We start from the raw sequence: 1,153,433 nt of genomic DNA, 5'->3' as shown, positions 1-1,153,433 counted from the left end.
GCATGACGATGCAGAAGGCAAGGGAAACCACTACATTAAGATATGTGGCCATTAATTGAAAGGGTGTCATGATGAACTCTACACTGGCAAAATATTCCGGAAAAAGAATGAATGCGTAAGGAAGTGCGATAGGTAACTGTTAAGGAATGCTGAGATATATTTGAAGTTCTTCGAAGGTATAGCTAGTGCGATAATGAATTTATCAGCAGACAGTTCTATTGAAGAGGAACGTACATCTCTAAAAAGGACAATCACAGGAGCTGGAAAAAAATTTAGGTTGAAGGAAGGTACCAGAAGAGAGACTTCAGTTAATTGATGAAAGGAGGAAGTACAAAAGCGTTCAGGGAAACTAAAGAATTCGAAAATTCGAGTCACTTAGGAAGGACATAAAAAGTGCAGGGAAGCTACGGCGACATAACTGCTTAAGATCTCGAAAAGGAAGTGACTTTCGGAAGAACTAACGCAGCATGCAGAAAAGTCAAAACAAACCTTTTTTTGAAATTAAAAGCAAGGGCGGCAACATTAAGGGTACAATGGGCATTCCACTGTTAGTGGAGGGAGCAGGTAGGTGAAAAGACCACTCTGTGGGGGGCAGGAATTGTCTGATGACGGGATGAACGAAGAAAGAGCAGTCGACAGCGAAGAGATATGACATACAGTACTAGAATCAAAATTTAAAGAGCTTTGCACTACTTTGGATCAAATAAGGCAGGAAGGATGGATAACGTTACGCCGGACTTTCCAAAATCATTGGAGGAAGTGATAACAAAACGTCTGTTCAGGTTGATGTTTAGAATGTATGAGACTGGCGATGTACCCTTACTGCACAATCTATACATCGAAGAACCAATGACAAAAATAAAAGGAAGGTCCAGAGTAGCATTAAAATATAAGGTGAAAGGATATCAATGATAAGATTCTATGAAGGCGTTGCTGTCCTCAGCGAAAATGAAGAAGAATTACAGGGTGTGTGGAATGGAGTGAACGGTCTAATGGGTACAGAAGTGGTTTGCAATTTGAAGAAAGATGAAAGTAATGATAAGTAGCAACAAGGCATAGAGCGAGAAATTCAATATCAGAATTGGCGATCATGAAGTTACGAAATTCTGCTACCTAGGCAGCCAAATTAATGCACGATGGATGGAACTAGGACATAAAAAGCAGACTAGGAGTGGCAAAAAGGGCATTCCTGACCAAGAGAAGCCTACTAGTATCAAACATTGGTCTTAATTTGAGGAAGAAATTTCTGGAACAGTACGTTTGTAGCACAGCATTATACAGTAGTGAAACACAGACTGTGCGACTGAACTCTTTTCAACAGGGGTTCGGTGGCGCGACGGCAGTAAACTATAACATCGCACTAAACCATGATCGATAGCGGCTGCCGCCGTGCAACGCGTGAACACAACTCGAGTTAATAACAATCTAACTTGGGTTGACCTGAAATCCACTCAACCCGAGTTAACACGGTTTGGTAGCTCGAGTTGGCCCGTCTCTAATCAGGCCCTCGAGCTGAAGTGTGTGAATCCGCCCGCGGCTCATTAAACGTTGCCAATGCCTGTAGAACAGAATAGAAGGAGCGAGCCATGAGGATAGTGTTAGTTTGTTCTCGAGTGTCGAGGATTACTGCAAAGATGTTTAATTCTTGTGGTAGCTTATTGAAAATGGATACAGCAGAACAGTGTACGCCTTTCTGAACAAAAATTAAGGATGTTCCATCCAAATTAAGATTTGGTTTCTCCATATTATGAAATTGCTGGTCTCTGCGTATTGTGAAATGGCTGAAAGTTGCTGATTGTTGGGAATTCTCAGATTGTTACTCACAAACGACATTAAAGGCCAATGTCAGAAACCTCAGACAAATGAACATGGGTCAACAAGAGTTTCGCAAATTTACACCACATATTACTCGCACCATCTGATTTTGAGACAAAAACAGCATTCGTAAATTGGAAGGATTAGCCAAAAAATATAATGCAGTACGTATAAGCGAAATAAAATGACCAACGTTGATTAATTTTCCTGTAGCACTTGCCCTTACTGCAGGTACTGTTCTAATGATAAATTCCTGAGCATAATCTTTCCATGACAGCTTAGCGCTTATCTGAACACCTAGGAATTTGAACTGCTCACACTAAATAATCATATGCCTGCTTTGGTACTCAAAATATTTTTAATTTAATTGTGTCTTAAAAACTATATACGTTCTTACAGTGCTTTAACATCATTTCATTTCTCTAGTCATCCGCCCTCTGTAACTGAATGGTCAGCGCGACAGAATATCAATCCTGAGGGCCTGAGTTCGATTCCCGGCTGTGTTGGAGATTTTCTCCTCTCAGGGACTGGGTGTTGTGTTGTCATCATCATCATTTCATCAACGACGAGCAAGTCTCCGACGTGGCGTCAAATCGAAAGAATTACACCCGGCGAACGGTCTATCCGACGGGAGGCCCTAGTCACACGACATTTACATAGTTCTGCAGTCCATGCACTTCTTTAGTCAATCCAGTGTCTCACAGAGGAAAGAGAATAGAGCATTTTCAGTTGTTAAACTACTTCCAATTGTAAAAATGAACTGTATGTTTGACAGGAAATTATTTGAAATGAAATTATCAATTATCCCTATATAAACAATCTTTTAATAACGTTTATAAACACCGATTGCATAAAAATAGGTTTAAGCTGTGAGGAGGGATCGTAAATGGCGCTTGGGTAGTTCAGCTGATAGAGCGGTTGCCTATGAAAGGCAAGTCCCGAGATCGAATCTCGGTTTGACATACAGGAAGTTTCATATCAGTTCACACTCCAATGCAGAGCGATAAATTCATTCCAGGTCTACAACCGCCTACATTATTCCTTTGTCTTTTTTAGTGAAGGAGTTTCACCACTGAGCAATTTAATCGTTCAGAAAACTGACCATTCCTAAAGAAAAACTATAGAACTGGCGCTGTGGTCAAGCGGTTCTAAGCGCTTCAGTCCGGAACCGCGCGGCTACTACGTTCGCAGGTTCGAATCATGCCTCGGGCATGGATGTGTGTGATGTCCTTAGGTTAGATGGGTTTAAGTAGTTTTTAGGGGACTAATGACCTCAGATGTTAAGTCCCATAGGGGTTAGAGCCATTTAGAACTGGCCAAGTTCAGGGCTACTGTATATAGTACTGTGCTGTAGGATCCTACTAGATATCCCATCACATCAAGAGTTCTCATTTCTCAGGGATTTAATTATCAATGCAGTTTCTTCCTGGGCAGTATTATGGAACAGTATTGCGGGTACCAATCATGGAAAGTCGTTTTGTAATAGTGTTCAAATGGTTCATATGGCTCTGAGCACTATGGGACTCAACTTCTGAGGTCATCAGTCCCCTAGAACTTAGAACTACTTAAACCTAACTAACCTAAGGACATCACACACATCCATGCCCGAGGCAGGATTCGAACCTGCGACCGTAGCGGTCTCGCGGTTCCAGACCGTAGCGCCTAGAACCTCACGGCCACTCCGGCCGGCTGTAATAGTGTTATATTATTCCCTGTAGAAATTAAGATTTTACTTCTTCAACTAGTATGTTCCGAGAGTAAATATTTACTACTGTAAATAGAGTGGGGTACAGAACTTAGTGACGAAAGTAACTTTCACATGATGTTTACTGCCAAGTAAAAAACTCTCTATGAAACTTGGACCGCCGGCCGCGGTGGTCTAGCGGTTCTAGGCGCGCTGTCCGGAGCCGCGCGACTGCTACGGTCGCAGGTTCGAATCCTGCCTCGGGCATGGATGTGTGTGATGTCCTTAGGTTAGTTAGGTTTAAGTGGTTCTAAGTTCTAGGGGACTGATGACTATAGATGTTAAGTCCCATAGTGCTCAGAGCCATGAAACTTGGACCACACATAGAAAGAACTGTTAAATAATAGTACAGAAGATAACTGAAAGAAGTACACAATAAGACGAACAGAAATGAAACGTCTGTCGGAAGACTACAGTTACACTGAAGGTACCCCGATTTATAAAGATACACTGGACATTGCGCATAAGGAGGGGCATTTGCGCAGCACACCGCTCTCCGTTCTTAGTTTTCGGAACCTGAGCCGCTATTTCTCGGCCAAGTAGCTTGTCAAGTGGTCTCACAAGGGCTCAATACACCGCACTTGTCAACAGCAGTCGGCAATTCCGGACAGTCACCTGTCCAAGAGCTAGGAAGTCCGGCAGAGCTTAACTTCGGTGATTCGTCGGGAACCGATGTTACCACTATGGCAAGGCCGTTGGCACCTTAAATGATACCCAACAGTTATGTTATGTATGAGGCAGAACTATGGGCCTCATGGAAACAAAGGGTGACCCGACCGAGTCACGCAATTTGACTCTTAGTCTGATCAAGAGGTGTGGCCATTAATTGCACGCGTTGATCACGTAGGCTGACGTGAGGATCCATGAACTATACTTGACAGGATGCATCGGGAACATCTTAGGTGATTAGGAAGTTAGTAGTTAGGATGACAATTAAATACCTAGCTTTAATTCAGTATCTGCGGTGACCGTCGTTTTTGGCTTTGTACAATTATATTTACAAGTGCAGTTATAGACTCAACTGCGAATACTTCTTTACAATTCTGATTGATTCACACATATAGATCAATTGTCAATGCCTAAACTGTATTTGGCGCCTGGCTAGGTGGTAGCTACTGACTTAGCTGAAGGCTACGCTAACTAGCGTCTCTGCAAATGAGATCTCTGAAGCTATAACAAGTGAACCATTCCTATTAAAGTCGGCTGTAGAAGTGGCCAGTGCGCTAGCTTGTCTCGTAAGACCAGCCGAGTGGCGGCGCTGGATCTGCTAGCGTCGACAGTGGCGACTCGCGGGTCCGATGTGTACTGACAGACCGCGGCCCATTTGAAGCCTACAACCTAGCAAGAGTGGTGCCTTCCGGTGAGACCACAGGTTAACTAACGAAGAACGCCAAGGGCTCGGCATTAAAACTTTGTCAGAAGTTGGTATTTAAATTTGGCCTTTGGAGCCAGAGGTAGTTCTACGAATTTTACATAGGTAGAATACGGTTAGGTTTTAGAGCTCTAAAACTGAAAAACAGAAACGTTGACATACATAAGACAGCGTCTACAGTATCTACAGACGATCTAAGATGAGGTACCAGTTTTGCTCCCTTTTCCGTTTACCATTTAAGAACGGTGATTAATTAATCAAATAAATCCATTGTTAACCCAAAGAATTAAGCACTAAAATAGTCTAATATAGGTTGCCGCTCAGACTGTGTAGTTGGATTTATTGAGAACACTCAAGGCACACACTAGTTACCACTGGCACTACATTTTGGAAAATTATAAACAAAGGAACACTTAAAAACTGACGTAGGTAACTCCCGTGAGCACTGTCAACAATGAATCCCAGTAATATATGTTCATTCTCTTTGTCCCGCACTAAGATGTAATGCGGTAGACGGGAGTTCACCAATCACTTCCGTAGTACGAGTATGACAATACAGCAAGTAATTTCACGGGGGAATTAGAAGCAGCCTTCCCCGTCTAAAATGAAACTGAGCAACCGACAGTTTCATACGTGAGTACCCCTCACATGGCTACCTCCAAACAGGAAACTTACGGCTCTTACGAGGTAGGCCTAACACTCACCCCTGTCCTGGACACTATCATGATCGTTGAGGTGAAATTTATGGAAAGGACACGGGACTGGATGCCGATATTGAGGAAAGAATAACTTCCAGGCGCACAGAGCACTGCGGCAGTGCAACGGCGGGAGTCGAAAGTTTGTACTGGATGGGTTTCTTAACCGCCTCGACCATGCGGACACGCTTTCCGCCAGACCCAAAGTCTCAAGTCCCCGCTCGCCACATCGCGGTGACTCTCGTCCTTTAACCCCCTACTGGCGGATTTCTGATTCTCTAGTAGGTCTCACGTTTGTTGCGCTTCCACACTGAAACTTTTATCGTCAAAAAGCCGTCATACACAAAGAATTATAGGTATGAGTGGCACTTGTTCGTCGGACTTATCCAACAGAACAGGCACCACCCATATCTACTGTATTATGTGCTCCAAATATACCAAGCCCTTCTGTACTATCTGTTTGTCTGTCTCTGTCTCTGCTCTGAATGTACGGCGTCTCCAGACCACCTGTCCAAAAACAGCATATGCTCTTGGCTTGTCAAGGAACTCCCAACATCGCCACCAGTTTACCTAGAAATATATACTGATACGAACATGTCAATTTGGAGCTCAGTACGTCCGTGCAACATTATGTCTCCCCAACCCTAAGACCTGGACCACTATGTTCGTCAATGTTCATAGGTGCATTACGTGTTCCCATCTCTTGCCATATGAGTGTACGTCCAGCATTTGTCATTCCCCTTAATTCGACAACTGGCGCTAGCACTGTAAAAACACTTAGGTTGTGGAAGAAAAGAGCAGAAGCTAGAATGTTGCAGTGAGAATATTAACACGGAATCGACCATACGTTACTGTGTCGTTATGATGGAATGGATTGAAAAGAAAACAGTACAAAGTCTATGATGTGTAGGCGTATTGGGTGCACGTTTCATGAAATTAATTAATTTGGCAATTCGCGGAAGAGCAAAAGCTACACTCCTGGAAATGGAAAAAAGAACACATTGACACCGGTGTGTCAGACCCACCATACATGCTCCGGACACTGCGAGAGGGCTGTACAAGCAATGATCACACGCACGGCACAGCGGACACACCAGGATCCGCGGTGTTGGCCGTCGAATGGCGCTAGCTGCGCAGCATTTGTGCACCGCCGCCGTCAGTGTCAGCCAGTTTGCCGTGGCATACGGAGCTCCATCGCAGTCTTTAACACTGGTAGCATGCCGCGACAGCGTGGACGTGAACCGTATGTGCAGTTGACGGACTTTGAGCGAGGGCGTATAGTGGGCATGCGGGAGGCCGGGTGGACGTACCGCCGAATTGCTCAACACGTGAGACGTGAGGTCTCCACAGTACATCGATGTTGTCGCCAGTGGTCGGCGGAAGGTGCACGTGCCCGTCGACCTGGGACCGGACCGCAGCGACGCACGGATGCACGCCAAGACCGTAGGATCCTACGCAGTGCCGTAGGGGACCACACCGCCACTTCCCAGCAAATTAGGGACACTGTTGCTCCTGGGGTATCGGCGAGGACCATTCGCAACCGTCTCCATGAAGCTGGGCTACGGTCCCGCACACCGTTAGGCTGTCTTCCGCTCACGCCCCAACATCGTGCAGCCCGCCTCCAGTGGTGTCGCGACAGGCGTGAATGGAGGGACGAATGGAGACGTGTCGTCTTCAGCGATGAGAGTCGCTTCTGCCTTGGTGCCAATGATGGTCGTATGCGTGTTTGGCGCCGTGCAGGTGAGCGCCACAATCAGGACTGCATACGACCGAGGCACACAGGGCCAACACCCGGCATCATGGTGTGGGGAGCGATCTCCTACACTGGCCGTACACCACTGGTGATCGTCGAGGGGACACTGAATAGTGCACGGTACATCCAAACCGTCATCGAACCCATCGTTCTACCATTCCTAGACCGGCAAGGGAAGTTGCTGTTCCAACAGGACAATGCACGTCCGCATGTATCCCGTGCCACCCAACGTGCTCTAGAAGGTGTAAGTCAACTACCCTGGCCAGCAAGATCTCCGGATCTGTCCCCCATTGAGCATGTTTGGGACTGGATGAAGCGTCGTCTCACGCGGTCTGCACGTCCAGCACGAACGCTGGTCCAACTGAGGCGCCAGGTGGAAATGGCATGGCAAGCCGTTCCACAGGACTACATCCAGCATCTCTACGATCGTCTCCATGGGAGAATAGCAGCCTGCATTACTGCGAAAGGTGGATATACACTGTACTAGTGCCGACATTGTGCATGCTCTGTTGCCTGTGTCTATGTGCCTGTGGTTCTGTCAGTGTGATCATGTGATGTATCTGACCCCAGGAATGTGTCAATAAAGTTTCCCCTTCCTGGGACAATGAATTCACGGTGTTCTTATTTCAATTTCCAGGAGTGTATTTTTGGGATGGAGTGGAGTATCTTATGATGAATGGGGACAGTCCTTTTAGTTGTTGTGAGAAACTATTTGGCTTTGCATGACATCTGTTCCATTGAGGCTGTTCGTTTGGATACTTTTTAAGGGCATCAACATCTGCGCTGTGAACAGAAACAGGTGAGGTTTCGCGTTTTTATGTGAAGTGATCCAAATATGTGAAACGTTTGGATTGTACGGGTAAGATTGAGATACAGTGGTCTGAATCTGAGCCTCTTTGTTGTAATATTGCCATCGGGAAAACTCTGTTAGTTATTTGGGGAAAGTAGTTTTCAGGATATTTACATTCTTATATCCTGGTGCTCGCAACGTAGCTGCTCACCGCTTCAACGCACGATGACACTTGTATGTTTCCTAACATAATGGCATACATAATTATATTCGTCGCAATTATATCTGTGCAATTTGGTACATAAAGTGTGAATTGTTACTCTTTCCAGCGTCTAGGCTAGCCAGGAGTATATTTTTAACTTGGTGCTGAAAGTAAAGTCTCTATCAAGCCACATAGTACCCTCTGCCACTAAACATACGATTCCTGGCTGAGTACGTATGCAGATTTAGATTCTATATATTCATAACAAAAAAGCGGTTCTTCATATCAACTAATAATAAATGTGGAGTAAGAATATGAAACTTGTAAGAATATGAAACTTGTAAGAATATGAAACGGCAACGAAAGCACATAATATGTCACTCTAATCGATCAATGATTTCTCTGGAGACGTAATCAGTGCAAAAATAGGAATTCACGACAAAAATATCGTGCCTGGGTCGCTAACAGCACTGCCAAAATGCAATCGTTTCGGCCTGACAAGATTATGTAGTGCTCCTTTTCCTTCTGTGGGAACTAGAGGCCGGTTCACTGAATTATTTGTGATACTGGTGTAGCTAATATTGCTTCCCCCACGTAATAACAGTAGTCAATTGTGATACTGTTTCACCAGTCTGGCTAAGAATTGAATAACTAGCCTTGTAGTACCTGAAGAATAGCAACTACTAGCATGTTTACTATTTAATGAAATAAACACAAATACTTGTTTACCTGTTTTGGGCTGACTTTACCAGATATGACGTTTTAATAATCTAAGAACGTTTACCACTGCACTTGGTAATGGTGTAAAAGCCGAAGTCTAGATTGGACAGAAGAAAAATACAGTAATATGCTGTCAAATGGATGTGTATTCTTGAAGAGAAATACAGTAACAAAAAGGCATCTCGTAAACTTAGCGAATGGGTCATTTTAGCTCATACATTGCATTAAATGAAATGCAGATAAGGTATCGAAATTTTATTTAAAATGTAGAACAGAACCATATATTTCGTTCTGGAGCTGTAGGGTTTTGTATCGGAAGGTGCGTCATGCGCGACACATCCATTCACATCATTGAGGATCGTGAATCATGTGGTCATAACAATCGTCACATCTCACAAACGATTCAAGATACCGAAATGAGATTTTTTGCACACGATAGTTCGTAATGAGGTAGTAGATACTGGAATCTTTGTTATTTACCGAGAAATGGAAATAACTCTTCCGCAGCAGAGAGAGGTCGGCGTCTCACGGCGCATACAGACGTCCATAGCACTGTAGGAAAACCCTAGTGGCGCACGTAAACATCTTCTTGGAGCCTTTGGAACGACGTAGGAGGACGTGTACACACAGCCACAGCATCGCAGTGGTTGATTGTATGGGACAGTGCTTTTCGCTATAGTGATGTTATTTTCACAGAAACAAGGGCGATTGCTGTATCGAAAAGAGAAAATAATTATTACGTTATTACTCTGTGACGAGCCTACGGAGACGTGTGTCCCTTGTGGCAAAACACTCAGAACGTACCTTTTGACAACCTTTGCAAGTTTGTCGATGAAATTCTGGTTGGCCCAATGTATTATCTACATACAGATTCACGGTAGATTACGAAACCACTAAGATATTTGTTAAGTGTTTGTTCCGGTTTGAGTGTTAATAATTGCGTTACCGTGCAGTCGTAAGGAAATTTTTAAAACCAGGAAACACTGTCCTAACGCTAGGTTGCTCCACTTAGTGAGGTACCCTATACATTCATCTATTTTTATTTGGTGCTTAGTCCGTTTCTGCTGTTGATAACGCATAACTGCGCAATGACGAAATACATGTGGATGTATTGATATCTTTAATTCACATCTGAGACACACAAATACTGTCGCAGGTAATGCAGTTTTCATAAACGGAATTCTAAAATTCAAGTCCCAAAGAATGTGAACAGCGAGTGCCGTGAAGTTAGAATTATAACGACATTTCTCAGGCCACGCAGTGAGGACGGTACAGAAGAGGTCTGCAGTTTAATAAACAGTGATAAATGAGAGAAACCCTACACTTGGCGGAGCAAAATGGCATCTAAATGCAAATAAGGCTTGATTTCGTATTCTCAAGTCGGGAGACTGCGCTTCCAAGACTTATTGGTGTCACAATGTGAACATAAATCTTTACGGTCCTCCTAAACAACTATTCTGTACGGGAGCCCTTCTTATTGCCAATGGTTCAGAGTCATAACACGGCAAGTGTCTCTCTGTAGGCAAATAATTGGAGATGTTATCCGTTTTCAGTTTATAGGCAGCGCTATCGCAAGTTTGTAGCTCAAATGTTATCACCAATACTCAGAAAATAATCTATTTGTTTCCGTACACTCAAATTTTGTTCGTTGTCTACGCAAGCATGCACAGAGAAACTGTGCTGATGTAAGATGGTCTAAGCTACACAAGTATATCCAGCAAATTGAAATCGAATACCGATATTTCGAAAGTAGCAGTTTCTTACCGGGTACCACGCCTGCACTGTATCGCTCAGATTCCACAGTTACGCTGTCATAGTTGCCTGACACTTTAATCACCTGAAAGTCGATGATTAGTTTTGTAAGTTGTGAACCTGACAAGACATTCTACAAGCAGGTAACTGTAGCGACACTGATTACCAAAACACTAATGGCATTTGAAACAAATAGTCGTTCTGAAACGTAGATAAAGAACCACTGGTGTCATATCACAAGCAGAAACTTTTAATTACGGGTGGGAGAATGTAGGCGAACAATACGCCTCACCGTCAGAAGAATCATTGACCAAATACTAGATAGGTATGCTCGCAGTAGAATAGTTAGTGACGCGAGGGTCTGTCTGTGATGAGCAATCAACAAATTACCATAGGAACATAATGCATTGCACAGCAGATCTAAAACAAAACATACCGCTACAGATAGATGCTAAATAAAATGCGTTTTGCAGATAGAAGGCCCATGGAACTAACACAAATTTATCGAAATACCTATTAGAAAACGTATGGAAATTCTGGTCACATGTAAACGCCGCCATTGGCACCAGAGCTGTTGTCCAGGCTCTCATGAACGGAAATTGAGTGTTGCAAGGCAGAAACAGAAATGCTTAGTTCTGTATCCTAATGTCTTTTACGAGAGAGGATACTGGTGCACAGTCAGTTTAATTGTCCCAAAGATGAGTGATATACACACATCAAAACAGTTTTGTATCACCTCGGTTCCGAGAGTTCCGGAACCTGTACATAAAATTGGAATAGAGATCAACATAAACATCATTTCCGCCCTTTTTATTGCTCATGAAAAACACACATTGCACCTTGAACCACCATACAGCGAGACCTTCAGAGCTTGTGGTCCAGATTCAAGGCACTGTTGCTCCAGATTGTCCCACTCCTCAAAGGCGATTCGGCGTAGATCCCTCAGAGTGGTTGCTGGGTCACGTAGTGCATAAACAGCCCTTTTCAATCTATCCCCGGCATGTTCCATGGGGTTCATGTCTGGAGAACATGTTGGCCACTCTAGTCCAGCGATGTCATTATCCTCAAGGAAGTCATTCACAAGATATGCACGAATGGGGTGTGAATTGTCGTCTATGAAGACGAATGCCTCGCCAGTATGCCGTCGATATGGTTGCACTATCGCTCAGAGGGTGGCATTCACGTATCGTACAGCCGTTACGGCGCCTTCAATGAAAACCAGCGGTGTACGTCGTTTCCACAAAATGGCAGCCCAAAGCAGCAGGGAACTTCCTCCTTCCTACACGCGCTGGACAGTGTGTATAAGGCATTCAGCCTAACCGGCTGGCCTCCAAACATGCCTCCCACGATTGTCTGGTTGAACGCATATGCGACACTCATCGGTGACGAGAACGTGATTACAATCCGGAGCGGTCCATTCGGCATGTTGTTGGGCCCATCTGTAACGCGTTCCATGGTGTCGTGGTTGCAAAGATGGACCTCGCTATGGACGTCGGGGGTCAAGTTGCGAATCATGCAGCCTGTTGCGCACAGTTTGAGTCATAATACAACGTGCTGTGACTGCACAAAAAGCATTATTCAACGTGGTGGCGTTGCTGTCAGGGTTCCTCCGAGCCATAATTCGCAGCAGGTAGCGGTCATCCACTGCAGTAGTAATCCTTGGGTGGCCTGAGCGAGGCATGTAATCGACAATTCCTGTCTCTTTGTATCTCCTCTACGTCAGAACAACGTCGCTTTCGTTCACTCCGAGACGGCTGGACGCTTTCCTTGTTGAGAGCCCTTCCTTGCACAAAGTAACAATGCGGACACGATCGAAACGCAGCATTGACTCTCTAGGCATGGTTCAACTATGGACAACTCGAGCCGTGTACCTCCTTCCTGGTGGAATGACTGGAACTGATCGGTTGTCGGACTTACTCCGTCTAACAGGCGCTGGTCATGCATAGTTGTTTACATCTTAGGGCGGGTGTAGTGATATCTCTGAACATTCAAAGGGACTGTGTCTGTGGTACAAGGTCCACAGTCATCGTCTATCATCAGTAGTTATGGGAACCGGGGTGATGAAAAACGTTTTTTGGATGTCTGTAGATAATACTGTCTACGGCGACGAAAGGCAGCTGTAACTGAAGAAAATTGCAGTGTCCAACTGAATCCCTATGACATTCTAAACAGAATCTGGGGCTGAATTAGCTCATTTGTTAAACTACACTCCTGGAAATTGAAATAAGAACACCGTGAATTCATTGTCCCAGGAAGAGGAAACTTTATTGACACATTCCTGGGGTCAGATACATCACATGATCACACTGACAGAACCACAGGCACATAGACACAGGCAACAGAGCATGCACAATGTCGGCACTAGTACAGTGTATATCCACCTTTCGCAGCAATGCAGGCTGCTATTCTCCCATGGAGACGATCGTAGAGATGCTGGATGTAGTCCTGTGGAACGGCTTGCCATGCCATTTCCACCTGGCGCCTCAGTTGGACCAGCGTTCGTGCTGGACGTGCAGACCGCGTGAGACGACGCTTCATCCAGTCCCAAACATGCTCAATGGGGGACAGATCCGGAGATCTTGCTGGCCAGGGTAGTTGACTTACACCTTCTAGAGCACGTGGGGTGGCACGGGATACATGCGGACGTGCATTGTCCTGTTGGAACAGCAAGTTCCCTTGCCGGTCTAGGAATGGTAGAACGATGGGTTCGATGACGGTTTGGATGTACCGTGCACTATTCAGTGTCCCCTCGACGATCACCAGTGGTGTGCGGCCAGTGTAGGAGATCGCTCCCCACACCATGAAGCCGGGTGTTGGCCCTGTGTGCCTCTGTCGTATGCAGTCCTGATTGTGGCGCTCACCTGCACGGCGCCAAACACGCATAAGACCATCATTGGCACCAAGGCAGAAGCGACTCTCATCGTTGAAGACGACACGTCTTCATTCGTCCCTCCATTCACGCCTGTCGCGACACCACTGGAGGCGGGCTGCACGATGTTGGGGCGTGAGCGGAAGACGGCCTAACGGTGTGCGGGACCGTAGCCCAGCTTCATGGAGACGGTTGCGAATGGTCCTCGCCGATACCCCAGGAGCAACAGTGTCCCTAATTTGCTGGGAAGTGGCGGTGCGGTCCCCTACGGCACTGCGTAGGATCCTACGGTCTTGGCGTGCATCCGTGCGTCGCTGCGGTCCGGTCCCAGGTCGACGGGCACGTGCACCTTCCGCCGACCACTGGCGACAACATCGATATACTGTGGAGACCTCACGCCCCACGTGTTGAGCAATTCGGCGGTACGTCCACCCGGCCTCCCGCATGCCCACTATACGCCCTCGCTCAAAGTCCGTCAACTGCACATACGGTTCACGTCCACGCTGTCGCGGCATGCTACCAGTGTTAAAGACTGCGATGGAGCTCCGTATGCCACGGCAAACTGGCTGACACTGACGGCGGCGGTGCACAAATGCTGCGCAGCTAGCGCCATTCGACGGCCAACACCGCGGTTCCTGGTGTGTCCGCTGTGCCGTGCGTGTGATCATTGCTTGTACAGCCCTCTCGCAGTGTCCGGAGCAAGTATGGTGGGTCTGACACACCGGTGTCAATGTGTTCTTTTTTCCATTTCCAGGAGTGTATATTCTACCATAGATCCGTCGAACGGAAAACAGCACCCAGTAGTTGAAAGAAATAAGGAATCATATTCACCTGTTATAAAGATAACACAAGCGAATCAGAGGATTATTGGCTCGTAGCGGTAACATCCGACTGTTGTAGAATCTTAGATATTCATACCTCAGTCGTAATGAACTATCTATCGAGCCAAGCACGCTTTCGAAATCTAATCGAAAGCACATTGTAATCTTTCTGCCGGTCGCCTGGCAATAGTCTGCTCTGTGTCACATAAGGAGGCTCATACGCATTCTGGTGTGTTGACGTAATGCCTCACGGACCGGCTCTGTCTCAATCGCGGGTGACAGACAGCGGGAGCAAGGCCGTCGAGCAGTCACGTCGGACCTGATGTCTGGAAGCACCTGCCACAATCGAATCGTATTTTGAGCGAAATTCAGGACTGTCAGATTCACTTGGGTGTGAAACACAGCGGTCGAATTACTTGACGGCCTTGGTTTCACCCTGCAGCTACACAGGCAGATTGGTGCGGCAGCCGTACGTGGACTTTTTGTGAGCATCTTATTCCGTAGTGTGCGACGCTTGTACTCTATGGTTCAAGTGACCTACATGCTAATGTGTGCTTACCTTATGCCTATGTGCGCTTGTGGCCATTGCGCCTAGTACATTTGGATAATTTCTGAAGGTTGTGCTTGTAGCACACAGGTAGTGAGCAGACGAGCTGAATTTCCTTGTCTTAACTGAGTCTATTGCGGCTTTCTCGTTGTAATTGTATTCATTTGTCTATATTTAAATTACCCAAAGCGCGAGTAGTGTATTATTCTAAGCGTTACATATGTGTATATTAGAAATTTTCCGTTACTGGAAGTTGGATGGACGTTTTTCTGGATTTATTGATATACGAGTATGTTTTATCACTGCCAGTTTATTTACTAATGTTACTTCTTAATTGGAACTCCAATTGGAAGCGCGAGTAGTATATTATTCTAAGCGTTACATATGTGTATATTAGAAATTTTCCGTTACTGGAAGTTGGATGGACGTTTTTCTGGATTTATTGATATACGAGTATGTTTTATCACTGCCAGTTTATTTACTAATGTTACTTCTTAATTGGAACTGCGTGAGTTTCTGGTGCTAATTAATTCTGTACTTGCCATTGAGATCAGGTAGGCGTGAGTGTGGGCTTTCTTGCTCTAGTTTGTTGTTGGTGCCCACCTCCACATATTTTTATCAGTATCCACTGCTCCTTTAGTGTGATGGTTCAGTTTTAAGTTATTTTTTTACATGCCATTTGTTCATATTTTCATCATTGACCCCTCTTCTCTTATAGTCTGAGCGCTCTGTTTTAACTTAATTATTAATCCCCGTGGCTTTATCTGGAAATTGGTTGGACACTGTGTCGTGAATTTTACTTGAGCTTATTTTAATTCCAGTCGACTGTCGAAATAATTTTTGTAATGTGGCATACTGAGCCGATGGCCAAACGTCCATTTGTGTTGGCTTTATTAGCAGGTAATTTTTGAAATGAATATGTTTTTCTCTTTTATTTAGTTCATATGTGCTTGTCGAATAACGATGGAAACAGAGAGCCTGGAAAGCTTAAAATCAGCTAATGTTCAATTGTACGATTTAAAAATGCAAATTTTCTTATCGGTTTAATTGCATGTATTCAAACTCTCATACTTGTAAAGGGGTATGAATGAATGAAGTACAGGTATAGTGTTCATGAGTACATGTCTTTTCTCGAGCATATATTATCTAATTAATTATCCAGTGTCTTACCGCTACTGGGTCCTCGCCAGCTATAATTTTACAAAATGTTCTCCTTCATGCCAACCAGCGCTGATTGCATAAACATTGGCCATACGAAACATGGCTCGCACTTATCCCACTTGATATTCTCAAAACAATGGATCAATGCACTTAGTTAGATGCAGTAATTTATTGGATTCTGAAAAATCATTATATTTAGCACCACGAAAATGCTCATTAAAGAATGATGAGGAATATCATATGAAATTTCTGATGGTGTTGAGGAATTTTGATATCTACGTGGATTTGAAATGCCTCGAATGGGGTCCAGAATCGTGCGTCTCGTCTGTCTTCGTGCGAGGGGAGGTCCACGTGGAAGCTGGCGCATTGCCAAGGTTGCTGCATCACCAGGTCGCTGGCCACAGCTTCTGGAGAGGGCTTCTAATGTCCTAGCTTTCACCGGGCTGTAGCTCTGGCCCGTGGCGTTGGAGTTCCTTCCTCTCAATAACTTCCACCCCTTATGGTTCCTGTTTGTGAACTGACTGCAACATCAACGGTGATATACGAGGGTTTGAACTTAAATAGTGGAACTATTTATTCACAACCGAATCAAAAGAGTTACATGTTTGCACCTGTTACTGTCCTTCAGAGTAGTCACCAGCCTTGCGTAGAACCCGTTTCCAGCGATGTGGAACGTGTAGCATACCGTTAGCAGAGCCTGTTCTGTAGGTGGTGCCAATAGAGCGGTCTACTGCCTATCGAATCTCTGGAACAGTTCAGAAGCGAATGCCACGAAGAGGTTCCTTCATCTTCGGACTCAAATCAAAGTCACAAGGACTTAAGTCCGGAAGTATGGTGGATGGCACAGTACTTCCCAGTCCCATCGACCGAACAGAGCAGCCACAGTTTGCACTGTATGCGCCCGCGCATTGTCGTGCATAATTGTAGGTGGGTTGCGCAGAAAGTGTCACCACTTCTTTCGCAAAGCTGATCGCAGGTGATGTTCCCAAAACGAACAGCAAAACTGTCCATTGACGGTCTGCTGTGGATGAACGTAATGCTTTAGGATAACACCATTACTTTCGTACACGAGAATCACCATAGCGTTCACCATTCTGGAGCTCTGACGCACTTTCGACTTTCGCGGCGACCAATAATGACGCCATTCGTTGGATTGGCGTTTCAATTCTGGCTCATACCATGTGGCCCACGTCTCATTCAGCGTTGCGATACGGTTTAAGAAAGCCTCTCCTTCGCGCTCATATCCCTCCAAGTGCATCTGAGCAGCGTCGTAATGCATCCATTTCTGCATTTCCGTCAAGTAATGCGGAACCCATCGTGATGCAATTTTTCGCATGCCCAGGCGTTCCTTCATGATGAGAAGCACATGCGTATGCGCTTATCCGGTTTCGTGGGCGAGCTCACGAATCGTATGACTCCGATCACCGTCCACTAACGCGGCAACAGCATGCACTTCTTCACAGGCGCTAGGACGACCTGACCGATGCAGGTCTGCCACAGTTTGCCGACCTTCGCTGAAGGCTTTTACCCAACGTGCCACTGTTCTGTGCGGCAATGCCGATTCCCCGCACGCCTCTTGAAGACCTTGACGACACTGTCGTGCTGTACGACCTCTGGCACATTCAATCTTGATCCAACTCCGTTGTTCCTGTTTCGAAGACACAGTGACACCGTTACTTCAGACCGCTCGCTCCCATTAACTGTGTTTCCCTCAATTGTGCGCACGCCGTTGACGTGGGACGGGTGACTCCATTAGCTCGGAGGTAAGGTAGGTATGTTAATAACGTGTGCTATCAGCGACAATTGTAGATTCCACTGCATAGTGTCTCCACAACAGTGATGCCACTATTTAAGTTGCAACCTACGTATTTACAATTGTTTACACTTAGTGCCCCTTACTTAACATAAAGTGTCACTTGATCCTTTGCACTATATACACTTCCTGTGCTGTTTCACAAGTATTTTTCACTCACTCTGAGTTTTTGGTACATGATTGGCTCTGACCTTTATCAGTCTGTTCCTAGTTGGTACCGATATTACTGAAGTGCATTTCTAATTTGAAGGTTGGTAAGCCCGTATCTCGTGGTCGTGCGGTAGAGTTCACGCTTCCCACGCTCGGGTTCCCGGGTTCGATTCCCGGCGGGGTCAGGGATTTTCTCTGCCTTGTGATGGCTGGGTGTAGTGTGATGTCCTTAGGTTAGTTAGGTTTAAGTAGTTCTAAGTTCTAGGGAACTGATGACCATAGGTCTTAAGTCCCATAGTGCTCAGAGCCACTTGAACCATTTTTTGAAGGTTGGTAAGGATGGAATTTAAGCAACACTCCACTTGAACTGGTACACGCAGTACCTACGATGGGTACAATCAAGTATGCAGCTGAGAATGTGGTTACTATGCTTAGTAGTTGGCGACGTTATGTACGATATCTTTTCACGTGGTCTAATAGGTGTAGTAGCATTGATATAGGGTCATACTGCGCAGCTACCATCTGATATAGGGAAGCAGTCATAGTCGGGTATAAAGTATTACTCAGATATGTAAAAATTCTGTAGATGGGATCTCATGGATGTCTGGATGATATTTAGGGTGATAGTTCCAGTGAGCGTGGTTTGTAATTGGAAGGTTGGTTCAGAAATATCGCATCAAGTGATGGTGATGTTGAACAATAACCAGTGTCCAAGTAGCTGTATGAGCTGTGTGCCACTGTAACATCCCTGCTAGTAATAAGTAACAATGACGTCCACTGGATTTCCCGCAGTGTACAACCAATGAAGTCCTACCAGTTGGAATAATTCTGTATCGTCTGTGATCACTTCCTTGGTTCATTCCTTCGAAGATTTCTGGTAACAAAATGGGGTGATGTCGCACTACCTCTGGGCAGTGTATATATGTGTAGGACAGATGGCTATTGGCCCAGTTCAGAAACACAGTAATTCCTGCATGTAGAACAGTGTAACGACCATTCTGTCAGACATTAACCTTCATAAATCATGGATAACTTACGAAACACTTATTGCAAAGAATCTGTAATGTTGAAGCTAAATGCCCAAGTCTAATACACACACATATACGCACTCACACTCACTCACGAGCCTGCACGTAATGGGCAGCTACATCCTTCTGGCTGTTACAAGCTTGCACAATTATCAACTACTTCCATATCAACTCTTCACAGAATAATGAACATATCGCACTACTTGGCGTACGTGTTTTCATACCACTCTAAGCGCTGTTTCTACTATCATTAACAACACTGAAAATGAAGATTTCACACAAAAATTCGCTTCAGTCTAGTAGAAAAACTAAATGTTTCCTTCATGCTCTCTCAGGAGCCTTTTTTCTAAAACAACATCCTCTATAACTGACACTTCTTAAAACATAAACTTTGTCTGATCTTACCGTTTTTCTCTTTTCCCAGACAACCACTTCCCTCATTCTGAACGTATTGCCTGTAATGGTCGCACGAGCTCTGGGGCTCCTTTAATTGGGTGACTCAAATGGCTCAAATGGCTCTGAGCACATGGGACTTAACATCTATGGTCATCAGTCCCCTAGAACTTAGAACTACTTAAACCTAACTAATCTAAGGACAGCACACAACACCCAGCCATCACGAGACAGAGAAAATCCCTGACCCCGCCGGGAATCGAACCCGGGAACCCGGGCGTGGGAAGCGAGAACGCTACCGCACGACCACGAGACGCGGGTTAAGTGGGTGAACACAGCCTTTGTGTTTTAGCATGATGTGTTCTGGTAGCTCTAATTTAACATTAACAGTAACCTCATTTTTGATACTTGTTAGAGTCCTTGACAATGCCCAATAAATCTTCAGTTTTTCCCTTCAGTACATAAGCTTTCCTGAACGTCACTAACTATCCAAAATCATAATTTCGTAATTTTGCTTTTTTATTCTTTTTTATTATAGGTACCTTCCTGTCTATCAATGGTGATCTTTTTAATCCGCCGCCAAAATATTTTTTAAATTTTTTGAAAAAGTTTGAACTCACGATATACCTTTTACTGGATGGGTTTAATACTCCAAAAAGGGACAGAATCTTTTGACCAGAAACAACTGTGTTTGAGGATAAGCATGTACTCTAACGGGTTCTTTTGTTGTTCGCCACTACTACATGAGGCAATAGGACATCCCACTCATTGTGTTGATTGTTAACAGAATAACGTAGTATCTTTGTAATGTCGGTTGCACTCTTACAAATCTCCCATTAGATGTGAGTGAGATGAACCAGTCCTCAGTTTCTTAAGGAGTGACGAAAAATACAACTACTTCATTAAGTCTGACTTAAAATATGTTCCTTGTCCATTATCATTGTCTCACGTGATCCAAACTTTAGCTTTGGTTGATTAACTATCCAACTTGTATAGGCTAATTTCCAATTTTAGCAACTGTAATAAAAGTCTTATTAAGATAAGACACGTCTTGATTTATTTTAAGGGCTCTTCAGTGGTCACTGTAACAGTGTGGCCCTTTTCTCTCACAATTTTGTATGTTATGATCATTAACGGTCGTATGCTCCACTTTGTATACTTATTACTATAAATAGTTTTTATTCTTTTCGTTAATCATGACTTTTTCGTTTATTTCATTTTCTTCGTCTTCCGCGTGTATGTGTTGAGTATTTGTAATTGCACTTAGCACTTATGTGCTGGGAAGTATCATTGTACTCTCACCATTTGGCTTGTTTTGTTTTCCTATTGCAGGATGCATACATCTTTTTTCTTTTTTTATAATGATGGAAGCGTCGGCTATTGTTCTGCGTGTGCTTTTTTCTGATTTTCTGACTAGAAAGAGAGGGAGAGAGAGAGAGAGGAAGCGATATGTAGTGTGTGTGTGTGTGTGTGTGTGTGTGTGAGAGAGAGAGAGAGAGAGAGAGAGAGAGAGAGAGAGAGGGACAAGGAAGCTAACATGTCCTGGCTGCTGTATGTGTAAGTGATTGCTTTACTGCAGTACGGTGGTGGATGATCTAGGATGGGCATATTGCCTAGTTTGTGAAGTGTGCTACGCGCAATTACTCAACACAGACAGGTGAATGACAAAGAAATAAAAAACAATAAAACTGTAAGGACGAAAATAAAAACTGTTAATGGTAATAAGCAGAGCATGCTAACTGTTAATGACCATAACGAACAAAATTGAATATAGGAAAAACAATACTGTTACAGTGACAAATGAAGATGCTTTAAAATAAATCGAAATGTGTTCGGTCTTAATAAGACTTTTCTTACAATTGCTGACGATGTCAGTTGACGTATACAACTTGCATATGTGCAGCTGTGGGAGAAAGAGGCCAAAAATCAAAGAAGATTAACCATCCCATTTCGAAACGTAAGAAGCGTTCTATTTCCATTAGTATATGACAGTTCCTTGCTGGTGTTTCAGCAGATGGTCTGAGTACGTCCATGCCAATCATCTAACATGGTTTTCCATCCTCTTATAATCTGCGCATTGTAATTCTTCGATGGGTGAGTTTCACTATTTGTGTGCAGGAGACAGTTATATAGAGATAACAGTCAACATTTGGCTTTAGTGTCTTCCAACATCTTGATTTTGTTTCTTCCACCAGTAGTTCTGTGCAGTTCTGCATTCTGTGATTCTGAAGCCACTGTGTGCAGCTAAAACTGAGTCATGAGCCAGTCTCAACATCTCATTTCATAATTTAGCTGGTACCACTATGTAGAAACCACATATTATTCTACACAGCACTATGACTTCCGTGCAGAATTTTGGCTGCTTCGCAGACTACTAATAGTTTGTCAGCGCCTTGTGTTCCCTGACTTTCTTCTGTGTCTATCTTAGTGCATTCCAAGGCATGTATTTTGTGATGAAGTCCATCCATATTTGAGTGCGAAACACTCAGTGACTGTACTACTTCAGTTACGATTCTACTCAGCCTTAATGCCACTGTGGTCAAACAACTTATTTGAACTTTAAGTCCTATTTGCTATTTCCGTAATGCATGATCTGTTATTACATTTAATAATCGTCTGTAGCAATAACTGTAGAAATAAATGACTTCATATATAAGTGTTAGCATTACCTGCTCCACAAGCGAATAGCTTTTCTCTGTCTTACTGAGTTGTCTTGATATATATGCTGTTGGTTGGCTCTACCCATTTACCTCCTGACTTAAAATGCAACTAAAGCAAAATTATTGGTGTCTTGTGATAGTATAAATTGCCTTTGATAGTGTATGAAAGGCCGGCCGGAGTGGCCGAGCGGTTCTAGGCGCAAACGTTTGGGCCGCGCGACCGCTACGGTCGCAGGTTCGAATTCTGCTTCGGGCACGGATGTGTGTGATGTCCTTAGGTTAGTTAGGTGTAAGTAGTTGTAAGTTCTAGGGGACTGATGACCACAGCAGTTAAGTCCCATAGTGCTCAGAGCCATTTGAACCATTTTTGAAGTGTATGAAAGAGAGAACTGGACCATTGGTCACTACATTTTTTCAATTTTATGAATTATGTTTCACAGACCGAAGACCATTTAAATTTTAGTCATTTTTTAAATAACTGTACGAGGGATGACTTCAGCGAATGTTGGAACTAATTTTCCATATAAATTAGCTAAGCATCATAAGGTCACGTAATTACACATACACCATCTTGGCTGATAATATGGTCAAAGTAACAGACTTACTATAATCCCAAACGTCACTTCTTCTGCGTGAGCATTAGTCTTGATGCATGTGTATGATTGAATATTTCGCATAACCATACTAGAGGCTACTGGTTATCCTTGGAGAATGTAATGATGTTGTCCAAGGAGACAATGTACACTCTCCGTTTTAATCGCTATAATACCGCATTTTACAGGCCCTGCAAAGCGCTGGTAAGTTTTTTAGTCCAAATGGCAAGGTGTGTGGGTATTGAGGTAATTACTAAACAGAACTGTAATTGTGGTTCTTTCACGATTTTACAATGCTACTTTATAGGTACATAATTTTAAAATGACGAGATTGGTTTAGATTATCTTCGGCACCTGTGACTTCATGCTGGTTTAAATTAATGTAGTCGCAACAAAAGAGGCTTATTTTGCAGCAGACCGATGACATTTTTGGTACAATGACAGGTGGTGCAGTCCTGGAGCTATTACTCTCTTTTAAGATCCCATCACAAAGTTGTTTATGAAGTCTTACATCGCAAGTTGCAAATTGTGTGGGACACTATGAGGTTTCTTGTAGACAGGCAGTTTATTCGCAGTGGATCTATAGAGTTAGTGGCATGGCAGCAAGTGGCCCAGTAGGAAGAAATAACGAAGTGTATTTTTCCTACAATCTCCCTATTTTCTTCTTATCGTCTCCCTTTAACTGTGATACTTTCCTCCTCAGTGCAGTTAATCTGATATACTGTTCTGGTTTTTCATCAAATGATGTGAAATCCTGTTCTACTTCCTCTTCGTCCCACACTTCTAAGCTGGCTATTATAGTTCCGTGTGATAGCTTTACCTCTTTGGAACTAAAATTATCAATTCTAACAGGGACCAACTGGTTTCTGACAATTTCTCGTATGCAGGACAAACTACGTCATTTAGAACATTGAGCTTCATCTGTCTCTTCAATCTTAGCCAATGGATCAATCATACCAAGAGTTAGTCTTTAATTAGTTTTCCGATAGGGGGAAGTTTTGTACCTTAGAACACTTTTCAGCCTTTCAACCCAAGCCAGCCGTGTAATAGAAGATTACTATGTTTTCTTTTTCCGCTTTGAAATTGTAGCAGTCACTTATTGTCTGCTGTACTCTTTTCCAATGCTACAGAAATCACTCCATAAAATTACGATTTTCCAAAAGTGAAAAACGTTTCCAAGATACAACATTCTCACTTACATAGAAACATATGTTCTATTCAAATTAAAAGTAATGGAAAAGAAAAAAAAATATTGTCATCATTTTATTTAATAATCTATCTGTTACATTATTACCCTACTAACATCAATAATCAGTATGTGAAATCAAATTAAAAAATAGTTATCGAAGACCACTTGCAGGGAATAAATCTTCTGAAATTGTAACTATCGGCAATTTCAGTTTTCAAGACAGAGAAAACTGTTAAGACTCAGTTCATTTGGAAATAGTATGGGCTCCATAATGAGAGATCTTCGTCCACTGCATGGCTCAAAATGGTATATGACTGACGGAGTATGGTGTAACTGGTTTCAAAAATATACACACTTTTACCCACCGTAAAACCCTGCAAATAAAAAATTGAAACGTCCCCTTAGAACAATTTATACACGACTGTGCTGATAAACCTCTTACACTATTTGCTTTTCAAACAGCTGAGCAAAACTGAACGTACTCAAACATTGACTAAAGTGACACACAATATTTTTAGCGCAACGCAATCTGACTATCAAAGATCCCTACAAAACAATGGCCCTGACTAACTTTAACCTATATCTTTCACAAATCGCTTACCTCACAAAAATCTTCGTTACTCGAACTACTGCAATACAGCGAGCGCCACTACTGCCAGCTAAATAAAAGATTCAAACTACAGAAAGCACTAACTACCGATAGGGATAGTTAGCAAATGAAAGATATTAATAGAGAACAAACAAAGTATTTACCTTAATAGTCATAATATATATAGCAGTTCATGACAAATTACAAAACTCCGCCATCTCTCTCCCCACATCCACCACTGCTGGCGGCTCACCTCCAACTGCGCAACGCTACGCGCTGTTCACATCCAGCTGCCGCTGCCCAACACTACAATGGCAGACAACAATGCAAACTAGCCACAGACTGCACACAGCACAGCCAGTGATTTTCATATAGAGCACTACGTAACGTTGCCAATAAGAAAACATAAACAGCCTACTTACATAAAGAAAACATAAACAGCCTACTTACAGAATTAAAGACTTTTCAAAATAATTTTCGTATATTCTACACAATTTAAGTACATATAACTCGTATTATTTACAAACTTCGCATAAAACACAACCTCAGGTCTGGCAACAACAAAAGCAGTGGAAAATTCCAGAAACTACTTGTTCTGATTTCAAGTGTACATTGTCCATGTAGTTCTGAAATCAGTATTGAGCCAGACTCATCGACCAGGAAACATCATGTTTACCGAGGAACGCTATTCCCTAGGTATAACACTCATCCCTGTTTTTCAACACGATATACGCAAGTAGACTTCAAGGGACCTTGTATGAAAATTAGGAGGCCGATACTGACCTAGGAGTTATTATTTTGACAGTTTTGGCATTTCGGCCGTAAAATCGAGATGAAACTGTTCAGTCCATCTCTACTATACATCATCCTAGATCCACTCTGACGTGAAGCATAACAAGGAAATCTAAACCAAGTATTACTTCGTAGCTACAGCCAACTGTAGAGGACGTCTACACTAACTCAGAAGTTATTTCTCCCCACTCAGAATCCCAGCAATGCCGAGTCGAGCAAATAAACAATACCTCTCTATACCGCTTGTTCTCCAGTGTGTCTGATCTACTTCTACTTCACCAAGTACTCTCTGACTTGCCACCGATACTAGAGGCCCTGTATGTAATTAAAAATAATTGCACAAAATGTTTCTCATTTAGCCGCCTAAAAAACAGTTCGCGACTAATTCCGCACATAGTTTTCCCATGTTAACCCTTACTGGGAGCGTTCTACAGTGGAACATTGACCCAGTCCCATTTAATGGAGGATTGCGATGTTGACACAATGCCCATCTTCCCTGTTTCTGTGAACCTTTGCAATTCCGTTCAGAGTTCACAAATCGTTTACATATTTGACATAGTTGACCCCTAAAATTACACTTAATGTAACTTAGACCATCATATTTAAAACACCTGACATTTGTATTAAATATCAATTTCTTTTCCTGTCGTTTGGTGACCACATCAAATTAAGATAGTGTTGCTGCACTGCCTACCACTTATCTCGACGTCTGTGAGAGATCTATGCGTACCCTACGTGACATATGCCCTGGTAAATCCTGCAAAAATGTACCAACAGCTCTCTGCTCGGCTTCCTGTAATACAGCCTTATTAACATTATCATCCTCAGTCAGCTCATATCTGTTAATATTAATTTTACGAATGCATTCTACAATACCCTCTACTGGTGCTTCACGTTCCGAAATGTCCCATTAGTGCCGGACGGGGTGGACGAACGGTTCTAGGCACTACAGTCTCGAACCGCGCGACCGCTACGGTCGCAGGTTCGAATCCTGCCTCGGGCATGGATATGTGTGATGTCCTTAGGTGAGTTAGGTTTAAGTAGTTCTAAGTTCTAGGGGACTGATGACATTAGAAGTTAAGTCCCATAGTGCTCAGAGCCATTTGAACCATTTTTGTCCCATTAGTCTAATGTTTGTTCTCTCCTGTGTCATTGTGCTGACCCTCCTCTCTGGTCACTGAACGGCCTTGTATCTTTTAACCATCGCAATACCAAGGGGGGACTTATGCCGACCTTTTGGAAGCATTGTGATCCAGTCAGTTTCAATACATTTTAAAATTAAAAAAGATATTGTTTTTAATGATTCCCTCAGATTCCATACATTTCACAAGTTTGCAGTAAAACTTAAACCAAAAATTAAAACCTGAGTATTAGATATCACTTTCCCCAGTATAATTGCAGTGTTGGCTTTTATTCTTGTTAAAGATTTGCCTAAGGTCTACAGACAATAGCAGAATCTACCGAGCATGAAGGTTTGGTGCCGTTGTAACAGGTAATTTAGCCTTTTGTATCTTTGTTGTCTAAACAATATGCACATCTTCTCCTTGTCCTCAGTGGTGGTTTCACTACCTCCACGGACCCGGTGATATTAATGAATTCATTGGCTACTTCGTCCCTGCTAGGTGCTTTCCCAAATTGATGATTAAAGTCAGACATCTCATTTTCTATTTTCTATCATCCAATTTATGCATTCATTACACTTACATCGATCATGTTAAAGTAAACACCAATGGCCAGCGCCTTGTTTTTCTCTTCACATTGTAGCATCGTGTCTTCCAGTCCATGGTGTCAACGCTGCCCTTTGCAGCATTGTATATAATTATAACTTCAGGCTTCTCAACTTGTGATGATGACACCGTCAGTTGGTCTTGAAGAGAGCTAAGGACGGTAACAACTTTATTTACTTAGGAGAATGAAGGACTGGTTGAAAACCAAATAATATAGAGTCTACTTCACGTCCTTTGGGTGTATTTTAATAGACAGCGGTTCAAATTTGTTTTTCGGATAGTACCAATTAGTGTTAGATTTTTTGATAGCAAATAATGAGCTAAGCCGAGAGACATAAAAAAAGCCACAGGTGATATTACTTACAGAGTTTTCAAGTTCAGTCACCGGCGTTCTCACAACATTCTCTCCAAGTGGCACGATTCTGGTTTCTTAATGCTTCCTCAAACTGCTGGTAGAAGTATCAGCAGTAGTTTGTTATACTGTCACAAATTACCCAGAACGTTATTCCACATCTACCAGGTTTTGATGGGACTTATTGTCGAAGTGGACAGCGACCACGAAATCTGACCAGTTTTCATCCACATCATGCACCATCCTGAAATGTAGGCATCCCGAAGCCTAAGTGCCCGCAGCTCAAGAACTTCTCTGATTGTTTCCAGTTTGTCACTTGACCTATGTTCACATCGGGCTGCTGCACTGTCAAATTTCAACACTCTCAGAGTAGAATGAAGGCTTTCACGACCTAATGACATAGCTGCTGGTAAACTTTTCAGGATGGGAGGTCGTGGAGTTTCTTGTACCGCTACCTCACATCCCGAAACGTTTACCGGCCACACTCGGAATGGTATGAAAGCCGTTGACATAATTCCATTCAACAGTGGCCAGCCATTCTCAACATTCCAAAGCTGAATGACATCTTCATTTATTGACTCGTAAACTTTACTCTAAAGTAATGGAGGGGACTAGGAAATGCCGTTAAGGTCCTAGACCTGATGTAAGGAAGCTCCTGGTCTACACCTCCACGCTGTAGAGAGTGGGCAACGTCACTTCATGTGATGGCTAACGAGACAGGAACCGAAGGATGACCGGGAAAAGTCATCACCCCAGCATCTGCTGGGCAGAGCACCCTCTTGCCCTGGAAATGAGAAATCATTTCCAGAGGCGGAAGAAGCAGCTGATGGTCAACGGCGTAGGATGTGAAAGGCAACGGAAAACCACATGAAAGAACTATGGTTATACCAAGCACCTGCAGTAAACCATGCCAGAATATTCTGTAAAATTTTCCGGAGATAAAATAGTCCCGCAATCGAATCGCTGGGTGAGGACTGCAAAAGATACAGACACGGTGAAGGAATAGAATCCTAATTTTAACGTGGCAACTTGGAATGTGAGGACACTGCTTCAGTGTAGCAAACTAGAAAACCTAAATCTTGAAATGGAACAACCGCAAATCGATATCCTAGGCATGTCGGAGATGAGATGGCGTCAACCAGGTGATTTCTGGTCTGAAGCACACAGAGTCATTCACACTGGAACTGATCAAAGTAGACTAGGAATGTGAGGAGTTGGAATAATTTTGAGGAAAAACTATGGCTCACGTGTCAAAGGATATGTGCAATATGTTGTTGTTGTTGTGGTCTTCAGTCCTGAGACTGGTTTGATGCAGCTCTCCATGCTACTCTATCCTGTGCAAGCTTCTTCATCTCCCAGTACCTACTGCAACCTACATCCTTCTGAATCTGCTTAGTGTATTCATCTCTTGGTCTCCCCCTACGATTTTTACCCTCCACGCTGCCCTCCAATACTAAATTGGTGATCCCTTGATGCCTCAGAACATGTCCTACCAACCGATCCCTTCTTCTGATCAAGTTGTGCCACAAACTTCTCTTCTCCCCAATCCTATTCAATACTTCCTCATTAGTTATGTGATCTACCCATCTAATCTTCAGCATTCTTCTGTAGCACCACATTTCGAAAGCTTCTATTCTCTTCTTGTCCAAACTATTTACCGTCCATGTTTCACTTCCATACATGGCTACACTCCATACAAATACTTTCAGAAACGACTTCCTGACACTTAAATCTATACTCGATGTTAACAAATTTCTCTTCTTCAGAAACGCTTTCCTTGCCATTCCCAGTCTACATTTTATATCCTCTCTACTTCAACCATCATCAGTTATTTTGCTCCCCAAATAGCAAAACTCCTTTACTACTTTAAGTGTCTCATTTCCTAATCTAATTCCCTCAGCATCACCCGACTTAATTCGACTACATTCCATTATCCTCGTTTTGCTTTTGTTGATGTTCATCTTATACCCTCCTTTCAAGACACTGTTTATTCCATTCAACTGCTCTTCCAAGTCCTTTGCTGTCTCTGACAGAATTACAATGTCATCGGCAAACCTCAAGGTTTTTATTCTTCTCCATGGATTTTAATACCTACTCCGAATTTTTCTTTTGTTTCCTTTACTGCTTGCTCAATATACAGATTGAATAACATCGGGGAGAGGCTACAACCCTATCTTACTCCCTTCCCAACCACTGCTTCCCTTTCATGTCCCTCGACTCTTATAACTGCCATCTGGTATCTGCTCTAAGTCTACAAATGCTAGAAACGTAGGTTTGCCTTTCCTTAATCCTTCTTCTAAGATAAGTCGTAAGGTCAGTATTGCCTCACGTGTTCCAGTATTTCTACGGAATCCAAACTGATCTTCCCCGAGGTCGGCTTCTACTAGTTTTTCCATTCGTCTGTAAAGAATTCGTGTTAGTATTTTGCAGCTGTGGCTTATTAAACTGATTGTTCGGTAATTTTCACATCTGTCAACAGTTGCTTTCTTTGGGATTGGAATTATTATATTCTTCTTGAAGTCTGAGGGTATATCGCCTGTTTCATACATCTTGCTCACCAGATGGTAGAGTTTTGTCATGACTGGCTCTCCCAAGGCCGTCAGTAGTTCCAATGGAATGTTGTCTACTCCGGGGGCCTTGTTTCCACTCAGGTCTTTCAGTGCTCTGTCAAACTCTTCACGCAGTATCGTATCTCCCATTTCATCTACATCTACATCCTCTTCCATTTCCAAAATATTGTCCTCAAGTACATCGCCCTTGTATAGACCCTCTATATACTCCTTCCACCTTTCTGCTTTCCCTTCTTTGCTTAGAACTGGGTTTCCATCTGAGCTCTTGATGTTCATACAAGTGGTTCTCTTATCTCCGAAGGTCTCTTTAATTTTCCTGTAGGCATTATCTGTCTTACCCCTAGTGAGATAAGCCTCTACATCCTTACATTTGTCCTCTAACCATCCCTGCTTAGCCATTTTGCACTTCTTGTCGATCTCATTTTTGAGACGTTTGTATTCCTTTTTGCCTGCTTCATTAACTGCATTTTTATATTTTCTCCTTTCATCAATTAAATTCAATATTTCTTCTGTTACCCAAGGATTTCTAAGAGCTCTGGTCTTTTTACCTACTAGATCCTCTGCTGCCTTCACTACTTCATCCCTCAAAGCTACCCATTCTTCTTCTACTGTATTTGTCTCCCCCATTCCTGTCAATTGTTCCCTTATGCTCTCCCTAAAACTCTGTACAACCTCTGGATCTTTCAGTTTATCCAGGTCCCATCTCCTTAAATTCCCACCTTTTTGCACTTTCTTCAGTTTTAATCTACAGGTCCTAACCAATAGATTGTGGTCAGAGTCCACATCTGCCCCTGGAAATGTCTTACAATTTAAAACCTGGTTCCTAAATCTCTGTCTTACCATTATATAATCTATCTGATACCTTTTAGTATCTCCAGGGTTCTTCCATGTATACAACCTTCTATCATGATTCTTAAACCAAGTGTTAGCTATAATTAAGTTGTGCTCTGTGCAAAATTCTACCAGGCGGCTTCCTCTTTCATTTCTTAGCCCCAATCCATATTCACCTACTACGTCTCCTTCTCTCCCTTTTCCTACACTCGAATTCCAGTCACCCATGACTATTAAATTTTCGTCTCCCTTCACTATCTGAATAATTTCTTTTATATCATCATACATTTCTTCAATTTCTTCGTCAAACTGCAGAGCTAGTTGGCACATAAACTTGTACTACTGTACCTGGTACTGATGAATAGTGTACTCAGATTCAAATGCCTGAAGAGAGAAGACAGTAAAACTTTAATGGGAACTAGAAAAACTGCAAGTCGAGGGACTGGCAAAACGCTAAGCTCACAAAAAAGACAACCTAGCTAAAAATTTTCAGCATGGTGGAGTAAATGAAGATTGGGATCAAATTAAATCTAGTATATACAAAGCAGCAGAAAAGGTAGTTGGAAAAACTAAACCAAAAAACAAGAGGAAATAGATTACAGCAGTTGTTATTGAGATTATAGAAAACAGGAGATTATACAAAAATCCAACTGATGAACAAGGAAAAGCTGAATACAGAAGATTAAGGTAGTTAGTCAATAGATGTGCTAGGAAAGCACAAGAAAATTTTCTTGAGGAAATGTGCAGGGAAGTGGAAGAATATATGCAAACCGGGAGAACTGATTTAGCCTACAGAACAGCAAATAAATTTTTTAACAAACGTAAAACAACACTGTCAGGCACAATAGAAAATAAAGAGGGGAAAATGCTTTTTGGTGAAGACATGGTGAAGAGACGGAAAGAATACATTGAGGAGTTGTATGCCAGAACACCTCTTTTGCAGGATAATAGGAAGAGATGAGCAAGTAGATGAAGATGACATTCAGCAAGAAGAATTTGACAAAGCTCTAAAAGAACTATGGGACAATAAAGCAACGGGTATTGATGACAGATTAATAAAGAATTCTGGTGACAGCATGAAAGCGATGCCGCTTAAGCTTATTAGGTCCATCTATAACACAGGAGAGATACCGACAGACTTCCAGAAATGCATCATTATTCCTATATCAAAGAAAGCAGCAGGTACAAAATGTGAACAGTACCGAACTTTGAGCCTAATATCACAGGCATCAAAAATTCTTGCTGAGTGAAGATCAGTTTGGTTTCAGATGTGGACTGGGAACAAGAGGAGCGATTCTGGCACTGAGACTCCTTATCTAAAAGCAGTTACAGAAAATAAACCAACTTAAATAGCCCTGGAAAAGGCATTTGATAACGTTATCTGGCAAGAGATGTTCAGAGTGGTGAGGAAAAGTTGAATGAAGTACAAAGACATCCGTGTGGTACTCACTTTCTATAAGAATGAGGTGGCAGTGATTAGGGACTGTCACTAGCAACAAGAAGCAAATATTAGAAAAGGGGTCAGACAACGATGTGCTCTTTTTCCTCTTATATTCAGCGCTTACATCCAGGAAGCTGTCGACTAAGTTCGAGAAACTATTGAGGTGGGGATCAAAATTGATGGGCAGAAGATAGACATGCTATGTTAAGCAGATGGTATTGCTAACGTCACGGAGACAAAAGATCTATAGGAGGTCCTCAGAACAATGGAAAGGATTCCATGCATTAGTATGGAATGAGAATAAACACGAAAAAGACTAAAGTGATGGTATGCAGTACAGTAGCAGAATATGAACCTGTGAGAATGAGAATTGGAAGAGAGGAGCTGGAAGTGGTAGAAGAATTTACCTACCTGAGAAGCAAATTCGCAAAGAATGTTGAAGCCGGAAAGTAATTGCGAGCAGAATACAACAGGCCAAAATTGCATTTAATCGCAGGAGGAACTTAACTCACCAGCAAGAACATCTGTCTGGAAATAATGAAATGTATCATGAAAGCTTTCGTTTGAAGTGTGGCCCTGTACGGATGTGAAACTTGGACAATGGGAAGTGAAGACAGAGGATAGCTAGAGACACTGGAGGTGTCCTATAGAAGGATGATGAAGATCAGCTGGAGAGACAAAGTAAAAAATGAAGAGGTGTTTATAAGAGTACAGAGAACCAAATCCTGTGGAGGCACATTCAAACAAGAAGAGACAAACTTAGGTCACATCCTACGACACAATAACATCATTGGAACAATAGCAGAAGGTGCTGTTGAGGGAATGAATCGGCGGGGGCGACCAAGGATGTCATACATGCAACAGATCATGAATGGCGTTGGATAGAACACATACGTGGAAATGTAGAGGAAGGCAAACAGAAGAGTGGAATGGCGCTCTGCTGCAAACCAACCTGAGGGCTGAACACTAAAAGAAGAAAGAAGAAACTCCATTCAGGATCGGAACACAAAGAAACTTTCTCATTTCACGCATGTCCATATACTTCCAGTCTTCATAATCAATTCGACCCGCCTGGTTGGTCCACTTACACGCTCTGTCAATGATGGGTACGCGAAATAACAATATAAAACAAAATTATTCATTATCACAGTTCCAAATCGAATAACTTGTAGGTCCCTGGTCTTCTTTCTGTGCATCGATTTTGCACCGCCTACAAAAAATCCCAGCTTCAAGACCTGTATCATATATTTCATTCCCATTACGAGAAAACAAAAACCAACGCTCAACAGAATTTGCAATAAATTGTTCTTCTTCACCTTCGTGAAAGGCATTTTTCATAATCATCATCTTCATGTTCCGAGTTACCTGCGACACCTACCTCTTTATCATCATCACTGGAAGATTGAAATTCATTAGGTGGGTTTTCAGAATCGGAAGGTTGCTCCAAGAATTTCCTTATTAATACAGCTGATAGTCCTCTTTCCATAACATTTTCACTTTATAGAACAGTCAACCGCTATAAAATAATGTACCAAAATAAACATGTGCTTATCGCAAGGACTGTTGAACACTGAAAGAAAAATAGCGCGAGTCAACAATGCCACATGACGTAACACGCTATGCAGGCAGACACCTGGTTCTCGAAAAACTGCACCTAAGCAGATAGGTCTGCGAGGACCGTACGGGAGGACACGTTCACCAGCGCTTTAACACAAAGCCGTACGTAATTTTTTTTATTTTTTCCGAAATTATAACTAACTCGACAAATTATGAAAAGTCATAAAACTTCATTAAAATAAAATTTATATATTTGCTAATGGAGAAGATATTAAACATCACGGACGGGCCTCTGAGGGACGATAGTAGGTGAAGTGTTAAATATTAATCTCTCTTTAAAAAGTAAAGAATATTATTATTATTCTCGTGTCAGAAATATACAGGTACAGACATTTTACACAGTTATGATTAAATTACTTTTGACCGAAACTTGGCCACTTCCAGTGCGTTTTCTGTAGCTTTTTGAAGATCATCTTCTGTACAGGAGGTTGGGCACAAGCGAAGCATGTGCCGAACTGTCTGTTCATCTCCAAGGTCACATCGAATATCATTTGGGTCAGTGTATCCCCAGCTTGCCCAGTTAACTTTTGATCTTCGAACTCCGGATCTCAGTCTATTCAGGGACTTCAAAGTAAAGAGTAAAAGTCAACGACAATGAACGACATCTGCATTTTTATATGTTATTTGTGATAGTCGGTAGTACACGTTACTAAAAATGAGTTGTTGTTGCTGAGAGTATGTCAAAAACTTCTGGACCCTAGTTACATATCATTGCCTGTAAACAGAATGTCGTTAGCATAATTCAAAAACATGTACTGGAATTTAATTTAAAAAAAACATTTTTAGGGTGGCCACAGATCACCGCCCCCCCTCCCCCCTCGTCCACCCCTCACCCTTGGTAACGTGCTTTCTGAAAAATGCTTTGATATTGCTAGGGTTTATTTCTCGTGCTACATTAGATAAGCCCTAGCATGTCCTGATAATTTGTCTAACTACAGTCAATAATTATTCCTATTTACCAACCTGGCAGCTGTATCCAAATTACCAAAAACACAAAGAAAGTTTCGAAAATTACGAAAAAATGGAGCTATCATGGAAGTGATGGTCTTATCACGGACATTTACACTGGGATGTTATAAAGTAGCTTGGCGGATTCTTCCCACAAGCTATGTTTGTTTTTCTACTCAAAAAATAACAATTTTTTTTTGCTGCCCGATTATATTTTGTATTCAGTGGGTTGCTCTGTCGTCATTAACACTTACATGAAAATTTCAAGGTCTCATTCAGACTTTCACTCAGTATTATTGTTAAGATCATCACTTTGGTTGTTCTGTGCACATTGATGCAATTAGATTAAGGTATTCATAATTCAAGATATAATTAGTTATGTGAATGTGTGGTGTCTGTTCTTGCGGTCATGTCAGAAAAAACAGACGTCACGCGTTTATATCATTGATTCGCCTCGATGGTCAATGAATCCACAATCTTCACTGGAGATGTAAATTTCGTTCCACCCTGTGCGTAAATCTAAAGTTAACGAGCATGGAGGATATGGTCGGGGACTTTGGATATGTGGCGCTAGGTGGGAATGAGAGTTGGCTTGGGAGTTTCCTGAGATTGTCCGCGCATGGGCGATGTACACTGTGTATGGCTGGCACAGTGGTTAACGGAATTTCCTAGGAAGTCGGAGATCCTGGGTTCAAGTCCCAGTCCGGCACACATTTTAACTCGTCGCCGCTGATTCCGCATAAAGTACGGAGGCTGCTGGTATAATAATTTCCTTTTCTTTCTCCGCCTTCCAACTTTAATTTTCGTAACATATAGGTAATTGATGAAAGTATTACAGTTCGCAGCAAGCAAAATCCTTACGTGCTATTCAGTATAGCTGAGAGAGGTGTCTCAAACCAATAGAATGTCTGGTAATCCCCTTTTTCCTGTAATGCATTTTGAATCATCTGAAATTAACATATGCAATAAATAGCATCAAAGCTTCAGACTATCAACATTTTCCATGGCAATCTTTGTCATAACTACGGCCGCGCTGTCTGAGGTACGAATCCTCCCTTGGGCGTGGGTGTATGTGTTGTCCTTAGCGTAAGTTAGTTTAAGTTAGACGAAGTAGTGTGTAAGCCTAGGAACCTATGACCTCAGCAGTTTGGTCCCCTAGGAAGTTACCATAAATTCAAATTTTTTAAAACTATTGTTGGTTTCCGAAATCAGATTATGTACCTTTGTAACTACAATTTTTTTGCAGAAAACATCATAATCTTTTGCTTAAGTTAATTGTATAAATAATTTTATGTGATTTATCGTATTTAGTAATATGGGAGTCAGAATAATAATGGGAGTCAGAAGAATAATTATGACCATCTGTTCTTCTAAATCTCTACAAAATTATCTACAAGCCAAAATTACGTTAGTTCTAGTAGTTCACCTAAAACAGTAAAATCCAGCCTAGCTTATTTACAAAGCATAATACAGTGTACAAAACAACAATTTATTGTTACGATCATCTTTAAGCAGTTAGTCGTTATCTAAAATTGGGAGTTCGTAGTTTGAAAATCTACCAGTAGGACCCATGTCGGATGTCTTTCCAGTGTTGACTAATACTACTACATTGCAGGTTCTGTACGAGCAAATATGTGCACTGACATCTAAGAAACTCAATAACATTAATGTTTAATAACTTTCGAGCGGTATCTGTATGCCAGATTAATGATTATTTTAACAGAAATGTGTGGTAATTAATAAGAAGGTGTGTGTGTGTGTGTTTGTGTGTGTGTGTGTGTGTGTGTGTGTGTGTGTGTGTTTGTGTGCGTGTGAGTGTGTTTGTGTAACTGTCATTGTAACGAGCTAGTGTTGATCGTGATGATTGTCAATATTGACTTACTTATTTGAATTACCACAGTCTGTTTTCTTTTCTCTGATAAATAATTACAAGATTGTGCTAAGTGTGAACTGTGACGTTTTTGTGCAAATTTGAACCAGTTTTTGCTCCCAAAATAGAATAATGATATTCGTCAATGAACTGTTTGTAGATAAATGTAGGTGCTGACCTCATTTAATGCACTGATGGTTATTCGTGGTACACAAAGTGGAAAATCTGTTAGTGCACTTCCTGAGCAAATACATTCCTACACTCATTTAGCATTTTAGCTTCGAGGTGACCAGAAGTTTGCATTGCCAATGACTGACAGAAAAAATCAGGTCAGTAATACTACAATATGATCGTTCCCTCCTTTTTTCCCTTATGTTGTTGTTGTGGTCTTCAGTCCTGAGAATGGTTTGATGCAGCTCTCCATGCTACTCTATCCTGTGCAAGCTTCTTCATCTCCCAGTATCTACTGCAACCTACATCCTTCTGAATCTGCTTAGTGTATTCATCTCTTGGTCTCCCTCTACGATTTTTACCCTCCACTCTGCCCTCCAATGCTAAATTTGTGATCCCTTGATGCCTCAAAACATGTCCTACCAACCGATCCCTTCTTCTAGTCAAGTTGTGCCACAAACTTCTCTTCTCCCCAATCCTATTCAATACCTCCTCATTAGTTACGTGATCTACCCACGTTATCTTCAGCATTCTTCTGTAGCACCACATTTCGAAAGCTTCTATTCTTTTCTTGTACAAACTAGTTATCGTCCATGTTTCACTTCCATACATGGCTACACTCCATACAAATACTTTCAGAAACGACTTCCTGACACTTAAATCTATACTCGATGTTAACAAATTCCTCCTCTTGAGAAACGCTTTCCTTGCCATTGCCAGTCTACATTTTATATCCTCTCTACTTCGACCATCATCGGTTATTTTACTCCCTAAATAGCAAAACTCCTTTACTACTTTAAGTGTCTCATTTCCTAATCTAATTCCCTCAGCATCACCCGACTTAATTTGACTACATTCCATTATCCTCGTTTTACTTTTGTTGATGTTCATCTTATACCCTCCTTTCAAGACACTGTCCATTCCGTTCAACTGCTCTTCCAAGTCCTTTGCTGTCTCTGACAGAATTACAATGTCATCGGCGAACCTCAAAGTTTTTACTTCTTCTCCATGGATTTTAATACCTACTCCGAATTTTTCTTTTGTTTCCTTTACTGCTTGCTCAATATACAGATTGAATAACATCTGGGACAGGCTACAACCCTGTCTTACTCCTTTCCCAACCACTGCTTCCCTTTCATGCCCCTCGACTCTTATAACTGCCATCTGGTTTCTGTACAAACTGTAAATAGCCTTTCGCTCCCTGTATTTTACCCCTGCCACCTTCAGAATTTGAAAGAGAGTATTCCAGTTAACATTGTCAAAAGCTTTCTCTAAGTCTACAAATGCTAGAAACGTAGGTTTGCCTTTTCTTAATCTTTCTTCTAAGATAAGCCGTAGGGTCAGTATTGCCTCACGTGTTCCAACATTTCTACGGAATCCAAACTGATCTTCCTCGAGGTCGGCTTCTACCAGTTTTTCCATTCGTCTGTAAAGAATTCGCGTTAGTATTTTGCAGCCGTGACTTATTAAACTGATCGGTAATTTTCACATCTGTCAACACCTGCTTTCTTTGGGATTGGAATTATTATATTCTTCTTGAAGTCTGAGGGTATTTCGCCTGTCTCATACATCGTGCTCACCAGATGGTAGAGTTTTGTCATGACTGGCTCTCCCGAGGCCATCAGTAGTTCAAATGGAATGTTGTCTACTCCCGGGGCCTTGTTTCGACTCAGGTCAAACTCTTCACGCAGTATCTTATTCTCCCATTTCATCTTCATCTACATCCTCTTCCATTTCCATAATATTGTCCTCAAGTACATCGCCCTTGTATAAACCCTCTATATACTCCTTCCACCTTTCTGCCTTCCCTTCTTTGCTTAGAACTGGGTTGCCATCTGAGCTCTTGATATTCATACAAGTATTTCTCTTCTCTCCAAAGGTCTCTTTAATTTTCCTGTAGGCAGTATCTATCTTACCCCTAGTGAGACAAGCCTCTACATCCTTACATTTGTCCTCTAGCCATCCCTGCTTAGCCATTTTGCACTTCCTGTCGATCTCATTTTTGAGACGTTTGTATTCCTTTTTGCCTGCTTCATTTACTGCATTTTTATATTTTCTCCTTTCATCAATTAAATTCAATATTTCTTCTGTTACCCAAGGATTTCTATTAGCCCTCTTCTTTTTACCTACTTGATCCTCTGCTGCCTTCACTACTTCATCCCTCAGAGCTACCCACTCTTCTTCTAATGTATTTCTTTCCCCCATTCCTGTCAATTGTTCCCTTATGCTCTCCCTGAAACTCTGTACAACCTCTGGTTCTTTCAGTTTATCCAGGTCCCATCTCCTTAAATTCCCACCTTTTTGCAGTTTCTTCAGTTTCAATCAATAGATTGTGGTCAGAATCCACATCTGCCCCAGGAAATGTCTTACAATTTAAAACCTGGTTCCTATATCTCCGTCTTACCATTATATAATCTATCTGATACCTTTTAGTATCTCCAGGATTCTTCCAGGTATACAACCTTCTTTTATGATTCTTGAACCAAGTGCTGGCTATGAGTAAGTTATTCTCTGTGCAAAATTCTACAAGGCGGCTTCCTCTTTCATTCCTTCCCCCCAATCCATATTCACCTACTATGTTTCCTTCTCTTCCTTTTCCTACTGACGAATTCCAGTCACTCATGACTATTAAATCTTCGTCTCCCTTCACTACCTGAATAATTTCTTTTATCTCGTCATAAATTTCATCTATTTCTTCATCATCTGCAGAGGTAGTTGGCATATAAACTTGTACTACTGTAGTAGGCATGGGCCTTGTGTCTATCTTGGCCACAATAATGCGTTCACTATGCTGTTTGTAGTAGCTAACCCGCACTCCTATTTTTTTATTCATTATTAAACCTACTCCTGCATTACCCCTATTTGATTTTGTATTTATAACCCTGTAATCACCTGACCAAAAGTCTTGTTCCTCCTGCCACCGAACTTCACTAATTACCACTATATCTAACTTTAACCTATCCATTTCCCTTTTTAAATTTTCTAACCTACCTGCCCGATTAAGGGATCTGACATTCCACGCTCCGATCCGTAGAACGCCAGTTTTCTTTCTCCTGATAACGACGTCCTCCTGAGTAGTCCCCGCCCGGAGATCCGAATGGGGGACTATTTACCTCCGGAATATTTTACCCAAGAGGACGCCATCATCATTTAATCATACAGTAGAGCTGCATGCCCTCGGGAAAAATTACGGCTGTAGTTTCCCCTTGCTTTCAGCCGGTCGCAGTACCAGCACAGCAAGGCCGTTTTGGTTAATGTTACAAGGCCAGATCAGTCAATCATGCAGACTGTTGCCCCTGCAACTACTGAAAAGGCTGCTGCCCCTCTTCAGGAACCACATGTTTGTCTGGCCTCTCAACAGATACCCCTCCGTTGTGGTTGCACCTACGGTACGGCCATCTGTATCGCTGAGGCACGCAAGCCTCCCCACCAACGGCAAGGTCCATGGTTCATGGGGGGTTTTCCCTTATAATTTTCCTATTTGTGCCTGTAATTGAGCCACCTGATCTAGCAGACGCTGAATACCAGCCTGAGCCGAAACCTGTTTACATATTTTGCTCATACATTCACAGTATCCTAAAAACAGCTAGGACGAAGAAATGATAGGAAAACAACCAAAAAAAGGGAAAAAACAACTCTAAAAACTGATACTTACTAACACTGCTTCTTACGATGTTCCTGCTGCAGGACCATATAACTGGCTACTGTCTTCTGCCTGCGTCTGTCTTCATCCTCGGTAGTTCTTCTGATCCAATATAAGGTGGTGTCTAGGATGGCTTGGAATGGACGGGATTCTCTACAGATGGATATTGGTGCAGCCTAAGAAGGCTGCCCATGGATATAAATACCCTCAGGTGAGTTTCCCACCACTACAGTAACATATGCAATACAATACTCGTATGTAATGCAACTCGCTTTAATACGTAGAAATAATCATCTTTGGTGAGGCGCAAGTAAAAGTGGTTGAACGTAAATGAAGCACAGTTATATCCGTGCATCTACACAGTATCTCAGCAAAGCTTTTACTTTTAGCATAGATTAGCATGTATTCTCCGCTCTGCTGCTTTTCTCCTTCGATTCTAAGAAAATAATTCTCTGAAAAGCAGAATTTTTTTCCACATTTTTTAGTCCTACACCACAGCCTGATACTAAATTGTTTTTGATTTTGCTGTTGCCGCAGTTATTGTGATATTGCGCTACTGAGGGGATACTTTGAAAAAAATGCTGTGCAGAAAGTAGTCGATGGCCAGTTTATAGTTGGTGCATTTTGGCTTATACATAGTTTAGTGTGGAATACAGCTAATGTACTGAAATTGTTTTTAACGGAGGGAGGGGAACGATACCTTTTTCCATTTTGGAGACGGCACTTGGGGTGTATCGGAGGCTGTCCGCGACAAGGCTGGGAGCTACGTGCCACGTGCGACGCTATTGCTGCTTGCAATAGCTTTCGGTTTCTCTTTTTCCTCCGCTGCTGATATACGCTGACGCTGGAGGCGTAAAAAACGAACTGAAATGAAAAGACGCTGGGCTTTTTTCAGTTTATATTATCTGAGTTCAGGAAACATTGTGTCCAGGAATAAGAGAGCTGAATTCCTGTCGCTTCATAATGAGGAGCTGGATGAAGCCGAAAAGGACACGTCATAGTTATCCTTACCATGAGCTTCTTCCTTTTCTTCAAACATATCGTCTACCCCTAAGCATTGTTTGCCACCCAGTGCTATACCATCGATTGTGACTGATCTCACTTCAGATTAAGCAATATTTCTTTTGAATACTGCTCGTGGGAAAACATACACCAAATAGCAAAACTAAACAGTTCCAGAAATAATATTCCAGGTTTAGTCATATATACACATTATTTACATGTGCACCACACTGACTAAAAGTATCACACTACGTGGCCTTACAAAAACAAACTTTTCATACTTGCCTTTTTAATTTCATTCACAAAATTTCCCCATCTTCCGTTATTGTAATGGGCAGCCTCTTCGGAGGAGAAACAGCAAGACGGAAATTAGTGACCTTCTCTGTTAGAATGGGTGGGTGCTCTAAAAAGTGGAAGACGTCTGGACTTATCTGCGGAATTAATGGAATCTGTGTTATGTTGAGAGATCTTAGGAGGAACCATAGCCGAGCTATGTTTGATATTTACAACTTTGTTAGTGTGCACCCCGTACATCCTTGCCTTTGCGGTTATTTGAGGTTCAGACATAACGTCCTGTTCAGTAGAACTTATGATGGCAAGTAAAAGTGAAACAGAAACGTGGTTCGGCTCTCATGTTGCTTGACATATCGTGACTCGCATTACAGATTGCATGCTATATTGTGTCACCCCGGTGGGAATATGTGGCGCGCAGCTGTTCTTGCAGCTTGTCGTACCACATATCTTCTCAGTGATAACAATGTTGCTGTTTATTTACGTGCATCAGTCATCAGGGCTGCTAGCGTAAGTTAGAGGAGAACGCATTCGGTGTACCGAAATGGTATCTACCAATATCTTAACCTTCCAGTCAGCGGAAGCACAGACTGTACCTCGCCGCTGCTACTGTAGTGTCAACGGATGTCTCGCATTACTGTCTCACTGTTGGCTGAACACGCATTACTGCTGTCACTGAAAATACCACAGACTGTGACACACCGCTGTGGCTCAGAGCGAAGGAGTCTTTAGTTTGAATCTTGGCATGAATGTAGATAGCTTCGACCCAACATTACAGGCCCATAACGGTGGCAGAGTGCTGAGCTGCCCAAGTGTCAAGTTGGTCACGCAATAGTCGAAGGCTCGAGGGCTAACAACAAGGGTGGCAGCTGCTTCAAGAGGGGCGTTGTGTGGCACACACCGAACGTCACATGTAAGCCCAGCTGTTTAATGATGACAAGTTGGCCTCAGTGGGTTGGAATACACACAGATCAGCCAGAACATTATGATAATCTATCCAATAGATGGTATGTCCACTTTTGGCATAAATAACACTGACTACCCGTCGTGACCTGGAAGCAATGAGCCCTTGGAAGGTCGATGGAGGGAGCTGGCACCACATCTGCGCACATATCTACATCTACATCTACATCCATACTCCGCAAGCCACCTGACGGTGTGTGGCGGAGGGTACCTTGAGTACCTCTATCGGTTCTCCATTCTATTCCAGTCTCGTATTGTTCGTGGAAAGAAGGATTGTCGGTATGCCTCTGTGTGGGCTCTAATCTCTCTGATTTTATCCTCATGGTCTCTTCGCGAGATATACGTAGGAGGGAGCAATATACTGCTCGACTCTTCGGTGAAGATATGTTCTCGAAACTTTGACAAAAGCCCGTACCGAGCTACTGAGCGTCTCTCCTGCAGAGTCTTCTACTGGAGTTTATCTATCATCTCCGTAACGCTTTCGCGATGACTAAATGATCCTGTAACGAAGCGCGCTGCTCTCCGTTGGATCTTCTCTATATCTTCTATCAACCCTATCTGGTACGGATCCCACATTGCTGAGCAGTATTCAAGCAGTGGGCGAACAAGCGTACTGTAACCTACTTCCTTCGTTTTCGGATTGCATTTCCTTATGATTCTCCCAATGAATCTCAGTCTGGCATCTGCTTTACCGACGATCAACATTATATGATCATTCCATTTTAAATCACTCCTAATGCGTACTCCCAGATAGTTTATGGAATTAACTGCTTCCAGTTGCTGACCTGCTATTTTGTAGCTAAATGATAAAGGATCTATCTTTCTGTGTATTCGCAGCACATTACACTTTTCTACATTGAGATTCAATTGCCATTCCCTGCACCATGCGTCAATTCGCTGCAGATCCTCCTGCATTTCAGTACAATTTTCCATTGTTACAACCTCTCGATACACCACAGCATCATCTGCAAAAAGCCTCAGTGAACTTCCGATGTCATCCACCATCCACCGACATCCCAACATTCTGTGGGTGGAGGGGGGGCTGAAGGGGCGTTGTGCTCTGATGCCACGTTCAATTCCATCCCAGAAGTGTTCGATTGGGTTCAGATCCGGCGAGTTGGGGACTAACTCACCAACTGGAACTGACCAATGCGTTCTTCTAACGACTCCACAACACCCTTGGCATTGTGACATAGCCCATTATCGTGCTGAAAAATACCGCTGCCGTTGGGAAACATGATCGTCATGAAGGGGTGTACGTGGTTTGCGACCAGTGTACGATACACTTTGTCCGTCATGATGCCTTGCATGAGCTCCATTGGACCCTTGGTTGCCCATGTGAATGTTCCCAGAGCATAACTGAGCTTCCGCCAGAGTGTCTCCGTTCTGGAGTACAGATGACAAGAAGCTTTTTCCCTGAAAGACAACGGATACACGCCCTCCCATCGGCATGATGAAGAAGGAATCGGTATTCATCAGACCATGCAACGCTCTGCCACTGCGTCAACGTCGAGGGCTTAGGGTGATGTGTCCATTCCAGGCGTAGTTACCGTTGTCGTTATGTTAACATTGGCACATGCATGGGTCGTCAGCTGCGGGGACTAATCTTTAGGAGTGTTCGGTCCACTGTGTGTTCAGACACAGTTGTATTCCTCTTAGCATTAAAGTCTGGTGATAGTTCAACCATAGTTCGCCCCCTGTCCTCTTTAACCAGTTTGCCCAGCCAACGACTTCCGACATCTGCAATGAGGGGTGGCCGCTCAACACCGTGAACTCTGATCGTGGTTTCGCCTTTGTCTGGCCACCCTCACCACAGAACTATTCGAACACCTGACAAGTCATGCATTTCCCGGGCCATCACAAGCTGCCATCGGCCAAACTCGGATAAACAGTGCTCCTTCCCCATTTTACGCACGCACGACACACTCAGTGATTCTACGTGCACCGTGCGTGTGTCTGACTAGCAGTCAGTCCTCGCTAGGGGACGCTGCCATCGCCTGGACGGCGGGTTTGTATCGATAGTAGGTTGGTGGGCATAATGTTCGGGCTAATTAGAGTAGATATCTGGATCTGAGTGTGTCGTCGTGTTTCTGTATCACGTGGTAAGTTCTCGAACATGGCTCAGTGTCTAGGAACCCTGCTGTCGTCATGCAAAAGGAGTTTGGTGTCTAAGCAGGCACACGGCAAAGGGTTGCTGTACTCACAGGTTGCTGACAGGTCGTTGACTGGCTGCTGTAGGCAGTTAATAATATGCTACTTACCACACCGTGCTATGGCTGTGCCCCATGAAGTTATAATATTAATAGAAACTTTAAATTTATTGCAGATGATGCAAGTATCTGTAATGAGATGCTGTGAAGAAATTTTGCACAAACTTCCAATGTGTGGTTGACAAGATAAGTGGTGCGAAGATTGAAAACATGTTTTCAATGAACAGAACTATAAAACTGTGCACATCACAAAAAGCACAAACTTACTAGTCTAGATCCACAGTATCATCCAGTCACAACTGAAATCAGTAAGCTATTGCAAATTCTAATGCAACGATTTGCAGCCGGCCGGGGTGGCCAAGCGGTTAAAGGCGCTACAGTCTGGAATCGCGCGGCCGCTACGGTCGCAGATTCGAATCCTGCCTCGGGCATGGATGTGTGTGATGTCCTTAGGTTAGTTAGGTTTAAGTAATTCTCAGTTCTAGGGGACTGATGACATTAGAAGTTAAGTCCCATAGTGCTCAGAGCCATTTGAGCCAACGATTTGCAGGGATATGAAACGGAATGAACACATAAGCTCGCTTATAAATAAAGCAGCAATATTGTACATTTCGTTGGTAAGAAAGATGCAGCGCACCAAAATGACCTGCTATACAAGATTGATCAAGTCTGTAGGCCCAATGGCAAAAAAGAAAAATTGAGAACACTGAACGTGTAGAAATTTTGCCGGATAATCGGAATTGGTCCATCCAGTGCTGACGAAGGCACCCAGAAACTAAGGACCAGGTAGACAATCGACAGTCGGTTCAATGAAATGTACTGCCGTTTGTGGAAACTGCAACACCCAGAAAGAAACGCATTAATTCAATTAATTTAACACCATACTTTAGGTACATGAAAGGAAAAAAATGGTTGCCATCTGTACATGTCCTGTGAACCCTACTATTCAATATGTCGTGTGGCCAACATGCGCTGCAATTAGAGCTGCTATGCGCTGCTATACGTTCCTGAGGGATTTCCCTTCACGCAGTTTGTATCCGAGTCCACAAATCCGTGACACCAGTTACTGGAGGTTCGTGACGCGCTAGATGCCGACCAACGATATCCAAGACATGTTCGATGGGCGACAAGTCTGGCTAACGTGCAGACCAGGGAATCTATGGTACCCGTCGCTCTTCGAAGAAGTCATGTACATTCCTCGCAATATGTGGCCGGGCATTGTCCTGTTGAAATGTGGCCTGTGGAGATGACTGAAGCAGGGAGAGTACCTCAGGCTCCACAACCTCCGTTAGGTACCGGTTGCTGTTCAAAGGGCCCGCAATACGTACGAGGCGAGATCGGTTGTTGTAACCAGTGGCACCCCGAACCATCACACCTGGTGTTTGTCCGCTATGCTGCTCCACAATGCAGCCCTCCAGGTTGCTCTCCCCACTGTGCCGCCGAACACGTATGCGTCCATCACTGTAGGACACGTTGAAGCGGTAGTCATCAGAAAAGAAAACATGTTTTGCAAAAACAGACATAATGTCTTATGGGATAACAGCAATCAGTGATTTTATAATGTTACTTAAAATCCGTCTTGATTGCAAAAAATTTTTTTATTATTCATATGACCGGTTTCGGTTCATTCAGAACCATCTTCAGATCTGATATTTCAGTTACAGGAGTAACCCGTCCAAATCCAGCAACTTTCACATGTAGCATGTGCGTGTGACGTAGCATGTGAAAGTTGCTGGATTTGGACGGGTTACTCCTGTAACTGAAATATCAGATCTGAAGATGGTTCTGAATGAACCGAAACCGGTCATAAGATTAATAAAAATTTTTTTTGCAATCAAGACGGATTTTAAGTAACAGAAAACATGTTGCCACTCAGTATCCCAGTGACGGTTTTCACGTGCCCATCGCAGTCGGTGAAGTTTGTGGTTTCTGGACAAAGGAACCCGATTAATGGCACGCGTGCAGCCAGTCCAACCTGCAGCAGACGGCGACGAATCGTTGATGCAGACAAGTTCACATCTGTTGCAGTGCTTCAGCGACGAGCCAACACTGTGGATGACGCCGTACGGTCCGTAATGGCCATGCGGACAAGATGACGGTCATCCCGTGCTGTGGTGATGTTACGTGGTCAAGTTCCAGCTCGTCGCTGCGTACAGTCCCTCTATTCACTGCTTCCACACACGCATTCTGTCGTAGCAGAATACCCTGTGCGAACCGAAATGTCATGGTATGACAATCCTGTTACCCGGAGACCGGTCATTACGCCCCGTTCGAACTCGCTCACATGCCGACATGGCTCCCTTTGATATCGAGGAGGCATACTGGCACTCAGTGTATTGTCTCCATCTTGGGTGACAGCCCTGCACTGACTACACTGGGCCGGCCGGAGTGGCCGTGCGTTTCTAGGCGCTACAGTCTGGAACCGCGTGACCGCTACGGTCGCAGGTTCGAATCCTGCCTCGGGCATGGATGTGTGTGATGTCCTTAGGTTAGTTAGGTTTAAGTAGTTCTAAGTTCTAGGGGACTGATGACCACAGCAGTTAAGTCCCATAATGCTCAGAGCCATTTTTTTGACTACACTGGGCGCAACACCGACCCTGTCGGACCGGCACGAGAGGGCTTTGCTAGGCTTACGTGTACGCGACGACTCTGAATTATTGTGGGGTGGCCCATATTTCTGATGTGCTCAACACATGATTTTCTGCCTGAGGCACTAAGGAACAATACTGTAATTTGGGTTTGACCATTCTAGTACACTGAACAAGGAATCTAAGTTTTTCGCAAGATCCTGTACGTCCTTCACAGTAACAACGATAACGTCCAAATAATTTAGTGTTCCTGGCAGATCCCAAGGTGCTGTAGGAAGCATTCGAATGGAGAATGCCAAAGGAGAATCGTTTATATCGGAAAAGGCCAAAGCGTGTGTTGAGAATCAAAATATTTTTGGTTCAAATGGCTCTGAGCACTATAGGACTTAACATCTGAGGTCACGTGTCCCCTAGAACTTAGAAATACTTAAACCTAGCTAACCTAAGGACATCACACACATCCATGCCCGAGGCAGGATTCGAACCTGCGACCGTAGCAGTCTCGCGTTTCCGGACTGAAGCGCCTAGAACCGCAAAATATTTTTGGATGCATCATCCAATGAATGGTGTTGGTAAGCATTGCATAATTCAGTGTTCGCGAAAACCTTTCCTCCATCAAGTAGTGGCATGCTGTCTTGTACCTTAGGTACAGGGTGGCATCGATGAGAGACTGGGTTGTGACCATGGCCTGGAAATGTCTCTAAATCCTTAGGGATCCATCTGGATTCTCATCGGTTACTGTATGGGAAATGGTGGGTCAGGACGCCAGCATCACACAGGCACTGTAGCTCGAGGGGAAGTTTGTCACTCAATGCAAAAGTAGCTGGGCATTGCTGATGGAAGTAATGCACCATGAAACTCATATCTGGTGACGACAGTTAATAAAGTGAGGAATATATTGAACAAAGTTCCTGCAGATATGAGCTGGTCACAAATGATCGGATACTGTTTGTAGAGTCGAGGACTTCCAACGCAGGGACGTTGAACAGATCTAACCACAAAATATTTGTTGCCCCGATTAGATCGACACCGAAGATACAGATATTTTAGAGCGCTGCCTGGTACTGGGCTTGGGCGCTGAACTGCCCTTTGATCTCGATGGTATCATTACTGTAGCTTTCTACCTGACTAACAACGTTTGTAGATGAGGGCATCAAAGGTTGTGACATGTTCCCAAATCGACAAAGTTGGCTGATGATCCAATGTAGATTTGGAACACCACTGGAATTGAGTTAATAGCAACTATCATCAAAGATCATAGTCCATCGGAGATATGAAGAATGACCTGGGCATAGAGGATGTCAGAACAGTATATGCGCCCTACATCATCTAAACTGGAAACTCGAGGGCCGAAGTAGACAGAATTGACATTCTTAATGGATAACTGGCAGACTTCACCTTTGTGTCCATTTTTCCCACAGGCTGTGCATTTGGCACGATGAAAATTTTCCGACTAGTTCGATACAGCCTCCCACGAATTCCTGTCGTGTGCCATCCTTTTCATCTAGTAGCAACACTTGCAACACACACCTTCAATTACTTGTTGGATTACTTCCAATCTCTTCCTCTACAGATTTTACACTCTTAAGATCTCTGTAATACCATTTGGTTAGTCCCTGTTGCGATAACAGTTGCATTATCATCCCGTCTCCTCCTCTTTCCTCACCGATTCTGCGGAGAATATCCTTTGTCCTTCCCTTATCAGTTAATTTAATTTTGAACATTATTCTGTAGCGCCACATCTCAAATTCTTCGATTCTCCTCCGTTCCGGTTTTCCCACAGTCCATGTTTACCACCTTCCAATTTCGTGCTCCAAACGTACATTGTCAGAATTTTCTTCTTCAAATTAAAGCGTATTTTTGATACTAGTAAACTTCTATTGGCTAAGGATGCGCAACATGTCTGCTTTTTATGTCCTCCTTGCTGCCTAGGTACCAGAATTCCTTAACTTCATATACTTCGTAATCAACAATTATGATGATAAATTTATCGCTATTCTCGTTTCTGCTACCTCTTATTACTTCCGTTTTTCTTCGATTTAATCTCGATCAGTATTTTGTACTCATTAGACTGTTCGTTCCATTCAACAGATCCTGGTTTCTCTTGTCTTGTTTCCATTATCAACTGCAATGCGAGAACTGCTTCTCTGATGCCTTTACCTTTCCTGAAACTAAGCTGATTTACATCTAACATCCTCAATTTTCCTTTCCATTCTTCTATAGATTATTCCTGTCGGCAGCTTGGAAGCATGATCTGTTAAGCTGACTGAGGGCAATTCTCGCACTTGTCGGCTCTTGCAACCTTCGGAATTATGTGAATTATGTCATATCGCCGGTCTAATACATTCTACTAGACTCTTATGTGTATAGTAGATTTGTTGCTACTTCCTCAATGAGTTTAGAAAATCCGACGGAATGTAAACCATCCCACAGTTCTTTTAAATTCTGATTCTAGTACTGAATCCCCTGCCTCTTCCCTGTGGACTCATGTTTCTTCCTCATCGCGTCTTCAGACAAGTCTTCCCCCTCTAGAGGCCTTCAATGTCCTCTTGCCTCATATCCACCATTTCCCGAGCATTTAATGGTGGAAGTGCGATTCAAATCTTAATGTTACCGCCCTTGCTTTAAATACAGAAGATTATTTTGATTTTCCTATATACTGCGCTACTCCTTGCAACAGTCATTTATTTTTCAATTTCTTCGCATTTCCAATGCAGCCGTTTCACCTTAGCTTCCCTGCGCTTCCTATTTACTTCACTCCTAAGTTACTTGTATTACTGTATTTCTGACTTTCATTGAGCATTTTTATACTTCCTTCTTTCGTCCATAACTTCTTCGCATATGCTTTCCTGGTACAGATGTTTTTCTTTCCAACTTGCGTAATTGCCATTTTAGAGGTGTCCATTCCTCTTCAAGTGATCTGCCTGCTGATTTATTCAGTACCACCGTATCAATAGTCCCAGAGAAATTCAAGTGTCTCTCTTCATTCCTTAGAGCTTCCGTATCCAATTTCTTCCTGACTAGCCTCTTAAACTTGAGCATACTCTTCATCATTATTTAATTGTGATCCGAGTCTATACTTACTCCGTGTACACCTTAAAATTCAATATCCGATTTCGAAATTTCTGCCTGACCACGATGTAATCTTCCCGTATTTCTTGGCCTTTCCTAAGTATACCTCTTCCTCTTGTGATTATTGAACGGAGTATTCGACATTCCTCACTGAAATTTATTGCAGAACTCAATAAGGTTTCCTCCTCTCTCATTCTTACTACCAAGCCCATATTCTCCTGTGAACATTTCTTATATACCTTCCCCTACAACCACATTCTAATCCCCCAAGAGTATTAGATTTTCACCTCCATTTACCTACTGAATTATCAGTGCAACATCACCATACACTTTCCGTATCTCTTCAGCTTGTGCTTGCGAAGCCGGTATGTATACTTGAACTATTGCTGTCGGAGATGTTTGCTTTTGTTTCTGATAAGAGAAATCCTATCACTGAACTGTTCTCAGTATCTGACTCTCTGCCCTACCTTTCCATTAGTAACGAATCCTACTTCCTTTATACCATTTTCTGCTGCTGTTGATATTACCCTACACTCGTCTGATCAGAAATCCCTGTCTTATTTCCAAAAATGGCTTTGAGCACCTTGGGACTTAACATCTGAGGTCATCAGTCCCCTAGAACTTAGAACTACTTAAACCTAACTAAGGACATCACAAACATCCATGCCCGAGGCAGGATTGGAAACTGCGACCGTAGCGGTCGCGCGGCTCCAGACTGAAGCGCCTAGAATCGTTCGGCCACACCGGCCGGTCGTCTTATTTCCATTTCACATCACTAACGCGTACTATATCTAGACTGAGCCTTAGCATTTCATTTTCTAGTTTCCCTACCACGTTCAAATATTTAACATTCCACGCCCTGGCCCGTAGAACGCTTTCCCTTCGTTGTTTCCATCTTTCTCTCATGGTCGCTTTCCCTTTGTCAGTCCCTCAGGGAGATCCGTATGGGGGACAATCCATGGTCTTTTGCCAATGAAGAGATCATCAGGACACTTTTTCAGTTACAGGTCACATTTCCTGTGAATGCATGTCATGTGTCTTTAATGGAACCGTTTCCATTGCCTTTTTCATCCAGATGCCGTTGATAATTGTCCATTCTTCCGCCTTTAGGGGCAGTTTCCCACCCCAAGGACAAGAGGGTGCTCTGAAACTCTTTCCGGTCCTCCGTCCTCTTCGAAAAGCCCTTTGGCAGAATCAGGGTGAGTTCTTCTGCAGGAAAGTTTTGGCCGAAGTTGCTGATATTTCTTTTAAGCAGTGGCGAGGTCCTAGCCTAGGAACAAGGATGTTTTTTTTTACTAGTCAGGGGGAGTATCCTTAGGCCAAGGGCTTGTGTGTTACAAAACAATTACTGCACGAGAGGAACTGCTGGGATCGCTGTCTGCCCATATTGCCTTTGCTGGTGGTTAGCAACTCGGGCCAGTGTGTTGGCTGGGTGTGAGATTTGGTTCGCCGGCCGTTGTGGCCGAGCGGTTCTAGGCGCTTCAGTCTGGAACCGTGCGACCGCAACGGTCGCAGGTTCAAATCCTGCCTCGGGTATGGATGTGTGTGATGTTCTTAGGTTAGTTAGGTTTAAGTAGTTCTACGTTCTAGGGGACTGATGAACCCCGATGTCATTTGAGATTTGGTTCGGCCAGTCGGACTGGTGGAAAACACATTGGAAGTTAGCTGAAATGCTGCTTAAGAACTGATAAACTGTTCAAACTGTCTAACGAGGGAGGGATATAAAACTAACGATGTATCATTGGACTTGAGGAAGTCTCCAGAAGTCTTCATCCAGATAGTGGATGAGGATCATATCACTAACGAGCGAAGATTACGTAACACTGCTTGTCCTGAGGGTTTTTCGTCGAAAACGACAATCTCTCGAAAGGCCTTGTATCCTTGATATCCACTGCCTATATAACTGTCGATCTATGGGAGCTGAACAATTCACTCGAGTGTCGAGAAGGTTCATGCGGTTTTGACCTCTGGGTTGTGCTGCTGCAGCAGGAGGAGCACTTCGGGACTTTTGTAGGCCTAAACGAAAGCGAGCTGCTGGACGTCGCCTATACTGCCGTGAGTGCCATGAAGTCTTGTTAGATGTCAAACAACCGTAATGACAGGGGCACCGTTCGGAGTACTTCTGCAACAAATCGATGAGTAACACGCAGCTGCAATATTCGCCACGGGTGATGGCACACACCTTCTCTAACAACTTTCCAGCCTGTTGCGTCATTTGGAGAAGCAGAAAAAATTGGGTGGTCAAGTCCGTAGGATCAGATGTGCTCGAATGAAGAATGAATGTCAGCTCACTCTATACTTGCAAAACACATGAAGGAACACTGTCTAGCTGTGGCATAGCACAAACATGGAAGTAGGGTTCATAAACAACAAACTCCTCATAATCATGTGACTGTCCCGCGTTCATTGAGATGCCCATAAATTAAATCCGTGCCAGAGAATGAATAGCCAGTTCACTGAAATAAATATAAACCCAAGCGTGCTTCCTGAGGTTTGATTTATACCACAAAATTAAAAGTTCGCTATTTAGCCTCACAATGAGTCACAGCAAAGAAATGCACAAATACGTTTACTTAACAAAAGGCAAAACTGAATAAATAAAACGTCCTGGAGTCCTTAGGAACTGAAAGTTTTATAACACGACACGGCGATGGCCAAACTGCCAACGTCCACTACTGTCCCAACTGCAGAGGCCAAGTCTCGGCATGACTGGAAGGTGCCTGCTGGCTGTTCCATGCAGCGAAGAGTCTCGGAACGAAAAGCGGGCAACGACGATCTTGCTGGAAGACAATTACAGGCGGGTCTCTGAATTGAACAATGGTATTGGTAGGCACTTGGCCCAGGGATCTCGTCCAGGATAACTGATCTAGCGTTGTTGGGCACTGTCCTAAATACGGTGGAGACCACAGCGTACTGCGAGACTAATTTGTGGAGACCTGACCCTGGAGGTCTGCGAGGACGGCGATCTCTTGTGGCGAGCCTGCTGTCGCCCTCTGGCCACGTGTGCGCTTGAAGTTTCTGTGCTGGTGCTTGCTCATGTGGACCCTGCAGCTAGCGGTACAGGCCACCTGTCATCCCATGCTGATATGCGGAAGACTTAAGAGCCCCATCGCAGGAGTTATTATTTATTTAGTCACTAAGGGACAGAGGTGTACAGATTCGCCTTCCAGCCAGGCTGCCCCTATCTCCGCCGCTAACATTAAAGCAGATCAACTTGCCGCAACGGAGACGTAAGAGTTCATGTGTACTGAAGCTCAGTGGTTAAAGCATGCCAGCTTGGGTTTCCACAAGCCAGGCAAGTTTCACAAGACCAGCCTGCTGCACCTGATGACAGTTGCACTATCAATCCAACGTGGTCAGCCAGGTATATGTTTGACTAAGTAGTTTGACTACAGCTGATTTATCAGAATAATAGGAGCAGGCGAAAGAACGAACCACACTTAAACGAGACAGAGGTGAGATTACGAATTGGGAAATACGTGCCAGTCACAAAACAGGGCCGGAGTCTAGCAGGGAAAAAGTTATCGTGTGTTTATGAGGCAGCTTCAAATAAATCGGTAGGTTTCTCGCAATAAAATTCTGTAAAAAAGTTACTAAACACTGTAGACGCCCTCTGTCGGTCTGCTTTCCTCGATTTCTCTGTCGTTAGATATTGATGTTGTTATCAACTGTATACGTCCGACATTTCGTTACATCTACACATCAGAGAGAGAGCAGCCACAAACATCTTCACTGTAACGGCGACCAGATTTCGCGTTCTCATAATCATAATTAATGTTGACTTTTTGCAAAGTCGATTACCCTTCATTTGTTGCTGCGTTACCGAAGACAAGATAGTTAATAACGTCTTTGGATGTTAGTTATTGTTTCAACTTCCTATTTCTGAGGTTACTATTTATCCGCACTGTTGCTGATTTTGTATTGCTTCTGTCCGATTGGAAACGAATAGTTAAATAGCTTTTAAGTCACAATTTACGCTTCGTAATATTTCATAATCGAACATTCCTTCATTCAGAGATACATTTTTCAGCTTTTCTACCATTATCGTTGAATAATACACACGCTGTTGTGGAAATCACTTTATTTTTATTAAAAACATTTAATAAGAATTAAATGATCATGAATGATTGCGTTTTGTATAAAGGGAAAAAGAGGATTGATCCTACAATTACTCTCAACAATTACGACAGCTAAAATGTCTGTGATTGTTATAGTTCGCCACACAAAGATATTATAGCAAGGAATGTGGGCCATTACTATACTTCGATACAGTCATTCAAACTTCGTACGCTTTTACTTTCACAAAGCTAAGTGTCCAGTTCCATTCTTATATTAAATTTAACGTCCCTTCGTATAGTTCACAGATCCTATTATCGATTATCCTGCATTTAATCGGATTTAGTACTGAGCGCTACTTTTTCTCATTTCCTAAGGGATTCTTAGTCCGTGAACTTACGGCAAAAGTCTGTCCCGTATAAATTAACTATAGTCAATTTTCTTGCAGTTTAACAGGAGTGCCCTGATCCCTTCCGCAGCATATCATGCGGAAATGTCGCAGCTACGTAGACTTACTCAGAGCGCAGAAAACAAGGCAAGAGAACTAACAACAACCGTGCATGGTTTATATAGTAGAATTTAGAAACAAACCCTCTTTGATTTCCTTGAATCACTACTTAGCTGCGGGTGTTATTCTGATGAGAGATTATTTATCGATAATTTCTATTAAAACTTTTCCAGTGCTATAGTTATTTCCGATATTATCGATCACCTCTCCCTTATATGAGAATAAGCCCGATAATTTTGTTCTCAGTTAAAAGAGCGGTTATAACACTAATTCAGGAACCTCGAGTACGTTTGTAAATTTGACCTGTAGTTTCCTCACTCCATAAGTATTGTGAAACAGAAGATAGACTGAATGGCTGACAAATGAGTGGAAATGTGAGCTAAGTTCTTGAGGTCATTTAACAGCATATAGGCTTCCCAAATTTAGGGCAAATATTGACTGAAATAAGGGAAAAAATGGCTCAATGGATATTGAAGAAGACATTCTGGCTGTTCGCAACGTAGTGCGAAGAAACCTTAGCATGAAAGAAAAGCTACTTCTTTCAGGAATCTAGTTTTTATACTGACATATGAAAAACGAACTACGTGTTTGCTAAAATGCTTCTGAAGAATTTGCAATGAACTACTTTGGCCACTTAGAATGAATTCAGCGAACCTGCAATACACATCATGGAAAACATTATTAGGATTGGTATCATTTGGGTTACAATTTGCTGAAACATATAAAAGTTACAGAAACTATTCATCTGAAGCCTTACTTTAGTTTAATATAGAATTTTGTGATCTAGACGTATCCACGTTTCAAAGTTGTGAAAAATCAGAATGGTCACCTGCCTCTGCTTTCAGAGATGATTCTGCTACTGCAGCAAACATGTATTAGAAGTAGAATGAAATTTTCACTCCACAGCGGAGTGTGCGCTGATATGAAACTTCCTGGCAGATTAAAACTGTGTGCGGACTGAGACTCGAACTCGGGACCTTTGCCTTTCGCGGCCAAGTGCTCTACCAACTGAGCTACCAAGCACGACTCTCGCCCCGTAGAAAGGCAAAGGTCCCGAGTTCGAGTCTCGGTGCCGTGCACACATTTAATCTGCCAGGAAGTTTCATATCAGCGCACACTCCGCTGTAGAGTGAAAATTTCATTCTAGAAACATCCCCCAGGCTGTGGCTAAGCGATGTCTCCGCAATATCCTTTCTTCCAGGAGTGTTAATTCTGCAACGTTCGCAGGAGAGCTTCTGTGAAATTTGGAAGGTAGGGGACGAGGTACTGGCGGAATTAAAGCTGTGAGGACGGAGCGAGAGTCGTGCTTGGGTAGCTCAGTTGGTAGAGCACTTGCCCGCGAAAGGCAAAGGTCCCGATTTCGGGTCACGGTCCGGCACACAGTTTTAATCTGCCAGGATGTTTCATGTATTAGAAGTGACCTGATGATGGCTTGAATTGACGACCGTCAGAACCAGTCGAAAAAGGGCGTGGTTGCAAAGAAAACTGTTCACATCAGAATAAAAAATGAAATACATCGTAAAGGGAAAAATGCGTATTCGAAAATGTACGAAAAAAGGACAAATAAAATCCACAGTTTTCTATCCACAATTGTCTAAAATGAATACATATTCTATTTGAGCCTCGTCTTGTGATACTCGGGCCGGCCGAAGTGGCCGTGCGGTTAAAGGCGCTGCAGTCTGGAACCGCAAGACCGCTACGGTCGCAGGTTCGAATCCTGCCTCGGGCATGGATGTTTGTGATGTCCTTAGGTTAGTTAGGTTTAAGTAGTTCTAAGTTCTAGGGGACTAATGACCTCAGAAGTTGAGTCCCATAGTGCTCAGAGCCATTTGAACCATTTTTTTGTGATACTCGGATGAAAAAAAAAAAGTTTTCACCAATTTCCGAACCCTACTCATAACACTACAACGAAAATGTGCATAGTGAACTGCTGCGTAGCGTAGATCCGTGGGAACACGGGAAGGCAAGCCAAATTCCTTTAGACTGCTTTGGTTGGTCATAGCTTGGCTTTTATGGGAATAAAGCAGTGAAATCTGGATTCGCAGCATAGAGCGTATCTGGTTGTGGAAAGTGGCCAAAATCAGTTACTATTAGTTGCACAAAACACGCGAACTTTATTTCCCTAAAGACACTTAATCTCACATGCCCTTAAAATGAAGGCCGCAACACAAGTTATTAAAATTGCTTTAAGGGATACACACGGCTGAGGGCCTTAGTTAAAAGAAAAAAAATTACATGAAAGCTCGGCTGAAGGCCACATACTGAACACTGAATAACTGAAGGCTTAAGGCCTGAATAAGAAAGATTTAAAATAGAGAAAAATCTCCTTCTTTAAAATAAGTTTTTAACGATTCAATCATGAAAAAGCCGGCTGAAGGCCTTATTTTAAAATTTATGCAACTAAATTAATAGACGGCTGAAGGCCTTGCACAGTACTTGAGACCAAAGGAAAATCACAATCTAAAAACAACAGAACAATGGTGCTAAGAAGTGCTACAAGGGTCGGCCTGAGGAGGTAACTCTAAAGTAAGGTTAGGTGAGACAGTCAGCCAAGAATAAGATTAAGTAATCAGATGGCAACCCGACCCAGGAACGGCTGAAGGACCGACCAAGAACCTAATCAATCCCCTTCCGCCGGACCAACGGCACGACAACGGAAAATGCTAGCGAGGACGAAGACACTGGCAACTCTATGTCTTCAAAATTGACGTCTAAATACAGCCAAGGCGCAATAACCACACAAAAATAATAACAACAACAAAGGGTGCCGAACTGCACGCCGTGCCGGACTCTGTCCCAACCGACCGACCGACAACTCCACTGCACAGGCAGCATTAACATAACTACTCAGTCGACATCACACAAGCTAGACACAGTTGCACGAAAACACTTCTGCAAGAACTCTAACAATCCTAAAAGCAATCACTGTGGAACAACAAGGCCGAATCACAAGTCGAGACACACAGAGAACCCATAAGCGGTCGGCGACCAAATACACGTCGTCCGATGAGAAGGCCGACCGAACGACCAACCAAGAACGTCCCCACTCAAGTCATGTGTGTCGGCAACGGTCGGGCGAGTCTTGGCTGTCCGGACCTCACTGCATCTCGATTCCGACTCCTTTATGTCCTTCTGAACTCGGACACCACGACCCGGCTCGGACCCAAACGTGCAGAGGGTACACTTGCCCATTGGCCAACCGACACCTCTGCATAAGGAAGGAACCGACCCACGTCCCTCAAGATGACCAACTGACGAGGCCCAGAAACGGTCAAACAACAAAATACACATCGCCCCATGAGAGACGGTAGTCCCTGCTCAAGTTTCCTTCCGTCAACAGTGCATGTGTGTCCCCAAGGTCGAGCGAGTACTGGCTGTGCAGACCTCCCTGGAGCACCATCCCGACTCCGTTCGGACGGACGACGTCCCGGAGACACTGGCTGTGACCCATCCATGCAGAGGGAACACCGGTACATTGGCCACCCGACATCTCTGCACAAGGAAGGAACTGGCCAAAGTCCCGCAAGATGATCAATTGAAGGGACCCAGAAGCTATCGGAAGACCAAATACACGTCGTCCGATGAGACGACCGAACGACCGACAACCAACGATCGTCCCTGCTCAAGTCTCCCGTCGGAGAGTGCATGTGTGTCGCCAGCGGTCGACGAGTACTGGCTGCCAAGACGTCCCCGGCGCTCCAACCCAACTGACTTCCTACACACGACAACCCGGAAATACCAGCGGTCGTTTCAAATATAGTACGACAGAGCTCTTATCGATAAGCGCTGAAGCTGCCACTCACGGGCACGCTTGCCAGCAATTGAGTGACGCCAGTAAATGGAATAAGAAACGGGACGGCAGTACAGCAAAGACAAGATGTCAAGCAATAAACGGCACGAACACGACCCTCGCACGGCTCAAGCAGCCTGCCCAAATGGCTCGTAAAGTGCGGCAGCTTGCCTGCCTGCCTAACAGAGGTGCACGGGCGGGCTGAAAAAGTAATTCGTACACCCCTGCTCAGGAACCATACTGGCACCGGTATAGAAAATCTCAGAAGCAAGGTCGAAATACTGAATTTGGTCTTCCGAAATCGTTCAACCGCAGAAGATCGTACCATTCCTCCTTTGAATTATCACAGGAACGTCAAAATGGGACGTATTTAGTTTAGTGATCACAGAATAGAAAATCAAGCGAAGTCGTTTACCAGTGGAAAAGCATCTGAAGTATACGAGATACTTGAGGTGTTCTACTGAGGTAATACAAAAGAACTTACTCCCATTCAACCAGCAGTCAATCGTAGATCACTACTGCAAAGAAAGGTTGCAGGAATGCGAAGAGCATTCTCGTTTTGAAGTTGGATCGGACAGATGCAAATAATTATAGGATGGTATAGTTTTCGTCAATTTATTGTTATATTATGGAAATGTTATTACGCCTTGCGTGTCTGAAGGATTAGACATTAGTATCGATCTGTAGCTGTATTAATAATACGAAATTTATTCAACAATTGCAAATTCCTTTGACATGAGTTGTATTTTTGTATGGAAATTATAATGAATGGCAGGGACAAAGAATCCAGTGAATTTTTTTTAATTACATTATCTGAAAACTACATTGAGCAGTTAAACAGAGAACCGATTCGTGGCGATAACATATTAGACCTTCTGTTGACAAACAGACCCGAACTATATGAAACAGTTAACGCAGAACAGGGAATCAGGGATAAGAGGTGGTTACAGCATCGGTGATTTCAGCCGTAAATAGAAATATTAAAAAAAGTAGGAAGATTTTTCTGTGTAGCAAGAGTGACAAAAAGAAGACTTCAGAGTACTAGACGGCTCAACACAAAAGTTTTATCTCAAGTACAGATAGTGTTGAGGACCAGTGGACAAAGTTCATAACCAGCGTACAATACGCATTAGATGAGTATGTGCCAAGCAAGAACGTAAGAGATGGAAAAGAGCCACCGTGGTACAACAACCGTGTTAGAAAACTACTACGGACGCAAAGGGGTTCTTCACAGCAAACAAACATAGCCAACGCCTTGCAGACAAACAAAAATTACGCGAAGCGAAATGTAGTGTGAGGAGGGCTATGCGAGAGGAGTTCAACGAATTCGCAAGTAATGTTCTATGTACTAACTTGGCAGATAATCATAACAAATTTTGGTCTTATGTCAAAGCGGTAGTTGGATCAAAACAAATTGTCCAGACACTCTGTGACCAAAATGGTACTGAAACAGATGATGACAGACTAAAGGCCGAAATATGTCTTTTTCCAAAGCTGTTTCACAGAGGAAGACTGCACTGTAATTCTTTTTCTAGATTGTCGCACTGATGACAAAAAGGTAAATATCGAAATAGATGACAGAGGGAAAGAAAAACAATTAAAATCGCTCAAACGAGGAAAGGCCGCTGGACCTGATGGGATGTCAGTTCGATTTTACACAGAGTACGAGAAGGAACTTGCCTCCCCCCCCTTTCTTGCAGCAGTGTACCGTAGGTCTCTAGAAGAGCGTAGCGTTCCAAAAGATTGGAAAAGGGCACAGATCATCCCCGTTTTCAAGAAGGGGCGTCGAACAGATGTGCAGAGCTATAGACCTATATCTCTAACGTCTATCAGTTGTAGAATTTTGGAACACGTATTATGTTCGAGTATAATGACTTTTCTGGAGACTAGAAATCTACTCTGTAGGAATCAGCATGGGTTTCGAAAAAGACCATCTTGTGAAACCCAGCTCGCGCTATTCGTCCACGAGACTCAGAGGGCCATAGACACGGCTTCTCAGGTAGATGCCGTGTTTCTTGACTTCCGCAAGGAGTTTGATACAGTTCCACACAATCGTCTGAAGAACAAAGTAAGAGCATTGGACTATCAGACCAATTGTGTGATTGGATTGAAGAGTTCGCCACACGGGATTAGCCGAGCGGTCTAGGGCCCTGCAGTAATGACTTTGCGGCTGGTCCCGGCGGAGGTTCGAGTCCTCCTTCGGGTATGGGTGTGTGTGTTTGTCCTTAGAATAATTTAGGTTAAGTACTGTGTAAGCTTAGGGACTGATGTCCTTCGCAGTTAAGTCCCATAAGATTTCACACAAATTTGATTGAAGAGTTCCCAGATAGCAGAACGCAGCATGTCGTTCTCAATGGAGAGAAGTCTTCCGAGGTAAGAGTGATTTCAGGTGTGCTGCAGGGGAGTGTCGTAGGACCGTTATACATAAATGACCTTGTGGATAACATCGGAAGTTCAATGACGCTTTTTGCGGATGATACTGTATTATATCGAGAGGTTGTAACAATGGAAAATTGTACTGAAATGCAGGAGGATCTGCAACGAATTGACACATGCTGCAGGGAATGGCAATTGAATCTCAATGTAGACAAGTGTAACGTGCTGCGAATACGTAGAAAGAAAGTTCCTTTATCATATAGCTACACTATGGCTGGTCAGTAACTGGAAGCATTTAATTCCTAAAAATGGATGTACTTCTCAACAACCCGGCTTACAGAAGACTATCTAATGACCCCATAGAAAGGATCAAACGTGACACTTTCACTGTTGAAAAAGAGTTCGTTGTCAGATGATTTAAGTAAGAAACTTCGTCCTGGTGCTGCCGTTCCGCCTAGATTGTATGGTCTGCCTAAGTTGCATAAGGAAGGGGTTCCTCTACGCCCTATTGTTAGTAATTTGGGTGCACCCACATATAACCTTGCAAAGTATTTATCATCTGCTCTCAGTCTATTTGTTGGCAAGTGTGAACACCACATATCCAGTTCGGTGGATTTTATTCGCCGATTGGGATCTTTGAAGTTGAGTCCTTCAGATCTGTTAGTGAGTTTCGATGTGGTATCCCTATTTACACTAGTTCCTCTGGAAGAGTCCCTTAGTTTGATCAGTGAAAAACTGGATGAAGAGCTGGTGAAGCTTTGTCGTCATGTGCTGACCTCCACGTATTTTTTATTTAACGGTAACATTTTTGAACAGAATGACGGAGTGGCTATGGGTAATCCTTTGTCACCCATAGTCGCCAATTTATTTATGGAGGACTTCGAGGACATGGCACTGAGGACTCCAGCTTTGCAACCAAAGTGCTACTGGAGATACGTGGACGATACCTTCTTTGTCTGGCCGCATGGACGTGATGCTCTTAACAGATTTTTGGACCACTTAAACTGTCTTCATCCCCGTATCAAATTTACTATGGAGGTTGAAAATGATGGGATGCTTCCAGTTTTAGACGTAATGGTTTATAAAAAACCAGATGGAACTTTGGGACACAGTGTTCACCGAAAGCCGACACACACAGATTGGTATCTGCATCCTAAGAGTTGTCATCCACCACACCAACGTAGTGGCGTCCTTAGGACTTTGGTACGGAGAGTATATGCCATTTCCGACGCAGACAGCTTAAACCAAGAACCTGAGCATTTGATGACTGTTTTTAAGGAAAATGGATACACCGAGAAGCAGATTCGTCGGGCTACGGAGTTTGGACCATCTCCGGAGGTGTACGAAGGGGAACATAGATCAGTGGCCTTTCTTCCTTATGCTGGAGGCTTATCGTTTAAGATTGGACGAATTTTAATGAATTTTAACATTAAGATTGTTTTCCGTCCACCTTCCAAGATTAGGGCTCTGCTCGGCTCTGTGAAGGATGATTTGGGGATTAGGAAACCCGGGGTGTACAAAATTCCATGTCAATGTGGGAAAGCTTACGTTGGCCGTTCTATTCGCACATTGCAAGACAGGTGTGTGGAACATCGCCGACACACTAGGCTACAACAGCCTGAAAAATCGGCGGTAGCCTAAATGAGGGACACAAAATGAAATTTGAGGAAACTGTTGTGGTTACCAACATTTCCGGTTTTTGGAACAGTGTGTATAAAGAGGCGGTTGAAATTAGGTTGACTGATAATTTAATCAACAGAGACAATGGGTTTCCTCTTAGCAAAACGTGGAATCCTGTATTATCTCGCATCAAAACTGAACGTTCTTCGGTGCGGCCTTGGTTGCGATATATCGTTGCCAGCAGTGTTTGACTAAGGGCGGCGCCACCTCCCTGTTTTGGAAGGCAGAAACCGTGATGGGCGGCGCATGCGCCGTGTACTGAACGGCGGCCTAAATAGGACGTTGATTTGCAACCTGGCGTCAGATCTCAGCGGGACTCATCAGCATAAGCAGCATTTTCCTGAAGATGGCGAACAGTTGGATCGCCGAAATATCGAGTCAAGTTGATTTTAGGATCCGGCAGCAAACCCGAAGAGACTTTCAAGACTTATTACGCCGGGAAAGCCTACGTAATCACATCAAGAATGGATTATTTTAATCTCGTCTGTTAACACACATCCTTTCATTCTAGTTGTACATATATACTCAGCCATTAACCGCAACATGTGTAGTGGAGTAGCGTTTTATCACTGCTAGACAGTAAGATATTCACTAGGTGAAAAATATTTTTGGCAACTGTTCGTGAATAGTTCATGTGTTTCTGTGATAGCTATGACAGCAGCCAACTTGTCAGTCTCTCTGCGAACACCTCTATCACGGATATTGTCAAACTTCAGACATCTCAACAGAAACCTGAATCGGTCTTCACTTACGCATAAATAACATGATTCAAGTCCGTTTCCCTTTGAATTATCCCACAATTTTGATATACTCTTCCTAGAACATCTCAAAAATCCATACAGATATAACACGCCAATGATAGCTCTGATCTCTACCGCATCTGTTTCTTTGCGCGCCCTTCCCTAGAGGAGTTACCACCAACTTAATTGATGTATACATTGGTGTATGTTGCAATAGTGCTTATTATGTTTTCATCCAAGAACAAATCCAGAATTTCTATTTCTATCTTTCTTACACTAGCTTGTTTTTTGGTCCAGGCAAATGCGTAATAAAATTACGAGTCTGCTTCTAACACTGGTAGGATATTTATTTTTCCGCCGTTTAGTTATTCCATCTTTCCCTAAAAAAATGCATCCTCTTGAGTTACTTGTTCCTGTGATTCTTATTCATCATTTTCTGACACTATTTTTCTTTTCCTGAATCATGACCGCTTTCGTGAACAGAATCCTAAGTCTCTGAGTCAGCGCTATCACTGTGAGCATCTTCATCACTCAGCTCATTGAACCATTCCAATCATACATTAGGATCTCTACTAAACTCTGTCCGAGGTCGACTGCCTTTGTCATTTCTTCCACAATTTAAAAATAAAGAGAATACTAGGTAACACGGATGGTAACTGCAGTCCCTTTCAGTACGTCTAAATTTACGCACATGAAAGATCGATTGAATCTAGGAAAGCAATTAAGTAATACAGACTTACTTTTTTCAGATTGTGGCAGCAGAACTCGCGAGAATGACAAGTGTCCTCCAGACTATAATAATGTTTCATAGACAATGTATCTTTCGTAACTGAAAAGCAACAATGATTGGAGCTAACAGCCGGAGAGTCAACAGAAAACAGAGCGAGGTAGTGCAGTGGCTACCACACTGGACTCGCATTCGGGAGGACGACGGTTCAATCCCGTGTCCGGCCATCCTGATTTAGGTTTTCCGTGATTTCCCTAAATCGCTCCAGCCAAATGCCGGGATGGTTCCTTCGAAAGGGCACGGCCGACTTACTTTCCTAGTCCGATGAGACCGATTACCTCGCTATCGGGTCTCCTCCCCCAAAATAACCCAACAACCCCAAGCTAACAGGAAGTTGAAAATGGCGCGACCGCAATCCAGCGCTGTCAGACAAAATTGAGCGGGAAAGTCAGGTGGATGACGAGTGTCATCCGCGAGGGCAACGGAGGGTTAAACGACGTGATTATGTCAAGCAGGGCACTGCTAATGCCACATCCATGTATTACGCCACGCGGTGTAGGCGCGCGGTCTGAGGCCTGCCTCGGACATGGGTGAGTTTGTTGTCCTTAGCATAAGTTAGTTTAAGTTAGGTTACGTAGTGTGTAAACCTAGGCACCGATGACTTCAGCAGTTTCGTCCCATAGGAACTTACCACAAATCCGAACATTACGGATTTGTTCAACACCATTAACTTATACTTTTCTGTGTTGCAGCTAGCTGCCCTTCATAATTCCAACAAGAAATTTTGTCTAAGTCGTGTTGTATCCTCCTACAGTGAGTCGATACCTTCTCGTTCACCAAAGCACCATCAGCAAACAACAACAGATTGCTGCCAGTTCTTGCAGTTACTGTTTTCCATACATTCCTTTGGTTACAGATCTTGAGAAGAACCTCCTTACTTGTGACGCCACTTGATATTCATCATCCCGCAAAGATGTTGTTGTTGTGGTCTTCATTCCAGAGACTGGTTTGATGCAACTCTCCATGCTACTCTATCCTGTGCAAGGTTCATCATCTCCCAGTACCTACTGCAACCTACATCCTTCTGAATCTGTTTAGTGTATTCACGTCTTGGTCTCCATCTACGATTTTTACCCTCCACGCTGCGCTCCAATACTAAAGTGGTGATCCCTTGATGCCTCAGAATGCGCCCTAAAAACCGACCCCTTCTTCTAGTCAAGTTGTGCTACAAATTACTCTTCTCTCCAATTCTATTCAGTACCTCTTCATTAGTTATGTGATCTACCCATCTAATTTTCAGCATTCTTCTGTAGCACCACTTTTCGAAAGCTTCTATTTCCTTCCAAACTATTTATCGTTCACGTTTCACTTCCATACATGGCTACACACCACACACATACTTTCAGAAACGACTTCCTAACACTTAAATCTACACTCGATGTTAACAAATTTCTCTTCTTCACAAACACTTTCCTTGCCATTGCCAGTCTACATTTTATATCCTCTCTACTTCGACCATCATCAGTTATTTTGCTCCCCAAACAGCAAAACTCCGTTACTACTTTAAGCGTCTCATTCCCTAATCTAATTCCCGCAGCATCACCCGATTTAAGTCGACTACATTCCATTATCCTCGTTTTACTTTTGTTGATGTTCATATCTTCCTTTCAAGTCACTGTCTATTACGTTCAGCTGCTGTTCCAGGTCCTTTGCTGTCTCTAACAGAATTGCAATGTCAGCGGGGAACCTGGTAGTTTTTTTTTTTCTTCTCTGGATTTTAATTCCAACTCCGAATTTTTTTTTTTTTTTTTGTTTCCTTTACTGCTTGCTCAGTATAGAGATTGAATAACATCGGGGATAGGCTACAACCCTGTCTCACTCCCTTCCCTTTCATGCCACTTGATTGTTATAACTGCCATCTGGTTTCTGTACAATTTGTAAATAGCCTTTCGCTCTCTGTATTTTACCCCTGCCACTTTCAGAATTTGAAAGAGAGTATTCGAGTCAACATTGTCAAAAGCTTTCTCAAAGTCTACAAATGCTAGAAACGTAGGCTTACCTTTCCTTAATCTATCTTCTAAGATACGTCGTAGGGTCAGTATTGCCTCACGTGTTCCAACATTTCCACGGAATCCAATCTGATCTTCCCCGAGGTCGGCTTCTACCAGTTTTCCCATTCGTCTGTAAAGAATTCGCGTTAGACTTTTGCAGCTGTGATTTATTAAACTAACAGTTCGGCAATTTTCGCATCTGTCAACACCTGCTTGCTTTGGGATTGGAATTATTATATTCTTCTTGAAGTCTGAGGGTATTTCGCCTGTCTCGTACATCTTGCTCACCCGATGGTAGAGTTTTGTCAGGACTGGCTCTCCCAAGGCTGTCAGTAGTTCTAATGGAATGTTGTCCCGCAAAGTAGGTAGCACATTAAGCTTTAGCAGGTCTCTGCAGAGACTAGTTCTTACGCCAGAGATAGTGTGCCCCAGCTCAGAAAGTGAGGTGCGTAGGAGATGGGGGCGTCAGGGAGTGGGAGCGGGTATCGACGTGGCTGACTGCTGGTGGCTGAGGCGGCGGGCAGTGGAGGCGGTCAAAGCCAAGGCCCCCGAGCGGCTTAAGCGGCAGCCAGCTCAGCAAGAGTGCCCGGCCGCGCTGCTTACCGCCTCTCCACGCCAGCTCTGCCCTTCTCCAGTCGCCACCTGCCGGAGCGTATGCCGCCGATAACGCGAGCTTCGGGACAGCGGGAACAATGAGTACACAAAAATGTGAGACGTAGCCGCCTAGCGCTAAGTTGAAAGAGAGAGAAGGAGAGAGAGAGAGAGAGAGAGAGAGAGAGAGAGAGAGAGAGAGACATACGAGCGTACTGTAAACCCCTTCCCCTGAAAGTTTTTCCCGTTCATGCCTCCTCTGTGTTACCATAGACGACGTGTCACTGACCTCATTTGTATTCAGTCTGCAGTAGAGTCGAGGAGCATTGCTGCTTCCACTGCCCTGAGTGGAATGCATAATGTTCAACAACCTGCATTCTTCTATAGTTCTTCTTCTAGTTCTTCTCCTCGGAAAACAGCACGTAGGTCGTGAATTCGTTATATTGTGGCTGTAATAAACTCTTAACGAGGAACTCATATTGTTGTTATTGTGGACTTCAGTCCTGAGACTGGTTTGATGCAGCTCTCCATGCTACTCTATCCTGTACAAGCTTCTTCATCTCCCAGTAACTATTGCAACCTACATCCTTGTGAATCTTCATAGTGTATTCATCTCTTGGTCTCCCTCTACGATTTTTACCCTCCACGCTGCCCTCCAATACTACTTTGGTGATCCCTTGATGCCTCAGAACATGTCCTACCAACCGATCCCTTCTTCTCGTCAAGTTGCGCCACAAACTCCTTTTTCCGCAATTCTATTAAATACCTTCTCATTAGTTATGTGATCGACCCATCTAATTTTCAGAATTCTTCTGTAGCACCACATTTCGAAAGCTTCTATTCTCTTCTTGTCCAAACTATTTATCGTTCATGTTTCACTTCCATACATGGCTACACTCCACACAAATACTTTCAGAAACGAATTCCTGACACTTCAGTCAGCACTCGATGTTAACAAATTTCTCTTCTTCAGAAATGATTTACTTGCCATTGCCAGTCTACCTTTTATATCCTCTCTACTTCGAACATCATCAGTTATTTTGCTCCCCAAATAGCAAAATTCGTTTACTACTTTAAGTGTCTCATTTCCTGATCCAATTCCCTCCGCATCACCTGACTTAATTCGACTACATTCCATTATCCTCGTTTTGCTTTTGTTGATGTTCATCTTATATCCTCCTTTCAGGACACCGTCCATACCATTCAACTGTTCTTCCAAGTCCTTTGCTGTCTCTGACAGAATTAAAATGTTTTTATTTCTTCTCCATGGATTTTAATAAGTACTCCGAATTTTTCTTTCGTTTCCTTTACTGCTTGCTCAATATACAGATGAATAACATGGGGGATAAGCTACAATCCTGTGTCACTCCCTTCCCAACCACTGCTTCCCTTTCATGCCCCTCGACTCTTATAACCGCCATCTGGTTTCTGTACAAATTATAAATAGCCTTTAGCTCCCTGTATTTTACCCCTGCCACCTTCAGAATTTGAAAGAGAGTATTCCAGTCAACATTGTGAAAAGGTTTCTCTAAGCCTACAAATGCTAGAAACGTAGGTTTGCCACTCATATTGTTTAAATAATTAAATCTTCAATTAGTTTGTTTATACCGGATGATGTTCGCTTTTTATTAGCAGAATACGAGCAACTGCACAATTAAATTTCACTTTATGAGTCACAAATAATTAGCATTCTTCCCACCTACACAAAATATAAACAAAACAATGAACCGCGTATTTGCGTAGTTGCCATCAAATGCTTCTCAATTAGACTTTCAAATAAGCAGCGGTTGCTACTTGAGTCCTTAACCGATACCGTCTAAGGCAGCCAGCTTGTTTGTCTTCCGAGACTGCTTAACCAGTCCTTACTTGCAACCTAGACATTACTAATTAAATCGTAACTCATACCGACCGCGAAAGACGACATGTCTGTCCTCCGAACCGCAGCCAGCACGGTGTCTCAGCGTGTGCGGTCATTGAACTGACTGGTCTCTGTAATAGAAAAAAGTGACTGAAGGCATCAGACAGCCGAACCAGCTGTGATTTTAGAGCTGAACCTCTTCTCCCGCCACCCAAATCAGGCATGATCCGATCTCCGAAGTGCTTCGTCTGCCTTTTCGTTTAACAACTGTTTACTATTCTGCCGGTAATTAACACTTTTGAAATAATGGAATGATAGCCTGCTATTGAGAGATGATTTTACATGAACTGCAAGACAATACAAATTCAGATTTTGTCATTTTAACAACAGAATATTATTGTTTTGGCGCGCAACTTCCGAACGCAGGAGCCAAACACGGAGAAGGACCACAATTTAGACGGTAGTTCTCACGAGGCTCCAACTGAACAAACCATCTGTCATCGGTACCTCACACCACATTACCTCGTCTTGCCACCACTGCCTTCTCAACTCCTATGAGAAGAGCTTCTTGTAGTCAAACATGATGACTGTAAAGCCTTAAGAATTACACCCTTCGTAGTTCTCTAGAAGATGAAGAAGCCTAGCTGAGTGTGACTGAGGGCATCACCTTATATTCATTAATTCTTGAACACACAAATGAGATCGATTTGTTGCCTCAGCTGGCCGCTGTGGCCGAGCGGTTCTAGGCGCTTCAGTCCGGAACCGCGCTGCTACTGTGGTAGCAGGTTCGAATCCTGCCTCGGGCGTGGATGTGTGTGTGATGTCCTTAGGTTAGTTAGGCTTAATTAGTTCTAAGTTCTAGGCGACTAATGACCTCAGAAGTTAAGTCGCATAGTGGTTGGTTGGTTATTTGGGAAGGAGACCAGACAGCGAGGTCATCGGTCTCATCGGATTAGGGAAGGACGGGGAAGGAAGTCGGCCGTGCCCTTTGAAAGGAACCATCCTGGCATTTGCCTGGAGCGATTTAGGGAAATCACGGAAAACCTAAATCAGGATGGCCGGACGCGGGGTTGAACCGTCGTCCTCCCGAATGCGAGTCCAGTGTCTAACCACTGCGCCACCTCGCTCGGTAAAGTCGCATAGTGCTCAGAGCCATTTGAACCATTTGGATGATGCTGTTTCTCGACTTCAACTTGTGTCAGAAAACAGTATACAGCATATTGAACATGTCTTTCCCCACTCACACTGAAGTTATAAACCGTTTTCTTTGTTGTTTGCACGCGATTGTTGGCCTCAGGATAACTGAATACCGATTTCATGTCGTTTTTTGTGGTTTTTGGCCTCGGGACAATCTAAAACCAACATCATTGTTGCTTTTTATGCAGGTTTTGGCCTCAGAACGATTAAAGACAAGTTTTTCCAAACGGTACGATATCACCCTGTCGTGTTGAATGAGCCTAACTGACATTACCATTTTTTATTGACGGTAGACTTGTGCGGTCATGTACATTACACCGTATGTTTGGTTTAACAAGCAACTCAAACGACGGCCGTTGTATAGCGATTCATCTGTCATTTCTAGCCAAACTCATTTACGTTTTAATGCTTACAGCGCCATCAGGTTGTAAGAGTTCCGTTTGTTATACCATTTCCCCCTTCTTCGATAATATTCCGTTCAAATTGGACGTCATTCTGACCAGTGGTCTGGCTTTTTTTTTTACAGGGTTTTGGAACTGAAACTTCAATTATAGGCTCCCAGTATTACAATCTCGGCCTTCCCTCGCAATTTTTACCCTCTACAGTGGTGTCTTCATGTTATTAGACCATGGGAGCCACATATCAAGTTTCGACTCTCACTGAGTCCCTGGTTAACACATTTTCTCAGAAACTAAAGAAGAAAATCATTACGAAAATTTATTGTTTAAAATAAAAACAGTATACAGTGAAAACCTCAAGTAAGCCTTACTACTTTTCAGCACATTTAGGGAGCGGGAAGAAATATATCTTTTGAATCCATAATTCTCTCAAAGTGTGAGTCAGTCTGCTGTAAGAGTAAAATGCCTCGTAAATGTTAGTCACTAAGGTTACTTCTATATTTAGATTTTGTAAATTTCAACGAATAAAATGATTGTTCTCACCTGTAGGAAGCGCAAAACACAGATAACATACCTCATGCAATGTCTTTGTCTTGCGTAGTTTCCTTACAGTAGAAACTTGCAAAACTGAGCAAGGCTCAAGCCTTTAAACTTGTCATCAGCTCGCAGAGAGTGATTTTCATTTCCAGTGCTCCGTGAACATCGTCCACTTCTCAAGACAACAGTTCAATGTTTTGTTGTCTTTTTCTATAACCAAATATTTTGGGGCCCACGTCGCACTGAAGATACGCCACTCACTGTCCACATTTCACCTTTTACTTTCAACAGAGTTCAAGGATCCGTAAGAAAGAAAACGTGAACGTAGCAAACACTGCCAGGTAGTCACTGTCAACTACATGCAGACCGCTCCAGGTGGCATACGTTATTTATTAACAAGCGAAGGCAACGTACCTAGCGAACTCAAGTGGATGAGTATGCTGCGTATTTCGAACCATCAGCTTAGGAGCTTAGGATAGGGAAAGAAAAATTTTGGTGTTTCGGTTTGTACGTGAATATGAAATTCGTGGAGGAAGTGAACTTAACACTGAACTGCACCTACAATTTTCCTTAGCAGTAGTCCAAATACTGCACACATGTTTGTGAAGCTTGTCGCTAGCTTCTCATTAACACTGATGACGAAATTTAGAAGCAGAACACTAAACACCGCCGACAAACATAACCTGAAGAAACGGTAGTTTTTACTGTCTGGATGTAAGCAGCCAGAGACATTTGCGTTAATGATTTGTTTCAGTAGCTGCTTTATATCATATACACTCCTGGAAATGGAAAAAAGAACACATTGACACCGGTGTGTCAGAACCACCATACTTGCTCCGGACACTGCGAGAGGGCTATACAAGCAATGATCACACGCACGGCACAGCGGACACACCAGGAACCGCGGTGTTGGCCGTCGAATGGCGCTAGCTGCGCAGCATTTGTGCACCGCCGCCGTCAGTGTCAGCCAGTTTGCCGTGGCATACGGAGCTCCATCGCAGTCTTTAACACTGGTAGCATGCCGCGACAGCGTGGACGTGAACCGTATGTGCAGTTGACGGACTTTGAGCGAGGGCGTATAGTGGGCATGCGGGAGGCCGGGTGGACGTACCGCCGAATTGCTCAACACGTGGGGCGTGAGGTCTCCACAGTACATCGATGTTGTCGCCAGTGGTCGGCGGAAGGTGCACGTGCCCGTCGACCTGGGACCGGACCGCAGCGACGCACGGATGCACGCCAAGACCGTAGGATCCTACGCAGTGCCGTAGGGGACCGCACCGTCACTTCCCAGCAAATTAGGGACACTGTTGCTCCTGGGGTATCGGCGAGGACCATTCGCAAGCGTCTCCATGAAGCTGGGCTACGGTCCCACACACCGTTAGGCCGTCTTCCGCTCACGCCCCAACATCTTGCAGCCCGCCTCCAGTGGTGTCGCGACAGGCGTGAATGGAGGGACGAATGGAGACGTGTCGTCTTCAGCGATGAGAGTCGCTTCTGCCTTGGTGCCAATGATGGTCGTATGCGTGTTTGGCGCCGTGCAGGTGAGCGCCACAATCAGGACTGCATACGACCGAGGCACACAGGGCCAACACCCGGCATCATGGTGTGGGGAGCGATCTCCTACACTGGCCGTACACCACTGGTGATCGTCGAGGGGACACTGAATAGTGCACGGTACATCCAAACCGTCATCGAACCCATCGTTCTACCATTGCTAGACCGGCAAGGGAACTTGCTGTTCCATCAGGACAATGCACGTCCGCATGTATCCCGTGCCACCCAACGTGCTCTAGAAGGTGTAAGTCAACTACCCTGGCCAGCAAGATCTCCGGATCTGTCCCCCATTGAGCATGTTTGGGACTGGATGAAGCGTCGTCTCACGAGGTCTGCACGTCCAGCACGAACGCAGGTCCAACTGAGGCGCCAGGTGGAAATGGCATGGCAAGCCGTTCCACAGGACTACATCCAGCATCTCTACGATCGTCTCCATGGGAGAATAGCAGCCTGCATTGCTGCGAAAGGTGGATATACACTGTACTAGTGCCGACATTGTGCATGCTCTGTTGCCTGTGTCTATGTGCCTGTGGTTCTGTCAATGTGATCATGTGATGTATCTGACCCCAGGAATGTGTCAATAAAGTTTCCCCTTCCTGGGACAATGAATTCACGGTGTTCTTATTTCAATTTCCAGGAGTGTAGTTTCTGTTGTGGCATATGTGAAGCACTTCATGGATTTTATTAAATAACGAATAATAAAGACAATGCCAATAACTAATGTTGAACGAAATGTGAGATACACATACCATATGTCACCAAGGCTATCTGATAAAATATGCTACATAGTTTGTTAGAGAGCAGATAGCCAAATCCTTAGTAAACTATTTTTATTTATCTTCTATTATACCGGGAGGCTATAATTAAACTTTTCCTATTTAACACGCTATAAACTTGTTATTACTAATGCCAAAGACATGGGGAAGAGAAATAAAGGAGAATCAATACAAATGAAACACTTTTGATGTGTTGATACGGTACCTCATACCATTACATATCGGTCACATTACTACTAAAAAAGGGGATCAGTGTGGCGCCCATCAGTGCCCAGAAGAGTCTGAAAGCGCAGGATTGCATTCTGCACAGCAGAACGACGCACACCTGTACGTATGCTGGCCACCTCTGTTGGTATGCTGCGCTTCAGATCAGCACATTTGTGAATGTACCCATGGTAAATCCTGTTCTACAGGTAGCCCCACAACGAGAAATTATAGCACTGGGAATGAGATCAGGTTATCGTGCCGGCGAAGCATTTGGAAATGATCGGCATATAATTCGATCGTTTCCAATTTGTTTCGGAGAAACAGGTGAACTTCACGAGCGAGCGGTAGGGCTCCAACTTTTGTGAAAACTGTTGAGTTCAAGGCGTCTCTCTCCTGTAGGGTGGATATGACATGCAGGGGAAGCGTATCGCAGTAACGCTGGCCAGTCACAGTGCACATCTTTGGTCCTCGAGCGCCAACCTGTTCAAAGAAGAATGGACCAATAATGAACGTAGCCGCCATATCAGAGCATACGGTGACACGTTCACCATACACAGTAACTTCATGTACGGTGAGTGGAGGTGAAGATCCCAGTTCTATGTGTTCACCTCACCCGTCAGAGAAAAATAGGCTGCTTCTGTCCATAGGATGGTCCAGGGCCATCCCTCACCAACTTCAATTCTTGCGAGAAAGTGGAGAGCGGACATGTCATTGTTGAGTCCTGTGGTGCAGACCGCTGTGCGATATAGATATAGTACGGATACTATTTGGGAATGGTTCGAAGCTCCTTCCGTACAGTGGACCACGGGATGTTCAACTGTTGTGACACAGCACGTGCACTGCTTGATGATCGGGAACTGCGCGCAGCGTTGTCTGCCATAACGACAGTGATTTCATGAACCACATGTGATGCAACCTGTCGTCGGCCTCTTTCCGGATCGACGCGCAGTTCCCTAGTTGATTCGAACTTCTTCATCATGCTCCGTACAGCAGGTGGAAAAAGAGGACCTTTCCATAATCCTTTCTGCCGACGATATTCTTCAAGTGGAGCTGCAGCATTACTGTTGCTTTGATAATACAGCTCCACTAAAAATACGTTGCTTCTTTTCTCCAGGGTCATGCTGATACGTCAACAAGTGCAATGCACCTGGTCAGGTGTGTGAGATTACGAATCACGATGATTTATCACGCCACCTGTAGGCCATAGTTGGAAATGGACGGTGGCAGTATGACGCGTGGAAATCATGCATACCATACTCTGGACATTGATGCTACCAAGTTTGATACATGCTTAGCACGGGAAAGATCATAATTGTCTCTGTGTGTATGGAGAGCCAGAAACCTATTACAATACGTCTCTGTAAACAAAATACCGAGATTTTTACTCTACGTACTTGCAGAGTTAGTTGGCGTTCCCCGGGTATGCACTTATTCCAGATTTTTAAGAGTCCATCTCCTCCCTCCCCTTCTCCCTGCCCATCTCCACTTCGCCCCCCCCCCCCATCTCAATCTTCTCCGCCTGCTCTCTCTAACCAGTTCCCTCTTCCCCCTCTCTGTGCACCCCCTTCTGTCCGCAATCCCTGTCCATCTCTTCCTTCCCCCTCTCGTTATCCATTTCTCTCTCCTCCCTTCCTTTGTCCATTTCTTCCCACTCCTCCTCTGTCCATCACCTCCTTCCACAGCTCTGCCATCTCCTCTACGTTATCACCCCATCTAAATAGGAAGTTGATGGTTCTTACCCCCAGTGTACTTCTTTGCAGATCGTAACCACAAGGGGCGTGAGCCGTGCTCCGGCTCGCGTTTGTACCGTTTGACAGGTTGGCGTCGTGTATTCGGATTGTGACCTCTCGTTTGCTTAGTGCGATCACTGGCGCCAGTACGTCGCTGGCTTTGTCTGTTCGTCATTGGCAGCGGCGGCGTTTATCGATAGCGAGTACTGTGGTACTATCATTGGAGCGACCTATGATTGTTTTAAAAAATGATTTTGGTACTTTCAACGTGTAATTGTCTTCCTCATTTATAAGTCAGGCCTTCAGCTATTAATTGTTCTGAAGTATTGCTCGTTGCCTTCAGCCGACAAATAATTTGAATTCATTCTTAATAAGGCCTTCAGCCGTCAGTGTAGCTTGTGTTAGAGTCAATTTTTTAATGATTGTTTTAAAATTATTTTGGTATTTTTAACGTGTAATTGTCTTCCTCATTTGTAGTTCAGGCCTTCTGCCACTAATTGTTCTGAAGTATTGTTTGTGCCCTTCAGCCGACAAATAATTTTGAATTCTTTCGTAATAAGGCCAGTCAGTTTTTTAAATGATTGTTTTTTAAAAAATTATGTCCTTAAATAAAGTTTACGTGTTTACTGTGCAACCAACGGAAACTGATTAGGTCCCGCCCACACCTTTCCCTACCTTCTGTCCCACATACCAGGGCGATCAAAAAGTTTCCGTTCGAAGGCCTTACAGTCCAGAATCTGTATGCCACTCAGCGAATATCGCCTCGAGCTTTGAAGCAATCATCCCACCGACCAAATAAGATAACAGTTTGGTAAAATACCGTGTCCTACCACGTTAAGAACTCCGTGGTTTTCGATAGATTTGCAGTCCGAAACACATTCTTTATTCTTCGATAAATGTCTGCCGATGTTTGTCCTTCGGCAGCTAAGAAAAGAATAACAGTACGTTAGTGCTGTTTGGATGCATTTGGTAATGACGTCCACGCAATTGAAGTTCCCGTATTTACGGTATGTGCGTCAGAAAGACGCGAATACCGCACTAATCACTTGCCTACAAGTCGTCGTTTGTATACCCATATCGGGGTCGCGCTACGTTGCATATACGCCCCAGCACGACACTCAGACCGGAGCTGTCCCGTTTAACACGTTCACCACGTATGGACACGTCAAATATATTTCATATGTTTCACAGGTATTTGTACACGTTTCACCTGTATATTTCACCCGCCTGTTTCGTTTTCACGCAGCTCAGTGTTTCTGGTGCCGTATCTTCTGAACTATGTGTCGTACAATGACATCATTTTGCAGGTACATGCATGGTATATGTGTCTACTGTTTACTAAATGTGTTGTGCATAGAGTTAATAGTAAAGAAAAAATAAATTAAAACGGCGTTCATAATGTGGCAATTTTTCACGCATCTCGGTATTTATGACGCCATATCTCGTAAACTGTGCGTCGTACAACGATGTAATTTTGGTGGTACATTCAGCGACACTTGGGAACACTGCAGAATATGTCGCCCCGAATACAGCTGGTAGTAAAGTAGTAACAAATTAAAACGTCATGTTTCATGCGGCAGCGAAAATGTAGTAAGCGATAAATTTTTTCATAATTTTTTTGGGGGTTTGCCGGCCGATGTAGCCGAGCGGTTCTAGACGCTTCAGTCGCTACGGTCGCAGGTTCGAATCCTGCCTTGGGCATGGATGTGTGTGATGTCCTTAGGCTAGTTAGGTTTAAGTAGTTATAAGTTCTAGGGGACTGATGACCTCAGATGTTAAGTCCCATAGTGCTTAGAACCATTTGTTTTTATTTTTATTCTGGGGGGGGGGGGGGTCGGCAAGAAAAAGATTTGGTGCAAGTTATATAATACTCACTCATTCTCAAATACTGGATGAAGAAATTTCGGCTACACTGCTTTTCACCCCCAACCCTATCCCTTTGACTGGTATAATTGCTAAACATGTAAGTGAGTTGTATTTGTGTCCTAATGTCTTTCTCTGTAAGTGAGTTGTATTTGTGTCCTAATGTCTTTCTCTGTCAATCTTTTCCTCCCCCTACCTCTGTGAATCACTTTTATTGTTATTGCTAACGAGACATTGATCGGGAATTGCAGTCGCTTGAAATGGAGGCGTGAACTGGTTGGGATCATTGACACATGAGGTCTGAGAGACCTCTTCTCCTGCTAGATACGTGACGATAGTTCCTGCTATAACAATAATTCACATAACTTTTTGATACGAAAATCGGTTGGATAACAAAGTTTCCTGTCGTCATTTTTTTTTTTTTTTTTTTTTATTTTAAAGGACTTGTAGTCCGAGGTGATAGGTTACAATACAGCATCACCGGTCTGTTGCGGTCTAACTGTGTTGGTGAGCCAGTAAATTTCCACTGTGCAGTGACTGCGTCACTGCAATTCACTTTGGGGGTGTGGCGGTGGGACTTGTAGTCCCGTACCACCCTCTGACGGTGATAGTACTGCATGAGTCAGGCAGAATTTATTGCCTAGCATGGGCAGGTGCGGGTGTGGCGGTGGGGCTTGTAGTCCCATACCGTGGGGGACGCGTGCCTGTCGTCAATGTGTCTAATCTTTATATGTGCTGTTATTGCATTAAATCTGACTGCGAGAAAAAAAAAAAACTAAACCGCAAATGTTTTTGCAAAGCACAGCACAGCCGTCTAAATGTTTATCAGAGTATTGTACAAAAATTTGAACAGATTTTCGAGATCCTTGCTAAAAACGCTTCCCTTCTTTACATTTTATACATATGGTTACATACGTCATGTATTAAAAGATATGTGGCCTATGTCCACCCGAGTATCGTGTAAAAATCTGAATTGAATTGGTCAAAAATTTTCGAGGCTTTTGCTAACAACTTTGCCTCTTTAGATATATATTAAAAATATTTGGCCTATGACTGTCCGAAAATAAATTAGCTTTTGGTCTAAAAATTTGTAACAAATCCGTCAAGAACTTTTCGATCTTTTGGGTAACAACATTAAAGAACGACTTCTCTTTATATAGCGGTACAGATATAAGATAAAAGTGACGCAGCAGCCATGTAATGAATTTTTAATTTTAATCAGCATGATATTTGTACTTGTTTACTTTCAAGGAAATTTAGTGCGCTTTTCTTTTTTAATGAAAAGAACTAAGAAACTTGCGTTCAGTCACTACGTTCGTTATTGCGGCAAGCATCAAGAAGATTTATTCTCTTTCTCACGTGACACGTAGGATCTTTGAGTGCTTTGTCAATTTTGAACCACTGATATTTCTTTTCTCTCGGCATTGTACTGTGGAACTATTAAATCCCAGAAGCAAGTATGGCATCAGTAACATTACATTCTCTTGAGACCACTCCATCGCTCACGCAGTTCATGTCAGCAATAACAAAAGTAGTCAAGATAAATAGACGATTGCCAACGCCCAAGCGGAGAAGATGCGCACTTCCTTTGAGGGTTAGCGGAAAAATCGACATCCAATGGAAAACTAGCTAACAACTGCAAATGTGTACCGCGCGACACAATGCCGTTTGTGCATGTGCGCCTGGGGTTTACACCAGAGAAAGAATTATTGTTCGCTGTTGTATCTTCGCTTATGGTCGTTCTGGTGTAAATGAAGCTTCAGAGTTAAGTGAACAAATCGTGTACCACTTCAAAAGCTTTCGCTCAAGCAAGGGCAGGATTAAATCCTTTTGCAAAAAATGGTTCAAATGGCTCTGAGCACTATGGGACTTAACATCTGTGGTCATCAGTCCCCTAGAACTTAGAACTACTTAAACCTAACCAACCTAAGGACATCACACACATCCATGCCCGAGGCAGGATTCGAACCTGCGACCCTAGAAGCCGCGCGGTTCCGGACTGAGCGCCTAGAACCGCTAGACCACAGCGGCCGGCAATCCTTTTGCAGGCCAGATGTTTTCCTTCTTATTTCCCTACTTTACAACCTCATGTACGTCTATATTAGGAAATTCAATGCTAGTGATTTTGTAGGGACCCTTATACTCCAAATTAAATATCCTTATCTTGTCTGTCATCTTAGACGATTTCCTATGAGTCTTAATCAACTCAAGTCGCCCAATGAATATGTAATTGGACGAACGATTTTATCACCACCGTCTTTTCCTTGACCAATCTTGCTCTCCAATGTTTGCATTGCCAGGTGTAGCTTGTCTTTCCATGACATAATAGTTTTTGGAACATCTCTTATGAGTGCAGCAAAAATGGTTTCAGGTTCCCGATTTAGTAACAGTTCACAGTGTGTAAAACCAGTGGATACATGTGTCAGTTTGTTGAACACACTCTCAAAACCTTGAAGGTATTCCTTCCAATGACTATGCTTGTGATGAAATTAAGTCCTACATAAGTAGTTGATTTCCTTCATTACACATTCTACGGTGTTCGAAACAAGACTGTATCTGGCAGTTAGTATTTGCTCATTATTATGCTGATGGAACATCTTTTCCCATTCCTTGGAAAGAAATTGGTTACCTTTATCTGTGAGGAGCCTCTTTGATTTACAAATATTGACAAAATAATGATTGACCATCTTTGTCACCATTACTTCATTGACAGCTATTTGTAGAGGATACAACTTCACATATTTGGACCCTACTTCCAACACGACCATAATTTGTGTAAACTTCCCTTGTGACCTTGTAATAGGGCCCAGAAGAACAAATACAGCGACGTCCTTAATGCCATCTGGTATAACCAGATGCATTGGCGCTTAATGTCAAACTGTCTTAGTCTTTGCCTTTTGGAAGGCATCACATGTCTGCAGCACCTTCCTCACCTTTTTCCTCATTCCAAAGAATACACAGATTTTCTATGCATTTATCAGGAGCAAAGTGCGTATTGCTAAAATGGGTGTCCCAAATTTACTTCTCAAAAGCATGTTATGGAATACATTCACACCTTTCTTGCTTAGTTTCATCTGTACACTTATATAAAGTGTTGTTATGTATCAGGTAGTATTTACAAAGATGCTCTTAACCTGCACAACCATAATTGGTCTTTACAGAGTTCAGTGCACAGTCCATGTTCTGTTCACACCGTATATTCTTCACTGGATGTTTCACATAAGCTTCATTTAGAACTCTTTTCATTAAAACTGACTCTCATGTCAATCCCTTGAGGACCATTAACATTAATATCTTCAATACCTGGAGGCATTCTGGATAATGCATCTGTTACAATGTTTTTTACTACCTGCCCCATAATTGCCAGTAGCCAAATCTCAAGTCGGTATTACTAAATACCTTTGCTCCATGGAATTTTTGAAGTAGTTCCTCTAGTCGTCTGGGGTCTGGCTCTCACTGGTAATATGATCTTGTTCACAGGTCTAGAATCCAACACAATTTTGATATCGCCATTCCATTTCTCCGTGACAAACAATGGGCCGTTATATTGACGTGTTGATCTCTCACTGACTCCCATCTTCAACATTTTTGTTATTTCGCTAACAGCCTTTCGTTTTGCCTGTGGAATAACATATGGTTTTGCGAAGAAGGGTTCATGTTACCTGACAATTAACTTGCGTTCTGCTGTGTTGGTTATACCCAGGTGGTCTGTAAAAACGTGACTGTGCCACCTCAATACGCCCACAAGATTTTTAATTTCGTCACACTCATCTTACTGTATTGAGGTTATCTTTCTTCTAAACGTATGTTCAGAGTCCTCCGCCTTAACCAGTTTTTACCATTTCCATATTTCCATATTTCGAGTAGATTTCCCCACCATGTTATAGTTCTGGGTGGAGATTTTAATTTGTCGGATATAGACTGGGAGACTCAAACGTTCATATCGGGTGGCAGGGACAAAACTTTTTTAAGCGCTTTATCTGGAAACTACCTTCAGCAGTTAAACACAGAACCGACTAGTGGCGATAACATATTAGACCTTCTGGTGACAAACAGGCCCGAACTATTTCAAACAGTTAACGCAGACAAAGAAATGAGCGATCATAAAGCGGTTACTGCATCAAAGATTTCAGCCGTAAATAGAAATTTTAAAAAAGGTAGGAAGTTTTTCTGTTTAGCAAAAGTGACAAAAAGCAGATTTCAGAGTACCTGATGGCTCAACGCAAAAGTTTTGTCTCAAGTACAGATAGTGTTGAGGGTCAGTGGACAAAGTTCAAAACCATCGTACAATATGTGTTAGATAAGTATGTGCCAAGCAAGACCGTAAGAGATGGAAAAGAGCCACCGTGGTACAACAGCCGAGTTAGAAAACTGCTGCGGAAGCAAAGGGAACTTCACAGCAAACATAAACATAGCCATAGCCTTGCAGACAAACAAAAATTGCGCGAAGCGAAATGTAGTGTGAGGAGGGCTATGTGAGAGGCATTCAATGAATTCGAAAGTAAAGTTATATGTACTGACTCGGCAGAAAATCCTAAGAAATTTTGGTGTTATATCAAAGCGGTAGGTGTTTCAAAACAAAATGTCCAGACACTCTGTGACCAAAATGGTACTGAAACAGAGGATAACAGATTAAAGGCCGAAATACTAAATGTCTTTTTCCAAAGCTGTTTCACAGAAGAATACTGCACTGTAGTTCCTGCTCTAGATTGTCGCACAGATGACAAAATGGTAGATATCGAAATAGACGACAGAGGGACAGAGAAACAATTAAAATTACTCAAAAGAGGGAAAGCTGCTGGACCTGATGGGATACCAGTTCGATTTTACACAGAGTACGCGAAGGAACTTGCCTCCCTTCTTGCAGCGGTGTACCGTAGGTCTCTAGAAGAGGGTAGCGTTCCAAAGGATTGGAAAGGATACAGGTCATCCCCGTTTTCAAGAAGGGACGTCGAACAGATGTGCAGAACTATAGGTCTATATCTCTAACGTCTATTAGTTGTAGAATTTTGGAACACGTATTATGTTCGTGTGTAATGACTTTTCTAGAGAGCCTGGAAATCTACTCCGTAGGAATCAGAATGGGTTTAGAAAATGACGATCGTGTGAAACCCAGCTCGCGCTATTCTTCCTCGGAAGTCAAGGGGACATAGACACGGGTTCCCAGGTAGATGCTGTGTTTCTTGACTTCCACAAGGCGTTCGATACAGTTCCCCACAGTCGTTTAATGAACAAAGTAAGAGCATATGGACTATCGGACCAATTGTGTGATTGGATTGAAGAGTTCCTAGATAACAGAACGCAGCATGACATTCTCAATGGAGGGAAGTCTTCCGAAGTAAGAGTGATTTCAGGTTTGCCGCAGGGGAGTGTCGTAGGACCGTTGCTATTCACAATATACATAAATGACCTTGTGGATGACATCGGAAGTTCACTGAGGCTTTTTGTGGATGACGCTGTGGTATATCGAGAGGTTGTAACAATGGAAAATTGTACTGAAATGCAAGAGGATCTGCAGCGAATTGACGCATGGTGCAGGGAATGCTAATTTAATCTCAATGTAGACAAGTGTGATGTGCTGCGAATACATAGAAAAAAAGATCCGTTATCATTTAGTTACAATATATAGCAGGTCAGCAACTGGAAGCAGTTAATTCCATAAACTATCTGGGAGTAGGCATTAGGAGTGATTTAAAATGGAATGATCATAGAAAGTTGATCGTCGGTAAAGCAGATGCCAGACTGAGATTCATTGGAAGAATTCTAAGGAAATGCAATCCGAAAACAAAGGAAGTAGGTTACAGTACGCTTGTTCGCCCACTGCTTGAATACTGCTCAGCAGTGTGAGATCCGTACCAGATAGGGTTGATAGAAGAGATAGAGAAGATCCAACGGAGAGCAGCGCGCTTCGTTACAGGATCATTTAGTAATCGCGAAAGCGTTACGGAGATGATAGATAAACCCCAGTGGAAGACTCTGCAGGAGAGACGCTCAGTAGCTCGGTACGTCTTTTGTTGAATTTTCGAGAACGTACCTTCACCGAGGAGTCAAGTAGTATATTGCTCCCTCCTACGTATATCTCGCGAAGAGACCATGAGGATAAAATCAGAGAGATTAGAGCCCACACAGAAGCATACCGACAATCCTTCTTTCCACGAACAGTACGAGACTGGAATAGAAGGGAGAACCGATAGAGGTGCTGAAGGTACCCTCCGCCACACACCGTCAGGTGGCTTGTGGCGTATGGATGTAGATGTAGATGTAGATATAGTCCTGCAATATCACTTTCGTGCATACGCTGCGGTATATTTTGTGATGCCGTGAAGCTTGTCTTGCTGCTCCTGTAACTTCACGTGCTACCATGGCAACCTTAAAGACAATAACATCCTCCTTCAATAAACACTCTTACATTCCCATCACTAAAGTTCAAGCGAGCTTGCTGCTTTGCTCACCAAACTACATCAAACATCATGGCAGTCCCAGCCCAGGCACTAGTGTCGAAACCTCATAAATTCTTTCATTAATCTTTACAGCGATCAAAATCTGCTCCTTTACAGCCATACTTTTCGTAACTATAGCACTCACGATGCATAAACCATTCAGAAGAGAATTCGATATTCGTTTCCCTTGCTCTAACCATGTTGTGTATAACTTTCGCGTTATCACGTTTACAGGACTCGTTGAATCCAAAAGAATGTAATATGTAACGCCAAATATATCGCCTTCTATAAACAGTTACACATCTTCTTCAGTTTCTCTGCCCCACTTTTCGAATCGTCAGTATTCTTGTCCTGTTCCTTCAACTCCTATTCGTACCTCATCAGAAATCATCGTCAGTTTTCCTCAGTTCGTTCGTTTTGTGGCCGATGATACTCATTGTTTACATGTAACTCTGCTTCACCTGGTTTATTCACCTCTACCATATCCTGTCCATCATTCTGGTAGCTGGCGCTAACCTCGAAATTCTCTACCACGCTGTGCTCTGTTATTAGAATTTCATCTCTGGTTATTTTACCTTCCGCTATCATTTATTTGTTCTTCTGAAGTTTTTCCGAGGTTCCTTGGCTTTCCTCTTTCTCGATCGAATATCATCTCATGTCTACTTTCTTCTAATGGCTCTGAGCACTATGGGACTTAACATCTATGGTTTTCAGTCCCCTAGAACTTAGAACTACTTAAATCTAACTAACCTAAGGACATCACACAACACCCAGTCATCACGAGGCAGAGAAAATCGTTCTTCTAATGACTCCATCTGCCCTAACGCTGCCTTGAACCCTTCTACATCATCTTTTGGAATGGCTGATAGTTTCTCCTGTGTTTTCACTGGCAGTTTACATATAATCAGTGATATCATTCCTTCATTGCTTATTGATTCATCTAAGTTTTCGTCATAAAGATCTTGGAAAATCTTCTTCAGACATCTCTCACGTGCGTAGCTGTATTTCCTGTTTTCATAGAAGCCAATCCCAACCTCGTTTCGCAATCTCGCTGACCGGGAATGATTAAAAATTCCTTCAGAAGTTAGTAAATATGTTTGACGTTTATGACCAAACCTCGTTCTCCATTCGTGAAACCACAAATCTTATCTTACGTTGGTAATTCCACAGCGCTTATAGCGCTTTCTTAAACTGAACTAGAAAACTACGTGGATGTCACTTTCCATTTGATCTAATCTTTCTAAAGTTTGCCATGTTAGCAAACACTTCCTCGCTCTCTATTCCTAAAAGATTACTTCCATTTATGCCATCATCACACAACAACGATTTAACGTTATTCTCTATCTGTTGTCCTTACTCTTGCTTCACTGTTCCCACATCAGCACATAGGGCGTCTACATGATTCATCTGTCTCTGTTTTGGATCATACGCAAATCATCTTCACCTAGTTTCTTTAAATTTTTTTATCAGACTTAGTCCGTCCACTCACGTCCGTCATCACAGTGTTTACGTATGTTGTTGTCTCTTTCATGCCGTGGATCGTATTCTTACTGTTCCTGATTAATAACTGACTGAACTACGTCCTTATCCTTTCGGTAATCTTATTCCCCCTTCTGGATCTCTTCCTTCTGTTCGTCACTTCATCCAGCCTTTGAACTTGTTTTTTTAGTCTATCATCAAACTGTTTCATGAGAGCTTCTTGAGCCCTTTTACTTGGTTCTATATCATCCCCAATCTCCTTCCTAATTTGTTTAATATCTCTTTTTATATTTTATTCACGTAGTTTGATATTCTCTTCTAATTTTTTTCTGCTTGTGGTGTGTGTTGTCTTGAAAGGCTGCTTCATCATAGCAAATAATTCTAGGTTCTGTTTCCTTTCTTCTTCTTTAATAAAAGCACAAGTTGGAGAGAAACCCACACCTGAAGTTCCCACATCACTGACCATGCAGGTATTACTCACACTGCCATCATGAAACACATTGCTGTAAACAATCACAGTTTCATGCTTATACATTGCCTTAAAATTGTAGTCCTTTAAACTCTCGTCGTCTATTACTTCCGTCTTTTCCCTCATCAATTCTTCTTCTTCAACATACTGCTTAACACATATGTTTGAGCTAGGATCACTTGAAGCCTCATCGTCAACCATTACTGTATATAAACTCCTTGAATCTACAGGGTGACGATTATTGAACTACATAAAAAAAAACATGAATTAGTTGCAAACTAATGTGTGCACACACTTTATTCAACATGGAACGTCATTATAGATATTCGGATGTAGGTTATGGCATGTTCGATGTGCCTGCCATTCTTGACGATGATGTGGCGCAGACGAGTAGCGAAATTATGGATGACTCGCTGAAGTGTCGGAACATCGATGCTGTCGATGACACCCGGTATGGCTGTTTTCAGCTTAGCACTTGTTCTGGGGTTACTGCTGTTCACTTTGTCTTTTATATAGCCCCACAAAAGGAGTCGCGTGTGTTAAGACCCGGAGAATATGGCGGCCAATCGAGGTCCATCCCAGTGGTCTCTGTGTGCCCCAGAGCCAGAATGCGGTTCCCAGAGTGCTCCTCCAGGACATCAAACACTCTCCTGCTTCGATGAGGTCAAGCTCCGTCTTGCATGAACTACATCTTGTCGAAATCAGGGTCATTTTGGATAATGGGGATGAAATCATCTTGACGTACCGTTCGGTAGTCACCTTGCGATCAAGGAAATCGCACCGATTATTCTGTCAATGGACACTGCACAGCACACAGTCACCCGCTGAGGCTGAAGAGACGTTCCGATCGCGAAATGCGCCAAATTTTGCTTATTGACGGCTGATCCAAATGAAAGTGTGCTTCATCGTTAAAACAAACCATGCTAATTCCCATCATGCCCCGTGGCCAACCGTCCAGTTTGAACGTTCTAAAGCACACTCTTCAGAAGTTATGACGATTGTATTTCATATAGTTCAATAATTGTCACCCTGTGCCTCCTCGATTTTGCAGGTAAGTAACTTTGCTACTCAGTTGCCATTACTGCATTACTTGTACAGGGTTATTACAAATGATTGAAGCGATTTCACAGCTCTACAATAACTTTATTATTTGAGATATTTTCACAATGCTTTGCACACACATACAAAAACTCAAAAAGTTTTTTAGGCATTCACAAATGTTCGATATGTGCCCCTTTAGTGATTCGGCAGACATCAAGCCGATAATCAAGTTCCTCCCACACTCGGCGCAGCATGTCCCCATCAATGAGTTCGAAAGCATCGTTGATGCGAGCCCGCAGTTCTGGCACGTTTCTTGGTAGAGGAGGTTTAAACACTGAATCTTTCACATAACCCCACAGAAAGAAATCGCATGGGGTTAAGTTGGGAGAGCGTGGACGCCATGACATGAATTGATGATCATGATCTCCACCACGAACGATCCATCGGTTTTCCAATCTCCTGTTTAAGAAATGCCGAACATCATGATGGAAGTGCGGTGGAGCACCATCCTGTTCAAAGATGAAGTCGGCGCTGTCGGTCTCCAGTTGTGACATGAGCCAATTTTCCAGCATGTCCAGACCGCACGCGTTCAACCGCTTCCTCGCTCACTGCAGGCCGACCCGTTGATTTCCCCTTACAGAGGCATCCAGAAGCTTTAAACTGCACATACCATCGCCGAATGGAGTTAGCAGTTGGTGGATCTTTGTTGAACATCGTCCTGAAGTGTCGTTGCACTGTTATGACTGACTGATGTGAGTGCATTTCAATCACGACATACGCTTTCTCGGCTCCTGTCGCCATTTTCTCTCACTGCGCTCTCGAGCGGTCTGGCGGCAGAAACCTGAAGTGCGGCTTCAGCCGAACAAAACTTTGAGTTTTTCTACGTATCTGTAGTGTGTCGTGACCATATGTCAATGAATGGAGCTACAGCGAATTTATGAAATCGCTTCAATCATTTGTAATAGCCCTGTATTTATGGTTCACACTGATTGCAATTACGGAACCTATCCCTCACGGAAGAACAATAATACAAATCAACTGCACTTGGCACTGACAACGCCGGAAGTCAACACCAAATACGCCGGAAGTCGACACCAAATACGCCTTCAGTTCGTCAATGCACAGCAGCAATCTTCATTACTCGTTAGTTGCTGAGAAGTATTTAACATGTGTCGAATTAGGTTTGTTTTGTGATAACCACAACTGTTAATTAGTTTCGTTATGCAGTATGACACAATCTACTTATTTGTCGCCTTATTAGTGTTAATACAAAGCAGAGCGCGTTTCTGTTACTAATATTGTTACGCAGGTTCCTCGATACTTACGTACGCTAACTCGTAGAGTGCGCCGGCTGCGTCTTGATGCGTGGCTTCAGCTCTGCTGCCGTTCGATGGGGTAGGGACTAGATGGCGACAGATGCGACTCTTGACGCTCCGTTAGCTTGATATCAGCTATACTGCTGCGTCGCAGCGTGAACCGAAGCTGATCTGCTACGAACTGAAGATGTCATCCTCCAGGTTCCGTCAGTGGTGGGCAGATCAACTCTTCTGTGGCGCCGCAGTATCAATCATTGCCAACGGCTCAGATCGTGACTTGTTCGTCTGCTATGGTGGGAAGCTGGTACAGTGCTATTGCCACTTCTTTGACCACAAGTTCTTTGCTTGCACTCAGCCTCCTACTGTTGCGACAGGAGTTACTGGGCACTTCAGGTTTCTTGCCTGTCACACACACGCTATTTGTGACGTCACACACACTTGAGAGTAATTTCACAGTCGCTGCAATCGGCACCTCTAATCCGAAAATTACAAGTCCCAAAACGTGGTCACCATCTACACAAACGTACTTTCGGTTGGTCTGAGAGGATATGTATGTATGATGATGTTTAACGACCGTATACCTATTTAATTCCCACTGACCTTGTGCTGTTCAGACCACGTTCGCATCTTCCCTTTGTAATGGTCGCCTGGTCGTAGATATTGCTAATTGCTATAATCGCACTATTTCACTCCCATTTACGGAGCTTGTTAGCACTTGATGTTAGGTTGACGCCATTAAAATGCATTGTGTTTTGGTAATCGCTGCTACTTGCTGGATCGCTGCTGTGTCTCGATGCTGATGCTGGCTCTAAATCTGGTTGTCTAGGGTTAAAAACATGAGGTCCCGTGTTTTTTATGTGGTTTTGATGATAAAGAACGAGCGAAACCAACAAATATGTAAACATCAATTATTTATTACTCTGGTGGCCATCTTAATTCCACTGTCCACCAAAGACCATGACTCAACACAAAGTAGTACTTCGGTTACATGTTCTTTGCATTGTTTATCCACCTCAAACAATAACACACAACCACACTTTACCAAAGTGACATTCCGACTGCCTCCCGACCGTTCTTGCTGCTTGTATTTATAACATTGTCAAAGAACTACTAAAAAGAGATATAGTTTACAAGTCACATGTACATCTGTTATCATAATTTGTGCAGAAAAGTTATTAATTTGCATCGAGTGACATAATTTAACATGTTATTAAAATGACAGACAGATTTGTTGACTTGACAGAATAATTCTTTGTTACAAAAAGGCCGTTTTTTAGAAGTTTGTCAATTGACTTCTCTAATTTGCATAAATAAGTAAATAACATGAATTATTAAGAATTACATTGGTTTTCGTCTAAAATAGGATTGCTTACGTGAATACTGAGTGAAAACGCTCCTAGTGAACAAATAGGTTTCACTGGGTGATTTTTATTTAAGGAGATCCAAAATACCTAAGTTGGCCACTATTTTTCGTACTTCATATTAATTATTTAAGATGAACTTAGTGTTTTTACATGATGACATTTGCTGTATCAGTGATCAAGTGATATAAACTTCTGTGTGGATCAGTTATTCAGTATTATTTAATGGGTTGACTGTTTATGGAGACATGTTACGCAATCATTGTTAACATACACAATACCTTTACTATAATCATAAATACTCGTTAAACTGGTTGAATTTGGAGGGTATCGCATACTTCGGTACAGTAAAGCCTTTAATATGTTCCGTTACACCTTGCAGTACTGCATTGCAACGATGCTGGAACGTCCCTGCAATTTTCGAACAATTATAGCGGGGAATGGGGGAGGGAGGGCGGGGTGCTTCACTACCGAGTGACGTCACAGTAGTCTGGCAGAACTCTGATTTGCTATTAATATTGTGCACTTTACACGGCTGCATTGCTCACACTCTAAACATTTTATTATCGAGGAGACATTCACATACATTCACTGCAATCGGTCAAGGCAATGTTCGTGGCAATGTAGTTAGTCCATTTCTGACATGACGCGATGTGGTATTGGAGATGCGCACAAACGAGTGCACATCGATGATTATACTTTTGTCACAATTTTTACAACATTTTTGCGACGCAAGATTTCCGCGGTTTCGTCCCGTTAGACAGCCTACCACACACACTCATCACTTGGCGCCAACCGTTAGAAAAACGCGCGGGACAAATGCGAAACAAATAGCGCCACCTCACTGCGAATAGCAGCGATGCTACTGGGTATAAGTTTACACTGTGATTATTGTTCACTTTCACTGAGGATAGCAATCTTAACATTGCGATACTTTCACCTTAAATTTTAGTTCCTCTCTTGAACTTTTCTGTTGTTTTCGTCATAGCATCATCGTGTTTTGTTTCAGCAGTAGGAGCGAAAGACTACATCCATGTCTTACACCGTCCATTTTTGATCCCTTATTTCCCTTCATGCTTCATGTACATACCGTACACGACTCGACTTTGCCTGTAGCTTACGTTTCCTTTCCTTATAATTTCTGACATCTCGCATCATTTTACATATTGGAACATTTTTCTACTACTGTGAAGGTGTCTCGATTGTCCTTTAAGTCTTACTTCGTTATCAAGCGTGTCACAACTGTTCTCAGAAGCCTTTACATTTCCGAAAGCTAAACTAATTTTTATCCATCTGATCCTCAAATTTCTTTTCTATTTGTATATTTTTCTTCTCAGCAATTTGGATGCATCAAATGTTAAGCCGATTGTGCAATAGTTCTGGCGATTATCGGGTCAAGCTGTCTGCAGGATTGTGTGGACGACATTTTCCAAAGTTGGAGCTTTCTCTCAAGTCTCACACATTTTACACATTAACTTGAATTGTAGTTTAGGTGTCAGGGCGTCCAGTGGTTAGATATTTCGAAGGAATGTTATCTATCCTTTCTGTTAAACCCTGACTTCGACACTGAATCAACTATCTTCCATATCGACTCCCGTTTCTTCTACTATCGTCGATACATCTTTCTACCTATAGGCTCTTTCATCTGCGTTAGACAACGGAATTCCCCTTGCAGTCTTACTGCTGCTTCCTTTGCTTTCAATTTAACAGACCGTTATTTTGACTTTTCTATATTCTTAATCTCTCCTTCAAACGACTATATTTTCCTTTTCGATTTTTTCACATTTTTAGCTTGGGCTTCCGTGCACTTCCTATTTATTTTATTACTTAGTGACTTATTTTCCTGTATTTCTGTCTTTCACCGAGATGTTTAGTACTTCGTGACTTCAGTTCAGTTGAAGTATTGCTTCTATTACCGACGGTTTCTTCGTAGCTACCTTCCCAGTACCTTCTTCAAAGATTGCTCTTCATAGAGATTTCCATTCTTCTTCAAGGAATTCAATATCGCAGCATCGACAGACTTAGAATTTCATCTCTTCATTTCCCAGTACTTCAGAAGACTAATATTTTCTTCATTGGTTGTTTCGAACTAGTCTCTTAAACTACAGTCGGCTCTTCATCGTTACTGAATTCTGTTCTTTCTATAGATCCGCCTGTATATTCTTTACAATCCAGTATCGGTTTATGGAATCTCTGCCTGAGCGTGATGTAATACAGCTGGAATCTACCAGTATTGCTCTTGTGGTTTTTGGTCAGCGTATTCGCTATTACTGGCTGTAATATATTCAGTTAGTTCTTCTCCTCTCTCATCCCTTCTGCCAAGCTCATATTCTTCCATAATTCTTCTTCAGTTCCTGCTCGTAATACTGCGTTCGAATCCTTCGTGATATTATCATGGTTCTATACATACTCAATTAGCCGTTATCGGGCACGGTCAACAAAAATGTGGAAACACAACACAATGACGCGCCACAAACACAACACAATAATACGCTTAATACGGTATAGGAAAACAGCTCGCTTTCAAACCAGCTTGCATTTTTCTCGGAATGAATAAATGGAACTCCTCTATGTTTTCCTAGCGAATATTATAACATTTTCCTTGCAAAATATTGTCAAGTTCAGGTAACATTATGGAGATGAATAGCGATCACTCGACCTTATCTACAACTTAGACCACAAAAGCTCAATAATGTTGAGATTTGGTGTCTGTGGTGGCCCTGACAATACCAGTCCTGAATGATTCGAGCTGTGTGAAAAGGGCCACTATCTTTTGGAACACAGCACAGCATCACCATTGGAAAACAAACGTTGCACCACGGATGGGCCACGCGGGATAGCCGTGCTGCCAGAGGCGTCTAGTTGCGGTTCGTGCTGCTCGGGCATGGCTGTGTGTGTTGTCCTTCGCGTAAGTTAGTTTAAGTTAGTTTAATTAGTGTGTAGGCTAGGGGCCGATGACCTCATCAGTTTGGTTCCATAGTCCTTACCACAAAATTCCAATTTTTTACCATGGGTGGACCTGTCCAGCGAAAATGATCGCACAGTCCCTGGCAGTAATGCAGTCTTACAGTAACCCTGTGTTTCATTGAGTACCACAATGTGGCTGCCCAAATCTTCACGGAACCTCCGCCATGTTTCAATCTTTGGACGTAAAGTTGGCCTGTATTAGCTCCGTAGTCCTGGTCTGAGGGCTTTGGTACCACGTTTTCTTCTTAAAGGCTTTTGCATCACGGATGAGTGGTTTTGCACTGCAGTACGTGCAGTTTTGGTGCTGACACGTTTTGCTAGTGTGACATGCGTGACATTCAGTTCTGCAGCGACTCTTACAGCTGTTGTCCTAATAATTTTGTTCACAATCCTCTTCAATGACCATTATTACGATTGCTCAATACATATTTTCGGTCATGTTGTGAGATAGCGGATGATGTTTTTCCGCTTTGACTGTGTGCGATATACACACAGTTCCTCTTAAAACATCAAACACTTTGGCTACCTTGGTTGCGCAAGTACCCAACATACAAGCATCAACCATTTGTCCACGTTCGCGTTCACTTAGTTCCTACATAATGCACCCACTACTACACAGATCACTGTTCCTATCATGACGTACCCTTGCAATACGTTGATGACATTGCAGAGAGCCGGCCGCGGTGGCCGTGCGGTTCTGGCGCTGCAGTCCGGAACCGCGGGACTGCCACGGTCGCAGGTTCGAATCCTGCCTCGGGCATGAGTGTGTGTGTGATGTCTTTAGGTTAGTTAGGTTTAAGTAGTTCTAAGTTCTAGGGGACTTATGACCTAAGATGTTGAGTCCCATAGTGCTCAGAGCCATTTTTTGACATTGCAGAAGTGCCGCTCGTAGTCAAATACAACAGCGCAACTTGCTGGCTTGGTTAGCATCTACACTTAAGTTCAAGTACGTATTTTTCGCGGTGTTTCCAAATATTTGTCTGACCTCTCTATGTTCTTGAACTATTGTGTAAGCATTGGTTTGTTCACGATACTGATAAGAATGACCTTATCACTGAACTGTTCACAGCTAGTCACTCTCTGCCCTACCTACCTGTTCATAAAGAAGCCTACTCCAGTTTTAGCATTCTCCACTGCTGCTAACATTACTCTATATTCGTCTGACCTGAAATCGGTATGTACCTTCTGTTTCATTTCACTTCCGCCCACTATGCCCCGACTGAACCTCTGCATTGCCCTTTTCAGACTTTCTAACTCCACTATCACATTCAGATTTCCGACTTCATACGCTCCAGCTCATACAGTGTTACCATTACTAAGTCTTCTTCTCATGGTTTCTGAATATTCATGTCGCGTAGATACACACTGTTTGTCTTTATTGCAGTTGTTTCCATTGTATTCTGCACACTCATACTTATGCTGTTGATTATTGTGGATTCTTCCACCCTTTAGGTGAAGTTTCGAACCCAGCGACAGGAGGGTTCCAGGAAGCTCTGTACGCTCCTTCTCCCTCTCGGAGAAGGCCGTCTGCAGAATGAGGGTTACTCCTTATAACAGAAGTTTTTCATCACCACTGCAGATGAATTTTATTCAAAAAGTTGTTTTCGATCCCATGAGCCAGGAAATTTCGTTTACTAGTCGAAGAAGCCCCTCCCAGGCGACGGGCGTCATACATACAACGATTAGTCGAAGATGTTGGTTATAAGTGCTCTACGGATAAGACGAGGAAGTCGTGGTGCTAGGCATCAAAAGAGTCAGAAAACGACAAAAAAGTCTCATTTCGTTAATAATTTCATAATTGTTTAAGTAACCTTATAGTCCTCTTTCAGAAGCGTCTAGATGCTTTACCCAAATCTTCTAGAGTTAAATTCATATGTGTCATAAAGTATTGTATTTGAGAGATAATGGGGATCTTGAATCGCGCGTGGATAGCTCGGATAGCTCGGTGTACGAACGGTAGCTTTGTATGTTTGGTCAGAGGAGTGGCCAACTCTCTTTGTAATAAAAATAGTAAAAAAAAACAGACGTCTGCATCGATGGAATTTGACACATGTCAAGCGGCAAACGCATAGAACTTCTGAAGAAAAACAATGAAGCATCAGATAGAAAGAAAGAGAGAGTAAACAAAATAAGTGACAGTGTAGCACTTGTCTGCGAAACTCAAGAGTCCCAATTTCGAGTCCCGGTCCACCGCTCATAATTAATTTAGTAGCAAGAGTCAAGACTGAACAGTTGCTGTTGATTCAGCTACACGAAGAGTGTACGACGAATTCATGCGTTTATTTTATTATATTTTATGTTCGTCACACTACAGAGCCGGTATCATAGGTAACTTCAGCGCGCTATACCTAATATGAATTTAAAGTTGAAGTCTTTAAATGCTGTACGCAAAAGCTTTGAACATTAATGTAACAACTGGCAATATTTTGTTGAACCCGAATACATCTGTATTTGTAGTTACCAGCAAACACTGATGTCGTCAGCCAGAATGGAGGTTCGATGTAGCGCATTCCCGATGAGCAGCGCTGGCTTTACCTTTCGACTGCCGTCCAGATGCATCAGAGTTTGATATCCTGGTAGATCCTGGAGACAGAAACTGCCAAGAGGATGACGTCCCGCTCGCAGGTGAACCCAGATGAATCTGCTGATGTTGTGGTCTCTCTTCCTCAATCGTGAATTTCTACTCCGTGCACATTGTTTTATGGAGAGCTGGCATTTATTAATTGTTTCATTCGCTCTGGAGATTTTATTCGCTACGGTGTCTAGAAGTTCCCATTATTCTTCTGCAAGCACAATACTGAAAACATTATGCATCAAGGTAAGCACTGCACATTTCATATGGATGCATTGTAGCAATCCCTTGCAGTATGTTTTTCCAGACCTCAATCCTTCTGCTGCTCGAGCTCGTATCCCATTCTAACTTCTTACGCACCATCAGTAATCTAGTTGATTTTAGGCGATTTTTTACAGCGATCCTCCGCGAGGCCCAGAACTGCCTGTCCCTCAGTCGATGGTTTAATTGGTGCATCACCAACAACGATTCACTAACTATAAGCTTTACCGTGACAGTATCTCAGGAAGTTGATTTTTTTTTTTTTTTGAAATTTACGAAACAATCGCTTACGCGGCAGGCAGGTGTTTGTTACGTAGCATACGTAACTCGCACGCAGTGGTAACTGAAGAATGAGCAGAAATTAATTTTTAAACGTTGTTTCCTTAGTTTAAAAATTATTATCTCTTATACAATAATGAGACTTAAGGTTTGTGATATGCTGTGTATTGAAACATACTCCTTGGCACTTCACGTCATGAATGCTAACTGAGAAGTGAGGCGTGTGTCGTCTAGCGGCTTGTCTGATTTATAGCGAGATGTAAGCCAACTAGTGTTACCAGTGAATTAGGACAGCGGGCAGATAATTACTGAAAGAGGATGCGTGCAATGTGATAACCGAATTGCAAAATGAAAGTGAATCATAGTTACTATAGAGTTGGTATTCTTATGTAAAAGTTTTCGTTAGTATACAGACCAGCATTGCGTCTCAATGTGAATGTCGTAGGTAGTTGAAACACTCGTGCCGTAATCTATGTTTCACAGTAGGAACGTTTCAGGCTCCGACCGTAGAACAAGATTGTAGAGAACACGACCCTATACATATATTTTCGTTCTACCGAATAATGGCGATAAACAGAAATATAAAAATTAGCACCAGTCCCTAGGATCCAATGGGGAAGTGAGTCTGATTGAGATATACAGACTTATTATTCTTTATCAGGTGTCGCTAATGAACGTTACATTGGGTTTAGAGAGTGGGCTAGCGGAGAGAGAGAATCAGCGGTAGGGACTTTTAGGTTCAATATTTGTTTAGACACTGGGAATTTGCAAATGTGAAGACGTTCCGACACCAAGGTGCGTCGGATGATCGCCGACTGTAGCTTGCCATACAACAATTCTAAAAGGGCTAGAAAATAAGCAAGATGATAAACGATAAATTTACACTTTCGATTTATTATGTTATAACCTAGTTTCTGCAACTACTTTTATTTCATAATGGCCCGTTACATTTCCACATGCCAACTTCAAAACGGCATCTGTCATGTCACCAGCAGCGGCACTAGTGGTTTGGCGGGAATAAGACATCACAGGCTTTTTCATAACTGCAAAAGTTAACAGTTGTAACTATACTCTGATCGGCCACAACAATATGACCACCTACCTAACAGCACCTTTAGCACGGATACCACTGGCGGCGCTTCGTGGCACGGAAGCACTTAGGCCTTGGTAGGTCGCTCGATGAAGCTGGCACCACATCTGAAGGCACAACTCACCTAATCCCTGTAAATTTCGTGGAGGGTGGCGACAAGCTCCGACGCCAGGTTCAATCACATCCCAGGTGTGTTCGATCGAGTTCCAATATGGCGATCTGTGGGCCAGCACGTAGATTGAAACTTGCAACTGTGTTCCTCGAACCACTCCATCTCACTCCTTGCTCCTTGTGACATGCATATTATCTTGTTGAAACCACTACTGTGTGGAAACATGATCGACTTGATGGGGTGTACATGTTCAGTAACCAGTGTACAGTGCTCCTTGGCCGTCATGGTGCCTTGCCCGAGCTCAACTGAACCCATGGATGCGTTCCCCAGAGCATACTCCAGTCGCCGTCAGGTTGTCTCCGTCCCACGGTACAGGTGTCAGGGAACTGTTCTCTGGAAGACGACGGATTCGCGTCCTTCCATCGGATTGATGAAGCAGATATCGGGATTCATCATCCTATGAATGACTCTACCACTGCGCCAACGTCCAGTGCCCATGGTCAAGCGCCCATTTCATTCGTAGTTGCCGACGTCGTGGTGTTAACATTGGCACATGAAAGAGTCGTCGACTGCAGAGGCCCAGCGTTAGAAGAGTTCGGAGCACTATGTGTTCAGCCACACTTGTTCTCCGCCCAGCATCAGAGTCTGATGTTAGTTCCACCGTAGTTCGCCGCCTGTCCTACTTTACCAGTCTGCCCAGCCTACGACGTCCGACATCTGTAATGAGGGTGGCCGCCCACCCCCATGACGTCTGGGCTTGATTTCCATTGGTTTCGCCACGTGTTGATGACACTCACCACAGCACTCCTCGAGAGCCCGACAAGTCGCGCGCCCTCGGTCAGACTACGATAGATGGCACTTCTTCCCCATTCTACACACCGACAGCACCGTCACTGATACTATATGGACCGTGCATGTGTCTGGCTAGTAGCCATTCCTCCAAAGAAGACGGTGCTATCGCCTGAACGGGTTTGTATCGATAGTAAAATCAAATGTCTATGGGTCTTAACATCTGAGGTGAACTTAGAACTACTTAAACCTAACTAACCTGAGGACATCACACACATCCACGCCCGAGGCAGGATTCAAACCTGTGACCGTAGCGGTTGCGCGGTTCCGGACAGAAGCGCCTTGAACGCTCGGCCACAACGGCCGGCCTATCGATAGTAGGTTGGTGTTCGTAACGTTCAGTGTGTATTGAACTGTAACATGAAACAATATAAGGGTCTACAGGCTAAATTTACAAATGAGTTAAGAGAAAATGTCGACACAAAAGAGTTGTTCCTTAAACATAGGCATGTATAAACATGAAATATAATCACTGTTGAGAAATATATCAGGACGATGCGATTCCACTACCTTTTTCCGAGCTTCTGTGCCTAACTATTGATCAATAATGTTGGCTAGAAACAGTGCCGCAGGCATATGTGAGATTCTTTTTATGAGACAATATGAAGAATTTCGTCATTTAAATTTGTAGAATGATAAGTCTCATACAATTCCACAGCTTTACTGTTTGTCGAATGCCAGGAACCTTTGTATTCATGTCTCACATCTTCTCAACAGGTAAAGTTGGCCTGTATTAGCTCCGTAGTCCTGGACTAAGGGCTTTGGTACCACGTTTTCTTCTTAAAGGCTTTTGCATCACGGATGAGTGGTTTTGGATCTCCAGCTGGCACTGCAGTACGTGCAGTTTTGGTGCTGACACGTTTTGTTAGTGTGACATGCGTGACATTCAGTTCTGCAGCGACTCTTACAGCTGTTGTCCTAATAATTTTGTTCACAATCCTCTTCAATGACCACTATTACGATTGCTCAATACATATTTTCGGTCATGTTGTGAGATAGCGGATGATGTTTTTCCGCTTTGACTGTGTGCGATATACACACAGTTCCTCTTAAAACATCAAACACTTTGGCTTCCTTGGTTGCGCAAGTACCCAACATACAAGCTGTGGTGTCACTGCCAGACACCACACTTGTTAGGTGGTAGCCTTTAAATCGGCCGCGGTCCATTAGTATACGTCGGACCCGCGTGTTGCCACTGTCAGTAATTGCAGACCGAGCGCCACCACACGGCAGGTCTAGAGCGACGTACTAGCACTCGCCCCAGTTGTACAGCCGACGTTGATAGCCATGGTTCACTGAGAATTACGCTCTCATTTGCCGAGACGATAGTTAGCATAGCCTTCAGCTACGTCAATTGCTACGACCTAGCAAGGCGCCATTTATCCTTTGCTGGTTATCTTATAAAGCCTGTACCGTCAGACCTATGTTCTCCAATTATGGAATAAAGTTAAGTATTCTATCAGTTACCTCCTGTTTGCTAGTCTTATTTCTCTGACCTGTTCCAGACCTCACGACAGCTTGCGTGAGCTTTCACAGCGTGCATTTCGGCCTCCTCAAGAAACGGTGTTGGCACTTATGTCAACACTTCACAAGCATCAACCATTTGTCCACGTTCGCGTTCACTTAGTTCCTACATAATGCACCCACTACTACACAGATCACTGTTTCGATCATGACGTACTCTTGCAATACGTTGATGACATTGCAGAGAGCCGGCCGCGGTGCCGTGCGGTTCTGGCGCTGCAGTCCGGAACCGCGGGACTGCCACGGTCGCAGGTTCGAATCCTGCCTCGGGCATGGGTGTGTGTGATGTCCTTAGGTTAGTTAGGTTTAAGTAGTTCTAAGTTCTAGGGGACTTATGACCTAAGATGTTGAGTCCCATAGTGCTCAGAGCCATTTTTTGACATTGCAGAAGTGCCGCTCGTGGTCAAATACAACAGCGCAACTTGCTGGCTTGGTTAGCATCTACACTTAAGTTCAAGTACGTATTTTTCGCGGTGTTTCCAAATATTTGTCTGACCTCTCTATGTTCTTGAACTATTGTGTAAGCATTGGTTTGTTCACGATACTGATGAGAATGACCTTATCACTGAACTGTTCACAGCTAGTCACTCTCTGCCCTACCTACCTGTTCATAAAGAAGCCTACTCCCGTTTTAGCATTCTCCACTGCTGCTAACATTACTCTATATTCGTCTGACCTGAAATCGTTATGTACCTTCTGTTTCATTTCACTTCCGCCCAATATGCCCCGACTGAACCTCTGCATTGCCCTTTTCAGACTTTCTAACTCCACTATCACATTCAGATTTCTGACTTCATACGCTCCAGCTCATACAGTGTTACCATTACTAAGTCTTCTTCTCATGGTTTCTGAATATTCATGTCTCGTAGATACACACTGTGTGTCTTTATTTGCAGTTGTTTCCATTGTATTCTGCACACTCATACTTATGCTGTTGATTATTGTGGATTCTTCCACCCTTTAGGTGAAGTTTCGAACCCAGCGACAGGAGGGTTCCAGGAAGCTCTGTACGCTCCTTCTCCCTGTCGGAGAAGGCCGTCAGCAGAATGAGGGTTACTCGTTATAACAGAAGTTTTTTATCACCAGTGCAGATGAATTTTATTCAAAAAGTTGTTTTCGATCCCATGAGCCAGGAAATTTCGTTTACTAGTCGAAGAAGCCTCTCCCAGGCGACAGGCGTCATACAGACAACGATTAGTCGAAGATGTTGGTTATAAGTGCTCTACGGATAAGACGAGGAAGTCGTGGTGCTAGGCATCAAAAGAGTCAGAAAACGACAAAAAAGTCTCATTTCGTTAATAATTTCATAATTGTTTAAGAAACCTTATACTCCTCTTTCAGAAGGGTCTAGATGCTTTACCCAAATCTTCTCGAGTTAAATTCATATGTGTCTTAAAGTATTGTATGTATTTTACTAATCACGCCTCACTTCTCTCTGTACTTGATCTCCAAAAGTCCCCCGGAGATTTGGTACGAATTTTACCGTATTTGAGAGATAATGGGGATCTTGAATCGCGTGTGGATAGCTCGGATAGCTCGGTGTAGGAACGGTAGCTTTGTATGTTTGGTCAGAGGAGTGGCCAACTCTCTTTGTAATAAAAATAGTAAAAAAAACAGACGTTTTCATCGATGGAATTTGACACATGTCAAGCGGCAAACGCATAGAACTTCTGAAGAAAAACAATGAAGCATCAGATAGAAAGAAAGAGAGAGTAAACAAAATAAGTGACAGTGTAGCACTTGTCTGCGAAACTCAAGAGTCCCAACTTCGAGTCCCGGTCCACCACTAATAATTAATTTAGTAGCAAGAGTCAAGACTGAACAGTTGCTGTTGATTCAGCTACACGAAGAGTGTACGACGAATTCATGCGTTTATTTTATTATATCTTATGTTCCTCACACAGAGCCGGTATCACAGGTCACTTCAGCGCGCTATACCTAATATGAATTTAAAGTTGAAGTCTTTAAATGCTGTACGCAAAAGCTTTGAACATTAATGTAACAACTGGCAATATTTTGTTGGACCCGAATACATCTGTATTTGTAGTTACCAGCAAACACTGATGTCGTCAGCCAAAATGGAGGTTCGATGTAGCGCATTCCCGATGAGCAGCGCTGGCTTTACCTTTCGACTGCCGTCCAGATGCATCAGAGTTTGATATCCTGGTAGATCCCGGAGACAGAAACTGCCAAGAGGATGACGTCCCGCTCGCAGGCGAACCCAGATGAATCTGCTGATGTTGTGGTCTCTCTTCCTCAATCGTGAATTTCTACTACGTGCACGTTGTTTTATGGAGAGCTGGCATTTATTAATTGTTTCATTCGCTCTGGAGATCTTATACGCTACGGTGTCTAGAAGTTCCCATTATTCTTCTGCAAGCACAATACTGAAAACATTATGCATCAAGGTAAGCACTGCACATTTCATATGGATGCATTGTAGCAATCCCTTGCAGTGTGTTTTTCCAGACCTCAATCCTTCTGCTGCTCGAGCTCGTACCCCTTTCTAACTTCTTACGCGCAATCAGTAATCTAGTTGTACTGGTGGTAGCAGTTTGGAACTAAGGCGTGGTTCCTTCGGCTGATTTTAGGCGATTTTTTACAGCGATCCTCCGCGAGGCCCAAAACTGCTTGTCCCTCAGTCGATGGTTTAATTGGTGCATCACCAACAACGATTCACCAACTATGAGCTTTACCGTGACAATATCTCAGAAACTTGATTTTTTTTTTATTTTGAAATTTGCGAAACATTCGCTTACGCGGCAGGCAGGTGTTTGTTACGTAGCATACGTAACTCGCACGCAGTGGTAACTGAAGAATGAGCAGAAATTAATTTTTAAACGTTGTTTCCTCAGTTTAAAAATTATTATCTCTTTTAAAATAATGAGACTTAAGGTTTGTGATATGCTGTGTATTGAAACATACTCCTTGCCACTTCACGTCATGAATGCTAACTGAGAAAAGAGGCGTGTGTCGTCTAGCGGCTTGTCTGATTTATAGCGAGATGTAAGCCAACTAGTGTTACCAGTGAATTAGGACAGCGAGCAGATAATTACTGAAAGAGGATGCGTGCAATGTGATAACCCAATTGCAAAATGAAAGTGAATCATAGTTACTATAGAGTTGGTATTCTTATGTATAAGTTTTCGTTAGTATACAGACCAGCATTGCGTCTCAATGTGAATGTCCTAGGTAGTTGAAACATTCGTGCCGTAATCTATGTTTCACAGTAGGAACGTTTCAGGCTCCGACCGTAGAACAAGATTGTAGAGAACACGACCCTACACATATACACTCCTGGAAATTGAAATAAGAACACCGTGAATTCATTGTCCCAGGAAGGGGAAACTTTATTGACACATTCCTGGGGTCAGATACATCACATGATCACACTGACAGAACCACAGGCACATAGACACAGGCAACAGAGCATGCACAATGTCGGCACTAGTACAGTGTATATCCACCTTTCGCAGCAATGCAGGCTGCTATTCTCCCATGGAGACGATCGTAGAGATGCTGGATGTAGTCCTGTGGAACGGCTTGCCATGCCATTTCCACCTGGCGCCTCAGTTGGACCAGCGTTCGTGCTGGACGTGCAGACCGCGTGAGACGACGCTTCATCCAGTCCCAAACATGCTCAATGGGGGACTTACACCTTCTAGAGCACGTTGGGTGGCACGGGATACATGCGGACGTGCATTGTCCTGTTGGAACAGCAAGTTCCCTTGCCGGTCTAGGAATGGTAGAACGATGGGTTCGATGACGGTTTGGATGTACCGTGCACTATTCAGTGTCCCCTCGACGATCACCAGTGGTGTACGGCCAGTATAGGAGATCGCTCCCCACACCATGATGCCGGGTGTTGGCCCTGTGTGCCTCGGTCGTATGCAGTCCTGATTGTGGCGCTCACGTGCACGGCGCCAAACACGCATACGACCATCATTGGCACCAAGGCAGAAGCGACTCTCATCGCTGAAGACGACACGTCTCCATTCGTCCCTCCATTCACGCCTGTCGCGACACCACTGGAGGCGGGCTGCACGATGTTGGGGCGTGAGCGGAAGACGGCCTAACGGCGTGCGGGACCGTAGCCTAGCTTCATGGAGACGGTTGCGAATGGTCCTCGCCGATACCCCAGGAGCAACAGTGTCCCTAATTTGCTGGGAAGTGGCGGTGCGGTCCCCTACGGCACTGCGTAGGATCCTACGGTCTTGGCGTGCATCCGTGCGTCGCTGCGGTCCGGTCCCAGGTCGACGGGCACGTGCACCTTCCGCCGACCACTGGCGACAACATCGATGTACTGTGGAGACCTCACGCCCCACGTGTTGAGCAATTCGGCGGTACGTCCACCCGGCCTCCCGCATGCCCACTATACGCCCTCGCTCAAAGTCCGTCAACTGCACATACGGTTCACGTCCACGCTGTCGCGGCATGCTACCAGTGTTAAAGACTGCGATGGAGCTACGTATGCCACGGCAAACTGGCTGACACTGACGGCGGCGGTGCACAAATGCTGCGCAGCTAGCGCCATTCGACGGCCAACACCGCGGTTCCTGGTGTATCCGCTGTGCCGTGCGTGTGATCATTGCTTGTACAGTCCTCTCGCAGTGTCCGGAGCAAGTATGGTGAATCTGACACACGGTGTCAATGTGTTCTTTTTTCCATTTCCAGGAGTGTATTTTCGTTCTACCGAATAATGGCGATAAATAGAAATATAAAAATTAGCACGAGTCCCTAGGAACCAATGGGGAAGCGAGTCTGATTGAGTTATACAGACTTATTATTCTTTATCAGGTGTCGCTAATGAACGTTACATTGGGTTTAGAGAGTGGGCTAGCGGACAGAGAGAATCAGCGGTAGGGATTTTTAGTTTCAATATTTGTTTAGACAATGGGAATCTGCAAATGTGAAGACGTTCCGACACCAAGGTGCGTCGGATGATCGCCGACTGTACCTTGCCTTACAACAATTCTAAAATGGCTAGAAAATAAGCAAGATGATAAACGATAAATTTACACTTTCGATTTATTATGTTATAACCTAGTTTCTGCAACTACATTTATTTCATAATGGCCCGTTACATTTCCACATGCCAACTTCAAAACGGCATCTGTCATGTCACCAGCAGCGGCACTAGTGATTTGGCGGGAATAAGACATCACAGGCTTTTTCATAACTGCAAAAGTTAACAGTTGTAACTATACTCTGATCGGCCACAACATTATGACCACCTACCTAACAGCACCTTTAGCACGGATACCACTGGCGGCGCTTCGTGGCACGGAAGCACTTAGGCCTTGGTGGGTCGCTCGATGAAGCTGGCACCACATCTGAAGGCACAACTCACCTAATCCCTGTAAATTTCGTGGAGGGTGGCGACAAGTTCTGACGCCAGGTTCAATCACATCCCAGGTGTGTTCGATCGAGTTCCAATATGGCGATCTGTGGGCCAGCACGTAGATTGAAACTTGCAACTGTGTTCCTCGAACCACTCCATCACACTCCTTGCTCCTTGTGACATGCATATTATCTTGTTGAAAAATGCCACTGCTGTGTGGAAACATGATCGACTTGATGGGGTGTACATGTTCAGTAACCAGTGTACAGTACTCCTTGGCCGTCATGGTGCCTTGCACGAGCTCAACTGAACCCACGGATGCGTTCCCCAGAGCATACTCCAGTCGCCGCCAGGTTGTCTCCGTCCCACGATACAGGTGTCAGGGAAATGTTCTCTGGAAGACGACGGATTCGCGTCCTTCCATCGGATTGACGAAGAAGATATCGGGATTCATCATCCTATGAAAGACTCTACCATTGCGCCAACGTCCAGTGCCCATGGTCAAGCGCCCATTTCATTCGTACTTGCCGACGTCGTGGTGTTAACATTGGTACATGAAAGGGTCGTCGACTGCAGAGGCCCAGCGTTAGGAGAGTTCGGAGCACTATGTGTTCAGGCACACTTGTTCTCCGCCCAGCATCAGAGTCTGATGTTAGTTCCACCGTAGTTCGCCGCCTGTCCTACTTTGCCAGTCTGCCCAGCCTACGACGTCCGACATCTGTAATGAGGGTGGGCGCCCACCCCCATGACGCCTGGACTTGATTTCCATTGGTTTCGCCACGTGTTGATGACACTCACCACAGCACTCCTCGAGCGCCCGACAAGTCGTGCTGTTCCTAAATACTCGCGCCGAACCCCTGGTCATCACTATTTGCCCTCGGTCAGACTACGATAGATGGCACTTCTTCCCCATTCTACACACCGACAGCACCGTCACTGATACTATATGGACCGTGCATGTGTCTGGCTAGTAGCCATTCCTCGACAGAAGACGGTGCTATCGCCTGAACGGGTTTGTATCGATAGTAGAATCAAATGTCTATGGGTCTTACTGGGTCTTAACATCTGAGGTCATCAGTCCCCTAGAACTCAGAACTACTTAAACCTAACTAACCTGAGGACATCACACACATCCATGCCCGAGGCAGGATTCAAACCTGTGACCGTAGCGGTCGTGCGGTTCCGGACTGAAGCGCCTTGAACGCTCGGCCACAACGGCCGGCCTATCGATAGTAGGTTGGTGTTCGTAACGTTCAGTGTGTATTGAACTGTAACATGAAACAATATAAGGGTCTACAGGCTAATTTTACAAATGAGTTAAGAGAAAATGTCGACACAAAAGAGTTGTTCCTTAAACATAGGCATGTATAAACATGAAATATAATCACTCTTGAGAAATATATCAGGACGATGCGATTCCACTACCTTTTTCCGAGCTTCTGTGCCTAACTATTGATCAATAATGTTGGCTAGAAACAGTGTCGCAGGCATATGTCAGATTCTTTTTATGAGACAATATGAAGAATTTCGAGTCATTTAAATTTGTAGAATGATAAGTCTCATACAATTCCACTGCTTTACTGTTTGTCGAATGCCAGGAAACTTTGTATTCATGTCTCACATCTTCTCAACAGGTTCAATCTGTATTTTCATCCAAATGTTGGTTATCTGCCTTTATTTGCCAGTATAGGTTGTGACAAATAAGAGTGTCCCGACGAATGGATACCACTGGAAGTTAATGTTTGCATTAAAAGAGGAGGAAAGGACCTATAGTTACTTCTGACTAGATGAAGAAACTACCAGTACAAGAGGCACATTTACACCGTTTTTGCACAAGTCAGTCTGGTTGCAGCCCTAGTAGCAACCCAGGTCACCTGATTTGTCACTGTGCGGTCCCTTTGTGTGGGGAGCTCTCAAGTATAAGGTGTACCGCAAAACCCCTTTCAGTTTTCAAGAACTGCAGCAGAACATTTCGGATGAGTTTGCAGCAATTCCAGCAGTACAGCTTCTATCCGCCTTCAGCAGATTGCTGATCATGGCCCAAAAGTACCATGACATGAATGGTGGTCACTTTAAACACCTGCTACAGTCAGGTAAGTACTATATTTCCTTCCCTCATTTTTTGTGGAACTCTGTTTTTCGGAACACTTTTATTTTACCCCATCCTATAGTTCTGAATGACAGCTGTCGTTACTGTTAGTCTTTAATTTCTGTAACATTTCTTGACGTAGAGGGAAAATTCTAGCCATTTCAGGCTACTACAATCTTATCGAAAGTCGATTCCTTGATTCACTTCAACCAAAAAAAAAAAAAAAAATATATGGCTCTGAGTACTATGGGACTTAAAATCTGAGGTCATCAGTCCCCTAAGCATCTGAGGTCATCAGTCCCCTAGAACTTAGAACTACTTAAACCGAACTAACCTAAGGACGTCACACACATCCATGCCCGAGGCAGGATTCGAACCTGCGGTCGCGCGGTTCCAGACTGTAGCGCCTAGAACCGCTTGGCCATACCGATTCACTTCAACAGCTCATTTACTTCAAACCTTGTAAATAGAGTGTTAACAACTGTATAAACTACGTGTGATTATTTCATCAATACTAAAACTATGGCATTTCTTCTTTTGTAGCTCTAGCAAATACCTCATCGTACAGCTGGTTACACAGTTTCAAACTTTCTTTTTCCCACATATTCTATCGTTTTTGGTCATACCGCAAATGTGAATGAACTGCTAGGAAACAGAACGGGCAAGAAACTGGTAATCAGCAACAAGGAGGCACCATGTTTTCGAAATCCTTCAGACAGAAGCGTCATATAGGACGAGCAAGAGTTGAGGGCCAGGAAAACCCAGTTTCTGACCTCGGCCAAGATGTACTGCGGGCAGAGGGCGTAGTAGGCGTAGCGTCTCGAAGACGGCTGTGTGCAGTTTGTCGCGTGCTGTGGTCGCCGCTACGCCGAAACAGACCATAAATCCGAAACGTGCTCGGCACACTAAGGGGAGAGAAAGATGAAAAGAGTTTTTCTCTCGTGTCTACTTTCTTTAAGGTCTTGAAACGAAAGCGGAAAAAAGAAGATACCGGTGCCGAGATATTACAGATTTTCTTTTGCGAGGGTATGCAGTTTTCTCGGACGAATAGTCAGTGACTGGACCTTTCAGATTTAGAAAGTTATGATGTAAGATCTGTCGACTAGTATACGTTTCCGAAAGCTCTCTAAGAGCTCAGTCACAAAGTAAGTCGATATGTTGACTGAGTATACACTTCATTTATTGAATTTGGCCTGCAATAATTCTAGGAATAATAAAGCTATGTAGATAGCTCTCTTGCGAAAATGAGTACTGAATACCATACGAAACTAAATGAGAAACCAAAGAAAGGGAATATGTAATAATATTTTTTACGTTACTGTAAGTTATTTCTTATAGTTACTGTATGGATTTTATTTATTTAGTTTTTTACTAACGATCATCCATTACCTTGCCAAATACTTCACTGAGGTAACTGGAGGATTCTTGATCTCATCTGATATTACTGATTATAAGATTGCTCATGTCACTTGTTTCTTTCACATGCATGCACGTAGCATTAATTCTGAAACCCATTAGATACCCTATTTGAACGTCTAGTCCAGTGGAATACAATGTATCTATCCAGTATAGTACGGCATTGATGATAAGCTGAGCATACCAGGATCCATTAACGTAAATCATTACTGATTGCCAATGACGTTTTTTATATACCTCGAAAGACAAGCTCTTCCAGTGTCTTGGCATAATAACTTTTTTTAAATACGCAGACCATATTCACATTCACGTTCTTGCTGTCTTGGAGACGAAGAAAAACTCGTTATTTTAGTGCATGCGGTATATAATTTGACCTGCTATAAACTCGCCTCTAAGCGCCTGGATTTGGGCAGGCGTCGTCGCCGTTGATGATGGAGCAAATACACCGCTGAAAAACTGCTGAAATGATGACAATATGACACATTTGCACCACTGTACGATAAAAAATTTCCTCCAGTTAGGATTCTAAGACGGTATACCCATTAAAAAGGCACTCCCCACACCAGAAGACCATGAAGTACCAACGAGTTTTTGTATAATGCTCATGTGATTCTACTACTGATTTTCCTGCAACAGAAATTAGGTAAACTGAAACAGCATTCGTTCATGGGCACCAAATACTAAAAACAATTCAGGTAGAGTGTTGACATCAATATGGTATGTGACCATTCTTGAAAACGTACCGTAAATGTAAAAGTGTTAGAGGATTGTATGCTAACAGAATGGCAGTACTACTAGCACACTACTTCTGCAAGAGTGCACGAGATTTCAATTGATACACGTTGCCGCATCAGAAGATACACTGAAACTCCAAAGAAACTGGTATACGCATGCGTAGCTAAACACAGAGATACGTAAACAAGCAGCCTTTATAAGACAACAAGTGTCTGGCGCAGTTGTTAGATCGGTTACTGCTGCTAGAATGTCAGGTTATCAAGATTTAAGTGAGTTTGAACGTGATATTGTAGTCGGCGCATGATCGATGGTACGCAGCATCTCCGAGCCAGGCAGTAGGTATTGTACCATACGACCATTTCACGAGTGTACCGTCAATATCAGGAATCCGGTAAAACATATCTCCGACATCGCTGCGGCCGGAAAAATATCCTGAGAACGGGACCAACGACTGAAGAGAATCGTTCAACGTGCAGAAGTGCAATCAATTCGAAAATGGCTGCATATTTCAGTGCTGGGGCCCCAAGAAGTGTCAGCGTGCGAACCATTCAACGAAACATCATCGATATGGGCTTTCGGAGTCGAAGCTCCACTTGTGTACTCTTGATGACTGCACGACACAAAGCTTTACTCCTCGCCTGGGCCACTGACATTGGAGTGTTAATCACTGGAAACATGTTGCCTGGTCGGACGAGTCTCGTTTCAAATTGTATCGCGCGAATGGAGGTGTACAGGTATGGAGACAACCTCGTGAATCCATGGACCCTGAATATCAGCAGGGGACTGTCAAGCTGATGGGGTCTCTGTAATGGTGTGGGGCGCGTGCAGTTGGAGCGATGTGGGACCCCTAATACGTCTAGATAAGACTCTGACAGGTGACACGTACGTACGAATCATGTCTGAGAACATGCATCCATTTATTGTGCGTTCTGACGGTCTTGGACAATTCCAGCAAGACAGTGCAGTACCCCACTTCCAGAATTGCTACATAGTGGGTCCAGGAACACTCTTCTGAATGTATGCACTTCCTTGACCACCATACTCCCAAAACATGAGCATTTATGAGCATATCTGGGATGCCCTGAAACGTGCTGTTCAGAAGAGATCTCCATTCCTCGGACTCTTACGGATTTATGGACAGCCATGCAAGATTCACGGTGTCAATTTCCTCCATCACTTAAGACAGCAGTCGAGTCCGTGCCACGTCGTGCGTGCTGGCGAGGGCTCTATACGATAGTAGGCAGGTGTACCAGTTTCTTTGGCTCTTCAGTGTGTGTTACACTTTCTGCCTCCAAATTTCACATAAAATGTTTACAGTTGAAGAATGTGGATAATTACGATGACGTTTCTGTCCCTCTGTTTTCTTTTTCCCTCCAGTGTCCAGTGAGTAGAAAAATTAAAACGACAGTGAAAATCCGATGAATCTTTGCGTTGATGTATTGTGCAATGTTAGCAGTATGCCTGACGATCGTATTACGCCGCACGTTTTTACGTTCCGAGTGCACAGTGAACATGTAAAGATGTCTACAACAATAGAGTCTCCCACCAAGTGTGAAGTGCCTACTGTGATTCGATTACTTCACGCTGTGAGTGGGTGGGGGGGGGGGGGCAGACGGGTTGCAGCTTGACTTCATGGAGCTCACATAACGTGATTGTCATTTGTCATGCGTGACACTCCATCAGCGAGTCGATCCGGGGATTGAGAAAATCGTTTACGACTGGAAAATGAGAACAAGCGAAGAGGAATGACATCATCAGGCGTGAACTCGGGCGTTCATTGAACCTGAAACATGACGTTCATGCAGCGTTTTCGATCGACACCTTACAACCTGGACCTGGTTACCTCTGATTTTAATCTCTTTGCCCACATGAACCGTTGCCTTTGAGGACGGCATTTGAGCACACGCAAAGAGCTGCAGACCAAAATTGGTGGAAACCACAGGCAGCTACTTTTTATGACGAGAGTTTTGGAATGCTCATACAACTCTACGACAACTGTCTTAGACGGTGCGGCTACTATACAGAGAAATAGTTCTAAGGTGTTTCTAAATGTTCCATATTAAACACTTTCACTACGATTTCTATTTCGCCACTGGTCAGGCCTTGACACAAACAAACAAAAATTCCTCGTATGAGGTCGATGATTTTATTTTGGTGTACATGTCTCAAAATGCAATGTATTAAACTGAAATATGACATGTTTGGCTGCCATAGGTTCAGCTAGAATTTCATATCTGTCCAAGTACACTTCGAATAAATATACGAGCCAACATAGGCTCCCCGAGATTTATCGTCGATAATTGTTCTGCCAGTCGTCACTTTTTTATTTTTATTTTTCGTCATTAACTTCAAGAGATAGTGGGATTAATTATAGAGCCTCGATTACTTTTGCCAACTGGAAATGGACTGAACTGGATTACCATTTCCGATATTTGCGTTGGAGCCTGTAAGAGGTCCGAGCAGTTGTAATTTCGATGTATTGCTCACGCGCTGCCTGCGATATGTAAGGTATAAGAGAATCTCAGACCAGAGAGCAGTGTTGACTGCAGTAGGAACTGTGTAGCAGTACGAGTAAGTTGTTGCTAGCGAGTAGTCTGGTCTGATGTATCGTGTTGGCTGGGCCGGTCGTGGTGCAGCGATGCCGGAGCCTGAGCATTATTGTATAAGGTGAAAAAGCAGCCTCGCGCATATGTAGTATTGTTATTTCAAGTCCCATGTAAATGTTTTAAAAATCTCCTAATAATAATAATCTTTCTCATAAAAAGTAACTTTTAACAACCATTCATTTCAATTTAAAGAATTTATTAATTTCTCCAATCCATGATCATCCCGATTATTGCAAAAGAAAAATCAGTTGTTCCCTTTCATAAATGACAATCTATCGGCCAGCAGTGCACAGGGCTGTGCCAGAAAAATTTATTGTAAGAGCAGATATATATGCGTTATCCGGCGACTTCATTGAGGTAAGAATTTTTTTTTTTTTTTGTTTGTTCAGAATGATCTTTCAGGGCCATGACGCAGCATTGCTGACGTCCAAAATTTACCAAGTTAAATTCACAGTCAATTATTGAAAAGTTATAAGTGAGCGACAAATTAATTGATAGGTTAGTTACATTGTATTATTACCAGGTTACTGAATTTATTTTTTGTTGGGACGTTACACTGAATGTGAACGACATAATTATAATTTTTACTGTTGAGAAGTTTAGGAATTTTTCTGTTTTAAGGTTACACTAAATGTGAATGAATTTTTGTGGAGAGGTTACACTTGGCCACAACCGGCCACGATCGTATTTCTTTGTGAATTTCTGAGAAGTAGTCAGTTATATATCTGCTCTTATTTACTTAAATGTAGTTTGCATCTGGCGCAACGCATTTACTAATTTGTCACTCTTTCTTTCACAGATCATCGGCAATGTATTGCTCTTTTTGTAATTGTGTTTGTTCCATTTTTGCTTCGTCTTTGTTTCATTTTGTGGTTAATTTTGATTTGTGAAAAATGCCGCGAAAAACTGTTAACAGTACATCGCGATGTGCAATGAGTGAAATAGCCGACTCGAATAATTTCACCGATAATATTTGCGACACTCAGTGTAATAGCGATAATCCCCTAATTACAGATAATCAGTGCGTGACGATCACTAGTAATGATTTTGATCCTATTGATGAACAATCGAATTCAATTATGTCCACAGTAAATGTAACAATTGATGACGCGGCACGTTCCGTTACAATGAACGCTGTCCAGTTTGACACGCCTGATTTGCAAAATTTACGAAGCGAACAGATAATTGTTTCTAACGAAGGTGACCAATATACACAAAATATGTAAGATTTATTTGATTCCGGTGTAGTGACCAACAGTGCACATCCAAATGGCGAACCTTTTCAAGAATCAGAAAATGACCAAATGGTTACACAAAACGTGACAAATGTAGATACACCAACACACAACATAGAAAATAGAATCGCTAATATTGGGATGGATCAAGTTATGGCAGTGTTGCTACAACTTAATGAAAATCTTAAGCAGGCGAAGAAAGAACAAGACAACAATTACAAACAACTTAATGAAAAACGAGACAGCAATTCCAAAAGGTCGAATAATAAACAAGAAAAGAATTTCAAACAACTTAGTGAACAGATTACAGCCGTTACCGCGCAATGTCATGATACTAAAGAACAATTACGTGAGGAAATTAAGGCTTGTGCTAGGAACAGTAGTGAAGAAATTAGATCTGTGGCACAAGAATTAAGTAATACACTATTTTTTTTTGGTCATTAGTCTACTGACTGGTTTGATGCGGCCCGCCACGAATTCCTTTCCTGTGCTAACCTCTTCATCTCAGAGTAGCACTTGCAACCTACGTCCTCAATTATTTGCTTCACGTATTCCAATCTCTGTCTTCTTCTACAGTTTTTGCCCTCTACAGCTCCCTCTAGCACCATGGAAGTCATTCCCTCATGTCTTAGCAGATGTCCTATCATCCTGTCCCTTCTCCTTATCAGTGTTTTCCACATATTCCGTTCCTCTCCGATTCTGCGTAGAACCTCCTCATTCCTTACCTTATCAGTCCACCTAATTTTCAACATTCGTCTATAGCACCACATCTCAAATGCTTCGATTCTCTTCTGCTCCGGTTTTCCCACAGTCCATGTTTCACTACCATACAATGCTGTACTCCAGACGTACATCCTCAGAAATTTCTTCCTCAAATTAAGGCCGGTATTTGATATTAGTAGACTTCTCTTGGCCAGAAATGCCTTTTTTGCCATAGCGAGTCTGCTTTTGATGTTCTCCTTGCTCCGTCCGTCATTGGTTATTTTACTGCCTAGGTAGCAGAATTCCTTAACTTCATTGACTTCGTGACCATCAATCCTGATGTTAAGTTTCTCGCTGTTCTCATTTCTACTACTTCTCATTACCTTCGTCTTTCTCCGATTTACTCTCAAACCATACAGTGTACTCATTAGACTGTTCATTCCGTTCAGCAGATCATTTAATTCTTCTTCACTTTCACTCAGGATTGCAATGTCATCAGCGAATCGTATCATTGATATCATTTCACCTTGTATTTTAATTCCACTTCTGAACCTTTCTTTTATTTCCATCATTGCTTCCTCGATGTACAGATTGAAGAGTAGTGGCGAAAGGCTACAGCCTTGTCTTACACCCTTCTTAATACGAGCACTTCGTTCTTGATCGTCCACTCTCATTATTCCCTCTTGGTTGTTGTACATATTGTATATGACCCGTCTCTCCCTATAGCTTACCCCTACTTTTTTCAGAATCTCGAACAGCTTGCTCCATTTTATATTGCCGAACGCTTTTTCCAGGTCGACAAATCCTATGAAAGTGTCTTGATTTTTCTTTAGCCTTGCTTCCATTATTAGCCGTAACGTCAGAATTGCCTGTCTCGGCCGGCCGCGGTGGTCTAGCGGTTCTGGCGTTGCAGTCCGGAACCGCGGGACTGCTACGGTCGCAGGTTCGAATCCTGCCTCGGGCATGGGTGTGTGTGATGTCCTTAGGTTAGTTAGGTTTAAGTAGTTCTAAGTTCTAGGGGACTTATGACCTAAGATGTTGAGTCCCATAGTCCTCAGAGCCATTTGAACCATTTTTTTTGTCTGTCTCGTCCCTTTACTTTTCCTAAAGCCAAACTGATCGTCACCTAGCGCATTCTCAATTTTCTTTTCCATTCTTCTGTATATTATTCTTGTAAGCAGCTTCGATGCATGAGCTGTTAAGCTGATTGTGCGATAGTTCTCGCACTTGTCAGCTCTTGCCGTCTTCGGAATTGTGTGGATGATGCTTTTCCGAAAGTCAGATGGTATATCGCCAGACTCATATATTTTACGCACCATCGTGAATAGTCGTTTTGTTGCCACTTCCCCCAATGATTGTAGAAATTGTGATGTAATGTTATCTATCCCTTCTGCCTTATTTGACCGTAAGTCCTCCAAAGCTCTTTTAAATTCCGATTCTAATACTGGATCCCCTATCTCTTCTAAATCGACTCCTGTTTCTTCTTCTGTCACATCAGACAAATCTTCACCCTGATAGAGGTTTTCAGTGTATTCTTTCCACCTATCTGCTCTCTCTCTGCATTTAACAGTGGAATTCCCGTTGCACTGTTAATGTTACCACCGTTGCTTTTAATGTCACCAAAGGTTGTTTTGACTTTCCTGTATCCTGAGTCTGTCCTTCCGACAATCGTATCTTTTTCGATGTCTTTACATTTCTCCTGCAGCCATTTCGTCTTAGCTTCCCTGCACTTCCTATTTATTTCATTCCTCAGCGACTTGTATTTCTGTATTCCTGATTTTCCCTGAACATGTTTGTACTTCCTCCTTTCATCAGTCAACTGAAGTATTTCTTCTGTTACCCATGGTTTCTTCGCAGCTACCTTCTTTGTACCTATGTTTTCCTTCCCAACTTCTGTGATGGCTCCAGGAATGACAACTACCAGAACTTTAACAACAGCCAAAATTTTAATTATCAGTATCGACAAAATTATTAGCAACAGGAAGCAAATAGAGGTTTTTCCCCACAACAGCATCAAAACCAGCTGGTTAGCATACCTAACCAACAATGTAGTCTGCAAGGTTAACCAAGCTATTAGTTTCGCCGCCTACACGTATAGTGTCGGCTCCGACAAATAGTAACGCACCGTAACATGGAAATCAGTACGTACAGAAAACACATCATTTCAATTCCTATCGCAACGCGCCGTATAGGGATGACTACCATGACAGACGTAAAAGTAATGAACACAATTTTCAGCGTACATTTAATAACAGTCGGTCTTATCAGCAGCAAAATCATCCGCAACAACATATTATCATGAATCAACCAGACAGTAGATATCATCCCGAACGTAATACGTCAGGAAGAAATAACAGAACCGTACAAATAGTTGAAATGCCACAGCATCCTCCTGAAAATAATAGCACGTCAGATAGAATTTGACTAAATTCAGTACAGGTTGCATCTTCCTGTAACGCAAGCAATACTTTTGACACGCAGAATCTTGTTCACGAAAATGTTATTACTTTTGACGACATCCGAGACACTCTTTTGCAGGAAAAACCAGTTATTCAAAAAACCATATCCCACTCCGTCACTGAAGTAAAGATTGGATCATCCAAATTTTCAGCAGTAATCGATTCTGGATCACCTATGTCAATTATAAATGAAGAAACTTTCAACGAATGTAACACAGAGAATACCTATCCTACGTTACCATTAGGCAAAACTAAAGTAAAAGGAGCAGTATCTAGTAAAGGAGTAGATGTAAAATTACAGGCACCTTATCATTTTGTATTGCAGGTCATACGTTCCACTCAAATTTTTGTATTGTTCCGTTATTGACAACAGACATTATTTTAGGTACGAGTTTTTTGGTACAACACGCCGCAGTTATTGACTTTCGAAATTCCTATTAAATGTTAAAGGATGAAAATGTACAACTGGCATTAGAATTTCAGCACTCTTTACCTGTAGAAGAACAAACATTTAATCGAACAGAGGTCATTTCTACATCGCATTACATAGACTGTCATTTGACATTGTTCACAGATACGTACATACACAACTATAATACACCAGACGAAGCCGACTATGACGTTAAGCAAATGATTTCTGATAAAGTAAAATAAAGCAGTGCAAATACAGACGACGAACGTACTCAACTACGCAATATTCTTTTACGGCAAGTTCAAGTTTTTGACAACATCCCTATGTCCGGTTTCATGTATGAATTTCAAGTTAAACAGCACGACACGTTTAAAGCCAAACATTATCCTATTCCGTATATCTACAGAGAACAAGTTAAGAAAGAATTACAAGCTATGCTAGACCAAGGAATTATTGAACCGTCCGTACATAAACCCGCTCCATATTATTAAGAAAAAGGATGGTTCACTTCGCCTCGTACTTGATTCGCGTCACATCAACGACATTATTATTAATGAAACGGATCGCCCACAGACACTAGAAGAACTTCTACAGAAATTTCATGGTACTGCTATTTATTCCACATTAGATTTGAAATCGGGATTTTGGCAAATTCAACTCCATCCGGACTCAGAAAGTACACGGCTTTTCTTTGTTTTGGTGACTGTTATCAATTTTGTAAATTACCGTTCGGTTTAACTATTTCTTCAGCAGCGTTTATTCGCGGTTTGAATACTATACTTCCGACAGAATTAAAAGACAGAATCACGACGTTTGTAGGTGACATTCTTATTGCTGAAGCTAACTGGTCTGAACACAATCTGATTCTTGAACAACTGTTACAAACTTTTCGTGCACAAGGACTCACAGTTAATCTTAGCAAATCGCACTTTGGTAAAACTTCCATAAAATTTCTTGGACATGTCATTTCAGCAGAAGGCATTGCGCCTGACCCGGAAAAACTTCAAGCTTTACGTGACATTACTGTTCCAACGACGAAGAAACAACTACACAGCTTTTTGGGATTAATTAACTTTTTCCGTAAATTTATTCATTACTCTGCTTTAGATACTCTTAGATTATGCCAATTGACGGGTAAAAACGCTATTTGGTCCTGGGATAGCCAAGCACAGTCTGAGTTTGTTAATTTGAAACATGCCTTGTTGAATGAACCACTTTTATCACACCCATATCTTAGTAGAAATTTTTCCATTGCCACCGACAGTTCTAACACCGCTTTAGGCGTACACATTTTTCAGGAAATTGAAGAAGACGGTACTACAGTAATTAAAAACATCGCCTTTGCGAGTCGCATTCTGTCACCTGCTGAACGCAATTATTCTGTTACAGAACTTGAAACATTATGTGTTGTATGGGCATTTACCAGATTTAGGCATTTTCTTTATGGGAGACACACTACCGTTTACACAGATCATAGAGCTATACAGTTTTTACTTTCCGCAAAATTTACACACGACAGGTTAAGCAGATGGAAACTTTATTTACAGGAATTTAATTTTACAATTGTTCACATTCCCGGTACACAAAATGTTGTAGCAGACGCACTATCCCGTTCTCTCAGCAACAATCAGCAAGACATCGCAACCAACTTCTGCCAAGCAAATTCTAGCGTCATGTATATTCAACAAGTCGCATTTTAAAACTTCATTTAATCGTCATTACGAGACATAGCACAAGAGCAGAGCAAAGACAACGTATGGAAAGAAATTAAACACCTTTGGCAAGATAATAATAATGTTACCATAATGTTACCATTAGAAACCATTATACTGTATGCAATAATATTCTGTTTCACCGTTCTCACCCTGACAGCAATAACTAGTCATTATGTATTCTTGACGAACTTGTTAACAAATTAATTTGGTATACTCATTTAAGTTACGCACATTATGGAGCCAGAAAATGTTTTATTATACTGAGACAGAACTGTTATTTTGCCAACATGGAAAAACGTATTCGACGAGTTTTAGCGTCATGTAAAATCTGCCAGAAAGCTAAATCAGACACGACTTCACATATTCCTCCGTTACATCCCATTGTAACCGTTAAATTGAGACACATGGCCGCTGTAGACATTTTTGGTCCGATTCCCAGAACTAATAGAGGTTTTTGATACATCTTTGTCCCTGTTGAACTCACTTCGAAATTTGTTACCTTCACTCCGTTACGCAAAGCTACTGCTAAATCTGTTTCGAATGCATTTGTAAAACATTTTTTATTTCATGTAGGACATGTATTGAAAGTATTTTCCGACAGTGGACCACAATTTCGATCTGATATATGGAAACGTATATTACGAACAAGAAACATTTCTCCGATCTATATATCCAAGTATCACGGTTCTTCGAACCCTTGTGAACGTCTAATGAAAGAAATTGGTAAACTATGTAGAATATACTGCCATAAAAGACATATTGATTGGGATACACACATACTCTCATTCCAGGACGTAATTAACTCCATACCAAATGAATCCACTATGCTATCTCCGACTGTTACATTGAAAAACGTTTAACCACCCAACAAAATTAAAGAACTAGTATCTTTTCCTACATCTCGTCGACTACGCCACCATGAAATAATTGACATTGCGCTGAACAACATCAAACGTGCCGCAGAGCGCCGGAGGAGACAGCAAAAACAGGTTTGTACACGCCGTGACTTTCACATAGGATAGAAGATATTAGTACGTACACACTATTTATCCAACAGAGGAAAGAGTAGATGCAGTAAATTTGAGCTTCTATACGCAGGTCCATATAGAATTCGCAGTATTCCTCACCCCAATGTAGTACACGTCGAAACTTTGAGAACCAGAAAAAGCAAAGGCAATCACCATGTCTCCAATATTAAACCCTTTATTGAATGAACATACTTTATGATTTGTCGCACTGTAATGCCATTTGCAGATATTTATATGAACACTTTCTGATGATGATCGTATTTTTTTCTTGGCAAGTGCTCGGCAAGGTAAGGTTAGCAGGTCGCTTTTCTTGTCGTTAGACATCAGACCGTGCACATTTTCCATTTTTTGTGTATGTATGATTGTTTTCCTATCGAAAGTAGAATTTTTGTCTGTATGCACTATGTAATCTTTAAGATATAACAAACATCAGTTGACTTTGACATTTTTACTTATGATATCTCAATATCTTGACTATTCTACACTTTTTGCCACTACATTATGATACTGTGTGTACATTTTTTGCACTTGAAAACTGTCTATGTTTTTGACATAATACGTTTTCTCTCATCTTATGTTGTATGCTTAGTTGTATCACTAGAAACAAGTTTTTATCTAATGGGTATATGATATAAATGCAAGATATTAATCCTTATTCATCATTTTCAGAAAGCAGTAACGTGTACAAGAAATAAATTAAACAAACCACAGTGGTTTACTCTGAAATGGAAATTTTACCATCGGAATGAACGAAAGAAAATGCAATAACTTGTCATGAAGAATAAATGGATCAGAGTTAACAAGCATTAACCAGAATATACTATACACATTGTATGACGGCAGTCTTGACTAATTATTTTTCTTTCAGAATACGAGGCGATTGATGCAGGCTGTCAGACAGAACTACACATCTTAGTTTTAGTGATGAGATGTGCTAGAAATAAGAAACTCTATAGTATGAATAGTTGTATGAAGTAAATGGTAATATGAGTAATGAATAATGAAGTGTCCTTTTTTGCAGATCATAATAAATGATGATGAATAATTATATGAAGAATATGTTAATATGAATAATGAGGTTTTTCTTTGCAGGTGATGATAGTGATGAAGTTATGGAAATATGAATAATGAAGTTTTTCCTTGCAGATGAGAATAATGATGAAGTTTATATATTTACTTTTAGTTAAGAGATGCTATGTAGTTATTTAAGTATTTGTTGCAGTTCGTTTTGACAGTATGTCTTATGTCACATGGTGTAATGATTGAATGTTTTGGAAAGGACAGCTAGAGTACATACATATTGAGTACACGTTTCATTACCTGTTAATTCGAAGTTCACTACTTTTCAGCATAATATGCGTTTCTTCTTTCAACTCAACAATTCATTTTTTTATTTTTTCCAGGAGAAGCTATTCATGAAATTAATGTGCTATAAGCAGTTAGTCATTAAAACTGTTCTAGTACTTGCATTTTTTTATCCATTTGTGTGTATCATTCATGAATGTGATCACATATACTCTACTTGTTTCATAGCCTTGCTACAGCTGACTCTTGACGAATGACATTATTAATCCTTATTTCCAGCAATAAGTCAAAAGCATATTTTTTCATGCCCCAGCAATTATCGATCCCAACGCAATGCATTGCTAACACAAAAAAAATTATTACCAGTCCCAACTATTACCACTATACAACCAAATAATGCTACCAGTTTAGGATATATTTCTAGTCCTAAATATAATGCAAATTTCTGAGATATATTGAATCCATTATATCTATGTATTATTGGACCACAGACCTTGAGTAGTAGTTGCAGTGTGTTACATTTTAAATATGTCCTATGTCACTTGAATGATGAGTTCTGAGTAATACTGAATGATGTTTTGTAATAATGCATAAATAGAGTGCCAATAATTTCCGTAAATAATATTTTTGTTATACTCTATACATGCTATGCCAATAATTAACTCTTGTTTTGAATGATGACTTCTGAATAATACTGAATAATGTTTTGTAAAACTATATGAATAGTTTGTAACTGGCCAATGAGTGCCAATAATTACCGCAATCAGATGAGTTATGAATAGTATTTTGTAATATTAAATACTTGCTACATGTTTAGTAACTGGCCAATGAATGCCAATGATTACTATAATTAGATGAATTATGTACAAATGCTATGCCAATAATTAACTCATTTTGAATGATGACTTCTGAATAATGCATAAAACAATGCTTTGTAACTGGTCAATGAGTGCCAGTAATTACTATATTGAGATGACTTATGAATAATGTTCTGTAAAAATCCATGCTTACTACTTAAATGCTGTGTAAATAGCCAATGAATGCCAATAATTACTCAAATCGGTTGATAGACTAGTGTAATTCTCAATGATGACTAGCATAAGACTTAATGTCCTTCACCTTCTGACCTAATTACAAGAAATTACTGCAATATCCGTTTGTCCTGTCCATCCTCATGATCATGGAGCACTATATTTGGTTTTTGCACTAATTCTGCGTTGGTGAAAGAGTATGGATTCTACAAGAATGTGGTGTTGACACATCATGCTGTCCACCACCTTGAACGATGGAGATGTTATTATGGTCCTACTGTTTGGTGTACCTAATGTACTACGAAAATGATAACATTGAATATTAATACAAAATTTAAGTGTCTTGGCTACACTGATAAATACTTCAGCGAAGAGAACTTCAGTTTGTCTCACTTGGTGTTGTGCTTCTGTAGAAAGATATGGACTTTCAGTGCAGCTACGTCCAACCTACTGTTCTACAACCATGATGCAATCCTTCCCATTCCTTTCCTAGTTCTTGTAAAATGGTAAAGACTTATACAGTGCGTTTAAATTCTTGTAAAATGATACAGACGTATACAGTGCGTGTGCACATCATTTCATTTGTTAATAAGATCAGTTGTCGTAAAAATACTAAAGACTTATACAGTGCGTGTGCACTATATGTCATTTGTTAATATATTTTGTATTCAGTGCGTGTGCACTTTATTTCACTTCATGATATGTAAAAATGCTAAAGACTTATACAGTGCGTGTGTACTTTGTCATTTGTTAATATCTTTTGTACTCATTGCGTATACTTTCTGTCATTTCTTGATATATTCTGTACTCAGTGCGTGTGCACTCTATTTCATTACTTAATATGTTCTGCACTTATATATCACTTATCACTTATCAATAATGGATATACTCTGTGACTGTAGACTTAGTAACTAAATAGATTTTAGAAAAATTTGTTGCTCATGGTAAGTCCAATTGACTCACCATCGCTGCCAAATTTTTGCCTCCCGCTCCCAGTGGAGGGTTATGTAAGAGGCCCGAGCATACGTAATTTCGATGTATTGCTCACGCGCTGCCTGCGATATGTCGGGTATAAGAGAATCTCAGACCAGAGAGCAGTGTTGACTGCAGTAGGAACTGTATAGCAGTAGGAGTAAGTTGTTGGTAGCGAGCAGTCTGGTCTGGTGTATCGTGTTGGCTGGGCCGGTCGTGGTGCAGCGATGCCGGAGCCTGAGCATTATTGTATAAGGTGAAAAAGCAGCCTCGCGCATATGTAGTATTGTTATTTCAAGTCCCATGCAAATGTTTTAAAAATATCCTAATAATAATCTTTCTCATAAAAAGTAACTTGTAACAACCATTCATTTCAATTTAAAGGATTTATTAATTTCTCCAATCCATGATCATCCCGATTATTGCAAAAGAAAAATCAGTTGTTTCCTTTCATAAATAACAATCTATCGGCCAGCATTGCACAGGGCTGTGCCAGAAAAAATTATTGTAAGAGCAGATATATATGCGTTATCCGGCGACTTCATTGAGGTAAGAATTTTTCTTTTTTATTCAGAATGATCTTTCAGGGCCATGACGCAGCACTGCTGACGTCCAAAATTTACCAGGTTAAATTCACAGTCAATTATTGAAAAGTTATAAGTGAGCGACAATTTAATTGATAGGTTAGTTACATTGTATTATTACCAGGTTACTGAATTTATTTTTTGTTGGGACGTTACACTGAGTGCGAACGACATAATTATAATTTTTACTGTTGAGAAGTTTAGGAATTTTTCTGTTTTAAGGTTACACTAAATGTGAATGAATTTTTGTGGGGAGGTTACAAGCCGAGGAAAATTCTGTGAAAACATTGGTCGGAATGGGAGATCGCTAATATTTTTTATTTATTCCTGAAGTAATGCTGCCTCATCCCACTGTCCATGACACGTACCGTGAATAAGCATCACATAAAATGAAACGCCTGAAAGCTACAGTTTTTTTAACTACAGTGCTCATCAATATCCCGAGATGAGAGCCCGTCTTTGTTCCATCTACTAATTTTTGAATGATATTTGTGTGATTAATAATAATTAATGTATTGGCTAACCATTTTACTAGTCATTTTAGCTTGAAATTTATTATTGTTATTTGTATTTGGCTTATGAGTAGCTTCACTGATTCTGTCCTTTCACTCTAGCACTAATTTCCTGCATCTTCCGGAACTTTAGCTAATACGACCCCAGGCAACTCTTGCTGTGTCAGTTAAGTTTTTTATTTTATTTTAGTTTCATTTTCTTATCGCAGATCGAATCGCTCACGTCCTTGTGACGATCTGCTTCTTGGTTTAACATGTTGACTATCTCTTTGAGAGCTCAGTCGCGTGATATTTGAGGGATTCAAGCCTCCAGACGCGACCAACAATCAACCGTAAATCTGTCAACATATTCGAAGAAGTTGGAGTGTAATTATGGCACAGGAACGTCTGCGAGCGATGGAGACAAATGGTCTCCGTCTATATAATTTTGATGGCTCTGAGCATTATGGGACTTAACATAAGTGGTCAGCAGTCCCCTAGAACTTAGAACTACTTAAACCGAACTCCCCTGAGGACATAACACACATCCATGCCCGAGACAGGATTCGAACCTGCAACCGTAGAGGTCGCGCGGTTCCAGACTGAAGCGCCTAGAACCTCTCGGGCACTGCGGCCGGCTAATTGTGATCATACACCTTTTGAGTACCCTATAGTGTAAGTGAAATGAAATCGCTTCATTAACAGAAATCACAATATGACAGGTCTGGAAAGTTTGAAGGCAATGCATTCGGAAAAGAACTAGTTAGCATCCAGTATCACCCCTGCTGCCAGCAAAGGCCGTGATCAGAACGTGTGATGCTTGGAGGTGAACCATTCTAGATGAGTTTGACACTTTGGAGCGATTAGCTCTCCTGCTGCGAGGGATCCATCTACAACAATTGTTTGTATAGATATTCTGCAAGGAAAAAAGTAACATTGAACTGTGGTTTTTGCGCTCTTTTAAATTTCCATAACAGACACATTACACCATCTACCTTATTGTCTCTGGCTGAGGGTATTTGGATAGCATTATCTTTATCCGTTCACGCTTGGTGCGTGGAACTGTGACCGTTGGTAAGTCTCTGCATGAGCTCGTGCTGGACCTATTTGATTCAGGAAGGTTCTAGGACTTAGTTATGGAATATTTGAAAATGCTAGAATGTACCATGTGTGTACAAATATTAGCTCTTCTCTGCTGATGCAGGTAAATCACCACCGTGTGTACACATAAAAAGTGCTTTCGGTGTGATTTGGTAGCTCTTATTAACGACTGTACTCTCGTAACAGGAACTTGTTTTCCATCTCTGTATATGATACTACTTCTGAAGGTTTTCTGAAATACCATCAGGTTAATTCTGGGCGAATTACATTCCACTGATTCTCGAAAATAAGTATTTGCGGCTGTGTGTCTCACGTAGTTGTTGGGCTCAGGATCTTCAGAAACGATATTTTACTGTAGTGGCTGTTTCGAGCGATTTTTCATCAATCGTGTCAAAAACCAATTTTCAGCCAACATATACGCTGTAATTTTGTTTTTGATGTGGGTTAACTACCAGCCCCTGCACTGACTGACGATCTACTTCTACATACATTCTCAGCAAGCCAGATTACGGAGCATGGTAGTGGTATTCTTTCCAGTCGCAAATGGAGTGAGGGAAAACCCAAATATATATTTCCTTACGAGCCCTGTTTCATCTGGTGTTGTCTCCTTACGCGAGGCGTGTGTTGGTGGCAATCGTTCTGCAGACTCTCGCAAATGCCAGTTCTATCACTTTTTCAAACTGTTCAGCGAAAAAAATGTCTTCTCCAGTACGGGGATTCCCTTTTGAGTTCACGAAACGTTTCCATAATACGTATTGATCGAGTTTGCCTTAACAAAGCCGCACGGAATGGCCGCGCGGTTAGAGGCGCTATCTCAAAAATTGCGCAGTCCCTTTCGCCGGAGGTTCGAGTCCTCCCTCGGGCACGGGTGAGTGTGTTGGTCTTAGCATAAGTTAGTATAAATAGTATGTAAGTCTACGGACCGATGACCCTTAGAAATTCACAAACATTTGAACATTTGCCTTAACAAATCTAACAGCACGCCGCAGAATTTCATCGGTATTTTTCTTTTATCTGGCCTGGTGCAGATCACACACCCTTGACCAGCAATCGTGGATAAGTCGTCGTTTCCTTTGTAGACGGGCATTACATTCCTTGAATTCTCCCAAAGAAACTCCAAGTCGACCATTTGCCTTCACTACAAGCGACATTACGTGCTTTGGTTCCTTTGCAGGCGTTCTTGTAGGTGGCTATAATTACCTAATGTTGCAGTTCCTTTGTAATCAGTGTCACTCCATAGAGCATCATTCAACTTCCCGCGTTACTAAAGGTGTTCACATGTCGTGAACAGAAGTTGCCTTGTCAGACTCTCTTCTGGAATACTGTTAGCTTCTTTCATATCTGATGATTCTCCACAACAGAGAAGGACTTGCTGAACTTGGTATGCTGGTAAGTCTTGAGTCACACCGTAACTCTCATACGGTAGTGTGTATGTTATTTCATTACAGTAAGCGACAATTCAGAACCTATTGCCCTACCTTCAGGAAGATAAAGAATACGTCGTGAACTTGTAAGCGGATTTCTATAGCGTTTATAACCTCGTGGGCGAAACGAACGACGTGAGATTCAAAGGGTCTCTCTTTGCGGAAAGCTATAGAGGAGATATTCTTTCACTATGATGATTTCAAGTCTATAGGAAATAGATACAAAATGTTAAAATATAATCACTTTATAAACGAAGGGATTTATCTATGCACTTTCGTTACATGATCCTTGATGAAATCGGGAGTTACAGAACCTACTACGGGTCTCGTGGTATGTTTCATAGAATCAACGACTTACTACGATGCTAGTCGAAAGGCTCCTACAAAGGAATGTCAGCAACAGTCTCTGCGTGTTCTTTTTTGTGTAACCTCGGATACCGGAAGTAAGCGATTGTCACACAATCCCATAAGACATTCCACTTGTACCAGAAATGTTCTTCATGAGCAGTGTCGTCCTCATGTTCGACCACATGTGCGACTTTACTGACTACAATAATGTTTACGGATACATATAAAGTGGTCCTCTTCCCTGTTCTTGAGGAGAGGACCAAAAAGACAATATCAAAAATTACTACGAGGAAATCGCGTGGTGTGCTGAGCAAAGTTACATAGAGGCTAGATTTTTCGTTACACATTTGTTCGGAAATAAACAAACGACACAAAACTGAAGGCAACCTTGATTAATACTCTGTTAATATCAACATACAGAATGGCAAATAATACGCCACCGCTTTGACGTATATGCAATTAAAGTCAGCTGCCAAACAGTTATCAGACACAAATTCATTTAAATATATCAGTTTACATGTAATACCTTGGACTTTAAAACTGAAAAATATCCACCCAAATACAATCATTAATACCTTTAAAACTAGACCTTTATTTTCTCAGTTTCCTCCGCTACAACCTCCAGACTGTGTCTTCCCACTTTCTTGGATTCTAATTATTTCTATCTTTTTTAAAACGAATCACTGCATTTTAAACCAAAGCATGGTCATCCTCTCCTTTGTGCAACGAGCCTTGTAACTACTCAACAACAGCTGTCCGAAAAAAGTTAAATCTAAATAGAGGATAAAAACTTCTATTATAAAGTGGCGACTTCTATATCTGCAACATAAATCACACGGGTCCACTAAACACATCTTATCATTGTACCTGTTTATCATCCCTCGTTACGGCGTATCTTTGTTCCTCTTTTCTTCTATCGACCACCTGTTGTGTACGGCCGGTGGATCACAGTCAACATGTGTTGACCAAAATCAAAACTCATTTCCTGTGGTTTCATTTGACAGTGTGTTGCTAACTTCGTACCTTCGTCTCATCGGATCCACGTCTTTCCATCTACAAGCGCAAATGGGAGAAAACTCGGTCTTATATGACAAAATTACTTACCTCTTACACGGCTACTACCTACCTTAAAAAAGTATATAAACGGAAGTGTTACAAGATGGACATCTTGACGCTAACGCTATCCAACTAATACTCCAGTACTTCCTTGTCTGGGGGGTACATTGATTAAAATTTCATCCCCCTGTTAGCCGCCGGGCGCGGTGGCCGAGCTGTTGTAGGCGCTTCTGTCCGGAACCGCGTGACTGCTACGGTCGCAGGTTCGAATCCTGCCTCCGGCATGGATGTGTGTAATGTCCGTAGGTTGGTTAGGTTTAAGTAGTTCGAAGTTCTAGGGGACTGGTGACCTCAGATGTTACATCCCGTAGTGCTCAGAGCCATTTGAACCATTTTAACCCTGGTAGCCCTTTCCTTGACATGAGACAACACTGCCATTCCTACAAATGAAGAATGGTGTGAATACATGATGGTTATTGGTGCGTCTAGCGTCATAACTGGAACTCTTCAGAAGGAGGTCTCAACACAGCATGCTCAGCTTAGTGCAGCCTTCCATATTTTACGAGAGGTCGAATGATTGGTATGTTCCACGGGAACCTCATACCGTCACATACCTGCATACTCTCGTATTCGTCAACCGGCCAGGCGTACATTCTAAAAGTGTATTTTCACTCTTTACGAATCTGAAGAACCAGTTGTTTCTGTACCATGTACAGCGTGTGCAGTCAGTATCAGCAGCTGATTGGCCTCCACGGGTACACTTCTGCGAATGGTTCATCCAACAATGTGTCAATCCTCATTTCAGTGCAAATGTTCTCTTTACGGATGAGGCTTCGTTCCAACGTGATCAAATTGTAAATTTTCACAATCAACACGTGTGGGCTGACGAGAATCCGCACGCAATTGTGCAATCACGTCATCAACACAATTTTCTGTGAACGTTTGGACAGGCATTGTTGGTGATGTCTTGATTGGGCGCCATGTTCTTCCACCTACGCTCAATGGAGCCCGTTATCATTATTTCATACGGGATACTCTACCTGTGCTGCTAGAACATATGCCTTTACAAGTACGACACAACATGTGGTTCATGCACGATGGAGCTCCTGCACATTTCAGTCGAAGTGTTCGTACGCTTCTCAACAACAGACTCGGTGACCGATGGATTGGTAGAGTCGGACCAATTCCATGGCCTCCACGCTCTCCTGAACTCAACCCTTTTGACTTTCATTTATGGGGGTATTTGAAAGCTCTTGTCTACGCAACCCCGGTACCAAAAGTAGAGAGAGACTCATCGTGCTCGTATTGTGGACGGCTGTGATACAATACGCCATTCTCCAGGACTGCATCAGCGCATCAGGGATTCCATGCGACGGAGGGTGGATGCATGTATCCTCGCTAACGGAGGACATTTTGAACATTTCCTGTAACAAGGTGTTTGAAGTCACGCTGGTACGTTCTATTGCTGTGTGTTTCCATTCCATGATTAATGTGATTTGAAGAGAAGTAATAAAATGAGCTCTAACATGGAAAGTATGCGTTTCCGGACACATGTCCACATAACATATTTTCTTTCTTTGTGGGTGAGGAATGTTTCCTGAAAGTTTGGCCGTACCTTCTTGTAACACCCTGTATATAGGGTGGTCCATTGGTCGTGACCGGACCAAATATCACACGAAATAAGCGTCAAACGAAAAACCTACAAAGAACGAAACTTGTCTAGCTTGAAGGGGGGGAAAAAGATGGCGCTATGGTTTGCCCGCTAGATGGCGCTGCCATGGGTCAATCGGATATCAACTGCGTTATTTTTAAATAGGAACCCCCAGTTATATTACATATTAGTGTAGTACGTAAAGGAATCTGAATGTTTTAGTTGGACCGCTTTTTTCGCTTTGTGATGGATGGCGCTGTAATAGTCACGAACATATGGCTCACAATTTTGGACGAACAGTTGCTAAGAGGTAGGTTTTTTTTAAATTAAAATACAGAACGTAGGTACCTTTGAACATTTTATTTCGGTTGTTCCAATGTGATACATGTACCTTCGCGAACTTCTCATTTCTGAGAACATATGCTGTTAGAGCGTGATTACCTGTAAACACCACATTAATGCAATAAATGGTCAAAATGGTGTGCGTCAACCTCAATGCATTTGGCAATACGTGTAACGACATTCCTTTCAACTGAGAGTAGCTCTCCTTCAGTAATGTTCGCACATGCATTGACAATGCGCTGACGCATGTAGTCAGGCGTTATCGATGGATCACGATGGCAAATATCCTTCAACTTTCCCCACAGAAAGAAATCTGGGGACGTGAGATCCGGTGAACCTGTGGGCCATGGTGCTTCGACGACCAATCCACCTGTCATGAAATATGCTATTCAATACCGCTTCAACCGCACGCGAGCTATATGCCGGACATCCATCATGTAGGAAGTACATTGCCATTTGTCATGCAGTGAAAGATCTTTTAGTAACATCGGTAGAGCATTACGTAGGAAAGCAGCATACATTGCACCATTTAGATTGCCATCGATAAAATGGGAGCCAATTATCCTCCCTCCCATATTGCCGCACCATACATTAACCCACCAAGGTCGCTGATGTTCCACTTGTCGCAGCCATCGTGGATTTTCCGTTGCCCAATAGTACATATTATGCCGGTTTACGTTACCGCTGTTGGTGAACGACGCTTCGTCGCTAAATAAAACGCGTGCAAAAAATCTGTCATCGTCCCGTAATTTCTCTTGTGTCCAGTGGCAGAACTGTACACGACGCTGATAGTGGTCGCCATGCAATTCTCGGTGCATAGAAATACGGTACGGGTGCAATCGATGTTGGTGTAGCATTCTTAACACCAGCCTTTTTTGAGATTCCCGATTCTCGCGCAGTTTGTGTGCTACTGATGTGCGGATTATCCGCGACAGCAGTTAAAACACCTGCTTGGGCATCACCATTTGTTGCAGGTCGTGGTTGACGTTTCACATGTGGCTGAACACTTCCTGTTTCCTTAAATAACGTAACTATCCGGCGAACGGTCCGGACTCTTGGATGATGTCGTCCAGGATACCGAGCAGCATACATAGCACACGCCCGTTGGGCATTTTGATCACAATAGCCATACATCAACACGATATCGACCGATTCCGCAATTGGTAAATTGTCCATTTTAACACGGGTAATGTATCTCAAAGCAAATACCGTCCGCACTGGCGTGATACCACGTACTTATACTTTTGTGACTATTACAGCACCATCTATCACAAAGCGAAAAAGTGGTCCAACTAAAACATTCACATTTCTTCACGTACTACACGAATATGTAAGAACAATGGGGGTTCTTGTTTTAAAAAAACGCAGTTGATAGTCGTTTGACCTATAGCAGCACCATCTAGCGGGCCAACTATAGTGCAATCTGGTCTCCCCCTTCAAGCTACACGAGTTTCGTTCTTTGTAGTTTTTTCGTTTGATGCTTATTTCGTGAGATATTTGATCCCGTGACGATCAATGGACCACCCTATATATATATATATATATATATATATATATATATATATATATATATAATACAAATTTGGCCGTTAAAGACCGTGAAAACAGTTATTTCTTGCGCTTCTGGGAAGTCTTCTTTCCCTCAGTCCACACTTCTTTCATTCTTGCGCTGAAGGCGGCTTTTCTCTCTTCAGACCATTTAGTTCCACAAGTCTTCTTAATCTTCACACCGAAACCCGTGAATGAATTCAGTTTTTTTCTACAAAGGTTTCTGTTAAATATTGTTTCCTGATCTATGTCCATTTCTTTTAGATCTCTTTCTGTGTTGATAAACCATGAATTTTTATTTTTTAGATTTGCGATGTACGAAAATATTTGTTTTGTAAGCCTATTCGGGTTCACCCTCATAATGTGAGCATAAAAGGAGCATCTTCTTTTTCTAATTTCGTCTGTAATTTTGCTGCACTTCCTATACACTTCTTTGTTGCTTTTTAGTCTGTATACAGGCTTGCCTTGATCATCTGTTATTTTCCTGTGTCCAAGAATTGTCCTCACAATTCTTCTTTCACGATTTTCTATCTGTTCTGCGTATGTAAAATTTGCCAGTGTTTCTGATGCATATAGTATCTGCGGTCTAATGACAGTCTGGTAGTGTCTGAGTTTAATGTTTTTGGATATACATTTTTTTGAATACATTTGTCTGCAGTAGTGAGTTGCTGTCTCTAGTTTTTGTATTCTAGCCCTGCAGGCTGGATGACCTTTTGCCACAGGCTGAACTAGTTCACCAAGATATTTAAAATGTTTAGATACCTGTATTTTCCCGTATTTCGTAGTTATTTTCTTTGGTGGATTTTTGATATTTGTAATGATTTCTATCTTTTCAAATGAAATTTGTAAGCCTGCTTTTTCAGCAGTTTCTTTAAGTAATTCTATTTGTTTCATTGTGTCTTTTTGTGTGTAAGCTAAACAGGCGAGATCGTCAGCGAAGGCAAAACAGTTGGTTTCAATGGCTTTGTAGCACTTCCCTCCAATTTGGACTTTCTCAACTCCATGTTTTTGCGTGAGTTTTCTCCATTCCGCTATGACTTTATCCAGAACACAGTTGAAGAGTACCGGGGACAGCGCATCTCCTTGTCTGACGCCGGTTTTGACCTCGAAATGCCGTGAAATTTCTCCTTGGAATTTTACTTTTGATGTTGTATTTGTTAATGTTTCTTTGATTATGGTGATTGTTGTTTCATCTATTTCATATTCTCGAAGTGTTTTGATGAGTGTGTCCCTATCGATTGAGTCATAAGCTTTTTTGAAATCAATGAATGTTATGAAATATTTCTTGCTCCTTGTAGATAAATAGTTCGTTGTTGTTTTGAGGTTAAAAATTTGTTCGGCGCAGGATCTTCCTGGTCTGAAGCCAGCTTGATATTCTCCAAGTTTTCCCTCTATAATTGGTGATACACGATTAAGCAGGGCTTTTGATAGAATTTTGTATGGGACTGGGAGAAGCGATAATCCACGATAGTTGTTAACATCCCTTTTGTCTCCTTTTTTAAACAAATGGTGAATTAGGGCAGTTTTCCAGTGACTTGGGATTTTCTTGGTTTCCCATACTTGTTCAAGTTCTTTGTGCAGTGCTTCTACTGATGTTTCTCCCCCAAGCTTGAGCATTTCTGCTGTAATTGTGTCTTCTCCACATGCTTTCCTGTTTTTGAGATTTTTGATTATGTTTGTGATTTCCTCTCGTGTCGGCGGTGTTGAATGTGTAGGTAATGTTTCTGGTTGCGTAAAACTGAGAGTCTGGATGGGTGTTTGGCAGTTTAGGAGTGTCTCAAAATGTTCAGCCAGGATTTCACAGTTTTCAGAATTGTTGGTGGCGAGAGTCTTATTATTTCTCATAAGGTTTAGGCAAGGGGACTGGTATCCTCGGAGTTTCTGATTGAATGTTTTGTACCAAGCTGCCGTGTTGCATTTCTTGAAATTCTCTTCGATTGAGTCCAGTTGTTGTTTTTCATATCGTCTCTTGGTGTTGCGAATAGTTTTCGAGGCATTCTTTCTGGCTTGCTTAAATTCATCAAGGTTGTTTTCAGTTTTATGTGAGTTCCACTTTTTCCAGGCTTTAAGTCTTTCAGGCAGAACTTAATTACAGTTGCTGTCCCACCACGGGTGTCTCGGTTTGCTCTTTTTTGGAAAGGTTGTTTTTGTTGCCTCAATCAAGTTGTTCTGAAATTCTTGGAGGTTTTGTGAAGGGGAGAATGTCTTTAGTTTTTTCTGAAAATCCTTGAGGGTAGAGTTGGACTTAAGGTTGTAATTTCTCAGGGTTGTAAGATCAAAATTTATTTTATTTCTGTTTTTATATTCACCGTTTCTGCTTTTCTGTTTGTTTTGTGGGATCAGTTTAGTTTTTATTTTCGTGAGATAGTGATCGGAGTCGAGGTTTAGAGATTTTCGGGCACGTGTGTTCAATATTTCTTTTTCACATTTGGAGGAGATGGCAACGTGATCTATTTGAAATTCTCCGATACTCTTTATCGGAGATGGTTTTTTGTTTTCTGGGAAGATGTTTAAAACGTGTTGACATTAGCTTGAGTTTAAACTGCTGACAGAGCATAATTAACCTTTCTCCATTTTTGTTGGTTCGTTTGTGTGCGGGAAAGTTGCCGACAATATCGCGGAATTTCTTTTCTTTTCCAATCTGAGCGTTAAAATCTCCTAGAAGTATTTTGGCATTGTTTTCTGGGATTTCTGATATATGATCCTTAAGGTTTTCCCAGAATTCATCTGTTTCTTCCCTATTTTTAGCATTATTTTTGTCATTTGTGGGAGCGTGAACATTAATTAATGTGTATTTTTTATTTGCACATCGAAAAATGGGGAAAGATGTTCTCGATGATGTTGACCAGAAATGTTCGACAGAGTTCAGAATTTTTGTGTTTACAGCAAAAGCTGTGCCAAGCTGAGGGCATTTCTTCATTACAATTTTTCCAGGTTTTCCTTTAAATATTCTGAATTTGTTTGATTCAAATGTGTTTTCATCAGTGAAGCGAGTTTCTTGTAGCGCCACAATTTGTATGCCTTCCGTGTGTAACTGGTCTGTAAGGTGCTTAAGTTTTCCCACTTTGAGAAGTGAGTTTATGTTGAGAGTTGCTATGCTGAAGATTTTTCTGGGTTCAATCTTGTTGGATTTGCATGGTGTTGCAGACTCCCCAGTTTCCATGGGTCTGCTTGCGTCGTTGCCGACGGTGGATTGGCCACCTGGGGTAGTTTCGTTATTGAAAGACATTTCCATCATGCGTTAAGATTGTAACTGTTGAAATTCTTCAAAGTTGGGGAGATTACTTGCGTAACCTACCAGGAATACGACTAACGTTGTTAGCGTTAGAAGGTTTTCTTGAAACAGCCGCCTCTAACATGAGGAACAGACGCTGCCCACAAGCCGCCCAATCTGGGTACAGACGCTTGCAGTTACAGATTTTTGGTTCCTCCGCTCTCTCAGCCGTTGGGAGTTAAAAGTTCCTCATCCGCCTATGAGACCGTTGACCGGTTTTCACCCGTAACCCTAGGCAGGGGCCCTCACAGGGTGCTACCATCCGGAGCCAGATGGACCCAGGTTTTTTTACGAGGTTGTTACTCCTCCCCCTCCTCCTCCGTCATCGCTTGTAAGATGAGGATCCGGGCTTGGGACCGGCAGTGGCGGAGTTATATATATATCACCGGCAATTTGACCATATTCTGTGCAGATGCTCAAACAGTGCCCGGACTCTTTAGGATATCGGCAAAAAGGCCAGAGTAATGAGCATAATAAGCAGGGGCAATATGGATATAGTGCGGGACAATAAGTTGGAATGTGGGTCTCACGGAAGGCGTGCCAGAGATAAGTCCCTGCGGTTGCACTGTCCTCGATGGGTCAGATGGATAGAGCATCTGCCATGTAAGCAGCACATCCCGGGTTCGAGTGCCGGTCGGGCCACACACTTTCAACTGTCCCCGTTGACTTATATCAACCCTTGTATGCAGCTATGGGTATTCATTTCATTGTAATTTAAAAAAAAGGTAGGAATGATGATAGTTTTCTGTAGTGAACCTGGACTTAAGAACCACTTGAAATATGTTTCACAGCCAATAAATCTAAATTAATTGCACTTTAAATGTTTTTTGCGAGTAGGTAGAGTCCCGAACGTCCGATACGTTCTTACCAACTTACGCATACTGCCTTCATTATTGAGTTACACAGTTTCGTTTCGTAAGTATTTTGACGGCGTTTCTTCGTGCTGTTTTTCTTTACAGAACCAGTAATTAGTAACATAGAGTGCATGGACCTCAAGGAAGCCTATCAAGGTAGGTGGACTGTAATTTCTACACCGAAACAAAAAACGTCGATTTATATGCGGAATTTTAATCTGAAGTAGATGTAGGAGGTTAGAGGGAACAACCCGCCCTACCGCTTATGTGCGTTTAGCGTCTGGGAACAGTAGAATGTAAGTGACCCTGGACTTCAGCAGTGGAAAACTCAAGAAAGAAAGACAAACACGTGTGTAGAAAGATTTGCGGACTTGAAAGGTAAAGGAACGTAAAAGCGATGCAGATTCGTTGAACAGAGATTAATATTAGCGGCGTGTTAAGAAGCAGCGCCCCGAGACAGCCGTGTAGGGACAAGTGACCATAAATCTTAAGTACATCTGACATTCAGCTGAAACTGGAAACGGCTACGTGACGTCTCTCGTTCGTGTGGGGCGATCTTTGTCTTGACCGATACATTTGCGAAAGCGTTGTTAAGGATTTGATCGCAGACAAGGAAGGCTACAAATATGACTGCTCCTTGTTTCATTTACTACAATGTAAGTTGTAGTCCTAGGTACCTACCTAATCACAACCTCGAAAATCGCAGCGATTTCCAAATAAACATCAAAATATTTTCACAATAAGTCTGTCGTTTTACCCGCAGCAAGTTAAGCTGTACGCTTGGGTTCCTGCTTAACCGACACCTTCTGAAATTCCGACGTATTTGGAAAAAAACAGTCAAACATTTGTGTTAAAAGGAATATTAATGTAATTGCTGGTTCTTTCACTTGCAGCAGTTTCATCTTTCGTTTCTCAAACAGAGCGAAACCATAAAATGGGGGTAACTCATTACTGGGAGCACGATTTTTCATATAAATAACGTTGAATATTACGGAACATACGTCTCTTAGATGAGTACGAAACTGCCAGAACGCGTTGCGAATGCGAAAATCAAAACAAAGTATATCTGCACATTCCTCGTGTCAAATCTACTTTCTTCTGCTCCACAGAAGCACGTCTTCTATCACACGACCACAAGAAATACACATCAAGTACTGCTTTATAACGTCGATAGGAAATTTTCTTGTTGCAACCCTTGTTCACTCAAGTACGAGCAGCCCTTAGCGGCTCGCCATCTTATTTACAACTGTTCATGACGTCGCCTTTCCGGCTTAGATCTTTTTTAAAATGTGACTTGTAAGTACTGCATCTCTTTCCATTCAGTACTAACTTTATTTTATTAATGTATTATATACCTAATATGTTTTATAACAGTTAGTTTAATTCCGAAGACGACGCTCATAGTAGCGTCGAAACCTGGTCAATTTTGACTTAATATTTGAGACCGAGGGCTTATTTGTTCTAATATAATTTTCTAAGGGCTGTTACAGAAGTTGTCTCATTAACTGACATTCAATTATAATGAATCGCACCTACTGTGATTCATTTTCATTGTGCCATAACTGTCGTAAGACGTAAGCTATAAGACGAAAACACCCGAAATGTAATGAATCCAATCTGATGGCTCGAAAGTAGTGAGCAAGGAATGTCATTTGTCCGTTTCCCGATTTCAGTCAGCGTGTGCCACATGTACTTTCGGCTTTTAGTCACTCAGACTGTGGCAGTGGCGGCGGGGAGGGGGGGGGGGCAGGTCAGTGGATGGCACGGTGACCTATAAACTATATCAGCTCTGGGAGAGATTTACGGATGGATTAACAGTTACATTTCGCCATGCTGTCGGAGAAAAGGAAAAGTTAAGTAAAGTTTCAGTCTGTGTGCTGTGCGAGTGTGGAAAACTTGTAAACATAAAGAAAAAAAAATTTCTTTATAATTGAAGAGAATTTGAGAGTAAATTTGGAAGAGAATATAGTTGTACCGTAAGAAGGGAAAATATCGGACACACGGGTAAATTCTGATGGGAACAGTATATTTATCCTCTTATGCAACTATCACTGTTATTTCGGGAGTGCGTTTTGTTCTTAACACCTTACACATTCTGAAGTCGTTTCGAACATACATTATTGCATTTGGAAGTCGCAACTGTGGTGTGTGGCAGTTTTCAGTGCAGTGAACACTTTTTAGTTATTTTTATGTGAATACTTTTGTCATTTTACTAGAAAAGCATAATTTCCTTATAATTTAGTTATTTAATGTTCAGAAGGAAATGTGCTTGTCGGTTGTCTACGTATCTCACTTCCTCTAATGTCTATTTCAGTCTGTTTACAAGTTTGTGCAATCTTTATGGAATACCGGAAAATGTAGCGGAGTTATAAAAGGAGGCTTGGTGCTCTTCCGAACCACAGTTATGACCTTCAAAATCCCGAAAAAGCGGTTGCTGCTATAAGATTATGAAAACTGTTTTACACAGAGGCACCAAGAAATTTCAACATAGCAAGTTGAATATCAGAATATAAACACTTGATTTGAAGGAAACAGCTAAATAGGCAGTTTGTCGGAATCATAACAGAAGTGGGTGCAAAAGAAGTGGAAGTCAGACTTCTGTGTCCATATAAAGGCAGCAGATCTTTGTATATTTTTACTGATTTTACCTATGATACTGTAGACAAACGCCAAATTGTCAGTGCCTTTCTGACTCCTAGAGAAGAAAAGTGGAAGTTTTTATTCAGCGAGAATGTATTTTAGATCTGTTTTATAGTGCAAGCAGATTGTCACTATTATTCAAATAGTTTCTAAATATCAGTGCCAAAGTTTTTCTAAACATGTGTCAAATGTTTTCTGAACTCGTGTAAATTGTTTTGTAACCAAGTGTTTTATTTGTTAAGATCTGGTTACTTAAATAATGTTTTCGTTTCATGCTCTTTGATCATATTATTTTTCATTGGCGTCCAAATATCTCTCACTTTTTGTCGCATGAATTTAATATTATTTACGAAGCTATCTTAAAGAATATTAAAATACCGTCTGACATTACCCCAGCTTACGGTAAATTATAGTATACGTGCTGAATTTAAGATTGATATGTCAGAATCAAGTAATGTTGGCTGTCCACATTCGATGTCATTTAATAAAGGATAAGTAAATCAACAACACATGAGAGAATATGATGTTAATTTTGCACCATTCCTTGTGTACGAAATAAAAATGAGTTAAAATCCAAAGTAGGTGTTAAGTCTATAGATGTACACCATTTGTTGTCAGAGGGCTAAAATAGGCCTCAATTAGAATCCAATGTAATTTTTCACCAATTGCTATTCGAGAAATTAAAAAAGAGGTCGGTGTTTGAGAGTGATGTCTAGTCTACACCTTTCATCTCGACTGAAATAAAAAAGGAGCCAGTGGCAGAGTCTCATGTGCAGGAAGATAATACTGCAGTAATGTTACAGTATTATGAAACAAATGTGGGACATTTAAATTAAAATGAATAAATTCTAATATAAACAGATTGTGTTCTTATTATGAATGGGAAATGTACGGGTTGGTTTATGATATTAACCAGAGGTTTCCCAAGTAGTCAGCAGCATTTCGTGATAAGCTGAAGAGTTTTAAAAGTGAAATGTATGGGGGATTGGAAAATAGAATTTGTAATTCAAAAGATTCATTGAAAAGTGATATGACACACCTTATTATAAGCTTTAAAGACCAACAATGTCAAGCGAAACAGGATGTAATAATGCTGTAGGAACTGCCATCTGCCAGGCTGGAAACCTCTACTATTTCGTCAGGATGCAGACAGAGGGCAATTTCGATATTATTTCATTTACACTCCTGGAAATGGAAAAAAGAACACATTGACACCGGTGTGTCAGACCCACCATACTTGCTCCGGACACTGCGAAAGGGCTGTACAAGCAATGATCACACGCACGGCACAGCGGACACACCAGAAACAGCGGTGTTGGCCGTCGAATGGCGCTAGCTGCGCAGCATTTGTGCACCGCCGCCGTCAGTGTCAGCCAGTTTGCCGTGGCATACGGAGCTCCATCGCAGTCTTTAACACTGGTAGCATGCCGCGACAGCGTGGACGTGAACCGTATGTGCAGTTGACGGACTTTGAGCGAGGGCGTATAGTGGGCATGCGGGAGGCCGGGTGGACGTACCGCCGAATTGCTCAACACGTGGGGCGTGAGGTCTCCACAGTACATCGATGTTGTCGCCAGTGGTCGGCGGAAGGTGCACGTGCCCGTCGACCTGGGACCGGACCAAAGCGACGCACGGATGCACGCCAAGACCGTATGATCCTACGCAGTGCCGTAGGGGACCGCACCGCCACTTCCCAGCAAATTAGGGACACTGTTGCTCCTGGGGTATCGGCGAGGACCATTCGCAACCGTCTCCATGAAGCTGGGCTACGGTCCCGCACACCGTTAGGCCGTCTTCCGCTCACGCCCCAACATCGTGCAGCCCGCCTCCAGTGGTGTCGCGACAGGCGTGAATGGAGGGACGAATGGAGACGTGTCGTCTTCAGCGATGAGAGTCGCTTCTGCCTTGGTGCCAATGATGGTCGTATTCGTGTTTGGCGCCGTGCAGGTGAGCGCCACAATCAGGACAGCATACGACCGAGGCACACAGGGCCAACACCCGGCATCATGGTGTGGGGAGCGATCTCCTACACTGGCCGTACACCACTGGTGATCGTCGAGGGGACACTGAATAGTGCACGGTACATCCAAACCGTCATCGAACCCATCGTTCTACCATTCCTAGACCGGCAAGGGAACTTGCTGTTCCAACAGGACAATGCACGTCCGCATGTATCCCGTGCCACCCAACGTGCTCTAGAAGGTGTAAGTCAACTACCCTGGCCAGCAAGATCTCCGGATCTGTCCCCCATTGAGCATGTTTGGGACTGGATGAAGCGTCGTCTCACGCGGTCTGCACGTCCAGCACGAACGCTGGTCCAACTGAGGCGCCAGGTGGAAATGGCATGGCAAGCCGTTCCACAGGACTACATCCAGTGTCTCTACGATCGTCTCCACGGGAGAATAGCAGCCTGCATTGCTGCGAAAGGTGGATATACACTGTACTAGTGCCGACATTGTGCATGCTCTGTTGCCTGTGTCTATGTGCCTGTGGTTCTGTCATGTGATGTATCTGACCCCAGGAATGTGTCAATAAAGTTTCGCCTTCCTGGGACAATGAATTCACGCTGTTCTTATTTCAATTTCCAGGAGTGTATTACTGAAAAATGGAAACCTTCGTTGCTTCTTCAGCGTCGACTGTCGGCTACGTAATCCGGAAAAGAGCCCGCTGAATGCAATAGCGGACTCAAAACTTGCCGTGGACACTGCATCAGCTTTGATTGGAAGTCGATGTCACCCTAATGCGGTGATTACTCCGCCCGCTGGTGAAGTAGCATACTCGGTCGGTAGCGTGTGTGTGTTGACTAACATGCCATTTTGTTTTGATTAACATGCCGTTTCCGGGAGTACTTAATCCCTCACTACTCATTTCCTCCTAGATCACTGCCCGCTTTGTCGTCTAACGTGGACCGCGATGTCGGATGATGTGAAGTCGTGCTGAATGCTGAACCTGCTCCCCTTCAGACCCTAGAGGCACTGGAGATTAGGGCAGCTTCTGTCCTGGACCAGAGTCGTGCTGGTAGGCTCTCGGACTGCCTGTCAGCGTTGGCTACTGTGCTGAAGTCAGCACTGGAAGCTGGAGCCCATCAGCCGTGATTTCGGGTCGCTGATAGGACAGCAAGTGCAAGACCAGCACTAGAACAGTCTCACACACAAGATGTTACCATATCGCATCCAGAGAACTACAAAACGACATGAATGCGTTCCTATTGATCGTGTGGTAACAGCTAGTGGAGTGGAATGCTAATGTCACAAAGGAGAGAATCTGTTCTATGATGTAATGCATAATGATCGAACTGATTATGCTCTCCTCAGTAGTCTTCACTTCCGCTACATTTGCTTAACGAATTTATTACAGGGCTTCACTGCTTAGTTAAACTCATGCTCTACGTTGTTGAACCCTACCTAGTGTGTCTTACGTTATGGTATGGGAGTGACAAAGGCGGTTCGGTCTGCATTGTTCTAATCATTTCCCGCTGAATTTATCGCAGTCTCGCTTAATAATGACGAGGTGGCAGTCTTCCTAGCTCAGTAATGGTACTGAAATGCTTACACTTCCCGGCTGGCAGCTGGTGGATGACAACACTTCCGCATGATTAACGCCAGCGTTTTGAACTTCCTAATTTTGTCACATAAGGACGCTACTGTATCAGTGAAGACAGGGTTAACAAATCATACAAATGAAGTTGCTGAAGAGAACAAACAGTTTAGAGAATTGAGATAAAGTATACGTACAAGTAAGTATTGTTGAAGAACAATGTAAGATCAAATAAAATTTTCTGGAAAATAAAATTAAGGAAGAAAAAGGCAAGTGTGGATAGTTAGTTGAGCAATTACATGTCAGAATTACTGACCTGGGAACTAACCCAACAAAATTTATTACAGTTGTGAGCGATGACTTGATGAGCATGAGTGAAGACTATAAAGAGTAGAGAAAAATGTTACTAACAGTAACGGTCATGTGATATAAGGTAATGTTGCAAAACCAATCTGAAATTGCGTATGTTACTCAAACGCAAATCTGGAGATCTGATCTTACTAAAACTACGTACCCTAAGGAATTCTGAAGTGAATTTGACGTTGTATTGCCTAGATTAAAGAACAATAAACAGAAAATAGGTTTGTTACTGTCAAATTTTATGGGAGAAGCTCTTGTATGGGGATATTCAACAATACATAAATATGAAAGCATGGAGAATTTTAAACATGCTTTTTTTGAGGAATTGGGGCAAGCATAAAAAATATAAGTGATTAACAATTTTTCGTCAGGTGAGAAATACAATCCAAAGAAAGGTTGTATTAAGAAGTTTTTGCAAAGTTGAGTACGCAACAACGAGATCCTATTTAAGCACTAAATTAGAAAGTGAGTAAACTATCATGGGAAATGAGAATAAATTGCCTTTTATACCCACAGAAATAAAATACCCTCTATACACAGTGATGACATCATTAAGTTTATTTTTTATATGTAGAAAGGAAAACAGCTCACAAAGAAAGTGCAAGAAACAGACAAAAATTATATCTCCCCTATTGGACAGAATGAGAAAATGACTGAAGCACATGTAAACAGAGTAGCAGTACAAAGATAAGTTTTAGAAGAACGTACAGAGGACGAGGGGGATCTCCTGGAAGTAGATATTTTGACAACGAAAGGAATGACAATTACCAACATCAGAAATCACCTGAATGGGCGGAGCAATTTTATAGGGAGTAATGAGAATCCTATAGAAAATTGTGGAGAAAGCACATTAAATGGGGAAGCAATAGCAGAAGTGGAAGTGAGGTAGGCAAGAAAAAGCTGTATGTAGAATGCAATAAATTTTGTCTAATAGTGACAAAGTAGTGAAAGACACAGAAGTTGGGGTTACTTTGATAATTCCGACAGCATAGAAATATTTGAAGAATCTTATAGAAATAGAGAGGGAAATTTTGGGAAAAGTCTCAACTAGTTGCTTGTGGAGAAATTTACTACATCTTCAGTAGTTAAGAAGGAAGAAGATGTCAGTAATATGTGCTTGATTTTCCATGGAAGGTGTAGAACTTTCAACAGATGTGATACGGGGCGAAATTTGTTGCATGAACCCAATCCTGGAACAAGCGCAGGAACAGCATGACAACTCGTAATTGAGGTTTCAATTTTTGATGAAAAAGTACCTCGTTTACTTTATAGTGGTTTGGTTTGACGTGCAGTATCACAAAAAATTGTGAATGTGTTACCTGATAGCATAGAAGTCGTTATTACACCAGTTTTTAGGATAAATATGATTGTAGCCACTGGAAAATGTAAGAAATAAATAACTCATGAAGTTATGTTACCTGTAAAAAATGCAGGATATACAGCTATACCAGGAATTTCTCATAAAATGATAATTGAGTGTCAAGATGATAGTTGGAATGGACTTCTGCAAAAGTAATAGTAAACGGGTCTTGCACAATGATCACATTTACTATGAGTTGTTCAAGAATATTTAGTGCAAGCAAAAAGTAAATTTAACTTGCCAGTTTCATTTCCACTGGGAGGATGTTAAGGGCTAGAAATTGTGTTTTTGTGCAATGCAAACCTGGTCGTGGGCAAGCGACACAGCACACACTACAACTGTTCATTCAGAAACTGAAGACTTTTCCTGTGCAGTCAGTTTTCAAGCAAGAAAAAGAGAGGCACCTAAAACATAAATTAGTAATACAACTCTGTTGTCTCATAAAACAACAAACAGCTACCAGAAATAGTTGAAATTGAAGCATCGTAGCGTATCGCCAGGATCATGACTCGAAAAAAGTAACAAATGAAGACGGTAAAGAAGACGTATTATAGGAAAGCGATTTTTTAAAATAAAGTTAAGATAATTTCTGTTGTGACATCTCTGCGGCTCTCTGCCAATAAAGTGATTACACAGTTTGAATTTATGATTAATAACATTTTTCATAGCTTTTATTCCTTTCTGTTTCTACACGATGAGCGTACTTTTCTAAATACGAAACTTTATGCTCTCGCAACTACAGAAGAGCTTGCAACAGTTGTTCTCCTCAGGTGGCACACTATGAGCAAAGATACGATTTCAGAAAAAATTAATGTGTGTAAAATGGTGGGTTTGACAACGGATGGCGCTTCAAGTTATGGTTGAGGAGCACAAGGGTCTCATACCAACTTTCCACAGTTCCTTTCAAATCCGTGTATCATTCACCAGACGACTCTTTGCGAAAAACGAATGCCATTGTGGTGCTTGGGATGAAAATTTTGTACTGCCTGTAGAATAGCGTTTTGTTCCAAACACTGGCTGATGAAGTTATTTGTGGGTTCGGAGGCCAACTGCTTCGTAATTCCTGCAACGTTTCAGTGACCTACTGCCAGCGTTAGCAGAACTTGTTAAAGAATGAGCAAACCCAGACCTGAAATGAGAAAACAAGGCTTATTACTGGATTTTGCATTTGTGGTAAAAATCACGGGTAAACTAACGAAAACACAGCTATAAAATCCAATAAGGACAAAGATAGGAAAATTCATTTCCAATAGTTAAACACTTTCAGTAGAGCTTGGTGAACAATCATCTGACGCGAGATAATGCCAAACACATACATTGTTTGAAAATTATCAAGAAAGTAAGTTCTAACCGCAAACCTTTCGCAGTAAAATTCTGAAATTATACCTGTGTTAAAGCTGTAGTTTCACGAACGTTTTGAGAAACTTCAGAAAACCGAACTTCAGGCACAGTTCGTCGCATCACATTTCATGAAAGTGGATGTGGAAGTTTTTTCCACTTGTCAGCCACATTCAAGAAGAAAGTCTTGCAGCAGAAGTGGAGCTTACAGTTTCTTTCTAAATAACTTGTGTGTCTGAATTTTTAAGGGACCAAATTGCTGAGGTCATCGGTCCCTAGACTTACACACTACTTAAACTAACTTAAACTTATGCTAAGAACAACAAACACACAACCATACCCGAGGGAGGAGTCGAACCCCCGGCGGGAGGGGCCACGCAATCCGTGTCATGGCGCCTCAAACAGCGTGGCCACTCACCGCGGCAAAATAACTTGTTACTGAACCTTCTTCCCTCAGATTCTGAATCTATTAGGGGCCCTAATTCTAACCAGTTGTGCCAGACTTCGCTCCCTCCTATGTACGTAAAAAACACTCAGAGATGACCATCTGGCCTATAAGATTTGAATGCCGACGATTAGCTACACCCCCAAATATAAAGCGTATAGTGACTGATAGCAAGTGCCGTTCACCTCATTGAATCTTAAGTGGGAAATAGTTATTTTATCATTCCCAGAACCATTATATTGATATCCTACAGTCTAAAATAATTTCCTGGAGAAAATTTATTTTAACCGGTTTTAGATATTTTTATTCGATCCAAAATAGCAACTTCATCCAATTCCATATCCACACAGGTACATCTGCTCCACATTCATTCTTTCAGTCTACATCTACATGGACACTCTGCAAATCACATTTAAGTGCCTGGCAGAGATGCCTTTATATTCCACTAATTTATTTGTACATAGATAAATTCGATTATTCATTTTTTGCTTAAATGTAATGAACATATGGAATAAGTATGATAAAAAAATAACTATTGATATATTTCAAATTTTTTCAATTTTAATCTAATACTTATATAGGTTGAAATTGAAAAAAATTGAAATAATAAAGACAACGTACAAACGACACATTTGTAGAGTTAGAACAACATTGGGGAACTCTGAATACTTTGAAATAAGACAGGGACTTAAACAAGGAAGTATTCTATCTCCTGCTCTTTTTAATGTTGTGATGGAGGGAATGAATAGGGCAGTTAAAGATACAGTAAAATAAAAAGATGATTTTTGCAGGTGATATGGTAATATGGGGCGATAAAGAGGTAGATGTACAGGTACAACTTTATGCGTGGAAGGAAATAATGAAAAGGTAAGGATTAAAAATAAATAAAGATAATAGTGAAGTAATGGTATTTTGGAAGAGATAAATGTATCAACGGAAATTTTACTTTGAATGGAGAACCCCTCAAAGTGGTAGACAGTTTCACTTACTTAGGGAGTGAAATATCTAATGATGGAAGAATAACCAACGAAATTAATAGGAGGTTACAGAAGGGAGGCAGTTTCTACCAAGCAATAAAACAGCTGATTTGGAATAAGGAAGTTTCAGAAAAAGCAAAACTCCTTATGTATAATATTTATTACTTCCCTATTGTTACCTATGGAGGAGAAACATGAACAATGACAGAAAGGGACTGGAGCAGACTGCAAGCAAGGGAAATGATACTTCTCAGAGCAGTTAAGGGAAAAACAAGAATGGACGGAGTAAGGAACATAGTTATCAGAAAGGACCTTAAACTAGAAAGTATGAGAGACGAAATTGAAAAAAAGAGATTAAGGTGGTAAGGGCATGTTAAGAGGATGTGTCTGCAGAGACTCCCCAAAATTATGGAAGAACTAAAGATAGATGGAAAAAGACCTGGAGGTCGCCCAAGAACACGGTGGAAAACGGAAGTGAAAATATCTGTGGAAAGGAGAGGTGTGACCTGACAGCAGGTGGAAGAAGAAAAGTGGTGGGAAGACCGAGCCAAATGGAGAAGACTCGTCAGCACCCAGACCTGGCAGTAGCTGGAGCGGAATCCAGACGTAAATCGATAGACTTATATAGGTGTTGTATTTCATACCAGAATGTCGTGTTTCCAATTTGGCACAGCTTTGCCACGGGAAACACGAAAGAGGCCGAAGGAGTCAGACTTCTGGTCGGCTCCTGATCTTTGTCAGAAGGGGGCTAGTTTTGATTACGCAAAGGCTTCTATTATTTGGAAAAGAACAACCCGGATTCCTTTACGTAATCAGTATGAATTTTATAATTACCTAAGGAACCTTTAGCAGCGAACAATAAAAATTACATTTGCAAATGAAATCATTAATAAATGGGGCAGCTAGGAGTTGTATAGAAAACAAGGAACGGCATTCTGTCTACGATCAGTCTGCCGCAGTATTCTCTGCTGTAATAAAGGCTGATAGACATTTATAAAAATAATATGGCATGGAGGCAAAAGAGAAGGAAAAGAAGAGATTAAGAATTCTGGTAAACACTAAATATATTCAAATAATTCTCACAAGCTATTAGGGCTTATTTATAAACGGTATAACTTACATAAGTAATTTTCTGACTATGTTGGTGCGATAAGATTTCAGCCTTCCCTGTGATCGCTTCTTGGTTCACGTGTATATCACAAATTACACTCATTATCTTTATCTTTCTTTCGATACAATTCTTTCACAGTTTAACACTTTTATAACAATAACTTGCCGATTTACAGTATCGAACATAAATTACTTGAATTTTACCAATTAATAACTGTTGTCTGCACGCTGGCAAGACAGCTCATTTTTATGGCTCACAATCGACCTTTTTAACCCTTTCACATTACAAGAAGAAATGCGATAAAAATCTGAAGATCCACAAAAGTTCTTACCGTCATATTTTTTATTTAGATCGAAGCGGAACGCTCAGATCAGCTTCTGTTAAAATGTTTCTTTGGCTGCGCAGTCGATGTATTAACGTTTGCGCTAGATGCGGATCTTTACAGTTACCTAAACTATATAAATCAAATGACTTTCAAAGCATAGGTCTCATAAGTTGATCATTTAATACTTAGATTGGTGAATGCCTTTCCAAGGGTAGTTATAGCTTTCACACGACGGGAAGCCGAATAATATTACAGGAGCCGCCATCTTTTCGACCTAAGTTTAGACCAACTGTGATCTAAGAGAAATTACGTATCATGAAGTAAGGGCGGAAAGAAATTATAGGTGTTGGTACATTATCTCTGAATTGCAATGGCCTCGCCGGCGCCTGTCCGCGGTGTGCTATCAGGGATTTCACGTCACCTCCTCAAACAGTGACTAATGCTAAAACAGAAACACATCCACCTTTCAACGTATGAGTGATTGAAAGGTATTTATTATGCATTACTCAAAGAAATTAGGGGAACATGACTTTGGCGTTTGTCATACTCCACTGAACACCAATTTGGGATTGGGTATGTCACCAAATTATACATTTATCTTTCAAAAATTAAGTACACAATAAAACATTATTACATCCTCCATCGTTTGCTTAAAAAGAATTGAAATGTAAGACATGTGTCGAGTACCAAGTGGAAACAATCATTGATCCCGTCATACTTTGTGGTTTTCGTTGGACTTTTCGAGCCCTCCGTGCGTGTTTATCATTGTGTAACGCCTGTTTGGCATCCTCCATATAAGTCTACGGAGGTCACCCTATGGTACCTGTTTCCATTCTTTAATGAGAGCCCATGAGAGTTCTTGTAAAGTCTGAGGTGAAACAGGACGACCATGTTTGTCAAGCGTGTCCCACAGATGCATGACGAGGTTTAGTTTGGGACTCACCCCCCCCCCCCCCCCAGACATTCCACTGTTTCTTCGCAAGACATCGCTACTGACGCTCATCACCTAGGCCCTGGCATTAGAAGGAACTTAGGGCTACCACCGTATATAACACCCACCACGTGGCTAACGGAATTTTTTCGATGTATTGCCTCGCAGCACTGAGGCCTCCAAACAACATCACAGGGCCTTGGAAATCTATCGATTTTCTGGACAACATTTGGCGTGTACCGCATTCTGCGTGTCCGAGCTATCACGTTGCGATATTTGAAGTCGTCTGTGAATAACACGTTTCGTCAGTGACCAAGTTCCCAGATGACATGGGAACGACAGAGTTGAGGGCGAGCTGCAGGATGTCGTGTCAAGCGGGCTACTCAAACAGGACATCCTTGGTCGCAAGGTCCTTATTCGTAACCTATTCATTACAGTCTGATCGGGTACAGCGGCTCCAGTGACGTTACTGAGACCGTCTTGTATTCTTCTGGCGGTATCCGAACAATGCCGCAACGCAGAGGTGGTCAGATATCGGTCTCAAGTGATGTTGTAATGCATCGGTGGCCTTGAGGAACTCGCATTGTTTACTGACCGTGTGTGGTGTGTCCACATCCTATAGATGACTTACGGAGAGGCATTGGCATCTACAACAGCACGACCGAAAATCGATCCTTTTTGGATCAAACAGACTGCTCTTGCAACTTCCGTTGCTTGAAAATGTAGCAAAGTATGTGGTTGATTGAATACAACATCCACAAATCCCGTCTGCCGTCTGCGTACTACAGTAGAAAACACTGGGATACCGGTACTCAGTCGGCCGTTGTGGCCGAGTGGTTCTAGGCGCTACAGTCTGGAACCGCGCGATCTCTACGGTCGCAGGTTCGAATCCTGCCTCGGGCATCGATGTATGTGATGTCCTTATGTTAGTTAGGTTTAAGAAGTTCAAAGTTCTAGGAGATTGATGACCTCAGAAGTTAAGTCCCATAGTGCTCAGAGCCATTTGAACCATTTTGTACCGGTACTCACTCCCTTCTGAGGGTTCATCGGGCACTGTAATGAATAACATAGCCAGTAGTTGACGAATAATATTAATTGTTGCCTACATTGACAATGAAGATGTCAGCCATGCAATAAGATCATAGATCCAGCCTGTATCAAAATAGATTTAACGTACCCGACGTTGATTCACGCTTTCCACTAATTCCTTTGAACAGTGTATTTTAAAAGCTGTAATTGAAAATAGATCACATAGCTAGATAATAATGCCGTGGCCTTATTGTATTTTACCACCAGCAAGATACAAAATGTCACCTAGAACAAGTAATATGGAATTATAAACGAATGTTCGTCATTAAGTGTATAGATAAACGTTGGTTTGCCAACTGATGCTGCTATATGTCACTCTAGACTCAGGTATGTAGCTAAAATCGCTTTCCTTGCCTTCTCTACAACTACTACTAGTGAAATGGTGTACTAAAATATTCGTACTTCTGTTCCTTTTTCGATAGCACCTGCCCAACACAGTACGGTAGCCATGAATTTAAAGCACTGAAGACTACGACCAGATTTTTTGCTTCAGCTATCATTGTATGGAGAACTACGAGTTTAACGGTTAATGAAATAAGTTAAGCGCGGATTAGACTAGATTAGATTAGATTAGTACTTGTTCCATAGATGATGAATACGACACTTCGTAATGATGTGGAACGTGTCAGGTTAATAAATGGTGTCTATACAAGATATTACATAAGAAAAATATTACATGACACTCAATATTTTTTTTGGTGTGTGTGTGGGGGGGGGGGGGGGAGTTTGAGAAATTACGCACTTACTATATCCAAAACTTCATCTAATGAGTAGAAGGAGTTGCCATTAAGAAATTCTTTTAATTTCCTTTTAAATGCTACATGGCTATCTGTCAGACTTTTGATGCTATTAGGTAAGTGACGAAAGACTTTTGTGGCAGCATAATTTACCCCCTTCTGAGACCAAGATTTAACCTTGAGTGGTGAAGATCATTCTTTCTCCTAGTGTTCTAGCCATGTACACTGCTATTACTGTTGAATTCGTTCGGATTGTTAATAACAAATTTCATAAGTGAATATATACAGGGTGAGTCACCTAACGTTACCGCTGGATATATTTCGTAAACGACATCAAATACTGACGAACCGATTCAACAGACCGAACGTGAGGAGAGGGGCTAGTGTAATTGTTTAATACAAACCATACAAAAATACACGGAAGTATTATTTTTAACACAAACCTACGTTTTTTTTTAAATGGAACCCCATTAGTTTTGTTAGCACATCTGAACATATAAACAAATACGTAATCAGCGCCGTTTGTTGCATTGTAAAATGTTAATTACATCCGTAGATATTGTAACCTAAAATTGACGCTTGAGTACCACTCCTCCGCTGTTCAATCGTGTTTATCGGAGAGCACTGTAACATACATCGCGTTTCTACAGAATGATCTGCCAACGTTGCTCGAAAATGTCCCACTGGAAACGCGTCGACGTATGTGGTATAAGCATGGTGGTGCGCCTGCACATTCCGCAATTAACACTAGGCTGACCCTTGACAGGATGTTCGACGGGCGTTTCGTAGGACGTGGAGGACGCATAAATTGGCCAGCCCGTTCTCCTGATCTTACACCTCTGGACTTCTTTCTGTGGGGTACGTTAAAGGAGAATGTGTACCGTGATGTGCCTACAACCCCAGAGGATATGAAACAACGTATTGCGGCAGCCTGCGGCGACATTACACCAGATGTACTGCGGCGTGTACGACATTCATTACGTCAGAGATTGCAATTGTCTGCAACAAATGATGGCTAGCACATTGAACATCTATTGGCCTGACATGTCGGGACACACTCTATTCCACTCCGTAATTGAAAACGGAAACCACGTGTGTACGTGTACCTCACCCCTCATGGTAATGTACATGTGCGTCAGTGAAAAAGACCAATAAAAAGGTGTTCGCATGTGGACGTAATGTGCTGTTCCTGTCTCTTCTGTACCTAAGGTCCATCACCGTTCCCTTTGGATCCCTGCGTAATTCGGTGCTCTGCGATACACACGATCGAACAGCGGAGGAGTGGTACTCAAGGGTCAACTTTAGGTTACAATATCCCCGGATGTAATTAACATTTTACAATGCAACAAACGGCACTGATTACGTATTTGTTTATATGTTCAGATGTGCTAACAAAACTAACAGGGTTCCGTTTAAAAAAACGTAGGTTTGTGTTAAAAAACATACTTCCGTGCATTTTTGTATGGTTTGTATTAAACAATTACACTAGCCCCTCTCCTGACGTTCGTTCTATGGAATCAGTTCGTCAGTATTTGATGTGGTTTACGAAATATATCCAGCGGTAACGTCAGGTGAATCACCCTGTATATTGTGAGGCTACAGAGAAGATTTCTAGTTCTTTAAGTAAGTGTCTGCAGGAGGATCTTGGATGAGCTGCAGCAATTATTGTGATTACACGCTTTTGTGCAATGAACACTCTTTTACTCAATGATGAGTTACCCCAGAATATGATACCATACAAAAGCAGAGAATGAAAATAGGCGTGGTAAGCTAATTTACTCAGATGTATATCGCCAAAATTTGCAATGACCCTAATAGCTTAAGTATCTGAACTCAAACGTTTCAGCAGATCCTCAGTGTGTTTTTTCCAGTTCAACCCCTCATCGGAGCACGTTAATTCGTTGTTTCCCTCCATTCCAATTTCCCGTGCCGCGGCTGCAATCGCCGACTTTCACAGTTGGTGATGTTTACACAACGAGCTCCCACTGGCCACTGACAGAGATTCCATTTATACGGAGAGCTCTCGTATCTCTGCCTTGCGTGAAATTATAATCCCGCTTGCTCCCCAGCAAGCGTGCTTTGTCTATAAGGTTGACAAAAGCCTCCCCAGCAGTCAGCATCATATCACGTTCCAGCCTTTTGCATGCTGCTGACAATGGCCGGAATTACTGCCAGCTCTTCACGAAGCAGCCGGCAGCGGCTTTTCGGCATTCACAAAATGTACATTTAAATTAATCCAGGTTATATCGATGTTGTTTGAGGTCTCCCACTGTATTACGAGATTATGTGGAATATTTTATACTGCTGCAGTCATTTTCACTAATATTTTATTAGCACAATGCGTTTCGGCAGAATGCTGCCATCATCAGGTGCTTTATACTGTTACTTATACATCAGCTGATAGGTTATGTACATTAGCTGTGTGTGTGCCAGTGCGGTTAAGAATCGAAAGCTAAACCTGTGTCGAGGGATAAATCTGTTACAGTGTGTACATTATGTGAATAGCATGATCAGGTAATATATATTAATACGTTTACTTACATTTTTGTAGGCGATTTCATTTTCTTGTACATAGAGCACAGTAAAAGGTAAATCACAACTTAGCAGTTTCACAAACGTCTGTTTACAAGTCTCCAGAGAGTTTTAAAATCTAACATAAGCAACTTACAATTTCAAAGACTGTTTACAACTTTCAAGACGGTTATAAAATCTAAGTAAAACTACTTACAATTTCAAAGACAGTAATATATACCTGTAGTGAAGATGAAAATTTTTATCTAGATGTCTTGGCAATATGGAGAATGTTATACGGATACTTAATGAAAACTATTCTGTCAATTAAATAAACATTTAATTTTGGAGAAGTTTTTGAGGAAGTTAACATTATTACTTTCAAGCTTATAATTTAACAATACATCTACATGTGCTGTGCCATGAATGAAGATTTCCAGTTCTTCATATGATTTCATCTATAATTATTAACAGTGTGTAGTTATTAAAATAATTAGCTAATTCTAGGTGTATGTTCATACGTTTCCTGTTGAGCAGGTTTTTCTTTTTGTGAAAAAAGTGTCAAAATTGCGCGGTGAAGTTAAACGTTGCAGTTTCGTTTGGTAGCGGCGAGTGCTGATTACGTCAGCATTTCCCTCACACGTTTCCGCCCACCGCAAAGACCAATCTAGTCATCTAGATTTTCATTCATCATTTTCAGCAACTGTTTTTGAAGACCGCCGACATGAAGAAATAGCATGCCAGTTGCGTAAAAAATTGTTTTTTAACTTACTTCATACAGTCAAAGAGAGAGAGACTGGACGTGACAAAGCTCGTAACGTCTTGAGACTCCTCACACAATGAAAGCAATATTACGTTCTACTACCATTTCAAAAGAAAGATTTAAAATATCTTCGAAATATTGCGAAAAATATGTAATATAAAATAAAAATATCGCCACACGACACAGCCATTTATATGTCAATATATAGGTGAAATGGGTATCGCCAATAATTATCTATGTATCGATATTTAACAGCAGGCTTATGTAGTAACCAGTAAAATGTCTTCACATCCTTCCACATTTAGTGTTTTCTTAATCGCAATAAAGGGACCACATATTAACCATGAAAAACATCCCCATTCCGTATCTGACTTCTTCAGTACTTCGCTTTTGGCACTGTTCATGATAGCAGCTAACATTTTCCAAGCATTCGCCGAAACCAAACCCTTCCACTGCATGGACACCGTATATAGCACCATTCGTCCTTCCAAACCATCCGTTGCCAGTCATCCATGTTGTTGCGCCCATTTGTACCGCGCTGCATGGTGTTATGGTTCCAAAGATGAACCTCGTCATGGACATCGGAAGTGAAGTTGCTCATCAAGCAGCCTACTGCGCACACTTTGAGTCGTAAAATGACGTCCTGTGATTGTACGGAAAGTATAATTCAATATGGTGGCGTTTCTGTCAGGGTTCCTCCGATTCACAATCCGTAGGTAGTGGTCATTCGTTGTAGTAGTAGCCCTTGGGCAGTCTCAGTGAGGCATGGCATCGACAGTTCCTTTCTCTCTGTATCACTTCCAAGACCGAGCAACATTTCTTTGGTTTACTCCGAAACCCCTGGACACTTACCTTGTTCAGAGCCCTTCCTGGCACAAAGTAAGAATGCGGACGCGATCGAAAGGAGATGTCGGCCGTCTAGGCATGGCTGAACTACAGACAACACGAGCCGTGTACCTTCTTTATGGTGGAATGACTGGAACTGATAGGCTGCCGGACCCGCTCCGTCTAATAGGCGCTGCTCAAGCACGGGTGTTTACATCTTTGGGCGGGTTAAGACAAAGGAACAGTCAAAGGAACTGCGTCTGTGATACAGTATCGGCAGTCAACGTCTGTCTTCAGGACTTGTGGAAATCGGGGTGATGTAAAACTTTATTTGGTGTGTGCACAAGGAACGGCCAGCGTTGTGGAATATACAGTTACTGAACAACAGGTACCGTAATTGTTGGCTGAAATGGTTACACAATTTAATACTTCTACAGAAGAAATTTACTAAATATCCCAAAATTTAAAGCAAAGAAACACGCAAATTACACTCCTGGAAATTGAAATAAGAACACCGTGAATTCATTGTCCCAGGAAGGGGAAACTTTATTGACACATTCCTGGGGTCAGATACATCACATGATCACACTGACAGAACCACAGGCACATAGACACAGGCAACAGAGCATGCACAATGTCGGCACTAGTACAGTGTATATCCACCTTTCGCAGCAATGCAGGCTGCTATTCTCCCATGGAGACGATCGTAGAGATGCTGGATGTAGTCCTGTGGAACGGCTTGCCATGCCATTTCCACCTGGCGCCTCAGTTGGACCAGCGTTCGTGCTGGACGTGCAGACCGCGTGAGACGACGCTTCATCCAGTCCCAAACATGCTCAATGGGAGACAGATCCGGAGATCTTGCTGGCCAGAGTAGTTGACTTACACCTTCTAGAGCACGTTGGGTGGCACGGGATACATGCGGACGTGCATTGTCCTGTTGCAACAGCAAGTTCCCTTGCCGGTCTAGGAATGGTAGAACGATGGGTTCGATGACGGTTTGGATGTACCGTGCACTATTCAGTGTCCCCTCGACGATCACCAGTGGTGTACGGCCAGTGTAGGAGATCGCTCCCCACACCATGATGCCGGGTGTTGGCTCTGTGTGCCTCGGTCGTATGCAGTCCTGATTGTGGCGCTCACCTGCACGGCGCCAAACACGCATACGACCATCATTGGCACCAAGGCAGAAGCGACTCTCATCGCTGAAGACGACACGTCTCCATTCGTCCCTCCATTCACGCCTGTCGCGACACCACTGGAGGCGGGCTGCACGATGTTGGGGCGTGAGCGGAAGACGGCCTAACGGTGTGCGGGACCGTAGCCCAGCTTCATGGAGACGGTTGCGAATGGTTCTCGCCGATACCCCAGGAGCAACAGTGTCCCTAATTTGCTGGGAAGTGGCGGTGCGGTCCCCTACGGCACTGCGTAGGATCCTACGGTCTTGGCGTGCATCCGTGCGTCGCTGCGGTCCGGTCCCAGGTCGACGGGCACGTGCACCTTCCGCCGACCACTGGCGACAACATCGATGTACTGTGGAGACCTCACGCCCCACGTGTTGAGCAATTCGGCGGTACGTCCACCCGGCCTCCCGCATGCCCACTATACGCCCTCGCTCAAAGTCCGTCAACTGCACATACGGTTCACGTCCACGCTGTCGCGGCATGCTACCAGTGTTAAAGACTGCGATGGAGCTCCGTATGCCACGGCAAACTGGCTGACACTGACGGCGGCGGTGCACAAATGCTGCGCAGCTAGCGCCATTCGACGGCCAACACCGCGGTTCCTGGTGTGTCCGCTGTGCCGTGAGTGTGATCATTGCTTGTACAGCCCTCTCGCAGTGTCCGGAGCAAGTATGGTGGGTCTGACACACCGGTGTCAATGTGTTCTTTTTTCCATTTCCAGGAGCGTATTTTTAAAACTTAGATTAATTGATATAGAGAACCAAACGAAGTTATACTTGAAAGTAATGTCTCGGAACTCGGCAAATCGCCGTTTAACTTCAGGTAATAAACTGGTTCTAATAATTGTTATGACGTGGTATTTATCCATCAATTATTATATTAGGTGTTTATGAAGAGACCTTCAGAAATTGAGAGGGGAGTTCGTTAATATAAGGAAAAACGCCCAAATAATTTTACATCCAGAATTTTATCAGACATCCATCCTAATTGGATTTTGAAATAGTATGCATACCAAGACGAAATTTTGTGTCATTTTAGTTCCTACAAATTGTTACTTTACCAGGTATTAAAGAGAACAAACGTAGCTAATAGTACAAAGCGGTCTGTCTCAAACACTAATGGATTTAATCCTAATAATGTCTTGCTTGACAGATTTGTGTCCAATTATAAAGAGTAACTCTCCTAGCTCCATCGCTGAGATTCTCGTAAAATTTCAAAATTGTTGTTGCGCTTCCATCACAAGTTGTACCATAAGATTCTTGCTTGCTACAGAATCATCCCGCCGCCTAATACATTCTCTTACCCAAAACAAATATCGTCGTTTACTCTTTCACCTTGCCACTAAAAGTATTAAAAGTGCAGCTGGGGCACGACGCTCTTCCACCGAAGTGTCTTCCTTCACGCACCGAACTGCGACTGAAAAATCTCGCTGAGAATGATAGCTCAATCTTCACAGGCTCTGTCACCCTGCTGTGTGTAAACGCTTACAACATCTTCTCTCTCAATACCCTCAGACACTTACAGAAAGTACTCGCAAGTAACTATCAGACAGTAACCATCTGCGAAATTTTCCCCAATTGTAACCAATTCTGCGAACATTCTCTGAATGTTCCAGACTGTATGAAAGGAATAACTCTTGTGAAGAAGTATTCAATCATTGTGCCCCATTGCTTTTGACTTCTTACACACAGTGAATGTACTAACTCGACTGCAAGTGGCACTTTAGATCGCACGAGCGGCTCCCTGCGTTTGTTTTATGCTGTTTTCTACAACCACCCTCCGCAATGCTTGATGGGTGTTGTCCATTGGCAAATAACGTCTACCTGGTCTTGGTTTAGCTATGGTTCGCGTTTCCACGTCACAATCACGTCACCAACAGTGGACGTGGGTACCATTAGAGTGGTTGATATGTCCATGATAATTTGTTACTTAGGTGAACTCCAGTGACTAGCCCACGTTCGATGTGGCTGAGGTCTCCTGACTGCCCCATTCTACTGTTATTGCTTCTCTACCAACAATACAATACTCCCGCATCCTTTTATATTGGTGTTCCCACCTCTCGTAACATCTGGTGCCGACATGTGCATGACATTAGGGTGTCCAGATACTTTTGATGGCACATTGTGCATACACCTGCCTTCTGTGTAACCTGAAATAACTGCGTTACAGATTCATCAGGAAAGGGTTATTTAAAAAGTGCACGGACATGTCGTTGAATTTTTTTTCTTATCCGTGCGTTTTCCCGATGAGTAATCGAATGAGCGACACAACGACTTTGCCCATATTTAAGCAACGGCCTTCTTCGCATCTCGCCTCTGTACTGGCGCTCTGTCTATCACGTCGACTGAACGCCGTCCCAGACGATCTCGATGTCAGTCGCTGACCACCGTTATCTGGAGGAGGGATATCCAACAACAGGTGCTGGCATGTATGTAGGACGTGGACGCTACAAGCAATTGCCGAAATTGAACATTAGTTTGAGCGAGAATGTGCGACATTCATCTATCAATTTACATGCCTTACAAACACGTCGCTCGGATTTGTTATAAGTGGGCCTTGGTATTGCGTCTTCTGTTTGTCATCTACAGAAATAATCGGAAAAACCGAATGATGAACTTGTAAGTAGGCTGTTTATGTTGGTAACGCCACGTAGTGCTCTGTATGAAAATCGCTGACTGCGCTGTGTGCAGTCTGTGGCTGGTTGGACTCACTGTTGGAATATTCGCTTGTGTAGTGTTGGGCAGTTGGATGTGAACAGCGCGTAGCGTTGGACAGTTGGAGGTGAGCCGCCAGCAGTGGTGGATGTGGGGAGAGAGATGCCAGAGTTTTGAGAGGTTACTATGAGCGGATGACCTGGACGTGTGTCCGTCAGGAAAAGATATTTTTTTTAATTGGATGTCACAAAATTATATATATATATATATATATATATATATATATATATATATATATATATATATATATATATATAATGACTTATGAACGCTCTTAAAGATAAATACATTGTTTGTTCTCTATCAAAATCTTTCATTTGCTAACTATGCCTATCAGTAGTTAGAAACTTTTATTTAGCTGGCAGTATTGGCGCTCGCTGTATTGCAGTAGTTCGAGTCAAGATTTTTGTGAGGTAAGTAATTCATGAAAGGTATAAGTTATTCTTAGTCAGGGCCATTCTTTTGTAGCGATTATTGGAAGTCAGATTCCGTTGCACTAAAATACTGTGTGTCAGTTTAGTGATGATGCGAATAAGTAAAAAGAAAACTGAGTACGTAGAGTTTTGCTCATCTTTTTGAAAATCAAATAACGTAAGAGTTTTTCCAGCATTGTCATTCTTTACATTCAAAGGGGAAGTTTCAAACTATATGGACCTTCCTGGTGAGCACCTCAATGTGTAAACTGTTATACTGGACTATCTGTTGTGTCATAAAGTTTCTCTTATTGTGTGTATTAGCCTTCAGTTCACCCTGATGCTACTTAGAAGTTTACTGGTTGCGTTAACTTATTATTGATAGTTTTTTATCTCAGTTTCTTCTGTCTATTGGCTTGGATCCCTATTGGCAATTAATGAATATTATATAAGCCGTTTCTGTAAACCAGTCTACACACAGAATAATGGAAGTTCCATTTTCTGGTCTTAGTTTATACACTTTTTTATTAGACCATCCTCAGTAATCTCAATTTGAAGTCAAGCTATGTACATTGCTGAAGGTTTCTCTGTCTATGTTACAGACATGGCACCAAAGGCGTCTGTCGCATGGGTTCTGCAGTCACCCTCGTTTGATACTTTCGGCTGGCAGAGGTGATACACGGCTGGCATCGCGCATGTGGTTCAAGCAGAGCTCGAAATTTGTAGCACTGTTTCCAGAGTACATTTGTGTCCTTTGGTTTGGAGCCGAGTGAAGGGTCTTGATCAAAGGCTTCGTCGTCTTGTTACCGTCTTCGCTGCAGATTTCTAGACCTGCGTTATCGGGTTCGTATTTGTAGGACTCCACTTGATAGATCAGAGGTGCACTACGCAAAGGAAGCAGGTACCCGAGTAACAGACTACTTGTAGTGTGCACATGAGAGTTTTTTAGCCTAGGCGGTAGTCTGAGGGACTCAACAGTCGCCAGTCGTCATTCGATAGACAGCAAGGGAATTCAGACAGCGTTCAGAGTAAAGCCACTTAGACTGTCAAAATTTTAGCAGAAAATTGTCGAAGTATTCGTAACAAACTTCGCGAATTTATTGTCCTCTAGAGAGGTTCTCAATCTCAAACTGGTCTTTCGGCCGAGAGGTGGCAGAAACCTAAAGTGGAAACCTCTGATATATTTAATGAGTCGTGGAACGTATATCGGAAAGACAGATTAGAGGTCATAGTTGGAGCAGTATTCATTGCAGTGCACAAAGATACTGTCCCTATTGAGGTCGAAGTTGAGTGTGGCAGTGAAGATATGTATCTGGTCACATATAACAGGTGTAGATGAAACTACGTTAATTGTTGGACGCTTTTACCGGCGATCCGATTTCGCTGTGACAGTTCTAGAGTCATTTAAAGAAAGTCTACGGTTTGTAGCGCGTAAATACCCAGATCATGCAATATTAGTTGGAGATGACTATAACCTACTGAGTGTTGATTAGAATGTCCATGGATACATTGAACTGGTACAGCCAGACAGTTTGTAAGTAGGCTGTTTAAGTTTTCTTATTGGCAACGTTACGTAGCACTCTGTATGAAAATCACTGGCTGTGCTGTGTGCAGTCTGTGGCTAGTTTGCATTGTTGTCTGCCATTGTAGTGTTAGGCAGCGGCAGCTGGATGTGAACAGCGCGTAGCGTTGCGCAGTTGGAGGTGAGCCGCCAGCATTGGTGGATGTGGGGTGAGAGATGGCGGAGTTTTGAAAGTTTGTAAAAATGGATGTCATGAACTGCTGTATACATTATGACTTTTGATGACTATTAAGGTAAATACATTGTTTGTTCTCTACTAAAATCTTTCATTTGCTAACTATGCCTAACTAAGTGCCTTCCGTAGTTTGAATCTGTTATTTAGCTGGCAGTAGTGGCGCTCGCTGTATTGCTGTAGCTTGAGTAACGAACATTTATGTGAGGTAAGTGATTTGTGAAAGGTATAGGTTACTGTTAGTCAGGGCCATTCTTTTGTAGGGATTTTTGAAAGTCAGATTGCGTTGCGCTAAAACTATTGAGTGTCAGTTTAAGCATTGCTTGTATAATTTTTCAAAGGGGGCGTTTCATATGTCGACCCTCAGCCGAGGATACCTCACTGGAATCTTCTGATTTTTTTCTTGTAGTTTGTGTAATTAGTATAGATTTTGTTTATTGCTATTGCGTAATTGTAGAGAGAATCTCCTTTGTAGTTGCAGTCTTTCATTGTTGTACAGTAAAACAGTTGTGGCATGCATGTAGATTTGCACCAAGTATTTCGCAGCTGCGCTTGCAATTAACTAGATATTATTTTCAGTGCTATGTTAATGTGTTCCCCTATTTTTCCTCTTCAAATTGTGTTTTTCTGTGTTGTCGTGTGAAATATTGTGATAATAATGGCGTGTGAAAAACGTAATACTAGGCTCCAAAGTAAACTGAGAAATGACAGTGAAGACGAAAGTAGTGTGTTAGCGCCACCATGTAATGAATTAACTAATGTTCAACATAGTAATTTGGTAATTGTGCATAGGGAAATGGAGCGGGCGGCAAACAATGGCGTAGGCAGTGAAACAATTAGTGAACAGGGAAGCATTATCGATCGATCGCTCGGCAACAGCTCGCCTCAGGAATCCGAAATGAAAGGACACAATTTTGCAAATACTGTAGATTCAGGTTTTGCGTCCTCACCGTTTTCTCAAATAAGTCAAGACACATTTTCTGCTTGTCAAAATGTGAATGTTGCTGGTGCAAATGCACTGCCGAAAAGCGTAGATGGTTCAAATGGCTCTGAGCACTATGGGACTCAACATCTTAGGTCATAAGTCCCCTAGAACTTAGAACTACTTAAACCTAACTAACCTAAGGACATCACACACACCCATGCCCGAGGCAGGATTCGAACCTGCGACCGTAGCAGTCCCGCGGTTCCGGACTGCAGCGCCAGAACCGCTAGACCAACGCGGCCGGCCGAAAAGCGTGGAGGAACAGATTCCAGACACTAATGCATTGTTATTACAATTAATGCAACAAATGGGACAAAATGTTCAAAAGTTAGACTCGATGGAACAGAATCTTCAAAAGTTAGACACAATGGAACAAAATCAGAGACAAACACAACAAAAGCTTCAAAAGTTAGACACAATGGAACAAAATCAGAGACGAACACAGCAACAGTTAGACACAATGGAACAACACCAGAGACAAACACAGCAACAGTTACACACAATGGAACAAAATCAGAGACAAACACAGCAAAAGCTTCAAAAGTTAGACTCATTGGAACAAACTCTCGAACAAACACGTGAAGATTTAACTGCTGAGTTACATAACATTGAATCGAAATGTCAGAAAGTCTGTAATGACGTAAAAACACAAATTTGTGAGCATTTCCAACCTATTTTTTCGCGTCATGAAAATGCATTACAGAATCATGAAGCAGCCATAAAAGAACTGCAAACTATTGGTCATGAAAATCATGAGACCTTGCAAGCTAAAATTGACTCAGTTGCATCTACCGATTTGGTTACGCAACTTTCAAAAACTCAAGAAAACTTAAAGGACACTGTAGATACTCTGAAAATTGGTTCAGAAAGACACATGGAGGAAATTAGTTCATTATCAGAGAAAGTAGTTGAACTTTCGGATCAGCTAAATAATTTATCTACGAAGGTAGATGATAATCTGAATGACATAAGACCTGTAGCCATCACTGACACAGAAGAGTGCGAACAAATTAGGAAATTCAAACAAAATCAGAATCAAATTAATACGCAACACCAAAGAGAAATCCGGGAAGTACAAGATCAGCTGACACAGGTAATACAAGAATTACGTATTTCAGAGGCCACTCGCGCTCCAATACGGGAAGAGGGACATAGAAATACGGAACAGCCACAAAATAATAACTCAGGGCCCTTCGGAAATTATGAAAGAAATTGGCAAGGTACACCGAATTTGAGATGGAACCGCCGACACGACGTAACAATGACCGATATGCTACTTGCCGACACGATGATTTTGACTATAAGCTGTTCATTACTACACGTAAATTCAAAACGTTTAAGAATTCTGCCAACGACATTCATCCACAAGAGTGGCTCCATCAATTCTCTCATTATTTTCCTCCCAACTGGTCATTAGAACACAGATTAGAATTTATGTGTGGCTACTTGGAGAATGAACCAGCTGTAAGAATGCGATCGGTCATTCACAATTGTCACAGTGAAGGAGAATTTTACCATGCGTTCCTCTCAGCGTATTGGTCTCAAGCTACACAAGACCGAGTAAAACATGGCATCATAATGATGAAACGTTTCGAACAATCTGAATTTTCCAGTCATTTTAAGACATGTTGCATAAGAATCAGTATCTTTCAAACCCATACAGCCCCTCAGAACTCATCCGCATTTGCTTAATCAAACTGCCTGAACATTTACGACATATTATTTTAGCAGGACGTTGCAAAGACGACATTGAAGCATTTCAGGGACTGTTACAAGAACTGGAAATTGACACTGACAATCGCGGAACACGAAAATAGGAGTACAACAATTACAGGTCACATCTGTCACAATTCCGCGATGACAGAAATAATACACGACAAGGCTATTCTTATAACGTAACTCGTGACCAAAACAGACACCACCCGTATGACAACCGTTGGCAGAGTAGTAATAATTACAGGGAAAGATCACCTCTCCGCAGTAATGACTATCACAGAGACAATCAGAGAAACAGACAATATGGGAACCAAAATAATTATTATCAAGGGAGACAGAATAATTTTAGACGCAACGGTCCAGCGCGCAGTTACGACTCAGGGAGAAATTCTCCACCACGTGACAGACAAGAAAGAAACTATGGAATCTACCGGCATTACGACAGACGATATGATCGTAACGACAGACGTGAATTTCATCAGAACTGGTGGGATTTAAACAGAGCAGGGCACTTTCGACAACGTGAATTTGTAGAAGTTAGACCTCCAAATCCCAATAACGACGCGCGCCAACAAAGGAACAGACAATGACTCGCACCGCAGGCAGCCACCTGTGCCGGCTGGCTCAGAGAAAAATAACATAGACGCTAACCTTGAGAATAATTCCAGTATTCTTTACTGACGTATATCACATGATAAATGCGTTGAAGTTGAAACTCTGCGTACTAGGAAGAGTAAAGGTTTACACCACATTTCAATGTAAAACCATTTATTGACAGATAATCTGATTTTTAACTTAGTCTTTGCAATTTTCACTTCACGCTACTTGTACAATTTGTCACACTGAGAAACTGTTAACATGCAACAATGTTTTGAAGTTCAATATCCACTCAAGAACCAAGATAACTTATTTAAATAGAAATTACGAACGCACTGTTATTGCGAACAGACAACACAGTGTTATTGTGTGTGTACATGCTTGCTTGTTAGTTGCACGATTACGTAATGACTATAAGGCTCACATACTTAGAACATTTACCAGTACTGCTAATGAGATTCTAATGCAACATTTTGGTTTACTTGAACATACATTCTGGATTTAAGGTACTTTCTGTGAGAAACCAGATGAGACAATGGTTAGTTTATGTGACAGCTACACGATTTTATCACGATGCTACTAATGAGTGACAATTTACAATGTTGCTTTTGCGGTGTTTCTGTTTTATATCTGCACAGTTTTTCTGAATTCTTCTGGAAAGTAAAACATGTTTAATAATAACTTTTGTGGTATAGCTACAATGAGACAGCCTTTTCCGTAGCACAACAATATGTTACAGCACAGTAATTTCTTCATCACAACAATAAGCGTAATAACTAAGATATCTATACGCAAAGCATTTCACTTTTGTTTATCATGAGGTAAGTACATTGACTTCTGCAGAACTTAGCTTTCGGAGGACAATAACTACGACATTCCACAGAGATTATCTTACAACAAGACGCACATTTAGCGCTACAGGACACGTATTTGAGTGATTGATTTTGTACTTAAAAAATTTATTTTTAAAGATTTTTGAATTACAAAGAAAGTTTTCCGTGATACATTTCATTCTATTGCTGTAATCTGTAACACCTGAGGGTATAATTACATTAATCCTCAGGGGTGTACATGCTTACTTTGTGTACCATGTGTTTGGCAAGCACAAGGAACCCTAGCTAATATGGTATTTGCTTATACAAGTTTACACATCGGTACCATATTCCTCTAACACATAAATTACACAGCTATCTGATCATTTAACTGAGAGAGACAAACTTTTTTGTTACATCAGTGGCACATGTTTACGCAATTACAGAGTTGGATTACTTCATTCTTACGAAATTGTATTTTGTCTGTACTGTGTGAACTGTTCATATTTTTTCAGACCCATTGTGATATTATGAGAGCTTTGAATGATATATTTGGTATGGGATCACGATTTTTAAAGTAGTTTGAGGCAGATGACACGTTTGACATGAGCAGAGAATTTTTTTTAGGTTTTGAAATTATTGGAGGAAGCTACGACGATTTTGAGATTTGACTGAGGTGTTATGATGTTATTTTTACGACGACGATGTGTATTATGCTGTTGAGGTATGTTTATGATCAATAAGCTGATGCTATATGAGGAATTTGATTATGCTATGTATTTATTATGATGAAATATTGAACTGTCATCGCAAGATTGACGTGTCGACGAATATATATATATGTGTAATAAGGTAAGGAGTAATGAATAGTGGTTAGGGACTCTGACTTGTGGAAAAGGATGTTGGAAACCAAGAATCGTACTTTAAGAGTTATGAAATGTTTGTAAATGCGTGAATGTATCACAATGCCGGCGAAAATTTTTTGCACACTGTTATATTCATAAGATTTTGTTTCTACACATTTGCAACGCAAATTCTCAACCCGTGAAATTTTGTATATGAGACTGTCACTGTAGCGGAAACTGCTCTCGTAAATATTTCCGTAAGAAAGTTAAGTGACCACCTGCACGTAATGCGTCGTGGGCAACCAGCTGTGTCAGATGCCTGGAGAACAAGCCGTTAGGGTGTGCCTTTTCAGAAGCGCAGGTAGAAAAAGAAAAGGGAGGCCATTATCCTCGCTATTGACATTTCCTTGTTGAAAGCATACTGTGGAGTTCGTAATCTATATTTACTGAAATGCCTAATGAAACGATGAGAAACATTTCACGGCTATTGTCTTGCTAGTTGAGAAAAATGCCATAAGGCTTGCTTTATGAATTTATTTACACATTTTGTTTAATATCAAGTTTCTAGCTGCACTGCAGCATTGGTTAAAACAGAATTTTATAGATGTACTAATATAAATATTTTCTGCCTACAGATCCAGTAAATACTAATTTTGTAATACATTTCCCAAAAATGGGGGAGCACAAAGACATTTCACAGGAACTACATACATAATTTTCTTTTCAACTACTTGGTAATTTTTTTTTGGTAGAGTAAGTTTTTTTGATGCATCACTCTAGTGTTAAGATGTGACATAAGTATTAAACATGGCTATTTTTACTGTAATATTTTTTCTGCTTGAGCTTTGTCATGTATAGATATAAGTTTTATATTTTTTATATTTGCTGCTGCTGTTTGCCAGGCATAGTGCTACTGAATTTTAATTTGTCTTCCTCTTCTAAGCTAGTTTTACTACTGATTTATTTTTCTAGTTTGCTGCACAGTGTCTTATCTTAGTTGTAATATTGTTGCTTCACCAATTTGCATTTTCCCGTCATTGATGTTTGTATTAATTGTTTTGTGCTGCTGCATTGCCTCGTTCCTTAGTTTATGCACCTGAGCTCAGTAGATTTAAGTTAGCTTAAGATGGGGTAGGCTATATAAGAGAACGAGTTATGATGAATTGGAAAAAAATGCATTGAGAAGCTATAAGAAAATGGTTTGGCCAAGAAAGTATTTTGAAAGAGGATGTGAACCAAAAAAGTAGGGTTTAGGGACAACAGGTTTAGGTAGGATTTTCTTGGAAATAAATGTTGAGGTAAGATAATGGTAAATAAATAATGAGGTAAGAAATGTGTGAACAGAATACAGAAAGCATGCTTGGATAGAATTTTTTGGCTGGAGCAAATGTCGAAATAAGAGGAACGATCTATGGAATGAAGTTTTGGGTTGGACTGCAGTACCAAATGTTACACTGAAAACAAACCCTGTCCTTTCCTTTTGTGTTATCCCACTATGTGTTTGTGTACTCTTGTGTATTTGTGCTTTTCCCGTCTTTATGTGTTTAGCTAATAAGATTTATGTTTATAAATTTTCTAGTACTAAGCTACATTCACTATGATGAGGAATACTGTTATCCTCAAATATAATTGGCATTAATAATATGTTATTTACCTTGTAAATATGCTTAGACATTATTTATTCTGTTTTGTTTTAATGCTCATGTGTAAAGTTGATGTTTTTTAAAAGTTATTCTGATCTTTTATATATTTACTTATGTCGTAATTCCTGTAACTCTGATGTATATGTTAGTTCGATTCTTTTGTAAAGCCTGTACCACAAATGTTATCTGTATTGTTATGTTCTTTAATGATGTATTTTGTACCTTTGTAATTGTATTCTTATGTTATAAAATTGTAATTGACACCAGTTCATCTTATTATTAACTTGTAAGTTACATTTCACTGCACACGTTTCTGATGGTCATAGTATATGGACAATATGTGAGAAGTAGGGATTGTTAGTGTTTGCACTTGTGTTAATAATTCAGCAAGGGACTGGATAACAGCATTGCTGGTTCTAAGGACAATTGCAAAAAGTTCGTGAGTGTACAAGTGGTGGTTTATGGACTTGCTCTATTGTCTGCAAGACTTCTAAGGACAATTCCAAAAACTTTGTGCGTGCACAAGTGGTGGTTTATGGACTTGCTATATTCTCTGCAAGACTCTTCGATGGTGATTGTGCACCTGCACAGTCGCAACAGAAATTAAATTATCAATAAAATCCATGTCCCTTGTAAGGCACAGTGATTGTCAAAATGTTATTTATGAAAATAACATATTAGTTGAGAGTAGAAGATCTCAGTAAAGTGTTATCACAAAGTCAGATGCGTTAAATTTTATGTTCATTTGCTGTGTAATTAAATTAACAATTCTGGTACAGTCATTGTTTGCTGACTAAAGATGAAGATTAACAACTTTCAGGGTCAACATTTCCTTTGAAGCATTTTGTTTTGCAGTCATATGGTATTTGTAAATCTCACTGAGAACGGATTACTCTACGCTGACGAGTTATTTAATATACGTACTAGTCTGGATTTCACATCGTGTAGCGTGTGCTTCACATACGTCCGTTCAAAATTTAATTTTAACACAGTTCTGTTATGTATTTGAATATGAAAATAAGTTTTATACATATATCATACACCAACGAGACACATGCAAACACTACTTTGAACTGTTTACACTAACGTTTCAGACTGACATCACTTAGTCCCAGTAAAATGGACGTCAATGATTTATGGACAGTTATGTGCCTAGTAAGTGGATTAACGAAGGAGAAGACCCAACATGGTTTAACAATGAAATTCGGAAAATGTTGAGGATGCAGAGTCTGTTGTACTCTCAGCTCAAAAGAGAACGCACGAATGAGGACAGGCAAAGGTTAATAGATATTCGTGAGTCTGTAAAAGGATTTTATGCGCAAACGAGAATAATAATAATAAAAAAATGGTCCCATGTATAACACAATGCGGGTCTAAGATGTAGCGGGTCTAGTCTTGTTTATCACTCTTGTGTGGCAGTTGAAGATAGCAAAACGAAAGCAGAAGTTTGAAATTTCGTGTTGAAGAAATCTTCCAGTCAGGAAAATGGTACATACATACCTTCATTTGATCATCGCGCAGACTCGCGTAGGGATGACATAGTGATAAGCATCCCTGGCGCAGAGAAATAACTGAAAGATTTGAAAGCAAATAAGTCACCAGGCCCATATGGAATCCCAGTTCGGTTTTACAAAGAGTACTCTACGACTTTTTCCCCTGAAATAGCTTGCATTTATTGCGAATCTCTCGCCCAGTGCAAAGTCACAAGCGACTGGAATAGAGCGCAGGTGATTCCTGTATGTAAGAAGGGTAAAAGAACGGATCTACAAAATTACAGTCTAGTATCTCCAGTTCCGGTTTCCTGCAGAATGCTTGAACATATTCTCAGTTCCAGTATAACAAATTTTCTTGAGGCCTAGAAGCCTATATCCACAAATCAGCATGGTTTTTGAAAGCATCGCTCATTTGAGGTTCTCAGTACTAAATTAACACATAACCTTTTTTTAAAACTAAATTGTCTTTTCTGGTTCAAATATTATGTTTCTGTGACGTGATTCATTACCACTGCCAGCTCCTCGCTTGCAACGCTATTTCAATTACAGCAACACCATGTCCTTGAGCTATCAGAAAATTTCAGTTTGGTCAGTTGTAAAGAAATTATTTGTCAAATACGCAACATTTTCCTTTCAAAATACAACTCTCTAACATGAAAAATTATATACTCCACCATTCAGAAAAAATCTTCCATTGTGCAACAGAGTGCACACTGATACAGATAACGATACAGATGAAAACTATGCTTCTTACCCAGACTTTCAGCAACACTATCAGCTTTCCCGGTCCACTACGACTTACCTAGTTATGAACAATATGCTTGCCGTTGTCAACAATTTGTTCTTGGTGTTCATGCTATTATTCAGCATTTCGTTGTTCATTTTTGGATATTTTTATCCTACATTGTTACTTATATGTTAAAATACGAGATTCATTCAATAAGCAATGTAACACATTTTTTCTCGGTCGGTGTCAGTTAAAAAAATTGTACAATTAGATGCGGTACATTGTGGAATATTCCCGTTTTAGCCCCTATAGTTTTATGATTTTCCTATAGGTGGCGGCGCTATACGTGACCTTCAAAATAGCTTCTGTAACGGAGGTGCGATCCAAGCAGAGAGCTCTGATTGAGTTTCTTTGTCGGAAAACCACAGCATCGCTGAAACTCGTCCACCTGTTAGGGTACCTAATGGTGTAAGCCATCTGCGTTCCTCACCGCCTAGCAGAAGACCGCAAACGGCAACGAAAGACCATGAGTGCTCAACTGTTTGTCCGTTGTGAGGCTGGTCGTGACAATTTCTTGTCGAACATCGCCACACGCAATGAAATATTGGCAAATCTCTTCGAACCGGAAACAAAATGGTAATGTATGGAACAATACTACACCACCTCTCCTCCAGAGCAAAGGTGCAAAGTCGCACACTAAGCCGGTAAAATCATGGCGACGGGCTCCTAGGAATCTGAAACAGCTATTCTGATTGACGTTCTCCCTCATGCCGCAATAATCAACTCGGAGGTTTACTGTGCTACACTCAGAAAACACAAGCAATGAACTCAGCGTGTTCGTCGCCACAAAAATACAAACGAACTTTTCTCTGTCCAACATAACGCAAGGCCTCAAACAACTATGTGTACCTGATAAGAGCTCTCAAAAGCTCATTAGACTGTTGTTCCTCATCGACCCTACAGCCTGGATCTCTGGACCTCGCATGTTCCGGCTTCCCGCTGTTAAGCTGTAATACCGGAGCTAAGGTAGCCCCTGAGTTCCGGCAACCCATATAACACCACAGAGGATGAGGTTATCTAACCCCAAGGCGTACCTAAAAGCACCTCGGTAAACACCGGCTATTTACATACAAGATAATGGAAACAGACATGCCGAGCATTACTTCTTGCAGGTGGAGCTCGAGCCATGGCCTGCAGGAAGTATCACTATGCCAAAACCTGATTGGCTGTAGACAGCTACTTAGGGACTAGAACCAGGCCCGAAGTTCAGTTTACGCAGGATGCCGACCTCGTGTATTGCGATCGTTGAAGATTATGTCTTCGTCTCGGAATTGGACTGTTATTAGTGTGTGAGTGTGAGTGTGCTACCACGAACTTTTGTGTAAAATTAGAAGCGAACTTTTGTTTGCCTCAATTAGTAGACTTTTTTCGTTATTGTTACCTTTCGTTTATATGTTCAGTCATCAATCTTGTGAACTTACATCGATAAAAGTTGTGTTTGTGAAAAACTGCGAATTGTCAGTTATACCATAAGCCAAGGTAGGACGCCCTCCGTAGGAGGCAGACCGTACGTGGATGATGGGGAGGTTATTGATGCAGCAAGTTATTGGCTCCGACGTCGACCAGTGGAGTGGTACTATGCAGACATGCAGGCCCTCCCAGAAAGGTGGCGTAAGGCCGTCTCATGGAACAGAGATTGTGTTGAAAAATAGGGTTTGTAGCCAAAAGAGTGGTAAACAATATGGTGAATTGCAACCTGATTTAAAGCAAAAGAAAGTGTTTCAGTACTTATTAAACGCCACTCGTACAAAACGGTATGAATAGGTTCAATGATGATATCCACAATAAGCCCCTCGTATATGGTATATTGAATGAGATGGGGGTGGCCGAAGAATTCTATGCTGAACTGCTCCTACAGAAACAGCAAATAATTAATTTTTTGGTTTTGGGTCATCAGTCCTCTGACTGGTTTCATACGCCCCCCCCCCCCCCCCCCCCACGAATTCCTCTCCTGTGCCAGCCGCTTCATCTCAGAGCAGCACTTGCAACCTACGTCCACAATTATATCCTCGATGTATTCCAATCTCTGTCTTCCCCTACAGTTTTTGCCCTCTAGAGCTACCTCTAGTATCATGGCAGTCACCCCTTCATGTCTTAACACATGTCCAAGGATCCTATCCCTTCACCTTATCAGTGTTTTCCACATATTCCATTCCTCTCCGATTCTGCGCAGAACCATCTCATTCCTTACCTTATCAGTTCACCTAATTTTCAACATACGTGTGTAGCACCACGTCTCAGATGCTTCGATTCTCTTTTGTTCCGGTTTCTCCACACACTATGTTTCACTTCCATACAATGCTGCACCTAAGATGTATGTTCACAGAAATTTCTTCCTCCCAGTAAGGCCTGTGTTTGATATTAGTAAATTTCTCTTGGCCAGGAATGCCCTTTTTGCCATAGCTAGTTTGCTTTTGATGTCCTCCTTGCTCCGTCTGTCACTGATTATTTTACTGTGTAGGTAGCAGAATTCCTTAACTTCATCTACTTTGTGACCATCAATGCTGATGTTAAGTTTCCCACCGTTCTCATAGCTGCAACTTCTCATTACTTTTATCTTTCCTCGTTTTGCTCTCAGTCCATATTCTTTACTTATTATATTGTTGGTTCCGTTAAGCAGATGATGTAATTCTTCTTCACTTTCACTAACGATAGCAATGTCATCAGCGAGTCGTATCTTTGATATCCTCTCAAGTTGAATTTTAATTCCAATCGTGAATCTCCCTTTTATTTCCATCATTGCTTCTTCGATGCACAGATTGATCAATAGGGGCGAAAGACTACATCCCTGTCTTACATTATTTGTAATACGAGCAATTCGTTCTTGGTCATTCACTCTTATTATTTCCTTTAGGCTCTTGTACATATTGTATATTACACGTCTCTCCCTATAGCTTACCCCTATTTTTCTCAGAATTTCGAACATCTTGCACGATTTTACATTGTCGAACGCTTTTCCCAGGTCGACGTATCCTGTAAACGTGTCTTGACTTTTCTTTAGTCTTGCTTCCATTAGCAACCGCAATGTCAGAATTGCCTCTCTCGTATTTTACCTCTTCTAAAGCCAAACTTATCGCCATCTAGCACATCGACAATTTTCTTTTCCATTCTTCAGTATATTAATCTTGTCAGCAACTTGGATGCATGAGCTGCTAAGCTGATTCTGCAATAATTCTCGCACTTCTCTCAGTTATCATTTTGTGAAGTCAACGCAACTGTTGGCTGCCTATCTCATCTTCCCGCGGAAGTATTTATTGCCAGACCTACACAGAGGTCGATTCTTGGAGCACCGTCTGTGGGCCACGTTGTGTTACAAAGTTTACCATCATCTTATTTCATCCGTTTAGTGGTGATGATGATGATGATGTTTGGTTTGTGGGGCGCTCAACTGCGTGGTTATCAGCGCCCGTACAATTATCCAATCTTTGCTCAGTCCAATTTCGCCACTTTCCTGGATGATGATGAAATGATGAGGACAACACAAACACCCAGTCATCTCGAGGCAGGTGAAAATCCCTGACCCCGCCGGGAATCGAACCCGGGACCCCGTGCTCGGGAAGCGAGAGCGCTACCGCGAGACCACGAGCGGCGGACTCATCCGTTTAGTGATCAGTTGCTTGTTATTTTAATTAACCTCTGCTATTCTATTTGCTGTATCTCATGAAGTCAGCTCTTACAGTCTTCGGAATGGTGCGGACGATATTTTTCCGATAGTCAGATGGTATGTCGCCAGAGTCATACATTCTACACACTAACGTGAATATTCGTATTGTCACCACTTCCCCCAGTCATTTTGGAAATTCAGATGGAATGTTATCTATGTCCGCTGTGCGCCCACGATTAATTTCGCGTAATTCCTTCGGATTTGGAATCCCTCTGTCCGCAAGAGCGCGTGAAGCCATACTCTCGCCGGTAGAGGGCAAGGCGACGAGGAGCCCAAGTGCGGCGGCGTGTTGTTGTGGCCAAACGTCTACCGTGGCCCTTTGGCAAGAGTGGTGCCTTTGCTCACTGCGGGTTTGGTGGGACCGAATGTTGGTCGCAGCCGTGAACATTCCTCGTTAAAGGCTACTTCGGCGGGACGCGCAGTATTTGGCGTATCCTCTGCTATTGAAGATGCAAGCAGTTTATGTCTATTGTGGCGCGGGGTTGGAGTCCGGTCTGATCTTTGCAAGTACTGGACGCGGAGCATTCTGCTGGATGATACCCGTGGGTTTCCGACTACGAGTTATCTTTGTTACATTCTTCACTAGGCGCTCTATAAGCAAGCGTTTGTCAATGAGCACTGGATTTAACGAGAAATCACAGTGAGCATCTGATTAGTGTGCAAGTCACTTGGTGTCATGTGGTGGCTATTTTGACTCCGTATCCTGGTTGCCCGTTGATATGTATATAAATGTGTTATTGATGAAGGTTTCGCCTGGCAATACTTGAGTCCAATTCTGCCAAAATGTGTGGACTTTTGGCTGTCAATATGCCAAACTGATTTTAGAATCTAAGTGTATAGAGTGCAGATGTAGTCTTCTGATTCACGAATTGTACATTATAGTCAGTGAAAATGTTGAATTTCTGAGTCATGTCTGTCGTTACCTGTTGGCTAGTATCACAAGCTCGAGCTGTTTACTAAATTCTTTGCGTCTAAAAAAACTAAAAAAGAATTTTTGCATTTGTAGTATGTTCAATTTTAACTAAATAATTAACGAGTTGTCTCTGTGTTACAGGATAGGTGATTGTATCTCTTGTTAACTGTGATCTTGTTAGAGATGCCTCAGTGTCATAACTGAAATTTGTAATGAAGGTTTCTAGTACTGTGGTAGCGGCAACCGCCGTCCTATATTAGTACAAAAGCAAGAATTATTGCTACTGGCGTCACCCCTGCCACCGGCTCTGTCAGTCATTGTGGCTACTTCGAAGCCAATTGTATTTTGATAATTATTGGAAATAGCCGAAGGTTGATATTTGTGACATAATCATTTGATCATATGTGTTGCTGTTTGTAATGTAATTTTTTTTTACTTCATTTAATATTCTCTACTAAAAGGAACTGATTTTATACTGTTGCCCTTTTGAGGTGTTTGCCATTTACTGGTTATTGAAATTTAATCTTTTCAGTTAATGTTATTCTTGGATGCTTTCTTTTAAAAATAAGTTCATCAGTGTTTTCAGAAACGTTAGTAATTCATTATGGCTCAGTACCTTTCCAATCCACACCAGCTTCCTTCCTAACCCTACTACCATGTTTGATTTTAAGTCCTCCAAAACTGTCTTAAATTACGATTCTAGCACTGGAGCCCTTATCACTTCTAAATTCGACTCCTGCTTCTTCTTCTATCACATCAGACAAATGTTCTCCCTCATAGTGCCTTTCAACGTATTCTTTCCTCTGAGTTTAGCAGTGGAATTTCCGTTGCTTTTCTAATGTTACCGTCCTTGCTTTTAATGTCACCGAAGGTAGTTTTGACTTTCCTCTATGCTGAGTCTGTCTTTCCGACAATCATTTCCTCTTCGATTTCTTCATATTTTTCCTGTTGCCATTTCATCTTAGCCACCATGCACTTCCCATTTATTTCATTCAAAAATGTTCAAATGTGTGTGAAATATTATGGGACTTAACTGCTAAGGTCATCAGTCCCTAAGTTTACACACTATTTAACCTAAATTATCCTAAGGACAAACACAAACACCCATGCCCGAGGTAGGAGTCGAACCTCCGATGGGACCAGCCGCACAGTCCTTGACTGCAGCGCCCAGACCGCGCGGCTTATTTCATTCCTCAGCTATTTTAATTTCTGTATTCCTGAGTTTAACGGAACGTTTTTGTACTTCCTGCTTTCATCGATCAACTGAAGTATTTCTTCATTGCACCAATGTTTTTCTTTCCAACATTTGTGATGGCCCTTTTTAGAGATGTCTACCCCTCTTCAACTGTATTGCCTACTGAGCTATCTTATTTCTGTATCTATAGCCGTAGAGAACTTGGAGCGGATCTCGTCATTACTTAGTACTTCCGTATCCCACTTCTTTGCGTGTTCATTCTCCCGTCTGTCTTAAATTTCAGCCTACTCTTCCTCACTACTATATTATGATCTGCTCCTGGGTACGCCTTACAATCCAATGTCTGGTTTCGGAATCTCTGTCTGACCATGGTGTAATCTAACTGAAATCTTCCCGCATCGCCTGGCCTTTTTCAGGTATACGAGTATCTTCTCCTCGTATGATTCTTGAAGAGACTATTGGCTATTACTAGCTGAAATTTGTTACGAAACTTAATTAGTTTTTCTCGCCTCTCATTCCTTGTCTCAAGCTCGTATTCTCCTGTAACCTACCGAGCGGGGTGGCGCAGTGGTTAGACACTGGACTCGCATTCGGGAGGACGACGGTTCATTCCCGCGTCCGGCCATCCTGATTTAGGTTTTCCGTGATTTCCCTAAATCACTCCACGCAAATGCCGGGATGGTTCCTCTGAAAGGGCACGGCCGACTTCCTTACCTAATCCGATGAGACCGATGACCACGCTGTCTGGTCTCCTTCCCCAAACCAACCAATCTCCTGTAACCTTTTCTTCTACTCCTTCCGCTACAACTGCATTCCAGTTCCCAATGAGTATTAGATTTTCGTCTCGCTTTATGTACTGTATTACTCTTTCAATATCGTCATATACTTTCTACACTTCTTTATGTTTAGCTTGCGACGTCCGCATGTATACCTGAACTATCGCCTTCGGTGTTGGTTTGCTGTCGATTCTGGTAAGAACAACCCTAACACTGAACTGTTCACAGTAACAAACTATCTGCCCTACCTTCCTATTCACAATGAAAACTATTCCCTTTATACCATTTTGTGCTGTTGTTGATATTACCCTGCACTCATCTGGCCAGAAATCCTGGTCTTTCTTCCATTTTACTTCACTGACCCCTACTGTTTCTAGATGGAACCTTTGCATGTCCCTTTTCAGATTTTTCTAGTTTCCTTACCAAGTACAGACATCTGACATTCCATGACCCCGACTCCTACAACGTTACCCTTTCGTTGATTATTGAATCTTTTTCGCGAGGTCACCTTACTCTCGGCATTCCCCTCCTAGACGTCCGAATGGGAGACTATTCCGGAATCTTTAAATGGAGAGACCAGACTTAAGCGCCTAGAACCGCTCGGCCACCCCGGCCGGCCATCGTGTCGGAGAAAAGCAAACCATATAGTGGTGAGCATATTCCTCAAGGAGAGACGGGTACTTATGTCGATCCATTATGACTTCCTGGATGACGAGATCACCCAGGAAATGCTACAAAAACATTCCACACACCACAACGCTCTGTCCTCCGGCCTGGACCGTTCAGCCGATTGTTCTGAGGTGTCTGAATTCAGACATTTTACGTCATACACGCCAACGGCACTGTAATAGTGTATAACACGTGATTAATCTAAAAAAAGCCACCTGTCGCTACTCAATGGACGCCCATTTGCGGTACTGGCGTGCAAATTCCAACGTTCGTCAACAACGAGCAGCAGTCAGCATGGATGCCTGTGGAGGGCCATATGCAAACGTTCACTGTAAGGTCGCTGAGAAGACACTACTGGTAGCCCCTTGGCTCATTGGGCGGTCAGATGCTCAAAATTCGTACGTCTGTTCGTCTGTTACACGTCTCCGCTGCCGTCGTTCGCCCCTGTCATGTTTAGCACGTGGTGTACTAGAGTTGCCTCAGCGCCTGTTTTGGGGGATCAGTTTTGCCGTGCACGGTATACTTCAACCATGGCAAGACGTGAACAGTTTACAAACTTAGCCGTTTAGGGAATGCGCCTGCTCTTGGCCCAAGAGCCAACAATCATTCAGTTTTGGACGTCAGATAAATCGCTCCGTGTTCACATTACGACAATGTTTGTCCCCACGACAAACTTCACATAGCCTTCACCGCTAGCGCTGCCTCTTGCCATTTGTGAGTGTTACTGCACGTTGACATCGATCATAGGTGGTGATATGATCACATGTATGTGACCGGACAGTGTAGTACGAGGAGAGTCAGCTGGAGAGGCGAAGCCGGAAGCGTGGGGCAGAGCAGTGAAGTGGCCTAGTGGACCGATGGCTGAGGGTGGTGGTGGTTTTATATCAATACGTGTCAGCCGGAGCGGCGGACGGTGATTTACATTGGGGGAACACAGTGCGAGTGAAAGTTTGGTTTCGGGTACGACAAAGGCGAGTCTGTTTGGTTAAGATTGGATTCCATTAGGAAATCTATGCAGCACAAATACAAAACAGTCACTGCAGTCAAGGGAAGCTCCAGCATTGGTCAAGAGCAATATAAATTTGAAACCACATTTTATTATTGCATATCGATTGCAATCATAGAGTGGTCGTCTCCAGTGTAAGATTAAGTCCAGTGGAGACTTATATATTTTGGCATGATTTTATGAGTCCACTGCAGTCTTGCACTGAAGACGATCACTCAGTGATTTAAATCGATCTGTAATAATAAAAAGGTTTCAAATTTGTATGACCAATGCCGGAGTCTCCCTTGTTCGCAGCAATATGTTTGGTGTTACCAGTGCTACATTGTGTTTCTACTGTGGACATTGTCCCCCTTGGGTTAGTTGTCGAGCGTTAAATAAGGTGTCGACTTTGGCTGGGTGAATTTATGGAGTTGGTTCTAGGTGAAATCTTTTCAGGGATATTCTCGTATGCTCCCTTTCCTTTGTTATTATTTGCGTATAAAAGCTCATGTCTCTTTTGTTGCAAGGCTGATAAATTCAGAGAATCTGATTTATTGATATTTTCTGCTCTTGTATTATGTAATGGTGTGTTGCTATTTTGGTAAATTAATATCTGACCCATTTATTATAGGATTGATTGAATGTAGTGGTAGAAGGTATTTACCGGTGGCTAACCTTCTAATAGATGTCCAGTGACATATCATCAGTAAACCGATCCACACTGTTTTGTATGACGGGCACTCAATAAGCAGTGCAACATATTTTTCTTTTGAAACCAGGTTGATTTTATTCAGGAATCCAGTACATCATATAAAACCTCTCTGCTTTGGTTACAAACCCTATTTTCCAAATTAGTCTCCGTGCAATGAGACGGTCTTTCGCCACCTCACAGGTAGGGCCTCTATGCCGCATGGTACCATTCTACTGGCCGATGTTGAAGCCAAGGACTTGCCGCATCAGTAACATCCCCATCATCCACATACTGACTTATTGCCTTCCGCGCCGGCCGCGGTGGCCGTGCGGTTCTAGGCGCTGCAGTCCGGAACCGCGGCACTGCTACGGTCGCAGGTTCGAATCCTGCCTCGGGCATGGATTTGTGTGATGTCCTTAGGTTAGTTAGGTTTAAGTACTTCTAAGTTCTAGGGGACTGATGACCTACGATGTTAAGTCCCATAGTGCTCAGAGCCATTTGAACCATTGCCTTCCGCGGAGTGCATCCTTCATTAGAGTAAACAGTTGGAAGACGCGAGACCCGGAACGTAGGGTGGAAGAGGAAGAAGCTTTGTGACCTCCTCTTGGTCGCACAGAGTTGTTTGACGCCTTGCGTTTTCTTGGAGAAAGAGGCGTTTGCATTTTTGTGGCACCAAACACACTAACATCTTTGCTCCAATTTTTTGACGGTAACACAATATCCTTCAAAGTTGATTACTGCAACTTGAGGGAGAACATCAAAAAGAATAACCGCTTCAGATTCACATGAGTCCGTCGCCACGTCTACCATCTTAGCGTGCGGCTTTGGACTTTTCTCCGGAGGATAGATGGTGTGACATCATTACTTGGATTACCGTTTTGTTTCCGGTTCGAAGATGTGTTATCATATTTAATCGCGTGTGACGATGTTCGACGAGAAACTGTCACGACCAGACTCGTAAAGCGCTACCAATTCCACACAGGTGGTTCTTCGTTGGTCTTTATGGTCTTCTGTTAGGCGGCGAGGAACTCAGAGGGCATATACCATTGAATACCCCAACTGGTGGACGAGTGTATCAGCGATGTTGTGGTTCTCCGCAAGAAGAAACTCAATAACAGCTCTCTGCTTCGAACGCACCTCCGTTACAGACGCCATTTTGAAGGTTACATATAGCGCCGCCATCTATCGGAACTTCGTGAAACTATAGAGGCTGAAGCGGGAATATTCCACGATGTCCAAAAACAAATTCCACCCTTTTCTTTTTTTAACTAAATGCTGAGTTCATTAATTGTTTCTTGTACTGTGTGCGCTCTGGTATGTTATATCTACAGAATTTCATATGTTTAGAGATCATGCTCACAAATTACGCAGCCACTTTGCACTGCTACCTTTTACTGCGCCACAATTCTCAGGAAATATCCCTAAATAACTTCTGAAATGTTGTCTGTGGAGTTTGAGTTCACCCTCCACACAAACTGTCTATGACTTATTAACTGAACTAAGTCCATCTCACGATTTAGGTATAATACTCCAGGGTACACATTTGAAAGAACAGTGAGTGTGAATGGCTACAGTAATTACTGTTTTCAGTTGATATTCATAATGCTTACAGATAGGTCTAACCTAAAAAATTGCGAATTTAAAGTGCTAAGTCATCTTTATTTGGACAGTTTTAGTAACTTCTACGGAATTTTACTGATTTAAAAAAATGATAATATGTGGTTAACATGTGAACTGCATTATCACTATTGAGAATATTATGCGCCAGTTATCAAAAGTCGTGACACATTTACCACCAGAAACTTTGGAACTACTTTATCTCATTATCACGTATAGCAAAGTAAGGATAAATCAATAAATTGCCACACTACTCATACTGACAATCATGTGAATATCCATGTTGTCTGGCGGTATAGCGAACTTTACAGTTTATTTGCCATTACGTGCCATGAAGTGTAAGAAGCCAGCACCAAAGGTGCATTGTCAAACATAAAACTCTTCAGTTAACATCTCATGTTACCGCGTAATATTCTGACAAGGCTCAGTCAAAAACTAAAGGAAGACAGTTTTAACAACCAAACAGTATTATCCTGTAAAGCGTGTATCGTAGCCCCCCAACTATGCCACTAACCGTAAAATTTCTGAACAGTATGTTATGTCCTAGCTAATAGAACGGCACAAACGGTGCCATCCCATAGTTCAGAACGGCATTTTTGTGCTTGGTTATGCTGTATACACAGATTTTCGGTGTTATTGCTGTAAAATCAGTTTTGTGGATGGTTAACTGCTTGTACCCCGGCATTTTAACCCTATCAGACCACTGTGACAGGAACACAAGTATCCCTGTGGATTAAATATGATTGAACATGTTTCTTTTATTTCCTGTTGTGCACGTCCTGTGCCATTCCTTATTCTCCCCCCTCCCCCCCGCCCCCACCCCATTTTCCTATAGTGTTTAGTCAGTCATGAATGGTTTTGATGCAGTGGTAGACAAACAGAAGGCGTAGAGGGAATGTCAGTGTAGGTAAGGTAACGAACAGGGACAGGTTGGTCAGGTCAAAGATGAACTAAAAGCTAACAGCCTGGACTGCAGGGGTTGGTCATAGGCTCTGGTTCGCTTTCCCTCACCACTTTTGCTAGACAGGGAGACGTCCTCTAGGTCTGCCATCTTGGGCATTGTGCCAGAAGACTGGTAAGCGATCACACGTTTCCTCAGAACGCCTCTGTCGAATTATCTTGTAAAACGTATTATAATGGTTTACTCAGTGGCTAAATTTAATTATTTACTCCTTTACCGGGTTTGTAATTATCGATGTATTAGGAGAGGGGTAGTAATTTTATCAGGTTTTTGAATTACGGACATTCCAACTGAAGTGTTGCGTCTTCCATTACGCGAGACCATGTGCTGATCCGTTGCTGTAGTTTCTCCTCTGTAAATTCACCCAGCTGTGCCTTTCTATCATTATCTTGGGTGTAATTAATGTTAATTATTGTGTTCCGAATTTAGAAACCGATCTGTATAGATTTGATGAACTTTTCTTCATGTACAATATGACTTATTTTGTGCGTTACAGTGAATGTAATTGTGATTCACACACATACGTCTAACTTCACCATCATCAGTAGATGCTAATAAATTTGATCGCGTGTGATTTAAGCCACACCGCGGTAAAACCCTGCCTGAAATTTTGATGCCTCTCGTGTGTGTGAATTTATGCAGTATCCGGTCCACACGGCGGGAAGTCGGGCGAGTAATGGACAATATTTTCACGTTTGAGTTCAGTACAGGACTATCCCCAACAGTCATTACAAAATTCTTGCAGTGTACGATCAGTTTAATGGGCATGAAACGTGTTTATTGAACACTTGCGCTAATCTTCGTTTCGGTAGACGTGTGTGTATAGTTTGGTCTCCACCCAGGAGCATATCGTCTCTGAACCCTTTCAAACGTAGCAGTGTGCTGTTATTTCCTTCCCTCACTGCTATGGACCACGAAGATGGAAGCCGTAGCCAAATCACTGATCCCTTTAAAGCGCGTCACGCTCAACCACAGCCGTTGTATTCAGTTCGTTGTCTGAAATATGTTTTCAATCTAGTTGTTTCTAATTAAAGTTCTCTGTTTTGTTCACAGTTCGTAGGGCACGTGTATGAACGTTTGTGAGTCCTAGCATACAGACCACATGGTGCCACCAATTTTCTATCCCTTCTCCTACTCAGTTTCTTTCAAAACTATGTTTAAATACTAGGAACAGTTATAACGTAAAATACTCGGGCACATTGTATGCCTCCAGAAAGTTTTGGTAATTCGTGATATCATTTGTCTTTTTCCAAGCTAAATAAATTACTTTGTCATTTAAATTGAAATCCATTTGTGTCGTATAGTCATCACAAACTCAAAATGCCTGAACCTAAATAATCATTAAAAAATCCAAAGTATAGGTATCCGTAGTCTATGTAAGAACCGGAATGTGCATTATTTGGATACTCTCAAAGACCAAATGCCAAATACTAATCCAGTTAAATTATCACGCTTCTTTCTCTGACGACCGCAGTAATACTTTTGCAGTCCGCCGCTTGTGGTCTCGCGGTAGCGTTCTCGCTTCCCGAGCACGGGGTCCCGGGTTCGATTCCCGGCGGGGTCAGGGATTTTCACCTGCCTCGAGATGACTGGGTGTTTGTGTTGTCCTCATCATTTCATCACCATCCAGGAAAGTGGCGAAATTGGACTGCGCAAAGGTTGGGAAATTGTACGGGCGCTGATAACCGCGCTGTTGAGCGCCCCACAAACCAAAACATCATCAACACTTTTGCGTTATCCGATGCGTGTTTAAAATATCAGTCAGTAATTTTTAGTACGAGCTGCTAAATTCAGTCAATCGTAGGTTGCAACATTTATATCCGTGGGCCTGTATTTCACTTAGATTATATGGGGTACTAGGTCAGAAAAGAGTGTGATTCTTATAAATAAAGACGCTTACGGTCTCTCCAGGATGGGTCAAATAACATTTGAAAGGGAATTAAAAAAAGTAACATAATTGTATAACCTAACAACATATCCCTATGAGTAATCGAGGTGTTTAACCCTGAAAGAGTGGTTCGGTGTGGGGCGGCGGAGGGGTGAAGTGGACTGCGGTAGTCGTCCTGCGGTTGTGGACCACTGCGGCTGCGGCGAGGACGGAGCCTCTCCGTCGTTTCTAGGCCCCCGGTTAACGTACACTACAATACAATCGAGGTGTTACACAAGTCCGAGAACCAATAATGCACTTACGTTTGTTATTCCATATAGACGCACGTGTTTCAGCGTAAATGCGCAATTAGTTTCGGGGTTTACTAGGAACTGACATAGTGTTAAAAGATTTTACAGTAGACAGCAGCATCGTTGGGACTGTGACATATGCGTTACAATATACGTACTACTCATGCACCAACTTGAGATTTTCACTGAATAGTTTTAGGTTTGTCATTCCATGTTTGGTGATGGCTTTTTCTTTTGAGGGTTCTTAATGCACAGAGAATTTAAGGTATGTTATACAGCAGGACAATATGGGTATTTCCATGGTTGTCAATATACACTCCTGGAAATGGAAAAAAGAACACATTGACACCGGTGTGTCAGACCCACCATACTTGCTCTGGACACTGCGAGAGGGCTGTACAAGCAATGATCACACGCACGGCACAGCGGACACACCAGGAACCGCGGTGTTGGCCGTCGAATGGCGCTAGCTGCGCAGCATTTGTGCACCGCCGCCGTCAGTGTCAGCCAGTTTTCCCTGGCATACGGAGCTCCATCGCAGTCTTTAACACTGGTAGCATGCCGCGACAGCGTGGACGTGAACCGTATGTGCAGCTGACGGACTTTGAGCGAGGGCGTATAGTGGGCATGCGGGAGGCCGGGTGCACGTACCGCCGAATTGCTCAACACGTGGGGCGTGAGGTCTCCACAGTACATCGATGTTGTCGCCAGTGGTCGGCGGAAGGTGCACGTGCCCGTCGACCTGGGACCGGACCGCAGCGACGCACGGATGCACGCCAAGACCGTAGGATCCTACGCAGTGCCGTAGGGGACCGCACCGCCACTTCCCAGCAAATTAGGGACACTGTTGCTCCTGGGGTATCGGCGAGGACCATTCGCAACCGTCTCCATGAAGCTGGGCTACGGTCCCGCACACCGTTAGGCCGTCTTCCGCTCACGCCCCAACATCGTGCAGCCCGCCTCCAGTGGTGTCGCGACAGGCGTGAATGGAGGGACGAATGGAGACGTGTCGTCTTCAGCGATGAGAGTCGCTTCTGCCTTGGTGCCAATGATGGTCGTATGCGTGTTTGGCGCCGTGCAGGTGAGCGCCACACTCAAGACTGCATACGACTGAGGCACAGAGGGCCAACACCCGGCATCATGGTGTGGGGAGCGATCTCCTACACTGGCCGTACACCACTGGTGATCGTCGAGGGGACACTGAATAGTGCACGGTACATCCAAACCGTCATCGAACCCATCGTTCTACCATTCCTAGACCGGCAAGGGAACTTGCTGTTCCAACAGGACAATGCACGTCCGCATGTATCCCGTGCCACCCAACGTGCTCTAGAAGGTGTAAGTCAACTACCCTGGCCAGCAAGATCTCCGGATCTGTCCCCCATTGAGCATGTTTGGGACTGGATGAAGCGTCGTCTTACGCGGTCTGCACGTCCAGCACGAACGCTTGTCCAACTGAGGCGCCAGGTGGAAATGGCATGGCAAGCCGTTCCACAGGACTACATCCAGCATCTCTACGATCGTCTCCATGGGAGAATAGCAGCCTGCATTGCTGCGAAAGGTGGATATACACTGTACTAGTGCCGACATTGTGCATGCTCTGTTGCCTGTGTCTATGTGCCTGTGGTTCTGTCAGTGTGATCATGTGATGTATCTGACCCCAGGAATGTGTCAATAAAGTTTCCCCTTCCTGGGACAATGAATTCACGGTGTTCTTATTTCAATTTCCAGGAGTGTATGTAGTATTGCGATGTATTGATTCGTTACCTTGTTTTACAGCGCTTGATAATGGGATGACGTATTCACGAAACATGTTGGGGTAAATACATCACAAATTTGACAACTAGGGAGCGACATTCTCAGTACTGATTCATGAGACAGTTGCATGAAGGTTTCACAACAGATAAAGTGTGTTATCAATTATTTCATACATGTCAGTAAATTGCAGCATTCTCATTACAAAAATAAATCATCCTAAAGCGTTCCTGCATAGACTAAGACTGTCTGAAATGAAAGTATTTCAGTTTTTGACTGAACGCTTGCAGTTTCGGACTAACTCGGTCAACCCTATTTAAACTTAAATCATATTTAAATCTAGTAAAAAAATATGTTGTAGGTTCTGCAAGCATTTTTAACCATAGCCTTGGCACTTAATCATGCTTTCAGTACACGCTGTGATCGCTGTTTAAGTTCGTCAATCAGTTCATTTCTGCACTACAGTTTTCACTACCATTTAGAAACACTGTAATGTCAGTGTAAAAAGTACCATTGTCTTAATCACAAACTAGGATCAGGTTCGCATTCTACGAGTGGTCTGGTTTAAGAATATTCTTTCTATCCAATTATTCTACTACATGAGAACAAGGAAAGAGTAAGCAAAGAAACAAGTGCTGTAAGACGCTAGGCTAACATGTAGGAAGAGGTTGATTCCTGTCAGCCATATACAGTTAATCACGGTTTCCCGTAACCTGTTTATGCAAATACCTGTGACATACCTTTCAAATGGTTAGGTACGATTTGATTCCCCATTCGTCATCTAATATCAGATTGGGCTCTATCGGTAATGAAGTCGTCGACAGTACTATATCGATATCCAATTTCCTATGTCAGTAGTACTGAAAGAAATAATCTAATTGTAACGTTAGTTGTAATCAGTTTCCGCAAGACATGGTGAAATGCGCTTCTCTCGAGAGTATTTTCTCTACCCTCTGTCCCGGAAATCATGCGTGCATGAGGCACGTACAGAAAATTATTTTATAAACTCCGTGTAGAGAAAAAAATATATTGGTAAACGCTATGTGAAACGTTGCAAGTGTGTGGGAGTCTACGACCAACCAGTTAATGTGAATGTTTTTTGATACAGAACTGTATCAAATTGTAAAACGATTGCCTTTGTTTGAATCAAATCGACATTTCGACAAGGTTGCAGAGACCTTCCTCCGTCTTTACTTGTGTACTGTGTTGTCGTGCGTCCACTTATATTTCGTGATGACCCCTGTAATGGTGATGGCATTACGGTACAGTTTGAGAAAGTGCTGGTATGCTAAATCTTTTAATGTGGAAAGAGTGGCAAAATTTTTTGCGTGTGTCTCGTATGGTGAAGATAAGGGAATCTGATCTCTTATGATGCTCTGTTAGGTATGAGATATGGTTGGCAATCATTAGAAAGTATGAGAGGGGTGGCATTGGGGGGGGGGGGTTGTGGGATACTATATTCCAGGTTTTCTCATAAAAGACACGTTACGCTCTGCGGAAGTTTCTCTCTGTTATAGCTGTTGTTAGAGCGGGCTTTTTGGTGAATGTTCACACGATGAGCTATTTTACATAACGCGACTTTCTCACTAAGAAAACGTTAATGTCATACATGTATCGACGGACGTAAGTGAGAAGTTTGTGTTCAGGACTGAAATTCAAAATTACTTTTTTCTCAGTTTGGAGGTAAGTGTGTCAGAAACATTACATGGGAACCACCATTAAAAACCAAAGTAAAGAAAGAATAGTCAAATTACACTACTTTTGACCAAAATGTTGCAACTCTAATACCGCTCCTCTTTCACTTCAGACAAATTATTAAAGGCCAATTATTTGAAGAGAAACCGGAATTATCTTAATGACGTGAGCTAAGGTAAAATCGGTTTAATCAGTGATTGCTGATTTGTTGCTGGTAGGGTGAATCAGTGTTTTAATGCCTGTATCGACTTTGTAATGTAGTGAGTGATTCCTTGTAAGCTATCGGACTTCGTGTGACAAATTTAAATTAAATGCTTGTTCTTGTATTACTTCGCAATAGGTATTTAACGCGGCTGTAATGACGGTCGATCAGTGGCATCCCCATTTTAGCATCTTCCAGCTTAACTCGCTGCTCGTCAACACAAAAATCTGCAAAAGTATTGAAAAATAAATAATTGGACAGGGAATCGTGAGAATATTAAATAAAAAGCATCGTCTCTCTCAATATGATGATATTAATTTATGAAGTACAAAAACTGAAAGCAATCACGTTGAACTACCTGTTATGACAAGGAGCGTGCGAAATAGAGATTTATACAGAAAGCTAAGTTTTATCCATCACTTGGCTTTCAACAAAATACCAACAATTATCCACAGTTTACTGACTTCACAAATGTGTGTGCTATTACCTGAGCATTCGTAAGCGTGTGTAGATTTATATACAATGAAGAGCCAAAGAAACTGCTACACCTGCCTAATATCGTGTAGGGTCCCCGTGACACGCAGAAGTGCCGCAACATGACGTGGCATAGACTCAACTAATGTCTGAAGTAGTGCTGGACGGAATTGATACCATGAATCCTGCAGGGCTGTCCATAAATACGTAACAGTGAGGGGGGAGGGGGTGAAGATCTCTTCTGAACAGCACGTTGGTATTTAAGCTCAGAAGAGTGTTCCTGAAGCCACTCTGTTCTGAGCGTAGCGTTCCAAAGGATTGGAAAAGGACACAGGTCATCCCCGTTTTCAAGAAGGGACGTTGAACAGATGTGCAGAACTATAGACCTATATCTCTAACGTCGATCAGTTGTAGAATTTTGGAACACGTATTATGTTCGAGAATAATGACATTCCTGGAGACTACAAATCTACTCTGTAGGAATCAGCATGAGTTTAGAAAAAGACGATCGCGTGAAACCCAGATCGCGCTATTCGTCCACGAGACTCAGAGGGCCATAGACACGGGTTCTCAGGTAGATGCCGTGTTTCTTGACTTCCGCAAGGCGTTCGATACAGTTCCCCACAGTCGTTTAATGAACATAGTAAGAGCATGTGGACTACCAGACCAATAGTGTGATTGGATTGAAGAGTTTTTTTGTTAATAGTTAACAGAACGCAGCATGTCATTCTGAATGGAGGGAAGTCTTCCGAGTGGCCGTGCGGTTCTAGGCGCTTCAGTCTGGAACCGCGTGACCGCTACGGTCGCAGGTTCGAATCCTGCCTCGGGCATGGATGTGTGTGATGTCCTTAGGTTAGTTAGGATTAAGTAGTTCTAAGTTCTAGGGGACTGATGACCACAGATGTTAAGTCCCATTGTGCTCAGAGCCATTTGAACCATTTTTGAAGTCTTCCGAATTAAGAGTGATTTCAGGTGTGCCGCAGGGGAGTGTCGTAGGACCGTTGCTATTCACAATATACATTAATGACCTTGTGGATGACATCGGAAGTTCACTGAGACTTTTTGCGGATGATTCTGTGGTGTATCGAGAGGTTGTAACAATGGAAAATTGTACTGAAATGCAGGAGGATCTGCAGCGAATTGACGCATGGTGCAGAGAATGGCAATTGAATCTCAATGTAGACAAGTGTAAGGTGCTGCGAATACATAGGAAGAAAGATCCCTTATCATTTAGCTACAATATAGGAGGTCAGCAACTGGAAGCAGTTAATTCCATAAATTATCTGGGAGTAGGCATTAGGAGTGATTTAAAATGGAATGATCATATAAAGTTGATCGTCGGTAAAGCAGATGTCAGACTGAGATTCATTGGAAGAATCCTAAGGAAATGCAGTCCGAAAACAAAGGAAGTAGGTTACAGTACGCTTGTTCGCCCACTGCTTGAATACTGCTCAGCAGTGTGGGATCCGTACCAGATAGGGTTGATAGAAGATATAGAGAAGATCCAACGGAGAGCAGCGAGCTTCGTTACAGGATCATTTAGTAATCGCGAAATCGTTACGGAGATGAAAGATAAACTCCAGTGGAAGACTCTGCGGGAGTGACGCTCAGTAGCTCGGTACGGGCTTTTGGTGAAGTTTCGAGAACATACCTTCATCGAGGAGTCAAGCAGCATGTTGCTCCCTCCTACGTCTATTTCGCGAAGAGACCATGAGGATAAAATCAGAGAGATTAGAGCCCACACAGACGCATACTGACAATCCTTCTTTCCACGAACAGTACGAGACTGGAATAGAAGGGAGAACCGATAGAGGTACTCAAGGTACCCTCCGCCACACAACGTCAGGTGGCTTGCGGAGTATGGTGTAGATGTAGATGTAGATGAATTCTGGACATGTGGGTGCCGCACTCTGCTGCTGGAATTGTCCAAGTCCATGGGAGTGCAGAGCGGACATGAAAAGATGCAAGTGATCAGATAGGATGATCACGTAGATGTCACCTGTCACAGTCGTATGTAGACATATCACAGGTCCCATACCTCTCCAACTGCACACGCCCCACACCATTGCAGAGAATTCGCCAATATGAACAGTCCCCTGCTGGCATGCAGGCTCCATGGATTCATGAGGTTGTTTCCATACCGGAACACGTCCATCCACTAGACAGAATTTGAAACTGACCAGGCAACATGGTTCCAGTCACCAACAGTCCAATGTCAGTGCTGACGGGCCCAGGAGAGGCGTAAAGCTTTGTGTAGTGCACTCATCAAAGGCATACGAGTGGGCCTTCAGCTCCACAAACCCACATCGATGATGTTTCGTTAAGTGGTTCGCACGCTGATACCGCACACCAGCATTGACATCTGCAGCAGTTTGCACAAGGGTTGCACTTTCGTCACGTTGAACGATTCTCTTCAGTCGTCGTTGGTCTCGTTCTTGCAGGATATTTTTCTGACCACAGCGATGTTAGAGATTTGATTTTCACGGTACACTCGTGAAATGGTTGTGCGGGAAAATCCGCACTCCATAGCTATCTCGGAGATGCTGTTTCTCAACGCTCGTGAGCCGACTATAACTCACATAAATCTTCATAACCACTATTGTGGCAACAGTAACCGATCTAACAACTGTGCCAGGCACTGTTTGTCTTATATAGGCGTCGCTGACCGCAGCACCGTATTCTGCCTGTTGAATAGTCAGTATTTTTTCGGTGGTCTGTGCTTCTTCGTAGTCACAGTTGATGGTTTCCACAGGGAAGTGCCATTTATGACAATTACTCTTGGATCTTCCAACTCCAGAATGAGGACAGCTAGATGATATCCGCATGGTTCAATTCCGTTCCTTTCCAAGTAGGAGGGTTTCCGCAAGGGACGGGGCAATGTAGAGTTATTGTGGCGTTGAGAAACCTATAGTTGTTTCCTTACTGCAGATGCTCCTGTTTGCCAGACTGATACGGTATCGAATAGAATGCTTGTGGGTTTCGAACGTGGAGCTGCTGGAAATTACCCATATGATGGATGTGTTTACTAATGAGCATGATCTGTTCTCTCCGTGTTAGCAGCTGCTTTGCCTGCAACGTCGCTCTCAGGGTTGTGGTCAAAAGTCTCACGCGCTACCAGTGACCCTGAGGATATTATTTCCGGCTCCCATCTTTGAGGTTTATTTACTAACTGTATCCCCTTTTAGACTATCATTCAGTCAATATTTGGTCTTACACCTAACGAGAAGGAAGGGGCAACTGCGTCCGAGAGTCATACTGTAAAATTAATTCGTAACAACGACGCTCTTATCACCTGAAAAAGATCTATAGAACTTTACAAAACACTCCAAATCAATACATTAATGTACATCAGGTGAGGAAAGTAAATTTTTGGACTAACCTTGAAAGATTTCGCGTTAAACAATCCAGACACATGTCAGCTCAGTTCCTGGTGCGATCGTATGTGCGCTTGTCTGCATGCGCGCTCACGCCTGTTGTTGTGTGTATACACTGACAGAAAAAAAATCGCAACACCAAGAACGAGTTGAGCGACAAACGTAAGTTTGCTAGACGTTTTTCCAGATCTGAAATTTCGCATCCGTCGCGTAAGTGTGGCGCTAGTTTGGTTTAAATAGACGCTGCCACGGTCGTAAGCATTAGTTAATGTTAGTCAAGGTTGTCTTTGAGGCGACAAAGACGCCATTATCAACACCTCACTGGGTTTGAACGAGGTCTCATAATAGGGCTGCGAAAGCCAGAAGTTCCTTCTACGATACTGCAGAAAGAGTTGGCAGAAACGTTGCCAGTGTACATGTATGCTGGCAGTGGTGGTCACAAGAATGTAGGGTTGGCAGAAGACCCGGGTCCTTTCGGTCAATTGGCAATACTGGGAGTGAAGACTACCGCATTTGCGTATGGCTCTGGGGCGTTGTAATGCATCTACAACAGCAATTTGAGCAGCAGTTGGCACCACAGTGAGACAACGCACTGTTAAAAATCGGTTAATTCCAGGACAGCTCCGAGCCTGATGCCCTGTGGCGTGCATTCCACTGACCCCAAATCACAGCCATTCCAACATCTGTGATATCAGGTGAGAGCTCATTGGGTGGCAAGAGTTGTGTTTTCTGATAAAATATGGTTCTGCTTCGGTGCCAGCGATGGACTTGTGTATCTTAGGCATGAACGGCTTTCCAGGGGTTGTTTTCCAATAGCATAACGGTATCTCACATTCCGCTGTTTTAACACAACATGCTTTGCTGAGTATCCACATGTTGCCTTGGCCCGCTAGATCACCAGATCTGTCTCCAGTTGAGCAGGTACGGGACATGATCGAACGACAACTCCAGTGTCGCCCACAAATACCGTTAACCGTCCCTGTATTGACTGATCAAGTGCAACAGATGTGGAACGCCATTCCACAAACTGACATCCGGAACATGTACAACACAATGCATGTACGTTTCCATGTTTGGATTCAACATTCTGGCGATTACACCGGTTATTAATGTACAATCATTTCACATTTGCAATGGCTTATTTGAGTTCATGGTTCAGAGTAGTTTCAGGGTAAGACAAGGCTGCAAACTGTCTCCACTGTTGGTCATATTATTTATGGATCGTATGTTGAAAACAATACACTGGCTGGGTGAGATTAAGATATGTGAACACAAAATAAGCAGTCTCGCATATGCGAATGACTTAGTTGTGATGGCAGATTCGATTGAAAGTTTGCAAAGTAATATTTCAGAGCTATATCAGAAATGTAAGGACTATGGTATGAAGATTAGCATCTCCATAACGAAAGTATGTCAGTGGGAAAGAGATATAAACGGATTGAGTGCCAAATAGGAGGAACAAAGTTAGAACAGGTGGACAGTTTCAAGTACTTAGGATGCATACTCTCACAGGATGGCAACATAGTGAAAGAACTGGAAGCGAGGTGTAGCAAAGCTAATGCAGTGAGCGCTCAGCTACGATCTACTTTCCTCTGCAAGAAGGAAGTCAGTACCAAGACTAAGTTATCTGTGCAACGTTCAATCTTTCGACTAACTTTGTTGTATGGGAGTGAAAGCTGGGTGGATTCAGGTTACCTTAAGGTTGAGGTTACGGATATGAAAGTAGCTAGGATGATTGCAGGTACTAGTAGATGGGAACAATGCAAGGAGGGTGTCCACAATGAGGAAATCAAAGAAAAACTGGGAATGAACTCTATAGATGTAGCAGTCAGGGCGAACAGGCTAAGATGGTGGGGTCTTGTTACACGCATGGGAGAAGCAAGGTTACCGAAGAGACTCATGGGTTCAGCAGTAGAGGGTAGGAGGAGTCGGGGTAGACCAAGGAGAAGGTACCTGGATTCGGTTAAGAATGGTTTTGAAGTAATAGACTTAACATCAGAAGAGGCACCAATGTTAGCACTGAATGGAGGAATTTTATAAGGGGGACTATGCTCCAGACTGAACGCTGAAAGGCATAATCAGTCTTAAATGATGATGATGATGATGATGATGATGAATGACTTATCTCGCACATACGTTAAGCTGTTATCATGCAATGTTAAACATTTAAATATGTTACTTAGACAAATGTATTCCCGAAATTTCATTACTCTACACAACTATTTTTTGGTGTACGGATGTCTATAGTATACGAAAAAATGTTTCGTGTCCGGAGTTTCAGCTAGTTTACCTCTACTGCGTGCGTTCTGCGTAATAGTTCTACGTAATCCCTGAGTGACTAAGCGGAAAACCGGCAATTCGTGGCAGTCTAACTGGAATATAGAGTGCACTAATTAGTTTATACTATGTTAATCTTTCATTATTTTCGTAGTTATTTCGCGTTTGTTACGTGAATCGATAATGACCTTCAATTTTTGGTGTGAAGAGTCGGCTAAAAGAACGAAAGTTTAAATATTAGACAAGAAGTACGTTAATCTATAGTTAAATTTAAGAGACAGAAAATGTAGAATATGTGAAGGATTTATAACATTATATCAAATAGTGGGACAAAGGAAGGTTAGTACCTAACACTAGCGGAAAGTAAATCAGACGCTTGGGATATCTTGAACTTCAGACGAACAGGGAAGAAAACCGGTCATGTCATTTTGACAGAAAGCAGCCCGACGTCCACTGTCTCTGCATGATGGGACTGGAGTGGGATAACGTAGTTGTATGCACTGTATGTGACGTGAGGATGTCTATAGCAAGTTACACAAATAGAGAAGCATTTTGTTGAACTAACTTGTTTGTTGGAGCCCTTTCCAGTGGTGTTAATAACACAGCGGAAGTTTTAGGGCAGTACTCAAGGCAATCATCTCTCTAGCACAGTGTAATAGCTATTACTACAGACAACACAAACTGGTTGGACATACCGTAGTATAAAACCGGAAGACATTCATGTCAGCGATAACAAGAGACTTGTGTTGCTCTTCAGAAGCATAATTAAATGACAGAAAAGTAAAAATGGTTTATTGGATGATTTTCTTTCAACAAGCGTACAGAATTTCGAATGAATACACACCGCCTGCATCTGTCGCTTTTTGTTTATTTTTCGAGCTATCGTACAATTTCAGCATTAAGTAACTTCAAGCATTTAAATACAATTATTTAGTACGGGATCACCAAAAATCTGTGATGGCAATATTGACATACAGACACTTGCACAATAAATAATGGAGCGTCGCGGTTTCAGAATTGCTGGGACGGATGTGAAACGTAGAAATTGATCAGGCAAAAGAAGAGAAATGTGGGGATTCTGTTAATTTAAAAGCGATTGTCATAGAATACCATTACATGAACTTGAAATACAATCCTAAAAGAATTATTTGCTCACTAATTGCATATGAATATATAAGCTGGTGCCTGCAGCATTCGTCAACAGACCTATCAGATTTTAGGATTATGCTTATTTTAATTCAAGCTAGCAAAACTTTGACAGTTATATACGAACGGTTTTCAGACATTTATTGGAGGTGAATGCATACCGGAGCTCTAACAGCATTCAAAGGAAAACTTTAAGGTTCCTGGATATTATCTGCCACAGACAGAAGAGGAGTCTCAGAGTGCAAGATGCACTAGAAGTATATGGGCAACAGATTTTGTAATTGAATGACATATTAAATAGCTCACGAATACACCCAAGTGCCTCTTGCATTCAGCAGTATTGTCTCTTAAGTCAGCGATCTCAGAGGATAATTATACTATCAGAACACACACATTAATACAACCACCTCACAGCTATGTACGTATCTCCCCCCCCCCCCCCCTCTCTCTCTCTCTCTCTCTCTCTCTCTCTCTCTCTCTCTCTCTCTCTCTCTCTCACACACACACACACACACACACACACACACCTACGATTAAGATCAATTAATTAGTCAAACTAATGCTTGTACATGTCTGAGTTAGATTGGATTATGTCGCTGTTCAGTCTACATGAATACTAATAGCACACTGATGAGAGCTGCACTGTCAGTTGGAATCTAGATCTGCAATGCAATAAAAAAGATAGATGACATTACGATTAATGTTGACCATCTTTCTCTACTGGATTAATAAATGTAATAGACCAACGTAATACAAAGAAGTAAAGGAGTGGCATATGCTGTGTTTTCTTTTCGTGTCGACCTTTAGACAATCCTCAAACGAGTAACTGCACGATAATCAGTTTTTTAGCAATAATTGAAACACTAATCCCACCATGTTGCCTAACGTGCTTCCAGCCAATAATATCACATTTCTTCTTCTACGACCTACTTCTATGATCTCTACCGTTCCTCTACAGTACTTCATTTACTTTGTATTCGTGCATGTGATCTAAAATCATAAAATTGTCTTAGGTTCATGACGTATACGAATTAACAGGTCAGTAAATTGAGTTAATAAAACGAATTCTGCATGACAATTTGAGTCATGTTGTTCAAAAAGTGTGAAATTTAGAGAAATATAATTTCAGTAGTAGACTTTTCCTGCATAGGAGACGTCATTTAGTAGGTAATTTAAGAACATTTTTTGTAACGTGTCGTTTAAAAAGCTTGTATCGTACAATTAAAAACTTGTAATTTGTAGTAGATGGTCGAAAGCAGCAAATTAAAACCTAAAACTGCGAAAACCGCTGTTCCTAAACAGAAACATAAAATATTGTCACTGCGGATAATACACTCGTGGAAAGGTATTATGTAGATAGAGTGAGGATTAAACGTTATAGTCAATACTTCGTTTACTGTTTCTATGATTAAGTTTATAAATGGTAGGGACTGTTAACTACTAATGAAGATTCTCTAAATGATTTTATCACTTGTAACATGCCCATAGGCAATAAAGTTTCAAGTCCAGCAAAGCAGTTATATTGCTTTATGAAAGTGTAGAGATAATTTCATTAAGTGGTCAGATAAGGTGATTTACGTTAGAAAATAAAGTTTTAAATTAATTTAAATTCAGTAGAAGGCTTCTGCTAACGTTTAGGAATACCTATTAGGAATTTTTCAATATGTGTAATAAAGTAGAAACTTACCATGTTGTAATGAGTAGCAGTAGAATCATATGTAAAGATAAAACATGTTTTTACAGGCTATGTTATTACTTTTCGACGTCGAGTTCAATGTTTAATGTTAATGATTCTGCAAGTTATAAGAAATGAAATCATACTATAAATGAAGTAGTAAATCTATGAAATACTAAACCAATATCACATACAAACACTTTTTATAAATCATTACAGAAAACCATTCAGAGTTAAAATAGAGAACACTTTTATACTCTTATTATACGACCCTTTTAGAAGAGCAACAGTGTTAAATTCATGATTGTTATTTGCGAACCATTACTAAATCTGCTCGAAGCCACTTGAAGCACTTACAGGTAGACATTTTTAAAATAATTATCCAATTTACCTCGAGATTCATGCTTATTTTATATATGCAGAGGATTCAGGTATACTATGTTAACGACGTCTAATCTTTCTACCCGATAAAAAGTAACGAAAAATTTTTCACGTACCATTCGTGATGTATAATTTTATACAAACACAATAAGTCTTGAAATATATAACATGCAAGCTTATTTATTTTCAACTACAAACAGTGTCACAGAAATGATACAGGATTTGGGCTGGACATCATTAAAAGAAAGTCGTTTTACGTTGCGACGGAATCTTCTCACGAAATTCCAATCACCAACTTCTTCCTCTGAATGCGAAAATATTTTTTTGACACCGACCTACATAAGGAGAAACGCTCGCGGGCATTAACATGGAAGTGGCTGGTACATCGTCGTGTTGAAACCACATCCTTTCGTGGATGACTAGGAGAACAATCTTCAAGAACTGTGACAGCACATCCGGCAGGAACACCATTTAACGTGTACCAGTCAAATGGGGAGGGAACTGGGTGATCTTCGAAATGCTGACAGAGAATCGATGCTAGTAGCCACTGATGTGGATGGAACTGTCCTAACCGCAGACATGGCTGCGACGTACCCATGCAAGCACTGACGGTCGTCGCTTTGAACAGTTACTATGAGCGTCCCGGCGGAGGTTCGAGCCTCCCTCTGGCATGGGTGTGTGAGTTTGTCCTTAGGATAATTTAGGTTAAGTAATGTGTAAGCTTAGGGACTGATGACCTTAGCAGTTAAGTCCCTTAAGGTTTCACACACATTTGAACAAGTTACTATGAGCTACGTTGTTGATATGCTATGTACGCTGTTTATGTCCATAAAACAATAAATAACATTTCTTACCATTCGTCCCCTATCTCAGTTCAACCGGTCATAGACCTGCTCTCCACCGTTTCACTTTGACCCCAACAGTTTGAGACACCCTGTATAGCCGCATCGACGCCGCGGTACACTGTATAAACTCTGTTCAGGATCGTCCGCAAACAGAAGCTTTTTTATCTTCCCTTATAGTTACCACAAGGTAAGTGAAGTAGAAATTCATTGAGCTTCAGTTCGTGCACTCCTTTCAACTCCTTTCCACGTTTGGTACGGCACAGTGCTCATGGCGACTACGAAGGTGTGAAACAGCTGATCGTGGTTTTGATTATTAATGCAGAAACAATTATGAATTAATTCATTTAGTTGTTATTCAGGCAGCTGTGGATGATGGAACAAAAAATTTCTCAACCCATTTTCTACCGCGTTCGGGTCGAAAGTGGAAAGTCTCTTCGGCAGTTAGCCACCGGCAGCAACGAGGCATCCCCCTTTACTCGTCAAATCGCCCTCTATCGGCAGCGGCGCTACGGGGGTATGTCGGAAGCGCTCGGATGTTCTCGGAAGTGGTCGGCGGCCGGTCCAGCGGCCGCCGCGGCTGCTGGGACGAGGGGCGCGCAGATCCCGCTGTGCGGCCGCGGATGACGTCAGGCAGTGGCTAGCCGCGCGAGTGTCCGCTGAGCGAGTCGCCGCCGGGGCGGCACACCGACGCCGACGCCGACGCCAGCACGTCGCGGCGCCAGCCATGGCGTTCCTCGGCGCCCGCCACGCGCCCGCGCTGCTCTGCCTGCTCGTCCTCTCGGAGCACACGCCTGCCGAGAAGATCCCAATCGGTGAGTATGTCTGCGCTTGCTCTCGGGACGTAACGCTGCGGCGGTTAACGGCTTACTTGAGTGCGGCTGGGCTTTAATTATAACACTTTTCTGCACATGTTACATTTCGCTGCTCGGTGTGGCATTTCACAAAATTTTGTACTAAATTACAGACCGTTTCTTCCAGAATGATTGTTAATCAGAGATAACGCCAATTCCTTCGCGTAAAGATGGGAAAGACTTTGGTAAATAACAATCATTTTCCAAATGGACTGTCATGTCACTGTCTTGGGACTAGTTTTCGGACTACTTGCAAGCAGCAAATAGCCGCCTGTAATGTGAAACGTTGGGGAAATGAGTGGATGTTGTTGTTATTGTTGTTGTTGCGGTTTTCAACCCGAAGCCGGTATGACGTAGTTTCCTTCATATCCCCATAACTACTGCAATTCTTATTCACTTTAACCTGCATTTTGTACTCAAGATTTTGTCTTCAAAAAGCAGCTGTAACACTCACACTGCCCCCCTCCCCCCAAACCCCCGCCCCTCCTGACTACCCATTACGAAAGCAGCTATTACGTGATGCTTCATAACGTATGCTAGCAACCTATCTCTTCTTTTAGTCAAGCTGTACACAGCGCTCTTTCTCCGATATTCTCCTCTTCATCAATTACTCGATCTGAAAATTTAATGTCAAGCATTACTTCGTAATACCACGTTTCCAAACCTTCTCCTAGTCTCTTTCCCATCCATCATCCATATTTCGCTCTCATACGAGACTGCACTTCAAATATCAGAAAATGCTTCCTAATATTAAAATTTATATTCGGTATTAACAAATATCTTTGTATGTGAAACATTTTTTTTCTGTCACCAGACTGAATTTTATGTTCTTTTTGCTTTACAAACCATATATTAACTTCTTTTCTGTTTATTTCACATGCCTCACTCCCCATCAGGATACACTTCGTATACCTCCAGGAAACGCTGCTTCAGTGTAGAATAGCAAGATTCGCGTACTGATTGTACTGTTTCACCTCCTAATGACTTTTTTCAGCATCGCCAAAGTAATTCTTTTGATACTCATCTTAAAACCTCGTTGCAAGACACTGTCCATCGTGTTGAACGGGTACATTACATTATTTGCCCTCTTTGAATGAATTACAGTTTCTGCTTTAAACCTTAAATTTTTATTCTTTCTCTATAAACTTTGATTCTTTCTCCTAATTTGTCCCTGGTTTCCCATGCCGTGTGCTCACTATACGTGGGGGATACACTGCAGTCCTGCCTCATTCCTTACCGATGTCCAATTATTTACTTATCGTCTTGAAGATCATGTGTCTGCAAGCTGCACGCGCAATGAATATCGTGAAAAATTGTCAGTACACCTTACTGTGTTTCTGGCAACGGAGAGCGATTCGTTTCATAAAACAAAGTGACACTGATCGAAAACGCACAGTATGCTGCTTTCACGAGCAGGGAAATCCGATCTCGGTAATACTCTTGAGGTTGTGATCACGTCAGCCTTCCTGCCGTATTTGTTCTGCCGCAGATGCTAGTGGAGAGTCTTTTGGGGCATTTCGAGGCGATGAGACGAACCTACAGCAAGCTACTGCTCTCTTATGATCTTCAAGGAGTTCTCTGGTAACCACGCACTGCGTGTTACAGCAACTCCTGTCATTTGTTTGATTTTTCGTACGTAATCATCGTAACTTTTCTGAGCGGAGTCAAATGAGTGAATTTCATTCATGTTTATTACAAAACAACGCCCTCGATTTCGTCAAGCTAGCTTGGATCAATGTCTTTTATCAAAAGATGGAAGCCACAACGATAACTGTTTATGACGTCGTCGTCTAGGTCATCAGAGATATTCTCTAACAGAAGTGTCATACAGTCACCAGTAGCATTTTATACAGCGTAGCTTCCTGTACAAAGGTTCCAACGCCGATCTAAATTGATGGGACAGATATTCTGGTTCAGTAACTATTCTGTTGCTTTTGACGATGCACACGCACTACTCGTGGTGGAAACACAAAAGCTGGCATCTGTTGCCGTGGGAATGTTGTATCGTGCCACCATCTTAATTTATTACTCCTGACTTCTATGAAAATTGAAAGAATAATTTAAAAATGCTGGGGCTCCAAAGAAACATCACTTTATTTAATGTTTACATGAAGAAACTCTGTTTTTCTGGCTCAGTGCCCCACGGGAAATGGCAACAAACATCATATAAAAATATTCTTCTTCTAATGGGGTTCTGGCAAGCTGTTTGTTCAAATACAGTTCTGTTTTTCGAAACTCAAGTTGCATCATAATAACGTTATTTGCAAATGCTCTGAGAAGTTGTTGTACAATGATGTTCTCGCGCCTTTACTTACCGAAACTTCCATTTCAGTGTTTGAACCGTTCTTTTCTACATATGAACCGGTTCTGAATATACTATCTGTGATGCCTTTCACAAACTTAATTTAGTTTTACCAGTATTAGTACGCCAAAAAAACATGACCCAATGGACGCCATTGCATATACAGACATTTAAAGTAAAAAGAAGTAGATTATAAAATACCAAAATTAAAATTAAAATTACATGAATAATATTAAATGACTGTCATACGTTACTTGATTTCAGAAATCTGGATAAGAACAACCAAAGAAAACACGTCGCTGGGCCAAATTAGTGAGGATCACCCAGTCATTAGTTTGGAATGATTTAGGTAAACCGTAGATAATATAAAAAAATACTCGGTCACTGAAGAAAGCGTGACTCCTCTTCACATCATTAGCTTCCCCACACAATCAAGTGGAGCTGAATTCTTCATTCGCACGTAATATTTTCCTACATATGACTATTGAGCATTCGTAGAAAGAAGACTAGTGTTTAACGTCTCGTCAAAGACGTCGGCATTAGACGACGGCCCGGAAGAGGGACGAATGCAGAATGAACCATCCCGAAATTTGCATTAAGGGATTTAGAAATTCACTGTAACCTAAATGTCAATGGTCAGACGGGGTTTCGAATCGCGTGCGCTGACCACTGCGTAGCCTCGCTCGGTTTAAGTAGTCGTGTGTTAAAAATATATTTCTACTTTTCTATTAAGTTAAGTGAGCTCCACTCACTGCAACACGAACCGCTCCACACGGATGTAACTTTCAATTAACTGGTTACATGGTACATAAATAAATAAGAATTACATATGCCTATAGCATGCCAGTTTCTGGATGAACTTACATTTTATATTACAGGAATTATGTACTCAATGTACAGCTTATCGATAACCATTAGACAAATCAAATATTATTTACCTGATAGTGTCTTCATTGTTTCACCAATTAACAATTGAGGACAGATTTTCACCTCTTTAATTACAATACCTCTTCGTGTAATTAAAACGTATCCCATATTTCTTGGCCTCAGTTAATCCAACTATAGAACTAGCATATTTAACTACTGATAATAGAAGTATAAAATGTAACAGTGGTTCAGCACTGCATATTTACTAATAGTTCTACTCTACCAACAACAAACAATAGAGTTCGTTTACACTTTTTTTTTTGTTTGAGTAGGTCGGGAGTATTTATTAATTTATGAAAAATATGTTGACCTGACCCACCAGGTTAGCCGAGAGCGCTAATGCGCTGCTTCTTGTACTTCGGTAGGTGCGCCGGACCTGAGTGGAATCCGCCCGGCAAATTATCGAGAAGAGCTGGTGTGCCGGCCAGCCTGGATGCGGTTTTTACGCGGTTTTCCAGATCCCACTAGGTAAATACCGGGCTGGACCCCACGTCCCGCCTCAGTTACACGCCTCGCAGACATTTGCAACACGTTTGCAATCTTTCATGGTTTTAATAGACGCAGACAGGTGGGGTCCACTAGTTCTGTCCTAGGGGGTATGGGGTGGCGGCAGGAAGAGCATACGACCACCCCTTAAAATTACCCATGCCAAACCTGACTCAACCATGCCGACCCTGCAGAACATGCGGGACACAGGCACTAGCAAAAGAAGAAAAATATGTTGGCTTGAAGCAAAGAGAATACTAACGTTTTGTAAATTGTGTAACTGTTTTCAAGCAAGAGAATATATACTAAAGTCAGAGTGCAACTTTTATTTCTTGTTTTCCTTTTGTAAATCTTCCTGCTCTTTCCTGCAAGGTTTTTGTGCCACAATTACATTCTTCAGGCCAGCTATTTGGAAAGCTTTTTCGGGGCATTAAGAATCCTTAACTTTTATTCTATGCAGATGGCTTGGATAACGTACTGTCCTAGTAGCACCCTATCTACCATTGTTACACAAATTCTCAGAATGTTGGGGATAATTGCATACTGATGCACAAGCACGCGATATGTAACGAACTAATGCGCTGTTATTTTGTGACTGAGGAAACGTGTAGCCATTCAAGTAACGAAAATCATTTACTAAAAGTCGAGTAGTCGATTGTCGGCTGAAATTCCCTAGGGAGGTGAGTGGGCACAAGCTCCCAGGCATGTACCTATTTATCGAAGACTTCTGCATGAAGATAACTGCGGCAGTGAGTCGGAAACGTCAGGAGGTCGCCGATTCCAAATCACCTCGTCTGCATAAATGCAGAATAGCCAGTTGTACATTTATCGCGCGGAATGTAATGATTCTAGCATGAGTTCCCATGCCACAAGGAATTCCGTTGTACGCAACGCAGCTCTGTCTATACAGCTCTTCACATGGGTCTTCTAAAATGCCCACACAATCCGCTAACAAACGTAAACGTTAACACGTAGATAATGAGTTGAGTTGAGCAGAAATCCAATCCAGAGATGTACTGGAATCTGTGGTATGGAACAGATCAGTCTCCCACCTTTCTATGTACTCAGAATGAAAGAGGAATATTAATTCGCTGGTTTTCTTACTTATTACACTTACAACTTGATTGAAGTGACAGCGATTCTTGAGTTTATCGCTGCCAAATACGCTGCAGACGATCAGTGGAGCACTAGAAACTTTAAAAACCTCCTGATGATATACGTAGAAATGTTTTATCACATACGTGAAGCCAGTTTAAAGGAAATGATCAAGTTGGTTTCCTACAGGATACGACGTGTTGAGGACATCATACCATGGCCTTTATTGTGGGTACCACGCACTCCTACCTCTTTAATTCAGTTCCAAGTGAAAGCACATTCAGTTCCATGTAAATGCACATAGGCATATTAAGACAACAGTTTCAGAAGTAGTGACGCAGATTAAATTTGATAAAGATGTGATGGCGCTTGATAACAAGGAATTAACCGACTACATAACAAAAAGGAATCCCTTCAATGTGGTTCTGGACAACAACAAAATTTTTGGCGTTGAAAGGTGAGAAAAGACGCTCAAATTTCTAACAACACTATAACTAAAATAGAATGCCTGACGAATAGTCTACAGAAACCACAAAACCTGTAACGGCAGTTGAAAGTGTAAAATCAAATAGACCTGAAGGATGTAACGCACAGTTGAAGATTATCAAATCAGTTATTTAGGCAAAAATAATGAAAAATAGATCAAAAGGAGAATATTGACTTGATGAACTTAAAAAGCTGCCTAACAAATGAAACGAATATACTAAGCATAGATAAGATAATAAATGTGGTACCTATTGTAAGAGACAGGCATAATATGGACTGTGTATGACATTTTTTCGCGGGTTGTCAATGCGATAAAATCTTTCTTGCGGCAAGAAGACCCTCCAGATTTTACTGCATAATATGTTCTAATTCCAGTAAAAAGTTACTACGCCTTCTGCGAGTGGTGCTGCAGTATCACTTGCCAATGAGTATTGTCCATACATTAGTTATTAAATTTCAAATGTAATAGTTTCCAGCATCGTAGGACACTAAGGTGGTTCTTTTGGACAAGGGAGGCAGAAGAGAGGCTCTCGACGAGTCTGTCTGCCCACCACTCTTTTGGTTTCAAGTGAAATCTCACCCAGTTCTCAGCGGCCCATTCTCTCTCTCTCTCTCTCTCTCTCTCTCTCTCTCTCTCTCTCACACACACACACACACACACACACACACACACACACACACACACACACACTTCTCTCCATTTTTGTCGAATTGATGCAGTACCAAGTCTTTCGATGATGTCAAAAAAAAATGGTTTAAATGGCTCTCTGCACTATGGGGCTTAATTTCTGAGGTCATCAGTCCCCTAGAACTTAGAACTACTTATACCTGACTAACCTAAGGACATCACACACATTCATGCCCGAGGTAGGGTTCGAACTTGCGATCGTAGCGGTCGCGCAGTCCGGACTGTAGCCCTAGAACCGCTCGGCCACTCCGGCCGTCAGATGTCAACATGACGTTAAAAACTAAGCTTATTTCCCTTCTTCAAAACCTACATTGCTCGTTGTCAGATACTCCTTACATGATCTGTTCTGTTGGTCCAGAGTGAATTAATACAAAATGCGAAATAATAAACCGGTTTTTTTCGGTGACGCTTCAATCCTTCTCACTTTTCGTTTCAAGAACTACTTTCGTTCTTTGTTAGTAGCACTCATGAGAGTTACTTCCTTTATGGTTTCTATCACAACATCCTCATTGGTTTTTCTTTCCAGTCGTCCTGGTCTCCCCATATCTTCGAAAGAGACTCGTCTCCCTTACTTCGCTTTCGGATCAACGTTCTGACAAATTTTTTCCCTCCTTTCTACACTGACTTGTGAAATGAAAATTGTTGCGCCTGGATGACACGAATAATATTTATTTTATAATTTACTCGCGACCTACATACACACAACTTCTTCATGAACCAATTTATATGTTAGTGAAGAGCGTATCGAATTCTTGAAAGTCTCTTCGGGTTTCCTACCGGATCCTAAAATCAACTTGACTCAATATTTCGGCGATCCAACTGGTCGCCATCTTCAGTCCTGATCTTCTAAGATTAAGGCCCTGTTGGCGTCCGTAAAAGGTGATCTTGGTTTGCGTAAGGCTGGGGTTTATCGTATTCCTTTAAGTTGTGGCATGTTATATATTGGTCAGACAATCAGTACTGTGGAAGACCGGTGTATTGAACATAAGCGTCACACACGCTTACAACAGCCGAACAAATCCGCTATTGCAGAACATTGCCTTGACACCGGTCATCCTGTGTAATAGAACAACACGGATATTTTGGCTTGCACGTCCAGCTATTGGGACAGTGTTATTAAGGAAGCTGTTGAAATCAGACTATCAGGCAACCTTATTAACAGAGATGGTGGATTTTGTTTAAATGCTGCTTGGAATCCGGCTCTGTCTCTCATCAAAAAAACAGAGGGGCAGAATTAGTGCTACCTCATCTGTTGATTAATAGTAACTATCGATATTTCTGATGTTGGTTACCTTTGGTTGTGTTGACACTTGTTCTGCGTGTGGTGTCTTCCTTGTTTCTCATCTGTGAACCGAGGTATTAAATTTGCTTGCACATTTTTTCTTCCTTGCATTTGTGCCTTGAGAATGGCAGGGTGCGCTCCTGTCGAAATATCGGCGGTGTTCGACGACGTCACCCGGCAGCAAACCCGTAAGTTATTTGAACATACACCCTTCTTTATGTACAGTATATAACAGGTATATATATCTGATCGTTGCAATTTCAAGCACCCTTACTGTTTGTGAACTCGAAGTTTGAATGGAATACTTACGAATTCTGCTAACGTAATTTGGTCTTATTTTCCATACCCCGTCAAAGTCAATTTTACAGGCATGATCTGTTGTAGTAGACGGGAGTGGATTTGATAATTCCTCGTTTCGTGTAACGAAAACAAGTCATGTAGGGCCAGCGTGTTCCCCCCCCCCCCCTTCGAGGTCATCCGTTTTCGTGTCTCTATTAAGGGTGGAGGAACTGCCTTGTCGGTCGCCACAAAGGCGCGAGGGGGAGTTGACTGTGACGAGCCGGCGGGAGCAGAGCTGCGGCTAAAGACGCGGCCGGCGGCTCTTTCGTCGGGGCGGAGCGGCGCAGCCTGTGTCAGGGGGCGAGTAATTTTATTTGCGACAGTCGGGCCGAGGCGAAGCTAGCAGCGGGGTCGCCCAAAGGGCTTCGCTGATTGGCCGAGTCAAGGCAAATGGGAGAGGTGAAGCACCGATCTCCCTCTCTCTCTCTCTCTCTCTCTCATTTTATTCCTCGGTCGCCTCACCAGAGCACAGGTCCTCCGCGCTCGATGTAAATGCGTTGCGGGTGCAATCTCGCCACAGCCCAGCGCGAATTTCGGAAGTGCTGCGTGTTGCGTGGCCGCACGCACGTGCGTCCGCGGTCATTATGGTTATTCGCGGGCAGGCTGCCACGCCCACGTGTCGTGACGCTGGAGTCTGTTGTTAATAAGGACTGGCATTTCACTATAACCAGATTAAAAAATTATACCATTATCGGCGGTGTTATTTCTGCGCTACCTGGAAGAGCGTTCATTAGTTCCGTTTCTAAATGTCAAACTTTGTACTAGGCGACGTAGCGGACAGTACACACAGCCGTAGCGTGAACTGCTTGAAATTGCAACATCATGAAGGCAGTATGCAACTATCTTCAGTTAGGCTGGAAGTGTACTATACAGAATGTTTCATGAATACTCTTGCAAACTTTGGGCTCAGATTCCGTACGGTAAAACAATTCCTGTGTACGAAAACACTTCGTCTACGAATTATTAATGAAAGTTGACGTTGAACTGCTTTCCATGTGCAACTCATCTACGCGCACGTTTGACTCATTGTATCCTAGATGGAGTTATGTTGCTAGGGAGACATTCATTCGCCTGTCTTCAACGTGTTCCGTATGTAAATGTTCTACAGGCAGTGAGTTAACTGGAAGTTCTCCGTTCAAACATGGCAGGATATACAGGGCTATAACAAATGATTGAAGCGATTTCATAAATTCACCGTAGCTCCATTCATTGACATATGGTCACGGCACACTACAGATACGTAGAAAAACTCATAAAGTTTTGTTCGGCTGAAGCCGCACTTCAGGTTTCTGCTCGAGAGCGCAGTGAGACAAAATGGCGACAGGAGCCGAGAAAGCGTATGTCGTGCTTGAAATGCACTCACATCAGTCAGTCATAACAGTGCAACGACACTTCAGGACGAAGTTCATCAAAGATCCACCAACTGCTAACTCCATTCGGCGATGGTATGCGCAGTTTAAAACTTCTGGATGCCTCTCTAAGGGGAAATCAACGGGTCGGCCTGCAGTGAGCGAAGAAACGGTTGAACGCGTGCGGGCAAGTTTCACGCGTAGCCCGCGGAAAATTGGCTCATGCCACAACTGGAGACCGACAGCGCCGACATCATCTTTCAACAGGATGGTGATCCACCGCACTTCCATCATGATGTTTGGAATTTCTTAAACAGGAGATTGGAAAACCGATGTATCGGTCGTGGTGGAGATCATGATCAGCAATTCATGTCATGGCCTCCACGCTCTCCCGACTTAACCCCATGCGATTTCTTTCTGTGGGGTTATGTGAAAGATTCAGTGTTTAAACCTCCTCTACCAAGAAACGTGCCAGAACTGCGAGCTCGCATCAACGATGCTTTCGAACTCATCGATGGGGACATGCTGCGCCGAGTGTGGGAGGAACTTGATTATCGGCTTGATGTCTGCCGAATTACTAAAGGGGCATATATCGAACATTTGTGAATGCCTAAAAAAACTTGTTGAGTGTTTGTATGTGTGTCAAAGTATTGTGAAAATCTATCAAATAATAAAGTTATTGTAGAGCTGTGAAATCGCTTCAATCATTTGTAATAACCCTATACATTTCGTGAGCAACGACATATGATTTTTGTGTATGGCCGTGAGAATGGTAAAGGGCAAGGAGATGCACGACTGTATCAAATGGCGTTTCCACACTGAAGACACCCGAGTCATCTAATCTGTGGTGCTGTGTATCGTCGCGTTGCCGGGAGGGGATCCGTAGCAACACAGATTGTTGACCGAGGAAGACCAGTGTTGTTTGTACATCCGACCAGGAAGAGCAAGTTCTGCGGGCTGTCAAAGGATAGCCAGGTAATAGCCAAAGACAAGTAGTATTGGCATGTACTCATCTCGAAGTTCAGCGTGGAGGAAACTCCACGGGCAATTCATGAACCGCAACATGTTACGTGTGTGCAGCGCCTTATGCGTACCGATCACCCACCACGGTAGTTTTGACGTTGATTTGTTGCACCAACCGCACGTACTTCGTTTGTCTCTTCAGTTTTGTTTAGAGACGAGGCAACGTTTGGAAACTTCCACAACTAACACCTAGACGTCAGAATCACTTTAAGGTCAATGTGTGGGCTGCAATTGTAGGCGACCGTCTGGTAGGTCATATGTTCTCCCAGCACGACTCTACAGGTGCATTATACAGGGACTTTATTCAGAAGGACCTCGAAGACCTAACAGAATATGTGCCCCTTCAAAGAAAGAAGAAACGTGTGGTTTTCGCATGCTGGAGCTCCCGCACAGTGTTCGAGATACACTGGCTCATTTGTACCACGACAGATGGATAAGTAGAGACATTGATCAGTTGGTCAACGTAGCAGACCATCCGGATGCAGGAGCTCTTCACTGTCGTGTCATGGACGCCTGCGAAACCGTTTTAAAGAATCAGAGTACTTGGAGGGGTGCGACAGTCCATGATTCGACCAGCGCCTGCGTACTTGCAATCAAGAGAAGACGATTTCGACCATCTATTGCGACTGGCAGCCTTGAGTAACTCCAATCACGTAAGTGTAAGCTGCAATTAATAACTCGGAAATGAGGGATCTTAGGACATACGTTTATACCAAGTTTTTTCTTGTTTTGGTGTAAGAAACCTATCCCCAAAGGTTATAAAAGTATTTTTGAAACATCCTGTATACTTAGCTACAGAAAAAAATGCTGATTTAACTCAACCGCGAACAGAGGAAGCACAAATGTCACCTACTTTCTATATAAAGAAGGCAAGTGTTGTTCTCAATCAGAAATTGTATTTGCATCTTGTTTGTTTGCTACAAGATCACGTTATGCGTCGTGTAAAGACATGTGTCAGAATTCGACACAGACCAAATGAAGGCTTTTCGAGAGCGCCTTATATTTCTCCGCGATGTTGCTACTCCTGTTGGTCACGTTAATATGGAATCAATGGTCTCAGTGGGACCTTATTCAACCATGCGCTTGATAAAAAATGATCCATGTTACTAGCGCTCGAGTGGATAGACTAATTGCTCACTCGGAAGGAAGGGAGGAAGGTAGTTAGAGACGGAGCACAGGTTCGCATTAGGGAAGGACGTGTAAGGAACTCGGTAGTGGGCTATCGAAGGAACTAACCCTGAATTTCCCTTAAACGATTTAAGGAAATCATGTCCACTCGGTCTTTCAGGATTGCACAGTCACGTCACGTACGTTGAGTCGGATAACAGGCTATCACACAGCGAGACATATATCGACATGGATTATAAGCACCACAGATAGCCAGCACTGTGATCATTTCTGCCCCTTTACTTGTCGTGACAGGAGAGAGTGGCACGCCGGCATTAGTGTGGCCTATTACAACACTGGACATCACCTCATCTTCTTAGTCCCTTCCCTGTTCTGTGCTCAACACCATAAAGGACGTATCCGTTGTGGTGTCAGATTGCATTCGTTATCGTCATACCGGCCCAGTAACTGGCTGATGTTATGGGGTGCCATTCTGTACACAACAAGAGCACCTCCAGTGCGCCAAGTCGATATTTTGGAGAGCAGCAAATACATTTTCAGTGTTTTAATTTCAGTGGCTCTGTTCTATCTTCGAGGTTTCTGTTACATTATATTTTAACAAGTTAACGCAATACCACGTGTCAGTGCAGGGATGGTTAATTCTGGATGTGGATGAATTTGGAATTGTGGTCTACTGGCATCCCATACGTACTCGATTGGAGGCAGATACGGCGATCGAGAGGGACAAGGTAACATGTCAGCAGTCTGTAGAGCATGTTGTGTTACAACAGCTGAGAGCGTTATCCTGTTGGAAAACACTCACCGGAATGCTCTTCATTAATGGCAGCATAACAAGTTGAATCAGCAGATTGATGGACAAATTTGCAGTCATAGCGGGTGGTTTAATCGCAAGAGTGCTCCTGTTGTCATTCGAAATTGTACCACAGACTGTAACTCCAGATGTAAGTCCAGAGTGTCTAGCATGCAGACGGGTTGATTGCAGGCCCTCAGCTGGCCTCCTTCTAACCGACACACGGCCACCACTGGCACCGAAATAGAACCAGCTTTCATCAGAAAGCACAACAGACATCCATCCTGAGCTGCCGCTTGACATCACTGAAGCAAATGACGGTGGTTTGGGGGCAGTGGAATGCACGCTACAGGGCGTCTGGCTCGGAGCGGTTCTCGAATGTGTGTGTGTGTGTGTGTGTGTGTGTGTGTGTGTGTGTGTGTGTGAGCCCTCGCCAGTACGGGTTTGGACGAGGCAAGTCAACTGAAGACGCAATTAATAAGGCGACCTTGCTAGCGACAGACATTCTTAGTAAGTTCTAGCGGATGACGATTCATACCGCTGGCGTTTTCGATAACATATGGTGGCCGTCTATGTCTGATGCCTTAGGGATGTGAAGTGTCCAGAAGCGCTGTACAACTGACTGAGAGATTATTACCACAGGCGACATGCTTCTTTAACATGCCCAGATTACTATGCGGCCCAGAGTTTTGGAATGTAGCACTGGTGCCCATACTACAGAACATACATGACAGCGGTAACATAAGCGGACTGGTAGCGTTTGCAGGTGGCGTGCAGAACAACTGTACCAGACAGACGTAATGCGGCGCTCCACGAACTTGAGGGCTCGCGGCTAAGTGTTAAATTGTCACTAGCACCTCACAAAACAACGTACCTCCTGCTGAAAGGAAACCTACTAAAAAACCCTAAAATAAAATTAAATGGTGTAACAATTCGGAGAAGCACAGTAACAAGATCTCTAGGGGTATTTCTGGACGAACATCCTAACTTTGAACATCATATAGAGGAAGCAAGCGGAAAAGATACAAACTTGATGAACAAAATTTGAATTATTGCAAATAGGCTGTTTCTGCTTTCATGGTGTGAGCGTTTGGACTCATAGGTTGCAACTAGAGAATCCAGCCTCATTACTGAGAAGAGTTCAACGAGGACTGCTACTAAGATCAACGCGCGCCTACTGCACTATCCCTAATGATGCTTTGTCAGTAATCCTAGGAATATTCCCACTGGACTTGGAAATTAGGAAAATGGGAGCCTTTTACTGGTTGAAAAGAAGGCAATCAAATGGAAGTACGAAAGACATTGAGGCCAGTTTCAAGAAGGAAATAAAAGGTCGCATATTACAACTGTGACAACCTTAATCAGACACTTCAGGCGCAGGCAGGAGAACGTACGAATTTCTCCCTAACGTCAGGGAGAGATCAAAAATGATCTCTCTTAACCCCTCGAGTGGATTAATACGCTACCTGAGAGGCCACGGCCCATATGCTACATACCTATAGAAAATGAGAAGACAGATGAACGATAGTTGCTGCTGCAGCAGTGTGGGCACACCATAATACACATTGTGGGAATGTGCGCAACATCAAGATGCGTCGGGTAAAGGGTGTCAGATATTAAGGATGATGGATCCCAAAGAAACACTAAGGAGCGAATTGACCTGGCTCATCTTGGACGAAACTGCAGCCGTAGTGTGCAGGAAGACCGAGAAAGACTTGACAGGGCATTCAAACATAAGTCAGCAAACTGCCATCTAGGCTAGACAATATATTCTGCAGATGGAGAGAACACAACTGAGGTTGGCCACCACCGAATGAAACAATGGCCCAAGAATTTACATTGCGTTGGTTGAGGTGATCATGGAAGTGTGGACTTTAAGTCACTACAGTGATGAGCGGAATTACTTGCTATAGTAGAAATTATGCTTACGTCCCGCCCGAATCCAGCAGACAAAGAGAGGTGACAGGGGTAGTATGAGGGCGGATCCAGTAGCGGATATAGCCTACAAATTAAATGCACCAAATTAAATGAGCAATCAGAGGACAGATTCTGTAGTACTTCTAGTAATATTAGTAGTCGAGCAACTGATCAAGGGTTTTATTGTAGTTTAAAGTAGTAGGAGTAGATGTACACTGAAGCGCCAAAGAAACTGGTGTAGTGTAACAGTTGTGGTACTAAATGTAACACTTCTGTCGCTAAATGTAACTGGGTTTTCTCTTTTGATGCTGTCAATTGTCAGGATGAGCATTCTAAAGCATTCTGTCAGGGTGAAAATATTAAATAAATAAACTTTTCTCTCTTAACAACATGTGGGCAGGGTGGGTTCTTCCTTGGCTCGGGTATGAGGTAGAATGAAACAGCATTTTTACATAAGATAACTTTTATTGGAAGTTTCGTACAACTGTATCTTACTGGGACGTTCTGGTTCGGAGAGCGGCAGCTGTGTCGTTTGCGTAGCCTTCTGCTGCGGCAGCGGCGGCGGCGGCGTCTGATTACGCGTAGCGGTGTGTATCTCGTGTCGCCGTCTCGCCCAGCTGACCGGAGACGCGCAGCGCGAGGTGGCCCGTTTAATTATTACGAGCGAAGTCGTGCATCGGATGGTGATACCTTGGATGTGGCGTCCCAGTGTTTCTCTTCTCTAAGCGGCCGCGTGTGTTGTGCGTCGGCCAGCGGAGCGGTGCGGCGGGGGAAGGCCAGTGTCCCGGACTCGAACCACGGACTCCCGCTTGCCAGTCTTCGGTTGTCAGATCTTCATCCCAGCTCACAGGCCGTCTCCTTCCCGTCTTCACGAGTCACCCGGGTATGTAAAAATCAGACTTCAAATACCTTTTAACCTCTGTCTTCTGGCGCTGAGGCTGCTGCTTGCTATTCTGTTCTGCTGTTCTGCCCGCTGAATGCCAGTATGTAACTCTCTAAACTAAACCAAGTTTTTCATTTATATTCTAATTTCTACTTCACTTTGATTTCACTAATTTATTTACTTAAGTACCACTCAACAGTAGGCATGGGTATTCAAATGCAGAGATATGTAAACAGACAGAATATGGAGCTGCGGTCGGCAACGCCTATGTAAGACAAGTGTCTGGCGCAGTTGTTAGATCGGTTACTACTGCCACAGTGACAGGTTATCAAGATTTAAGTATGTTTGAATGTGGTGTTATAGTCGCCGCACGAGCGGTAGGACACAGCATCTCCGAGGTAGCGATGATGTGGGGAATTTAACGGACGACCATATCACGAGTGTACCGTGAATATCAGGATTCCGGTAAAACATCGAAACTCCGACATCGCTGCGGCCGGAAAAAGATCCTGCAAGAACGGGAGCAACGACGACTGGAGAGAATCATCCAGAGTGACAGATGTGCAACCCTCCCTCAAACTGCTACAGACTTCCGTGCTGGGCCGTCAAGTGTCAGCGTGGGAACTATTCAACGAAACATCGTCTATATGGGCTTTCGGAGCCGAAGGACAACTCGAGTACCCCTGACGACTGCACGATACAAAGCTTTACGCCTCGTCCTGGCCACTCAACACAACGGTGGACTGTTGATGACTAGTCATTTCAAATTGTATCGAGCGGATGGACGTGTACAGGTATGGAGACAACCTAACAAATCTATGGACACTGCTTGTCAGTGGGGGACGTTTAATGCTGGTGGAGGCTCTGTAATGTGGGTCGTGTGCAGTTGGAGTGATATGGGACCCACGATACGTCTAGATACGACTCTGAGAGGTGACTCTTACGTGAGCATGCAGTTTGAGCGACTGCATTCATTCATTTCCATTGTGTATTCCGGCGGGCTTGGGTAATTCCAGCAGGACAACGCGACACCCAACACATCGACAGTTGCTACAGAGTGGCGTCAGGAGCAGTCTTCCGAGTTGAAACAGTTCCACTGGCCATGAAACTCCCCAGACATGAACATTATTAGCACATCTTGGATGCCTTGCAACGTGCTGTTCAGAAGAGGTCTCCACGCCGTCGTACTCTTACGTATTTATGGACAGCCCTGCAGGATTTATGGTTTCCATCCAGCACTACTTCAGACATTAGTCGAGTCCTTGCTATGTCGTGTTGCGGCACTTTTGAGTGCCCACGGGGGCCCTACACAATGTTAGGCAATTGTACCAGTTTCTTTGGCTCTTCAGTGAGTATTTTACAAATTTAGCATCAGAAATAAACAATTAAAATGATTTATGAATATCCAAGAAAATGTTATTTGCATGGTCTATTTTACTTTTCCGGTTATAGGTTGTAACAATGAGGAATAAATAAATAAATAAAAGTCTCTGTGTAATCATGTTTTCAGGGATGATTGGGGGATCTCGCCTATTCGGTCTCTGAAGTTTAAGAGACGTTTCCGGAGGAATTAACGTACATAGAAGCTAGATACTGAAGTACTGAGGAATGAAGAGATGCGTTTGAAGTTCTCTATGGCTGCAATGATAAATACTACAGTTGGCTGTACAGATGAAGGCGAATGAACATCACTAACAAGGGAAATAACAGATACTAGACACTAAGACACGTGCAAAGAAGGGAACTGCCGAGAAATCTTAGGTATTCTGAAAAAAATAATGAAGCAACTAAATAATGAAACACAGAAATGTTAAGAAAAAACAAAGAATACAGACTTACACCGAAAATTATGCGCAAATGGAAAGTGCTATTGTATGCCGTTTCCATTGACTGAATTGATAGCCTGGGGGATTAGCCAAACAACAGAATGTAATAATATTTCGAAAGTGTATTTTTCGTGCAAACATGCACTTTTTAAGTAGAACAATGCCTATTGAGGTTTACAAACTGAAGGTAGGGTAAATGAGAATGTCGTTGTGTTTGTTGCAGGATTCTAGTGCCCGTCGTTTACGATGTACCATATTTTGAAAATTTCCCACACCAGCACTTGTATAATATCTCTGGTAGAACGCACTAAAGAACCAAACAAGTGCGTACAGTAGCTATGTGGATTCTGACCAGTAACGAGGCAACTGACCATCACTCGTTGTGTTCGCAGTGACCACCGGCAGTGACTATACACGCTTCCAGTCTGGTATTGAACAACTGTTGCACACGTGCTAGCATTTCAGCGGAGATGGCCGATCAGGCTGCAGTAATAGGTCTTTCCATATCATCGAGTGCAATTGGTATGTCTTGTAGATAGCGTCTTTCAGCTTTCCCCGCAGAAAAAATGCAGGCGTGAGATCCGAATTCGACGAAAGGGCTTGCTGAGGAACAGGTCCTCTGCGTCCACCGCAACGATACGGAAATAATACGTGAAAACAAACTGTAGTACTTCGTGCACTGTGGGCTGGACAGCTATCGTATTGGTACGACAGGTTCCTCCTAGTCTGCAGAGGAACTTTTTCTACCATCCATGGAAGATGGTTTACTAGACGGCTGCGATACAAGTGCACGTTCAGTGTTACGTCTTTGAAACACGGGCTTATGAGCTGGTGGTTCATTATCCCACACCACACGTTAACACTGCACTAACGCTGACGCTCCACCTGACGAAGCCACAGGGGTCTATCAACAGATCAGTAGTTCATATTTCGGTGGTTTACCTGTCCATGCTTGGTAAATGCGGCTTCATCACTAAACGACATATATGATACATCTGGAGTATCCTATGTTAATGTCCAAATACACGACCTGACAACCGTTCCCATGCCACTCTTGATGGAGAGAGATGTGATATGGATGGGACCTAAGTCGATGGAGAATGCGTAGGTCTCTTGCATGAACCATGCCATTTCCTTGTGTGATTGCGTGGCAGCTAACATGCGGATCAGTTGCAGCAGCACCAAGAACATTAACTTCCCTCTCTTCTGTCATTAATTGTATCCTTATGTTACTTTGTATAGGTGTTACACTAGCGCACTGTCCGTCCCTGGTAGCTGAGTGGTCAGCGCGACGGAATGTCATACCTAACGGCCCGGGTCTGATTCCCGTCTGGGTTGGAGATTTTCTCCGTTCAGGGACTGGGTGTTGTGTTGTCCTTATCATTGTCATTTCACCCTCATCGACACGCAAGTCGCTGAAGTGGCGTCAACTCGAAAGACTTGCACCAGGCGAACGGTCTACCTGACGGGAGGCCCTAGCCACACGGCATTTCCATATCATTAATGCACTTTCACGTAGTTTGTTGAAGAGTCTGATAAATAATTGCCTAGACGGTTGACGCCTATTGGGATATATTGCTGTATACATCGCAAAAAACTAACTGTATTCTTCCTTTCTATACACCGCGAGCATGTCACCGTTTTCTACTATGACTATCACACACAGTGCACTCAAAGAAGCTACAAACACACTGTAAGAAAACATAACAATATGGCACCTTCGCAAGAACAGTGACACAAGTATCGGTGTGGAAGCGTTTCAAAATACGATATCTCGTAAACGACTCGCACTAGAATCCTGGAACAAACACCCCTGACATTCCCATTTACCCTACTTTTAGTTTTTTAGTGTCAACAGGCACTATTTCATTCAGAAACCGTATGTTTACACAAAAAATATACGTTCTAAGTATCATTACAGTTTGCTTATGCGCTAACAACACGAGACCCCGACTACCAGTCCATTTTGTGAAAACCGCATATCAATAGCACTTTCCATTTCCGCAAGATTTTCAGCGTAAGTTTTAGGTTACTGGCCCAGTTTAAGCCACTTAGAAACGTTCGGTAAAATTGAAAGATCGTGAGCATTAAGTGTGAAAGGTTCAAATGGTTCAAATGGCTCTGAGCACTATGGGACTTAACTTCTAAGGTCAACAGTCCCCTAGAACTTAGAACTACTTAAACCTAACAAACCTAGGCATATCACACACATCCATGCCCGAGACAGGATTCGAACCTGAGACCGTAGCGGTCGCGCGGTTCCAGACTGTAGCGCCTAGAAGCGTTTGGCCACCCAGCTAAGTATGAAAGGGGTTTCCAGTGTTAAGCGCAGAAGAGAGAGCGGGTCAGTGGAAAGAGTGCATTGAAGGCCTCCACAATGGGGAGGACGTGACTCGTGACGTAATGGAGGAGGAAATGGGAGTCTATATTTAAGACATAGGAGATTCAGTGTAAGAGCTCGACCAAGAAATCAATCTTCCTCACCTCCCGCCTGTCATAGTATTTGCAGTGGATCCTGATGCAGTTTGGAATTCCTGTGTGATGGTCTGGACAGATGTCTGCCTATTACATATTACAACCTCTCTTCAACTGTCGACGGTATCTGACAGTCAACAGACGAAGTCAGCCTGTACGTGTTCCTTCTCGTTTCCACTTCACTATCATATCGGGAACAGTGCACCTAGGAATGTTTATGAGTGTGGAAACCTCACGTACAGGCGTATGACGCAAGTGACATTGACCACGTTCGAAGTCCGTGTGTTCCGCGGAGCGCCCCATTGTGCTCTCGCACGTTGTCTAATGACTACCGAGGTCGCTGATATGGAGAATCTGGCAGCAGGCGGCAGTACAATACACCTAATATGAAAAACGTATGTTTTTGAGGGTGTCCAGCTATTTTTGATCATGATGTGTAGTGGCAAGTTACCTGGAGTAGGAGAAATGATATTAGCGATAATTTTAACATCAAAATTGAGGACCATGAAGCCCCCACGTTGGATAATAACGCATCACTGATGCAGTAAACGGACATAAAATCCAGGCTAGTAGAGGTAAAGGAGACATTCCTGCCCAAGAAAACTCGGTTATTATCAAAAATCTTGCAAATTTCTGAGAATGAAATTTTGGAACATGCCCATGTAGTTGAAACGTCCCCTTAGAAACATTAATGAATTACTGCGCTGGTAAACCCCTTAGTTATTTGATTTTCAAACAGCTGAGCAAAACTGAACGTACTCAGACATTTCCCTCTTTACGTATTCTGATCATCACTAAACTGACACAATATTTTTTGCGCAACGCAATCTGACTTTCAATAATCCCTACAAAAGAATGGCCCTGACTAACAATAACCTATACCTTTCATGAATCACGTATCTCACAAAAATCTTCATTACTCGAAATACTGCAATACAGTGAGCGCCAATACTGCAAGCTAAATAAAAGATTCCAACTACTGAAGGCACTCGCTACTGATAGGCATAGTTAGCAAATGAAAGGTTTTGTTGACAAACAATGTATTTACCTTAATAGCGTTCAAAAGTCATAATATATATATATATATATATATATATATATATCAGTTCATGACATCCAGTCTTACAAATTTACTCTCTCTAATGGACACACGTCCAGATCATCCGCTCTCAAATCTCCGCCATCTCACTCCCCACATCCACCACTGCTGGCGGCTCACCTCCAACTGCGCAACGCTACGCGCTGTTCACATCCAACTGCCCAACACTACAATAGCGAATATTCCAACAATGACAACCAGCCACAGACTGCATACAGCACAGTCAGTGATTTTCATACAGAGCGCTACGTGGCGTTACCAATATAAAAAACCGAAACAGCTTACTTACATAGCAAATTGTGGACTGTGGGGAAACCAGAAAAGAAGAGAATCGAAGCGTTTGAGCAGTGGTCCCTTAAAAGTATGTTGAAAAGTAGGTGGACTGGTAAGCTAATCAGTGGGAAGGGTTTCCAAATTATCGAAGGACGGAACATATGGAAAGCACTCATGAGAGGAAGTGACACGTTGACAGGACATGTGTTAAGATGTCAGGGAATAACGTTCATGGTATTAGAGTGAACGGTACAGGATAAAACCATAGGATTCAGAAGGATATTGGAACGCATCCAACATGTAACGTAGGACGTAGGTTCCAAGTGCTACTCTGCTATGTAGAGGTTGACACAAGAGAAGAATTTGTGGCGGGCGCAGCGTTGCAGTTAGACGACTGACCCACACTTACATCAATCATTTCTTTCGTGTAATTCAATATGTGCTGCCTTCTTTGATGTAAACTTGTCCGCAGAAATTCAGTTGCTATTTCTGAGGACGGACGTTAACTGTCCCACTTAATTAGGTGTTTCGTCTTACTTCTCGAACCCCAGCAGCAATTTCTACCATTTCTGCCTAATGCTTCACAAATTTTTAACAGTCCTCAAGTGCTTAGATTTAGTTTGTCGTACTCTCTGAATAAATATATTTTCTCAGTGTTCCTTATGTCCACAATTCTTCCACCTATTCGAAAATTTTTGGTTGCAGAAAGGTCACTCTAGGTTATTACTTAGCCTATTCATCTTGTCTCTTTCTTGAGCTATGATTTTCTGTGATTTCAACTGAGATGCAGTTTCGCCGCTTGAAAGGTGGCTACACTGAGCCACAGCGCCAAAGATCGCGCCAGAGAGTATTGTTCCGCCGCCTCCACTGGCAGTGATTATTGAGACGTAGCGGCAAGCAGTTGTTACCGAGAAGTTGTGGTGGACACTGCTTGTCATGAAGTCAGAGTGAGATGTGGTAGTGGAGAGTGTTGTTCCATGTTTTATGCAGTGGTTTGATGAGAGAGATAGCAGACGTTGTTCTAATGGAGATATTGTAATGGTCAGAGTGCATTTCGTCAATATATATGGAGGTATTTTCTTTTATTCTTTTATTCTTTCAGTGACCTGAATAATGTGTCATTACAGGTTCAGTCAACAAAGCATCTGGCGTGTGTTCTTGTATTAGAGTGTAATTCTGATTTTCTTGCGCAATTATAGTATTTCTAATTTTCTTTTATCACGTCAGTATAATTGCTATTTAAAAATTCTTGTCTTGTTGAAGAAGAACCGTGCCAGATGTGCGTTGAGTCATACTACCACATACAGAACAGCTACACTTGTGCTTTGTTGTTTCGTAGGTTTTATAGTTGCTGGGGACTTAATTAATTAACTGTGTTAACGAAAATTTTCTTACATTCTTTGTTGTCATTCTAAGCAGTCAGATTGCGTACTAATACTAGTCAGGGCCAGCCGTTTACGAAACAGCGTAATCGGACCTACAGCTACTAAAAATATTTGCATTATTTTTATTTAATAAAGCCCCCATGCACGCTTCCATGTATGTATCTTCGAACCGTTGTTCAGCTGCTGTTTTTTCAGCTACTGCCGTTCAGCAAAGGCACCAAGATCGTATTGTGGTCTGCAGTCTGTATCCAGTCTTACTATTGGCCCTCTGACACTGGATCTGCTTAGCACTTTATTTTCTGTGTTGATTTTTACTCAGTTTCTGTCGAACTTCGGGAATGCATGAGTGAGAAGGCCTTTTCTGCTTTCTGGTTCGATATAGATTCACTAAGAATTTGGTGATATATTCTTGTTCTTCCACATAGCGTTGTCGTAGTATTGATGTTGTGAGTCTCAAGGTCTCGCACGACTTCTGCTTTCATTCATTCGTGAGCTAACATGAGTCACCGAGAACGAGGACTGTGGAACAAGTCAAGCTACATATTAACGAAAAAGAAGAAAATTTTAGAAACTTAAAGTATACTCCGTACCACTGAACAGCTTGGTATTATTTGTACTAACGGTATCTGGATGTAGTCTAGCACACAGGGCTACTGAAAAGTACCTCCAGGGTTACAGAATACTATTACAATAAAACTTCAAGACATTCTGAGAAAATACAAATACATTACGGTATATTAATAATTTTTATTTATGGACCGTCTGACAGCAACTGAATAAAACACAATTTTAGTGCCATACGCGTTTCGTCTTTATTTTCTGCAAGGCATCATCAGTGGCCTGGAATATGTACATATGTTAGCTATTTTATTTACATTTTTGTCATTGTGCCTATAGGTTATAAACAGTTCTGGTGGTTGGTATTTCCTATTAAGTAGTAATGTTTAGAACTGAAGTACAGGTTGCGTGGACAATTTCCTACATATTACGCTCCTGTTGCATTTTTGGTGTTGTTCTTCTTCTTATGAACGCCAATTTGCGGTTTTTTTCGCCATTCCACAACACTATGCACAGAACGCTTGTTTTAAAGCAATGTTTTGGTTTATGTTCACGACTGTCAATTGTTACAAATACATTATTGGGATGTAGATACTTTGTCCTCATTCTTAATTCACATAACGGCGGTCTTGCGTGGCGCGGCAAAGGTCAATATGTCACTGACGTTGCTGACACGAATTACCCGGAGAGACGCAGAAGCTGGTTTTGGAAATGTGTTTACTGGGTTGCCTATTTGGCGGAGTGAACTGACTCAATGCGACAAATTAGAGCGATGATTTGTCCGCGTTTTCTGACATCCATGTCCTCTAGCGCAATAATGCTACAGCGTGTTAACGAATCGAAATTTGAACAAGTAATGTTTCCACTGATATGCGACATGTTCTGTATGAGTTCTAGATTTCGTGTATAAATCTTCTGAAACCCCTCAGGTACTAATGAATAACCCTGAATTGAAGGAAAGCCGTTATTTTTAAAAGCAGCCTACTACTTTTTTATTTCAAGTAATCCTGGCCTGGGCCGGTAAGTGTAAACCGCCTTCATCTCTTTCTGATTACATAGTCTACCAGTTATAATTGTCTAATTTGCTATTACCTTAGTAGACACATTTTTGGTCATATCACCACGGAATTTCTATTTTCCCTGGACACGAAAGGAGGATGATAGTGATTTACATTTTTTCTTGCCCATCACTGTCGTACACAGTGCATGAAATACCGTCAGTTCCTGGTAGCAGACATTATTTATTAAATTCTGAATGTAGAAAGGGCAATGGAGGATTGCAACGTATACAGAAGGAACACATAAAGACGAAAAATACGCCAGTTAACTGTTTTAATCTTGGTGAGGAATATCAGTTGCCCTATCTCTTGAGAAGCATGTGCCATTGGTCATTAGGGGGCTTCCGTAGAATACGGCAATACGTGTTGGGTTTGAACATCTGCAAGTCTTTTACAATCAAAATGAGAGTTTATTGCAATAATCTGATTAACCACACAAAGCACATGAAACATTGTTGAATCAGTAAACAAAGAAAAAATCTTCTCTTAATGTACACAATAGTTACATCCAGCCAAGACTCTGTGGGAAAATTGGCATACAGCACTTGTGAGGGTGTGGATACGAAAACTTGGAAATTTCATAAAAATAGTTCTAAGGGCTTTAGCACCTCATTCCAGTTCCATGAAACCATACAGACAAATGAAAATGCGGCATGAACTACATGGGGATATAATTCGACATCAGAGCATTCTGTATCTCAGTCTATACTTCACAAGCCGCCTTGCGGTGTGCGGTGGAAGGTACTTTGTGTATCACTGTCACTTACCCTCTTTCCTGTTCCAGTCTCGGATGGTTTACGGGAAGAACGATTGACAGTAATCCCCCGTGTTGGTTCGAATCCCTCCAATTTTATCTCCATGGTCTTCTCGCGAATAGTACGTGTTGAATCTTCTGGCAACGCACGCTCTCGGTCCTTTAGTAATAAATCACACAGCGATGCAGGATGCCTCTCTTGCAACGTCTGCCATTAATGTTGATTGATCTTCTCTGTGATGCTTTCGTGCTTAGGAAATGAACCTGTAACGAAACGCACTGCTGCTCTTTCGATCTTCTCTGTTTACTCTATCAAACATATCTGGTACGAATCCCGTAATGTCGAGGAATATTAGGGTACTGCTCCAACGAGGGGTTTGTAAAGTACCTCCAAGTTCATATGACTGTAAACTTCCACTGCGTACACAGTTGATGAAAAGCTCTCGGGTTTCCGGCCGTGTGGCAGTATTATAAAGCCGCGACGTTTCAGAGTGACATACTCATCATCTTCTGACGAAGGCAGAAGATAATGAGTTCGTCACTCGTCGAAACGTCGCGGCTTTGTAATACTGCTCCCAGCCTGAAAACCCGAGAGCTTTTCATCAAGCCCCGATGTTGACGGACTACTCTTCTGTGGATTCTTCCAATGCATCAATCTGTCCCGCGACTAGTTTCACGTGGTTATTCTACTTTAATCGGTCCGTATGCACCCTCATAGACATTTTATGGAAGTATCTGCTTTCAACATTTGTGCTGCATTGGTGTAGTCATACAATAATGAGCCATCCTGTCTCTGTATGCCGGCCGTGGTGGTCGAGCGGTTCTAGGCGCTTCAGTCCGGAACCGCGCGACTTCTACGGTCGCAGGTTCGAATCCTGCCTTGGGCATGGATGTATGTGATGTCCTTAGGTTAGTTAGGTTTAAGTAGTTCTAAGTCAATGGGACTGATGACCTCAGATGTTAAGTCCCATAGTGCTCAGAGCCATTTGAAGCATTTGTCTCTCTATATGCACTGCGTTACATTTATGCTGACGGGAAATTGCTACCCCTTGCACCATGCGTCGACGCTTTGTAGGTCTTCCTCGATTGCGCTATCATATTCTAACGCTGCTTCTTCTCTATATACGGCACCATCACCCATGGAAAGTCTCCCGAAACTTATGCTGTTGGCTACACGTCATTTATATCTATTGTGAAAAGTAATGTACCTAAAACACTGTCGTGCGGTACGCCAGAAGTTACTGTTACGTCTGACAACGTCTCTTCATTGAGAATGACTTGCTGCTTTCTGTCTGTTAGAATTTCTTCACCTAATTGCTCCGATATTCCGTACACTCGTATTTTGTTCATTAGACTGCAGTATGGGACAGTATCGAATAACTTCCGGAAGGCAAGGAACATGGCATCCACCTGGGCGCCGGTATCTTCAGCCTTTTGGATCTCATAGACGAACAGCAAGAGCTGAATTACACACGATCGTTATTGGCCTCCAGAAATGTCATAATACACGAGGATAAAACATGTTTCGAAATTCTGCAGCTTCCGAAGCAGAGTTACTAAATACAGCTTTCCGAAATTCCTTCACTAAAGAAGACGAAGTAAATATTCCAGAATTCGAATCGAGAACAGCTGCCAACATTAGTAACGTAGAAATAAATATCATCGGTGTAGTGAGGCAACTTAAATCAATGAATGCAAGTCTTCTGGTCCAGACTGTATACCAATTAGGTTCCTTTCGGAGTATGCTGATGCATTAGCTCCATACTTAACAATCATATACAACCGTTAATACTCAAAGACTGAAAAGTTGCACAGGTTACAACAATATTCAAGAAAGGTTGTATGAGTAATCCACTAAATTACAGGCCTGTATCGTTAACGTCGATATGCAGCAGGATTTTAGAACATATATTGTGTTCGAACATCACGAATTACCTCGAAGAAAACGGTCTATTGACACACAGTCAACATAGGTTTAGAAAATATCGTTCCTGTGAAACACAACTAGCTCTTTATTCACATGAAGTGTTGAGTGCTATTGACAAGGGATATCAGATCGATTCCGTACTTCTGGATTTCCGGAAGGTTTTTGGCACTGTACCACACAAGCGGCTCGTAGTGAGCTTGCGTGCTTATGTTATGTGACTGGATTTGTGATTTATTGTCAGAGAGGTCACAGTTCGTAGTAATTGACGGAAAGTCATCGAGTGGAACAGAAGTGATTTCTGGCGTTCCCCAAGGTAGTGTTATACGCCTTTTGCTGTTCCTTATCTAAATAAACGTTTTGGGAGTCAATCTGAGCAGCCGTCATCGGTTCTTTGACGCTGTCGTTTATCGACTAATAAAGTCATCAGAAGATCAACACAAACTGCAAAACGATTCAGAAAAAATGTGCGAATTGTGCGAAAAGTGGCAGTTGACCCTAAATAACGAAAAGTGTGAGGTCATCCACATGAGTGCTAAAAGGAACTCGTTAAACTTCGGTTACACTATACATCAGTCTAATCTAAAAGCCGTAAATTCAACTAAATACGTAGGTATTACAATTACGAACAACTTAAATTGGAAAGGAATATACAGAAAATGTTGGGGGGAAGGTTAACCAAAGACTGCGTTCTATTGGCAGGACACTTAGAAAATGTAACAGACCTACTAAGGAGACTGCCTACACTACGCTTATCCGTCTCAAAGAAAGGGAGCACGCTTTGTATTATAGCGAAATACGGGAGAGAGTGCCACAGACATGATACAGGATTTGGGCTGGAAATCATTAAAAGAAAGGCGTTTTTCGTTTTGACGGAATCTTCTCAAGAAATTATAATCACTAACTTTCTCCTCCGAATGCGAAAATATTTTGTTGACACCGACTTACATATGGAGGAACGATCGCCACGACAAAATAAAGGAAATCGGAGCTCGTACGGAAAGATATAGGTGTTCATTCTTTCCGCATGCTATACTAGGAATAATAGAGAATTGTGAAGACGGTTCGAAGAACCCTCTGCCAGGCACTTAAATGTGATTTGCAGAGTATTCATGTAGATATAGATGTAGACAGAAGTAAAACATATAAGCCTATAGTTTCGGGCCTCTGTTCGACGACTTAGAGCAACCCTTGCTTTTTTTTTATAATCATCAGGTGCACTTTGCTCCTCCAGAGACCTACGGTTTGTTATTGCTAGAAGAGGAACAAGTGCTTTCGCATACTCTACGTGGAATCGTATTGTTATCCAGTCACGTTCAGTGCTCTTCACTCTTCTTACCATTTCACTTTCTTTTCTGCCCTACTTTGATTCCATAAGGAATCGTTGTGCATAGCGACCATAGACTATAAGGAAAGAGAGGTACACAGCAATCAGTGGCAGTCCCAGTAATTTTTATTATTCTTGGAAATTTAGGTTTCGGCTATAAACAGCCATCTTCGGTGCATTTGAATTACAGTTCAACGGACTCGTGGCAGTACATGTCACCATATGTTCTTACAGGTGCATAGTCAGAGAGAAACTCCATCTTCCTATACAGAGGTATAGGCAGAAAGAAACTCCTTCTGCTTAACACCTGTAAGAACATATGGTGATATGCATTGTCACGAGTCTGTTGAATTGTAACTCAAATACACTGAAGTTGGCTATTTATAGCCGAAATCTAGATTTGAAAGAATAATAAAAATTAATGCGATTGCGGCTGAATACTGTGTACCTCTCCCTAATTCTTTGCTAACCTATGTCCACTTATTTTCATATCAGTCCATTTGGCGTTCGTGCGACGATTTAAAGGAGGTACTATAGTCAGATCTTCCTCTGCGAAACAATTTCGGAAAAAGGCATGTACTATATCGGATTTTTCTGTGTCGTCCGTCGTTTCAGTGCCGTTATGCTCACAGAGTGTATGGACAGATAGTTTCGATCCTTTTACGGATTTAACATAAGGCCGAAACCTGTTAGGATTTGTTGTTAAGGTAGACAGAATTTTACTTTCGAATTCGTTGAATGGTTCACTCATGGCTCTCCTTACGCTAATTTTTGCTCTGCTTCATGTTCATTTGTCGGTGAGGATTTGGCTATATTTAAATTTGCAGTGAAATTCTCTTTGATTTCGTAACAGCTTTCCAACATCATTGTAGAACCACGATGGGTCTTTTCCCTCCCCCACAACTTTCTTTGCACATATTGTCTAAAGCGCTTATACAACGCTGCTGAACTTCAACCATTGATACACAACGTTGTTAGTGCTGGAGATGAAATTTTCGCTCTGGCTTAATCGGAAATCTGTTTGTTGCCGCTGTTGCGAAGATCTTCCTGCCTCTCTTTGTATTCCAATTTACAGCCGTATTGAGCGACACTGTAACGGCCTTACACTGATTTCATGTTCTGTGGTAATTCAGTCTGAAGTTGTGGTCTGTTCGTAAGTAGCAGATCTAAGATATTATCTTCACGAATTGGTTCCCTGATTAACTGTTAACGGTTACTGTGTCAACATTTCCTTTCTTCAAACTCTGTCGGGTATCAGACCACATCTTTCCGAGCTTGTGAATAAATTTCCCACAAAAGTCAATAAATTCAGTAACTTCCTTTATATGGCGTTTATGCTACACAAGTAGAGCTTCGTGTTTGATCTACTGACTAGTGCTTCCTTTGACCGCGAAATCATCACTATCATCAAACATGAAGATAATGCGACACAGGATGAAACACGGTCATGGTGAAAACGGTTACAAAATCCACGATAAATTAACAGAAGCATGTAGTCTACGAGTGCCCCCTTTTCAATGATGTAGCCTCAGTGTTACGCGACCAACTACTGCACAATGACACATATAGACTGCTCAGACAACACGACACTTTTCAGACCATTAACGAACTAGCTAACGCGGTATCACAGAAAGTCTTAAAGGACTATCTGAGAGAATTAAACTAGCACCTATAAGAAACTTACCTAAACGCCGATAGAGTCCGGTACCCTATTCCCAAACCGCCTGGGCGCGGAAAGGCCGACTTCCTCAGTTTTGAATCCGCCGCGCCTCGGGGCTTAGGGGGAGTTGGGTGCAACACTACCGATATGGACAACGCACCTGATTCGACCTTAGGATAAGTTTAGTTGTAGGACCTAGTTTTTAGACACTATCCTTAGGAACCTGCAGCGATCAACATCTTGGCCTGCCCAGTGTCAGGGGCACGCTCAAGACATTCTGAAAAAATACAAATACATTATCAGGATGTAGATACTTTGTCCTCATTCTTAATTCACATAACGGCGGTCTTGCGTGGCGCGGCAAACGTCAATATGTCACTGACGTTGCTGACACGAATTACCCGGAAAGACGCAGAAGCTGGTTTTGGAAATGTGTTTACTGGGTTGCCTATTTGGCGGAGTGAGCTGACTCAATGCGACAAATTAGAGCGATGATTTGTCTGCGTTTTCTGACATCCCTGTCCTCTAGCGCAATAACGCTACAGCGTGTTAACGAATCGAAATTTGAACAAGTAATGTTTCCACTGATATGCGACATGTTCTGTATGAGTTCTAGATTTCGCGCAGAAATCTTCTGAAACCCCTCAGGTACTAATGAATAACCCTGAATTGAAGGAAAGCCGTTATTTTTAAAAGCAGCCTACTACTTTTTTATTTCAAATAATCCTGGCCTGGGCCGGTAAGTGTAAACTGCCTTCATCTCTTTCTGATTACATAGTCTACCAGTTATAATTGTCTAATTTGCTATTACCTTAGTAGACACAGTTTTGGTCATATCACCACGGAATTTCTATTTTCCCTGGACCCGAAAGGAGGATGATAGTGATTTACATTTTTATTGCCTATCACTGTCGTACACAGTGCATGAAATACCGTCAGTTCCTGGTAGCAGACATTATTTATTAAATTCTGAATGTAGAAAGGGCAATGGAGGATTGCAACGTATACAGAAGGAACACATAAAGACGAAAAATACATCAGTTAACTGTTTTAATCTTGGTGAGGAATATCAGTGCCCTATCTCTTGAGAAGCATGAGCCATTGGACATTAGGGGGATTTCGTAGAATACGGCAATACGTGTTGGGTTTGAACATCTGCAAGACTTTTACAATCAAAATGAGAGTTTATTGCAATAATCTGATTAACCACACAAAGCACATGAAACATTATTGAATCAGTAAACAAAGAAAAAATCTTCTCTTAATGTACACAATAGTTGCATCCAGCCAAGACTCAGTGGTAAAATTGGCAGAGAGAGAATTAAATTAGCACCTATAAGAGACTTACCTAAACACCGATAGAGTCCGGTACCCTATTCCCAAACCGCCTGGGCGCGGAAAGGCCGACTTCCTCAGTCTTGAATCCGCCGCGCCTCGGGACTTAGGGGGAGTGGGTTGCAACCCTACCGATATGGACAACGCACCTGATTCGACCTTAGGATAAGTTTAGTAGTAGGACCTAGTTTTTAGACACTATCCTTAGGAACCTGCAGCGATCAACATCTTGGCCTGCCCAGTGTCAGGAGCACGGTCATTGGGGTTAGCTCAATGAGCAAGGTCTATAGTAGGTTTATATTTCAACTGGCACATTTGTAACGCTGGAGGCCTTAATGACTAGTCTATAGTTAGGTTACCTTATTAGTAGTAAATTAACACACTAATTTGCCCATTGCATTTTTCTCATAGCTTATCAACTAACTAGTTACTAAAATATAACTTAGAATAGCTGCAACTTATACCATTGTATCACTATTCCGGCCCACTAATCACATAAGGCAGTGGGCTAAATTGTATAATTAAGGGGCTCCGGAAAGGCTCAAAATCATGAAAAGTTCAATTTTTACTTTTTTGCGTTTTCTGAATCTGCAGACTATTACCTTTTAATAGATATATAATTTATTCAATTCCGAAGACTACAACTATTTTTAAATTTTTTTTTGAAATGTGTTCTACATGAGCGTGACCCACTGTGGCGCTGTTAAACTGCTGTCAAATGGTGTTACTATTAACGTCCGTGTTCATCAGGTACATTTTAGTGATGTGAGATAAAGTATGTGTTGTGGCTAACCTATTTTCAGAGACTTAGCAGCACCTGAACTGTTGAAAAAGTGTATTCACGGAAAAACTCAAAACCCCAATGAAAGTGTAAATAGTGTTATATGGTCGAGAATCCCCAAGACTGTATTTGTTGGAATAGAAACACTTCACTTTGGTGTGTATGATGCTGTTGCGACTTTCAATGATGGCAACATTGTAAGGTGCAAGGTATTTAGAAATATGGGAATGAAGATAGGTTCGAACATGGTACGAGCGATGCTTGCTTTAGACAGGGAACGGGCTGCAGACAGGGCTGTAAAGAGTCTAGAAATACAAGCAAGGGTTGCTCAAAGTCGTCGAACAGAGGCCCGAAACTATAGGCTTATATGTTTTACTTCTATCTACATCTATATCTACATGAATACTCTGCAAATCACATTTAAGTGCCTGGCAGAGGGTTCTTCGAACCACCTTCACAATTTTCTATTATTCCAAGTATAGCATGCGGAAAGAATGAACACCTATATCTTTCCGTACGAGCTCTGATTTCCTTAATTTTGTCGTGGTGATCGTTTCTCCCTATGTAAGTCGGTGTCAACAAAATATTTTCGCATTCGGAGGAGAAAGTTAGTGATTATAATTTCTTGAGAAGATTCCGTCAAAACGAAAAACGCCTTTCTTTTAATGATTTCCAGCCCAAATCCGGTATCATTTCTGTGGCACTCTCTCCCGTATTTCGTTATAATACAAAGCGTGCTCCCTTTCTTTGAGACGTATAAGCGTAGTGTAGGTAGTCTCCTTAGTAGGTCTGTTACATTTTCTAAGTGTCCTGCCAATAAAACGCAGTCTTTGGTTAACCTTCCCCTCAACATTTTCTGTGTATTCCTTTCCAATTTAAGTTGTTCGTAATTGTAATACCTACGTATTTAGTTGAATTTACGGCTTTTAGATTAGACTGATGTATAGTGTAACCGAAGTTTAACGAGTTCCTTTTAGCACTCATGTGGATGACCTCACACTTTTCGTTATTTAGGGTCAACTGCCACTTTTCGCACAATTCACACATTTTTTCTAAATCGTTTTGCAGTTTGTGTTGATCTTCTGATGACTTTATTAGTCGATAAACGACAGCGTCAAAGAACCGAAGACGGCTGCTCAGATTAACTCCCAAAACGTTTATTTAGATAAGGAACAGCAAAGGGCGTATAACGCAACCTTGGGGAACGCCAGAAATCACTTCTGTTTCATTCGATGACTTTCCGTCAATTACTACGAACTGTGACCTCTCTGACAGAAAATCCAGTCACATAACATAAGCACGCAAGCTCACTACGTGCCGCTTGTGTGATACAGTGCCAAAAGCCTTCCGGAAATCCAGAAATACGGAATCGATCTGAAATCCCTTGTCAATAGCACTCAACACTTCATGTGAATAAAGAGCTAGTTGTGTTTCACAGGAACGATGTTTTCTAAACCTATGTTGACTGTGTGTCAATAGACCGTTTTCTTCGAGGTAATTCGTGATGTTCGAACACAATATATGTTCTAAAATCCTGCTGCATATCGACGTTAACGATACAGGCCTGTAATTTAGTGGATTACTCATACAACCTTTCTTGAATATTGTTGTAACCTGTGCAACTTTTCAGTCTTTGGGTATGGATCTTTCGTCGAATTAACGGTTGTATATGATTGTTAAGTATGGAGCTAATGCATCAGCATACTCCGAAAGGAACCTAATTGGTATACAGTCTGGACCAGAAGACTTGCTTTCATTGATTTAAGTTGCCTCACTACACCGATGATATTTATTTCTACGTTACTAATGTTGGCAGCTGTTCTCGATTCGAATTCTGGAATATTTACTTCGTCTTCTTTAGAGAAGGAATTTCGCAAAGCTGTATTTAGTAACTCTACTTCGGAAGCTGCAGAATTTTGAAACATATTTTATCCTCGTGTATTATGACATTTCTGGAGGCCAATAACGATCGTGTGTAATTCAGCTCTTGCTGTACGTCTATGAGATCCAAAAGGCTGAAGATACCGGCGCCCAGGTGGATGCCATGTTCCTTGACTTCCGAAAGTTATTCGATACTGTCCCGTACTGCAGTCTAATGAACAAAATACGATTGTACGGAATATCGGAGCAATTAGGTGAAGAAATTCTAACAGACAGAAAGCAGCAAGTCATTCTCAATGAAGAGACGTTGTCAGACGTAACAGTAACCTCTGGCGTACCGCACGACAGTGCTTTAGGTACATTACTTTTCACAATAGATATAAATGACGTGTAGCCAACAGCATAAGTTTCGGGAGACTTTTCATGGGTGATGGTGCCGTATATAGAGAAGAAGCAGCGTTAGAATATGGTAGCGCAATCGAGGAAGACCTACAAAGCGTCGACGCATGGTGCAAGGGGTAGCAATTGCCCGTCAGCATAAATGTAACGCAGTGCATATAGAGAGACAAATGGTTCAAATGGCTCTGAGCACTATGGGACTTAACATCTGAGGTCATCAGTCCCATAGACTTAGAACTACTTAAACCTAACTAACCTAAGGACATCACATACATCCACGCCCGAGGCAGGATTCCAACCTGCGACCGTAGCAGCAGCGCGGTTCCGGACTGAAGCGCCTAGAACCGCTCGACCACCACGGCCGGCATACAGAGACAGGATGGCTCATTATTGTATGACTACACCAATGCAGCACAAATGTTGAAAGCAGATACTTCCATAAAATGTCTATGAGTGTGCATACGGACCGACTGAAGTAGAATAACCACGTGAAACTAGTCGCAGGACAGATTGATGCATTGGAAGAATCCACAGAAGAGTAGTGCGTCAACATCGGAGCTTGATGAAAAGCTCTCAGGTTTTCAGGCTGGGAGCAGTATTATAAAGCCGCGACGTTTCGACGAGTGACGAACTCATTATCTTCTCCAGAATGAGATTTTCACTCTGCAGCGGAGTGTGTGCTGATATGAAACTTCCTGGCAGATTAAAACTGTGTGCCCGACCGAGACTCGAACTCGGGACCTTTGCCTTTCGCGGGCAAGTGCTCTACCAACTGAGCTACCGAAGCACGACTCACGCCCGGTATCCACAACTTTACTTCTGCCAGTATCTCGTCTCCTACCTTCCAAACTTTACAGAAGCTCTCCTGCGAACCTTGCAGACACACAGTTTTAATCTGCCAGGAAGTTTCATATCAGCGCACACTCCGCTGCAGAGTGAAAATCTCATTCTGGAAACATCCCCCAGGCTGTGGCCAAGCCATGTCTCCGCTATATCCTTTCTTTCAGGAGTGCTAGTTCTGCAAGGTTCGCAGGAGAGCTTCTGTAAAGATTGGAAGGTAGGAGACGAGATACTGGCAGAAGTAAAGCTGTGGATACCGGGCGTGAGTCGTGCTTCGGTAGCTCAGTTGGTAGAGCACATGCCCGCGAAAGGCAAAGGTCCCGAGTTCGAGTCTCGGTCGGGCACACAGTTTTAATCTGCCAGGAAGTTTCATTATCTTCTGCCTTCGTCAGAAGATGATGAGTATGTCACTCCGAAACGTCGCGGCTTTATAATACTGCCACACGGCCGGAAACCCGAGAGCTTTTCATCAACTGTGTACGCAGGGGAAGTTTACAGTCATATAAACTTGGAGGTACTTTACAAACCCCTCGTTGGAGCGGTACTCTAATATTCCTCGACATTACGGGATTCGTACCAGATACGTTTGATAGAGTAAATAGAGAAGATCGAAAGAGCAGCAGTGCGTTTCGTTACAGGTTCATTTCCTAAGCACGAAAGCATCACAGAGAAGATCAATCAACATTAATGGCAGACGCTGCAAGAGAGGCATCCTGCATCGCTGTGTGATTTATTACTAAAGGACCGAGAGCATGCGTTGCCAGAAAATTCAACAAATATGTTGCTTCCTCCCGCGTACTACTCGCGAGAAGACCATGGAGATAAAATTGGAGGGATTCGAACCAACACGGGGGATTACTGTCAATCGTTCTTCCCGTTCGAAGAACCCTCTGCCAGGCACTTAAATGTGATTTGCAGAGTATTCATGTAGATATAGATGTAGATAGAAGTAAAACATATAAGCCTATAGTTTCGGGCCTCTGTTCGACGACTTTGAGCAACCCTTGCTTTTTTTTATAATCATCAGGTGCACTTCGCTTCTCCAGAGACCTACGGTTTGTTATTGCTAGAAGAGGAACAAGTGCTTTCGCATACTCTACGTGGAATCGTATTGTTATCCGGTCACGTTCAGTGCTCTTCACTCTTCTTACCATTTCACTTTCTTTTCTGCCCTACTTTGATTCCATAAGGAATCGTTGTGCATAGCGACCATAGACTATAAGGAAAGAGAGGTACACAGCAATCAGTGGCAGTCCCAATAATTTTTATTATTCTTGGAAATTTAGGTTTCGGCTATAAACAGCCATCTTCGGTGCATTTGAATTACAGTTCAACGGACTCGTGGCAGTACATCTACATCTACATCTACATCTATACTCCGCGAGCCACCTTACGGTGTGTGGCGGAGGGTACTTATTGTACCACTATCTGATCCCCCCTTCCCTGTTCCATTCACGAATTGTGCGTGGGAAGAACGACTGCTTGTAAGTCTCCGTATTTGCTCTAATTTCTCGGATCTTTTCGTCGTGATCATTACGCGAGATATATGTGGGCGGTAGTAATATGTTGCCCATCTCTTCCCGGAATGTGCTCTCTCGTAACTTCGATAATAAACCTCTCCGTATTGCGTAACGCCTTTCTTGAAGTGTCCGCCACTGGAGCTTGTTCAGCATCTCCGTAACGCTCTCGCGCTGACTAAATGTCCCCATGACGAATCGCGCTGCTTTTCGCTGGATCATGTCTATCTCTTCTATTAATCCAACCTGGTAAGGGTCCCATACTGATGAGCAATACTCAAGAATCGGACGAACAAGCGTTTTGTAAGCTACTTCTTTCGTCGATGAGTCACATTTTCTTAGAATTCTTCCTATGAATCTCAACCTGGCGCCTGCTTTTCCCACTATTTGTTTTATGTGATCATTCCACTTCAGATCGCTCCGGAACATGTCACCATATGTTCTTACAGGTGCATAGTCAGAGAGAATCTCCATCTTCCTATACAGAGGTATCGGCAGAAAGAAACTCCTTCTGCTTAACACCTGTAAGAACATATGGTGATATGCATTGTCACGAGTCTGTTGAATTGTAACTCAAATACACTGAAGTTGGCTATTTATAGCCGAAATCTAGATTTGAAAGAATAATAAAAATTAATGGGATTGCGACTGAATGCTGTGTACCTCTCCTTACTTCTTTGCTAACCTATGTCCACTTATTTTCATATCAGTCCATTTGGCGTTCGTGCGACGATTTAAAGGAGGTACTATAGTCAGATCTTCCTCTGTGAAACAATTTCGGAAAAAGGCATATACTATATCGGATTTTTCTGTGTCGTCCGTCGTTTCAGTGCCGTTATGCTCACAGAGTGTATGGACAGATGGCTTCGATCCTTTTACGTATTTAACATAAGGCCGAAACCTGTTAGGATTTGTTGTTAAGTCGGTAGACAGAATTTTACTTTCGAATTCGTTGAATGGTTCACTCATGGCTCTCCTTACGCTAATTTTTGCTCTGCTTCATGTTCATTTGTCGGTGAGGATTTGGCTATATTTAAATTTGCAGTGAAATTCTCTTTGATTTCGTAACAGCTTTCCAACATCATTGTAGAACCACGGTGGGTCTTTTCCCTCCCCCACAACTTTCTTTGCACATACTGTCTAAGGCGCTTATACAACGCTGCTGAACTTCAACCATTGATGCACAACGTTGTTAGTGCTGGAGATGAAATTTTCGCTCCGGCTTAATCGGAAATCTGTTTGTTGCCGCTGTTGCGAAGATCTTCCTGCCTCTCTTTTTATTCCAATTTACAGCCGTATTGAACGACACTGTAACGGCCTTACACTGATTTCATGTTCTATGGTAATTCAGTCTGAAGTTGTGGTCTGTTTGTAAGTAGCAGATCTAAGATATTATCTTCACGAATTGGTTCCCTGATTAACTGTTAACGGTTACTATGTCAACATTTCCTTTCTTCAAACTCTGTCGGGTATCAGACCACATCTTTCCGAGTTGTGAATAAATTTCCCACAAAAGTCAATAAATTCAGTAACTTCCTTTATATGGCGTTTATGCTACACAAGTAGAGTTTCGTGTTTGATCTACTGACTAGTGCTTCCTTTGACCGCGGAATCATCACTATCATCAAACATGAAGATAATGCGACACAGGATGAAACACGGTCATGGTGAAAACGGTTACAAAATCCACGATAAATTAACAGAAGCATGTAGTATACGAGTGCCCCCTTTTCAGTGATGTAGCCTCAGTGTTACGCGACCAACTACCGCACAATGACAAATATAGACTGCTCAGACAACACGACACTTTTCAGACCATTAACGAACTAGCTAACGCGGTATCACAGAAAGTCTTAAAGGACTATCTGAGAGAATTAAACTAGCACCTATAAGAGACTTACCTAAACACCGATAGAGTCCGGTACCATATTCCCAAACCGCCTGGGCGCGGAAAGGCCGACTTCCTCAGTCTTGAATCCGCCGCGCCTCGTGGACTTAGGGGGAGTGGGGTGCAACCTTACCGATATGGACAACGCACCTGATTCGACCTTAGGATAAGTTTAGCTGTAGGACCTAGTTTTTAGACACTATCCTTAGGAACCTGCAGCGATCAACATCTTGGCCTGCCCAGTGTCAGGGGCACGCTCAAGACATTCTGAAAAAATACAAATACATTATCAGGATGTAGATACTTTGTCCTCATTCTTAATTCACATAACGGCGGTCTTGCGTGGCGCGGCAAACGTCAATATGTCACTGACGTTGCTGACACGAATTACCCGGAAAGACGCAGAAGCTGGTTTTGGAAATGTGTTTACTGGGTTGCCTATTTGGCGGAGTGAGCTGACTCAATGCGACAAATGAGAGCGATGATTTGTCTGCGTTTTCTGACATCCCTGTCCTCTAGCGCAATAACGCTACAGCGTGTTAACGAATCGAAATTTGAACAAGTAATGTTTCCACTGATATGCGACATGTTCTGTATGAGTTCTTGATTTCGCGCAGAAATCTTCTGAAACCCCTCAGTTACTAATGAATAACCCTGAATTGAAGGAAAGCCGTTATTTTTAAAAGCAGCCTACTACTTTTTTATTTCAAATAATCCTGGCCTGGGCCGGTAAGTGTAAACTGCCTTCATCTCTTTCTGATTACATAATCTACCAGTTATAATTGTCTAATTTGCTATTACCTTAGTAGACACATTTTTGGTCATATCACCACGGAATTTCTATTTTCCCTGGACCCGAAAGGAGGATGATAGTGATTTACATTTTTTATTGCCTATCACTGTCGTACACAGTGCATGAAATACCGTCAGTTCCTGGTAGCAGACATTATTTATTAAATTCTAAATGTAGAAAGGGCAATGGAGGATTGCAACGTATACAGAAGGAACACAAAAGACGAAAAATACATCAGTTAACTGTTTTAATCTTGGTGAGGAATATCAGTTGCCCTATCTCTTGAGAAGCATGAGCCATTGGACATTAGGGGGATTTCGTAGAATACGGCAATACGTGTTGGGTTTGAACATCTGCAAGTCTTTTACAATCAAAATGAGAGTTTATTGCAATAATCTGATTAACCACACAAAGCACATGAAACATTATTGAATCAGTAAACAAAGAAAAAAATCTTCTCTTAATGTACACAATAGTTACATCCAGCCAAGACTCAGTGGTAAAATTGGCAGAGAGAGAATTAAATTAGCACCTATAAGAGACTTACCTAAACACCGATAGAGTCCGGTACCCTATTCCCAAACCGCCTGGGCGCGGAAAGGCCGACTTCCTCAGTCTTGAATCCGCTGCGCCTCGGGACTTAAGGGGAGTGGGGTGCAACCCTACCGATATGGACAACGCACCTGATTCGACCTTAGGATAAGTTTAGTTGTAGGACCTAGTTTTTAGACACTATCCTTAGGAACCTGCAGCGATCAACATCTTGGCCTGCCCAGTGTCAGGGGAACGCTCATTGGGGTTAGCTCAATGAGCAAGGCTCTATACTAGGTTTATATTGGCACATTTGTAACGCTGGAGGCCTTAATGACTAGTCTATAGTAAGGTTATCTTATTAGTAGTAAATTAACACACTAATTTGCCCATTGCATTTTTCTCATAGCTTATCAACTAACTAGTTACTAAAATATAGCCTAGAATAGCTGCAACTTATACCATTGTATCACTATTCCGGCCCACTAATCACATAAGGCAGTGGGCTAAATTGTATAATTAAGGGGCTCCGGAAAGGCTCAAAATCATGAAAAGTTCAATTTTTACTTTTTTGCGTTTTCTGAATCTGCAGACTATTACCTTTTAATAGATATATAATTTATTCAATTCCGAAGGCTACAACTATTTTTAAATTTTTTTTTGAAATGTGTTCTACATGAGCGTGACCCACTGTGGCGCTGTTAAACTGCTGTCAAATGGTGTTACTATTAACGTCCGTGTTCATCAGGTACATTTTAGTGATGTGAGATAAAGTATGTGTTGTGGCTAACCTATTTTCAGAGACTTAGCAGCACCTGAACTGTTGAAAAAGTGTATTCACGGAAAAACTCAAAACCCCAATGAAAGTGTAAATAGTGTTATATGGTCGAGAATCCCCAAGACTGTATTTGTTGGAATAGAAACACTTCACTTTGGTGTGTATGATGCTGTTGCGACTTTCAATGATGGCAACATTGTAAGGTGCAAGGTATTTAGAAATATGGGAATGAAGATAGGTTCGAACATGGTACGAGCGATGCTTGCTTTAGACAGGGAACGGGCTGCAGACAGGGCTGTAAAGAGTCTAGAAATACAAGCAAGGGTTGCTCAAAGTCGTCGAACAGAGGCCCGAAACTATAGGCTTATATGTTTTACTTCTATCTACATCTATATCTACATGAATACTCTGCAAATCACATTTAAGTGCCTGGCAGAGGGTTCTTCGAACCACCTTCACAATTTTCTATTATTCCAAGTATAGCATGCGGAAAGAATGAACACCTATATCTTTCCGTACGAGCTCTGATTTCCTTAATTTTGTCGTGGTGATCGTTTCTCCCTATGTAAGTCGGTGTCAACAAAATATTTTCGCATTCGGAGGAGAAAGTTAGTGATTATAATTTCTTGAGAAGATTCCGTCAAAACGAAAAACGCCTTTCTTTTAATGATTTCCAGCCCAAATCCGGTATCATTTCTGTGGCACTCTCTCCCGTATTTCGTTATAATACAAAGCGTGCTCCCTTTCTTTGAGACGTATAAGCGTAGTGTAGGTAGTCTCCTTAGTAGGTCTGTTACATTTTCTAAGTGTCCTGCCAATAAAACGCAGTCTTTGGTTAACCTTCCCCTCAACATTTTCTGTGTATTCCTTTCCAATTTAAGTTGTTCGTAATTGTAATACCTACGTATTTAGTTGAATTTACGGCTTTTAGATTAGACTGATGTATAGTGTAACCGAAGTTTAACGAGTTCCTTTTAGCACTCATGTGGATGACCTCACACTTTTCGTTATTTAGGGTCAACTGCCACTTTTCGCACAATTCGCACATTTTTTCTAAATCGTTTTGCAGTTTGTGTTGATCTTCTGATGACTTTATTAGTCGATAAACGACAGCGTCAAAGAACCGAAGACGGCTGCTCAGATTGACTCCCAAAACGTTTATTTAGATAAGGAACAGCAAAGGGCGTATAACGCAACCTTGGGGAACGCCAGAAATCACTTCTGTTTCATTCGATGACTTTCCGTCAATTACTACGAACTGTGACCTCTCTGACAGAAAATCCAGTCACATAACATAAGCACACAAGCTCACTACGTGCCGCTTGTGTGATACAGTGCCAAAAGCCTTCCGGAAATCCAGAAATACGGAATCGATCTGAAATCCCTTGTCAATAGCACTCAACACTTCATGTGAATAAAGAGCTAGTTGTGTTTCACAGGAACGATGTTTTCTAAACCTATGTTGACTGTGTGTCAATAGACCGTTTTCTTCGAGGTAATTCGTGATGTTCGAACACAATATATGTTCTAAAATCCTGCTGCATATCGACGTTAACGATACAGGCCTGTAATTTAGTGGATTACTCATACAACCTTTCTTGAATATTGTTGTAACCTGTGCAACTTTTCAGTCTTTGGGTATGGATCTTTCGTCGAATTAACGGTTGTATATGATTGTTAAGTATGGAGCTAATGCATCAGCATACTCCGAAAGGAACCTAATTGGTATACAGTCTGGACCAGAAGACTTGCTTTCATTGATTTAAGTTGCCTCACTACACCGATGATATTTATTTCTACGTTACTAATGTTGGCAGCTGTTCTCGATTCGAATTCTGGAATATTTACTTCGTCTTCTTTAGAGAAGGAATTTCGCAAAGCTGTATTTAGTAACTCTACTTCGGAAGCTGCAGAATTTTGAAACATGTTTTATCCTCGTGTATTATGACATTTCTGGAGGCCAATAACGATCGTGTGTAATTCAGCTCTTGCTGTACGTCTATGAGATCCAAAAGGCTGAAGATACCGGCGCCCAGGTGGATGCCATGTTCCTTGACTTCCGAAAGTTATTCGATACTGTCCCGTACTGCAGTCTAATGAACAAAATACGATTGTACGGAATATCGGAGCAATTAGGTGAAGAAATTCTAACAGACAGAAAGCAGCAAGTCATTCTCAATGAAGAGACGTTGTCAGACGTAACAGTAACCTCTGGCGTACCGCACGACAGTGCTTTAGGTACATTACTTTTCACAATAGATATAAATGACGTGTAGCCAACAGCATAAGTTTCGGGAGACTTTTCATGGGTGATGGTGCCGTATATAGAGAAGAAGCAGCGTTAGAATATGGTAGCGCAATCGAGGAAGACCTACAAAGCGTCGACGCATGGTGCAAGGGGTAGCAATTGCCCGTCAGCATAAATGTAACGCAGTGCATATAGAGAGACAAATGGTTCAAATGGCTCTGAGCACTATGGGACTTAACATCTGAGGTCATCAGTCCCATAGACTTAGAACTACTTAAACCTAACTAACCTAAGGACATCACATACATCCACGCCCGAGGCAGGATTCCAACCTGCGACCGTAGCAGCAGCGCGGTTCCGGACTGAAGCGCCTAGAACCGCTCGACCACCACGGCCGGCATACAGAGACAGGATGGCTCATTATTGTATGACTACACCAATGCAGCACAAATGTTGAAAGCAGATACTTCCATAAAATGTCTATGAGTGTGCATACGGACCGACTGAAGTAGAATAACCACGTGAAACTAGTCGCAGGACAGATTGATGCATTGGAAGAATCCACAGAAGAGTAGTGCGTCAACATCGGAGCTTGATGAAAAGCTCTCAGGTTTTCAGGCTGGGAGCAGTATTATAAAGCCGCGACGTTTCGACGAGTGACGAACTCATTATCTTCTCCAGAATGAGATTTTCACTCTGCAGCGGAGTGTGTGCTGATATGAAACTTCCTGGCAGATTAAAACTGTGTGCCCGACCGAGACTCGAACTCGGGACCTTTGCCTTTCGCGGGCAAGTGCTCTACCAACTGAGCTACCGAAGCACGACTCACGCCCGGTATCCACAACTTTACTTCTGCCAGTATCTCGTCTCCTACCTTCCAAACTTTACAGAAGCTCTCCTGCGAACCTTGCAGACACACAGTTTTAATCTGCCAGGAAGTTTCATATCAGCGCACACTCCGCTGCAGAGTGAAAATCTCATTCTGGAAACATCCCCCAGGCTGTGGCCAAGCCATGTCTCCGCTATATCCTTTCTTTCAGGAGTGCTAGTTCTGCAAGGTTCGCAGGAGAGCTTCTGTAAAGATTGGAAGGTAGGAGACGAGATACTGGCAGAAGTAAAGCTGTGGATACCGGGCGTGAGTCGTGCTTCGGTAGCTCAGTTGGTAGAGCACATGCCCGCGAAAGGCAAAGGTCCCGAGTTCGAGTCTCGGTCGGGCACACAGTTTTAATCTGCCAGGAAGTTTCATTATCTTCTGCCTTCGTCAGAAGATGATGAGTATGTCACTCCGAAACGTCGCGGCTTTATAATACTGCCACACGGCCGGAAACCCGAGAGCTTTTCATCAACTGTGTACGCAGGGGAAGTTTACAGTCATATAAACTTGGAGGTACTTTACAAACCCCTCGTTGGAGCAGTACTCTAATATTCCTCGACATTACGGGATTCGTACCAGATACGTTTGATAGAGTAAATAGAGAAGATCGAAAGAGCAGCAGTGCGTTTCGTTACAGGTTCATTTCCTAAGCACGAAAGCATCACAGAGAAGATCAATCAACATTAATGGCAGACGCTGCAAGAGAGGCATCCTGCATCGCTGTGTGATTTATTACTAAAGGACCGAGAGCATGCGTTGCCAGAAAATTCAACAAATATGTTGCTTCCTCCCGCGTACTACTCGCGAGAAGACCATGGAGATAAAATTGGAGGGATTCGAACCAACACGGGGGATTACTGTCAATCGTTCTTCCCGTTCGAAGAACCCTCTGCCAGGCACTTAAATGTGATTTGCAGAGTATTCATGTAGATATAGATGTAGATAGAAGTAAAACATATAAGCCTATAGTTTCGGGCCTCTGTTCGACGACTTTGAGCAACCCTTGCTTTTTTTTATAATCATCAGGTGCACTTCGCTCCTCCAGAGACCTACGGTTTGTTATTGCTAGAAGAGGAACAAGTGCTTTCGCATACTCTACGTGGAATCGTATTGTTATCCGGTCACGTTCAGTGCTCTTCACTCTTCTTACCATTTCACTTTCTTTTCTGCCCTACTTTGATTCCATAAGGAATCGTTGTGCATAGCGACCATAGACTATAAGGAAAGAGAGGTACACAGCAATCAGTGGCAGTCCCAATAATTTTTATTATTCTTGGAAATTTAGGTTTCGGCTATAAACAGCCATCTTCGGTGCATTTGAATTACAGTTCAACGGACTCGTGGCAGTACATGTCACCATATGTTCTTACAGGTGCATAGTCAGAGAGAATCTCCATCTTCCTATACAGAGGTATCGGCAGAAAGAAACTCCTTCTGCTTAACACCTGTAAGAACATATGGTGATATGCATTGTCACGAGTCTGTTGAATTGTAACTCAAATACACTGAAGTTGGCTATTTATAGCCGAAATCTAGATTTGAAAGAATAATAAAAATTAATGGGATTGCGACTGAATGCTGTGTACCTCTCCTTACTTCTTTGCTAACCTATGTCCACTTATTTTCATATCAGTCCATTTGGCGTTCGTGCGACGATTTAAAGGAGGTACTATAGTCAGATCTTCCTCTGTGAAACAATTTCGGAAAAAGGCATATACTATATCGGATTTTTCTGTGTCGTCCGTCGTTTCAGTGCCGTTATGCTCACAGAGTGTATGGACAGATGGCTTCGATCCTTTTACGTATTTAACATAAGGCCGAAACCTGTTAGGATTTGTTGTTAAGTCGGTAGACAGAATTTTACTTTCGAATTCGTTGAATGGTTCACTCATGGCTCTCCTTACGCTAATTTTTGCTCTGCTTCATGTTCATTTGTCGGTGAGGATTTGGCTATATTTAAATTTGCAGTGAAATTCTCTTTGATTTCGTAACAGCTTTCCAACATCATTGTAGAACCACGGTGGGTCTTTTCCCTCCCCCACAACTTTCTTTGCACATACTGTCTAAGGCGCTTATACAACGCTGCTGAACTTCAACCATTGATGCACAACGTTGTTAGTGCTGGAGATGAAATTTTCGCTCCGGCTTAATCGGAAATCTGTTTGTTGCCGCTGTTGCGAAGATCTTCCTGCCTCTCTTTTTATTCCAATTTACAGCCGTATTGAACGACACTGTAACGGCCTTACACTGATTTCATGTTCTATGGTAATTCAGTCTGAAGTTGTGGTCTGTTTGTAAGTAGCAGATCTAAGATATTATCTTCACGAATTGGTTCCCTGATTAACTGTTAACGGTTACTATGTCAACATTTCCTTTCTTCAAACTCTGTCGGGTATCAGACCACATCTTTCCGAGTTGTGAATAAATTTCCCACAAAAGTCAATAAATTCAGTAACTTCCTTTATATGGCGTTTATGCTACACAAGTAGAGTTTCGTGTTTGATCTACTGACTAGTGCTTCCTTTGACCGCGGAATCATCACTATCATCAAACATGAAGATAATGCGACACAGGATGAAACACGGTCATGGTGAAAACGGTTACAAAATCCACGATAAATTAACAGAAGCATGTAGTATACGAGTGCCCCCTTTTCAGTGATGTAGCCTCAGTGTTACGCGACCAACTACCGCACAATGACAAATATAGACTGCTCAGACAACACGACACTTTTCAGACCATTAACGAACTAGCTAACGCGGTATCACAGAAAGTCTTAAAGGACTATCTGAGAGAATTAAACTAGCACCTATAAGAGACTTACCTAAACACCGATAGAGTCCGGTACCATATTCCCAAACCGCCTGGGCGCGGAAAGGCCGACTTCCTCAGTCTTGAATCCGCCGCGCCTCGTGGACTTAGGGGGAGTGGGGTGCAACCTTACCGATATGGACAACGCACCTGATTCGACCTTAGGATAAGTTTAGCTGTAGGACCTAGTTTTTAGACACTATCCTTAGGAACCTGCAGCGATCAACATCTTGGCCTGCCCAGTGTCAGGGGCACGCTCAAGACATTCTGAAAAAATACAAATACATTATCAGGATGTAGATACTTTGTCCTCATTCTTAATTCACATAACGGCGGTCTTGCGTGGCGCGGCAAACGTCAATATGTCACTGACGTTGCTGACACGAATTACCCGGAAAGACGCAGAAGCTGGTTTTGGAAATGTGTTTACTGGGTTGCCTATTTGGCGGAGTGAGCTGACTCAATGCGACAAATGAGAGCGATGATTTGTCTGCGTTTTCTGACATCCCTGTCCTCTAGCGCAATAACGCTACAGCGTGTTAACGAATCGAAATTTGAACAAGTAATGTTTCCACTGATATGCGACATGTTCTGTATGAGTTCTTGATTTCGCGCAGAAATCTTCTGAAACCCCTCAGTTACTAATGAATAACCCTGAATTGAAGGAAAGCCGTTATTTTTAAAAGCAGCCTACTACTTTTTTATTTCAAATAATCCTGGCCTGGGCCGGTAAGTGTAAACTGCCTTCATCTCTTTCTGATTACATAATCTACCAGTTATAATTGTCTAATCTGCTATTACCTTAGTAGACACATTTTTGGTCATATCACCACGGAATTTCTATTTTCCCTGGACCCGAAAGGAGGATGATAGTGATTTACATTTTTTATTGCCTATCACTGTCGTACACAGTGCATGAAATACCGTCAGTTCCTGGTAGCAGACATTATTTATTAAATTCTAAATGTAGAAAGGGCAATGGAGGATTGCAACGTATACAGAAGGAACACAAAAGACGAAAAATACATCAGTTAACTGTTTTAATCTTGGTGAGGAATATCAGTTGCCCTATCTCTTGAGAAGCATGAGCCATTGGACATTAGGGGGATTTCGTAGAATACGGCAATACGTGTTGGGTTTGAACATCTGCAAGTCTTTTACAATCAAAATGAGAGTTTATTGCAATAATCTGATTAACCACACAAAGCACATGAAACATTATTGAATCAGTAAACAAAGAAAAAAATCTTCTCTTAATGTACACAATAGTTACATCCAGCCAAGACTCAGTGGTAAAATTGGCAGAGAGAGAATTAAATTAGCACCTATAAGAGACTTACCTAAACACCGATAGAGTCCGGTACCCTATTCCCAAACCGCCTGGGCGCGGAGAGGCCGACTTCCTCAGTCTTGAATCCGCCGCGCCTCGGGACTTAAGGGGAGTGGGGTGCAACCCTACCGATATGGACAACGCACCTGATTCGACCTTAGGATAAGTTTAGTTGTAGGACCTAGTTTTTAGACACTATCCTTAGGAACCTGCAGCGATCAACATCTTGGCCTGCCCAGTGTCAGGGGAACGCTCATTGGGGTTAGCTCAATGAGCAAGGCTCTATACTAGGTTTATATTGGCACATTTGTAACGCTGGAGGCCTTAATGACTAGTCTATAGTAAGGTTATCTTATTAGTAGTAAATTAACACACTAATTTGCCCATTGCATTTTTCTCATAGCTTATCAACTAACTAGTTACTAAAATATAGCCTAGAATAGCTGCAACTTATACCATTGTATCACTATTCCGGCCCACTAATCACATAAGGCAGTGGGCTAAATTGTATAATTAAGGGGCTCCGGAAAGGCTCAAAATCATGAAAAGTTCAATTTTTACTTTTTTGCGTTTTCTGAATCTGCAGACTATTACCTTTTAATAGATATATAATTTATTCAATTCCGAAGGCTACAACTATTTTTAAATTTTTTTTTTGAAATGTGTTCTACATGAGCGTGACCCACTGTGGCGCTGTTAAACTGCTGTCAAATGGTGTTACTATTAACGTCCGTGTTCATCAGGTACATTTTAGTGATGTGAGATAAAGTATGTGTTGTGGCTAACCTATTTTCAGAGACTTAGCAGCACCTGAACTGTTGAAAAAGTGTATTCACGGAAAAACTCAAAACCCCAATGAAAGTGTAAATAGTGTTATATGGTCGAGAATCCCCAAGACTGTATTTGTTGGAATAGAAACACTTCACTTTGGTGTGTATGATGCTGTTGCGACTTTCAATGATGGCAACATTGTAAGGTGCAAGGTATTTAGAAATATGGGAATGAAGATAGGTTCGAACATGGTACGAGCGATGCTTGCTTTAGACAGGGAACGGGCTGCAGACAGGGCTGTAAAGAGTCTAGAAATACAAGCAAGAGTAAACAGGAGGAGGAACAAGAGGAAGCTGGAGCAGGAGTTTGCGGAGGATGAAGATAATCCATCCTATGGACCTGGAATGCACTAAAAAGGTAATCCAATCTTTGTCGCTCGATTCCCAAAAATTTTATTTTCTCATACTAATTACATGTTTTCTAAGGATCTTCCAAACATATTTGTTTCAAACTTTCAGTAAATGTTACACAGTACCTTCTGCATAATTTAACACAGCCTTTTTCCAAAAAACTGTATATTTTTGAACATATAAATAAAAAATTGCAAAAAAAATGTTGTGAATTTTCATTACAATTGAAAAAAAATCATCTTTAAAAACTGAACTAAAATTTTGCAAAATCCCTGTGTTAAGTTGTAGCCCATGTTCCAATAAATAATCTGTAAAAAGTTCAACTTCCTACCTCAAATACTTTGTGAGGAAAGATGTAATTTATAAGCGTTATTTTAACATTGCAAGTATAGGGCGTTCCGGAGCCCCTTAATAAGTTTTTCTGGAAATAAAGAATTAAAAAAAATTAACAGAAGCACACAAGAGAACCATAAGCGGATGAGCCATTTACTCAATGAAACAGTTGCAAAGTTTACACAGTGCAAGCATGGCACAGAAATTCATCACTGAAGATGACAAACTTACTACAAAGAAACAAACATCGTCCAAACAGGCTCCGAAGGCCCAAGGGTACCGACCAGCCGCCGTGTCATCCTCAACCCTAAGGCGTTATTGGATGCGGAGACGGAGGGAAATGTAATAAGCACAGCGTTCTCCCTTCCGTTGTCAGTTTTCGTGAACGGTGTCGCTACTTCTCAGTCGCATAGTTTCACAATTACTCTAACAAGGGATGAGTGCGCCACGCTTGCCAACAGCACTCGGCAGACCCACACGGTGACCGATCCAAGTGCTAGCCAAGCCCGACAACGCTTAACTTCGGTGATCTGACGGGAACCGGTGTTACCCCTGCGGCAAGGCCTTTGACGTCACTAACTTACTTCCACCGCGGAATTGAAATTTAAAGTACTTGATCTAGCGATATGTAATGCTCGATATGTGAGAGATACACAAACTAAGATATTCAAGTGAAATGACTCAAGCTGTGGTGTCACCGCCAGAGACCACACTTGCTAGGTGGTAGCTTTTAAATCGTCCGCGGTCCGCTAGTATACGACGGACCCGCGTGTCGCCACTGTCAGTAATTGCAGACCGAGCGCCACCACACGGCAGGTCTAGAGAGACGTACTAGCACTCGACCCAGTCGTACAGCAGACGTTGCTAGCCATGGCTCACTGAGAATTACGCTCTCATTTGCCGAGACGATAGTTAGCATAGCCTTCAGCTACATTTGCTACGACCTAGCAAGGCGCCGTATTCAATTGATATTTAGATTCTATTAATGTATCATCAAGAGCGATGTTCTACAAATGTGGATTAAAGTTAAGTATTCCAGAAGCTACGTACTTTTCTTTATAGCATTCTTTACGTATCCTGTTTCAGACCTCACGCCAGCCTGCGTGAGTTTAAGCGCGTGCCTTTCGGCTTCCTCTCATTGTGTCTAGGCTGTCTTGTCTAGACACAACACAAGTTTTGAAGGCACTTGGCTGTGTCTAGTCAGAAAAAAGGGCAATGTTAGGTTGGCTCGTTTCACAGTGAATGGAATTAGAAACATATCCCAACGCATTAGGTAACTATAACTGAATCATAAGAAGCCATGTTGCAAAGAACAAACTCAGACTCACAGCTTAACGACGGATCGCAGAATAAGTTGAAAAAGAGCAGGATCGCCAACTGCATCGACGAAGAGAACGGACAAGCTCGGGATCAAGAGGCAATTACTTTGCCTCCATATTTGGAGGAGCTCTAAAAAGTTGGTACTACTTCACACGTAGAAAAATAAACTCTCCGTCCCACAATTGACATATTCACTCAACAGATTCACACCGATAGATATCCTTCAGAGGTTAGCAGGAGATGGAAACAGTTTACTGGTTATCCGCGTGTGTGCTTGGAGTCTATGGGCGGTCAGGGACGAGGTTATCAGCGCCCTGATGGGTAACTAAATGTATGAAACGTGCGAAGTCCATAGGTGTTATCTGTACAATAACTCTATTAAACAGAACTGAAAACATTTGTTTGACTCGTAAATAATTAACAAGGAAAGATGAATGGTGAAAAATGAAAGAGGGCTCAAACAGACCCATTTTACACTGATAAAAACGGTGATCTTCGGTTCTATTAATTTACAGCTCTCTTTATACTTCCCTAGTTAGAATGAAAGTTAAATGTGTATACATTTGTTTAGTGAATACTCTGAGGATCTTTATACCGATGGCGGCATGCAACAAACCTCGAACTCAAATGGTTCAAATGGCTCTGAGCACTATGGGACTCAACATCTGAGGTCATCAGTCCCCTAGAACGTAGAACTACTTAAACCTAACTAACCTAAGGACATCACATACATCCATGCCCGAGGTAGGATTCGAGCCTTCGAAATCTCGAACTGGCAAGAAGCGTACTACAACCTTGAATTTGGAAATTATCATCATTTTATTAAATAATTTTTTAAAGAAAAATCTTTTAATGCCTAGACCGCTATTTTCCTATCACAATTGAAGTTCGATAACTAGTTTCGGTTGCTGTTTGCAACCATCTTCAGAGCGTTCAAAATGTGGAAAGGGGGTGAATAAGCACTGGAAAGCACCATTAGCTTTAGTCATGCAACAACATGCATTCGTTAGTAACAAAACAATAACAGTACGTAGCTGAAAACGTTGCCGTGAACAAACCAGGCTGTAGACGGTAATTTCACAGGTTGACGGTCATATAGGAAATTTTCTAGTAGCATGAGTAGAAGTTGGATCACCTAGGAGCTACTCCGTCTACATTTCGAATATAAGAGAAGTTCATGCAGCGGGCGTTGCATTCAGTGGTACTACCTTGGGCAGAGAACAGAAGCGATTGCAATGTTTATAGCATCAACCACAGCTCGCTGTCTCGCGAAAAAGTGGGTTGAGTCTGTAGCGAATTGTTTCTCAAGGCACAGCGGCTGATCTGATAACAGGTTTTAGGTGGAATAGGCAAATTACGTGGTGATTCCTCACATTGTCTCCCGTCACCACTTGAAAAATAGGCACAAATTTTTAAAATATGCATAAAACGTTGCGGGTGGCGAAACCGACCTTTCCGGAAGGACGGACGACATAGTACCACAGAAATAAAATTTAAAAAAAAGGAAGTCCATCCTTCTGATTCAAGGTTTGAGAGACTTCGGCCGGTCACTTATGTAATAAAATGGAACACCTACATACGTCCTTACAATGTTATTTATTATATGGCTACCAGTTTCGGTGTATTTGTACACTGTCTTCAGGCCTTAATTGACGCTGTGGGGATTATCTGCAATCGTATACACGATTCCATCAGTGACCAACATCTATGAACTCCTTTTCGCAAACTACCTGTTACAACGATGTTGTGTGAAGGTTGGACTCACAACATCGTTGTTACAGCTAGGCTTCCAAAGCCAGTTCATAGATGATAGCCACAGATGGAATCGTGTACGCGGTAGGAGATAACCTCCCTCAGCATCAGTTGGGGCCTGAAAATAGTGTACTTGTAGCCGTGTACTAAATAACATCGTAAGACTGCCGTAAGTGTACCATTTTACTACATAGAAAAAAATTAGTTTCTACATAAAGGATAATTGATTGTCCTTATCGGACGGTAAAATGCAGAAGAGCTGAAAATGTGGAAACATGGGCGCGGAACATCGAGATACGTGAAACACCCCCTAACCAAGTTACTGGATAACTGCTTTCGTCATGTTATTGGCGAGCGTTCATGCAGTGTCGTATAGTTGCAGCACTTTATGCTGCTCGCTCGGTCGTTTTTCATCAGGGACGGTAATAACGCGTTTGCGTTGCTGGCAATAAATGTCAGTACTTGTCGTTATATTCATAAGAATTGCAACGGATCCCTTAACCCACCAGACGCTTGACACCGTTTTTGTATGCAATCAGAAACCATTCAGAGTATTTGTATTACATTAGATCTCAACCATGTATTTATTCATCCGATTTTTAATTCAAAACTTGTTTGTCTCTCTCTAGTGATGCACAAATATTTACCTGTAGTCTATAGAAGTATTCCATTTAACGTCACTGTGCCTTAGGTCTATCTTCCAATCTCGCGCAGGTAGGCTCATGTCGCATTCTGACTGATTAACAGGGATTGTTGAGAACTGAAGTAATATTATACATATATGTAAAGGATTAAATTTGTTAATGATTCGCCTCAGTTTATTAAGATTACATTCACTAACGTTCGCTTGCTTTTCTGATTGTGAACTACACTAGTACCAGCAGCCAACGCTATACCAGCTCAGGATATTGCTAGCATCGGGGGATTGTCATCTCGACAGCATTACAGATGAGTTAAATTGCTCAGGAGGTCACACCCAAAAGTATCTGAGCGACATGAATCGCATTTCGTCTGACTTGCATTCAGCCCAAATAACGTAGCTGTCCTGCTGATCCTGTGACCTCTTTGCAGTACAGTCGTTTGACTATACACATTGTATATCACAAGATATCACTAGAGAACACTCTTCTCTAAGGTAATCAATCCAGATGAAAGTCAATACCGTGATGTTGCAAATACTAGGAAACGCGTCACTGGAGATGAGACGTTCTTAACGCTTATGAACTCAATTTTATTACAGAAAGTCACATTTCTAAATCATTACACCCACACTAGAATCTAAGCTGAAAAACTCCGTCACAGGTCATACCTCCAATCTTTGGGTAAAATGAAACATTTTTGATAACATGACAGTTTGAGTCAAGCTTCTCTAATAATTGGAAGAATTTTGGTGTTTAAAATGTTATCCCACACCTGCGAAACGTCGTTCCTGATGTGAGTGGTTTGTCGTAAATTGGAGTTTGAACCAACCAGCTGTTAACAGCGGCAAGGGCTCGATGAAAACCTCAAAATTAATATCGTATCTGCAGTACCCTTGGCAATTATTTGTCCATATGGGAAATGGGAAATTTGTGGTAAGGTCTTACGGGACGAAACTGCTGAGGTCATCGGTCCCTAAGCTTACATACTACTTAATCTAACTTACACTAACTTACGCTAAGAACGACACACACACCCATGCCTGAGGGAGGACTCAAACCTCCGACCTGAACTTGAACATTTCTGTGCTCAGCCTGGAATCTTCTTAAGACCCTTACGTCCCTCTTATCTAACAAGAGAAAACGTTTAATATAGTTTCAAGTAACAAAGTTTGCGCCTGTTTAAAACAAAGTGCCATGGTGTAAAGTTTTGTGATGGGACTCGAACCTAGCACGCCATGAGATTGTTAACTAAGTAAAATCTGAAGTTCGATATCGAATTTTGCACCAGCAGAGAGATTGCTTGACCGAATATTGAACCCAGCACCTACCACCGTTGTTTCCTATCCACGAATTGTTTGTTCGCTAGCAGTGAGATGTGTGCATGTTTGACGAACAATAAAGGCACCTATTGTTACTGTTGACGACGCATTAAGAGACCTTAAAAATGAAAGTTATTTATCACCAGTAATTCAGTGTGCATGTGCAAGACTTGAAATGAAAGAAATCATTAATATCTTTGTGCTGGACCAGGATTCAACCACATATGTGGTTTTCGTGGGGACTTATAGGAGCTTGCAATCTCGGGAAAAACAACGAAATGACCGAACTATGTCGTACCCTGTGGGTCAGACAGCATGTAAAAGGAGATCCGAATTCGAATCCCAATGAAGGAACAAATTTTTCAACGTCCCTAATATTCAAATAAAACAAGAGGACTGAAGTGATCATTGGTTCATTATATAAAATAAAATTTCTGGCATAAGGATGTTCGCTGAAGACAGAGTTTCTGTTTACGGCGATTTCCGCCTATGTCCCAGCCGGTAGCGAAGGTATATGGTGTTTATAATGCTGGGTCTGACTACGATGCAGCCTAATGTTCTCCACTTGGTATTACTAGAGGTAAAGGAGATCTGTTAATATGTGTTTAAGTTACTTGACGGATTTGGAAATTGAAGCCATACCTAGCAATTACGAAACTAGGATCAATCCACAAGACCAGTGAAACACGGATTTAATACATTAACGAGTGTGTCGTAATGTATGATGCGCTTAGCTTACAAATTAGACATTGTGAAAAAAGTTCAGTTCTCAATCAACTAGTTAATTATCAGCAGACTTCTGACACGGAATTTATGCTGGTCTCATGCCAACGGAATGTAAAGACGCTTTTAGCCGTCATAGCCTTGATTCGAATACCTTTAGAAATTTTCACTATTTTAAGAAATTTCTTAGATCGAGAAATACCATTGCAGAGTGTGAAGTTAGGAAACACTTCCTTTATTACTACCATGATCGCTGTTCACTTCCTCATCCTGCTACTGCTACGTTCGTGCTTGAAGGGATCATTTAATGCTTCGTTGTCATTTTTAGAAGCAGTTGCCCAAAAGCAGGTAAACATTGAGTTCGCAGCAAATGGCTGCGGCATTCTGTGGCAAGAGGGGCGTTCTGAATATTTATTTAGTAGTTTCCATGCCTAGGGAATACTTTTCAAGTTGATATCGGATATTTCCAAATATTCGTAGATTACATTAAAACTAAATTAACTGATGAAGTGAAGGAACTGCGTTGCACTACTTTACTTACATGCACTTAGCAGCGACGCTTTATATGCTAAAACTGGCGATAAACACCACTTTCAAAGCCAGGGAATGTTAACGTCTTCTTTTAAAGGACACGATCAATGTGTCCGGATAACTTGGTCGACCCCACCCACCTATTTCAAGTAGTACAAGGGGCAAAATATTGCTGAATAACAACTGTTTTCCGTTGCAATAAACGCAATTTACTTAGTCCAAGTTCACATTCAACAATGTAGAAAAGAATCTCAACGAGTTTCGTTTGTTATTGATACCGACATAGGGAAGATAACGTCTGAGAGAAAGGGGTCCTAACAGAAGGACGCACAGAGAGTCGGTTAAGAAATGACCACAAAAATATTTTTCTCGTGTGTATACTTACAAATTAACAATTTACGCTTTTTTTTATTTTACTTCTTCCTTCTTGCCAAATTTCACGATTCTCCGTCTAAAGTACCCTGTAGGTTTTGATGACTTAGTTTTCAAGTATGAAAATATGTGCCATAAATTGCTGCGTCTTTTGATTGCATTGACTCAGAAGCTTCAATATTTTATCTATCCTCAACAACTGTAGTCGTATATATGGAGTAATAAGCAATAGTTGTATAAAGGAAATTTAATTTCTTTATCCGTTTGCGACACTTACTGCCCTTCTTCAGAAGGTTGTACCTGACGCATTATTTGCGGGAGTCAACTTGTTGACACACCCAAATAATGAAATAGGAATAACCTTCCGAAGAAGAGCGCTAAGTGCCAGAAACAGGTAAAGAAATTAAATTTCTTTTATGCAACATGTTGCTTATTGTTTCATTAGAAAAATAGCTCTGAGCACTATGGGAATTAACTGCTGTGGTCATCAGTCCCCTAGAACTTAGAACTACTTAAACCTAACTAACCTAAGGACATCACACACATCCATCTCCGAGGCAGGATTCGAACCTGCGACCGTAGCAGTCGCGCGGTTCCGGACTGTAGAGCCTTTAACCGCTTGGCCACTCCGGCCGGCTGGGACAGCAAAGTGAACTTATAGGAGTTCCCTCTCTTTTTAGCGATACAGGTACAGAATCCCTAATAATGTTAAAAGATTACCAGCAGACCCACATTAACTCACTAACATGTCTGCACTTTCGTTGTGATCATAGTCCTGCGCTGAAGAAAAGGACGAAAGGAGGAGGATTTACGTCCCGTTGACGACTTGGTCATTAGTGACGGAACACAGAGCCTAACTGCCTAAGAATGCGGAAGGAAATCAGCCGTGTTGTTGTCAGGGTATCCTTACAGCCATTTGCAACAAACAATCTCAGGAAATACCCTAAAAGCTTAACAGCATGTCCGGGAGGATAATCGAACAGCCGTCCTCCCAGATTTTACTAATGCCCAACTTCAACATTTCTCATACGAAAATTTAGGACGTACTCCCACAAAGAAAACGTAATACTAAAGAAAACTGTTGGACGCTGTGAGGACTGAAATCTCACCACCGCTGAATATGCCTGAAGCATCACGCAAAGATTTTGATGATGGTTCCTTTGTACTGCCAGTCTCAACAATAACGTCCACAATTGTGCTAAATGGTACAGTGGCATTGTGTAATTACTTCAAGACAATTGAGGACCACAGTGCCAGACGTAGGACCGTAAAGTAAAGTTTATACAATGAAATTTTCACTCTACAGTGGAGTGTGCGCTGATATGAATTTTCCTGGCAGATTAAAACTGTGTGCCCGACCGAGACTCGAACCCTTTGCCTTTCGCGGGCAAGTGCTCTACCAACTGAGCTACCCAAGCGCGACTGACGCCCCGTCCTCACAGCTTTAATTCCTCCAGTACCTCGTCTCCTACCTTCCAAACTTCACAGAAGCTCTCCTGCGAACCATGCAGAACTAGCACTCCTGGAAGAAAGGATATTGCGGAGACATGGCTTAGCCACAGTTTTGTAGAAACTGTTACTGGGAAAAATGCGTTATATTGTTACTTAATTTTTCTAATACTAACTTGTCTTGCACATATTCGAGATGGCTAAATATATTCCATGATAATGTAAAATAATGAACGACTTTCTACTTTTTTGTTTTTAGGAGTGGACAGTGATGCCAATAAGTAATTTCAAAGGAAGACAATGAAACCTGTCGATATATACAGCAACAGTATTTCCAATGAAAAGTTTCCGTGGCATATTTATTGGAACGTGCATTGTTGCTAATGCAAACCATCATAAAAAGAATGGTAAAGAGTGGTAAGGAAGATCTCCTGTACGGTAGAATCACTAGATTCAATAAACTAATACTCTTTCTTCGGAGAACAATGGTAATAGCTGAGCTATCAGGTAAGTTATCGTATGCAGATAGACCTGTGGGATGTCTTCAATATTTGCGTCTCCTTCCAGGCATCTATTTGAAGAAATCTACACTTTTCTTTTATTTCTCAGCTCCGTTGTCATGTTTTTGTTGCAGTTTGGTAGGCGTTTTTTCTAAGACTGCTATTTCAAACTATATTTCTCCCAATATTGGCTGTAACGATTTGCCCTACTTTCTATTCATATGAGCGTCTACGTTATGTACTCTAATCTACGAAACTTTTTTTCATTATGAAAACGACATGATTACGGCTATATTATTGTTATATTATAAGTAATAAGCACTAAAATAGTGTGCACACGAAGGAAAGTGCTATATATGCAGAAATATCGGAGCTGAATCTTAAATAAGTGGCGGAATGTGGTCTTCATTGGTAAAAAGGGATATATTGAGTACTCGTATTTGGAGCCACTGACAGACGGTGATTTTTCACTGTTCACTTAAAGTCCGTGTATTTATGCTGGGCTGAAGTATTCACGCAACTTCTTTTCCTACCGAATTGGTGTTCAGTCTCTGATGACCTCGTCATTGGTGGCGTACTAGGCCATAATCTTGCTTCCATACCCTACTCACGTATAATCCCGCTATAGTTTACAGTATTACCTTAGTCGCACGTTCGGCTGTAGGGGACAGGCTAATACAATCTAGGGAACTTTGTGCAAAGTAACCTATTTGGAGGAGATGAGGCTTTTCTCAGCAGTATACGGCAAACTGTCGTGGTCATACATCACCCATGTAGATATAGCATTATACGAAGCACAGTGTTTAAGAATTCACACATTTACCTCTCCAACGTGTGTACGAATATCAATGAAATAATCACGAAATAACATATTAACTGTACAGCAAGAAGCAAAAGATTGTTTAGAACGTCAGCATTTCAAAATAAACAACATTCATGTAGAAATTCACCACGAACCATTATCATGGTGTTGTAATATAAGATAATCACACATGCAATCAAAATTTTAAATGTTTGCTTTAGTTTTATAGGTAACTTGTTTTTACTTGTCGTGGGTGGTTTCACATAAGAGCTTGTGCAGAAATTTCCAGCCTAAAATAATAGTAGCTCTACAGACGCCAATAGTTGCGGATAAGAGAGCGTTTAAATACATGTATATGTATAATGCCAACCATTTAAATCATTTCTGTAACAAATTAGTTAGCATTTGTTAACAGGAAAAGAAACAATTAGATCTGAATAAGAGAAAGCACAAGTTAATAAGATGAATACGATAACCAAACTATAAAACTCTGCCTGATTACGCTTGCATCATTTACTTGTTAATCTAAAGTAACAGAAGCAGAATCGGTTCACAGTACGGGACGAATGTGCATAAACAGTGAAATAACCGTAGTACTTTAAAATATGTTTTATTTTACGATTTACAAAGTCCTTACTAACTAACTGCACATCTTTTTCTCTATATGCTTCCTGACCAGTCATATGAAAGATGCTGTCCAATCACCTTTCTGAGACATCTTTCTAGTTCTTAGTTGGCACTGAATGTATTTTCCTTCTCGGCACTTGCGTATTACCAGCGAAGATGACTGAAATGCAGAGGATCTCGTTCGATTCCCAAAATGTTTTCTTTGGTGGGAGGAATCATACGTAATACAGTTAGCCACGTGATGCCAATTGATGAGCTACTTGAATGAGAGGTAATGGGTCGACGGCATGGAAAATCGGCAAAACGGCCTCGAGAGGGATGTGCTGGCCACATGCCCTCCACACCGTATTCGCATGGTGACGCAAGGCAGAGTGTGACACCCTAAACATCCCTTCACCGTCCTAGGCCTGGGCGAGGAGCTCGTTCCTTCGATCATCGTATAACATGGCTGTTCTACGCAGGACAAATCATACATTCATAGTTGGCTGTATATTAAAAGTGCAAATTTAATGTACAGTCGTGCGCAAAAGTATCCGAAAAACCTGAATTGCATTTCGCCTGATTCGTATGCAACCCACATAACGCAGATGTCTAGCAGGTCTTCTAATCGCTCCTTGGTGCAGTAGTTTGACTATTGAAAATGGTTGCAACAAGTCACCACTAGAAAACACTGATCTGTATCGCAAAGATGTAAAGTAATACCACGATACTAGAAATATCAGGGAACACGTTGTCAAAGATAAGCCTGTCCTTGAGGCTTGTTAGCTCACATTTATTGCAATAAATGACATACCTGAAATGTTACCACTCTCATTATTACGTCAGATAGGTAATGCACATAGTAGGTTCGTCGTATTCATGATTTCCTCTTCAAAGTAATATACCGTACTTGTTATTTAACACAGAATGACATTAAAAATTTAAGTTATTCATGAGAAGCTAGTTAAGAATATGTATGAACTTCAATTGACACGACGAACCGTCTCCTTCTGCATATGGATTCAAACTCAGATCATGCAGACTAAGATTTCGTGACTGACTGAAACTCACAGTTATTCCTGACTGGGATTACACAGAGTGATACACCTTGATTTTAGACAGTATCAGCAAATATCAACTTTAAATTACATAACGTAAACATTTTTAACGGACGCGAATTCCTACCCAGCATCTGTTGTCCCTAACAAAGAACTACGAGAGATGTTAAATATTGCTTCTTTACAAGTAACTCATTTGAAATACCGTGAGGTAAAGCTTCGTGTTGGACAGGGATTCGAACCCAGAACCTAATCGGATTGTTATAGAAAAACCATCAACTGTAACCATACCTGATTTTCTCGGCAGTAGCTAGATGTTTTAACTGAAATGACGAGACGAAACATTAATTTTTTCCTTCCCAGGACTCCAACCCGACACCTATCGCTGTTACATTCTAGAGAAAACTAACGTTAAATGTGGGTTTGTTACACCAGCAGCGATATGTGAGCATGTGTGAAATAGAAATAATACGACGAAGAGTTCAGTGCGGACTGGGAATCGAACCCCACACATATCGTTTCTACACACAAACAGACATCAGCTACCAAATCTTTCTCCACCAGCAGCTCGGAATAACATCCTCGAACTTACACTGATCTCGCAAATAGTTATATGACTCACTGGGAGTCAAAAATGTCAGATATCGTTAGTGTTGACAACGAATGAAAGTGCATTAAAAATCAAAATTATTATCCACCAGCAGATAGGTGTTCTCATTCTAGAGCGTCATAATTCATAATGAAAACCTTAATGCCGGTCGAGGATTCGAACCCATTCACGCGCAATATGTGGAGATGTTGAGAAATCTGCAGTTCTGAAAAAACAACAAATTGTAGTCGAGCTGTATTGTCACCAAGGGATCAAATTCTGCGTCAAGGGCGGTCTGAGTTGCATTCCCAGTTCAGAACCTGTTTTGTCGGCATACTGAAGCTCAAATAAAAGACGGAATAAGTGTCCTGTGACCCTACATAGTGTTTGTTTCGTCACTAGAAATAAATAACTAGTATAAGAAAGGATACTGATGATAGAGTTTCTACATGTTACGACTCCTGACTTTATTGTGGTTCAACCTAACGTCTACTTGGTAGAGAAGGAATATCATGTTTAATGTGAATTTCAGACCACATTGCTACTATAGCTTCTGCACTTGGCAAAGCCAGAAGAGAATGGAATATGTCTCTCCCTATCAAAAATCATGGACAGAAGATTGAATCGAACCCAGATCATGATAATATGAACCTCTCATCATGCCAACAGACCAGCAAAACCTCTTCTCCATTACACATTTTCAAATCGTAACACCGTTGTGCCACACTGGATGAGACTTCTGACACACAGGCTCCCTGTAGTGGTTAGCTGCATGTTCAGTACATTCATTTACTTGGTTGACCGAATCGCCGTGAACTAGTTGCCTCGGCTACCCACGCAATGCATACATTCGACTGTGTTTTGTAATCACCAAAATAAAATCACGTAACTGCCATCGACACAGAACTGCCGACACTATATGTTGCAGAAATTTAAATAGGAAGTGTTCCTTTTCCACTTGAGCTATTCTATTGCCCTATCTGTTTGTTGAAAACGTCGTGCAGTGTAAAGAAAATCTGCAACTGTCTGTCTCTCAGAAGTCTAGATCTGGCCATATGCATTATCTCACAGAACTGTGGAAAATGGATGTTCCAGAGGAATTGTTGTTGAGGTGCTGTAAGTATGCGTTAGCTGGTATCCTGATGGGAAGCGTTGTGCACAGTAGGTGAGATGTCTTGAGTTCGTGTACATTCACTGCTACATTTTGTAGAACGTAATTCTGCTGTCTGCTGCAGTTATCAACCTAATGGAACTTTGAACATAATTCTCCTAACCCAAAATAGTTGCATGTGGAAAAAGGGCTAACTTCTGCGACATTTTGTTCTTTTCAGGTTTAATAGACGGACAGGCAGCAGATGCATCTCGAAGCTTTTGTATTATGTATGGGGAGAGCGCATCGTGCAAAAGAGTGAGAAAAGTGTCGTGTGGTAGTGGCATTTTATTCTTCTTCAAACCTTGTTTGACAGCTTTAACTCACAGCAAGTTTTCTACGTGCATGTAATCAATAAACTGCATGTGCATTGTTAGACTGTTATAGATAACATGAGAGAATTCGCATATATCATTGATGATTAATTTCTCTCTCATGTTTAGTATTGTTTTAACAACATTAAAAGAAACCTTATGAAAATTGTGCACCGTGTTATACGAAATGAAGTAACACTACCCACGATAACCTTACGACGAAAGTCTGTTTTAATAAAGCTGAGTATCTGTACACGAGTATGCCTCTATCCGACCGGATTAGTAATATACTACTCACTTAGATTTCGATTGGGCCTGTGTTTAATTGGTGTGCTGTATCATACTCAACAGGTATGCAAATATGGCATTTCGTAAATAAAGTTATGTATTCCCTGAAACCCAAAATTTCATTGTCAGCAGCGGAAAGAGGCGTTACCTGTTGTGCAGCATTGTAAGTTTTTCACCAATGCACTATGAGCTAAAAATATTTTCTTGCGATTTGCGTATTAGTCAATTTCCTTCATACTTATCACTCTGGCATGTGAGTCTTAAGTGAAGAACAATATTGAATTTCGTATCGGTGACGGTCGATTCGAATTTCTTCACTGACGCTTGTATTGTGAAGAAGCTTGGCTGTCAGAAAGCCGAGATCTATGACCAGTAACACGACTTACTGAGTCGAGCTGGAGGATTTGATGTGTGAAGGTTTTCTTCTGATTTCGTCACAGAATTTTTTCTGGAAATTTGCAGCTCCATAAAATAGACTACAAAAGAAATAGAAGACTCGCTCACGCTGGTTCCTACCACGGCTAGAACTGACGACTCCTTGAACCGTTGCAACACGATCATGGGCGGTACCATGGGGCTACAGACACACTGCTGCCAGCACGCCACTCTCATCATGGCATTGGTTGCTCACCCTCATAACACATCGTGAAAGATAATAAAAGTTGTCACTTATGTGAAGAATAGCATTTCTGTAACCAAAAAATTGAATTTTCTGTCTGTGTCTTCGTTAACATGGGGATTATATAGCACGAGTCATTCAAATGGAAAGGGAATATCAAGTGAATTTAGCGAGTCAATTCAGTACCATACGTGGAAATTATTGCACTGTCACAGTGGCCGGCCGAAGTGGCCGCGCGGTTCTGGCGCTGCAGTCTGGAACCGCGAGACCGCTACGGTCGCAGGTTAGCATCCTGCCTCTAGCATGGATGTGTGTGATGTCCTTAGGTTAGTTAGGTTTAACTAGTTCTAAGTTCTAGGGGACTAATGACCTCAGCAGTTGAGTCCCATAGTGCTCAGAGCCATTTGAACCATTTTGAGCCACTGTCACAGTGTTGCCAAATGTTTGTGACGATGTTGCCAATTCTCACTTGTGCTAGGAACAGCTCTGTAGCGTTATAGGAGGAGAATCCCGTGCTCGTGTCATAGGAGGATACGGACAGGAGGCGCGGGTTTGGTTAATATGTAGCGTTTTCTCCTACCAGCTTTGTCAAACATTCAGGTGTGTAATCTTCCATCACGATTACAATTTACCACAAAATGTATACGAATAAAAGACTTACCTTGTTACTTTGTGGCAAAAGATTATTTCAGTACAATAAAAAGCCTTTAGAAATCAACTTTGCCCACCTGTCACGAAAATTAAGGTAACAAACACTTTGCACATCGAAATCAATTGCATCTACGTGCAGTCTTGTGATCATACAAGTAGAATTTCATGAACTGCACGAGAATGTAGAAAAATTTTGGTACGAATGGAAGCTGTAGGAAACACAGTAATTATTCTGTACCACGTAATAATCAATTCACTTGAAAATTCAGAAGAGAAGAAACTAAAAATTATGCCCATTAAGACAGAAACTAAAGTGCAGATGTGGGCACTGTGTAGATATGCGCTTTTGTAATGTTTCCCTCTTGTTTAGTCTTCTAATGATGAATTGCATCCACACCAATGACTTTGATTGTTTCTTTGTATCCTTCCGTCTACTATCTTTGTGTGTTATTGTTCGGTGTTAAAAAAGTAAAATACTATGCCTGCTCAAACGAGGTATTAAAACGAGGTCGCAAAAAGGCTAACGAATTATAATCAAAATACAGTGAGATGCCAATTTGTCTGTCGTCATGGTGTTAAGTCGACAGAAATAGTTTGGTGTTATTGCCTGCTTCACTGGCATCCCGTTGTCGTCTTCTCTTATTGAGATTTTCATATTACCCTGAACACAAGAATCCGAGATAAATGTGTATACTCTCCGTGACAAAACATCCCACATGCCATTCATCCTGATCCATTAGTTACGTGCGTCGGCGGCAATGAGTGATAGGAAAGCTGTTGTGAGGTGACTAATAACAATAACAATGGTAGTAATAACAAATCAATAATCAGGGATGTTTACTGCAATACAGAAGATTAACAAAATAACCAAGAAAAGCTGAGTGTTTAATTGGCGCACTGCATAGGTGTTCTTACCACTTTGTTACTGAATTCTGTTCTGGTTGTTTGTAGAGAGATAAGAAAGAACCCTGTAGCCATACATATCGCTAGGACAACGAGATATTACGTATCAACTATCCTTGCTTTACATCACGAGAAGAACATGGCGTCAATGAGCTGATATTTGAAATACGTTTCTGTTTTCTCTCTCTGTCTCTCTCTCTTTTTATTTTTATTTTTTGAGGAAAGCATCGAGAAGCGCGAATAATAAGCAAGTAGGCGTATAATCTATTTACAGCTATTTTCATTGGGATACATAATGCAAAATACAACTTTTAAGTGTATTATTGCGTAATTCCAGTTATTGACAGTCTATTCGTGAGCTTGCTCGCATTCATTAGGGTGAAACCTATCAGAAACGCAAGGAAAACACAAATATTTCTTGCACCATGTGCAACACACAAACGAAATTTCGGTGCACTGACGTGTTATCCGATATATTGCACGGAAAACATATCTGATTCATGTTGCTAAATACAGCTCTATCAGATACCAATTTGGATGCGTACCAAGTGTTTAAAAGTATATCTTGAAATATGCAGAAAGGGACATAGAGGTATTCGACTGAAACATAGCCATGACCAAGATTGTAGCTGGGGTCGACAGCATCGTCGTCTACCACCTTGACAACTCGAACGGGTGACAGTGCTTGGCCGGTTACTTACGTTTACTGGTATCAAAGCTACAGCATGAAAACACAAAAATGTTAATAACCCGAAGATTATTAATTTTGGAACTCATAGAAAGTAAAGCAGTCACCAGTCGGAAGAGTGGTTTGAACACCACAGTGCTTTAATAGGCACGGTCTTGTTGGAGGTGGGATGCCGTTGCTTTCCTCCGACCTTTGAGTTGACTTACCTAGCCAGTCAATAGGGGAACCTACAGTTTAACGTGTCTTTCGGACCACAATGAAACTCGGCATTTTTCACATCAAAAAACACTGCCCGAGGGGAAATGAGTGTAAAATGGCACATAAACATCGTGATACTGTTGAGGGATCGAACCTCACACATTCGTATCCGTAGTCTTGCTCTTTATCACCTTGCCACCATGCAGCCAACACTGCTGTTTCTGTTTGTCATTAAACTTAGGATCTCTCGTTTGTGCCTGCGTTGGCGCTTGCGTGTCCCTTAGGAGACCTTACCTTTGGGATTTCCCTCGTATACCTGTGTGTAAACGCCCTCTCAAGGAAGAAAAGGACACGCAGTCTAGCTTCAATATTACAAATACCCCTCAGTTTGTGGATGAACGCAGACTTAGGTTGATAATCATTTTGAATATTTAGCAGTGTTAAACTCGTTTTCAACTAATGATTCCCACAGCTACTGGAACACTACTTGTGATACCTCTTAGACAAAATACTTACGCAGTGGTATCAGACGAAAAGAATAACCTGACACAAACTGTGGGAAGTTTGTTTTACAACCTTCGTACCTGGATAAAGAGCTTTTCCTATTTGAGATATCTGTGAACGTTGCTGCATAAGACGATTTAAGAAGAAACTAAATTCCTTCAGCTACGCCAAAGTTTAAAAATCGTCTTAACGGCACTACATCGTGGTTTGTGAATCGTTTATCGGCCGCACACTGCCGAGTTATGCTGGTTGGAAGGGAAAAAGCTTACTGACAAATTTCACAGAAGGAAAAGGAGGACGAAATGTTTCCCACAGGAAGGTCATGTTGTTTTATTTAAATGATTACAAAATCAGATAAAACGAACAGTGAGGTTGTCAGTATAAGCACATTACTGTTGTCAATATGATGTTGCACCACCCAGGGCCTGTAACGATAAAGGGCCCGTTTAGTTCAGGCATATTGTATACAGAAGTGGAAGAGAGAGCACCACTAAAGTCTACAATCCGTATGCATTGCATACACACAGAAATTACTGTTACACTGTACTTATGGAGCCCAATGAGTGAATTGCATATTTTCCGGTGAGAAAGAGCACTGGAAAACAGTCTTCACTACATTAGGTTATTTAAACTGGTGTCACTCTGAGCTAGAATTTATGGTCAGCGGCTAAGTGTAAGGACAATGAGTCGAATGCGGGTTTTGCAACTGTGAAATACTTTCCTATATTATAGACGCGAATATTAAATTTGAACAAGTATTGCGAAAATTATGGACTTGGATAGCTTAGAATGTAAATCTTTCTCTTTATTGCAAAGGAAAACAAATGATTTTCTAAAACATTCTCCGTCATACACAACTTGAAGCAGGTCACGTCGACCAAATCATATGGAAGAACTGACAGCGACGTATATTGGAAGGCAGTAAGATCCCTTGGCATTTGTTTTGGCAGTATTCGACAGCCATTTCTAGGCGCCAGTAAATGAAGAAAAGCAGCGCGTTTTCGTTATCAAGTAAGTCTTCATCAATTACTTTAGTTTTAATGCGATCTACAAGTAATTTCTGATGTTTGATATTAACATGAAAAGGATTCCGTAGACAGGGAAAGAACCTGTTCTTGGGCAACTACTTCTATAATGACCAAAAGGCTCCAATGATCTTCAAGCACATGTGTTCCAGCAGCGGTATGAAGAAAATGATAGTAATAATGACGGTAATAATAGAATTATCAGGTAACTTCACACTTCACAGTGGATTTTTTGCCCTAAGAAATTTCCTGAATTAGTGAAAATTTCAAAATGGCTTCACATCTAGGCTATGATGCCCAGAAGAGTCTTTACATTCTGCTGACAGAGAATAGCATAATCTCCACTTCAGAAGCTTCTTCTACTTAACCATTTAATAGACTCGCATTTTTTCCACCGTCACTAATTTTGTAAGCTAAGCATATCATCCGTTACAGCACTCTCCTGGGGCTGGGAAATGTGGCCACAATGGTCTGGTGGAACGAACTATCACAAGTGCAATGCGTGGGTTCAGGCATTTAGTTTTAAGAGGCACAAACAGATTTACTTTACCTCTGGTAACCTCAAGAGAAAGATGTTATAATCCAGAATCCTCATTAAAACACGTTCCTTTATTCCCAACTGGACGGATCCGGTTTACGTTGAGAAATGACATAGGTGGAGGTCATGGTAAAAAGAAATACTGTCGCCAGTAAACTTACTTAGATTAGAAAATTTTATTTTATTTGATGAACCGATAGCCATTTAAAGAAAGAGGGCTCTTACTTCACTTGTACTTGATTGAACTAGAGACGTTGAAAAATTTGGTGCTGTACTGTGATTCGAATTCGTATCTCCTCTTTCGAGGATTTGAATCTCTCGGAACAGCATAGTTCAATCATTTCGTTCATTTTCCCAAGGGTGATATCTTCTCTAGGTCTCCTACAGAGGTAAGTATGTTGGTCTCAATCCTGTTACAGTACAAAAATATTAATAATTTCATTTCAAGCCCTATCACGTGCACAACGGTCTGCTGGTGAAAATTAACGCGCATTTTTAATGTCTGTTCATGTTTTTCCAACAATTTCTGGTCAAACACACACACGTCTTATTGTTGGTGAGTAAGCAATTGATACTTAAGCTATATTCGTGGGCGATAAAGAAGAGCGATAGGAGTGCGATTCTATTGTCACTGAGGCACAAAAATTTGTATCCTTATTTTAGATTCCAACACCTAGCAGCTGGTAAGAAAAACCGATAGGTAACATTTGATTTTACTTAGTTAACAATCCGATTACGTGTTGGGTTCGTATCTCCCGTCACAGAACTTCACATCATGCACGTCATCTTTAAATGGATACACACTTTGTTACTTCCGAATTGAGGTATATCAGAAATGTTTCGTGGTTAGTTAACAGGGATAAAAGGGTCTTGATAGGAGTCCCAGTTTATTATAAAAAACTGTGGTCTTTTAATTTTAAGTTTAGATTTGATTACTGATATTGGCGAAAATTTCGGTAATTCATGACTCTTCATGACTAGTCAGCAATAGATTAGATTAATACTTGTTCCATAGATCATGAATACGACATTTCGTAACGATGAGGAATGTGTCATTTTAATGAAAGATTTCTTTACATACCAGTATCCAATTTCTTTACAACAATTTTTTACCCTCTCTACCATTCTTTTTTATTTTTATCTCTCTCTCTCTCTGTCTCTCTTTCTCTCTCTCTCGCTCTTTTCTCTCTCTCTCTCTCTCTATCACACACACACACACACACACACACACAACCAACACACACACACACACACACACACATTCTCTTTTTATTTTTATTTGTTTGTTGTAATCGACTGTCGGCAAGGCACGAAAACGTCCGTCAACGATTTTCTTAGTTTTGAGCACAGTTACGAAAGAAATATAAAAACAACTTGAGAGTTACTAATGTATGATGCTTACTTAGCAGTCACTTCTGAGTATTATTAGTAACTACGCTCCAGTCCCTAAACCTGGTTAAGATATGCGAATCAGATGCATTACGTATTCCAGGCCGTAGCAGCCCCGTCTTTGAGACACCAGCTGTGGTCACTTCCCAGCCCACTGTAGGATCACATCGGTTCGTCTTCTTCCTGCTGGTACTGTAACTGAGATTTGGCAACAAGGCAAGGTATGTTTGGCAACACTGTGATCGACGAGTTACTTCCTGGTGTGCACGGAATTAAGCCTCAAAGTTCACTTGATTTTTCCTGTAATTTCCATTGAATAATCTGAGTTATTATCGCTTGAGGTGTAACAGAAGATTGTAAATTTACGGTTTTCAGCCCAGCAAAGTAGTTGCACGTGGAACACGCAACTAATCTCGTCCTTTAAATAGCGGTTTACGAGTTCTAGCCACTATTGGCCTTGTAAGTGGAAGGCATGACACATACCTCTTCGCTAGCTCTGTGGTGATGTGCTGACCTTTGGAAAAACGTCTGTTATGGTTCGCGGTTCCAGTCTCACTGACTGTAACGCTTTTATCCCTTCTGTGAAAGAGCTACAAGCAGTCAGAACAAACATCGATAATTAAATAACAAGAAAATACTTTGAGCTCATAGTACAATGGTGAAAAACTTACAATGCTGCACAACAGGTAACTAACGCCACTTTCCGCTGCTAACAAGCAAATTTTGGGTTTCTAGGAACACATAACTTTATTTATGAAATGACACATTTGCGTACCTGTTGAGTATGACACAGCACACCAATTAAACACAGACCCAATCGAAATCTAAGTGAGTAGTATATTACCAATTCATGTCGATAGAGGCATGCTCGTGTACAGATACTGAGCTTTATTAAAACAGACTTTCATCGTGAGGTTATCGTAAGTAGTTTTATTTCATTTTGTATAATACGGTGCACAATTTTCATAAGGTTTCTTTTAGTGTTGTTAAAACAATACTAAACATGAGAGAGAAATTAATCATCAATGATATATGCGAATTCTCTCATGTTATCTGTAACAGTCTAACAATGCACATGCAGTTTATTGATTACATGCACGTAGAAAACTTGCTGTGAGTTAAAGCTGTCAAACAAGGTTTGAAGAAGAATAAAATGCCACTACCACACGACAGCTAATGTAGAAAACACTTTTCTCACTATTTTGCACGATGCGCTCTCCCCATACATAATACAAAGGCTTCGAGATGCATCTGCTGCCTGTCCGTCTATTAAACCTGAAAAGAACAAAATGTCGCAGAAGTTAGTCCTTTTTCCACATGCGACTATTTTGGGTTAGGAGAATTAAGTTCAAAGTTCCATTAGGTTGATAACTGCAGCAGACAGCAGAATTACGTTCTACAAAATGTAGCAGTGAATGTACACGAACTCAAGACATCTCACCTACTGTGCACAACGCTTCCCATCAGGATACCAGCTAACGCATAGTTACAGCACCTCAACAACAATTCCTCTGGAACATCCATTTTCCACAGTGCTGTGACATAATGCATATGGCCAGATCTAGACTTCTGAGAGACAGACAGTTGCAGATTTTCTTTACACTGCACGACGTTTTCAAAAAACAGATAGGGCAATAGAATAGCTCAAGTGGAAAAGGAACACCTCCTACTTAAATTTCTGCATCCTATAGTGTCGGCAGTTCTGTGTCGGTGGCAGTTACGTGATTTTATTTTGGTGATTACAAAACACAGTCGAATGTATGCATTGCGTGGGTAGCCGAGGCAACTAGTTCACGGCGATTCGGTCAACCAAGTAAATGAATGTACTGAACATGCAGCTAACCACTACAGGGAGCCTGTGTGTCAGAAGTCTCATCCAGTGTGGCACAACGGTGTTATGATAGGGAAATGAGTAATGGAGAAGAAGATTTGGTATCCTGTTGGCTTGATGATAGGTTCATATTCTTATGGTCTGGGTTCGATTCCATCTTCTGTCCACGATTTTTGATAGGGAGAGACATATTCTATTCTCTTCTGGCTTTGCCAAGTGCAGAAGCTATAGTAGCAATGTGGTCTGAAATTCACATTAAACATGATATTCCTTCTCTACCAAGTAGACGTTAGGTTGAACCACAATAAAGTCAGGAGTCGTAACATGCAGAAACTCTATCACCAGTATCCTTTCTTTTACTAGTTATTTATTTCTAGTGACGAAACAAACACTATCTAGAGTCACAGGACACATTCCATTTTTTATTTGAGCTTCCGTATGCCGATAAAACAGGTTCTGAACTGAGAATGCAACTCAGACCGCCCATAATGCAGAATTTGATCCCTAAGTGACAATACAGTTCGACTACAATTTGTTGTTTTTCCAAAACTGCAGATTTCTCAACATCTCCACATATTGCGCGTGAATGAGGCCGAATCCTGGACCGGAACTAAGGTTTTCATTATGAATTATCACGCTCTAGCATGAGAACACGTATCTGCTGGTGGATAATAATTTTGATTTTTAATGAACTTTCATTGGTTGTCAACACTAACGATATCTGACATTTTTGACTCCCAGTGAGTGATATAACTATTTGCGAGAACAGTGTAAGTTCGAGGATGTTATTCCGAGCTGCAGGTGGAGAAAGATTTAGTAGCTGACGTCTGTGTGTAGAAACGATATGTGTGGGGTTCGATTCTTAGTCCGCACTGAACTCTTCGTCATATTATTTCTATTTCAAACATGCTCACATATCGCTGTTGGTGTAACAAACCCACATTTAACGTTAGTTTTCTCTAGAATGTAACAGCGATAGGTGTCGGGTTGGAGTCCTGGGAAGGAAAAAATTAATGTTTCATCTCGTCATTTCAGTTAAAACATCTAGCTACTGCCGAGAAAATCAGGTATGTCACAGTTGATGGTTTTTCTATAACAATCCGATTAGGTTCTGGGTTCGAATCCCTGTCCAACACAAAGCTTTACCTCACGGTATTTCAAATGAGTTACTTGTAAAGAAGCAATATTTAACATCTCTCGTAGTTCTTTGTTAGGGACAACAGATGCTGCGTAGGAATTCGCGTCCGTTAAAAATGTTTGCGTTATGTAATTTAAAGTTGATATTTGCTGATACTGTCTAAAATCAAGGTGTATCACTGTGTAATCCCAGTCAGGAATAACTGTGAGTTTCAGTCAGTCACGAAATCTTAGTCTGCATGACCTGAGTTTGAATCCATATGCAGAAGGAGACGGTTCGTCGTGTCATTTGAAGTTCATACATATTCTTAACTAGCTTCTCATGAATAACTTAAATTTTTAATGTCATTTTGTGTTAAATAACAAGTACGGTATATTACTTTGAAGAGGAAATCATGAATACGACGAACCTACTATGTGGATTACTTATCTGACGTAATAATGAGAGTGGTAACATTTCAGGTATGTCATTTATTGCAATAAATGTGAGCTTACAAGCCTTAAGGACAGTCTTATCTCTGATAAGGTGTTCCCTGATATTTCTAGTATCGTGGTATTACTTTACATCTTTGCGATACAGATCAGTGTTTTGTAGTGGTGACTTGTTGGAACCATTTTCAATAGTCAAACGACTGTACCAAGGAGTGATTAGAAGACATCTGCGTTATGTGGGTTGCATGCGAATCAGACGAAATGAAATTCAAGTCGTTCGGATACTTTTGAGCATGACTGTACATGCCATTAATTAAATCGCTCGGTATAAACATTTATCTAAGGACGTCAGATGGGCATCCAGTGGCATGGTATATAAAATAAATAAATCTCTGAGACAATAAGCCAGCTACTTTATTCTCGAAAACGCAAGTTTTCCACCAACGACTTCATCAAGTTTCCTCATTCGTAGATTTAAGAAAAGTATCTCATGTAATCACTTCCATGGTCATAATACGACGTCGAGTTTAATGTTAAACTAGATTCTGATTTGGGTCATTAATGACTGAAAAGGTTATATACATATAAATCAGAAACAGCTTCTCCATCTGATCGAGCTCATGCATTAATTATTCATCCTCGCCATTACTAAAATAGCAAGTACAGATTCATGATCAAGGCTTTACAGACAGATGGTAACGTCCCAGCTTGGAGCTCGTCCGGCGATGAGCTGAGCGAAATCACTGAGAGTGAGTAGACAAATTATTCAAGAGTTAGTAATTAACATTTCAAATAAGTGGAGTGTGGAGATGGCGTGTGAACAGCTCAAACCTAAAACCACTCCATCTCTTGTGCAGTTAGGCATGCCGATGTGAAGCCACGATCAGGCTGTGAATAGCGATACGCGAAGTGGAAAGGTGAGAGCACTTGCCAGTCGTCCCCGGCAACATCAAAGGACACATTGGTAAGCTGCTAAGCACTAGAACTCTCTGGCTCCAGGAAGTGGGTCAATAATTCTATGATACTTCGGTTTAGGCATCACGCGCTTCACCGATGGTTTGTGTTGATCCATCAGTGGATATAAGTGGAGGCTGCGTAAGTGATGATGGTTGCTAGATGCCGCATTGTGATCTTAGCGTATAGCGGATGTCCACATATCTACGAAGTTGTACGTAGTATTTTCTGAAGTACGCAGTTTCATCGTGCCCTTCAGTGCCGACGAGATACGGGTTTGATGCTACCGTACTGACCGCATTCTAGCGGCTAGCATTGCTGTGCAACTAAGTGAACACTCGTCAGTTGTGATAATTCTGGGTCTGATTAGACCTAGCATCAGACTCGACTCCACCAGTAGAGAACAAACTGAAGAGCAATCGATAGATCAGGACATTTTCTTTGAGAGAGATATCGCCCCTAATTCTGGCAAATCGATTCGTCATATATCAACATGACAATGACATGTAGTAACAATTTAAAAAAGGGTTCAAGAGCAATATGCTTCTCTCAAATACAATAAGTTCTTAAAATCATGTTGTAAGACTTATTAGTTACTTGAAATACGGCTAATTTGAAAAATAAGGTATGCAATACAACCTACATACGTAACAGAAACGCAAAGGTCAGTCTTCGTTGGACGCCTCTACCGTATACATGAGAAAAAGTTAAAGAAACAGATATTATCGTGTAACTGGAAAAATAAGTCAACAGTATCAGTTTTGTAGCTTTTTTTTAAATACAAATGCACAACACGCTCTCGGTGTATTTACGTCTCGGCAACAAATGATGAAGATGTCGTAAGATAATAATAACAATAATTGTAATACTAATAACATTCTTAGTGACGAACATACGTACAGCGACCGATAAACAGTTAACCAATGCTGATGAATCGCGAGAAAAGAAAATGCAAATAAATTTAAGTAATAATGAGCGGTTTCCTTGCAGGTGAGGTGAAGTCATTGCAGCAGCAGGCACCTAATGTGAACATGGTGCTGTTTGTCCAGACATACCATTTGAACACCAGCGGATGTAAGCGTGTCACTGTCAGTCTGATATCGAATAGAGAGCTCTACCCATTGGTAGTATTTGGAAACCCTCGATTTATTAACCTTAAAGTTACATTATCCATGGATGAAGTGTCAATAAACGATTCTAGGCGTTTCAGTCTGGAACCACGCGACCGCTACGGTCGCAGGTTCGAATCCTGCTTCGGGCATGGATGTGTGTGATGTCCTTAGGTTATTTAGGTTTAAGTAACTTTAAGTTTTAGGGGACTGATGACCTCAGATGTTAAGTCCCATAGTGCTCATAGCCATTTTGTATCAAAAAAGATTTTGGCCTTGTTCCACGGAGCCTTTTACATCCCCTCGATGATGATGGATGAAAATACAAACTGTTGAGGGGACATCCCTGGTACAGCTAAAATATTTAACAACAGAGAGTGCATCGTCTACAAGAGCAGACTTTTAAGTTTAACGAACGCCAGCTATGCAATACAGCATTAGCCAGAGTTTCGACAAAGGTGGCAATTATATGTCTACCGATTCTCCGAGACACTCTGGAGTAATCTACTGGAGTTGGCTCGCCAAACTTTCCTCATATCGGAAGAATCCATAGCTCAACTCTGGAATGAATGCTGTGCATCGATAGAAGTTGAAGTCCATGATTAAGCATTACCAGGTGTGGGCACTGAACCATGATCTTATTTAAGCCATGAGCGGACGCGCCGTGCTTCAGCGCCACTTTTGATAACACGAGATGGCGCACGGTTCACATTGTACACATTTAAAGGATAGTTGTCTTTATATTACCAAGGTAGACACGTATGAGCAAAGTAACAGTTTATTCTTAGTTTAATTCAACAACGATAAAATAAACTTACAGTGTATGAGGTATAGTACTGTTTTATTGAACAGTAATAAAAAATAAACTTTCATTACATCACTCTTTTGCTGCGTGCGAGTGTTACCCCACAGAAATGATCCACTCGCGGCGCTAAACAGCACAGTTCCTTCAGATGCCAGCCAACCGCTTATTCTATTACTTATTATGTCGTAGACAACTGCCTCATTACGAGATTTTGCTGCTGACTCATAATCCGAACTATTTTCTTGCATGGATCGTAATTTTTTTTCTTGCGTGGCTCACTGTTTATTTTACGTTACTGCTTCCCACTTGGAAGTATGACAATACAACTTATCACTCTGTTTACTTGATTTAATAATGACGGAATAGGTAGGGGCTCACAACTGTAAAACAACAATGGAACCGTTAAGACAATGTTATAAGTGCTTGACGCACCTTGCGCATTGGCGCACTCGCTACAGGGTTACGCTTTTTGTATACCCAGTTATATGCAAGGGTTTATAAGACCCCTGCATTCCAATATAAACAATCAGCTACCACCATGACCGAATGGACGAGACAAACTCAGCACAAGGGTCTTGTATTAAGATACTGATCGCTGGTGAAGCTGGAAACCAGAAGAACAAGATGCATGGATCACTACTTCTGGATATTATACGTGCTTTCTTTATTGAGCCTTTGGACTATGGGAAAAATGATCTTGTTGTAAGACTGTTCACACAGTCCGAGGAAGTGCGCTTCGACCGTGTGTATCAGCTACTGCAAGAAAGTTTCCACAGCTCTGAGGAAGTAACATACCAGACGTTAAGCTAACGCAACGGCATTCGACAGCCTGAAAAAGTAAAGCCGAACAGCGTATTAATGTTTGACGACAACGCAGTGCAAAATCAGAGCAAGATCTATATTTCTGCTATGGTCGCTATATGCAAGTCAATACACTTTATTTGAGCCACTTTATTATCGTGAAATATGGAAGAGAGTGTCACAGAAATGATACTGGATTTGGGCTGGACATCATTAAAAGAAACGCGTTTTTCGTTGCGACGGAATCTTCTCACGAAATTTCAATCATCAACTTTCCCTCCCGAATGCGAAAATAATAAGATGACACCGACCTACATAGGGAGAAACGATCACCACGGTAAAATAAGGGAAATCAGAGCTCGTACGGAAATATATAGGTGTTCGTTCTTTCCGCACGCTACACGAGACTGGAATAATAGAGAATTGTGAAGGTGGTTCGATGAACACTCTGCCAGGCTCTTAAATGCGATTTGCAGAGTATCCATGTAGATGTAGATGTAGACGTACTCAAGGATCCCGTCGCACTTGGTCCTGTCTGATGCAAAACTTGTTATCGCTTTCAAACAGGACGGTGTAAACAAAGCACATATATGAACTGACACGTCACTCAATGAATTATTTACCATATGTGAGGACTTCTGGAAGTACTCGCACTGTGGCTTTCTGGTTATGGATAAAACTACGAAACTGAAGGAAGTCCGACATAGACGAAACTTCAATGAGGTTCTGCATCATAGGCAATGTATCAAAATGTAACTGTGTATAGTACACCGTAGACTATGAACAAATATGCACGGTCAGATGGCGCAAAGCACAAGCATCTGTTTGACGCAAAATATGGGCAATTAATGCTAAATTAATGGAACTGTAAAGTCTTGTTGAGGCGGGGGCTGTAAACGTTGATGGGTTGAATGCTCGAAAACAGCAACGTGAACTATATGGCAATGAGAAAAGGCAAGAAGTTAACGCAAAACTAACAGATATGCGCTTCTATGTCTGTTCGAAGGGTAACATAAGATGGATATAACACGCGGGTTCAGCTGGACGAAACGATATGTGTTAGGCAAGCCCGCAATACGTTTAACCGAGAAAAGAATAAAAGATGAGTACAAGAAATTTGAAAAAAAACACAACAAATATTCTTTAAAACGTCGAATGACAGAAAGTGTACGCCGAAATATTTATAAGCGTATAATGAGATTTTATGCATGAAGAACGCACGTAGCACCCCAAAAGGAAAAATGAACGCCTGAAACAGTGACAAATAGAAAAATATAATTAAACCAGCAGCAGGAGCTGCAGGTAATGCGGGTAAATGGGTTGAGGTTCAGTACAAAAGACAGAGCTATCTACCCCTAGACTATATACAGGGTGTTTCAGTGGAAGTTTTTCCCTTACAATTTAATAGATGACGGAGAACATTTATTGCCATAGGTCAACATAACAAATTTTACACATCCTGTGGAGCTATGAATATAGTTTATCGCGTTATTTTCCAAAGAGTTATAGCAAAAAGATACAATTTTGAATGGAACAATAGTTGTTTCTATCTTGTACCGGAATCACTGAAACCAGCTGGGGGCAAATCGATTTAAACCACATTCCTGTCATGTTTAGTTTGGATGCTACAACCCTTCAAAGTTGCAGGGGGCAGATACCACACACTGTACATAGTACGTGACTGTATGGTGATGAACGGTCTGGCGGCTTAATGTAGATTTAAAAGAGGTGTTAAAATGTGTGTCCATGTTCCTGAATGCACACCGCAGAGCGCCTCCTGGAGGACGTGTCGACGAGATGTGACGTCACCCTTGTCTACGGAGCGACATGCTTCCTAGATGCGCCGTTTTCGATCATCTGGAATTATGAGTTGAGTGATAAAAAAACACGGTTCTTTAGATATCCTCAAAAAGAAATTTACTGGTGTTAAATAGGGCGACGTGCGAGCCATTCATGAGGACCACGATGTCCCAGACGTCTTCCTGGAACTCTGTTGTACAGTTCTTCCAGAACAGCATGCGCAGAATGGTTTTGGTGTCTATCGCGCTGATGTCTAGACACACATGATCAATGGGAACACCCCACCTATCGACCATAAAAGCTCGATACGTCTCATCTGACAGTGTACCTGTAGAGTAGCTTGGACCGATGATTTCATCGCCAGCGATTTCACACCATACACTAACAGACCACCGACGTTGATGTTCGACAGGTCGTACCCAACGAGGATTGTGTGCGGCTCAGTAGTAAATCTAGTGACGGTTCACTGCACCTTATTTTGTGAACGTGGACTCATAAGAGAACACGACACTGTGAAGGATGCCAGATTGAAATTACCTGTGGCCCATCAGCAGAAAGTAGCTCTCCTATTGAAATCGTTCCCATGCAGCTCCTGGATCAGTGATAGGCGGCACGGGTGAAACCTGTGACCCTGTACTATACAACACACAGATGTAAGGCTGGTAACAGCGACGGTAGCAACGTCTCGCAAGCTGACATGGAGATCGTGGTGCATTGTAGCTGAAACGAACTGGTCCGTTTCCTCGCTTCTTGCAGGCCTTCGTCTGTTATTGCTGCGACTTCCGAAGCTGCCTATTTCCCGAAGTAGCTGTTCAGCACGTAAGAACGAAACGGTTGCCGCAGCTCATCTCCTGTGATACCTCACAGCGTACGCCATGGCTGCTTCAGTGGCATCGTGCAATACGCCAACGTACTCATTGTACATGTACTCCATCTTCATCCGACGTCAGTAAACACCACACACTGAACCCCGTTTGTTTTTGTGGTTCAACCTGTCGTGTATGCGGCAGTGTATGACGACAGCGCATAGAGGAAGCTTGTCGCTCCGTAACACCGACGACGTTACATCACGTTCGCGGCACGTTTAGAAGACGCATTACATTATGTACGGCATGTGGAATCAGCACCGGAAACTTTGAAAGGTTGTAGCTCCCAAACTAAACGTGATAGGAATGTGATTTAAATTGATTTGTACACAGCTGGTTTCAGAGATTTCAGTGCATGATAGAAACAACTATAGTTCCATTTAAAAATTGTCTCTTTTTACTGTAACTCTTTGGAAAATAGCACAATAAATTATGTTCATAGTTCCGCAGAAAGTGTAATGTTTCTTATGTTGTCCTCTCGTAATAAATTTTCCCGTCACCTATTAGTTTGTAAGCTACAAAGCATACACCTCTATTGAAACAGCCTGTATATTACGATGATCCGAATGAAATCACAGATTAATTACGACTACTTACAGCGTCAGCTGCCGCAGGGATCACAGGTCACACAAACGAAATATTATTAGTCATATCTGAGCTTCGAGGAAGAGGCATCCTCGAGTAATTGTGGAGACAGTTGTTTATGAGTTTCGCTGACAAGTGATAGTACGAGGACTGGATGATTTGCGGCAGGCTGATCTCGTAGATATGCGAGACTACTAACGATCGAGTAACGGTTTCAAGAGCATTCTAACGGTCATAGACACATATTCCACATTTGATTGGTCCGGCCCTACTTGTGAAGGTAAAGACGGGCAAGGAGGTTTCGGAGATCTTTGAAGAATTGTTGCAGACTCGAACGAATCGGTGTCCCAACAACCTTCAGACCGACCATGAAGGTGAATTTCACAAAAGGCATTTCAAAGCGGTAGGGAAACGACAGGGAATAAATCGGTACTGAACATTCTCCCACTTGAAATCTAGTATTGTCTACCGGTTGAACAGGAGAATCTGAAACCGGTTGTGGAAGCAATTTATTCTGCAAGGGACGTAAAAATGACAAAACATGCTACCAAAAATCACTGACGAGTATCATCGCGCTTCTCAGCATACAGTTAAAAGAGATGTATCCGTGATAATGGATTTCTAAACACAGTATACAAACGTATTAAGATAAGAACAAGGAAATAGTGCAATGGCTCAGCCTTCCATCAAAGCTCAACAGTTTGAGGAATGTTCGAAATTTGCTGTATAACAGGAAACGCAAACCACAAGTCACCCAGCAGTATAACAAGAGTTCTAGGGAACGTATCAACAGTGGTCGAGGCGGTATTCTTGAGAATCTACCATTCAAACTCCATATCCCTGGATACAGTTTTTGTGGACTTGCAACAAAATTGAGACAGCATCTAGTTCGTGGCAATAAGAGAATTAATATTCTAGACAACACAAGCAGGAAGTACATTTCTTATGCTAAAAATAAAGATCAGACCAAATATTAGCTTATAAGGATAGACAGATACGTTGAGGAAAGGAACCTGGTATAGCACAAGGTATGTCATTCGTAATCAATGAAGGAATGCGCTTCACACTTAAATTGGGCAATGGAATAACCTTCAACCAAATAACGAATGCATCTCGTCGCACATAAGGAAGAAGAAGAAAAAACTGACGAGATGTTTAAAAAAATAGCGTCGAACAACCGCTGACAGCTGCAAAAACGGCTTTGAGGCAGAAAGGAGGAAGGAATGTATGTGGCAAAATGTCCAGAGTCCTGCCAAAACGTCTGGTGGAATAACTCCGTATCAAATCCCTGCTTTTTCTGGGTTATCAGCCATTGGTTCGTTAGGTGTACGGAGCCGCTACCATATCTCAAACAGTAAAGAATACCAGAAACGCTGAACATCTCAGAGGCATAAGAGGGCCATGGAGGACATCGCTGTCGCTAATGGCCTGTATCAAGAACCATGCACCCGTGGTCTAAGGGTACCGTCTTTCATTAGTGATCAAAACATTCTCGGTCCCGCTTAATGAACGAAAATCAGCATTGGCGGCCGAAGATTTCCGGCACAACAAGACACGTGCATTCTGGTTCGCTGGTTGGTTTTGGGGAGAGGACCAATAGCGAGACCATCGGTCCCATCAGATAAGGGAAGGATGGGAAAGGAAATCGGCCATCTCGGAATTTTCATGAAGCGATTTAGGAAAATCACGGAAATTCTAAATCAGGATGGTCGGACGCGGGTTTGAACCGTCGTTCTCCCGATTGCGGTTACAGGAATTAACGGTTCACCTGCATTCTGCCAACGGCCTTGTCAAAGAGGGAGGAGGAGTGGACAGAGGTTCAGCGCTCTCTGTTGCTTATGGACACGGAAATTGCACCTAAATGCGAAAGAATCATCACTTATCAACGGCACGAGGATGAAGTATGCAATGGAAACCACGGCGATAGACACGTGTCTCCAGAGGACATGTGGTCGGTAACTGAAAAAGTGTCATGACGATCTCTCCATTGGCAAACGATTCCGGAATAGTCCCTCCATTCAGATCTCAGGGAGCTGTATGCCAAGAAAGGTGACCATGAGAAAAAGCTTGAATAACCAACGCGGGAATAACGTTCTACGAGTAGGGGTGTGGAACGTCATAAGTTTGAACGTGGTAGCTAAGTCGGTAAATCTGAAAGGGCAAATGCTAAGGCTCAATCTAGATATAGTGGGCGTTAGTGAAGTGAAACTGACAGAAGACAATGATTCATGGTCTGACGAGTAGAGGGTAACATCAATAGCAACTGAAAATCGTATAAAGGAAGTACGAATGGGATGGTAGGACAGAGAGTGTGTTCAGTGGACAGTTCTGTGACAGGGTTGCTCTCATCTTAATCGACAGCAAACCAACATCGACAACGATGTTTCAGGTATACATGCCAAAGCCGCAAGCCGAAGGTGAAGAGATAGAGGAAGTATATGAGGATATTGAACGGGTAATTCAGTACGTAAAGAAAGATCAAAATCTAATAATGCTAGGGGACTCGAATGTGTTGCTGGAGACGAATTAAAAGAAAGGGTTACGGGAGAATATTGTCTTAGTACTAGAAATGAGGAAGGAGAAAGACTAATTGACTTGTGCAATCAGTTTCAGCTGTAACAGCAGAATCATAAGAGAAGGGAAGTGTACTTGGCAAAGGCCGCGAGATACTGGAAGATTTCAGTTATATTACAACATGGTCAGACAGAGAGTCCGAAATTAGACACTGGATTGTAAGTCAAACCCAGGATCAGATTTAGACTGAGGTCACAATGTAGTAGTGATGAAGAATGGGTTGATGTTCAAAGAAGAATCAATAGGCAAAGAAATGGGATACGGAAGTACTAATAAACGACAAGATACGCTTGAAATTCTCCACGGCAATAGATACTGGAATAAGGAATATCTCAGTACGCGGTGCAGTTGAAGGTTAGTGGACATCTCTAAAAAAGGGAAATCACAGAAGCTGGAAAGAAAAGCTGGCCGGGGTGGCCAAGCGGTTAAAGGCGCTACAGTCTGGAACCGCGCGACCGCTACGGTCGCAGGTTCGAATCCTGCCTCGGGCATGGATGTGTGTGATGTCCTTAGGTTAGTTAGGTTTAAGTAGTTCTAAGTTCTAGGGGACTGATGACCTTAGAAGTTAAGTCCCATAGTGCTCAGAGCCGTTTCGAAAGAAAAACATACGTAAAAAGACAAGAATAATGTACAGAAGTATGGAAAAGAAAGTTGAGGACGTGTTAGATGACGATTAGTTTGGCTTTAGGAAAGGTGAAAGCACCAGAGAGGTACTTCTGACGTTGCGGTTGATAATGGTAGCAAGACTAAAGAAAAACCAAACACGTCGATAGGATTTGTCGATCTGGAAAAAGCGTTCAACAAGTAAAATGGTGCAAGATGTTCGAAATTCTGAGAAACAGGGATAATACACAACTTGTAAAAGAGCTAAGAGTGGAAGACCAAGAACGAAGTGCATGGATTAAAAAGGGTGGAAGAAAGTGATGTAGTCTTTCGCCCCTACAACTCAATCCATACAGCGAAGGCGCAATGAAGGGAATAAAAGAGAGGTTCAGGAGTGGAATTAAAATTCAAGATGAAAGGATATCATTGATAAAATTTACTGACGAAAATGCTATCTTCAGTGAAAGAGAAGAAAAATTACATGATCTTCTGAATGGAATGAACAATTTAATGAGTACAGAATATGAATTGAGAGTAATTCGAAAAAAGGCGAAAGTAATGAGAAGCAGCAGGAACGTGAACTGTGAGAAACTTAACATCAGGATTGACAGTCACGAGCTGGCTGAAGTTAAGGAATTCTGTTACCTAGGCAGTAAAAATGACCAGTGACGGAGCAATGAGGACATCAAAAGCAGACTAGCACTGGCAAAAAGGGCACCTCTGGCCAAAAGAAGTCTACTAGTATCAAACATAGGCTTTAATATGAGGAAGAAATTTCTGAGAATGTGCGTTTGGAACACATCATTGTATGATAGTGAGGCTTGGGTTGTTTGGGGGAGGAGAACAGGCAGCGAAGTTATCGGTCTCATCAGATTAGGGAAGGAAGTCGGTCGTGCCCTTTTAAGGGAACCATCGCGGCATTTGAATGAAGCGATTTAGGGAAATTACGGAAAACCTATATCAGGATGGCCGGACGCGGGATTGAACCGTCGTCCTCCAGAATGCGAGTCCAGTGTGCTAGCCACTGCGCGTATAATAGTGAAACATGGAATCCAAAACAGAAGAAAATCGAAACATTTGAGATTTGGTGCTAGAGACGAATGTTGAAAATTAGGTGAACTAATAAGAGTACGAATGAGGAGGTTCTGCGCAGAATCTGAGAGGAAAGAAATATATGGAAAACACTGACAAGGTACACGGTCATAGGACATGTGTTAAGAATTCAGGGAATAACTTCCCAAGGTACCAGTGGGAACCGTAGAGGGTAAAAACTGTAGAGGAAGACGGAGACTGCAAACATAGGGTAGCATAGCTAATGTCACTAAGGTAAATATTAAACTGCATCTAGAGAGCTGCAAAGTTGTGGTGATAAGTCCTGGCAGCAAATAAACCCGTCAGAAAAGTCAAACTCCCGAAATCTTGTGGCGTGTTTATGCAGGTTACATTGCGCGAGGCAATGTGGAAATCCGAAGAATGTGGGATTATCAATTTAGATGTTGTGGGAGGGTACCGGTGATTTAAGGCGCCTGAAGAATTGTGTCGTTATTTCACCAAAGGGAACCAGGTGTTGCACAACTTTCGACGCTACCAAACCTCCAGTTCATTCCTCTGCGGTCATTTCTGCCTAATGTTTGTCCTGACGAATGCATTAAAACAAGCAGTATGCACGTCACCCTCTCATTCACAATTTAGATATGATGTCGTACGATCAAACTCCAGAAGAATTTTCGTTTAAATTAAAGGCCAATTACTTTCTTCGAATAGATCTGGACAGAAGGAAGTGGATCGGTCTGCAAACATAAGATAGCATAACTGATGTCAGTGAGATAAATAATAATATGCATCTAGGGAGCGGCTAAATTCTGGTGATAACTCCTGGCTGCTGCAGCATTAACGATTTAAATGCAAATCTAAACCAATTTTTAAAAGGATTTGAGCTACATGCATAAGTTCATACGTTTAAAACAGAGATAAAAGCAACGGGAGAGACAGTGGACTTTATTTACAAAGTTTCAATAGGATCGCTAATAGGTTTATTATGAGGACAACTTCTGGAGCATAATACTGATAAATTTTAAAAGTTGAATCAGTCAGTGGACTTACTGCCAGTCCACCGATTTGTGTAGGGTGTAATAACGCAACGAATTCTTGCTTTAACGACAGATTAGTGCTTACCATTTACATAGTCTTAAATACTGTGAGCCTTGGTTATACATGGTGGTCCATTGATCGTGACCGGGCCAAATATCTCACGAAATAAGTGTCAAACGAAAAAACTACAAAAAACGAAACTCGTCTAGCTTGAAGGGGGAAATGTCAGTGAGATAAATAATAATATGCATCTAGGGAGCGGCTAAATTGTGATGATAACTCCTGGCTGCTGCAGCATTAATGGTTGGTCCGCTAGATGGCGCTGCCATAGGTCAAACGGATATCAGCTGCGTTTTTTTAAAATAGGAACCCCCATTTTTTATTACATATTCGTGCAGTACGTAAAGAAATATGAATGTTTTAGTTGGATCACTTTTTTCGCTTTGTGACAAATGGCGCTGTAATAGTCACAAACGTATAAGTACGCGGTATCACGTAACATTCCGCCAGTGGGGACGGTATTTGCTTCGTGACACATTACCCGTGTTAAAATGGACCGTTTACCAATTGCGGAAAAGGTCGATATCGTGTTGATGTATGGCTATTGTGATCAAAATGCCCAACGGGCGTGTGTTATGTATGCTGCTAGGTATCCTGGACGACACAATCCTAGTGTCCGCACCGTTCGCCGGATAGTTACGTTATTTTAGGAAACAGGAAGTGTTCAGACACATGTGAAACGTCAACCAAGACCTGCAACAAATGATGATGCCCAAGCAGTTGACACCCGTTTGATCTATGGCAGCGCCATCTAGCGGGCCAACCATATCGCCATCTGGTTTCCCCCTTCTAGCTAGACAACTTTCGTTCTTTGTAGTTCTTTCGTTTGACACTTATTTCGTGAGATATTTGGCCCGGTCACTATCAATGGACCACACTGTATCATTGCAGAGGTTCCTAGTAATATGATGTATCTTCCTGTGGCCGATCAGGCTTTAGAACATCTCAAGCTGTTGAAAATATTAATGGGCTTTCTTAAATCCAGTTGTCGAATTTTGATGAACGCTAAGCATGAACGCTACGATTCTACACTGGTGTCCAAAATTAAAGCAACGGACGTAAATTTTACAAGTTGCTTTTATTTTGCCTTGAAACAGTGTAAACAAATTATAGTAAAGTAGAAACAATGTAAAGAATACAGAACGCAAACAACTGCAACACGCATGACGATAGACCAAAATGTTCTCCGATTTTTCCAACTTAACGGGTATGCACACGAGTTCCGATAACTAGTTAATGTGCTCAGTATGAGGTGTAACCACCTCTGGCAGCAATACAGGCTTGACAACGACGGGGAATGCTGTGAATGATTCCATCAATCTCGTATTGGAGCAATAATGCCTATTCTTCTCGCTCGAAACTAGTAGAGTTGTTGGTGAATGGGAATCCCAGACATGCTCTGTGGGATTAAAATCGAGAGACTAAGTAAGCAATGGCATATGTTCAATATCTTCCGTTTCCAAGGAAACATCGCCCTCTGTGCCCTTTGAGTTCGAACATCATCGTTCGTCAGTGCGAAGCCTGGGCCCACAGCACCCCGCAATAACCGCACTTGAAGTCCCAAAATTTTGTCACGATACCTGACAGCACATTAACCTTGCCGATTCACCTGCACGATTTCGTCAGAAGTGTTCGAGTGGTCAACATAATTCCTGCCCACAAAGTTTAGGTCCCAGAATCGTGTGCCACCTTCTTTCCAGATGCGAATACGCCGAGAATGACTCTCCACACCAAATGGGAACTCGCCTGTGAGAAGAACATTGGCCCAGTATTCGACTGTCCAGGTGGCATGTTGGTGACTCCATGCTAGACTTTCCCTTCTCAGAAGACACATCAGAGCTACACGTACAGCAGGTTTCCGACAGTAAACTGCCGAGACCTTCTGCACACCGTTTCCCTCGATGCAACACGTCCAGTGAATGCTGCGACGTGAGATGCCTCTTGCAATGCAGTGCTAAGACGGTCCAGTCGTGCCCCTGCGAGAATATAACGTTCCTCTGTTTCTAGTGTCACACGTGGTCGGCCCTTCCGTCGTCTTCGGGATAAAGTTTCGGTCTCTACAAACTACCGCCACATTCGAGAGACAACAGAACGATTTACATTAAGCCGTCTGGCTACATGAGTTTGCGACTGCCCTGCTTCCATTCTTCCTAAGCCCCTCCACCGCAGAGAACCTGTGCCATATTGCCCCGTCTGTGAAAACATCGAATATGGATGTGAGTCCACCTGGCAAACACTACCCCTTCTGATAGGTATCATGACGTCATCGATGACGGAATGCCATCTTCCGTGCAGAACGCGATCGTGTAGACATTTGTTGACAGTTTGTATGCCTGCCCCGTGTGGCCGAGCGTTTCTAGGCGCTTCAATCTGCAACCGCGCAACCGCTACGGCCGCAGGTTCGAATCCTGCCTTGGGCATGGATGTGTGTGATGTCGTTAGGTTTAAGTAGTTCTAAGTTCTAGGGGACTGATGACCTCAGATGTTAAGTCCCACAGCACTCAGAGCCATTTGAACCATTTTTATTTTTGAGCAGTTTGTATGATTGTATTCTGAATTAGACACTGGACGAGGAAGTAGCGGCTTGTTGCTTTGATTTTGGACACCAGTGTAGTTCGAAGCGCTAGAATTCATACATCCTAGGGCAAGGAAAGGAAGAGCATAAGATTATGCTGTAGAGACTGATATGGAAAGTACCGCACCTGTTGCTGACAGACGAAGAGAATGTGAAACTTTTGCTTGTTCTTAGTTCAGGAGTATAGCTTCCCTTTTAGTTCTTGAGTCATCTGGCCAAGCGTGGATTCTTGCCATACTTCCTCGTTTATGACTGTGTACAACCTGATTATGGATGTTGGTCTAACTGGCAAACATTACCCTGTTTGATAGATACCATGTTATCTGGAACTGTGGATGCACTCATCCAACAACTTTCCTACCGGCACTGCATTAGTACTACACGACCATTTCTTATACAAAAGCCATTAAAAGAAATTGTATAACATGTAGTGTAAATGTAGAGGCATTGCAGAACATAAGGATTATACAACGATGCCTCAGAGGGCAAAAGGAAGTTGCAGACAAGTGTTTCAGGCCGAGTGCGGACGACCTTGGGTTAAAGACGCAGGTGCTTGCATTCTCCGACATTGGACAAGTATTAATGAGGTGCTCAAGAATTGTTGCGTCGCCCAAACCTTTTGTCTCAGTGCAGCGTTCTGAAACCCGAAAAACGGTGGCGTGGCTGACTCGATTTTACCTCGAAAACCGCTGGTACGATAAAGCGATAGTTAATGAAGATAATGCTGTCGTCTCTCTGAGCGTGTGGTCGTACAGACAGCATATTTTAAACCTAGAGAAAATTTCTTGCTTTCAAGAAATTTATAAATGTGCGTCTATCCATTCGGGGATATCCACAGAGATGGTTGCTCTCTTGGCTCAAAAAACTTTCGTGTGATGTTGATGGCCTTCACAGCAAAAACATTCCAATGAACAACCTGAAGGACAATGATTCCTTACACAAGAAGGTAGATGAATGTCATATTTATGGCCTGTATATATATATATATATCTATATATATATGGATATAAAAGTAAAAACCGCGTAGAGGTAATTGTTATTTAATGTGGAAGTTCCGAGGTGCAGCTCACAGCACATGGAACTGCAAAGATACATACCTGTCTTCTTTCGTAATTTGAGCTGGTATGATGTTCATTTCCTCTTTTATCACTTGGATGCTTTTCGTTTGGATAATTATACTGTCAGTATCATATCTGACGGTGTAGAATAATACATTTCATTCTCCAAGACATGACGCCCATAATATCACCCCGCTTCCTCGATCACTACGACTGATGCAGGCACCTCTTCAGGAATTTACTGAGACAATGCGTTGAAGGGATTTGGATAACACTCGATCTGCATTTCCCCGCGAAGCATAGTTTCAGCATATGATGAAGTCGGGGATCATTCCATAAGAACACTTGGATTCAAGGGAGAGACTCCGCAAAACCATGTTGCCCGATATAACCACATTCAGCAGGAGACTCACAGGCACTGGCGTAAGGGACGCTGAGTATAGGCATTCAGTGAATGTCTGGCACGAATTAAGCATCTCTGCTTTAGAGGATTATGCTAAACTGTACATCGAGACATATGTGCGCTTGCTCGCAGAAGTTTTTGCGGAAGTTCGGAGTGTATGCCCGCCTACATGCACTCTGAATCCTGCCTTCTATTACCTCACGCCAGGGCTTCAACATTAAAAAAAGGCTCATATCAACCTCGAATTGTTGACTGATGTTTGTATGTTGTTTTTTTCGAACGCAAGATTCGCAGGGATCTCTGCCAGTGCGTCCACAGTGAATACATCTGGACTAAGGAATGGCGAGACCAGGCCATGTGACGATTTGACCTGAGTACTTTACTTAGAAGTGAAAAATCTCTACTGATAGGCCATGCAACAATCTGTACCAAATGGAGGGTTCCGATTGCTGTACAGAGATGAAATCGACAGACTGAAGGATTCGATCCTCGCTATGGCTGCTGATGATGGTAGCGAATATGTCCTGGAGGCAGATTTGGAATATCCACCCCATTTGCATGACGCGCACAATGTCCCGAGCGCCTGGTTCCGCAAAATGGTTCCAAGCTGGAGAATAAGTAGAGATACATTCTGGACTATAGAAACCTCCGGTAGTGTCGTAGGTTGGGAACATGACCATTCTTGGCATCTTCATTAAGCAGCGCCCCTGGTATATTGATTTAAACACAGAAAACAAGGCTCTAGTGGCTTGTGGTTTTGAAAACGATTTTTTGGGTGCCACCCAGAGACAAATTAAGGGTGTGCGTCATGCGGCCTCACAGTCGCTCGCAATCGAAGACTATAAGGGATGTCTGTTTTCTGTTGATGTATCTCCTCTTGTGGTGCAGAAAGTAATCTTTCGGTCGTGGGGCAAATAGAGTGATATTGCGCTGCAGCTAAAAGTCGGCCTGTCATGTCATGATGACAAACGCTTCATTTGTGCGGATGGGATCGAAACCCTCCTCTTCCCACACTATTCGCTCAAGTGTTTTCTTGTGTGTGTGTGTGTGTGTGTGTGTGTGTGTGTGTGTGTGTGTGTGTGTGTCTGTTTGAATGGTATAGTTATATAATTATGTGTACCATGTACTTGACTACAAGCTTTACTGTAAAGAATATTATATATATTTTTGCTGTTATGTAAATAAAATCATTCAGCATTTATTCTTCAATAACTGTTTGAAAAAACAAAAGGAACCAGTGGGTAGAAGCCCCGGGCAATGATAGCCTGATGAACATAGAGATAACCACATAGAGGTAACTTTTAAATAAAATGAGTAGAAACACGCTGAAAGCGTAGACAGAATAGTTGTAATAAGTCGTTGGAAGATGATAAGGTAACTGGCGAAGGCAATCACCCCCACTTACACTTCATTGTAAAGTAGTTCAGTGCCCAACTGAGATTCAGTTTCTAATCACACCACAAGGCGAGAACGGCAAATGCTTAACCGTCTGGACGGGACGGAAATCATAGGTGGAAGCAAGACGCCATCGGTTGACTGAGGAAGTATAACTCACAAAAATATATGCAACGATATTTGCCCCCGTAAGTCACATAAGCATGTAGGCTCTAAATAATTGTAAAGATAGCAACTAGGCGATTTAGAGAAAAAAATGAATGTCACTAACATTGACACATTAAACATTACAAAAAATTCACATAACCTCAAGCTGTCTAAAGTTAAAATAATATAAAACACATAATGAACTCACAAATGTATGACAGTTGCTAAATAGAAGCTATTATTATTTCATACGCGCGACACACTCCTCAAATCGCCTGGCCAGACATACGAACAAGAAACAACAACAACAGCTGGTTGGACCGAGCCCGATGTAGAAGCTGCAAGACACAAACACGCGCAGGAAGCAAAACAGTCACAAGTATCACGCTCACAGCGAGGAGCAAGATCAGTTTTGACGAATTTCGAGTGGTCCCGGACCGAAGTCACGAACTAAAAATAACTCAGCGAGCATCCAAAGGCGCTTTGCGATGACAAACAATGGAATAAACGAAGAACCTCCAGGAGAAGTGTGGACAACGACGACCTAGACCCAGTCGGCCTAAGGAATAATGAGTCTACTCTTTTTTCCGGTGCACGTCCCACGCGTCCGAAAGATGTTCAACCAGACAAAAGTTGGAAGCCACACGGGCGGCAGAACAAGCAGCCGGCCCGTTGCTCCGCAGACCTGTGATGTCCGTGCTATTTCATTCACCGTCTCTCCTGGAAAACGGCGTCAACGTCATTCGCGGTGAACCTGCCACGCCCCCTTCACGCCAAAGATCGAGTTCCAGGAGACGTGGCGCGACCTCTCCACCCCGCAACGCTTCAGTCATTTGCTATTATGTAACTAGAAATATTTCTGCAGTTATACAGTCACTATTTTCGAAAGAAAATATATTGTATCTAATAATAAACCATGAGTTAATTTGCCACATACCTCTGTTTTTATTATAATTTGATACTTCCACAATTAAAGGTAGTACAGGTGCAAGCAAATAAGAACAAAATTATAAAACATTTTTCGGAACTCATCAAATATACTGGAATGTCAGGTCTTAAATGGCTACACAGAATAATTGAAATGGCCTGGGAGTCGGGACAGGTTCCATCAGACTGGACAAAAGCAGTAATCATACCAATCCTTAAACATGGAAACAGGAAAGATTGTAACAACTACAGAGGTATCTCTTTAATTAGCGTTGTGGGTAAAATCTTCTCAGGTATTGTTGAAAGGAAAGTGCGAGTATTAGTTGAGGACCAATTGGATGAAAATCAGTGTGGGTTTAGGCCTATTAGAGGTTGTCAGGACCAGATCTTTAGCTTACGGCAAATAATGGAGAAGTGTTATGAGTGGAACAGGGAATTGTATCTATGCTTTATAGATCTAGAAAAGGCATATGACCGGGTTCCTAGGAGGAAGTTATTGTCTGTTCTACAAGATTATGGAATAGGAGGCAAACTTTTGCAAGCAATTAAAGGTCTTTACATGGATAGTCAGGCAGCAGTTAGAGTAGACAGTAAATTGAGTTCATGGTTCAGAGTAGTTTCAGGGGCAAGACAAGGCTGCAACCTGTCTCCACTGTTGTTCATATTATTTATGGATCGTATGTTGAAAACAATAGACTGGCTGGGTGAGATTAAGATATGTGAACACAAAATAAGCAGTCTTGCATATGCGGATGACTTAGTTGTGATGGCAGATTCGATTGAAAGTTTGCAAAGTAATATTTCAGAGCTAGGTCAGAAATGTATGGACTATGGTATGAAGATTAGCATCTCCAAAACGAAAGTAATGTCAGTGGGAAAGAAATACAAACGGATTGAGTGCCAAATAGGAGGAACAAAGTTAGAACAGGTGGACGGTTTCAAGTACTTAGGATGCATATTCTCACAGGATGGCAACATAGTGAAAGAACTGGAAGCGAGGTGTAGCAAAGCTAATGCAGTGAGCGCTCAGCTACGATCTACTCTCTTCTGCAAGAAGTAAGTCAGTACCAAGAGTAAGTTATCCGTGCACCGTTCAATCTTTCGACCAACTTTGTTGTATGGGAGCGAAAGCTGGGTGGATTCAGGTTACCTTATCAACAAGGTTGAGGTTACGGATATGAAAATAGCTAGGATGATTGCAGGTACTAGTAGATGGGAACAATGGCAGGAGGGTGTCCACAATTAGGAAAGTAAAGAAAAACTGGGAATGAACTCTATAGATGTAGCAGTCAGGGCGAACAGGCTTAGACGGTGGGGTCATGTTACACGCATGGGAGAAGCAAGGTTACCCAAGAGACTCATGCATTCAGCAGTAGAGGGTAGGAGGAGTCGGGACAGACCGAGGAGAAGGTACCTGGATTCGGTTAAGAATGATTTTGAAGTAATAGGTTTAACATCAGAAGAGGCACCAATGTTAGCCCTGAATAGGGGATCATGGAGGAACTGTATAAGGGGGGCTATGCTCCAGACTGAACGCTGAAAGGCATAATCAGTCTTAAATGATGATGATGATGATACAATAATTCAGCTGTACGAAAACATCCACAAAATTATTTTTTGTATGTTTTGAATTCAGCCCGAGTCGTACATACATGGACATTCACACTCCACTAATTTTATTGCTGCAGGCTCAACACTTACACACTTTAGGACCTGTGGAATACAGGTACTGGTGCATTGCTCCAGCTGATCGATATTTTTACCGTTACTACAAAAATACGCAAAAATTCATAGTATGCTCCTCTCACATACTGGCGCCCACGACACAATGTATCAGTGGCAATGGATAAAGCACAGTACAAGTCTTTCAGTTTAACAACACCTAGATGTTTTATGTATATATTTCCGTGTCTCATGTAGTTAATTCTAGCACTGCCTCACTATACATATCTTCTATAGACACTTTGCGATAAACGTGTGAATGTTAGTAGGGTCAAAAATGCTCAAACGTGTGTGAAATCTTATGGAACTTAACTGCTAAGGTCATCAGTCCCTAAGCTTACACACTACTTAACCTAAATTGCCGGCCGCGGTGGTCTAGCGGTTCTGGCGCTGCAGTCCGGAACCGCGGGACTGCTACGGTCGCAGGTTCGAATCCTGCCTCGGGCATGGGTGTATGTGATGTCCTTAGGTTAGTTAGGTTTAAGTAGTTCTAAGTTCTAGGGGACTTATGACCTAAGATGTTGAGTCCCATAGTGCTCAGAGCCATTTGAACCATTTGAACCTAAATTATCCTAAGGACAAACACACACACCCATGCCCGAGGGAGGACTCGAACCTCCGCCGGGACCAGCCGCACAGTCCGTGACTGCAGCGCCCCAGACCTCTCGGCTAATGTTAGTAGGGGAGTGAGATGTATCATACTTTATTTGCCATCTTCCTACCTATATTTTCCGAAGTTTCTCCGTGGTTTCTATTAAGAAACAATTATGTGGAAAATGCTGACAAGAAGACGGGAAAAGTTGATAGGACAGGTATTCAGACATCAGCGAATATCTTCCATCGTACTAAATGCAGCTGCACAGGATAAAAACAGTGGGGGAAGACAGAGGTTGGAACAAATCCAAAAGAATAAATGACGCTGAATTCGAGTGGTATTCTGAGAGGTAGAGTTTGGCACAAGACGTGAATTCGTGGCAGGTTGCATCAAACCAATTAGAAGACTGACGCCTCGAAAAAGAAATCTTAATAATTATAAAATCTTATTTTCTGTTTGCAATTATTAAAACATGTCTTGTTCACAAATTACAGCCTCATTCATACCTACAGGCTGGGAATGCCAGATATACCACTCTTGCTACTGTCAATCTTTTGCTTACGATGAACCTTGACAGTGTTCGGGCTTCCAAAAATTTGCGGATACTGTATGCTCCCGTTGATCACGTTATCTACATCTACATCTACATACATACTCCGCAATCCACCATACGGTGCGTGTCGGAGGGTACCTCGTACCACAACTAGCATCTTCTCTCCCTGTTCCACTCCCAAACAGAACGAGGGAAAAATGACTGCCTACATGCCTCTGTACGAGCCCTAATCTCTGTTATCTCATCTTTGTGGTCTTTCCGCGAAATGTAAGTTGGCGGTAGTGAAATTGTACTGCAGTCAGCCTCGAATGCTGGTTCTCTAAAGTTCCTCAGTAGCGATTCACGAAAAGAACGCCTCCTTTCCTCTAGAGACTCACACCCGAGTTCCTGAAGCATTTCCGTAACACTCGCGTGATGATCAAACCTACCAGTAACAAATCTAGCAGCCCGCCTCTGAATTGCTTCTAAGTACTCCCTCAATCCGACCTGATAGGGATCTGAAACGCTCGACCAGTAGTCAAGAACCGGTCGTATTAGTGTTTTATAAGCGGTCTCCTTTACAGGTGAACCACATCTTCCCAAAATTCTACCAATGAACGGAAGACGACTATCCGCCTTCCCCACAACTGCCATTACATGCTTGTCCCACTTCATATCGCTCTGCATTGTTACGCCCAAATATTTAATCGACGTGACTGTGTCAAGTGCTACACTACTAATGGAGTATTCAAACATAACAGGATTCTTTTTCCTATTCATCTGCATTAACTTCCATTTATCTATATTTAGAGTTAGCTGCCATTCTTTACACCAATCACAAATCTTGTATCCTCCTACAGTCACTCAACGACGACACCTTCCCGTACACCACAGCATCATCAGCAAACAGCCGCACATTGCTATCCACCCTACCCAAAAGATCATTTATGTAGATAAAAAACAACAGCGGACCTACCACACTTCCCTGGGGCACTCCAGATGATACCCTCACCTCCGTTGAACACTCACCATCGAGGACAACGTACTGGGTTCTATTACTAAAGAAGTCTTCGAGCCACTCACATACTTGGAAAGCAATCTCATATGCTTGTCCCTTAGTTAGGAGACTGCAATGGGGCACCGAGTCAAACGCTTTCCGGAAGTCAAGGAATATGGCATCCGTTTGATACCCTTCATCCATGGTTCGCAAGATATCATGTGAAAAAATGGCGAGTTGCGTTTCGCAGGAGCGATGCATTCTAAAGCTGTGCTGATGCATGGACAGCAACTTCTCTGTCTCAAGGAAATTCATTATATTGGAACTGAGAATGTGTTCGAGAATCTTGCAACAAACCGTTATACATGACTGTTATCGAAATTTTATAAGCGTTTAACATACAGCTGATTCCTTATTGTCATAGATAATGTATTTTCATTAACTGTAATTAATATACACTGACAGAAAAAAATCTTAAGATCAAGAAGTAGTTGTGGATCATAAACGAAAGATGGTAGGGGTGTTTCTAAACCTGGACGAAGATGCCTGTTAAAATTTCGCGCCAATCTCATAAGAATGGCGCTAGTACTGCCACTATAATTATTCAAACGAGATTTGTCTAAAATACACGCTCTAACGGTCGTGAACTTTAGTTATCTTTGAGATTGAACATGGTGAGTTGATGTTACTCAAAAATGCCTTTAAGGTGAGAAGACGCAGTTATCAACACTGAGTTTGAACGAGGTCGTGTACTAGGACTACGAAAAGCTCGGCGTTCCTTCCACATTATTGCAGCAAGACTTGACAGAAATGTAGCCACTATGAATGATTCCTGGCAACGGTAGTCACAGAATGTGTGGTCGCTAGAAGACCGGGCTCTGGACGGCCACGCGGCACTACCAAGAGGGAAGACAATTGTGTTTGGTGTTTGGCTGTGGCGCATCGCACTGTGTCTGCAATTTGAGCAGCTGTTACAAATCGGTTTCTCCATGGACTTCTGTGGCGTCAAGCGGGAACTCACTGTAGGGCGGGCTGGAGGGTTGTGATTTCTGATGAAAGCTTTTTCAGCTTCGGTGCCAGTGATGGCATGTGTTGGTTAGGAGGAGGCCAGCTGAGGGGCTGCAACCAAATTATCTGTGTGCTAGACACACTGGAGTTATGGTCTGGAGTGAGATTTCGTATGACAGCAGGAGCGCTCTTGTGGTTATCCCACACACCCTGACTGCTAATTTCTACTTCAGTCTAGTGATTCGACCTGTTGTGCTGCCACTCATGGGCGGCATTCCATAGGGTATTTTCCAACAAGATAACGCTCGCCCACATACCGCTGTTGTAACCCAAAATGCTCTACAGAGTGTCGACATGTTTCCTTGGCCTGCTGTATAACCAGATCTATCTCCGATCGAGCATACATGGGGCATCATCAGACAATAGTTCCAGTATCGTCCACAAACAGCATTAATCATCCCTGCACTGGACAGAGAAAGTGCAACAGGCATGGAACTCCATCCCACAAGCTGACATCTGGCACCGGTATAACACAATTTCTGCACGTTTGCATGCTGTAATGCACCAGCATTTCTAATTTGGAATAGTTTATCTCGTGCTTATATTAACCTGTAGTCTTGCAGTTTTTATCAGTTAAAAACGTTACCTACGCAAATGTATTCTCGAAATCTCATTACTCAGCATTAATTAGTCTTCGTATTGCGATTTTTTCCGCCAGTGTCAATTAACAATTAAACACTCTCATTTATGTTTGCATGTTACTACTTTTGTCATGTAGGACATGGAAGGAATCCATGACGATTTTTCTTTTCTTTTCTTGGTAAGTAAAACTTCATTTGAAAAGACAGTGATATTTTACTGAAGAGTAAATAATGCAGTTACTACACTCATGCTCATAAATTAAGGATAATGCTGATACATGGTGAAAAAAATTCTCTGGTGGCCGGTTTGCGATGCATTTGACCTGCGGTCGTGGCTCGGTGGCGCTGGCAGCAGTCCACTTACGCAGAGGTGCTTTGGTGCAGGTCAGAGTACGGTGCAGCGAATAAGTGTGCAGACGTTTTCATACGTACTAATGGTGACTGAGTTTTAAAAATGGCTCAAAGAACACATATTGATGACGTTATGAGGGGTAGAATACTAGGGCGACTGGAGGCCAGCCAAACAAAGCAGGTTGTAGCACGGGCTCTCCGTGTGCCACAAAGTGTGATCTCAAGATTATGGCAACGATTCCAGTAGACAGGAAACGTGTCGAGGCGCTACAGTACGGAACGTCCACAGTGTACAACACCACAAGAACACCGCTATCTCACCATCAGTGCCCGCAGACGCCCACGGAGTACTGCAGGTAGCCTTGCTCGGGACCTTACCGCAGCCACTGGAACATTTGTCGCCAGACACACAGTCTAAAGACGACCGAACAGATATGGTTTATTCACCCGGAGACCTGCAAGGTGCAATCCACTGACCACTGGTCTCTGGAGAGCCCCTTAACGCCTGGTGTCAAGAACACAGTACATGGTCACTGGAACAGTGGTCCCAGGTTATGTTCACGGACGTGTCCAGGTGTAGTCTGAACAGTGATTCTCGCGAAGTATTCATCTGGCGTGGACCAGGAACCAGAGACCAACCCCTTAATGTCCTTGAAAGGGACTGTATGGGAGTCGTGGTTTGATGGTGTGGGTGGGATTATAATTGGTGTACGTACACTCCTGCATGTCTTTGACAGAGGAACTGTAACAGGCCAGGTGTATCGGGACGTTATTTTGCACCAGTATGTCCGCCTCTTCAGTGGGGCAGTGGGTCCCACCTTCCTCCTGACGGATGATAGCGCACGGCCGCACCGAGCTGCCATCGTGGAGGAGTACCTTGGAACAGAAGATATTAGGCTAATGGAGTGGCCTGCCTGTTCTCCGGACCTAAACCCCATCGAGCATGTCTGGCATGCTCTCGGTCGACGTATCGCTGCACGTCTTCAAACCCCTACGACACTTCAGGATCTCCGACAGGCACTGGTGCAAGAACGGGAGGCTGTACCCCAGCAGCTGCTCGACCCCCTGATCCAGAGTATGCCAACCCGTCACAGGATTCTTCTAACGAAGCCTGGTAATTCAAAAGGAAATAGTTCGTGTTCAATCTACTGAGTAACAGCGTAAGGTAAAGTTGTTTTATTCAAATGCAACTCTTAGGAATAATTTCAAAAAATTTGTAAATTTATGGCAAGATGTTATGGGACCAAACTGCTAAGGTCATCGGTCCTTAACCTTACACAGTACTTAATCTAACTTAAACTAACTTACGCTATTAGCAACACAAACACACCCATGCCTGAAGGAGGGCTCGAACCTCCGCCGGGACCAGCAGCACAGAATAAGGCACACAAACACGACGAAAACTAACGTAGCCTACAGCATGACTCGAACTACCAACTGCCTGCAGACCACCTAATGGTAGATAGAGTACTGTGAGTAGGACATCATAGTACCCTGCCGACTTATTTGATGGAGCGCCAATGCAATGACTGTGCTAATTTCCGCAACCAACCGTCGCGCATCCTTTCCTGTAAACACGTGTTTATCTTGGAAAGTGTGCGTTTCAGGACCGGTGTTTACTGGACTTATTTTTTTGTTTCGCTGACCACCTCTCAAAGTATTCGACACTTTTTTTGAACACTCTGTGTATCTAAATATAGCAATTTATAGCTTCATGTTACAAATGAATCCAAATGTGGGATGTATTTGACGATGAATGGTATCATGCGAGATGTCACGAGGGACCGTGCAGTCAGTTTCCTTTCTCATCCTAAAGAAAGATAAGGTGACCAGACAAGATATTGTCACTGTCAATAAACTTCACCATCAGCCGTAAACTTTAAGATATTATTTTATTTTATTGTCAAGGATAACAGTTTCGGTATTTCATTGTGCCATTTTCAGACCCCATACTCTTCTATCAAAATAAACGAACTTGTCATATAGATTCTTAAATCACTGGATTTCGTGAATTCAGTTGTTATACAAATGCTTCATTCGAAGAAGTGACAGAAACAGAGATTCGACAAGATATTAGTCGGTATATCAATGGGAAACTCACTCAATTAGGCTTAATTAGGAGCGCTGTAGATGGAGAAAAACTGGTGCCAGGCGGACATGTCAAAGATACTCCACCAGAGATTTAAGGTATGGCGGAGAACAGATGTCATTGTGCCACTCAGTAGTATTCAACCTGTGCAGTAAGACATGTTAACGCAGAGACGTCACAGAATGGCAGAAAGAAGCTTTCGTGTTTGGTTGTGCCCATGATCGCAATGAGAATCATGTGGACTAATTTCTTAATGTACCAACGCGGGGTGTCCGACGTATACACAGGGAATAGTGTACCATACAACCACGCTATATATTTTAAAAACATTGGCCCAAAGAAATTTTTGAACGAGAGTGATTGGAGAAGAGTATCATGACTGGTTTTTAGCGTCAGTTACTAACACGAGGGCTGTCTCCACGAGTTTCGAAGGGGAATTCCGAAGGGAATTGCGTGCAGCTGATATTTGGAGTCGCTTATCTATCGAAAGGCCATTGCTCATAGCAGCGCATAAATCTGCAGATCGTCAATGCACCAAACAAACGGATTGTAGGCTTTAGCTGACTGGAGGCGTCTAACCTAGTCTAAATAATGGTGGTTTTGTCTTTTTGCAAGTGATTTGCAGCGCCCAATGTACCAAAGGCCTAATGAAACCTTAACTAGCTTTGTGTGAACGATGTAGGTCACGTCAGAGATAGTTCTGTGATGTTTTGGACCTGTTTCTCGTACCATGACCGGTACGGCACTCACTGGTAAAGGTTACCGAGAACGCAAACCACGACGTTTTCTCAACTTTCTGGATTAACTGCTGCTCTATCTTCAATACCTTCATAGTACACGGTTCAGTCACATTAATGTGTCTGACCAAACCTTACGTTCGACGTCAATGTGCAATAATCACTCACAGACAGCAGGTGGCAGCACTAGCAATAGAAGGCCTATAAAGCGTATCAGGGTGTGACGGGATAACTTTTATTGCAGTAAGATACGTAGATGTGGAGCCGGTGGCTGGGAGGAAGCTGCATGAAGACGCCTCAGCTATGGATCACCGCGCATCTGACGCAATGTGGCCGTGAGAACGGACTACCGTGTCATCTAGTACGAACGTGTATTCATACCCCCTAAATCTAAATAAACTATAGTAAACATTATCCAATTGTTTTCAAACTCGGTATACTACTTTTTGTTATTGAGTAGAAGATCACATGAAATCACAGCTTTCTAACTGTTATAGTTTCGGAGCTTGAAAAAATTACCTAAAAACCATAAAACCGACACTTAGGGTGTAAAATTCAGTTAGGAACACTAACAGTTTGTCTTTTGTTATCATTTAAAGTCATTCAGAGTTCTCAATGTATAAAAATTATGTAATTGTAATTTTTCTTCGCAAAATTTTAATTACTCTGCTTTTCGTAGTGTAAAAACCATTCAAAAATATTATTGGTTTATTGTTTTGTTGTGTGTATAAATGGGAATGAGTGACAGAGTGTATCTGAGACGTACGTAAAATTTAATATTATTTTCTGTAAAACATTCCGAAATAGGACCGTGGGAAAGCTGTATGGTAACCACTATATTGATGAAGTATGTCGAGGTGTGCATGCTTTTGTAAGAAAGCAGCCAGAATAGCAGTATAAAGTGTAATAAATTTCTAGATTAATTTCAAAATTATTTTTCATTTCGGTAATTTTTATTAAGCGATATATTAGTACACTCCTGGAAATTGAAATAAGAACACCGTGAATTCATTGTCCCAGGAAGGGGAAACTTTATTGACACATTCCTGGGGTCAGATACATCACATGATCACACTGACAGAACCACACGCACATAGACACAGGCAACAGAGCATGCACAATGTCGGCACTAGTACAGTGTATATCCACCTTTCGCAGCAATGCAGGCTGCTATTCTCCCATGGAGACGATCGTAGAGATGCTGGATGTAGTCCTGTGGAACGGCTTGCCTTGCCATTTCCACCTGGCGCCTCAGTTGGACCAGCGTTCGTGCTGGACGTGCAGACCGCGTGAGACGATGCTTCATCCAGTCCCAAACATGCTCAATGGGGGACAGATCCGGAGATCTTGCTGGCCAGGGTAGTTGACTTACACCTTCTAGAGCACGTTGGGTGGCACGGGATACATGCGGACGTGCATTGTCCTGTTGGAACAGCAAGTTCCCTTGCCGGTCTAGGAATGGCAGAACGATGGGTTCGATGACGGTTTGGATGTACCGTGCACTATTCAGTGTCCCCTCGACGATCACCAGTGGTGTACGGCCAGTGTAGGAGATCGATCCCCACACCATGATGCCGGGTGTTGGCCCTGTGTGCCTCGGTCGTGTGTAGTCCTGATTGTGGCGCTCACCTGCACGGCGCCAAACACGCATACGACCATCATTGGCACCAAGGCAGAAGCGACTCTCATCGCTGAAGACGACACGTCTCCATTCGTCCCTCCATTCACGCCTGTCGCGACACCACTGGAGGCGGGCTGCACGATGTTGGGGCGTGAGCGGAAGACGGCCTAACGGTGTGCGGGACCGTAGCCCAGCTTCATGGAGACGGTTGCGAATGGTCCTCGCCGATACCCCAGGAGCAACAGTGTCCCTAATTTGCTGGGAAGTGGCGGTGTGGTCCCCTACGGCACTGCGTAGGATCCTACGGTCTTGGCGTGCATCCGTGCGTCGCCGCGGTCCGGTCCCAGGTCGACGGGCACATGCACCTTCCGCCGACCACTGGCGACAACATCGATGTACTGTGGAGACCTCACGCCGCACGTGTTGAGCAATTCGGCGGTACGTCCACCCGGCCTCCCGCATGCCCACTATACGCCCTCGCTCAAAGTCCGTCAACTGCACATACGGTTCACGCCCACGCTGTCGCGGCATGCTACCAGTGTTAAAGACTGCGATGGAGCTCCGTATGCCACGACAAACTGGCTGACACTGACGGCGGCGGTGCACAAATGCTGCGTATCTAGCGCCATTCGACGGCCAACACCGCGGTTCCTGGTGTGTCCGCTGTGCCGTGCGTGTGATCATTGCTTGTACAGCCCTCTCGCAGTGTCCGGAGCAAGTATGGTGGGTCTGACACACCGGTGTCAATGTGTTCTTTCTTCCATTTCCAGGAGTGTATTTGCGTTTGGAATGACGTCAATGACTTGCTGTTTACTGATTGGCTTAGGAAAGTTTTGCCGCGAGAATGATCTAGAAGGATCATTCTGATTGATCAGCCAGACTGATCAGCCAATCAGGATTAAGCTGTTCCATATGCAGAGAGTGGAGAGGCATCGAGAGAGTCGATCTGTAGCTATCGGACGCGAAAAGTCATGGTAAGTGTCACGGTGCTCATTATGTGTAAAATGAAGAAATATTGAGTTCCTCGCGTTTAAAGCTAGTCGGAATGAAAGCTGTTGCAGTTACCGACAGTTTGATGAAAGTTTGAAGTTTATGAATTGTTTTGTTGAAAATTCCGTATGGCATTTACTGTAATCATTTATAGATTATTTGGCGAGCACGTCTTTTATGTAAGACTACTGAATGAGACCGAATGTAGAACTTGCAAATGGTGGGGATTCAGAGACTGTGTGATCACAAACATGAACAGGTCGGACCTGTGTAGATTTCTGGCTGCTTTGCGTGTGAAATTTGTTGTTTGACTGAGAACTGAGAATAGTACATCACTAAATGTGGACTTGATAGCCATGAGGGTGTGTTATCAAGCAATAAACATTACTGGTCTTGAAATTTTAGGACGCTTATCTCAGTCAAACGTACACCACATTACCACCCGAAATCTTGATAAATAGGAACTTCCAGGAAGTGTTTCCACCACTAGAGTTACGCGTACTCTGCTGGGTAGGTATTAGCCAACGTTTTCTTCAACGCTGCTTTTTCGGCGTCTAGTAAGTACCTACGATTTCAGAGTGAAGGGACGTCGAGCGGAAGCCATACTGAGGTAGGTGGACATTTAATATGAACAGTACGACGCATGTTCGAGACAGATATATTTTAACCCTCCCCGCCACGGGGGGCGGGGGAGGGGGGGGACGCAAAAAAAAGCAGACGTTGTCGTAATGTGGAAACAGAGCGACTTTCCTGACGTTCAAAAGGGCTCGATCATTGTATTTCCGGTCAAGGATGGAAGTATTTCTGCAACGGCTAAACTATTCGCATACTGCTGTGATTAAAGTATACTGCGCATTGCAAAATGGCGCTATCCAAAACCAGCGCCTAGGCAACTGTGCTGTACCACGGGGGTTAGATGACAGGTGTGAATGATGGCCATGAAAATGTGAACGGGCGTAGAGACTGGCAAGAGCTGAGCAACTGACGGCCCAGGTGAAGCAAGGGGTTGCCAACAGCGTCTCATCTACATCTACATCTACATTTATACTCCGCAAGCCACCCAACGGTGTGTGGCGGAGGTCACTTTACGTGCCACTGTCATTACCTCCCTTTCCTGTTCCAGTCGCGTATGGTTCGCGGGAAGAACGACTGCCGTAAAGCCACCATGCGCGCTCGAATCTCCCTATTTTTACACTCGTGATCTCCTCGGGAGGTGTAAGTACGGGGAAGCAATATATTCGATACCTCATCCATAAACGCACCCTCTAGGAACCTGGACAGCAAGCTACACCGAAATGCAGAGCGCCTCTCTTGCAGAGTCTGCCACTTGAGTTTGCTAAACATCTCCGTAACGCTATCACGCTTACCAAATAATCCTGTGACGAAACGGACCGCTCTTCTTTGGATCTTCTCTATCTCCTCTGTAAACCCGACCTGGTACGGACCCCACACTGAAGAGCTATACTCAAGTATAGGTCGAACGAGTGTTTTGTAAGCCACGTTCTTTGTTGATGGACTACATTTACTAACGAGTCTCCCAATGGATCACAACCTGGCACCCGCCTTACCAACAATTAATTTTATATGATCATTCCACTTCAAATCGTTCCGCACGCATACTCCCAGATATTTTACAGAAGTAACTGCTACCAGTGTTTGTTCCGCTATCATATAATCATACAATAAAGGATCCTTCTTTCTATGTATTCGCAATACATTACATTTGTCTATGTTAAGGGTCAGTTGCCACTCCCTGCACCAAGTGCCTATCCGCTGCAGATCTTCCTGCATTTCGCTCCAATTTTCTAATGCTGCAACTTCTCTGTATACTACAGCATCATCCGCGAAAAGCCGAATGGAACTTCTGACATTATCTACTAGGTCATATATATATATATTTTGTGAAAATCAATGGTCCCATAACACTCCTCTCTGGCACGCCAGAGGTTACTTTAACGTCTGTAAACGTCTCTCCATTGAGAACAACATGCTGCGTTCTGTTTGCTAAAAACTCTTCAATCCAACCACACAGCTGGTCTGATATTCCGTAGGCTCTTACTTTGTTTATCAGGCGACAGTGCGGAACTGTATCGAACGCCTTCCAGAAGTCAAGAAAAATGGCATCTACCTGGGAGCCTGTATCTAACATTTTCTGGGTCTCATGAACAAATAAATCCAGTTGGTCTCACACGATCGCTGTTTCCGGAATCCATGTTGATTTCTACAGAGTAGATTCTGGGTTTCCAGAAATGAAATGATATGCGAGCAAAAGACATGTTCTAAAATTCTACAACAGGTCGATGTCAGAGATATTGGCCTATCGTTTAGCAAACGTTTCAGCATATGGGCCTCCACAGCAGATTCCTTGGTCGTGCACCCATGCTGACTGCTGTTCATTGGCGACAAAAGTTGGAATTTTCAAATCAAAACCATGACTGAACTTCAACGTAATGGCAATAGTTGGTCTTACCAGGTGAGTCACGTTTTATGCTCCATCGGACAAATGGTCCTTGACGTGTACAGCCTGTAACGTCTGAAAGCAAATATCCTGCAAGCAGAAAAGAACATTATGGTATGGGGAACGTTTCTGTGGCATTCCCGGTGTTATCTCGTTATTCTGGAAGGGGCACTGCACCAACGGAAGTATGCATCTACCCTTGGGAACCATGTCCGCACCTACATCCAGGACAATGCAACGTTTCACACAGCTCGCAGTGTACGTGGGGGTTCGAAGAGCACCAGCCTTCAAACTTACCGGATTTAAATCCAATAGTGGATCTGTTGGATCACGTCTATCGGTCTGCTCGCGCCGTCGATTCTCAACAGAGAATTATCCGGTCTTAAACCCGCAGATAATTTCTGTGACGATTTGCATCGACGTGTGAAATGTACTTGTAGCAATCGACACCAGCTCTACGGAATCTATTCATCAATTAATTTCTGCGGCCTGATAAGCTATTCGTGATGGAGCATGCGAATTCTATTCCTCGGCATACTGATGCCACTACCAAAGCTAAAGCCGCTTTTACACGGTATTTGCAAGACTTTTTTGGACACTGTCACGTCGCCTAAAGGCGCTAGGGGAACACTTAGACCCTGATGTCTGTTCTGTCACTTCGTTTTGAAAAGTGTAATTTCATCTTGGATATTAATAATAGCTTCACCTGTATTTTGGTCCTTTATTACTGTACCACTACCGGTTTAGTGGCGCTACAACCACATCTTCAGGTGACATATGATTGAAACATTAGAGCGGAAAAGCTCGGAATCTTTTTTCCCAACATTCGTTGTCTGTCAAATACAAAACACTGCTAAACGACGGTATGTAGTAATTCCATGTCAATAGAAACCACTGCAGGAGATGTGGTCGTGACCAAAAAAAAGTATCTTGATGATCTCTTCATTTTCAAAAGAATCTGGTATAATCTCCCATTTGGGTCTCCGACAGGGGACTCCAAGGGAGAGGTGACCATGAGAAAAAGACTGAATAACCAATCAAAGCATAGCTCGGAGTGTAATGTCAGAAGTTTGAACGTGGTAGGCAAGCTAGAAAATCCGAAAAGGAAATGAAAAGGCTCAATCTAGATATATATTAGTCAGTGAAATGAAATGGTCAGATGAGTATAGGGTAATACCAACAGTAGAAGAAAGTGATACAAGTGCAGTAGGATTCGTTACAAATAAAAAGGTAGGACAGATTGTGTGTTACTGTGAAAACTTCAGTGCTGGAGTTATTCTCATCACAATCGACAACAAACCAACGACGACAACGATAATTCATGTATACATACCGACGTCGCAAGCTGACGATGAAGAAATAGAGAAGGTATATGTGTATTCTGAAAGTGTAATACAGTAGGAAGATGAAAATGTAATAGTCATGGAGGACTGGGATGCAGTTGTAGAGGACACGTAATGAGGGAGGAGAAAGAGTAATTTAGTTCTGTAATAAATTTCAGCTAGTAATAGCGAATGCTCTTGTCAAGAATCAAAAGAGGAGAAGGTATACTTGGAAAAGTCCGGATGATGCGGGAAGAATTCAGTTGGAGTACGTCATAATCAGGCAGAAATTCCAAAATCAGACAGTGGATTGTAAGGCGTACCCAGGAGAAAATGTAGACTCAGATCACAGTGTAGTAGTGATGAAGAGTAGGTTGAAGTTTAAGTGATTAGTCAGGAAGAATCAATATGCAAAGAAGTGGGGTGTGGAAGTACTAAGGAATGACAAGATACGCTTGAAGTACTCTAAGGATATAGATAAAGCAATTAGGAATAGCTTAATAAGTAGCACAATTGAAGAAGAATGGACATCTCTGGCAAAGGAAATCACACAAGTTGGAAAGAAAAACATAGGTAGAAATTAGGTAACTGTGAAGAAACCTTGTGTAACGGAAGAAGTACTTCAGTCGATCTGTGAAAGAATGAAGCACAAAAATTCAGGGGAATTCAGGAATACAGAAATGCAGGTCGCTGACGAAAGCAACAAACAGGAAGTGTCAGGAAGCTAATACGACACGGGTGCATGAAATATGTGAAGGTATCGGGAATTGATTGTCGGAGGGACTGACTCAGCTTATAAAGATGTTAAAACTGCCTTCGGTGAAATTAAAAGCAAGAAATTTCAGTGTTAAATGCAGAGGAGAGAGCTCATAGGTGGGAAGAGTACATTAAAGACCTCAATGGGGAGTAAGATTTGTCTGATGTGATAGAAGAAAAAGCAGGAATTGATTTAGAGGAGATAGAGGATCCAATATTAGAATCAGAATTAAGTAGAGCTTTGGAGGACTTAAATTCAAAGAATGCAGAAGGTATTGATAACATTCCATCAGAATTTCTAAAATCATTGGTGGAAGTGTCAACAAAACGACTATTCACGTCGGTGTGTAGAATGTATGAGTCTGGCGACATATCATCTGACTTTCGGGAAAACATCATCCACACAGTTACGATGACTGCAAGAGCTGATAAGTGCGAGAACTGTCGCACAATCAGCTTAACAGCTCATGCATCCAAGTTGCCGACATGAATAATGTACAGAAGAAAGAAAAAGAAAATTGAGGAGATGTTAATTGACGACTAGTTTGGCTTTAGGAAGCACCAGAGAGGCAATTCTGATGTTGCGGTTGATAATGAAAGTAGGAGGAAAGAAAAATCAAGACACGTTCATAGGATTTGTTGATGTGGAAAAGTGTACGACAATGTAAAATAGTGCAAGATGTTCGAAATTCTGAGAAAAATAGGGGTAAGCTTTAGGGAGAGACGGGTAATATACAATATATACAAGAGCCAAGAGGGAGTAATAAGAGTGGACGACCACAAACGAAGTGCTCGGATTAAAAAAGGTATAAGACAGGGATGTAATCTTTCGCCCGTATTTTTCAATCTGTACATCGAGGAAGGGATGATGGAAATAAAAGAAATGTTCAGGAGTGGAATTGAAATTCAAGGTGAAAGGATATCAGTGCTACGATTCGCAGATGACATTGCTATCTTGAGTGAAAGTGAAGAAGAATTATGTGATTTGTTGAACTGGATGAGCAGTCCGATGAGTACAGAAAATCGACTGAGAGTAAATCGAAGAAAGACGAAAGTAATAAGAAGCAGCAAAAATGAGAACAGCGTGAAACTAAACATCAGGACTGATGGTCACGAAGTAGATGAAGTTAAGGAATTCTACTTCCTAGGTAGCGAAATAAATAATGACGGACGGAGCAAGGAGGGCATCAAAAGCAGTCTAGCACTGGCAGAAAGGGCATTCCTGGCCAAGAGAATTCTACTACTATCAAACATAGGCCTTATTTTAAGGAAGGAATTATTTGAGAATATGCCTCTGAAGCAGATCATTGTGTGGTAGTGAAACACAGACTCAGGGGAATCCGGGACAGAACAGAATCGAAGCATCTGAGATATTGTGCTGGAGATGAATGTTGAAAATTAAGTGGCATGAGGAAGTAAGTGATTCGTAATTTCAGAATAAGGTCAAAAACCTGGGCCAGAATTCATCTTTCAGAGCCAACAAATCATTCCCATGTTTACAAATGATTATTGTTTCTGCAATAACCAAGATCAGATCAAATTTTGGAACTCGTAAAACGAAGTGTAGACTGCAATAAAATCATGCTTAAGCGTGGTGTTAACTCCCCACTTAGGTATATATTTCTTTGCATCTGTCACTAAACCATGTTTTAAGTTATATGTTTTGATCTGATGGCTGCAGTAGCCGAAAAGTTTTATTTAATGAAGATTTATTAACGAACTAGACTGCTGTAGTTGCGAAAGTCAACTAGGTCCGTACTGGTAGAGGTGAATGAATCTCCGCTTCATATTTCAAGATCTCAGCACAAAATTAGTTTTAAAACGAGCGCAGTTTGGTTATTATCTGACCTTAGCAATTATTCAGTAGCTAAACTGCATGCGTTTTATCTTCAGATAAGCCCTGAACAGATCTTTCCCCATTTTGAAACATTGTTTACGTGTTGAATTTCAAATACGCGCAATAGCAGATGTACTCAGATACGACACTGTTTTGATGTTACCTAGCGATAAACCATATTGCGTTCAGAATTATTAGTCAAGTTCTTGTTATACGGACAGAGACATTCACAATATCATGGCAAGTCATATCACCCAATAGAGAAACGTTCACCCAAGCAACCCTATACCTCGCCAAGTGTAGGCGGCGTATGAGGCATTATTGTTAGATACAAAGGAAATGTATGATTCCACTGGTTATTACTAGTGTAAGAATAAAGATTAAAGTTATTCTAAGGGGCTCAGAACAAATTACCCGTCTAGTATGCTAACTGCTACAGTGGTTTGGGGTACACTTTAAATTTCAGATATGCTATGATCCGCTGTATAATTCAGATGACCTCCCCCCATGAACCATGGACCTTGCCGTTGGTGGGGAGGCTTGCGTGCCTCAGCGATACAGATGGCAGTACCGTAGGTGCAACCACAACGAAGGGGTATCTGGTGAGAGGCCAGACAAACGTGTGGTTCCTGAAGAGGGGCAGCAGCCTTTTCAGTAGTTTCAGGGGCAACAGTCTGGATGATTGACTGATCTGGCCTTGTAACACTAACCAAATCGGCCTTGCTGTTGTGGTACTGCGAACGGCTGAAAGCAAGGGGAAACTACAGCCGTAATTTTTCCTGAGGGCATGCAGCATTACTGTATGGTTAAATGATGATGGCGTCCTCTTGGGTAAAATATTCCGGAGGTAAAATAGTCCCCCATTCGGATCTCCGGGCGGGGACTACTCAAGAGGACGTCATTATCAGGAGAAGGAAAACTAGCATTCTACGGATCGGAGCGTGGAATGTCAGATCCCTTAATCGGGCAGGTAGGTTAGAAAATTTAAAAAGGAACATGGATAGGTTAAAGTTAGATATAGTGGGAATTAGTGAAGTTCGGTGGCAGGAGGAACAAGACTTTTGGTCAGGTGAATACAGGTTTATAAATACAAAATGCAGGAGTAGACTTAATAACGAATAAAAATAGGAGTGCGGGTAAGCTACTACAAACAGCATAGTGAACGTATTATAGTGGCCAAGATACACACGAAGCCCATGTCTACTACCGTAGCACAAGTTTATATGCCAACTAGCTCTGCAGATGACGAAGAAATTGAAGAAATGTATGATGAGATAAAAGAAATTATTCAGGCAGTGAAGGGAGACGAAAACTTAATAGTCATGGGTGACTGGAATCCGACAGTAGGAAAAGGGAGAGAAGGGAACATAGTAGGTTAATTTGGATTGGGGCTAAGAAATGAAAGAGGAAGCTGTCTGGTAGAATTTTGCACAGAGCATAACTTAATCATAGCTAACACTTAGTTCAAGAATCATAAAAGAAGGTTGTATACATGGAAGAATCCTGGAAATACTAAAAGGTATCACATAGATTATATAATGGTAAGAAAGAGATTTAGGAACCAGGTTTTAAATTGTAGGACATTTCCAGGGGCAGATGTGGACTCTGACCACAATCAATTGGTTATGAACTGTAGATAAAAACTGAAGAAATTGCAAAAAGGTGGGAATTTAAGGAGATGGGACCTGGATAAACTGACTAAACCAGAGGTGGTACAGAGTTTCAGGTACAGCATAAGGGAACAATTGACAGGAATGAGGGAAACAAATACAGTAGAAGAACAATGGGTAGCTCTGAGGCATGAAGCAGTGAAGGCAGCAGAGGATCAAGTAGGTAAAAAGACGAGGCCTAGTAGAAATCCTTGGGTAACAGAAGAAATATTGAATTTAATTGATGAAAGGAGAAAATATAAAAATGCAGTAAATGAAGCAGGCAAAAATGAATACAAACGTCTCAAAAATGAGATCGACAGGAAGTGCAAAATGGCTAAGCAGGCATGGCTAGTGGACAAATATAAGGATGTAGAGGCTTATCTCACTAGGGGTAAGATAGATACAGCCTACAGGAAAATTAAAGAGACCTTTGGAGAAAAGAGAGCCACTTGTATGAATATCAAGAGCTCAGATGGAAACCCAGTTCTAAGCAAAGAGGGGAAAGCAGAAAGTTGGAAGAAGTATATAGAGGGTCTATACAAGGGCGATGTACTTGAGGACAATATTATGGAAATAGCAGAGGATGTAGATGAAGATGAAATGGGACATACGATACTGCGTGAAGAGTTTGACAGAGCACTGAAAGACCTGAGTCGAAACAACGCCCCGGCAGTAGATAACATTCCATTAGAACTACTGACGGCCTTGGGAGAGCCAGTCCTGACAAAACTCTACCATCTGGTGAGCAAGATGTATGAGACAGGCGAAATACCCTCAGACTTCAAGAAGAATATAATAATTCCCATCCCAAAGAAAACAGGTGTTGACAGATGTAAAAATTACCGAAATATGAGTTTAATAAGCCACAGCTGCAAAATACTAACGCGAATTATTTACAGACGAACGGGAAAACTGGTAGAAGCCGACCTCGGGGAAGATCAGTTTGGATTCCGTAGAAATGTCGGAACACGTGAGGCAATACTGACCAACGACTTACCTTAGAAGAAAGATTAAGGAAAGGCAAACCTACGTTTCTAGCATTTGTAGACATAGAGCAGAAACCAGATGGTATATTGAGCAAGCAGTAAAGGAAACAAAAGAAAAGTTCGTAGTAGGCATTAAAAACGATGGAGAAGAAATAAAAACTTTGAGGTTCACCGATGACATTGTAATTCTGTCAGAGACAGCAAAGGACTTGGACGAGCAGGTGAACGGAATGGACAGTGTCTTGAGATAATGGAATGTAGTCGAATTAAGTCGGGTGATGCTGAGGGAATTAGATTAGGAAATGAGACACTTAAAGTAGTAAAGGAGTTTTGCTATTTGGGGAGTAAAATAACTGATGATGGTCGAAGCAGAGAGGATATAAAATGTAGACTGGCAATGGCAAGGGAAGCGTTTCTGAAGAAGAGAAATTTGTTAACATCGAGTATAGATTTAAGTGTCAGGAAGTCGTTTCTGAAAGTATTTGTATGGAGTGTAGCCTTGTATGGAAGTGAAACATGGACAATAAATAGTTTGGACAAGAAGAGAATGGAAGCAGAAATGTGGTGCTACAGAAAAATGTTGAATATTAGGTAGGTAGATCACGTAACTAATGAGGAGGTATTGAATAGGGTTGGGCAGAAGAGAAGTTTGTGGCACAACTTGACTAGAAGAAGTGATCGATTAGTAGGACATGTCCTGAGGCATCAAGGGATCACAAATTTAGCATTGGAGGGCAGCGTGGAGGGTAAAAATCGTAGAGGCAGACCAAGAGATGAATACACTAAGCAGATTCAGAAGCATGTATGTTGCAGTAGGTACTGGGAGATGAAGGAGCTTGCACAGGATAGATTGGCATTGAGAGCTGCATCAAACCAGCCTCAGGACTGAAGACCACAACAACAACAACAATTCAGCTGAATTGTTGAGGGAGAAAGGGAAGGACAGGGTACGCCATCGCAAATAGCACACACACAGTGAACTGCAGCGTCTAAACGTGATTTTAGGTTTAGAATAGCTTTATGATTACGTCGCTGGTAAAAGAATTTCTGATATTCAACTAGCTTCACAACCAACTTCCCATGCATGAGCTTCAGCCACGAGTGCTTCAAAAATCATCGGCGAAGCATCTCTGTGGGCATGTGTGATAAGGAGAACTCCAAACCGCACCGTATGAGATTTCGTTACTCTTCGTGATGCCACAAACGCTACAGCGTATGATTCGTTAACACTTAACTGTCTTAATGGCTTCAGTGACACTGTTGTTACAGGTTCATCGACTTTTATGCATATTTTAAACAAGCTGTAATTATGTTTTTCTAAAAATTCTGTTAACGAAGTACATACAAACGTTCACTGAAATTGGTCAAGAGATGGGATATGTTTATTTGATAACTTTGCAATACTACTTAAGAATATAATTTATATTTGAATGTATCCTCGGACTGATTTGTTGCGGCCCGCCATGAATTCCTTCATACGTGCATACCAATTATAAAAAAAAAATCATTTAACGCCCTTTTTCGCATTGGTAATCGCATCGAGAAGGATTTTGAACAGTGTTTTGTCTCCTGAAACCATCCCTCATATAGTTTCTTCTTCTTTTTCTTCTGCTGCTGACTATGGTTGCCCCTGTGTCTGCCTCATTCCGTGGATGTACTTGACCGATTGCTGTCCCGTCTCTTTGGTGGTCGTCCTGTTAGTCGTTTTCCTTGCGGTCGTCCATGTTTACAAATTTTGCCTTGTGTTGAAGGGCCCGTCCTTTCCACATGATACTTTCGATTTCTGTTTCTCGTCTTGATGAGCTAATTTATATTCTGTATTTCACACTGTTTCCTTATCGACACATTTGTTCTTTTGTCCAACATGGTTACTCCTTGGATCTGACTTAGTACCTTCATTTCCACCACCACATACTACGCTAGTTTTTGCTGCATATGTCAAAACAGGATGAGCGGTTGTTTTATACGTTTTTATTTTTCCCTCGGTTGTCATAAATTTGTTGCTCCATACCGTATGTTGCAGGCGTCCGGCTACGCTTACTGCCTTTGTTACTTCATTTTTCTCTTACATGGTTAAGTCTTTATAGTTAGTGGTAACAGTCCCTAGATAATTAAAGCTCTTCACTTGTTCAACTGATACGCCACCTACTTTTAATTTACATCAAACAGGTGATTCTGATGTTACCATACTCTAAATTTTTTAGATGAGGTTTCAATGTTATATTGCTTAGCTGCTTTATTAAACTAGTGAAGTAAAATTTGTAAATTACCCTCATTATTTGCTGTGGGGGCATCATCAGCATAACATATAATAATTACCTCTTTATTTCCTGTTTTATAGGCTATTTTCCTTCTTATGTCATCAATTATGTGCTCCATTACTAAGTTGGACAAGAGTGGTCTTAATGAGCCTCCTTGTCTAATTCGTTTATCATTTCGTTTTGTTACCTGTATGTAAATCTTCTCTTGTCGATTAAAGTGTGATTTATATCCTTTTTGCAAATCTTGTCAAAGGCTTATGACACGTCAAGAAAGCACATTTAGGCTGGGTCATTAAATTTCTTGGATTTCTTCACAGTCTGTCCTAAAGTGAAAAAAGCATCTATTATGATTCTCTTTTTCCTGAATCCTTGCTGTTCTGCTATTTCTATATAACTATGCACTCTGTCTGTAATTAATGATGTTAACAGTTTTAAGGTTGTATCACGGACCATAATTTCGCCGTAATTGTCTACTAGTTTCTTATCTCCTTTCTTGCACACTGCAATTGTAGTACTTTCTCTCTCTTGGTATCCTGCCATCCTTCATGACATTATCAAACAAAATCTGAAGCTGTTGATATAAAATAACGTAATTTAAACTAATTTTCCCACTGTACTTTGCATACATTATGTTCATTAATATCCTTCTTTTACCCGGGGGCATCCAGCATAATTTCTTTTGTGATCCACAAAGGTCTCATTCCATACCTTTGTGTATCGCTCCCACAAATCCTGTTTTATTTCCGAATATCCGCGTTCATCCTTCTATGAATAGTCTTGTACTCCGTATAACCGTCTTTACTTTAACTCGCTTTCTATTTCAGGAATGCTTTCTTCTTCTGAGTAGTAAATTCTTTAACGTCTTGGTTAAGCCATGGTATTTTGTATGTTGTGCTGCCTACTGTCACATTCGCCCTTTACATACCTAAAGCTTCTCATGTTACCTCTAGTACATTCGATCCGATAGTAGTCCATCTAGCTTCCACATATGGTTCGTTTATACATGGCTTATTAAGGATTGTTTGCTGTAGTCTAGGTTATGATATAATCAATAACCGCGCACTGAACTCTTCTGTAACTCCAGGTGCATTTATGCTACAGCTTATGGTCAAAGTATGTGTTATTAATTCATAAGTCGGTCAATGGACCGTAATGAATTAGATCTTCGCACTTCCATTTATTTCTGTTTCATTAAATCTTTGTTTAATGCCTGGAATAATCGAGTCGCCAACACGTCTACAGAGATCCCCCATGAGTAATATTTTTCCTATTTTGAGAGTAGTGTCAACTGCAGCTTGACGATTATTATAAAAGATTTCTCTTTATGGTCTACTTCTTGCCACATCAGGTGCGTGTACAGAAAGTATGTATACTTCAGATTGATAATTGATAGTTTCCTCCTCTATCTGAGTTTCGACGTTTTGAATAACACTGTACTTTTGCATATGACAATGGTCGTAGGAAGGACAGTATGATCTAAGAGAAAAGTCAAAACAACTTTTGGTGGAGTTAAAAGTAAATACGGCAACAACAAGGGTGAAATGAAAATTCTATTGACAAACGGTGAGGAGAGAGTATATATATGGAAGTAGTGTATTGAACGCCTCTTCGAGAGGGAGACTGGTCTCAAAACATGATAGAAAAATGGAACTCTAAGGGGAAGTCACAGGGGATCCAGTATTAGTGTCGGAATTTAACCAAGTTTTTGAAGACTTGCGAGCAAATAAGGCATAAGGATTAGATCATTGACGCAAGCCGCAAACAAACAAGCACTCGAACTGGTGTGTAGAATCAATGACACAGGAGGCATATCATCGGGCTTTTGTAAAAATATCATCCACACAACAGGACAGCAAGTATGAAAACGAATACGCAGTCAGTTTAACGGCTCTCCCATCCAAGATGCTGAAAAGAATAATATGCGGAAAAATGGAAAAGATAACTTAGAATTGGCTGTACGATGATTTGTTTGGCTTTAGGAGTGGTAAAGGCACCAGAGAGGTATCTCTGACGTTGTGCCTGATAATGGAGGCAAGATTTAAGAAAAATCAAGCCATCTACAAACGTTTTGTCGACATTGAAAAAGTGTTCGACATCGGAAGTGGTGCAAAATGTTCAAATATCAGCGAAAAATCGCAATAAGCTACGTGAAAGTATTACAATATACGATATGTACGAGTATCAACAGAAAAAAAAAGAATGGAAGACCAAGAACGAAGTGCACGGATTAAAAAGGATATAAGGTAGAGATGAAATCATTCGCGCCTAATGTTCAATCTTTTTGTCGAAGAACCAATTACGAAAACAAAAGAAAGTTTCAAAATTGGGATGAAAATTCGGGATGAAAGAGTATCGCTTGTGGTACTGACGTCCTCAGTGAAACTAAGGAAGAATGCAAGACCTTTCGAATGAAATGAAAATTCTAATGAGCGCACGCTATTGATTGAAGGTGAACAGAATGCAAAGGCAAGTAATGAGGATAGTGTAAGTGAGATTAGTGATAAAAGTATAAAAACTGATGACCTCAATTAACACTTGACGGACGAGGCGAGAACAACACTATAAGCAGTCCAGCATGGGCAAAAAGTGAATTCCCGGCCGAAAGACGTCTACTAGTACCAAACATAGGCGTTATTTCAAGATGGTTCTCAGAACGTATGTTTATAGCACAGCGTTGAATGGTAGTGAATCATGGACTATGGGCAAACTGGAACAGAAGAGAATCGAAGCGTAGGAGATGTTGGACTGCAGAAGAATACTGAAAATCAGGTGGACTGAAGGAATGAGGAGGTGCTCGGCAAAATAATTGAAGAAAGGTACATTTGGAAATCGCTGAAAAAATTAAGGGACAGGATTATACGACGTTAGGGCATCAGGATATAGCTAGAGGTAGATACGGAGGGTAAAATCTGCAGCGAAATACTGAGGCTGGAATACATGCGACAAAAAATAGTTCAGGGTGTAGGACGCAATTGCTACCAACAGATGAAAAGGTTGGCACAGGAATTCGTGGCCGGCTGCATCCAACCACGACCACACAATCCGATAGTTTGATCAGCATCTCATCTCCTTTCCATTCAGTTTGCTAGATGAAAGTTCACCTTAGCTCAGCTCCTATTATTTTTTTTTACTTGTATCAGCTACCTTCAATGCTTCGATACGCTTAACGCCCCGATGATTTTCTTGCCCTCGTCATGCATCTAGTTGTATCGTCTGAAATACCCAATTAACAAAAAAGGATTAACATTTCAAAAGTAATGTATACTGCACATGGGTGATCATTACGGGTGCGTGAGCAATTTGAAATTCATGTCGGTTGTGAGCGAGACTTTCAGCGTGCCTGTCGCATACGTGTTTTCTGATTAGTATGGCTGTCTATTGAATAATTCGATTTTAAAAGAGGAGATGAAAGTAGGTCAGGTCGGATTACATGCATTGACCGGGGTTCCTACAGCAAAATCGAATAACGTCTTTGAAGGAACCAAGCGGAAATTTACGACGCTGTGAGAGACGTGTGTGGGAATAGTGTAGTGGATCGTAGCACAATATCACGATGGTCTGTCCGTTTACATGAAAGTCGGGTAAGCACAGATGACACCCTAAAAGTTGAAGGCCATCACGTGCAACAGACTACACGTCTCAGTTTACTGTTAATGACATTTTGAGAGAAAAGAAATGAATAAACTACATTTGAGGCCAGAATGTCCGTCACTTCAGTTTGAAGACTCATAAGTGAAAAAGTAAAGACGACGGAAGTTGCTACCAACAGACTACACGCCTCAGTTTACTGTTAATGACATTCTGAGCGAGAAAGAAATGTGAAGAAACTGCATTTGAGGCCAGAATGTCTGTCACTTCAGTTTGAAGACTCATAAGTCAAAAAGTAAAGACGACGAAAATTGCTACCAAAAAATATGGTTCAAATGGATCTGAGCACTATGGGATTTAACTTCTGAGGTCATCAATCCCCTAGAACGTAGATCTACTTAAACATAACTAACCTAAGGACATTCATTACACACATCCATGCCCGAGGCAGGATTCGTACTTGCGACAGTAGCGGTCGCGCGGTTCCAGACTGGAGCGCCTATAACCGCTCGGCCACCCTGGCCGGAGCCGGCCGGTGTGGCCAAGCGGTTCTAGGCGCTTCAGTCTGGAACCGTGCGACCACTACGGTCGCAGGTTCGAATCCTGCCTCGGGCCTGGATGTGTGTGATGTTCTTAGGTTAGTTAGGTTTAAGTAGTTCTAAGTTCTAGGGGACTGATGACCTCAGATGTTAAGTCCCATAGTGCTCAGAGCCATTTGAACCATTTGAACCACCCTGGCCGGCAAAGCTGCTGACAGATGGGTTCATTATGATCTCGGTGAAGAGCAGAAAGCAGGTAGCAAAAAAAAAATCACAGTGGAATTGTTTGGTTATCGAACTGAAGAACAGTTTCTGGAAAGGATCGCTGCACTTAATAAAACCAGGATACAAGATTTTAAGCCGGAACTGAAGTCTCAGTCATCAGAGTAGAAAAGTTCCGACTCTCCACGCCCAAAAACGTTCTGCCGGCAACACTCGAAGGGGAAACTTATACCGATCTTTGTATATGACATGAAAGAAGTCATAGCTATAAACTGAATGCCCGACTGGCCGTATGTAAGTGCCTCGTGGTACGATCTGTTTCTTCAAAATGTTTTGCACCCAAAAATTTGTCATAGAAGGCCTGATATGCACACAGTTGGTGTCCTCATTTTGCACGATAATGCAAGGCCGCCTATGTCCTACCAGTGAGAGAAAAGCTCGACATTCCCATCCACCAAACAGTCCTAATGTGAGTCCATTGGAAATCAGTTAGAATATAACACATTTTCCAGAGATCGAGAAGCTCATGTCCACGAAACAGCATGGTTTTAGACAGCATCGTTAGTGCAGAGCCCAGCTTGCACTTTTCTCATATGATATTCTGCGAAATATAGATGAAGGGCATTGCATATTTTTTGGTTTCCGGAAAGCATTTCACATGGTACCCACTGCAGTCCGTTAACAAAGGTACGAAGATGTGGAACAGATTCTCAGCAATGTGAGTGGTTCGACGAATTCGTAAGTTGTTGAACCCAGTATGCTGTCTTCGAAGCCAAGTGTTGGAAACGGGCCGGCCGCGGTGGTCTAGCGGTTCTAGGCGCGCAGTCCGGAACCGCGCGACTGCTACGGTCGCAGGTTCGAATCCTGCCTCGGGCATGGATGTGTGTGGTGTCCTTAGGTTAGTTAGGTTTAAGTAGTTCTAAGTTCTAGGGGACTGATGACCACAGATGTTAAGTCCCATAGTGCTCAGAACCATTTGAACCATTTTTGTTGGAAACGGAAATGCCGTGTGGCTAGGGCCCGCCGTCGAGTAGACCGTTCGCCTGGTGCAAGTCTTTCAGGTTGACGCGACTTCGGCGACTTGCGTATCGATTGGGATGAAATGATGGTGATAAGGACAACACAACACCCAGTCCCTGATCGGAGAAAATCTCTGACCCAGCCGGGAATCGAACCCGGGCCGTTAGGTATGACATTCCGACGCGCTGACCGCGCAGCTAACAGGGGCGGACGCCAAGTGTTCATCAGAAACAACGGTATCTTGGGGAATGCTGCTTGTAAGGGTGATAGGATCGCATTTGTTCTCTGTATACTTAAATGATTTGGCAGACAGAATGGGCAGCGATCTGTTGTTGTTTGCTGATGACGCTGCAATATACGGTAAGATGTCGAAGTTAGAATGACTTTCGAAGACAAAAAAATGACATAGACAAAATTTTTAGTTGGTGTGATGAATGGCAACAAGTGCAGAGAAATGTAAGTTAGCGCGGACGAGTAGGAAAAACAAACCAGCATGTTCGAATACAGAGTTAGAAGAGTCCTGCTTGACACAATCACGTAGTTTAAATATCTGTGTGTAACGAATCAAACGATGTGAAATGGAACGAGCCTGTAAGGACTGTGGTAGGGAGGGAAATGGTCGACTTTGGTTTATTGGGACAATTTTAGGAAAGCGTGGTTCATTTGTAAGGGAGACCGCAGATATGACACTTGTGCGACCTATTCTTGAGTGTTTGGATCCGTAGATCGCACTAATGGAAGACATCAAGCAATTCAAAGGCGGGCTACAAAATTTTGTTATTTATAGGTTCGAGAAACACGCAAGTGTTCAGAGGTGCTTGGGGAATTGAAATGTGAATCCCTAGAGGGAAAGCGACGTTCTTTCCGAGGAACACCACTGAGAAAAGGACCACGAAGATAAGATACGAGAAATTAGGGCACATATGGAGGCATACAGATAGTTGTTTTTTCCTCGCTCTATTTGCGAGTAGGACAGGAAAGGAAATGACAAATAGTGATACAGGGATTCCTCAGCCACGTGCCTTACAGTAGCTTGCGGAATATCTATCTGGATGTAGATGTTTCCCAAATGGAAGGAACAACTCCGTGTAAAACGATTTCACGCAAGTGCTGAAGCTCCAGTGAGGTGACTCGCGTAATCACACAGCTCTAAAATGAAGGTGCCCTATACGGAATACAGAAGTTGCCGAAATGCTGGGAAGGTGTCATAAGAAACACTGTAGATCATGTTGAAGGCATGTAAGGGTGTCTTGTAAATTAATTTTTTTTAATGTATCTTACCGTGTGCAGATCCTTTGAAATGACCCTCATATTGAATAGTGTCTTTACTACCCGTCTGTTATGCTTCCAGTGCCTTCATCTTTCCACAATATGGATGTTCACATTACATCGTCTTTTTCGTATTTAATGCTTGTCAAGGCAACACAAGGAAGTGAATAGCTCCAGTCAGTTTAGAACAAGCGTATAATTACAGCAACAGTCAAAATACACATTCGTACATCAAGACGAGCTACTTCATCCCACTACGTCCTTGTGCTATCTCACCCCCATCTGCTTTTCACGCTCTACTGCTTCCTCGTATGCGCGAAACTAGAGGAATATTTGTCTTTGACTAGGATCGACGCCAGCAGTGTCAAGAGCTGGGAAAACTATTGCTTCGGCAACCCGTACTTTCCAGTTCCTCTTTTTTTTCCCCCTGTGGGTCTGATTATAAATCTATGATGCAAGTGTAACACGGCGTGTAGGACCAGTCGGGACCCTGTGCGGTGAAGCGTTGAGCTGGAGGGCGCGCGGACGGCCGAGCTCCAGCTCCAGAGCTGGAGGGCGGAGTTGTAGCCTGGAGAGGCGCCAGCGGACTCCGGCCAACTTGCGGCGCAGCAAACAATGAGGCGTCCCTCCCTCCGGCCGCCGCTGCCTTTTTAATTTGCTCTCCATTTCGCAGAAATAGCGCTCTAGTTGGGCAGCAGAGATAGACCGGCCCCAAATAATCCTTCGCAGTTCTCAATGGACCCCAGCCCGCATGAGTTGCTCCCGTGGCGCTTTTTCTGGGCCTCGGACGCCCTCGACGAAAGCGGTAGTTGCTGAATATTATCTTCTTACGCTAGTTCTGCAGATTAAGAATTCGTGCTCGCAGTACAGTTGTATGATGAGAGAAGATCCACCGTGCAATTATACCAGATTAGAGCTTGAAGCACACAAAAACTATCAACGGAAAAGAAGAGATATACATATACTGAGGTGACAAGAGTCGTGGGACAGCGATATGCACACACACAGACGGCGAAAGTATCGCGTTGACGAGATATAAAAGGGCGTTGTACTGGTGGACTTGTCATTTGTATTCGGGTGAAAACGGTTCCGACGTGATCATGACCGCACGGCGGGAGTTAACAGACTTTGAACTCGGAATGGTAATTAGAGCTAGACACGTGGGACATTCCATTTCGGAAATGGTTATCGGAATCAATATTCCGCGAACAACAGTGTCAGTAGTCTCCCAAGAATAGCAAATTTATTGCATTAACTCTCACCATTGACACCCACGGGCGACGGCCTTCAGTTAACGACCGAGAGCAGCGGTGTTTGAATGGAGTTGCCAGTGCTCATAGACAAGCAAAACTGTGTGAAATAACCACTTAAATCAATGTGGGAACATATCCATTAGGATAGTGCGGCAAAATATGGCGTTAATGGGCTACGGCAGCAGACCAACGACGCGAATGCCTTTGCTAACAGCACGACAGGGCTTTTAGCAAAATATGGAGTTTCAGTCTTCGATCGCTATTCTTTATTTTCAATTACCGGTTTCGGGCTAGCTGCCCATCTTCAGATCATATGTTGTAGTTACAGAGTAACTTGTCCGTACAGAACACACTGTTCACTGTCATAAGTAAAGTAAATTTACTTTACTTATGACAGTGAACAGTGTGTTCTGTACGGACAAGTTACTCTGTAACTACAACATATGATCTGAAGATGGGCAGCTAGCCCGAAACCGGTAATTGAAAATAAAGAATAGCGATCGAAGACTGAAACTCCATATTTTACTTATTGAACGATCGCGGAATTCCCAGTGAGACAACTATGTCTAGTTTTGAGAGCCTTTAGCACTATTCCTGGGCTCGTGACTATATCGGTTTGACACTAGACGTCTGGAAAACAGTGGCCTGTCAGATGAGTCCCGATTTCATTCGGTAAGAGCTGATGGTAGGGTACGAATGTGGTGCATACCCCACTAAGCCATGGGACCAACTTATCAACAAGGCGCTGTGCAAGCTGGTGGCGGCTACATAATGATCTGGTCAGGATTCTGGGTCGTGGTTCAAAATGCCTCTGAGCACTATGGGACTTAACTTCTGAGGTCATCAGTACCCTAGAACTTAGAACTACTTAAACCTAACTAACCGAAGGACATCACACACATCCATGCCCGAGGCAGGATTCGAACCTGCGACCGTAGCGGTCGCGCAGTTCCAGACTGTAGCGCCTAGAACCGCTCGGCCACTCCGGCCGGCTCTGGGTCGTGTGGTCCAACTAAATCTGTCATTGATTGAAATAGTTATGATGCTTTACTTCGAGACAATTTGCGCCATTCAAAGATTTCACGTTCCCAAACAACGATAGAATTTTATGAGGGACAATGCTTACGTCATCGTACCAAAATTGTTCGTGACTGGTTGAAGAACATTCTGCACAATTCGAGCCAATCACTTGGCCACCCAGAATTATAAAATCGAGAGAACAGTTCGTGGGAAAAATCCTGCACATGTAACATTTTCGCAATTATGGACGGCTATAAAGGCAGCATGTCTCATTATTTCTGCAGGTACTTCGAACGACTTGTTGAGTCCATGCCATGTCAAGCTGCTGCAATACGCAGGGCAAATAAGGTCCGGCACGACATTAGGAAGTATTCCATAAGTTTTGCCACCTCAGTTTAATCAACTCTATGTAATTCTCTTCAAATGGTTCAAATGGCTATACGCACTATGGGACGTAATATCTGAGATCATCAGTCCCCTAGACTTAGAACTACTTAAACCTAACTAACCTAAGGACATCACACATGCCCGAGGCAGGATTCGAACCTGCGACCATAGCAGCAACACGGTCCCGGACTGAAGCGCCTAGAACCGCTCGGACACAGCTGCCGGCTGTAATTCTCTCTGAAGGACATTGAAGGGGATACGCCTCATTGTACGAAATAGAGGGTGTAACGAAAGATATGGCGAAACTGTCACGAAATATGAAAGTTCAAGGCAGATTAAAACAGCGCTTCAGACCAAGCCTCAAATTCGGGATCTCTGCCCTTCGCGGGCAAGTGATTTGCACGACTCACGACCCCCTTTCACACCCTTACTTCCGCCAGTTCATCTCCTGCCTTACAGACTTCCAGAAAACACTCCTCACACACACAAAGGAATAAAATATGTTATATGGCCATGGATCTGGGAACGCTTTATTTTCACGTTATACCTTATTTCCTACTTCTCTTTATAATCACGCTTATCGTGGGCCGGTCTCTGTGGCGCTTCACTCCGGAACCGCGCTGCTGCTACGGTCGCAGCTTCGAATCCTGCCTCTGGTATGGCAGTGTGTGATGTTCTTAGGTTGGTTAGGTTTAAGTAGTATGTCAAGGGGACTGATGATATCAGATGTTAAGTTCCATAGTGCTTAGAGCCATTTGAACTATTTGCTTACAGTGAGAAATAGAGAGCAACAGACCGTTTCTGAATTACATGAGACGTTTTCTTATATGCAATGTTGAGACTCACCTCCTTAATTATATTTGGTTAGAATTTACAGCAGGTTGTCAGTCTTAGGCTCGCGGCTAATGTGCTAATTCAACGAAGGTAATGTTGACATGCGATTAACGTCGTTGATCTACTAGCGTCAAGCACGCATCTCAGCTGTTCAGTGTTAATCACGAACATTGTTTACCATACAGTGCAATGGAAGTATACTCAGATGCCACGGTGGTAGATGCCCATTTAATTATAGATAAGTGTAGTACATGTTCTGACGGACATGTCCAACAGATCAGACATCTCTTGCAATGGCATCTGCGACATATAATAACTGGAGGAATAGAAACGAAATTTGATGGGAAAGAGATAGGAAGTAAATAGTTACTTCTAGCTGCACAGCGAATAGCGGCAGTGCAACGGCAAGAGCTGAAATTTATTTCGGACCGGGACGTGAAACCAGATGCTCCTCTTCTCTAAAACGGTTGCCTAAAGCGCCCATCTGGACATGCTTTCTGTCAGACCCAAACTCCGACTTCCTGCCCGCCGTACACCCCGCCCCCCTCCCTCCCTCTGATTGCCGTACTATTTCCTAGCCTTGGTTATGCATACACACGGAAGCTTTTTCATCATACAGATTTCGCGCCCATACATTTATAGGTAAGAGTGGCGATACGATCTAGACGAATATCGTATGGATACGATGCTGTACCTGAAATCCTACGGGAGCTTGAAAACTGTGAGTAGAGGTTAACGGGCGGGAGTGATTGCAGTGCGACGACCGAGAAGTTGGGGATTTGGATTTGAAGAAAAGCGCGTCCAGATGGCCGATGCTGTTAAGTCAGCCAGTGTAGAGGAGCGGAGCATCTGGGTTCGAGTCACATTCCAGCACAAATTTCCATCTCTCACCGTCGCTATCCCGCAATATTGTTCAAATGGTTCAAATGGCTCTGAGCACTATGGGACTTAACATCTATGGTCATCAGTCCCCTAGAACTTAGAACTACTTAAACCTAACTAACCTAAGGACAGCACACAACACCCACCCATCACGAGGCAGAGAAAATCCCTGACCCCCCCCCGCAATATCGTATGCCGCTGGAAGTCGCTATATCCTTCCTACCTCTTCCTCATGCCGTTTTACTAGCATTAATCCTTTCAACACAGTTATTTATGTAGAAGGTCCTGCGCTGTATGAATTAACAGGTGGCAACGGCCGTGGCGCTCACCGTTTGCATCGGGAGACATTTCCAGGGCGAAGGCGCCCCTACAGGATGCCGTTTGAAACAGTCGATCGTCCTGTTAGGGAGCGTTTGACGTTTAAGTGCATTACTTGCAAATTGGGGAGAGGAACTTCTTCGTGCGAGGGACGACAATCCTGATGTCAGTTAGCGTGGAAAGAAAGTCTCCTTGTCGAGATTCCTGAAGAGCGTTCGACTGTTTCCAGCACCACATCTTCATCGAAAGATGTAATATGGGCAGGTATACCCTCTCCTGCGCAGCACACTGATCCGTTTCCGCGATCTGAAGACAGTAATTGCCAAAATTTGCATACCAGAAGGGCGTCTTGCTCCGACTCATTAACACTTTAACGTTTGCTGCGTACATTGCGACCTATACATTTCGAAAGCAATTGCAGATCTTATCATTTATTTAACAGCGTCGTTCTATTGTCCGCCAGTGGTGCTGTCGGCGGCCGCCGCTGTGTCGGACGATCCCTGTGAATCTCGAAAAGCCACCTAACGCGAACTTTCATCATGCTCCAGTTGGAGCTGGGAAGTGAACTGACTAGTTCTCACACCGAATTCTGCGAGCAGAACTCGAAGAAGTTCTGACACTAGCAGAGGACGACGAGCCACCCTAGTTGCTGCTCTCTTGCTTCATAACAGTCACCCCTTCTTGCGAGCAGTCATCCAATCACATGACTCATTTCTTGTGAAGCGCCCTCCTACTTCCCAATAATCTTCCAAAACTATGACGTCAGACCAGGCTAACCAATGTAATTCCCACATTTTCGTGCTGAGAGATCTACCGCTAAAGAAAGAAATGTGTTTTGGCTCTGTCTTGCCGGTGCTTTCAAGCAGCGCGTTAACACATTGTTTCCTATGACGACACACTGAAGGTTCCTGTCTGCTTTGTACGAGGTGCGTTCAAGTTCTAAGGCCTCCGATTTTTTTTCTCCGGACTGGAAAGAGATAGAAACATGCGCATTGTTTTAAAATGAGGCCGCGTTCATTGTCAATACGTCCCAGAGATGGCAGCACCGTACAGCAGATGGAATTTTACCGCCAGCGGCGAGAATGAGAACTGTTTTAAATACTTAAAATGCCGACGTTTTCCTTACTTGAACAGAGTGCAATCATTCGGTTTCTGAATTTGCGTGGTGTGAAACCAATTGAAATTCATCGACAGTTGAAGGAGACATGTGGTGATGGAGTTAAGGATGTGTCGAAAGTGCGTTCGTGGGTGCGACAGTTTAATGAAGGCAGAAAATCGTGTGAGAACAAACCGAAACAACCTCGGGCTCACACAAGCCGGTCTGACGACATGATCAAGAAAGTGGAGAGAATTGTTTTGGGGGATCGCCGAATGACTGTTGAACAGATCACCTCCAGAGTTGGCATTTCTGTGGGTTCTGTGCGCACAATCCTGCATGACGACCTGAAAATGCGAAAAATGTCATCCAGGTGGGTGCCACGAACGCTGACGGACGACCACATGGCTGCCCGTGTGGCATGTTGCCAAGCAATGTTGACGCACAACGACAGCATGAATGGGACTTTCTTTTCGCCGGTTGTGACAATGGATGAGACGTGGATGCCATTTTTCAATCCAGAAACAAAGCGCCAGTCAGCTCAATGGAAGCACACATCACCGCCACTAAAAAAATTTCGGGTAACCGCCAGTGCTGAAAAACTGATGGTGTCCATGTTCTGGGACAGCGAGGGCGTAATCCTTACCCATTGCGTTCCAAAGGGCACTACGGTAACAGGTGCATCCTACGAAAATGTTTTGAAGAACTAATTCCTTTCTGCACTGCAACAAAAACGTCCGGGAAGGGCTGCACATGTGCTGTTTCACCAAGACAACGCACCCGCACATCGAGCTAACGTTACGCAACAGTTTCTTCGTGATAACAACTTTGAAGTGATTGCTCATGCTCCCTACTCACCTGACCTGGCTCCTAGTGACTTTTGGCTTTTTCCAACAATGAAAGACACTCTCCGTGGCCGCACGTTCACCAGCCGTGCTGCTATTGCCTCAGCGATTTTCCAGTGGTCAAAACAGACTCCTAAAGAAGCCTTCGCCGCTGCCATGGAATCATGGCGTCAGCGTTGTGAAAAATGTGTACGTCTGCAGGGCGATTACGTCGAGAAGTAACGCCAGTTTCATCGATTTCGGGTGAGTAGTTAATTAGAAAAAAAATCGGCGGCCTTAGAACTTGAATGTACCTCGTATGTGAGGGATATTCGGAAAGTAAGTTCCGACCGGTCATGAAATGGGGACTATTGTGAAAATGCGATGAAATTTTCCGCACGTGTTGGATACTGTCGCTAGTATGCCCGTCGATCGCGACATATCGTTCTTTTCGCACAGTGATCACGTAAAGATGTTTAGGAAACAGTGTCTCCCTCCATGTGCGAGAGCCTCGTGAGAGATTTTGCCTGACGGTAGGCAGCCAACATAACTGTTATGCGTTTTGTTCTTCATGACAATTCTCGGCCGCACTCTGCAAGGGCAATGAAGATGCTCTTGCAGAGTTTTCGCTGGGAAGCGTTTCATCATCCACATCACAGCCCGTAATTGGCTCTTCCTTTCATCTCTGCTAACATGAGGCGCTGGCTATGAAGACAATATTTTAGCACAGGCAACGAGGTATAGACGAGCGTAGAGAATGGGCGGAAACCACAGACACCTACATCTACATGGATACTCTGCAAATTACATTTAAGTGCCTGGCAGAGGGTTCATCGAACCACCTTCACAATTCTCTGTTATTCGAATCTCGTACAGCGCGTGGAAAGAATGAACACGTATATCTTTCCGTACGAGCTCTGATTTCCCTTTTTTATCGTGGTGACCGTTCCTCCCTATGTAGGTCGGTGTCAACAAAATATTTTCGCATTCGGAGGAGAAAATTGGTGATTGGAATTTCGTGAGAAGATTCCGTCGCAACGAAAAACGCTTTTCTTTTAATTATTCTAGCCCAAGTCCTGTATTATTTATGTGACACTCTCTCCCATATTTCGCGATAATACAAAACGTGCTGCCCTTCTTTCAACTTTTTCGATGTACTCCGTCAGTCCTATCTGGTAAGGATCCCACACCGTGCAGCAGTAATCTAAAAGAGGACGGACAAGCGTAGTGTAGGAAGTCTCCCTGCGAAGAATGTCTAAACTGGAGCGGCCACGATATAGAGAAGCTCCTGTAAGGTGTAGCTAAGGATTGCAAATTACTCCTTTTTTGTTTTTTACAGTGGTTTCCATTTCGTGACCGATCGGAACTTACTTTCCGAATAGCCCACATATATGAAGTTCCAGCTACTTTTTTTTGTTTTGTTTGGGACGAGAAACTTGCACTCTCATACTTATAGAAGCCTCACATTTTGCCTGCCATGTTCTGCGGAAAGCATAGAACCATAAATACCTGTAGCTTTTAACAGGGCCTGCGTAGTCCACAGGTGTATTGCTCTCCTATGGGCAAGCGGGCAACATCTGCTTTGCAATCCCCACCCAAAGCTCATTTTTGGTCATCTTCTGGGATCTTTATTGTACTTTACAGCGCCTTCACCACAGAAAAACGTCTTAGGAAGGAGCGGCGGTCATGTCGTGCAGGATTACAACGACGGCGTTACCTGCTGTCAGCATTTTGTCGGCTCGCGACAGATGTCCGCTCGAACTGTGCAGTGCACACAGCAGCCTTCGCCGAACGCTTTCCTACTTGGTGTCGGCTTTACCTTTGCAACCTGCGTTAATGCCCATCGGCCCGCTTTGATTGCTGTCTGTGAAACTACCAGCCCAGGCAAACATGATTCTCAAGAAATAAAATGGAATGGCTACAAGTATTTCATGTATTGATAATCACTATTGGATAATCCTTAATAGAAATAAAAGGATACGCTACTTTCAAATCAAGTTAATTTGATCAACATATCACTCTGTATAATTTGTATCTCATATATTGATAATGGAAAGTCGACGAAACCGTCAGTTTCGCCGTCTTTCAGCTTGTATAGGTTCTCCAGGCAAAACCAGTCGACAGCGTTCCTCACGTGAAGCAGATAGACGGAGGATTACGTACCTGCTACCACTCCGCTTATACCAAGGACGCCGACCGTAGTAAACAGCCGAGGCAGCCGCGCCGCCGAACTTCCTGCACTGCCTCCTTCGGACTGTATCAGTTTCGCCTCTGTGCACGCCAGACAAGACCGGAGCCCGGTTCGGCTTAGCCGTCGAACTTCGGTGTGATGCTTCTCTGCCGTGAGTAATGTACCACTCAATTATTCACTACCGCAAGTCACACTGAGGTAGCTTATTCACTTCTCACGTGCACAAAATAATTCTTGAAGTTAGCCTTTCAAAGCCGCTCGAAGACAAATGAACATTATTTCTTAATAAAGTTGATGTTATGTGACACATCATTTCGTAAGCAGAAAATGCGTTCAAAAGGTGTAAGGTCGACGGTTCCAGAAACGGAGGTAAAGTGCACGGTAATCGAGAATTTAGAGACAGCGACAGAATTATGGTCTAACGGTGCAAATTTTGTCCCCCTCTAATTTAATGCCTTCCAATAACCTTTAATAGCAACGTTTCCAGATATGCAACCGTGTCATCATCTTGGTTTTTCATATCACAGTTTCGGCCTAGAGGCAAATGGCCTTCATCAGCTTTCTATATTTACAGAATAATGCTGATGAATAAAACAACGACACAGTCACATACCCGGAGACGTTCTACTGCTGATGACAACAGTAAAGGAAACGAAAGTTCGTACATCTTTAAAATTTCGAAGCTGGTCATTAGGGATTATTCATCAATAAGTATTCTACATATTTTCAATTGACGTCATAGCCCTTACCTACAGGAGGAGCGAACAGCTGAACTGTCATCTAGTCTGCTCATTTTCTGCATGACTATAGTCCGTACTTTGATCTAACAAATGATGCACACGCCAAGTGTTTTTTTTTTTTTTTTTTTTTTTTTAGAAATCTTTGTACAGGTAGCGAGAGCGCCTACTATGAATCAGCGTTGTTAATGTAACTGGCTCAATCGACCAACTAAGTGTCAGCTCGTACAACAAATGGTTCCAATGGCTCTGAGCACTATGGGACTTAACATCTGAGGTCATCAGTCCCCTAGAACTTAGAACTACTTAAACCTAACTAACCTAGATGAGTATGTGCCAAGAAAGATCGTAAGACATGGAAAAGAGCCACCGTGGTACAACAACCGAGTTAGAAAACTGCTGCGGAAGCAAAGGGAACATCACAGCAAACATAAATATAGCCAAAGCCTTGCAGACAAACAAAAATTACGCGAAGCGAAATGTAGTGTGAGGAGGGCTATGCGAGAGGCGTTCAATGAATTCGAAAGTAAAGTTCTATGTACTGACTTGGCAGAAAATCCTAAGAAATTTTGGTCCTATGTCAAAGCGGTAGGTGGATCAAAACAGAATGTTCAGACATGCTGTCACCAAAATGCAACTGAAACAGAGGATGACAGACTAAAGGCCGAAATACTGAATGTCTTTTTCCAAAGCTGTTTCACAGAGGAAGACTGCACTGTAGTTCCTTCTCTAGATTGTTGCACAGATGACACAATAATAGATATCGAAATAGATGACAGAGGGATAGAAAAACAATTAAAATCGCTCAAAATATAAAAGGCCGCGGGACCTGATGGGATACCAGTTCGATTTTACACAGAGTACGCAAAGGAACTTCCTCCCCCCACCCCCCACCCCCCTCTTGCAGGGGGACGTCGAACAGATGTGCAGAACTATAGACCTATATCTCTAACGTCGATCAGTTGTAGAATTTTGGAACATGTATTATGTTCGAGTATAATGACTTTTCTGGAGACTAGAAATCTACTCTGTAGGAATCAGCATGGGTTTCGAAAAAGACGATCGTGTGAAACCCAGATCGCGCTATTCGTCCACGAGACTCAGAGGGCCATAGACCCGGGTTCCCAGGTAGATGCCGTGTTTCTTGACTTCCGCAAGGCGTTCGATACAGTTCCCCACAGTCGTTTAATGAACAAAGTAAGAGCATATGGACTATCAGACTAATTGTGTGATTGGATTGAAGAGTTCCTAAATAACAGAACGCAGCATGTTATTCTCAATGAAGAGAAGTCTACCGAAGTAAGAGTGATTTCATGTGTGCCGCAGGGGAGTGTCGTAGGACCGTTGCTATTCACAATATACATAAATGACCTTGTGGATAACATCGGAAGCTCACTGAGGATTTTTGCGGATGATGCTGTGGTATATCGAGAGGTTGTAACAGTGGAAAATTGTACTGAAATGCAGGAGGATCTGCAGCGAATTGACGCATGGTGCAGGGAATGGCAATTGAATCTCAATGTAGACAAGTGTAATGTGCTGCGAATACATAGAAAGAAAAATCCCTTATCATTTAGCTACAATATAGCAGGTCAGCAACTAAGAAGCAGTTAATTCCATAAATTATCTGGGAGTACGCATTAGGAGTGATTTAAAATGGAATGATCATATAAAGTTGATTGTCGGTACAGCAGATGCCAGACTGAGATTCATTGGAAGAATCCTAAGGAAATGCAATCCGAAAACAAAGGAAGTAGGTTACAGTACACTTGGTCGCCCACTACTTGAATACTGCTCGCCAGTGAGGGATCCGTACCATATAGGGTTGATAGAGGAGATAGAGAAGATCCAACGGAGAGCAGCGCGCTTCGTTACAGGATCATTTAGTAATCGCGAAAGCGTTGCGGTGGTGATAGAAGACTCTGCAGGAGAGACGCTCAGTAGCTCGGTACGGGCTTTTGTTGAAGTTTCGAGAACACACCTTCACCGAGGAGTCAAGCAGTATATTGCTCCCTCCTACGTATATCCCTTGTAAAGACCATGAGGATAAAATCACAAAGATTAGAGCCCACACAGAGGCATACCGACAGCCCTCCTTTCCATGAACAATACGAGACTGGAATAGAAGGGAGAAGCGATAGAGGTACTCAAGGTACCCACCGTCACACACCGTCAGGACGCTTGCGGAGTATGGATGTAGATAGGTAGATAGATAGAACCTAAGGACATCACACACATCCATGCCCGAGGTAGGATTGGAACCTGCGACCGTAGCGGTCGCACGGTTCCAGACTGAAGCGCCTAGAACCGCTCGGCCACACCGTCCGGCACTCATATAGCGTTCGAGATTCGTCATCCATATTTTCCTCTAATCAACACGCATTTTATTATCCTTCAATCGCCGGTGACGACCCTTGCAACGTATGCATTTTAAAAATGTAGTAAATTTTGTTGTGTACAGCCTCGTACAAGCGTCCAGTGCGTTTATGAAGTGCTAACAACTCGATCATGCGTAGTAACGAAAAGAAACGGTCTACAAGATACTAGATAGGAAATCAATCCATTCCATGAGTGGGCGACACAGCTTCAGTGTAAGTACTGTATATATTATCCGATGTAGGTGGAGCCACATGTGACTTCACAGTCATGCCTGCATGAATATACCAAGAAATCAAGCTTCATTACTATTCCCTGTTGTATCTCGACTATATTCGATACAAACGTTTGCTTTCTAAGAAAATACATGTGGTGGCAGGGCGGGAAAAACTGTTGATACTCGAGTGCAGTATGAGCAGACTTACAGTCCGCCACCTTAGACATTTTCGATAACACTAACGCCTTGTATCGTATTCAGTATTTTAAAAGTTGGGGCCAAGATATCTCGAGGACCCTAGCGAAGAGCATTGTGGTGGAGTAGCACTTGTTATGTTGTGTATGACTTCGTACCCAATGGTAGGAAGAGGTGGGCTATAGAGTGGAGCATCAACTGTCATTATAGGAAAACTGGACACGAGCAGAAACGATTAGCGAACAAGTAAACACAATAAACTAAAGATTAATTTAAAATCTTTTTCTCCTAGTGTATGAAGACTCATTACAAACAATGCTATAAGGAATAAAGTCCAGCTCTCAACGTCAACAATGATGAAGCACTGCTGTTGTGACCAGGTGACATGTGCGTAGCTTCATGTAGCGAAGATGCTCCAAGTGCGTCGCGCCTTCTTGCGAATGGCTGTCTGGCTACCACCATCTCCTTTGTTGCGACAGCAGAGGGCGCTCGAGGTATCTACCTGCGGGAGGCGTGGTTCTGTGGGCTTGCGCCATTGGCTGCGCCAGATCCCGCACGAGTGCTATCGGCATCTGACGGAAACTTGCAGTTCCATTGTCAACTGTGACGCCTTGGAGTGGTTCTGATACGTGGTACCAAATGTTACTCCTAAGAATGAACTACAATATTGATCTTCAGTAATGGTAGAGGTATAGAATGATTCGATTCCAATGTTTCCACTGGCTGTCGTATGGGAACTGAACGTACCTGAAAACCACGACTACAGAGAATGAGCTGACTGGCACTCAGATATTGTAATATGGGTTGGTAGGAATATTAAAACTTAACTCAAGTACACTTCAGTGTCAATACCCGCGAAGAGTAAATGATTATCCAGGGGCTCAATAGAAATTTTTGAATGAAATATTATTAATATATTTTAAATTTTTATATTTTTAATTTTTTTAGTCTTTTATTTTTTTTAAATATTTTTTTAAATCTTAAAATGTAAAGAAACTATCCACATTACAGTATTTTCAAAGAATGGGTGTAAAGTACCCTCCACCCCCTTCCCCCCTTCGTATTGTGAGGATTAGTAATGCTATTTATTTACTACCCAAATAACTAAGTCATTTACATTAATTGTTTGAAAAAAAGCAGCCAACAACTAATGTAAACAAAAACAAACGTAACATAAACGTCAACAGCCATCTGAAGATGAAACTATCTGTTAGCAACCGATTTTGGCGATATTTGTGTACATAAATAGTAAAATTAATGGAGACTGCCTGTCGTTCTCTTCTTTGCAAGGTTCATCTTCTATTTTGTACGCAGCCACAGTTTCAAAAATATTTATTTTCGGAAAAACAGCGGGAGGAAAGTTTTTATTCTAACTGCACTGAACAAATGCCACTTCTCATATCTTTTAAATTTAGGAACTCCACAGGGAAGCCCTCCTCGGCACAAAAACCATGCACCGCCTGTTAGTACATGTTTTAAAAACTTTTTCAGTGGTTTAGCACATGGATCAAGTCTAGGGAGATGCAATAGAGTACCGAGAATACAACAGAACTGCAATCGCATGTTTTCTTCCGTTTTTAAAAAAAATGCGATCACAACGTTTTCGTTTCCATTTTTCATTCCGTCATATACTGTCCTTGCCTAGAGAATAGCACTCCATCACCCCCCCAGCCAATACGGTTAATTAAATCTGGGATACAGCTGAAACTATGTGGAATGACATTCCCTCATCAGTCATGCAGTCTCACCTCGACTTAATGCCCAACCGGGTTAGAAACGTTCTGGTTACCAGAGCTAATGGATCTGCATACATTTTGTACTCTCGTTGGCTCCAAACCACCTACAACATGAATTATTCCTATAATGGTTAATAGGCACAATAAGTGAACTTTCTGAACACGGTGCCTTTCCGTTGTTTCAGTTTTAGTGCACAGGAATGTATTTAGATTTCCAACTGCTTCACTTTAGCCACCGCGTTAGCTGATACATTTTATTGCTGTAGAAAAGGTACCTACGCTAAAACCTAGGTCAACGCTTTTTCAGATCAGTACACTTGTAAAATTGTACAATTTAGTTTTTGACATATTGGTTGAGTGCTACTTTGTTGTTTCTTTAACAGAGTTTTAACCATAATATCGAATGTGATATTTCATTTCACCTCTTTGTCTTTGAAGTACATGTGTTCTACTGGCCAACAGCATAAGTCTTAGATCAACATAGGTTTTACTTTTATAACTGTTGACACCGAATTTTCAGGAATGCTGATGGCTTCGATCAGATTGAGGTTTATATCTGAATTCTGACCCAAAGAGATGAGAGATTCAATTACAAAACAATTTTGAGGCACCAAAAATTGGTGCTACAAAAAATTAAATGTTTCGGGTGCTGTACATGTAAGCCTCCCTGGCCAGACGTACCGTCGATATTTTGACACTGCAGTTGGAATGGATCCAGGCGTTAGGAACCCATGTAGGTAGCGCAGTGGCGTCATAACACACATGAATCAGTGGTTTAGTGGCCTATCCTGCTACTCGAAATCAGAACATTAGTTTTTATGTTTCTGGCAAGCCGTATCGCCTCTCCCTCTCTCTTTCACTTCCACGTTCGGACAACTAGTATTTTTCTCTCATCCTATCTCCACTACGAGTTTGTCTTTTTACAGAAACCAGCTAAAGTTAATGATAAATCAGAACCTTTATTTTGGCTGTTGGTAGACGATATCGTTCCGACTAGAAGCTTGTTGTATGACTAGCGGTCATAAATATTGTAAACTTTTAGCAAATAATTTGAAATATTACTTCGCAGTAAGACATCAGTCAGTGTCATCCTTCTAAAGCTTATGCTCAAATTTCCAGACAAATGAGTCAAACATAATTACCTGCGTTGTACTATTTTTCTGAAAGGTTTCGTAAGGGTTCAGAATTACGTACGTAGCACTAAAAATGTTTTGAGAATGAAAACATGATCCGAGAAGGCTGCATTTTTTAAAATTATCCCTGCAGGTTCTCAGTTTCAACCGTCGGTCATCGTCAAGCACGTCTCTTAAGCTTCCCGCTTCATTTCACATTCTAATAAGATGGTTAGTTGGATGGTTGGTTTGGTGTATAAATGGACCAAACTACGGCGTCATCAGTCCAATAAGTTGGATTAGCGATGTATTAGGAAGCACAATGAAGCTGGAAGCTTAATATACGTGCTTGAAAATAACCCATGGCTGTTACTGGCTAATTGCACGGAAAATAAAAAGAATACAGCCTACCTGGACAATGTTTTCATTGTCCAAGCACGTTGATGCTGTAGAGTCTACACCCTCATAAATAAAAAAATTTCAACTGAAAAGAAGTTTTCTTTAAAATAAGTGGAGTACGAATAAGATATTATTTATTCCTTAGCATTGAATTTAAACGAATTCATAATGCAACTCCACGTAATCTGTGTTATCTGCTGTGAAGTAGTTGAAAAAAATTATGTCTTGCTGAAAGACTATCATCTCTTTTTTTTTTTTTTTAGATTTAGCTGTTGGCTAACACAGAAAATAACATATACGAAAAAAAAAATTGTAACCGACAATGGCCCCAACACTTTCACCCACAAAGGGATTTCTGCATATTGCCGGTGCTGTTCGTTGAAAGTCAAGGTTTAGAGGTAGTAATCGCTGTTTGGTGATGAGGAGGACACTGATCTCATTCCCGTCTTGTGCAGTTATTTACGACTTGCAATTTCTGGAATCATATGGGATTAACTGATTTATGGAATGCTGTAATTTTCTAGAAGATTCAGTGAGCGTACAAATAGGAGCACTCTATGCTGGAACAGGCGGTTCAGCTCCGTCTTTATTTTCATGTGAGTTACATAAACGAGCCTTCAGTGTAAAGTGTTACGGTTTGTTAACGATAGTCCTATTGTAGCAAATTGATGGGAACTTGTACTGTCAGAAGAATGCGAAGAATTTCTCCATTATGGATATGCGTAGTGGTTACAGGTAGATCAAAGTGTACGACACTTACCAGGAAAAGTTTCACACAACCCGAGCCCTGCTGCGAGTTCAAATGTGTCCGTTTGTTCGGTGCAACGTCCAAGCCATCTCTGAACGAATGGCAAACTGCTTCAATTTCTTAAATGGACGAAGTATGTAAGCTAGCTGATAAGTTGTTTTCTTTAACCCATTTGAAGAGAAACTTAGTTCCTCCGAACTTGTAATGAAATGTCTCCATGACACAGGACTTAATCTGAATCCTTTTTCATCGTCTAATAAATAAAGAAGCAGCTACTGAGGCACATGGCTAACGCTGTCTGAGTCCCGCCTGATCCTGAAGAATTTAAGAACTATAACAGACTTTCCAATTCCTCTGCATATGCCAGCCGCTGTGGCCGAGCGATTCTAGGCGCTTCAGTCCAGAACCGAGCAGCTGCTACGGTCGCAGGTTCGAATCCTGCCTCGGGCATGGATGTGTGTTTTGTCCTTAGGTTAGTGAGGTTTAAGTAGTTCTAAGTCTAGGGGACTGATGACCTCAGATGTTAAGTCCCATGGTGCTTAGAGGCATTTGAACCATTTTTCTTCCTCTGTACATACGTGATGTGAGAGGCTTTGTCGAAATGCCCTCTTACTATCGAACTTTCATAACTAACGGAAAAACGCCAATTTTTTTAGAATTTGAAGTAAAATCAATTCTTTTGTTTTGTTAAGGAAGCACTGACACTTTCACCAGTCCTGGCAGTATTTGACGACATTACTGAGACGAAACTATTCATTGATATTGGTGTTTATGCGATAGCTGCAGGTAAACCTCACATGCAGGAAGCCGTTGAATGGGCAATTACTTATGCAACCAGAACACTCACAAGTCAGAGCAGAATTACTACCTAACGGAGAAAGCAAGCCTTGTAGTTGGCTAGACAATTAGTAAGTTCCTACCTTATTTATGCGACGCCCCAGTCACTGTTGTAACACTATGCTATCTGGAAAGCCTGAAGGATCCACCATGACCATTGTCAAGATTGGTTCTTAAGCTTCAAGAATATGACGTCACAGTAATATACAAAAACGAAAGAAAATACAAGGAGTGTCCGTCGCGGAACACAATGAAGGAACATTACAGCTCAGATAAAATTCCAGTCACTGGGCCACTGCAACTGAACAAAGTAGCGATACACTGTTAAGATCATAAAGATCACAGATACGGAACAAACTGTCAAATAAGAATTCAGACTGATAAAAGGAACGTGTGTTAGACGCAATTATGAAACAATGAGATGGCAATAGCTGCTCGTTATCCCAGCTTATTAACACTAGTACACAATGAAGTATTTCTACCACCCTCAAAGTTCAGGCCACCTGGAATTTGTGAAAGAGGTATCATCGATTAGGGCTCTACCAATCTGTCGGGCATAATGTAACCCCCGATGACCTTAATTACCTGCAAGACATTTGGTGTCAATTCCTTCTGCAGCTGCTCTTGGTCACAGGATAGGAGCTGGCCTCTAGGGAAAATTTCTGAAGTCCATGTGTGGGATGAAATAACTAGTTATTTACTAGAGAAAAATCGCCAAACAACCGGTTTGATACGTGGGTTTCTTTATTTGTACCACACTTACCCATCATAGATACCATAAAAGAGAAAGCGGGATGGAATCATGGTGGGCAGTCACCATTTATAGCTAAGACAGTTTATTGACATTACGCCTTTTAAGGAATTTGACAATTACAAAAATCAAATGGTTCTGAGCACTATGGGACTTAACTTCTGAGGTCATGAGTCCCATAGGACTTAGAACTAGTTACACCTAACTAACCTAAGGACATTACACACATCCATGCCTGAGGCACGATTCGAACCTGCGACCGTAGCGGTCGCACGGTTCCAGAATGTAGTGACTAGAACCTCTCGGCCACCCCCGCAGGCTGACAATTACAAATTGTGGACGAACCACTAGATAAAGCTTTGCAAATACAGTAAGAAACCGAACATACTCAGTACTCAAGTATACAGTCCCTTAAGAGTAAGTTATAAAAAACTTAATGTGCCAGGAATTTGTAGAAACCTTAAGCATAGCAGTTATCAACAACTCCCGGTGGTGGCCAGGTTCTTAAATACTGCCAGGCCTAGACCTCGGATAATATTTCACTCCCCGCCAAGGCGCAGGCACAATGAAAGGTTTTTGCTTGAATCGCAAAGACATTCCAATAACTCTGAAACATAGAAACACTCTGCAGAACCTTTGACTCGATATATGGGTAAGCGTATTAAGGAACATGTTACACTACCGACAAATTCGCTACTTTGACCTTAAGCATTTTACACATGGGCAATTGCATTAATAGAGTGCAGGCTTTTAAAACGCCAACGTAAAATCATTTGATTACAAGGAACACAGAGCAATAGTAAAACTTCAGAGAAAGCTTTCAAATAACGGCCACCATTTAACTAGGCCAACTGACCTCTTCCATACCATCTTAAATTTCGACTATGAAAGTCTCACAATAATAATAAAATTTAAATGCCTCTGAGTACTTCGGCGAACAAAACACAATTACGACCATTTACTCATATCACGTGTACAATACGACGGAGCGGGTTCCACAGCTTCACCGCATCACTTCAAATTTTGTTCCCAGCGAAGTCACAGAACTTGTATCTGCAAGCTGCCCATGTCGCCAAAACGCCCGACCAACTTCACACCACAGCATACAACGGTCACAACACTCGTTCGGCAGCCGTTGACACTCGTCTCCCAGCAAATGTCACGAGATCTCGAGGGTTACCCGTTGAAAGCTATCAACCAACTCGCTTCTGCCGCCAAAGATCTCAACGATACATGAACAAATAACACTGGTGCCAGCTCGCCACGTCTGACGTGTGTTTATAGAATTTATTTTATTTAGACGACCAATTTCGGCATCTTATTAATGCCACCTTCACTCCATTTATCGACTGTCAGATACATCGGTACTTGCATAACTGGAGCCATTGTATCTGGATTCCGTGAATTCGTTTTTGGAGTGGTTACTCCTGACGAAAATTGTGTACGCCTGCAGAAGTTTTGGAAACTGACAGGTTTTTTTGCTGACGACATAATTTTGAATCATGGAGCACCATCGATATTTATTCCTGATGGTGGAAACATTTATATGTCGAAACATATTATAAGTAATTTCACGATGCAACGATGGTCACAGGATAACGATAAATGAGCTCACAGACTATTTTCATACGCAGTTATGAAACATGTTGTCTAGACAGTTTGAAGTCGAGTAGCGTGTCTGATGTCTGACAGGGCTTAACGTGATAGTTCATGATCTAGAGGCTGCAACGAGTGTAGATGTTGTGTTTTCATTTCACTCTGACAAAAGTACAGGCTTCTAGCACCAAACAACTTATCGTCATAAACTTTCGTATAGAGGTCGCAACACTTCATGCCCAGAGGAAGCACAACTGCAGTTTTTCACCGTCTTTCAGAATTTGAGAGAGGTCGAAACAGTAGAGTGAGAGCTGTTGGAGCATCATATAGACAGATACCACAGACAGTTGGTTGTAATACAATGACTGCAATCAGTGATTGATTGTGGGATGGACACAGAACAACAGTCTAGCAAGAACATGGAACCTTTGGTCATACAGTGACTATATCATGAATGTATCGTAGGACTGTTTCACTGGCTCCGACGAATAGGTGGATGCGTACAACTGAAATCTGGACAGAAGTTATGGTGCGCCATAGTGAACATATTACCGGAAGCTGGGTCGAGTTGTCGAGTTGCCATGCATCACTTACCACTGAAATCAAATACAGAACACGGAGATTAATATGACGCAGAGCCAGAGTAAACATAGGCACCGTGTGTCATACTGTGGTTCTCGGGGATGTGTCTCGCATCAGTGTTGGGTAGTCAGATGAACTCTAATATGTCTGTAGACGAGCTTTTTGAAGGTCTCGGGAACAGCGATTCATGAAACCCAAACCTATGCCCCGGAATCATGATGAAGGTGGGTTTGGGATCTGTGATTTCCTGTCAGATCCATCACAATAGGTAGTGATTAATGGGAAGTCATCTAGTAAAACTGGTGATATCTGAGGTTCCCCAAGAATGTGTTATAATAGCGGTGTTTTTAATCTATATTATCGATTGAGGAGAGAACCTCTGCAGCAGTCTTAAGTTTTCTTCAGATGATGCTATCATTTACCGTCGTGTACAGTCACTGGAAGATCAAATTTAATAACCAAATAATTTAGACCTGCGACGTGTGGAAAGTGACAGTAGGTCCTCAACAGTAAAGAAAGGCAGGCTGTTCACATGACTACTAAAATAATGGGTTACATTTCGATTGAACGATAAATAATATAATTTTAAAGATTGTAGATTCAACAAAAATCTGGGAACTGCTATTATATACAACTATAGTGGAATAACTACATATAAAATGTTGTGGGTAAGGCGAGAAAATACTGCGTTTTAGTCGAAAAACACTTAGAATATCTAACAAATCTACAAAAGAGTCTGCACTACGCTTGTCCGTCCTATTCTGCAGTGATGCTGCGTTGTATGATATCCTTATAAGAAAGGACTGACGGAGGACGTCAAAAAAATTGAAAGGACAGCTCGTATCATATTTTGCAAAATAGGGGAGAATGTGTCACAGATTTGATACAAGAGTTGGGGTGGCAATCAACAAAATGTTGCAAAATGCTGAGTATATTTATAAGTTTCGACGATGCCATTACGGCCTTATTACATTAGGGAGATGGTGTAGAACCAGATCTGAAGATGGTCATTACTAACTGAGACGGGTCATCGTCAAAGGAATTGATATTGTGATCAAGGACTGGAATAAAAAAAAAATTCAATAAAACATAGCCTTTTCCATGCGGCTAGTTATTTTTACTAATTTTCTATAATCAACATTCTCCTCTTAATTCCTCAAATTTAGTTGACTCCGACCTATATGGGAAGACATGACCATCATAATAAAGTAAGAGAAATCAGTAATCGCACATGCTATTAGACAGAAGAATGGCAGAGAAATAGTCTGAAAGTAGCTCTACGAATACTCTACCGAAGAATCAGAGATTAACCATGTAAATATGGATGTAGATGTAGAAGCAAACATAGAGTCGTACGACACTCATATGGGCTCGCACATAGACTTAGGTGTCGGGTCATTGGTATCGGACGCTGAACGTATTTAGAAAGATCGGCTGTACTGGTTAGCTGCGGTACGTGTTAAATACAACCCATTATATGACACACAAGTTAATGCTTCACGCTTTTGCGCGAGGTATGGCTAAGCACAGTGTTGATGCAATCCTGTGGGGAGGTTTCGTAGGATCCATATCATGCTTACAGTCTTCCATTACACGCACGGCGAAGTCCGTACGTAGTTGTAACCATCATCATGAGTGTTCGGCTCTAGCACAGATCTTCACATGTAGTTCTCCATGCAGTCCCGTCACTTGCTACCCTCTTCGTTCTCTCATTATTGTTTTCCACCCTTACTCTATCCACAATCTGGTTTCTTCTGCGTCTTATTCCAGCATTCACCATTCAGTAAACAATCCACTCTCACCTACAGGGTGGCGCACGAAATGTGTTACCATTTTGTTTTTGAATATAAACTTTATTGTCAATACAGTCTGAAAGGAACATATACTAAAATGAAGAGCCGTCCATGGACATTTGTTCTAACTCAGCACATGCTCAATATGTCCTTCAAACGAACACTGAAGTTAGTGATTACCCTACGGCACATGTTTTCCTTAATTTCACTGCAAGCTTGAAGAATAAGTCTTCTGAGCTCCATTAAATCAAGTGGACGTTTCGGAAAAATTTTTCCTTTAGGTACCCCCAAAGAAAAAAGTCGCATGGATTGAGGTCTGAACTATCTGGGGGCCAATTTTATCCATCATTGAAGCGACCTGGAAACCTGAGTGAAACGATCCGCATGTCGAAATGCTCGAGTAAAAACTCCAACACAGTGTTTGCAGTATGTGGCCTCGCTCCTTCTTGCATGAACCACTGCGTGTTGAAGGGCAAGGCAGTAGCAAGAAGCTGTGGAATGAAGCTATTGCAAAGCATGCTCAAATAACGCTCGCTGTTCACAGTTTCTTCAAAGAAAAAGGGTCCAATAAGACCGTAACTGGAAGTTGCTGCCCACGCTGTAATCCTCGGAGTATAATGTTGTCGTTCATGAAGCACTTGTGGGTTTTCAGTGGCCAAAAAGCGTACATTTTGCTGTTAATCACACCATCTAAATGAAAATGCGCCTCGTCTGAAAACCAAACGTTGTTGAGAGTTTCTTCCCTATCCTCCGCCCACTGAGCAAACAGTAGTCTCCGCTGTTTGTGTTCTTCAGTGAGCTTCTGTGCACAGTTCATCTTGTATGGGTACATATGTAGGTCACTTTTAAGAATGCGTTGAACGGAGCGTCTGGATATTCCCAGTTGCACTGCTGCCTTTCTACACGATTTCCCGGGACTTCTCTGTACAGCAACTCGTACCGCTTCAATATTATCCGGCGAACAAACAGGCTTAGGCCGAGGTCGCTTCGCTTCCAATACTGTTCCTTCCTGTACAAATTTATCGTACAACCTGTGGATGGTCTTCTTGGGGCCAATCGTGTGTTAAGCTGTTGTCGAAAACGCCTCTGAGTCACAACAAGGCTTTTCGTTTCATGAAAAAGTAGCACAATTGCCGATCGTTGCTGTGTCGTAAGTCTCCCATTGTCTGCGATTGCTGCTTACTAGTCTCCTAGCGGTAGTATCGTGAATTACACGTCATTTCGTAACTCATTTATTTTCCCAAGCTCTTCTGGTACTGCTGTAGAAATCCCAGCGGGATTGTGAAAGAAACAAGTGGTAACACAATTCATACGCCACCCTGTATGTCAGTCGTAATTCCACCTCCTGACTAAAATTTCTCTCCCTTCCTTCACTCTCCTCAGCACCTCATCTTTTACTTTGTCTGCCCATTTATTTCTTTCATCCACTTCCAAATCCACATCTCAAATGCTTCTATTCTTCTTTCTTTCTCTTTCCTCAGTGTTCATGAATCAGCTAGTTAAAAATGCCTCTACCCATAAAAAATATACCACCATCCTCTTCGTCAGGTCCCTGTCCGTTCATCCACATCAGAATCATAGTCTACTTAGTAAATACTTCCTTGGCAAATGTTGTTCGCGTTTTCAGCTCCATATTGCATCTCATTTCATCTGTTACAAAGTCGTTTAAAGGCACTGGTTTATACGAGGGGTGTTTGAAAAGTCCGCGCAAAAATAAAAACTACTTATATGTGTGGGGTAAACCTTTTTTTATTTTTCGACATAGTCTCGTTTTAGACTTATACACTTCGTCCAACGCCGTTCTAATTTGTTAATCCCTTCTGAATAATAGGAATGGTCCAAGTTTGCAGAATAGCTATTAGTTGCCGCAATCACCTCCTCGTTTGAATAAAATCTTTGCCCACCAGCCATTTCTTCAAATTGGGGAATAAATAGTAATCCGAGGGAACCAAGTCTGGAGAATAGGGGGAATGTGAAACGACTTAGAATCCTGTTTCCATTAATTTTGCGACCACAACTGCTGAGGTATGTGCTGGTGCATTGTCGTAATGGAAAAGGACTTTTTTGCGGTCCAATCGCCGACGTTTTTCTTGCAGCTCGGTTTCCAAACCGTCCAATAACGATGAATAATATGCACCTGTAATAAGTTTTAGCCTTTCCCAGATAGTTGATGATTATCGCTTGTGAATCCCAAAAGACAGTCGCCATAACCTTTCCGGCCCAAGGAATGGTCTTCGCCTTTTTTGGTGCAGATTCTCTCTTGGTAACCCATTGTTTGAATTGTTGTTTGCTCTCAGGAGTGTAGTAATGTATCCATGTTTCATGCACAGTGACGAAACGACGCTTAAAGACCTGCGGATTCTTTCTGAACAGCTGCAAACCATCCTTGCAACATTTCACACGATTCCGTTTTTGGTCAAGCGTGAGCAATCGCGGTACCCATCTTGCGGATTCCTTTCTCATGTCCAAATGTTTATCCAAAATATTATGTACCCATTCATTCGAGATGCCCACAGCACTAGCAATCTCACGCAACTTAACTCTTCTGCCATCCATCACCAAATGATGCATTTTATCAATGATTTCTGGAGACGTAACCTCCACAGGGCGTCCAGAACGTCTACCTCACTTGGTCCCATATAGTTACTCCGAAATTCTTGAAACCACTTATAAACTATTCTAATCGAAGGTGCAGAGTCACCGTAATGTTGATCACGCTTCTCTTCAGTCTCCTGAGGAGTTTTGCCTTTCATAAACTAATGTTTAATCACCACATGAAATTCTTTTTCGTCCATTTTTGGCAATCACTCGACTTCCTTGATTCAGACGAAGGCCAGACACAAAGAAATAGGCCAATATGTCTGAAACATGTTGTGCGTTCTTTCGAAAGATACTACTAACTAAAGACGACCTCGATACGCGCCCATGTTAAGGGGGGAGGCAACGCACTTTCCCTTTACAGAACCTCATTTCGAGCAGTTCTGTAAAGGGAAAGTGCGTCGCCTCGCTTCCCTAACCTGGTTTTGCACAGTTCCTGTCTCCGGGGAACTTCCCCGTGAGAGCTACATTAAACAGTTCTGGCACTTCCGTTGCGAGGCCGATAACGGCGCAGGTATCAGGCCCCAACTCCGCAGTTTGTTACGCCCTGTGTTCTGCTTTATTGCAGTCGCCGAAAGGTTGGCAATAGTGACTTTTACTCGCAAGCCACGGCTACGACTGGTGATGAACCACATGTGGATCGAATCCGCTCGTCTGGCAAAAGGTCAGCCACCTTTCTTTAGACTGTTTAACACACTACTATCGCTTCAACAAGTAAACAGTTAAAACACGAAATCACACTGAACGATAATTCCACAACACATAGACATTCTCTTCCATCTCAGTATAAGTACTGATTTGATGACAGGAGAGGTAAAATCTCGAGAAATATATCTGCATAGTCGGAAGAATAAATTAAACGTTTCACGAGCACGCAAATTATTCACGGCAAAACAATGGCAAAAATATAGCTTCTGATATGTCTGTGCTATTCCTATAATTCTACTATTTTTGCATACTCGACCCATACCAAGGCATTTTCTCAGCAACTTTTTATGGTCCAAAATGAAGTCTAGCCGTAGCTGCCCCGAGTAGAATACATTTTTACATTCCTGTATGTGTTATTAAATATACAAATTTTTCCTACTACTAAACTGGCCAAATATTTCATCTTATATAATGAGTTTAAGAGTACTTGTCCAAAATTTTGATTTAGCTCAAATGGCTCTGAGTACTATGGGACTTAACTTCGAAGGTCATCAGTCCCCTAGAACTTAGAACTACTTAAACCTAACTAACCTAAGGACATCACACACATCCATGCCCGAGGCAGGATTCGAACCTGCGACCGTAGCGGCCGCGCGGTTCCAGACTGTAGCGCCGTTAACCGCTTGGCCACCACAGCCGGCTTGATTTAGCTGCTTCTAATACTTAAACAATGAGAAATTAACTTAAAATTAATAATTTGTATGAAATGTACCATCTTTTACTCTATAATTTCCTATCATTCTATCATTTTCTTAATTATTTTAACAACACAATTTGATATCCTGTATCCGGTGGTCTAAAATATGACAAAATTACAACTGATAATTATAATAGCTGAATCTATCATTTATAAAATACCTCACATCCACACATGCTAGTTTCGTGTGTAGTGCAAAGATAAGCTCTGAGATCAAATTTTGGACCCCAGATCAATTGTTTTCTCACACTTTGAAGGAAACCACATAATATAATTTGCAACAAAAATTATTTTCCAGTCATCAGGATGAGAGTTGATACAGAGCAGCTGAGGCCTTTAACAAATGAATGCATATGTTTTCCGTATCCTGTATGTCGACACCAGCTACTGGAGAGAAATAACTTAAGTACATTACGTAAAACAATTAAATGGTCATTTCTATGAAACATTGTTTTCTCCCACTGTGAAGCAGAAATGTGAAATCTGGTCAAACGTGCCAACAACCTTAGTCTATAATGACGCAAAGACGTGGCGCTTGCGACATCACCCTCAGGCTCGGAGTCAATTCAAACAGCAAAGTGTATATACATCTAAAAAGAGAAGTACCCTACAGCTGAGTGTTCTGTGTTGCTACGCTGCTGTTGTAGCGCCTGTTTACGTACAAGCCGAATCTGAGGGGTATCATAGGAACTGCCTGGCAGCAGGCGCTCAGGAATCGGCCAAAGGTTGTCTGTGCACAGTTGGGTTGCAATGAGAGTGTTGCTGAACAGGGGGATTTAGATGCCGCAGTTCACGTATGAGTGTCCAATGCTACAAGAACCTCCCCCCCCCCTTCCCCCCAACATGCCACAGGAGGAGGGCGTGAAGCACGAGATCTGTGAAAGCTTAACAGCCTTTTCTGCTTTCGATCACGTTCAGAACCCGTCAAATAGTTTTGAATTGACGCTAGTGGCTCCACCCTGCACACCACAGCAAAAATTGCAATCGCACAGTAACCCAAAGGGGTCCGAGAACATTCGGTCAGCGTGCAGGTCATCGATGTTCTTGGACGAGAGATGAATCATCCAGGGGCCTCAGCAGTGTCAAAGGTTGTCAACAACGTCGCTCTGTTGCACATAGCACTGCGAACTGTCGCTTTAGACCGTGAAATGTGTCTAACTGAATGGCCCAGGGGTAGGTTTAGTTTTATTGACGCCCTTTATGCCCCCTCCTGAGCCCTTTTCAGGTCGATTTTGAGTGGCAGAGGGTACTAAATATTTCCCTCTCTTACCTGTAAAGAAATACATGACTTAAACTACGGAAATCGCGGTTCTGACCTCGGTCGCAGAGGGTTCAAAGTAGTGTTGAAATTTATATAAGAAGGAGTGTGGAGGTGTTTGGACCTTCCAATCGTGACACGCTCATGGTGTCATTATACAGAGCTGTGGTGAAACTTTGTACCAAAGTAATATCATTAACCCACCTCTCACCTCACATGAATTTTTTATCTCTGACTTTTTTTCACGTATATCGAAACCTTGCTGTTGTAAGCATCGCCGGACATAGAGGGTGATGTCGCTGGTCGTCACGGTTTTGCACCTTTCAGAGACAGGCTGGAGGTACCTTTGAACCAATGAGGGAAACCAATAAAGTGCCAAACTCATTTTTTGCGAAATATATAATTCCGTGCATCTCCTCCTGCAGAAAAAAAAGCAATAAAAGACATTTGTCAAACGTAGGGAGAGCGAGGCTATTAGAAATGACCGATTCAGGTGTTGTGTAGAGTTAGCGGATGACCAAAAATCTGTTGTAGTCTTTCTATGATGTCCTTAATTACATTATAATTTAAAATTTTATTAGTAGGTACGTAGCTGAAAAAGTATTTGCCTTGAAAGTAGATGTGCGACAGTTGCACTCTGTTTTTATCTTTAGTTCTTTGCGACTAGTTTCAAGGCCAGAGCCCTATTCTCAAGCAATCATTCCTGCCACCAGTGAACAGTGTGCCGGATTCCAGTCTAACGGTTTTGCTGGTGACAGTAATGATTGCTCTGGAAGGAACTGCCAGCAAGAGTCACGAAGTTCGAAAGATAAATAAATTAAAACCAAAGTGATATATCTATTGCTGAAAGAAATACTGTAGTCTGCTTGTTGCCTGCTTAAACTGCACTGTACACTCCGCACGTAAACGACTATTCCAACACTTTCGACTTTTTGGAGAAACAAATCGCAAACATACGTCACTTTTTTGTCATCACTTCACCGGTTTGCTGCGGTCCGCTACAAATTCCGCTCTTGGAGCCCTCATATACATTACATGTCCCTTACTGCCTCATTTCAGTCAACGTTAAGTCAAATACACTCTAAGACGCACCATGAAGAAATTATCAGAACTGGATGAAGATCAGACGTATGTGATGTACATGTTCAGATAATGAAATGAAAGGAATGATTTATGAATATATGATTTATTCAAGAGAAAAAGCTTCACAAGTGAATGACGCGTTGGTCCACCTCTAGCCCATTTACAAGCAGTTATTCGAGTTAGCACTGATTGATAAAATTGTTGGATGTTTTCCTGAGAGATGTTGTGCAAAATTCTATGCAGTTGATGCCTTAAATCGTCAAAATCCCGAGATGGTACGAGCCGGGCCCTGCCTATAATGCTGCAAACATTTTAAATTTTGGAAATATTCAGCGACTTTGCTGGTCAAGGTAGGGTTTGGCAAGCACAAAGACAAGCATTATTAGACACTGTCGCCGTACGCGGGCGACCATTCCTTCCTGATATGTAAGCCGAAGATGACTTGGCATTAAGGGCAACAAAACGGGACGTAGAATATCTTTCGCTTACTTTTGTGCTGTAATGATGCCACGGTTGTTAACCAAAAGGATGTTGCTATGAAATTAAATGGTATCCAAGACCATCATTCCTGGTTGTCGGCCTATATGACATGTGACATTTAAACTTGTATACCAACGCTGGCTGGGACGTCTCCAGTCATGTTTTCAGCCTGTAATCTCATTGAATGGAGTAGAATTGTCTTCGGTGATGAGTCCAGCTTCGAACTGAGCCCCGACGACCAGCGAAAGCCTGTCTGGGGACGCCCCAGACAACGGTAGGGTATCAAGCTGACTTTCGCTCACCCTACAGCCCGACAACCAAGGGTGATGGTCTGGGATGGCATTTCATTTTGTAGCAGGATCCTGTTGGTTGTCGTCCACGGCACCCTTACAGCATCGCAGTACGTCTACGATATTATATGCCCCGTTTTGTTTCCCCTCATGCCATGCCATCCTGAGCCTACATCTCAGCAAGGTAATATCCGCCCGCACAAGGCGACAGTTCCTATTGCTTTTTTGGCCTGGCATTTCTCTACATACACCTCACTGATAGCTTCTCCACCATAGCTCAAGCCTTCAAGTACAAGAAAAGTGGACACACCTCACATTTATGTCCACCAATATGTGCCTGGACACATTTAATTGAATAGTGTACCTTCTGTGTTCTTCGGGTGGATACACCTCAATTAGGTAGAATTATTATACGATATACCGATAATAATTAATTTCAGAAATCATTTCATTTTTGTGTAGAAGTCAGTACACATTCGAGAAAGCACTGTCAAAAATGGTACAAATGGCTCTGAGCACTATGGGACTTAATCAGGTCATCAGTTCCATAGAACGTAGAACTACTCAAACCTAACTAACCTGAGGACATCACACACATCCATGAACCTGCCACCGTAGCGGTCACGCGGTTCCAGACTGAAGCGCCTAGAACCGCTCGGCCACTCGAGGCGGCAAAGCTCTGTCATTGTGATGTAACATATCAGGCAAAAACAGGTTGCTCTGTTGTTACTGAAATCGCAAACAAACTAATGTTGTAATAATACGGGAGTTGCCCAGAAAGTAGTGCACAACGGTATGAGAGGTATGGTCGTTAACTTTTGAAGAGGAATGTATCCCACCATCTAGGCGTACTAGCCTTCGTTAGCTTTATGAACGAGAAGAAAGTTTCAATGTACGGTAGGTAATCAAGTTATTACCACGCTATTAGCAACCGCAAAGCAGCAGTAGGCAAACTGAGTTATAATACCAAGAGGGAATATCGACCACGCGAATAAAGATCGCACAGATGTGCCGGAAAAATACCGTCTACAAGGGCTGTTCGGGAAAATTTACATTCAGTTTTTATTTATTTCTGCTTCGCGCTCGCCATTTAAATCGCTCCTGGACATCTAAATCGCCTAAACACTTCACAAAGTAAACGCACACGTGGCTGTAGGGCGTTATTGTATGTCGATAAACTGACACAGGCAAACACCCAGACCGTGGAGCGTGTAACGGCAGAACAAATAAGAGAAGTGCTTCACAGAGTGCGTACTGCAAAAGGAATCAAAGCACACAGAGCGTAATTAGTTCAAACGCGGTTAACAACGTTCAAATAAGCTCGCTACATATACAGTCTCACCCTTAGGATTGCGGGCAACTAATATTTTCGAGCGAGTTGTTCACGATACTTTTAGTCGACAAAATGTGTTATGACAGTTACGTTATTAGTGTACATTAGCTTCCTTAGAGATAAAGTGTAAGACTCGTCTTCAAAGGTTTGTAATATGGCATGGGTAATACGAGTTTTTGTGCCTTTACAGAGCTGAAAACTGATACCAACTCTGTTATGATTTCAGTTCTCCGTCAATATATGTCTGCGTATGTACTGAACATTACGTATGGCTTCAAAGCTTCCAGTTCTTCGTTGTTTCGTGTGCGTATTATACTTTAATCAAGTCACTATCTTCTCAGCGTACGCAACCATGTCAATCTCAGTATTTCACTGTGCTGTCGTGTTGCGTGTATTTTATCTGTCGAGTACTGTTTTATTACAAGGCTTCCTTGGGTTTTGTGCTCCAAGCTTATATAGTAAAAATCAAGTCATATTTTTTTATTACCTCTATCCCTCATTCAGTGAATCTGTATGAAAACTATTAATCTTTGCTTTGCCATTACTTCTATTTTCAGTACATTTTGATTTATTTCACAGTAAAACTATCAATCTCTGCTTTGACATTGCTTCTATTTTCAGAACATTTTGATTTGTTTTACAGTACCTCCTTCTGAATATCTGTTGTATGCATTAGATCCATGTACTTTAAATATTTGATTCTAATTTCCACGCTCCACCCAGCTTATAACTTATTTCTAAACTTGAAGGAACATATAAAATTTTGATTTAGTTACCGTATTTTTATGAGTAAGGAGATTTTGATGCACAAGTTGTTCTTTGTACCAATGTGTGATTTATTTAATTTAAGGACTCAGCATATTTCAGGAAGATATGAGCTCATTATTAATTTCTTTAAACAAAGAAAACACATATCGTTGCTTTGTATTATTCCGCATAGTAACGTACACGTAATGGAATATTATGTACTTGTCTATGTAGTGTTACATACTTTAAAGATAGTAGCCATTATGTGTTATCAAAAATAAGCAAGCAGGAAGCATGCGTTGTCAGACATATTAGACTCCCCGTTATACATATCACAGTGCAACATTCATAACTGGGAATGCTGTGTTTGTTGTGGTGCATTTCCCATGTGACTAGCGCCCGAGGGAACCTGCACAGATAGCCTACTTCAGGGGCAATGATGTAATTAATGACCTTGAATGTATGATGCCATAAAATAGCGGTTACTCGAAATTTAAAAATCCAAGATTGCATTGGCAGGACGCTTAAGAACTGCGAGATGGTGCTGGTGGCAAATACAAAAATGGAAGAAGGCGAAGGTGGAAAATTTTAAATATCTTTGGCGTTCATTAATATTAAACAGACAATGAAAGCACATTATTTTTATCTAAATGTTAATAGGCCAATCAGAATGTTTAGCAGACTATTTTTCGAAAGTACCTAAATCTTTTGAGCCATATCCCAAATAAATTTAGATACACACGTGGATGTTGCGTACATTTATATACATTGTTCAGGATAGACTAATACATACATTTTGTACAGTGCTATTATATTTTCCTTTTTAAAATTTTTACACATTTACACACATCATGATCATTTGCTCCATTAATGGGCCTGTAAGGCCTACAGTAGAAAAGAAAAAGAAATAACCACACTACAAAATGAAAAAAAAAAAATACACTGCAAAAAATTATGAAAGAATGCATTAAAAAAGCACAACAAAAATGGAAGTCAGTCAAAACACAAGAGAAATCCCCTGCATATCATATACCATCGTTGCCTGTGTCTAATTTCGTCTTTTACAGCGGTCGGCTGTTAGATGATTGTTAATACCTACTCCTTCCGTCGCATCCTTGTGCGTCCTCTTCGGCGTTTTCTCCTCTTGGGCATTTTCCAGCAGTTTGAGAATGGAGGACTCTGTATGGGAGAGATCCATCAGGTGGCGAAACCACTGTAACCTCTTCTGACCTAATATTAGGCCAATGTGTGGTTTTCCAGATCGCTGGTGAAGATCCTATTTTGCTCTTAATTCCCATTTATCTTCCATTTTAGATGGGTCCATCGACCGTGTGAAGCACCTTCTTCTTGAAACGTCACTTTTTTTCCTTCAGTACGTTTTGAAACCTGCACCACGCAAGTAACGAGCAACCCTTAGTGGCTCGCCATCGCAGTTTGTCTTTAATATTTTGTGACTAATGCCCTTTTACGTATTTATTATTTAGTAAATGATATGTAAGTACAGCCAGTCTTTTACAACGATTTCGTATTTATTCTCTATAATACATTTTTAGTCATAATTCTGTGACCATGTTATAGAATATAGTCCATTCTTTGATTTAGTTTCTGAGGAAGACACTCCTAGTAGTGACGAAACGATGTATATTTGTTAAAAATAGTAGCCGAGGGTTGATTTTTATTCGATTGAAAGAAAGTAGAAGCAGACAGGGCTAAACTGTCAGCATAATTTTGTAGTAAACCAACTGATAAAAGGCATTATACTGTATACGGTAACCGATTTGAACTGACGGCAATAGTGTGAGTGAGTGGTTATTCACCGGTAGCTCCTATCATACTTTCGGAGTTATTCTTGCTGGCAATAGTTAGTGACTCATCCTGTATATGTGACGATGCTGGCGCTAATTTTGCATTTAACACTTGACGTTGGCACTACGGCTGCAGTACATTACGACTTTGTTTTTATAAAACGGATCTGAAAATGGTCAATATAGTTTGTAACCATAGACGTAAAGTAAAGGAAATCTATTTCATTTATTTCATTCTTTTTCCAGGTCGACAGATCCCACGAACGTGTGTTGATTTTTCTTTACTCTTGCTTCCACTACCACCCGCAAGGTCAGAATTGCCTCTCTGGTGCGTTTACCTTCCCTAAAGCCAAACTGATCGTCATGAATTTTCTTTTCCATTCTTCTGTATATAATTCTTGCCAGCAACTTGGGTGGATGACCTTATAAGCCGATTGCGCAGTTATTTTCGCACTTGTCAGCTCTCGCAGTCTTCGGATATGTGTGGATGATATTTCTCCGAAAGTCAGCTTTTATGTCGACAGGCTCATACTTTCCACACAGCAAAGTGAATAGTCGTTTTATTGCCACTTCTCCCAACGATTTTAGAAATTCTGATGAAATGTTATCTATCACTTCTTTCTTCTTTGACCTTAAGTCATGGCAAAGTTCTCTTAAATTCTGATTCTGATACTGGATCCCCTGTCTCTTGTAAATCGACTACAGTTTCTTCTTCTATCACATCAAACAAATCTTCCCCCTCATAGAGGCCTTCAGTGTAATCTTTCCATCTATCCGCTGTTTCCTCTGCATTTAAAGTGGAACTTCCTTTGCCCTCTTAATGTCAACATCCCTACTTTTAATTTCACCGAAGGTTGTTTTGATTTTCCTATATCCTGAGTCAGTCCTACCTACAACCATTTCCTTTTGAATGCTTCACATTTTTCATGCCGCCATTACGTCTTACCTTCCCTGCACTTCCTGTTTATTTAATTCCTCAGAGACTTGTATTTCTGTATTCCTGAATTTCCCTGATCATTTTTTTACTTCCTGCTTTCATCGATTAACTGAAATATTTATTCTGTTATTCATGATTTCTTCGTAGTTATCCTATTTGCACCTATGTTTTTCTTTCCAACTTCTGTGATTTCTCTTCAACTGTACTGCCTGCTGAGGTATTCCTGATTTCCTGTAGAGAACTTCAAGGGTATCTCGTCATTCCTTAATCTTCCGTGTCCCACTTTTTGTATATTGATTCTTCCTAATTATCTCTTGAACTTCAGCCTCACTACTACAATGTGATCGGAGCCTATATCTGCTCCTGGATACTCCTTACAATCCGGTACCTGATTTCGGAATCTCTGTATGACCATGATGTAATGTATATCAAAAGTCTCATATCACCATTCTATTTCCATTTCCTACTCTTGTGGTTCTTGAACAGTGCATTCGCTACTTATTACTGAAATTTATTACATAGCTCAACTAGTCTTTCACCTCTCCCATCCTTACCCAAAGTCCATATTCTCCTGTAAACTTTTCTTCTACTCCTTCCCCTGCAACTGCATTCCAGACTCCCATGACTATTAGATTTTCATATCCCTTTACATACTGTCTCACCCTTTCAACATCCTCATATACTTTCTCTATCTCTTCATCTGCAGGTTGCGACTTCAGCATGTATACCTGAACTATCGTTATAGATGCCTTCCTGTTGGGGGCGAATCCCACTCCCGTTATACCATTTCCGCATCTGTCTAAGATTGTAATGTCTTGTTAAATATTCATCAGTGCCACCAATGATATAAATGCCAAACTTCCTGGTAGATTAAAACTGTGTGCCCGACCGAGACTCGAACTCGGGACCTTTGCCTTTCGCGGGCAAGTGCTCTACCATTCTGGATTTAAATTTCGACGCAAAGAAGTATATTTCTACATGTGAAGTAATAAATAAAACTGTCAGCAGCATGTCTATATATATTATTTATTTAATTGCGACCGGTTTTGATGGTACAGTCCACGATCGTCAGGCTTCTCCAAAGTAACTGGTGGTCATATAACCAACGGTAATCAATGATATAAGAGTAATGAAAACGTCGGTGACTAAAAACTCGCTCATGTATTGTGTGTCTAGTGCAGCCCACTAACAGAATGAAGTTTTAACTTCTTTGTTGTCTAATAATCTCGCCGAATAATGTGAGACATTTCGTCTATGTGACACGACTCTGTATTTCTGAGAATTTATCTCGTTTCGTTGGTCCTGTCGTTTCATTTCATCTATCAGACGCTCGACAGTGACTAGGAACTTCGGTTAATCACTGATACGTAATGGAGTGTTACAGTGATCAAATAACCGGCGCCTCTCTGGCGACCGGGATGAAAGACTTATAAATGTCAGCCAGTCAGCCAGTCACTCAGATGTTAATGCTCTGCCTCTTGGCTGTCGGATACTTCTCCTTCTGGCAGGGTTGTAGTGCTCTACATGTTGCATGGAATCAACAGAAGACGGACAGGGGAAATACTACAGTCGTTGAGAGGTCTTTTTCGACGTTAACTTGAAAGTATATTGTATTCAAAATTTTTAGGCAGCCGTGTTACGGAATTTTTAACATTATCACGAACATTGGCCTAAATGGTGACATAGTAAAATGTAGAAGTATGTCGGGTCTTCTGGAGTCTACATTGTCCGACGTCAGTTTAATAGTTACATCACATAGGCATGTGCTAGTATTGTGTAGGTCTGCTTTGGACTGACTTTACCAGATATGATGTGCTTGTACAACAATGTGCTGCATTTCTACAAGACTTTAATATTGTACCATTTATATTAATGTTAATCAAATGTGTTGAACTGTGTATTTGTCACCCTGCACAGTATACAGAAAAATGATGTTAATGGCCTCACATGTAAGTGCATATCTCGTAATTTTGTGTCAGCTTTCATATAAAACATTTTTTTTTAAATTTACTATTCGTTTTACTCTTTACATATTCCTATTTTTACCACTGTACTCTATAATGGCGAGACAGCCGAAACCTATATTGTACACAAGAAAAGTACAGCAATATACAGTAAAAATTGATGTGTATTCTTCGAAGTAGACACCATCTCTTTGTCTATTACCACAGATTTTTCATCTACTATATTTAAGTTCTTTTCTAAATTATCCCACGCTTCCCTGCTATCTGTAAGCAGTTTGCCCAGGACTTCTCCCTAATTCTGAAGCTCCAGAGCGTGAGCATATAAGCGACAATCCAATTCATTGCGGCGCCCCAGAAGAGTTGCAGAAAATATTTTACAGCTTCTGTAGCTCGAGAGTGCTGGCACAGCTACGTATTAAGTTCTGGGTTTAATTTATTACTTTGCTAACCTAATTTGGAATTAATTTCTTATCTATAATTAGTTTCATCTCAGGTCTCTGAGAATCTAGTTTTGCACCCATGGCGACCAGCAACTGGCCGAAAATAGTTCGGTGCGCCGTGTCTGTCGTTGTTTCTGCAACTGGCGGTGTCGACGACTGCTCGCGTTGGTTCCCTCGATGTCTGCGTGCTCTGCTGCAACGGTAGAGGCAGCGGCATCAAGGAAGCGGTGTCCCTATCATCAGCAGCACCACAGGCGCCATTGATATTCAGGTCAACCTGGTGCGGCGAGTAGCCGTGAACCGTGGTACTATTCAATTCTTTAGAAAATAAAAATTACAATCTCACCACAGTTATTTAAAGGAAATAGGAAGCCCGGGATCACTGGTGATGGACAAGATTGTGATTGTTTTACAATTTTAATTTGACTCAAAACAAGTTTATTATAAATTTCAATTAGGACATTTGCCCCCTTACTGATGCAATATACAAATCTTCACTTTGATTGAATTACATAAACACGAATAAGAATCATTTTGTGACCGCTTTGGTAGGAAGCACGGTGAATACTCAATCCAAAACAATCTTTATTGTTTAAACGTATCTCAGGAGACTAATAACACTATACACTTCCAACCAAATTTACACAGCCACATAATATCACAACTTCATAAAGAACAAAGAGATCTTAAAGCTTAATAAAACTGAACTCCCCACATAAAGGTCCACAGTGAAACATGTTTATACTAAAAATACAAAGTGGGCCAACCATGGTCGCAAAACGTGCCTACAGGAATAATAACAAGTTGCACGTTCATTAAAGATACACAAATGATTAACATAAGTGGTAAATAAGAATAGCTAGTAATAACTCAACAAGTAAAATGACTTACAGAAACGCTAATATTAACAAAGTGACCTCATTTAACTAACGGATATAATGACTCAGAATGATTCCCAAATTGCACTTAACTTCAGAGAACATCGTTAAGGCCCATAGCAGTGTTTGGAAGCAATAACGCGAAGGCCGACAGGCAATACGAGCGTTCACTCCCCACGGCTTGTGCACAGGGTCGCATAGCAGACGGTATATATTTATATACAATCCGAGCGGACCCACAATGAGCGGTCATGACAAAAATCCATAACCGCGCCGACGCCAGGGAACGAGCAGTCTTAACAAATGGCCTGCAGCACAAATAGATTGCAATGAAGACAAGGTCAAATCACAGCCACACTGGAATATATAATAAGCACGCCCCCAAATTATTATGGAGAAATATTCTAACATTACCCGTCTGCCAGTAAATTAGCAAAGAACTTAGAGATCACTTCCAGTTGCCTTTCAACATTAGATAAACATACCAAATGCGGCCGTGACAGATGATTAAACCATTAACTCTACGGCTGCCGGGCACGTACACAACCACAGCCAGTCCCAAAGCGCACAATATGTCCTAAAACAAGTTAAAATTTGCATGAGAACCACTTAAAACACACACTCCACGGATGATAAGAAACGGAATGAGGAACATCAGCCTCCTTAAAATAAACACTGAAGAACCAAGTTAAGAACCATCTTCGGCAGTACCCATGCCACAATAAGTTTCAAGAATCTTCTTAGTTAAACACAGAATAATAATCATACGTAACTTCGAGCTTGCAAATTACGAGCTGGGAAGCTGTTCAGCGTGAAACGACAAACCCATCGCAATTTAGCAACTCAGGGCGCCCAATGATCGGCACCTTACATTCGGCGCGCGCCTATAGAAAAGGGCGGCGAGCATAGCGAGGCCCTTGCACCACTGTTAGGGACGCGGGCTTGTTTACAAGTTGGCTCGTTGAACGCCGACCGGAGACTCACTCGTCACACGTTCAACCGGAAACCCGCCGTGGGAGCAGTCAAAGATAGCAGGACATCCGAATATCGATATCAGCGATGTAAGTGGAACACCCTAGCGCCAGCCGCCACGGTTCAAGTCGTATGCCATGATAGAAAAGGATCAGCGCCCTTACACATTGGTACGTTGGCATGGCCCTTCGGCTCCCCCGCTAGGACGTTGAACTTGCCCCGGTAACAGTACAGGCTACGACAAACAGAGTCGGCTTCTGCGAAGGCTGGGGCTTGTACAGCCCATCATGTAGAGCGGTATCCTTATTCTTCAGCCACGACGGCTCCTCTGCTTCATAATCCCTCTCTCATAGCTCTACTTAGCGAATATGTAGGCAAGAAATGTTCAAAATGGTTCAAATGGCTCTGAGCACTATGGGACTTAACATCTATTGTCATCAGTCCCCTAGAACTTAGAACTACTTAAACCTAACTAACCTAAGGACGTCACACAACACCCAGTCATCACGAGGCAGAGAAAATCCCTGACCCCGCCGGGAATCGAACCCGGGAACCCGGGCGTGGGAAGCGAGAACGCTACCGCACGACCACGAGCTGCGGACGGCAAGAAAGGAAAAAACACTCTCTAGGATTAGTTGGTTGATTTGAAAACTACGGCTGCCACTACAGTGTGGCTAGTAGTAAACGTATTGCCGGCCGGTGTGGCCGTGCGGTTCTAAGCGCGTCAGTTTGGAACTGCGTGACCGCTACGGTCACAGGTTCGAATCCTGCCTCGGGCATGGATGTGTGTGATGTCCTTAGGTTAGTTAGGTTTAAGTAGTTCTAAGTTCTAGGGGACTGATGACTTCAGTAGTTAAGTCCCATAGTGCTCAGAGCCATTTGAACCATTTTTTAGTAAACGTATTGCTATTCAGCCACTGCCGCGTGCTAAGCCAATTACGGCCAGCAACTAGTTGGTTCCTCTAAAAGTGACAAACCGGACGTGAATAAGACTGGCTGGAAGATTTCTTACAAGAGAATACTAGACAACTGCAGCGTAAGTCTCCATACATTTCTTTCTTCGCCGATTCTGCGGAGAACGTTCTCATTTCGTACGTAATCAGTTTGCTGAATTTTCAACATTCTTCTGTAATACCACATTCAAATGCTTCGATTCTCTTCTGAGTCGGTTCACACACAGTGTAAGTCGCACTACCATACATTGTTCACTAATGTTCGCCCATGCATGTTTCTTTTCTGTGTCTTACAGTGCCTCAGCGAGTACCACTTCTACATGAGTACAGACGTAAACATGGGCTCCTTTCCAGATGCCCATACACTTAGCTGACAAGAACAAAAGGTTGCAGAAAGGTGTCATGTGTGCTACTCAAGAGGAAAAAAAACTGAAAGAGCATGGTACTGTAAAAAGTGTGGCGTTTCTTTACGTTTAGAGGACTGTTATGATACCGTTATCCATATTGAAGGAAATCGAAGCAGAAAGACAAGTTTGGCGAACAGTATGATAGGGAAGGAAAAAACGGATCCCGTAACGTGAGTTCGCAAGCAACTGAAACGGCTGAGTGAATTTAGAGGGCGAAGAGAACCTTTCGGTGATCATATAGCTAAGGCTTGGCATGGAAATGTTCGTTGCGTGTGACAAGTGGCCCAGCGAGTTAAAAGAATTACGTCAGTGTTAGCAATTGTGAAGAAAATACAAGTATCGTGACGTAGTCTGTACCGAAGACAAACTGCAGACGTTAAAATTTTCTTTTATATTTTCGACAATTTGTCTGTACGTTTCATTTGAAGTATTGAAATAAGTAAAACATAGTAAAATTGATAATAATACGTTTCATTTAGAATTTCAGATGTTATTTTGCTTCCGTCTGTTGAGAAATACATGTCTGATTGAGCTCGATCCATTGACAGACAGAACTCAATTCTGGGTTTGAAACCATTATTTCCCATGACGGGCACACGTTTTTTATGGTGGGGATGTAACTGCTGCTCCATCATTACTCTATTTCCTTTGAACTGTGTGCTTCACGGAGAAGATGGCAGGTACTTCTACTCCCACACGATCCATCAGCATCCTTCCAGTTACTACTACACCAGCAATTCTTTATCAAAAGTATGGCCATCTACCTTTCTCACAAGATTATATATAAGGGATTTGTTGCGAAATTATCGCCTGCACTCTGTTTCGGCTCACCGAGCACTGAATCCTGTTGCACTATATATTAATTTGCGTCTGCATGCACTGTCAGCTAGTAAAGTTCCACACGTTGTCAGCGAACTGACATATGGTGAGAGAGGGATATGTTTACGACCGTATTATTTACCCACTCACCTGTACTGTCCAATTCACGTTCGTTTCTTCCTTCGTAGGTCTGCAATGAAACGAAGATGAAATGTTGCTACAACAACCAGTTTACTATGGGTGGAATTAAGGTGGCACTAACCTACCGGATGATGCAACAAAGGGCTGCACCGTTCTCAAACGAATTTACAGAGGGTGAAGAAAAATTGGCGCACTTGGATTTCGCAGCGCGATTCCTCATACAGTTGCAGTACAAAAATGTCTGTCGCAAACTTTAGTCTAGTGCATATTTCCGGCAGTAAATGGCAGAAGTATTTACTTCCTGCCTGCACTATGCTTCAATCCCACTATCGTGGAACAAGGCTAAGATTATTTTGATACACAAGAAAAGAAGTATTCACAATATTAAAAACTACCGTCCTATCAGCTTGCTCTCAATTTTGTACAAAATTTTCACAAAGATCTTGTTAGACCGAATTAGTTCCACCCTAGACTCAGCCCAACCTATAGAACAAGCTGGATTCCGAAGCAATTTTAGCACTATTGACCACATTCTGACCGTTAGTGAAGTGATAAGCAGAGCGAATGAATACCAACTGCCTCTCTGCATTGCCTTCGTTGACTTTGAAAAGGCATTTGACTCCGTTAGCCATGTAGCTGTCCTCCAAGCTTTGAGTGAGCAAGGAGTGGGAGCAGCATACATTGAAGTGCTCAGGAAAATCTACGAGAATTCTTCAGCTTATGTTAACATCGGCGAATCAACTCAAGAATTCCGCATCAAGAGGGGTGTCAAGCAAGGCGATCGCATCTCCCCAAAACTGTTCTCTGCTGTATTGGAAATGGCTATGTCAACTTACCAACTTGTGATTTGCTGATGATATTGCCTTACTGGCCAAAGACTTGGCAGGGCTCCACAACTTAGTTACAGGTATTGCATCGGAATGTCAGCTGGTTGGCTTGAACATGAACCTTTCCAAAACAAAAGTAATATCCAACAAATGGGTCCCAGCTGGAGATGTGAACGTCAAGGACAGTCTACTAGAAGAGGTCAGTGAATATGTCTACCTTGGCCAGATTATAAATATGAAAGGAGACATAAGGCCAGAAATCTATCGACGCATCAAGCTTGGCTGGCAAGCATTTGGGAAGAATTTAAAAGTATTCAGATCAAAAATGCCAGTAAATCTGAAGAAAGCAGTATTTTATCAATGCATTCTTCCTGTGATGACGTATGGCTGCGAGACATGGACACTGAACTCATTCAAAAAGGGAAACTTAGGACAGCACAGAGAGCCATGGAGAGATAAATGCTGGGCTATACAAGAAAGGACAGGAAAACGGCAGATGACATCCGGTCTGTGACGAAGGTTAATGACATTTTAGAGAGAGTAGGTTCCTTGAAATGGCAGTGGGTTGGCCACGTTGCAAGAAGAAAAGACAACAGATGGACGAAGCTAGTACTGGAGTGGAGTCCGAGAGAGCACCGGAGGCCTAGAGGAAGACCACCAGACAGATGGGACAAAGACATCAAGAAGATCGCTGGTAACACCTGGCAGAGAACTGCCCAAGACCGTCCCACTTGGAGAAGACTTCTGAAAGCCTACCTGAATCCACGACTCGAAGAGGCCACATCATCTAATGATTGAATTGGCTGATGCTGATGATGATGATGAAATGGACGTCAGAGATTGGCAACCTGGCAACACTGTAATCATATGTACGGTAACTATACCTGTCAGCATTTAGGAATAATGTCGTGCAGTTGGTACACTCGACTGTGTTTCCTGTTAGCATGCAGAAGGTTGAGGGTTCGATTTTGAGCGCAAGTGTATTTGGTTTTATTTGCCAGTTTCAGTCTGCCATATAATACTCTAACACACACGATTTCGTAAGCCACACATAGTACAGCGTTTTGCAACGGTATCTACAACAGAAGACAAGTCAGAAATGGATAGTTTAAACAAAACACCTGTCATAGGACAGAATAAATAGAGAAACAAAATCAATTTCGAAATGCTAAAGATGATTCCAAAGTTACATAACTCAACATCTAATATTCATCTATACTACATGCACTAGGTCCGCTCTGATTAGTGACCAGTGGCAATAATAATTTCCATATTGATGACCGCACGACATTTACAAAAGAATACATTGTCCTCAGAGCTGATGCTCAAAGCGACCCTCCCTGCACGTCCAAACTTAGCGCGACTCGCTGTATCACCCAGCTCTGGACACTCTGCAACACCGCTGCATCCACAGATACACGAGCTGCATGATCATGCGCTATCACTTCTTCCATATGCGTTGACGGAATAGAGGACACGTGCTCCTTCAAGTGTCCCCACAGGTATAAATCCAGGAGATTTAGGTGAAGTGAATGTGGGGGCCACACAACTGGACCTCCCTGACCGAACCATTTCCCTGGAAATGTACAGTCTAAATACCATCGTGCATTAATTCCAATGGGTTGACGTGCACCATCGTGTTGGAACCATAACCTGTTCAGAACATGAAATTGAACATCTTCGACTGCGTCAGGCAGATAATTTGAGTGGTAAGCCGGTCAGGCAACAGGTTGGGACTCGAAATCATGTCTCCCAGTATTCCGGCCCAGCCGTTGATGCCAAAGCAAAGCTGATATGTGCGGTACACCAATGGGGGCATTGTGAATATTGCACACATCCTCACGAGTGGACGCTGCTTCATCTGACCATATTACAGTATTTATACACTCGTCGTTGATGCTTGTTGTTGTTGGAGCCATTTACAGAATTGCATCCGCAGAGGAGGTCTGCAGAATGCGGGTTTTGCATTAAAGAATTATGACAGGAGAGGAGCCAGTGCCCGTGCAGCACGTGAATGGCAGTGAGTTGCGAGACACTCAGCTGCCTTGCTGCGCTAGACGTACTTCGCTGGGTGCTTGGTGTGTATGACCTCCAGATTAGTTTCCTCAGTGGCTGGAGTACGGCGAGTCCATGGACGACCTTCATCGCGCGGTGGTGGAAGCAGAGAAGGCAAAGCTCCATACGACGAAACGTTTATATCTGGGTGACGTCGACCAGAGTATCTAGCGGCCTATTCACGAACGGCAACACCAGTCCGATTATCAGATATACCAAGGACCCCGAAGCATTTCCGTATATTCATTGTTTGCGTATACCATACGTCTGCTACACTTTCATAGAATAAACAAGAAGAAATACGGTAAGTGTTCGAATGTACATGGAGTCTGTCACGAGCAGGTTACTCCACTAGCAACTAGTCCCTGTCTGGTGAACAGCGCATACAGTTAGTGTCAGTCGGCGGTTACACCTAACGCACATCATCTCTCTTACAGATTTTTTTTCTGCATGATTCATCCCGACACTGCAAATTGTGAAATTTTCGAATAATAATGTTTCCCTAACGTGATGTTTCCACATTTCGATCAACAAGAATGAAAAAAGTAATAGTAAATCGAAATGCTGTGTGGGTAGGGGGCCTCCCGTCGGCTAGACCGTCCGCTTGGTGCAAGTCCTTCGAGCTGACGCCACTTCGGCGACTTGCGTGTCGATTGGGGGTGAAATGATGATGATAAAGACAACACAACACCCAGTCCCTGAGCGGAGAAAGTTTTTTTTTCAGATCGTTGTGTTTGGCCGTTGCGGACGTCACATGACACCCGTTAAAGTTCGTTTGTTGATCCTTCCAATCAGTTTTTTTATGGAAGAGGCCAACCAGCTCTCTGACCGAACACGCTGAGCTACCGTGCCGGCTACCACTCAGCTACCAGGGGCGGACTACAGTATTACTAATGCATGGAGATGCCTACTAAATAGCACGCGCTTATCAGATTCAGTGATGAAAGGCATAAGTAGTAGTTGCGTGGTGACAATACATGCAAATGGTATAATAATAATGGCATGTGACGAGGGCCTCCCGACGAGTAGACATCTTCCGAGATTGTCCTAAATGCTTTCTCCGAAAATAATTTCGAGCAGTTAGTCCACGAACCCACGCGAATTGTAAATGGTTGCGAAAACACACTTGACCTCTTAGCCACAAACAATCCAGAGCTCATAGAGAGCATCATGACTGATACAGGGATTAGTGATCACAAGGTCGTTGTAGCTAGGCTCAATACCGTTTCTTCCAAATCCACCAGAAACAAACGCAAAATAATTTTATTTAAAAAAGCGGATAAAGTGTCACTAGAAGCCTTTCTAAGAGACAATCTCCATTCCTTCCGAACTGACTACGCAAATGTAGAGGAGATGTGGCTCAAATTCAAAGATATAGTAGCAACAGCAATTGAGAGATTCATACCTCATAAATTGGTAAGAGATGGAACTGATCCCCCATGGTACACAAAACAGGTCCGAACGCTGTTGCAGAGGCGACGGAAAAAGCATGCCAAGTTCAGAAGAACGCGAAATCCCGAAGATTGGCTAAAATTTACAGACGCGTGAAATTTGGCACGGACTTCAATCCGAAATGCCTTTGATAGGTTCCACAACGAAACATTGTCTCGAAATTTGGTAGATAATCTGAAGAAATTCTGGTCGTATGTAAAGTACACAAGCGGTAAGACGCAGTCCATACCTTCGCTGCGCAGTGCCGATGGTACTGTTACCGACGACAGTGCCGCTAAAGCGGAGTTATTGAACGCAGTTTTCCGAAATTCCTTCACTAGGGAAGACGAATGGAATATTCCAGAATTTGAAACACGAACAGCTGCTAGCATGAGTTTCTTAGAAGTAGATACCTTAGGGGTTGCGAAGCAACTCAAATCGCTTGATACGGGCAAGTCTTCAGGTCCAGATTGTATACCGATTAGGTTCCTTTCACATTACGCTGATACAATAGCTCCCTACTTAGCAATCATATACAACCGCTCGCTGCACCTACAGATTGGAAAAATGCACAGGTCGCACAAGTGTTTAAGAAGGGTAGTAGGAGTAATCCATCGAACTACAGACCTATATCATTGACGTCAGTTTGCAGTAGGGTTATGGAGCATATACTGTATTCAAACATTATGAATCACCTCGAAGGGAACGATCTATTGATACGTAATCAGCATCGTTTCAGAAAACATCGTTCTTGTGCAACGCAGCTAGCTCTTTATTCGCACGAAGTAATGGCCGCTATCGACAGGGGATCTCAAGTGGATTCCGTATTTCTAGATTTCCGGAAAGCTTTCGACACCGTTCCTCACAAGCGACTTCTAATCAAGCTGCGGGCCTATGGGTTATCGTCTCAGTTGTGAGACTGGATTCGTGATTTCCTGTCAGGAAGGCCGTAGTTCGTAGTAATAGACGGCAAATCATCGAGTAAAACTGAATTGATATCAGGTGTTCCTCAGTGAAGCGTCCTGGGACCTCTGCTGTTCCTGATCTATATAAATGACCTGGGTGACAATCTGAGCACTTCTCTTAGGTTGTTCGCAGATGGTGCTGTAATTTACCGTCTAGTAAGGTCCTCCGAAGACCAGTATCAGTTGCAAAGCGATTTAGAAATGATTGCTGTATGGTGTGGCAGGTGGCAGTTGACGCTAAATAACGAAAATTGTGAGGTGATCCACATGAGTTCCAAAAGAAATCCGTTGGAATTCGATTACTCGATAAATAGTACAATTCTCAAGGCTGTCAATTCAACTAAGTACCTGGGTGTTAAAATTACGAACAACTTCAGTTGGAAAGACCACATAGATAATATTGTGGGGAAGGCGAGCCAAAGGTTCGTTTCATTGGCAGGACACTTAGAAGATGCAACAAGTCTACTAAAGAGACAGCTTAGACTACACTCGTTCGTCCTCTGTTAGAATATTGCTGCGCGGTATGGGATCCTTACCAGGTGGGGTTGACGGAGGACATCGAAAGGGTGCAAAAAATGGCAGCTCGTTTTGTATTATCACGTAATAGGGGAGAGAGTTGGCAGATATGATACGCGAGCTGGGATGGAAGTCATTAAAGCAAAGACGTTTTTCGTCGCGGCGAGATCTATTTACGAAATTTCAGTCACCAACTTTCTATTCCGAATGCGAAAATATTTTGTTGAGCCCAACCTACATAGGTAGCAATGATCATCAAAATAAAATAAGAGAAATCAGAGCTCGAACAGAAAGGTTTAGATGTTCGTTTTTCCCGCGCGCTGTTCGGGAGTGGAATGGTAGAGGGATAGTATGATTGTGGTTCGATGAACCCTCTGTCATGCACTTAAATGTGAATTGCAGAGTAGACATGTAGATGTAGATGTAGACCGCTCGCCTGGTGTAAGTCTTTCGATTTGACGCCACTTCGGCGACTTGCGTGTCGATGGGGATGAAATAATGATGACTAGGACAACACAACACCCAGTCCCTGAGCGGAGAAAATCTCAGACCCAGCCGGGAATCGAACCCAGGCCCTTAGAATTGATAGGCTGTCGCGCTGACCACTCAGCTTCGGGGGGCGGACATGCAATTGGTAACCGAATGTGGAAATTGTTTTCAAAGCATGTTGCAAGCCCTACTGATGATATAAGGTCCTAACGAAATATAAGAGACATGAAATGTGACGAGAGACTATTGGCGGAGAATACACGGGAAAGAGGGTTGGAATCGAGGGGACGCAATGTGAAAGATTTCACTAACAGTTCACTAATGAACACGATTGTACTTCAATTTCGGCGCTCGTGGTACGTAGAAGTAGCTTGTAGAAGACTCGCTGTGATAGCTGTATGATGATTAAGTCTCCAGATCCCGAACCACGCAGACTGCATTTAGCAAACAGAAACAAATACGTCTCGAACCAGAATAGAGCCCGCGACTTCCTGCATGCTAACCCAAAGCGCTATCCACTGCACCTACTGCACAGCGCTACTCAAATACACTGACAGACATAGCTACCATACCTGTGACTACAGAGTTGCCAGAGTGCGAATCTGTAACGTACGTTTACTACCGAAAATATGTGCAAGATTACAATTTGTGAGAGATTTTTTGTATGCTAGGATATGAGGAATAGACCCGCAAATGCTGAGTGCGCGAATTTTTTCCCTCCTCATACATTCCTGGGAGCCTCATTTGCATTCAGGTACTGCAATCCACTAAATATCTGTTCTTGGGCACAGTAATTAATAACTGCGTCACCGTGACGGGACAGTTTTATGCAAACGTGCGTTCGTATTTCTTGTGATTTGTCTCAACTTTTCGTGTTTCGTGAACCATCTATTCTACACTCCTGGAAATTGAAATAAGAAAACCGTGAATTCATTGTCCCAGGAAGGGGAAACCTTATTGACACATTCCTGGGGTCAGATACATCACATGATCACACTAACAGAACCACAGGCACATAGACACAGGCAACAGAGCATGCACAATGTCGGCACTAGTACAGTGTATATCCACCTTTCGCAGCAATGCAGGCTGCTATTCTCCCATGGAGACGATCGTAGAGATGCTGGATGTACTCCTGTGGAACGGCTTGCCATGCCATTTCCACCTGGCGCCTCAGTTGGACCAGCGTTCGTGCTGGACGTGCAGACCGCGTGAGACGACGCTTCATCCAGTCCCAAACATGCTCAATGGGGGACAGATCCGGAGATCTTACTGGCCAGGGTAGTTGACTTACACCTTCTAGAGCACGTTGGGTGGCACGGGATACATGCGGACGTGCATTGTCCTGTTGGAACAGCAAGTTCCCTTGCCGGTCTAGGAATGGTAGAACGATGGGTTCGATGACGGTTTGGATGTACCGTGCACTATTCAGTGTCCCCTCGACGATCACCAGTGGTGTACGGCCAGTGTAGGAGATCGCTCCCCACACCATGATGCCGGGTGTTGGCCCTGTGTGCCTCGGTCGTATGCAGTCCTGATTGTGGCGCTCACCTGCACGGCGCCAAACACGCATACGACCATCATTGGCACCAAGGCAGAAGCGACTCTCATCGCTGAAGACGACACGTCTCCATTCGTCCCTCCATTCACGCCTGTCGCGACACCACTGGAGGCGGGCTGCACGATGTTGGGGCGTGAGCGGAAGACGGCCTAACGGTGTGCGGGACCGTAGCCCAGCTTCATGGAGACGGTTGCGAATGGTCCTCGCCGATACCCTAGGAGCAACAGTGTCCCTAATTTGCTGGGAAGTGGCGGTGCGGTCCCCTATGGCACTGCGTAGGATCCTACGGTCTTGGCGTGCATCCGTGCGTCGCTGCGGTCCGGTCCCAGGTCGACGGGCACGTGCACCTTCCGCCGACCACTGGCGACAACATCGATGTACTGTGGAGACCTCACGCCCCACGTGTTGAGCAATTCGGCGGTACGTCCACCCGGCCTCCCGCATGCCCACTATACGCCCTCGCTCAAAGTCCGTCAACTGCACATACGGTTCACGTCCACGCTGTCGCGGCATGCTACCAGTGTTAAAGACTGCGATGGAGCTCCGTATGCCACGGCAAACTGGCTGACACTGACGGCGGCGGTGCACAAATGCTGCGCAGCTAGCGCCATTCAACGGCCAACACCGCGGTTCCTGGTGTGTCCGCTGTGCCGTGCGTGTGATCATTGCTTGTACAGCCCTCTCGCAGTGTCCGGAGCAAGTATGGTGGGTCTGACACACCGGTGTCAATGTGTTCTTTTTTCCATTTCCAGGAGTGTATTACGTGTTGTGTACCTCCTAATAAAAATCAATAAACACTTTTTAACTTTTCGTGACACGGGTTCTTTCATAGCTTCGCCGCGTGGGCCAACCTATATTACACTGACGTGACAGTAGGCATGGGCTAGCGATATGCACAAATACAGTGGCGATAGTATCGCGTACGCAAGATGCAAAAGGGCAGTGCATTGGCGGAACTGCCATTTGTACTCAGGCGATTCACGTGAAACGTTATATGAATGCGTGATGTCTGCTCTTTTGGAGATGTGACACCACTCGTTGATATAACTGATTCATCTCGATGGGCAATGGATCCACCATATTTAGCGCGGGAATCTCCAAGTAGCGCGCATGGAGGACTTGGACAGGGACTGCGGATAGGTGACACTGGATGGGATTGTCGGTCGGCCAAGGGGCGTTCCGAAATAGGCCACGCAGTTGCGCTAAACACCGTGTCCGGGTGGCGAAGCGGTTAGAACTAGGAGTGCGCAGGTTCGAATCCTGGTCCGGCACAAATTTTCCCTCGTCACCGCTGACGCTGCACAAAATCGTGATGGATCTGATATTAGTAATCCCTTCCCTTCCTTTTACCTCTCGCCCCTACTCCTTCAATTTACATAATTACGTGAAAAATTTTCTGATGTGATTATCGTCGCACCGCGGGAATTAACAGACTTTGAACGCGGAATGGAAATTGGAGCGAGACGCATGGATATTTCAAATTCAGTATTTTGTGATCCAGAGTATCAAGAGTTTGCCGAGAAAACCAATTTCAGGCATTATCTCTAACCACGGACAATGAAATGGCTGACCATTTAGGCTCAACGACCGAGACCAGCGGCGTTTGCGCAGAGCTGTCAGTGTTAACAGACACGCTACACTGCGTGATATAACTGCAGTAATCAATGTGAGGACGTACGACAAACGTATCCATTACGACAGTGCAGTTAAATTTGGCGTTAATGGGCTATGGCAGCAGACAATCTATGCGAGTACCTTTGCTGGCAGTACATCACTTGCAGGCCCTCTTTTGGGCTCGTGACCATATCGGTTGGTCCCTAGACGACTGGAAAACCATGGCCTGGTCAGATGAGTCCCATTTTCGGTTGACAAGAGCTGATGGTAGGGTTCTAGTGAGGACCCAAGTTGTCAACAAGAAATTGTGCAAGCTGGTGATGGCTCCATAAAGGTTGTAACACCATAGCTCTTATGCTGTACGGATTTATTTTTTATTTTCTTTTCCATTTAATGTTACATCATTGAGCTTCTGTAAATGTGTGTGATTGAATCGATAACATAAAATTGTATACTGCTTTCTTTGTCAAACCTTTGATGTCGTGATTTGATTCTATGCAAAGTAGTGTATCTGTAATTTAAAGTTCTTTGTCCCATTTGGAGGGAACAAAACTTACTGTATATAATTGTAATTTTGTGTGAATAATTTTTTGTAGAAGTGTCAATATGTGAAAATGTTCTGTTTTATTTAATGTGTTTGTTTGCTGTTATGTAAACTGCTGACCTTCACTTAGGGCTCTTAGTTATTCTGTATGTAAAAGGTGTAGTGGTTCCCCTCGGGAACGGAACTGTGTAGCGCGCGCAAATTGTGGTTGGCCTAGGTGGAAAAGGTGGAACTGATAGTCAGTCGGGGACGAGCCAGCAGTCGGGGACGAGCCAGCAGTCGGGGGACTGCCAAGTAACCGATGCATATTGTGATGATTCCGAGAGAGGCTTTTCCTGCTTCTTTCCAAGGCCTCGGATGGATGGATAAATAGCTGGAACTGTTCTGGAGTTTGTATCTATCATCGCCACCAAGAAATGACAGAGTCCAGCAATTCTGCCTACAATTCCATCTACCAACATGCAGTTGCCACCACATTGCGCAATCATTGCAACGTAATACTATAATGATGTACAGTGAAGGATCAGCTTAATGGACGTGCTAACGTGCTGAAATATAAGGTAATTTGTATCTGAATTTGTGTACCTACCTTGATTTTTCTCCACATCATAACACCACTTAGGTTCCTTTCCGTTTGAGCTAAAGTGATATCCGAGTGTCCTTACTAAAAGAAATTAAAGCCCAGAGTTGTGCTAATTAATGCCTCTTGAACTTATTAAAAAGAAAGTTAAAGTTAATGTGGCAATAGAGTGAGTTAAAGTCAATGATGCTTGCTGAAAACAATTTTCCTAGTAAAACTGCTTATTAAAGTGCTGTTGCTAACTTCAAAATTAAAAGTTCTTAAGACTGAGGCTTATAAAGTAAATGAACACATTGTTGCCTGTAGTAAATTCTAAAAGGTGAGTCAGTTTCTTGCAATTTTGTCAACATTGTGTTTCGTTGTAGTAAAAGTGAGAAAGCTGCAGGTGTGAAACGTTATATTCTCATGTTTGCTAAGTGTTTGTCTCTCTTGTGTATTAGAAGTGCATATTAATAGTAATGTTATAAAGACCATTCACTTTGTGTAAACCCTGAAAGTAATAGTGTGTTTCGGTATCTGTTATAATTTTGAAAATAGTTCCTGCTGCTCTAACTGTTAGCTTCAATCTTAAAACATATGTGTGTCAGAGTTCATTGCACTCGCGTGTGGCTAAGTCTAGGTTGTGTTTGTTGTGTTTGTCCATTATAGTTACTTATACCTACTTTCATAAACGAGAACGTTAATCTTTCTCTTGCCTAATTAGGCTGGCGACCGTTTCCCTTATTCTAGGAACAGTATAGCTAGGCAAAATTTTGTTTGTCACTATTCCAATATTTACGTAATTCTGACTTTCATTTCCGATAAGCCACCTCCGTTAGGAACAACACGGTCAATTTAACAAAATTCCTTTCAGAGGGTAACACTGCTCTGTTGCTTTGTGCCATAGTTGCATTTACGAAATAGTTTTATGTCACAACCTGTTTCTAGCATTGAGGTTATGGTACAGTAGTAGCAGACAGGAGAGTTATAAGGTGTAGGCTGTCTTTAGATGGAATCGACTGCGTACTCTGGATGTTCGTGATGATGATGATGATGATGATGTTTGGTTTGTGGGGCGCTCAACTGCGTGGTTATCAGCGCCCGTACAATTACCCAATCTTTGCTCAGTCCAATTTCGCCACTTTCCTGGATGATGATGAAATGATGAGGACAACACAAACACCCAGTCATCTCGAGGCAGGTGAAAATCCCTGACCCCGCCGGGAATCGAACCCGGGACCCCGTGCTCGGGTAGCGAGAACGCTACCGCGAGACCACGAGCGGCGGACTCTGGATGTTCGTCTACTCGAAAACCTGCAGCCACTGATGGACGTAATGCTCTCAAACAACGATGGAGTTTTTATGGATGACAATGCGTCATGTTACTGGGCTACAATTGTTGGCTATTACTTTGAAGTACATTCTGGGGAATTCGAGCGAACGAGTTAGCAGCCCAGAATACCCGACATGAATTCCACGGAACATTTAGGACACATAATAGAGACGTCAGTTAGTGTAGAAAATCGTGCTTCGGCAACACTTCCGCAATCACGGACTGCTGCGTGGGAGGTATTTTGCAAACACGGCTAATATCCTCACAGCAGTTCGGCTGCAGGAGGCACACTTTGATGGCAATGTCAACAGGGGAGTTCCAGCGATTTATTGAGTCCATGCCACGTCGAGATGCTGCACTACGGAGGTCCAGAAAAAGGTATGACACGATATTAGGAGGTATCCTATGACTTCTGTCACCTCAGGGTACACTCTACACATTGAATACCCACACTTATTACTCTTGTCATCAGCTGTTACAGATTGATACGCCAAACAAAAACAATGGTAGCGGCGCTGCACTATCAACCTCAAATACGATATACAGATTTCACTACGACAGCCGGCCGCGGTGGCCATGCGGTTCTAGGCACTTCAGTCCGAAACCGCGCGACTGCTAGGGTCGCAGGTTCGAATCCTGCCTCGGGCATGGATGTGTGTGATGTCCTTAGGTTAGTTAGGTTTAAGTAGTTGCAAGTTCTAGGGGACTGATGACCTAGCTGTTAAGTCCCTTAGTGCTCAGAGCCATTTGAACCATTTTTTTTCACTACGACAAACAGTGGTGAGTGTGGTATGTTCCACAGTCGACCACATACGTTCGATTCCATATTCGTAGATTTCCAGAAGGCTTTTGATACCGTTCCTCAAAAGCGACTATTAATCAAAGTGCGTGCATATGGAGTATCGTTTCAGTTGTGTGACTGGATTTGTGATTTCCTCTCAGAGAGATTACTCTTCATAGTGATAGATGGTAAATCATCGAGTAGAACAGAAGTGTTAACTGGCGTTCCGCAAGGTAGTGTCAAAGGCCCTCTGCTGTTCCTGATTTACTTAAAGGATCTAGGTGATAATCTGAGCAGCCCCCTTAGATTGTTTTCAGATGACGCTGTAATTTACCGTCTAGTAAAAACATTAGACGATCAAGTCCAATTAATCCGATAAATTTTGGGCATACGATAAACCGCACAAATCTAAGGGCTGTCAATTCGACTAAATACCTGGGAATTACAAATACGAGCAACTTAAATCGGAAAGACCAAATAAATAATATTGTGGGGAAGGCGAAACACAGACTGCGCTTTGTTGGCAGAACACTTAGAAGGTGCGACAAACCCACTAAAGAGACAGCCTACATTACACTTGTACTTCCTCTGCTGGAATACTACTGCATGGTATGGGGTCCTTAACAGGTAGGATTGACGGAGGACATCGATAAAGTACAAAGAAGGGCAGCTCGTTTCGTGTTATCGCGAAATAGGTGTGTGAGTGTCATTGATTTGATACGCGAGTTGCGGTGGCAGTCACTGAAACAAAGGGACGGTTTTCTTTGCGGTGATATCTATTTAGTAAATTTCAATCACCAAATTTCTCTTCCGAATGAGAAAATATTTTGTTGACACCCACCTACGTAGGGAGAAAGGATGATCATAATAAAATAAGAGCAATCAGAGCTCCAGCGAAAAGATTTAGGTGTTCCTTTTTCCCACGCGCCATTCGAGACTGGAATGGTGGAGAAGTAGTATGAAAATGGTTCGATGCACCATCTGCCAGGCACTTAAGTGTGAATTGCAGAGTAACCATGTAGATGTAGATGTAGAGACGACTGTTTATTGTTTCTTAATGTTGTGGGATCAAGCTCGAAGCGACAGTCTTCGAGCATGTGATTCACACCGCTGATTGAGTATCAAATGTTTCTCTCGGGTATATTAATCGTCTCCATATTTTTCTCTCTCAGGATTTGGTGCATCTTTTTTAACAACAAATATATTTTCAGATAATTTTACCACATTTTGGGGCTATAGTCATGTAATGCTTTTCAAATGAAAGTGTCACTATTTGATCGTTTATTCTACCGCACAGTCACGATTTCAGGCATTGGCCATTTTCAAATACCGGAATGTTGAGCATAATCACACTTCTGCGAGGGTCATTCTGAAAGTCAAGCCAAGTATGGTATATTATGCGATCATGTGGCACCCTGTAATCGCAGTAAGTACAGTCGAAAGCCTGCGACAAACGGTGCCGAAATCAATCAACTGATTCTGACTATTCGAGGATGGCTCGGTACCAGCGCCTGAAACATTCAGGTGAGCTCGGCCGTACTACAAGATAGATGTGTACTTCGGTGGGTATGAGAAAACTTCCCACGCCCATCCTACCCACCAGAACATAGTCTATGCGTATTGGACTTCATTACACAACAGAAGAAACCTTTGCGTGAGAGGTATTTTGCAAACATGGTTGATATCCTCACAGCACTTCGGCGACAGGTGGCACACATTGATGGCAATGCCAACAGCTTTCAGCACCTTTCCCATCGTTGGCTGTTCTGTGTGGATACACTGGGGAACTATTCTGGAAGACCGTAATCGATTTTGATTCATTTTGTTAAAATGCATGTCTTTCATTGCAACTTTTGCTGTAACCTTCTGTACTCGAATCCTACGTTATCTTGCCATTCAGATACACACTGCGTTACCTGTCTAAAGAATCTCGTGGAATTACCATGTTCTTGCGTTATAGCAGGATATGCCATAGTTGCCATGACTTATGAAATGACTCTCGTATAAACGAAGTCATCCTCAAAATATACTAAGCCTGGTTATGTAATGGAGGTGTCTCACCACGTACACGAATAAATGGTTCAAATGGCTCTGAGCACTATGCGACTTAACTTCTGAGGTCATCAGTCGCCTAGAACTTAGAACTAATTAAACCTAACTAACCTAAGGACATCACACACATCCATGGCCGAGGAAGGATTCGAACCTGCGACCGTAGCGGTCGCTCGGCTCCAGGCTGTAGCGCCTAGAACCGCACGGCCACTGCGGCCAGCGTACACGAATATGTCGAATATGTCGTCGCTATGTAACCAGCTTTAATATATATCGACGATAATTTCTTTTTTACAAGTCCGATCATGCGCAATATTGTGTTACTTGAAAGTGGCCTAAGGCCAAAATCATCATTGTGCATTAGAATAAACGATATACACAGTAAATGACAGAACTTTAATTCAAAAAGATTTTAATAGGAAATTTCGATTTATTCCAACAAGAATTGAGAACCGAAAGATGTAGCATGCTATTACTTACAAGCTGGACTATCTCTTGTTTCGCAATATCTTCTGAGATGTCGTGAATCACAAGTTTTATGAAGACTGCAAGCACCCGTTTTCAAAAAGACTTCATCGTTGTCATTCCCATTTTGAGCAGGGATATACTTCCCTCCCGAACATTTTGGAATTTGGAAGGTGCACGTGGTGGCGACCTAACGTCCTTTGCTACTCATGGGAGCCTGTTGAATAATAGCAACTCTGATTTTTGATACACTGCACATTTTTGGAATTAACAGATCCCTCTCTTTCAGAAATGCTTTGTTGCTGTTGCTCATCTGCATTTCACATTCTCTCTACTTTGGTCATCCTCCATTATAGTGTTGAACATATAGCAAAACGCGTCTACTACGTTCAGCGTCTAATTTCATAATCTAATACCCTGATTTATTTCAGCTTTCCTCCATTGCCTTGTTTTAATTAGTTTGATGATAAGCTTATAAATTCTTTTGGAGACACTATTGATTCCATTCAAGGCATCTTCCAACACCTTAATTCTCGGTTTGCTTTACCACCTGGTTAATGTGCATATTTATTGATGTTGAGTAGAATTTTTCTGACAGCTGGCAAAATTGGTACACAATCTGTTTCGCGGTCTAAAGCTGCATTATCAGGCGCAACGACGTTAAAAGGTCATATGTGTACCCATCGCTCTTAGTCAAATTATGTTATTTGGAGAATATTACCTGCATTACATTGACGAAGGTAGGATATATTGGCGAATGTATTCACTGAATAATATATCTTGACTAGTAGTAATGGATACACATACGACCTTTTAATATCAACTTGATGAAACAGCTTAAGGCCACGAAACCGTTGTGTATTAATAAAACAACAATTTTACCAGCTGTCAGTGGAATTCTTCCTAACATCAAGCACTTCTACAGCTGCGGATGCCCAGAATATAGAATATTTTGTGAAATATTTCATGACATCATGGATACGCTCCATCACTGACCCGCCCTCTTATTCACCACTGCCTCTCTTTCTTCTAATAAATACAGTCTAGATCGCAGATGAGGTATTTATGAGAAGTGTCCATACTCGCTGCTGTGTGGTATTAATTTTTATTTCTTTCGCTTTCACTATAGATATGTTTCGGCTAAATTTCCGCTATCGAGTGACCTGTGGTACTGTGTTGGTGACATTATTTTCATTATACATTTTTGTGTTGTAGTAGAATACTGAACATGGATTGCTTGACAAACTAAACGTAAGTAGCAATCCATACTCTGTGTTCAACTACAACATAAAACTATTAACGATGATTATGTCTCTCATATTATACCACAACAAACTCGATAATGGTAATTTAGCCTAAACAGATCTGTAGTGAAAGGAAAGGAAATAAAAAGTAATATCACACAGCAGCGAGTATGGACACTCCTTACACATATGTACATCAGTTACTGACTTATACTAGGCTGCAGGCCGTATAGACAATAAACTGTACTTTAGTTCCTTCACATTTTTCTGACGGACTTTAGCGCTCTATGTTTTACTCTTTACAACTTCAGAATTTTAAAAAGCGTATTGCAGTCCCAATTTTTAATATCTATTTCTCAGTCTCTTAATGATATAAATGTAGGTTACGGTTTCTTCATCCTGTCTATGGCTTCAGTAGTTGCTCTCGTATTCCTACATTGCTACAGAATCGAAATTGATCCTCCCCACGTAGGGTCCTATCAGCAGTTCCATTGTTAGTTATCGCTAGCATGAATTATTAAACTGACTGTTTAGTAATACAACGGGCAGCGTATACATTCCTTGGTGTTGTGATTTTTAGATTATTCTTGACGTCTAAGAGTATTTCGCCCGACTCTCACAGTTTGCACATGACTTGGAACATTAATCGTGGTTGGTTAATGCAAGCATCTTAATAGCTTTTAGTTCGTTTGCACCGGGTTCTTTGTTTCGAATTCGAGATTTACGTTCTGTGTCACAGTACTCCATCTCACGTTCTTTCCTTTTCATTTATGTAGCCTAGATTGTAATAATTCCACGCCTCTCAATTGATTGATGCAAGTCATGCAATCGGACGCCACTTCGGTTACTTAGGTATCTCTAATCTACACCGGTGAACATATCGGGGGAAGGTGGCCTACCGGCCCGAGTGGCCGTGCGGTTCTAGGCGCTTCAGTCTGGAGCCGCGCGATCGCTACGGTCGCAGGTTCGAATCCTGCCTCCGGCATGGATGTGTGTGATTTCCTTAGGTTAGTTAAATTTAAGTAGTTCAAAGTTCTAGCGGAGTGATGACTTCAGATGTTAAGTCCCATAGTGCTCAGAGCCATTTTTTTAAGGTGGCCTAGTGTAGCCAGGAATCTGAATCATGTATTGTTACTGGTAAATCTTCACATCATTTAGAGATGAATGCTAGGTTGATGGCAGTCTGAAATATTCTGTGGTCCGGCTGGGATACAATCCCGTGACATTCCGGTATGCATTCTACACCTTGTGTAGTTGTCATTGTCCTTCTCCGTCGCCAACATCTTAATGCTTTTAGTATGTGTTGCAAATTTTTTGCTCTTGTTACGCTAAATATCCTAGTGTACACCAAACATAAAACTGCAGGGGTAATAATAATAATCTCTTAAACGAAGCCAGCACTCATTAAGATAGTTACTACGATATCTACCAATGTTTACTCCTTGGCATATAATCGATCACTCTTCAGAAGTATATCAAATCCACAACCGCCGTGACTCTACTGTATTTATTATTACTACACTCCTGGAAATGGAAAAACGAACACATTGACACCGGTGTGTGAGACCCACCATACTTGCTCCGCACACTGCGAGAGGGCTGTTCAAGCAATGATCACACGCACGGCACAGCGGACACACCAGGAACCGCGGTGTTGGCCGTCGAATGGCGCTAGCTGCGCAGCATTTGTTCAACGCCGCCGTCAGTGTCAGCCAGTTTGCCGTGGCATACGGAGCTCCATCGCAGTCTTTAACACTGGTAGCATGCCGCGACAGTGTGGACGTGAACCGTATGTGCAGTTGACGGACTTTGAGCGAGGGCGTATAGTGGGCATGCGGGAGGCCGGGTGGACGTACCGCCGAATTGCTCAACACGTGGGGCGTAAGGTCTCCACAGTACATCGATGTTGTCGCCAGTGGTCGGCGGAAGGTGCACGTGCCCGTCGACCTGGGACCGGACCGCAGCGACGCACGGATGCACGCCACGACCGTAGGATCCTACGCAGTGCCGTAGGGGACCGCACCGCCACTTCCCAGCAAATTAGGGACACTGTTGCTCCTGGGGTATCGGCGAGGACCACTCGCAACTGTCTCCATGAAGCTGGGCTACGGTCCCGCACACCGTTAGGCCGTCTTCCGCTCACGCCCCAACGTCGTGCAGCCCGCCTCCAGTGGTGTCGCGACAGGCGTGAATGGAGGGACGAATGGAGACGTGTCGTCTTCAGCGATGAGAGTCGCTTCAGCCTTGGTGCCAATGATGGTCGTATGCGTGTTTGGCGCCGTGCAGGTGAGCGCCACAATCAGGACTGCATACGACCGAGGCACACAGGGCCAACACCCGGCATCATGGTGTGGGGAGCGATCTCCTACACTGGCCGTACACCACTGGTGATCGTCGAGGGGACACTGAATAGTGCACGGTACATCCAAACCGTCATCGAACCCATCGTTCTACCATTCCTAGACCGGCAAGGGAACTTGCTGTTCCAACAGGACAATGCACGTCCGCATGTATCCCGTGCCACCCAACGTGCTCTAGAAGGTGTAAGTCAACTACCCTGGCCAGCAAGATCTCCGGATCTGTCCCCCATTGAGCATGTTTGGGACTGGACGAAGCGTCGTCTCACGCGGTCTGCACGTCCAGCACGAACGCTGGTCCAACTGAGGCGACAGGTGGAAATGGCATGGCAAGCCGTTCCACAGGACTACATCCAGCATCTCTACGATCGTCTCCATGGGAGAATAGCAGGCTGCATTGCTGCGAAAGGTGGATATACACTGTACTAGTGCCGACATTGTGCATGCTCTGTTGCCTGTGTCTATGTGCCTGTGGTTCTATCAGTGTGATCATGTGATGTATCTGACCCCAGGAATGTGTCAATAAAGTTTCCCCTTCCTGGGACAATGAATTCACGGTGTTCTTATTTCAATTTCCATGAGTGTATTTCGTCCAGGGTTACAGGTCCACAGCTTCACATGTCTGAAGAGTAAGTAACACTTAACATAACGTTTATTAGCAATAAAACAACAAACTAAAGTCCTAACAGGCCTTGAAGACCCAAGGTCCGACCGGCAGCCGTGTCATCCTCAGGTCTTAATGTCACCGGATGCGGTTACCCAGCGATATGTGCTGAGTACACAGTTCTGCGGGCCGATGTCTGTTTTCGTCACCTGCGCCGCTACTTTTCAGTCAAGTAGCAACGGCTGAGTGTACCCCACTTGCCAACGGCACCCGGAACACCCATACAGTGACCCATACAAGTGCTAGCCAAGTCCGACAGTGCAATGCCGTTCGCTTACTAGCAATAACAGCCACCACAAATAAAATTCTAGGTAAGTGCAAGTAGAATGGCTTGCGAAATGTTCCATACGAACTTAATTATGTATACAGATAGTCCATTCATCATGGGTATCGAGAATTTCAAGGATTGTTGCCTTTTATCGGTATCGACACTGGCAAGATGTTCGTCTACATGTTCCCGAGAAAAAAGGGGTCTTAACAGATGGATATACTGTCGGATAACAACCGACAATTTTTTCCCATGTGGTAATCTTACAAATTTGCAATTTTCGCACTGTTTTTCCTTTATTTGTACTGCGAAACCTTGCTTCTTGCCAGATTTCCCGGTTCTAGGACAACCGGATTAACGCTGAGTTGGGGAGTATCAAAATTTGTGATTTAAATGGCCGTATCTTTTGATTTCATTGGCTTAGATGCTTCAGTTTATTACATTGCCAACAGGCGTCAATATTTGACCTAGCCATTCGTGACAAATAATGGTTTTATATAGTCGGATGGATAGACAGACCGACAGAAGGACAACAAAGCGATCCTTTACGGGTTCCGTTTTTATGTTTGGGGGTACGGAACCGTTTAAGCATGTATCTGCTGTATCTCAATATGGCCGCCGTTAGCTTTGCTACTATAACGTTAATAGGACGTAGAAATGAGAAACATCATCAGAAGATGTCAAGATAAATAACCACCTTTTCCTTTCATTATTCTGTAACTGTCTGCCGAAACCGTCTATAACTGCCGAGCTCGTAACTTTTGTAGTTATGGCTTATGACGTCATTGATATGGCGTCAAGAAAGACGTACATGAGATATACACAATGTATTTTGAAGCAAATAACGATTTACAGAATTTGAGATGACGTTTAAGGCCAGTTTCAAGCGTGCATAAGTGGATAAAAAACGAATTCGGGCATATTCAGAGATATTCCATTATTTTTGCGTGCAAGTCATCTTCATCATACGTTAACTGAACTAGGTTGATACTGGTCTAGAAGGGCTAAAAGCATATCAGAGTGATAGGTCAAATGGCTCTGAGCACTATGGGACTTAACATCTAAGGTCATCAGTCCCCTAGAACTTAGAACTACTTAAACCTAACTAACCTAAGGACATCACACACATCCATGCGCGAGACAGTATTCGAACCAGCGACCGTAGTGGTCGCGCGGTTCCAGACTGTAGCACCTAGAACCGCTCGGCCACCCTGGCCGGCCCAGAGTGATAGTCACTACAAATATGACAAAATAAAAACTATAGAGAATGTGGTTCAAATGTATACAAAATTGAGTCTAGACACTGACTTAGCCAATTCGAGATATTTCGACAGTTACCCATGAAATTTTATGGATGTTTTAATTGTAAATAGAAATAACCACAATTTCGGGTGAAGTAAATAGCTGTATCGAGGCCTTCGAGTGTGATACTTCAGTTGGTGTGAAATTTAGAGAAAATATCAAAAAGAATTTGAGCAGTACTCATATATTAGGCTGATTGGATTAGTTCATAGGAAAGCCTATTATACCAATGCGAATAAGAGGTGATTCTGATTTTGGATAAATGTTAGTAATGTTGCGGTCAATTTCGAAGAAAGAAACCAAATGCGAAAAACTGAATAACACAGAAAATATAAGTAGCAAGAGAGTTACGAAAATCTTTGGATGATTTCAAGCTACGGTATTTTGTGTTGTTGCCGAAAGTGTCTGTTGCGTTGCGTAAGAACCTTACTTTTGTATCACTTAGATACAGATCTAATGGTTGCAAACGCTCTCAGTTTGCTAAACAGAAGCCGAGAATCCAACAGCATTATTTAACAATCACATTGTTTCTGCACTTCTTTTCTCTCTTTATTTTACGATCTTTTGGGAGTAAGCAGGCCTAACAGTAACCGATACAGCAGCCTTTGTTACGGAATGCCGCCGGCACTGAGCCGCACAGCGCAGACCGCCCAGCCACTAGCTCTAGATGAGCTCCCTGCTGTGAGAAATGCTCCTGTCACCGCTTCCTCCTCCTCGTCTGTGACGTCACGTCACGCTGCGCCAGAGAATGAGGGCGTCCCCTGACGTCAAGCTAGCTGTGTGGCACCCAGCGCCCGAAACGCAAGATGCTGCACCTCATACTCCATTGCCTCCTGTTTTTGAATTCTTTAGTATGTTGTCTGTCTCTGTTTATCGGTAAATTTGCTTGGTACGTTATTATTTAACAGCTGTTTCATTTTACCTTTAAATGTAAAGGCAGTGGAAGGGCTGACCCAATAAAGTGAACATTTCAATTCCAGTGGGTTTATTAACTCCTCAAAACGATTTACCAGGTGCCAATTGGGAAGATTGACCCAATAAAGTGAACATTTCAATTCCAGTGGGTTTATTAACTCCTCAAAACGATTTACCAGGTGCCAATTGGGAAGATTTTTTTAAAGAGACATTCATTACATAAAATCATAACTTAATAAAACATTTCCCATAAACGTTAAGGATCGCCAATCAGGCGTAATATTTAAGAAACTCATTACATAAGATCATAACCAGGTTAGCAAGTTATTAGCCCACAATCTACCACCTAAAATTGACAAAAGCCAATAAGACTGAATTTAACCATAAATTTAACAAAACTCTAGTTAAGACGCTTTATTTAAAACCCTCTTCATTTCTAAACTGTACAGGTAAAGTAACAGTTGACACGGGGCCCCGGCTTTACAGAAATACTCAAAACACATATATATTAGACGTAACTTGTCAATCTTCCAGATCGAGCAACTTGTGAGATGAACCTTTGTGGCATACAAAGTTACAACTTTGTACAACGATCAATGTGTAACAACAGAAGCAAGGTCCAAGCTTATAAGGCCGAAGTTTAACCACGAACGGTGGAACGGACTGAGAGAAGTAATACTTAACTTCGAAACAAGACGCGGCTCCGTTTGCAACCCCACGTCGACTAGTCCAAAATGTGAAGCAAGCGAACGCTACCGAACAGGACCACGAGCTCAGGCGAAGTCCACCGCCCGTAAGCCAAACTTGTAATCTAAAGGGAAACCCTGTGCTTCGGTTGCCCGCTGCCTCAGCTCACTGAAACACAGACCACACCCAACAGGAAGGATAAAATCTTATCTTAGTCTAAGGCGCTGCAGTCATGGACTGTGCGGCTGGTCCCGGCGGAGGTTCAAGTCCTCATCTACATCTACATCTACATGATTACTCTGCAATTCACATTTAAGTGCTTGGCAGAGGGTTCATCGAACCACAATAGTACTATCCCTCTACAATTCCACTCCCGAACAGCGCGCGGGAAAAACCAACACCTAAACCTTTCTGTTCGAGCTCTGATTTCTCTTATTTTATTTTGATGATCATTCCTACCTATGTAGGTTGGGCTCAACAAAATATTTTCGCATTCGGAAGAGAAAGTTGGTGACTGAAATTTCGTAAATAGATCTCGCCGCGACGAAAAACGTCTTTGCTTTAATGACTTCCATCCCAGCTCGTGTATCATATCTGCCACACTCTCTCCCCTATTACGCGATAATACAAAACGAGCTGCCCTTTTTTGCATCCTTTCGATGTTCTCCGTCAATCCCACCTGGTAAGGATCCCATACCGCGCAGCAATATTCTAACAGAGGACGAACGAGTGTAGTGTAAGCTGTCTCTTTAGTGGACTTGTTGTATCTTCTAAGTGCCCTGCCAATGAAAAGCAACCTTTGGCTCGCCTTCCCCACAATATTATCTATGTGGTCTTTCCAACTGAAGTTGTTCGTAATTTTAACACCCAGGTACTTAGTTGAATTGACAGCCTTGAGAATTGTACCATTTATCGAGTAATCGAATTCCAACGGATTTCTTTTGGAACTCATGTGGATCACCTCACAATTTTCGTTATTTAGCGTCAACTGCCACCTGCCACACCATACAGCAATCTTTTCCAAATCGCTTTGCAACTGATAGTGGTCTTCGGATGACCTTACTAGACGGTAAATTACAGCATCATCTGCGAACAACCTAAGAGAACTGCTCAGATTGTCACCCAGGTCATTTATATAGATCAGGAACAGCGGAGGTGCCAGGACGCTTCCCTGGGGAACACCTGATATCACTTCAGTTTTACTCGATAATTTGCAGTCTATTACTACGAACTGCGACCTTCCTGACAGGAAATCACGAATCCAGTCGCACAACTGAGACGGCACCCCATAGGCCCGCAGCTTGATTAGAAATCGCTTGTGAGGAACGGTGTCAAAAGCTTTCCGGAAATCTAGAATTAGGGAATCAACTTGAGATCCCCTGTCGATAGCGGTCATTACTTTGTGCGAATAAAGAGCTAGCTGCATTGCACAAGAGCAATGTTTTCTGAAACGATGCTGATTGCGTATCAATAGATCGTTCCCTTCGAGGTGATTCATAATGTTTGAATGCAGTATATGCTCCAAAACCCTACTGCAACCGACGTCAATGATATAGCTCTGTAGTTAGATGGATTACTCCTACTACCCATCTTAAACACTGGTGCGACCTGCGCAATTTTGCAATCTGTGGGTACAGATCTATCGGTGAGCGAGCGGTTGTGTATGATTGCTAAGTAGGGAGCTATTGTATTTGCGTAATCTGAAAGGAACCTAATCGGTATACAATCTGAACCTGAAGACTTGCCCGTATCAAGCGACTTGAGTTGCTTCGCAACTCCTAAGGTTGCTAGCAGCTATTCGTGTTTCAAATTCTGGAATATTCCATTCGTCTTCCCTGGTGAAAGAATTTCGGAAAACTGCGTTCAATAACTCCGCTTTAGCGGCACAGTCGTCGGTAACAGTACCATCGGCTCCTTCGGGCATGGGTGTGTGTGTGTGTTTGTCCTTAGGATAATTTAGATTAAGTAGTGTGTAAGCTTAGGTACTGATGACCTTACCAGTTAAGTCCTATTAGATTACACACACATTTGAATATTTGAAAAATCTTAACCTTAATATTTAAGAATGGCCAGTAAACTACCCTATAAAATCAAGGCTAAACAATAACTAATTTCATTGGCAAGTGCTTCCTTTAAGAGAAATAGTACTTGATAGCAACACGGAGTGAGAAATGAACTGACTGAGGGGAACCAATGCACACTAAAACTTAATAACACATATCTGCAAATACATCAATATTATGCGGAAGCCGAGCACACGCCTAGGAAGAGGCCTCGAATGAAATCGAACAAACATAATGTCACACGTCTTGCAACATCTCACTGTAGCAAGAGCGATCACAACGACAGTTAACTAAGCGCTCTTAGTAAACAGTGTACATAACTTGGTGTCTTGATGCTGGGGCGATTTTGCGAAGGTGTCGAACCATCACTTCGCAAGATCATAAAAGCGTGTTTCTCCTAGGAAGCGGGCACATCCACAGCTCACGAGGTTGCCGGAGAACACACAGCGCCGCCAACTCCCGCCGACTCCAGTACAACCACGTGGCAACCGCCGCCCGGCCTCAGGCAAGCCGTCTTCACTTCTGTCCGCCACGGAACCAACCAACTCGCGCACTTCTGCCATGCGTTGTGTCCTCCCCTCCTACTTGCGGTCGGCACTCCCTTATATCTCGAGCCGGCGCAAGCCCAAAGACAAACCTCTGCTCTAGGAAATCTATCGTACTCATGTCAGAGATACAACTGGCGCCGGTCCCGCCACGGCTCTTATTAAGGGGCTCCGGAAAGGCTGAAAATCATGAAAAGTTCAATTTTTACTTTTTTGCGTTTTCTGAATCTGCAGACTATTACCTTTTAATAGATATATAATTTATTCAATTCCGAAGACTACAACTATTTTTAAATTTTTTTTGAAATGTGTTGTACATGGGCGTGACCCACTGTGGCGCTGTTAAGCTGCTGTCAAATGGTGTTATTATTAACGTCCCTGTTCATCAGGTACATTTTAGTGATGTGAGATAAAGTATGTGTTGTGGCTAACCTGTGATGGTTCAATATATATCGCTGGTGTGATTGTCGATTGTTTCATGTTTATTTACTCTGTCGTTATCTCGAAAATATTCGTAATTAATTCTGTTTCTTGAGTCTCTGTTTTGTTGAAGTATAATAATGAGTAAAAGTAAAGTTGCTGTTGCGACTTTCAATGGTGGCAACATTGTAAGGTGCAAGGTATTTAGAAATATGGGAATGAAGATAGGTTCTAACATGGTACGAGCGATGCTTGCTTTAGACAAGGAACGCCTTCGGGCTGCAGACAGGGCTGTAAAGAGTCTAGAAATACAAGCAAGAGTAAACAGGAGGAGGAACAAGAGGAAGCTGGAGGAGGAGTTTGCAGAGGATGAAGATAATCCATCCTATGGACCTGGAATGCACTAAAAAGTTAATCCAATCTTTGTCGCTCGATTCCCAAAACTTTTATTTTCTCATACTAATTACATGTTTTCTAAGGATCTTCCAAACATATTTGTTTCAAACTTTCAGTAAATGTTACACAGTATCTTCTGCATAATGTAACACAGCCTTTTTTCAAAAAACTGTATATTTTTGAATATATAAATAAAAAATTGCAAAAAAATTTTGTGAATTTTCATTACAATTGAAAAAAATCATCTTTAATAACTGAACTAAAATTTTGTAAAATCCTTGTGTTAAGTTGTAGCCCATATTCCAATAAATAATCTGTAAAAAGTTCAACTTCCTACCTCAAATACTTTGTGAGGAAAGATGTAATTTATAAGCGTTATTTTAACATTGCAAGTATAGGGCGTTCCGGAGTCCCTTAAACAGTTTTTGATGTTGCTGGGAAACGGTCATACAATAATATTAAATGAATACACCGCTACAAGCCCGTGTTGTTTATTTAATTAGGACCCAGGTGTCGGCCCTTTATGCCATTTTATAGTGACTAAGTCTGCCTTACTTACGTGCGAACGAAGAAATACTAAAAATTCTTCTTCATTTAAATATTGTCCTGTGCTCTGCCGATATGCCAAAACCGAGCCGCACTGTCTAAAGCGTCTTGTCGCGGTTCACCCGACTCCCTCCGTCGGAGGTTCGAATCTTCCCTCGAACATGGGTGTATGTTGTTGTCCTTAGCGTAAATTGGTTTAAGTGGTGTGTAAGCTTAGGGACCGACGACCTCTGCAGGTCCCATACAACCTTACTGCAAATTTCCAAGAATTTCCAGAACTGCTTCCTTCTCTCTTCCTCTCCAGGTGCGCCGACGGCACGGCCTTCGTACTCCTTTATCCCATCCGTTAGGAATCCAAACACTACATTCAACTCAATCGGTCTGGATAGAAAAAACGACTCCTCAATGTACTCCCTTCCAAATCGCAGACAATACTTGTATGAAGAACATGTCGCCGCTTCCACAACTTCCATAGCGTTAGTAACCGTCCTACTCCATTAACTAATATACTAAAATACATCGAACTAACCCTTGACTTGAAAGTAATATGAAAACCGCATCTACGAACCACACAACGAAAGGCTTATAGTAGACAAATCTTATTAAACATCGGAATATAGGGACTGCGTACCTCCACCATACTTCACTCCTACAAATCCTTCACCGGGCAAAGTCTCCTGGATGTTCACTCCTCTAGAATTTTGCAGGTACCTCCAAATCCATGAGTGACACGCCTTCAGTACCCATCTTCCATCACCTACAATGATCCCAAATTTCCATTCTCCAATCTCTCTGGCAGAACACCATCTGATTTCAATATTTGCTACATCAGCCGCAAATTTGACACCAACAACTCTATCGTTTCATCCTTGATTACAGCCCTTATATTCTGCCACGCTTATACCAACAGACCCTCCCCAACCCCAGACTTACTCTTACACTCTCCAACATCCCAAACTTCAGTTGTCTCTCCATATCCGCCCATGAAATCCAGCCACACTTAATCTCATCCTCCCAGCTTTGAGAGACAACCTACATCCTTTCCGTGTCTTCGTTTCCTCCTCTCCCTCTCACTTTTCTCCTTCCGAAATACCCCTTATAGCCCCAACTACTACTAAATGATCTAACTGAGCAGCTCATGATCACCATCTCTCTCCCAAATCATATACCGAGTCTTGCCACTTCCTGCGTCCGCCCAACGCTATCCAGCCACACATCAACTGATCTACATCTACATCTACATTTATACTCCGCAAGCCACCCAACGGTTTGTGGCGGAGGGAACTTTACGTGCCACTGTCATTACGTCCCTTTCCCGTTCCAGCTTTGAGAGACACACCTTATCCTTTCTGTGTCTTCGCTTCCTCATCTTCCTTTCACTTTTCTCCTTTCGAAATACCCCCTATAGCCCCAACTACTACTAAATAATCTAACTGAGCAACTCATGCTCACCACCTCTCTCCCAAAATATATACTGAGCTTTACCATTTCCTGCATCCGCCCAACGGTCGTACTCCTTACGTGGGATGTCCGAGAAATGTTGCAATAAGCTACGAGGGGCTGTAGAGAGTGTCTTGAGGAAGAAATTGAGGATAGGAACCAGTGCCTGGAAACGTCATACAACGACGCCACAAAGCGTTGTAGTTGTAAGTGGAGGTACCTGCCACCAGCCCATTTCTTCACCAGCGTCGACGGCTCTGTACTCTGACGCATCTTAGGCAGAACGTCTCGCAATGACGTTTGTTATACAGTGGTAGCGACTGATTGTCACGATCGTTATTGGGAAAGCTGGAGCTAGCTGCTACGTAGAATGGTCTTCTCTCCTAACAATTCTATGCTCCGTTACATTGTTGGATGGCGGCTGCAGACACAGGTTCCCATCTCCTTGGAGATTTTAGACGGCTCCAAGAGAAAAATAAACTGCGGACGGACACCCATGTGCGAAACCGTCATCCACCATCCAACAGCGCATCATAATCGTCACAGACATTGCCTTGCCACGCAGTAGATAGCTCCATCTTCTCCACTGCCGATCGTCGCAATCAATATCGATCACTGAATGACAACAATCAAAAATCAAATGGTTCTGAGCACTATGGGACTTAACTTCTGAGGTTATCAGTCTCCTAGAACGTAGTACTACTTAAACCTAACTAACCTAAGGACTTCACACACATCCATGCCCGAGGCAGGATTCGAACCTGCGACCGTAGCGGTCGCGCGGTTCCAGACTATAGCGCCTAGAACCGCTCGGTCACTCCGGCCGGCTGTCAACAATCATTGCGAGACATTCCGCCTACGGTCCGTCAACGTACAAAGTCACTTTTGTAGCTGAGGTATTGACCTAGAGACGTGTGCCAGGCTCCAGAACTTGGACGCTTCGCAGCGCCTTTGCATGACGTTCTCGGACACCCTCTACAGATCCTCGACGTTCATTACAACATTTCTGGAACACACTTTATATAATCACAGTCGATCATGTACTGCACTGCCTACGTCTGCCTAAAAAACACTGATGGTGTCAGTCTGTAGGTATTCTCAATGATCTAGAAATCCACATCACTGATCAGAGTGGACCTGACACAAACACTACCTCCACTTCCGTTATTGCTGCACTCCAAATCGAAATAAAAAAACCAGCACGGGTAGAATCTTACAATAACCTGAATTGTTCTCAAAAAATAATTTTTCTTTCAGCAGGAATGACGTGTCGCTGTTGAATAGTGTGGGAGAAGAGATACAGGTTACATTCACTACGCGATTTGATGGTTGATTATGTGCCACCTCGAGCAGCACTGTTTCCACCACCTTCATAGATCAATTTTTTCGAAGCGTTGCATTGGAATCTCGAGAGAGCGGACGGCGTGGTTACACGTTTGCATTGATCGCTGCCATCGCCGAGCTGGTGGCAAGCACGGGCAGATGTGTGGGCTGCTGCTGCACTGAGACCAACAAGCGAGTTCTGGGCGGGGCCAAGAGGAAGGGCCTCGACAAACTGACATGCTGTGGTACACTCAGGTCGATGTCACAAACGGTCACCGCGGGGCGTGGTCAGTGTGCGGACACAACAGCCTGATGGATCGGTAGGTGCATTTTCCCTGCAGAACGGGCAACGACCCTAATGTAGGTGGAGAAAGGGGTTTTGCACGTCAGGCGGAGCGTGAATTAAGTGCTTTAATAACTGACTGTTCCACCTGGTCGTTGAGTGCCTCGTACTATGCATTTTGTCACCCACTAGCGTACATTCCCTAGCAAACAACATTCTGCATAGAAGTACATTGTTGTTGTGTGAGAGAGGGGTGAGGTTGTTAATTGATGGTATGCGGGAAGTGCGAGTGTGTGCGCTGTGCTCGATAGCCAAGTAAGTTCTCAATCTACACTCTGTGCACACAATTAACTGAATTAGAAAGTGAAATTGTTTGAACTACACCTTGAGTGTAATTCATTTAGGTTGGTAGTCGTTCTGTGTGAGTGATCAATTTTATAAGATATTGTACAATAGTTTATTGAGACATGTACACAGATAGTTTGATAGAGCATTGTGGGTAGTTGTTGAGGTAGTTATCCGGTAACGGTAATAGTAGTAGATCAGTAACTGATCCCAGATAAGCTTAAGAGTTGTTTTGGAAATTATATTTTCACATGCAGAAGGTTGAATCTGTTATAATAAGTGTTTATGGCCAAGCGTCTTGAATTTTAAACTCATTAGTGCTCTGTGTTCATCACATATCGTCCTTTTACAATTCTGGTATCACATTTTTGTTTTTCTGTTTATTTTTCTTTAAAATAGTGAACATCTCGCTTTACTGTTATATATTCTGGTCTACCTGGAAACACAGTGTCTGCTTTTAATATTTATCCCAAATTTCTCTTATACATTCAATCTTGCCCTTAGGTATGGTCCAACCGAATTTCATGCCATTTCATGAAGAAATTTTCTTCGTGGTCTCCCTACTTCATTATTGGAAAGGGTAAATAGAACCATCGTGTTTATCTCACTTTGATCCTAAATGTCACTGAAAACTCTTGTTGCACGTGCAGTGGTGTACGTTTTGCACAGTTGATCAAAAGTGTCAGTACCACCTTTTGTTGTATTGTGTGAAATTTTCATTTGCCGGCCGCGGTGGTCTAGCGGTTCTGGCGCTGCAGTCCGGAACCGCGGGACTGCTACGGTCGCAGGTTCGAATCCTGCCTCGGGCATGGGTGTGTGTGATGTCCTTAGGTTAGTTAGGTTTAAGTAGTTCTAAGTTCTAGGGGACTTATGACCTAAGATGTTGAGTCCCATAGTGCTCAGAGCCATTTGAACCAAATTTTCATTTCCGGTCTTCCGGTTTTTTTGTCGATGTCGTTTGAGTAGTGCATGGTAGGGAACAAGAGTAAAACTTAATACTTCTTTGAGACATATGACAGTAGCCTCTTATTCATATCAAACGCAAATTGTGTTTTCCCGACATTTTCAGAATAAAATGATTCTGGTATATCAGGCTTATTTCTCTCTCACAGTTCCCAGCATTATCAAACCAAAGTTTGCAATCATTGTACGGTAAAGAGGGAGTAATGAAAACGTTCTGGTTTCTATTAGTGGCATGAAAGGGTTCTGATAACTTTCCCAAATAATAAGATGGGCCAGCTTCATTCTTTTCTGTTACTACCTTGCCAATATATGGAATGGCGTTTAGCATGTGATAACTCTTGGAATGATTCAACATCAAAATCTTAATTCCATTTTTGTCACACTTTGATTATATATATTCTGAAAGGGCAGTTACTGTGGAAACCCATTAGCTGATCGTCTGTTGTACAGTATTCTAAAGGAGTGTATAGGGTTTTGGCGTTGCCAATAAATTTAGTACAGACGTCCCGAATGGATGCAAACTGATCTTCTTGTTTTCTTTGCATGCGAGTTGCTTTATTATCATCTTAGACAACTATTCAGTAATTCAAATCGCCTTTGTGAAGTTGTGGCACGAAATAGGGCATTGTAAAAATTTAGGAGACCACAGTTCTCCTAAATTTGTTTAAGAAACCTTGTTTATTTCGCTGAGATGCAAGAGACCAATGACAGCTCCTATTTGTACAATATTAGTGCTATTATGGCAATGCGGCGGGTTTTCGACTGAAGAACATTTGTGACTAATTTCTTCGTACGTGTAATGCATTACGCAAATCTTCATCTGTTCTGAGCCGTTTACTCATTGTAGCTGATCTGCACAAATCATCAATACGGTCTTTAGACTGGGCTACGACACAACAGAAGATTTTAGTTGAAAAAGATATAGTTTGTAATAGAACTTTTAGGTATAAACTGGGAAGACTTAGCATGTAGTGTAATATGTATCTAAAGCACAAATTTTTTATGTATTTCAGTGTTACATTACTTATTAAATTACACATTTTCTGTCTGTTTAAATGCGCTAAACGGAACTCACTGGGGATATGAAGCTCTTATGGACGATCAACAATTTTAACAATTTGTCATTGCCACTACAACATCATAACTCTTTGTATTAAAATTGCATACATGTAGGCACTGTTACCAACATAATATTCATTAAGTGTCAATAAACTGTAGCCAACATATTTTTTGTATCACACAATATAAATACACCAGGGTTCATAGGACCTCTGTGTTAGGTGTGAGTGTTAAGGACCTTTAGGGACTACGCAGGGATATATTGCTTTACTGCATGTGTATTACTGCTCTGATATCCAGAAGCTTCTTTTATGTTTAATGATACGAGGGCAGTTCAATAAGTAATGCAACACATTTTTTTTCTGAAACAGGGGTTGTTTTATTCAGCATTGAAATACACCAGGTTATTCCCCAATTTTTTAGCTACACAACACTATTTTTCAACGCAATCTCCATTCAATGCTACGGCCTTGCGCCACCTTGAAATGAGGGCCTGTATGCCTGCACGGTACCATTCTACTGGTCGATGTCGGAGCCAACGTCGTACTGCATCAATAACTTCTTCATCATCCGCGTAGTGCCTCCCACGGATTGCGTCCTTCATTGGGCCAAACATATGGAAATCCGACGGTGCGAGATCGGGGCTGTAGGGCGCATGAGGAAGAACAGTCCACTGAAGTTTTGTGAGCTCCTCTCGGGTGCGAAGACTTGTGTGAGGTCTTGCGTTGTCATGAAGAAGGAGAAGTTCGTTCAGATTTTTGTGCCTACGAACACGCTGAAGTCGTTTCTTCAATTTCTGAAGAGTAGCACAATACACTTCAGAGTTGATCGTTTGACCATGGGGAAGGACATCGAACAGAATAACCCCTTCAGCGTCCCAGAAGACTGTAACCATGACTTTACCAGCTGAGGGTATGGCTTTAAACTTTTTCTTGGTAGGGGAGTGGGTGTGGCGCCACTCCATTGATTGCAGTTTTGCTTCAGGTTCGAAGTGATGAACCCATGTTTCATCGTCTGTAACAATCTTTGACAAGAAATTGTCACCCTCAGCCACATGACGAGCAAGCAATTCCGCACAGATGGTTCTCCTTTGCTCTTTATGGTGTTCAGTTAGACAACGTGGGACCCAGTGGGAACAAACCTTTGAATATCCCAACTGGTGAACAATTGTGACAGCACTACCAACAGAGATGTCAAGTTGAGCACTGAGTTGTTTGATGGTGATCCGTCGATCATCTCGAACGAGTGTGTTCGCATGCTCCGCCATTGCAGGAGTCACAGCTGTGCACGCACGGCCGGCCCGCACGCGGGAGATCAGACAGTCTTGCTTGACCTTGCGGCGATGATGACACACGCTTTGTCCAACGACTCACCGTGCTTTTGTCCACTGCCAGATCACCGTAGACATTCTGCAAGCGCCTATGAATATCTGAGATGCCCTGGTTTTCCGCCAAAAGAAACTCGATCACTGCCCGTTGTTTGCAACGCACATCCGTTACAGACGCCATTTTAACAGCTCCGTACAGCGCTGCCACCTGTCAGAAGTCAATGAAACTATACGAGACGAAGCGGGAATGTTTGAAAATATTCCACAAGAAATTTCCGGTGTTTTCAACCAAAATTGGCCGAGAAAAAAAATGTGTTGCATTACTTATTGAACTGCCCTCGTACAATTGTTAAACTAAGCCGCACATATGCACAATCGCCATCCCGATCATCACTCAACGTAAATTCTATGCAACAACGCAAGATGTGTTTTTCATTCCTACTCTTGGTGGTAGGCTCGTACCGTCTGAATTTAAAGTAAGTTTAAAGATCGGATCACTTTCAGATATACTGCTTCAAGGTACGCACACAGTGTAGACAATGAGCTCTGATCAGTGAGCGGTACAGGAACGCATGGCACGGGAAATGCCTCGAGTGCTCCGTCGTCGGGCACAGTTCAACGTGTGGAAGGACGTACTCTTCAAAGTAAAGAACGCAGTACGTCCGCGGATTACCACAATCAGCCCTTCTAATTGCAAACACACTAATTTCTCACTGCCGCTGTTGTGTCTGAATAAAAATTGTATGCGATGTCGTATTTCTAATAAGGACAGCCGAAGGAGCACATCGAAAATTGAAGTAATCTTGAAATTTATTTTATATCCAAAAAGTTTATGTCCGAACATGGGGCCGGCCGCTGTGGCCGAGCGGTTCTACGCGCTTCAGTACGGAACCGCGCTGCTGCTACGGTGGCAGGTTCGAATCCTGCCTCGGGTATGGGTGTGTGTGATGTCCTTAGGCTAGCTAGGTTTAAGTAGTTCTAAGTCTAGGGGACTGATGACCTCAGATGTTAAGTCCCATAATGCTTAGAGCCATTTTGAACCGAACATCGATTCCTTATCAAAACTTCATCTACTAAGCCCCCCCCCCCCAAAGCTTCAACCCACAAAAGCCCGAAAAGAACTATGAAACACCCTGTATAAAAACTAGATACCAAAATGTAATATGGGATTGACCACTAGATGTCAGGAGAAGTGGACCCACCAGCATAGAAGGATGCAATTCGGTGGAAGTGTTCGGGTTTGGCGAATGCTGGGAGAACGTTACCTGCAATCATGTATATTGCTTACAGTGAGGTCGATAGGTGGCTTTAGATCACCTGGTAGCGGAAGTAGAAAGATCAGACCCATTTAAGGATACAAAATAACAATCCCTTTCTACTTCTTTTGTTCACCACAACGTACTAGCATAATACCACCGTGCACTGGTCTCAGCATAGATATTTAATTCATAGTTCGAAGCCACCAACAATTAGCACATGACGTGTAGAACACAGTAATTAAATTCTTAAGAAAAACACGATATTTATATATGAATGCCTTAATGTAAGACAAAATCACTCTTGTACCGTGAACAGACAGCCACGTCTAGTAAAATTGTACTTCAATTAAATTTATACTTCAGCTTTTAAAAAATCACAGTTCCATAAAACAAACTGACCAACAGAAGGAGACAACCAGTCCCTTGTGAAGGGAGCTTTAAGCACGACAAAATTTGACAACATTTAAACCGAACTTATCTCAGAGAATAGCAGAAAAAAATGCTTCAAACAATACTTTTAGCTTGTTAATTCTGCAGTCTCATGGGTCCAGTACAGTCAGTAAAATAGCATGATTTACAACGAAAATTTTTTTGTCAGCAACGTTGTGTGTTTCACTACGCTGCTTGAGAGAGCGTGGGTTCCAGTGACTGCCCCTGACGGCAGCAGCACCTAAGGCAGCCTCGGACACGACACGGACAAACGAATTGAGCTCCACAACATATGGTAAAACCAATAAATTTATAGCCAAGCGCTGTGACTCTTGTGAAGCCGTCAACGTTTTACTCAGCCCTAATCTAATGCAGCAGACACTAAATCAACCGATCAGGGGAACCAACTGTTTCGTCAGCCAATGTGACTGAAAGAGTTCTAGGCGCTTCAGTTTAGAACCGCGCGACGGCTACGGTTGCAGGTTCGAATCCTGCCTCGGGTATGGATGTGTATGATGTCCTTAGGTTAGTTAGTTTTAAGTAGTTCTAAGTTCTAGGGGACTGATAACCTTAGATGTTAAGTCCCATAGTTCTCAGAGCCGTCTGAACATTTTTGAACCAACTGTTTCGTTAAATACCACACAGTTCATGTAGTGGATCATACAAATTTTCGGGAAAGGAGGTGAAATGTAACTGATTGGTTGACTCATAATGGCATTGCCGCAGTGGTAATACCGGTTCCCGTCAGAGAAGCGCTGTCCGACTTGGCCAGTACTTGAATGGGTCACCGTTCAGGTCCTGCGAATGCTGTTGGGAAGCGGGCTGCAGTCAGCCCTTGTGGGACCAACTGAGCAGCTGTTTGATTGAGAAGTAGCGGCACAGGTCACGAACAGTCACAACGGCAGGGACAGTAGTGTGTTAAACACATGTCTCTCTTTATGTTAAACCTGTGACGTCTAACGTCTAAGGATGACACTGGAGCCGGTCGTACCGTTGGGCCTTCACATTCTGTTCGGATGTTTTTTTTTTCCTTTTTTCGGATTCTACTTTTCGTCTTCACATAACCACAGAGCACAACTCAGGCTATAAAAACGTAAGTAACACTAAATACCAGTAACGTGCAGCTAACAGATTTGAAATTTACGTTAATTAATTACGAATCACTAACAGAAACTACAGGACCTTAGCGTTTTTCACTGACTCCACGTTAAAATATTTTACATGGTACGTGGCACGACCATTTTTTTTTTTTTTTTTTTTTTTTTTTTTTTGTCATCAGTCTACTGACTGGTTTGATGCGGCCCGCCACGAATTCCTTTCCTGTGCTAACCTCTTCATCTCAGAGTAGCACTTGCAACCTACGTCCTCAATTATTTGCTTGACGTATTCCAGAAATTCCGTAGAAAACTCGTTCTAAACGCACAACCAAGTGATTCAAATATGTGTAGCAGTATAGAAGGGGCAGAACTCGGGCACTGGTGAGCCAGAAAGTAAGGTAGTGCACTCACAACATGGCATAGTTTCCTACAGAAAAATAACTGCCAACAACTATGTACACTCCTGGAAATTGAAATAAGAATACCGTGAATTCATTGTACCAGGAAGGGGAAACTTTATTGACACATTCCTGGGGTCAGATACATCACATGATCACACTGACAGAACCACAGGCACATAGACACAGGCAACAGAGCATGCACAATGTCGGCACTAGTACAGTGTATATCCACCTTTCGCGGCAATGCAGGCTGCTATTCTCCCATGGAGACGATCGTAGAGATGCTGGATGTAGTCCTGTGGAACGGCTTGCCATGCCATTTCCACCTGGCGCCTCAGTTGGACCAGCGTTCGTGCTGGACGTGCAGACCGCGTGAGACGACGCTTCATCCAGTCCCAAACATGCTCAATGGGGGACAGATCCGGAGATCTTGCTGGCCAGGGTAGTTGACTTACACCTTCTAGAGCACGTTGGGTGGCACGGGATACATGCGGACGTGCATTGTCCTGTTGGAACAGCAAGTTCCCTTGCCGGTCTAGGAATGGTAGAACGATGGGTTCGATGACGGTTTGGATGTACCGTGCACTATTCAGTGTCCCCTCGACGATCACCAGTGGTGTACGGCCAGTGTAGGAGATCGCTCCCCACACCATGATGCCGGGTGTTGGCCCTGTGTGCCTCGGTCGTATGCAGTCCTGATTATGGCGCTCACCTGCACGGCGCCAAACACGCATACGACCATCATTGGCACCAAGGCAGAAGCGACTCTCATCGCTGAAGACGACACGTCTCCATTCGTCCCTCCATTCACGCCTGTCGCGACACCACTGGAGGCGGGCTGCACGATGTTGGGGCGTGAGCGGAAGACGGCCTAACGGTGTGCGGGACCGTAGCCCAGCTTCATGGAGACGGTTGCGAATGGTCCTCGCCGATACCCCAGGAGCAACAGTGTCCCTAATTTGCTGGGAAGTGGCGGTGCGGTCCCCTACGGCACTGCGTAGGATCCTACGGTCTTGGCGTGCATCCGTGCGTCGCTGCGGTCCGGTCCCAGGTCGACGGGCACGTGCACCTTCCGCCGACCACTGGCGACAACATCGATGTACTGTGGAGACCTCACGCCCCACGTGTTGAGCAATTCGGCGGTACGTCCACCCGGCCTCCCGCATGCCCACTATACGCCCTCGCTCAAAGTCCGTCAACTGCACATACGGTTCACGTCCACGCTGTCGTGGCATGCTACCAGTGTTAAAGACTGCGATGGAGCTCCGTATGCCACGGCAAACTGGCGGACACTGACGGCGGCGGTGTACAAATGCTGCGCAGCTAGCGCCATTCGACGGCCAACACCGCGGTTCCTGGTGTGTCCGCTGTGCCGTGCGTGTGATCATTGCTTGTACAGCCCTCTCGCAGTGTCCGGAGCAAGTATGGTGGGTCTGACACACCGGTGTCAATGTGTTCTTTTTTCCATTTCCAGGAGTGTATTTTGAGGCACAGAACTTAAAACGATTCACTCGCTAGAGACGACTGCGTCTGTAAAAGCAGCATGAGGGTTGGAGATACTGCGTGACGCCAGGTCTAACCGCTCATGGACAGCAACGGCTTCTACTGCGGACGCTGACAGTTCCGCTACGCTAACGTGGCCTCGCCGTGCCGACAGGTGTCGCTCCTGTGCGTAGGCTGTGTCCTACGTGAGCGACAGTGGGCGATAGCTTCAGGCGACAGAACACAACCGCAGGTGTAGTTACGGAAGTGTCCTACGTGAGCGACACCTGTGTCGCTGCCTGTCTGTCTCCCGCTGCAACTGGCAGCAAACGCGTTTGAATCTTGTCGCTGCAGCACGCGCGACACAGAGCGACAGCTATGTGTCATCTCAGCAAAGCAGTGGAGTGGATGCAACGGCAGCCATGAATTAGTTAACATCCGATTTTAAGAAAACTATTAGGTGAAAAAAATTTGATTCTTCTGCATTTTATAGCTTGATATCTCTAAACGATAAAGATCTGAATTTATCTTCGTTATTATTGCACCGGCCGTGGTGGCCGAGCGGTTCTAGGCGCTACAGTCTGGAACCGAGCGAACGCTACGGTCGCAGGTTCGAATCCTGCCTCGGGCATGGATGTGTGTGATGTCCTTAGGTTAATTAGGTTTAATTAGTTCTAAGTTCTTGGCGACTGATTACCTCAGAAGTTAAGTCGCATAGTGCTCAGAGCCATTTGAACCATTTTTATCTTCGTTATTCGTCATAGTTACTGTGCTGCACGAAATTGAGTATATGGCTACAAGAAAATTTTAAGAAATTGCAGAGGTAAAATCACATTGCGTAGACTTTCCGTATAGTTCATTTAAGGACATCCATTATTGCGTATGAAATGTAACCAATATATCTAAATTGTATTTAAAGTTGCGACCGGTTTCATATGTCTTTTCATTCTTGAGATATTGGTTGTTATATCTGCGGGCGGCATGCTCGCGGCGCGTCCGAACCTTTCCTGCGCTTCGGGAATCAAGTGGTCGTAAGAGTCGTCGTATCTCATAAACGGTTCAAGATACCGAGAAGGTGAAGTTTGGAAATGACAACACTCAAAAAGGACTATTTTATTATATGATTAACACTCGATACGTTTTTGTAAACGGGTGAGCAGAGCCAAAACAAGACATCATATAACTTACACCAGAGGTTTTGTCCAAACTTTCATAGCCAATCAAAGTGAGAGAAACGGGTAAACGGGGTTTCAAAGTGACCAGCATGAGGTCTAGTTTGGCATGAAAATATTTAACTGCTTGAAAGTCATCACGGTAATTAAGAAAACTTAATTAATAATCTGAGGAAAAATTGAAATATTTCACTAAACGCTGCTGCCAAGCTATGTAAATGAAGTGTCAAAAATTTCATCTGTTCAAGACCTAGCTATTTTGCACATAAAAAGATACATTGGTGCGGTATTTAAATGTCAAAAAGGCTTACTTCGAATCAAGTACGGTAGGAAGGCAAACGAGGAGTCAGTAAGATCATGCTTTATGAATAAAACTTGACACAAAAATGAAAAACATCAGTGAAATATTTTATGAAATGATTCGTGTAAGAGAAATAAGTAGATCAGAGAAGCAATCTATGTGCCTTTGAATGATGCTCAAAATCATGAACAGAAAATGTGCACCAAAAGTTTCCCTAATATTTTTTATTTCATACTTTTAGACAAATGATTACACAAAACGTTTGACTCTCTTTTCAAAATTTTTCTACGCTTTACCTTTACAGACGATTTAGAGTAATTGATACGCTTGGCCTTAACACTGACTGCTGATGAATTACGTTCGCAACATCAAATATCTGTAAAATTTCATGGTTCATTGCAATTTATTACGAATTAAATGTATGTGATATACTGGGATAGATGTTAAGATCAAGTTCTTTGGCAAGACCTTAAAAACATACTTAGCGATGCAATGAAACAGTACACCTAGTATGCAGTAAACCTAGTATGCAGAATAGTAACTGAGTCAGTAGATATATGAGACCTAACCGGAATCGAACCCAGGACCCTTTCCCAACACGTAATCAGGAGCTGTAAACGCTACCCCTACACCACAGGTAGATGTGGTATATTGTTATCACTATTTTTATTTAGCTAGTTAGTCATGTAGTAGTCATTCCTCTTCACTTATTGGCTGTTAAAAGTTCTTGATCATCTAAAAAACACATTCGTATTTAATTTATTGATGGGATAGTCGAATGCTGCTCTGGTCATTCACGTGTATTCGAAGAATTTGTCTGGTGATCTTCATAGATGATATTTATGAAATTCTCCATTGAGATTGCTCCCTTTGTAAATTCCATGTACAGCAGTACTTTTCACTTTATTTTCTTAAGTAAACCTAATTCTGTAGCCTTACTCTCCAGCTACAGAATTCTACAAGTTAGGGACGCCATTGTATTGAAACAGCTGGTTGCCTCTAAGCAGCCATCTTGTAGCACGACATAGTCACTCGCACGCAGGACATCCAAGCTTTTCGCCTGGTGTGGCTCCTTGTCGCTGGAGTGTCGCGTATCCAGAAGTCGCTCGCTGTCACTCGCTTCTGTCACTCACGTAGGACATGGCCTAAGATGTGGAAGAATCAAATTTTTTCACCTAATAGTTTTCTTAAAATCGAATGTTAAGTAATTCATAGCTGTCGTCACATCTGCTCCACTGCTTTGCCGAGAAAACATGTAGCTGTCGCTCTCTGTCACGCGTGCTGCAGCAACAAGATTCAAACGCGTTTGAATTCAAACGTCGCTAGCTACAGTGGGAGACAGGCAGCGGCACAGATGTCGCTCACATAGGACACTTGCGTAACTACACTTGTGGTTGTGGTTTGTCGCCTGAAACAGTCGCTCCCTTCTGTCGCTCACGTAGGACACGTGAGCAAACCAGCAGTGGCGCTGCTCTGCTCCAGGATTGAATGCTCGCTGCAAATGGCGTAGCCGTACCATACTCGACACACGAGCCTACTGCCCTCTCCTGGACGAGCTCGTAACTCCCTCGATCCTCCCTGGAAACCGACCTGTCAGCCCGTTTTTTTTTTCCTTTATTGATTTTCAATTCCCCCCGAAGGGGGCGGGCTGGCAGCAGCTTAGTACGCTGCTCTACAGCCTACAGGCTTTTATTTAAAAAAACGGAAGAAGAAAAGAATGAAGAAAAACAGGCGATAAAACGGTGACGTCAAGTGGAAAATGGCGGAAAAATTCGGAAAGTTAAAACAGAAAGCAAAAGGGGTTGGCAACGTTAATAAAAGACACAGGAATCAGACAAGTAACATAGTACACACACAATGAAAAAAAACACGGCGACAGTCTGGTTTCTGTTCGCAAGATATAAAAGGCACACCCAGCGACAGTATGATGGCCGTTCGCAACACTTCCCAAAAAGCACAACACGGAACACTCACTGTAAAACACTCACTGTAGAACACTCAATGTAGAACACTGCACGAAAGTGGCGGCACAAAGATGACACTCCCGAGCCAAAGGCAGATGGTGGTGGGGGGGGGGGGGGGATGTCAGCCTGTCTTAGCCCACTCCTTTTATACTTCACGTGGCCTTCTGCACCACAGCAAAGCAAGCTAAGCGAAGAGCCAACACACGTCTGGCACCAGAGATAAAGAGGAGGCGCCGCGGCTCAGAAGTACTGACACGAGGTGATGTTACATTACAGTACGAGGACGATTTTAGAGATTAGGTTGTGGTCTCCTTATTGCGCTTAAGAAAACAATAAATGCAGCAGAGTAACAACAGATTTTACTGCTTTGTTTACTGCATACAGTAGAGAAACAGTTCAGAGACGATGAGTGCTGTATCAGCACGTCTATGCACCCTGTCTTAAAGCACTATCTCTGAGGCAATGAGGCCCACTAACCGCCAAGCTTCTTCTGCTTTTTGTAACTAGGTGACCCACTGTTTCTGCTGCTATCGTATACAACCTACCCGGTCACATCCGGCCGTTATCCCGTGGACACTCATGGGCGTAATCGCGGTCTACGTTCATTCCAACACCCTCTCGCCTACAGCGAGAAATAAGCCCCCCTGAACTGGGCGGAACTTCATCTGTACCTCAATAGTCACGGTAAATACCACCAAAGGCATACACTTTAGCCCTGCAGACGCTTAGGCGCACTCGCGAATGTCGACAGCGTTCGTGGCGGTATACGACTACGTATTCTATGTAGCTCTACTGCGTCTGTGAACAGTCGTAGTGATGAATTATGGCATCTACGAGATCAAAATGTACAGTCAGGTCCAAGCAGTGTCTAAACTCAGATAAGGCTCCATTCATTCACGCGTAGCGATGGATTCGCTAGTGTTCATTGTTGATCAGGAGGAAATATTGAATACGTGACAGTGATGACCCACGCAATAAGGGCCCTGTGATGATACGTATTTCATGCGGAAAAGAATGACATTTAGACATGCAAAAATCCGAATGCCGTATACGTCCGAGAAAAAAATGACGAATTCTGTTGGATGTCAGGCAGTAGTTGGTGAACCATTACGTGATAGACGCCTTTGCACTCTTAACGTAGATTTACAAAAAAATCCGTAATTTTATTTAGGAAATATAGAACACAATGTTGACGTCCTTATGTTTATTGCGTAGATTCCGAAGCAAACATTAATCTGTTTTTTATTTGCCCTTCCTGGATTGTTTGACTGTACACTGGATACCATGGGACCGCAAGAGTGTCGTTGGAAGAACTCAAAATAGGTGGCTTGATAATCTAAAGCTTTTGGCTGGATCAAGATGGTCTCACGTGGACAAAAACATTGTAAACGTGTGGAGGAGACCTATATAGAGCAGTTGACTGAGGGAGGCTAATGAAGAAGAAGAAGAACAAGATTATTTGACTGCATGAGTACCAGTTATCAATATCCTTAATGTGTCGAGACCTTTGAGTCACATTAAATTATTATTAGTGTTATTATTAGTATTATTATGCTGAAAACAATCCTGTTGGAAGAACATCCGCAACTGAGCATTATAGCAGAGGTTGGAAATACCGCTTCAGTTGTGAAATTCTTTATTTTCACACGACCAGTTTCGGACTGTTAAAAGCCTATCTTCGGGTATCTTAGCTGTACTATGGTCCCCTAGCGCTGCGTGTATCAGGCGCGGTGTGCTGCCTATGAGCACTCCCTCTTCTGTTTTTATAGGCAGCACATCGCACCTGATACACGCAGCGCTAGGGGACCATAGTACAGCTAAGATACCTGAAGATAAGCTTATAACAGTCCGAAACCGGACGTGTCAAAATAAAGAAATTTACAACTGAAGCGGTATTTACAACCTCCACTATTATGCTGAAAGGTATATCTGATGCTGTTGTTACGATTAAAAAATGGAAATCGGGAATAAGTCTCGATGTAAAGAGTATCTGGCGACACCCTAAGTAAGCCAACGAGTCAAGTTTCTTGAAATGCGTATTAATGTGTATGTGTATATGCGTTTGAGGCCTACATCCACATTTACGTCATTAGTCTGGAATTCTCACTTGAGTGTTTGGCAGAAAGTTCATGGATCTGCTTTCGGACTCTTCCTAGACCGTCGTACCCTTTAATGTTAGAAGTGAGCACCTAGATCTTTCAGTGTAAGCTCGATTTCTCTTCTTTTGTTATGATGGTTATTTCTCCCTATGTAGCTGGGAGGCAATTGAATATTTTGTCATTCAGAAGAAAAATTACAGAAACGTAAGAAACTTTATAATAACAATTCCCTACAAACAGAGGAACCTAAATCTGTAAACATATTTCGGCAGCCATCATTTTGACAAGAATTAATAAATTGTTCAGTACGGCGACGACAGTTAAAATGATTAAAGTTCAAACCGAGCACCTCCTTGGTACTGAGCCGCCCACGAAAAAGAGAACTTCCCGCCGTCCCAATGGCCGAGACTGCGCCAGGCTAGGAAACCTCGGCTGCAAACACGAAGCGACTAGTTCTGTGGTCCAGCAGGCGACAACTAGTCGCTTGACCACGCAGCAAGTTGGCACACTAGTGTGAGGTACTGACTAGATAACAAAACCGCTAGCATCGCCGGTTCGGCCTATTCTGTGACGCTTTCCTGGAATGTCCATCAGATACACAGTCTCGCCCGCGACCGCCTATTGACCATAGGACGCTCTGTCGTGTGCAGGTAAAGGTTAACGGTCTGCGACTTCGGGCCCAGTCTAATAATGATGCTCGGATTCGACCGCCGTTTCAGTCGTTCACTAACCGAAAGTATTACTCCTCCACCCCCCCCCCCCCCTCCCTTTGTTGTCGAAACCTAGTACTTATGATTCAGTATTGGTTCAAATGGCTCTGAGCACTATGGGACTTAACATCTATGGTAATCAGTCCCCTAGAACTTAGAACTACTTAAACCTAACTAACCTAAGGACATCATACACATCTATGCCCGTGGCAGGATTCGAACCTGCGACTGTATCGGTCGCGCGGTTCCAGACTGTAGCGCCTAGAACCGCTCGGCCACCCCGACCGGCCCGTAACTGCAATCCCCAACTGTTTACTTCCATCGGCGATGTTTAAATTTCTATGATTTATTGTGCAAATGAAGTTTAATGGAATCTTCTTATTGTTGGTGTGTAGGACTTCAATTTTATAAAAATTATTCAGTGTCACCACTTTTCGCACCTTTAATAAGTAGAGATGAAAAAACCGACCACTTGAAATCGATGCCTGAATTTTAGTTCTGAATAACCGATATATTTCGGTGTTCGTTTAGTCTCGGTTATAAAAGCGATTTTTATTTTTTACTAGCAACATAGCAAAAAATTGAAATATCAGTTTTCCATAGTAGCAATGCTAAAACTGTTCGTTTTTAAATAAACCTTTTTAAAAAATGCAGAAATTTTTATTTGTTAATTTTCCATTGGTTTGGAATAATGCGCTATTATAGAAAATGAGAAAAGCGATTACTGATATTTTAACAACGACGCCAACAGAAACGAGGAACAAACACATGGCGTAAGAAGCTGTAATGTCCCTGTTGCGTTTGTCGAGGCTTCAGGTGAACGTGTACATGCAATGTGCAAGACTTAGCCCCACGTGGTCTGTACGGTAGTTTGTCGCTGTCGTCGCCTGTTTAATACATTGTTATGGGTTATTTAATTAATATTATTTATTTATTTATTATTATAAATAAATATTCTTTATGTGTGTTTTTATTTCAATTATTTGGTTTAGTCATTGGTGTTAGTGGGTTCAGCTTAGTTCCTTTTTTCCTTTTATCTTTTCTCTCCTGAAAACATGCAAAATATAAATATTTAGTTTTAAAAACCACAGGAGAGCACGAGATGTATTCCGCAGGGACGATCTCGTGGTATTCCTCTTCGTTACCTGCTCCACCTGAAATTTCTAAACCTTTCCTCGCTACGCAGATCGTTCGCCACAACTGTGTGCTATGTTGTTTGATGAGTATGGATGATAGATCCAACAAATTTGAAAGTTAAGTTAATTAATTCGGAGATAATTTCTCGACGAATTCTGACCGTGGAAAATGTAGGTTCGCACTATCGTTCCAAACTTCACCTCCGAGCGATCTAGATATCGTAATATCTGTACCACCATAATGAACTAATTTCGGTATGGGGATATACACACCTTGAATACTTGATGATAGTTATTGGATTTTATTTTGAACAAAAGACTACTTGAACGTTTACTATACACCGTAACTGCGTCTCACAACAATACAATCTCTCTCCTCCTCTCGGGCATGGGTGCGTATGTCGTCCTTAGCGTAAGTTTGTTTAAGTTTGGTTAAATAGTGTGTAAGCTTACGGACCGATGACCTCTGCAGTTTGGTCCCTTAAGACCTTACCACAAATTTCCATATTTTCTCTCCTCCTCTCACACGTTCGATCTCTCCATTTCCTTCACAAATAATCCCTTAAAGACAATTTGTGGCTTGTTAAGACACAGAGATGCGTTCATATTACAGAACGTCCGATTCTCGCAGTCGGTGTACGCCATTCACCACAATATCAGTTCGTCGCATCTAATTAGTACATGGTGATTTACTGGAGTATTATAGCATTGTTATGGAGTAGATGAAAGATGTAGTAAATGTCAATAATAGGGATGAAAGAAAATGTAATAGTTTGTTGGTAGTATATGATAAAATCAGGAGACAGTTGAGCTGTTGCCTATGTATTATAGCATTGATATGGAGTAGATGAAAGAGGTACTAAATGTCAATAATAGGGGTGAAAGAAAATATCATTGTTATGGAGTAGATGAAAGAGGTAGTAAATGTCAATAATAGGGGTGAAAGAAAATGTAATAGTTTGTTGGTAGTATATGATAAAATCAGGAGACAGCTGAGCTGTTGCCTATGTATTATAGCATTGTTATGGAGTAGATGAAAGAGGTAGTAAATGTCAATAATAGGGGTGAAAGAAAATATCATTGTTATGGAGTAGATGAAAGAGGTAGTAAATGCCAATAATAGGGGTGAAAGAAAATGTAATAGTTTGTTGGTAGTATATGATAAAATTAGGAGACAGCTGAGCTGCTGCCTATGTATTATAGCATTGTTATGGAGTAGATGAAAGAGGTAGTAAATGTCAATAACAGGGGTGAAAGAAAATAGCATTGTTATGGAGTAGATGAAAGAGGTAGTACCAATAATAGGGGTGAAAGAAAATGTAATAGTTTGTTGGTAGTATATGATAAAATTAGGAGACAGCTGAGTTGCTGCCTATGTTTACATATTGTGCCTGTATATGTTTGGAGCCCTTGACAACAGACATATTAACACGAATATCATAGCTCTTCAACCTCACCATTTAACAGTGACTACAGGAAACGCCCAAATAGTAGAAGGCTATGATCCCCGATTACAACATTGTTTCCGAGCGGAGTGTCAAAAGATTACAAGCAACAGGAGAATGTGTGTTGTGGTGTGGTCTTCAGTCCTGAGACTGGTCTGATGCAGCCCTCCATGCTACTCCATCCTGTGCAAGCTTTTACATCTCAAAGTAGCTATTGCAACCTACATCCTTATGAATCTGCTTAATGTATTCATCTCTTGGTCTCTCTCTACGATTTTTACCCTCCACGATGCCCTCCAAGACCCCTTCTTCTAGTCAAGTTGTGCCACAAATTCCTCTTCTCCCGTGCCTCCTCATTAGTTAGTGATCTACCTATCTAATCTTCAGCATTCTTCTGTAGCACCACATTTCGAAAGCTTCTATTCTCTTCTTGTCTAAATTAGTTATCGTAAATGTTTCACTTCCGTGGCTACGCTCCATACAAATACGTTCAGAAAAGACAGCCTGATACATTTTTTTCGATGTGAACAAATTTCTCTTCTTCAAAACCGCTTTCCTTGCCATTGCCAGTCTACATGTTATATCCTCTCTGCTTCGACCATCATCAGTTATTTTGTTCCCCAAATTGCAAAAGTCATGTACTACTTTAAGTGTCTCATTTCCTAATCTAATTCCCTCAACATCACCCGACTTAATTAGACTACATTCCATTGTCCTCGTTTTGCTTTGTTGATGTTCATCTTATATCCTCCTTTCAAGACACTGTCCATTCCGTTCAACTGCTCTTCCAGGTCCTTCGCTGTCTTTGACAGAATTACAATGCCATCGGCATATTTCAAAGTTTTAATTTCTTCACCACGGATTTTAATTCCTACTCTGAATTTTTCTTTTCTTTCCTTTACTGCATGCTCAACATACAGATTGAATAACATCGGGGATAGGCTACAACCCTGCCTCGCTCCCTTCCTAACCGCTGCTACCCTTTCATCTCCATCGACTCTTATAACTGCCATCTGGTTTCCGTACATAGCCTTTCGCTCCCCGTATTTTACCCCTGCCACCTTCAGAATTTGAAAGAGAGTATTGCAGTCAACATTGTCAAAAGCCTTCTCTAAGTCTACAAATGCTGGAAACGTAGGTTTGCCTTTCCTTAATCTAACTTCTAAGATAAGTCGTAGGGTTAGTATTGCCTTACGTGTTCCAACATTTCTATAGAATCCAAACAGATCCTTTCAGAGGTCGGGTACTACCTGTTTTTCCATTCGACTGTAAAGAATTCGTGTCAGTAATTTGCCACCGTGACTTATTAAACTGATACTTCCGTAATTTTCACATTTGTCAACATCTGTTTCCTTTGCGATTGTAATTATTATGTTCTTGTTGAAGTCTGAGGGTATTTATCCTGTCTCATACATCTTGCTCACCAAATGGTTGAGTTTTGTTAGGGCTTGCTCTCCCAAGGCTATCAGCAGCTCTAATGGAACGTTTTCTACTCCTTGTTCCGATTTAGGTCTTTCAGTGCTCTGTCAAACTCTTCACGCAGTATCATATTTCCTATTTGATCTTCATCTACATTCTCTTCGGTTTCCATAATATTGTCCTCAAGAACATCGCCCTTTTATAGACCCTCTATACACTCTTTCCACACTTCTACTTTCCCTTATTTGCTTAGGACTGGGCTTTCATCTGAGCTCTTGATATTCATGCAAGTGGTTCTATTTTCTACAAAGGCCTCTTTAATTTTCCTGTAGGCAGTGTCTATCTTAACTCTGGTGATATGCGCCTCTACATCCTTACATTTGTCCTCTAGCCATCCCTGCTTAGCCATTTTGCACTTCCTGTCGGTCTCATTTTTGAGACGTCTGTATTCCCTTTTGCCTGCTTTATATACTGCATATTTGTATTTTTTCCTTTCATCAATTAAATTCAGCATCTCTTCTGTTACCCAAGGATTTTTATTAGCCCTCATATTTTTACCTACTTGATCCTCTGCTGGCTTTACAATTCCATCTTTCAAAGCTACCCATTCTTCTTCTACTGCATTTTCCCCCGTTCTTGACAATCGTTCCCTAATGCTCTCTCTGAAACTATCTACAACCTCTGGTTCTTTCAGTTTATCCAGATCCCATTTCTTTAAATCCCCACCTTTTCCCAATTTCTTCAGTTTTAATTTACAATTCATAACGAATAGACTGTGGTCAGAGTCCACATTTGCCCTTGTAAATGTCTTGCAATTTAATACGTGGTTCCTAAATCTCTCACTTACTGTTATATAATCTATCTGAAACCTTCCAGTGGCTCCTGGCCTCTTCCATGTGTACATCCTTCTCACATGATTTTTTAACCAAGTGTTAGCGATGATTATGTTATGCTCTGTGCAAAATTCTACCAGGCGGCTTCCTCTTTCATTCCTTATGCCTATTCCATATTCGGCTACAACTTTTCCTTTTCTTCCTTTTCCTACTATCGAATTCCAGTCACCCATGACTATTAAATTTTATTTTCCCTACACTATCTGAATAATTTCTTTTACCTCACCATACATTTCATCAATCTCTTTGTCATCTGCGGATCTAGTTGGCATATAAACTTGTACTACAGTGGTAGGCGTATGCTTGGTATCTATCTTGGCCACAATAATGCATTCACTATAATGTTTGCAGTAGCTTACCCGTATTCCTAATTTTTTATTCATTATTTAATCTACTCCTGCATTACCCCTATTTGGTTTTGTATTTATAACCCTGTATTCACCTGACCAGAAGTCTTGTTCCTCCTGCCACCGAACTTCACTAATTCCCACTATATCTAACTTTAAGCTGTCCATTTCACTTTTAAAATTTTCTAACCTACCTGCCCGATTAAGGGATCTGACATTCCACGCTCCGACCCGTAGAAAACCAGTTTTCTTTCTCCTGATAACGACATCCTCTTGAGTAGTCCCCGCCCGGAGATGCGAACGGGGGACTATTTTACCTCCGGAATATTTTACCCAAGAGGACGCCATCATCATTTAACCATACAGTAAAGCTGCATGCCCTCGGGAAAAATTACGGCTGTAGTGTCCTCTTGCTTTCAGCCGTTCGCAGTACCAGCACAGCAAGGCCGTTTTGGTTAGTGTTACACGGCCAGATCAGTCAATCATCCAGACTGTTGCCCCCACAACTACTGAAAAAGCTGCTGTCCCTCTTCAGGAATCACACGTGTGTCTGGCCTCTCAACAGATACCCTTCCGCTGTTGTTGCACCTACAGTACGTCTATCTGTATCGCTGAGGCACGCAAGCGTCCCCTCGAGCGACAAGGTCCATGGTTCAGGGGGGCGGGGGTGTAAAGGGGGCGGGGGAGGAATCTGGTGTTTTTTATTTGTTTTTTTTTTGTTTTCATCTGCTTATGACTTTTCAAGACAAGCAGCGAACTAAGTTTTCTAGTTGCCTATTTAATATTTCGACACTATTTATCTTTAAACTGAGAGAGTCAAAGATTTTCAGTTTTCGTTCGATTTCTAGGTTCATTACGGGAAACAATTGGAATAAAAAACCTAAAATCGGTTCTCTAATTCAGAAATCGGTTATTTTTGTTTTGAGCGGTTAAACTGACTTACAAAAGAAGAACCGATGGAATCGAAAAACTGTTGTCTCAGCGATAACCATCACCCCTAATTAGAAGTCACAGTATTGAGTCCCATTTGTTATACAAGTTGTGATGAACTGGTTGTTGGCCTCTGTTGGAGTCTGGTGTTCATGTCAGGGGGCTTTTGGCGCCTCGTGTCGCCCGTATGGTTTGGTGGTGGTGGTGGTGGCGGCCTTGCCAGGAAGTACTGGCGCGGCGCCAGCTGGGGAGGGCTGCAGCTGACACAGCCGCCATTACACCCTGTCCTACCAGCGCAACCCCTGCTCCCCACGGAATTACTTCGTGCGCACTCTCAGCGGGCTCTAGGCAGCGCGCAAACGTTTCGCGAATGCCGACCGCAAAGAGACTGAGCAGCCGTCACTGTAGCCTCCATACGTGAAACAGCCACCGCACGTGTGACTCTATTTCTGACATATACAGGGGGCGCAGATAAAAGTAGCCCTTATAAGTATACAGCAAATGCAGTGAAATTACAGAAACGAAGAGCTGAAACGGACTTGCCAGTTAGTTGCAATGAAAAAAAAAGCGAAAAATTCCTTTATAGAAGATGTTGGAAGTGACCGCCTGCAACATCAGCGCACAGCTCTTCACTTCTAAGCATAATCAGATGTACCCCGCGTAAAGTTCAGATATCGATGGCAGCTTCACTGCTAAAGTTGTCTTTTAATCCCTGTACTGTGTGTGGATTTGATTCATAGACCTTGCTCTTTAGATGTCCTTACAGGAAAAAAATCAGATTTTGTTCGATCCAGCGGACGTGGTGGTCATAATGTTTGCTGACAGTTCGTTCGTCTCCGCAGCTCGTGGTCGTGTGGTAGCGTTCTCGCTTCCCACGCCCGGGTTCCCGGGTTCGATTCCCGGCGGGATCAGGGATTTTCTCAGCCTCGTGATGACTGGGTGTTGTGTGCTGTCCTTAGGTTAGTTAGGTTTAAATAGTACTAAGTTCTAGGGGACTGATGACCATAGATGTTAAGTCCCATAGTGCTCCGAGCCATTTTTGAGTTCGTTCGTCAGTGAAGATATCATGGCGTCGTTCCAGAGTTACCTTAGACGTATGGCATGTTGCCCCAACTTGCTGAACGAGCAGTATTGTCTTTCATATTCAGTGAGTTGAGCACAAAAGGTATCGAAAATTTCCATATATGCAGCCGTGTTGAGTGCAGAGTAAAAAAATAACGTTCCAATGGTGAGCGTTCCTGTTACACCGCACCAATCACTGATTTTTTTCATCATGGAGTGTTTGCTGACGCACAATGTTAGGGTTCTCCACTGCCGGTACCACTTGTTCTGTGAATTCACACGACCGGTAAGATAAGACTACGCTTTATCCCTCGTGATGTAATGGAAAGAGTCTGACAAACCATCGTTGTTGCGAATCAAAAGTTACGTGCAGTAATCAACACGTTTTCTGACAGTCATCTTCCCGTAACTGCTGCAAAACCGTCACACGATATGGCTTCAAATTAAGACTTTTCAATATCCGCTACTTACATGTGGCTGTTGGGCCAATTTACGCGTAGACTTCTTTCGAAGGCGAATGTCTGCAAAAGCTTCTGGTGTGCGAACAGAAGGAATTCTTTGTCGTTTTAAAGTTTGCACAGATTTTTAGGTGCGTCAGTTTATATACAGACTCTGTATAGCTCTCTTTGCGGGTAGTCCTCTATTCGGGTACTTGACCATGAAAATCTCGCGAGTTTCTGTAATCGAACCTGTTTTCACATGTACTTTCACGATTGCCATTCTTCTTGTATCAGGAAAGTAGTTTTCCAGACCGCAGAGAAGAACGTCTGACTTCACTGATGAAATAAAATGAAATGTTGACTCCCGCCGGAGGTTCCGGTCCTCCCTTGGGCTCGGGGGTGCGTGTTGTTCTTTGCGTAGGTTAGTTTAAGTTAGTTTAAGTAGCGTGTAAGTAGCTGGAAAATCGCTGAGGCAATAGCAGCACGGCTGGTGAATATGCGGCCACGGAGAGTGTCTTTCATTGTTGGAAAAAGCCAAAAGTCACTAGGAGCCAGGTCAGGTGAGTAGGGAGCATGAGGAATCACTTCAAAGGTGTTATCACGAAGAAACTGTTGCGTAACGTTAGCTCGATGTGCGGGTGCGTTGTCTTGGTGAAACAGCACACGCGCAGCCCTTCCCGGACGTTTTTGTTGCAGTGCAGGAAGGAATTTGTTCTTCAGAACATTTTCGTAGGATGCACCTGTTACCGTAGTGCCCTTTGGAACTCAATGGGTAAGGATTACGCCCTCGCTGTCCCAGAACATGGACACCATTATTTTTTCAGCACTGGCGGTTACCCGAAATTTTTTGGTGGCGGTGAATCTGTGTGCTTTCATTGAGGTGACTGGCGCTTTGTTTCTGGATTGAAAAATGGCATCCACGTCTCATCCATTGTCACAACCGAGAAAGTCCCATCCACGCAGTCGTTGCGCGTCAACATTGCTTGGCAACATGCCACACAGGCAGCCATGTGGTCGTCTGTCAGCATTCATGGCACCCACCTGGATGACACTTTTCGCATTCTCAGGTCGTCATGCAGGATTGTGTGCACAGAACCCACAGAAATGCCAACTCTGGAGGCGATCTGTTCAACAGTCATTCGGCGATCCCCCTAAACAGTTCTCTCCACTTTCTCCATCATGTCGTCAGACCGGCTTGTGCGAGCCCGAGGCTGTTTTGGTTTGTTGTCACACGATGTTCTGCCTTCATTAAACTGTCGCACCCACGAACGCACTTTCGACACATCCATAACTCCATCACCACATGTCTTCTTCAAATGTCGATGAATTTCAGTTGGTTTCACACCACGCAAATTCAGAAAACTAATGATTGCACGCTGTTCAAGTAAGGAAAACGTCACCATTTTAAGTATTTCAAACAGTTCTCATTCTCGCCGCTGGCGGTAAAATTCCATCTGCCGTACGGTGCTGCCATCTCTGGGACGCATTGAAAATGAACGCGACCTCATTTTAAAACAATGCGCATGTTTCTATCTCTTTCCAATCTGGAGAATAAAAATCGGAGGCCTTAGAACTTGAATGCACCTCGTACCTCTGACTTGTCTTTACAGAAGAGAACGTCTTGTGTGGAGTCGTCAGTACCCCACCTGGACGGTCGAACAGTGGGCCCATGTTTTTTTTTTTTTTTCACAGATGCGTCCCGATTTCGTCTGCAGAATGATTCTCGACAGATTCACGTCTGAAGGAGCAAGATTTCGGGACCTAAACATCGTGGAAATAGACCGATATCGAGGAGGATCCGTAATGTTGTCGGCAGGGATTATGTTGACACTTCGAACACTTCTTCGTGAAATTGTATAAACGAATCGGCGTTGTTTAACTCCTGTCAGGTATTGTGACCAGATATTCGGACCTCATGTGTGGTTGTCACGAGCTGCTGTTGGCCCAGACTTCGTACTGATGGACGATAATGCTCGGCGTCATAGAGCACGGGAGGCTGACGTTTCCTTGAAACCGGAAGATGCTCCAAGCATGACGTGGGCTGTTCCCCCCCCCCTCCCCACCCGCTCCCCCTTCCTTTGAATCCAATAGAGCGCGTCTGAGATGCGCAAGGAAGGCGGGTTCCATCACGTCATCACTCACCAATCATTCTCTAAGACATGAGAGCAGTTCCGCAGGAAGGATGGGCTTTACTGCCTCAACATGAGACTGGTGATATCATACAGAGTATGCTCCATAGTTGTAAAGCCTATATTCCTGTCAGAGGTAATCACAGCCAGTACTGAGCGCATTAACCAGTTCACTTTGTTACATGATTCTAGTAACCAGTCTGAAAGCATGGTCTTTTCTCACGTCTGCTCTACTTGTCATGTCGCTTGTGTTTTATACGAAATAAAACGTGAGTGTTTGAAAATGACAAACAGTCGTATTTATGTGGATAGAAAAATTTCTAATAGTACTCCCAGTCGTGCAAAAAACACTTAGATTGGTAAGTGGAATCTATTTAAGTTTCTCAAAATCAGAGTGTTTCGAAAACGGCGAAAAAAGGACAAACTACACTCTGCTGGCATTACCGATTGAAGGGTTGTTCGGTGTCATTATTAAAAAACAGAAGCAGAAACTTTAAACGCTTGTTTTTTTTTTCAACATTATATTTTTCAAGTTGGCGGGAGCTGTAACTCATGAAATGTATAAGCAATTACTTTATACCTTTTTGTAACTTGTGAGTCGGTGGCTTTATACTGCAGTACGTACGACTTCTGCGGTATATTTTAATTTCGATTTTTATTGCATGTTTTTATAATGACTTTCATGTCGAAGATATTTACTTGTATTTCAGAATGCCAACATTTTGTTAAAAACCATTTTTTGAATATATCTAAGTACTAAATTAGACTATCCTCAATATCAAAGCAGTTCGTGAAATTTTATTCTAGGTTGAATATGGGGGCGTTGAAAGCTCCCACCAACCGCATTTGCACTCCACAAAGGCCTTCTGTCGATGCCACCTAGTGTCCTCTAGGAGCAAATGCTTTACTTAAAAAATCAAGTAATACAATCTTAAGAGTGCACAGTAAAGGTCTAAAGTAAATTTTGTATTTTTTTTGTTATTTTATCAAAAAAGCTTGAATATTAGTTCCAAAATCCACTGTTACTGTGGTGTACCCCTTCAGAGTTCTGTTTGCTCTACATTTTTTTAGATGAATTGTTTCATGATGATTTCTTTAAAAAGGAAAACCTATTTACTAACTTAGGCATCAACAATGAAATACGCTTGTGTGAATGTGAGCTGTTATGAGCGACGATTAGCTTCAATAAGGGACAAAAACATAAATCTCAGGTTTCTGTTGTAGTAAAGAGACATATTAGGCAAAAGTTAGGAAATACGACGCTGAAATTCCTTGTCCTGGAGCAGTGATTCTGAGTTTGAGTGCATTGTATCCCGCCTGGAAGGCGGCGCGTGGGTATGCTCCTGTAAATTAGAGGGTAGGCCGAATGTAGGAAGCTAGGAGACGCAGGTGAGGTAGAACTCTCGGTACTGCAAGTAAAGTAAAAGTGGTTTTACTATATCTCAACACAGTAATAAACGTGAATAGATAACTTTGTACTGAAGAGCACGTAGGTACGAAGCCAGATGTGTCAAAGCTAACAGAAGTTACTCAGGCATAGTCTGTAGTAGCTCGCCCACTATGGAAATGATAAAATGTTGGTTAGTTTTCTGCTAGTGATCAAAAGGGGTGAATCGGAAGCGGCGCTCCTAGAGCTGGATAGCGCCGGCTAGCATGCGCTGTCGTCGGTGTGGATCGTCCGCTCTCGTAGTGCCGTCTAATAACTTGTACTTACGCCGTGGCATCGTAGCTATCGATACCACAGAGTGTAGCACATTCATTTGACAGAGAAAACCTTCTATCCCAAAATTAAAATATATTTGGAAATATTCGTACATACGAAATTCAGATTGCCCTTTTCTGGGATAACATGCAGCGAACCACGAATGAAGAGCAACATGCATATTGCACATTTCTAGATTTCTGGAAACTGTTCCACACAGTGCCCCATGCAGACCGTTAACAATGGTCTCGGCATGCAGAGTAGGTCTCAGACATGTGACTGGCACGAAGACCTTTTAAGTACCACAGTTCAGTGAGTTACCCTGGACGGCGAGATTTCACTGAAGACAAAACGCACTCTAGACTTTTTTTATTTGATTTGTAGCGTTTTATACCGATCACTGCTTTGCTGCAATTACATAATGCTTTCTGAAACTTTGAAGACAAGTGTGTCGTCAAGAGTGCCAATGGGATGTCTGACAGGACCGCTCTTTTTCTGTATATACAAGGTGGGCTGAAAAGTAATGACTCCGTATTTCTTATGTGAAAGCGTATAAAGCTCTTTAAATAAAATAAACGTTATTAACATTCTACATCTTTATCCTTCATGTCCATACATTTGCAGCCCTCTGCCGCTAGTGGGTTCTGGTTGTGGCGTGTAACGTTGTGGTGTATAACATAACTATGGCAATGCGTGGAAACAGCGTTTTGTAATCTAATTTCCAATTCGAAGCAGCCCCTCCTTCAGCATGACAATGCGAGACCTCCCACGAGCTCTGCGACATATGAAATAGTCCAACGCCTCGGCTTCACTGTCACCAGTCATCCTCCACACAGCCCCAACTTTGATCCATCCGATTTTCATCTCTTTCTAAAACTTAATAGTAATGAAGCGGTGCAAGCAGAGAAGAGGTTGCGGCTGTGTCAACAAAATGAAACGTTCTAAAGTCAGTATGAAAAAACTGTTCTCTCGTTGGGTGAAATATGTTCGCCGTTTGGGTGGCTATGTTCAGAAGTAAAAATATAAACATGAAGAATAAAGGCGTAGACTGTTAATAAATTTTATTTCGCTTCAAAAAGCTTTTAATTGTTTTTACATGAAAGCTCAAAGGCAATAATTTTCAGAACGCTCTCTTAGGTAAACGATCTGACGGGTAGGGCGACTGTTTTCTGATGACCTTGTGCTGTATGGAAAATATCGTCTTTGAGTGGCAGTGTGATCATACAGCATGAGTTGGTTTTTTTGTGTGTGTGTCTTCAGTCTTCTGACTGGTTTGACGCGACTAGCCACGAATTCCTACCCTGTGCTAACCTCTTCAACTCAGAGTAGCACTAGTAACCTACGTCCTCAATTATTTGCTGGATGTTTTCCAATCTCTGTCTTCTTCTACAGCTCCCTGTAGTATCGTGGAAGTCATTCCCTCATGTCTTAACAGCTGTCCCATCATCCTGGCTTTTCTCCTTATCAGTGTTTTCTACATATTCCTTTCCTCTCCAATTCTGCACAGAACTCCACATTCCTTACCTTATCAGTCCATCTAATTTTCAACATTCGTCTATAGCACCACGTCTCAAATGCTTTGATTTTCTTCTGTTCCGGTTTTCCCACAGTCCATCTTTAACTACCATACAATGCTGTACTCCAGACGTACATTCTCACAAATTTCTTCCTCAAATTAAGGCAGATATTTGATACTAGTAGACTTATCTGGGCCAGGAATGCCCTTTTTGCCATAGCTAGTCTGCTTTTGATGTCCTCCTTGCTGAGTCCGTCACTCGTTATTTTACGGACTAGATAGCAAAATTCCTTAACTTCACCTACTTCGGTACCATCGATCCTGATATTAAGTTCCTCGCTGTTCGCATATTTAATACATCTCTTTACCTCCGTCTTTCTTCGATTTACTTTCAGTCCATACTCTGTACTCATTAGACTGTACATTCCATTCAGCAGATCATGTAATTCTTCGCCACTTTCACTCAGGATAGCAATGTCATCAGTGAGTCATATCACTGATATTCTTTCACCTTGAATTTTAATTCCACTCCTGAACCTTTCTTTTATATCCACCATTGCTTCCTCGGTGTACAGATTGACCAGTAGGGACGAAAGAGTACATCCTTGTCTTACACCCATTTTAAAACGAGCACTTCGTTCATAGTAGCCCACTCTTATTACTCCGTCTTGGCTGTTGTGCATTTGGTACATGAACTGTCTCTCCATATAGCTTACCCCTACTTTTATCAGAATTTCGTATAATTTGCAATATTGTACATTGTCGATCCATTTTTCCAGGATGACAAATCCTATGAACATGTGTTGATTTTTCTTTAGTCTTGCTTCCATTAGTAACCACAACGTCAGAATTGCCTCTCTCGTGCCTTTACCTTTCCTAAAGCCAAACTGAGAGTCATCTAGCGCATACTACTCAACTTTCTTTTCCATTTTCTGTGTATTATTCTCGTCAGCATCATGGATGGATGAGCTGTTAAGCTCATTGTGTCATAATTCTCGCACTTGTCAGCTCTTGCCGTCTTCGGAATTGTGTGAATGATGTTCCACCGAAAGTCAGATGGTACGTCGTCAGACTCATACATTTTACCCACCAACATGAATAGCCGTTTTGTTGCCACTTTCCTCAATGATTTTAGAAATTCTGATGAAATATTTTCTGTCCCTTCTGCCTTATTTGATCTTGAGTCCTCCAAAGCTCTTTTAAATTCTGATTTTAATAACGGGTCCCCTATCTCTTCTAAATCGACTACAGTTTCTTCTTGTATCACATCAGACACATCTTAACCTTCACAGAGGCTTTTAACGTATTGTGGCCACCTATCCGCTCTCTCGTCTGCATTTAACAGCGGAATTCCCGTTGTACTCTTAATGTAATCACCTTTGCTTTCAATGTCACCGAAGGTTGTTTTGACTTTCCTGTATGCTGAATCAGTCCTACCGACAATCATTTCTGCACATTTTCCATGCAGCCATTTTGTCTTAGCTTCCCTGAACTTCCTATTTATTTCATTCCTCAGCGACTTGTATTTCCCTATTCCTGGGTCTCCCGGAACATTTTTGTATTTCCTTCTTTCATCGGTCAGTTGAAGTATTTCTTCTTTTATCTATTTCTTCGCAGTTACCTTATTCATATCTATGTTTACCTTCCCAACATCTATGATGGCCCTTTTTAGATATGCCTTTCCTCTTCAACTGTACTGCCTACTGAGCCATTCCTTATTGCTGTATCTATAGCCTTAGAGACCTTCAAGCACATCTCGTCATTCATTATACCATTTCTTTGGTTCTTCCTCATTAATATCTTAAACTTCAGCCAACTCTTCATCACTACTATATCTGCTCCTGGTTACTGGTCTTACAATCCAGTATCTGATTTCGGAATCTCTGTCTGGCCATATTGTAATCTAATTGAAATCTTCCTGTATCACCCGGCCTTTTCCAAGTATACCTAATCCTCTTGTGATTGTTCTTCATCTTCAGCTTACGACGTCGGCATGTATACCTGAGCTATCGTTGTCGGTGTTGGTTTGCTGTCGATTCTGATAAGAATAACCCTATCACTTGACTGTTCACGGTATCACACTCTCTGCCCTACCTTCCTATTCATAACGAATCCTACTTCCGTTATACTATTTTCTGCTGCTGTTGATATTACCCTGTACTCATCTGATCAGAAATCCTTGTCTTCTGTCCACCTCACTTCACTGACCCCTACTATATCTAGATTGAGCCTTTGCATTTCCCTTTTCAGATTTTCTAGTTTCCATACCACGTTCAAGCTTCTGACATTCCACGCACCGACTCGTAGAACGTTATCCTTTCGTTGACTATTCATTCTTCTTCTCATGGTAACCTCCCCCTTCGCAGCCCCCCCCCCCTCCCCGGAGATCCGAATGGGGGCTATTCCGGAATCTTTTGCTAAAGGAGAGATAATCATGACACTTCTTCAATTACAGGCCATATGTACTGCGGATAAACGTAATACGTATTTAATGCAGTGGTTTCCATTGCCTTCTGCATCCTCATGCCGTTGATCTCTGTTGATTCTTCCGCCTTCAGGAGCAGTTTCCCATCCCTAGGACAACAGAATGCCTTGAACCTCTGTCCACTCCTCCGCCCCTTTTGCCAAGGCCGTTGACAGAATGAGGGTGACTTCCTATGCCAGAAGTCTTCGACCGCCAATGCTAACTATTAATCAAAATATAAGCAGTGGCGGGATTCGAACCAGGGACCGAAGACTTGTAGATTATGAATCAATGACGATAGCCCAAGACAACGTGTGCACGATAAGTTCATAAGAATTGTAATTTGACGTCAAGAATCACTGCTTGCTGTAACTGTGGGAAAATCTGAGTTGATGAAGAAGAGTGTGAAGAACACAACTGTAACTTTGGAATAGGTATTAGCGGTGTGCTGCAATCATGTTGATTAAATATCTAGGCATAATTCGGCAAAGCGACAGGAAATGGAACGAACACGTAAGGTCGGTTACAGGGAAGTGAATGTTCGACTTCGATTTATTGGAAGAATTGTAGGAAAGTGTAGCTCATGTGTAAAGGAGACAGAGAACGTATCACTTGTAAGACTCATTCTTGAGTATTGCTCGGGTTGTTGGTATTCCCACCAGGTCGGATTAAAGGAAGATAACGGAGCAATTCAGGAGGGTCCTGTCCAAATTATTACCGCTAAGTTGGATGAACAAGTATTACGGTAATGATTCGTGGACTCAAATGGGAATCACTGGTGTGAAGAAAATGTAGTTTCCGTGAAACCTTATTGAGACTGTTCAGACAATCGGCATTTGCGAACCGTTTTACTGCCCCAAACATACAATGATGAGCGAAAACGTTATGACTACTGCCCACCGCGACTTTGGATGCGGCCTGGTGGCGTTAATGGCACGTGACGTGGTAACAAAAATATGTAAGCGGAGCAGACACGGACGGGGGATCAACCTAGCGAAGGTATGGCCTGTGAACGAGTTTGTCGAAAACGACGAAGCTGATTGAATGTTCACGTGCTACAGTCATGAGCATGTACGGAAAGAGATAGAAGGACAGTTAATCTACAATTAGGCACTAAATGGTTGGACGTCGACGACTCTTAATAGAACGTGGAGATCGGGGGCTTGTCTGCTCTGTAAAGTAGGGAAGATGCTGATCTGCCGAATGAGCCCGAATGAGCACTATGCTGGTGAACGCGCAGGTGGTTAGAAGCATACCGTTCATCGTACATTATTGAACCTGGAGCTCCGCAGCAGACAACATCCACGTCTTCACATACTGATCCAACGACATCGTCAATTGCGATTGCAATGTGCATGGGACCTGCGACCATCGGTGTCCGACCGTCGACCAATGGAACCTTGTAATTTCTTCGGTTGAATCACATTTTTGATACACTAGATCGCCGTCATCGAGATGAACGGCGGCTCGAAATGTGCAGCGCGCCTCATGGGACCATCGGTTTCCGACCGTCGACCAATGGAACCTTGTAATTTCTTCGGTTGAATCACATTTTTGATACACTAGATCGCCGTCATCGAGATGAACGGCGGCTCGAAATGTGCAGCGCGCCTCATGGGACCATCGGTTTCCGACCGTCGACCAATGTAACCTTGTAATTTCTTCGGTTGAATCACATTTTTGATACACTAGATCGCCGTCATCGAGATGAACGGCGGCTCGAAATGTGCAGCGCGCCTCATGGGACCATCGGTTTCCGACCGTCGACCAATGGAACCTTGTAATTTCTTCGGTTGAATCACATTTTTGATACACTAGATCGCCGTCATCGAGATGAACGGCGGCTCGAAATGTGCAGCGCGCCTCGGACGCAGGTTTGTGGGAGTAGTATTCTCCTGCCCTTGCTTGAGACCTGTGGTTGTAATCGAAGACACACCGACAGCAGTGAACCACCTGCATCCCTTCATGCTTGATATCTTCCCCGACGGCGATGTCATCCGGTCCGGTATGTTCGTGTGTCGGAGCCAGAACCGTGGTACAGTGGTTCGAGGAGCACTGTAGTGAACTGACATTGACTTCTCGACCACCATATTCGCCTAATGCAAATCCTACTGAACCCATCTGAGTCGCTATCAGGCACCATCGTCGCATACGCAAATTAGCGGCCCGTTATTTACCCGAATTACATGACCTGTTCGTAGAAATTTAATGCCACATACCTCCACAAACTGATACGCACAAACAAGCTATTAAACAGGTGGTCATAATTTTTGGGCTCATCAGTGTATATCTCGCATAAGAACTGAGAAAACAAGATAAATGAGGAATCGTACTGAAGCATTTAGGCAGACGTTTTTCCTTCGCCCAGTTTGTGACTCTAATAACAAAAATAGTGATTAATATCACTGCAGGGTACATTCCGCCAAATGCAATGTGCTTGCTTGACGAATTTATCTGTGGGATGGGCGTAGAACAATAAATCGGAGATGGTGCAGTGAGAGAGGGAGAGAAGTTACGCCTAACAATAACAAAAGTTCTAACCAAATGTTCCATAAATACTGGTCAGTTAAAAATTAGATTTCGTGTTAGGTAAATATTTGTACGTGTCCTGTTACGCCGTCATCCTAGAGCGTCTTGTGACACTGCAGCTGGTTTGTTACCAAGATGATTTCTCCATTACACTTCCAGAAAACGATTTTGTGATTACTTTTCTCAGATTACAAGAAGAGTACTGTGTTGCACCGAATAATGCTTTGAAAAGTAGGTGCTGTATCACCAGTGCGAGCCCGCATCTCGTGGTCGTGCGGTAGCGTTCTCGCTTCCCACGCCCGGGTTCCCGGGTTCGATTCCCGGCGGGGTCAGGGATTTTCTCTGCCTCGTGATGGCTGGGTGTTGTGTGCTGTCCTTAGGTTAGTTAGGTTTAAGTAGTTCTAAGTTCTAGGGGACTGATGACCATAGATGTTAAGTCCCATAGTGCTCAGAGCCATTTGAACCACCAGTGCGAATAGTAGCTCTTAACAGATGTTTATTAAAGTTGCTTTTCTTATTCGTTCGTTGCAAATAAAAACCATTTGTTGGGCATGAGCTAGTAGAGCGCTAAACGTTAGTCATTCTTAATCAGAAATGATACTATAAACAGATATCAACACTTAAATCCGGATACGACATACCAGTGCCAACTCAAATTTGTATAGCGTAGACCATTTATTAGTTAATTTTACAACATACACAGAGTGATAAAAAAGTATTCCATATTTTAGGAGGTGATACTACGGACCATAACCAGACATTAATGACCTGTAAACATGGGCTCTAAAATGTATACCTTAAGAGCTTAAGCACTTCATCTTCTCATAGCTCTTAACGCACTATCATACACTCCTGGAAATTGAAATAAGAACACCGTGAATTCATTGTCCCAGGAAGGGGAAACTTTATTGACACATTCCTGGGGTCAGATACATCACATGATCACACTGACAGAACCACAGGCACATAGACACAGGCAACAGAGCATGCACAATGTCGGCACTAGTACAGTGTATATCCACCTTTCGCAGCAATGCAGGCTGCTATTCTCCCATGGAGACGATCGTAGAGATGCTGGATGTAGTCCTGTGGAACGGCTTGCCATGCCATTTCCACCTGGCGCCTCAGTTGGACCAGCGTTCGTGCTGGACGTGCAGACCGCGTGAGACGACGCTTCATCCAGTCCGAAACATGCTCAATGGGGGACAGATCCGGAGCTCTTGCTGGCCAGGGTAGTTGACTTACACCTTCTAGAGCACGTTGGGTGGCACGGGATACATGCGGACGTGCATTGTCCTGTTGGAACAGCAAGTTCCCTTGCCCGTCTAGGAATGGTAGAACGATGGGTTCGATGACGGTTTGGATGTACCGTGCACTATTCAGTGTCCCCTCGACGACCACCAGTGGTGTACGGCCAGTGTAGGAGATCGCTCCCCACACCATGATGCCGGGTGTTGGCCCTGTGTGCCTCGGTCGTATGCAGTCCTGATTGTGGCGCTCACCTGCACAGCGCCAAACACGCATACGACCATCATTGGCACCAAGCCAGAAGCGACTCTCATCGCTGAAGACGACACGTCTCCATTCGTCCCTCCATTCACGCCTGTCGCGACACCACTGGAGGCGGGCTGCACGATGTTGGGGCGTGAGCGGAAGACGGCCTAACGGTGTGCGGGACCGTAGCCCAGCTTCATGGAGACGGTTGCGAATGGTCCTCGCCGATACCCCAGGAGCAACAGTGTCCCTAATTTGCTGGGAAGTGGCGGTGCGGTCCCCTACGGCACTGCGTAGGATCCTACGGTCTTGGCGTGCATCCGTGCGTCGCTGCGGTCCGGTCCCAGGTCGACGGGCACGTGCACCTTCCGCCGACCACTGGCGACAACATCGATGTACTGTGGAGACCTCACGCCCCACGTGTTGAGCAATTCGGCGGTACGTCCACCCGGCCTCCCGCATGCCCACTATACGCCCTCGCTCAAAGTCCGTCAACTGGACATACGGTTCACGTCCACGCTGTCGCGGCATGCTACCAGTGTTAAAGACTGCGATGGAGCTCCGTATGCCACGGCAAACTGGCTGACACTGACGGCGGCGGTGCACAAATGCTGCGCAGCTAGCGCCATTCGACGGCCAACAACGCGGTTCCTGGTGTGTCCGCTGTGCCGTGCGTGTGATCATTGCTTGTACAGCCCTCTCGCAGTGTCCGGAGCAAGTATGGTGGGTCTGACACGCCGGTGTCAATGTGTTCTTTTTTCCATTTCCAGGAGTGTATGTATTTCAGAGCCTATGTTTTCTGGATATTTTGTCTTGTATTGGTCCGCAATACCACCTCTAAAAACATGGAATACATTTTTTTACGCCCTGTCTATAGAACGCGTGCAACATAGAGAAAGAATAGAAAATTCGACAAATGCATCGCTCAGTTGTACAATATTTCGCAATATTATATCTTAGTTATCTTTATGATCAGTCCGTGCATAATCCCTTTGGTTATAAATTTTCATAATGGAATTTTAAGTTCTGTGCCCGCGATTTCAGAAAATAATAGTGAACTATACAGGGCCTGCCTTCTTGGTTTTGTTTAGTTCCTAAACATGTTTCACCGTAGTTGAGACGTCTTCAGTGCTTTTGTTTCCTTTTATTGTTCCTGAAATATGTACAAAAAATTCTGTGTAGATTAGGAATACGCTCACAGACTTTTTGTTCCTCAGATTACATAATACATGTTATGCAGGAATGGCTAGAGGACAAATATACATCAATAGGGGAAAGATAGATACCGCCTAAAGGAAAATTAAAGATGCCTTTGGTGAAAAGAAAAGCAGCTATATGAATATCAAGAAGTTATTTAGAAAACCAGTTTTAAGCAAAGAAGGGAAAGCTGAAAGTTGGAAAGAGTATGAGGGGGATCTGTACAATGGAGATGTGCTTGAGAGCAGTATTATAGAAGCGAAAGATGAAGTAAATGAAAATGAGATGAGAGATATAACACTGCAAGAAAAATTTGAAAGATCACTGAAAGACGTAAGTCAAATCATGTCCCCGGGAGTAGAAGACATTCCTTCAGAACTAGTAATAACCTTGGGAGAAACAGCCATGACAAAACTTGTCCATATGGTATGTAAGGCGTATGATACATGCAAAATACTCTTAGACTTCAAGAAGAATATAATAATTCCAATTTCAAAGAAAGGTGTAAATATTACTGAACTTCCAATTTAACAAATGATGGTTCTAGCATTTGTAGACTTTGAAACAGTTTTGACAATCTTTACTCGAGTACTCTCTTTGAAATTCTAAAGTTAATAACTGTAAAACACGGGGAGCAAAAGGCTGTTTATAATTTCTGGTGATACCAGTCGACAGCTATAAGGGTCGAAGGGCATGAAAGGGAATCAATTGTTGAGAAGAGAGTGAGACAGTGTTATGGCCTATTCCCAATGTTGTTCTCTCTGTACATTGAGCAAGCAGCAGAGAAAACAAAACAAAAAGTTGTGGTAGGAAATGAAGTCTAGGGAGAGGAAATAAAAACATCGATATTTACCGATGACGTAATTCTGTCACAGGCAGCAAAGGACTTGGAAAAGCACGGAATGGAGAGTGTCTTGGAAGGATGCTATGAAATGAACATCAACAAATTCAGAACAATAATAATGGAGCGTAGTCAAAGTCAATCAGTTGACACTGACGAAATTAGATTAGGAAACGAGACGCGCGAAGTAGTGGATAAGTTTTGCTATTTGGGCAGCAAAATAACTGATGATGGCCGAAGTAGAGAGGATATAAAATGTTGACTGGCAATTACGAGGAAAGTGTTTCTGAAGGAAAGAAATTTGTTAACATCGAATATAGTTTTAAGTCTCGGAAAAACTTTTTTGGAAGTTTTTATGTAATGTAGAGATGCATGGAAGTGATAAATGAACGATATACAGTATAGAAAAGAAGAGAACAGACCTAGAAGAAGGACGCTACAACCGTGGCCGAAACGTTGGTTTTCCTCAGCAGTAGTTTTTTACAATATGATGCGGTATCATACCGAGAAAAACTTTATGCCGAAGAGAATAGACGTTATTGAAATACGGTACTATAGAAGAATGCTGAATATTATATGGGTAGATCAAGTAATCAATGAGGAGGTTCTGCACAGAACTGGGAAGAAAAGAAATTTGTGGCACAACCTGATTAGAAGAAGGATTCGGTTGATAGGACATATTTTGCGACATCAAGGGATCACCAACTTCGTTCTGGCGGGAAGCTTACAGAGTAAATATCGTAGAGGGAGACCATGGGAGGAATACAGCAAGCATATTTAGAAGAATATGGGTTATAGTGGTCATTCGGAGATGTCGATGTCTGCACAGGATACAGGAGCATGGAGAGCTGCATCAAACCAATCTTTGTACGGAAGACAAACAACAGCAACCGCTTACTTATGTACTTCACCTATGTTATATTGTGTGTAGCCTGTGGAAGCCACCAGAAATCAGCTAACTCCATTAAAATCATTAAAATAGTGGAATGTGCCCCTATATATATCTATTTGTGTGTGTGTGGGTGAGTGTTGGTGTAAGTGACATTATACAAGTTTATTTTGTATTATTTTATAGCTTAGGGTGTTGAGTAATGTTCTGCTGCTCAGTACTACTTTGACCATTCATAACACTTTCGCCCTGTAAGGCAGATTTGTTGATGTAATTTTCTTTTGTTGTTAATTAGTGATAGAGGGGACAATTTTTTTAAGAGTTAGAGATCTCTTTCTTTATATTTCATAAACAATCTTTTTTGAGTCATCTGGAGTCATCGGTCTTTTCGTCGGCCAGCCGCTGCTACAAATTTCTCTCTGCGCTAATCTCTTCATTTGAGAGCAACAATTGTACCCTACGAACCCACTTATTCGTTGGATTTATTAGAAATCTCGGTCTTCCCCTACAGTTTTTACCCACTACAGCGCTCTCTAGCACCTCGGAGGCTATTTCCTCAGGCCTCAACACATGTCATATCACCCTGTCCCTCCTTGTCAATTTATTCGGTATGTTATTTTCTTCGCTGATTCTGCGAAGAACGTCTTTATTCCTTATCAGTCGTAATTTTCAACTCTCTTCTGTAGCAACACATTTCAAATACTTCCGTTCTCCTCTGATCCTTTATTCTCTTTGGTTTAACGAAACACAATGTTGTGCTCGAAGCGTATCTTCTCAAAAATTTCTTCTCCACATTAAGGTCAATGTTTGATGCCAGGAACTGAAATTGCGACTGGCACTGAAATAAATTCAGTGGTGACAAGTGAAAATGAATGCCCGACCAGCCCCCGGATTTCCCTCTGTACGTGAACGGTTGCCTTAACCGCATCGGCTATTCGAGCAAGACTCACATGCAACCCAAATTCCCAATTGCATACTACACGCCCCCTGTCCATAATTCTCACTGCTCGCAGCTATCGAACAAAGAGGGTATCTGCAGTGAACAATCACTAATTACCGTCAATGCCAATACATTTATGTGTGGTGTCTGTTTTTCGAACTTGGCAGAAAGAACAGACACCGTACATTTAAAGAAGCATTAACTTCGTCTACTTCGTGATCCGCAATTCGGATGTTAAGCTTCTCGCTGTTCTCATATCTCATACTTTTCACTATTTTCGTCTTTCTTCGGTTTACTCTCAGTCCATATTCTGTATACATTAACCCGTTCTTTTCACGCAACAGATGGGGCACTTCATCTTCACATTCATTGAGGATAGCAATGTCATCAGGGAATGTTATCATCACTTGTACCCTTTCACCCAGAATTTTAATCCCGTCCCTGAATATTTCTTTCGTTCCCATCACAGCTTCTTCGAAGTACAGACTGAACACTAGTGGTGAAAGGCAGCATCTTTGTCTTACACCGCTTTCAATCCGAGCACTTCGGTCTTCGTCTGACATTCTTATTGATCCCTCTTGGTTCTTGTGCATGTCGTACATTACCCATTTTTCCTTATAGTTCACTCATGTTCCAGAATTTCAAACATCTTGCATCATTTTACTATGTCCATTGCTTTTTTTAGGTCGACATATCAGAATGAAACTGCCTAAGTTTTCTTCATTCCTGCTGCGATTATCAAGTGCAACGACAGAGCTGCCTCCCTCGTGCCTTCATCATTTCTAACGCCAAACTGATCATATAACAGAGCCTCAACATTCTTATTCATTCTTCTGTATATTGTCCTTGTCAGCAACTTGTATACATGAGGTATTAAGCTGATTGTGTGATAGATCTCGCACTCATCTACCCTTGATATCTTCGAAAGTCTGTGGTTGATAATTTTCCGAAAGTCTAATGGTACGTTACCAGTCTCGTGAATTCTACACACAATAATAGTTTGATTGTCACTTCCCCCAGTTCTGACTTTAATAGTGGAGCCCATATGTCATACTATCCACTCTAGTTTCTTCGTCTACCATCAGACAAGGCCTTCCTCTCATGTAGGCCATTATTGTACCCTCTCACTGCACTCTTAATGTTACAAACTGCTTTTATTCTCACCGAAGGTTTTATTGATTTTACTGTACGCTGAGTCAGTTCTGCAGATGACTGTTCTTCTTTCGATTTTCTCACATCTTTTCTGCAGCGATTTCGCCTTGGCTGCCCGGTACTTACTTATTTTACTCCTAAGTAATTTTTATTTCCGTTTTTCTGTCTTTCCATGAACGTTTTTATACCTCCTCCTATCGTCCTTTAGTTGTAGTATTTCTTTGTTACTCACGGTCTCTTCGCAGTTACCTGAATAACCAACATCTGTGCCCCTTTCAGAGATGTCCATCCCCGTTCAACGGAAATGCCTGCTTTCGTTTTCTTTAGAGCATTATGCATATCCTCAGCGAACCTGAGATACCTCTCGTCATTCCTCAGTATTTATGTACTCCACTTCCTTCCACTCTCATTCTTCCAGGCGATTCTCTTAAACTTCAGTCTACTCGTCATGAGGTGTGGTCTGAGTCTCCAGCTGCTCCTGTGTACGCCTTACAATCCAACATTTGATTTCAGAATCTCTCTCTAACTACGATGTAATCCAGCTGGAACCTTCCCACATGCGCTGGTCTTTTCAAAATAATACCTACCCTCCTGTGATTCTTGAACAGAGTATTCTCTTTCGTGTCTGAAATTTATTGTAGACCTCAGATCGTATTTATTCTCTCTCGTTCCTACTGCCAAGCCCACATCCTCTTGCACACATTTCTCCTGATCGTTATCCTACCACCACGTTCCATTACCTCATGATTATTAGATTTTCGAATCCCTCTACGTACTGAACTACTCATTCATTCATATACTTTTTCTACCTCTTCAGCTTCTGCCTACGACGTTGACGTGTGTACCTGAAATAACTTTGACGGCGTTAGTTTGGTGTCAAATCTGATGAGAACAACACTATCCGTGAAGAGTTCGCAATGGCTCACTCTCTGCTCTACTATCCGATTCCTAATTAATCCTACTCTTGTTTACAACTTTCGGCTGCTGTTGATATTACCCGAGATTCGTTCGGCTAGAAATCAATATCTTCTTTCCATTTCTTTTTACTAACACATGCTCTATCTAGACTGAGCCTTCGCATTTTGGTTTTCACATTTTATAGCATTCCTACTACGTTCAATCTTGTGGCATTCGATGCTCCGAATAGTAGAGTGTTATGCTGTCGTCGGTTATTCCATCTTTTTCTCATGTTTATCTCCTGTTTCGAAGTACCCTCACGGCGATTTGAGTGGTGGATTAACCTCGAATTTTTTGCCGGTGGGGAGATCATCTTGCTACTTTTCCAATTACGAAAGACATCTCCTGTGGATTTTTCGTTAAAGCAGTGGATTCAACTATCTACTTTAGCCTCATGCAACTGATAATTCCTGATACTTCCTCCTTTTAGGGACAGTTTCCCAACCCAAGGGCAAAGGTTTTCTCTGAGCATTTGTTCGCTCCTCCACCGTCTTTGATAAGTCCTTGGCAGAACGAGTCTGACTTGTTATGCCGGACATCTTCTGCCACCATTGCTGACGATTTTTATTCAAAATTTATGCATTTACTGGTTTTACCCGGGCCACTGGTGAAATAGGAAACGAATAAGAAACCACTGAAAATGCTACAACTTCGGGGAAACATTTTTTGGGATTCAACAAAAAGTAGAACAACGTTGTTGCAAGAAGGCGGACACTATAAACGTGTAACAGAACGAGGTTTAAAAAATTTGGTAACTTGTAGAGAATGAAATCAGAGGAATCAACATCCGGAAATATGAAAAAAAGGATTCTGCATTATAAAGCGCTTTCAATGCACTTGGTAGGCTAAATGAAGCACCAGAAACAACAGTCTGGAAAACGGTGGTTGACAATAGAGTACAATCAGATACTGTAAACGGAACCCGTGGCTTCACTACCGCAGAGTAAATTTTCAATATGACGACCATCAGTTTTGTTACATATAGTGCAATAACGAAACATGTTTTCTCTGATTCTCTGAAAGATATCATGCCCTCTCCTGATAGTATCAAACGCTGTAGTCATGCGTTCAGGAAGCTCAGGTACTATCCCTGATGATTCTGAGTACACAAGGGATTTTATGTAACCTGAAGGTTGAAGTCAAGCAAGCACACACGACGAGGGTACCCCCTTCGGATGACTCTCTGCCCGCAGCTGTCTGTGAGGTATGCCTTGGCTCGACGATCGAAGTGCGCTGGAGCACAAACGTTCTGAAACTACAAAGTAGAGCACTACTGCAGGGGAACGTCCTCCAGAAGTTCAGGTAAGGAACTCTACAGAAAGGTCAAATACCATGCTGCACTCATCTTCCAGTAAGGTGATCTCCAAGAATTCCAGTCCAGGTAATCGCTGAGAGTTACACCAGGTAACTTCTCGTACATGAAGTGTGTGAATGTTCAATAACACAGTGGTGGCTATAGATAGTCTAGTTATTTTCACGTTTGCGCTATAGATTCCTTAAACAGAAACGTGCCGAGTATAATCCAACATAAGCTCCCTCATTTTTAAAACATATTCTGTTACACCCTGTATCACTCGTTACCGATAACAAATGTTTCCTATTCATTTTCTAGATTTTATTTATTTATTTTAGAGCATAAGGATTTAATTAGCACAAAATCGGGCTCCAGAAAAAAAATTTTAAAGCGCCGTCTGATGATGGCTTTTTGATCAGAAACTGCTCATGGCTGATTGTGTGAAAACATTTATACAATGTTATCATTAATCCAGCTCTTATCTTGGGATTTCCCAACTGTATTTCACATGAAGGTGTAGTGTAGGATTTAGTTGGAGTGGGGCTCAGACTGGCACATGTGCAGATATGAGGCTTAGTGTAACCATTATTTTATTAAGCATCAAAATTTCAACCAACAGAATAGTATACTTACTTTAAAGCGCATTATATGTACCTGTAGCCCGAAAGAACCTTCAGTAGAGCTAAAATAATCAACAGCATAGTCATCCTTATAACAATAGCAGAACAAACTCGAACACAGAGGAAACTGGGCCACAACATGTACAATCCATAACGTAGGGTTCATGCCCATAACAAGAAATAGTAACTAAAAGCTCTTCCTGCCAAATAACAAGGAATACTTAAACTTATTTTCGATCAGTCTCACTTCACATTGATTACTGCTGTCTCTAGACAACTAAGACACCAAGATACCCAAACGCTACCGAACTACCCGCGCTTATGTCTGAGTTAATCCTTGTACAGTAACAGATGTGACATAAAACAAATATTCTGTATTTATAATTAATCTGTAAAAATGTCTAGTCTACTTGTTTGTTTGTTTGAACACGCTTCTCCAGAACTACGAATTTTCATGGGGTTTTAGCTTGGAGCACTGTACAGGCTTTACTCCATCACAGAAGCATCGCGAAAGAAAACGACCTCGCGATTGAAAATTTTGCTAAAACCGTCTTACCTGGCTGTTTCTCCGTTTGGAGAGGTTAATCTCCTAAATGGGTTTTTCCCAGGTAACTTGAGGATAACTTGCGATACCGTACAGGCTTTGTTTCGTGCAAATCGGGTCATGAAGAAAAGAAAATACCGTGATTTAAATTATTATTTAAAACAGTTCACACATATCCAAAACTGTCGACACATTTCTCGTGCTTTTTCAGAATTGCTTCCCATTAGATAGTTCTAAACTTCTAAACGGGGTATTGGCAGTAATAGGCAGCCCAGATGGCTTGCTAGTGGGATCATGATATCATGTCGAACAAAGCGGGAATTATATCAAAATGTTAGAAGTAGTCACAATCAAGCTACAGTAGCCCATTACAAACAGTATTGTAAGGTGCTTAAAAGTAATAGTAGGAAGGCAAAGAGTATGTGGTATGCAGATAGACTGGCTAATTCACAGAATAAAATTAAATCCATATGGTCAGTTGTGAAGGAAGTGTCTGGTCAGCAGCACAAGGTCGACGATATCAGGTCATTTCGTAGTAAAAATATTTCTGTTAATGATAAGTCAGATATGTGTACAGAATTTAATAATCATTTTCAGAGCATCGCTGGTGAAGTATTGTTGGTGAATTAAATAAAATCTTAGTTTCTACAGGGAATCATATAACTCTCTTGGAAAATGCCTTTCTGAGACTCCCCCCATGAACCATGGACCTTGCCGTTGGTGGGGAGACTTGCGTGCCTCAGCGATACAGATAGCCGTACCGTAGGTACAACCACAACGGAGGGGTATCTGTTGAGAGGCCAGACAAACGTGTGATTCCTGAAGAGGGGCAGCAGCCTTTTCAGTAGTTGCAAGGGCAACAGTCTGGATGATTGACTGATCTGGCCTTGTAACAATAACCAAAACGGCCTTGCTGTGCTGGTACTGCGAACGGCTGAAAGCAAGGGGAAACTACGGCCGTAATTTTTCCCGAGGGCATGCAGCTTTACTGTATGATTAAACGATGATGGCGTCCTCTTGGGTAAAATATTCCGGAGGTAAAATAGTCCCCCATTCGGATCTCCGGGCGAGGACTACTCAAGAGGATGTCCTTATCACGAGAAAGAAAACTGGCGTTCTACGGATCGGAGCGTGGAATGTCAGATCCCTTAATCGGGCAGGTAGGTTAGAAAATTTAAAAAGGGATATGGATAGGTTAAAGTTAGATATAGTGGGAATTAGTGAAGTTCGGTGGCAGGAGGAACAAGACTTCTGGTCAGGTGACTACAGGGTTATAAACACAAAGTCAAATAGGGGTAATGCAGGAGTAGGTTTAATAATGAATAGGAAAATAGGAATGCGGGTAAGCTACTACAAACAGCATAGTGAACGCATTATTGTGGCCAAGATAAATACGAAACCCACACCTACTACAGTAGTACAAGTTTATATGCCAACTAGCTCTGCAGATGACGAAGAAATTGAAGAAATGTATGATGAAATAAAAGAAATTATTCAGACAGTGAAGGGAGACGAAAATTTAATAGTCATTGGTGACTGGAATTCGAGTGTAGGAAAAGGGAGAGAAGGAAACGTAGTCGGTGAATATGGATTGGGGCTAAGAAATGAAAGAGGAAGCCGCCTGGTAGAATTTTGCACAGAGCACAACCTAATCATAGCTAATACTTGGTTTAAGAATTATGATAGAAGGTTGTATACATGGAAGAACCCTGGAGACACTAAAAGGTATCAGATAGATTATATAATGGTAAGACAGAGATTTAGGAACCAGGTTTTAAATTGTAAGACATTTCCAGGGACAGATGTGGACTCTGACCACAATCTATTGGTTATGAGATGTAGATTAAAACTGAAGAAACTACAAAAAGGTGGGAATTTAAGGAGATGGGACCTGGATAAACTGAAAGAACCAGAGGTTGTACAGAGTTTCAGGGAGAGTATAAGGGAACAATTGACAGGAATGGGGGAAAGAAATACAGTAGAAGAAGAATGGGTAGCTTTGAGGGATGAAGTAGTGAAGGCAGCAGAGGATCAAGTAGGTAAAAAGACGAGGGCTAGTAGAAATCCTTGGGTAACAGAAGAAACATTGAATTTAATTGATGAAAGGAGAAAATATAAAAATGCAGTAAATGAAGCAGGCAAAAAGGAATACAAACGTCTCAAAAATGAGTTCGACAGGAAGTGCACAATGGCTAAGCAGGGATGGCTAGAGGACAAATGTAAGGATGTAGAGGCGTATCTCACTAGGCGTAAGATAGATACTGCATACAGGAAAATTAAAGAGACTTTTGGAGATAGGAGAACCACTTGTATGAACATCAAGACCTCAGATGGAAACCCAGTTCTAAGCAAAGAAGGGAAAGCAGAAAGGTGGAAGGAGTATATAGAGGGTCTATACAAGGGCGATGCACTTGAGGACAATATTATGGAAATGGAAGAGGATGTAGATGAAGATGAAATGGGAGATACGATACTGCGTGAAGAGTTTGACAGAGCACTGAAAGCCCTGAGTCGAAACAAGGCCCCCGGAGTAGACAACATTCCATTGGAACTACTGACGGCCTTGGGAGAGCCAGTCCTGACAAAACTCTACCATCTGGTGAGCAAGATGTATGAAACAGGCGAAATACCCTCAGACTTCAAGAAGAATATAATAATTCCAATCCCAAAGAAAGCAGGTGTTGACCTTTGTGAAAATTACCGAACAATCAGTTTAATAAGCCACAGCTGCAAAATACTAACACGAATTCTTTACAGACGAATGGAAAAACTAGTAGAAGCCGACCTCGGGGAAGATCAGTTTGGATTCCGTAGAAATACTGGAACATGTGAGGCAATACTGACCTTACGACTTATCTTAGAAGAAAGATTAAGGAAAGGCAAACCTACGTTTCTAGCATTTGTAGACTTAGAGAAAGCTTTTGACAATGTTGACTGGAATACTCTCTTTCAAATTCTAAAGGTGGCAGGGGTAAAATACAGGGAGCGAAAGGCTATTTACAATTTGTACAGAAACCAGATGGCAGTTATAAGAGTCGAGGGACATGAAAGGGAAGCAGTGGTTGGGAAGGGAGTAAGACAGGGTTGTAGCCTCTCCCCGATGTTATTCAATCTGTATATTGAGCAAGCAGTAAAGGAAACAAAAGAAAAATTCGGGGTAGGTATTAAAATCCATGGAGAAGAAATAAAAACTTTGAGGTTCGCCGATGACATTGTAATTCTGTCAGAGACAGCAAAGGACTTAGAAGAGCAGTTGAACGGAATGGATGGTGTCTTGAAGGGAGGATATAAGATGAACATCAACAAAAACAAAACGAGAATAATGGAATGTAGTCGAATTAATTCGGGTGATGTTGAGGGTATTAGATTAGGAAATGAGACACTTAAAGTAGTAAAGGAGTTTTGCTATTTGGGAAGCAAAATAACTGATGATGGTCGAAGTAGAGAGGATATAAAATGTAGACTGGCAATGGCAAGGAAAGCGTTTCTGAAGAAGAGAAATTTGTTAACATCGAGTATAGATTTAAGTGTCAGGAAGTCATTTCTGAAAGTATTTGTGTGGAGTGTAGCCATGTATGGAAGTGAAACATGGACGGTAAATAGTTTGGACAAGAAGAGAATAGAAGCTTTCGAAATGTGGTGCTACAGAAGAATGCTGAAGATTAGATGGGTAGATCACATAACTAATGAGGAAGTATTGAATAGGATTGGGGAGAAGAGAAGTTTGTGGCGCAACTTGACCAGAAGAAGGGATCGGTTGGTAGGACATGTTCTGAGGCATCAAGGGATCACCAATTTAGTATTGGAGGGCAGCGTGGAGGGTAAAAATCGTAGGGAGAGACCCAGAGATGAATACACTAAGCAGATTCAGAAGGATGTAGTTTGCAGTAGGTACTGGGAGATGAAGAAGCTTGCACAGGATAGAGAGCTGCATCAAACCAGTCTCAGGACTGAAGACTACAACAACAACAACGAGACTGACATCTGAGATACTCCTCTGTGATACTGACAATGGGAAGATTGAGTCCATAATTAAATCACTGAAGACTAAAGACTCTTATGGATATGATGGAGCGCCTAGGAGAATATGTACTGTGCTGCACATATTAGCCCTGTACTTAGCCATATTTGTAATTTTTGCTTTAAGAATGGTCAGTTTCCTGAACGATTAAAGTTCTCAGTAATAAAGGCGCTTTATAACAAAGGAGAAATGAATATGTAGACAATTTAGACCTATTTCTATGCCATCACAGTTTGCCAGAGTTATTGAAAAGGCTGTGTAGGTAAGGATAATTGGTCATTTTATATCACATAATTTGGTATCAAATGTACAGTTCGGTTTTAGAAGTCGTTTAACAATTGAAAATGCTATATTCTCTTTTCTCTGTGAGGTACTGGGTGGATTAAACAAAAGATTTCGAACGCTAGGCATATTTTTTTGATTTAACTAAGGCGTTTGATTGTGTTGAGCACAAAATATTGCTCGAAAAGTTGAACCATTACGGAATACGACGAATAGCTCACAACTGGTTCGCCTCTTACTTTAACAACAGACAGCAAAATGTCATTATTAACAGTGCTGAGAATGACTGTGATCTGGGTTCTTAGTGGGGTACGGTCAACTGGGGAGTGTCATAGGGAGCAGTGTTGGGGCCACTCCTGTTCCTTATTTATACAAATGATATGACCTACAGCATTATGGGTAATTCTAAAATATTTCTTTTTGGTGACGACACTAGCTTTGTAGTAAAGGAAATCGTGTGCAACGTTGGCTCTGTTCCAGTGGAGTTCATGACATAAGTTCATGGCTTGCAGAAAATAAACTAACGCTAAATCACAGTAAGACACAGTTTTTACAGTTCCTAACACACAATTCAAAAAAACCCGACGTTTTAATTTTACTGAATGGGCATATGATAGCGAACCTCAACAGTTCAAATTTCTAGATGTTAAGATAGATATAAAACTGTCATGGCTGCCATTTTTACTATTCGAACGGTATGTGAAGTAAGTGATTGTTCGACACGAAAATTAGTCTACTTTGCTTATTTTCATTCGTTTATGTCGTATGGTATTATTTTTTGGGTATGATTTCCCATTCTAAAAGACTATTTTTGGCGCAGAAATGGGCAGTTTGGGCAATAAGTGTGTAAGTTCGCGAACCTCTTCTCGACCCCTGTTCACTAGTCTGGGTCCTTTGAAATTGATCTCTCAATATATATATATATATATATTCTTTACTGTCGTTTCTTTTTAACAATATCAGTTTTTTCCCGAGAATAAGCAGCTTTCACTCAGTTGACACTCGGCAGGAATCCAATCTCCATTTGGATCACACTTCCTTAAGTCTTGTGCAGAAAGGTGTGCAGTATACTGCTGCATCCATTTTCAGTGAGCTACCCCAAGAATTCAATAATTCGCCCTGCCACCATCCACTGGAGCAGTCTTCACCGCCTGTTTTGTGATCCAGCAACAGCTCCAGTTGTCCGACAGTTTAATTAAGGTACTTCCAGCCATCGACCCAGAGGGCATTTACTGACGTCAAGTGCCAGCAGCCAGATGTCGGGTCTAGGGTTCGCTGCCTGGATGCCATCGCTTTTCACATCGCCTGCTGCTGGGCAGGTCACCAGCACGCCCTGCTCTCGGCATAGCTGTGCCACTCTCCATAGCCGCCACCTGACGCAACTCTACCGTTGGGTCATAATGAGCATTTTGGTTTCAAGCGACCATACGATATAAAAGATTTCTTTACCATGATTCTCTTATGTACATATTTAAACCAAATATATGTAATGGCAGTGCGCCAGTTTACTGACCAGAGTTAGAATTGCCTACACATCAGTAGTCTGCTGCGATCCGTGAGCTGAGTCTCGATGAAATGTTCTGTTGTTTCTGTTCCTTATCGAGAAGTACCATCTAATTACCATTACCTCTGGTTCTTTAGCTGTACGGGAAACGAAGGTGTAGCTGGCTTTAGCGTTATTTTCTATCGATACCATTACTCACTGAACAACAAGTTGTTGAATTTAATAATGAGAGATTGATTGAAGAATGTCTTTCCTAACACATGGCGAGGCTTAACCAGAGTCTTTACGCCTCTTTATTTTTTATATTCAATTATTTCAAAATTTCAGAATTTTATTCTGTTATGGAGAAAGAGAGTTCGATAAGAGACTGCAAGCGAGCCTTTGGACTTCCATTAATTTATTCCAATTACTGATCTCGAATAAAATTCGGCGAGATCTACAATCTGGTGCGCATTGCACTGAGCGCAGCCGTATTCCAGCCACTGCTTTCTTTATAGGAATCGGTATTTTTCGTTGCTGATGTTACGTTCAAATTTTCGAATGATTTCAGAATCAGACCCAAAGTTACAAAAGGCAATTGCGAAAACTTAATTAAATATTTTATTTCATATTATCCAATCTTCGAGACTAGGAGATAATTTAACTCTGCAATGCTGTCGAGGACTGTGGTTTCGACAGAACAGCCAACATGCAAGACGTGGCACAGGATTTCCATTGTAGACTGAACCTAGTAGATGAATCAACTGCTCCCAAGCAGCATTTGACTGGATTTGCTTTCGTCTTCATTCTAAAGGATCCTGCGCTATTACAATAGTATGTTAGTGTCTTAGTATCTTCTTTTGCAAACAATCCTTTGCAGCATTTGACTGGATTTGCTTTCGTCTTCATTCTAAAGGACCCTGCGCTATTACAATAGTATGTTAGTGTCTTAGTATCTTCTTTTGCAAACAATCCTTTGGGAAGGTACGATAAATGAACATTGTTTCTCCTTCTTTGTTTTCAACTGTATGTTCCTTCAGATCTACACTTATTTCATTCTTTGAGAATGTTGTTTCTTCTGTTCTTGTATCGAATTTCTTCCAGTTCTTCATTATTTCTGTTCTGGAAGCCTGTGTTCTGTTTCTTACTGTGTCCAACTTGACTCCTACGTTTTTGATGTAACGTTCTACTTTTTTTAGCCATCATATTTTGCATTTGCAATTGCTTAGTAAGTCAAGGAACTGTTTCGTTATACTGGCATTATTCATTGTGTCTCTGAATTAGTATATAATAACTGAGTTAGAAATACGCTTCACGATTGATCAATTTTTATTTAATTCAATTGGCTATGGTGAGTTACGTTTATAAATGATTGAAGTGACGTCATAAATTAACTGTGGATACATTAATTGATATATTGTCAAAAAATGCAATACCCACTCAAAAAGTTTTGTATTGTGGCAGCCATACTTTAGAATTCTGCCATAAGAAGGCAGTGAGTTCAACAAAGAGCCACCAACTGTCAACTCCATTCGGCGATGCTATGCATAGTTTAAAGCTTCAGAATGCCCCTCTAACGGGAAATCAACGGTTCAGCCTGCAGTGAATAAAGAATCTATTGACCACGTAGCTCTCATAAGTCGTACCATGGGCTTCACGCTCTTCCTACATAACCCTCTGTGATTTTTGGGGGTGAGGTTACGTGAAAGATTGAATGTTTATGCTTCCTGTACCAACAAACCTGCCAGTACTACTGTACTACGAGCTCGCATCAACAGAGCTTTTGAACAGTCTATTAGGGACGTGGTGCACTGAACGTGAGAAGAAGCTGATTATCAAAATCTGCAAATTCAATAGAGGTCAAATATGGAGTACCAGTAATATGTCAGGAAACAGAAAAAAACTTTTTGAGTTTTTCTACGTCTGCGCAAAGCCCTGAGACAATTTGTCAAACAATATAGGTACAGAAAATCTGTGAAATCACTTGAGTCATTTACCGTAACCTCGAATATTTAAGATTTCAGAAAATTTCCTTATCACTTACAGCACATTTCTATGTTTCTGCTATAATGTTGCCCTCAAGCCAGGTGGTGAAAAGCTGCACCGATATTAAAATTCCTCTCACTCTGTTTCTGCCCCTAAACAGGTGACTTAGTCTCGTTTTTCAACCATTAGAGCCACTGTTGTGATGTCTGAATTCTGAGGCGATGATATGAGGACACGAACATCTGGCTCAGATCCTGCAATTTCCATCCACACATTTTCTCCTCGTAGTATACAAGCCACAGAGATACGTTCCGTGTGTGCAAGATTATTCTTCTGTTGAAAAATAGCATCACGATATAGTCACATGAGGGTTAACACATGAGGCAGGATATCCGTGACATACTATTGTACCCTCATAGTTCCCTCAATCACTACCCACTGTGATCTAACGACATACCCGATGACTGTCAATACTGTGACGTCATGAGTAACACTACTGTGTCTCCCCAGGTTGTTATCGTGCTCGTGGACAATGGTCATCCAGGTAGCACAGAACGACAGTTCATCGCCAAACACAATGCGACGTGAATCATCAGTAGTCCATGCTTTCCCGACCACGACATCACAGCAAACGTAATCATTTATGTTGTAGGTTAGCAGCAGCCTATGGATCAGAAGGCTTTTCCCTAATCCAGCGACTGGTAGTCTCCTTCCAATGACGCAGGGAATCCATGATTGTTCTGTGTTCTGGTCGCCCACTTAGGAAATCATAGCGCCTACTTCATCGGCATCCCACTTTACGTCTAACCACCACAGGATGCCTGCATCACAGGGTGTATATTCACCAGGAAAGCCTACTCGTCTGCCTTGTCAAAACAAATACTTACCGACGGCCACAACACATCATCAGGTCTCCAGCAACGGCCCCCAGGGACCGCTACCCGTTCGCGGAGACTGCAGAAGAGCTTCACCATAGGTCGCAGCTGGTCTAGGAACTACTTTTCTAAGCCAGGCACCTGATCGCTAATAGTTTGGGCAGATACATTCGCCAACGGGTTTTATAAGGCGACGCACTGCCGGCAAATGGCAGTTTGACGCACCGCTCGGAAGGATACAGAGGTGCTGCCACGGCGAGACGCCTCTTCTAGCTGGCCGATCTCTTGGTATAGTCGATGAAACTCTTGACGTTGTAGAATTGTTTGTCTTCGCTCCCCGTGAAGAGCCGGGTCTTTTCTATTATTATAATTTGTTATTTTGTACCTGTGTCGATCCGCAGTTGGGATCGATTCGGTTGTTCTTTTGGAGATTGTATTATTGTTTCTTTTTGGTGAGTCAAATAAATTGTTTCTGGACTTGTGTTTTACAGCATTTCTAATCTGCTAGCGCAGATACCTCAATTGTCAGATGGCAAGTTTGTACGCACAGGCGCTACGAAGTGCTTGATACATTGTACGGTGATCTTTCTTTGCGGTAGTCAAACATGATCGACCAGAAACTTGACGACGATTATGTCTGCACGCACTTTCCCAATCTAACATTGGGCCATCGTCACATCTGAATGCTCCACAAATCTGGATACAGCACTGTCAGACCAGCGGGCCAGACTAATACCCACAGTGTGGCACCTTCCACTGTCAGGTGCTGATAATACTGTCTCACACGGGTACGTTCAATCTCCATGTCCTTTACAATGAGCACGCAGCATCTGATGGTGCTCAGGCCTCTCACACATCCTTCCAGGCCTTGTAACACATTAAACACTAATACACCCTGGTGGCAGTTATACATTATAGAGAGAACTGCAACCATTATCATTTACATACCTACCGCTGGTGTGTGTACGTTTATGAAACTGCGTTGAATTCGACTGTGTGTAATTGGTGCTCCACAATTTTTTGTCCTGTAATGTACAAATATGAGAAAAACATGTTGTATGCTCGGTGTAATTTTGTTGTTCATTTTCCCGTTCCAGGAGCCATCTTCGAGCAGGGCACGGACGAGGTGCAGACGGCGTTCAAGTATGCGATGCTCAGCCACAACCAGAACGTCACCGGCTCTAACAGCCGCCGCTTCGAGCTTCAGGCGTTCGTTGACGTCATCAACACCGCCGACGCCTTCAAGCTGTCCAGGCTTAGTGAGTATACTTTGCTACAGTGAAGTGCAAGGTGAATTCAGAAAGTACATTTTATGGTAAACAAATAAAACGTAAGATACGAACTAAACACTGTAATTTCTGGAAAAATGACTTCTGACGACGTTTATAAACTTGCTGGAATGTGTCAGTGGAGGAGTCTCTTTAAATCGACATTGAGACACCCTAATGTTTCAAAATGTAACAAAACTCAATGTTCCTGCAGAGAAGGAGTAATACTGTTCAGCTTACAAGTCTTCACTTCGTAATGGGACGCAAGGGAAGATTAAATTCATTCTGACAGGCACGGAAGCCACGATTTATTTCCACAACATACATCGTTCACACAATATAATATCTTTCAGGCTTACTTCTCTGGCTGTCCATCAAAGAGACATATGGAAGCTATACATTGTGTCCGTGATGTTTGTCTACCCCAGTCCGAATAGAGCCGACAGCTGGAAGTCCTATTCTCCAGGATGACAACTTGCAAAGCGGATGCATCTGACTCACTGTTGCTTTGGTGTAGCTCTCAGCGCCCATCCGTGCGCCCTCGAGACGCCGGTCAAATTGTGAGCTTCTTTCTTATCCAAGGCCTTGGCGCAGTGGTAACACCGGTTCCAGTCAGATCACCGAAGTTAAGCGCTGTCGGGATGGGCTAGCACTTGGATGGGTGACCATCCGGTCTGCCAGGCGCAGTTGGCAGGCGGGGTGCACTCAGTCCTTGTGAGGCAAACTAAGGAGCTACTTGACTGAGAAGTAGCGGCTCCGGTCTCGTAAACTGACATACGGGCGGGGGAGCGGTGTGCTGACTACATGCCCCTCCATATCCGCATCCGGTGACGCATGTGGGCTGAGGGTGACACGGTAGCCGGTCGGTGCTGTTGGGCCTTCATGGCCTGTTGGGGTGGAGTTTAATTTAGTTTAGTTTCTTATCTACGAGGGCTGTTCAGAAAGTAAGCTCCGATTGATCGCGAAATGGAAACGACTATGATAATCCGATAAAGCTTTGCACAGATGTGTTGGGCAGTGCCTCTAGTATGACCCTAGATAGCATCACGTCACTCCTCTCATTTCTGAGCTCACAGTGATCGCGTAAAGTTGGCTAGAGAATAGTGTCTCCCGCCAAGTACGAGGACCTGGTGAGAAATTTCGCCTGAAGCTATACAGCCAACATTACATAACTGTCGTGCAGTTTCTTCTACAAGGCAATATTCTCAGCCGCATTCTGAAGGGGCAATGAAGATGCTCCTGCATCGTTTTCAATTGGAAATGTTTGACTACCCACAATACAGCCCGTAATTGACTCCCCCTGCGTTTCATTTCTGCTCACATGAACCGCTGGCTATGAATACAACATTTTGGCACAGAAAACGAGCTGTAGGCCAGCGTAGAGAATTGGCGGAAAGCACTGGCGGCTGTCTTTTATGATGAGGGTATTGGAAAGTTGGTACAACGCTACGACAAATGTCTTAGTCAGAACGGCAACTACGTAGAGAAGTAGCTGGATGGTGTAGCTAACTGTTAAAAATAAAACATTTCTAATTTTCACTGTGGTTCCCATTTCGCGATCAATCGGAGCTTACTTTCTGAACAGCCCCCGTAGAATTGTATACAATTTCGCTAACGGTCTTCTTGCTAATCTCTATTAACACTCTTCTTCTTATCAATCTCGGAGGCAGCTCCAGTTTCGTAACAGCGTCATTAATCATTGTTCGAATACATATCATTGAGTGTAGAACCAGATTTCAAACATCCTAAACTGTTCTTCTAGTGACTTCAAAAAGTTAGAACCTATCGAAAATAAAAGTTATTGTATGAATTCTCTTTTTCCCACGTCTATCTGGGGTTATTTGTCCCCCTTGCGCTGATTTTTGCACTATGCAACAAAACGTCATGTTTCTCCATTCCATCATACTCGGCCCTCGTAGGCATTGTATTCGAATCACCTAAGGAATTTACCTCCGCTTAATGCGTTCATCGTTTCACCACTTATAACTCGACGCGATTGCACATGTTCAAATTAGTAACGTATTTGCTAATTATCTATCGCTCAACGCAAGAAAACATTTAAAGCATACCGTTAATTTCATATCTTCTGTGGATTCTTTTTCGTCGCTAATTCTGATGTGCAAGCACCGTCTCGAAATGCTTTAGGCAGATCCTCATGATTCAAAGTAAAATAAGCCGGTGATTTTCAAAGAAAAATAGACCTTAAAAATAAGAGGTTGTGTGAACGCTGTATGAAAGTTGTGATAATAAACCGTGGCTTCAGCATTTGTCAGAGTAAATTTAATATTCCCTTGCCTTGCGTGTCATTACGAAGTGAAATCTTGTAAGCTGAAGAATATTGTTTAGTCTCCACAGAAACATTCAGTTTCGTAACATTTTGCAGGTTAATGGTGGCATTTAAGGGTTTGTGGTTTAGGATTGCTCGTGATATATGTAAGGTTTTTACCTGAGTTTCATCAACAGTAAACTTGAGGTACTCAGGTAAATAGTGTTAAGTATCAGGGAGTTCACGACGTCCAAAAAAATGTGTGTGAAATCTTATGGGACTTAACTGCTAAGGTCATTAGTCCCTAAGCTTACACACTACTTAACCTAAATTATCCTAAGGACAAGGACACACAGCCATGCCCGAGGGAGGATTCGAACCTCTGCCGGGACCAGCCGCACAATCTATGACTGCAGCGCCATAGACCGCTCGGCTAATCCCATGGCGGCACGACGTCCAGTTGGGTTGGATACAATATAATGCACAGCCTGGTATTACAGAGCAATAGCATTTAGTTAAATTTCTTACCTCCATTTACGTATGTATCTGTAAGACTGCACTGCACTGCCAAGCAGAATAACCCGAATAACTGCTTGCATAACGGCGAGAGCTGGACCAACGCGTTACTGATTCGATTTAAGTGTTTGAAACCAGTAATAGATGACTCGAACACTAAAAGTTTTATAGTATCTCCCTAGTAGATTGGTAATGAAAATATTGTGCAGCTCCCGCTACGTGGATAGGCTCAGTTAATGTAATGGAGATACTTCTGTGCCGATTTCTCGACAGAGGAGTCCGGATTGGAATGCAAGTGTAGTACACTACATACTTTTTTGTTGGTTAATAATCTGTTCCGTTTCTTCTGCCTTTATACCTACTACGTAATTATAAATGTCAAAGTCATCTTCAACACGATGATTATCTTCTTCACCGTCGTCAACCATTGTACATCCACTTTTGGGAAATGTCACCTCCAGTTGGTGATAGTGTTGTACATCTTCCGTTACCAGATGACGATGTCCTTCAAGTACTGTTGTGCGTTCAGCGTATTCTAAGCAAATTTCACTTCCTTCGAGAACTAGACGACGAAATTACACAGATATTTTACTTCGCGTCTGACTTTATCTTGTGTGTTTATGATATGTCTCTTTAGACACAAGGAACGTGAAAGTAAACAGCAAACACTTGTATGGAGTATTCATTCTTGAATTGTTGAATGGGAAACAGCTGCTTGCTAACGTAACGTTCCTGGCTTGGTAGTTGGCGTGCGGATATGCTATCGATTCATCCGTTCCTAATGAACTCTGCCTGGCGCTGATAAATTAAATTGGACCGTGATTGCTAACAGATACATCAGATACCTTCTCCCTCTGGCGTACGTGGTGATTCCAGTAGCGTAATTCATTTACATAATACCAATTAGAAAAAAGGGACCAATTGTACTATGAATGAAAAAGAGGAAGAATCGTAATTAGATCTTATAAATGTTAACAATACAATTGCATTCATCATACAGCAGAGAAACGAAGAGGAATGTATATTTAACATATGATATAAGATAACTCACTTGAGTCAAGTTAAAGTTCTGGTCTGCAGCATGGTAACAGTAACAAGTGGAACTAGAGAGAGGTGTGGAGTGCAATAATTACACCTTTGTTTGAATGTGATAAGCTGCAATAATATCTGAATTGGTTTATTCTTTGGCGTACTGAATGGTCGGTTGAGTTAATAAGCAGAACGTAGGTTTGCAAAGCCATTACTGGTCTCAAGTAACAGCATGATTTATAAAGTGGATTGAGAATGACCACAAGGTCAAAAAGATTTAATTATCATGGCGTCGACTGAATTCGTCGTCAAGTCGACGAAGAGGTAGAAGCGTAGAGATCAAATCTTTATACAGACTGTGCTTCCCTAAAACGAGGTGCTGCACTACGTTCTCGTTGCTTTTCGCTTCAGGAGGTAGCATAAATCTTTTTCCCTTGGGTGATAATGCATAAATAGGGACGCCAAATTATGTAAAAGTTCGCCCGACCATGCTCTACCTCAACCACTAAAAATGTTTCTTGAGAATAGGACAGTGACAGTCAGTAGTAACTTAAATTAAAAATCTGTTTTATGAACTTTGGTAAGTATGGGTCTACACGGCGCAACACTATCAAAGGCTCACTCTTTCGAAACCCCATTTTTGTCTCTCATTCTGACACAGGTTTGAAATTGGGCTCAGAGGCGCCTATAACCTTTCTTGCAGTGACGAGAAAGCATGGCGCACTGAGGCGATAACCTCGCGCTTGGTAACGATTCCAACACCAACGTTTCGACACGTGCGAAAAGTAGGCCAGAACTCAGAAAGTCATGTGAGGTGTAAGGTGGGGTAATGATGTCAGATTGGCACCAAATGTCATCACAACGTGTCGCACCTCCTCTCACCAACATTTCAACCCTTCTTTTAATATCTCTCCGATGGAGGTCAGGATCACGACGTCCATAGTTGAAATCGTGTCATTTGGCAAAGGGTGGCCAGCGAAAACATTTCAGACGCACCGACGCTCAGAACTGTAACGCAATGACCTCAGGGGGTGGCACACAGGGCGTCAATGAACTCAACCCTTTTCTTGGTCTTTCATTCCCCACACATTTCGCGGTCGTAAACGGCAGTTCGCCTTGCGTTCCTGAGAACCTTTGATTCTTATAGAAGGGCTGAATCGTCCAAGGCGTTTCTGCGCTCTCAAGGATGATCAAGAAAATTTTCATGCTGCTCATCGCGGTGAGAACTGTCGTTTTCGACAGCGAATTGCGTGGAAGTCAATACCCCACATAAGGGATGGTTTCATTGATGCCATTTACGCTGTACACTAAGGCCTTCCCATTTCGATTCTGAACATCGGTGTGTCCGAAACACCTAGCCTCACACATGAAAACCCCCACGGTTTCAACTGCTGGGCATTGCGGTGATTCTGACCTCCATAGCAGAGGCGTGAATAGAAGGCGTGAAATGTGGATAAGAGGGGTTTGCAACGAACTTCCCAGCGTGTAAAACGCCCACGGTGGCAGAATTATGGTGAAATCTGGCGTCAGTGTGATATCATAAACCCACCTTACACGTCGCTTGAACTTCTGAACTCTGACCTCTTTTTGCGCATGTGTCGAAACCTTGGTGTTTGAAGCATCACAAAATCCGAGGTTAGAGTTGGAGGATGTCACGCTTGTACACCGATACAGAGGAAGGTTGTATGTACCTTTGGGCTAAATTTCAAACCTGCACCGCAGTGGAGGAAAATAACAAGGTTTTGACTGGGTGACTATAATTACGTTGCGCAGTGTAGTTGTAGGAAAATCAATAATATCGCGGTGCAGAGGGAATACTGCAATGAAAAGGAATTTCGGAACTTAATGAACCACGTAACATCCTCAAGGCACGCAACTAAAGACACAGCCGGTCTGTAAACCGTCCCACACTTTATGTTAATCTGTGCCAAAACTCCACCAACAATTCGTCGAAGCAGCATTGCATCATCTGGTGGGTATCTGATCGCAACCAGACAGCAGACTACTACAGAAAGGTAGGCCCGATAGCCTATCAGTAACGAAGGAATTAGTGAAGAGATCGGCGGCACAGTGCACAGTGCACTGGTCTTACGTTTCATTCCACAAAGCCTGTGCCGGCCATGCTCTTCAGGAAGCAAGTGTATACTTCCGAGTGATGTGGTGTAGTCGTAAGGCAACTGCCACCATTCGGGAGGACGGTAGTTCAACCTCTCGTTGGTTGTCCTTGGTTTCACTAAGCTGGACATGATAATCCTAGGGCAAACCTTCGAGAAGAAGAAGTATGACTTCTGTCCCCGAACTTCCTGAACCCAAACTTGCCCTTGATCCCAAGTCTCGGGGCGCTAACGGCGAATTTTCCTTTTTCAGTACATTGAAAGCATATACACTATGTGATCAAATGTATCCGGACACCATGCAGAAAATGACTTACAAGTTCGTGGCGCGCTCGATCGCTATTGCTGGGATACAGTATTGTGTTGGCCCACCCTTAGCCTTGATGACATCTTTCTCGCAGGCATACGTTCAATCAGGTGCCGTAAGGTTTCTTGGGGAACGGCAGCCCATTCTTCACGAAGTGCTGCACTAAAACAAGGTATCGATGTCGGTTGGTGAGGCCTGGCACGAAGTCGGAGTTCCGAAACATCCCAAAGGTATTCTATAGGTTACAGGTCAGGACTCGGTGTAGGCCAGTCCATTACTCTCGTATAACCACTCCACCACACGCCGTGCATTATGAACAGGTGCTCCATCGTGTTGAAAGAAGCAATCACCGTCCCCGAATTCTTCTCCAACAGTGGGAAGCAAGAAGGTGCTTAAAACCTCAATGTAGGCCCATGCTGTGATAGTTCCACGCAAAACAACAAGGGGTGCAAGCCCTCTCCATAAAAAACACGACCACATCATAACACCACCGCCTCAGAATTTTACTGTTGGCACTACACAAGCTGGCAGATGAAGTTCGCCGGGAATTCGCCATACCCACACCCTGCCATCGGATCCCCACATTGTGTACCGTGATTCGTAATTCCACACAACGTTTATCCACTGTTCAGTCGTCCAATGTTTACGCTCCTTACACCAAGCGAGGCGTCGTTCAGCATTTACCGGCATGATGTGTTGGTTATGAGCAGGCGCTCGATAATGAAATCCAAGTTTTCTAACATCCCACCTAAATGTCATAGTACTTGCAGTGAATCCTGATGCAGTTTGGAATTCCTGTGTGATGGTGTGGATAGATGTCTGCATAGTACACATTACGAGCCTCTTCAACTGTCGGCAGCATCTGTCAGTCAACAGATAAAGTCGGCCTGTACGCTTTTATGCTGTGCGTGTCCCTTCACCTTTACACTTCACTATCACATCGGAAACAGTAGACCTAGGGATGTTTACGAGAGTGGAAATCTCGCGTACAGACGTATGACCCAAGTGACACCTGATCATGTTCAAAGTCCGTGAGTTCCACAGAGCGCCCTATTCTGCTCTCTCACGATTTCTAATTACTACTGAGGTTACTGATATGGAGTACCTGGCAGAAGGTGGCAGAACAACGCACCTAATATGTAAAACGTATGTTTTTGGGGGTATCCGAATACTTTTGATCTCATAGTGAACATTGTATTCTTTGCTCTTTAACCATGAGACAGCGTATAGAGATTAAATCGGGTAATGAATAAGTTAAGTACCTCAGGCAACTGCAAAGTATTGTAGTGACTGTGGGATTGAAAATAAGTGTATCAGTTTCATTATAGGTTTGTATGAGTGGTCTGTGACAGTTACGTTCAGATCCAAAATGTTTCATAAAATCATCTTCAGGTTGACGCTCATCTGTCTTTGCTTACTTACGTATTAATTTGCTTTTGGGAGAGGTTCGCCTTGAGCAAAACACATTTTTTTCAGTTGCTTCTATTAAAAAGACATGTTTCGTAGGCATCTACCACCGTTGTCATTATGGATAAAATAATTTTGGGTATTGGGCTGCGTCATTTCAAACTACTAAACCCTCTGAACTGTAGACTTTTCGATTTACCTCTTGCGAGCCTCTTCAGGACCGTGAAGAGGACCACAACAAATCGGTCGAAATATCGGCTGTTCATTGGGTTTAGTAGTTACAGTGACACGGTCCAATAATAAAAATTATTTTATTCAAAATATGTAGCTGAAGCTTCAGCATTATCAGTGGGATTTTATTTTTGTATATTGGAAAACAGGAATAATGCTTTTCACTACTTGAAAACCTAGAGGAAATTATTTACTACTTGAAAACCTAGAGGAAATTATTTACTAATTTGAAAAACAGATACGGTTTTGTATTCACATCATGTTACCACATGCTGTGTGTTTCCTGTTCTTCTTATGTTTTACAATTCTTTCCTTTCCAGTCTGTCATTTGCCACCATATGGAACTTGATGCAAAAACGTTATTTATCTCGAAATTTTACGACTGGGAAAGTCGTGGTTAGTCTCAAGTCTTCTTTTTATGTCTGGTTGTGCAATACGTTTCGCTTTCTTTTCCTCGTTTTCCTCATTCCTTCACTGTAAAAACCTGCACTATTTTACATAGATAATTTAAGGGAAACAAGGGCTTCAAAGGACGCATGTAAAAGTCTTTCTTTCCTCGCACTATTTGCTAGCACATTGCCATCCAGCGAAGCAGGAGGACAGTGTAGATGTAGAGGAAGTAGAACAAGAATGTGACATATACAATGAGTTATTTCAAAAGTGATAAGCTTTAAATTTATGTAAAGATATTTAACTAATTTATTCGGAAATTTGTGTTTTGATTATGAGTTCATTTGTTAACTTTTACGGTAGTTTCAAAATTTGTTACCTTTTTATTCTTAGTGACCGTCCCCGTGTAAAATTTACCACAGTGACCACAGGACTTACTTTCTTGATGCTGGGACTGCAATCCATAAGGGTTGCAGTTGGATCTTACTTGATTGAAAAAAGAAGGAAAGGCGGGATAAACTGTATGAAAAAAAAAAAAACTAAAATTTCACCACCAGGTGGTACTGTAAGCTGCAGATGATGCAAATTAAAAGACGTGGGGTATATGGCTGTTCCTCAGTTTGCCACAGCATAATTAAAAACCGATGTCATTGTTGCTCAAATACGGCAATTTTCTTATCCCCAGTCTTTCGACTCGTTCGATACTTACTGCGCCAACCTTGCAATTGCAACCTACATCTTGAACTTATATTATTTGCCGGATGTATTACAATCTCTGGCTTCGTCTATTGATTTTACCCTCTACAGCTCCCTCTAGAACCATGGAAGTTATTCCCTGACGCCTTAATAGGACACAGATGTCCTTTCATCCTACCCCTTCTTCTTGTCAGTCTTTTCTATATATTCCTTTCCTCGCTGGTTCCTTGGAGAACCTCCTGATTCCTTTCTTTATCAGTTTATCGAATTTTCAATATTCTTCTGTAGCACCACATACCAAATGCTTCCTCAAAGTTCTGTAATCTTCTTCGCTTCCACAAAGGATAACAGTATCATCAACGAATATTATTCCTGATGTTCTTCACTCAGAATTTTAATCCCACTATTGAACCTTTCTTTTATATCCGTCATTGCCTCTTTGTTGTATTGACTGAACACCAAGAGCGGAAGACTGCGTTGCTGTTTTACGCCCTTTCTAAACCAAACACACCATCTTTGTCTTACAGTCTGATTGCTCCCTCTTGATTCTTGCACATATTGTATAATACTTGTCTTTTCGCACAGCTTACCCCGAGTTTTCTCGGATATTCGAAAATCCTGCATAATTTTACATTGTCGAACGCTTTTTCCAGGTCAGAATGTGCTATGAATATGTCTTGAGTTTTTCTTCAGTCTTCCTTCCATTATCAAGAGCAATGACAAAATCACCTCTTCGATGCTTTTACTTTTTCCTAACACAAACTTGTCGTTATCTGACATATACTCAGTTTTCTTTCTCAATCGTCTGTATATTATTCTTTAAACAACATGGATGCATAAGCTGTTAAGCTGACTGTCCGATAATGCTCGTACTCATCGTCTCTTGCAGTATTCGGAATTGTGTGGACAGGAAATTTGGAAATCATTGATAAGTTCCTACGGGACCAAACTGCTGAGGTCATCCGTCCCTAGGCCTACACATTAATTAAGCTGACTTTAACTAACTAACGCTAAGGACATCACACACACATGCCCGAGGGAGGACTCGGACATCCGACGTGGGTAGGCCCTCGAACAGCCGCTGCAAGGCCCCTCGCAGACAGTGCGGCTACCCCGCGCAGCATTGTGTGGGTGTTTTTCCGAATGCCTGATGACATAACGGCAGTCTTGTACATTCTACACACCTTCGTGAATTGTCGTTTTCTTGCCACTTCCGCTCCAATGACTCTAAAAGTTCCGACGAAATATTATGTATCCCTTCTGCCTTATTTTATCTAAAGCTGTCCAAAGTTCTTTTAAATTCTAATACCTGATCCTCTATTTCTTACCTGCCGACTCCTATTTCTTCTTCTATCTCATCATCAGGCAACTCCTCCCAATCATAGAGATTTTCAGTGTATTCTTACCACCTATCTACTCTCTCTTCTACATTTAACAATGGAATTCCCATTGCACTCTTTAAGGGGGGTAGGACGTCAAATGGGCCGACTTGGAGCAGGAGAGGCATGTCAGGATATTTTAATTTCCAGTGTCTATACTTTTAGAAATAAATTCATAATACTTTGTCAACATCACCAGGAAGGATTCAGGATTCACACCCATTGCAGTGGAAGTTCGAAAACATGATAAAATAATTTTTTTTGTACGTGTGAAATTTCATCATTTTTCACATACTAATGGCTGCATTTGTTGCTATAGGTACACTTTTCTTCCTAAGTTACAGAGATTCTTCGATGAATTTTGCACAGCATACATACCATACTCACAGGTGTATGAACTCTAGAATTTATTTAATTTATGAAAAAACGAATGAACTGTTATATTTTAAATTTCATGTTTAGAAAAAACACAAATTTTATAGTTAATGACCTCAATTATTACCACAGTTTTTAATATATCTGAATAATTATAGAGTTTCATTCACCATTAGGTATGATTTGTATGCTGTGCAAAATTCATCGAAGAATCTCTCTTACTTATGATGAAAAGTGTACCTATAGCAACAAATGCTGTCATTAGCAATTGAAAAAAATAATGAAATTTCACAAGTAAAAAAAAATTACTTCGTTATGTTTTAGAACTTCCACTGCTATGAATGTGAATTCTGAATACTTCCTGGTCATACTGACGAAGTTTTATGAATTTATTTGTAAAAGTATAGACAGTGGAAATTGAAATGTCCTGAGGTGCCTTTCCTGCTCCAAGTCGGCCCGTTTGACGTCCTACCCCCCCCCCCCCCCCCCTTAATGTTACCGCCCTTGCTTTTAATTTAACCAAAGGTTGTTTAGAGTTTTCTATAGTCTAAGTCAGTCTTTCCGAGTTTCATTTTTTTCGATTTCCTCACAATGCTACATGCAGTCTTATCGTTTTAGCTTCCTTTAACTTCGTATTTATTTCATTCCTAAGTTCTATATTCCTGAATTTCCTTGAACAGTTTGGTACTTCCCTCTTTCATCGATCAAATGAAGTGTTTCTTCTATTACCCATGGTTTCTTGACAGTTACCTTCTTTGTGATTGTCTGTTTTGGAAATTTCCTATTCCTCTTCAAGTGAACTGAGTACTGAGCTATTCACCACCGTAGTACCTATAGCCTCACAGAACCTTTACCATATCTGTTTCATCCTTAGTACTTGCGTATCACAATTCTTTGCACAATGATAGTTACTGACTAGCCTCTTAAACTTCAGTGTACACTTCATCATTATTAATTTGTGATCTGAGTCTATAACTGCTCTTGGGTACACCTTACAAATTATTATCTGATTTCGGAATAATTGCCTGACCATGATGTAACATGACTGGAATTTTCCCGGATCTCCCTGCCTCTTCCAGGCTTACTTCCCCTCTTTTGATTTTTGAACAGAATATTCGCTGTTACTAACTGAAATTTAATGCAGAATTCAATTAATCTTCCTCATTTCTCTTTCCAACTATGAATCCCATATTCTCCCGTATCAGTTTCATCTATTCCCTCCCCTACAACCGCATTCCAATCTTCCATGTCTATTAGATTTTCAGCTCCCTACACGTACTGAATTACTCTTTCAGTATTCTCATATACATCCTCTATCTCTTCATCTTCTGACTGTAACTTCGGCATGGATACTTTAACTATTACTATCATTGTTGGTTTGCTGTTGTTTCTGATGAGAGCAATCTTGTCACTCAACTGTTCACAGTAGCTGACTTTCCGCCCTTCCTTCCTACTCATAACTAATCTTTCTCCGTTATACCATTTTCTGCTGTTGCTGATATCCTTCTTATGTTTCCTTTTCGCTTCAGTAACCCCCACTATATCTAGACTGAACCTTAGCATTTGTCTTGCAGATATTCTAGATTTCCTACCGATTTACAATAATGTGCTATGAAAGCGTATTTTCATTGGACAAATGTCAGATTACTTCGTTATTTCGTGGTTTTCTAACTTAAAATTTTAGTTACATGTATTTATGAAGAATAGTTGTTTACATCTATCGAAACCATGGTGAAAGATTGAGTAAGTCCACTTTTTGTTTCAACTGGTAGGCTGCATTGGTTTCATTTATTGATCTCTTACCGTTGCTCAAGTGCAGCCGTTTTCAAAATATTATGGCAGTTATTTTATTGGCACAATATCTTTGTAGCGTAGATCCATTCTATCAGATGTACCCGATCTCAAAACTTTGTCCTGTAAACAATGTCCTTGATAAACAACCATGCACTAAAATCCAACAGAGTCAGACCGTGGCAACCAGGGGTCAGACAGTGTGCCTCCCACCCCCAATCCTCACCGTTCCTATCCAACACTTAGGAACCGTCTCGTGGAGAAATGCGGTAACATCCTCATGGTAACGGGGTGGGGTACCATCCTGCTGGAAAGCTACATCAGGCGGCATCTGTGGAACTGCATAGTTGGTCAACATGTAGAGATGGACTTGCCCTGCTACCGGCGCGCATGAACCATGCGACTCAGCACTGCTCATGAAGTAGTGCGGATCACATGGTAAAGGGTGTTCTATAAGATTGCGTATTTACTCAACAATATAAAATGACGAAATCTTTCTGGGACCGTCTGCCCATCTCCATCAATATAAATTGACTGCTCCGGGAGTCACACAGTCTAGAGCCAAGACTGCCCTGTTTTTGCTGTGGAACGTAAAATTCAGGTAGACGAGCGAGATCACCTAGACAGAAAACAAAAACATATATATAAGATGACAAAGACCCTGTAGCTGCCACTTCGTGTGTTTCCATAATGCACAAACCTATTCCCAAGGTGCACGCCTAGACCCAGATGACGTCCACCACCAGCACTTGTACTTGCATCTGTATATCCCAAAGCAAAGTGACAAAAGACACATCAATCAAAGCAGCTACGACAGAAGAAATCGGACACATTTTTTGCAGTGAGGGTCGAGAAGGCACTCCGAAAGTAGTGTGGTTCTCAATGCTCCCTTTCCCTCAACATCCTCGAAGGAAAAGGGTGCAGGTAGGGAAAGGATCACGACGTTCGGGTTAAAAGTTGCGCCGAGTACCATCAGTCGCCATTCTGGCATGTCTGACCGATGAGGAGCACATCTTGTATTTCGATGTCTCGACACTAGACCCACGTATCCCGTCAGCCCTTCCTCGTCCTTCAAGTCCCTGACACTGCGGCGCAAGGTGTAGGGGTGAATGAAAACCACACCGCTGAAATGGCTTGGATACTCCGATGGAATATGAGTGGATACAGGACTCATCCGGAGGAACTGAGACTCCTCGTACAGGACGGGTCTTTAAGGCTCTGTTTGCAAGAAGATCATTTGACTGACGCACAGGCGTTTGGAGCCTACTCTACAGAAACTGATGACGTGGGAAATGTGGGGTATCAGTGTTCGTGAAGGACACATGCCACTTATAACCTGTGCTCTTAGCCACAACGCTACAAGCACTTGCTGAACGGATAGTGTCCTATGTAGTCGTCACCTTGTGCTCTGTGTAGCTACCATCTCATGAGCCTGTTGGTAGTGAGATCCTCACACACCTTCTTGATAAACTACCCTGATCCTTTCGACGTCTTTTTTCTTATTTTTAGACGTCAGTCTTTTGACTCGGATTTTTTCTCCGTTTACACTGATTAAGCAGGCTGCTCTGTCCTTCTCCCGAACAGTAGCCCCAGGACAGGACTCCCACAGCAGCAGTATTGCGCGGAACTGTATGGCACCCTGAGGACTCAGAAAATGATGAGACGGCATCGTGCCAAGAAATTCCTCATCTGCTCAGATACTCACAGTGCCTCCTCGCTATTGATCAGATGTACACAGCAGATCTGAAGATGCAAGAAGACCGGGACGGTCTGCTTCTTTTGCAATGGCGGGACAAGGAAATATTTTTCTGCTGGGCTCTGGGGCGCATAGGGATTCGACGAAAGAACTCGCCAACTCGGCTGCCAAGGAGGCTTCCTCCCTTCTAACTCCTTCTCGCTGCCCAGTCTAACTGCAGACTGTTACCACATTAGTGATCAAGAAGACCATGTGTTGATGGGAGATCAAAATGGTTGAAATGGCTCTAAGCACTATGGGACTTAACATCTGAGGTCATCAGTCCCCTAGACTTAGCACTACTTAAACCTAACTAACCTAAGGACATCACAAACATCCATGCCCGAGGCAGGATTCGAAGCTGCGACCGTGGCAGCAGCGGGGTTCCGTGCTGAAGCGCGTAGAACCGCTCGGCCACAGCGGACGGCCTGTTGATGGGAGACTCAGTGGCTGAAAGTGACGAATTATAAGTGACCGTGGCTTACCTCCTTCGATCACAACGATCTCAATAAATAGCCTTTACAAGGCACAGAGTGCAACATTGCCCATTGACTCATGGTTTCCTCTTACGTCGCGAGGTGCCACCAGTGTTTCACAGATGTGGGACACAGCTGTACCCATATTTTGACTGAATGTGTTTTGTGGACAACATGAGGGGTCATCTGGATCTCTCGCATTGTCAGACCTCTCTTTTAACTGATAATGATGCGAATGTGGTTCGTGTCTTAAAATTTTGTGTTTTGTCCGAAATTCTTCCTGAAGTATTGGCTGTGAGATTTTAGTGCGTCCCAGAGTGGTTTGGTCAGCCATTATTTCTAAGCAGTCATCCAGAGATAGTCACTTATCCCCTTTTAATCGTGTATTTTGTCGTTGACTGTATCCAGTTACCCCACTGTGCTTCGTCTGAATTTTATTGAGGGCTTTTCTAATGGGGCCTAATCGGGGTTGTCTTTTCACTTCTTGTGTGTGAGCGCAACTTGGTTTTCCTATTTACTATTATTTTTTAACAGATTTTGAACATGCTTGTCTGTATATCATTCATACATTGGCGTTGATGACCTTGCTGTTTAACGTCCTCACCCTCAAATCATCATCATCCTCATCTGTCTTTTCACGTCAGCAAAATAAAGGAGCCCACACAACTATAGTGCCGTCTGCACACAGACTCAAGGTAGTGCTAAAATAGCATCGATACCGGGGCATTCCGCGGAAGACCAACGTTGGGCAAGACGGTCATTCGTCTCACATCAGTATCTAAGTTAGTCCACAGTCTAGGTGCAACCGATGACAACGCCCTAAAATGTAGACTTCGGACAGAGAGAGGAGATTTAGTCGATGTCAACGCCCGAAAATGTAGACTTCGGACAGAGAGAGGGGATTTAGTCAGTTTCTTCGGTCGATGGTTCAAATGGCTCTGAGCACTATGGGACTTAACATCTGAGGTCATCCGTCCCCTAGAACTTAGAACTACTTAAACCTAACTAACCTAAGGACATCACACACATTCATGCAATCGCAGCAGTCGCATGGTTCCGGACTGAAGCACCTAGAACCACTCGGCCACAGCGGTCGGCTTCTTCGGACGAATCGGGTGACATTCACAAACTCACAACGTGCATTGTAAGAAATCGTTAAGATTAGTACAACAAAGGAGTTTGACACATAATGAGGATGAGAAATATAATGACACAGCTATGTCTCGGAATATGTGGTCTAAAATAACTATTTTATCGGAAATTACAGGTTTCGAACAAATTAAAAAGGGAATAATAACTAACCGAACGGTATCTTATATTAAGTATCTTCAGCCAAATGTCTGTACTTAAAATGTTTCTTGTCTTAAAGAAAAAATGTGTATCGGATATTTCAGGCCGATATTACAACCTCGAAAATTATGTGTTCAAGTGATAAAGGTTGTGTACATTATTTTTAATTGCTAAGATTACTGTAGTGGATGTGTTTGGTTGCGTGATAGTTGGCCATTAAGAGTCTAGGAATTATAATTAGGGCTCGCTGGTGTTTTTATGTCAGTAGTGTAGTGATTCTGGTATAGAAAGTTGTTTTAAAATATGGTGTGTGTGTTTCCAATATTCAGTACTTTAGATGTTTGTAGTATCTTATTCTAAAATTTATATTTGTCTCTCACGAATGTGTTGGGTGGCAGTCGTTAACCGGCTGGAGTGGCCGTGCGGTTCTAGGCGCTACAGTCTGGAACCGAGCGACCGCTACGGTCGCAGGTTCAAATCCTGCCTCGGGCATCGAAGTGTGTGATGTCCTTAGGTTAGTTAGGTTTAGGCAGTTCTAAGTTCTAGTGGACTTAGGGGACTGATGACCTCAGAAGTTAAGTCCCATAGTGCTCAGAGCCAGTTTGTAATCTTGCATTTAAGTTTGGTAGAACGTTCTCTTTTCCTCTCATGTATTCGTAATACATATCTGCTTATTCCAATAACTGAGGAAAGAGTTGGGAACATATTCCAACATCCTTGATAGAAAGCTTTTAACCTCCTTAATCCCACCAATAATTGACGAAGGGGTTCGGACCAAGATGTCGGTTGATGTTATTAGCGACCTCTGGCGACGCCATCTGACGACCGTTTGTCAGTGACACCGCGACAGCAGCCTTAGTCACAAACACTGTTCAGTGTTTTCTTCACACGTCAGATGTCTTTTTTTGGAGTCATCAGTTCTCTGAGACGTTTGAGGCGACCCGCCACAAATTCCTCTGTTGTGCCACATTTTTCATCATAGAATAGTACTTGCAACCTACATCCTCAATTATTTGCTGGATGTGTTCGAATCTCTGTCTTCCCATAAAGTTTTCCCGCTACAACTCTCTCTAGCACCATGGAATTTATTCCCTGATTTCTTAACAGGTGTCCTATAATCCTGACAATTCTTCTTGTCAATATTTTCCATATATTCCTTTCCTCGCCGCGTCTGTGGATAAACTCCACATCCCTTACCTCATCAGTCCACCTACCATACCTATAGTTTATAAAAAAAACATAACAATTATTACCAAATAACTGATAATTTCAGTGATTCGCAGTACAGCAAGTGTGTCAGAATACTGAGGTTTTCTTAATAGTTCATTCCTTCACTAGGTGTTCGGTGTTGGCTGTTTGAAGTCCGAACCGTTGCAATGTTCGGTTTTTTCGGCCTGATTTTAGTTGGCTGGAAGCCTGTCAGTCATAATTCCAAATGACGAAATTTGAGAACGTTTCTGAGTTTCGGTTTTCGCTTTGTGACCCAAAAATAAACCTCGGAAATAATGTCCCAGATCAAAGTGCGAATGCTAGCTAGTATGTGTACCGGTAAGTAAATACGTGTGTGGATCACAGAAGATCTGGGTGACGTGATGAGTAATGTTAGTCCGAGTCTCCGATACATATCACACAGCACTCTGCTACTCTTGCTGCAACTTGACTTACTTGACTTAATTCCTTTTACTCCGATAGGACACATGTTAGAGCTCTCCATCTTTCCCTGCTCGCTCCATCTCCTTGATGTTAGTCCAGGAGCGGCCAACGGCTGCCACCTCAGCTTCAACAGTCCTGCGCCAGGTCGACCTCCGTCAGCCTCTCCTCCTTGCTCCTTGTGGTTTCCATTCTAAAACCTGCTTTGGAATATGTTGCGGGCCTCTTCTGAGGCTGTGTGTCCAAATTGGTTCAAATGGCTCTGAGCACTATGGGACTCAACATCTTTGGTCATAAGTCCCCTAGAACTTAGAACTACTTAAACCTAACTAACCTAAGGACATCACACACACCCATGCCCGAGGCAGGATTCGAACCTGCGACCGTAGCAGTCCCGCTGTTCCGGACTGCAGCGCCAGAACCGCTAGACCACCGCGGCCGGCACTGTGTGTCCAGTCCATCTTCATTTCCTTTCTTTTACGGTTATCTCGGCTTTCCGTTGTTGGGTGCATTGCCGTGGTTCTTGGTTTGAGATAACATTTGGCCAGCGTACTCCCAGTATAGTCCTAAGACTTTTATTGACGAAGGTTTATACTCTAGTTTTAATTTGTGCTGTCACCTTCCACGTCTCACACCCGTAATAGAGAACAGATTTTACACTTCAGTCAAAGATTTTAAGCTTTACCTTCAACAATATTCCACGAGATGTACAAACTGGTCGCAGCTGGGCAAAGGCCACTTTTGCTTTTTTGATCCTACTTTCGGCGTCTTCTGTCGCCCCTCCATTTTTTGGAAACAATACTTCCCAGATAACAAAAGCTCACCACCTGCTCAATCTCCTCTTCTTTCATGGCCGGTGCATTCTTGTTCTTACTGTTCATTCTAAGCTCTTAAGTCTTTGCCGTGTTTATTTTTAATTCAACTCTCTGAGCTTCTGTCTCCAGTTCCTTAAACTTCTCACTCATATCCTTGCAAGTGTGGGAGAGAAACAGATGTCGTCCGCTAAGTTCAGGTCCTCTAGGCGATCATATCTTCCACTGCCTACCTCTCCTTTTCTCTCGGGTTACCTCCTTCATGACACCATCTAATGTCAGCAAGAATAACAGTGGTGAAAGCAAATAACCCTGCCTTGCACCAGAATTTAAAATGAATGGTTCTGAGAGATTTCCATCATGTTTCGCCTGACAAGTATATTCTCTGTACGTCATCTTCACGATACTGATGACCTCTTGAGGTACTTCGTAAATCTGCATTGTTTTTCAGATGGCTTCAAACTGCATCCTGTCAAAGGATTTTTCAAAGTCAACAAAAGCCAGATACAAAGGAGACCAGTATTCCATGGATTGCTCGCCCGCATCTCGTGGTCGCGTTCTCGCTTCCCATGCCCGGGTTCCCGGGTTCGATTCCCGGCGGGGTCAGGGATTTTCTCTGCCTCGTGATGGCTGGGTGTTGTGTGCTGTCCTTAGGTTAGTTAGGTTTAAGTAGTTCTAAGTTCTAGGGGACTGATGACCGTAGCTGTTAAGTCCCATAGTGCTCAGAGCCATTTGAACCATCCATGGATTGCTCAATAATGATCCTCAAAGTGTTGATTTGTTCTGTGCATGATTTGTTTTCTCTGACACCAGCCTGTTTTTTCCTTAGCTTACTATCCATGGGCACTCTGAGACGGTTTAAAGCAGTCCTTGAAAATACTGCCACTAGATGGATGAAAATATCCGCTAATATTGCTTTCAAGACAGCGTTGTTTCGGTTGCGTAGCCATTTTCGAAAAATTGTCAGATATAGCTCTGATCGAAACATTTATCGGGTAAGACAATGCGTGGTCAGTAGCTTACGTACGTCCGTTTGAGGAATTATATTTAAAAAAACCGTTTCAAAATGGCTATACAGTCGAAACTGTGCAGAAATGAACGCGCAAAAGATGGTTGCTTTAATCCATACAGTAACAGCTTCTCTGGCAGTGTGTTATCGTTGAGATAATTGATGGTGGCATTGGACTCTATCGCAACTAAAATATTAGCTCAGATACATTTCAAAACGTGTGTGCCTAAAAATTTCTAATAAATTTACCAGCCATTTAACAGAACTTTCAATAGCCGCCGTAAAATTAATGTACTGAGGGCACCATGTATCTACTACAGGCAAAAATAATCATTGTCTTTCACGTGGAATGGCAACGTCTACTAATTAGTGGAAGGCGTCGCCATGAATAGTCCCCTTAGATCAGTGGTGGCCAAATTCTTCATGGACATTTCGAAGCACAGGCACTGGACATGGCACCTTGTAAACCTAAGGTGTGGTAGAGATACGTCGATGATACCTTCGTTGTCTGGAGCCATGGTGAGGAACAGCTCTGTGACTTCCTAAGACACTTGAACAACCTCCATGCCAACATAAAATTTACCATGGAAGTAGAAAAGGATAGAAAAGCTACCGTTTTTAGATATGTTGGTCACAAGGCATAGTGAAAATCTGAGACACAGAGTGTATCGAAAACCGACACACACGGACCGATACCTGCACGAACTATCAAATCGTCACCCGAACCATAAAAAAGTATAATTAATACGCTCATAACGCGAGCAAGACCAATATGTGAGACGCTATAATTCAGACGTGGAATTCAGCACCTGGAAAGTGTTCTGAGGAGCAATTGGCACTCTACAGTGATGTTGTTGTTGTTGTTGTTGTGGTCTTCAGTCCTGAGACTGGTTTGACGCAGCTCTCCATTAGAAGTATAACAGAGTAAAACACTCGGCGAAGTGACACACCAGAGAAAAAAATATCGGGTATGGCCTTTCTACCTTGAAGTCCCAGAGTGACGGACAGAATCGGCCGCATATTGTGAAAACACGGCATGAAGACTAATTACAAACCGAGAAAGAAGATCAAAGAGTGTCTCAGATCGGCAACGGATAAAAGGGACCCACTGCAACGGCAGGAATATACCGCATACCATGGAAAAGTGGAAAAGTTTATGTCGGAATGACCGGACGATCAATCAACACTAGGAACACAGAACATACGCGCTGTATGAGACCGACCACGTAGTAAAATTCACCGACACGGAAGTTCTGGCTGTAGAGAAGGGCTTCTTCAGAGAAGATATGCAAATACACAAACAGGAGAATAGCTTCAACAAGAAAGAAGAAAGCCTGAAGACAAACGGATCCTGGCTTCCCGCGCTTCGGCGAAAGACTGTTGCAGGTAGCAAGAGGAGAACCGCACCGGAAATGACTGTGGAGAAGCCCTTGGACGTTGACGCGCCAGATACATATAGTCTGCGGCCGCAAACTCGGCTCCAATCCACCACCATCAATGGAGGGTGAAACTTCAACAATGTCAGCCACTCGTGCTGGCGAAAGGTCAGAAAAATCATGAGACGATCGTCGGCTGAAGAACCAGAGACAGAAGCCAACAGGTAGTTTGTCAACAAGTGGGCATGAAAGCCTTGACAATTTTGTAAAAGTAATCAAAACAGAGATAGCAGTAACTTAGGTTTCAAACTGGTGTCCAAACTATAGCATTTTAAAACCTTTTTACAGTGGATGAATGGACGACCATTTCTGTTTTTTTTTTGTTTTTTTTTTTGTAATGATAGTTCGGAATATATAATCAAAATGATATTTCCTGTAATCATTGCTAACAGCGGGTATAATCTACGTAAGTGCGACATATCAACTTGAAAGGATTTGTGCTTCACTGAACTTGCTGATATCCGATAACAAAGTAAGTGTTGTGGTATTTAATGGTAAGAACAAGGGACCGAAACTGTAATAAACGGGGAAATAGTTAATTAACTTACTTTAAATGCCTAGGATGTAGCTATTGCATGAAGAAGGTGATAATTATCTTGAGAGTGCACAGGCGCAACTAATGTCAACTGCGTGCGTGTGCATGTATGTAAGCTATAAAAATTAACATCTGTCCTTACCTTTGTTGCAGTTGCCGGTGGATAGCACAGTTCAATTGTTCTTAGTTATTTCTCGGAACATTTTAAATAACATACATATACATACAGTAATTTCTCCCGTGTCAGACTGATATAATCAACATGGGTTGAAGAAATTTAACATAATAAATGATGCTATTAAACATGCATTACAAAGGATAGTAAGAAAATAGACACTTCTGACGTTGTACAAAACACACTTTCGAATGTATAATGTACGGAACTGAAATCTGATTGTAAAATAAAAAAAGCATAAGGATCAAGAATGCAGATACGAGAATTTGTAGAAACACAGCAGGATAGACATGACGATAACCAAATACAGAATTAATAGCAGAATCATAATTTACATCTGAAGATAAAAGAAAAACGAATAGAGAAGGACGTGCAAAGGTACATCACTGGAATAATAATAATAACAATAATACTATGAGCCATGACGGCCTGGGCAAGTCTTCCAAATTCAGCTCACTTCCTCGTCTTCCGTGTCCTCCGTGTCCCTGAGCCAACGGTACGCAGCCTTTCCCCAGATCGTCACCCACCATATTACGAAACGGAGCAAGGCAGTGGGTATATCATTTTGGTGGAGGATGATTAAAAACCGAGACACAGATTCAAACCGGGAGAAGGATTTGCAGTAACCTATGTAAATAGCATGTACGGATCCATGGTGACTGGGAGGTGACGGAGGAAGCGATTATACAAGAACGTACTGAAAAGTAATGCTTACGAATTTTTTTTATTTTGTTCTCATCACCGGTAAAGGTATTGTTGCAAACCTGTGCCATTAGAAGGCTCCGAACTGCAGCGTTTAACATGGCGGCGTGTAACGTAACGATGTCAGTGCGTGAGAAACAAACTGTTCTAATAGAGCATAAAATGTGGCTCCAATTAAAATCCATAGAAATTTGAAAGCTTTTTACGGTGATGGTTGTATCAATATCAGTAATGTGCGATGCTGCGTTGTTCGTGCTCGTAGTGAAGGAAACGGTGGTGCTAACCTCAACCTGAGTGACAGAGCTCAGAGTGGAAGACCACGTACAGCAACAGACGAGACTCATCGGAATAAGGTTGATGAACTCAGCAGAGAAAATCGTCGGCTAACACAGATACAACTCTCCGTAAATGTGGCATACCACTAGAGTATGTGCAGGTTGCCACTGCGGGCCCGCAGAAAACGGTGTGCACAGTGGGTGTTCGAATGGTCACTCCTGACATGAAAAGAAGACAAGTGGACATGTGACAACAATTTATTAATTTACCCAAGTTGAGCTCGAAGGGACATTCTGTAGTGATTACTTACGAGAAGAAGAACTTTTTTGCTGAGATCGCCAATTACCTTTTAATGAAATTACAAGAACTGCCACAAAACTGTTCTACAAGTAATGCAACGTTAACCCATAGAAGAACCAAATGGCAACATACCTTCATAAAGGTTATTACAAACATCTTGTGCCATACATACAAAATCTGTTCATTGAATTTCCAGGTACATAAAACATTAAATGAACGATGCGTTGGCACTTCAAAATTAATATTACTATGTTCATCACAATTCGCCAAAACATCGTTCCCATAACGTAAGTCATGCCTACCAGGGCGCCACGAGACGAAATGACTACAATCACAACACGTGTAACTGCAGAACATAGAATCTAAAAGTCATATACGTAATTTAAAAACAAACACGATTCCAAATATCCATATACAAAAATTTCTGAAATATTTATAAAATATTTCCGATGATTTCTTCATGAATGAATACTGGTACGAAACTCTGTACACCATATTTACGATAGTGATATATCATTACAAAACTGCAAGTGCCTTTCCTGGCAGCGGCGCAAAGTAAGGAACAAAGGAAAAAGAAGATTTTTGAAACTTATCATAAAAAACAGAAGTTAGAATGTACGCTAAATCATTTTTAGTAAGTTATTAAAATCAAAATACAGTGCTCGTCCACCCAGCATCTGAAGATAGCGCAACCAGTCTGAAAATTATACCATTATAGAGCAACGCATCATAATTAGTGCACCAAAAAAATTAGGTGATGTAATAACCAATATCAGGGCCACTAATATTACGTAGGATACCAACGGCAAACCGTCAAAAATAATTGCAATCCGCATCTTAGACTCAGTGCATGGACTTCTGTAGCCAAGAATACTGAACATGAGACACCGAAACTCAATCCTGACGCACAAACTTACAAAAGCTCATTCGTTACATTATACAAATATAAGTTATGGACTAATACATAAGTTGATACTAAGGAATATAATGATGTAGCCAATTATCTGTCTTCATACATCAACCTACAAAAAGGCTATCGAACGTGGACGGAAACTTGAATAACCCATACGATGCACCACATACCCAGAAAAGCAAAATTAATTAATAAAAGGATCCTTAGAAACTTCACGCAACAGATTGTTTTATTACACCGTCGTAGCTCGAGGTCTACGAGCACTAAATATGATGCGTTGCAGTATAATGGTATAATTTTCACGTTGGTTGCGCTAGCTTAGATATTGGGTGGAACACTGCTCTATTTTGATTTTACAATTTACTAACAAAGTTTTTAGCATAGAGTCTAACTTCCGTTTCTTATAATAAGTTTTAAAAATCTTCTTTTTCTTTTGTAGCTATGTTGCTTACTTTGCGACACTGTCAAAAAAGGTACTTGTAGTTTAATAATTATACAGGGTGAGTCACCTAACATTACCGCTGGATATACTTAGTAAACCATATCAAATTCTGACGAATCGATTCCACATACCGAACGTGAGGAGAGGGGCTAGTGTAATTGGTTAATACAAACCATAAAAAATGCACGGAAGTATGTTTTTTAACACAAACCTACGTTTTTTTTTAAATGGAACCCCGTTAGTTTTGTTAGCACATCTGAACAAATACGTAATCAGTGCCGTTTGTTGCATTGTAAAATGTTAATTACATCCGGAGATATTGTAACCTAAAGTTGACGCTTGAGTACCACTCCTCCGCTGTTCGATCGTGTGTATCGGAGAGCACCGAATTACGTAGGGATCCAAAGGGAACGGTGATGGACCTTAGGTACAGAAGAGACTGGAACAGCACATTACGTCAGCATGCTAACACCTTTTTATTGGTCTTTTTCACTGACGCACATGTATATTACCATGAGGGGTGAGGTACACGTACACACATGGTTTCCGTTTTCAATTACGGAACAGTGGAACAGAGTGTGTCCCGACATGTCAGGCCAACAGATGTTCAATGTGGTGCCCATCATTTGCTGCACACAATTGCAATCTCTGGCGTAATGAATGTCGTACACGCTGCAGTACATCTGGTGTAATGTCGCCGCAGGCTGCCACAGTACGTTGTTTCATATCCTCTGGGATTGTGGGCACATCACGGTACACATTCTCCTTTAACGTACCCCACAGAAAGAAGTCCAGAGGTGTAAGATCAGGAGAACGGGCTGGCCAATTTATGCGTCCTCCACGTCCTATGAAACGCCCGTCGAACATCCTGTCAAGGGTCAGCCTAGTGTTAATTGCAGAATGTGCAGGTGCACCATCATGCTGAAACCACATACGTCGACGCGTTTCCAGTGGGAAATTTTCGAGCAACGTTGGCAGATCATTCTGTAGAAACGCGATGTATGTTGCAGCTGTTTGGGCCCCTGCAATGAAGTGAGGACCAATGAGGTGGGCGCCAACGATTCCGCACCATACATTTACAGTCCACGGTCGCTGTCGCTCTACCTGTCTGAGCCAGCGAGGATTGTCCACGGACCAGTAATGCATGTTCCGTAGATTCACTGCCCCGTGGTTTGTGAAACCCGCTTCATCGGTAAACAGGTAGAACTGCAACGTATTCTCTGTAAATGCCCATTGACAGAATTGCACTCGATGATTAAAGTCATCACCATGTAATTGTTGATGTAGCGGGTGAAAGCGGTGACGATGCAGTATGTGCATGACACTACTTTGACTCAGTCCACCGGCTCTCGCAATGTCTCGCGTACTCATGTGTGGGTTCATGGCAACAGCAGCTAACACACCAACTCCACCCGCTTCTCCTGTGACGGGTCTGTTACGGACCCGTTTGGGTGCTACGACCGTACCTGTTGCATACAGTTGGCGGTAGATGTTTTGCAATGTGCGGCACGTTGGATGCTCTCTGTCCGGGTACCGTTCTGCATACACCCTGCAGGCTTCAGCTGCATTTCGTCGACACTCGCCATAGATGAGTATCATCTCCGCCTTTTCAGAGTTCGAATACACCATGGTCACAGTTCCTACAACACTACACTATCACAGACGTCTGGTAACACGGTGTACTACAGTTGGTCTGCGTGCGGAGACGAATGCAGAATAACAATAGCAGCAAGCGCTACATGCGGACACTGCGACAGCTAGACCAAACCACAACAGTGCACTACAGCCACACTCGTAAACACGGTCGTCATCGTAAACATGTCCCTGCAGATGCTGCTCGCCGACCGTGGCCCGTGTTTGTTACAACACGCAACTGAACGTTTCAATCGTCAAATTTAGGTTACAATATCTCCGGATGTAATTAACATTTTACAATGCAACAAACGGCACTGATTACGTATTTGTTTATATGTTCAGATGTGCTAGCAAAACTAACGTGGTTCCATTTAAAATAACGTAGGTTTGTGTTAAAAAACATACTTCCGTGCATTTTTGTATGGTTTGTATTAAACAATTACACTAGCCCCTCTCCTCACGTTCGGTCTGTGGAATCGGTTCGTCAGTATTTGATGTGGTTTACGAAATATATCCAGAGGTAACGTTAGGCGACTCACCCTGTATAGCGCTATCGTAAATAAAGTGTGCAGAGTTTCGTGCCAGTATTCTGTCAGGAAGATATCATCAAAAATATTTTATAAATATTCCAGAACTTTTTATACGTGTATATTTGGAATTATAGTTGTTTTTAAATTACGTATTTGACTTTTATTGATACGATCTATGTTCTGCAGCAGCATCTGTTGTGCTTGTATTCAGTTCGTCTCATGAGTTGGTTGTTACAGTTATGGTCTTGTGGCTCCCTGGTAGGCATGACGTGTAATGTTATGGGAACGATGTTTTGGCGAATTGTGATGAACATGGTAATTTTAATTTTGACTTCCCAACGCATAGCTCATTTCATGTTTTATGTACCTGGAAATTCAATGGAAAGATTTTATGTGTAGGTGGCACAAGATATTTATAATAACCTTTATAAAGTTATGTTGTCATTTGTTTCTTCCATGTGTTAAAGTTGCATTACTTGTATAACAGCTTGCGGCACTTCCTGTAATTTCTTTACAGATCTCAAGATGGTAAGTTAGGTTTACCGAACTCTTTTGTCTACAATTAAGTTTTTCTAGCGATCTCGGCTAAGAAGTCCTTCTCCGATGTGACAATAATTACTTTGGCGTTTCGAGTGTGAAGCTGATGGATTTCTTAACAGCATTGTAACTGATAATGAGAGCTGGGTTCACCATTTTGAGCCCGAAAAGAAGAAAGAGTGAATACAGTACCGCCCCAAAGAATCAGCAGGAAAAGTCATGCTCCAGAGTATTCTGGGATGTTCAAGGTGTGGTGTATTTGGATTTAACGCCTGAAGGCACCACTATTACCCGCGAGAACTTCAGAAAACCGCGAACACGAATTCAAAGGGTTCGTCCACACGTGGAGCACTCTCTTTTTCAGTATGACAGTGGCCGACCACGCACGAGAGCCGTGACGTCTGCAAAAATCCGACGTCTTGGTTTCACTTCACCGATTATTCTCCATACAGTCGCGACGATGTCCTATCCGATTTGAGCTGTTTGTAAAATTTACCGAACACCTTTGAGGACTTCACTTTGATAGTGATGGAGCGCTTCAAGCAGAGGCGAAATTGTGGCTCTGTCGACAATGTCAAACATACCAAAGTGACGGTATCAAGAAACTGGTCTCTCGTTGGGAGAAACGTGTTTTTCGCCATGGTGGCTATATCGAGAAATAAATATGTAGACATAAATAATAAAGACGCAGAACGTCAACAAAGTATTTCTTTAAAAAGGTTCAAGGATTTTGACATAAAATTCGGAGCTCTTAGGCACGGCCTGGAAATGTAGCCTTAAAATAATGTTCCTCGAAAATGGCAAGGATGTTTTTAAAATCATTGTGTCAGGACCTTTCCGGTGGATGACCGAGCGAGGTGGCGCAGTGGTTAGACACTGGACTCGCATTCGGGAGGAAGACGGTTCAATCCCGCGTCCGGCCATCCTGATTTAGGTTTTCCGTGATTTCCCTAAATCACTCCGGGCAAATGCCGGGATGGTTCCCCTGAAAGGGCACGGACGACTTCCTTCCCCATCCTTCCCTAATCCGATGAGACCGATGACCTCGCTGTCTGGTCTCCTCCTCCAAACCAATCCAACAATCCAATCCTTTCCTGTGGATGGGCTTTTGACCTGATGGTCTTATGACCTGATCGGTTGCATTGCAGCCAGAGAATAGCGCACATTCGAAGTCTGACCCTATCGGCTGTCAACAGAAAATCTGTCACGGTTTGAAGGTCCACACGCAGAACCGACGACACATCACAGGAAGTTGAATAAGGGAAGACAGAAAGGATATAAAACCCAGCATAAGGAAAAAATAAACAACGAAACTGGCGTGCCGAAATTAGTGAAACAGCTGAAAGAAACAGCATTCGCCTCATCTGCGTGACATAATGCTCATACTCGCAATCCTAAGTGATGACGCTGATAATGATCAGTGGACAGTTCAACTTCACGACGTCACAGTATTGAGAGTTCACTCGTTCTTATGGTTATTACGTTAAACTGATGATGTATGTTTGCAAGTTTTCGGATGAAACAGAGCTTTTCAAACTGTATATCTCTGTGAATTGTATTTCCATGGACATTATACACTGTCCATCCACATTAATGTGGTCACCTGTCAAAAGCCTCAATAACCAGCATTTGCAGCGCAGACCCCTGCGAGGTGCACATGAAGCATGAAATGCGATTCATCTGAAAACGCCACCAGTCGCCACTCGGTGCACACCCAGTTGTGGAACAGGCATTCAGATTCCAGCCTCTGCGCCAAAGAACAGCAGTCAGCCTAGGTGTAAGAACCAAGCATCTGCTGCTGAGGCCATATGGAGCAGCCATCGTTGAACGGTGGTTGAGAAGCTGTTGGTAGCCCCTTGGTTCATCTGGATGGTCAGTTGCTCAACAGTTGCACGTCTATTCAGACGTACACATCTCCACACCCGCCGGTCAGCCCTGTCGTCTATGGACCGTGGTGCACCACAGTTGCCCTGGAGCTGGTTTTGGATAGCACCATTTTGTCATGCACAGTACACTGTAACCAAGGGGGCACACGAACAGTTAACAAACTTAGCAGTTTCGGAAATGTTTTCACTGTTGGCCCGAAAGCCAATGATCATGCAGTTCTGGTCGTCGGCTAACTCGTCCATTCACGCAATGCAACGACTGCACTGTATTCCACGTTCCCCTGACATACCTAATATTGCCTCCACTTCTAGTGCTGTGATCTGTGAGTCTGACGCTGGCCGGGGTGGCCAAGCGGTTCTAGGCACTAAAGTCTGGAACCGCGCGACCGGGCATGGGTGTGTGTCATGTCCTTAGGTTAGCTAGGTTTAAGTAGTTCTAAGTTCTAGGGGACTGATGACCTTAGAAGTTAAGTCCCATAGCGCTCAGAGCCATTTTTGTGAGTCTGACGTCGAATACAGGTGCTGATCGCTTTAATGTCGCTAGACCGTGTATAAGAGCGATGTACTGATGTAAAGAAATTAATATCATTATATCAGCACATTTTATTTATTTCATTGTTGTTACACTAATGGCCGTTAAAATTGCTACACCACGAAGATGACGTGCTACAGACGCGAAATTTAACCGACAGGAAGAAGATGCTGTGATATGCAAATGATTAGCTTTGCAGAGCATTCACACAAGGTTGGCACCGCTGGCGACACCTACAACGTGCTGACATGAGGAAAGTTTACAACCGATTTCTCACACACAAACAGCAGTTTACCGGCGTTGCCTCATGTTTACCGGCGTTGCCTCGTGTAAGGAGGAGAAATGCTTACCATCACGTTTCCGACTTTGGTAAAGGTCGGATTGTAGCCTATCGCGATTGTGGTTTATCGTATCGCGACATTGCTGCTCACGTTGGTCGATATCCAATGACTGTTAGCAGAATACGGAATCGATGGGTTCAGTAGGGTAATACGGAACGCCGTGCAGGATCCCAACGGCCTCGTTTCACTATCAGTCGAGATGACAGGCATCTTATCAGCATGACTGTAATGGATCGTGCAGCAACGTCTCGATCCCTCATTCAACAGATGGGGACGTTTGCAAGGCACCAACCATCTGCACGAACAGCTCGACGACGTTCGCAGCAGCATGGACTATCAGCTCAGAGACCATGGCTGCGGTTACCCTTGACGCTGCGTCACAGACCGGACCGCCTGCGATGGTGTACTCAGCGACGCACCTGGGTGCACGAATGGCAAAACATCATTTTTTCGGATGAGTCCAGGTTCTGTTTACAGCATCATGTTGGTCGCATCCGTGTTTGGGCGACATCTCGGTGAACGCACATTGGAACCGTGTATTCGTCATTGCCATACTGGCATATCACCCGGCGTGATGGTATACGGTGCCATTGGTCACATGTCTCGGTCACCTCTACTTCGCATTGACGGCACTTTGAACAGTGGACGTTACATTTCAGACGCGTTACGACCCGTAGCTCTACCCTTCATTCGATCGCTGCGAAACCCTACATTTCAGCAGGATAATGCACGACCACATGTTGCAGGTCCTGTACGGGCCTTTCTGGATACAGAACATGTTCGACTGCTGCCCTGGTCAGCACATTCTCCAGATCTCACACCAATTGAAAACGTCTGGTCAATGGTGGCCGAGCAACTGGCTCGTCACAATACGCCAGTTGATGAACTGTGGTATCGTGTTGAAGCTGCATGGGCAGCTGTACCTGTTCACGCCATCCAAGCTCTGTTTGACTCAATGTCCAGGCGTATCAAGGCCGTATTTACGGCCAGAGGTGGTTGTTCTGGGTACTGATTTCTGAGGATCTATGCACCCCAAATTGCGTGAAAATGTAATCACATGTCAGTTCTAGTATAATATATTTGTCCAATGAATACTAGTTTATCATTTACATTGCTACTTGGTGTAGCAATTTTAATGGCCCAGTAGTGTATAATTAAAATCGTTGGAATTTCTATTAACAGACACCCACACTTTAAAAGTGTGGGTCACTGCTAATAGAAATATTTTCAGGGGAAGAGAACAAGCTGTAGCAAAAAACTGCACAGGGGACGCAACAGGCCGATGATGATGTCGATTTCAGCACTGATGGGACCTGCAGCGGCTTTAAATCCAGCAGTGAGACAGTGTAGCCGAGCGGACTCTGCCAAGCGCGTCGGAAGAAAGAGCGTCGGAGGGATGGCGGAGGGGGGGGGGGGGGGGAGTGCAGGCGACAGTGAGACGTGGGGCGGAGAGGCGCCTGGCGCCGGCAGCTGTCACCGCTGCGAGTGACGTGGTTTCCTGCCGCGTCACGTGATAATGGCGGCTACTCGCCAGCCTGCCCACTGCGGCGTGTTTGTCTTACTCCTGCCGGCGGACCGACGGCCTAGAAGCTTACAGCAGCAATACGTGCAACTGGGGACTCCTCTTAATGTTATGTGCGTAAATGCAGTACAGTAGTATGTAAACTTAACCTTACTTCAGAATTTCTTTCCGCATATAATAAAAGCTGCGCTTCATAACGTGGTACTTCCGAAGCTTCTTCGACAACCTTTTCCTACACAATCGACTTATCATTTGGAACCGCCATCCTCCTCCCTTTCCCGTTGTACAACCGCGTCAGGTTTCGCTACTATTTCTGATAGACACAACGTACGAATCTTACACTTGGACGCCCCTGCACCCTCTCTGCTTGGAGCCCCAAGTGGCGTCGTATGTCGTTAGGGCCTTAAACCGTTATTGCTTGCCGCTCGGGATTAGCCGAGTGGTCTATGGCGCTGCAGTCATGGACTGTGCGGTCGGTCCCGGCGGAGGTTCGAGTCCTCCCTCGGGCATGGCTGTGTGTGTTTGTCCTTAGGGTAATTTAGGTTAAGCAGTGTGTAAGCTTAGGGACTAATGACCTTAGCAGTTAGGTCCCATAAGATTTCACACACCTTTGAACCGTTATTCTTTACATCTATCCATGAAGTAAAGGATATCAGAGCAGTGAGAAATCTCCAACATCAAATCGAAATTATCAGGGAAAGCTCCTATGAAGTTGTTGTTCACATTTTGCATTAAGACTCAATATTTTATGTTACATGTGTTTCCCCAGTTTTCACACATTAATCTGGAGTGTTAGAAGTCTCGATCGTGAATAGTTGATGTTATGGATGCAAATGAATTCTTCAAAAGAGGTATAATTTCCTTCCATAGTTAAGTACGGCAAAGTCTTAGCCGCACGGTCTAACGCCCTGCTTCCCGAGCGGGAAGGTGTGCCGCTCCCCGGCACGAATCCGCCCAGCCGATGTCTAGACCGGTGTGCCGGCCAGCGTGTGGGTGGTTTTTAGGCAGTTTTCCATCTATCTCGCCGAATGTGGGCTGGTTCCCCTTATTCCGCCTCAGTTACACTGTGTCGTCTATTGCTGCTCAAATACCATTTCCATGTACACACACACGCACCACCATTCCTCTACCACGAAAACGTTTGGGGCTACACTCGTCTGGTACACGTGGTATGATACGGTCCCGAGGGGGGGGGGGGGGGAGGGCGCTATGGCTTGTTGTGGGGTTGTGAACCACTGAGGGCTACGGCGGGATGAAGTCTTTCCGTCGTCCCTAGGTTACCGGTTTAATACAATACAATACCGCAAAGTCTTAGTTATATCAATACGGGGAGCTTTCATTATTTTAAATTTTAACGCCCTGGAAACAGCATTTTTCAAGTCTAGTTCAGAATTACATCAAAAAATCCGCTATTATACACGTTATGTGGACGACATTCTCATTGCTTTTGATGGCACTGACTATGAGTTAGAGCAGCTCTTCAACACTTTCAATGGTCTACATGAAAAAATTTCCTTCACAAAAGAACTTCAAAATGATAAACGTGAACTTAATTTTTTAGATTTAACAATTTCTATACAAGATAATACCTTCCATTTCAATATCTTCCGCAAGGAAACATATTCAGATAATGTCATTCCTGCTGACTCAACTCATCCTAAAGCGCACAAATTGGCATTTTTTCATTCCGCCATTCACCGAATGGTAACCACGCCTTTATCACCTGCGGATCAACAAAAAGAATTGAATGTCATCAAAACGATCGCTGTTAATAATGGATACAACCAGAACATGATCGATCACCTGCTTAATAAGAAAATTTCCCAAAATTGTTCGACTTTGAGTAATAACCTCCCCACTGATACCACAGAAACTAAAAAATTTATTTCCATCCCTTTCTTGGGCAACATATCATATAGGATTAAACGTCTTCTAACTAAAAAATATAACTGTAATGTCTCCTTTTCTACAGACAACAGTTTAAAAAGAAATCTTATACATTCAGTAGAAATTGCTAACGATTAGTTTTCTAATTCAGGTGTATACAAAATAACCTGTAGTAACTGCCCCTCATATTATATTGGTCAAACAGGCAGAGCTGTTAAAACACGATATAAAGAACATCTATTAGGAAAAAAAGGAGCTAATGTTCACAATTCTACTTTTGCTGAACACCTCTGGATAGCCGGCCATACACATAAACAGTTAGAAGACACGGTTATCCTACACAGACAAGTTAAAGGACGGAGATTAGATCTGTGGGAAGAGCTATTTATTTTTAAACATCTAGAGCTAAAAGACGGCAATATACTCAACGATCAGCTGAACCTTGCCTGTAGACAATTTTTGGAAGGCTTTAAACCCGTATTATTTAATTCATAACATTAATGTTGATAACCTCAGTAGTCTTTTTCCTCAGGAAGCTATAATGCACTTTTATATCTCTAAGCTCACTACCTTTTATGCAATGTGATTTACTCATGATGTATGGCTGCCACTACACCGGCCCTCATGTAATTCTCGCTTATCTTAAAGCCTCGGATCCCAGTGAATGTATAATAACTAAATTATGCACCAGGTTTCGTAATTTATGTCTTAAGATGCCATTAATGTTTATGCTTAAAGTTTTGACTTATATACGTTCTGTGTGCTTCACTAATATGGTAATATAATTTTATTTTGGCTGTATATGCCACTGCATGTAACTCATGGCGTATGCGCCACTTGCCTTTTTGATGTATGTTTCTATGTTACTATTTCTAAGGCTCCCACATTGTTATAATGGGAATGTTAAACGCTTACATTTTGTTCACTGTCACTCCTTCTAAAGACGCAACTAATATTTATATTTTACATGTTGCTTCAGTACGCCAATCGGCACATAGTACGCGACCTGAGCGCCACCTGCCCTGGCCGCATTGCTACCACGCAGGCCGATTTTACTCAGTTGCTTATACGCGCTCCGACCTCCATGTACTTAATTTTATTTATTTGACGAACCCTACTCTTAGGGCTACATTTTATTTGAACTAATGGAGCTATGGATATGTTTGTAAAAATTGCAACGACGTATCATGCCATGTTAATGTAATACTGTAAGTACAAGAAATTTATCTCATATTTTGTAACACAAGAGCCTCCTAATATATGTTAAACTATAAACTTGACCTATGTGTATACCTTTCATATAAAACATGATGTTCATTTTCCTCAGGCCGTCTTCTGAAGAAGATAGGTTTAAACCTATTGAAACCTGGGTAAAGATTACTTTATCCTTTGCAACTGGTCGGCTGTTTTTCATCTGATTACGGGGAGCTTTATTATTATCGAGATGGAACGTGATGAAGCCGTGAAATCGTAAGGCTATTGTAAGTGAGTGTATGGCATTCTATCCCCTACTTTATTGCAAAACAAAGAAAGAAAGGCGTAAGTTGAAACAATATAACGCTGACGTGTAGGATGCCAAGTGCAGCACGCCACATTCGTCTCTCAGTAATGTGGAATGCCACACGACGCAGGAGCGTCACGTCAAGTCGGGTAGGCTCTGCCCCATTAGGCAGAGTGTGTTTCACCTGAAGTTTCAAGCTGGTTGCAAGACACGTGCCAATCATGTTAGGCAGCTGTCCAATGGTGTCATTTACATTGCAAGCCGCCGCGGCTGTTTCACATTTTTTATGCCGCTGCTATTGTCAGCGACACAGTAGCTCCCTTCATTCCTCCCCGCCTCTGTGTACGATTCCAATGAAATGAAACGTATACAAATGTTTGCGTGAGTTTCAACTTAACGTCGTTTGAATGGGAAAATACAGTGGATTTACTCATTTTTCTATGGATTATGTAAAGGCCTGTGTTGTTGTGCATAACTTTGCGCTTGAGATAGACGGCTATGAAACTGAATATACAGAGTGTTTCACAATGTTTCGACGATCTCAAATTTGAATAACAACTTCCAGAAACAAGATATACCGACGGTTGCGCCGTCTATTGGTAGTGCGGAGTGTCACGTTTCATCCCATATATAGTTCAGTAATCATGACGTACTGGTCGTAGCAACTTCATGCATTCTCGGTGGAGTGTTACTTTCGCTCCGGTGCCCGTGCCCGTGCAACGTGGCTTTCATAAGCATTTTAACATTCACCTGTGATGCTAAATTCCTGCAGCTGCTAGCGCATCGAATCGAAAGTCAAATGGTCCTCTGGAAACTGCCGAACTGCCGAAAATATCGAACTTGTATGTAGCACTTTAAAGAAACGCCCTGGTCGTTCATTACGAAAACGAGCCCAAACGATGAACATTCGTCGCAGTTAGGGGCGGTTTACACGTAGCGTACCGTGTTAAGCCACTGTTTCGGGTGTTCTCCGACTGTGCTGAGAAGGGTGCGTTCGCGACTGTTCTCGTCCTATTCACTTTGCGTAGGCATCAAGTACTTCGTTTCCACATTGTCTGCTGTTTTGCCGCTGGGTCCATCCCGTTCGCCTGCCGAGCTGTTAAATATCTGTCGGGAGAGCGATTCCACGAAATTTGATATTGGTGCAGCGGGAACACAGTGTGTCATGTGGAATCCACTTCGAGGCGCCGGTACGTTGCCTACTGGTTATCGTTCGGTATTCCCCTCTTTCCGGATTTGCCCGACCTGCTAAGAATCTCTCTCTCTCTCTCTCTGTCCTGTCTGACCTCACTCTAGGTTCTGCTTGTTTCTCGTAAGCATGGACGAAGAGCTTGTAATACTCGTTGATGAACATAGAAAACTGTACGATTTTTCGCATAACGATTACGACAGTAGTCTTGTCAAAGAGTTTCATTTCGCTTTCATTCTAAGTTTGCACAACGCTATGTGCCAACTCATATCATGTAAATGCAGTTCGTAAACTATGTGAAAAACACGATTTTCGAAAAGCATAAATATTGACTAACAGCCGAAAATAGTTATGCTGCCAAGATTTAAATTACAAAAACAACAGCAATAAAAAGTGACTGCTGCTAATGTTTTATTATTAGTAGTGGTAGTGGAATTATTTCAAGTATTACGTATACTCTTAAGTGCGTCAGTACGTGTCTGTACAAATAAATCGATACTTTGGACTGAGATAGTCCACTATAGTTATGTTCTGTTTCTGTTAGAGAATTAAAACTATTAAGTAGACCTAATAATAAAAAAGCATGAGTCGAAAAACGGAATATTAGTGGTGTAAAATCAATAAATGGCAGTGTTGGTATTCAAAGAATATTTAATTTTGACTTTTCACTTGTCAAAACGAAAAGAGTCTGTAATTTTGATGTATTTTACAAGTCAGTTCAAAAATTTATCACCAGTTCCTACCCTTTGAGACCATAAATTCCTGCCGTGGGGTTAGCCGAAAGTCACTATCGTCAGAGTTGGCGTGAATACCAACACGTTGTAGCGGTCCAAGCACTGTTTGTACGGGAAAAGTGTCGTTAGCTGTTTGACCTTGTAAAACGTTTCTCAAAAAGCTGTGTAACGCAAGACGAGAAAAAAGAATCACATCCCCACTTTCAGCTTCGATTTGTGATCGGCTCTTATTGCCTTCGAAATCTTTGAACCAAGATTCCAGAGGCATTCTGCACAACTCGTTTGGCATGAGAGAGAGGCGGCAATTGTGTACAGTCTTTGATGTGTTTTGTGAGCCTACATATCGAGTGCACGGTCTCATCAAATATTTTATTCAGGGGAAACGCTGCATCTCTAATTATAACGAAAAGTAGTCCCTCGTTACCCTTGGGAGGTAGTGCCGCATCTGGTACGTTAATTTAGTTGCGGTCAAAGATTGTACCCATTGATGTTTTGTCAGACAGTCCTACATCACTAACATTCTCATATCCTCCAACATTAACGCAATAAAATTTACAGTTCGCGTCCACGAGTCCCAAGAGAACTACATAAAATGAATCTTTATAATTATAGTAGAGACTTACACTGTTTTGCTGAATTTATATGAATAATTATTATCCGTCGGTAGCACTTACACAGATAGGAAGCATCTCGCCAACATCCTCAGAAATCTTCTTCCACGCTGGTTCTGTTGGCTGTGGCATTTCGACAGGCAAGAGAAACTTCCAGATGAACTTACAGGGGGAAATTATGATTCGGTGGAGTGATGCACGGGATATTCTGTCACTGAAGCTCATAGAAACTCTCCGATAGCAAAGTATCTACAAGACAGTGAACTGAAACTAATGAGTAGAGTAAACAAAACAATAAGCAATCAATGATAAATGCGTAAATAAATAATTCCGAATTACGTATAAAACTAATGCTAAGTGCCATTGGAAGTTCTTCACTTAGTTTTACAGCCAGTTTTTCCTCGGATGAAATAGACTTTTTCTTCATTGTGTGTGGTTATTCTGAAGCTCACAACATATTCTTTACGTTGGTAAAACTCGCTCCAAAATACTTCACGAATTTCAGAGGATCATCAGAAAGCCTATTAAATATCGTATGGAATTCTCCCTCTCTCCTCTAGCTCTGAACGGACGTTTCTTTCTTTCCCGCTTCTATTTCCTCCTCAACAAAATTAAGTCCCAAGAGCCACAGCAACCTTCTCGTTTATTTGCTCTATTGGTGACTGAACTCAGTTCATACACGGTATTTTATGTGGGAATACGGGCGACGCGTCACGGTAGGAGCACAGTGCCCTATGAGGAAACCAGCCCGAATTCAGTGTAGTCTCCATTTGGCAAGGCATCATTTCCAAACGTGCTTGTGTAGGATGGCCACATCATTTATTTGATGTGACAGTTCCTGACTTTTACATATGGAGTTGTCTGAAGGCGAGAGTGTACTCCGACCGGCCGCGAAGCTTGCAACACCTGAAAGAACGAGTTCACGATGAAATTTTCAGAACTCCTCCAGCAGTTAACGAAAGATGTTTTCAATAACTGGGTGAAACGCCTCTGGTATTGTGTAGCCATGAATGGTCGTCATTTGTCCGATGTAGTATTCACAAGAAAACTTGAATGTATGTTGAGCCTTGTGTAAAATGCTCATCTTTGTTTCACGATTAGGTTGTGAGTTTCTCAAATTTGAAATCGTAAAAACATTGTGAAACACCCAGTACATTAAAAATAACTGGGCTTTAACAAATGCACGCAACTGGACAGGCACATCGAGAAGTTTCAACAAATAATGTGAAGATCGTAATGATGGATTACTTTTTGACTTCAGTGGGTTCCGTAAATTGGAAATTTCCTAAATTGTAATAGTATAACAGGCTATGCAGGGGCAAATAATTGAATAAACCAAGGTAAGAGACAAGAGAGTATAAGAGACAAGAGAGTACTTTATTATTATTTATACAGATAACGCCATTCGAAAATGGAGAGAAAGAGCGCCAGAAGGGACTCATAGAAACAAGAATAAATATGTTAATATACTATTTTATTCTGACGCCACTGTATTAATGGCATATTCTGAAGAGGAATTGTAAAATCCCAGGTTTCAAAATGTGTTGGAAAGGATCATAATTTTAAGACTGCACTGCCTAAAACTAAGGCAGTGGCATTTCATGCGAAATACACAGTACGAAACAAAATTGTAACAGAAGTTGAGATTCTGCAAGAAGTGCAACGTTTATTTTTACCCTGAGAGCTGTATTGTTGTCAACGAAGATAAGAATGCACGTGTTAAATTACGGAGATATCAGAGTGGATTTGGCTCCATAAGCACAACATTAAAAAATACAAGAAGAATCACAGAAATGAAATTCTCTAAGCTGATTGTAGTATCTGTTCTAGGGTAACGCAGCGAAACCTGGAGTATGAAGAAGAAACGATTCTAGCCAAATCAGACTTAAGAAATGAAATTTTTATCAGCAATCAAAGGTTGCACTGAGTTGGACAGTGTAGCAGGATCTAATACAAAATGTAATTAAATTATAAAAAAATTAGAAATAAAGAGATGTTATTTAATTATATAAATGAGGGTATATGTCTATATTGAAATGTGTTGAATGGGAAGCTGTGATACCTGTGGATGCAGTCCTATAATACCACCATTTAATTCACAATCGCAGCATAATTAAACCGGCGTCCTATAGAGTATGTTTTTAAACAGAACTGTTCCCTATTATTACAAGTTTTGCTAATCAGCTATGACAGTACCTTGCCTCTCTTATTTCGTCTGAGAGTCGATGTATGATTTGCTCGTTTGGATCCTGTGTAGAAGTTCGGTGGCCGTGCAGTTACACGGACTTCATTGCCTTATTTGAGAATTATTTTTCTGTAAGGCATTTTTCGGGACAAACCTTGAAAAACCTTCTTATACACATTTTTCTCTTCTGCAACTCACATATAATTTCACTTCATGGAAGTACACACTTTTAACACTAACTTCAGAACAGAACGCGCAATTGCAGTTACACATAATACGAGGCGACATTGCCTCCCATCTCCCTTTGTCCCGTTAACTGACAACTCACGACTGTCAGTTCGTGACGTCTGCCTGGGCTCAACAATCACAAGATGAGCAAAAGCATATCAGAGTGATAGGTCAAATGGCTCTGAGCACTATGGGACTAAACTTCAAAGGTCATCAGTCCCCTAGAACTTAGAACTGCTTAAACCTAACTAACCTAAAAACATCACACACATCCATGCCCGAGACAGGATTCGAACCTGCGACCGTAGCGCCTAGAACCGCTCGGCCAAGAAGAGCTCAGCTCAGAGATATACCTATCTTATTCAAAGACTACTCGTAACTCGTTCTTAATCAGTGACAAAACGGCTTTCTCTGGTGTCCTCACGCTCAAGTTGAATAAGTCTGTATACTATTTCAGATAATTTAATTTAATTGCATTTCATTGACAAAATAAAGATAATTAATGAAATAATTGAACATATAATTAGTCTTTCACCAGCTAACTACATATTGTCATTACGAGCTGAAGTCCCACTTCAACAGAGTTCTTAATTAATTTTTTTTCTCGTATGGCGAAGGCCCCCCGTCGGGTAGACCGTTCGCCGGGGGCCGGTCTTTCAATTTGACGCAACTTTGGCAACCTGTAGTCGATGAGGATGATAGAATGATGATGGGAACAGCACAACACCCAGTCCCTGGGCGGAGAAAATTTCCCGACCCAGCTGGGAATCGAATCCAGGCCCAGAGGATATACAATTCATCACGGTGATCATTCAGATACCTTGGACGGACAAGGTTCTTAATGAATATTTTCATAGAAAATAGCAAAATAAAAGAAGAAAGACAAATTTAGAAGGAGCAGCTGGCCCGAACGAAAGAAACAAGGATTGTTAAGATGGCCATACAACAGAAATAAAGAGAAAAGATGTACATAGGGTGGCCACCTAAAAGATGGAACTAATTCTTCACCCCCTTCTTTTTCGATAACCCTGCACCGACGTTCTGCTGTTGTTCACTTATCTCATAACTATGCAGAGTAAATGAACTAATACGATCCGTTAAAGTCGATAATGTTAACGCTACTGACTGAGTAGAGTTGGGAAGCATAAGGTGCAGTGGTTAAGTGTAGCGCATCGCCCATGCGCAGACTCCACATTCGCAGCCAGTATGCAGGCTAAGTCCACAGCTTGTGGTCTTGCGGTAGTGTTCTGGCTTCCCTCGCGCGGGGTGCCGGGTTCGACTCCCGGCCGTGTCAGGGATTTTTGCTGCCTCGAGATGACTGTGTGTTGTTGTGACGTCTTCATCATCATCATCATTCATCCCAATTACGGTCGGAGAAAGACAATGGCAAACCACGTCCGCTAGGACCCTGCCTAGTACGGCGGTGTGGGTCTCCCACATCGTGCCCTACGCTCCAAATAGCCCGAAGTCGGAAGGTGCAAAATCCACGCTGTACAGTAGATGAGATAGAACAGTCCAGTGCAGTATTGTAGGCTCCTCTACGGCGCGCAGACCTGTGTGAGGCCTTGCGTTGTCGTTTGGATTTTGCGACGACGAACACGCCGAAGTCCAACACTGCGCTATGTGTGGCTGGCCGGCGCGGGAGACCGGGCAGGTTTGCGCGACCATGTGGTGGTGATGCCGACGACGCCTCGCGCAAAGACTCACCGTGCTTTTGTTCACTACCATGTCTCCGCAGAGATTCTGCAAGCGCTTTTGAATATCTGCGATGGTCTCGCTCTCTTCAAAATAAACTCAGTGATAGCTCTCCGCCTGGAACCCATCTCCGTTACAAATGCCATTTTGAAGGCTACGTACAGCGCCGCCAACCACCGGAATTCCGTGAATCTATAGGGCTGATATGGGAATATTTCACGACGTCCCACAGCTAATTCCGCATTTTTTTCAACAGTAACTGGAGGAGAGAAAAAACTTGTTGCGTTACTGACTGAACACCCCAGCAATTTCGTGAGCAGTAACGATCGTATCTCACAGTTTCTCACTGTTATGTAAGCTGTGCTTTTTGTCTGCTCATACGCTCTTAATTTACCACAAAGGTAGTCCGATTTTACGTAAAGCCATATTTTGTTCATTAGGCTACCGTCTGCAAGTGTATTAAACGCTTCCTGATTGTTAAATCCTGCCTAGTCGTCGAAAATGTGGTGTCTAGGAAACCTGCTTTCTCGGATCGCTAGACAACAATTCAAAGAAATCGTAATAATGAGTTTTATTACGAAAAAGTAAATGACAGTACTTAACGCTGAGAATTAAAGAGATGTGTCGCAAGAAAAGAGCGACAGGCACAATAAACAAGTCTCTTCAGTATGTAAAATTCCTAATACAAGCGCAGTAATACAGTTGACGCTTCTATTCAGGTCGCTTGTGATGCAGATTCCCTTCGTCTGAGCTGCGACCAGTTGGGCGCTGAGCTCATGTCCTCTTCACATATAGGCCGCTGCTGTCGCGTTGTCGTCCTGGAGTTGTGTTAATATTTGACGTTAAAGTAACTTATTAGTGGATTGTCATTAATCTCAATCTCTCTTCCTGTGTTATTGACTCGAGTGGTCTTTTATTTGTGAGTGTGATTTCGTCGTTCGTCTAAGCCTCGCGCCTCAGTAGTGTGTTTACATTTTGCGGCGTGCACTGCAGCTGTAGCGGTTATAAGCTAAGTACTGACAAACTTATTTGTGCTCTGTAATACAGTTATTAAATTTTACTAGATTTCAGCGGTATTGTGTGCCGTTTGTGGCGAAATAACGACCTAATAAACTTTTGTAATCGTTCGCTCGCTGTGTTTTTTTTATAGAGTTTTCAGTGTGTTGAAGTCGTTTAGTAAATTTCGTGCTTTAGTTTTCAACTAACGTTTATTATTCTTTCTATTTAGATATTTCAGTAAAAATTTCATTCAGTGTTTTAACTTCACTTAATGTTACAGTGGTCGTTTTAATTTTTTGGTTTTAGCTAGTAATTTTGTGAAGTTTTGCTGGTATTGGTATTGGCTGTGTTGTAGTAGTATTAATACAAGTAGCTGCTTTCTTAGTAGGCAGAGAATTTCGAGACCATTATTGTTAGTTCTTAAATAGTTCTACTGGTGTAACTGAACTTTTGTAACGTAGACGTATAGTTTTTTTTCAGTAATTGTAAAATTTTTCCATGAGTGAAGAGTGTGGGCTCTGTCGTAGGTTTGTGGGTAGTGGATTACGGTGTGAGATTTTTTCAAAGTATTTTCATTGCGGGGAATGCAGTGGGGTAGCCAGTGGTCATTTTAGGGAGATCCTCTCCTGAGAATATAGAATCTGTAGTAGAAACAAGTTAATAGAGGAGCAGGAGCGTAAGATCTGTGCCCTTCAGGTGCAGTTACAATGCGCAAAGAAGGAACTAGATAGGTTGAGGAGGGTGAAGGGTGGTGGGGAATGGGAACTGGCAGTTGGCAAGAAGACAGCTAGGAAGAGGAGGTATTCAGACAGTTTACTTTGCATACATGCAATAGATACGACCAACTGTCAGAGTTGAGTGGAGAGAAGCCTCGTTTAGCTGTAGATGTAGGGAACTTGCAGCAGTCCTCAGCAATTAGGAGGCGTAGGTTAGTTGCAAAGTCTAGCAGAAAAAAGGTTCTGCTGCTAGGTAGTTCCCACGGTAGAGGTGTGGGCCAGCAGTTTAAGGGAGTGTTGGGGAGTGAGTACCAGGTCAACAGCATTGTGAAGCCTAGTGCAGGGTTGGCTCAGGTGACTGAAAGCATAGGGAAGTTATGTATGAATTTTACGAAGGAGGATCAGATAGTGATGGTGGGTGGAGCAGGGAACAGTCTCGATAGGGACGGGGAATATGATATCAGTGGTGACTTGGTTAAGATAGCTACTCAAACCGGTGGCACTAAAGTGCATTTCGTGTAACTGTTTCAGCGTCATGATCGGCCTCGCCTTAATGCGACTGTTAGGCGCGTTAATGTGGGGCTGGGGAGGGCACTGATGGCGGAGGGCATGGATCGCATCTCAGTGGTGCCAGTTGGGTCTATCAGTAGATAGGGTTTCACTATGCATGGCCTGCACCTCAATAGGTATAGGAAGGGGAGGCTGGCTAAGCTTATAGGTGGCAGTGTAGTGGGTGGTGGTGGTTGTGGTGCCACTCATGGAAAAATTCCTGTAGTAGTTGGTGTTAGAGTTGCACCTTTTTTAAATTGAAGTCAGCTGATAGGTATACTTGCTAAAAGGAAGTCCCTCTAACTAAGGGCTCACCTTCAGATGATGTAATGTTTCCAAGTAGAGAAGGAATTAGCATATTTCATCAAAATATAGGAGGTATTAGAGGTAAAGTTAGTGTACTGCTAATAGAGGTTAACTCTGAAATTATTGGTATATCAAAGCACCACTTAAATAATTTGATAATTCAGAGGTTTCCTTTACCAGGCTACAGTTTAGCTGGCTGTTTCTCAAGGAGTTCCTTGCGGGGTGGGGGAGTGGCTCTGTACATAAAAAACAGTATTTCATTTGAGTCCATAGACGTATCACGTCACTGCACTGATCAGATATTTGATAGAGAGTGCAGAGTGAAAATCTCATTCTGGAAATATCCCGCAGGCTGTGGCTGAGCCATGTCTCCGCAATATCCTTTCTTTCAGGAGTGCTAGTTCTGCAAGGTTCGCAGGAGAGCTTCGGTACAGTTTGGAAGGTAGGAGACGAGGTACTGGCAGAAGTAAAGCTGTGAGTACCGGGCGTGAGTCGTGCTTCGGTAGCTCAGATGGTAGAGCACTTGCCCGCGAAAGGCAAAGGTCCCGAGTTCGAGTCTCGGTCGGGCACCCAGTTTTAATCTGCCAGGAAGTTACAGATATTTGAAAGTTTTGCAACATTACTTGAATGTAGTGACACTAAACTTCTAATTGTTGTTGTTTATAGGTCCCCTAACTCCGACTTCAAGGCATTTTTGCTTAAGCTAGAGAGTGTTCTTGATTCACTTTGTAGGAAGTACCAGAAAGTAGTTATATGAGTGACTTCAATATTAATTTTGTATATGATTGTGTAAGAAAAAGGATGTTGGTAGATCTCCTAATTTCATATGATCTGATGCAAACTGTGTTTTTTTCAGCTAGGGAGCAGGGGAACAGTAGCACAGTCATAGACAATATTTTTATTCATTCTTCATTACTAGATGGGCATTCTGTTAGTAAAAGGGTGAATGGCCTTTCAGACCATGATGCATAAATTTTAACACTAAAAGGCTTTTGTACTCAAACTAATGTCATATTAAATTACAAACTATGTAGGAAAGTTAATCCTACAGCAATAGAGTGATTTTTAAAACTTGTCAAGAACAAGAGTGGCAAGATGTTTATTGTACCGATAATATAGATGATAAATACAATGCTTTCCATAACACATTTCTCATGCTCTTTGAGTGTTGCTTTCCATTACAACATTCTAAACGGGGTATTAGCCCGGGTGGCTGACTAGTGAGATCAGGATATCATGTAGAACAAAGCGGGAATTATATCAAAATGTTAGAAGTAGTCACAACCAAGCTACAGTGGCTACAGTTACAAACAGTATTGAAAGGTGCTTAAAAATGTTATTAGCAAGGCAAAGAGAATGTGGTATGCAAATAGAATAGCTAATTCACAGGATAAAATTAAAGCCATATGGTCAGTTGTGAAGGAAGTGTCTGGTCAGCAGCACAAGGTCGATGATATAAAGTCAGTTCGCAGTAATAATAATTCTGTTACTGATAAATCAGATATATGTACAGTATTTAATAATCATTTTCTGAGCATTGCTGGTGAATTAAATAAAAATTTAGTTTCTAAAGGAAATCATATAAATTTCTTAGCAAATCCCTTTCCGAGTTTGATGTCTGAAATACTCCTCTGTGATACAGACAAGAGGGAGATTGAGTCACTAATTAAATCACTGAAGACTAAGGACTCTCATGGTTATGATGGAGTGTCTAGCACAATATTAAAGTACTGTGCTGCACATGTTAGCCCTGTATTTAGCCATATTTGTAATTTTTTCTTTAGGAATGGTCAGTTTCCTGAGAGATTAAAGTACTCAGTAGTAAAGCCGCTTTATAAAAAGGGAGAAAGGGATAATGTAGATAATTTTAGACCTATTTCTGTGCCATCAGTGTTTGCAAAAGTTATCGAAAAGGCTGTGTATGTAAGGTTAATTGATCATTTTATATCACACGATTTGCTATCAAATGTACAGTTCGGCTTTAGAAGTCGTTTGATAACTGAGAATGCTATACCCTCTTTTTCTGTGAGGTACTGGATGGGCTAAACAAAAATTTTCCAACGCTTGGCGTATTTTTTGATTTAACTAAGGCATTTGACTGTGTTGATCACAAAATATTGCTCCAGAAGTTGGTCCATTACGGAATAAGGGGAGTAGCTCACAATTGGTTCACTTCTTACTTTAGCAACAGGCAGCAAAAGGTCATTATTCACAACGTTGATAACGGCTGTTATGTGGGATCTGAGTGGGGTACTGTCAAGTGGGGGGTGCCCCAGCGAGCAGTGTTGGGGCCGCTCCTGTTCCTTATTTATATTAATGATATGCCCTCTAGTATTATGGGTAACTCTAAAATATTTCCGTTTGCTGACGACACTAACTTGGTAGTAAAGGATGTTGTGTGCAACATTGACTCGGTTTCAAATAGTACACTACATGATCTCATTTCATGGCTTGTAGAAAATAAACTAACGTTAAATCACAGTAAGACTCAGTTTTTACAGTTTCTAACACACAACTCAACAAAACCTGACGTTTTAATTTCACAGAACGGGCATATGGTTAATGAAAGTGAACAGTTCAAGTTTCTAGGTGTTCAGATAGATAGTAAGCTGCCGTGCATAGCCCACGTTCAGGATCTTGTTCAAAGACTTAATACTACAATTTTTACTATTCGAACGGTATCAAAAGTGAGTGATACTTCGACACGTAAATTAGTCTACTTTGCTTATTTTCATTCACTTACGTCGTGTGGTATTATGTTTTGGGGTAACTCTTCCCATTCTAGAAGGATATTTTTGGCTCAGAAACGGGCGGTTCGGGCAATAAGTGGTGTGAGTTCACGAACCTCTTGTCGATCTCTGTTCACGAGTCTGGGTATTTTGACATTGGCCTCTCAATATGTATATTCCTTATTGTCGTTTCTTGTTACCAATATTAGTTTCTTCCCGAGAATAAGCAGCTTTCACTCGGTTAATACTCGGCAGAAATCAGACCTCCATTTGGATCGGACTTCCTTAACTCTTGTGCAAAAAGGTGTGTAGTATACTGCTGCATCTATTTTCAATAAGCTGCCACTCGAATTCAAAAATCTTAGCAATAATCCACGCGCTTTCAAATCTAAACTGAAGAGTTTCCTCATGGGTCACTCCTCCTATTCTGTCGAGCAGTTCCTTGAAAAATTAAGCTGATTCCTAATGTATTGCTGATAGCGTTTACTTAAACTTATGGACTGACTTTTTTCAGGTTCATGAATATTTATTTTTATCTGTTTATTACTTTTATGTTGTAAGTTCATGTACTGACACGTTCCATGACCTTGGATATTTTACCCTCAGTTTGGTTCTACGGAACTTGACGTGTAAATAAAAAAAAGTGTCTGTCAGCTTGCAATAGGCTGACGTCTTGTCACAGCCCCCTCTACTCTGCCCTTCCCGACTGCCGTGCCGGCGCTTGACTTAACGCCATAACACTGACAACCAAGGAATACATCAACTAGTCGACCACTACGACCTGCCTTATTGATTCACAAAAGACCAGAAATTCACAGGATTACTGTTTTCGGATTCCATGTTGAGTCTTGTGGAAGATATATTCCGTATATTTCCAGTTGATAATTCACGAGCAGAAAATCTGTTCCATTTTGCACAAGTGATTGACGTTAGGAATGTAGGACTACAATTTAGCGCATATGTGTGATGACCATTCATCAGAATGGTAAAAGCTACGTGAATTTACATGACAAATTTAAAATTTTCAGGAACAGTGCTATCGTGTGAAGACATGGTTTTGTTCCATTAGTCGAGAATAAAGGTCATAATCTTTCTCTTGTCTCAAGGAATAAAACAATATCAATTGACGGCAGCACTGTTGCTGAAAATTTAAAAGTTGTCATTTGAGTTCATGTAACATTTACTCATTCTGATGAAGATCGTCTTAGAGCTATCGATATGTGGTTAATGTGGTTTTTTAAAAAAGTTGTGTGCAACCGTTTGACTGACAGTTACACTTTATATAATTGCTATTAATATTTCATCAACCTGCTGTTTCATACTACTCGACGCGGGTAAGGGTTTCAGTGGTTATTAAACTAAGAAGTAAATCGATGCTTTTCTCGTCTATCACATTATCTTTCTTTACCCATTTTTGACACTTTCTTCATTTGTTTCTATTTCACAACAATCTTTTCGTAGCTACGTACCTGACACACCATCGTCGTCATCATACAGTATATTCAAACAATGCATTCCCCTGCAGTCATCTTGCCAACCAGTTTTCTCCATTGATATGTCAGATATTTTTGTAGGAGCGTTTGTTAATAATCACAATAGAAGTATCTGATGATTACCGGTACCGGTTTAGTAGTTAACCATCTTCCGATAACACCTTCCATTACGACTGTAATGTGACAAGTCTAGGAGCTTTTGGTATGGAATTCAGTAGGATGACATACGACATGCTTATTGCAGCCGTTGAGGATGAAATGATGTGGAGATTATTTGCTAAAAGTATGAAATCGATAAAGTAAAATAACTGTATTGTGGTATGGAGAGTTAATTTATACACGTTTAAAATAAGGAGTGATCGCGGGTTCTCCAAGCAACTACATAAATTTGTTATGCATCCTGGGATGTATTCCTTACCAGATATTCCATTAAAGTCTATTTTTCTGTTAAAAGTTTTTATTTACTACTTTCACCATAAACTATATCAAAATTCATCAAAGAACTTTTTCTCCATTCTTACGCTTCTGTTTGCCTTGAGTCCATACAGCCAAACTGCGCTCATTCAGACTGCCTTATAAGAAAAATAAAGAAGAAAAAGTAAAAAAAGCATGAGTGTAATCAGTAAATCAAAGATACTTGTCGAACCTAACTTAAAAAACTTCTATACTTTCGCAACTGCTATTTATTTATGTTGGTTGCCCGACGAACGACGCTGCCACAGGCAGGTAGCAGGAGGAGAAACGACCCTTAAGTGCTATTACAACCGAAAGAACTGAAACACGATAATATTTAAATGTGGTGGTTATGTAGTCAAGGCATGAGGGCATCCTCATAAACATAAAATCAATCCGTGGCTTCTACAGCAACCTGTGTGAAGTAATGTATTTTGGAAGATGAAATCGTCAGCGGGAAGCACTACCCACATGAATGAATGAATCTCGTCACCTAAAATCGTTTCAGTCGTCTTGATCAAGTGAAACCCTCAAAGCCACTATATGTGAAACGCCGCTAACCCGTTAGGCAGAACAGGTTGGGGTCTGTTTCATCTCAAATTGTAATGTATTGTAATTTAACAACACATTTACAACCAAAGCGGCACATAGCCGAACCTTTACAACTACGAGATTCAGAATGCAATTATTTATTTCACGGTTCAAGGCCTCCATACAAGAAACCATAAAAATCAACAACATAAAAATGCAGTTACAATAGCAAATAAAACATTTACGGATATATATCACAGAAAGGTGGAAAGCAGATAGATAGACAAACACAAACAAGATGCAATACAAACTGCTGAAGGCCCACAAAAAAATTTCAAGATTTGAAAATAAATTACCATAACCTTTCAAAGGCAGAAGGCTGCAATGTTTAAGCTTTAAAGTTAATTTTAAGAGTAAGGTTCCAAGGCTGAAGACCCACAATTAATTTTCCAAAATTTTACAAAAAGTAAGCATAAGCCTTAAGTTTTAAGTAGATGTAACCGGACTAAAGGAAAAGAGAACACAACGTCAATAACTTTTCAGCAAATATCCACTTGCCGGAATTCAAACTTACTTTCATAAAACACAGTAAAACCAACAATTTTTCTTTTATCATCGGCTCTGATAGATTATAAACAGACAATTAAACACCGGTGAGAAAGACAGTAAAGACAACAGCACTCAGAAGCCTCCAGGGGGTCGGTCTGCCCTCTTTCATGTAGGTGAGACAGGTGGTGAGCCCACCAAGGGACAGCCACGGACCGAGCGACAAACGACTTGCTTGCCACCAATCGGTACATGAGAAATCAAACACAAAATGTTACGGGCGTGATTATCCACAATGGATATGTATATGTATTACGCTGTCAGAACTACACATCGTGTTGGACAGCGACAACAGGTGAGGAAAGGACACCGCCTGAAATTACGTTAGTGGCCAGAGCAGGTAACCGGAACACCAACGGCCACAAGGCAGAAAATTCCGCTTGTGCACTTGAATTGTAGTCAACCAATATAGTTAATTCCACCGCATGGAGGCTAAATTTCCGCAATACAAACACTCCGTGTTCCTCACAGGAAAACCTCCCCAACAGCGAACCACTGAAACGAATCACACAACATGAATGGACGTGGCTTGGGTACTTGAAACCGCTACTCAACTTTGACGTCCTGGGTCGGTGAACCACGAAGCTTGCAGCCATCGGACAGTTCCACACAGGCTCCGACACTGCGCAGGGACCCCTAGCGGACCCAGCCGACTGCTCCGCGCGGAGATAACTTCCCAGATCCGCAGCAACCGACCGACTCCCTCAGAATGCCGACAACATCTAAAATCGTCGTCAGTGGATATAAACGCCAACTACACACACAACCTGACAAACATTTGCACGAAGACCTGAACGATACCCAACAGTAACTAAACACGCATGAAGACAAATCGGGAGTCGATGAGCGCGCACGTACGCACCCACGCAAGCACGCACGCGCACACACACACACACACACACACACACACACACACGCACGCACGCGCACGCACGCGCGCGCACGCGCGCTCACACAGCCGACTCATGAACGATCGGCGAGCCAAAACGCGTCGTCCGGTAGGACGACCGACCGACGATCCACCAAAACCCTGGCCCGGCACAAGTGATGAGTGGCGGCAATCGTTGGGCGAGCCATGTTGACGCAGACCTCACCGCTCCACCCCGAATGCACTAGTGCCGCATTGCAACTCCCCGACTGGCTGATCCGGACTGCGCTACAACTGACTGGCAGCCCGAACTCACGACCCGAACTGGCCTACGACAGACAATGACCGGGCAGTAACAGCAGTCGAGCAAAGATACGAGAGGGGATATATCGATACGCGCTGCTAGCACCGGTCACGGTCAGGCAAAGCAGCAACTCAGTGACAGTAGTAATTTAAATTAACGTAGTGAGGTGAAGTACGTTAGAAACAGGGTATAAAATACGTGATGGCGGGAACACGAGCCACGCACGGCTCAGTTTGGCTAACCACACCGTCACAAAACCTCCTTAGTGTTTCAAAGTGAAAACAATGCAATCTATATCGCTCACTTTTCCTCGTGTTCCAGAAATAAAATCAGGTGTCACGGTAGGCTACAGTGTGACTGGAGTTTTGAGAACGGTCGTGCATTTTCAGTAGTAGATAATCTAGATTCTGTGCCATTTGCACATTTGAATCTTTTTTTTTTTTTTTTTTTTTTTTTTTTGGATTCGCGTTGTCATAGCAGGTATCTCACGCGCTTTTGTCAAACATGTCGTCTATATGCATATCACGTTCACATGTCAGTTTCAAGACAGTGGCCTTATTAAGGAAGATAAGACTCTTTACAGCTTTCGTACATACATTATCAAAATGCTTTGCTGTGTTCTATATCTTACTTCTGTATGACCCAATCCATTTTTATCGATATGTACCCCGATATATTTAAATTTCTCTGCCAGTCTCATAACTGCTTTGTCATTGATGTGTACTTCAAATTTAGCATCACTATTCACCACCAGATACTCTGTTTTGGTTAGACTCATTTGTAGTCCCCATCTGTTGTACTCCTGATATAATCGTCATGTCATGAATTCCAGGTCTTAATTATCTTGTGCTGTAATACCTTGATCGTCAGCAAAACTTAATAAAACATCTGTACACCTTTGACAATCATCCCCATTCCTCTGCAGCTGTCCTTCCAATTAACAAAATTGCTTTCCGAATATTATGTGCGTTAGATGAAGGCATGGCATATATTTGTATCGCGGCACTAAACAGTTGCTCTAGATAACCGTAGTACATCTGTATCCATGCGACTCATGTTACATTAAATTTATTTAGCTATTAACTGTTAAAGCTTCCTCTCGATTGCTGAACTGACTGAGCACATGATCTGACGCAACTTCAGTAAAATGCCCTGAAAAGTTTCCCTTTTCATACAAAATTTTGGTCCAACAGAAATAATTGTTAAAGCTATCTAATCATGGTTACGTAAGCATATTCACGAGAAGGAGATGCGTTAATTACGCATAGGAGGAACGGGAGCATGAATGTACCTTGAACAAATTCAAGATCACAATCAGTTCTCAACGTATTTTGTGAGTGTGTATGTGATCCCTCTTGTATGCAAGACACATGCAGTGAGACTATGAACACCAAAATGAAAGTCTAACATCAATCCACATAAGAACATGTAACCAAACAGTCACGTCGAATTCATTCTGGAAACAGCACCGCTTACTTTGAGAGTTGTAGAGACATGCAAGGAGCTCAAAATATTTTTGTCGCTTGCAGTTGGTTTGAGTAACAATTCAACTGAATGCAAGTTCACATTGAAATACGTGCTCCAGTCCAGTGCAGACACAAAAATGAACAAGCAAAACCCAGCCGCAGACCAAGGATTGCAATGATTTAATAAATGATTAGAGAGGTAAATGAGTCCTAGATGTTTTAGAGATTCCTCATCATTAATATTGAATCCAAAAGCACTAACTACATTTAAACTCGTTCCGTGATCGATCACGTGATATGTAAATGCACGATGTATTAAAATCAGTACAAAAGATAGCTATTTACGCTACAGAATATTTAAAGCAATATTAAATCATTAGACGTGTGACAAAGCCAACACACTAGCGTCACAGACCAAATGAAATGCCGATAATGTAATATGGAACACGATCTGCCTGTTTCAGCAACGGAAGTTAAGACTGAATGCAGGTGAGACTATATCAACCGACTTAAGGACGTTGAAAATAAAGTGTTACGCCCAAGTATAAGGCCACCGTAATTCTCGTAGCCTGTAACGTGACAACTGCCAACAGTAAGTAAACTGACAAGGGAATGGTTCTACCCGACATGTCGAAACCTAAACCCAGGGAAATGCATTGTTAAAATTTTACCTCCTAAGGTGCACAACAAATATTTTTAAACAAATTATACCCATTTTTGGCAAACGAAGAAACGCTTATAACATCTGTTTGTACAGTCCTTTGCTGCCTAGCGCTGGAATGAGCGAATAAGCAGACGTAGCAGTGACAAGGAAACGTAGCAGCGCGTAGCAGGAACTCCAAAGCGCACACACATAAATTTAAAGCATTTAAACCATACCAAACATGTCTCATTTCATTAATTTTTGAATACCTTGCAGTTCACATCGACAGCTAAACTGTTCAGATAAAATTCTTACACAAGTGAGTAGCAGAAGAAAGAAAATCAAGGCAGTATATGAAGATACAATGCAGACGACTTTCATCAATCAGGTCTTCAAAATGTTGACGTTAAATATTTTGTGATGATTCTTGTAGATCAGGTCTTACGATAATCTTTGAATAATATATATTTTCCTACAATGAATCATTTATTTGTTTATTGGACGACGAAAATAAACATTTTCCTTTCACCAGTAAAACTTGATAAAAGAAAAATTAATGCATTTAGTCATCTCTCAGTACTTATTGCTTTTATTTAGACGTAAAAGGAATGGAGTAAGAAATGGTTGTAACCGTTGTTCTGCATATTGTGCTGCCTACCACATATATTGATCAAATTCATAAAAGTGTGGTGATGCAAACTGACAAATCAGAAATGACAGAAGTTTAACATACTATTCCGCTAATAAACCGGATATGACAACAAACTGTCGGAAATTATATTGTCCGACATTGTGACTTCGTACGGTTTCCCGGCGTAGTAAGTCTTGAAAGTCTCCTCGGGTTTTCTGCCGGATGGTTAAATAAACATGATTCAATATTTCGGCGATCCAACTGTCCATCTTCAGGAGAACGCTGCTGCTACTTCAGTTGCTGAGTCCCGCTGGAAACTGACGCCAGGCTGCAAATCGTCGTCCTATGTAGGCCCCCGTGTCGTACGCAGCACATCCGCCGCCTGCACAGTTTCTGTCTGGGCTGGTGGCGCCGACCTAGCAGAATACAGGCACCAACGATGTATCGCACTCAAAGACAATTTAGAACACTGGGAATGGCGGCACCGAAGAACATTCTGTTCTGTTGTGAGGTAGTGCAGGGTACTTAGTTGCAGTCATGGACTGTGCGGCTGATCCCGGAGGAGGTTTGAGTCCTCCCTCGGGCATGGGTGTATTTTTGTCCTTAGGATAATTTAGGTTAAGTAGTGTGTAAGCTTAGGGACTGATGACCTTAGCAGTTAAGTCCCGTAAGATTTCACACATTTGAACATATGGTACTTAGTCCTGCTAAGAGGAAAACCATTGTCTCTATGGTCTGCCAAACTGGCTTCAGTTGCCTCTTAAAAAAATCTGTTCCAGAAACAGGAAGTGTTGGCAACCATCATAGTCTCTTCAATTTTATCCCGTGTCCCTCTTTTAAGGAAATGTCTACAACTGCCCACTGACAGTGTTCTGTTCACCTTTCAAAATTAGAGCACAGCTCGGCTCTGTGTAAGATGATTTTGGGCTTAGGAAACATGATCTATATTTTTTTTTTTTTTTTTTTTTTTTTTTTTTTTTTTTTTTTTTTTTAGCAGCCGAAATTTCGGCGGGGCTCAATAGCAGCAGCAGCAACAGCGTTATCCTAAAGACTGCGGACTGTTGGATCGCCGATCATGGGAACAAAACCCGAGAAGACGTTCAATGATTGCCAGTGTTGAAAGAAAATTATCACGCAATTACCTCCGGGTGAAATCCATATTACGTTAACGGTCCTTTCGTCGTCTTTGTAAAGACAGAGGTCCTGTCCGGGTCAACAGTCTAACAAAAGCAATAAATAATTCTCCGCAAATTTTAAGAAGTCGTTTCGGATGCAACACTGAAGGTTATTCTCCCTCCTTTTTTTTGCATATTTTACTACGTCGATTATAAGACTTTTACAGGTAAACACTTTTTATTCTATCAGTGGTCCTAATTTGCCTTGATGTCCCTGAAGACGGAGATAATGATGCAGAACAGCAATCCACTGATACTTATCACTGGCATTGTTGCATACGAATGTGTCATAGTATTCATCGAGTACACAAGCAACTCTATGTTTTTTCACTCAAAATAATTAAGTGAGGTTTGCATAAAATCTGACTGATTAGCTTTATACGGGGCTTTTAAGGGATAACAAGAAGCCTCGTCTTCAGCTATAGATTTCTCTATAGTATTACCTATTAATGATACCTTCCCTAATATTTGCTTGCCGTAAACTTCGTAATTTTTCGACCTCTTTTTTCGTATGATTTCCTGAGTCGGTTTAACCATGTCGAAGAATCTTGGAAATCAATAATGTTCATCTTTCTCTGATTCAGACGCCCAGTCACGTGAATCTCTCTCGGTAACAGTGCATGACCCTTACGATCAGTTCTAAATCTTTCGAATAATTTTTGTTTCAAACTTCTGCGAGTTTCACTTTGGCACACATTTCGTACTTCGTGTAAATCCTTCTTCCATTTATTCAATCAGTGTTCAGATTTTATGAAGCGAAACTGGCTTTGCACACTGCTTAAGTTTAAGGATTTTCTTCTTCTTTCGTTTAACCAAATACTTTACAACGGTTTCTTTGTCGCTGAAAGCTGCTGCTGTAGATGTTTTCTTTGGGCTTGAGAGGTATTCTATTTTTGTTCTGGAATCGCAACAATCTTCATTCGAACAATTCACAGAATTGTCCTATTAATTTCCTGTTTCTTCTAATGTAACACAATTTGTAACGAAATATTCACATCATTGGAATGAACAACCAAGAAATTAACTAATAATAACACGTATGTAGGTCTTAAGAGGAAGTAGGTGATTTCAGTTTCGTACCATGTTCTTCATATTTTATCATTTCAAGGTTGAAAACATTAATATAATTCCACTCTACTGTAAAATTCTGAAACATGCACAAAGCAGGCATAAGCCAAAAAGTCTCAAAGATAATTAGTTCAGTTTTATCTCCGTTGCTAACCCTTTGCGATACCACGAAAGCAAATGCTAAGTATTGTGGATTTAAATGAATTCCAGATTCGAACGAATAAAAGCTGTGAACAATTGTGTCAGAGTAACTATCAACGGTAACAAATTAGAATTACAAATCACGATCGCGTTGCGCCACTTCATCTGTTTACCGATGAGCCATCAATCAAGGATATTTACCTATCGTGTTGAGCATACATTGTTTGATACAGCTGTAGCAGGGCTGTACATTTTTCCAGCCATCCGGCGAGCTAGAAATATGGCAGATTCCAACATTTCTTAAAATACTTCTTTTGCGTCTTAGCGGGCAATATTTTGACATTGTGATTCTTTCAGTGAATTCTTTCTGTGCTAAAAAAATCAGGGCAGCCGTATCGTATAGTTCCGTGGCCAGTTAATTTACTCAGCCTCCATGAGCAAGTTAGAACACCAATCATCCACAGTAAGATGAGAGCATGAATAGAACAGACTAACTCAGATCACAGGACGAGAAAATGTGCTACATCTAATGTTGAAGGGCACGGTAACACAGGGCGCGACCCACACGGGCCCTTGATTATTGGGTCGTATTCCGCGTCTCCTAAGTATTGCCTGTCAGCCGTACCATCACTTCACTAGTCGAAGAATGTTGTACGTCAAGTAATCAATAACCCGGGTACAGAACGTCTTTGCAAAAAACTCTCGATTCAGAAGACTGAATAGCTTGAAAGTTGTCTTTTAAGGAACAACAAATTATTACTATGGCTTCTTTGGCGGTCTCCAAGGTCCTAAAGGATGTAAATCAACCCAGCAGTGTTAGTCTACAAAAACAAATCGGTGATAAAACAGAGCAGAACTGAATGCAAGCTTGAGTGCTAAGATTAAAAGAGTTGGTTATTGTTATCGACGGCAAATACTATGAGTGAATGGAAGAAAACGTACGCTATATCGTCGACTTTCGCACCGGAGTGCAGATGTTTTCAGTGCACGTATATGGGAGCTAAGAAATCAAACGAAATGCAGTTACTCTGTAACAGGCCACCAGATACCCCGTGGTCTTCATATCAAAATGCTGAGAAAACGCCGATGATCAACCACCGCAATCTATTACAGCTCGTATTTTTGGTTTTTGTGCCATGGAACATAATGTGATGTATGTGTTCTTTCAGATATTGTAATTTTTGATATTCCACAAATATCTGAAAGCCGTGGGGCAGCAACTACTAAAAATATTTTCAATTATTTTCCATGAGTGGTTAGACACTGGACTCGCATTCGGGTGGACGACGGTTCAATCCCGCGTCCGGCCGTCCTGATTTAGGTTTTCCGTGATTTCCCTAAATCACTGCAGGCAAATGCCGGGATGGTTCCTCTGAAAGGGCACGGCCGACTTCCTTCCCAATCCTTCCCTAATCCGTTGAGACCGATGACCACGCTGTCTGGTCTCCTTCCCCAAACCAACCAACCAACCTATTTTCCATGACTTCTGTGGTGTAGCTGGAAGTACCTAGATTTAATGGAGACGAATATCTTTGTGTTTCAGTCTGCAGCCAGTTCTCGAGGGGAGTATTTTCTCTACTCGGAGCCGTCAGCCCGGACTCGTTCGACACGCTGCACTCCTACAGCAACACCTTCCAGATGCCCTTCGTCACGCCGTGGTTCCCAGAGAACGTAAGCAGACTGATAAATTTGCTTCCAAAGACCTAATTGATTATAGAATTTTAGTGCGTCGACTGTGAAGTTTCATATGTGGCACTGATAGGAAATTTTGAAGAAGATTTAGTGAACATTTACGTAACAAGAAACAGATTAAACGACATTCTGCTTTTGCTGAGCACATAAAATCTAGTGGCCACCGGCCCCCGAAGTTGAAGAATTTACGTGAACTCCGTATCGCCCACAAAGGGAAAAGGCTAAATCTGTTAGAGGAAAGGGAATTTCTTAAGGATTCCGGCGCAAAGAAAGTTAGATTGCTAAATGATTAACTGCTAAGCAAAACCAGTTTCATTAAATTATGATACCCACTACGCTAACTTGCTTACAAGTATTCGTCTTTCACCTACAGGCGTCGGCAACTTCTCAACACCGCAGCATTTCGTGGTTGCAGATCCACAAGGCGTTGCCGAACACTCCACCTCCGTTGTTAGGGATTATCAGTGGCGTAGCCTTCAACTCCTACTACGTTTATTCCCTGTGTGTTCCAGGCGTATGCCTGTTAGTGTCTGATAAGTTGTGTCATTTTTAATTGAGAAGAGTTTCTCATTTGTTATTAGATATCTCAAATGTAGTAATTAACTTTTGTTTTTGTTTACCTGAGTCTCATTATTGCTTATTAAACATCTCCCCGTGGGAGATGTAGCTCTTAGCAATACTTCTTTATCTTGAATGTGATGCTACCTTATGTTTTATGTTTTAACTGAATTTTTAAGTTCAGACTTGTTATGTTTTACTGTCATTTTGAGTTTTATTCTTAGGCAGGTTTTAACAGTTTGATACTTTATACAGGTAATTTTACCCCTACACCGATTGCGTCTTTGCACTTATTATGTCACTACATCCACACTAATTTAATTTTAATAATTCTAATGTTCACCTATTTTTTTTCCGCGTACGTAATTCAGCTGTGCAACCGGTTTTATTAAAACTCATCACTTCTAAAAATAAACGATGGCCACCATCTACAAGTCAGAGGAATCCAGTTATGTCACGAATCATGATATACTATGAATCAGTATAATTATAACGTGTGTGCGCGCCCTGGTATTCCCTTGTCTACTTACTGTGTTCAGTTCAGTTTCAATTTCAGTCAGTATTGTATAAGCCTGGATTCAGCACACAACATTATTGTAAGTCATTTAATTTCTTCAGCGAGCGTAGCCGGGCGCTCCTTGTCTGTCGCCTTATTATCACATGACTATCGTAGAGCATACTGCAAGCGTCGAGCTACTATGGGTCCGCTGCCCGCGTCGCAGTTATCGTGACTCAATCGAGTCATAGAGTTCTGCAACATTTCCATACATATAAGCATACACAAAATTCCACGTACCGGCACACCACTAACCACTGAGCAGTAATGTTGTATAAAAAACGTGATGAACACGTAATCATAAGTTAACAATGGCTGCATAGGCATTTCGTTGCAGTCTGTTGCTCTATTACCTGAACTTCAGTCTCATTTTACTGATGCAAAAGGCAGTTATTTTAATCGCTATCAGTCACTGGAATGAGGCACAATTATTAAGAGCTTGGATTTAAATTCTGAGGAGAAGGGTACAACTCTTCCTCTTACTATAAAGCTTTAGCTATTCCGTGATTTTCTGGATTTACGTGCCAATTCAGTAATTGTCTGACTTGCATTGCGAGTGTAATCAAGACATCGCAGCAAACGTAATTCAGCACGTTGTTCTTAACAGAGAGAAATGGTCACAGGCGAAAGTATCTTTTACCGTACTCAAAGTACGTTTTCTGTGACAATTACGACACGTATTAATGAATTGGTGGACAACGTCGGAAGCTCCATGAGGTAGTTTGTACGCAAGGGAAACAAGATGCCCGAAAATCGAGGGAAATGCGTTCGAAATTGACGCTTGCTGATAGGACTTGCATTTAATGATAGGTGTGTATCAAAACGTGCACAGATTGTTTATTGGATTATCGACTGCCGAACCATTACTCGACACAGTCACTAGCACTAAATGACTATCCAATATCGAGAAGTATGCACCCGGAGTTATTTAAAGAGGAATGACCGTACGTTAGAGAGGTGAGACTTAACGGAAGACTCATGACGAAAAGTTATTTATGCAAGGAAGAATAGCATGAAAACACTCGTTTAGGTTATTCTTGAGTATTTCTGCATACTGTGAACCCTCAACAGATGCGATTAATAGAGAAGGTACAGAATGCGCAAAGAAGATCAGCGAGTATCGTGATGGCTTCACTTATCAAGCATGAAAGTGTCACGCAGACTAACATATAATTTCTCTGACCAACACGAAAAAAAAAGGAGGAACAATTGTTTCCAAAGAGCAACAGCCATTTTCATAGCCCATCCTTGTCACTTACGAGTATATGTTCTCCTTCCTAGCAACCTTCGTCAGCGAGTCCTTAAGCCCTGAACTTACATCCTTCCGTCCATAAACAGGAGTGGAAGTTAGTCATGTCCAACCTGCAGTTTTCCTAAATACTTCAAGGTCTTAAAAGTGGACAAACCTATTTCCTGGTCCGTCTTTGGCAGGCAGCACATTGTTTAAGTGTTGGAGGGGCGTCAAGCACCAAAACTATTTCCTTCAACATTAGTCTAAGGCAACTGACAGCGGAATGAAAACGTACGTAAAGTGAATGGCAGACTGAATCTCGTCCATAAGGCCTATAGCTCACAAATATGATTCACGGATACTATACGTTATTTTGAGGCCCCTGATTAGTTTTGTTAACAGAAGTGTTTGAGAGGATTCGAAGAAAAGCAGACTGACTGGAGTTTTAATTTGAATCTGGTGTTTTTTTACAATCTTCTATAAGTATCCCCACATTTTAGTCTCCAATCCACCTTGCCACAAGACGGCCATTGCGTATTATGGAAAATTCTAAGTGTCAACACAAGTGAAGCATTATATAACTTCCTTCTAGGGTAAACATGATTACAGTAATATTACATAAAATCCGACGCCCATACCGACATTATGCTTGCAAGACCCGCATGGAATAGGCAAAGAGATGCTGGTGAGAAGCGGTGGTAAACTGTTACTAAACCGTGTACAACCAGCACCCCAACCAGCGTCCCATCCTGCCCATGTGACACCCACTACAGTTTTCCAAATGTTGCTGTGGCCTTGCAAATATTTGTAGACGTAGCTCTAAAAATCACTACCAAAAAATGGTTCAAATGGCTCTGAGCACTATGGGACTCAACTGCTGAGGTCATTAGTGCCCGAGAACTTAGAACTAGTTAAACCTAACTAACCTAAGGACATCACACACATCCATGTCCGAGGCAGGATTCGAACCTGCGACCGTAGCGGTCTTGCGGTTCCAGACTGCAGCGCCTTTAACCGCACGCCCACTTCGGCCGGCTAAAAATCACTACCGGTAATGACCAAAGGTAGTAGTGATTTGCACCTCAACACACATTAACAGCAGTCCTTAACAAAAACCATTAACCATTTTCACTTAATTCATTTTGACAATTTAGTAATAGATTAGACCACAGAAACAATTTTCACACTGCTGCGGTGTGTGCTCTGATTTGAAACTTCCCGGTAGATTAAAACTGTGTGCCACGCATGACCTCGGGACCTATCCCTTTCGCAGTTCCTCACGAAACGTGTTGGTCCAAGTTCGGATCCCGGTCCGGCTCACAGATTTAATCTGCCGGGAAGTTTCAAATTGAAACACTTCATCGGATGAAAAGCTTGGCGTTAGGAAAAGTCATCTTTCTACTGCAGTCTCAATCCGTGAATCCTGACTTCGACTGAGTAAGTTCAGCTTCTGTTATTCGTGAGACGAGTTTCTCACAGAAGCCTCAACCTTACTACTGAAACTCTGAATATATTTTCTTCTATTATTAGAATTAGGTTATATCTCCACTTAGGTATTTACGTAATTTCATTCCGGATACGCACTTACTTCACCTTTTATGAGATTGTAATGGAGTGATATGTGTTTATTCTGCGAGCCGATGAAGTAGACACAGAGTGTGGTACTCATATAACATGTCTGGCCACAGCCGTATAATAGAGCCGGTTGTTTGAGGCACTGAAGTGGTCAATTAGGCGATTTTGCAGCTTTCATTCTTAGCTCTAACCATTCTCAGTCTTCAATACACATGCTGTGAACCGTTACATCGCAATACAGATATCCCAAGGCGTTAATTACTACAAAAATTTACATTTCACAAACTGGAAATATGTTTAGAATTATCTGGAGAGAAAAGGTGAAGTCTTCGTGCATGTGGCGGCAGAATTTACCTTCAGCAAGTAGTCATACAGTTTAGGGATACCGTCGAGTAAAGTAACAGAAAATAATACGTGAACACAAGTTTAAAAACTTCTCGTGAGGTATTAAATTACTTACTATTATCTAGAAGTTAAATAAGGCTGGAAGTCATTGGCATAGAAATGATCTTTTCAGAGGGACAGAGATCTGATTGGTTTATGAGGTGAGTAATAAAGACCACAGAGCCAACCCCCTCTAGAATTTCTGTGGGAACTACATTTAAGGACATATATCACTCAAGTGGTACACGTGGTATAGGGGTAGCGTCTTTGATTCATAATCAAAACATCTTCGGTCCCGGGTTCGATCCCCGACACTGCCTAAATTTTGATAAATAATCAACATTAGCGGCCGAAGACTTCCGGCATAAGAAGTCAGCCTCATTCTGCCAGCAGCCTTGCCAAAGAGGGCGGAGGAGCGGATAGAGGTTCAGGGCACTCTCTTCTCCTAGGGGTGGGAAGAATCAGTAATGATCAACGACATGAGGATGCAGAAGGCAATGGAAACCACTGCATTAAAGACACGTAACGTGTATTCACAGGACATTTGGCCTATTATTGAAGAAGTGTCATGATGATCTCTCCATTGGCAAAAGATTCCGGAATAGACCCCATTCGGATCTCCAGGAGGGTACTGCCAAGGGGGAGGTTACCATGAGAAAAAGATTGAATAATCAATGAAAGGACAACGTTCTACGAGTCGGGGCGTGGAATGTCAGAAGCTTGAACGTGGTAGGAAAACTAGAAAATCTGAAAAGGGAAATGCAAAGGCTCAATCTAGATATAGTAGGGGTCAGTGAAGTGAAGTGGAAGGAAGACAAGGATTTCTGGTCAGATGAGTATCGGGTAATATCAACAGGGTCAGATGAGTATCGGGTAATATCAACAGCAGCAGAAAATACACTCCTGGAAATTGAAATAAGAACACCGTGAATTCATTGTCCCAGGAAGGGGAAACTTTATTGACACATTCCTGGGGTCAGATACATCACATGATCACACTGACAGAACCACAGGCACATAGACACAGGCAACAGAGCATGCACAATGTCGGCACTAGTACAGTGTATATCCACCTTTCGCAGCAATGCAGGCTGCTATTCTCCCATGGAGACGATCGTAGAGATGCTGGATGTAGTCCTGTGGAACGGCTTGCCATGCCATTTCCACCTGGCGCCTCAGTTGGACCAGCGTTCGTGCTGGACGTGCAGACCGCGTGAGACGACGCTTCATCCAGTCCCAAACATGCTCAATGGGGGACAGATCCGGAGATCTTGCTGGCCAGGGTAGTTGACTTACACCTTCTAGAGCACGTTGGGTGGCACGGGATACATGCGGACGTGCATTGTCCTGTTGGAACAGCAAGTTCCCTTGCCGGTCTAGGAATGGTAGAACGATGGGTTCGATGACGGTTTGGATGTACCGTGCACTATTCAGTGTCCCCTCGACGATCACCAGTGGTGTACGGCCAGTGTAGGAGATCGCTCCCCACACCATGATGCCGGGTGTTGGCCCTGTGTGCCTCGGTCGTATGCAGTCCTGATTGTGGCGCTCACCTGCACGGCGCCAAACACGCATACGACCATCATTGGCACCAAGGCAGAAGCGACTCTCATCGCTGAAGACGACACGTCTCCATTCGTCCCTCCATTCACGCCTGTCGCGACACCACTGGAGGCGGGCTGCACGATGTTGGGGCGTGAGCGGAAGACGGCCTAACGGTGTGCGGGACCGTAGCCCAGCTTCATGGAGACGGTTGCGAATGGTCCTCGCCGATATCCCAGGAGCAACAGTGTCCCTAATTTGCTGGGAAGTGGCGGTGCGGTCCCCTACGGCACTGCGTAGGATCCTACGGTCTTGGCGTGCATCCGTGCGTCGCCGCGGTCCGGTCCCAGGTCGACGGGCACGTGCACCTTCCGCCGACCACTGGCGACAACATCGATGTACTGTGGAGACCTCACGCCCCACGTGTTGAGCAATTCGGCGGTACGTCCACCCGGCCTCCCGCATGCCCACTATACGCCCTCGCTCAAAGTCCGTCAACTGCACATACGGTTCACGTCCACGCTGTCGCGGCATGCTACCAGTGTTAAAGACTGCGATGGAGCTCCGTACGCCACGGCAAACTGGCTGACACTGACGGCGGCGCTGCACAAATGCTGCGGAGCTAGCGCCATTCGACGGCCAACACCGCGGTTCCTGGTGTGTACGCTGTGCCGTGCGTGTGATCATTGCTTGTACAGCCCTCTCGCAGTGTCCGGAGCAAGTATGGTGGGTCTGACACACCGGTGTCAATGTGTTCTTTTTTTCCATTTCCAGGAGTGTAGTATAACAGGTGTAGGATTCGTTATGAATAGGAAGGTAGGGCAGATGGTGTGTTACTGTGAACAGTTCAGTGACTGGGTCGTTCTAATCAGAATCGACAGCAGACCAACACCGACAACGATAGTTCAGGTATACATGACGACGTCGCAAGCTGAAGATGAACAGGTAGAGAAAGTGTATGAGGATATTGAAAGGGTAATGCAGTATGTAAAGGGGGACGAAAATCTAATAGTCATAGGCGACTGGAATGCAGTTGTAGGGGAAGGAGTAGAAGAAAAGTTTACAGGAGAATATGGGCTTGGGACAAGGAATGAAAGAGGAGAGAGACTAATTGAGTTCTGTAACAAGTTTCAGTTAGTAATAGCGAATACCCTGTTCAAGAATCACAAGAGGAGGAGGTATACTTGGAAAAGGCCGGGAGATACGGGAAGATTTCAATTAGATTACATCATGGTCAGACAGAGATTCCGAAATCAGATACTGGATTGTAAGGCGTACCCAGGAGCAGATATAGACTCAGATCACAATATAGTAGTGATGAAGAGTACGCGGAAGTTCAAGACATTAGTAAGGAAGAATCAATACGCAAAGAAGTGGGATACGGAAGTACTAAGGAATGACGAGATACGTTTGAAGTTCTCTAACGCTATAGATACAGCAATAAGGAATAGCGCAGTAGGCAGTACAGTTGAAGAGGAATGGACATCTCTTAAAAGGGCCATCACAGAAGTTGGGAAGGAAAACATAGGTACAAAGAAGGTAGCTGCGAAGAAACCATGGGTAACAGAAGAAATACTTCAGTTGATTGATGAAAGGAGGAAGTACAAACATGTTCCGGGAAAATCAGGAATACAGAAATACAAGTCGCTGAGGAATGAAATAAATAGGAAGTGCAGGGAAGCTAAGACGAAATAGCTGCAGGAAAAATGTAAAGACATCGAAAAAGATACGATTGATGGAAGGACAGACTCAGCATACAGGAAAGTCAAAACAACCTTTGGTGACATTAAAAGCAACGATGGTAACATTAAGAGTGCAACGGGAATTCCAGTGTTAAATGCAGAGGACAGAGCAGATAGGTGGAAAGAATGCATTGAAAGCCTCTATGAGGGTGAAGATTTGTCTGATGTGATAGAAGAAGAAACGATTTAGAAGAGATAGGGGATCCAGTATTAGAATCGGAATTTAAAAGAGCTTTGGAGGACTTACGGTCAAATAAAACAGAAGGGATGGATAACATTCCATCAGAATTTCTAAAATCATTGGGGGAAGTGGCAACAAAACGACTATTCACGTTGGTGTGTAGAATATATGAGTCTGGCGATATACCATCTGACTTTCGGAAAAGCATCATCCGAAAACGGCAAGAGCTGACAAGTGCGAGAATTATCGCACAATCAGCTTAACAGCTCATGCATCGAAGCTGCTTACAAGAATAATATACAGAAGAATGGAAAAGAAAATTGAGAATGCGCTAGGTGACGATCAGTTTGGCTTTAGGAAAAGTAAAGGAACGAGAGAGGCAATTCTGACGTTACGGCTAATAATGGAAGCAAGGCTAAAGAAAAATCAAGACACTTTCATAGGATTTGTCGACCTGGAAAAAGCGTTCGACAATATAAAATGGTGCAAGCTGTTCGAGATTCTGAAAAAGGTAGGGGTAAGCTATAGGAGGGTGTAAGGGTGTAAGACAAGGCTGTAGCCTTTCGCCCCTACTCTTCGATCTGTACATCGAGGAAGCAATGATGGAAATGAAAGAAAGGTTCAGGAGTGGAATTAAAATACAAGGTGAAAGGAAGAAGAAGTGAAAGTGAAGAAGAATTGAATGATCTGCTGAACGGAATCAACAGTCTAATGAGTACAAAGTATGGTTTGAGAGTAAATCGGAGAAAGGCGAAGGTAATGAGAAGTAGTAGAAATGGGAACAGCGAGAAACTTAACATGAGGATTGATGGTCACGAAGTCAATGGAGTTAAGGAATTCTGCTACCTAGGTAGTAAAATAACCAATGACGGACGGAGCAAGGAGGACATCAAAAGCAGACTCGCTATGGCAAAAAAGGCATTTCTGGCCAAGAGAAGTCTACTAATATCAAATACCGGCCTTAATTTGAGGAAGAAATTTCTGAGGATGTACGTCTGGAGAACAGCATTGTATGGTAGTGAAACTTGGACTGTGGGAAAAGCGGAACAGAAGAGAATCGAAGCATTTGAGATGTGGTGCTATAGACGAATGCTGAAAATTAGGTGGACTGATAAGGTAAGGAATGAGGAGGTTCTACGCAGAATCGGAGAGGAAAGGAATATGTGGAAAACACTGATAGGGAGAAGGGACAGGATGATAGGACATCTGCTAAGACATGAGGGAATTACTTCCATGGTACTAGAGGCAGCTGTAGAGGGTAAAAACTGTAGAGGTAAGAGATTGGAATACGTCAAGCAAATAATCGAGGACGTAGGCTGCAAGTGCTACTCTGAGAAGAAGAGGTTAGCACAGGAAAGGAATTCGTGGCGGGCCGCATCAAACCAGTCAGTAGACTGATGACAAAAAAAAATCACTCAAGATAGAACACTGAAGCTTTCAAAACATTTCTGATGATATTATCTGAACTTTTGTGAGCAGGATTTCAAACTTGAATCGTATCAAATGGTTTTTCTGAAATACAATAATCTTAATATTTTGGTCTATTTTAGGTCATCAATGGATGTTCCAAGTCTTTATCGCAGATGATAACCCGACTATAGTGTGGCCAAAATAGTTTCCTCAAACAGAATGTAAGGGCTCCATGTGAACCGCTACATGGTTCTATGAACGTGTAGAGGCAGTTTCGCCAACATCTGTATTAAGCAGAGTGCGATCGTGCGACCGTATGTGGAACCGGCCGATGAGAGGATTTAGGCGTTGACTTCCCTAGGGCCCTCTGAGTAACTTCTCTGTTCGCTGAGTTGAAATCTGTAGGAGCCTTATTTGATTTTCCGGTAGTCACCCTGGTGCATGAAATTGATAATCATGAAGCACTAACTATTTCAATCAGGGAAAGGTGTTAATTTAAGTAGTATTTAGTTTATTAGATGAGATCTTTCGTGAAACTGTAACTTGGTGTGGATAAGCGGTGCCACCACGTGATGTACCGCTTTAGTTAATTTAGCGTATGATGTATGAATGTGTCGTGTGCTTTGTGGAATGCTTGCGTTAAATTTTATTTCATTTACCGTCCACTTTGTGTTTCATTCCCAGGGACTTAGTAGCCTGTACTCTTGTGCACCCCGTGTGTTTCTTTGTAAACCATAAGGCTCTAGTTCAACATAAACACCTCTCGTCCTCGAACTGAAGCCTCAGTTTCGTGACAGAATGGATGTGTTCTTATTCGGTAAACTCCTTTGCAGAATTAGTGTGTTGTACGGAATTTTAGATGTGGACTTGTTCTCTGAAATTGACCCTTAAAGGCGGTCGCGCTATGATCCAGTGAGCTTACATATGGAATAGGGAAGCTTTTCTCCAAATTCTATCTTTCGTCGTGTGAGTGATTAGTGTGACCGTGGTTTGTGTGATCTCGATAAATCGTATCCAGTAATTTAGCAAATGGTTCAAATGGCTCTGAGCACTATGGGATTTAACATCTATGGTCATCAGTCGCCTAGGACTTAGAACTACTTAAACCTAACTAACCTAAGGACAGCACATAACACCCAGTCATCACGAGGCAGAGAAAATCCCTGACCCCGCCGGGAATCGAACCCGGGCGCGGGAAGCGAGAATGCTACCGCACGACCACGAGCTGTGGAAAGTAATTTAGCAGTCTTGCCCCACATGCGTCGGTGCAGATGCTGCCCCTGTATAATGTACCATGTGTCGATATTCACGCGCTAGCATTCTAAGTAACTTATGTGTGCAAGTTACTGTCAATGAGGAAACAAATGTTAATTACTGCCAAATTCTTTTTTATTACATCTCACAGCGCTATTCCTCTCCCTAGTCAGGATCGTTAAAATCAGTAACTTTGCACCTCCTCTCAGAAATGTTTCAATGAAATTTATCCTGATTATTGTATATCTAATATGTTAACTGGTATTTTATTAAATCATCAAATGGTCAGTGAGGTGGCGCCTTTTTATAAGTTTAATTAATTAATATTTAAATAAATTTGGCCCTCTAATCAGAAATTTTGTGTTTGACACATGTTGCAGGCAAGCAAACGTAGCCTCTACTTGCAGAGTTATTCTCTCATTTAGGAAATTAGAAAAGAGAAATTTTGCGTAGCTGATCTTACCAGTACCTTGCAATAGTAAAAGACGACAGATATGATTCACTAGTTAGAATATTCACGAGTGTATGCGTAGTGATAGGGAGCGGCTAGAGAGTGGTAAGTTGCCGGGCCCAAAATAAAAGATTTATTTTCAAAAAGATTTTATTACACACCGGTTCAAAATACAATAAAGAAGTTATGAAAACTGATTAGACCATAGCTGTAACATTTGGATGAAAAGAACAAATATTGTTCAACGCCACTGACCTGTAATTTGAAGTTCTTTACTTTTTTTCAAAGTAAATCTTGGACACACTATTCTGAAGTAAGATAAGTTTTCAGAAAGTAAATTAAAAAGAAAATCAGTGTGGCCCACCTCAGAGTGGGAGTAAAGGCCACAGCATCAAAAACTAATGAATAATCAATTGATCCTGAAATTCATTTAAAACTTAAATATGATTCAATAAGGCCAACTTTAGTTAGCTGTAACTGCAATTACCTAAAATCTTTAGGTTTTACGTTTTTTCACAAAATCCTAAACCAGGGATACTCGAGTAAAGTGCTGTTCAAATTTAAATTTCCACACATGGCTTAAAGCCCAGAAAAATATTCTGAGAGTAGCTCATAATAACTTATACAGCCTGTAAAAAATGTCTGCTTCTCGAAGCCTAATTAATGCTGGAAGATAATTCAAGACAATGTGATCACAGTTACACAATTACAAGTGAGGCAACTCGCAAAAGAGCAGATGAAGTTAACAACAAATTACTCAGTTTATACAGATGATAATATACTCAGCCATTAATAGTACGAGAGTCACCCTCTGTCAAAGTGGTCACAGTCATACGAGTCTATCTTTTCCTGCAGATCTGGATGAATTTGTAAAATTTTCAACACAGTGAAACAATTACGCAACAATTACGCAAATACGCATCAAGCAATTACTAAGAGCAGCTAACCGTACACCAAAACACGCAAGATATATAACTCACAAATCTAAAACGGAATATTTACTTATCGGTATTTCTGTCGAAATCTGGTTTCGCAGGACAGAGAGGATCAGGTTGTGGAAAGGGGCCAAGGTAAATTACTGTTAGTTATACAAGAACACACACAACTACATTGCTCAGACCAATGCACAGTTTTCTCTTTAAAATTCACGGCTGAGGTCCCAAGTAACTTTTCCAGAATAAGTTAATTGATTGCTTTTAAGACACCAGGATTTAGAGTAACGGCTGAAGGCCTCACTTAAGTAAAATTACAATATCTTCTCGGCTAAGGGCCGAAATAATTTTTCAGATCAGCTAAGGAAATTCTTTAAGAGCCAAGCATTTACAAATTCCGGCTTAAGGCCATATTAAGGAAAATTCAAGTCAACTCTTCGGCTGAAAGCCCAATTAAAAATATTTTCTTCACATAACCAAACAGAGACTCTAAAGATAAGCATTTAGACAGTACAGCAGAAAAATATCTTAATAAAACTTGAAGTATCTTGTCGGCTGAAAGCCCAAACAATTAATCAAGAATAATTAAAGACAACCTTAAGATAAACATTTACAGAACACGGCTGAAGGGCGTTTCAAGAATTCAAGATAATTACAGAGAGCCCGTAGAGACCACGATTTACGTATTAAAACCACAGATTCTGAAACAAACGTGGCTGAAGGCCTAAATACAGAGCAACAAGAATTTTAAATGAAACACGGGTGAAGGCCTAATCTTAAAGTTGTTATGAAGTTCGGCTGAAGGCCATATACTAAACATAAATCAGACAATATTAATACACGGCTGAAGGCTTGGCACAGTACCTGCAACCAAATAAAATGACAATCAAACAAAAAACTGTGGTGCTCAGAAGTGCTCCAAGGGTCGGCCTGGGGGGGAAACTAACAAGAGTTTAGGTGAAAAAATGGTTCGAGTGGCTCTGAGCACTATGGGACTTAACTTCTGAGGTCATCAGCCCCCTAGAACCTGGAACTACTTGAACCTAACTAACCTAAGGACATCACACACATCCATGCCCGAGGGAGGATTCGAACCTGCAACCGTAGCGGTCGCGCGGTTCCAGACTGTAGCGCCTAGAACCGCTCGGCCACCCCGACCGGCAGTTCAGGTGAGACAGGCAGCCAAGCGTAACACTAAACAATCGAGTTTCAACATGACATAGGGACGGCTGAAGAACCAGCCAAAAACCTAGTCAATTCCCCCTGTCACAACCGACCAACTGCCTTTTCCTGTACGCAGACAGTAGTTATCTGCATACAAGGGAACCTCCCCATCGCACCCCTCTCAGATTTAGTTATAAGAGTGCACAGTGGATAGGTCTTCAAAAACTGAACACAGATAAATCGAGAAAAGAGGAAGAAGTTGTGTGGAACTATGAAAAAAATAAGCAAAATATACAGTCTGAGTAGTCTATGCGTAAGATAGGCAACACCAAGGAGAGTGTGAGCGCAGGAACATCGTGGTCCCGTTGTTAGCGTGAGCAGTTGCGGAACGAGAGGTCCTTGGTTCAAGTCTTCCCTCGAGTGGAAAGTTTAATTTTTTTATTTTCAAACAATTATCAAAGTTCAGGCACTCACACATAATCAAATTCGCTCTCCAAAATTCCAGGACATGTTCAGATTTGCTTGGACATATGCAAAATTCGACGGTCTACACACAGAAAAATTTGAAAACGTTAAAAACATGTTTAAACAGAGCACAGGGAAAACTGTGCAACTGTGAAACTGTTCCATTCATTTGTTGCAGTTTATATGACAAACTCTTACGTTTTCATCACTTTTTTGGGAGTGAATATCACATTCACAAGGAAACCTAAATCGGGCAAGGTAGAAGAATCTTTTTACCCATTCGCCAAGTGTACAAGTTAGGTGGGTCGACAACATATTCCTGTCATGTGACGTACATGCCGTCACCAGTGTCGTATAGAATATAACAGACGTGTTTTCCTGTGGAGTAATCGGTTGACCTATGGCCTTGCGATCAAACGTTTTCGGTTGCCATTGGAGAGGCACGTCCTTTCGTCTACTAACGGCACGGTTTTGCGGTGCGGTCGCAATACACAAACTCTAAACTTATTACAGTGAACAGAGACGTCAATGAACGAACGGACAGATCATAACTTTGCGAAAATAAAGAAAGTAAACTTTTCACTCGAGTTAAGACTTGAACCAAGGACCTCTTGTTCCGCAGCTGCTCACGCTAACCACGGGACCAAGGCGCTCCTGCGCTCATACTAACCTTGATGTTGCCTATCCTGCACATAGACTACTTAGTCTGTATATTTTGCTTATTTTTTTCGTAGTTCCACACAACTTCTTCCTGTTTTATCGATTGATCTGTGTTCAGTTTTTCAAGGCCTATCCACTGTGCCTACTAATAACTAAATCTGAGGGGGGTGCGATTGGGAGGTTCCCTTGTCAGTGGAAATCACACACCCTACACAGGTTTACACGTAAACACACATGCACAAGAATTCGAACAATCGTAAAAGCAATCAACAGCCAGAGAGTTTCCACAAGCGGTCGGCGGCCAAATACATGTCGTCCGACGAGACGACCGACCGAAGGACCAACCCAGGTCGTTCCCACTCATGTTACGTGTGTCGGCAAAGGTCGGGCGAGTCTTGGCTGTCCGAAGCTGACTACAGCTCCAACCCGACTCAACTCAATGTCCGTTCGGAACTCGGAGACACGGCGACCCGGGCACACTATCTCGGACCCAACCACGCAGAGCAAACTCTTGCCCATTGGCCACGACATCTCTGCACAAGGAAGGAACCGACCCACGTCCGGCAAGATGCCCAACTCACGAGGCCCAGAAACGGTCAAAAGACCAAAAACACGTCGCCCGATGAGACGACCAACCAACGGTCGTCCCACTCCTATCTCCTTCCGCCGGACAGTTCACGTGTCTCGCCAGCGGTCGGCGAGTACTGTCTGTCCGCACCTCACTGGCGCTGCGTCCCGGACTGAACGACCTCACTCCTGCTCCGAACCCGACTGAACTCCAGACACACGACGACTCGGAAATACTAGCGGTCGCTCCAGAAATGGTACGACAGAGCACTTATCGATAAGCGCTGCTGCTGCCACTCACGAGCAGGTAAGGCAGGAAGTTAGTGTTGCCAGTAAATGGAATAAGGAAACGAGGCGGCAGTACCGTAGGAGAAGATGACAAACAATAAACGGCATGAAGACGTGCTGCGCATGACTCATTTGTATTCACAGAAGTTCAGTATATATTAGAACAACAAATAATGTGACCAGCAGCCAGGTCACTTAAAGTTAATTATACTTCTTAGAATAATGCAAGTTACTTAGTTACTTAATAAACCTTTCTGAGGTTTCACATAGATAAACACTCTTTCACCAGGACGTTAAGCACAAGTCTATTAATGTAAAACCATTTCTCGCGAGTTCTTGGTGGCTCCAAATATTGCGGAGCATGTTTTAAATATTACAGTTTCCTCGGCCGTAACGATAACAACATTTTGGCTACAGACTACCGGAGCCATGTGATACCGATCATAACTCCCGTGATTATAGTCCAATTAGAATTACTTGGTAGTCGACAGACCCGACAGACTCGACAATCAGAGCACTCAACGTCTCGCCCGAACCATTTGCCGTTGCAGAACTGCCAAAAAAATTGGCCAGTTCACTTCCAATACCCCGTCTGGCATTCTTTCTTGATGTGTTTGGATCCCGAATCACGGGTCTTACACTATTATTTCGTACTTCAACACATATGATAGCCACACAAATAACAACAACAACAACAACAACAACAACAACAGCAACATACGAACAAACAAACATAACGATCCTAATGAAATACACACGTTTCATACGCAGCACTCGCCATGCACTAGTGGATACTTCCGCACAAGACGCGATTCAGCACCATATACGAGGCTACAGAATCATTTTTTTTTATTTATAAATACCATGTAAAGAGACTGATTATTATCTTTATTGAGTTAACCGATTTAAATGTATTTTTTTCTGGTTCTTTACCACATCATGTCCACAATCGTACTGATTTTTTTTGTAGGTTCCTACTTTTTCTTTCCATTTGTTTTTCGTTTAAAATCTGTTTCTATCGCCTATAATCTGCAACCAAGTGCTATTGAAAACTGCTCGAGGGATGGTAAAGTGACAGAATGTGTAGCCAGTGTGTGAACATACACTCATGCTCAAAAATTAAGGATAATTGCAGAATGTGGTGGCACACCACGTGACACTACACAAAACTGGTGCTAATAGAATAGGTACATAGGGAACACACACGACACACATCTGCAAGTCCACGATATTGGTGCTAAGTTCAGAAAACAGTCTCGAAACACATGTGCTACAAAACTCAACTGTTTCTTGCGCATCTACCCAGATATCAGTATGGGATATGATCACCATGGACACGTACACAGGCCGCACAACGGGTTGGGATATTCTGGATCAGGTGATTGAGCCGCTGTTGGGGTATAGCCACCTGTTCTTGCACCAGTGCCTGTCGGTGCTTCTGAAGTATCTTAGGGGTTTGAAGACGTGCAGTGATACGTCGACCGAGAGCATCCCAGACGGGCTCGATGGGGTCTAGGTCTGGAGAACATGCAGGTCACTCTATTCGACTTATATCTTCTGTTTCAAGGCACTCCTCCACGATGGCAGCTCGGTGGGGCCGAGCGTTATCATTCATAAGGAGAAATGTGGAACCACTGCACCCCTGAAAAGGCGGACATACTGGTGCAAAATGACGTCCCGATACACCTGACCTGTTACAGTTCCTCTGTCAAAGACATGCAGGGGTGTACGTGCATCACCCCACACCATCAAACCGCGACCTCCATAGGTCCCTTTCATGGACTTTAAGGGGTTGGTATCTACATCTACATCTACATTTATAATCCGCAAGCCACCCAACGGTGTGTGGCGGAGGGCACTTTACGTGCCACTATCATTACCTCCCTTTCCTGTTCCACTCGCGTATGGTTCGCGGGAAGAACGACTGCCGGAAAGCCTCCGTGCACGCTCGAATCTCTCTAATTTTACATTCGTAATCTCCTCTGGAGGTATAAGTAGGGCGAAGCAACATATTCGATACCTCATCCAGAAATGCATCCTCTCGAAACCTTGACAGCAAGCTACACCGCGATGCAGAGCGCCTCTCTTGAAGAGTCTGCCATTTGAGTTTGCTAAACATCTCCGTAACGCTATCACGCTTACCAAATAACCCTGTGACGAAACGGGCCGCTCTTCTTTGGATCTTCTCTATCTCCTCCGTCAACCCGACCTGGTACGCATCCCACACTGATGAGCAATACTCAAAGATAGGGCGAACGAGCGTTTTGTAAGCAACCTACTTTGTTGACGGAGCACATTTTCTAAGGACTCTCCCGATGAATATCAACCTGGCACCCGCCTTACCAGCAATTAATTTTATATAATCATTCCACTTCAAATCGTTCCGTACGCATACGCCCAGATATTTTACAGAAGTAACTGCTACCAGTGTTTGTTCCTTTATCATATAATCATACAATAAAGGATCCTTCTTTCTATGTATTCGGAATACATTACATTTGTCTATATTAAGGGTCCGTTGCCGCTCCCTACACCAAGTGCCTATCCGCTGCAGATCTTCCTGCATTTCGCTGCAATTTTCTAATGCTGCAACTTCTCTGTATACTACAGCATCATCCGCGAAAATCCGCATGGAACTTCCGACACTATCTACGAGGACATTTATATATATTGTGAAAAGCAATGGTCTCCTAGCACTCCCCTGTGGCACGCCTGAGGTTACTTTAACGTCTATTCATCTCTCCATTGAGAACAACATGCTGCCACGCAGCTGGTCTGATATTCCATAGGCTCTTGCCTTGTTTATCAGGAGACAGTGAGGAACTGTATCGAACGCCTTCCGGAAGTCAAGGAAAATAGCATCTCCCTGGGAGCCTGTATCTAGTATTTTCTGGGTCTCATGAACAAATAAAGCGAGTTGAGTCTCACACGATCGCTGTTTCCGGAATCCATGTTGATTCCTACAGAGTAGATTTTGGGTTTCCAGAAATGACATGATACGCGAGCAAAAAACCTGTTCTAAAATTCTACAACAGATCGATGCCAGACATATAGGCCTATAGTTTTGCGCATCTGCTCGACGACCCTTCTTGAAAACTGGGACTACCTGGCTCTTTTCCAATCATTTTGAACCTTCCTTTCCTCTAGAGACTTGCGGTACACGGCTGTTAGAATGGGGGCAAGTTCTTTCGCGTACTCTGTGTAGAATCGAATTGGTATGCCGTCAGGTCCAGTGGACTTTCCTCTGTTGAGTGATTTCAGTTGCTTTTCTATTCCTTGGACACTTATTTCGATGTCAGCCATTTTTTCGTTCATTTTTTCGTTCATGCGAGGATTTAGAGAAGGAACTGCAGTGCGGTCTTTCCCTGTGAAATAGCTTTGGAAAAAGGTGTTTAGTATTTCAGCTTTACGCGTGTCATCTTCTGTTTCAATGCCATCATCCCAGAGTTTCTGGATATGCTATTTCGATCCACTTACTGATTTAACGTAAGACCAGAACTTCCTAGGATTTTCTGTCAAGTCGGTACATAGAATTTTACTTTCGAATTCACTGAACGCTTCACGCATAGACCTCCTTACGCTAACTTTGACATCGTTTAGCTTCTGTTTGAGAGGTTTTGGCTGCGTTTAAACTTGCAGTGAAGCTCTCTTTGCTTTCGCACTAGTTTCCTAACTTTGTTGTTGAACCACGGTGGGTTTTTCCCGTCCCTCACAGTTTTACTCGGCACCTACCCGTCTAAAACGCATTTTACGATTGCCTTGAACTTTTTCCATAAACACTCAACAGTGCCAGTGTCTTAACAGAAATTTTCGTTTTGACCTGTTAGGTAGTCTGAAATCTGCCTCCTATTACTCTTGCTAAACAGATAAAACTTCCTCCCTTTATTTATATTCCTATTTACTTCCATATTCAGGGATACTGCAACGGCCTTATGATCACTGATTCCCTGTTCTGCGCTTACAGAGTCGTAAAGTTCTGGTCTGTTTGTTATCAGTAGGTCCAAGATGTTATCTCCAGGATTCGGTTCTCTGTTTAATTGCTCGAGGTAATTTTCGGATAGTGCACTCAGTATAACGTCACTCGATGCCCTGTCTTTACAACCCGTCCTAAACATCTGACTGTCCCAGGCTATATCTGGTAAATTGAAATCTCCACCCAAGTCTATAACATGCTGAGGAAATTTATGTGAAACGCATTCCAGATTTTCTCTCAGCTGTTCTGCCACTAATGCTGCTGAGTCGGTAGGCCGGTAAAAGGAGCCAATTATTAACCTAGCTCGGTTGTTGAGTATAACCTCCACCCATAATAATTCACAGGAAGTATCCACTTCTATTTCACTACAGGATAAACTACTACTAACAGCGAAAAACACGCCACCACCGGTTGCATGCAATATATCCTTTCTAAACACCGTCTGTGCCTGTGTAGAAAGTCCGGCAAAGTTTATCTCTGGCTTCAGCCAGCTTTCCATACCTATAAAGATTTCAGCTTAGGTGCTTTCTATCAGCCATCAGCGCTTGAAGTTCCGGTACTTCGACAGTTTACAATTACAATACCGATTGCTGCTTGGTCCCCGCATGTCCTGACTTTGCCCCGCACCCTTTGAGGCTGTTGCCCTTTTTGTACTTGCCCGAGGCCATCTAATCTAAAAAACCGCCCAGTCCACGCCACACAACCCCTGCTACCCGTGTAGCCGACTGCTGGGTGTAGTGGACTCCTGACCTATGCAGCGGAACCCGAAACCCCACCGCCCTATGGCGCAAGTCGAGGAATCTGCAGCCCACACGGTCGGAGAACTGTCTCAGCCTCTGATTCAGACCCTCCATTCGGCTCTGTACCAAAAGTCCGCAGTCAGTCCTATCGGTGATGCTGCTACCCGTGTAGCCGACTGCTGGGTGTAGTGGACTCCTGACCTATGCAGCGGAACCCGAAACCCCACCGCCCTATGGCGCAAGTCGAGGAATCTGCAGCCCACACGGTCGGAGAACTGTCTCAGCCTCTGATTCAGACCCTCCATTCGGCTCTGTACCAAAAGTCCGCAGTCAGTCCTATCGGTGATGCTGCAGATGGTGAGCTCTGCTTTCATCCCGCTAACGAGACTGGCAGTCTTCACCAAATCAGATAGCCGCCGGAAGCCAGAGAGGATTTCCTCCGATCCCTAGCGACACACATCATTGGTGCCGACATGAGCGACCACCTGCAGGTGGGTGCACCCTGTACCCTTCATGGCATCCAGAATGACCCTTTCCACACCTGGAATGACTCCCCCCGGTATGCACACGGAGTGCACATTGGTTTTCTTCCCCTGCCTTGCAACCATATCCATAAGGGGCCCCATTACGCGCCTGACGTTGGAGCTCCCAACTACCAGTAAGGCCACGCTCTGCAACCGCCCGGATTTTGCAGACTGAGGGGCAACCTCTGGAACAGGACAAGCAGCCATGTCAGGCCGAAGATCAGTATCAGCCTGAGACAGAGCCTGAAACCGGTTCGTCAGACAAACTGGAGAGGCCTTCCGCTCAGCCCTCCGGAATGTCTTTCGCCCCCTGCCACACCTTGAGACGACCTCCCACTCTACCACGGGTGAGGGGTCAGCCTCAATGTGGGCAGTATCCCGGGCAGCCACAGCCGTAGTTCGGTCGGGGGATGTATGGGACGAGCTGGCCGTCCCCGACAAACCCAAGTCCGGACCCCTACAGTGATGCCTATTGGCAACAGCCTCAAGCTGTGTGACCGAAACCAACAGTGCCTGAAGCTAAGGGATGCCAACTCAGCCTGCATCAGAACAGAGCAGCCGCAGTCCCTATCCATGCTAAATACTGTTGTGCAAAGAACGTCTGAACTAATCTACAGAGAGCACAAACAGTTCGACACAAAATTTAAATGGTTATTAAAATACAAGATTGCCTAGTAGATGCAGTAATGCTGCTCCTTGCGCACTCCTGACACACTGCTCGACGGAAGAAGGAGACTAAGCGAATTTTCACTATTCAGGTACTAAAACGAGATGCTACAACTCTCAAATACTATAATACGCCTGAAATTTATGAATTAAACAACGCAAGTACCCAAAAACACGCAAATAAATTAAGAATTAAACTATGTAACAAATAAGTGAGCTAAGAGTATACGACTTGCTGCTGGTTCCTGGTTCAAGCCAGATCAAAATCCGGCGAGAATCACTGTTCAGACCATACGTGGACTCGTCCGTGAACGTAACCAGCGACCACTGTTCCAATGACCATGTACAGTGTTCTTGACAACAGGCTTTACGGACTCTCCTGTGACCAAGGGTCAGTGGAATGTACCTTGCAGGGCTCTGGGCGAATAAACCATGTCTGTTGAGTCGTCTGTAGACTGTCTGTCTGGAAACAGGTGTTCCAGTGGCTGAGGTAAGGTGCCGAGGAAGGCTACCTACAGAACTCCGTGGCCGTCTGCGGGCACTGGTGGTGAGATATCGTTCTTGTGGTGTTCTACGCAGTGGACGTCCCGTACTGTAGCGGCTGGACACGTTTCCTGTCTGCTGTAATCGTCGCCATAATCTTGAGATCACACTTTGTGGTACACGGAGGGCCCATGCTACGATTTGCTGTGTTTGACAAGCCTCCAGTCGCCCTAGTATTCTAACCCTCATAACGTCATCAATATGTGTTCTTTGAGCCATTTTCAATACACAGTCACCATTAGCACGTCTGAAAACGCCTGCACACTTACTCGCTGCACCGTTCTCTGACATGGACCAACACACCTCTGCGTATGTAGACTGCTGCCAGCGCTACCTTGCGACGACCGCAGGTCAAACGCGTCGCGTGGTCATACACCGAGGTGATTTAAACCCGTAAACCGCCCACCAGAGCTTTGTTTCTCCATGTATCAGCATTATCCTTAATTTATGAGCATGATTGTAGTTTCATGCAACCAATGATAGCGAGAAATTACATTTCGCTTTTAGTCCACGGGTTTACTGCAGGTTCATGGTGTCCTATGGGAACAGTATTTCGGTGGTCAGACATGTCGCCATCGTCAAATGCGCTAACGAACTGAGTTACTGAGCATCTCATCGCAGATTAATCGTTGAGTTTCTGGAACCCTGGTTTTGTGCAGTTTGCAGCCCTTAGGATTATGACTCAGGAAACGATTGTTGAAACTTGTTCTGCAGCTCTTCTGGTTGGCGGTGGGTTTTCTGTTTATCTGTATACAACAGATTCAATGTTTACGCAACAAGGCTATACTAGTGTTGTCCTTTCCCGCAAGGAGTACATTGATAAGATGCAGAACATGCTGTATGACGACTCCTACAGAAAAATCAACGCTGACCCCACAAAGAAGATGGAGATAAGACTAGGACTCTTCTCAAGAACACAGATTTACCAGAGGGTGTCGCCAAGAAAAGTTACCTCGAGCTAAGGCTTTATGGACGCCCAGCATTCCACAAAGAAGGGGTGCCGTTCCGCCCCACTGTTAGTAACATTAGGGTACCTACATATTTGCTGGCAAAATACCCTACGGAAATACTTTGCCCTTACGAGGGAAATGCCGTCATCAAGTCAACAATTCTGTGGATTTTGTAAGTTTCTTCGACAACGTCAGTGTGGAAGACTCAGATATTGTGGTGAGTTTTTTCGTCGTTTCGTTAGAGTGTCACCAGAGCTTAGTTGTGAGAACGACGAGAAGATCACCGACCTTTCCTAGCGTCTCGACCTCAAAGTATTTTTAGTTTAATGGTAAATACCATGCTCAAACGGAAGGAGTCGCAATGGGGAGCCCACTCGTGCCTGCGGTGTATGAAGTACTTCGAGGATGAAGTCCTGGCGTCATCCAAAACAAATCCACTTTTTTCCCTTTTATGCAAATGACTTCCTTACGCATCTGAACTCCATATGTTCTAGCATCGAATTCATTATTTTGACCGAATTAGCAGGATGATTACCATTCCTGGACGTAATCTTCAAGAGAGGAGCTGATGGTACACTGGGCCACGGTGTTTATTGGAAGAAAAGTCTCACTGACCTGTATTTTCATGCAGACAGCTGCCACTATGCTACGCAGAGAAATGGGGTACTAAAAAACTAGTATGTAGGGGATGCAATGTTTCACACTCAGAAAGTCTGAGCTGGAACACCTCAGAACTGTGTTCCAAAAAAGTGGGTGCGCAGAATGACAGATTAGGCGCGCTCTCCGCCCCACCATAACAGAATAGCCTGTGAAATAAGTCACTGAGGTAAAGGCAGTCACTACCTTTATACCGTACAGTAGGGCACTGTCGAAAAAAATCGTACACATATTGAAGAAACACCGAGTGCCTGTCAAGTGAAACACTAGCATTATTCTGAACTGTCAAAGATGATTTCGGTTTGCGGTTGGCCGGCGTACACCAGATTCTGTGACAATCTGTAAAGACATATATTGGACAGACAGTGAGCACCGTCTAAGATCGTTGCCGAGAACACGAGAGGCACACCCAACGTATCCCGACATGTCAGCAGTGTCAGAGAACTGTTTGTTTGAGAATGACGCGATGGGGTACGAATCAACCATGAGACTGGCACAGACTTCCTAAAACTTGGACAGTGTCGTCAGGGAGGTCGTAGAAATTCGCACGAGGGATAATCTTATCAATCGAGAATGTAGCTATAATCTTAGCAATATTTTGGAACCAATACTGAGTTTAATTAAGAAAACTATCAGCAAACAAATGTATCTGGAGACCAGGGCGGACAGAGAAATTAAACCTGTGTTACCTCAGACGCCGATGCTAGCGTCTCCCTGAGCGCCGATTCGCGGCCGCGAGCGCGGGCCGCGGAGGGAGCTGCCCGCGAGGGATGGGATATGAATGGTTCAAGTGGCTCTGAGCACTATGGAACTTTACATCTCAGGTCATCAGTCCCCTAGAACTTAGAACTACCTAAACCTAACTAACCTAAGGACATCACACACATCCATACCCGAGGCAGGATTCGAACCTGAAACCGTAGCGGTCTCGCGGTTCCGGACTGAAGCGCCCAGGACCGATCGGCCACGACGGCCGGCGGGATACAAGTCATCCCCGCGCTCTCAAGAAGGAGAACACTTGACGTTGGTGACGTGTCAGATGGCTAATTATTGTGCTCGTTGGATACTATAAACCGACAGTACCCGTGGACTGTGATCAACAAATAAGGCAGAAGAAACTATCACATATTTACTGCAGATTGGAAGTGCTGACTGCAAACACTGGATTGGCACAAAAATACTTAAATAGAAAAGTAAAAATTGACTGTAGTGAATCTGGTGAACTTCTCAGAATTTTCAGAACAAAGCTGTGTCTGAAATGATAATTAAATCGACACCCTGGCTGCAAACAGGCGTTGATGAACTTCATTGGGGACATGTTGAAAATGTGTGCCCCGACCGGGACTCGAACCTGGGATCTCCTGCTTACATGGCAGACGCTCTATCCATCTTTTTTTTTTTTTTTTTTTTTTTTTTTTTTTAATGTTAAAATATTTTATTAGTCATAACATTCCACAGTAGTACATAATTTTCAACTGACATTTAAAAGTAATAAAGCAAATTTGAGCCACCGCGGCCACAGAGGATAGTGCGTCTGCAGGGACTTATCCCTTGCACGCTCCCCGTGAGATCCACATTCCCAACATATATAGTTAAAAAATATGGCTTCCCGGCCATTGACCTTGTGCGAACGCACACGCTATGCCCGAACTCGTACGGGACTTCGTAGATTAATCTGCCACGAGTAATGAGTATGATGGGCAAACATCTATTAGGCGCACTACGAATGTAGTGGTGTGGACATGTTGGGAATGTGGGTCTCACGGGGAGCGTGCAACGGATAAGTCCCTGCAGACGCACTATCCTCTGTGCCCGCGGTGGCTCAGATGGATAGAGCGTCTGCCATGTAAGCAGGAGATCCCGGGTTCGAGTCCCGGTCGGGGCACACATTTTCAACATGTTCCCAATAAAGTTCATCAACGCCTGTTTGCAGCTAGGGTGTGCATTTAATTATCATTTCATTTCTAGCAAAGCTGCATGGTCATCCACTGTAACTGTTCTTTCGGGAACAGATATTACCGTCATATATAGTTAAAGTTGTGTCTGCATCTTTCTTCTGACATTGCCTTCACACGTAGAAAGCCTTCAAAACTCTGGACTGCAGTGGACGTTAGCTAGCACGTATGACATGTCAAGTTACCGCAGTATATTTTCCACTGTGTAGATGATTAATGATCGAAAAGTGGTTGTGAATAAGTGTCTTGTAAAACTTCGCAGTGTTTACAATGCCTTTCTCCAAAGACAGCGTACGGTTGTTATGTTGGTGAAGGTGACGTTGACCTAATAACCTAATAACCATTAAAATGTGGTCGGATACTGATGATAGAGATTATTACCCTAAAATCGTTTAGGGTCATTACTCTACCACAATTGAATACTTTTCGTTTTTGTCCCTGGGGACCACTGCCAGCTACAACGTACTGCTCGTTGTCTGTTCTAGGCGTTGGCCCCAACGTCCGGCCTGCTGGACTACGCGCTCAGCATGCGGCCCGACTACCACCAGGCCATCATCGACGTGGTGAGGTACTACGGCTGGACCAGCGTCGTCTACCTGTACGACTCCAACGACGGTGAGCTGCATCCCACTTTAACACATTACTTCAAAGCACATACATTATGATTTAAGTGAGAATCTGTGGGTTTTCCAAGAAATTCGAGCGGGGTCGGGGGGGGGGGGGAGGCAGGTGGAGGAGGGGAGGGAGGAAGATTTTATTTTCCATTTAAAGCTTGTTATTGTTGTTGTTGTTGTTGTGGTCTTCAGTCCGAAGAGTGGTTTGATGGAGCTCTCCATGCTACTCTATCCTGTGCAAGCCTGTGCATCTCCAAATAACTACTGCAGGTTAAATCATTTTGAATCTGCTTACTGTATTCATATCTTGGTCTCTCGCTACGATTTTTATCTCCCACACTTTCCTCCAGTACTAAAATGGTGATCCCTTAATGTGTCAGGCTGTCTCCTATCAACTAATCCCTTCTTCTAGTCGTGTCACTTATTTCCCTCCTTTCTTTCCTCCCCAATCCTTTTCAGTACCTTCTCTTTACTTACGTGGTCTACCCATCTAATCTTCAGCCTCCTTCTGTAGCACTACATTTCATTCTTCTTCTGTAAACTGTTTATCGTCCACGTTTCGCTTCCATACATGGCTACAATCCCTACAAACACTTTCAGAAAAGACTTCGTAACACTTCAATCTTCTCTTCTACAGAAACGCTTTTCTTGTTACTGCCACTCTACATTTTATATCCTCTCTACTCCGACCACCATCAGTTACTTTGCTGTCCGAATAGCAAAAGTTGTCCACTACTTAAAGTGTCTCGTTCCCTCATCTAGTTCCGTCAGCGTCATCTTATTTGATTCTACTACATTCCATTACCTTTGTTTTGCTTTCCTTGATGTTCATCTTGGCTGGCCGCTATGGCCGAGCGGTTCTAGGCGCTTCAGTCTGGAACCATGCAACAGCTACAATCTCAGGTTCGAATCCTGCCTCGGGCTCGGATGTGTGTGATATCCTTAGGTTCAGCTGCTCTTCCAAGTCCTATGCTGTCTCTGACAGAATTAAAGTTTGCAATAGCTTATATATGTAATTTGTTGATTCAAAGCCTTCGTGGCACCACTGAGGCTGTGTTATTTGCATGAATATTTTATTCTTCACTACTGGTCGTATTCTTCCACACAGTCGTTACCAACAGTCATGTAGAATAAAGTCTCAAATTGTACCACTTTCAGCATTTTTATGATTTTAAGGAAGTCTAATATACGAGGGCGTGCTTGAAAATATTTCCTCCGCCTTTTTTTTGTGAAGCCTATTAAGACTTTTTAAATAAAACCAATGTTACTGCTATTCTGCGCCTTTATTCTTCATGTCTACTTATTTACAGCCCTCTGCCACAACACGCCTCCGAATTGTAGCGTGTAACACGGCGGTGTGTGACGTAACTATGGCAGAACGTGAGGGACATCATGCTGTAATAGATTTCGTCCACACATGCCCACCCTCTCCTTCAGCATGACAATACTACATAGCATATGAGTGCTGTAAGATGTGCAACAATCCTACACCCTTTAGCTTAGCGATCTAAGGCGCTACAGTCATGGACTGTGCGGCTGGTCCTGGCGGAGGTTCGAGTCCTCCCTCGGGCATGGGTGTGTGTGTTTGTCCTTAGGATAATTTAGGTTAAGTAGTGTGTAAGTTTAAGAACTGATGACCTTAGCAGTTAAGTCCCATAAGATTTCACACACATTTTTGAATCCTACACCTTGCGTTTGCTGTCATCGATCATCCTCTATCCAAGCATGGGCAATCTATGGTGACACCTGCGGTGAGTCACATACTAATATTAGCTTATGAGCCGAGTCCTTACGTGACACAACGATGAAGTCAAAACTATAGCGTTCTTGACGTTTAACGTTTATGGGGAAACACAGCGATACGTATTAACCCAATTCCCGATACGCCACGACAACTGACTGAGCCTCAAATCATCCGTTTGTGAGGGTAAATTCATTTATATTGAGCCTTTCTTCACATGTTTACTTTTATTTATGCACAATGAATGTTTTTTATTCGCTTACAATATTTTTACTATAGCTAGGTTAAAAACATCCGTTGCAAAATACACTCCTGGAAATTGAAATAAGAACACCGTGAATTCATTGTCCCAGGAAGGGGAAACTTTATTGACACATTCCTGGGGTCAGATACATCACACTGACAGAACCACAGGCACATAGACACAGGCAACAGAGCATGCACAATGTCGGCACTAGTACAGTGTATATCCACCTTTCGCAGCAATGCAGGCTGCTATTCTCCCATGGAGACGATCGTAGAGATGCTGGATGTAGTCCTGTGGAACGGCTTGCCATGCCATTTCCACCTGGCGCCTCAGTTGGATCAGCGTTCGTGCTGGACGTGCAGACCGCGTGAGACGACGCTTCATCCAGTCCCAAACATGCTCAATGGAGGACAGATCCGGAGATCTTGCTGGCCAGGGTAGTTGACTTACACCTTCTAGAGCACGTTGGGTGGCACGGGATACATGCGGACGTGCATTGTCCTGTTGGAACAGCAAGTTCCCTTGCCGGTCTAGGAATGGTAGAACGATGGGTTCGATGACGGTTTGGATGTACCGTGCACTATTCAGTGTCCCCTCGACGATCACCAGTGGTGTACGGCCAGTGTAGGAGATCGCTCCCCACACCATGATGCCAGGTGTTGGCCCTGTGTGCCTCGGTCGTATGCAGTCCTGATTGTGGCGCTCACCTGCACGGCGCCAAACACGCATATGACCATCATTGGCACCAAGGCAGAAGCGACTCTCATCGCTGAAGACGACACGTCTCCATTCGTCCCTCCATTCACGCCTGTCGCGACACCACTGGAGGCGGGCTGGACGATGTTGGGGCGTGAGCGGAAGACGGCCTAACGGTGTGCGGGACCGTAGCCCAGCTTCATGGAGACGGTTGCGAATGGTCCTCGCCGATATCCCAGGAGCAACAGTGTCCCTAATTTGCTGGGAAGTGGCGGTGCGGTCCCCTACGGCACTGCGTAGGATCCTACGGTCTTGGCGTGCATCCGTGCGTCGCTGCGGTCCGGTCCCAGGTCGACGGGCACGTGCACCTTCCGCCGACTACTGGCGACAACATCGATGTACTGTGGAGACCTCACGCCCCACGTGTTGAGCAATTCGGCGGTACGTCCACCCGGCCTCCCGCATGCCCACTATACGCCCTCGCTCAAAGTCCGTCAACTGCACATACGGTTCACGTCCACGCTGTCGCGGCATGCTACCAGTGTTAAAGACTGCGATGGAGCTCCGTATGCCACGGCAAACTGGCTGACACTGACGGCGGCGGTGCACAAATGCTGCGCAGCTAGCGCCATACGACGGCCAACACCGCTGTTCCTTGTGTGTCCGCTGTGCCGTGCGTGTGATCATTGCTTGTACAGCCCTCTCGCAGTGTCCGGAGCAAGTATGGTGGGTCTGACACACCGGTGTCAATGTGTTCTTTTTTCCATTTCCAGGAGTGTACTACAGCGCCTTGCTCTCTCTCCCACGAATTTCTTCCGCGTTGAAACCAATAGCGAGCTGGACCCAGCCCGTGAGTCGCCGGTTGCCTACCCACGGTCCCGACTTGGTCCATCTAATTTACATCTGTTTCCAAAACTTAATACCTTCAAGGACTTCACTTTGATTGTGATGGAGCTCCGGAGGCAGAAGTTAGGAAAACTGGGAGAAATATGTTCGATGCCAGAGTGACTGCGTTGAGCAAAAAGTATGTAGACATGAAAATTAAAGATGTAGAAAGTTAATAACATTTGTTTTGCTTTAATAGCTTTCCGAGTTTCAACAGAAAAATTCGGAGATATTACTTCTCAGCATGCCAACGTACATTATTAAATTTTGATATAAATTTAATACTATTTATATGTAGACCAGTCTCTCATACACATATGCCAAAAGTATCAAAAATAAACTTTCTGGAATTTAAAGGATATGATATTTGTTGAAAACAGTCTTGGTTGCAGTTTTAGTCGTTTATGTATCAACTACGCGTTTCACCTTATATAGGCATCTTCAGGCTTATCTTAATTTGTTATTTCTTAGGACGATCCTTTATGCAGTGTAGCTAAAGGGGGTCGTCGAGTACATCAGGCCAACATTGTTTCGTTAGCATTATGCTAACTACTTAAGCCCCATCTTATTGTATTATTTTCTCCTGTAAACGTGTCCATGTTATGCAGTTCGTGGAGTCACTCACGTCCATCTAGAAAGTATTACTGAGGTTAACGATGGCGATGACGGCCTGATGTACTCGACGATGCCCTTTAGCTACAATGTGTAAAGGATCGTCTTAAGATATACCAAGATCAGCCTTAAGATGCCTAAATAAGGTGGAACGCGTAGTTCATAAATACGGAAATTAAAATTGCAACGAAGACTGTTTTCAACTAATAATATTAAACACTGGTTTGCTGATTCATGCCACAGATGGATTGGAAGAATTTCTAAAGGTTATAACACAATATACAGGGGTGCAAAGTAGTAAAATTTACGATCAGGACTTCAAAATTGTGTTACTGGTATTGAAAGTCATACTGCTAAAATTTTTCTCAGATACAGTAGAAAATAGACAAAATTTGTGGAGCATGACCAGCTTTTATTTTAACTTTATGACATTAACATTTTGCACTGTTAAGACACCTCCATTGTCTAAACCATTAGACTGCTTGTGAATTACACTGAAAACTTTCAGTGTCACAGTGTCAGCTACTAATTCAGATTTGCTGTCATCACTTTCTTTTTTTTTTGTTTTTTTTTTGTTTGTTTTTTGACGCTTACTGTCGCACATCGTGTAGGAAACCGTATACAACATATGACGAATTTAATAATTTATTCCTCCTGGTCAAATACACTGATTTTGTACAACCAGCCTGAAGACCTGTGACCAGTTTTCATTTTACCGCTTTCAGTTTTCTTAGGCCTTTGTTTCTCTCAGATTCTTAGTCAAGGAGCCTCTCCTAAGGACTGCAAGTGATGTCAAAAGCATATGATGCTGCTCTGCTTCTTATTCTTTTTTGTAGATTAGAGATAGCAGAGATATCTTGTGGGCTTACCAGTACTTTCCTACTGCAGGTTCGTTTTGTGGGATCTGGAGTATTCAGGAGTGTATAATTTCGATGAGTCTGATTTCCGTGGGAGTTCTTGACTTGTCTAATCACTCATTCCATCTAGCTCATTTCTGCCATATGATAAAGTATTGAATAGACATTCGAAAACCAACAAATGTGTGGATGAAATGGTCAGATTCCAGTTTTGGAGAAGCCACTGACAGCATTTTGTACAGCCTCAGCCTTACCACATGGTTCTTCTAACAGCTGAGAAATACTTACTGTCAGGATATTGTGAAGCCGCTTGTCAGCGCTTGGTTGTAATGAGATACAATAGGCTTAAAATATGCAACGACTGTTGGTGTGTGTAAACAGGCAAGGCATGATTACTGTTACTTCTAGCTAAAGTTTTAACAAGCAACACATAAAGCATTACAATATGTTGGTAGATCAGTTGCCGTATAAAATAGGTGGGTAAAACATATATACCGAAAATTATTTTAAAATGCACCGGCGCAATGTGTACGAAGCGTGGTGGTACAATTTTAAGGCGATGCTATATACTTTTTAAAGTTATTTTTTTCTGCACAGGCACTAGAGTGATTTTAAATGTTTGTATTCAATATTACTACTGAACAAGTACAGTTATATTCTTACGAACTACAAACTGACTTTACATATCGGGAAATGTACGCATGCTTAACTTCGCAAAAATGTTCCCTTTCTCAGAGCACAAAATAAACTTCAACAGCTCTACGGCAAAATTGTTAATGGTTTGTCGAACCGTTAATGAAGAACAACTTGGTACAGCCTAAAACACATTCTGTCCAACATACGGCATCACTATATCGAGTAGTTTGCTGGATATGTCAATGGTACCATGTAAAATATGGTGCAGTTTATAAGACTTATCCCTACAAATGAGCGCCTATAGCCAACTCCAAGGTTAAAACTGGAAGTATCATTAAAAAGTAAAATACAGAGACATGTTCCACTGGAAGGTAGCCATTTATGACTGTAAATCAAATTGCTTCAAATAATAATAGCTCGCTCAGCTCACGTTTATACTCAAAATGGAATACACGATAAAAATCCATTGTCTGAACCTGTATATGTCTAAACGATGAGTCATTAGGATACCTTTCTTGCGGGGAGAGGAAAGTCAAAGATATCATCATGATCGAACGACTCGGCATTTAGGCATACATCAGTACAGAAAAGTACATTTAAGAATTATATTCCGTTTGCTAGTAGGTGTGACCACAATAACCTGTTACTGTTTGTTGCTTTGCAGCCTTTAGTCAACTGATAACATCCGTGAACAACTTCACCTTTATTACGACTGTGTGTATCCTATGACGCTAGTATGTAGGTAATGATATGTAAACCACACTTGATAGTAACCACGTAGTTTAAACTGACCAGCGGTGACGAATAACACACTTTATTTAAATGCATCAACAGAGGCGTTTCATGGACATGAACACAACTGTAAAGAAAACAACGCCATTTATTAAAAATGAACAATTTAAAAGTCATTAAATTATATTTTGAACAGTGATGAAATAGCGGATATGGGTAGATTGAATTTTCTTGTAGTAAAACGGAAACTCATTCACAGGAGTCAAGCATGGTACAAGGGAGGATACGTTAAATACTGCCAGTGTTAAAATGGTCAAAATTTGTAAACAATTTTCGTATAAACCACTTAAAGCACTTAATTCCAAATACTTTAGATGAATTAACGAATATTTATGCCTGTCTTCATTACCGTCATTAGACATTTGACAACCTCGTGTAGTAGAAACGAGTGCTTTTGGCACACATGTTGACCCTGCCAGCTACTGAAATTGGTCGTCGTCCCTGGCTTCTCCTGTCTCACTGAACTGAGCAAAGAACTTTCGCCCCTATGGCATATATTTCCCTGGCCACATGTCTCATCCACCCAGCTTTACTACTCATTGCGGCTATCAGTGCTTCTTTCATTTCACTTTATTGACCGATCAATCTAGTTTCTACAATCTAGCGATTTCCAATATGCTGGTTTAACAAAAGTAATTTTATAAATGGTTTCATATTTAAACATCAACGTCCTGCTACTATAAGTCAAATCTGTAAAATTATTTATATTGAACTTTTCGTTTCACATATATAAGACACTTACTTTGAAAACTATTTAATCCGCTCAAAACTCTAGAGAATAGTTTTTACTGTTTTGTCTAGTTATTTTGAATGTTACTGATTTTCTTGCTCATTCATTCAGTGTGTAGCGGAAATGGCAACAGGACTGGAGCCTGGCAGCGATTAACTGAGAGTTGGGTTTAATTTTTTACAACAAGTTTGAAAATACAACAATACCTGTCATTGTCAGCGCAGGAGACCGATCATGAATTCAAAGTAAAGAAAGTTTCAGACGTGAAGTTTTCACTGCCGGCAGTAAACTCAGACACTTTTCTTGATGGTGCCCACCTGTATGACTCTTTGTTGCCATGAGGACAGAATTATATTTTGTAATGGTGTACATTCTTTTCATCATGAGTCCGTTACGATGATACAGACAGAAACGAGTGGTTTATCGTGCAGCATGATTTTATAACGTTGAAACTGAGGATCCGAAGGTGGTAGCTTAGCCCTGCTGGAACCAGCAGTCCAGTATATCTACGAGTACTTACGATCAAGGCAATAAAAATTTCATATCTGGAGTTTTCTTTACACAACAGATGACCACAAAACGATTTTCAGTCGCGAAAGTCACTGGATGTCAAACAATTGAGGAGTTACACACAGTACTACCCAAAAGTCTCATAAACAAACTAAATTTGAATTTGTTGAGTTCAGAACACCGCCCCTCCTGGCAACCTCCTGAGCTGTTACATATTTAATAGGATTCTTTAACGAATCGAACTCCCATGCATCACTACCAACACCTGACATGTGTCCTCTATACATACAAGAATCATGAAAGGAGGCTGTATACATGGAAGAAGCCTGGAGATACTGACAGGTTTCAGATAGATTATATAATGGTAAGACAGAGATTTAGGAACCAGGTTTTAAACTGTAAGACATTTCCTGGGGCAGATGTAGATTCTGACCACAATCTATTGGTTATGAACTGCAGATTGAAACTGAAGAAACTGCAAAAAGGTGGGAATTTAAGGAGATGGGACCTGGATAAACTGAAAGAACTAGAGGTTGTAGAGAGTTTCAGGGAGGGCATTAGGGAACAATTGACAGGAATGGGGGAAAGAAATACAGTAGAAGAAGAATGGGTAACTATGAGGGATGAAGTAGTGAAGGCAGCAGAGGATCAAGTAGGTAAAAAGACGCGGGCTAATAGAAATCCTTGGGTAACAGAAGAAATATTGCATTTAATTGATGAAAGGAGAAAATATAAAAATGCAGTAAATGAAGCAGGCGAAAAGGAATACAAACGTCTCAAAAATGAAATCGACAGGAAGTGCAAAATAGCTAAGCAGGGATGGCTAGAGGACAAATGTAAGGATGTAGAGGCTTGTCTCACTAGGGGTAAGATAGATACTGCCTACAGGAAAATTAAAGAGACCTTTGGAGAGAAGAGAACCACTTGTATGAATATCAAGAGCTCAGATGGCAACCCAGTTCTAAGCAAAGAAGGGAAAGCAGAAAGGTGGAAGGAGTATATAGAGGGTTTATACAAGGGCGATGTACTTGAGGACAATATTATGGAAATGGAAGAGGATGTAGATGAAGATGAAATGGGAGATAAGATACTGCGTGAAGAGTTTGACAGAGCACTGAAAGACCTGAGTCAAAACAAGGCCCCGGGAGTAGACAACATTCCATTAGAACTACTGATGGCCTCGGGAGAGCCAGTCATGACAAAACTCTACCATCTGGTGAGCACGATGTATGAGACAGGCGAAATACCCTCAGACTTCAAGAAGAATATAATAATTCCAATCCCAAAGAAAGCAGGTGTTGACAGATGTGAAAATTACCGAACAATCAGTTTAATAAGTCACAGCTGCAAAATACTAACGCGAATTCTTTACAGACGAATGGAAAAACTGGTAGAAGCCGACCTCGGGGAAGATCAGTTTGGATTCCGTAGAAATGTTGGAACACGTGAGGCAATACTGACCTTACGACTTATCTTGGAAGAAAGATTAAGAAAAGGCAAACCTACGCTTCTAGCATTTGTAGACTTAGAGAAAGCTTTTGACAATATTGACTGGAATACTCTCTGTCAAATTCTGAAGGTGGCAGGGGTAAAATACAGGGAGCGAAAGGCTACTTACAATTTGTACAGAAACCAGATGGCAGTTATAAGAGTCGAGGGGCATGAAAGGGAAGCAGTGGTTGGGAAAGGAGTGAGACAGGGTTGTAGCCTCTCCCCGATGTTATTCAATCTGTATATTGAGCAAGCAGTAAAGGAAACAAAAGAAAAATTCGGAGTAGGTATTAAAATTCATGGAGAAGAAGTAAAAACTTTGAGGTTCGCTGATGACATTGTAATTCTGTCAGAGACAGCAAAGGACTTGGAAGAGCAGTTGAACGGAATGGACAGTGTCTTGAAAGGAGGATATAAGATGAACATCAACAAAAGCAAAACGAGGATAATGGAATGTAGTCAAATTAAGTCAGGTGATGCTGAGGGAATTAGATTAGGAAATGAGACACTTACAGTAGTAAAGGAGTTTTGCTATTTAGGGAGTAAAATAACCGATGATGGTCGAAGTAGAGAGGATATAAAATGTAGACTGGCAATGGCAAGGAAAGCGTTTCTCAAGAAGAGAAATTTGTTAACATCGAATATAGATTTAGGTGTCAGGAAGTCGTTTCTGAAAGTATTTGTATGGAGTGTAGCCATGTATGGAAGTGAGACATGGACGATAACTAGTTTGGACAAGAAGAGAATAGAAGCTTTCCAAATGTGGTGCTACAGAAGAATGCTGAAGGTAAGGTGGGTAGATCACGTAACTAATGAGGAGGTATTGAATAGGATTGGGGAGAAGAGAAGTTTGTGGCACAACTTGACTAGAAGAAGGGATCGGTTGGTAGGACATGTTCTGAGGCATTGGAGGGCAGCGTGGAGGGTAAAAATCGTAGAGGGAGACCAAGAGATCAATACACTAAGCAGATTCAAAAGGATGTAGGTTGCAGTAGGTACGGGGAGATGAAGAAGCTTGCACAGGATAGAGTAGCATGGAGAGCTGCATCAAACCAGTCTCAGGACTGAAGACCACAACAACAACAACATACATACACTCCTGGAAATGGAAAAAAGAACACATTGACACCGGTGTGTCAGACCCACCATACTTGCTCCGGACACTGCGAGAGGGCTGTACAAGCAATGATCACACGCACGGCACAGCGGACACACCAGGAACCGCGGTGTTGGCCGTCGAATGGCGCTAGCTGCGCAGCATTTGTGCACCGCCGCCGTCAGTGTCAGCCAGTTTGCCGTGGCATACGGAGCTCCATCGCAGTCTTTAACACTGGTAGCATGCCGCGACAGCGTGGACGTGAACCGTATGTGCAGTTGACGGACTTTGAGCGAGGGCGTATAGTGGGCATGCGAGAGGCCCGGTGGACGTACCGCCGAATTGCTCAACACGTGGGGCGTGAGGTCTCCACAGTACATCGATGTTGTCGCCAGTGGTCGGCGGAAGGTGCACGTGCCCGTCGACCTGGGACCGGACCGCAGCGACGCACGGATGCACGCCAAGACCGTAGGATCCTACACAGTGCCGTAGGGGACCGCACCGCCACTTCCCAGCAAATTAGGGACACTGTTGCTCCTGGGGTATCGGCGAGGACCATTCGCAATCGTCTCCATGAAGCTGGACTACGGTCCCGCACACCGTTAGGCCGTCTTCCGCTCACGCCGCAACATCGTGCAGCCCGCCTCCAGTGGTGTCGCGACAGGCGTGAATGGAGGGACGAATGGAGACGTGTCGTCTTCAGCGATGAGAGTCGCTTCTGCCTTGGTGCCAATGATGGTCGTATGCGTGTTTGGCGCCGTGCAGGTGAGCACCACAATCAGGACTGCATACGACCGAGGCACACAGGGCCAACACCCGGCATCATGGTGTGGGGAGCGATCTCCTACACTGGCCGTACACCACTGGTGATCGTCGAGGGGACACTGAATAGTGCACGGTACATCCAAACCGTCATCGAACCCATCGTTCTACCATTCCTAGACCGGCAAGGGAACTTGCTGTTCCAACAGGACAATGCACGTCCGCATGTATCCCGTGCCACCCAACGTGCTCTAGAAGGTGTAAGTCAACTACCCTGGCCAGCAAGATCTCCGGATGTGTCCCCCATTGAGCATGTTTGGGACTGGATGAAGCGTCGTCTCACGCGGTCTGCACGTCCAGCACGAACGCTGGTCCAACTGAGGCGCCAGGTGGAAATGGCATGGCAAGCCGTTCCACAGGACTACATCCAGCATCTCTACGATCGTCTCCATGGGAGAATAGCAGCCTGCATTGCTGCGAAAGGTGGATATACACTGTACTAGTGCCGACATTGTGCATGCTCTGTTGCCTGTGTCTATGTGCCTGTGGTTCTGTCAGTGTGATCATGTGATGTATCTGACCCCAGGAATGTGTCAATAAAGTTTCCCCTTCCTGGGACAATGAATTCACGGTGTTCTTATTTCAATTTCCAAGGGTGTATTATAAAAATGAAAGTATGTGTACGTGTGTGTGTGTGTGTGTGTGTGTGTGTGTGTGTGTGTGTGTGTGTGTGTGTCATATTCTCTCCTAAACCAATGGACCGGTGTCAACCAAATTTGGTAAACTATCCCTTACTGTCAGGCAACAATCACTGTCGGGATAAGAACCACGTACCTGTTATAGTTCAGGAGATACGACGTCATGAGCAGTGAGATGCGTGAGAAACTGTCTCATCATGCAACACATTTCAATTTATTACTTCTATGGTACTAGCTCTATTCGCAATACACACATGCTGCTAAATGCACATATAAAATTGTATCATGGTACCATATACTCATACAGCCGAGGTAAAGTACAGAAATCCGTGAAATCTGGCAGCACTTGTGACAGCTTTCAACTGCGAAGCATAAACGGCTGCAGGAGAAAGCAGTAGCCATCTACAGAGCGACGAAGAGGCGTTGTTATAGATAGCAACTGCGCCCAGCGTACAAAAATGGTCCGGGATCATGTTTCTTAATATGGATACTGTTCTTATACATCATTATATTTTGAAAATTTCATAGTACGGCTGTTTCATAATTTCAGTGGTGTTTTCACAAATATATGGAAATGAAATATTTTTCGATACTTCACTATAAAGATAGCTATTTTTTTATATTTTCATCTCTAACAGAAAACTGGCAAGATGAATACCTGGTGAACCTCTACTTTGTCAGTATTAATAATAAACTGAGACATCTTGCCTGCTGCTGAAGTTTTACGAGATGGGCAGCAAAAGTATGATAAGAGAGAAACTTATATTTTATAAGCGATGTTAGCGAGAAAAAAATTTGAATAGGTTTTAAATTACCTATAGAGTTTGCTGCAAGTCGCTAAGTGCTCTCATCCCAAAATACTGGATGAATATAGAGTGAGTCAGTTCTGTCAAGACATAAGCAGAGTTTCTGTAAATAGTAGTTAAATTACTTTCTTAAAATTTTAAAGTAATATTTCATCTCATAATGAGTAGATCGTTACAGCAATTGAAGTTTTTAAATTCGGTCGATAGTTTGATGCCCCTTGTAGCTCTTCCATATGGGTCCTGCAACTGGAACTTCGTGATCGTTTTAGATGTTTTGCAGTCTTTGTCGCACGTTATTATTTCTTACTCTGATTACGTATTTCGGCTAACTGCCAGTATCGGATCGAATACTTTAAAATATCAGTACAAAGTAAGCACCTATACACCATACGAGTATGTACTATTTGACGAAGTTCCCTGTACTGATGTTTTAATGTATTCGATTCGACGATGGCCGTTAGTCTAAACACGTAATCAGAGTCAGAAATAATAAAGTGCGACCAACACTGAAAATTTTCGTGGTTTTGGGTAACATTGATACGTAAAGACAAGTTTCTCTCAAGTTTCTGGTGCCGAAAGTGTTGGACCTATATCTAACTGCACAGCACCTTTAAAGTTGACAATTTGCATAAAATACTTTTCAGATAGGATCAGCTGTAGTATCAGATTGTACGCTGGCTATTCCACCTCAAAAAAAGACAATGTAGCAGTAGCTAACTCCAGACAGAAAATTTCTCAGTCAATCCGACATTTCTTAAACGTTTAAATAGTTGAATTATAAAGAGCGATACGCTATGTAATCAAAAGTATCCGGACACCCTCAAAAATGTACGTTTTTCATATTAGGTGCATTGTGCTGCCGCCTACTGCCAGGTACTCCATATCAGCGACCTCAATAGTCATTAGACATTGTGAGAGAGCAAAGTGAGCCGGCCGCGGTGGTCTAGCGGTTCTGGCGCTGCAGTCCGGAACCGCGGGACTGCTACGGTCGCAGGTTCGAATCCTGCCTCGGGCATGGGTGTGTGTGATGTCCTTAGGTTAGTTAGGTTTAAGTAGTTCTAAGTTCTAGGGGACTTATGACCTCAGATGTTGAGTCCCATAGTGCTCAGAGCCATTTGAACCATTTGAACCAGAGCAAAGTGGGGCGCCCCAGGAACTCACGAACGTCGAACGTGGTCAGTTGACTGGGTGTCACTTGTGTCATACGTCTGTACGCGAGTTTTCCACACTCGCGAACATCCCGAGGTCCACTGTTTCCGATGTGATAGTGAAATGGAAACGTGAAGGGACACGTACAGCACAAAAGCATACAGGCTGATTTCGTCTGTTGACTTACAGAGACCGCCGACCGTTGAAGAGGGTCGTAATGTGTAATAGGCAGACATCTATCCAGACCATCACACAGGAGTTCCAAACTGTATCAGGATCCATTGCAAGTACTATGACAGGCGGAACGTGAGAAAACTTTGATTCCATGGTCGAGCGGCTACTCATAAGCCGCACATCATGACGGTAAATGCCAAACGATGCCTTGCTTGGTGTGAGGAGCGTAAACATTGCACGATTGAACAGTGGAAAAACGCTGTGTGGAGTGACGAATCACGGTACACAATGTGGCGATCCAATGGGAGGGTGTTGGTGTGGCGAATGCCCGGTGAACGTCATGTACCTGCGTGAAAAAGTGTCAACAATAAAATTCGGAGGCGGTGGTGTTTTTCATGGAGGGGCCTTCCACCCCTTGTTGTTTTGCGTGGCCCTGTCACAGCGCAGGCCTACATTGATGTTTTAACTATCTTCTTGCTATCCACTCTTGAAAAGCAGTTAGAGGCTGGCGATTGGATCTTTCAACACTATTGAGCACCTGTTCACAATGCACGGCCTCTGGCGGAGTGGTTATACGACAGTAACATCCCTGTGATAGACTGGCCGGCACAGTCTTGAATCCTGTAGAACACCTTTGGGATGCTTTGGAACGCCTGCTTCGTGCCGGGCTTCACCGACCGACATTGACACCTCTCCTCAGTACATTACTCCGTGAAGAATGGGCTGCCATTCCCCAAGAAATCTTCCAGCAACTTATTGAACGTATGCCTGCGAGACTGGTAGCTGTTATCATGGCTAAGGATGGGCCAACACCATATTGAACTCCAGCAGTAGCGAGGGAGGGTGCCACGTACAGTTAAGTCATTTTCAGCCAGGTGTCCGGATACTTTTGATCACATATTGTAGCTAATAACTGAAACAGTGACGTTGGAGCAATTATGGCACACACAATATTCGATGAAAAGTACGTGTATACTCCTGTTCAAATGGCTCTGAGCGCTATGGGACTTAACATCTATGGTCAACAGTCCCCGAGAACTTAGAACTACTTAAACCTAACTAACCTAAGGACAGCACACAACACCCAGCCATCACGAGGCAGAGAAAATCCCTGACCCCGCCGGGAATCGAACCCGGGAACCCGGGCGTGGGAAGCGAGAACGCTACCGCACGACCACGAGATCCGGGCATACTCCTGTTCACTGAGGGGTTGACCACTAGGTGCGACGAGAGGCAGACCTATCAGTATAAACGGAGGTTGGGACCATAGAAGCACCAATAACCGACTGGGTTGGTGAGAAGAGCTCAGTGACTTCGTACCTGCACTATTCACTTGGTATCACCTAAGTAACAAATCCATCAGAGACATTTTAACTCTTAAAAATATGGTTCAAATGGCTCTGAGCGCTATGGGACTTAACATCTATGGTCAACAGTCCCCGAGAACTTAGAACTACTTAAACCTAACTAACCTAAGGACAGCACACAACACCCAGCCATCACGAGGCAGAGAAAATCCCTGACCCCGCCGGGAATCGAACCCGGGAACCCGGGCTCGGGAAGCGTGAACGATAGCTCTTCTGTCCAAGTCGAATAGTCGACTAGTGGTAACGTGATTTTGAGGTTGAAAATGTCGCGTGAAATCAGCGGAAGGATTCACGCCTGAGCTGCAAATTGGTACCAGCAGTCCAACTAGGTCTGCGTAGGTCTTTAAAGAGAATGTGGTGCAATAGTCAAACAGCTCCTCGTTGGCTATAGTTTTCTGCAGTCATTACTAAGTGATGGTTGAGGACAATCGATGACTGGAAACGAGTGATTTGGAATTGTGAATGACGCTATATCTTTTGTCTGTCCGACGGAAGTGTGGGGTTGACGAATGCCATCGTGTGTAGCGCGAACAGTGAAGTGCGGTAGAGGCAGTGTTACGCTGTGGAGTATTTTCAGTGGTTACGGCAAAATCCCCCTTTTGCGCTGAAGAAAACTATGAATGCGGAATTATAAGAACACATTTTACAGCATTCTGTACTGCATACAGTAGAGGAACAGTTCGAAGACAACGGTTGTATGAGCAAGACAATGTACCCAGTCAGAAAGGAGCATATGTGAGGTAATGATTTATGAAGAATGCCATTCCTGAAATGGACTTGGCTGCCCAGGGTCGCAACATGAAACCAATGAAACGCCCTTGAGATTTAGAACGTGGACTTCGATCCACATCCTATCATTAGTCATCACGACCTTCTCTTGTTTCTGCTCTTAAGGAAGAACTCGCTGCCATTACTACACTGACACTCAGGCACTTCATTCACAGTGTTCGTAGCAGAGTTCAGTTCATCACACAGGCGAATGGTGGACATTTCCCGTTCAATATCCACTAATAGCTGATCGAATACTTTTAATCATATAGTGTAAGCTGAGGTGCCAAAAGAGAGCAGGAGCTAGGAGATGATGGTACCTTAACAGAAGTGACGGAAGTTGGTGGTAATGTAATACATTAAGAACTTGTAAAACTATAATTACAGAATGAGTACGCCGACAAAGCCCGAGAACTTGAGCGGTGCCAGAGCTGCTCTTCTCCACTAGTACGGAGATGCATATGAATTAACAAATTGTAAATCTATCATTCTCCCCTTTGTAATATACAAGATATTCACTTAAATTACCATCAGACCAATAGAAATAACTCTCAACTATATTTCTACAATGGGAACAATACTGTTTTAGAAGTGGACAAGAAACTTATCAAATCCATACGAAACGTTGAAACAGGACGAGTGCGAAACACCATTATAGCTGAGATTCATAAGATCCGAGGAAGCATTTCAACAGAAGTTGATCACTCCTTGTCAGCTCATAGTGTTGATTCAAGCTATGTCAATCTGATGAATGTATACGTCACTCCTGAAGTCCGATTGGACTTAATAAGGATTATGATAAATTCAAACTGGAAGAAGAGTGACGCAAGTATGTTATCATTCACTAGGCCTAAAATAATTTTTAGACGCTTAAATTGGAGCAAGGAAGCAGGAAGAATTTTAATGGTTTGTGTCTGCACGACATTTGGCTCGCTGTTAGCTGTACACAATTTTCAACAATGAATGGGATCGAGTTTGAAAGTAGACTACAACCATACAATAAGAATAAGATCAAATTATTGTATTAAAAAAAAAGAGAATAATACAGATTAGGAACAGTGTAATAGAAATTATTGACGCATTTCCGTACATAAGACAGTGGGAAATAACGATTCGAAGCATAGCAAATGTAATCTTAAGGAAATGAATGTTGGCTGGAAGTACTTTTCATAAACTAAGTGGAGTTGGAAGAAATTTTGCTACAAGTCTCAAAAGGAGAGCTTACAATCAGTGAGCATTACAAATTTTCTATAGGAGCAGGGATATACAGTAAAATACATTTTAAAGTAACAGAAACTTAAAGTTCACATTTACATTGATGTAATGCACTTATAAATGAGAGTGTACAATGAGTATAATTTAAAAACTCATTGGTACAAGAGATTAATTTTGATTTGCACTTATTAAAACATTTACATTTCGTCCGCAGTACTAATTATGAATGTACATAGCATTGCAGTGAAAGCCGCCAGATGTAAATAGTATATTTTAAAAAGTAGTTCCCAGCCCCTATACAAACAGAAAACTCTTGACACTATATAGATTACAGAATTGTGTTCTTTCTTATAATCATTTTCATGAGAATTGATTCGATCTCGTGCGAACAAGTTCCACCCTCCGTACACAGCGCACGCAACTAACATATGCACGAGATTTTCGTTTAACAAAAGCAGAAGTGAGACAGATGTAAGAATCGCGTCGACGGTTCGTGTCATATGCACTCTGTGTCTGCTAATTGAGTTGCATAAATAGCTACAAGCAAGTACCACACTTTAATACGACTGTCTGAATAATGTACATTCACGAGTTCACGTTGCTTCTGTGCATAATATTCGCCAAAATATAGCAGATCCGTATGAGCCGCGCACACCTAAGTTGTCAACACTTGAAGAAAAATAAGGATACATTGCCCTTCTCACGTCCTCGCACCCGGGAACGGCCGTGATACTTTCTGTCTGTTTCTGCGGACCCCTGAGGCAGTCCATTAACATTTCGCGCACTTACTACATCTACATATACGTGATTACTCTGCTTTTCACAAATGGTTCAAATGGCTCTGAGCACTATGGGACTTAACATCTGAGGTCATCAGTCCCCTAGAACTTAAAACTACTTAAACCTAACCAACCTAAGGACATCACATACATCCATGCCCGACGCAGGATTCGAACCTGCGACCGTATCAGTCGCGCGGTTCCGGGCTGAAGCGCCTAGAACCGATCGTCTACAGTGGCCGGCTGTTTTTCACAATAAAGTGCCTCGCAGAGGGTTCAATGAACCACCTTCAGGCTGTGTCTCTGCCGTTCCATTCTCGAACGGCGAGCGGGAAAAACGTGCGAGCCCTGATTTCCCTTAATGCATTGTGATGATCATTTCTCCCTATGTAGGTGGGTGCCAACAGAATGTTTTCGCAATCAGAGGAGAAAACTGGTGATTGAAATATCAAGAGAAGATTCCGTCGCAACGAAAAACGGCTTTGTTTTAATCATTGCCACTCAGTTCACGTAATGTCTGTGGCACTATCTCCCCTACTTTGCTCTTCTTTGTACTTTTTCGATGTCATCCGTCAGTCCCAACAGATGCGGATGCCACACCACATAACAATACTTTAGAATAGGGCAGGCAAGTGTGGTGCAAGCCGCCTCTTTAGTAGAGTTCTGGCATCTTCTAAGTGTTCTGCCAATTTTTTGTTTCCTACAAATAATATACGAAATTCACTACAACTTCCCGGAAACGCACGTAGTTTTCTTTTATTATATTAACTCTTGAATTTGATATGAATCAAATAACGTGACCAGTGATGAAAAAAGTAAGCGTGGGCAGGATTCGTAACGTCGCCTCATCCACGACGCTTTTGCTATGCGCAATCGCTAACAAGTTTTTTAATTTTTTTTCAAGTAACATGAAATTCACAAAAACTTCATGGGAACATACGTACTTTTTAACTTATGTTACCTCTAAAGTGTCATACACTGCTGGCCATTAAAATTGCTACACCAAGAAGAAATGCAGATGATAAACGGGTATTCATTGGACAAATATATTATACTAGAATTGACATGTGATTACATTTTCACGCAGTATGGGTGCACAGATCCTGAGAAATCAGTAACCGGAACAACCAATTATGGCCGTAATAACGGCCTTGATACGCCTGGGCATTGATTCAAACAGAGCTTGTATGGCGTGTACAGGTAGAGTTGCCATGCAGCTTCAACACGATACCACACTTCATCAAGAGTAGTGACTGGCGTAATGTAACGAGCCAGTTGTTCGGCCTCCATTGACCAGACGTTTTCAGTTGGTGAGAGGTCTGGAGAATGTGCTGGCCAAGGCAGCAGTCGAACATTTTCTGTATCCAGAAAGGTGTTGTACAGGACCTGCAACATGCGTTCGTGCATTATCCTGCTGAAATGTAGGGTTTCGAAGGGATTTAATGAAGGGTATGGTTCAAATGGCTCTGAGCACTATGCGACTTAACTTCTGAGGTCATCAGTCGCCTAGAACCTAGAACTAATTAAACCTAACTAACCTAAGGACATCACACACATCCATGCCCGGGGCAGGATTCGAACCTGCGACCGTAGCGGTCACGCGGTTCCAGACTGAAGCGCCTTTAACCGCACGGCCACATCGGCCGGCAATGAAGGGTAGAGCCACGGGTCGTAACACATCTGAAATGTAACGTCCACTGTTCAAAGTGCCGTCAATGCGAACATGAGGTGAGCGAGACGTGTAACCAATCGCACCCCATACCATCACGCCGGGTGACAACACCAGTATGGCGGTGACGAATACACGCTTCCAACGTGCGTTCACCGTGATGTCGCCAAACACGAAAGCGACCATCATGATGCTGTAAACAGAACCTGGAATCATCCGAAACAATAACGTTTTGCCATTCGTGCATCCAGGTTCGTCGTTGAGTACACCATCGCATCCGCTCGTGTCTGTGATGCAGCGTCAAGGGTAACCGTAGCCATGGTCTCCGAGCTGTCATCTCGATTGCTAGTGATAGGAGGCCGATGGGATCCAGCACGGCGTTCAGTATTACCCTCCTGAACCCACCGATTCCATATTCTGCTAACAGTCATTGGATCTCGACCAACGTGAGCAGCAATGTCGCGATACGATAAACCGCAATCGCGATAGGCTGCAATCAGACCTTTATCAAAGTCGGAAACGTGATGGTACGCATTTCTCCTCCTAACACAAGGAATCACAACAACGTTTCACCAGGCAACGCCGGTAAACTGCTGTTTGTGTATGAGAAATCGGTTGGAAACTTTCCTCATGTCAGCACGTTGTAGGTGTCGCCACCGGTGCCAAACTTGTGTGAATGCTCTGAAAACCTAATCATTTGCAAATCACAGCATCTTCTTCCTGTCGGTGAAATTTCACGTCTGTAGCACGTCATCTTCGTTCTGTAGTAATTTTAATGGCCAGAAGTGTATAAATGAAATAATATGGCCATTTATGAAAAAAAGTAGATTATAAAATAAGGGTGAGCGGGAGTCGAACCATTGCTTCACACACGTTTGTCATACGAGGTTCGAACGCTAACCGCTTTTTTTCACCCTCCAAAGCACTTATTTAAGGCAATCAATTAAAAATAAGACAAAAGGAGTCATTTCGACAATAATAAAAGGGTTAAACGAGAAAAACGTTTGTGAAGGAATATGGCGTTCATTTTAACGTCCCCACACCTTTTTTGCTCCGTCACTTCTACATCGTGTAACATTTAATTCCAAACAAGAGTGTCCACAAAAAAGGGGGCCATTTCAACTCATCCAACGCCTTATCGATGAAAAACAAGGTACAGCATATTAGAAAGAAGCTCTCGATAACGTGGCATCCCGAGCCATATACTGGGAAAAGGCATTCGGATCTGCGTCATATCCACACTCCATCACGAAGTGGACATAATGTCCAATAAGCCACATGATGGCATGTTGTTCGATCGGGGCAAGAAGGTTGAATCGGGACGCACGAGAATCTCCCCCGAGATAGCCGCATCCGACGTCCTCAGAAGAAAAGCCAGTTGTCGGCGAAGCCATCTCCAATGGCCACGACTGCAGGAGATCAGCCGATGATATAATGTATCAGTTTCATGACAACGATTTCAGCGATCCGTCACACTGAGGCCAATACGAAAAAGTTGGACGTTGGTAGGTACAATATCATGAACAACTTGGTACCATGAGGACGCCACTTCCATCGGGTAAATCTGAGGGCTAACGTTAGACCAAACAATCTTCTAATTCGTTTCTGGTGACAGTGCTTCCACAGAGGGAATACTATGAGGAACTGGCCAGCGGCATAACAGTATTTTTAGGGAGAGATTCCCTTGGGAAAAGATATTTTCTCCTAAATAACCAACTTGAAGAAAAAAGTCCTTAACGTGCTTTAGTTTATAACTAATCCTACCAATATCTACTGGAGGTGTTAAACTCGCCGGTCGGATACAGTCATGAAGGCGAGCTATGAGTGACTGCGGGGGGGGGGGGGGGGGGGGGGGGTTAGGGGGCGTAGACACTTAAGATCTGTGCGACGGATGAATAAGGCAGAAGCCTTAACTCTGATGTCAGGGAGGCCAAACCTCTCAGCAGACGGGGGCGCGCCATTACCCCATAACGCACGATAAATGTAGAGTTGCGCCAGATAAACCTGCCTGTTAAAATTTGCAACTCTCGGTACGTCATCACAGGAAGTGGAAAGAGTTGTGCAGTAAAATAATCCTTTCTTAACACATGCGTTTCCATGGCCCGGACCGTACGAAGAAGTGAGAGAGAGCGAGGCTCGTGTTCAGTGATTGCTCCCTGAATCTTATCCGTGGTCGATTTCCAGTTTATCGTAGCCATCTCTAGCGGATAACTGTCAATTATAACACCTAACGATCTACATCGGGTGACCTTCAAAGCCCATGGAATAGCAACAGCGTCAAATCCTCGCAAACTGAGTAAGCGACATTTCAGGTCATTAAGCCGTACTCCCGTAAGACGACAGAAAGTATCCAAAACATCTTTCAGCAGTGGTACGGAGAAGAACCATACGGAGAAGAACCACACGGAGAGGAATGGACACCCGAATATCAGTAATTAGAGGGCTAAACAACTGTCGTGCAGCATCGATAAAACCAACAGTCGTCAATACTCGTATGAGAAATCCATGATTAACGAGGTCGAACGCACAGTGAAAATCAATGAAAAGCAAAGCTCTTGGCACAGGAATGGTGGAAGCAATCGAAATCAGATCACGACATTCAGCAAAGGGAGTCAGGAGAGTACGACCCAGAAGACAACTTTGAAGGCTCACGATGATGGTAGCCAACAACACCGATAGTCTGCTATTGCCGCTCGCTCCATTATTTTATAATCAGTGTTGAAGAGGGTTATCGGGCGGACCTGATCCACAAGTAAACGTCCCGGCTTCTTGGGGATCAGGACAATTTCAGTAACCTTAAAGCTGGGCGGGCTAAGGCCTCTGTGCAATACTTCATTCACTATAGAAGTTATCGTATCTCCTATCAGGAGCCAAAATCGAATATAAAATTCTTTGCGAAGGCCATCGAAGCCAGACGAGTTGTGGGAGGGGAACGAGCCACAATATCAAGTATATCAACGCGATGGAATACAGAGAAAAACCTCTTCCTGGAGAGCTGCTGTAACAACACTATCACGAGGAAGGTAAAATCGACACATGGTAGACCGTCTGTATCCACTCCATTATAAAATTCGGAAAAGTACTGGTAAAGTTCACGCATGATATCAGATTGGGAGGACCATTCACGACCATCTAGAGAAAGAATGGTAGTAAGACACGTCCTTTGCGATCGTTTGTGAAGCCGAAGATTATGATAGAGAGAGTTCAACTCATCCTTTACGATTGAACGAGGCTGGGAACGCAAGCGGACACCATACATGTGCCTACGTTTGAGTTGTAGAAGTTTTGCCTTCACACAGTGGACTCTACGAATCTGAAGGGCTCATCAGGAGCATTATCGTAAAGATCACGAAGCACAGCATGATAAAACTCCCTAGTTCGTCTTATTTCAGCCGCTTTTTCAGCGCTAAAATGACTGAGTGTATTTCGAATCCAAGGTTTAGCAAGGGTAACATACCATTCTAGAAGTGAGGAATAACGCGCCCGGGACTGGATTGTCGGCCACCATACGTCTGCTATGATGCCTTCCAGAGAGGGGTCGTTGTGATGTAAAGTGTTTAGCTTCCATAAAGGGCGCGAAATATGGACTCGCTACGGGACCTGGTTAAAAGTCATTGAAACAGCACAGGGATCAGTGAAACTGGCACGAATTACATCAATCGATAGAAGTTGACTACAGATGGGGGCAGATAAATAAAAGCTGTCCAATGGGCAACTTGAAGTAGATGTAAAAACGTAAACCGCACAAGGTAGGATATCTGCATACCCAAGCACCTTGGAGATGCAAAAACGTCACCATATCATTAAGTTCACGACAATGAGCCAGCCGCAGTGACCGAGTGTTTCTAGGCGCTTCAGTCTGGAACCGTGCGACCGCAACGGTCGCAGGTTCGAATCCTGCCTCGGGCATGGATGTGTGTGATGTCCTTAGGTTAGTTAGGTTTAAGTAGTTCTTAGTTCTAGGGGACTGATGACCTCAGATGTTAAGTCCTATAGTGCTCAGAACCATTTGAACCATTCACGACAATGTGTATAATTGGAGGTCTGATCTACACGCCGCGCAGGATTAGCCGAGCGGTCTAAGGCGCTGCCGTCATAGACTGGACGGCTAGTCTTAGCGGGGGTTCGATTCCAGCCTCGGGCTTGGGTGTGTGCGTTTGTCCTTAGGATAATTTAGGTGAAGTGGTGTGTAAGCTTAGGGACTGATGACCCTAGCAGCTAAGCCCATAACATTTCACACACTTTTGAACTTTTTTTTTATCTACACGCTGTTAAAATCCCCCCCCCCCCCCCCCCAACAAAACCTTCCGTGGGTTCCGTCGGAGTAAATAAACAACTTCTTCTTTATAAAACCGCGCGCCGTCGGATGAACGGACCGGATCCAGACGGAGCGTTAAGAAAAATTAAGGTGAGGTCATAAAAACTACAGCCTGTACCGCGACCATCATCTAGCGTTTCGAAGTCGATCAGCTGGGATTCCATCTCGATAAACCAAAGCCATACGGGTAGAATTTTAAGGCGTGACATTGAAAAATAGAGTATCCAGGAAGACAAAACACATCAAATAACACCTCTTGCAAACACACGATATCAGCTTGAGAATGGTAAATAAACTGGCGTAACGCAGCAAACATGATTGGGAACACATCCTATTAACATTCACGGTTAGAAACGTGTATGCCTGCATCCGTTAGCACATGTAAGGTCAATGAAACAACACTAAGGAAAATGCCCTCATTACGCCCTTCTCAACGTCCGGAGGCGGTGGAAAGAAGGTATAATTCTAATCCTCCCCACCGGAAGCCGAGAAATCCTCATTTTTCTTTTTACGACGCGCCGCTGCACGTGCAGGTAAAAAACGCTGCTTCACACCACTCCGTGAAAACATATGCTCTTGATGTGGAAGTGTTGGGGGCACGTAAGTCTCCGATTTGATAGAGGAGCCATCTCCGTTGCATTCATCGGGAAGCACAACTCAGAACGACTTACAGCAACATCAGGTACAGAAAAGACAGGTGACGAAGTGCCGGTGTCGGATTGCATCACTTGATCATCAGGATGAGAACCCAGAGAATCCCGTTTCCCCGCCGCCTCAGCGCGGAGGAGGGGTGGTATTTCACTGGAACTCTGTAAAGATTGGTCACCAGGAAATGTCTCTGCGGGAACATCTGAACTCACGGGAACCGTCGCGTCTACAGGTGAAGTGGGGGACGCAGATACAACAACAGAAGCAGATACATCATATCTGGTAATTCTGGAATCACAATTAACGTCAGTAGACAAGTCAGTAGCTACAGAAGGTGCACCCTCTGTCAGCGCCGTATCAGGAGAGCGAGACTGGAGAGGGACGCTCTCGAAATCTGTACCGTCCTCAGTCCGCCGGCGTTTGACTCGCGCTGCAGGAGCCGTCGTCCCCTCAGGGACAGAGGCCTCACCGGGACGCGCCGGTAACGATGGAAATTCGCCAAGGGGGTAATGTTGCCCCAACATCGCTCAAAGCTGGAGACTGACTTTCAGTAGACTGCGAAAACTCAACGTCTGCTGATGCTAAAGGAAGACGTTTTTGATAAGACGACATCAGAACAATAGTACGGCGCGGACAATCGGTTCTGAGATGACCGCTTCCGTTACAGAGAAAATAGGCTCCGTGTTGCCCTGCATACGTAATATGGTTCAGGTAACCACAAACAGTTAAGTGCGAAGGACTATTCTTTTTAACGCAAATGTCCACAGTCCAGATACCATTATAACACTGGAAGCGATGTTGTGCTGACCAGCGTTCCTATCGGATATGCCGTATTACTCCAAATGGAAGCAACGAATAGTCCACTTCAGGAGGAAAGTTATAAACTCTAGCCTGAGTATACTCGAGTGCCGCATTTCCAAGGAGGACTTGACTGACGTAACCTTCTCGATGTGAAAACAACACTTTAGAACCAACCCGAGAGAGAAGCCGTGCTACTTGAACAGGATAGTAAAACCCCACAAAGAATGCATAGAAATCAGAATCAAAGAAAGCAGTACCTACCGGATTAGGTGTAACACGGATAACATCAGCCAACCAATCGTGAATTTCTAAAGAGCCGGGCTGAACACAATGAGTACTCTAGTCAAAACTGAAACGAACAGTAGCTCGACGAGGAACAGACTTAGGAGACTCGATACACACCATGGTGCGGCCATAAAACACCGCTACCGAGAAAAAACTACAACAAACTCCGCTATGCTACTTCGATATGACTCCAGCCGATACACCAACAAGACTGAGTAGCTTCGACACAAGTGGCGCTGCGGCACAGGCGGAAGTTAACTACGACCTGCTCGCTCGAAGCGTAAGGCGACACTGTCAGTGAATCGCAGTCTTTGGTTTGCTCTACCCACAACTTTATGTATGTGATCGTTCTAATTTAGGTTACTTGTAATTGTAATCCCTAAGTATTTAGTTGAATTTATAGCCTTCACATTTGTGTGACTTATCGCGTAATCGAAATTTAGCGGAATTCTTCTAGTGCTCATGTGAATAACTTCACACTTTTTCTTTATCCAGGGTCAACTGCCACTTTTCGCACAATACAGATCTCTTATGTAAATGGTTTTACAATTTGTTTTGGCCATCTGATGACTTTACAAGACGATAAATGACAGCATCATCTGCAAACAATCTAAGACGGCTAGTCAGATTGTATCCTATGTCGTTAATATAGATCAAGAACAATAGAGCGCCTATAACACTTCCCTGGGGACAGCCGTAGTATTACTTCCGTCTTACTTGATGACTTTCCATTTATTACTACAACCTGAGATTTTTCTGACAGGAAATCACGAATCCAGTCACGCAACTGAGGCGATATTCCATGGGCACGCAGTTTGGTTAGAAGACGCTTGTGAGGAACGGTGTCGAAATTCTTCTGGAAATTTAAAAATACGGAATCAATTTGACATTCTCTGTCGATAGCACTGATTACTTCATGAGTGTAAAGAGCTATTTCTGTTTCGCAAGAACAATATTTTCTGGATCCGTGCTGACTATGTGTCAATATATCGTTTTCTCCAAAGGAACTTCATAATGTTCGAATACAGTATATGATCCAAAACCCTACTTCAAATCGACGTTAGTGACATGAGCCTGTTCGAAAAAAGCAGTAGAATTCCTTCGATTCCGATTTTTTCAATGTAGCGGTTCAAGGTTATGAAATAGAAATAAACTTAGTTATTCTTTGTAATTTTTAAGGTCTGTAACTTTTTTGTCTTAGCGCAGATATAATATATCGTTGTCGTGTGATGAGAGGGTGAGGCGGGGGAAGGGGATTATGTTAGTAAGGAGGAGTAATAACACTTCCTGTTGTGTAGAGATCTATCCGTATTCTTTTTATTTCGCAGTGCCTTGTTGGTGTGAAGTTTAGCGTGTAATTTAAACAGTTTACGATCAATACTTTTATCGTAGATAACAATGACGAAGAACATACGAGTACTAACAGAGTTAGACGAAATACTGAAATAGGCGGAAATTTATACTGTACATCGTATGTCAATCAATTCCACCCGGTACAATTATTAACACGTTCCTGTCTCTTATTAGATGAGAGAATTGATAAAATTTCACGCAAAGGTTTCCTATATTAAAACTGACTCTCTGTCAATGAATTCCAATTTTCTGGATGAAAGACTGTTTAAATAACATTTGCATGAAATATTTCGCTTGATGAAAGGTCATATATTGATATGACTACCACAAAAATTTGTTACATGTCGACGTGTCACCAATTACACGTAGATAGTCCGCATAATGTCTATCTCCCGTACCGCATCCACCACCCCTCCTCGCCACCCCATCCAACACTTATTTTTTCGGTCTCAATCCATCAATTTGAATGTTAAAATCCCTATGATATCAAACTTGCTACTAACGCCAGAGACCTCTACCATTTATGAAAAGCCCCAAAATGAAGAGACTCACAGTGCAGCATATTTGTTGCTAACAAGGGAACCTCCCCATCGCACCCCCCTTAGATGTAGTTGTAAGTTGACACAGTGGATAGACCTTGAAAAACTGAACACAAATCAATCGAGAAAACAGGAAGAAGTTGTGTGGAACTATGAAAAAAATAAGCAAAATATACAAACAGAGTAGTCCATGTGCAAGATAGGCAACATGAGGAGAGTATGAGATCAGGGGCACCGTGGTCCCGTGGTTAGCGTGAGCAGCTGTGGAACGGGAGGTCCTTCAATCAAGTCTTCCCTCGAGTGAAAAGTTAAATTTTTTATTTTCAGACAATTATCAAAGTTCAGGCACTCACACATAATCAACTTCGCTCTCCAAAATTCCAGGACATGTTCAGATTTGCTTGGACATATGCGGGATTTGACGGTATACACACGGAAAAATTTGAAAACCTTAAAAACGTATGTTTTGATAGAGCACAGGGAAAACTGAGCGACTGTGAAACTGTTGCATTCATTTGTTGTAGTTTATGTGACAAACTCTTATGTTTTCATCACTTTTTTGGGAGTGATTATCACATGCACAAGAAAACCTAAATCGGGCAAGGTAGAAGAATCTCTTTACCCATTCGCCAAGTGTACAAGTTAGATGGGTCGATGGTTAGATGGTTAGATGGGGGAGGTTACCTTGTAAGTAGCTGAGGACCTAGTGTTGTGTCATGTGACGCACATGCCGTCACCAGTGTCGTATAGAATATATCAGACGTGTTTTCCTTTGGAGGAATCGGTTGACCTATGGCCTTGCGATCAAATGTTTTCGGTTCCCATTGGAGAGGCACGTCCTTTCGTCTACTAATCGCACGGTTTTGCGGTGCGGTCGCAAAACACAGACACTAAACTTATTACAGTGAAAAGAGGCGTCAATGAAAGAAATGACAGATCATAACTTTGAGAAAATAAAGAAAGTAAACTTTTCACTCGAGGGAAGACTCGAACCAAGGACCTCACGTTCCGCAGCTGCTCACACTAACCACGGGACCCTCTCGTTCCGCAGCTGCTCACGCTAACCACGGGACAACGGCGCTCCTGAGCTCACACTATCCTTGATTTTGCCTATGTTGCGCATGGACTACTCAGTTTGTATATTTTGCTTATTTTTTTCATAGTTCCACACAACTTCTTCCTGTTTTTCTCGATTGATCTGTGTTCCGTTTTTCAGGTCCTATCCACTGTGTCAACTTATAACTAAATCTGAGGGGGGTGCGATGGGGAGGTTACCTTGTAAGTAGCTGAGGACCTAGTGTTGCCTTCTGTCTATCTCCTCCTTGCCCCTTTCTGTATCTCCTCCTTTCCCCTTTCTCTGTCAATGTACTCAACCCCCCTCTCTCAGTCCATCTCCTCGAACCCTTCCCCGCTGGCTGATGTGGCCGAGCGATTCTAGGCACCTCAGTCTGCAACCGCGCGACCGCTACGGTCGCAGGTTCGAATTCTGCCTCGGACATGGATGTGTGTGATGTCTTTAGGTTAGTTAGGTTTAAGTAGTTCTAAGTTCTAGGGGACTGATGACCTCAGATGTTAAGTCCCATATTGCTCAGAGCCATTTGAACCATTTTTGAACCCCCCCCCCCCCTTTCCGCTCTACATTCTCTGAAAATATCCATGTACAACAGCCGAGATTTGTCATGGCGTACTGGTTCATCTTGTACAGTTGCCTGATAGGGTGGAAGATGCAATTATTATGGACATAAAAACATAACCTATATGGAAAAGCTTTATGGACACTCCTTATACTTTTCTTCTAATTTCTTTCACAAGGAACTACTTGCGTGCAACGTCGCAAAAGGTCAATGGTATTTACAGCGTTCGACGCCCCACATACTGCATACCAAACAGCCACAATGCTGGCTGCTAATGGCAACTGTAGGCGGGAGTGGGGGTGTCCAATGGTGAGCACAGCCATAGGCGACGGAGCGTGGTTGAACTGCTTGCTTAGTCGACGAGTAATTTACAACAGTGCTACATTACTAATGGTGTTGATACAAAGCAGACAAATGGCAACGATAAACAAAGCCATTATTGCGTTATATCTACAACAACAGTAGCCAAAATTGACATTTCGTCAGAAAGAAACCCAAAGAATTTCACACAGTGAGAAAGAAGCGGCAGATGAAATATTAGCGTGTCTGCATGATGAGTCAGTGGAATGTGTTGTGTCGTATACGCTCGATAACGTACATGAGGAGCTACAACGAAGACGATATGTGCTTAACAAGTGAAAGTGGTAGTGAAACAAGTGTCGAGCCGTTTAGTTCCCCATCCACGTAGGACAGAGCCACAAATCGCGTCTCCAAATAACGTAGTAAAGGACAATCGTTGTCAAAGAAGCGGGTACTAAACATAATTACGTACATGAAAGGTCATTGCAAAACAGCAATTACGAACACGTTTCGAATAAGCCCTCAGGTATATGACCGTGTAGTGCATAAGAAAAATTGTGGCTGTTCAAGGGAGAAGGCGCACTTGTTACCAGACTGTTGTTTGTGAGTTTCAAGGGTGTTCGATGTAATTTACAGGATGTGCATGATGGTATGATGGTGACCTACTACTTTGTCTTCTGACTGGCGTGATGCGACCTCTCCTGTGCCAACGTCTTCATCTCAGACTAGCACTTGCAACCTACAACATCAATTATTTGCTGGATGTAATCCAATCTCTGCCTTCCTCTTCAGTTTTTGCCCAATACAGATCCCTCTAGTACCATATAAGTCATTCCCTGATATCTTAACTAACGTCCTATCAGCCTGTCCCTTCTGCTTTTCAGTGTTTTCCGCATACTCCTTTCCTCTCTGATTCTGCGCAGAATCTCCTTATTGCTTACCTTATCAGTCCATCACATCTCAAGCGCTCCCATTCTCTTTTCTTCCGGTTTCCCCACAGTCCATATTTCGCCACCATACAACACTGTGCTCCAAACTTACGTTTCTCAGAAATTTCTTCTTGGAAGACGTAAGATAACGAAATTTGAAACAAAGCGTCAAGTTGGCTATGCACAGCAAACTGCGTAATCGGCCCGATTTGAGATAAACAACCGCATCCCATCGTTCAGTAAGGAATATGTTTTCAACTGAGACCCGGACTTGAACAGGAAATGCATATGAAAGAAACCCTGGAAACCAGAGGTGCCAAGACAGTTGTATCAAGATCAACTAACATCAATGCCTTGACGCATGCGTATACAATTATGCCGACTGTTAGTCTGGATGGTAAATTGGCTGGAAGGTTATTTATTGTGCTGCGAGAAGTTGAGAGGTGCTCTGTCCCCTGAGATTATTTCTCGGTGCGTGATCTTGCAAAATAGGGAAAATGGGCGTGAGAGAACTGCAACAATTGTATGAGCACTGCTTTTTGCCAATAGCTGATCAAAATAAATTGCTTTTGCTTGGTTCCTGGTCTGGATATAAAAATCGTACTCTTTTGGATAAAACTATCCCTTCTGAAAAGTGTGTGACATTACAGTTCATACCACACGGAACCGCTGGACAAATTCAGCCACTGGACCTTTTTTTTCGTGATTATAAAGCGTATTGTCGTATTATCTGCAGCTTCTGTCAGGATAGGCACTTTCACAATAAGCTCCGCGACAGAATTTCGCATTCCGTTGCATTCCATCACATGCCCTCAGTTGTCATCGCCCCATTACACCATTACGATTCCATTATTTAAAAGTGGAAACATAGCTGAACGTTCTTCACCGTTTGTAACACCTAAGGAGTTCGCCTTCGATATTGGTGCGAACCTTTGTGATTACTGCGGCGTGCTATTTTTCATTCAGTGTTCATGGTGCACGTTAATAGTTTGTTTTGAACATTTGTTGAACATCGACGATGTCCATTTTTTAAAAAATTTAACACATACATTCCATAGAAGGTTGATCCCTGCACTTCATGGGCACTCATTTTCTATCGCCTTCCTGAAGCACATGGTGATTCATTGGCAGCTAGTATATTTCTGTCAAGATTGTTAACACAACCCATTCAAGTGGGTCTTATTGAAGAATAAACTCGCGTTTTCGCATTCAAGGGGTTCCTTGTCAGACACATTCACCATATGCTGCGTATGGCTAATGTTTTTTGAAGTTGGACAATGCTCGTCAAAAACCAGTTATAATTAAAAACGTGATGCTTATACTGCAGTTAAAAGAAATAAAGAAAACTGAGTGGGTTCAATCAGGTCACAAGCACGAAGTTATTGCTTGAAAAAGTATTGCACCTAGACAATTCTGTATACAGCATCAGTGTAAATTTTAAATTGACAAACCAGAATAACTCGAAAAATAAGTATCACTCGAGTAGAGTCCAAAGTTGATTATTTTCGAGGGGGTTCTAAAATTAGCTTGCCACCCCAGCCCCCTGGGGTTGCGGCGGGTTGATTCTTGGTAGTTGGCGCTGTAATTCAAGAATATCCACATTGTCTTTTTTGTGCGGAAAATGGTTACGGATAAATAAAAAATAATTATTTACTTCGTAGATTTTGATTCGCTAAAACTAAAACTCTGCCTCTCTCCCCGCAGGGTGGGGTTTGAGAGAGAGGAATTAGAGTTTTACAAATGTTGACCCACGAAACAAACGAAACTTATCCGAATCTGCAGAAGAAAATAATATTTGGATCAACATGTGTAAAACTCTAATTCCTCTCTCTGAAACGCCACCCTATGGGGAGACAGGGAGAATTTTAGTTTTAGCGAATCAAAATTTACGAAGTAAATAAGTATTTATCCGTAACCATTTTCCACGCATAAATGAGAACATGGATTTTCTTTAATTACAGCTCCAACTACCAAGAATCAAAACAAAAGTTTAAGACAAAATGTACGTAGTTTTTTGTACGAAGAATCTGATTCTGCGATAAGAAATGACGGTTCCCATTTGAAATTTTAAAGTTGTCTCCCGCCCCATCCCCACGGGTCGGGGGTGGCGGGCTAATTTTAGCACCAGCAGATGTCCCACTCGAAAATAATCAACTTAGGATTCTTATTTTTCGAGTTATTCTGGTTGGTCAACTTAAAATTTACACCCTGTACATATCCCATGAAAAGCTACAAAGCTTAATAAATTTTGAAGCATCTATCAACACATTTCGTAAAAAGTAGCCTGTGGTCTCCAGTGGGTCGTTACGGAGTAATATTGTAATTATGATTTATTCAGTTCTGTTGTCACAATTGTCTTCGTTTCTGTGAAAACACATTCATAACAGTGGTACAGCATGTTGTAATACGCGATCAACAAAATGTTTTAGAGTGCTTTTCTTTAGAGTGCATATGGTCAGGTGCAAAACTACTGTGATGTGGTTGCTGTCGCTGCGCGAACATTTGAGCATAACGTCGTCATGCCGCTTTTCCATAGCAGTCATTGAACCCGCTGACGAGATGCGTATCAGCCGATTCTTCATCAGCAGATACACGCGTACTAAAGTGTGTACAGTTCATGAAAACAGATGTGAACACCGTAAACGAGATACGCTGTACACATCGTTCAGTCGTCCGCCAGCGTGGGACGTGTTGCCATCGAATCAAGCACAGACCTCCTCTGGTACAAGTTAAAGGCCAAAGATCTTTATAGTCAAACACGAGAAGAAGTTGAAAATGTAAAACAGTTTATGGCGAAAGAAACTGTACTAGGTGCTCCTCTGAAACTAAAATCCACATTAAAACGAGTGCCCTAAGCAAATGGTGCATCGGTTACATCCATTTGGCAAACAATAGAATACTGGAATGAGACCAAGCGAGTAAATCCTCTACATTTTCAAGCTGATAACGAAAGACTCAGAACATCTTGGCTTAAAGAAAGCTCTAGTTTGGATAGTTTTAATAAGCAAGTCTTTCTCCGCGTGGTGAATAGTTTATACATTACATTTAAAATAAGACCCACTAAAGGAAAATCGTCGAAAATTACAAAGTTCAGTAGATTTTGATGGATGTGTCAACACGGTTCGTAAAATTCTTCACAGCCTTGGTTTTAGGTGAAAGAGGACGGAAAATAATTCAAAAGTTCTCCAAGAATAATTTAGTATCAGAGTACAGGTAATAGCTTGCTTTAAAGGTATTCGAGAGTACAGGCGCGAGTAGCATCGAATTGTCTGTATGGACGAAATATGTGTTCATACTTGTCCCGTAGTATTTTACGGATGGAGTGACAGTTCACTACAGCATCTGTCGAAACGTGTTTCGAAAAGAAGTATTATTCTCATCATCGATGTGGGCGGGGAGGACGATTTTGTGGCTAATGCCTACGTAAGATTTAAATCTGGGCGGAAAAACGGAGATTATGGCAACGACTTGAACTTCTCTAATTATGAAAAGTGGCTCAGCGGGAGATTAATATCTAATCTGCTACGTCCTACTGCCCCCGTTATAGATAAAGTGCCTTACCGCAATAAGCAACAGACTCGTGCTCCAACATAAAGTTCCACGAGGAGAGATTGATTAAAAGAATTGGAATTCCTTTCCACAAGGACATAGGGAAACCTCAGTATTCTCTGATCAAAATGAACAAACCAGGCCCCATCACTTATCTAACAGACAGTATTTTAACCGAGCACGGCCATTCTTTCCTGAGTACCACGCAGAATTAAATTCTATACAGGTGACACGTGCAACAGTCAAGAACGGTGTTTCTGAACGCAATGTGACATTCAAAATGGCCACGTCATTAACACTTACAGATGAACAAACTACTTCCATAACAGAAGAGGATTTGAAGCAACGCTTTGAGCACGTTAACAAAATTGAAGAGAAGTGTAATTCAAGTGAATGTTTACTGGACCAAGTGCTGTAGATTACCATAAATGTGGGAAGTGGTACAGACTCGAATAGTAGTGAGTCATAGTGATGAACCAATACTAAGTCGCAGGTGGAAATGAAAGTGAATTAACTTACACCGTCAGCTGAAGAGAAACGGATACGTCTATTGAAAATGAAAAAACCTACAGTGCGTTGAGTGTGAAAATAGCCACAGTGAAATGTGCGTAATATTATGCCAAACGAACTGTTTTGTTTGTAAAGTGCAGTTGTGACTGAATCTCCAACCTCTTTGCTTTTTCCCTTCCTTGCATTTTCCCTCATGCATAAGCGTGTGCTCCTCTGTTTGCATGAAGTGTATCGCTGTTAAAGTACAACTAACACTGGAAGAAAAACAAAACCCCGAGACAATGCAGTGCACCACTGAATGAAAGCTTGAGGACCAAGGGTAAAGTAGGCCTTACTCTTGTCAACAGAAAGTACCGTCAGTGAATGGAACAAGTCTCGTTTCCAAATAGAACACACAGCGCTTACCGTCAACATTTGCACTATTGCTCAGCTATTTTCATTACAGTACCGATACAACCGGTAAGAAAGTACACGGAAGGTAATTTCAGTGTAATGGGACACGTGAAAACATGAGACACTTACGGGGGATAGGAAAAATAATATGAACAGTGCTAGTACTGGGATGGTTGCGTTTGACGGTCAACAACGCAGGTAAGGCACGTGTCGCGATGGGCTGTGCATGTTCAGTACGGACTAGGCATCACTACACGTTGTTTACGAGTAATGCACACTTCGTATCTGCATTTAGAGGCCGAGGTCGACGTGCAGTCAAAGACCTAACAGTGTTCCAAAGATGGCAGATTGTGGGGGCCTCGATTAAAAAAATGGTTCAAATGGCTCTGAGCACTATGCGACTTAACTTCTGAGGTCATCAGTCGCCTATAACTTAGAAATAATTAAACCTAACTAACCTAAGGACATCACACACATCCATGCCCGAGGCAGGATTCGAACCTGCGACCGTAGCGGTCACACGGTTCCAGACTGAAGCGCCTTTAACCGCACGTCCACACCGGCCGGCGGGGCCTCGATTAGTTGGCGTGTCAGTAATCATGACAGCCAACTTATTGAATGTTTCAAGAGCAACTACAGAGAATAACTTTAATATTCGGGCACCATAATATGTTTACCTTCTAGCATCATAACGTTATACGTGACAAAACAAACGAGACATATAACCAAGTACTATATTGCGTGATGTGTCTCGTAAGCAATAGCATAAACGTTATTAAGATAACACACATAAGTTCTTTTGTAATACTATTTAAATACAACTCGGTCCTACATTAACGCCACTTTAATATTCGGACACTTTGCAGATCCAATCATTTCAAGATAAGAGTTTGTGGAACATCAAATGTTTGAATACCTTGTCGGATAGCCATTCTGTTTTATTACTTCTTCCAAACGCTGCAGCATACTGCAAATGATCCTTTTTATATAGTCTTCATGTAGGCTGTCACATTCTTCTTTTAATCGACACTTCACAGTTTCTTTGGTCGTTACGGGTGTTTTTCTAATACCTCGTTCCAGTTCTCCCCGCACATTCTCAGTGGGGTGATTGAGGTGGTGGTGTAAGACTTTGGGCAATTGTACAACAAATATTCCTGCACAATGCGAGCCTTATGTTTAGGGTCATTGTCCTGGTATAATTTGAAAGTTTTTGATATCCCCATGGTTTCAGCACTTTTCTGTAAATCGTTGTTTAATATGTTCAAATAGACATATTTGTCCATAATACTGTCAATGAACACCAATTTGCTCGGTCCGAATATCGTTATACAGCCCCATACAAGAACGCTGCCACCTCCATGCTTTACAGTGGGTTTAATATTTGTGACTGTAAATTCTTCGTTCTCCTTCCGCCACACCATACTGCGTCCACCCGATCCATAAACGTTTACTTTCGTCGGCATAAATGACGTCGTTCCACCATTTTTCATCATTTGTAATAAACTCCCTGGCAAAGCACAATCTCTTTCGATTCTGTACATTCCCATACGGTTTCTTCATGGCCACTCTTCCATTGTAGGCACTTTCGTTCAATGCACTGTGAATCGCATGAGGATGTACCTTCTTGCCGGTCTCGTTTAGCAGTTCACTTCCTAATCTGGGTGTACAGTGTACGATCCTTTTTTATTTTCCGTGTTAGCTGCCTCTTATCACGTTCATCCAGCTTCGGTGGCTGGCCCTTTTGCGGTATAGAGTCAATACGGTCCTCATTTTTTGAATCGTTTGACGATATGTGCCACAGTACTCTTACTTATTTCGAGCGTGGCAGCAATTTGCTCTTTGTGATTTAACTTTCGAGCTGTGAAAAATCGCAAGCTGTCGTATCTTAAAACAAGTAGTAGCTTTGTATGGCATTGCAGCGTCTGGACAGACGACCGTGCTTATAAACATACACTTGCCTTCTGACTCTAAGTATTTACCTCGGTGTGAACGGTGAAAACATGTGCGGCACTGCTATCAAAAATGGCTCTGAGCACTGTGGGACTTAACATCTATGGTTATCAGTCCCCTAGAACTACTTAAACCTCACTAACCTAAGGACATTACACAACACCCAGTCATCACGAGGCAGAGAAAATCCCTGACCCGCCGGGAATCGAACCCGGGAACCTGGGCGTGGGAACCGAGAACGCTACCGCACGACCACGAGCTGCGGACGCACTGCTATCAGTCGGGATATTAAAGTAACGTGACCATAGAAGAGTGCTTTATTTCAATCGTATTATTTAACAAGTGGTATACATTGTGTAAATGTCGTTCATACTATTATTTACTAGACATCTACCTTCATATAATACGTGGATATATTATATTTTTCTTTTATTCAGAATACAGTTATGATTCAGCAGAGTAAAAATCTCTTAGTGTCCGAATATTTAGGTTATTCACTGTATTTCAACAGTCATGACAGCCTACATAAAATACGGAAAGACATAATCGTGTAAACGTATTGTGGGCGCAAATTGACACTAAATGACAGAGATCGTCGTACGCTAATACGGCCGGCTAAGGTGGCCGAACGGTTCTAGGCGCTACAGTCTGGAACCGTACGACCGCTACGGTCGCAAGTTCGAATCCTGCCTCGGGATTGATGTGTGTGATGTCCTTAGGTTAGTTAGGTTTAAGTAGTTCGAAGTTCTAGGGGACTGATGACCTCAGAAGTTAAGTCCCATAATGCTTAGAGCCATTTGAACCATTTGAACGCTAATACGAATTGTGTCAAAACAACACGAAACTACGGCGGCTTAAGTGACTGAAGAACTCAACAGCCATCTTCGAGACTCCGTATCTATCGACACTGTCCACCCAGAACGCCATAAAGTAGATATTCGTGGACGAACTGCTATATCGAAACCGCGGCAACAATCAACACAAAGAAGCTTAAAATATGGTATCAGAAGCATAAATCCTAGATGGCTGATCAGTGGAAACACTTCCTATGGTCCGACAAGTTAACGTTTTCATTATTTCCAACATCGGGCCGGATTTACGTCTGGAGAACACCAATCAAAACTTACGATACTGATTGCTTGATTCCAACGGTTAAGCATGGAGGTGGAAGTGTGATGGTGTGGGTAGACATATCATGGTATTCCGCTGATCCCATCATTACTCTGAAAGGCCGTTTTAAGTGAAAATTTTAGGTTGTCAAGTGCACCCCGTGGTTCAAATGTTTCCCAACAACGATGCCATATTTCAGGACGATAATGCACCCATTCTCACAGCCAGGACAGTGCAATCGAGGTATGAGCAGCATGCAACTCAACTGAAACGTCTTCCCTAGCTTCCCGAACTTCAACAGTACTGAACCATTGTGGCCGCTATTGGAGCGCAGACTCCAAAGCCGATTTACACCTCCCCCATCACTACAGGAGTTAGCAGAGGTTCTGATCGAAGAGTGGCATAACATTCCGTTGGAGACTATACAGTCATTATATGCCTCTATTCCAAGAATATTCGCTGCTATATTACTGACAAATCGGGGTCCAACCCCTTATTAATAAATCATTCCCAAGGTGTTCACATTATTTTGCCTAGCCCCTGTATACCAATATACTCGAAAAATATCCCTTAACAACTTCTGAAATATTGTCGGTGAAGTTCTGTGTCACCTGGTATAGAAATTTGTTTTGTTATGCGAAAATTTTTATTTGGCGTGGTACTAAAGATTCTACAATTGGGTCATGGACCAATGCCGGAATGCATACCACGTGTTAGCCAAGACTTATCATGTAAGCATCTCTATTGTTTCCGTTTCACTACTCCTTACGTATCCAGAGAGGGTATATATTTCGAGGTGCTATTTCCGTTAATTTTTAACGGACAATTTTGTGACGACGCAAGTAGTTATAAGGTTTACGGCAGCTGATTAACGCATTTTATTAACTGTATACTTTTCAGGCATTAGTTTAAGAGGACATAACGTGGGTGAAACTTGATGAAATTGTAATAACCACTGTCTCGGCGTCACGATAGGAGCTCTCATAAACGTTAGGCCTGCTGTAACAAATGTAATAAAGCACATAACAATAATATAAACCACCCAAAATGTTGACTTTGAGCACTGACGTACGCAGTATATTCCACTTGTGCTTAGCTCTTGTTGTATGACTTTTCATGTCTTCAGAAGTGTTTCCTTATAGCCTTCTTGTTTTAATTTTTCCCTTAATGTGTTACTTCGGTTGAGCATGCGTACTGTATTGCGGAGACTGCGCTGACCATACATTGACCTTTGGAGGCTGCGTTAACAATTTAACATATTAGTAGTTAATTTTTGTCTCAGAATAACCTCTAGAATTGCCACGCCCGACGTAATGCAGTATCTAAACGCTACTACTCGTCTATTCGACATCCCGCTAATACTGGCGGGCCACGGCTATCTTTCAGTCCCAGCAAAACTCTTTTGGCATCCCGTTCTAATCTGTGCAGTAATTACACAGATCGCGTATTGAAAAAAATGGTTCAAATGGCTCTGACCACTATGGGACTTAACATCTGTGGTCATCAGTCCCCTAGAACTTAGAACTACTTAAACCTAACTAACCTAAGGACACCACACACATCCATGCCCGAAGCAGGATACGAACCTGCGACCGTAGCAGTCACGCGGTTCCAGAGTGAAGCGCCTAGAACCGCACGGCCACACCGGCCGGCTCGCGTATTGAAAGCAGCCTCAGTAATTTATGTAATAATTAAGCTTCCCGAGGCATATTTACTTACAGAACGATCTACTAATGAATGGCCGCTACGTGGTATCGAACGGGCAAAATATTGCGGCGAGCAGCCATGTCTTCACCAATAGGTGCGCTGACGATCTGACATCCTGGAGGCGTGCGAGTGGCGTAGCCCTTGCTCCATGGAACTTTGCACTAACAGACTGAAAGAGTTGCCATAGGCAGTCCGTTCTCGCTAGTAGTCGCAAACTTGTACATGGAGCATTTCGAGAAAAGAGCGCTAGATTCAGCCACGAGCAAACAAACTTTCTTTTTCCGTTACCTGGGTGAGCCAATCTGTATTTGGACACAATGAGTTGATCACACATGTGGATTCCAGACAACCCAACATCTAAGTTACGGCGGAGGTAGAGCAATCCCCTTTCTGAATGTTCTGTTTGGAAGAAGAGCAGATGACACCTTGAGCCACAGAGTTTATTGTCAGAGAAACACACGGGCTTATACCTGTACACGGACAGCTGTCACTACCCGCCAGAGAGGAACAGAGTGCTCAAGACACTTGTACACAGGGCTCATAATCTCTCGGACATGGAACAACTCCCACGAGAAACAAACCATCTACAGGGTGTTACAAAAAGGTACGGCCAAACTTTCAGGAAACATTCCTCACACACAAAGAAAGAAAATATGTTATGTGGACATGTGTCCGGAAACGCTTACTTTCCATGTTAGAGCTCATTTTATTACTTCTCTTCAAATCACATTAAATATGGAATGGAAACATGCAGCAATAGAACGTACCAGCGTGACTTCAAACACTTTGTTACAGGAAATGTTCAAAATGTCCTCCGTTAGCGAGGATACATGCATCCACGTTCCGTCGCATGGAATCCCTGATGCGCTGATGCAGACCTGGAGAATGGCGTATTGTATCACAGCCGTCCACAATACGAGCACGAAGAGTCTCTACATTTGGTACCGGGGTTGCGTAGACAAGAGCTTTCAAATGCCCCCACAAATGAGTCAAGAGGGTTGAGGTCAGGAGAGTGTGGAGGCCATGGAATTGGTCCGCCTCTACCAATCCATCGGTCACCGAATCTGTTTTTGAGAAGCGTACGAACACTTCGACTGAAATGTGCAGGAGCTCCATCGTGCATGAACCACATGTTGTGTCGTACTTGGTAAGGCACATGTTCTAGCAGCACAGGTAGAGTATCCCGTATGAAATCATGGCGGTGAATCGAGGAAGTACAGTACATACTGACGAAACTAAAATTAGCTCTAACATGGAAATTAAGTGTTTCTGGACACATGTCCACATAACATCTTTTCTTTATTTGTGTGTGAGGAATGTTTCCTGAATGTTTGGCCGTACCTTTTTGTACCACTCTATATAACTGTCTACCAGAAGAGAGGACGGTAACACAGAATGACAGAACCGACTAGTCATATGCTCCACTACCAAACTACGACATACAGAGAGAGAAGAAGAACAAGACAAAGAATTGACCGCACCTCTATACCTACGTTATCCTTATATCGAATTATTGGACAGATCCTGGCCTGGAACTTTGGAACTTGTACACGACTGAGACGATACGGTTTTGCTGTACTACACACATCAAGAAAAGTTTTGCATCGCCTCGTTTCCCAGAGTTCCGGAAACTGTACAGAAAATTTGAGTAGAGATCAACATAAACATCATTTCTGCCCTTTTTATTGCTCATGAAAACTACACATTGCATGTTGTACCACCATACAAAGAGACCTTCAGAGGTGGTGGCCCAGACTGCTGCACACACCGGTACCTCTAATACCCAGTAGTACGTCCTCTTGCATTGATGCATGGCTGTATTCGTCGTGGCATACTATACACATGTTCATCAAGGCACTGTTGGTCCAGATTGTCCCACTCGTCAATTGCGAATCAGTGTACATCACTCAGAGTGGTTGGTGGGTCACGTCGTCCATAAACAGCCCCCTTAAATCTATACCAGATGCTGGATACTTAGGTCGAGCGGTGTTGTTATTCTGAAGGAAGTCATCCACAAGATGGGGACGCGACTTGTCGTCCATGAAGACGAATGCCTCTCCAGTATGTTGCCGATGTGGCTGCACTATCGATTGGAGGATGGCATGCACGTACCGTGCAGCCGTTACGGAGCCTTCCATGACCGCCAGGGGCGTACGTCGACCCCACATAATGCTACCCCAAGACAGCAGGGAACCTCCACCGTGCTGCACTCGCTGGACATTGTGTCTAAGGCGTTCTGCCTGACGGTTTGCCTCCAAACACGTCTCAGACGTCTGTTTGAATAAATATGCGACAGTAATCGATTAAGAGAACGTGATACCAATCCTGATCGGTCCATTCGGCATGTTGTTGGGCCCATCTGTTACGCGCTGCATGGTGTTGTGGTTCCAAAGTTGGACCTCGCCAGTGGACGCCGGGAGTGAAATTGCGCATCTTGCAGCCCATTGCGCACAGTTTGAGTCGTAACACGACGTCCTGTGGCTGCACGAAGAGCATTCAATAGTGTGGCGTTACTGTCATTGTTTCTCCGAGCCATAATCCATAGGTAGCTGTCATCCACTGTAGTAATAACCCTTGGGCAGCCTGGGCGAGGCATGTCATCGACAGTACCTGTCTATCTCCTCCATGTCAAAACAACATCGCTTTGGTTCACTCCGAGACGCCTGGACGCTTCCTTTGTTGAGAGCCCTTCCTGCACAAAGTAACAACGGACGCGATCGAACCGAGAGTTTGACCGTGTAGACATAGTTGAACTACAGACAACACGAGCCGTGTACCTCCTTCCTGGTGGAATGACTGGAACTGATCGGCTGTCGGATCCCCTCCGTCTAATAGGAGCTGCTCACGCATGGTTGTTTATATCTTTGGGCGGGTTTAGTGATACCTTTCAACAGTCAAAGGGACTGTATCTTTAATACAATATCCACAGTCTACGTCTGTCTTTAAGAGTTCTGGAAACCGAGGTGATGTAAAATTTTTTTTTATGTGTGCAGTCGCGCGGGGTTAGCCGAGCGGTCTAGGGCGCTGCAGTTATGGACTGTGCTGCTGGTTCCGGTGGAGGTTCGAGTCCTCCCTCGGGCATGGGTGTGTGTGTTCGTCCTTAGGATAACTTAGGTTAAGTAGAGCGTAAGCTTAGGGACTGATGACCTTAGCACTCCGGTCCCATAAGATTTCACACACATTTTTTTTATTTCATTTTGATGTGTGTATATCCCCCGTCAAATCGGAAAGGAGTATATAGGTCAACGAAATGCCCATCGTGAATAACAGCAGCTCACCTATTTACTACAGACATTCGCGTTGGTGCGTGCAGTTCACTATTTGTCCGATTTTAACGCTATGGAATAATACCACACCAGACTTTTGTCACAAACATCCGTGTTGTAAAGGAAGTTACTCGAAGAAAAGATGGTGGGTGGTCAAAATATGTACTAGATTGGTGCCCAATTAACCAAAAAAGCTTTAGGGGGAGGCCACCGGACAGATGGTGCAGAAAGACATCTGGACTGAATTTACAACGGGAAGCCCAAGATCGGCAGAAATGCAAGAATCTGTAGGGATCCTAATTTGCTCGTCAAGCAGGCCGCATCACCAAGTACTGGAATTGGCTGATGATGATGATGATGATGATGAAGATGATGATGAATTCACATTAGGATTTCTCTTTTCATTTCGTGGATCGCTTCACGCCCATTTTAGAAGATTCCAATAAATAATCCCGAGTTACCGCTGCTTCATGGTTCAGTTAAAGATGAGCAGGTCATCGACTTCCGTTGCAAACAAAAACAGAATCGCAAGCACGTTCTAGGTTTCAATTTTCTGTCTGGACCTTACTGTCGCAGAGATAACAGTATCTCTGTCCTCTATTTCTGATCAAGGATTGCAGAAGTTTGTCTTCGATTGTAAGGCAAATGCTAAAACTGAAAATCCCCTGTACTGGATTCCATATTGGCATTCACTCCGCCCATCAACCAGCCCGCCTGATATTTGGATGAAAAAAAAAGAAAAAGATGAGAACTTGATTCTAAAATTGGTTACATCTCGAATAGCTTACTCTACCCTTGTGGAGAAGAATAAAAGGTATTACAAGAAAAATAAAATCGCCTGTGTCTGCTATTTGTAAGCTAAGTTATTTATAAGCCAATTTATTTGCGACCTAAAGCCTCTTTATTACTAAGCGATTAGCTGCGGCTTCTGAAGTTCGACATTCGATTCACAGGAACTACCTTAGGATGTTCTGTCTAGAAACTGCCTGGAACATAGTCTGCTCAATCGTTTAGGTCAACCTTGAGGCTGAGCTAAAACATGAACAGCGACGATTATACACAAGCCGCTGAAGCAAACGTTGTTCCTCATTATTTTATTATGTCATGTTTGCTGTTCAATGCCCTAGCCACATCAGTTGTCAGTAACATCTTCAGGTCCACAGCTGAATCGTTCTCCTGTTTTCAGGTCTGCTGAGGCTACAGAACATCTACCAGAACCTGCGTCCTGGTCCGAAGGCTCTCAACGTAGCGGCCGTGAAGCGCGTCCAGAACGCGTCGGAAGCCATCGACTACCTGCACAGCCTGGAGGAGGTCAGCAGGTACTGCGGCATGCCAGAACTACTCAGCAATGCCATAGCCTTTTACAGGGTATACCCTTGCCACATGTATGTAAAATGCTTGCCTATTCATTGGAGAAACTGCCGTCGAGGGAACACGCAAATCCATACATATCATAAAAATATGTGAAGCTGGTGTCCGAAAGAACAGATATTATCAGCGACCATGCTGCTGTCTTAGAATGAAATGATAATTAAATCAAGACCCTAAGCTGTCGAAAGGCATTGATATACATCAATGGGGACAGCTGAAAATGTGTTCCCCGACCAGGACTCAAACACGGGATCTCCTGCTTACATGGCAGACACTCTGCCCATCTGAGCCACCAAGGACAAAGAGGATAGTGCAACTGCTGGGATTTATCCCTTGCACGCTCCCCGTGAGACCCACATTCCCAACTTAATGTCCACACACTATATTCGTAGTGCCCCTGCAAGTTACACTCACTACTCGCGGCAGACAATCTTACCGAGTCCCGTAAGAGTTCGGGCAATGCGTGCACATCCAGCACAGAAGAAGGTCAATGGCCAGTTAGCCTTAACTATATAAGATGGTATCTGTTCTTTCGGACATGTCCGAAAGAATACATACCATCGGTGACCATGTAGCTCCCTTGGAATGAAATGATAATTAAATCAAGCTGTCGACAGGCGGTGATATACATCAATGGAGGCGGTTGAAAATGTGTGCCCCGACCAGGACTCGAACACGGGATCTCCTGCTTACATGGCAGACACTCTATCCATCTGAGCCACCGAGGGCACAGAGCATAGTGCAACTGCTGGGATTTATCCCTTGCACAGTCCCCGTGAGACCCACATTCCCAACTTAATGTCCACACACTACATTCGTAGTGGCCCTGCCCATTACACTCATTTTATGAAGATGGTATGTGTTCTTTCGGACATGTCCGAGAGAACAGATACCATCTTCATACAGTTAAGGCTAACCGGCCATTGACCTTCTTCTTCTGTGCGGATGCACACACATTGCCCGAACTCTTACGGGACTTGGTAAGATTGTCTGCCGCGAGTAATGAGTGTAATGGGCAGGGCCACTACGAATGTAGTGTGTGGACATTAAGTTGGGAATGTGGGTCTCATGGGGAGTGCGCAAAGGATAAATCCCTGCAGTCGCACTATCCTCTGTGCCCTCTGTGGCTCAAATGGATGACGGAATGTTAGCTCAGTGTGTTCGATCAGAGGGGGAAAAAAAAATTGAGTAAATGGATCAACTAAGAACTTCAACGGGTATCAGGGGACGTCCACCAGGAACAGATGCAACGAACTATGACAAAAAAAGATGCATAGAGAATCTGCCATGTAAGCAGGAGATCCCGGGTTCGAATCCCGGTCGGGGCACACATTTTCAACTGTCCCCGTTGATATACATCAACGCCTGTCGACAGCTTAGGGTTTTGATTTATTCATCATTTTATTATAAAAATGGATTTACATGTTTGTGTATGTACCACATCTCGCTATAAACCAGTGCAGTGATTTTAGACACACTTGGTACACATACCCCTTACTGTCACAAAACAATCGGTGTTCGGTTAAGAATCACCTGCCTCTCATAGTTCAGCGTTGACGTTAAAATTTATTAATTCTGTGCTACTAATTCTATTCGCAATAAATTTCACAGACAGTACTCAAATAGACCACTAAATGTATCTAAGAAGTTATATCATGGTACCACACATAATTTAGGATATGTCGTATCATAAACACTGTTGCGCGTGAAAATTTGCCACATTCTGCAAGACACTTAGATTCGTTACATATTTATTACTAACTCTATTCACAATAAATTTTTCATAGAGTATCTACACAAAAATATCAGCACACGGTCTGCTGCAGAGCGAAAATTTAATTCTCGAATTATCCACGTATGCCGCTGAATGAACCTACAAAATTATATTATTGTATGACACGTAGAGCAGGAGATACGGCCTCATAAACACAAAGCTGCGTAAGAAACTGCCGCATCATGCATGAAGGTTGAAAACATTCTTTCTTTACTACTAACACACTCCTACAGTCGAGCCATCTTTAAGAAATCCCTGACAGCTGCCAATGCTTTTGACAGCTTTCAGCTGCGAAGCAAAGGGTGCAGGCGAAAACAATGGCTTTCTACGGATCTATGAAGAGGCATTGCCATAGCGACGTTTAAAAATTCCAGTTCTACACACGCGAAACAGGTGTAACCGTACATTTGTATATAGCTCCTATTTCTTTGTACGACTGCTTCATAATTTAAAATGAGTTTTCACGAAAATATTGAATTTTTTTCGATATTACACTGCCAGTATATTTAATTTTTTTGTTCTCGTTTCTTGTAGAAGACAGGCAAAATGGATATCTGGGCAATGCCGCTTTTGTCAGTCAGGAGGTAATAAAGCTGCCTCACCATGAGCATTTTTTCCAAGCTGAGAGAGAGATACGACGAAGAATAATTCGAAATTATAACATTTTGAGAGAGCAGCGCTGATACATATTGCGTCGTGTAATTACACCTTATTGTTCCCGGTAGGTGAAAAGTCTTCTCCATTAGAATTGGCCAGAAAGTTCCCTGTCTGCATGGTTCTGGATCCCTATTCAGGTAGCTTACATAGCCACACATGCTGCTAGAATATTCCTCAACTGAGACACGTACAGTGGAGCGCATCCAATTTCGTTTCACGTATTTTCTATCGGAGACTGATCAGGTGATACTGTGAACAACGGTGAGCGTTTCTACGTTTTTGATGATCCTTACACATAGCTGCGTGTGACATAACCATCATTAACCTGACCTATTAGGCGTGTGCATAAGTTCGCAGCGTTTCTCCGTAAGTTTAATAACTACAAGAGATACATATAACACAGGTTTGAGTCATGAATAATATATTTTCCGTCAATATTTGCAGCAGCCTGCCAAATCTGGAGTAACTTTTCGATTCCGCAACTGTAGAAATCCATGATTTTAAGGCGAAGAAATCGTCGAGAAATGTTCGGAGCGCATTTTCACCCGAAAAAGAAACTGCCTGAAGACTGTTCGCTAGACCATGGAAAAGGTGAAAAGTCGGAGTGCGAAAATGATAATCGCAAAAATTAAGTTTTTTTTTTTTGCTGTCAATACTGTTTATGTCCATTTTTAAAGTACTCATATCCAACCGCTGTTCTCCTTGAGACATATTCTCAAAAATTACCCAAACAGAAGAATATCTGAGAAATGTTTCAACTTGCCCACTAGTGTCCACAGCTCCACTCACTATATCCAAATGACAAAGTAACAATTTGTAAACTCAAACAGCAACAGTGGATGACAAATAAAAAAAATGACAGTTGATAAATAAACACATAGCAGCCGGAATGCCAACACGCAAAACAAAAATGATACGAACTTATGCACCAACGTATTATTAGCCACGCCACCTCACAAAGTAAGTTTAGGGAAGCTGTGCACGGTTCTTAGCTATGAAAGGAGCAATATTGACACGAAACGTTACCCATGTCGGTCAACTCTAAGTACCTGACACGAGCTGCAGCTTTCCTGGCTATCTTTTCTTTTGCAGTTTCAATTAGACAATCTGAAATTTGAAATGAAGATGGAGACAGGCTGGTGATAAACCCTCCAATAGTTCGTAAAATCACAGTTACCGTAATCAAATAATAGTAATCGGCTAGTATATCGACTGTCACAAATTCGAATAGGCTCTGCCAGTAAATACATTTTGACAGAACTAATTAAAATTGTATACTTTTAAAGACATACGACTTAACAGATGTCCTTTCATCCTGTCCCTTCTCCTCCTCTGGGTTTTCCACATACTCCTTTCGTCTCTGATTCTGCTCAGCACCTTCACATTATTTACGATATCAGTCCACCTAATTTTCAACATTTGTTTGTAGCACCACATCTAAAATGGTTCGCGTCTCTTTTGTTCCGGTTTTCCACAGCCCATGTTTCCATACAATGCTGTGCTCCAGACGTACGTTCCCAAAAATCTGTTCATCAAACTAAGGCCTATGTTTGATACTAACATACTTCTCTTGGCCAGGAAAGCTCTTTTTGCCAGTGCTAGTTTACTTTTTATGTCCTCCTCGATAAGTCACTGGTTATTTTGCTGGCTAGGTAGCAGAATTCCAACTTCATCTATTTCGTGACCATCAATCCTGATGTTAGTTTTCTCGCCGTTCTCATTTCTGTTCATCCAACGAACGTGCCTTGATTTTTCTTTACTTTCGCTTTTCTTCCATTTACTCTCAATCCATATACTGTACCCATCAGACTGTTCATCTCATTCAGCAGATCATGTAATTTTTCTTCACTTCTGCTGTGGGTAGTACGGTCATCAGCGAATCGTATCATTGATATCCTTTCACTTCGAATACTAATTCCACTCCTGAACCTTTCTCTTATTTCTATTACTGATTCTTCGGTATTGAGATTGAACATTATGGGCAAAAGTCTATATCGCTGTCTTACACCCTTTATCATCTGAGCACTTCGTTCTTGGTCTTCCACTCTTTTTATTCCCTCTTGGCTTTTGTTCATGTTGCATTTTACCCATCTCTCTTTATAGATTACCCCGGCTTTCCTCGGAATGTCGAACATCATGCACCACTTGATACAGTCGAACGCTTTTCCAGGTTGACGAATCCAATGAACGTGCCTTGATTTTTCTTTAGTCTTGCTTCCAGTACAAACTGCAACGTCAGAATTGCCTCTCTGGTGCCTCTACCTTTCCTAAAGAGAATCTGATCGTCATTTAACTCATCCTCAATTTTCTTTTCCATTCATCTGTGTATTATTCTTGTAAGCACCTTTGATGCATGGGCCGTTAAGCTGATTATGCGATAATTCTCGCACTTGTCAGCTCTTGCAGTGTTCGGATTTGTGTGGATGGTATTTTTCCGAAAGTCAGATGTTATGTCACCATACTCATACATTCCAGAAACCAACGGAAATAGTCGTTTTGTCGCACTTCCCACAATGATTTTTAGAAATTCTGATGGAATGTTATCCATTCTTGCTGACTGATTTGATCTCATGTCCACCATAGATAGCTCTTTTAAATTCTGATTCTAATACTCGATCCACTATGTCTTACAAATTGACTCCCATTTCTTCAAATACCACATCAGACAAATCTTCCGATGCATAAATGCCTTCAACGTACCCTTTCCACCTGTCCGCACTCTCCTCTGCATTTAAGAGTAGAATTTCCGTTACACTCTTAACATGACAACCTTTGCTTTTAATTTCACCGAAGGTTGTTTTGACTTTCCTATATGCGAAGTCAGTCCTCCAGGCAATCTTTCTTTTTCGATTTCTTCACTTTTTCATGCAGCCATTTCATTCCTCAATGACTTGCATTTCTGTATTCCTGAATTTCCCTGTACATCTTTGTACTTCTTTCTTTCACCGATCAACTACAGTATTTCTTCGCAGTTACTTTCTTGTACATATGTTTTTTTTTCCAACCCCGGTTATTTCCATTTTTAGAAGTGGCCATTCCTCTTCATCTGTACTACCTGCAGAGCTACTACTTATTGTTCCATCTATAGCCTCACAGAGCTTCAAACGTATCCTCTCATTCCTTGGTACTTTCGTATCCCTCTTGCTAGCTTATTGATTCTTTTGAATTATGTCTTAAACTTCAGCCTACTCTTCATCACTACTACATTGTGATCTGAGTCTATATCGGCTCCTGGATACGCCTTACAATCCTGTATCTGATTTCGGAATCTCTCTCTGACCATGATGGAATCTAACTGAAATCTTCCCGTATCAGCCTGCATTTTCCAAGTATACCTCCACCGCTTGTGATTATTGAACAGAGATTCGCTGTTACTACAGAACTCAATTAGTCTATCACTTCGTCTGTCATTCCCAGTTCCAAGCTATATTCTCCTGTAACCGTTCATCTACTCCTTCCCCTACGACTGCATTCCAGACCCCCGTGACTATTTGTTTTCATCTCCCCTTACGTACTGTATTATCCTTTCAATGTCCTCACATACTTACTCTAGCTCTTCGTCTTGCGACGACTACGGAAACAAAGAAAGCTTCATCATAGGTTTAAGAGTAGCCGAATCATAGCTGATAAGGAAAAGCTGAACGAAGCGAAAAAGAGCGTAAAGAGAGCAATGAGAGAAGCATTCAACGAATTCGAACATAAAACATTGGCAAACAATCTAAACAAGAACCCTAAAAAGTTTTGGTCATATGTAAAATCGGTAAGCGGATCTAAATCCCCTATTCAGTCACTCGTTGACCACGATGGCACCGAAACAGAGGACGACCGAAGAAAGGCAGAAATACTGAATTCAGTGTTCCGAAACTGTTTCACTGCGGAAAATCGTAACACGGTCCCTGACTTCAGCCGTCGCACGGACGCCAAAATGGAAAATATTGAAATAAACGATATCGGAATTGAAAAACAACTGCTATCACTTAGTAGCGGAAAAGCATCCGGACCAGACGAGATACCCTTAAGATTCTACAGTGATTATGCTAAAGAACTTGCCCCCTTTCTATCAGCAATTTATCGTAGATCGCTGGAAGAACGTAAAGTACCTAGCGACTGGAAGAAAGCGCAGGTCGTTCCCATTTTCAAGAAGGGTCATAAATCAGATGCGAATAATTATAGGCCTATTTCGCTTACGTCAATCTGTTGTAGAATAATGGAACATGTTTTGTGTTCTCGTATTATGACGTTCTTAGATAATACAAATCTCCTTCATCATAACCAACATGGATTCCGCAAACAGAGATCATGTGAAACTCAGCTCGCCCTATTTGCCCAAGAAATTCACAGTGCCGTAGACACTGGCGAGCAGATTGATGCCGTATTCCTGGACTTCAGGAAGGCATTTGATACGGTTCCGCACTTACGTTTAGTGAAAAAAATACGAGCTTACGGAATATCGGACCAGGTTTGTGATTGGATTCAGGATTTCCTAGAAGAAAGAACACAACATGTCATTCTTAACGGTTCAAAATCTGCAGATGTAGAGGTAATTTCGGGAGTACCGCAAGGAAGCGTGATAGGACCTTTATTGTTTACAATATACATAAATGACTTAGTTGACAACATCGGTAGCTCCGTGAGGCTATTTGCAGATGACACGGTTGTCTACAAGAAAGTAGCAACATCAGAAGACTCGTACGTACTCCAGGAAGACCTGCAAAGGAGTAATGCATGGTGCGACAGCTGGCAGCTTTCCCTAAACGTAGATAAATGTAATATAATGCGCATACATAGGGGCAGAAATCCATTCCAGTACGATTATGCCATAGGTGGTAAATCATTGGAAGCGGTAACGACCGTAAAATACTTAGGAGTTACTATCCGGAGCGATCTGAAGTGGAATGATCACATAAAACAAATAGTGGGAAAAGCAGGCGCCAGGTTGAGATTCATAGGAAGAATTCTAAGAAAATGTGACTCATCGACGAAAGAAGTAGCTTACAAAACGCTTGTTCGTCCGATTCTTGAGTATTGCTCATCAGTATGGGACCCTTACCAGGTTGGATTAATAGAAGAGATAGACATGATCCAGCGAAAAGCAGCGTGATTCGTCATGGGGACATTTAGTCAGCGCGAGAGCGTTACGGAGATGCTGAACAAGCTCCAGTGGCGGACACTTCAAGAAAGGCGTTACGCAATACGGAGAGGTTTATTATCGAAATTACGAGAGAGCACATTCCGGGAAGAGATGGGCAACATATTACTACCGCCCACATATATCTCGCGTAATGATCACAACGAAAAGATCCGAGAAATTAGAGCAAATACGGAGACTTACAAGCAGTGGTTCTTCCCACGCACAATTCGTGAATGGAACAGGGAAGGGGGGATCAGATAGTGGTACAATAAGTACCCTCCGCCACACACCGTAAGGTGGCTCGCGGAGTATAGATGTAGATAGATGTAGATATATCTGAACACCCGCTGTAGGTGTTGATTTACTATCGATTCTAAGAAGAACAACGCTATCATTGAACTGTTCACAGTAACACACTCTCTGCCCTACCTTCTTATTCATATCGTATGCTACTCAATTTACATCATTCTCTGCTGCTGTTGATATTAATCTACACTTATCAGACAAGAAATCCTTGCCTTTTTTCCATTTTACTTTACTAACACGTACTATATATAGAGTGGGGCTTTGCAGTTCCCTTTTCAGATTTTCTAGCTTCCCTACCACGATCAAGCTTCTGATATTCCATGCCCCGACTGTAAACCGTTATCCTTTCATTGGTTATTCAGTCTTTTTCTCATGTTCGTTTCCGCCTTGGTAGTCCCCTCCCGGAGATCCGAGCGGAGGACTATTCTGGAATCTTTTGCCTGTGGAGGGATCGTCATGACATTTTTTTCAATTACGGGACACTTGTCCTGTGGATACACATTATATGACTTTAGTGCAGTGGTTTCCATTGCCTTCTGCGTCCTCACGTTGTTGATCATTGCTGATTCTTCCGCCTTTACGGGCAGTTTCCCACCCCAAGGACAAGAGAGTGCATTGAACCTATGTCTAGTAGTCCGCCCTCTTTGACAAGGCCTGTGGCAGGATGTCACTGACTTCATACGTCGTAAGTATTCGGCCGACAATGCTAATTATTAATCAAAATTTAAGCGCTGCGGGTTTCGAACCCCGTAAAAATGGTTCAAATGGCTCTGATCATTTTGGGACTTAACATCTGAGGTCATCAGTCCCCTAGAACCTAGAACTACTTAAACCTAACTAACCTAAGGGCATCACACACATCCATGTCCGAGGCAGGATTCGAACCTGCGACTGTAGCGGTCGCGCGGTTCCAGACTGAAGGGCCTAGAACAGATCGGCCACACCAGCCGGCGAACGCGGTACATATGCACAAAAAAAAATTTAATTTTAACTGAGGTAGTGAACTCATGGTAAGCGGTCTAGGATCATCGAAAGGGTTCTGAGTTCCTTAAAATATATTTTTAGTCACGAATTTTCACCAATTGAGCTTTAGGAAGCGCTGTCTCTGCGTCATGGGCACTCTACACTTAACTTGGAGATTATTCCATCGTGCCACCTGACGCCGTCAGAAACTTGCGAATTGTTGTCATACAAAATTCTTTTTAACTGCAAGTGAACCACGGAAATTTTTTTGGATACTGTAGGTATAACTTAAAATGTGGCGCATTTTTACGCAAAGTAATATAAAGCGAACTTGCGTAGGATCTGATATGATTGTGTGTTAACCTTATAGACTGAAACGCCCAAGAACCTGGAACACCTTCTTAATATCGTCTAGGGCATCCGCGAGCACACAGTAGTGCAGCAACACTACGTGGCATGGTCTCGACTTCTGTCTAAAGTAGTGCTGGAGGCAACTGACACCGTGAATCCTGCAGAGCTGTCCATAAACCGGTAAGAGTATGAGGGCGTGAAAAATCTCTTATGAACAGCACGTTGCAAGGCATCCCAGATACGCTCAATAATGTTCGTGTCTGGTGAGTGTGATGGCCAGCGGAGGTGTTTAAACTCGGTAGAGTGTTCCTGAAGCCACATGTGGCAATTCTGGACATGTGGGAAGGAGCAGAGTCCTGCTGGAATTGCCCCAGTCCACCGGAACGCACAGTGGACATGAAGGGACGCAGGTGATCAGACATGATGTTTACGTACGTGTCACCTGTCAGAGCCGTTTCTAGAAGTATCAGCCATCCCATATCACTCCAACTGCACACGCCCCACACCAGTACAGAGCCTCCACAAGCTCGAACAGTCCCTTGCTAACATGCAGGATTCTTGGGTTCATGAGGTTTCTTCCACACCCGTAAACGTCTATGCGCTCGATACAATTTGAAACGAGTCTCTTCCGACCAGGCAACATGTTTGCAGTCATCAACAGTCCAATGTCGGTGTTAACGGGTGTAGGCGAGACGTAAGGCAGTGTGTCGTGCAGTCATCAAGGGTACACGACTGTGCCATCGGCTCGGAAAGCCCCTATTGATGATGTTTCGTTGAGTGATTCGCACGCTGACACTTGTTGATGGCCCAGTAGTGTAATCTGCAGCAGTTTGCGGATGGCTTGAACTTCTGTCATGTTGAACGGTACTCTTCAGTCGTAGTTTTTCCCGTTTTTGCAGGATCTTTTTCCGGCGGCGGCGATGTCGGAGATTTGATGTTTTACCGGATTCCTGATATTCACGGTACACTCGTGAATTTGTAATACTGGAAAATCCCCACTTCACCGCTACCACGGAGATGCTGTGCCCCACTGATTGTTCGCCGACTATAGCACCACGTTCGAACTCACTTAAATCTTGATAACTGGCATTGTAGCAGCAGTAAGCCTTTTAACAACTCCTTCAGACGCTTGTTGTCTTATGTCGGCATTGCCGATCGCAGCGCCGTATTCTGCCTGTTTACATATCTATGTATTTGGCTCTGAGCACTATGGGACTTAACATCTATGGTCATCAGTCCCCTAGAACTTAGAACTACCTAAACCTAACTAACCTAAGGACAGCACACAACACCCAGCCATAACGAGGCAGAGAAAATCCCTGACCCCGCCGGGAATCGAACCCAGGAACCCGGGCGTGCGAAGCGAGAACGCTACCGCACGACCACGAGATGCGGGCAATATCTATGTATTTGAATACGCATGCGTATAACAGTTTCTTTGGCGCAAAAGTGTATTATGTGTACCTTTTTTTCTTTATATAGTGAAGTGCGTACACGTGTCGGAGTACGTAAAAAATTTCAAACGTCACACTGCTGTAACAGGGAAAATAAGGGAACCAGCGCAAAAATGCTCCTGACGGAGTACAAAAAAGAGCGAATATGCTTCTCGTTATAAGAGCCTCTCAGAAAATCGGGGAACCAGCTGCCTCAGTCTTCATTTCCTCTCCTTCACCAAAACTTTTGGCATGCGAACGTATTCGAGGTTTTTCGTGCTGAAAGTGGGTAGCGAGACAATGACGATAGAAGAGAGAGAACACAGTGCCATTGCCAGAGAAAGGGAGAGAAGACGTTGATGCTGGGAGAAAGTGGCAGTTAAAGGGAAGTAGAGATGTATGAAGACAATAGCAATCGGAGCCAAATGGAGAGGAGGTAATGATGGTCAGTGAGACACAGCGGCAGTAACAGAGAAAGATTGATGGAGATAGTAGCAGTGGGACCAAAAGAGGGAAGGGACAACGGAAATGAACGATGAGTGGAGAACATACAAAGGCTTGAGGTGTCGAGACTCCGACCTGAACCCCCAAACCGACAACCTTAAACACGAAAATGCTTTCCAAATTTCCCCCCATCCCTATCCCATGAGCTAAAGTTCCTGGTCTAGTGGTCAAAACGCCGAGCAAACCATTTCCAAGGACATGTGTGGAGAAGAGACTACGGTGGTTGTCAAGAAAGAATGCAGACTGTAAGCGAAGAAGGAAAAGACAGTGATAGAGAAAAAAAATGGAGCGGGGACAATGGCTATGTGACAGAGAGTGAAATTAACAGGGATGGAGACAGTGGCCAAGATGGGCGAGGAAGTCGGCGTAAGCATTGAAACAGCTGCTTTCCCATTTTTCTGTCAGAGTTAAAGAGGAATGTATTCGCTTTTCCTGTGCTACGATTGCTCCGACAGGAGTATTTTTCAGCTCGTTGAAGACATGAGTACACTCTCATCAGCTACGGCAAACATCGACTGAACACTCTTGTTACCTCGCTGAGGTACTGTGGTAACGAATTGATAGAGTTATGGTGGCAACCTTCTGATTGTGGAACTAAACCGTCCCACTGGCTGCAGCATGTATAACTACAATAATGTCAACGTATCAGTAAACAGTTTCACATCTATAATTTTCACTTTTGTGTGCTATTCTGCTTTGCAAACTGCTGCCTATAACAGTCGTTTCTGGGCTGCTTATACAGAGTGCGGCAGAACGACTAATCAGTTTTAAGGAGCAATAAAAAGTAAATATGGATGTGTTGAGCAAAAATATTTTTTATTTTCTAAATTAGTACAATATAGAATTTTACATTCATTTAGTTTTGAAAATGATGTTCTCAAGATGGCGGCCGTTAGCATCAATACATTGTTGTAGACGATCCCTGACGTTTCGAGCAGCTCTTGCACACATATGGCGCGGTATGGCATTCACTTCTTCAATAATCCGTTCTTTTAACTCTGGAATGGTGTGAGAGAGGCTTTTGAAAACCCTTTCTTCAGATACTCCTAAAGAAAGTCGTCACAAATGCTAAAATCTGGTGACCGCGCATGCCACCCGACATCACCCCTCAAAGAGACGAGGCGTCCCAGAAACATTTCTCTCAAAACATCAAGTGAAATTCGAGATGAGTGAGCAGTAGCTCCATCCTGTTGGAACCACAAGACCCCCAGTCCATGTTCTTCAACAGTCTCGTCCGTTGTGGGTTGCAGAAAATTTTGCAACGTTGCAACATAACGCGTGGCATTCACTGTCACGACGACTCCTTCCTCCTCAAAAAAAGTAAGGGCCTACCATGTCAAATTGTGATATGGAACACCACACGATCACTTTAGGAGAATGTTGCGGGTCTTTCATGAATAATTCGGGGATTATTTTCAGCTCAGTAGCGAAAGTTTTGCTTATTCACGCACCCATTAAGATGAAAATATGCTCTGTCACTACTCTGAAGTAACTGCATTCGGAGGGATCTGCTCACACGGATTTTGACGGTTGGCGTAGTCTGCTGGGCGTAATTCTTGAGCAATCATTATTCGCTTTGCAGAATCCTTTTCAAACTGCGGTCTGAAATCCCCAATGCAACAGCATGTCGTCGAGCCGAACGTCGCGGCGATTGTTCAGCTGCTGTTTTCACCCACTGCACATTTTGTGGCATTCTGATGGATCTGCGTCGGCCATGTGTATCTATTCTTAATGTGCTACCAGTTTCCTCCAATTGCCGAAACCAGGACCGAATTGTGTTTGCATTAGGAGCGCCATTGTTGATTGGAATACTGAACTGTTGCCTAAAAGCTCGATGTATAGCGATCACAGATCTGTTATTTTCATAATAAGTGCGAACGGCAAAACAACGATGTGCTCCAGTCCAGACCATGTTTTCTACTGAAATGATGTCAGCGACTGAACAAAGGCAGACCACGTGCAACTGCCTACCCCCACCACAGCCCCAGCGGTAATTGATAGAAACTGCTTAGTCGGTTCTGCTACACCTTGTATTAACCAATACGTCGGTTGAAGATGAAAGAAATAGAAAGGTGCTTCTTCTATAATAGGCAAACTGGACGTTTGACTACTAACAACAGTTCTACATCTATGTACGTTCTTACTCCACAAGCTATCATCGGGGAAGGGTACATTGTATTTCTACTAGTCATTCTCATTCCTCTTCCACTCAAAAATGGGGCAAGGGGAAAGTGACAATCTGTATGCCTGTAATCCTGTCCTTGTGACTCCGCGAGGACAGCTGCGTCTCCATCTTGTGTCTTAATTTGAAAATTGAACCTGAAACCTACAATCCGACGTATTGAATCTGTGATCGCAGAATAATGGTTCAAATGGCTCTGAGCACTATGGGACTTAACATCTGTGGTCATCAGTCCCCTAGAACTTAGAAATAATTAAACCTAACTAACCTAAGGACATCACACACATCCATGCCCGAGGCAGGATTCGAACCTGCGACCGTAGCAGTCCCGCGGTTCCGGACTGCAGCGCCAGAACCGCTAGACCACCGCGGCCGGCTCGCAGAATAATACCAGCCTAACAAATGTTGGCAATAATTTGTACCAAGACGAAATAAATTTTGCGAATATAAATAAAGTCCACCTTTAAGTTCAGAAGAGAGCTGCTTGTAATGAGTGTTTACTTCACTACAGCATAATGTTAGGCTAGGCCTATGAGATCGCAAGCCCAGCTTATCACGTGACTAGTATAGAAGCTTACTCTTTGCAGCTATTATTTTAATGACGATTACACTGAAACGTTGGTCTTCTCATTTATGTAAATAATGACAGCGGTATACGAAAACAAACACATATTCAAATTCTGTTTTGTTATTTCAGTTTCCGCAACAGCACGTTACTCCTACACAGTTTCAGAAATGCTTTTAGCTTTTTACGAAAATTACGCTGTAGCTCCCATTTAATTTAAAGTAAAAATACACAGTCCACAGATAATATCTTATTCCAATAGTAGTACTAAGAAATCGCTTGACCAGTGATCTTCCTTTTTGTACACAGACTCACTCACGAGACAGTCAGGAAATCTTTGTAATTATCTTTAATGTAAAAAAATAAGTTATTTAAAAGCGTTTGAAACTTCTTGACACGTTATCAAAATGTCAAAGGGGTTACCACCAGACGACATACTAATGGATTCACACGTACTTTCTTTCCTTAATTTTTGACATCTCATAAACGAGAAAATGAATGAATATTGACAGAAAAGCAATTTTTATTATACAGTCCTGGTGTTTACGCCAGTACTATTGCTTCATCTCTTGTCCACTTATAGACACGCTGTTTTATCTTTCGACATCTGCTCAATCACGTATTAACATCTGAAATCATGTAAAAAGATTTGCTACTTCTAAGACTATTTTTCAATACAATTGATATGTTGCTTGAAAGGTTGGCCGTTACGATGAACCACTTGTCGATTGTGGAGTGAAGAAATTTCGACTGCCAAACCATTACTTGTTTCTGTCAAAACCGGAGACTACAATGCTCACCGTATGGAAGGTGGTCCTCCATATTATGTAACTGTTCAAATGATGCAGCACCATGCAGTTAAATATTAGCGCTCGGCAGAATTGTACCCCGCGAGATCCTGACATGTCGTTTGTTAAGTATATCGCATAGCTTGCTCAAAGTCTGGCAATACGAACCGCGCAAAAAACATTTGTCACAAACTGCTTGTTTGCTAACGTGTGAGGGTTTACGCGATACCGAGCGAGGTGGCGCAGTGGTTAGCGCACTGGACTCGCATTCGGAAGGACGAGGATTCAAACCCGTATCCGGCCATCGCGATTTAGGTCTTTCGTGATTTTCTTAAATCGCTTCAGGCAAACGCCGGGATGATTCCTTTGAAAGGGCGCGGCCGACTTCCTTCCCCGTCCTTCCCTCATCCGCTAGGACTGTTGAATTCTCTGTTTAGTCCCCTCTTTCAAATCAACCAACTAGTTTCCGTGATTTCGTGGAACGGAAACAGAAAACGATAGGCTAAGTCTTATGACAAGTTTGTTTGTGTGGCCAACATATGCAGAAAACACAGAAATATTTGTTTTGATGTAAAAACCGCCTTTTGTTGCTGCCACGTATTTTATTTCTTCCAGACGCATTTCTCCTTTTACTTTAAGGCGTCTTCAATGGACTCTAGAAAGTTTTGTTTTTGTGAGCAATATTTGTAGATTATAAAACTGAACCGTTTTAAAATACACAAATATTGCGTATATAAAGAAAGCTATATCTTTCTAGATGCCACTAAAAATGCCTTGAAGTAAAAGACGAAACGGGTCTGGAAGAAATAAAATACACTGCAGCAAGAAAAGGCACAATCACCGTAGGAAAAAGGAAAAAAAAATAGAGTAGTCTCAAAGTTTTGTGCAGTGGTAGAGAGGTGTGGGATGAACAACATACTAAAATTCCTAACCTTGTGGTCAGAGCATCGGGGTCACTTTTTAAAATTTTTCTTGAGTAACTCTAAAACGAAGGCATGTAAAGAAAAATATTTCTCAGTACAAAATGAAACTACATTACTCTTTCTACAAAAAATATTCCTTTGAAAGGACACAGCCGACTTCCTTCCTCGTCCTTCCGTCATCCGCTCCAGGCCATCTCCTGCAACTGGATTGTCAGACGTTTCAGTCGTCATTGGAACGCTGTGCACGAGGTGGTCGCTACGTTGAAGCTCACACCCATCTCACTCATCGACTAAGGCCCTCCTGAGAGCATACAGTACTTATGCATCCAGTATGAACGAAGGCAGTAAACTTGGGCGAGGGGGCAAGGTGAGCTGGACTTCACTCGTAAAGCTGTTTTATCAAAACAACAGTAACAGTCCTGCAGCTTTTGGCGAGTGTCGACGAGTTAAAGAAATATGGAGAGGTCCTCTTTCCGCATGTCTGAGGAGCTATAATCAACTGGCGATTTGGGAACAGCTTCAGAGAGTGGCCGACAGCCAACTGCCTCAAAAATTGTTGAGGAAGATACTGTTGCCAAATCTGACAACGCTGGACACAACGTGCTATCTTCAAGCAGTGCACGAGGTGCGTCACGACACATCAACACTCCACGGACCACAGTTCGAAAACATGTTTCGGGCAGCAGTAGAGCAATCTGTAGTGCCGTTCCAAGCTGTCGAAGATACAGATGATCGTCACGATCAGCAACGTTCGTAAACTGGAAAGTAAACATGGTACGCAATTAATAAAAGTTACCCTCATGTGTAGAAATAAAAACGTGTTTCTTTCAATGGTTTATTCATTATTTTTCTTCCACATGTCCTTCATTAATGTTACCACAGAATTTCATTGTCCTGTGATCTCTAATTCTTCATGGGACTGTCTCAAGTAGGGCAGGTTTAATTATAACCATCCTGTAGATACAGACTACCCGTTCGGCCTGTTCCAGAAAACGATACTGCGATTAAAGGTACCCTCTTGAATACTTACACGTAGTAAAGATAATAGAAAGAGGCAGTGCATTTCTGACCCTTGCTGCATTCATAAATTAACAGCAGTTAGGAGAACCCGTCGCAGAATTGGGTAAAAAGTTGAAAACCTCTTTATCTGACGGCTTATCTACTCCGATGTCAGTTTTGTCTGCCGGGAGGAAATCTGCATCGGTGAATACCGATGGGTCCGTGGGCCATATTCCAGTAGCTTCGAAACCTTTAATAGCAGTTTTCACTGTTGGACTTCTAATGAAAAGTGAACCAAAAAGCGTTGAAATTTGAAAGAGAGTTACGACTTCCCTGGGTTGCTTCGAAGCCATTTTCAAAGCTCGTCACTATAATGAAGACTTAAAGACTTCATAAAAGAAACATCAAGCGGCTGAAGTCTGTGAGAGCAATGTGGTGGTAAACATAGCAACGAAACGCCACTATCTCTCGCGTAGATTATATCGTCAATGTTATTGGTACGTGTTGAGCGGCCATCTAATATAAGAGGAACTGGGAGGTCTTTTGAAGCCTTAGAAAATCCCACAAATATTCGAGATCATAGAAAGAATGACTCTGTGGTCATCCATCCGGTACTGTGGACATCAGCCCAACCTCCTGGTGGCAGTCCTAACTCAAATTCTTTCTTCTTGGAGGCATGTAAGCTCCGCTTTCTGACATACAAATGAGGCAAGTTACAGTTTCGCCCCTTTCTACAGATGTTAGCGATCGTTCTTGACGTTTCCCCTAGCAAGCTATGATCTTTGACTGGTTTTTAGGATTAACCGAAACGTCTGTTTCTTCACAATTAAATATTTGAGAATCCATTAGTTCGTGTTTGTCAGTTACATTTGGCAGTAACGAAAAAAACCCATCGACAGCTACTTTATTTAAATCCACGGCTCTTGCACCAGATGTTGCTTTGGGTTTGCGAACAGATAAAGTAGGACGTCTTTTAAGGAATCCGTTGGCTGAATCTTCGCCTGCAATTTCATTTTAAAATCTATGAACAATGTCATTTCTTACAGGTAACTGATTAACTTGGTTACGCAAGTATTTGATTGTTAAGCCGAATAACCTAGCCTCCAACCTTTTTAAGTACTTAGCGAGCTAAAGTTCCTATTCTACTGTAAATATGTTTTTAAACTTTCCAGCCATTTTATCAATTTTGTAGTCAGGGTTTTCCCGTCTCTTTTTAACGTGTCTTTCCAGAGCACTCTGGGGAAAGTCAAATTGGTTTGAAGCCTTCAAATATCCACAAAGGCCAGAATTAACCGCCTCCACAGCATTGATCATGACTGCCTATTTGTTTTTCTCTTATATACTCGAACGACCTGAAATCGAAAGAGAAACAGATTAGGAGCCTAATAAAGCGATCTCTTTGTTAAAAATGAAGCTGGGCAGAATGGGGTACTTCCCCATTCCGTCCCAGATACGTGATTTAGGTTATGGAGGTAAGGCCACTAAACAAAGATACGAAAACAAACATTTAACCGCATAAAACTAAAGATTATTGAGAGCAAAAATCAGCACAACGAAAACTTCACGATCCAGCACTTACGAAAACCAAACAAACATGGCTGCCTAGGTTGAGCAGTAACTGTCTGAACTGGTTCTACTTACTGCCGATCGTTGGCAGCACCTCCTTGACACGAAAACACGTACATCTTCATTCTGCCCCTGTACCCCGTTCTACCCTGGGTTACACTATATAAATCTGATCGAGAAAATTAGCGTAATTAACGAAGTAATGATAGACAAATAGTTCGGGTGAGGTAGCGAAATCTCCTAATTGACCAGATTGTGCCGCCTTTCTTGCGAGACAGGGGACGGTTTCGGACAACAGGATCGACCACTCGGCTAGTTCCCTGCCAGGATGAAATGTCTCACACTGAGGGCTGAGTCATAAAGGGTACATCCTGAGTTATTTATTTGACAGACTTGATATGGAACGGTGAGACGTTAATATGGAAACACCAGGAGTAATACATTCTTGAACATGGATGCAGATTCTCGCCAAACCTGCAGGTTTCGCTGTTGTATTTGACAACGAACAACGCCTGTGCAACGTTTTCGTCCTTGCAACTGTCAGTTGTGGCCAGAACAGAGTTGGGTGTTGTTGTGAGTGCATTATTTCGGAGCTAATACCAAATGAATTCGAACGTGGGCAAATTGTTGGTGTTGGTATGGTGATTGCTTCCATAACCAAGGCAGACGAAGTGTTTCGAGTTTGAAGAGAGACCGTATGGAAAATTTATATCACGCATAGGGAAAGCGGAGGACATCATCCACCAAGTCACCAACGCGGACCAAAGCCTCTACTGAGTGATCGTGACAGATGGTCATTGAGGAGGATTGTGCCGAAAAATAATAGAACGACAGGTGCAAAAGTCACTGTTGAGCTGAATGTCACCCTCTCGAACATTGTCATTATCAAGACAACATGAGCTCCATAACCAGGGAACTGCAGGGCAAGCGGGGATTCCAAACTCACTAATCAGTCACGTAACAGAAAAACATGGTGCCGAAGCCACAAAACCTGGACTACGGAGCAATGGATTCAAAAAATGGCTCCAAGCACTATGGGACTTAACAACTGAGCTCATCACTCCCCTAGACTTAGAACTACTGAAACCTAACTAAGGACATCACACACATCCATGCCCGAGGCAGGATTCGAACCTGCAACCGCAGCAGCCGCGTGGTTCCCGACTGAAGTGCCTAGAACCGCTCAGCCACAGCGGCCGGCTGGAGCAATGGAAGAAAGTCATTTTATTGGAAGAGTCTTGTTTCACATTTCTCCAACCCCTGGTCGAGATTACATCCTATGAATGAAACATGATTTGGGTAGCTATGTAACCCCAGGCTACCTTACAATGTCGCGATATGGCCAAGCACTTTGTGACAGTTTTATCTGATCAGATTCATATCATGTTTGTTACCACCACGCTGGTGTTGTGTTCGAATACGACAAGATACCTGTGCATACAGCTAGCATAGCCCAGAACTGTATCTGTGTGCATGACAATGAACTGACGAACTGTCGCATCTTCCATGGCCACCACACTCGTCAGAAATGTTATTGAGTTTTTGTCGTCTGCCTCGGATAGAAGAGTGCGTGCTTCTCATCCATCTCCACCATCGTTACATCTACATCTACATCGATGCACAGCAAGCCAACGTACGGCGTGTTGCGGAGGGCACACTGTACCATTGCTATTCATTTCATTTCCTGTGCCACTCGCAAACAGAAAAAAGGAACTAAAGTAAATCTCCGCCCGAACAGGGCACGAAGACCAACGGTAGCGACCGCCTGTCGTGTCATCCTCAGCGCGCAGGCGTCATTGGATGCGGATTTGGAGGGCTTGTGGTCAGCACACCGGTCTCCCGGCCGTAGGTCAGTTTACGAGACCGGAGCCGCTACTTCTCAGTCAAGGAGCTCCTTAGTTTGCCTCACAAGGACTGACTGCACCCCGCGTGCCAACAGCGCTCGGCAGACCAGATAGTCACCCATCCAAGTGCTAACCTAGCCCCACAGCACTTATCATCGGTGATCTGACGCGAACCGGTGTTACCACTGCGGCAAAAAGTGAGCATCAGAAAAACGACTATCTATACGCCTTCGTACGAGCCCTAATGCGTTAACTTCTGGATCCTTATGCGCAATGTACACTCCTGGAAATGGAAAAAAGAACACATTGACACCGGTGTGTCAGACCCACCATACTTGCTCCGGACCCTGCGAGAGGGCTGTACAAGCAATGATCACACGCACGGCACAGCGGACACACCAGGAACCGCGGTGTTGGCCGTCGAATCGCGCTAGCTGCGCAGCATTTGTGCACCGCCGCCGTCAGTGTCAGCCAGTTTGCCGTGGCATACGGAGCTCCATCGCAGTCTTTAACACTGGTAGCATGCCGCGACAGCGTGGACGTGAACCGTATGTGCAGTTGACGGACTTTGAGCGAGGGCGTATAGTGGGCATGCGGGAGGCCGGGTGGACGTACCGCCGAATTGCTCAACACGTGGGGCGTGAGGTCTCCACAGTACATCGATGTTGTCGCCAGTGGTCGGCGGAAGGTGCACGTGCCCGTCGACCTGGGACCGGACCGCAGCGACACACGGATGCACGCCAAGACCGTAGAATCCTACGCAGTGCCGTAGGGAACCGCACCGCCACTTCCCAGCAAATTAGGGACACTGTTGCTCCTGGGGTATCGGCGAGGACCATTCGCAACCGTCTCCATGAAGCTGGGCTACGGTCCCGCACACCGTTAGGCCGTCTTCCGCTCACGCCCCAACATCGTGCAGCCCGCCTCCAGTGGTGTTGCGACAGGCGTGAATGGAGGGACGAATGGAGACGTGTCGTCTTCAGCGATGAGAGTCGCTTCTGCCTTGGTGCCAATGATGGTCGTATGCGTGTTTGGCGCCGTGCAGGTGAGCGCCACAATCAGGACTGCATACGACCGAGGCACACAGGGCCAACACCCGGCATCATGGTGTGGGGAGCGATCTCCTACACTGGCCGTACACCACTGGTGATCTTCGAGGGGACACTGAATAGTGCACGGTACATCCAAACCGTCATCGAACCCATCGTTCTACCATTCCTAGACCGGCAAGGGAACTTGCTGTTCCAACAGGACAATGCACGTCCGCATGTATCCCGTGCCACCCAACGTGCTCTAGAAGGTGTAAGTCAACTACCCTGGCCAGCAAGATCTCCGGATCTGTCCCCCATTGAGCATGTTTGGGACTGGATGAAGCGTCGTCTCGCGCGGTCTGCACGTCCAGCACGAACGCTGGTCCAACTGAGGCGCCAGGTGGAAATGGCATGGCAAGCCGTTCCACAGGACTACATCCAGCATCTCTACGATCGTCGCCATGGGAGAATAGCAGCCTGCATTGCTGCGAAAGGTGGATATACACTGTACTAGTGCCGACATTGTGCATGCTCTGTTGCCTGTGTCTATGTGCCTGTGGTTCTGTCAGTGTGATCATGTGATGTATCTGACCCCAGGAATGTGTCAATAAAGTTTCCCCTTCCTGGGACAATGAATTCACGGTGTTCTTATTTCAATTGCCAGGAGTGTATATTGATGGCAATAGAATCGTACGGCAGTCAGCTTTAAATGCCACTTCTCTAAGTTTTTTCAATAGTGTTTCCCGATAAGAATTTCGCCTTCCTTACCGGGATTCCCATTTGAGCTCCCTCAAGCAACTCCGTAACATTCACGTGTTGTTCGAACCTACCAGTAATAAATCTAGCAGCCGGCCTCTGATTTGCTTCGATGTCTTCCTTCAGTGCGACCTGGTACTGATGTCAAACACTCGAGCAGTACACAGGAACAGGTCACAACAGCGTCCTATATGCAGTCTCCTTTACAGGTGAAGCACTCTTTCCAATAAACCGAAGTCAACCATCCGCCTTCCCCACCACAGTTCTCACAAGCTCATTCCACCTCTTATGTCTTTGCAACGTTACGCCCAGATATTTCAACGATGTGACTGTGTAAAACAGGACATAAGTAATACTGTATCCGAACATCACAGGTTTGATCTTCCTACTCATCCGCATCAACTTATTTTCCACATTTATCGCTAGCTGCCATTCATCCCACGAATTGTTAATTTTTCTAAATCGTCACTCAACTTCGATACCTTACCATATACAACGGAATCATGAGCAAACAACCGAAGATTGCTGCCCACCCTGTTCGCCAAATTATTTATGTACACAGAGAACAAGAGTGGTCCTATCCCATTTCCCCGGGCCGCTCCTGACGGTACCCTTGTCTCTAATGGTTCAAATGGTTCAAATGACTGAGCACTATGGATCTGAGGTCATCAGTTCCCTAGACTTAGAACTGCTTAAATCTAACTAACCTAAGAACATCACACACATCCATGCCAGAGGCAGGATTCGAACCTGTGACCGTAGCAGCAGCGCGTTTCCGAACTGAAGCGCCTAGAACCGCTCGGTCACTAAGGCCGGCTGTCTCCAATGAACACTTGCCGTCGATGACAACGTACTGCGTCTTCGAGCTACTCACATATCTGTGAACTTATTCTACGTGCTCGTACCTTGGTTAAAGCCTGCAATGCGGCACTGTGTCAAATGCTTTCCGGAAATCTAGAAACATTGTATCTGCCTGTTGCTCTTCATCCTAAGTTCGCACTATATCAAGTAAGAAAAAGCCAAGCTGAATTTTGCAAGAGCAGTGCCTTGTAAAACCATGTTGATTCTTGTACATAAGCTTCTCAGTCTCAAGAAATATTATTGTATTCTACACTCCTGGAAATGGAAAAAAGAACACATTGACACCGGTGTGTCAGACCCACCATACTTGCTCCGGACACTGCGAGAGGGCTGTACAAGCAATGATCACACGCACGGCACAGCGGACACACCAGGAACCGCGGTGTTGGCCGTCGAATGGCGCTAGCTGCGCAGCATTTGTGCACCGCCGCCGTCAGTGTCAGCCAGTTTGCAGTGGCATACGGAGCTCCATCGCAGTCTTTAACACTGGTAGCATGCCGCGACAGCGTGGACGTGAACCGTATGTCCAGTTGACGGACTTTGAGCGAGGGCATATAGTGGGCATGCGGGAGGCCGGGTGGACGTACCGCCGAATTGCTCAACACGTGGGGCGTGAGGTCTCCACAGTACATCGATGTTGTCGCCAGTGGTCGGCGGAAGGTGCACGTGCCCGTCGACCTGGCACCGGACCGCAGCGACGCACGGATGCACGCCAAGACCGTAGGATCCTACGCAGTGCCGTAGGGGACCGCACCGCCACTTCCCAGCAAATTAGGGACACTGTTGCTCCTGGGGTATCGGCGAGGACCATTCGCAACCGTCTCCATGAAGCTGGGCTACGGTCCCGCACACCGTTAGGCCGTCTTCCGCTCACGCCCCAACATCGTGCAGCCCGCCTCCAGTAGTGTCGCGACAGGCGTGAATGGAGGGACGAATGGAGACGTGTCGTCTTCAGCGATGAGAGTCGCTTCTGCCTTGGTGCCAATGATGGTCGTATGCGTGTTTGGCGCCGTGCAGGTGAGCGCCACAATCAGGACTGCATACGACCGAGGCACACAGGGCCAACACCCGGCATCATGGCGTGGGGAGCGATCTCCTACACTGGCCGTACACCACTGGTGATCTTCGAGGGGACACTGAATAGTGCACGGTACATCCAAACCGTCACCGAACCCATCGTTCTACCATTCCTAGACCGGCAAGGGAACTTGCTGTTCCAACAGGACAATGCACGTCCGCATGTATCCCGTGCCACCCAACGTGCTCTAGAAGGTGTAAGTCAACTACCCTGGCCAGCAAGATCTCCGGATCTGTCCCCCATTGAGCATGTTTGGGACTGGATGAAGCGTCGTCTCACGCGGTCTGCACGTCCAGCACGAACGCTGGTCCAACTGAGGCGCCAGGTGGAAATGGCATGGCAAGCCGTTCCACAGGACTACATCCAGCATCTCTACGATCGTCTCCATGGGAGAATAGCAGCCTGCATTGCTGCGAAAGGTGGATATACACTGTACTAGTGCCGACATTGTGCATGCTCTGTTGCCTGTGTCTATGTGCCTGTGGTTCTGTCAGTGTGATCATGTGATGTATCTGACCCCAGGAATGTGTCAATAAAGTTTCCCCTTCCTGGGACAATGAATTCACGGTGTTCTTATTTCAATTTCCAGGAGTGTAAATTGCCACTGTATTGCAGGGAGAATGGTACAAGATTCCCCGGAAAACCGCACAGGACCTATATTTACGCATTCCGAACGGACTGGAAGCTGTTTTGAATGACAACGATTGCCCTACATCTTATTAACTATGATAATGTGTTTGTGGCTTTCGCTTATTTCTGTCCACCACCTGTACCTACCACGTCAACAGCTGTATACGTTAGATGGCTGAAAATAGCGTTCGTTTAGTGTCTGCGCATATTTCTGCTCCACACATGACGATTTATTCCACTGTGATTTATTCTATGCAGCGGTTGCGTAATAAATATCGAGATGAAAAATGTAATTACTCGTGTTTTCTCAGGTGATTTTCTTTTCCGTGCTGTATCCCAGTAGATAACTAGTAAAGAAATTGATGTGAGTATATGAATCATTCCAGCAGCACTACCCATATTCAGTTCCTAAACGCTGATTCTACCGTTATCACGTCTTTAAATACGCAAGGCAGCGTCACGAATGGTATATTACCTTGAAACAACTAAACTATTGGGCCACTGATACACAAAAATATTGGAAGCCTCTCTGCGTTGATACTCTTTACTCGGGATCTTACATTATTTTGATAAGCTCGTTTCCTTTGTATCAATTGATTTTGACACCTGGAAGTTAACGAGTCAAGCAGTTGAAGGAATGAAAAAAATACTCCAGGTTTTTCTTTAAATAACCCTGTCTTTTCACAGTTGATGGAAAAATCCCTTGCTGTCGTGAAGCAGTTGTTACGAAAAGTCAGGCGCGAACGATGTCTATTAAACTACAAAGTTGGTAATCCCACGAAACTTAGTACTGAGCAGCAGGCGACGCGCGAGTTTCATTCTTCGGCGCTGACAGACACATTTCTCTTCTTCCACTCTTTCACGTAATCTAGTTACTTGAAATGCAATTACCGAGGCACAAATTCCGTTTCAAAATCTCCATAGCTGGAGCGTGATGGGAAGTCTGTAAAGTACCTTTGTACTTTCGCGGCAGGCGGAGTCGTTTAATGGAAGACTGTTGTCAGATCGTTAATGAACTTAAAAAGTTGAAAGCAGAGTAGTGTAGCACTTGAATTAAACTCTCGTTTCTTTTATGCAGAGGTCCGCACTAATTGCCTCATTAATTTACTGGGCACTGACTGCTCTGAAAAAGGTAAAAAGGTAACGGAAGCTAATATAAAACAGCTGTTAGTTGTAAATATTTTCGAATGTTAAAGTATCGATTCTTTTTGATAAAATTTAAATTTGTTTCTAAAATATTAATAGGTCCAAAACAAAAATGAGACGAGAAGGAAACAAAATCTAGCGTCCAAGTACCTACGTTTGGCTGCCTTTCCATAGTGTAAATCAGTTTCTATCTGCTTCTTGCGTAATTACGCTACTGATTGAGCCCGTGGTAATATCTTCGATGTAAATGTGTCTCCCACGTATTTTTCAGTATCGTCAGCAGCCGAAGTTTGTGCGTTCTAATTACGTGAATATCGCTTAAATATTCTTAATTTACCAATCACCGACAAATAATGTATTACCTGCAGTTTGACTTGCTTAGTTAATGATGCCACGTCTTTGTAGTTGCATGTCACGTAAATATGACTGCTGCACCAGTATACTGTTGAAGACAACTACAGAAATGAATAATCCACGTACCATAACGGTATTTGTTAGAGCACTAAAATAAAAAATAGAACTCTAGTAGAAACGTATAGAAATAACTTTTTGGGATAGATAACTACCAATAATCAAATACACAACTTCACAACACAATCCAAATCTTATAGTTCTTTTACAAGTTCTATCTAACACGTTGTATTCCGTGACAATTTCCTGAATGTCCACTGTACTGGCGGTGGCACCGCTTACTGATGACTGCCGTTGGAGGTGACTCGCTGGCTTCTTGGCGTGCTCTTCAATCATGTACTTCCGTAAACCATCTGCGTTCACTGTGGGCTGAGTGTAGATTGATTGCAGAGGCACTGGTTATATAATCACGAGGGTCAGTACACTTGGTCTGCCTGATTGGATACCTCCATCCTCAATAACAGGCTGTCTGCTCATTGATTTCCCACACAATGTGTTGTCCTCCGGCTGTTGATTGGCGCATATGGAATGCGTGACTTGTAGTTCCGTCAGCAGTGGTGACCCCTTGTGGCGGCCTGGCTACCAGTCTTGTCGGCCAGCCGCATCTGTTGATTATGCAATCGGTCATACTGTGCCATACACGGGGATATCGGCCAACGAACGCCGGTGGACGTAACAGTCGAATAATTCTATATCAAAGGGTTAAGGCTCCTGTTGGAGAAAAAAAAAGACTAGTACGTTCCTCCTTAGTCCTTAATCATCATTCCGCCTTCCTCACCAAAACCTTGGCTACCTTATTCGCGCCCTTTTAACACATGAGATTCTAATTTCTTAAGCCTTTTTGCTGCCACCTACATATGTCTCCCTCCCAATACCGCCTTATTCGCCCCTGAATCAGAGTATATCCCACCAGCACTGTTTATTATCTCACTTAAACTCTCTCCTTTTGTCATTCCTTCTCACTGCCGCAGTCTTCTCACAAATTCCGGGGGTTCAACTTATTTTTTACCCTATTCTCGTGTATTTAAAATTTCGATCCACAAAGAGCCCTCCCCTATATATATATGTTAAAGTTCCCGGTCTCCACTGTTCTGTATTCTTTATTTACACAGTATACTGTTTAATTCCCATACTTCTATCTCCATTCATCTGTCTTTCTCTTTTACTGTCGTGTCTCTCACTGATCATCAATATGTCCTTCCTCTGTTTCGCACTACGATTGTCTTCATCTGCCTCTCTTTCTCATTCATTCCACTTTCTCTCTTCCATCATCACTGCCTCCTCTCTCTTTCGCTCTCACGGACACCGTCTCCTCTCGTTACCACTGTCACTTTCTCTCTACTGCTCCGTTTCACTAGAAAAAAGCACAAGACGTAGACGCATGGCTGATGACAAATGGAAGTTTCTGCCTGACTGTGAGTCGTGCACGGGTAACCAAATGGTAAGGCGACAGCTCGCAATAACCGCGAAATCCGGTTTCGAGTCCCGGTCTGGAACAAATTTTCATTGTCGCCATTCCATTCTAAAGCTGATGGCTGTCCTTATTCGCAAATGCGAATTCATTTCATGCACAAAAAGTTTTGGTGAGAAACGCGGAATGAGAAATGAGGCAACTGGTTCCCCACTTCTCTCTCATAGCCTTTTGAAGAGGAACATATTCGCCTTCTTCGTGCTCTGACAGGGACACTTTTTCGCTTGTTTCATTTTTACCCATGCTGCAGATGAAATTAACTGTATAGGTTTTGAAAGACTGCTGATGATACAGGGCGAGTCACGTAAGTTGTAGCGTCTCTTTTATTCCGTAAACGGTTTCAGATATAAAACGAGATTTTCAGTAAATTATAGTACGCTAAGAAGCACCCGATTTGGTATGTAATAAATAATCTTGAATCGTGTATCGATCGAGATACTGAAGCAAAAATGATTTTTTTTTTTAATAGAACGATGTACTTTCTTTAACGGCACTGCGAAAGCGCTTGAAAAGACGGTAACAGTGATATAATGCCCGTTAAGTTTGAGGTTGAGACTCTTCGCGAAAGAATCCATGAAATATTACAAAATTCAAAAGAAAGTCTAATGAAATCGGCTATTGCTTTACATACACGCTCATGCAAGGCTACATTGTGCCAAGGCTTTCGACTGCTTACTTGTCTGCTTTGCACAACTAACGGGAATTGTTCTATCGGCAAGTCATTTCTGCTCCAGCATTTTCTACACTCAGGCACACACAGAGGTGAGAAAATCCGTGGTATATCTGCTAATATTGTGATATTGTGTTGGCCCTCATTCTACCCGGCGTTCTTAAGCGTGGACTCAACAAAACGTTGGAAGTCCTCTGTAGAAATATTGAGCCATACTGCCTTTATAGCCGCCCATAACTGCGAAAATGTTGTCGACGCAGAAGTTTGTACACGAACTGACCTCGGATTATATCCCATAAGTGTTCGATGGGACTCATGTCGGACAATTGGTTGTTGGTTGGTTTGGGGAAGGAGACCAGACAGCGTGGTCATCGGTCTCATCAAATTAGGGAAGGATTGGGAAGGAAGTCGGCCGTGCCCTTTCAGAGGAACCATCCCGGCATTTGCCTGGAGTGATTTAGGGAAATCACGGAAAACCTAAATCAGGATGGCCAGACGCTGGATTGAACCGTCGTCCTCCCGAATGCGAGTCCAGTGTCTAACCACTGCGCCACCCCGCTCGGTGTCGGACAATCTTGGTGGTCAAATCATGCGCTCGAGTAGTCCATAATGTTCTTCAAATCAAGCAGCGAACAATTTTTGTGGCCCGGTGACGCGGTGGATCGTTGTTTGGGGAATGTGAAGTCAAGAATGACTGAAAAATGTCTCCACGAACATAACCATTACCAGTCAGTCATAGGTTCAGTTTGACCAGAGCACCCAGTCAGTTCCATGTGAAACGCAGCCAACACCATTGTAGAGCCACCATTGTGATGCCACTACCAGCTTTCAAAATGCCTTGTTGACAACTTCGGTCCACGGTTTAGTGGGTCTGCACCACTCTCGAACCCAGTCATCAGCTATTGTCAACTGAAATCGGGCCTCATTTGTCCAGGCCACGGTTTTCCAGTCGTCTATAGCCCAGTCCGTATGGTCACCAGTCCACTTGAAGCATTGCAAGTGATGTCTGCCCCGATAGCTGAACGGTCAGCGCGTTGGAATGCCACGCACAGGGATCCGGGTTTGATTCTCGGCTCAGATGGGAGATTTTCTCCCGTCAGGGACTGGATGTTGTACTACTGTCCTCATCATTACTTCATCCCCACTGTCGACGCACAAGTCGCGCAATGAGGCGTCACACTCAATAAGACTTGCACTTGGCGGGCGAACTTACCGCCTGGGGACTCCGGGCCACTAACGCCATACGATAATTTCCATTTCCATTACAAATGATGCCGTGCTGTTGGCAAAGGCACTCACGTCGGTCGTCCGCTGCCATAGCTCATTAATGCCACATTTTGTCGCACTATCGTAACGGATATGTTCGTCGTGCGTCCACATTGATTTCTGCGCTAATTTCACGTTTGTTGCTTGTCTGTTACCACTGACAAATGCTCCTGCTCTCGATCATTAAATAAAGGCCTCCAGCCATGGTGAGAGGTAATTCCTGAAATTTGGTACTACCGACAATTATTGACACTGTGAATGTGGAAATGTTGAATTCCCTAACAGTTTCCCAAACGGAATGTCCCATGCGTCTATCTCTGACTACCATTCCGCGTTCAAGACCTGTTAACTCTTGTCGTGTGGCCGCAATCACGCCAGAAACTTTTTTGCATGATCATAGAATCAAGGCTTTCACGGCAGGTGTCGTCATCACTTAACACTTCCGGGCTGAGATGCCGTGGTCCATATATAAGACTCTCCCCTGACGTTTCGCCTTCGACTGCGGAAGGCATCCTCCGAGGACAATCGGCGAACTGCAACGACAGCGCGAGTGAGCGCCGTATATAAAGAGTGTTACAAAAAGGCACGACCAGACTTTCAGGACACATTCCTCACACACAAATAAAGAAAAGATGTTATGTGGACATGTGTCCGGAAACGCTTAATTTCCATTCTAGAGCTCATTTTAGTTTCGTCAGTATGTACTGTACTTCCTCGATTCACCGCCAGTTGGCCCAATTGAAGGAAGGTAATGTTGACTTCGGTGCTTGTGTTGACATGCGACTCATTTCTCTACAGTACTAGCATCAAGAACATCAGTACGTACCATCAACAGGTTAGTGTTCATCACGAACGTGGTTTTGCAGTCAGTGCAATGTTTACAAATGCGGAGTTGGCAGATGCCCATTTGATGTATGGATTAGGACGGGGCAATAGCCGTGGCGCGGTACGTTTGTATCGAGACAGATTTCCATAGCGAAGGTGTCCCGACAGGAAGACGTTCGAAGCAATTGATCGGCGTCTTAGGGAGCACGGAACATTCCAGCCTATGACTCGCGACTGGGGAAGACCTAGAACGACGAGGACACCTGCAATGGACCAGGCAATTCTTCGTGCAGTTGACGATAACCCTAATGTCAGCGTCAGAGAAGTTGCTGCTGTACGAGGTAACGTTGACCACGTCACTGTATGGAGAGCTCTACGGGAGAACCAGTTGTTTCCGTACCACGTACAGCATGTTCAGGCACTATGAGCAGCTGATTGGCCTCCACGGGTACACTTCTGCGAATGGTTCATCTAACAATGCGTCAATCCTCATTTCAGTGCAAATGTTCTCTTTACGGATGATGCTTCACTTCAACGTGATCAAATTGTAAATTTTCACAATGAACATGTGTGGGCTGACGCGAATCCGCACGCAATTGTGCAATCACGTCATCGACACAGATTTTCTGTGAACGTTTGGGCAGGCATTGTTGGTGATGTCTCGATTGGGCACCATGTTCTTCCACCTACGCTCAATGGAGCACGTTATCATGATTTCATACGGGATACTCTACCTGTGCTGCTAGAACATGTGCCTTTACAATTACGACACAACATGTGTTTCGTGCACGATGGAGCTCCTGCACATTTCAGTCGAAGTGTTCGTACGCTTCTCAACGATTGGTAGAGGCGGACTAATTCCGTGGCCTCCACGCTCTCCTGGCCTCAACCCTCTTGACTTTCATTTATGGGGGCATTTGAAAGCTCTTGTCTACGCAACCCCGGTACCAAATGTAGACACTCTTCGTGCTCGTATTGTGGACGGCTGTGATACAATACGCCATTCTCCAGGCCTGCATCAGCGCATCAGGGATTCCATGCGACGGAGCGTAGATGCATGTATTCTCGCTAACGGAGGACATTTTGAACATTTCCTGTAACAAAGTGTTTGAAGTCACGCTGGTACGTTCTGTTGCTGTGTGTTTCCATTCCGTGATTAATGTGATTTGAAGAGAAGTAATAAAATGAGCTCTAACATGGAAGGTAAGCGTTTCCGGACATATGTCCACATAACATATTTTCTTTCTTTGTGTGTGAGGAATGTTTCCTGAAAGTTTGGCCGTACCTTTTTGTAACAACCTGTATAAGCCACCCAGAGGGCGCCGCTGTCATTCACAGGGCGCACAAAATATGTGAACCAGCTCACTTAGATGATGAGATTGAACACTTTAAAGGGACCTTCAAGAAGAACGGGTATTCCAACAGAGAGATAGATCGTGCACTACGCCCTAGACTGATAACCTGGACGGACGAGGATCGACACCAACCCAAGGGGAAAGTGTTCTTACTATTCATCAGTAAGGTCACTGATCGCATTGGAAAAATTTTAAGCAAGTACGATGTGGAAACTGTTTTCAGACCCACCACGAAAATAAAAGAATGTCTAAGATCCGCAGGAGATAAACGACATCCTCTAGCTACAACAGGTGCCTATAAAATTCCGTGCAGTTGTGGAGAGGCACAACAAAAAGAAGCGCCAACACCCGTCTGGGTGAACATAATAGGAACTGCCGTCTCGGACATATTGATAAACATGTAGCGGAACATGTGTTTCAGGAAGGTGATCATGAAATAAAGTTAAGTGAGACGACCGTCATAGTAAAGACGTCGCATTATTATGGGCGAATGCAGAGAGAGGCCATTGAGATTACTAAACACTGCAATAATTTTAATAGAAAAGATGAGGGCATTAAGCTGGATAAGATATGGATGACAACATTGCAGCAACAGCGTGACAATCGATTCATTTCAACTGAGAAAGTTGACAATATCAGAGATCATAGTACAGCCGACGTCACGTGAGTGACAGCGGTGCCCTCTGGATAACTATATATATATATATATATATATATATATATATATATATATATATATATATATATATATATATATTCACTCGCGCTCTCGTTGCAGTTCGCCGCTTGTCCTCGGAGGATGCGTTCCGCAGTCGAAGGCGAAACTTCAGGGGAGAGTCTTATGTATGGACCAAAGCATCTCAGCCCGGAAGTGTTAAGTTTTTTGCATGAGTCATCTGAGTAGACATGATAGCTCCGATAATACAGTGCCTTTTTATACCTTGTGTACACGACACTGCCGCCATGAGTGCAGAGGCATATCGCTATCCTATAACTTCTATCACCTCAGTGTATACATCCTTGGAGAGAAGTTAAACTTGCTACAGTTATAACGAAAATGTCAAACAAATTCTGTCGAACTGGTAATGGAAAAATGCTGACGAAGTGGTAGTAGTTTCCACCAAAACCTGGAAATGTACACCGATTTGGAATAGTTTTCCTATGTCCCATCTGGTGCACCAGAAGCTAGCATATCTAACGTATGCCGTAGTGCGATACACGGACATCACAACTGACCCTGTATCAACGTTAGTAGCGCAAGCCTGTCTTGCTATACATACCAACGGACCCTGGCATCAAAGCTCTCCTTGGCGATGTTAATACCTCAGTAGCCGACTCTGGCCGACTTGCTTTCAAATTGTAGTGCATTTCTAGGACTCTTTTTGCGAAATCTTGCAAAATTAAAATACTAGTAAGCGCAATATCACTTTCCAAGAGCTGACGAATGCAGGTATGAAACATATACGATTCGATGAAAAAAAAACATACTTGTTTCAATACCTCGATTGATACCAGAGTTCAGAGCTTCATGTACACAAAACATTGTGTGTTTTCAAAACCAGGCGTGGGAAACCTCGTTCAGATACCTGGAACCATTCAAGAAATAAAAGTGGTGCTATGTATTACATGACTCACCCTATACATTTTGACACATACAAACAACAAGTAACCACACATATATAATTAGAATGATATATTAATACCTTCAGCTGCTGACAGGCGTTGATATATATCAACTGGGACAGGTGAAAATGTGCGCCTCGACTGGGACTCAAAACCGGGATGTCGAAAAGAACAAACGCCGTAGCCATATAAGTACACTCCTGGAAATGGAAAAAAGAACACATTGACACCGGTGTGTCAGACCCACCATACTTCCTCCGGACACTGCGAGAGGGCTGTACAAGCAATGATCACACGCACGGCACAGCGGACACACCAGGAACCGCGGTGTTGGCCGTCGAATGGCGCTAGCTGCGCAGCATTTGTGCACCGCCGCCGTCAGTGTCAGCCAGTTTGCCGTGGCATACGGAGCTCCATCGCAGTCTGTAACACTGGTAGCATGCCGCGACAGCGTGGACGTGAACCGTATGTGCAGTTGACGGACTTTGAGCGAGGGCGTATAGTGGGCATGCGGGAGGCCGGGTGGACGTACCGCCGAATTGCTCAACACGTGGGGCGTGAGGTCTCCACAGTACATCGATGTTGTCGCCAGTGGTCGGCGGAAGGTGCACGTGCCCGTCGACCTGGGACCGGACCGCAGCGACGCACGGATGCACGCCAAGACCGTAGGATCCTACGCAGTGCCGTAGGGGACCGCACCGCCACTTCCCAGCAAATTAGGGACACTGTTGCTCCTGGGGTATCGGCGAGGACCATTCGCAACCGTCTCCATGAAGCTGGGCTACGGTCCCGCACACCGTTAGGCCGTCTTCCGCTCACGCCCCAACATCGTGCAGCCCGCCTCCAGTGGTGTCGCGACAGGCGTGAATGGAGGGACGAATGGAGACGTGTCGTCTTCAGCGATGAGAGTCGCTTCTGCCTTGGTGCCAATGATGGTCGTATGCGTGTTTGGCGCCGTGCAGGTGAGCGCCACAATAAGGACTGCATACGACCGAGGCACACAGGGCCAACACCCGGCATCATGGTGTGAGGAGCGATCCCCTACACTGGCCGTACACCACTGGTGATCGTCGAGGGGACACTGAATAGTGCACGGTACATCCAAACCGTCATCGAACCCATCGTTCTACCATTCCTAGACCGGCAAGGGAACTTGCTGTTCCAACAGGACAATGCACGTCCGCATGTATCCCGTGCCACCCAACGTGCTCTAGAAGGTGTAAGTCAACTACCCTGGCCAGCAAGATCTCCGGATCTGTCCCCCATTGAGCATGTTTGGGACTGGATGAAGCGTCGTCTCACGCGGTCTGCACGTCCAGCACGAACGCTGGTCCAACTGAGGCGCCAGGTGGAAATGGCATGGCAAGCCGTTCCACAGGACTACATCCAGCATCTCTACGATCGTTTCCATGGGAGAATAGCAGCCTGCATTGCTACGAAAGGTGGATATACACTGTACTAGTGCCGACATTGTGCATGCTCTGTTGCCTGTGTCTATGTGCCTGTGGTTCTGTCAGTGTGATCTTGTGATGTATCTGACCCCAGGAATGTGTCAATAAAGTTTCCCCTTCCTGGGACGATGAATTCACGGTGTTCTTATTTCAATTTCCAGGAGTGTATATAGTTCTGTCAGTACCGACCATGACCTTCTTCTTCTGTGTGGATGCACACAGATTACCCAAACTCTTACGGGACTTGCTAGAATGTCTTCCACGAGTAATGACTGTGTTGGGTAGGGACACTACGAACATAGTGTGTAGTCATTTTAGATGACAATGTGGGTCTCGCGAGATAGTCCCTGGAGTTGCACTATGTTATACTATATTACTTTATTATTATCATTATTTGCAGTCTTTCCAGTATTACATAAGTTTTTGTGGTCTTTCTACATTAAATCCCGGCATGCTAAGACTCCTCTTCATTCCATTTTTGTCAGTGTCGTACAGCTTCGGGCATATCTGTATTGCCGAGAAGTGCTTATTATCAGAGACAGGGAGTCATTAACTGTTACTGGTGAAGAAATGCTGTTGAAAAACAGTTTGGTGACTTCAGAACCCTTCTGATGATTCTAGAACCATGGCCACATGTTCACAACGCCAGTTAATACGACATTTCTGCTGCAGACTGAATATTACGTGCAAAGATATGTGCATAAATACAGTAAATATGAAACTCTGGGTCTCGGTCACGAATAACGACATAGAGAAAAGTTTATAGGTTTCCCGAGAACATTATCTTAAGAACATATGGTAACAATTTCGACGTTCTTTCATGAGTAGAAATTAGAGAAGTGGCCATCCGCACAACTAATGCCTTTGATACCGAGAAATCATGTTTTTCGAGTGTATCTTGAAAACGTATACAGGTTTTTCGAAATGGGACGCTAGTTGTTCTAGACGAATGTCTAAAGAATGGACAGTTTCAGTTAGAGGCATTTGCTATGGTTACTTACTTAGACAACTGCGGCCTACGACGAAAACACGCCTAAAAACCGATTTTTACTGTTTTCTGAATAAGTACGGTAACTTTCAACCACTACTTCTCGGTAATGGACAATGATATGGAAAAAGGGTGTCGAATTTCGCCGAGAACATCATATCAAGAAAATATGATAAATACTTCGACAGTCCGCCATGAATAAAAATTATAGAAGTTACAACCCCCACAATTTGTACTTTTCGTACCCAATAATCATCGTCATTCGGAGTTTTCCTGAGGAAAATATGGCGCTTTTATTAGCCGCCACTCTAGAACATACCTAATACAAAGGAACCAACTGATTTCCTCCATTTGCCAGGGCTTGAAGAAGTGTTCAAATGTTTCAAATGGCTCTGAGCACTATGGGACTCAACTGCTGTGGTCAACAGTCCCCTAGAACTTAGAACTACTTAAACCTAACTAACCTAAGGACATCACACACACCCATGCCCGAAGCAGGATTCGAACCTGCGACCGTAGCAGCAGCGCGACTCCGGACTGGAGTTGAAGAAATGTGTTTAAATTATTATATACAGGGTGAGTCACCTAGCATTACCGCTGGATATATTTCGTAAACCACATCAAATACTGACGAACCGATTCCACAGACCGAACGTGAGGAGAGGGGCTAGTGTAATTGGTTAATACAAACCATAAAAAAATGCACAGAAGTATGTTTTTTAACACAAACCTACGTTTTTTTTTAAATGGAACCCCGTTAGTTTTGTTAGCACATCTGAACATATAAACAAATACGTAATCAGTGCCGTTTGTTGCATTGTAAAATTTTAATTACATCCGGAGATATTGTAACCTAAAGTTGACGCTTGAGTACCACTCCTCCGCTGTTCGATCGTGTGTATCGGAGAGCACCGAATTACGTAGGGATGCAAAGGGAACGGTGATGGACCTTAGGTACAGAAGAGACCGGAACAGCACATTACGTCCGCATGCTAATACCTTTTTATTGGTCTTTTTCACTGACGCACATGTACGTTACCATGAGGGGTGAGGTACATGTACACACGTGATTTCCGTTTTCAATTACGGAGTGGAATGGAGTGTGTCTCGACATGTCAGGCCAATAGATGTTCAATGTGGTGGCCATCATTTGCTGCACACAATTGCAATCTCTGGCGTAATGAATGTCGTACACGACGCTGTACATCTGGCGTAATGTCGCCGCAGGCTGCCACAATACGTTATTTCATATCCTCTGGGGTTGTAGAAACATCACGGTACACATTCTCCTTTAACGTACCCCACAGAAAGAAGTCCAGAGGTGTAAGATCAGGAGAACGGGCTGGCCAATTTATGCGTCCTCCACGTCCTATGAAACGCCCGTCGAACATCCTGTCAAGGGTCAGCCTAGTGTTAATTGCAGAATGTGCAGGTGCATCATCATGCTGAAACCACACACGTCGACGCGTTTCCAGTGGGACATTTTCGAGCAACGTTGGCAGATCATTCTGTAGAAACGCGATGTATGTTGCAGCTGTTTGTTACAACACGCAACTGAACGTCGGAGGTTTCAAGCGTCAACTTTAGGTTACAATATCTCCGGATGTAACTAACATTTTACAATGCAACAAACGGCACTGATTACGTATTTGTTCATATGTTCAGATGTGCTAACAAAACTAACGTGGTTCCATTTAAAAAAACGTAGGTTTGTGTTAAAAAACATACTCCCGTGCGTTTTTGTATGGTTTGTATTAAACAATTACACTAGCCCCTCTCCTCACGTTCGGTCGGTGGAATCGGTTCGTCAGTATTTGATGTGGTTTATGAAATATATTCAGCGGTAACGTTAGGTGTCTCACCCTGTATATATATATATATATATATATATATATATATATATATATTCAGTGGCTAGGCTAAGGGCTGGCCAAGACACTTCACGCCTTATGCCCGAGATCAACACAACCGGACATATGAACTCCGGAGAGGGGAGGGGGAAACACATTTTCGCAGCACGTTATAAAATAGTGGTTATTACAAACCTTTCATAATGAGCTGTTTTTTATACACATGACAACTTGGCTTGACGCCCAACGTAGAATGAAGGTGTTTCATTACCAAATATTTTTTAAGACCTGAAGATGACAGCATAGTCTGTCGAAACCGGTTGTTTTAAATGGAGAAATATTTACGTGATCTTCGCTGTTGAATATATTTAGCCCTTACGTGTTATTAAAACGAGATATACTCTCTTCTAGGGTACTGATGCTAGACGTAGAACTGAATAGTCTGTTATGTGTCCACAACCGCTGAGGATTTCTTGAGGAAATTAAGCTGTTTTCATTATTGAAATAAACAAGTTTGCTGTTAGCTAATTTCACACCCCTTGGCATTTTCAAGCCACTTCTATTATTTATGTCACATTAAAAAACTGTAGTCACATTATATCTTAAAATATAATGTGACATCAGATTTTCACTGTTACACGAATAATAGCGGTCGCTTGAAAGTACCCTACGCGACGAAATTATCAAATAGCGAAAGTATGATACAAAGTATTTATCTCAAAAATAAAAATTGCTTTCCTCAAGAACATAGAACTCAGATTTTATTACTTTTCCGGAACTTATAACAGTTTCATAATGTTCTTATTCCGGAAGTGTGACCTTCTTTTTATCTGAATATAGCGCAATTGGCGCTTTTTGAGTAGCATTATGTAAATCTGAATGTCAGAAGTGGAACAACGCTATTCGTTTCCTCTTTATTCTCTTCGGTTAACACTAGCAATAAGCAATATAAATAACAACCCTGGAATAATCCAGTTAATAACGAGCAACAGTGATACCTCTACACATTTTTTCACCCGTTTCCTGGTGGCAGACTGTAGCAAGGTTATCAACACACTGAGTGCTTGTGCCTTCACGTCTTTGCCTTCTAGTCAGCCTTCCCACTTTTGATCAGCCATCCGTTTCCACCCTGCATCCTCTGTATTATGAACGTTTCAGTATCTAACTAGGTTGATGACCACTGCAGCATTCCAGAAATATGGTTCAGACTGTCGTGACAGTGCATTGTGTGGCGACAGAGCATTGCGTGACCTTTAACTTTATTTGACCTCGTTCACTTTCTCGGCGAGTTGAAGTAACGTAAGGATCTGTTACTTCGAGCCAAGTCAGTTCGTCGAAATTGTGTGTTTCGACGAGAAAAAGTTCCATCGTTTTCTGGTGAAGGTGTCGAAGTGGTGTCTGAGTAGGAGATGCAGCACGGCACGCACACCGTCCATTCAGAAAGGAAGGATGGAAGAGCAGCGCGAGGCTGTATGGTCCCTGATCACGCAGGGACTAGTGCCTGGTTCATACACGCAACTAATGTGGCGCCACAACTTGTGACTTTCTGTAGCCACATGTAAATTACCGTTCACACAGAATGCCACAAATTTTACGTAGTTGCACAGTTTTCAAAATGGCACAATTCAAATCATTTGGGCGCGTGTGAATGTTTTAGCGCAGGTGATGGCATTAGAGCTGTGACACGAGTTAAATACAAGGAAGACAAAATCCAAATGTTGGATCCGAAAATAGATTTCTCACAGAGATAAATCAGAGGACAGAAACACATATATGAAAAGAAATAACTCTCGGAGACGAAAATGCTGCCTGAAATGTCATGTAAATATTTTCTTTAGACACGTCACTCTTTCAAGCCTTTAGAATCTTATTGCATTTGTTGATGTAGGCACTTAGCATAATTAGTTTAACAGCTGCCACATCACACTCCGGAGCTATGTCCTTCATATAATTCACAATTTATACCATGCAAAAGCTCGAAAAACACGAAGTTTATATGACTCGCTTTTTTCGTTACTTGGTTTAAGTTACTGGTTTATGCATCCAAAAATCTTTTAAGATTGTAAGATACGTTATTGGTTTACAAGCATTGCCTCCCCTCCTCACAGCCGGCCGCGTTGGCCGTGCGGTTGTAGGCACTTCAGTCCGGAACACACACATCCATACCGGAGGCAGGATTCGAACATGCGACAGTAGCTATCGCGCGGTTCTAGACTGTAGCGTCTAGAAACGAACGGCAACTCCAGCCGGCCTACGGTCGCAGGTTCGAATCCTGCCTCAGGCATGGACGTGTTAGCTAGGTTTAAGTAGTTCTAAGATCTAGGGGACCGATGACCTCAGATGTTAAGTCCCATAGTGCTCAGAGCCATTTGAACCATTTGACACCGCCCCACTCCCCTCACACACACACACAGTGCTGCAGAAAATCAAACACACGTTGCCATTCTTGTAGTTCCATAAGCTGCGAAATCTTACCTGCCGAACTCTGTTTTTACTTTTTTCAATAATAAACACACTGAAATATAATGGACAACACCAGCACTTACCCCACATAACTGCAACAGAACGCTCGTGTTTCAAAATATTGCCACGAGGGAGCAGCAGTGGAAGGAAAGTGGCGCGACAAAGTACAAGCAAGTAAAACTTTTTGTGGTTTCATAAAAGTTGCGTCTCTAAAGTTTTGCCACTAAAAATTGGGAGTTCTCATATGCGACTGCACTGCAAATGCAATATGCCACTAGCTGTGGCGACACTTCTGTTGCTTGCGTGAACCCGGCATAAGGCCCACCCCTCCCCCAATTCCCACTTGCCCTGTGGCATGAGAGGGGCTGTGGCCTCGCTGCATAGCCTATAAAGACACCAAAACTTCTTTAGAAGATGATGGAAGGGGCGTTCATCGAAACGTCCCGTCGTTTTCACGTACTCGTTGGCTGTACATTGAAGCACTGTATAACACTTATGTTTATCTTTCACATCATTTTCAAAACTGCGACTTCTTGCGGGGTACAACAATAGGTGCTAAACTACAGTTTGTTTCAAATGTAATGTCAGCAATTTGAAGTTACGGCTCGTTCAGTTCCCGGTTTTGGACTAACAGATTTTCTCGTGAAATTCCTTCTGTGTCTACTGTCATGTCATTTTAAAATACCTAAGGTATTGGAAAAACAACAAACTCTCTTTGACCACCAAAGTTCTTGTATATCAAACTTGCGTCCTTAGCATCCTTTTGTATGCATCGGAAACATGGACTACGAATGTCAAACAAGAACGTCGCCTTAATGCTTTCCACATGCGGTGCCTGACACCCATCCTCGGAGTAACGTGGAAGGACCGAGTGACCAACGAAGCAGTGCTGTCTGAAACTAACTGCAACAGCATTTCAGCTATCTTGAAGCAGAGACGACTCCGCTGGCTGGGAGACGTTCATCGTATGGATCCTGACAGATTACCACGTGATGCTTGGAGAGATCTCTATAGCCAAAAGACCTGTAAGACGTCCTGTATTGAGGACTCCAGTAAAAGAGATATGGAGAGAAACTTCCTGGCAGATTAAAACTGTGTGCCCGACCGAGACTCGAACTCGGGACCTTTGCCTTTCGCGGGCAAGTGCTCTACCAACTGAGCTACCGAAGCACGACTCACGCCCGGTCTCACAGCTTTACTTCTGCCAGTATCTCGTCTCCTACCTTCCAAACTTTACAGAAGCTCTCCTGCGAACCTTGCAGAACTAGCACTCCTGAAAGAAAGGATATTGCGGAGACATGGCTTAGCCACAGCCTGGGGGATGTTTCCAGAGACGAGATACTGGCAGAAGTAAAGCTGTGAGACCGGGCGTGAGTCGTGCTTCGGTAGCTCAGTTGGTAGAGCACTTGCCCGCGAAAGGCAAAGGTCCCGAGTTCGAGTCTCGGTCGGGCACACAGTTTTAATCTGCCAGGAAATTTCTTATCAGCGCACACTCCGCTGCAGAGTGGAAATTCATTCTGGAGATATGGAGAGCTTTGGAATAGACACAAACAGATGGGAGGCACGCGCTAACATGAGACCAGAGTGGCGTGATGATATATCATTTGGAATGTCGAAGCATGATGAAGGCTTGTTAGACAGATTAAGGCGGAAAAAGCTTCGCAATGCTACCACTGCTCCTGCCTCAGCAGCCAAATACACTTGTGACAATTGCGGCAAGAGATGCCGTGCTGCCATTGGCTTGACAAGTCATACGAAAAAATGCAAACCATAAACACACAGACACTGCAACAATCATCTACCAAGATTTCGTGGCCAAGGTATTAAAAATATATATATTTTAGAAGTTGACTCAACTATATATCCAGTATGACTTTTATGAGATTGACATAGTTTTTGGAAGCCTACATATTTCCATTAACAACTTTTTATTTAGAACTAGCATTTTACTCGCTTTTTCACATATTTTTCACACACATGTGATTTATTCGCTGCTGTTTCACTGCATACGACTCCGCAGCGTATGTTAAATTTATCTGTGGCATTATCCTGGGTCCAGAATCAAGTTGCCAAAATTATTCTTGTGACCGCGTAAATAAGGGACAAACTGCACTTCACACATTTAAATTATTGAAACCGAACGACTTACAGGAAAGATACATTAGCAGATGGTTTTACAACGTTTTTGCAGGTAACTCTCTTCCCATCCCGTTCCCCATCCCCGTCTGTAAAGGTAGCTGGGGCATCTTATTCCAGCTCTGATTTTATACCAAAAAAATGAGTCATGCATATATCAGATTTTACATGCAACCTGTACGTGATGGTAGGGGGAGGTGCTGAACATATCAACTTTTATAAGTACGAGGCCATGCTGACAAGTGGTGCCTACAGATATGTATGTAAAAATTCGTAAGGGTTTTTAAGTGAAACTAACGTAATCAACATTCTACATCTTTATACTTCATACCTATAAAACATGTGCAGACATCTTACTGCAGAGGAGTCAGAACTGTAGCTTGTAAAATGGTGCTATATAAGGTAACCATGTTGGCGTTATAGAAACGGCGAGCTACATTCGACTTTCGAATTCGAAGAGATCATCCACTTATGGAGCATCCTGTCCGTCATCATAACAATGACAATCCACACACGAGCGCTACGACTTCTGCAAAAATCCGACGTCTTTGGTCCGTTGTCATTGATCAATATTCATCCAGTTCCGACTTATCCCCAGCCCTTTTTCATCTGTTTCCAAACACTCTCCTGGAGTTCACTTTGATAATGATGAAGAGGTGCAGGCAGAGATGAGATTGTGGCTCCGTCAACAAAGTTACACATTCTGCAATGACGGTATCAACAAACTGGTCTTTCGTTGCGAGGAAAGTGTTCGTCACCAGAGCGACTGTGTTGAGAAATAAATATGTAGACATATGAAACGTCCCCTTTGAACATTTATACATGACTGTGCTTAAACTGACACACAATATTTTTAGCGCAACGCAATCTGACTTTCAGAAATCCCTACAAAAGAATGGCCCTGACTAACATTAACCTATACCTTTCACAAATCACTTACCTCACAAAAATTTTCATTACTCGAGCTACTGCAATACAGCGAGTACCACTACTGCCAGCTAAATAAAAGATTCAATCTACAGAAGTCACTAACTACTGATAGGGATAGTTAGCAAATGAAAGATTTTAATAGAGAACAAACAATGTATTTACCTTAATAGTCATAATATATATAGCAGTTCATAATATCCAGTATAACAAATTTCAAAACTCCGCCATCTCTCTCCCCACATCCACCACTGCTGGCGGCTCACCTCCAACTGCGCAATGCTACGCGCTGTTCACATCCAGCTGCCGCTGCCAAACACTACAATGGCAGACAACAATGCAAACTAGCCACAGACTGCACACAGCACAGCCATTAATTTTCATACAGTGCGCTACGTGTCATTACCAATATAAAAATCTAAACAGCCTACTTACAACATGAAGAAGACGGTAGAATGTTAATAACGTTTGCTTTATTTAATATGTCTGAAGAGTTTACATACAAAAAATTCGGAGCCTTGTTTTCAGCATGGTCTATTAGGTGTATTTTGTATTAGTTGGACAGACTGAACATGTAGCGTTTCTGCAGCTGTGGCCTCTGGCGCTGTACTCCCTTCGAGGTCGGATGAAAGATACCTACAGCCGCTTGATTACAGCACTTTTTCTCGAACGTACCAGCTTCTGCTATGCTGTTAGTGTTTATCAGTTTTGCCAGTAACCCTTTCTACAGATATTAACCTAACATATAGCTATTATATTTTCGCATAGTAATTTTGAAATTACTTCAAGATTTAATTACCTGACAGCTGGCTTTCACCATCTTTACCTTTCTTCGGAACTTTAGAGCTGATTTTCATATGGTTCTACGGAAATATGATGTTCAAAAATTATACCTGTCACACGGTCAACTCGAAAAACTACGTCGATTTCCTTACTGTGGAGAACATGGTATCAAGCACTTCCTTGTTCGGAAATTGTCAGTTTCAATACCGCACTGCACACGGCACATTATAGGTGTGACAACCGTTGGGTTGGGTTGTTTGAGGGTGGAGACCAAACGGAGAGGTCCCTGGTCCCATCATAGGAAAGAACGGGGAAGGAAGTAAGCCGAGCCCTTTCAAAGGAACCATCCCAGCATTTGCCTGGAGCGATTTAGGGAAATCAAGGAAAACCTAATTCAGGATGGCCGGGCGCGGGATTGAACCGTCGTCCTCCCGAATGCGTGTCCATTGTGCTAACCAATGCGCCACCTCGCTCGGTGTGACAACAGTGAATTACCGCTTATAGAAAGTACAAACGTAGCAGCATTAGGATACTGCTAAGTTCACCGTATCGTTGACTGTACAGGAATTTATGTGACATGAATATCAAACAAAATTTAATGAGATTTAATTTCTCCTCCTCCTCCTGAAGCCACGAGTAATAATATGTGTTGTTTTGAGCTGAAGTTATATTCAGTTCGTCACCCAGCGAAGCTTTCTCGGAGAGTGTAAAGGTCATGAAAAGTGGGGTATCCAGAAGGGAGACAAACTCAGTACTTTATAATACACCTCATATTTATGTCGACAAAACTCAACAAAGCTCCTCCAGAACTAACATCTCACATTATTCTTCTGCAAGCGTATTCTTTCGTATCTCGTCAGGGTCTACCACACGATCTCTAAATATCTGGCGACAAATCTCAGCGTTAATAGATGCAGGTACTATAAGGAAAGAAATTTTGAATCCATGGAAAAATTCCTTTGTTATTAGTACTTTGATCAGTAGATTACCATAACAAAAATCACATAAGTGAAAGCAATGACAGACGAAAACGAAAGGAAAACGAATAATGTATTCGGCATCTCACGATGAGCTGCGTTTAAACCTACAAAAAGAAAAGACGATAATTGGATAAGTGGTGCACGAAATGGGTTGTCGTTCCCATTGCTGCACTGAGCAATGGCAATTAAAGAGTATATTTCTTTTCTGTGCCTTCCTTTGCCCTTTTCCTCCTTGTCAAATTATACAGATATCACAACGGAAGGCAGTGAGCTATGAGGAAGAAAAAGAAAGCAGAGTTTTCTTGCTTCTAAAGGCACTGGGTAGTTGATAAGCACAGTGCTGGCAGTGCTCGTTAAGCGCGTGCTTTTGCGATGCTGTTAGTCGCTTTTGCCTGTGGCTTACCTCTGCCGTCGCTGGTTGAAGGAAAGCTTCACTTGGAAGATAGGACAAATGGCAGAGGGAAGTCACAATGACCTTTCTTTAGCTGCCGTTCCACAATGTCTACTGTGTTCCTTTTAAATAGGCTTTTAGGATAAATAACTGGTACACGCCTTACAGATTAACTGCACAGCGCAATTGACGTACATGATTTCTGATTATGTTACCACATCATGATGTAAAAAATATACTGGAGAAAGCAGTGTTTCATTCGCGGTTACAATGGGCAGCTTCTGGGACACCAGGAGGCCCAGAAGAAAGCCACTGTAGCCGCGGCCGAAACGTTGGTTTCTTCAGTGCAGTCTTTTACATCATGACGCGGCGCCATATTCAGAAATTTTTATCGTCAACTGACTCTAGCCGCGGAAGCCTACACAGGTCGTTGGCTGGCTGGTTTGTGGGAGGGGACCAACCAGCGAGGTCATCGATCTCATAGGATTATGGAATGGTTGGGAAGAAAGTGAGCATGTCCATTCAACAGAACCATGCCAGCATTTGTGCGAAGCTATTTAGGGAAATCACGGCAAACCTAAATCTGGATAGCCGGACGCGGGTTTGATGACCGGACTTGGGTTTGAACCGTCACCCTTTGGAATGCGAGTCCAGTGTGCTAAATAGTGAGGCACCTCGCTCGTTCCTACGCAGTTATATATGCATAGTTCAAGTTTTATTCTTTAGCGACCTGTCGACAACCCTTGGATACCAGCATAGTATACACCAGTGTTCAGCGTTCCCAAGGTTCAACTTACATGTTAGGGACAAAAATGGTTTAAATGGCTCTGAGCACTATAGGACTTAACATCTATGGTCATCAGTCCCATAGAACTTAGAACTACTTAAACCTAACTAACCTAAGGACATCACACAATACCCAGTCATCACGAGGCAGAGAAGTTAGGGACACTGCTTCTCGTGTTTTCTAATAATCTTTCAGCAGTTACTTTGTAACACGCTAAGCTTATAATGGCTGCAGGTAGTACAAATACAGTGACAATCTGTAAGTCAAGGACAGGCTTAGAGAGGGCTCGTAATCAAATTTCATTGACATTAAGAAAATACAGCCGTCCTGTAACTGTCACTGCTTTTAAAACATTAACTAATATTATTCAGGAGGTGATTCCCAGATTTCCATGGAGTCATCTCAGAAGATATGAGTGTGAAGTATAACAGGGCCACCAATAGTCCGATAAAATTCTTAGAATTATTCACTGAAGAGCCAAAGAAAATGGTACACCTGCCTAATATCGTGTAGAGCTCTCGCTAGCACGAAGAAGCGCCGCAACATGACGTGACATGGAGTTGACTATTGTCTGAAGTAGTGCTGGAGGGAAGTGGCAGCATGAATCCTCCTGAATCCTGCAGCGCTCTCCATAAACCCGTAAGAGTACAAAGGGTGGAGATCTCTTCCGAACAGCACGTTGTAAGCCATCCTAAATATGCACAATAATTTTCATGTCTGACGAGTTTGGTGGCCATCGGAAGTGTTTGAACTCAGAAGAGTGCTGCTGGAGCCACTACGTAGCAGTTCTGGACGTGTGGGGTATTGCACTGTACTGCTGGAATTTCCCAAGTCCAGCGGAATGCACAAAGGCCATGAATGGATGCAGGTGACCAGACAGGATGCTTACGTACGTCTCACGTGTCCGATTCGTACCCAGACATATCAGGGGTTCATATCATTCAAACTGCACACGCCCCACACCATTACAGAGCCTCCATCAGGTTGAACACTCCCCTGCTAACATCCAGGGTCCATGGAATCATGGAATCATATCCATCCGCTCGATATCGTTTGAAAGGAGACCAGGCGACGTGTTTCCAGTCACCAAACAGTCCAATGTCGGTGTTGACGGTCCGGGCGAGGCGTTGTGTTGTGCAGTCATCAAGTTTACACGAGTATGTCTTTGGCTCCGGAAGCCCACGTTGATGATGTTTCGCTGAATGCTTCGCACACTGGTGGCCCAGCATTGAAATAGGCACCAATTTGCCGAAGGATTGCACTTCTGTCACGTTGAACGATTCTCTTCAATCATCTTTGGTCCCGTTATTGCAGGATCTTTTTGCGGCTGCAATGATGTCGAAAATTTGATGTTTTACCGGGTTCCTGATATTAACGATACACTTGCGAAATGGTCGTGTCCTATCACTCGTGCGCCGACTATAACATCAAGTGCAAACTGACTTAAATCTTGATAACCTGCCATTGTAGCAGCAGTAATTAAACTAATAACGGCGCCAGACACTTATTGCCGACCGCAGCGCCGTATTCTTCCTGTTTACATATCTCTGCATTTGAATACACATGCTGATACCAGTTTCTTTGGCGCTTCTATGTAGCTTTACCCTACATTAAATTCGAAGCAGTGTTTTTTTAACACCTGTGGGTTATACATAATATAGGAGTTATATTTTGATTACTTTTATTCTGCAGTGTCATTTTGTGTCGATTTTCCTGTAACTACTCGTTCCAAGTGGGGGTCCAAAAACATGTAGTACCAATTATATGTGATGTAAATTGAACAAAATTTAACGCAATTCCACAAGCGTGATGACACTGTCCCATTTGGGATATATGAATGTTCTTCCAATTTTCATTTTTTACATAGGACAATTAGCACTTGTCAAAATTTGGAGGGCGCATGGGTGGAGAAATCTGACGACTCGCCGATAACATTGTCAGTGATCTACTCTGTACCAGAATGCTCTCAGTCTATCTACATTATATATATATATATATATATATATATATATATATATATATACACTCCTGGAAATGGAAAAAAGAACACATTGACACCGGTGTGTCAGACCCACCATACTTGCTCCGGACACTGCGAGAGGGCTGTACAAGCAACGATCACACGCATGGCACAGCGGACACACCAGGAACCGCGGTGTTGGCCGTCGAATGGCGCTAGCTGCGCAGCATTTGTGCACCGCCGCCGTCAGTGTCAGCCAGTTTGCCGTGGCATACGGAGCTCCATCGCAGTCTTTAACACTGGTAGCATGCCGCGACAGCGTGGACGTGAACCGTATGTGCAGTTGACGGAATTTGAGCGAGGGCGTATAGTGGGCATGCGGGAGGCCGGGTGGACGTACCGCCGAATTGCTCAACATATGGGGCGTGAGGTCTCCACAGTACATCGATGTTGTCGCCAGTGGTCGGCGGAAGGTGCACGTGCCCGTCGACCTGCGACCGGACCGCAGCGACTCACGGATGCACGCCAAGACCGTAGGATCCTACGCAGTGCCGTAGGGGACCGCACCGCCACTTCCCAGCAAATTAGGGACACTGTTGCTCCTGGGGTATCGGCGAGGACCATTCGCAACCGTCTCCATGAAGCTGGGCTACGGTCCCGCACACCGTTAGGCCGTCTTCCGCTCACGCCCCAACATCGTGCAGCCCGCCTCCAGTGGTGTCGCGACAGGCGTGAATGGAGGGACGAATGGAGACGTGTCGTCTTCAGCGATGAGAGTCGCTTCTGCCTTGGTGCCAATGATGGTCGTATGCGTGTTTGGCGCCGTGCAGGTGAGCGCCACAATCAGGACTGCATACGACCGAGGCACACAGGGCCAACACCCGGCATCATGGTGTGGGGAGCTATCTCCTACACTGGCCGTACACCACTGGTGATCGTCGATGGGACACTGAATAGTGCACGGTACATCCAAACCGTCATCGAACCCATCGTTCTACCATTTCTAGACCGGCAAGGGAACTTGCTGTTCCAACAGGACAATGCACGTCCGCATGTATCCCGTGCCACCCAACGTGCTCTAGAAGGTGTAAGTCAACTACCCTGGCCAGCAAGATCTCCGGATCTGTCCCCCATTGAGCATGTTTGGGACTGGATGAAGCGTCGTCTCACGCGGTCTGCACGTCCAGCACGAACGCTGGTCCAACTGAGGCGCCAGGTGGAAATGGCATGGCAAGCCGTTCCACAGGACTACATCCAGCACTATTCAGTGTCCCCTCGACGATCACCAGTGGTGTACGGCCAGTGTAGGAGATCGCTCCCCACACCATGATGCCGGGTGTTGGCCCTGTGTGCCTCGGTCGTATGCAGTCCTGATTGTGGCGCTCACCTGCACGGCGCCAAACACGCATACGACCATCATTGGCACCAAGGCAGAAGCGACTCTCATCGCTGAAGACGACACGTCTCCATTCGTTCCTCCATTCACGCCTGTCGCGACACCACTGGAGGCGGGCTGCACGATGTTGGGGCGTGAGCGGAAGACGGCCTAACGGTGTGCGGGACCGTAGCCCAGCTTCATGGAGACGGTTGCGAATGGTCCTCGCCGATACCCCAGGAGCAACAGTGTCCCTAATTTGCTGGGAAGTGGCGGTGCGGTCCCCTATGGCACTGCGTAGGATCCTACGGTCTTGGCGTGCATCCGTGCGTCGCTGCGGTCCGGTCCCAGGTCGACGGGCACGTGCACCTTCCGCCGACCACTGGCGACAACATCGATGTACTGTGGAGACCTCACGCCCCACGTGTTGAGCAATTCGGCGGTACGTCCACCCGGCCTCCCGCATGCCCACTATACGCCCTCGCTCAAAGTCCGTCAACTGCACATACGGTTCACGTCCACGCTGTCGCGGCATGCTACCAGTGTTAAAGACTGCGATTGAGCTCCGTATGCCACGGCAAACTGGCTGACACTGACGGCGGCGGTGCACAAATGCTGCGCAGCTAGCGCCATTCGACGGCCAACACCGCGGTTCCTGGTGTGTCCGCTGTGCCGTGCGTGTGATCATTGCTTGTACAGCCCTCTCGCAGTGTCCGGAGCAAGTATGGTGGGTCTGACACACCGGTGTCAATGTGTTCTTTTTTCCATTTCCAGGAGTGTATATATATATATACTGAGGTGACGAAAGTCATGGTATAGCGATATACACACGTTCAGGTGGTGGTAATATCACGGAAACAAGATATAAAAGCGCAGGGCATTCTAGAGTCTGTCACTCGGGAGATTCGTGTGAAAATATTTCCGACGATATTTAACATACTTTGAATGCGGGATGGTAGTTGAAGCTATACACATGACACATTCAATTTCGTAAACCGTTAGGGAATTCAGTAATCCAAGATCCACAGTGTCAAGAGTGTGTGTAGAATACCAAGTCTCAGGCGTTACTTCTCACCATGAACAACGCCATCGACCTTCACTTAACTGCGGAGAACAGCGGTGTTTGCGTAGAGTTGTCAGTGTCAACAGACAAGCGACACTGCGTGAAATAACACATGTGACGAACGTATCCATTGGGACAGTGCGGCGTAATCTGGCGTTAATGGGCTGTGGCAGCAGACGACCGCCGCGAATGCTTTTGCTAAAAGCATGACATCGCCTGCAGACAACTGGAAGACCGTGGTCTGGTCGGATGAATCCCGATTTCTAATAGTAAGATATTTTAGCTCTGTAGAGCTGACGATAGGGTTCCCACGAATCCATAAACCCAAGTTGTCAGCAAGTCACTGGTGGTGGCTTATTAATGGTGTGGTCTGTGCCCGCATGGACTGAGTGAGGTAGCACGAAGGTCAGCACACTGGATTCGAATTCGGGAGGATGACAGTTCAAACCAGCATCCGGCCAGCCAGATTTAGGTCTTCTGTGATTTCTCTAAATCGCTTACGACAATTGCTGGGATGGTTCCTTTAGAACGTCACGGCAGATGTCCTTCTCCTTCATTCCATACTTCGAGCTTGTGCTCTGTCTCTAATTACCTCATTGTCGAGCGGCTAGTAAATATTAATCTCTTGCTCCATGGTCGTCTGGTCCAATTGAACCGATCGTTGACTGGCAGTTGTTCCGTTCGTGTACTTGGAGACCATTTGCAGCTATTCATGTTCCCAGCAACGATAGAATTCGTATGGATGTCAATGTTCCATGTCACTGGGCTAGAATTGTTTGCGAGGGGTTTGAAGAACATTTTGCACAAGTCTAGCGAATGATCGGCCACCCAGATTGCCAAACATTAACACCAATGAAAATTTAGGGGGCATAATCGAGAGGTCCGTTAGTGCAAAGAATAATGCACCAGCAACGCTTTCACAACTATGGATGGCTGTAGTGGCAGCATGCCTCACTGTTTCTGCAGGGGACTTGCAACTATTTGTTGCGTTCAAAAAAAAAATGGTCCAAATGGCTCTGAGCACTATGGGACGTAACAACTGTAGTCATCAGTCCCCTAGAACTTAGAACTACTTAAACCTAACTAACCTAAGGACATCACAAACATCCATGCCCGAGGCAGGATTCGAACCTGCGACCGTAGCAGTTGCACGGTTCCGGACTGCGCGCCTAGAACCGCGAGACCACAGCGGCCGGCACTTGTTGAGTTCATGCTACGTTGAGTTGCTGCACTACGCCGGACAGAAGTATGTACGACACGATATTTGGAGTGAATCCATGACTTTTATCACCTCACTATATCGCATTCACACTCATGTTCAGAAGAAACAGAACACCTCGAACGACTAGAGGTAGGACGTTCATATTCTGCTGTAATGCTTAGATTTTGAAACATGTCGGCCTGCGGGTTCGAGATCAACATCGATATCGCTGCGCAACACCCCCTACCGGCAAAATATGCCTGCAGCTCTCGTTGTCGCTTTAAACTGGAGGTAATGGATCAGTGTGACTTGAGCAGACGAGCAGGCTACCTCGCGAACAGTACCATCAAGTCAGTGTGTCTGAAAGTAGGCGCAGTATTGGCGTGAGAATATCTGATGGATATATCCGGGAATCAGCTGCTCATGTGGGATATGTGTTTCGGCAGTGCAACGGCTGTGTGCAGAATGGTTTACACCCCCTCCACCCCGAGAAGATCGACACTTTAAACAAATGACACCTCATCCTCGACTCTGGCGCAACAATGGAACAGTGGAACACATCGTACACTATCAGGGGTGACAGGTCATCGCCGTTTACTGGGAGTGCATTACATGAGCGTCGTCCATTCCTCTCCTACCTTCGACGAATTTGCAGAAACATGTTAGACGGCAATGGTATATGGAACGACGTCACTGGGGACAGGAATGTCATCAGATAGTGTTTTCTGCTGAATCCGGGTTCTGTTTGTTTGAAAAGGATGGCGGCCTTTTGGTTTGCTGCTGAGAGGGGGAAGTGGCATCACACTGCCTGCACTTACATTCAAGGTCTTATGGTGTGGGATGCTACTGGGTACAACCACAAACCACAGTTGGTGCGTGTCGTGGGCATCCTGCGAGCTGTAACCTTACTGTTTCTGCAGAAACACCTCAGACGCTGCTTTCAAGCACGATAATGCAAGACCACAATGCATTAACACGTGACGTCTTGGTGTCATGTCACAGGAAGTCAGCTTTTTGTCCTGTCCCGTCCGATCACCAGACTTGCCTCAGTCGAAAATGTGTGCGATATGGTGAACTGAAAGGTGCAACTGTGTGTCCTAATGCCAATCATTGCAGATGAACACTGGAACCAGGTGAATGTAGCATGAATTGGTATACCACAGGACATCATTCATGCCATATTCGGGTCGATGTCATCACCCATGGAACAAGTTATCAGGGCCCATGATGGAGCCTGTGCCTACTAGGCAACAGGACGCATCCTGAAACGAGGTGACTGAAATGCAAATCACTTCTGCAGAACTTCCTGTGAGTATGAAAGTCCTATTTCTAGCCGCGCAAGGCGTTCTGTCTTTTCTGGATGTATAAGGGTGAGTTGTTACGCACTTCCTATCTGTTGTTTTGGCAGGTATTTGCAATTTCGTTTTTGCTTCACTTAGCTGGAGTTAGCCCAAATAAATGTTTCTGATCACCTCCTTGATGTAGCTTTCAGTGTCGACAAAGAGGGCACTCACTTTCACGTTAAAATAAAATGATTTTTAAAACAGAGTTCCACATCTCCATCAGTTGTTCATAAGCTGCTCAGATTTTATTCTATGTATTTTATTGTCTCTATTATTACATTTCGATGAACTTCGTAGTCTGAACAACCACAATCACTATTAATCATTTTGAGAAATAAGACTGCTTCGGCTGCAAAATCCTTTTATTGTTAGGCAGTATGGGCTTTAGAGCCGCATCTTCTGCTTTAACCAATTTTATCAACGGTTTCGTTGGGTTCCAGTTAAAATTTGTACTTTGATCAAGTGTTATCACCAAATTGCTTAGTTCTTGGACCAGTGCCTGCTCAAATTGCTTAGTGAAAGTGCGATGGATAGTTTCGTTAGCTCCCGAACTGAGCACTATATTCCCTTCAGAATCCTTTCTCGTGCCTCACGACATTTGCGCACTTCGTTGGGATCTGAATCTACTTTTGAAACCACCTTTTTCAGTTTACCATAAGCTTCTGCTCTCAGTTTAGGCAAACGATTGTTCAGTGTATGCTCTATGTCCGATTTTATCTTTGCCGCTTCTACTGACACATGGGAATTAACTATCTACAATTCAGTTTTCATACAAAAAATTGTTATCCAACTATACCTCTTCGTTGCCCTTACTGATTTCATTCATAAACTCCATCTTAAGACTACCTACCTTTTGGACTAGTGACAATAGTAACACATTTTGCTTGTGTGGCTTTACATCCTACTGTTCCACCACTAATTTATCATTTCTTGACTTTCATCAATACCTGTTGGCACTGAATCACTCAGATTGATTTCTAGTAGTTCCACTTTCACTGGTTCTAACGATACATTACTGGGTGATACTAACCCCGTTTCCTTCTCACAAAAACTCCTGTTGAGTACTTATCACGGCAGCAAACTTTTGTGCCGTTCCATTCTCTCGTAATTCTACCCATGTCAGTTATACTTCTATTTCACTTGGTGAAGTGGAAATTATTGGTCTCTGCCAGTACCGGCTAATCTATTTTCTAATTTCTCTAACACACTAACGCTGATGAAAATAAAACTCTAGAGAGAATCACACAATACTGACTGCAAACGTGAAGGCAATAAGTTAAACAGGGCGTTACTGTTTTCGACAGGAACTGCTGTGAGCGAATCGGAACGAGACATATTGTGTACCTTCGGTATCTGCAATGTTTCGCTGTATTTTAGTGTAATTAAGATACAAAGTCAAATGGGAAAAGAAACCAAATTCTATGGTGAGTCACCGAAGCCCATGAGCATCTTTTGCCAACATATGCAATATATATCTCTGAATAGTCTCTGCTGGTTGCGGTAGCCGAGCGGTTCTAGGCGCTTCAGTCCGGAAACGCGCGACTGCTACGGTCGCAGGTTCGAATCCTGCCTCGGGCATGGATGTGTGCGGTGTCCTTAGGTTAGTTAGGTTTAAGTAGTTCCAAGTTCTAGGGGACTGATGACCTCAGATGTTAAGTCCCATGGTGCTCAGAGCCATTTTAATAATCTCTGAGAGTTTGTCAGTGCAGTTCTCGTTCACCATTTGTACATGTAGGAGGTCCCAAAGAAGACCAATAAGGTTCATTATGTTATGCGGGATGGCAGACTGATCAGGTTTTAAGGAGGAAGCCATATCCGGAAACCCACGGGTTTGGCACTGGAGATCGTCAAAGTCTGAGAACGAGCGGTTTTGACGGTTTGATCCGATTCGTTTTCGTGTTTGAATACGTAAGGTATGCAACCCCTTAGCCATCTGTGTACTGCTGATGGTCGACCTGAGCCTAGTATCATTGCAGTCTGACGTGGACCATTTCGCAACTGCAGAAATGGCCGACGTTGTGCTTTCATACGACAAAGCGGTTTTTAGTGGTGATGAGGTGCAAGATTGTATGCGTAACTGTTTCTAAACAGACGTAACCCACATCATTCCCAGTTCGCCGACATTGGCAGACGCTTCAGGGAAGCCAGAAAGTTGCACACTGGTAATTTCTGCCTGATGTGTGACGACTGTACAGTAAAACAGCAGAACTTCGTGTTCGTCACTTGCGAATACCAGCCCCAGTCTATAGCCTGTGTTCTGGAAGGTGCCAAAATGTACTCGGTCCGAACACAACTGTTGGAGGAGGATGTGCTGACAGTGTTCGAAGTGGACCCAGCCACCAGCAATCGACAGGTGACACAAGCGATGCTCACGGATGAAAGTGCCATGCAGCGTGTCGTCCATGAACACCGGCTCCTTCCATACCATCTATAGAAAGTCCATATGTTACTGGAGGAGGACTGCCGTCAAGGGGTATAGTTTGCGCAGTGGTGTTTACAATAATGCGTACTTCAGCCACAATTCCCGATATAGGTGCTATTCATGGATGAATGCGCCTTTACTAGAGACAGCATACAAACGTTTCACAGCTTACATGTTTGGGCGGATGAAAATCCGTCTGCGCAAATGATTCAAAATCACCAACACAGGGTCGTTAACATCTGGGTGGAATAATTTGTGACCATATCATTGAGTCGCATATACTGCCAGACCAACAGGACTAATCTACCTCACTATTTATTAGAGATATTTTGCTACCCCGTTGCATGTAATGCCTACAAAATGTTCGGATGGGCATGCGGCTGGACTACGGCGGAACTCCAGCACACTTTGATGTCATATGCGGAATCATCTCAACGCCGCATAACCAAACAGATGGACTGGTAGTTCCTTGGCGAGCAGAGTCACTAGACTGACATTTTTCGACTATTTTATAAGGCATAGTATGGAGCATATAGTGTATGTCACACCTTTAACCTCAGCGGAGGCCCTTTCTGCTCTGTTCCACAGAGCAACTGAAATACGAGGGTTGTCCAGAAAGTAAGTTCCGATCGGTCTCGAAATAGAAACTACTCGGAAAATCCGGTAAAGCTTTGCACAGATGTGTTGGGCGGTGTCTCTAGTATGCACGTCGATCGTGTCGCGTCGCTCTTTTCACTTTTGAGTGAAAAGTGAGCACGTAAACATGCGTAGGGAATAGCGTCTCCCGCCAAGTATGAGGGCCTGGTTAGAGATTTCGCCTGTGCAATGCAGCCCACGAAACACAACTGTCGAGCAGTTGCTTCTTCATTCCAATTCTCGGCCGCACACTGCAGGGGCAATGAAGACGCTCCTGCAGCGTTTCCCATGATAAGTGTTTGATCACCCACAATGCAGTCCGTATTGGCTCCCTCTGAGTCTCATCTCTGCGCACAAGAATCGCTGGCTATGAAGAAAAAATTTTCCACAGACAACGAGCTACAGGCCAGTACAGATAACTGGCCGAAAGCACAGGCGGCTGCTTTCTATGACGAGGATAGTGGAAAGTTGACACAACACTACGACAACACTTGAAGCTGGGGCGGTGACTATGTAGAGAAGTGGGTCGAAGGTGTACCTAACTGTTGCAAATAAAACGTTTCTGGTTTTCACTATCGTTTCCATTTCGCGACCGATCGGAACTTACTTTGTGGACAACCTTCGTACTTCAAAGACAACCGTACGTATTGGCTCGTGTGCGTTAGGCTCAGCACCGCCGATGTAGACTCTGCACTGACGTAGGAGGTACGCATTTAAAAGTCCATCTAATATGTAGACAGCATGGTGTGCTTCTCATGTTTGGTTTATTGATAATGTCGAACGCACATCTATTTCAGCATCTCAGACGTTGCCGCTCTCTAGCGCCATACTTGAAAACCGATTAGTATGCTTTCCCACACAACATACTAAACGATGTAGGTGTTTTTTGAAACACTCTATACACAGGGTTTCCCGAAATTCCTGTTACAAATTTCTCGGAGAGAGCGTACAAAATATTTTGAATAGGAACCCAAGTATGGAAACGTACCGATTCAGTTCAGATGTAGAACTCTTCCATTTCTGCTTGAGGAATTGAATTAGGCATGACGCAGTGTAATTATTAGTTAAATTCCAGAGGAAACATATCGAAACATCCATTTATCACTTGAGCACATTTGTTTGTATTAACACTTGAACATTATGTGTTTACATTATTCCAAAACAAAAAGAAACCCAGCATCCTGTACGTACAGAACAGTACTGATGCGTTACAACAGCGGCTGGATGTGGTCACCAAAAACGTTGTTCCGTGCAGTATGCCCACAAAGCATGTTCTGGTACGCACTCTCCATCACACCTGGCGTCTCTTCAATTTCTAGCGTAGTGGCCAGAATGGGTAACATCATATCATCCTCTGTCTCTACAGCAGTCTCGTACATCTCGCAGCAAGACATAATGTGACTTAAGGTGACCGTCTGACGTAGTACACATCATCCGTCTACCGTAGTGCATTGTAGAAGAAGCAACTCTAAGACTTTATATACAGGGTGTTACAAAAAGGTACGGCCAAACTTTCAGGAAACATTCCTCACACACAAAGAAAGAAAATATGTTATGTGGACATGTGTCCGGATACGCTTACTTTCCATGTTAGAGCTCATTTTATTACTACTCTTCAAATCACATTAATCATGGAGTGGAAACACACAGCAACAGAACGTACCAGCGTGACTCCAAACACTTTGTTACAGGAAATGTTCAAAATGTCCTCCGTTAGCGAGTCCCTCCGTCGCATGGAATCTCTGATGCGCTGATGCAGCCCTGGAGAATGGCGTATTGTATCACAGCCGTCCGCAATACGAGCACGAAGAGTCTCTACATTTGGTACCGGTGTTGCGTAGACAAGAGCTTTCAAATGCCCCCATAAATGAAAGTCAAGAGGGTTGAGGCCAGGAGAGCGTGGAGGCCATGGAATTGCTCCGCCTCTACCAATCCATCGATCACCGAATCTGTTGTTGAGAAGCGTACGAACACTTCGACTGAAATGTGCAGGAGCTCCATCTTGCATGAACCACATGTTGTGTCGTACTTGTAAAGGCACATGTTCCAGCAGCACAGGTAGAGTATCCCGTATGAAATCATGGCGGTGAATCGAGGAAGTACAGTACATACTGACGAAACTAAAATGAGCTCTAACATGGAAATTAACCGTTTCCGGACACATGTCCACATAACATCTTATCTTTATTTGTGTGTGAGGAATGTTTCCTGAAAATTTGGCCGTACCTTTTTGTAACACCCTGTATATGAAAATGGTTTCTGTTCTTCCGGGTATCTCCAAAAGGGCAGATACCACCTTCATATACATATAGTTAAGGCTCAACGGCCATTTCAGCATCTTCTTCTGTGCGTATGCATAAACAGTGCCCGAACTCTTACGGGAATCGGCATGAAAAAGCCGAGAGTAAAGAGTATAATGTGCAGGGGCACTATGAATATAGTGCGGGACTATAGGTTGATAATGTGTATCTCATGGGAGGCGTGCCAGAGATAAGTCCCTGCAGTCGCGCTATCCTCTGTGTCCTCGGTGGCTCAGATGGATTGCTGGCACGGTAGGTCAGCGTGTTCAGTGAGAGGACTGCTCGCCCTCTGTATTGAAAGAACTGAGTAAAGCAATCAATGACCTACTTGAACGAATGTGTTGTGACGTCCGCCCAGACTAAACACAACGAACAATACCAAACAAAACGAAAAAAAAAAAAAACGAATATGGATGGAGCGTCTGCCATGTAATCACGAGATCTCGGGTTCCAGCTCCGGTCGGGCACAAATTTTCACCTGTCCCCGTTGACGTATATACATGCACCTAAGTGTAGTGATTTAATTGTATTTTCAACTGTGAGACTTTTCTGTTTCCCTCTGCAGACGTGGACGCGTTACACTTCCAAACTGAAACAGTCGCAGAACGGAAACGGTACGTTTTCGGACATGAGTTCCTGTTCAAAATGTTATGCGACTACTACTTCCTGTAAGTCCTAGACGTTTTTAACGGGATTTTCCGAACATCCTGTCCATAAATGATGAAAATCAGTGTGTATCCGAGAGGAATTTCCAGTTCCAGTCTTTGCCTTCTAACTACTGGAAACACTTCCGAAAAGCCTGGTCGAGGCTAGGAGACCTGAGCCACTTTTTCTGAGATATCCTAGACAAAACTATGAAGCCCAAGTACTTTTGACTATCTCTTAATGTGTTTGAAGAGTAAAGCTGATGACCTGCTCCAAAAGTGAATCGTACCTGCGGTGTTACAGTTGGCAGGCCATACTCCGACCGTATTGTCGCTAGTCTCGTGCTCATACGGCCGTGGTACTGGCTGTGATACCACTGATGCACACATTCACCGCTGCATAGGGCAATGTTCAATATTTTCGTTGTGTGTACCCTGCTACTGCTGAGCCCCGTGGTAGCCGGGGTACACGCCGTACCGAGATACAAACTTGCGACTGTTATATATTTGAATATACATTACCTCACTTTATTATGTTTACGCAAAAAAAAAAAAAATTCTTATAGCCCTTCTGACGACAGAAGTGATGAAACATCGCCAGTTTCCCTTGTACTTTCAGTCTTGAGTTGTTTCCTGAGAACTGCATGGGCTCCCCTGTCCAGACAGTTGCTCTTACAGTGGGGTAGGGCGACCCATAGCGATCGAACGCTATGGTTAAGAAACTCACTGGGTTTTGGGCTAACGTGGGTATCAAAGACGGACTAAGTAGCGTCTTCTTCGGCCTCTGCGACACGACAAGGCATTCCGATCACTCTCCCACTTTATATTCTAATGCTCTTCCGTGGACAACCGAAGTCACAGCGTTTACGGCATTACAGAACAAAGTTTGTACGATATTCCACAAGTGTGCTATTTGTTATTAACTCCATTGGCGTTAGCTGTCTTTGCTGGTACTAGATTCCCCTGACGATTGCGTTGTGGTGCGCAAGCCAAAATGTAATGCAAATTTTGCAGTATAACGGTCTGATTATTTGTTCAGTAACATAATTGGCAACCAATGCTGTCCAATCGCAATAAAGTCATAAGATGTTCAGTTGACTCTTTTGTAGAACATGTTACGCGTTTCGGGATTACACCCATCTTTAGAAATCACGAACTTCAACTCCTTCCTAACCAACCACTTGACAATTCAAAGAAAGTGTCCAAGAACATATGGCTATAACTGCGACACAGGCAGTGTTGAAGAAGTCAGTTGGTTGCCAATTATTAACATAAAAACGATCGCAGGCCTCAGACGGGATTTTATAACCTTTATATCGTTCGGTAACATCTGCACAACGTTAACTTCAGTTCAAAATCTCGAGAAACTGATTATTTAAAAAGTAACCGAAAATGTGTTATGGAATATACCTGACAAAGTTGTTTGTCGCAGGTGGACCAACAAGTACGTTGTCTTGGACTGCCCCACGGAGATGGCGAAGGAGATCGTCGTGACTCACGTACGCGACATTTCTCTGGGCAAGAGGACCTACCACTACCTGCTCAGCGGACTGGTGAGTCAAGCGCCAGCCGACACACGTCACACTGTGCACAGTGCCACTGCTTAACTTCTCTACGTGGAACTTCGTTATCGTTTCTGTACTGAAACACTTGGTTCAGCTTATAAACGCTGCGTAGAACATTGATGATGATTGGAAATCCTACCTGTGGAAGTAAACGTAGGAAATAAATACAGCAACTATCTTTAGTAGAGAGTATTTCGGCCTAACTGGTATCTAGCTGCTTATATTGGTTTGGCTTCAAGTCTTGCTACCTGATTCGGAGACTTCCACGTTCGTCTTGGCAGAGTGTGTATGTAAGAGTAATAAACCTGACGTTCTGATTCAGACAGCCCAAAGGGTGCTGTGGATGTGATTTCTGGTGCTCATTTGTGTCAAATTTACTAAACAAGACTGTAACGGATGAAATCGAATCAAATCGTTTGAGACGGTACGGGAATGTATACCGTTTTGGTGAGAAATGATGGGTTCCACCAAATAAAGAAGATTTCCATAAACAACATGGGAAGAGGGAGTCGGAAGGGATTCGTCAAAGAGGAATTTTCAGGTGGAATATTCCAAATATAGGAGACTTATACGTTAGGCTGCGAGAAAAAACTAGCTATAATATCGCAATATAAAAAAAAGTATTGCACTCTTAAAAACAACGACAAGCTGTACGTACTTAAGTTCAGTCATTCTCAAATCGTTCCACAAGTCCTTCCCTACAAGTTACCTCTTGCCTCTAAATGAAAAATTCACTGGAAAGATTTCTCGACGGGTCGATTAATTAGTAGCTAACAAGATAATATGTGATCTTTCGTACTCAACAGCTGCGACACCGAGGCAACCCACAGTGATGAAGAACAATGGAGCTCATTAAAACTTCTGTTGCTTTAATTGAGATTACCTAATTATGGTCCATCATTGGAAAGTTTCCTTTTAATTGGTACTGGATAAGGCCAGTGAGCAAAATGCCCGGCGTCATTGTTCAAAAGCAATAACCGATCAAACCCACGCCATTCTCAACTTAAAATATTACGAAAAGCGAGGGAAGTGATGGGATAGAATATGCAGGGGCGTTTCTGACTTTCTGTTGTAATAAAGTTAACGAAAGAACACGGATAGTGGTCGATTGTTCGACTCCGAACCATCCGCCACCAGCATCTCCTGCTTTTTCGCTGAAACTCATTTAAAAGATACAATACAAACTTATTAAATGATATGCAGAAAGTACGGTTGTCATCCTGAAATAACGAATTCGACTAATTATGCTGAAATAGATGATGATTAAGCTACCGAAATTGCACTCAACTTACTCGTACATCTGCTTCGTACAAGGAAACACACGATAAAAGTGCGAGGATTAAGTAAAATCGTCTCTATCTTTTTTTCTTAGCAACGTTGCCTTAACATGTTTTACAGTTCTGGAAAATTCTTCCAATGTAAATATCCACTGGAATGACAAAAATATTCACAGATTTATAGATAATGACACATTTCATCAGCTATATTTAGTGGTACTTTACTCACCTTTTAAAATAGTTTACTATGGACATCATTTATATAATACGAAGGTAATAAGAATAAAAGGAAACACTTCACTCTATTCTGAACATTGTTTCCATTTAGAGATGGGTTGGTCAGCACATAGCTATCAATACCAAACATAGTTTACATCAGTTATTTTAAAATGTTCAGACAAATTGTGTATAAGTTGTAAGAATAGAAGTTAACGATGAAGGAAAACGAGACCATAGTTGTGGTTTGTACAATTCTTTACCGACTTGTAGTATCGATGAACCAAACGAACTTTAGGTATGGAGAGCAGTCTCCCCCCGCCCCCAAATTTCTATTCGCGAGTGGCAAGTGGGAATGTAAATTGTCAGTAAGTATCTAACCACATCTACATTTCTCTAATTCTACCGTCATGATCATTACTCGAGATGTCTGTCGAAGGAACTAGTATGTTACTTGACTAGCCTTGGAGTTTATTATCCTGAGATTTTAAAAGTAAGAGCAAAGCAAAAACCATTTATTATAATGATTACTACAGAGCACTACTTACCCTTTCTGTGACGTCTTGTACGGACTATGTAACATTGTTATGAAACTCCTGTGTCTTTATTTTTTCTTTCGCTTTCACAAACCTAACACTTCGTAATTTCCATTCTAACTAACAACACACGAGAACCAGCCAGTATTCAGTTTTCTAAGTGACGCTTGGTTAGTTGTTGTTGTTGTGGTCTTCAGTCCTGAGACTGGCCTGATGCAGCTCCCCATGATACTCTATCCCGTGCAAGCTTCTTCATCTCCCAGTACCTACCGTAACCTACATCCTTCTGAATCTGCTTAGTGTATTCATCTCTTGGTCTCCCTCTACGATTTTTACCCTCCACGCTGCCCTCCAATACTAAATTGGTGATCCCTTGTTGCCTCAGAACATGTCCTACCAACCGATCCCTTCTTCTAGTCAAGTTGTGCCACAAACTTCTCTTCTCCCCAATCCTATTCAATACTTCCTCATTAGTTATGTGATCTACCCATCTAATCTTCAGCATTCTTCTGTAGCACCACATTTCAAATGCTTCTATTCTCTTCTTGTCCAAACTATTTATCGTCAATGTTTCACTTCCATACATGGCTACACTCCATACAAATACTTTCAAAAATGACTTCCTGACACTTAAATCTATACTCGATGTTAACAAATTTCTCTTCTTCAGAAACACTTTTCTTGCCATTGCCAGTCTACATTTTATATCCTCCTATACATCTTCTGTTACCAAAGGATTTCTAGTAGCCTTCGTCTTTTTACCTACTTGATCCTCATCCCTCAGAGCTACCCATTCTTCTTCTACTGTATTTCTTTCCCCCATTCCTGTCAATTGTTCCCTTATGCTCTCCCTGAAACTCTGTACAACCTCTGGTTTAGTCAGTTTATCCAGGTCCCATCTCCTTAAATTTTCACCTTTTTGCAGTTTCTTCAGTTTTAATCTACAGTTCAAAACCAAATGATTGTGGTCAGAGTCCACATCTGCCCCTGGAAATGTCTTACAATTTAAAATCTGGTTCCTAAATCTCTGTCTTACCATTATATAATATATCTGATACCTTCTAGTATCTCCAGGATTCTTCCATGTATACAACCTTCTTTTATGATTCTTGAACCAAGTATTAGCTATGATTAACTTATGCTCTGTGCAAAATTCTACCAGGCGGCTTCCTCTTTCATTTCTTAGCCCCAATCCATATTCACCTACTACATTTCCTTCTCTCGCTTTTCCTACTACCGAATTCCAGTCACCCATGACTATTAAATTTTCATCACCCTTCACTATCTTAATAATTTCTTTTATTTTATCATACATTTCTTCAGTTTATTCGTCATCTGCAGAGCAAGTTGGCATATAACTTGTACTACTGCAGTAGGCGTGGGCTTCGTATCTATCTTTGCCACAATAATGCGTTCACTATGCTGTTTGTATAGCTTACCCTCGTTCCTATTATCCTATTCATTATTAAACCTACTCCTGCATTACTCCTATTTGATTTTGTGTTTGTAACCCTGTAGTCACCTGACCAGAAGTCTTGTTCCTCCTGCCACCGAACTTCACTAATTCCCACTATATCTAACTTTAAGCTATCCATTTCACTTTTTAAATTTTCTAACCTACCTGCCCGATTAAGGGATCTGACATTCCACGCTCCGATCCGTAGAACGCCAGTTTTCTTTCTCCTGATAACGACATCCTCTTGCGTAGTCCCCGCCCGGAGATCCGAATGGGGGACTATTTTACCTCCGGTATATTTTACCCAAGAGGACGCCATCATCATTTAACCATACAGTAAAGCTGCATGCCCTAGGGAAAAATTACGGCCATAGTTTTTCCTTGCTTTCAGCCGTTCGCAGTACCAGCACAGCAAGGCCGTTTAGGTTAGTGTTACAAGGCCAGATCAGTCAATCATCCAGACTGTTGCCCTTGCAACTACTAAAAAGGCTGCTGCCCCTCTTCAGGGACCTCACGTTTGTCTGGCCTCTCAACAGATACCCCTCCGTTGTGGTTGCACCTACGGTACGGCTATCTGTATCGCTGAGGCTCGCAAGCCTCCCCACCAACGGCAAGGTCCATGGTTCATGGCGGGGAGGTTTGGTTAGTATAGTCTGATTATTTCTCTGTTACAATTCTCCCCCAATTGTATTTACATGTCAAACTTGTAACTGATTCAAATGACTATTCTGAAAAATCCAACAAGAACTCAGTTTACCCCCCCCCCCCCCCACCACTGTTACGTGATGGAGACCTGAAGAAACAATATATCTAAGAATGTCCAGGATGAGCGTAATGAAGTTATTGGCATGGGCCACCGTTCTGAAACATTGTTGTCATTTATTATAGAAGTTATCTGTATCAGTTCTGCTGCAAACGCCACTGACGAATCGTGACATAGTAACTTAGATGAAGGGGTGGGCGTGAATAAAGGTTTTAAATGGGTCGCAATACAGGATGGTTTTATGAAACGAAGAGTGGATAATTAGGATAGAATATTGATATTATCGTCTTCAGTTCGAAGGCCAATTTGATATACATCTCCATGACTGTATATCCTCTACATCTCTCTTCATGCCTGTGTAACTACCGCAATCTACATCCATTTGAACTTGCGTACTGTGTTCATTAGTTGGTCTTCTGCTAAGATTTTTACCCTTCAAAGTTCCCTTCATTAGCAAATTTACGACTCCTAAAAGCATCAGCATGTGTCCTAACAACCTTTCTGTTCTTTTTGGCATTTCTTTTTTTACCAGTTCTATTCACTGCATCCACATTAGTTATTCGTTCTACCTCTCTACTATTCACCATTCTTCTGAAGCACCACGTTTCAAGTGCTTCCATTCTCTTCTTGTCTGAACTGTTTATCGTCCACGTTTCACCACCATACAACGTTAAACCTCACACAAACAACGTCAAAGAAGTTATTCGAATGTTTACATTTATGTTCTATATTAGCAAATACCTCTAGTTCAGAAATGATATTTTTGCTGTTGCCAGTCTACATTTTAGGTCCTCTCTACATCACCCATCATTAGTTAATTTGGTGCCCTAATAGCAAAAGTCAACTATTAATTGCAGTGTTTCATTTCCTAATCTAGTTCTCACAGGATCTTTTGATTTAATTCAACAATATTTCATTACCATTGTTTTACTTTTGTTGGTTTTCATGTCATAGCCCCTTTTCAAAATATTATACTTTCCATTCAACTGCTCATTCCAGTTATTTGAGTCTCTGATGGCATTAAAATGTCATCAGCAAGTCTCAAAATTCTTAAATTCTTCACTGTCAACTTTAATTCCCTTTCTAAATTTCTGCTTAAGTACCTTTACAACTTGCTCTATGTACAACTGAGTAACATTTCTCAACCACTGCTTCCCTTTCATGATTTTCTTATCATGGGCTAGTAGCAGTCTGGTTTCTGCACTAGGTGTAGATAACTTTTTATTGTTGTTTTTTTGTCGCTGTTGCCTTTAAAATTTCAAAAAACACAGTCCATGCACATTATCAAAAGCTTTCTCTAAACCTACAAGTACTATAAATTAGGCACCTTTTCTTTAATCTATATTCTAACTCGTAGTAGCAGTAGTTTGGCATCTATGACTTATTCGACTGACAGTGCATCAGTATTTACACTTGTCAGCGCCTACTTTGTTTGGGATTGCAGATATTACATTCTTCTTGAAGTATGATTGATTTCCCCTGCATCACACATCGTGCACACCAGGTAATTAATTCCGAGATAATGTCTTCTACTAAAGGAGACTTCTTTGTTCTTAAGTAATTCAGTACTCTGTCATCCTGTGACACATCAGTAAAGTTACACAGTCAACAATGGAATGTTTTGCTAATGTTAATGGTGCATTCAGGTTCCACCTCCGTGATTGCAAAGCGCTCTGGACAGTTATGGGACCCAGGTGTGGTGTACGCTACAGCGAGCAGCGACATCATCAACTTGTAACATTGTACATGTGACACCTGCGTACTGATATACATGATCTGAATACCATTTAAAGGCCTCACCAGTGCATGTTATGGGGTTGTCACATGTGAATTACGCTACAGTGCAAAACTAACCATTTCCTCTCACGTGGCCACCAGTGGCGGGTGTTGTGTAAGAGAACAAGAGCAAGTAAACACCCTAATTTTTGACACCTTGCGGAATTATTGGTTATTTTTCTTTGAATGCTGTTAAACGTAATGTAGATTCGGTAATGTAAAATACACGGCACTAAATCTAGCGTGCTATGCTACATCCCTCATCTTCTAGGTTCTGTGAAACTTGGCATCAGGATCACGAGCACATTTTCAGTTGAGCACGCTTTAAGGAGCTTTTGCGCATGTGCAACTGGTGTGACGTAATTGCATTATGGGCCAAACGCTTACAGCTTTGATAAACAATGTGCACGGTTCACAGAGTGCAAAGCTAGCCCTTACCACTCAACTAGAAGTTTATCTCAGTGCCACTAAGTGGTAATACACTTGGCATTAATCCTGCTAGTCAGAAGCACACACCTCAGATATGTCAATTCACTCGATATATAGTAAAATTAGATCGGACATCAGCATATGTTACAGTTATACTGATAGAAAATTTTGTGTGATTCTGAATGAGATGTATTATATTAAGTTTAGGATATTATCATATATTAATCCATTTCAGGCGTTGAGAACGATAAACCAAATAATCGTCGGTTATGAGACTGTAGAATTTATTCATGTTTCTGACATCTGTTGATCGTATGGTGGGTCAGGTTCCATACATAAACAATTCTCGAAAAGCTGTCTCTTGGTTTCTTTGGCGTTCTCTTAGATGTGGGATCGAAGACAGTGTACTTTTAGTCCTTATGGTTCTCAGCGCCTCATTTGAATTCTAGTCAAGTTTCAATGATGGTAGTCAGTACTACTTGTATTTAAGCATTTACACCAATGGCAGTTTGTATTTGGAGCTGGTCGTTTACTGTGCAGGAACTCTGATGAATCTGAAGTGCTATATCCATGGAAACTAAGCCGCAAAGGAACTAGGGCATCCCAGACCAGATCTGTTGACTGAGAAAGTGACAGAATGAAATACGGGTGACTATAAGGGAACATTTAACAAAGAAGTACATAATAAGCGTAAGTTGTTGTGTGGGTACAACGTAAGAATGGCTGATTTTCAGCCCCTAAGTTAATTCGTTAACTAATACTTGTGTTAGGCGTCTGCACACTCGTTCAAAAAAATAAAGTAGCACGAAACCTCCCACTTACACAAAAATTCGAAGCAGGAATTAGCGAAAGATTAAACATTATTTCGTTGTTGCACTAAATTGTACTTAATTATGTACAAAACAACAAAACTCCACAAAAATCATTCTTTCTTTTTTCAGACGGGTTGTGCATATTGTTATTATTATTATTCGCGGCTGTAGTTGTATAAATATGCTGATAAGCGTGATTGTTATATAGCACATACTGCTATTTTCAAATTCTCATGTTTATCTGAATCTCAGAATTTGTGAACATCCAGAATATGTACTCATGAGCCGCCACTGGTGGCCACCGATCATCGTGCATGCTGCTCGGTGATAGATGTCCAGAGGAACATTATTATTTGCTTTTATTCTAGTAATCATCCACTGAACTTTTTTACAAACACAGAGCCTAACAAAAAAAAAAAAAAAATGGAATACCGACAAGAAAAGGAGGAAGCGAAATGAAATTTCACGAGTTGAGCGGGAGTGTGGTGTTATTGTATTACAAAATGGAGTCAAATTCATAAATAACTAGAAAGTATGAGCGCACTTGGCAGTATGATGTTGCACCCTGTGATCGCTCAATGTCATTCAATACGATCACGACGACACCCCTCGATCGACGTTAGCACTCGTGGTGTCACTCGTCTTCGTACATGGCAGCGGACGTTTGAAAATTCATGACGCTAGCTCAATTGTCTTCAATTGATTTAAATGTTATTCCCGGCAGACTCTTAATTCAATTTCTGCCACGGGGGTGAGGAGAAAGAACACATCCTGCTGTTACCAGCATTATGTATATTTAGATGTTCGATTAATCTGAATAGTTTGCAATGTTCCAGAGAATAATTTAAGCAAACACGCCCACATAGGCACTCCAGTTCATACGTAAATCAACCAGGCCACAAGTCAGTATTTCGACATGCGACGTGGGAACACTCACTGCTCAGCAGCGCAAGCCAGAATACGACAGAAAGGAGTCTCGCTGTAACTTATAACGATATGTTTACGTAATGTGTATACATAAACATACAGTTATAAATGTCCCCGTTCGTAGTCGCTAATTATAACAATATGTTTACTTTTGTGCTGTAACATATAGCTATAATCAGCGGTGGAAACATATTTGCGAACGCCGACCGTGTGCGGCTGTCTCTTGGATCGTTTGATCAGTCGGAAGTTGCATTGCAGAGGAGAGTAAATGCCTATTCAAAATATAATTATTTTTGGATAGCTCAACATGAATTTCCTAAGGGACCGCAGTTTATCATGCATTTACCAGTAGAATATGGCGCGGAGAAAATATTTCGCCGCATGCAACTTCCGTCCGATTTCGACGAAAGAATTCGTGACTGTGAACTCTCTACTTGGCAGAAACATAAAGAAAATTAAATAACTTCATGAAGGAGTGAGACATAGATTCTATATTAAATAAATAGTCCATACACCAGTTCCATTTAACTCTGAATTTATGGCAATTAATAGATGAACTTACAGTGCAATGAAGGATTTAACATGGATGCCTTTTTGACTGGCACTTCTCTTCTCGTAATGAAAATAATTCCTTTGACGTTTTCACATACACGTCGCACAATAAATTTACTGCTATGCAGTATTGCACTTTTACTTTAGACTAAAATAATATTATTTTTAACGATAATAATACGGCGGCAAGACATGCGCGTCCGACACAAGTTACAAGAGAAAAATGAGTAACTGTTCATGCGTAAAAGTGTTCTTCTTCTGTCCGTTTTTCGCGCCGCGGTTTTCAAAGTCAATAACTCACTGCATCTCCGACGGCGCTTCGACAATAACCAAGTTACGTCACAGGTCGTTCACCTTTTACATTCTCGCAACATTATTTGCTAACTGTAGCTGTTGCCGAGCGACTGCTCGATTAGTGAATGATTTAAAATGATAAGGCAATCACATAATGTTACAAACTCCACCAGATGAAGATGCACCAAACTAACAACTCACCTTTAACAATATTAATTCAAATGCCGCTAATAATTAATGGCCGGAATAACAACAGCCCGTAGCCACAGCGTGAGGAAGGTTGCGCTCGTAAACAGAACGAACGACAGCGAGTCACTGCAGCACCTCCAGTTCGGCTGCTCGGCCGGCCCCAATGCGACTGCCACACCCACACCACTTGCCGACGCGAGTTCCGCGATCTTCCGGCGTCGCTCCGCCCAGGGCCGCTCGTCTCCCTCTCTCTCTCTCTCTCTCTCTCTCTCTGCCCGAGACTCCCTTTCGGCTTCCCGCACGGAATCCCAGAGGGCGCACCAACCCGCGCACCGCAAAGAGAATCGAAAGAGATCGAACGCACTACACCGGAACAATCAAATCGCAGGAACACACGGCACATACTGAAAAGATCATCTTAACGAAGACTAACATTATTATTACGCCACCACTATATACGTAAGACATTGTACCTATTCTTCGTCAATTCGTGATTTATACCTACGAAGATCGTATTTCGCATGCATACGAAGAAAACTAAATGATTACAGATACCTATTCGCTGTCGCGGTCAGAATGTCGGCCTTCGTTCTGTTAGTTACCAACCAGGTAGACACTGTAATTTGCAGATCCCAGGTTTGCAATAAGTTGCAATGGAATTCGTCTATTTCTCTGAAATCGCGCTAAACTGTAGAATTTTTGCGATCCGTCTACTCGGCTGGTCACAAAAAACACTGTAATTTACAGATCCCAGGTTTGTAATCAGCTGCAATGGGATTCGTCTATTTCTATGAAATCGCGCAAAACTGCAGAATTTTTGCGATCCGTCTACTCGGCTGGTCACAATGCTTTTGCCATATAGAAATAGCGTATCAAATGTTCAAATGTGTGTGAATTCATAAGGGAACAAACTGCTTAGGTCATCGGTCCCTTGACTTACACACTACTTGAAGTAAGTTAAACTAACTTATGCTAAAAACAACAGACACACCCGAGGGAGGACTCGAACCTCCGGTGGGACTTAGCCTATCGTCAAGCCTCTTTATGCACACTGACTACTTAATTTGCAATATTCTTTACTTATCAGTCATGTACAGACTTATCATATCATTAAATTTCAAACATTTGCAATTTTTGTTTAAAACTCGTTAAATTGTTTTCACCATAGGTCACAACTACTTCAGCGCAGTACAGTGATGTAGTCTCTGATGCGCAATGTCCACCTCCCAAATTAAATACAACACGAAAGAGCCAAAGAGACTGGTACATCTACCTCATATTGTGTAGTTTCCCGGCGAGCACCCAGAAGTGCCTCAACACGACGCGGCATGGATCATGGATTCGACTAATGTGTGAAGTAGTGCTGCAGGGCAATGACTCCTTGAATCCTGCAGGGCTGTCCATAAATCCGTGAGAGTACGAGGGGTTGGAGATCTCTTTTGAACAGCACGTTGCAAGGCATCCCAGATATGCTGAATACTGTTCACATCTTGGGAGTTTGCTAGCTAGAAGAAAGGTTTCAACTCAGAAGACTGTTTCTGGAGCCATTCTGTAGCAATTTGTGACGTGTGGGATGTCGTATTGTCCTGCTGGAATTGTCCAAGTCCGTCGGAACGCACAGTGGATATGAATGGATGAAGGTGATCAGACAGGACGCTTCCGGAAATGTCACCTCTCAGATTCGTACCTAGAAGTATCAGCGATGCCATATCACTCCAACTGCACACGCCCCACATCAATACAGAGCCTCCACCAGCTTGAACAGTCCCTTGCTAACAAGAAGGGTTCATGGATTCAAGAGGTTGCTTCCACACGCGTAAACGTCCATCCACTCGATACAATTTGAAACGACTCTTCCGACCAGGCAACATGTTTCCAATCATCAACAGTCCAATGTCGGTGTTAACGGGCCTAGACGGGACATACGGCAGTGTGTCGTGCAGTCATCAAGGCTACACGAGTGTGCCATCGGCTCCGAAAGTCCATACTGATGATGTTTCGTTGAATGACTTGCACGTTGACACTTGCTGATGGCTCAGTTCTGAAATCTGCAGCAATTTGCGGATGGCTTGAACTTCTGTCACGTTGAACGATACTCTTCAGTCGTGGTTGGTCCCGTTATTGCATCTTTTTGCGGCTGCTGCGATATCGGAGATTTGATGTTTTACCTGAATCCTGATATTCACGGTACACTCGTGAAATTGTCTTACGAGGAAATCCCCACTTTATCGCAACCTCGGATTTGCTGTGTCCCATCGCTCGTGCGCCGACTGTAACACCATGTTAAAGTTCACTTAAGCCTTGATAACATCCACTGTAGCAGCAGTAACCGATCTACCAACTGCGCCAGACAATAGTTATCTGCCGATCGCAGCGCCGTATTCTGCCTGTTTACACATTTGTATTTGAATACGCTTGCCTGTACCATTTTCTTTGGCTCTTCAGTGTAACTGGCTTTAAATTTCAGCTCGCACTTAACCGAAATGTTTAAAACATTCTAAAGAAAATTTCAGTATCAGTTATTAGTTCCAACTGATTTCTTATCAGCAATCAGATAAGGAAAGTCCAGCTGTCCACTCATGAAAGTGGTTATAAACCTATGATAACCTCCACTTGCTCGTTAGCAAGTTAAAAATTGCTTTTAGTTATTTACTTTAGTAAAATGTCGTTACTTTCCCAGTCCCACTGCTTCAAATGCTTCTCTTCATAAAATTTTCAAGACAAATCAGAGTGTGTGGAGACACTGGATCTGTGGGGCCGAGCGGTCTACTGTTGAAATGGCACTAAGGCACTGTCGCACGAGACGTAGCACACATGGGCTCAGGGAGTTCATGACAAACCGTTGTTCGGCACAGTTCCTACCAAGCGTAATTTGAAGTCACACCCAATAACTGCCGAAACTATAACGGCAAGAGTAACACCGATGTGCCTCTCCGTAGCATTTAAACGATGGGAACTGCCTCATATCGCCACCTTACTCGCAGACGATGGTCCTCCGGTGTAGTGCTCATCGGCGATTCATAGCTGAGCACAGTGCGGCGTCATTCATCAGTACCACTCCAAACTCAACCGTTTGCACAGTGGTGTTAACGGCAGCCTACGCCTGGGTCTGTAATTCCCTTGTCCAGATGCCACTAGCCTCCGATCAATACTTTAGGTTTATACAGAATAATACAGGACGTCCAACTCGTACGGCAGGCTCAAATGTGCTATGCACACAACATGGCAATCCTACCTTGTGTTTGTCATACGTGATGGACTGGAACCTTGAAGATGGGCCACGCGGTCTTAGGCGTCTTTTCACTGTTCGAGGAGGTTCGAGTCCTCCCTCGGGGATGGGTATGTGTGTTGTCCATAGCGTAAGTTAGTTTAAATCAGATTTAGTAGTGTTTAAGCTTAGGGACCGATGACCTCAGATGTTCGGCCCCATAAGATCTTACCACAAAAAAATTTCCTTGACGATGAGCATGCAGACCCTAACGTTCCCGTTGTCACATCCGAATGCTACACAAATCTGGGAGCCTAGATACTGCAAAATTCTACTAGCTGACCATATGGAGACCACAATGAAACCCCCTTTTAAATTGTGTCAGGTAGTGTCTTACACAATTAGGCACTATCTCTGTATCGTTAACAGTGGTTACTCAACATCTGACACTGTTCACACCCCTCATATATCCTTCCAGACTTCGTGACAACACTAAACACGAACAACCCTAACGCATTCTAGTGAACGTCGTACGTATCACAGAGAACTGAACTTTCTTAAACGACGTTCTGGCAACGGCACGCTTTAGACACAAGAGACGCTGAAACAGAGAGTACAAGGACTGCCATGTTGCAGATAATGGATGACCACTGGGAGACAGACGTGACGGAGTACGGCGCCGTCAACATCACGGGCTTCCGGATCGTGGACGGCAGTCGGAACTTCGTGCGCGACTTTCTCGAAGGCTGGAGGAAGATCGATCCCAGCACCTCTCCAGGCGCCGGCCGGGACTACATCTCGGTGAGCAACCAGTACCACAATACAGGTTCATTCATCTAATTCATATGAAATACAGAATGTGTAAAGAAAGGAAGGGTATGGGTGACTTCCAGCCACACAGGGCATTGTGGTAATGCAATGGCCAAAGTTGAATCCTTCTACCAGACCGGGAGTCGGAGCCGGAATTGCCGCTTCTAATGAGCGGTAGCCTTAACCGTTTCGGCCATCCGGACACGTCCTCTGACAGTCTCAAATTTCCAACTTATCGCACGCATTAACCCGCTACTCGCAAATTACTCATTCTCGTAGGTACACTTGAGAGAAAAACAGCCCTCGGTCACTATTTTTAAAGAATTAACCGGGTTTCAACACTGCTGGGAGTGTCTTCCTCAGATTTTAAATCAAAGAATGGTCTATATTCTATAACATGGTCACAGAATTATGACTAAGAACGTATGATAGAGTATAAGTACGGAATCATCGTGAAAGACTGGTAGTAAATGCCATTGATAAAATAATAAATATGCCAAAAATGCGTTTATTTAAGATAAAGGAAACTGTGATGGCGAGCCACTAAGGGCTGCTCGTTACTTGCGTGGTACAGGTTGCAAAACAGACTGAGGTGCCCGCGTTAACAAATGTGGCCAGGTGAACATGGCATTGCAACGAGCGACTCATCTATAGCCGTAGATACAATTAGGCTACTTCACATTGAAATATAGGCAGAAATGATTATAAATAAACAGTATTTGGTACATAATGGAAAGCAATGTTTGTTTGATAGGAGCATACAACATAACATTTTGTCCACATCACAGCTTATAACAGTAAGATAAAACATTGAAACATCATTATGAAAATGTAGATAGAACAGAATGACAACTTGTAGAAAGCAATATTGACGTGAAATGCAGCCGAGAAACATTTGATAATTGAAAAATATAGGACTATCTTAGAAGGAAAAGACAATTCAGCAACTTGCACAAGGGGACCCGAAGTCAGATATCGAGTAACGGCTTTATATCGTTGAAAAATTTTTTGTTACGTAGCTGTAGCTGTTCGTTAAGGATGAGGCTATCCTTTCGAGCAAAATGCTTGAAAATCTCTGATTCTTCTAGAATATCTAGTCTACGGCCCTTTCTTTTCAGTGTGGAAAATGTTGCTATCGCAGATGGCTTTAGGTGAATGACCTGTAATTAGAAGATGGTCGGCAAAAGGCGAATTTTGGGGGCTAGTGCCATTTTTTCTTAGCAACTGTTCTTTATATCTGGTAGTGAAGGCACGTCCTGTTTGTCCTATACAGTAAGAGGAGCAAGTATCGCAGACAATTTTGTGGACACCAGAATTTTCTAAAGGGGAACGCATAGAATGTAAATTATGAATGAAGTTCTTTTTTTTGCTCGGAAGGAAAGCCTCATCCTTAACGAACAGCTACAGCTACGTAACAGAAAAAAAATTTCAACGATATAAAGCCATACTTATATTCTATCATACGTTCTTAGTCATAATTCTGTGACCATGTTATATAGACCATTCTTTGATTTAAATTCTGAGGAAGACACTAGTAGCAGTGTTGAAACCCGGTTAACTCGTTGCAAACATTGACCGAGGGCTGTTTTTCTTTCAATTGTAACTCTTCACGGTCTCTGAACGTGCAGCCATGTACAAAATTTTGCGATTCCCGTAGGTGTTCCGACGATATTAGTGCATCCGCACTGAGATAAACTTCAAGGGTTCGCCGTACTCTTACAGAGATGAAATGTCCGACAGAACAGACACCTCTTGAAGCATATACATTTCTTTCATCTAAGCTGTTCACCTAAGCTCTTCTACTACTTATGACTTCGTAATTCTATATTAACCCAAACGAATTCTCATAAAGTCATCACTAAACGACCTTTAGTTTATTTTCATCACCGTCATCTTCGTTCGTCTTCAAGAATTAGGACTTTTGGCCTCTTACGGCTCAGAACTGATCATGACTTCTCTTTAGCAGACGTCCAACATTTCTCTTTCGTGTTGCATAACGTAGTTATGCTGTAGTTATCTAATTACTAAACAAACGGTGGTCTTCGTGTTCTGTTATAGTTTTAACAGATTCTGCATTCAGCATTTGTCCAAAATACATGTTCTTTCATGGCCCTGTAACAAATATCCATCTACGAAGTGGTGGAACTTCATCTCTGACGATTTGATTTATCGTAACAGATTTCATGTTAGGGTCCAGCATTCGCAACCACACAGCAACAAAGGGAACGTTATTACTTTGCAAAATTTAATTAATATTTCTTTGTGTAGAGTAAGTTTTAAAGTACATTATATATTCCACATAAATGTCTGACTTAGATCAATTTTACCTCTGAATCATCTGGCTTGGAAAATTTAAAACTGCATCCTAGATTTATAAACCCTCCCACATTTTCGATTTAATTGTTCATGTATAACAGTTTCAACTTTCGGAGGTGTGAGGAAAGACGCCACAAAAGAGTGAATGATGATGATGTTTGGTTTGGGGGGCGCACAACTGCGTGGTTATCAGCGCCCGCAAAAGAGTGAATGACTGGAATTGTGTAACTAGATGTGTTAAATTCCCTGTGACAATTCAATGAAAGGTTTGGAACTGGTGAAGGTCTGGAGAACGTTACCTGACATCAAGTGTAGTGCCAACAGCGAAATACGGGGGAGCTGATTTTAAAGTATTTGGTGGGGGGGGGGAGGGGGGAGGAGGAGGGGGGGGGAGGAGTGCTCGTGGTTTAAGCCTGGTTCCGTAATTCAACCAAAGGAAACGCTGTATACGGAAGGATACGAACACATTTTACAGAATTATGTACTGCGTGCAGTAGAGGAACGGTTCGGAGTCGATGTATCAACATGGCAGCAGAGACTGTCACAAAGCAGCAAATTTGAGGCAATAATTTTTGCACAGTTCCATTTCTTAAATGGACTGGCCTGCCCAAAATCCCGACCTGAGCCGAACTGAACATTTTCGGGATGAGTTAGGACGCCGAATTCTCTCCAGACTCCAGCGTAAAATATCACTGCCTTCTCTACTCTCGAAGCTTTAGGAAGAATGGTTTGTCATTCCGGTACAGGCATTCAAATACCTCACCGAAAGTGTCCCGAGCAGAGGTCGTCATAAAGGTGAAGGGTGGACGCAGAAACAACAAAAGCCCAAAATACCTGGGAGTCACTCTGGACAGAACTTTAACATAAAAAAAAAAAAATCAAAACCTTTCCAACTTGGTCAAGAAGATAGATACAAACACGAATGAACATTGTGAGAAAGCTTGCAGGCAATAAGTGGGGAGCAACCATATCAGTCCTCCGAAAAGCATCCCTTGCGCTGGTATACTCTGCAGTTGAATCCTGTCCACCAGTTTGGCTCCGAAGCGCCCACGTAGTGAAAGTAGACGTCCAACTGCACTCAGCTATGAGAGTAATTAGTGGTTCAGTCCGGTCTACACCTACTTGCTGACTACCAATGCTTTCAAACATCTGTCTACCAGACCTCCGCCGAAAGGATGCTCTTTACAACCTCTGTCATAAAGTTTCTGAAAACAACTCGATCCCTCTTCATAACGATGATTTGCTATCATTGCCCAGGAAACGCCTCAAATCTAGTATACCAGCATATGAAATGGGAGTCCAAATGCTATCTACAGGATTTGACCAAGACGCAGAGTGGAAACGTGAGTGGCAATCTACAAGAACCCGAAACCACGAAATTGTAGACAATCCAACAGTTCCAGTTCCAGGCTTCCACCAACCAAGGGAGGTGTGGGTGCAGTTAAACAGGTATCGAACTGAAGAGGGTAGGTGCGAATACAACATGCACAAGTGGGGTTTTTCAAGTAGCAGTGTGTGTTTCTGTGGTGACACCCAAACAATGAGCCACATTGTGAATGAATGTCCAATCGGACGCTTCCCTGGTGGCATTGAGAAGCTCCATCAAGCATCCCACGAGGCACTCCGCTGGATCGAGTCCATCAACATCCGAGTGTAGTCTGAGCCGTTTTAAAACTGAGTGGACGATTTGAATGGGATTCGGTTAATGAAAACGGGACATACACTCCTGGAAATTGAAATAAGAACACCATGAATTCATTGTCCCAGGAAGGGGAAACTTTATTGACACATTCCTGGGGTCAGATACACCAGATGATCACACTGACAGAACCACAGGCACATAGACACAGGCAACAGAGCATGCACAATGTCGGCACTAGTACAGTGTATATCCACCTTTCGCAGCAATGCAGGCTGTTATTCTCCAATGGAGACGATCGTAGAGATGCTGGATGTAGTCCTGTGGAACGGCTTGCCATGCCATTTCCACCTGGTGCCTCAGTTGGACCAGCGTTCGTGCTGGACGTGCACACCGCGTGAGACGACGCTTCATCCAGTCCCAAACATGCTCAATGGGGGACAGATCCGGAGATCTTGCTGGCCAGGGTAGTTGACTTACACCTTCTAGAGCACGTTGGGTGGCACGGGATACATGCGGACGTGCATTGTCCTGTTGGAACAGCAAGTTCCCTTGCCGGTCTAGGAATGGTAGAACGATGGGTTCGATGACGGTTTGGATGTACCGTGCACTATTCAGTGTCCCCTCGACGATCACCAGTGGTGTACGGCCAGTGTAGGAGATCGCTCCCCACACCATGATGCCGGGTGTTGGCCCTGTGTGCCTCGGTCGTATGCAGTCCTGATTGTGGCGCTCACCTGCACGGCGCCAAACACGCATACGACCATCATTGGCACCAAGGCGGAAGCGACTCTCATCGCTGAAGACGACACGTCTCCATTCGTCCCTCCATTCACGCCTGTCGCGACACCACTGGAGGCGGGCTGCACGATGTTGGGGCGTGAGCGGAAGACGGCCTAACGGTGTGCGGGACCGTAGCCCAGCTTCATGGAGACGGTTGCGAATGGTCCTCGCCGATACCCCAGGAGCAACAGTGTCCCTAATTTGCTGGGAAGTGGCGGTGCGGTCCCCTACGGCACTGCGTAGGATCCTACGGTCTTGGCGTGCATCCGTGCGTCGCTGCGGTCCGGTCCCAGGTCGACGGGCACGTGCACCTTCCGCCGACCACTGGCGACAACATCGATGTACTGTGGAGACCTCACGCCCCACGTGTTGAGAAATTCGGCGGTACGTCCACCCGGCCTCCCGCATGCCCACTATACGCCCTCGCTCAAAGTCCGTCAACTGCACATACGGTTCACGTCCACGCTGTCGCGGCATGATACCAGTGTTAAAGACTGCGATGGAGCTCCGTATGCCACGGCAAACTGGCTGACACTGACGGCGGCGGTGCACAAATGCTGCGCAGCTAGCGCCATTCGACGGCCAACACCGCGGTTCCTGGTGTGTCCGCTGTGCCGTGCGTGAGATCATTGCTTGTACAGCCCTCTCGCAGTGTCCGGAGCAAGTATGGTGGGTCTGACACACCGGTGTCAATGTGTTCTTTTTTCCATTTCTAGGAGTGTACAATTCAAGGTTTATTTCCCCAAAACAATGAATTAATTGTAATAAATTACACTGTGGATTACAAATTGCACCTGAGCGCTAGTAGCCAAAATAGGGTTGACAGATGCCAAGGTCTGACATCTTCTTAGGGCTAACTGGCACAACAAATAAATAAGAGTAAAAGAACAAGCAAAAGGCAATGCCCAATAATTTAAATAGCATTAAGTACACACGAGGCTAAAATCAATTGCTAGCACCTTGGACATCGTCTTAGGCTTAATTGACACTACGAATAAATAAAGTAAAAGAACTGGCAAATGACAATGCCCAGAAATTTAAATAAAAATAAGTAAGCACAAGGCTAAAAGCAATTGCTAGCAACTTAACAAGCACACATAAAAATATCAGACTGCTGCCGCGTCACAAAACGGAACAGGCGCTCGCGCAGTCCCCAGCAAGCCAGAAAACCAATAACACACACTCCAGCAACCGAGCCAGCCTGACCACGGCAATGCCAAATTTCAACTCAGAATCAGGGCGCGTGAGCACACCGGGTGCACGCAAAACACACACTGCCAAATAATTCCCACCAACAGATACGGCTGCCCCCCGGGCGGGAAAACTGCGGTGACGACCGGGTACACACCAGCAGAAAACTTGACACCTAGACTCCGGCCAAAACGGAGTCACGCAGAAAATACAATCAACAGCTGAAGTAAGGTGTGACGAACACCGCCACGCAGACCGGACAGAGCAAACACAAAGAAAGCCTGCCCTGCAGTCCTTACAACTCCTGGCTGCGGAAATCCAAGCGATAAGCACATCACCAACACGCCACACCACCCAACGGCCAAATCAACGAGGCCCGCCAACAACGAAACCGCACCTCCGTGCCGGGGCGGAAGGCAAAATACCACCAGCTCGATGAGAATCCAACTGCCGAGCCGAGCGCGCGCGGCCCCCCGCGAAAAATGCTCCAGAGGGCAGCAGCCGCCTCAGCGCCTGCGCAGGCCGAACCAGTCGGAAACTGAAATACAAGTCGCTATCGATAGTGCCGGATACGGGCACAGTTTACTGTATATAATTTCACATATATACAGGGTGAGTCACCTAACATTACCGCTGGATATATTTCGTAAACCACATCAAATACTGACGAATCAATTCCACAGACCAAACGTGCGGAGAGGGGCTAGTGAAATTGGTTAATAGAAATAATAAAAAATGCACGGAAGTATGTTTTTTAACACAAACCTACGTTTTTTTAAATGGAACCCCGTTAGTTTTGTTAGCACATCTGAACGTATAAACAAATACGTAATCAGTGCCGTTTGTTGCATTGTAAAATGTTAATTATATCCGGAGATATTGTTACCTAAAGTTGACCCTTTAGTACCACTCCTCCGCTGTTCGATCGTGTGTATCGGAGAGCACTGAATTACGTAGGGATCCAAAGGGAACGGTGATGGACCTTAGGTACATAAGAGACCGGAACAGCACATTACGTCAGCATGCTAACACCTTCTTATTGGTATTTTTCACTGACCCACATGTACATTACCATGAGGGGTGAGGTACACGTACACACGTGGTTTCCGTTTTCAATTACGGAGTGGAATAGAGTGTGTCCCGACATGTCAGGCCAATAGATGTTCAATGTGGTGGCCATCATTTGCTGCACACAATTGCAATCTCTGGCCTAATGAATGTCGTACACGCCGCTGTACATCTGGTGTAATGTCGCCACAGGCTGCCACAATACTTTGTTTCATATCCTCTGGGGTTGTACGCACATCACGGTGCACATTCTCCTTTAACGTACCCCACAGAAAGAAGTCCAGAGGTGTAAGATCAGAAGAACGGGCTGGCCAATTTATGCATCCTCCACGTCCTATGAAATGCCTGTCGAACATCCTGTCAAGGATCAGCCTAGTGTTAATTGCGGAATGTGCAGGTGCACCATCATGCTGATACCACATACGTCGACGCGTTTCCAGTGGGACATTTTCGAGCAACGTTGGCAGATCATTCTGTAGAAACGCGATATATGTTGCAGCTGTTTGATACAACACGCAACTGAACGTCGGAAGTTCAAGCGTCAACTTTAGGTTACAATATCTCCGGATGTAATTAACATTTTACAATGCAACAAACGGCACTGATTACGTATTTGTTTATATGTTCAGATGTGCTAACAAAACTAACGTGGTTCCATTTAAAAAACGTAGGTTTGTGTTAAAAAACATACTTCCGTGCATTTTTGTATGGTTTGTATTAAACAATTACACTAGCTCCTCTCCTCACGTTCGGTCTGTGGAATCGGTTCGTCAGTATTTGATGTGGTTTACGAAATATATCCAGCGGTAACGTTAGGTGACTCACCCTGTATATTTCTTTGTTTTACTAAATGTGCATTACTGTAATTGATGCATACGATAATAACAATAATAATAATAATCTCATAATAATGTCCAATAATAGTGTCTGGTTATTTTGATAGTGCGTATCCATGAGAGTTGTGGATTTGACAATCTACTGATGGTGACTGCCTTTTCGTAACTTAATAGACTGTGGGTAGGTGTCAGTGTGACCAATGCTCTCCTTTACGAAGGCCCCCGCGGCGCTGATGTACGACGCGGTCTTCGTGCTGGTGGAGGCGTTCAACCGGCTGCTGCGCAAGAAGCCGGACGTGTTCCGGGCCAACTTCCGTCGCGGCCAGGTCTTCAACAACGGCAGCCGCGGGATCGAGTGCAACACCAGCAAGGGCTGGGTCACGCCCTGGGAGCACGGCGACAAGATCCTACGCATCCTCAGGAAGGTACGAGTAACCAGCTATGCGGTGCTTTTTGATACCTAACCTAAAGAGCAGAGCTCTCGCTAAAAGCCCACTCTTTGTGCTGGACATGATCATCGTCGTGCCGAACTTGTGACAGAGGAAACCCTAACTGGGTAACAAACAGTAAAGTGTGACAGCAGAACTGGAAGACACGTACCTATATAGTGCTGTATGCTCCATTCTTTATGCCACCATTATTCTCCACGTAGCGAGGTACATAATAAATGTCCTGTAAATTCCAGTTACATGCTCTCGTCCTCCAAGTTAATCATTCAACTGAATTCGTAACCGTCGTATGGACAGAGAATCTGGTGCTACTGAGTACACCACACAATCACATCTGGGACATATAACCAGAAAGCAGTTATGTCTAATGACGAGTAACACTTACCTATTTTCGAAGTCTCCTGGACGTCAGATTTACGCAAGATCAACAAGACTACATACTGAATGAGATTTTCACTCTACAGCGGAGTGTGCAATGATATGAAACTTACTGGCAGATTAAAACTGTGTGCCGGAACGAGACTCGAACTCGGGACCTTTGCCTTTCGCGGGCAAGTGCTCTACCAACTGAGCTACCCAAGCCCGACTCACTCCTCGTCCTCACAGCTTTACTTCTGCCAGTACCTCGTCTCCTACCTTCCAAACTTTACAGAAGCTCTCCTGCGAAACTTGCAGAACTAGCGCTCCTGAAAGAAAGGATATCGCGTAGACATGGCCTAGCCTCAGCCTAGGGGATGTTTCCAGAATGAGATTTTCACCCTGCAGCGGAGTGTGCGCTGATATGAAACTTCCTGCCAGATTAAAACTGTGTGCCGGACCGAGACTTGAACTCAGAACCTTTGCCTTTCGCGGGGAAGTGCTCTAGTTCGGAAGGTAGGAGACGAGGTACTGGCAGAAGTAAAGCTGTGAGGACGGGGCGTGAGTCGTGCTTGGGTAGCTCAGTTGGTAGAGTACTTGCCAGCGAAAGGCAACGGTCCCGAGTTCGAGTCTCGGTCCGGCACACAGTTTTAATCTGCCAGAAAGTTTCAAGGCTACATACTGTTTGTTCGTTCTTGCCTTACAGAGGGTCTTCGAATGTTACCATGGACAATGTGTGCTCCGTATCTCTCATCTGTTTAAAACGTTTGGTCATGTGTTCCCGGGAGACTGGAACTACACCACTTGCCAGGCACTACTTTGGGTGATCTAGGGCGTAAAGTAGTACTTAATACCGTCACGGTAAATATCATTCTACATTACGCATCAGCATTAAAGGAACATTATAGTTGTCACCCATTACACGCTTCCTATCAAACCCAAATTCTCTACCTTTCTTGCGGAAGTAGCTTCCCTTCCATTAGCCCCTCTGCTTGTAGCGTGCGTATAATGCTGCAGGAGTTCGAAATATGAGGTGATTCTGCAGTGAAAGTATCTACCGTCGTTTCGCTCACTTATGTATGTGGGTATATATTGTATGTCCTGTGGACATGTCCCCCAGCTCCCAAGTACAAACCCACTGTCTTCAGCTGTGTATGTGCTGTCGGATATGTCCAACAGAACACACGCACCTTCTGGTACAGGAGCAGTAGAAAAACTTGGTTACATGAAATCAGGAATTTCGCCACCTACAGGTATTAAAATAAATCAATGGTGAAGTTTGAATATTTGTGCTCGACTGCCACTCGAGTCTATCACTAGAGCCGTTCTCTTAAACGGCAAAGCCATTTGCACACCCTTCCTGTCCAACCCAAAGTCTGAACCTGACACACAAAAGTAAAGCCCACTTCCACTAGACCCTCTGCTTATGGCATTCGCAAAGTCCTAAATAAGTTGGAATATGTGGTACATCCAGAATGAAAGTACCTCGAGCCATCCTGCCACATATATGTATATGGATATGTGGTGGGTGTCCCCGCTCTCCAGCTACTATCAGCCCCGTCCTCAGTGGTGTGTGTTGGACTATACTACGTAAAATCAGGACCTCAGTCGCCTATAGGTACTGAAATAAATCAATGGTGAAGTTTGAAAATTTGTGCCGGACAGAACACACACCACTGTTTGAACAGCAGCCGTAAAGGAACTATATTACGAGAAATCACAAACTCAGTCGCCTTTCGGTATTGAACTAAATCAGTGGTGAGGACTGAACATTTGTGCCAGACGCGGATACTCCGCCGCATGTCTACAACCATTTCCTTAGTCGGCTCAGCCACTCGGACACGCTTCCTGTCGAACCCGAATTCTTGACATGTAACGCAATGTAGCGCCTCTTTACACTAGGCTCTCTGCTCATAGCATTCGCAGAGGTCCTGCAGGAGTGCGGAAGATATAGTGCATTCACACTGAAAGTTCCTGGAGCAGTCTTATATATATATATATATATATATATATATATATATATATATATATATATATATAATATGGGTGTTTATTTCAGATATGTCCTCGGCTCCTAGCTACAATCACACCGTCCTCAGTGGTTTTTGTCCTGTCGGACACGTGCGACCGAACACGCACCACTAATTGTACAGCTGAGATGAGGAAACTTTATTACGAGAAAACAGGAATTCACCCCCCGGTCCGCCGCTCGTGGTCTCGCGGTAGCGTTCTCGCTTCCCGAGCACGGGGTCCCGGGTTCGATTCCCGGCGGGGTCAGGGATTTTCACCTACCTCGAGATGACTGGGTGTTTGTGCTGTCCTCATCATTTCATCATCATCCAGGAAAGTGGCAAAATTGGACTGAGCAAAGATTGGGTAATTGTACGGGCGCTGATAACCACGGAGTTGAGCGCCCCACAAACCAAACATCATCATCATCATCACCCTTCTAAAGGCATAAAAATAAACCATTAATGAAGGTCAAAAATTTGTGTCCAAGTGGGAACTGAATCCGGCTGCTAAACTTCTCTAGAACGGCGACCTTAATTGCCTCCACACGCCAAAAGTGTCATTTACCAACTAAAAATTTATGCGCAGCAATGGTCAGTGACGTTATTTTTAAATTTCCTTTTGTCCCATGAAATAACTGTGTAAAAGACGTTATCCAGTCAGCCGGATTTTCACCTACGCTTCTTTCAAAAATTGTGGCCGCAAACCTACCTCACTATTTCTCCGTTTTAGGACACCAATGAGCAGTCTTCTCGCACTCGACTTTCAGAAAGACGGCTCCACACTTCCTTTTCTTAACAGCACTTCGAAGAGTTGCCGATAAGCTTATTCCTTGCGTGTTGTGTAAGAATTTGTGGAAGAATTGCTCATCCCAGTAGTGTTCACGTCAGGTGGACGCAACATGCCTTTAACCTGCAGCGGAAAAGCACAGGGAACAAAGGTGCTTCCTTTGCTTCGTTGCAATTCTTTGCGTCTGGGTGGGAGATAAAACCAGTTCAAATATTTTCCTCGATCAACCTGCCTTCTGAGGAAGTACCTCACTGTGCACAGTGTCAAGTGCAGAGTGCTTTGATAACGATACCTGGGATTACTTGTAATAATGACCAGTTATTTGTTACGGGCGAGTCCCCATGGTTCATTATTTTGACATTTGAGATGTACTCGTGTTTGTTCATTGCGTTCCTCCAGCTTATGGAAAAAGTTTTCGGCAGTTGCCAGGAGGGCACCAGACAGAACAGTAATGGTTTTCAGCTTAACTTTTCCAGATGATAGGAAATGTTACCTATCCCGTTGTTCCACAAAATTTCGGGCGAATTGCCGGATGTTTGCAACTTCCTGCCACAATATTTCGGCGCAGAATCGTCTGGCCATCTTCAGGTGATACTGCCGAACACTACCTGAGCTCTGGTATTTAGGGCCCCTCCGACACATGCGTGGTGGATTCACTTGTCGTTGCGCGTGCGCTACTTGAGCGCGTTCGATTCTGCTGCGTCGCGCGCCCTCCGTGGTTAAAACTCGCCGCATCGATATCAGTTCGATTGTCTTCCTGTGGTTCCATCATAGACCTACGCCGGTTACGGAGGACACGAAGTTTTTCAACAATTGGATTCGATGCCGAATTCAATTGGTAACCGCCGTCACTATTAATAAGACGCTCATTGTCAGACAGCCGTATTTCCACGGATTCACTAATAATAGAGCTCCTAATGTTAGACGTATGGGCCACAATTTTTGACTCCTTGTAATTCATAGCATGACCAGTGGAAATACAGTGTTCGGCGATGGTAGACTTACAAGGCTGAAATAGGCGAGTATGCCGCAGATGTTCTACAGTGCGATCCTGCACAGTACGCATCGTTTACCCTATATAAGATTTGCCGCACTCACACGGAATCTTGTAGACACCCGCCTTGCGCAACTCTAGGTCGTCTTTGACAGATAGCAACAGCGACGAAATTTTTGCAGGAGGGCGAAAGATTGCTTTCACTTTATATTTTCTTAGTATTCTGCCTATTTACGCTGAAATATTACCAATGTATGGTAAATATTTACGACAAGTGAGTCCACCACGCAAGTGCCGGAGGGGCCTTAAATACCCGAGCTCAGGCAAAAAATGGTCCAAATGGCTTTGAGCACTATGGGACTTAACTGCTGTGGTCATCAGTCCCCTAGAACTTAGAACTACTTAAACCTAACTAACCTCAGGACATCACACACACCCATGCCCGAGGCAGGATTCGAACCTGCGACCGTAGCAGTCCCGCGGTTCCGGATTGCGCGCCTAGAACCGCGAGACCACCGCGGCCGGCGAGCTCAGGCAGTGTTCGGCAGTATTACCTGAAGATGGCCAGAAGACTCTGCGCCGAAATGTTGTGGCAGGAAGTTGCAAACATCCGGCAGTTCGCCCAAAATTTTGTGGAACAATATGTACGCCGGTAAAGTTTTAAATCTTACCTCTCCCGTTGTCTGCGGGGACTCAAACGTCTGCCTGTGTCCACAGCGAGTCTCACATTCAAGTTCTCTTGTACAGACTGTGGACAGTGTTGCTTAGGTTAAAGTGTTAGCTACATTTCTCTTAATAACTGCTGTATTTTCATCTACATGTAAAACAACATGATTACTCTGTAATACACACTTGTGTGGCAAAGGAAATGTGCAGTCACTTTCAGTCTCTTCATAGTTCCACTTCCGAACAGCACAGAAAAAATAAACATCCAAGTCTTTCTGCTAGAGCTCTTATGCTGCATATCACGATATTTCTTCCTGCGTAGTCGGTAGTGAACGAAATGTTTTGCCTTCAGAAGAGAAAGTTGATAAGCGTAATTTCGTGAAAATATTTCATCCAGACGAAAAAGTCTTTGTGTTAATGATTGTCATTTGCACTCGCTTATCATAGCCACGACAGTCTCTCCGCTATTTCGTAATAATATAAAATAAACTACCCTTGCATGGAATTTTTCCGTGTCCTCCGTCAGTTTACCGTGTAAGTATCCCATACCGCGCAGCAAACTTAAAATAAGAATGAGATTTTCACTCTGCAGCGGTGTGTGCGCTGCCATGAAACTACCTGGAAAATTCAAAATGTGTGCCGGACCGCGAATCGAACTCTTTGCCGTTGGTTTTTTTTTAAAGGATAGTGGACCGGTGAAGGCTCAGGGGGCAAAGTGCGCAGGGGTCGAAAACCGTCTGAGCTACCCAAGTACGACTGAAGGCTCGTCCTCACAGCTTTATTTCTGCCAGTATCTCGTCTTCTGCCTTCCAAACCACACAGAAGCTCTCCTGCGAACCCGGCACTCCTGGAAGATAGGATATTGGGGAGGTAAGGGATCTAGAAGATCTGGAAAGGGAAATGTTCAATCTGGGTGTAGTTGGATCAATGCAGTGAAATGGAAAGAAGACAAGAATTCATGGTTAGAGTAATATAGCATAATGTCAACAAATTTTGCAAATGGTATAACGGTAGGAGGATTCTTTATGAATTAGATCTTATTGCATAGATAGCTGCTGTGAACAGTTAATTGGTAGATATATTCTAATCAGCATTGACAACAGAACACCACCAACAAATGTACCTCGCAAGAATGTGAAGAGAGAGAGAAAGTGTGTGAGGGTGTTGAACAGGGAGTTTGTAATGGGATAACATAACGTGATAACTATGGTTGACTGGAATGTGGAAGCAGGTGGAGGAACAAAAGACCGACGTAGGAAGAATCTGGGCTCGGTAGCAGGAATGAGAGACGAGAAAGACTGATTTCTGCAACAGGTTTAAGTTAGTAATAGAGAAAATACTGCTAAAGCAACTAGAGGAGTACGGATGCTTGTAAAAGGTTCGGATACACGGAATGAGTCTGGCAGAAATTTCGAAATAGCATTCTAAGCTTTATTCTGGGGAAGATATAGATTCATTGCAATTTAGCAACAAAGAAGAATAGCAGGAAATTTAAGAGAATGGTACGGAAGAATCAGTGTGGAAAGAAGTGGGATACTGAAGTACTGAAGAATGATTTTTTGTGTGAGGACAAGGACCGTCTGACGACATGATAGAAGAAGAAGTGAAAGTCTATAAGGAGGACATGGCAGATCTAGTATTAGAGTAGTACGAGTAGAATAACACAGCATGGGAAAATGTGCGATCATATAAAGCAGAAGTGACCGCTCTATAATTTAAAAAAAAATCTTCATTCAGTCATTATTATTATACAATTTAACCTACTACCTAAATACATTAGTAGGTCCTATTTTTAACTATTACAATGTTCAATCTGCAGCTACTATTATTTTTAACACTACAGGTTACTGCTGTGATCCTTCACCACTATGGGGATTATTCTACTATTATTTACTACGCTATTGTTTTGGTGTTATTGTAATTTTCAGCTACTGTTAGGTTTGGAAACTACTTGTAACGAGTTACTATAACTACTCTACCTGCAGCGTTACAGGTGTGCCAGAATAAGATACAACCCTAATATTGCTGGCCTTCCCCACTGAGCTAATTCCAGTGGGGGTGCCCCTGGCACTGGGATGGCCGATGACTTGGTCGCTGCAGTTCTATACTAATATTATTATCCTAATTTGAACCTATAACTAATCTATATCTAATGTCGTAATCGGTGCGTTGTCAAGTCCGGTGGTGATGTACTACCCCCCCCCCCCCCAACTTTATCCGAAAATCTGGCGGGTTCCAGCCGTGAGGCGGCTGGCCAAGTCTATAGTCCATGTCCCGGCGGAACAGGGATGGTGTACGTGTCAAGTCTGATGTTTTTTCATTGGTTGTTTCTTAGGTACTCTTTGAGGACTTTACCTGGGATTGCATCTGCTAGGTGATTCAGGACGTTAAAAGTGTTTTCATGCCTGAGCAAGTGGTGCGCATCGTTATTCGGCAGTTGTTCCCTAAATTGTTGTGCAACGTCGTCGAAGAGGGGACACTCGTACACCACATGGTCTGGAGTGCCCTCCACTGCTCCACAGTCACACGCTGATGTTGCCCTTTTCCCGAACCGACACAAATATGTCGGGTAGGGTCCATGCCCAGTACGAAAGTGCAGCAAGCCTCTAGTGGGTTTGCTGTATGTGAGTTTTAAGCGTTCCTGTATGTTTGAAAGTAGCTGATGTGTTCTTCGCCCTGTCTCGTCATTATTCCAAAGTGCCTGCCATAATTCAATTCCCCTTCTCTTAATACTTTGTTTATCCCCTACATATACCCCCATGATTTCTTCAATTTTTTCTCTTCTATTCTTCTTTATCCAATACCAGGTGGCTTGTTCCCTAATTTTTATGTATAATGGACATAACCCCATCAGTACTAAAAGTTCCCCCTCCCCGGAGTTGTTCTATATGCGCCTACTGAACGTAGGAGCATATTTCGCTGCACTCTTCTTACGGCCATGGCAGGCATGACCGTCGTGAGCCTGTGTGCCCAGACCGCTGACCCGTAGCCTACTATGGATGTGAGGATGCTGCTGTTATACAATTTGATTAGATCAGGTGGGAGATGGAATCTTTTGTGCCCTATTCCGATTAAATTGTTTAGTAATGTTAGTGATCTCTGTGTTACCGTGTCAATGTGTGATGCGTAGTTCCATCTCTCGTCGACGATGACACCAAGATACCGGGCTTCTCGGCGCCTGAGCACCGGCAGGCCATTTATTCTGACTGTGGGATTTCTTAGTAGTTGACCTTTGAGCAATAGGTAGGTTGACTTGTTAGGTGCGATGGTCACTTTTGTTTTGTGACACCATGTGGTCAATGTTGCTACAGCTCTCTCTACTTTTGGTTCTAACTCTTCGCGGCTACGGCCGCCGACCAGCAGGAGGCCATCTGCGTAGGGTGTGACCTCTAGGACATCTTCACTGCTCTTTAGTTCTACTAAGAGTGGCTCCGTATTTATGTCCCAAAAGAGCGGCCCCAGGACGGATCCCTGAGGACACCCCTTGGTAATTTTCTTGCTGACTTTGCCGCCAGGGGCCGATAGCCAGACCTCCCTTTCTTCACAATAGCTCCTGAGACAGCCATATAGTGGCCCTGGGCATTCCTTCTCCCGCAAGCAGGAGAAGACCGAAGGCCACCACAGGTTGTCAAAGGCGCCACTCATGTCCACCATGATGCCGACAATGTACTTGTGTGGGGCAGAGTCACAGACATCCGCAGCAAGGGCGATTGCGTCATATGCCGATCGTCCTGTCCGAAAACCGAATTGTCTGTCACTCATCCCGCACAGGACTCGGTGTGCAGCCAGTCTGTCTGCTAGCAACCTCTCAAAAAGCTTGCCCAACAAGTCCAGTGGACATAAAGGTCTGTACGACTTGGCGTCTTTGGGATCTTTGTCTGGGCCTTTTTTGATTATAACTACATTCGCCTTCTTCCACATTGAGGGTAATGTCCCAAGCTGTAAACACTCATTGTACAGCTGAGTGAGAGGTGCCACCAGCTGGGGGTGCGAGGTATTGTATCACTTCCGCAGTGATGCCGTCTGGGCCAGGAGCTTTGCCTTTTTTAAGAGCTTTGATTTGGGAGCCTACCTCTTCTTCGGAGAAGGGGTAAAATACTCAGTTGTTTTCGTAGACCCGTTGGTTCTATCTCCTTATTCTTTGTTGTTCGTCAGAGTCATCTTCCTCTCTATCGTCAGGTAGCAGGGCACGGAGTAGGACCCCCGCAGTTTCCTGCCAGGTCTCCGTCATCCGGTCCCCGTCCCTGACGGTAGATAGCACCATGGGTGATTTTAATTTTTCTCGTACTATTTTATATGGAATTCCCCAGGGGTCAGTAGCCAGTTGGCTTTGTACGTACTTCTCCCAACTCATCCTGACAGCCTTAAGCTCCTGTTGAAGCTGTTCTCTGGCTTCTCTGTATACCTGCAGCAAGCGCTGCTTTTCGTACCAGACGACGCACCGCTGCTAATACCTCCTCGCCCTCATTGCTGCCTGGCGCATTTGCCGCAGTTCGGCTGACCATGGTGAAGGGTGTAAGTAGGCTGTTTAGGTTTTCTTATTGGTAACGCTACGTAGCGCTCTGTACGAAAATCACTGGCTGTGCTGTATGCAGTCTGTGGCTAGTTTGCATTGTTGTCTGGCATTGTAGTGTTGGCCAGCTGGATGTGAACAGCGCGTAGCATGTGAAAGTTGCTGGATTTGGACGGGTTACTCTTGTAACTGAAACATCAGATCTGAAGATGGTTCTGAATGAACCGAAACCGGTCATATGAATAATAAAAAAAAATTTTTGCAACCAAAGACGGATTTTAAGTAACATTATAAAATCAGTGATTGCTGTTATCCCACAAGACATTATGTCTGTTTTTGCAAAATACTGGATATCATGAACTGCTATAGACATTATGACTTTTGAACACTATTCAGGTAAATACATTGTTTGTTCTCTATTAAAATCTTTCATTTGCTAACTATCCCTATCAGTAGTTAGTGCCTTCTGTAGTTTGAATCTTTTATTTAGCTGGCAGTAGTGGCGCTCGCTGTATTGCAGTAGTTCGAGTAACGAAGATTTTTGGTGAGGTAAGTGATTTGTGAAACGTATAGGTTAATGTTAGTCAGGGCCATTCTTTTGTAGGGATTTTTGAAAGTCAGATTGCGTTGCGCTAAAAATATTGTGTGTCAGTTTAAGCACAGTCATGTATAATTGTTCAAAGGTGACGTTTCAAGGGGAGGCCGCGACGGCCCTCCTCCTGGTTGGCACAGCTGCCTTCACCGCCCTAGTTATCGCACACGTTAGTTCTTTGGCATATTCTTCTACGTTGACATCACCTTCCAGTAATGCAGGAATGTCACACTCCCTCACCAAGCGGTTCCTGTCGGTTTTATTGTAATTGAGCTGCGTTTCCCACTCCATGTCCCAGTGGCACTCGCTGTCTCCAATGGTGAATGTTATTACATTATGGTCATTAGCGATAATTTGGTCCCATACTGTCCAGTGTGATGTTTTTGCAGCAAGGTTCGGCGTTACAAGAGTAACGTCGATGTTTGTGCCCTGTCCTCCACAACCAGTGTAGGTGGGAGGGTTTCCCTGTTTGTTTGCGACCATTAGTTGTAGTGCCATGATTGTGTAGACGGCTTTTTCTCCTCGGTCATCCTGAGTACCACTGAACCACAGGGGGGATTTTGCTTTACTGTCTGCTGTCACAAGAATTTTGCGTCCTCGCAACGCCGTGGCTATTTGAACGAGCTTGTCCAGGAATTCATCTATTTGCCTTCCGTACTGAAAGTACATGTTAACCACGTAGAGTACTCCCGTGAATGAAGCTCCACGACGTTGCAGTGGTCATCTGAAAACTGTGCTAGTACTGTGGCTCTCAGTGCTTTGTTTGTGATTATGACCGCGGCTCTTGGTTCCGCTCCGCTATAGATCTGTAGCCAGTTGACGCACTGAACGGGATCCGTCCAGCCAGGGAGTATGGCTCCTGCAAACAGAGTACGTCCAGACTCTTCTCCTCCACCACCCTTCGGAGTTCCTGCAGAACCAGTTTGCTATTGTGTGTGTTTATCTGTCCCACTCTTAACTGGCTCACATGGGAAGTATGAGTGAATGTGAGATTCCGGCCAGTTTTTACGCCAGTCGTGTGCTATTCTGCCGTTAGTGATGACAGAGTGATTGTACAATACATTGAGGTCGAACTTTTCATTTCGCCTGTCGAACACCTTAACTAGGTCCCGCAGGGCTCCGAAGTCTGTGGGGAGTTCATTGTCTTAAGCTGTATTCTATCTACAGCCTCCATCACTGGGAAGGTGATGTCTCTGCCATATTCGTGGCCGACACGCACCACATGCCTTAAGGCTGTTGTGAGGATGGCCGGCTCTTCCAGTCTAGACAGCTGTAAAGCACGCTCCAGGTTGGGGTAAATCCTAGCAGGATCTATTCCCAGCCCTCGTTCATTTGGCGAGCTTGTTGGTGTACTTGTGCTTGTTGCTACACTTGTGCCACTTATTGCGTTTACCTGCACTTTCTCTTCATAACTATTTGCCTTTAGGTCTTTTGTCAATAATAATTTCCCTACCACAGGATGCCCAAGTGGTCGTGCATGATCTTTAGGCGACCTTTGTCCCCGATTCGGAGGGGAGGGTGCATCATTCTGATCACAGGTGTCTGTTTGGATACAGACATCTTTCATTGTGATTGTGTAACACCGTGGCCTGGTGATCTTCTGAATACATTCTTTGAATTTATTGGCCCTTATTGCATCCCTCAACCTCTTGCTTGGAGACTTTCTTTTGGGCTTCCTGTTCCCTTTTAGGGACTCAGCCATAGTCGATTCGTGGTATGAGTCTCTGCTCAAGCATCCTGTAGATGGGGCAATTTCTGCCAGTGGTATTGCATGACTTTTTACCTTCGTTTGTGCAGGGTATACAGATTCCAGCTTTTCCGCAGTTCTTTCTTGTATGATCCTCTGTCCCGCACCTGGAGCAGGCCGGCTTCCTCTCAGAGTGCTTGTGTACGTGATGTATATCACCACAGTTGTGGCATCTGGGAACCACTAGATAATCTCTTACATTTATTGCATGAAAGCCTATATAGACTCTCCCCATGGTGGTGATTCTACGCCACATCTTTCCAGAGACCTCGGCAACGTGATGTACGACATCGCGCTCCCGGGCCCCTGTCCTGAAACGCAGTTTGAAATCGCTTTTGAATGTTTCCCATTCCATGTCGTCGAAGTTTTGGTTGTATAGAGTTTCGTATATGTCTGCTTCAGTTAGTGCTACTGGTCCATCGTACAAGATCACCAGCGGATTTCGCTTTTTTGGTGGTTCACATCTGACTGCTTTGTGAAGTTTGGCATTGTTTAAAATCTTGTCTCTGTCCTCCTCAGTTGCCACATCTACTACTACTACATTTTTGGTTGCCTTGACTTTGTTTATTTTTATCTTGTCTTTAGTGGGGTCAATGGTAGTGGTGAATATTTCTTGGACTTTCTTGACTGTCTGTCCGCTCTATAATTTATAATCCTATGCGGAGGGGTGGAAACCAAACAACTATTCTTGTTGGTATGTACGAGAGTTATTCGGAAAGTAAGGAACGATCGGTCGCGAAATTGAAACCACAGTGAAAATCCGAAGAATTTTTGCACATATGTGTTTGGCACTGTCCTTAGTATGCCCGTCGATCGCATTACGCTGTTCCTTTTTAGTTCTGAGCACACGAGGAGCAAATAAAGACACCTAGAGCAATAGTGTCTCCCGGCAAGTACGAGGGCCCGGTGAGAAATTTCGAATGAAGCTATGCAGCCAACATTACATAACTGTAGTAGCTTTTCTTCTTCATGACAATTCCTAGTCGCATTCTGCAGGGCAATGAAGATGCTCCTGCACCGTTTTCAATCGGAAATTACCCACAATGCTGCCCGTGATTGTCTCCCTCTGACTTTCATCTCCGCTCACATGAACCACTGGCTATGAAGACAACATTTTGGCACTGACAACGAGCTGTAGGCCAGCGCAGAGAATTGGCTGAAAGCACTGGCGGCTGCCTTCTATAAAGAGGGTATTGGAAAGTTGGTACAACGCTACGACAAACGTCTAAGTCGGATCGGCGACTATGGAGATAAGTAGGTGGAAGTTGTAGCTAACTGTTGCAAATAAAGCTGTTTTGATTTTCATTATGGTTTCCATTTCGCGACCTATCGTTCCGTACTTTCCGAATAGCCCTCGTAGAATGTATGAAACGGGAGACTTTCAGAAAAATGTGACCTGTGCAATCCCGAATATAGTTCGAGCAAATAAGCGGTAGAATTATTTCAAAATCAGCTTGACAGCTGAAGCACCTTAGTTTGTGTCAAGAACTGCAGAACGGAAATAAAATGAGGTTCTCGTTAGATATCGATTTGTTCGCTTTAGAAAAGGTAAAGACGCAAGAGAGGGAGTCCTGACGTTGCGCTTGATAATGGATTGAAGACTGAGGAAAAAACGAGAATTCTTCATAGGATTGGTGGTCCTAGAAGAAGCATAGTGCTATGTAAAATGGTGGAGGATGCTCGAAATTCTGATAAACGGAAGTACTACGGGAAGAAGTGTAATATACGATATGCACAAGAACCAAGAGAGAAAAATAAGAATGAAAGAGTAATTACGAGAGAAGTGCTCGGAGTGATTAAGACTGGTGAAATACAAGTATGCAACCTCTCGTCCCTAATGTACAATTTGCTCAAAGAAGAAGCATAATAAGGACTAAGACTGAACCGAAGGCAAGCGGAAGAAATGAGAAGAAGCTGAATTTAAATTAGCGATTAATCTGACATCAAAATTGGTTTCCAGGAACCAGGGAACTATAAGTAATTCTGCTTCTTTTAAAATAAAATAACTCTTGGCGGACGAAGCAAAGACATAAAAGGCAGACTAGCACGAGAAACGAGAGCATTTCCCGCCCAAAGAAGTCTTTTAGTATTAAACATAGACCTTAATTTGAGAAATTTTTAAGAATGTACGTTTGAATGGCAGTGAATCTTACGTAAATCTCGAAATGTATAGTACTGAAGCTCTTGAGGTGTGATAATACAGAAAGGTACTGAAAATTAGGTGGGCTCATGTGACAACGAACGAGGAGGTCCTTCGCGGAATCGGTGAAAAAGTAAGTTATGGAAGACACTAAAAAGGAGTATATATATATATATATATATATATATATATATATATATATATATATACTGAGCCCTGTGCATCCACACAGCTTTGCCCTCTTTGGTATTCTCTAGTGGCTTGGGCGTTTTGGGGGACCCTTAACTTCTTTGGATACTCTCATAGGTCAGTGGTCAGTATGTCTCACTGTTATTCGGGGCACCCGGGTCAGATCACTAGGTCATGGTACTGCGTGTGGTTATTCCTTTGAGGGAGAAGGAGAACGGATTGAACTCATCTTTTCGATCCGAGTTGAGAGATACTCGAGTCAGAAGTACCGGCACTATGGTATGGGAAACTGTCAACGACCAAGAGAGCTATGTGCTGTGCCTACGATCCGGAAAATTCATGAGAATGACGGACGGTATTGAATGGCCCTTCACCGTGAGTAGATACAGATTTACCTTTAGCTGCTAACGCTTCAGCGCCCTTCAACGATAAGGTAGCTCAGTCTCTTCGTCTTCTTTACTTGAAGGAAAATTATGAAAGATATTTCACACATTTTAAAGAACGTGCAGCATGACCATCTCATACTCCGATAAACTTTGATGTTGCTTTCATCGTCTTCTTCACGTAATCAATGGTGATCTTTCCAGTTAGCTCGCAGAAAAGTGGAAGACTTGTGCTCGCATCCTGATATACATGTTTTAATATACATTCTTCGCCTCTGACGGAGAGATCAGTGGTAAAAGTGGCACCAGAAATGGTCATTTGAATGAAAAATAAAAATAAAGAGTAGCTGAAGACTTGCAGTGTATCCAGTAGTTCCTGGAAGAAGCATTTTTAAATGGTGATTATCATAATGGAACGTTTTTCTGTTGTTACAGATTTTTTCATGCAATAGTCCGTGTGTGTTTGAACAGCTAACACGAACGCGATCGGACAGAATTGTTTCATTCAGCTTATATTTTGACTAGTAGCCTCCGCATCACCCTCAAGACTATACATGTAAAACATGACATAGTTTTGAACTGATTCTCTCGAACACGAGGCTACTGCCTTAACTATTGCGTTACTACATTCGATTTGTCAAAGCAGTTAAATGCTAACAGGTTCCATATGTCTTTCGTATCTGACCCAATCTGCTTCTTTCTAGATATAAGAATTCTTCCAACGCTTACCTCCTCCACAACCATGTCTTTCATAGATTTGATGATATTCAGGCCCATACTGCATCACCTTGGTCTTTATTCTGAATATCCTCTATCACTCCTTTTCTTTTCAATTACTATTTCTATTTTTCATCTGTAGCACACACAACCATCACCACCTTTAACCCATATTCTTTATCAAGTCTCGTGTCTATTCTCTACCACAGATCTTTTAATCTTCTTACATACAGTCAGAAGATCATTTTTTTAATTATCCTTAGCGCTGCTACCTATTCCTCTTGATATTTGAATCCTATACCAAAATTTTCTTTTATCTCCATCATATTGTTTTCAACGTGAAGGTACATATTGCATATGAAGTGCTTGTCCACCTGATGAGATTAATTACGCAAGTAATGACACGAACCTAAAATTGAGATTTGCACTACCTGATCAGTAGTGTTCAGACACCTACTTGTGGACGTTAATGTGGCGTCCGAGCTTTATGAGGACTTGTCTTATCCAAATTCAATGAGGTGTCTGAAAATGTGAAGAGGAATGGGATCCCAGTCTTCCTCAAAGGCCGAAACCAGAAGAGGTAGTAACATTGGACGCTGGGGCTGCAGTGAATCGACTTAATAATTTATACAGGTCGATTGTCCGTCTTGTTGCCGTTAACGTTTTAAATGATCGATATCGGTTCAATATGAACGATTACTTAATAATGTGTGACGTAGCACATAAATTTTCTGATAGTTGGACGGGTTACTCTTGTAACCGATACATTCATGTCTGAAAATGGTTCATGTTGAATCGAATTCGGTCATTTAATAAAATTAATACAATCAAATTAGACAACAAATCAGTCTGAAAACCACTGATGGCGGATTTGTTCCTCAAGTTAATATTTGCGTAGTTTTAACTCATCAAAGAATTTTCAATCTGGGTGAGGTCGGGATTCGGGACGTGTCAGAACGTATCAACAATGTTACTGTCCAAAATCCGATCTCTCACAGGTGCTGGTTTATGACAGGGTCATCTGACACGGTGATGCAAACAATCATCTCCCCAGTACTCTTCCTCTGCTGTATGCAGTGCACTTTTTTTTTGTTGAGTCATTAGTGTTCTGACTGGTTTGACGTGGTCCGCGACGAATTCCTCTCCTGTGCCAACCTATTCACCTCAGATTAACACTTGCAACCTACGTCCTCAATTATCTGCCTCTACAGACTTTACTCTCTTCAGCTCTGTATAGTACCATAGCTGTCAATCCCTGATGTCGTAACAGATGACCTGTCATCCAGTCCCTTCTCCTTGTCAGTGTTTTCCACATATTTCTTTCCTCTCCGATTCTGCACATAACCTCATCATTGCTCATCTTAACAGTCCACCTAATTTCCAACATTCGTCTGTAGTACCAAATCTCAAATGCTTCGATTCTCTTCTCTTCCCGTTTTCCCACAGTCCGTGTTTCACTACCATACAATGCTGTGCTTCAGACGTACGACCTATGCTTGATACTAGTAGACTTCCCTTAGTCAGCATTGCCCTTTTTAGCAGTGCTAGTCTGCTTTTGATGTCTTCGTTACTCCGTCCGTCAATGGTTATCGTGCTGCGGAGATAGTAGAACTACTTAACTAAATCTACTTCGTGACCATCAACCATGATGTTAAGTTGCACGCTGTTCTCATTTCTGGTACTTCTCACTACTGTCGTCTTCTTTGGATTTACTCTGAATTAGAATGTTAATTCTATTCAACAAATCATTTAATTTTTCTTCACTTTCACTCAGGATGGCAATGTCATCAGCGAATCCTATCATTGATATCCTTCCACCTTGAATATTAACTCCACTCCCCAACCTTCTTTTATTTCCATCAGTGCTTCTTTGATATATAGATTGAACAGTAGGGGCGAAAGACTACATCCCTGTCTTAGCCCTTATTGTTCCTTCTTGGCTCTTGTACACATTGTATATTACCCGTCTCCCTTTAGCTTAACCCTGTTTTTCTCAGAATTTCGAACATCTTGCACCATTTTACATAGTCGAATGATTTTTCCAGGTCGACAAATCCTATGACGGTGTCTTGATTCTTTTTTAGTCTTGCTTCCATTATCAACCGCAACGTCAGAATTGCATCTCTGGTTCCTTTACCTGCCCTATAGCCAAACTGATCGTCATCTAAAACATCTCCAATTTTGTTTTCCATTCTTCTGGTTTTTTTTTTTGTCTGCAACTTTGATGCGTGAGCTGTTAAGCTAAATGTGCGACATTTTTCGCACTTGCCGGCTTTTGAAATCTTCGGAATTGTGTGAAAGATACTTTTCCGGAAGTCAGATTGTACGACGCCAGACTCATACAATCTATACACCAATGCAAATAGTCGTTTTTTCGTCATTTTCCCAAATGATTTTAGAAATTGAGATGCAATGTTATCCATCACTCCTGCTTTACTCGATCTTAAGTCCTCCTAACCTCTCTTAATTTCTGATTCTAATAGTGGATCGCCTATCTCTTCTAAATCGACTCCTGTTTCTTCTTCTATCACATTAGAGACATCTTCCCCTCATAGAGACCTTCATTGTACTCTTTCCACCTATCACATTTTTCATGCAGCCAATTCGTCTCAGCTTCGGACATGTCCGAAAGAACAGATACCATCTTCATATATACAGTTAAGGCTTACCGGCCATTTGACCATCTTCTGTGCGGATGCACACAAATTTCCCGATCTCTTACGAGAATCCGTAAAGCCGCGAGTAATGAGTGTAATGGGCAGGGGCACTACGACTACAGTGCGGGACAATAAGTTGGGAATGTGTGTCTCACGGGAGGCGTGACAGAGATAATTCCCTGTAGTCGCACTATCCTCTGTGTCCTCGGTGGTTCAGATGGATAAAGCGTCTGCCGTGCAAGCGAAAGATCCCGGGTTCGAGTCTTGGTCGGGACACACATTTTCAACTGCCCCCGTTGACGTATATCAACGCCTGTATGCAGCTAATGGTATACGCTTCATTGTATTGCTTTGATTGTAATTTCATTCTTCTTCACTTACTGAGCTATTCCTTATTGCTGTATCTATAGCCCTAGAGAACTTCAAGAGTATCACGTCATTCCTTGGTACTTCTGTATCCCACTTCTGTTAGCATTGATTCTTCCTAACTGATACGTAATCTTCAGCATATTCTTCATAACTTCTACATTTTGATCTCAGTCTATATCTGCTCCTGTATGTGCCTTACAATCTAGTATCTGATTTCGGAACCTGTGTCTGACCGTGATGTAATCTAAATGAAATCTTCTCGTACCACACGGCCTTTTTCAGGTATGCATTTTCTCTTGTGATTCTGGACCAGGGTTTCGGCTATTACAAGCTGAAATTTGTTGCAGAACTCAATTAGTCTCACTCCTTGTCCCAAGCCCTTTTCTTCTACTCCTTCCTTTACAACTGCATTCCAGTCCCCCATGACTATCGGATTTTGATTTCCCTATACATACAATATTACCCTTTTAATATCCTCACATACTTCCTCTGTCTCTTCCTCTTCAGCTTGCGACGTCGGAATGTATACCTGAACTATCGTTGTCAGTGTTGGTTTGCTGTCGGTTCTTATAAGAATTTTGTGCTGGTGTTGCTATTACCCTATACTCATTTGACAAGAAATCCTTGTCTTCCTTCCGTTTCACTTCACTGACGCCTATTATATCTAGAGTAAGCCTTTGCATTTCTCTTTTCGCATTTTCTAGCTTCCATATAACGTTCAAGCTTCTGACAATCGAACCCCCCCCCCCCCCCCCCCACACACACCGCCCGACTTGGTTACTATGTCTTTTTCTCATGGTCACCTGCCCCTTAGCAGTCCCCTCCCCAATATCCAAATTTGGACTGTTCCAGAATCTTTTGCCAATGGAAATAGCATCATGGAACTTTTTCAACTATCGGCGGCATGTCTGTAGATACACATTATGTGTTTTTAATGCAGTGGTTTCCGTTGCCTTCTGCATCCTCATGCCGTTGATCATTGCTGATTCTTTCGCCTTTAGGGGCATTTTTCCACCCGGAAGACAAGAGAGTACCCCGAACCTTTGTGCCTCCCTCCGCCCTTTTTGACAATTCCGTCGGCAGAACGACGGTGACTTCTTATGCCCGAAATCATCGGCCACGAATGCTCATTATTAATCGAAATTTTAAATTTTAACCGGTGGCGGATTTCGAACCCAGAACCGAGGACGTTTTGATTACATATTACAGAAGCTACCCCCATTTTTACATTTTGTTCGATATAGTTCGTTGCATTTGGTCTGGGCGGACGTCACAAGTCATCCGTTCAAGTTGATTCACTGACGCAGTTTTTGTATTACAGAGAGTACGCAGCCCTCTGACCGAACAGGACCCCTAGAGCACGTGTACGTTCTTAGAACACGGTGCTGTAATAAACAAGGAGGTGACAAAAGTCGTGGGATGCCTCTTAATATCATCTCAGACGTCCTATTTGCAGGTGTAGGGCAGTAACTGGACACGATATCGACTCAAAAAATCGTTGCCATACCTTGCAGAAATAGTGAGTTATGCTGCCCCTATAGCCGTCCATTACTGCAAAAGTATTGTCGGTGCACGAACTGACCTCTTCGTTATGTTCGATGGGATTCATGTTGGACGATTCTGGTGGTCAAATGATTCGCTCGAATTGCTACGGATGGTCTTCAAAATAATCATGATCCACTGTGGCCCGGTAAAGTGGGGCACTGTCATCCATAAAAATTCCAACGTAATTTGGGAACAGGAGGTCCATGAATGGCTGCAAACAGTCTCCGAGTAGCCGAAGGTAACCATTTCTAGCCGAATGATCGGTTTTGTTTAGCTGGAAGACCCAGTAAATTCCATGTAAACACAGCCAACACCCTCATGAAGTCACCATCAGCTTGTCCAGTGCCTTGTTGACGGCTTGGGTCCGTCGCTTCGTGAGGTCTGCGCCCCACTCGAGCTCTACCATCAGCTTCTACCAAATGATTATCTGACCAGTCCATAGTGCATGAGGTGCTGCTCGAATATTATACCGGTCTCTCTATTTCCCCACGGACAGTCATTGTGTTAGCTACATTACTGGCCATTAAAATTGCTACACCACGAAGATGACGTGCTGCAGACATGAAATGTAACCTACAGGAAGAAGATGTGATATGCAAATGATTAGCTTTTCAGAGCTTTCACACGAGGTTGGCGCCGGTGGCGACACCTACAACGTGCTGACACGAGGAAAGTTTCCAACCGATTTCTCATACACAAACAGCAGTTGACCGGCTTTGCCTGGTGAAACGTTGTTGTGATGCTTCGTGTAAGGATGAGAAATGCGTACCATCATGTTTCCGACTGTGATGAAGGTCGGATTGTAGGCTATCGCGATTGCGGTTTATCGTATCGCGCATTGTTGCTTGCGTTGGTCGAGATCCAATGACTGTTAGCAGAATATGGAATCGGTGGCTTCAGGAGGGTAATACGGAACGCCGTACTGGATCCCAACGGCTTCGTATTACTAACAGTCGAGATGACAGGCATCTTATCCGCATGGCTGTAACAGATCGTGCAGCCAAGTCTCGATCCGTGAGTCAACAGATGGGGACGTTTGCAAGACAACAACCATCTGCACGAACAGTTCGACGACGTTTTCAGCAGTATGGACTATCAGCTCGGAGACCATGGCTGCGGTTACCCTTGACAGTGCATCACAGACAGGAGCGCCTGCGATGGTGTACTCAACGACGAACCTGGGTGCACGAATGGCAAAACGTCATTTTTTCGGATCAATCCACGTTCTGATTACAGCATCATGATGGTCGCATCCGTGTTTGGCGACATCACGGTGAACGCACATTGGAAGGGTGTATTCGTCATCGCCATACTGGCGTATTGCCCTGCGTGATGGTATGGGGTGCCATTGGTTACACGTCTCGGTCACCTCTTGTTCGCATTGACGGCACTTTAAACAGTGGACGTAACATTTAAGATGTGTTACGACCCGTGGATCTACGCTTCATTCGATCCCTGCAAAACCCTACATTTAAGCTGGATAATGCACGACCGCATGTTGCAGATTCTGTATGGGCCCTCCTGGATACAGAAAATGTTCGACTGCTGCCCTGGCCAGCACATTCTACAGATGTCTCATCAATTGAAAACGTCTGGTCAACGGTGGCCGAGCAACTGGCTCGTCACAATACGCCAGTCACTACTCTTGATGAACTGTGGTTTCGTGTTCAAGCTGCATAGGTAGCTGTACCTGCACATGCCATCCAAGCTCTGTTTGACTCAATGTCCGGGAGTATCAAGGCCGTTATTACGGCCAGAGGTGGTTGTTCTGGGTAGTGATTTCTCAGGATCTATGCACCCAAATTGCGTGAAAATGTAATCACATGTCAGTTCTAGTATAATATATTTGTCCAATGAATACCCGTTTATCATCTGCATTTCTTCTTGGTGTAGCAATTTTAATGGCCAGTAGTGTACTTTTAGTCACAGGCGGTAACGTGGAGGCGAGAGTGTCCTTGTGACTGAATAGAAGACCGTGTATCTGGTAGTGAGCAGGACTCATACCTATTCAAGGAAACCATTCCAATAAAAACCGATCCTACATGAGAGTCCATAATATTAAGTATCTGGGAGTGCACTTTACAGCGGATGAATCGTGTGAGGCAGAAATCAAAGCAAGGATCCAAATGTAAATCTGTCGTACTTCAGCCTGAGTTCTACAGCCACACAAAACGTTAATCAAATCCATAGAGCTATATATAAGGATTTTTTTTTTTGGTCATCAGTCTACTGACTGGTTTGATGCGGCCCGCCACGAATTCCTTTCCTGTGCTAACCTCTCCATCTCAGAGTAGCACTTGCAACCTACGTCCTCAATTATTTGCTTGACGTATTCCAATCTCTGTCTTCCTCTATAGTTTTTGCCCTCTACCGCTCCCTCTAGTACCATGGAAGTCATTACCTCATGTCTTAGCAGATGTCCTATCATCCTGTCCCGTCTCCTTATCAGTGTTTTCCACGTATTCCTTTCCTCTCCGATTCTGCGTAGAACCTCCTCATTCCTTACCTTATCAGTCCACCTAATTTTCAACATTCGTCTGTAGCACCACATCTCAAATGCTTCGATTCTCTTCTGTTCCGGTTTTCCCACAGTCCATGTTTCACTACCGTACAATGCTGTACTCCAGACGTACATCCTCAGAAATTTCTTCCTCAAATTAAGGGCGGTATTTGATATTAGTAGACTTCTATTCTTAATACGAGCACTTCGTTCTTGATCGTCCACTCTTATAATTCCCTCTTGGTTGTTGTACATATTGTATATGACCCGTCTCTCCCTATAGCTTACCCCTACTTTTTTCAGAATCTCGAACAGCTTGCACTATTTTATATTGTCGAACGCTTTTTCGAGGTCGACAAATCCTATGAAAGTGTCTTGATTTTTCTTTAGCCTTGCTTCCATTATTAGCCGTAACGTCAGAATTGCCTCTCTCGTCCCTTTACTTTTCCTAAAGCCAAACTGATAGTCACCTAGCGCATTCTCAATTTTCTTTTCCATTCTTCTGTATATTATTCTTGTAAGCAGCTTCGATGCATGAGCTGTTAAGCAGATTGTGCGATAATTCTCGCACTTGTCAACTCTTGCCGTCTTCGGAATTGTGTGGATGATGCTTTTCCGAAAGTCAGATGGTATATCGCTAGACTCATATATTCTACACACCAACGTGAATAGTCGTTTTGTTGCCACTTCCCCCAATGATTTTAGAAATTCTGATGGAATGTTATCTATCCCTTCTGCCTTATTTGACCGTAAGTCCTCCAAAGCTCTTTTAAATTCCGATTCTAATACTGGATCCCTATCTCTTCTAAATCGATTCCTGTTTCTTCTTCTGTCACATCAGACAAATCTTCACCCTCATAGAGGCTTTCAATGTGTTCTTTCCACCTATCTGCTCTCTCCTCTGCATTTAACAGTGGAATTCCCGTTGCAATCTTAATGTTACCACCGTTGCTTTTAATGTCACCAAAGGTTGTTCTGACTTTCCTGTATCCTGAGTCTGTCCTTCCGACAATCGTATCTTTTTCGATATCTTTACATTTCTCCTGCAGCCATTTCGTCTTAGCTTCCCTGCACTTCCTATTTATTTCATTCCTCAGCGACTTGTATTTCTGTATTCCTGATTTTCCCGGAACATGTTTGTACTTCCTCCTTTCATAAACCAACTGAAGTATTCCTTCTGTTACCCATGGTTTCTTCGCAGCTACCTTCTTTGTACCTATGTTTTCCTTCCCAACTTCTGTGATGGCCCTTTTTAGAGATGTCCATTCCTCTTCAACTGTACTGCCTACTGCGCTATTCCTTATTGCTGTATCTATAGCGTTAGAGAACTTCAAACGTATCTCGTCATTCCTTAGTACTTCCGTATCCCACTCCTTTGCGTATCGATTATTCCTGACTAATGTCTTGAACTTCAGCCTACTCTTCATAACTACTGCTCCTGGGTACGCCTTACAGTCCAGTATCTGATTTCGGAATCTCTGTCTGACCATGATGTAACCTAATTGAACCACTCAGTAGACTGATGACAAAAAAAAAAAAAAAAGAAAGAGCTATATGTCTACGATACTTGGAGTGTCCCAGAAGAAGTCTGAGACGTGTGTGGCTCGCTTTCTTGCCGTTCATAACATGGCGTCTTGTAATAGCGGTAGTGACATCTCGTTTCTTTCTTGTGGTAATGGCGCCACTGAGTTTGCTAGTATTAAACTTCCTGGCAGATTAAAACTGTGTGCCCGACCGAGACTCGAACTCGGGACCTTTGCCTTTCGCGGGCAAGTGCTCTACCAACTGAGCCACCGAAGCACGACTCACGCCCGGTACTCACAGCTTTACTTCTGCCAGTACCTCGTCTCCTACCTTCCAAACTTTACAGAAGCTCTCCTGCGAACCTGTCCGCGAGTTGCAGCAGCAGCGGTTATCGATAGCCAGTACTTTGGTACGACAGCTTGTATTTCCGGGTCGTCGTGTGTGTCAGGCAGTTCGGCTTCTGATGGAGCAGCGAGGAGGTCCGTAGCATGTGGGCAGGTCGGGACCGCTGGCGGAGTGCAGGCACTGTCGGATCGAGGGACTGTAGCCGACGATCGAATCCAGGACGTTTGAAGTTGAGTGAACCTTACCCAGTAGTGAGACCTCCACTGTTAGGCTCTCGCTGTTGTTTGCGTGTTGCTGCTCCCAGGGTCGGTGAGACCTACTGCAGCAAGTGGAGTCTGTCAGGTTGGCGGATGCTGTTAGCCGCCTTCTACTGCTTGATATTAGTTTCAATTTAATATTATTATTGGTGAAGTGTAACCAACGGTATCTTACTGCCTAGTGGCCACTAACGCCCCACTTACCTGCCCTGGAGGTTAGCGTAATTTGCGACAGTGTACTTTTCCTCGTCTTGCCGATGCTGTCCGGCATGGGGTGTAATTTGAGAGCTTCCTTGATTGGGAAATTGATAATTGTTTTCCTTGTCTACCTTAGTTATAGTGGTTCCTTCTGCCTTTTGATGTTTTTAACACTGGATTCTCGAGGCGCAGTGCTGTCTATCGTTTCGCTCTCGCCTGAAGTATTCCATCGTTGTACTGGTTATCTGGCGTTAGGTGGATTTGCTAAGAAGGTTGATCGGCGTTTAAACCGTCTCTAGTTTGAGTTGCCCTCCTTAGGTGAATATTACTCTTGGCTACCAGTCTCACCACTTACACAGCTGTAGTCACCTTCCTCAAGTCGATCCAGGGAGCACTGTCTGTGGATCACTCCGTCTTACTTGGTCAAGTTGTCATAATTGTTTAAAATTGACCTTAATGTTTTAACGTGTAACTGTCTTCCTCACTTGTAATTCAGGCCTTCAGCTGTTGAGTATTCTGAAGTTGCTTGTGGCCGTCAGCCGACTAATAATTTAGAATTCTTTCTTAGTAAGGCCTTCAGCTGTCATTGTTTTAAAATCTTTTGAATTGATTGTTGAAAATTATTTCCTGGAATAAAGCGTATGTGTTTACTGTAGCTAACAATAACTGATTACGGCACGATCCACAACCGTTGCCTTATCCTGCCTCTCCCTGACTACCAGACCACAAATTCTCAAATAATCCTCCGTTTCCGAGCGGAAAGTCTTAAGGAAGATCTATGGTCCGGTACAGATGACGCCACAGTGAAATTGAGGATCAAACGTAACTGTGAGCCGGGTGAAATTTACTATAGGCCAAATATTGTAGGCGTGATGAGAACCACACCGCTTGTATGGGTTGGACTTGTCGCTCGGACCAACAAATACAGGTGGAACTTTGAATTCCATGAAGTTTACTCCCTGCAGAAGAAAGTCACTAGACAGACCAAAGCTGAAGTGAAGAGATGGAACCCATGACTTGCTGCAGATTGGCGCGGAGGGTGATTGGCGAAAGCGAGAAAGAAAAAGGAGCCAGTGGAAAGAGGTCTGTATAGCAGTGAGGTCCTCTCAGCGTAATCGCGAAGTGAAGCAAGTTTACGTCGGTGTCACAAAAATTTTGCCCAAGTGAATCGCACTACTAGAAGGAAACGAAAGGGCTACTGAAATCAGAAGAGCTACGCTATATAATTGCTAAATACATTCTGGGCTGATGATGGTATATCAAAACAATGAACGCCACAGCAGTTGCGGATGAAGGATTTAAGCCTATATTAGCTTTATTTTTGTGTTCGGGCTTATATTCTAGAGGAAATACAAAGCCAGTAAGTCAGCCTTCATCCTAACGGGTATATAAAAACATGGTGAAACCACGCAAAAAATTTACTACAAGTAGTTATATTAGAATGTCACTACCTCTTACCCACTGTAGAAATGAAATTATTTTATCACTAATTACATACTCTCAGAAAAAATCGATGTTGTCGTATTCGCAGGTGGAGCTGGAGGGTCTGACTGGTGAAGTGCGGTTTAACGACGACGGTCGTCGCCGTAACTACACGTTACAAGTAGTCGAAATGACAGTCAACAGCGCAATCGCTAAGGTGAGTAAGATAAAATGCGATTGGCCTGTAAGATTCTTATCCCAAGTTGAAGCATGGCTTACAGTGCGTATTCTAGCGCTTGTACTATAGAAGGAGCCAAAACGCCGTGTACGTACTTAAGAATTCTTTCAAAACTTTACGAAAATCACGTTGTTGATTCTGACATTCCCAAAAATTGAAAAATCGTTCATGATACATGTTAGATCTTTTGTCGCCTTGTGTATTTGGATCATAGACAACTCTTCTGAATCAAATACGAAATTAGACACTCTTTTGAATGGTATACTAGGACGAAGAAATGAAAATATTCGAAGAATTCAGAAAGGAAACGATCGAATTATAAAAATTTGAAATAACAGGATTGGAGAAGTCGCTTCTGACACAATAATCTCATTAAGAAAATTTAATTTCATTGAGTTCCTTAAGACAGGGCATTTGCAGAGGGATGAAAATGGAGACGTAGTCAACGCTTTAACCAGATTATTAAACTGAAAGTTGTAAAGACTTCTACTGAAGGACGTCTCTAGCTCACGGAGGACTATAATTAACAATTTTCAAAGAATAGTGTTTCTTGTTGTAACCATCGATTTTTGGTTTACTTTCTCACTCCACTTACCTGTGAAATTGGTATTATATTTCAGGTAGCTGAATGGTCCGACGAACTGGGTCTGACTCCTGTAGCTGCCAAGTACATGAGGCTCAGGACGAGTGCGGATAGCAAGAAGAACAAGACGTACATCGTAACCACCATAGTGGTGAGTATTTCAACATCACAAACACGCCCAATGCACTTTTGACTGTAACGAGAGGCTTTTAATAAATAATGCACACACATTTTTTTCACGGCCAATTTCGGTTGAAAAAAATGCAGAATTTGTTGCGGAAAATTGTGGAATATTCCCGTTTCAGTCCCTATAGTTTCATGAGGTTCTGATAGGCGGCGGCACTATACGTAGCCTTCAAAATGGCTTCTGTAACGGAGGTACATCCCAAGCAGAAAGCTTTCATTGAGTTTCTTTGGCCGAAAACAAGAGCATCGCACATGTTCATAGGCGGTTGTAGAATGTCAACAGAGACCTGGCAGTGAACAAAATGACAGTGAGTGGTTAGGCGAGATGTGTGTCATCATCACAAATCAGACGCGCTGGCCTGTCCATTCCCCCGTATACCGGTCGGCCTCACACAGCTGTGACTCCTGAAATAATGGAACGTGTGGACACTTTCATTCGAGATGATGGACGGATCACAATCGAACACTCGTCCACCAGCGCCCCGCTGGGTACCCCGCCGCCTAATGGAAGACCCTATAGGGCAACCAAGGATTATATGCGCGGAATGCATTGCGCGCTATGAGGCTGATCCTGACATCGTCATAGGCTAGGAAACATCGGTTCGTCAATTCGATCCGAAAACAAACGCCAACGCTCTCGGTCGTTAAATGGAGGGCCATCGGCCAGTGCGTTGTCCGTAGTGAGAGATAACACCTGAAATCTTTTGTTCCTGGGACTGACACTGTGGATCACGAAATATTGAATTCCCTAATGATTTCCTATATTTAAAATAATAGAAAAGCCACGATCGCTTTAATCGTTTATTAGATGACCGGTTTCAGCACTCTGAAGGTGCCATCATTAAATCTGAAACGTGGATTAACATTTATGAAACCATATAGACACCGTGGCACATGAGGCAGACCGTCTTATAAAATCACTGTCACAACCAATAAAAAATGATTGCATCAGACGGTCTACCTCATGTGCCATGATGTCCATATGGTTTCATAAATGTTAATCCACGTTTCAGATCTGATGATGGCACCTTCAGAGTGCTGAAACCGGTCATCTAATAAACGATTGAAACGATCGTGGCTTTTCAGTTATTTTAAAAACAGAGTGATCGGCCCACGACACACCATGTGTTCACTGCAAGATTTCCTATATGGTATGTCTCGTGCGTCTAGCTCCAACTACCATAGCGCGGTTAAAGTCTGTTAATTCCCGTCGTAGCGCCATAACCACGACGGAAACGTTTACGCACAGAATCACCTGAGTAGTGTACAGAGCGTTAAGTGGAAGGGCTGGGGATGAGGAATTAGGCGTAATACAACAGTTCTAAGCATAATTGTATTGTAACTAACCATCCACTAAAATCCACTTATACTCTTAAAACCAAACTTTTAAAAACAACATGAAATAATTGATTTAAAACAAGATGTCAAAAAACTTTACAATGTAATGTTTAATTTAATTTAATTTGGTACCTTGGCAAAGAAAACTTTACAACTAGAAATGAATATAACACATGCGCTCATACTATCACAATTACTGCAGTTCCTCATTAGTCTATCTTTGCTCAATTCAAACAGTTACAAAAGACAAACAACTATCAGAATTTGTCCCTGGAAGAGACACGAAAATAACCATCTGAATATAGTACATATGAGTAACATGATAAGTTTTCGGACTCCCCTTCCTGCAGAGTTCTCTCACAAGGGGACCTTCCATACTGTAAATCACGGATTTTGATGCGCTTCAAATATGTTGTAGAGGCACTTACCCTGAGTGCCAGGTATCCGGTTTTTTAGCGACGGGCCTCGGTTTTTGAGAAAATTGATTTTGAAGTTCATTATGCGCTTCGTATACCGTAACATTGCATTCTGAGCAAGTGAGAGTAGCGCAATGGTAAAGTTTTACGGCTAACGCGCTGGAGATACCGTGTTCGAATCCTGTTGTAAGTATGTTTTTTTTATTTGATCCTAACGTTCAAAGACGAGTAGACGAATTAACTGGGATATACAGAAATGTAGTCGTGTCCTGCACGAAATACGGGAAGTTCACGATACTGGTCTACGAAGAATTTTTGCGTTCTGTAATTATTCCCTACGTGGGACAGAAAAAAATGTTTGTACATTATCGATACGTGGGGAGAGCAAACCGATTTAACTTTATACGATATTTACTGATGAAAGCAAAGCGAGCACCTGCACCCTGAATGAAGGTTTCCCACCAAAGTGCACTCCTTATTGCCAACCCTGCGATGTTCATTTTTACTAACAGGTGAAAATCTTCACGAAAATTATTCAGAATGCTCCCGACTTGATGAAAGACAATAGAGAGATCGCTTCTACCGAAGATTCGATAAAAGTACGTACGCTAACGCTACATCAATTCAGCGCACCTAATTTTGAAAGCATGATTAGATACGCATGGTTCTCATCGAATATAGCGGATGAAAGAGAAAACTTTTTGAATGCAAAACAATTGTGTATCCCGGTATCGCTCATGAAGAAACCGTGCGCCTGCAAGACGGTTGCTTTCGTAAAATGCTCGTGGTGCAGCGAAAATATGTGCTTTGTTTGTTTCTATGGTAAGTATCACATCAGGCAGTGTGGACAATGAAAAATAAGATTTTGTAATATTGAGAGGGACCCACATGCCTTGCTCATACTGTGGCATCAAGCAGTCACGCCTGCAAGATGAGTGGTCTGCCATGCGAGTGGGCTCATTCTTATTTATCGAGTAACATGAACTCTACTACTCACAATTAAGTTACAAGTTATTCTCCTGTTTGAATATTACGCAACGGAAACGCACATCTGCCTATTAGCAATTTACAGTACTCTGACTGTTCGCTACGCACTGGCAATACCACATTTTCGTTCTTATTCAACGGCTTTGATCAACACGTGGCCATCGCACTGCATATGAATGGCGCACACATTATAAATTCTGGGTATCACGGCAACACACTATTCGAAGGAAAAGGCCACCAATCTTTTTCTTTTCACTATCTTATTTATTCCGATAAATTCTATAACCTAAACACACAAATTCTACAACCAACAATAATAACACATGAGAAATTCCGCCCAGTGGGGCATTGCTTTACATTGGTTATTCTCTATCTTATGGTCTGGTAATTATTTAACGCTACAGTGCCTTTTCCGGATAGGATGGTGGATCTTTTGCTATATCTCACACTTCGACTCTCACAACCATCATCACGAAACTTTCCTCCAGACCGAGCGGTACAAAAGGAACATGCGTAACCCACTACCTCTGAAACTACCTTGCTACTCTCCCATCCAAACCACACATACTTAAATTACATGACATACACCACACTGCAACATGGAATACAACACAAGGAATAGTCACAACATTATAGTCACAACATTGTCACTTTCAGCTTTCCCACTTCACTTAGTATTTATCCCAGTTTCACACTACACTGCCTCACTTCGTAATTTTTCTTTCCTACTATGAACTCGGGAGGATATGTACACGTCTTCCTGTGCAATGCAAGCCAAGTGGCGTTGCTGGATAGACGGCTGACTCACCTTGCTTCTCTCTCAGAGTATTATAGTTTGAATCAAGCGTCACACGGAAACATAACACGCTAAGTAATATTGAGAACATATTCATCACACACGCGAGTCCTCAACTGATACCATGGACGAGTACTTCTCATTATCCTTTGTCTCATACACAGATTGAGACTCACACAGTACTCACCACGTGGAAGTACTCGTCTCTAATTTCAAGTCCTGCACACGCCATTTCTTAAATATTTACAACTTATAGTATAGTAATTCAGCTTAACTTAAGCACTCGGAAGTATTTCAACTTATTGCTACACGTGGTTTCATTGTGACCGTTGGTCACTTTCGAAGATTACTACGATCCCCTTAATATTACCTGCCTGACATTTAATTCTCCCCACAAAAGTTCCTGAAATAGAGAAATTATTATTCCAAACTACTCTTAAGTATTTCACATTCATACCATGTCTCCACTCTTTTCCCTTTCGGAGCACACCTAAGACAGGTCTTACCAACGCTAGATCCAGCGGCAGAGTGCTGAAACATGGCCGTTCTTCAGGTCCTCTCGCACCTCTGCCGAAGTGGGGGAGCACCTTGCTACCGTATTGGTCAGCCACATTTCAGGCGCTCAAAGCTCCGGTAAATTTCATCTCTTTGGTTCCATCAAAGGTGGCCAAAGGATCGTCTCAAAGATGATCATATATTCACATTCACTATCTGCGGTTAGCAGACGACCATACATTCATTCATTTGACAGATTTCACCAAACTGGATGTAGGGATTTATTTTGTGGGAGTACACATGTGATCAATGAAATAAATAAATTGTCATTCTTTCCCACAGTGGTGTCCGGCTTCGCTGTATTAATTGAAATTGAGTTATTATTAGAAAAAATTTGTTGTTCTGACAAGAATAATGAAGAATGTTGTACCTATTTTCAATGTCGGGCGGTACTGTCCCTTTCAGTATTGTGAGACAGAAAAAATTTATAATGAATATGTTTTCATAATTTCGCACACCTTACACTGTTTGTTGATATTCCTTGAAATAAAATTCAAAAATGCGTTCGATTTTTTTTTTTTAAAAGTAAAGGACACGAGCAGGATTCGAACACTTTACATCCAGCGCGGTAGCCGTCTACCTTTACCGCTACGCTACGCTGACTTGTTCGAAATGTATGTATTGTTACGGATATAGAAAGCACGCAATGAACTTCGAAATCGATTTTCGCAAAAAAACCAAGGCCCGTCGCTAAAAAACCGGATAGCCAGGTACTCAGGGTAAATGCCTCTAAAACATATTTGAAACGCATCAAAGTCCGTGGTTAACAGTACGGAGGGTCCCCTTGTTAGTTAAATATACGCCACAGCTGACCCACATAGAACATGCCCGGTATTCAGACCCCTGGGTGACGACCGTTCCAATCACCACAGCTCACTTTAACTCAAAAAGGTTAACGACCGATATTATCCACGGTGTCACCGATCCGGCGAAAGGCATCTTTTGTCCCGATCACGTCGTGTAGCAGGTTGACGCAGTCAGTCTCGCTGCCTGGTTGCTACCGTCCTCCTCGTATGGTCCTCATGGCAGTCGGCAGAGGGCGCCACCTGAGTGTCGCCGGTGGCGCCACACTGTAGTACCGACGCGGGAAAGTTGCGAGCGACATTCAGAGGCGTCGGACATGTGGCGATGATACCTTCGGCACAGTACACATGTATTCCCCTTTTCTACCCCGTGTACGCTATACTAGCGACATCTGCATGTGTATATATCACTATCCCACGACTTTTTTCACCTCAAACTGTATTTTCCTTACCATATCACGTATCTGCAACACCCCCCTAGTGGCATTCAGTTCTGTGATGAGTAGTCACAATGTTTTGCCTCATCGCTGTAGCTCACTGTTTACAGAATTGTATGAGCTTCAAAAACCAACTCCAACAGACCTAATGCAATGACCCAAAAAATCCACCCATTGATTGTAATAGGTTTCAAAATAAAAAAATGGTTCAAATGGCTCTGAGCACTATGGGACTTAACTTCTGAGGTCATCAGTCCCCTAGAATGTAGAACTACTTAAACCTAACTAACATAAGGACAGCACACACATCCATGCCCGAGGCAGGATTCGAACCTGCGATCGTAGTGGTCGCTCGGATCCAGACTGTAGCGCCTAGAACCGCACGGCCACTCCGGCCGGCAGGTTTCAAAATCATCCGAATTAATTTTGTGCAGTGCCTTCACTGGTACTTTGGTTCATCTGCTCCGTATCCTGGAAACGCTTCCGTTTTAAGATTTTCATTTGTAGGTATCAGGAAAATGTCACAAGGGACCGGACCCACCGAACTGAGTAGGTACGAAACAAGTCATATTGTTGATAGCCAAAATCCTCCTCCTATTCAATGCTGCTTGACACGCGTCGTCCTGATGCCATTATGAGGACAGTTCGCCCTGGAGAAGGCTGTTGAAGACAGTAAATCTCGTTGACTGTGCCAGTCTAAGCAGCAAATTAATGATGTTCTTTGATGTTCCGGGAATGCTGTTGCTCGTCGTTCACTATCATTCGTCGAAGAAATCAACTACCCACGACGTACCATGTATTAGTGAGCTGCTAGTATTTCACAGTTTCGACGAGATTGTTACTGCGAGACCGACCACTCCGCCGATGGCCAAGGCACTCGACCGCAGAACTGCGAGTCTCAGCTCTCTTGTTATAGCTGTTTGCCACTGCCGTCGGTCTGTTGTGTCGTATTCACTTAGAGCAAATTGTGGAAGTCAATGGATGCACTGGCCAGCTGACAGCTGCTGTCCCGGATACTTAGAACCACAGCCACGCGTATCACCACAATCTCCAGACGGCGTTCCTGCAGCCAAAGCTGTTGTTTCGTCATGGTCCATTTGACCTCCGGTGATGTACAGTGCTACGCAATTGCTGTGTTAGTAGGGTACAGAAGGAGTGCAACATTGATATTCTACGCAACGCTCATCCACGGAGCCTTAGTTTTAATCAACGAAGTCATACCACAACCGTAGGTCATTTTAAGGACTCCAATGTTCCGCAACAGTAGATGATTCATCAGAGATGTAAGAAGTCTTAGACTGTGAACGGAAAAAAGGCTTCTTGAAATTCCCGGAGGATTCTGGATATCTTGCTTAAGAAGTTGCCAAAACACGGAAGAAAAGCTAGCTGTGAATCATGCTGGTGCACTATGCTACTTATTCCATTGCTGGCCTTTTCGCTGATAGTCCTTGTTAATCTGGCAGGCACGAAATCGATTTAAGCTGAAACGTGTTCTTAGACGGGCAAGTTGTCTACGAAAACTGTGAGTAATTTGTATACCAACAAGCATGAGACAGTGATAGTTTAAGATAAGTGCGCGCGAACTGAATAACCCTCTAAACTGACTGTCCAAGAATGGCAAACTGTCTTTTCTGTTTCCATTGTGATTTGGATACTATCGTGAATGGAGTTTAGATGTTACAAAAACTCCACTATTTTGTCCTTTTCATGGTGCCACACTATGAAAGCATCATTAACATCACTCCTGAAAAACATTTGGTCTGAGGGCGTTTCCAGGGTTCCAGCCTAAAAATTCGCGATAAGAAATTTGGTCCTACAATGAGAAACTAGATGTCTTCTACAGGTCTTCAACAGATGACTAGCAGGTGTATACTTGAAATATCTTTCATAATAACGAGTGGCGACGTTACAATCCCGGAACATCATCGGGTATTCAGTGCGCTGAGAAAACAACTTGGTTTATGAATTCATGAGTGACAATTCCTATAAACCCATAATGACTTCGAATACATGCGTGTATTCCCCTCTTCAGTCGCAGTGATGAAGCAAGATTCTGGCTCAAATGCAGCTTGTTTTCTGGATTATTTCAGTGTTAGGATTGCATCTTGCTACCCGTAACGATTTTTCATTAAAAGACAGAACCAGTTGTCTACTTTACTTTCAATTCTTAGCAGACATACGCACCTACAGCTCCCTGTTTATCGAAAAACACGTGTTACAGTAATGTTGATGCTTCATCCTCGTAGTTAATGGACGTTGCGCCCACACTTCTTGCCCCAGAGGTAAGCCATCACTTTTAAAATTAGAAAACCATCTAGAAACCACAGGTAAAGCCATACATGGATGACCGCTTATTCCCGGTATTTATTAACTAATTAAAAATGACCCTCATGTCTATTCTTCCGTTGTGAGAGACATTGAAAACCATACAGTGAATGCTTTCACGACCGGATGGGCCGGCCGGGGTAGCCGAGCGGTTCTAGGCGCTGCAATCTCGAACCCCACGACCGCTACGGTCGCAGGTTCGAATCCTGCCTCGGGCATGGATGTGTGTGATGTCCTTAGGTTAGTTAGGTTTAAGTAGTTCTAAGTTCTAGGGGACTGATGACCTCAGAAGTTAAGTCCCATAGTGCTCAGAGCCATTTGTTATGACGACGCGATGTTTCTGGTGGCGAGAATTCTTCCGGGTTGTATGGCTGTGGTCCATAGAACTTTTCTATCCCTGCCGTTTCGTCCAAAGCTACGTTGGACATCTTCGGACGAAACGTGAGAGATAGAAGAGTTCCATGGGCCATGGCCATACTACCCTGAAGAATTCTCGGCAGCTGAGACATCGAAAACATTAGAGCATACAGCGATGGTCCACAGCCGCGCGGGATTAGCCGAGTCCGCAGCTGGTGGTCGTGCGGTAGCGTTCTCGCTTCCCACTCCCGGGTTCCCGGGTTCAATTCCCGGCGGGATCAGGGATTTTCTCTGCCTCGTGATGACTGGGTGTTGTGTGATGTCCTTAGGTTAGTTAGGTTTAAGTAGTTCTAAGTTCTAGGGGACTGATGACCATAGATGTTAAGTCCCATAGTGCTCAGAGCCATGGGATTAGCCGAGCGGTCTAAGGCGCTGCAGTCATGGACTGTTCGGCTGGTCCCGGCTGAGGTTCGAGTCCTCCCTTGGGTATGGGTGTGTGTGTTTGTCCTTAGGAGGTTAAGCAGTGTGTAAGCTTAGGGACGGGTGACCTTATCAGCTAAGTCCCATAAGATTTCACACACATTTGAACATTTTGATCGCCCACATTGTCAAATGCAGCGGAAGCGGTGGAGGGATATGAACTAGCCGTTGAGTTACTGAAGAAAGTATCCCAGGACGTACTTGAAGTAATTAAGCGAAACCTTAGGGATCTTCTAGACGGCCAGACGTTTATTAGGAACTCAGTTCTCCCATTTAGTGCCCACTCGTTTTGGAGTCACATGATGTCGTGCGACTTGAAGCATTCCACGGTGATGTATGCGTTGTTTCCAGGAGGAGCCGTACGTAATGATCCGGACGGAGGAACCAGGGGAGAACCTGACGGGCAACGACCGCTTTGAGGGATACTGCAAGGACCTGGCAGACCTCATCGCCCAGAAGCTCGGCATCAATTGTAAGTGTCGCTTCTAAACGGTTTCTCCTTGAGCTACAGTTATACAACTTTTGAGACGGATTTTCTCGGATTTGTAACTCAGTTAAGGGTGTATTTGTGGCAAACAGTTGGTGCCAGGTTTGTAGGAAAACAGATATACCAGTACATTCGTGCGTTTCGACGAATGTGCAGTTCGCCTTTGCTCTGGCATTACAACAGTCTAATACAGAAATTTACTATAAACTATCCTTATCCTCAAAATTTCGCTCAATCACTTGAGGTAAGTAAGAGCATATGAGAAAAGTAAGAGCATATGGACTATCAGACCAATTGTGTGATTGGATTGAGGAGTTCCTAGATAACAGAACGCAGCATGTCATTCTCAATGGAGAGAAGTCTTCCGAAGTAAGAGTGATTTCAGGTGTGCCGCAGGGGAGTGTCATAGGACCGTTGCTATTCACAATATACATAAGTGACCTGGTGGATGACATCGGAAGTTCACTGAGGCTTTTTGCAGATGATGCTGTAGTATATCGAGAGGTTGTAACAATGGAAAATTGTACTGAAATGCAGGAGGATCTGTAGCGAATTGACGCATGGTGCAGGGAATGACAATTGAATCTCAATGTAGACGAGTGTAATGTGCTGCGATTACACAGAAAGATAGATCCTTTACCATTTAGCTACAAAATAGCAGGTCAGCAACTGGAAGCAGTTAATACCATATATTATCTGGAAGTACGCATTAGGAGTGATTTAAAATGGAATGATCATATAATGTTGATCGTCGGTAAAGCAGATGCCAGACTGAGATTCATTGGAAGAATCCTAAGGAAATGCAATCCGAAAACAAAGGAAGTAGGTTACAGTACGCTTGTTCGCCCACTGCTTGAATACTGCTCAGCAGTGTGGGATCCGTACCAGATAGCGTTGATAGAAGAGATAGAGAAGATCCAACGGAGAGCAGCGCGCTTCGTTACAGGATCATTTAGTAATCGCGAAAGCGTTACGGAGATGATAGATAAACTCCAGTGGAAGACTCTGCTGGAGAGACGCTCAGTAGCTCTGTACGGGCTTTTGTCAAAGTTTCGAGAACATACCTTCACCGAAGAGTCAAGCAGTATATTGCTCCTTCCTACGTATATCTCGCGAAGAGACCATGAGGATAAAATCAGAGAGATTAGAGCCCACACAGAGGCATACCGACAATCCTTCTTTCCACGAACAATACGAGATTGGAATAGAAGGGAGAACCGATAGAGGTACTCAAGGTACCCTCCGCCACACACCGTCAGGTGGCTTGCGGAGTATGGATGCAGATGTAGATGGAGAGGTAAATCCTGAAATACTTTTTTCAATCACAATAATACAGTGCCGACATAGGCAAGGTTCGAATCCAAATTTTTCTCACTGTGTAGTGAAACGCCATGCTTAGGTCCGCAGGACAGAACAGGTAGTAGGACTTGTGGAAAGGGGTCAAAAGGGGGCTGTCAGTTACACTCAAACACACATAAATTTATTTAGTTGTCCAAACAATACAGAAAAAATTTTTGAACTTAGTTATCGGCTGAATAGACCACACTACGTTATGCCTTAAGGGCACAACCACTTAAATTTAAAAACGGCTGAAAGTCATTAACTAAAAATTCAGACTCAAAACAGAATATTTAGAAGGCAGAAGGCCTCACGTAAGTTCCATAACTTGGCTGAAGGCCCAACAAATGTAACACTTGAAAAGCAAACAAGTTTAATTTACTGAGGGCTGAAGGCCCATGATGTAATACTGCACGCAAAATTAATTTAAAAAAAAACACAAGGTAGAAGGCCTTATCTTCAATTACGCTGAACGCTCCACACAGTCTGATGCTTGAAACACAAGAACTTTAATTTAAAAACGGCTGAGGGCCGATTACTTAAAACAACTAAAACAATTTTTAGTAGGCAGAAGACCCAAAGCTTTATCTGTAAACAATATTTTACATAGGCTGAAGGCCCAAACAATCTAAGATTTAACACGTAAGTAACTTAAATTTTAAAGCGGTTGGAGGCCCATTGTTGAAAAACACAACGACAATAAACTTTCAAAAGGCAGAAGACCCAAATCTTTATCTAAAAAAATATTTTAAATGAAGCTGAAGGCACAACCAATGCAAGACTTGACAAGTAAGGAACTTTCAATTTTAAAGTGGCTGAAGGCCCATTATTTAAAAGCCAACTAAAAGTATACAAATTCAAACCATAGTCTATAAGCCATTAAAATACACAATCAAACACCAATAAGAAAAGGCAGTACAGCCAGCGGCGCTCATAAATTTCCACGGGTCGGTTTGCACTTGAAATATCAACGTTCGCTTAGGGGAGACAGGAAGTCAGCCGAAATGTACGATCCGCCGGTAACCCAGCCAAGAGACAGTCAACGGACCCACCGACAAGACGACTTGCTTTCCACCCGACCAATGCACAAGGAACTCCAAAGCCAAACCGTGAAAGGCTTAGCTGCCCACAACCAAGCATGCATAAGTGTCAAAACTACACACACGTGTTGGACAGCGACAACACGGTGACGAAAGGACACTGCCTGAATTTTACGTCAGCAGCCAAGGCAGGTAACCGAAACGCTAACGGCCACATGGCAGCAAATTCCGCTGGTGCTCTTGGACTTCAGACAACCAAAATACAGTTTAAGTCCACCGGATGGTGGCCAAACTTTCGCCAACTTGAACGCTCACTGTTTCTCACGGGAATACCCCTAACAGCCAACCATGAAAACCAACGGCACAATGAGAACAGTCTGGCTTCGGTAATTAAATCACCACTCAACCTTGATGTCCTGGGTCGGTGAGCCACGAACCGTGTAGCAATCGGAACAGCTCCCACACACTCCGATATTGCGTATGAAACGTCCCGTTAGAAAAATTATACAAGACTGTGCTTAAACTGACACACAATATTTTTAGCGCAACGCAATCTGACTTTCAGAAATCCCTACAAAGGAATGGCCCTGACTAACGTTAACCTGTACCTTTCACAAATCACTTACCTCACCAAAAATCTTCGTTACTCGAACTACTGCAATACAGCGAGCGCCACTACTGCCAGCTAAATAAAAGATTCAAACTACGGAAGGCACTAACTACTGATAGGGATAGTTAGCAAATGAAAGATTTTAATAGAGAACAAACAATGTATTTACCTTAATAACCATAATATATATATATATATATATATATATATATATATATATCAGTTCATGACATCCATTTTTACAAATTTCAAAACTCCACCATTTCTCTCCCCACATCCACCACTGCTGGCGGCTCACCTCCAACTGCGCAACGCTACGCGCTGTTCACATCCAGCTGCCGATTCTGGATTTAAGGTACTTTCCGTGAGATACCAGATGAGACAGTGGTTAGTTTATGTGACAGCTACACGATTTTATCACGACGCTACTAATGAGTGACAATTTACAATGTTGCTTTTGCGGTGTATCTGTTTTATATCTGCACAGTTTTTCTGAATTCTTCTGGAAAGTAATATGAAACATCCACTTAGAAAAATTATACATGACTGTGCTTAAACTGACACACAATATTTTTAGCGCAACGCAATCTGACTTTCAAAAATCTCTACAAAAGGATGGCCCTGACTAACATTAACCTATACCTTTCACAAATCACTTACCTCACCAAAAATCTTCGTTCACGAACTACTGCAATACAGCGAGCGCCACTACTGCCAGCTAAATAAAAGATTCAAACTACGGAAGGCACTAACTACTAGTAGGCATAGTTAGCAAATGAAAGATTTTAATAGAGAACAAACAATGTATTTACCTTAACAGTCATAATGTATACAGCAGTTCATGACATCCATTTTTACAAATATCAAACCTCCGCCATTTATCTCCCCACATCCACCACTACTGGCGGCTCACCTCCAACTGCGCAGCGCTACGCGCTGTTAACATCCAGCTGCCCAACACTACAATGGCAGACAACAATGCAAACTAACCACAGACTGCACACAGCACAGCCAGTGATTTTCATACAGAGCGCTACGTGGCGGCGGCGTTACCAATATAAGGACCTAAGCAGCCTACTTACATAGCCCCCCGCCAGCAGGCCCGGCCGACTGCGCTGTCCGGTGACTTCCTGCCTGATCCACACCAACCGACCGATTGCCCAGAGCCAATACGCCGACAACATTTAAAATAACTTGTCAGTCAGAATCACACAAACTACACAAAATTTCACGAACACTTGCACGAAGAAGTAGACAATGCTAACGGCAGTGCCTGTACAATAACAGGGACGAATCACGTTTCGGCACACACAGCCAACCCATAAGCGATCGCCAGCCAAATAGACGTCGTCCGGCAAGACGACCGACCGACGACCAACCAAATTCGTCCCCACTCCAATCATGTGTGTCGGCAACCGTTGGGCGAGTCATGGCGGTTCGGACCTCACTGCTGCCACGCCCCGACTGAACTTGTGCCGCGTGCCAGCTCAAACACTGCCAGATCCGAACTAACTGCTGGCACATTCCAACCCACTGGCAGATCCGAACTAACTCCGAACACACGACAACCTGGAAATAACAGCAGTTAGCAGAGATAATACGACAGGGCTTACATCCATAACCGCCGCTGCTGCCGCTCACGGGCAGGCAAGGCGGCAACTCGGTGACACCAGTAATTGAAATTAACATAACGAGGTGGTAGTACAGTAAAAACAGGATGTCAAATGAGATAAGGGGCGAACACAAGCCACACATGGCTCATGTAGGAAATTAACAGCTTTTTCTTTGATCACTGCGTTTACCATATATAAAAAGTAATAACCCGAAACCAAATGAGCTCCTCGTCATCAGGTAACCTCCAAAAAGTTTCGCTTATAATGCAAACGTCTTTCTCAGTATAAAACGCTGCATTTTCTATACATCTTTTACACTACTTGATACGTTTACACATGTATATCTACATTTACATTTCGAGAGCTACTTTCAGTATGTGGTGGAGGATACTTCTTAACTCGTGATTCACACTTTTCCTGTTCAAGTCACGGATTCTTCCCAGGAAAGACTACTGTTGGTAAATTTCTGTATCATTTCGAATATGTTTCATTTCCCTTTTTTGATCTTTTCACCAGATATGTATTGTAGGAAGGAATATGTTCGTTGACAACATAGGATCGACCCTCGGAATATAAGTTGAAAGAACCTTGGAGTTGTTCATCCAACTCCCGTTACGGAGGGCATAAGAAACTGGAACGGATTTCAATTAATGATGTTCGAGCTATCACCGTCACAAATAACGATTATGCTTAAGATGTATGTATTCAGGTCACTCGCAGTATCCGATTTTGAAAGTTCTATGAAGTCGTCAATCTAAGAGCAGGTAGTTAAATAGATATTACATACATTCAACATACACTCCTGGAAATGGAAAAAAGAACACATTGACACCGGTGTGTCAGACCCACCATACTTGCTCCGGACACTGCGAGAGGGCTGTACAAGCAATGATCACACGCACGGCACAGCGGACACACCAGGAACCGCGGTGTTGGCCGTCGAATGGCGCTAGCTGCGCAGCAATTGTGCACCGCCGCCGTCAGTGTCAGCCAGTTTGCCGTGGCATACGGAGCTCCATCGCAGTCTTTAACACTGGTAGCATGCCGCGACAGCGTGGACGTGAACCGTATGTGCAGTTGACGGACTTTGAGCGAGGGCGTATAGTGGGCATGCGGGAGGCCGGGTGGACGTACCGCCAAATTGCTCAACACGTGGGGCGTGAGGTCTCCACAGTACATCGATGTTGTCGCCAGTGGTCGGCGGAAGGTGCACGTGCCCGTCGACCTGGGACCGGACCGCAGCGACGCACGGATGCACGCCAAGACCGTAGGATCCTACGCAGTGCCGTAGGGGACCGCACCGCCACTTCCCAGCAAATTAGGGACACTGTTGCTCCTGGAGTATCGGGGAGGACCATTCGCAACCGTCTCCATGAAGCTGGGCTATGGTCCCGCACACCGTTAGGCCGTCTTCCGCTCACGCCCCAACATCGTGCAGCCCGCCTCCAGTGGTGTCGCGACAGGCGTAAATGGAGGGACGAATGGAGACGTGTCGTCTTCAGCGATGGGAGTCGCTTCTGCCTTGGTGCCAATGATGGTCGTATGCGTGTTTGGCGCCGTGCAGGTTAGCGCCACAATCAGTACTGCATACGACCGAGGCACACAGGGCCAACACCCGGCATCATGGTGTGGGGAGCGATCTCCTACACTGGCCGTACACCACTGGTGATCGTCGAGGGGACACTGAATAGTGCACGGTACATCCAAACCGTCATCGAACCCATCGTTCTACCATTCCTAGACCGGCAAGGGAACTTGCTGTTCCAACAGGACAATGCACGTCCGCATGTATCCCGTGCCACCCAACGTGCTCTAGAAGGTGTAAGTCAACTACCGTGGCCAGCAAGATCTCCGGATCTGTCCCCCATTGAGCATGTTTGGGACTGGATGAAGCGTCGTCTCACGCCGTCTGTACGTCCAGCACGAACGCTGGTCCAACTGAGGCGCCAGGTGGAAATGGCATGCCAAGCCGTTCCACAGGACTACATCCAGCATCTCTATGATCGTCTCCATGGGAGAATAGCAGCCTGCATTGCTGCGAAAGGTGGATATACACTGTACTAGTGCCGCCATTGTGCATGCTCTGTTGCCTGTGTCTATGTGCCTGTGGTTCTGTCAGTGTAATCATGTGATGTATCTGACCCCAGGAATGTGTCAATAAAGTTTCCCCTTCCTGGGTCAATGAATTCACGGTGTTCTTATTTCAATTTCCAGGAGTGTATATTCAATATCTCGATTCAGCTATTCTGACTGCAAGCACACCTGTTGAGGGGTCACATATCTGTACGCTTAGGCACGCCCATATTCGTAGCGTAAGCGAGCAGAAGCGTGTACATAGGCTTTTAGTCACATACTTTATACATAGTGCAATTTATTCATCAGTGAAGTGTGCTCGACATGCCACAGAAGTACAGACTAGTGTTACACTCTGCAGTTTTTAACTTTTCATTTCGTCATTCACGAAAAGTCGACGAATATCATTCTCTATATTTACCGGCGAAGAACCGAAATGGCGGGTGTCTACTATTGCTTGACACGTGCCCAGCGAAGCATGCCTCGAGAACTCTCGGCCACATGCCGCCGGCTGTACTGCAACACCTGAAACAGGTCTTGCGTCGGAATGGCTCCAGTGATACACGAATTAAAAGGCAATACGAACAACGTGTTCCACTGAAAGAAGACGACAATGGAACAAACGAGCGGTTTCTCTAGCGTACGGGGCACCACCAACAGCCAAGATCACTAGGATTCCGAACAAACACCATGTTACCACTACGTGCGTTGGACAAAAACGCGGAAACACATCACAGTGCCTAATACGGCGTAGGAGAACAATTGACATTTAAAACTTATACCATTCTTCCTGAAAAACAATAGCAATTGCATGTGATGATGAAGGTGGATGGCGATCGCGCACCTTCTCTCCAAAGTAGGCCACACTGGCGCAATAATATTGATATTTGGTGAGTGTGGCGGGCAGAGGAGATGCGGCAATTGGTTCTCGTGCTTACAAAACCAGTCCTGGACGGTACGAGTTGTGTGAGCAGCGGCTCTGTCGTCTGGGAACACAGTATCAGCCTTGCGGACGAAGGGACGGACCTGAACACTTAAAATGGTCACATAATCCTTAGCCCCAACAAGACCTTGTACATTACCCAAGGGGCCCACTGAACACTACGATATGGGAGCCCAATTCATTACCGTACCCCCGTCATGTTTCACTCTTGGCTTTTAAACTCAGCCAGAAGTTGGACACAGTGTGCAACAAGACTCATCCGACCAAACGACCTTCTTCAATTTCAATTTCTCCATTGTCCTGGTTCCGTCATCACGTTTTCCTGTTACGAGAAGCTGCATCACTGATGAGTGGCTTTTGAATACCAGTTCGCCGCGCAGATTCCTGCTTGTGGAGCTCCCTCCGCATTGTTTCAGTGCTGACATCGAAATAAGTGTCCAAGGAATAGAAAAGCAACTGGAATCACTCAACAGAGGAAAGTCCACTGGACCTGACGGGATACCAATTCGATTCTACACAGAGTACGCGAAAGAACTTGCCCCCCTTCTAACAGCCGTGTACCGCAAGTCTCTAGAGGAACGGAAGGTTCCAAATGATTGGAAAAGAGCACAGGTAGTCCCAGTCTTCAAGAAGGGTCGTCGAGCACATGCGCAAAACTATAGACCTATATCTCTGACGTCGATCTGTTGTAGAATTTTAGAACATGTTTTTTGCTCGAGTATCATGTCGTTTTTGGAAACCCAGAATCTACTATGTAGGAATCAACATGGATTCCGGAAACAGCGATCGTGTGAGACCCAACTCGCTTTATTTGTTCATGAGACCCAGAAAATATTAGATACAGGCTTCCAGGTAGATGCTATTTTCCTTGACTTCCGGAAGGCGTTCGATACAGTTCCGCACTGTCGCCTGATAAAGTAAGAGCCTACGGAGTATCAGACCAGCTGTGTGGCTGGATTGAAGAGTTTTTAGCAAACAGAACACAGCCTGTTGTTATCAATGGAGAGACGTCTACAGACGTTAAAGTAACCTCTGGCGTGCCACAGGGGAGTGTTTTGGGACCATTGCTTTTCACAATATATATAAACGACCTAGTAGATAGTGTCGGAAGTTCCATACGGCTTTTCGCGGATGATGCTGTAATATACAGAGAAGTTGCAGCATTAGAAAATTGTAGCGAAATGCAGGAAGATCTGCAGCGGATAGGCACTTGGTGCAGGGAGTGGCAACTGACCCTTAACATAGATAAATGTAATGTATTGCGAATACATAGAAAGAAGGATCCTGTATTGTATGATTATATGATAGCAGAACAAACACTGGTAGCAGTTACTTCTGTAAAATATCTGTGAGTATGCGTGCGGAACGATTTGAAGTGGAATGATCATGTAAAATTAATTGTTGGTAAGGCGGGTACCAGGTTGAGATTCATTGGGAGAGTCCTTAGAAAATGTAGTCCATCAACAAAAGAGGTGGCTTACAAAACACTCGTTCGACCTATACTTGAGTATATCCGTACCAGATCGGGTTGACGGAGGAGATAGAGAAGATCCAAAGAAGAGCGCCGCGTTTCGTCACAGGGTTATTTGGTAACCGTGATAGCGTTACGGAGATGATTAACAAACTCAAGTGGCAGACTCTGCAAGAGAGGCGCTCTGCATCGCGGTGTAGCTTGCTCGCCAGGTTTCGAGAGGGTGCGTTTCTGGATGAGGTATCGAATATATTGCTTCCCCCTACTTGTACCTCCCAAGGAGATCACGAATGTAAAATTAGAGAGATTAGAGCGCACACGGAGGCTTTCAGACAGTTGTTCTTCCCGCGAACCATACGCGACTGGAACAGGAAAGGGAGGTAATGACAGTGGCACGTAGAGTGCCCTCCGCCACACACCGTTGGGTGGCTTGCGGAGTATAAATGTAGATGTAGATGTAGACAGAGTACATGACAGTGACATTCAGTTCCACAGTGGTAGGACGTATACAACGCTGCGTTCATGTAGCGAAACATGGAAAACTCTAGATGTGCATTAGGCTGAGAGAGAAATCGTCAGTCGAGGAGGAATGCAATGAGCTCTATTTTGAACAATCAGGGTGTTGTGCAGCGCAGCATAATAATGGAAGTCATCCGAGTTAGCACAATACCCCATAACAGAGACCGTGGCTTCCAAGTGAGCTCTGGTTGGAGGCAGCTACTGGCGGAAATAGAGTGCGAGCTATCGCAGCCGAGACAAATCCAGACGGCAAACGAGATGAAGCCTGAAAGACTCCGCCGAAACTCACCTTATGGCAGTGGTAGACAGCTGACTTCTCTTACGCGTCACCTGTTTGAAAATGACCAAATTTCTGTTTCGACACTTCACCAAAAGGTGATAGGAGTGAGATAGATCGATATATGATGGCCTGTGTACGCATCTGGTTTTACGTTTTTTGGTAGTTGAGTTTCATAGGAGAGACTGGAAGGCTGCGGGTAAAACCGCACTTAGCCAAATGTTTATCTTTAAAAAAGTTTCAAATTCATAAAACAGATCAAAGAACTATTTTAAAAATATACGCTTTTGCGGAAACTTCAATTATTTGAAGAAACAAAGGATCACTTTGCACAGAAGCGTCTTCCGTTGTTATAATAGTATTGTTGAAGTATTGTTGTAGTATTCGTCATTCTTTTGGAATGATGAATGCCACAACAGAGTTCTTTGGCACTACAGGGAACAACTAAGTTATTGAGGGGGAGGAGGGAGAAGGGAGGCAATGGATGAATGGGTTGAGGTGGAGCGTTGTTAATTAGCGCTTGTAGGCCTGCCGCTGTGGCCGAGCGGTTCTAGGCGCTTCAGTCTGTAACCGCGCGACCGCTACAGTCGCCGGTTCGAATCTTGCCTCGGGCATGATGTGTGATGTCCTTAGGTTATTTAGGTTTAAGTAGTTCCAAGTTCTAGGGGACTAATGACCTCAGATGTTAAGTCCCATAGTGCTCAGAGCCATTTGAGCCAACCCTAACACAGCAGCATACGGAGAATGATGAAGACCAGGTAGATATTTGGTGCTGGCGCTGCGTTTTCGGATTAATATAGGATTAGAAGGTGTTCCGAAAAGAGAAGAAAATTTGGCATAGGATGAGAGTTGGGGGATGGTATATGGATACTATAGGTGTTGTATGCTAGGTGAGGGTATTAGTAGAGAACAGAGACCAGAGAAAGTAGCTTTAGTCAGTTATGTTGGATGGTAAGAAGGCGTGCATTCTATGTTAGTTTTCTGTCAGGAGTTCCTCGTTACTGTGTTAGTGAGAGGAATAGGTTAGCTGTGGATGGACTGGTGGAAACCTCGACGACGAAAACGTCTAGTGATGCTGCCAGAGATCGTGGCTTCCCTGTTCCGTCGAAATGCTTGAATTTTGCTAGTATTACAACACTCGGCGTGAAGATTAGAATGGCGTTAGGTGTTGAAAAGTTGTAATGTATGGGCTGGCTGTAAACCTCAGAACCTTATGTTGGTTCAATGAGATGATAGGCATGTACAAACTGTTTACATTGTCCAGAGAGCCTCTCACAGGTGGTGTCCTGTTGCAGACGAGCTGAGGATTGTGAAGGACGGCCAATACGGAGCGGAGAACCCGGACGTGGAGGGAGGCTGGGACGGAATGGTGGGGGAGCTCGTCCGCAAGGTAAGCAGCCGGCTCAGCATGCTGCTGCATAGACAATGAAAATATACTCACAGCATATTCTATGACATGTAAGTTGCACAGTTCACAAAGATTGTGAGCTACTCAGAGACTTATTTTACCATCCATTTATCAAAGCGTTGTTAGACATTTTAAATTTTTCTTCCTCTTCTTGCATCCCTTTAGTCTTGCAAATTGTTAAAATTCGTGGTGAAATCTTCAGATGTCATTTATTTTGCGCAATTCGCCACTAGTTTCGGCCAGTGACCATTATCAAGCTTGGCCTAAAACGAATAAATTGCGTTTAGAGATTACACAGTTTACAGGGAGATACGACGTTAAATACTATTTCACTTACTGCTGTAAACAGAATAAAAGTTAAACCAAAATTTGAACAATAGTAATCTGACCTTTAAGTCCACCATAGTACGTAAAAATTTCTAGCAATAATAACTGTGTACGATAATGTTAGTGAAGAAGCAGGTCCACGTCGACAGCTATTAACATACCGACGAATGTAACTAGTCCAAAAAGTCAACGATACAGTCAAAGACAACACCATATCAGAGGTAGAACTATAGTACGTAATAGCTTTCAGTATTAATTTACTAAGAGGTACATTATGATCTTTGGTTGCAAGTAAACACTGAACATTAGTGAGCAAGATCGTGAAATTCTGTATACACAAACGTAATACACAAATAAATGCCACACTGGCGACGATTGTAATCTAAAATACATCGTAGCTGTCGCAAGTAAATCGACTTAAATCATAGTAAACCTTTTAACGACATCAATGCACCAGGTAAGCCCCCAGTTTCGAAATTTTGTGTACTACAAAACATCTCAGTTGCCCAATAAGTTTGCTAATACATATTACAGGGATAGTATGTTGTAATATTAACAGATAAAATGAAAACTTGATATACTACCAAGTAAACATCTGCTTACAAAATGATGCGTCGTAAAGTTTTGTACACAGTGTGGCTATAAAGAAAGCCAACCTCAACAACATTAGTCTTGTAAATGAGCAACTTGTACTAAAGAATACATCTTTTACAAGCTCAACAACAATAACAGACCACCTTCTCATCGTTTCCGAATAACTGTCACGTAAAAAATTATTTATGTAAGTCTGTCGGTCATTACTTGACTATATTTAGTAATTGAAATAGTGCATTGCAAACCACCAGCTGCAACTTCATCATTTTATCCCTCTAACGCTTCAGTTCACAAAATTATCATCACTGGAGAGAAAGCTGGACATTAGTGATTGACACACACACACACACACACACACACACACACACACACACACATATATATATATATATATATATATACATATATATATATATATATATATATATATATATATATACATATATATATATATATAGGGTGAGTCACCTAACATTACCGCTGGATATATTTCGTAAACCACATCAAATACTGACGAATCGATTCCACAGACCGAACGTGAGGAGAGGGGCTAGTGTAATTCGTTAATACAAACCATCAAAAAATGCACGTTAGTATGTTTTTTAGCACAAACCTACGTTTTTTTTAATGGAACCCCGTTAGTTTTGTTAGCACATCTGAACATATAAACAAATACGTAATCAGTGCCGTTTGTTGCGTTGTAAAATGTTAATTACATCCGGAGATATTGTAAACTAAAGTTGACGCTTGAGTGCCACTCCTCCGCTGTTCGATCGTGTGTATCGGAGAGCACCGAATTACGTAGGGATCCAAAGGGAACGGTGATGGACCTTAGGTACAGAAGAGACTGGAACAGCATATTTCGTCCACATGCTAACACCTTTTCTTTTTCACTGACGCACATGTACATTACCATGCGGGGTGAGGTACACGTACACACGTGGTTTCCGTTTTCAATTGCGGAGTGGAATAGAATGTGTCCCGACATGTCAGGCCAATAGATGTTCAATGTGGTGGCCATCATTTGCTGCACACAATTGCAATCTCTGGCGTAATGAATGTCGTACACGCCGTAGTACATCTGGTGTAATGTCGCCGCAGGGTGCCACAATACGTTGTTTCATATCCTCTGGGGTTGTAGGCACATCACGGTACACATTCTCCTTTAACTTACCCCACAGAAAGAAATCCAGAGGTGTACGATCAGGAGAACGGGCTGGCCAATTTATGCGTCCTCCACGTCCTATGAAACGCCCGTCGAACATCCTGTCAAGGGTCAGCCTAATGTTAATTGCGGAATGTGCAAATGCACCATCATGCTGATACCACATATTTCGACGCGTTTCCAGTGGAACATTTTCGAGCAACGTTGGCAGATCATTCTTTAGAAACGCGATGTATGTTGCAGCTGTTTAGGCCCCTGCAATGAAGTGAGGACCAATGAGGTGGTCGCCAACGATTCCGCACCACACATTTACAGTCCACCGTCGCTGTCGCTCTGCCTGTCTGAGCCAGCGAGGATTGTCCACTGGACCAGTAATGCATGTTCCGTAGTTTAAGCAACTCATCTACCTAGGCAACAAAATAACCCATGACGCACGGAGCACTGCCAAAAAGGGCATTCCTGGCCAAGAGAAGTCTGCTAGTATGAAACGTAGGCCTTAATTTGAGAAAGAAATTTCTGAGAATGTGCGTTTGGAGCAAAGAATTCTATGGTACTGATACTTGTACTGTGGGAAGATAGTAACAGAAGAGAATGGAAGCATTTGAAATGTAGCGCAACAGAAGAATGTTGAAAAGTAGGTGACTGGTAAGGTAAGGAATGAGAAGGTTTTCTAGAGAACCGGGCAGGAAAGGAGAGGAAATACTGAGAAGAAGAAGGGGCAGGATGGTAGGACATTTGTTAGATCATGACCGCATTTCTTCCATGGAACTAGAGGGAGCTATAGAGGGTAAAAACTGTAGAGGAAGACAGAAATTGGAACACATCCAGCAAATAATTGAGGACGTAGGTTGCAAGTGCTACTACGAGATGAAGACGTTGGCACAGGAGAGAAATTCGTGAAGGATTGTATCGATCCAGTCAGAAGATTGATGACTCAAAAATCTATTGCTATGGGTTTACAGTTATTCATGTTTTCTTTGGCAGAAAGAATAGAGCTTCAAAATAGAGTTAACTGCTTCATTAATTTCGTGTCGCATTGCATCTAACGTAAAAAAATCTTTAATCATTGCTGTGGAAATATTTCACCCTGCATTTCAGAAGCTTTTACGAGGCTTTTATAAAGGGCTGCGAAGCCGTAATAAGAAGCGACGGTGGAAAAATCACCTTATATATGGGATGTTCAAACAGTAGATCGTCAATCGTTTGTCTATATAGTTGTTTTTTTACCCATTGAGGTTACCCGTGGACCGTGGGAAATATAATAAAAGAACTTCGTGTTAGACAACCGTAAGAAGGGACACATCGGTGTAGAAGGAATGTGGACACTTAAGACGATTAATGAATGTACTCCTGTTGTCAAGGAACAATGCTAAAATATCGTAACACAGTAGTCAAAGTGAGGATGCAAACCACAATAGTTTAAATTAATAATTGAGTGGAATGTTGATCACAGAAAAAGACACAAAATGTTCTGTAAGCTATGGTACTTTCTGTCATTTAACATCTTAAGAACAAAATTTTCTGCACATTTCCTGGGTTGAGAAATACCATTTCGGGTCGTACTACTAAACAGGTGAAGGGAATCACATCCTTACAAATTCTAAGGAATACGAAGATGGTGTCACTCTCTGGATAACAGTTTTTTCAGGCAATTTCAACTCCTCCTACATAGCATAACTGACGAGAGAACGTGGTCTGCAGCCGTAAAATACTTTAAGGAATGCAGTTGTCCAGAAGCTGTACTTAATCAATAATTTCATTTTAATCGTTATATATTACAGAATGGGTAAAAATGCTACTTCAAATGTTACCTGTTGTATCGCTGAATCGCATGTGATAATAATAATGTCGTGTGACGAGAGCCTCCCGTCGGGTAGACCGTTCGCCTGGTGCAAGTCTTTCGATTTGATGCCACTTCGACGACTTGCGCGTCAATGGAGATGAAATGATAATGATTAGGACAACACAACACCCAGTCCCTGAGCGGAGAAAATCTCCGACCCAGCCGGGAATCGAACCCGGGCCCTTAGTATTGACACTCTGTCACGCTGGCCACTTTTTTTTTTCATTTTCATTTTGTATACTTGGGAAGGCAGGGGAACCAGATCTGTCATTGACTCTATAATAACAGATCAGGAATTCAGGAAGGCTGTGAGGGACACACGTGTATTCAGGGGATTCTTTGATGACACTGATCATTATTTAATCTGCAGTGAAATTGGGTTTGTGAGGCCGAAAGTGCAGGAGGTCAGGTCCATATGTAGGAGGATAAGAGTGGAGAAACTTCAGGATAAGGAAATCAGGCACAAGTACATAACAGCGATCTCAGAAAGGTACCAGTTAGTTGAATGTAGTCAATTACAGTCATTGGAAAAGGAATGGACAAGGTACAGGGACACAGTACTAGAAGTGGCTAAAGAATGTGTAAAAGTAGGATGAAGCAAACAGCTTGGTGGAATGATACAGTCAAGGCAGCCTGTAAAAGGAAAAAAAAGGCGTATCAAAAATGGCTACATACCAGAACCCAGGTAGACAGAGAAAGCTATGTTGAAGAAAGAAACAAAGCCAAACAGATAATTGCAGCATCCAAGAAGAAATCGTGGGAAGACTTTGGAAACAGGTTGGAGACTATGGGACAAGCTGCTGGAAAACCATTCTGGAGTGTAATTAACAGTCTTCGAAAGGGAGGTAAGAAGGAAATGACAAGTATTTTGGACAGGTCAGGAAAACTGCTGGTTTATCCTGTGGATGCGTTGGGCAGATGGAGGGAATATTTTGAAGAGTTGCTCAATGTAGGTGAAAATGCGATCAGTAATGTTTCAGATTTCGAGGTAGAGTGGGATAGGAATGATGATGGAAATAGGATCACATTTGAGGAAGTGGAAAAAATTGTCAATAGATTGCAGTGCAATAAAGCAGCTGGGGTGGACGAAATTAAGTCGGAACTCATCAAATACAGTGGAATGTCAGGTATTAAATGGCTACACAGGATAATTGAAATGGCCTGGGAGTCGAGACAGGTTCCATCAGACTGGACAAAAGCAGTAATCACACCAATCTTTAAACATGGAAACAGAAAAGATTGTAACAACTACAGAGGTATCTTTTTAATCAGCGTTGCGGGTAAAATCTTCTCAGGTATTGTTGAAAGGAAAGTGCGAGTATTAGTTGTCTGTTTTACAAGATTATGGAATAGGAGGCAAACTTTTGCAAGCAATTAAAGGTCTTTACATGGATAGTCAGGCAGCAGTTATTGAGTTCATGGTTCAGAGTAGTTTCAGGGGTAAGACAAGGCTGCAACCTGTCTCCACTGTTGTTCATATTATTTATGGATCATATGTTGAAAACAATAGACTCGCTGGGTGAGATTAAGATATGTGAACACAAAATAAGCAGTCTTGCATATGCGGATGACTTAGTTGTGATGGCAGATTCGATTGAAAGTTTGCAAAGTAATATTTCAGAGCTAGATCAGAAATGTAAGGACTATGGTATGAGGATTAGCATCTCCAAAACGAAAGTAATGTCAGTGGGAAAGAAATATAAACGGATTGAGTGCCAAATAGAAGGAACAAAGTTAGAACAGGTGGACGGTTTCAAGTACTTAGGATGCATATTCTCACAGGATGGCAACATAGTGAAAGAACTGGAAGCGAGGTGTAGCAAATCTAATGCAGTGAGCGCTCAGTTACGATCTACTCTCTTCTGCAAGAAGGAAGTCAGTACCAAGACTAAGTTATCTGTGCACCGTTCAATCTTTCGACCAACTTTGTTGTATGGGAGTGAAAGCTGGGTGGATTCAGGTTACCTTATCAACAAGGTTGAGGTTACGGATATGAAAGTAGCTAGGATGATTGCTGGTACTAGTAGATGGGAACAATGGCAGGAGGGTGTCCACAATGAGGAAATCAAAGAAAAACTGGGAATGAACTCTATAGATGTAGCAGTCAGGGCGAACAGGCTTAGATGGTGGGGTCATGTTACACGCATGGGAGAAGCAAGGTTACCGAAGAGACTCATAGATTCAGTAGTAGAGGGTAGGAGGAGTCGGGGCAGACCGAGGAGAAGGTACCTGGATTCGGTTAAGAATGATTTTGAAGTAATAGGTATAACATCAGAAGAGGCACCAATGTTAGCACTGAATAGGTGATCATGGAGGAACTGTATAAGGGGGGCTATGCTCCAGATAGAACGCTGAAAGGCATAATCAGTCTTAAATGATGATTATGATGATGATGATGATTTCATTTTGTTCGCTTTAGTTCGTTGCATCTGCTCGGGGCGGACGTCGTAAGACATCCATTTAAGTTCATTGTTGATCTGTTAACTCAGTTTTTTTTATCACAGAGGGCACATTACCCTCTGACCGAACATGCTGAGCTACCGTGCCGGCTACCACTCAGCTACCGGGGGCGGACATTCGCCTGTCGATTATAAGCTAATGCATTTTGATGCTGTGAAAATAATGACCTAATATACTATATCCCATAAAAGATTAAATATGTCATGCAAACTAATACAACGATGTTATGGGGAAGACGAATGAACGACTATGTTTATTGTCAGAATATTTAGAAGTTACAACAAAGCTACTAAACAGATTTCTTGTCCGTCCTCTTCTGCGGTAGTATGTAGTATGGGATATTTAACAGGCAGGAATGAGGGAGGATATGGAAGAAATTCAAAGAAGGGCAGCTCATTCTGTATTTTGCGAAATGTGGGAGGGAGTGCACTTGTATAACATGGGTGGCAATGATTAAACCAAATGCGTTTTTATTTAAACGAAATTTTTGTCACCAACTTTCTCCTCCGAGTATTTCGTTGACTCCCACCTACAAAGGAAGAAATAATCATCATAGTTAAATAAGAGAAATCAGAGCTGGCCTGTAATGATTGAGGTATTCATTTCGTCTACGTGCTTTTTAACTGTTAGAGAGTGGTTTGATAAGTCCGGTAAAAAGCAAGATTAAATGTTTCATCAACAACTCACATCAGTTCTCTATATATTGAGTGATATACACTTGGTCCAACAACTTCCAGCTTTTTCATCCCATCAGAAAAATAAGTTCTGTCGCTCTCTGAAAAATACTCGTTGACTGCGTTTATTACTTTCTTATTTGATAAAAATTTCATCGCAGCAAGCCAGAATTTCAAGTTAGGGAACAGGAAGAAGTCGCCTGGTAAACAGAATCGACGAGGTAGCAATTCAAATCCAAATTCATGCACTTTCGCCATTCTTATTCCTGGTGATTGGGATGGTGCATTATCCTGGTGAAGGATCACTAATTTTTTGTGCCAACCTCAGTCCTTTTGCAGCCAAACAGAAGTCGCAGACGATCAAGCAATAAAGCTTTATTCGGTCCAGTTACGGTTCAGCCTTTATGCAAGTAATCTACGAGGATTGTTCTTTGGGAGTGCCAAAGAACCGCCACTATCATCTTACCATCTCATGGAATGGTCTTTGCATTTTTGGTGAACTTTCTCGAACCTTTGCCCATTTTGTTTTATTGTTGTTTCCACTCTGGTGTGTAATGATGGAGTCACGTTTCGTCAGCAGTCACAAATCGATGCAAAAGGTCTTGCGGATTGCGACTGAACACCGCTAGACTTTCTGTTGAAATGTGACGGATTGGCATTTGATCGTCTGTCAGCAATCGTGGTACCCGCCTCGCATATTGCTTGTTCATAATCAATTATCCGTGCAAGATATTATACACTCTCTCTGTAGAATGCCTACAATCTCAGCAACTCCGAATTTTTATTCGGTGGTCTTGCATTATCATATCATGGATTTTGACAATGGTTTGCTTTGTGATGACCTCAGGTGGACGCCACGAGACACTCCAAGCACCTCTGTTTTGATTTGTGCAGTAGTCCAACGCTTCAAATGAAAAAGTTTCTTAGTAACACGGGACTCCATTTTATCCATTTTCATTCACAGTCGACACATTGACCAAGTCAGACGGCTGTCAGCAGTGAACTGTAAGCTGTAAATTGTTGAAATTTTTTAGACAATCCTTAACATAATGAAGCTTACCAACCATGAAGGTGCAGCAAAAATGTTCCACTCTTTCAAGGAAATTTACCAGACATATCAAGCTACCCTCTTAAATTGCAGAGTAATCACGTAAATGTAGATGTAGCCGGAGTTGTTCGAGGGTTTGAATTTTAATAGTGGCAACTATTTATTTACAGCTCGTACAAAATAGATACGTATTTCAAAGTTTTACTGACCTTCAAAGTAGTCACCAACTTTGTGTATAACCCTTTCCAGCAATATGGAAGTCGCAGGGTACTCATTGCAGTGCCAATTGTATTGACAGTTCGAGTGGCGCGGTCTATTGCCCGACGAATCTGAGCAGTTCTAAAGCGAATGTCGTGAAGTGTTTCCTTCAGTTTAGGTATCGAGTTGAACTCACGAGGGCTTAAGTCAGGGGAGTGCAGTAGGTGATATAGCACTTATGAGCCCCATCAGTCAAACAAATCAGTAGCAGCTTGCACTGTACATGCTTGAGCATTGTCCTGCAAAATGATGGTCAGGTTCTGCAGAAACTATCATCATTTCTGTCTCTAAGCTGGTCGCAGGTTGTATTCCAAAAGTGAACAGCATAGAAACAGAAGTGATGACACTTTCTGCAGGACCTGACCATCATTTTGCAGGACAATGCTCAAGCACGTACAGTGCAACCTGTTACTGATTTGTTTGACTGATGGGGCTGCTAAGTGCTATGCATCTACATCTACATACATACTACGCAATCCACCATACCGTGCGTGGCGGAGGATACCTCGTACCACAACTAGCATCTTCTCTCCCTGTTCCACTCCCAAACAGAACGAGGGAAAAATGACTGCCTATATGCCTCTGTACGAGCACTAACCTCTCTTATCTTATCTTTGTGGTCTTTCCGCGAAATATAAGTTGGCGGCAGTAAAATTTTACTGCAGTCAGCCTCAAATGCTGGTTCTCTAAATTTTCTCAGTAGCGATTCACGAAAAGAACTCCTCCTTTCCTCCAGAGTCTCCCACCCGAGTTCCTGAAGCATTTCCGTAAAACTCGCATGATGATCAAACCTACCAGTAACAAACCTAGCAGCCCGCCTCTGAATTGCTTCTATGTCCTCCCTCAATCCGACCTGATGGGGATCCAAAACGCTCGAGCAGTACTCAAGAATAGGTCGTATTGGTGTTTTATAAGCGGTCTCCTTTACAGATGAACCACATCTTCCCACAATTCTGCCAATGTACCGAAGACGACTGTCCGCCTTCCCCACAACTGCCATTACATGCTTGTCCCACTTCATATCGCTCTGCAATGTTACGCCCAGATATTTAATCGACGTGACTGTGTCAAGCGCTCACTACTAATGGAGTATTCAAACATTACGGGATTCTTATTCCTACTGATCTGCATTATTTTCCATTTATCTATGTATAGAGTTAGCTGCCATTCTTTACACCAATCACAAATCATGTCCAAGTCATCTTGTATCCTCCTACAGTCACTCAACGACGACACCTTCCCGTGCATCACAGCATCATCAGCAAACAGCCGCACATTACTATCCACCCTACCCAAAAGATCATTTATGTAGATAGAAAACAACAGCGGACCTACCACACTTCCCTGGGGCACTCCAGATGATACCCTCACCTCCGATGAACACTCACCATCGAGGACAACGTACTGGGTTCTATTACTTAAGAAGTCTTCGAGTCACTCACATATTTGGGAACCAATCCCATACACTTGTACCTTAGTTAGGAGTCTGCAGTGGGGCACTGAGTCAAACGCTTTCCGGAAGTCAAGGGATATGGCATCCGTCTGATACCCTTCATCCATGGTTCGCAAGATATCATGTGACAAAAGGGCGAGTTGCGTATCGCAGGAGCGATGCTTTCTAAAGCCGTGCTGATGGACGGACAGCAACTTCTTTGTCTCAAGGAAATTCATTATATTCGAACTGAGAATATGTTTAAGAATCCTGCAACAAACGGATGTTATGGATATTGGTCTGTAATTTTGAGGATCCGTGCTTCTACCGTTCTTATATACAGGCGTCACCTGCGCTTTTTTCCAGTCGCTCGGAACTTTACGTTGGGCTAGAGAGTCGCGATAAATGCAAGCTAAGTAAGGAGCAAATGCAGTAGAGTACTCTCTGTAAAACCCATCAGGACCTGGCAATTTATTTATTTCCAACCTGTTCAGCTGTTTCACAACCCCAGGGATGTCTACCACTACGTCGTACATACGGGAATCTGTACGAGACTCAAACGGCGCTATGTTTGTACGATCCTCCTGCGTGAAAGATTTCTCAAATGCCAAATTTAAAATTTCAGATTTCGTTTTGCTGTCTTCCGTTGCCAGGCCAGACGGATCAGTGAGTGACTGGATGGAAGCCTTCGACCAGCTTACCGTAAGACCAGAGTTTCCTTGGGTTTTCAGCAAGATCTTTAGCTAAGGTATGACGGTGGTAGCGGTTGTATGTGTATACTATCTACTGCACTCCCTTGACTTAAGCCCTCATGAGTTCAACTCGATTTCTGAACTGATGGAAACACTTCACGGCACTCGCTTCAGAACTGCCACAAATTCGTCGGGCAATAGATCAAGCCGCTCGAACTGTCAACACAACTGGCACTGCGAAGGGTATCCTACGACTTCCACATCGCTGGCAACGAGTTCTGCACAATGCTGGTGTCTACTTTGAAGGTCATTACAACTTTGAAACTCGTATCTATATTGTAACAAATAAGCCCTTGGTCACAAATATTAAGTCAAAATTGACCTGGTTCAGAATTAGACAAACTGTACTAAAACATTAGGTATATAGTATATTAACTGTAGTGGACTGACCCGACAGTCAATCCACTATGACTTGTAGCCGAATAGCACGCGTTGAAGCTCACACAGGCTGGCGTGAGGTCTGGAACAGGTCAAGAGAAATAAGACTAGCCAAACAAGAGTAACTGGTAGAATACTTAACTTTAATCCACAATTGGTGAACATCGCTCTTGTTGATACATTATATAATCTCAATATAAACTGGTAATGGCGCCTTGCTAGATCGTAGCAAATGACGTTGCTGAAGGCTATGCTAACAATCGTCTCGGCAAATGAGAGCGTAATTGTCAGTGAAGCATCGCTAGCAAAGTCGGCTGTACAACTGGGGAGAGTGCTAGTACGTCTCACTAGACCTGCCGTGTGGCGGCGCTCGGTCTGCCATCACTGACAGTGGCGACACGCGGGTCCGTCGTATACTAGCGGACCGCGGCCGATTTAAAAGCTACCACCTAGCAAGTGTGGTGTCTGGCGGTGACACCACATTAATAAAATTAATGTTTGTACTGACTCGAAAAGATGCAGTACTTACAAGTCACATATTAAAAAAGATCTCAGCCGGAGAGGCGACGTCATGAACACTTGTCAGATGGCGAGCCGCTAAGGGTTGCTCGTACTGTGGACAAGGGTTGCAACAAGACTCGTATCTGTTTTGTCCGAGCTGTAAATAAATAGGTGTCACCATTAAAGTTCCAACCGTCGTAGTTGATATCGAAATCTGCACGAATGTGATGCTGCACACGTAATTATGTGTTATGATCGCAGTAAGAGTCATGATAAAATCATTGCGGTGTGCAGAGGAAAAAGTGTTACACTGCCACCAGGAGGCGGACATCGCGATCGCGTCGATGACGATCACGTCGGAGCGGGAGCGCGTGATCGACTTCAGCAAGCCGTTCATGTCGCTGGGCATCAGCATCATGATCAAGAAGCCGGTGAAGCAGAAGCCGGGCGTGTTCAGCTTCCTGAACCCGCTCAGCAAGGAGATCTGGGTGTGCGTCATCTTCTCGTACGTGGGCGTCAGCATCGTGCTCTTCATCGTGTCGCGCTTCTCGCCCTACGAGTGGCGCCTGCTGCAGCCCGCCTTCCACGAGCCGCCGGGGCTCGCCTTCGTCAGCGGGCCCGGACCCTGCCCGGCCGACGGCGTCGTCGGCATCGGCGCCGTCGGGGTCGGCGCGGGAGGCGGAGCGGGCGGCGGGGCCGGCAAGGATCCTGCCGGCGGCGCGCTCACCAACGAGTTCAGCATCCTCAACAGCCTGTGGTTCGCCCTCGGGGCCTTCATGCAGCAGGGCAGCGACATTGCGCCCAGGTCAGCCTCATCCTTTAACTCCTAGGCACCTCAGAATGTGCATTTTCTGGTGTACGAGGTTTGTACGGAAAATACGTATAAAAGTTGAATAATAACTTTATTTTACAATTATTCGGGTATTACAATATGGTCTCCTTCAAAGTACTCGCCCTGAGACGCGATACACTTCTGCCAACGCCGTTTCCACTGTTGAAAACATTGCTGAAAGTGAAACTTCCTGGCAGATTAAAACTGTGTGCCGGACCGAGACTCGAACTCGGGACCTTTGTCTTTCGCGGGCAAGTGCTCTACCAACTGAGCTACCCAAGCACGACTCACGCCCCGTCCTCACAGCTTTACTTCTACCAGTACCTCGTCCCCTACATTCCAAACTTTACAGAAGCTCTCCTGCGAACCTTGCAGAACTAGCACTCCTGTAAGAAAGGATATTGCTGAGACATGGCTTAGCCACAGCATGGGGGATGTTTCCAGAATGAGAATTTCACTCTGCAGCGGAGTGTGCGCTGATATGAAACTTCCTGGCAGGAGAGCTTCTGTAAAGTTTGGAATGTAGGAGGCGAGATACTGGCAGAAGTAAAGCTGTGAGGAGGGGGCGTCAGTCGTGCTTGGGTAGCTCAGTTGGTAGAGCACTTGCCCGGGAAAGGTAAAGGTCCCGAGTTCGAGTTTCATTCCGGCACACAGTTTTAATCTGCCAGGAAGTTTTATAATCAGTGCACACTCCGCTGGCCGGCCGCGGTGGCCTAGCGGTTCTGGCGCTGCAGTCCGGAACCGCGGGACTGCTACGGTCGCAGGTCCGAATCCTGCCTCGGGCATGGGTGTGTGTGATGTCCTTAGGTTAGTTAGGTTTAAGTAGTTCTTAGTTCTAGGGGACTTATGACCTAAGATGTTGAGTCCCATAGTGCTCAGAGCCATTTGATCCATTTTGAACACTCCGCTGCAGAGTGAAAATCTCATTCTGGAAACATCCCCCATGCTGCGGCTAAGCCATGTCTCCGCAATATCCTTTCTTTTAGGAGTGCTAGTTCTGCAAGATTTGCAGGAGAGCTTCTGTAAAGTTTCGAATGTAGGAGACGAGGTACTGGCAGAAGCTGTGAGGACGGGGCAGGAGTCGTGCTTGGGTAGGTCAGTTGGTAGAGCACTTGCCGGGGAAAGGCAAAGGTACCGAGTTCGAGTCTCGGTCGGGCACACAGTTTTAATCTGCCAGGAAGTTTCATATCAGCGCACACTCCGCTGCAGAGTGAAAATCTTATTCTGGAAACATCTCCGCAATATCCTTTCTTTTAGGAGTGCTAGTTCTGCAAGGTTTTCAGGAGAGCTTCTGTAAAGTTTGGAATGTAGGAGACGAGGTACTGGCAGTAGTAAAGCTGTGAGGACGGGGCGTCAGTCGTGCTTGGGTAGCTCAGTTGGTAGAGCACTTGCCCGCGAAAGGCAAAGATCCCGAGTTCGAGTCTCGGTCCGGCACACAGTTTTAATCTGCCAGGAAGTTTCATATCAGTGCACACTCCGCTGCAGAGTGAAAATCTCATTCTGGATTGCTGAAAGTCTTCAGTTGCGATGTTGTTCAGTTGCTGTGTCGTTTCCACCTTGATGGCTTCCACATCTCGCAAGTGCCGCCCCAGAAGCACTATTTTGCATTTCGGAAACATGAAGAAGTCACACGGGGTTAAATCGGGTGAATAACGCGCGAAGTCTCTCACGGTGATTGTGCTTCGGGCCAAAAACTCGCACATAACGAGCGACGTGTGAGTGGGTGCATTGTCGTGATGAAGGATCCACCTGCCCCCTTTTGACAACTCCGGTCGAACTCGGGCCACACGACCTCTGAGACGTGTCAGAACTTCAACGTGAAAATTTCCGTTCACTCTCTGGCCGGTTGGGACAAATTCCTTGTGAACAATGCCCCTAGAATCAAAGAAAACAATCAACGCGACTTTTATGTTCTCCTGCTAGTTTCCATTCCTTGCTTTGAGATTTGAGCTCCTCATCGAATTCGTTAAACCAGGACTCGTCCCCAGTGATGCCTCGGTTGAAAAAGTCCCCTCGTTCCTCTGCTTCCAACCAGTCCTCACAGCACTCAACCCTCTTTGCTTTCTGTTCTGGCGTCAAGAGCTTCGGTACGATTTTCGCACACAATTTCTTCATTTCAATTTTTTTGTGTCAGGATTTCGTGAACGATTGTTTTGGGGATTGACAGTCCGTCATCAATCATTCTGACTGTCAATCTACGGTCTTTAAGAACACAAGCCCGAATTCGTTCAACATTTGCATCGGAACTCGATGTCGACGGGCGTCCTGGGCGAGGGTCATCGTTCACTTCTTCTCGACCATCCCGGATCCTTTTTAACCATTTGATCACGGTCCGTTCCTTCAGAGAATTGTCTCCGTAAACCTGTTTCAAACACTCAAAACTCTCACGGCCATTCTTGCCTAGCTTTGCAAGAAACTCGATATTGACCCGCTGTTCCTCAATCAGAGAGAGCTACATGCCGACGGCAGGTTAAAAAGGGTAACTGTAAACAATTTGCCGCACACTCCCACCTTCACGCAGAGTGCTCTGACTCGAACTGAGCGTTGATGGGATTGATTACAGCAGTATTCCCAACTGGCGGTGAGTGCAACTTGTAACATAAAGACATTATTCAACTTTTATACGTATAATCCAGTTGGCGTATCAGTGTCACCACTATAGCCAAGGTAACATTCGATCATGAATTTCCTGGCGTCCACCACAGTGGACATGTCACTCTGATAACTATAGCCCTAATGACCTCAGAACGTATGTTTCCTGATCATCAACTCGTTGAGGAAGTCAGTTGTATTGCTGTAGCACAGACAAATAAATCTACCCAAGTTATAAACTTCGATTTTGATCGGCTTTGAATATGTCTTAAAGTAGAGCAAAATAAGTCACACATTTTTAAACGGGCCCATAATCCCCTATGGCTTGAAACACTCCCCTAGAAAACTCAAAGCACATTCATAATTTTTTAACCCAAAAAATTCTACACATCCTTATATTTGTACGGATTTACAATAATAGTACAACAATATTGTTGAGACGTTGGACCTAGGGAAGGCAAGGAAAGGTGTGGACGGGGCGTAATCAGTTAACGTTGGTTGCACAGTAGCCACATACACATCATTTAATGAAATAATTTAAAAATAAAAACCATTCTTTTAAAAACATTGACTGTAACACAAGCTACACTGACGCCTGAAGCCCTTATTATGAAAGAAATCAAAATTGTTTGTCGCCTGAACGCCACGAGCAATACTTTAGAACAATTAACGGCTGAAGGCATTAATTACAAATGAAGAAGACAATTACACGTTAAAAATGCCAAACTAATTTTTAAAACAACCATTTAATAAAAGCTGCCTGCCTGAAGGCATTATTAAGAAGAATTCAATTACACTCCTGGAAATTGAAATAAGAACACCGTGAATTCATTGTCCCAGGAAGGGGAAACTTTATTTACACATTCCTGGGGTCAGATACATCACATGATCACACTGACAGAACCACAGACACATAGACACAGGCAACAGAGCATGCACAATGTCGGCACTAGTACAGTGTATATCCACCTTTCGCAGCAATGCAGGCTGCTATTCTCCCATGGAGACGATCGTAGAGATGCTGGATGTAGTCCTGTGGAACGGCTTGCCATGCCATTTCCACCTGGCGCCTCAGTTGGACCAGCGTTCGTGCTGGACGAGCAGACCGCGTGAGACGACGCTTCATCCAGTCCCAAACATGCTCAATGGGGGACAGATCCGGAGGTCTTGCTGGCCAGGGTAGTTGACTTACACCTTCTAGAGCACGTTGGGTGGCACGGGATACATGCGGACGTGCATTGTCCTGTTGGAACAGCAAGTTCCCTTGCCTGTCTAGGAATGGTAGAACGATGGGTTCGATGACGGTTTGGATGTACCGTGCACTATTCAGTGTCCCCTCGACGATCACCAGTGGTGTACGGCCAGTGTAGGAGATCGCTCCCCACACCATGATGCCGGGTGTTGGCCCTGTGTGCCTCGGTCGTATGCAGTCCTGATTGTGGCGCTCACCTGCACGGCGCCAAACACGCATACGACCATCATTGGCACCAAGGCAGAAGCGACTCTCATCGCTGAAGACGACACGTCTCCATTCGTCCCTCCATTCACGCCTGTCGCGACACCACTGGAGGCGGGCTGCACGATGTTGGGGCGTGAGCGGAAGACGGCCTAACGGTGTGCGGGACCGTAGCCCAGCTTCATGGAGACGGTTGCGAATGGTCCTCGCCGATACCCCAGGAGCAACAGTGTCCCTAATTTGCTGGGAAGTGGCGGTGCGGTCCCCTACGGCACTGCGTAGGATCCTACGGTCTTGGCGTGCATCCGTCCGTCGCTGCGGTCCGGTCCCAGGTCGACGGGCACGTCCACCTTCCGCCGACCACTGGCGACAACATCGATGTACTGTGGAGACCTCACGCCCCACGTGTTGAGCAATTCGGCGGTACGTCCACCCGGCCTCCCGCATGCCCACTATACGCCCCCGCTCAAAGTCCGTCAACTGCACATACGGTTCACGTCCACACTGTCGCGGCATGCTACCAGTGTTAAAGACTGCGATGGAGCTCCGTATGCCACGGCAAACTGGCTGACACTGACGGCGGCGGTGCACAAATGCTGCGCAGCTAGCGCCATTCGACGGCCAACACCGCGGTTCCTGGTGTGTCCGCTGTGCCGTGCGTGTGATCATTACTTGTACAGCCCTCTCGCAGTGTCCGGAGCAAGTATGGTGGGTCTGACACACCGGTGTCAATGTGTTCTTTTTTCCATTTCCAGGAGTGTATTTGTCGCCTGAAGGCCACAAGCAATAGGAATAATTTAAACAAAATTTTATTTTTAAACAATTGACACAATCAGACCAACTAAAGAAGGGAGTGATCCAGAGACAGTGCTCCAAGGATCGACCTGGAAAAGTCCCTAAAGCTGCGTAAGCGGTGATGGTTGGTTGGTTCGGGAAAGGAGACCAGACAGCGTGGTCATCGGTCTCATCGGATTAGGGAAGGATTTGGAAGGAAGTCGGCCGTGCCCTTTCAGAGGAACCATCCCGGCATTTGCCTGGAGTGATTTAGGGAAATCACGGAAAACCTAAATCAGGATGGCCAGACGCGGGATTGAACCGTCGTCCTCCCGAATGCGAGTCCAGCGTCTAACCACTGCGCCGCGTAAGCGGTGAGACAGGTAGCCGTGCGTTATGCTCACGTAAAAGGATGGCAACTCAACGAGGGTCAATTTAAACGCCGACCAACCCTCTTACCAAATCCACCTAGCATCTGGTAATCAGCACTACGATGGAATAATTTAGGCGAGGGTGAAGTGACAGGCAGCACTGCGTCTGCAGAAACCTGCTTGTAAAACACCGAAAGGCAGAAGGAACCACTCCATAAATGCAGTACGCAGGCAGCGTTAAAATAACTGCTCATTCAGACACACCAGATACACACGGACCCATGAAAACAATTCCACCAACAACTGAAATAATTTGTAAATAGATTTCAGCTATCAGTCGTCCTTTTTAAATTTTATTGGCAGATCTAGCTTTATGGTAGAAACTGGCCATTCTCAATGTACTATCATTTTTGACCAAAGTATGTAATGCCTGTTGGACGTGCTTCATCCATCCACAGTTCATATTACATGCATTGATCAAAAATGATAGTGCATTGAGAATGGCCAGTTTCTAGCTTAAATATAGATCTGCCAATAAAATTTAAAAAGGACTACTGATAGCTGAAATCTATTATTTACAAGTTAATATAACAGTTGCTGCGTGCAACAGCCATCTGAATGGAAGGTGACCTGAAGAACTCAAACAATGCTAAAACCAGCCACTGTGGAACAACAAGCACGAACCACAAGTCGATACAAACACAGAGGGCCCAGAAGGGGTCGGAGACCAAATACACGTCTTTCGATGAGACGACAGACCGAACGACCAACCAACGGTCGTCCCAGCTCAAGTCAGGCAAGGGAAAGTTGCCAGTATGAACTGTCGACTGACAGCTTACTGCCATGAGGTTACTTCCACGGACGGACACACACACTGAAACGCGTACGTTTCATAGGCAGCGATGGCGAGCCACAGAATCTCTGACCAGAGAGCATGTAGTCAGTTCAGTTGTTGCGAGTTAGCAGTTGCATGTAGGGAGTCGGTAGTTGCAGTTGCGAGTTAGCTGTTGTGTGTGAGAAGTCGGCGGACGCCGACATGGGACTCTGGTCGAGATTCAGGAACGAGGTATATTGTTAAATAAGGTAATGAAGCAGCATTGCGCTCATCTGATAATGTAATGTAAATTAGCTGTAACTAATTTGTTCAAGAATCGCCCCAATAATAGTTTTGTTTTCAAACCAACCATTTTAACAAACAATCCTTTTTGAAATAATATTTCCCTTGCATTTCCTTAAAGAAAAGTTTCGCTTAAATTAAAAAATTATATATATATTTGCGATGCATTTCCTCCAAGCTGTGGCGAAAATTAAGAGCAGATGCAGTTTTACTGAGATAAGAATTTGAGTTTAATCAGGGCCTAAAGATCGACATTTTGGTCTATTTGCATTTTCATTGTCAATGAGATTTCAGTGTAACCTCCCAGAGAAATTTTCTTATAATGACAATAATTTGAAATGACAATTATAATCGTGCTAAGTGTAACCTCCCCAAAAAATGAAAGTCAATTTAATAAGAAATGAAATCTCATTGACAATGAAAATGCAAATAGACCGAAATGTCGATCTTTAGGCCCTGATTAAACTCAAATTCTTATCTCAGTAAAACTGCATCTGCTCTTATTTTTCGCCATAGCTTGGAGGAAATGCATCGCATATATATATATATATATATATATATATTTTAATTTAAGGGAAACTTTTCTTTAAGGAAATGCAAGGGAAATATTATTTCAAAAAGGATTGCTTGTTAAAATGGTTGGTTTGAAAACAAAATTATTATTGGGGCGATTCTTGAACAAATTAGTTACAGCTAATTTACATTACATTATCAGATGAGCGCAATGATGCTTCATTACCTTATTTAACAATATACCTCGTCCTGAATCTCGACCAGAGTCCCATGTCGGCGCCCGCCGACTTCTCACACACAACAGCTAACTCGCAACTGCAACCACCGACTCCCTACATGCAACTGCTAACTCGCAACAACTGAACTGACTACATGCTCTCTGGTCAGAGATTCTGTGGCTCGCCATCGCTGCCTATGAAACGTACGCGTTTCAACACACACACACTCACTCACACAAGTGGAGGTTGCACTACTCGAACATAACGATCCACTCTGAATCCGGACCTCGACGTGGTCGTGCACTCTCGCGACCAGATCGTTCCATCGGGCAGTGCATATTTCACCAGCTTCCTGGGCGAGCACTGGCGCTGTCGGACCTCACTGTTGCTCCTTTCCAATTGAACTATACACACGACGACCCGGTAGTACTAGAGGTCGCTTCAAAGATAGTACCACCGTACTCGCTATCGATACACACCGCGAGCAAAAGTAGTGGCGCCAGTGAGCAGACTAAGGAAACGAGAGGTAACAATCCGGATACACGACGACAACCTGTCAACGGCACAGACACGAGCCGGAGCACGGCTCTACTGTACAAATAGTTTCCAATAAAACATAATTAAATCAGGAGAGTTTACAACTTGAAAACTATTACATACATCAAACGCAAAAACCCAATGCAACAAGAGATATTGTTAATTTCAAAAAATTAAAAGAAAATATGTATGTAGAACAATACACCTGGAATATATATGTAGCATATATTTATCTGGGAACGAATTATTTAACATCCCAACAAGACTGCTGACATCAAACGGACCATATTAGGAGAGTACACAGCTATAATGTAAAGATATTCGTAGCTTACCTCTGACAAATGCTTCTTTGGAATATCACTTCAGCGTAAGTTACTGAATTTGGTACTACTGATGCTATACAATTTGCTATTAGTCAAATATTTTAATGAAAAGCAAAATATTGCGGGGGGTGGCGGGGTGTTCAAAGGGAATTTCGGATAAAATAATTTTTCGGCAAATCTGGATGCACCGTTGTAATGTACGCTAAAAACCATAGAACTTTTATGTGAAGTTCTTTTTTATATCTGTTACCGTTTCAACAGTATTCATTCAGAAATATTAAACTCTGCAGTTTTTCCCAAGAAGTTGTTTCACTCCCTTAACGGCCGTCAATGTGAGTCTCTTCTTTTGCGCTACACTATAACAGATTCGAAGCCGATCGAAATCGAAGTGTACTTCTTACGTAGCTTTACTTTTAAGAACCTCTCTCACGACATACGTTTCCCTATGTCCAACTCAGATGTCTGTAAAGCATTTGACATGGTGTCCCACTGCAGACTGCTAACAGAGGTACAAGCATAAGGAATAGGTTCCCAGATACCTGAGTGGCTAGAAGAATTTGTAAATGACAGAGCCCAATATGTTGTACTCGACGGCGAACGTTCATCGCAGACAAGGGTATCGTCAGGAGTGCTCAAGGGAAGTGTCATACGACCGATATTATTTTCTAAATACGTAAATGATCTGGCGGGCAGGGTGGACAGCGGTCTGCGATTGTTCCCTGATGATGCTCTGCTGTACGGGAACGTATCGAAGTTGAGTCACTGCACGAGGACGCAAGACGAGGTAGATAAAATTTCTAGTTGGTGTCATAAATGACAGCTAGCTCTAAATGTATACGAGGGCAGTTCAATAAGTAATGCAACACATTTTTTTTCTGAAACAGGGGTTGTTTTATTCAGCATTGAAATACACCAGGTTATTCCCCAATCTTTTAGCTACACAACACTATTTTTCAACGTAATCTCCATTCAATGCTACGGCCTTACGCCACCTTGAAATGAGGGCCTGTATGCCTGCACGGTACCATTCCACTGGCCGATGTCGGAGCCAACGTCGTACTGCATCAATAACTTCTTCATCATCCGCGTAGTGCCTCCCACGGATTGCGCCCTTCATTGGGCCAAACATATGGAAATCCGACGGTGCGAGATCGGGGCTGTAGGGTGCATGAGGAAGAACAGTCCACTGAAGTTTTGTGAGCTCCTCTCGGGTGCGCAGACTTGTGTGAGGTCTTGCGTTGTCATGAAGAAGGAGAAGTTCGTTCAGATTTTTGTGCCTACGAACACGCTGAAGTCGTTTCTTCAATTTCTGAAGAGTAGCACAATACACTTCAGAGTTGATCGTTTGACCATGGGGAAGGACATCGAACAGAATAACCTCTTCAGCGTCCCATGACTTTACCGGCTGAGGGTATGGCTTTAAACTTTTCTTGGTAGGGGAGTGGGTGTGGCGCCACTCCATTGATTGCCGTTTTGTTTCAGGTTCGAAGTGATGAACCCATGTTTCATCGCCTGTAACAATCTTTGACAAGAAATTGTCACCCTCAGCCACATGACGAGCAAGCAATTCCGCACAGATGGTTCTCCTTTGCTCGTTATGGTGTTCGGTTAGACAACGAGGGACCCAGCGGGAACAAACCTTTGAATATCCCAACTGCTGAACAATTGTGACAGCACTACCAACAGAGATGTCAAGTTGAGCACTGAGTTATTTGATGGTGATCCGTCGATCATCTCGAACGAGTGTGTTCGCACGCTCCGCCATTGCAGGAGTCACAGCTGTGCACGGCCGGCCCGCACGCGGGAGATCAGACAGTCTTGCTTGACCTTGCGGCGATGATGACACACGCTTTGCCCAAAGACTCACCGTGCTTTTGTCCACTGCCAGATCACCGTAGACATTCTGCAAGCGCCTATGAATATCTGAGATGCCCTGGTTTTCCGCCAAAAGAAACTCGATCACTGCCCGTTGTTTGCAACGCACATCCGTTACAGACGCCATTTTAACAGCTCCGTACAGCGCTGCCACCTGTCAGAAGTCAATGAAACTATACGAGTCGAAGCGGGAATGTTTGAAAATATTCCACAAGAAATTTCCGGTTTTTTCAACCAAAATTGGCCGAGAAAAAAAATGTGTTGCATTACTTATTGAACTGCCCTCGTAAAAAGGATGTTAATGCCGATGAGTAGGAAAAACAAACCCGAAATGTTTCGGATACAGCATTAATAATGCTCTGTTTGACACAGTCAGGTCGCTAAATATCTGGGAGTAACGTTGCAAAGCTATATGATCTGAAGGAGCATGTGACGATTGTGGCTGGGAAGGCGAATGGCCGACTTCGGTTTATTTGGAGAATTTTCTTGGCGAAACGTCGACTTTGGTTTATTGGGAGAATTTTGGAAAAATTGTAGTTCATCTGTAAAGGAGACGGAATATACAACGCTAGTGAGACTCATTCTTCAGTACTGGTCGAGTGTTTGGGACACCTACCATGTCGGAGTAAGTGAAGACATCGAAGCAGTTCAGAGGTGGATTGCCAGATTTGTCACCGGTAGGTTCTAGCAACACGCAATCCTTCAACATATTCTCAGTTAGTATATAATAAACTTGGAAACTTAGAAGTTTATGTCCCTGAGTCAGCATGGCTTTAGGAAGCATCGCTTGTGCGAAACTCAGCTTGTCCTTTTCTCACATGATATACTGCGAACTATAGATGAAGGGCAACGGACAGATGCCATATTTCTAGATTTCTGGAAGGCGTTTGACATGGCGCCCCATTGAAGGCTGTTAGCATAGATACGAGAGTATGGAATAAGTTAACAGATGTGGGAGTCGCTCGAAGAAAAGTTTCGAAGCTAAGTGCCTGTAGTAAGATACATACATCAGCAAACATTTTGCATCACTCCGGTTCCCAGAACTCCTGAAGATAGACGTTGACTGTGGATAATGTATCGCAGACACAGTGCCTTTGACTATTCAGAGATGTCACTCAACCCGCCCAAAAATACCAACACCTACGCATGAGAAGCGCCTATTCGACGGAGGGGGCCGACAGCCGTTCAGTCATTCCACCAGGAAGGAGGTACACGGCTCGTGTTGTCTGCAGTTCAACTATTCCTAGACGGTCAATACCGAGGTTCGATCGCGTCCGCAATGTTACTTTGTGCCAGGAAGAGCTCTCAACAAGGGAAGTGTCCAGCCGTCTCAGAGTGAACTAAAGCGATATTGTTCGGACATGGAGGAATACAGAGAGACAGCAACATGCCTCGCTAGGCCTGCCCAATGGCTACTATTGCAATGAATGACAGCTACCTAAGGATTATGGCTCGGAGGAACGAGCCCTGAGAGCAACGCCACAATGTTGAAGAACGCTTTTCGTGCAGCCAAAGTGTTACGACTGTGCGCAACAGGTGCATGATGCCCATTCCAGACCTCCATGGCGAGGTCCATCTTTGCAACCACGGCACCATACAGCGAAGTACAGATGGGCCCCAACAAATGTTGAATGGACCGCTCTTTCGAGATGAGTGTCGCATATGCTTTCAAAGAGACAATCGTCGGAAACGTGTTTGGAGGCAACAAGGTCAGGCTGAACGTCTTTGGCAGACTGTCCAGCGAGTGCAGGAAGGTGGAGGTACCCTGCTGTTTTGGGGCGGCATTATGTGGGACCGACGTACGCCGCTAGTGGTCATGGAAGGCGCCGTAACGGCTGTACGATACATGAATGCCATCCTCCGATCGATAGTGCAAGCATGTCGGCAGCAAATTGGAGAGGCGCTCGTCTTCATGGACGACAATGCGTGCCACCATCGCACACATCTTGTGAATGACTTCCTTCAGGCCGGCCGGAGTGGCCGTGCGGTTCTAGGCGCTACAGTCTGGAACCGAGCGACCGCTCCGGTCGCAGGTAAGAATCCTGCCTCGGGCATGAATGTGTGTGATGTCCTTAGGTTAGTTAGGTTTAATTAGTTCTAAGTTCTAGGGGACTAATGACCTCTGAAGTTAAGTCGCATAGTGCTCAGAGCCATTTGAACAATATACATAAATGACTTAGTTGACAACATCGGTAGCTCCGTGAGGCTATTTGCAGATGACACGGTTGTCTACAAGAAAGTAGCAACATCAGAAGACTCGTACGTACTCCAGGAAGACCTGCAGAGGATTAATGCATGGTGCGACAGCTGGCAGCTTTCCCTAAACGTAGATAAATGTAATATAATGCGCATACATAGGGGCAGAAATCCATTCCAGTACGATTATGCCATAGGTGGTAAATCATTGGAAGCGGTAACGACCGTAAAATACTTAGGAGTTACTATCCGGAGCGATCTGAAGTGGAATGATCACATAAAACAAATAGTGGGAAAAGCAGGCGCCAGGTTGAGATTCATAGGAAGAATTCTAAGAAAATGTGACTCATCGACGAAAGAAGTAGCTTACAAAACGCTTGTTCGTCCGATTCTTGAGTATTGCTCATCAGTATGGGACCCTTACCAGGTTGGATTAATAGAAGAGATAGACATGATCCAGCGAAAAGCAGCGCGATTCGTCATGGGGACATTTAGTCAGCGCGAGAGAGTTACGGAGATGCTGAACAAGCTCCAGTGGCGGACACTTCAAGAAAGGCGTTACGCAATACGGAGAGGTTTATTATCGAAATTACGAGAGAGCACATTCCGGGAAGAGATGGGCAACATATTACTACCGCCCACATATATCTCGCGTAATGATCACAACGAAAAGATCCGAGAAATTAGAGCAAATACGGAGACTTACAAGCAGTCGTTCTTCCCACGCACAATTCGTGAATGGAACAGGGAAGGGGGGATCAGATAGTGGTACAATAAGTACCCTCCGCCACACACCGTAAGGTGGCTCGCGGAGTATAGATGTAGATGTAGATGTAGATGAACCACTTCCTTCAGGATAACGACGTAGCTCGATTAGAGTGGCCAGACATGAACCCTACCGAACATGCCAGGGAGAGATTGAAAAGGGTTGTTTATTGACGACGGGGGCCAACAACCACTCTGAGTGATCTATGCCGAATCACCTTCGAGGAGTGGGACAATCTGGACCAACAATGCTTTGATGAACCTGTGGATAGTATGCCACGACGAATACAGATATGCATCAATGCAAGAGGACGTGCTAGTGGGTATTAGAGGTACCGGTGTTTACAGCAATCTGGAGCACCACCTCTGAAAGTCTGGCTGTTTGTTGGTACAACGTTCAATGTGCGGTTTTCATGATCAATAAAAAGGGCGGATATGATGTTAATTTTGATCTATATTCCAATTTTATGTAAATGTTGCGGAACACTTGGAACCGAGTGATGGAAAACTTTTTTGATGTATGTACAAGGCAGACAAATTTCTAGTTCGTGTGATTAATGGGAGCTAGCTCTAAATGTGGAAAAATGTAAGTTTGAGGACGAGTAAGAAGAACAAACCTGTAATGTTCGGATACAGTGTTCATAGTGTCCTGCTTGAGCAGTGAAGTCATTTAAATATCTGGACGTAACGTTGCAAAGCAATATGAATGGAACGATCATGCGAGAACTGTGGTAGGGAAGGTGAATGATCGACTTCGGTTTGTTGGGAGAATTTTAGGAAGGAGTGGTTCACCTGTAAAGGAGATCTTATGTAGGACGCTGGTGCGATCCATTCTTGAGCAATTCAGAGGCGGGCTGCTAGATTTGTTACCGGCAGGTCCGAAAAAAAAAGTGTTACGCAGATGATCCGGGAACTCAAGTGGGTATCCCTGGAGGGGAGGCGACGTTCTTTACGAGAAACACCACTGAGAAAATTTAGAGAACCGTCATTTGAGGCTGACTGCCACACGACTCTACGGCCGCCAACATACACTGCGCGTGAGGACCACGGAGATAAGGTACGAGAAGTTACGATTGATACTGAGGCATATAGATATTCGTTTTTCCCTCGATCTCCTTGAGAGTAAAACGGGAAAGGAAACGACTAGTAGTACAGGGTTCCCTCCGTCACGCACCGTACCGTGACTTGCAGATTATCTACGTAGATGTAGATTGCTACGGACACGCTTAGAGAACTTAATGGGAATCCCTGGAAGGAATGAGAAATTTTTGTCCGAGGAACACCATTGAGAAAATTCAGAGAAGCTGACTAGAGTATGATTCTGCTATCGTTAAATGAATAATTCGCGTTAAAATTCAAGAAATTGGGGCTCATAAAGATCCATAAGGACAGCCGCTACTCATCCGCAGAAAATTAGGGCTCATATGGAGGTATAAAGACAGCCGTTTCTCATTATTAGTAGTGGCACAGGGTACCCTTCGCAACGCACCGTACGGTGGCTTACGTAGTATCTACGTAAACGTAGGTATATTTGGAAGGTCAGTATCATCGCCGCAAGTCTGAAAATAGAGAACACGCATTTCCTGATTACCAGTCCTGTGGACAGGTCAGTCTCACCACTGTAGCTGTAGCAACCTCAGAGTGTGCATTTCCTAGTTACCAAGCAAGATGAAAGGTCACTTTTACCACTGTAGTCCTACCAACATTAGAACGTCCATTTCGTCTCGCCCAATTCAGTGGGCAGAATGTGCATTTCCTGGAGTCTAAATTACTGAAGAATCTCTCTTAGTTCATATATTTCCTGATATTGAACTCAACTGATATGTCAGTGTCATCGCGACAGCTCTGAAAAGCTCAGAACATGCTTGTCCCGGTGATCAACCCATTGGGTAGGAATGTCTCACTATTTCAGTTGTGGCAACCTTAGTGCTTGCAATACCTGGGTTCTAGTCCAGTTGACCAGCCAGTTACACCACTGTTGCTCTAGAAACCACAGGACGTGCATTTCCTGGTGTCCAATCCAATGGGAAAATCAGTGTCACTGATGTAGCCATGACAAACAGAGATCGTACATTTTCGTATTTCCACTAGAGTCGATCCTAATTTTCTGCACTACATCCTATAACTGATGTAGTCGTTAGCAGAAGTTACTGTTCTGGCTGCTCGGAGTGGCCGTGCGGTTCTAGGCGCTACAGTCTGGAGCCGAGCGACCGCTACGGTTGCAGGTTCGAATCCTGCCTCGGACATGGATGTGTGTGATGTCCTTATGTTAGTTAGGTTTAATTAGTTCTAAGTTCTAGGCGACTGATGACCTCAGAAGTTAAGTCGCATAGTGCTCAGAGCCATTTGAACCATAGAAGTTACTGCCAGTTTAGTCTCTGGACTCTAACCTAATACCGTGCTATGATGACAATTGAATCATACGCAGAAGTATTGTGTGCTGCATTGGCTGTAGCCAGGGAACTGCATTTTGTTTCAACAAGGCCGAGAGAAAGGCCAGAGGTCAGCTTATCGTGTACACAAATGTTACGGTAAACACGGGACACTTTCTTAGCATGGTATTTAATTTTATAAGTTAGCTTCGTAATAAGTTTGTACCTTGGTAGTACTATCTTTTTTATTTACTTTATTTGATTTTATTGGTCACATAATTCAAAGCAATACACTTAATACTCACAAGGAATGAAATAAAGGGGTGGTTGTGCGTAAAGTAGGCGTCTCAGTGTCCCAAATGCCACACGGCTTTGTGATCTGTAGTGGCCGGAAAAGTGGTCTCAATCAGCTATCTCCAAAGAAAAGTTTAGTGCAGTGGCCAGTTAGCTTCGTTAAAGAAAAAATTATTTATATCATTTCTTCAGTCCAAGTGTAATAATTCAATTCCGAAAGCTTCTAGACATTATAGTATTGCGCACAAAGCTTGAATAATTTCGTAGTAGATACCTGCAAGTCCAGAAGTGGCGTTTATTCAAAAAACGTCACCGTATTCCAACAAATCGTGCTCTATTGTCTCCTAGTACAATACAACTTCGAATGAAGATAATCATGTGACTGAAACAATTCAGCAGCTTTGGGCCGAATACATTGAAGTCAGACAAAAACACGGAACCTGTGGAATACTGTTCACACAAATTATTTTTACGTATGTTCCTTTAATTTTGGAAAGAAATGAATAATCTCTGTGAATAATCTCTGTTCCTGCTGCGGCAAGGTTCGGCGAAGAGCCGCCTTATTTCTTGTAAGTGCACCCAGGTCTCAACCAACCCCTCGACTTGTTTTTTCCGGTATATATGTTGTCAATGATTGAATTACATAATGTTTCAGTCAAACATGGACAAGGCAGAAATCGAGAGAAAAAAAAAACGCTGTTTCACAATATTGTGCTGCGAACGTATATTCTCATTCACTGCTGTTGTTACTTGACTCGGCCAACACGGAAGACAGGCGATTTGTTATGTCAAAGTGTGTGGATAAAAATCCTATGTCAAGATGGCTAAGGCTCCTTTATTGATTACTGGTTTCAGCTCATCGAAAAGCTATATTCATATCAATAAAAATTATTACTTATTCTCGTGTATATCAGCCACCTCCATAATCTGTTGAACTGAATCGCTCTGGTTATCTTTTACACACTAAAGTTCTTTGAGTACTGTAACAGCCGTAATACAGCAGTTTCCTGCAGTGTTTCGTGTGATACGCCTTATTTACATCCACACGTGGACTATATGACAGTTAGTATTGTCAGTCACTTTGCATCTAAACACAAGTCTGGAAGTAAGAGCAGTGGAGACGTTTATCGCAAACGTTGCACATTACACAACCATGGCGAGCCACTTTAATGTGTACGCGACAACAAGACCGATTCAGCTGAACCGATTATGACGATGCATGAGGCCTCGTGGCTGATACACACGGAATTGAGCAGTAATTTTTACTGATCTGAAGATGCGTCGTCAATGAATTGAAACTGCTAATCAATAAAGGAGTTTTAGCGATCTTGACTAGGAGTCTCATCTACACTTTTTTCATACATTTCTACCTCAAATGGAGGCCTAATTTTGATATTAGACTTCTTTTAGCGAGGAATATCATGTTGTTATGAGCTGCCCTGCTAATTCTGACCCTCTAGCTTCGTCCATCGTGGATTATTTTCCTTCCAAAATAGCACAATTTCATCAGTTCACGTACGAAGTCTTTCAAGCGTTATTGTGTACAGAGCGGTCACATATTTTGGAATGTACGTTTTGGATTTCGTTTTAGTACACTGTGAACATAAATTTACGATGCGTTTGGATGCGAAGCCAAATTTTAATTTGTATGAAGGCAATCTGTGGGAAACTTTACAGTAGTCAAGTGAAATAGTCTAAATGAAATGCAGACAAAGAAAATCTGGATTCCTAAAAAATCGAAGAAAGATAAGGTTCAAAGCGAAATCAAGACCGTTTCGAATGCAGCCTAGTCTAGGAAGGATACGTAAAAAGAAGTAATATATGTCATCACCGACTTTTTTTTTAGTCACAAGTCTTCTGACTGGTTCTTGTATTAACATTTTCATCCCAGTGCAGAAATTAGACGAATGTATTCAATTATTTGTTCGTTGTGGTCCAATACAGGTCTTCCCCTGCAGTTTTTAACCTCTAGTAACAAGAAAGTTATTTCTTGCTGTCTTAATTTATGCCATATCTTTCTATTCCGTCATATTTTCAGTCTTTTCGATATGCTTATTCTTCCCCGACTCTCGGAGAACTTCCTCATTCCCTACCTCATAAGTCTACAGTCCACCTAATTATCAATACTTCCTATTGAAACTCATCTGAAACATTTCGATTTTCTTCCCCCGTCTTCCCACAGTCCATGCTACAGTTCCATACAATGCTATGCTCCAAACATTACTGATCACACTTCGTTAATAAAAGGGAAAATGCGTCTGGTCTAACATTCAGTTAAACTGCAGTTCACTGAAAAATTTCTTCCTCGATCAAACTCCATAGCAAGAAATGACATTACTAGCATTACGATGCTAGTACGTCCCTTTAATCTGAGTGCAGCTGATGCACAAAACAGGTCTTGTAAGGATCGCGGTTTGAGTAATCTCTCATACAACGTTCAGCACTTTGCTTGCGGTAAATGCTTGCAACAATTTCCGTGCTTCACATCTAAAATAAAACAAATGTAGCAGACTATTATAACGACAGGTACTGTATATTCTCTCCTTCCACATCGAGAATATTCTAACTGCCGATTTGTGATTGCTGTTTACGTTTTAAAAAAAATGTCAGAGTATAGCCTTTATTTGAGGTCACATTTAATTCTTTCAAGAAAATGACGGTGTATCTATGCATTCACATTATGTTATTGATTTGAACATACACGGCAGCTAATTATCAGACCATTGTAAACAGTAAAGCAAGTCTCAACTCTTCTATCATTGCTTTATGGCAGCAGCAATGAATCCTGCGGTCGCTGCACTCGAGAACAGCGCAGATGGGATATTAAAAAAGTTTTCTCAAACTTACACATTTCGTGAAAGTTTTCTCGCCTTTGCGCGCAACTTACAGATGTAAAACAGGAGAAGCACAAGGCAGGCTAAAAACTGCTCCCACTGGTAAAATTCCGAGAAGTTTCTCGTCCGGCTTACGTGTTGTGAGATGAGCCGTGGCTTCTTTCGTACCACAGACATTTGTTAAAGACAAGACTTTTTTTTGAGAAAACAACAACTTATGTAGTGTAAGATGTGAAAGCAAGAAGCAAAAAAAAAAAAAAAAAAAGAAAAAAGAAAACTTGAGAATATATTATCAAGAAGTCCAGATATAGTGCTTCACTCATTCCACTCATTTCACCCACTCAGGTTCTGATTAATAATGTCTTTCAATCCATAAGCGCAAATTTTACCGTTTCTTCTTCTAGCTTCTTTTTTTCAGCCTTCGGAAAAGATTTCTGCGACTCACAGGGATCTTTGTCCTCTCCTACAATTTTCGCCCTCTACAGCTACCTCTAAAGGCACAGAAGTTATTTCCTGCCGTCTTTACACTTTTCTATCATTCAGTCCCTTCTTTTAGCTAAAATTTTCGATGTATTAATTGCTCTTCTGTATTGCGGAGACCCTTCAGATTTCTCGTAACTACTCTTAATTTTCTGCAGCCTTCTGTAACCCCACATCTTAATCTTTCGTATACTCTACTTTTCCGGCTTCTGCACAACAAATGATTAACATTGTTTTTTAAGTATATTCCTGTGTACGGTAGTTATCAATTAACGGATGCTCATTTCATAGAGTGCTGTAAATCTTCCAAATCGTCACAGACAATAACAATGTCGTCAGCGAAACTTAACAATCATATCATTTCATCCTCAACTTTTATGCCACATTGCTTTATCTCCTTCAATGCATCTTCGATATACAGATGGAAAAGTAGAGGGGAATGATTACATCTTTCCCTTAAGCCCCGCCGGCCGGTGTGGCCGTGCGGTTCTAAGCGCGTCAGTTTGGAACCGAGTGACCGCTACGGTCGCAGGTTCGAATCCTGCCTCGGGCATGGATGTGTGTGTTGTCCTTAGGTTAGCTAGGTTTAAGTAGTTATAAGTTCTAGGGGACTGATGACCTCAGTAGTTAAGTCCCATAGTGCTCAGAGCCATTTGAACCATTTGAACCTTAAGTCCCATTCAATCCGATGACTACCATTTCTAATTTCCCTCTTAGTTCTACATAAACTCTTTCGTTGTAGCATATACCTATTTTTCTGAGGTCTTGAAATATCGTGTGAACGAATAATTTTTCTAGGTCAAAGGATCCTACCAGAAGGTAAGAAATTCCAAGTTTAATATAAATCCCATTTGCTATTATTTCTGAGAAAAGTTCATTCATTAACGTCAGGATCGACAACTGTTTGACGTGAATAAAATGGTTCAAATGGCTCTGAGCACTACGGGACCTAACTTCTGAGGTTATCAGTCCCCTAGAACTTAGAACTACTTAAACGTAACTAACCTAAGGACATCACACACATCCATGCCCGACGCAGGATTCGAACCTGCGACCGTAGCGGTCGCGCAGCTCCAGACCGTAACGCCTAGAACCGCTCGGCCACTCCTGCCGGCTTGATACGAATAGTGCACAGCCAAATAGCATTTACAAACGCAGACTGTACAAGGCAGCGCGATGCGACCGACATAATTGTTATGTTATGCTTTAATAATCTGGCAGATGTCGCTTTTTCTGAGTTGAAAATTTTCAGAAGTGATAGGTTTATCTGTGATGGACTTCTGTTTTTCAGAAAATCTTTTCTTTATATTGACAGTATGAATTTTGTTGCTCAAATAACAAAACTCATCATTTGCCTTCCCTGAAGCAAATTTGAGATGTTGCTATTGGTGTTCCAAGTGATACTCCAGATTCAAAAGTGATCGTCAGTCAATCGAAGATGACTGTCGACCATGGAGTTGATATCCCAAGTGGCACTTACGTTATGAATTTTTGTGCGCCTACCATCGAGAGGGCTTACAGAAAAAAAACTGAATCTTGACTGGTTCAGTTCCTGAAATTTTACCAAAACAGTGTAGCGAAAAATTTTTCTCATTTAAGTGACCTCAAAGCAAAAAAGAAAAACCACCGAACATTTGAAAAGAACTATTTGAACTAGGCGAGGATCAGCTGCATATGAGACAAGTATCGGCTTTACAGATAATGATATCATTAGTCAGCGCAGTCTATTTACAAGGGATTCCCATGCTCATTTTATCATCATCGTCTCGGTCCAGTATGTAAGTGACGATCACACAGTCCCTCGATTAAAATGAATAGTGTATTTCGAATGGTGGCTTGAACTTTCATTTATTTTACCAATGTAAGCACAACCGATAAACCTCTTAAATAAAATATTATTAACTAAAACCTAAAGCACGTAATACACTTTAAGACAAAATAAGGACGCACCACTAAGGAATTACACGAAAGAGACGGAAATAGATAGATGTGATGTATACAAAAAGACAAACAAATTATTACAATTTCAGACAAATTGGATAATTTATTCAAGAGACAGAGAGATTAAAAAATTGAGTATGTCAGTAACACATTGGCCCATCTGTTTCCTTTATGCAAGCCGGTATTCGGCTTGGCATCGACTGACAGATTTGTTGGATGACCTCCTGAGGGATATCGTGCCAAGTTCTGTCCAAGTGGCGCCCTTAGATCGTCAAAATCCCAAGACAACTGGAGGGTCTTGCTCCAAACGTCCTGAACTAGGGAGAGGTCCGTCGTCCTGGCTTCCCAAGGCAAGCACGAAAACAAGGAATACACACTCTCGCCGTGTGCTGGTGGGCAATATCTTACTGAAATGTAAGTCCTGGATTGCTTGTCGAGAAGAGCAACAAAAGGGGGCGTAGGATGTGGCGTGGAATCTCACTGACTGGATTACAATTGTCTTCAGTGGTGAGTTCTGCTTCGAAATGAGCCCTGGTGTCCAGCGAAGACGTGTCTGGAGATGCTGCGGGCAGTGGTGGAATACAAAAACCAATAGTCACCCACCATATTGCGCAACAACCAGGAATGCTGGTCTGGGGTTCCAATTCTTTTCATAGTAGAATCCTTTTTGTAGTCGTCCGTGGCACCCTACAGCACAGCGGTACCTCGCCCATATTCTACAGCCCCCTCCCCTTATTTTTGCTCTTCTTGACAAGCAATCCCGGACTTAAATTTCAGCAAGATATTGCCTATTCGCACACGGCGAGAGTTTCTACTCCTTGTTTTCGTGCTTGCATTTACAGACAGGTTCGACGGATTTCTCCCTAGTTCAGAATGTCTGGAGCGTTATGGCAAGGCCTTCCAATCGTCTATGGATTTTGATGATCGAAGGGCGCAAGTTGGACAGAACTTGGAATGATATCCTTCAGGAGTACATCCAACAAATCTGTCAATCCACGTCAAGCCGAATAACTGCTTGAATTAGGGCTAGAGGTGGACCAATGCCTTATTGACTTTCTCAATTTGTGAAGCTCCTTCTTTTCAATAAATGATCCAGTTTTCTGAGACTTTAATGATTTGTTTCTCCGTACATGTAAATCATATCTACAAATTATCATCCCATTGACATGATTCCTTCTTGGTGTCGAGATGCGTACTTTTTAGTTTTTAATTAAGAGCCTTATGGCACAGTGTATAGCTTTAAGTAGCAGCTCATAAGATATACATATAAAGGAGCTCACCAAAGAAGTCAGTATGTCTCAGAAATTCGACTTTGCTCGTGATTCCTCTAGAAACAAGTAACAAACCAACCTCCAATGCCGCCTTCTACCAAATGCGAGCTTTTTGTGCATATAAGCTGATCGATTAACAACACAGACTCGCTGGAAATGGTATTAGGTTTGAGCAGTTCCCCGTTGCATCTAAGTCGCACCTAATTGCCAGCATATGCCCGTGAATGTCCATCCTCTAGTTATCGACGAAACCAACCGTTGCTTAGCTGCAGGCAAAGAGGTAGAATTTATTAGTAATAAATAAAATACGTTATCACTTTATTATGGTGACAAAACAAAGATAAATAAGATAAAGAAAAATAAATGCTGACATTAATTTATAAAAGTTACGCCAGATATTCAGGGTTATTAAAAAAGATTTGTCTTGTTTTACAAGACTTCACCTGGGATAAATTTTAACTTATGTGCAGAAAGTAAGAGATTATCGTGTCTCCAGTAATTAGTTGTCAGTTCGTATGGTTGCTGGTATGCGTCTCGGGAGCAGCGAGATCGCTCGCATATTCATCTGGCTTTTTATGTAAGAGCGAGAATATTAAGAAAATTTTATTTTTCGACAGGACGTACCATCACAGCAGTGTGAGTTCCATTGCTTAACAATGAGGTGCCAGAACGATGGGTCTGATCTTGTGCTCCATCATTGGCTTTCGAGGGCTCCTGATCGATAGAACTATGGATCTGATCTTGTACTGCATCATTAGCTTCCAGGGGGCCTGATCTCACGCTGTGTGATGGTTTCTTAGCAAGACGGTCGTGAAAGAATCCGCCGGTGTGCGTCCCCTTGCGGGACTTCCGCGTCCCGTAGCAAAAGCTATCAATGCAGCAATTCCAGACATGCTATCAAATGTATGGGGCGAGTTTGATTATAGTCCGCATTTTTTGTCATGTGTTCAGTGGAGAACAGATTGAACATTTGTGGAAGATAAATGAAAAGTGGATCCTAAACGCTACTGTTAAACGATCCCCAAGGCTCCAAGTGATCTCTTGTAAAAGACATAAGCTTGCAATATCGGCTGGCTTTCTTGGGATCAAAAATTTTGTAGTCTTATGCATTAGTTAAAATTTCCCCAAAATTCTGCCTTTTGACGCGTATATACAGTACTGGCCATTAAAATTGCTGCACCACGAAGATGATGTGCTACAGACGCGAAATTTAACCGACAGGATGAAGATGCTGTGTGATATGCAAATGATTAGCTTTTCAGAGCATTCACACAAGGTTGACGCCGGTGGTGACACCTACAACATGCTGACATGAGGAAAGTTTCCAACCGATTTCTCATACACGAACAGCAGTTGACCGGCGTTGCCTGGTGAAACGTTGTTGCGATACGTCGTGTAAGGGGGAAAATGCGTAACATCACGTTTCCGACTTCGATAAAGGTCGGATTGTAGCCTGTCGCGATTGCGGTTTATCGTGTCGCGACATTGCAACTCGCGTTGGTCGAGATCCAATAACTCTTAACAGAATATGGAATCGGTGGGTTCAGGAACGCCGTACTGGGTCCCAACGGCCTCGTATCACCAGCAGTCGAGATGACAGGCATCTTATCCGCATGGCTGTAACGGATCATGCAGCCACGTCTCGATCCCTGAGTCAACAGATGGGCCCGTTTGGAAGACAACAACCATCTGCACGAACAGTTCGACGACGTTTGCAGCAGCGTGGACTATCAGCTCGGAGACCACGGCTGCGGTTACCCTTGACGCTGGATCACACACACGAGCGCCTGCGATGGTGTACTCAACGACGAACCGGGGTGCACGAATGGCAAAACGTCATTTTTTTTATGAATACAGGTTCTGATTACAGCATCTTGATGCTCGCATCCGTGTTTGGCGACATTGCGGAGAACCCACATTGGAAGCGTGTATTCGTCATCGCCATACTGGCGTATCACCCCCCGTGTTAGTATGGGATGCCACTGGTTACACGTCTCGGTCACCTCTTGTTCGCATTGACGCACTTTGAACAGTGGACGTTACATTTTAGACGTGTTACAGCCCGTGGTTGTACCCTTGATTCGATCCCTTCGAAACCCTACATTTCAGCAGGATAATGCACGACCGCATGTTGCAGGTCCTGTACCGGCCTTTCTGGATACAGAAAATGTTCACCAACTCAAAACGTATGGTCAATGGTGACCGAGCAACTGGCTCGCCACAATACGCCAGTCACTACTATTGATGAACTGTGGTATCGTGTTGAAGCTCCATGGGCAGCTGTACCAGAACACGCCATCCAAGCTCTGTTTGACTCAATGCCGAGGCTTATCAAGGCCGTTATTACGGCCATATTACGGCCAGAGGTGGTTGTTCTGGGTACTGATTTCTCAGGATCTATGCACCCAAATTGCGTGAAAATGTAATCACATGTCAGTTCTAGTATAATATATTTGTCCAATGAATACCCGTTTATCATCTGCATTTCTTCTTGGTGTAGCAATTTTAATAGCCAGTAGTGTAGTACATGCACATGTGAAATCGGATAATTCTTATGTAAGGAATAACCTAGTAATCCTAGGCATAAGATAAAATTCATCCCTAATTCCGTCTTCAATCGTGGAGAAGATACAGCCTTGACAAGCAGAATTGTTTTCAAATACTCTCAATAATGGGCCACATGGCGGAACTATGAGGGGAGGGAAGACTGAGTACAACACGGGCTTCATCGTCTGTGACATTCATGAACGGTCCTACTTTTGCTCTTAGATGGAGCTCAGAGTGCAAGTTTGTGTGAAAACGTGGATCTCGAACATGGGCTTGAGCTCTGCAGCGTGGTGCGCAGGTCGATCTCGGGCCGCATCGTGGGCAGCGTGTGGTGGTTCTTCACGCTGATCCTCATCTCGTCCTACACGGCCAACCTGGCGGCCTTCCTCACCGTCGAGCGCATGGTGGCGCCCATCAACAGCCCCGAGGACCTGGCCTCGCAGACCGAGGTCGAGTACGGCACGCTCTACCACGGCTCCACCTGGGACTTCTTCAGGGTAATCCAGGACACGAGTTGTCCACCTACACTTCTTAGTGTTTCTTAGAAATATGATATTGGTGAATGAGTACGAAATCGCGTCGTGTGTCAGAACACGCTACTACATAACGTTATTTCTCAGAAAAAAACTTCAGCTGGAATCGCTTCCTGTTACGAAGCAGTGTCGATATGTCCGATGTTATAAAAGAATTTAGGAATAATCTTCTCTGTAGAATATATATATGATGCGTCTCACAGATTACGCCCCTCTTGAAATGGACTACTTAAAAAAAATGTAGCCTAGTGCTAATACAGTAAATATTTATGGAAGCACGTTATCGCTTTCATTCTCTCACTTCTTTTTTCTAGTTTATTGATCAACTACCCGTTTTGACAATACTTTCCATCCATGACATATCTGCAGTAAATCGTCATTCGTACCACAAAATCGCCATGCCTTCACTCTCTCTTAGACCCTGTAAAACCAAAGTACACCTGTATGTGTTACCACATTCCCTACTATGCTTCTTTCCTTCTTGTGATAGGACTCATTTACAGATTTCTGTCCTCAGTAGTCATTCCTACAATTTTTCTGTTACTTGTCGCTCCTTTCGCTCTTGAAATTGATTTTTATTTATGAAAAATGCCGAGTTTCTTCACGATTCAGAGTTCACTTTCGACTCTATGTTGCCCTTTGTCTGTCTTGGTGAGTCAATTGAATCATAGAAAGAAGACTAAGTCATATCATTTTCAATTGGAACATCCTTAATAAAACACTGTGGCCTTCAAACAAACTTCGGCTTTATTACAGCTTTAGCTATCAACTATTAATTCTTTATTGACCGTATATTTCTAGCGTTCACAGTTCCGTGCCGCAAACATATAGATTTGGATAATATCATTATTAATTCTCACCATCAATCGGTCTCTTAAAAAACGTTTCTTTGCATACCATTCCTCTGATATGGTCTTTCCCGAAACTTCGCCGGCCGAAGTGGCCGTGCGGTTCTAGGCGCTGCAGTCTGGAACCGCGAGACCGATACGGTCGCAGGTTCGAATCCTGCTTCGGGCATGGATATGTGTTACGTCCTTAGGTTAGTTAGGTTCAACTAGTTCTAAGTTCTAGGGGTCTAATGACCTCAGAAGTTGAGTCCCATAGTGTTCAGAGCCATTTGAACCCTTTTTTTGAACCTGAAATTTCCTGACAGATTAAAACTGTGCGACTGACCCGCAGTCGAATCTGGAGTCTTTCAAATTGTTCCAGACTGTAGCGCCTAGAACCGCTCGGCCACCTCGGCCGGCTCTGGAGTCTTTGTTTCTCGCGACTGAGCCAGGTGGCGCAGTGGTTAGCACACTGGACTCACATTCGGGAGGACGACGGTTCAATCCCGTCTCCAGCCATCCTGATTTAGGTTTTCCGTGATTTTCTTCAATCGTTTCAGGCAAATGCCGGGATGGTTCCTTTGAAAGGGCACGGCCGATTTCCTTCCCCATCCTTCCCTAACCCGAGCTTGTGCTCCGTCTCTAATGACCTCGTTGTCGACTGGACGTTAAAAAACACTAACCTAACCTTTGTTTCTCGCGGGCAAGGTCTCTACCTTCTTGAGCAATCCGGGCACAACTCACCACCTGCCATCACAGCTTCGCTCCGCCAGTACCTCTTCAGCCTCCGAATCCTGTTTGGTTTGGAACACGGACTTTATCTGCCAGAAAGTTTCAACAGTGAAAATTTAATTTCGATTTCTTTCTTGCTTTTTCCTTCCTGCCCACTTTCACAGTCCAGAGTCCCGTGCTTTAAACATACAGCTACGGAAACGTTCTTTATCAACCCCTGGCCAATGCTCACCAACAAAAGGTGAATTTTTTTTTCACGAAAGAAAACACATCTTCACGTGTACCCGCCTGCTAAAGATTCACGTCTTTGGAGTACAACATATTCACATACAGCAGGCATGTTTCTAAATACTTTGGGACAGAGTCGTGTAGACCTTGTATATATTCCATCGATACTCTTTCTCAGCACTCTGTGCAAAAATCTGGATAACGGCCCGACATTTAAGGCTTGTATATAAAATACCTTTCCTATTTACAGGGTGTTTCAATAATGACCGGTATATTTGAAACGGCAATAAAAACTAAACGAGCAGCGATAGAAATACACCATTTGTTGCAATATGCTTGGGACAACAGTACATTTTCAGGCGGACAAACTTTCGAAATTACAGTAGTTACAATTTTCTACAACAGATGGCGCTGCAAGTGATGTGAAAGATATAGAAGACAACGCAGTCTGTGGGTGCGCCATTCTGTACGTCGTCTTTCTGCTGTAAGCGTGTGCTGTTCACAACGTGCAAGTGTGCTGTAGACAACATGGTTTATTCCTTAGAACAGAGGATTTTTCTGGTGTTGGAATTCCACCGCCTAGAACACAGTGTTGTTGCAACAAGACGAAGTTTTCAACGGAGGTTTAATGTAACCAAAGGACCGAAAAGCGATACAATAAAGGATCTGTTTGAAAAATTTCAACGGACTGGAAACGTGACGGATGAACGTGCTGGAAAGGTGGGGCGACCGCGTACGGCAACCACAGAGGGCAACGCGCAGCTAGTGCACCAGGTGATCCGACAGCGGCCTCGGGTTACCGTTCGCCGTGTTGCAGCTGCGGTCCAAATGACGCCAACGTCCACGTATCGTCTCATGCGCCAGAGTTTACACCTCTATCCATACAAAATTCAAACGCGGCAACCCCTCAGCGCCGCTACCATTGCTGCACGAGAGACATTCGCTAACGATATAGTGCACAGGATTGATGACGGCGATATGCATGTGGGCAGCATTTGGTTTACTGACGAAGCTTATTTTTACCTGGACGGCTTCGTCAATAAACAGAACTGGCGCATATGGGGAACCGAAAAGCCCCATGTTGCAGTCCCATCGTCCCTGCATCCTCAAAAAGTACTGGTCTGGGCCGCCATTTCTTCCAAAGGAATCATTGGCCCATTTTTCAGATCTGAAACGATTACTGCATCACGCTATCTGGACATTCTTCGTGAATTTGTGGCAGTACAAACTGCCTTAGACGACACTGCGAACACCTCGTGGTTTATGCAAGATGGTGCCCGGCCACATCACACGGCCGACGTCTTTAATTTCCTGAATGAATATTTCGATTATCGTGTGATTGCTTTGGGCTATCCGAAACATACAGGAGGCGGCGTGGATTGGCCTCCCTATTCGCCAGACATGAACCCCTGTGACTTCTTTCTGTGGGGACACTTGAAAGACCAGGTGTACCGCCAGAATCCAGAAACAATTGAACATCTGAAGCAGTACATCTCATCTGCATGTGAAGCCATTCCGCCAGACACTTTGTCAAAGGTTTCGGGTAATTTCATTCAGAGTCTACGCCATATTATTGCTACGCATGGTGGACATGTGGAAAATATCGTACTATAGTTTTTCCCAGACCGCAGCGCCATCTGTTGTTGAAAATTGTAACTACTGTAATTTCGAAAGTTTGTCTGCCTGAAAATGTACTGTTGTCCCAAGCATATTGCAACAAACGCTGCTCGTTTAGTTTTTATTGCCGTTTCAAATATACCGGTCATTTTTGAAACACCCTGTATATTCTACCGTTCCTTTTCCTATTTGTATTCTTCTGTTCCTTTTCACGGGATGATCACAGCGACTTTTGCGATAGAACCCCAAGAGCTGCTCGCACCTTTATCGAGCTCTTCTAAGTCTGTTAACCTATTACGCTTGTGTTCATGTACTGAGTAATTTAGTCTCGTCCATTTTTTGTTTCAGCCCGTGATTCGTGATTACTTTTCCCCTACAACCAATAAAATTCTTTGATCCTTTTTAGAAATCTCATTTACGTGTTGTAGATATTGTTTAAGTCTCATTTCATTACCACCGTTATTCGAATGTTCTTTTATGTTCCCACTGATGCCCCCCCCCCCCTTTCCCTTAATATGGGACCGATTAATATTTTAACCCCACTGTCCTTATTGCAAATTACTAGCATACGTGACGAGAAAAAATGTACCATCTGTTAAATAGGAGTGTTCTGTGTACGGACTACATTGTTTTTCGTTGCAGCGGTCACAGATCACGCTGTACAGCAAGATGTGGGAGTTTATGAACTCACGCAAGCACGTGTTCGTGCGAACATACGACGAAGGTATTAGACGGGTGAGGACCTCCAAGGGCAAGTACGCGCTGCTCATCGAGTCTCCCAAGAACGACTACACCAACGAGCGGGAGCCGTGCGACACCATGAAGGTCGGCCGCAACCTGGACGCCAAGGGCTTCGGGGTCGCCACGCCCCTAGGCTCGCCCCTCAGGTACTCCGTGTGTGTCTCATCTGGAGCTACAGCTAACGGCCATTTGCAGGCCCATGAATACTCTGATTCTGGTCTCTACTGGATTTTATTTACTTGCTACAATGTTTCACACACTTGGTCCCATGTACACTCATGCTCATAAATTAAGGATAATAGCAGAATGTGGTGCCACACAACATGGCACTACACAAATCTGGCGCTAATAGCATGGGCACATAGGGAGTTCACACGACCCAGATACGTCCACGGTATTGATGGTAAGTTCTACATCTACATCTACATTTATACTCCGCAAGCCACCCAACGGTGTGTGGCGGAGGGCACTCTACGTGCCACTGTCATTACCTCCCTTTCCTGTTCCAGTCGCGTATGGTTCGCGGGAAAACCGACTGTCTGAAAGCCTCCGTGCGCGCTCTAATCTCTCTAATTTTACATTCGTGATCTCCTCGGGAGGTATAAGTAGGGGGAAGCAATATATTCGATACCTCATCCAGAAACGCACCCTCTCGAAACCTGGACAGCAAGCTACACCGCGATGCAGAGCGCCTCTCTTGCAGAGTCTGCCACTTGAGTTTGTTAAACATCTCCGTAACGCTATCACGCTTACCAAATAACCCTGTGACGAAATGCGCCGCTCTTCTTTGGATCTTCTCTATCTCATCCGTCAACCCGATCTGGTACGGATCCCACACTGATGAGCAGTACTCAAGTATAGGTCGAACGAGTGTTTTGTAAGCCACCTCGTTTGTTGATGGACTACATTTTCTAAGGACTCTCCCAATGAATCTCAACCTGGTACCCACCTTACCAACAATTAATTTTATATGATCATTCCACTTCAAATCGTTCTGCACGCATACTCCCAGATATTTTACAGAAGTAACTGCTACCAGTGTTTGTTTCGCTATCATATAATCATACAATACAGGATCCTTCTTTCTATGTATTCGCAATACATTACATTTGTCTATGTTAAGGGTCACTTGCCACTCCCTGCACCAAGTGCCTATCCGCTGCAGATCTTCCTGCATTTCGCTACAATTTTCTAATGCTGCAACTTCTCTGTATATTACAGCATCATCCGCGAAATGCCGCATGGAACTTCCGACACTATCTACTAGGTCATTTATATATATTGTGAAAAGCAATGGTCCCATAACACTCCCCTGTGGCACGCCAGAGGTTACTTTAACGTCTGTAGACGTCTCTCCACTGATAACATTCTATGTTCTGTTTGCTAAAAAGTCTTCAATCCAGCCACGCAGCTGGTCTGATATTCCGTAGGCTCTTACTTTGTTTATCAGGCGACAGTGCGGAACTGTATCGAACGCCTTCTGGAAGTCAAGAAAAATAGCATCTACCTGGGAGCCTGTATCTAATATTTTCTGGGTCTCATGTACAAATAAAGCGAGTTGGGTCTCACACGATCGCTGTTTCTGGAATCGATGTTGATTCCTACATAGTAGATTCTGGGTTTCCAAAAACGACATGATACTCGAGCATAAAACATGTTCTAAAATTCTACAACAGATCTACGTCAGAGATATAGGTCTATAGTTTTGCGCATGTGCTCGACGACCCTTCTTGAAGACTGGGACTACCTGTGCTCTTTTCCAATCATTTGGAACCTTCCGTTCCTCTAGAGACTTGCGGTACACGGCTGTTAGAAGGGGGGCAAGTTGAGAAAACCGTCCCGAAACACATGTGCTACAAAAACGCCACTGTTTCCTGCGCATGTACCCCGACATCAATATGGGATATGATCACCGTGCACACGAACACAGGCCGCACAACGGGTTGGCATACTCTGGAACAAGTGGTTGAGCAGCTGCTGGGACATAGCTTCCCATTCTTGCATCAGTGCCTGTCGGAGCTCCTGAAGTGTACTAGGGGTTTGAAGACGTGCGGCGATACGTCGACCGAGTGCATCCCAGATGTTCTCGATGGGGTTTAGCTCTGGAGAACACGTAGGCCACTCCATTCTCCTGGTATCGTATGTTTGAAGGTACTCCTTCACGATGGCAGCTCGGTGGGGCCGTGCATTATCATTCATCAGGAGGAAGGTGGGACCCACTGCACCCCTGAAAAGGCGGTCATACTGGTGCATAATGACATCCCTATACCCCTGACCTGTTACAGTTACTCTGTCAAAGTCATGCAGGGGTGTACGTGCACCAGTCACTGCACACCATCAAACCACGACCTCCATATATGTCCTTTTCAAGGATTTGGTATCTGGTTCCTGGTTCACGCCAGATCAAAACTCGGCAAAATCACTGTTCAGACTATACCCGGACTCGTCCGTGAACATAAACACCGTTCCAATGACCACGTAGTGTGTTCTTGACATCAGGCTTTACGGGCTCTCCTGCGACCAGGGGTCAGTGGAAAGCACCTTGCAGGTCTCTGGTCGAATAAACCATGTCTGTTCAGTCGTCTATAGACTGTGTGTCTGGAGATGACTGTTCCAGTTCCTGTGTTAAGGTCCCGAGCAAGGCTACCTGCAGTACTCCGTGGCCGTCTGCGGGCACTGATGGTAAGATATCGGTCTTCTTGTGGTCTTGTACCCTGTGGACGTCCCGTACTGTAGCGTCTGAACACGTTTCCTGTCTGCTGGAATCGTTGCCATAATACTGAGATCACACTTTGGGGCACACGGAGCGCCCGTCCTAAGACCTACCGTGTTTGACCAGCCTCCAGTCGCCCTAGTATTCTATCCCTAATAACGTCATCAATATGTGTTCTTTGAGCCATTTTCAACACACAGTCACCATTAGCACGTCTGGAAACGTCTGCACACTTACTCGCTGCACCGTACTCTGATGTGCACCAACACACCTGTGGGTATGTAGACTGCTGCCAGCACCACCGTGGGACGACCGCATGTTCATACCCCGAGGTGATTTAAACGCGCAAAGTGCCCACCAGAGCGTTGTTTCACAATGTATCAGCGTTATCCTTAATTTATAAGCACGAGTGTATATTCACATAAATGTACATGGTGAACCAAAACTCTGTCCAAAAGCTGTCAGAAGTGGTAGTAAGGACGACAACAGAGAAAATAAACGGTCCAGTAAGTGAGTGCTCCAGTAGGGAAGACGATAAAGTGCTCGAAGCTCTTATGTTATGTATTCTACAGTCCATGTTTACTAAATGTTTTTCCTTATTTTGTTCCATAGTAAGACCTCTGAAAGTTTGTCGGTGGAGTTCTGCTTCACTCTGTAGAACCTGTAAGCAACTGTACAGTGCTACCAAGCAACTGTCTGTCCTTTTCCGTTAATGTATGAAGAAAGTAAATGTGTCCTTATGTGACTTTACACCTTAGAGTCTCATATTATTCTGACTGTTCTCAAACGAAATATGCAAATGCTTGGTCTGCCTCAAACAGAGGTGTTCCAGGATCAGCCAGAGGGATTTCTAAAGAACAACATCGTCTGCCTTTATAAAGATTCCCCTTGAAAATCCGTCAGATTCTCTGTCAACACTTACGGCCTCAATCGACCTGTTACGGTATCAGTGACTTGCCTGTACCTCTATTGGACGTTTACATCCTGTGAATGTAACTTTTTCTGATTTCTTTGAATTAGCATTCATTTATCTGCACGTAAGTCGAACTTCTATTCAATTTGTTAATACTAGAAATAGTCTCCAAGTCTTTTTTTCATTTCCGTGCCATCTTCTAACAGTGTGACGTTCTTGTGGTTAACATCGCCATTAACGAATACTCTGAAACTGCTGTTGACCATATCGCTTCTCTTTTGGAGACAATTGATTTCACTTTTGACTTCTGTAGAACTTCCAGATTTCTGTATCACAGCTCAGTAGATTATATTCACAGTCGACTTAGAGCTTATTTATTTCGCAACACTGCAGTTTAGGCCTTTGGGCCATTTTCAAGTGGTATCGCAGAAGATTTTGTTTCAGTATCTGTCAGACTTTAAAATCTTCCGGCATGTATACATGTCCTTTACAAAATTTTACATGACAGTTGTAACATATATGCATCTAATATGTAACGTAGCTACAGTAAATATAATATTATATTAATAAGTTCGTCTGTGTAAAAGGACTCGATAAGCAACCTCAGGTATCAGTAATCAGAATCTAACCTGCATAACAATATGTATGGGTGTCAGTTTCACTGTCATTTAAGCCCTCAACAGATCGTTACTTGGAAAACTTTAAAAAGCATTCGGATAAGCTACCTGACTGCGTATTTGAATAAGAATTTGCAAGTGATACAGAATCTGACTTGTGCAACGGAATTTACTGTATTGGACAACATGACATGTTGTGGTGTGTCAGTATCTCTGTTTTGGTCCTAACTTTTGCACTCTCCTCTTTAGATGACTGCCTTTCTCTAAGTGGTTTACAGCAATTTGGAGCAACATGCAACAGTAGGGGCTAAAGCTTATTCTTACTAATAATGAATTTAATTAAAAGGAGTTTGTTTGGGTCTTGTTAAATACTAAATAACTTGTAAGAAGGGATTTCATAAATTAAATCTATTTAAAAGCCTCAGAAATCATCACGACCAAGTATTAAAAATGGTGAAATGCCTCTCAATGAGTATATACCAATAATGGTTGAGTGCCACATTAACAAATTATTTCAGTTTCAAAGTTACATTTACATTTAATAACCACAGCATATTTATGAACGCAATGTGGACAATAATTATTATTGTTTTGAGGGTAAGGATGTATCATTAACTGAGAAGCAAACTCGGACTAACAATCAGCAGCCTAACCTTCCAATTGCTTTAGCGCTATGCTTGTGAATTTTACTTTGAATTCCATCCTCAGTCGTAGTTAAGCCATCTAAATCTCTTATCGCTATATAAATGAAATCAGGCCTTGAAAGTGGTAGGATCTGCCATCACCGACGTGAGGACATCGTGACACGTCTTCTGCCTCCGTGCTCTCGACCGACACTACTACTTCCACTCTCACAGAAAGACCTGTTGCGCTTCAGATTGTTAGCATCGATATCTGAGTGCATACACAATGCAAAGAAGAGCGAGAGAGAGAGAAAGAGAGAGACAATGAGAGAGGAAATGGTTTTTGAGTCTCAAATTCCAAGAGAAATGTCTCGAGTGAAGTTATTACATCACTTACATCCGCGATCACGGGTGTTAGCTCCGGTGTTGTAAAGTGGGATACTACCTTGCATGGCATCAATTATTATTTTGCTTGACATTGGTAAAACATTCAAATTGTAGCAAAAAACAAAGTTTCACCCTAAGAGGAATATGACATTCTTTCAATAATTTATACAACTTGTAGACCCATATTATGAGAAAGTTAGGGCAGAAACTTTGTCTGAAACATATCTAGACACTTCTGACAAGCTACGAAACAATAATAAATAATATACCCATCAAACGAACAAACATGAAACTCCCGAACATTCACTACCTTGTTCACATGAAGGTGACAATTTTCAGGACGGAGAAGGCACAATATTGGCGGGTAATAATACCGTTAAGATGGAGCTGTGCTTTATCAGGATACATACATTTTGCTGCGAGGCCCTCACTTCACCAATCATGTGCGAGTACCACTCGCAGTATACAGTCATTAGAAGAGGAAGGTCCTCGTTCTTCGCGTGCTGCAGTCTCAGAATACACACATTCCATTTTGCAGCCTACAGAACGCGTCTTACACCGGACCGGCTCACCCCACTATCACGTGCTCACGGGTGCTGGTTTTGGTGATCAGAACGAAAGTGCCAGCACAAGACCAGGCATTGGATTTACAGCTGTTGGTAGTCAGCCTTGTCTTGTCTTCTGCATAACTTTAATAATTACGTCAGCTTCGAACTTATCTCAAATATGGCGGATTGCTCGACATGTTTGTGGCAATATTCTAAACCCTCTCTGTCTCAGTAGCTGTATCTCGTGAATTTTCTCACATTTCCGGTACAGCTTCAAAGCAACTTTGGTCTCAAAAAATATGGCCCAATTGCTGTTACTCAACCGTCTTCTGCAATACTACCTCGCTATCCTATTCACACCATCTGCATATGCAGATTCCACCTACCCACAACTGATATGATACTAACCTCTGCATGAGATTAATAACCGAAGTCGTTTTGGTTCGAAATTATTCAGTTACAAACAGTGAGTACATTGTTTTGAACCCTCCCACCGCCCACTTTATTTAGCCTTAACTATGGCGTCTGATCCTAACCAAACCGCAGCCCGTACTACCATTAAACCACTCAAATGATACCTCTCACTGTTGGCTTCTTGGAAAATTGTATGAACTGCGACTCTCATGAAACTGATAATTGCGATTTGCTTCAGTACTGAGGATATGTTGTTGTAATTAAATATACCTTTCAGTTTTTATTAACTTGCAAGTCCTTTGTACGGATGTTCGGACCAACAATTTTTCATCTGATTAACCTTGTAGACATTTTTTCCCACATAAACGTCCGTTGTAAGAAGTAGCATGGGAAAGATATGGTGGTGTTCCGCTGAAGATGATTATCTTCATTTGTCGGTCAACTGGAGCCGACGGCTGTTCTTTTTTGCATTAAGAATATACGAGGGTCGTTCAATAAGTAATGCCCCAATTTCTTTATTAAATGCCATTAATATACATAGACAAACGTCCTTGTAGGTGCTTCACATGTGGTGATTGTTCCGTCCGCCGGCGAAGTGTCGAACCGTTCTGGCAGAAGGCAGAGCCGTAGTATAGCGTCAAAATGGCATCTACATACGGACGGCTCACGTTACAAGCCGTGTGCTGTTATTGAATTCTTGTGTGCAGAAAAAGAAACCGTGGTGAACATCCATAAACGTTTTCGTGCAGTGTATGGCGATGCTGCTGTTGATAGGAGATGACAGGAGTACAGTTGGGCGAAGGGCAAAGACAGTTGCAGCCTCAGGAAAAGCAGAAACAGAGCTCCATTAACTGCCATTCTCTGCGAGTCCCGTCACAGCCACTGCTCCAGGTATGCTGAATCGAGCTGATGCCATTATTCGTGCCGACAGACGCATCACAACTTGCCAATTGGCTCTACAACTGTCAGTCAGCATTGGAAGTGCGTCTGCAATGAACGAGACTCTCGGATATTCAAAGAGGTGCTCCGCTGTGTTCGACGAATGCTCACAGTGGACCACAAGATTCAAAGAAACGCCATTTGATCCGAATTGTTGGAGCACTTTGAGACCCACAGAGAGGCCTCTCTGTCAGACACTTTGAAGATGGAAATTGGAAATTTGTGGTAAGGTCTTATGGGACCAAACTGCTGAGGTCATCAGTCCCTAAGCTTCGCCATTTCCGAAATGTTGGACCACTTTGAGACCCACAGAGAGGCCTTTCTGTCAGACACTTTGAAGATGGAAATTGGAAATTTGTGGTAAGGTCTTATGGGACCAAACTGCTGAGGTCATCAGTCCCTAAGCTTCGCCATTTCCGAAATGTTGGACCACTTTGAGACCCACAGAGAGGCCTTTCTGTCAGACACTTTGAAGATGGAAATTGGAAATTTGTGGTAAGGTCTTATGGGACCAAACTGCTGAGGTCATCAGTCCCTAAGCTTACACACTACCTAATCTAACTTAAACGAACTAACTCTAAGGACAACACACACACACACACACACACACACACACACACACACACACACACACACACACGCCCGAGGTAGGACTCGAACGTCCGAAGGGAAGAGCTGCGCGGACCATCATAAGGCGTCTGAGACCGCGCGGCTACCCTGCGCGGCCTTTGAAGACTACGAGAGTGTCAGTCGTGTAATGAAAACATGGCTACGCCTACGTGACAAGAGCTTTTACCAGCAGGGAATAGATGCTCTTCCACAACGCTGGCGTACGGCCATAGAAAGTGATAAATCGGACACGGATAACACATCTTGAGGTATATTGTCACCAAATTCTGACTCTTAACAATAAATATGTTCTGGGGCATTACTTAATGAACGACCCTCGTATTTAGCCTATGCCGTCTTGTTCCTCGTTAGTGTAATATCTCCAGAATCCTGAATATATCAGCAAATTACGCAGTTTGTCTGGACTAACGTATTGCACACAAGTTCACCAGAAAATCAAAGGAATATCGTTATGAATAATATACAGCAATAACCGTAGTGCCATTTGTCGAGTTATGATGCGCCGGGCTGCACGATTAATGGCATCCACGCAATTCGCCATATTGGAAGCAGTGACTGTGGAAACACGCCCCTTAGGTGACCGATCGTGAAGTTCGGTCTCTGCACTCCTGACGCTTTAACTCTCCTTACCTATCGCCCAGCAGCACTCATAGTAACTTCTTCATTACCGTACACTGCATAAAAACATTTATGGATGTTCCCCGTGTATTCTTTCCTGTAATTCGATTACTCAGCATATTTCTTATAACGAGTATCATGCATAGGCGCCATTTCGGCAGTTCACTAAGGTTCTGCCATACGTCGGGATTGAAACTTCACGTACGTGCAGAAGAAACATCACATTTTTGGCACCTAAATGTGCGTTATTTTAGACAAAATGTCACAGGAGGTATGCTCAGTAGTCATGGATATGACGGGAACGATCGTTCAAAGCAATAAATGGGCCCTAAAATGCATCCCACAAAAGCTGTGAGCACTTGTACAGCAGGAGATATATGTTTCACCGAAGAGAAGACGGAAATGTGAACAAATAAATACTTAAACAGTTGAGGTATTATGTGATGAACAGCCCTAGCACATAGCGAAGGGTCTGGGCTAAGATGCTCCATTGGTCTTTGGATATTTCCTATCACTTATTGTTTCTTCCATTTATAAAAAAGAGAAAATTGCCAAGTGAAGTTGCACCACGTTTCAAAGTCCATATGAAACTATAAGTCTCTATGGCGGGTACATAATTCGTTTCAGAGTATCGGAGAAAGGCATTGGTATATCACCACAACGGAACTAGGTCTTGGAAAACACTACAGGACTTAAGTCAACCATCCTGTCTAACATAGGTTTGCTTCCTTTAAAGCGAAAAAAATACCACAAAAGTGCTTTTTTGCCAAGTGGCCTTAGCTGCTATACTATCGAAGCAGCAGTTCGTTGAATAGTGCTGGTCATCCAAACTCACACTATGTTATTCAGCACAAACTCTGATTAAGATTTACACTACAAGATGAGATGGAACAATGTGTCATTTCAAGAGACGTCAGTGCAGACTTTTGGGACTCAAAGATTTCGTAATGAACACTGTCAATACGTGAAAGAGTTCATAACATTTCCTGCAACTGTACATACAGTGCAAGGCAAAAACTTGTGTCGGAAACCAGAGGGCAATCTGCTTAAAAAGTGCAGAACATTGGCAGTTAGTTTCCTATCGAGAAAATATCAAATGGCCTTATAAAGACTTTTTCGTCGTTCTACAGTAAAGGGAGTAAAAGTGATCATTACACCACTGTCACACCCACTGTAACCTCCCCACAGCAAAATAATATAAATATAACATTGACATTTAGCGTAACCTCCCAATAAATAAATTGCGTAAAATATCAATAATAAAATGTGACTAATCTCTCAATAAAAAATGTGACTCACTTATAACCTTTCAATAATTGACTGTGAATTTAAACTGGTAAATTTTCGACGTCAGCAGTGCAGCGTCATGGCCCTGAAAGATCATACTGAATAAATTGAAAATTCTTACATCAGTCAAGTCGCCGGATAACGCGTATATATCTGCTCCTATATGAAACTAAACTTTTCTGGCACAGCCCTGTGCAATGCTGACCAATAGATTTGTCATGTATAAAAAGAAACAACTGATTTTTCTTTACAATAACCAGGATGACAATGGATTGGAGAAATTAGTGAATTCTTTAAATTGAAATAAATAATTGTCAAAAGTTAATTTTTTTATGAGAAAGATTATTATTAAGAGTTTTTCTGAAATTTTACATGGGATCTGATATAACAATAGTACATATCCGCTAGCGTGCTTTTACCTTATACTACAATGCTCAGGCTCCGCCATCGCTCCCCACCACCGGCGCACCCAACTCCACAAACACGACTGCTCGCTAGCAACTACTTACTCCTACTGCTGACAACACAGCTCTCTGGTCTGACATTCTCTTATACCTTACATATCGCAGGCAGCGCATGAGCAATCCGTCCAAATTACATCTGCTCGAGTGCGCTAGCAACAAATTACTTAATCATGGACCTTTTACACCATGATTAAAAAGAATAGTTTACAGCAATAATCATAAAAACAATACCGAAAAAAAGAGAAACTGATTGAACAGTTTGAAATAAAGACAGTTTTTTGATTTAGAATTGGATTGAATTTAAGAGGTGTAGATGATGTGGGACAACAATGGAACTATTGTCCGAAATCTCTATGGGAACTAATGATTTTCAATCTTTTGCTAAAGACAAACTTGATTTGAATATCATAAACTTTTATTCTTACATAAAGGTGATTTTCTATATATTGGTATAGTTCCAATATACCAGAATGGTAACTCTTCAAAAACAAAAAAAGGTCTCATGAGATGTTTAAAAGGGAATTTCTCTTATAATTAATTTGGAAACAACAAAATGTAAATTTCTTTTATAAATGATTGTTTGGAGCAGTAAGAATCTTTGGATTTGTAATTTATTTGTAACCAGTTTTATTCAAAGATGACAAGTAATGTTTTTATTCGTGTAAATGAATAATACTTTGAAAAATATTTTATTTATTTTTCGCAAACAGTGAATTATAATTTTTATCCGTATTTGTTATTCGTCCTTCGAATAAATTTTGTCGAACTCTGCTTGACGTCAGCAGTAACTATCTTACATCTGTATTGCAGGGAGAAAATAAATTTAGCAGTGCTTTCTCTGACAGAAAATGGAGAGCTGACAAAACTTAAGAACCGTTGGTGGTACGACCGCACGGAATGCAAACATAGTGACAAGCAGGTAAGGACACTTCAATGGCACATAGCGTAGGATTCCCTTTTGATTTTTTTGTAAAGTTAAGCATTTGTGTCAAACAGCATAAGTGATGTTTCTCATGAGTCTTAAATCTACGATGCTCTTCTAATGTCTTTTTGTAGGATGCATCTCGAAATGAACTTTCACTGAGCAACGTCGCTGGTATATTTTACATCCTGATTGGAGGGTTACTGTTTGCCATGGCTGTGGCACTGTTGGAGTTTTGTTACAAATCTCACGTCGAAGCGTCTAAATTGAAGGTGAGTCGTCACATTTTACCTTATACTACAAGAGAAAGTAATACTACATATCTTAACGGCACAGATTTCAAAATACAAGATGAATCACAACATCACCGTCAAACTTGTTGAGAGGGAACTTTTGAGTGTTTTGCTACAAATGATCCACAGTCTCTAACGGGTCTTTAGAAAGCAGTACTGTGATTCTTGCGTACATGGTTTGTGACCACAATAACCCTGTTGCTGTGAAAATCAAAACAGTGAAGAAGCCTGTAAAATGCAATAACCAAAACGTAGAATGCACGAAACAAAGTAATGCAAGAAACTTAAGACGGAAAAGTGCTGTGATGCGTTAGCCGCTTATGTGGAAATAGCTCGGCATTGTGTTGTTGCTTTTAGTGAAGCCATACACGAGATGCGTATCGTCCAACTCTTTATCAGAGTAAACCTATCCATAGTACTTCTGCGTACCTCTGTTAACGCCCGACTAACACTGAAGGAGAGTAAAACCCTAGACAGAAACGAAAAGCACTGAACGCGAACTTGAGAACAACGAGTTAAAGAGCGCATTAGACTTGTCAACAGCAGGTACCGTGAGATAATGGAAACAAGATACAAAGTTCATACCGCCGTCATCTGCACTGCTGTGCCTTGTTTTCAGTGCAGTACAGATTCGGAGCTAGTTGAGGAAAGAAATCAAAAACACACATCAAAAAAGTTCTGCATCTCCTCGGTTCCGAGAGTTCCGGAACCAGTACAGAAAATTGGAATAGAGACCAATATAAAAATTATTAACGCCCTTTTTATTGCTCATGGAATCCACACATTGCATGTTGCACCACATACAGCGAGACCTTCAGAGGTGGTGCTTCAGGTTGTTGTACACACCGGTACCTCTAATATCCAGTAGCACGTCCTCTTGCATTGGTACGTGCCTATATTCGTCGTGGCATACAACCCACAAGCTCATCAAGGTACTGTTGGTCCAGATTGTCCCACTCCTCAACCGCGATTCGACGTAGATCCCTCAGAGTGGTTATGGGTCACGTCGTCCATAAACAGCCCTTTTCAATCTATCCCAGGCATCTTCGATAGAGTTCATGTCTGGAGAAAATGCTAGCCAATCTAGTCGAGCTATGTCGTTATCCTAAAGGAAGTCACTCACAAGATGTGCACGATGGGGGCGTGAACTGTCGTCCATGAAGACGAGCCTCGCCAGTATGTTGCCGATATGGTTGCACTGTCGGTCGGAGGATGGCATTCACGTACTGCACAGCCGTTACGGCGCCATTCATGATCACCAGCGGCGAACGTCGGCCCACATAATACCACCCCAAAACCGCAGGGAACCTCCATCTTGGTGCACTCGCTGAACAGTGTGTCTAAGGTGTTCAGCCTGGCCCTGTTGCCCCCAAACATGCCTCCGACGATTGTCTGGTTGAAGGCATATGCGACACTCATCGGTGAAGAGAACGTGATGCCAATCGTGAGCGGTCCATTTGGAGTGTTGTAGGGCCCATCTGTACGGCGCTGCATGGTGTCGTGGTTGCAAAGATGGACATCGTCATGGACGTCGGGAGTGAGTTGCGCATCATGCAGCCTACTGCGCAGAGTTTGAATCGTAACACGACGTGCTGTGGCTGCACGAAAAGCATTATTCAACATGTTTTCGTGCAGTCAGGGTTCCTCCGAGCCATAATGAGTAGGTAGTGGTCATCCACTTCATAGTAGCCATTGGGCGGCCTGAGCGAAGCATGTTATCTACAGTTCTTGTCTCTCTATATCTCCTCCATATCAGAATAACATCGCTTTGGTTCACTCCGAGACATTTGGACACTTTCCTTTTTGAGAGCCATTCCTGGCAGGAAACAACAATGCGCGCGCGATCGAACCGCGGTATTGGCCGTCTAGGCATGGTTGAACTACAGACAACACGAGCCGTGTACCTCCTTTCTGGTGGAATGACAGGAACTGATCGACTGTCGGACCCCCTCTCTCTAATAACCGCAGCTGATCCATGGTTATTTACAGCTTTAGGCGGGTATAGTGACATCTCTGAATAGTCAAAGGGACTGTGTCTGTGATACAATATCCACAGTCAACGTCTGTCTTCAGGAGTTTTGGGGACCGGGATGATGATAAACTTTTTTTGATGTGTGTAATTCTGAAATGAGCCGTAGATGGCCGTGAGGCCGTCGTACCTAAATACTCAGAACGCAATTCTGAACAATCACTTGAGTTCTGATACGTCTGTGTGTACAGTTAGTTGTGTCACATGAAGGACATAATGAGTAAATATGATAGAAACTTAACGTTTTTAGTAATGACAACTAAAATTTTAAGGGAAGTGAATGGTGAGGCACAGAGTGACCCAACCACGTCAGAGCTGGAAAAAATATACACTCCTGGAAATTGAAATAAGAACACCGTGAATTCATTGTCCCAGGAAGGGGAAACTTTATTGACACATTCCTGGGGTCAGATACATCACATGATCACACTGACAGAACCACAGGCACATAGACACAGGCAACAGAGCATGCACAATGTCGGCACTAGTACAGTGTATATTCACCTTTCGCAGCAATGCAGGCTGCTATTCTCCCATGGAGACGATCGTAGAGATGCTGGATGTAGTCCTGTGGAACGGCTTGCCATGCCATTTCCACCTGGCGCCTCAGTTGGACCAGCGTTCGTGCTGGACGTGCAGACCGCGTGAGACGACGCTTCATCCAGTCCCAAACATGCTCAATGGGGGACAGATCCGGAGATCTTGCTGGCCAGGGTAGTTGACTTACACCTTCTAGAGCACGTTGGGTGGCACGGGATACATGCGGACGTGCATTGTCCTGTTGGAACAGCAAGTTCCCTTGCCGGTCTAGGAATGGTAGAACGATGGGTTCGATGACGGTTTGGATGTACCGTGCACTATTCAGTGTCCCCTCGACGATCACCAGTGGTGTACGGCCAGTGTAGGAGATCGCTCCCCACACCATGATGCCGGGTGTTGGCCCTGTGTGCCTCGGTCGTATGCAGTCCTGATTGTGGCGCTCACCTGCACGGCGCCAAACACGCATACGACCATCATTGGCACCAAGGCAGAAGCGACTCTCATCGCTGAAGACGACACGTCTCCATTCGTCCCTCCATTCACGCCTGTCGCGACACCACTGGAGGCGGGCTGCACGATGTTGGGGCGTGAGCGGAAGACGGCCTAACGGTGTGCCGGACCGTAGCCCAGCTTCAAGGAGACGGTTGCGAATGGTCCTCGCCGATACCCCAGGAGCAACAGTGTCCCTAATTTGCTGGGAAGTGGCGGTGCGGTCCCCTACGGCACTGCGTAGGATCCTACGGTCTTGGCGTGCATCCGCGCGTCGCTGCGGTCCGGTCCCAGGTCCACGGGCACGTGCACCTTCCGCCGACCATTGGCGACAACATCGATATACTGTGGAGACCTCACGCCCCACGTGTTGAGCAATTCGGCGGTACGTCCACCCGGCCTCCCGCATGCCCACTATACGCCCTCGCTCAAAGTCCGTCAACTGCACATACGGTTCACGTCCACGCTGTCGCGGCATGCTACCAGTGTTAAAGACTGCGATGGAGCTCCGTATGCCACGGCAAACTGGCTGACACTGACGGCGGCGGTGCACAAATGCTGCGCAGCTAGCGCCATTCGACGGCCAACACCGCGGTTCCTGGTGTGTCCGCTGTGCCGTGCGTGTGATCATTGCTTGTACAGCCCTCTCGCAGTGTCCGGAGCAAGTATGGTGGGTCTGACACAGCGGTGTCAATGTGATCTTTTTTCCATTTCCAGGAGTGTAGAAAGAAAGTCTATGTCCCACCTTAAAAACATGTCTTGACTCTGCCAGATTTCATATTGCTGAATAACTGCAGGTGTTTGTAGTCATATAGTTGATTCTACATAAATGAAGAACCGCAATAGCTGTTAAATGATACTTTATTGAAACATGTTCAGATACAGGTCTGTCTATCGTAATGGGGAAAGAATTAATAACAGTGTTGTCTGCAGCCCAAATCAGATAATGATGCAGTAAGTAACGTATAGGAGCACTCACAATCCATTCATGTAAAGTCCAGACCGGGTTTAAACGGATGGCCCAACGTTATTAGTCAAATCACAAATTAACGGTAGTCAGGTAATAAAATCGGCGGAACGATGGAGTCGACCACCCCATATAGTAAATATCCGTTGTTTATTACATCTCTTTTTATTGTGGCGTACAGACAACGCTTTTTAACTTACTTTTTCACCATTTCCTCTTCGATAAATACCTGAGGTTGACGCTATGGCTGCGAAACTGGTCGATTCAATAAAAGATCATTTAACAGCTGTTGCGGCTCGTCATTTATCAAAATGTGTTTCCAGAGCTGTGGCTTCCCACAGGATAAAGCATATGGTTAAGTATATAAACGTACCTTTATCTACTAAAAGAATTTAAGTTTTTTTGATAATATTTTTTCTTTACAGATGTCACTGTCTGATGCTATGAAAGCGAAAGCAAGGTTGACAATTGGAGCAGGGATCGATTTTAATAATCAAAGGGTAAGATTAGCTAGATCCTTTTGCGAGTGGTACTTCATACAGTGAAGGTCGGAATACATTACAAGGAATATCAAAGCTTGGTGCAACGACCTCTTAGAAGGAGATAAGGTCTGAAAGTCTATCGAGAATACGATAACGTGCTAGTTACCTCATTTATGCACGCACTCAGGACAAATTCAGTACCTCTGTTTCTCGAAATGCGTTCAGATCTCTATCTATCTATCTCTCTCTCTCTCTCTCTCTTATCTGCATTAGTTCCATTCAACATGAATACATAAGTTATTGGACATGTCAACATTTAGTTTTCTAGTTTTGTGTGTAGACCATTGATGATACGAGAGGTTAATACGGTAAATTTGTCGAAATGTTGCCTCTACATCCTAATAGTTACCTGTTATCGCATCGTCAGTAGTTTCTGCATGACATAGTAGAGCATAAAATTCAGATTTTTATTTTCATCTATGGTTATTGAGTAATAGAAGATGGTGAAATCCAATGTACTACTTACTTACTGATTAAACAGCCGAAAAAAGCTAGGTGAAGCTATGTGGGAGAAGGGCTTGTACCTGGGCATGTTTTCTTGTACTATCATAGCAGACACAATTGTTGTGTTTTTGAGGTACTTATTTAACTCTTTCATTAAAATGAATCACAATACATAGTCAGTTTTATGCGTATGTAGCATATCTGTATCCTTAATATCTGTTACCATATCGTAAATGTCTATAAAGTAGGTTGGTCTCTCTTCATGGTGCAGTACCACCAAATGCCTCAAGGCAGGACTTTCCTCTTTAGTAAATAGTTAACATAACCTAAAATAATAAAATGGCAGCGAAACTCGCATAATGTTTATTAAGAGAAACGTCTGCTATAATTACTCACTATTTAACTTTAATTTTATTTGTGTAGATATAGTTGGAATAACATTAAATTAAGAAAGGAGACTTACTTTTTCGTAAAAAAAATTATACAGAATTATATATGTAGGAAACTGTAACTAATGTAACAGCAGCTGACTATACTCATGTCACAGTAAACAACTTTTGGCGTGGAAAAGACTGAATTTAGAGAGTAAAGACAAGAGATATAAGACTGGCTCAAGGTAGAATATGCCAGCTTAATGTACAGCTCAATGTACATAAGTGTGTGTGCGTATGTATGCGAAAAATATAAGTTATGAAAATTACGGCTGGAAATTATGGTAGCTGCAGCCAACTACTGTTCTAAACTGATTGAGATTAATACGGAACATTGTTATGAGCATGAAATATGTCTAGGTAATGAGATTGTGCGGGAACTAAGAGAATCGTAGTTTTTCACTATTAATATACAAAGTTCAACCTTCTAACACTGAATTCACGGAATATACATTCCGAATAGATCGATGTATTAGGAGCTTCTGATTTCAGTGTACATTGCCCGATAGAAGAAGTGAAGCACTTGGAGGTCATGGTCTAATGCAAATGTAAATTCGTACATTTATAAGCCATCGACGGGTCTGTAAATAATTAGAGACGAAATTTTCTGTGACAGAGCGGCCAGTGGAGTACGTTAGCGTCGTGTATTTAATGTTGTCATCAGGCTCACTATCGTTGGCGAGTATGCTCACGTACTTCCAATGTTTTGGAAAAGCACAGCTGTGTTACATCTGTGTCGTGGGTTCGGAAGACATGGAGGACAACCTCAGGTCACGGTTGGCAGTGAGTGAAGGAGCTTGGACGGCACAAACATACGTCACGGGACTTCTGTGCCCACGCGTGTTATCTCTCATATGATTTTACAGTGGTGCCAATTTACTACAGGACAATGCTCGTCCACACGTGACACTAGTCTCCATGAACTGTTTTCGTAGTGTTGGGTTTTCCTGTGACCCCTACGATCCCCAGCTACGTCCCCGACACAGCCTGTATGGGATCAGCTCGGACGTAAACTCCGTGCCAGCACCAGTGTCCAAAATATCAAGGTCCAGCTACAGCACTTGTGGGTCAGCTTGGCACAAAAGATAATACAACGGCCTTATACCCGTCACAAGCGAATCAGTGCATGCGTCGAAACCAAAGAGGATGCAACGTCGTACTGATAAGCGGGATAGGACTGCTAATCTCTTCGTACGTTTCAATCGATTATATAGTAACTGCAATAACATCACATACCCTCTCAGCCTGTGAGGTTCCATTTCGTTTCCTCCTCACCTTTCGGGTGTTAAACATTTTGTCAGGCAGTGAATTTTGATCTCGACAGCCTGTTAACTTTGGAAACTCAGTTTTAGTATTGTTAAAACCGAAATAAACCCGTATCATCAAAAATAAGGAACACAGCTAACCACGAACTGTAGCTATACGTGTTCAGTAGTGGCACTAAATAGGTGATACCGTTAACTTATAAGAAATAAATAATTTATTCCCGTTTAATTATGTGTTCCTCTTTTCAGTACTACACGCCAACCCACCAGATAAACAGCATTGATAATGACCAGCTGCACAGCAACACACATACTCAAGTTTAATTGAGTATTATGTACTTGTACATCTGGATGTCATAAAAATGAACAATCTGGTTTGTATCACAGTTACGTAGTTGTAGGTTATTGTTCTTCCCTTGTAAATACCATTTCAGTCTGAAGCAGTTCACGTAAATTTATACTTAATAATAGCTCACAAAAGTTAGAGGGTTAATGCACGACTCTGCTGATCGTAATTTAGAATATTGTTGTTGTTTACCTCTGACTGTTTCACTGGCGTTAAATGTAGATGTCTCGGCATATCCAGTAGTTTATGTTTCAGAACTGCACTGCACTCGTCAAAAACGAGGAGGACACTTCAACACGGCAAATCAAGAAATGTTCTACGCAGATACAGGTGTATCTCTGCGACTTTTGATTCTTTACTGCTCCGGGAAACGATGCCTCGCCTGTGAACCACAGAGTGCGCTTTCCTAGAACTTTATCAGAGGACACTGGTCGACTTCTACAACTTTTTCCAAAATACAAATCAAAGAGACAATTTGTATGCAACTTACTTACAAAATGTTAATTAGAAAAGGTTAATTAGTTGAGTACTTTCAATCCTCAACTTACTTGTATTCCATTAATTCTTCAAAGAAATTTTTATAGATGCGTTGTGTGAGTTAAAGTCATGAGATGCATACAAATTTTTTCTTTCAAATATATCATAGCCTAGGGAAAAGATGCTTGTGTTTCATTGTACAAAGATATTTTTGACAAGCTGTAAAAAGTATTTTAAATAATAAGAAATTTTTACATGGATTATCAGCTTGCTGAAGAAATGCTCCTCCCTTGTTCCCCTGAAATAAACACCCGGCATGCTGAGGCAAAGTTTGAATCCCACACTCGAACTAGTATCGTCTCGCCATCCACAGGTCTTTTAATGAGCTTGGAACGGAAGTTTTAACACACGCTTTTCAGCACAAATCAGCTTGCTATTTTCACGTGAATAGTTCACTGCATGAAGAAATCAAAAGCATTTTGAAATCAAATAATGGAAAATAGGAATATTAACACTGCAGGAAAAGACACATTGTTACTTACCGCAAAAAGTCACGTTAAGTTGCAGACAGACAATTAAAAGACACACAAAGCTTTCGGTCACAGCCTTCATCAAGATAAGAGACACACACACCATTGATACATACAGCCAAGCACACCTCATGCACACGTGGCTACCAACTCCAGCATATCGGTCCCGAATGCATACTTTTTAGATCTGTCTAAATGAAGGCAGAATTAAATGATTGGAATGTGGCAGAGACTTTTCATTCTCAGAACGTTACTTGTAACAATACTATGCTTTGTACATTCAGGGGTAGAGGAATGCCATTGTTTAGTTACTAGGGGGATTACCAAAAAATAATTATAATAATCGGTTGTGTGATTGGATGAACACAAGTAAAGGTCACCTTCAGTAGTAAAACACTGGATCCTGAAATTAGTTTTCGATTTAATAACAAATAAGATGTATATACTATATTTCAGTTTCCTACAAAGCACGCAACATAACAAAGAACGTCGCTTGTTATCGTGAATTACATAACCGTTGTTCCGGCACATGAAAAGGCCTATTTTTCGGTACTTACATTTAGCGATCTGCGAGAGTCATTAATCTTCAAACTGATCGGACGACACTGCAAGCATATTCTAAACGGTTAGACACGTAGCCATAACAAAATAATATTCCCTTTTTTCTTTTGTTTTAGTTTCTCATTTTTAAATTATTTGTTAGTATTTTGAGAATTGCAAAATCATTCGTTCTGAGATTCAGTTGTCGCAACGGAACCAGGAAAACATAAATGAATAAGTAGCGCATAGGCTACTGATTTCGGATAGATAACTAATGTCTTCAAATTTTTGTACATGGATGGAGCAGAAACATAAGGATTCGCGTAGAAATAGTAAACAGACAATCAGTTGCTAAATGGAAGATTTATTTAAACTTCTTGACCATGGTTTCAACGTTTATGAAAACATGTTCTTCAGAAGTATTCTAGAGACGACTTACATGTTGTAGCGGAGGTGCGCTAAGAAAAGCGCCGAATGGCGTCAGTAAAATATGGAGGAGAAATTTTATTTTTTACTGATGCCTTTCAGCTATTTTTAACATACCTCCGCTACATGTAACCCAGCTGTCATTAACATCCTTCTGACGAAAATGTTTTTACAAGCGTTGAAACCATGGTCAAGGGGTATAAAGAAACCTTCCATTTTGCAACTGATTGACTGCTTATTATTTCTTCACGTAGACTAATGTCTTTAATTAAACGAAAAAATTATATTAATTGACGTGCTCAACGTACTGCCTTGCACAGTGATGTACTGAGATATATAGTTTGTCTCCAAAAAGAATATTCCGACCTGCCGTAGATCATCATTGACAGTCCTGTATGAGCATATCGATCAGAACCCGTTCAACTATCATGGTTGTAAATGACTAATAGGATTATAAGTCAACTACGATATACGCTTTATAGTCGACGGCTTTTGACTGGTTTGATGCGGGCCGCCACGAATTCCTCACCTATGCTAACCTCTTCATCTCACAGTAGCACTTGCAAACTACGTCCTCAATTATTTGCTGGATATATTCCAATCTCTCTCTACCTCTACAGTACTTTCCTTCTATAGCTCCCACTAGTACCATGGAAGTCATTTCCTCATGTCTTAACAGATATCCTAACATATTGTATCTTCTCCTTAACAGTGTTTTCCACATATTCCTCTCCTCTCCGATTCTGCACAGAACCTCCTCATTTCTTATCTCATCAGTCTACCTAATTTTCAACATTCGTCTGTTACACCACATCTCAAATGCTTCGATTCTCTTCTCTTCCGGTTTTCCCACAGCCCAAGTTTCTATACCATACAATGCTGAACTCCAGACGTACATTCACAGAAATCTCTTCCTCAAACTAAGGGAAATATTCGATATTAGTAGACTTCTCTTGGCTAGGAATACCCTTTTTGTCATTGCTAGTCTGCTTTTGATGTCCTCCTTACTCCGTCCGTCACTGGTTATTTTACTGTCCAGGTAGAAGAATTCCTTAACTTCATCTACTTCATGACCATCAACCCTGATATCAAGTTTCACGCTGTTCTCATTTCAACTACTTCTCATTACCTTCGTATTTCTTCGATTTACTTTCAATCCATATTCTGTACTTATTAGACTGTTCATTCCATTCAGCAGATCATGTAATTCTTCTTCACTTACACTCAGGATAGCAATGTCATCAGCGAATCTTATCATTGATATCCTTCGACCTTGAATTTTAACTCCACTCCTCAACCTTTCTTTTATTTCCATCATTGCTTCCTCGATGTACAGATTGAACAGTAGGGGCGAAAGCTTACATCGTTGTCTTACTCTCTTCGTAATACGAGCACTTCATTCTTGGTCGTCAACTCTTACTATCCCCTCTTGGCTGTTGTACATACTGTATATGACCCGTCTCTCCCTGTAGCTTACCCCTACTTTTCTCAGAATTTCGAACATCTTGCACCATTTTACATTGTCGAATGCTTTTTCCAGATCGACAAATCTTATGAACGAGTCTTGATTTTTCTTTAGTTTTGCTTCCATTATTAACTGCAAAGTCAAAATTGCGTCTCTGGTGCCTTTACCTTTCCTAGAGCCAAACTGATCGTCATCTAGCGCATCCTAAATTTTCTTTTCCATTCTTCTATATATTATTGTAAGCATGAACTGTTATGTTGATTGTGCGGTAGTTCTCGCATTTGTCAGCTCTTGCAGTCTTCGGAATTGTGTGGATGATGCTTTTCTAAAAATCAAATGGTATGTCGCCAAACTCATACTTTCTACACACCAGTGTGAATAGTCGTTTTGTTGGCACTTCACCCAATGATTTTAGAAATTCTGATGGAATGTTATCTATCCCTTATGCCTTATCAGATCTTAAGACATCCATAGCTCTTTTAAATTCTGATTCTCATACTGGATACCAAATCTCTTCTAAATCGACTCCCGTTTCTTCTATCACATTAGACAAAACTTCACCCTCATAGAGGCTTTCAGTGTATTCTTTCCACATATTTGCTCTCTCCTCTACATTTAACAGTGGAATTTACGTTGTACTCTTAATGTTATCATCCCTGTTTTTAATGTCACCGAAGGTTGTTTTGACTTTCCTGTATGGTGAGTCCGTCCTTCCGACAATAATTTCTTTTTCGATATCATCACATTTTTCAAGCAGCCATTTCGTCTTAGCTTCCCCGAACTTCCTAATCATTTCATTCATCAGCGACTTGTATTTCTCTATTCCTGAGTTTCTCGGAACATTTTTGTACTTCCTCCTTTCATCGATCAATTGAAGTATTTCTTCTATGTAACTATGTTTTCCTTCCCAACTTCTGTGATGGCCCTTTAGATGCCGATTCCTATTCAACTCTACTGCCTACTGAGCTACTCCTCATTGCTGTCTACAGCCTCAAAAAACTTCAAGCGTATCTGGTCATTCCTTAGTACTTCCCTTCTTTGCGTATTGATTCTTCCTGACTAATGTCTTAAACTTCATCCTACTCTTCATCACTGCTGTATTGTGCTCTACTTCTGCTCCTTGGTACGCTTTAAAATCCAGTATCTAATTTCGGAAACTCTGTCTGACCTTGATGTAATCTAACTGAAATCTTCCCGTGTCACCCGGCCTTTTCCAAGTGTACCACCTCCTCCTATGATTCTTGAACAGAGTATTCGCTATTACTAGCTGAAGTTTATTACACAACTCAATTAATGTTTCTCACCTCTCATTCCTTGTCCCAAGCCCATATTCTCCTATAATATTTTCTTCTACTCCTTCCAACACTACTGCATTCCAGTCTACCATGACCATTAGATTTTCGTATCCCTTTACATGCTGTATTACACTTTAAATATCCTCATACACTTTTTCTATCTCCTCATCTTCAGGTTGCGACATCGGCACGTATACATGAACAATCGTTCGGTGTTGGTTTGCTGTTGTTTCTGAGAAGAACAACCCTATCAATGAACTGTTAACAGTAACACACTCTCTGCCCCACCTTCATATTCATATAACGAATCCTACTCCTGTTATATCGTTTTCTGTTGCTGTTGATATTACCCTATACTCATCTGACCAGAAATCCTTGTCTTCTTTCCACTTCACTTCACTGGCCCTTGCTACATGTAGATTGAGCCTTTGCATTTCTCTTTCCAGATTTTCTAGTTTCCATACCACGTTCAAACTTCTGACATTCCACGCCCCGACTCGTAGAACGTTATCTTTTCGTTGATTATTCAATATTTTCCTCATGGTAACCTCCCCCTTGGCAGTCCCATCCCAGAGATCCGAATGGGGGACTATTCCGAAATATTTTGCCAATGGATAGATCAGCATTATACTTCTTCCACATATCCTGTGGACATACGTTATGTGTCTTTAATGAAGTGTTTTCCATTGCCTTCTGCATCGTCCTGCCGTTGATCATTGCTGATTCTTCCACCTTTAGGGGCAGTTTCCCACCCCTAGGACAAGAGAGTGCCCTGAACCTCTGTCCGCTCCTCTGCCCTCTTTGACAAGCCCTTGGCAGAATGAGAGGTGACTTCTTAGGCTGGAAGTCTTCGGCTGCCAATGCTGATTATTAATCAAGCCCGTACACCGCTGTAATTTCTCGGTGATTCTGTGTGATAATTAGATATTTTGCCGTCAAGGATCGGGCTTTTCTGCATTCGTCATCTTTGGAGTACGCTTTCAGTTGCCGCATCACTTCATTCCCATTCTGCGATGCACTCTTCCAGACTATTCCATGCATCGTTGTCTCCACACGTAGGCGTCCCTGTCGTTCTTGCATGCTTTCCGTTACCAAGTACTGACGTTCGAGTACTTCTTTGACTGCACAATTGAAAACCTGCGGCCAATCTGCCATCCGTTTGCCAGATTACATTTATGCTAGTTTACATTTATTTTTGTTTGTGGTCTAAGCTGTACACTGAACATATTTTTTCAGTATGATGTAGAAGTTCCCACCATACCTCTTTTTCTGCTCGCTTAGTGACCATCAGCTCCTGATTTTAGATTTATTGGTTCTGAATCCCGCTGTTTAGAGCCAATGCTGATAACTTACACTGACAAAGCTTTCCGCTTCAGATTCAACGGAAAAATAGTTACAAACATCATTTAGTCTAGCAAACGCACAATTGGTTACTTTTTGCTCTTATATTTATTTATTCTCCCTCCTTCCACAAGTATTCAACTGATGCTGTAGTATACAGAGAAGTTGCAGCATTAGAAAATTGTAGCGAAATGCAGGAAGATCCGCAGCGGATAGGCACTTGGTGCAGGGAGTGGCAACTGACCCTTAACATAGATAAATGAAATGTATTGCGAATACATAGAAAGAAGGATCCTTTATTGTATGATTATATGATAGCGGAACAAACACTGGTAGCAGTTGCTTCTGTAAAATATCTGGGAGTATGCGTGCGGAACGATTTGAAGCGGAATGATCACATAAAATTAATTGTTGGTAAGGCGGGTACCAGGTTGAGATTCATTGGGAGAGTCCTTAGGAAATGTAGTCCATCAGCAAAGGAGGTGGCTTACAAAACAATCGTTCGACCTGTACTTGAGTATTGCTCATCAGTGTGGGATCCGCACCAGATCGGGTTGACGGAGGAGATAGAGAAGATCCAAAGAAAAGCGGCGCGTTTCGTCACAGGGTTATTTGGTAACCGTGATAGCGTTACGGAGATGTTTAGCAAACTCAAGTGGCAGACTCTGCAAGAGAGGCGCTCTGCATCGCGGTATAGCTTGCTCGCCAGGTTTCGAGAGGGTGCGTTTCTGGATGAGGTATCGAATATATTGCTTCCCCCTACTTATACCTCTCGAGGAGATCACGAATGTAAAATTAGAGAGATTCGAGAGCGCATGGAGGCTTTCAGGCAGTCGTTCTTCCCGCGAACCATACGCGACTGGAACAGAAAAGGGAGGTAATGACAGTGGCACGTAAAGTGCCCTTCGCCACACACTGTTGGGTGTCTTGCGGAGTATGAATGTAGATGTAGATGTAGAACTAATGCAATTCATCATCTTCTGGTTCTGTTACGTCTTTGTGAATTTGAACTCTTTTCGTTTACGCAGAGTTGGTCGCATATTGCTTTACAAAATTACAATTGATTATCAGTCCTACTTTCAAGTTTTCTCAGTGAAGTTCTTCTCCTCGCAGATAATCTTAGTTCGTACTAAGATGAGCGCTACAGTGTCACCTACCAAAGTAGAATGAGTCGCATTGTGACCTCCACGTCGTCCAGCCCGACATGCGGAACACAGACTGCAGCACTGCAGAAAGTCATGGGATAGAGTAATCAGTACAACGAAAGTAAGAGCAGTTCCTCAGGTGATACAGCATGTCAAGAAATACTTGCTGTTGACAGATTACATTCTCGAAATATTGCGATAAAAACACAAGGGAATTGGACGGCACTCCCGAGAGGACGTGATTCAAAAATAGCTTTGGCAAAAGCACAGTTTTTGTGGGAAAGACGTCGGCCACAGACTATTGGTAGGAACTACACTCCTGGAAATGGAAAAAAGAACACATTGACACCGGTGTGTCAGACCCACCATACTTGCTCCGGACACTGCGAGAGGGCTGTACAAGCAATGATCACACGCACGGCACAGCGGACACACCAGGAACCGCGGTGTTGGCCGTCGAATGGCGCTAGCTGCGCAGCATTTGTGCACCGCCGCCGTCAGTGTCAGCCAGTTTGCCGTGGCATACGGAGCTCCATCGCAGTCTTTAACACTGGTAGCATGCCGCGACAGCGTGGACGTGAACCGTATGTGCAGTTGACGGACTTCGAGCGAGGGCGTATAGTGGGCATGCGGGAGGCCGGGTGGACGTACCGCCGAATTGCTCAACACGTGGGGCGTGAGGTCTCCACAGTACATCGATGTTGTCGCCAGTGGTCGGCGGAAGGTGCACGTGCCCGTCGACCTGGGACCGGACCGCAGCGACGCACGGATGCACGCCAAGACCGTAGGATCCTACGCAGTGCCGTAGGGGACCGCACCGACACTTCCCAGCAAATTAGGGACACTGTTGCTCCTGGGGTATCGGCGAGGACCATTCGCAACCGTCTCCATGAAGCTGGGCTACGGTCCCGCACACCGTTAGGCCGTCTTCCGCTCACGCCCCAACATCGTGCAGCCCGCCTCCAGTGGTGTCGCGACAGGCGTGAATGGAGGGACGAATGGAGACGTGTCGTCTTCAGCGATGAGAGTCGCTTCTGCCTTGGTGCCATTGATGGTCGTATGCGTGTTTGGCGCCGTGCAGGTGAGCGCCACAATCAGGACTGCATACGACCGAGGCACACAGGGCCAACACCCGGCATCATGGTATGGGGAGCGATCTCCTACACTGGCCGTACACCACTGGTGATCGTCGAGGGGACACTGAATAGTGCACGGTACATCCAAACCGTCATCGAACCCATCGTTCTACCATTCCTAGACCGGCAAGGGAACTTGCTGTTCCAACAGGACAATGCACGTCCGCATGTATCCCGTGCCACCCAACGTGCTCTAGAAGGTGTAAGTCAACTACCCTGGCCAGCAAGATCTCCGGATCTGTCTCCCATTGAGCATGTTTGGGACTGGATGAAGCGTCGTCTCACGCGGTCTGCACGTCCAGCACGAACGCTGGTCCAACTGAGGCGCCAGGTGGAAATGGCATGGCAAGCCGTTCCACAGGACTACATCCAGCATCTCTACGATCGTCTCCATGGGCGAATAGCAGCCTGCATTGCTGCGAAAGGTGGATATACACTGTACTAGTGCCGATATTGTGCATGCTCTGTTGCCTGTGTCTATGTGCCTGTGGTTCTGTCAGTGTGATCATGTGATGTATCTGACCCCAGGAATGTGTCAATAAAGTTTCCCCTTCCTGGGACAATGAATTCACGGTGTTCTTATTTCAATTTCCAGGAGTGTATTTTGCCTCTGCACAACGTTGGGGATTCAATGTTGGATGGCTGGGATTGATTAACTGGAATGAAGCCTCTTTCCGGTTCGTCTAAGTAAGTTACTCAAAAGAAAATAATTCCAATACAAGTAATTCATACGTTAATAGAGTCCTGTTACCTTACAAAACATAAAACATATGAATATGGCCTACCCAACTAAGTACTAGCATATCTGAACGTGTAATAATTTTGGTGACGTAAACAGCATTTTTTGAACTAAGCTTTCATATTTCTGTGAAATCAAGATAACAAATGGTATGCAGTAATACTTTTCCGTTACGTATGCTCACACACACAACTATAATAAATCAATACAAATGGCTTCCCACGGAATTATAATCGAATATACATTAATCTCTTAAACCCAATTAACAGTCAGGTGTAATTTAGTGTCATCAAGCTAAAAATAAAATCAACAATCTTAGAGAATATGAGCCTTTCAGCCACGAAATACTTCAACTGAACGGTATATTGCAATATGCTCAAACAACAAGCAACATGGTGTTATGAATGTCCATCAGCTAGTTCAAACAGCGACACAAATCATTACCTGTGTGTAGACCAAAATTCGGCGCCGTTCTTAACCTTCTAAACCGTTCACTTCCGATAAACCTCATGCAACTACAGTCAGTCAGTAAGGCTTACATAAAGATGCCATCGGCCCCTAATAACATGCGGTAACCCGCTCATCAGCCACACGGAAACATGGGCCGACGCATGCAGCGGCGCCCGCCAAATTGGAAGTCCAGAGTGCAAGCTTTCTCCAGCATCGGCCGCTCGATCGAAACCGCTCTGCAGTGGTACGGCAAGCAGCGTCTTTAATGGTGAGCGATGTGATTGCTTGGTACGTCCAGGCCGAGGGCTCAATGCAGACGGACGCTCCACAGATGTGTGAGGTACGCCGCCGCTGCCACTTGGCGGCGCCACAGTAGCGCTGCTCACAGCGCCGCGATAAAGCGAGCGGCACGCCGGAGAATTCAAGCCAGCGCAACTCATGACCACTTGCAACGGCGCACGAATGGATCTGGAATCAAAGCAAAGTGGAAGACATAATTATAACAGTAAAGGGAATCAAGTAGAACTGTGCGGGACGTGAAGCGAGGCTAATGGATGTTAGATGTACTTTTTGCACTCCAAGAGTAACGACCTAAAGTAAGATGAATGGCTGATGAGCATGGAAGCCTCACAGAGATTTTCTTGAATCGTTGGTTATCAAAAAATTCGCGATGATGATAATGTGAGTATATGTCGAATCTTCATGTACATCTACACACACAGTTCGCAAACAATCGTACGGTCCTGTCCCACTCGCAAATGGAGCGAGGCATAAGTCTATGTCTATGTCTATGTCTATGCGTATGAGCTCTAATTTGTCTTATTTTTCGCGGTCCTTGCGTGAAACGTGTGGTTGGAGACGGTAGAATCTTTCTGCAGTCAGCTTCAGATGCCGATTCTCTAAATATGCTCAATGGGGTCTCCCAAAAAGAGCGTCGTCTTCCCCCCCCCCTCACCACCCCCCCCCCCTCCCCCGACACTCACATTAAACCTTACGAAGCATCTCCGAACTACCCACGTGTTGATCGAGCCTAGCGGTAACAAATATTGCAGCACACCTCTGAATTTGTTCGATTTCTTTCTTTAACCTGACCTGTTGGAGAACCCAAACACTCGAGCATTACTCAAGAATGGGTCATAGTAATATTCTAGAAGTGTTTTCGTTTATAGATGAGCTATTATTTCATAAAATTCTCCCAATTAACGGAAGTCGACTATTTCACCTTTCAACTACTGTCCTTAAGCGGACGTTACACTTGATATCGTTTCGCTTATGGTATAGGCTTCTAAACTCTTATGTCACCAGATCCTTTCAGTGAGGGTTGACAATAGGAGGACATCAAATGCCATAGGGCCAGAGAAACAGCGTATCACAAGGGCTAGATTAACTTTCGCCAGCTGGGGTGGTCGAGCGGTTCTAGGTGCTATAGTCGGGAACCGCGCGACCGCTACGGTCGCAGGTTCGAATCCTGCCTCGGGCATGTGTGTGTGTGATGTCCTTAGGTTAGTTAGGTTTAAGTAGTTCTACGTTCTAGGGGACTGATGACCTCAGAAGTTAAGTCCCATAGTGCTCAGAGCCATTTGAACCATTTTTGAATAATTTTTATATATCCAATTAAAATTATTGCTTCCCTTTCATGAGAGTACTCCGGTATGTTACCTACATGGTGGAAGGAGCAGTTATGACAGTTAAGGCAATTAGGTAGAAGTGGGTGGATTATGAAGCCAGGATAGTGAACGGAAGAAGTACCAATGAAGGTCTTCTCTACACTCCAAGAGAAAATGTGTCATCTTATCCCCCCGTTGGTCTAAACAGGTAAGTCACATTTCAACATTGATTTTATTGACCACATTTTATTGTGCGTCGCATGAAGCAGCACTTCATCCCCAAGGTTAATGAGCTCGAAAAGGAAAGAAGAGAATATTCTACCTTATATCGGGCCTCGTTGCTCCAGTGGCCTCTGGACTGGAAAATGTTCTGCCCTCTTTATTGAAAAGCATGAGAATGGTCAGCTATAGAACGATAGTTGTCATTATTATTCAGTATCTCTCCTTTTAGCACCTCTAATTCTCCTCCTGCACTACGGCACCAAAACAGAGTGTTGTGATTTGAGAAACAGCATACCGCAAGGGCTGCTGTACTGCTGTACTGGTTTCACATTATCAGCTCGAATAACAGTATGCTCCCTTTGCTCGGGTGCTTACTTTTGGCCCGCGCTCTTCCCTTCATGAATTCCAAGGCGCCGCCAAGCCACGATTTCAAATCATATAAGCGAACCTCCAAAGGAGACAGAGACGCGCATTGGCCATTGTCCTTGTCGATATCCTGACTACTTCCTTTTATATCCATCTGCACGTACAACGAACCAGAGCGTGCACAGTGGGATATTTCACACTTAGCAACTACCTAAACTACGTTTTAAGTTTTTACGGACGTCTTTCGTCGACCTAAGTGGTTAGAAGTGGAACATGTTATCCCGCAGAATCACCATGTCACATCACAACTGGTGGGATATCTGTCAGAAAGGATTCCTTTGACTGAAGTACTAAATTCGGGACATTTCGAGAACAGAAGGCGCTGGGAAAGTAAATAAGGTCTCAAAAATATCACACTTTGTGAACAAAACCTGAAAAACAAAAGATTAAATAAATAGGTCAAATATTCTGTGAAGTGTTTTGTCTAAAAATTAGAAATCAATAAGATTACAGAAACCTTTCATGCGTCTTTGAATGATGCTCTTAATCATGTATAGAAAATGAGGTCCGATTAAGAATTTAAAATACAGTGTTCAGCATATACTATTAAAATTTCAAAGTGTTTAGAGAATTTTTATTCGGGGGAGAAAGTAGATCTTGCCCTTTGGTGTCGTGTGCCCTAGACATACACTGACGGCAAGGAAATCGCAGCACCAAAAATTCAATTAATGTAGAATAATGAAATTTCTGTAATACGTTTGTATAGGTAACATACGTATGTCATTAACATAGCAAAATCATGGATTAATGGAAACGTGAGTTAAACCATTGCAGATGTGAAATGCTTGTACAGTGATCTGCATGGAACTTCCTGGCAGATTAAAACTGTGTGCTAGACCGACACTTTAACTCTGAATCCTCGCCTTTTGCGGACAAGTCCTGTATCATCTGAGCTACCCAAGCATGACTCACGTTCCGTCCTCACATCTTTAATTCAGCCAGAACCCCGTATCCTACGTTCCAAACCTCGCAGAAGCTCTGCTGCAGACCTTGCCGAATTAGCACTTCTGGAAGAGAGGATATTGGGGAGACATGGCTTAGTCACAGCCTATGGACGTTTCCCGAATGAAATTTTCACTCTGCAGTGGAGTGTGCGCAGATATGAATCTTCCTGGAAGATTAGAACTGTGCACCAGACCGATACTTGAACTTGGGATCTTCGCTGGTAGCGGGCTAGTGCTCTACTCTACCACCTGAGCTGCCCAAGCGCCAGTGCTTACAGGAGTAATAATTCTGCAAGGTCGGCAGGAGAGCTTCTGAGAAGTCTGGAAGGTAGGAGACGAAGTACTGGCTGAATTAAAGCTTTGACGACGATACATGAGTTGTGCTTGGGTACCTCAGATGATAGATACCCGCGAAGGGCAAGGGACTCGATTTCGAGTCTCGATCCGGCACACAGTTTTAATCTGGCAGGAAGTTTCATATCAGCACACACTCCGCTGCAGAGTGAAAATCTCATTCTTGATCTCCATGCTCATAGCGACGCTACCAGCGCCACTCTTACGTATCTGGTGTTAAATTTGAATAGACATCATCTTGCAGATGTACAAACACGCGTACTAACTTTCTTTGTGTTGCACAACTTCTTCTTGGTGTTGCGATTTTATTCCGTCAGTGTATTTTCATCATCTATGCCCAGTGACGTAAGAAACTTCCAGTATTTCGGTCCCAAAACAAACATCATGAAGTACAATGTGCATTCTGAATCGGCACCTTATTTGTTGTGCATGATTGCAAGAGCAATTCAGAGGCCTATGAAATGTCTTTCTGATCTGGATTATTTTTTACTTTTACGCAAATCATTTAGCAAAACGTTTTGAGTTTTTTCATCTATTTTTTAACAGTCTTTCTCTGTTTTAAGAATTTTAACGTTTGTGGAGGATGGTTGAATACTCGTGTTCCACTATGAAGGACACGGTTTAGAGGGACAGACGTTTTGATTTGGGAACCATGAATATAATTGCATTATGTGGTTCCGTGAGTATGTACAGCGCTGATTGTTTCTGAAATGAATTAATTATTTACCGAATACATTCTTGGAAAGACAATATTTTCTTATAACCATTGGTGGTGGTTTCTGGATCATTAACGTAGGAAAACGAGAACGACACGGAAGTCGTGTTTGTGTTTCATGTAATTCTGACGGTTCATTTTTATATTTTGATTACGGTTCGTCCAAAGGGTGGAATCCCGCATAATATTGCTTCACATTGATTGTCGACTGGAGTGCAAAAGAGGTGTCAGGGAGTGCTGGTGGGCACACAGAGATATCTGTTATGGAAACCTCCTTGGAAGTTTTGCAGTAGATATGGACCTGTTGCCAATAAAAGACTCCCCCTGCTCAACTCCGGGAACACGTCGTAATGAAGTCAACTATTAGAACCCCCTCACAGTGCTCAGAGGCGGTTACGTTCTACGTGAACAATTTACTGCCAGTTTTCTTGATTCGGGTATTCCTGCTGATGTAGCCTGCATCTGCTTGGAGACGTTGACTGTTTTATCTGGCTCTTCCCCTATCAACTTGAAAGATATAATGAATATAAATACCGCTTCATAAATTCATTTGGCACCTTCAGTTCTTGCACATTTTTCCTGAAATATTTTTGTTCAGTCAACACAAGCATTTGTAACTCCATACAGATTACTCTCATGAGCAATTCATGTAATAAAATGGTGCGAGCTTGCAATTCCTAGTTAGTGAACAGTCTTCTTACATATCCAAAACGTTTCTTTGGCTTTACAAGCAACCTTGATTAGGCCACTTGTAGCTAAGTACAGGTTTACATATATATATGTCAGCACTCTATAACACAAGTCAGAGAAGCATCTACCGATCTCTCCAGCTCACTAGTCACCCATTTGATTATATTTTTTACTTCTGTAACAACCCCTTATGCCTGTTACCCTTCCAGTTTATTGAAGTATCGAAGATGTGTACCTCAACGACGACAACGGATTCTCTAGTACCTCCCGCCGTGGAAGCTGAACACGCGCCAGAACAAATGGACGTGGCCAGCCCATAGAGGGCTCCGTGTCCGCGACGGCTCTTCCGCGCAGCGGCTCTAGCGCAGCGAGGGCGCCACCGCTACACCACTTGCAGACCGCGGCCAATAGCTGCTCCCTCCGGTTTCGTATATAGGGACCCGCTCTGCCCTAGTCCAACCAACTCCTCAACCTTGTTCACCTTCTGTCCCTCCAGCTCAACTCCCGCCGCTCCGCCATTTTTGTTTCCCTTGACCTCCAAAATGCCTATGACCGGTCTCCTCTTTAAACTCCAAACCTACGCCCTGCCCATCAATTTTGTCCGTCTGGTCGCTTCCTTCCTCTCGCACCGTCCTTCCTATGTCACCCTCCACAACACCAATTCCCGTATCTTTTATCCCACGGCTGGCGTCCCCCAGGGTTCTGTCCTCTCCCCTCTCCTTTATCTCTTGTATACAGCTGATATGCCCAAGCCACCCCCACCAGTCCACCTTCTCCAGTATGCTGATGACACCGCCTTCCTTGCTCTCTATCCTACCCTTCAACAGTCTCAACGTACCCTCCAAACTCACCTTAACCAGTTCACCACTTGGTGTAACCAGTGGTTCCTCCGTCTCAACCCCTCCAAAACCCAGGCAATCGTCATAGGCCGCACCACTCGCTCCTTTCGCCTCCATGATTTCTACCTCACCCTTTATGGTCGTCCTATCCAACTCACCCCCACCCTGAAATACCTTGGCCTCACCCTAGACCGACACCTCACCTGGACCCCTCATCTCCTGACCATCCAGCAGAAAGCCCATTCCCGCCTCCGCTTCTGAAACTCCTGTCTGGCCGGACCTGGGGATTGCATCCTTCTACCATCCTCCACACCTACAAATCCCTCATCCGTCCTATCCTCTGTTATGCCAGCGTTGCCTGGATCTCCGCCCCCACCCGCTTTTACAAGGCCCTCCAAATCCTAGAACGCCATGCGCTCCGCCTTGCCTTCCGTATCCGCCTTCCTTCCCCCACACGGCTCCTGTATGAACTGATCCCCTTCCCCCACCTCCTCCTGTTCCTCCAACATCTCCGCATCCTTTACATTGTTCGCAGGCTTGATCCCCCCCACCCTCTGGTTTCCTCCTTCCTCTCCACCCCCCGCCCGTTGCCGCGCCTCTATCGCTGTATCCCTCCCTCTCTCCACCTCCACACCCTCCATCTCCTTCATCAGGGCAATTTCCAACGCCTCCCCCTCCCGGATGACGAACTTCGCCGTGACGTCTACCCTTCCTTCCAACTATAACCTGGCCTTGTTCCCCCCCACCCCCCACCCCAGGGCCCCCTTTCCTCTTTCCTCCTTCTCCCAGAGCGGATTTCCCTCCGTTCCCCCTCCCCTGAGACCCAGCACCCCATACTTGCCTCTCTCCTTCCCACCCTACCTGGCCCTCTCCCGTGCGCCCCCTGCTCACCTCCCCCATCTCTTCCACTCCCTCCTTTCTTCAGGTCTCCCTCATCTCCTAGCGCCTGGCAGATCCTCTGTATTGCTCATCATCAGTGTGCCACATCAGTGTTGTGTTTAGTGCTGTTACTCGTGTGCGTCAAGAGATGTGATTTTAATTGTGTCCTGCCTTGAGGTTCACCGTCAGTGTTACGTTATGTGCTATGCCATCCGTCGCTACTTTTATGCTCCAGTCATACTGTGCCTTGTGTTCTTTTAACCGTCGCAGTGTGTGGCTTTTTATATGTGCTACTTTTAAACAGTTTTTTGTTATCTCCATTTTACAGTCACCCCATTTTTTTTTTTTTGTCTTCCATGCTGTTCCCCCTTTTTTATATCTATGTTCACCTTATTCTCTCCTTTGCTGTTTTTCAATGTCTTCTATTGTTTTGTTCTGTCTTTCGGCTGAAGAGCAGCGCCTATGCTGCTGCCAGCCCACACCAACTACTCCAACTCCTAGTCCACGAATACGGATCATGTACACCTCCCGAAAACTTGATCCTCCTCACTCGCGTGTCTCCCCCGCCTGTTGCCGCGCCTTTATTCCCACATCCCACCCGGTCTCCATCTGTCCACCCTCCTTATCCTCTCCCAAGGTGGCTTCCACCAGCTCCCTCTCCCTGATGATGCCCTCCTCCCCTCCATCTACCCCTCCTACCAACTTTGATCCTCCCTCCCTCTTCTTGTGTTTGCTCCTTTGGGCACCCTCCCTCCCTACTCTCCCTCTTCCCTCCCTCCTCCATTTCTCCCCAACCTCCTCAGCCATTAGCATGTTTGTTCTCCCCTCTCCTTCACCTCACCCTTCTTCCCCTCTTGCCAGGTCCCCGGACTCGCACACGCTACGTGGACATTCGCGCGCTGGAGATCATCGCCATCAGTGTCTCGTGTGTGCCGTCTTGTTTAGTGTTCAGTGTTCACCATCGCACTCCATCGTTCACCTGTGCCATCGCCATCTTCCGTGTTTGTGCGTCGTGTCAACAGTTTGTAGTGTGGGTTATCGTCGGGTGTGAACGGCTCCATGTTTGTCTTTATGTGTCTACTGATTTATCACCCACCATTATGTCACTTATGTGTATTCTTTCTGTTGTTTATTTATCTATTCTATGGCTGGAGAGCGGCGTAATATGCTGCTGACAGCCTGCCTGTTTGTACAGGTTTGAAAATAACAATAAAGAAAAAAAAAACCTAATCCAATCAGTCTGGTACTCGCTCTGGATTGGGTCTCTATCTCGGCGGTACTGCGTTCTGTTCGTTGCTCGTTGTTGACATTTGTCTGGCTTTGGTTCCGAGTGGATTTACTGTTGGTGTTTGGTGTTGTGGTTTCTACAAGCCGCCGCTGTTTATCCCTTCCTTGTTGCGTCGGTCATAGTCGGCCGTTGTCGGTTGTTGTCGTTGGTCTGTCGTCCGACTCGTCCTTGTGTTCACCCGGTGGTGCGTGCTCCACCGCCGGCGGCTTCCCATCCTAGCGGCTCCGATCCCGCAGCACAAGGCGTTCCCGCGGTTGGTTTTGGCTACTACAGATTCACACACTTTCTTTCATCTCAGAACGCACTCTGCTTGGTAGTGTGTAGACTCCCCAATTAACAAGTCTCTTAAGGAATTTTAGATCTATTATCACTGATTCCGAGTTTTGGGTGAATAATCTAGACAACTCCCCAATTTCACCCTCCTCTCTTTTCATAGCCAAGAACGCATTCTGATGAAAATTTATTCTATTACGACACATGTACTTCGAGTGCAGTGTCGTGATTGTCTGGATGCCCTCCGAGCTGGTTTTGTTGGTCCGATGTAGTGTTAACAAGGAGGCTGGAACAAAGTTATGATAGAACTTGCGAGTGTGGCACTTCGAGATGACGACGTACTTGCGGAAGCCTAATATAAAGGATACACACGGAGTGCCAAAGTAGTTGCCTGCTACTGAATATTAACCACATATTCGTGAAATAAACTAGTGCCATTTTATTAACATACTTACTCTTCAGTTGAATTCTGTCGGCGAAATGTTGTTGAAGTATACTAAAGCCAATATACATTGAAATTACGCTCTTTGACAGAAAAGAAGGACATCAAAATACAGTATTTCATAATTGGTTGTAAAATCCCAGCTCAGCAAACTGGAACAAAAATAGGTGAAAATGAACAATATATATATATATATATATATATATATATATATATATATATATATGAACCAAGTTCTAAATGCGAGTGTTACCCATAATGAATTGAAACTGTTGGAACAGACATATATCAGACGGGTAATATTATTATTGAGACAACTACAAAGAAATAATAATGCATATTGAGATTAAATAGCAAAGAAGAGATGAACACCTGCGTTTGAAGTATTCAATTTTCGAAGGAGCTTGGTGTAGAGTCTAAACACCTATCTTCCTTCACCTCAATGACGTTCCCCTACACCAACGGTGAGGTAACGATTATGGGTATGATAATTCTAGAATCATGTAGCAGTTTGTAGCACCTACGAGAGCGTGCTCGGGAGTATTGCCTCCGAATTATTTATTCTGTACTCAGTATCGGTTTAGATCTTACGTATCACGCATATTACTTGGTCGACTTTCCCATTAAGATGCATGTTATTGTAACCCTCTGCCACTATAGGGTCCTAATTATAACGGGTAACATGGCCGTGTGTAACGTAATGATGTCGGTGCCTGAGGAACAGCGTGCTGTAATCGAGTGTTTAACCGCAGAGAATTTGCCTCCGATTGAAATCCATACGATGATGATTGTATCAACATCAGTAGTGCGAGACGCTGGGTTGTTCGTGCCAGTAATGAACAAAACGGTGGTGGTAACCTCAAGGTGCGGGACAGAGAACGGAGTGGACGAGTGCATGTGGCAGCCGACGAGACTCGTAGGAATCGGGCTGCTGTACTCACCAGAAAAATCGTCGGATAACACAACACAGCTCTGGGTTAAGTGTGTCACATCACGAGACGTAAAGACCATCATTGCAGAACTGCGGTACAGGAAACTGTCTGCATGGCGAGTGGTTCAAAAGGCTCTGTGCACTATGGGACTTAACATCTGAGCTCATCAGTCCCCTAGAACTTAGAACTACTTAAACCTAACTAACCTAAGGACATCACACACATACATGCCCGAGGCAGGATTCGAACCTGCGACCGTAGCGGTCGCGCGGTTCCAGACTGAAGCTTGTAGAACCACTCGACCACAGCGACCGGCTCATGGCGAGTGCCTCTAATGCTCTTTGGATCCCTTAACAGCATTGTGACAGGTGATAAAAGCTGTGTTTGCCATTTTGATCCCGAAACAAGAGAGCAAGCTTAATGAATACATTTGAGGACTTCACTTTGATAGTGAAGAAGCGGTGCAACCAGAGGTGAGGTTGTGGCTCCGTCAACAAAGTCAAGCATTCTCGAGTGACGGTACCAACACACTGGTCTCTCTTTGGGTGACGGTGTTGAGAAATAAATAGGTAGATATGAAGAATAGAAATGCTGAATGTTAAAAGAGTTCATTTAAAAAGCTTCAGTTTCCACATTATACACTCCTGGAAATGGAAAAAAGAACACATTGACACCGGTGTGTCAGACCCACCATACTTGCTCCGGACACTGCGAGAGGGCTGTACAAGCAATGATCACACGCACGGCACAGCGGACACACCAGGAACCGCGGTGTTGGCCGTCGAATGGCGATAGCTGCGCAGCATTTGTGCACCGCCGCCGTCAGTGTCAGCCAGTTTGCCGTGGCATACGGAGCTCCATCGCAGTCTTTAACACTGGTAGCATGCCGCGACAGCGTGGACGTGAACCGTATGTGCAGTTGACGGACTTTGAGCGAGGGCGTATAGTGGGCATGCGGGAGGCCGGGTGGACGTACCGCCGAATTGCTCAACCCGTGGGGCTTGAGGTCTCCACAGTACATCGATGTTGTCGCCAGTGGTCGGCGGAAGGTGCACGTGCCCGTCGACCTGGGACCGGACCGCAGCGACGCACGGATGCACGCCAAGACCGTAGGATCCTACGCAGTGCCGTAGGGGACCGCACCGACACTTCCCAGCAAATTAGGGACACTGTTGCTCCTGGGGTATCGGCGAGGACCATTCGAAACCGTCTCCATGAAGCTGGGCTACGGTCCCGCACACCGTTAGGCCGTCTTCCGCTCACGCCCCAACATCGTGCAGCCCGCCTCCAGTGGTGTCGCGACAGGCGTGAATGGAGGGACGAATGGAGACGTGTCGTCTTCAGCGATGAGAGTCGCTTCTGCCTTGGTGCCAATGATGGTCGTATGCGTGTTTGGCGCCGTGCAGGTGAGCGCCACAATCAGGACTGCATACGACCGAGGCACACAGGGCCAACACCCGGCATCATGGCGTGGGGAGCGATCTCCTACACTGGCCGTACACCACTGGTGATCGTCGAGGGGACACTGAATAGTGCACGGTACATCCAAACCGTCATCGAACCCATCGTTCTACCATTCCTAGACCGGCAAGGGAACTTGCTGTTCCAACAGGACAATGCACGGCCGCATGTATCCCGTGCCACCCAACGTGCTCTAGAAGGTGTAAGGCAACTACCCTGGCCAGCAAGAGCTCCGGATCTGTCCCCCATTGAGCATGTTTGGGACTGGATGAAGCGTCGTCTCACGCGGTCTGCACGTCCAGCACGAACGCTGGTCCAACTGAGGCGCCAGGTGGAAATGGCATGGCAAGCCGTTCCACAGGACTACATCCAGCATCTCTACGATCGTCTCCATGGGAGAATAGCAGCCTGCATTGCTGCGAAAGGTGGATATACACTGTACTAGTGCCGACATTGTGCATGCTCTGTTGCCTGTGTCTATGTGCCTGTGGTTCTGTCAGTGTGATCATGTGATGTATCTGACCCCAGGAATGTGTCAATAAAGTTTCCCCTTCCTGGGACAATGAATTCACGGTGTTCCTATTTCAATTTCCAGGAGTGTATTTTTGGAGGTATTGCTTCCCAGCATGCTCCTGTAGAAAGTAATCAACTGCCGTGAGTGACTTGTTGCGAATAATTAACTTGAAAACATGAGAGCAAGACAAAAAATTACCACCTCATCACGAAGGGACTGTTAGCGTTGTTATATTTTCAGACAATGACAGAGGAATTCTGTTCTAGTCATGTTATTGGATACATGGGAAATACTACTTCTCAGGGGATCTCATCTACGTACACTGTTTAATCAAAAGTATCCAGACATTTATTAGTGAACAGTTATTGAGGGTGTGTCCACCCATCGCGTTTATGAAGGCTTAACCCTGCTGGGAACACTTCCAATGAGGTGTCTGTCTATGTGTGGAAGAATGGTAAACGTCTTTCTCAAGAGCGTCATGGGTCAGTGTAGGTACTAATGTTGGATTTGGATGCTGGGGCGAAGTCGACGTTCACACTCATCCCACAGGTGTTTCGCTGGTTTTGGACTTCGAGCAGGCAATTCAATTTCGGGAATATTATTGCCCACAGACCACTGTCTCTCAGACGCTGCTTTATAACACGATATACTGTAGTGTTGATACAAGCCACCATAGTCACCAAACTGTTCCTTCGCTATAACATGACAACGCAACTGTCAGTCACTGCCCATAATGAAATCACAGCAAGTGTAGTAGTCTGTGCTCCGTCGTGTTAGGCACCTTAAATCATATACATAGGGACCGTATTCGGTTCATTATTATTAATGAATTGATGAAACCCAAAGTGTGTCTTCAATGTATACATAGAAGAAGCAGTAAAGGAAGTAAATGAAAAGTTGAAAAGTGCGATTAAGATTCAGGGTGAAAGATATCAAAGGTAAGATTCGCGATGACATTACTATCCACAGTGGAGGTGAAGAAGAATGACAAAATCTGTTGAATAGAATGAACAAAGTAGTAAGTACAGGACATGGTTTGAGAGTAAACCAAAGAAAGACGAAAGTAATGAAAAGTAACAGAAATTAGAATAGCGAGAAACTTAACATCAAAATAACTGATCACGTAGTAGACGAGCTTAACGAATTCGGCTACCATAAAAGCAGACATAAAGCAAAGTAACCTGTGACGGACAATGCGAGGAGGACATAAAAAAATGGACTGACACAGGGAAAACGAACTTTCCTGGCCAAAAGAAGCTCATTAGTATCAAACGTAGGCCTTAATTTGAGGAAGGACAGCATTGTATGGTAGTGAATTATGATCTCTAGGAAAACTGGAACATTAAAAGGTCGAAGCATCGGAGATGTGTCGGTACAGGAATATTGACTGGTAAGATAAGGAGGTTCTCCGCAGAACAGGTGGATAAAGGAACATGTGGAAAACTCTGAGAAGAAAAAGGACAGAATGACAGGACATGTGTTAATACATCAGGGAATACATCTACATCTACATCTATACTCCGCGAGCCACCTTACGGTGTGTGGCGGAGGGTACTTATTGTACCACTATCTGATCCCCCCTTCCCTGTTCCATTCACGAATTGTGCGTGGGAAGAACGACTGCTTGTAAGTCTCCGTATTTGCTCTAATTTCTCGGATCTTTTCGTTGTGATCATTACGCGAGATATATGTGGGCGGTAGTAATATGTTGCCCATCTCTTCCCGGAATGTGCTCTCTCGTAATTTCGATAATAAACCTCTCCGTATTGCGTAACACCTTTCTTGAAGTGTCCGCCACTGGAGCTTGTTCAGCATCTCCGTAACGCTCTCGCGCTGACTAAATGTCCCCATGACGAATCGCGCTGCTTTTCGCTGGACCATGTCTATCTCTTCTATTAATCCAACCTGGTAAGGGTCCCATACTGATGAGCAATACTCAAGAATCGGACGAACAAGCGTTTTGTAAGCTACTTCTTTCGTCGATGAGTCACATTTTCTTAGAATTCTTCCTATGAATCTCAACCTGGCGCCTGCTTTTCCCACTATTTGTTTTATGTGATCATTCCACTTCAGATCGCTCCGGATAGTAACTCCTAAGTATTTTACGGTCGTTACCGCTTCCAATGATTTACCACCTATGGCATAATCGTACTGGAATGGATTTCTGCCCCTATGTATGCGCATTATATTACATTTATCTACGTTTAGGGAAAGCTGCCAGCTGTCGCACCATGCATTAATCCTCTGCAGGTCTTCCTGGAGTACCTACGAGTCTTCTGATGTTGCTACTTTCTTGTAGACAACCGTGTCATCTGCAAATAGCCTCACGGAGCTACCGATGTTGTCAACTAAGTCATTTATGTATATTGTAAACAATAAAGGTCCTATCACGCTTCCTTGCGGTACTCCCGAAATTACCTCTACATCTGCAGATTTTGAACCGTTAAGAATGACATGTTGTGTTCTTTCTTCTAGGAAATCTTGAATCCAATCACAAACCTGGTCCGATATTCCGTAAGCTCGTATTTTTTTCACTAAACGTAAGTGCGGAACCGTATCAAATGCCTTCCTGAAGTCCAGGAATACGGCATCAATCTGCTCGCCAGTGTCTACGGCACTGTGAATTTCTTGGGCAAATAGGGCGAGCTGAGTTTCACATGATCTCTGTTTGCGGAATCCATGTTGGTTATGATGAAGGAGATTTGTATTATCTAAGAACGTCATAATACGAGAACACAAAACATGTTCCATTATTCTACAACAGATTGACGTAAGCGAAATAGGCCTATAATTATTCGCATCTGATTTATGACCCTTCTTGAAAATGGGAACGACCTGCGCTTTCTTCCAGTCGCTAGGTACTTTACGTTCTTCCAGCGATCTACGATAAATTGCTGATAGAAAGGGGGCAAGTTCTTTAGCATAATAACTGTAGAATCTTAAGGGTATCTCGTCTATGGTTCAAATGGCTCTGAGCACTATGGGACTTAACATCTATGGTCAACAGTCCCCTAGAACTTAGAACTACTTAAACCTAACTAACCTAAGGACAGCACACAACACCCAGCCGTCACGAGGCAGAGAAAATCCCTGACCCCGCCGGGAATCGAACCCGGGAACCCGGGCGTGGGAAGCGAGAACGCTACCGCACGACCACGAGATGCGGGCTATCTCGTCTGGTCCGGATGCTTTTCCGCTACTAAGTGATAGCAGTTGTTTTTCAATTCCGATATCGTTTATTTCAATATTTTCCATTTTGGCGTCCGTGCGACGGCTGAAGTCAGGGACCGTGTTACGATTTTCCGCAGTGAAACAGTTTCGGAACACTGAATTCAGTATTTCTGCCTTTCTTCGGTCGTCCTCTGTTTCGGTGCCATCGTGGTCAACGAGTGACTGAATAGGGGATTTAGATCCGCTTACCGATTTTACATATGACCAAAACTTTTTAGGGTTCTTGTTTAGATTGTTTGCCAATGTTTTATGTTCGAATTCGTTGAATGCTTCTCTCATTGCTCTCTTTACGCTCTTTTTCGCTTCGTTCAGCTTTTCCTTATCAGCTATGATTCGACTACTCTTAAACCTATGATGAAGCTTTCTTTGTTTCCGTAGTACCTTTCGTACATGATTGTTATACCACGGTGGATCTTTCCCCTCGCTTTGGACCTTAGTCGGTACGAACTTATCTAAGGCGTACTGGACGATGTTTCTGAATTTTTTCCATTTTTGTTCCACATCCTCTTCCTCAGAAATGAACGTTTGATGGTGGTCACTCAGATATTCTGCGATTTGTGCCCTATCACTCTTGTTAAGCAAATATATTTTCCTTCCTTTCTTGGCATTTCTTATTACACTTGTAGTCATTGATGCAACCACTGACTTATGATCACTGATACCCTCTTCTACATTCACGGAGTCGAAAAGTTCCGGTCTATTTGTTGCTATGAGGTCTAAAACGTTAGCTTCACGAGTTGGTTCTCTAACTATCTGCTCGAAATAATTCTCGGACAAGGCAGTCAGGATAATGTCACAAGAGTCTCTGTCCCTGGCTCCAGTTCTGATTGTGTGACTATCCCATTCTATACCTGGTAGATTGAAGTCTCCCCCTATTACAATAGTATGATCACGAAACTTCTTCACGACGTTCTGCAGGTTCTCTCTGAGGCGCTCAACTACTACGGTTGCTGATGCAGGTGGTCTATAGAAGCATCCGACTATCATATCTGACCCACCTTTAATACTTAGCTTAACCCAGATTATTTCACATTCGCATTCGCTAATAACTTCACTGGATATTATTGAATTCTTTACTGCTATAAATACTCCTCCACCATTGGCGTTTATCCTATCCTTGCGGTATATATTCCATTCTGTGTCTAGGATTTCGTTACTGTTCACTTCCGGTTTTAACCAACTTTCCGTTCCTAATACTATATGCGCACTATTTCCTTCAATAAGAGATACTAATTCAGGAACCTTGCCCTGGATACTCCTGCAGTTTACCAATATTACGTTAACTTTTCCTGTTTTTGGTCTCTGAGGACGGACGTTCTTTATCAACGATGATAATGTCCTCTCTGGTAAGCCGTCAGGTATTTTATCGTTTCGCCCAAGGGGGGGTCCCTCTAACCTAAAAAACCCCCGTGTGCACGCCACATGTACTCTGCTACCCTAGTAGCTGCTTCCGGTGTGTAGTGCACGCCTGACCTGTCTAGGGGGGCCCTACAGTTCTCCACCCAATAACGGAGGTCGATGAATTTGCAACCATTATAGTCGCAGAGTCGTCTGAGCCTCTGGTTTAGACCCTCCACACGGCTCCAAACCAGAGGACCGCGATCGACTCTGGGCACTATGCTGCAGATATTAAGCTCAGCTTGCACTCCGCGTGCGATGCTGGTTGTCTTCACCAAATCAGCCAGCCGCCGGAAGGAACCAAGGATGGCCTCAGAACCCAAGCGGCAGGCGTCATTCGTTCCGACATGTGCTACTATCTGCAGCCGGTCACACCCAGTGCGTTCAATAGCTGCCGGAAGGGCCTCCTCCACATTACGGACGAGACCCCCCGGCAAGCACACCGAGTGCACACTGGCATTCTTCCCCGACCTACCCGCTATTTTCCTGAGGGGCTCCATAACCCGCCTAACGTTGGAGCTCCCTATAACTAATAGGCCCGCCCTCTGTGACTGTCGGGACCTTGCCGGAGAATCGGCCACTGGCCCAACAGGCGAGGCATCCTGTGGTGGCTCGGAAACGATGTCATCACCACTAGGAAGCACCCCGTACCTGTTGGAAAGGGGTAAGGCAGCTGCCACGCGGCCAGATCCCACCTTCGCCTTTCGGCCAGGCACGCGCGAGCCCACCACTGTCCGCCATTCACCCTGGAGCGATGGCTGACCGGTAAGATGCTCACTGCCGGAAGACGCAGCGACATCAGGGGTTCCATGTGACTCCAAGGCCACCGAAGTAGGCATAGGTCTCACCACAGTTGCCCCAACGCCACTACGAGCCGACGCCTGCGCCTCGAGCTCGATGAGCCTAACAGACAAAGCCTCCACCTGCCCCAGAAGAGTGGCCAATTCTCCTTGCGTCCGCTCACAACAACCACAGTCCCTACACATGACTATGTTTACCCTACTCTATACGATGACAAATTCCCAAGATAATCTTCTGATGAGCTACTCTGATAATCAAGAAACACTCACTGAAATACGAGACGCGAAAACTACGCTAGGTTTTCCCAGAAAAACTATTTAAAAGCTAAGCGCAGCAAATAAGTACAAAAACGCTTTATACAAACAGTACTCGCTGCTGCTGGTGCTCTCGCTCTGGCTGTCACAAGACAACTGCTGATTCAAGTGACTAGTGGCTAACGGCCGCGAAACAAACAAAAGACGGTTTTAGGGCGCTTTCTGTTCTAAACGATCAAGAAAACACTAAGAAATCTAACACGAAAACTACGTAAAGTTTTATCAAGAACTGTTAGTTACTATGCAGAGCAGATAAACACAAATAGAATCCCTTCCTTAGTGGAAGGTCGTAAACAAAATGTAAAATAAACGCTTTATACAAACAGTACTCGCTGCTGCTGGTGCTCTCGCTCTGGCTGTCACAAGACAACTGCTGATTCAAGTGACTAGTGGCTAACGACCGCGAAACAAACAAAAGACGGTTTTAGGGCGCTTTCTGTTCTAAACGATCAAGAAAACACTAAGAAATCTAACACGAAAACTACGTAAAGTTTTATCAAGAACTGTTAGTTACTATGCAGAGCAGATAAACACAAATAGAAGCCCTTCCTTAGTGGAAGGTCGTAAACAAAATGCAAAATAAACGCTTTATACAAACAGTACTCGCTGCTGCTGGTGCTCTCGCTACCTTCCATGAGTTGCTGTGGTAACTTTAGTTCCTAAGGCCTGGTGAAAGAAGAGCTGGATATTCCAAGTAAGTGATACACAGAGTGGAGAAACAATGTTAAAGTGTTCAAATTTGGTAGGCATTGCACCCTATCAGCTGCCGGTAATGTAAAACATTCTGATCTGTAGAATACTGGGTGCTACATGGTCTCAGTAAAATTTTGTTTAACGGTGTATAACCCTCTGAGTATAAATTATTATATGAGAACTTATCCTACCCAACCCATCGTTTGTGATTTGAGTACAACAGAGGTCCTACAAGTATGGCAAAAATTGCGCCCTTATTACATTGTAACAGTTTTACGATAGTCAGGTATTTGCTTTCAAAGCAAAATCGTCGAAACCCTGAAGGATATTCACCGGACAAATGAGAAAAACAAGTTGAAAATTACTAAGGCAAACAGAAACAAATGAATCAGAGAACAGGATAGCTTTGAAGACATAATTGTGCCCATAATGAAAATGAAGTGGTGAGATAAGTAAGCAGGCGAACTAATCTTAGATGGTCCAAGGAAGTTCCTTCCCGGATTCAGAGAGAAAACCCATGGAGGATACCCTGTTGGAAAGGTAGATCCAAGTAGAGGAAGTAATTTCGTGTAAAAAAAATGGCTCTGAGCACTGTGGGACTTAACTTCTGAGGTCATCAGTCGCCTAGAACTTAGAACTAATTAAACCTAACTAACCTAAGGACATCACACACATCCATACCCGAGGCAGGATTCGAACCTGCGACCGTAGCGGTTCGCCCGGCTCCAGACTGTAGCGCCTATAACCGCACGGCCACTCCGGCTGGCGTAATTTCGTGTAGCCGAGGGCTGTATAGCATGGTAAAGACTAGACGAGGCTTTATCTAGCAATGGACGTAGAAATGCTGCCGCTGATGATGATATTTTAATGTCATCATTAACGAATAAACTTGCAATAGCTGCCCACTCTGCCCTAAGTTTTGTAACTCGTTTGATACCTTTGCAGCAGTGATTATCCAGCTCTGACGAGCATTAGAGGATACTGTTTTATGTCGTTGAAACCCATCATTTACTCGGGAAATCACTCATGTTCAAAGAAATCAATGTATTGTTAGATCAGGCAAAGGAGCTTGCAGTGCAACAGTTACTTACTCAATCTAACCAGTGGTCCCCGATGTTCACAGCTAGTTGTGCATGTATGTAGCTCGAAATGTGCCAGCGCAACCTAAAGCGGGAACTAAATATTCCTCCTCACGTCAACGGTCGCCAACTCTACCAATTACGCACTGTAAGTATTCACTGTAAATGTCTGTCACTCGCTGCTAGAAACACGAGAGTAGTAGAAAGCTTTGTCTTCACCAACCACTCTTGTGGTTAGGCTGCCTGCTGATCAGGAGAACCTGGACACAACCGTTCGGGCCCTCGCCGCCGCTCTCTGAAGTCACTTATCATCACAAAAGAGCCCTATCGTGTTTCATATATACGGCCGCCGACTCGCTCAAAAGCAGGAGGCTTTGACTCCCGTCCGCTGGGATGACGTAGCCCCGAAGAACTGAGCACTTGGACGTATTGCCTTCTGTATATAGAAAATTAATATATGGTCTTATACTGTAGGTAGTATTGAATAAATATATTGAACTCGTCATGATCTCCTGCTTCGAATGAGCTCTCAGAGAGCTCAGCTTCATACTTTGCACAGCCCCACTGAGCTACAAAAGGCAGCGTTTGAAAACATAACCAAAAGCCATGGTCCGCTGAAGTGCGAAACCGTCTAGTGTACGTAGGTCATGCCGACAAATAACGCCCTTCATGAACAGTGACACTATGCAGTAACTGACGATACCCTGCTCCAGTTAACTGTATTAGGGAATTAAAGGAGCTGGAAGACAACTGACTAAGTCAAAATGTTGACGTAAGCTATTGTTGTTTGTATGTTACAGTAATCGGATGTAGGAACTCATAACTTAAGATGTTATTAGCCGGAATTTGCAAAGCAGGTGTCGTCTGTGAAAGCGGCATCTTTCGGTTTTTGATTAAGAGACCATGCGCAATTTAATATGATAAAAATCGAGAGTCCTAGTGTTTGCTTCTTCTGAAGGTAGACTACGTGTAAATTGTGCTCCTGCAATACCCTCAAATGTAGCCATAGCAATTTTTACTAGTTGAAAGTGCACAACTAAACCTTCATGTACCTTACCTTGAAAATCCTGTATCCAGACATTACGTCGTACAGTAGCAACAAAATAAAGACGAAAACGCCTTGTGTCTCGAATGCATAATTGAAGTGTAGCTAATATGTTGTGTGGATGTCTACTGTTTGGGAACTTATGGCAGTAGATACGACTCACTTTTCGTCGGTTGTGCCTTGTCCTATTATAACACATACACAAGCAAATCAACTCAAATATTCACAATTTATTCTCGCCTTCTAAACAGAGCTATTCAAGCGTAAAACTGCAAGGGGCAGTCGACTCTGAGGTAGCTACTGGTGGAAGAAACATTCGCCGCCAGTATCTGACCAGCACTGGCAAGATGGCTGGTGATGTAAACTTCGCCAGACTTCGCGTAATTGTCTTGAATCAAATTTCAAACATCGCTGCAGTGTCTGCTAAAGGGATGGCATATGATGGTCATCCATCCATCGTGTGGGCCGTGAATCTCGAGGTCATCTTGTTTCTATTAGAGCGTAGGATACATGACAGCATCAGGTTTCAACTTCTTACTTCTCTCAACATAATACACTCCAGACAGGATGAGAGATGCCAGCTGTGCTCGACGTGCCTCTTGGCTGTTGCAATTGTCCGCTTCGCGATACAGTGAGATGCGATAATGGAAACTAAAATTGTTGGCCCTAGGAAATGAGTCTTACATGTTGGTTCACCCAGAAATGTGCGGCTGGTCGTGGCGGAGGTTTGAATCCTCCCTTGGGCATGGGTGTGTGTGTTTGCCCTTAAAATAATTTAGGTTAAGTAGTGTGTAAGCTTAGGGTTCAAATCAAATGGCTCTGAGCACTATGGGACTTAACTGCAGTGGTCATCAGTCCCCTAGAACTTAGAACTACTTAAACCTAACTAACCTAAGGGCATCACACACATCCATGCCCGAGGCAGGATTCGAACCTGCGACCGTAGCGGTCGCGCGGTTCCAGACTGTAGCGCCTAGAACCGCACGGCCACTCCGGCCGGCTAAGCTTAGGGACTGATGACCTTAGCAGTTAAGTCCCATAAGATTTCACACACATTTGAACATTTTTTTCTCCCAGAAATATATTAATGAATGGATAATTGAAGAGGGTGATCACCTAACGGAACGAAATATCAGGGCAGAATGAACCACAATATACGACAGCGTGTTGAAAAGTAATGCTTCCGAATTTTCTACTCTGTCCTCAACATCGGTTGAGGTATTGCGTTTCATGTATATTACTCGGTCGACTTCCCGCTTCGCTAATGCAAGCTACGAGCATCTGCCAGTAGAGGACTCGGAATAGTAGCGTGTAACATGGCGGTCTGTATTGTAACTACGACTGTGTGTAAGAAACAGCGTGCGGTAGTCGAGTTTCTAACCGCAGAAACGTTTCGGCGACAGGAATCTATAGAAGAATTAAATTTTACCGTGAGGGTTCCTAAACAACATTGTGTCAAGTGTTGAAAGCTGGGCCACCATTTTGACCCTGAAAACAAGACAGCATCAGTGTGGAGTTCCACCAAACGAAGTATCACCAACGCCAAGCCCACGCCATCAGCTGACAAATTCATGCTCACTGTGTTCTGGGATTTTTAAGGTATGATTCATGTGAAGGTCTGAAAGGTAATGCGAAATCGTCAGAAAACTGGAAGCACGGATTCCAATCGTTCTTCCCATCTCCTTCAACACGACAATGCCAGACCACACACGAGCGCTGCGACACGTGCAACAATTCGACGCCCTGGGTTCACCGTCATCGATCATCCTCTGTAATTGTCCCCATCCGATTTTCATCTGCTCCCAAAACGTAAAGAATACCTCCGGGGCTTCACTTTGATAATGATGAAGCGGTGCAAGCAGAGGTGAGGTTGTGACTCCGTCGACAAACTCAAACATTCTACGGTGACGGTATCAACAAACTTGTCTTTCGCAGGGAGAAACGTGTTCGTCACCCAGGTGACTGTGTTGAGAAATAAGTATGTAGACTTGGAGAATAAAAATGCAGAATGTTAATAGCGTTTGTTTCATTTGGAAGGCTTTAAGAGCTTTCACATAAAAAAACTGAGCCATTACTTTTCACCACGCCCTCGTATTAAAATCTTCTCTGTTATGACACACATGAATATGAGCTAATGACAGAATGTTACTGTGATAGATAACACAAACGGAACATGAAAACACGTTAGAAATGTAACGTCATCTTAGAAAAATGTAAAAATGACAGTGCTGGAAAACCTCTTACGTTATTTGATTTTCAAACAGCTGAGCAAAACTGAAAGAACTCAGACATTTCTGTCTTTACTTATTCTGATCATCATAAAACTGACACACAATATTTTTAGCGCAACGCAGTCTAACTTTCAATAATCCCCACAAAAGAATGGCCCTGACTAACAATAACGTATACCTTTCATGAATCACTACCAGCTAAGAAAAAGACTAACAACTGAAGGCACTAACTACTGATAGGCATAGTTAGCAAATGAAAGATTTTGGTAGAGAGCAAACAATGTATTTACCTTAATAGTGTTCAAAAGTCATAATATACAAATATCAGTTCATGATATCCAGTCTTATCCAGTCTTACAATTTTCCTCTTTCTGACGGACACACGTCCATATCGTCCGCTCTCAAAACTCTTGGCATCTCTGTCCCCACATACACCACTGCTGGCGGCTCACCTCCAACTACACAACGCTACGCGCTGTTCACATCCAACTGCCCAACACTACACAAGCGAATATTCTAACAATGCCAGCCAGCCGCAGGCTGCACACAGCACAGTCAGTGATTTTCATACAGAGCGCTACGTGGCGTTACCAACATAAATACCTAAACAGCCTACTTACAGAAATACTGAATAGATCTAAACCAAGAACTGAATGACTTAGCAAAGTCCGTGCGGGATGGTAAATGGGAATGATCATCGTCAATAAGAAGACCACAGTAGGCGCACATTCATGCTTCGAGTTGCCACATGCAAAAAACTGAACTAAACCGTGGTCATAAAGTTAAGCACATAAGGAAAAATAAAGAAATCACAGAACTCAGTCAACCCGAAAGAACGCGTCCACAAACAGTTCATGCCTCTCGTTCTCCGCTCGTCTATGCTGCAAGCTCTCACCGTACTTTTCATAGGAGAGACAGGATACTTTCTCGCTTATCAGTTCTCTTTGACAAGCCCGTTGGCTTTAAATCAAAATGGAACTTTTTATTCCCTTTTTTGGAGTCATTAGTCTTGTGACTGATTTGATACGACCCACCATGAATTCCTGCCTTCTGCCACTTACGTCCTGCCTCCTCAATAATTTGCTCGTTGTATTTCAATCTCTGTCTTACCTTACAGATTTTATCCTCTAGTGCTCCTTCAAGTGCTGTAATTATTCCCAGCTTGTCAGTCTTTTCGTGCACCATCTTGTACCAGAAACGTAAGATCTTACACCACGGAACACGTGACACTCGCAAATGAACTGAATTTCGTTAATGTGTTAACAGTTTTCCCTGTCTTGAAAGTGTCACACAAATTTCCATTTTCAAGGCAGGGAAAACTGTTAACACATTAACGAAACTCAGTTCATTTGCAAGTTCACATGTTCCGTGGTAGAAGTTCTTCTTACGTTTCTGGGTAGAAGACACTACACGACCGAAGAAGTTAGACTTAACCGTCAACATGTTGTATAACTACTTTTAAAAGTATACTGAATTTTACTCACCACAAAACTCTGTAACTTAAGACCTAACAACACACTCCAAATAACTTGAACATAATATACAGCATTTAAAGATGAAGAAGTCGTAATAAATAGAAACGCTGCACAAAACACAGCCACATGTCTCACAAAATCAAGAACAGAAGAAAAAGAAGGAAAAAGTTCATAACGGTTTCTAATGCATATTCTTTCATGTTGTCCTAAAATCAGTCATTATACTGAAACACAGACCTGGACAGATCACGTGTTGCAATAGTGTGCTACTCTGGGATGAAGAATCTGTGGCACGAAAACAAGTCGTGGCTGGCTTCTCTAAGGCAGTCAGAACACTGACAACGTAAAAAATGGTCCTAAAAATGTGGAAGTATGGATTCGATGGACTAGAAATGGCATGTAGAATATACTGATGCTAAATGAATCACAAATTTTAGACGTTATTTTATAACAGTTGGTAGTTTTAATTTAACAACCGATTTCGTTCACACCATGATCTTTCTCGAACCAGAAAAGTTGTGTTTTACGATGCCCAAGGATGGTCAGAATGCGCTAATATATGATGCAGTTCCTAACTTTATTAAAGTTTTTCTACACTGCCTACACAAATATTACTAACTAGCTGAGAAACATGACATTCCCCGGGTACTCATTTTGCCAATTTTCTGTTAGAAACGGAAACAATGAACGGTTGTAGTACAATATCGAAGAAATTTCATTTGCATTGTTGATATTACGTCCACGACCTGCTTCAGTTGTGTAGCACTGTGGACTTTAATAATGAAAAAATAAATGTGAAATACGGACTAAAATATTTTCTAGCGCATATGCCATATGTAACAGCGGCAGCTAATCATTAAAGGTTTTCAATTACTTTTCTACCAAATTCTCGAGCTTCCGCTCGTTGTGCGACCTAGTGATGTTTGATGGTACTATCTCCAAGACGAGTATTGTCATTGCATTTTATTCTCACGATAGGAATTACAGTCAAATTACCACGATGTACTTCATCTGTTAGGTATTTAATTTTTCATTAATTTCCTTTACTGCGTTTCCTGTAGAAATTTGTATGTAGAAATCTGAAGTAAGGTGTCCGAGAACTTCGAAGTAAATCGGTCAAGTGCTTTCAGAGGTGTTTTGTAACAAAGTTTCTAGCAAAGCAGCCAAGAACTCCAAGAGATTTTTGGTAACAGCCTTGCCCCTTTGTATATTATATACACGTGTGTTTCAAGTTAGATTACGAAATATTATGTGGACAGTGATTTTGCTCTCGTCTTGAAGACAGTGTGCAAAATTTGATTAAGATTACAAAAAAACAGACACCCAGCTTTATATACGCTGAAGAGCCAAAGAAACTGATACACCTACCTAATACCGTGTAGGGCCTTCCGAGCATGAAGAAGTGCCGCAACACGACATGGTATGGACTCAATAATGTCTGAAGTAGTGCTGGACGGAACTGACACCTTGAATCCAGCAGTGCTATCCGTAAATTCGTAAGAGTGCGAAGGGGTAGAGATATCTTCTGAACAGTACGCTGCAAGGCATCCCAGATATACTCAATCTACATCTACTACATCTACATTGATACTCCGCAAGCCACCCAACGGTGTGTGGCGGAGGGCACTTTACGTGCCACTGTCATTACCTCCCTTTCCTGTTCCAGTCGCGTATGGTTCGCGGGAAGAACGACTGTCTGAAAGCCTCCGTGCGCGCTCTAATCTCTCTAATTTTACATTCGTGATCTCCTCGGGAAGTATAAGTAGGGGGAAGCAATATATTCGATACCTCATCCAGAAACGCACCCTCTCGAAACCTGGACAGCAAGCTACACCGCGATGCAGAGCGCCTCTCTTGCAGAGTCTGCCACTTGAGCTTATTAAACATCTCCGTAACGCTATCACGGTTACCAAATAACCCAGTGACGAAACGCGCCGCTCTTCTTTGGATCTTCTCTATCTCCTCCGTCAACCCGACCTGGTACGGATCCCACACTGATGAGCAATACTCAAGTATAGGTCGAACGAGTGTTTTGTAAGCCACCTCCTTTGTTGATGGACTACATTTTCTAAGCACTCTCCCAATGAATCTCAACCTGGTACCCGCCTTACCAACGATTAGTTTTATATGATCATTCCACTTCAAATCGTTCCGTACGCATACTCCCAGATATTTTACAGAAGTAACTGCTACCAGTGTTTGTTCCGCTATCATATAATCATACAATAAAGGATCCTTCTTTCTATGTATTCGCAATACATTACATTTGTCTATGTTAAGGGTCAGTTGCCACTCCCTGCACCAAGTGCCTATCCGCTGCAGATCTTCCTGTATTTCGCTACAATTTTCTAAAGCAGCAACTTCTCTGTATACTACAGCATCATCCGCGAAAAGCCGCATGGAACTTCCGACACTATCTACTAAGTCATTTATATATATTGTGAAAAGCAATGGTCCCATAACACTCCCCTGTGGCACGCCAGAGGTTACTTTAACGTCTGTAGACGTCTCTCCGTTGATAACAACATGCTGTGTTCTGTTTGCTAAAAACTCTTCAATCCAGCCACACAGCTGGTCTGATATTCCGTAGGCTCTTACTTTGTTTATCAGGCGACAGTGCGGAACTGTATCGAACGCCTTCCGGAAGTCAAGAAAAATAGCATCTACCTGGGAGCCTGTATCTAATATTTTCTGGGTCTCATGAACAAATAAGGCGAGTTGGGTCTCACACGATCGCTGTTTCCGGAATCCATGTTGATTCCTACATAGTAGATTCTGGGTTTCCAGAAATGACATGATACGCGAGCAAAAAACATGTTCTAAAATTCTACAAGAGATCGACGTAAGAGATATAGGTCTATAGTTTTGCGCATCTGCTCGACGACCCTTCTTGAAGACTGGGACTATCTGTGCTCTTTTCCAATCATTTGGAACCCTCCGTTCCTCTAGAGACTTGCGGTACACGGCTGTTAGAAGGGGGGCAAGTTCTTTCGCGTACTCTGTGTAGAATCGAATTGGTATCCCGTCAGGTCCAGTGGACTTTCCTCTATTGAGTGATTCCAGTTGCTTTTCTATTCCTTGGACACTTATTTCGATGTCAGCCATTTTTTCGTTTGTGCGAGGATTTAGAGAAGGAACTGCAGTGCGGTCTTCCTCTGTGAAACAGCTTTGGAAAAAGGTGTTTAGTATTTCAGCTTTACGCGTGTCATCCTCTGTTTCAATGCCATCATCATCCCGTAGTGTCTGGATATGCTGTTTCGAGCCACTTACTGATTTAACGTACGACCAGAACTTCCTAGGATTTTCTGTCAAGTCGGTACATAGAATTTTACTTTCGAATTCACTGAACGCTTCACGCATAGCCCTCCTTACGCTAACTTTGACATCGTTTAACTTCTGTTTGTCTGAGAGGTTTTGGCTGCGTTTAAACTTGGAGTGGAGCTCTCTTTGCTTTCGCAGTAGTTTCCTAACATTGTTGTTGTACCACGGTGGGTTTTTCCCGTCCCTCACAGTTTTACTCGGCACGTACCTGTCTAAAACGCATTTTACGATTGCCTTGAACTTTTTCCATAAACACTCAACACTGTCAGTGTCGGAACAGAAATTTTCGTTTTGATCTGTTAGGTAGTCTGAAATCTGCCTTCTATTACTCTTGCTAAACAGATAAACCTTCCTCCCTTTTTTTATATTCCTATTAACTTCCATATTCAGGGATGCTGCAACGGCCTTATGATCACTGATTCCCTGTTCTGTACATACAGATTCGAAAAGTTCGGGTCTGTTTGTTATCAGTAGGTCCAATATGTTATCTCCACGAGTCGGTTCTCTGTTTAATTGCTCGAGGTAATTTTCGGATAGTGCACTCAGTACATGTCTGGGAATTTTCGTGGCCAGGGGAAGTCGGAATGCACAATGAACATGAATGGATGCAGGTGATGTGACATGATGCTTACGTACGTATCACTTGTCAGAGTCGTATCTAGACGTATCAGGGGTCACGTATCACTCAAGCTGCACACGCCCTACACCATTACAGAGCCTCCACCAACTTGAACAGTCCCTTGCTGACATGCTGGTTCCATGGATTCGTGAGGTTGTCTCCATACCTGTAAACGTCCATCAGCTCCATGCGATTTGCAATGAGACTTGTCCGATGAGGTACCTTGTTTCCACTCATAAACAGCCCAGTGTCGGTGTTGACGGGTCCAGGCGTGGCGTAAGGCTTTGTGTCGTGCAGTCATCAAGAGTACCCGAGTGGGCCTTCGCCTCTGAAAGCCCATATCGGTGATGTTCAGCTGAATAGTTCGCGCGCTGACACTTGTTAATGGTCCAGCTTTGAAATCTGCAGCAATTTGCAGAATGATTGCACGTCTGACATGCTGAACGATTCTCTTTAGTTGTCATTGGTACCGTTCTTGCAGGATCTTTTTCGGGGCGCAGCGATGTCGGAGATTTGATGCTTTACCGGATTCCTGATCTTCGCGGTACACTCGTGAAATGTTCGTACGGGACAATCCCCACTTCATCGCTACCTCGGAGATGCCGTGTCCCATCGCTCGTGCGCCGACTGTAACACCACATTCAAACTGACTTGATCTTGATAACCTGCCACTGTAGCAGCAGTAACCGATCTAACAACTGCGCCAGGTACTGGCTGCCAACCCCAACGCCGTATTTGCCTGTTCTATCTTATATTTGAATACGCATGGCTATTCCAGTTTCTTTGGCGCTTCAGTGTAGTTATGTAAATGCGAGAAACTAACTTGAAAGACATTAGGCACAACAGAACGTGAGCGACTTTTGTGAGGACGACTGATGTTGGAAATGAATTAGGCAAGTTAACTGAAGTTTTGAATATATTGACTTTCCAGAGTTGTGGTCTCTTCGAGGAATTAGTTTTAACTGTTTTCGTCGAATTCTCGCAGGGATCGTGTTTAAGAGCCGTGGAGGCAAGCACTGTTTGTACGCTGGACTGTGTTTAGTTATTACTGGAGTGCCATGGGTTTTGGGGCCAACCACAGCAGGTAGGATCTTAAGAGAACATTGAATACGGGAGCTTAGCACTATTTTAGCAGAGGGTAGTGGAGGTCTGTACAAACAAGAAGGTTTTGCTGTGTTCGGCGCTCAACTGCGCGGTTATCAGCGATGAAGCGAAGGAGTGTCAAGAGGGAATCACACAGAGCGATAAGTACCATATGAACAGCGTGAGGATTAAGACAGGGAACGGAACACTGGTGGCTTGCACCCGCGAGTTGTGACTAAGGTACAGTGATCACCGAATACTACTGGGTACGGTAGATTTCTCCCTAAGCTTTTGTAGAAGAGCGAACTTAACTCTAGTGATACTCAAATACGGTCGTAATGATAATAGTTATCTGTAGATCTGTTCACGGATTTCCAAATTAAACTAATCTCAACATGTTATCGAATAAAACCGGAATGGATTAGTATTTTAATAAATCTGAAAACTCATTACTATAACTTTTACAATAACTGAGAAGAACATAAAAACGCTCAATTCACTGTGAGAATTTAACAAGTGAACCTCCCCATCGCACCCCCCTCAGATTTAGTTATAAGTGGGACAGCGAACAGGCCTTGAAAAACTTAACACAGATCAATCGAGAAAACAGGAAGAAGTTGTGTGGAACTATGAAAAAAATAAGCAAAATATGCAAACTGAGTAGTCCACGCGCAAGATAGGTAACATCAATGATAATCCGAGCTCAGCAGCGCCGTGGTCTCGTGGTAAGCGTGAGCAGCTGCCGAACTAGAGGTCCCGCCGACACGGTAGCTGAGCGTGTTCGGTCAGAGAGCCGGTTGGTCTCTGTAATAAAAAACTGAGTGGAAGGATCAACAAACGAAGTTGAACGGAAGTCATGTGACGTTCGCAACGACCAAACACAACGATCTACAACGAACAAAATGAAAAAATATATATAAAAAAAGAGGTCCTTGGTTCAAGTCTTCCCTCGAGTGAAAAGTTTAATTTTTTTATTTTCAGACAATTATATCTCTCCGTCCGTCCGTCCGATGCGATAACTTTTTTGGGAGTGATTATCACATCCTCAAGAAAACCTAAATCGGGCAAGGTAGAAGAATCTTTTTACCCATTCGCCAAGTGTACAATTTGGGTGGGTCGACAACATATTCCTGTCATGTGACGCACATGCCGTCACCAGTGTCGTATAGAATATATCAGACGTGTTTTCCTGTGGAGGAATCGACCTTACGATCAAATGTTTTCGGTTCCCATTGGAGAGGCACGTTCTACTAATCGCAGGGTTTTGCGATGCGGTCGCAAAACACAAACACTAAACTTATTACAGTGAAGAAATAAATCTTTTCACTCGAGGGAAGATCTGAACCAAGGACCTTTCCTTCCACAGCTGCTCATTCTAACCACGGGACCACGGCACTCCTGAGTTCGCACTATCCTTGATGTTGCCCATCTTGCGCATGGACTACTCAGTTTGTATATTTTGCTTATTTTTTTCATAGTTCCACACAACTTTTCCCTGTTTTCTCGATTGATCTGTGTTCAGTTTTTCAAGGCCTATCCACTATGCCAACTGACAACTAAATTGAGGGGGGGGGGTGCGATGTGGAGGTTCCCTTGTAAATATGTTATCACCAAACGCAAAAAAGCCAGGAAGCAAACTTTGTACTGGTGAAATAAATTATAAAGAAACATCGACAAATCTTCATAGCAATCATAAATTTAAGAGAATCTTTTATCGCTGTGAAGTGTACAAAATATTATTTGAAAAATTGCTAAACTGAAAGCAATAGAAATATCTTAGATAAGTTGAACAGCTACTTCTTATGTACTGAAAGTAGGGGAGGCACAGGAGTGGGAAAAGTGTGTACCTAATTGTATCTAAGAAGGAAGATTGCTTGTTTAGTCAATACAAGGCATAATCTTATATTGTTTACTTATGCTTGAGAGAGCTATTTTCAACAGAAGAGCTCTATTGGTGCCTGTTTTTGTGATGATAGAAGCAATTTTCTGAATGTGTACCTTCAGGGGACAGAACTGTGTGGAGATGATGTTGGAAAAAGTCGGATACCTAACGCCAACAAAAAGTTTCAAATTCGCCAGAGGCTACTATGGCATCCAGAAATAATATTAATTTGGCTTTGAAAGGATGAGTAGACATAGAAAACTGTTAGGGAAATTAAAGTATAAAATGCACTACACATATTGTCGGGAACCATCGGTGTCATTAGAATGTGGTGATAACAAGTATAATTCAAAGAATGAGTATATATATGACGGCATCAAACCACATTTAGTTGATAATCCGCCTATTTGATCTGTTTTCATGTTGTTATTAGAATGCTTCTTCACATTTTTCCTGTCTTCTGTCGTGCATCTTCATCGGGTTGGCATTTTAATAATTTGATCTGGCGATGTCAGCAGTAGCCGAATGCCCTTCCTGTCGCGAGAAAGGTGTAAGAGTTTAATTAAGATAACGTCAGGTATATATTTCCTTTCACGTGACAGGTACGCGATGATTCTACTGCAATATCAGATTTAAAGGCTAACCTGTTTGAACTAAATTGTGAAAACTCATGTATGAACATGAACTGAAGTTTTCATATAGTAACGTTGCACTTCGATGGTGCTGTACAAAAAAGAAGAAGAATTACAAAAAAAATAATGTTTCCTTCCTGATAAATTTCTCATCACTATTTTTTCGATTTTGGAGGAAATTTTGTTTGCTTCGATTAATTTCAAAACTGATCGAAGATGAATGTGAGTAATGCTGGTTCAGGCAGGGGACGTATACCTTCACGATCGTAAGCAACTGCTCACACCCATTAGTAGTTTCCAATATGTAAATTCCAGTCACATGAACTGACTATGTTAAATAATAGCTCGTAAAAAGGATGCGTACAGCACTTCGGTAGAAATGTGACTTTTACACTTTTATGAAAATGTTTTGCACATTCTTTTGACGAGTTACTATGCGAAATATCGAAATAGACCAATGATGACATTCTAAGATGTCGAAGACAGCAGTAATACAATTTTTCTGACCTGCAGCTGGAAAGATACAGGATAGGTATTTCGGAAAGCAGTTGTATTTTGCAGCTGATGCAGTATTGTTGGCGGCACTAACTACGAGTCGGTTTCTGTGTATTACAAATTGCATTGCGACACTATTAAGTAGTTATTTTTCTGTTTTCTGGTTGAGAGTAGTTGGTGTAAGATCGTTACTGGGGAACACTTGTGGAGCACCCGTAGTATAGGAGTACCGTCTTTGACTAGTGACAAAACATTCTAGGTCCCTGGTGTGAAACTCAACCACTACTTAAATACTGAATAAAAATAATCATAAACGGAGGCCGGTGACTTGCACCATAATAAGTCACCCTCAATTTGCGAATGGCCTTGTCAAAGAGGGCGTTGGAGCGGAAAGTGTTTTAGGGCACTCTCCTGGAGTTCGGGTGGGAAAATGCCCCTAAAGGCAGAAGAACCAGTAATAAGCAATAGCATGAGGACGCAGAAGGCACTGGAAACCAATGTAATGTCTAGCCAAAGGACATGCGACCTGTAACTGAAAAACTGTCGTGACGATCTCTCCATTGACAAAATATTCCGGACTAGTCCCCCAATCGGATCTCCTGGACAGGACTGCCAATGGGGAGGTGGACATGAGGAAAAGACTAAGTAAACCAAGGAAAGGATAGCGATCTACGAGTCGGGGCGCGGAATATCAGCAATTCGAATGTGGTAGGGAAGCTAGAAAATCTGAAAGGAGAAATGTAAGACTGCATGTAGATATCGTGGATATCAGTGAAATTAAATGGAAAGAAGACAATGATTTCAGGTCTGACGAGTATAAAGTAATATCAACATCAGCAGAAAATGGAATAACTGGAAAAGGATTCGTTATGGACAGGAAGGTGGCGCATAGGATGAGCTGCTGTAAACAGTCATGTTGACAGGGTTGTTCCCACCTAACTCTACAGAAAACCAACAACGACAAAAGCAATTCAGGTTCACATGCCCATATCGCAAGCAGAAAATGAAGAGATAGTGAAAATACACACGGATATTCAAAGAGTAATGCAGTACATAAAGGGAAAGGAAAATGTACAGATAGATCTTCTTGTGGGGTAGCCGAAACTATACAAGTCCATTGTGAAAGAAGAACAAACCGCAGGTTTGCTACTTAATCCACAATCTTTTATTGTGTATAAGACCGGTTTCGGAACACTTAATGTTCCACTCTCTGGTGTAAAAAATAAAACCACTTAATGATCTGAGGTCATCCTCACCCCATTGTAGTCATGGATCAATGACAACATTGCTGTGAGGATGAATATTTTCTGTAGTGTAGAATGTATGAGACTGGAGATAAACCATCATACTTTCGGAGAACATCATCCTCACAATTCTGAAGATTGCAAGAGCTGGTAAGTGAGACAATTATCGAACAATCAGCTTACCAGGCCATGTTTCCAAATTTCTGACAAGAATAATATACAGAAGAATGGAAAGAAATGAAAATCTGTTAGATGACGATCAGTTTGGCTGCAGGAAAGACATTTCTGACTCTCCAGTTGATAAAGGAAGGAAGACTGAAAACCTGGAGAAAGCTTTACACAATGTCAAATGATCCAAGAGGTTCGAAGTTATAGGGACAGACGGGTAATGTTCAGTATATACAAGAACGAGGAGGAAACAACAAGACTGGAAGAGAGAAAGAAGAGGAAGCAATAAGACCAAGAATGAAGTGCTCGGATGACTAATCATTGAAGAAGCAATGACGGAAATGAAATAAAGGACCAAAGTTGGGGTGAAAACTTAAGCCAAAGGCTACCATTGGTAACATTCACGACTTTACTATCCTCAGTCAAGGTGAAGAAGAATTACAGCATCTGTTAAGCGACATGAATAGTCTAATGAGTACAGAATACCGATTAAGAGTAAATCTAAGTAAGACTAAAGCAAGCAGATGTAGAAGAAAAAAGAACAAGGGGAAAATTGACAGAAAAATTGGGGATTACGAAGGAGGCGAATTAAGAAATTCTGCAGCATAGGCACCAAAATAACCTATGATGGACGGAGTGACGATAATATAAAATTGAGACTAACACTGACAAAAAGGACGTTCCTGGCTAAGACAAGTGTACAGGTATTTAACATAGGTCTTAATTTGAGGAATATTTCTGAGAATTTACGTTTAGAACAAAGTATTGTACGGTAGTGACACATGGGCTGTGAATAATCCGGAGCAAAAGTGGATAAAAGCGTTTGAGATGTGGTGCTATAGACAAATGTTGAAAATCGGATAGACTGATAAGGTGAGGTTTAAGGCCGTTCTGCACAGAACAAGTGGGATAAGGAATATATGGGAAACACTTAAGAAGGGACAGGATGGTAGGACATCTCTTCAGACATACTGGGAGTAACTTGCATGGTTCCAGATGGAGCTGTAAAGGGTAAAAACTGTTGAGGAAGACAGACATTGAAATACATCCAGCAAATAATGTAGGACGAGGGTTGCAAGTGCTACACTGAGATGAAAAGTTTGGTACAGGAGATGAATTCCTGGCGGGTTGCATCAAACCAGTCAGGAGAATGATGACTAAAAATAAAATTTCACAACTCTTTGGCAAGCAATTGCTTCCTTATTCGATCATCTTCTTGACGTGCAATCATGACAGTTTTGTCTTCCGATGTTTCGGCAGATCACATTGAAGTCATATTCTGGATAACTAACAGGCAAAATTTAAAGCACTTGGCGTAATACCGTGAATTAAAAGAGCGTGTTTCAGAAATAGCACTGTGTTAACAAGGGTGGCAGTCATAGGCAATACCTTATAGTTTCATAGTTAAAACAGGCAGGAACAGAATCGGCAAATCTGCAGTATTTACGAATTATGTGGTTTATTATAGAAATGGATGGCATATGTTGGATTGCCAAGCAGTGAAGTCTCAGCACAAATCTGGAACTGCTAACCAGAAATGAGTAGTTTACATTCTTTGTCAAACTGAAAAACATTCTTTCAGTTGGGCAGATTATCTAATAACTGTATTTCCTAAGCTTCCTTGAGAACTGAATCCCAAACTGCATCTCATCGATACTCTTCAAACCACTGTCAGGTGGTGGCAGAGGCTACTTACTATAGTATAATTTATTAGGGCTTCTTCACGTTCCACTCATGTATGAAATGCGGGAAGAATGACTGTTAAAATGCCTTATTAGACAATGTAATTAATTTGCTCTTGGGTGTCCCTACTAAAGATATACGTAAGGCTTTTAATTCAAAGCTAAATCATGAAACATCGCTTGTAGACTTCCTAGAGATAGTTGGCGTCTATCTTTACGTGTCTTCCAGATCAGTTGATTGAGCATCTCTGTGACACTCTCCTATGGATGAAACAAACCTGTTACTAATAGTGTTGTCCTTCTCTGTATACGTTAAGCATGCCCTGTTAGACCCATCTTATATGTGTCCCATCCACCTGAGCAATATTCCCTCAGGTTGAACGGCTAATTTATAGGCTGATAGCATTTCCCTATCGTTGGGGAAGCGGTTTAAGTGCCTAATTTGTTGCCGGTGGCTTATATATATTTCAAATTGTCAATATGTCCGCCTGCCGGCATAGATCGTACGTCATCATTGTCACTACAAGTAAGGAACATGTTAGTAAAGAGTCTTTTGCAGTTTTATTTCATATCTATTTGAATTTCAGCATTTATATGCCTGTGTTGTCCCTTAAACTCAACCTAACAGCAACAATTCAGTCTGACAATGACTGACCGTGGGTTCCACAGCGGTTATATCGGTAGTCATATAACACGTTACCAAATGTCACTACTGAGAGTTTGTTCATGTTCCACTAGACACGTCAAAATTTGTGTTTATTCGGACAACAGAACTCATCACACATACTGTAACAGAACTTCTAAAGCGAAACTGTTAGCAAGCTCCATTTAAGCCATTTGGGTGCCTGTGAATCCAGAGCGTCACTAGATTGATTGTCGCGGTACTCTGTGGCATAAGAAAAATTTTTATGTTTTATACTCAAGAGGTATAGCCTTTGGATATGAGACAGAGTCCTACGTTTTATTTTAATGTGTCATCCGTCCCAGTTCCTGTCTATGCCCTTCCAAGAGTGTGTGACTGCATGAAGTTTGAATGTGATGGGATATAGAAAGGTGAGGGAGTAACGAAAGATAGAATATGGTGGGATTTGTCAAAGTCTAACCTGCGAGAAAGCTAAGCAGAGAGATTAACTGTAGGTTTCGACACACATCGACAGAGTCCAGAATAGAGAGCGTCAGGTGGCTGCAGGCAATAGGAGAGGTTCCCGTTCGGGCAGTTGGAACAAGGAGACGTTGTCCCGGAAGTCCGTATGCTGGAGCACTGTTAGACGAGTTGACACGAGGTTTGGACGCTGCTGCGGAGCTCTTGCTGTTATGGTGAATAAAAGACATCAAAATGAGTTATATCAACATGGATAACGCCCGTAATGTGTCGTTAAGAGTCACTTTAGTCAGGGAAGTGTTGGTTTAATTATTATAATTGTTCTTAATTTGTGGTCGTGACCTTTGAGTGTGAGTGTTGGCCATCGGCTATGAACTCCCTTTGGAGAATAGTTATGAGTAAAATATTTTCATTTGAAAGATTGTATCGAACTGTTGCTTGATTAGAAACGTTTTGTGGGATAATGTTCAGTTTTATATCAGTTTTTTTGTAATGCGGTCATGAGCACATGTTTGCACCAATGCTGTGAGTTCATATGAACAACTAGAAATTCAAGGTTTTCAGGTGGTTAATCATCTTAAATGCTTGCGAAAGAGAATAGTATTCGCACTCAGTTATTTACATAAATTCTGGGCAGTTTCTTCGTGACTTGTACTGGAAATGCAGTGCTCACCACGTGAATGCGTGTAATCTGCTCTGAGCCACTTGAAGTGTTAGAGAGCGTTAAGGGTATTAATGTTTTCCATAAGCGATTTTCCGAAATTTGATACCCCTCCTGTGAGAATATTCGTTCGAATTTAACTTGTTTCTCTGTAAGTGAGGTTTATTCATGTGTGTATGGTAGCAGCAATTCATATCTAGCATAAATTGAGAATGATTCAGAAGCTGTTTAATTTATGCAGTACGTTATAACGATTGTGATAGCCATCTGTCATGTGTTACGTAATAATTTAGAAATTTTCGTTAAGTTTCTCTTGTCAGAGCTAAAGGACTACGTGTGCTACGGCCACTGTGTTTTCGGTACTCCCAGTCCTTCCAAACCACCTGCCTGAATCTATTAACGTTGAATAATAGCCTGTGGAAACCTAATTCTTAAGCTTATATCGAATTTTAATCACAGCAGACTTTACTTGTTGAGTCAGTCCACACCAACTAGCTTTGCTAAACGACAGCACATACAGTAGCTATTCTGATAGTGTATAGCATAATTTGCGTGTCCGTCAAAGTGCAGCTACACAAAGCCCCTCAGGAACTTCAGATTTGATTTGCTTTCCAACATTGCAAGCTGGCGTAATTAGTCGGAATACCTACCACGCTCAGCTTCTCTCCCCCTCGCCATACCTCTTTACTATAATGTTTACCTGTCATTGTGTGAATGTGATGCTGCATGCTGCTACGTGAAACGTCACTGAATTTAACCCGTGCCCCTACCCTATAGTGTGATTGAAGTTCCTTTTGTACGTAGGAGACAAAATAACGTAAAATCCATAACCGTTTTCATTAATCTAAACGTGATTACCAAACCTAGGGTCAATGTTACATAGGTAACCTCATGTTGAAGGCAATGTTCTAGACCAATAAGTGGAGATAACTATAAAGAACCACATTTTGTGACAAAATAACCGGAACATAGCTCCTTCTCCTTACTAAATCCGGATTGTAATGAACGTCATCGCAAAGAATGAATTGAAATATGAAAAAAGTGACTGCGGGAAGAATGATTAAATCATTAACCGAACAACGTCAAAAAATACTTCCACAGTGGTCATGATAAAGCAAATGATTACCGCCTCTGTACTGAATGTGTTGGTTCGAGCTTTAGCTAGCGCTATGGATTGCATTGTTAAATTAATTAAATTTCAGGTCCAATATGGAACGAGTAACTATAATTAAAATCCGCTGTTGTTGTTAATTGTAATCGCAGTGTCATGATAACAAGCATGGTTAAGACATGCGCAAAAATTACCGGAGAGTAGACACGTGTATACGCCGAGGTTACGTAGATTTGAATATCTACATCTACATCTGCATGGATCATCTGCAAAATACACGTAAGTGCCTGGTAGAGGGTTCATGGAACCACCTTCACAATAGTTCTCTATTATTCCACTCTCGAACAGAGCGCGGAAAAAATGAACACCTGTATCTTTCCGTGCGAGCTTTGATTTTGTTTATTTTATTGTTATGATCGTTTATCCTTATGTAGGTCGGCGTCAACAAAATATTTTCACATTCGGGGGAGAAAGTTGATGGCTGAAATTGTGTGAAAAGATCTTGCAGTAGTTGTTTTAATGATGTCCACCTCAAATCATGTACCATGTCTGTTACACTCTGTCCCCTGTTTCTCAATAGTACAAAACGTGCTGCCTTTCTTTGAACATTCTCGGTGTAGTCCGTTAACCCGATCTGATAAGGATCCCACATCGAGCAGCTCCCAAAGGGGATGGACAAGCGTAGTGTAGATATGTATTCTGCCAATAAAACGTAGTCTTTGGTCCGCCATCTCCAGAACATTTTCTATGCGTTTTTTCCAGTTTAAATTGTTCGTAATTGTAATTTATAGGTATTTAGTTGGACTTTCGATTTCCCGGGTAACGGAAGTTCAAAAGGATTCCTTTCAGCAGTCATGTGGATGACCTCACACTTTTCATTATTTTTGATTAATTCCCTTTATCTCACTATACACATGTCTTTTCTAAATCATTTTGCAATTTGTTTTGATCTTCTGATGGCTTTACTAGACGATTAACGACAGCGTCATCTGCAAATTACGTAAGATGGCTGCTCAGATTGTCTGCTAAATTGAATATACAGATAAGGAGCAGCAGAGGGGCTATAACACTACCTCGGAGAACGACAAAATCTCTTCTGTAGAATAAAACAGCACATAATATGAGAGTATTTTGGATTCATGTCTCATAATTTTGGATTCATGTCTCATCATTTCGTTCAAGTTCGCACACATATTAGCAATCCTCAAATCTGGAAAGCCAGTACATAACCATTAAGTTACCGGTCAATTGCACTGCTGAGCGTGTGCTTCAAACTACTGGAACGACTCATCCATAACAGAATACAGGGAATAATAAACAACATAACCCCAACACATCAGGCTGGGTTCAGAAGCAAGCGGGGCTGCTGTGAGCGGGTGCTAGTATTGACATCCTACACTGAGGCTGGATTCCAAAAGCAACTAAAGACATCAGTGGCCTTTGTTGATCTGTCAGCAGCATATGACACTGTGTGGCTAGAAGAACTCCTGCTGAAGTTAAAAAAGCATGTCCCAAGTAAGAAACTGAAAACACTCGTGGGAAATATGTTAACCAACCGTTACTTCAAGGTTAGGGTTGGATAACAACAGAGCAAGTCATTACCTTGAAAAATGGGCTCCCCCAAGGGTCTGTTCTAGCACCCCTACTTTCCAATCTGTACACCAGCGGTATGCCAAACACTCTAGCGAAAAGATTTGCTAGGCTGATGACCTTGCCATAGCCATACAAACCAGCACACTTGAGGAAGGAGAAGCTATGTTATCTAGAGACTTAGAAACTGTCAACACATACTACAAAGCATGGAGACTCCAGCCAAATGCAGCTAAGACAGAAGTCTGCGCATTCCATCTAAACAACAGAATTGCAAAACAGCAGCTGAATGTCAGCTTCTGCCAACGAAAGCTTAGATATAATTTCCAGCTTAAATACCTTGGTGTTACACTAGATCAGTCTCTGACGTATGAAAAACATTTGGAAAAAACAACCAAAAAACTAAAGACCCAAAACAACATAAAGAAACATGGGGTGCCGACGCATCGACTCTACGTACTGCAGTACTTACGCTGGTGTACCCAGTTGCCTCACGCTGTGCTCCAGTGTGGCAAAATAGTACCCATATGAGGAAGCTGGACGTATACCTTAACGAGTCAATGAGCATTATTACGGGCACATCCTGGCTGCACACCATCAGCAACATGCCACCACCTGAATTACGGCGCCAAAAAGCAATCAATGGAGAATGGAGGAAACTACACCACCCCGACTACCCACAAAACTCCAAATTCATACAGGCTTAAGCAACCCTCCCACAGACACCACCAACAACCAAACCTCCCACGTTCCATTTCCAATGAGCGTCCAGCTACGCACCGAAATTATGCAGTATCAGAGATTAAAACCATTAGCATTAGTTTATACATAGATCAGAACCATCGACGGATTTCAGCTTTATAAAATTCTTCAAAAACTCTTTGTGGTATCCTTTTAACAGTCGTCTATCATCTCCTACCAACCGTTGCTGGTCGTCGCACTTGTGATGCTAACAGCTTGCTCCAACTTACCCTCCTCCCGTCCTTCTCTCCTCCCGCCACTGTCTCCCGATGACGCTCGTGTCATGACAGCCAGCACACTGTGAAAATGTGCCAGTCTCCTCTGACAGAAGCAAGATGAACCAACGAATGTCACATAATCCTCCCCCCAAACTGCTTCAGGAAAGCAGAGGTCGAGTCCCACACCTTCAAAGAACAATGCCTCAGTCATAAGGTACAGATCAGCTCTAAAGATTTTCTTTCTTCTTGGGTAAACAATAAGAAGGTGACAAGTGTTAAAATTCCGATGACTTCCCTAGGTCCAGTGTATACTTGTGACAATTTACTCACAACTGCCTTACTACTGTAGTGTTGCGGATTAGTAAAGAGTTGTAAACGTGGAATATTGTCAAAGTTTCGTTGCCTATGCCGAAAGCCAGAGGCAGTAGGTTAGCCAAGAGGTAAGAGGATTGCACATGTATCAGAATGTGTCATCACGCAGGGGCAATGGCCTGGTTACACACAAGAGGCAAGAGAGAATTGCTTAGCACGTGGGTTTGTGTTAGGCAGAGACTTTCGTAGAGTGCAAGACAGAGGTATAGCGTCAGCTGTACTGCATTTCACAACTACACGTAAGTCTGCCGTAACAACATGTAGCTCTGTCACAAGAACACCTAAGGGGTGAGTATGACAGATAAATCAGTAGTATAAGTGGAACGAATGCGTTCATTACAAACGAGCATGACGTCAGGACATTGCTCGTACTTCATTAAATACGCCAGCTTTGATAGCAACAAGGCACTCGCTGTTAGACTTGCAGTTAGATGTGTACTGGGACGCTGCGTAGCGCTCAGCTCGGTGATCGACATGTTAATCTTTATGAAGGAGATGTTGCAGTAAGGGCAGCCCATCCAGCAGCAGACGTGAGGGGACAGTACCAGCACTGGTCCTCTCTGCTGCCGCTGTCAATCATCAACCCAGCATTAGCAGACATGGCGGCAGACTCGCTCGCCGCCAATGCTCACCACGTCAGTGAGCCGTGGTCGAGATCGTGCGAGGCCTACGCCCTGTGCATCCGCCGTCACCACCAGGTGAGCTGACAACGCTGGGGGACTGCAGCCCGTTCCGCCCGTCCACCACGGACGAGCCACCAGACGGGGTGGGATAGAGTACACTCCGCACTACGAGAACGCTTCTCGTGCCGACAGCGTCAGGACTCCAACCCAGAGCCTCCTACACGCAGCGGCCTGCTGTCTGCTGCCGAGCCGACCGGCCAGCCGGGCGCCGTAAGCCACGCGCGGCCGAAGTAAGGGCGTTCCGCCGCTACGTCACAGCACGTGGCAGTGTGCTAACAAGACTGGTGCGGCCCCGAGCTGGTGTCATCGCTACGAGTCAGCGAGAACTCAGGGAAGGCCTTTGATATCACCAAGCTCAAGCAGCCTGTGTTACGCAGGCCACATTGTACTCGGCAGGAATAAAGGTGTTATGAATTAATAATATTTCTTTGGCGTTTCTGACGCGTCCACAGTCATTTCCTAGCATCCTAACAACTGGAGAGGTCGCTTCTCGGCCTCCAGTCCACCGTAGGCGACCGGGACCACCGGGGTGCCTCACAGATGTCCAGATTTGACACTATCACGCCTTCACCGACGCGGTAGGGGTTTGGCTGCCAGTGCCGATCATATCTCTGCTTGTACATGTGACAGGCTTTTATGATGTTATTGTTGGCTCACCCCCACTGTATAATCGGTTCATGAGGAGATATCTGCTCTGGTAACAGATTGTCGATAGATTACAAGTACCTCAGTACACCTGTAATCTTAAACCTCTGGAACAATTCGGCGAGCGTGACTTGGTGACTCTCATGTTTTGATGAATTAATGACGAACTTAGCCAGGAGATAAGATTGGAAACATGTTGCACCAAGTAGAGGTACATTTTACGAAACTTAATCATACTGTATTTTCCTCTGCAGCCTACCAGTTCAACTTCATTATCTCGGATTCGAATTCTGTGTAGGTTGGTACAGTGTCTGATGATGGGTAAAACTTTCGTGATAATCTTTCCACTCATATAACCACTCAAAAACATTGTCTTTTTTCACACTGACTAGGAGTTAGGCAGATTGTCCTTAGTCCCATCCAAGCTGTAATATGCAGGTCTCATCCTGATGTGTAAGTGAGAAATTTCGTCAGTGAATAAAAAAAGGTGTTTATCATCCGTTTTTAGATACAGACCTCAATGATGGACACATTCCCCTCCCAATGACACTGTTTTGCGTCACTGATTGGTGGCCAGTAGACATTTCACCATGAAACTTTCTGCTCCTCTTAGTTGATTAAACTCAAATCGTACTGATCCAAGAGGATTGTTTGCAATGGTCATTGGTTTCACAAAATCATCCTTCTATTTGGCCAGTGCACACAAACGAAATCCTGGCACAGTGAAGTTAACCAGTTAGGTATACAACAGATTATACCTATTTTTTGATGTGTCGCCTAATGAGGAAAAGTTGTTGAATTGAATTTCACTAAAATGTGTGTGTAATGGAGGTTTGTTTGCTCTGTTGGTCTCTGAAATTACAACAAACTGACAGAAAGCAAAGTCATATAAATATTCACTTCAATTGATTAATAACCACGCTACCACCGTGGGAGGTACCAAGATTTATCAGGGAGGCTGCATGGAGAACAAAGTACCATGATCCTAACCAGTGCTGCTCACATATTCAAAATTATCATTTGCAGTAATTAAAATGAGCAACACAAGTTGCCTATTAGAAAGACACAAGTACGTGAGCTGCTCAAAAGATGGACCTTGCTGCCACAAATCGCAGACTTACGTTTCCTCTGGAGCAGCAAAACGTGGTGAACACAATCAGACAGCCGCTAGAATTCGATCCGATAAAATCATCTCTCCAGACTGTGGCCGAGCGCCAGCTGATTGCAATCTCCTTCTGACTCCCCACCTCAAAAACCCTATTTGTAGGGGACAATTCTATGCTTCTGCCAATGTGACGGGTGAGAACTGTGGTAAAATTAATGAAAAATCAGGTGAAAGTACATATAATCTCTATCTTTTTGTGCAGCAGACGGGCATATCGAAACACAAAGTTGCTACTGGGCCGAAGCAGAGTCTTCGTCAGCCTTCCACAACAAGAACACTGTCTACAGCGACATACTACTATTGGCTGAACCAATTTTTAGAACGAACGCAACTCTCCTCCGCTGATCGGATGGTACTGCGACGCCTGACACTTTGAAGTACGTGCAGAATGGCAAATATGTCGGGCTGAATTATTCACGAGGGGCTGTGAGCAGGCTGCAATATTCGCTGACCACCGGGGCTTTAGGCACCTGCCTGGCATTCAGAAGTTGCGGAGAGGTTCCCTACGACTTCCGAGAAACTGCGCGTACGGCCATAGCAGCACCTCTTCATCGATTGCCTTCTGCCGACAAATGATGCTGCAGAAACGTTTCTAGCGACCTCTCTACCCTAATGTGCGAGGGCCAGTCTGCCCTTCCAAGCCTATCCGTCCAGTATACTCAATGAACTAACAGCGAAATAGATAATTAAATGAATGAATTAATTAATTAATTAATATGCGACAGTAACGTCATATTGTGTGAATAAAGTCATAAACTGTTAAATATTTCCTGTTAAGAACATGTTTCGTTGCAAATGCTTCTGAACGTTCAGCGTGATGTAGTCTGTCTTTTCTAGTCAGTCTTTCTCACATACACCTAAGTAAACTAGGAAACTACCTAATATAAGTAGGAAGCAAAACACAAGTATTATGAGATCCTTGAAAAACCTGTATAAAGCTTTGTTCCTTCGTGAAAAGTTAACCCAAGTGAAAAACACGAATAGTTATGGAACTGCGATAAACCATGAAAGAGTTTAGACAGGTTTGTTGAATTTATTGGTAGGCGACACACATATAAATTAATTCCTGCGCTCCAGTGATGCGAAACAGATGTACTAAAGGAATAAATGTGAATTTGAAAGCTTTATACTGTGTTTCCGATTGGAATGACAATCAACCGCATTTGGAAACGAGCAGTCAATCTGTAAACACAGGGATCATTCATATGCATACACCATTCGTTCATGCATACGATATTGGTAACTCTGTCGAGGGCTGGTATTAATTGGAGGTATTGTAATAAGTTACGCAATTAGTATGATCGACTAACGCTTCAAGCGACACTTTTTAAGGGAATGTGTATTAACAAAACAAAATTTCGCTCCAGTAAATGTGAATAAGTTATGGCTGCATGACACATTGTTGTTTGACGTTTAAAATATTCTAATGTCAATTCTGGGTCCTACCGAACTGTAGCAAATACTGTTAGTGTGAATTTCGGAATGCTGCAGGTATTCGAATTTCTCTCCTGAGCCAAATTTTTCATCTCAGAGTAACATTTGCAACGAATGTTGGTGTACAGAGCACAGGGTGACAAGCTTCTGTCTTAAGTACTTTCTTGTTATTGCTTCATCTAACTGAACAAGAAAAAAATCCATTTAGTAATCGATGACCCTCTTATTATCACAGTGGTATTAATTATGAAGATACGGAAATTTTTTTCGTTTAAAAAATAATGCAAAGCACTTCTTCTCCACTGGAAGAATCTCTTAGCGAAATTGGAAAATGTTTCATGTCAGATATAGGGAACTAAAACAGGCGTCAATATAAAAAGTGGAAAGCTAATTCTATTGTAAACAGCAGAGGAAAAGGCGGATAGGTCGAAATTACTGCACTTAAGCTACTTGGCAAGGAGAGGAACTTCATGACAACATGATTTAAAAATAAATGGTTGTATATTTGGAGTATGTACAGGGTTCAGTTGATAGGTTTTACAGGCTTTAAAAGATTGACGACCAAACAGGACGGTAGAGATGTCTCATTAGATGCGAGGCAACGAAACATTATTCAAGCTAGTGTGTAGACTCTATAAGATTAGAGATATGCCATCGGTGTTGCAGAAGAATATTATCCACACAATGCAGACGATAACATTGGTAGATAAGGGTGATAACTATGTCGCAATCAGCTTAACAGCTTAGGCACCCAATTTTTTAACAAGAATAATAGTTAATGAACCTCGTGACAAGTTATACATTAATGTGTTTCGATTTATCAAAGACGAAGTCGCAGGCGAGGCAGTTCAGTAGCCACCGTTGATAACTGAAACACTTTTATAGACACTGGTGACCTGAAAAAAACACCCATACAATACTTTGTAGGGGAACGGGTGGGGGGAGGGGAGAGGGGGGGAGAATGATGACCAGATGTGTGTGAAATCTTATGGAACTTAACTGCTAAGGTCATCAGTCCCTAAGCTTTCACACTACTTGACCTAAATCATCCTAAGGACAAACACACACATCCATGCCCGATGGAGGACTCGAACCTCCGCCGGGACCAGCCGCACAGTCCATGACTTCAGCGCCCCAGACCGCTCGGCTAATCCCACGTGGCTGGAGAGGGGGGAGGGAAGGGGGAGGGAGACAGCTAGACCTGAGGCTGAGGGTATGGAGTATTTTTAATGTTTTGGAAGACGAATGGCGACTTACAAGCAGCCATAAAAAATTTCCGTTTTGACCCAGTTAAAAACCTGCGTAACACCGAATTTTAAATCATTTTCTTGGAAGAGAAACACCTGACTACGATATACCTTTCCTCCTTACCCTGAGAGTATGGTGGAGGAAGGAGGCGGCCTCCATGACCATCAGGCATGGGCGCCCGTGGAAGCTATGAACACCATTCGGAAATATAAATAGGTGCGAGATTCCCTGAAAAATATGTATTCAATATCAAGAGAGAACTGTAAGACTGGAAGATGAGGGTACTCCTCTCGACCTTTCAACTTTTCTTTTGTGTAAGTCTGTGGCTAGTTTCACTGTTATTGTGATACTCTGAGTTGAATATAATCACTTAATAAGCTCTAATTGAAAATCTTGATCTGGATTAAGGCTCTAAACCGGTGCTCATACTACGATGAACGTCAATTTGTCTCAGCCATATTAGTGTAATAAACGATCAACTTCAGTGAAATTTTTTTTCAAAAACAAGAAACATAAGATTACTGTGAGCAATACTATGAGTAACTTCCTAAAAAATATCCAGTACCAACTTTAATTAGTTTAACGTCAGCACTTCTTTCATAAACTCAATAGCGTTCCCTAAACTATGCATTATCTAAGTATCCTTTAACTGTTCAAATGGCTCTAAGTGTTATGGGACTTAACACCTGAGGTCATCAGTCCCCTAGACTTAGAACTACTTAAACCTAACTAACCTAAAGGACACCACACACATCCATGCTCGATGCCGGATTTCGAACCTGAGACCGTAGCAGCAGCGCGGTTCCAGATTGAAGCTCCTAGAACCACTCGGCCACATCGGCCGGCTAAGGATCCTAGCAGGCAGCATTGTTGCAAGGTAACTCATATTGTTATCAGCGGTTACTTTTTTCTCTACTTTGCTGCACTTCTATAACACTATGCCTCCAGAACATCAGCAGGCGTGTAGCAGTTGTAAGTAGGCTGTTTAGGTTTTTATGTTGGTAACGCCACGTAGCGCTCTGTATGAAAATCACTGGCTGTGCTGTGTGCAATCTGTAACTGGTTGGCATTGTTGGAATATTCGCTATTGTAGTGTTGGGCAGTTGGATGTGAACAGCGCGTAGCGTTGGTCAGTTGGAGGTGAGTCGCCAGCAGTGGCGGATGTGGGGAGAGAGATGGCGGAGTTTTGAGATCGGATGATCTGGACGTCTGTCCATCAGAGACAGTAAATTTGTAAGACTGGATTTCATGAACTGATATATATATATATATATATATATATATATATATATATATATATATATATATATATATATATATATATATATATATATTGACTTTTCAACACTATTAAGGTAAATACATTGTTTGTTCTCTATCAAAATATTTTATTTGCTAAGTATGCCTATCAGTGGTTAGTGCCTTCAGTAGTTACAATCTTTTATTTAGCTGGCAGTATTGGCGCTCGCTGTATTGCAGTAGCTCTAGTAACGAAGATTTTTGCAAGTGATTCATGAAAGGTATAGGTTATTGTTAGTCAGGGCCATTCTATTGTAGAGATTATTGAAAGTCAGATTGCGTTGCGCTAAGAATATTGTGTGTCAGTTTAGTGTTGATCAGGATAAGTAAAGAGCGAAATGTCTGAGTACGTTCAGTTCTGCTCAGCAGTTTGAAAATCAAATAACGTAAGGGGTATTCAAGCACAGTAATTCATAATTTTTTCTAAGGGAACGTTTCACAGTGAACAAATAGGCAGAACGATCAACGAAAGTTATCGTGTACCTGAAATGTTCACCGAGACGGAAAGACAACTACTCGGATTAAAAGACCGCAAGGCAGGGTTTCGGTCTATCTGCAGCACAGATCAACTCGAGCTTTTGAATCCAATGAACAGTCTACTCAGTATGTAGTATGGACTGAAAATAAAGCAAGGGAAGAAAACATAACACGGAATTTGGGGACGCGATGAAGAAATTCTGCTACCTTAAAAGCAAAGTAACACATACTGAACGGAAGAAGAAAATATGTTACCAATATCCTTGTTTCCAAGACGACTTTCTCGTCACGAATCATCAAATTGTGGGAGAAAGACCATGTTAGGTTCTCAGTTACAGGAGTCTCTCTTTGGACGGGAAATCAAACAGTCGCATAACCACGCTAGTGAGTCTTTAGTCCACCCCTGATGTTCAGATCTGTCTACGCCCCGTCGGAGTACGGCCAGCACTCATATAGTTTCTTCTGTCAGTGGAGAGTGTGTGATCTAGGTGTATATACGCATTCCTCAAACCACCACTATTAACTACTTGGTTATCGTCACTCAGCAATCTATCGCAGCTTATGGTTTCTTCCAGTCTCAGCTGCTGGTGGAGTGTTGGAAGACTGAATGCTTAAATGACTCCGTTGCAGCCAGTAATTAGTTTACTCTTCGTAGCTCCTACTGCAGCGATACGAATGCGGCTGAAGAATATTTCTATATTCTCCCTTAATGCTGGTTACTGAATAATTTTAAGAACGCTTTCAGCGGATTTTTGCAAAAAACTATATGCTCTTCACAGTAAATTGTTTCTAAACACATTTTATTGTTCGTCTAGTGTGCATGCACTTCTGTAACTGATACCAGTTTCAGGTGCTTTTAACCATTATCAAATCGGAATGTACCAGGTTCAAGAGTAAACCACCATGAGAAAAGGTCATGGGATTGCTATATGCACATATATATATGACTTACACAAGCTGTAAAAGGGCAGTGCTGTGACGAGCTGTCATTTGTACTCAGGTGATTCATGTGAAAATGTTTCCGACTTAGCCACACGACGGATATCAGATTTCGATCGAGGAATGGTTCTTGGAGGTAGACGCAGGGGAAATTTCCTTCAATAGGGAATTCAATGTTCCGAAGTCAACAGTATCAAAAAACATCCAAATTTCGGGCGCTACCTTTCCTCATGAACGACCTAGTGGTCGACGGACTTCACTTAACGACCAAGAGCAGCGGCGTTTGCGTACAGTTTTCATTGCTAACAGACAAAGAACGCTGCTTAAAGTAACCGAAGAAATCAACGCACGGAGAACGTATCCTTAGGAGAGTGCAGCAGAATTTCTCATTAATGGGCAATGAGGACCAACGCCTTTGCTAAAAGCACGACATCGCGTGCAGCGCCTCTCCTGGGCTCGCCACACTATCGATTGTACCCCAGACGGGTGGAAAATCGTGGCCTGGTCATGTGAGTCCCGATTTCAGTTGGTAAGAGGTATGGACGTTCGACTGTCGCACAGACCTTACGAAGCCATGGACCCAAGTTGTCAACAAGGCACGGTGATGACTGATGGTGGCTCCATGATGGTGTAGGCTGTGTTTACATGGAGTAGACTGGGTGCTCGTCGAACTGAAATGATCATTGACTAGAAATGGTTAATGGTTATATTCGGCTACTTGGAGAGCATTTGCCTCCATTCATGGGCTTTATGATCCCAAACAACGATGCAGTTTTTATGGATGACGATGCTCTACGTCACTGGGTCACATTTGTTCGCGATTGGTTTCAAGAACATTCTGGACAATCCGGCTGAATGATTTTGGTCATCCAGATGTCCCGACATAAACCCTATCGAACATTTATGGGAAACAATCGAGACATCGATTCGTGCACAAAATCCTGCACTAGCAAAACGTCCGCAGTTATGGTTGGCTATAAAGGCAGCAAGGTTCAATATTTCTGCAGGGGACTTCCAACGAATTGTTGAGTCACGCCACGTCGAGCCATGCACTATGCCAGGCAAACGTGTTCCGATACGATATTGGTAGGTATTCAATGACTTCTGTCACCTCAGTGTACTTTATTTTTTGAGGAATGTTAGTCTTTAGACAATTTGATGCAGCCTACTATGAATTCCTTTCTTGCGATAACCTGTTCACCTCAGAGTAATGCTTGCACGGATTTCCTCAATTATTTGTTGAATGTTTTCCAATCTCCGTCTTTCCCCACAGTTTCTACTCTCTACAGCTCTTTCTAGCACGATAGAGGTTATTCCCTGATGCCTTAACATATGTCCTATCATGCTGCCCTCCCTGCTTGCAGTGTGTTCTTCGTCGGTTCTGCGGAGAAACTCCTTATCCCTTGCCTCATCAGTCCACCTAATTTTCAACATTCTTGTGTAACGCCACATTTCAAATGGTTCTGTCCTCTTCTGTTCCGGTTTTCCCACTGTCTATGACTAAATACCACAATGACTTTTGAAGATCAGCTTTACTGATGTTTGTCAAAAGTTCATCAATAAATTCTTATATTAAGGCCTATTTTCTTAAAGCATTAAACTAACTTGGTCAGAAATTCCCTGTGCTAGTCTGAATTTTATGTACCCTTGTTTCGTTCGTAGCGGGTTATATTCCTTGGAAGGTTGCAGAATTTCTTAACTTGCTCCACTTCATGATTAATTTTGACCCTGAGTTTCTCACTATTCTAATTTTTGCTACTTCTCATTCATGTTGGCTTTTTCCGGTTGACTTTCAGTCCATATTCTCTACTCATTAATTTGTTAGTTCCATTCAATAATATTGTAATTCTTATCCACATTCACAGAGGTCACCAATGTCGACAGTAAATCTTACCGTTAACTTCCTTGTATGCTCAATTTCACTTGCACTCTTGTTCCTTTTAATTATTTCCCTCACTGGTTCATCGATGTTTAGATTGAACAGAAGGGGTGAAAGACGGCATCCCTTTCACATACCCATTTTTAATCCAAACACTTTCTATTTGTTCTTCCATTTTTAGTGTTCCCTCTTGATTCTTGTACATTATGTGTATTACGCGTCATTCATTATAGTTTACTCCTATCTTCCTCAGAATTTAGAGCGTCTTGCATCTTTCTACATTGTCGAACGCTTTGCCCAGGTCAACAAATTCTATAAACATGTCTTGATTTTTCTTCAGTCTTCGTTCCATTATCAAGCGGAACGTCAGAGTTACCTTTCTTAAATCCAAGCTGATCGTCATCTAACAGAACCTCAATTTTCTTTTCCATTCTTCACTGTACTATTCTTCTCAGCAAATTGAAGGCATGAATGTCACTGATCTCGCACTGATCTCGCACTGATTTTCCATTGCTGTCTTCAGAATTGTGTGGATGATATTGTGTCCAAAATTCTGTTAGTACTTCAGAGCCTCCTAGATTCTGCACATCAAGTGGGAAAAGCATCTGGCTGCCACTTCCCCTCTGATTTTAGAAATTCCGGTTGAATATCATCTATCCCTTCTGCCTTTTTTTATCTCAAGCCGTCCAGAGCTGTTTCAAATTCTAATACCAGGTCGCCTATTTGTTCCACATTGACTCGCAATTTCTTCGTTTTTCACATCATCACACAATTTCTCCTTGTGATAGAGGCTTTCAGTATACTATTTTGACCCATCCGCTCTCTCCACTGCGTTCAACAGTGGAAGTACCATTGAACTCCTACCGTGCCAGCTTTGCTTTTAATTTCACCGAACATTGTTTTGACTTTTCTGTATTCTAAGACAGTCTTCCCGACGATCTTAGCTATCTCGATTTTTTTCACATTTTTCCAGGAGCCATTTCGGCTTGAAAGCTCTATACTTCCAATTTATTTTTTTCCCTAAGGGCTTGTACAGCTGTTTTCCGAGCTTTCCCTGAACAATTTTTATGTTTTCCTCTTTCGTCGATCAATTTAACCATTTCTTCTCTTACTAACAGTTTCTTCACCGTCACCTTTCCTGAGCTTAAGTTTGTCTGTGTTACGTCTGAGATTGCCCTTTCGGGAGATATCCACGCAGTATCCATATCCGTAGCGAAGTTCAAACGTGTCTCATCATTCCCCAGCACTTCAGTATCCAACATCCCTCCATGTTAATTCTCCTGGACGATTCTTTTAAAGTTCAGTCCACCCTTCATTATTTTTAAATTGTTATCTGAATCTTTTTCTGCACCTGGGTGCACACAATCCAATATCTGATTTCTGAACCTGTTTCGCACCATGATGTAATCCAGCTGTAATCTGCGTGTCATTTCCAAGTATACCTCTTCCTCTTGTAATTCTTGAACAGAGTATTCGCTATTATTGGCTGAAATATATAGTGGTCCTCAATTACTCTTTCTCCTCGCCCTTTCCTACTACCAAGGCCATATTCCATCATAACACCTTCATCTACTCCTTCCCCTACAACCGCATTTCAGTCCATCATGACAATAAAATTTTCATATCACTTTACGTACCGATGTACACGTTAAATATCCTCAAATACTTTCTCGGTCTCTTCATCTTCGCATTGCGACGTCGGCATGTATACCTGAACTATAGTTTTCGGCGTTGGTTTGCAGTCGAATGCTTCCCTATTCATAACGAATTCTACTTCCATCATACTATTTTCTGCTGCTGTTGATATTACCCTATATTCTTCTGACCACTTGACTGACCCCTACTATCTAAACTCATCCTTTCCAGTCCCATTTTTCGATTTTCTAGTTATCAGACTACGTTCATACATCCGATATTCCATATTCCAGCTCGTAGTATGTTATTTCTTGGTTGTTTAACAGATCTTTTTCTCATGATCACTATCTCCTTGGCAGTACACTTCCGGAGATCCAAATGGGGCTAATCCAAAATCTTTTCCAATAATGAAGAGATTATCGCGACACTTTTTCAGTTACAGGCCACAATTAATGCAATGGTTCACCCTACTTTCTATATCATTATGCAGATGATTATTGCTGATTTTTCCACATTTTAAGGGCAGTTTCCTAAACCAATGCCAAGAGGGTGCCCTGAACCTCTGTCGGATCCTTCTCTCTGTTTGAGAAGGCCATTGCGGAGCGAGGGTGACTTCTTATGCTGGAAGTCCTCAGCCGTCATTGATGATGATTTTTATTCAAAATTTAATCAGTAGCTGGGTTAGAGCCCGGGAACCAGGACTTTTGGTTTCTTGTCAAAGACATCGCGGATGCATCATATGAGAGAGTGAAACGTCCCCTTAGAAAAATTTATGAATTACTGTGCTGATAAACCTCTTACACTATTTGCTTTTCAAACAGCTGAGCAAAACTGAACGTACTCAAACATTCACTAAAGTGACACACAATATTTTTAGCGCAACGCAATCTGACTTTCAAAAATCCCTACAAAAGATTGGCCCTGACTAACATTAACCTATACCTTTCACAAATCACTTACCTCACAAAAATCTTCGTTACTCAAACTACAGCAATACAGCGAGCGCCACTACTGCCAGCTAAATAAAAGATTCAAACTACGGAAGGCACTATCTGCTAATAGGTATAGTTAGCAAATGAAAGATTTTAATAGAGAACAAACAATGTATTTACCTTAATAGTCATCAAAAGTCATAATATATATAGCAGTTCATGACATCCAGTCTTACAAATTTCAAAACTCCGCCATTTCTCTTCCCACATCCACCACTGCTGGCGGCTCACTCCAACTGCGCAACGCTACGCGCTGTTAACAGCCAACAGCCCAACACTGCAATGGCAGACAACAATGCAAACTAGCCACAGACTGCACACAGCACAGCCAGTGCTTTTCATACAGAGCGCTACGTAACGTTGCCAATAAGAAAACATAAACAGCCTACTTACAAGAGAAATCGAACAAAGTGTTAAAAGTGCGTGCACTCGAGTATGACTATTAAACCCGTTACTCGGTCTTATTGACATTTATCTTCAAAAAGACCGCGTACTTAAAAATTCAGCATCTCCGAGACTCTCTCCCATGAGTTCAAATAACCTCTTGGGCCGGCCGGTGTGGCCAAGCGGTTAAAGGCGCTTCAGTCTGGAACCGCGCGACCGCTACGGTCGCAGGTTCGAATCCTGCCTCGGGCATGGATGTGTGTAATGCCTTAGGTTACTTAGGTTTAAGTAGTTCTAAGTTCTAGGGGACTGATGACCTCAGATGTTAAGTCCCATAGTGCTCAGAGCCATTTGAACCATTTTTGAAATAACCTCTTGGTATTCGTGTATACTTTTAAATACCTCCAATTTTCACTGTCAGTACTATTTGGTAAGGGTCCCACGTACATAAGCAATATCCGAAGATGTGGTGAGTAAGTGTTTTGTAAACAGACTTCTTCCTTAATTGCATTTTCCCCAGCAATCTGCCAATGAAACGAGTTTGCCACCTGCTTCGCTGACTGTTAGGCCTATGTGATACATTCATTTCATATCCCTAGGAATTGGCACTCGGAGGTTTTTATATAGGTTGGGTGATTCTAGGTCTGACTCATTGTTATTTTAGTGATAACATATTACTTTAACGTGTTCCGTGAAACTCACAATTTTATATTTCTGTACACAGAAAGTAGGTTGCCACCCTTAGCACCACTTTCAAGACATCATGATCTGACACTTTTTCCGTACAGTACTTCATTGTATGAGGCTACCACTAATGCTGCTGGTGCTCATTATGGATTAAAGAAGACTAAACATCTAAGGTCATCAGTCTCATATTCACTTCGCGGGACGAAATCAGTGTACTCCAACTGTCAGCAACTGGAGTATATTCTGTATGCAAATGTGGTAAAGTTTTATAAACGCTCGCATAGCGTGTATCTGAGACGGAAAGTGGGTCGCAGCTCCATATTCACCTTGAGGGATATGGGAAACAACCTAAAACCGACATCCTGTCTGGCCGACATATCGACCCTCCTCGTTAGTCCGCCGGGCGTAATTGAACTGACAAGGAGACGGCACGAGCGTGGGGTCCGGGATTTGTCCAAAATTTTGTGTGGTAAAATAGGGCCCCTAAAACCTCACGTGGTTAAAATATTAGGACGCACTACCCGGAAAATGCCGGGAAAAATAGATCCAAAGTTTCTTAGGTGCCTTATGAGTATAAAATGTTAACCACTTGCCGAGCCGCCGTCTGGCGTAGATGTTTAGGGCTCCGACTCTTACGCCAGAGATCTCGGGTTCTATTCCTCCTCTGGCACTTATTTTTCTTCTGTTTCATTTTCTTTTGTTAGTCCACCAATTATTCATTATCTTTAACAAATTAGTTACATTATTGAATAAAAATTATTTTCTTTTTGTCCAACAACACAATTCATGGCGGTGGGTTTTCTAATTTTCATTGTAAAGTATATAAGGAGAATCATTGGGTTTTTAATCAGAATAAAAAAAATTCGATTGGGAAACATTCAATTTTTATACATATAATAATTATAAACAAGAACCGCAATGGTAATTATCGTAAAAAGAAACAAAGCAATAATTTTTGCGACATCTTGCGCAACATATAAAAGCGGATTTTTTACAATCACAGGGCGTTTGCAATAAATCTGTACAAAAAATGCCTCATTAACATTTACGAAAATGTTTTGAGTTTCTGATAATTTTTTAGCCAAACCGGGCATATTGAATCATGTCTCGAAATATTGGTGACGATAACTGATGGTGAATTATCGAATGAATTTTGATACAGTCTTCCTGGGAATTAATTTCACAATTCTCCTGTAACAATGCGCTGAAATTCTGCAAACAACAGAAGAAAAAAAGTGCCAGAGGAGGAATCGAACCCGAGACCTCGGGCGTAAGCGTCCGACTGCTATCCGTGTAGGCCAGACGGCGGCTCGGCAATGGACTAACATTTTATACTCATAAGGCACCTAAGAAACTTTGGATCGATTTTTGCCGGGATTTTTCTAGTAGTGCGTCCTAATATTTTAACCACGTGAGGTGTTAGGGGTCCTCTTTCACCACACAAAATTTCGGACAAATCCCGGACCCCAGGGTCGTGCCGTCTCCTTCTGAGTTCCGTTGTTCTCACCATGCTGGAAGCGGGCGCTTTAACGGACACTAAAGGCGGGTACGTTTAATATTAGTTGCAGATCATAGATACACATCCTCAACAGCAAGGGCTCAGGCCCATTTGGCTGGGACATTCCCGGAGTTACATTTGTAACTGTTGATGACTCTCCATGGAGTGTTACTGCGTTTTCCCTAGAAAGAAATTCTCAATTCAGTCACAAATTTCGTTTGATTCCCTATACAATCGTATTTTACTTATTAAACGTTAGTTCGATATAATCTTAAATGTTTTTCGGATGTCAAGAAACACTGCAACCACTCGATGACTGTAATTCAATCTTTCCGGGTATCGTTGAGAAAGACGCGAGGTGGGTTTTCTTTTCGGAAGCCATTGTGACTGATATGGACGTGCTCATTCCCTACGACACTTATAATGTTTAAGCGCCGACTTCGTTATGCGATTCTAAAACTGACGTTAATGAGACAGGGCGGCAGTCTTAGTGAGCACTTCATGTAGACGGATGTAAGCTGCTCTTCGTTCTGCCTACTGGGCTCTTTCTTTGTTGGGCAGATCTACAGGGTGTTACAAAAAGGTACGGCCAAACTTTCAGGAAACATTCCTCACACATAAATAAAGAAAAGATGTTACGTGGACATGTGTCCGGAAACGCTTAATTTCCAAGTTAGAGCTCATTTTAGTTTCGTCAGTATGTACTGTACTTCCTCGATTCACCGCCAGTTGGCCCAATTGAAGGAAGGTAATGTTGACATCGGTGCTTGTGTGACATGCGACTCATTACTCTACAGCACTAGCATCAAGCACATCAGTATGTAGCACGTTCATCACGAACATGGTTTTGCAGTCAGTGCAATGTTTACAAATGCGGAGTTGGCAGATACCCATTTGATGTATGGATTAACACGGGGCAATAGCCGTGGCGCGGTACGTTTGTATCGAGACAGATTTCCAGAACGAAGGTGTCCCGACAGGAAGACATTCGAAGCAATTGATCGGCGTCTTAGAGAGCACGGAACATTTCAGCCTATGATTCGCGACTGGGGAAGACCTAGAACGACGAGGACACCTGCAATGGACGAGAAAATTCTTCGTGCAGTTGACGATAACCCTAATGTCAGCGTCAGCGAAGTTGCTGCTGTACATGGTAACGTTGACCACGTCACTGTATGGAGAGTGCTACGGGAGAACCAGTTGTTTCCGTACTATGTACAGCGTGTGCAGGCACTATCAGCAGCTGATTGGCCTCCACGGGTACACTTCTGCGAATGGTTCATCCAACAATGTGTCGATCCTCATTTCAGTGCAAATGTTCTCTTTACGGATGAGGCTTCATTCCAATGTGATCAAATTGTAAATTTTCACAATCAACATGTGTGGGCTGACGAGAATCCGCACGCAATTTGGCAATCACGCCATCAACACAGATTTTCTGTGAACGTTTGGGCAGGCATTGTTGGTGATGTCTTCATTGGGCCCCATGTTCTTCCACCTACGCTCAATGAAGCACGTTATCATGATTTCATACGGGATACTCTACCTGTGCTGCTAGAACATGTGCCTTTTCAAGTACGACACAACATGTGGTTCATGCACGATGGAGCTCCTGCACATTTCAGTCGAAGTGTTCGTACGCTTCTCAACAACAGATTCGGTGACCGATGGATTGGTAGAGGCGGACCAATTCCATGGCCTCCGCGCTCTCCTGACCTCAACCCTCTTGAGTTTCATTTACGGGCGCATTTGAAAGCTCTTGTCTATGCAACCCCGGTACCAAATGTAGAGACTCTTCGTGCTCGTATTGTGGACGGCTGTGATACAATACGCCATTCTCCACGGCTGCATCAGCGCATCAGGGATTCCATGCGACGGAGGATGGAAGCATGTATTCTCGCTAACGGAGGACATTTTGAACATTTCCTGTAACAAAGTGTTTGAAGTCACGCTGGTACGTTCTGTTGCTGTGTGTTTCCATTCCATGATTAATGTGATTTGAAGAGAAGTAATAAAATGAGCTCTGACATGGAAAGTAAGCGTTTCCGGACACATGTCCACATAATATATTTTCTTTCTTTGTGTGTGAGGAATGTTTCCTGAAAGTTTGGCCGTACCTTTTGTAACACCCTGTATAGTATTTTAAAAGTAGTCCTACCTGAATTGCGAATCTGTGTAAAATGTACCAGGGAATACATGGGCCATGTTTAATTTAAGCATTTTCAGCCGTTTCTGAATGCCACGTCTAAAATTAAATTACGCAAGAGACACTTATACACGCATCAACAAAAGTTACGAATCACCTCTTTATTTAGAGATTCATGGCACTGAGAGAAAAATTGACTTAGAGGCATGAGCGTCAATTTATTGGTATATGTCCAGATCACCAAACAAAAACACTTTAAAAAACTTTTTCTTACTGCTCTTTCCCAAGGGAAGTTTACACAGCGCTCTTGAGCGAAGTCAATACGTGCTGGAACGTCCGATTACTCGGATGCATGCTTAAATCTGTCGTGGGATCGTGGCACACCATCGACGAGGTCATCAAGCCAGTTCTAGTCCAAACTGTCCCACTCTTCAATGACGACTCTGCGTAAGTCACGCCGACTATGTGGTCGTTGCTGACATCAAAATCAGCTAGATTTAATCGAAATCACACATGTCCTGTTGTTTTGATGTCCAAGGAACATTCAGGACACCCCGTTCTGGTGACACTAGAATGTTGAAGGAACATGCCCAAGACAACAAACAGCCCGATGACCACGCACGTTATCATTCAGAAACGTTGGCGGCGCGGTTCGACTGTTGGTTGCAGAATCTCTTCCCTGTAATGCAGAGCAGGGAGATTGTACTCACCAAAGACATGAGGTACATGGTGGTAAAGTGTATCAACACCGCAGGATATGGTTGCACACATTGGATACCATGTTGGAGCCATTCGATGTTGCCTCCAAAGTTGTTGTCTCAGCTTATCAGGCTACAAACGCATCCGAGTGTAATCTGGTTTCGCAGGACAGAGCGGATCAGGTTGTGGAAAGGGGCCAACGTCAATTACTGTTAGTTATACAGAAACACACACAACTTTATTGCTCAGACCAATGCACAGTTTTCTCTTTAAAACAACAATTCACGGCTGAGGTCCCAAGTAACTTTTACAGAATAAGTTTAAATGATTGCTTTTAAAACACCAGGATTTAGAGTAACGGCTGAAGGCTTCACTTAAGTAAAATTACAATATCTTCTCGGCTAAGGGCCGAAATAATTTTTCAGATCAGCTAAGGAAATTCTTTAAGAGCCAAGCATTTACAAATTCCGGCTTAAGGCCATATTAAGGAAAATTCAAGTCAACTCTTCGGCTGAAAGCCCAATTAAAATATTTTCTTCGCATAACCAAACAGAGACTCTAAAGATAAGCCTTTAGACAGTACAACAGAAAAATATCTTAATAAAACTTGAACTATCTTGTCGGCTGAAGCCCAAACAATTAATCAAGAATAATTAAAGACAACCTTAAGATAAACATTTACAGAACACGGCTGAAGGCCGTTTCAAGAATTCAAGATAATTAAAGAGAAACCTTACAGGCAAATATTTACATATTAAAGCCACAAATTCTGAAACAAACGCGGCTGAAGGCCTAAATGCAGACAAACAAGAATTTTAAGGCCTAATTCTAAAGCTGTTATGAAGTCCTGCTGAAGGCCATATACTAAAGATAAAACAGACAATATTAATACACGGCTGAAGGCCTGGCACAGCACCTCCAACCAAATAAAATGACAATCACAAACAACAAACAATGGTGCTCAGAAGTATTCCAAGGGTGATCGGCCTGGGGAGGAAACTCTAACCTCAGTTTAGGTGAGACAGACAGCCAAGCGTAACACTAAACAATCGGGTTGCAGCACGACCTACGGACGGCTGACGGACCAACCAACGGCCTAATCAATTCCCTTCCACCTGATCAACAGCATGACAACCAAAAGTACCAACGAAGACAAGGAGCCGACCGCTGAGGCCGAACGGTTCTAGGCGCTTCAGTCCGGAACCGGGCTGCTGCCACGGTTGCAGGTTCGACTCATGCGAAGGGCATGGATGTGTGTGATGTTCTTAGGTTAGTTAGGCTTAAGTAGTTCTAAGTCGAGGGGACTGATGAGCTCAGATGTTAAGTCCCATAGTGCTCAGAGACATTAGAACCATTTTGAAGACGAGGATCGCAGCAGGATTATGTCTTAATAATTTGCGTATAAACACGGTCAAGGCACAATAAACACTCAAAGAGAAAAGGAGAACAAATCCAAGTTGTGGGAGCTACACGCCTTGCCGGAGACTATCAACACAGAAAGGAAAACACACTGCCACAAAACTACGCCAACGACCAGGGTAGGTAAGCGGAACGTTAACGGCCACAGGGCAGAAGATACCGCTGGTGCACTTCACTAATAAATTATAATCATTTCAAAGGTTACATACTATACAGGGAGATGGCTGCAAAATTTTGCCGACTCCAACACACCATCACTTTTCTGCTTGCGGGGTCAGCCCAGGATGCAACAGCCAGCAATCAACAGAGAGATGTCACAACGGTTGAGCTTTCATGACAGGTTCACTGATTACTCAACTCCAGTATGCAGTATGCAGTGGGCGACGAATTTAGCGGTTCTCACAGCTAGTGTCACAGAACTCCGACAGCGCGTGCACGACACCAGCGGCCCCGGCCTGATAACACGTCATAGAGACTTCCTTGCTGCTCCGCCGCAACCGATCAACTGCCACACACACCATGACACGGAAATATAACTGCCACACCGAAGAAGTTACAGCAGTACTAGTATCGATAAACGCTGCTGCTGCCACTGACGGAGGCAAGTGAGCAACTCCTTCAGATAGTAACTGAGGAAGGAATAAGACGCCACTCGATGGTGACAAACGCCCAAAATGAAAAACGGCATTAACGCGAGCCGACCACGGCTCACCGAGTTTCGTTCATAACAACATTCAACATCGGCCCTCAGTCTTTCATTCCGCTTGATTTCTTGGCCATCTCTAACGGAGACTACGGTGATGTGGTGTGAGACACAATGTTCGCGCCGGCCGGTGTGACCGAAGGGTTCTAGGCGCTTCAGTCTGGAACCGCGCGAACGCTGCGGTCGCAGGTTCGAATCCTGCCTCGGGCATGGATGTGTGTGATGTCCTTAGGTTAGTTAGGTTTAAGTAGTTCTAAGTTCTAGGGCACTGATGACCTCAGATATTAAGTTCCATAGTGCTCAGAGCCATTTTTTGAACTATGGATATCGGGAATGGAGATTCGCATCAAGTAATCGTCGCATGACAGTTTGATGCATTCAGTAGCCTCTTCGAAAGCAGAACTCAGCTCTGGAGCACACATCCAACGATTTTTTGACTTAAAAGTCGGTGTACCCATCGTTCCGTGCACCTGTCATGGGTGGAGAGACTGTGAGGTGTAAGTCTCCAACACTACTACCAACTGGATCCGATTCCATGTCCCCCCGTCATCACCTTGACTACGTTGCACACGTCAAGCAACTTCCGTGGCTGACCAGTCTTCTGCACGCAGCGTGATGGTGTGGGCCTTGATCAGTCGCAATTTTTCTTCGTGGCATTACGGATGCTGACTCTACTGTACCAGAGATGTCGCTTATGCATCCCTACTGGCTATTCAAGTTCAAATGAAATGCTGCAAACCATTCGAGTTAAGCGTACTACCCGCAGGTAGATCTAATGATGACGATTAGTGGTTAGTGCATCTCCAGATTATATGGAGTCTGACCTACACCACATACTGTACTTCAGTTTACATCTCTCTTAATAGATGAGAAACCTAGGCTATTCATCATCTTGGTCCGCGATACCTGCTTCTTCTAGATATTGCATGTATGGCGTGGCGTGCTCGCTCTCTCGATTTGAATCCCATAGAGCAAGTCAGGGATGCACTAGGGAGATGGCTTGCATTACGTCAGCACCCACTAACCATTCCCCAAAGCTGCGAACAGCTCTGGAGGAAGAATGGCCGCTATTGCCTCAATATGAGATTGATGACATCATCCATGGAATGCCCCGTCGTTGTCAGGCCTGTACTGCTGCCAGAAGTTGTCACACGCCATACTGAGCACATTAGCCAGTTGTCGGAATTTGTTTGCAAATCCGTTAAGTTGGAAAAACGAAGAATATTTTTGTCTACCATTAAGCATGTTGCGGTTGTTTATGTGTTCCTTTCATTGTTTCAACTTTACTTTGTGGAAAAATAAACGCAACCCTGCAAAATTTTCGTTTATTGCTTTAGTTTTTGGCACCAGTGCATTTCTTGGTACATTCAGCGGCATATATGGACACTGTCTGCCAAACGTGTTGCGAATAGAGGTAGTTGTAAATAAGTAATAAATTAAGACGTCGTGCATGACGCGGCTGTTTTCCAAACATTTGACGTCATATATCCTGGACTATGGGTATTAGAAGGATATATATATATATATATATATATATATATATATATATATATATATATACACACTCCTGGAAATGGAAAAAAGAACACATTGACACCGGTGTGTCAGACCCACCATACTTGCTCCGGACACTGTGAGAGGGCTGTACAAGCAATGATCACACGCACGGCACAGCGGACACACCAGGAAACGCGGTGTTGGCCATCGAATGGCGCTAACTGCGCAGCATTTGTGCACCGCCGCCGTCAGTGTCAGCCAGTTTGCCGTGGAATACGGAGCTCCATCGCAGTCTTTAACACTGGTAGCATGCCGCGACAGCGTGGACGTGAACCGTATGTGCAGTTGACGGACTTTGAGCGAGGGCGTATAGTGGGCATGCGGGAGGCCGGGTGGACGTACCGCCGAATTGCTCAACACGTGGGGCGTGAGGTCTCCACAGTACATCGATGTTGTCGCCAGTGGTCGGCGGAAGGTGCACGTGCCCGTCGACCTGGGACCGGACCGCAGCGACGCACGGATGCACGCCAAGACCGTAGGATCCTACGCAGTGCCGTAGGGGACCGCACCGCCACTTCCCAGCAAATTAGGGACACTGTTGCTCCTGGGGTATCGGCGAGGACCATTCGCAACCGTCTCCATGAAGCTGGGCTACGGTCCCGCACACCGTTAGGCCGTCTTCCGCTCACGCCCCAACATCGTGCAGCCCGCCTCCAGTGGTGTCGCGACAGGCGTGAATGGAGGGACGAATGGAGAAGTGTCGTCTTCAGCGATGAGAGTCGCTTCTGCCTTGGTGCCAATGATGGTCGTATGCGTGTTTGGCGCCGTGCAGGTGAGCGCCACAATCAGGACTGCATACGACCGAGGCACACAGGGCCAACACCCGGCATCATGGTGTGGGGAGCGATCTCCTACACTGGCCGTACACCACTGGTGATCGTCGAGGGGACACTGAATAGTGCACGGTACATCCAAACCGTCATCGAACCCATCGTTCTACCATTCCTAGACCGGCAAGGGAACTTGCTGTTCCAACAGGACAATGCACGTCCGCATGTATCCCGTGCCACCCAACGTGCTCTACAAGGTGTAAGTCAACTACCCTGGCCAGCAAGATCTCCGGATCTGTCCCCCATTGAGCATGTTTGGGACTGGATGAAGCGTCGTCTCACGCGGTCTGCACGTCCAGCACGAACGCTGGTCCAACTGAGGCGCCAGGTGGAAATGGCATGGCAAGCCATTTCACAGGACTACATCCAGCATCTCTTCGATCGTCTCCATGGGAGAATAGCAGCCTGCATTGCTGCGAAAGGTGGATATACACTGTACTAGTGCCGACATTGTGCATGCTCTGTTGCCTGTGTCTATGTGCCTGTGTCAGTGTGATCATGTTATGTATCTGACCCCAGGAATGTGTCAATAAAGTTTCCCCTTCCTGGGACAATGAATTCACGGTGTTCTTATTTCAATTTCCAGGAGTGTATATATACAGGGTGTTTCAGAAATGACCGGTATATTTGAAACGGCAATAAAAACTAAACGAGCAGCGATAGAAATACACCGTTTGTTGCAATATGCTTGGGACAACAGTACATTTTCAGGCAGACAAAGTTTCGAAATTACAGTAGTTACAATTTTCAACAACAGATGGCGCTGCGGTCTGGGAAACTCTATAGTACGATATTTTCCACATATCCGCCATGCGTAGCAATAATATGGCGTAGTCTCTGAATGAAATTACCCGAAACGTTTGACAACGTGTCTGGCGGAATGGCTTCACATGCAGATGAGATGTACTGCTTCAGCTGTTCAATTGTGTCTGGATTCTGGCGGTACACCTGGTCTTTCAAGTGTCCCCACAGAAAGAAGTCACAGGGGTTCATGTCTAGCGAATAGGGAGGCCAATCCACGCCGCCTCCTGTATGTTTCGGATAGCCCAAAGCAATCACACGATCATCGAAATATTCGGTCGCCCTACCTTTCCAGCACGTTCATCCGTCACGTTCCCAGTCCGTTGAAATTTTTCAAACAGATCCTTTATTGTATCGCTTTTCGGTCCTTTGGTTACATTAAACCTCCGTTGAAAACTTCGTCTTGTTGCAACAACACTGTGTTCTAGGCGGTGGAATTCCAACACCAGAAAAATCCCCTGTTCTAAGGAATAAACCATGTTGTCTACAGCACACTTGCACGTTGTGAACAGCACACGCTTACAGCAGAAAGACGACGTACAGAATGGCGCACCCACAGACTGCGTTGTCTTCTATATCTTTCACATCACTTGCAGCGCCATCTGTTGTTGAAAATTGTAACTACTATTATTTCGCAAGTTTGTCCGCCTGTAAATGTACTGTTGTCCCAAGCATATTGCAACAAACGGTGTATTTCTATCGCTTCGCGTTTAGTTTTTATTGCCGTTTCAAATATACCGGTCATTCTTGAAACACCCTGTATCCCTGTATATATATATATATATATATATATATATATATATATATATATATATATATATATTTAAGGTGCATTCAGAGGCATACGTTACTATTCTCTGCGGAAAGTGTAGCCAACAGAGGTAAGTTTAGTAGCAAGAATGTAATACATTTAACCATCTTCCGTGATCGGCAATATTTCACGCATCTAGTGTTTATGACGTCGAATATCCTGAATCATGTCACGTACAACGAAATAATTTTGCTGGTATATTCGGTGATATATGTGAACACTGCAAAATATGTCGTGTATATAGTTATCAGTTAAGGAGTAATAAACTAAAACATCATGCCTCCTGCGGGAGTTTTACTGAATGAAAAGCCAAACTGTAGTAAGCGATAAACTTTCTCCTTTCATCATTATGAGTGGGTAGTCAGCAAGAAACTGTAGTAAGCGATAAACTTTCTCATATCATCATTTTGTGTGGGTAGTCAGCAAGAAAATGTTTCGCAAAGGTTTCTAAATTATGTGTAAAGTTCGTTTCAAGTCTCTAAGTGCTCACATTCTCAGTTACTGGAACACTGAAGTATGTATGTTTGCATGTCATGGGCTGCTCCGATTTTTCACCCCCATTTCAAAACTTTGATAGGTAGGTGATTTCTTACCTCCGAAGTAATGATTTACAAACGGTAAGTGATGCGCATACCAAGACTGCTCGAAATCGGCCAAGTGGTTTAGCAGAAACTTGGAACACATGTAAGTATTATGAACATCTACGAGTATTTTTGTAATATCTATGGATGTTAAGGACAGTGAAATGAGAAATGAAATGAATGTCAAAATCATACTTCAGAAGACAGAATGGTACAGAAAGTTACTGCATGAACACATTGGAAGGTTGTCATATGAACGAATACCAAAATTAATATTCAAATACACACTATAAGTGAAAATAACCGTCGGGCTTCCTAAGAAGAGGTGGAAAGAACAGCTGTAATCTAGCTGAAATTGGTACCGGCAAGCATCGCTAAATGAAAGCTAGATATGATTTTATTTTCACATACTCAGGTTGGGAGGCTCAGAAGCAGCGTATCCACAATGCTTTCGAAGTATGTGGTTGATTATTATGAATGGCATATGTTGTAATGCCAGGCAGTAAACACTTAGCCTAGCATATTCTTCGAGAACACCAACGATTCTCTCGCCCTCTTCAGGACAACAAATCTGCAGTGACCGAAAATTGTATTTCCACTGGCCATTCCATAAATTACGAGAAAAGTAGAACACTGCACAACACTTCAACCTACTCAACTCAGTGGTCAAGGGAGCTGTGGAAATAGAATTAGCAGGGAACCGGCTCAGTCGAGAAGAGAGCTTCAACTTCTCGACATGTAATGGAAAACCCTCACTTCATGTCTGCGCTCTGAAAGCAAATATCATTGTAAGTCTTCACTTCCAAGCATTCAAGTATATGGCATCCATAATAATCACCCAAATACTTAAAAACCGCTAAGGATTCACTGACTCTACGCTTGATTTGTTTCACTCAGTGAGAGATAAAATTTTATCTATTACTGACACCCATGTTACTCTAATGTTATCATCAGTGCATCAGTGTCTGAGGCATGGGCATTTACTCCAGAGTGTAAATTGCTTTAAAAATCTTACAAACGACTTTCCTTGAGAATGGCTGAAAGGTGGTCAGCCTAAATATCGGTACAAGAGTTAATACTATCCCAGATGCACTCCCGAAAGGTGGTAGGAATTCAATTTGCCGGGAAAACTTCAAGTAAGAGCATTGACAGTTGGTCGTTTAGGGGCATAAGTTACTGACTTTCATTAGCTGTAACTTCATTGCCAATGTACCGGTGTCGAGAGACTGAAGGTTCTCAAGAAGCGTGTGGGAACTTGTCAGCTGCAGATCTTGGTGCTAACTCCTGCTTGTGTGTGTGATTGGGAAATAAAACGGCCCTCGTCAGATCTAACAACAAATGTGTTCCACGGTAAAACTGCATCTAAATGTCCTCTTCCTTCATTATTCCACCCCCCCCCCCCCAGGCATGTAGTTTTGGTTGATTCAACTTGGGTGTATGTAACGCCTGTTAACTGGTGTTTTTCTTCAGTAGCTTGCACTTTACTCGTGCTAAAAGCAATGAAGCGACAGGAAAAAGAAACGTTCCTTTCAAAATCATTCCAGAGTAATATTTAGCTTGACATTATCTTGCTCAAATCTGCAAACTCAAAAATTCGAAGTCTTTTTAAGCAGCAAAACTTCTACGCCCCGTACAGGAGGCCTGCTTTTGTACTCGAAGTTATCGCTGTTCGTGCTGACCAAACGAGCGAAACGATCTGTACTGCTAATTCAAGACCCACTTGACACGAGGAAGTCGGAGTGCTCTTAGGTCGTTATTGTATGGTGAGGTCATGCGATACTGGAAGAAATCTCGTGCTAAGTGACCTTCCTCATTGCGGATTATATGGTTTGTGGACTGCATACGTAAGTGTGTGACCGTAGGAAAAAAAAAAAGAGATTAAAGTCCCGTCGACAGCGAGGTCATTAGAGACGGAGCACAAGCTCGGATTGCGAAAGCGATTTAGAGAAATCATGGAAAAGCTACGCCAGGAAAGTCGGACGCGGATGTGAACCGTCGTCCTCCCTAATGCGAGTAGTGAACGTAGACTTCCGGGGTATACAACTGTTGAATCTCGGGTTTCCAGCGGGGTGGCGGCGTTAAAATATCGCCTTGATTCGACAAGTGTCACTATCTTCCGGCGAAGTATCGAGATACTGCAGACGTCTTGTTATATTTTATAGTAATACTACACCACTCATCTTCTCTTCTGGCGGCTAGGTCCTCTGAGGCTGGCGGAGAAAATGGCGTGAGAGTGATGGAGCGGTGGGGATGCAGAGATGTGGCGACGGGTATTGGTAGAATGCGCCGGTGAATCTTAGTGACAGGACAGCCGACTGGTTTTAACAACCAATTGGCCAGGTTGGTTGTACCTTTTCTACAATCGGTTGTTTTCAGTCAAATGAAACAACTGAACGAAACTAGGCGCTGCAGCCTCGTTAGCTGTATGAATGCTTTCAATCTCTGGTTTTGTGTTATTTCATTTACATACTTCTTCAGCGTTTTTGGCTATACGTGAACCATACGTTACCAGTTTAGTTATAGTCAATCTTATTTTAAGGAGAGGTGAAGAAACAGTACAGTCCCAAAAGTAAGGTATTTTAAAAATTTTTAAATACGGCATTAAATATGGATATTTGGTTGGTTTTGTAAGTTTAATAGCTGGTGCTACACTATAAATTTATGTTTAAGAAATGAACGATCACTATTTTTATTAGAATTCTATCTGTATCTCCCCGATTGTTTGCACCCAGTACCGATGTTGGTGTTTCAGTAAAGGCTGAGAGTGAACAGAAATCATAATAATACGGAGCTCCTTTTTTAAAAATTGTTTGGTGATGTAACCATTTCTTTTTTCGTATAATTCTTATTTTTTGTTCCGCCTGTGTTGGGGAACTTTTATTTATATTTCATTTTCAAATGGCTCTGAGCACTATGGGACTAAACTGCTGAGGTCATCAGTCCCCTAGAACTTAGAACTACTTAAACCTAACTAACCTAAGGACAACACACACATCCATGCCCGAGGCAGGATTCGAACTTGCGACCGTAGCGGTCGCTCGGTTCCAGGCCGTAGCGCCTAGAACCGCTCGGCCACAATGGACGGTGCTCAGTATCATCTTCATATCTTAGTAGTTGCGTGAGCAACCCGTCTAAACTAATTAGAAACACATGTAGGTGTACTTTGATATATGGTCCTGAGTAAACAAGACAGGTTTTTGACGCAACTACTGTCATCTGAAGATGGTGCTGAGTGATTGTAACACGTAATTTACATAAAAATGAGCAACAGAAACGGAGCAATAAATGAAAAGTATCTTAAGTATCAATAGAGTTGCCGAATCGAACAAGAGGAATTAGTTGGCTATTAATTTCATTTTTAATTATTTACTAAAGTTTTCCGGACTTTTTTTTTTTAACTATTTGTCGTCATTCGTTAATTTCCTGAGGATCACTTCTTAACCAGACACATGATTTCTTGTACAATGGTCGTTTCAGCATTCTAAGGCAGACAAAGGTCACCGTTAAGATAATGCGTATTCATAAACACCGACGAAAAAGTGAACTGAAGGTTGAAAAAAAAAATAGCTATGACTGTAAGTGGTAAGAAAACGAAGCCAGTAACAATTACACTCCTGGAAATGGAAAAAAGAACACATTGACACCGGTGTGTCAGACCCACCATACTTGCTCCGGACACTGCGAGAGGGCTGTACAAGCAATGATCACACGCACGGCACAGCGGACACACCAGGAAACGCGGTGTTGGCCGTCGAATGGCGCTAGCTGCGCAGCATTTGTGCGCCGCCGCCGTCAGTGTCAGCCAGTTTGCCGTGGCATACGGAGCTCCATCGCAGTCTTTAACACTGGTAGCATGCCGCGACAGCGTGGACGTGAACCGTATGTGCAGTTGACGGACTTTGAGCGAGGGCGTATAGTGGGCATGCGGGAGGTCGGGTGGACGTACCGCCGAATTGCTCAACACGTGGGGCGTGAGGTCTCCACAGTACATCGATGTTGTCGCCAGTGGTCGGCGGAAGGTGCACGTGCCCGTCGACCTGGGACCGGACCGCAGCGACGCACGGATGCACGCCAAGACCGTAGGATCCTACGCTGTGCCGTAGGGGACCGCACCGCCACTTCCCAGCAAATTAGGGACACTGTTGCTCCTGGGGTATCGGCGAGGACCATTCGCAACCGTCTCCATGAAGCTGGGCTACGGTCCCGCACACCGTTAGGCCGTCTTCCGCTCACTCCCCAACATCGTGCAGCCCGACTCCAGTGGTGTCGCGACAGGCGTGAATGGAGGGACGAATGGAGACGTGTCGTCTTCAGCGATGAGAGTCTCTTCTGCCTTGGTGCCAATGATGGTCGTATGCGTGTTTGGCGCCGTGCAGGTGAGCGCCACAATCAGGACTGCATACGACCGAGGCACACAGGGCCAACACCCGGCATCATGGTGTGGGGATCGATCTCCTACACTGGCCGTACACCACTGGTGATCGTCGAGGGGACACTGAATAGTGCACGGTACATCCAAACCGTCATCGAACCCATCGTTCTACCATTCCTAGACCGGCAAGGGAACTTGCTGTTCCAACAGGACAATGCACGTCCGCATGTATCCCATGCCACCCAACGTGCTCTAGAAGGTGTAAGTCAACTACCCTGGCCAGCAAGATCTCTGGATCTGTCCCCCATTGAGCATGTTTGGGACTGGATGAAGCGTCGTCTCACGCGGTCTGCACGTCCAGCACGAACGCTGGTCCAACTGAGGCGCCAGGTGGAAATGGCATGGCAAGCCGTTCCACAGGACTACATCCAGCATCTCTACGATCGTCTCCATGGAGAATAGCAGCCTGCATTGCTGCGAAAGGTGGATATACACTGTACTAGTGCCGACATTAAGCATGCTCTGTTGCCTGTGTCTATGTGCCTGTGTCAGTGTGATCATGTTATGTATCTGACCCCAGGAATGTGTCAATAAAGTTTCCCCTTCCTGGGACAATGAATTCACGGTGTTCTTATTTCAATTTCCAGGAGTGTATTTAATAATGTGAAAACGGTCGACCGAATTATTTCATTCCATACTGAAAGCGCCAAGCTCCAGGGACTCTTTTCATAATATTGCTCCCACAGACTGATGTCACTGAAAAGAATAAATAAATAGTTAACCCGGTACGGAGAACTACAGCCTAGTGTATCTACTGTTTTCCAACAACCGACTGAATCGATTGTTTCCATTAAGACATTCCGATCACTCGAGGGTGATGGGAGGATCGGAGGTAGCGCTGGGAACTCTCCAAGTTCATTCCGGATGCGTCTTACATGCGGGGCGCAACCTCGTCGAATTTCCGCTAACGTGCTATTCCAAGCTGAACGAACTTTTTAACCTACGCACCTCTTGACAGTTATCGTGGACACGAATTTGTATGTAATCTTTTATAATGTGCGAACGACCTCGACCCAATGGTAACACCAGTTCTCACAGTTCACGGAAGTTAAGCGCTGTCAGGCTTGGCTAGCATTTGGCTTGCTGACCGTCCGGGTCTGCCCAGAGATGTTGGCACGCAGTGTGTACTCGGCTCTTGTGAGGCCATCTGAGGAGCTACTTGACTGTGAATTAGCGGCTCCGGTCATGAAAACTGACAACGTGCGCGACCCCGGTTTATGACCACATGTCCTTACGCCCCTCCGTATCCATACACAATGACACCCATGGTTGGGGATGACACGGCGGTCGGTCGGCAGAGTTGGGCCTTCCGAGGCCTGTTCCGATGGAGAGCTTTTTCTACAATCGTTTATGCTATGCTCTGCCCAGCGTCATATATAAGCGACAGACTCGCTAAGCATCGCCATATTTGAAGCCAATTGAAAACTTAGCCGCCTTTTACAACGTCATTTTAAGCGATACAGCACTCTGCTAGCAGAAATTTCTGTTTTTTTTTGTCATTCAAACTCCCCTCATGAACCATGGATCTTGCCGTTGGTGGGGAGGCTTGCGTGCCTCAGCGATACAGATAGCCGAACCATAGGTGCAACCACAACGGAGGGGTGTCTGTTGAGAGGCCAGGCAAACGTCTGGTTCCTGAAGAGGGGCAGCAGCCTTTTCAGTAGTTCTAGGGGCAAGGGTCTGGATGATTGACTGATCTGGCCTTGTAAGACTAACCAAAACGGCCTTGCTGTGCTGGTACTGCGAACGGCTGAAAGCAAGGGGAAACTACAGCCGTAATTTTTCACGAGGGCATGCAGCTTTACTGTATGGTTAAATTATGATGGCGCCCTCTTGGGTAAAATATTCCGGAGTCCCCCATTCGGATCTCCGGACGGCGACTACTGAACAGGATGTCGTTATCAGGAGAAAGAAAACTGCCATTCTACGGATCGGAGCATGGAATGTCAGATCCCTTAATCGGGCAGGTAGGTTAGAAAATTTAAAAAGGGAAATGGATAGGTTAAAGTTAGATATAGTGGGAATTAGTTAAGCTCGGTGGCAGGAGGAACAAGACTTCAGGTCAGGTGACTACAGGGTTATAAACACAAAATCAAATAGGGGTAATGCATGAGTAGGTTTAATAATGAATAGGAAAACAGCATAGTGAACGCCTTATTGTGGCCAAGGTAGATACAAAGCCCACGCCTACTACAGTAGTACAAGTTTATATGCCAACTAGCTCTGCAGATGACGAAGAAATTGAAGAAATGTATGATGAAATAAAAAAAATTATTCAGATAGTGAAGGGTGACGAAAATTAAATAGTCATGGGTGACTGGAATTCGATAGTAGGAAAAGGGACAGAAGGAAACATAGTAGGTGAATATGGATTGGGGCTAAGAAATGAAAGAGGAAGCCGTCTGGGAGAATTTTGCACAGAGCATAACTTAATCATAGCTGACACTTGGTTCAAGAACCATAAAAGAAGGTTGTATACATGGAAGAATCCTGGAGATACTAGAAGGTATCAGATAGATTATATAATGGTAAGACAGAGATTTAGGAATCAGATTTTAAATTGTAAGACATTTCCAGGGGCAGATGTGGACTCTGACCACAATCATTTGGTTGTGAACTGTAGATTAAAACTGAAGAAACTGCAAAAAGGTGGGAATTTAAGGATATGGGACCTGGATAAACTGAAAGAACCAGAGGTTTTACAGAGTTTCAGGGATAGCATAAGGGAACAATAGTCAGGAATGGGGGAAAGAAATACAGTAGAAGAAGAATGGGTAGCTTTGAGGGATGAAGTAGTGAAGGCAGCAGAGGATCTCGTAGGTAAAAAGACGAGGGCTAGTAGAAATCCGTGGGTAACAGAAGAAATATTGAATTTAATTGATGAAAGGAGAAAATATAAAAACGCAGTAAATGAAGCAGGCAAAAAGGAATACAAACGTCTCAAAAATGAGATCGACAGGTATTGCAAAATGGCTAATTAGGCATGGTTAGAGGACAAATGTAAGGATGTAGAGGCTTATCTCAGTAGGTGTAAGATAGATACTGCCAACAGCAAAATTAAAGAGACCTTTGGAGAAAAGAGAGCCACTTGTATGAATATCAAGAGCTCAGATGGAAACCCAATTCTAAGCAAAGAAGGGAAAGCAGAAAGGTGGAAGGAGTATATAGAGGGTCTATACAAGGGCGATGTACTTGAGGACAATATTATGGAAATGGAAGAGGATGTAGAAGATGAAATGGGAGATACGATACTACGTGAAGAGTTTGACAGAACACTGAAAGACCTGAGTCAAAACAAGGCCCTGGGAGTAAACAATATTCCATTGGAACAACTGACGGCCTTGGGAGAGCCAGTCCTGACAAAACTCTACCATCTGGTGAGCAAGATGCATGAGGACAATATTATGGAAATGGAAGAGGATGTAGATGAAGACGAAATGGGAGATACGATACAATGTGAAGAGTTTGACAGAACACTGAAAGACCTGAGTCGAAACAAGGCCCCGGGAGTAGACAATATTCCATTGGAACTACTGACGGCCTTGGGAGAGCCAGTCCTGACAAAACTCTACCATCTGGTGAGCAAGATGTGTGAGACAGGCGAAATACCCTCAGACTTCAAGAAGAATATAATAATTCCAATCCCAAAGAAAGCAGGTGTTGACAGATGTGAAAATTACCGAGCTATCAGTTTAATAAACGATGGCTGCAAAATACTAACGCGAATTCTTTACAGACGAATAGAAAAACTGGTAGAGGCCGACCTCGGGAAAGATCAGTTTGGATTCCGTAGAAATGTTGGAACACGTGAGGCAATACTAACCTTACGACTTATCTTAGAAGAAATATTAAGGAAAGGCAAACCTACGTTTCTAGCATTTGTAGACTTAAGAAAGCTTTTGACAATGTTGACTGGAATATTCTCTTTCAAATTCTAAAGGTGACAGGGTTAAATACAGGGAGCGAAAGGTTATTTACAATTTGTACAGAAACCAGATGGCAGTTATGAGAGTCGAGGGGGATGACGGGGAAGCAGTGGTTGGGAAGGAAGTGAGACAGGGTTATAGCCTCTCCCCGATGTTATTCAATCTGTATATTGAGCAAGCAGTAAAGGAAACAAAAGAAAATTTCAGAGTAGGAATTATAATCCATAGAGAAGAAATAAAAATTTTGAGGATCGCCCATGACATTTTCAAAACGAGTATAATGGAATGTAGTCGAATTAAGTCAGGTGATGCTGAGGGAATTAGATTAGGAAATGAGACACTTAAAGTAGTAAAGGAGTTTTGCTATTTGGGGAGAAAAATAAGTGATGATGGTCGAAGTAGAGAGGATATAAAATGTAGACTGGCAGTGGCAAGGAAAGCGTTTCTGAAGAAGAGAAATTCAGAATGAGATTTGCACTCTGCAGCGGAGTGTGCGCTGATAAGAATCTTCCTGGCAGATTAAAACTGTGTGTCCGACCGAGGCTCGAACTCGGGACTTTTGCATTTCGCGGGCAAGTGCTCTACCATCTGAGCTACCGAAGCACGACTGACCCCCGGTACTCACAGCTTTACTTCTGCCAGTATCTCGTCTCCTAGCTTCCAAACTTTGCAGAAGCTCTCCTGCGAACCTTGCAGAACTAGCACTCCAGAAAGAAAGGATACTGTGGAGACATGGCTTAGCCACAGCCTGGGGGATGTTTCCAGAATGAGATTTTCACTCTGCAGCGGAGTGTGCGCTGATATGAAAGCTGTGAGTACCGAGCGTGAGTCGTGCTTCGGTAGTTCAGATTTTAGAGCACTTGCCCGCGAATGGCAAAGGTCCCGAGTTCGAGTCTCGTTCGGGCACACAGTTTTAATCTGCCAGGATGTTTCAGAAGAGAAATTTGTTAACATCGAGTATAGATTTAAGTGTCAGGAAGTCGTTTCTGAAAATATTTGTGTGGTGTAGACATGTATGGAAGTGAAACATAGACGATAAATAGTTTGGACCAGAAGAGAATAGAAGCTTTAGAAATGTGGTGCTACAGAAGAATGCTGAAGATTAGATGGGTAAATCACATAACTAATGAGGAGGTATTGAATAGAAATGGGGATTAGAGGAGTTTGTGGCAGAACTTGACAAGAAGAAGGGATCGGTTGGTAGGACATGTTCTGATGCATCAAGGGATCATTGGAGGGCAGCGTTGAAGGTGAAAATTGTAGAGGGAGACCAAGAGATGATTACACTAAGCAGATTCAGAAGATGTATGTTGCAGTAAGTACTGGGAGAGGAATAAGCATGCGCATTATAGAGTAGCATGGAGAGCTGTATCAAACCAATATCAGTACTGAAGACCACAACAACAACAACATTGTCATTCAATAACATTTTCCACTGCCAGTCGCGATTTTTAGTTTATTTAGTTATTTAGTGGCCGCACGAAGCGTTTCGGCAAATAAATTCCAAGTAAGAAACGAGCTTCTCGTGCATTACGACATCTCAAGCGTGATGTTTACGATATGCGTGCTGCGTTATTCTGGTGACTTATGTGAACACGTACATTTCTGTAACTACCGATGTATCTTACACTACAGTTAATGACGAATATTTGTACATTTCCAACAGTTATTATACCTTTGGTTTGGATGAAGTTTATAGAGTTTCCTGCTAGGAAGTTCTGTTTAACATATGTGTTCAAAAATATATTTACATTGACCGTTGGTATTTATAGAGAAAGCAGGCGCCAGTAGTCGTAAATAAATATTTTAACTGTCGTCGCTGTTGAGGACAATTCCAAATAAGAGACTAGATTTATTCGCGTCATATCTACTGTGTGGGTTTCAGCAGTTCTAATGTAAGATAGGACTGTCTTCTTTCATCTCATATTACATTAGGATTTTTGTTTCTATGAAAAGATAATTCACCAGAACTTACCGATACTTGGTGATGACGTTAAATAAACTGAACATTTTTATTTGCTAAAATATTTTTGACTATACACAAAGGCTTCGGCAGAAGTGTGCGTAAAAGAAAAAGGAACTACAATTAATTTAAGAATAATGTAGATAAAATCGGCATAGGAATTGTATGATAATGAAGAAACTTTGCAATCAGAATGGGAAGATTTTATTTGTTACGCATTGTAGAAGGACAAAGAATTCACTACCAGGTTTCTCTTATTCTGGAATGCACGCAACGGTCGGCCATTGAACATCGCAAGTCTATAATAACTTAATAATTGTTAAAATATATTATAGAAAGAGGTACAACTGTTTCATTTGAGCAGACAGTCATTTCCCACGCAGGAAGTAGTAACTTTTCTAATTTCAGTGACTGGAGCAGCGCGGAAAGATGGCGCCAATAAGTCATTTTTGGCCGCTATTACCGGCCATAGCATTCCTTTTCATATTTTCACAGCTTCTGTCAGGCGTTAGCTACTGAGAGTGAACAAATAATTTCTCTTTAGCAGGCCTTATATGACTATATTAATAACCTGAAGGCATTTGCAGTATTTATCGTAATTTTTGGGCTATAAGTTCAGAGATTCAAACATGCCCCTTCACGGCGATCGGTTACCGTTTCAAAGACAATATTTCGATGTTAAAAATAATTTACGTTTTTATACGAGGAAACAATATTTCGCCACGCGACACCCACGATTACTAATATTTTCTCATTCCTTAGTTTATCAAAGATACCCTGAGATGTTTAGCATCTAGACTGATCACGTAAACATTTTGCGTGTTGTATTTTAGGGCGCCTCATGCGACGCATCCGTAGAGAGGTTGTGCTCCGTTGTTTAAAACAAAAGTTTCTTTATTTAAAGAATCGAAGCAGATTTCAGTGTATTGTCCACTGTTTGTAACTGTAATTCTGTTCTTTTCTGCAGTACATATATCACTACAATGGGTTTTAGTATAATTTCTCCCCCGTTTAGGATAAATGTCATAAAACCAGTACTTCTAGACACCAGAAGATCTAAGATAAGACATGCCTATGTAACTCCACTTAGTAGGCCGCTTGTTCCCGCCTTATAATGGTTAAACGCTTTTGTGTTTAGTCGTTGATTTTCGAAGGATGTGTGTACAAAAGGTGAAGACTAGCTTATAGTTTATATATACCCATAGTTCATAACACTATTATAGTTTAATTTTACTCTGGGCTACTAGATGTATTGTCGATATCTAAGGGACACTTGATGCACTAGTGACTGTAATTTAATAAAATCACTCCATATGCCCAAAAATATCCAGAAAATACGACGTAAAAATATGGAAAATACGACAGATATATGCAATAAATGATACATACGAAAACATGCTCGTATCTAGTTCGTCATTCCAACCGTCTCATTACTACCATTAATAGATCCTGCAACTGTACTCTGCACATTCACTGAGCATCATTTATGATCAACGGAAGACTCTGAATTCATCTTTCGATAAAACAAGTATGATTTTCCAGAATAAGTTGGCTCTGTCGAGCTGAGAAGTTAGGTGTGCCTGACGCTACAAAGTATAGCGGACGTTTTTGTTTGTTGTTGCCACACAGGGCGTGGTAACGTACAGACAACCGCTCTATGTTGAATATATGTTACTTTGACGATCTTCGTAGTTTTCAAATAGTCCTGAAAGGCACTGAAATCTGATCCCTGTTCCACTACTGATACAGAGATGTTGTCTACATCTTCGCTCTGCGTCATCGGGAGTACTCTGATCGCACTGCAATCTGCTTCACCTACGCACACTGTTCTCTCTGGCTCTGAGCACTATGGGACTTAACAGCTATGGTCATCAGTCCCCTAGAACTTAGAACTACTGAAACCTAACTAACCTAAGGACATCACACAACACCCAGCCATCACGAGGCAGAGAAAATCCCTGACCCCGCCGGGAATCGAACCCGGGAACCCGGGCGTGGGAAGCGAGAACGCTACCGCAAGACCACGAGATGCGGGTCCCACACTGTTCTGTAATGATGTATTGTTGCCGTGTACTTCCAGCAGACCAGGATGGACTGTTGCTGCGTGGTTCGCCTTCAGATTCACATAATGGTTTACCACACGATGCACCTCATTACCAATAGGTCACGAGATTTTGTTTTGGCTTCTCTTTGGGGGCGTGCTGAAATACTCTGCAGAGAGGATTACGATGTGCACCTGGACTGAAGACATTACCTGGAAACAAACAGATAACTAGTTACTAAATTTGGTATTTTGGAGGTGACTGAGCGGTGAGATTAAATATCTTTGAACTAAAGTGCCGACTACGCTCAATTCGGTCGTGGAAGTATCGTGAGTACAAACCCAGAGGAAACACAAACAGACTGCACATATTTATTAAACAATAAATAATAATTTTAGTTACAACCCACAATTATCCATGTCATAGTTTGCATAATTTACAACAAATTCAAATGACGTTGGCGTTGCCGATGCAACTGACCGCGTAGCCCTCACAATCAAACTGCGCCTTCGGCCTTCATGACAGCTGTCTTCACAAATACACTGACAAATTCAAGGCACAGGAGAAATCTAAAACCCACACACAAAACCATTATCATATCACTATCAGATGAAGCGATCAATAATTTAGAAACCAGGGAACTGCTGTAAGAGGATAAAATGTCTTAAATGCCTTAATAAAAAACTACAATTAGTAAATGTAATCAGTTAAGAAACCATGTAATCTTTACCAAAAGAACTGGGGCAAAAATGGCCGTAACTTACAAAAAAAATTCTTTAGTCAGTATAATCCCAAGAAAGCATTCTTCAAAACAGATCTTAAAACACTAAAGTTAGGCAAACTTGAAACCTGTTAGCTCTTATTCTCGGCTCACAACAATCAGCCGATTCTAACCATTTAAAATTGATAGACTAGCTAAGAAAGCGTAGTGAAAAGCAATACATTCGAATTTTTAATGTGAAAACTCTGGAAGATTTTTGAATAACAGAAACGTTATTAACATTCTAGATCTTTATCCTCCGGGTACACCTATTTGCAGCCCTCTGCCGATAGAGGGCTTCGAACTGTAGAGTGTAGCACGGCCGTGTGTAACCTAACTACGTCGATGCATGAGAAATAGCGTGCTGTAATCGAGTTACGAACTCGAAAAGCTCGTCCACAAAAGGAACACCCTCTCCTTCTGTATGACAAAACTGTACGACACACGGGCGCCACGACATCTGCAATAATCTGACGCCTTGGGTTCAGTGTCAACGATAACCCTCCATAGGATCCCGACCTGTCCCCAACCCATTCGCCCTATCCGATTCCCCTCATCCGATTCTCATCTCTCTGAAAAACTCAGCGAACACCTTCGAGGACTCCACTTTGATACTGATGGTGCTGTGCTAGGACAGGTGAGATTGTGGCTCCGTCAGAAAAGTAAAACATTCTACAGTGACGGTATCAAAAAACTGGTCTCACGTTGGGAGGAATGTGTTCGTCACCAGGGTGATTACGTTAAGAAATAAATATGTACTCATGAAGAATACAGATATAAAATATTAATAACCTTTGCGATTCTTCAATTTATTCAGGCGTATTTTATGACAAAGTGTACCGACTTCGGGGGAGGAGGGAAGAATAACGAGAGCGGTGCCGGCAGGTCCTCCTGAACGAGAAGACCTAGGACGCAGCGCCCAGACGGCGGGAGAGCGGACGCTGTACCTGGACCGTGAGCGGGGCGCGGACCACACCGACTCATAGGAAGCGCCTGATGGAGGAGCGGGAGGAGGATTGTCCTGTATATATACCTAGCCCCGGCCTACCGCCGGTCAGTAAATCAGCCCACCAGATGATGGCAACGTGGTCGATTGCCGAAATATTGTGTCCTATGCACACTTTACAGACGAATGGAAAAACTGGTAGAAGCGGACCTCGGGGAAGATCAGTTTGGATTCCGTAGAAATGTTGGAACACGTGAGGCAATACTAACCTTACGACTTATCTTAGAAGAAAGATTAAGAAAAGGCAAACCTACGTTTCTAGCATTTGCAGACTTAGAGAAAGCTTTTGACAATGTTAACTGGAATACTCTCTTTCAAATTTTGAAGGTGGCAGGGGTAAAATACAGGGAGCGAAAGGCTATTTACAATTTGTACAGAAACCAGATGGCAGTTATAAGAGTCGAGGGGCATGAAAGGGAAGCAGTGGTTGGGAAAGGAGTGAGACAGGGTTGTAGCCTCTCCCCGATGTTATTCAATCTGTATATTGAGCAAGCAGTAAAGGAAACAAAAGAAAAATTCGGAGTAGGTATTAAAATTCATGGAGAAGAAGTAAAAACTTTGAGGTTCGCCGATGACATTGTAATTCTGTCAGAGACAGCAAAGGACTTGGAAGAGCAGTTGAACTGAATCGACAGTGTCTTGAAAGGAGGATATAAGATGAACATCAACAAAAGCAAAACGAGGATAATGGAATGTAGTCAAGTTAAGTCGGGTGAGGCTGAGGGAATTAGATTAGGAAATGAGACACTTAAAGTAGTAAAGGAGTTTTGCTATTTAGGGAGTAAAATAACTGACGATGGTCGAAGTAGAGAGGATATAAAATGTAGACTGGCAATGGCAAGGAAAGCGTTTCTCAAGAAGAGAAATTTGTTAACATCGAGTATAGATTTAAGTGTCAGGAGGTCGTTTCTGAAAGTATTTGTATGGAGTGTAGCCATGTATGGAAGTGAAACATGGACGATAACTAGTTTGGACAAGAAGAGAATAGAAGCTTTCGAAATGTGGTGCTACAGAAGAATGCTGAAGATGAGGTGGGTAGATCACGTAACTAATGAGGAGGTATTGAATAGGATTGGGGAGAAGAGAAGCTTGTGGCACAACTTGACTAGAAGAAGGGATCGGTTGGTAGGACATGTTTTGAGGCATCAAGGGATCACAAATTTAGCATTGGAGGGCAGCGTGGAGGGTAAAAATCGTAGAGGGAGATCAAGAGATGAATACACTAAGCAGATTCAGAAGGATGTAGGTTGCAGTAGGTACTGGGAGATGAAGAAGCTTGCACAGGATAGAGTAGCGTGGAGAGCTGCAACAAACCAGTCTCAGGACTGAAGACCACAACAACAACAACATGCACACTCATACCAGGCTGTTCACCTAATTTCTTTATTAATAACGTTTGTTTTATTTAGAAACCTATAAGAGTTTTCCCACAAAAATTCGGGATCATTATCTTCCAGCACGCAAATATTTCAGTAAAACTTACTTTAAAACACAGACATGAAGGAACAATTTGTCATCGTGCTGATAGCCGGTAACCTGAATATTAACGCTACTTGGATACGTGAGCGACCAAATGACCAATTTAAAACATTACACTAAACAAACCAAGTAACGGAACACGAAGCAGCTTTTCTGCCATTCTCATCATAGACACAAAACTTCTAAGCCTTCCTTCTGATGCTGATCCCGAATCTTACGTAAGTCCTCCAATTTTGGCGGTGATAACCGACATAGAACTAGTCCCAGAGCGGTGTAACCAGTCAACCTGATGCAGTACTGGACCTTGGAAGTGACTGCGGAATTATCAATGAGAACCCCGGGAAAATGTTCAGGAACACGAAGCACCTGTTGAGCTTGATATTCGCTCAGATCACTCAGGCTGAATCTGTTGCCCAAACCACTGACCTCAAAAAACCTCTGCACGACGGTCTGACAAAAAAGGAAATCTGTACTTCCTCCTTAAATTAAAATAATAAAAGTTAATCAACATAGTTCAACAAACATTCAGTTTTATTAAAAACTCACACCCAAATATTACCTGAGTCGTTAACTCTTTGACCACTAAAAACTGGAATGACCACATAACCTTACCAATCTTAACATTTAAGTAATAATGACAAGCTATAAACAGCAACCAATCACTGACCGTAAAACGTTTCTTCCGCACGTGGGTTACCGGCTCAAACCTTCCAAGGCTACAATACCGAAAGCAGCACTTCGTGTCTAATAAAGAGATTGAACTGCCAGATTCAACCAATGCACAGGATTTAAAATGGAACACACAAAGCGTAAATGATTGACTTGCAACTATGAATTTTCAAAACACTAAGTGGCGGTTCGCAGCCCATCTGGCACCGCGCCACCAATAGACTGCGCCGCTTGCTGCTAAAGGCCTGTCGTGGTTGTTGGCAATCCCGGACCGGGTTGATGGCAACGAAAACCGGCAACGTTCCAAAACCGTTTTTGTGCAGAAATAGAAGATAGCTCAGTTTCAGCTCTTTCCCGCTGGTCCACTTCCTTCGGTAATTTGCGTTTTTGAATAGTGGACTGAGGTCCTGGACTGCTGAAATCGTTTGATGAAAATCAACGAACGAACCATACAGGACCGATCCTGCAGACACATTCCTTCAACGATTATGCAAACCTTCTCACTGTCTCATAATTTAACATATAAAGCAACAACAGCCACATGAATACTTTCCACCTAAGTACTCCACCTACATTGTGCATCTTACACTCGAAAAACGTACTCATTGATCTAGTTACCTCTCATAAGGACACCAATGTTATTCTGAACAATTCTGCTACATAAATCCCCTACTGAAGTTCCATTCTCTATAGCTTCGGCACAGCCACTAGCTGCAAACTTTGGAAGATAAAACCATTTTAATAGACGTAAACGTGGGCCATATTAGGCTGCGAGACGATGTTTACCTAATCGTGCGATAAGCGTCATTGTCAATCACATTTGTAACATCTGTATTTTATGTCATTTTCAAACCACTATAATTGAAAATGACATGAAACATAGATGCCACATGTGTGCCTGAGAACGACTCTTAGTCAAAATTAGCAATTCGCACGATTAAATAAACATCGCATTACTCCCTACTACGGACAATGTTTACGTTTATTAAGCATCTGGAAGCTGTGGATACCCACAAATACAAAACAATTATAAAACCATATGACAGCCGTAGATCGGCAACGTACTCCTCTGATTTGACAGTTAACAAAAGAACTTTCGTGACTTCCATACTGTTTTCCAAGGTAAGATTTTAACAAATACTCATAACTGACACTAACAGATCTGGTAACTTAGAATAACCCTACCAAAACTTAGTTTGCTGACCATCAGTTTCCAAAACCTCACGCAGATGTGACTGTGGAACGTCAAATTTCATCTCCCCTGAAGAGTTCAATAAACCCACTCTCTGCAGTATTGAACACATATCACCGTGGAGTTGCTGAATCTGCGGCCAAGCAACTTCCGTATTTACAAGACTCAAATCAAAGACCTCTGTTATATAAAGGGTTACAATACACCCACACGTGCGAAACCTGCGCCTGTGAAAGACACAATTGCAGTATGATTTCGATACCCTCTCTGTCATCATGCAACAGCTTAGCGCAAGCAGTGCAAGCGGTACTCATCTCTCCCACGGTGTTTATGGGGATATTAACCGGACGGTCTAAGAGCCCCCACAATATTGGACAAGTTCGGAAACGTTACCTTCAACCGAGGCTTCCCGAATCTGAAGTTCGTATATCAAACAGGCCTTCTTCAAATACGATACGCATCAGTACAGCCCAATGTCCAGACTCCGTTCTGAAACAGTAACAGAACAACCAGTACTCAGAACATGGACGGATCCCGGGTCTGAGCGTATGAGGCCCCCCCCTCCCCCTTCCCACCTCTTTCCACGACGACCGATGAGCCATTGAAATTACGACCTACGCTCACTTCGGACGTTGAATTATCGCTGACACACATCGCAGAGGAAATACAAATTACACACATTTATTTAACAATAAATTACAAATAAATCTGTAAGATACAACACACAAATATACCACATCATAGCATGCACAATTTACCACACATTCAAATCAGACTAGCATTGCACATACAACGGACGGAGTAGCCCTCGCCCTCTAACGCTGTTCACGGCGTTCCTAGCATCTTCATTCACAAATGCAGTGACACATTGAAGGCTCAGCAAAACTCAAATTTAATATCATTACAGAACATAGCAAAAAAAAAAATGGTTCAAATGGCTCTGAGCACTATGGGACTTAACATCTGTGGTCATCAGTCCCCTAGAACTTAGAACTACTTAAACCTAACTAACCTAAGGACATCACAAACATCCATGCCCGAGGCAGGATTCGAACCTGCGACCGTAGCAGTCGCGCAGTTCCGGACTGAGCGCCTAGAACCGCTGGACCACCGCGGCCGGCACAGAACATAGCAGTTACACATAAAAAAGGTCTGTTACGCTGCAATTCGGAAACCAGAAAACCGCTTTAAAACAAAAGTTACTCGGCCTCTCCCGCCGAAATAAAAAAAACTACAATTAACATAACTTACAATCAGTAAATGAACGATATAACCTTTGGTAAAAGGATTTGGTGAAAAGTGTCATTAACTTTAAAAGAAAATTAAAACTATTTAAATAGAACATTATACCAGAGACAGTTTACAACAGAATGGAATATAGGAATGCCATCAACAAAATACAGGGATTCAAAGACCGAACGCAATCAAAGAAGACGGGAACAACCTGGTCGCAAGAACGTAAAGAAGCCCACTCAGAAAAAATGAAGAAGTACTGGGAAGAACGCAAGAAAAAGCACAAGAAATGACTGATGCTTAGCGTAGTCCAAAGTTGACTGTAACGAATAATAATAATATTTAAATAGGTAAATGCTAATATAGCTTTCTTTGAAACAGATCTTAAAATTGGGTAAACAAAGATAAAAGTCTGTTAGACTTCATTCTCAGCTTACAATATTCAGCCGCTACAAAACAGACTATTTCAGCTTAGCCAGAATCTGTCAGTAACTTTTATTTCAGAACATACTCATGAAGAAGGAGTTTAATTCTTGTCGCCTTGAGTAGCTGTTACAGAAAAATTAACGCCACTAGAGTAACTGAACCAGCAAATGAACAATTTCAAACATTACACTATGAAGAGCATATAATGAAACGCGAAGCGGTTTTCGTGCCACTCCTAAGCACGCGGCGAGGGAGGTGGCGCAAAGGTTAGAACACTGCCCTCGCATTTCGGGAGGACGACGGTTCAAACCCGCGTCCGCCTATTCAAATTTTATTATTCCGCGAATTCGCTAAATCGCTTAAGACTGATGCCGGGATGATTCCTTCGAAAGGGCACAGCCGCTTTCCTTCTCTATCCTTTCCTGTCCAATCTTGTGCTCCGTCTCTAATGAGCTCGATGCCGATGGGACGTTAAACACTAATCTCGTCCTCCTCCTCCTAAGCATTCAGACACCTTGTGCCCAGTGATTATACAATAATAACGCACCGCAACATCAATCAGATAAATCTGTCACTTGTTTCAACGCAAGCCCAAACTATTTACAGGGTGGTCCAAAAGTCCGGAAACACCCTCATAAAATTCAAATGGAGTAGCAAACAAGGAAACAGAGTCCCTATACATGAGGAACGGGAAGGGGGAAACTTTATAGGCTATGCCACCAACACGGTGGCCACCTTGAAAGGCGCCATCTTGGATTCAACTCCAAAATTTCAAATGGGTATGTGGTCATGTGACATATCAAACAGATAGAGAATTTCACCAGAAAAACAATGCCGTTGTTATTTTAAACATAGCTTTATTCATTCTCGGGTTATAGCCAGCTACATGTGGCAGCGGTGTGACGCTCGGCAGCATGTGTGTTACGTGCCGAAGAGACATTACGCCGATGTTGCACAGTCCCGAGAGACCACCAACAGTCATAGGAATGGCTCGATATGTTGTCCATTATGTTGGATTGTTAAAGCTATCCTCCGAACCCAGTCCTGATGAACTTTGACCAACACATCTGGCTGAATTTGACCACACGCATCAACAATGCGCTGCTTTAGATGATGCAAATCCCGTATTTTCACAGAATAAACCAGTGTCTTGACATGACCCCAAAGATAAAAATCCAAAGGAGTGAAATCTGGTGAACGTGGTGGCCACTCCGCAGCATCCCTACGACCAATCCACTTTTGAGGGAAATGCACATCCAGGTATGCTCGCATATTGTACCCATAATGTCGTGGGGCTCCATCATGCTGGAAGCATTCCGGAAATATCCCGTCCTCCATTAACAACGAGGGAAACACTTCTTCATCCAATAACCTCAGATAACCGTTGGCTGTTAATGTATCATCAATAAAAAAAGGTCCAACGACTTTGGTACCCCACACATCACACCAGACCATAACTTTTTGTGAGTTGACCGTTTCGGAAGCATCAATCCAGTGCGGATTTGTGCCGGACCAGTATCTGTGATTCTGCTTGTTCACTTCACCATTGATAAAGAAATTGGCTTCATCACTGAACAGCACCTGATAGGGGAAACGTGGGTTTATCTGCAGCTGCTGTGCCACCCATTCTGCGAACTGTACCAGACGGTCTGGGTCATCCTCGTTCCGGTGTTGGAGCAGTTGAATTTTGTACGGGTGCCATTTGTGCTGCAATAAAATTCGCAGTATGGAGGTACGGCTAACCCGACATTCTTGTGGCAGTCGACGAGTACTCCGTTGCGGACTCTTGTTAAATGATGCCAACAAGCTCACTATTGTTGCTTCATCGGTGGCGGATTTTGATCTTCCAGCCTTAGGTTTATCTGCGACAGAATCTGTTGCTCGGAATTTGGCCAAAAGCTTGGCAACTGCACTGTGAGTGATGGGCTGTCTGGTTGGGTGACGACTGTTGAAATCCTCAGCAATGACCCGTGTACTTCTTTCTCCTCATATCAAAATGATTTCAATGCGTTCTTCATGTGTTAAGGACATTTTGTAACCTGTAAATAAGGAAACAATGATTAAAACGTTAGCATGAGTAAATGATACCTAACATTTAAACACATGTAACATATCAGGCATGGGATACTCACTTTGCACCGTTTCAGACTCCATTTTATGACTACTCAGTACCTAATACTCACGCTGCCGAGCGTCCCACTGCTGCAGCAAGTAATTGGCTATAACATGAGAATGAATAAAGCTATGTTTAAAATAACAACGGCATTGTTTTTCTGGTGAAATTCTCTATCTGTTTGATAAGTCACATGACTACATTCCCATTTGAAATTTTGGAGTCGAATCCAAGATGGCGGCTTTCAAGATGGCCGCCATATTGGTGGCATAGCCTATAAAGTTTCTCCCTTCCTGTTCCTGGTTTGTAGTGACTCTGTTTCCTTGTTTGCCACTCCATTTGGATTTTATCAGGGTGTTTCTAGACTTTTGGACCACCCTGTATAAAAGAGAGTAACGCAGTGAAGTGTTGCTTGTTCTCTGCCATAAAAATCCAATAGTCGTGTATCGTGAAGCACCCACAGTCTGCCTCGCAGCTCCGTCTGATCCGCCCGATCACGCACATATAGCACCACTATGAAACGTCCCCTTAGAACAATTGTACACGACTGTGCTTAACCTGACAGACTGTGCTTAACCTGACACACAATATTTTTAGCGCAACGCAATCTGACTATCAAAAATCCCCGCAAAAGACTGGCCCTGAGTAACATTAAACTATACCTTTCAGAAATCACTTACCTCACAAAAATCTTCATTACTCGAACTACTGCAATACAGCGAGCGCCACTACTGCCAGCTAAATAAAAGATTCAAACTACAGAAGGCACTAACTACTGATAGGGATAGTTAGCAAATGAAAGATATTAGTAGAGAACAAACAATGTATTTACCTTAATATTCATAATTGACATCCAGTATTACAAATTATCAAACTCCGCCATCTCTCTCCCCACATCCACCACTGCTGGCGGCTCACCTCCAACTGCGCAACGCTACGCGCTGTTCACATCCAGATATAGCAGTTCATGACAACAATGGCAGACAACAATGCAAACTAGCCACAGGCTGCACACAGCACAGCCAGTGATTTTCATACAGAGAGCGCTACGTGGCGCCGGCGGTACCAATATAAGAAGCTAAACAGCCTACTTACATAAAGAAAACATAAACAGCCTACTTACATAGTATATGGAGAAGTAGGGACTGATAGTGTTTGCACATGTGTTAATAATTCAGCAAGGGACTGGTTAACAGCATTGCTGGTTCTAAGGACAATTCCAAAAACTTTGTGTGTGCGCAAGTGGTGGTTATGGACTTGCTATATTAACTGCAAGACTCTTCACTGGTGATTGTGCACCCGCACAGTCACAACAGATGGCTGCTGGTCATCTCTACCAGGACTACAGTGGGCCTGTCCACTATTTCTACAAGGACTGCAGTGGGTCTGCACCTCTGGCGGCCCACCAATACAATACTCTCTACCAGGACTACAGTGGGTCTGCTCTGTGACGACCTACTGAACAATCTTCTTCAAAACGTCGAATGACTCTGCTGTGGGTTTGCTCTGTTGTGGCCCATTACCTGTCAGCATGTCAAGAGTCAGCACTGTCTTTCCGTTGGAAGGACACCACTACTTCTTCAAGACTGCATGGAAATCCACTACTTCTGTGTGCAATTTTTTTTACTAATGAGACTTTGTAAAAAAAAAACTGTAATTACTGTTATGATGAATGATCAGGACTGTCTTTATGGACTGTGAGAAAATTTTAGCTTTTGACCAACATTGTATCAATAAGTGTGTGCATTGGATATCTTTGTTAGTGTAATTATAAAAAAATTTATCAAATCATTATTGGCCACTGGCCAAAAAAATTTGTAAAATTTTTTGTGGGGAGCATGGGGGCTATGTAAGTAGGCTGTTTATGTTTTCTTTATGTAAGTAGGCTGTTTAGGTTCTTATATTAGTAACGCCGCCGCCACGTAGCGCTCTCTGTATGAAAATCGCTGGCTGTGCTGTGTGCAGTCTGTGGCTGGTTTGCATTGTTGTCTGCCATTGTAGAGGGGCAGCTGGATGTTAACAGCGCGTAGCGTTGCGCAGTTGGAGGTGAGCCGCCAGCAGTGGTGGATGTGGGGAGAGAGATGGCGGAGTTTGATAATTTGTAATACTGGATGTCAATTATGAATATTAGGTAAATACATTGTTTGTTCTCTACTAATATCTTTCATTTGCTAACTATCCCTATCAGTAGTTAGTGCCTTCTGTAGTTTGAATCTTTTATTTAGCTTGCAGTAGTGGCGCTCGCTGTATTGCAGTAGTTCGAGTAATGAAGATTTTTGTGAGGTAAGTGATTTCTGAAAGGTATAGTTTAATGTTACTCAGGGCCAGTCTTTTGCAGGGATTTTTGATAGTCAGATTGCGTTGCGCTAAAAATATTGTGTGTCAGGTTAAGCACAGTCTGTCAGGTTAAGCACAGTCGTGTACAATTGTTCTAAGGGGACGTTTCACCACCACTAACGGACAGTGCTCGCTAACTGTACACAAGGGCTGCCATGGCCGCCCCCACCATCGTGTGTTGTGTCGACCATGAAACAACAGCTAGGTGTACATCTGCTGGAGCGATGCTGCGCCGCCCGCACTAACTCTTCCCTCGAACGGAGAAAACAACAGCTGACCAGCCTGAGTAGTCACTGATCGGATACTAATCGGAAATTAAATCTAAAAAAAGAAATATCGACATTCAATGAACGATAATTCATAAAATATAGTTCCTTTTTTGTTATACGTGTAAAAGCTACAGCCTGTATCCAAGCCGTCTCCTATGAAGAGCAGAAGAGCAAAGTGTGGGACTCTTTCTACAGGTCTTGCAGTTGCTAAATGCTTAATTTCTTATGCCTTTTGTTTCCTTTATTGAGTTTCGATTCCCCCTAAAGGGGGCGGGCTGGCAGCAGCTTATTACGCCGCTCTTCAGCCTACAGAATTTGTTTTAAAAAGATGAAGATAATAAAAAAATAACAACAATTGGCGATAAAATCGGCGACTTAAAGGTAAAATGGCAGAAAATACTTGAGCTTAAAACATAAAACACAGTGTGGATGATGCTAATAAAATACACAGGAAGCAGAAAAATAATAGACAAACAATTAAAAAACACGGCGACAGCCTGGTTTCTGTTCGCAAGAGATATAAAAAGCACACCCAGCGACAGCATGATTTCTGTTCGCAACACTGTGGAAAGACGCACGACACTGAACACTCACTTAAACACTGCACTACAAAATTGGCACAAATATGACATACCACACCCGAGAGCAAGTGGGGGGGGGGAAACTGGTCAGATGACGGGAAAAAGGGGGGGGGAAGGAGAGGAAAAGTGAAGGGGGAGGGAGGAGAGGAGCCAATGGAAGATGAGGATACAATAGAGGGGGGGGGGGTGCTGAGCAGACGTGCCAGGGAGTGGGGAAGGCAGAGGAGTGGAGTACAAAAGGACGCGGGGTGGGGGAAGAAAGAAGATAGGGAGAGGGTAGGCGGGGAGAAAACACAGGATGGAAGGGGGGGAGGAAGATGGAGCCCAGGGAAAGGATGGAGGAAAGGAGGGGGTTGAGGATCAGAGTTGATAGGTAGGAGTGTGCTCCCTGCCGCCGTTGGATAAGCAGCTGCAGCAGCAAGTCGTATACTCCTAGCTCACTCATTTGTTACATAGTTTAATTCTTAATTTCTTTGCGTGTTTTTGGTACTTGCATTGTTTAATTCATAAATTTCGGGCGTATTATAGTATCTGAGAGTTGTAGCATCGCGTTTTAGTACCTGAATAGTGTAAATTCGCGTAGTCGTCTGTCATCTGTTTTCGTTTTGAACGGCCAGTGTCGGTTGGTCACAGTCAGTGTGCTCCCTGCCGCCGTTGGATAAGCAGCTGCAGCAGCAAGTCGTATACTCCTAGCTCACTCATTTGTTACATAGTTTAATTCTTAATTTCTTTGCGTGTTTTTGGTACTTGCATTGTTTAATTCATAAATTTCGGGCGTATTATAGTATCTGAGAGTTGTAGCATCGCGTTTTAGTACCTGAATAGTGTAAATTCGCGTAGTCGTCTGTCATCTGTTTTCGTTTTGAACGGCCAGTGTCGGTTGGTCACAGTCAGTGTGCTCCCTGCCGCCGTTGGATAAGCAGCTGCAGCAGCAAGTCGTATACTCCTAGCTCACTCATTTGTTACATAGTTTAATTCTTAATTTCTTTGCGTGTTTTTGGTACTTGCATTGTTTAATTCATAAATTTCGGGCGTATTATAGTATCTGAGAGTTGTAGCATCGCGTTTTAGTACCTGAATAGTGTAAATTCGCGTAGTCGTCTGTCATCTGTTTTTGTTTTGAACGGCCAGTGTCGGTTGGTCAGTCAGTGTGCTCCCTGCCGCCGTTGGATAAGCAGCTGCAGCAGCAAGTCGTATACTCCTAGCTCTACCACATAAATTTCGGGCGTATTATAGTATTTCAGAGTTGTAGCATCACGTTTTAGTACTCGAATAGTGTTAAATCGCGTAGTCTCCTTCCGCCGCCGAGCAGTGTGTCAGCAGTGCACAAGTGGCAGCATTACTGCATTTACTAGGCAATCTTGTATTTTAATAACCGCTTCAATTTTGTCGTTTTGTTTGAGCTCTCTGTAGATTAGTTCAGACGTTCTTTGAGTTTTTAGCATGGATAGGGACTGCAACTGCTGTGTTCGGATGCAGGCTGAGTTGGCATCCCTTCGCTCCCAGCTTCAGGCAGTGTTGGCTTCGGTCACACAGCTTGAGGCTGTTGCCAATGGGCATCACTGTGGGGGGTCCGGATGGGGGTTTGTCGGGGACGGCCAGCTCGTCCCACGCATCCCCCGATCGGACTACGACTGTGGTTGCCCGGGATACTGCCCGCATTGAGGCTGATCCCTCACCTGTGGTAGAGTGGGAGGTCGTCTCAAGGTGTGGCAGGGGGCGAAAGACATTCCGGAGGGCTGAACGGAAGGCCTCTCCAGTTTGTCTGACGAACCGGTTTCGGGCTCTGTCTCAGGCTGATACTGATCTTCAGCCTGACATGGCTGCTTGTCCTGTTCCAGAGGTTGCCCCTCAGTCTGCAAGATCCGGGAAGTCGCAGAGGGTGGGCTTACTGGTAGTTGGGAGCTCCAACGTGAGGCGCGTAATGGGGCCCCTTAGGGATATGGCAGCAAGGGAGGGGAAGAAAACCAAAGTGCACTCCGTGTGCATACCGGGGGGAGTCATTCCAGATGTGGAAAGGGTCCTTCCGGATGCCATGAAGGGTACTGGGTGCACCCATCTGTAGGTGGTCGCTCATGTCGGCACCAATGATGTGTGTCGCTATGGATCGGAGGAAATCCTCTCTGGCTTCCGGCGGCTATCTGATTTGGTGAAGACTGCCAGTCTCGCTAGCGGGATGAAAGCAGAGCTCACCATCTGCAGCATCGTCGACAGGACTGACTGCGGACCTTTGGTACAGAGCCGAGTGGAGGGTCTGAATCAGAGGCTGAGACGGTTCTGCGACAATGTGGGCTGCAGATTCCTCGACTTGCGCCATAGGGTGGTGGGGTTTCGGGTTCCGCTGGATAGGTCAGGAGTCCACTACACGCAACAAGCGGCTACACGGGTAGCAGGGGTTGTGTGGCGTGGGCTGGGCGGTTTTTTAGGTTAGATGGCCTCGGGCAAGTGCAGAAAGGGCAACAGCCTCAACGGGTGCGGGGCAAAGTCAGGACATGCGGGGACCAAGCAGCAATCGGTATTGTAATTGTAAACTGTCGAAGCTGCGTTGGTAAAGTACCGGAACTTCAAGCGCTGATAGAAAGCACCGAAGCTGAAATCGTTATAGGTACAGAAAGCTGGCTGAAGCCAGAGATAAATTCTGCCGAAATTTTTACAAAGGCACAGACGGTGTTTAGAAAGGATAGATTGCATGCAACCGGTGGTGGAGTGTTCGTCGCTGTTAGTAGTAGTTTATCCTGTAGTGAAGTAGAAGTGGATAGTTCCTGTGAATTATTATGGGTGGAGGTTACACTCAACAACCGAGCTAGGTTAATAATTGGCTCCTTTTACCGACCCCCCGACTCAGCAGCATTAGTGGCAGAACAACTGAGAGAAAATTTGGAATACATTTCACATAAATTTTCTCAGCATGTTATGGTCTTAGGTGGAGATTTCAATTTACCAGATATAGACTGGGACACTCAGATGTTTAGGACGGGTGGTAGGGACAGAGCATCGAGTGACATTATACTGAGTGCACTATCCGAAAATTACCTCGAGCAATTAAACAGAGAACCGACTCGTGGAGATAACATCTTGGACCTACTGATAACAAACAGACCCGAACTTTTCGACTCTGTAAGAGCAGAACAGGGAATCAGTGATCATAAGGCCGTTGCAGCATCCCTGAATATGGAAGTTAATAGGCATATAAAAAAAGGGAGGAAGGTTTATCTGTTTAGCAAGAGTAATAGAAGGCAGATTTCAGACTACCTAACAGATCAAAACGAAAATTTCTGTTCAGACACTGACAATGTTGAGTGTTTATGGAAAAAGTTCAAGGCAATCGTAAAATGCGTTTTAGACAGGTACGTGCCGAGCAAAACTGTGAGGGACGGGAAAAACCCACCGTGGTACAACAACAAAGTTAGGAAACTACTGCGAAAGCAAAGAGAGCTTCACTCCAAGTTTAAAGGCAGCCAAAACCTCTCAGACAAACAGAAGCTAAACGATGTCAAAGTTAGCGTAAGGAGGGCTATGCGTGAAGCGTTCAGTGAATTCGAAAGTAAAATACTAGGTGCCGACTTGACAGAAAATCCTAGGAAGTTCTGGTCTTACGTTAAATCAGTAAGTGGCTCGAAACATCATGTCCAGACACTCCGGGATGATGATGGCATTGAAACAGAGGATGACAAGCGTAAAGCTGAAATACTAAACACCTTTTTCCAAAGCTGTTTCACAGAGGAAGACCGCACTGCAGTTCCTTCTCTAAATCCTCGCACCAACGAAAAAATGGCTGACATTGAAATAAGTGTCCAAGGAATAGAAAAGCAACTGGAATCACTCAACAGAGGAAAGTCCACTGGACCTGACGGGATACCAATTCGATTCTACACAGAGTACGCGAAAGAACTTGCCCCCCTTCTAACAGCCGTGTACCGCAAGTCTCTAGAGGAACGGAAGGTTCCAAATGATTGGAAAAGAGCACAGGTAGTCCCAGTCTTCAAGAAGGGTCGTCGAGCAGATGCGCAAAACTATAGACCTATCTCTCTGACGTCGATCTGTTGTAGAATTTTAGAACATGTCTTTTGCTCGAGTATCATGTCGTTTTTGGAAACTCAGAATCTACTATGTAGGAATCAACATGGATTCCGGAAACAGCGATCGTGTGAAACCCAACTCGCTTTATTTGTTCATGAGACCCAGAAAATATTAGATACAGGCTCCCAGGTAGATGCCATTTTCCTTGACTTCCGGAAGGCGTTCGATACAGTTCCGCACTGTCGCCTGATAAACAAAGTAAGAGCCTACGGAATATCAGACCAGCTGTGTGGCTGGATTGAAGAGTTTTTAGCAAACAGAACACAGCATGTTGTTCTCAATGGAGAGACATCTACAGACGTTAAAGTAACCTCTGGCGTGCCACAGGGGAGTGTTATGGGACCATTGCTTTTCACAATATACACTCCTGGAAATGGAAAAAAGAACACATTGACACCGGTGTGTCAGACCCACCATACTTGCTCCGGACACTGCGAGAGGGCTGTACAAGCAATGATCACACGCACGGCACAGCGGACACACCAGGAACCGCGGTGTTGGCCGTCGAATGGCGCTAGCTGCGCAGCATTTGTGCACCGCCGCCGTCAGTGTCAGCCAGTTTGTCGTGGCATACGGAGCTCCATCGCAGTCTTTAACACTGGTAGCATGCCGCGACAGCGTGGACGTGAACCGTATGTGCAGTTGACGGACTTTGAGCGAGGGCGTATAGTGGGCATGCGGGAGGCCGGGTGGACGTACCGCCGAATTGCTCAACACGTGGGGCGTGAGGTCTCCACAGTACATCGATGTTATCGCCAGTGGTCGGCGGAAGGTGCACGTGCCCGTCGACCTGGGACCGGACCGCAGCGACGCACGGATGCACGCCAAGACCGTAGGATCCTACGCAGTGCCGTAGCGGACCGCACCGCCACTTCCCAGCAAATTAGGGACACTGTTGCTCCTGGGGTATCGGCGAGGACCATTCGCAACCGTCTCCATGAAGCTGGGCTACGGTCCCGCATACCGTTAGGCCGTCTTCCGCTCACGCCCCAACATCGTGCAGCCCGCCTCCAGTGGTGTCGCGACAGGCGTGAATGGAGGGACGAATGGAGACGTGTCGTCTTCAGCGATGAGAGTCGCTTCTGCCTTGGTGCCAGTGATGGTCGTATGCGTGTTTGGCGCCGTGGAGGTGAGCGCCACAATCAGGACTGCATACGACCGAGGCACACAGGGCCAACACCCGGCATCATGGTGTGGGGAGCGATCTCCTACACTGGCCGTACACCACTGGTGATCGTCGAGGGGACACTGAATAGTGCACGGTACATCCAAACCGTCATCGAACCCATCGTTCTACCATTCCTAGACCGGCAAGGGAACTTGCTGTTCCAACAGGACAATGCACGTCCGCATGTATCCCATGCCACCCAACGTGCTCTAGAAGGTGTAAGTCAACTACCCTGGCCAGCAAGATCTCCGGATCTGTCCCCCATTGAGCATGTTTGGGACTGGATGAAGCGTCGTCTCACGCGGTCTGCACGTCCAGCACGAACGCTGGTCCAACTGAGGCGCCAGGTGGAAATGGCATGGCAAGCCGTTCCACAGGACTACATCCAGCATCTCTACGATCGTCTCCATGGGAGAATAGCAGCCTGCATTGCTGCGAAAGGTGGATATACACTGTACTAGTGCCGACATTGTACATGCTCTGTTGCCTGTGTCTATGTGCCTGTGGTTCTGTCAGTGTGATCATGTGATGTATCTGACCCCAGGAATGTGTCAATAAAGTTTCCCCTTCCTGGGACAATGAATTCACGGTGTTCTTATTTCAATTTCCAGGAGTGTATATAAATGACCTAGTAGATAGTGTCGGAAGTTCCATGCGGCTTTTCGCGGATGATGCTGTAGTATACAGAGAAGTTGCAGCATTAGAAAATTGTAGCGAAATGCAGGAAGATCTGCAGCGGATAGGCACTTGGTGCAGGGAGTGGCAACTGACCCTTAACATAGACAAATGTAATGTATTGCGAATACATAGAAAGAAGGATCCTTTATTGTATGATTATATGATATCGGAACAAACACTGGTAGCAGTTACTTCTGTAAAATATCTGGGAGTATGCGTGCGGAACGATTTGAAGTGGAATGATCATATAAAATTAATTGTTGGTAAGGCGGGTACCAGGTTGAGATTCATTGGGAGAGTCCTTAGAAAATGTAGTCCATCAACAAAGGAGGTGGCTTACAAAACACTCGTTCGACCTATACTTGAGTATTGCTCATCAGTGTGGGATCCGTACCAGATCGGGTTGACAGAGGAGATAGAGAAGATCCAAAGAAGAGCGGCGCGTTTCGTCACAGGGTTATTTGGTAACCGTGATAGCGTTACGGAGATGTTTAACAAACTCAAGTGGCAGACTCTGCAAGAGAGGCGCTCTGCATCGCGGTGTAGCTTGCTCGCCAGGTTTCGAGAGGGTGCGTTTCTGGATGAGGTATCGAATATATTGCTTCCCCCTACTTATACCTCCCGAGGAGATCACGAATGTAAAATTAGAGAGATTAGAGCGCGCACAGAGGCTTTCAGACAGTCGTTCTTCCCGCGAACCATACGCGACTGGAACAGGAAAGGGAGATAATGACAGTGGCGCGTAAAGTGCCCTCCGCCACACACCGTTGGGTGGCTTGCGGAGTATAAATGTAGATGTAGATGTAGAAATGGAGGGTGATGATGATGATGATGTTTGGTTTGTGGGGCGCTCAACTGCGTGGTTATCAGCGCCCGTACAATTATCCAATCTTTGCTCAGTCCAATTTCGCCACTTTCCTGGATGATGATGAAATGATGAGGACAACACAAACACCGAGTCATCTCGAGGCAGGTGAAAATCCCTGACCCCGCCGGGAATCGAACCCGGGACCCCGTGCTCGGGAAGCGATGATAAATGGAGGGAGAGAGGGCATCATCCGGGAGGGGGAGTTGATGGAAGCCACCTTGGGAAAGGAGATGTAGGGTGTAGAGATGGAGAGTAGAGGGGACACAAAGGTGAAGTCGTGGCAGGGGGCGGGGATGGGAGAGGAGCGGAGCAACCAGGGGGTGAGCGGGTTCAAGACGGCGGGAGGTGTAGAGGATGCGGATATGTTCGAGGAATAGGAGCAGATGGGGGAAAGGTTTCTTATGCCGATGTTGTAGCATTTATTACAGGATATGCACTGCAACAATGTGTAGTCCTACCGCTTCGAATTTGAAGTAAGTTTCTTAAACTTACAAGTTATCTTTTATGCTGCACACAAAAATAAATTAATAGCATTTAAATAAACAATTAATAACATTTAAATCAACTGTGGTATCGATAGCAACGATGGCATGGCGTAGTACAAGTTCTTAGGTTGGCACTACGACACCGACACCGACGACAGCGCGCTCTAGCCGGCGCTGTGCAGCTCTGCGAGCGCCGCTCCAGATTCTACGCATTTGATTCTGAGTAGACGACCAAACAACATTGTTTCTATTTCCTAGTGGGCGAGCCACTACAGATTTTGCCTTTGTAACTTCTAGCCGATGTTAGATTTGATTGATGTACAGCTTCGCACCCATATCCTCTTCTCAGCCAAAGTTAAGTAATATTATCAGTTGTATATGTTCATACACCAGTAAAATAGCTATAACCCATACGCAGGACCGAAGCATTTCACCTTTTCCTGCTCCCACTCACTTCCTACTTTCGGCCTACCCTTCACTTTACAGGAGCAGACCCACGCGCCGCCTTCCAGGCGGGATACAAAATGACCGTCGTTTATTTCATTTACTTTGCTTCACCGTGACGTGTTTCTTCAGATAACTGTAAATCACGTTGCACGTTTCGGGCATTATTTTATTTAAAAACTGTGGATATAGAGCAGCAATGAATCTGAGGTCGTCTTAACTTCCGCCTGTGATTAGAAATCATAATGTACCTAACAGCCTTTCCTCGCTGCATGCAGCCTCTCTTTGTGTTCTTCTACGATAAGAATCTATTTATGATGTTTAGCAGCTCCGAAAGGCATGAATCATCCTTCTCCGATATTTATGAAAATCGTCGGACCTCAGCTGCTTAAGTAACAGAACGCAGGTGAATTTCTTTCCTTGGATTACCCACTACTTTACCAACAGCCTACTCTCGTCTTTTTTTTTTTTTGACCTTGTATTTCCAAAACAGTCAAGACAAATCCCCGTTCAGATTGGTGCGTGTGTAGGGGCCATTGCTATTGCTGCCTGCTACAATCTTGGCTTGTGAAGACAGATGCTATGAGATGTTAGAATATTAAACTCTTTATGCACTTTTACATGGCAATTATTTAATGAAAAAATTTTATTAATGGTTGTTTGTTCATATTTTTCCTTGTGATATTATCTGAATGCCACAGAAATGTGACTGAAAGAGTGTGCTGCATGCTAACTTTTAATTCTCATCAGGTATTTTCGAGTATCTCGCAAGAATTCCTTTGCAACGTATACTTAAGATGATCTGCTTCGTGTTCCCTTGTAAGTAGATTGTTTATCTGTTTCTATGTTGTCAGCGCTATGTAGCGCTCTGCATTAATAACTCTGACAGTGCTGTACGCACTCTGTAAGAGACTCTGTTGCTGGTCGGACTGGCAGTTGGAGGTGAACAGCCAGCAGTGATGGAAGTTAGATGTGAGGAGTCACGTAATTAGCGGTGTTGCAGGTTTGCAGTATTAGCGCGAGCAGACGGTCTGAATGTATATCCGTCAGTGAAATTTATTACTGATGATTATATAATTTTTGAACTTAATGTCACATTCTTAAGGTTAATACATTGTTTGCTGTGCAACAAAATCTTTTCTTTGCTAACCACATGTCTACTAATAGTTAGAGCCTTCAGTAGTTTGAATCTTTTGTTTAGCTGGCAGTATTGGTGCTGGCGGCATTGCTGTAGTTCCAGTAATGAAGATTTTTTGTGGGGTAAGTGAGTTATGAAATGCATAGGTTATCGTCAGGATTTATTCTAATTCAGGGCCATTCTTCTGTACTAATTATCTGAAGTCAGTTTATCAATTTTAAAGCAGTCAGATTGCGTTGCGCCAGGATATTGTGTGTCAGTGTTGAAATGATAAAATAGGAGAGTGAGAGTATGGCCAATTTCACTCATCAATATAAGCAGAAAACATTTTTATCAAGAAGTTTCACCTTTATGATGATGGTGAGCTCATCTTGAGTGCATCGATTTTTTCTATCAGCTATTTCGTACGTAACTGCTGTACTGACATAATAGACCTACAAGTCCTTGTTTCTTACGTATATCTTATAGTTAACCAGTCGTTGTTTCTGGCATCAACCTTAATCATACGCCCTTGCCTTTGATTACACCAAATTCGTTCTCTCCGTTCAGTACTTCGTAAAAATAAAACTTGTTTAATAATTTTCCTATATAACTGTCACTTCCATTTTATACCCTCGATATTCCTTCTGTAACTGCTGAATATCTGAATATTTGTACATCTCCCTCATATCATCAGCCGAATTCATTCTCACGTCCAATCCCACCGGGTGCCTGAGTTTACTCACAGAGTTCTCATCCGCCCTCTCGCCTATCTGTTCTGTTACGTACTGTCGTTACCTAGGCTACCGTCTCCCCCATCTCGCGGTTTTCGTGTTCTGGTGTTGACCTCTTTCTCGCCGCCGACTGTACCAACTGTCTTAAAACGTGATGCCAATAATTACAATGTTGTTTGACAACATTTCCTTATTTTAGACGTGCATTTTTAGCAGACTTGTACATAACAAATGGGGTTGAGCTCAGGGTAGTTTTCTTTACGCATGCCATATATATTTCAGCTATTAATAAAATATACGAGATAATGAGGTTTCCGAAGATGTGGTGGGCTCGCGTAATTAGTAATGAACAGCGCAACAGTTTTCAGTCTGACCGTACTAGAAAAAAAGCCGCCTCCGAGATGAATCACATCGGAGCCGCGATTTGCGCCCCTAGTCCCATAAAGTATGCTGTAAGTCGTGGTTCCAAGGTGCGCCATTCGCTACCGAGCTGCGCTTTCATCCCCGCCCCTTCGCCCACCCTAAACGGCGAGGAAATGGCGGCGTTTACAGCTCTGCTTCCTGGCGGCGCCCCCAGAGTGCGCCTTCATATCCACTGCGAGGCTGCTGAGAAGCAGCAGGCCAAGAAAAAAAATGCCGTATCACACTATTACCGCTCTTTCACTGCCATGTCTGGACTTGACGCTTGCTCCAGCACAAAATCAGAGCCATAATCCCATAGTTATGACCAAATACATCATTCTGCAGGGTGGTCGATTGATCGTGACCGGCACAAATCTCAGAAAATAAGGGTCAAACGAAAAAATTACAAAGAACGAAACTTGTCTAGCTTGAAGGGGGAAATCAGATGCTGCTATGGTTGGCCCGCTAGTTGGCGCTGCCATAAGTCAAACGGATATCAACTGCGTTTTTTAAAATAGGAACCCCCATTTTTATTACATATTCGTGTAGTCCGTAAAGAAATATGAATGTTTTGGTTGGACCATTTTCCTCGCTTTGTTACAGAAGGCGCTGTAATAGTCAGAAACATATGGCTCACAATTTTAGTCGAATAGTTGGTAACAGGTACGTTTTTTAAATTAAAATACAGAACATAGGTACGTTTGAACATTTTATTTCGGTTATTCCAATGTGATACATGTACCTTTCTGAACTTATCATTTCTGAGAACCCATGCTGTTACAGCGTGATTACCTGTAAATATCACATTAATGCAATAAATGCTCGAAATGATCTCCGTCAACCTCAATGTATTTGGCAATACCTGTAACGACATTCCTCTCAACAGCGAGTAGTTCGCCTTTCGTAATGTTCGCACATGTATTGACAATGCGCTGACGCATGTTGTCAGGCGTTATCGGTGGATCACGATAGCAAATATCTTTCAACTTTCCCCAAAGAAAGAAATCCGGGGACGTCAGATCTGGTGAACATGCGGGCCTTGGTATTGTGCCTCGGTGACCGATCCACCTGTCATGAAATATGCTATTCAATACCACTTCAACCGCACGCGAGTCATGTGCCGGACATCCATCATGTTGGAAGTAAATCGCCACTCTGTCTTGCAGTGAAACATCTTGCAGTAACAGCGGTAGAAAATTACGTAGTAAATCACCTTACATTGCACGCTTTAGATTGTCATCAATAAAATGGGGGCCAATTATCCATCCTCCCATAATGTGTGTTCAAATGTGTGTGAAATCTTATGGGACTTAACTGCTAAGGTCATCAGTCGCTAAGCTTACACACTACTTAACCTAAATTAGCCTAAGAACAAACACACACACCCATCCATGCCCGAGGGAGGATTCTAACCTCCCCGCATGCCCGAGGGAGGACTCGAACCTCCGCCGGAACGAGCCGCATAGTCCATGACTGCAGCGCCCTAGACCGCTCGGCTAATCCCGCGCGGCCTTCCCATAATGCCGCACCATACATTAACCCGCCAAGGTCTCTGATGTTCCACTTGTCGCAGCCATCGTGGATTTTCTGTTGCCCAATAGTGCATATTATGCCGGTTTACGTTACCGCTGTTGGTGAACGACGCTTCGTCGCTAAATAGAACGCGTGCAAAAAAATCTATCAGCCTCCCGTAGTTTCTCTTGTGCCCAGTGGCAGAACTGTAAACGACGTTCAAAAACGTCGACATACAATTCCTGCCGCGCAGGATTAGCCGAGCGGTCTAAGGCGCTGCAGTCATGGACTGTGCGGCTGGTTCCGGCGGAGGTTCGAGTCCTCCCTCGGGCATGGGTGTGTGTGTTTGTCCTTAGGATAATTTAGGTTAAGTAGTGTGTAAGCTTAGGGATTGATGACCTTAGCAGTTAAGTCCCATAAGATTTCACACACATTTGAACATTTTTTTTTTTTTTTAAATTCCTGGTGCATAGAAATATGGTACGGGTCCAATCGATGTTGATGTAGCATTTTTATCAGCGACGTCTTTGAGATTCCCTATTCTCGCGCAATTTGTCTCCTACTGATGTGCGGATTAGCCGCGACAGCAGCTAAAACACCTACTTGGGCATCATCATTTGGTACAGGTCGTGGTTGACGTTTCACATGTGGCTGAACACTTCCTGTTTCCTTAAATAACGTAACTATCCGGCGAACGGTCCGGACACTTGGATGATGTCGTCCAGGATACCGAGCAGCATACGTAGCACACGCCCGTTGGGCATTTTGATCACAATAGCCATACATCAACACAATATTGACCTTTTCCGCAATTGGTATACGGTCCATTTTAACACTGGTAATGTAACACGAAGCAAATACCGTCCGCACTGGCGGAATGTTACGTGATACCACGCACTTATACGGTTGTGACTATTACAGCGCCATCTATCACAAAGCGAAAAATGTGATCCAACTAAAACATTCATATTTCCGAATATGTAATAAAACTTGGGGGTCCCTATTTAAAAAAAAAAAACGCAGTTGATATCCGTTTTACCTATGGCAGCGCCATCTAGCGGGCCAAACATAGCGCCATCTGGTTTCCCCCTTCAAGCTAGACGAGTTTCGTTCTTTGTAATTTTTTCGTTCGATGCTTATTTCGTGAGATATTTGGCCCGGTCACGGTCAATGGACCACCCTGTATACCCTTGCATCATGCCCTAGTCAGGATTAGAACCTGCGACCGTAGCGGTCGCTCGGTTCCAGACTGTTGCGTCTAGAACCGCAAGGCCACTCCGGCCGGTTAAATTCTTGTCTTTTATTATTTACTAGCTGACAAACTCAGAATTACCTGAGCATTCAACTCGATAATTTCCAATTTGAAACTAAACTAAACTAAACTAAACTCCGCCCGAACAGGCCATGAAGGTCCAACAGTACTGACTGGTCGCCGTGTGTCATCCTCAGCCCACAGGTTTCCCTGGATGCGGATATGGAGGGGCATGTGGTTAGAACATCGCTCTCCTGGCCTTCTGTAAGTTTACGAGAGCGGAGCCGCTACTTCTCAGTCAAGTAGCTCCTCAGTTCGAGGAGTGCATCCCGCTTGCCAACAGCGGTCGGCAGACCGGATGCTAATCCATCCAACTGCTAGCCCAGCCCGACAGCGCTTAGCTTCGGTGATCTGACGGGAACCGGTATTACCACTGCGGCAAGCCATTGCCTCTATTTGGAACGCAAATAAAGAAAAAAATGAAATGCGTTTGTAGTGTAATATCGAAAAAAATTACAATTCCATGTATCCGTGAAAACATCTTTAAAATTATGGAACAGTCGTACAAAGAAATGAGCATGATTTAGGAATGTGTGTGTAGATCCCCTTCACATCCCCACAACTGGCGGTTCTGCTACAGCTCGATTTCGCGAACGTCTCTATGACAACGCTTCTTCATGGCTCTATAGGCGACTATTCGCAGTTGTAAGTTGTAAAAGGCGCTACCATGTGTCAGGGACTTTTTTTAAGTTGATTCGACTGTATATCACCAGTAAAGAGAAAATGTACACTCCTGGAAATTGAAATAAGAACACCGTGAATTCATTGTCCCAGGAAGGGGAAACTTTATTGACACATTCCTGGGGTCAGATACATCACATGATCACACTGACAGAACCACAGGCACATAGACACAGGCAACAGAGCATGCACAATGTCGGCACTAGTACAGTGTATATCCACCTTTCGCAGCAATGCAGGCTGCTATTCTCCCATGGAGACGATCGTAGAGATGCTGGATGTAGTCCTGTGGAACGGCTTGCCATGCCATTTCCACCTGGCGCCTCAGTTGGACCAGCGTTCGTGCTGGACGTGCAGGCCGCGTGAGACGACGCTTCATCCAGTCCCAAACATGCTCAATGGGGGACAGATCCGGAGATCTTGCTGGCCAGGGTAGTTGACTTACACCTTCTAGAGCACCTTGGGTGGCACGGGATACATGCGGACGTGCATTGTCCTGTTGGAACAGCAAGTTCCCTTGCCGGTCTAGGAATGATAGAACGATGACGGTTTGGATGTACCGTGCACTATTCAGTGTCCCCTCGACGATCACCAGTGGTGTACGGCCAGTGTAGGCCAGTGTAGGATACGCCTCGGTCGTATGCAGTCCTGATTGTGGCGCTCACCTGCACGGCGCCAAACACGCATACGACCATCATTGGCACCAAGGCAGAAGCGACTCTCATCGCTGAAGACGACACGTCTCCATTCGTCCCTCCATTCACGCCTGTCGCGACACCACTGGAGGCGGGCTGCACGATGTTGGGGCGTGAGCGGAAGACGGCCTAACGGTGTGCGGGACCGTAGTCCAGCTTCATGGAGACGGTTGCGAATGGTCCTCGCCGATACCCCAGGAGCAACAGTGTCCCTAATTTGCTGGGAAGTGGCGGTGCGGTCCCCTACGGCACTGCGTAGGGTCCTACGGTCTTGGCGTGCATCCGTGCGTCGCTGCGGTCCGGTCCCAGGTCGACGGGCACGTGCACCTTCCGCCGACCACTGGCGACAACATCGATGTACTGTGGAGACCTCACGCCCCACGTGTTGAGCAATTCGGCGGTACGTCCACCCGGCCTCCCGCATGCCCACTATACGCCCTCGCTCAAAGTCCGTCAACTGCACATACGGTTCACGTCCACGCTGTCGCGGCATGCTACCAGTGTTAAAGACTGCGATGGAGCTCCGTATGCCACGGCAAACTGGCTGACACTGACGGTGGCGGTGCACAAATGCTGCGCAGCTAGCGCCATTCGACGGCCAACACCGCGGTTCCTGGTGTGTCCGCTGTGCCGTGCATGTGATCATTGCTTGTACAGCCCTCTCGCAGTGTCCGGAGCAATTATGGTGGGTCTGACACACGGTGTCAATGTGTTCTTTTTTCCATTTCCAGGAGTGTATGTCTATATTGTCCTGTTGTATTATGTACTTTAAGATACTATGCCATTAGACACCGTCAGAAGTAAGAATTGAGATGTATAACTCCTCCTTGAGCATCTCATGGCCGGCCGCTGTGGTCGAGCGGTTCTAGGCGCTTTATTCCGGAACCGCGCTGCTGTTACGGTCGCAGGTTAGAATCCTGCCTCGGGTGTGGATGTGTGTGCTGTCCTTAGGTTAGTTAGGTTTAAGTAGTTCTAAGTCTAGGGGACTGATGACCTCCGATGTTAACTCCCATAGTGCTTAGAGCCATTTGAACCATTTTTTGAGCATCTCATGTTGGTATACAACACTCTCACAAAGCTCAATTATTAACTCAACTATCCTTTACCTAAGCGGCAGTCAAATGAAAGCGAGAGAGATGGAGAAAAGTAAGTAAACTATTTCTTATTTTAGAAGTAGTTTAAAAATAGTTGCCAATGGCCTCTAACCTACCCAGGTTACCTAGTTATTGGTCTTTGTGTTTATATCCTATAGGGGAAAGACATACTTTCTCCGATGATATTTCACCACATGGTTTGATGCGTAGCAGTATCAGGATTGTTCAGAGTGTTTGTAATCTACGGAAATGCGTCGTAGGCCAGTCTGTACATATCATTGAATACTATAAATCTTCTCTGTTCCACCCACAGGAGAACCAAAAACACACATCTTAACAATCCGTATACTCTGACTCTTCAGGCTTTTCCGACGGATCTCTGCAAATACACTTCTCGGGTCTGCCGCCGGATAGTATTGCGTAAATCCCACAGTTCAAATGGTTCAAATGGCTCTGAGCACTATGGGACTCAACAGCTTAGGTCATAAGTCCCCTAGAACTTAGAACTACTTAAACCTAACTAACCTAAGGACATCACACTCACCCATGCCCGAGGCAGGATTCGAACCTGCGACCGTAGCAGCCCCGCGGTTCCGGACTGCAGCGCCAGAACCGCACGGCCACCGCGGCCGGCAAAAATCCCACAGTACTTCATAGATCCAATTGCTCGACATCTTCAGGTGGTGGTATTTACTGCGGTCACTGCTGCCGAGATGCGACTGATGATAATCACGGGGCGGCGTCGAAATTTATGAGGCCAGAAGCAGGCTATACGCGTGCACGTGAAGGCACTCGCAGTTGGAGGAAAGCGCCACTCCTAGTTCCCCCTGCTGAAGGCTACAGGAAGGTTCAAAAATGGCTCTGAGCACTATGGGACTTAACTTCTGAGGTCATCAGTGCCCTAGAACTTAGAACTACTTAAACCTAACTAACCTAAGGACATCACACACATCCATGCCCGATGCAGGATTCCAACCTGCCACCGTGGCGGTCGCGCGGTTCCAGACTGTAACACCTAGAACCGCTCGGCCACTCGGGCCGGCCTACAGGAAGGCCTTGCGCCCATGCCCTTTGGACAATGACTGAGCTGCCAGACGCTCCTGCGGTTAAAAGCTGAGTTAAATCTAAGCAGTGTGTTACGTTGAGTTCGGATCCATTCGGGTGGAGCAAGTTAAGATGCCGGAAAGACACAGATAATGTCTCTATTCCGTGGGCCCATACCACAAATTTATCGTCTACATACCAGGAAGGTTCGAAACTTGCCGACTGTAATGCTTTTTCTTCAAAGTCTTCCATAAAATAGTTGGCCACCATGGGAGACAAAGGAGTTCCCCTAGCGACAACGTCCACTTGTTCAAAATCGATGTCACTGAATAAGAAATAAATTGAGGTAAGCGCATATTTGAACAATGCCACAATGTCTCTCTCAGAGTTACTGCTAATAAGTTCAAATAAGTCCTGCAGAAGCATTTTCGTAATTAAAGATTCAGCGTCAAAGCTAACCAAAAGATTCGACAGTTGTAGCTTAAGTGTCTTCAAGCGGCCATTGAAGGCCATTGAATTCCGGATATGGAATGCATTTGTGATGTGGCCTCGCTCCACCCGAATATACAATTCACAGTAGAAGTGGAAAAAGGTGGAATTTCACCATTCTTAGATGTCATGGTCAGAAGAAAAGTCGATTGTACACTGGGACATAGCGCCTATCGTAAACTAACTCACACGGTGCTTTATTTGTAGTTCACAAGTTGTAATCACCCTGCACAGAGCGGAAGTGTATTACGCTCTTTGGTGCTTAGAGCACATGTAGTCTCAGATCCCAACAGTCTACCTGGTGAGCTGAAACACCTACAAATGTTATTCCAACACAACGGCTATTCCATAGACAAAGACGCAACGTATTCCGTTCTAAAAAAATTAAAAGCAGGGATGTAAATGAATATGCGGGGGCACGCATTACAACGTCATTCATGCCCTATTTTCGCAGCATTCGTTCATGAATAGAAAGAATCCTCAAAAGGCGCGACATTAAGTGTGTCTTCCGACCACCAGCAAAATTGAGGAATTTATTGTGCTTGGTCAAAGACGATGTTGGCCTTAGGAAAAGTGGCATGTCTAAGATCCCATGCCAATGTGGAAAATATTATATTGGGCAGACGTGCCGAACCGTGCAAGAACGTTGCGTCGAACACCATCGTCACATACGACAGGGGCATCCTGATAAATCAGTGGCGGAGGAGCACTGCTTGGACACGGGGCATCGCATGTTTTGGGCAGAAATTTTATGCCGTGCGTCATCTTTCTGGGACTGTGTTGTTAAGGAGACCATAAATATCCGTAAGACGGACAATCTTATCTACAGGAATGCAGCTTTTCAATGGAGCACCGCCTGGAATGGTTCAAATGCTTCAAATGCCTCTGAGCGCTTTGGGACTTAACATCTGAGATCATCAGTCCCCTCGAACTTAGAACTACTGTGTTGTTACGGAGACCATAAATATCCGTAAGACGGACAATCTTATCAACAAGAATGCAGCTTTTCAATGGAGCACCGCCTGGAATGGTACAAATGCTTCAAATGCCTCTGAGCGCTTTGGGACTTAACATCTGACATCATCAGTCCCCTCGAACTTAGAACTACTTAAACCTAACTAACCTAAGGACATTACGCACATCCATACCCGAGGCAGGATACGAATCTGTGACCATCGCAGCAGCCCGGTTCCAGACTGAAACGCCGAGAACCGCACGGCCACAGCGGCCGGTGTCTGATTTCTCTTCCCTTATTCTAATGATCGCTAGGCGAAATTTACAATGGTGTTAGTACGATGATCATAATGACTACTTCTCTTAACCACAGGAGCTTCCGGCAGCACAGTCATTGTCCACAGCGCACGCTGGAAGACTATTCCGTAGCTACCAGCAGAGGGCACCTCCTTCTCCTATCTCTACCCATCTCCTCCTATTTCCTGTCTATCCCCTCCTCTCCTCTCCACTATTTCTGTCCATTTCCTCCTTGCCCTCTTTCTCAGTCCATCTTCTCTTCCTCCCAGTATCTGAGTCCATCTTCTGCTTCCCCCTCTTTTTCTATCCATCTGCCTCGCCCCCTTCTCTCTCCGCATATCACCCTCACCTAATTAGAAGCCTGCGCTTCTTACTACCAAATTTTGTTTATATCGTTGCAGAGGCTTAGAATGAGCATTTTGCCAAAGTCTTTTGCTACGTTGGAATACATCAAATATACACTCCTGGAAATGTAAAAAAGAACACATTGACACCGGTGTGTCAGACCCACCATACTTGCTCCGGAATTTGCGAGAGGGCTGTACAAGCAATGATCACACGCACGGCACAGCGGACACACCAGGAACCGCGGTGTTGGCCGTCGAATGGCGCTAGCTGCGCAGCATTTGTGCACCGCCGCCGTCAGTGTCAGCCAGTTTGCCGTGGCATACGGAGCTCCATCGCAGTCTTTAACACTGGTAGCATGCCGCGACAGCGTGGACGTGAACCGTATGTGCAGTTGACGGACTTTGAGCGAGGGCGTATAGTGGGCATGCGGGAGGCCGGGTGGACGTACCGCCGAATTGCTCAACACGTGGGGCGTGAGGTCTCCACAGTACATCGATGTTGTCGCCAGTGGTCGGCGGAAGGTGCACGTGCCCGTCGACCTGGGACCGGACCGCAGCGACGCACGGATGCACGCCAAGACCGTAGGATCCTACGCAGTGCCGTAGGGGACCGCACCGCCACTTCCCAGCAAATTAGGGACACTGTTGCTCCTGGGGTAGCGGCGAGGACCATTCGCAACCGTCTCCATGAAGCTGGGCTACGGTCCCGCACACCGTTAGGCCGTCTTCCGCTCACGCCCCAATATCGTGCAGCCCGCCTCCAGTGGTGTCGCGACAGGCGTGAATGGAGGGACGAATGGAGACGTGTCGTCTTCAGCGATGAGAGTCGCTTCTGCCTTGGTGCCAATGATGGTCGTATGCGTGTTTGGCGCCGTGCAGGTGAGCGCCACAATCAGGACTGCATACGACCGAGGCACACAGGGCCAACACCCGGCATCATGGTGTGGGGAGCGATCTCCTACACTGGCCGTACACCACTGGTGATCGTCGAGGGGACACTGAATAGTGCACGGTACATCCAAACCGTCATCGAACCCATCGTTCTACCATTCCTAGACCAGCAAGGGAACTTGCTGTTCCAACAGGACAATGCACGTCCGCATGTATCCCATGCCACCCAACGTGCTCTAGAAGGTGTAAGTCAACTACCCTGGCCAGCAAGATCTCCGGATCTGTCACCCATTGAGCATGTTTGGGACTGGATGAAGCGTCGTCTCACGCGGTCTGCACGTCCAGCACGAACGCTGGTCCAACTGAGGCGCCAGGTGGAAATGGCATGGCAAGCCGTTCCACAGGACTACATCCAGCATCTCTACGATCGTCTCCATGGGAGAATAGCAGCCTGCATTGCTGCGAAAGGTGGATATACACTGTACTAGTGCCGACATTGTGCATGCTCTGTTGCCTGTGTCTATGTGCCTGTGGTTCTGTCAGTGTGATCATGTGATGTATCTGACCCCAGGAATGTGTCAATAAAGTTTCCCCTTCCTGGGACAATGAATTCACGGTGTTCTTATTTCAATTTCCAGGAGTGTATTTCACATATAGTTAACATATTTCACACATATTTGTACACATATTTCACCTCCGGCTCTAGCGAATTTCGCCCTGCAGTTTCATTTTCACCCAGCTCATTGTTTATAATGTTGTATCTCCTGAACTATCTGTCGTACAGATAAATCCAGTGGTATATGTGATCAATTCTGAGAAATGTGTTGCGAACAGACGTAGCAGTAAATAATTTAGAAATAGAAGTGTCATCCTTACACACATACATTCTTATCAGCATTCTCAATACTCATATAGTGGCTGCCCTGCACAGCGCAGGATGTCACATCGACTCTTTCGTAAGACAAATTACGATACACGCATCTGAGATAAGACCTGAAACATCAAAAACTGGAGGTTTTTGGGAAACCACGGAAATAATAACTCTGCGAAGGATTGCAGGGAAAACACTGACAGATAGAGAAGTGGAAGTACTAGAACAGGATGAAAGACAGACGTCTTTATTGTGTGGGAACATAAAAGAAAGTACGAACAGAACGAATACAGACAGGATGGATGAATGGGAGATCGTGAAAATCGTAAGAAATAAATCACGAAGTCGTAAAAGAAGTGTATACCGTCTAAAGAAGGAAACAGTCTTTATCACAGGAAAAAAGGAGGAAGAAGTAGAAGTACAAGACGAAGAAGAATTAAAACAATAGACAGTTAGATAACAGTTTACATTAGACACGATGGTCCTTTTTCTTAAGACCTACGAAACAATGTTGCTCGTGTGACTCAGCCGTAATTAGTTTATATTGCCATTTGACGGCACTGTGGTGAAAAACGTTTGCTCGTGTTGCTGTGATACAACATACGCGCAGTGGCATATACACCATTTTACAAAGGACGTTCGTCTGCAACTAGTCCTGAGAACATGGGGCTTGCAGAAGTACTCAGCCAAAACATTTAGCAATCACTGACTCGGTAGAAATGAAATTCTTGTGTGTAAGGACAAGCTGAGACTTGTAAAAATGTGAGCGTGGTCTGCTTCTGCTGCCTATTTGACATGGATGTCATACAGACATGATACAAAGTCATACTCTAACATATGGATGCCAAGAGTTAAGCTTATCTGCAACAATCATTAATGCATTTTGATTGGTTTGATGCGGCGTGTCATGGATTCCTCTACTGATCCAGATTTTACATCTCAAATTAGCACTTGCAGCCTACGTCCTCAGTTATTTACTAGATGTATCCCAATGTGTGCCTCCCTCTACAGTTTTTACTCTCTACAACTCCCTTTAGAACCATGGAAGTTATTTACTGATCTCTTAGCAGATGTCCTATCATCCTGTCCCCTCTTCTTGTCAGAGTTTTCCATTTATTCTTTTCGTCGCTGATTCTCTGGAGAAACGCCCCATTCCTTACGTCATTATTCCACCTAGTTTTCAACATCCTTCTGTAGCATCACGTCTCAAACGCATCTATATTCTTCTTTTCAGGTTTCCCCAAGTCCATACCTCACTACCATAGAATACCGTATCCAAACATTCATCCTCGGTAATTTCTTCCTCAAATTAAGACATGTGTTTCATACCAGTAAACTTCGCTTGGCCAGGAATACCCTATAGTGCTAGTCTGCTTTTTATGTCGTCCTTTCTCCGTCCGTTCTGGGTTATTTTACTGGCTTGGCAGCAAAATTCCTTTACTTCAACTACTTCGTGGTTGATCTTAAGTTTCTCCATTAATGCATTGCGTTCGAATATTTAAATTAAATGCATATTTGCAAGAATGGAGCCATTTATGTTTCTGCATAAAATGTTCACTTCTTTCGGTTAGTACATCTGCATTTTCACCTATCATACCAATTTCACTCATTTCCAAGTTTGATGTACTACCAGTTCACTATTTTTACTGCCATTTCTCCAATAACCAGACATGACGTCATACAGAATTATCAATATCGCATCCAGGTTGCCAGTTTCCAGATTTGGCATCCTACCAGTTTAGCAACTGTATGGCCTAACCCACATGTTTTCCCTGCCGGATTGTCACTTTCTACATTTGGTGTCGTAATAATTTGTCGATCTTACAGCCAGTTTTAGCGATTACTGAATTTGGTATCCTACCATTTAACCAGTCCTACACTCAGTTCATCAGTTCCTGCAAATTTATCAATTTCAGGAGTCAGTGCCCTACGTATCTGCCATTTACGCAGGCAATACTACCAGTTTCAGGATTTGGTGGCACACGACTAACATTTTGAAGTCTATGCTATGGTGACATCATTTTGTGCTATCCAAGTATCTCACATCGCTATTTTTTTAAATCCGCTACTCGCTTCTGCATCCTATAATTATAATGATAATAAGATATTAATGTGTTATAAGTGACACCAACAATCAAATACTCTCACGTTTCTTAATTTTATTAACACAGCAATGATTCTGTGTGCATACTGCCACCTATGTATAATCACATTAAATATATAATGTATGCAGAAAATGCGATGACATCATTAATTTAGCATGTCAGGTAAAATGCACAATCACTGCAGAAAGACAAATAGTTGTCTAAGTCTTGCATGCAATCAGTAAGACAGATGCTGCTCTCACGTAGGTTGACTTTGTTTATAATAACCACATTGTTAATACAAAAAGAACTGACACATATTTTCTGTCGGTCTTCTTCTGTTTGGCAGATCACAGCTGGCACTGCAAAGTGCAAAAAGCGAACGATAGCACTCACGCAGTCGAATTACAAAAATTAAAACTATTGAAGGTTAGGGGGCTGAGCTTATACGCCATTGGCTGCAACGTTAGTGCCGGCCGGAGTGGCCGAGCGGCTCTAGGCGCTACAGTCTGGAACCGCGTGACGGCTACGGTCGCAGGTTCGAATCCTGCCTCGGGCATGGATGTGTGTGATGTCCTTAGCCCGCATCTCGTGGTCGTGCGGTAGCGTTCTCGCTTCCCACGCCCGGGTTCCCGGGTTCGCTTCCCGGCGGGGTCAGGGATTTTCTCTGCCTCGTGATGGCTGGGTGTTGTGTGCTGTCCTTAGGTTAGTTAGGTTTAAGTAGTTCTAAGTTCTAGGGGACTGATGACCATAGATGTTAAGTCCCATAGTGCTCAGAGCCATTTGATGTCCTTAGGTTAGTTAGGTTTAAGTAGTTCTAAGTTCTAGGGGACTGATGGCCTTAGAAGTTAAGTCCTATAGTGCTCAGAGCCATTTTTTGCAATGTTAGTGACCCAGAGCCTCGGATGGATTGGTTGAACGCATGATGCCATCACAGAATGCCATTGCCCATGATGGGGAGGAGAGAGAGAGAGAGAGAGAGAGAGAGGAGGGGGATGGAGAAATAGGGAATGTGTTCTGGTTTGTTGATTGGTTGAATTAGGGAAGAGGACCAAACAGCGATGTCATCGGTCCCACAGGGCTAGAGACGGACGGGGTTAGGAAAGTATCGGGAACGAAGCTGGCCGTGCCCCTTAAAAGGGCCCATCCTGGCATTTGCCTGAAGAGATTTAAGGAAATCACGGGAAATCTAAATCAGGATGGCCAGATGTCGGTTTGAACCGTCGTCGTCCCGAATGCGAGGATGACGGTTCAAACCAGCATCCGACTATCCTGCTTAAGTTTTCCGTGCTTTCCCTAAATCTCTTCAGGCAAATGCCAGGATGGTTCCTTTGAAAGGGCACGACCAGCTTCGTTCCCGATCCTTTCCTAACCCGATGGGACTGATGACCTCACTGTTTGGTCCCCTTCCCCAAATCGACCAATCAATCAACCAGATTCTGGGGATGCTGATGCTTGACGACAGCGATTTTCTAGAATGCCGGTGCTGACGACAGCGAATTCCTTCCAGAACCAGCAGTGACCTCCTCCTTATGTAAATTGTTTTTTGTGCTCCCTCCCACTACATTTCCTCTGCTTTGTGTTAATCTCACATTTTGTTTTTAGCGGTATAACATGTAACAAAGTTACTCTAAATTATGCCTCCATTCAACCTAAAGAATTCATCGATAATAATCATAGAAATGCACAACCACTGATAGTGTAGCACCTGAAGTACGAGTAAGTGGGGAGGGCACTTAGAATAACGAATACTGACAATGGACACAGAGGATAATTTGGTGTTTTGTGAAGCGGTTCATTGGAGTTCTGTACTTTAAAATTTCATCTCTTCCTTTAATAATAAGAGTAACAAGAGCAGGAAGGAGTGGAGACAAGTAGTCCTATTAGATTTGTGGATTTCACCACGAAAGTTGTCTGGAGTAGCTCACAATTTTCGGCATGCTGGTGACTGCTCTACTGTAAGCCTTTAGTTTTCGACACGACCGTTAAAGTCAGGCAATATATAAAGTGCGACGTTTGTGGACGAGTTTCTTATTAAAATACTTGGCATAATACTTTCTCATCATCTTCATTTTAGACTGAGTTATCATCATCAACGTTGATGAACTAAATTTACTTATTTCGTGGTGACCTTGGATTCCTGATCTTTATACTCATTTTGCAGTTATTTAATGTTATGGATGACACGTCGGTGATTCATTTCGTGTTTTATTCTTGTGGTTCCGGATACCAACCTATTAACAAATTCCAAAATTAATTTTTACTTTAGTGCGGAGTTTGTGCTCAACTGAAACTTCTTGGCAGATTAAAACACTGTGCCGGACGAATCTTTGAAACCAGAAGCTTTGCTTTTCGCAGCCAATAGAGATATCCAAATACGACTCCAGAAAGTCGAAGGCTGTGGTGTTGAGTCCCGGTCCAGTACACAGTTTTAAAGTTAAATTGATTAAAAAATAAACTGTGCTCATGAGACGCGTTCTCGCACAGATTTTGAGGACCTGTTACAGTACGTATCATTATCTACTGTAAAGAGTAGAGCGAAGTCTTTGGGGTCCAACATATTATGGCCAGCCGGAGTGGCTGAGCGGTTCTAGGCGCTTCAGTCTGGAACACCGCTACCGCTAGGGTCGCCGGTTCGAATCCTGCCACGGGCATGGATGTGTGTGATGTCCTTAGGTTAGTTAGGTTTAAGTAGTTCCAAGTTCTAGGGGACTGATGACCTCAGGCCTTAAGTCCCATAGTGCTCAGAGCCATTTGAACCATTTTGTGTGTGTGTGTGTGTGTGTGTGTGTGTGTGTGTACTTGATAGGGAGCTGGACCTCTCTCCTTTTATAAGTTTTGGTGTACCGCACCGATTTCACTGGACAGGTGGCCACTCAGTAGCTCTGTCCTACGTTCCACAGCCACCAAATTGTTTGGTTCGCTGTCGCAAATGCGTCCTAACATGTGGGGTGAAATATAGTACAGTTAGATTAACTAATTTCCTAATTTCTCCGATCACTAAAACTTATTGGAGAATTCGCACGAGCAAAGAATGATCCAATTGTATTTCGTATAAGGCTTTGTGCTTTGTATTTATTAATCAATATTGACACGCATGTTCTCTTAACTGACATAAATCCTTCACAAACATTGTCGGCTGTTTTCCGTACGTAAGGCAGCAAGTTCAGTAAAGAAGAATGGAAATGACACTCGGTGAGAGAGACATCCGCCATTGAATAAAAATAGCGTGCTGTCTGTAAATGTCAAAAGAATGGACGGCGATACTGGAATAAAAATGAACTATAGTGGAACTAAATTCTTTCCGTTCTCGGTACGCTTTGAAAAAGAAATTATGTTAGATATTATTTGCAGGACGCAATAATAAAATCTCCAGGAGATACAACTTAAGCTCAATGTAATGGGGTTTTAATTTACAATTGGTGTCATATGGAGCGTACCGGACATGCAAGAACTACTTCCTTTATTTTACAAGAAATTGCCTTCTACATGAGCGCGTAAGAAAATTGTAATTCTGCCTTTCACATGACGGGTCAAGCAAATAACAGAATTGCAGATGGAATGTTCTTGGAAGCAACTTCGTTCGTCTTCAGAACGTTAAAGCAGTGGAAACCAAATTATAAGATTCCGTCTCAATGAATATTTCATATTCTGTCACGAAGACCCCTCTCGGTTGTACTTTAAGCAGGTTAAAAAAAATTAACAATATCCTTCACGAGTATTCATCTTCCTGAATGAGGGTTGGCTTCATCACGATTCCTGTAAACTTATTCCTCATTCTTTTCGCTAGAAAACTATTTTCCATCGTAATCTCCGACCTTAAGGCACTTTACTGGTAGAGCCCGTATGCCTGCAGTGCTTCCCGCTAAGTGCATCCTTCACCGGGCCAAACAGATCGAAGTCTGAAGTTGCGAGATCCAGGCTATAAGGTGGATGAGGGAAAACAGTCAATGAAGTTATGTGAGTTTCTCTCATGTTGGCAGAGTTAGGTGAGGTCTTACGTTGTCATGGAGAAAGCTAAGTTAGTTTGCATTTTTGTGGCGACGAACACGCTGAATTTCTCCAGTTTCCTGAGAACAGCAAAATACTTTCCAGACTTGATGGCTGTATCATGAGGGAAGAGCCCAAACAGAATAATCAATTTCGGAGTTCAGAAGACCATCGCCATGTCTTTATCAGCTGAGGGTGCGGCTTTGAATTCTGTCGTCGGTGTGGTGTGCTCTGCTGTGGTGTGGAATCACTCCATGGACTGCCGTTTTATTATTTTGAAACCACTTTTCATCGCCTGCGACGATGTTCGACAAAGAATTCTGACCCGCAGCCCCGTATTGCGCAAGCAATTCCGCACAAATGGTCCTTCGTTGGTCTTTATGCTCTTCTGTTAGGCGGCTTCGAACGCAACGGGCACACACCTCTGAGCACCACAACAGGTGGACGATATGTCAGCACTACTAACATAGAAGTCCAGTACAGCAGATAGGTGTTTGTTGGGATCCGTCGATCACCTCGAATGAGAGTGTTCACACGTACTAAGACTGCAAGCGATATTGCTGTGTGCGGCCGGGCGGTAGGATGTAGATCAGACAGGTTTGTGTGACTTGTTTGCGAAAATAGACGCCTCCCTCAACGACCGACAGTGCTTTTATTCACTGCCAGGTCTCCGTAGAATTCTGCAAGTGCCTATGAATATCTGTAATATTCATTCGGGAAAACAGAATAACAGCTCTGTTCGCAGATAAACAACTTCATACATCCCTTGCATCGCAAGAAACATTTCTATTGATATCTATCTCCACTGTTGTTCTCGCCAGCTAAGTCTCTAGGTCGATCCCCAGAGAGAACTGTCTTTGATCGATGCCCTCAGGGCAGTGTCTGTCCACGCCATAACCTGTTCCCTTCTGTACATTTCCTGTCTACGTTCGTTCTTGGGCGAAGAATCCCAGCGGCCGTTACAAAAACTTAACTCCCTGCTAAATGGGTCATGGATCTGTCAGCCAATCACTTAAAGCTCACACTCCTTTCAGAAGATTTTCTGGAAAATTCCATTTCCCGAAAGACACTCAGTGACAGCTCTCTGCTTGTAACGCACCTCCACTACAGAAGCCAATTTTGAATACCTCGTATAGCGCCATCAACCATCGTAACTTCATGTAACTTTAGAGGCTGATGTGAAATATTCCTCTATGCTCCACAACAAATTATTTATATTTTGAACCAAAACTGACCGACAAAAAATTATTGCTTTGCTTATTGAACGCTCCTCGTATACTGAGACCCACAAGTACATAAATACTTCGCAAACCACTCTACAGGGCTCGGCGGAGGATACATCGTAATAATATTACCAGCTTTCTTTCGTAATACAATCGCATATTAAGCCAGAGGGTAACTGTCTACATGTCTCTTCACGGGTCCTAATTTCTCTTCAAATGGTTCAAATGGCTCTAAACACTATGGGACTTAACATCTGAGGTCATCAGTCCCATAGACTTAGAACTACTTCAACCTAACTAACCTAAGGACATCACACACATCCATGCCCGAGACAGGATTCGAAATGCGACCGTAGCGGTCGCGCGGTTCCAGACTGTAGCGCGTAGAACCGCACGGCCACAGAAGCCGGCGCCTAATTTCTCTTCCCTTATTCTAATGATCCCTATGCGAAATTTACAATGGTGTTAGCACGATGATCACAAAGACTACTTCTAATACAGGTTCTCTAAATCTACCAAACAGAAATTCGCGAGAAACACATCATCTTTCTTTAAGGATTCCCATTTTAATTCCACTAGAATTTCTCCTACAGAGACGTGTTATTATCCTAGCACGATGTCTTCGAATGTTCGATGTCTTCTGTAATTCCAACTTCATAATACCTCTAAACACCTGGACAATGTTCTATGACTGGTCCCACTAGCATTTCGTATGCGATCTTCTTTGCAGATGCACCGCACGTTCCCAGAACACTTCCAACGTATCTAATTCTTCCATTCGTCTTCCGTAACACTGATTTTAGATGAGCTTCTCATCTCGTATTTGTACTGTTCCTTTGCTTAACAATAGGCCTTATAACTGTAAGGCAGCAAGGATTTTGGGAAAATTTATTTAATATTGTGTATATCCTTTTCGATTTATATTGATATCAGATTGTTGTTCACAATGTGCAATCGGGTCATTAATCATTTCATTTGCTGTTACTGACTAGCACCATATACAAAATATTTTTGTAGTACTACATGATTGAGACTTAATTAGAACTCAGCACTGACGAGAGCGAGGTGGGTCTCACGTTCAGCAGAAGCCGCTACGGCAAAAGAGGACTGCGAAGAGAGCAGTCACGTTTTGCAGGGGCTGGCGTTTATTCACCTGTGAGAGGGACGGCAAAGCGAGGAGGTGAAGTGTTACAATGCTGGAAGCTGCAGAAGCCCCGTAGTGTACACAGGGCAGATGGGAGGTTACACTCTGGTGACATAAAAGACTTCCATAATAGCGTACCTGGAGAAAGAGAGTCGGAGACGGAACAAGAGCCGGCCGGAGTAGCCGAGCGGTTCTAGGCGCTTCAGTTTGGACCCCCGCGACCGCTACGGTCGCAGGTTCGAATCCTACCGCGGGCATGGATGTGTGTCATGTCCTTAGGTTAGTTAGGTTTGAGTAGTTCTAAGTTCTAGGGGACAGATGACCTCCGATGTTAAGTTCCATAGTGCTCAGAGCCATTTGAATCATTTTTTTTTTCTGAACAAGACTAAAAAATATTCTTTTAGGGCAAAGGAATGCACGAGGTCACAAATGATGGTTTCGACCAAACCTCCGAGGTTTCTTCTCAAGGGAAATGCCAGCAAACGCTTCCCACGAAAAACAGAGATGAGTATGAAATAGATGGAGTGCTAAGGATGTACAGGGAAATGGAATCTTCCAGAAAATCTTCTGAAAGGAGTGTGAGCTTTAAGTGATTGGCTGACAGATCCATGACCCATTTAGCAGGGAGTTAAGTTTTTGTAACGGCCGCTGGGATTCTTCGCCCGAGAACGAACGTAGACAGAAAATGTACAGAAGGGAATAGGTTATGGCGTGGACAGACACTGCCCTGAGGGCATCGATCAAAGACAGTTCTCTCTGAGGATCGACCTAGAGACTTAGCTGGCGAGAACGACAGTGGAGAACCTGGCGGTTAGATATCAATAGAAATGTTTCTTGCGATGCAAGGGATGTATGAAGTGGTTTCTCTGTGAACAGATCTGTTATTCTGTTTTGCCGAATGACGATTCCTTAGCTCTCTGTGGAGTCTGACAAACGCTGAAATACTCCGTTGTGGAAGAATAATTGAGCCAGATATCTGTTTCTCGGTAGTGAGCCAACAGAACTTACTAATCGTGTTCCGTCTTGCACTGAGGTAATTTCAGCCCAAGAAATTAGCGGAAGACCAATTGCGCCAATTATGTAGGTAGAGAATTGCAGGTACACCACGTAACATCATCTGCACTGTGGCAAATTCCTCCAACGAGCAGGTCATAGACGCAATACAACTGCTTGTCACACTTCACTAGGTGATATGCACACTCCAGCTATCTATGAATACGATGTATGACACAAATCGTGGAATCATGGTTGTCTGCTGAAGAAACCAATGGCAAAACTGCTCCGGATGTGGAAAGTCTGTCGCTAGTAAGCCCTGCACCCACAGTAAGTGATAAGGATGGTAACAATTGTCATAGAGAATGTTCCACGCGGTCGTCTGGCTTATGCTGTACTGGCGGACCAACTGACTGGTACTGACACGGCGGTCGCCTTCCAGTGTTAATCACATTTTCCTCCAAGTCTGGTGTCCGAACATTTCGGGTACGTCATTGGTGATTTCCCGATTCCTGAAACGATACCGTCTCAGACAAACGGTGAAACACTGTTGCCAACAATGAATGCTGCGGTTGTTGCTTTCGGGGATAGGTCTCCTGATACAACCTTGTTGCCTGCCGCCCGTTGCCATTTGCCTTTCCGTAAGTAAACACCATGTCGGCAAGCTCTCAATACGAATACGGAACCGTTGTGTACAACGTTGTATCACAGCCACTACAAGGTGAGTCAGCAAGAGAAGTGAATCGGACACAACATTACCAAAAATCTGTGGCAGAAAGGGGCGATAGGGCATGAGGTATGACGAGCAGTACCACCCTCTAGGGGGAAACCATTGATACTGTATTGCGTGTGTATTGTGCATTGAACCAGGGACCTAGAAACAACGGAGAGGCTTCGTCCAGCCCTAGCCCTCAGTGGTTCACAACTCCACAACAGGCCACAGCGATCCACCCACACCACCACCAGCCCACACCGAACCCAGGATTATTGTACGGTTCGGCACCCAGTGGAGCCCACCCCCTCCCCCTCCACCCCGTCGCCCCCACCACGGGAACGTCTCATACCAGACGAGTGTAACCCCTAATGTTTGCGTGGCAGAGTAATTATGGTGTTCATGTACGTGGAGACAATATTTGATGCATACTGTAACTGTGGTTGCACGGTACAGCATGCATTAGACCGCAGGGAAGAAACACATGCAACGTAAACCTACGATTGCATGCAGACGACGATTAATGAAATACCTAAACCATTTTTTTTTTTTTTTTGGTATGATCTCCGCAAGCAGCAATACAGAGTGTTTCAAAATGAACATACCGGTTTTTAGGCATTGTAGAATTTTTTAAGTTCAACTTATAATTGTAAGTAATACACCAACTGAAACAACAACTTATACAGTTTTGTCTGTGCAGTGTATGCATCAGGGTCTTGTTTTGAAGTTGCTTCCTCTGGTAGTACAATACAACATTTCGTCACGACTTCCTCGCTTCTGTTACCTCAGTACATTATTCATCCGAATTATCTTCTGTATCTGACCTTCCTAGATCACAGTACGGTTCTAACAGAAACGCATTTCTTGGACACAAATTAATTTTCTCATCCGACCTTTTGTCGGTCCTTAAATACTCAGGGTCACGGTTTCCTCCTAATGTTATTAGTTCTTTTTCTTTCACGCTGTTTCTCCGTCTGAATTATTATTTACATCAGCTCTAATGACATCCACCTTTTCTTCTTAATTTGCGTGGTCTTCGTGAACTTCAGTAATTCGTAAGCAATTGTCTGCATCTCTTTCTCCCGACTTAGTGACAACAGTTTGTTCTGCTGGCAGTTCGTTAGTTAGGAATGCTTCGTCAGCAACGTTGAGGATTTCGTCTTCCTCCAGTCATTTTTTTTCTTTTCTTTTCTTACTATTAATCTCAGTATTTTTGGCAGCTCGCATTCTTTGCGCGGTGCCTTTTCCTCATTATTTGCCACCTCTTTACTCATAGCTGCTTGCGAACTTTGCGCGGCGGTAAATAATTCCGTTTCCTCCTTGCTATCGGGCCGCGTCCTATTCTCGACGTCATTTTTCCTCCTTTCACTACTATCTAATATTTTGGTTGCATAATTCCTTTTGAAATCCTTCTACTCGCATTGCTTTTACTCTTGATAGAAACCATCTATCTTTTCTTACTAACTAATAACCCCTGACAACTCACCTTCGCAAATTTTATCGTTATTCGAACTGTCGTCAGTGCTTTGTTGCTCGCCTACGAACATTTTCACGTTTTCTCTTGCCCCGGTGTCATTATCTACTGAAGCTGGCTAATTACATTTTTCTGTGACGTCCCCATTTTCTTCTACAGCCGCAACTACAGCTCCCGTACGACAAAGGAAGGGCTGATCGTCCTAATGTATTCTCATCGGCGGGCCCTCTGGCTGCACGATAGTATACGAACAGTCAGTTTCATTGGAAAAAGGACATAAAGTAAATAATTGAAGCGACCAGAAGAGAAACACGAACAAAACGGGCTTCATGAGTTGAAAGGGCATGTGATCTTATTGCAGTGATTGCAAAATCGAATTAAATTTACAAACAACAAGATAAGCCCAGTTACCATTGCGACTATACACCTCTGTAGCTTGGCAAGCACTGACTCGGTTTGGAATAGTGTCATAAAGAAGTTGTTTCTTCCCTTGAGGAAAGTGTGCTCACCACTATTATAAGTGATCCTTGATTTTCTCTACACTGGCAGCGGCATTGGCAACATGTTCTGTGGCAGCCAGATCTGGGGATCTTGCTGAATGCTGTACGTCAGAATCACGCAGACAGTTCACAGAAATGTGCCATGTGTGCACGAGCATTGTCTTCCTGAAAAATGGCACAGCGGTGCTGTCACATAGAAGCTAACATGTAGTTAGTGACGTAGCGTTGTGCCATCAGAGTTCCTGCAATCCCAACCAGTGGAGACCTGAACTCACGTTCCATGGCTCCCCACACCACCATGTCAGGCGTAAAATAATAGAAGAATGGGACCTCTTCCCAGGTCGTCGCCTTATTCGCCGACACCAAACGCAGCTGATTGCATTACAATGTTAACGACAGCCTACGCAGGGGACAGTAATTCCCTAGTCCAGTTGTTGTTAGTCTTCGATGAGTGGTAGCAAACGACACAGAAAACAGAGGTCAGTTTCTTGTTCTCAGGCAGGTGGAGATATGAAAGGGCTTCGATGTGCTTGGTGCACAGTGCGGCGTTCCTCCCTTCCGGTAGTCACATGTAGTAATTCAGATCCCTGACGATGAGTAAGCCTGTCCTCACATTTCCATGCAGTCCAAAATCAGACCACTGTAACGTCAGAATGCTCTACAAATCTTATTCTACCAGCTGGCCGAATGGAGATCCCTTTAGACCTCTGCTAATAATGCTGCCTCACATGGGTACTTGGGATATATGCGCCCTTCACAGTGATCACACTTGAATTGCAGCTGTTCACGCTCTATAATATACGCACACACCCTAGCAGGTCAGGTAACAACACTGAACAACCACCACTCTGGTGGGCGTTCTAGCTGTGACAGAGGATAGCAATTTTAATCATTTATGTAGCCAACCATTTTGTGTGCATGAAAGACGATAAACTGTCTTCAGAACATGTGTTCTTTGCATTCCTTTCTTTTTGTCATGTAGTGTAGTTCCTTTCTGGGGAGTGGAAATACGAAAGTGTAAAATATTTATGCTGAATACATCATGCACGTTACGAAACGGGCAATTGTCTATTCAGCCTATCGTTTTATACGTCCTTAGTAATAAAAATTGTAAATAAATACATCAAAATATGTAACACTCGCAAGGGCTGAGTAGCTTTCGCACTGACACCATTTAATGCAACATAGTATAGAAAAGAATTAAGTACTTTAATAATATTGTCCGTATGCTTGTTCCATCTACTTCATGATGTACGAATATATCTATGTAGGAGATATGATACATGAAAGAAGTTGGGCAACGTGTCCCTAAATTCAGAAAAAGTAGTTTCGCTACTAAGACCATTTTTTTTTTTTAAATGTTATTTGGTTATTTGAATGTGTTTCGGTAAATGGCAAATTTTCACCTTACGATTTTCACTTGAACTGGGGACCGTCGATATGTTGTAGAAATATGGAACGTGTTTTATGCTCAAGGATTATAAAGTTTTTGGAGAATGGAAATATCTTCTGTAAAAATGAACATGGATTCCGCGGAACTCAGCTCGCTCTGTTCCTGCATGAGATTCACAGCACCTAGAAAACGGCGCTCAGGTTGATGCCGTGTTCCTTGACTTCAGGAAGGCATTTGACACGATCCCACACTGCCATTTAGTGAAAAAAATACGAGTTTATCGAGCAACGCATCCTCTTTAAGGCTGTTCGCAGATGATGTTGTTGTCTATAACAAAGTAGTAATATCAGAAGGTAGGGACGATTTGCAGAATGACCTCCAGAGAGTTTATAAATGGGGCAGTCTCTGGCAGTTCACCCTGAACGTGGATAAATGTAACACGGTGCGCATACATAGGAGAAGAAACCTACTCTACAGTTACACTGTTGACGACAAACTGCTGGAAACAGTATCTACCGTAAAGTATCTGTCCAGAGCGACCTTAAATTGAATGACAACATAAAAAATAGTGGGAAAAGCAGATGCCAAACTCAGATTCATAGGAAGGATCTTAAGGAAATGTAAGTCATCAACGCAGGAAGTGGCTTATAAGGCGCTTGTTCGACCAGTTTTTGAGTGTTGTTCATTTGTCTGGGATCCCTACCAGGTAGGACTGATAGAAGAGATACAGAAGATCCAACGAATAGCGGCACGTTTCGTCACGGGATAGTTTAGAAGGCGCGCAAGTGTTACGAAAATGCTCAACAAACTCCTCTGCAGAGATCTACTACTGAAATTTCGAGAGATCACTTTCCGGGAAGGGTCAGAAAACATATTGCTTCCACCCACATACGTCTCGCATAATGACCACAAGCAGAACATTCGAGAAATTAGAGCCAGTACAGAGGTATAACGACAATCATTTTTCCCACTATTGGCGTGTGGAACATTGTTGGAGGCTCAGTCAGTGGTGCAGAAAGTACCCACGGCCACCCGCCATTTGGTGGCTTTCGGAGTATAATGTAGATGGGGGTCTTGTTTGGCTTTACCTGTTACTCTGTTTAGGTTAAAGGCGATGTGTGCCTGCTGACTTTTGTTTAGTTTAGCTAATTCGCAATTTGTTTTTACTTCATCAATTGTGCTTTTGATGAATTTACTGTCAATTTGAGGAGGAGGAGATTAGTGTTTAACATGCCATCGAATATGACGTCATTAGAGACGGAGCACGAACTCGGATTCGGGAAGGATGGGGAAGGAAGTCGACCGTACTCTTTCAAGGAAACCATCCAGGCAACTGCCCGAAGCGAATTACGGAAATCCCGGTAAACCTAAATCATAATGGCTGGACGCCGGTTTGAACCGTCGTCCTACCGAATGCGAGTTCAGTGTGCTAGCCACTGCGCCACCTCGCGCTGTGACTGTCAAATTCAGTTCATCATTATTTAAATTAATGTTACTCTAATAAGATACCCTATTAACAAAACATGCCTAGCTGCTTTGTTGTTCCCGTACCTAAAGTGTGTAGTTAACTCGGAAATTTTCTTTTCATGCTTTTGTAAAATACATTGGTATCCATACGGCTCCAAATCATCACTAGCTTTGAACAAGGTAGTACATATCAACACAATAAAATTTTTAATAAAGAATGTTTCTAGATGGAAAAATTCTCTCCTGTACATGTCTCTTATGTTTTATTTCACGTCTTACCAGTGGTCCTTCGTATTGCTTTTCAGTCTCGGCTGCTGTTCTGGAAACGTTGAACTTTAATTCTTGCATATTTTGGTATAACTTCATGGATATGTCTTATTCAAGTGCATTCTCATCATGTTCTTCACGATACCTCGTTCCGGCTTTCATAATTCCCTGTGTGACCGACTAGGCACAATCCCTCCCGTCCGTACTGATACTCTTTTCACATGAATCATATGAGTACAAATGACAGATCCACCAACGCTCTGCCCTTTTATACCTGGTGTACGAGGAGCTACCGCCACCTGTATATGTGCATATTGGTATCCCATGACTTTAGTTACAAAAGTGTATGCTGAATTTACATATATGATAAATTAGCAAAATTAAAATTAAGAATTAAATAATTAGAAACGGTGGAGGGAGAGATAAATCCCCAGAGCTAATACAGGGTGTTTCAAAAATGACCGGTATATTTGAAACGGCAATAAAAACAAAACGAGCAGCGATAGAATTACACCGTTTGTTGCAATATGCTTGGGACAACAGTACATTTTCGAGCAGACAAACTTTCGAAATTACAGTAGTTACAATTTTCAACAACAGATGGCGCTGCGGTCTGGGAAACTCTATAGTACGATATTTTCCACATATCCACCATGCGTAGCAATAATATGGCGTAGTCTCTGAATGAAATTACCCGAAACCTTTGACAACGTGTCTGGCGGAATGGCTTCACATGCAGATGAGATGTACTGCTTCAGCTGTTCAATTGTTTCTGGATTCTGGCGGTGCACCTGGTCTTTCAAGTGTCCCCACAGAAAGAAGTCACAGGGGTTCATGTTTGGCGAATAGGGAGGCCAATCCACGCCGCCTCCTGTATGTTTCGGATAGCCCAAAGCAATCACACGATCATCGAAATATTCATTCAGGAAATTAAAGACGTCGGCCGTGCGATGTGGCCGGGCACCATCTTGCATAAACCACGAGGTGTTCGCAGTGTCGTCTAAGGCAGTTTGTACCGCCACAAATTCACGAAGAATGTCCAGATAGCGTGATGCAGTAATCGTTTCGGATCTGAAAAATGGGCCAATGATCCTTTGGAAGAAATGGCGGCCCAGACCAGTACTTTTTGAGGATGCAGGGACGATGGGACTGCAACATGGGGTTTTTAGGTTCCCCATATGCGCCAGTTCTGTTTATTGACGAAGCCGTCCAGGTAAAAATAAGCTTCGTCAGTAAACCAAATGCTGCCCACATGCATACCGCCGTCATCAGTCCTGTGCACTATATCATTAGCGAATGTCTCTCGTGCAGCAATGGTAGCGGCGCTGAGGGGTTGCCGCGTTTGAATTTTGTATGGATAGAGGTGTAAACTCTGGCACATGAGACGATACATGGACGTTGGCGTCATTTGGACCGCAGCTGCAACACGGCGAACGGAAACCCGAGGCCGCTGTTGGATCACCTGCTGCACTAGCTGCGCGTTGCCCTCTGTGGTTGCCGTACGCGGTCGCCCTAACTTTCCAGCACGTTCATCCGTCACGTTCCCAGTCCGTTGAAATTTTTCAAACAGATCCTTTATTGTATCGCTTTTCGGTCCTTTGGTTACATTAAACCTCCGTTGAAAACTTCGTCTTGTTGCAACAACACTGTGTTCTAGGCGGTGGAATTCCAACACCAGAAAAATCCTCTGTTCTAAGGAATAAACCATGTTGTCTACAGCACACTTGCACGTTGTGAACAGCACACGCTTACAGCAGAAAGACGACGTACAGAATGGCGCACCCACAGACTGCGTTGTCTTCTATATCGTTCACATCACTTGCAGCGCCATCTGTTGTTGAAAATTGTAACTACTGTAATTTCGAAAGTTTGTCCGCCTGAAAATGTACTGTTGTCCCAAGCATATTGCAACAAACGGTGTATTTCTATCGCTGCTTGTTTAGTTTTTATTGCCGTTTCAAATATACCGGTCATTTTTGAAACACCCTGTAGAAACAGTAAGACAATGAAATGAAAAGCAAAATGACAACAAAGTCATACTGATGAAATCTAACAAAGGCAATTCTATGTAACGACTGTGATTATTTATAAATAGATCATGTTCTAGAGACATACAGAATATCACTTTTATCTGCAACAGTGAGGTAGGCCAAAGCAATGTGTCAAAATTAAAACCTGGGTCTCTTGCTTACTGTACAGGACGGGAGTATAGGCAGGCGGTGGGCGTTATGGAACGATTAGGATTATTTTTAGAGAAAGGCCATTTATTGGCTAAAGCATGTTGAAAGGGGCTACATAGGCCTAGGGAGGTGAGGGTGAGCCAGAGCTTAGAGTGTGGCGAAACATTGTTCGCGAAGCTACCGAAAGTGGTTGTCTGCCAAAACTAAGTCCACAGTGCCGCAGCACCGGAAGAAGCGGGAGATGTTCACTGCTACAGGGCGCGCATCCGACTCGCGGGTGAGCAAGAATACGAGAGCGCGGGCCCTGCGACGGGCAGCCGGGTATATTCGACACACCAGCGCCTTCCTCCGCCCTGATTGGTCGGGAACCGAGAAATCCGTGTGTGCGGCATGGAACTTTCCAGAGCGTTGCCTGCTAAGCGACGCCTGGGGCGGCGTTACCTCGTAAGCACATGAGAGAGGCGCGTGAACAAAGTGCCCTTCATCGGTGCTGACTTCCTATCGCTAAACCGTGGGACGAAAGAATTTACAGGCAGCTAACTCTGAAGTTAGCGTTTCAAAGCTCATATAATAAAGTAAAATCTCCTACTATCTGGCTTATCCTTTACATTACTAAGCACATGCACTACGCCACGCTGGTGCTGCAGCCATCGCTGCTACACGGACTGCCCATGTGAGTCTCCCTTCCCAATACATATTCCAGCTCACACCTCAGCCAATTGCTGCTCCCCATACTGAACTAGCATCAGTAATGCTAAGGCTCTCCATTGCTGCATTAGCACCTTAGTAATGAGTGGCACTGGATTAAACCAATCTGTATCTCAGGGATAAGTGACATATTAATCGTATACAGTTGATGCTCCTGAGATATAGTGAGTCTCATCTTTATCTACGATAATGATGTAGGCTGCAGCGTTTTTGATTCATGGCCTTGGTATAGATCTTTATCGTAGATCGTATCAGTAAAGCGGTACAAATTTTCATTTATTGCTTCGGCCGAGATCATTATCATAGTTAAAAGTAAGACTCGGTATGTCTCATGTACATCAACTGTATATAATGTATCACCTCCGCCTGAGGTACAGGCAGTATTAACAACATTCCGCTCATCGCTGTGGTGCTATTCCAGTCATGGAGAGCCTAAGCAATACTGATGCGGGTTGAGAAGGGAACAGCAATGAGTTGAGGTGTGAGTAGTAATTTGTGACTGGAAGGGAGCTATGGTAGTTGTAGTGCGAATCTGAAGTAACATCTAGCGCATCTGCGTAGTAAGCAGAAGGCCCGGGTTTGCATACTGTGGTCGAACACATTATAAACTATCTTGATCTAACAATAAATAGGTCCACTGATAGGCTGTCATTTGGAATTTTCAGAAAGCCAACGTTTAGCGACGACTTTATACTAGAGGAATCACGCCACCCTATAGAATTCTCGGGATACGTTATATTGTCAATATGGCTGCACTTACATGCGAATTACATTGAAAAAAGAAGTGAATATTCTAGAACAGCAAGGACCATTGGCTACGAAGTACAGAAATTAGCCTGAGTATGATAAACATAGGCAGCAGAAATACCCAGCTCTCAAGAAAACAACAAAAATAATAATGAAGGGGTAATAAACAGATTTTGGAAGCGAGGTACTGATTTTTTGTTTAAAAACTAATAGTAAATTGGGAAAAAGTTATGATTCTCGACTGAGGCCAGGAACAGCAGATATGACGGCATTGGTGTTTACAGACACAAGAGTGGTGAAAACTAACAATATTAGTTTGGACAGACTATTAGGTCCTTCAAAAGCATTTTAGAGAGCATATACATGACAGCAATGAATTCTGCATGAAAATGCTTCTCCTGCAAAACAACCATACATTAAGTGAAACTAAACATGATCTTAAAATACTGCATAAATCCCCTGCAGGGTTATTTTTTAATAACGTTGAGTAATTTGAAAACGTTCAGAGTAACACAAAATTTTCACGAGAAACAATAAATGAACAAAGAGGTTTTTCTGAGGACTGGTTTTTCAGTTTATTCAATGAACACTTGTAGATACAATTCTACTGCTAGCCTGGGCCTCAGGAGATGGCAATGCAAAACAGTTTGCCGTCACACAGTATTCGTTTTGTGTTAAACACTGAACCATTCCGTATTTTATTCTCAATGGTATGCATCTTTGGGGATCATTTCCCTGTGTTTTGGTTTTTACATAAGATGAAAACCTAAATTATTCACTATATGTATAGTATCATACGTTCGTGTTGGTCACCGACCGATTATTATAAGATCTTTAGTGCTTGATGCTGCAAGGGAAATGTCGAAAGCTCATATAACAGTGCTATTATAGCTATCCATGCTTTAACGTTATTTTAATTAGTAGTTGTCAATTTATACAACAATTATAGTCTTAGGACAACAGGCAGTTTAAACGATGTTTCAATGTGTGTCGAGTTTAATCCCTTGATTCTCTGCCCCACTCCCATCCCCTTCCAATCCTCCCTCCTTAAATTGCTTTTAAGGCATTCTAAAATGCTTTCAGAATATTATATTTGAAACAGAAGAGATTCTTACTTATATCAAAACAATTTCGTTGTTAAAGAACGAAGAGTAGTCTTATATACGTTATTTGAAATGCTAATTTTAATTCTATTCTGTTTCTCGATCTTTTCTTTCCCCAACCCCATTTTTAATTTTTTAACTCTTCGTTTTTAATTTGTCACATGTACAATCCAGCGTAAGTGTCATAATACGGTTATATTCCATTCTGTAGGTGTTATCTCAGATTCGTATGAAAAATCAAAATTGAAATATGTAATACGTGACAATGGAAACAAATTATGTGTGGCTGCACTACTGCCAATGTACCATAACTATTATTCATTTTACGTTGGTTTTATATAATATTGATTCTAGACGGTGTCTTGGTTAGCTGATGTTGGATGGTTAAGAAGGCTTAGATAGGTAAGGCAATGTGGATTATCACCGCCTGTTCTTCTAAAGTAATTGCTGCCCTCGACAGGTAACAAGTTATTATTGTAAAATATTGACTAATGGCATTTTCCCAACACCTACCGGTTCTTTATTTTAGTTGCACATGACACTGACAAACTAAACTTTGCTGCGCCAGTTATGTATGAGTTCATAATATTTTGTTGCTTGTTCTATTATTCGTAACACAAGAGTTCTTAATATCACACTCCTGTAAAATTGTTATTTTCATTGTCTTCTTGTTCCAACTTAGACCTGAAGACGATGTGCACCGCAGGATTAGATTAGATTAGATTTAATTTTACTCCAATTTATCCGTAGTGAGGAGGTTCTCCAGTATGTAGAACATCTCAGAAAAACAATAATACATGACAGATATTTACAACTGAAACAAATAAGCTAATGTACCTTCCACAGGTCCCAAGTGAATGAACACGATATGAAAGAATCATTTTACAAGTACTAATGCACTGAATTTAAAATAAAAAAAGTTTGTTTTATTTATAAGGTAATAAACATGCAATAGAACTACTATAATACTTATTTACAATGAACACATTACTGCACTGAAATGGCGCAGAAGTTAGATTGTACTTACACACACACACACAAATCAGTTGGTTCTACTGAGAACTTCATTCATCGAGTAGAAGGAGTTGGGCACCCGTAAATCCTTTAGGCTTCACTTGAACTGAATTTCATTGGTTGTTAAGCTTTTCATGGCTGCTGGCAAGCTACTGAAAATGTGTGTTCCTTTTTGTACAGGAGTAAGTGACTTTAAATCCTTTTGAAGATTATTCTTATGTCTAGTATTGATTCCATATTTTTGATGACAAATTTCATTATGGAATAAATATATTGGGAAGCAGTAGTTAGTAGCCCCAGTTCGCTAAACAGGCTTCTGCAGGATGTTCTTGAGTTCACACCACGTATCTCTTACTGCACGTTTTTGTGCCTGAAAACTTTAGTTTGGCTTGTAAAAAATAATCCCATATGACATTATGGAATGAAAGTAAGCATAGTAGGGCAGCTTTTTCATTTTTATATCCTCTATGTCTGACACAATTCGCGTTGCAAATAGAGATTTATTAAGACTTTTCAGCAGAATGGAACCAGCTGTCGGTAAATAAAAAGCTGTGATCCAGGCGGTGTTTGTTTATTACAAGAGAAATGTGCAAAACAAAAATCAAATCGTTGAGGAACCAATCAACTATTAGACATGGTACGGAACTGCCTTAAATCTTTATTGAATTACATTCCAGTACGTAACTATTACCCAGAGTGACCACGCTACAGAAAAGGACAGAAGTTGTGTGATGTGCGGTGCCCATTTAAACTTCGCTTTGAAGAGAGATGAGTGTGTAGATTTCTTATTCAGGTTCCCCGTTGGCCTACATTCAGCCGTACTTGTCTCAGCTCGGAAAAAAAAGTTTGAAGGAGATCTGTTTGCGTCGCGACCCATCGTGCGACGTGTCGGCTCCGCTGCCCTGCCAGGATTTCCGTCGCCCTTAATACAGTCACGGCCGCCGGAGCGACCTCCTCAGGAAGTTATCTGGGTATCACTGGAGTCAGAGCCTCCAGGGCTCATGAATAATTCAAGAGACGCCGGCAGCGCTTTGTCTGAAGGAGTGACAACAATATGGGGAAGACGAACTCCGGCAGTGATGCGACGGCTGGCGTGCGGGACGGATTCGCCGTCATTTTCTGTCTGCACACGCGACGTACGCTCTGTTCTCAGTCAACAGCTACTTGGATGCACCAACTGTGGCTCAGACGTTGGAGAAGAATCAACAGCTGGCATTGTGGGACAGCGTCTTCCAGTTTATGTTCGTTCCGTTCGCTCGTAGCACAAATCGAAATTCCCTCTCTCACCATCCACTCATTGCGTAATTTGGGAAGAAAAAGAGGAAAAACATGCAATAAGGTGGCTCTAAATCCTCTTTTTATTTATCGTCATGGCTAAATAAATGTGACATCGTGGTGATCACTTTTCCGCCACTGGCAGGGTCTCCTTGGAACACAAGCCTCTCCGTCCTCTCCAGTTTCCCCATCAATTCTCTATCGGTCCTTTCTTCTGTAATTTTTCTACTATTCCTCTTAGCGACTTATTTCTTGGCCTTCCTCCTTGTCTCCTGTCCCTCACTTAACACAACATTTAAGGCTTGTTCTCCTCATCCATTCTCTTCGGATGCCCATGCCTTCTCTTCTTGTAGATATTATCGCCAGGATTTGGATTTTTAGGTGCACATGCTTTCTCCTGGGGTAAGTTAAAGCTCTTCAGAAAAATATCACAGTGGGAATTTTGCCACTAGTGGCAAAAAAGCACATTTCTTTCAAGCCTCTTCTTCTCTTTTTTGGGACCTCGTCTCCTCTATCCATACCCATAATCCCTTTTTCGCTTTGTGCATCTACTGTGGCATTTCAGAGATCTTCTACAGCGCATTTTGCCGTTTGTAAGAGAAATATCTTGCGGCTTGAATTCCATTGTTATTTAGTTCCAAACAAACATAAAATATAAGAGAAAACTGAAGACCCACCACAACTGGACCGTGTAGTAGTTCCATTCTAAAATAGTCACCACACGTGTAAGACATTTATCTCACTGGGAGACGAGACGTTCAACTCCTCTTTCGTAGAAACAGGTAGGGTGCTGACGGATTCACAACCGCAGCCACTCTTGCATTTTCTTGTCCGACTGAAACACATGTCCACGCATGTCTTTCTTTAGGTGACCAAAAATCTGAACGTAATAAGGTGTTCTTGTCCGACTGAAACACATGTCCACGCATGTCTTTCTTTAGGTGACCAAAAATCTGAACGTAATAAGGTGAAACATCCAGAGTGTACGAAGGATGTTGCAGTGTTTCCCAGTCGGATCCCTGAAGCGTAGCCTTCGTCCAATTGGCACTGTGGGGACATGCTTTATCCTGTCCTTGTTCTTCGACTGCAAGGGCCCTCTGCTTATTGAGCAGAGAAGCAAAGCTATAAAGCCGGTTTGTTAAAAGTACTTAAACTCTAAATGCAATACCTGGTTACATTTCCTGTTTCAGGTGTAAGTACAAAATTGTTTTAACAAATGTATTCAAGTATCAAATACAAAATATGTTTTTTCAAAATACATTTAATCAAATGCAAAATCTCAGGTTAATGAACATTTTACATGCCATTTCTTTCACTCATGTTAACACCAGTAATTATTCTAATCTTCCTCTTTTTATGTTTCACGTTCGTGGTCTCATTGCCATTTCACCAAAAGAAAATAGTCGTACAGTAGGAGCAGAACTTGGTAAATAGGTATTATATTTGAGAAAAAGTTTTTTTGTACAGTTTTGTATCTGTTCAAAAAATCCAAAATATTGCCATCGTCCTTTACATATGGTAGTGCTCCAAAATCAATTGTAGGCTGGGAACTACCACTGGCTACAGGAGATCAAGGGTCCTCAACAAACATATAAGATTGAACCTTTGTTTTTTCGTCAGAATGTTACAAGTAATTCCCATCTACTTCTTGTTTTGTCTTCCACACTTCTGAAATAAACTGTTCTATAAGATGTTTCCTGCTAGCCTTTAGTATCAATTTCATTTCGAAAAAAAATGATTTGTCGAAATAGTTCACAGGTGAACTGCCAGATATCAGTGTCCAAAATGGACAAAGTTTCAGCAAACGTTCATGTTGCAATCATAAGTGTTCTCCAATGGACCAGCTTGTCAAGTCTTTTCATGCTATTATACATCTCACCCTTGCAGAGGTATGTGATGAGATTATTCAGCTTTTCCTGGTGTACTTCATGTTGAAATAGTTCATGCCGGATGTAAGTGCCCAATGTGCACACCATTTCAGCAAAGGACCACGTTGCCATCATCAGGTACCTAATGACAGCAACGTGGTCGTTTGCTTAAGTATGGTGCCTCCTGGACACGTTATTCGATATGAACTTTTTCGACTCGAAGTATGGAGAGAGAAGTAAAGAACCAAGGATAATATACTGACGCTTATAAGCCAGTAGAAGTACAATGTTCTTTACAGCACAGACTCCATTGCTGCCAAATTTATTCGATATGGCGACTGCCCCCACTTCTTCTCTCTGGCAGAAGATGTGGCCATGTTGCATGACATCACCACCTCCATTATCCTCCCCCCACTTCCACATCCCTCACTCACTTCCCCACTTTCCTTCCTCACTTCCTCTCCCCATCTACACTCTGAATTACCAGGATGAAGACTCAATCTGCATTGAGCTGCTGGAGAGGGAGAACATATAGGTACAGCCTCTATTTATTCAAATGTGGTTTGCCCTATAGCTGCCTCCGCTCCCCCCACTTGTGAACTGCTGGGAAAGCTCTGTCTGCGTTCAACTGTTGTCGAGGTGGATACTGTGTGTGTGCACAATGTGTAATTTTGATGAGTTGTGGAGTTCCATATGAATATTACATGTAAACATACGGTACAGGACGGCATTCATAACGTCCTCCATGATGGTTGGAAAGATGAGACAATGGAGGATAGAAGAAAGAATACTTTTCTCCAAACAATGGCGATGCAGCGGGATGGGGTGAAGTTGCATTTCGCAAATCATGCAGACGGTCGCTGGTGGTGGGAAGCCAGATCTTCTCTTTTGAAATGTCTCATAAACCACCTCTTCCACTGCGCCATGGTCGGTTTCTACCAATTCAGTGACATTACTCCCATGTGCTACATTTTTGCTACACCACACCAGTAGGAGTAATATGGTGAAATAATAACAGTTGCTATTGCAGACAATGGGAACTGCTGCTTGTGCTGAGCCTCCAAGCCACCATAACCTGCCCAGTGAAAGCCAGAGATGTCATGTGCCTTCCCCTTGTACACACAGACAGCACGTTCTCTAACACAACAAGCACCATGCATGTATGTCCAATTAGCAATCATCCCTCGACAGGTGACTCTGCTATCGCCCGGAAGGGTTTATATCGATAGCAGGTCAGTGGTCATAATGTTCTGGCTGACCAATGTATTCCAGAATCCCGAAACAGATGCTGGGGGATAACGCAGATCTCATTATAGTTTCCACACAAGCAAATTTAAATTGAAAACACATTTACCTGGTGCAAGGAGTAACCGATATGTCATTCAATGATTTTGTAAAGATATGTACAGATTGTTGGAACCACACAGTACAGGTTCTTTGTTATCGATTAAGCAAGGAAACAAAATGATATTAGGTACAGATAGAACTTGTAGAAGTTTCCTCATATACAGCTGTGAAAGAAATGATAAGTACCTTAGTACACATCACACGATGGACGAGTTCACATGTGTGTCTGGCATTCGGGCTGAGAATGTAGTTGTGCAATGATAGGAAATATGTCTATACTCAGAAGGTAAATTTCAGCATCCCGAACATAAATGACAACTACTTAGGTGCTAGTGTTAAAGAACTAGAGATGTACACCTGAACCATTCTGACAAGGAATGTACATGACTTGTCTATTAAGACTTATTGAATTGGACTGAATATATGTAAGGTGCACCATGCAAAGAAGTCTGCTTAGTATGTAACAAGATGTCAACTAAGCATAAGGTCATCATGGCATGGAAGGCTGTTTTAGAATAGTTACAGCTGATAAGATTCGAACATTTGGATTGAAGTCAGACATTGAGAGAAACCTTTAAACCAATTACTGAATCTGTTGGTGAACTCAGTGAAATCACACAACGGCGATGGTGTAATATTAGCAATTATCGCCTCACAAACATTAATATGCTCTCAATAATAAACGCCTTATGGCCTAAAGTTATCAAACAATTGTAAAGTAAAAGAAATGAACCATCGCATAGCAGCGACTGAATCTATTATTCTGTATCTTTGCCGTTCTTGTGCGGTGCCTGCAAATCTCTATGTACATGTATCGATTAATGATATAAAAAAGAATTCTGTTGTTTCAAGACAAATGAAGCATTTGGCGCCTCACCTTTTAGTGTTTGTATTCCATGAAAGGCTGACGTGGACTTGCTGCGTTCCGCAACGGTATTTTATATATTATGTGAAAATATTGAGTGAATATGTTAATTGTTATTTTTCCAATCAGAAAACATGTAGTTTCTTGTAACTGATTACGAACAGACAGCATCAAGAGGACGTTTTGACGGTTATGTATAAAGTATTTAACCACAATGGTCATCTACTGTAATTTAATATGAAGAGGTACATAGCATTAAAAAAAGGTGTGTTAAAGATAAGTGTGCTTTTTTAGTAAATTAACAAATTAACCTTGATAATTTCCATGTCCTTATTTACTTGAATGATAATTATTTTGTGTTAGTTCATCACCAGAAATTACAATCACGCTGATAAGCCGAACGCAGCATGAAGCAGAAGGAACATTATCGTTTTTCTATTATTTCTGAATCAGCTCTTTTTCTTTTAATTGTGTAGAGTTGCATTTCTTTTAAAATCTATAAATCTTTTGGTCCCTTAGTGTTGTTCTGGGTATGACTACATCGTGACTATAAAAATGCACAGAAATGATAATGTTTCTTCCGAACGATCTCAAATAAATCAATCTGTTGTTCTTGTTCAAAATAATCCAACCAGGTATTTAATGCTCAAGGTATGTTATTATAATAGTGTAATCAATCCCTGATTCTGTAGCCAAGTGGCCCACCAAAATATTCTTTTTCGACATTTTTCAAAATATATAAAAATAACAATTCTTTTTCTTTTTGCCCCCCGAGAGTGACGCTACAATGGCATTGCTGATTTCATTAACAGTCACAGTAATACTAGGACTGACAATACAAGCCATGTCACAACTGAAAAACCATGCATGTTAGGCAAGCCACCTTTAAGTTTAAAAAGAAAAATTACAGCTACTAGGAAATTTCAAAAAATAGCTGATTTAATGAACCTCATTTTCCTAAATCGCACAAAAAAATTATTCACCCAGTGATGTGGAGATGTACGGTGAAATGCTGCAATTGACTGGTGTACATAGAAAAATGGGAAATCAGCGTAGTGCGAAATACAGCACCATGATAAAACTCATATTAGATACTTGGTATTGGTGTTGACACCCAGAATAAAAGAGTAATCAATCAATTCCAACAGTAACATGCTACGATGATCCCAATTAGGTAACATATCGATTACGACTGCCCATGGCATCAACTGCTGCTCGTAATATTGCTCATTCGAGTGAGTTTTCTCCAATAACCTCTGAGTGCCATGCAATTAATGGATTCAAATATATTTTAATGGTTACTGAACCATACTCCAAATGTGCCTTAGCGTTACCTGATCAAACAAAAATTGGGAGAGATGTCACAGAGGTATTTGAACATTTGTTGAAACATGGTCGCAACAGTGCCCAGACAATTTCAAAACCAACCACAATGGTGTGTTTTACTATGTGCATCTCAAGCTGTGATGCAGTGGTACGTATTCCTCAACATTCACCCATCTTACAGTGAGTAAGATGGAACATCTGAATACGACAATAAAAGCTCAAATGTGGATGCATTTTAATCTTTGTGGTTCACAGAGATGGATAGATATACTTCCACAAACAATTGCAGAGTATAATCGAACCAAACATAGCACAATAAAAACAAAACCAACCGATGTACATGGACTCATGGATACTGTATACTATCGTAAACAGAAATTCAATGTGGGTGATTTGGTATGTATCTCTAAACACAAGGCAGCGTTTGTGAAGTCACGGATTCCAAATTGGCCGAGTGAGGTAGGCACTTTCCAGAGAGCACAGAACAAATTGCAGAACTTTTGTCTTAATGGATGGCATTAACACTGAAATTTCAGGATGCTTTTGTACAGAGGAAATGCAGAAAGGCTCTGAACCACATGAGTTTCTCATAATGTGTGTCATAAGATATCAACAAGAGCACAAGGTAAATAGCGTGGTTTTCCTGCAACACAAATCACCTGGATTGACTCTGTCAATTTGTTTTCAATATCTTTCCCCGTGTATTTACCCGTCCCCTCTTCTGCCTAATTATGTCCTGTGAAACACACTCCACTAAAAGAGACAATTGCTCCCTGAGATTACTATAATTCAACTGTAATCCTTGATACTCCCCTAGTACTTCTTTTAATATGTAATTCCTTTCCCCCTCGGTATACAATTCCGAGAATGATTCCTGTAATTTTCGTACTTCATTCCTTATCTTCCATACCCCTATTGTTGTGCCTAGCGACCACTTATGACTTGTTAATAATTGATCTGGCTGCTGTGAACACAGACCCCTTGATTACAAGGACTGGATCATTATCTGTTGATGTTCAGCTCCACTGTTGTGACCACAGATCAGCATCTCCATGGTTATCATCCAACACGTCCACATATGTTCTGATCCTGCAAAGAAAAGGAGCAAAACATGCCTGTGTCACCCCTTTTCCACTACAAGTTATTACAACATCGTACGACATCCTCAAAAATTCCCAATAGTTCGCCCTGCCCCTAAAAAATAGTCTCCCCCATACAATGACAAAAAAACTAAAACAACAAACAAGAAAAACGCAAGTATTATCCGACCCACCAAACCGCGAGAAAAAGAGATAGAAAAAACACACAGACAAACACAAAAAACAAAATGCAAACTATCTCTTGACACAAAAACACAAAATGTAAACATGCCATACAATATTACACATACAATAATCTACTCCCTCCGTGACCGTAATGCATACAGGACGTTATGCGTCTGCTGTTGTTCTTCCGCTGAGACCTTCTTCTTCTGCTTGCTTTGGCTAGCCTCTGCAATTGGGTCACTTCCTTGAAATTGAGGTAATCCGTCCACCATTCCTTTAAAAGGCTTTACTCTAACCACGTGGATAATGGATGATTTTGTTGACAGTTGCACATTAACATTCACTGGCAAAGTCATCTCCACGACCTGGTATGGTCTGTGGTACTTCATCAAGAATTTTTTCGTCTTTCCCTAAGGTGTATATGGATTCAAGATGAATACCCATTGACCTACCCTGTACTGCGGTAAAGGTCCCAACCGCCTATTCAGTTCTTCCTGCCTCTCTAACGCTTTCATATTGGCCTTCTGTACCCTATTCCAGACTTCCCATGCAAATTCCCACACTGTGACCCCTTTAGCTCCCGATTTCGAACATATAACGTCAAATGGGGATGGCATCTTTCTTACACAGGCCACCGTGAACGGTGACATTCTGACCCCCGAATATATCTTAGTGGAAGATAAATGTCCCAATTATCATGGTTTCCTTTCGCATAATAACTTAGCATTTATGAAATTGTCCTATGCACTCGCTCCGTTCTCTCATTCACCTGCGGATGAAATGAACTGGTCCGTAATTTTTTAATTTTCAGTAGACGACACAACTGTGACATTAATTTGGACGTAAAGATCGTTCCGTGATCTGTAATTATGGTGTCAGGCACCCGAAACGTCAATACCCAGTTATTGACTAAGGCTTATGCTACCATAATTGCCTCTTGGTCTGGTATTGCGACCATGGCTAGAAACCTGTATTTCTTCCCTGGCTTATGAATTACTTCAAAGTCAACTTCAGTTAATTTTAGAGTCCACCATGTTAATCGACTAGAAGGATCGTTGAGTCCCAGTAACTATCTCAACACTGCATGATCCGTCACGACCTTAAACTCCCTACCATAAAGGTAACAACGAAAATACGTTACTCCTTATATTACAGCCGGAACATCTCATTTTCTCTTGTGGAATAATTCTGTTCTACCCTATTTGACTATCTAGAAGCATACACCACGGGATGCTCCTGTCCATTCACCATTTGTCCTAAAACACATCCTACTGCGCCATTTGAAGCGTCGCATGATAAGATGAAGTCTTCTTCAAAATTCGGAAACACCAGTACTGGACCAGAAACTAATCTCTAATTTATCAAAAGCTCCCTGACATTCCTCCATCCATTGAAATTTAACCCCTTTCTTTAAAAGCTTTGTTAATATCTTGGCTATTTTAGCAAAATCTTTTACAAATTTACGATAATATGAACATAACCCAATATACGGTTGTAATTGCTTCGTTGTAGTGGTGTCGGAAAATTTTGAACTGCCTCTGTTAACCGAGGATCGGTTTGAACCCCTTGTTCACGGTTACATGACCTAAATATTTGACCTGCGTCTGCACAAAATTACATTTTCCTAAACTTAATGTTAATCATGCTGACCGCTATCTTCTAAAGACTTAAAAGCGATACACTTTCTGGCATATCCTTCGAAAATACTGTAATATCATCTAGGTAAACCATACATGTCTTTGGTTTCAGTGCCCTTAAAATCTCATCTTATAATCGCTGAAAAGTTGCCGTTGCATTCTTCAACCCGAACCGCATACATTTATACTGATAGTGTCCCCCAGGAACAGTAAAAGCACTATCCTCTGGCGCTACTTCCAACTGATAGTACCTACTTTGTAAATCCATTGTCGTAAAATGCTTACATTGTCCCAGATTGTCCTGTGTGTCTGTGATATTCGAAATCGGATATGCATCCGAAATGGTTTTCGCGTTCAGAAACCTATAATCACAACAAAACCCATATATCCTTGTCCATCTACTGACTTCTTACGTACGAGAACTACATAGCTTGAATATGGACTATCGCTAAGCTCTATGATTCCATCCCATAGCTGTTGTTCTATAAACTCCTCTAATAGCGGTTGCATATGACGTGCTATCCTATATGGCTTCCTAAACACTGGTGTATTATCCTCCATTGGAATGTGATACTTCGTAATTGGTGTTGCCATTAACCTACCCTCTGTTCCGGATAAATCTCTAAATGTCAATAACAATTCATCCATCACGACCCTGTCGTCTCCCTGCAAATACTGTAATTTTCCCCTCAATGGCGTTGCATCGACATTTTGCTTATGGCTCGCCTCCAAATCCTTCCTATCCACATCATCCTCATAAAAAAAAGCCACAATGTGGCCAATAACAATCCTTTTGACAAGCTAAAATCTGTTCTGCCGAAGTTGTCTATACTTACAGGAACCCTATAATCTCCTTCAGCATAACTTGCATGAGCTAAACTCCTCCACACAAAACAGTGCGCATTAAACAACTCCTCATTAATCAGGAGTGGCTCCACCATGTACAATGTATCCTTTAGTAAGTCCATATCTATCGAAACCCAAACTGCCTTTCCTGTACCTGCCGGTAAGTTATCCTGCAGATAGACCTTTAATGAATCCGTTCACAGTTTAGCTGGCCGGCCGCGGCAGCCGTGCGGTTCTGGGTGCTTCAGTCCGGAACCGCGGGACTGCTAAGATCGCAGGTTAGAATCCTGCCTAGGGCATGGATGTGTTTGATGTCCTTAGGTTAGTCAGGTTTAAGTAGTTCTAGTTGTAGGGGACTGATGACCTAAGATGTTAAGTCCAATAGTGCTCAGAGCCATTCGAACCATTTGAACAGTTTAGCTGGTGTCATCTTCATGTTAAATGCTCCTTGTGACATTCGTCCATATGCAACCGTTTCCCCCATGCGATCATTATTGCACTGAGTTCCACTGTTTGCTGCCAAAGGGCTATCCACACACGGTGTTTGTCAAGGAAGTCCAGTCCGAGAATCACCGGATACCCCCCACCTACACGTGGTGACACCTCTACCTGCTCACTAAACTTATTTCCTGCAATCATGAGTTGAAGTACTGTCGTACCCAATAACTCCGCTTTATTGTCTCCCGCCCTACGTAACCTATAACGTGGTGGCTAAAGCCTTCTACTGCTAACCAGGTCTAGACTAATAACAGGCACGTGTGCCCCATGTCAGGCAGAAACCATTGTTCCCTTCCGTTCACCAAGCCTAATAAGCAGCATTCCGTTTGTGCACAAAGAAGCTCATTACCTAATTTCACTGGGACTGCTCTCCAATGGTTGAAGCAATCCCGTTCTTGTTTAACAACTGCTGCCGCCGAGGTCCCCCCCTACTTTTACTCCTGCAGTTCACTGCTCGGTGACCCATTTTATCACAAAACACCGCAACTCACGCTGACATTACCTCCTAATATGCCCTAACTGCCCACAACCAAAACACTTAATTTCCGTGCCCAGAACTTTAGGCTCCACCCTTGGTTTCGTCGCATAATCTACCTCCTCTAAGTACATGGCAATCCTTAGAGCCGCCGCAACATCATTGGGATTTTTCATTCTCACCCGATGTGACATTTCAGGGGGTACTCCCCGCAACATCTAACGCCCTGTTCTCGGCCTCTTGTAACAGCACTCTATTAGTCTCCCCATTCTGTGACAGTTCGAAAGTCTGTACATTCAGTTTTCGAATCCTGTCTGAGAAAACCTGCACTTCCTCATTTCTCCTCATAACTAATGTACTTAATTTTACACGTTAAAACCTGGTACCAGTCTGTGTTTGGTACCTCTGGTGTAACCCAGCCTCAAACTCTGAAAACCTTCCCACATTGTTCAACGTTTCATGGTACAATATGTACGACTTGGCATCCCCTATCAAGCGCAACCTTACCACTCTCAACATTAATCCGACCACCGATTGGCCTCAGCCATTGTGATAATGTCATTAAGGAATACCAATACATCCTCCATTGCTTAACCCGAAAATGGGTTAATCAATGCCGCGATTTCCGGGTCAAATGGTCTATGACACTCCCACGACCTGCAATTTACTTTCACCCAACGTTCCTTCCAGTACTTGCAGTGCCTCAAATCTCACTGCTAATTCTTCATATTTTTCTTTGTCCTTTACCCTTGCCTCTGACAATTTGCTCTGTTAGATCAGCTACAGCTTCTGCTGTAGTCACTGCCGCAGCCCGCGCTGCTTGCCGTGTTTCCAACATTCTTGCTTATAGCTCCACTGTTACCATTAATTTACTCTGCTACTCCTTAAACTTAGTTCTTGCGGCGAATCATCGACCGTCTACATTCTGAACATTTGCGCCCCAAATGAACCAAATCTCTTACAAATAAAAGCACTCATTAGCATCCACTTTGTGTACAGTAATCTGTGATTTGTCAGGTTACAAAAATTACATCACTTAGGCACTATGTTATCATGTCCCCCATTTCCCCTGAATCCAGATAAATCTACAGGCCCCTCCAGCTTTACAAAAGACACCTTTAAAAAGCCTATCCTAATTCATACTTAACCCTTCAAAACACAACAGAATGACACATAAAAACAATAACAAATGCCACTCACGCATCCACATTGTGCTCATGTGCTGGTGAACAGTCCTGCTTTCCTCCCTATTCTGGTGTGGACGAACACGTCCCGAATGACTAGACGTAACAAAAAGTGCACGACCACAGCCATGAACGCCACCAAACACCTCAACTACCCATCTACACATGCATACTGCAACTCTACTTGCTCGACGTAAGATGAGCGAGTGAAAATCCGATACCAGTGTTGTAACTGGCACCACTTCAGACACCACAGTTGTGGGGTCATTGTCTCGAACCTGGGACTCCAGATGGCAGTGCTGAAACTTGGACCCACAGCGCCATATTTTGTCAGGAGGCTGAGCAAGTTCAAGAGCACAAGGGGCAGTACAGAGTGACACAGCGGTATTCGGTAACATTCGTTTATTCAGTTACTTTGCAGTACTTAATGGGTGAAATGTCGTGTCGGCATGCCGCCCGCACACTGTCCCATGAGTCCAGCAGGCTCAGCAGACTCCTAGTATGCCGACACGGCTGCTGCCATCATCAAAGCCACCCCGCTGGAATTCGGCCGCGCTCTCCTGGGCGCCACCCACAGATGCGTTCAACTTGTGCCGCGTTGCTGACCACAATGCCGGAGGCTGCTACAGTCCCTAGTCTTCGCCACTCTCCGCCCCGTTTGGCCTGCTCTGTCCAACAATGGGAGGAAGGTGAATGTACTGATTCACACGTGGCCCTCGGGCCGCCGCCGCTAGCAGGACAGGACCGAACTCGAAACTGCGCCCTCCGGGATGCTGTGCCCCAACTTGCCACTAGTGGTGCTTGCCGAATGGCAACACCCGCCGCTGTCTCTGACACTGTTGCAGCACTGCTGCACGTCTTACGGCGTATGTCTCGCCCGGATCCTGGAATGCCAGGTGGGAAGCGAACATGGCCTGTAGACTTGAGTGGAACTGAGCCCCTCCTGGACCTGCTGCAGAGCGCTGTCACTGCCCTCTTCCAGGCAGACCATGAAATCATCAAGTTCCAGGCTGCCATTCAGTCCCGCCACTGCTGTGTCCCTGGAGGCAGAATATAGCCCGCACAAGTACATAGGAAACAGAATACAAGTTTATGCAGAATACTTATAACATTTCTGCCAGCCTGGCCCCTATAAGCGAAGACCAGCATAGGTCCATCCCAATGCTCAACTGACCTGAAACACTCCATACTAATCTAAAATTGTGCATCTATTTATATCAGTTTTTTCCTCACTTGTGATGTAGTGTCAGAGAGAGACAGATACTATGGCAGGGATAAATTCACACAAGTCAACTACTTACGTACCGCCACTCTTGGCTCTGGCCTAGTGCCCTGCTTCATACACCACAATAACTTAAAGCAACGCTGCAATACTGCCATCGCAGTTACGCACCAGCGAGTGCCATGTTTACCTTGCCTGGCCAGCTGGCTGTTGACTGTTACCACACTCTGCCAGCGGCCCCATATTTCATCACCCAATCATGTCTTCATTGAATATTGACAAAATTTCCCTTTCCTTGTACTACTAGGACTAATACTAGCGCAGTATTTCTCCATACCGAATTTAGCCAAATGCTCGATGATAAAGTGAAAATCATACCAGCTTATATTATGGAAAAAAGAATCAGATATGTCTCGTGGTAATTGATAATTCAAGTTGCATGTGATGTGAGTTGAACTATGGAACTTCCCTGTCAGATGGTCCCAATGAAGAATTTCTGTTTTTGTATCAAACAACAGCCCACAAATATGGCAGTCAACAGCCTTCATGTACAAATCATTATTCTATGATTCTCTTTTGACTTGGCCACTGGAATGTTGGTGCTGTAAAGCTTATAAACTTCCTACGAAAGTTTTTCAATCTCAGTGAGAAGCCACACCTCAAAAATTATCCTCAGCATATTGAACGTATCGCTTACGACTTGAATCATAAAACGATGCATCTGGGTACGCTGACACATATGGTACGTGTTTTTTTGTGAAGTAGTATGTGAGGCTGTAGGGTCGCATTCACAGTGAGTCACAGGAGGGTGGAAGCATTCGAAATCAGTGTAAACTGCAAAGGGGCATCGCTCCTGTTGGTGGGCATTCTTAAACTTTATGAATTCGTTTTCCTCAGTAGACATTAGAATACATACAGGTTTCTTGGTAGAGCAATGAACCTGGTTCAGTGCTAAAATGCCACTTGTGAAGGAGGTGTTTAGCCACCTAACACAAAACTGTTTTACATGACAATTTTTTGACGATTGGAAGGAGATGAGGTGGTACTTGTCCTTGATATATCAGTGATGGTAACTGGTTTTCTTCTTAATTTCTTCATTTGCAAATAACAGCATGTTCAAATGCATCTTACGCTGATCAGTAAATTCAATTATTATTGTCTTTCTTCTTATTTTCCTCGTCTGAGAATAACAGGATGTTCATATGCATCTCCTGCTGACCTGCAAATTCTGAGAAATGGATGGATCAAACGACTGTGTTCGAAACTTTACCATCATCTGATTTATTCAGGATAAATATGAGGCGATGTATCGGTATTCTGTGTCTCAGATTAGGGTATGTCTTGGGGTAGAAGGAGGAATACGATACCACCAAAGTTATAAAACCCAGGAACGGTAATACTCTCACTTTATCAAGATGTATGCTGCGTATCTTTTTGTAACTTCTTTTGAAAGACACGAAAACAACACTGACCAAAAGTTTGGACATTAGTACGTGCCCACTTGGCTGCTAGGAGGTCAAGTGATTGGGTGTCACTTGTGTCATACGTCTGTATGCGTGATTTCTACACTCCTAAATATCCATAGGTCCACTGTTTCGGATGTGATAGTGAAGTGTAAACGTAAAGGGACCTTGTCTGTTGACTGACCGAGTCCGCCGACAGTTGAAGAGGGTCGTAATATGTAATAGGCAGACATCTATCCAGACCATCACACAGAAATTCCTACTGCATCAGGATCCACTGTAAGTACTATGATAGCTTGGCGGGAGGTGAGAAAAATTGGATTTCATGGTCGAGCAGCCGCTCATAAGCCACACATCACGCTGGTAAATGCCAAACGACGCCTCGCTTGGCGTAAGGATCGTAAACATTGGACGATTTAACAGTGGAAAAACGTTGTGTGGACTGCCGAATCAGAATACACAATGTGGCGATCCGATGGTAGGGTGTGGGTATGGCGAATGTCCGGTGAACGTCATCTGTCAGCGCGTGTAGTGCCAACAGTAAAATTTTTAGGCGGTAGTGTTATGGTGCGGTCCTGTTTTTCATGGAGGGGGCTTGCACCCCTTGCTGTTTTGCGTGACGCTATCACATTACAGGCCTATATTGATGTTTTAAACACCTTCTTGCTGCCCACTTTTGAAGAGCACCTGTTCATAGTGCATGGCCTGTGGAGAAGTGGTTACATGACAACAGCAGCCCTGTAATGGACTGGGCTATACACAATCCTGACCTGAATGGTACAGAACTCCTTTGGGACGTTTTGGAACGCCGACTTCGTGCCAGACCACACCGACCGACATCGACACCTCTCCTGAGTGCTGCATTCCGTGAAGAATGGGCTGCCATTCCCCAAGAAACCTTCCAGCACCTAATTGAACGAATGCCTGCGAGAGTGGAAGCCGTCATCAAGGGTAAGGGTTGGCCAACAGCATACTGAATTCCAGCATTACCGATGGAGTGCGCCACAAACTTGTAAGTCTTTTCAGCCAGGTGTACGGATACTTTTGATCACATAGTATAGCTGGACCCCCTCCCCCCTCTCCTCATTGACTGAATTTTGGATATGCGAATGGATATAGAGGTATGCTACCCGGCTGAGTGCTTTACCTAGACACCTAACTCTCATCTCGGAAAACTTGTATAGCACTCAATGTAAAATCTTGAAATCACATAACAACTGAGATGTTCCACGATACCACTCCATTTCTCCCCCAAATGAAGGCAATGCTAGTCCCCTCTGCAGCACCACCTTGTTTGTGGTTGGGCATGTGCTAGCAGCACAACAATGCGCTGCAGTTAATGTAGGGGTACGCAGATGATTGCTAAGGAAAGTGAGCTCTCTCTTCAGTCGGAGGAGGTGTGCTCTCAAAAACCCTAACGGATCTTTGTACCACTCAGATAGATGCTTAATTCGCGAAAATGAGATTCATTTATCAAAAGTGCCCTTAATATTCACATAGTTTACTTCTAGTATTACGTTAAAAATTGGTGCTGATCACTGTTAGGACAAGGAAGAACACTGCTGGCAACCACAGAAACATTTTGACTTATTGTTGCCTGTTCCTGGTCTTCATTGCCCCAACACGGACACCTGGGCTGAGGTGAAGCAGAATGGTAGGGTGCACCACTACTTCCTGCTCCAGTTGATGGGGTGTTTTGGATCCTAAGTGAGCAGCCAGTCTGTGGGGGATGCAGACCATCGGGACGTACCAGCAGCGGCTACCCACTCTCCAAATGCCTGTGTGGACACCAGATAGGGGTGGCGGGGGTTGTAGCGGCGATGGCAGCGAGGACTGCGGAGGAGGTGGAGGCTAAGCGGTCGGTCGGAGCAGTGGGGCGGTGGGTGCCGGGGGGTTGATGGTGGTAGTGGGGGCTGCAGGGGCTGTGGTGGCGGGAGACGACAGGGACTGCGACAGTGGTGGAGGCGGCTTTCTAATTCCCGACACAAACCTGGTATGAAACTAGTTTCAACAACACTGAAACACAGCAGTCGTTTACACACAGCAGTTGTTTTTACGACTATGAACAAATAGCCATCTTTCACAAAGAGTGGTCGTGTTAACGAAAATACATAGAGCTACTTGAACCTAATTCTCGACGTACACGTGGTATAAAATTCGTTTAAACGGGAAACATGGGAACAGCTACGAAATACAGTTGTTTCAACGAGAGGTATGAACTAATCAGTACTGACGAAAAAACACGCGCAGATATTAAACCCGAAATCAAATTACGAAAATACATAGACCTACTAGGTCCTCACACTTGCTATGAAACGAAGTTTACACAGCACTGATTTGTTGAAAACGAGAATATGTACTTACAGGGAAATTCATACAACGTCAGGCGTTTGCTGCTGACGCTTTTAGTGGATTAAGATCACTTTGTGTCGTTGGTCTCAGAGACGCAAAAAATCACGACGACGACAACTGAACGTAGACAGACACAACAGCAGAATGACGATGACTGTGGTAGGGGTAGAGCTTATATAGACCCAAGCTCCACCCCCTGTCCTTGTGTAGCCAAAAGTAATACAGGAACAGCGATCCACAATTTGTGACAAGTCAGCAGATGAATGCTGGACCGCACGCATTGTATGTCTCTGCCCCACGTGCAGATGTTGCCATCGTCTTTGACAAGCAGGGTGCTGCCGACTTCTATTGAGTGGTTTGGGAACCTCTGAGAAAGATCACTAGCGAGATAAACTGTCGAGTTTCACCCAAAACTGCGTGTCCTCGCACATGCAGGAAGTAACCGGATACTTTTCCTGGCTGGCCAAGGCTTCTTCGCGAGAAAATACCCCCTTCTTTGAAAGGAGTATCATCTTTGACAGCGAAATATATTGCTTTGTTTGAGACTCAGCTGTATTTCCTGGTAACATATCTGGAGGAGCGGTGGTCGTCTGCAGCGAAAACATGCACGTGCCGATGGACAACGTGAGTATGGAGACGTCGCGGAAGGTGCTTCTGCGGGCGGGAAGGGGTTGCAGTCCACAGGCGCCAAGACTTTACGGGAACACGATGTAATGATCCCGGGGCGTTAATCAGGTAGCGACCAGCAGACGCTGCACAAAAGGCGGTTCTGGTGGCCAAGGCGAGGCGGTATTCGCTAGTGGTCCGTGAAGCAAGCTACACTTGTTTGAGCGTCGCTTGGCAGCCAGCAGACAGAACCCGCACGTTATTTTTCGTTAAATACACGATAGTGTGTATGGGCGATTGTGTGTATTGCGTTAGCACCAGCAGTTTTAACCGCAGGTGCCGTAGCACCCTATAATTTGCAATATTTTTTTCGTGACCTTTTATACCTGTTAACCTCCGTAGTAAACTTTCTTTTATTCAGTGTGTGTACACCCGTAATTTACAGATGAAGTGTTTATATCTACAGTTCGGGATACGCATTCCTTTTTAGCACATTGTATTGAATTTGAACAGCGTTTTTTCCTTATAGTAAAATTTATACGTCGTGAACAGTATGAGGTTTTTGTACGTGTAGTCTGATTTCAACCTCCGCTGCGGTTCTCATTTTTGGCACTCCGTAAATTTTTAGATCAGTTTATAGCATTGTTCCATTTTTCGTTTTGGCAATCTCCTGCCAATGTCGAGTGGTATTATCGATTAAAGCACACAGAAAGGTGAACACATAACACATGATCGTCAAATGTGGGGGTGAGGGCGGCGGAAAGTGGGGGCAGGTGGGGGCGACGGTAGGACAGTTTCGAGCACCGTCTGGTGGCCATATTGCAGACTAGAGCAGTCATTCTTCACACTTCAAGGCAAATGTATACACACACATGTTCGGAAAAGGGCGTAAAACCCATTTCAAGCACCCTCATTTGGGCTCTGTACACCGACGTGAGGACCTCTGCTTCATTCAGTCTGGAGTAGTCTTCTCCAGTGTGGCTATTCAAAAAACATGAACACCTCCAGCACAGGCAACAGCCTCTATGAGTTGTAAAATGTATCTTCAGTCCATCCCTCTGCATCAACATTATTTGCTGAAAAGTATCTACCCCCCCCCCCCTCTTCAGTCCTCAGTTATTGTCTCCTTTCACTCCTTGTGTAGGAGGCTATAGGTGCAGGCCTCAACTGCGTAATTAAAAGTACGGTATTTTAAGTTCGTCTCTGTTCAACGCCAACATCTCCCCAATTGAACGCATTTTCCGCCAAAACTATATAAATAAATACCTAATGCCCTTTCTCTCCGGCAATGACTGTCATTTTTTCCCAACAGATTCCCAAGTGGGGACAGGTAGCGACAGCAAGTGGGGGCGGCTGTAGGACAACAGGGTAATACACAAATGAATACAGTATCTTATGTCCTTCTTCTGCAGCAGCTCAGCACAGGCTGAGTCATTCTCCCGTCAATTTCCAAGTGGGTAAAAGAAGGGGAAGTGGGGGAGGGGAGTGGCCAAGTAAAGGATGGGAGAGAAAGCAGTGGGCGGCCATGTGTGGGAGTGGTGACATTGCCACATGTATCTACCCCCTACAGAGAGGAGATGGGGAGACAGCCACCATCTTGAATAAATTTGGCGTCTTTGATTACTAACCAAAACGTCGTCATTCCTGGGTCCTCACTACTGGGTCAAACACCACCACCACTTACATTTTGAATAAAAATCAGCATTGGCAACCGAAGCCATTTGGTATAAGAAGTCATCCTAATCCTGCCAATGGGCCTGTCAAAGAGCGCAGAAGAGTGGACAAAGGTTCAGGACCTCTCTCTCCCATGGGATGGGAAACTGCTCCTAAAGGTGAAGAATTAGCAATGATCTGTGGCATAGAGATGCAGGAGGCAATGTAAACCACTGCATTAAAGACATGTAATGTATATCCTCAGCACATGTGGCCTGTAACTGAAAAATAGTAATCATCATCTCTCCATTGGGTAAAAACTCTGGAATCCATTCAGATCTCTCAGAGGGGATTGCCAGGGGGGGAGGCGACCTTCAGAAAAATGGAGGTAATGGAGGTATCCCATGACTTTTGTCATCTCGGTGTCTGGTATCCATAGTAACTGTCACTGAATATTTTCCATGATTTTCATGATCGTTGTAAATACGGTGATGTTAGGTGGTGATTTTTTTTTGTTTTAGGGCGCAAAACGGCTATGGTCATTAGCGCCCGGTCTTGTGCTTAGGAGAAGGTAAAAAACGAAAATGGAAACCAGCAGCAATGGGAACGAAACTCAAAAAATTGGAGAAACTAAAAGCAGAAGGAAAGCTTAAAAATCACTACAGAAAGGGGTTGGTTGTCCCCAAAAAGAGCTTCAAATGACTGACGTCATCTCACTGGCACTAATAAACTCGAGAACGCGATCGGCTGAGCGCGTGTCATCTGTTAAAATGGACGATATTTCAGGCGACAGCTGTAGACGGGCGCGTAACGGAGTAAAATAGGGGCACTGAAGTAAAAGGTGTCTTACCGTCCACAGCTGAGAGCAGTGGGGACAGAGTGGGGGGGGGGGGGGGGGGATCGCCGCTTAAAATATGTCGATGGCTAAAAAGTCAGTGTCCTATCCGGAGTCTAGTTAAAATTACCTCCTCCGACGACGCGTTCGGGAGGAAGAGGTCCAAGCACAGGGAAGAGCTTTCACGTCCCGCAATTTATAATGGGGAAGTGTCGACCAATGTGCATGCCATAAAAGAACAACACGACGACATAAAACACTCCGTAGATCGGCGAAGGTAATCGTGCGAATAGCTGGCCGAAGAAGAGAGACGGCGGCCTTGGCCGCTATATCGGCCGCCTCGTTTCCACAGATACCAACGTGTCCTGGGATCCAGAGGAACGCCACCGAAATGCCCCCAAGTGGAGCAAGCGTAGGCAGTACTGAATCCGGTGGACCAAAGGGTGGACAGGGTAGAGAGCTTGGAGACTGAGGAGAGAGCTGAGACAATCTGAACAGATAAAATACTGTATCCGCTGATGGCGACGGATGTGTTGGACAGCCTGGAGAACAGCGTAAAGCTCCGCAGTATAAACTGAACACTGGTCGGGAAGCCGAAATCGGTTTTGGGTGTCGCCAACAATATAGGCACTCCCAACACCAAACGATGTTTTTGAGCCATCAGTGTAAATAAATGTGGTATCATTCATTTGTGCGCATAGAGCAGAAAATGCCCGACGATAAACAAGTGAAGGGATACCATCCTTGGGGAAACTGACGAAGATCACGGAGCAGGCACGTCCGGGGACGGAGCCAAGGCGGTGCTGTACCCCAAGTTGTCAAGAAAGTTTTAGGAAAGCGGAAGGAAAGAGAACGGAGCAGTTGACGGAAGCGGACTCCCGGTGGCAGTAGGGAGGAAGGGCGGCCTGCATACCCTAAATCCAAGGAGGCGTCGAAAAAAATGTCGTAGGCCGGATTAGCAGGCATGGAAGACAAATGACTAGCATAACGACTTAGAAGGACAGTTCGCCGATTGGACAGCGGAGGTTCAGCAGTCTCAGCATGAAGGCTTTCCACAGGGCTGGTGTAAAAAGCTCCAGACACTAAACGTAATCCACGGTGGTGGATAGAGTCGAGACGACGAAGAATAGACGGCCGAGTAGAAGAGTAAACTATGCTTCCATAGTCCAATTTCGAGCGCACTAAGGCGCGATAGAGGCGGAGAAGGACCACTCGGTCCGCTCCCCAGGAGGTACCATTCAGGACATGGAGGGTGTTAAGGGATCGCACACAGCGAGCCGAAAGATAGGAAACGTGGAAGGACCAGCACAGTTTTCTGTCAAACATAAGACCCAAGAATTTAGCGACGTCCGAAAACTGAAGGTTGACGGGTCATAGATGAAAGGAAGGCGGAAGAAACTCCGTACGATGCCAAAAATTAACACAAACGGTCTTACTGGAAGAAACGCGGAAGCCTGTTTCGATGCTCCAAGAGTGGAGACGATCGAGACAGCCTTGAAAACGTCGTTCGAGAAGGCTGGTCTGTTGAGAGCTGTAGTAGATCGCAAAATCGTCCACAAAGAGGGAGCCCGAGACATCAGGAAGGAGACAATCCATAATTGGATTTATGGCAATGGCAAACAGTACAACACTTAGCACGGAGCCCTGGGGTTCCCCGTTTTCTTGGGAGAAAGTACGGGAGAGAGTAGTGTTCACCCGCACTTTAAATGTGCGCTCTGTCATAAATTCGCGAAGAAAAAGGGGCAACCGACCGCGAAAGCCCCAAGAGAACAGTGTGCGGAGGATGCCTGTCCTTCAACAGGTATCGTATGCTCTCTCCAGATCAAAAAATATTGCTACTGTTTGGCGTTTCCGGAGAAAATTGTTCGTGATATAAGTGGAGAGAGCAACAACATGGTCAACTGCAGAACGATGCTTTCGGAAACCGAGTTGGGCAGGTGTTAAAAGTCTGCGGGACTCCAGCCACCAAGCTAAACGGCAATTCACCATACGTTCCGAAACCTTACATACACTACTCGTGAGAGAAATGGGGCGATAGCTAGATGGGAGATGTTTGTCCTTTCCAGGTTTCGGAACAGGAACAACGATAGCTTCCCGCCATCGTCTGGGAAAAGTACTGTCGGTCCAAATTCGATTATAAAGGCAAAGGAGGTAACGTAGGTTATTGTATGATAAATGCAGCAACATTTGGATGTGGATACCATCCGGTCCTGGGCGGAGGAGCGAGAAGAAGAGAGTGCATGTTGGAGTTCCCGCATGGAGAAAACAGTATTGTAGCTTTCGCGATTTTGAGAGGAGAAAGCAAGAGGTCGCACTTCCGCTGCACGTTTCTTCGGGAGAAACGCTGGCGGGTAATTTGAAGAGCTCGAAATCTCAGCAAAGTGTTGACCCAATGAGTTAGAAATTGCGATGGGGTCCACTAATGTATCATGCGCGACAGTGAGCCCAGAGACCGGGGAGAAACTAGGCGCGCCTGATAACCGTCGAATGCGACTCCAAACTTCCGAGGAGGGAGTGAAGGTGTTAAATGAGCTAGTAAAGAAGATCGAGCTTGCCTTCTTGCTATCGCGGATGACGCGATGGCACCGCGCACGGAACTGCTTATAGCGCATACAGATGGCCAATGTAGGATGGTGTCTGAAAACGCGAAGAGCACGTCGCCGCTCACGTATTGCGTCACGGCATGCCTCGTTCCACCAAGGAACTGGGGGGCGCCGGGGCAATTCGGAGGTGTGAGGTATTGAACGTTCCGCAACTGTAAGAATAACGTCTGCAATATGAGTGACCTCATAGTCGACACTAGGAAAGCGACGGTCATCGAATGTCTCTAGAGACGAAAAAAGTGCCCAATCGGCTTGGGCAAACTTCCAGCGTCTCGGGCGCATATATGGCAGTTGTGGCTGCAATCAAAGGACGCATGGAAAGTGGTCACTCGAGTGTTTATCAGCAAGGGCGAATCATTCCAAGCGCCGAGCTAGCGGAACAGTACCGACCGAAAGGTCCAAATGAGAGAAATTTGTCGTGGAGGCAGACAAAAATGTAGGGTCCCCAGTGTTGAGGCAAACAAGATCCGCTTGGTGGAAGAAGTCTAGCAATAGTGAGCCACGCGGACAAGGATGTAGAGATCCCCAAAGCGGGTGGTTGGCATTGAAGTCCCCAACCAGCAAATAGGGTTGTGGAAGCTGACCAAGAAGATCTACATCTACATCTACATCCATACTCCGCAAGCCACCTGACGGTGTGTGGCGGAGGGTACCTTGAGTACCTCTATCGGTTCTCCCTTCTATTCCAGTCTCGTATTGTTCGTGGAAAGAAGGATTGTCGGTATGCTTCTGTGTGGGCTCTAATCTCTCTGATTTTATCCTCATGGTCTCTTCGCGAGATATACGTAGGAGGGAGCAATATACTGCTTGACTCTTCGGTGAAGGTATGTTCTCGAAACTTTAACAAAAGCCCGTACCGAGCTACTGAGCGTCTGTCCTGCAGAGTGTTCCACTGGAGTTTATCTATCATCTCCGTAACGCTTTCGCGATTACTAAATGATCCTGTAGCGAAGCGCGCTGCTCTCCGTTGGATCTTCTCTATCTCTTCTATCTCTATCTCTTCTATCAACCCTATCTGGTACGGAAGGAGATCAGCTCTTGCCATTGATGTGGACGACGGAATGTATACAGTACAAAGAGAGAAAGTGTATCCAGAGAGGGAAAGACGGACAGCGACTGCTTGGAAGGAAGTGTTTAAGGGAATTGGGTGATAATGGAGAGTATTATGGAGAAGAATCATGAGTCCTCCATGTGCTGGAGCGCCTTCAACAGAGGGAAGATCAAATCGGACTGACTGAAAATGGGGGAAAACAAAGCGGTCATGGGGACGCTGCTTTGTTTCCTGAAGACAGAAGATGACCGGCGAGTAGGATCGTAAGAGGATCGTCAGTTCATCTTGACTGGCTCGAATGCCGCGGATATTCCAATGGATAATGGACATAGGGTGGACAGAAAATGGAAGAATGTGACCAAGGTTGCCGTCAACTCAAGGACTGCTCAGAGCTTGCGACCGACAGCGTGGAGCGGCATTCAGCGGAAGGCAGAATATCCTGATCCATAGGTTGTTCAGGGGCAGCTCCTGCCACCAGCGATCGGCCGGTTGACCGGCCGCCAGCAGTGGGCCTCGGCGACACAGAAGGTGGCCGAAGGCGGTTACCGCCAGGTGGTGCTGTAGATGAGGCACGCCGTGGCGGAGAGGGAGAGGAACTGGGTTTCTTATTAGCCTTCTTGGAAACATGATGTTTAGATGAAGGAGGAACCGATGGTTGTGAAGTTGGGCTACGTAAAAAATCTTCACGAGTATGCTCTTTTTTGGAAGTCAGGTGTCTGACTTTTGGGATCGAGATTTAGCAGAACCCGATGAAGGGTGAGCCATAGAGTGAGCAGGTGAAAGTGGGGAGGATCTGACGACCGTGTCACTAAAGGTGAGATCACAAGTCTGCGTGGCCGCCTCCTTTGTTGGCCGAGGAGAGGCAAGGACAGTGCTGTATTTTCCTGTCTGAGACACACTGGGCTTCCGACTGGCGAATAATTTTCGACCAGCGAAGGTTGACACCTTTTCCTTCACTCTGATTTCCTGAATGAGTTTTTCGTCTTTAAAAATTGGGCAATCTCGAGAGGAAGCAGCGTGGTCACCCATACAGTTGATGCAACGAGGGGATGGAGGTGGACAAGCACCCTCATGGGCATCCTTGCCACACGTAACACATTTGGCTGGGTTGGAACAGGACTGGCTGGTATGATTGAACCGCTGGCACCGATAGAAACGCGTAGAGTTTGGGACGTAGGGGCGAACGGAAATTATCTCATAGCCCGCTTTTATTTTCGATGGGAGTTGAACTCTGTCAAATGTCAAGAAGATAGTACGGGTTGGAACGATGTTCGTGTCAACCCTTTTTATGAATCTTATGAACAGCCGTTACGCCCTGGTCAGACAGGTAGTGTTGAATTTCCTCGTCAGACAATCCGTCGAGGGAGCGTGTATAAACGTCTCCACGTGAGGAATTTAAAGTGTGGTGCACTTCCACCTGGACAGGGAAGGTGTAGAGCAGTGAAGTACGCAGAAATTTTTTGTGCCTGGAGAGCACTGACTGCTTCTAACAACAAGGTGCTGTTCCGTAATCTGGAACAAGACTTTACAGGACCTGCAATTGCGTCGACACCTTTCTGAATAATGAAAGGGTTGACCGTGGAGAAGTCGTGACCTTCGTCAGACCGAGAAACAACAAGGAACTGTGGCAACGATGGAAGAACTGTCTGTGGCTGAGACTCATTGAACTTACGCTTGTGAGCAGACATAGTAGAAGATGAGGAAACCATTGCGGAAGTATCCCTCATGAATACCGGCGTCTCCGATGGCGCGCTCCTCCCTTATGGGGGCCCTCTCCGAGGGCACTCCCGCCTTAGGTGATTATTCACACCTCAGTTCACACCTCCCGAGAAACGGACGGAGGGACCAATCGGCACTTTCGGAAGGTATCAGCTCGGGTAATCACCCCTCCCTGGGCCTGGCCGTTACCAGGGGGTACGTACGTGTCCTACCTGTCTACCCAGGGCGGGGAATTACGCGTTACCCCGTCACCGGCTACTCATGAAAGTGCGTGGGTCGGCCTTCAGACACGCACAGGGAGGAAGAAAGAGAATGGGAAAAACAAATAAAGGGAAAGGAAAGAAGAGAGGTCTCAAACGCCGCAGCGGAGAAAAGGGCAAAGAGAAGAGGTAAAGAAAAGAGAAGGACAAAGGAAGGACAAAGACTTGCAAGCAGAGAAAGCGAAGAATGTGTAACAATTTCGAGCGTCCGCCTCCGGATGTAGGCACAAAACATACTCCCAGAGGGGGTGAAAGGGAAGGAAAGAGGCGGAGGTGAGGGGGGGGAGAAGATGGGGGATGGGGAAAGATGCGGAAAAGGAAGGCATGCAGCCTGGAAAGGAAGGAGGGCCACATTAGCTTGGGGTCCCTTGCTAGCTACGCACGTATCCACAAAAGAGTAGTGGACCCCCTGGGGGGAGGTGCTGATTATGGCACAGGCGTACCGTCTGTTATTAATACTCTTTTTATGGATTCAGAGTCAGGATACTGTACAATTTGAAATGAAAATTCTGCCCTGCCTCCTGTTTTATGATCAGTCTCACCCACAACGAACATTATGTCTCAGGTATGTAGTTTTTCGATGGTTAAATTTAAAGAGAGAAAGATGATATAAGTAACCCATTGTAAAAAGTTTCACTCATAAATGTTTGTAGTTTTTATACAATAGTTTTAATCTGCAAAGAATTTTAAACTGCAGGGACATGAATCAGCTAGCACTTAACGAATTCCGCTGCAAGTACACAAGTGTTTGTAACATCTGATAGAAAAGTTTATCCTGCATTCCTTAGAATAAACTAAGAATTGCTTATCATAAAAACCTATCAAATGTTCACCACTATTTAAATAAACTAAAAACTGTCATACGAGCACAACCCAGATACAACTGTGTAGTAACCACAACCAACAGCGGGAACACCTTGGTCTGCGGATTGGAGCCGCCAGGTGGGGAAGCCGGCGGCGGTGGAGCACGCACCACCGGGTAAACACAAGACGAGTCAGACGACAGACCAACGACAACTGACAACAACCGACCAGGACCGACTATGAGCGATACAACAAGGAAGAGATAAACAACGGAGGCTTGTGGAAACCTCAACACCAAACATAAATCCACTTGGAACCAGAGCCAGGCAAATGTCAACAACGAGCAACGACCAGAACGCAGTACTGCCGATAGAAACGAAATCCAGAGCGAGTACCAGACTGGCTGGACTAGGTTTTTTTTTTCTTTATTGTGATTTCATTCCCCTGCCCAATATGGACAGAGGAGAGCTGTCAGCATCACAATCCGCCGCTCTTCAGCTGAGTGACACGACAACTAAAACAAGAATAAAATGATACATACATAAGGAGATAAAAAAGGGGAACATAAAACAGAGTAAGGGGAGAAAATGGAGGTAAAAATTAACTGACATGTAGGCGTTCATGGGGGACAGTTAAAAAAGTCATCAGAAATTTAAAAAACACAGTTGGCGATTCTTAAAACACGGAGAAGACACTGAATGCGCATGCATAGGTTAAAAGTTGGATACAGTATTAAAAACACTCTGAAACAACACACTTAAAACCCACTTGGAGCACACACGATGAAGAATAAAACTACCAGGTGGGACCTGCCGAGGGAAAGGTCAGAGAGGATGGAAAAGGAGGGGAGAGCATGGGGCAGCTGCGGAAGTGGCGGGATGAAGAGAGGAGGGGCAACCGTGGGTTCACGAAGAGGCAGGAGACACGTGGGGTGGGAGAGGAAAAGGGATGACAGGGCAGGAGGGAGCGCAGAGACACTGAAAGGAGGCACAAGAGATGGAGGGGGAGTAGGAGGGGAAAGCCGCTCAGAAGGAGGGAGGGGTAGGAGAGGGAGCCCAGAGGAGGAGGCAGGAAGAGGGGGTTAGAGTTGGTAGGAAGGGTAGATGTCAGGGCGAAGCTCATCATCCGGGAGGGGTAGACGGTGGAAGTTGTGTTGGGAAAGGAGATGGAGGGTGTGGAGATGGAGAGAGGGAGGGACACAACGGTAAAGGCGCGGCAACTGGTTGGGGGTGGAGAGGAAGGGAGACACCAGGGGGTGAGGGGGATCAAGGCGGCGGACAATATATAGTGTGCGGATGTGTTCAAGGAAAAGGAGAAGGTGGGGGAAGGGGATCAGGTCGTAGAGGATGGGCATGGGGGACGGAAGGCGGATGCAGAAGTCGAGGCGGAGTGCATGGCGTTCGAGGATTTGGAGGGCTTTATAGAACCGGGGAGGGGCGGAAATCCAAGCGACAATGGCATAACAAAGGATGGGGCAGATCATGGATTTGTAGGTGTGAAGGATGGTGGAAGGATGCAGATACCACATCCGGCCGGACAGGAGTTTCAGGAGGCAGAGGCGGTTGTGAACTTTGTTTTGGATGGTAAGGAGTTGGGGAGTCCACGTGAGTTGGCGGTCGAGTGTGAGGATAAGGTATTTGAGGGTAGGAGTGAGGTGGATAGGATGGCCATAAATGGTGAGGTAGAAATGATGGAGGCGGAAGGAGTGGATGGTGCGGCCTATGATGATCGCCTGGGTCTTAGAGGGATTAACACAGAGGAACCACTGGTTGCACCAAGTGGTGAATTGGTCAAGGTGGGTTTGGAGGGTACGTTGGGACCGTTGAAGGGTGGGATAAAGGGCTAGGAAGGCGGTGTCATCAGCGGAGAAGATGAACAGGAGTGGGAGGTTTGGGCATATCAGCAGTCTACAGGAGACAGAGGAGAGGGAAAAGGACAGAACCTTGGGGCACGCTGGCAGAGGGGTAGAAAGTACAGGAGTTGGAATTGTGGAGTGTTACATAGGAGGGACGATGGGAGAGGAAGGAAGCAGCGAGACGGAAGAAGTTGATGGGGAGAGCATAGGTGTGGAGTTTGAAGAGGAGCCCGGGATGCCAGACACGGTCATAGGCGTTCTGGAGATCAAGAGAAACAAAGATAGCGGAGAAACGGGAGTTAAGTAGGAGGGAAAGAAGATCGGTAAGGTTAAGGAGCTGGTCGTCAGCAGAGAAGGAAGGCCAGAAGCCACATTGGGTAAGAGGAAGGAGGCGGTGCTGGTTAAGGTGGCGGTGAATACGGCGAGAGAGGATGGTCTCAAAGACCTTACTGAACACGGAGGTGAGGCAGATTGGACGATAGGAAGAGGTAGCAGAGGCGGGTTTGGTAGGTTTAGGGAGCAGCAGGACATGAGAAGTCTTCCACAGGTCAGGGTAAAATCCAGTGGAGACGAGGACATTGTACAGTGTAGCAAGGACAGACAGGAAGGATGGTGGGGATTCCTTGAGGTGACGGTAGGTGACGCCATCATGACCAGGGGCGGTGTTGCGTTTGGAGCGGAGGACGAGTGTGATGTCTTGCGTGGTGATGGGAGTGTTGATGTCTGAGGGGGGTAACTGATCCAAGTACTGGAAGCTAGGGGCGAGCGGGGGGGGGGGGGGGGACAGAGGTGTCAGTGCAGTCAAGGATGGTGGGGAAGAGGGAGTAATCAAAACGGGGATCGTCAGGAAGCTGGACTAGGGGCAGAGCGGGTCCGCTGCGCGGAATAGCCGCCGTGGAGGTGGAGCCCTCTATGGGCTGACCACGTCCATTTGTTCTGCCACGTGTTCGACTTCCGTGGCGGAAGGTACTAGAAACTGCCCCCCGCTTTACTGCCTTCTGACTGGTTTTCCGTCTTTCCCACCACATCGCGTACTGGTAGAATCTGCTCACTGCATTCTAATACATGTGCAGTCATTTAGTAAAATGCCGTAGAAGTACAACAATAATATCGATGTGCGCTGATGAGTCAATCACAATGGAATGTCAATAATAGCTGTATGATGTAATACACAGTCTAATATAAATAAAAATTCAGGTAAATATGAAAATTGGCTACAGCAAAGAAAAGTTAAGAATAATGAATGATGCCTTCGACATCGTGTGCAGCTTCTTAATTGTGCTTAAGTGTTTAAATAATAAAATTTCAAATTGCTCAATACACACTTTCATTAAAAGACAAGAATCTACGAATATCTTTCTCCAAAATTATGCAGTGCTTCCACATGCAGTTGCTTGTTTGAGGGTAATGTGTAAATTACCTGCGATATTTTTTATAACAACTAAGACTAGTCTTCAAACTTTGGAGACTGAGTACGAAGGTGCTATCATGCTCAGAAGTATCCAAACGACGTGAACTGTTTTCGGCCTCATTTGCATGCAGCCCAAGTAAGGTTGCAGGTCCAATAAACACCATTCGGTACCGTCGGTTGACTATACGAGTGACTATTAAAAAATAATGCTCTGTACGGCAATAATTCTGGTTTTAAATAAATCGACGATACTGCAGATATCTGAGAAAGCCTTATCAGAGCTGATAGTGGCGTTACCGCTTGTAAACACAAACTGACTAAAATAAGATAAATTCCTAATATTATACCAGTCTCATTGGCATCAGTGACAACTGAACCCCTCCAATGTTTTTATTTTCAGTATCTTTAGAGCCCTTCCTCCGCACTGTCCACGTAAGATTAACAGGCATAACATTGAGTGCTGAGAAAACTGTCATACGAGCTTATGACGTGGGCTTTGTAATAAGGAATAAGGAGGAGACAGTTACACTGGAAAGAGAAATCCAAAGATACTGTCTAGCGTCGGGAGCGACAGCAAATGAAAACAAAAGTCAAATATTGAATCTACGGGGCCTAGATCACCTTCGACTGGCATGGGCAAAACAAGACAACAAACATAAGACTTTGGCAATCACCTTAATGGCATGTCCGATGCGGATGGCTGCTTTTAACTGGACGGAAACTAGGAGGAAAGTTCATGGTGCTGTAATGGAGAACATCCATCGAACTATGGACCTGGTGCAAAAAGTCAGATTCATCAACTCCTGCGTTTTGTCTAGAGCGTATTTCACTGCGCAGGTATTTCCAATCCCTAAACTAGTAGCGAAAGGGATCAAGTCCACTGTTACCAATTATTTATGGCGAGGAGACATATTCAGGGTTGGTGCGACTACGGTTATACTGGATGTCAGAAACGGGGGCCTCGGTTTGGTGGATATTCGCAATAAAGCGTCTGCTCTGTTCCTCAAACGGACTTTCCATATACTCAGAGAACTTCCACAATGTATAACCGCAAAGCTCTTTGAGGCTGTGACACCCCATAGCCTGCAAGCACCGATTGATGTGCGAAGGATTAATGCCCGTCTGCAGTATGTGAGGAACTTTTTCCTCGAAGCAAGTTATCTTAGTGACGAAATCAGAAGCAACACACGTATCACAGCGCGCGACATCATACTTGAAAGGAAGTTAAATGAGGGTAGAAACAAAATTGAAACGAAATTCCCAAATTGTGACTGGAAAGCTGTATGGCGGAACATCAACTATGCCGGGCTATCTACAGACGCTATTTCCGCATGGTACAAAACAGTTAATAATGTCATCAGCACCAACGAGAGACTATATGGGATCGGTTTAAACCAGACACACCTTTGTGGAAAATGCAATCTGGTGGATACACTCAGCCACAGATTCACCTGTGGTGGCAATGTGCATAACTGGAATTGGATCAGGCAACAAATCGCCTTTCTCACCAGATCCTCTACGCAATATATAACGCCGTCGCTCCTCCTGAGACCGGACATGACATACTTTCCGAAATTAAAAACCAACGCCATTAGCTGGTTACTGGGAAAATATGTTAGTTATGTCATCCACACACTTGGGTCGGACAACGAGATAGAATTCCGCGTTTACATGAAGTGTGAATATGCAAAAATCAGCACGTATCGCAACCACAAGAAGCACTATGGCAACATGCTGAAGATAATTTTTGAAAGAATGGGTGTTGGTTAAATATGTGAAACCACTACAACACCTTGAACGAGAACGAACAGAAGAAAAATAAAAGTCACTTGGTTCCTTATTATTATTTACTTTCACCTTGCTTCCGGAACTTTTTTTTTGTGTTATTGTATGTGTTTAGTTGGATTGTATTTAAACTGGTTCATAGTCAAGAAAACTGGTACTAAATATGCTATTATTTTTTATTCAATGGACAGTTTACAAATTAAACAGTGAATTCAAATTTGTAGACAAACCCACTGGTTGGGTGACAATAGTTTGCACCTTAGAATAATCTCAGTTATCTTGAGCAAAGTTTATACTGTAACCCACTTTTAAAGTTTTGTTTTACCATTATTACTGTATTAGACATATTTAGCATATAAATAGTTTAAAACTGGTTCTTTTTTTAATGTTGAAAATGGTTTAATCATTAATTGTACTGTTGAATACTTGAAATGTATGTTTTAGTAAAATAAAAAAAATAGCTGAGTGGTCAGCGTGACAGACTGCCGTCCTATTAGCCCGTGTTCGATTCCCGGCAGGGTCGGAAATTTTTATCCGCTCAGGGACTGGGAGTTATGTTGTCTTCATTATCATCTCATCTCCATCCGGGGCGCAGGTCGCCCAGTGTGGCGCCAAATGTAACGGAAATATCGCGTACACAAGGTATAAAAGGGCAGTGCATTGGCGATGCTGTCATTTGCATTCAGGTGACTGATGTAAAAAGGTTTCCGACTTGATTGTGGTCGCACGGCGGGAATTAACAAACTTTGAACGCGAAAAGGTAGTTGGAGTTGGGACGTTTCGTTTCCTGAATCATTGGAGAATTTAATGTTTCGAGGTCCACACTGTCAAACGTGTGTCGAGAATACCAAATTTCAGGAATTGCCTCCCAGCACAGACAACACAGTGGCCGACGGCCTTCGCTTAACGACCGAGAGCAACGACTTTTGCGTTGAGTCATCAGTGGTAACAGACAATCAACACTACGTGAAACAACAACATAAATAAAAAATGGGACGTACTACGAACGTTAATAGGAGTTAATAGGCTCTGGCAATAGACGTCCAGCGAGAGTACAATTGCTAACAGCACGACATGGCGTGTAGCGCGTCTTCTAGGGTCATGACTATGTCGGCTGGACTCTAGACTGCTGAAAAACCGTGGCCTGGTCAGATGAATCGCGATATCAGTTGGTAAGAGGTGATGGTAACGTTTGAGTGTGGCGCAGACCCCACAAGGCCATGCATGCAAAATGCCAATAAGGCGGTGTGCAAGCTGGTGTTGACTCCATAATTGTATGGACTGGGTCCTCTGGTCCAATTGATCTTATCATTGGCAGGAAATGATAATGTTCGGCTACTTGGAGACCTTTTGCAGCCTCATGTGGACTTTACGCTCCCATCACCTAGCGCCCTGCCACTGGCCCACAACTGCTCGCGATTGCCTGGAGAATATTCTGGACAGTTTGAGCGAATGACATGAATACGATCCAACATTTATGTATCATAATCCAAAGGTCCGTCCGTGCACAAAATCCTGCACCAGCAACATTTTCGCAGTTATGGACCCCTACAGACACACATTGGCTCAATTTTTCCTCAGAGGACTCTTAACGACTACGTAGAGCTGCTGCGCTGACGCAATATTTGGCGGTCTCCCACTCTCGCATGACCTTTGTCAGCTCAGTGAATAGTATGTGTGGCGCGGGGAGGAGGGGGGGGTGGGGAGGGGATTAATTTCATTTATATTTTTAATACACTCCTGGAAATGGAACAAAAGAACACATTGACACCGGTGGGTCAGACCCACCATACTTGCTCCGGACACTGCGAGAGGGCTGTACAAGCAATGATCACACGCACGGCACAGCGGACACACCAGGAACCGCAGTGTTGGCCGTCGAATGGCGCTAGCTGCGCAGCATTTGTGCACCGCCGCCGTCAGTGTCAGCCAGTTTGCCGTGGCATACGGAGCTCCATCGCAGTCTTTAACACTGGTAGCATGCCGCGACAGCGTGGACGTGAACCGTATGTGCAGTTGACGGACTTTGAGCGAGGGCGTATAGTGGGCATGCGGGAGGCCGGGTGGACGTACCGCCGAATTGCTCAACACGTGGGGCGTGAGGTCTCCACAGAACATCGATGTTGTCGCCAGTGGTCGGCGGAAGGTGCACGTGCCCGTCGACCTGGGACCGGACCGCAGTGACGCACGGATGCACGCCAAGACCGTAGGATCCTACGCAGTGCCGTAGGGGACCGCACCGCCACTTCCCAGCAAATTAGGGACACTGTTGCTCCTGGGGTATCGGCGAGGACCATTCGCAACCGTCTCCATGAAGCTGGGCTACGGTCCCGCACACCGTTAGGCCGTCTTCCGCTCACGCCCCAACATCGTGCAGCCCGCCTCCAGTGGTGTCGCGACAGGCGTGAATGGAGGGACGAATGGAGACGTGTCGTCTTCAGCGATGAGAGTCGCTTCTGCCTTGGTGCCAATGATGGTCGTATGCGTGTTTGGCGCCGTGCAGGTGAGCGCCACAATCAGGACTGCATACAACCGAGGCACACAGGGCCAACACCCGGCATCATGGTGTGGGGAACGATCTCCTACACTGGCCGTACACCACTGGTGATCGTCGAGGGGACACTGAATAGTGCACGGTACATCCAAACCGTCATCGAACCCATCGTTCTACCATTCCTAGACCGGCAAGGGAACTTGCTGTTCCAACAGGACAATGCACGTCCGCATGTATCCCATGCCACCCAACGTGCTCTAGAAGGTGTAAGTCAACTACCCTGGCCAGCAAGATCTCCGGATCTGTCCCCCATTGAGCATGTTTGGGACTGGATGAAGCGTCGTCTCACGCGGTCTGCACGTCCAGCATGAACGCTGGTCCAACTGAGGCGCCAGGTGGAAATGGCATGGCAAGCCGTTCCACAGGACTACATCCAGCATCTCTACGATCGTCTCCATGAGAGAATAGCAGCCTGCATTGTTGCGAAAGGTGGATACACACTGTACTAGTGCCGACATTGTGCATGCTCTGTTGCCTGTGTCTATGTGCCTGTGGTTCTGTCAGTGTGATCATGTGATGTATCTGACCCCAGGAATGTGTCAATAAAGTTTCCCCTTCCTGGGACAATGAATTCACGGTGTTCTTATTTTAATTTCCAGGAGTGTAGTATTCGGAGCTGTCGTAAGGTGCTTTAGCGGTTTGCAAGCTCCACAAATTTTTGTGAAACTTCCTTAACTACCAAAAGTGGTGATAGATGCAGGCAGCATTTAGGACCTTTTCAGTCTCCTGCTCCTTAACTGAAACTGATGGATTTTGATTTAAACTGATTCCAGCGCATTTGGTTTAAAGATGTCAGCTGCACCACCGAAAACATATGTGACTCGGTCCTATAAACGTCTAACATATAACTAAATTTTATGTTCATAATTCTGAAGAGTAGTCTCTCTTACGTTAACCTATGTAAATAAATATTTCATTCATTTATAAATTCGTAAGTTACAGAGAAAAACGCCTTACCTGAAACACCATGTGAAGATAACTTGTATAATCTTCATGTCCGTCTCCTCATCTACAGTCTCCATTACGACCTACATCTCCGACAGTTGTCCTCTGCGGTTTCAATGCAGTCGCCCCACATGCGGACTTGTCCAACACTGCTTACGATCCCTCAGACGTTGCAGACAGCCACAGAATGATTGCCATTCTACATCTACATCAAAATCTACATCCATACTATTTGAATCACTGTGAAATACACGCCACGGGTTATTTCCCATTGTAACAACAACTTAGACGTTTCGCTGTTCCATTCTCTTATGGAGCGCGGGAGGAATGATTGCTTAATCTTCTCTGCTCAAAATATAATTAGCCTCATATTGTCTTCGCGAACTTACGAGAGCGTCAGTTAGGGGCTTTTGGTACCAGGTGATTATAATTAAATTGCAGCTACTCAAGGACGGCCAGTGTGAACTGCATTTATCCTACGGAAGCGAAACTTCGTAATTATGCTAAAGCGTTAAAGCGGAACCGATTTGTACTGGAAAAACATTAGTTCCAATCTTGGTCACCAGGTGCACATCTGGCGCTGCACAGTATCTCGTCGATATCGTCTGTGCTCATATTGAAAAAAATGTGTAAGCTGCGGTTATCGCTCGAGCGGTTGTGTTGATTGACTGAATCAACAATTCTTTTGCTCTGAATTTTCATGACGCATTGTTCGAATGCAGGCGCTTCCACCTATCTTCAAGTTGCACCTCTGCTAGTCATCTGTATTGTTACTGGAGTTGTAGCGGGAAAGCTTTGATAATAACTCCAGCTAATTTTTGTGCGCGCTCTGTTTGGTGTACGGAGTCAGTCATGCGAAAGGCAATTGAATTTAAAAAAAAATACATTAATTATTTATACAATAGTTTTTAAGGGTAAAAATCTTTCATTATAAAGTAAGTTTCATTTTTGCTCCTACTTTTAGCCCTCGTTTCATAAAAGAGGTGTCGGGGGAAGGAAGTAGGAAGCTTCTAAATGACGATTCCGACGTCAGTGTTTGTTCTGAATTCGAGTGGTCCAACGGGGAGGAAGAATAAGTGCGAGCTAGCAATCACGACAGTGAAACAGAAATAGAAGCACGTCAAGAGAAAATGCAACGTCATGATGAAGATTATGATGGTGACGACGATTTTGATTTTATTTGTGGGTATTTTGTTGATAAATATAGTAAAACTAAGGATCTATGCCCTCAAAAAATATAATGAAAATTCTTCTTGGTTCAAAGAGGTCAGCTAAGGATGATACACAGGAAGTGACGGCATCCAACAACATTGTTAGTGAGGATATGATTGATTCACTTGTGGATTACTCCAACTTGCATGTTAGAACCTGATTATCAGAAAACAACGATTCCGTAGAGTGAGATGTAAAGGAGATTTCGTGTGAAGAGATCTATACTCTTATTGGAAACCTTACTTTGACTGGTTTTAAAGGTGGAAATAAAACAAATGTTGAAGAACTTTGAAGTAATTATGGCATTGGAATGATGAAATTCAGAGCTCCTATGTGAAACAAATAGTTCTCATTTCCCCTCAGATGTGTGAGCTTTGGTGATAAAATGACAAGAACACAGAGTCGTGCCCCCATAAATGAAATTCAAGAGGGTTGAGGTCAGGAGAGCGTGGAGGCGATGGAATTGGTCCGCCTCTACCAATCCATCGGTCACCGAATCTGTTGTTGAGAAGCGTACGAACACTTCGACTGAAATGTGCAGGAGCTCCATCGTGCATGAACCACATGTTGTGTCGTACTTGTAAAGGCACATTTTCTAGCAGCACAGGTAGAGTATACCGTATGAAATCATGTCGTTGAATCGAGGACGTACAGTACATACTGACGAAACTAAAATGAGCTCTAACATGGAAATTAAGCGTTTCTGGACACATGTCCACATAACATGTTTTCTTTATTTGTGTGTGAGGAATGTTTCCTGAAAGTTTGGCCGTACCTTTTTGTAACACCCTGTATATCAACGGGGACAGACGAAAATGTGTGTCCCGAGTGGGACTCGAACCCAGGATCTCGTGCTTACATGGCAGACGCTCTATCCATCTGAGCCACCGAGGGCACAGAGGAGAATGCGAATGCAGGAACTATTTCGCGCACGCCTCCCGCGAGACCCACGTTCTCACCTTGTATGTCCACACAATACATTTGTAGTGTCCCGCCCCAAAACACTCATTACTCGTGGAAGACATTCCTACCAAGTCCCGTAAGAGTTCGGGGAATATGTGTGCATGTCCGAAAGAACAGTCACCATATTCATATAAGTATACAGTTCTGGCAATACCAGCCATGACCGTCTTCTTCTGTGCGGATGCACACATATTCCCCGAACTCTTACGGGACTTGGTAGGAAGTGTTTCCACGAGTAATCAGTGTGTTGTGGTACTATGTACATGACACTTATCCGACCCCTGATGACGTACGCAGCTCCCGTCTGGGGATACGCTGCGCCTACACGCCTGCGCCGTCTGCAGCTCATACAAAACAAGGTACTCAAAATCATAAGCAATGCTCCACGATACACACGCATCGCGGACCTTCACCGGGAATACCGACTTGAGACTCTCACGGAGGTAATCCACAAACTCACCACAAGACTATACAGAAACTCCAGACATTCGCAGAACCCGTTTATTCTGAATCTGGGGAACTACGACCACAACCATAGATGGAAACATAAAAGACCAAAAGACATACTTGCAAGGACATAACATCTATGGCCAAGCTTACGCAAACATAACGGCACAGGCGAGCCCCTGTTAATCAGACGCATTTACTGGATATCCAGCTGAAATACACTGCCGAATAACGGGCACCATACAGGGAAGCCTTACCGTACACTGCATGCAAACAAGCTCCACACATCCCCCACACAGTGAGATGATCTATGGCCGATCTCCCACTACTGTATAACGATATTGATTGTTCCAGGAAAGTAGCAGCCGCAGCAACTGGGACACATCGCCATCGCCTGTCACGGTAATGATGCATGATACCTATACTAACAAATCCAACCTTGCATGAACTATCGCCGCTAGTAAGCCACTACTGCTCTTACTACCCATCCCACTGTCGCAGAGGTTTTTTTCCCACGGCACGAGCCATGGCACTTTTTTCCCTCTGCTCTTCAAATCGCTACCCTCACTCGCGTTTCGTCCACTATCTATCACCTGATGGACCGTGTTAATGCGTAGCCTTACCCAGACGCACGGACAACATCACAGCCCAGCATCCTGTGATCCACCCACTAGATAACTAACATGTTTACGGAGATGACAGTAGAACTTTTGGTTTGGTCACCACGTTGGTGCGGGCGTGGAGGGGCCCCATCTCTATGAGTGTGTTGTGGTGCGACACTACGAATGTAGTGTGCGGACATACAGGGTGAGAACGTGGGTCTCGCGGGAGGCGTGCGCGACATAGTCCCTGCAGTCGCACAATCCTCTGTGCCCTTGGTTGGCTCGACATAGTCGTGTTCAGGCACTAGGCCAGTGCACATCGCGCGGTGACGGGTGGTAGCGTGGGCCAGTGCTCACGTCGCGAGCACTACTGAGTTGGAGATCTGCGCAGCGTGTGCGAGCACTGTTAACGTTTGTTTCTGTATAACTGTTGTAAGTACGATGTCGACAATTAACAGAGCGAACAGCGTTCAGTGTATTTTCGATCCCGCCGTGGTCTCGCGGTTCTAGGCGCGCAGTCCGGAACAGCGCGACTGCTACGGTCGCAGGTTCGAATCCTGCCTCGGGCATGGATGTGTGTGATGTCCTTAGGTTAGTTAAGTTTAAGTATTTCTAAGTTCTAGGGGAGTGATGACCGTAGCTGTTAAGTCCCATAGTGCTCAGAGCCATTTGAACCATTTTTTTTTTTTTTTTTTTCGATCGCGCTGCATTGCGACCGACGGCGTTTGAAATTCACGAGTGGACTTTTGAGGATTTAAAATTGCCTGAAGATATAGTCGACACGTTCCAATTGAACTTTGTGCAGTACTCGTTATTTGTCAAATTTATTTCGAGTGACACTTATGAGATATTCGTCGAGGAGCATGCTGGCGTGAGACCATTTCGTCATAATGATGGCAGTATTAGTAATGTCCAGATCGTGCCTTCGAGGTACGGAGTGAGAACCGTCAGGGTATTTAATGTGCCACTTGAGTGCCCTAATGATCTGATTGCACGTTCTCTGTCACTGTACGGCGCTGTTTTGTCGGTTATCAATGAACAATGGTCGAGTGCATATCGCTACCAAGTTAACAGTGGCGTGCGCAGTGTACGTGTAGACTTAGAAAAGCATATACCTTCGTATGTTGTCACTGGCGGCTGTCGCGAACAGATAACTTACAATGGATAACCCTCCACCTGTTCGATCTGCCATTCAACAGAACATCTGCGGATGAAGTGCACACGTCGACGTCCATTTCAGCTTCCATGGGAACGTCCTGCAGACGCTAGTGAAAGGCTTGTTCCTTATTAAGTGAGGTAGTCGCGGGGACTGTACCACAACCACGGCAGCGGGAACATGTTTCTGAGGCGGAAATAGTTCAGGTGGAATGCAGTGCCAAAGACATTCACGGTAGGACGCACGTCGATTCGGCCCTGTCATCCTCACAGGGACAGTTGCCGCTGGATACCAACGATGCGCCAGCCCCCTCTGAAACCAAATCGTGTGAGACGCAGGAGCATGGATGTGTGTGATGTTGATGTCCTTAGGTTAGTTAGGTTTAAGTAGTTCTAAGTTCTAGGGGACTGATGACCACAGATGTTAAGTCCCATAGTGCTCAGAGCCATTTGAACCATTTTTGAGACGCAGGAGCGGGAGCAGATCAGTTTGCCTGAACCACCCCTATCGGCAGAGACTCCAGAAGAAAGGATGAAAGGCCATCGAAGGAGACGCAAAGGCAACAGTAGCAAAGAGGAAAAGTCGGATGATTTGAGACCCGTACACATGTCAGAAAGTGGCAGCGAGACTGAACCTCAATCTTCTTGCTCAGTGCGCTGCGAGAACACCGCGAGGCAAGAACGCATTCGTGAGCAAACCAAACACCTGAAGACACTACTGAGTGCTGAGAGGGAACAGAGCACCGTAACGGCTAAGAGGAAGAGCGAGCAGAGCAGCGAGCAGCTGCAGCAGCGCTCCCGCAGGGACTCGCTGACGTCAGTCGCAGCCCCGCGTGGTGGCCAGGCGGATGCGGCGACGCTGACAGACTCAGCCGGCGGTGGCGGGCAGGCCGGCGCGCGCACCGCGCAGCACCCCGACAGCAATGAGCCGTGGTGGCAGCAGGACAAGGAGATGCAGCAGTAGCTGCTCTCGCGCATGACTATCGCGCTGCCACCTTTTCCACTCCCTCACCCGTTCTGGCTTTGACGTTTCGACTCTTGCTCCACACGTTACCAACGAGCTTGGTTCAAGGCCGTCGAGGAGGACGATCCCAACACTCAGAGCTCATTGTCCTCTGAGTCATCATGTGCGACAGCCAAACCTACAACATTACCACGCTGAACGTCAATAGGATTCAAAGTGCAGTGAAACTCCGTTCGCTAACTGATTTCTTGTATGGCACCAGCGTTGATATTGCCCTCCTACAGGAGGTACTCACAGTCTTAGAAGCGCCCGGTTACGTTCTTATTGATAACATAAATATCCAGGATTCTGTAGGCATTGCCATACTTCTGCACGACGGTGTACCCTTTACGGACGTGCAGCGGCTGCCTAGTGGTCGTGGCGTTTCTCTTCGAGTGAATGGTGTGCAGATTGTTAACGTGTACGCCCCCTCAGGTAGCACTCATAAGAGAGATCGTTCACATTTTTATTAAATCGTGGTTCCCTTGCTTCTTAGCGCTTGAACATTTAATTCATGTTATGCGTCTTCACGAAACATGGGAACAACTGCACGGTGAACGGATAGCGTACACCTTCGTAACCAGTCATTCTGACAGTCAGCTGCATAGGATCTATGTGTCCAATGCCCTCCAGTGACACACTGTGAACTGTGACATAGCTCCTGTCAACATCTCCGACATTGTGAATATCAGTGTTACATTAACCTACAAGGCCAGCAAATTTACCGTGGGAAAGGCTACTGGAAATTGAATGTCAGCCTCCTGCAGGATGCCCAACTTGAAGAGGAGGTGAACGTAACATGGCAACAGCACCAGCGGCACCGACGTCATTACGCTAGCGTTCTACAGTGGTGGATTCAGTGTGCCAAGCTTAAATTACGCCTCACCCTCATGAGCTACACCCGACAAAAAAGTTTTTGGCAGAAACAGATTATTGAATTTTATTATCGCTGTTTAAGAGAACTGTACAGTCGCACTACCAATCCTTATCGCGATATCGATATAAATATCACGGTGATACGACGCAAACGAATGCAAGGCATCATCGTGCGAGCCCACCCCTAAAGACGTTGCCGCCGAATAACGGGCCTCTCTGTACCACATCCTCAGAACGACGAAACGGTGTAAAGCCATGTTGATTGAAGCCGTCATTGATGACGCTGAGAATGCTGGTTTCACAGAGGACGAAATCCGACTGACGGTCCACAGTGCAAAGAAAGGGAAATCACCAGGACCCGAAGGTCTCGGCGCTTTTACCAGCGATACTGGAACCTCGTCGCTCCGACACTCCTCGAGATAGCGAGTGAAATCTGGCACCTGGAAGTAATACTCAAGGCATTTACGGAAGGTATCACCTTGCCCTTAACGAAAAAAGGTATCAGCAGGAAGGTCGAAAACACTCCTGAAAGCCGATTTCAAAATCATTACCAGATTGATTAAGCTACGGATGCAAACCGTTATGTACAAGGTTTTAGGCAGTTACCAGTACAGTGTAGTGCTAGGCCGTAGTGCAATCTCAGCTGCCTGCGATTTGTGGGACATCATCTGTTCATATGCTGAAATCAAAGGACAGGGCGCTCTGATCTTTCTAGATTTTGAGAAGGCTTATGACCGTGTACGCCATGACTTCCTCTGTAAAAGCATGAAGAAACTAGGATTTGGACCTCACCTCATAGAATTAACTAGCAAACTTACTACAAATGTCCCATCACAGATTCTCATTAATGGCCATTTTACAAAAGAAGTTTCCATTGGGCATTCCATCCGCCAAGGATATCCTCTGTCAATGATATTGTACTCCATTGCAGTAGAGCCGCTACTGAACAACTTAGCGCATAGCGGGATTGGGCTTAGCGTCGAGTCTGTCACTATCCCATGCATTGCGTATGCTGACGATATATGCGCAACTGTGTCATAATCGCAACAATTTCTTTCAGCAGAAGCTCTTTTACGAACATTCACGTTTCTTCCAGGAGCAATACTAAATACACTCCTGGAAATTGAAATAAGAACACCGTGAATTCATTGTCCCAGGAAGGGGAAACTTTATTGACACATTCCTGGGGTCAGATACATCACATGATCACACTAACAGAACCACAGGCACATAGACACAGGCAACAGAGCATGAACAATATCGGCACTAGTACAGTGTATATCCACCTTTCGCAGCAATGCAGGCTGCTATTCCCCAATGGAGACGATCGTAGAGATGCTGGATGTAGTCCTGTGGAACGGCTTGCCATGCCATTTCCACCTGGCGCCTCAGTTGGACCAGCGTTCGTGCTGGACGTGCAGACCGCGTGAGACGACGCTTCATCCAGTCCCAAACATGCTCAATGGGGGACAGATCCGGAGATCTTGCTGGCCAGGGTAGTTGACTTACACCTTCTAGAGCACGTTGGGTGGCACGGGATACATGCGGACGTGCATTGTCCTGTTGGAACAGCAAGTTCCCTTGCCGGTCTAGGAATGGTAGAACGATGGGTTCGATGACGGTTTGGATGTACCGTGCACTATTCAGTGTCCCCTCGACGATCACCAGTGGTGTACGGCCAGTGTAGGAGATCGCTCCCCACACCATGATGCCGGGTGTTGGTCCTGTGTGCCTCGGTCGTATGCAGTCCTGATTGTGGCGCTCACCTGCACGGGGCCAAACACGCATACGACCATCATTGGCACCAAGGCAGAAGCGACTCTCATCGCTGAAGACGACACGTCTCCATTCGTCCCTCCATTCACGCCTGTCGCGACACCACTGGAGGCGGGCTGCACGATGTTGGGGCGTGAGCGGAAGACGGCCTAACGGTGTGCGGGACCGTAGCCCAGCTTCATGGAGACGGTTGTGAATGGTCCTCGCCGATACCCCAGGAGCAACAGTGTCCCTAATTTGCTGGGAAGTGGCGGTGCGGTCCCCTACGGCACTGCGTAGGATCCTACGGTCTTGGCGTGCATCCGTGCGTCGCTGCGGTCCGGTCCCAGGTTGACGGGCACGTGCACCTTCCGCCGACCACCCTTCCGCCGACCACTGGCGACAACATCGATGTACTGTGGAGACCTCACGCCCCACGTGTTGAGCAATTCGGCGGTACGTCCACCCGGCCTCCCGCATGCCCACTATATGCCCTCGCTCAAAGTCCGTCAACTGCACATACGGTTCACGCCCACGCTGTCGCGGCATGCTACCAGTGTTAAAGACTGCAATGGAGCTCCGTATGCCACGGCAAACTGGCTGACACTGAAGGCGGCGGTGCACAAATGCTGCCCAGCTAGCGCCATTCGACGGCCAACACCGCGGTTCCTGGTGTGTCCGCTGTGCCGTGCGTGTGATCATTGCTTGTACAGCCCTCTCGCAGTGTCCGGAGCAAGTATGGTGGGTCTGACACACCGGTGTCAATGTGTTCTTTTTTCCATTTCCACGAGTGTATAACTAAAACCACAGCTTTGCTGATCGGAGGCGCTACCGGAGACATATCCCATGTTACCTGGTGCAAGGTCAAGGATTATCACAAAACTCTCGGTGTTACCTTTGAGGCCAAACCAGACAAATTCCTGAGGAAGATCTGGTCACACATGCTTAATAAATTGCGTGCTGCTTTGATATTTCACTCCGACTGTGGCTTGAACATACTACAGAAAGTTAAGACCGTAGAGATCGCCATTACAAGCAAGATGAATTATTTGGCGCAAATTCTTCCAATCTTCGCCCATCTAGCCAAGAATATACAACAAGCGTTACGTTGATTTCTTTTTAGAGGGCACATTTTGAAAGTTCAATTCGATACCTTAACCTTACCTTCGTCCAAAGGTGGTCTTAACCTCATTAAGGTACACAAAAAATGTGTCACCCTGCTCCTAAATCGCATCAGGAAGGAGTTTCATACCCGGAGGACCAGTATCATCACACACCTCATTCAGCGGTGGAAGCCTCATTGCCTTGACCCACCCGTTAATATCACCGGCATTCCACTTTCTTACCGACATGTGCGACTGTACTACATGGAAATGAGCTACATTCGACACAAAATGGTCGATAACGGAAGCCTGACGAACAGGAAACGTTATGACCTTTTCATGACAACAAACCACAGAAATCTTCTCGAAGAAAAATATCCCTATACACACTGGAGTATAGTATGGCGGAATGTGCACAGCGACATGTTACCATCACGCGTCGTAGCCGACATGTATCTAACAGTGAACGATAAAGTAGCAACGAATGAAAAGCTAGATAAGATAGGCCTGCATCCAACGCCCAACTGTGACGCATGCGGAAGAGTCGATACGCTCAATCATAGGTTCAAGTGCGGACTTGTAGAACAAATTACATTTCTTCGCCAACGATTGTCGCTGATAGACCGTACGACGCCCAGTGGAGTAGAACTTTTAGAGATCATTCAGCCACAAAAACTGAGATATCCACGAGCAAAAAACAACGCTGCAATTTGGATCATGGGCCACACAGCATTGTTTATTATGCAGAATAGGCATGCTACTTTCCTAGACTATTATTCTTACACAGAAATTGAACACTTTAAAATGAGCCAACATTGTGACTGCAAGGAGGATATTTGGAAATATGCTGTAAATCATAATTAACGATTAATTACTTCACATCCAATATTTCGGATAGTAGAGGTTGCCAGTGATCTGTATGTATGAATCCTAACTGTTTCCTGGGACTTCAGTTCATGTCGAAATTTTAATATAAAATTCAGACGCTCACCAATGCCGAAGGCATTTTTTTCTTCGCCATTTTCGTTTTAACATTTTCCTTCTCACACAGAGCAGCGGAGCAACTTCCCTTGAACAATGAAGTAATAGTCCTCTGTGCACCATGAAATTTTCTGTTTACTACTTGTTAAAAAAAGACATTTCATTTATTATATTGCGCAACGGTAGCCAGGAAATGATATATACTTTGTTCATTCTATTTTCACTACAAATTGGAGCAAATGTTTATTTTCCCTTCCTCATAAAAAAAAGATGGATAGAGCGTCTTCCAGGTAAGCAGGAGATTCGAGGTTCTAGTCCCGGTCGGGGCACACATTTTCACCTGTCCCCGTTGATATATATCAACGCCCGTCAGCAGCTGAAGGTATTAACATAATTCTATGTGATTCTTGAGTTTCTCCCGGCGTATTTGATAATCAAAATATCCACGGGTATGCTGCCGGTCTATAGTGTCCAACGGGCACAATATTTCGGCGATCAAACATGTCGCCATCATCAGGTGAACTGACGGACTGAGCTCCTGTGAACGTGCCGGCACGGAGATCCGTACGCTATGGCTGCTCAGAGGGAACTGGGTTCGGCCGCGGCGGCGGCCGATTTCAATACCCTCCACCCGCGGCGCGCTCCCTCCGCCGTCCGCGCCCAGCGCCACGGTCGCGCGGTGGAACAGATTGCGACGGCGTCTGAGATGACGTCGGTGTGATGGCTCTGTCCGCCGTGGTCGTCACAACTATACGTCTGCTCGATTTACTCTTGATTAACCCGATCGCTGGTTCCCAAGCCTTGCTAAGATTATAGCCACAGTCCCGGTTTATGAGGTCGTCATTGGTGCGAATTTCGCGAAATTAGCAAGGCTTGGGAACCAGCGATCGGGTTAATCAAGAGTAAATCGAGCAGACGTATAGTTGTGACGACCACGGCGGACAGAGCCATCACACCGACGTCATCTCAGACGCCGTCGCAATCTGTTCCACCGCGCGACCGTGGCGCTGGGCGCGGACGGCGGAGGGAGCGCGCCGCGGGCGGAGGGTATTTAAATCGGCCGCCGCCGCGGCCGAACCCAGTTCCCTCTGAGCAGCCATAGCGTACGGATCTCCGTGCCGGCACGTTCACAGGAGCTCAGTCCGTCAGTTCACCTGATGATGGCGACATGTTTGATCGCCGAAATATTGTGCCCGTTGGACACTATAGACCGGCAGCATACCCGTGGATATTTTGAACATAATTCTAGTTTCATAAGACACTCTCTACGATGGTGACGGTCTGCGTGTAATTTCAAAATAAATGAAAACTAAATTAATTAATAGTCGTATGAAAATAACTGAATTAGGGAGAATGTGTTCTATGTTTACGCTCTGTAATGCTAAATATGAAGTAATAATAAACTTCCACGATGACTGCAAAATATAGGGAAGATGACACACCAAAAAACTTTTAAAATTTACAGCGTGTGTGGCTTCAGCCTCTGAGGTGCGAGAAACATTTTAGGCAAAAGTGAAATGATACATATGCTCAAATATCACGAACAAGTACAAATTTAGCATTCCTTTAGAAGATGCTACATTTGGGCTGAAGACCTATAATCTCTTAGGAAACACCTCCATGCTAAGTTTTATCCTTCGTCTGAAGATGAATGATACAAAAATACGTTACTTTGCCCCCATTCCCCACAGGTAGTGTCTAGATATCCTGAATTTTCGTTTCGCTTCTGGTTACAGATACGCAATATCTAATTTTACAGTTGACAAGTGAAGTATTACTGACATGTTGACATTGTACAAATGAGCTAAAGTACATCTTCCATTTAGATACCTTCTAGCCCTCCCGTCGACAACCTCTCCACCGTTCAATCCCTGAAAATATGTCTTCGTTGCATGAAGGTTTATTTAGCAGTAACATCAGAGATGTTCCTTCTATACAGCCATAAGTAACCCATTTTATACTTCGACGAAAAGTTAAATTCTATTAGTTTTATTTGTGATCCCCACTGTGATTAACAGTGCGTTAATAGTGAATCCTGTACAGTGTGCACCGTGACGGTTGTTATTGCGAGGTGTGACCAGGAAGTAAGCTGTTTGGTTGTGAGGTTTAGAGATACATAAAAACATATTGATTATAAAAAGCCCTACAAATCTTAATATTATCTATCCATTTACCTCCCAATAATTTGTGTATATTTATCATAGAGGCATGCAAGTTCTTTCATAGACCATCTCTCAAAACTTTTCCGCTTTCGTTGGCAGCCACGTGGTAAAATATACTTTGATCTGGTCATTGTTGTTGAATTGTTGACTGCCAAGAAACGTTGTCAAGTTCAAAAAGAGATGGGGGTCGCTATGGGTGAGGCAAGGGCTGTATGGAGGTCAAAGTCCTGCAAGATTCGTTGTGTTTTGTTAAAAGCATGCAGCCAGGAATTGACATGAAGCAAAACAATGCCATTTTTGAGAATTCCGCGGCACTTACACTGTTTCACAAGCGTCTCACAGTAAATATTTGTACTGATTATTTCACCTTGCGGTAAAAACTGTACCAATAGTATGCCATGTCTCTCACAAAAGACTGTGCACATGACTTCACGAGGTGGCAAGCTTTGGTCGGCTTTAATATTTACTGGCAACCCTTTATGACTTCACACCTTTGAATGTCGTTTCGCTTGAGAGGTTTCATTAGCGACCAAAGTCTCATCCGCGTCCTGTATCTTCCTTAGAAATTCATCAGTATTTTTGTTGAAACATGTCAAAAAGTAAAGTGCGCTGCCCCGACGCTATTATTTGTCTTGGTCTATAATAGATTTTAGCTTCCAACGAGCGCAAATAGTTCGGAAGATGTTTTCAGAAATAATTTCGTGAAGAAGTGATCTTGAAATTTGCGGAAATTTCTTAGAGAGATCGTATATTTTAATCTACGTTTTTCATTGACCAGTTCCTGAAGTGCACGAATCATTTTTTCGTAAACCTAACATGGATACCCATATCTTTCGTTTCGTCCAGTTCATCGTGTCCCCTGCTGAACTGACTGATCCATCTCCTCACCACTGAATGTCTCATCGTTTCTACACTCCTGGAAATGGAAAAAGAACACATTGACACCGGTGTGTCAGACCCACCATACTTGCTCCGGACACTTCGAGAGGGCTGTACAAGCAATGATCACACGCACGGCACAGCGGACACACCAGGAACCGCGGTGTTGGCCGTCGAATGGCGCTAGCTGCGCAGCATTTGTGCACCGCCGCCGTCAGTGTCAGCCAGTTTGCCGTAGCATACGGAGCTCCATCGCAGTCTTTAACAATGGTAGCATGCAGCGACAGCGTGGACGTGAACCGTATGTGCAGTTGACGGACTTTGAGCGAGGGCATATAGTGGGCATGCGGGAGGCCGGGTGGACGTACCGCCGAATTGCTCAACACGTGGGGCGTGAGGTCTCCACAGTACATCGATGTTGTCGCCAGTGGTCGGCGGAAGGTGCACGTGCCCGTCGACCTGGGACCGGACCGCAGCGACGCACGGATGCACGCCAAGACCGTAGGATCCTACGCAGTGCCGTAGGGAACCGCACCGCCACTTCCCAGCAAATTAGGGACACTGTTGCTCCTGGGGTATCGGCGAGGACCATTCGCAACCGTCTCCATGAAGCTGGGCTACGGTTCCGCACACCGTTAGGCCGTCTTCCGCTCACGCCCCAACATCGTGCAGCCCGCCTCCAGTGGTGTCGCGACAGGCGTGAATGGAGGGACTAATGGAGACGTGTCGTCTTCAGCGATGAGAGTCGCTTCTGCCTTGGTGCCAATGATGGTCGTATGCGTGTTTGGCGCCGTGCAGGTGAGCGCCACAATCAGGACTGCATACGACCGAGGCACACAGGGCCAACACCCCGCATCATGGTGTGGGGAGCGATCTCCTACACTGGCCGTACACCACTGGTGATCGTCGAGGGGACACTGAATAGTGCACGGTACATCCAAACCGTCATCGAACCCATCGTTCTACCATTCCTAGACCGGCAAGGGAACTTGCTGTTCCAACAGGACAATGCACGTCCGCATGTATCCCGTGCCACCCAACGTGCTCTAGAAGGTGTAAGTCAACTACCCTGGCCAGCAAGATCTCCGGATCTGTTCCCCATTGAGCATGTTTGGGACTGGATGAAGCGTCGTCTCACGCGGTCTGCACGTCCAGCACGAACGCTGGTCCAACTGAGGCGCCAGGTGGAAATGGCATGGCAAGCCGTTCCACAGGACTACATTCAGCATCTCTACGATCGTCTCCATGGGAGAATAGCAGCCTGCATTGCTGCGAAAGGTGGATATACACTGTACTAGTGCCGACATTGTGCATGCTCTGTTGCCTGTGTCTATGTGCCTGTGGTTCTGTCAGTGTGATCATGTGATGTATCTGACCCCAGGAATGTGTCAATAAAGTTTCCCCTTCCTGGGACAATGAATTCACGGTGTTCTTATTTCAATTTCCAGGAGTGTATTTTCCGTAAACTTCTCAATTCTGGTTGTTTATGTCGACTGGTCAAGTGGTCTCTGCGTCCAGCAATCGAATCACATGTCTAATCTGAGATGCAATAGTACGTTCAATCACCATAACGGTTCTAAACGAGCACAGCAGAAACAAGACATAGAGAATTGAAACTGGTATATTTTCTTTATCCTTGACACATAGCACTACTATGCATGTGCAAATTGCGATTATAGTGCTGCTGTCGACAGAAACGAAAAAAGATTTTCTGGGCGTACATCATACTACAAAACTTCAGTGTCAAATTATAAAGCAATGTTTCGTAATATGGGAAAACTTATGGCTGCTGCCAAGTGAAATCCTTGATCCTGTCCTTTGAATTACTTAATGTGATTTATGTATCGAAACAGTGAAAACAAAATTTTCTAATGGCCCTGTTCCTCTGCATCTTATCGCTGCTTCATATTGATCGTTGAATATGTGAAGATCTGTAGTTAAGCTGGTTATATCATACAAAATGTCATACAACAAGTAAATAATGACGCTATTGATCACAAAGTAAGCATAATGCGTTTCGGAATTACTTCGATGTTTTGAAATCCATCTGTCATCTAATGTTATGTACACAACTGGTAACGCTCTTGTTCTTGTGTTATCTTTGCACTTGGATTTCGGACGGTGGAAGTAATTACGAAAAGCATCACGCATACTTTGTGAGCGAAAAAGGTATTCCCTACCTATTGTACGACTTTTACTTCGACTTATCCATATTAACTACAGATATAAGCCTATTTATTAGAATCGTAGTTAGCTTCCTAGGTGACTTTATGTCACACATTTATTGAGAGATGAATGCTGTAGAGTATCCGTTCTCATGGCAGCCTGAATATTATTCCCTTCTATAGTTAAACGGTGAATACGCTAAGATGATGAAAGGTCATCGCATACCTCCTTACATAGTGCCGGACCTCCTAAGCCCGGCCCAGTGCATCAACTCAATGTGACTTGGACTCAAAACGTCGCTGGAATTATCCTGCAGAAATACTGAGCCACGCTGCCTCTACAGCCGACCATAAGAAGGGGTGCAGAGATTTTGCACGGACTGAACTCTCGATTACGTTCCATAAATGTTAAATGCGAATCACGACGGGCGGTCTGGATGGCCAAATTGTCCTCTCCAATTGTCCAGTGACCGAGCAAGGTGACGCAGAGGTTAGCACACTGGACTCGCATTCGGGAGGACAACGATTCAATCCCGCGTCCGGCTATCCAGATGTAGGTTTTCCGTGATTTCCTTAAATCGTTTCAGGCAAATGCCGGTATGGTTCCTTTGACAGGGCACGGCCGACTTCCTTCCCCATACTTCCCTAATCCGATGAGACCGATGAACTCCCTGTTTGGCCTCTTCCCCCACTTCAATCCACCCCATCCAATTGTCCAGAACGTTCTTCAAACCAGTTTCGAACAATTGTGGTCCGATGACATTGCACATTGTGATTCACAAAAAATTCCGTCATTGTCACGGGACATGAAGTTCTTGAATGGCTGCAGATGATCTCGAAGTAGCCGATCATAACCATTTTGAATAAATGATCGGATCCGTTGGACCACAGGACAACTCGCCCCATTATGGGGCCACCACCAGGTTGCACAGTGCCCTGTTGACAACCTGTGTCCATGGCTTCATGCGGTCTACGCCATACTCGAAAGCTACCATCAGCTCTTACTAACTGAAATCTTGAATCATCTGACCAGAGCACACTTTTCCAGTCGTTTAAGGTGTGGCCTATATGGTCACGAGCTCAGGAGAGGCACTGCAGGCGATGTAGTGCTGTTAGTAAAGCACTCGCTTTGGTCATCTGCTGGCATAGGTCGTTTACGTCAGATTTGTTCAAAATGTTCAAATATGTGTGAGCCGTGCTGCGGCTCGCGTTGGTTCTGTTGTAGGTTTCCGTCCTTTGTTGTAGGCCAAACTGTACCGTTTTGTTGACATGGTTGCGGTTGTTTGTCTTCTTCTTCTGTTCACTGGCGCCACTTCGTTTCGAAAGCGTTGCCTGTCCGCTAGTGGCAGTAGCGGCCTTATCGATATGTAGTAACTGTGGCCCTATCTTTGGGGTGACGTGGTTGTTCTTCCGGGCCATCTGAGTGAGCAGTTCGGTTGGGGACTCAGCACGAGCCACGAGTGCAGTGCGATAACACAATGGGACCGCATGCATTGCCGGATGGAAGGGCTGTGGTCGCGAGGGCACACGACCTAGTCGTCAACCGGATCCGACAAGCTTTAAGTTTAGTGGATTTTAATCCGAATAGTGCAACCTCCACCATTGTGAGATCTCTCGATTCTCCAGTGACTTGAGTTCGGATTGCTGCTCGCAGTGTCGCCGAGACGCAGCGAGTGGAGCGCTTGGGGAAGGCGGATCAAATTAGCGTCCCTCGTCTTCTTGTTACTAATTGCTGCATTCTATGTGTTACTGTTTGTGGAGTTCAAAGAGCGTAGTTTTCCTGCCTGGTAGCTGCTAACGGCCCAGTTACCTGCCCTGGAGTTTAGTGTATGTAACGGCAGTGTACGTTTCCTCGCCTTGCCGCTGCTGTCCGGTAAGACTTGTAGATGTGACAGTTTCCTTGATTTGTAGGTCGGTTGGTGTTTCTTCTGCTCTGGTAGTAGTTGTTCATGTCTCCTTTCTGACGCACTAAACATAGCATTCTGAGGACGTTGTGCTGACAGCCGGTTCCGCCCTTGGCGCGTTGTTCCATCGTCGCATTGGTTATCGGACGTTAGGTAGTTTCAGCAGATTATCATTAGTCATTCGTTAGACTACCACTAGTCTGAGTTACCATCTTTTGATGTGATTGCAACTCTTGGCTGCATTTCTCATTGCTCGCGAAAGTGTTTTTGGCCTGATCAACTCAGAGGTCTATTCCTGCAGCACGGTGTCTGCCTGGCCCTTGTGTTTTATTGTTGTGTCATTATTTTATTATTTTACTACCAAGTTACCATCATGTGTCTCAGCTGTTTGAGAATGAGTTGCTTGTTCTTTTGAATTAACTTTGTTATTATATTTGCTGTTTTGTTGCATGTTTCTAAATCTTTTAATGTAATTGCCACGACGGACGGTGTGACCGAGCGGTTCTAGGCCCTTCAGTCTGGAACCGCGTGACCGCTTCGGTCGCAGGTTCGAATCCTGCCTCGGTCATGGATGTGTGTGCTGTCGTTAGGTTAGTTAGGTTTAAGTAGTTCTAAGTTCTAGGGGACTGATGACCAAAGATGATAAGTCCCATCGTGCTCAGAGCCATTTGAACAATTTTTTTTGTAATTGCCACTCTTGGCGTTACAGCAAGTTAAACGATTGTGCTACCAAGTTTATTGTCATTTTGTCTCACCTGTTTGGAGATTAGTTGCCTGTCTTTTCAATTAACTTTTGCTATTGCATTGCTGTTTGACAGTATGCTTGTTAAATTTCTTTTTATAATTAACATTCTTGGCGTTTAAGGCCTTCAGCCGTGAAACAATTCTTAATTTATTGCCATTAAGGCCCTCAGCTGTGAGCATGTTTACTTGTTTTAAAATCCTAATTTGGTAATTGCATTTTAGCCGTGAGCTTTAAGATTGTTGGCGATTTGTCTTTTGTATTCTAATAACTGTAATTTTAAGTTACAATAAGTTTCAACAATTTTTAATTTATGCCCATTAAGGCTTTCAGCCGTGAAACAATTCTTAAATTATTGTCATTGTTTTAATTTGTTGTTCATTTTAAATAAATTGTGTGTGATAAAAGAAGCCCAACCAATAGTAACGAATTACGGCCCCGTCCACAATCGTAACCGAATCCTGCTTTCCTTGACTAACAGGTTTCAGAGTGTGAATTCGTAATGAACCAAACTGCTGAGGTCATCGGTCCCTAGACTTACACACACTACTTAAACTAACTTAGGCTAAGAACAGCACACACAGCCATGCCCGAGGGAGGACTCGAGCCTCCGGCAGGAGAAAGTCTGATTTCGTCGCACTGTCCTTCGCACTGTCCTAACGGATACGTTCGTCATACGTCCCACATTATTTCACGCAGTGCTGCTCGTCTGTAAGCATTGACAACATTAAGAAAAAAGACGCTGCTTTTGGTCGTTTTGCGTTGTAATGCCTGAAATGTGGGATTCTCGCCACACTCTCGACAGTGGATTTCTGACTACTGAATTTCCTAACGATTTCAGAAACCGAATGTCCCATGCGTTGAGCTCCAGCTACCATCACACATTCGAAGTCTGTTAATTCCTTCCGTGTGGCCATAATCACGTCGGAAGCCTTTTCACATGAATCAACTGAGTACAAATGACAACCATGCCAATGAACTGCCCTTTTATACCCGTGTACGAAATACTACCGGCGTGTGTATGCGTACATATCGCTACCCCATGACTTTTGTCACCTCAGTGTATGAAGTAGGACTGCGCATAAGGCCAGTGTTGGCTTGCTGTGCTCTGCGCTAGCGTTTCTTGGCATTTGGACGCAGTGGCGGGTGTTTAACGAGTGGCGCTGCGGGGGTTGTCAGCTGGACCATTGCTTTATGGAGTGCGCGATTACATGGGCCAGACTGCGGGTCGCTTTATCTCGGGATTTATAGGGCGCGCCTGCGGTCGCAGCTGTGTGTGGTGTCCGTTCTGCACGCGCTACAGCGGCGGCGGCTAGCGGGCCACGGGAACCCACTGTACGCGCCGCCACTACCTTGTATTAAGCGACTCGCAACATCCACACAAACTATAAAAATGGTTTGCGTATATATACTGTATTCTAAGAACATTAAGGAGCATTTTTTTCTTAGAAAAATTGCCTCCAAATTTCAGGTGCATCATACATTTGACATTAATATAAAAAATTATACAGGGCTATTACAAATGATTGAAGCGATTTCATAAATTCACTGTAGCTCCATTCATTGACATATGGTCACGACACACTACAGATACGTAGAAAAACTCATAAAGTCTTGTTCGGCTGAAGCCGCACTTCAGGTTTCGGCCGTCAGAGCGCTCGAGAGCGCAGTGAGACAAAATGGCGACAGGAGCCGAGAAAGCGTATGTCGTGCTAGAAATGCACTCTCATCAGTCAGTCATAACAGTGCAACGACACTTCAGGACGAAGTTCAACAAAGATCCACCAACTGCTAACTCCATTCGGCGATGGTATGCGTGATTTAAAGCTTCTGGATGCCTCTGTAAGGGGAAATCAACGGGTCGGCCTGCAGTGAGCGAAGAAACGGTTGAACGCGTGCGGGCAAGTTTCACGCGTAGCCCGCGGAAAATTGGCTCATGCCACAACTGGAGACCAACAGCGCCGACTTCATCTTTCAACAGGATGGTGCTCCACCGCACTTCCATCATAATGTTCGGCATTTCTTAAACAGGAGATTGGAAAACCGATGGATCGGTCGTGGTGGAGATCATGATCAGCAATTCATGTCATGGCCTCCACGCTCTCCCGACTGAACCCCATGCGATTTCTTTCTGTGGGGTTACGTGAAAGATTCAGTTTTTCAATCTCCTCTACCAAGAAACGTGCCAGAACTGCGAGCTCGCATCAACGGTGCTTTCGAACTCATTGATGGGGACATGCTGCGCCGAGTGTGGGAGGAACTTGATTATCGGCTTGATGTCTGCCGAATCACTAAAGGGGCACATATCGACATTTGTGAATGCCTAAAAAAACTTTTTGAGTTATTGTATGTGTGTGCAAAGCATTGTGAAAATATCTCAAATAATAAAGTTATTGTAGAGCTGTGAAATCGCTTCAATCATTTGTAATAACCCTGTATTGTTCGATTTAAAATTCCCGTCAGTTATATTCAATGCTACGGGAAACCTGTCTCAATCTGGCAACATCAGATTAAACTGGCAGCAGCAGTGCACCGATGCGACGATCTTGAGCTGCGGGGATTCCCAAGCTTGCTAACACTGTCACGCTTCACCCTCGCCATCACAAATCCAGAACACGTTCTAGTCTGTGATGCGTCACTGCAGTCAACAGTGCCAGTAAACTTACATTGAAACTGCTTTGTGTTATTGGCAACAGTACAATATTTTTGTTAGCGTGTTTCGTAAAGGCAAAAAATAAATGGTTTTGATATCACGTGGGCTCTAATTGAAACTAATGGCATACGCAGAAGAATATGGAAACAGAGTAGATGAGCTGCATTTCGCCCTCCACCAACAGAAAAAAAAACCAGTCGCTATTAGTGGGCTAGTAAAGAAGAACTGAAAGACAATGAGGAAGACTAAATATGCAGATAGAAGACTGAAAGCATAATGGACAATACTAGAGGATGAGGTACTGAAATAGATTCAAGGACACTGTCAAAATGGCATTGGAATTAATACGAAACTGATTCAAACACAGGCTCTTAAACTAGCGCTACAGTGGAACTAAACAGACTGAAAGGGTAAAGTTGGTTGGTGCTACAGGTTATTAAGCGTCATGCGACGCAAAACCAAAATATCTCTGAAAATGCCAGGAGAGTATAGGGAGAAAATATTATCCTTCCATCTGCACTGCACTGTTGTCCTTTCATGTTATGGTGACGGTAGTAAACTTAATCCAGTAATCATTTTCAAGCCCAGTACAATGTCAAAACGTTTTGAAATACCATCAGGTGTTGTTTTTCATGTACATGGGAAGGGTTGGATGGACGAGGCTTGTATGAAATTATGGTGAGTCGTGGCGGCGTTAATTTTGGCGGGCGTGGCACTCCGCTGGGTCCACTAACTACTTGGGCTGCGATATCGATCCTAATCATATGTCGGGGGCTACGGTCTTAATTGATTTGAGTGATGTTGGGTTTTGGCGGGCCCAGGTAATGCCAGTTAGCTGGAGGGCACGTCTCTGGCAAGCTGTTGGTTTTGCGGGACTCGTGGTGCCTGGTACGGGCCTTGAGAAGCCACGAGTGTTTAAGTCGGTCGGAGGCAAGCCTTGCTGGTTGGGATAAGGACTGACAGCGGCGAGTTCCGGGAAGATCAGCGGATGCCGTTTGCACCCCAGTCTGCAAGTTCCGGGTCAGCTCAGCAGGCTTAAATTTTACGGTGTCTGCACAATCACCGGCCCAAATGGTTCAAATGGCTCTGAGCAATATGGGACTTAACATCTGTGGTCATCAGTCCCCTAGAACTTGCGCGCATCTCGTGGTCGTGCGGTAGCGTTCTCGCTTCCCTCGCCTGGGTTCCCGGGTTCGATTCCCGGCGGGGTCAGGGATTTTCTCTGCCTCGTGATGGCTGGGTGTTGTGTGCTGTCCTTAGGTTAAGTTTAAGTAGTTCTAAGTTCTAGGGGACTGATGACCATAGATGTTAAGTCCCATAGTGCTCAGAGCCATTTGAACCATTTTTTGAACCCCTAGAACTTAGAACTACTTAAACCTAACTAACCTAAGGACAGCACACACATCCATGCTCGAGGCAGGATTCGAACCTGCGGCCGTAGTAGTCGCGCGGTTCCGGACTGAGCGCCTAGAACCGCTAGACCACCGCGGCCGGACCAGATTGGAGGCAATAACTCCCCTGCTTGAAATCCTGGAAGTCACGGCTCCTTCGCACCTGAGTGGAGCTAAGTGTTGTTTTTTATTGGTACTTGTTATCATAAGCCCGTGTCTGTAGCAACGTGGAATTAGTCCGGTCATATTAACGCGCCTCCGAGTGACTGTGTGAGAGGTCATCGGTCAGTGTAACTGATAATAATTTTTTTTCACGCAGTATTCCATTCAAGTACATGAGCATTCTCTGTCCTAAATTGAATCGATAGAGTTGAAATTGCAATATAGTCCTAGTCGAATGCAAGACACCTTTTATAGATGAGTATGCCCTAGTAACTGGATTTGCAAGCGCTGTTATTTCACCTTATTAATTTTCAGCTAATTTTAAGGAATGTTAAGCTTGTAACTTGTATGTGTATTCACTTGCCTACATCAGAGACATCATCGTTTGTAATATTATTTGGACAGATTACTGTTCGCTTCTGATGTGTATTGGCAGGATAGTTCTGGCAGCGGACGATGCATTCCTCTTTCCTGCGCCTGGAGCATACACGTGTTTTCTCTCTGCTGCGGTGACACTTCCGTCGTCGCACGACGTCTAGGTTAGCCTGCAGCTAGGCGTCTCTACCAGCCGACTCATGTTGGGTCAAGTTAAGTATATAATGATCGTTTGATACGTGCCAAGGCAGAGTGTCGTCCATTAGTTTCGGAACTATTTATCTGTTCGATAATGAGGATTCAGAAAGCACATCAGCTTTAAAGTATTTTCCTTGTCACTATATCTGCTTTTTAACTATTTGTTTAAATCTTAAACTCTTGTTGCTGGTTCTGGAGCGTGCTAAGTTTTAAAGCCCTTATTTATGAGCATGAACTGTTAAGCTTTTTTATACACAGTCATTAGCTAACTCTTTTAATTGTTAAACTTGCCTCCTTCTTCCCTGTTGGCTCTAATCGCTGTCTGCTGTAATTTTCGACCTTTTCTTGTATTTTGGGGGACTGCACCGTTATTTAAGGCTCATTTTTAATGTTTCTGCTTGTGTATACCAGTTGGGAGTCACATTTAAATGGCATGTCTTCCAAACTTATCTTGTATTTGGGGGTATTATATATTTTCATTTTCAGTGTTTATGCTGGTGTGTACCAGCAGGAAGATCATTTAAATTGTTTTCCTTTCAAAATTTTCTTGTATTTTGGGGGACTGTGTATTTTATTGCTGAAGGTCTTTTTATTAAGGATATAAATTGTTAAGGGCTTTCCAGCAGCCACTGTCAGTGGGGTGACTTTTTAGAATTATTGTATTTTGGGTGAGTGTTGTCAGTTGTTTAACGTTTTACCTATGCTTGCGAATTGCTAGTGCGTTTAGTGGAACTCACTTGTAATTTATCTTACTGGTAAACTCAGTTTGTTTGAACCAGCTTGCAGTCACATCTAGTTGGTGTGACTTCTTACTTGCATTTTCCAACTTTTGCATATTCCTGGTTTTAAGCCCTGTTCTAGATGATATACATTGTAAAGGTTATTTGTCATTAATGAATTTATCTTGTTCAAATTTTTAAATTATTGTTCCCTTCTTATTCTTTTGACAGGATTTAAATATGTGATTACAATAAATGTTGTTAACCAATAAAGTGTATTGCACAACAGACAAATGACGAAATACATGGGTTCACCTTCCATGTGCCTTTCCTTAAAATTATTGCAATCCTTGTTGACATATCATATGGGTTAATAGAGTTTGGGAGAGAAGGACAGGTACTTTATTGAAGAACAGGTTTCTTCTTGTGGTAGATCAGTTTAGTTGTTATTTGAAACGTTTTCTGAAAGAGAAATTGAGACAGGGTAATTCAGAGCTTGGTGCTATTCTGGGAGGATTTACTTTGATTTTGTAGCCTCTTGATGTGTCGATAAATAAACCATTTCAAGTGCGTGTGAGAGAGGAGTGGAACAAATGGATGTTCGTTGAAATATAACATGAATTCACTCCGAAGGAAACTTTTAAACGATCTGCAGTCAAGTAAGTTTGTCAGTTTATAAAACAATAGTGGTCTAGACTGAGAGTAAAGATTATTTTCAAATCTTTCAAGATTTATAAAACAATAGTGGTCTAGACTGAGAGTAAAGATTATTTTCAAATCTTTCAAGATATATGAAGAGCACAACGATGAAGAAGAAGAAAGTGCAAGTGAAGATTTTCAGGGTATTTAAAGGTCAGTTCGGTATTCTAAAATAATAATTTTCTTTTTAGTCTTTCTTTGCAATCTAATAACAAAATGGTACAAATGCTGTTATTTTGAACAATTACTTAGAAATTAAGGTGCGTCTTATAGTTCGTAGCGTCTTACAGTCCGTAAAATACGGTATATTTATGTATGTATATGTTCCACATCTTTTCCTAAAACACTGGACCGATTTCAACCGAACTTGGTACACATATCAGTTGCTGTCTGGAAAGAATCACAGTGAGTGTAATACCGACCAACGGGTGGGATGTGGGCTAAAAAGCAGTGCAGCCCATGATGCGCGAATGCCCGTTTTGTATTGTATGCAGTATTTGAGAATGAGAGCGCTTGGTGTCTTGCAGCCAACTGTATACATCATTTCACACCTTTACGATGACATTTTAATTTAGTACCCCTTCACTACTACTTGTATCGCGACGCATTACTTTACCTGATATCTCTAAAATCAGTGGACAGTACCTCATACTGGCTGCACAGATTGAGTTACTCATGTGGGCGAATCCACACATCATTACCCCTAGTCGTCTTTCGACAATACAGCAAGAAATGAATTATTTATTATTTTGAGCTTTTCCTCATTACAGAGGCTTCTCTCCAACATAATAATTTACTTGGAAATTACAATACAAACAATAAACGTTCTTAAACTATATTTTCAAAATATTCGATCTTGTGGGTCCTCTTCCTCTGCGCCCATTCTCCTCATTGTGTGCTGTACATTTTGGAGCCAGGTGGTTATAGGTCGTCCTCTTCTTCTTGTCCCCTCCGGTTCCCACTCCAGTATCAGTTTTGGTATTCTGGTTTTCTCCATTCGTCGTACATGCCCGTACTACTGTAATTTCTTCCTATCCATTACGTCATATAACCTTTCTTTTATTTCCATTCTCCTTATTAATTCGGTGTTACTTCTGTTTTCTTTCCTGGAGATTCTTGCCGATCTTCTCCAGAAGTCCATCTCTAGAGCTTGTAATTTTTTAATGTGCTTCATGTTAATTGTCCAGGTCTCCGTTCCATACAGAACCACACTCTCTAATATGGATTTGTATATTAATTTTTTAGTTCTGCTCATTACATTCCTGCTCCATAAGACTGAGTTAAGCATCCCAATGACCCTCCGTCCGCTACTAATTCTTTTATTGATTTCTGACTCTTATTTTCCCTCGATTTCTAAAATGGATCCCAAATAACAGAAAGTGTTTATCTTTTTGATTTTCTTTCCTAAGAAATGAATAAAAAGAATTAGTTTCCCTCGCATATACCACATTTCTTGACACATGAAACAGTTTCCTTACTTTACCGTGCCATTAATGATCCTTATGTCTCGCATTTACAGTTGTCTTCATTGGTTCTCACGCAACCACTTCCTTCGTCGTTGTAGGACAAAGTACTTGAACAATAGGTATCTCAGTTCCACAGTTCCTCTTCCCCACCCACTATCCTCGCTTTCTACTTGAGAGTTAAGTACCATACAACTATCATTTGGTCGGAAAAGATTTAATTCTGTTGGAGTAAATACGCGTTATTAGCTCACAACATCTGATTTACATCAGTTACTTAGGTCTTTACCTCTTATGGCGTTCTTCTTAATTAGTATTCAAGTTGACAAATAATAAATCATTGCTTATACTCTCTCTCTCACACAGTTGTTTTGACGACGCCTGTCCTATGGTCCATTCCAATTTTGTTGTTCTCTCTATTGAGAACCTGCCTCAGTCGAGGCAGTGGCACACTCTGCTCTTCTCAAATATCGAATCCTGAAGTTCTCTCTTCTTCAGTATCTCCTTGTTCAGTTTAAATAATTTATATGAGCAGAACATGTCCTAAAAGTCTCCAGAACTTTGTCAGCATGGGAAAGGCTTCTTAGACAACAAAAAAAGAAGCTACTGGTGCCTCATGTCCAGTGCTCTCTTGCTTACAAACCACACAAACTACAACTCACTTCGTATTTTCGGAGCTACACATTATATATTACGCCTAAAAATAGCGATCCCCATCGTAAGAAATTCACTCTGAATAGTCTTTCACATATTCCTGAACATTTGACTTCATATTATCTACTTATGTGAACCATACAACAAAATTATCGTTAACTTGAACATTCATATGTTACAACATTGCACACAAAAAGGAAGGGAGTGCTATTTATTCAAAAAACTCTGATGCATAAACACAGTGCTTAAGACACAACTATTTTCTACATGCCTAACGATCACTTATTTTTTTTAAGATTTTCACATTCTTGTCGTTGCTCAACAAACGAGACTTCTTTGATGTTACTTTTTTCAATCTCCAAAGTAGTTTCATGTATTACTCTCCATACGAAGGAAGGGTCGACACAAACACTGAAAACTTTATTGCACAGAAATCGGCATTTTACCGACATACCTTGTCTCCTGCTTCACGTAAATCTTATGTACCTGTCCCTTCAGCCTGTGTTCCCTCTTCATTACCTTATTCCTGATTTGTTCAATATTTTTACTTCATAAGCCGTACAATCGTCAAAATTTGTGCGTCCATCTACCTTAAACACTATGGATCTTTGTTTCAAATGTGTTACAGCGTGGTAGTGATTTAAGAAACCTAAACCAAAAATCTCTTTGACAGTTAACATTGAAACGTATGTGACTGCCACGTGAAATCCAACTAAACCTATTGCTTCCTGGCCACGTTCCATTTATGCTATAGCAATGGATAATTTCCTCCTTACTAATGGACGCTTGACCGGTTGAATTGATGATACATGACACAACAATAATATTAATATATACTCAAACCATAAGACACCTGAGAGAATGTCTCTTCATTCTCTAGAGGCAAACACATTGTCACATCATCACTGTCTACATACAGTACTTCTCTTTCCTTTTCCTTTCTCCAGTCCACACTCGAATTTCACTACCCCTTCTTCTAGTCAATGTCACTCACTATTGACCTCATACCTGTGGTTGTCACTTTGACGATGGTCAACTGGGCGTAATTCTTCTACCTGTGGAGAAGCCCTAAGATACATCTGCGTTCCATTTTCGTTGACACGCTGTCTATAATTATCGCTGTCCCCGTGATCCACGAGCATGATTCCTTACGAACTGCAAAAATTCCTATATCCTGAGAAATCTGGTACCAGTTTCTTCACTCACAGGTCTTGTTTAGAAAAAGAGTGGCCTCGGACCTTCTCACAGGATGAAAGTTATTCCACTCTCAATCATATTGGTGCACCTGCAAGAGATATTGGAAACGGTTTACATCTTCCTTACTGCTTCTTGCAATTATTGTGTCCCGTAGCAACTTGAGCTGAAATTTGTTTGATCAGATGTGGATTAGTTCTGTCAAATTATAAGGAGTTTCAGATTCTGATTACGTTTTACCATGTCCCTGAAAAATGGAGTGGGACTACGATGACCGGTATCATTATAATCTTCTTTCACGAGAACGTTAAATTTCGCCTAGTATCTGTACTGTTTTATCAATACTCGTTGACAAAAGCCTTACGAAAATAATAATATTAAGTACACTTGCGTATGGGAATCTGCATCTTCATAACCGCCTCTCCTGACAAATGGCTGCAGACATATTTCAGCTTTAATAAGAGTCCCTAGAACGAGGAAAGAGCATGATCAGATCGAACAAGCCACGTCCTACAACACTGGTCATTTGTCGAATCTTGGAACAGATAACAGTCTTTTACCTACATAGAGTGTCACCTGCATTCGTCACCGTCATCTTCTATATCCCTCCTATGAGTAACGGTAGCCACAGTTTCTGCAAATTGGCCAATGCTCCATAATCGTTCTCCTAACTCACTATATTTGCCCATGTTCTCCTGGCTTCATTTACTATATACGATTTCATTGACCCTACCTACAAGTGAACCTCCAGCATAGGAACTTTCCCGTTGCCGCTCAGCAAACATTTCACGATTTCCCTTGTTAATTACGACTTGTGCTTGGTTAAATGGCAATGATGAAAGTACTTCTTCACAGAAGCCCATGGGAGCTGCTTGTGTTCGCTCTGATTCACTCTTGCTCCATAGCGAAATCTGACCAACTGCCAAGAGCATTCAGTATGTCCGCCTTCTTGCTGTCCTCAACTTCCTACTTCTGCACTAAAGCTTCTTGTTGTGTTACCTGCTGATAAATGAGGCAAAGACTGTTTTGTTACTCCGCACCAACTTCAGCCACTAATGCCTCAACAAACCCGACACATGTCATCACGCCATCATCAGTCGCCATCACACAGCTCATCAGTTAATTGTTTTGCACTTTTTAAAGACACTAACGTATCTTGTCCATCTCCTGCTGAATTACCTCAGTGGTAACTATTGCGTCTATTTTCGCCCACACCTTGTCAAACTTTTTGTCCGTCTTGTTTAACTTTTCATTCCGCTTTTTGAACCTTCTATTAATGCTCTTCGTATGTTTGCCTAATTTCTAATTCTGTTCTTTGAGACCTCTTTGAACTATTGCAAAAGCAGCACGAATATATCAGTCGCAGTGCGCGTTGAAGTGGACGTTGTTGTTCTCTCTGGATGAACGCTGTCCGGCGACCCCATCGTAGCAAACAACTGTTCAGTTCTCCTCTATTGGCGCAGTCCAGGACCTCAGGAGGTCCTTCCAACTGAGCTTACCTGTCCTGAAAGTGTCCTCGGGCATCAAGAAACTACCTGCTGAACAAGTTCTCTTACGTCTTCCCCTGCTGCTAGACAGTTACTTAAGTATTCACATGTTCTACAGATCATTTGAGCGATTCTTTTATTGAAATGATGTGGAATGAGTCAATTTAGAGGATATGTGCACGTGATTAGTGTTAATGTCAGCGAACACATTATTATTTTTAGTCTTACGCAATAGTAATTAATTCTTGTTTTTTGTCAATAGAAAGAAGGAGGTGCCCAGCAGAAATAATTTCAAGCTAGATTTGAAAACTGCTTTGCTGGCTGTAAAATATTTTATGTTATTGAGCATTTGATTACAGATTTTTGTTGCTGCATATTCAACTCCATTCTGAGCCACTGACAGGTTTAACAATGGGTAATAAAGGTTATTTTACCCTCTAGTGCTATAGATATGGATATCACTGTTCTCAGACTGTGATGGATTACTTATAAAGAATTTAATTAGCGAATATGTGTATTGTCAGGGCAGCAGTGAAAATGCCTAACTCGTTGAAGAGGTACTATATGTTACCGTATGTTACTGCTCGCTTTTGTGCAATCAGTACTTTCTTTCTAAGTAATGAGTTTCTCCAAAAATTATTCCGCACGACATTACTGAGTAGAAATGTGCAGAATGTGTCAGGAGATCTTTCCAAGACTGGCAATTACACGTAGAGCAAAAGTAGCTGAACTTAGCTGTTTGAGAAGTGCAGTAATATGATTCTTCCATTTCACGTTTTCGTCAATATGTACACCCAAAAATTTGGAGTATTTAACCCTACTTACTACTGCTCATGTGTTACATCAGTTGTTGGTATGACTGTGTTCGTTGTATCAGTACTGAATGCAGTGCGTTTTTCCAAAATATGTCAGAGTTCATTTCCTGAGATATATTTCATAATTCTTTTGAAAATATCATTTACGAACTCCTATGCTGCTTTTCGCTCTAATGCAATTTATTATAACTCTAGTATCATCTGCAAAAGGAACCAATTTTAGTTGTTGAATGTTTATTGGAAGATCTTTCACATGCATGAGGAATAGGAGTGGACCCAAAGTTGAATCCTGCAGGACTTCGTTTGAGATTTTTTTTTCCCAGTCACTAAAATTTTTTACCTTTCCAACATAATGTGGATAATTTTTCATAAAACTTGAGTTTTTCTAAGTGAGTGTCATGTTCTTCACAAGCCTCGGAAAGATTACAAAAACTACCAACTGGCGGTACATTATTACTTAAGGCTTGTACTATTTGATGAGTGAATGTATAAACAGCATTGTCAGTTGCACAACCCCCCTGGAGTACATAATGTGATATGCTAAGTAAATTGTTTACACTGCGACTACTCTTGAGTACAATACATTACTTTTTCGAATAGTTTGAGGAATAATGTCAGTAACTAAATTTCACGATAATTGTTACAGCCTGTTTGTCATCTTCCTTTCGAAGCGATCTAACACTTGATGTTTTCACATGTCTGTAAAAATTCTCTGTGCCAGCCAGTAAATGCATTGCTTATCTCACTGAAGACATTAATTATAAACTTCGAACAACTTTTCATAATTCTTTTTGAAATTCCATCAGTCCCACTAGAATTCTTCTTTTTTAATTCAATTAATTTCAATGAAGGATGTTGGCTCTACTTCTAGTTGATTAATTTTTTGTGGAATGACATTTTTTATATACTGTCTTGCTTCTTCAACTCAATCATTTAATCCTATGTTTGGTGTATGTTTATAAAGCGATTTGCTAAAAGTAATTGCAACTTTTGAATTATCAGGCACAACATTGTCATTTACTTTGGAATGGAATATTGTATATTTCCTGGCTTTCCTACCTCCCATACACCTGCATTAATAATTTCCACCCCAAGGGTGGCTGCACTTGCCTCTGTAAGCTTTTGGACCTGCCCGATCTCTATAAAACCGCTACTCTGTTCACAATCCATCTTTACAATACTCTTTGATCCGGGTCTCGAGCAATATTCATTCCGTATATTTACTTGCTGCTGGTCCGAATATTAATATTCTAACCCTAACATGACGTTGAAGAATTATTTATTACTGCTATCAAACCTCAACTGAGGACTGATAAGCCTTTAGATAGCAAGAAGTTCACAAACACGTTTAAATGAATAAACCTTGACCCAAAAGAACAACACACAACAGTGAGTGAAATGAGAACAGCGCTGTTGGTCAATACTGGTACAGCTACACAAACAGAATTGCAGAAAACCTGTAAAACAATCAGTGATTATTACACATCCTATTTTGACTGTTTCTCAAAAGAACCACACTGGGGCTAGAATATAGAAATAAGGCAAACACTGAAGAACAGCTGAGAAAGGAATCTCTTGGGCTTGAACAACCACAGTACGACAAAGTTATAGCCTTCCGTTTATCTTTGAATCATCCCCTAATCACCATTCATTGGTACACGAAACTTCTTTATTTAATTGCTTTCGAGACGTGCCCATGCCGCCATCTCAACACTGGAAGATACAGCAGTGTGTTTTGACATTTAAGAACATTCATTACGGCCAAATAGTATCCTAGTATGAAGTTACGTAATGTGACACCATGCAGGCGATTTTCATGTGAACTATGACGGTACGAAAATAGGGACAACACCACGCGCCAATCCCCGAGCGAAGAAAATTTCTGAAACGGCTAAAATTCAAATGGTTCAACTGGCTTTGAGCACCATGGAACTCAATATCTGAGGTCATCAGTCCCCTAGAACTTAGAACTACTTAAACCTAACCAGCCTAAGGACATCACACACATCCATGCCCGAGGTAGGATTCGAACCTGCGACCGTAGCGGTCGCTCGGTTCCCGACTGAAGCGCCTAGAACCGCTCGGCCACACCAGCGGGCATGAACCGGCTGAGAATCTAACGTACGCTCCTTTAGTCAGCAATTTGCCGCGCTAACCCGGCAGCTACCCAAGCGGATACTTAAGAATCTAGGTTGCCCATCGACCTCCAAGCGCTCATGCGTTTATGGGTTCCTGCGTAAGCATTCCAACTTCCAATACAACCGTTTTCATTCAGTCATGATAACAGAAAGGGTTTACAAGACCGGAAACGTGTACCACTACATAAATGAAAAAGTCGACCCATCTCTTGTCGATATACTAGTGGTCTATGGAGAAACCGAATAATCCACAAGAAAACGAACGTGATACATACGCAGCGTGCATCAAAGAAATCGTAACGAAACATTCCTTGCGGACTAGTTTCATGGCGACATGAGCCATAAAGGCTCACATCCTGTTTATTCATTTTTTTTATGTTGACAACTGCTGAGTTTTAACCATGTAAGTAATTTATGGTTAATAAGTAATCTTTCGTTTACGCAGATTACTCGCTTATCTACTTCTATCAGTCGTATGATCTTCATGTATATATTGATTGCAGCTATAATGACTTGAAAATGACGTAATGTCAAAACTGTAATCGTGGAAAGTGTAATAAATAGTACATTTCACGTCGCATATTATGTCATTTATGAAAGAATACGTGTGTTGCGTGTATGCGTATGGAAGCAGAAGACAAAACACTATTTCAACACAAGACTCAAGATGAAAGCTAACATAAACGTAAATTCATCCAGTGGTCGCAGGGTTCTTTTCCTGTTGGGTTTACACCGCGTACTCTTGGCTGTATACAAAGTTGTATACAAGTTGTATACAATCTGCACGTGTTGTATGAAAAGTGTATATGATGTCGTATGTGTTGAAAACACGACAGGAGAAAGAGCCTCTGACCAGAGAAAAAACTTTCACAGGATAACGAAAAGTCACACATACATGTCTTATTAATTGACGTAAGTTTATCTAAAGATGGAGGTTTATTCCTTTGCAATTCGTTATGGAAATGCACCATATTGGGGTTGGTTACAGCAGCTTGAGATTCATTACAGTCACGGTATTCTAACTTAAATTATTCGTATTTACAATTGATGTCTTTGTATTTTCAGCCATTTTATACAGTAAAAGTTGATGTAGGTTGGGAACAAGTCAGGTTGTCGTCTAAGGGGAGGGTATGACCCTGTCCCCCTCTAGTAGAAGTTGAACATTCACATTTCCACTGCACCTTTCGAAGTTGGATTGCAGCTACTGAGCGAAAACTGATAAATAAAATTACTCGACAATATAGTGTTTAAATGTGGAAAAATGGTATTGGTATTTGCGTCATTTGGCCTTTGTGCCATACCTTCACGGGGTCGGTATGACAGTTCTCGTATTTGGCGGTGTTAGTGGTAGGTGTTGGCCGGATGCCATCCCTCCTTCCACCTATCCTCCGGAAAGGATTTCATATAGCCGAGCTGTCAGAGTGTAGTGTTACCCAGTGTGAAAGAGCGCCAAAGTTTTTCAAAATGTTTTTGAATTGTACAATTAAGACAAGATGCATGTACCAGAGGGCTATTGAAGTAATGGAATTTCGGAACCCGCCTAAAGACAACATCCAAGGAGGCCGGCACAACTGCCCTCGTAGTTCTCCTGTCGAGCGGATCAATGAAATGTATTGGTTTAAGTTAAGGATATTCACATACAGCCGTTCTAGTGGGAATAGTGTACTCTACAGCAGAGATGCGATCGGAAGGAATAAAGTTGTGTGCCAGAATGGGACCTTCAGATCCTCACCTCTACATCACTAAAGATCTCCAGAGCTTTTGCTAAGTTTGTGGTGAAACAAATCCTCTGGAATGGTAAGCATATTCAATTCGGGTCCTGCGAAGTACGACTGTGTGAAACTTGTGAATAGTATGGTCACGTGCGCCCCATTCGCCGGGTCATTATGCCGGCTATATGGTGGGCGTGTAGCCACTAATTGACCGCTGGAATTCTGCATCGTTGCGCAGATAATTCGGCCCCAACTGTGCGTACAGCGCTAACGATTATTGCTTATGAATCCAGCGCAAATGCTGTCGCGCTTAATGAGAAAATAAATAATAATTCTCATTTCCTACAATTGCTTTAACATGCTGGGAATGAAAGCCAACTGCGACTATGGTAAATGGGCCATTCTACAAGCGAAAGATGGTCGCTATTCCGCAAAGCGTTCCTGCCTCGCCTTTCTCTTATTAAGGTGTTCTCTTAAAATCAGAGAAAATCCACCTCTTGGCTGGCAAAGTACAGATTACACATGTTTTAGCAACTTTACTTGAGCCTTAGGGTAAGAATTAATTTCAAAGTTTTCCCAAAAAGGTACACATACTCGCATAATTTAAAACGCTTACATTCGAATACTTTTCTATGAATAGTCACGCTGCAGAATGAATCTTTAGTGGTGAAATTTGTGACGCAGCACATTTCAGACCGAATGTAATTCAAACTATATTCAATTATGGCACTGGATCTACATAAACTTCTTGTCATTTACAAGACATTAATAACCTTATGGTTATTCATACAATGATATAAAATAATGAACACTTCCAAACACTCACTTTATTCAAAGATACAGGCATACTCTACACCCCAAAAACAAAATACCAATTATCCTCCATGAAATATAATCGTAATACCTATTCGCTACGGCACATCTATGGATATAAAAGATTTATACCGTATTGATAACTTATCTGGGATTTTACACGTGTCCCGAGACGGTTCTGGACCATCTCCAGAATGATACATACATTAAACCCTAAGAGTCTAACCAAGATGTGAGAATGCTTCTGAATCTTCTTCATGCTTGTTGTACTCTGACCAAAATCAAATCTGCCTTGTTGGATAACTCTTGTTGCTGTTTTGCGGTATCAAGTCGACCTAGCCTTTTGTCTGTAACAAAGAACTCAGCTCATGTAGCTGAAGTTTCCGGAGAACGTCAGAAACCTTCCCGTAGTGCACACTACACCGTGTACACAAGTACCGTATTATACTCCCTCAAGATGTATGATGAACATTGTGTCTCGCACCAACAACGCTTTCACGGATACAAGATACGTCTATCGAGATAACACGTTCCCCTGGCCTCTGTAACCCATTTTTGTTTCTTCGTTGCCATAACCGAGGAAATTGAGGAGAAAGTGTGCTGAAAGGCACATGGGTGCAAACCTGCACCAAATGTCCACATAATACAATCATCTCTGCCACCATCCGGAAGAAATCCGATATAGAACGTCCGAAACGTCGAATGTATTTATATTTGAGTACTGTACCGGTACCTTCCACCAAGGCTCTTTAAACAATCGAACTTCCATGTATGAAACAGGTTCAACGTCTGATTACTTTGCTAGTAAGTTGCTATGTTAAATATTTGCCGTTAGGTGCATTTTAGTTGTGTTAGTTTTATTAGTTTCTTATTTTATGGACCAGTAAAGATGTTTAGAAATGGTTTGAAATTATGTTCGAAGTTTGTGTGCAATAAAGCGGCTGGGGTGGATGAAATTAAGTCGGAACTCATCAAATACAGTGGAATGGCAGGTCTTAAATGGCTACACAGGATAATTGAAATGGCCTGGGAGTCGGGGCAGGTTCCATCAGACTGGACAAAAGCAGTAATCACGCCAATCTTTAAACATGGAAACAGAAAATATTGTAACAATTACAGAGGTATCTCTTTAATCAGCGTTGTGGGTAAAATCTTCTCAGGTATTGCTGAAAGGAAAGTGCGAGTATTAGTTGAGGACCAATTGGATGAAAATCAGTGTGGGTTTAGGCCTCTTAGAGGTTGTCAGGACCAATCTTTAGCTTACGGCAAATAATGGAGAAGTGTTATGAGTGGAACAGGGAATTGTATCTATGCTTTATAGATCTAGAAAAGGCATATGACCGGGTTCCTAGGAGGAAGTTATTGTCTGTTCTACAAGATTATGGAATAGGAGGCAAACTTTTGCAAGCAATTAAAGGTCTTTACATGGATAGTCAGGCAGCAGTTAGAGTTGACGGTAAATTGAGTTCATGGTTCAGAGTAGTTTCAGGGGTAAGACAAGGCTGCAACCTGTCTCCACTGTTGTTCATATTATTTATGGATCATATGTTGAAAACAATAGACTGGCTGGGTGAGATTAAGATATGTGAACACAAAATAAGCAGTCTTGCATATGCGGATGACTTAGTTGTGATGGCAGATTCGATTGAAACTTTGCAAAGCATTATTTCAGAGCTAGATCAGAAATGTAAGGACTACGGTATGAAGATTAACATCTCCAAAACGAAAGTAATGTCAGTGGGAAAGAAATATAAACGGATTGAGTGCCAAATAGGAGGAACAAAGTTAGAACAGGTGGACGGTTTCAAGTACTTAGGATGCATGTTCTCACAGGATGGCAACATAGTGAAAGAACTGGAAGCGACGTGTAGCAAAGCTAATGCAGTGAGCGCTCAGCTACGATCTACTCTCTTCTGCAAGAAGGAAGTCAGTAACAAGACTAAGTTATCTGTGCACCGTTCAATCTTTCGACCAACTTTGTTGTATGGGAGTGAAAGCTGGGTGGATTCAGGTTACCTTATCAACAAGGTTGAGGTTACGGATATGAAAGTAGCTAGGATGATTGCAGGTACTAGTAGATGGGAACAATGGCAGGAGAGTGTCCACAATGAGGAAATCAAAGAAAAACTGGGAATGAACTCTATAGATGTAGCAGTCAGGGCGAACAGGCTTAGATGGTGGGGTCATGTTACGCGCATGGGAGAAGCAAGGTTACCCCAGAGACTCATGTATTCAGCAGTAGAGAGTAGGAAGAGTCGGGGCAGACCGAGGAGAAGGTACCAGGATTCGGTTAAGAACGATTTTGAAGTAATAGGTTTAACATCAGAAGAGGCACCAATGTTAGCACTGAATAGGGGATCATGGTTTGTTGGAAGTCACTGAGTGCCAGTACATTGAGGTGACAAAAGTCACAGGACAGCGATATGCACACATAGAGAAGGCGGTAGTATCGCGTACACAACGTACAAAAGGCAGTACACTGGTGGAGCTGCCATTTGTACTCAGATGATTGACCTGAAAAGGTTTCCGACGTGTTTATGATCTCACGACGAGTATTGACAGACTTTGAATGCAGAATGGTAGATGGAGCTAGATACATGGGACATTCCATTTCGGAAATCGTTACCGAATCCAATATCTCGAGATCCGCAGTGCGATGAGTGTGCCGCGGATATCAAATTTCCGAAATTACCTCTCACCACGGACAATGCGGTGGCCGACGGCATTCAATTAACCACCGAGAGCAGCGACGTTAGCGTAGAGTTATCAGTGATAACAGACAAGGAACACTGCGTAAAATAAACGCAGAAATCAATGTCGGACGTACGACGAACGTATCCGTTAGGACAGTGTAGCGAAATTTGCCTTAATGGTCTAAGGCTGCAGACGACCGAAGAGAGTACTTTGCTAACTGCACCACATCGAATGCAGTGCCTCTCCTAGGCTCGTGACGACATCGGTTGGACCCTAGATGACTGAAAAACTGTGACCTGGTCAGATGGGTCCCGATTTCAGATTGTGAAAGCTGATAGTAGGTTTCGAGTGGGGTGCAGATCCCACGAAGCCACGGGCCCAAGTTGTCAACATGGCGCTATGAAAGCTGGTGGTGGCTTCGTAATGGTGTGAGATTACATGCAAGGGACTGGGTCTTCTGAACCGAATATTTAATGGAAATAGTTACGGTGGGCTATTTGGGGCCCATTTGCAGCCATTCATGAGCAAAAACGACTAGATAAAGAGCCTTATATTATCATAGGATAAATATTAACTATCATTTATTTTTCCCAAACAACGCTGAAATTTTTATACACTCCTGGAAATGGAAAAAAAGAACACATTGACACCGGTGTGTCAGACCCACCATACTTGCTCCGGACACTGCGAGAGGGCTGTACAAGCAATGATCACACGCACGGCACAGCGGACACACCAGGAACCGCGGTGTTGGCCGTCGAATGGCGCTAGCTGCGCAGCATTTGTGCACCGCCGCCGTCAGTGTCAGCCAGTTTGCCGTGGCATACGGAGCTCCATCGCAGTCTTTAACACTGGTAGCATGCCGCGACAGTGTGGACGTGAACCGTATGTGCAGTTGACGGACTTTGAGCGGGGGCGTATAGTGGGCATGCGGGAGGCCGGGTGGACGTACCGCCGAATTGCTCAACACGTGGAGCGTGAGGTCTCCACAGTACATCGATGTTGTCGCCAGTGGTCGGCGGAAGGTGCACGTGCCCGTCGATCTGGGACCGGACCGCAGCGACGCACGGATGCACGCCAAGACCGTAGGATCCTACGCAGTGCCGTAGGGGACCGCACCGCCACTTCCCAGCAAATTAGGGACACTGTTGCTCCTGGGGTATCGGCGAGGACCATTCGCAACCGTCTCCATGAAGCTGGGCTACGGTCCCGCACACCGTTAGGCCGTCTTCCGCTCAAGCCCAACATCGTGCAGCCCGCCTCCAGTGGTGTCGCGACAGGCGTGAATGGAGGGACGAATGGAGACGTGTCGTCTTCAGCGATGAGAGTCGCTTCTGCCTTGGTGCCAATGATGGTCGTATGCGTGTTTGGCGCCGTGCAGGTGAGCGCCACAATCAGGACTGCATACGACCGAGGCACACAGGGCCAACACCCGGCATCATGGTGTGGGGAGCGATCTCCTACACTGGCCGTACACCACTGGTGATCGTCGAGGGGACACTGAATAGTGCACGGTACATCCAAACCGTCATCGAACCCATCGTTCTACCATTCCTAGACCGGCAAGGGAACTTGCTGTTCCAACAGGACATTGCACGTCCGCATGTATCCCGTGCCACCCAACGTGCTCTAGAAGGTGTAAGTCAACTACCCTGGCCAGCAAGATCTCCAGATCTGTCCCCCATTGAGCATGTTTGGGACTGGATGAAGCGTCGTCTCACGCGGTCTGCACGTCCAGCACGAACGCTGGTCCAACTGAGGCGCCAGGTGGAAATGACATGGCAAGCCGTTCCACAGGACTACATCCAGCATCTCTACGATCGTCTCCATGGGAGAATAGCAGCCTGCATTGCTGCGAAGGGTGGATATACACTGTACTAGTGCCGACATTGTGCATGCTCTGTTACCTGTGTCTATGTGCCTGTGGTTCTGTCAGTGTGATCATGTGATGTATCTGACCCCAGGAATGTGTCAATAAAGTTTCCCCTTCCTGGGACAATGAATTCACGGTGTTCTTATTTCAATTTCCAGGAGTGTAGATGACAATGCGCTATGTCATCGGGCCACAATTGTTCGTGACTAGTTTGAAGAACATTCTGGACAATTTGAAAGAATGATTTGGCCACGCAGATCGCTAGACATGAATCCCATCGAACATTTATGGGACATAATCCTGCACCAGCAGGCTATAGAAGGAGTATGGCTCAATATGTGTACAGGGGACTTCTGATTATTTGTTGAGTCCATGCCACATCGAGCTGCTGCACTACACCGATCAAAAAGAGGTCCCACACGATATTTGGAGGTATTCCCTGACTTTCGTCACCTTAGTGTATTAGTAACGCTAGATGAGTGTAGTCTGAGTAGTTTGCGCCCCATTTTAACCAAAATATAGTTTTCACACATCTCATTGTTTATGACACGATCTGAACATTATCTCCTACACTGACGCAATTTCGCCGGTACATCCAGTACTATATGTGGAAACTGTTTGCAAACTGTGTTACGAAAAGCGTTATTTGTATATAAGTAATAAAATAAAAATGATAGCTTCCGTCTAATGCTCAAAGCTGCGGCGACATCAGAGCGCGGGTGACGAGACTTCCGATACCTTTGGTGGCTTTGGACCCTCCTGATGACCTGGTTGTCACTGCGTCTTCCAATGTTTCTCCACTGCGGAGTACTCGGCACCCGTTTGGCAAAATTCCACCCACGCTGAGCAAGTAAATATGGCATTGAATGAGACTGGACGCATCGTGACAGGATGCCTCCGCCCAACTCCCACAAAGCAGCTGTACCACCTCATGGGCATAGCCCCGCCAGACATCAGAAGAAGGACTGCCGCAGAAATCGAGAAACATAAACAGGAGACAGATCCCAGGCATCCAATGTTCGGATAAAATCTTCAACCTCGCCGACTTAAATCAAGGAAGAGTTTCCTACGAACAACTGAAGCAACTCTTTTACCGCCTAGAGCACGACGAGAAGAGCTGTGGTACAATGTGGACCCAGGAAGACCAGCGAATAGCCCCAGGGAAGAACCCACAGTTGGCTTTGAACTCCCATATACGACCTGGAAAGCCCTGAATAGACTACGAACAGGCGTATCAAGATGCAGAGCAAACTTGGAAAAATGGGGCTACATCAGTGCAGACGAGCCCTGCGAGTGTGGAGAACAGCATGACCCACGACACCTACTGGTCTGCAGGAAACTAAACAACCCGTGTTCGACTCAAGACCTATTTGAATCAAATGACAAGGCTATTCAAGCTGCAGTGTATTGGGCTTCACGTGGGATATGAAAATCGCTCTGTTTCGCATCCTTAGCGCTTATCATTATATGTTACATACTTTCCTATATTATTGTAGTTAATTTACCTTATAACCATGTATTATTGTATTATAATTGCTTCTCTAGCATTGTAATATAATTTTTTTTTGTAAAATGGTGATGTCTTGGATACGATAGATAAATAAATAAATAATGCGCAATATCTGACGGTCCGTCCTCAATAGAGAGCAGTGACGGAAAATGGTGGGTTAATGCATCACTGGGCATCACTGGGCTCGCGTCTTACATCTTAGCAGTAAGTACGAGGTGCTACCCAATGTTGATAATACAGCAGTTCTGAGCTAGCATGGGATGCCTCTACTGTTCGGCTAGCGGTCAAGTCTCTTGCGCAGTCCTGACGAGTCTAGAAGGTGGCTTTGCTAGCTCCAACGTTAGACAAGTGAAGGAGCCCCTCAGGAGAAATAGCATGCAGCACAGGAAAGAATGTCCATGTGCACTCGGTGTGTTTGAGGGTGATGAGGGGGGTGTGGGGGGATGAGAGAGGGAGCTCGTCTACGACATACGGCGCACTTGATGCAACCACTTGCAAACAGTGGCACACGAACGACGGCTACCGCTTGCATTCTGAGGTCGTCCCCAGCTCTTTCCCATAGATGGCTGCTATAGTGAGGGCAAGTAGCATCACATATGGGGTCCAGGTTAAGCTGTCTGTTTGATGGGTCATACCCAGCGCCGATCGCGGTCACCTGGTTTGGAGTATAGTGGAAGCTCTAAAGCAGAGACTCAGATGACTTTGCAAGAGAGCGGAAAGAAAATTTCTTGACATCCGCCATAGGGCGGAGAATTTTGGATTCCCTTTAATATGTCAGGCGTGCACTACACGCAGGAAGTGCCTACTAGACTATCACCGTACATGTGGTGTTCCCATGGGGTCTTTTTAGGTTAGAGAACCCCCTTCCCCTTGGGATCAGGGATAATTTGCCTGCCAAAATCATACATGAGACACAATGTCCTCAGAGAGTGCTCGTCATCAGAGATCCGATATCGAAAATGTTAATATAATATTATTAATTGCAGGAAGATCCAACGACAGGTTCCAGAATTATCAGCGCTTATTGAATTTCATAATTCCGAAATAGCATTAGGAACCGAAAGTTGGTTGAAACCGGAAGTGAATAGCAAAGAAATTCTAAGTTCAGATTGGAATATTTATCATTATGACAGGTTAGTCACCTGGTGCAGTGGAAGGAGTTTTGAGTTAAAACACAGGAGGTCGAGGGTTCGATCCTGCGTTGGGGTGCATTTTTTTTTCTTTGCTAATTTCTTTCTGACATTTCATACAGTGATACACCGTTTCTTAGGTCATATGTGTCCTAAATTTACAACATTTTGTAACGCTGAATATAACAATTATGTGGTTAGACAAATAAGAAATAGACAGTTGAAACAAATGTTCTGTCATAGGACAGAATAACTACAAAAACAATATCAATTTCGAGAGGCTAAAGATGATAGCACAGTATAATAACACATCTACGTGTCATTTATACTACATGTGTAACACCATAGCTCTGATGCTGTACTGATTTGTTTTGCCTTTTGTTTTGATTTAATGTTATAACGTTGAGTTTCTGTAAACGTTGTTTGATTGAATAGATAACACAAAATTGTATACTCCTTTCTTTGTTAAAACCTTGATGTCATGTTTTGATTCTGTGCAATGTAGTATATATGTCATTTAAATTCTTTGTCCCATTTGGAGGGAACAAAACTTACTATATATAATTGTAATTTCTGTGTGAATAACTTTTTTGTAGTAATGTCAATACGTGCAAATGTTCTGTTTTATTTAATGTGCTTGGTTGCTGTTATGTAAATTGCTGATCCTCACTTAGGGTTCTTAGTTATTGTGTATGTAAAAGTTGTTGTGGTTCCCCTCGGGAACGGAACTGTGTAGCGCGCGCAAATTGTGGTTGGCCTAGGTAGAAAAGGTGGAACCAAGAGTCAGTCGGGGACGAGCTACCAAACTGTGCACTGCCATGTAAATGTTGCATTTTGTGCTGGTTCCGAGAGAGGCTTTTTCTGCTACTTTCTAATGCCTCGAATGGATGGATAAAAAGCTGGAACGATTCTGGAATTGGTATGCATCATCGGCACCAAGAAGGGCCAGAGTCCAGCAATTCTGTCTGCAAATCCGCCTACCAACATGCAGTTGCCACCACATTGCGCAATCACTGTAAAGGAGTACTATAATAATGTACAGTGAAGGATCAGCTTATTGGTCTATTTAGTGTGCACAAATATAAGGTAACTTATAATTGAATTTATGTACCTACCCTAACTTTTCCTTATCATAACACCTCTCAGGTTCCTCTCCGTTTAAACTAAAGTGATTACCGAGTGTCCCTACTGAAAGAACATTAAAAACCAGTGTTTTGCTAATTAATGCCTCTTGAACATAGTAAAAAGAAAGTTCAAGTTAATCTGGCAAGAGAGTGAGTTAAAGTAAATGATGCTTACTGAAAATAATTTTCCTATTAAAACTGCTTATTAAAGTGTTGTTGCCAACTTCAAAATTAAAAGTTCTTAAGACTGAGGCTTACAAAGTTTTGCTTAGTAAATGATCACATTGCTGCCTGTTGTAAATCGCAGAAGGTGAGTCAGTGTCTTGCAAATTTGCCAACATTGTGTCTCACTGCAGTAAAAGTCGTGAATTGAATTTATGGAATGTTAATTACTCGTTTGCTAAGTGTTTGTCTCTCTTGTGTATTGGAAGTGCATATTAATAGTATAACAGGACCCACAGTTCGTCAATTGTGTTAATGCTAGGTAACAAGTAATGGGAAGACCACTATCTATGAAAACATTAATTTCTTTATTCAAAAGACAGTGAGAAGTAACCTGTTGATGAATTCCATATAAGCTTCATTCCTAATAGAAAAATATTTAGTTTGAGAGAGACTTACCCTGTGATCAGTTCATAATTTTGCAGTGAACTACTTTTATAATTTTATGTCAGCTAGGAAAATGTTTGAACAATAATACTGAACCTATGTCCAATTAATGATTCTGCAGTGAATATTAATAGTAAAGTTATAAAGACCACTCATTTTGAATAAGCCCTGAAAGTAATAGTGTGTTTCGTTATCTGTTATATTTTTGCAAATAGTTTGTGCTGCTCTACCTGTTTGTTCCAACCTTAACGTTAACATACGCAGGTGTCAGAGTTCATTGCATTCGCGTGTGGCCAAGTCTAGGTTGTGTTTGTCCGTTAAAGTTAAACATACGTACTTTCTTAAACGAGAACGTTAATCTTTCTGTTGCCTAATTAGGCTGGTGACCGTTTTCCTTAGTCTTTAAACAGTATAGCTAGGCAAAAATATTGTTTGTTACTGTTCGAATATTTACGTAATTCTGACTTTCATTTCCGATAAGCCACCTCTGTTAGGTACAACACGGTCAACATAACAAAATTCCTCTCAGAGGGTAACACTGCTCTGTTGCTTTATACCATAATTGCTTTAACAAGATAGTTTTATTTCACGACCTGCTTCCAACTTTAAGGTTATGGTATAGCAGTAGCGGACGGTAGTGTTATACATATAATACGAGCGCTCAGATGTCGCTCATTAGCAACCAGTGTCAATAATAATCTCCATATTAACGACCACATAACCTTCACAACAGAATACCTTATCCTCAGAACACAACAGATGCTCAAAGTGACCTCCCTTCACGTGAAAAACGGGTCATACAGCTCTGACCCCTTCGCAACAATGCTGCATCCACAGCAATAAGTGCAGCATGAACACACGCTACCAATTCTTCCACATTCGTCGGCGGAGTAGAGTACACGGTGCTGCTTCAGGTATCCCCATAGGAAGAAATCCAGGAAATTTAGGTCAGATGAATGCGGTGGCCATACATCTGGACCTCCCCGTCCGAGCCTTTTCACTGGAAATGTTCTGTCCAAATACTGTCGCACATTAATTCCAGAGTGTGGAGGTGCTCCATCATGTTGGAACCATATCCTCTGCCGAACGCGTAGTGGAACATCTTTCAGCGCATCATGGATGTAGTTTGAGACGAATGCATGATACCTTCGTGCAGTCAACCGGTATATATATATATATAGATATAGTACTGTGACAGTACTATATATGTAGAATTTTCGGCATGTATCATCCCGATTCGTGTAAAAGTGAAGTGATAACATTCATTTTTGCGTCCTGAATGTCGGAAAGCTACAGTGTATTGTTTTCAATGTTGGGAGTCCGGTGGCACCAAGGAGAAATGTCGTGAGCTGGGAACCGCTAGGTCGATGTTCGTGCAAGAAATAAGACATCTGATGTGGAGTGAGCGAAGAATGCATCTAGTTTTTTAGTGCTTCAGAACATGGCACCACATACGTCAGGCTGGTATCTTGTAGCTCTGATCCTGACGTCAAATAGTCTATGCACCGGAGAGTTAATAAAATACACAGAAATAATAAATAAAAGATAACGAAAAATTTAATAACAACGATTTTACTGTAACGTCTAACTTAATTGATATAGACGGCAGAGAATTAAGCTGAATAACTTTTATTCAAGAAAGGACATTTTATTTTAGCATAATGGGTCATAAATTAACGCACGCAGTACAAAGAATAGTAATTCATACTCTATCTATCCTCAGTTCCGCAATAAAAGTGGAAAAAATTAGAGTTTCACTCTTTCGCACATTCAGACCTCTCGAAATATGAAGAGCTATAGCCCCGCTGAGAGCGTCCAACCTGTCAGCTACCATCCGAAGTAGAGGCTCCGGAGAATACACAAACAATCATTGACAGCGGGCTTCCTCAAGGATATTTATTGGGAGCGTTAGTTGGCCATTGACAACCACCGCCGCGCGGGATTAGTCGAGCGGTCTAGGCGCTGCAGTCATGCACTGTGCGGCTGGTCCCGGCCGAGGTTCGAGTCCTCCCTCGGGCATGGCTGTGTGTATTTGTACTTAGGATAATTTAGGTTAAGTAGAGTGTAAGCTTAGGGACTGATGACCTTAGCAGTTAAGTCCCATAAGATTTCACACACATTTGAACATTGTTTTGAACAACCACCGAAGCCGAAATACCCGTAAACAGGATAGAGAGCCCTCGCCGTGCGTCAACAGTGAAAACAACTTGCTCGTCAGCACTGTTCTTGGTTCGGAATCGATGCCGCGATTACGAATATGTGCTTTTCTTCCATGGAGTGTGCCGAACAACAATCAGCACCACCGCGGAAATTCTTTGCATGGCCAAAAGCCACTTTCCCTTGGCAACGCTTACACATCGATTTTGCTGGTCCATTCTGGAATGCTGGATGGTTGGTTGTGATTCATTTAGTAATTTTCCTTTTGTTGTCCGGATGTCTTCCAAGACATCTACTGCCACCATCCAAGCGTTATCTGCTATCTTTTGCATGGAAGATCTTCCACAGACAATTGTTTCCGACAACGGCCCACAATTCATGTCCGCAGAATGGTATTCAACATCTGACGTCCGCGCCATTTTCGCCACAGTCAAACGGTGCCGCTGAACGATTGAAGTTGAAAGTCGCATTCTCGGCAGGATGCGTTATTGCTCTTTTTGTCCTCGTATCGCTCTCAGCCCCGAGATGGTTGCTCGCCGGCTGAGTTGCTCCACGGTCGCCATCATCTAACCTTGATGTCTTTGCTACATCCGCCGCATCAGGTTCCTGTGCAGCGGCGGACACCTGCTTTTGCCCCAGGCGACGTTTATTACTACTGCCACCATCGAGGTTCACGGCGTTGGCTCGAAGGGCGCATTCTTCACTGCCTCTGACGCGCTGTGTATCTGGTGTTGGCGGCCTCTGGTGAGGTGCGTCGTCATCTCAATCAGCTGCGCCTCTGTCGTCGCACGGGATCTGCCGCTCCCCGTCTGCTTTCAGCGACGGTTCCGTCCGGTCAGCGCCCTGGGGACCCATCTACTGGCTCGCCTCAGCCCCAGCTGTTACCGACGCTGCCTTCCATTTTGCCCCATGGCGACGCGCCGCCGCCGCCGCCGCCGCCGCCGCCTGTTCTCCCGCCGGCGACGCCCGCAGTGGACGCGTCGCTGCAACCGCCGGACGCCTCCCTGGGTCACGCGCCGCCGATCGCTTCCCGTGACCAGTTGTCCTCCGCCATGGATCTCTTGCCCGCTCCGGACCATATGTCGACTTCGCTCGTCGGGTGCCCCGGCCCGATTGAGGACGACCCTTCGGCCCCTCCTGTCTCTCTACGGGCGCATACACGACATGTTGGCATGCACGCTGGAGTAGGTTTTCAGGCGTTGCCTTGCTCCCCGCGGCCCGAATGGCAGGGTGCGGGTGGCACAGCCTCGCCTGTTAGGCTCCCCACCTCGTCGCATACGTCAACATGGGGTCCTCCCCACGGCGGGCGGAGGCCTTATACCACAACCCTCCGCCGATTTGCAGGGGAGGAATGTGGTGTCACCGCCAGACACCACACTTGCTAAGTGGTAGCCTTTAAATCGGCCACGGTCCGTTAGTATACATCGCGTGTCGCCACTATCAGTGATTGCAGACCGAGCGCCGCCACACGGCAGGTCTAGTCTAGAGAGACTCCCTAGCACTCGCCCCAGTTGTACAGCCGACTTTGCTAGCGATGGTTCACTGTCTACATACGCTCTCATTTGCAGAGACGACAGTTTAGCATAGCCTTCAGCTACGTCATTTGCTACGACCTAGCAAGGCGCTATATTCAGCTACTATTGATATTGATATTGTGAATCATGTACCTTGAAGAGCGACGTTCATCATTAATGGACTAAAGTTAAGTATCAAACTAATTACATCCGCTTTCTGAATTCTAATTCCTTGTCATGTTCCAGACTTCACATCCGTATAGTCCTTCCCTCCTCACGCCAGCCTGCGTGAGCTAAAACGCGCGCATTTCGACCTCCATTAGTAGCATGGTGTTCGCTCTTCTGCCAACACTCCAGAAACTTTTTCAATATTTGTTCAGTACCTGATGCGGGATTCAGAGCGATATTAGAAATAGAGAATGTCCGACGGAGTACAAAGATGTATATCAGTGATATGGACCCACATTTTATCATGGTTGATTCGACTACGCTGCAGAAGTATCGCTGGGAAACCGTTACACACCCTCTATATAATCCTGATCTCTCTCCAAGGGATCATCATAATTCTAGATCTTTGAAAAAAGACGTTTATGACTGTTGATTTGCTTCTGATGAAGAAGTACACACCTGTGTTTAATCATCGTTCCATAAGTAACCTCAGTCATTTTTCCAAGAAGGGATTGACCATGTTGTCTCATAGTTGAATATATGTATTAAGATTTACAGCGATTACGTTTGAAATAATCAATACACTTGCTTTTTACATCTGTTTCCTTCTACTTTGATTGCCCGTGATAAACATGGATCCTAAGAACATACCCAGAACAGTGGGCAACAATGAGAAAATTTCACTACTGACGCTATTCTTGCTATTTAATTTAGAACGTTTCTCGCCCCCTTCCTTATTTTAGAAAACTATTTTTCTACCATTCTTCTTTTAAACGACTCAAAACAAATCCCTAAAATGTATACTTTAGTATACACAGTTGCTTTATAATTTCGTTCCATTTGAATGTTATGAGAATCAGTTCTACCGCAAAATTCCTTTGCAACTTATTTGTTTTTCTATTTTATGCCAATACTTGCTTTCAGTGGCAGCTACTGTGGAAGAGCACTAGAGCACATAAACACCTAAATTTTTGGCACCATGCGGATTTATTGCTTATTTTTCGTTGTATGTTTTAAAATGTTACATAGATGCAGTAACATGAAATATACGTCACTTAAATCTACCACGCTATGCCGCATTCGTACCCCTCTAGACTTTATGAAACTTGGCATCAAGGGTGCGAGCACACTTTCAGCTGTGCACGTTTGAAGGAGCTTCTGCACGTACACGACTGGGATGACGTAATAATCAAATATATGCGGATCAGATAGACAATGTGCACGGTACGTGGTTTGCACAGCTAGGCCTTACCACTCAGCTACAAGTTTACAACAATGGCACGAGATTGTAGCACACTACTTCCATTCACTTGGCAATTGGCGTAAATCACGTAAGGTGGTAGCACACTCGTGAGATACGCCATTTCACTCGATAGGCGGGGTGGAGAAAAATTGTGTCATGAAATTTTAACACTGGATAGCTGATGCCAGCAGGAACCAAAATACTAATGTTGTGAAGTTGAAAACGCACCATCTTTAAACTACGGAAATTTGACGCCACGCTCTCCGATTGGCCGTGGGACTGCGTTGTTGCCGTTCGTCGGTTGACAGGCAGCGCTATGGTTGTCTATTCCCTCATACAAACGTCCCTCCTTGGATACATCGTGATCTCCGGCAGACAAAGCAATCGCAGTCGTGCGTTGTCCACAGCATCCCGCAACAGGCAATTCCGCAGCATGGCTCCAAGTTTCCGTAGTTTAAAAATTGTTCGTTGTAGACCTGCACAACGTTAGTAATTTTGGTTCCTACTGGCATCAGCTATCCAGGGTTAAAATTTCGTGGCACAATTTTTCTCCACCCTGTCTAGTAAAATTAAATCGGACATCGTATATTTTATAGTTCTACGGAAAAAAAACCTATTTTATGGGTTTCTGAATGAGTTATAGTATTTTAAATTTAGGATTTTATTATCACTAATCGTTTTGTTTCCCTAACAGGAGAGTGCACCAGTTTATTTGGTTCCATTCACCTGTAGTCAGGTGACCATGTTCGTAACCATTAAGGCATTAATACCTGATTTTATCATTTCCATAAACGTCTGCTTGTGTTTGAAGTTGGTTGTGTGTTGTGTGGGTGACATTTAAGGACCCAAAACAGTCAATCGGCTTTCGTGTGCAGTGTCAAAAATGGTTCAAATGCCTCTAAGCACTACGGGACTTAACATCTGAGGTCATCAGTCCCATAGACTTAGAACTACTTAAACCTAACTAACGTAAGGACATCACAAACATCCATGCCCGAGGTAGGATTCGAACTTGCGACAGTGGCAGCAGAGAGGCTCCGGACTGAAGCGCCTAGAACCACTCGGCCACAGCGGTTGGCGCAGTGTCAAGATGAACTCTGTTGAATCGATTTTGAGAGCTAACGGAAAACTAAATTACCAGGACAATATGTCCAACATAGGAACCAGGACCCCCAGACCAGATTTGTTGACTGAGAATGTGACAAAATCAAATTAGCATGACTACAAGCGAACATTGAACAAAGAAGTGGTCATCAAGCATTAGTGGTTGTGTGAGCGCAACGTAAGACAGGCTCTGTACTGTTTCAAAAGTCTGATTTTCAGTCGGAAAGTTAATTCATGGACTAATACAGGTGTTACGAATCTTGTACATTTCTCTGAAAAAAAAGCACGAAAACTCCCTTTTACGCAAAAAGGCTTGACAGCGTAAACAGAAAGTCTGTCGGGAATAAACATAGCCTCTCCAGGTTAATAGAGTGAATTAATTTTATGAGATTTTTGAGTTAGCTTTACGTCATTACGATGAAAGGTAAGACTCAAAAAACCGTGTTCTTGTAACTTTAGTAAGTGCTATTGACAGCTGAAGGAAGAAACACTTCGAAACTGCAAATGTGTCTAAAGATGCATCCAAACCAGTTCAAAATGAACTTATGGATTGTATGCTAAGTGTGTGCAGAGAAATAATAACACAAGAAATTTTAAGTCGCATTATTTGGCTATAATGACGGACGAAACAGCAGAAGTGCCTACCATGCAACAATACGTAATTATGTACAGACACGAACTTCATGGCTCTGTTGTGGAGAGATTTTGGGCTTTTTTAATCCTGACGCACAGGATGCTTCGATGTTATTTAAGGTGATATATTCTGAAATGTAAAAGCGTGCCGACAGAAAGAAGGAAAAGGTATCGCACAATGCTGTGATGGCGCTGCTGTTATGAGTGGAGGCATTAACAGTGTTCAGGCAAGGATTAAGCAGGTATATCCTAAGGCTTATTACGTTCACTGCTATGCTCATCAATTTTATCCGGTACTGCAAAAAGCTGCATCCATTAATAAATCTGCTAAAATATTTTTTTTCTAATTTCCGGCCTTCCAGATTTATGCTCCCGGGCGTCACACATATCAAGTGTGCTAGACACAGTGGTGCAAACTACACTACTACGGATAGCAGCTACAAAACGGGTGATTAACATTCGAACATTCAACATAGTTAAAGAGAACAAGAGTAGTCTGATCTAACGTTTAGAAGAAATGACACACTCTGATCGTGTAGATGACCAAACCAGACGAAAATGTTACTGCCTCCTGTCCAATTTCAAAGACCCTGAGTTCTTATTTTGTCTACAAATTTTTTCATAGGTTCATGCCACATCCAGACATACTCTTTAGGAAGCTACAACATCGGAATATTGACACAATAATTGCTAGACAGTATTTATTTGAGTTTGAAGGTGTAATTGCAGGAATAATAAATACTGCCATTGAAGAAATTTCGTCATCTTGTGAAGAAACAATTCAGAAGAAAAGGAAAAACGGAAAATAAAGTAGTAGGCGCGAAGGAAATTTGTAACGCCATAGTAAGTCATATGAATGAAAGATTATCATTCACGCATCAGCTTGTGGCATCAAAATTGTTACATGTGAGCTCATTTTCTTTTTTTTTTTCGACAAATTTTCTTGAGAGTGAACTTGTCATTACTGTTGGAACGAACCAATGGTTATCGAAGGCGCAACTGAGAACAAAGCCAGAAGTACTCTGCAGCAGAAAAGACTTTCAACGCGCAGGTGGCACTTTTGCAACGCTGCAGCTTCTACTAGACAACATCTTGGATCTAGACATATTTCCTCATTTATGTAAACGAATGAAGATAATTATAACAACTCCTCTCACTCAACGTTGTTTCTCGACAATGAAAAGGATAAGAACTTTTCTCCGAGACCCAAAGACATAGAACAAGCTTTCCGCATTGACGGTGCTTGCAACTGAGAAAACGTTGTTGACTAATACCAAAGACTTCAATCATAGAATGATCGCGATATGAGCGTGATTGAAAAAAAGACGCATGATTTTTATTTTTATTTTTTTATTTTTTTTTTTTTTTTATTTTTTTTTGTAAATAAGCATTGTCAGCCATCCTACGTATAGTTTTCTGTTTTTAATGTGTACCTACAAGGTAGCGTAACTTTTGTGTGGACTGTACGAAAGGATAGGACACTTCATAAGAAGATATTGTGCCGTTTTCCTGCTTCAGAAACTGAGAGTTGGCGATTGACAAAACTTTAGTAGTATTCATATTTATTTGACGAGACGGAGAGTAGTGAAAGCTTACACATTATTTCGTTCTTGCCCTAAACTTTACTTACTTATCTACAAAACAATAAAATATCACAAAAGCAAGTCTTTCTTTCGTCAGAGAAGTTATGCATATTATTGCTATTATTATTACTATTATCATTGACAGTGGCTGTAGTTGTATGAATTTATTCATAATCATAACTGTTATACAGCAGATGCTATTTCACACATTCAGGTTGATCTGAGTCTAAAAGTTTGTGAACACCCACAATGTATACTCACGAGCCGCCACTGCTTTTCTTTTTCTGTGATACACGATTCCTGATAAAAAGGGACTGGCTGCGTTGGGTATCGTGCCTTATACGATAAGCCAGTAAATTCGATGACCATATCCGATTAAGCTCTTCTTAATTGAGTATTAGTGGCTGAATTGTGATTGTTTTGTGATAATTTGTCTGGTACTAAACGGTTAATTTATACTGCTTTTAATTTTTTCCACTGTACTGCATTTTCTTTCTGTGAATTACGCCCAGTTAATGATTTTTTATGTTTCCTCCGTATACGTTTCGTTATCAAATCTCAATTTTCCTTTCTCTAGTTAGATCACTGTTTTGGAGATGGATCTGAAATACCTACCATTTGCCACTATCTGTGTCAAATTACAGTTTTTTTTAATATTATTAACTCTCGCAATTCTTACGTTTGAATTTCTTCGGAAAATCAGAGATGGAATGAAGTTTCATTCCATAATCGAATGTATTTATTTCTTTATTTTAAATGCTATTATTCTCTAAACACAATTTTGTTCCATTATCGATGTACTTGAGGACGTATGTTTCGGAGTGGATTTTTTTACCAGCGTCAAGGGATGGGGATCACTAAGCTGGACTGTCCATTGCATCTACTTCGCAGAGGTATACACCGTCCAACAACATAGGTCACATGGATTGTTCGGTAACTACTATCATTTGCATAACAATCTTTTCGCGACGGGTCGGTGCAGTACAACACTCCCGGTTACTTTACCACCTCCATTCGCGGTACATAATCTCCATCTGTCTTGTGATGGAGAAAGTGAAACAAGCGTACGTGCCTTCCGAAACATCGAGGACACACTACGAATGGAAGAAGCAAAATACTAGAGTTGTTTTACTTCCAATATAGCTGGCATTCTCCTTCGAAATGTACTTCTTAGTTTATCACTTGCGCTTCGAGAACAATGTTAACTAGTGTTAAGTGTCATTGCAAATGTACGAAGATGAACTACGTCACTATTTACCTGCTGTTGTGAATCTGGTGCCACCTGTCACATCACTAGCACTATTAATAACTCGAGGAAACGTCCACGTTCACTATCAGCAATTAAAAATCACATTCTACACTTATTAGCAGAAGTGTTGAACTAGGCCTACACGAATCTGTCGTCTCATAAATGTATTCGGCTTCTGAGCTTCGATACAAGTAATACTTGACTTAGAAAAGCTGTATTATTCGACCTATAAATTAACGTTAACTAAATTGTAGTTGTTTTCATTCGTCATAGAGGCAACATTTCATTAACGACATTGTCATATATAATAGTGGTTGGTTCAATTAGCTTTACGCGTGGACAGTGGGACAATCTAGAGGCGATAAAACGATTTTTTCTGCCCTAATTGCCATTAGTACAATAAAATTTGAAGCAATATCATGGTCTTGCAGATGACATGGACTCGTAAAAGTGTCCTCTATTCTAACGACATCGTCGTCGACGGGATATTAAACACTAGTCTTTTCCGTCATTCATTCGCAGTCGTGGTGTCACGAAGCAATGTCCACATTCACGGTCTTTGATTTATCTGACGAAATACGCTGCGCAGAGCAATACTGGCAGCGGTTTTTAGGCCACAGTGAAGAGGGCGATGATGAAGCCGCGTCGTGGGACGGCCGCCGGCACGACTAATTTCCGCCGGCCACTTAATCACGGCGTATTCAAGTCGTTTCGCTGATTACAAGGCAAAGACTGGAAGATGGCAGATTAAACAAAAAAATCCCCAAGGTGCCCGTCGGGTTGGTAGTTATGGCCTTCATTAGTGGCAGCTTATCTTCACCGTTCTGCTGCTAACTGAGTTGGATGCTCCTTGTTTGCTTCAGCCGTGGTAAGAGTCACTTCGTCTGTTTAACGTTCGCAGAGCTTTATAGTACAGATCTAGTTAGAAGCTATGTGTATTACCGTCTATAAGAAATGGGCTAGAGGGAAGAAATTTAGAACTTATGGCCCTGTAGACGTTGATATCATTCTCTTGGATCGAGACAGATGTTACAATAACGAAGTCCCTATTGAAAGAGCCATACTAAAATTATTTTGTTTGAAGAAACCGGAAACACATTAATAATATTATTTTTGTTGAGGTCCACAGCCCCAGTGCGCTTTGAGAATGAAAACATGGTCCAAGTAGGCTGTATTCTTTTCATTATCTGTGTGTTTGGCAATTTCATCATTGGATGGTTTTCAACCACATATCTAAAATCAAGCTGCAAGTTTAAGATACGTGCTTGAAAAAAGAACCCACCGTTGATATTGGACGATTGCACAGATGTTAAAAAGAATATATCCTATTTGGACCATATTTTCATTCTGAAAACCTAAACCATTACGCCTGTATAGGATTTTCAACCCCCCATGAACCATGGACCTTGCCGTTGGTGGGGAGGCTTGCGTGCCTCAGCGATACAGATGGCCGTACCGTAGGTGCAACCACAACGGAGGTGTATCTGTTGAGAGGCCAGACAAACATGTGGTTCCTGAAGAGGGGCAGCAGCCTTTTCAGTAGTTGCAGGGGCAACAGTCTGGATGATTGACTGATCTGGCCTTGTAACATTAACCAAAACGGCCTTGCTGTGCTGGTACTGCGAACAGCTGAAAGCAAGGGGAAACTACAGCCGTAATTTTTCTCGAGGACATGCAGCTTTACTGTATGATTAAATGATGATGGCGTCCTCTTGGGTAAAATATTCCGGGGGTAAAATAGTCCCCCATTCGGATCTCCGGGCGGGGACTACTCAAGAGGACATCGTTATCAGGAGAAAGAAAACTGGCGTTCTACCGATCGGAGCGTGGAATGTCAGATCCCTTAATCGGGCAGGTAGGTTAGAAAATTTAAAAAGGGAAATGGATAGGTTAAAGTTAGATATAGTGGGAATTAGTGAAGTTCGGTGGCAGGAGGAATAACACTTTTGGTCAGGTGATTACAGGGTTATAAATACAAAATCAAATAGAGGTAATGCAGGAGTAGGTTTAATAATGAATAAAAAAATAGGAGTGCGGGTTAGCTACTACAAACAGCATAGTGAACGCATTATTGTGGCCAAGATAGACACAAAGCCCATGCCTACTACAGTAGTACAAGTTTATATGCCAACTACCTCTGCAGATGATGAAGAAATAGATGAAATGTATGACGAGATAACGGAATTTATTCAGGTAGTGAAGGGAGACGAAAATTTAATAGTCATGGGTGACTGGAATTCGTCAGTAGGAAAAGGGAGAGAAGGAAACATAGTAGGTGAATATGGATTGGGGGGAAGGAATGAAAGAGGAAGCCGCCTTGTAGAATTTTGCACAGAGCATAACTTAATCATAGCCAACACTTGGTTCAAGAATCATAAAAGAAGGTTGTATACCTGGAAGAATCCTGGAGATACTAAAAGGTATCAGATAGATTATATAATGGTAAGACAGAGATTTAGGAACCAGGTTTTAAATTGTAAGACATTTCCTGGGGCAGATGTGGATTCTGTCCACAATCTATTGGTTATGAACTGCAGATTGAAACTGAAGAAACTGCAAAAAGGTGGGAATTTAAGGAGATGGGACCTGGATAAACTGAAAGAACCAGAGGTTGTAGAGAGTTTCAGGGAGAGCATAAGGGAACAATTGACAGGAATGGGGGAAAGAAATACAGTAGAAGAAGAATGGGTAGCTCTGAGGGATGAAGTAGTGAAGGCAGCAGAGGATCAAGTAGGTAAAAAGACGAGGGCTAATAGAAATCCTTGGGTAACAGAAGAAATATTGAATTTGATTGATGAAAGGAGAAAACATAAAAATGCAGTAAATGAAGCAGGCAAAAAGGAACACAAACGTCTCAAAAATGGTATCGACAGGAAGTGCAAAATGGCTAAGCAGGGATGGCTAGAGGACAAATGTAAGGATGTAGAGGCTTGTCTCACTAGGGGTAAGATAGATACTGCCTACAGGAAAATTAAAGAGACCTTTGGAGAGAAGAGAACCACTTGTATGAATATCAAGAGCTCAGATGGCAACCCAGTTCTAAGCAAAGAAGGGAAGGCAGAAAGGTGGAAGGAGTATATAGAGGGTTTATACAAGGGCGATGTACTTGAGGACAATATTATGGAAATGGAAGAGGATGTAGATGAAGACGAAATGGGAGATAAGATACTGCGTGAAGAGTTTGACAGAGCACTGAAAGACCTGAGTCGAAACAAGGCCCCGGGAGTAGACAACATTCCATTTGAACTACTGATGGCCTCGGGAGAGCCAGTCATGACAAAACTCTACCATCTGGTGAGCACGATGTATGAGACAGGCGAAATACCCTCAGACTTCAAGAAGAATATAATAATTCCAATCCCAAAGAAAGCAGGTGTTGACAGATGTGAAAATTACCGAACTATCAGTTTAATAAGTCACAGCTGCAAAATACTAACGCGAATTCTTTACAAACGAATGGAAAAACTGTTAGAAGCCGACCTCGGGGAAGATCAGTTTGGATTCCGTAGAAATGTTGGAACACGTGAGGCAATACTGACCTTACGACTTATCTTAGAAGAAAGATTAAGAAAAGGCAAACCTACGTTTCTAGCATTTGTAGACTTAGAGAAAGCTTTTGACAATGTTAACTGGAATACTCTCTTTCAAATTCTGAAGGTGGCAGGGGTAAAATACAGGGAGCGGAAGGCTATTTACAGTTTGTACAGAAACTAGATGGCAGTTATAAGAGTCGAGGGGCATGAAAGGGAAGCAGTGGTTGGGAAAGGAGTAAGACAGGGTTGTAGCCTCTCCCCGATGTTATTCAATCTGTATATTGAGCAAGCAGTAAAGGAAACAAAAGAAAAATTCGGAGTAGGTATTCAAATTCATGGAGAAGAAGTAAAAACTTTGGTTCGCCGATGACATTGTAATTCTGTCAGAGACAGCAAAGGACTTGGAAGAGTAGTTGAACGGAATGAACAGTGTCTTGAAAGGAGGATATAAGATGAACATCAACAAAAGTAAAACGAGGATAATGGAATGTAGTCAAATTAAGTCGGGTGATGCTGAGGGAATTAGATTAGGAAATGAGACACTTAAAGTAGTAAAGGAGTTTTGCTATTTAGGGAGTAAAATAACCGATGATGGTCGAAGTAGAGAGGATATAAAATGTAGACTGGCAATGGCAAGGAAAGCGTTTCTCAAGAAGTGGAATTTGTTAACATCGAGTATAGCTTTAAGTGTCAGGAAGTCGTTTCTGAAAGTATTTGTATGGAGTGTAGCCATGTATGGAAGTGAAACATGGACGATAACTAGTTTGGACAAGAAGAGAATAGAAGCTTTCGAAATGTGGTGCTACAGAAGAATGCTGAAGATAAGGTGGGTAGATCACGTAACTAATGAGGAGGTATTGAATAGGATTAGGGAGAAGAGAAGTTTGTGGCACAACTTGACTAGAAGAAGGGATCGGTTGGTAGGACATGTTTTGAGGCATCAGGGGATCACAAATTTAGCATTGGAGGGCAGTGTGGAGGGTAAAAATCGTAGAGGGAGACCAAGAGATGAATACACTAAGCAGATTCAGAAGGATGTAGGTTGCAGTAGATACTGGGAGATGAAGAAGCTTGCACAGGATAGAGTAGCATGGAGAGCTGCATCAAACCAGTCTCAGGACTGAAGACCACAACAACAAGGATTTTCAACTCATCCTTAAACGTGCCTAGACAGGAAACCATTGCGTTACTGTTAAGGACACTAGAAGGTGTGATATAGGGTGCAGAAGTCATATCATGCAAATTTTATGACAGATACTTTGACAAGGTGACGACCGATACTGTTCTATAGTTTTGCCCAAGTGAGCTAGTTCTAGAGCTTTGTAAGTTAGACATCTACCAAAAATTTAGCACTGCTCCTAATACGAGAGGTACCCGAAAAAATCCGGAATAACATTGTCGTGGGCGGAGCTTGTGTTGTACGCATTTCTGCCGCTAGGCGTGTACAGCCCAACTTATTGCCAGGCGCCCTATTGTGAATCGCTCATACCGATCGCTGTAGTGGGTTAGTCTCGGTAGTGACGTCATTTTCGGTTCTTTATAGAAATATCATATTCAGTAAGCTTCTGAGACCTGTTACCGAACGGTCCTCCCATCGATTTTACTACAATTGTACCGAGAGGTTTTGGATTTCGGTGTGGCCGTGTCGATCGGTGGGCTGTGGTTTATGTACACCTATAATTTGTTACTTTAAACATATTTAGCGGTTTTAGCTTTGGATTTAGTGATTGTGTTACTAATCTCCAGAGGACGCATTCGGTTGGAAAGTTAGTTCATTATACATTATTTTCCTTTGTTAGAAATACGGATACGTTAGATTGTAACTATGAAAGATTACATCCAACAAAAAGTTTTCGGTCATTATTATCTCAAAATAGGTGTTACTTTTATACAAATAAGAGTTTGTCGTTGTTGTGGTCTTCAGTCCTGAGACTGGTTCGATGCAGCTCTCCATGCTACTCTATCCTGTGCAAGTTTCTTCATCTCCCAGTACCTACTGCAACCTACATTCTTCTTTATCTGTTCAGTGTATTCATCCCTTGGTTTCCCTCTACGATTTTTACCCTCCACGCTGCCCTCCAATACTAAATTGGTGATCCATTGATGCCTCAGAACATGTCCTACCAACCGACCCCTTCTTCTGCTCAAGTTGTGCCACAACCTTTTCTTCTCCCCAATCCTATTCAATACTTCCTCATTAGTAATGTGATCTACCCATCTAATCTTCAGCATTCTTCTATAGCACCACATTTCGAAAGCTTCTATTCTCTTCTTGTCCAAACTATTTATCGTCCATGTTTCACTTCCATACATGGCTACACTCCATACAAATACTGTCAGAAACGACTTCCTGACACTTAAAATCAATACTCGATGTTAACAAATTTCTCTTCTTCAGAAACGCTTTCTTTGCCATTGCCAGTCTACTTTGTATATCCTCTCTACTTCGACCATCATCAGTTATTTTGCTCCCCAAGTAGCAAAACTCCTTGACTACTTTAAACGTCTCATTTCCTAATCTAATTCCCTCAGCATCACCCGACTTAATTCGACTACATTCCATTATCCTCGTTTTGCTTTTGTTGATGTTCATCTTATATCCTCCTTTCAAGACACTATCCATTCCATTCAACTGCTCTCCCAAGTCCTTTGCTGTCTCTGAGAGAATTACAATGTCATCGGCGAACCTCAAAGTTTTTATTTCTTCTCCATGGATTTTAATACCTATTCCGATTTTTTCTTTTGTTTCCTTTACTGCTTGCTCAATATACGGATTGAACAACATCGGGGAGAGGCTACAACCCTGTCTCACTCCCTTCCCAACCACTGCTTCCCTTTGATGTCCCTCGACTCTTATAACTGCCATCTGGTTTCTGTACAAATTGTAAATAGCTTTTCGCTCCCTGTATTTTACCCCTGCCACCTTCAGAATTTGAAGAGAGTATTCCAGTCAACATTGTCAAAAGCTTTCTCTAAGTCTACAAATGCTAGGAACGTAGGTTTGTATTTCCTTAATCTAGCTTCTAAGATAAGTCGTAGGGTCAGTATTGCCTCACGTGTTCCAATATTTCTACGGAATCCAAACTGATCTTCCCCAAGGTCGGCTTCTACCAGTTTTTCAATTCGTCTGTAAAGAATTCGTCTTAGTATTTTGCAGCTGTGACTTATTAAACTGATAGTTCGGTAATTTTCACATCTGTCAACACCTGCTTTCTTTGGGATTGGAATTATTATATTCCTCTTGAAGTCTGAGGGTATTTCGCCTGTCTCATACATCTTGCTCACCAGATGGTAGAGTTTTGTCAGGACTGGCTCTCCCAAGTCTGTGAGTAGTTCTAATGGAATGTTGTCTACTCCTGGAGCTTTTTTGCGACTCAGGTCTTTCATTGCTCTGTCAAACTCTTCACGCAGTATCATATCTCCCATTTCATCTTCATCTACATCCTCTTCCATTTCCATAATATTGTCCTCAAGAACATCGCCCTTGTACAGACCCTCTATATACTCCTTCCACCTTTGTGCTTTCCCTTCTTTGCTTAGAACTAGGTTTCCATCTGAGCTCTTGATATTCATACAAGTGGCTCTCTTTTCTCCAAAGGTCTCTTTAATTTTCCTGTAGGCAGTATCTATCTTACGCCTAGTGAGATAAGCCTCTACATCCTTACATTTGTCCTCTAGCCATCCCTGCTTAGCCATTTTGCACTTCCTGTCGATCTCATTTTTGAGACGTTTAAGTTTAAGAGTTTAAAGATCATTAAATATCAAGACATCGGCTCTGCTTACATATTTTGCATGAGTGTGAACTGACGTTACTAGTGACTTTGTGTACTTATTCATACAAATGGTTTGGTTAGTAATTATCGAAACGTGTTTACAACTTTCAAGTAACAATGGAAAGCAATTATGTGAATCCTGATATTTGAAACCTTCCAAACTGTAACACATTTACGACTGACGCAGCACCATTTGGCAACAAAATCAGCCTACGTTCCTCTACGCAATAGTACAAGAATTGACACTATGTTTCTGTTGTTTGGGGTTGCTAAGAGGTTAGCGCGCGGGAATGTGACACGAAAGGTAACGGTCTCGTGCAGCTATGGGTGCAAAAAATTTTTTTCCCCTTAATACACTACTGGCCATTAAAATTGCTGCACCACAAAGATGACGTGCTACAGACGCGAAATTTAAGCGACAGGAAGAAGATGCTGTGATAGGCAAATGATTAGCTTTCCAGAGCATTCACACAAGGTTGGCGCCTGTGGTGACACCTATAACGTGCTGACACAAGGAAAGTTTCTAACCGATTTCTCATACACAAACAGCAGTTGTCCAGCGTTGCCTGGTGAAACGTTGTTGTGATGCCTCGTGTAAGGAGGAGAAGTGCGTACCATTACGTTTCCGACTTTGATAAAGGTTGGATTGTAGCCTATCGCGATTGCGGTTTATCGTATCGCGACACTGCTGCTCGCGTTGGTTGCGATCCAGTGATTGTTAGCAGAATATGGAATCGGTGGGTTCAGGGGGGTAACACGGAACGCCCTGCTGGATCCCAACGGCCTCGTATCACTAGCAGTCGAGGTGACAGGCATCTTATGCGAATGGCTGTAACGGATCGTGCACCCACCTGAATCAACAGATGGGGACATTTGCAAGACAACAACCATCTGCACGAACAGTTCGACGACGTTTGCAGCAGCATCGACTATCAACTTGGAGACCATGGCTGCAGTTACCCTTGATGCTGCATCACAGACAGGAGCGCCTGCGATAGTGTACTCAACGACGAACGTGGGTGCACGAATGGCAAAACGTCATTATTTCGAATGAATGCAGGTTCTTTTTACAGCATCATGATGGTCGCATCCGTGTTGGCGACATCGCGGTGAACGCATATTGGAAGCGTGTGTTCGTCATCGCCATATTGGCGTATCACCCGGCGTGATGGTATGGGGTGCCATTGGTTACACGTCTCGGTCACCTCTTGTTCGCATTGACAGCACTTTGAACAGTGGACGTTACATTTCAGATGTGTTACGACACGTGGCTCTACCCTTCATTCGATCCCTGGGAAACCCTACATTTCAGGAGGATAATGCAAGACCGCATGTTGCAGGTCCTGTATGGGCCTTTCGGGATACAGAAAATGTTCGACTGCTGCCCTGGCCAGCACATTCTCCAGATCTCTCACCAATTGAAAACGTCTGGTCAGTGGTGGCCGAGCAACTGGCTCGTCACAATACGCCAGTCACTATTCTTGATGAACTGTGGTATCCTGTTGAGGCTGCATGGGCAGCTGTACCTGTATACGCCATCCAAGCTCTGTTTGACTCAATGCCCAGGCGTATCAAGGCCGTTATTACGGCCAGGGTGGCTGTTCTGGGTACTGATTTTTCAGGATCTATGCACCCAAATTGGATGAAAATGTAATCACAAGTCAGTTCTAGTATAATATATTTGTCCAATGAATACCCGTTTATCATCTGCATTTCTTCTTGGTGTAGCAATTTTAATGGCCAGTAGTGTATATGCAACACGGTCTGAGACATAGTTATTTGTGTAAGTTAAGATTTTTCTTAAATATTCGTTGTTACTTAGATGTAAGAGCGTAATTCCTCAGTAATGATTTCGTGATTTCTGTGTGTTTAAAAAACAAAATATGGAATTGGTAGAGATGTAATTACTCTGAGTGAAACAACCAACAGTGACCTTTATTGTTTTCTTGTCAGAAATAATTCTCCATTTTTTTCCGAATATGTAGCAATTTCCGAGTGTGCGGTTCGGCAGGAATCTAAGAGCACAACTTAAATTACTGGGAATGTAACTAGCAGAAGTCATCTTCATATTCCTGGTTGTCACAAATATTTATCTGCTATCGAATCCTCAACAACAGTAGACAGAGATGGAAGATCTCCGCCGTAACATTTTTAGACTGCAGCACCATATACGAAATATTTTCGTTCATGAGATGCATGTTATAAACTTGAAGATATATATATATGAAGACGAATGCCTCGCCAATACTGTGCCGATAGGGTTACACTATCGGTCGGAGATGGCATTCACTTATCGTACAGCCGTTATGGCGCCTTCCATGACCACCAGCGGCTTACGTCGGCCCCGCATAATGCCACCTCAATACAGCAGGGAACCTCCACCCTGCTGTACTCGCTGGACAGTGTGGCTATGGCGTCCAGCCTGACCGGGTTGCCTCCAAACACGTATCCGACGTCGGTTTGGTTGAAGATATACGCGACACTCATCAGTGAAGAGAACGTGATGCCAACCCTGAGCGGTCCTTTCGGCATGTTGTTGGTCCCATATGTACAGCGCTGCAAGGTGTCGTGGTTGCAAAGATGGACCTCACCACGGACGTTCGGGAGTGAAGTTCCGCATCATGCAGCCTATTGTGCACAGTTTGAATCGTAACACGACGTCCTGTGGCTGCAGGAAAGCATTATTCAACATGGTGGCGTTGCTGTCAGGGTTCCTCTGAGTCATAATCCGTAGGTAGCCGTCATCCACTGCAGTAGTAGCCCTTGGGCGGCCTGATAGAGGCATGTCATCGACAGTTGCTGTCTCTCCTCCATGTACGAACAACATCGCTTTGGTTGACTCCGAGACGCCTGGATACTTCCCTTGTTGAGAGCCCTGCCTGGCACGAAGTAACAATGGTGACGTGATCGAACCGAGGTATTGATCGTCTAGGCGTGGTTGAACTACAGATAACACGAACCGTGTACCTCCTTCGTGGTGGAATGAGTGGAATTGATCGGCTGTCGGACCCCGTCCGTCTAATAGGCGCTGCATGGTTGTTTACATCTTTGGGCGGGTTTATTGACATCTCTGAACAACGGGACTGTCTGTGATACAATATCCACAGTCAACGTCTATCTTCAGGAGTTCTGGGAACCGGGGTGATGCGAAACTTTTTTTGATATGTATATTTTCCAACTTTTTTTTGTAGAAGGAATTTATCACAATGGTCAATACGGGAAAACTATAACAAATCACCATAGAAACACATTCATTCTCAAGTCAATAAACACATGAAATATACCTTACAAATTTTTCAACATTAAATTTAATTTGGCTTTGATATGTCACATAACGACGTTTTACGGTTAGAATAAAGTTTTGCTGGGACATATTCGTCCCACCAATTACATATTATGTAGAGCTGAGTAATTACCGAGAAGAAATTTTTCAAAACAATGTCACTGATGTCTAATGAAACGTAGAGAATAAATTTAGTGATTCGATTTGTGTTTAAAAAAGCAGATGTAGTGTGCATTGTTTTTATATACATTCCGCTCCACTTGATCTCTCATAGCATTGTAAATATCCTCGACTTGTCTCATCGTTTTCTCCACCGACTTTAGAAATCTTCTCGTTATCATCACACAAATATAGGAGGTGCCCCAACATTCGAAACGTGAGTGTCTAGTCAACAAAGGAAGGATTAAGGCTAGTAACGAAATTCTAAGAAACATCCTTATATTGGTGTTATATGTCGCAGAATAAACGAATCGTGATGTGTGAACTAGATGATACTGTTTCAAAATAGCAGGCCGCTGGTGGCCGAGCGGTTCTAGACGCTTCAGTCTGAAACCGCACGACCGCTACGGTCGCAGGTTCGAATCCTGCCTTGGGCATGGATGTGTGTGATGTCCTTCGGTTAGTTAGGTTTAAGTAGTTCTAAGTTCTAGGGGACTGATGACCTGAGATGTTAGGTCCCATAGTAGTCAGAGCCATTTGAACCATTCAGCCATTTGTTTCAAAATAAGCATACACCATTACACATTAATGAAGAAATAAAGCATCTTAATTAGAGGCCAGTGGCTTATTCAGACACATTTCCCTGTGAATAAATGCTTTTACAGTTATACATATTACGGGAGAAGAACTGTCAAAAGTGTAAAAGCCCCTTGTGTTTGCCATACACATAGTTTATGTATTGTTGTCTAATGTCTCTGCAATGGAATTCTCAGATGATTAAAACGACCCTGAAATTGACAACCTACACCTAGGGATTTCCATAAAACGAAATATCGTGTTGTGGTTTACTTCGGTTATGCTAATCAAACCAGTTATGCCTATCAGAATGCTACCAGAATGAAAACAAGTTTTAAAAAGTAAATAATTTGTTCCAAGTAAGCATATACAGTGCAAAAATTGTAGAAATATGAAGTACACAATGTCATATTCTGTCCCAAATGTACACATGTGTTGAACTTACTTTACACCGCGTCCCCCTTTATTAGATGGACACAACTTTGACTGACACTGAATAGCGGTGAGAAACAGAAGACCTACATCCTGCTGTCACTTTCAGAGAAAGTTCAGTGGACAGAAAACTGGAACTCAACACGTTTACTGTAAGTGTTTCCCTGTGTGCCAAACCGAAGCGTATATATCTCCTATTCACTTACAGACAGCTGTTACACTGCACTGATGATCTGTTCGTAGCCGGCCGTTGTGACCTAGCGGTTCTAGGCTCTTCAGTCCGAAACCGCGCTGCTGCTGCGGTCGCAGGTTCGAATCCTGGATGTGTGTGATGTCCTTAGGTTAGCTGTTGATGAGGGTAGTGTTTGAGTGCGTCTGCCACCTATTTCGAGCGGTACTGTGAAATTTTTTCCCAGTAGGATAGCACCGGCTGTATGACATAATCAATTTTTGTGCTGTATTACGATTTTAGTTATTAATTGTGTAGCACTATGCATATAGTTGTGTGATTTGGACCTATATTTGTGATTAATTACATAATTAGGACCAATTTTCACTTCAGTTTCCCAACTGAAACAGATAATGCACGGCACCCTTATCTTCTTCTCCTGCATCTGGGCAGTTTCCATGTGTTGGGGGGTGCACTCGAGCTATGCATCCGGATGGACCTCTGTTCAAGTCCCAGAAAGGGCAGCGCCATTTTGAATTTCCCGCCAATTTCTGTGGGATCCGTGGGGTGGGTCGTCAGCACAACTATGGGACAGAGAAATCCCCACCAAAATTATTAATTCCCACAAAAATTCTAAATTTCTGAAAATAGGATAAATAGGATGGGGGTGGGGTAGGGGTGGGGTGGGCATGGTCGTGGCGGTAATTATTTGATCAGTTTAATTAATTTGCATATCACTTTGATATCAATTTGATATCAAAAGTGTCCTAGCAAGACCCTTACGCTACTACTATGAATGACATCGAAAACAAAGAATGGAACTTCCTTTCGTTCTAGCGTGAGTTGTGGAAAGAATGTCACAATTATGATAATCAAGTCCAGGTGGCAATCATTAAAACAAAGGCGCTCCTTGTTACGGGGATATCTTTTCAGAAATATTTTGTTGGCTCGCTCTTACATAGGAAGAAATGACAGCGGTAAAGATATAATACAAATTAGAGCTCACACGAAGAGAGCTAGGTGCACATTTTTCTCAAGTGCTATCCGAAAGTGCATCGGGTGGCAGATTTTTTGAAAGTGATTCTGTGAATATTTTGGCAAACAGGTAAGTATCAATTGCAGAATAATTATGTACATGTAGACATGTATATTCTGCCCTCTTCTTTCTTATTACTAGGCCTAGGGAACATAGCCCCCATATTATGGGAAGGGCCCATGTAGAAATGGTCCCGTGTGGATCTATATCTCTCGCTAATACACCCATTTGCAGCCGGTGTTAACTTAATACTGATTTAACTAGTCTTTTACTAGGTACCCAATCACTTGAAGCGTAACCTATTATGGAAGCAAGTATAAAATGCTCATGGACTAGAGGAAGTGAATACTCACAAACTGATTTTCTACACCAATCGCTAAACTTCGATATTTTGAAATAAACTAATATAATTTTAATTTAATCATACATTTCTTACCTCTGGAATGGAAGAGGTCAGGCTGTTATCACACGTCACTGTCACAGTAACAATCAGGTATAACTGTTCGCGAGCACTGTAGACAGTACTCTGTACGCATCGAACCTGCATATCTTCTTCGTATGAAATTCGAGTAAGTCTTCACCGGCAGATATGACGACATCAAGACTGTACATCGATGGTATCCCTCTTGCTTAACACTGAACGTTCAACCTTGTCAATGCGTCATTACTTCTCAAACTGGATTCCAATTGACGCGGCAAGAATTTATCAGACGACTCGTTGAACATGGGGATCAATCTGCAGTGAAATTTCTACCTATGATTTTGAGTAATATGTAGATATCTGCTTTTTTTCATAAACTGAGCACTACTGACGTAATCCGTGCTCTGTGCTCCAGAAGAGACGGGACGCAGTTGTACTTAGCAAAGCGTTGCACTGAATGAGATTCAGGCGCAATTAAGGCTAGCTTCCACAGAGAGTGCACACGTCGAGGTCAATTTCATGCTTCCACCTCACAGTAGTGTGCAAATAAACTGGAACATGATGATTAAACTTAACTGTGACCATCTATTACTAAATGTGTAATAGAGAAAGTCGATCACGCAATATTAATAACTAATGTGTTCTCCTTTTTCTTTTATGAGACTCTGAACACGTTGTGACATAGATTCGACCAGTTACAGCAAATGATTCGTAGCTCATCGTTATGAAACCACACTTTTAGCACATTTACTAACTTGCGTTCTTTTGTTGAAGAGTCAATTTTTCCAAGACGCCTTTTCACAATATTCCACAGATTCTCGTTGAGACTAAGGTCTGGTGAATTATCAGGTGACTGAAGCACGTTAATGTTTTCTTCCCTGTTTTCGAAGTGTGACACGGGGTGTGACCATGTTGAAATCTTTCTCCACCATCTGAAAAAATCATTAGGAATAGCTCAGTCTCGCGCCTAAGGATTTCGGTGTATTTGGTTGAGTTCATCATGCCATGAACTAGAACTACTGCCCCAGGGCCACTTGCAGTGAAGAAACTCCAAAACATTTTTTGAGTTCAAGAGGCTGCTCAAGATGCTGATCGAGATAGTTTCCAAGATACTCAGTTCTTACCACCTCATGGGTGCTTGGCCTAAAAACCATTTATCTGTATCCTTGAGCAATAAAATGTAAAGCATCACTGAACATTACACGTTTCCAATCATTGGAGGGCCAACACTTTGGGCCGTGCCATCCTTTATTTCTTCATGGCAGGTCTTAACAACTGCTTCTTTGAAACTTCCTGGCAGATTAAAACTGTGCGCCGGACCGAGACTCGAACTCGGGACCTTTGCCTTTCGCGGGCAAGTGCTCTACCAACTGAGCTACCCAAGCACGACTCACGTGCCGTCCTCACAGCTTTACTTCTGCCAGTACCTCGTCTCCTAGCTTCCATACTTTACAGAAGCTCTCCTGCGAATCTTGCAGAACTAGCACTCGAAAAAGAAAGGATACTGCGGAGACATGGCTTTGCCACAGCCTGGAGGATGTGTGTAGAATGAAATTTTCACTCTAGAATCTGCTTCTTTATTGACTTTTATACCTTCCACCCACAATCGAGAAGCCTAAACCGTACAACTGAAGAGTCAGTTTCAGACCCTGTAGCTATTAAATCCCTCTGAAGGTCCTTACCTATCTTCTGAGGATGAATTTTACGGTTTCTATGCACAGTGCTGTCAGTTCTAGGGGTGGTGTTTTGGTTGAATAAGTCTTGAAACACCACAATTTCTCACCCCAACAACAGAGACAATGTGTGTTGACGAAGAACAACTATTTTTGCTTGCTTGATAGTTAAACGTCCATTTTAACACAATCACCATGTTTTCCTATAGAAAACACAGAAGTAACACACGATCTTGCTACACATACAGGCACTCAACTGCACTCGAGAGGACCTACAACTGTTGTCCATAGTCAAGGCAACAATAGTACGCCAAGAGTTCAGCAACAGGGAAGATAAAATTGGTTACAGCTAAACAATTCCTTCTAATATATGAGTTTGTCCTAATTAATTTGCACACTACTTGACATCAAAAAAAATAGTTCCAACGTGGACAGCCATGAGTCAAATGCACAAACAAGCTAACTCACAGCTCCACTCAACACAGTATGAGAACTATACCTTTTAAGGCAGCATCATAATAGTGTCTCAGCGATTGCCGGACTCTTCTATAGTCTCCGCCAAGAAGAGCCGAACTGGTAATTTTCACTTGATCACACTCGGTGTTCAGTCGCTTGAGAACTAAAGCATTGTTTAAAGATTGATCACTGCAAGTGAGAATTGAAATACATTATCCGCACAGTTTTCAAATTCCAGTTGAGTATGGTACCGTTTCCGTTAATGAAGTATTGTAAACCATTGGTAATCGTTTTGGCATCACCGTTTGCCGTAGTTTACCTTACCGTATTTTGAACCTGTGACTAGGCTATGTAGTTGCTGCGTGTAAGCACCTCGTAAGGGCATCTATTTTCATTGGTAAGTGGTTCTCTTCATGACACAGTCATGCTTGGCGGCAAGTGCATTTACTGAACAGAAATTGAACAATCCGCCGAGTAGAACTGTGCGAATAGTTATTTTGCACATATTGGTTAGGGAGTTCTTGCTCTTCTCAAATCCTCTAAGAGGTTACGTCGTTGACTTTCATATCGCAAAGCGAACACACTAATATAACGTGGTTGGGATCTGCGATATTTGGATGTTCTACATTCTCTCTACGTGCGTAGGATAACAGACGTACCCAACCTGACATTTTATAGTTGTAGCGTGTGGATGGTTTTACCCCTGTAAACCACGTTTGTGACGGAATGCTCGGCTGTATTGTTACGTAATATTATTCTTTCGACTGATGAGAAATTTGCCACAGCTCAGTCCACTTCTGAAAGACTTACGTTTTAAGGCAGAAACGAAAGCCTTATACAGAAGAAAGGTGTAGCAGATTTGACCATTAATATCACTATGATTCGCCAGATGGATCACTACCTCGTTAGGTGAAATACCAGTGTGACCTTTGATCTATTACAACTGGACACAGCGGTATATTAATTACCGTGCACAGAACACATTGTGGTTAGTTTTGCTGCCTTATTTCGGTTTTCCTAGATTTCTCAAAACGCTTCGCGTATCCGTGACTAAAAACTCGAACAGTATTTCTGCGTATCGAAGGGTTCCCTGGACCGAAAGAACTTCGTAAATGAAGACCAGTGACTGGAATCCGTAGACTTTTGAGACAGTGACCACTTGAAACATCACCTGCCGACCGGCTGGATACCAGTTACTGGACGCTGGACCCTATTCTGACTGGACCAAAGATGAGAGTCTTCCTATAAACGAAAGCAGTTTCTTCCTTAGACATGCAAAAATATTGTTCACACTTCATGCAACGTGGCTTCTACCTGTTTCCCAGTTTTCATATCCGCTATATGTTGATGAAGATGTGTCATCCATATGGATATATCGTAACGCTTGTGTCATCCATATGGATATATCGTAACGCTTGTCTACAACTTGTTTTGCTAATGGAGTGTCAATTTTCATTTTTTCCTTCTCAAGTTGGTCGCTTTGATGATCATCGTCATTTTGTGCATGACTTCTCTGTCTCTATGTTGTTGATATCAGTGACTATGCAATGGCCATCCTAAACCTCAGCAAATCGAACATACTCTTTTAGAAACTTTTTCTCTGCAATCTTCTCTGTACTGCAAGCAACAATTCACAGTGCTGAAAGAAATAAAGTCTAAAAGCCCAAATTTAGTTAATTAAGTTTTAACTTGGCTGACTTGATGTAGACTATTATTCTTGGTATGTTCTGACAATCATCAGCGTCAGTAACGTAAATTGCGGTGTAATCTTTTAGAGGAGGATGTGGTTTCGATTCAAATTTCTGCTTGCAGAAAAGACGCCTCATACCTGGCGTTGGCACAGGTTATTTCTGTTGTACCTCCTGTTCTTTTTCCTTCCTTTTGTCATCTTCTCCACCACCACAAGCATGTCGTCCACAGTATTGCACAATGAGGTACTTGGCTGAAAATAGTCGTCACTGGAGAGGTAACTTAAATCGAAATCCACCAAAATAAGTTGTAGTATTTCTTCATCTGTTAACTTTAAAAGACAAAAGGAGAATTTATTTATACATAAAAATCAAAGCTGTACTATTTCTTCACATCTCTTAGTGCGAATACTTACTCTACCGTCTGCAAGTAAAAGTGAGCTTAGCGTTAAAGCTTGGTGTTATTAACACAAGAGACTTATGATCATGCTACTCGAAATATAAACATCTATGAAATCCCACTGGCGCTTCATGCGCATGTTTAGACACCTTATGAATGTTAAGTGAAACATTATCATCCTTAAAATAATGCAGTATTCCCTTAAATTAGTGAAATGGAAGAAAATATATTGTATTTTTCCTCGCAGAAAAATTGCTCTGTCTTCTCATCGAAGTCTGACCCTGGAGGTCGCATTATGAAACAAAACAGCTGCCAAACGCAAGCTGGGAGCCCTCATAGTCGTTGCATTTCAAAGTGACGCAGAAAAGGGATGTATATGAGGCACGGAAATTTTAAAACCACACCCATAAGGTTGTGCGGGCCAGTGAGGAAAGGGATAATGCAACACATGTGCTAGAGATAGGGAAAAACTCATCATAGAAATACAACTGCAGCAAAAACCGGCCCCAGACGATTGCACAGGGCCGGCCGTAGTGGCCGTGCGGTTCTAGGCGCTACAGTCTGGAACTGAGCGATTGCTACGGTCGCAGGTTCGAATCCTGCCTCGGGCATGGATGTGTGTGATGTCCTAATGTTAGTTAGGTTTAATTAGTTCTAACTTCTAGGCGACTGATGACCTCAGAAGTTAAGTCGCATGGTGTTCAGAGCCATTTGAACCATTTGATTGCACAGGGGTAGATATTGCAGCTCTGTCTTCCTCAGTAGGCAGTCATGAGCTAACCAACTTGTGGATGGTCTTACCCTCCTCCCCCCGCCCCGGTAATCACTCCTTACTGAAAACTGAAAACAGGGATAGAAGTTTCTTCTATCTTGCTGCTGGTGCTCCACAAAGAGATCCTTCTGACGGCGTTGATATACTGTCTCCAGTCTGAGGGAACCAGCCACAGATAGACTAAAGACCAGAACAAGACACTTCATGCAATCTATTAAACGTATTTCTCGGAAAGAGGAGACCCTCCTGAGACAACAACGAAATTCCCAAGAACACTCCAGATCGCTTTTTCAAGTGTCCACGCCGGCATTCCTCAGAACAAACGAGAAACCTAAAGCGACCGCAGAATCAAGAGTAGCTCCCCAAAGATTTGGTTGCAAAGTCTTCAGTACAATGTGGCCCAATGAGCACGTGGCTGGTCAGCGTTATCGACGCCGACAAAATCTACACACGACAGAAGGCGACACCGGAATTCTTCACAACAAAACCAAGATAAATGAAAGCTATCCTGGCCACGGTTTGTTTGTCTAAAAGGACAGCTGCCACTGTAAGTAGGCTGTTTAGGTTTTTATGTTGGTAACACCACGTAGCGCTCTGTATGAAAATCACTGACTGTGCTGTGTGCAGTCTGTGGCTGGTTGGCATTGATGAAATATTCGCTATTGTAGTGTTGGGCAGTTGGATGTGTACAGCGCGTAGCTTTTCGCAGTTGGAGGTGAGCCGCCAGCAGTGGTGGATGTATGGAGAGAGATGGCGGAGTTTTGAGAGCGGATAATCTGGACGTGTGTCCGCCAGAAAGAGTAAATTTGTAATACTGGATATCATGAACTGATATATATATATTACCACTTTTGAACACTATTAAGGCAAATACATTGTTTGTTCTCCACCAAAATCTTTCATTTGCTAACTATGCGTATCAGTAGTTAGTGCCTTCAGTAGTTATAATCTTTTATTTAGCTGGCAGTAGTGGCGCTCGCTGTATTGCAGTAGTTCGAGTAACGAAGATTTTTGTGAGGTAAGTGATTCATGAAAGGTATAGGTTATTGTTAGTCAGGGCCATTCTTTTGTAGGGATTTTTGAAAGTCAGATTCCGTTGCGCTGAAAATATTGTGTGTCAGTTTAGTGTTGATCAGAATAAGTAAAGAGAGTAATGTCTGAGTACGTTCAGTTTTGTTCAGCTGTTTGAAAATCCAATTACGTAGAGGTTTTTCAGCACAGTAATTCATTAATTTTTCTAAGGGGACGTTTCACCACCTCTTCGGAACTCCCCTACCACGCTTCCAGTAGCTCTGCCAACAAGCACACGCTGTTCTGAGGGGAAAAAACACGGCGCTGTAACAACTGTATTTAAAATCAACGCTTATCTTATAGACAAGCATGTATTAAAAAGGAAAACACGATCGTGACGATAATAAATGTCCTCTTTTCACAAAAATGGGCACTGTCCATTTTATTTTAGTGTTATGAGCAGACTGGCTATGATTTTTACGTTCAATGGCAGGATACAATTTGTATCTCATAATATTGCGAAATCTAATGAAGTGCACCACCGCCAAAATTTAGAGGTCAGCTTAAACATCTCTTATAAACGTCCACCCTAGTTAAAATTGGGAAAATAACTTCCATTACTTTTCTGCAAAAACTACCGATCACTGCAGAATGTCCTTCTTATTTCAAAACCGTCATTGGAGTAAAGAAAAATTGAGAATGTAAGCTCTGAAGAAGAAGATCTTTACTAGGCAATTTCTTTCATCTTGATGGACACATTACACGACTTGAGAGCATCTCTCATGTTCAAATAAGTGTCTATAAATAACCTGTCATTCACGTGTTTAGTACAAACATTTGTACATACATGTAAACTAACATTAGAAAATACATTCTTTCAGGCCAACAGCTCACATGTCGCAAAAAACACAATAATTTCAGATTTGACAACAACAATCTATAATTGAAGAGGGCATTGCTGTTTAGTACACTATGACAACTCCCATTTTAAGAATGCAAAGCTATGTCACACCTGCAATTACGAAACAAATCCTGTGAGCCGGTCTTGTAATAGAAGCTCCTATGATATTTTACCGCATGTCTCTCTCTCTCTCTCTTCTGTTCCATCGGAACCAAGTACAGCATGCATGTTTACATTTGACACTCTTGCTCCATATCTGCCCTCTACCAACATGTCTGTAAGGTTTCTATCATACAGCAGATTCTTGCGTTCTAGTTTTCCAAGCGGTTTTATTATCACTGACTCTTTCATGCACACTACTCACTTGTCAGAAAAGTTACTATCAAGTCTAGTTTCGACAATGAGCTATAATTCAAGTGTTGTCTGCTTCATAACTAGATGCTATGAAATATGAAATAACACAGGACTTAAGGGAATACCTATTTTTTAAACACGAATGAAGAGTCATGATTCATTAGAATAGATGTGGCTGATTTCTATTAGTTTCATGAGCAAAATCGGTGTAGTTTTGAGAGAACTATCTCCATTCAATCTTTAACTGATTATACCATTCCATATGATTTTATTACATCTCTCTCTTCTGATATAGCCAACGAATACCATCTGTGTGTTGACATTGGGCATATTATATATAAAGATATCGCGCCACTGGAGCACATGGACAGTGCTCGAAGTTGCTTTTACAGATCTGCATAAAGTTTCATTGACTGAACTGGAAGAAGAACATATCCAAAAGACTATCAATCACAAGAGATAATTTCTATACTGGTCCTTCATAAGTTGTTTAATAGATTGTTTTTAAGTTACAACACATCCAAGCAGTGTACAAGTACAGATTTGTATACTGACATACACTTTGTTTTTCTACCATAACTTTGAAGTCTGTGTCACCTTTTAAAGCGACAGTAATATGTTTCTATTGTTTTTCTCTCATAGGAAGCTCAATAGCACATGGTATAAACAATGCAGCGTCCACAACACACATGTTAGTAGAAATAAAAGACAGTGGCGATGTTTCTCCCTGACAGAAATGTGGAAGATGTTGCTACATATGGAAACTGGAGATTTGCAGCATTGTAGAGCTTTTCCAAAAATTATCTGAAGGCGATGACCTATTCAGTTAATCACACCTTCCACAGTGATGGGGCGGTGTATGTCTCGGTGTTCTGTTTCGGCAAACATCGTTTCCTCATTGGACCGTCATGTACACGATTACTGTTCTGGTGTTTGTGCCTTGATTACACTTAAGCCATTCCCTAGACTGTTCTGTAGTAGAGTGGGCTCATGTCACATATATCATATTTTATAGTGTGAGAGGGTGTACTTGAGAGATGTGTTGTTATGACGAAATTTCTGTATTATCCTACACATGAGCAAATCTACCTTACTTCAGATGATGACTAGATTTTGCAAGAGGAATGATAGCATAGCTGTGGTGATGCTGCTTTAAGCAGCAACAAGACTGTTGACTGTTACAGCTCCTTTGGCAACTGATAGTGGTGCTTAGTCCTTTGTAAGAAGTTGCTGTTTCTTCATGTGCATTTTCGTACAGTATGGTGTTGCAGGGAGGATTGGTCAAGGACAATGTGAGAGTGTCTTTATCTCATAAATCTGAAAATGCACTGTGATGCCCATCCACACAGGGAAAGCTAACCAGTCGTAATCATAATTTCTGCACTATGATCGACGAACTGGAAATGTATCATCATGTATCAGCTATAGAAAGTATTCATGTCGTTTTCTCTTAGCTCTATTTCCCAATGAGATGCAGCCACATCTGTCAAAACCGGTACTACTACTACTACTAACGATAAGCATGACTGATGTGGGAAGTGTGATTGAGCATACGTACGGTTTTGATTTAAAAAGATGTATAAAATCCACTAATTTCCTAAGAGACAGAACAGAAGACTCCAGAATTCGTTCCAGTTGGTTTGTGAGCAGCTGAGGAGCTGTGGATATGCTCTGATGGCGCCTTTCTAGGACTCCAGAGTGGTGTAGATGGAAGTAGTCTTGTCATTTTAAAGTTTTTTGCCGTAGTGATGGGGTAGGAAACTTGCAGGGTGATTGTATGTCTGATGTTGGACAAGTATATCCTGCATTAGAGAATTAAGAGTGTTGTATTGTGCATGACTTACGCTTTGGAAACTGTATGGCTTTAACAATATAGCATTTTTAGGTGCAGAACCAGGTAACCATTGGAGTGTGTGTTTATGCTCTGGGTCATTTCTCTTGTGCCTGTACACTCCTGTTACTGACTCCAGACAGTGTAATAATGCTTCAGAATTGATAGCATGGTTGATTTACATGAAATATTTCAAACTCCATCCATCTGGAGTTCCATGACACATACACGACCAATTTCTTCTTCACCACCTGTTACATAATTGCAAGACTCTCATGTCTACTATACACTGATAAGAAGTACTACCCTCCCAAACATGCATGCATCTGATGAGATTTTGTGTTTTTGGATGGGTACTGTGGGTAAGGACAATGTGGGAGTGTCTTTATCTTATAAATCTGAAAATACACTGTGATGCCAATCCACACAAGGAAAGATAGCCACTCGTAATCATAAGTTCTTGCACTATGATCAATGCACTGGGAATATGCAGATAGCCCAAATGCATTGGTATAGGACATTGTCTGGTATACTTTGATGCATATGGCCAGATGGACATAAGGCACAGTCATCTATCTGAGTTAATAGTCTAGTACATGGTATCTCCAAAGCAGTGGGTGGGTGATTTAGCAGTGATACAGATACTTGGAAGCATTCTGCAGTGTAATTGTCTGGTGTTGAAATTATGGAACAACTGGTAAAATTGATAAAATTGATGGCGCTATCAACTGTGGTGTGTATTACCGTACATCCCCCCATGTCAACCATGTTTATCCTGTGCTGTCCATCCACTACATAATGAATGACTGTTACCAGTTGGTTGAGGTGGAGGGAGACTTGGCGGAACACTGGATGTCTGCTACTTGTCACTGTGGAGCATGGGATTAAATTTAGAGATCATCACCTTCAGACAGTTGTTTGGAAGTATTCCTCAATGTAGCAGATTTGTCCCATTTCCATATGCTGTGATACCCTTCACTGATTTTATTTCTTTTTCACCAACAAGATATCAATACCTCTTTTTATTTGTACTATACCGCATATGTTGCGGATGACACCTTCCAGCGATGGTAATCATTGGAACAGTAACGATGTACATGACAGCAGAATGAGGAAACAATGCTCTTTGAAACAGAACACCAAGACATAAGGCTACCCTGTCACTACGGAAGATGAGGACATCACCTTTTGGTAGCTGTTTAAAATGGTCTATAATGCCTATAATTTCTCCAGTATTCATATATTGCAACGTCTTCCGCATTTTTGGCAATGAGAAACATCGCCTCTGTGTTTTATTTCTATCAACCTGTGTGTTGTGGGAGATGTGTAGTTTACACCATGTGATGTTCAGCTTTCTGTGAGAGCTAAAGAATCGAAACATGTTATTGTTGGTTTAGTAGCTGACACAGACAACGAAGCCATTGTAGAAAAGCAAAGTGTATGGCAGTGTACAAAGCTGTAGTTGTACATTGCTTGGATGTTTTCGAGCTGAAAACAAATCTATTAAGCTGCTTGTGAAGGACCAATATAGGAACCCTCTCTTGTGATAGTCTGTTTGATATGGTTTTCCTCTAATACAGTCAATAAAACCATACAGAAATCTGTGCAAATGACTTCGAGCACTGGGCTTGTGCTCCAATGGAACAATATATGTTCATGTAATATTCTGGATATCCGCCCCTCGTGATCTCGCGGTAGCGTTCTCGCTTCCCGAGCACGGGATCCCGGCTTCGATTCCCGGCGGGGTCAGGGATTTTTCCTGCCTCGAGATGACTGGGTGTAGTTGCGTCGTCTTCATCATCATCATTCATCCCCATTACGGTCGGAGGAAGGCAACGGCAAACCTCCTCCATTAGGACCTTGCCTAGTAAGGCGGTGTGGGTCTCCCGCATCGTTCCCCTACGCTCTGTAAAGAAGCACGGGACTTCATTTCATTCACACAATATTCTGGATATCAACATACAGATGGTATTTGTTTTTTCGATATATTGGAAGAGAGAGATGTGGTAAAATGTTTTATGAGGTTCTATTACGAGGAATGGTATAATTGGTTAAAGATTGTTTGCAGATAGTTCTCTCAAGACTACACCGATTTTGCTAATAAAACTTACATAAATCGGCTGTATCTATCGTTAACTCTTAAGTGTTTTATTATTATCTTCTCGGTTTTGTGATTAAAAACACTGTGTTATCTTAAGTCCCATGTTATTTCATACTTCGTAACCTCTGATTATAAAGTAGGCACCATTTCAATTATAGCTCGCTAAGGAACTTGGAAATGATAGAGTTTTTTGCGACATGTGAGTAGACTACGTGAAACATGCTATGAGCATCAAACTGCTTACAAAACTAGAGCAGAAGAATCTACTGCATGACAGAAACTTTACAGACATATTGGTAGACGGGAGTTATGGAGCAAAAATGTCAAATGTAAGCACCCAGATGGTACTTGGTTTTGATGTAACAGAAGAGAGAGAGATACCCAGTAAAACGTTGTAAGAGCTTCTATTACAAGACAGGCTCTCACGATTTGTTTCGTAAGTGCAGGTATGATATAGCTTTGCGTTGGTAAAATGAGACTTTCCATAGTGTACTAAACAGCAACGACCACTTGAATTGTAGCTGATTTTTCTTTCCGACATTTGAACTAATGGCGTGTGAGATTGTATTCTCTAATGTTATTTCACATGTTTCAAATGTTTGTAATATACTCGTGCATGACAGTTCACTTACAGAAACTGATTTGAACATGATAGACGCTGTCAGGTCATGCAATTTCTCCATTAAGATGACAGAAATTGCCTAATATAGATCTTTTCCTATGGAGTTTGTATTCTCACTTTTTCTGTACTCCAATGACTGTTTCGAAACAAAAACGTTGTTCTGTCTTCATTGGTAGTTTTTCCACTACAGTAGTGGAAGTTTTTCTTTCCAATTTTATATAGGGCGGACGTGTGTAGGGGATGTACATCCTAGACTCTGAATTTGGCGGCGGTGCACTTCATAGAAAGTCGCAGTATAATCAAATACGAATTGTATCCTACAGTCGAATGTGAAAACTATAGCGACTTTGGTCATACAACTAAAAAAAACGCACTGCGCCTATTTTTGTAGAAAGAGGATATTTATTATCATTGCGATTGTGTTTTCCTTTTCAGTAAATGCTTGACTATAAGAGATTTATTGATGTTAAATACAGTTGTTAGAGTGCCGTGTTTTCCCCCCACAGAACAGCGTGTACTTGCTGGTGGAGTGACTAGAGGTGTGGTGGGGGAGTTCTGAAGGAGGTGGCAACTGTTCTTATAGACAAACAATCTGCATTGAGGACAGTTTTCATTCATCTCAGTTTCGTCCTGAAGGATACTGGCGTCCCCTCCGTTGTATGAGTAGCTTTTGTCGGTGTTGATAAGGCTGATCAGCCTGCCACATGATCATCGGGGAGGCATTGTACTGATGTCTCTGCAACCAGATTGGTGGGAGGCTACTCTGGGGGTCTGCGGTCACTTTAAGTTCATAGCTCACTGTTTTCCAAGCAGCAGAGGTATGAAAAGGCGAACTGGAGAGTTGTACAGAATTTCATTGTTGTTCCAGGAGGGTCCCCTCTTTCCGAGAAATATGTTTAATAGATTGCATGAAGCGTCTTATTGTTGTCTTTTGTCTATCTGTGACTGATTTCCGCCGTTTGGAGACAGAATATCAATGCCATCAGTTGGACCACCACCAGGAAGATAGAGCAGACCTTTATACGTATCTATGGTGTGGATTGGTAGGGGGAGGTGGGTAAGACATACCTCCAAGTTATTTCGTTCATAAGCGCCTATCGAGGAAGACACAGCTGAAACAGCTGCCTCTGTGCAATCTTCTGGGGTCGGTTTTTGCTGTACTTTGTTATTATTATGATTTCTCCCAACCCTAGAACATTATAATCCATTGGTTACCAAAGATGGATTTTTTTCATTACAATTTCGATGTGCAGTTAGAACAGTGATGCATTTTCCATCAGTCGTGATGGTGTGTATTGGCCTCGATTACGGTCGTTCAAATCTGATGGGACGTAACTGCTAAGGTCGTAAGTCCCTAAGCTTACACACTACTTAACCTAAACTATCCTAAGGACAAACACACACACCTATGCCCGAGGGAGGATTCGAACCTCCGCCGGGACCAGCTGTGCAGTCCATGACTGCAGCGCCTCAGACCGCTCGGCTAATCCCGCGTGGCGTTTACCTTCGTACAGGATGAGAGTTGAGCAGGCGTCTGTAGCGAACTCAAGGTCAAACAGTGATAGATACTGTCCTAAGTTGTACTCTTGTACGTAACATTCTTATTAAATTCCTCTCTGTCCAAATGCAGCATCTCGTGAGTTGAATGTATTTCTCACCAAAAAGAATGTTAGTACCTTACATCCTAATCTTTCTTTCCCGCCCACATGTAGGTGAAGGGTAGAGACTGAGTACGTCTGCCATCAGTTTCGCAGTGTTCATATTCATTGGACAAACATATTATACTAGAACTGACATATGATTACATTTTCACGCACTTTGGGTGCATAGATGCTGAGAAATCAGTACCCAGAACAATCACTTCTGGCCGTAATAACGGCCTTGATACGCTTGGGGATTTAGTCAAACAGAGCTTGGATGGCGTGTACAGGTGCAGCACCCCATGCAGCTTCAACATGATACCACAGTTCATCAAGAGTAGTGACTGGCGTATTGTGACGAGCCAGTTGCTCGGCCACCATTGACCCGACGATTTCAATTGGTGAGAGATCTGGAGAATGTGCTGGCCAGGGCAGCAGTTGAACATTTTCTGTATTTAGAAAAGCCCGTACAGGACCTGCAACATGTGGTCGTGCATTATCCTGCTGAAATGTAGGGTTTCGCAGGGATCGAATGAAGGGTAGAGCCACGGGTCGTAACACATCTGAAATGTAACGACCACTGTTCAAAGTTCCGTCAATGCGAACAAGAGGTGACCGAGACGTGTAACCAATGGCACCCCATACCATCACGCCGGGTGATACGCCAATATGGCGATGACGAATACACGCTTCCAATGTGCGTTCACAGCGATGTCGCCAAACACGCATGCGACGATCATGATGATGTAAACAGAACCTGGGTTCCTCCGAAAAAATGACGTTTTGCCATTCGTGCACCCAGGTTCGTCGTTGAGTACACCATCGCAGGCGCTCCTGTCTGTGATGCAGCGTCAAGGGTAACCGCAGCCGTGGTCTCCGAGCTGATAGACCATAGTGCTGCAAACGTCGTCGAACTGTTCGTGCAGATGGTTGTTGTCTTGCAAACGTCCCCATCTGTTGACTCAGGGATCGAGACGTAGCTGCACGATCCGTTACAGCCATGCGGATAAGATGCCTGTCATCTCGACTGATAGTGATACGAGGCTGGTGGGATCCAGCACGGCGTTCCGTATTACCCTCCTGAACCCACCGATTCCATATTCTGCTAACAGTAACTAGATCTCGACCAACGCGAGCAGCAATGTCGCGATACGATAAACCGCAATTGCGATAGGCTACAATCCGACCTCTATCAAAGTCGGAAACGTGACGGTACACATTTCTTCTCCTTACGGGAGGCTTCACAACAACGTTTCACCAGGCAACGCCAGTCAACTGCTGTTTGTGTATAAGAAATCGGTTGGAAACTTTCCTCATGTCAGCACGTTTTAGGTGTCGTCACCAGTTCCACCGTTGTGTGATATCATCAATTTTTGAGCTGTATTGTGATTTATGCACTCCTTGTGTAGTGCTGTGCATTTTGTTGTGTAACCGCGACCGATCTTTATGATTAATTACTTAATTAGGACCTACATATACTTCACTTTCTCAAGTAAAATAAATAAAGTACGCTACTACAACCTTCCTCTCCTGCATCTGGGCAGTTTCCATATGTTGAGGGGTGCACTAGGGCTTTCCATCCAGAAGGACCAGGGTTTGAGTCCCAGAATGTTTACTGCCGTTTTGACTTTCTCGCCAATTTCTGTTGGAAGGAGTGGGGTGGGACGTCAGCACAGCCTTGGGAAAGAAATTCCCACAAAACTTGGAAATTCCCGCCAAAATTCGAAATTCGCACCAATTGGATAGGTCTTGGAGGGGAGCATGGAGGGGCGTTCGGAGGCACAGGCTGAGGAAAGCATGTGACGTCTTCCTGGAGTGTGGGTGGGAGTGGTATTGGGGGTAGTTAATTGATCTGTTTAATTAATTTCCATATCAATTTGATATCAAAAGTTTTCTAGTTCTGCTTTTAGCCTACTACTATTCGCCAATCCCATTTTGTGAGGATCCCATGCTACGCAGCAATATCTTAGAATATGGACAGTCGTAATGTATGAGAGCTCTTTAACTGATTTGTTACATGGCATAAGCATTCTGTATAGAAAGTGTAGTCACAGATTCGTATTTCCTACAACGTTTTCAGTGTGGTAGTTCCAGTTCAAATAGGAAGGTAACTATCATCCCTAGATTAGTACTTATTACCTTGTGTGAATTAACAGCTAGTTGTGTTTCACAATAACGATGTTTCTGAATCGGTACTGATTACTCATCTGTATCATTTTCTTTGAAATACTTCATAATTTTGGAATACAGCATACGTCATCAGCGTTCTGGCTACGAAAAGTTGATGTTGGAAATGTGACAGAGATATAATTACATGGAGCAAACAACAAACAGAAAATATTTTTAAATATAATGCGAGATGGGTGTAAGAGTGGTAGGCAGAAAGGGAAGGACGACGTATCCATAACTTCAGTCTGAGAGAAAGGTTTTAAGTGAAGTACATTCACCCCCACCCCCAAGAGGAATTAAATTATTTTCCTATTGGACGTGGATCTTAACGAAGGCATCTGAACGGAATAGGGCATCGACTAATGGTAGATGCCTCAGCACGTGTACACTGGCCTTAATCTTCAGACAGGGGAAAAAATAAGAATAATTGGAATTCACTCGATGTGATTACAGGACCCTTTGATAATAAACGTGAAAATAGTGTACTCATTTTTGTATCAATTTTATTTCGAGTTCCATTACATTTCTGGCTTAACGCACTAACAAAAATTCTGAGAGCACAGATATTTAAATTATTCCACAAGTACTGAGGAACGTAGATACGGAAATTGATTTCGGCATTTCAGAGACGTTTTGATCTATTCAAACGGAGGAAATTTTGAATAGTTTCTTATTCATCTATGTGTGGGCGTACAGTGGAGGTCACCAATTTTCCGATAGCTGAGACTGTAATGGGAAACTTCTGACGGAAAATAATATGGTCGTTTCTCGAAATCACAGCAAGAAGGCTTTGGCCGTATCACGTCACGTACGTTGGCGAGAGCTCTAATTTTTGGGATCAGAAGTTCGATAGACGGCAGCACCTCAGGAGCTACGAAAGGTCAAATCGCCGCCGCCCAAGCCTCATTTATTTTCTGCTTCGATCCCGACCACCAGATGCAGCTTCGTCTCCGGCGCAGACGCGTTTTGCTAAATGCAGCTGTCGCCTTACGTTCAGCAATAGTTTTATCGGAACATAACTAGGCAGTATCGCTCTCATACGCACGGCGCTTCGCTCGCACGGTGAACACGACCATCTCTCTGGCGTAAGCAAATTTCCTCCAACATTATGCATGTATCGCAGCACTGCCCTTTACATAGCTCTAGTTACATTGCATCGAGTTGTGAAGTTTAGCTCAGTTTTCTGTTTATGTATATTAGTCTTCTGCAGTTCGAAATATGGTTTGATGCACCTCTCCATTGTACCTAGCAAGCCTCTTCCTCAGCGAATAACGACCTTAACATACATAATTCGAACCTATTTACTGTATTAATCGCTTCTTCTTCCACTATAGTTTTTACCCCATACACGTCCGTCCAGTACTAAACTGTCGATGCCTCAGAATGTATCGTATCAATCAGTCCCTTCCTTCTTTTTCCCCCTATTCTATTCACCATCCCCTCATTGGTTACGTGATCTACCCGTCTAACCCTCAGGATTGTTCTAAAGCACTTCCTATAAAAATCTTCTTTTCTCTTGTTGTCTGAACACTTTTTGGTCCACTTTACACATCCGTGGCTGCACTCCAGACAAATACCTCCAGAAAAGAATTCCAAACGCTTAAACTTTTATTCGATGTTGAAAAATTTCTCCTCATTTCCAGAGAACATTTAAGATATTCTCTACTTCGGTCATTATCAGCTACTCTACTGCCCAAACAGCAAAACTCATCTACTACTTTTAGTGACACATTTCCTAATCTAATTCTGTCAGCATCGCCTGATTTCAGTCCACTACATTCCATTACACCAGTCCTGCTTTTTGTTGGCGTTCCTGCTTTCAAGACACTGTGCATTCCATTCCATTGTTCTTGCACGTCCTTTGCTGTCTCTGACAGAAATATATTGTCATCAGCAAATCTCAGAACCTTTATCTCCTCTCCCTGAACTTTAATTCTTTCTCTAACTTTTCTTTTGCTCAATGTACAGATCAAATAACATCGGGGCAAGTCGCAATCATGTTATCAGCCTAGGGTGGGATAGCTATTAATACCCACCAGGGCAGACGAGATCGTCTGCACCCGTAGAGAAACTGAAAAGCCTGACCAACTGCTCGGCGCTGTAATCATTCCATAGGTATTACTTAACAATAAAGAGTTAAAGTAGTGAATGAAACAATGAACAAAATAGCCCCAAAGTTATCCAGAAGAAAGTCGAGGTTATCTTCGAAGGCGAGAGAGGAATAACAGCGCTTAGTTGTCGTGAAATAAATGTAAGAGAAGCTGCTAGTGGACGTGAGCAGAGTATGGGGGGGGGGGGGGGGGGGAGAATGTGGAGGTCGGGAGTGGCAATAAGTTTAGGAAATTCCAGGAGTTACTGCTGTGGATCCCACGGCAGTCATCGGTGGCACGTTGCTGTACACAGGACCAGAGACAACCAGAAGACTGGACACGCACTGTTGGTGCAGTGATAGGGGCACAAAATGATGTATGTATCATCGGAAACATTTAAGGAACTACAGAAGTTATAAGATGTGAACTATTCTTAGCGGTAATGGGCTTTTCGATTCCAGAAGCACTTTGCTAGAGACGTAGGCCTTAAACCTAACCTTATCTGTTTTTAGCTAAGTGCTGTTACAGTCCGACCGAAATATTAGATTGTAATAAACAAGCAGTAAATTTGGTAATAGGTCCAGTTAGTATGTAGTGTTATCGAAATAAGTACTGAATTACCGGAAACCCTTTATCTTATTCAGTTGTAGGGTAGTCCAAGGGAAATACATTTTTTCAGTTGACCACCCTGCACCTATTCTTTCCCACATAATTTGCCAATGAGTTCAGTATGGAGCGTTGGCAAATACAGGCCTGTACTGAAGCAGTGGTTGTACTCCGTCGTATGCAGAGCGTTGCGGCTACCTCACACGTCGTGTGTCATTTGACACCGCTATTTCCGTGTTCCGGGCAGAAGCTCAATATCTAGGTGGATAAACTAATGGTGTGCGACGGGTTCTGTATAAATGTAACCAAGCCCACAGTGATCTGTCAGTGGCCCTTACAGGTCCCTGACACGTCTTTTAGATAATAGGATTTAATGATCCATTCTTGTAAACTGCAAGTGGCACGGCAGTCACCAAAGGAAGAAAAAGTGAGTAGGCGAAACTTCTTCACAAAATTACTGGGCGTAATTAACCGGAAGCATTTCTGAGAAATCTGGGGATGTCTGACGAGGTAAAATTTCATCTGAAAGAGGCTGTCAGTAAACAAAACTTCCGATATTTCTCGGACATTAACCGGTAGCTCATTCACGATTTCCCAGATATCATGGTCTCGTGTGTATTAGACTGTCCATTGGAATAATTCCTCCATTCCACAACTGTAAGGCACTGCCGTCTAAATGTGACGTCGTTTCAGAAATATGGAAATACAACCCATATGACACATAATTCAGTGACTACATTTTTCTCATGATTCAGTGACTTCATTGACGGTGATATCAACTGAACCTTCAGGCCTAGATGTTTCTTTGTGGGGTCATCCGAAGAATGATCTTTTTTCACGGGACGCCTTAACACTATTGAGCTGAAAGCGACAAGCGAGGTTGGGAGAGAGAGACCACACATTAAGAAATGACTGAGAACACAGTAAGGAGTTTCCACGAACGTCCTTGATAATCCATCGCCAAAGACAGAAGCCATTGTGTGATGCATATTTTAAGAAATAAACTCATGTTTGGCTTTCAATTGATGGAAATGCCAGTGGAAGAGTTACCCACAAATCGCTTGGTGATGGGGGCAGCCACAGCTGAATAAATCCTTTTGAATAAATAAATAACGGCAACAGCTGCTTCAAAAGATATACTGTTCGCCTGTCGGTTCAGAACTAGTTTCGTGACTATAAATTGTGCCTTTACATATAACTGCCAGTTGTCGCCAGTTCAGTGTCGATACTTCGTGCAGGTACTCTTTGATTAGGCTGAGCGTAACCTGTGACTAAGGCCTGGAGAGAGCAGTTGTGGCCTGTGAGAAGAAACTGTCTGGAACTTAGTTTAATATAATAGAGTCCCCTTTGAACTGGCCACTGCGGCAGCTTTTTTGATACGTTTCTTAGATTCGGTGCTGCAGGACTTAATGTTTCGATGTGTATATAACTACACTCCTGGAAATGGAAAAAAGAACACATTGACACCGGTGTGTCAGACCCACCACACTTGCTCCGGACACTGCGAGAGGGCTGTACAAGCAATGATCACACGCACGGCACAGCGGACACACCAGGAACCGCGGTGTTGGCCGTCGAATGGCGCTAGCTGCGCAGCATTTGTGCACCGCCGCCGTCAGTGTCAGCCAGTTTGCCGTGGCATACGGAGCTCCATCGCAGTCTTTAACACTGGTAGCATGCCGCGACAGCGTGGACGTGAACCGTATGTGCAGTTGACGAACTTTGAGCGAGGGCGTATAGTGGGCATGCGGGAGGCCTGGTGGACGTACCGCCGAATTGCTCAACACGTGGGGCGTGAGGTCTCCACAGTACATCGATGTTGTCGCCAGTGGTCGGCGGAAGGTGCACGTGCCCGTCGACCTGGGACCGGACCGCAGGATCCTACGCAGTGCGGTAGGGGACCGCACCGCCACTTCCCAGCAAATTAGGGACACTGTTGCTCCTGGGGTATCGGCGAGGACCATTCCAACCGTCTCCATGAAGCTGGGCTACGGTCCCGCACACCGTTAGGCCGTCTTCCGCTCACGCCCCAACATCGTGCAGCCCGCCTCCAGTGGTGTCGCGACAGGCGTGAATGGAGGGACGAATGGAGACGTGTCGTCTTCAGCGATGAGAGTCGCTTCTGCCTTGGTGCCAATGATGGTCGTATGCGTGTTTGGCGCCGTGCAGGTGAGCGCCACAATCAGGACTGCATACGACCGAGGCACACAGGGCCAACACCCGGCATCATGGTGTGGGGAGCGATCTCCTACACTGGCCGTACACCACTGGTGATCGTCGAGGGGACACTGAATAGTGCACGGTACATCCAAACCGTCATCGAACCCATCGTTCTACCATTCCTAGACCGGCAAGGGAACTTGCTGTTCCAACAGGACAATGCACGTCCGCATGTATCCCGTGCCACCCAACGTGCTCTAGAAGGTGTAAGTCAACTACCCTGGCCAGCAAGATCTCCGGATCTGTCCCCCATTGAGCATGTTTGGGACTGGATGAAGCGTCGTCTCACGCGGTCTGCACGTCCAGCACGAACGCTGGTCCAACTGAGGCGCCAGGTGGAAATGGCATGGCAAGCCGTTCCACAGGACTACATCCAGCATCTCTACGATCGTCTCCATGGGAGAATAGCAGCCTGCATTGCTGCGAAAGGTGGATATACACTGTACTAGTGCCGACATTGTGCATGATCTGTTGCCTGTATCTATGTGCCTGTGGTTCTGTCAGTGTGATCATGTGATGTATATGACCCCAGGAATGTGTCAATAAAGTTTCCCCTTGCTGGGACAATGAATTCACGGTGTTCTTATTTCAATTTCCAGGAGTGTATCTTCACGATGTGGCTATTCATATTACAACGTTTGACGAACATCTGTTCCGCATAGGGTGGGTGCTTCAGCTGTTAAGTGAGGCAGAGCTTACTATTAATTTTCTGTGCAGATATTTTAATCCTTCCTGGGACTTACTGTGTCATTGAAATGGGTGTGATCTGATCGTGAGTGAACCAAGGACATTCACAGGGTTCCAAAATCTAAGGATAAGAAAGAAATTGCTATATTCATAAGAATGGTAAATTTCTGCGTATGTTTATAGCAAATTTCGTGGTATTAGCCGTATATGTTAAAAACGTGAGGCGTGAATAGGAAACCTTTCAGTTGTGAAAATACCAAGTGTCATCTGATGCCCTGATGGTTGCTCCGGCCATTGCGCCGGTGTTCGTAACGCCTTCTTTTGTGGGGGTGGACTATCTTGCAGACCGACTGTTCGAACTCAGTGACTGCGGCAGTGCTACTCCAGGAGCGAAAGGTGTACTGATGAAGTGCGCTTGTCTTACACTCTCTGGTGCCGACGAGACCAGACACTTGGTGTACAAGTTAAAGGAGTTGATAGTTCTGTTCAGGATGGAGTAGTTCCAGTTCCATCTAGAACACAGACCATTCAACCACGAAACTGATAGTCAGGCGCTCACGTGGGTTCTCGTCAGACCACTGGAAAACTGTAGGATAGCACGCTGAACCATGCATTTACCAGGCTTTTGATTTGATGTATGCACCGAAAATTAGGTTGCCGATGCCATGAGTCGTATGTTTGGATGGGCGGGCGACGCGGATGGGGACACTGGGTGTCTGGAGGAATATGGATGAGTGGATCTGTGTCAGCAGTGAACCCTCTACTGTTTGGCAATTTAGGTGAAAGGCCAAGAGGCGCACCCAAGGCAATGCGGCGTAAAGGGTCAGGTTAAAGGGAGGAAAGAAGTACTACGTTTATTCCATTCATGAAGGTTTGCTCTGCTTATGCACATGGGTTGACGGTAAGGATGAAAGCTGTCTTCCTCAAGAAATGATGCCAGCAGTATTTGGTTTTATCCAGTTTCTAGTGTGGGGAGCATTTATTAATTTTTAAACCATTCATAAGACCAAAGAACATTTTACCTGTTCCACCTTGAGTGGATACGTCAGGATATTTGTGGCTAAGTGTGAGGAATGTTGCAAGGCAAAACCATGTCAGACTACCAAAGTGGAGGAGCTTACCTAAAATCTGGTGCTACACACTATGGATACGGTTTTCGTTGAATATTTGAGACCACTGCACCTATCAATATGGGGAACACTTTCAATCTGGTGGTGGTGGATGGGGTTTTCCCGTTTTGTGCGGTTGTTATCCAGCACGGGATGCACGGGATGCACCAATTGGCAGGCCTTTGAACAATATTTTCGCCTTATTTGGGACACTGAAGGACATTTTGAGCAATAATGCCACTGTTTCCATTTCAAGGAAATTCAAATGGTTTTGTTTCTACCAGCCCCACTGACCACGTAACCACTACACACTCTCACCTCTGCCGTACATTGCCAAATTGGTAAACAGAAATCTTAAATCACCCCTAATTATATTCCATCAGAAATTTCAAAGTAAGTGAGGCAAGTTCCTGGCTTGGTTGAGTGTGGCATTTAACACTACAGTTAATGAAAAACACTGGAACTCCACCACCAAGTTGATGTTTACCTTCCTAGTAAACTCACCACTCTCTCACCTATGAAAAATCAACGACCTCCTTTCAGAGAATACCGACCCGAACATCATCCGAAGCAATTGAGAAGCCACCCGAAGAAACAGAAAGGACGGAATGCGGTATAACAAGGGAGGGCGTACAAGTAACTTTTGGTGCAACATACGAAAACACACAATACCACCTGTGAAACTCCTCGCACTTTGTAGGACCTTGTAGAGTGGTCCAAGTCAACTCACTAGTAAACTTCTTAGTCCATCGTCTGCCCAGCGGGAAACTGATCAGGACATGACTTAGACAACTTAAGCTGGCTGGTTCGACTCGGGATGCTGGGGAACGCTCTAATAAGCAGCCGCACCTCCTTGGAGAGGAGGTGCGGATGGTGGGGAGATGGTGCAATGCATGTAAATGCTAGTTGGCGTTCGTTCGGTTTCAACACTTCGCGCATATACTCTTTGATATATCTGGCAGAGCTTCTGAGTTACCCTGGGAGAGGGCAGGCATGAATAGTGAGAAGCGTATTTAGAGTGATGCCGTGCTGGATCTGTCGGGACTCGACCCCAGGAAATAGTTGACGTGACTTGAGGACGGAGCATGCTGCAGGCTGTGTTGACACGGAGCAGGATGGGATTGACGAGGAACGCACCCACGCTGCTGTGTGGTGTCTGTGCTGCCAGCACCAGTGGGCAGTTGGCGTTCATGCGTGAGGCTGTAAATGCACCAATAACTGGTGAGGAATCTGCATTCCTTTCGATACCGATAACACAAAGAGAATAATGGTGATTCAAGATACATTTGTTTGCGTAATACCATCCCTGGTGTATTGTGTCTGACTGCATATTGCTCACTATGTTACGGCTTTGCTGTATGGGTCTTATTGTGTTTAAGAGAAGAGCTGCTGGTAAGTCAGGTCGGATTATTAATTTAGTGTTCTTAAGCTTGCTTCGTTTGGTAAGGCTAGGGAATTAGGCTCCCTTTTGTAAGAATTGCATAATGCGTCCTGAACTTCTAGTCGCCATGGCCACTTTAGTTGAATTGTGTGTTTTTTTTTTAAATTTAAAGTCTTAGATAAGGGTGCATGCTTTGTTGAGCCTTAGTTTCAGTTATAAGGATACGTGTCACATGGAGAATTGTGCTCTGGTTGTCTGCCATTTTGCGCATGCTGTTATCAGGTTGCTTTGATTAGATTAGATTAGATTAATACTAGTTTCATGGATCATGAATACGATATTTCGTAATGATGTGGAACGAGTCAAATTTTCCAATACATGACATAATTAAGTTAATTTAACATCATAATTAAGTTAATATAACAACCTTTTTTCTTAATTTATATCTAAAAATTCCTCTATGGAGTAGAAGGAATTGTCATTCAGAAATTCTTTTAATTTCTTCTTAAACACTTGTTGGTTATCTGTCAGACTTTTGATACTATTTGGTAAGTGACCAAAGACTTTAGTGGCAGTATAATTCACCCCCTTCTGTGCCAAAGTTAGATTTAATCTTGAATAGTGAAGATCATCATTTCTCCTACTATTGTAGTTATGCACACTGCTATTACTTATGAATTGGGTTTGGTTGTTAACAACAAATTTCATAAGAGAGTATATATACTGAGAAGCTACTGTGAATATCCATAAGTCCTTAAATAAATGTCTGCAGGATGATCTTGGGTGGACTCCAGCTATTATTCTGATTACACGCTTTTGTGCGATAAATACTTTATTCCTCAGTGATGAATTACCCCAAAATATGATGCCATATGCAAGCAATGAGTGAAAATAGGCGTAGTAAGCTAATTTACTAAGATGTTTATCACCGAAAATTGCATTGACCCTTATTGCATAAGTAGCTGAACTCAATTTAATCTCTCATCAATGGACACACCTAAAAATTTTGAATATTCTACCTTAGCTATATGCTTCTGATTAAGGTCTATATTTATTAATGGCGTCATACCATTTACTGTACGGAACTGTATGTACTGCGTCTTATCAGAATTCAGTGAGAGTCCGTTTACAAGGAACCACTTACTGGCTTGTATGTAGTATTTGTGAACTGCTGCACAATTATGATCTGACACCCCATTTTGATCAGTACGCGAAATGTTTCGCTTCACATTAGTGATAAAATAAGCTCGCCATAACTATTATTGGTCTCCAGTCCCGGACTCCTGCAGTCGTCAGGAGAAGAGTTGGGCAGGTTGAACTGGTGAGGTCATAGTTAGTTGCTCGAGAGCGCCAAGAGGATACTAACTGATGCTAACACATTTACTAGGCACTAATACAAGTTTGTCTTCCACAGTGCCACACCTCAGCCAGATAGGTGGAACACTGCCTTGTCAGCAGCGGAAGTCCAGTGTGCATTCGACACATAATAATGCCATCACATCAAAGCGTCATGTGGCAGCTACTACGTCAAGGGTGGCTCTCGACCGCGGAATATGACGGTATCCAGCTTTGCATACCGATCCCTAAGGTGCTCTCATGGACGTCGGAGATGCTCTCCGTAGTCTCGCCCCATGTCCGCATGAAGTACTAGCAGGCACACAGGGACCAGCTCTCAGCCCACAGTTTAGGAACCAGGAGCCAGCAACATTGATCTCTACCACAGGAACGGTATGAGCAGCAGTGGTGCCGACCCACTTGATGGCAGGTGACAGGCAGTGTCCAGGTCATGCAGGGCGTCTACTGCAGGCCTTCAGGGTGATGTGGTCTCTGCGCCTCATCATAGTGGCCTCGGATGCTGGCAGTGCAGTTGGTAGCAGCAGCATCCTTCCAGCCGGACTCGTGGTTCCACAGATGATCAAAGACAGCTAGGCATGCCAAGGGTCACCGTCTATAGTCTCCCCTCTCACTGGATAATTGCAACTTACACAAAGGTGAGACTATGCACTGGGCAGTCGGCCATCAGCACTCGTTAATCAGCAATGAGACATCTGTTACGACGGGTGGGGTACTTATGTTAGTGTTTCTCGTGAACTCTGGGGCCGTGTGGATGGTTATGACATTATGTATCCTGTTTATTCATCGCTGTCAGTGCTACTGTTGACTTCAGACTTCCGCAACTTCACATTTTAGAGCCGCTTTTTTGCTGGCTCAACTCCTGAATGTTTAAAGTTGCATTGTATCTAGCCTTCCTTAAGAAATTCTGCTCTATCACTAGTAAGGCGGTATCTGTCGCTTCCAAGATGTCATTATGCTTCGTTTGCAAACCAGTGCGCTCAGCTGCCATAGCGTCCATGTTTGCTGCAACTCGCTCGGCATTTCCCCATAGCTGGTAGTAAACTGACCATTTACACATGTGGTTCGCCTCCCATGAGCTACCAAGGTAGAACTTGCACGATTTTTAGTATCCTGTGGCGTAACACTATTATATGTGTTACAGTTCGGAGTTAGTGGTAGGAGGACTGCTATTATAACTATCAGAGTGCATCCACTTTGTTTCACGCCTTACCAACATCTGAATTGTGGTGTTGGTTTTTTGTTTCTCACGGATATCGGTGCGTTGCATTTAATTCATCTGCTTTCCTGTGTGCCTGTCTTGGCAGTACCAATTACTTTGTTAAACTCTGTGTTCTTGTTTAATCGTTTCCTGCAGAAATAAGCTTTTTAGGCATTTGGTCCAGTGTTGCTAAATGTGTCCAGCAACTGTGAACACCTGAAAGTACTGATGAATGATAAATCTTTAAAGTTATTACGGAGAGTGTTTTGGTTTGGGCCACTTCTATTAATTGTACTGCAAACGTAAACTAAATTTCTTGAGTACTGATGTGCAATCGTTGCCATCTCTGTTTAAGGTTGGATCTTGGGTACGTTCCCCAGAGTCTCTGAATTTATTTGGTTACTATTCCTTGAAGGGACAGGGGTAGGATGTGTACCCCATTCCGCGCTAAGAAACGTGAAAAATTGGTTTCATGGCCAAACAAACCACGGACGCATCGAATTGCCTGGATTGACGTAAATTGTAAAAGTTTGTAAATCACATACCGTAAAATTTTGGTATCCATTCACTGTTTTAGACATACGTAGGGTAGTCTTTAGGATAGATATTGAAAGAGAACACTTAATTTGCTCAGCCTACCTTGGATCGGTGAAACAATGATTGGCGAAACAACTTTTAGTGTATACCCAAAGAAGTACTCTGTTTTCTTTTAGCTGGCGAAGTAACAAAAGCCAAACGGATATATATACCCTTATTTCTTTGGGGTATCTGATAATTTATTTCAGCGTCTGTAATGTGTGTTTACCGGCTGCTGAGGCCGAGAGGTCCTAGGCGCTTCAGTACGGAACCGAGCTGCTACTACGGTCGCAGGTTCAAATCCTCCCTTGGGCAAGGATGTGTGTGATGTTGTAAGACGTATGCGTTGCCGGCGATGGGCGAGGCATGGCAGAGTCTCTGACCAGAGAGTAGTATGTAGTTAGTTGTTGCTTGTCGCTAGTCGGCAGTAGTCGTCAGTAGTGCCCGCATCTCGTGGTCGTGCGGTAGCGTTCTCGCTTCCCACGCCCGGGTTCCCGGGTTCGATTTCCGGCGGGGTCAGGGATTTTCTCTGCCACGTGATGGCTGGGTGTTGTGTGCTGTCCTTAGGTTAGTTAGGTTTAAGTAGTTCTAAGTTCTAGGGGACTGATGACCATAGATGTTAAGTCCCATAGTGCTCAAAGCCATTTGAACCATTTTCGTCAGTAGTCTGCTGTAGTCGACAGTAGTCGGCGCGTGTCGGCAGTCTGCTCTGGTCGGGACTTTGGAGGATGAGTATTATTGTAGAAGGTAAAGAAGCAGCCTTGCGCATATCTAGTAATGTATATTAACTGTCATTAATTTCTGTTTAAAAAAAATGACCCAATAATAATTTTTATAATATAATTTTTAAAAAAAAAAGCATTCATTTCAATTTAAAGAATATTTCCAATGCATGATCATTTCTTCCAAGAATCAGAAAAAACTATGGGCCAGCATTGCACGAAGCTGTGCCGAAAAATTTTTACGTAAGAGCAGATATATTCGCAGTTTTTATTGAGGTAAGAATTTTTTCTTTTTTATTCAGAATACAGGGCCGAGGCGCAGCGCTGCTGTCGTCATAAAATTTACCGGGTTACTGAAATTTTTTTATTATTTCCGGGTTTAGGAATTGAATTTTGTGGTTACATTAATTGTGAATGCATTTCTGCACAGAGATTATAAATGGGAGCCAATTTTGTTCAGAGGTTACAATATATAAAATTCATTTAATTATTATTTTGTGGGGAGTTTACACTTGGTTCATCATTTAATGAATATTATCGTGTGGGGAGGTTACACGTGGCAGATAGTTCATTTTCATTTATATTATTAAGATTCTTGCGGTGAGGTTACACTTGGCGACATCCGGCCAGGATCGTATTTCTTTGTGAATCTTCTGAGAAGTAGTCATATATCTGCTCTTGTTTACTTAAACGTAGTTTGCATCTGGTGCATCGCATTTACTAATTTGTCACTCTTTCTTTCACAGATCATCGGCAATGTTGCTCTTTGAATTGACGAACGTTTTAATCACCTCCTACAATACAGTGAAACGCGTTACCGTAAATTCATACAGGAACAGAATAAAGTAAAGCGACAAGTTATGGAAACAATTACCGCACAGAGACAGGAAGATAAGCGTAAATTGTTTACGAAAGCAAAAACATACGTAGACAACAATATTGCTACTGTATCAGACGAAATTAATACTATCAAACAGTTGAACACCGAATTGCGTGATGAAATTTCCGATCTTAAAACAAAAACAGATACACATACAGTAGACTTTCAGACAGTGACCGACAGACATGAACAATTAGAATTAATACAGGATCCCGATGCCATCAAAGCAGACGTTAAAAAATTGAACGAAAACACATGTAAAATACAAAAACAAATTAATGCTTGTGACGCTAAAAACGATGATCAGGTAAAAATACTGACTGAAAAAGATGATGAATTGGCCAGTCGTATTGACGTTATTGAAAGTAATAATGACAGCAAATCAGACGATACTTCATCGATTTCGTTTAATCAAACACCTGAATTTCAAAATTTACAGCAGACGATCAGTGAGATAGATTCGTCCAATAATACATTACGTAGAAAATTCTCAACTTTACAGCAAGAAGTGACAGAGATGAAAAATGTTTCAGTCAATAACACGTCACAGCATACGGCACATTCCGAACATTTGTCACACTCTCACAGTCAGTATAATTTAGGTAATTTACAGAGAGTACGTGACTTAGATTCCGAACAATCACAGACAAATAGATTCTCATACAATCCTGAACCTGTTCAGACATACAGAGACGATAATTTTGATTACAAGCATTTTCTATCCGTGAGAAAATTTAAAGTATTTAAAAATGACAGAACACAGATTCACCCCTTGGATTGGATACAATAATTTAGCTTTGCTTTTCCACCGACTTGGCCTGTAACGCACAAACTTGAATTTATTTGCAGTTTTTTGGAAGGCGAACCGGCAACTCGTATGAGACCGATCGCGAGACAATGCTACTCGGTAGAAGAATTTCAGAATGCTTTTCTGTCAGCGTTTTGGTCGAAGACGACACAGCGCGGAATTAAGGATCAATTAATTAGTTTACCGAATTATGAGAACTCAAATTTTTCCACTGTCACGCAATTTTTTGAACACATGGTCCAACAAAACTAGTATTTAAGTGAACCATACAGTGAATCTGCACTTATTCAATTATGTATTTCTAAATTACCACTATCATTAAGAGTGTCACTTTTAACGGGTCAGCAGAAAGAAAATATTTCGGCATTCAGAGATCTGTTACAGCTTTTGGAAGTGCAGCAATCGGATTATTCCTTTATAAACAAAAATTTTTCATATAATAACCAAGGTCAACAAACATACAGCAATTACGATCAGCCACGCAATTTCGATAGCAAAGCCAATAGACACTTCAGGAACGACAACCACCAGAACTTTAATAACAGACAAAATTTTAATTATCAGTATCGTCAAGATTATCAGCAACAGCGAACGCTTTTTGGTAACAATAGAGGTTTTTCACAACAACAGCATGAAAGCCAACCAGTTAGCATACCTAACCAACAATGTAATGTACAAGGTCAACCAAGCTTTAATGTTTCGCCGCCTGCACGTATAGCGTCAGCTCCAACAAATAGTAACTCACAGCAACAAGGGAATCAGTACGTACAGAAAACACATTATTTCAATTCCTATCGCAATGCGCCGTATAGAAATGACTATCATGACAGACGTAAAAATAATGAGCACAATTTTCAGCGTACGTTCAATAACAGTCGGTCTTATCAGCAGCAAAATCATCCGCAACAACAAATTATCATGAATGAACCAGACAGTAGATATCATCCCGAACGTAATATGTCAGGAAGAAATAACAGAACCGTACAAATAGTTGAAATGCCACAGCATCCTCCTGAAAATAATAGCGCGTCAGATAGAATTTGACTAGATACAGTACAGGTTGCATCTTACAGTAACGCAAGCAATACTTTTGACACGCAGAATCATGTTCACGAAAATGTTATTACTTTTGAGGACATCCGAGACACTCTTTTGCAGGAAAGACTAGTTATTCAAAAAACAATTTCACACCCTGTCATCGAAGTAAAAATTGGATCATCGAAATTTTCAGCAGTAATCGATTCTGGATTTCCTATGTCAGTCATAAATGAGGAAACTTTCAACGAGTGTAACAAAGAGAATACTTATCCTACGTTACCATTAGGCAAAACGAAAGTAAAAGGAGCAGTATCTAGTAAAGGAGTAGATGTTAAATTACAGACGCATTTATCATTTTGTATTGCAGGTCATACATTTCACTCAAATTTTTGGATTGTTCCCTTATTGACGACAGACGTTATTTTAGGTACGAATTTTCTGGTACAACACGACGCAATTATTGACTTTCAAAATTCCTATTTAATGTTGAAGGATGAAAATGTACAACTGGCTTTAGAATTTCAGCACTCTTTATCTGCAGAAGAACAAACAATTAATCGTACAGAGGTCATTCCCGCATCACGTAACATAGACTGTCATTCCACATTGTTCACAGATACGTACGTATACAACTATAATACTCCAGACGAAGCCGACTATGACGTTATACAGGTGATTTCTGATAAAGTTAAACAGAGCAGTGCAAATACAGACGACGAACGCACGCAACTACGCAAAATTCTTTTACAGCAAGCACCAGTTTTTTACAACGTTCCTGGTACTATGTCCGGTTTTATGTATGAATTTCAAGTTAAACAGCACGACACATTTAAAGCCAAGCATTATCCAATTCCGTATATTCACAGAGAACAAGTTATGAAAGAATTGCAAGCTATGCTTGACCAAGGAATTATTGAACCGGCAGTTAGTCCGTGCATAAACCCGCTCCATATTGTTAAGAAAAAGGATGGTTCACTTCGCCTCGTACTTGATTCGCGTCACATCAATGACATTATTATTAATGAAACGGATCGCCCACAGACACTAGAAGAACTTCTACAGAAATTTCATGGTACTGCTATTTATTCCACATTAGATTTGAAATCGGGATTTTGGCAAATTCAACTCCATCCGAACTGCAGAAAGTACACGGCTTTTCTCTGTTTTGGTGACTGTTATCAACTTTGTAAATTACCGTTCGGTTTAACTATTTCTTCAGCAGCATTTATTCGCGGTTTGAATATAATACTTCCGACAGAACTTAAAGACAGAATCACAACGTATGTAGATGACATTCTTATTGCAGAAGCTAACTGGTCTGAACACAATCTGATTCTTGAACAACTGTTGCAAACTTTTCGTGCATAAGGACTCACAGTTAATCTCAGTAAATCGCACTTTGGTAAAACTTCTATAAAATTTCTTGGACATGTAATTTCAGCAGAGGGCATTGCACCTGACCCGGAAAAACTTCAAGCTTTACGTGACATTACTATTCCTACGACGAAGAAACAACTACGCAGTTTTTGTGTTCAATTAACTTCTTTCGTAAATTTATTCATTACTCTGCTTTAGACACCCCTATATTATGTCAATTGACAGGTAAAAACACTATTTGGTCCTGGGATAAGCAAGCACATTCTGAATTTATGAACCTGAGACATGCTTTGTTGAATACACCACTTTTATCACATCCAGATCTTACTAGAAATTTTTCCATTGCCACCGACAGTTCTAACACCGCTTTAGGCGTACACATTTTTCAGGAAATTGAAGAAGATGGTTCTACAGTAATTAAAAACATCGCCTTTGCGAGTCGCATTCTGTCACCTGCTGAACGCAATTATTCTGTTACAGAACTTGAAACATTATGTGTTGTATGGGCATTTACGAGATTTCGGCATTTTCTTTATGGAAGACATACGACCGTTTATACAGACCACAGAGCGATACAGTTTTTACTTTCCGCTAAATTTAAACACGACAGATTAAGTAGATGGAAACTTTATTTACAGGAATTTAATTTTACAATTGTTCACATTCCCAGCACACAAAATATTGTAGCAGACGCGGTATCCCATTCTCTCAGCAACAATCAGCAAGACATCGCAACCAACTTCTGCAAAGCAAATTTCAGCGTCATGTACATTCAAAAAGTTGCATTTGAAAAGTTCATTTCGTCGTCATTACAAGACATAGCACAAGAGCAGAGTAAAGACAACGTGGGGAAAGAAATTAAACACCTTTGGCAAGATAGGAAAAATGTTACCATTAGAAACCATTACACTGTATGCAATAATATTCTGTTTCGCCGCTCTCACCCTGACAGCAACAATTGGTTATTATGCATTCCTGACGAACTTGTTAACAAATTAATTTGGTATACTCATTTAAGTTACGCACATTACGGAGCCAGAAAATGTTTTCTTATACTGAGACAGAACTGTTATTTTACCAACCTGGAGAAACGTATTCGACGAGATTTAGCGTCATGCAAAATCTGCCAGAAAGCTAAGTCAGATACGACTTCACATATTCCTCCATTACATCCCATTGTACCTGTTAAATTGAGACAAATGGCCGCTGTAGACATTTTTGGTCCGATTCACAGAACTAATAGAGGTTTTTGCTACATCTTTGTCGCTGTTGAACTCACTTCAAAATTTGTTACCTTCACTCCGTTACGCAAAGCTACTGCTAAAACTGTTTCGAAAGCATTTGTAAAACATTTTCTATTTCAAGTAGGGCATGTGTTGAAAGTAATTTCCGACAATGGACCACAGTTTCGATCTGCTATATGGACACGTATGTTACGAGCTAGAAACATTTCTCCGATCTATATATCCAGGTACCATGCTTCTTCGAACTCTTGTGAACGATTAATGAAAGAAATTGGTAAACTGTGTAGAATATACTGCCATAAAAGACATATTGATTGGGACACACACATACTCTCATTCCAGGATGTAATTAATTCCATACCAAATGAATCTACTATGCTATCTCCGACTGTTATACTGAAAAATGTTGAACCACCTAACAAAATTAAAGAATTAGTAACCTTTCCTACATCTCGTCGACTATGACACCATGAAATAATTGACATTGCGCTGAACAACATCAAACGTGCCGCAGAGCGCCGGAGAAGACAGCAAAAACAGGTTTGTACACGCCGTGACTTACACATTGGACAGAAGATATTAGTACGTACACACTATTTATCCAACAGAGGAAAGAATAGATGCAGTAAATTTGAGCTTCTATATGCAGGTCCTTATCGAATTCGCAGCATTCCTCACCCCAATGTAGTACACGTCGAAACTTTGAGAACCAGAAAAAGCAAGGGCAATCACCATGTCTCCAACATCAAACCCTTTATTGAATGAACATACTTTATGATTTATCACACTGTAATGCCATTTCCTAATTTTTTGATGACCACTTATGCAATTATATTCACATGAACACTTACTGATGATTATCGTATTTTTTCTTGGCAACTGCCCGGCAAGGTAAGGTTAGCAGGTCGCTTTTCTTGTCGTTACACATCAGACTGTGCACATTTTCCATTTTTCATGTATGTATGATTGTTTTACTGTTTTGTTTGTATGCATTATGAAATATTTAAGATATAACAAACACCAGTTGACTTTGACATTATGCCTTATGATAGCTCAACATCGTGACTACTTTACAATTTTTTTTTTTTTTTTTTTTTTTTGCTACATTGTGATACTCTGTGTACATTTTTGCCTCTGAACACTGTCTATGTTTTTGACATATTAAGTTTTCCGTCATGCTATGCTGTACGCTCAATTACATGACTAGAAACCAGTTTCTATTTAATGGGTATATGATTTAAATGCAAGACATTAATTATTGTTCATCATTTTCAGAAAGCAATAACGTATAAAAGAAATAAATTAAACAGAAATGGGAATTTCATCTTCGGAATGAACAAAAGAAAATGCAATACCTCGTCACGAAGAGTAAATGGATCAGAATTAACAAGCATTCACGAGAATATACTATACACATCGTATGATAGCAGTCTTAATTAATTTTTTCTTTCAGAATACGAGGCGATTGATGCAGGCTGTCAGACAGAACTACATATGTTAGTTTTAGTGATGAAATATGCTAGAAATAAGGAATAGTTGTATAATGAATAATGAAGTGACTTTTTTGCAGATGATAATGAATGGTGATGAATTATGATGAAGAATATGTTAATATGGATAAGGAAGTTTTTCTTTACAGGTGATGATAATAATGGAATTATGATGGTATGGATAATGAAGTTTTTCTTTGCAGATGAGGATAATGTTGAAGTTTATGTATTTATGCTATGTAGTTATTTAAGTATTTGTTGCAGTTCGTTTTGACAGTATGTCTTGTGTCGCATGGTATGATGAGTGAAGGTTTTGGAAAGGACAGCTAGAGAACATATATATTTTATACACATTTCACTACCTGTTAATTCGAAGTTCACTGCTTTTCAGCATAATATGCGTTTCTTCTTTCAGTTTAATAATCCATTTTCTATTTTTTGCAGGAGAAATTATTCATGAAATTAATGTGCTATAAGCAGTTGGTCTTTAAACCTGTGTCATTTATGAATGTGATCACATATACTCTACTTGTTTCATAACCTTGCTACAGCTGGCTCATGACGAATGACGTTAATAATCTTTATTTGCAGCAATAAGTCAAAAACTAATATTTTTATGCCCCAGCAATTAATTATCGGTCCCAACGCAATGTATTGCTAGCACAAAAAAATGTATTACCTGTCCCAAATAATGCTACCAGTTTAAGAGAGTTCTGAGTAATACTGAATGATGTTTTCTAGTCACAGACGTTGAATAATAGTTACAGTATGTTACATTATCAATATGTCCTATGTCACTGGAATGATCAGTTGTGAGTAATACTGAATGAGGCTTTGTAATAATGCATAAATACTACACCAATAATTTCTGTAAATAATATTTTGTTATACTCTATAAATGCTATGCCAATAATTGAGTCTCATTTTGAATGATAACTTCTGAATAATACTGAATAAGGTTTTATAAAAACATAAGAATACTTTGTAACTGGCCAATGAGTGCCAATTATTATTTTAAATATGTCGTATGTCACTTGAATGATGAAAAATGTGTTGTACTATTCAATACTTGCTATATGTTCTGCAACTGGCCAACGAGTGCCAGTGATTACTATAACTAAGTGAATTATGTTAATACTATGCCATTCATTTGCTCCTGTTTTGAATGATGACTTCTGATGTTTTGTAACTGGCCAATGAGTGCCAATGATTACTATAAATAAGTGAATTATGTTAATATTATGCCATTCATTAGCTCCTTGTTTTGAATGATGACTTCTGATGTTTTGTAACTGGTCAATGAGTGCCAATGATTACTATAACTAAGTGAATTATATTAATACTATGCCATTGATTAGCTCCTGTTTTGAATGATGACTTCTGATGGTTTGAAACTGGTCAATGAGTGCCAATGTTCACTGTAATCAGATGATTTATGAACATTACTCTGTAATACTTCATACATGGTACAGAAATGTTCAGTAACTGGGCGATGAGTGCCACCAATTACTCAAATCAGTTGTTAGACTAGTGTAATTCTCAATGAAGACTAGTATGTGACTTAATGTCCTTCACCTTCTGACCTAATTACCAGAAATTACTGCAATATCCGTTTGTCCTGTCTATCCTTATGATCATGGAGCACTGTATTTGGTTTTTGCACTAATGCTATGTTGGTGTACCTTACAAGAACGTGGTGTTGACACGACATGCTGTCCACCACCTTGAGCGATGGAGATGTTATTATGGTCCCACTATTTGGTATACCTAATGTACTACCAAAATGATAACATGGAATATTACTACGACATTTCAGTGTCTTGGCTACACTGATTAATACTTCAAGGAAAAGAACTTCAGATTGTCTCACTTGGTGTTGTGCTTCTGTAGAAAGATATGGACTTTCAGTGCAGCTGCGTGCAACCTAAAGTGCTACAACCATGATGCAATCCTTCCCTTTCCTATCCTAGTTCTTGTAAAATAGCAAAAAAAAGTAAAAGTATATACAGTGCGTGTGCGCTTTTGTCATTTTGTTAACATGATTTGTATTCATTGCATATACATTTTGTGATTTGCTGATATGTTCTGAACTACAGTGCGTGTGCACTTTTGTCATTTGTTAATATGATTTGTACTCATTGCCTATACATTTGTGATTTCTTGATATGCTCTGTACTCAGTGCATGTGCACTATATTTTATTTCATGTTCTGCACTTATATATATGTATACATTCTGTGATTGAAAACTTAGTTAATTATTTGTTGCTCATGGCAAGTTCAATTGACTCACCATCGCTGCCAAATTTTTGCCCCCCCAGTGGAGGGTTATGTAAGACGTATGCGTTGCCGGCGATGGGCGAGGCATGGCAGAGTCTCTGACCAGAGAGTAGTATGTAGTTAGTTGTTGCTTGTCGCTAGTCGGCAGTAGTCGGCAGTAGTCTGCTGTAGTCGACAGTAGTCGGCGCGTGCCTGCGCGTGTCGGAAGTCTGCTCTGGTCGGGACTTTGGAGGATGAGTATTATTGTAGAAGGTAAAGAAGCAGCCTTGCGAGTATCTAGTAATGTATATTAACTGTCATTAATTTCTTTTAAAAAATGCCCCAATAATAATTTTTATAATATAAAGTATTTTTTTTAAAAAAGCATTCATTTCAATTTAAAGAATATTTCCAATGCATGATCATTCCTTCCAAGAATCAGAAAAAATATGGGCCAGCATTGCACGAAGCTGTGCCGAAAAATTTTTACGTAAGAGCAGATATATTCGCAGTTTTTATTGAGGTAAGAATTTTTCCTTTTTTATTCAGAATACAGGGCCGAGGCGCAGCGCTGCTGTCGTCATAAAATTTACCGGGTTACTGAATTTTTTTTTATTATTTCCGGGTTTAGGAATTGAATTTTGTGGTTACATTAAATGTGAATGCATTTCTGCACAGAGATTATAAATGGGAGCCAATTTTGTTCAGAGGTTACAATATATAAAGTTCATTTAATTATTATTTTGTGGGAGTTTACACTTGGTTCATCATTTTCATTTATATTATTAAGATTCTGGCGGTGAGGTTACAATGTCCTTAGCTTAGTTACGTTTAAGTAGTTCTAAGTCTAGGGGACTGACAACCTCAGATGTTAAGTCCCATAATGCTTAGAGCCGTTTGAACCATTTCAATGCGTGTTTAAATTATGCTTTTATTGCTTTTATGTGGATGTTCAGAATGGAAGCTAGATAATATGTTTATTTGATTATTTGATATTTTCTTTGTGATGAGACTTGTCTCTTATTAATCTATGAAGTTTTACTATTGAGCCTAGTCGATTTTTTAACTTGTAATTTTGGAGGCAGTGTGTTGTTTTGATGTTGATAAAACAAAAGAGGAAGTTAAAATTGGTTCATACTTTTTTTCAACACGGCTGTCACATATAAAAGACCAGTTGGAATAAACGTACATTCTGAGAAATTTCTTCCTCAAATTAAGGCTTATTTGTGATACTAGTAGATTTCTCTTGGTCAGGAATGCCTTCTTTGCCATTACTAGTCTGGTTTTGACGTCCATCATTGGTTATTTTGCTGCCTAGCTTGTAGAATTCTTTAGCTCTATCTATTTCGTGACCTTCAATTCTGATGTTAACTTTCTCGCTGTTCTCATTTCTACTACTTCTCATTACTTTCGTCTTTCTACGATTTACTCTCAATTCATATTCTTTACTCATTACACTGTTCATTCCATTCAAAACGTCATGCAATTCTTCTTCGGTTTCACTCAGGATAACAATGTCATCACCGAATCGCGTCATTGATATAATTTCACCTTGAATTTTAATTCCAGTCCTGAGCTTTCCTTTTATTTCCATCACTGCTTCTTCGATGTACAGATTGAGCAGTAGGGGCACTAGACTCCCTGCCTTACACTCATTTTAATCCGCGCATTTCGTTCTTGGTCGTCCACTCTTATTATTATTTCCTCTTGGTTCTTATCCGTATTGTGCATCACCCGACTCTCCCTGAAGCTTACTCCTATTTTTCTCAGAATTTCGAACATCTTGCATCTTCTAAAGTGTGTGTCATACATAGATACAACTTTGTAGGTACATTCAGTGGCGTATGTGGTTACTTTAGCGAATACAGGTAGTAGCAAATCAGTACAAAGTTTAAAAAAGCATGTTCGAGGCGGCAGTTTTACTGCAAGAGCAGCGAAAATTTAGTATGTGATAAACATTTTTCCATTCAACATTTTGTAGAGGGTGTCAGCGATAAAAAGTTTCTTAAATGTTTAAAATTACGTGTAAAGTTTGTTGAATGTCACTAAACACTGCCATTCTCAAATACTGGACGAATGAAATCTGGGTTTTGGCAACACTTCTTTTTCGCCCCGACTCCTGTGATAGGTATGTTTTTTTTTTAACCAACATCCACTCTTTCTAGATTTTACATGATATGTGTACGAAGTATAGTAGAAATGGATCAAGTGGTTTAGGCGGAAATGCGGAAGATAGATACGCGAAAATCCATCCATAGGACCTCCATATCTATAAATGTGTGGATTACGTGTCACGAGTTGCATCCTTGGTACCTGAAGCTATAAACGAGTTCCTCTACCTCATCGCATATTTTCGTTTTTATCTTTTTTGCTGAACAGTAAAGAGTATGTTCTCATGCACTTAATCTTCAGCTGTCATTTGAAAACGACAAGCACCCTAAATGGCGATTCAGTGTCCGAAAAAATAAATTAATTTGAATTCCAGTTTCGGTTTTGAAGATTGGCATTTGAATGTATTCAAGCGCCGACGAACATCAGTTTTCAGTGGAAAGTAAGTTACAGTGACCATTACATTTGAAATATTTTATGAGAAGAAAAGTACAGAAATTTCAAACGTGCGGCTAAGTACCATTGTTAATGGACTGACAGAATTAACAAATTCTGCGGGCGTTGTTATCTGTCTGATGGATGGCGATATAAATTACACAGTGAACAGCGTAGCCGCAGTAAATCACGAGATGACCATATCGACAATCAATTACGAGCAATTACAAATGATGGAGACACGTTTAGAGTGAGAAGGAAAGATAAAACCGTGGGTGATCATGAATTTCCAACGTGACTACAATGTTTTCGACAGTGGATGCAGCAATCCGAGCAATGGAACTAAATCTCACGATAACGGATATACACCGTGCAGTTGAAAGGAATGTGCTCGTACACCTAAAAATATATTTTTTCTTGAAAAACTATTTCTTGTCATAATTTCCCTCATCGACTTGACTGCAATCTTCTCACTTCAAGGCAGAATTTTTTTTTTTTTCAGAGTAAAGAAAATTAGCTATTATACAGGTCGTCATTTTATCGTATAAAAAAATTTCTTCGTGTAGTAAAAATTTCATACAGCTGAAGCACATATGCAATGAAAAGGACAAACATTTCTCCAACGGTGAGAAACCAGGATTGTACCAAGATAATGTTGAATCGCAGTTTACGAAACTTTTACAATGTGATTGCTGGTGTGTGAAACCAGTGCATTAAAAAAAAAAAAAATCCAGTAATGAAGTGCAACAGACAACAATAAATGTTCTCAATGATTATAATACACTGATGCAAATGAAAACTCATACACCTAGAAGCACCAACCAGACATTTATTAAACGTTATACAGAAGTTTGTCACATAACGAGAATTGACTTAAACTGACATTCCATTCGGAACTGATGTACGTAGACAATATCAGTATGAGGTTCGACCGCTACTATTGTATTCGTTCAAATGGCTCTGAGCACTATGCGACTGCCGGCCGCTCGTGGCCGAGAGGTTCTAGGCGCTTCAGTCTGGAACCGCGCGACCGCTACGGTCGCAGGTTCGAACCCTGCCTCGGGCATGGATGTGTGTGATGTTCTTAGGTTAGTTAGGTTTAAGTAGTTCTAAGTTCTACGGAACTGATGGCCTCAGATGTTAAGTCCCATAGTGCGCAGAGCCATTTGAGCCACTATGCGACTTAACTTCTGAGGTCATTAGTCGCCTAGAACTTAGAACTAATTAAACCTAACTAACATAAGGACATCACACACATCCATGGCCGAGGCAGGATTCCAACCTGCGACCGTAGAGGTCACTCGGCTCCACACTGTAGCGCCTAGAACCGAACGGTATTGTATTCGTTGTGGGAAACTAACAACCTCCTTGCAATGCTTGAAACATGTACCATCGCAGATCGTTAAGATTACTGCCTGGATAATGATATGAAAGTGTACCTTACCATCGCACCCCGGACAAACTCGTAACTGACAAGTCAGAGGACTGGGCTGTCCAGTCATGGAACTGGAGATTCCTCGAGGCCTTTGTGGTGCGAACTGTGGTATAGTGTCTTCGATTATTCTGCTGTACTGCGTCTTTTGGTATCCTAGTAATGAAAGGAAATACAAAAGGGTTTACAATTTTACCCGAATGTAGATTTCCTATCTACAAATTTTATATCAGTCTGTTCTCTTTTTTCTTCTTTACGGCCGGCAGCATAATATATGCCTGATAATGATATAATTATTAGAAAGGTGCACCAGAACAGCTGCTTACAATAACTAACCTTTATTAACAACAGACTGTTTCGGCATTTATCACCATTGTCAAGTACCTGCGAGTACAATTTTGATTAGAACATGTATAAATGTGAATGTCATTTATATTAAAGTGATTACATTGTATTGTAGTCACGTGTAGAACGATGTGACGTCCATATTGCGTCGATAGTGAACTGTTTTGTAACCTTCAATGTTTTGATTAGAAGGTAAATAACGGAAATATATAGAAAATAATACGTTAATTATGGTTTGACAGTTCTACTCTTACGACGTTATATGTTTGCAAAGATCATACAGAAGAATAGCGATATTATTTTAATAACTAAATTTTGCCACGATTATCCCTGGTTGTTGCATACGTCATTTCAGGCTTATTAGTTTTCGTGTCCTTAAAGTTCAATAAAGTATTTGAGGTAGTACTTCTGTCTGAATTCTATATGCTCACTTAATATTTCTTCGGGGTATTTACTCATGTGTATGTAGGTTTCCAGTTATCCAACAATGTTCATTGCAAAACTTTTTGGTATTTCGTTCCGACTTTGAAGTGTATCTTCGATTGTAACAGCAGTTTAATTTACGTTTTTCAAACGTAGAAAGAAATTTGACTGATTATTCTCGATCTCTTGAATGTGTTCCTTATATCTGACGTTATTTTTTTTCCTCTTTGGCCAATGTAAAATGCATTACAAATACACATGTGATTTTATAATATATGCCTGGATCATTATATTCGGTTGTTCTAGTGCTGGCGAACGTAGTTTTATTGAAATCTAGTTATTGGTTCGAAAGGCTAATTGAACTGAAAAGTTATTATTGATTCAAAAAGGTAGTTGATTAAAATTACGATCTGCCACCGCTGGAACATTCGGACATGATAATCCAAGCATATATGAAATTATGTGTAGCAACTATAATAGTTTTTACATTGGCCAGACAGGAAGAAATTTTAACATCAGTGTAAGGAACATATTAGAACCTGCGAGAATAATAAGTCGAGCTTCTTTCTACATTCAACCATAAACCGCACCGAGTCTTCAATGTTGACGAAACTGGGGTGACGTCTGTGCAGCACAAACACAGCAAGGTTATTACTGTGAAAGGGAAGAGACAAGTAGCTGCCTTGCCTTCAGCAGAAAGGGGAAATCCCATCACAGTTGTAACGTGTATGAACACAGCTGGCACTTATGTTCCACCACTAATCGTCTTCCCAAGGAAGAATATCAAGCAGGAATTGATGGACGGTGTACTTGTAGGACCAATATCAGCTCGTCGTCCAAGTGGCTGGATACAAACTCACATTTTTACTCAGTGGTTTGGTCATTTTGTGAGTCATGAAAAGCCATCTTCAAATGACCCTGTCATTTTGATTCTTGATGGGCATTATTCCCACACAAAGATAAAGCACGTGAAAACAATGTTCATCTTGTATGTTTGCCACTTCACTCAACGCATAAAATGCAGCCACTTGACGTCGGATGTATGGGGCCTTTGAAAACCTTCTAGGGCCAAGAGATAGAAACGTGGTTGGCAAGTAACCCAGGTCGTGTTATCACCCCATTATTAACAGCCAGGTTATTTTGGCAGCTTACAGCCGAACAGCAACAATGGAAGCATCTTCGAAAGTCTTCAGAAAAACAGGTCTCATCCCATGCAACAGAAACATCTTTAGGGAACATGAACTTTCAGTTCATCGCTATGCTGGCGCTCTTCAAGAAAGAGATGCCAAAAACTAAATTGAAACTACTGACGGTGATGATCAAGCTGTCAGCCCGGCAGGCATCAGACCTCTACCACATATCGCAAAACCACCTGGAGATAGTCACAAAGGTCAAACATCGCGTTCGTGCTCTGCTGCGTTACTAACTTCAACTCCTTATGTGAAGCAATTGCAAGAATCTAAACAGAAGAAATCAGAGGCTGAAGCCAAGAAAGCAGCCAGAAAGTTATTTGGGGAGAAGAGTGGAAAATCTTCACATCGTAGACCTAATGCAGAAGAATCGTTTAGTGACTCGGCATGCGATGTCCATCTGATGACAGTGGGGATTCAGACAGCAGTGATGACGATGACGCAGAGTGTCTGTTCTGTACTGGGCGCTTTTCTGAAGACAAACACGGGGAGAAATGGGCACAGTGTACGAAATGTTATCGCGGGGCTCATGAAGATTGTGGTGTCACAGAAGACAATTTTGTTTGTCCCGGATGTCGTTAATATAAAGCTAAGTAGTGTGAAATGAGTTAAGGATAACATAAATGAATGAACATGTAACAATTTTATATGCATAAGTCATTATTCTGTAATAAAATAATTAAAGCAAAATATTATTACTGTCTCATATTAGGAAACCGTGATCTCATTTCTACGAAATGCCTTCTTTGTGAAGATTTGATAACTACTCTGAAAGATTGTTTATTATTGCAAATACGATAATTTTATGATAAAATTAAATAATTCGAGATATTATTATCATCATAAAAAAAATAATTGCTCTTACTTTTAGGTCTTTCAAATGGGTTTACAAAAGTGTGTCTCATATTAGGCACCTTTCCTCTATCAGCGGTAAACGACGAATGGACACTCGAGAACTGCACCCAGCTTCGAATAATCTCTCGCTGAAGGTTTCTTTTGATATTATCGCTGTAAACGTTGACTTGATTCCAGCAGTTTTCATCTGTTCGTCAGAGCCAGCAGAACAACCTTACTATTAGTTCGGTGTAGTACTCTGGAAGGGCCCAAGCCTAATAATTTTGCCGAAGTGTCGTCCTCATTCCATCTCGTTATTACTAGCTCTCGGGTCATCGCACCATAACCAACTGTCTGTGTCGTTTATCGTCATGTCGCACCCGTGATCCTCACTTCAATAATTAGGTCTCTTTCAAAGCATGAAATATGTTGATAAGCTCAACATTCTCGTCCGCTTGACACGCTATTTTGCGATGTCCACTTCAAAAGTTCCTGTAACGTTAGACAAGTGCAACAGCTATCATGTACGCACACTAACATATATATGATATTGCGAGAAGACTTTGACAGGGGACTGAAAGATCTAAGTCGAAAAAAGGCTCCGAGAGTCGATGACATTCAGTCACAATTACTGATAGCCTTGGGGGCGCCACTCATGACAAAATTCTTCCATCTGGTGTGCAAAATATATGAAACAGGAGAAATACGCTAAGACTTCAAGAAGAATGTAATGATCCCAATTTCCAAGAAAGCAGGTGCTTAGAAGTATAAATATTACAGAACTACCAGTTTAATAAGTCACGGTTGCAAATTCTTTATACTGCAATGGAAAATCTGGTTGAAGCCAGCCGCAGGGAAGATCACTTCGGAATCCGGAGAAATGCAGGAACACGCGTGCAGTACTGACCCTAAGACTTATCTTAGAAGATAGCTTAAAGAAACAGAAACCTACGTTTACAGCATTTGTAGACTTAGAAAAAGCCTTTGATAATGTTGACTGGAATACTCTGACACTCTGAAGTTAGCCAGCGTAAAATACAGGGAGCGAAAACTTTTTTTCAAGTTGTATAGTAACCAGACGGCAGTAATAAGAGTTGAAAGGCATGAACAGGAAACCTATTGCCAATGATTTTCAGTATGTACCTTGCGCAACCAGTAAAGGAAAAACGATGGAGTGGGAATTAAAGTTCAGAGAGAAGAAATAAAAACCTTTAGGTCTGTCGATTACATTGTAATTCTGCAGGAACGGCACAGGTGTTGAAAGAACAGTCGTAAAGGTCGGTGTCTTGAAAGAACAAAATCAGGAAAAGCAAAACAAAGATAATCAATATAGTCTAATTAAATCAGGTGATGCTGAGGAAGTTAGAGTAGCAAACGAGACACTTAAAGTAGTAGACGAGTTTTGGTATTTGGGCAGCAGAAAAACTGATGATTTCCGAAGTACAGAGGATATAAAATGTAGACTAACAAAGGCAAGAAAAGCGTTTCTGAATAAAATAAATTTGCTAACATCGAATTTAGATTTAAGTTTTAGGAAGTCGTTGCTGAAAGCATTTGTATGGAGTGTAGCCACGTATGGAAGGGAATCTTGGATGATAAATAGTTTACACAAAAAGAGAATAGTAATTCTCGAAATGTGGTGCTACAGAAGAGTGCTGAAGATTAGGTGAGTAGAACACGTAACAATGACGAGTTACAGAACATGACTAGGGAGCAAAGAAATTTGTGGCACAACCTGAATAGAAGAATGGATCGGTTGACATGACGTATTCTGAGGCATCAAATAATCAACAAATTAACATTGGAGTGAAGTGTGGGGCGTCTAAATTTTAGAGGGAGACCAAGAGAAGAATACCGTAAGCAGATACATAAGGATGTAAGTTGCAGCAGTTATTCAGAGATGAAGAGACTTGCAGGGGATTGAGTAGTAGGGAGAGCTGCATCAAACCGGTCTTCAGACTGAAGACCACACAAATCACACCAATATTAACTCGTCTAATTTGAATTTTTCTCTACAAAAAGTACCGAAAATACTCTCCCATAACCTACAGACATAAAAATAATAGAGTATCAGTTTGATAGAATTCAATGAAGGTGTCCATGACGTAAGGCTTTCACTTTCAGCCAGGAATATCGGGATAACACAATCGGATTCAGTAACAGCTGTCGTCGTAAGCCATTTCGTCTGAGCCTACGTACCATACTTTCGTTGAAATACTCTTCCACCCTGTTTCACATGAAAACTCACCAGTCGCAATAGCCATAGCTCTTATGGCAACTTCTCACACAGTCCAGAAGACGTGCGCCCACTTTTAATGGAGAATCTGAGACGCGTCAGGCTAATGTCATACTGTCGTTTTACTCTGATTATATATCATGTGACAGACTTCCTCCTTTTTCCTCGATTAATTCAAACTTTGATATCAAAATGGGTGATACAAATAACTACAGATATCAAGCCATTACTCTACAAAGTATTTCTGACCACTCTTAATATTTAGTTTGCCTGTAATACTGCAAGTGGTCTAGGGCCAGCGTCCTTGATTCATAATCAAAACGTTTTCGAATCCCGCCGCTGCTTAAATTTTGATTAATAATCAACATTGGCGGCCGAAGACTTCCGGCATAGGAAGTCACCCTCATTCTGCCAACGGCCTTGTCAACGAGGGCGGAGGAGCGGACAGAGGTTCAGGCCACTCTCTTGTCCTACGGGTCGGAAACTGACTCAAAGGTGGAAGAATCAACAATGATCAATGGCATGTGGATGCAGAAGCAATGGAAACCACTGCATTAAAGACACGTAACGTGTATCCACAGGACATGTGGCCAGTAATTGAAGAAAAGTCATGACGATCACTCCATTGACAAGAGATTCCGGAATAATCCCCCATCCGGATCTCCGGGTAGGGACTGCCAAGAGGGAGGTTACCATAAGAAAAAGATTTAATAATCAACGGACGGAGCGTGGAATGTCAGAAGCTTGAACATGGTAGGGAAATTAGAAAATCTGAAAAGAGAAATGCAAAGGCTCAATCTAGATACAGTAGGGGTCAGTAAAGTGAAGTGGAAAGAAGACAAGGATTTCTGGTCAGATAATATCAACAGCAATCCGCCCCTGAGAGCTTAGTGGTCAGAGCGACGGAATCCCATGCCTAACGGTCCGGGTTCGATTCCCGGCTGGGTCGGAGATTGTCTCCGCTCAGGAACTGCGTGTTGTGTTGTCCTTATCAACATCATTTCATTCCCATCGACAAGCAAGTCGCCGAAGTGGTGTTAACTGGAAAGGCTTGCACCAGGCGAATGATCTACCCGACGGCAGGCCCTAGCCACACGGCATTTCCATATCAACAGTGGCAGAAAATGGCACAATGGGAGTAGGATGGTTAGGCAGAGAGTGTGTTACTGTGAACAGTTCAGTGACAGGGTTGTTCTTGAAAGAATCGGCAGCAAACCAACACCGACAGCGATAGTTCAGGTATACATGCCGACGTCGCAAACTGAAGATGAAGAGACAGAGAAAGCGTATGAGGGTACTGAAAAGGTCATACAGTATGTAAAGGGAGATAAAACTCTAATAGTCATGGGACAATGGAATACAGTTGCAGGGGAAAGAGTAGAAGAAAAGGTTACAGGAGATTATGGGCTTGCGACAAGGAATGGGAGAGGAGAAAGACTAATTTTTTGTATCAAGTTTCAGCTAGTAATAGCGAATACTCTGTTCAAGAATCACAAGAGGAGGAGGTATACTTCGAAAAGGCCAGGTGATACGGGAGGATTTCAGTTAGATTATGTCATGGTCAGACAGAGATTCAGAAATCAGATACTGGATTCTAAGGCGTACCCAGGAGCAGACATAGACTCAGATCACAATACAGTAGTGATGAAGAATAGGCTCAAGTTTAAGACATTAGTCAGGAAGATTGAATATGCAAGAAAGTGGGATACGGAAGTACTACATACGCTTGAAGCAATATGGAATAGCTCAGTAAGCAGTAGAGTTGAAGAAGAATGGACATCTCTGAAAAGGGCCATCACAGAAGGAAAACATAGGTACTAACAAGGTAACTGCGAAGAAACCATGGGTGACACAAGAAGTACTTCAACTGATCGATGAAAGGAGGGAGTAAAATGCTCCAGAAAACTCAGCAATAGTGAAATACAAGTCGCTTGGGAATGAAATAAATAGGAAGTGCAGGGAAGCTAAGACGAAATGGCTGTATCTAAAATGTGAAGACATTGGAAAAGAGATGATTGTCAGAAAGACAGACTCAGTGTACAGGAAAGTCAAAACAACCTTCGGTGATATTAAAAGCAAGGTGATAACATTAAGAGTGCAACGGGAATTCCACTTTTAAATACAGAGGAGAGAGTGCATAAGTAGGAAGAATATATTGAAAGCCTCTATGAGGGGGAATATTTGTCTGACGTGACAAGAAGAAGAAACAGGAGTCGATTTAGAAGAGATAGGGAATCCAGTATTAGAATCAGAATTTAAAAGAGCTTTGGAGGACTTAAGATCAAATGAGGAAGAAGGGATAGGTAACTGTCCATCAGGATTTCTAAAATCATTGGGGGAAGTGGCAACAAAACGACTATTCACATTGATGTGTAGATGTAAGAGTCTGGTGCCAAACATCTGACTTCCGGAAAAGTATCATCCACACAATTCCGAAGACGGCAAGAGCTGACAAGTGCGAGAATTATCGCAAAATTAGCTTGATAGCTCATGCATCGAAGTTGCTTAAGCTCGTGGTCGTGCGGTAGCGTTCTCGCTTCCCGGGCCCGGGTTCCCGGGTTCGATTCCCGGCGGGGTCAGGGATTTTCTCTGCCTCGTGATGACTGGGTGTTGTGTGATGTCCTTAGGTTAGTTAGGTTTAAGTAGTTCTAAGTTCTAGGGGACTGATGACCATAGATGTTAGGTCCCATAGTGCTCAGAGCCGTTTGAACCATTTGAAGTTGCTTAAAAGAATAATATACAGAAAAATGTAAAATAAAATTGTGGATGCGCTAGATGTCGATCAGTTTGGCTTTAGGAAACGTAAGGCACAAGAGAGGCAATTCTGACGTTGCTGTTGATAATGGAAGCAAGATCAAAGGAAAATCAAGAGACGTTCATAGGATTTGTCGACCTGGAAAAAGCGTTCGACGATGTAAAATGGTGCAAAATGTTCGAATTTCTGAAAAAGTAGGGGTAAGCTATAGGGAGAGACGGATAATATACAATATGTCCAACAGCAAAGAGGGAATAATAAGAGTGACGACCAAGAACGCAGTGCTTGTATGAAAAATAGTGTAGGACAAGGATGTAGCCTTTCGTCCCTACTGTTCAATCAGTACATAGAGGAAGCAATGATGGAAATAAAAGAAAGGTTTAGGAGTGGAATTAAAATTCAAGGTAAAAGGATATCAATGAGGAGAGAGGACCAGTCTTTCTGAAAGGCTAACAAAATTTGTGACTGGAAGGCCAATGTGTTTTGAATGTGTTTCCTGGAAGAACTGGCAGCAGATAGATTTCCTCAGACACTTAACTTTGAACTATTAAATAAGTAGCGAGACGATTAATAGCTTCACTTCAGTTTGACTTAGGTCTTTGGATTTAGGCAAAGAAGTATTGTGTCGGTGTATAGAGACACATTCAGACTGTAGTCTTCAGATGTGACTATATCCAACGTCTAAAACGCAGAGGTTACCGTTAAGGCGGCGTATGGAGACCATTTTGGAGCTGAGAGGAAATACTGTAAGATTTTGCTGCCAAGGTGAAGGGGAGATGAGAATGCCTTCTATAACTTTATGGATCCTTAATCTAGCTTCTAAGATAAGTCTTATGGTCAGTATTGCCTCACGTGTTCCAATATTTCTTCGGAATCCAAACTTATCTTCCCTGAGGTCGGCTTCTACCAGTTTTTCCATTCGTCTGTAAAGAATTAGCGTCAGTATTTTGCAGCCGTGACTTACTAAACAGTTAGTTCGGTAATTTTCACATCTGTCAACACCTGCTTTCTTTGGGATTGGAATTATTATATTCTTCCTGAAGGCTGAGGTTATTTCACCTGTCTCATACATCTTGCTCACCAGAGGGTAGAGTTTTGTCAGAACCGTCTCTCCCAAGGCTGTGAGTAGTTCTAATGGAATGTTGCCTACTCCCGGGACCTTGTTTCGACTCAGGTCTTTCAGTGGTCCATTCATATTTCGCAACAGTTGCATAACAATGGTGCTAGTAGCACCATTACGAGGATACAGATCAGATTTGCCTTAACTACATGTTGTAACATCGTGAGCGTTAGTTACCTTTGATTTTGGACGTGATGATTTGATGTTAGTCAAGACTGCCTTTAAGACGGCAAAGACGCCATTATCAACACCTCACTGAGTCTGAATAAGGTCGTGTAATATGGCTACTAGGAGCTGGTTGTCCCTACTGTGATACTGCAGAAAGACTTGGCACAAATGTAGACACTGTACGTGACTGCTGGCAGCGGTGGTCGCAATAATCTACGCTCGCAAAGAAGACTGGGCTCCGTACGGCCACGTGTCAGTACCGATCGGGAAGATTATCGTGTTCGGCGTATGGCTCTGGCGCATCGTACAGCATTTTGTTTTGTTTATTTTTTATTTGTTTATTGCCAAACTATAGACCTGTTACCTGATGTTTAAAACAGGGCGTACATCTTACAATTTTCGTTTTTCATCTTTTTACAGTTTTCTTTTCTTTTCTTTTCTCTACAAAATTTACAAAGAACGATACCTTTAAAAAAAACAATAATTTAAGGTTGACATATAAATAAAATTGTTTTTTAAGAAAAATATAAAAAAGAAGATAGGATAGAGGAGAGATTTGTTAGTACCATCACCGAATGTGACTGACGGTGAATACCTCGGAATGGTTTCTTCGAGCCGTTGACCGCCAGTCACACTCACACACACACACACACAAATGGTTATTAGTAGAGACAGAAAGTTGCTTATCCTATTTATTACTAATCCTATAAATTAACTACTTTAGGTGCCCATCCATGTACAGCATTTGCTGTTTTCTTGGCTAGAACACCAGCACTTTTGCTTATTTACTGTCACATCTCAGCTTCCTCCTTCTGTTCCTCCTCATTATCACTATTTTCGCTGTCACTGTGGGTATCGAAGTCCATCTTCTGGAGATTGTTGTTACGCTGCTCATAGGCTTGTCTGTAATGTCGGGTCCACATTTACTATTGATGTGTTGTTTTTGAAATACTGTTTGTCAGTGAGTTTAATTGTACCCATTGTTTTTCGTCTCTTATTGCTGTGTCTATATCTATGTTTATATCTGTGTAGTCTAAGTGTAGTGTATGTCTATTGTTCGCGTATTTCCCGCAGAAAAAGACAGTGTGTTCTGGGGAACCTTCTTCCCCGCATGTGGGGTTCAAATGGCTAGGAGCACTATGCGACTTAACTTCTGAGGTCATCAGTCGCCTAGAACTTAGAACTAATTAAACCTAACTAACCTAAGGACATCACACACATCCATGCCCAAGGCAGGATTCGAACCTGCGGCCGTAGCGGTTGCTCGGTACCAGGCTGCAGCGCCCAGAACCGCACGGCCACTCCGGCCGGCTGTGCATGTAGGGGTCTGCCTCAGACTCACGCGGTTTAAGTGCGTGGGATAAGGTCCGTGTCCGGTTAAGAAATGTATCATACCGCGGCTGGGATCGATATGTCTCATTCTCAACCGCTCCCTTATGTCAGGGAGGAAGTCGTGCAGTCTACGTCCCTTATCACTTACACCCCATTCATGTATCCAAACGCCAACTATTAAGGTGACGTATCGTCTCCATCGGCACACCGGTTATTGTGTGTACCTTATCTAGTCTCCCCATCTTTAACCAATACCTTGCAGCTCTGTATTTGATCGATTCGATCGTGATATCTATGAGGCATATTCCGAGCATATTATAGCAGCATCGTACGGCATCTGCGGCAGCAATTTGAGCAGGAGTTGGCTCCACAGTGACACAACGAACGTTCCGTAGCGTGCATTCGACAGACCCCAAACAACCGCCATTTGCGACTCAGGGATGTCAAGCGAGACCTCGTTGGAGGGCAGGGTGGAGGTCTGTTGTGTTTCCTGGTGAAAGCTAGTTCTCCCTCGGTGCCACTGACGACCGTTCGGTAGTTACAAACACGCCAGTTGAGGTCCTGCAGCTAACCTGTTAGCGTGCTGGACACACTGGACCTACACCTGGACTTATGGTCTGGAGTGCGATTTCGTATGACAGCAGGTACACTCTCGTGGTTATCCTAAACACACTGACTGCAAATTATTTCGCCAATCTGATGATACGACCTCTTTTGCTGTCATTCATGAACAACATTCCAGGGGGTGTTTTCCAACCGGATAATGCCACGCCTACATACCGCTGTTGTAACCGAACATGCAACACACAATACCTGTTCGGTCACCAGATCTGTTTCCAAACGAGAACCTATGGTACATTGTCGGACGTCAAGTAAGCGTCCCGACAACCAGCGTTAACCGTCCCTCTCTTGACTGACCAAGTGCAACAGGCATCCAACTCCATCCCATAAACTGATATTCGGCACCTGTTCAACAGAATGAACGCACTTTTACATGCCTGAGCCAACATTCTGGTGGGCGCACCGGTTATTAATATAGCAGCATTTGACATTTTCGATGGTTAACCTCGTGCTTACATTAACCCTTGATTGCGTTACTCTACATTAACTATTTATCGTTGTTGCGACTATTTCCCGTCAGTCTGATAATGCAGTCATAGGAAAAAATCCGTCCTTTATCACCTGCAGTGTTACATGGAGAAAAACCTTGGTTTACATTTATTAAAATCGCTGTTACTAGTGTCTCATAATTGCATTGTGATTTTGTTACAAACCGTCCTCACAGTTCTGTAGCTCAAATACTTTTACAGTGGAAAATGTAACAGGAATTTTCCTGTCTTTCCATGTTACCCGAAATCTAAATTCAGTTGACAGGTCTACGAGGATCCAATCATTCAATCGTAAGTTAAATGACATAGACTAGTTTTGGGAAAATTAAAAAAAAAAAAACAAACAGAATTATAAAAGATGTGGGAATATTGATCAGGAACTAATACTTGTGCTGAAGGCATTTCAGCCCAAAAGAAGAAAATAAAGTAAAATAACGTATGTCTTACAGAATTCTACAATATCGGCCGTATTCCTCACTTTATCTGTTATCTCACTAACTGGGCTGCAGTTCTCGACTGTCAGTCTGTCGCAGATAGTGTGTGGGAAAATTTACGTCCCGCTGGTATCTGTTCACAGAGAGGATAGAAGCTCGATACTACGATAATTTACTGCAGAACTGAAAGCTGGGCTCATTGGTTTCGTAAGTACTGCGCAGGGCTGTAAAATTCCTCCTGTACGGTGACGTAGAGCTGATAGCGGTCTGCTCCCCTAAGTACAGCTCATGGGAACAGCTTTGATCAACAAACAAAAATTCTAACTTTCCTCTTACATATATGAAGCACTAGCAACTAAACTTTAATTAATAAAAATTCAAAGGATTAGGTACAATGCAACACAAACATGGCATCACGCTACGCAAACAGTCATTACAGTTAAACACATAACTAAACACATAATCCTAAGACTCAACTCTTTGAAGGTGAGGGTAATGTACACTACTGGCCATTAAAATTGCTACACCAAGAAGAAATGCAGATGATAAACGGGTATTCATTCGACAAATATGTTATACTAGAACTAACATGAGATTACATTTTCACCCAATTTGTGTGCATACATCCTGAAAAATCAGTACCCAGAATAACCACCTCTGGCCGTAATAACGGCCTTAATACGCCTGGGCATTCAGTCAAACAGATCTTGGATGGCGTGTACAGGTACAACTACCCATGAAGCTTCAACACAATACCACAGTTCATCAAGAGTAGACTGGCGTATTTTGACGAGTCAGTTGCTCGGCCACCATTGACCAGACGTTTTCAGTTGGTGAGAGATCTGGAGAATGTACTGGCCATGGCTGCAGTCGAACATTTTCTGTATCCAGAAAGGCCGCTACAGGACCTGCAACATGCAGTCGTGCATTATCCTGCTGAAATGTAGGGTTTCGCAGGCATCGAATGAAAGGTAGAGCCACGGGTCGTAGCACATCTGATATGTAACGTCCACTGGTCAAAGTGCCGTCAATGCGAACAAGAGGTGACCGAGACGTGTAACCAATGGCACCCCATACCATCACGCCGGGTGGTACGCCAGTATGGCGATGACGAATACACGCGTCCAATGTGTGTTCACCGCGATGTCGCCAAACACGGATGCGACCGTCGTGATGCTGTACACAGAACCCGGATTCATCCTAAAAATGTCGTTTTGCCATTCGTGCACCCAGGTTCGTCGTTGAGTACACCATCGCAAGCGCTCCTGTCTGTGATGCAGCGTCAAGGTTAACCGCAGCCATGGTCTCCGAGCTGATAGTCCATGCTGCTGCAAACGCCATCGAACTGTTCGTGCAGATGATTGTTGTCTTGCGAACGTCCCCATATGTGGTTCAGGGATCGAGACGTGGCTGCACGATCCGTTACAGCCATTCGGATAAGATGCCTGTCATCTCGACTGATAGTGATACGAGGCCGTTGGGATCCAGCACGGCATTCCGTACTACCCTCCTGAACCCGCCGATCCCATATTCTGCTAACAATCATTGGATCTCGACCAACGCGAGCATCAATGTCGCGATACGATAAACCGCAATCGCGAGAGGCTCCAATCGGAGATTTATCGAAGTCGGAAACGTGACGGTACGCATTTCTCCTCCTTACACGAGGCATCACAACAACGTTTCACCAGGCAACGCCGGTCAACTGCTGTTTGTGTATGAGAAATCGGTTGGTAATTTTCCTAATGTCAGCACGTTGTAGGTGTCGACACCGGCGCCAACCTTGTGTGAATGCTCTGAAAAGCTTATCATTTGCATATCACAGCATCTTCTTCCTGTCGGTTAAATTTCGCGTCTGTAGCACGTCACCTTCGTGGTGTAGCAATTTTAATGGCCAGTAGTGTAATTGCGTGCGGAGGAAGAACATCATTATAGATGCCGATTTGGCAGCTCAACTTACACCTCGGGTCTCCTAATTAACAATGCAATTTTTTTTCTTTGTTCCAGTGAGTAAACTGAAGATGGGTGTGAGCTGGCGCTGGCGCTGGCGGGAGGCAGTCGTGGACAGGTGGCCAATGGGGCCGGGGGGGGGGGGGGGGGAGAAGTGGCCATTCCCTCAATAATGCCAAAACTGCCGTGCAACTGCACTACTGGCTGAGTTTAACTAACTGTTGGTTTTAGATGAGTAACAAAAATAATGAACTCAGATTAAACTGAAATCGAATACATACTTTCTAGAAACGTTAATCTCACATTATTTTACATTAACGAAGATCAGCTAAGATTAGCAAAATTTTCTGGATCAACTCAACTGATTTGCAGTCCGAGATACATTAAAAATTAATGTATTTCGTTTTGGGCCAATATAAGTTGAAAAGAAGTAACTGATAGAGGACCTGTTGTTAATATTCTCTCACAACTGAAGTAAAAAAGAAAGTACCAGGGCGTGCTGAAAAGTAAAGTTTCCTAATATTTATGTGAAAACTATTAATGCTTTTTACACAAAACAAACGTTATTAACATCTTACATCTTTATTTTTCATGTCTACAAATAGCAGTCCTCTATCGCTAGAGGGCTCGGAATTATACGGTGTAGCATGCCGTTGTATAATGTAACTATGCTGGTACATGAGAAGCAGAGTGCTATAACTGAATGTCAAATAGGAAGAGTTCATCCACACGCGGAGTACCCTTCACCCTTCACCCCCCCCCCCCCACCCAGTACGACAATGCCGGATCACACCGAGCTCTGCGGCATCTGCAATAATCCGGCGCCTTGTGATCATTGTCGTCGAGTGTCCTCCATATAGTCCCGACTTCATCACATCCAATTTTCACCTGTTTCCATATCTCAAACAACATATTCGAGAACTTTAGTCTGATAGTGATGAAACGGTGGAAGCAGAGTTGAGTTTGTGACTCAGTCTAAGAAGTCAAACATTCTACAGTGACGGTATCAACAAACTGGTCTCTCCTTGGGAGAAATGTCTTCGTCGTCAAGGAGACTATATTCACAAATGAATATGTAGACATGAAGAATAAAGGTGTAGGATATTAAAACGTTTGTTTTATTTAAAAAGCTTTCAGGCTTTTCACATACAAAATTGGAGGCATTAGTTTTCAGCACGACTTCGTATATGGAGTTCGACAGCAAATAATAATGATTTAACAGATCTCACAGAAGTCCTCGGCGGCATGAACAGCAGCAACTAGAAAATTCGTAATTACTTCCAGGCACGTCAATGGAAACAGGAGAGTGATAATTTTAACACAAATTAATTATGCACACCGTCAGTTGTATTGACGCAATAACGCGCACCAAAAGTCGCCTGCAATGCGTGACAGAAGAATTCTCGATTTATAAATTCTCTGCTAGGGTTTGGAATGCTGATTAGTTATAACAGCAAGTCAGAAATCTATCCTGAATTGAAAATTTCCCGTATTATACTATCTTAAGATACTTAAATTTAACTGGTAAAGTGATCTGACAGGAAAGACTTATTTTGGACGAATGTTTAAAAACAGTGTAGCAAAAGAAAATTGAGTTGCGTGAATCTTATTGGTCGTAACGGATATCTGACTTGAAAAACGTTTATGCGACGGTGCTTATAGCCTTGTTGCGTGAAATGGTTGTGTGTACCCACACTGGTATCATGACAAAAATACGAGACGTCAAGTAATCGCACTTTGTATAGATGAAACAATGCGGCTCTTTCAGTTACGTCCAAACGTCGTCGCCTATATTTTTTCATGAAAAATCATACATAGAAAACTCCGTATAACATTCATCGCAATTTGCTCAATATTTTCCACAAATCGTAGAAACGTTTTTAGAATAATATCTTCGCTAATCCCGAAACAATACATACTGCGTCGAGAGGTATTCTGCTAACTTGGTAAATGCAGCTCGGCGTAAGATCGTCTTAATGGGAAAGTGACGCAAGGAAGATTAATTAATTTATAAAATATCTCGGTAGGAATCTCTATAAATATTACCGAAAAGGGCCGTTAAGACACGATATCACATGCGACGTTCGTGTTCAGAAACAAATGGTATATTTAGTTTCAATATGGAAGAAAATAAAATCAAAGGAAAACAATGAATAAAGCTGATGGGTAGGAAGTGAGACGACTTTAAACGTTCTACCATTCGGATGAATTGATCGCAAACAGCTTTTGCGCTAAATCTACTCACTTCACAAGGGCACAAAGACCGTATGTCCAGAAGGAAAACACACTTGTAGAGACACGAAGGTTTCAGTGAAGTTCCTTACATAAAACCTCGCATTGAGAACCAAGAACACGAATACACATAGCTACACGGTCTCTGTGAATAATTAACAAACTCTCACGGCCAACGTGCTTGTCCTGTACACTACCAAAGTACGTCGTTGTGCCCCAATCATAAAACTGCACCATCAGACTGATAAGACTGCACACTAAGACTCAAAATTACGCCAGGCATACATTTACGAAATTAGAATTAATTTAATACCTTCAGCTACTCACGGGCGTTGATATATCAACGGGGACAGGTGAAAATGTGTACCCCGATCGGGACTCGAACCCGGGATATCCTGCTTCATGGCAGACGCTCTATCCATATTTTTTTTCTTTATTAATCTCATTTTGTTCTATACTGTTCGTTGAATTTGTTCGTAGCGGACGTCCGATGACACTCGTTCAGGTTGTTCGTTGTTCCTGCACTCAGTTTTTTTGTTTTGTTTTATTACACAGGGTAGCTACTCCTCCTGACCGAACAGGCTGAGCGACCGTGCCGGCAAATTTGTGCTACTGCCAGGACTATTATTTTTTTCTTCATTTTGTTCGATATAGTTCGTTGCGTTTGGTCTAGGCGGACGTCACAAGACACCCGTTCAAGTTGATTCCTTGACTCAGTTTTTTTATTACAGAGAGCACGCAGCCTTCTAGCCTTCTGACCGAACATCCATCGGAGTCACCGATGGCACAGAGGATAGTGCGACTGCAGGGACTATGCCTCCCTCGAGACATACATTCTCACCTTGTATGTCCACACACTACATTCGTAATGTCCCTCCCCATCACACTCTTTATTCGTGGAAGACTTTCACGTAAGAGTTCGGGGAATATTTGTGCATCCGCACAAAAGAAGAAGGTCATAGCCGGTATTGTCAGAAATATATACTTATATGAATATGGTATCTGTTCTTTCGGACATGTCAATCATCTAATGACACTGAGACCCTAACTGCAGCAATCAACGAATGAAAAGGGAAGCGCCGTTCGCGATTGACAAAGCGACTAGATGACGGTTCCGATGATAAAGTGATTGTTGGTCCTTTACCAACCATACAGGGTTCTAGAAACATCAATAGACACATTGTCTACCATAACAAAAAAAATCTGAAGTAACGAACTGCAGTTTCATCTTGACGAATGTCACACTGCCCTTATATTGATGCCTTCTTTCTTGGCAGCGACCATCGTGTGAAGTACAAAGTGTCCCCCTAAGACGGACATGGGAGGACTAACTTACTTTGGTTTTCTCGCGATCACTCGAAGCCCAGGTCGAATCACTCTTTCACAAAGAGCACTGGGAATAACTGAGACGAAGAACCTTGCGCGCTGCCATATTTATATGATCAGGACCTTAATTAATTCACTCCTGAAATCCACTAAGCGCTACAGATAGCCATCGCGCCGTGGAAACACTCGCACAAAGGTCTACATATTTAGACATCGTGTCTGTTTTGCCGAATTTCCGCTATCTAATTAACGTGAAAGATAACAAAACTGTTGTACCAACCGTCAAAGCATTATGTCAGATATTTCACGTAGAGAGCTTACCGCATATCACTGTTTCATACAACTGGCCTTATTTTAGCTGTCAACAATTCCAAACATTCGGCAATCAGATCGCAAACGCCCACATTACGTTCTATCCATTGCAACCACAAAGCGAGTGTGATGCAAAACGCACAGTTAGCACTTCATAAGCAGTCTGGTAGCTAAGTTATAAACAGTTTTTGGCTGCTGGATTTTGTCAGATGACACTAATTAAAAGCAAACTGATGGTACGACTCTTAAACGTGTGATGTGGATGGCTGATACACGGCGTAACTTACGGTCCACCACTGTCGCTGCTGTCCGCCGCTCGTGGTCTAGCGGTAGCGTTCTCGCTTCGCGAGCACGGGGTCCCGGGTTCGATTCCCGGCGGGGTCAGGGATTTTCACCTGCCTCGAGATAACTGGGTGTTTGTGTTATCCTCATCATTTCATCACCATCCAGGAAAGTGGCGAAATTGGACTGAGCAAAGATTGGATAATTGTACGGGCGCTGATAACCACGCAGTTGAGCGCCCCACAAACCAAACATCATCATGATCATCACTGTCGCTGCTGAATTCTATGTTCGTTACTGACGATATTCTACTTGTTCTTCACTATATAGCGCATTGAACAATCGGAAGTTGATATTCACACGTGGATATTGTACATATACCATGCTCTAGTGTCATTACTACGTTGAACAGTTGGTGTCCGTAGCTCGTGGCCGGGCGGTAGCGTTCTCGCTTCCCACGCTCGGGTTCCCGGGTTCGATTCCCGGCGGGGACAGGATTTTCTCTGCCTTGTGATGACTGGGTGTTGTGTGATGTCCTTAGATTAGTTAGGTTTAAGTAGTTCTAAGTTCTAGGGGACTGATGACCATAGATGTTAAGTCCCATAGTGCTCAGAGACATTTGAACCGTTTTTGAACAGTTGGTGCCCTAATCGTGCGGTGACTGTTTCACAGTTGCATGACACTCTATTTTTCTCACCTTGATAAATTGATGCTTTCGATTGATAGTACGTCCTCTCCTGTTAGCAGCTTTTTTGGATTTAAAAAAATATGGCTTTAAAATAACTGTAAGTCTCTTTTTTCTACATGATGAGGTGGTACGATATTTAGAAAACTTTTATGGGAACTGACGTTTGCCCCGAAAGCCTGTGCAGTTATATAAATCCAAGAATGATTCGATTCTTAAAAAAGAACATTAGAGCTTGATGACATATAAAAAGATTTCCTAATGATTTTAATTTCTTTAAATTTGTTAGGGTTTGAAATAGTAGAAGCAAACCGAAATAGTAACAGATCACGACTTAAAATATATAGATGTACTATCATATACAAAAGTAAACGAACGACCTGAATTGCGTTTGTCCTGATTTGCACGCAGGATACATAACATAGTTGTCTTGCAGGTCCTCTAGCCTACTTGCAACACATTCATTCGACTATACAAAATGGATAAGACACGTGATCACTAAAGAACACTGTTCTTTAAGGTAGTCAGTCCAAATGAAAGTCAACACCAGAATATTGTAAATACTTGAGGTAAGACTGTCCGTAACACTTGTAAACTCACTTTTATTACAATAAGCACACCGTCTGCAGGTCACAAGTGGCCCATCTGGACCATTCGACCGCCGTGTCATCCTCAGCTGAGGATGCAGATAGGAGGGGCATGTGGTCAGCACACCGCTCTCCCGGTCGTTATGATGGTTTTCTTTGACCGGAGCCGCTACTATTCGGTCGAGTAGCTCCTCAGTTGGCATCACGAGGCCGTTTATTACAGTAAGCGACATTTCAAAATCACTACCACACATATTACACACATTAGAATCTGAGTTAGCAATCTCCGTCACGAAGTCATTCCAGTAAACGTAAGGCAAAAAAAAAAAAAAAAAAAAAAGAATTATGAACAAGATATTTCGAGATAATATCTGCACTCCTAAAGTTCTATAACAGTTCGAAGTATTTTGCTTTTTAAAAGTTTTTTCTACAATTGTAACGTCGTTTCTGATTCTAGTGTTTGGATGTAAATTGGGCGTTGAACTAATTAATTACAAGCAAAGGGATTAACAGTGGCAAGCGCTCTCATCGAAATCTCAAAATTAGTCACGTATCACCAATAATTGCTCTGTACTCATGATTGAACAGTTATTTGTGCACATTACCGAACTTTAAACGGCGTGATGGGCGTTTTGTTTTGGATGTGAATTGAAAGCAAGCACCTATAGCCACTGTAACTAACCAAAGCTTTCGTGCCTGCTCGATATCCGATCAAAGCAACGTCATTGTTAACTAGACATAAAAAGTTGTGAAATATCCAGGTTTTCACCAGTATCAGTTAGCAAATATGAACGTGAAAATTTTTGCGCTCTGCCTGGAATGCGCTCAACACCCTTATATCCCTGCTAACTAAACACGACAAACGTTTAATGAAATTTAAAGTAACAAAGTTTACACGTGTTTACAACGAAGTGCCGTGATATAAAGTTTTGTGAGATGGACTCGAACCCAGAGCGTACTCAGATTATTAACTAAGTAAAATCAGATATTAGATATCGGATTTTTTCACCAGCAGCGAGACGCCTGAATTTTAAATCGGGATACAGTATTTTTGACTGTCCGGAAATCGATTCTGCACCAAGTGCCGTTGGTTTCTATTCTCACCCGGTTTGTTTGCTAACGAGCAGTGATACCTGTGCATGTTTGACTAGAAATAACGGCACCTATCTTTGTTGACAAGACATGAAAAGATTTTAAAAGTGAAAATAATTTATCATTAGTAGTTCAGTGTGCATATGCTAGGGCTTGAAATGGCACCATGATTCGAACCAAGTATGTGCCTTTCGTGGGTACCTATAGCAATCTGCAGTCATGGGGAAAACTACGAAATGATCCAAATACATGTATGAAATTTTCGCTCTACAGCGAGTGTCCGCTGATATGAAAGTTCCTTCAGATTAAAACTGTGTGCCAGACTGAGACTGGAACTCGGGACCTTTACCTTTCGCTACTAACGCTCTACCAACTTTTCGTTTTGGTTAAACTCATTTTGTTCGTAATAGATCGTTGTATTTCTTCTCGTCCTATGACACTTGTTGAAATTCGGCGTTGATACATTAACTCAGTTTTTTTTTTCTTTAAAAAAAAAAAAAAGAGGACAGCTATCGCTCTGACCGAACACGATGAGCTACCGTGCCGGTGAGAGCTACGACTCACGTGCCGTCCTGACAGTTTTCCTTCGGCCTGTACCTCGTCTCCTACCTTCGAGATCCCGAGTTCGTGACTCGATCCGGCACACAGTTTTAATCTGCCAGAAGTTTCATGATGGAATTATATTGTTCTGTGTCATTTAGATACCACGTGAGAGGAGATCCGAATTCGTATCCAAATCGTTACCAAATTTTTCAACATCTCAAGTTCGAATACAATAAGAGCCCTGTGACCATAAATGACTTTTAACTCACAATACAACATAAATTTTCTAATGTAAGGAAGCTCACTGGCGACAGAGTTTCTGTTTGCCGCAACATCCGCTCTGTTACGGTCCAGCCTAAACCGCCTCTATACATTAAACGTATTATCAGATGCGAATGTAAATAACCATCTACATCTACATCTATACTCCGCGAGCCACCTTACGGTGTGTGGCGGAGGGTACTTATTGTACCACTATCTGATCCCCCCTTCCCTGTTCCATTCACGAATTGTGCGTGGGAAGAACGACTGCTTGGAAGTCTCCGTATTTGCTCTAATTTCTCGGATCTTTTCGTTGTGATCATTACGCGAGATATATGTGGGCGGTAGTAATATGTTGCCCATCTCTTCCCGGAATGTGCTCTCTCGTAATTTCGATAATAAACCTCTCCGTATTGCGTAACGCCTTTCTTGAAGTGTCCGCCACTGGAGCTTGTTCAGCATCTCCGTAACGCTCTCGCGCTGACTAAATGTCCCCATGACGAATCGCGCTGCTTTTCGCTGGATCATGCCTATCTCTTCTATTAATCCAACCTGGTAAGGGTACAACCATCAGTTGTATAACGGAACGACGACAGTGAAAATTTGTGCCGTACCTGGATTTCCCGCTTCTTGCTAGCAGTTGCCTTAACGTTTGGCTATTCAAGCACAACTCATGCCCAGACCTCAACATCCATATGAGGTCAACTATGTGTCTACAAACTGTTCTCTTGGATCGGTCACGTATGTTTCCCTTCAGAGGTGACATTTTACTTCGTCGCTTGCCCGGGGTCGGCAGATAAATTCGGTATTGCGGTGCTTGTGTTTTTCGAATTATGATGCAATAAGTTCCTTTATACATGCACACACGTCCGAAGGAACAGCCACCACGGCGCCTACAGCTGTTATGAATTACATTGTATTGGCAGTTGCGATTATGAATAACTATCAGCTAATAATGAAATGACCAGAAAGAAATTTTATGGCGGACCGAAGCTCGAAGGAACTTTGCATTGTACTTCACAATGATACAGGCACTGCGATATCGTGTAAGCCCGCTGTGCCCCAGTTGGTAGAGAGGGGACACGAGGTTTATCAAGGGGGGTAGGACGTCAAACGGGTCGACTTGGAGCGAGAGAGGCATCACAGGACATTTTAATTTCCAGTGTCTATACTTTTACAAATAAATTCATAAAACTTTGTCAGCATCACCAGGAAGGATTCAGGATTCACACTCATTGCAGTGGAAGTTCGAAAACATAACAAAACAATTTTTCTTACGTGTGAAATTTCATCATTATTTCACTTGCTAATGGCTGCATTTGTTGCTATAGGTACACTTTTCTTCATAAGTTAGAGAGATTCTTCGATGAATTTTGCACAGCATACATACCATACTTACAGTTGTACATACTTACATACCATACTATGAAACTCTAGAATTTATTTAATTTATGAAAAAAACGAATGATCGGTTGTATTTTAGACTTCATGTTTAGAAAAAACGCAAATTTTGTAGTTAATTACCTCAATTTTTACCACAGTTTTTAATACATTTGGAAAATTCTAGATTTTCATACACCTTTAAGTATGGTTTGTGTGCTGTGCAAAATTCATCGAACCATCTCTGTTACTTATGAAGAAAAGTGTTCCTATAGCAACAAATGCTGCCATTAGTAAGTGAAAAAATGATGAAATATCACATGTAAAAAAAAATTACTTCGTTATGTTTTCGAACTTCCACTGCTATAAGTGTGAATTCTGAATCTTTCCTGGTCATGCTGACAAAGTTTTATGAATCAATTTGTAAAAGTATAGACAGTGGAAATTAAAATGTCCTGTGGTGTCTCTCCTGCTCCAAGTCGCCCCGTTTGACGTCCTACCCCCCTTAAGCGGAATCTGAACTACGGTGTAACCTGACGTTCTTCACTTGGGGTTTCTAGAGGTAATGGAAATCTGTTTGTGTTTAAAATACACCGCGAGATTGGGAATCGAACCCGTACCTCCTAACTAAGAAACTAGGATTAATCCACCTGCTCACTGAGGCCCAGATGATTGTGTCGTAACTACTTTCACGATTCTGTCGTAACATATGAGTGCTTAGATTACAAATTAGACACGGTGAAGAAAATTCAGTTCTCCATTAATTGGTTAATTATCAGCAGGCATCTGACACGAAAATTGTGCTAGTCTCATGTCTGTGAGATGTAAAGACGCATTTAGCCAGCGTAGCGTGAATTCGAAGTCTTTTCTTTATTTCAAGAAGTTTCTTTGATCGAGATATCATTGCAGAGAATGAAGTTACCGAATACTTCGATTATTACTGCTATTATCACTATTAACTTCTTCATTCTGCTACTTCTACAAACATGTGTGAAGAAAACATTTACTGCCTCTCGCTCACTTTTAGGAACAGTTGTCTAAAAATAAGTAAATATTTAGTTAGCAGCAAATGGTTGCGATGTCCTGTGGCAGATGGACCGTAACAAGTAGTTATTTAGTTTACGATCTTCCAGCACGCTGGAGTAGCTTGGGTCAGCAATTTCTGTTAATCAGCAGAACGAAAAACCAGTCCATGGTTGCAAACATTTTATTTTTCATTCGATGACTAGTTTCGGGCCGAGACCCATTTTCAAATCAACCTACAGGGCAGAAAAACAAATTTACACTCATCCATAATACAGTTATTACCAAATTCTCAATCATATGCCAAAGATACAGTTCACATAGTTTTAAACTTATATAGCAATAAAATTACTACCTTTGTGAATAGCAACATTAATATTAAAAGATATCAAAACAACAGGAGAATTTTTAAATATTTACCAAAATGGGTCAAATACGTGAAATTACTGACCAGTAATACACATCAGTGCCACATACGGCTCTTTATTGCAAAAAAGTAATAATTTTGTTTTTGACTTGCACGATTTCACACTTAATGATTTTTCGTGCGAACATGGTACACCATTTTGTAATTCGCGTCATATATGGCGCTGCTTTGTATTTGACTCTTTTTGGTAAAGATTTAAAAAGTTCGCCTATGTTTTTTAATATTGTTGTTGCTCTTCACATTTAATGGATTTTATGTACCTACATGGTATACAACTTTGTAATAGGCGCCTTATGTGGTGCTGTTGTGTTTTACTGTGCAGTAGTTTTAAATACACTCATGCTCATAAATTAACAATAATGGTGATACATAGTGAAACAACGCTCCGGTGAGCGGTTTGCTGGCTAAATCACCTCGGGGTATCACGATGCGGTGCATTTGACCAGCGGTCGTCGCACGGTGGCGCTGGCAGTAGTCTACATACGCAAAGCGGTGTTGGTGCATATCAGAGTACGGTGCAGCGAGTAAGTGTGCAGACGTTTTCAGACGTGCTAATGGTGGCTATGTGTTGAAAATGGCTCAAAGAACACATATTGATGACGTTTTGAGGGGTAGAATACTAGGGCGACTGGAGTCTGGTCAAACACAGCAGGTCGTAGCACGGCCCCTCCGTGTGCCACAAAGTGTGATATCAAGATTATGGCAACGATACCACGCAGACAGGAAACATGTCCAGGCGCTACAGTATGGGACGTCCACAGTGTACAAGACCACAAGAAGACCGATATTTCACCATCAGTGCCTGCAGACGGCCACGGAGTACTGCAGGTAGTCTTGCTCGGGACCTTACCGCATCCAGTGGAACAGTTGTCTCCAGACACACAGTCTATAGACGACTGAAGAGACATTGTTTATTGGCTCAGAGCCGTGAAAGGTGCATTCCACTGAACCCTGGTCACAGGAGAGCCCATAAAGCCTGGTGCCAAGAACACAGTACCTGGTCATAGGAACAGTGGTCTCAGGTTATGTTCACGGAAAGAGTCCAGGTATAGTCTGAATGGTGATTCTTGCCGTGTTTTCATCTGGCATGAACCAGGAACCAGATACCAACCCCTTAATTTCCTTGAAAGACCTGTATGGAGGTCGTAGTTTGATGGTGTGGGGTTGGATTATGACTGGTGCACGAACACTTCAGTGCATGAATAGGAGGCTATACCCCAGCAGCTGCTTGACAACCTGATCCAATCTGATGTCGAGGTACATGCGCTGGAAACAGTGGCGTGTTGTAGCACATGTGTTCCGGGACGGTTTTCTCAACTTATCACCAATACGGTCGATTTACAGATCTGTGTCGTGTGTGTTCCCTACGTGCCTATGCTATTAGCGCCAGTTTTGTGTGGTGCCACGTAATTTTATTATTTAATTGCTCAGTTTTTCATTTAACGACTTTTACGTGCCAAGTTTGTAATACGCGCCATATGTGGCGCTGCTGTGTACTACTGGTCAGTGTATTTAAGTATTTGATTCTTTCTGGTAAAGATTTAAAAAACCGTATTAATTTTATTGTGGACCTGCATGGTTATTGTATGAATTGCTGTATTCTTGATGACTGGAGAACATTTAAATAAATAAAAAGGTTTCCTAAATCCTGAAATGTCTCCCTCATTCCGGGGTTTCCTTACGGCATAGGAAGGAGTAAACGGGCAGTTATCTAAATGCACTTTAAATGTACGTTACACATTTTGTTGACAACTTCGGAAATGCCATTTTAGACTTTGTTATGTAAGTTAAAACGATATGTTCTGTATCCTTTGCAAATGCTTAAGAATTTGCTAATAACTGTATTATGCTTGAGCGTAAATTTGGTTTTCTGCCCTGTAAGTTGATTTGAACACACATATTAGGTACGGACAAGAAAATTAAGATGTTATGTTCGTCTGCGGTTCTTAATCATTCAGAATAGATTGGAGAAATTATTTATGTAGTTCATAAATAGGGAAGCATGCGAAACAAAATGCATTGCACACAGAACCTTAACTTCTTTCATAAGAGGTAACATGAACTAGGCCACCTAGTTCAATGCACAAAGAAGATGTCAAACATTTACGCAACTAAGTCGGAATTTTTAGAGACCCAATAAGCAGAACACTTCGCGACATTTTAGTTAATGAAAGCACTATCAAAACATTTACTGTTATTACGACGTGGCTGACCAGTGAACGTGGTTCAGCGCACAAACGTGGTGGCATATATTCACACACTAAAAGCGGGATTTGTAGCGAATCAATAATGAAAATGCTTCCCCGAAGTTTTCAGCAGCTAAATAGTAATCAGAAATATATGACGAATAGACATACAAGCTCTTCAGGTCGCACGAAATTATACTTGGGGAGACCAGCAGCATCTGCATCCACTCGCGAGCACTGCTAGAGAACAAGTTTTTCTTGACCTTTGGCAAGTCAGCTTTCTTTCCCCTGGCAATTTCCGCCTTCCAATGTTTTATGTTACCTGGTTACTTCTAATTACGGCAGAAAAAGGCTTCTATGACCACGGAAACTTCTCTTGTCGGAGACTTTCCTGTACAACACATAATGAAACATAACCTGTAGAGTTTCTTTTGAAAATTCCTGAAATTACTGCAAATCCCTAAGAGAAGAACTCAGTTACTATCACCATACTGATAAGAGAAAAAAGTGTGGGGGAACTGCCTTCAAGTCTAATTAATTCACTAGCCAACAGCATTTCTATCACAAAGAATGTGAATAGCTTCCTTACTTAAGTCATTGTTGCTGAATTCTACAATGAAATTCGTTTTGCTGTCTTGAACTCATTTTTCGCGATACAGTACCCTCTGTCTATAAAATAACTTGAAAATGATGGATGCTGGTTACTTTGGTATTGCTTAATTAACTTGCTTTTATTTTTTGCGGATATGATTGTTGACAAACAATAGAAATATACAGGGTGAGTCACCTAACGTTACCGCTGGATATATTTCGTAAACCACATCAAATACTGACGAACCGATTTCACAGACCGAACGTGAGGAGACGGGCTAGTGTAATTGGTTAATACAAACCATACAAAAATGCACGGAAGTATGTTTTTTAACACAAACCTACGTCGTTTTTAAATGGAACCACGTTAGTTTTGTTAGCACATCTGAACATATAAACAAATACGTAATCAGTGCCGTTTGTTGCATTGTACAATGTTAATTACATCCGGAGATATTGTAACCTAAAGTTGACGCTTGAAACCTCCGACGTTCAGTTGCGTATTGTAACAAACACGGGCCACGGTCGGCGAGCAGCATCTGCAGGGACATGTTTACGATGACGACCGTGTTTACGAGTGTGGCTGTAGTGCACTGTTGTGGTTTGGTCTAGCTGTCGCAGTGTCCGCATGTAGCGCTTGCTGCTATTGTTATTTTGCATTCGTCTCCGCACGCAGACCAACTGTAGTACACCGTGTTACCAGACGTCTGTGATAGTGTAGTGTTGTAGGAACTGTGACCATGGTGTATTCAAACTCTGAAAAAGCGGAGATGATACTCGTCTATGGCGAGTGTCGACGAAATGCACCTGAAGCCTGCAGGGTGTATGCAGAACGGTACCCGGACAGAGAGCATCCAACGTGCCGCACATTGTAAAACATCTGCCGCCAACTGTATGCAACAGGTATGGTCATAGCACGCAAACGGGTCCGTAACAGGCCCGTCACAGGAGAGGCGGGTGCAGCTGGTGTGTAAGCTGCTGTTGCCATGAACCCACACATGAGTACACGGGACATTGGGCCGGCCGTAGTGGCCGTGCGGTTAAAGGCGCTGCAGTCTGGAACCGCAAGACCGCTACGGTCGCAGGTTCGAATCCTGCCTCGGGCATGGATGTTTGTGATGTCCTTAGGTTAGTTAGGTTTAACTAGTTCTAAGTTCTAGAGGACTAATGACCTCAGCAGTTGAGTCCCATAGTGCTCAGAGCCATTTGAACCATTTTTTGAACGGGACATTGCGAGAGCCGGTGGACTGAGTCAAAGTAGTGTCATGCGCATACTGCATCGTCACCGCTTTCACCCGTTTCATGTGACGCTACATCAGCAATTACATGGTGATGACTTTATTCATCGAGTGCAATTCTGTCAATGGGCATTAACAGAGAATGTGTTGCAGTTCTACCTGTTTACCGATGAAGCGGGTTTCACAAACCACGGGGCAGTGAATCTACGGAACATGCATTACTGGTTCGTGGACAATCCTCGCTGGCTCAGACAGGTAGAGTGACGGCCACCGTGGACTGTAAATGTATGGTGCGGAATGATTGGTGACCACCTCATTGGTCCTCCCTTCATTGCAGGGGCCCAAACAGCTGCAACATACATCGCGTTTCTACAGAATGATCTGCCAACGTTGGTCGAAAATGTCTCACTGGAAACGCGTCGACGTATGTGGTATCAGCATGATGGTGCACCTGCACATTCCGCAATTAACACTAGGCTGGCCCTTGACAGGATGTTCGACGGGCGTTTCATAGGACGTGGAGGACGCATAAATTGGCCAGCCCGTTCTCCTGATCTTACACCTCAGGACTTCTTTCTGTGGGGTACGTTAGAGGAGAATGTGTACCGTGTTGTGCCTACAACCCCAGAGGATATGAAACAACGTATTGTGGCAGCCTGCGGGCGACATTACACCAGATGTACTGCGGCGTGTACGACATTCATTACGCCAGAGATTGCAGTTGAGTGCAGCAAATGATGGCCACCACATTGAACATCTATTGGCCTGACATGTCGGGGCACACTCTATTCCAATCCGTAATTGAAAACGGAAACCACGTGTGTACGTGTACCTCACCCCTCATGGTAACGTACATGTGCGTCAGTGAAAAAGACCAATAAAAAGGTGTTAGCATATGGACGTAATGTGCTGTTGTCTCTTCTGTACCCAAGGTCCATCACCGTTCCCTTTGTATCCCTACGTAATTCGGTGCTCTCTGATACACACGATCGAACAGCGGAGGAGTGGTACTCAAGCGTCAACTTTAGGTTATAATATCTCCGGAAGTAATTAATATTTTACAATGCAACAAACAGCACTGATTACGTATTTGTTTATATGTTCAGATGTGCTAACAAAACTAACGGGGTTCAATTTTTAAAAAAACGTAGGTTTGTGTTAAAAAACATACTTCCGTTCATTTTTGTATGGTTTGTATTAACCAATTACACTAGCCCGTCTCCTCACGTTCGGTCTGTGAAATCGATTCGTCAGTATTTGATGTGGTTTACGAAATACATCCAGCGGTAATGTTAGGTGACTCACCCTGTATACAAGGAATTCCATTTATGATTCTTATTTATGACAATCTGCACCAGGATAGTGTCAATAGTGAGAGAGCTTTGACTTTGTGAAATGAGTTGTTGTAGGTTCGTGAAAGTTGTGTTTCTGAGTGAATTCAAAAGAGGAAATAGGAAATGCTGTGTTCATACTACGGGCCGTTAAAACTGCTACACCAAGAAGAAATGCAGATGAGAAACGGGTATTCATTGGACAAATGTATTATACTAGAACTGCCATGAGATTAAATTTTCACGCAATTTGGGTGCATAGATCTTGAGAAATCAGTACCCAGAACAACCACCTCTGGCCTTAATAACGGCCTTGATACGCCTGGGCATTGAATCAAACAGAGCTTGGTTGGCATGTACAGGTACAGCTCCCCATGCAGCTTCATCACGATACCACAGTTCATCAAGAGTAGTGACTGGGTTATTGTGACGAGTTGCTCGGCCACAATTGGCCTGACGTTTTCAGTTGGTGAGAGATCTGGAATGTGCTGGCCAGGGCAGCAGTCAAATATTTTCTGTATCCGAAAAGACCCGTACAGGACCTGCAACTGCGGTCGTGCGTTATCCTGCTGAAATGTAGGGTTTCGCAAGGATCGAATGAGGGGTAGAGCCACGAGTCGTAACACATCTGAAATGTAACGTCCACTGTTCAAAGTGCCGTCAATGCGAACAAGAAGTGACCGAGACGTGTAACTAATGGTACCCCATACCATCACGGCAGGTGATACGCCAGTATGGCAATAACGAATATACGCTTCCAATGTGCGTTCACCGCGATGACGCCAAACAAGGATGCGACCATCAAGATGCTGTAAACAGAACCTGAATTTATCCGAAATTATGACGTTCTGCCATTCGTGCACCCAGGTTCGTCGTTGAGTACACCATCGCAGGCGCTCCTGTCTGTGATGTAGCGTCAAGGGTAATCGCAGCCATGGTCTACGAGCTGATAGTCCATGCTGTTGCAAACGTCGTCGAACTGTTCGTGCAGATGGTTGTTGTCTTGCAAACGTCCCCATCTGTTGACTCAGGGATAGAGACGTGGCTGCACGATCCGTTACAGCCATGCGTATAATATGCCTGTCATCTCGACTGCTAGTTGTACGAGGCCATTGGCATCCAACACGGCGTTCCGTATTACCCTCCTGAATCCATATTCTGCTAACAGTCATTGGATCTCGACCAACGCGAGCAGCAATGTCACTATACGGTAAACCGCAATCGCTATAGGCTGCAATCCGACCTTTATCAAAGTCGGAAACGTGATGGTACGCATTTCTCCTCCTTACACGAGGCATCACAACAACGTTTCACCAGGCAACGCCGGTCAACTGCTGTTTGTGTATGAGAAATCTGTTGGAATCTTTCCTCATGTCAGCACTTTGTAGGTGTCGCCACCGGCGCCAACCTTGTGTGAATGCTCTGAAAAGCTAATCATTTGCATATCACAGCATCTTCCTCCTGCCGGTTAAATTTCGCGTCTGTAGTACGTCATCTTCGTGGTGTAGCAATTTTAATGGCCAGTAGTATATATGGTGAGTTAACTCCGAAATCACAAAAACGAAAACTTAATTCTCTTGTATAACATTGCTATGAACATTGTTTTAGGATGGCTAAAATGATCACATCACATGTCCTTTGGTGTCCCCAGGATTTACAGGGAACTAACAGATCTCAAAAGAGACATTATCTCTGTGTGACAGAAATATCTGGTCATCAGGACCAATACAAGGAAAGCTGTGCAACATCTTAGTTTACCACGTGTTATACAGAAACAGGACTTCTTTTGGAGGAAATTTAACGTAGTTAAATGCTCTAATGTAATACGTTTCCACTTGAGGAAACAGTTTTCGACTTATTCAAGGAAACCATACAAGTCACACTCAAAGCGATTTTCGGAATAACTCAAAAATGTGGCGTCTAGCGAAAACATCTCCCATTATTAAATTTAAATACATGAAATTTCCTCAAAATTGTCCCATTCATATTTTCTGTAAAACTAATAGTTTGCACATAGCTAGCGAGAGAATATCAAAATCTCGCATGTTGTTTCTGAAGGTTCATGCTCTCAACAAGAGGGAAACACATGAGAACTCTTAATCTGCTGTTCACATATACCCAGTCCAAATGGCATAAAAGTGATCTCAAGGTTATTGCAGTTCTCATGTACACGAAATTCTGCTGTTTCATATCCGAGGGAAGCAACACTGCCAAAAAAATCCATTAATCTGGCAAAAATGGCCTGTTCGCATAAAAATCTGCTGCCTGAAGATAAAAATGTCGTGAAGACTCCTCCTGTTGACCAGAAAAGAGTGAACCTACCTCCACTGCATATTAAAATGGGTCTTGTCATAAACGTCGTGAAGGCCATGTAGAAAACATCTTATGGATTCATATATTTACGAGAAAAGTTCTCAAATATCAGTGAAGCAAAAATTAAGGAGGGGATATTTGTAGGACGACAAATAACGGAATTAAGTGTTGATGAACATTTCCTTGATTTGTTGGATGATGTTTAATAAGGCATGGCTACCTTGTAAATTTTTTTTAGGTAACTACAATTAGTGAGATCATATCACGATACAGGAACTGACAGGTCACGTAAGATACATTTGTTGGATAGCAATTTGGAGTTATTCCCAGAAATTCTTGGTGCTGTTAGTAAGTAACATGGGTAACTGTCCCACCAGGACATTTCTCAAATGCAAAAGCGTTATCAAGGCAATTAAAGTACTGCAATGATGTTCGATTACTGCTGGACCTTAAGAAGACACGTTCCTGAGGCAGTCGCAGGAATTCAGGAGGACGAATTATCCCCCAGAAACAGATTTATTAAACATGTTGCCACGTTCGTGCCCGACACATTTTAAACTCTTAGAAACCCTCAAAGCACTCTTTCTACCTAAATCCTTCTCCCCACTGCTTGAACAATAATGTTACTTTCGTGAGCATAATGTTTATGCTTCTAAATTCTCTGAGGGTTATTTTGACTCTGTCCTTCAAAAGAACGTTTTCTTTTCAAATTTCTTCTTGTTTTTTCTACACATTTCATTAATCTCCTTTGCACTTCATACTGATTTCATTCTTAGATTACGTATACTTAAAGTGGTACATTCCTACCTTTCTTCTGAACATTTTAGTATTTCCTTCTTTCCTCGATATTTTTGAGTGCATCGTTTGTTACTCAACATCTTATCACAGAACGCTTCTTAAAATTATATTTGTACATTCATTTTCTGAGATTACTCTTTATAGATATGTCCATTCCTCCTCAACTGACCTATCAGTATCCCAATATTCCCAGTTTTAGAGAAATTCAGGCCCATTTCATCATTCCTCTGTACTACAGTATCTCCATACACAGCAGTGCATAATGATTGGATCAAAAAGGTTATAATGGAGGGATGTAGTATCATGGGTCCCACAAGAATCAGCATTTGATCCATTACTTTTCTCATAATATATTAGTGATGTGTGAACTATTTTCTCCCACTGCAAATACAGATATACGAAGGTAACCTTTGGTTATATACAAGTGCAGGGCCAACAAACCTGTGCGCAGCCATCGAGAATATAAACGCTGATTTAGATGCCTTATGAAAGTGGGTGCAGAACATAAGTTTGAAACTTAACCCACCCAAAAAGCATGCAATTATAATCGCTCACAATAGACTTAATACTGCTCACCTCAGAGTATGTGTTCCATCTTGAATCCAAATATCCTCCTGCAAAGAATTTGGGGATTGTTGTGGACCACAGCGTAGAATGGACTGAATACACAACAGTGATCAGTGAGAATGTGTCAGCGTAAATTCATTCACCACAGAAACATAAAAAAGCTCGCACCGGCTGCAGCTGACGGTGAGTGCATATGTGATACATCTGTGGCGTTTCGACCACATCACTTCTGCTTGCGAACAGTTATCATGGCTGTGTGCCTAATAAGCATAGAGACTATCATTATGTTTACTCCATCGTCTTCTGAATCACTGCACTCTATCTTATTTGTCTTTAACTCTTACACTGTTACCTGAACAACACACCAGAAAATCTCGTTCTCAACTAGGTAAAATCCTCTCTGTACTATTACATAAGCCTGTCAAGTTTCCTAGATCACTTCCTATATCAGGAACTCAATTTTGGAGAAATTAAATTCCTTTCAAACTTCAGGGAGAAAGCTAATGGTCCATCTCCTCTCCTGACAGCCATATCTCTGCAGTTCGCTCTCGTCACTCCACCCTCCCCGCAAGTTTTCCTTCTCCCGTGTCTGCAGGCTTCTTTGTTTAAGTTCTGTTTTTTCATAACAGCCTCTGTCACTATAATTTCTGTCTTTTCCTCTTTATTTATTCCTTCCCCTTTTGATAATGCTTAACATGGTTTCAGATTTCCTTAACAAATCTATAGCATTCTTAACACCTTTTACTATCATTATTACTGTCAATTGTTATTACTAAATAATAATAATTGTTATTATTGGAGTGAATGTGTGTCAGTATACTTGATTTTGTTGTTCTTTGTTACAAGTAAGACTCGAACTTTAAGACCCTATTCTGGTTAGGCTAAATAAGCACTAAGTAAATAAATATTTCCATATTCTACTAGTCTTCCTCCTCTATCGTTTCTACTGCTGTCCTCGAATGTCCCTTACTGTACTTACAAATTCTCATCATTCCGTAGTGTTACAGTCGCCTATGATTTTATTTTCATTTACTTCTAATACAGAAATATCTGACCATATTCCTAGTATAATATCTGTACCTCGATATAACATCCACGATATATATACACTCCTGGAAATGGAAAAAAGAACACATTGACACCGGTGTGTCAGACCCACCATACTTGCTCCGGACACTGCGAGAGGGCTGTACAAGCAATGATCACACGCACGGCACAGCGGACACACCAGGAACCGCGGTGTTGGCCGTCGAATGGCGCTAGCTGCGCGGCATTTGTGCACCGCCGCCGTCAGTGTCAGCCAGTTTGCCGTGGCATACGGAGCTCCATCGCAGTCTTTAACACTGGTAGCATGCCGCGACAGCGTGGACGTGAACCGTATGTGCAGTTGACGGACTTTGAGCGAGGGCGTATAGTGGGCATGCGGGAGGCCGGGTGGACGTACCGCCGAATTGCTCAATACGTGGGGCGTGAGGTCTCTACAGTACATCGATGTTGTCGCCAGTGGTCGGCGGAAGGTGCACGTGCCCGTCGACCTGGGACCGGACCGCAGCGACGCACGGATGCACGCAAAGACCGTAGGATCCTACGCAGTGCCGTAGGGGACCGCACCGCCACTTCCCAGCAAATTAGGGACACTGTTGCTCCTGGGGTATCGGCGAGGACCATTCGCAACCGTCTCCATGAAGCTGGGCTACGGTCCCGCACACCGTTAGGCCGTCTTCCGCTCACGCCCCAACATCGTGCAGCCCGCCTCCAGTGGTGTCGCGACAGGCGTGAATGGAGGGACGAATGGAGACGTGTCGTCTTCAGCGATGAGAGTCGCTTCTGCCTTGGTGCCAATGATGGTCGTATGCGTGTTTGGCGCCGTGCAGGTGAGCGCCACAATCAGGACTGCATACGACCGAGGCATACAGGGCCAACACCCGGCATCATGGTGTGGGGAGCGATCTCCTACACTGGCCGTACACCACTGGTGATCGTCGAGGGGACACTGAATAGTGCACGGTACATCCAAACCGTCATCGAACCCATCGTTCTACCATTCCTAGACCGGCAAGGGAACTTGCTGTTCCAACAGGACAATGCACGTCCGCATGTATCCCGTGCCACCCAACGTGCTCTAGAAGGTGTAAGTCAACTACCCTGGCCAGCAAGATCTCCGGATCTGTCCCCCATTGAGCATGTTTGGGACTGGATGAAGCGTCGTCTCACGCGGTCTGCACGTCCAGCACGAACGCTGGTCCAACTGAGGCGCCAGGTGGAAATGGCATGGCAAGCCGTTCCACAGGACTACATCCAGCATCTCTACGATCGTCTCCATGGGAGAATAGCAGCCTGCATTGCTGCAAAAGGTGGATATACACTGTACTAGTGCCGACATTGTGCATGCTCTGTTGCCTGTGTCTATGTGCCTGTGGTTCTGTCAGTGTGATCATGTGATGTATCTGACCCCAGGAATGTGTCAATAAAGTTTCCCCTTCCTGGGACAATGAATTCAAGGTGTTCTTATTTCAATTTCCATGAGTGTATATTTTTTTATTACGAGTGAAATATTAACGTATGGATAATATTCATTCAATTACGTAATTATTTCTTAAAAAGATGATAATTATGTAAAACAGAGACAATATTTGTCTCACATTCTTTGTTAATCTATTTCATTCTTTTCTTTTTTTAACCCTTTTGTCGTCTTCTTCTTCTGATGTACATCGCGGACCCAAGGCACGAATCGATTTGAGGTCTGTTAAATGAAAAACGTTTAATGTAAAATTATTGTACTTTTATGTTAATTTGCTGGTAAAACAAATAGAGCCAAATGCGTTAAAACTATTTATGATTAATTATTGAAAATTTACTTCCTCTTTTAATTATGATTTTGTTTCAATTGTTTTATCGTAGCTCCAAGAAGCGCAGCCATTGTTAGTTGCGACTATATAGCAACTTCGTCTGTACTTCTAGTTGAAAATAGCATGGGTTTGTGTTAAATTAATTTGGAAAACAATTTAATTATTTTTTATTGGTGGCATCAATTTAAATGATTAATTATTTATCAAACAAAGGAAAATCTTAATTAAAAAAGAAATCCTCTATCTTTTGTTGGCCGCCATCTTAAATTTTATACAGCGGCAAATTTGAATTACTTGAAACTGCAAATTTTCAATATTCCAATGTGTAAGAAATAAATGTGCACCGGCGGTACTGAACTCTATTTATGAAAGAAAAACTTAATCGAATCAGACTGCATCTTCTAAGAACAGTGCTGATGGTATTTACTGTTGAACAAGATTTCATTGCTGATGTATGTGGCCAAAATTAAACTACGCACGAATCACTGAGAAAAATATTTCTGGTAGCATACGTCAGTATTCTGTGGTTCCCTTTCATGATCAATTTGCTAATAATAATTAAATCCATCGAAGACAAAAATTATAAAAGCTCTGATGTACGATCTGTAATTTTAGTGATATGAACACAGCTTACAGTGAACATTATTACACTACGTCAGGTGGAATTCTTGTGCAATTTGAACAAAATAATTATCCTGGAGAAGTTGTAGTTTGAATAATGCATTTTACATGTGTATAAAATTGTCAGTATCATTTACAAAATCAAATCAATGCAACTGCTAAAAAAACCAGAGTGAATTCAAACCGCAGAATACCATAGACTATCGTATCATCCATATTCATTGCACTTGTCGATGATGATGACACACGAAAACCGCCACATCGACTTGTTTGGCTTGTCACGCTCGTATGTTATCTTCAGTTCATAACGTTTCGCACTCCAGTTATATCACATTCTGTTGCTATTGGATTTACCTTTATCTTCTTTTCCAACAATTTCACTTCCCACTACATCTGGATTCATTCTTTGCAAATCCTTTTCCACACTTTTTAGCTTCACTGCCACAACCAGACCTACGTTACTACACATTCCAGCTCATACGATAATTTTTATCGTTAATTTCTCAACAATTTTTTTCATCGGCACGTTCCTGTGGGCTGTCCTCTCCAGTAGTTCCAACAGGGGAACTAATCCAGAATCTTTTGCTATAATCAGATTAAGACACTTGTGCGGTGATTTTTCTATGGACAGATATTGTATTCCTTTAATGCTGCGTTGACTTCTGTTCCCTCTTTCCACTGATCATTGTTGAGCACCCTAACTTTAGAGGCAGTGACGCCTTATATCAGAAGTGTTCGGCAGCCAAAGCTGATGATTTATTCTAAATCGAAGCAGTGGTTGGGTTAGAACCTGGGACGCAGCGCTTTTCTGTTGATAGTCAAAAATGAGATGTTTACTGCAGGAGAATGTCTCGACTAATCTAGTCAGTTTCTATTTAAGTTGCAGTGGTTTAATAAGTGTCTAAACCACACCGCGCCGTGCTTGCCACCACACACGATCTTGCATCAGAGCTTCAATAGCGCCTTAATGTTCAGGCGTTACCTTTGTCCTCTCCCACTAGATTTCTGAACTCTCACTGTGTAAACCTACGTATCAGGGAACCATACTAGACGGAATATGTATGGTGACAGGTTATGCGTCAGTGCATGTACAGTGTGTGGAAAGGAACGTCGTACTTAGGTCACGTAAGGAGTAAAAATTGACATTTATTCGTACGTCAAAAGTTTAACGTTGTGGAACTACAACAAACGGCAGTTAACCATTGATGATATATGGAAATGTACACATTGAATCCAATTTGCCTCACGTAAGAGCGAAGTTATTTATATAGCTGAAGGCAGTTATTTAAGGTGAAGATTCAAAGCTAGGCAAATTTTAACACCTGTTCGGTTGGTTTCGTTAGACGCAATCTTTTTGTGTCGTTTACTTCGCAAGGCTACGTATACTGATTCTTACTACAGTGATCCACACTGCAGAAAAGATGCCCTGTTTTGACTTTCGTTCGTTCGCGGACAGGATGAATAATTTTTTCTAATACGTAGAATAGCTCTGGACAACAAAGAAGCCCTTGTAAATACGAATAGAAATTTAAATATTTACTACTCTTACTATCTTGAGTATTTTTGATTCCAGTAAATTCTCACAATTTCTTCTTCCAATATCGTAAAAAAGATGATTTCGGAAAGAGCAGAACCAATGGCTATCTAAATACTCTTACAAAATATATCGAAAACAGCCGGTACTACATTACAGTGCTATTACAAATGATTGAAGCGATTTCATAAATTCACTGTAGCTGCATTCATTGACATATGGTCACGACACACTACAGATCGTAGAAAAACTCATGAAGCTTTGTTCGGCTGAAGCCGCACTTCAGGTTTCTGCCGCCAGAGCGCTCGAGAGCGTAGTGAGAAAAAATGGCGACAGAAGCCGAGAAAGCGTATGTCGTGCTTGAAATGCACTCACATCAGTCAGTCATAACAGTGCAACGACACTTCAGGACGAAGTTCAACAAAGATCCACCAACTGCTAACTCCATTCGGCGATGGTATGCGCAGTTTAAAGCTTCTGGATGCCTCTGTAAGGGGAAATCAACGGGTCGGCCTGCAGTGAGCGAAGAAACGGTTGAATGCGTGCGGGCAAGTTTCACGCGTAGCCCGCGGAAGTTGACGAATAAACCAAACAGGGAGCTAAACGTACCACAGCCGACGGTTTGGAAAATCTTACGGAAAAGGCTAAAGCAGAAGCCTTACCGTTTACAATTGCTACAAGCCCTGACACCCGATGACAAAGTCAACAGCTTTGAATTTTCGGCGCGGTTGCAACAGCTCATGGAAGAGGATGCGTTCAGTGCTAAACTTGTTTTCAGTGATGAAGCAACATTTTTGCTTAATGGTGAAGTGAACAGACACAATGTGCGAATCTGGGCGGTAGAGAATCCTCACGGATTCGTGCAGCAAATACGCAATTCACCAAAAGTTAACGTGTTTTGTGCAATCTCACGGTTTAACGTTTACGGCCCCTTTTTCTTCTGCGAAAAAAACGTTACAGGACACTTGTATCTGGACATGCTGGAAAATTGGCTCATGCCACAACTGGAGACCGACAGTGCCGACTTCATCTTTCAACAGGATGGTGCTTCACCGCACTTCCATCATGATGTTCGGCATTTCTTAAACAGGAGATTGGAAAACCGATGGATCGGTCGTGGTGGAGATCATGATCAGCAATTCATGTCATGACCTCCACGCTCTCCCGACTTAACCCCATGCGATTTCTTTCTGTGGGGTTATGTGAAAGATTCAGTGTTTAAACATCCTCTACCAAGAAACGTGCCAGAACTGCGAGCTCGCATCAACGATGCTTTCGAACTCATTGATGGGGACATGCTGCGCCGAGTGTGGGAGGAACTTGATTATCGGCTTGATGTCTGCCGAATCACTAAAGGGGCACATATCGAACATTTGTGAATGCCTAAAAAAACTTTTTGAGTTTTTGTATGTGTGTGCAAAGCATTGTGAAAATATCTCAAATAATAAAGTTATTGTAGAGCTGTGAAATCGCTTCAATCATTTGTAATAACCCTGTACTTATTTTAGAGCTTTAGTTTTAGATGTATCGGCGGCATACGACCTTGTCGATGTTTTCTTACGAACAGATTTGTCACGTTTTCCGTAAAATGATTTGGATCCACGCAGTCTGCAATTATCTGCTTTTACTCCTCTCAGACATACGGAGGCCGCACTGGGACTGCAGCAAAGAAGGATACAACTGCCGTCTTCATACCTTAGCAAAAGATCCTGCCGAGGACATGAGAAAGCAGTGGTCCTGCTTAAAATCACTAAGCGTGTTTAAGGCTTCTACTCATTCAGTCGCTGAGCAGTCTGGTGCTGCAGTACAAGATGGCAAAACCAAAGGAGAGAATTTAAATTTCGCATTTAAGGAACCGTACACGCAGGAGGATCGTACATGCATGCCGCCACTTGACGATCATACAGATTCCCGTATGGCTAGCGTAGTAACGACCAGACCTGGCGTAGAGAAACAACTGAAAGTTACAAAGATTTCCAGTTTGTCTTCCCGGTCAGGCAGCACGGAGTAACATCTGTTATGGACTTTTCGTCCCTTTTACTCTTCTGACACGGAACCTTTGGTTCCACGACAACATGGGGGCAAGGGTGACCTCAGACAATTACGTGACGGAGCTGTAACTGTTCCGAAACCTTTCGTATTCTCTTTAAGAGATTAAAAACAAAATAAGTCGTCAAGTCCGGATGAATCGCAGTTTTATAAATAGTACTCTACGAAAATAGCCCCTTTATTTAGCTTTCATTTATCGTGTATCTTTCGGCAAGAGCAAAGTACCAAGCGACTGGAAGATAGTCCAGCTTCATCCTACATGTAATAAGGACAAAAAAAGGATCCATAAAATTACATACCAATCTTCTTAACATAAGTTTGTTGCAAAATTCTCGAAAGTATTCCCAGCTCGAACATAATGAATTTCCTTGAGATGACCAAGCTCCTGACAATGAATCAGAACGATTTTTAAAGGCATCGCTCGTGTGAAACCCACCTGCCATTTTCCAGAGAACCATGAGTGAAGGGCAACGGGTATATTCCACATCCTCGATTTCCGAAACAAAAATGCACCGATGCAGACTGATAAAGAAGGTACGAGCATGCGGAATGGGTTCCTAGATACGTGAGCAGCTTCATGAGTTCTTATGAAACAGAGCCCAGTACGATGTTCCCGATGGCGAGTATTTATTAGAGATGAGGGTGTCATCAGGAGTGCCACAGGGAACTGTGATGGGGCCACTGTTATTTTCTGCATGCATAAATGATGTGGTACAAAGGGTGAGCAGTAATCTGTGGCAGTTAGCTGAAGATGCCGTTGTGTACGCGAGGGTTTCGTGCTTGAGTGACTGTAGGAGGACACTAGAGGACTGAGACAAAATTTCTAGTTGTTGTGATAAATAACAGCTAGTTCTAAGTGTAGAAAAATACAAGTTAATGTGGTTGATTAGGGAAAACAGATCCGTAATGTTTGAAAACGTTAATAGTGTGCTCTTGAAACTGTGTCGTCGGTAGGTGTAACGTTGCACAGCAATATGAAATGGAATGAGCATTTAAGGATAGTAGTAGGAAAGGCTAATGGTCGGCTTCGGTTTACTGGGAGAATCTTAGGAAAGTGTGATTCATCTATAAAGGAGACTGCATATAGGACACAAGTGCAACTCATTGTGGAATTCTGTTGTAGCGTTTGGAATCCGCACCATGTCATATTAAGGGAACATATTGAAACAATTTAGAGGCGGGCTGCTAGATTTGTTACCAGTAGGTTTGAACAGCGCGCAAGTATTTCTGAGATGTTTCAAGAACTGAAATTGGTATCAGTGGAAGGAAGGCGGTATCCTTTTAGAGGAACTCTGTTTAGCAAATTTAGAGAACCGGCATCTGAAGTTGACTGCAGAACGATTGTACTGCCACCAACGTATTCGCTTGATGATCAAGTAGACAAGAGAAATTAAGTGTCGTACGGAAGCATATAGACAGTCATTTCCCCTCTCTCTATTTTCAAGTGTAACAGGAAAGAAAATGATTAATAGTGGTAGAAGGTACCCTTAACCATGCACAATACGGTGGCTTGCGGATTATCTATGTAGATGTAGATGCTTTATTCGTGACAGTTCTGTTCCACTGTTAGAATATGGAGACAATGAGTTCGTAACTTGGTAGCTGAGAACTTAGTTGCGTGTGGATGAATTCTGCTGGTGCGTTCAAAGTATATAGTAGATTTTATTAGGCAAAAATTCCCAATGCTCGGAACGCATCGCGTAATTTTACGCAGTTTAGATTTACTGTTAAATTATTGACGAAACTACTGGGTGTTCACCTGGACGGTAACCTGAGTTGGCCCGACACGAAAAAACAAATAATTGTGAAAATAGAAAAAGCCTTTAACGAATAATGCACTGTAAGTCAGGTGAAAGCCCATCCTCTCAGCCCAATCGTTTTTTAATACAAGCTATGGAATTTCTCTTCTTGGTGGCACCACTGTTTTTACTGCACACAGAATAAACATTCTCCATCGCGCACTAGTCTTTGTCAAGGAACAGAGACATCATCGGCATCTAATTCTTTAGTAATAGAAACTTGTAATCAGTGGAGAAAAATTGATCAAAATTTGTCCACTCCAGTATTCGTTCTGGCCAAACATCCTGTCCGCCCTAGGGTTAACGTTGTCAGAAAGCGTACACCAAGAAGAAAGCCAACGAAGATCATTATTGGTGAGCAAATTCCACCGACTCAGAGTTACGTTCCCTTCAGTGCGATGGGTGCAAATTTTAGCCATGTTTAACTGAGATTACATCTTTAGTGTCCTGTCAATACTAGAGGAAAATGCGATAATTAACAGAGAACAATGCGTTAAATACTAAACCTGAGACAGATATTCTGAAGAAAGCAGTGTTATCGCAACAGAATGTGGTAAAATTTGCTTCCTGGACGAGTGGGTGAAATGTTCCATCCATGTGGACACATTACTACATGAGCTAAATATGCACTCTCTCTTTCCTCGTGTATTGCATGTTATTAGCCTATAGCATCTACCGTTGGCGCATTTATTCAACGTAATTACGAAGTACCAGGAAATACTTTATTTTATTGAATTTTTTTTTTGCCTTTGCAACATGTTAAACTCCACATTCACAAATTAATACATATCTATTGATCTGATGTAATTACATTTTCCTAGAGACATAATGAGTCGCAGCTTTACCTTCGATAAGGATATAATACGAAGCAATGACTTAAAATTTGTGCCAAGCCCGGTACCCGAGCCCAGGACTGTTGCTTATTACGTTTCTGGGTTTTTCGCTACGCCAACCGGGCTTTGCGGCTAACATAGCTATATGGACTAGCTTAGTGCAATGCCTTTCCCTAACACAAACTTCCTTCCACACCTCAGCCTTTTTTAATTTTCCCATTCTTAAAAAGTCAGTATTGCCGAGACTGCCCAATACTGTTATAGCAACTCAAATTTGTAATGGGTAATTCCTGCCTGTACCTTAGAAAGCATTTCCCCATCTTCCAAAGCTGGGATTTTGTTCCATTACCGGAGGGCCTTATCAATACTGACGAATTAAGAAGTGGAAAATTGAGACGGGCTGAACTGAAGTAATGAGAAGTAGCAGAAATGAGAACAGCGAGAAACTTAACATCAAAATTGGTGGTCACGAAGTAGATGATGTTAAGGAATTCTGGTACTTACACAGCAAAGTAATCCAAGATCGCCAAAGCAAGGAGGATGCAAACAACAGACTAACACAGACAAAAAGGGTATCACTGGCCAAGAGAAGTTTACTAGTATCTAATATTGGCCTTAATTTGAGGAATAGATTTATGAAAATGTACGAGTGGAGCACACCATTCTATAGTAGTAAAACATGGGCTGTGGGGAAACGTATGTTGGTCAAATATGAACTCCCAATTCGTTATTTTATATTTTATACACAAATGTTCGTTTTTACCTGTTTATAGAAATACACTCCTGGAAATGGAAAAAAGAACACATTGACACCGGTGTGTCAGACCCACCATACTTGCTCCGGACACTGCGAGAGGGCTGTACAAGCAATGATCACACGCACGGCACAGCTGACACACCAGGAACCGCGGTGTTGGCCGTCGAATGGCGCTAGCTGCGCAGCATTTGTGCACCGCCGCCGTCAGCGTCAGCCAGTTTGCCGTGGCATACGGAGCTCCATCGCAGTCTTTAACACTGGTAGCATGCCGCGACAGCGTGGACGTGAACCGTAAGTGCAGTTGACGGACTTTGAGCGAGGGCGTATAGTGGGCATGCGGGAGGCAGGGTGGACGTACCGCCGAATTGCTCAACACGTGGGGCGTGAGGTCTCCACAGTACATCGATGTTGTCGCCAGTGGTCGGCGGAAGGTGCACGTGCCCGTCGACCTGGGACCGGACCGCAGCGACGCACGGATGCACGCCAAGACCGTAGGATCCTACGCAGTGCCGTAGGGGACCGTACAGCCACTTCCCAGCAAATTAGGGACACTGTTGCTCCTGGGGTATCGGCGAGGACCATTCGCAAGCGTCTCCATGAAGCTGGGCTACGGTCCCGCATACCGTTAGGCCGTCTTCCGCTCACGCCCCAACATCGTGCAGCCCGCCTCCAGTGGTGTCGCGACAGGCGTGAATGGAGGGACGAATGGAGACGTGTCGTCTTCAGCGATGAGAGTCGCTTCTGCCTTGGTGCCAATGATGGTCATATGCGTGTTTGGCGCCGTGCAGGTGAGCGCCACAATCAGGACTGCATTCGACCGAGGCACACAGGGCCAACATCCGCCATCATGGTGTGGGGAGCGATCTCCTACACTGGCCGTACACCACTGGTGATCGTCGAGGGGACACTGAATAGTGCACGGTACATCCAAACCGTCATCGAACCCATCGTTCTACCATTCCTAGACCGGCAAGGGAACTTGCTGTTCCAACAGGACAATGCACGTCCGCATGTATCCCGTGCCACCCAACGTGCTCTAGAAGGTGTAAGTCAACTACCCTGGCCAGCAAGATCTCCGGATCTGTCCCCCATTGAGCATGTTTGGGACTGGATGAAGCGTCGTCTCACGCGGTCTGCACGTCCAGCACGAACGCTGGTCCAACTGAGGCGCCAGGTGGAAATGGCATGCACGCCGTTCCACAGGACTACATCCAGCATCTCTACGATCGTCTCCATGGGAGAATAGCAGCCTGCATTGCTGCGAAAGGTGGATATACACTGTACTAGTGCCGACATTGTGCATGCTCTGTTGCCTGTGTCTATGTGCCTGTGGTTCTGTCAGTGTGATCATGTGATGTATCTGACCCCAGGAATGTGTCAATAAAGTTTCCCCTTCCTGGGACAATGAATTCACGGTGTTCTTATTTCAATTTCCAGGAGTGTATATTCCATCTAATCGTACCAGTATTCCTTGGCGAATGACATATAGCTTCAAATCAAAGTTTCCAATGTCCGGACTTGTGTGCCAGTGTTTAAACAAATTTATGGAAGTCAGTAATGCAAACGTAGCTGCAGAGTGGAGACATGAGGTACACGGGTCCGTATGCGTGCGAGCGTGCAGGCATTCGTGCGCGCGGGCGCGCGTTGCACAGTGCGCAGCAAGGGTTTGTTCATGCAAGTTGTTGGAGTGAAGGTGCAGGGGGCGGGGATGCAAACAGCTGGATGTTGTCGTTGTTATAAGTGAAACATGAAATGCATGTGAACTGCAGTCGAGTGTCGGTCCCACGAATGCACAGCAGGGAAGGTGCGCTGGGGACAGGGAGCGCTGCTTGCAAAACTTGCAGAAGAACAGGGGAGGGTGGAGACGCCATCCCCTCTTTGACAATGATTCAAGGAAGGATATGAAGGGTCCGAGAATGACCTTGGGGTAAGGAAGTGCTGATGCTGATGTCAGTGACGTATGACAAGCAACTTGCCTGAGATTTCCCGGAATGAACTCTCTGTTGATTTAAGGCTATCCTGTTCTCTTCTTGCTACACTGCTAGCAGGTATCTTTCAAGGCGTTGTCGTATGTCATCAACGTGTCAGGTACGTAATCTGTAAATTGTGTAGTTCTTTCCATTTAACTTACTGTTATCAGAACCTTAACAAGCACTGTTGATCATCAGATGGTTCAAATGGCTCTGAGCACTATGGGACTTAAATTCTGAGGTCATCAGTCCCCTAGAACTTAGAACTACTTAAATCTAACTAACCTAAGGACATCACACACATCCATGCCCGAGGCAGGATTCGAACCTGCGTCCGTAGTGGTCGCGCGATTCCAGTCTGTAGCGCCTACAACCGCTCGGCCACCCCGGCCGGCTGTTGATCATCACTAACGTTCTAAGGGTAGCATCTTTGATTAGTAATCAAAACGTCCTCTGTCCAAGGTTCGATCCCCACCACTGCTCAAATTTTGTACACACGTAGTCACCAATACCAGCATAAGAAGTCATCCTCATTCTGCCAACTGCCTTGTCCAAAAGGCGGATGAGGGGACATAGGTATGGGGCACCCGCTTGCCATTCGCGTGGGAATCTGCCATAAAGGTGAAAGAATAATTAATGACCAACGGAATGAGGATCCAGAAGGTAATGGAAATCACTCCATTAAACACACATAATGTGTATCCACAGGACATGTGGCCTGTAACTAAAGATGTTGTGATGATCTTTCAATCGGAGAGAGATTCCCGAGTAGACCTCCATACGAATTTTCAGGATGGGACTGCCAAGGGGGAGGTGGCGATGAGAAAATGATTCAATAAACTACGGAAGTATAAGGTTCTGAGAGTTGGGGCGTGGAATATCAGAAGTTTGAATTAGCAAGTAAGCTAGAAAATCTGATAAGGGAAATGTTAAAGCCCAACCTAGATATAGTGGAGGTCAGTGAAATGGAAAGAAGACAAGGATTTCTCGTCAGATGAGTATACATTAATATCAACAGCAGAAAAACATGTTACAATGGGAGCAAGGTTCGTCATGATTAGAGGGGTAGGGCAGTGAACGTATTATTGCAAACAGTTCAATGATGGGGTTGTTCTTACCAGAGTCGGCAGCAAACCAACTCCGACATCGATAGTCCTGGTATACATGCCGACATCGCAAGCTGAAAATGAAGAGGCAGAGAAAGTATGTGAGGATACTGAAATTGTAATTCATTACTTAAGGGTAGAGGAAAATTTAATAGTCATGGGGGAGTGGAATTCAATTGCAGGGGAAGGAGTAGAAGAAAGGGTTATAGGAGAATATGGGCTTGGTAGTACGAATGATAGCAGAGAAACACTAATAGAGTTGTGCAAAAAATTTTAGCTTGTAATACCGAACACTCTGTTCAAGAATCACCAGAGGAAGAAGGGGTATACTTGGAAAAGCCGAGGAGATAAGGGAAGAATTCAATTACATGACCTCATGGTCTGACATGAGTTACGAAATCAGATACTGAATTACACTCCTGGAAATGGAAAAAAGAACACATTGACACCGGTGTGTCAGACCCACCATACTTGCTCCGGACACTGCGAGAGGGCTGTACAAGCAATGATCACACGCACGGCACAGCGGACACACCAGGAACCGCGGTGTTGCCCGTCGAATGGCGCTAGCTGCGCAGCATTTGTGCCCCGCCGCCGTCAGTGTCAGCCAGTTTGCCGTGGCATACGGAGCTCCATCGCAGTCTTTAACACTGGTAGCATGCCGCGACAGCGTGGACGTGAACCGTATGTGCAGTTGACGGACTTTGAGCGAGGGCGTATAGTGGGCATGCGGGAGGCCGGGTGGACGTACCGCCGAATTGCTCAACACGTGGCGCGTGAGGTCTCCACAGTACATCGATGTTGTCGCCAGTGGTCGGCGGAAGGTGCACGTGCCCGTCGACCTGGGACCGGACCGCAGCGACGCACGGATGCACGCCAAGACCGTAGGATCCCACGCAGTGCCGTAGGGGACCGCACCGCCACTTCCCAGCAAATTAGGGACACTGTTGCTCCTGGGGTATCGGCGAGGACCATTCGCAACCGTCTCCATGAAGCTGGGCTACGGTCCCGCACACCATTAGGCCGTCTTCTGCTCACGCCCCAACATCGTGCAGCCCGCCTCCAGTGGTGTCGCGACAGGCGTGAATGGAGGGACGAATGGAGACGTGTCGTCTTCAGCGATGAGAGTCGCTTCTGCCTTGGTGCCAATGATGGTCGTATGCGTGTTTGGCGCCGTGCAGGTGAGCGCCACAATCAGGACTGCATACGACCGAGGCACACAGGGCCAACACCCGGCATCATGGTGTGGGGAGCGATCTCCTACACTGGCCGTACACCACTGGTGATCGTCGAGGGGACACTGAATAGTGCACGGTACATCCAAACCGTCATCGAACCCATCGTTCTACCATTCCTAGACCGGCAAGGGAACTTGCTGTTCCAACAGGACAATGCACGTCCGCATGTATCCCGTGCCACCCAACGTGCTCTAGAAGGTGTAAGTCAACTACCCTGGCCAGCAAGATCTCCGGATCTGTCCCCCATTGAGCATGTTTGGGACTGGATGAAGGGTCGTCTCACGCGGACTGCACGTCCAGCACGAACGCTGGTCCAACTGAGGCGCCAGGTGGAAATGGCATGGCAAGCCGTTCCACAGGACTACATCCAGCATCTCTACGATCGTCTCCATGGGAGAATAGAAGCCTGCATTGCTGCGAAAGGTACATATACACTGTACTAGTGCCGACATTGTGCATGCTCTGTTGCCTGTGTCTATGTGCCTGTGGTTCTGTCAGTGTGATCATGTGATGTATCTGACCCCAGGAATGTGTCAATAAAGTTTCCCCTTCCTGGGACAATGAATTCACGGTGTTCTTATTTCAATTTCCAGGAGTGTATAAGGCGTACTGTGGTGCAGATGTAGCCTCAGACCACAATTAATTAAGTAGTGGTGAAGAGTAGGCTGAAGTTCAACAGATTAGTCAGGAAGAATCAAAACAAAAATGAGTGGGATATGGAAGTAATAAAGAATGAGAAGATACACTTAAGTTCTCTAAGGCTATCGATACTGCTGTAAGGAATAGATCAGTAGCCATTTCATTTGAAGAGAAATGGACACATGTAAAAAGGGCAGTCACGGAATTTGGAAAAAAAAAACATAGGTACAAAGAAGGGCACTGCGAATTAACCATGGGTAAAAGAAGAAACACGTTAGTCTGTTCATTCTATTCAACAGATCCTCATATTCTTCTTCACTATCACTGACGATAGCAATGTCATCCACGTATTTTATGATACCTAACACTCACTCAATTTTTTTTCCATTCGTCTGTATGTTATTCTTATCAGGAACCTGGATGCATGATCTGTTACGCTGACTGTGCGATAATTTTCTCACTGGTCAGCTCTTGCTGTCTTCGGAACTGTGGGGATCATGTTTTTTCCGAATGCCTTATTCTATAGCGTCAGTCTAATACATTCAACACACCACCGTGAATAGTCGTTTTGTTGCCACCGTCTGCAATCGTGTTAGTAATTCTGATGGAATGTTATTCATTCGTACTGCCTATTCGATCTTAAAGTCTTCCTATGGCTATGAGCACTATGCGACTTAACTTCTGAGGTCATCAGTCACCTAGAACTTAGAACTAATCAAACCTAACCAACCTAAGGACATCACACACATCCATGCCCGAGGCAGGATTCGAACCTGCAACCGTAGCGGTCGCTCGGCTCCAGCCTGTAGCGCCTAGAACCGCACGGCCACTCCGGCCGGCAAAGCCTTCTGATTGCAATACTGGATTTCCTGCGTCTTCCGTATCGACTCCAGGTTCTTCTTCTATCACGTCATCGGAAAAGTCTTCTCCCTCACAGATACCTTCTGTTTATTCCTTCCATCTGCCTAACCTCTTCTCTGCATTTAGCAATGGCATTCCTACTGTACTCTTAATGTTACTACCCTTGCGTTTAGTTTTACCGAAGGTTCTTTTGACTTTTCTATATTCTGAGTCAGTCATTTCGACCATCATTTCTTTTTCGATTTCTTCACATTTTTCGTGTATCCATTTCGCCTTAGCTTCCCTACACTTCCTATTTATTTCATTCCTCAGCAGCTTGTATTTCTGTACTCCTTAATTCCACTGAACATTTTTGTGCATCTTTCTTTCATCGATCAGCTGAAGTGTTTCTTCTTTTACCCATGGTTAATTCGCAGTTTCTTCCTTCTACCTACGTTTTTCTTTCCAGCTTCTGTGACTGCCCTTTTTAGAGATGACCATTTCTGTACAACTGAACTGGCGAACAGTGAAAAACTTAACGTTAGAACTGGGGATCAAGATATGGATGAAGCCAAGGAATTCTTCTATCTATGCAGCAATATAACTCCTGAAGGACGGAGCAAGGAGGATATCAAAGCTGACTATCTCTGGCCAAAAGGGGCATTCCTAGTCAAGAGAAGTTTGCTGATATCAGATGTAGAAATTTTTGAGAATATACGTTTGGAGCACAGCATTGCATGATCGTCAAACATGGACAGAGGGAAAACTGGAGCAGAACCGAAGCTTTTCTACAGACGAATGCTGAAATGTAAGTGGACTGATAAGATAAGGAATGAGGAGGCTCTCCGTAGAATCGGTGGGGAAAGGAATATAAGAAAAACACTGACAAGAAGAAGAGACAGGATGTTAGGACTCTTGTTAAGACATCAGGAAATACTTTCCATGGTAGCTGTAGGGAGCTGTAGAGAGTGAAAATTGTAGGGAAACACACTGACAAGAAGAAGAGACAGGATGTTAGGACTCTTGTTAAGATGTCAGGAAATACTCTCCATGGTAACTGTAGGGAGCTGTAGAGAGTGAAAATTGTAGGGAAAGACAGAGATTGGAATACATCCTGCAAATAACAGAGGACGCAGATTTCAAGTGCTACTGTGAGATGAAAAGGAAGCACAGGACAGTAATTCGTAGCAAACCACATCAGACCATTCAAAAGACTAATGACTCAAACGAAAAAAAAAAAGGGAAGAGAGAGGGTTGAAGTCCGACGGGCGTGTGAATATGTTTGATGTCTACATTTTAGTTATTTGTCGCATCTCTCTCCAATATTACCCACTATCCTATTGCAATTTGGGATTGCCTATGGAATATTAGGGACAAACAAGTGAAATTTGTTGATGATCGATTTGAAACGACCATATAATATTATAGGCCAACATCCTTGCACTTGTGGTATCACCTGTCAGATCATCGAACTTACGTGCTGTCGGGCTTGACTAGCACTTGGGACGGCGGCCACCCGGGTGTGCTGAGCGCTATTGGCAAGTGGCGTACACTCAGTCAATCAAATGTTCAAATGTATGTGAAATCTTATGGGACTTAACTGCTGAGGTCATCAGTCCCTAAGCTTACACACTACTCAACCTAAATTAACCAAAGGACAAACACACACACACACCCTTGCCCGAGGGAGGACTTGAAGCTCCGCCGGGACCAGCCGCACAGTCCATGACTGCAGCGCCATAGACCACTTGGCTAATCCCGCGCTGCTATACTCAGTCCTTTTGAGGCCAGTTGAGGAGGTACTTGATTGAGAAGTAGCAGGTGCGTCACAAAAAGGGACAACACCCCTCTACAAGCCCGTCGATATACGAATCCAGTGGCCTTGTAAGTGAGGATGACACGGCGATCGGTCGGTATCGTTGATCCTTCAAAACCAGTTCGGATAAAGCTTGTAATATTATAATTCTAACATTGAAGCTTTAGCACTTTCAGCAAATAGAAAATAAGAGGAGTACTTTCAGCAAAAAGACAATAAAAGTCTTGAAACATAAGTAACGGTGACGACAGTAGCTTGCAGAAACGGCGTTACGGAATACGGTACGCCTTTTCCGAGTACATACTGACCTGGCATACGTCTCAGAGAGGAATAGTGAGTGAGTATCAAGGAACGGGCTGGTAGCTTAGTATCTGCAGCATAAGGACACCACGTGTGCACAGAAGTCAACTCCCTCTCCAACCACAAATTCTACATAAAGTTTATGGGCGGCACTTGGCTTAGACAACTGTCGAGTGCCAGATACACAGTTTTATGGAAAAGTGTGCATCCTACATTGCCACATGAAGGTATCAACCACTGTAGGAGTGATAGGAATGCCAGCACCGAGAGACACGAAATATCTCAAGTGCTAACCACTGTAATGGCAGCTTTTCCGTTTCGACTCGTGCACTTTACGAGAGCGGAGAGGCGCCATTTCGTATAAGGAAGATCATCATCCACAAAATCCTGAAGGTAGCAAAGGGCGATAAGTCTGTGAACTACAGCATAATCTGCCTAACGGTTTAGTAATCCAAGATACTGATCAGAATAATTTACATAGGAATGGAGAAGAAAATTGAGGACAGAGAAGAAACAGCTCTGTTTTTTCTTCTTCCACTCGTGAAAAGACGTAAGAAAATTTAAGACACCTTAATACGATTTGTTGACCTAAAGACAGATTCCAAAGTAGAATGATACTAGACATTTTAAAGTTTCATGAAAATTAGTACAGGACATAGGGAAAGAAGAGTAATGTGCGAAACGTACAGGATTCAAGAGGAAACAATATAAATGAATGAAAAAAAGAGAAAAGTACTCGGATGAAAAAAGACGAAAGACGAGGAAGCAGTTTTCCGCCACTACCCGTCAGCGAAGGACAAGAAGGAAAGATTCAGCAGTGGGATTAAAGTTTTGGGTGGAATGATATCTCTGACAAAATCCGTTGATGGCATTGCTATCCACCTAAAGTGTGGAAGAACTCGACGACATGTTAAATGGAATGAACAGTCGAATGAACACACAGACTCTGTGAGAGTACTTAAATAAAAGACGAAAGTAATGAGTGGTAGCAGATAATCGACTAGCACGGGGCTTCACAACATACGTGCTCGCGGAGCAAGCTGTGAGCAGCAAGGCGCGAGCACGGAGCAGCGCGAGCACGCTACCCCCACTACCGGACCAGAGCGGAGAGTGGGGAAAGTCATGTGGGGCACACAACAGCTGCCGCCAGTCAATGTAAATCCGCGGCCACCTGCAGGGATATCACTCACAAATTATTACTGTGACAAATGAAACAAATAAAGGAGAATGTACACAAGCCACATAATTTTATTAGCTTAGTGTATGCCTCTACATTCGCATTAATTTGTGAACTGTTACACAATAAAAGGTGTCACTGAAGTATGGGATTCTCGGTTATCTTGTACTTTTTGCCCTTTACAATTGCGTCTATGTTCGGAGTAATTGTTCTCGTGCATTTTAGGCGTAGCGTGCAGTTTAAATTTCGATCACACAATGCGTTTCTCAGGCGCGTCTTGTTACATTTCATTGCAGAGAACTGTTGTTCACAAACATACGTGGAACCGAACACTGATATTATTGTAGCCGCCACTTTGTGCAAACGAGGAAATCTATCCTGAGGGAAGTGACTGTAGAATTCCAAAATGTTTTTCTTGTTCTGAAATTTGTCTCTGTATTCTCTGTCACACTGCAGGTCAATAATTTCTTGCTGCAGCTCAGGACGAATCTCTTAAATATTCGCTGAGTATGGAGAGAACAGATCAAAATCACTGTCTAGTGCTGTCAGATCTTGAAAGCGCTGATCAACTAAACTATGTGAATAACGTTCACATTCTTTGTGAACATCTTGCATGGATGATAATTTAGGAAAATGAGCTAGGTTTCCTGTTTCCAGCTGACTCGCCCAAAGTGTCAATTTCATTTTAAAAGCTCGTATTCGGTCTATGAAATGAGTAATTAGCAGATCTTTACCTTGTAGTAAAATGTTCAAAGCATTCCGATGGCTAGTTACATCTGCTAAGAATGCGAGATCACATTCAAACGTGCGCGCGCATTTCCCCTCCCTCCCCTCCCTCCATACTCCGCGACCTTGCACCTGCTCGCGAGCACGTGCCTGAGCAGACGCGAGTACTCGCGCTCAAAACCGGCCATTTGTTAAGCCCTGGACTAGCAGTAAACTTAACGTACGCGCTGGTGACCAATAAGTAGTCACAACGCAATTCTGCTACATTGGAAATCGTTCCAGGTTAACAAAATGCGATGGCACGAAGAACGCATTCGCAGAGAAGGCTGTGAGATGACGTCAGCCAATAGCGCTCTGACCAAGACGTCACCAGGGCAGGAGCAGCCTCTGCAAGAAAATACAAGCGCTGCTCCTGACAGCCACGGTCGGACAGTATTTGATGGAGATTAGCAGACCAGCACAACACTAGATGGAGACTAGCAAAACAGTAGAGTGCTATACCCGGCCTAGCAGAGAGCACTATGACAGCAGTTTCTGGTCAAAAAAGTTTTGCATCACCACGGTTCCCAGAGCTACTGAAGATAAACGTTGACTGTGGATAGCGTATCACAGACACACTACAGTTAACTGTTCAGAGATGTCGGTAAATCCGCCCAAAGATATAAACAACCATGCAAGAGCAGGGCCTATTAGACGGAGGCGGTCCGACAGCCGATCAGTTCCAGTCATTCCACCAGGAAGGAGGTACACGGCTAGTGTTGTCTGTAGTTAAACCATGCCTAGACGGTCAATACCGCGGTTTGCATTGTTACTTTGTGCCAGGAAGAACTCTCAACAAGGGAAGCACCCAGGCGTCTCGGGGTGAACCAAAGCGATGCTGTTCGGACATGGAGGAGATACAGAGAGACAGGAACTGTCGATGACATGCCTCGCTCAGGCCGCCCAAGGGCTACTACTGCAGTGGATGATCACTACCTACGGATTATGACTCGGAGGAACCCTGATAAAAGCGCCACCATGTTGAATAATGCTTTTCGTGCAGCCACAGTACGTCGTGTTACGACTCAAACTGTTCGCAATTGGCTCCATGACGCGCAACTTCACTCGCAACGTCCATGACGAGGTCCATCTTCGCAACGCCGATGCCATGCAGCGCGGTACAGATGGGCCCAACAACATGCCGAATGTTCCGCTCAGGATTGACATCACGTTCTCTTCACCGATGAGTGTCGCATTGGCCTTCAACCAGATAATCGTTTGAGACGTGTTTGGAGACAACGCGGTCAGGCTGAATGCATTAGACACACTGTCCAACGAGTGTAGCAAGATAGAGGTTCCCTGCTGTTTTTCGGGTGGCCGCTGCCGGTAATGGAAGGAGACCTGTAAAGTATGTGAATGCCATCCTCCGACCGATAGTGCAACCATATTGTTCGTACGAAACAGTTAGCGTGTCGACACTGTACTCGCCAGGGTGTGTACGCCTAAATAGAACAGATGACGTCACAGTGTCACGTATGAGCGGAAAATCAGTCCGCTGGCAACAAGAATTTTCTGCTTGGCCTAAATCGCTATCGCCATGGCAACAAGTGCACATAGACTTTGCGGAACCTTTTTGGAATACCCGTTGGCTGATTGTGGTTGACTCGTATAGCAAGTTTCCTTTCGCTGTGCCAATGAACTCGAGAACGTCTTATAGCACTATTCAGGTGTTGTCATCGATTTTTTGCCTCGAAGGTTTACGTTAGATCATAGTGTCAGACATCGGCCATCAGCTCACGTCAAATGAATTTGAAACATTCTATGAATCCAATGGTATACAGCACCTAAATAGTGCACCGTTCCATCCATAGTCAAACAGTGAAGCGGAACGTTTTGTCAGAACCTTCAAGCAGCAGATGACCAAACTTCGCTGAGCACACACCAGGGATCAAGCAATGCAAATGCTACTCGCCTCATATCGATCGCACCCACGAGATGGACCATCGCCGGCGGAATTGCTCCACATCCCTCAGCGTCCAGCTCCGAAGGAAGGCCGCAAGTAATGCTTGGCTCCCCATGATATACAGGATTTTAGGCGGCAGCAGACGTTGGGCGCGATGCGATGTCGTTCGTCGACTATGCTCTTGCGTGTATCTTATTACAGGACCATATGGCTTGCAGCGCCGCCATCTCAATCAACTTCGCCTCTGTCATGTACCCGATGACCTATCTGTGTCTCTTCCCCCAGATTCAAGGATCCAGAGAACAGCACGGTCACAGCAGCCGCAAGAGGGTGTTATCACGACACCGCGTGCCGAACCCTCCTCCACCTCCTCTAGTACCACCGTTGGAACTACAGCCGTCCACACAACGTCACTCGCTGCCTTCTTCATTTGGTTCATAGCATCAGCAGGTGGACGCGTACCCTTCTGGTCGTTTACTGGGAAACGTTTCAGCCAGACCGCAGGCCGGATGGCGGGGTACGAACGGTAGCTTGACGTCGCCTGCAGCAATACCTTCCGGTCCCACAATGCGCCCGCACACCCTCCTACATCCTCCGCCGTGGTCGCATTACTTACACGATGCCGGTCCTTCGCATTCGGGAGGGGGGTGGGGGATGATTCGAAGTAACGAAAAGCGCCAACATGAAGATGAAGTACGCAACAGCAGAGAAGGCGGTGAGACGGAACCAGCCAATAGAGCGCTGACCAGAACGTCACCATGATAGGCGCGGCTTATACAAAAAGAGAATATAAGCGACGCTCATGGCAGCATTGGCTGCACAGTTCTAGATGGAGACTGGCAGAAGAGCACAGTACCACACGGACACTAGAACATCAGCACAGTAATATACAGAGACTAGTAGACCAACACATTACTAGACAGAGAATAGCAGACCAGCACAGTACTAGACAGAGACTAGCAGACCAGCACAGTACTAGACAGAGACTAGCAGACCACCACAGTACTAGACAAAGACTAGCAGACCAGCACAGTACTAGCCAGAGACTAGCAGACCAGCACAGTACTAGACAGAGACTAGTAGACCATCACAGTACTAGACAGAGACTACCAGACCAGCACAGTACTAGACAGAGACTAGCAGACAAACACAGTACTAGACAGAGACTAGCAGACCAGCAAAGTACTAGACAGAGACTAGCAGACCAGCTCAAAAATACACAGAGACTAGCAGACCAGCACAGTACTAGACAGCAGGTAGCAGACCAGCTGACCAGCACAGTACTAGGCAGAGGCTAGCAGACCAGCACAGTACTACACAGAGGCTAGCAGACCAGCACAGTAGTAGACATAGGCAAGCAGACCAGCACAGTACTAGACAGAGGTTAGCAGACCAGCACAGTACAAGACAAAGACTAGCAGACCAGCACACTACTAGCCAGAGACTAGCAGACCAGCACAGTACTAGACAGAGACTAGTAGACCATCACAGTACTAGACTGAGACTACCAGACCAGCACAGTACTAGACAGAGACTAGCAGACCAGCACAGTACTAGACAGAGACTAGTAGACCATCACAGTACTAGACTGAGACTACCAGACCAGCACAGTACTAGACAGAGACTAGCAGACAAACACAGTACTAGACAGAGACTAGCAGACCAGCAAAGTACTAGACAGAGACTAGCAGACCAGCACAAAACTACACAGAGACTAGCAGACCAGCACAGTAGTAGACAGAGGCTACCAGACCAGCACAGAAACTATCCAGACGCTAGCAGACCGGCAGAGTATTAGATAGACACTAGCAGACCAGCACAGTACTAGACAGAGATTAGCAGACCAGCACAGTACTAGACAGCAGGTAGCAGACCAGCTGACCAGCACAGTACTAGGCAGAGGCTAGCAGACCAGCACAGTACTACACAGAGGCTAACAGACCAGCACAGTAGTAGACAGAGGCTATCAGACCAGCACAGAAACTATCCAGACGCTAGCAGACCGGCAGAGTATTAGATAGACACTAGCAGACCAGCACAGTACTAGACAGAGATTAGCAGACCAGCACAGTACTAGACAGAAGGTAGCAGACCAGCACAGTAGTAGACAGAGGCTAGAAGACCAGCAAACTACTAGACAGAGGCTAGCATCCCAGCACAGTACAAGACAGAGGCTGTCAGACCAGTACAACACTAGACAGAGACCAGCAGACCAGCACAGTATTAGAGAGTACTAGACAGAGGCTAGCAGACCAGCACAGTACTAGACAGAAGCTAGCAGACCAGCACAGTACTAGACAGAAGCTAGTAGGCCAGCACAAGTCTAGACAGAGGCTAGGAGACCAGCCTAGTACAAGACAGAGGCTCTCAGACCAGCACAGTAATAGACAGAGACTAGCAGACCAGCCCAGAACGGGACGGAGGCTAGGAGACCAGCACAGTAGTAGACAGAGGCTAGCAGACCAGCAGAGTAGTAGACAGAGGCTAGAAGACCAGGAAACTACTAGACAGAGGCTAGCATCCCAGCACAGTACAAGACAGAGGCTGTAAGACCAGTACAACACTAGACAGAGACCAGCAGACCAGCACAGTATTAGAGAGTACTAGACAGAGGCTAGCAGACCAGCACAGTACTAGACAGAAGCTAGCAGACCAGCACAGTACTAGACAGAAGCTAGTAGGCCAGCACAAGTCTAGACAGAGGCTAGGAGACCAGCCTAGTACAAGACAGAGGCTCTCAGACCAGCACAGTAATAGACAGAGACTAGCAGACCAGCCCAGAACGGGACGGAGGCTAGGAGACCAGCACAGTAGTAGACAGAGGCTAGCAGACCAGCAGAGTAGTAGACAGAGGCTAGAAGACCAGGAAACTACTAGACAGAGGCTAGCATCCCAGCACAGTACAAGACAGAGGCTGTCAGACCAGCACAACACTAGACAGAGACTAGCAGACCAGCACAGTATTACAGAGATACTAGCAGAATAGCACAGTAGTAGACAGAGACTAGCAGGCCAGCACAGTACTAGACAGAGACTAGCAGACCAGCACAGTACTGGACAGATACTGGCAGACCAGCACAATACTACACAGAGATTACCAAACCAGCACCATATTACACAAAGTCTAGTAGACCGGTACAGTACTAAACAGAGACTAGCAGACCAGCGAAGTCTAGGCAGAGACTAGCAGACCATCACAGTACTAGACAGATACTAGCAGGCAAGCGCAGTACTAGGCAAAGTCTACCAGACCAGCACAGTACTAGCCAGAGACTATCAGACGATCACAGTACTTGACAGAGGTTAGCAGACCAGCAAAGTACTAGACAGAGGCTAGAAGACCGGCACATTACTAGACAGAGGCTAGCAGACTAGCACAGTAGTAGACCAAGGCTAGCAGACCAGCACAGTACAAGACAGAGCCTGGCAGACCCTTACAGTACTAGCCAGAAGCTAGCAGACCCGCACAGTACTAGACAGAGGCTAGCAGACCAGCTCATTACTAGACAGAGACTAGCAGGCCAGCACAGTACTCGACCTAGGCTAGTGGACCTGCAGAGTATTAGACACAGACTGGTAGAGCAGCGCAGTACTAGATAGAAACTAGCAGAGCAGGACAGTATTAGCCCGAATGTAGCAGAGGTGCACAGTACAAGACAGAGGCTATGAGACCAGCACAGTACTAGACAGAGACTATGTGACAACCACAGTACTAGACAGAAACTAGCATACCCGCACAGTACTAGACAGAGACTAGAAATCCAGCACAGTACTAGACAGAGGCTAGCAGACCAGCACAGTCCAAGACAGAGGCTAGCAGATCAGCACAATACTAGACCGAGACTAGCAGACCATCACAGTATTAGAGAGATACTAGCAGAATATCACAGTATTACACAGAGACTAGCTAACAACCACAGAACTAGACCGAGCTTGGCAGACCATCACAGTATTAGACAGAGACTACCAGACCGCCACAGTACTAGACAGAGGGTAGCAGACCAACACAGCACTAGACAGTAGCTAGCAGACCAACACAGTACCAGACATAGGTTAGCAGTCCAGCACAATACTCTACATAATCTAGCACGGCAGCGCAGTATTAGATAGAGGCTAGCAGACCAGCACAAAACTAGACAGAGACTAGCAGACCTGCACAGTACTAGACAGAGGTTAGCAGACCAGCACAGTACTAGACAGAGGCTAGCAGACCAGCACAATACTCTACATAATCTAGCAGACCAGCACTGTATTAGACAGAGACTAGCAGACCAGCACAGTACTAGACAGAGGCTAGTTGACCAGAACAATACTAGACAGAGACTAGCAGACCAGCACAGTATTAGAGAGATACTAGCAGAATAGCGCAGTATTACACAGAGACTAGGAGACCAGCACAGAAGTAGACAGAGCCTGGCAGACCAGCACAGCATTAGAAAGAGACTAGCAGACCTGCACAGTACTAGACAAAGGGTTGCAGACCAGCCCAGCATTAGATAGTGGCTAGCAGACCAGCACAGTACTAGACATCGGCTAGCAGACCAGCGCAGTACTAGACAGAGGCTAGCAGACCAGCACAGCATTAGACAGAGACTAGTATTCCAGCACAATACTGGACAGAGACTAGCAGACCAGGACAGTATTAAACATTGACCACCAAAATAGCACCATACTAGATGAAGTCTAGCAGACCGGCACAGTACTAGACAGAGACTAGCAGACCAGAACAGTATTAGACAGAGACTAACAGACCAGCATAATATTAGACAGAGACTAGCAGACCAGCACAGTACTAGACAGTGGCTAGCAGACTAGCACAGTACTAGACAGAGACCAGCAGACCAGCACAGTACTAAATAGCGGATAGCTGAACAGCAAAGCCCTAGACAGAGGCTAGCAGACCAGCACAATACTAGACCGAGACTAGCAGACAAGCACAGTATTAGAGAGATACTAGCAGAATAGCACAGTATTACACAGAGACTAGCATACCAGCACAGAACAAGACAGAGCCTGGCAGACCACCACAGTATTAGACATAGACTACCAGACCGGCACAGTACTAGACAGAGGGTAACAGACCAGCACAGCACTAGACAGTGGCTAGCAGACCAACACAGTACCTGACAGAGGTTAGCAGTCCAACACAATACTAGACAGAGACTAGCAGACCAGCACAGTATTAGAGAGAGAGTAGCAGAATAGCACAGTACAAGACAGACACTAGCAGACCAGCACAGTACTAGTCAGAGGCTAGCAGACCAGCACAGTACTAGACAGAGGCTAGCAGACCAGTGGACTACTAAACAGCGGCTAGCAGTCCAGCAAACTACTAGACGGAGGCTAGCAGACCAGTACAGTACTAGACAGAGATTATGAGAGCAACACGGAGACTATCAGTACTGCACAGTACTAGACAGTGGGTAGCAGAGCAGCACTGTGCTAGACAGTGTCTGGCGGACCACCACAGTACTAATCAGAGGCTAGCACACCAGCACAATACTAGAGAGAGGCTAGCAGACCAGAACAATACTACACAAAGACTAGCAGACCAGCACAGTGTTATAGAGATACTAGCAGAATAGCACAATATTACACACAGACTAGGAGACCAGCACAGAACTAGACAGAGCCTGGCAGGCGAGCACACTATTAGACAGAGAATAGCAGACCTTCACAGTACTAGACAAAGGGTAGCAGACCAACACAGCACTAAACAGTGACTAGCAGACCAGCACAGTATTAGACAGAGGCTAGCAGTACAGCACAACACTAGACAGAGACTAGCAGACCAGCACATTACTACACAGAGGCCAGCAGACCAGCACAGTACTAGACAGAGGGTAGCAGACCAGCACAGTATTAGAGAGATACTAGCAGAGTAGCACAGTATTACACAGAGACTAGCAGACCAGCACAGAACTAGACTGAGCCTGGCAGACCACCACAGTATTAGACAGAGACTACCAGACCGGCACAGTACTAGACAGGGGGTAGCAGACCAGTACAGCACTAGACAGTGGCTAGCAGACCTACACATTACCAGACAGAGGTTAACAGTCCAGCACAATACTAGACAGAGACTAGCAGACCAGCACAGTAATAGAGACAGAGTAGCAGAATGGCACAGTACAAGACACAGAGCAGTAGAGCAGCACAGTACTAGACAGAGATAATCAGAGCAACACAGTGTTAGACACAGACAATCAGTACTGCACAGTACTAATCAGAGGCTAGCAGACCAGCACAATACTCTACATAATCTAGGAGACCCACGCAGATTTAGACAGTTACTTGCAGACCAGCAAAGTACTAGACAGAGACTAGCAGACCAGCACAGTACTAGATAGCGGATAGCTGTCCAGCACAGTACTAGATAGAGGGTAGCAGACACGCACACTTCTACACAGTGACTAGCACACCAACACAGTTCTAGCAGGGGCTGGCAGACCAGCACAATACTAGACCAAAACTAGCAGCCCAGCACAGTATTAGAGAGATACTAGCACAATAGCACAGTATTACACAGAGTCTAGCAGACCAGCACAGAACTAGACAGAGCCTGGCAGACCAGCACAGTATTAGACAGCGACTAGCAGATCGTCACAGTACTAGACAGAGGGTAGCAGACCAGAACAGTACAAGACAGAGGCTACGAGACCTGCACAGTACTAGATAGCGGATAGCTGTCCAGCAGAGTCCTAGACAGAGGCTAGCAGACCAGCACAATACTAGACCGAGACTAGCAGACAAGCACATTATTGGAGAGATACTAGCAGAATAGCACAGTATTAGACAGAGACTACCAGACCGGCACAGTAATAGACAGAGACGATCAGACAACCACAGTACTAGACAGACACTAGCAGACCAGCACAGTACTAGACAGAGGGTAGCAGACCAGCGCAGCACTAGACAGTGGTTATCAGACCAACACAGTACCTGACAGAGGTTAGCAGTCCAACACAATACTAGACAGAGACTAGCAGACCAGCACACTATTACAGAGAGAGTAGCAGAATAGCAGAGTACAAGACAGACACTAGCAGACCAGCACAGTACTAGACAGAAGCTAGCAGACCAGCACACTACTAGACGGAGGCTAGCAGACCAACACAGTACTAGACGGAGATTATCAGAGCAACACAGAGACTATCAGTACTGCACAGTACTGGACAGGGAGTAGCAGACCAGCACAGAGCTAGACAGTGGCTGGCGGACCACCAAAGTACTAATCAGAGGCTAGCACACCAGCACAATACTAGAGAGAGGCTAGCAGACCAGAACAATACCAGACAGAGACTAGCAGACCAGCACAGTGTTATAGAGATACTAGCAGAATAGCACATTATTACACAGAGACTATGAGACCAGCACAGATCTAGACAGAGCCTGGCAGACGAGCACCGTATTAGACAGAGACTAGCAGACCTTCACACTACTAGACAAAGGTTAGCAGACCAAAACAGCACTTGACAGTGGCTAGCAGACCAGCACAGTGCTAGACAGAGGCTAGCAGTACAGCACAACACTGGTCAGAGGCTGGCAGACCAGCACAGTGTTAGAGAGATACTAGCAGAGTAGCAAAGTACATGACAGAGACTAGCAGACCAGCACAGTTTTAGACAGAGGCTAGCAGACCAGCACAGTGCTGGACTGAGGCTATCAAACCAGCACAGTAATAGGCAGAGACTAGCAGACCAGCACAGTACTAGACAGAGGCTAGCAGACCAGCACAGTACTATACAGAGACAAGCAGAGAAGCAAGGTACTAGACAATGGCTAGCAGACCAGCTCAGTACTAGACAGAGGCTGGCAGACCAGCACAGTACTAGACAGCGGCTATCAGACCAGCACAGTACTAGACAGAGACTATCAGACAACCACAGTACTAGACAGACACTAGCACACCAGCACAGTACTAGACATAGACTAGAAATACAGCACAGTACTAGACAGAGGCTAGCAGACAAGCACAATACTAGACAGAGGGTAGCAGACCAGCACAGTATTAGAGAGATTCTAGCAGAATAGCACAGTATTACACAGAGACTAGGAGAGCAGAACAGAAGTAGACGATGCCTGGCAGACCAGCACAGTATTAGACCGAGACTAGCAGGCCTTCACAGTACTAGCCAAAGGGTAGCAGACCAGCACAGCACTAGACAATGGCTAGCAGACCAGCACAGTACTAGACAGAGACTAGAAATCCAGCACAGTACTAGAAAGAGGCTAGCAGACCAGCACAGTACTAGAGAGAGGCTATCAAACCAGCACAGTAATAGGCAGAGACTAGCAGACCAGCACAGTACTAGACATCAGCTACCAGACCAGCACAGTACTAGATAGAAAGTAGCAGAGCAGGACAGTATTAGCCAGAGGCTCGCAGACAAGCACAGTACTAGTCACAGGCTATCAGACCAGCACAGTACTAGACAGAAACTAGCAGACCAGCAAAGTACTAGACAGAGACTAGAAATCCAGCACAGCACTAGACAGAGGCTAGCAGATCAGCACTGTACTAGACAGAGACTAGCAGACCAGCACAGTACTAGATAGCGGATAACTGTCAAGTACAGTCCTACACAGAGGCTAGCAGATCAGCACAATACTAGACCGAGACAAGCAGACCAGCACAGTGTTTGACAGATACTAGCCGAATAGCACAGTATTACACAGAGACTAGCAGACCAGTACAGAATTTGACCGAGCCTGGCAGACCAGCACAGGAGTAGACTGAGACTACCAGACCGGCACAGTACTAGACAGAGGGTAGCATACCAGCACAGCACTAGACAAAGACTAGCAGACCAACACAGTACCAGACAGAGTTTAGCACTCCAGCACAACACTAGACAGAGACTAGCTGACCAGCACAGTATTGAAGAGAGAGTAGCAGATTATCACAGTACAAGACAGAGACTAGCAGACCAGCTCAGTACTAGACAGAGGCTAGAAGACCAGCTCAGAACTAAACAGAGGCTAGCAGACCAGCGGAGTACTTAACAGCGGCTAGCAGACCATCACACTACTAGACAGAGACTAGCAGACGAGCACAGAACTAGACAGAGATTATCAGAGCAACACAGTGTTAGACAGAGACTATCAGTACTGCACAGTACTAGACAGAGGGTATCAGACCAGCACAGTACTAGACACTGGCTGGCGGACCACCACAGTACTAATCAGAGGCTAGCAGACCAGCACAATACTCTACATAATCTAACAGACCAGCGCAGTATTAGACAGACTTGCAGACCAGCACAGTACTAGACAGAGACTAGCAGACCAGCACAGTACTAGATAGCGGATAGCTGTCCATCACATTGCTACACAGAGGGTAGCACACACGCACACTACTACACAGAGACTAGCAAACCAGCACAGTACTAGACAGAGGCTAGCAGACCATCTAAGTACTAGACAGAGCCTGGCAGACCAGCACAGTACTAGACAGAGACTAGCAGATCAGCAGACTATTAGACAGAGACTAGCAGACCAGCACAGTACTAGACAGGGGCTAGCAGACCAGCACAGTACTATACAGAGACAAGCAGAGAAGCACAGTACTAGACAATGGCTAGCAGACCAGCTCAGTACTAGACAGAGGCTGGCAGACCAGCACAGTACTAGACAGCGGCTATCAGACCAGCACAGTACTAGACAGAGACTATCAGACAACCACAGTACTAGACAGACACTAGCACACCAGCACAGTACTAGACACAGACAAGAAATACAGCACAATACTAGACAGAGGCTAGCAGACCAGCACAATACTAGACAGAGGGTAGCAGACCAGCACAGTAATAGAGAGAGGGTATCAAACCAGCACAGTAATAGGCAGTGACTAATAGACCAGCACAGTACTAGACATCAGCTACCAGACCAGAACAGTACTAGATAGAAAGTAGCAGAGCAGGACAGTATTAGCCAGAGGTTCGCAGACCAACACAGTACTAGTCAGAGGCTATCAGATCAGCACAGTACTAGACAGAGACTATCAGACAATCACAGTACTAGACAGAAACTAGCAGACCAGCACAGTACTAGACAGAGGCTAGCAGACCAGCACAATACTAGACAGAGGGTAGCAGACCAGCACAGTATTAGCGAGATTCTAGCAGAATAGCACAGTATTACACAGAGACTAGGAGAGCAGAACAGAACTAGACAGAGCATGGCAGACCAGCACAGTATTAGGCAGAGTCTAGCAGGCCTTCACAGTACTAGACAAAGGGTAGCAGACCAGCACAGCACTAGACAATGGCTAGCAGACCAGCACAGTACTAGACAGAGACTAGAAATCCAGCACAGTACTAGAAAGAGCAGCACAGTGTTAGACAGAGACTAGGAGTCCTGCACAGTGCAAGACAGAGGCTAGCAGACCAGCACAGTACTAGAAGAGAGTAGCAGACCAACACATTACTAGACAGAGACAAGCAGACAAGTACAGTACTAGAAAGAGTCTAGCTGACGGCACAGTACTAGAGAGAGGCTATCAAACCAGCACAGTACTAGACAGTGACTAGGAGACCAGCACAGTAGTACGCAGAGGTTAGCAGAGCAGCTCAGTACTAGACATAGCCTAGCAGACCAGAAAAGTACTAGACAGAGGCTAGCATATCAGGACAGTACTAGACAGAGACTAGCAGAACAGCACAGTACTAGAGATAGGGTAGCAGATCAGCACAGTATTGGACAGAGGCTAGCAGTCCAGCACAGTACTAGACAGAGATAAGCAGACGTGCACAGTACGAGGCAGAGCCTAGCTGATCTGCAAAGTACCAGACATAAAGTAGCAAACCAGCACAGTACTAGACATTGGCTAGCAGACTAGGAAGGTAGTAGACAGAGGTTAGCAGACCAGCACAATACACAACAGAGACTAGCAGACAAGCACTGAGTAATACAGAGTCAAGCAGACGAGCACAGTACTAGGCAGTGACTGGCAGACCAGCACTGCATTAAACAGAGCCTAGCAGACCAGTACAAAACACACGCTAGTAGACCGGCACAGTACTACACTGTATCTAGCTGTCTAGCGCAGTAGTACACAGAGTCTAGCAGACAAGCACAGTATTAGACTGAACTAGCAGACCATCACAGTACTAGACTGTATCTAGCAGTCTAGCGCAGTAGTACACAGAGTCTAGCAGACAAGCACAGTATTAGACTGAACTAGCAGACCATCACAGTAATATACAGAGTCTAGCAGACGAGCACAGTATTAGACAGAGAATAGAAGACCCGCACGGTACTAAAAAGAGACTAGTAGACGAACACAGTACTAGACAGTGACAAGCCGACCAACAGAGTACTAGACAGAGACTAACGGACCAGCACAGTACTATATACCTTCACCGAAGAGTCAAGCCGTATATTACTCCCTCCTACGTATATCGAGCGAAGAGACCATTAGGATAAATTCAGAGAGATTAGAGCGCACACAGAGGCATACCGACAATCCTTCTTTCCACAAATAATACCAGACTGGAATAGAAGGGAGAACCGATAGAGGTACTGAAGGTACCCTCCGCCACACACCGTCAGGTAGCTTGCGAGTATGGATGTAGATGCAGATCTAGATACAATACTAGACAGAGAATAGCAGACCAGCACAGAACGCGACAGAGACTAGCTTACCAACACAGTAATAGAAAGAGGCTAGCAGACCTGCACAGTACTAGACAGAGGCTAGCATTCCAGCACAGTATTAGACAGAGACTAGCAGACCAGCACAGTACTAGGCAGAACCTGGCAGCCCAGCACAGTATTAGACAGAGACTAACAGTACTGCACAGTACTAGAAAGAGGGTAGCAGACCAACAAAGTGTTGCACAGTGGCTGGCAGACCAGCACAGTACTAGACATACGCTAGCAGAAGAGCACAATACAAGACAGAGACTAGCAGACCAGCACAGTGTTAGACAGAGACTGGCAGACCAGCCCAGAACTAGACAGAGACTAGCAGACCAGCACAGAACTAGACATAAAATAGCAAACCAGCACAGTACTAGACAGTGGCTAGCAGACTAGCACGGTACTAGACAGAGGCTAGTAGACCAGCACAATACACGACAGAGAATAGCAGACAAGCACTGTGTTAGACAGAATCTAGCAGACCAGCACAGTATTAGACAGAGCGTAGCAGACCAGCACAGTACTAGACAGAGACTAGCAGACCAGGACAGTACTAGACAGGGACCAGCAGACAAGTACAGTTCTAGACGGAGACTAGCAGACGGCACAGTACTAGAGAGAAACTATCAAATCAGCACCGTACTAGACAGACTAGCAGACCAGAACAGTACAAGGCAGAGGCTAGCAGACCAGCACAGTACTAGGCAGAGTCTACCAGACCAGCAAACTACTAGACAGAGACTGGCAGACCAGCACAATACTAGACAGGAACTAGCAGACAAGTACAGTACTAGAACGAGACTAGCAGACGGCACAGTACTACACAGTGGCTATCTGACCAGCACAGTACTTCACAGAGGCTACCAGACCAGCGCAGTACTAGACAGCGGCTAGCAGACCAGCGCAGCATTAGACAGATACTAGCAAACCAGCACTGGACTAGACAGAGACTAGCAGACCAGCGCAGTGCTGGACCGAGACAAGCAGACCTCTACAGTACTAGACAAACACTAGCAGACCAGCACAGTACTAGACAGAGACTAGCAGACCGGCTCAGTACTAGACAAATCCCTAGGAGGCCTGCACAGTACTAGACAAATGTTAGCAGACCAGCACAGTACTAGACAGTGGGTAGCAGCCCAGCACAGTACCAGACAGAGACAATCAGTCCAGCAAAGTACTATACAGAGACTAGCAGACGAGCACAGTACTAGACAGCAGCTAGAAGGCCAGCACAGTACTAGACAGTGAGTAGTAGACCAGCACACTACTACACAGAGACTAGCAGACCAGCACAGTATTAGATAGATGCTAACAGAACAGCGATGTACTAGAAATGGCTAACAGACCAGCGCAGTATTAGACAGAGACTAGCAGAGCAGCACAGTGCTAGACAGAGGCTAGAAGACAAGCACACTACTAGACAGAGGCTGGCAGACAAACACAGTACTAGACAGGGAATAGCAGACCAGCACAGTACTTAACAGTGGCAAGCAGACCGGCACAGTATTAGTGAGAGTCTAGCAGACCAGCACAGTACTAGACAAAGACTAGCAGACCAGCACAGTACTACGCAGAGACTAGCAGACCTGCACAGTACTACGCAGAGACCAGCAGACCAGCACAGTACCAGACAGAGGCTAGCAGACCAGCACAGTACTAGACAGAGACTGGCAGACCAGCACAATACTAGACAGAGACTAGCAGACCAGCACAGTATTAAAAAGAGGCACGCGTACCTGCGCATACTAGACAGAGACTAGCAGACCAGCATATTACTAGACAGAGGCTAGCAGACCAGCACAATACTAGACAGAGGCTGGCAGACAAACACAGTACTAGACAGGAAATAGCAGACCAGCACAGTACTTAACAGTGGCAAGAAGACAGGCAAAGTATTAGAGAGATTCCAGCAGACCAACACAGTACTAGACAGAGACTAGCAGACCAGCACAGTATTTCACTGAGACTAGCAGACCAGCACATTACTAGACGGAGGCTATCAGACCAGCACAGTACTAGATAGAGGCTAGCAGTCCAGCACAGTACTAGGCACAGTCTAGGAGACCAACAGAGTACTAGAAAGAGGCTAGCAGTCAAGGACATTACTAGACAGGGGCTAGCAGACCAGCACAGTACTAGACAGAGGCTAGCAGACCGGCACAGTATTATACAGAGTCTAGCTGACCAGCACAGTAATAGACAGACACTAGGAGACCAGCACAGTACTAGGCAGAGACTAGCAGTCCAGCAAAGTAACATACAGAGGCTATCAGATGAGCACAGTTCTAGACAGAGGCTAGCAGACCCGCACAGTACTAGACAGCGGCTAGCAGACCAGCACAGTACTAGACAGAAGCAAGCAGAGCAGCACAATACTCGACATAGACTAGCAGACCAGTGCAGTATTAGACAGAGACTAGCAGACCAGCACAGTACTAGAGTAGCAGACCAGCACAGCAATAGACAGAGGCTGGTACACAAACACAGTACTAGACAGGTGCTAGCAGACAAGAGCTGCACTAGACAGGGGCTAGCAAACCTGCACAGTACTTAACAGAGATAAGCAGACGTGCACAGTACGAGGCAGAGCCTAACTGACCTGCAAAGTACCAGACATAAAGTAGCAAACCAGCACAGTACTAGACATTGGCTAGCAGACTAGCAAGGTAGTAGGCAGAGGCTAGCAGACCAGCACAATACACAACAGAGACTAGCAGACAAGCACTGAGTAATACAGAGTCAAGCAGACGAGCACAGTACTAGACAGTGACTAGCAGACCAGCACTGCATTAAACAGAGCCTAGCAGACCAGCACAGTACAAAACACACGCTAGTAGACCGGCACAGTACTAGACTGTATCTTGCTGTCTAGCGCAGTAGTACACAGAGTCTAGCAGACAAGCACAGTATTAGACTGAACTAGCAGACCATCACAGTACTAGACTGTATCTAGCAGTCTAGCGCAGTGGTACACAGAGTCTAGCAGACAAGCACAGTATTAGACTGAACTAGCAGACCATCTCAGTAATATACAGAGTCTAGCAGACGAGCACAGTATTAGACAGAGAATAGAAGACCCGCACGGTACTAAAAAGAGACTAGTAGACGAGCACAGTACTAGACAGTGACAAGCCGACCAACAGAGTACTAGACAGAGACTAACGGACCAGCACAGTACTAGACAGGCGATAGCAGTCCAGCACAGTACTATACAGAGACTAGAAGACAAGTACAGTACTAGACCGAGACTAGCAGACGGCACAGTACTAGAGAGAGGCTATCAAACCAGCACAGTACGAGACAGAGACCAGCAGACCAGCACAGTACAAGGCAGAGGCTAGCAGACCAGCAAAGTACTAGACAGAGGCTAGCAGACCAGCAAAGTACTAGACAGAGGCTAGCATACCAGCACAGTACTTGACAGAGGCTAGCAGATCGCACAGTACTAGACAGAGACTAGCAGACATGCACAGTAGTAGACAGAAACTAGGAGACCAACATAGTACGAGACAGAGACTTTTACACCAGCACAGTACTAGACACAGACTAGCAGACCACACAGTACTAGACAGAGGCTAGCAGATCAGCACAGTACTAGACAGAGGCCACCAGACCAGCACAGCATTAGACAGTGACTAACATACCAGCACAGTACTAGACAGAGAATAGCAGTCCAACACAGTACTCGACAGAGACTAGCAGACCAAAACAGTGTTAGAAAGAGACTAGCAGACCACCACAGTACTAGACAGAGACTAGCAGATCAGCACAGTTTTGGACAGATACTAGCAGACCAGCAAAGTACTGGACAGAGACAATCAGACCAGCACTTTACTAGACATAGCCTAGCAGGACAGCTCCCTGCCGCCGTTGGATAAGCAGCTGCAGCAGCAAGTCGTATACTCCTAGCTCACTCATTTGTTACATAGTTTAATTCTTAATTTCTTTGCGTGTTTTTGGTACTTGCATTGTTTAATTCATAAATTTCGGGCGTATTATAGTATTTGAGAGTTGTAGCATCGCGTTTTAGTACCTGAATAGTGTAAATTCGCGTAGTCGTCTGTCAACTGTTTTTGTTTTGAACGGCCAGTGTCGGTTGGTCACAGTCAGTGTGCTCCCTGCCGCCGTTGGATAAGCAGCTGCAGCAGCAAGTCGTATACTCCTAGCTCACTCATTTGTTACATAGTTTAATTCTTAATTTCTTTGCGTGTTTTTGGTACTTGCATTGTTTAATTCATAAATTTCGGGCGTATTATAGTATTTGAGAGTTGTAGCATCACGTTTTAGTACCTGAATAGTGTAAATTCGCGTAGTCTCCTTCCGCCGCCGAGCAGTGTGTCAGCAGTGCACAAGTGGCAGCATTACTGCATTTACTAGGCAATCTTGTATTTTAATAACCGCTTCAATTTTGTGTCGTTTTGTTTGCGCTCTCTGTAGATTAGTTCAGACGTTCTTTGCACAGTTTTTAGCATGGATAGGGACTGCAACTGCTGTGTTCGGATGCAGGCTGAGTTGGCATCCCTTCGCTCCCAGCTTCAGGCAGTGTTGGCTTCGGTCACACAGCTTGAGGCTGTTGCCAATGGGCATCACTGTGGGGGTCCGGATGGGGGTTTGTCGGGGACGGCCAGCTCGTCCCACGCATCCCCCGATCGGACTACGACTGTGGTTGCCCGGGATACTGCCCGCATTGAGGCTGATCCCTCACCTGTGGTAGAGTGGGAGGTCGTCTCAAGGTGTGGCAGGGGGCGAAAGACATTCCGGAGGGCTGAACGGAAGGCCTCTCCAGTTTGTCTGACGAACCGGTTTCAGGCTCTGTCTCAGGCTGATACTGATCTTCAGCCTGACATGGCTGCTTGTCCTGTTCCAGAGGTTGCCCCTCAGTCTGCAAGATCCGGGCAGTCGCAGAGGGTGGGCTTACTGGTAGTTGGGAGCTCCAACGTCAGGCGCGTAATGGGGCCCCTTAGGGATATGGCAGCAAGGGAGGGGAAGAAAACCAAAGTGCACTCCGTGTGCATACCGGGGGGAGTCATTCCAGATGTGGAAAGGGTCCTTCCGGATGCCATGAAGGGTACAGGGTGCACCCATCTGCAGGTGGTCGCTCATGTCGGCACCAATGATGTGTGTCGCTATGGATCGGAGGAAATCCTCTCTGGCTTCCGGCGGCTATCTGATTTGGTGAAGACTGCCAGTCTCGCTAGCGGGATGAAAGCAGAGCTCACCATCTGCAGCATCGTCGACAGGACTGACTGCGGACCTTTGGTACAGAGCCGAGTGGAGGGTCTGAATCAGAGGTTGAGACGGTTCTGCGACGATGTGGGCTGCAGATTCCTCGACTTGCGCCATAGGGTGGTGGGGTTTCGGGTTCCGCTGGATAGGTCAGGAGTCCACTACACGCAACAAGCGGCTACACGGGTAGCAGGGGTTGTGTGGCGTGGGCTGGGCGGTTTTTTAGGTTAGATGGCCTCGGGCAAGTGCAGAAAGGGCAACAGCCTCAACGGGTGCGGGGCAAAGTCAGGACATGCGGGGACCAAGCAGCAATCGGTATTGTAATTGTAAACTGTCGAAGCTGCGTTGGTAAAGTACCGGAACTTCAAGCGCTGATAGAAAGCACCGAAGCTGAAATCGTTATAGGTACAGAAAGCTGGCTGAAGCCAGAGATAAATTCTGCCGAAATTTTTACAAAGGCACAGACGGTGTTTAGAAAGGATAGATTGCATGCAACCGGTGGCGGAGTGTTCGTCGCTGTTAGTAGTAGTTTATCCTGTAGTGAAGTAGAAGTGGATAGTTCCTGTGAATTATTATGGGTGGAGGTTACACTCAACAACCGAGCAAGGTTAATAATTGGCTCCTTTTACCGACCCCCCGACTCAGCAGCATTAGTGGCAGAACAACTGAGAGAAAATTTGGAATACATTTCACATAAATTTTCTCAGCATGTTATGGTCTTAGGTGGAGATTTCAATTTACCAGATATAGACTGGGACACTCAGATGTTTAGGACGGGTGGTAGGGACAGAGCATCGAGTGACATTATACTGAGTGCACTATCCGAAAATTACCTCGAGCAATTAAACAGAGAACCGACTCGTGGAGATAACATCTTGGACCTACTGATAACAAACAGACCCGAACTTTTCGACTCTGTAAGTGCAGAACAGGGAATCAGTGATCATAAGGCCGTTGCAGCATCCCTGAATATGGAAGTTAATAGGAATATAAAAAAAGGGAGGAAGGTTTATCTGTTTAGCAAGAGTAATAGAAGGCAGATTTCAGACTACCTAACAGATCAAAACGAAAATTTCTGTTCCGACACTGACAATGTTGAGTGTTTATGGAAAAAGTTCAAGGCAACCGTTAAATGCGTTTTAGACAGGTACGTGCCGAGCAAAACTGTGAGGGACGGGAAAAACCCACCGTGGTACAACAACAAAGTTAGGAAACTACTGCGAAAGCAAAGAGAGCTTCACTCCAAGTTTAAACGCAGCCAAAACCTCTCAGACAAACAGAAGCTAAACGATGTCAAAGTTAGCGTAAGGAGGGCTATGCGTGAAGCGTTCAGTGAATTCGAAAGTAAAATACTAGGTACCGACTTGACAGAAAATCCTAGGAAGTTCTGGTCTTACGTTAAATCAGTAAGTGGCTCGAAACATCATGTCCAGACACTCTGGGATGATGATGGCATTGAAACAGAGGATGACAAGCGTAAAGCTGAAATACTAAACACCTTTTTCCAAAGCTGTTTCACAGAGGAAGACCGCACTGCAGTTCCTTCTCTAAATCCTCGCACCAACGAAAAAATGGCTGACATTGAAATAAGTGTCCAAGGAATAGAAAAGCAACTGGAATCACTCAACAGAGGAAAGTCCACTGGACCTGACGGGATACCAATTCGATTCTACACAGAGTACGCGAAAGAACTTGCCCCCCTTCTAACAGCCGTGTACCGCAAGTCTCTAGAGGAACAGAAGGTTCCAAATGATTGGAAAAGAGCACAGGTAGTCCCAGTCTTCAAGAAGGGTCGTCGAGCAGATGCGCAAAACTATAGACCTATCTCTCTGACGTCGATCTGTTGTAGAATTTTAGAACATGTCTTTTGCTCGAGTATCATGTCGTTTTTGGAAACTCAGAATCTACTATGTAGGAATCAACATGGATTCCGGAAACAGCGATCGTGTGAAACCCAACTCGCATTATTTGTTCATGAAACCCAGAAAATATTAGATACAGGCTCCCAGGTAGATGCCATTTTCCTTGACTTCCGGAAGGCGTTCGATACAGTTCCGCACTGTCGTCTGATAAACAAAGTAAGAGCCTACGGAATATCAGACCAGCTGTGTGGCTGGATTGAAGAGTTTTTAGCAAACAGAACACAGCATGTTGTTCTCAATGGAGAGACATCTACAGACGTTAAAGTAACCTCTGGCGTGCCACAGGGGAGTGTTATGGGACCATTGCTTTTCACAATATATATAAATGACCTAGTAGATAGTGTCGGAAGTTCCATGCGGCTTTTCGCGGATGATGCTGTAGTATACAGAGAAGTTGCAGCATTAGAAAATTGTAGCGAAATGCAGGAAGATCTGCAGCGGATAGGCACTTGGTGCAGGGAGTGGCAACTGACCCTTAACATAGACAAATGTAATGTATTGCGAATACATAGAAAGAAGGATCCTTTATTGTATGATTATATGATAGCGGAACAAACACTGGTAGCAGTTACTTCTGTAAAATATCTGGGAGTATGCGTGCGGAACGATTTGAAGTGGAATGATCATATAAAATTAATTGTTGGTAAGGCGGGTACCAGGTTGAGATTCATTGGGAGAGTCCTTAGAAAATGTAGTCCATCAACAAAGGAGGTGGCTTACAAAACACTCGTTCGACCTATACTTGAGTATTGCTCATCAGTGTGGGATCCGTACCAGATCGGGTTGACGGAGGAGATAGAGAAGATCCAAAGAAGAGCGGCGCGTTTCGTCACAGGGTTATTTGGTAACCGTGATAGCGTTACGGAGATGTTTAACAAACTCAAGTGGCAGACTCTGCAAGAGAGGCGCTCTGCATCGCGGTGTAGCTTGCTCGCCAGGTTTCGAGAGGGTGCGTTTCTGGATGAGGTATCGAATATATTGCTTCCCCCTACTTATATCTCCCGAGGAGATCACGAATGTAAAATTAGAGAGATTAGAGCGCGCACAGAGGCTTTCAGACAGTCGTTCTTCCCGCGAACCATACGCGACTGGAACAGGAAAGGGAGATAATGACAGTGGCACGTAAAGTGCCCTCCGCCACACACCGTTGGGTGGCTTGCGGAGTATAAATGTAAATGTAGATGTAGATGTAGATGTACCACACAGAGGCTAGCAGACCACCACAGTACTAGACTCAGACTAGCAGACCGGCACTGTACTAGACAGGGGCTACGAGACCAGCTCAGTACCACACAGACGCTTGCAGCCCAGCACTGTGCTAGACAGAGTGTACAACACCAGCACAGTACTAGACAGAGGCTAGCAGACCAGCACAGTACTAGATAGAGACTATGAGAGCAGCACTGTAATAGACAGAGTCTACCAGACCAGCACAGTACTAGACAGAGCCTGGCAGACCAGCGCATTATTAGACAGAGACTAGCACACCTGCACAGTACTAGACAGTTGGTAGCAGACCAGCACAGTACTAGACAGTGCCTAGCAGACCAGCGCCGTACTAGACAGGGGCTAGCACACCAGCACAAAACTCGACAGAGACTAGCTGACCAGCACTGTATTTGATAGAGACTAGCAGACCAGCATAGTTGTAGACAGAGCCGAGCAAACCAGCACAGTACTAGACAGAGGCTAGCAGACCAGCACAGTACTAGGCGGAGACTAGCAGACCAGCACAGTACTAGACAGTGGCTATCTGACCAGCACAGTACTTGACACAGGTTACCAAACCAGCTCAGTACTAGACAGAGGCTAGCAGACCAGTGCAGTATTAGACTGATAGTAGCACACCAGCACTGGACTAGACAGAGACTAGCAGACCAGCACAGTACTAGACAGAGGCTAGCAGACCAGCACAGTAATAGACAAATGCTAGCAGACCAGCACTGTACTAGACAGAGGCTAGCAGACTAGCACAGTACAAGACAGAGACTTGGAGACCAACACAGTACTAGACGGAGACTAGCAGCCAAGCATAGTAATAGACAGAGACTAGCATACCAGCACAGTACCAGACAGAGATTAGCAGACCAGCACAGTACTAGACAGATACTAGCAGACGAGCAAAGTACTAGACACAAGCTAGCAGACCAGCGCAGTACTGGACAGTGGGTAGTAGACCAGCACACTAGTACACAGAGAGTATCAGACCTCCACAATACTAAACAGAGACTAGCAGACCAGCAGAGTACTAGACAAAGGCTAGGAGACGAGCACAGTACTAGACAGATACAAGCAGACGAGCAAAGTACTAAACAGATGCTAGCAGACCTGCACAGTACAAGAGAGATATTAGCAGACCAGCACAGTACTAGACAGAGTCTAGCAGACCAGTAATCTAGTCGACAGAGTCTAGCAGACCAGCACAGTATTAGACGGAGACTGGGAGACCAGCCCAGTACTAGACACAGGCTAGAACACCAGCATAGTACTAGACAGAGACTAGCAGAATAGCAAAGTACTAGACAGAGGATAGCCGACCAACACAGTACTAGACAGAGAGTAGCAGACCAGCACAGTACTAGACAGAGACTAGCAGACCAGCGTGGTACTAGTAAGCGACTAGCAGACCAGCAACGTACTAGATAGAGACCAGCAGACCAGCACAGTACTGGACATAGAGCAGCAGACGAGCACAGTACTAGACAGAGACTGACAGACCACCACAGTACTAAACAGAGTCTAGCAGACCAGCACAGTACCTGACAGAGCCTAGCAGACCAGCAAAGTACTAGACAGGGGCTAGCAGACAAGCACCCTAATAGAATGAGACTAGCAGACCAGCACAGTACTAGACAGAGACGAGCAGACCTGCACAGCACAAGACAGAGACTAGCAGACCAGCCATGTACTAGACAGAGGAGAGTAGACCAACGCATTACTAGACAGAGAGTAGCAGACCAGCACAGTACTAGACAAACACTAGCAGATCAGCACAGTATCAGACAGACCCTGGCAAAGCTGGACAATACTGCACAGAGATTAGCAGAATAGCACAGTGCAAGACAGAGACTTGCAGACCCGATCAATACAAGACAGAGGCTTGCAGACCAGCACAGTATTAGACAGAGACTAGCAGAGCAGCACAGTACTAGAAAGAGGGTAGCAGACCAGCACAGTACTAGACAAAGAGTAGCAGACCTGCACCCTACTGGACAGAGACTAGCAGACCAGCACAGTACTAGACAGAGACTAGTAGACCAGCACATTACTAGACAGAGACTAGCAGACCGGCACCATTCTAGACAGAGACTACCAGACGAGCACAGCACTAGACAGAGGCTAGCAGACTAGCACAGCACTAGATAGAGGCTAGAAGACCAGCACAGTACTGGACAGAGGCTAGCAGACCAGCACAGTACTAGACAGAGCCTCGCAGACCAGCACAGTACTAGAAAGAGGCTAGCACACCAGCACAGTTCTAGACAGAGCCTCGCAGACCAGCACAGTACTAGAAAGAGACTAGCATACCAGCACAGTACTAGACAGAGACTAGCAGACCCGCACAATACTAGACAGAGACTAGCAGACCGGCACAGTACTAGACAGAATCTAGCAGACCAGCACAATATTAGACAGAGGCTAGCAGACCAGCACAGTACTAGACAGAGGCTGGCAGACGAGCACAGCACTACACACACTCTAGCAGACCAGGACCGTACTAGACAGAGACTAGCGGACCAGCACAGTACTAGACATAGACTAGCACACCATCACAACACTAGACACAAACTAAGAGACCAGCACAGTAATAGACAGTGGGTAATAGACAAGCACTCTACTACACAGACTAGCAGACCAGCACAGTACTAGACAGAGACTAGCAGACATGCACAGTACTAGATAGAAACTAGCAGCCCAGCTCGATATTAGACAGAGGGTAGCAGACCAGCACAGTACTAGACAGAGGCTAGGAGACACGCACAATACTAGACAGTGACTAGCAGACCAGCGCAGTTTTATACCCAGACTCGCAGACCAGCACAGTACTAGACAGTGTTTAGCAGTCCTGCACAGTAGTAAGCAGGGACTAGCAGACCAGCAGAGTACTACACAGACACTATCAGAGCGGGACAGTACTAGACAGAGGCTAGCAGACCAGCTCAGTACAAGACAGAGACTGGCAGATCAGCACAATACTTGACAGAGACTAGCAGACCAGCACAGTACTAGACGGAGGCTGGCAGACGAGCACAGCACTACCGATTATCTAGCAGACCAGGACAGTACTAGACAGAGACTAGCGGACCTGCGCAGTACTAGACAGAGACTAGCAGACCATCACAATACTAGACAGAGGCTAGCAGACCAACACAGTACTAGACAGAGACTAGCAGACAAGCACAGTACTATAGAGAGCGTAGCAGACTATTACAATACTAGACAGATACTAGCAGACCAGCAGACCACAAGTCAGTGACAAATAGACCAGCACAGTACTATACCGAGACTAGCAGCCCAGCAGATTACTATACAGTAACTAGCAGAACAGCACATTATTAGACAGAGGGTAGCAGACCAGCACAGTAATACACAGAGACTAGCAGATCTGCAAAGTACTAGACAGAGACTAGCAGACCAGAACAGTATTAAATAGACACCATCACACCGGGACAGTACTAAACAGAGACTAGCAGACCACGACAGTACACGACAGAGACTAGCACACCAGCACAACACTAGACAGAGACTAGCAGAGTAGCAAAGTACTAGACAGAGGCTAGCCGAGTAGCACAGTATTAGACAGTGGCTTGCAGTCCAGCACAGTACTTGACAGAAGCTAGTACACCTGCACAGTATTAGCCGGAGACTAGCAGACATGCACAGTACTAGACAGAAACTAGCAGACCAGAACAGTACTAGACAGAGGCTAGCAGACCAGTATAAGACAGTGGCTAGCAGAACGGAACAGTAGTAGACAGGGGCTAGCAGAACAGCCGAGTACTAGACACAGGCTAGCAGACCAGCACAGCGTTAGACAGAGACCAGCAGACCAGCACAGTACTAGAGAGAGACCAGCAGACCAGAACAGTTCTGAGAAGGGACTAGCATACCAGCACAGTACTAGACAGAGACTAGCAGACCAGCTCAGCACTCGACAGAGACTAGTAGACCAGCGCAGTACTAGACAGAGTCTAACAGACCAGCACAGTACAAGACGGTCACTAGCAGACCGGCAGAGTAGTAGACAAATTCTAGTAGACCAGCAGAGGACCAGACAGAGACTAGCAGACCAGCACAGTATTAGACAGAGACCTTGTGACCATTACAGTACTAGACAGAGGCTAGCAGTCCAGCACAGTACTAGACAGAGACTAGCATACCAGCTCAGTACTACACAGAGACTAGATGACCAGCTCCGTACTAGACAGAAACTAGCATAACAGCACATTACTAAAGTTATGGTTGCAGACCAGCACAGTAGTAGACTGAGTCTAGCAGACCATCACACAGCTGGACAGAGACTAGCCGACCAGCACAGTGTTGGACACAGATTAGCAGAACAGCACGGTACTATACAGAGACTAACAGACCAGCACAGTTCTAGACAGAAACTGGCTGACCAGCACAATATTAGACAGAGGGTAGCAGACCAGCACAGTACTAGACACAGACTAGCAGACCAGCGCAGCACTAGACAGAGACTAACAGACTAGCACAATACTAGACAGGGACTAGCAGATAAGCACAGTACTAGACAGAGGCTAGCAGAACAGAACAGTAGTAGACAAAGGCTAACAGACCAGCACAATATTAGACAGAGGGTAGCAGACCAGCACAGTACTAGGCAGTGGGTAGCAGACCAGCACAATAGTAGACAGAGACTAGCAGGCCAGCACAGTGTTAGACAGAGACTATCAGACCAGCACAGTGCTAGACAGAAACTGGCAGACCAGCACAATATTAGACAGAGGGTAGCAGACCAGCACAGTACTAGACAGAGAATAGCAGACCTGCACAGTACCAGACAGAGACTAGTAGACCAGCACAGAACTAGACAGACCCTATCAGAGCGTGACAGTACTAGACAGAGACTAGCAGACCAGCACAGTATTAGACAGAAACTAGCAGACCAGCACAGTACTAGACAGAAACTAGCAGACCAGCACAATATTAGACAGAAACTAGCAGACAAGCACAGTACTAGACAGAGACTAGCAGAATTGCAAAGTACTAGACAGAGACTAGCTGACCAGCACAGTACTAAACAGACACTATCACACCGGGACAGTAATAAACAGAGTCTGGAAGACCAGCACTATACAAGTCAGAGACTAGCAAACCAGAACAATACTAGACAGAGACTAGCAGACTAGCACAGTACTAGGCAGAGGCTAGCGGAGCAGCACAGTACTAGACACTGGCTAGCAGACCAGCGCACTACTAGAAAGAGGGTAGCACACTAGCACAGTATTAGACAGAGACTAGCAGACCAGCTCAGTATTAGACAGAGACTAGCAGACCAGTTCAGTACTAGACACAGACTAGCATACCAGCACAGTACTAGAGAGATGGTTGCAGACCAGCACAGTACTAGACTGAGTCTAGCAGACCAGCACACTACTAGACAGTGAGTAGCAGACCAACACAGTAGTAAAGGCTAGCTGACCAGGACAGTACTAGACAGTGGCTAGCAGACCAGCACAGTACTAGACAGAAGCTAGCAGACCAGCACATTATTAGACAGAGACTTGCACACCTACACAGTACTAGACAGAGTCTAGCAGAAAAGCACATTACTAGAAAGGGACTAGCAGACCAGCACAGTACTAGACAGAGGTTAGTACACCAGCATGGTATTAGACAGAGATTAGCAGTGAAACGTCCCCTTTGAAAAATTATACATGACTGTGATTAAACTTAAAAACAATATTTTTAGCGCATCGCCATTTGACTTTCAAGTATCCCTACAAAAGAATGGCCATGACTAACATTAACTTATACCTTTCACAAATCGCTTACCTCACAAAAACTCGAACTACTGATATACAGCGAGCGCCGCAACTGCCAGCTAAATAAAAGATTCAAACTACGGAAGGCCCTAACTACTGATAGGTATAGTCAGCAAATGAAAGATTTTAATAGAGAACAAACAATGTATTTACCTTAATAGTCATAGTATATATAGCAGTTCATGACATCCAGTCTTGCAAATTTCAAAATTCCGCCATCATTCTCCCCACATCCACTACTTCTGGCGTTTCACCTCCAACTGCGCAACGCTACGCGCTGTTCACATCCAGCTGCCCAACACTACAATGGCAGACAACAATGTAAACTATCCACAGACTGTACACAGCATAGCCAGTGATTTTCATACAGAGGGCTACGTAACGTTGCCAATGAGAAAACATAAACAGCCTACTTACAGCCGACCAGCACAGTACTAGACAGAGGGTGGCAGACCAGCACAATACTAGACAGAGACCTGCAGACCAGCACAGTGTTAGACACAGATTAGTAGACCAGCACAGTACTAGACAGAGACTAGCAGACTAGCACAGTGCTAGACACTGACTAGCAGAACAGCACACTACAAGACAGAGACTAGCGGAACAGCACAATACTAGACAGGGACTAGCAGACTAGCACAGAACTACACAGAGGCTAGCAAAGGAGAACAGTACTAGACAGAGACTAGCAGACCAGCACAGTACTAGACAGAGGCTAGCAGATCAGCACAGTACTAGGCAGAGGCTAGCAGAACAGAGCAGTAGTAGACAGAGGGTAGCAGACCAGCAGAGTACTAGACACAGGCTAGCAGTCCAGCACAGTACTAGACAGAGACTAGCATACCAGCTCAGTACTACACAGAGACTAGATGACCAGCTCTGTACTAGACAGAAACCATCATACCAGCACATTACTAGAGTGATGGTTGCAGGCCAGCATAGTACAAGACTGAGTCCAGCAGACCAGCACACTACTAAACTGTCACTAGCAGACCAGCACATAAGGCTAGCAGACCCAGACACTACTATACAGACGTTAGCAGACCAGCTCAGTACTAGACAGAGACTAGCAGACCATCTCAGTACTAGACAGCCACTAGCATACCAGCAGAGTACTAGAGAGATGGTTGCAGACCAATACAATAGTAGACTGAGTCTAGGAGACCATCACACAGCTGGACAGAGACTAGCCGACCAGCACAGTGTTAGACACAGATTAGCAGACCAGCACGGTACTATACAGAGACTAACATACCAGCACAGTTCTAGACAGAAACTGGCAGACCAGCACAATATTAGACAGAGGGTAGCAGACCAGCACAGTACTAGACACAGCCTAGCAGACCAGTGCAGCACTAGACAGAGACTAACAGACTAGCACAATACTAGACAGAAACTAGCAGATGAGCACAGTACTAGACAGAGGCTAGCAGAACAGAACAGTAGTATACAAAGGCTAACAGACCAGCACAATATTATACAGAGGGTAGCAGACCAGCACAATACTAGGCAGTGGGTAGCAGACCAGCACAATAGTAGACAGAGACTAGCAGACCTGCACAGTTTAGACAGAGACTAGTAGACCACCACAGAACTAGACAGACACTATCAGAGCGTGACAGTACTAGACAGAGACTAGCAGACCAGCACAGTACTAGACAGAAACTAGCAGACCAGCACAATATTTGACAGAGGGTAGCAGACAAGCACAGTACTAGACAGAGACTAGCAGAATTGCAAAGTACTAGACAGAGACTAGCTGACCAGCACAGTACTAGACAGACACTATCACACCGGGACAGTAGTAAACAGAGACTGGAAGACCAGCACTATACAAGTCAGAGACTAGCAAACCAGAACAATACTAGACAGAGACTAGAGGACTAGCAAAGTACTAGACAGAGGCTAGCAGAGCAGCACAGTACTAGACAATAGTTAGCAGACCAGCGCACTACTAGAAAGAGGCTAGCATACTAGCACAGTATTAGACAGAGACTAGCAGACCAGCTCAGTACTAGACAGCGACTAGCAGACTATTTCAGTACTAGACACAGACTAGCATACCAGCACAATACTAGAGAGATGGTTGCAGACCAGAACAGTACTAGACTGAGTCTAGCAGACCAGCACACTACTAGACAGTGAGTAGCAGACCAGCACAGTAGTAAAGGCTAGCTGACCATGACAGTACTAGAGAGTGGCTAGCAGAACAGAACAGTAGTAGACAGAGGCTAGCAGACCAGCAGAGTACTAGATAAAGAATAGCAGACCAGCAGAGTACTAGACAGTGGCTAGCAGACCAGCAGAGTACTAGATAAAGAATAGCAGCCCAGCACAGTACTAGACAGTGTCTAGCAGACCAGCACAGTACTAGACAGAGTCTAGCAGAAAAGCACATTACTAGAAAGTGACTAGCAGACCAGCACAGTACCAGACAGAGGTTAGTACACCAACATGGTATTAGACAGAGATTAGCAGTGAAACGTCCCCTTTGAAAAATTATACATGACTGTGATTAAACTTACACACAATGTTTTTAGCGCATCGTCATTTGACTTTCAAGAATCCCTACAAAAGAATGGCCATGACTAACATTAACTTACACCTTTCACAAATCGCTTACCTCACAAAAACTCGAACTACTGATATACAGCGAACGCCGCAACTGCCAGCTAAATAAAAGATTCAAACTACGGAAGGCTCTAACTACTGATAGGTATAGTCAGCAAATGAAACATTTTAATAGAGAACAAACAATGTATTTACCTTAATAGTCATAGTATATATAGCAGTTCATGACATCCAGTCTTGCAAATTTCAAAATTCCGCCATCTTTCTCCCCACATCCACTACTGCTGGCGGCTCACCTCCAACTGCGCAACGCTACGCGCTGTTCACATCCAGCTGCCCAACACTACAATGGCAGACAACAATGCAAACTATCCACAGACTGTACACAGCATAGCTAGTGATTTTCATACAGAGCGCTACGTAACGTTGCCAATAAGAAAACATTAACAGCCTACTTACAGACGACCAGCACAGTACTAGACAGAGGGTGGCAGACCAGCACAATACTAGACAGAGACTAGCAGACCAGCACAGTGTTAGACACAGATTAGTAGACCAGCACAGTACTAGACAGAGACTAGCAGACCAGCACAGTGCTAGACACTGACTAGCAGAACAGCACACTACCAGACAGAGACTAGCGGACCAGCACAATACTAGACAGGGACTAGCAGACTAGCACAGAACTACACAGAGGCTAACAAAGCAGAACAGTACTAGACAGAGACTAGCAGACCAGCACAGTACTAGACAGAGGCTAGCAGATCAGCACAGTACTAGGCAGAGGCTAATAGAACAGAACAAAGTAAGAGCATATGGACTATCAGACCAATTGTGTGATTGGATTGAGGAGTTCCTAGATAACAGGACGCAGCATGTTATTCTCAATGGAGAGAAGTCTTCCGAAGTAAGAGTAATTTCAGGTGTGCCGCAGGGGAGTGTCATAGGACCGTTGCTATTCACAATATACATAAATGACCTGGTGGATGACATCGGAAGTTCACTGAGGCTTTTTGCAGATGATGCTGTGGTGTATCGAGAGGTTGTAACAAGGGAAAATTGTACTGAAATGCAGGAGGATCTGCAGCGAATTGACGCATGGTGCTGGGAATGCCAACTGAATCTCAATGTAGACAAGTGTAATGTGCTGCGAATACACAGAAAGATAGATCCTTTATCATTTAGCTACAAAATAGCAGGTCAGCAACTGGAAGCAGTTAATACCATAAATTATCTGGGAGTACGCATTAGGAGTGATTTAAAATGGAATGATCATATAATGTTGATTGTCGGTAAAGCAGATGCCAGACTGAGATTCATTGGAAGAATCCTAAGGAAATGCAATCCGAAAACAAAGGAAGTAGGTTACAGTACGCTCGTTCGCCAACTGCTTGAATACTGCTCAGCAGTGTGGGATCCGTACCAGATAGGGTTGATACAAGACATAGAGAAGATCCAACGGAGAGCAGCGCGCTTCGTTACAGGATCATTTAGTAATCGCGAAAGCGTTACGGAGATGATAGATAAACGCCAGTGGAAGACTCTGCAGGAGAGACGCTCAGTAGCTCGGTACGGGCTTTTGTCAAAGTTTCGAGAACATACCTTCACCGAAGAGTCAAGCAGTATATTTCACACTCCTACGTATATCTCGCGAAGAGACCATAAGGATAAAATCAGAGAGATTAGAGCCCACACAGAGGCATACCGACAATCCTTCTTTCCACGAACAATACGAGACTGGAATAGAAGGGAGAACCGATAGAGGTACTGAAGGTACCCTCCGCCACACACCGTCAGGTGGCTTGCGGAGTATGGATGTAGATGTAGATGTAGACAGAGGTTAGCAGACCAGCAGGGTACTAGACACAGGCTAGCAGACCAGCACAGTAATAGACGGAGGCTACCAGACAAGCACATTATTAGACAGAGACTTGCAGACCAGCACAGTGCTAGACAGAGACTAGCAGACCAGCACAGCACTAGACAAAGACTAACAGACCAGCACAGTACTAGACAGAAACTAGCAGCCCAGCACAATATTAGACTGAGGGTAGCAGACCAGCACAGTACTAGACAGAGGGTAGCAGACCAGCACAATACCAGACAGAGAGTAGCAGACCAGCATAGTGTTAGACACAGATTAGTAAACCAGCACAGTACTAGACAGAGACTAGCAGACCAGCACAATACTAGACAGAGACTAGCAGACTAGCACAGAATTAAACAAAGACTAGCAATGCTGCAAACTACTAGTCGTAGACTAGCAGACCAGCACAGTACTAGACAGAGTCTAGCAGACCAGCACAGTAGTAGACAGTGATTAGCTGACCAGCAAAGTACTAGACAGAGACTAGCATACCAACACAGTATTAGAGTGATGGTTGCAGACCAGCACAGTACTAGACTGAGTCTAGCAGTCCAGCACACTACTAGACAGTGACTAGCAGACCAGCACAGTACTAGACAGAGACTAGCATACCAACACAGTATTAGAGTGATGGTTGCAGACCAGCACAGTACTAGACTGAGTCTAGCAGTCCAGCACACTACTAGACAGTGACTAGCAGACCAGCACAGTAGTAGACAAAGGCTAGCAGACCAGGACAGTACTAGACAGAGGCTAGCAGATCAGCACAGTACTAGACAGAGGCTAGCACACCAGCACAGTATTAGACAGAGACTAGCAGACCAGCACAGTACTAGAATGGGACTAGCACACCCGCACAGTACTAGACAGAGACTAGCAAAGCAGCACAGTTCTAGACGGAGGCTAGCAGTCCAGCACAGTGCTGGACAGAAGCTAGCAGAACAGAACAGTACTTGACAGAGGCTAGCAGACCAGCAGAGTACTAGACAAAGAACAGCAGACCAGAACACTACTTGACAGACTCTAGCAGATCAGCACAGTACTAGACAGAGGCTAGCAGACCAGCGCAGTACTAGACAGAGGCTAGCAGTCCAGCACACTACTAGACAGTGACTAGCAGACCAGCACAGTAGTAGACAAAGGCTAGCAGACCAGGACAGCACTAGACAGAGGCTAGCAGATCAGCACAGTACTAGACAGAGGCTAGCAGACCAGTGCAGTGCTAGACAGAGGCTAGCAGACCAGCACACTACTAGACAGTGTCTAGCAGACCAGCACAGTAGTAGACAAAGGCTAGCAGACCAGGACAGCACTAGACAGAGGCTAGCAGATCAGCACAGTACTAGACAGAGGCTAGTACACCAGCACAGTATTAGACACAGACTAGCAGACCAGCACAGTACTAGGCAGAGACTAGCAGACCCGCAGATTACCAGACAGAGACTAGCAGACCAGCACAGTACCAGACGGAGACTAGTAGACCAGCACAGTACTATACAGAGGGTAGCAGACCAGCACAATACTAGTCAGAAACTAGAAGATTAGCACAGAACTAAAAAGAAGCTAGCAGAGCAGCACAGTGCTAGACAGAGACTAGCAGACCAGCACAGTACTAGACAGTGACTAGCAGACGAGCACAGCAGTTGACCAATGCTAACTGACCAGCACTGTACTAGACACAGACTAGCAGACCAGCACAGTACTAGGCAGAGACTAGCAGACCCGCAGATTACCAGACAGAGACTAGCAGACCAACACAGCACTAGACAGAGACTAGCAGACCAACTCAATACAATTTAGAGACTAGCAGACCAGCTCAGTGCTAGACAGAGAGTAGCAGATTGGCACAGTACTAGACAGAGGCTAGCAGACCAGCAGATTACCATTCAGAAGGTAGCAGACCAGCACAGTACTAAACAGATACTAGCAGACCAGGACAGTACTAGACAGAGACTAGCAGACCAGCACAGTACTAGACAGAGACTAGCTGACCAGCACAGTACTGGACAGAGGCTAGCAGGCCGGCACAGTTTAGACAGAGACTAGTAGACCACCACAGAACTAGACAGACACTATCAGAGCGTGACAGTACTAGACAGAGACTGGCAGACCAGCACAGTACTAGACAGTGACTAGCAGACGAGCACAGCAGTTGACCAATGCTAACTGACCAGCACTGTACTAGACACAGACTAGCAGACCAGCACAGTACTAGACAGAGACTAGCAGACCCGCAGATTACCAGACAGAGACTAGCAGACCAACACAGCACTAGACAGAGACTAGCAGACCAACTCAATACTATTTAGAGACTAGCAGACCAGCTCAGTGCTAGACAGAGAGTAGCAGATTGGCACAGTACTAGACAGAGGCTAGCAGACCAGCAGATTACCATTCAGAAGGTAGCAGACCAGCACAGTACTAAACAGATACTAGCAGACCAGGACAGTACTAGACAGAGACTAGTAGACCAGCACAGTACTAGACAGAGACTAGCTGACCAGCACAGTACTGGACAGAGGCTAGCAGGCCGGCACAGTACTAGACAGAGACTAGCAGACCAGCTCAGTACTACAGAGAGGGTAGCAGACCAGCACAGTACTATACACAGACTAACAGACCAGCACATTACTAGATAGAGGCTCGCAGACCAGCACAGTACTAAACAGTGACTGGCAGACCCGCAGATTTCTAGACAGAGGTTAGCAGACCAACTCAGTACTATTTAGAGACTAGCAGACCAGCTCAGTGCCAGACAGAGACTAGCAGATTTGCACAGTACTAGACAGAGACTAGCAGACCAGCAGAGTACTAGACAGAAATTAGCAGACCAGCACAGTACTACACAGAGACTAGCAGACCAGCACATTACTTGACTGAGACTAGCAGACCAGCATAGTACTAGACAGAGGTTATCAGACCAGCACAGTACTAGTCAGATGTTAGCGGAGGCACACAGTTCAACATTTATACTGATATTCTTGAATCGTTGAGTAGCTGCCCAAAAATGCAGCATCAGTTAGGCACCCTATAATCGACGAGTGGCTAGTACCCCACAGAAATTCCGTAGCTTTTTATGAGGGAGCTGGAAAAGAAGCGAATGAGGCGTTATGTTGATCGATTTAATCGAGGGATAAAAGCTAAATACTGCGTATGCGCAATCAGAGTAAAAGGAATTTTGTAAAATGAAAGATTACGTATTATAAATATCTTCCATTGCACTCGAGGGTGATACAGAATTGAAAAACATTGTGGACAGACAGAGACTGGAATATATCCAACAGATAGCTGCATATTACAGATGTAAATGATACTGCGAGATGAAGAGTTTGGTGTAGCAGAAAAAGTCGCGAATGTTCACATCAGTCAGAAAGCAGGTGGAACGGAAATGTAGAAACTTGACGATAATGTTTCCTGGGCAACTATTCGCTAACTGGTGCCCCGCTCTGGTAATGTTAAAGACATAAGTACCTAAGACCGAAATATCAATGTACGAACTGGGGAGCCGAAGTTCAGTTGATTAGTCATAATGTTGTGTATCAACAACGCTTCACACTATATAGTCCTCAGTAGATTTTTTGAGGCGCCTGTGGTTCACGTGTGGTCATAAAATTACCTACTTATTCAAGTAGTGCTGAGTGTATTCCATCACCTGTACGTGTACTTGTATTTTCGAATCCTAGCCGGTATTCTTATATTACGAAACAGGTACAGTAAACCGGTCATAAGTTCCGTTTTGGAAGCTGCGTGTTAATGGCTTCTAGGGGAAACAAAAATTTGCTTTTCAGAATTTCGTATAATTACTGAGCGATTTAATACTTTAAAATGGTATTATAATCTGCTCATGAATAGGTATAGTGTTACGTTAAAGATTTAACATAATAAGCCAAGCATTAAAGTTACAAACTGCATATGTGTCTTAGGGCTCTCATGGCGTGCAGATTACCCAGCAACAATCGTCCAGTATCTTAAAATGAAGACACTGAGTCACTCCCAACAAACTTTATACATAATTTAAAATCTTTCAGAAGCTTTCTCTTCCTCGCACTTCCTGCGAAATATAGGAAAATAATTTGTCACTTTCTGCATACTCGCTGATCTTGCAGTAAAACTTCAGAATTAGGTATGACTTTTTTAATTTATTACTTCTTTACTACTAACTCTTTTCACAACACATTTTGCAGATACAGATCTCTGAATGTATCTGCAAACTGTATCACTATACAGCCTCTAGTATGATAAAAGAAATATATATATATATATATATATATATATATATATATATATATATATATATATATATATATATATATATATATATATATTGTGTTTCATACTAGAATGTCGTTTCCCAGTTTGGCACAACTTTGCCACAGGAAACACGGAAGCGGTCAAGACGTCCGTCTTCTGGTCGGCTCCTGATCGTTGTCAGGAGGAGCCTAGTTTTTGATTACGCAAAGGTTTCTATTATTCGGAAAAGATCAACTCGGATTTCTTTACGTAATCAGTATGAATTTTATAATTACCTAAGGGACCTTTAACAATGAACAATTAAAAAATTGCATTTGCAAATGAAATCATCAATAAATAGGGCAGCTATGAGTTGTCTAGGAGACAAGGAGCGGCCTTCTGTCTACGATCAGGATGCCGCAGTATTCTCTGCTGTATTAAAGGCTGTTTGACATTTATAAAAATAATATGACATGAAAGTAAAAAAAAAAGAGAAATAAAGGAAAAGATTAGAATAAGAGATCTGGTAAACACTAAATATATTCAAATAATTCTCACAAGAAATTAGGGCTTATTTATAAACAGCATAACTTACATAAGTAATTTTCTAACTGTATGGTCCGATAAGATTTCAGCCTGTCGTGTGCTAACTTTTTTGGTTCCCGTTTCTGTCACATATTACAGTCATTACTTTTCTCCTTCCTTCGAGACAATTCTTGCACCGTTCAACACCTTCATAACAATAACTTCCCGGTTTACAGTATCGAACATAAATTACTTGAATTTTATTAATTAATAATGTTGTCTGCACGCTGGCCAGACCGCTCACATTCATGGCTTAAAGACGACCTTCTTTACGTCTTCACATTACAAGCAGAAGTACGATAAAATCTGAAGAGCTACAAAGGTTTTTTACTGTCATCTTTTATTTAGATCGAAGCGGAACATTCAGTTCAGCTTCTGTTAAAATGTATCTTTGACTGCGCAATCGTTGTATTAGCGTCCGCGCTAGAGGCGCATCTTTACAGTTACCTAAATTATATAAAACAAATGTCTTTCAAAGAATAGGTCTCATCTCATAAGTTGATCATTTAATACACAGCTAGGTGAATGCATTTCCAAGGGTACTCACAGCTTTCATACGACGGAAATGCCAATAATATTACAAACCATACTTCAAAAATATGGCGTGAAAAATACTGAGGTGCATGCAGTGCATGTTTCGTGCTTCATAGTTAGCGTCATTAGATAACCGGCGGTGGGGATTATTGGTTCGTTTATAATAAAAGATATAAGTATGATTTTTGTATTACGTCCTTTGTACGAAGCAATACTGAAACGGAACTGTGTAGACTCTGAATTTAAAGGATCACGACGGAAACATGTTACCAGTCAGCGAACGGTTTTTGTCAAAACATTTAGAGGTACTTAATGCTTTTTAGATGTCCACGCAATTCACTGTAATCCGAGCAGAGTAACGGACGCAGTCCGATAAAAATAAACGAAAGCGAAAGACACATTGTCGACAAAAAAACGTCCATTACTGCTCTCGTGCATGCGGTGCAGTGTATTTGTCCCAATCGATTAAACATTACCCTTTTCAGTTCTGCGAATTTTCATTACAGAAAGGCTTATGCGGCAGCAGCATATGTCCACCCTGCTAGCAGTTACCTGTATTAATGAGATATGTCTGCAGTTCCTGGAATCAGCCAATACTCAGAATACAAATCACATGGGTGTAGGTTCTAATAGAGCTGGAATACCTGTGCTGCGGTCCTACGAATTCGCCTCTAGGGCAATGAAATTCTGCAACCACACAGGAACACAATGTAAATACAATTTACTACAGATAGATTCTTCAAAGCTATTCACTGTTCATTTATATTCTTTTATTTCCTTTTTTCTAGATTTAGGGTGGTAGCTCCATTCAGAACTACTGATTCTCGTTCGGATCAGTCAAGCTGTCGTACTGCGAGCTGCCAATGTCGCTGGAAATCATGATACGAGGTAGCTGCATGAAGGCTTCGCTCATATGAGCATGGATATTGTCAACTGGACTGCGAGCCAAAACTAACGGCATAAGACAAATAAGAGGAGTGTGACAGTCGAACAGATATCATCACAGAAATGTGTATCATCTACGGACCAACACCAAAAATTCACCTTTTAAAGTTATGGGGAAGGTCATGAAAGACTGCAAGTACTTTATAATCATAATTACCTGCCACTTTGCCGGCCGTTGTGGCCGAGCGGTTCTAGGCGCTTCAGCCTAGAACCGGGCGACCGCTACGGTTGCAGGTTCGAATCCTGCCTCGGGCATGGATGTGCTTGATGTCCTTAGGTTAGTTACGTTTAAGTAGTTCTAAGTTCTAGGGGACTGATGACCTCAGATGTTAAGTCCCATAGTGCTCAGAGCCATTTGAACCATTTTACCTGCCGCTTTCAATGTTGTAGGAGGCGATCTATAAAAATAGTGTTGTAGTCTTCTTTAGGTAAATCTTTAATTTGGTACGATCGCAAGAAGGATCCTTACGATCTTGGCAAATGAAAAGTTTTCGCAAACATGCTCCATACGGCAGAGAAATGGTTCAAATGGCTCTGAGCACTATGGGACTTAACATCTATGGTCATCAGTCCCCTAGAACTTAGAACTACTTAACCCTAACTAACCTAAGGACAGCACACAACACCCAGCCATCACGAGGCAGAGAAAATCCCTGACCCCGCCGGGAATCGAACCCGGGAACCCGGGCGTGGGAAGCGAGAACGCTACCGCACGACCACGAGATGCGGGCTACGGCAGAGAAGGTTTATTTGCTAGTAATGTGACAAAAGGACGTTATATGCTGAAGAGAAATTTTGGAAATCCGTCTTTGCCTTGATTAACTCGTACGCCTTTACTTCTGTGTGTCGTTTGTTTTCTGGATTGTAGTTGTGATCCTACCTTCACAAATAAGTTTCTAACGGTTCTATCTGTATAAGAGGTGATCCAAAAGCTTCTGTTTGAAGACAGAACTGTCCATAATCGGTATGCCAATCAGGCAAAACAGTCGTGAGCATACAGTCAATCATCCCACGGTCGCTCCAGGATGAAGACATCTATGAGAAACTACAGCTGTATCTCGAGAATGTCTGTATTCTATCACATGGCTAGTTTAGGCTGCACATTACCACCGTCCTCAGGCCTCACGACTCCATATCCCTGGCGGGTTTCCTGTGCGAACCTTATTACTAGGCCACGTTGGACTCACCATACGCAGTGTCCTGCGCTTGTAGTAATGTAGTCTAGTGACGGCGGCTGGCTGGTCATCTCGGTCCATCGAGTGGAACGGACGTCCCAGCAGTTAGTGGCTGGTGATGACTGTGAATATGTGCCTAAATTTGACAGTGATTAGCCTAGCCAGGTGTGCTGTTCTCTTTGCAGCAGCAGCACTTTCTCCCTATGAGCAAAAGCGCGAGACCCCCCTTCTTGCAGCGGTGTACCGTAGGTCTCTAGAAGAGCGTAGCGTTCCAAAGGATTGGAAAAGGGCACAGGTCATCCCCGTTTTCAAGAAGGGACGTCGAACAGATGTGCAGAACTATAGACCTATATCTCTAACGTCGATCAGTTGTAGAATTTTGGAACACGTATTGTGTTCGAGTATAATGACTTTTCTGGAGACTAGAAATCTACTCTGTAGGAATCAGCATGGGTTTCGAAAAAGACGGTCGTGTGAAACCCAGCTCGCGCTATTCGTCCACGAGACTCAGAGGGCCATAGACACGGGTTCCCAGGTAGATGCTGTGTTTCTTGACTTCCGCAAGGCGTTAGATACAGTTCCCCACAGTCGTTTATTGAACAAAGTAAGAGCATATGGACTATCAGACCAATTGTGTGATTGGATTGAGGAGTTCCTAGATAACAGGACGCAGCATGTTATTCTCAATGGAGAGAAGTCTTCCGAAGTAAGAGTAATTTCAGGTGTGCCGCAGGGGAGTGTCATAGGACCGTTGCTGTTCACAATATACATAAATGACCTGGTGGATGACATCGGAAGTTCACTGAGGCTTTTTGCAGATGATTCTGTGGTGTATCGAGAGGTTGTAACAATGGAAAATTGTACTGAAATGCAGGAGGATCTGCAGCGAATTGACGCATGGTGCAGGGAATGGCAACTGAATCTCAATGTAGACAAGTGTAATGTGCTGCGGATACACAGAAAGATAGATCCTTTATCATTTAGCTACAAAATAGCAGGTCAGCAACTGGAAGCAGTCAATACCATAAATTATCTGGGAGTACGCATTAGGAGTGATTTAAAATGGAATGATCATATAATGTTGATTGTCGGTAAAGCAGATGCCAGACTGAGATTCATTGGAAGAATCCTAAGGAAATGCAATCCGAAAACAAAGGAAGTAGGTTACAGTACGCTCGTTCGCCCACTGCTTGAATACTGCTCAGCAGTGTGGGATCCGTACCAGATAGGGTTGATACAAGACATAGAGAAGATCCAACGGAGAGCAGCGCGCTTCGTTACAGGATCATTTAGTAACCGCGAAAGCGTTACGGAGATGATAGATAAACTCCAGTGGAAGACTCTGCAGGAGAGACGCTCAGTAGCTCGGTACGGGCTTTTGTCAAAGTTTCGAGAACATACCTTCACCGAAGAGTCAAGCAGTATATTGCTCCCTCCTACGTATATCTCGTGAAGAGACCATGAGGATAAAATCAGAGAGATTAGAGCCCACACAGAGGCATACCGACAATCCTTCTTTCCACGAACAATACGAGACTGGAATAGAAGGGAGAACCGATAGAGGTACTGAAGGTACCCTCCGCCACACACCGTCAGGTGGCTTGCGGAGTATGGATGTAGATGTAGATGTAGACCCAGTCATTATCTCATTGCTCCGGCCCTTGCATCACATCAGCACTTCAGCAGCCTGGTTGAACTTTTAGATAGTGTCCAAGGTTCTCCTTTCAAAAACCTTGATCAGTGACTCCGACATTCTCAGCTTGCCGTACTGAATGCGTGTTCGTCCGACATCACACGTAGTTACAGAGACGGCTGCCGTGCGGGTCCTTATGACATCGTATCGCTGTTGCTGAGTCATCACAAGAGTCTTCTGATTCACTTGTGGACCTGTGGTGATACAGGAGGGTTAAATGTCTGAAAGTTATTCATTAGAATTTTCATGGTAGCCTTCAGCTGTTATCCCCGCGAAATCAGCATCAGATCCGTGGACAGCCTGCCGTGTAACATCAGGCGAACACTTGACGTCAGACCGGGCTTCTCTGCAGACCACACTGAATACCCGCGACCTCCTCATGGTCTCCAACAGGACACCATTCTATCATGGTACACATTCACAGTGCTCGTTTGACATCGGCAGACACTTGTCAGTTCAGATGACAGTTGTTCACCTCAGCTCTTTACCTCAATTATGAAACGACCATTACCTCTATTCTGTCAACTCGTGCAGCTTGCTCCTTACAGAGACACAAAATAATATCATTTTGAAGCCCTAAATTGAGTATTACGGGAGATTATAAGCTATGAGCAACGCGAAAGCCTCCGTGTCCTATTGTTGAAAAGTTGCCACTAACTCCAATTACTCAGGAGCCAATGAGCTACCAGTCGCCGTTTCTCACTGACTAAGGTGATAGTATTGTTTGTCATGGCGTTCAAATGCAGAAGTATGTGCTTGACAACTCTTGTGAACTCTGAATAAGCAAGAAAATTTAAAAAAAGCACATTTTAGTACTAACTAACAAGAAGAATTATGTAAAAAAGAAACTACTGTAACTGCATTTCAGACACACTAATCCAAAGCTAATGAAGAAGCTTTTGAGATCTGATGCACGATTGTGACAGTACATCTTGTCATGAGAGCTCTTTATTAAATCAGTTTTGATGAGGAACAGCTTCCCCTTGCCTTCGCTGACATACCGGATCACTCTCTCTAGAAGTCTTGTTAAGTCGATACTGTTAGCCTAAGGCTGATATTACACAGAGCTGCTATCACACACGAACTTGAATTGCTAGAGTCAGAATGCTCAACTCAAAAGTTCCTCAATAAACTGTTGTCCAATGTTTGTCACATAAAAATACATGTGACTTAATAGAAGTAGATTTGTCCTGTGACCTTCATTTTAACCTGTCATTATAGTGCACTCATGTCACCTGCAGTTGTGTTTTTAACACTGGTCAGAAGCAGATTTACAACTGAACACTGCGGTTCGAGCTAATATCCAGTAGATAATTATCATGACGACTTAAAAATGATCTACTCAGTTCTTGGGTGAGTTGGATTTGCCTTTAAACGCAAGAGCAAGTTTCACGGTACCTCCTGTGACTTACCAGTGTGAACCATGGCCACAAAATTCTACGGCTGAGAGTAATTCAATCAGCATGACATTAGCTGACTGTGTCCCGGTATCTTTTCAATAATATTCAGTCTATGACGCTAAGCTGTTTTAGGTACGCCATTTCCAAGATAAACATGTGCATCTTATCATAGCTGAGTTAGTTAATGATTTATAGAAAGCCTTCGCAAATCGTCAAATTGACTGGTGCAACCGACAGTTATTCCACATCCAGTCACAGATATGTAACCTTAGATATTGTGCTATATAGTGACAGTAAAACAACACTGATAACGACCATGAATCATTTATTGCTTCTTCATAAAAAGATATTAACACAGAGTCGGTTGATAATTTCAAATGGCGTGCCAAGGAGAAATTAACAACTTTTGTACCACAAGATTAATCAACTACATTCACAGGCATTGCAAGCGTCCTTAATAACATTACACATTTTCCAGTAGGTACACAGAAATGGCAGTACATCGATGAAGAAATCATTAAACCAGTTTCCTGATCTTCATTTTCTTAACGTTCCATTAAGATGCTGACGAATATCTTGAGAACGTCATGCAGCAGTGACTTTATAAACGGCACACTGTTTCCACACAGTGATCTTAGTTCTCACAAGGATACAACCTTCTTGATACATTAAATACTCACTCATAATGGCTGTGGCTCCAAAAGGAACTGAGAAATAATCCGTCTTGTTTATCACTTTACTATTCTGATCCCACTGAAATTTATCTGCTGGCGTATACCAGAGCACGTCACAATTATAGCTTGCTAAGTCACTTGTAAGGATATGTTGTGAAAATAACTACTGGTATTTCTCTGCTGGCTCAACAGCTGCAGCGCACAAGGGAAAGCACGCTGAGGTTTCCAGAATCGGCCAAGACATCAGTTTCTGTTTACACGTCGCTGTAACTGGGCTCAGAAAATTTGCCAATAGGACGGGACGCGATCCCCAGCTAACTCAGAGATGGATTTTTGCTGAGGCGGCGGCGGCATTTGGGAGAGTCACTCTTGCTGGAGACGCAGATATCCGTCCACGTCCTCATATAGGCGCCTGGCCCCGTTCCTGAAAATGATTCCATACAATCACGTGAATGATGACAACTTTTTCTTGTACACATTGCTCGTTAACAGTGAGAAACTAAGTCTGAAGAACTAGACACGAAAAATAAGACTATGTAAGTATCTGGAAGTATGGGGGGAAAGACACACTCAGTCCTACAAAAAGTTACGTGTGTTGCTCGTATCAAGAACTCACTCACAAATTAAATAGAATACATCCAGAGTAAATTATAATATTAAGTATAAAATTTGTCACCAGTACCTAATCAGTTATAATTAAGGTCAAACAATGCCGTGCGTACAAAGGAGAACCACACTTAAATTCAGTTGTCTTTTTGTATCCACACTATTTCACCTCTTATTAGTTGTAAAATAATTTACCCTTACGTGTGTAGCTGTAGCTGCCCAACTTAGAGAATATTTTTAATAACAACATCACAGCCGATATAACGATATGTTGATGAACGTTCATCACCATTAACCAAATTTAAGAGCTGCGGACAGGAACATATAACAAGAATAGTGAGACACACTATGGTTAATACTTGCCTCCTCATCTTCTAAACTTGTTAAAGACGGATAGGAAGGAGGTTGAGATTCTTTATGGGGATCCCAAAACTCGTAGAACGCGTGGCAGACAACTATCACTGCGAAGATGGTACAGGTAAACCATTGCGGGAAGCACCAGCTACAGGCGACTGGGATGCGCTCAAATATTATCCCCGACTCCACCAACGCTAACACAGTTAACTCTGTCATAGTTACTACCGATAACAGGAACATACATACGCAGTCCATCTTGCGGAATACCGTTCCTTAGCAACAGCTCAGTTGCATTTACCTTCTTCACCGACAAATGAATGTAGTCTTAACAATAATTGTTAGTGGTTTGTTTCTCACTGCCTACACAACGAAATCAATAAGCGACAAAATGGCGGCAAGTTTGTTTTCCTTGTAGATTGAAACACACATGTATGAATGATTTGTTACAGTTGTTCGAACAAAAATACTTTTTCATGCTAGTTGCCCTTGCCACTCTGCAGGGCACAGCTGAGGCTACATGAAACCATTACCTACTGTTCTCTTTCCAATTTTACTGACGATGAATTACTTGCATAAAGGCTGCTCCGTCACATACTTCCTTGTGCACAACTCCTATCATTGTTGCGTTTGCTTCACCGTGACCTAACTACAGGATTGTGTTAGTAAACTACCAGTCGTTCTTCCATATTTTCCAAAACATTTCTGCAACTCTCTTGACTGCAAGAAATTCCTATGAAACCAAAGCTACGTTTGGCCTAAACAAATTCCACCTTTTCTTGGAGAACAAGCAACGTTCTGATTCACTACTCAAGAAAGCCGGCCGCGGTGGTCTAGCGGTTCTAGGAGCTCAGTCCGGAACCGCGCGACTGCTACGGTCGCACGTTCGAATCCTCCTTCGGGCATGGATGTGTGTGATGTCCTTAGGTTAGTTAGGTTTAAGTAGTTCTAAGTTCTAGGGGAGTGATGACCACAGATGTTAAGTCCCATAGTGCTCAGAGCCATTTGAACCATTTTTACTCAAGAAATGTTTGCAGTGTACCTGCTGCGGTCTCCTCCAACTGAAAAGTTTCTCAAACAGTTCAGATCCGGGCACGGAGGCAATACCACTCATTCTCAAAATTAATTCTTCATGCTATGACCGAATACTAATAAAACTGTTCACTAAAGTACACAGTGATGATTATTAAATTTACTCTACTTGAACCACTGTAGACGGAAAACCATTTACCGAATGGGTACCCAATTTCATATAAATCATGTTCACGCTGTGCGCTGCAGGATTTACGTTGTTAGCAATGTTAATGTCATGACTTGCCTTTAGGAGCCAATACATAGGGTAGAAACACAAGCATCAGTGCATTACAGTTCCAGCTACACGCAGTCAACGAGGGTATGGACAGGATTAGCAAGGTTTTATTAGTAAAGCTATTTTATCAAACCAGCTGCGGTTGTTGAAGAAGACAGTGTTGCCATGTCTGAGAATTCTGGCCGTAATGTGCGATCGTCAAGCAGTACACGAGCTTTGTCACGATAGCTGAACATTTCATGGTCCACCATTCGAAAAGTGCTGTAAACTATTGTGAAATGGTATCTGTACAAACTTTCAGGCTTTAGGGGTTGTGGATGGTTGTCACACCAAGTTACATTTATAACCTGGAACGTAAACATGGTACGCAATTAACAAATGTTACCACCTAATGTGGATTTTAAAGGGTATTTCTTTCGGTGAGTCATATGTTAATTTCCTTCCGCACATTATTAATAATTTTCTACAATGTAGCATTGTCCTATAATCACCGGATTATCATGGGGGATTGTCAGGTAGTGAAAGTTCAGTTACAAGCACCCTGTATACCCATTATCTTGTTCTCACTGACGGCTGAGATGTGCAGCTATTCATTGCATCGAGTGCGATTTCTTGCAAGCACTCTTACTATCAGTATATGCTTCCTGCAACGATTCAGTGACGTGATGTTTTCTGTTTTGACAACAGTTTGGTTGGTATTTAAGTACTGGTGTGATTATCGTTAAAACATATTAGGCTGCTATCCTTTAAGCCATTTCAAGTTTGACGTAGTTCTTCCGTTGTAGAAAAGACGAGGTAGTACCAAAACAGTGCCGTTTAATGTAGACTTTTGATGAATGTAGTAAATGTTTCTCTTTAAACTGTCTGTTCGAATATGGTAGAAACCTTTGGTTTATGGCTGCTACACTTAAGCTTATGGGAATAAAGTGTAACAGATGTTCAGGCCTATGACTTTATTTCGACAGTCATAGTGAATCATGGTAGACAAACTACAGATCGAAAAGTGAGTGGTGATGAAAATTGGGGAACCTGGTGATACGTTACGAGGATTACTTAGAATCTTTGATCATTTATCTAAACTATGTTAATACCATGATACTTCCATGGGGATATAGCAGGGCAAAAATAGTCTTATTTTGCCTGTGGACTGTAACTCTTGAATCGCATCATTGGGGGCATAAGCACCAAAGACATTTCCCAAAAACAGTATCGTATCTACCACGTTCGGCGTGCGGAGAACTTTTATTATTTCGACAGAAGCCCATAATCCAGTATAGTTTGCACTCGGTAGTGTTAATGGTCATAGAGCCACATTATATTAAACGAAATTCAAGCTTATTTTGTTAAATAATTATGTCACTTTCTACTATAGTTGCAAATCTTGACAAAAGAGTATGATTATTTTATGTTACACGACACTCCTGACAAAAAATATGAAGATATTAGTCACATTTATAACTGAAAATGACAGATCGAGATAACGATGCTGTTGGTGCTGCAAAATTCACGTAATAAACAGTAAGTAAGGTAATACCAATCTACTTCAACGAGTCGTTGTTCAAAGAAAGCTTCTTCTAATAAATTGGAAATATTTGGTATTATTTTACGGTACAGCCACTTACCATACACGCTAAAAATCGTTGGATTCGCTATTGATGCAGAAGCAGATCATTGTTCTAACGAGTACTCTAACATAGATGAAAGAAAAGATTTTGCAATATTGCCAGCTTCGAAACAGACGTGGAAACTTCAAATAGGTCTATTAAAGCCCGTATAGAGTTCAGAACGTGCTGGAGGTGTCCTTCCAGTATAACTCTAAATTATGACGACGAGCAGGTAGAAAAGATTTACAGTTATTGAGATTACAAATTAATAATTTGCTAATTTCGCAGGAGCATACAGCAGAACAGCTAAAGCGTCGAAACTAATGTTTGTTTCCCACGCGTATGTTATCAAGCGTTTATGATTTACAACATGAAATAAAAGGAAAAGAGACATTTAATTTTTAGGGGTAACTCATTCAACCAATCTAAGGCTTTTTGAGTCCAGAATTTTGAAATAGAAATTACTTGTCGTGTGAACTGAACAACATGTAATAGAAGCTTATTCAAGGAACTGGGCATACAAAGTAATGCTTACCAACATACCTATTTCATAGTTAAGTTTGTCATTTACATTACATCTTTTTGGTATTAACAATCTGGTTCACGGAATAAGTTCTAGATGACAAAATTATATTTGTAATAATTTAAGGTTTCGTTTACACTGATACAGAAAAGAATCCATTATTTTAGAACATAGATTTTCAGCATCTCGCCATCAATCACAAAAAGTTTAACTACTAAATATAGTTCAGCTTAAACGATATGTAGGTGGCACACTACCTCTGTTGCACTGACAGACTTACTAGCTGAAACTCTCTATCTATATTACTCAAGTAATTTATTAAGTGAAATCTGACTTTCAACTGACTTTCGCGCTGGAAGTGACCTGCGTAGTTAAGTATTGTACATTAATTACCTGTTTGTTGATGCGTGCCTACAGCAGCCTAAGAATAATCGTATGGGCCTCTCTATGTTGTGTATTTACATGTTTTATGACATGACTGTCATTGCCTCTCAAATGAGAATATGGTCGGTTGTAGGATCTAATGATTCGTTGCCTATTTAAAAGGACCATTTCCCTTAGAATCTATGATTGGAAGATAAGCGTACTGTATTTGAGCAGGGAAGTGGTACACCTACGTCGGGCTGTGAGTGGACAGAAAATTTATAATTTTAATTTAACACTAAGAGCCATTTTTCAGTTTACACTAAGATTGGAGCCTTCATAAAAAACATTAAATCACCAGTGGCACACAGAAGAAAGAAAAATGTTTCAAACCAGATCTTGCTCAGTCAAGTCAGAATACGAAAGTGACTTCAATTTTAATTACAGTCCAATATGGTAGAACAAGTACTACAAGATGAAAGACATAGTTACCACATGGGACAATTAATTTGCACTGGACAATGCCACGGATTAAAAACAATTAAGAGAGAACAGACAACATTCACAATAACCTCAAAGCAAATGCGACCACATGGGTAACAAAATCATTCTGGAGAAGAGACATAAAATACTCGTTAAAGTACTTCTACTGAAAGTGCCCATAGGCTATGGCAAACTGCAGGATGACATGAAATTACTGTTATCACTAAGCCTTATTTACCCCAAAACAGTTTCATTACTCTGGCGCACAAGCATCACCAATCACAAATACAATTTCGTTCACTGAAATTACTGTATGAATAGTCCGAAATAATCATTCCCTGTCTTCTCAGAAACAGGTGCATTCATTTATAAATCAGTTAACAGAAGGGTAGCAATATATGGACACCCTTACTCAGAGTAACTGCCCATGTACAGCACACAATACTGCTGTTTGCTCCTTCCTGTAAATGCGATACTGGCCCTGTACTGGGCAGAATTAGTAACAAGTAGCACTGAAGCCAGGGCAGGACTTTATGTGAAGTGTTCACACGCGGACGCACACACACAGACAAACACAAACACACAAACACACACACATGCACACACACATACTGAGCTCACTGCATTGCTACAGTTCGTGTTCTGCAGGAACCGCAGATAACATATTGCTCTACAGCAAAACAGCGTCAGACATAAAGCTCTCCCACCCTTCAGACAGCAAAATCGTATTACTTGCCGCCGACAAGGCCATGGCTGCCCAGGTGCCGCTTTAAGTCCGTTTTTCTCTACATATTCACAGTAATCGGTCTATAGTCAGAGTGGGAGTTGCTCGTTGCCAGTGTTCGGTGATTGCCCCTGCATCGCTCCTGGCAGCACAGGCCATTTAATAATCAAGCACTGACTCCTTATAATACACAGCAGGATATAAAATGAAAGTCCGCAATGTCTACATGACATGTGAAACTAAGGGAATGATAAGGAATATCTAAAGTACCAAAACTCAGTAAGCGTAGTCATCAACACTTCAGTGGAAGAATATTATTAAGCAATCTTCGGCCCGCAATACACATCTTACAAACAAAAACACAAAAGCTACATTTTAATTACATCCAGGTAAAACATCCCCTAAATAAGGTTTGATCTCTAAGAGATGTTCTGTAGAGATTCCTCTTGGGGACCTTCAGCAACAAGGTCTTTGGGATGACAAATTATATCCGAAAGGACGTCTAAAACAGGATAAAATTTGCCCAAAATCTTACTCACAGCATAAATTTTTTTCAAATGGTTTCTGTGATGTGGGCTGTCATATTCTATTGATGATCAATTTTTTTGTGATTCATTTCCATATTCCTACTTGCCTGATTCCACATCTCTTGGACTTACACAGAATAAATGTTTTCTAATAATAATCATTTAGGAACCATATGTTGGAAATGGCGAGATAAGTTTCAACTAAAACAGTAATTGCTCCGGTATATTTTTGTGCCCCCTAATGAATAGTCTTGTTCAACGCATAACTCAGCCAAGAAAACGACTCATTCGATTCGATACAATCATTGTTATGACACACAATGAGCGCTGAAGTAAAGTTCCGATTGACGCTGCCCGCAAACAAGGGATGTTACACTACTGGCCATTAATACTGCTACACCACGAAGATGACGTGCTACAGACGAGAAATTTCACCGACAGGATGAAGATGCTGTGATATGCAAATGATTAGCTTTACAGAGCATTCACACAAGGTTAGCGCCGGTGGCGACACCTACAACGTACTGACATGAGGAAAGTTTCCAACCGATTTCTCATACACAAACAGCAGTTGATCGGCGTTGCCTGGTGAAACGTTGCTGTGATGCCTCGTGTAAGGAGGAGAAATACGTACCATCACGTTTCCGTCTTTGATAAAAGACGGATTGTAGCCTATCGCGATTGCGATTTATCATATCGCGACATTGCTGCTCGCGTTGGTCGAGATCCAATGACTGTTAGCAGAATATGGAATCGGTGGGTTCAGGAGGGTAATACGGAACGCCGTGCTGGATCCCAACGGCCGCGTATCAGTAGCAGTCGAGATGACAGGCATCTTATCCGCGTGGCTGTAACGGATCGTGCAGCCACGTCTTGATCCCTGAGTCAACAGATGGGGACGTTAGCAAGACAACAACCATCTGCACGAACAGTTCGACGACGTTTGCAGCAGCATGGACTATCAGCTCGGAGACCATGGCTGCGGCTACCCTTGACGATGCGTCACAGACAGGAGCGCCCGCGATGGTGTACTCAACGACGAACCTGGGTGCTCGAATGGCAAAACGTCATTTTCTCGGATGGATCCAGGTTCTGTTTACAGCATCTTGATGGTCGCATCCGTGTCTGGCGACATCGCGGTGAACGCTCATTGGAGGCGTGTATTCGTCATCGCCATACTGGCGTAAGACCCGGCGTGATGGTATGGGGCGCCGTTGGTTACGCGTCTCAGTCACCTCTTGTTCGCATTGACGGCACTTTGAACAGTGGACGTAACATTTCAGATGTGTTACGACCGTGGCTCTACCCTTCATTCGAGCCCTTCGAAACCCTACATTTCAGCAGGATAATGCACGACCGCATGTTGCAGGTCCTGTACGGGCCTTTCTGGTTACAGAAAATGTTCGACTGCTGCCCTGGCCAGCACATTCTCCAGATCTCTCACCAATTGAAAACGACTGGTTTATGGTGGCCGAGCAACTGGCTCGTCACAATTCGCCAGTCACTACTCTTGATGAACTGTGGTATTGTGTTGAAGCTGCATGGGCAGCTGTACCTGTACAAGCCATCCAAGCTCTGTTTGACTCAATGCCCAGGCGTATCAAAGCCGTTATTACGGCCAGAGGTGGTTGTTTTGGGTACTGATTTCTCAGGATCTATGCACCCAAATTGCGTGAAAATGAAATCACATGTCAGTTGTGGTATAATATATTTGTCCAATGAATACCCGTTTATCACCCGCATTTTTTTTTTGTGTAGCAATTTTAATGGCCAGTAGTGTAGTATCACAGAGTTGTGGATCTGCGACTGCTGCCATCTGGAACCGAAAGTTCCTAAAAGCAGTCGATATGTCGGCAACGGCATTATTAGGCATTAAGGCTCTGCATAGCACAAAGGTATCAAATATTGCCTGTATACAATTAATAGTCCTGACCACAAGTTCGACTTTACACTGACGAATCATGTAGATTTTTCGGTTGGTTATGAGAAGCAAATGATATTTCACCACAGGCATTTGGTTGAGCATATGAACGGAAGTCGTTGACACATCAGTGCATAATAGTTGACCATGTATTTTTAACGGAACCAATAGTACGATGGCACGAAGCTGCCAGCGAATGTGATGCTTCTTTTCTGATATATGACGTGCCTTGTGTGCCCATAGCAGCTCGCGAAGGATTTCTGTGTGGTGTGGCATGCGGCGAATCGTGTAGCGATACATGTTATTCACAGCAACAGCGTTTCAAATATGAAAAGAGGAGTCGGACGAGCTGAATAAATAAAGGCACAGTTTTAAAAGATAATATCATGTATTGTTTATTTTGAACAAATGGGCTTTTGTGTGTGTGTGTGTGTGTGTGTGTGTGTGTGTGCCGATCTCATCAGGTCTCAGTGTGTGTGTGTGTGTGTGTGTGTGTGTGTGTGTGTGTGTGTGTGCCGATCTCATTAGCTCTCAACGGCGGTCGTCAGTACATTTGCACTGAACAGTGAAGTGGTATCATACAGAGGGATGGCACAATGATATAACTGTTGATCACGGCACTCCTCTTTGAGTGCTAGATCAGCCCATTCGTTCCTCACAACACCCATAGTCCCAGGTACCCAAAAGAATGACACCCCCTACCCCAAATGCTGTAGCTGGGGAGAGCATTCTGGATTTCCTGGATTACTTATCCGCTGGGTGAAGAGCACTCAGATAATCGGAGAAAACCAGAAATTTAGCACTGGAAGGACATCTCATCTGCTCAGGGAACGCAATAATACTACACTGAAGACATTAAAATTTTCATGCAGTCGGACCTTGAGGTCACAATACGGGAGCATTCCGCATTTTCAGCTTGCCGAGTGCTGGTTCTTGCATACTAAATGCGTGTTTGTGTGACGTGGCACGTAGTTACAAAGATGGCTGCAGTGCGTGCCTTCTTGACATCGTTATTGCTGAGTTATCACAAGAGCCTTCTGATCCAACAGTGGAACTGTCTAGCAGCGGAGGGATTAAATGTATGAAAGTTATTTACTAGAGCCGTTAGGCTACCCTTCAGCCGTTTTTCCCTAGAAAACAGCTTCAGATCTGTGGACAGCCTCCCATGTATCATTAGGTGAACACTTGATGTGAGACTGGGCTTCTCACATTGAGTACTCTAAACCTCCTCACATGGTTTCCTACAGGACACGACCCTGTCACACCATCAATGGTACACATTCACAGGGCTCATATGACATCACAGACACTTGTCAGTTGTGATGCCAGCTGTCCACCTCAGCTCCTTATCTCAGTCATGCAATGGCCATAACCTCTAGTCTATCAACTTGTGAAGCTCGCTCCTTACAGAGACACAATGTAATATCACGTTCAAATTTTAAATTGAGTATTACGGGAGATTCTAAGCTATGAGCAACGCAAAAGCCTCCATGTCCTATTGTTGAGAAGTTGCTCCCGTTACTCAGGAGCCAATGCGCTACCAGTCGCTGTTTCTCACTGAATCAGATGACTGTATCATTTGTTGTGGTGTTCAGATACACAACCATGTAGCTGACAAATCTCGTGAAGTCAGAAATAATAAGTAAATTAAAAAGAAGTACATCCTACTACTAATTTCCAAGAAGAAGCATGTAAAAAGGAAACTACCCTAACTGCATTACGGACACATTACTCCCCAGGTAGAGAAAAGCTCTTGCGATCCGATGCACTATTCTGAACTACATCTTTTTATTGGCTCTGTTTATCAAATCAGTTTTGATGAGTAATAGCTTCCTCTTGCCCTTTACCGGATCACCTTCTCTAGATGTGTTGTCATGTCGATACCGTTAGCCATTTCCATGCTTCACTTCGGTTGGAGTCCAGGCAATAGCATAAGGATAATATTACACAGAACTGCTATTAACATGACAACTTCAACATTCCTACAGTCAGAACGCTCAACTTCAAAGATCCTCAAATCAGCTATTGTCCAGTGTTTGTCACATTAAAATATATTTACTAATAAGAAGAAGATTTCTCCTGTGACATTCTTTCTAACCTGTCGGTCATTTAAGTGGACTCACGTCGCCGATAATCGTGTTTTTAACACTAATCAGAAGAAGATTTACTATTGGACACTGCGGTTCAAGCTAATATTCACTAGATGAACATGCATATCAGATTCAGATCATGACAAGTTTATTATCTGTTTCATGAGGACTTGAATGTTATCTACTCAGTTCTTTGGTGAGTTCGATTTGCCTTTAAACGCAAGAGCAAGTTTGATGGTTCCTCCTGTGACTTACCAGTGTGAACCATGGCCTCAGATTCATTCGCCTGTGAGTAATACAATCAGAAAGACATTAGCCGACTGTGTCCCGGCATCTTTTGAATAATTAATATTCTATCTGTGTCACTATACCATTTGATGTACGCCTTTTTCCTATGACACTAAGCTGTTTTAGGTACGCCTTTTCCAAGATAAACATGTGCATCTTATCATAGCTGTGTTAGTTAATGATTTGTAGAAAGCTTTCAAAATGGCTCTGAGCACTATGGGACTTAACTTCTGTGGTCATCAGTCCCCTAGAACTTAGAACTACTTAAACCTAACTAACCTAAGGACATCACACACATCCATGCCCGAGGCAGGGTTCGAACATGGGACCGTAGCGTTCGCGCGGTTCCAGACTGTAGCGCCCAGAACCGCTCGGCCACTCCGACCAGCAGAAAGCTTTCACAAATCGCCAAATTCACTGGTGCAAGCCACAGTTATTCCACATCGAGTCACAGATATGTAACCCTAGATATTGTGCTATATAGTAAAAGAACACTGATGACGACCATGGATCATTTATTGCTTCTTCTTAAAAAAAATTGACACAGTGTCGGTTGATAATTTCAACTGGCGTGTTTAGGAGAAATTAACGACATTTGTACCACAAGATTAATCAACTACATTCACAGTTATTGCAAGCGACCTTGTTAGCAATACCCAGTTCCCAGTAGGTGCACAGAAGTGGCAATACATCGATGAAGAAATCATTACACCAGTTTCCTGTACTTCATTTTCTTAACGTTCCATCAACGTGACGAATATCTTGAAGACGTATGCAGCAGGGACTTTATAAACGGCACCCGGTTTCCACACAGTAATCTCAGTTCTCACAAGGATACAATCTAATTAAAACACTAGATACTCACTCATAATGGCTGTGGCTCCAAAAGCAACTGAGAAATAATCCGTCTTGTTTATCACTTTACTATTCTGATCACACTGAAATTTATCTGCTGGCGTATGCCAGAGCACGTCACAATTATAGCTTGCTAAGTCACTTGTAAGGATATGTAGTGAAAATAACTACTGGTATTTCTCTGCTGGCTCAACAGCTGCAGCGCACAAGAGAGATCACGCTGAGGTTTCCAGAATCGGCCAAGACATCAGTTTCTGTTTACACGTCGCTGTAACTGGGCTCAGAAAATTTGCCAATAGGACGGGACGCGATCCCCAGCTAACTCAGAGATGGATTTTTGCTGAGGCGGCGGCGGCATTTGGGAGAGTCACTCTTGCTGGAGACGCAGATATCCGTCCACGTCCTCATATAGGCGCCTGGCCCCGTTCCTGAAAATGATTCCATACAATCACGTGAATGATGACAACTTTTCCTTGTACACATTGCTCGTTAACAGTGCAAAACTAATTGAGATCAAAGTACAAAGGAGAACCACACTTAAATTCAGTTGTCTTTTTGTATCCACACTGTTTCACCTCTTATTAGTTGTAAAATAATTTACCCTTACGTGTGTAGCTGTAGCTGCCGAACTTAGAGAATATTTTTAATAACAACATCACAGCCGATATAACGATATGTTGATGAACGTCATCACCATTAACCAAATTTAAGAGCTGCAGACAGGAACATATAACAAGAATAGTGAGACACACTATGGTTAATACTTGCCTCCTCATCTTCTACACTTGTTAAAGGCGGATAGGAAGGAGGTTGAGATTCTTTATGGGGATCCCAAAACTCGTAGAACGCGTGGCAGACAACTATCACTACGAAGATGGTACAGGTAAACCATTGCGGGAAGCACCAGCTACAGGCGACTGGGATGCGCTCAAATATTATCCCCGACTCGACCAACGCTAACACAGTTAACTCTGTCATAGTTACTACCGATAACAGGAACATACATATGCAGTCCATCTTGCGGAATACTGTTCCTTAGCAACAGCTCAGTTGCATTTATCTTCATCACCGACAAATGAATGTCGTCTTAACAATAATTGTTAGTGGTTTGTTTCTGACTGCCTACACAACGAAATCATTAAGCGACAAAATGGCGGCAAGTTTGTTTTCCTTGTAGATTGAAACACACATGTATGAATGATTTGTTACAGTTGCTCGAACAAAAATACTTTTACATGCTTGTTGCTCTTGCCATTCTGCAGGGCACAGCTGAGGCTACATGAAACCATTACCTACTGTTCTCTTTCCAATTTTACTGACGATGAATTACTTGCATAAAGGCTGCTCCGTCACATACTTCCTTGTGCACAACTCCTATCATTGTTGCGTTTGCTTCACCGTGACCTAACTACAGGATTGTCTTAGGAAACTACCAGTCGTTCTTCCATATTTTCCAAAACATTTCTGCAACTCTCTTGCCTGCAAGAAATTCCCAATGAAACCAAAGCTACGTTTGGCCTAAACAAATTCCACCTTTTCTTGGAGAACAAGCAACGTTCTGATTCACTACTCAAGAAATGTTTGCAGTGTACCTGCTGCGGTCTGCTCCAACTGAATAGTTTCTCAAACAGTTCAGATCCAGGCACGGAGACAATACCACTCATTCTCAAAATTAATTCTTCATGCTATGACCGAATACTAATAAAACTGTTCACTAAAGTACACAGTGATGATTATTAAATTTACTCTACTTGAACCACTGTAGACGGAAAACCATTTACCGAATGGGTACCCAATTTCATATAAATCATGTTTACGCTGTGCGCTGCAGGATTTACGTTGTTAGCAATGTTATTCTTATGACTTGACTTTAGGAGCCAGTACTGTTAAGGGGACATAGGGTAGAAACACAAGCATCAGTGCATTAAAGTTCCAGCTGCACGGAATCAACGAGGGTATGGACAGGATTAGCAAGGTTTTATTCGTAAAGGTATTTTATCAAACCAGCTGCGCTTGTTGAAGAAGACAGTGTTGCCATGTCTGAGAATTCTGGCCGTCATGTGCGATCGTCAAGCAGTACATGAGCTTGGTCACGACAGCTGAACATTTCATGGTCCACCATTCGAAAAGTGCTGTAAACTGTTGTGAAATGGTATCTGTACAAACTTTCAGGCTTTAGGGGTTGTGGATGGTTGTCACCCTAAGTTACATTTATAACCTGGAACGTAAACATGGTACGCAATTAACAAATGTTACCACATAATGTGGATGTTAAAGGGTATATCTTTCGGTGATTCATATGTTAATTTCCTTCCGCACATTATTACTAATTTTCTACAATGTAGCATTGTCCTATAATCACCGGATTATCATGGGGGATTGTCAGGTAGTGAAAGTTCAGTTACAACGACCCTGTATACCCATTATCTTGTTCTCACTGACGACTGAGATGTGCTGCTATTCATTGCATCGAGTGCGATTTCTTGCAAGCACTCTTACTATCAGTATATGCTTCCTGCAACGATTCAGTGACGTGATGTTTTCTGTTTTGACAACAGTTTGGTTGGTATTTAAGTATTGGTGTGATTATCGTTAAAACATATTAGGCTGCTATCCTTTAAGCCATTTCAAGTTTGACGTAGTTCTTCCGTTGTAGAAAAGGCGAGGTAGTACCAAAACAGTGCCGTTTAATGTAGACTTTTGATGAATGTAGTAAATGTTTCTCTTTAAACTGTCTGTTCGAATATGGTAGAAACCTTTGGTTTATGCCTGCTACACTTAAGCTTATGGGAATAAAGTGTAACAGATGTTCAGGCCTATGACTTTATTTCGACAGTCATAGTGAATCATGGTAGACAAACTACAGATCGAAAAGTGGGTGGTGATGAAAATTGGGGAACCTGGTGATACATTACGAGGATTACTTAGAATCTTTGATCATTTATCTAAACTATGTTAATACCATGATACTTCCATGGGGATATAGCAGGGCAAAAATAGTCTTATTTTGCCTGTGGACTGTAACTCTTGAATCGCATCACTGGGGGCATAAGCACCAAAGACATTTCGCAAAAACAGTATCGTATCTACCACGTTCGGCGTGCGGAGAACTTTTATTATTTCGACAGAAGCCCATAATCCAGTATAGTTTGCACTCGGTAGTGTTAATGGTCATAGAGCCACATTATATTTAACGAAATTCAAGCTTATTTTGTTAAATAATTATGTCACTTTCTACTATAGTTGCAAATCTTGACAAAAGAGTATGATTATTTTATGTTACACGACACTCCTGACAAAAAATATGAAGATATTAGTCACATTTATAACTGAAAATGACAGATCGAGATAACGATGCTGTTGGTGCTGCAAAATTCACGTAATAAACAGTAAGTAAGGTAATACCAATCTACTTCAAAGAGTCGTTGTTCAAAGAAAGCTTCTTCTAATAAATTGGAAATATTTGGTATTATTTTACGGTACAGCCACTTACCATACACGCTAAAAATCGTTGGATTCGCTATTGATGCAGAAGCAGGTCATTGTTCTAACGAGTACTCTAACATAGACGAAAGAAAAGATTTTGCAATATTGCCAGCTTCGAAATAGACGTGGAAACTTCAAATAGGTCTATTAAAGCCCGTATAGAGTTCAGAACGTGCTGGAGGTGGCCTTACAGTATAACTCTAAATTATGACGACGACCAGGTAGAAAAGATATACAGTTATTGAGATTACAAATTAATAATTTGCTAATTTCGCAGGAGCATACAGCAGAACAGCTAAAGCGTCGAAACTAATGTTTGTTTCCCACGCGTATGTTATCAAGCGTTTATGATTTACAACATGAAATAAAAGGAAAAGAGACATTTAATTTTTAGGGGTAACTCATTCAACCAATCTAAGGCTTTTTGAGTCCAGAATTTTGAAATAGAAATTACTTGTCGTGTGAACTGAACAACATGTAATAGAAGCTTATTCAAGGAACTGGGCATACAAAGTAATGCTTACCAACATACCTATTTCATAGTTAAGTTTGTCATTTACATTACATCTTTTTGGTATTAACAATTTGGTTCACGGAATAAGTTCTAGACGGCAAAATTATATTTGTAATAATTTAAGGTTTCGCTTACACTGACATAGAAAAGAATCCATTATTTTAGAACATAGATTTTCAGCATCTCGCCATCAATCACAAAAAGTTTAACTACTAAATAAAGTTCAGCTTAAACGATATGTAGGTGGCAAACTACCTCTGTTGTACTGACAGACTTACTAGCTGAAACTCTCTATCTATATTACTCAAGTAATTTATTAAGTGAAATCTGACTTTCAACTGACTTTCGCGCTGGAAGTGACCTGCGTAGTTAAGTATTGTACATTAATTACCTGTTTGTTGATGCGTGCCTACAGCAGCCTAAGAATAATCGTATGGGCCTCTCTATGTTGTGTATTTACATGTTTTATGACATGACTGTCATTGCCTCTCAAATGAGAATATGGTCGGTTGTAGGATCTAATGATTCGTTGCCTATTTAAAAGGACCATTTCCCTTAGAATCTATGATTGGAAGATAAGCGTACTGTATTTGAGCCGGGAAGTGGTTCACCTACGTCGAGCTGTGAGTGGACAGAAAATTTATAATTTTAATTTAACACTAAGAGCCATTTTTCAGTTTACACTAAGATTGGAGCCTTCATAAAAAAACATTAAATCACCAGACACAGTGGCACACAGAAGAAAGAAAAATGTTTCAAACCAGATCTTGCTCAGTCAAGGCAGAATACGAAAGTGACTTCAATTTTAATTACAGTCCAATATGGTAGAACAAGTACTACAAGATGAAAGACATAGTTACCACATGGGACAATTAATTTGCACTGGACAATGCCACGGATTAAAAACAATTAAGAGAGAACAGACAACATTCACAATAACCTCAAAGCAAATGCGACCAGATGGGTAACAAAATCATTCTGGAGAAGAGACATAAAATACTCGTTAAAGTACTTCTACTGAAAGTGCCCATAGGCTATGGCAAACTGCAGGATGACATGAAATTACTGTTATCACTAAGCCTTATTTACCCCAAAACAGTTTCATTACTCTGGCGCACAAGCATCACCAATCACAAATACAATTTCGTTCACTGAAATTACTGTATGAATAGTCCGAAATAATCATTCCCTGTCTTCTCAGAAACAGGTGCATTCATTTATAAATCAGTTAACAGAAGGGTAGCAATATATGGACACCCTTACTCAGAGTAACTGCCCATGTACAGCACACAATACTGCTGTTTGCTCCTTCCTGTAAATGCGATACTGGCCCTGTACTGGGCAGAATTAGTAATAAGTAGCACTGAAGCCAGGGCAGGACTTTATGTGAAGTGTTCACACGCGGACGCACACACACACACAAACACAAACACACACACATGCACACACACATACTGAGCTCACTGCATTGCTACAGTTCGTGTTCTGCAGGAACCGCAGATAACATATTGCTCTACAGCAAAACAGCGTCAGACATAAAGCTCTCCGACCTTTCAGACAGCAAAATCGTATTACTAGCCGCTGACAAGGCCATGGCTGCCCAGATGCCGCTTTAAGTCCGTTTGCTCTACATATTCACAGTAATCGGTCTATAGTCAGAGTGGGAGTTGCTCGTTGCCAGTGTTCGGTGATTGCCCCTGCATCGCTCCTGGCAGCACAGACCATTTAATAATCAAGCACTGACTCCTTATAATACACAGCAGGATATAAAATGAAAGTCCGCAATGTTTACATGACATGCGAAACTAAGGGAATGATAAGGAATATCTAAAGTACCAAAACTCAGTAAGCGTAGTCATCAACACTTCAGTGGAAGAATATTATTAAGCAATCTTCGGCCCGCAATACACATCTTACAAACAAAAACACAAAAGCTACATTTTAATTACATCCAGGTAAAACATCCCCTAAATAAGGTTTGATCTCT

The 1,153,433-nt window shown here is 43.2% G+C and overlaps 1 protein-coding gene, 2 non-coding genes and 1 pseudogene across 3 annotated transcripts; 2 read left to right on the top strand and 2 right to left on the bottom strand.

The window, feature by feature from the left end:
* The first annotated feature begins 196,861 nt into the window (after positions 1-196,861).
* On the top strand, positions 196,862-756,622 carry LOC126188129 (glutamate receptor 1-like). Its single transcript, XM_049929607.1, has 20 exons — positions 196,862-197,039; positions 439,239-439,400; positions 496,896-497,023; positions 522,498-522,627; positions 566,785-566,917; positions 627,211-627,331; positions 640,415-640,579; positions 648,640-648,846; positions 674,894-675,001; positions 675,643-675,756; positions 684,637-684,757; positions 695,952-696,046; positions 707,817-708,301; positions 733,103-733,301; positions 737,384-737,628; positions 748,446-748,554; positions 748,692-748,829; positions 753,301-753,375; positions 755,807-755,931; positions 756,159-756,622. Exons 1-19 carry the CDS (start codon positions 196,952-196,954, stop codon positions 755,879-755,881), a joined length of 2,898 nt encoding a protein of 965 aa, XP_049785564.1. The 5' UTR covers positions 196,862-196,951; the 3' UTR covers positions 755,882-755,931; positions 756,159-756,622.
* LOC126189425 (5S ribosomal RNA) lies at positions 246,085-246,203 on the bottom strand (annotated as a pseudogene).
* Trnat-ugu (transfer RNA threonine (anticodon UGU)) lies at positions 521,868-521,942 on the top strand. Its single transcript has one exon. It is a non-coding gene; the product is annotated as a tRNA-Thr (tRNA).
* A 243,110-nt stretch (positions 756,623-999,732) lies between the features above and the next one.
* On the bottom strand, positions 999,733-999,807 carry Trnas-cga (transfer RNA serine (anticodon CGA)). The gene has a single exon. It is a non-coding gene; the product is annotated as a tRNA-Ser (tRNA).
* Positions 999,808-1,153,433: the final 153,626 nt, after the last annotated feature.

This window comes from Schistocerca cancellata, chromosome 5 (genome assembly GCF_023864275.1).
Source record: "Schistocerca cancellata isolate TAMUIC-IGC-003103 chromosome 5, iqSchCanc2.1, whole genome shotgun sequence".
Classification (NCBI taxonomy): domain Eukaryota; kingdom Metazoa; phylum Arthropoda; class Insecta; order Orthoptera; family Acrididae; genus Schistocerca; species Schistocerca cancellata.
This window is presented reverse-complemented; position numbering and strand designations above follow the sequence as displayed.

Bases quoted from the DNA above. Each gene is read 5' to 3' on its own strand.
- LOC126188129 (XM_049929607.1), top strand. From the start codon at position 196,952: ATGGCGTTCCTCGGCGCCCGCCACGCGCCCGCGCTGCTCTGCCTGCTC. The intron at 648,847-674,893 runs GTACGAGTAACC...TCGTATTCGCAG, and splicing joins TCCTACGCATCCTCAGGAAG to GTGGAGCTGGAGGGTCTGAC. The intron at 708,302-733,102 runs GTCAGCCTCATC...CGTGGTGCGCAG, and splicing joins GGCAGCGACATTGCGCCCAG to GTCGATCTCGGGCCGCATCG.